Source organism: Erithacus rubecula (genome assembly GCF_903797595.1).
Source record: "Erithacus rubecula genome assembly, chromosome: 6".
Classification (NCBI taxonomy): Eukaryota; Metazoa; Chordata; class Aves; order Passeriformes; family Muscicapidae; genus Erithacus; species Erithacus rubecula.
In genome coordinates, this window is record NC_136688.1 from 40,053,616 (window position 1) to 41,138,984 (window position 1,085,369).

Consider the following 1,085,369-nt stretch of genomic DNA (forward strand, 5'->3'; position numbering starts at 1 on the left):
TGTGCTTCATTTTTGCATGAAAAAAGCATCCAAAAATGTTTTCACTAATTTTATACATAAAGAAGTCATGTTGGATGATTACTCAAAAGCAGTTTTCCCTAGAGAGCTTTAAGTGTATGAAAAATAAAATCTTATCTACACTAGCTATTATTTCATTTCTTCAGAGCATTTAGACAGATTCTGAATCCATTTTTGAGTGAAATTATACAGAGAACAAGTTGAAAGAAGCTTTTTCATTACCAGATTTTTTTTTTCACTTTAATCAACTTTTCCAAGGGAAGAGAGGGAAATCCATTACTATTACTTTGTAAAGCGAGCCTTGACAAGGCACTAGTAGAGCAAATATTTGTGAGGATGGAATCCTGTGCTTGGAAACTAGAGCTGGGTAAGCTTTTCCATGGTTGTTTCTGCACCTTTTGATCTAAATGCTTATTTGAGTTATCTGGCAAACTTACAGGATGCAGAACTATTCATGTCAAGTGAAGTGATCCTTCCTCATCCTTACCAGACTGGTGGGTATAAGCATCACACTAAATGTTTTCTAGCCTGCCTCCTGAAGAAATGAAAATGTGAAAAGCAGGTGTCTGGCACCATGACTTTGTCACAGACAATACTTAGGGGATATGCCCAGCCAGAAACTAGGCAAACAGTTTAGCAGAAATGCTGCTTATCTACTGCTATGACAATAGTTTACTGGAAGTCTGGACCTTGTTTAGTGTTGATTTGGGTACAGAAGAGCATGCTACATAGCCAGGTGTCTTACAGCAGTAGAGGCAGAAGGGTTTGATGCAGCTCACTGGATGGGTCTTAGCTGCACGGGTAGTGTAGGGTGTGGAGATTTTCTTTTCCTGTTATAACAGGGATTTTTGTCCTCCAGTATGAATCAGTGATATCCAAACTGAGTGCCAGTGTTTAGGCAGTGAGAAGCTGTTGTCCAGATGGGCCAGGTGGTAGCAGGAAAGGGAAAGAAAGCAATCACTTTGGGTTTTATTTTGTGTAGTTTTGAGGAAAGGGTTTTTTAAAAAAATGGGTCCAGTTGGTGTCCAAACACTGGCAGAGTTTGTTCACATCTCTGTAGCTAGCTTGCAGTGCATCTTGAGACAAGCTTTTCCTACATCTTTCTGTATCACTTTCACTAGAACAGAGATAACAGTTGTATAAGATACTTAGGCCATTCAGTTTTGCAGTCACGTCACTGATTTTCTCCCCAGTGTGACTGCTAAAAGCATTAGGCTTACATTAGAATCAGACTGAAGTCATGCTCTGATGATTCAGACCATTAAGGTTTTAACCTTTCTGTAAAAAACTAAATATGGTGATTATCTGGCACTTGGATCTGGACAGTGAATAAAATGCAAATGTAACATCCGGGCAGTGCTGCTGTATGTTTCCTTCAGAGAAGGGGGAGCAGGAGAGAGGGATGCAAGGGTGGTGCTTATGATTTGATTTGTAGCCTTGAATTATATGCCTTCCTGAACCCACATAACAGGAACTTCTTAAAAACAGTAATCTGTTCATTGCTACTCTTGCTCCATTTTGGCATATGTTATTGCAGGCTTATGTAGCTTGGTGTACCAAATTGATTGTTTGGATTTTCTGAATGCTGTAAATGTCATGGCTTTATCCCTGTCTAGGACACAGGTTTAGTGCTCTGTCCACGATGATGCATTAGATACTTAATTACAGGTCTATGTGCTTTCCTTCTAGAAAAGCTGTGCCCAGAGTGCTGAGAAGCATGTTTCCATATGAAGATTGTCTCTGTGTCTTTGTTTAGGAGGGCAGCAAATGAAATAGCACTTCTGTGTGTGCCCAGTGATGTAGTCTTTCAGTCTGTGGCCATAAATTATGCTTCAAATTAATTTATCTTAAAATGCTTTCTCTGAATAATGTTTTTGAGGATATTTAGTCATAAGATTAAAAGGGGCACCCTTCAGATGTGGGAGGATATTATCTCATTTGTGCACAGGCTGCATGAGGTGGTGTGGCTCAGGAGATAAAGCTGTCAGCTGTTCCCCAAGGCCGATATTGTTTGGGCTCCCTTGTTTCAGAGTGCTGAAAAGGGGGGGTTAACAACCTGGCAGTGAGGCACCAGGGGCTGAAGGATGGCAGTGCTCTAGGGCAGCAGGAGGAGGGCAAGGGGACGGGGCAGGAAGGGATCAGCAATCTGAACAAGTGAGTGCCTGAAGAGCTGTTGCTGTTCGAGGGGCCTGACACTCTTTCCCAGTGCTGTTCCAGAAAGGGCTCATGGCTTGTTCATTATACAGAGGCATGTTCCCTCCATTGCACTGCAGGTGGTTTTGGTAAATCACACAAAATGCTGGGCGTGTGTCAATTAATGAATTAAAGTCTTTTGTGTTCAGGGGAGTGTAAATACACATGTAGGGTATATCTGTGTTTTGGTACTATATTTCCACCTGTGGGAGGCTCAGTGTGGAAGGAGAGGGTTTACTTTGAAACACCTATTGCTTTGTAATCTGTCTAATGGCTCCTGGGAAGACAAGTCCTCTAGTGGAGGTTCTCAGAAAAGCTAGGCTATGTGCATCAAGTCGTGTCTTATAGAGCTAAAAAAAGAAAGCAAAAAAAAAAGTGCTAGTGCTTCCTCTCGTGTGGGTGGCAGAGGCACATACTTTTGAGAAGATCCTGAATTCTCCTCCCTGCTGTTTCTGTGAAGTCTTAACTTGCTGTATTATGTGGCACTGAAACAGCAAGCAAGCCTCATGGTGCAATTGCTGTTCCTAGTGTTTTTTATTTTTAATTTTTTAAATTTAATCTTCTTCAGAAAAAGCGACAGTATTTTCTGCCTAGAGACTCCTTTTCCATTTACTTCATTGTGTTGAATTCTTTTGTTTTCTACACTGCAGCAGGAATAACCAGTGGACAGATATCACTGCTCATGGGTGTCAGCACTGAGAAGTGAAAAGGGTTTCTGGTACTTTGCAGTCAGCTTGATCCTATAAAGGAGCTTTCTTGGACCAGTTGTCTAGAAAGGGCAAGGAATGTTTTCCACCTTTGTGCAAATAGGCTTCTGACTGATAATTTTTCCATCTTTCTCTGGAGCAGTGCAGATTAGATTCAGTTAGAGATAGCCTGCAGGCTGCTGCAAGCCTCTCAGCACTCCCATTGTTACTGCATTATCCCAGATGCCTGATTTCACGTCCCCTTCATGATGTCAGGATTAAAGCAACGGCCAGATTCAGGGAGAGAAAATGCAATTTCTTCTGGTCAGATTGTCAGGCTTTGGTTCTATTTTTTATCACCTTCCACTGTGGAAACAGGCATGGTTTGTTTCAGGAGATTATAGCAGACTTCTCTTTCATACAGGCTCTGTGTGAGAGGTGGGGCACTTGGGCGGTGGGGGGAGGGATTGATCCTGAATCTCCTCTGATCTTCCATATTACAGTGACAAACTAGTTATTTGGAAGTAGTTTGCTGTAAGGTGTTGAAGGTGTTCTGTGGCCTGAGTTCTTGGGCATGAGTAGAGTAGGGTTGCTGGGAAGCTTGAGTTTACTTACTGAAATGTGTGGTTGGGTGTTTTGCAGAACCTACTCAATGACCCAAGTATTTCCAAACCTCTGCTCCAGTATTCCTAAAATAAGGACTGATCATGTTTGTCTTAAGATTAGCATATTTTAGAGTTGTTTGTCTTTTGTAATTTTTCAGTATTTTGAATGAAGGGAAATATTAGTTCAAAATAATTCCTGATGGAATGTATAATGGGAATTTAACTTTTTCCTTTTGCTGTGTCACAAGGTAAAGGTATCTGAACTAGTTTGAGATAATTCAAAGCCTTGAGAGCTGCAGATACACTGATCAGGGCAGTACTGGTCACTGCAGGCTTGGGCAGCAGCCATGTAGACACTTGGGCAGACATTGAATGAAAGTGACAGTGGGACATAATTACATGGGCTGTAATCAGTGGCGAATTTTGGGATTATCCTTTGCCTCACAAGACACTATATTTCATGACTGAGGGCCTTGCTTATGGGGCTTACAGCTTTGTTGGGCCTTGGGGATGGCACTTTTCCTTGGACATGGAGAGACAGGGTTGATACAGGCAGTAGGACTCAGCCTGTGGAAACTTGTCACTGCCACAGTATCTGACTGGCATCATTAGTTACAGGAAATGCAGAGTGCCATGTGAGAGCTGGCAAAGGTAAAGTGGGCCTCACAGAATTCAGTACTTAAGCCCACCAACCTCCACCTGAGAGCATGTGCCCATGTGCACATAACTCCTTCTGCTGCAGCTTTATGTAACACATTTGCAGGACTTCATTTTCCAGTAGATTGAAAGCAAAGCCACTGTTGATTTTCTCCAAAAAGATCTATTTGAAAGTGCAATTGCCTGGAATTACATGGTGGCAGTGAGAGGCCAGACCTTGCTGTAAATAACTTTCTCAGCAAAACGCATCGAGTTCTGCTGTCTACTGCTTTTTAGATTATTTCAGTTGAAAGGAGGTGGTTTTTTTTGGCTCTGCGGTGGTTTTTTTGTTGTTGTTTGTTTTTTTAATGCTTTGTTTATTCTTGTCAGGAACTGATTCTCGTTTTCCCATCTCCCTTCCTTTTGCCAAATGATGTGATTACGGTGGGCAGCTCCCCATTTACAGTAAAATTTCTGTGTGTTTTTATAGCACAAGGCTATATTAGGACTGATGTACCTTTGCCAGGGAATGTAGCTTTGCTGCTGCCCTCTGATGTGCTGGTGCTTTGTCTGTCACAACTGTACCAGTGGGCAGTAGCAGCACATTGGCTTTGGTTGTGATTATCATCTACAAGCCAGTGAGTGAAGGCATTGCAGGAATGTGTGCTTGTGTTATTTACTGCAAGCATAGCAATGTTCACACCACTGTCCACCGTCAGTTTTTCAATTTATTCTGAGCTGTGAAGTGACTATTCCGTCCCTGGAACACGGCCCTAACAAATCTTTATACTAAAACTCATATTCCCTACCAAAGAGCCAGCAGCAGTAGTTGATGTGTCCTTGTCTCTGAAGCCATTAGTCTCCAAGAGCAGATCTTCAGCCTGCATCAGAAAGTGGTCCTGTGTTCTCCCTGCTAGGTGGCTGAAGTGGAGCAGGGCTGTTTCTGTTGTACAGTAGAGCATGGTTGATTTTGGCTTTTAAAAAGACTATTTTTAGGGGAAATGTAGTGTCTTGTAATGGAGACCTTAATCTCTAACCTGTACTAGAAATCAGTATTGCAAGAAAAGAGGGGGATGTGTGAAGGAAGGGAAGTGGCACAGGTAGGACCAAGTATTGATTTACAGGATAAGTGAAACATGACTCAATGGCTGCGTGTGGCAGTGGGGAGGCAGTGCCTGTAGGGATGGGACAGAAATAGCTGTGAAAGCAGTCCAAAGAGAGGAGAGTAGGAGGTTATTTGAAAGGGAGGATCATGATGTTGGTAAACTGAATTTTTAAGTATTTAATCATCTTGTTTTTCCCTTTAGAAATGGAGCATACCTTTTCTGGTTCCATGTTCTTTTTCCCTGGAAATATATATATCCATCATATCTCCTCATCTTCACTGTTTGCTTTTTTGGTTTGCTTTTCTAAAATCTAGCTGATTTATACTACTTACTAATTCCTTATTCCTGAATTTCCTCATCTTTCCCAGTATTTTTCTTACTCCCAAGTTGTGATATCCAGAATTAAAGAGTTTGAGATAGAACTTGCCATAGATCAATAGTGGGAAGGGATTTTCTGTGCCTTGGTCATTTATGTGTGCATCATACATTAGCTTTTACTTTCTACTGTATTTTGCTACGGGTTTCTCTTCACTTTGCTCCCTCCTAGACCATGTGTGACCTTCTAGTGTCTGTTTTTCAATGGAAAGCAAGTAGACTGTGAACCTGATATACAGTCTCTCTGAAGCTCAGTGTTGGCATTCCTTGCTCACACAGAGATGTTGCTGGTGCTAGGAAAGTGGCATTGCTATCATCCTGTGCAGACATGGCTGGCTTACCTGAGTGTAGAAGGAAAGGTTCAAACAAATTGCCATTTCTGTTCTGTAGAAGAAAGTGTCAGGGCACAGAGCCATCTAGACCTGGATTCATCAGGAAGGTGAGTCATCTAGTTTGCAAAAATAGCAGGTTAAAAAGAGAAGAGACGCAGCTGCAGGTGAGGTGGGAGGAGGCAGTGGTGCTTCCAGTATGTGAATAGCTCAGTCTGCGTGTTGGGCTTGCTGTGCTTGCACTTCCCTTTCCCCATGAATCAACCTGATCTCCACCTGCTGCTTACTGGCCTTGGGAGCCCCAAAGGACCAGGGTTCATTCATGGGAATAAATACTAGAAAACTGTGTGATTTCTTGTCATGGGTGGTGCCCCAGCCTCCTGAGCTTTGGTCCCTTGGGAATTTTTTCCCAGTGGTGGTTGGAAGTCTGGCAGTGACACCATCTGGCATCAGATAAAGCAAGGGTTGGCTTTGTAAATTGGTTTGTTGGCTTTATTTTTACACATGCAGCTTAATAAAATTTCCAAATAACCTGCAACAGAAAAAGCTTCCTCTTTGAGATCTTGCCCAGTAAAAGGTGGAGCCAGTTTTTCCTCCATGCCACTGCCTATGATTTGAGGCAGAGGTGTGCAGATGCTTTTGGAGCTCCCTGATAAAGTAAGCTGAGGACATTCTGATCTGTTCTCCAGATGAATGTCTCTCGTAAACAGTCAGGCACACATTTAAAAATACCTTCTTTATTTTCCTTCCTGTAAAAATCCTTGTTTCTCTATGGCATTTTTTGGGAATGACATTATTGCCAGCAACCTCCTGGGCTTTCTTTTGTGCAGTGGTCTGGCAATTTTGCAACTCTTGTGAACCTGAAAGGCCAAGTGTGCTGGAGTAATCAGATTTCCCAGTTCTCTCTCAGTGCTCAAGAAGACCAATGCCAAGTCTCCTGACAGGGCATTTTTGACACAGGACTACAGAGAACATCTGGTTATGTGGCACTGGGCTGCAAGGGAGGAATGTGCTTTGCAGTGGCATGTCACTCAGTAGTGTGGTCCTTGCTTACAGGGCAGTGTTGTGGCCTTGCTTCTCCTTGCTGAACTCATGAGCTGGCTTTCAGGTCTGTTGACCTAATCCAGACTGAATATTCTTACTTGTACAAGGATCGAGTCAAATGAAGTAGAGTCTAGTTCAGACAATTTTGTTGCAATGGATGCAAGTTTTTTCCTTGTTCCATCGCTGAAAATTGTTTCAGAAAAGCTGCTTAACTAAATTTTTGAATGCTTGCTTTGATGATTTGGATTAATGTCTCTTCCCTCTCTATTAACCCCATCTGATAGAGCATTGTCCTATTCTTTTTCTGTTCCTTCCTGAACACTTTCATTAAGTACCTTAATCATGTGTCATGGAAAAGCAACTAAGAGTAAATGTCAAAATGAAGCTCTAGCACGCCAGAAAATACCAGCCATTGCATGTTTCAACTGTACCTTGCTTATATGCGAACTGGGTAAGTTTTGCCATTTTTGTAGCTCACCTGCCTCCAGCTAAACCAAGGGCAAAGAAATGGACTACACCACATGGATTCTGGGAAGAGAAGCTGATTTTATTTTTTTTTAAATCTCTCCTTCTTTATAATCTTCTGTGCTACTAATAACATGGGCTGATTTTTGGTTTTAATATGTGATTTCTATCTTGACTCCATTCCCTTAACCTTTCCTCAGAGATTTTATTTTCTAAATCTTTGATGGATTTTGCTGCTCTCCTGCTGATGTTTTTCATTTATTGGAGGAGAGTAAAATAATAATTATAATAATAAAACCCACTGTTTGGCTGGAGGCAATTCACTGGTCGAGGTTTTCATGTGAATGCAGCCCTTTTAATCCTAGCAAACAGGATTCTCCTCCTAATCTCTAATCCCTGAGTACTTTAGCTATTAATCTTGAGAAGCGTTTTCCCCTTCCCATCTGAGATTAACCTGAGAGTGGTTACCCATGGTTACTGGCCTCTTTTTTTCTTTTGCTTTCCCATGAGGCTTGGAGAGTAAGGGAGGTGAGTGACAAATTCTGGCCTTTCTATCTGTCTGCATTCAATTTCTGGGCCTTTGGACACTTTTTTTTTAACTGATTGGTCTGATGGATTCTTGTTCAGCAGTAAAAATACAGACACATCCTTGCTTGGCAGCTTCCAGCCAATCACAGACAAGGACATCTGAATCTGTTTTTCTTTCAGTGGAATGGGAGATACCTTCTTTGGGTATCATAAAAGAAAAATTTAGAAAAGGTAATTGTGTGAGATGAAGGAACCCTTGAGGTGTTTGTCTCCTTTCAGTCCTTCTCCTTTAGGCAATAATTTTCTTCCCCTACATAATCATCTGTATCCTGGGATGTATCCAAAGAAGTGTGGCCAGTAGACTGATGGAGATGGTTGTCCCTCTCTACTCTGCTCTTGAAGAGCCCTCCTGGAGTTCTGCATCCAGTTCTGGGGTCCCCAGCATAAAAAGGATGTGGCCCTACTGGAATAAGTCCAGAGGAGGGCCACAAAAATGATCAGAAAGCTGGAGTACCTCTCCTATGAGAAATGGCTGAGACAGCTGGAATACAGAAAGGTCCAGAGTGACCCTATAGCACTTTCCAGTACCTGAATGGGATCTACAAAGAAACTGGAGAGAAATTTTTACAAGGACATGTAGTGCTAGGGCAAGGGGGAATGGCTTTGAACTGAAAGAGGATAAATGTAGATTAGATATTAGGAAGAAATTCTTTAAGGGTGGTGAGACATTGGAAAAGCTTGCCCAGAGAAGCTGAGAATGCCCCATCTTGGAAGTGTTCCATGCCAGTCTAGTTGAAGCTCTGAGCAACCTAATCTAGTGGAAGGTGCTCCTATCCTTGGCATGGGCGTTACAACTAGATGATCTTTAAGGTAATTTCCAACCCAAACCGTTCTATGAGTCTGTTATTTCCTTCTGCGAGTTATAAAGTGAATTTTGGTTTCCGCTGCCCTTTTTATTCCCCTTCTGAATGTGTCACATTGTTCATTTATTTCCTTCACGTTATTTACAGTCTTTGAGTGCGCTTTGCTGTTTTGCTTTTAGGGCTGTGCACGTAGAGCCAGCCTGTCAGCTTGGGATTTCTGCTGCAGCTTGTGACTCCTAGGACTCATATTTCTATTCTCCTGCATAGGCTGGGTCATGCATACTGCTCCCAGATTTGTATGTTTGGAGCTGATGGATGGGCTGCCCATTACTTATTTATAGGTGTTTGTGTCCTGAGCTGTATGTTATGGGTTGTTTTCCTATTATTGTGGATCCAGGAGTATTTGGTCTACCATATCTCCTCCTCTATTCATACATTCTGTCCACACCTGACTGTTCTTACATATGTAGGGGAGAGCCATTTCTGAATATGTTCTAACACTCCTAAATGTGAGCTCAAAGATGTTCCTAGGACCAAACTTGTTTGCTCTGCAAGAAAGCAGTTTTGTGAGCAGACATACATTGTGTCCTCCCAAGAGCTTCTAGGTGTCAACATGAATGCAGACAGCCTTCATGAAGGCCATCAGCAGTTGTCAAGACAGCAACTGTGCTGGAGTGAGGGTGTGCTTGATTATGACTGCTGGTGGAGCTGCTGAAACAGCATGCCAAGCCCTAGGGGAGAGGGATGCAAGCCATTAACTGAGGACACTGTTCTGTAGTTCACCATTGGTAAATATTGCCTGACTTTTTTTCAGTTTGCTTTTTTTTTTTCTGAACTGAGATTTTTTTTTTCAAAGAATTTCTGGTTTGCCTTTCTTTACCCATTAATTCACTGTGCAACAAAAGTCTTTGGTTCCTGAGTTCTAGTTTTCCCTTCTGATTAGTATAGCTGCTAAACATAGAAGTTAGATGCTTTTGAAAGGTTTATGGGGAATTTCTGTTTCCATATCTGCTAGGAGAGAAAAGGAAAGTCCCTGATTTTTGGATAGCTGTACAGGGAAGCAAAAGGGAGAGTGAATGCAGGAGAATGGGGCAACTTTTGAGGAAGAACCCTAGTTTTGGGATCATGGGTAGCTGTGAACTTTTTGGAAAATGCAAGAGATTAGAAAAGGCAAGGGTGTTTCTTCACTTCTTCACAGGGGTGGAGCGAGGTTTTAAACTCATTGTGGTTCTGGTTTTGGTAATTTTGCCTAGAATCACTGAGTGATGTAACAGTACATTTTCCTCAAGTTCTTGTGTCCCTTCTTATCTTGTTGTTCCAGGTAAACATATCAAATCAACTGCATATTTTAAAGTAAGAATTGAAAATTTTTCTCTATGGCACACATAGATCCAAAGTGTTTTGTAAGGCATTTATGCAGGGTTCTCTTCATACCTGAAAGAACATGTCACCACCGAGCGGAAAGAACATGCTGTGCTGTACAGCAGTACGGAGGGAAAAGAAGCTTTTGTTCATTGTAAATGCTTGAGGACCCTCGTGCTTAAGCAGAAATGCAGAATCCATCTGGTGTAGCATCATAATGCTCTCTAGCAAGGTGTGGAGGTGATTGGTGGCAACTTCTCAGGAGCTGAGCTCTCTCCTGAGTCATCTGAGTTTTGTTCTGGTGATACAAACACTAAACTTAGAGGCCTCCAGTTTTGTCCCTTGAATAATTTTACTCTTTTAAAAGGTATGAAAAAACATAGTCCTTCTAATATTAAGGATGCTTGTAATTTGTTTTGGTGACTGGGAATGGTGATGAAATCAATTCTTATATAAGCAGGCAGGTTTGTCCAATGGTCATCTTCCTGAGGGTGGACAGATTGTCATACCAAACTTCCCCCAATTCCACTGCTGCTTGTTTTCTCCTCTTTGGTGATCTGGAACAGAAACTCCTCCATTTAGCTTGTTCCTCACTAAGAGTTTGTGTGTGTGTTTCCTGGTGTGATAAGAATACAGAACCCCAGCAATCCCCTGTAGCTGTCACAGGGATAGGTGAAGGTTGGCAAGGAATGTGGGAAGCTCTCTGTTGGCTGCTTTATACTTCCTTCTGTGGGGAGTCAGGTGGTTTCTTTTATGGCCTGTCTGACAGAAGCTGTGCAGCCCAGTGCTGTCCAGTACAGCAGGGCACTGCAGCAGAGTATGGAGCTGTCATCACCTGTGCTGGGGCAGGTGTATGAGGTTAGAACTATAACTTGAGTTTGTTAGTGGGCAGAACAGGAACAGTGTATGCTGCCCAAGGATGTAAAACTGCTTTGAGTCAAAACTGAATGGTTTCCTATTTTCTTTGCTTTATTTTTGAATTGACAGTGCTTTCTAGTTCTAAAAGCTATTCCTGAAAAAAATGAACTGGTGGCTGTGGAAGAAACTGCTGTTTCCTGCCACTGTCATGGAGTATCTGTCCAGCTGTGAATCTTGAAAGGTCCTTTTATCATGAAGAAGTACTAGCAATAATAGTACAGACATATGGCTTAAGAAAAATGCTGTTTCTTGTCAGCAATCTTGGCATCAGACACGCCCAGATTGCTTTCTCTGTCTCTCCTTATCTTTTGTATTGGCTTTTCCCTCTGCTGCTGTTCTAAATAATTTAAGGGTGTTTTTGGTAAATGTGTGTGACCATACATTTGAAGATGTTAGGTATGGAATATCCCGTACATGTAATTTTGCTGTTTCTGGTTGTATGTATATGTGCACGCATATACATGTATATGTATGGCAGCACAGCTGAAACCTGTCTGCATCATGCATGGATGTGCTGGTGGGGAAAAGTCTTAGGCCTGGGAGAGAAGCAGGAGCACCTCAATATCAGAAAAGGTACAAGGCTAGCTTGGCTACCCCTGCTTCCATCTGGGAGCTGAGGTGGGTCTCAATGACAGGTACTCGTGGCGCTTACTCACTGTTGCCTTCACCCAGAGGTCAGGCATTATGAACTCTTGCTCTTCCAGATTTCAGGTGACAACCACCCATAAGATGACTAATTCTGAAGGTTTTATTCTTGTTTTCTCTCCTGTCTCAGTTGTCTTTGGCAGGCAGGTGCAGGTAGTTTACCTTTATATGACAGTGTGGGACCAAACAGAATGTAGCAGGGGCAGTCTTTAATACACTCCAGTGAGATGTCAGTGTTTAGCAGTGATTAACTTTTTTAAAAGACCTTTATTTGCTGTTGATTTTAATTTTTGCCCTTTTACTTCTTTGCTTCTTATTGATTTAAAAAGGAAAAAAGAGCTAAACCCTTGTTTGATAATGGAATATTGATGAGAAAGAGAGTAAGATGGTGGAAGTCTTTGTTCTTGTTTGACAAAAGATGGAGAATGCAGGAGAAGAAATGTAAATGTGTATGGGGAGGGGGTATAGGGGAGAGAAGAAAGAGTTATTTAAAATCACAGCTAGGAAATCACTCTTCCTGTCTGCGTGGCCACAGAGAGATCAATTTTCAATTTTGGTTTCCCTGCCTTTTGTGATTTGAGACAATTGCATGCCGATAGAGATGGGGGATCTGGCTGCAAGTGTTTGTTTAAAACAAATTGTTGGTGGGTATTTTTTTCAGATGAACTGCTTTCTGGATCAATTTAGCATGCTGCAAGGTGAAAGAGGAGAGAACCACAAGGCCCTGCTCTCTCAAGAGAGCATTTACAGCAATGCAGCTCTGACTATGTCCATGGTTTTACTTCTTGGTTCAGTGAGGTGCAAGGAGCAAATCGAGCTGGCCTTGTGTCAGAGATCCACGAACTGCCACGACATGTTGAGTGTGAAAGTGAAAATGTACCAGAGGCAATTCAATGGCTTGATTTTAAACAGTGTCAGTAATTTTTACCTCTGTAGAGTCTTGAGTTAACAATAGACCACATCTTTTTTCTGTAGTTTAGTTTATGGCAATACAGCATCAACTGCTATTGATAATCAAACCTGCAAACCAAAGACTCCACTGTGTAAATCAGTGTCATTCAATTCATTGAGCACGTACAGATGAAGATTTGGCTCTGAAAATATAAATCATTGCTTGGCACAAATGCTGTTATCTTTGCTGTGTCTTCAAACCAATGATAAATTTGAAAAGCAAATAAGGTCCTTTTCCCATCCTGATTAATTTCTACTGAAAATTTTCTACTAAAAGACCCCAACTAGTTCTGTTGAAATTTGGAGAATGAGGGGTGTCTCGACTAATGAAATATATTTTTGTTGCTAATTGTTATTTTTTTTACCTGACACAATTCTAAAACCTCATGAAAAAAACTTGCAAAAATTGTAATTTGCTTGCCACAATGTGGAGAAGTAGATTAATAGGAGGCTGAGTTTGCAACACAAAATTATGTAGCCTAATAATATATTCTTTTCAGCACTTTTAATGGAAGCTCTTATTGAAAGTAAATAATTGGGTGGAACTGTTTTGGAATAAAATAACTGAACATTTTTAGGTCAATATTCAAATTTTTTCATGCATAGTCTGGGCAAATAGTTCCTCCTAGTAGTCAGGATAATTGCCAGCACATGTAACTTCTGAGCTATTCAACTGTCTTTTGCATGCAGAGCTGTAATAACTTTTCAGGGGCAACCTTGAAAAGTTTGGGTCTAGTCTCAGATACAAGAGTCAGAGTTGTACTTTATATTGCTATTGGTTTATATAATCCTGTTTTTCAAGACAAATTTAAGCAAGAAGCAGAAAAAACACCTCCTGATAATGTTTCTATAAATCAGTCCCTTCAGCTTATTCATTCTTCTCATTGCTCATTTCTGAACCCTGGCTTTTGACGTCACTTTATCTAATTGGCACATAGTTAATGATTGCATTGCGTGAGTGTGGAACTCGTGACTGTGTGTGCAGAGCTGTCTCTGTCCTGAAGCACTGCTGTGTCTGTGGCCACAGTGTAGGACCAGGTCTAGCCAGTGTGAGATCTGTGGGGCTGACAGCACATTCTGTGGGGTGCTGGCAGACAGCACAGAACCCTGTGCCCCTGGCAGTGCCTGGGAAAGCCAGGCTGCCACTCCTGGGGTAGAATTCAGTGCACAGGAGAGGATTAAGCAAGGTCCTGCCTCAAGTGCTGCCAGCTCTTGCCTTGTGCTCCCCAGCATCTTCTCCAGTGTGTCTGGCAGCTATGACAGAAGCAGGCTGGTTTTGCAGGGCTTGTGTCTATCTCCTCTTTCTTTCCCTTCTTCCCTTGGGCAGGAACTGCTCAACAACTTTGACTTTGTTTTGGCTTTTGACTTTGTAGTGGGAGGAAGACTTAGATTGGTTCCTGTTACTGCTGTCCATAGGTCTCAGAGAGACTGGTCAGTCTTTTTGCCCCAATTATCTGAAACTGGCCACGTGTCCCCAAAACATTACTAAGGGACTAAAGCTGTATGGAGAAAAGGCCGTCCTTTTGTTCCACTCTGTTTGGTGCCTAGCCTGACAGGATATGGGCCTAAAAGTGTGATACATAACATGTGTCCGTCATCCTTTTGTTTTAAATATCCAGGAGATGTTGGTGAATTCTTGATGAAAATTTAATTAGCATCTGCTGTGGGCCAGGTACAGGTTCTGCAAATCAAATTATTTGCATCTCTGTCTTTATTTTTAACTCCTCTTGATGCTTTGAGTTCCATGATATGTGTGTGACACAACCCTGAGCATTTCCTTTCTGTCCTAGTGTGAGGGGCCCACAGAGCTCTGGTGATGCTTGTCAATGCTAGGCAATAGTGAAAAGAGAAGGAAATGCAGTTATATGTCAGTTATTCAGTTAATATATGTTATAGATAAAAGAAAGCAGAGAAACAAAGATTTTAGGGATGTGATAATAGATAGGATAGTAAGAAACTTCTAAAGATGCTAGGAGTAACATCTTAGCTCCATTGACCTCAATAACAAAAATTATCTGAATTCATTAGTTTTGGGATTTTACCCAAGCAGTATGAAAGGGCACAGGCAAAGTACTTCAGACTTGCATTTCCAAGTTGACCTTTTTTGGGAAAAGTCATAGTGATAAGTGTGAAGGTAATTCACTGTTTCAAAATGAAAAGTAGATCCCACCTTTCTGTAATATGTAATAACTTGGCCAAAAAAGTTCAAATACTTGCAGCTGTTTTAACTGCTTTGGTGTCTTAACCTTCTGCTGTCTCTGAATTGCTTTTGGCTGTGTGCCTTCTCCCCAGCTGATGAGGGTGTTCTTGTCTGATTAGGAGAAAAGGTGTTCGACATGGTTGAATTGCTCCTTTTTTGAGACTGTCTTTTGTCCATGATAATTTGCAAGTTCTGACTGCCTCTGTTCATTTGTTTCTTTCCCCTTTCTTACATTTTCATCTATTTGTTGTGTTAATTTCCTTAAGATAAAGTGATTCCAGTGCTGAATTTAAGAACAAAATATTGCCAGGAGAGTTGCTCAACTATTGAAACTGGTGCTGGCTATGAACTTGGCCAATCTGTGGTTTACTGTTGGGAACTTATGAGGTATTTGTCCTGAGTAGCATTGCATTTTTAGTCAGCAGCTGGATGGGGAACCTCTATCCAGCTAAGAAGAGGTGGTGATGATGATGGTGTTTCAGGGGACTGGTTTGAGTTACTTCATTAATTTTCAAGAAATTTGGCATAGTTTTGGGATAGTCTGGTTAATAATTCTGGATTTGTTGTGTTATGTGTGAGAAATATCTGAGTTCTAGATTATAGCTCACATCTTGTGAGCTCCAGAACATTCTTTTGAAGTTGACAGACTAATGGAATGTGAAGGTTTCCCTGAGGTGTGGGGCCTGTTATATTGCATTGGAGACAGCATGGACAGTAAAGATGCAGCTGAGACTGAGCTCATGTATCCCACCACTGGCTCCAGTATCGGTTGGGAGCAGTGAGTGGTCACTTTGGGCATGGTTTCCAGTAGCAGTCACTGATTCTGTTTGGGTGTGTTTCTGGCCTTCAGCTTGAGACATACCTGACATCTCTCCCTGCCCATCTCTCCCTCCCCCATCCCCACTGTATTGAGCACCAGGAGTTGTCATTAAAGCCAAGACAGAACACAATGAATTGGTGCTAGAAATTGCCTTAGAGTAGGAATATACCTGGCAGCAGCAGGTATGCTACATAGGAGCTGTGTAAGCTATTTGCAAGGGAGGATCATTTTAAGAGTAAATCTGTGGGTAGAGGAGGTAATCACATTGCTAATGAGTTTTTTCCTTATTCCAGTTGATTACTGTCCATAATGAGGATGAAATAATGAAGGGAAAACAAACCATTATATGGAAAATGCATCAGTGTGGTATGCACTGTCCTCTCTGTGTATTTCTACAATGTCCTGCTTTATATTTTGGTTGTGTTCTTTGGGACAAGATCTCCTTTTATGTGTTATTTGTGTAATGCCTGGCTTATAGCTGTGTGTCGTGGTATGTCATAATAGGAAAGGTGGCTGAGTGTGCCCCACCACCAAGAATACAGCCCAGTGTGTACTGGTAGTACAGTGTGCTCAGTTCTTTCCACTACAATGGGATAAAGGCTCTGGGAGGGGGGAGACCTGAGCTGACAGGGCTCTTTCTTATCATACTGTTTTTTAGGCATTTGGGGTATTTAAGTGAGACATTTAGTTTCATTCTCATTGTCAGCATGTGCTGGCTGAGAGCTTGACTGTTGCTCTAACTTTATTTTTTTCTCCTTGCTGAGCTTACTCATTCTCTTGGTCCTATTTTAAGGAAGTAGTGACTTGCAGGGAATATCAGTCCCTCATACAGAGAGGCTTTCATAATACCAGTGACAGCTCCAAGTTGGCAGGCAGAGAGGAGTATTCTCTGTTATGACCTTCAAAATGGCTGGCTGCAGTGGGTATGACATATTTCTCCCCTTCCAATGTCCACTTGCCTCCCTTCCATGATATTCCTTAACCTACTGAGGCTTGAGAGGTGAGAGCTGAGGCTGCTCCTTGCTGTGGGAGTCTCGAGAGAGCAGCACTGAGGCGGAACTGCTGAGCCTGAGCTGGGAGGGAAATGAAGACAGGGAGTTGAGTTGCAGCCTGCAGAGCAGGCACCACTGCTGCTGTTCACTTGCTGGGAAGTGAATAAAGGAGAAAAACAAGGGCAGTTGCTTGATGAGAGAAGATGAGAGGGAAAGGAGAGGTGGAAAAATATAGAATGGGCAGAGAAGGTGAAATTGAGCCAGGGTAGGAAGGCAGAGAGAAAGTGTAGAAAACAGGAATGACAGGCACCATCATCTCATTTTTGGGAGACAAGGACCAAGGAAATTTTCAAGAGCTTTTGCAATAGCTTTCAAATGTATTGTTGTCCCATTTATGCAGTAGCCATTTTCCTCTCCTGTATTGCAAAGCTGCCCTTTTGATCCTGCATACCTGGGATAAATCCACACTAGCAGCTGCTTAACAAGTCCTACCAACATAATTTGCCATGGCAGTATAGTATGTTCTGTAGAAAACTTAACAACTGTGAGAAGATCCAGTTATGGGAGTCCATAACTGAATCTCTGACTTGACTAAGTGGGAAAAGTGTGGCAATTTTGTATCATCATGGTCATCATGATGGGTATTTTCTGGGAGGGTTCAGGGAATTCTATCTTATGCCAGCTCGTTCCTTTAGTCCTTGTATTATGACCATTTGCCCTACATACAAGAAGTACATCTTCCTTAGTACTGGGCTGTGGAAACGGTCAGCTAAAAACATTTTCATCTTGTGCATCTTGTAGCAGAAAAAGGGCAGATCAAGGCACATGGGTCAGCTATTTCGTGCCATAACCCCAAGAAAAGGGGCATGAATTTTCTCAACTATCACATGCCAGGCAACTAGATTTGTATTTCTATGTGTGAGGCTCAGCTGGATGTGTTTAACCTTTATGCTCCACTTTTTGGATGAACAGCTACTTATGTTTTGATTCTCACTTCCCCACTGCTGCACTTGTGAGAAGGATTATCATATCTTAAACTGTTGACTGATGAATTCTATTTTTTCATAAATATGAATTGGAGAATAAGTTCACATGTCCAATGTCATTTCTACAGGTTAAATCCCAAAGACAGTGTCGTGGTAATTCAAAGTGTTGAACAGAGTGCCACAAATTGTAGTAGTTTCAAGAAAATGGACATTTTTGGTAGCTTAGTCATTAATGAGGACTTTGCACTCTTGAAATGTGTTCCCAGTTTCTCCACAGACTTGCTGTCAGATCTCAGACTAGAAGTCATCAGTGTCTTTGGCTACTAAGTTTGGGCTTGATCTTTGTTTCCTGCATGGCTTTAATTCTTCTTTTTAATACATTGAGATTGTGGTCAAAATTGAGTTCCAGCTGTCTTATATTGGACAGTTCTAAAAGAAAGCATCTAAAGTAAGCAATACATGTTGAAAAATTGACTTGATTGAAGGTGTTCTGTGCTTGATTTTCTTATCTATTTGGTGATAGGAATGACTCTTCAGCTGAATTAATTGTTTTTCAGATGTTTTAAGAAGAGTAGGTAGATGGGCATAGACATAGCTGGTGTTAGACCTGGGCACGTGTTCAGTGTGAGAAGAAATCTGGATGTGGCTTGTGGAGGACAGAATAAGCTTTACTCTTGCAAGATAGCAGTGAAAACTTCAAAATATCATCCAAGAATGATAAAAGCACAGATTTGCTTTATATATAAGTCAAGAAAGTGAAAAATATTGTGTGTAAAAAAAAAAAAAAAAAAATTCAAGCAGTACTATGTCTTCCCCCAACAGAAAGGGACATGTGCAAACTAGTGCCTGGTAGGTGGTGGGGAGTAGGTTTGGTTCCTGTTTTCTCTGTTGATGCAGTGAATCTGTAACTCGAGACCCTTCTTCATGTGCATGTCTCACTAATTTGGGACGACAGAAAAATGTACATGTGAGTAGGTCTGTGTTTCTTTGCTCTCTGTGATAATTGCAAATTACAATGTTAAGTATTTTTTCAGTTAGGTGTCTCCTCCTGATAAAGAAGTGTGTCTGCTGGGGACATTTCAGGCTTGTATTTTCTACCTGTGTGATTCTAAGGGCAGCAACAGTACTCGATACAGTGAAAATTGGGTTAACAGTTTTCAAAGCATATATTATTTTTGATTTTTGTTTCTTGACAAATTTTTATGATGTACAAGTTTCGCTTTGGCATTTTTTGTAAGATGAACTTTGATTAGGTAATGGTGACTTCAGCTCTGAGGGAGCTTTGTCCAGATTTCAACTGCTGACTTAATTGTGTTTTCTTCTGTCAGTATCATGTGGTTACTTCTCTTATCCACCTCAATACTGAGGCATGCTGGAAAACTAAGAACACAGTTACCAAATTTAGCAAAAGAATACTGTCTTAGTGAACAGACCATAAATAATACAGGCATAGAATAATAGCAGAGTAGCAGCTTGCAAGAAGGCATGAGAACAAGTGAGCAAAAAGTGGATTTCAGAAAAAGAAAATAGTTCTCTTTGTAATAGAGGAGTACTTTTAAAATGGGATCAATTACCTGATTTTTTTAAAATTATGTTTTATTTTATTTACTGGCACTGCTGCTGTGGGTCAAACTGTCAGTGAGTAAGGGGGAGCAGGAGGGTAGAGTCTGTGCTTCTCTGAGTGACTTGCTAAGCCTCTAAGAGCATTTGTTCCTTTCCCCATGATCATTAATGAATTCACTGTTTTGACAGGGAGATAGGTGCCCAGACGATTCTGTAGCCAGTTACTCCTTTTTCATCTGGAAAAAATCCTTTATTAAAAGACATTTTCTGGTGTAGGGGGAGGCCTGGGAGAAGCAACAGACCAAAACTTGGGCAGGTGATGCCAAGTGAAGAGTGGAGCATGAGAAAGATGTTGTGACTTAGCAGATGCACCAATTAGATTTTCTTTGCTAAGAAAGGCAACCTCTGGTAGCTGCCCCGTATTTTTATGAGAATGGACTTGCTTTTCAGATAAAATGAATGTGTATGTGGGGAGAGGCTGAAATTAATTACTGTCAGTAAATGAAGCGTATGGAAGCTTGTCTTGATGTTACACTGGCTGTGAATTAGTGCAGAAAACACAGTGGAAAAGCAAACAGTGGAACACTGTATTTGGATCAGAGCTCGATGTGTACTGGCTTGTTAATGTTCCCCACACCCAAACCTACTTTCTTGAGTATATTGAAGATCTCTTAATTACACTTGTATTTCTTCTATGCTCCTCCTGGGATTCATAGGATAGGGTATCACAGTCCAGGTCGTCATTGCTGTTTCCACTGGCAGTTTCCCAGCTGGGTGTGAGATGCCCCAACATAAATGGCTTGATAGAGAATTTGAGGTATATGCTCAGCTTCACAGCTGTGCAGAAAATAAAAATTCCCAGCAATGTTGATGGCATTATTATTGTAGCATACACTTACTGAAACCTTCTCTGTCTCTAAACCCTCTGTCTCAAAAGGGAGCAGGAGTTAAATATAGAACAATAAAAGCTTAGCTTTCTGTTGTTTGAGCCAATGTGTGAGCTGCTGCTGGTTTCAGGGAAGTAGAAGGGATACTAATGGGGTAAAGATTATTAGAGTTAATTTCTGAGAGCTGCTTGGCAGCTATGGGTCACCTGAAATTCTTGTCTACTTTAATGTAAGGTATGCAGTCTTAGTAAAACTGTGGGCTTGAATGTTGCACCTGGAGCGAATGTTTGTCCCAGTTAGGAAGGAGCTTAACTTATATAAGCCTGCTGTGATCTTGAGTAAACATTGTGCATTGGCAGGTCTTAGTAAAATTTCCTTAACAGATGCATTTTGTCCCCAATGAGCAGAATTAATGTCTCTGTTAAACTGTAGTTATTGCCATTAAGTGTTGCTGGCTTATATCAATTCCTTGTGGAATCTAGTAGGTAAACACACTTCCTTGGGGAAGCATGTCCCAGTTAAGTGGATTACAGAGCAAGTTATATCCAGTCTAATGCAGCAGTGAACCTGAAGCGGCTTCTGCTGATGCATTTACAGGGTTTCAGAATCATGTCTTCTGAACTGAAAAGTCATGAGCTACACTGATCCAGCGGGGATTGTTTTAGTCAAAAGTGTCAGCACTTGTAAAACAGGCACAGAAGTAAACTTGGATATATGGATTGTTAAAACAAGCCAAGAAAGTTTTGATGTATCTCTTAGATTTTGGGTAACCTAAGGTCAGACACTATTCTGATAATAAATTTTGACATTTCTGAATTGAGAGCTTTGCTGTTACTGAGTCTTGAAAAATGCATCTGCCAGAAGTCAAGGGTGAAACCAACTTCTATGTGCAACATCTGATGAAGTATTGAAAGCAGTAAGTCTTGACATAATTGCTTTTAGCCTGGATGTAAAACTGAGCTCTTTGACTTAAATATCACATTCTTATTAGTGATTACTAGCTTTTCTGCCTTGGTCATTTCTGCACCTTTACCACTTCCCTGTCTCAGTGCTTCTCTCTCTGCCCGTGCTCTCCACTCCACGCAGAACCCTTCTCTGCCATGCTCTGAATTCTTGCATATTGTAGTTGATCAGCTGCCATCTCTCAAAGTAGGTGGAAAAGGTTGCATTCTGTGATATCGAAGAGTTACATCAATTTCAAAATGCCTCAGAATACACCAGAGTAGATGGAATTGTAGAAGTACATGCTATCCTAGTACATGCACCTAGTGTCAGTGCTAGATGGAGCAGGATGTACTATTCACAGCTACCTGAATAGCTAACTGCACTATTCACAGCTCCTGCTCAGTGCTGCATGCCTGGGCTCTAAGAGATAAACAGTCCTCATCAAGTGCTCAAAGGATGATCCTGCCAAACTTCACCATCTTCCTTCTTTTATAAAGAGATTTTTGGGCAAAAGGGAGGGAGTAGAAAGTTCCTCAAAACACTCCATCTCATGGCTTTATGTTGGCTTTGCTTTTGGTCAAGTGGAGGAAATTATGCCTGGACCTCTGAAACACACAGGATTCTGCTATGGGAAAATGTAAGGGAGGTGTGGGTCTCGTGGAAGATGTGGAGGAGAGTAAGTGGGCTTCCTCAAACTTCAGAACTGGATGTATTTCTTGGATTTGAATCCCAGGTGGGGGGAATTAGGGTTGTAGAGTGGAAGGAAGGAGGAGGCTTGTTGTGCAGGTTTACAGATCTTATGTTTAGAATGATATTATTCAATTTAGTACACCCACTGAAAAGACCACAAACCCCCTGAATGGGAGGCAGAAAAAGCAGAGATCATGGGCTGAGGTAAGAACAATTTACTGAAAACAGCAATGAGATAAGAAAATGAACATAAACAGCAACAATATTAATAACAAAAGTATACAAAAAAGAGGGACACACAAAAATGCTCCCTGAGCCTGAGACAATGAACAATAGTAGACAGGTTCCCCACTGGAAAAAATCACATCCTTCCTCCCCAAAGCCAGGGTCCTCCACCTGTCCCTGGTAATTGGTGTGATGTTGTAGAGAGTAAGTTCGTAGCCATGCACACCCAGCTCTTGGTTCCGCCTCCTCCCACCTACTGCAAAAATAGATCTCCTGGATGGAACCTGGACAGATGCCTCTTAGTAAAACAGTATTAAGAACCTAAGTATTAAATAAATTAGATTAAGAGATGTTCCCTTTTGAAAACAAGCCACTCAGACTTGGTCTTTCAGTATAATTTGTGCCATCCATGACAGAGAGACCTGGCTTCAGCGGGTGCTTTTTCATGTCACTGCTGCCTCTGCACACCAGTCATCTGAATGAGATGGCAAGGCTACTCTGATGTGTAGAGTGGGGGCATTGGTGATTCATCTCCCATGCTGCAGAGGGAATGGTAGTTTCTGTCATTTGAGCATGTTACCTTTGAGGAGAAAGTTCCTTCTACATGACAGTGTTTAAAATGGCAAGCTCTGAGGGAGGTTTTGTATTTATCCTCAAGTAGAGAGGGAGTATTGTAGGTGGCAATAAAAATCACTAAACAGGATCAGGTAGTTACTTATCACCTGGTTGCTAGCTCTGCTGCAGCTAGAGGAAGAGCTGCTTCCCTACTCTGTGACCCAAGCTTCTGCATTTCTGCAGTGGACATAATAATATTGGCTGGCCTACCACAGGAGGTGGAAGAATATATACCAGATTTTGAAGCAAATAAGTGTGAAATACTGTGACTTGTCTGGAAATACTCCATTTGATTCAAGACACACAACATCGAGCTGCATATCTTTAGATGATGACTGCTCAGAAATTAAATGGAGTGTGATACACTTCTGTGAGATGATAAATGCCATGAATTCCTGGGTAGGTGAGGACAGGTGTATGAAAGTGGGATAAAGTTGTTGATAAAAGTTATGTCAGGAAGTCTTCATGGGGAGGTTATTGGATGAGTATGAGTGAATATATTTATCTTTAGCTGGAGGTAAAGAAGGAGCTCTCCCACTTAAAGGAAACTAAACCACAACCTATTCTAGAATAAACTGGTGAATAAACTGGTTCCTGATGCATTTGAAAGTAATATGGGAAGGGACCACTCCTGCTCTGTTGGAATTCTTTACTATCCCAGATACTGTCTCATGTAATTCCTTCCTCAAAGTCCCAGCCCCTTTGGGAAAGTGGTGGTTATGCAGCATTGGTTTTGGCTCATCCCATACCATGAATCCATTCTCATACTGTCCTGTGTGATTTTATTAACATCTTCATAAAATACCTTTTCTAGAGTCTTTATTATCTTTCCTATATTCTTTCTGCATTAGCAAAGTTTAGTTTAGCAATCATGTCCATGTTGCATCAAAGGTGCAGAAGTTATTAACAATGCTTGGTGGTTTTTGAAGGTCTGTTTGATTTATGGGTTCTGCATATTTCTTCTGCTTTAGAATTTCCAATAAATTGAACTATATGCTTAATTAACTTAAAACTCAGTATTGCAAATAAACCTTAAAGACAGAAATATAAATGTTACAGAGATGGTAGTGAAAACTTGAGTGGTTCTACACAGAATGTACTTTTTGAGATGATGCACTTTGGGGAAAAATGACAAAATTTTTTGTTTTTTAAGGCCGGTAATGGGAAGTGCAGGATGGACAGTGTCTGCAACTTGATCTGAATACACTTTGAGCATCCCAAGTGCTTGAGTCTCAAGCTTAGCTCAGTGTAAATCCAAAAATCCTTTTTCTCTGCAAAGAGCTTGAGCCAGACTTCCCCTGGAGGAAGGATATTCTGGATGCAATGCTTTAATACTTTCTTTTCTAGTAGGAGACCTGAGGTACAGAACTGACATAAGGAAAGGGGTGTTAGTGATACTTTCCTTAATCTCCTGAAAGAATTGCTTAAGGTTTCCTTTCACTCTTGGAATGACATGCATTCCCCTCTCTTCTTAACCACTTCAGCAGTTCCTGAGGAGCAAATTGCTCAGGTACTGTATCTCTTTTTGAAATGTTTGCAAACAAACCCCAAATCATATGAGCATCTTGTAGTTTCATGATTTGCTGTTCTTTTTCAGCTGATTGTTATCTGAATTCAGAAGAGTTTTCTGGGCACTTGGCCTGACTCAGTTTTGCATCCAAATTGGGTGAAATTCTTAGCTGCTTTGTTCTGGTGTGAAACTTGGCTGGTGCAGCAGAGTTTTGCTGTGAGTGCTGGAGCCCATGTTGTGTTTTGACTGTAAGGAATTAGTCTGATTAGGCTGATTCTTTATTCACGCAAACACACAAAATTGCCACAGCTCCTACCAATCAATTACTAGTTTGTGTGTCTGCCCATTACCACTGTGCAGTGTGTGAGCAGTACAGGCTTTGTTCTTTCATCCCTTGTGTGCCACTGCCTACAGCAGTGCCCCACTCTGCAGCTTCTGTCACTGCTTTATTCAGATAGAACTGACAGTGCAAGCTCTTTGACAGGACAAAATGGAGCTTCTTTCTTCTTCTCTGATTTCTTTTCTTGCCTGCTCTCCCTCTAGTGCATGCAGGTACATAAAACAGTACATTCTTGCCATCATACTATTAATTCTTTAGTAGCCACTGGTTTGACCCAGCAAACTCTTCATCTTGGAGGCTGTGACACCCCTCTCAAACACTGAGTGGACAGCAGTGCCAAATTCTCAGGGTGTGTTTGAAAGTGAATAGAGCTTTGAAATACAGCAGCAGAAGCTTTCTGCGTTCCAAGCAACGTTTCACCTCCCTTCCTCCCCACAGCAAGCAAATTGTATTGACAGACAAAAGCGGGATTATGGTGAGGAGATTTGCAAGACAACAGGATTATGAAAGCTAAAACAAGCAAACATTGTGATTATGTTAGGGGGTGGGCAGGATGGAATTGCAGGAGGAAGGGGGCAACACAGAAGCAGTAACTCGGGCTCTGGTGCTGGTCTGCCACAGGGGTGGTGAGACAGCAGGGAAGAGGATTTAATGTAATTTAGGACAAAAGCAAGCAAAGTAATTTCTCCCTGTAAAGTCCAGTGGATGGAGAAGTAGTGCTTTTGCATTACACTTGTCAGTTTTTGCTTTTCAGGAGTCTGGGGACAAAGAAATAGAGCAAAGGGAGGAAGGGGAGGTTGGCCTAAACCTCTGAGTACTGGAAACCCCCCTGCTCACTCAGGCAGGATAGGCACCAGCTGTCAGCTGATCTGAGCAGAGATCAGCTGTGACCTAATTATTGGCCTCTTAAACCTGCATTATTCCTTTCATTTTCCAGCTCATTGACATTGTATAGAGAGAGGGTGAAAGAAAGTAGAAAAAAGAGTTATTGATAATCTACTTCCTATGTGTCTGCCACTCAACCAGGGTCATGGCTGGATGGCCTCCATCAAGGAGAATGAGGATGGGCTTTTAACCCTTCTGCTCCCCTGTGGGAGGAAGACAGCTTTGTGCATTTGGGGGAACAGAAGCTTGAAACGGTTTGAAATCAAACACTGGTGTGCTTTGGGTCAGAAAGACTTGATAGTTCTTGTTTGCACTGAGAAGCAGTGAAGTGAGCAGTTGATAACCTATGAGATGAAAGAACAAAGAGAAAATACTCCTCACCCTGTTAGCACAATGGCAGGCAGAGGCACTTCTAACAGATTTATAATCCTACCAGATTGAAAGGCATGATGCATGCACATTTTATAGTAATCAGTAGACATGTATTGCCTTTCTAAGGTTGACATGGCTGTGTGACAATGCCTTGGTTGGGTAACAGGAAGGTACCAGCCCACTTAGAGTGACCTTGGATGTAAATAACAGACCAACTCACAATCCTTCAGTGTATCTGGCTGCTGCTAAGAATAGCATGGTGGCCTTGCTTTACCCATCCAGAACATGTTACACACTGTTACTACCTGTCTTGAGAGAAGTTAAAGCAAGCAGATGGGAAATTTGGAGAAGCCCAGATATTGGTTGACTAAGATAGTATCAGGCTGGGTGTGTGGCACAGCCTGGTGGTGACAGAAAAGCAGCAAAGCTCTGCTTTCTGGCAGTGGAGGCATGGCCTGGGGAAGGCAATCATGGCTCTGGCAGGCCAGTGCAGAAGGTGAGAGAGATTGTGAGAGAAGAAGATCGTGCAAAATTATAAATTTTTCTGTACAAACCTACTTTCCAACTGCCAAATCTGTGTCTCTTGCTCCAATAACTGATAATCCCCACCAATCAAATTATCTCCTTGATGATTAAAGCATCCCTCTCCTGTTTCCTGATTTGTCACCCAGTCCTTCAAGCTTTTAAACCCTTCTGCAGTGCTTTCTAGTTAGCATGTTTTCTGAGTCTGAACTTGCCAAGATCCATCGACAAATGATTGTTTGATTTATTCCACAGTATATTTATTCCCTGTGCTTTCTGCTATTTCTGACATTCAAACCTGCTAAAGAAGGGAAGATGGGGAGATAGAGCAATGAGAACTCCCCTGTTGTATTATAGTCTCTAATCAAGCCAAATTGTTGAGACTGGCTGTAAATTGCTGGGATAATTGACCTTCAGTCATTTGAAATACACTTCTGGGAGTGAAATACATTTTACTTTCTCTTCCTGCTCTCCCTGCCCCTCCCCCTGCCCTGTTTGAAGCCTCTTGCAGCCTTTCCAAAGCATCTTCTGACAAATTTTAATCAATAACCTAGTCAGTGGTAAGCCTGAGTCTGTCACATCTATTACCTTGATGACAGGGGTACTGGAAGCCCTTATTCCTTTGCTTTTGACATCAAAGCAAGCATCATGGAAGGAAAGAAAAAACAAACCAGAGGGATCAGAGTTCAAGTTAAATGGGCATGGTTTTAAAGATTGAGCACTTTGAAGCCTGATCAAATCTATTAGTTACTTATTACTGACTGAGTCTGCATTGCATCTTTGGGGCTGTGAGGCATGCAGCTTCTATAACCATTGCCTCTGGAGCCTCAGCTTTTAGGCCAGAGTTATACACTGGAGTCAGGAGTATGTCAGGAGTGTACATTGTGTGCTCAACATGCAAATGTCAGCAGCTAACCACCTGGGAGGGAGCCTGTGGCATCAACACTTTTTTTTTTTCCTGTCAATATATATGCATCATTATTTACTGTGCCCTTTTTTGTGGCGTTTCTGTTGTGACTGTTGCCTATTGCTCTTGGTTTAATGAAATCTATAAATTTCTTGGTAAAGTGGCCTGCATACCTTGGATCTCTGAACAAAAAATATTTTTAAAAGTCACAAAATAACAAAAGGGCCTTGTATCACAGATGTGTGGGATGTATGGTCTCATCCCTTATCTAGTAAACAAAAATTACAGCAGTCAGTTCCTGAGGTTTTTTTTGTTAACTGGAATTTTTTGTTTATAACAGCAAAGGCAACAATGGTGCTAGTTATCTTTTTCAGAATGTTTTCAAACTAAATGATGACATTAAATAGTTGTAGGATCTTCGATAAATGAGTTGCCAGTCTTGTGCCTCACTTTCATGGATAAAAGTTTATAAAACTGGATTAAGCTTTTGGTGTTTAAGTGCTGTGAGATTTTCAGAGTATGCACCTTGACCTCTGCATCCTTCTTTGATGATGGCTCTTAGATATACTGAAGGATAATCTTGAAAGATCCTGACTGTGGATCAACTGAAGAAAATTTTTCCCATTCCTATTTTGTGACTTCCACTTTTCTCTCTTTTTTTTTTTTTTTTTTTTTAATTTTTTTTTATTTTTTTTAATATATGTGAATTATTTTCTCATAGGAAGCAAGGAAAGATGTGGATAATGATGCTGCTGCAAAGCATTCTGAGGTTCCTAAATTAAAGATGCAGTTTAAATACCAAAACAGTATTGTTATTGTAACACCTTCTGGAGAAACAGGCAGCCCTGAGCAAGTTCATGTCTTGCTGGCTAAGCCAATATTTTACAGTATAGTGAAGAGTGTTGCATGGCCCTGATGGAGCCAGTCAGCCAGACTGGAAATGTGTTGGATGGACCCCTCAAGTAGGAGACTGGCTTGTGACTAAGAAATGAAATGAGATTTGGCCATGAGCCTCAACCTTCAGCATAAGCTTAGAGAGATTGCTGGCAGTACCCTTGGGAGAGAGAGGAGAAGGCTTGGAAGTGGTTTGTAGCAGCTGTAGCTTGTAAGGCTGCAGTGCACGGCCCTGGTCCGAATGCAGTGCGGTGCCCTCAAGGGCAAGCTGCTTACGAGGTCTCCTGAGTCTGTTGCATAGAAGGTGCTATTTATCAACCCCAGCTGCAAGCAGCACCAACCTCTAATACCATGGAATGCTGCCTCAGGCCAGTCTGTACATTTATGAACATGTTAATAAATCATCATAAAAATAAACCATATTTATTGCCATTATAAATTGACATTGAACAGTTATCTGTAGGTCCCTTTCTGGCTGTTTCTGTACCCTCTCATTGCCACTGACCACAGATATGAATATGGGAGAAAGGGAGTGCAGAACAGGTAAGGATGCCAGAGATTAGGACAGGAGGCCAAATTGATGCCCTGGTCTGGCTGTTCATCCACGGCATAGCTGGTTACCAGTATCTTGTAATCAGGGACCCTGCACATCCTGGTTGTTTGTGAAAGCCAGAGAGGCACCAGGGCACCACCACCCCATTTCCATTTTAGAGAATGCTGGGACACAGGCCTGTAACAACACCATTGTGCCCTGTGGAGAACATGGGGCAGCCAAAGAGTGTGACATTTCTGCTTCTGAGCTATTGCAAAGACTCGGCTGGTTAGGCTGCAGGGTTACCATAGGTGAAGAAGATGAAGACTTGGTTCTCAGTGGTCATGCCACCTTGAGAGCAGGATGGCATTTTTCTGGTTGGGTTGCTCAGCCCCATGGCTGTGCTTTTTTTTTTTTTTTTTTTTTTTTTTTTTTTTTTTTTTTTTTTTTTTTTTTTTGGCTAATTTGCCTCAGCCTGTATGCAGTCACACCAGGACTGGCAGGTCTGCCATGTGCTGTGATAACTCCCTCAGTGCTCTGAGTTGCTGTGTATGGTGCAGCAGTCTTCATGTGCTGGCTAGGCATGCTGGAGGGACTGGGTGCTTCTGAAGTGCTTGGTAAGCTCTGATAGGTACTGGATTGCTTTCTGAGTTGCTGGACTCTCTTAAAACTTCAGGCCTTGAGAGGTCAGAGGTGTGACTGGCTGCTCATGTGGAAAAGAAGGCAAGAGAGCTTGTTGTCTGGCATTTCCTGATAGTTTGTTAGCTGAATCCTGAGCCTGGTAATTTAGGCTAATGGATTTTTGTTGGGTTTTGAGGCTGTGACTGGTATAGCAAAGGTTTTTCACTGGCTTTAGTAGTAGTCTGTCATTTGTTTCCTCATACTGTTGTTATTTTATGAGAGAAGCTGCCTGGGAGTTACAAGTCTCCCAAAGAATCCAGCTGTGATTTATGAATTGGCCATCAACAGTTATTATGCCAGCCACTGCATACATTCATTCTAATAAATTTCCTGCACCTTCTATAGCAGCTTGTTTTACTCCCGTTTATTGATACTGTGGTTTTACCAAAAGCAGCACATCAATTACTGTAATTGTATTCAGTATGGCTGGAGCTATGGTCTGAGGACAGGTTGTGGATCCAGAGGGATTAAAGGCTACTGAGAGGACCTAGAGAGAAGAGAGCAGATATGGAGTTGATACCCAGGTGGATTTCCTTTGATGCTATGTAACACTGTATTTTTAATATATTTTTAGGAGACAGAGTTGAGATCATTGCAGATGTGGCTTAAATGGTCTTTCCTGCTGGGCTATGCCAGCTCTAAATTGTTTTCAAATATGATATATGTCAGAGTTTTGCACTATTTTTTAATTGCCTTTTTTCTTGTTTCAGCTTTAAAAGGTTTTTAGTGATTGAAGCAGTAAATATGGATTTAATGGGTGGACTGTTCATTGGATGATTGCATCAAAAGGGTTGCAGTCAAAATCTAGATATGCAAATGCAGATCAGTAAGAAGTGGTGTCCCTTTGGGGTGTGTATTGGGACTGGTACTGTTCAATATTCTTACTGTGTGACAGCCTCTCTGTGGCTGACACAAGTAAGGCTGATGTAGTTGCTGTTTCCTCAGCCCCGAGTCCTTTCTTATTCAGTCCTTCAGCTGCAAGAGCCAAGTGCTTTCCCTGGATTCCTGTGCATCTTACCTGGCCCTTAACTGTGATCTAACCAGACAGAGTTAAGTTTGCCATAGTTCAGCACTTGGTGTAGAATTGCAAGGTCCTTGTAGTGGATCTGTACATGGAAGTCAGCATGGAATAATAGAAAGTTGTAAACAGGATTCTGATTCTCACTGATGGAGGTATGAGAGGATGAGGACTAGAGAAGCAGAATATGCTATGGGAAGTTAAAAACCATATGCACACATGTAGTCATGCTTAAGTGTATGTACATCCATACAAAATTCCTGCTGATATAAAGATTATGAAAACCTTTTGCCTGGGTTAGCCCTGCTCTGCAGTCAATCAAAAAATTCTGTTTTCCAGTGATACCATTATTCCTCCAGGTGAATGAATTAATAGTGCTCTCCATAATATTCCTTTGTGGATTAGACCCCCAACACTACAACCACAGCCCTGCTGCTTTTATTCTTTATTGTTGGATTTATTCCCAGTTTTGTCTATGAAATGATCATTTAGTACATGAGCAATATGCTGGTTTTCCCTTATGGTTATTGCATTTTCTGTTCATAAATCAGGAATTAATTTGTCTTCTTTAGGGTCCCTTGGTGCCTTTTTGCTTAATAGCCATGTGTGTTTGTTCTGTGTAATTTAATGAAAAATAAAAGTAGTAGATAGTGAAAAGTGATATCCCCAGCAACCTCTCATCCTCCCCAGAACCTGGGGGACCCTCTTTTTCTCTTTTTTATTTCCCCATTCTGGGGACCCACATGCATCTGTCATTTGCTGATAAGAGACTCCTGTGCTCTTTGGTAATTCAGAGATAGGCCAGAGCTGGAGGGGAGGGGGGCTTAGTTGTCAGTCACCTGGGAGTGATCTGCAGCCCTGGCACTAAATTGTTCTGTGACCTTCACCTCCTTGCATAGCAGAATAATTGAAATCAGATATAAAATAACTGATCCAGTAAGTCTGTTTCACTGCCAGTTCAGTTCTAAACTGCTGCACTGTAATGCATATGCATATTGGTTTGTGGAGTTTGAGATGTCTTAAATGCTTGTCTTTTTGTGGAGCTTAGTAGAAGTGTATGTTGGGAAGATTATGGCAAATGTTTACTGCATGAGCAGTGTAAAGGGCACGGTTCTTTCATCCCCAGTAGTGTTTGTTTTGGAGACTACCAGCCGGAGATGCTCCTGCTGCATGAAGCACTCTCTCTTTTCTCTGTTGAGCAAAGTGACTCTCCATGCAGCATTTTGTCCCTGCCTGATCCAGGCAGAAAGCTGGTGGCTAGATTCTGAGCTCCCTTTTGTGGGTCTTTCTCCTTTATCATCACTGCTTCTCCTTTATCCTCACTGCTCTTACTTTAGAGAGAAGAATTCAGCCCCAGCACTGTAAATCCTGGATGTTCTCCAGCAAGGTAGGGCAGAGAAAAAAAAATGAATTCTAAAGCTTTCTGTTTGAGGCTTCTCGGGGAGCAGTTCACTTCAGGAATGTGAAGGAAAGTGCATATCTGCACAAGGAGGCAAGGCACCCAACACCAGGTTGCTCAGGAATGGTGATGGTAAGTGTGGTTTGGGATGCAAATGCTTTAATTGCTGGCAGATAAATCCCCCATGCACAGCTACAGAGCTGTGGAAAAGTCATTGCTGTTGTCCTCACTTCTGCAGGGGTTTTCCCTCCTCTTGAAAATATTCAGTCCATTGGAGAACTGTTATTTTTGCAAGAGGGTAAAAGATGGGGAGAGACCTTCTGACTGTTTCCTGCTGGGTTCTTGTGCTGATACATAAGCCCTGGCAGATGAGAGGCCAGCAGGAATCCTTTTTGTATGTGAGGCTGAGTTTGCCAGAGAACATTTAATGCTGGGAATGCAAGGCTGGTTTCTTTGTTTTCGGGGCATGTTTGATATTTGTCTCCTGCTGTGTCATCTCCAGTCCCTTTTGGAGGGCTTTGAATTTGCCAGTTTGTAGAATGCCCAGTGGGCTACAGGAACTAAATGGTTAACCCCAGGATTGTCCTTGCTAGCCAGAGAGGAAGGAAAAACATCTAGCCTAAAACATTAGGAAACAGCAATTCCCATTTAAGTAGGCTTCACCCTGTGTCACCTTTTCTCCTGAAACAGGCGGCTGTTGCAATATTGTCTGTGCGATGTTGGGGACTGGGGAGGCTGGAGGGAGAAGGCTGCAGAGGAACAGAGCTATGTTTTCCCCTCCTGCCTGGAGGGCATTATTGTCTAATAGGCAGTTTAGTCAGATGTTTACTAGATGAGAGTCAGGGGAACTTGAGATCTCTAGGGAGAATTCATGCAAAGCTGGAGACTACAAAAATGCCCCTGAGCAAGTGAGTTTCTAGCAATAACACTGTCACTTTTACTGGGAAATTAAAAATTAAAAGGGAAATAAATCATGCTTCTTAAATATACCCTGCCATTTGTCCCTCTTGGCCTTATAGACAATTTAAAGAGAAACACTAAAATACAAAAGCTACACAAAGAGCCTTTCAACAATGTTTGTTTAAGGTCTGTATTTTATTAGCTGTGGACACCTGTCCTTTGTTCCAGCTTCATTCAGTTACTGATCTCTTTTTGGTAGTAGCTCAAGATATTGTTTTGCCTTAGCATCGAGAGTTAAGGCAATATATCCAACACTTAAATTTTTTTATATCTGTGTGTGTGTGTAAACATAGTTGTTTATTTAATACAAACTCAAGCTCACAGAATGGGATACGTCCATGACTTTAGATGTATTCTACACTTGAAACTCAGAACATGTTTTTCTAGCTAATATTTGTATTAGTATCCTGGTAATTTGTGAATTTGGCCTTCTGAAATGTGAGTCTGATTAAGTCAGTCTTTGCGTTAGTCTTTCGCACATGTAGGACACAAATTGCATGATCTGTCTTGACGCAATGAAGTTTGGAGCAGTTTTCAAAATAGTTACTGAACATGCATATATTCTGTAGAGAGAGGCCTTAGTATGTTTAGGTAGACAAGATAACTGGAAACTGGTTAGGCTTAAAAACATGGTTTTTATGGAAATATTAATGGGTTTGTAAGAAAATATCTTGTACAGAGAGGAGATGAAAAAAAGTTCAATTAAAAAGAAAATCATACCGATCATGTGAGTTTTTCATAGAAATGTCCTCTTGTACTCCAGCCCTCAAATTTCCCTGCTGCAGCTGAAGTCTCTTGGTGGTGGGATGTGCTGAGTGGGAGGTTGGCTTGGCCTGCCTTGGCTGAGGTGTTACTGGCCCCTTGGGAGCAGGCAAGGGGTGCTGCACAGTGGTCAGATTATGGAGAGAGAGTGTTGGCTGTGCCAGGGAGCTGGTGCTGCAGGGAGCAGGGGTGGGAAAGTTCCAGGACTGTCAGGGTGTCTGGACTGTGTGGGGATGCAGCTCTGGGATGGTAGGTGACTGCTTCATTTCTAGGATCCCTGCTCTGTGCAGGAAGGATGCTGATGTTATGCATGGGGTTGGTTGATGGGCTCTGTTTGTATCAAGACGTGTGTGCAGAAAGCATCTGACTGCTTGTTATCTGCAATCACCTACTTAGCTTTAGGAGTTGCTTGCTTTTGTGGGTGACATAGAAGCTCCTCTGTATGCATTGTGTGACGTTTTCCAGGTTTCAGACTGAGCCTCTTTTCCAACTTACAGCTACTTCATTGTCAATTAACAGCTCAATGCTGCAGGAGGATGACAATGAGGATAATCCCAATTGTGACAGTGACCAAACATGTCAGCTTGGAGAGGGTCAGAGGGACACAGAGAAGTTCCTCCCTGTCCAGCCCACATCATGTTCTCCCTCAGCAGTGCACAGCGTGCTGTTGTCTCACAGCTTCTCTTAGGATAACACAATTATCCTATCCTTACAGCCTTACTTAGGGAACTTTAATTTGCTGTCAGGGAAAGTGTTGATGCTACAGGTTGGTTCTCTTTTATGTGGTAGGAGGAAAACACCTTATTTAAATAAGAAACTACTTCTGTTATAAACGAACCTGTCATACTTGAACAAGCAATGCTCTCAGGAAATCCCTGCTTTAGTTGCCTTCCAGAGTCAAAGTGTTGATTACAGCTACAGGGTGGCAGGATTCAGGGGTATTAGTGGTAAAAAAAATTTCCAGCATTTTATGTAACTATGCCCTGAAATATCTTTCTGTCAAACCTTAAAAGAAGATGGCCTAACTGGTGTAATAGTGACTTTTGACTGAGAGCTATACCTCCTCTCCTTGCTGCGCTCTTGATTGCATAATCACATACCAAGGTAGGTTGGAAAAGACCTTTGAGCTCAAGTCTAACATATGACCAAGCACCACCTTGTTCACTAGACCATGGTGCTGAGTGCCATGTCCAGTCTTTCCTTAATGCTATATCATATTTCCATAGTGTTATGTCAGCAGTAATAAGCTAGAGTATTCAAAGTCTGAGTGTCACTGCTAGGGAAAGAGTTTGTCGTTATCCTCGTGTTGAAAGGGAGGTGTTGAAGTCAAGGTGTCAAGTCAAGACAAGCTTTTTGGGGCAGCTGTGAGACATGGGACACACTCCAGACCTCCTTATTCCTAGCCATTTGGGATCCTTTGTTTTTGTGCTTTTGTGATAACAACTTAAAAATTATCCATGGCAACAGGTGGTGCAATTGTCCACTTCCTGTCTTGATGCAGAGAGTAATGGTAAATAGGCTGTCACTGTTCCATGACTGGGAGGAGCTCTGTGCCTGTGTACAATAGGCTTTGTTGTGACTGTGTGTTTTTTCTGATGTGTGGCTATACCAAACTCTGTGCTTAAATCAATGTCTCTTTTCTGCCTTAGAAAAAATTGTGACCATGAACAGAGTCATAATTTTTAGAGGTCACCATTGCATAGAGTAGATAGACTGAGAGAGTTCACACCTCCAGAGGAGCTGTTTGGAATTGGCTCTGCCTGGCTGCAAAAGGAAAGAGAAGTAAGCCTCATGTCCACAAAGAAATGTCATCTGACTACTAACATGTTGGAACTTCCAAAGATGTCCAAGGAAACTGGGCACCTAAGCATCCATATAGAAATTTGGGCCAAGATGTGCAACTTCACTAGTACATTTTCCTGGGTGCGAAAGATGTATTTCTTTCTGGGTTTAACAGCACTTTGTGTACAGATTTCTGTACATTAGTTTTGGCTAGTACTGAGTTGTGGATAATATGCTATTTTTAAATATTGGGATCAGTCATGGTGTGACTTGGCTTGTCAAATATTTACAGAGGAAATAATTTGATTTTTAAAAAAAATTCTGGTAAGATAGTCCTGGGTGTTTTTTGTTTAGTTGAAAGGAAAAGTAAAGAAAAGGAATGAAAGAGTAGAAAATATCTTATCTTGTTTATAAGCAAATAAACATAATAGCAGAACACTGTGGATAGGAAAACAGTTTCTCTCCATCTGTCATCTCCATCATCCAACAATAGATGACTTCAGAGAAAAAAAAAATCTTGTGCCAGTAAACATGATTAGCACTATGGGCAAATGTTTAAAATACAAGATTGGAGCTACAGAAAAGGTTCTCATCTTGTTCCATTGCAGCTATGCATGACCTAGGGGAGACCCACTGTCATGTCATGTGCCTCAACTTCCCAGTCTCTAAGGAAGGATGTTTGCTTGAGTGTAAGAAAATATTGTGAGGCTTACTTATGTTTCTAAATTAGTTTGAAATCATAGGATGGAAAAGTTACAGAAACAGAGATTTTTTATTTTTTTTTTTTTTTTAATAAAAGAGGGGAAAAATATTTTTTAAAAATACATGGAGTTAATTTCTCAAACTTACTGTGGAAGGATGCTATCATAGTACAATTTGGGAGAGTACTGTCACACACTTTAGAAATGTGTGATGAGTATCTGTGTGGCAGCTTTGGTCATAGAAAGTTAATTTCAGGTCCTAACAAGCATGAGGCAATTCAATTACAAATGCAATTGAATGCTGGTACATTTTATCTCTTTGTCTGTAAGAAATAGTCTGTATCAAACTAGTTTAGAGAGAATGATGAAGTGTTGATATTTTGGGCTTTATCATATATGCATATATGTTGTGTGGAATAGAAAAGTTTCTCTATTAATGAACAACATAAAAAGATTATTTTTTTATTTTTGCTGTGACCAATATGGACCATCTCTCGTCTGTTTTAATTAGACCATTAAAAAATCTTACTGAAACAGTTGAAAATTTTGTCTAGGGCAACTTTCCACTAAACAGAGCCAGACTTCAGAAGCATTTTTACTGGAATGAACACATGTACTACCCAAATGCTTTGTTCTGTGTTCAGTGCTGCAAGATCAGGATCTTTAATTCCTTTGCTTGTTTATTTTAGTGCAAGAAATACTGTGGTTTACTTTTTCTTTCCTATGTTAGTATTGCCCTCTGCTGGAGGAAATCGAAACTGCCCACCTGTGTTGCAAGCCTGAGGCTGTGGGCAGCTGTCACATCACCTGCCTTCCCTGCTCTCTGGGGCCCTGGGCTGGCAGAGCAGGGAGAAGCCATCCCTCCCTCCCTCCCTCCCACAGGCTGGCCAGGCTATCCACATCTGAGCTCCCGAATGGCAGCGTGTTTGCTGCTGTACAGCCCAAACATTTCCTGAGTTGGTACTAGGCTGTATAGGAGGAGTTGTACTTGTTCTCAAGGGTAGCATTCTCCTGTGCAGTGAGGAGAGACACCTGGAGCTGGTCAGAGCAGGATTTGGCAAGGATTTGAGGCTGCTGGGGCCGAGTCAGAGGCTCGGGGTGAAACAGGTCCTCTGTGGCCAAGTTTGAGAGCTGCTGAAAGCAGGGCAAGCTGATGGGTCTCCTGTTGTCTTCTGCAGCAGCATTGCTTTGGGGACTTTGTCAGGTACTTTGAAGCAAGATATTACAGTCTCTTGGAAGAGCTAGTACTGGGCTTATGTAGTTTAAACTTGAATTGCTTGGATGATCCAAGTCACCCTATGCCTGATGTAAAATCTGACACCCCTCATCCCTCCTTACCCCCCATGTCTAGCACTGGATTGACCCATTTGTGCATACAGGCCAAACCCAAATGTTCCAGTGGAGGCCACAAAATTACTCTGGCTTCAAGAGCTTCAGGCATCAAGAAAAGAAAGGAAGGAGATACAAGGGAGCATAAACTTCAGAGTTCAATAAAGAAAGGTGTCCAAGATTAACAACTGACTGGTAGAAATCTGTATTCCCAAATTCTAGGACATATGCTTTTATAAATGTGCATGTTTGGTATTTTCTCTTAGAAGTTTGCCTTGTTCACTGGGCCTCATGCCTTGATATGCTTTGTCTGTAAGGGAGGAGAAGCATGGGAGGACTCTAGAGAAGAATCCATTTGGTGAAAACACATGTGCATTGCTGAGATACATTGCTCCACAAGGTGAAATCTCATCATGGTACCTCATGAATGTACTTGCTGTGTCCAGGTTTCTTTTTCTGATGTTTCAGTTTTAGAAGTCTCAGTACTCAGAGTGATGTCTTCTCCAGGCTGTTTGGTTTGGGAACAGAAGGTTCTATGGAAAAGTTTTGCATCACTGCTTGCTGGTGTCTGTGCAAGGAACCTGCACCGAGTTGGTTGAGCGCCTCTGTGGGCAGCAGCCATGATATCTATATTTAGTAAACTGCTCTGTCTGCTCACTGCTGGCCAAATGCTGGTACCTGGTAGCTTTTACAGATCTGTTGCTAGGAAATATGCTTGGTTCTACAAAAGTGCAGAAGGCTTATCTGTGTTAGTTTAGGAGAATGCTGTGTTTAATTTTACAAATCATCAAATGGCTAGAACTTCAAGACAATATGCTCTATTATTTTTATTTAATATTAGTTTTCTGTCATTTAGGTGTTTGGTAGCTTGAAGATTTGGCTACTGTGTATTACCAGTGCCCCCTCCCGGATAAGACCAGGTTTGTCTTAGCTGCCTGGCCCCTCCAGTGCTTCCCCTGAAGCACAATTATGCTGAGCCATGGCTCATGAAAAACAGCTCCTGCTTTCTCTGCCTGTTGCCAAGTGACCCTACCACACAATGACAAAATATCTGGAAATATTCTAGATTGTTTTGATCAAGAGACAATTTTCATAAATGCAAGGGTTTGGGATTTTTTTTTTTTCCTGTTGAGAGGGGACAGGTCAAGTGTTTGCTGCATTTATTCTTCTTTTGCTGCTCACAAATTAGATAATAAAAAGGCTGGATAATGCTTCATGTGATATGAAAACCTGGAAGTATCATACTTCTTAATTCTCTAAGGAATAAGAGACTTACTTTTCTGCGATAGAAAATGCTTCATAAAAGTGTGCTGTGAGCCTGCTCTCTGTACAGTGAAACCCAGGCACGAGGAGAGGAGTTGCCTTAGCCAGAATATTCCACCAGATTAGCAGGAACAGCCTTGAGTTCCTGCTTTACTGTTCTGTGCCCTATAGATTGAGTTCTACTGCTTCAGCTCAGTACAACCTACCAAGCAGAGTGATAACAGATGGTGGGATCTGGTTGGGATCTTGTGAAAGGTTTGAATTTGATACTGTTCTCATACACAATGACCGTGTAATTTCCAGCCTGTTACAGATCTGTCTTTGCCCATGCCAAAGGAATAGTTGTCCCTATGTGCTTATTATGTCCTTCTCTGTCTTCTGTTCCCTATGCATAGGAGGTATTTTTTTTTATTAGGGTCTGTTTGGTTTTCATCAGGAATAACTCCTGTCCTGCCGTGACAGCTGTTGAGCTGAAGTATTTTTTTTCCCTTGATAGGTGCTCAGATTGGGTCATTTGCTGTTTGTAGTGTTTGGACAAATTTTATTTCTTGCATGTCTTACTGTTCAGTAAATTGCAGCCACAGATTTCTGTCTTTAATGGGGCAATAAAGAATCCTTCACTCTCTGCAAGCCTATCTCCCATCATGGTCTCCTGTGGAAAATCTTTGGAGTTTATATGTGCATCATGCCTCAGAGGGAGCCATCAAACAAGACTTGGGGCTGTACTGGGAAGGGTTTTATTAACCTGACTGATGTGAATGAAGGCTACAGGATACTAAGAGACTTAACTACTGAGGGTGGAGAGACTCTGTAGATAAGAACTGCTTATGGAAGGACAGTTTAGCAACAGGGTGATAAAGCTGCAACCATTTCACTCCCCTGTGAGTAATGGAACAACAAAAAAATTTTGTAGGAAAGTTCAGTTATTATTATGGACTAGGTTTCAGGATAGATTGTGGGGGTGTTGCTTCAGGAGAATGGTTTATGGTTCACTAAGTTATTTAGAGCTGTTCATCAAAGTGCTCCCCTTGAGCTGTAAATTGTCCATCTGACAACTGCCAAGTGATAGTACTGGGGACAGATGAGAATGTCCTGGGGAATCCCTAGGCTTGCCAGCCTTAGATGAGATCTCTGTATATAGATCCACATACATAACTTTCTCTAATAAGGTGGGTTTTTTCCATGTGTATTTTGTAGTATCTGATCTACCAGCAGGTGGGAGTCTGTCAGCACAGCTCCTTCCACAATGGTTAAAAGCAGATGAGTTCAGATGGGTCTCAGGGATCCTTACTTCCCCTTCATCATGGCAGGTCACTGGAGACAATGTTTTATTGTTTGGCAATTACTGTCATATTCTCTCCTCTACATTTATTAAGTTCAGGAGTTATATCCCTTGGTCAAATACATTGTTCTTTTTTATTTTATTTTTCCTTTTTTTTTTAACCTTTTCTATTTTCTTTTTATTTAATATTTTTAAAAAAATTTATTTTACTTCCCACTGCATCCAGAAAAAGAAAAGCTTCCTGGAGGATATAAAGCAGATTATCAGCAGAGATGTAGATAAGATAATGCACTACTTCATCTCTGAGGTGCTGGCCTTCAGAGGTCAAATATTAGCTCCTTAAATGCAAGCTCACACTTGCAGTGTTTTACACATTGCTATGTAGTTCAGCAGTTGGTGGATGTTTCAGGTGTCTGCTCTACTAGCAGGGATGTTTAACTTGAAGCTTGAGGGATGTAGGGGACAGCTTAATTATCAAAGGCTCAAAGAGTAGGTCAAGTTTGGGTACATTGGTAAAGCAGTTTCCAGAGTTCTAAGTTCAAAACAAAATGGCCTTTTGCTGTGCAGATCTCATTTACTTTCCTCTAATTGGTCCCTCATCACCTGCCCTAGCAGGACATATCTTCAGAAATTCTGCTTACATTTACAACTGTAGTTTTTGTTGAGGACATCATGGCATTCCTGCATTGTAAAACACTGCTGTCTGCCTCTGGCTTTAGCACAAATCTCATTCTCAATGAAAGATCATCTAATTTATATTTTTGCATTGGAAGGAATAACTTCTTGGGTAGTTAAGGGGAACTATGTTATATCTCTACATAACAGCTGAATTTACTTTCACTGCATCCATAGTTTTGCTGCTCTATGAGATTCTGGTTGGTTCGCTATCATTGTTTTCTTCATATTTCCCGATTTTGTACTTTTCTCATCAGAATGAGAGACTGGAACAAGGCTGTAATGGGCAGGATTTCTCTTGCCCCCAGCCACGTGTCAAGCCTGTCATTGCAAACTGACTGAAGGCTGGCATGAGGGATTGGAGGGGGAAGCTAGCCAGGGTTTGCAGGCATGCAGCCACACAGCCCTGTTGCTGAGACTGAAAAGAAAACCCAACAGTCTGGTGGGGCTGATTGGTGAAAACCATGGTACCTGATTATTCTTGGTTCTGTGGAGGAAGGCCAAACATCAGGAACTGCTGTGAAGAGGTGAGTAGGCAGAGATCATGTGCAAAGTTCAGGTGACACGTGTATATTTTCAATCATTGTGGTAAACAGTTTAATTTCTTCTGATAAGGGTTGGGCATGGGCCAAACCTGCTGGTTGCAGTAACCTCCTGATGGGTGTTTTACCACTTTTCTCATTTGGCCCTGGAGTCCTCCATAGAACAAAGGGTGGGTGGTGATTTATGACTGCTACTGAATAAAGATCTACTTATATTTGCCTACAAGCACAAAGCACAAATAAACCAGGCCTTAGGAGAGAAGGTAAATAGACAGTGGTCTGGAACATATGCTATGAGTAAGACTCTATGTAACCTGAACTACAAATCAGTTTGGAAAGCATAAGAAGAGGTCATGAGGAGCTCAGGCAATACTCAGAGTTAAGTATGGTGTGTCAAAATGCCAGTGATCTCTAGAAGATGGAAACTCCCATTCCGGAGCACGTGGCTTAGTATGTGGGAGGTTTGCCATGTGACATTAGCTAGAGGTGCTTTGCCATGCTTCTGCATATTTCTGTTCATGGAGTCAATGCAGGTTGACTTCATTGTTCATTTCAACAGTGAGTACTTCTAGACTGAGTTTTTTGTGGGCCCTGTGAAACTGATGGTGACATGATTTATTTACTTTGAGTGGTATTGGGTGGATTGTTATATAGTGCTTCAAATTATTTGATTGTCAGATGTTTTTATAGCACATGAATTACATACGAACTTTGAGTTGATTCATAATTGTTTGGAAAAGGTTATGTTAATTTCAGCCTATAGCATATGCACAGTTGTTTACTTAAACTCTTTCTTTTTATAGTGTGGTCCTGTGAATAGTATGATATTTCATGCTGTGCTTTTGGATGCCTGTGGGTTTATGTTGACAAATTAAGCAAATGTCAAACATGCATACTTTGTAGGTGCATTTCATATCTTCCTAGTGCTGGTCCTCAGTACGTAGTGATCTTTTCCCAACACTTAGATCTGTAAAACCACATAGAAGATAATTGGAAAAATCCTGTGGATAAGTGCTTTCAGAACAGTCCAAACTGGATGGATTCAACATTGAGAGTAAAGAGCAATATTGTATAACTTGATGAAGGTTATTCAGTGGATGCTGGTGGGCTTTTCATCTATAACTAAATTACTTGAAAGAGAGGTGAAGGTATTGTAACACACAGGTGATGGTGTCATGTAAACAGTGGGTTTTTGGACAGTAGAATGTTTGGAAAAGCAGATATGTTCTTGGCCTCATCCATTTAGGGCCCGCATTCTCCCTGGTATCTGGAATTCCTGCTTGCCACCCACCTAAGATCAACTTTTATCAGGACCTGAGGTTTTTGGTATGTCCTTGGCCAGCTTCATAGTCCTCTTGCTGCTCCTAGCCTAAGAAGAGGCTGACACATTTCTAGAAACTTCTACTTGACTTCATGCAAGTCCATCGTGTGATGTTAATAACTTCTCAGGAACATAAAATGATTGAGAGGGAGATTGGGAAGTAGAAGAGAAGGGAGAGAGCAAATAAGGACGTGGAACATTGTTAGTGGGTAGGGGAAGTTGGGATACTTGTTCCTGATTATGTTTAAAGAGGAATCATGAGTCTGATGATCTTTGTATTCTCAAGGCTTCTAATCCGCTTGCTCTAATCCTCTTACAGCATCTGCTCTATTGGACTTTTATCTGATCTCTCTGTCTCTCAAACAATCTGTTGAAGCTCCCCATGTTGAGTCACTTTTGCCCCTTCCCCAGAGAGACATTTTGGTATTTTCTTGCTCAAATGGAGTCAATGGATTCTGCTTATTCTGCAGTCCTTGAGGCTAATCTGGAGTAATTTAAGCCATAATTTGGCTGCATCCTTCAGTCATCTGGATTTGGTGTAGCTGGCAATGGGAACTGTGACACCCCTAGTTCTCTGCTATATAGCAAAATTTACAATTGTGGTAAACCAAATTTTTGAGATTTGAAATAGCAAAGAATGTATTCATTTAGAATTTTTTTCCAATGGTAACTAAACAAAAAATAAAATCTGGAGAAAATTTGCTTTAGGCTTCTCTGTTTATTAAATCACATGATATAACTAGAGTGGTCAAACTAACCTATTTCCTAAATTCAAATTCTCTTCCAGAGTGTTCATTGATGACTAGGAAAACACGTGTCAAAACAATCACGTCAAAAACTGAATTTCTGTGCTTTGAGCTGGAGAGCTTTTAAGAAAAAATTTCAACAATATCTGTAGTGAATTGTTCCAAAGAAAACAGGGACATAACTTCTAGGAACTGTGTTCTTTTCAGTAGTGCAGAGTGAAGAATTATTAGCAGAACTATGGAGATTTCAGGCTGCAATTATATCTTATAAAGTTTTGAAAACTTGGTCTCAGTTATTGGTTAAGCTCCAGCCAGGTAGAAACAGCTGAGATGAATATGTGCAATTTGAATAGAAATAGAGTTTTGCATTGGAGAACATGTCCCATGCCCTTGTGTGTAACAAAGTGGAGTTTCTTTTGCCTCCCATAATGCTCTTTTCCCAAGCACTATTTCTGGGAAGTATGGAATAGAAGCATTTGGTGATCCTAAAGGAAAGTAGACTGCCCTGTCTGGGATTTTTGATTTATCTCTTTAAAGTGGCATGAGGACAAAAGCCATGATCAGTACAGTAGCTTATTTGATTTTCACTGCACAAAACCAAGTAGGCAACAGCAGCAAGATATCAGAACCTTGATTTTTTTTTTTATTTTTTTTTTTAAACTGAGCAAGGCAGAAGCTTTGTGGTTTATCAAAGCATTACAAAAACACTCAGATATTGCTCTTTTTGAGGACAAAAGCCTCACACGTCCAAAAACCACACACACTGTGGGACACAGATCCTGCTGGCTCTCAATAGCTTCTCCTTCTGGTCCCGCTGCCTCTCTACCCGAGTGCCAATCCACTGACTTAATGAGGGCTAACGGTGTAATTAATCACACGCACCCGCAGCACAGCAGTTCATGAGACCTGAGTAAATGTGACGGCTGCTCTGAGGGAGGAAAGGGGGGAAAAGCCCACAATGATGACAAGAAGGAAAACAAGATCTTTGGCAAAAAGCAGCAGTCAAAGGAAAAAGCAAAGAGATGGGCTGGGAGCCTTTATGAACAAGGCAGAAAGCAGTCTCACCTTGCTGTTCTGTTTTAAAGTGTCTCCAGACATTTACTTTTCTCCCTCTACCTTTGGCTGCTATTTTCTTCAAATTATGCTTGAAGGCTTTTCCTTATTTCATTTTCTCTTGGATCCATTCCTTTTTTAAATCTGTGATTGTGCTGTTTGGTATTTTTCCAAGTAGTACATTGTATTCTGGTGCTTTAAGGTCTTATGGACAAAGCAAGAAGTCTTTGGTAACCAGTGCAAGTTATACTTTGTGGGGAGTGGAGTGTAGCTAGTTTAGTTTGGAGCTGATAAAATGACTAAGTTTTGCTTCCGATACATGGATGGTGGAAATGCCGAACGTTGTTTTTTTTCCTCGGAATCTTTTTCTATCAATACTGTCACTATTTTTTCTTCAAGTCCTTCTGTTGTTTTTTGTATACTTTGTGCATCTCAATTCTCTTTTTGAGGATGGTGATAAATGGAAAATTTCTTCTTGGTACAGCACAGAGGGCTGTGGTGTGATCTAAGTGGTTTATATGATCTGATGTGGTGCATTATTTGCTAGAGCCATGGAAATGGGGGCAAGCTTTAGAGGTGGAGCTAGAATGGGAAGATCTGAGGTAATTTGTATTGTAAATAAAAATTTGCAAGACTTTGTTTCTCCTCTTCTCTTTACAAGGTGGTTTTGTATCTTCTTGAATTAAAACAATATGAGTTGTGTTACTTGTGGCACATCAATATCCATGGCAAGTAGGTGATCCAGATACTTAGGTATTTTAGGTCAGAAACTGGGAGACAAGAAGATGCAAGAAGAGTTTGTCTCTGGCCAGAATAAGGGCTGAAAGGTGTTACCTGTAATTCTGTTTTTGCTGGTAACTTTCTATATAATTTTGAGCATATAGCTTCATTTAATCTCAGCTGGGGACAAGGGGGGAGAATCTCTGTTGCAGGTTAGCCTTACACATAGGGCTGTTCTGGGAATTCCCTGTAATGTTGTATCAAGGAACAACTTCTGTTGTTCTCTCAGCCCCAGGGTGAGAGCAAGTGAGACACTGGAAAGCGTAGTGCATTGTGATCTGGAGAATTTGGGCACTGGCACAAGTTGTTTATGTTCTTGCTTTTTGTTAAGGGGTATCTAGAATCTTGGGTATGTGCATCCCTGTGTTTGGAGATAGATCCTGGAATTCCTGTGAGGGCATATAAAATTACTTGGGAGCTTTGTGATAAACATTAGCAAATAAGACTTTGAACTATTTATTATGCACAAAGAAAATTACGTGACCTGGTGCCATCTAACACTGCTTCTCATGTGCTCAGACCCTCAACAGATCTTCCAAGTATTTTCATTTTTATTTTTCACCACTACTGTCTTATGCTGGAGGTCTTTAGGCTGCTGTTTTCTATTTCTTGAAGTGCCTAAAACTCTGTGCAGGGTTGTTTCTCCTGACAGTGCTGTTCAGTGCCAGTGCTTGTGTCTGTTGGGATCCATAATCTTGGCACTAATTGTTCTCAGGAGTACAATACCAGCCTGCTCATGCAAATGATGGGAGCCACCCTTTTTTCTGGCATGCTGGTGGCTGCAGCACATAGCTTCCTATGGGGGCCGCTGGTTATGTAGCATTTCTCAGGCTGCTGCAGCCAGCAGATAATTTTGCAGTGGAAGGTATAACTCTTTGTGCCTGTTTCTGAAGACTCTCTTCTCTGCTTGAAGTAATTAAATAGTCATGATGTTTGAGAGCAAAGCAGGAGCAAGCAAGCATACAAGCATGAACATGGATAAACAGTTTAGTGTTTAGGATACCCAGTGGGCCGGACTTGGGAACCTGGTTTTCTTCCCACAGGGAGGAATCTGTTAATGTCTGAATGCAGCAGATTCACTCTTTCACACTCAACTCTGTGCATCCATGAAAGGGTTACTGCCTAACTCAGAGTTGCAGCTTTGAGTAGATGGAGAGAGGTGAAGAGTAAGGGTTTGACACAGAGTTGTCCAGATCTGTCACTCGCACATGGTGATAACGCTGATTGTTTGGCAGGATGGTTGAAAGAGAGACTGGTCACACATAGAGAATATAGCTGTATATCTGGTTTATCAGCATTTGCTCAGTGATCCTGCTTCAGGAATTCCCAGGGATTGTAGGAACGTGAGGGGCTTTATATGGAAAGATGTGTGCTGCTCATCAATATTTACTGCATGACACCTGTGCTGAGAAGGAGGCTTCAATTCTTCTTTTCTTTGCAAGGTACTATTATTTCTATTTGTTTCAATTTTTTTGCTTCTGATTTGCCTTTTTGAAGGTATCTTCACTTGTGCCAGTAATTAGCTAAAAATTTTGCAGCAATAACTGAATGAGAGGGTTAAGGTGAAAGAGATAGTTTGCTGATCTTCCCAGCACATCAGCAGCCCTATTAATTTAATTAGAGCTGCACTGTATAAATATTTAACTAACTTTAATTTCTTTTGAAGATTCTTTGGTTTTCAAATAGTTCCCAGCTCCAGATTATCATTTTTATTCCTCTGAATATTTGAGATAGAGGGGAAGTAAAAAACCCCAAACCAATATTTTCTCTGAAATGCAATCAGATGGAAGACTCATGAATTTTTGCCTTTGTGCCTACTCTCTTCCTAAATTAATTTCTCTCAGGCCCTCTGTTATGATATAAAATGAGGACTGCCTCTGTGGTTCCAAGGCTGCCTTTTCCCATTCTGCTATTTTTGAGTCCTGAAGCTGGTGAAAAGCAGCTTGGTGCAGGACTGCATGGAGGATGAGTAAAGTGCTGCTTAGAGAAGGAGTAGCTTTGGCTGTGGATGGCACAAAGTAGTATCATGGGAAGGTCTTCAGACACAGGCCAGAGGAATGAGACACAGGAACAAAGAAGAACATGCTAATGAGGAGGTATGGGCAAAAAATTATTACAGGCTGGATACCAGAGAAATTATTGGGAGCTGCTGTATTGCAAATCATCAGTTGAAGAGAGATTTATGAGTATTGTCAATAGAAGCAATAGAAGGGGCTGGTTTTTCTTTTTCTGATCACTTGTTGAACATTGCCTCAGTTTCCCCAGGTATAACAGGTGAAAAGCAGCTCATGGTGCCTGCTCTTGGAACTGGAGGGTTTGAATTCAGTGGTGTGTAGACACAAGAGATTTTTTTTTTTGCAGTGCTCTCCATGCTGGGTTGTCTCCTTGAGGCTGTGCCATACCTGGTTGGGTCAAGGTGGGTTCTGAAGGATTGTGTTAGTGGGGTCCCGAGCCCAAGACTTGCCAAACAGCCTGCAGCATTGAGATCCCCTCATCCTTCTGTCCCTGCATCTTACCAGGCTCTCTGCTTCACTCAGCAGGCCCCTGTCATTTTGCCTCCTGTGGGGCTGCCACCCCATCACCTGGTCAAAGGCCATGGGCTCCAGCATCCTGATATGCAGGGACAGCTTAGAAACAAGGTGATGGACATGGGAGTTGTCATGGTATGGGTATCCTCCAGCATAACTGGGGAACTATCCTGGCCTTCTCCATCCTTAATATATTCCAGGTTCACTGTGGTATATTAGTGTGATTTCTGTGTAAAGGAAACTTGCTTGGTTTTTACTTCTTCTTTAGCCTAGTTTTGTTTTTGGCTATGAAGACAAGATGAAGATGGAGGTTTTGGGGTGAATTTGCCACAGAAAATGCAAGTTTTAGGATGTTGGAAAGCCTGGAGATACTCCAATGGCAGCTGTCCTCACTGATGACCAGAGAGCACCTTAGTGCCTAGAGGACAGTGGCTGTGGAGGGGATGCAGCCTGTCAGGCTTGTCTGGAGAGCTGTTGTTGCTGCTGATAGGATTTATGAGGAGGGATGTGGATATGGAAATTTAATTGTCAGAAATAAACACAATATTATGTCATATACTGTTTCTGTTTTTCCAGTCCTAATGATGATCCAACCCATCCTTGTGATACTGTGATCCTCCTTTGTGTTAACGAAATATCTTACCTGAATGCCAGTAAATTAGTTTAGCACATTCCTGTCCTGTGCCTAGCCAGATTAATAGGAGTATTAAGTGAGATGTGGTCTAAAATTGACTCCTGTGCAATGTTCTTGTAGATTCCTTCCAACCCAAGAGCTCTCTTGCAAGCCAGTCTTGTCATCACTGTTTTAACGAGATTCTTACTTAGCATTGGTTCTTCTGCAAATTTCTGTCCTTTTTGATTTGACTAGGAATGACTATGATTATAAGAGAATACATGTATTTGAATATCTTTGCAACAGCTATGCTCATTGCTTTCTCAGGGTTTGGCATTGCCTTTTAGTTCATTTCAGGACAAACACAGAGTGGCTGAAATTTGCACAGTGGCTGTATCTCAGAAGGGTCTTTAGGGATGCACAGGAGAATTGTATATGCCTGTAACTGTGCCTCTGCCTGTTTGGTGAGGAAAAAGAGAAGGGGAAGTGGCAGATTTAGTGTTTAAGGGCATGTCTACATCACTGCTTGTGTAAATTGGTGAGCTGGAGTTTGTCATACTATGTAGAAGTGAAGTTTTGTTCAAATGTGAGAATAAACCTGTCAATATAGGATTTGGTGATTTTCTGATAAGTTCATGTGAATGTGCAGCTGTTTGTGGGAAAATGCCAGCACATGTAGACATACACTTATGATAGGGGACTTAGAGGTATGTTATTCATACATTTGTGGGTTATCCATAAATTTAAATTTCTATACAGACGGGAAAGATTTTCTTTTGGTTTGCTTTTTATCTTAATTTTTGTGACCAGCTGGTACAGCCCTGAAAACAGTGGTTGGCCAGACTGAGAATTTATACAGCTTAATGAGAGCAGCTCAAACAAGACCACCCACCTTAAAATTCTCTCCAGCTCTCTGCTTCCTATCTCCATTAAATAGCAAAGATCTCTGTTGCTTTGAGGCTAAGGGAATGAGGAAATGCTGCCTGCCTAGTTACAGAAGCATTGTGTTTCCTTCAACATGACAAATGGTACAGTGTCCCACACTGAGCTGATTGGAATGGAAGATGCTCCCAATCTCTTGCTGCAATACTTTCCTGCAATACTGAAGTCATTGTCTGTTTTCAGCCACAGGCTCTTACAGACTTTTGTGTTGTAGTGTTTCTGTCACTATAAAAGTCAAGATCAGTGTTTGTCAGTTCACTGGCCCAGGTCAGGACAAAGAGAGTTGCAGTGCTCCCATTTGTGCTTCCTGCTTCAGCTGAGAAATTGCATCAGGCTTTCCTCAAAGAGGAGGGAAGTTGATGGCTGCTGTCCATCATAAGATGAACATGAGCCATAATGAGATGGCTGTAATGACTCAACACATTTCTGTTCTCCAACAGCATCCAAAAGTGGATGTCTATAGGAGAGCATAAAAACAAGGCAAACTATTACACGTTTTGTGATGATTTCTGTCCAACACTGTCTCCCAACCCTAGCCAAGTGCTTGAGGGAAGTGGTCCTGTATTGGCTTCTTTCAGCACAATAAAATCTGGGGGATGTGATGTCAGGAGAATCTGTTTTCTTTTGTGCTTGCTCTTCTAAAAGCCTCTGGCAATTTGCTGAGGAAAGGAAGGAATATTGTTTCATAGAGCCTTTGGTGGTGTTGCTGTCTGAGAGGTTTTTCACAAGGGACAAAAATGGGAAACAAACATGAATGCTATCTGATACTGTTAGTCTTAGTTCCTCTAGCATGTGATAGAACTATGTCAGGAGTTGGAGACACCCATCAACAGAGGCTGTTTTGTAGAAGTCAGTGTGAAAGCTGAAACACTGGTGTCATGAGTGAACCTGGATCTCCAGGGGACAGCTTGAGGACTTCTTCAATCTGTATTTTATGTGTGGGAATTAACTCTGACATTTGCAAGGCTGATTAGTGTATAGGGGGTGTGCTCATGGTAGTGTGGAAGCTTGGAGGCAGATGATTTTAGGGTCTGAACAAGGGAGGGTTCATCTCAGAATACTGATATTTGGGCTGAGTATTCCGGGGCAAGAGTATCTAGGAAGGTTGGTGAGCTAAAGAAGGGCTGTTTGTTTCTGCCTTGTGAACTGTCACCCCTGGTTATCAGTCTTACAGCTTTGAAAATACAGAGACTGCTTAAGCTGATTTATAGCTCTGCATCAAGTGATAATATCATGAGGCCTGTGAGAAGTCTGAACCAGACTTCATGACCTGTTATATTGTTTGGTTCATGCAAAAGCTGCTGGGACTTGTTGCTGTGACTAATACATTGATGGGATTGACAACAGAGTCTCTTTTGACTGTTTTGTTTATGTTTAAATTATGGAAGCAGCTTGAGATATTTCTTGTAACAAACTGAATGGCACCATAACTAACCAAATAGAAGGCAGTACAGGATAAATCAGTTTTAGTAGGCTTTTTATTCAGACAGTGAAGAGCTACCCATTGTAAATGGGGAAAGGCTAGGTCAGATCAGTGGCAGCTGAATGCTGTCTTAATGCTGAGGGGATAAGTTGATGTGAATAACAGAGGATTCAACACTATTATAGGATTTTCTTTTTTGGAAATGCGGTCTGCCACATTTTCCCCTCTCCTTTTCTTTGAGAAGGTGAGGATGTGCCTAGAAGAATGTCAGACAGGTTAGCAGTACACAAATAGGAGAGGATGAGATTGTATTTTCTGTATGTTTTTCTGACTGCTAAGATTACAGAGCAATCTTAGGCATGCAAAATTTTATATCATAGCAACTACGGCAATTTATTACTTACTATTATATTAACTTTATTGTGTCAGATTTCCCAAGATTTAATGCTGGATGCTATTTCAAACTGTGTTTCTTTGAAAATTATACCTTAGATTAACTTGAAATAAGATTGAGAATCCTCCTTAGCATATACTTCATGATGTGAAACTGTCAAAGCCTTTGTTTCTTGAAAACATCATTTAGGGTGTACGGTCATCTGTCTTACCTGTTTCTAAATTTGAAGTCTTAATTTCATATGAATAACCTGTTTAGTCCTCAACCTGTTCCTCTGAGAAGACAGACAACTGTTACTGCAAACCCAGAGAGCTGACACATTGGTGTCTGGAGGGCTCAAAGAGTCTTCAGCAGAGGACATCTTGACCTAGTTGTTTGTATCATGTTTCCAAGCATGGTTTTGAAAGAGTGTTTCTGAATGCATCAGCTAACAGCATTCACCAAAACCTTGTCCTTCAAAATATGTACTTTTCCATTGTTGTTTTATGTTAGTTATTTATTCTGTTGTGGTGGTTTTTTTTGTTTTTTTTTTTTTTGTTTGTTTTTTTCTTTTTTTTTTCAGAATTAAAAGTAAGTGCTTTTGTTGCAAGTAAACCATAGCAGCTCTTATGCAGCAGCTGTTTTTCTGGTGAATGAACAAATGCTGTGAACTGATCAGTATCCGATCTTAAATTATTAATCTAACAGTTAGAGAAAGCGTATGGCAACTCTCAAGATAAGGAGTTGATACACTAAAGATTTTGAGGCTTTTGCAGTGCAGGCAGTAATGTGAGATGCTGTTAAGATGAGTAACAAGCAGTGTGCAGGATGTAAACAAACAGGTCTGCCTTATGTACCTGATGTTGCCTAAATCAACATTAGATTTTCTAAACTAGACAGATATTCACAGTCCTTCCTGGTTTTCTTCTTGCAGCAGGAGTGGAGATCTTTTTGCATTAATTTGCTTGAATGAAGCAAAAACTTTCTAGAAAGTACCAGGAATGTGGTAAGCTGGAAGAAAGGGGAAGTTTGGAGCAGGGTGGTGTGGTGAGGAAGCAATGGTGCAGGTAATGGAGAAGCACATCAGTCTCACCTTGGCTTACCTGACTCTGTGTGTCTCTTGGTTGGCTTACCAGCAGGCATTTCTTAAATGGGTTTCTTTAGGTCCCAGGTAAACCAAAAATTGGAGGTCACTTCTTTAATTATTTGATCACCGGTGCTAATGCTATTTTTTTCCTTGCTCCTGTAATTAATGACTTTTGGTATCGAGTCAATAGCAGAGGCTAACAAACAGCTTTTTAGGTTATATTTAGGTGGGCAAAAGGCTGTTCTGATTTGAAAATCAGTTACTTTTCCAGACTTGGTCTGGTATTCCAAAGGAGTCTTTCCTTCCTTTCTTCTTGGGCCTTTCTGCCACATGCAGTTGGTGGAAACATTCACTAAAAGAAATAGAAGAGTTTTTTTTCCTTTCTTATTGCAAAACATTCCACAGGTGAGATGTCTGCAGCAGGCCTGGCTGCTCTGCAGGGGACTTTTGAAATGATCAGGGTTTTGAGGAAGCTACAACGGTTCATACTGCCCTAATTAAACTTGTTCTGAACTCATTACACTTTTCTGCCCTGGTTGCAAAAAAGTTCTTACGGCTGCTTTGTGGAAAGCTCTAGTTCCAGTGCTGATGTTTTGGCGACCCAGCTGGGGCTGGGAGGAGCAGGCACAGAGATAGTGAGTGCTGTTCATGCATTCTTTCTGGTCAGTAGTTTCTGTGGTTTGGTTTAGGTGAAGGCATACAGGGACTCTGTGGGGTGAGGAGTATAGATGTAGGTTGGAGTGGTGAAGAATCAGAGAAATAATGTTTTCTAACATTTTTCATCTACAGCTGCAAAGTGTCTATGAGATCATTCCAGCCTCATGCCCTCTAATATACATCATGAGCTATAGATTTTTACAGACTTATCCTTGAATTGAGCCAACCTACCCCTGTGCATTTAACACATTTGTTCCCATTTCAATTTGAAAAGGAGGCTTGTTTGTAGAGAGAGTTTATCTGGTAAGATACTCTTTACTAGTTCTTGATTAAAAAGGGAAGCCTTATTTTTTTTGAATCAAAAGTTTTATATATAAGGGTTTTAAGCCATCAAAAAGTGTTTAGGTGGAAGTGGTTCTTGTGCAATGGCATGTGGAATGGATGTTACCAGCACCATGTGGGGAAGGTTGAGCAAATAGGGGCTCTCAACCCCAGTCTGCCTACGTTTTCTTTCTGCAAAAGTATTAGAGCGATGGCCCAGCACAGCAGGAGGGGGAGGGTGCCTGTGGGGCTCAGTGCTGCAGATGCTTTGTAACATTTCAGCTCATTGTTCTATCTGAATAGAGCAAATAAGGCAGCCAGGCTAATTTGAAAAGATGCTCGATTAGGCATGGAGTGTTTAATATTCTCCCTTGGTCCCTAGCTGCTGTAGAACATCTATTTTGCCTTCCAGAGCTCCAAATGGAGCTGCTGCTTTCTCTTTGCAGAAATCCTGTATTAAGGGTGATATTTGGTTACAGAGAGGCTGAAGCAGTTATGTTACACAACCAAGTTCTCTGGTGGACCCTTCTGCAAAGTGCCTGTGTCCCCAGGACAGCCTGTGAGCTGCAGCAGGATGTGTCCATGGGTAGAGGGCAACCAGGGAGTGCACAAGCACTGTCAGCACCTGCCATCAAGCAAGCTAGAGGCAATGGTTTGTCAATTAATGTGTCAATTAATTGTGGTGAGGCCTTGGTGTGTTACCCATTCCAGTTAAGTGGCCTTGCTGAATAAACAAGGATTATCACTCAGGCTTTCCAGCAACCTCTGCAGTTCTGCAGCCACCAAACACTTTGCTGAATTCGGTGCACGCTGTTTTGGGGATTCAGAACTCCAGGAGGGCTGGCTCCTGTGGTGGCCAGAGAGCCCTGCTTCCAGCTGCAGTGGCTGTCACCTTCCTGCACTGTGTGTCCTGTGCACTGTGTGTCCCCAGCATTGCTGCAGCCGCTGGTACAGCTGCTGTCACTTGAGTGTGATGTGCTTCTCTGCAAACAGCAATAACTGCTGCTGCACAGGAGGGCTGTGCAGAGTTTGTTTGCTTTGAGATCTGTAGATGTACCTAGAAGCCTCCCTCATAAATGCTCATGATAAGTGTTCTGGTGAATATGTAAGAGTCTGGTTTTGTAAGACCTAGGAAGCTTGCTGTTCTGCTCAGCAAGCATCCTTCTTCAGCTGTTCTTTTTATTTCTTTTATAAAACCTTGTTAAAGTACATCATAGTTCACATTTAAGTATATCATACTGAGTGGAGTAGAGGTAGAGGAGGAACAACTGAATTTTGAAGTAGATTTATTTTTCCTGGTAACTGAGAAATAAAATTTCTGACATGCTTAAGATTGCACCTTACCAATGTGACAGTTGTTACTGCTGTGAAGCAAATAATTTCCAGTAAGAGGAATATATATGTTACTGCATATGACCTAGTGGCAAGTACATAGTGGAAGATGTTTTTACTATTTCTTTTTATTGATAGGTCAGAGCTTTGATCAGTTCTGGAAATTTCCATGTAGTCTGTTCTATCCAGAGCATTTTACTGTGCTATTGCATTGCTTGCAGCATTGCTGATTTTCTCTAATGAAAAGAACTAAATTATTTCTCCAAGTTTTGCTCATTTGTTGTATTTTTTTTAAATTAAACACACATACATGTACTACATCAACCATTATGGTCCCTATGAATAGGACACATCAAAAGCTCTAAGGTGAATATAGATATCTTCCATTGCCTATTCAGTGTATTAAAAAATGGAGCTATCTGAAATGGATATTGGTGCAAATGCACCCACAAACAGACTTGCACAACAAGGAGGACTTTTGGTCTTTATTTTAAATAGTGATATATGCCAACATTGGCAGCTCCATTTATTTCTCTTTTGTAAGTAAAGCCTATCTAATCATTTTGTGCAAATTCAATAATTATGTGTAATGACTGAATTAGGACTATAATTTAAGGAAAAGACTCAATTCCTCACAATGTTTGTCTTATCATTTAATTGAGAAGTAACTTTTTTCCTCCCTCTTACATAGACTAAATGAGTGTTATATACTGTCTCAGCCTCTTTGAAGTTAAGTGTCCTGTAGACATTTCAATTGTTAATATTTGTAAAGGATGTAGGAGTGAGTTAGATGAGGTTAGGAATTGCTGCTCTTTTGCAAGTCATGATGGTAGCTGCATTTTTGCATTTTCAGTGTAGGAGCATCTGGAGCTGTGCTTCTTGATGACATTTGGAAACTGTATGGACTTCTTGAGTTTGGGCACTCAGTCTTTAAAATACTGGTACTGTTCCTGTTCCTCTGTCATGTTATTTTAGAATACTCTCTCTATAAAATGCAAGTACAATAATTGCGTAGACCTAACTTGCAGGTGGTCCATTCTTCTTGATTAGAGCTGCAAAGCTTTTTTTTTATTTTTTTTTTATTGTTTTTAATATGCTATTTAAAAGGGCTGGGCTTCTACTCACCACTTGTTATGAAAAAGTATCAGCGATTCAGCTACCTTTTTCTTTTAGTTAAGAAGATTATGAAATGCTAATTATAGAGGAGAGACCTTAAAAATAATTTTTTACCTTCCTGCTGAGGCATTCTCTGGGTGCTGGGGAGACAGACCCAGCTGGAGCCACCTCATGAGTGAACCTGTGCTCAATCCTGGAGAGAGTTGTAGATACTTGAATGGGTGTGAATATTCTTTCCTTTAAGCAGACTATAAGTGCTTGAGTCTGAAAGGCACTGTCCTTTCAGAGGGAGATTTTTCTTCATTGTATTGTGCTCATTCTTGTGTTGTGCTCAGATATCCTGCTGTTTTCATTACATGCTCTGCATTCCCCTATACCACAGATTCTGACAACTTTTCCTTCTTTTCAGCCTGGAGTCCTCCTTTGAACATCACCCCATGAGTTATCTCCCTTTGCTGCCACAGTACTTTATCTCCACTGTTGACTTTCACACACAGCTCTCATCCTATGAAATCAGACCTTCCATCTGGCTTATTATTCCAGGCAGTGAAGTCAGCACAACATGAAACAAAACAACGAAATGCAGCCTGCCTTCCCAGAGGGAAGTGATGACATGCATGTTCACACTGCTGCACAAGCTTTTTGGCCTTTCAGAAGAGGCTCCAAAGAAACGTGTCATTTTTTAGCAGTTCTGGCTCTTATTGTATGGTGTTACCCAGGGGCAGGCTTGAACATTCACCTCAGGGTTTCTCTGAAGTTTCTAACTTTGGCTGGAGGCCTTGTCCCCCGATGACCAGCATGCTCATTACTGGAGGCCATTTGGTCCAGTTTGTGCAGCTGCACTGCTCGTAGTTCACCTCATACAGCTCAGTTTGACAGTGCTCATTAGACCCTTACAGACCTAAGAAAGATTTATTGGGAGGAAGTGGGATTGGTAACCCTATAATGGCCCACAGTAGAGTTATTAGTTGTCTTCTAACCTCAGCTGTTTGGGGCATTGTAAAGACTTTGGTGGCTTAGGGAGAGACGGTCTGACAATATATCAATCATTGTATTTTCTCCAGCAGAAGGCTAAGGACTGTCCTTCTGTGCCCACTGCTCCCATGAACCTCTGTTTGCTAGATAAAGCTGAGTCAGAGTCATAGCTGATCACTTTTTTATATTTTTCAGTGTTATTTAGGCAGGAAAAGGAACAATGAAGAGGTTAAATATCTTGTCTGTCATGATCTGTCTTTAGACAAGCTAGGAGTAAAAATCACATTTCCTGGTATGTAGTCCTTGCCTTTAGAGGAAGGCCATGGTTGTACAAACTGCTTGTCAGACACCTTTTGGCACAGTAGTGCGCTCTGTTGAGTGCATTGCATGACTCTTCTTTTAAACAATCTCTGAAAAATTTAACTGATCTTAGCTCTTCACTAATTCCAGCAAGCTTTGGCTCACTGACAGACACTGCTGGGATTAGAATGCTGGTGAAAAAGGTGATTGTGAGGTGGGAAAGATGGAGAGAGGCAGAGGGCAGGAGGAGGAGGAGGACCCTGTTTGGCCACAGACTTTGCAAAGAAGTGTGGGGGAACGATGCATAATGAACAACCCAAGTTCTCTTGTGAATCTTCTTCCTATAGTTAGGAGGATAATGGGTAGGAGGCTGCTGAGGGATGAAGAAGCAAAATTTGCTCAGCCTGGCAGTCATGACTGCATGAGCTGGTTTTACTTGGCAGCTCCTCGTGGGTGGAGATGTAGGGAAGCACCCTGGGCAATTGGTGTCCTCATGTTTTACCTGCTGCTGCTCCTGCCTCCTGCTGAAAGGGAGATAGTACCTGAGTTTATTTTAGGACCAGGCCAAACTGGATGTCACAGACATCACAACAATGACTATGTTTTGCAGAGGGTAGAAGAAGGCAAGAGCTAGGCATATGTTTCATCACTTTTTCTGTCCTTAAACAAATACTCCCCATTTCCAGTAAGGAGCTAAGGCATTCCTGAGTCTTAGTGTGATAATGTGCTAACAGGCACAGCTCAGTATGCAAAAGGAAACCCATAGGCTTAACCCAGGGCAAAAAAATATATCCAACAGTAAAAAAATCCCAGACCCTTGGAGTGAAAGAAGAGCCTGAATAGCAGTAGGAATTCTGAAGTTGCTGGTTAAGGCCTGGCATCCTGGGCTGGGTCTGTTCTGCTTCACCTGCCACAGTGGCCACAATACGGTTTATTTTTTTCTGACTGGCAGCACCATGTAATTGCATTTGTGCTCAGTGACTATCAATGTTTCCAATGTGTTTTTCTAAAAGGTCAGCTTATGCCAGAAGAGACTTAATGCCATGTCCATCTCATATCTGTTGATTCTGTCTTGATGCTTAGCCTTTCAGTGGGAGAGCCTAGAAAGCAAATCCTATCACTTCATCTTTTAAATAAGTGTGGTTCAACCTTGTAGTGGTGCTAAGTTATGAATACTATTTGTATTTGAGCTTCTGGCTACGAGAGATGAACTCTCCATATATTTCAGTGGGGAGGCTGGTTCACTCAGAAATGTGCTTGCTTTGATTTTTATACTATAGAATTAGAAAAAATTGCAAACAACTAAATCAACCACCCAAAGCAAGAAAACCCCAACAAAAACTCACTAGTCCAGTCAATTGTTTCTTAGTGTTACCTTGGGGCTTCCCCTGGTTCCTTCTGTTCAATGTTATGGGACTTCCATGCTTGTCATGCCTAGTAGTTCCCTAGATTCCCTCCTTCCTTCCTCTGTTGCACTGTTTCTATTAGTGCTCTCCCAAAGCAATTCACTGAATACACTAAAAGTTAATTTGCTGGGGTGTGCTTTGTGTAGACCTAAAATGGCTCTGCACAGCTGGGACAATCTCCAGCATCCTGTAAAGGCAATGAAAAAGCTGATATTAGTCAGACACACTGAAAGAAGTCTCCTTAAAAATGATTAGGGAGTAGAGTAGAGAGCTGTGGGAATGGGGACAATTCATGAGTAATGGAAGCTAATCTAATCCCCTGTTGGTTTAGACTCTCTTCATATAGAGGGATGGTCACTTCTTCAATGAGATGCAAGTTTGGAGGCAAGAGGAGGCTGCAGGAAGTACTCTGGAGAGACCGTTTTAATTGTCCAGGCTATTTCCAAAGCCACAGCAGTCTAAAACGGAGTCACTGGGGAGGATTTCAGTTAAAGGGGAAAAAAAGTACATAACTGTGATTAATTCTCTCTTTTTTCACTCCTTTTGCCTTCCTATTCTGCCAACATCCATTAGCACTTCCATAAAGAAAGGGAAGAACTGCTGGAAGCTACTGAAAAATAAGGTGGACAAGTTTACACTGCACAGTGCATGTTTGCATGTTTGCCCTTCACGACCTTCCCCTTGTTCCCTGTACAATTAACAGAGAGATGGAGTTCAACAAGAACAAGTGCAAGGTCCTGCATGTGGACTGGGAACTCAGCCACAAATACAGGCTGACTAAAAAATGGATTGAGAGCAGCTCTGAGAAAAAAAATTCTGGCCCATACCATTCTATGATTAAAATTAGGAGGTGTTTCTCTCACCAGCCCCACTGAAGTGTCAGCCTGATACAGTTGCTCAGATCATCCCAATGGTAAGCAATCTTACAAGATGCAGAATCAAGTAGGGGCTGTGAAAATTAAGTTGTATTTCAAATTGGTGCCTAAAATATGTATTCTTCATGATTCTGTAGAAGGACCTGTTTGTGGATGCATTCAAAACCATTCTTAAAATATCAGACATTTTAGTGAGCTGGCAAGGGGCAAATGTGGTTAGTTATTCAGTCCTGATGGACATCAGTAATGAGTGGTGTCTCTCAGGGGTCTGTATTGTTAATATGTTTGTTAATGGTATAGGCAAAGGGATGCACCCTCATCAGGTTTGCAGATGACACCAAGCTGACTGGTGTGATTGCCACACCCTGAAGGACAGGATGCCATCCAGAGGAACCTGGACAAGCTTGAGAAATGGGCCTGATAATGATCCCATGGGAATCTCATGAGTTTCAACAAGACCAGTGCAAGGTGCTGCTCCTGGGTCAGGGCAACCCTGGTATCAAGACAGGCTGGGGATGGACAGATGGAGAGCAGCCCTGCTGAGAAGGACTTGCAATCTGGTCTGCATGTAGTTGTTTTGCATATCTTCTTTGGATACAGTTAAAGCATTCTCAAGAAAAACCTCCTTGATTTGGGACACTATTGAATATTAGGCAGGGTAGGAGATATTTCTCATCTGAGGAATATTTATATCATGTTTCTTTAAAGTGTTGTGATAAGGGTTGATGAGCTTTCTGAGCATTTCTCTTCTGTGTTCTGTTGTATATCAAGTTTTCCACTTGGAAGCACTAGTCAAGGGTCTGCAGAGCTTACTAATTCTGTGTATTGGGTTTTATTGATAAAATTGTTCTAGAATTGGGTAAAGGGGGTTAATGGAAGAGAAATACAGTTGTGCTACAACATGGAAAGAAATGACACTCTGCACAGCAAGCCTGAGTTGAAAACAGAAGAGAATAGACTATTGTTTGCCTATCAGGAGTGACAAGAATAGCTCCAAGAAAACAGTCTGCTGAGTCTCTTTGGCTACAGCATGGACCTTTCCTCACGGTCTGTTGCTCAGCAAAGAGGAACCTCCTTCTTTGGCCCAGCCTGTTTCAGGGAAGCAAGGAGATAACAAATAGTGCTATATGAAAGCAGGTGTTGATTGATAACCTGAAATGAAAAATCTAAAAAATATCTTCTCTTGGGCTAGGATTTCCCATTGTGCTCAAAATCAGTGATCAGTCTACTGGTGTGAACAGCAATGGCTCAGAAACCCCACAGCATATTTTCTAACATCTATTTCAAACCCAGCTTTTTAACCAGGGCTGTTCCTTCAACAGCACTGGGATGTTTCACTGAGCAGCACAAGGTGCTTGGTTCTGATATGTATCCCAGTCTTTGCCTTGCTATCCTGGCATAGGAAAAAATATGTAGTTGAAAAAGCTAATTGGTGCTCTTTTAATGAACTGTGACTTTCTAATTAAGTCCTTGCTTGAAGAGTTGTTGATGCAAAATGTGCATTTTTGGAATCTGCTGGATTTATGTCCCTTGTTGCCTGTCCACAGCACCAGATCAGATGACTCAAAGGCACCAGTGCTCCTTCTGACTAAGGCAGCAAAAGATTGAGCAGTCAAACATGTCATAATACCCAGTGTGTGCCAAGGATTTTTTTTGCCAGCTCTGTATTCTGGCAGTATCCCTAGATTCCATTCCAGTTGAGGAGGAGTTTGCCAGCTCTTCTACTCAGAGGCCAGGAGGCACAGGGTGTATATGCTGCCACGCAGGGTTGGGCAGGAGGAGAGCCTCGCTTCCAGCATCTTGTGTGCTGGAATTGGAAATGTTGATGTGTCAGGGAAGAAACAAGATTTTGCACAGAAGGAATGGGAAGAGGGAAGACGTGCTGCTTCGTGCAGGGCTGCGTGATTTGCAGGAGGGAATAACTACATGAAATTGTAGCAACCTTTATATTTTTGTGGGGGTGGTATTACTGGTGACATTAGGGAAGGGGTTAATTGCTTGATGTGTCTGTCAGCTGGGGAGCAGCAAGGGGTGAGTAGGAGAAAACTTCAGTTCTGTGAAAGTGGCTTTCTGCTTTGAGGCAGCAACAGGGATATTTCATGTCTTGTTTGGTGTCTCCTGCTTTTAAATGTCAGTCTCTGCAGCCAGCCTTATCTCCTGTAGCACATTTCAATTAGGTATTCCAAATCGTGCTCTGTTCTTCCAGGACAAATATGCCAGAGGTGATATTTACTGTTGCAGCAGCATTTTAAATACTTCCTGCTTTTATATTTTATTTTTTTTAAACCACATGAATTGCAGTTGCACCCTTATAATAAGAATTGCATTAGTAATAATAATTTAATAGTAACAACAGAGAAATGAATTCTGTGGCCACCACTGGCAGCTAAGTGATTTTAATGATGAAGTTTTCTTTTCCTGTGTTTTAGCTCAGCTTTAAAAGCTATGAATGATGCAGTGATCATGCATTGGTAGAGTTTGAAGTCCTGAGGGGTATGGGTCAGGCAAGGAATAAAGTTGACTGGTGTGACTGCCACACCCTGAAGGACAGGATGCCATCCAGAGGGACCTGGACAAGCTTGAGAAATGGGCCTGATACAGATCCATGGGAATCTCATGAGTTTCAACAAGACCAGTGCAAGGTGCTGCACCTGGGTCAGGGCAACCCTGGTATCAAGACAGGCTGGGGATGGACAGATGGAGAGCAGCCCTGCTGAGAAGGACTTGTGAGTGCTGCTGGCTGAGAGGCTGCACATGACCCAGCCATGGGCACTCCCAGCCCAGAAAGCCAAATGTGTCCTGGGCAGCATCCAAAGCAGGGCCAGGGAGGGGATTCTGCCCCTCTCTTCTTGAGAACTACATCCAGCTCTGGGGTCTCCAGCACAGGAGAGACATGGACCTGTTGGAGAGAGTCCAGAGGTGGGCCACCAAGATGATCAGATGGATGAAGCATCTCTCCTATAGGGAAAGGCTGGAAGAGTGGGGATTGTTTGCCCTGGAGAAGAGAAGGCTTCTGTGATGACCTTATTGTGGCCTTCGAGTACCTGAAGGGAGCCTACCAGAAAGATGGGGTGAGACTTTTTGCAAGGGCAGGTAGTGACAGAACAATGGCTTCAAACTGAAAGAGGGAGACTGAGGTTGGATATTAGAAAGGGTGACAGTGGTGAGATGTTGGAATGTGTTGCCCAGAGAAGTTGTGGATGCCCCATCCCTGCAAGGGTTCAAAGCCAGGAAAGATGGGGCTCTGAGCAGCCTGGTCTAGTGGAAGGTGTCCCTGTCCATGTCAGGGGACTGCAACTAGATGGTATTTAAGATCCCTTTCAACCTGAGCCATTTTAGGATTCTGTGGCTCTCTGATCCCTTCAGTCAAGTACTCCATTACACTGCCATGAAAAAGCAAGCTTAATGTCAATATATGTTTCTACTTTCATACAGAGGTACTCTGTAATGAAGTTTAACAGAAATGGGGGTACTGAATTTTTGGGCTCCGGGGAGCTAGTGTGTGAAGATGCAAGGAGGTAATGGTGAGTTTGGACAGTTAATTACCAAGAAAAAGATATGCAAATCCAAGGTGCTCTCCCAGGTATTGTCATACTAGTTTGTTTTTTTCTTTTTTATTGTCTGGCTGGCATTGTCAGTTGCTTCCATAGATTATCTATTGTAAATACTGCAGACAACTAGGTGGGAAGTAAGACTGTAGTTCCATTAAATTTGTTTGAAGTTTCAGAAATTTTCTTGTTCAGCATTGTCACAAGGGAGAAGTGAGAGATGAGCAGACATGCTTACCTGAAGTAGTGAGAGACAAACATAAGTTGTACACCTCAGAAAAGCAAATTGCATTGTAATCAATCTTATATAGAGCATTGAAATCTTGCATGGTTTAAGGAGCAGATTTGGCCTCAGTCCTTACTGTATCGAATGAGCAATCTAAGTTTTTGACTTCAAATTTTATGGAGAGATTTGATGCTGCATTTAACAGGATCCAAAGTTTAGTTTTTGGCAGCCTTGTAACTGCTAGATCCTCTGCAGAGGAGGGAGGTGAAGATTTATGGTCAAACCTACAAGGAATAACTTTTGGCAACAGTCTGTATGAAATACTATCTTAATTTTTCTCTCTGGTTAAGAAGCTATCAAGTAACTAATTTTGCCAGAGAAAGTCTGTGAGAGTTCCATCCTAGGGTGCAACTAGGGAGCATTAATAACACTATACTTGTAATACTTGCCAAGAAGTTTTTTCTAATGCAAGAACTTGGACTACAAGATGCATCCTGAGTACCCGTGCTGTGCATCTGCTAAATTCTTGTTCCTGTTCTTGTTTCAAAGCATGAAAATTCTAGAGCTTCCTCACATAAAATTGTAGAACTCTCCAAGTTATTATAACTTGACAAACTGAGGAATGTCTGGTAGTAGTTTTTCATAGTGAGGGATGGGGCAGCCATAGTCCTGGAGAGCTGACAACTCCTTTGCCTTCATGAGCTGCTGTTTGGGCTTATAGAAGAGACTGGTGAGCTCTTGATTTTGCAGCATGCTAAAGCCAAGCTATGGGGGATGAACAAAAACTGATGTATGGTGATAGCAGCTCAGTGTGTTGGAGCTGAGAGTTTGGCAACTCTGACTTTCTATTTAGGTCCAAATTAGGCAAGGTGGAGAGGGAGAAAATAGGGCTGAGCTATGTGGTCTGTGGTGGTACTCTCTAAACACAGCAGATGCACATTTGTGTTACTTAGACTGTCTTTTCACCATCTTGATCAAATCATGTGGAGAACATCTTCAATGTTGTATTAAATGCATATTTTTAAGCAGGTGTCAATAATATAGGTTTGCCAAAAATGGTTTCATCATTTTCTAAGATATATTAATCAGCTATTTAAATTAAATGCAAATCTTGCATTGGTGATTCAGGTGATTTCAAAAACATCACATAATGGGTAAGGTTGGAATGGACAGCAATGGGGTCATCTGGTCCTACCTCCTTTGCTCAAGCAGGGTCATCCTAGAGCACATTGTAAGGATTGTGTCCTGAGAATTCTCAAGTATCTCCAGTGATAGAGATTCCACACCCTCTGGGCAACCTGTTCTAGTGCATAGTCACCCACACACTGAAGAAATTCTTCCCCATGTTTGGGTGGAGTTTCAGTGCATCAGTTTTTGCCTTTTGCCTCTTGTTCTATTGCTTGGCATCACTGAGAAGAGCCTGGATCCTTCCTCTTGGCACCCTCCCTTCAGATACTTGTGTACACTGATAAGGTCCCCTCTCAGTTGTCTCCTCTCAAGGCTGAGCAGGCCCAGCTCCTTCCCCCAGCCTTTCCTCATGAGAGAGATGCTCCAGTCCCTTCACCATCTTTCCTGCCCTCACTGGACCCACTCCAGGAGTTCCCCATCCCTGTTGTCCAGAGGAGCCCAGAACCGGACGCAGCACTCCAGCTGTGGCCTCCCCAGGGCTGAGCAGAGATCAAGATCATCTCTTGTGACTTGCTGGCAATGCTCTGGATTTAACTGTTCAGCTTCTCTAGATCTTATGTCCTACCCTCTTCAGGTTAAATAGCATTTATCTCTTGGTCAGATTCACTGAAGCCTTGAAGAAATAGTTTTTCTCAAAACTTGAAAAGGAGTGAGATTTGAGAGCAACTGCATGAGCAAGGGCTGCATGATCTAAATTCTGGTACTGCTGATCTGAGATTATGCTTTAGGTTTTTTCTTTGTAAAATAGAAATTAATGGTTCTCCTTTCTTTTGTAAAATGCTGTGAGGCCTTTGGATGCAGATAGTGCAGACAGTTTTGTTTACATAGACCTATCTATTTCTTGAAAGAAACATATAAGCTTTTGCAAAAGGCATGTAAACTAGCTGTGCAGAGTATTTTAGCTATTGCTCTCACTGTTAATTCAGGTCTGCTTTCATAGGCTAGCAGCCCCTGAATTTTCCAGCTAGTTGTAGGCTGGGTTTTCAAACAAGCTGTGGTGATAAAACCTGTTTTTTTCTCAGTCTCTTTGTTCACATGTCAGTCCTAGTTTGTAAAACACTGAGATTGGAGGGTAAAAAAAGGTAATTACACATCATATCTGCCATTTCTCCTGACATGGAGCTGTACTTGCTAAACTCCACTGAAGGTGGATCACTTTATTGCATAGTGTTTCAAATTTATGTATAAATTTCTTTTCTGACTTCCAGATGGAAACCTTTTGTATTCATAGAAGGTACTTTTTGCAGTCTTTCTCTCATCTTATGAAGACACTGGTCGGGCCCAATTTATGATGCTGAGTAGATTCCTGGCACAGTAAATACTTAAGCAGATTTCCAGTGAAATGCCAACATGTTGTACAGTGTGAATGTTGAACTCTCTAGCCTTAACCTGCACCTTTTGCAGCATTGCAAGAGCAAATGCCACAGCATTAATTAGCAAACCCAAATCCCAACCACTAGCTGTGAAGAAAAATAAAGCTGTCTCTGTCAGAGCTTTGGTAGACATGGAGAAATGTTCAGATGCTGCCACTGGGATTATTGTAAGGAATCTACTTTCCCTTTCCAGGCTTCAAAAAATAATACTTTCAGTCTCTAAGTGAGATGATTATTCAGACTTTGTGATGTTGTGTTAAAAATTTTGAGATTAGATAAGATGTGCAATATATTTGTGCTTAAATTTTTTAAGTAGAAGTCCTCCATAGCTCTTTGTAAAAGTAAAAGAAATGGAATGTTCAGTGCCCTGCACCAACCTGAATTCTTGATAAAGCTTTTCTAACTTTTGAAGTTGCCATTGTTTCAAGAGAACTTGGATTTTTCTCTCCTTATGTCTCTCAATGTTGAACAACTGACCTACAGGACCTTGCACAGCACTTCTGCAATAGTGGGCAATATTTCAGCTAAGGGAACATAGCAGAAAGAGTGGGACTAAGTTATAAAGTAGAAAAGAGAGCCATAAAGAAGGCACTCTGGGTTAAAATAAGCATTTCCAATATTTATCTTGGTTTTGGACAAATCTCTAAGAGCTGAATCCATTACTCAGTAGTTTAAATGTCTTCAGTTAGATTAGTATGAAGGAAACAGCATTATCTAACTCCTCCTGGGAGGATTTTTCTTGCTGACTTTCCCAGGTTTGTTCATCTTAATACAAAAATTAGAACACAATTCTTGTCCACAGAATCTGAGAAGTCTGAAGCCAAACTCCTCTTCAGCGAAGCTCAAGTCCCTTAATTGCTGTTGCATATCTCTACAAACATGGAAGTAACATTGCTGTGAGTAAGCAGGGAACTCATTTTGTATTCAGTGGAAAACTATGTACTTAGGACTACCTACCTCAGTGGATTGGGCTTTAGATTGAGGCTCTGTGTGATGGCCAAAATACCAGTATATGGTATTTCTAAGAAGTGCAGAAGTTACTGACTGCCTTCAGACACACACACACACACATATATATATATATATATACACACTGGTTATACTCCTGGAAGAGATAGTAGCCTGACTTCAGCAGAGTGGAAGATCCATGGCCTTTCCTGTAACCTGAAAGGAAAAGTTCCAGTGTGAGGCATTGCAAGATTGTTTGAGAGAGATGCAAGGACTGTCTGTGCAGAGGAGGGTGGAAAGAGCATGACTGTGAGGGGCAGGGTGTACGAGTACCATGGAGTTACAAACATGTGCCAAGCAGAGCTATTAGGATTACCTGTAATATTTTTTTTTGCCTCTGCTCCTTGTCTTTGTTCAATTTGTTCCCAGTGTCTTGAGCAGCAGTGTTCCTAGTATCTTCTGAAAGACACTGCTCATTGTTTTTACCAAGTTAACTTTCCCCCCTGTTCAAGTGCAAACCCACAGGTGAACTAAAGAGTGGGACAGAACCCAGAGATGGTGCTGAATCATCCATCAGCCTCTTTCAGCATGTCAAAAGCTCACACCTGGTTAAATTTAATGTGGGGCAAAACAGAAAAAAGATTAATGGTTGACCCAAGACTCTTTTTTTTTTTAAAAAGCTACAAAACCTAATTTTTCATAGAAAATGTGAATTAATTCCTTCAAAATACACATATTTTGACTAATAATGTAGTTTCTGCAGTATAGAGATGGCATGATAGTGTCTCTAGAGCAGCAGGTATTCAGTGGCTTCCTATCTTGGTGCTGCCTGACTGGCAGCCAGACTTCATCCATCTCTCTGATGGCCCATGGCCAGTGACTCAAAGGTCTCATTGCCAGGAGGACACACTGTGATGTATCATGAAATACACACTTCAGAAGTCTATGGTTAAGACTGAGTTTTAAGGGTCTGATTTCCAGTGATTTTCTCTGGTAACAATTGGCAATGTAAATATGTCAGTATAATAATAATAATAATTACCAAAGTGTCATTTTAAAAATTCTATTTTCTTAAAAATTCTATTTTCTGACAGGCTGTGTGTGCACCATTAAGGTATTCTAAATCCACATAACTTCAGCTACTCTTATGTATTCTCAAACTCTATCTGCTATCTCTGCAAGATATTTGACCAGTGAGTGAATGTGAAACTATGAAAATTAATTTTCAGGAATGCTTGGGGATATTAATCTGAAGAGATGTGGTTATATAGAACTTGCTGAGTGTGGTCCATAGTGCTGTCTGATGGCACTTTATTGGGGCATAGATTACTGGTGGGCCAAGTACATTGATATTTCATCCACCCAGTGAGGCAGGAGTGGATGGTTTCTGCAAATTATGAAGGGGATACAAAAAACTAAAAAACAAGCCAAAACCCCCCAAATTGCCACCACCAACAAAATTAACAAAAAACTCCAACAGCAACAAAACCAAAACCCAAACCAACCAACAACCCCCACTACAAACCTCCTGAAACAAACAGAAAAACCCAACAACCCCAAACATCCAAACCAACCCAACCTCAACCCCCCCAAGCCTCCTCTCCCCCAAAAATCTCTATAAACAAACCTAAAATTCACTCACCTTTGACCATATAGGGCATTGATGAATCAGTGCCTTTGAGTGGACTTGCTATTTCTCTGTGCTGATCTCTGCTAGGTAATAGATCAAGCTCATTTTTCTACACATGCATAAATGTTTTTAAAGGGAGATGGAGTGGTTAGTTGCAGATCTAGGAAAAGAAAAGGTGTATCATCCTCTCTGCTCACCAGGTCCTGCCTGCATTGTGGTTGGGAGCAGCTCTCCCTGATCAATGCACTTGGATAACACAATCTGGAGATTCTGGCCCATAATTCCTCTGAGACTATGGGTTTTTTGGGGATGAGCTGGTCACCTGGGGAATTACTAGGTGCTGTTTGTTCACATTTCCTTCTAAGTAAGTATTGATGTTGTAGGACAAGCTGTAAAGATAAAGGCAAGGCTCTTGAAGAAAAAGGGAGAAATCTGGAATGGGGCATGGTGCAGCTGAGCTCAAGTGCAGAAAAGGTTATTGATAGTTCAGACCCTCCCAGTGCAGTGAAAAAGCCAAATATATTAACTTCTGTGCTCCTTGTCATTATCTGTCTGTGTTCTCACTTTGCATAGTAATTAACTAGGTGAGCCTTCTCTGTGAGCCTGGAAGTAACAGGGAGCCAAAACAGGTGCACTGCTGTGACCTGACATTCTCATTTGTCACATGGAGGAATACAGAATAAATGCCAGTAGCAGAGGTAACATTCATGAAGGAAAAATGTCGGTTTTCAGTTTGGTGTCAATGTGACACCTCTCAGACTGCTATCAAAATTAGTATATTAGCAATGCTGCTACAATTGACATGTGAAAGGGCAGACAGCTGAAGATGGCTGTTCTTACTCCAGTCACCTTTGACAGACAACTCCATTGACAGTTCTTTTCTAACTTTGTACTTCTGCATGTGTTTTAGAGATTTAATGTGTGTTTTCTAGAAATGTATAAACACCATTTAGTAAGTACACGCTGTGACTGCAGCAGTTTCTGTTATCTGCCCAAGTGCCTGGCTTTATTTTGTGTGCTGCTGGGTCTCTGGGCTTCAGTGTTACTCTGTGGTAGTGAGTTCCACAAGTTATTATGCACATGTAAAAACATTCCAGTTTTCTTATTCCTACTATGTGAAGGTGTGACAGATGCTATAGGATGCTTCATTTTTTCTTGTATACCTTATAATTTATTTTGGTTAAATCAAGGATTTTGCATAAAAGTTGTCTCTTCTGCCTCATAATTTTATTCCTCCCTCCTATCCCTCCCTGCCACCCTGTGCTCCTAAGAATCCTTTCTGTTTCTGCTGATGCCTTCTTAAATTGAATGACCATATACAAACATAGTTTGAATGAAAACTGTTCTGTGAGTTAATGGGATTATGGTAGGGATGTGTGTGTGTGTATTCTGCAGTGGCTGTACACAGAACCTTTGTCCTCCATGAAAGATTTTTGACACTTCCTCAGGGTGAAAGCCTTCCTTTTCTCTTTTCTCTGTACTGACAGTGTGAATAAACTAGATTGATATTAATTTATTAAACCAGATGCATAAAAGATGAAGTATCACAGAGATCTAGATGTTTCATTATCAGAAGACCTGAGTATCCAGAAAGACTCTTGTTTGCGAGGGGAAAAGTGAAAAGAGTTTGCTGTGTCCCAGGTGGCACATATTAGAAACTCTGTCAAGATTTTCCTCACAGGCCTTGTGTTAGAGGAAGTAGCACTGCCATGGAGGTTGTGACTGCAGAGCATGGGCAGAACTGTGCATAAGAAGCCTTCACCTGTCCCAGTGTGATGGATCCCAAATGCCACAGACGGGTGACACAAGGAGAGGGGGCTCTTCAGTTTCCTCTTTTTTTTGTCTGAAGCTCTTGCTCTCTCCTGAGTGGTCACTGACATATTGCTTCCATGGCAGAGAGGCAGCTGACCAGCTCTGACAGGAGCTGCTGTGGTACACGAGGGCTGCTGCACGTCTGCAGCACAAACGGGTGGTGTCACATTGCTCCCGTGCACGCATGCACCCGCACGCGGACATGATGGCTCAGACTGCAGTCAAACCATACAGATTTGGGGTATGAAGCAGTCCTGAATTGTGTATTCCTCCCTAGAAAATGTCCACAGTGTGCCAATCCTGTCTTTAGAGCCAAGCTCAGAGTGCATGTTAAAACACGTTTATTTTTGTGCTGTATTGGGCTTTGACTCCTTACAGTCTAATGCTCTGGGTTTTGCACGTGTAGGGGATTAACAGACAACATGATTGATTTGTACACAGAAACTATAGGAGTACATACACCCCCACAAACACAATGACTCATTGTATAATTTAATATAGCTTCAGAATTTGATAACCCTTTTAAATAATAAGTGTGTTTTATCTACTAAATCACATTACACTACCCAGCAGATGCAGTATGAGACCAGCATGCATAATCTGTTGTGGGCTTGATATATATTGCATGTAATCATATTAATTATTTATAACTTGCCTCTACCTACAGATGTATGTGCAATGAATTTCCATTGCAGTGAAAGATACTTAATACAGGAAAGATGATATTATTATGTAATCCTTCTTGTGGAGGACCAGTCCTGCATGTAAGGATAGTTATTAAGGCACATTCTGGGACATAGAAAGATTTGCCTTTTTCAGGCTAATTTCTGCTTAAAATTTTGGACAAATAACTATCTTGGTGTCCTTTTGCTTCATGTGTGAATACTCTCACTGACCTTCAATAGCATATAGGTGGTGTAAATTGTGTGAAACTAAATTAGTAAATATTTTAAAATACGTGCCATATTCCAGTTGGAAGATGCTGTGGAAAGACAGACACCCTCAGAGAAAAAATGATTTAACTTTCAGCCCTATAATCTGTCATTAGGTAGTTTAGGTAGATTAGGTAGTTTATTCCTTTTCTACTCCTCTAAAAGTGGCTTTTTAAAATAAAAAATTTAATGCTCTAAGTGTTCCTTTATGTCTAGATGAATATTTGAAACTGTGGATCTTTCTCTGGCAATCAAAATGTCAGGGGAAATCAACTTGCATATATAGTGGAAAGGATGGGGAAGCACAAATGATTAATATCTGCATTTCTCTGGTAAGATTTACTGGCCTTTATTTAATGAGGAAGGTAGGGTGCAATTTTGGTGGTAAAATCAGCAGTATCCTATGATGCACTGGGTAAAGATGATGCCAGCAGAAGGTTTTTGTATTAGTGGTAAAATCAGTCATCAGACAATTTCTTCTTTTTGTTAGAAAAATGTGATTCTAGTGGATTTTGAATGAACATTTTAATCTGATGTGCAGTTTTAATTGCATTAGTATGCCACACGCATCAGGTACAGGCTTCTGGCAAACTGCAAACTTAGGCAGTACAGATTTCTGAGTTCTGAACAAATATATAGGCTGAGTAAAAATTTCTGATGAAAACTTTTAGTAGTTGTAATTAAAAGAGAATCTCACATAACACATTTGGAAACAGGCAGTAGAGATGGATGTTTGCTGCCCGTGGCAGCTGGAAAGCAGAACCACCATGATAGCCCTTTTAGGAGGGAGAAGATTCAGAAAATTCCTTTCTACCTGAGATGAAGATGGTTTGGATAAAGACTGTTTACCATACTTTCAACTCCCCTTCTCTCATTGTTTCTGGAGTATTTCCTTCCTTATAATGTTATCGCTCAGCTTTTCAAAATAAATGCCCCAATTAAAACTCAGCAGCAGCTATGTGTGCTGAAATCCAGGAAACAGTGCTTGTCACTAATGGCAGGCAGAAATTGCACAGAGATGTTGTTTGCAGCGTTTAGCTTGTTATCAGCTACTTAATAGAACTTGTTGCAAATGTCTAGAGAGAATAACAATTTAGGCAAGGGGAGAAAGTATCTTCTACCCTTCAACAAAAAAACTATCCACAATCTGCTCATCACTTCTGCCACTTTGTCTCATGCAGAAAAACCCAATATAACATCTTCTTTCTCTTTCCATTTCTTCAATGATATCAATAATTGATGCTATAAAACTGCAAGTCTTGGCTGATGCTTCTGTTTCATTGTTATTTCTGATGCAGTAGTACTGCAAATATCACGTCTGCAGCTCCTGTGCTGCTGATTATTAGGGAGATCTCAATTTTTTTTTTTTTTGTAAGCAGAGTCAGATAATTGTCCTTTCCAAGCCTGTGGGTGTTATTTTCAAACATTTCCCAAATTCTCACAGTGTGTTGTATTGGTGAAGTACACACAAATTTAAATGATGAACTCTTTAGCAGCTGCAATTTTGGTAATATACTCTTTTCTCAGAATACTCAGAAAATACCAGGAATCAACTTTTGCAAGGGAGGATAAGAACTGATTATCCCAGAAATAGACTCTTGAACCAAAAGAGTCCAGAAAAATCAGATTGACACATGCTGAGATTTGGACTTACTTGGGATTATTTTGTTTCTATAGTATGCATTGTGTTAAGATCTGACTGTATTTTGCAATCCAAATACCCAGGTATTAATTTTTCTGAATTTCATAAATATTTTCTTTATTCTCATCACTTCTGTTTTTCCAAGGTCTCTTAGATACCAGCTTCTTAAGCATGTATTAGTCTTTAGGTTGCTATATATAATAAAGGTGCATGTGTCATACTGGTGACTGATCTGTGTGAAGCTCTGATACCTGTATTCATGGCTTTTGGCCTGCAATTCAATATTTTTTATACAAATTACTTGACATTCTTTGCCTTGTTAACTTCCTTTGTTATCTCTTTGACCTCTGCCCAAATGTTTCCAAGGTATTTGTTGATGGAAATCTCTTATTTGCATCAATTAAGAGAAGAGCAGAAGATACTTCTGAAGCAGATGTACTCAAATGCACATATTTGTTAAACTGACAGTGTTTTTCATGGCACTTTTCCAGCTCTGCTTTTTGGATGACAGTCATTCTTTGTGCCAGCACTGCTGAACTTGGATATTAGGGCATATTCTCTGTTATGACATAGAGCAGCAGTTGGCACAGCTTCATTTCAAGACACATGTTCTTTCCAGGAATACTCTGGCTGCCAACATGTGTGTTTGCTAAACACTTGGCACACAGGGAATGTTGTAATGTACCAGATTTACTCACAGAGGCAGCAAAGCAGCCATATGTCACAACACAGACAGTGTGGGTTATGAGTAAAATCTTCATAGTGATTAATAATCCTGTGTGGAACTACTTGGAAGTCTTGTTCTCTCCTGCAGCATGGACTGCTAATCAGAACAGCTTCTGCTGAGGCAGAAGCAGGCTGAGATGACCATGCCAGCACCTGGATGCTGCACTGAGTTTGCAGCTCAGTGCCATGTAATGGCTTTGTTAAAAACCAGCTTTTGTAACAGACAGAGGTCATAGCAGTTCTGTCAGCTGAGCTTTCCTCCAGCCATTGCAGAGCTTGCTTCAGCAAAAAGTTGTTTTTTGCAGAGTTCAGTTTGGGGTCCCACTGGTTCCCAACACAGCTGTGATTCTTAAAAATACTGCACCTTTCACCTCATTGGTATTGCTTGCATTTTCTGACCACCTGTAGAAGCATCAGGAAAAACAGTCTTAGATGTCTGCAGTGCTTTAAACAATATGTGTACACTGCAAATGTGTGGAGCCATCATTGCTCAGGGATTGCTGTGTGTTGGATACTTTATGAAGTTTTATAATGGTGTATTTTTTTTTTAAAGGACTACAATAGAGACATTCCCTGTAACTTTGGCAGAAAATCCTTTGGGTAAAATAACACCTGTAAAAAATGCAGATCCTCTAAAACTCTTGTTATGACAATACTTGGCTATCTGAAACAGAGTTGCTTAGGAAGGATTCTCATGTATGAACCTGGATGTTTGAGTTTTCCAAAGGCAAAGGAGTGGGGTTTGTTTCTTGCAATCTTGGCTGTGTACCCACTTGTATAGTGAATTAGGAGGCCTTGGCCTGTCTGAAACACAGTTGTTTGTGTTGCTGTTTGAAACTGCTCCCCTGAAATGCTTCTCCTGAGACAGGAGGGTCAACTTATTCCTGATTATTGTAACTGGGCTATAAAATCAGGAAAGCCTATTTATCTGGCCATAACATTATGATATTCAGTGTGTAAATGTTGCTCTGCTCTGTTTCTTTGCATTTTAGAGGCAGAAGATACTCATGCCAGGCTCTTGCCTGTCTGTTACTAAATGGTGCTGTTCTTTTTGCATTTCCACAAATGCCAACTGCTATCCATATCTGATTTTCTGGACTCCCCCGTGTTTGCCATGGCAATCAGTGGCTCCAGCAGCGGCTGTGAGTAGGGCAGAGGAGAGTGTTGAGGCATGAGACAGCTGGATTGGCTGGGAGTGAGGTAATGCAATGCAGTGCAAAGGGACAGGAGGACATACCCGGTCTGTGAGCTGCACTGGCTTGTGCCTGTAGGAATAGATTGGGCTATGCACATCTCTGGGTAGTAGAGACAGGCTTGCAGTTGCCTGAGTGCATCTGTAAAAAGGCACTTATACTACTTTTCTCTGACAGAGATAAAATTTAAACCTTCTCCCTTTGTGTTGCATAATTTCTTAGTGCTATTGTCATTTTTAGAAGTTAGAGCAGCTGAAGAAAAAGGGTCACTTAGCTGGGAGTAATCATACAGCCGGGGAAAAGTGATCAGAGCACAGGTGGGAACTTGCATGTTGCAATGTTTAAAAGGGGATGACTGCTTCCCTGCTTTCATCAGGAGAGGATCTAGTTCACTGTAAAGGAAGATGTTAACATGTTCAGGGTTTTTTCTTGTCACCCAAATGTAGGCAGAAAATGTAGTCCTTGCCACCCACTGATCTGTAGAAGAGCGCTCTTCTGCATAATTAGTGACTTTGAGACTCAAGTGCAGTGTACTTGCTGCAGCCCTTGGCTGCAGTGCTGCCATTTTCCTTTCCCTTCAGCTGCACAAGAGAAATCAGCTCGAGGGAACATTGTCCAATTGCCTGAGCGTGCCCAGGGCCTGAGTCGCTGGCAGTGTGGGACTGTGACACACAGCTAAGCAATTTTCACTCTATCCAAGAGAGGGCACATTAACAAGGTAATTATAGCACATTACTTCAGCAGGGACACATCAATTTTAATCCTTGAAGCGTCCTAGTGAAGTAGATAAGTGAGTACTATTAGGCCTATTTTACAAAAGGAGAGACTAAATTAGCAGCTGAAATGATTTGTCCATGGCAAAAGCTGCAGGGACTAGGGGAGAAGGGTCTGGTTCACAGACCCCATCAGGTAACCATTCCCTCTTGACCTTGGAGATCTCTCCATTAGTTTGAAGCTACACCATTCCATATGGAGCAGAGGGAGTGGGCAAAGTGAATGCTTCATTCATTACATTTTTCCCCCTTCTTTTTTCTGCTGGCAAATTAATTGTAATGCTATTGACATATGTTAATTTGAAATTATTGATTAATCTCTTGTGGCAAATAAACCTTGGTTTGTAAACAGGCCATCAGAAATACACTTGATTTATAGTGCTGTTAAAGAACTGGGTATATTTTTTGTGTAGAAAATACTGAAAAGTCAAAAAATGGTTCTCTTCTCATTGTGGAATATTTAATTGTTAAATGAAAAAGCAGAGCTGTGTTTTACCAAAAGGTAAAAGGGAGCAATTGTAAGAGACCAGTTTTCATTGTTGTTAATTAGATGTTCAATTTAAGTTGGTCTTCATTACTGTTTAAACACTTGCTCCTAAAATACTTATTTTAACCCTCAAAAGAATATTTCTGAGGAGAAACCTTATATAAGGAGATTCTTGCAGTGTATTTCTTCCCCTTTGTTTTTCTATATCTTCTGGGCAAAGTATTAACACATAGTTCATCTTATGCTACAAGTTTTTTTTTGTTTTTTTTTTTGTAATTAGCTCAGGTGAGGCTCATTTACTCAAGAGTAAAGGCTGAAATGGGAGAGGGGTACTGAAGACTGATTATTCTGGCTATTATTTCTGGAATTAAGACCTCAACAAGTGTGTGTGTGCTTTCTGAAGTCTTGCTTTTTAATACTAGGCAAAACTAAGTGTCAATATTAGTGCTTTGCAATGCTATGGGCAATTTATCTCACAACACTTTTAAATGGCTCAATATCAGAGTCTTAATTTAATAAAATGATGATCAAGTGATTTAACCATGTCTGTATATGAGGTTCATGCCAGATTTAAGAAGAGATATGACTGAAATCTTGTGAAAACTCAGATGTCTGAGATTTGGATTCATGACTCAGGCCTTCAGAGCTCTGCTTTCAGTGTCAGGTTGGTCTCTCTTCATCAGTTGCATATCAGATTGAAAGTGTCTTTCCCAGTTTTCCTTTGAGCATTTAATTTGGGTATGCCTACTTTTGTTCCAATACATTACAATCTCTGAGGACTGCAAGGGTAATGCTTTTTACAATTTGCAAGTATATTTGCTTTATGTCCTGTAAATAAATAGTGCTTTTTAAAAATCTATTTTAATCCATGCCTATTTTTTCTCTTTCATGATAAGCATATAAAAGTCTCATCTTGTTGGAATTTGCAAGTACTGAAATAATGAATACTGAGAATATTTTATTTTCCAGGTCTTTGGTTTCAGTGCAGCCCCTGCTGTGCTATTAATATAGCACTTTTGCCAACGATAAAAACAAAAACAAATGCATAGGAAACCATGTAAGATTCTGTTTCTCTTTTCTTTCTAATGGAAATGAAAATACCTGCAGCAAATCAGAATCACACCTGTGAGTCTAAGTTTGTATTAAACCCCAGAGCCTTTGGATGCTCTAATATCCTGGTTATGTAAAATGCAGCTTAAATGGAGAGAAGTGTTTTTCCTTGTGTTGTGGTGACAGTTCTGGACCTGATCTGAATCTGCAACTGCTGACAGTTATGGAAGAGGATGAAGTTAATTGACAAGTCAGCTTGAAAACAAAGGTTCTTTGAAGATTTAGAGGAGTTAAAGGATAGAAGGAAAGGGATAAAATGGTTCAGCTATCTCTGGGCTCTAATGAATGTAAGTAGTGCATATTAGAAGGGTATTTTCAAGCTGATACCTGGAATAGCTGGATCATTTCATGTTGGCACAGCAGGTCTGGATTTGCTGTGGATGGTACCAGTTGGCATCTGAAGATCTTGTGCTGTGTCAGATCACCGTGGGGCTGGCAGCTTGCTGGTGACTGGACAGGGTCCTTGTCAGGCAGGACGTGTCCCTCTGGCTCCAGAGAGGCAGCTGCTCAGACTGGGGAGAGAGCAGGGAGGGAGGGGCAGTCCCCAGCCCTGTGTCCTGGCGTGCTTGGGACCCTGACTTGTCCTTGTTGGACATTCTTTTCTTACTAAAACAGACTCCCTTTGCTGAGTCTCCTGCATGTTTTTGTAAGTAAGTAATGTCCAAGATAGGCCACTGTACCCAAAAGGAGATGCTTCTGTGAGGGCCAGTATCTTAATAATGATTGTCTGGATTCTGCAAAGAGGAGCTTCTTCTATCCATAAGTCCCCACATAACTGTACTTGTGGCAAGTCCCCATTTCAGGCCTGTTCTCTCTTGCCACAAAAGAAGAAATGCTGAGTGCTCCAGTTTCTGCACCCCAGATTATCCTCTGACTGGTTTTGTACCACAAGGGCTCAGTGTTGCTTGGTGTGTGCTTCAGATCCCAGGGGCAGCTTAGGAAGTGATGCTTCATGGTAAGCACTAAATGCTTTTTTTTTCTATATTTGTACTAAACGAAATTGCAAGCTTGTATCCAAGCAATGGGTTCTTTTCACAGTATTTCACAATACTCACGTATATTTAGCTACATCTTACCTTTTCTTTTAGACTATCTAAAGCGGTGTTCCAAAATTTGTCTTTGTGTTATGCTGCCACTCACAAGTGTGTATAAGGTCCCACTCAAGTAAACTAGTGTTAGGGTGTTGCAAATACAAGATTCCTGGGAACACTAGAAATGGCCATTTTTTTTCCTGTAGAATATGTTTATTTGTACTTTTTTCCAAAGGCAGACAAAAGAAAAAGGATTTTGTAGCAATTGGGAAGGGGAGGGGATGAAGAATTGACTTATCTTGTCTCTTTATCACTTTGCCTGCTAAACATTATTATTGCTCTTATGGGGCTTCTAAACAGTTCTAATTAGGAATTATGCTAATAAAGTCTGTTGTGACATGGAAATGCACTTTATTGCTTATATGCCTCATTACTGTGTTTTAGTACTCTGCAAAACACAGTATCCTTTCCTAGGGCAATGTTGAGTGGGAAAGAATAGGAAAGGAGAGGCTTCAGTGCCAAAAGGTTGCATCTGGAGGACTCAACTTTCTTTCCCAGCTCTGCAGTTGAATGACTTGACCTACAAACAGGAAAGGCATGAGGAGTGCTCAGCACCAGGGATGCTGAAATTTGAAATCTGTAACTGAATAGTCAAAACTGAGGCCACATTTCTTAAGAAAGCTGTCTGTGATACTGTGCTCTGCCCTTCTCACATTTCTGCCCCTTGGACCTGTATTTTTGTGAATGGAGCTGTCCCACCCTCTGTTGGAGTATTGAAATACTCCAAGTTGGATCCTGTTTTGATGCACAGAAAAGCAGACCTGCTGTTTGCAGAGTGATGTACACCATTCCTTCACCAGTAGTAGGAATCAGATTTAGGAACACCATCACCAGGAGCACTAGCCTTTTGATGCCAGAACTAAAGAGATGCCTTTGTGGCAGCCTTTGGGCCATTGAGGATTGGATCCTCAGCTATGTTCCCTTGTGTACATGAGTGCAAATAATTAGAGCCAAACATGACACAACTATTTTTCACTGACTGAATTGAGACAGTAGGCTGCAGAAAGAAAACTGATGGGTATTGTTCTTGGAAAGAGAGAGTGGGGGAAAATAAAGATGCAAAGACATCCAAATATAGATATATCTTTAGTTCTTTCCTTGAAATTTAAGTACTAGTTTTGTCTGCCTGAAAGCTTTCCACAAAGAATCTCTGAGTTAGAAATCAATTCTTTTGATTAAAAACTCTTACTGAATAAATATGATCTGTCTGTCTGTAGCATCTAACAGATAGGTTTCTTTTATATCTTTGATATCTCTTTTTATTTCTCAGCTCAGTGGAGTTGTTGAGTGTGGGGAATGTGGTCAGAGGAATTAATTTCAAATTCCTTTGCTCTTCTGAATGTATTCCTTAACTCAAATGGTACAGTTTAGGCAGGTTCTGGGAATCAATTTATCTGTGCTATATAAAATTATTTTAATCACAGTTGCCACAATTCTAGAAACTCCTTGAAATGACCACAGAATTGTTTGTGAGAGCTCTGCAGGATAATTTCCCTCTTGTTTCCCATTTGTCTCCAAACCTGCTTTGTCAATGCTCTTGCCATACTCTTTGCTGACCAGAGATTAAAACAAAATCTCTTAATATAAGAGCATAGTTCTTTCTTCCCTTAAGCTTCCCTGTCTCATCGAACCCCAAACTAGTGTCATTGACCTAACAGATTAAACAGTTCATTAGCATTCATATTTTCAATCGTGTATATTAGCTGTTTGTTTCCACTACTGTGTGCAAAATTCTCTTGGACTATAAAGATGACTTTGATCAGATTCTCTGAACTGAGGCATCCCCCAGAGAAAAAAGATCTTGCAAATCCAATGTCAGTCTGGTACTCTGTGGTGCTTAAGATAGTTCCATATTCCAAAGCAAAAGGTTATGAAAGTGGATAGAAGTTAAAGGAAGGAATAGCATGTAAGCAGTTGAGGCAGAACTTTTTTCTTCATTGTGGGACAGTCAGAAATTTTAAAGAAAGCAGTAGTCAGCAAGATAAGAAAATATACATGAAGAGCAGTTCTAGGCAACTGCCACAGAGAAAAGTAGCAGATGTCAGTGGTGGGAAAGATCAACAATATTGTGCCATTTGAATGTCACTTGAGGAGTTTTTTTAGAATTTGCTTTTAAAAGTTTTTTCAAGTTCCAGAAGGCCCAAAGTGGGAAAACATCAGAGTAAGGGACTCTGATGAGAAAAATGACAAGATATGGGTACATTGGAACTAGGAGATGAGGACTTACATATTAATACAATGATACACTTGGATCCTTTGTTTTTACTGTCTTAGCATGGAGCAGGGAGAACTAGGCATGTCTTGAGAAACAGTGACTTTTAAATGGCTTCTGTAAAGCAAATATATTGAATAAAGGAAGAAGACTACTTCACACTCAAGCACTGAAATTGTGTGTACTAGCAGGTCACTGCAGTGGATCATTGGAAGGTACTGCAGTTTTTTCAATTATTAAAACAATAGTTTCCTAGTTGAGTATTTGAGTGTTGCGAAGTTTATTTGTTAGGTGATGCTGGACAGCATGAACAAATAAATGAAAAGATTAAAAGAAAAGTATTGGAAAAGCAGGGGTATGGAAAAGAGGATGCTCTAAGCTAAAATGAAGCAGCAAATAACAGTATTAAAAGTTAAGACTACTCACTGTTGCTGTGTTTCTTGGTGTTACTTTTGTATCACTATATCTTCAGTTTCACTAATCAGTGAGACACTGTGGGACACTCCACAGCAAACCAGAGCTGGGTCTGGGCACCTTTGCATCTTCTGTTTCCAACTGCCTAGCAAAGATGTTTGATTTTGTTGCTTTGCAGTCTGGGAGTTTGGGGCAAAAGGACAGGACTGAGGTTTAAGGGAGGTACAAGGTTTGTACTTTGTGAAACATAATCTGAGGATAGACTGGGAAGCTGTAAATCAGAATTCAAGGCAAATGCAGGTATCATCTAAAGAGCAAGCTGCTTTGTGAAAAGCTGAACACTCTGTGTCTGGTAACATATCTGCATCATAAACTCACCTTTGAGGAGTAAATGTCCTTTGGGCATCTTCAGCCTTAATCATAAACATTGCACACCAAATAATTCCTTTTGGTATCATGATATTGATGTAGAGGTGTGGCTTTCTGCAAGTTCAGGGTGTAGCAGTAGAATATTCCCATTTAGTGCTAGGGAGTTTTGAAACCCCAAAAGTGCTCTTGGTATGCATCTTAAGGCTGTGATTTACTTCTCGGGCATCCCATTATCCTTGTCAGCTTGAGTGGGATTATTAGTCTTCTTTTTGTGTTTATCTGTTTTGGAGGATGTATCTCAGCAGACCTATGGCTCAAGTATTCAGTGGCTTACAGAGGAGCTGTGACTCCATCCTTCTGTGTGTACATCCAAGCTTCATGATAAGCAGAATTGTGCAAGTCAGCCCTTTGACAGAGAGTTAGGAGAGACTGAGCTAGGATATGTCAGCAAGACCTTTATCCTTGCAGTTTCAGACTGCATGAAGTACTGTCCTGGCTGTCTCCAAGCTGGATTGCCTGGTTGTCTCTGCTAATCATCTGAGCACGTGTGGGAATGTTTCCTGGCACTGCAGCTGGCCATTGCAGGATGGTCTGACTGTGCTCATAAACATGTAGAACAAGAAGATTATATGAAAACTGGGCATTAGGAATGGTCATAGGCATATCCTAACCTCTAAGTTGTGCTCAGAATAATTTGGAAGACTCCTAATTAAATGAGATAATTATATTGAAGAGAGTTCTAATAGTTTAGAATTGCAAACTGCTATGTCCCAAAGTCTAGGAGTACACCCTGGCTCCATTTCATTTGTTAATGTTGATACACAGTCTCTTAATTTGACTTTCACTATATCAGTCCATTTCTCCAATGTTTCTAAAACCCTTTACAAGCAATTCAGAAAAACAAGGCCCTCAAGCAGAGATGAAGAGCTTATAGTAATGTAAGTAAACTGAACATGCTGTTGGAACTGGGCTGCTTAGTTCTGCTGCTGTATGTGGTCAACACTTGAAGCAGAAGTTTCTCATATTGGTGATTGAGATGCCACTGGAGAACAGATGGGCTCTCCCAACCACTGCAGGTATGCTGATTGTGGGTCTAAAGCCAGCAGTGTTAGAGAACAAATCTATGCTAGATACGGGGTGTAAAGTTGCCACCATTAAGTAAATGGTGCAGGGAGCCCCCAGTCTTTCCTCTAAAGAAGCTTTGTGTTAAGAAGTTATGGAAAGGAAATGAGATCTCTTTCATCCAGTTTGCTGTGTAGATGTCTCCTATCTACTTCCCTGTAGGGAACATCCTTGTATTTGAAGCAGGAAAATGGTGAGTGAAGTTATCTGGATTTCAGCACACATGTGTGGCAGCAGCTCACTGCAAAAATCTTATTGGGAAAGAGAGGAAAATCCAATCTCATTGAGCTTCATGTCCTGATTAGTATTTTAGTAATATTAATGCTCATCAACCTGCTACATGGTCTTTGAGAGGATTAATTAATCGTTACTTCTAATAGCCTTAGAGATGTTGCTGCAGAGATACCAGGAAGAAAGGGAGGATTGCTATCCTTTTGGGACAGAGGGTGTAGGGAAAGAAGGACAGGAAGAGCAGTTGTTAGAATCTGTGAAAGTCAGAGCAATGTCTGTATGCTTGGCTGTGGGCCCCTCTGCATATTAAGAGGGTTTTTGAAATGGCTGTCTGTGTGGTGCTTGGGTACAAGTGACCTGCCCTCCCCTCGCTCGTGTCCCTCCACTGTTTGTCTTGGTCCTTTGCTCCCACTGCTCTGCGTGCTCCTGCCTCCCCCTCGTGCGCATGCACTGCTCTGCTCGCAGCCAGGTTCATCAAAAAACAAGCGTGTCTCCATGGGAACTGAGAGACAGCTGAAAAATGGCAGCTAAATGCAGCTGCCCCTCATTTAATATCGACTCTGGCACTGACAGAACAGATAATGGGCAATAACACACCATTATGCTGCGGGGAAATGAAATGCTTCAGCAGACGCCTGTCATGCTGCAGGGATTTATTTGTTACTGTACCAGCAGAGATTTCTCTCCCCTTCTGTCTATCACTTTTTCTCCTTCCCTCTTCTTTTTCTCCTTCTTTTCCTTTTCTGCCTGTAGTCTCCACTTGGCCCTTTCGCTTTCCTCTATTTCTTAGCACTCCTTCTTTCTTATTTTTCTCCTTTCCCCATCTCTTTTCCCACTTGCTTTCTCTATCATGTTCTCTGGTTTTATGGTTTCTGGTGTTGAAAATTGCTGTATCTGAAGCCTAAGGAGCTCCAAGCTTTTTGCACCTTTCAGATATCCCATGTTCTTCCTAGTGCTTCTCCCTTTTGTCTGTGTGCACGTTAGTATGACTCTAGTAAGGATGAAGTTTACTGGATGAACCTTCTACCAACATATTTCTGTGGGCTGTGTTTCAATTTGGCAAATGGAACACCATGTAATGAAAGTTTTTGATGGAAATGTAAAGGATAGTGTCAGTGGGAGGGATGTGCTGCTTCTTGTGGTGCCAGAGTTTGTGACCACAGAGTGCCCAGAGGTTGGGCAGTTTGCATCTAGGTTGTGGTTCATGTTCATTTCTAAAGATTCCTATATTGTGACTTTTTCACATCTTAAGTATTCAGGGTTCGTTTCACTTAGTAACTGCTCTGGGTTTAGTTTTTCTAAATGTCCTGGTTGTGCAAATCTGCGATGAGAACAAGGGGCACTGATGATAGCAAGTGATCCTCTCTCAGGATTTTAAGACCCCTTTGTCCCTCTCCAGATAAAGCTTTCAACTAAACAATAATCATTCAGGTACCTGTGGGAGCCCAGGGCATACCCCTGGCCTCCTTGAGAGGTACCACAGGTACCTACCTTTTAGCTGGAAGAAATGGAGACCTGTGAAACTCATTGCTTGGACTCCAATGCTGCTCTGACATCAGTAAAGGGCTGTCTATGGATGCAGTTCATGCAGGCAAAGGCATGTTCTTTACAGTACAGGCTATCTCCTACACATTTTCTTGCAAAGAACCATGAAATCCTCATAGTCCTGTGGGTGTAGCTGTTCCCCTGGGAGTGATCTTCACAGATCATGAGGGTCTAAACATGCATTGATGGGTGGATTAGAGGAGCTATCATCTTCTCCCACAGAACGTGCACCATCTTGCAGTATGAGCTCCCAATCCCATGAGGTGGCAGAGCCCTGGCAGCTGCCCAGTCCCTGTTTACTGCAGCTAACATTGCAGCCATGTCCAGAATCACATCACATCAATCCCTGCCTGGTGCCAGTGTCCTGGAAAACAGGCCTGGTGCAGAGCCTGTTTGACTTGACTTGCTTGTACCCATGACTTGATTAACCTAGTTATGCAAAGAGCTCATTTGAATACAGATATACTTTATAAATTCTTTTGTTAGTGTGCCTGGGCCCTTATAAAAAAAACCAAACCAAACATACCAGTAAAGTTGTGTTTTCTGCCAGTGTAACAACATCTTCACTCATGATTTTGTTATTGTTGATATGGTTACAGGGGATATATTGGATGGATTTTTTTGTACACCTAGTTGATGCCTGTGCCATTAAATCTTAAGGTAGGAGTAGGCCTAAATTCTCTAAGTGATGTATTACACACATTCTGCCATATGGACCTAGAATAGGATAATTCTTCTTTTCCCTAAGTATGATGGAGTGAGCAAATCTAGCTAACCAGATTTTTAGAAAGCAAATTTTGCAAGGACACATTGCAATACAGTTTTAAGCAGTAAAAATCTTACGAACCCCCTTGTTATTCTAGGACAGCCTTGTTGTTCTAACCCAGTCTTTGATAAAATACGTTGATTATGACCTGCAAATCATGTACATTTTTGGTACTTGGATAATGTTTGATTTAAAGTTTCAGAGCTATGGAAGAAGTGACCATTGCTTGAATCATATCAGTTTCCCAGAAATATTTACACCTCTGAGTAAAATATGACTCCTAAGTTTTCCAAGTTCATCAGCCCTCACTGTGATTTGTGACAAATCAGAGCAGGGGAATCTTTAATACAGTAGCAGATAAGATCATGATTGTTAGGGGAAAGCAGATAATGACAAAGAAGGAAAGATTCTTTTGGCTTATCTCCTGGTAACCCTCATATCTCTGCAGAGGAGCAGAATATTTCCAAAATACATCCTACATACCTGATTTTATTTACTTTTTCACTGCAAATGTAGAATGTGCTCCTCAGAAGTACTCTTAAGACTCAGATGAAATAGGCAACTTTGAGACATGGCAGCTTGATGTGCAGTTGAGTGGTAAAAATAATATTCATTCTCACTGATACTTTGGTTATGTTCCAGCAGACTTTGGGGGCAACTATGAGTTTCCCAGTTTTTCACTACTTTTTCCAGTGTCTTTAAAATTAATCCCTGCTGTAAGATATTGAAACAGTAGGAAGGTGATTTCTGCTTTAGGTTTCAAAGAAAGCAAGTTGGAGTCCAAAAATCCTTAATTGATGTAATTCTACCACTTCTCTGAACTAGGAGATTTTTAAGTATAAAGGCTATTCAGAGCTCTCTCTCTCCACAGTTGAAATGACAGTGAACTGACCCCCATTTCAATTGCATGCCCTGCCAGCTTCTTGAGCCATGGTGCTTATTAATGAAATAAGCAAACATGGAAGTGTCTCAAGGGGTTTTTTTTTCCTGTTTTTTCTTTTTTTTCCTCCACTCTCTCAGCAAACCTGCAGCCATTAAGTGCCATCATGAGAGAGGAATCAGCTTGTTAAAAAGAAAAGCTCTGATTTTTAAAAATTTTTCATTTATGAAGAATCCCATCAGGAGCAGGCTGTGATTAATACACATAATTGAAACAAATTGCAGCTAACTGCAGAAAAGTGTCTCCCAGCTGCTGACAGAAGGAAATTGCTGACAGCCTTTTCCCATTCAATGAAGAAAAGAGAGAGGGAGGGAGAAGGGAACCCTGCCCAGCCCATGCAGACACACGGCCATGTGTGCACATGCACGTTCCAAAGCCTGTGTGCAGCCAGGGCAGTGTGCATCGTTGGGCATTTGTAAGGACTGTGCCTGTGGGCTTGGAGGATCCCTCAGGCCTGGGTGCCTGCCCTGCTGAACAGGCTGTTTGCCCATGGGCAGGGTGACAGTAATGTCAGGTTGGTGAGAGCTGCTCTGGAGGCACCGTGTGCCCCAGCACAGAGCAGGCTCCAGCTGTGGGTGTGCTTGTACACGTGAAGTTGTGTTCTCACATGTGAAACAACAGAGACTGTCTTCTACAGGGAGCTCTTCCTCTAGCTTTATATTTAGGAGGATAAGGCAAGCTCAGTTCTGGCTTTTAAAATGTCTTCCATCACTAAAGGTTCTTCTGTCCCTTTCACCTTTTGTTTTTTATGCTCCCTTTACGCCTAAAGAGAAAACAGTTAGACTCTGGAGTTGAGTCTGAAACTGAGAGCCATCTTTAAATGAAATGCCATACAGATGGCTAATGGGCATACATCAGAGCTCTGTCTGGCTCAAAAAGTTGTTCTGGAGAAGAATTTAATATCCATAGTTCATTCAGTTGCTGGCTTCTGCTAAGGCAATCAGTGACTGGGTTACGCTGATAGTGTTGGGATACGTGTTTATCACGTATGTGCCATTTATAGCTTGCCCATCCAGTGATGTGCTCCCACACAGGCGTGTACTGCTTCAAAGCAAGCAACTCAGTGCCCTGAGTGGGCCACAGAAACACTAGTCAGCAGAAGGCAAAGATAGAGACCTCTAGGAGATTGTTAATAAGAGGTAAAAAACGGGCTGGCAAAATCTGCAGTGAGGTTGATGCTCTGGTACTAACTGGACATATTTTCTTAAAGATGATATTTTCATCTGTTGATTTTATATTCTGAGCTTTTATTCATCACTGTGTAAGAGTGCTTTTACTTTTTTAGAAGCAAGCAGGAACATCAAGTATGTGTTATTTTCCAATGTATCTGCCTTTAAAGCTGATTGCTACGGTGTGATGCCAATTGGTAAAAAAAACCAAACTTGTAATTTTTCCCATTGAAATAAAACCATGAAGTCTGTATGTAAGCACATTATAAGTGTTATAAGTATTATAAAAATAACTTCCTTGAACTGGTCCCTAATCTGTTATTCACTCTTGCTCTGTGCTGGTGTTCAATGTAAACACATCAATAAGAAGCAGTTACCAAACAAACATTCCTTTATCAGAGGTGCATGTCAATCCCAATGGAAGCCTAACACCTCAGGCAGGCAGATGAAGCAGTGGGAAAATAACTGATTAACTCAGATGTTACAGGTTATGGATTGTGTTTATGAGTTAGTGATTCATAGTAGATGCAGCCAGGCAAGTGAAGGAGGGCTGGAGCCATTGACATTTGAAGTTCAACCCAGGAAATGGTGCATTAGTCTCTAGCACTATTCAGGGAGCTTTGGAAGAGTCTGAGAAGAGTTCAGTGAAAAACCTAAATGCTGAAAGAATTTAAAATAATATCAGGTAGGCAGTGCTGGAAGGGAGATAGCTGGCTTAGATTATTACCATAATAACAAATCACTCAGAAACAAGCTAGGCTGAATTTGCCTATTAAAAACAAATAAATACATGTACTATTTTAAGTCTAAGGGAAAGCAAGATAAGCTAGTGTATTCACAGTGAGGCCTGAGCTGTCTTGTATTTTCTGAAGGGTAAGGTGATGCATGTGGGAAGCTGCCATGAAGGAGTTGATGGATGTATTCCACATGCTTGCCTACTGCACAGAGACACACGTGCCCCACCTCTCAGTCAGGGTTACTCCTGAAGCCACATTTCCCATAGCTATAGTGTCTTTTTGCCCCTTTGAAACTCCCCTTGCAGCTAAGAATGGTCATGTCCCAGCTGTGTTTTAGTCCTCAGTGGTTCTGGAATGTTGATGCAGAGCTGTACGTACAAGGTATGCTCTACTCTGGAAAGAGTAATTGTTATAAGCAGTAGACAGCCCTCTATTTTACAGGGGTGAAAAAGCAGGCACAGGTAGAGTCTGGAGGTCTATAAGCCTGCAGGGCTGTAACCACTTGAAGGATCAGCAGGGCTGACCACAGCCTGTTCTGACTGGTGCTTGCATGACTCTCAGAAATTGTAGCTTGTGGGAAATTACAGTTCCTGTCAAGGATCATTTCTGTCTTTTGGGGCTGAACAGCCTCAGTTCTGCCAGATAAAGCAATTTTAGTACATATATATAAGCCACCCACAGCTAAAGGAACTTTATGGAGTTGCTGCAGTCCTTGTAAGAGCTTGAACATTCTTTCTTCATTTACCCCCACTGAGAAACAGAATCTTTGGGGCCAACAATCTTGTTTTACTAGATGCTATGAAATATTGAGGCCAGCACTAACTATTGTCTGCCACTATCTCTGTGGCTTGAGAACTTGTTTTAACTAGCATTCATTGTGAAAGCCATTCAAGAGGACATTCCCAGGTGAGGAGAGCACAACTATGTCTTACGATTCATACACTGTGGTATGATCAAGCCAAGCAGATCACAGATGTTCAGAATCTGCTCATCTATAGGACAAAGAAACAGGGAGTGGTGCTCCAAGAAAGTGCATAGGCAATAGCAGGAACAATTGTGATCCTCTGTGGGCTGCAGGTGGTAAAGCTTAATGTTGTAAATTGTTATGGAATTGTAAAAAAGCTTTCAGTATTGGGATGTACTAAATGCAGCGAGTTCTCCTCCTTTGTCTTCCCAGACTAGTTAAGTTATACAGTTTGTTTCTTTTGTTCAGTTCCTTTGTGGGATTGATGTATCATGGCAAGCAAGAAAAAATGCGTAAAATCGGGAAAAATCTATTTAATGAAGTTTCTTTACCTTTTTCAAGTCAAGTTATCTGTTTGTAATGATAAAACTGCACATATGTTTATCTAGATAGATCAACTATATGAATTAATATAATGTTAGAGGATTTCATCCCTCTTATTTTTTAGTTCTGCAGAGCCAACAGAGTTGTGAAAAATAAGTTAGACCTTGTTCTGACATATGCTTTAACAGAAAAGTTCTGAGAATTACCATGTGAAAGCCAAATTTTGCCAACAGTCCTTTTTCAGCAGCCCCATAATAGATCGTGGGTTATGAAGGTATGGGTAGAACTTGTTTTGACGAAATTTTGTCACTACAGACAGCATGAAAAAGGATTTCAGCTTCTCTGTGATTGTACAAAATAGTGGCAGACACAGAAGTTACAGGGGGGAAAAAACGCCAACACTTTTTTGTTGTTGTTGTTGGAATGAGCGCATTTGACCAGAGAGCTGTCAAGAGACAATTAATCTGGAGGCTCTTGAGGTTACAAGCTGGCAGAGTCCACTTTCAGAATTGTCTTGTATTTTAAACACAGTGGTGTTTTTCACAGAGCAAGGGCTTCAATGATCCTTCATGCTGGCCACATGCATGGGATACAAAAGGGTTTGCTCTGTGGGTCGTGACCAAAACTGCCATCCTAACTTCTCAAAATCTCTGACCAGCTTTCATTTCCAAAATGAAGACTAAAGGTGTCAGTGGGTTAATGGAGTTGTTAATGTGTGGGAAAATGGGGACAACACTTCAGTGAAACAAATTGGAAAATATTTATAAAATACACAAATACCTCTGGTGTTTAGGTTAGAATGAGAGTCTTTGCTACTAACAAAGAAACCAAGTCACAAACCCCAAAACCACAGAAGTCAAGACCCTCTAGGGTGAACTTATCTCCAAGAAAATAATGGCAGCACCTTTCTGAACTGCAAGAGAAACACAGGTTTTTCAACAGTAGTTGTAGCACAAGGGCAGTGTCACATCTCCTGCAGAGAGATTTGAAAAGTAATTTTTCTGGCAGTTGGACTTTGCTTGTAAGAGTAAGAATTACATCAGTTCTGACCTTCTAGCAAGAGGCTTAGGAAAATAGCATGAACATGGATACCAGCATGATCGCTGTCTTACATCCAGCAGTATGCTCTTGCTGATTGCCATAAAATTGCTCCTTGTTTTATCAAGGCCAGTGAGTTCAGAGCTTGGCTTATAGTAGTGAAGAGAAGCACTGGTTTGGCTGTTGTTTTTTCTTGGTTTTAGTTGATATACAGTCTTGATAATGTGTACAAGGCTTTAATAAGATTGTGCTACTCAGTAGCTTGAACTAATGAAAGCAGCTGGGCTTATTTTTGGTGCTGTCACATCAAGATATGAAAGTAATTTCATTGATGATATGAAGTTACTAATTTTGAATGAGCTGATAGAATAGCTGTTATCTATTATTCTAAATACCATAGATAATTTCAGAAATTTATGAAAGAAGATGAGCTGATAAGTATTTAAAGATAATTACAGTATATACTAAGCATCGATTTTTATTCCATTGCAATAAATGGATATAATATATATATATGAAAAGACCACATTGAAATAGCTAAGAAAGAATTACAATAATGACATAATTTTTTTCACTTGAATACAAAAAACCTCTACTACAATGAATTCTTAAAATCTTTTCTGATTTCTTGAGGTTTGAAGAAATCCTACTGGAAATACTTCCAGTGATTAACTGGAATACTCTTGCCTGAAAACCTTTTCTGTTCATCAGAATCACTACCAGCCAGAGATGCTAAACTGACACATTTTGCACTGCTGTTGAACTCCCCCCACTCCCTGACCTTAAATTACTTAATGTATCTTTTAACCCACTCCTATGTCAGTCCTGTCTGGGTTGCATGCAAAATTTTCAAAAGCAAGCTTAGTTTTCCACAGGTGTCTAGATGAATTAGATGTTTCATCCAGATGACTTCTGTGGGGCTTCTGGCAAACTTCTTTTCTGTGAACTTTCCTCAGAGTCATCTAGCTCCCTATTTTGAACATGCAAGGAGTTGTTAAGATGGAAGAATGTGTTCCTCTTAAAGGTTATGCTATTGCACTAAATAATAATAAAAAAACCAAAACACGATAATAGGTTGTGCTCCTTTGCACATATAGGGAGACTACTGCACAAAAGATAGATGTTTACTTTTTCAAATTAGGATGTGAATTCTGTGTGCCTAGGATCTTCTCCTGAAATCTGAGGTACATTAGTCTTGATCTTCAAGCATGTTGGTGGCAGGTATCCATTGCAGAAATTTCTGATATTGAAGAAAGATTTCAGAAAATGCAGTGTATGTGGTTTGCCCAAGTCTCGTGCTGAGCTGGCAGCAGAGCTGAAAACGTGCAGATTGTTTCTTACCCTTTCTTGAGCAACAAATCCCTTGAACAAGTGGCTAGACAGTCCACTTTATGTTTAGGTGCTTGTACCTCCCAAAAGAAGCTATGTCCTGCTTATCTGGAGCTGAAGTTGCACTCTTCATGGGATGAGCCTCCTTGTCATTATTGAATGGACTATTTGACAGTTTTGTTGTTTTTGATGTTGCAGGCAATTTTGATAATTCAGGCAATATTCAGGTTAGGTTTTAGTAGATGCATTAATGTGTGTTTCCTTCAGAACTAGTCCCATAATGGCAGAGGTATAGGAGGGCAGGCTGATACTCGGCTTTTACCTCCTCTGCTCTGTATGCTTTTGTTTTCCAATAAGGAACTTTGCTCTTTGTATCAGTTTTTGATGTATTTATTCAGACATATATTTATTTGTGCATGGACTTAATGTCATATATATCACAGAAATGTTCCCTGTTCTCTACGCTTTTCATTGTTGTTTTACATGACTCTTGTTTTTGCACATAACTTTGCTACAGCCAAGCTGTAAAGACAGTAATAAAGTGTGTGTGTGTGTCGCAAAATAAGGAGGAATGAAACCCTTGTATAGATGCTTTCTGTCATTTTTATGTGCATCACTCTCTTCCTTCTGATGTAGTGCTGTCTATAGTGATCTAGAGTCTTCCCTTCCTTCAGCTTTGTGTTTTCAGCATTGTGTTAATTGTTTGTGGTGTATGGGTTTTTCAGCAGCGTGCAGTGAGAAAGGTCAGCTGTCAGAAGCAGGCCTGTCCACAACTGATAAGGCATTCAAGAGATTGGATTTGACTCATTAAGCACCTTCCCTGTAGACATGGAGGCTGCTCTGCCGCAGAAAAAAAACTAAATCAGGAAGGGAAAAAGCCCAGGATGAAGTTGGAGCATGCGCCAGAAGCGCTGGCACACCCTGCCTCTCACCCCCGTACACAGTGCCAGTGCCGAACGCTTCCGCCACGCTGCACCCTTGTGCACTGGGGCACCCCTGCTTATGCCCTGAGATTGTGTGCATTCACTCCAGTATTTACACCTGGGCAAGACACACATTCATTTTCTTTCTGTCTGCATACATGTGTAAGTCCTCGTGTGTGTGCCCTGAAGTTACATGGGGAAGATGCATTTCATTCCTGCTCTCAGATGTGTTGTATGAGGATGTTAATTATCCCACATTTTGTATGTACACTACTGCATCCACTTCAACCTGATTTTGCATGTTTCTTGCTCTTGTAAATCTCTTGACACTAGGGTCACTTCCTTTCATGCTGTAACAAAGGCATACCTCCTCTTAATGTCTATCTATTGTGTTTGTTCAGCTGCACTTTGCCTTTCCATAGAAATATGCCGTGTAGGCAACTGTCCTGCCTATACTGCTATATGTGTCCATTGCCCTGCTAAACACACATGGAACTTGCTGCTGTATGCACATAGCAGAAACCCAGCATGTTTCTCATTGCATACAAATGCACACATTTTTGCCCCTAAATAATTACTGGTCAAAGCTGCTCTGCCAGCTTGTAACAGTCTCTTGCCTGTGGCTTTGTTTGAGAAGAATCGTTCTGCCTCAAATTGGGTTTGGATACTGCTACTTCCATAAATGGTCCTAATGATGTCTCACAACGAGCACAATGAAGGGCAGCAGTAGTGTTTGGCATTGTGTTTGGATATCCTGGCAGTACTGGGGTTCCCACGTACCCACTGCCCAGTAACCCAGAAGCCGTGGGAAGCTGACATTACCGCAGTCTCTGTGATGCCACTGGTGCTGCTCTGCCCCGCTCTCCTCTCTTCCTCTGCACTTCTGCTTTTCACCTTCCTTCGCATCTCCCCTTTCCCATGGGCACGGCTTTCAGTACCACTCACTGGTATTGAAAAGGATAATTTTGTGGATCATTATTGTGTTATTACAGTGATTAGCAGTAACTATTTTCCTACTCCCACTTCCCGCTGGAAGGATGCCCAGGGGGCTCCCTGCTCAGCAGCAAGCGCGACGCTTGCTGGAAGGCTGCTGCCAGCGCAGACCCGCGGGCATGCAGCAGCACACGCTCACCTCTGCCACTGCTGCCTCTCTCCCTCCTGCCCCTTTCCTTGTGGGCTTCCAGCAGTTCTCTAAAATAGTGCTGTTCAACAGAAGCGGGGATTTTGCCTCCTGTTGGGCTCCTTATATGTACTTTTGCTCTGAATGCCCTTTCAGCTTCCTCACAGTCTTTGGTGTAAATCATTTTGTTCATTCCTGCATCAGTCTTAGAAGACTCCCTCCGACATCTTTCATGGCTTTTTTTCTCCCAAGCAGGACTAATCGTACCACACATGTAGGGAAGACAGTGATAACTGCCATTCTCTCTAATGATATGATTTTTTAATAAGGTCAGAAAATTTTTGAGAGACCTGGTCTTCAGTGTGGCAAGGAACAAAAAAGGCAAGTGTACCCTGTTTTAATAGCTGAATGTCAGTGCTCTTGAATCTGCAACCAGTAATAAACAGATCTAAATGCTTACAATCAAGATTAATATTTGGTGTTTGACTTCTGATTTTTAATAGGCTTGAAGAGTAAGGGTAGTGTGAAGTTGGGAATTGCTGCTGGGATACAGATTGCAGCTGAAGAACAGCAAATCTCTCTTAGGGCGTAATATAGGGTTGCAAGGTGCTTCAGTTTGGTGTTGTTGGATTGTTTTTTTGGGTTTTTTTGTTTGTTGGGGAGATTTGGTTTTTTTGTTTTTTTTCTTTGTGTAAAGAAATAGCACATTTGGTCAAGAATAGATATATGAAAAGCCAATGAATTAAGAAGCTCAGCTGCATGCTTACACACTCTTCCCTGTACTGTTGTGAGTGCTGTACACAGAGAGGTGGATGTAGCAAACCCCAGCAGTAGAGACTCCTCTGTCACAGCAGGGCTGGTGAATATGTTACTCCTGGAACTTCATGGTCATGGCACTGTGGTGTTCTCTCTCATCACTTTGTACTTTGCTGAACATTCAGCCTGTGAGGAAACATTTTGACTGGGTGATGTGTTCAGTGACTGGCATCCTTATGTTTTAGAGTGACACAGCAGGAAAATAAGAAAACTGTAAAAATCAGAGTGAAATAAAAACATTAAAAAAAATAAGTACAGCAGCAGCAGAAATTGCCCTCGCCCATGCTCAGCATTGAGGAATCTAGAGAAGGTCTTATGCTAAGCAAATTATCATCATTATCTCCTGACAAAATTTGTAGCAATACTTTGCTTTTTCTCTACCTTCTGGAGCTAGGAGTGCAAGTAGCAAAATTGTTCAGAGAAATGAAGAGAAAAAGTGTACTTTGTTCAACCAAAACAAATTGTGAATTTACATTACTATATCAGATTATTTCAGGCAAATTATTTTAAAAATTGATTTATTCAGCATCATTAATTTAAAAATAAACATGTTTCATGCTTTTATTTTAAATGGAGTTCTAGTTTTTTTTTAAGAAATATATTTTTATGATGTGTAAACCCAAATTTTTGAACTTCATTTGGATTCAGGAAGACATTGTCACAGAATTGGTTTTTTAGTCCCTATGGCCAACTGATCAGAACATAAAGAACAAGCACAGCTCTAAGTACATAGTGCCATGGTCAGACCAATACCTGGAGTTTATAATTTCTTTGACAGGGAATGCAACATCACACACTGATATCAGCACAGTTGTTTGTATTTAGCAAACAATGGAAAGCAGGTGGAGAAGAGGATGCTCAGGACACTTTGCACACTGCATATGCACTGGATTGGTACAGGGCTTCTCCTCACAGATGTGGAACATTTATTGGTTTTCAGAGTTTTATTAAACTCATAGAGTGCTCTTTTCCCATAGGTCTCAAGGACTTAACCTATATTTTTATCTTTATAGTGCAGATGGAGGCAGCTGAGGTTAATTAAGTGCCTCAGGTTGCACAGTGAATCAGTGACAGAGTTGAGGATAAGCTGGGGTTCTGACTTCCATGCCTCTACTTTGTTATTTACATAAATTTTAATGAGAAATGTAAAAAATATTATGTTACCAGACATATATTATATGCTATAATATTTTGTAGACATGTCATTTATTAATTTCATTTTTGTAGTATTAATACTTTTGTCATCAAAACATTTTAGCAAAAAAGTTTTTATGGCTGTGTTTTTCAGCTATTTTTGTGTGGTATTGGAGGAGTTTAGACACTTCTGTTTTCTGCTTCTCTTCAGAAAGAGACTATGTGGTTTAGAGAGGGAGTAGAGGACCTGTGGATCATGTAATTGGCAAAACTAGTTTAAAAATCTATCTGTGCTCAACATGTGGACTAACTAAGAGATTTTGTGTGGTATAACTGATTTATGTATTTTCCTCTCAGAAGAGATTTTATCAAATGACTGCAATATACTGTTGAGTGAAAAGGAGATTCCCATCACCGACAAGCAAAATAGCTTTTCATTTGGGTGAATATTTATTTATTTAGATGATAAGATCTCTAGCTGTATATTTAATAGGTGCATACTCATACTTCAGAAATATAGGGCAGTTGTGCTTTGAACAGGCTATTGGCTCTGCCACTGCTGTGTGACAGTGATATATGGAAACTGCTTTATACATTTAGTACATGTCAACTATTTTGAAGATCAGGAGCCTAGGGAGAATTTCTCCTTTCTTTGGGCTAAAGATTCTGGCACTGCCATCCCTCTTCCTTCCTTTTGCACTCAGTCTTTGCTGTGCAGTGGTCCAAATTCATCAGGTGAAATAAGTCACTGCAGGGCTGGTTCTGGACCTCTCAGGCATGCTTTGCAGTCCCACAGGTCAAAGCCTCCTCTGTGCTGGAGCCAGCCCAAAGAGCATCATGCAAGGACACAGGCAGACAAAAGCACAGGTGGAACATGCAGTTCCAGAGCTCTCATGCAGTATCTTCAGATAAAGCAGTTCTTCTTGTTTTCATTAAGAGCTTAGCTGCACAGGGAAATAATAGATTAGTCAGGTTTGACAAAACCCCCTGAACATTTGTTGTATTGGAGTCTCCTTGATCTCTTCTGGGCTAAAATTGGAGGACCTTTTAATAAGCATTCTGCTTTAGATTTGAAGGGTAATGGGTAAAGTAGCAGATAAGAGGGTAGAGGGCATGATTCATGCTAGGCACTTGATGTTCTCTGGTGGAACATTAATGCTTCCTTTGCTCTCACTGGTGAGGTGACAGAGCTTTTTGCATAAGATTAGAGCTGCTGCACTACATGCAAAATTCGAGTTTGGCATTGAAAGAGCACTGTTGAGTGCATCTCATCTTTTCTGTGGACTCCTGGGCTAACTCCTTTGCTCTGGACTCTTTGCCTCTCTTAAACATGATGGGAATTGCATTGATTCTTGCCCACACTATTTCTGGTGTTGTTATGCTGATTCCTCTCTGCTTCCAAGTTACAAGTTATGTAGATGTAGTGAGTGAGTTTGAGGAGCCTGAGGAAACAATAAATGACACTATTTTTGAAAAATGTAATGTTTCCCAGAATAGTTTAAAGTTAGTAAGCATTTAAGAGGCTACTCTTTTTACTGTAGGACTCCAGCTCAGCACTTAATTTTATCCATTATAATATCATTCTGTGATTTTATGGACACATTTTTTTCCAGCAGCAAAAAATATTTTTCTTCTGAAAAATCACTCCTATAATTTCCTTGAGGTTAGAAGTCATATTCTTTTTCTAAGATTCAATCAGTGCAATCAGTTCAGTCATCTCATTATGACATTAATACGACTTATATGTTCTTACTTTACAATTTGTGGAATATAAATGCAGGCTATGATAGGGCTCTCACAGCTTCTACATATCAGTATCACCATTGGTGGTACTTGAAAAACACTTAATGCACTGAAGAATGTATTGTACACTATTTCTAAAGTATTTAAATAATTAAATAGTATCTGTAAGACTTTTAAACCAGTATTTGGTTTTGAATATTGAGACCACAAAAATGTGCTTGTGAGGGGGGAGCATGGGACCTTATGAGAGAGTCTGATGAGTGATGTTACTGATCCAATCAGGTGGTGTGAAGAATGGTTAAACTAGAAAAAAAGCAATTACTTGGATGTATTATTTTTTTCCTGTTCAAAGGCTGGAAAGGGGGAATGCAGCAAAGGGATAAATGGAGGCTGCAATAATCTGCTTTCAGATACTATCACCATCTCTTTAAAATAAAAGCCTGATTTTATACTAAACTACTAAGCCTGGAGGTTTGTTTTAATGACATCAATCTGTGCAAGGTGCTTTGACAACTTCTGAGGGCTTTCATTAGTTTTAACATTCAGTCACGTAATGTTGACTGTAAACCAAACCCCAGTAAGACAGGGACTGCCTCACACAACACCTGTAAGGCAGTGAAGGTCACAGGGCTGAGCAGCTGACCCTTAGTTTTAGGAGAGCTACTTGAGGTTGCCTTCAGGAGACTTCAGAAAAGTCTCTGCCCATTTAATATTTTTCTAAATATTTCTTAATTGTGTCTGGGGCCAAAATTCCTGTTACATGAGATGCTGCTTTTGTTGACTGTTAAGCTTCATGCCACTGAGCAAAATGAGTGCTTCTAGGGTTTGCTGTTTTCAGCATGTCACAAAGTACTTATTTTCAAGCTCATCCAAAACTTTGGAGGGTGCTTTCTCCACACCTTAGCTGAGATGACATCCTGGAAGAACTAGAGAAAAATAGGAGATTGGTTTCCCTCCACAGATGTATGAGAATTCTGGAATGAGCCAAGGATGGAGAGATAGGAGCTCCTAACCTCAAATTCTTTCTCTATTATTGATTTTCATGGTGGCTCTGAGTAAACCCATTAAAATGTCTGTGCATTGCTTTCCTCAAATCAAAATGCCAAGTTTTCTGACAGGAACAGCAACAACATTGCACATAAAAACTGAAGCTAAAATTGCCATCTGGCTTTCCTGAAGAGGCAGTAGAGCTGTATACTGTATGGGAAGATCCTGAGGTCTTCACCTGTCTGGGAGACCTGAGACTCAGCAAGCTCTGGGCTTTCTTCAGGGATGAGAAGAGCCAGGAACTTGGCTTAGGTACTTGTTTGCTGTGCTTTTGTTTCTGTTCCCGATACATGCTGATTGTTGGCTTGGGTTTTAAACAGGTGTTAGTCTGAGACTTATAAAGCTGGCTTTGCAGTGTGGCTTTGCAGATGGTAACTGCTTAATGTGCTGGGTGTACCTCCTGGTGATTGATCAGAAATGGGTAACATTTTCTCATAAAAGTGATGGGTGACTCCATTCATTCAAGGAAAATATCTGTACTTGTTTGATGCTTGTGAGTTTTGCTTCTGTTCAGGTGATTTTTTGCATCTTGAATATGTGAAGGTTTAAGTCCAAATGTGGAATTTTGTACAAGTCTTGGATCTTTGAAAATCCCAGGTTCTGCAGAGAATTGAATTATATGAATGAATTAGGAAGTAAATAATATATTTAGATTAATGCTAACAAGAGGAATGGAAGATCTGATTGCTTGTATGTGCTGACAGATTCTGATTTGTATATATCTATTTAGTATTAACTCAATTAAAAATTAAATCTTGCAAATCATACAAAAATTCAAACCTATCCCAAATATGTCTTAAGTAAATGTTATTTTATGCAGTTGCATTGCCACACTTGAGTAACTAGATCATCAGTTCAGTTAAATATCACTGACTGTATATGGGGTTTCACATACCAGAAAAATCAGGGTTTGATCTATTGCTTCAAGTAACATAAACCAATGATCCCTGTTGACAGTGCAAAATATCACATGCAAATATCCCAGTGCAATCTGTGGAACCTTCAAAACTATACAGCACAAGGGTACTGAGCTAACAAATCAAGTGGTTCACTGCTCTGTGATCTTCCAGGTGTCACCAGACCTGAAAGCATAAAGAAATACTGGGAGACCTGCAGCCTATTCAGGGCTTTTTCTCCTCATTCATTTTGGAAATAACCTATATCCCTTTCCCCACCTCTATGCTCTCTGGTAATTTTCAGGTTCTTTTAGACCACAGCAATGATGTATGTCAGAGCATCTAACAGTTGGGACAGTATGGAGAGGCCATGCTTGGTTAGAAGCTTTTCATGGCCTGACAGAAGCTGCTGTGCTGTAGCTTGGGGGATACACAGCCAAGCTCTTTAGGCTCTGACTGCTGAAGCCTTTCATGAGACTGCTAAACCACATGGCCACTGGTAAACTGCTGAGGAATCAGCAATTTGGAAAACACAGTCTTAGAAAGTGTATGCAGAGTTGAGCTTATGAGATGTGGCATGGACAGGAATGAATTTTGATTTAACAGTGAACCCCAGAGATATTTTTGTGTGTGGTGATCTCCAAGTTTGAATGTCTGTCCAAAGCAGCCATGGAAGTAAGAAAAACCCCATAATAACACATGAAACAGAAATAGCTGACATTCTCCCAAGAACAGGAAGGATACAAAGATGGATAAGGGACAGAATCTATGGATGACAAGGGGCTGGAGGAAACATGCAGATGGCATAGCTGAATACACCCTGTATTAAAACCAGTAGTACAAGTAGCAGTTATGTCTTTGAGTTTGCTGTGCTTTTGCTAAATGTTCAGTGGTTGCCTTAAATTACTGTTTAGATCTCTAATCTACTCTTTGTATTCTCCTTTCTACTGAGTAGACCAGTGATATTTCATCTAAGTGGTTGAGAAGTGTAAATAAGCCCTATTAGTATGTCTTGTACTGAGTGAACAATCAACCCACTTTCTCAAATGTGTGTTCAGTGTCTTGCCCATCTTCAGCTGTAGGGAAAAGGCTCACTCACAATGATTGTGTTTGACTCCTGCCCTCAGACACTGGCTATTTGATGAAATTACCCCCAGGTACATGGAATGTGTGTCTAACTTGCTTGCAATGCATTCTCTTCTGATGGATCAGGAGTGACTAGGCAGGGGATTTGTCAATGTTGGAATACAGTTGTTAAGTGCTAGGCTCTGACTTCCAGAACTGCAGTCAATAACAGCCCTCTGTGCTTAGGCTGGTTTGACACAGATACAAGCATAAACACTTGGTGGTGGTAGTTAAATGTATTTAGAATAAGATCAAAGAACCAGAGAATTTGGAAGGGACCTCCAGAGGCTGTGTAATCCAATCATTAGATCAGAGAAGGTCCAGTTAGTTCAGGCAGCTCAGGACTCTGCCTAACCAAGTTTTTAGTATTTTTAAGGGTGGAGATTTCAGTCTCTCTGGGCCCTTCCTACTGTTTGACCACCCTCAAGATGAAGTTCTATGTTTTTTAATAGAATGAGATTTAATTTTTTTTATTCAGCTGCATCCGTTGCTTCTCATCTTTCTGCACAACTCTGAGAAGAATTTGACCCTGTCTTATCTATGTTCTTCTACTAAGTCATTAAAGAGATCAGGAGGATTCCATTTGAGTTGTCTCTCCTTGAGGCAGAATGAACCCAGTTCTCTCAGTCTCTCTACACACATCAACTACCCCAGTACTTGAGTATGTTGGTAGCTCTTTGCTGGACTGACTCCAGTATGTTGAAGTAATTTTTATATGAGGGAGCTCAGAGCTAGACAGACTACTCCCAATGTGTTTTCAAAAGTGTCCTTTAAGGGAAGAATCACTTCCCTTGGCCTGCTGACTGCATTTTTGCTAATACAGCCAAGGATGCAGCTGGCCTTTGCTGAAAGGGTAGGCACTGCAGACTTGGCTCAGCTTGTCCACTGGGACCACAGGTCTTTTTCTGAAAAGATGCTTTTAAGTCATGATGCTGCATGGGGTAATTGGGTGGCTATTTGCTTGCAGGGGTATCTGGGCATATGGCTCACTTACTGAAGTACAGACACAAATTGCTTTTGCAAGAGTCTCCACTTAAAGCAGACCTTTCACTTGAGAATGCTATATGTACAGTTGCAATACTGTGCTGTTTTATCACAGATTTTACCATGCACTTATTTTCCAAGAATGGCTATGAAACCAAGTATTTTCCCTTCAGTCTTGTACTAATAAATTTTGGTTATCTTTGTTAGGATTACTAAATGAGACAAAATGAAGCAGAAAAGTGCTATTAATGCCAATGGAAATAGCACCAGCATTTGCCTTGTGCTGTGATTTGTAAGCAAGGATAGCTTGACTGCTTGTACTATCACTGCTCAGCCTTGCTTTCAGAGCTGGGAGTCAGGAAGGTGCTGCAGTATGGAGTAGGGGTGGGATCTATACAAACTCCATTGCAAGTACCATTTCCTTCCAGCTGGCACTAGCCAGCCCTCCTCCAAGCCTTCCCATCACTCCTGTATTTCTTCCAGTGGATAAAATTAGGGTATGCAGCTGGATCAAGTCACATAAGCACAATACTGCAGCAGAGCTGGCTTTGAGTGACTGGAACCCAGGTACTGGGAAGTAGACCTCTGGCTCACAGAAAGGATTTTCATGGTATTCAAATAATGCTTAATTTATTCAGTTGCTGAGAAATTAATGCAGTGGCTTTCATTGTTGTACATAAGAGATTTATTTTCTTTGTGAGGAAACATTAAATGTTGTGTGCTGTGAATAATTCCCCCAAGTTTATTTTTGCTGTTTGGAAAAGATGTGTTTATCTAGTACAGATTTTCTGGATAAGGTGATCAGACAGGCAAAGTTCTCAGATGTGTTTACCAGCAACATTACTTATGTCTGTAGACAAAATGTTTTTTGTGGACTTCCCTCATGCTCTCACAGAAGGAATCTGTAGCACACCTCACATGACTCTCTTGTTTACTTGGTCTCTCATTCAGTTGAAAGAAAGGAGCAACTGGGTTAGGATTATGTTTTGGTTTCCCTCTTGAATTTCCAGTCAGGTTAAGATAAGTTCAGATGGCAGTAGTGCTGACTCGAAATACTGATCTTTGTGAAATGTTGGGAATTTTTTTTGATGGACACATATGTGGTGGTTGTGTTGTCAATAGTAGAGTTTTCCATCTTCTCCTAAAAAGGATGTGAAATGTCTTATAACAGTCCTTAAATGTGCTTTTCCTAGACTCCACTGCATACTGTTAAGTGGTCCCTATGGAGACAGTGCTGCAGTGAAACTAAAAACACAGCACTGAAATTCATCGCTGCCGACAGCCCTGCAGTTAATTCTCTTGGTAGCCATATTACAAAAGGAGCTCTACAGTTATTAGCATGCCTTGTTATTTAGCTCTACGGTTGGCAGTGCCATGGGATGCTTAAATTTCATGACAACCTTGACTCTCTTCTTGGCTGACTGCTGAATGGTCCTTTGTTTCCGTTCTTTCCAGCGCGAGATGAGAACATGGCCACTTTCCGTGGCTCCGAGTACCTGTGCTATGACCTGTCTCAGAACCCCATCCAGAGCAGCAGCGATGAGATCACGCTCTCCTTCAAGACGTGGCAGCGCAACGGGCTCATTCTGCACACCGGCAAGTCCGCCGACTACGTCAACCTGGCCCTGAAGGACGGCGCTGTCTCCCTGGTCATTAACCTGGGGTCTGGGGCCTTCGAGGCCATCGTGGAGCCGGTCAATGGCAAGTTCAATGACAACGCCTGGCATGACGTTAAGGTGACGCGCAACCTGCGGCAGGTAATGGTGGAGGGCAGAAAGCATTGGGGAGAATTTTGCTTTGCTTTATTGGGGCAGGCAGAAGGAAGAGAGTAATACAGAAATGGGGAAGCTCAGTGCTGTTGCTAGTTTCTCCATCTATTTTGGATCTCGGGGCCTAAAGGACAGTGAAAAAAAACATTAGTTGATGGGAATTTATCCCTTCTGCAATGTCTTAATTTCCATTATATTAATTTTCTATTTTTTCCCCATTTTGATTTAATAATAAAAACTTGTGCCATAACTTTACTTTCATCTCCCTTTTCCTTTTTTCTTTTTGTGTTCTCCCTTTTAAATTTTATTATTTCCTTAATTATGATTCAATCTTATCTGTAATATTCTTGTTGCATTTAATTACTGGGGGAATAATGCCTATTGCCAACAGCCAACGCTCTACACCTCTCTCCTTTTTCTTTCAGTTTTGTTAATTGGTTTAACCATTGCCATGATGTTACAATTCTAATTCTGAAAGTCTTTTGTTTTTCTTTTCCTTTTATTTTGTGTGTGCATATGAGTGTGCAGGTGTGCAGGCTGGTGGGTATGTGTGTAATTATTTTAACTTTATAGCTTTGGAATTAATTGGCTGGAGTCTCTCTAAATCTTTTTGATTCTCTGTTCTTCTTTTCTTCTTTTTGATTTTTTTCCCCCTTCTTTCTATAATGAGATTCTACTTAATTTCTTGTCTCTGCCTTGAGACTCTTCTGTTTGCTGTGAGGACTGGAAAAATGGAAGGATCAAAAAACCCCAAGCAAAGTCAAATCAATCCAGCACCCTACAATTCCACTTTGGAAAAGTTTTTCTGATTTTACCACTGTAATTTTGTGCATCTGCTTTTTGTACATCCTGCTTTTCCTAGCAGACAACTATATCAGGTGACGTATTTGGTAGGAGGCTAGTCTTAAAATCCTGAAGCCTTTCTCATGAAATATAAATTCAGACGTAAATAGATAACATAAAATTAAATAACTTTGCTCTGAAAGCTCGTAAATATATCAAGTCACTGAGGCCCATCCGCTGCATGATAAATGAGGTTTATTTGATGTCTAGCTGATTGGTAGAGGAGCAGAAATGGCTTGTAAACTAAGAATTAAAATTCAATTAAAAATCAATTTGTGAATACAGTGTGGCCTGTTTATTTTCTCAATAATGTCAATATTAACACAACCTTTAATAGCTTTATATAAGTTTATACAACATAATTTGTGGTAGCATATTAGCTAAGAGCAAATGTGTTGGAGGGTATAGGATAATCAGTGCTAGGAATCAGAGAAAGTCTCTAGTAGTAGAGGTCAGTGGATAATTTTTCTGTTATCAGGAATTAATGTCTTTCTTTTCAATATTTGGGTTTGGGGCTGAAGATTTTTATTTGTCTTTCCCATGAAAATCCCTGTATTTCTACATGCTTAGGATGTTAGAATGTGTGGTCTGAAAAATAATCTGTCATCAAGCTTTCATGAAACTACAGAATTCTTACCAATAGAAAAAAAAATTCTGGTTTTAATAGTTTATATGCAGATGAAAATTTCATTTCTTATGCAGTGGATGGGTCTTAATGATCCTATTTTGTTTAACCTTTCCCATCAATACAGTAGAGGGAGATGCACCAATTGGTCTAAGTTTGTCAGTCTTGAAAGGTCAGAATATACAGCTTTATTTGATGTAGGGTTTTTTTTTATTATTTTTAGGTAGTTTCAGAACAGCTGATCCTTGAATATATCAGTAGAGCTTGCTGGCCATCATACTTTTTATTTTTCATTTGAAATCAATTTCAGTGGGCCAACGTGCCAGAAGCAAAATTAATCCTTTCTTCATGCCAGGATTGGTTTGGATCTTGAAGAAGGAGAAAGTGAAGGATCACAAACAAAACTGTGGATGGGAAGCTGTCACATTCTTTTAGTAATATTTTAGCTAGTCATTTTTTAATTGGTGCACAGAAGTGGACCTAGAAAATGGGTATCTGTCTATGCCTTCTCATATTTGATGAAAGCAGGGCAGTATTTTGGCAATTATCAGAAAGCAGGTAGTCCCTTGCTAATTATGCAGTGCCGTAGATTTTTAAGCCTCTTGATCTATTCACTATGAATGTTTCTAAGTCAATTCTTACAGGGTCCAACTTGACTGGGTAAGAGAGAGAATGTTTTAATGAGATGGGTGGGCTCTTTGCAAAGAAAGGCCTGTCTTCAAATAAAATTACATTTAATAAGCAGTGATGATTTGGGTTCCAGTTCTATAGTTAAACATGATGGAATACAGTTCAACCAATAAATATCAGTAAGGCTGGACTTTTTTTTTTTTCGTTTTTTTTTTTCCTGGATACTTGCATTTTTAGCTTTTGATCTGTCTCAAAATTAAGACAATGACCTAGAACCTAAAGCTGCCCAAATATTGGAATTGATGAGGCCTTGAAGTGGAACAGTCGTGATAGTCCTAAACTTTGTCACCCAATATAATTTTGTATAATCTAAAAATTTTTGTATGTAAAAGATTATCAGTTCTATGTCTTTCCTGACATAAATTCACTTGTTGCAGTACAATATAATTCACTAGACAGTCTTGTTTCCAGCTATGCTCGTGTTTTCTTAAAAAACCCATTCCAAAACCAAACATAAAACCTCAACAAAATAAATTGCCTCTGAATGTTGAAGCTTTATAACAAAATCCTTAGCCTCCTTGCAATTGGTTGAAAACATTGCACTGGAGGTAGATATATTTCTCTTTAAAATGAACTTTAAAAACAATAATTTAGAAATTCCAAGAATATTATCTAAATCTAAGCAATTCCAGCTAAATGGTCTACCAGCAGCTTCAGGATGCCATCTAATCTTTTCCTCTGCTTTTTTGGGGGCAAAGAGAAAGGGGAAGAGGATTTGCATAATTTTTTTGGCTGTTTCTAGAATTAGTGTGGAACTTTAAATAGTTGGACTTTTGCCCAGTACTTTTTGGAATTGTTAAATGTTTTGTAGCTAAGCTGGGAGAGTACTAAGGGCTGGCTTTTTTTAGATCAAATGACTATCACAGCAGTTAATCTCCTTAGAGACAAACCAAGTGAATCCACAGATTCCCTTGAGTAGTGATTGTTAATGTCAAAGCAAATCTCCTTGTTTATTTATCTTATTATTTCAGTTAAAATTAAGCCCTCTTTCTGCCTTGTGAGAAACCTTTACTTAGCAATAGGATCATGGCTGAATTTTCCTGGGGCTTTCAGAGCATATTTGGGCAGTGTGGTCTGGCAGGGGGAAGGAGCAGAGGAGACTGAAGGTCAGACTTCCTGTGTCTGTCTTCAGGTCTGCTGCTGACACTCCTTGTTGCTGGCATGCTCTTCTCCTCTGCCCCATACTTCAACTCCCTTGTTTGTAAAAATAAATTTACTAACACAACAATTCGCTGTGAGTAAGACTTCCTTGGTGAAGAATTCAGGAGTTTGTGCTCATAATTTCAAAGTACAGAGTATTATTATTATTTAATTCCCATTGGCAGATAACCTTGAGATTTCATGCTCAGTGCCACAAAGTCTTCAAAAACCTATTTCCCTAGTCAATGCACAACTCTGAAGCCTGCAAGCAGATGGTTTTTACATGAGGTAGTGTAGATCTTGTTTGTGTAATTTAATTCTTGCCAACTTCAATCACACTGGAACATGGACTTGAGCCTCCACAGGCCACCCTTCCCTATTAACACTGAAGCTAGTCACAATGAAAAATCTACTATGAAGATCTTTAGTTCCTTAACTGCTAAAATGAAAACAAGAAGCATAGTGTAGGTTCTAACAGTTGTCATCTGTGTTCCTTGGTTAAAAAAGTTCCACTAAACCAAACCACATTCTCCTAGCTCCTGTATAAGAGAGATGAAGTGAAGCAGGAGGGATGCTAAATCTTGTCAATCTTCTGTCTTCAGTCTGGTCACAAGTGACACAATTCTTTCTACACGATTTCTTGACACATTTCTCCCTGCAGTAGGAGAGGTTCAATTCCTATATCTTGAATGACAGAAGTGAGCTACAGGCAAACAGCCAAGCACAGGCACTGTTATGTGCTTCTCCTGAAAATCACAAATTCAGCTGCTGTAAAAAAACCTGCAGACTGGGAAATTTGGAAGGAAGACACAGAGTCTTGGACTCATCTTCATCTGTATCCTCCATCCAAAGGAAATACTGGCCTTGTTGTGATGTTCTGCAACACTTGAGGGTAGTGAAGCTTGGAAGAGGAGCTGGCATGGTGGTGGGTGGAAGAAGGGAGTCATGGTTGGTTGGGTTTGTCCTGAAGGGGTAAACTGTGTACTCTGTGTATCTCTGAGAGAAAGGTTCTTATTTGAGGGGAGCACCTTGATGAGCATTTGAAGAGTAAGTATTACACTGTTTTAACTTTTCTTCAGGTCTGGGTAATGTGTATGAGGGTCAAAGTAAATGACTAATAACAGCGTGGGAAGAGTAGGCAGCCCCCTGTTTCTTTACAGTCTAGATGGCATGGTTCCCCATAGAGTCCTGGTCATATTGTCCTCTTTCTCACTTTGTGTGTCTCAGGTGCCCCACGCCTTTTTTTGAAAAACTAACACTAGATCATTCATGCAATGTGTCATTTTTACTAACCAACTAATGTACTAACACCCTAACGACTCATCTTTGCTTTTAGTTATTTTAATTAACAATCGTTCTGTTCACGATTTTTTAATTTCCTTTCTTCCCCCTTTTCCGCAAAGCACTCAGGCATTGGACACGCTATGGTAAACAAACTACATTGTCTGGTAGATATCATTCTTATTGTCTCTTTTTTTGGGTTTGCCGTGTGTTACCTGCCTTTTCCTCCCCCTACCTGCTCTTTTTCCTCCCCTCCTTTATACTTACTGCTTCCTTTAATTTTATTCTAATTTCATTGAAAACATGTTGTTTTCCCCCTTCCTTTTTTTTTTTTTTTTCTCCTGCTTTCTTCTTTTTGAATAGAAAAATGAGCATCAAAAAGCAACTAACACAGCTCTTCTGGAAATGGGGTTTGGACATTTCTTTCATTGTTTTCTTCACCTCTGTCTTTATTTCTTCTTTTCCTTTCCAGTGATAAAATATTGAGGTTTTTTGTCCCTTGTTTTTGAGTTTAGATTTCTTTCTTTTGCTTTTGCTTTCATTTGGCTTTTTTTTTTTTTCTTGGCTTTTAGTTTTTTTTTTTAATGCTGAAGGTTTCTAGATCAGAACCATTGCAGGGCCTCTAGTCCGTGGTGGTGAAGGCTCTCTTTTTCTCTCACCCTTTTGTTGTGACGATGGCTATTACAGGCAAACTGGCCAGAGTTTTCCTCTTTCTCCTGATTTTCCCCCACTTCCGTCCCTCTGCTTTCTCTCCTCCTCTTCCCTCTTGCTCTGTCTCTCACTTTCTCTCTCTCTCTGACCTCTACCTGCGTGGCCAACAGGAGCTCAGCCGGTGTTTGTTTCAGTACACACTCTGCATGGCATGTCCACGTCTGGTGACTCGCCCGTCTCCTCCTGGCCTCAATCTGTTTTCATCCATCTTCCCTTGCAACCACTAACAACATCTAAGCAAAACACATAAAATTCACCCCCTCCTCTCCCACCCTTCTGTCACCCTTCACCCTCCATGTGTTTGTGGTTAGAGATTTTGGGGACATTTCTGTTTCGTTTTGAGTTTTTTTGTTATTATGGAATTTGTTTGGTATTTTTATTTTTGATTGCATGCGAGTGTGGGATGGTTTTCTCTCCCTTTCTTTTTCCCTCTTCCTCTCTCTATTTTGCTTTTGTCCTGTCATCTTTCTCAGATATATTGGCATGACATGTCAAAGTGCAGTGTGTGCACGCTTTGTATCTCTTCCTTTCTTGTATCCACTTCTATCACATTTGTTGGTGTGCGATTGATTTATTTAGATTTATTTTCTGCTTATATTTTGGTTATGGATTAGTTTGTATTTTATTTTCTGGGTTTTTTTCCTTTTTTTTTTTTTTTTTTTCTTTTTTTTTCTTTTTTTTTTTTTTTTTTTTTTTTTCTTGTTTGTTTGTGGTGGGTGGTGGGTGTGTGTCTCTCCAGGTACATGGCATGCACATCCATAATGTATTGAAAGTGAGTTCCCTCTCCCCCTATCCCTGAATGCATGATTGTCTGTGTGCCGTGAGCAAAAGAAACTTAAAAAATAAAAAATACCAACCTCGTCTTCATTAGTGTTTTGTTTTTTTTACTAACAACCATAACTAACTGTAATCATTAAAATAAATTCTAATTAATCATAAAATCAGCTAATATGAGAAATGTCTTGCAAGGACAGTTGTATTTTCTGGCCTGAATAGACAGAAAGCATCTGGATGGATAGGCTACTGGGTAAGCCTGAGAGTGCTGATGCACCAGAAAGGGGAGAAGCAGATGCTGAAACATTTCTCTGTGGGAAAATCAGACCAGAAAATAGAGCTCGACTTAACTAAAAAAAAAATGCATACCAAATCTCAACAAAATCCTTAATAAAACTGGCATAAAATTATAGGGGAGGTAAGTTTTTTTGTTCAGGATTGTAAGGTCATTGCTGGGATTTTCTTTGTCCATTGTGTCCCTCAAACAGGTGACAATCTCTGTGGATGGCATCCTTACCACCACTGGCTACACACAGGAGGACTACACCATGCTGGGCTCAGATGACTTCTTTTACGTGGGAGGGAGCCCCAGTACTGCTGATTTACCTGGGTCTCCAGTAAGCAATAACTTCATGGGCTGCCTCAAAGAGGTAACTATTTAAAATTCATTCTTGTCTCTGTGCTTTTGATTTGTTCAAGTTATCACTCCTGCTTTACACAATCAATTTCTTCCCTGATGCCTAATTTTATACTGATAACTGCAACACCTCTGTAAAGATAAACTTGTCATTCAGCTGGTCAGCTGGCTGTAAAACTCATGAACTTAAGTACAGAATCATACTTCTAGTGCTTGGATTACAGGAAAAAAATGCTCGTGGTAGTAGGGGAGGTGTCTTCTCTAAGCTGTTAGCTCTTCAGAAGAAAGCATTACTATCTTCTAGGCACTTAGGCAGTAGCCATTAGAAAAAAGACAAATGACCTTTGATTATTAAGTTGCATTTTGAGATGAAAAAATCATAATCAGAAGCTTATTTAGAATACTTTTTAAGGTCCTGAATTTTACCTGGGAGTATAATTAGATCTGAACTTGCCAGGAAGATACAGAAATAGAATAAAACAGAAAAATGAAAGTTGAAGGTAGCATAAAAAGTGTAAATTTTGCAAGGAGAAAGCAGGATGTGAGTGTAAGGGATGGTGTGGCAACCATGTGGCATGTGGATGTGAAGTGTACTGTGTGTTAAGATATGATTATTGAGAGGTGCCCCTCCCTGAATTAAAGTGCAAAAAACCCCACATGCTGAAGTCAATAGAATGGATTTTATTGAACAATAAAATATGAAGGCAAGAAAGAAATAGAAAAGAGAGAGAATATAGTCAACACCCATGGATCCAGTGGCATCCTGTTGGTCCTTCATCCTGGGCTTCTCAGTGGGGGGCCTGAGGTCACTCAAAACTTTTCACTATTTATGTATCTTTGCAAACAAAGGAATTAATGCTTATTGGTCACACACATCTTTTATTCTGCTGGTCCTTGCTTCTAATATTAATTAGTCCTGTGCTCAGTCTTTCTGTTTCTTTTAGTTCTTTTTTTAGTTCTTTTAGTTCTTTTTTAGTTCTTTTAGGTGGGTTTCTTGAGTTGGTGGATTGTGAGTCAGTGGTCACAATCTCCCCCTGGTGGAATTGCCTTTTGCTCAGTCCAAGGTAATTCAGCACAGTTACTTTCCTTGTGGCCCACAATTTCTGCATTCTTTATGTCCATTATGAGTTGTACATTCTTCTCTCACAGCTTTGTTTACCTCCCCCCACACTTGAGATGACACTTGGACAATAGAATCGCCTCTATCTCAACTCAAGTTCCCAGTCATAGTGGCTTAATTTCCAGTCCAAGTTCCTAGTGTCCATGGAGGCATATTTGGGGGTCCCTCAGTTGTCAGAGATGCCATTTCTGCCATAACTTGGGGTAATCTTTGTTTGAAGAGTGATATGTGTAGAAGTTGCTTCTTCACAATTTTTGCCACAGTGGGGAATTTTGTCTGGATGCATTATCCAGGATGTGCTGACCAGATCTCACCTCTACCTGGAATTAGCACTATCCTGACACTCCATTCTGTGCTTATCTCATGGTGAAGTCATTCTGTGGCCTTAAAAGTATTTGAGACAGGCAATTATGATCTTTCAGTCCTTGCACTGGGTTGCTAAATCTGCACTTAAGTGGCTGCATTGGTCAGGAAGGGCTGGTTCTGAAAACTGTGTTGTCTTCCTCTGTCTGGCTGCACTTGCCACATAGTTAGTTAATCCACAACACTGAGAAAATTCAAACATGGGCAATAGAAATTGGACTGCCTGGTTAGCAGCAGGAACCAGAAAAGAGATCCTTGGAAAAAAAAAACCCAAAATGAAACAGTTAAAAGATGACTTCTGTCTGAATACCAAAGTTGGTACAGTTTAGTTTTGATGTTGGCTTGCAGTCATCTTTGTCTTATTTCTTCTCTCTTCTAAAGCAATTTGTGATTATCACTGTGACTAACAGGAATACAGATAATGATGTCTCCAAAAAGTGTTATAAAAAGCTTACATAGGAGTCAAGGAAGCAGCAATGCTGAGCTAGATGTTGTTCTGTGGCTGTAATTGCCTTGACAAGTCATCATCCTACTGATACTTGACTTGTGGTGTCAGAGTTTGTATGTTATATGCCAGCCTCTGATGTGAGGAAGAGTTGTTAGGGTCTGAAGCTGCTCTCCTGCCTGACCTCTGGATTAAAGGGATGTACATATGTTAGAGAAAAGTGTGTGAGCATCTTATATAGGATATGAATCTCTGCTGCTTGAATACAAACTGCCATACAGAGATCAAATCCTTCTGGTTACATCTACAGAGCCTTGGGCCTGATTTTCCTAGGCACTGAGCATCCCAGTTTGATTGAAATCAGGAGAAGATACAGCTTCTTAGTGTCTCTTTAAATCAGGATTTTAATTTTATTTATGGATGCTATGAACATAACACTTAGCAGAAGCCATTTTTATGTGTGCTCTAAGTCAAGCCAATGGAGCAAAGAAAGCAGTGACAAGAAAATCTTCAGCAGCTTTATTATTTATATAATCATTTGTATTCTGTTAGCTTACACAATGTGCTAAGAGCTGCCAGCATAGTCATCCCAGGCTCATAATGGTCTGTGGGAAGAAAAACCCAAGCAACCACTTATGAATGAGAGGAAGAAAACAGATAATCAGAATGTGCTTTGTATTCTTCACTTGACTAGGCAGTGACAGAAGATGTGTATGAGCAGATGTCTTGACTTGATGGCTGCTTTAGAGCTATAGTCTTCTTAAAAGCAACCCACTTACAGTAGTGGTCCAGTAATGCTTTCAGCCAGCTTTGATCCTGCAGGAGGCAGAACTGGATTGGTGCAGTGCTTGTGAGCTTATAATGTGTCTGATTCCAGAACTGGCTACAGAGAACTTTACTTGGCTTTCTGTGCAGGTTGTCAGCATGTTTCTTAATTCAGTCCCTATAGTTTATGATTTAAACTTACATTTTTTTTGGTCTGTGGCCAAGAAGGATGCTCATTCTCTCATTGGCCAGTACTGGAGGAGCTTGGATATTTGAGAAAAATAATATAAGCTGAGAAAATTAGATGAAGGGGTAGAGTAGACTAATACCAAATACTGTTCCTTTCAGTTTATGCTTTCTAGCAGAGCAAAGCTCTTCTTTCATAGTAGAGCCCTGACTATGTAATTGCCTGTTACCAGAGACACCCCTGAGTGGATTACTCTGTTTGTAATGGTGGAGAGCATCCTGCCAAGCCCTGTACTGATCTCTTGAAGGTTTTAAAGCAGAATGGTCTCTGCATTCATTCCAGACTGCCTCTAGGGATGTGTTACTTTCCTAGGAAGGTAAAGGGATTTCTGCAGACTTTGAGGTGAAACTGTCAGCCTTTCCCCTGTAAACTCTTATATTTCATCTAGACTGAATCAGTCTGAGAGTACACCAACAAATTTGCTCATGTTGGGGCTAAGAGGGCTCCTTGAGTGGCTCATTGCCTTCCCACTTCCTCTGAGATGACATGCAGGTGCTGAAGTGGCAGGGGGCAGAGTGCCTGGTGACCATCTCTGCCCCTTGGCAGCAGGAAAGGATTTCTCCTTTCAGCAGGAGCTGGTGGGAGGAGGAGGGCAGCTCTGGCAGGGTAGATACTTCATGTGAGCAGAGTCTAAGCCTTGGCTAGAAGGAATTGGAGTGTCTGAGAATGTGTTCCTGACAAGAAACTAAGAATCTCAGGGCTCCTCTGCTATAGTATCTGTATAATAATTCCTAAAATAAATCTAAATATCTAATTTTTTAGATAATGCTTTCTTCAGGTCAGACAATTTCTGACCTAATGGTACCTCCTTTCACCATGTGAATAGATTAATAGATCCTCATGTCTCTTCTTTCCTCTGGGGCTACAGGTTTTGACTGAATAGGTTCCACTAAGCTGATAGCAGTAATATACATAAATCATAAATACAAGTATTTAATGTGTAGTTCAGGTTGGGATTTTTCCTCTATTTACATTGGAATTACAGATTTCCCAGTGTGTGGTGAGCCATGTTTGTTTTGCATTTCTCCATAGCCATCCTGGAAGTGTTGCAGTATACCTGACACTGTAATGAGGAAATAAAACTGGAAAATAGTCATACAGGATATGCAAAAAAGGGTAGTACATAGACATGAAATAGGGACATTGCATTGTACCTGCATAGAGTCTAAGGCTTAAGATGAATCATTCTAGAGGAAATCTGAGGGTAAGCTGGTGTATTTCCTGTCATGGATGAAACCAGATATAGAGATGGGATAGGAGAAGATACAGGAGCATACCTTGAGACAATTGAGCAGAAATAATTTTAATGGGTGTCAGGGAAGGTGTGACAGTGCTTCAACAGATATTGATTGTTAAAAAAGGGAGAAGCACTGAGTGAAGGTGGAAAGGGAAAAGGATCCATTAATGGCACTTGTATGGCCAGAAAGAGTAGGACAAGAAAGGTAAAAGAAACATCTTTGTTTTGCATGTAATCAAGGGCTTCAGGGAGGAGTTTTTAGTAATCAAGGATGGAGATGAAAAGTGGCAGGGTAGGAATTTAGCTGTGTGGGCAAAGAGGGAAAAATGGTATTTCAATATCTAGTTGCTAGGGAAGAGAATCAGAGTATTTCCTGGGGTTAGGGAGCCAGCCATTCGGATTTGATTTACTTGGAGCAGGACTTAAATGGTACAGATGGAGGTGCTTTAGAAGAGCCTAAGGTGGTCTCTATAGAATGGATATTCATGAGAGAATTTATAAAATCTTCACATTTTTCTATCAGTGCTTTATTAAAATCTCAATTCTGAAAAATGTTGATTGGTACTAACAGCTTGATGGAAGCAGTGAGGCTTGCATATGGGTGGAATATGGCAGAAATTATTACAGGGGTCAGGCACCATCTGGCTGTGATGGGAGAAAGCTGTGGAAGCTTAGATAATTTCTGTCTGCAATTTAACTTCTAGGAGCCAGATTTCAAAATGGTTCATGAGTGTGCCCAGTTGCTGTATGTAAATCTCAAATGGCATCTGCAAGCCAGGTCTTTTCCAGAACTATTTGATATGTGGTTTCTGTTTGGAGATGAGATTTTCTGATTGCAGTGTCACACTTGGGAGGAGGCTAAAGGTGCAGATGGAAGGCAGCATAAAATTGGAGGCAGAGAAAAGCAGGGAAAAAGGCAGACAGAGAAAGTTGTAGTTGTAAGAGCCCCTCCCTAAGCCCAAAAGCTTTTGGGTGCCTAAGATAGTACCACCACTTCCACAGTAACAGAGTCCTAGGAATGCATGAGGAGAATCAGGAATCAACAGTGTGGAGACTGCACTGAGGTACAGTGGCAGAAGTTATGACATGAATGCCACAAAGTGCCCACATATGTTAATTCAATACTGCTGCTGTGGCTGTCCTATTGTGTTTGGGCCTGTCTGCTTCCTATCTGTATTGTTTAATGAATTTAACATTTGAAAAAGAAAGAGAGAGGCTAGTGGCAGAAGCAGACAAAGCACTGCCAAAAGTTGAATATGATTCCCCTCCTCAAAATATTACTTATTCTTATCTTGGTCTCTCATTAATGCTCTCTGCCAGAGCATTCCAAATAGACCAGATGATGAATATGACCCTGATTCCTAAGATTCCAAATCTAGAGGTCTGTAAAGATCTGGTTGCCTCTCAAACTTCCAGTTGCATTGCTGCTGCTGTGGTGGATCAGTCTCCTGTTGCAGCTGTACCCTGTGTGTATTGAGAGGCAAGAATGTCATTTTCTCTGTGCATCTGCAGAGCATCCAACACAAAGCCCTCATCAGGTTTTCAAGTACCACTGTTGTAGAACCATAAAACAGCAGAGATGCAGGCCAGTGTTTTGAGTAGCTGCTGATGATATTCTTAAGCTAATAATAAAAAAGCCCCACTTATTTCTGGAAAGATTTGATTTTTGAGGTGGGAATGGAGGCATTTGGAAATTGAGAGCAGTATGATGGGAAGCAAGATGCTGAGAGAATTCTTAGTAGACCAATAGATGGAGAGGGAAATAGAATAGTGTTTTCTCTTTGGGTAAGGTTTATAAGCTTAGGTCCTGGGCTGGTTTGCATTTGATATTTCTGTATTAGCTGTAGCTTTGCTTTAACTAAGGGGTTATTCAAAGCCTTATGTGGCTTAGCCCTTGCCTACTCTACCAAAGGGAGGATTCTGACAGCATTATTGCCTTGCTTCATGCATGACCAGAAAGAAACTTGGTAACCTTGGCTTATATGCATCCATAACAAGAACTTTGCTGGCATAATGATATTAAATGAGTGTTTGTTGCAAAATAGCATAAACTAGCCTCAGTTTTTGGTCAGTCTCTTTCATCAAATGTTTCTGGATACACAGAAAAGTGGATGAGTAATGTACACATGACTGTAGAAAGTTTACTCATTACCTCATATATCCATGAAAAGTATTCCAGTTAGGTAGGAAAACAATTTTAAATTGCCTCATGAAATTAATTTTCAGTGAATGAAGTATGAAAATGAAAATCAAGTGCTAGAATTATTTTCCAATTAATAAAGCATGGGAAGTCCAAAGTCAGGAACTGAATTTGGAGTTTTTAGCTTTGGGACAAAAGATGGAGATGTTATTTTATCAACTATGTACTAAAAAAACCTCTGGGCTCCAAAAATTCTTTCTTTAATGCAATTCATATCACAAAGGCTGTAGAATCCTACAGCCATAATGAATCCAGAAGTATAAACCTGGATTTTTTTGTTTGTTTGGTGGGTTTTTTTTTTTTTTTTTTTGTTTGGTTGATTGTTTTTTTTTCATAGCTCTATTTGCAAATTTTAAAAATATAAGTTCTTGTTAAGGTCACATTTATTACAATGTAATATTTTGTTCTCTGGAACTCTTATCAGTCAGCAAACAGCATCTTGTAGGCATTCTAGGTCAGCCTAAGCACATATATTTTCTTGAGGATTAATTAAAAGAATAATTCACATATCAACAGTTCAGTGGTATTGAACCCCTAAACTTTCTGCACTATTATAAATTTTACAGAAGTAATTAACAGCCAAAATCTGAATAATATAGTATCTATGTAGATGGGGCATATCTTTTAAAGCAAGCATTGATGAGCAAACTGGATCTTTCTATGCATGAAGTGCAAGAGGTTTTGCAGGGCTGTTTGAACTGTGTTCTGCCACCATACAAGCCAAAGAGAATCTATGGAGCTAAAGCAAAGCTGGGTCTCACCCAGGTCAACTCTCTTCAAGTACCACTGGAACAGGTGCCTAGGGAGGAAACCAGCAGCAGAGGTCAGTGTCACTGCTGGGCAGTGCAGCCAGGGGGCTGATATGTCACAGCAGTAAGGAACACTCCACTGAATCCTGACTGAGCTGTCCACATGTCCTCTGTCCTGGTCTTGTGGCCATCTGTGCTTGCTTTGCAGTAGGATCATCAGGATCAGGCTTTTCTTTCCTGTGTAATGAACCTAACTCCTGCTGAGCTGCTGGGGCTACAGTGTGCTGTGGTTCAGAAAATGAGAGTGTTTACAGGTGTAGAACTATATTTTTATCAACAAATTCAGAAAACATAATGGGGATTGGGGCAATATAGCCTGTCTTTGGTGCATATAATAAAGTCAGTTGGTAACTATTCAATATTATAGCAAAATTCCTTACAAAAATAGTAGTATAATCTCTACCCATTTAAGACTGAGCAAATTAAGACAAGATATATTTATAGACAAACATAGCTGAGTCCAAAATCATCAGCAGAGCAGTGGTGGTACTCTGGTGATTACTCTGGCAAGGGTTTCTGGCTGTCTTTCTCATGTGCTGTTAGCCAAAGGTGGGCCTACCTTTAATGGATGCTGTGATCTTAACTTCAGTTGTCCCAAGTCTGATTTGCCCATCTTGTACTGAAAGTCAATGAGCTTCTCTTGCATTACTTGGCTTTGTAGTTCACTGTGATCAGTAAACTCTTGGTTTGGATGAATGCTGAAAAGAAATAGGAGATATGTTTTTATTTATTGCTCGTTATGTTGCACTAAAGAGATTGCTAAGGATCCATTTTTACCCTGTCAGACAAAAATACAAATGAGAGTTGTTTTGGAGAGTAAGGATTGCCACAAGCTAATATAAATAAAATTACATGAGAGAAGTTGCAAGACTATTCTGCTTTACACATGTGTATAAAACAGGCACTTGCAGCTACTTGACATGTGTCACCGCTTTGGGAGCAGCAGACTAACCCTGGAAGTTGGAGTATTGCTATGAAATGTGCATATGTATTGTGGGCAGTGGGGAAAGACTGACCTGCTGTTACCCACCACAAAAATCCAGGCTGCTCAGCTGTGCCAGCAGAGGAGGCAGGAAAGGATGATGAAGTTTGAATGTTGAGTGAGTGGGCTGGACAGCTCCTCCCAGGTTCGCCACTCCTCCGCAGCAGTGAGCCAGCTGTCAAGTGTGAGGAGCACAGGAGTGGGCAGGCAGCTAATGGGCAGCATTTGTTATTTGAACTGCATGAAAAAAGCAGCAGGCTTGATATAATACAAGAAGGTTTTATATAGACTCTGATGTGCTCTCTGTTTTAGTTCTTTGTCATTGCTGCTCTCTGGCTTTGGTCTACTTCTGTTGATGTCATCCGTTGCACTGAATATTTGTGCTTTATCTCCCTCCCTTTTTCAAAGTGCACAGGCAGAATTTAGTTGGAATTAACGGTGTATGTATCTGAATTCCTAAGCAAATCTATGGGATTAATATAGATATGTGGAAGGCTGCAATTTTGGCTCTGAAATTGCTCCTTACAAGGTTTAATGCTCTTTGAGTTATGTTTCTGTAAGTGGAAGTGCTAGAAATGGTAACATCAGAGCTCAAAGGTGAATTAGGGACAGCCCTTGACCCACACTTCCTGTAGCTATCTAGACATAGATGTAGTAAGTGGAATTTATATGCATAGGTCTTAGGGGAATATCAGGAGGATTGTTATATTGCATATGGTGTCTACTGGTGACTTCACATTGCCAGAGGAGGGGGGGAAACTCAAATGCTTGTATTTTCTAAGCACCAATCTTAGCGGTTCAACTTAATTCATTAGGGTAAGCATCAGTTATCTGTGAGCTGCATGGGGCTGATGGCACACAACTGAACAGTAACAACTGCATCCAGAAAAGCAGCAATGTGTAGTGTGGGAGTCACTAACCTGCTCTGTCCAAAATGGAAGAGTCTGAGAGGTGTTGTCTCATTTCTAGCACTCAGAGAGGTAATTGTGAGTGAGTGATGCCTGAAAAGCATTCTTACTGTATCAGTGTTAGCAAGCAGAGGGAACACAGAGGTTTGGGAACAGTGGCAGAGATGAAAAATGGCATTTGGAAATGGCATAATCATTCCTGTAAAATCTGTGCCTTTCTTTCGGATTATTAGCCATTTTAAGTGAAATGGGTTTTGCATCTAGAACAAGTCTCTGAACAGATGATTAATGGTTTTATCTGTAATAACTTTACATTTTATAGAACCCTGCTAGGAGTCCGCATCTGGTGTGCCAAGCTATTTAAAGCTGTGTTAATTCTGTTAATTGCTCTACGTTTATTTGGATTGCTGGCACCTGCAGGCTTTAGGATAATGGGGGTGGGGGTGTGTGTGTGTACATTCTCTCTCTTTCTAGCTAAGAAAAATTGAGAGGACTATTTCCTCAGCTAGGAACAGCAACCTTGGCAGAACATCCTGGCTGGATTGGTTGTCCTTGAGATCTCCCTTTTTTACTACAGCTGAATGCAGTGAGATGCCAGCCAGAGGCAAGATGCTCCTCTGATTGGGGCAGGAGGTAGGCGGACAATCTGCTTTTGCATGCACTTGCCAACATGAGGCAGCAAGCAGCAACAGGAAATGAAGCCAGTGATTTTTCATAAGGCTTGTCAAGTCCATACCATTCTGATCCTGCTTCTCAGGTGCCTTCCAGTGTTCCTTTTCCAGTTTCTTTTTGTTTGTGAGGTGTTCCAGTGGCTTTCAAACCCTGAACAGATGTGAAATATGCTGATCATTTCTGCACTTCTGTCAGAGAAAAGATCTGGCTGTGGAATTCAAGACATTTGAGGAGATTAAAACATTGCTGTGAAATGCTAGGGGGGCAAAATAGTTGTTTTTGTGTTTGCAGCTGGATTGGCCAAACCATTGGAACAATCTGGAACAGGCTCTGATGACAAAATTTTTCCTAGTCTCTGTCAAGTTTACTGTATGGGCAGCAAAATGAGGAAGCATGAATGTTTTAGGTAATATGAGCTCAATATAGCTACTATCTGAGTGGGTAGAGGATGTGGTTATTCTGGTTATGTAGGGGCCAGTTCTCTCATACCTCTGACATGGGTTTGAAGCCTGTGTTTCAACTTCAGTGATGCCAGGACAACTTCCCAACAAAGAGACAATTAACTAAGAACACCAGTTTGCACTCTATGACTTGTTTTATGGCTGTTTTCAAAACAACACTTTTTCTTGAGAAGATGAGTGAGATAGTAAAATGAGTGGAGTCTGTTCTCCTAGTGCTGCTGATATGACCATGTGAGTATTTCTGCAGCTACCCTATATAACCCCTTACAGTGACTGTCTAAATGGAATGTTGGTTGTAGCCCCCCAAAGGATGGGGTTGCCATATCACCCTTCTCAAAGATGTACAGAACTGTAAAGAAAACCACATATAGCAAAAGGGAAAAGCTTTCTCAAGAGTTTGATAAATCAGAATCCTTGTGATGACTTCCCATTTTTTAAGGACAAGGCTGTTGTTTTTTGTTATATCCCTCAAGTAGAAGCTGTAACTGGGTATGCCCACTTTATTCTGTCCAGATAGTGGTTAAACAGTCAATCACAATGTTAAAATTGGTTACAAAGCAAAGCTCAAAAAAAGTATATGGTGTTTGCAGATATAAGAATGGGTTCTTCCTCTGCAGCTTCACTATTCAGCTAACATGGTAAGCCGTCAGGTGAGCACTTTCCACCATTTCCCTGATTTCTATTCCAGGGCTGATTTGTCTTAAAGTATCCTCATCTAAGGTAATGAGACCACTGAATGCCTCCTTTCTTCTTTGCTTACTTCTCCCTCCTTGTCTGAGCCTGGTTCCTGTTATACATTAACACTAGTACACCACATAGATATGCAATGCTGTCACTTCCTCTCTCTTCTCAGTTTTTTTCTTACTGTGTTTTTCTCATATGTTCTCTTATTAGCATATGCTTAGCTCTTCTGGCTTCAGGCTAGTTTTCATGTTTACAACCTCTGTGACACATTTTGTTAGAACTTCACAAATCATGTATCATAGGAGAAATTAATTATGCATGTAACTTATTAGGTTAATAACTTTCATCTTATTGTGAGCTTCACTTAAAGTTGTGCATTAATAATTCAAAGGACAGCTTTGACATCAAGTGCATTTTTTAAAGCACTTCTATCCCTTCGTATAAGTTTTGTGTCTGTGTGAAAACCACAGATGGTTTTGAAAAACTTGATTCCAGATGTTTTCACATTTCTCCTAGAGGCTGGATTTGCCTGTGCATCCAGCAGAGGAAGGCAATTAAATGTTGATCTCTTCTTTGGTTTTGCAACTGGAGTTTAAGGGAAGACTTGGTATGTATGAGAACTCCTTTTGGTAAGAATCATTGAATGGTTTGAATTGGAAGAGCCCTTAAAAGTCATCTGATCTAACCCCCCTGCAATGAGCAGAGACATCTTTTACTAGATCAGCTGTTTTGAGCCCCATGCAGCCTGACTTTGAAAGTTTACAGGGATCTTGCCTCCTCTACTGAAGGCCTGTGCCAGTGCCTCACTACCTTCATCATCAACTATTTCTTTCTTATATCTAATCTAAATAACCTCTTCTAGTTTAAAACCATGAACCTTTGTCCTATTGCAGCAGGTTCTGCAAAAGTTTGTCTCTGTCTCTCAAAAGCTCGCTGTAAGCACTGAAAAGCTGCAATGCAGTTTCTGCAGAGCTTCTCTTCTTCAGGCCGAACAGTTTGAACTCTCAGGCTATCCTCATAGGAGAGGTGCTTTTGCCCTCTGCTCATCTTTGTGGCCCTCCTCTGCACATGCTCCAGGGCTTTCAAGTGACTTTGTTAAACATCATGAGGTTCCCACAAACCCACGTCTTGAGCCTGTGCAGGTCTCTCTGGATGGCATCTGTTCTTCAAGGTGGGTCAGCTGCACCAGTCAGTTTGGTGTCATCTTTAACTTGCTGAAGGTGCACTTGATGTCCTGTCTATGTCATTGATGAAGGTACTGAACAGTCACAGTCCCACTTGTCACTGATCTCCATTTGGGCATTGAGACATTAACATAGCCCTTTGGATGCAACCATGCAACCAATTCTTCATCCACTGAACAGTCATCTATCAAATCCAGATTTCTCTAATTTAGAGAGAAGGATGTTGAGAAGAGCCATGTCAAAAGCCTAGATCTGAAAACTGCTTCCTCAAACACCCAGGCAAGTCTAGCAGATCAGCTGTGTGGTAATACTCCCCTAAAACCATTCCACAGACTCCACTTCTTTGGAGTGCAGCAGACAAGCTTTGGTGGTGGTGCCAAGACTTATGACTAGTACTGGCTAGTACTGACATTGTATTTGAGCTGTTGCAGCCAGGAGCTGTTTCAGTTTTATTGAGGCTTCAATAAGTGTATGGACAGGAGAGTTTTGACAAATGTCGTCTAGCTTTCAAAAGTCTTTCAGTGATGTGTCCCACCAAAAGGCTCTCCAGGAACTGTAAAAGCAGAGAAAGGAGGTCTGAACACAGAGGAAGAACTGATTGGAATGTAAAAACCAGAATGGAATAAACAGAATGCAGTCAATAGTTGCCATGGGAGGGCCCTAGTGGAAAGACTTCTGGGATCCATGGTGAGGTCTGAAGATTCATTAGTGGAATTATGTGTGGAAAGGGATGTGGATGGAGATACTGTACTGAGAACATGACAATTTTCAGATGAGGATTGTCTGCAGAACTGCAGAAGATGACCTAGTAATGCTGAATGTCTGGACAAATAAATAGCAGATTAAATTAAGTGTGTGTAAACACAAATTGAGGTGTTTATATTGGGAGGGAGAGAATCTCTATTATGCATATAGAGTGATGGAGTTTGAGTTGCTTCTGATGTTTTATTAAATAATTATTTTAAAATATTTTCTCAGAGGTGAATATTGGGTGAGTAAGCACATCTAATATTATGCATTCTTAGGGAGGAAATAAGTATGAAACAAAATATAATGATGTCATTAAATACAACCACATGGGACACTGCTATCCTGTCATCTTAATCTCAGAAAGGGGAGAAGGGCAACAAAGATCATCAAAGGTCATTAGAGAGACTTTTATATAAGAACTGTCAGTACAGCCTGGGGCTTTTTGTAACTGAACTGATGGAAAAAGGATATTAGAGTGGGGAATCATAGTGTATTTTCTGTTTCTTTTTGAATACAGAGAATAAGTGTAAGTTCAAAACACAAACGCAGGACAAGCTTCAGAACAATCGAAAAGAAATATGATGGCAATTAAAGTAATGGAAGTCCTTGCCATGAGATGTTACTGGGCCTGGAAAAATCACAGAAGAAAAATTATTGATGGTATATGAAATACAAAGACATAAGTTTCTGCAGGCAGACACTCACGAGTCCCAGATAAGTGGAGTCTGTGAAATGGTTTTATGGATGGGTATTGCCACATAGATGACCTGCTTGAGTATTTGAGGCAGTGGTTTTCAGATATAGGATACTGATCCCATGTAATATGGAGAATTTTATGTTTAAATATTTCCTGGTACGGCTACTCAATTTCTAGGCTCCCTGCAGTATCTCAAAGTTGATACTCCATTTGCTTTGCCTTCTATTCAGTACAGTGTGCCACAACCCATCAGAGGCTGTAGCACACATAATCCCTTCACTGCAAGTATTGCATAGCAAGGTCATGTTCCTGAAGGCTTGCACACAGCTGAGGGGGAAGGCAGCAGAAAATCAATTCGGTGTGGCATTTGGCATGCAGGTTTGTGCAGCAATGTGTAGATGTGGAAGTGAGATGTGTTAGGAGGAGCTGGAGGAGCACAAGGGTTGGGAAAAGGGTAGGGTGCCCCATGTTGGCAGGAGGTGTAATGATGCCCTTTGAATGAAAACAAGTGTTCTTATGTGTAGGCAGCCTACATTTGAGAAGTTGCTTTAGATGCAAAGAAAAACAAGGAGGGCTAAATGAATCCCAGATCTGTGCAGGGAAGTGCAAAACAGCTTGACTTCTTTCACCATTTGTAATTATTAAGGCCCCCCCAAAAAATTATTGGAAATGAGGATATTAGAAGCAGCTCTGCTTGTTGATCTGCATTATCTTTCATTAAAGATGAACTTTCTATGTATGAAATTGGAAATTCTCTAAAGGTTTGGAGGGAGATTTCCAATTGGAAAATTTTTCCAGATCACTAAAGGCTTTGGTAGCTGCAGACAGCTCTCAACTTTAACTTGGATTTGGGGATTTTTCCATCCATGACTGATGGTCAGACACTGATCATCTGTATTTTTTTCCCTATGGCTCTAACTGCAGAAGTAACTGTTAAGAAGGTTTATTACTGCCCAACTGGACCCCTTTTCTGCACTGAATTCTTCTGGAGTTGTCTTTTACCGGACACTTAAAATCCAAGAAACATTTTTTACTTCCTCAGAGAGGTGGACTGGTGCTGTGTAAAAAAGGGATGATAAGTGTTTACCCTACTGGGACAAACTCCAGAGAATAGATATTTGAAACAGTAAACATCTGTCAGGTCACCTTGTCCATCTTCTCCTGCCAGGAGTGCTTTGTTCCTTTCAGTGTATTAACTTGGAAATATTTCTACAAAGAGTTATTCTCCATGGGACTGTGACTGTCGTTTTCTGTTTACTGCTGCTAAAGATGTCTTAAGGACAAGTAAAGCTTCTCTTTGCACCTTGGTTTCTTTGCATTTTGGGTACTGGAGGCTTAACAGCAAACATATATGAAAATAAAAAGCAACTAAAATGAAAATAATTATTATTTAGAGAATTACATGTCTTAGCATTATTTAGTTATTTGAAGACTTTCTCAACTAAGAAATCATGTGCAAAAATGGCTGGTGTTGTTCAACAGACAAGTGGCAGGTCCAGGAATAAAACCCAGTACAAATAACACCTGATCTCTTGCTTAATTCAGCAGAATATAAATGCCTGCCACTCAAACTAGTCTGCAGTTGTATTTTTTCTTCCTAATTAAGTGATTTGTGGCTTGTAAGCATTTCAAAATGCCTGAGAATTTTAAGGCCCAAGACCCCCTCCATACCCAGCTAGCTCAGCCTTCAGGTGATGATTCATCCCCACTTATACATGAATTCAGAGTGGTCATAAACAACAAACATAAAGCCTCACTTTCTCCTATGTCCCTCACATGAAACCTAATAATTTGGACCTCTTTTTAAGTTGTTGTGTTTGTTAACCACCTCCTACTACAAAAGCAATGGGGCCTTTATAATCTGTTTGGAATTTGTCTGACAGTGGCCCCTAAATGTGGATTATTTCGATGCAGTTTTCTACTGAAACAGAGATGCTTAGAAATCTGGTGGTTTTTCTTTATCTGCTGTAATCAAGTATTTTCTTTATTAGTCTTTTGAAAACAGTGGAGCTCCTTGTATTTTACACTAAAGCATTTATTCTAGTTTTCAAATCATGTTGAAGCTGTTTGATAAATTCTTTGCAATTATTTAGAGTTCTTTAACAAAACATAGACATTAGAATTATACCTAGGGTTACAGTGCATGTAGTACCAATGCTGCACATTGCTTATTCAATTCATTTGTCCTGAGACTGTACCACCCTTTTGCCCATGGAGTTTTACTCGCATTTTCTCCTCTGATGTTTTCTAAATTGTTTTCAAAGGTGTAGCTCCTTGCAGCTTCCCCTTCCTGGTTCTGTAGTTCATGGCCTGTCTTCCATGTTTGCAAGCTTGTATTTGTGACTATTTAAATGTTTTAAGAGCTGCTTGAAACAAAAGAGCCTGGACTTCCATGCTCTATGAATACCTCTGTATGACTGACATGTCATTAAGGTTGTTCAGTGGTCTGCCAAACTTGGTGTTACCTTCAAGTATCAGCTTCAGTACTTTCTAAATTAACTTCTAGGTAATGATAAAATATTTAATACTATTGCATCGAACATAGGTTCTTATGGTGCAGTAGAAATACCTTTTATCAGTAATGCTACCCCACTGAAAAGTATTTTGTGAGATTTGTCAGCTGAGGACTGATGATCTATCTATCTATCTATCTATCTATCTATCTATCTATCTATCTATCTATCTATCTATCTAATCTATCATTACATCCTGTTTTGTTCTTGTATGCTGTTTATTTGAGCAGAGCATTTGGCTGGTGTTCAGTCAAATACCTTAAAAAATGTTTCATTTGTGCTTTCACCATTGTAATTCAAATTATATCAGGCTTATTTGACAGAAGCTCCTTTTACACAGGAAGGTCTAATGACAGTAAGTATTGTATTCCTCTCCTTTAATGTTTTTATTAAGCACTTCAGATAGAAGCTGTTGTGCTGTTTCCTCCAGGGTTGATGTTTCCCCCAGGCTAAACCCTTTTACGGTTATATTTCTTGTCCTGTTTGGCTTTTTAAAACATTCACACAACATTATCATTCTTTTATTCTTCTGTTATCTTTCTGTTATTCCAAGATTAAAAATAAACCCTAGTGGATCATAAATCTCCTCATTCAGCTCTTTTAAGAAATTGGAGCAAGTGACCCAAGTCTGTGAAATTAAAAATAAAGCATATTTATTTCTGGTAGCTGATCAACATCCTCTTTTATTCTCATGGATTGCAAAATACTTTGTCATCTTCTTGTGATATAAACACTTAGATTTTTCATGTATTTATATTTGACAGAGAAAAAAATATTTCATACTTCATAAATTATTTAAGCTGAACCTTTTAAACAAGCAATTGCCACCTTGGTATTATGATGGACTTTTGTGTCAAGATACAACTTTTTTTAACCACTAATGCATCCTATAGTGATTTAAAGACTTAATTTTTTTCATTGGATCACTAGGAAAAATTGCATGTTACTTCCAACCTAAGTAGTTGTGATTTGGTTATATCATTATGCTTTTATCTCCTAAACTGAAGCAGATCTCTTCTGTCAGATGGAGATCCCCTGTAGCATGTAGATTTGAATCAGCTTGTAACCTACCTTTGGGTGAAATAGGTGGAATTCATTGGCTAGCTCACCCAGTAAAGTATAAGATTAAATCTTTTTCATGCTCTTGGATTTTACTAATATATTTTTGTGTTCTTTGATGTTTTTAATGTGTTTTTAAAGCACAGGCAAGAAAACAGGCCACAGTATTATAGAATTGTTTCAATAGTACTATATATATAATCAGTGTCTTTTGTCTGTACTTGATAGTTTCCTACTTTGACACTGAAGAACCACAATTAGTCTTCTTCAGAACTGCTTTACAAAGGCATTTCGTGTTCAATTGGTTATGCACCAAGGCATGCATGCTCTTTTCATAGTCACTGTTTGGCTTAGATACGGTTCCCATTGTGTGTGAGCTGCTCACAGTCTTTGATCCTAAATCTATAATCTAGCAATGGCCTGAACTGAAATAATGTGTCTGAGTATATATTGTTATATGCATATCAAAGTGATAAGTAATCTGAGTTTTAGCTGTCTAATTGTTCTTTTCCAAAAATCCACCTTAGGTGTCATGACTATTTTGTAGTATCTGGAAATTGCTCTGTGGTTGTTGTTCAGTTTAAGTAGGACTGAAAGTTTCTGGGCAGTCACTTTCCCCAGTGAGCAGCCTTAGTCTGTCTTTCTCTGGCACCTGGAAAGCTTTATTAATAACACTTCTTTCATAAAATTAGAAGAAATCTGAAAGGAAAATATACCTGTTTGTGTGTTTCCTCTTCTTGCCATTAATTTTTTTTTTTTTTTTTTTTTTTTTAATGCAAGGTATCCATTGAAATAAGCCTGAAGTCCTAAATTTTTTGATAAACTTGAAGTCCTAAATTTTTTTGTATTTGATGGTGCAGGATGATCCTTGTGTTTCTCCATGTCAGTGGAAGCTGTCACTTGCAGTTTGGTACCTGCCACTTGCTACCTCCTCACTTCCCTGTCTGCAACATGTAATAATCAATAGCAATTGTAATAATAATGCAATAGTAATGTTCCTTTAGTGGCATAGATTTTATGGCCAGTCTGGCAAAATGAAACTTGGTTTTAGAAGGCAGTAACTATGCATCTTATACCTCTTACAGCAACATGCAAGTCAAGTTTGCAGGATGTGATTAACATGAGGGGGGTTCGTTTTCTTGCTTCTAACTAATTTTAGGGTTTGACTTTCAGGGTCTAATACCTCTGCATAAGCAAGGAAAAAAGGTGGCAAGAGGCTGATCATTTGCCTTTAAGAGGCATGTTTGCCTATGTAGGACAAAACAAATTTGTTGCACAGTGCAGGAAGAGCAGTTGAGAACTTTTCTCTGGCTTTTGAACTTCTGTGGCTTTGAGACTAATAGGATCTGGGACAGATGTCTGCAATCCATCTTTCCTTTTAGAAGCTTTTGGGAAATAATTCTTACCCTTAGTAATATCTGTTGATAGACCTGCATGCCAATGGGTTTGCAGTGAGAGGTATCAGGCTTAAGGATACCAGAACAGTGTGGGATTTTTGTGCTTTGAAAGGCAAAGAAATTGTGTTATAAAACCACACACGCCTTATTGACAGAGTGACTGAGGAGTTAGAGAAATAACTTGCCTGTTTTTTTACTATTTAAATTGCTCTCAAAGCAAAATGGGGATGTATGAGGCAGCTGAAAAATGAAACCCTTTCACAGTGTATTTCTGAAGGGAAAGAAAGAGAAAAAAAGAGTACAGTAAAGTATAGAAACCTGTATGTTAAAAATTTTCAGTGTGCCATATCCATCCCCACTAATGCTCTCCTTTTGAGTGCCTTGTATGTGAAGGACCTGAGCCAAGCAGAACAATGACTGCCTGGGAATGGCAGGACACAGTGATGCTGGGAGACATCATGGGCTGGACATATATTCTCTAATAATGTACTTTGCAGTATTTTCCTCTTAATATTCTGCACATGGGGCTTTTTAAAAATGTGGTTGTTGTGTTGTTTTTTGGTTTTTTTCTTAATTGCCTATTTGAAATAGTACAATAATCAGAGCTGACATTGGGTTATTTGGAATTGGAACAGGACTGTAGGCAATAATGTGCCAAATCCAGTATAGCTTATGTTAGAAACACTTTACTTAAGCTCCTGTTGTCATTTTCTTTGCCTCCTTCCTTATCTGTGCTTCTTTCAGGTTTGACCATGCCATTGTGAAAGAAAAATGTATGAGGGAGCATGGTCATGTCTGCAAGGTCTCATTCAGCACACAGTCCAGTGTCATGTACAGCAAAGTTAGTTGCATCTTCTGAATTGATATCATATTTTGGGATATACTAGAGGGTGTAGAAAGGCTGAATTTTCAGTCAGAAGGATTCTGGTGTAATCTCAACTTCACCTGTCTTTTCTCTTATGGTAATTCCATCCTTGTGTGGTGTTTGTCATGTTTTAACCCCAGCCAGCAGCCAAGCACCACACAGCCATCAGCAGAATGGGGGAGAGGATCAGAAGGACAAAACTGAGAACATTTGTGGGTTGAGATGAAGACAATTTAACAGGAAAAGCAAAAGCCACGCATGCATGCAAAGCAAAACAAGGAATAGGTTCACTACTTCCCATGGCAGGCAGATGTTCAGCCATCTCCAGGAGAGCAGGGCCCCATCACATGTAACAATGACTTGGGAAGTCACCAAGACTATGGAAATAGCATCACCCCAAACATCCCTCTCCTCCTGCTTCTCCCTGCTTTATATACTGAGCATGATATCACATGGTCTGGAATATCCCTTTGGGAACTTGTGGTCATCTGTCCTGGCTGTGTCTTCTCCATCTTCCTCACAACCAGTGTTGAGTACACAAAGCAGAAAAGGCCTTGTCTCTGTGTAAGCCCTGCTCAGCAATAACCAAAACATCTCTAAATTGCCATCACTGTGTTCAGCACAGATCCAAAACACAGCCCCATAGCAGCCACTGTGAAGAAAATTAACTTTTATCTCAGCTCAAAGAAGCACAATGTTTCAATAAGATACTCTCTTGCTTTGTGAGCTGCTTTCAGGAGCAGAGGACAGCAGTTACTGGAATGCCAAGCAGTTTGTTGGTCACACAGCTGCATAAGAACAGAATATGGGGATCTGCATGTAGATGATGGGCATTCTTCTGATGCTGCTTTTACTGTCCTGGATAAACATGGGCTGGGCATCACTTAATGGGTGGTGAGCAATAGCGTGGTGCATCACTTGTCTGTCTTGAATTTTAGTCCTCTCTCCTTTGTTGTGTCTTTTTTCTTTATTATTATTATTATAATTATTAATATTATTACTATTATTATTAAACTGTTCTTATCTCAGCCTACAGGTTTTCCCTTTTATTTTATTTATGATTCTCCTCCCCATCCCCTGTGGTGCTCTGTTGCTGGCTAGGGTTAAATCACAACAGCATAGCCTAAAAATCACAGGTGAAGACATGAATACACGTGTATGCACATGCAGTAGAGTGCACACAGGCACTGTGTTTAGTGCTGACTCCAGACCTGACCTCTCTCCTTTCTGAAGAGCTCTCTCTCTTGCTGATTGCAGCAATCACCTATTTTGAGAAGGAAGTGTAATCTGGTGCTGACCTGGGTGCTGAGGTTCTCATCTGTCTCCCATTTCTGCTTCTCATTTCAGTGCTTCCACTGGAAAATGTCCCCTGTGTTTGCCTTTGTTTCTGTTTCCTGTGCTTTCCCCAAAGATCTCAGTGTGGCAGCAGTTCTGGCTGTGCTGAATGCTTCCATATCCCCCCTGTCCCGCAGGAGCTCCTGGATTTGCACTCCATGCACACAGCTTCCAGATGTAAGCAAGGGATGAAGGTGAAGTTTGCCAGCAGCCTTGGTGCACTCTGGTAGTCACTGGGTTCTTTGCATGTGCTCTTACTCTTCCCCAAGAAACCTGTAATCTGGGTGCAGGGGAGAGTTTTGTTAGTAAGGGTTTCTCTGGAGGCCAGATAAATCCAGATGAAAAGCTGAGGAGGAACTGTCTCATTCCAAACCTCCCTCTATTGGTCTCACTGTTGTGCTGTGCACTAAAGCTGTGGCTGGTGCAGCTGGGTGGCTTCTGGATGAATAGATGAACTAGACCTTTTGGCATTGTGGAAACAGGGGCTCAGTCCCAGATAGAATATAGATATTGGATTTCTTTCTTTTTAAAAAATATTTTCCCCCTCTTCCTTTTTTTAGTGCTGCAAGCTTAGAGATGAAGGTCACAGATGAGACAGTTTTAGATGCATGTGAGAGAAAGATAGAAAAGAGCTTATGGTTCTTTTCAACACCAGGTTGGGGGTTATAAGATGAGAGTATTTTCTCTTGATGTTTCTTTCATGTAGGGAATTAACTACATTTCCTGCCCTCTACAGCAAATAATCAAGCAAATAGTTAGCTCATCACATCCCTGTTTTCATACAATGTGAGGCCCAGTGCAGATAAATATATGGGGAATTCTACCCATGGAGGGTTTGAACTTTGTTCCATGCTGTAGAATTTGAAGAGAGATGTTGGTGTTGAAAAATTTTTGCACAGGGCAAAAAGAGGGGCATTTAGAAGTTTAGAATCCCATAGTACTAAGGGCTAGATGTAATGGAGACAGTCCTTCCTCTCCTCACCAGAAAAACTCAGGATCTGTGACAGATTGTCAGCCATGGGTTAGTGCCTTCCTGCAGTGGCAGCTGTTCAGCAGAGCCAGTGTCCTTGGTCCCTCACAGGAGAGCCTGACTGAAGGGATGCCTCTTCCTTTGGCTGACACTGCAGGTGGAGGGAGATGTCAGTGCCCCTGAGACCTTTGTGCTAAGGCTGAGAGAGGGACTCATGCTGGGATGCAGCACCCTCAGCTCTGAGAGCCCAGCTACAGTGACACCATCCTGCTGCAGTGACACCACTTTCAGTTTGTATGCTTGGTCTGTGCAATACTAAATCCACTAAATGCTTCCTCTGTGGCTGTAATCTCATTGTTACTTCAGCAGTGCTCACTTTTGGGCATGTGCTCTCCCATATGTAATGGTAAATATTTTCAATTTGTTTTTTGCTGGGCAAGTGACAAAAACATAGAAGACACTGCTGTGATTGGCACAGTTTGCTTAGCAATTGCTTTGCTTATGTTAGAAATTTCAGCAGTGAGACTAATGCTTGCCTGGCATATGGAGACTGAACTACCTTCCTGTACCTTGCAGGGATATTCTAGTGCAGCAGGCTCAAGGCATATTGGCTAGGGAAGGTAGGTTGTGGGGGAAAACTGCATATCTGTGAGTGAGCAATATCTATTCAGTATCCTCACAGAAGACTTTACACATTAGTGTTCTCATTAAAACACATCACTGAAGTAAAAAGCTGGGTGAAATTAAGAGTTTCTGTTCCAAAGGAGGTTCCTCCAGCTGACATTTGTTTTCATTGCTGCTGGTAAGATTAATTTTTTAAAAATGTAAATCCATGATACCTTCAATACTGAGTTCATATGTAACATTCTGATGTTTTCTGAATCAAATTATTTCATATTAATTTTTGAGCCGACTCCAAATAATCCTGGGTTTAATACAGTTTAACACAACCTGTATTTTCCTCTGCAGTGCAGTTCATGTATCCTTTGGGGCCTTAGTGTCCATTCTCCCAGAGAGGTGTTTGATGAAGCTTTTTCGTGGCTTCGTGTCATGTGTCTCTGCTGATACCAGGGGGACACTGACATTGTGTCATGGGAAAGTATTTTCTTAGGGAGTTGAGACTAAAGGTAAAAATGGGGACCACTGTTGAAAGTAAATGCAATTCCTGAAAAATACTGGTCAATTAGTCAATACTGTGGTCAAATTAGTGCAAATGCTTTTCTGTAAAGTTTGATAAAACTAAACTTGCCATTTTGGTTTGTTACAGGTGGTAGTGAAGCACTTCATTGCTAATTCTCTTTGAGAAAAATGGAATTCTGTGTTAAAAAGTCATCCTGATAGAAGCATTCACCCAGCCAAACTAAATAGATTTATTTCCTGAGATAGGTCTTTTGTACTTGCACAACCTTAGGTGGACTTAAAATACAATGAAATCACTAAATGGAATGCTATTTGCTAAGTCATTGTCTGATAGACTTTTCAGGGTAATAAGGTTCAAGCCTTAAATGATCAATGGGGCCATCCTAAAATAATTCCTCTCAGCCTTTCAGATGAAATTCTTGAGACACTTGACAGTAATAATTTCCTCACTTAATCATCACTGAACCAAGCTGGACAGATTTAGCTTGTGCTTGCTAGACAAATCTGAGAGTTCAGGATGCATTTGGGAGGAGCAGAGTATTCTGTAACTGGTGAATGTCTGTGTAAGCTCACTACAGGACTGAATGTAATTGAAGTCAACTCCTGCATGCTGGTATAGAAGCTGCTGTGATAATGAATTTTTAAAAGTTTTAAACTTTTTGAAAGTTTTTAAGTCTCAAGCCTTCATTCCCTACAGAGGAAATTTGCAAATTTAAGTTATTCAAATTTGTGACATGTCAGTATTGTGTTACAATAAGGTTTATTCTTCCTTCCTGTCCTTGAACACTATAGAAAAGTCTTTAGATACACAATAATTTTATATTTCACATGTTCCTCTACTCTCCCTTCACTCCACAACACAGAATCATAGAAAATAAAACTAGAGTGGACAATGGGAGGTTATCTAATCCTTTACACTTCCACTGTCCCAAAACTAAAACAATGGCATCTATGTGAGTTTTGACAGCAATTTTTTTGGCCTGAAATTAAAGGTCTCCAGTGATTGTTGCTCTTCAGACAATCTCTTCCAGTGCTTCACTGTTCTTTAATTAAAAAAAAAAAACCCTTTCTCTAACACTTTCTTGCTGTAATTATTTGCAAATGATTTTTTTGTCCTTTTCAACATGGATACATAGAAGAAATTCTTCCTTTATGCTTTGTAGTAGCTCTTTTGTATTTGAACTCTCTATAGTGTCTCCTTTCAAACTTCTATTTTCTAGAACCCTGATTATTTTCATGGCTCTAGTCAGACTCTTTCCAATAGTTCCACTCCTTTCTTGAAGTACAGTTCTCCAAAGTGAACATGATTTCCAGTAGAGTACAGCACTATCTCTTTCTGTGTCTCCATACATTCCAGCATGCATCTTTCAATCCACCCAATGAATGATTTGCTATGTGTAGCTAAGTGTTTATTTCTTCTATTTTGTTCTACCTCTGCACTAAGCTCATTGTAACACAGAGAATTTCTTCATTATTGTATATGGATGAATATTTTTCAAGTTCAGACATATCTTTTCTATGTCCTTACATACAGAAATACATTTAAGGTACAAATTGCTTTCTAGGGCTAGCATGAGGTATATCTATGTCTGTGGCACAAGTGAGGAACATCACAGCTGGCTGTCTTGGCTTCCCTGTTCTGCAGCTTTTTTCTTCTCTGTTGCTAGGTCAATAGGAGATTGAATAGAACATAAAATAGAGGAAAGTTCAGTTTATGCACCTGAATCCACAGTGAAATGCCTTAAACACTTTGCTGTAACTTAAAGGTGAACTATGTTACTGTCAAATACCAGACAGTCAGTTTTTTACCTTTGTATTAACAAGAATAAGCTAGATTTTTAGAAACAGAGTGACAAATCTGAATCTAATTTCTCAAAGTATTTTTTAGGTTTACCAGTAAAGACAAAATATCTCCTTGTATTCACTTACCGATTTTGGCTAGTGAGCACTTCTGCAAAACCAATTCCACAATCTCAAGTTGGCTGTTGTGATATGAGGAACATACTTTAGAAAATACTGAGTTTTAGATGCTTTCTTACAATTTCTTAGAAAATATGTGGGAAAGTGATATTTTAAGAAATACAGAAATGATAACTTATTTCCTGTGATCCATTTCTTCTCCTATTGCAGAATTTGAAGTTTGTGTAGCAAGGAAAGAAGAGGACTTGATGCTTCCATCACAAAAGAGCATTCATTCTCAAATCATAGTTCATGGTAGAACCAGTTCAACTTAATCTTACCCTTTTCTGCCTTTTCTGTAGCTGAGGAAACTGCTCAAGTCTTGGAGGCTGTAGAATCCTTCAGCATTTCTCTTTCAACTTAAAAAGATTTCTCCCCCATCTAGACAGTGTAATGACTTTTCTTTTCCCCACAAAGAAATATGTCTGATTTCTAAGGTTCCCATATCATGTTTATGTCAAGATGCAATTGTGGGGTCTGCAATGACTTCACAATGGCTGTGTGCATGTGCCTGGCTGTGCATGTCACACGTGGCCATATGGCCATTGTGGTGTCCCTTTTTGGAATCAAAGGATAATTGTCATCTCAGTGAAGTCTTGGGTCCTCTGTCTTCTCTATGTGTTAAGGAAACATTTTCACAAAATCAGTTAAAAGAAATTGCACCCTGCCTTTTTCACTCCTGTTATACTGGCACCTTGAAAGCCTTTATCTTATATCCTGCTTTAGGGAATGCTTCCCTGTATCTTAGAAATCTTTTCAGTCTCTTTTAAATCAGTCTCTTTTATCTTCTGGAATTTTCCACAAAACCTGAAGTGATTCAGAAGCCATAATTGATTTCTAAGGTGGAAATTTTTTTTATAGGGAAGCTTGAAATACTTCTGCCTCATTGTTTAGGCATTCTATTCACCATACTCCTATTTTTAGCTGGGAGTGAAGGAAGCTTTTCTGTCTGACCGTCCAGGAGCCAGCCCTCTGGCAGTCACAGTTGCAGCACCTAAGCTGGCTAGAGACCCCTTTGCAGCTACACAAGCCATTCTCATATGGTCAGATAAGGTTTCTTTACCAGCTCAACTCTGGGTTTCTTATAGCAGAATCTCACATCTCTGGATCCTTAAAATAGCTTGATCTTGGTTCAATAGCTTGATTGATAAATAACAGCTTGAGTTTGGTACCTCTGAGGAGGGACCCTGAACAGGGCTTTTATATCCCCAAAGTCTGGAGTCATTGGCTCCTGTGTTTCTTTGAGTGATCACTTTGCTGGGCCACAGGTCACCAGCTGCAAACTGAGCTACCTGTACTGAATGGATTCTTCAACACTGGGTGAACACATTTTTTTAAACATAATTCAGATAAAATATAGACTTGCATTGCTCTAGTCAACATTGCACAAGTTGTATTTGAGTCTTGGTTATTTGGTTTCAGTTACTTTTCATCAATGTTCAATGTATTGTTTTACACAACAGGTAAATTAACTCTTCCAGTGTGGGAAATGGTGATGGTGTTTGACCTGAACACAGTTGTCATCCCAGTGGAACAAGTGTGTTTATACTAGGTATCAACAGTCCACACAACATTTATTTAAGAAGTGTAGGAGCTTTAGTTACCCATCAGTGAAGACTTGGATTGCTTCACACAGTCTGCCCCAGACACAGAATAAAGTGCTGCTAACCCAGTGCATTGTTTCTACTTGCTTGTCAGGGAGGGCTAGGAAAACACAGGTCTAATAGACCAATGGATAAACTGTAATTTTTTCTTGCTGTAGGAACTTGCTTGGTTATGTGTAGATGCCTTTAAACAAGGCTTAGGCTCTAGCCTGAATATCTAGCAATTACCCTTTGTGAGAATTGATATGGGCAGTTGGTGAAAGGATTCAACCTGGGAGAGAAAAAAGCAATATCCAGGGTACAATAGGTGAACAATTTGGCTGGCCTGGCCTTCAGAGGTGCTCTTCCTAGCTAGCTAAATATATGCAACCTTCAGGTTATTGCCCTTTTTTGTGATGGTTCATGATGGTAGTCATCAAATTTGCCAGGCTATTGACAGCCATTCCCCTTTGGAGCATGTCTGTGTCCAGCCTGTACCAAAAATCATGTTTCCCTTTAATAACACCAACTCGGAGAGGAATTTTTATATTGGCTACTGGCCAAACTTAGCACATCATTTTTCCTCCCTTTTTGTTGCTCCCTCGCTATCTGCAACTTCACTTGATTGCAGAGAGATGCTTTTCATCATTGTGAAAAGCCATCTGATTAGAACTGTCATTAACCCATGAGTGAAACTTATAAGAAGTTTAGCTGGAAAAATTCCTTGAATGCTTCAGAATTGCAGAGTTGCCATTTTAAAGAAACTTCAGAACTAGATTGTGAATTTGTTATAGCTCTGCCTAAAACAAGCTCTTCTTTCTCAGCAGATTTATAGGAAACATGCTTTAATGTATATGTTTTATCCCTCAGAATGTTTTCGATGCCATTAAATTCTTCTGTGTATGTGTATCTGGACTATCCCCTTCCTGACCATGTATTAATACTAGTCTAATTCATTAAACAAAGGCATCAAATAGTCAATATTCCTTTGTTAAAGTGTATTTATTATCCTTCATGGAAAAGGAAAAAAAAATCTTTTCTTATTATTCCTGTTTCATTTTTTCAGTATAAAGTGATTTTAAGATTGGAGGAATGAAAGTTACTTTTCAAAAGCTCTGTGCATAGTTTTTGCTAATAATTGTCTTCCTCTTTCAGTTTCCCACCTTTCTTCCCAAAATAAAGATGGGTAGGTCTGTATCAGGAATGATGTTCTTGACTCCTTTAGACCTTCTCTGATATAAATATCAGACCTGGGATGAGTTTCAGCTTGTCTCTGTTTAAACAGGCAGGACTGGTGCTGTTCAGAAGCACCTGACATAAATGGAGAAGGCATTTCAAAGCTTTCATTGCTTTGTTTTCTTCTCAGTGGAAGCCATGTGTGGCCCTAGGAGCCTGTCCTAGAGGGGAGCAGCATTCTGAGACACTCATGGCCCCATTTGAATTTAGAGGAGTGGGTTTCAGTATTTTGGGATATACTGAGGAGCCTTCAAGTTAGTTCAGAGGTTGCTCATAAAATGAGACTACGAGGTAGGAGTGCTATGCAGGTGGTAGATTCTACAGCTGGCAGAAAGCTTCCTCAGTGAAACATTAAAATGCATCTCCTCTGGTTTGCAGCAGGTGACTAAGAAACTGCTTCTTGAAGCTTATATATTTGTGTTACAGAATCAGTTTTTTTTGTCCGAGACTTTTTTCTTTAATTCCTTTTTAGTGGGGTGTTTTAAGGTAGGATCTCAAACATGTAAAAATATAAAAAAAGCTTCACTGAAAGCACTGGCGACAAGTAAGACTAGAGCTGACAATAGTATCTTCTCCTTTACCAGGCAGTTTTAGTAGTTGGGAAGATGTGCTTCATCTGTCCTGCAAACAGCACTGAAGGCTCTGTTGATTTCATTAAAAACCAAAGATTCATAGGTTATGAGGCCAGAAAGAGCCATTATGATAATCTAGGCTGATTTGCTGTATAATTAATTCCTGTCTCACTATGTCTTTTAGAGAAAACACAATACTATTTTAATTTAAAATTTGCCAGTAGCAGAGTATACACTATAACCTGTAGTAAATTATTTCAGTAGCAAATTACCCTAATGTAAAAATAAGTCATAATATTTTAAAATGTGAATATCTCTAACTTTAGTTTCTAGCCCCCAGATCTCATTGTCCCTTTGTCACATGCATTGAAGAGCCCTCTCTTACCAAATTCCATTTTCTGCACAGGTACTTGTAGATTGCAATCGAATCACATTTTAACCTCTATCTATTAAACAGACTGAATTTGAATGTTCTCCACTATGGGACATGCATACCAGTCATTTAATTATATTCCCTCTTCAATCTTGAACTTTTGGTTTAACAATTGAACTGTCATTATCAGAAACTGCCTTAGCATTTCTCTATTCCTGCCAGGAATTCACATCAGTTTTACACCCAAGCATTATTTCTATCCTTTTATTGTTATGATGAGAGTTCTGGTGTATTTGATTATACATTATGATGTTGATGTCCAAATGTGTCTGTCAGTAATACTCAAGTCACCTATGGAAATGCTTGCACTTTGTCCATAAATACAGATACTTTTTTAGATTTCTCAAGCTAGATGTTTTGTTTTGGGGATTTTAAAAAGAAAATAATTTAGAACAATATTTGAACAACAGAAATTCAGCTTGGGGTGGATATGTTTCTTTTTAAATATTGAATTCAGAACTCTTGTATCTATTCAACAGCCTTTCTCATCTCCCCCAGGTCATCTTTGTGCTTGCTTTCTTGGTCTCTTCATTCTTGGCCTCAGATTCTTCAATATTAGTCACTTTTTGATTACAGCTAACTTTATTTTTTTTTTCTGGTTCCTTTGAAAGCATTCTGTCTCAAGGATTCTCCAGCTGTGATACTTGTATGATTAATGAAATACTAAGCAGTCAGCATCACACCTCAAATAAACTCAGAGGCAAACCCTCTGCATTTCTCCAGAAAAGATGGGATCTGCTACTCAAGAATCAAATACATCAAGAGGGAGATGTAACCTGTATGTGGCTCCACTGTGTGTGGGAGCTGCTTATGGGCATGATATTCCCCCTACAATATCAGCAACACGCAGAGATTGCTGAACAGATCACTGAGTCATGGCTAGATACAGCCCAGCACCACCCATCAGTCACGTGTAGGGTACTGTGCTACCTGTCTGCTCCTCTCATGAATGGAAAGATGCAGTTTAGAGGAGTGTTGGTTTGAGCAATTGTCAGTGGTATCCTGTAAGGGCAGCCCTCTTTGCTTAGGGTCATTAAAGTCACAGCTCATTCAAGCCTGGCCTTCTCTTGCCCACCAGATCAACTCCATGCTGTGATGAAACCAAAAATGCAGTGTTGCACCTAAGTCATAAATCCTTGTGGGCCTGAAGAATGGTCAGTCCATGCAGCCAGCATGGTATCTCCAATAGGGGAGGCTGCAGGTGCTATTTAGGGAGAGAACATGCCCATGGCTGCTGTCAGTGGTGCATTCCCTTACATTCCTGCAGCACCTACTGCTGTTGGTTTGCATTTGCTAGAAGACACACTCACACACTCCTTCTTTTTTCCTTTAGTATCAGTTTGTAGATTTGCTGTCCATTGTTATTTTTGGTTGGTTTTGTGTCCTCTGTTGCACCCTACTTCCATCACCTTCCCTAGCAGCAAGTTCCAGAAGTTCACTACCCTCCATGTAAATAAGTACTTCTAAAAATCCATTTTATGCTGAATTCATACAAGCTTCAGGAAATGCCTCTAACTCTTACTGCTGGGTTTGGCAAAGAGCAGTTCTACATTAACCTTCTCCATCTTCTGTAAACTTCAATCGTGTTTTTCTCAGTCCTCTCCAAATATGAGCTTGGCCTTTTCAACCTATCCTCATAAAGCATCCTACTCCATCCTTTTAGTTACTCTATTTATTTCCTCTTTCTGCTTGAGAAGCAGAGACAGGACTTCATGCAGTGCTCAGAACTAATGTGACTGAGGTGCACCTCACTGTCTGGCAAGAGAGGAGGCTCTAATGCACCTCCTTGCTGTGTCAGTGGAAGGAGGTGTATGGTCTTTAATGAGAGCATTTGACACAATTAATCTGTAGAATAAAACTACACAATAAATTGAAAATGAATTTTATCCCCGTTTCAGATATTAATAGTTTTGATTTTTCTGATGCCTGTGTGAGGGCAGAGCATGTTATTAGGAATTGGAGCAAAACAAGTTACTGTGGGTCAATGCTGTCCTCTGCTGGGAAGAACTAGAGCTTAGGGCCATTTCTCCGAATGGGATTTAACAGCTGGCTTCTCCTTTCACTCTGTATTTTGCCTTTGCAACAGGAAAATCTGACCGCATAGTGGAAATTGTCCTTTAATATTTACAGAAACTTGGAAATTCTTTGCTAACTATCAATGTATTGAATAATGATTTCATTTGTTTCTTCATCCTGAAGTTACCTAATTTATAAACTTATCCCTCATTCTTTCTCTCATTGGCCTTTTAATATTTACTGCATACATATTTCTCTGACTTTCTTGTCCTAATAGTAGAAATAACAATGCATATCTCCTTTCTCTTCTATTTTCCTGACAATTTGCTGACAGCTCATCCTGATAGGATTTTGAAAGCAGAAATCAAATGCGTGCATGTATATGCTATATGTGAAAGACACAAAGTATTTTAGAATAATAACTTCTTGGAAGAAATTAGAGTCTTCAGTAGTATCACTGAACAAGAATTCAATAAAAATTGTGCTAGTTGCATAAGTGGTTTTGCTTGTTGTACATGCCAGCTCTGCATTAGCAAGCGTGGAAGGTGATTGAGAGGAAGTACAGTTTACAAGTATTTCAATTTTGTGCCTTCTCCAGTTCCTGTTCTGTGAGAATGGCGTGTGGCAGAGAAGAGTCTGCTTTCCAGAAATTAATTCTGTACCTGAGAGAAAGAGAAGAGTAGGAGGTCTGGTCTCTTGAGTAAGCCAGATATGCTCAGGAGTGCTTGCCTGTTTGAGACTCTTCTCTTGGCTGATTTCAATCCATGTAGGAGCAATAGAGCCTGGAGTTCTGGTCCTTAACCCACAGAAAGTGAGAGTCCAGGGACTGAAAAGGTACAGGTTTTTATGTGTTAGCACATCAATTGTTAGTTTCTTGAAGCAAGGGTAAGCTGTAGAGACATTTTCATGGCAAGTTTGTGTCAGTAGCGATCTAAGATTTCTTGGTCAGAAAAATTTTAAGTCTCAGTTATTTTTTTCTTTGGGACCCACAGGTCAGTCATTAACAGTTCACAGCAACTTGCTGGAATTTTTTTTCATCTCTCTCCTAGTAGTTAAGAAGTATAATAGAGAAATGACAGTGATGGTACCAAGTTCCCTGCTGTGGCTAGTAGAGATGGACATGGAGGTTACACTGTTATGTATTTTGTATGGGATTTATGCTAATGTAACAGCATGATACTGGACACACACTGGATGTTGTGTACAGAAACTTTTACAGCCGAGTGGACCTGTGCTAGAGCTAATTGTTCTCACTGCCCTTCAGTTAAATATTCTGTTCTGACTGCTTATCTGATCTATAGTCATGGCAAAGTACCTGTTGCTGTCGTTTCTATACACTCTTCTGGTTCAGCTCACACCCTCTGCCATGATGTCAGACTCTTGCACTCTCTCCTTTGCTTTCCCCACTGTCTTTTGGGAAAAGTTTATCTCCCATGGCTGAAAGTAATTGGGGTATTTGTATTGTATGCAGGATTGATGTATGATACTTTTCCTTGTGTCTGGCAGGTTGTTTATAAGAATAATGACATTCGTCTGGAGCTGTCTCGCTTGGCACGGATTGGTGATACTAAGATGAAGATCTACGGGGAAGTAAAATTCGTATGTGAAAATGTGGCTACACTGGATCCCATCAGCTTTGAGACACCTGAGGCCTATATTAGTCTGCCTAAGTGGAATACCAAAAGGATGGGCTCCATCTCATTTGATTTCCGAACCACTGAACCCAATGGACTGATCCTTTTCACCCATGGCAAGCCTCAGGAGAGGAAAGATACCAGGAGCCAGAAAAATACAAAGGTAGACTTCTTTGCAGTTGAGCTTCTAGATGGAAACCTCTACTTGCTGCTGGACATGGGCTCTGGGACCATTAAAGTCAAGGCCACCCAGAAGAAAGCCAATGATGGAGAGTGGTATCATGTGGATATTCAACGAGATGGAAGATCAGGTAGAGTTGCAGCTTTTTCTTATATAGATTCATATTTCATATTCAGGCCTAGGGCTGTGTAATTATTCTCAGAACATTCAAAACCTGTTAAATATGAGTCACCTCCTTAACAAAGCTTAGTGTTACTCCAGTGATGTTTATCCAGCAAGGCAAAGATGTGTATGGTTTTCATTAAATGTTTTCATTAAATGTTTAGTGTGAACTTTGGATAGCACATCACAGAGGTAATCTGTTAATATTTTATTCACAATCCTCAGATATTCTGGATATGTATTTGCAATTACATGCATACTTACAGTAATGACTTATTTGTAGGCCAATGTAAGGTTTAAGGTCCTTCAGAACCATTGTGATCAGTTTGAGAAATTCTTACTTAACTACTTTGGGTTTCTGCATTTGGGATCTTGTAATGAGAAATATAAGAGCAATGGGCACAACCAGTAACAAAATTACAGCAACAAATCAACATTTTCATCCCATTCTGTTTCCTTTAGTATCCTGGAGTTTTGAGGTAGGCTTCTTTACTCTTTTGGATAACAGATTATAGTCTTAAAGTCTGAGACAGCATTCAGTGGATGTTTCTTTTCTTTCTCTGCAGCTTCTCATTTTTGAATATGGGTTTTGGTTTATTTCTAAAAATACACCTTACCTTGCAATTGCGAAGAGATACTTTTATTGTTTCCTGTGCTGAATATCAAACTAACATACTCATGCTCTGCTCTGAAATTGTGGAGGGAAACAAAAATGCTCGTATACTGTAGCTTCATTTAGAGAATAACAATTGTACTTCATTTTTTTTCTGAACCATTGGCATCTCAAAGCCTTCACTTCAAAAGGAATTTTGCTTACATTTGCCAGAGGATTTGAGATTTGTCTGGTGATCTCCAGATGATAGTTTTAGGTCCCTAATTTTATGTTTCCTGTTGTTGAATATCATAAGTATAGGGTATGCAGTGCTAGATTTGCTTCCCTTGAGTTTTTAGAAGAGCTGACTTTGAGATACCATGCAAGGCCTAGCTGTTTGAACAGGTCTTTGCCTGGAGCTATTTTTTCCTTTGATGATGTGAGTAGTTTCTTTCTGTTTGGCATGGTGCTCTGCGTGGACTTAATATGTGTGGTTATATATTACTGTCTCCTAAAAACATTGGTAGGACCATTGTACAAAGGAAGCCATAAATAAATAAGTACAGCTTTGATTTCTTTAGAATTGCTAAAATTTAATTAACTTCCAGGGATAAACTAAATTAGCTGTGTCTCATACTGACTTCAGTTTTGCTTGCTCACTTGGGGACTGTCTCATCCCTGAAGAAGCAGCTGCAGAGGGAGAAGAGACAGAAATGACACAGGCTCTATGCAAAGAATGTTTGCACAACCTTATGAAGAGGGACACATTTTCATTTGGACACATTCACAGGAGGGCGTGACAGATGCATCCATCGCTCTTGATGGATGACACTGTAGGACTGACTTGTTTGTCACTTGTCAGGGAGGTTTAAGATGTTCTGGACACTGATTAGAGGTAACAGATTTTGAATTAGAAACAGTTTTCTCGACAAGAAAGAAAGAATGTGTCCATACGATGCGTCTTTTTTTTTTTTTTCCTTTTTATTTAGTTGTGTTTTCTGCTCACAATGAATACTTGATTAATGATCCCGACTGATGTCTTGTGTCCTGAGAAAACCAGGATACTGGCATCAAGTTGTTCACGTTGTACCTTCAGTCATTGTCATCCAATGACACTTAGGGTAAGTGTGAGAGAGAAGTTCAAGACCTCTTCTGGTTCAGTCCTTGGCTTTTCTTCAGCATGTGGCTTGGAGAAAATAGATTTTTTTTTTCACCCTAGTATAGATGACTATAATTTGGAAACTGAAACAATTGATTTACTTAATGGGGGCTAAAAACACCCATTTGAGTTTAATGGGCTAGTGACCTGCAAGTTCTGTTTCTCCATACTAAAGCAGCAAGGCCTATGTTAGGTGTCATCTCTCCCCCATTTCTCTAACAATTCAAAATTTCAGGTACTGCTGATCATAGTAAAATAGCTTAAAAATCCAAATATTCACTATTGCAGTGCACTGAGGCAGGGAAGCTTGGCAGTCATGCTCAGATAACCTCTGACATCTCTAGTCCCCTTAGGCCTTGTGTGTGCTTCAGTCTGTGTTGGCTGCCAGAGCAACAAAACCTGTTCTTGTCTTTCCAGTCTGACAGAAGCTGGCAGCATGAACATGGACACCTAACGTCCTGTAACCTTTCTGTCCTTTGGGAAGGCTCCCACCAGCTTCACAAAACCTGTCACAGTTTCCAGCTGGGGAACAGTGAGCACGTTATGCAGGACAATGTTTTCAACTAATTATCAGCTATAAAGCATATATGACTTCCCACCTGATCAGACACTAAAAATCTCACTGGATGGTTTGGTTTACAGTTTTATCAGTGCATGTTTGGGGTCCCTGTTCTGCCATCAGTGGGGTGTTTTGGTCTGTTCTTCAGTTCAGCACAAAGTAACTACAACACTGCAGAGGAGATGCTTAGATGCTTCTGATTTCTCAAGATGGGCTTGGATCTACTCAAAGCAGAGTGGCTTCCAAACATGGAATTCTGGAGGGGAAAAAAAAAAGGATATCAGTTTATGTGAGTGCTCCTTTCTAGGATCAATACAGAATTTCTCCATCTCAGCAGCTTGGTCTTAAAAGTGCTGTTGATCCAAAATAGTGCCATCTCCTTTCAGGATTTATTGCAGGGTACAAAACCCTCAGAATGTTTAGGTTACTGTCCAGCCTATTTCTTGTTCATCATCTCACCATCTTTCTCCAGATTTTACACTTGACGTTATCCAATGTTTCTTGTGTTTTAGGGTTTTTTTTTACCTTTCTGGCATTTGCACATGTTTGTTCTCTTCACAGTAGCAGCTGTCTATAGCTCAGTCCTCCAGTGTTTTGGTTCTAATCTTTAGAGTAATATGTACTCTACAGGCTGCTTTTGAGTAATGCAGTGGAGATGCTGGAAGGGAAGTTGTGTTCCCGTGGCTCCATGACGTGCTGCCTGTGTGAAGTATGTGTATTGTCACATTTTCTCTTTCCTTATTTTGTAAAACAGAAAATGCCTGTGGTTCTCCAGCTTGTTGATGCAAAATGATTAATCAAATAACTGTAGCTCTCTTTGAGCCTTTAATTTGTAATGTCTCTGTTGCTTCTGACGCTCTGCTGCCTCTGACATTATTCCTCAATTATTACAGAACATCACACACATGGAATACCTTGTCTCTGTGTCATATGTGCAGTTCTCTAAGAAGACACCTCTTACAGCTGAAGAAAAGCTGTGTGTACATGACTGTACTTTCTCACAGAGAAAATAGAGTTAACTCTATTAACTTTTCTTCCTTATTGTAGGGGTGTCTGATAAAAATGCAATGATGTAGAATTAATCTTATAGCTTGGATAGTGTCTCTGAAGACAGACTGTCTTAATGACAAGACAATTGGATGTGATGATTTATAGCTAGGGAGAGGGAATTGCTGATTTTTAGATCTGAGTGTCCAGTGGGCAGATATCCCTATCACAAAAACTGCTGAATGCTCTTCAGAAGAGTCCACTGCTCTGGAATGTGAGATATGTGCATTATGTTCCCTCCTTTTCTTTGGATGCATTGTCTAACCTTAAACTAGTCACTTTGCTTTTCTGTACCTGTTTTATGTATTCTGATTATATTTCTGTATTATATGTTCTGATTATTTTATGTGCTGGGACAATTTCCTGAAATACTTGTGAATGACCTCAGTGCAGTATGCCCACATTTGATTTGGACCATATGGAAGCTATCACAGTTTTAATAATAACTGCTGTTCAGATATAAGTTTGTCTTTCTCTTCCTCAGTTTTCCTGTATAAAATAGAAACTAGAAAAAATTCCTTTATTCATTTTACTTTGGGACAAACTTCAGGAGATTTCTAGTTTAATCTAGACTTTTTTAAGGGTTGTGTACAGTTGAGCTTTGAATGCCTTCAGTCTGGTAAACCCCTCTGAGGTTTCTGTTTCCATGTTTGACCGCCTTTGTGGTAAGAAATGTCCTTTTTTATGGAGATTCCCATATGCTGTGGCTTGGGAATGGTACTCTCCCATTCAGTAGTCCCACTGAGACACTGCAAATCACACTGTGCACACTTGCTCCCCTGGCCATGCCCCTCCCAGCTCCTGCAAAGAATTACTTCTGCTCTGGCTGGAACCAGCTTATGTCTCTTGCCACTACAAGTTCACCGTGTTAATACATGCTCAAGTTGTTTGCCATACCTCCAGGTCCTTTTCTGCAAAGTTGCTCCTTAGCCAGCTGGTCACTAGCCTGTACTTATGTGTGAGGCTTTTGTGACTCAGGTGTAAAACTTTGTATTTATTGGTTTTGACGTACATCAACCATTGCTATCAGTCCTTTGCTCCACCTTGCAATGGTTTCTCTATATGGTAATCCAGTTCTTCCTCCAATGCATCAGCCATTCCCTCCATGTCAGTTACTAATGTGTCTGTGTTAGTCCATCATCCAGGTCCAGGTTTGGAGGTGCTGATTGTTTTCTGAAGGAGCTATATAGTGGGCATTAAAATGCTTTTGCTTATCCTTTTTTCTTTCTAGTCTTCATGCCATCAAACTCCTGTGTGTTGTCAATAAGTTTTTGCTTTGCTGGATGAATACCACTGAATAATGCTCAAATTTTACATGTTATTATTCAGCCATTGTATTGTTATGCATCTGGCTTTCTAATGCAATTTGGGTACAGACACATGATGATCAGTCATTGCATGGAAGTACTTAGGATCTGTTGATGTGAAGGAGAGGGAGCTGTGTGAGAGATACTGTGAGAATGCCATTTGGGTAGGGAAGAATCTTCACTCCTGTGCTAAATCTTAAACCTCACTCAGTTATTGAAAAAAATGTACTAAACTGAGTTTGCGGTTGCAAGTGTTGATGTCTCCTTCTCTTCCTCATGCAGGTACTATATCAGTGAACAGCCGACGCACCCCATTCACCGCCAGCGGGGAGAGTGAGATCCTCGATCTGGAAGGTGACATGTACCTCGGTGGGCTGCCAGAGAACCGAGCAGGACTCATCCTTCCCACGGAGCTCTGGACAGCCATGCTGAACTATGGCTACGTGGGCTGCATCCGAGACCTGTTCATTGACGGACGGAGCAAGAACATCCGGCAGCTGGCAGAGGCGCAGAACGCCGCTGGAGTCAAGTCCTCCTGCTCCCGCCTCAGCACCAAGCAGTGTGACAGCTACCCCTGCAAGAACAATGCAGTCTGCAAGGACGGCTGGAACCGCTTCATCTGCGACTGCACCGGCACTGGCTACTGGGGCAGAACCTGTGAGCGAGGTGAGATGGGTTTGCTGACTTTGGTTACACAAAACTGAAGGTGTGTGTGAGAACACAAACAAAACCATGTGTTCCTGTAAGACAATCCCCTGCCCTTATTGGTCTTCCCAATGCTAAGTTTCAGTTCCCATGTTAGGAAAACTTTCTTCTCTGATTGTTTCCTTCCAATCTTTTCCACCCTCATTTCATGAGCTTACTTGGCCACTTCACTCCCTAAGCCTTCTGAAAATCTTGTCTTCAAGTTCCAGAGTTTCTTTGGCTAAGTATGGTTTGTCTCCTGAGGTGGAAAATGCAGCTGCATGTGAGAAGTCTCAGACAAATTACTGGAAACTGTAAGAAGTATCAGCTTTAGTTATGGAGATTTTTCTTGCGTGGGACAGACGATGAATTCCAGTTCTGTGGAGGCTTCCTCTTTTTTTGTGTAGTAGAATTTCCTTAATGGCTGCTTATGAGTAAAGTCAGCTAAGGGGACAGTGTTAAAAGCAGCCTGTCTCCAAGTTCATCTCTGATAAGGCAAGTCTGTAGGAGATTCATGATAGATTCTCTGCATCTTATTTGTAGTCATAAAGAACTGTGATTTAAAGACATATGATTGGAGATATGAGACCCAAGTGAGGCTCGTGTAGGCAGGCAAATTTTCAGTGTGTTATAGATCACATGGAAAGGATTTACTTTTGGAAGATATTTGAACTCTGTATTTCTCAAGTACATAGGTGGTTCCATTAATTGTTATCTTTATTATGCTACTTCTTCCATCAGAACAAGGTAGGTGAGTTTTACAGAAAAAGATGGGGCTAAGATCAGTTACAAAAACCCTCCACTTCCCTGGAGGGTTTTCTTATATTTAAACCAGTCTTCCTGTTAATATTTGGCCATTAACACTGCATTTGGGCTAAATTGCATTCACAGTATACCCAAGAATTAACTGTAAACCATTAGCAGAGTCTTAGGGCTTTCAGTCCCTTCTTTATATCACCTCACTTGGCATCATGGTGATAGCATGCATCTTAGAACTGGAAATTCAGATATTTTTGAACTTCTGCTGTAAATATTTGAGCAACACCTTTCCCACTTAGTGCATTTTTTAGTATTGATCATAGTAGCATGCCACTTATGAGGAAGAACATGAAATGTAGCTACAATGCATAAGATATTAGGCATAATTGAGATGTGTAATTCATTCACTCCACAGAGGATTTTCTTCTTTGCAGAAAGTTTTTGTTAATGACTAAAACTCTTTTTATATGGATGGGATTTTTAGGTATTAGGGTACAAGATCTGTTTGTAAAACTGCTCACAGCCAGTAATTCACTGCATGCTGCCCTAAGCAGCAATAGCAGATAATTGCCAGTGGGTCTTAAAACAGCTGAAGCATCAACAGTACCATCCATGCTGGGGGAACATGGGTGAAAATATAACATTCATGGGCATCAGCTATGCCAGTGTCAGCTCAGCAGTTCCCTCTTTTGACTACAGGGGATTTGAAAATTCTGGAAAACATCAGATGGAAGTCTTCTCAGCCATAGCCTTGGGAGTTGTTTTGGCCAGTTGTTGTGCTAAGGTTTGCTACAAATATGATAAAAGGAAGTGCTACCATAAATGCACTGTTACCCCACAAAACTGCATGTATGAATTTAACCTTGGATAGCTCTTAAATGAATCACAGGCACAGCAAAGTGGATTTATGATGAAAGTTATAATTGCAACTGCATACTGAGACTTTGTACTGAGTTTGCTAGTTTTGGATTGTGGTGTGCTAGGCACTAGGGGAAAATAGCAAACAATCAAACCTTGGTGCCTGTATTGGTAGTATTTAATAATTCTTGCATCCTAGAGTTTCAGGAAGAGTAGAGTACCAGAGAAGAGCATCTGCAGTGCAGCCTCTCTCTTCTGAAGTACCTTGTTTCAACAGGTCTGCTCTTCTACTGGTTAGTTTGAAATAAAGGACCTAAAATATCTTCAGTTCTATGGGAATGCCTCCCAGATTCTTTCTGATCATCAGATGCAGGGCAAGCTTTGAGGTAACTGACAGAAAGATTCCTCCAATGTGATGGATACCATGCTTCCTCCTGTTGCATGTGAGCTGCCTGTCCAAACTGAACCTAAGAGAAATTCGGGTGAGTTGCGAATCTTGTCAGCAAGGGCTGGAGGGCTGTTGCAGACATGCAGGAGGGTGGGAAGTGTGGGTTAGTGCTGCAGTTGTGAAGGATCTTTGGTGGGTCTTTTCAAGTACTTAATGTCTTCTTTGCCCTTTGCCTTGTAATAGGTCAGTGTTTGACATCAGTTCTATCAGGTCAATGCAACTCCCTGTTAGTTGCACTTCAGATGTCAGAGGTAGGAGCTGGTCTCTGGCTCGTGGAGCATGGTGTACTATTTAGCTGTGATTACAAAGTACCTCCCCACAACCCTGGACTGTTCTGAAAAGGACCTCAAAGCCCTGGCATTAACTAAGCAGGAGGAGGGAATGTGTGTTGTATTCAAATTAGCTATTTTCTGTAGCTACAGTGAAAATGCCTTGGGCTTAAAAAGATGCGTGAAGTCTGGTACATCTTGAAAATTCATTTCCTCTTTCTTTCTAGTGGAATACTCTGAGAGCCACTGCAGAGGACAGGAGCCCAGGAAGGGCACAAAGCAAAAGACAACTGAAAATCAGATAATTTTAGGCCAATGAGAATCAAATAATATGGATCACTCACATTTTAACTTTTCTCTTACTTTCTCTTACTTAAATTTTCTCTTACTTAAATGATTTGACTACAGTTTGCCTGGATTTTTTTTTTTTTTTTTTTTTAAGAAGTATTTAATATTGGAAAGGGCAGGCTGGTATGAGACTTGTGATAATTTCAGACTGAAATAAAAGATGTTGAGGTTTATATTTTAAACGTCAAAAGTTATTTGCTCAGAACTGGACACAGGCCAAGTCCTTTCCAGGTAAAGGGGGGAAAAAAATCTTTTTCCAGCTGTCTTCTTTGCTGATCTGCATCAAGTGCTTATTGCAGAAAGACAGAACCATTCTGGTTCTTCTCCCAAGGGCTGGAACCACTGCTAGTTTCTGTTTGAGTTGGCTCAGAGATGGACAGCTAACATCCTGAGCAAACCAGCCTTCCTCTGTATTTTGTGGTAAACTCTCTGTGAGCAGCAACACATGTGCTGTTAACCATGGTGATGTTGAGCATAGGGCTGCACATTTTATTATTTGCCAAGTACCTTTGCAGCAGTGTTTACTCTGTTTACCTCTTCTCATTATGTATGCAATGAAGGCAGATGTTGTAAAATTACTTGGAATAAGAAATGCTACAGAACCATTTACTACACAGGATAAGTGCTGCATACTTTGCTGTCCCAAGCACGGGTAGCAGCTTAGATTTCTTTTTAGTTTTAGTGAAGGTGTTTGATGATAACCACATCTATCAAGGTTTGTTTAAAGCAACTAAGAAGTGTTGATGCTTTTTGGACTGTCCAGACCTTCTGCGTATGCTGTGAAATGCTAGATAACTGCTGAGAATAGCTTTTCTGATGGGTCTCAGGAGAGATGGACACATTAGGAGGAAAGTCTTTGCTATAATGTTTTTAATTCTTTTAATTCTTGCTAGATCTAGAATAGTCAAAGACTTAAGAAAATCAAAACATCAGAATATTCATGTCATAAAGTAAGATGTTAGCAAATAGGTCTGTTCTAGACCTCAGCTATTTGCTGACTTCCTTGTACCAGATAGGTCCCTATTGTACAGTTCCCCAAATTGTCTCCAAATTGCAGAAATAATATGCCATCTGAATTTAGAAAAAAAATTAACGCAATCTCTTCACACTCATTTCAGTTTGTTTCTCACTAATTTTATGGTAAAATCTCTATTAAACATGATCTGAGGAATGCTAACTTTGCTAAGAGCATTTTATGTGAGAAGTTAATTTTCTCACTTGCCATCAATCAATTTGTAACACTTGTGGCTGATCTCTTTATGGCTGGCCCATGCAGCTACTACTGTTCACATTCCTGCTCAAGAAACATAGGCCTGGCTTAATGTGATAGCTCCCTTGCATCTCTCCTTAAAGACTGACTGTCAGACCAGAAGGCTACTGTTTGTTGCATGCTGGATTATTCTACTTATTAGGCCTTTATGTATCCTCCATCTTATAATTCTTTCCTTATCTTCAATGGGATAACTTCTGTGCTAATATTCAAACAATTCCCAAGATGCTCATTTGATGTTGTGCTACCTGCAGTAAGGACAGTGTAGACAAGGTGGGCTTGTAAGGTAAGAGAAACAATATTAAGGAACAATTTAAAAGTTTCTCACTTTTGTGGATTTATATTGTCACCCTTACCACTCATTATAACTGTTTTGTCCATAGATATATCAATTCAACCAAAAAACACTCTGAATATATGTGCTTTCCAGAACAAGTTACTGCATTTGTTGCAGTCTAATGCCTTTGTACTGCCTTTGTACTTTGTACTGCCTTCTGCAGTACAGAAGAGTGTGCAGTTAATTCTGTAGTCAGGGTGATTACATCTGCTTGGGAAAAGACCCATTTCATGGGTTTTATGCTGTTGAACTTTACCTTCAAAGAGTCTCATTGATGTGACAATCTCCAGCAGCATCTGCCGAGCAGCTGGAAAATCTGAGACCGTATAAAAACCAACTGATTGTCTCTCCTATATCGTATAATGTTATGGGTATGGTTTTTTTAATCCACATGTTCCTCCTATTTCTCATCCTGATTCCATCATTATATGCTTTTGATATTTAAGGCCACTCTTGACTTCTGTGCTGCATGTGGATTTGTTACACTCCAGGTGCTCTTATCTCATCTGAATACGTTAGTTGGTGGCACACAAGAAGACAATAATTTCTGCTGTTTTTTCTCTAAAAATTCTGTAATTCTGGCTGTTTATTGCTGCATGTAGCTTTCATTAGGTCCTCCCAGTTCAAGAAATATGATTACCCAAAACTCTATGATTTTGTGTACTGTCAGCTCCTACAAAGAACACTAGAACAACAACAACAAAAACGTCAATGGGTAGGTAAGACCATTGGATTAATGCTTATAGATCATGATGCTTTTATTAGTATTGGCCTCTTCCAATATTATAGTGATGTTTTTGTTTCCCTCCTGGTTTATAAATGACAGTTCAGAACAATAGTTTCTCCTTAATGTAAGCCACAAAAAAGTCAAGGCACAAAATGTTCAAATAGCTCTCAGCTTGAAGGACAGCTTGTCATAGCAGGTCAGTTTTGCCTGAATATCACAGTGCCATGGTTTAACCCCAGCCAGTAATTAATCCCCAAGCAGCCACTCACACCAGCGGGATCAGGGAGAGAATCAGAAAGCTAAAAGTGACTTGAGATAAAGACAGTTTAATAGGAAAAGCAAAAGCCACACATACAAGCCAAGCAAGGAATAAATTCACCACTTCCCATGGCAGGCAGGTGTTCAGACATCTACAGGAGAGCAGGGCCTCATCATGTGTAACAGTGACTTGGGGAAGTGAGCACCATCATTCCAATCTCTCCCCCTTCCTGCCACTTTCTATATTGAACATGAGGTCACATGCTCTGGAATATCCCTTTAGTCAGTTGGGACTTGCTGTCCTGACTGTGTCTCCTCCCAACTTCTTGTGCACACTCAGCCCCCTCTTTAATGTGGCAATACAGACAGCAGAAAGTCTTGGCTCTGTGTAAGCCCTGCCCAGCAATAACCAAAACATCTCTATGTGGTAAACACTGTTTTCAGCACAACTCCAAAGCATAGTCCCACACTACTCACTGTGAAGAAAATTGACTCTACCCCAGCAAAAAGCAACACACAGAGGGAGGCAGAATTTAGTAAAACTTGCATCATTTGAGGTGGTAATTTATCATGAGGGAAGGAAATACATTTTAACCTTTTCATGATATCTTTCCCAGGTTACTCCCTGCAAGAGACATGATGGCATGTTGTCAGTCTCCCCCACAAAGACAAGAGTAACACAGGTTCTTGTTAATAGATCCTTTTGGGTGGATTATAGTGAAAAGACCCTGAATGGTCAGTGCTTGAAAACATACCTATATATATATTTATATAGGATTTATTTTAGAGCTATTTAGTTGCAATGGAAAGCAGGTATGTAGCAGTTTTAATTATCTATGGTAATATAGCAGCATGAAAGCATAAAAATATTACTTAAGAAAATTCATAAGGAAAAGAAAGCAAGAAAAATAAATAATAACATAAAAGGATACATTATCACCATCTTTAGATGTGAGCTGTGGAGAGGAGCCATTACACACCCAAAAGCTCCCCTCCTTCCTCCAAGGGTGCAAACATGCCTCAGCAAAGCACCTTGGTGCCTCCCCAGATGGGCAAATATTTTCAGTCAATAATCATTAATAGTTGAGTCTCACAGTGTGTCACATGCATGATCCAGAATGAGCTTACTATGAATATGCACCACATCTGTGGTGATTTGTCAGGTGTCCAGAGGAAACTGATGATACTAGGTCCAAGAATTGCTTCAGACTGCTTCTGTCTTTGAGTCTCTTATAGCTTGGTGGCTGATCTCAGTCCCTATGGCTTCATACCCCACTTCCTTTCCATACCCTCCAATCACACAGTTTGTGTTTTTGCTGAGACTGCCAATTGTCCTTACAATTAAAGGGAATATCTCGATAGAAGAAGTCAGGATGAAGTACATTCATTTGTCATGAAAAATTATTTCTGATATTTAAAATTACTATATAAACCTTGGAGATGTTATCTGTGAAATTAGCTTTCTCTATCTCCCTGCTTTGCCCAGTCAAAGCCATCATGCTGAAAGGCAGGCACTGGCACAGTGCATTTTCTGTCTCATTTCTTTTCCTCTATTCATCTCAGGAGAGAGGAAAGACTTGGCATTCATGATGCTCCCTTAATTGACTCTTTCTGCATGTGGAGATAGGCAGTCTTCCCTTGGACACTTTGATTGATTGGATGAGGCTATTATGTGATATGGAAAGGATATGCAGGAGCACAGCCATCACCACAGGCATGGAAAGATCTTATCTGGTGGTGCATATTGGCTCCCCCCAATCTGCTTGGTTTGTCTGTCTTGTCTCAAATGCAGTTATCTCACATTGCAGCCCACAGGGTGGTCCTGGTGAATCCACTGCCACCTGGTACCAGACTCCAAGGCATAGCCCTCCAGAGGGAAACCCTTCTCACTCTCACTGCTAATCTGAGAAGGTGTAAAGGGAAGATAATATTCATCATTTTTATTTAATTTCTTACTAGCACCCTCTTTTTTTTTCTGGGTAATCAAGAACAAGAGGTTAAAATTGGGAGATAAGGTGCAGAAGAGGGAAACTGTTTTGTGGTGAATCAAACCTTAATGCAAGTTTGAGTGTCTTCCTGCTTTGGGATGATTGTAGGTGGTGAGTTGGTGAAGAGATGAAACGTAAAACTTAGGGGTTATCCATTGCATTAAGGCAAAAGTCCTCCCACTGAAGGAATACAGCAGCAAGGAGCATGTGCAAGAAAAGCAGCTTCATAATAAGTGCTGTTGATCCCATGATGCTTCCATTTTTTTATGTCCTACAGCTGTTGACTTCTGAAGTTCCGCCTGTTAGGGCGAGGTCCCCTTGTGGTCAGTCTGAACCTTTGGGTTACCTACCACACTAATCTTGTGTTCTTGTGATCAACAGCATTTTTCCATTTCTGAACAAGGAGGAATTGTAATTCTTCTTGCTGTGATGTTGCTAAAGGGAGTGAAAGACAGGGAAGGTTGAAGGAGATTAGTGTTGGAAGTTGTATCAAAGCACCAGAGTTTAGGATTCAAACAGAGTCATGTGGAATTAGTCAAGTCTGACTGCCCCAATACCCACAGGCCCCATTTCAAACGGCTGAGAAAGGGAAAAAATATGGTATTTTATACAGTGATTTTTTTATCCACTACCTTTCATTAAATCAGTAAAATGGAAAATAACAATTCAGCCCTCAGTTGAAAAGCGTGTTAGATTGACAGCTCTGGGAGCCCTAGGCTTGTACTTAGAATGAGAAATATATAGAGTAGCTCTCCTTTATATACCTTAGTCATCTCTTGGAGAAGGATTTGCTTTAGAGGTTAGAAAATAGGTCAGTCTTTCTGACTTGCCTAGTCTTTGGTAGAGCTACAAAGTAGAATGGTGAGAGGAGGAACTCTTTTTCTATAGCTCTGATTTCCTTTCCTTTGTGTGTGAAACTGCTGAAGACAGACAGCCATGAGGCAGTTTAGTGCACCCAGCCCAGGGAGCAGAGCAAGGTTTGAACTAAGCAGAGCAAAATGGAATTTGTGCTGCATGTATCATCTGCCACATGAGAACAAGATCTCCCCCTGAACAAGTGACTGGCAAAAGGCAAGGGCTTTCTAAATAGTGGAAAGGAAGCAAGAATACAGAAACCAACTCAAATATTTTACAGTTCTATTTTGTTTTTTTAATTTTTATTTAATCTTTCTATTGATAATGCTTGTGACCAAAGAGGAACAAAACAGATCAAAGGAAAGGCATACTAAGGAATTTCAAAATACCTAGAGTCTTTGTACAAATCTTACTCTACTGGTTCTGGTTCCTGGAAGTGGAAGCCTAACAGTTCAGTACCCAGTCATAGAAATGTCCAGGTTTCCACTATTTTATTACCATATCTTCACTGGAGTTCTCTTCTGTTGCAATCTGTTTTTTCATGCAAACCCCTGCTACCACAGATCATTGCTACCCCATTTCTGCTGGTCAGCTCTCATGTCCAATTTTTACAAATTTCCTTTATTCTGCATTTGCATTTGATTATTCTATCCCCTTGGAGGACTGACCAGTGCTGAATTTTAGACTTTCCCTCCCTGTCAAGTGTTACTGGAAGATGATTTAGCACCACACCCAAGGTGCTTTCCTCAAAGCTGTGTTTTTAATAATTCCATCTTTTCATGTTAATCATAGGATTGGTCATCAGAGGGTATGAATAAAGTAAGGCACAGGTGATAGTTGTCAGTTCTCTTTTCTCCAGTCCCAATCTGATGCTGGAGGCACCACTGTGGAGTGAAGAAGCTGCCTTCAGCCACCTTAGTGAAGGAGGTGGAGATGGTTCAGATCTCAGCAGGGTGGCAATTGACTCCTGTTTCAGTGTGTGTTGCTCTCCCTTTTACTGAGGTGACATCATGGTTCTGGATCTTGTTCAAATTCTTGTATGCCATTCCTCTAAGCCTGCCAGATTCCTTCTGCCACCTTCCAGTTTGATCAAATTTCACATTCCTGTCTGGTGCAGAACTAAGAATGTCCTGAAAGATTTCTTGGGATGTAAGAAAAGAGGACAAGGAAAGGAATGAATAGAGTTTTGTCAAACAAAGGCTGGGTTGTGGTGGGTTTTTTTTTTAATTTTTTGGGGGGGTTTTTTTTTTTTGGTTTTATTTTTTAGTGGAGGGGTATCATAGCTTGTATCATAGCTTTTTCAGGCAAAGTAATTATGGAAAACAAAAAGGATTAAAGTAAAGAGAAACAGAAATGATTTATCATGACATTTTAAAATGCCTCAGTGTTTTCACTTTATCTTTTAATTTTTGTATTTAAGTCAAAGGCACTTGGGCTGCTTTAAAAATAATCAAAACATAAAGGGAGACTTCAAATAGCCATGACGAAGAGTAATGAATTCAGCAGACAGAAGGACTTGTGTCCAAATAAAAAAGGCAGGAAAATGTAGGCTGGAATTGGTATTGACTGTGCAATGTGCACAGTGCTAATGGACCTGCAGAAGAAACAGGAACATTGCAGCCATAAAGTGAAAACCTGGTCCACTGTGAATACAGATGAGATTGGGAAAAACAGTGCTTTTATGGGGCTGCTTTTGCACACATGGCCTCTTGAGCTCACCTGCTTATAAAGTCAGAGTGACAGGATGTAGATTAGCAATCAGCATCCTCATTTAGCCGTTTCTCCCTGACTGATTTACACCGCTGTGATTTCTTTTTTCTTTTGTCTTTTCCTTCTGGCTGGTGATGATTTGCTGAGCCCATCTATTCTCTTTTACACCATTGTTTTTTCTAGAAGCTGTAAAAATCAAAATGCAGGTCATTTACCTTTCTTTGTGTGTGTGTTGCCTACAGTTTCTACCCTAGTCTGTGCCGCCAGCCCAGGCTGAGTCAGTAAATCTTCCAGGAGAAGCAGCTTCACAGCAGCTGCCATGTCCCTTTTGCTGTGAGTTGGTTTTCCTAGACACCTTCCACTCAGATTATGGAGAGCTGCTTGACCTATGTGCTCCATCACAATGTTGGTCAATAAAATCCTTTTTAACTGGGTGGGTCCCTTAACTTTCTTTTTCCATGTCTATCCCTTGAAAGGCAGTATCCTGTTAGGCACTGAAGTGATTGTGCATGTCAAGAACTGTGGTTCAGCATCTGTTTGGGTGCCTGCAGGTAACTGTTTTTTCCTGCTTCAGCATTGCTTCTGGATTACACACTTGAGCAGTTTCCTGGTGAAGGCTACCAAGGGGAGCTTCAGGGCAGGAAGGAAGAACACTCAGATACAACCAGGAGTGGGGATCCTGGCATTAGGCTTGTTTGTGTTTGGAAATGAGATGCTTTCTGTTCTGGCAGTGAACAGTGAAACATTTGAAACATGGGCTGGTAATGGACTTTAGGCTGTTCTCTGCCATAGTGTTGTGGGGCCTGCCAAATCTCACAGTAGAAGCCAGGGTGAATTTTTGTACCTTTGTGTACTGATAACTCATGGGGGATCCTTCAAACTTAAAATGAGCAGACAAAGTCATAGCTGCAAGAAATCCAGGAAGTTGTTGACATCTCTACCTGTCTTTGGGCTATCAGAATATGCTAAATAAAACCACATAAAACTATTTATAAGGATGCAGATTAATAATCCTATACAAACAAGTGCCTTTTTTTCTCTATAAGCACAGCATTTGAGATTGATATCATCATAATTTTATATTTTGGGAAACTGTGATACAGAACTATTAAGACACCTACAGTAAGATTCAAGATTACAAAAGTAATTAGCCACAGACCCTGATTCTGAGAGGATTTAATTTACTGGGATTTAAGTGTCTGAATCTAAGATCTTGCCTAATTTAGTTGTTAGACTCTTAGGGGACTAGGTTACTCTTTCTACCTTGAAAAAGCTATCTGATATCTCTAAAATAATACTTGCATCTCTGCAGACATGGTAATATAGTCCTGAGATATTTGGTTAGCAGTTTCTAGATAAATACTTATATATTTTGATAGCATAATTCATATCAGAACCAGAGCTCCTTCATCTTCTCTTCCTCTCCTTTTTTCCCCCACTCAGAAGAGCACTGTGAGCCACTTTGGCCTTTCAGCATGCAGCAATGAAAAGCTGATTACCATAGGGTAATACCCCAGGGGTCAGCCTCTCTTTTACCCAGCATTGCTCACTCAACTATCACTCCCTGTGTGTCTGATCAGAATTCAGGGGTCTCCAACTGACTAAAAGTTAGTAGATGTGCTGATAAGGAAAATTAAAGTTGTATAAGCCTTAACTTAGGGAATGAGTAAAGATAAGAAAATGCTATCTGACAGTGAGAGCTAAAAAACAATGATTTCCTGTGGACCAGGGTAAAAGCACAACAAATGCTGCTACTCAGACATCTTTGCAAAGCTGCCCTGCAGATGTTGTTCAGAAGGTGTGGTGCAGGGTATAGGGCACAGAGCATCCTGTGCTGCACTATGTGTGATCCTGTTTGATTTCACCATCTGGTGACTGCTACAGTGGCAGTACCTGCAGATGAGCAGTGATTTGTGTCACATCAATTCAGCATCTCTGCCAGGTTAGAGAGTAAGTCTGATCAGGGCTTCTCACAAAACAAGCCTTGGCATATATGGGACTTCTCTAATTTGGTGCTTCACAAAAGTATACAATGCCTTATGTTTCTGGCCTCAAAAAATCTTCCCCAGAAACCAGATACTTAGGACTTTCCAAAATCATAAAAGGGTTGCAGTGTGGAAAAAAATAATAAATCACTAAGAGTTTCATATTCTAGGATGAGAAAAGCTGAAGACCTGTAAAATGTTCATTTTTTGCTAATATTTGACCTTCTGTTTCATGGTTTTTCTTAAGCTTAATAGACATCTTGCCATGAGAATGAGTGGAAACCTACCCTAATTAATGATGCTTGGTTTTGTGTTCTCTAACTAGCTTTTCTGGTACTGCTACTTGACACAGAGTATTTTATTCTTCATCAGTACAGAAATGGGGGCCACTCTTGGTGTAGTGCATTGATAATTTGAGTTCATATTCCCGAAAGAACAACATTGCTTAGATCCACAATGTGTATTTAAATCTGTAAAGGTCAGAGATTTTCTTTTAAAATAGCAGTAACTTTCTGTCTTCTCTACTTTTCTACACCTACAGTGCTAATGCAATCCTTGTGTGGTTGTTGAGACACAATGCTGTATTTTTTTTGACATACACAAGCAACCTTTTATAGATAAAATGCTGTAGTACTTCAGCCACTCAAGGGGAAAAAAAAAACTTTCTTGTTTCTTTGGCATTGAAAAGGTAAAATTATTCATTGCCCTTTATAAGGCACTAAACAAATGATGAAATTTTGTATGGTGTGTCAGCAATTGGCTGGATGTATTTAACTCGATAGTGATATGAGATTTACAGAGCACACAAGAAAGGAGCCTTAAATAGCTTTACCCATTGACCTTTGCCAAGATAATAAAGCCTGAATATCAACTCCTCACCACTTAAATTGTGTACTAATGAAGTGCCATTGTGTACTCAGCTACACCTGTGCTAGTTAGAAGTATTCCTAGTCACACAAGTAGAAATGTACATTCAAGAAATGCAAGTATAAAAGCTGTAAAGAAAGCACTGTTGTGTAGCTTAGAGTAAAATCCAACAAGATGAAGGAAATTGGCAAAATAAGATGAAATATAATCAGGAGGCTGAAGGGAGAAATTATGCAGAAAAATTAGAAGAGTTCAGTACATATTGATTGGTAAATGATAACCTGAAGAGGGGATGATGAATCAGCTCTGGGGGAAAGACTGCCTTCCCAAGGAAGGGGCATTGTTTAAGGAAGTTCACAGGACATATCATGGAATGTTGGGTTAAATTAAGAAAGGAAAATGGTGAATATCATGCCATCACAACAATGGGCTTGGATTTTTTTTTTTTTTTTTTGTTAATTTTGCTATAGCAGGAATCATAGCAAAGGGTGGAAATCCCATCTGTTAGACATTGGAAACTAGGATGGCTAAAGCAGCAGAGCCAGACCAGGCTGCTCTACACTTCAATGAAATATGCTTTGTTAGAGGACAGGAAGGGAAGGGAGCTCCATCATTTAGCCAGCTCTTCTGCTTCTGGCTTGAATCAATCTGTGAAATGTATGTCAGAATCAAAACCTGGAAGTGTCTTCCAACTTCAAAAGACCTATTTTCATTTCTGAATCCTGGTAATGATTGGATATGTTTTCCTAGTTAGCAAATACATGAAAAATTTATATAACATACAAGACAGTGATTACCAAAATAAATTTTGGTTGATTCTTAATGTAATTACTTGCCATAATAACTCATACTGAAGCAAAGAGTAGAAGAGTTAATGGTGTAAAAATAGCAACATTTTGATACTTCAGCTTCTTTGCTAAATCTCAAAAAATTGTGGAACAAACTCTATGTTTAGGCAAACTAGAAACAATATTATGTGGTGTGTGTTATGGTATCAGATGAGAAAAAAACATTGCTAAGGAAGGTTTTGTCAACTGCACTGTAGGGAAAATCCAAAAAACCTTCAGATCCCAAACTCAAATCTCAGTTATAAGAGGTATTCACAGACTTGTGTGAGAAAGAGAAGCATGGGGTGTTGTTTCCAGTTTGCTGGTAAGGTTCATTCTTTCCAGCCAGGGCATAAGCAGAAGCAGCAAGTACACTGCTAACTGTTCATTTTTGTGGCAGATGGCTTCTGACTGACAAGCTGTCATCTAAAATATTGTTCATCTGCATAAACCCCCAAAACACCAACAAAAAACATAGTCCACTATGTTCCATTATGTTCCATAGTCCATAGTTCACTTCCATTTAGTCCTGCTTTTTGTTTGATCTTTGGCAAATCAATCAGGTTTTGATGAATAAATGCAGTAAACCCTGACAAACCCCAGTGTTGCCCCCTGTAGTGCTTAGGAGCCCCTCAGCTCTTACAGTAAAATCCAGATATGTAAGTCACGTGCTCAGGGTGTGAAGCAGCCATTCAGTAAGGATGGTGTTGAGGACAGCCAGGGGCTGGGGGAAGCAGGGACAGGCTTCAGGCAGCCAGGGGTGCAGGATGTGCCAGTCCCCTCCTCTCTTGGGCACAGACTTGATCTTGCTGCATCCTTGAGCTTGATGCCACAGAAATATGAAATTTGCATTCAAAAAACTCACTTCAAGATTGAGATGCCACATACCTGTATATGGTCATACAGCCTGCAGTGTCTTTTGAGGCACTGGGTGCCCTGCCTGGTTGCATTGCTTTTACTTCCCCCTCTTCCCACTAAACAGAGGCTTCTTTGTTGACAGACTCTATATTGCTTGAAATTCTATGTCTTGATCTCTCCACGTGTCAAATTGCTCACAGGATGTCCTCTGCTCTGTCTAAAAGATTTTCAGGTGACTATTCACTTAGATTCCTGTATTCTCTGTGTTGGCAACCTTGTATGTTGTGCAGGAAGTTTTAGTGCAACGTTTAAAAGCTGTGGAAGCTTGGGAGCTTCTTGCACTGGCAATCTATCACTGAGGGTTTTTGTTGGTTTTTTTTTTATTACATTGGTGGTGTTCTGTTGAGCTGTGTCAGGAGTGGGTGAAAAAAGCACTGTGATTTCCTCTTCCAGATGCAGATGAAATTAGGGAAATATGACAGTCCCACAGCAATCCTGCTGGTTTTGGTGCCTTTGTTGGAGCACAGCTGGGCCCTGCAGCTGGTCTGGAATCAGAGAACCAGGAAATTTGCACAGTTAGCAGATATAAATAGAGAATTGGTAACTATGAGAGATGCTTAACTCCGCAGTAAATAAATCCTAGTCCAAAAAAAAAAATAAGGCTAATTGAAATCTTAAAAAACTGTCTTGTGCCTCAATTCTTCCCCTTTTGAGCCTCTCTCTATCTGCAGAATTTGAAAGAAAAACAGGTGTTGTATCTATAGAGTTTTACCATCTATGTTTCAAGTGATGTCAAGTTCAGTCCCCTTTCCGTTACAGATTTAGATTATTTTTAGGCTTGTGGATTATTTTCCAGTTTCCAAAGAAATTGTTGACCTCTTCATTATTTTGACTTACTTGATATTCTGAGAATTTTTCAGGGTTCATCTGATGAAAAGTACAGCAATGTGGCAGGTAGCCCTTGGATCGTCCAGAAAATGGGGGGCTGCAGAGCAATTGTGGTGCACAGTGTTGTTGTGTCCCTGCACAGTCCTGGCTTTGCAGTGTGACAGTGCATGAGCTGTCTGCTATTTCTATCTCAGTTTCTGCTGTGAAAGTAGGCCAGTTAAAAAGACATTCCTGAGTGCATCTTAATGCTTTGAAATCATGTGAAGGACTTCAAATAACAGGACTCAAGGACAGGAAAACCATCCTATTAGCAGACCTGTTTTTCCTCTTTGGTCAGAGTATGTCAGCTGCTTATTTTAGAAAACAATTCATTATGGCTGTATTGTGGTATAGAGCTGTGCCTAATCCTTTCCAGTTAAAAATTAGGAAGAGCTTCTTGTGAAATAGCCCTTGCTGATCCAGAACTTGTGCAGATGTGAGTGAAAACCTGGGGCCTTGTCCAGCAAGTGACAGTGAGAGCTGGTGGCATTGGCACTACACAGAAAACTGACTGGGATTTTCTGTCTCTCTGCTTTCTCTTCTACCCCAGGGAGCAGCCAAACTGCTGTCCCTTGAAAAAAACACATAACAAGTACTTCTCAGCACTAGTGGCACAGGTGGAGACACAATTACAGCCCCCTTTGCTATCTAATGACTTCAGGCAGCAGTGCCATCTCTGCCATCTGCCCTGCACTGTGTCCCCAAAGTGTCTGAGCAAGTGCACCAGTCCCTGGGACCCATGGCCTCTGCATCCCCATTGCCTGCTCTGCTCACCCACCAACTGGTGGCTTCCTTGATCTGCTAAATTCTTACTAGACCCCTTTTGGGGAAAATATTGATACTGTCTTCAAATAGAATTGAAATACATGATTAAGTGTATTAATTCCTTAATACAGAGCTTTTCTACCCTCTGGGCTTCCCCCATACCCTTGCAGTCTTCCAGGAACCCTTAGGAGAAACCAGAGCATAATGTTCAATGCAGGTGTTGTACTGGGCTTTTAGGATCATGTTTAAGCCCCAGTGTAAGAGCCTGTGATTCACTTTATATTGAAAATAGAAATGTCTTTCTGCAAAAGAGGCCACATGCCTGCTTCTGTGGGTGAAGAGCTTAACATCCCTTTTCTCCAGTGATATGAGGAATGATGGCTCATGTATTAAACTCTGAGATTCTAAACTCTTAAATGACTTGGAGAGAGAGTTCTATGAAGGAGCCATTTTTTCTGTATGTATCCTAGGTACTTGCCTTCATCATGAGTCTGGCAGCTTTCACTGGCCCTCACTTGCACATTAAAAGGGGGAGTAAATGGAGTTGTCCTTGGTGATAGTATGGAATTAGATGTCAATAACCTGTCAGAAGTGGATTCCAAGTGTGTCTGTGCCTGACACAGAGTGCCTTCAATATAAGGGTTCATTAGGTTCTATTTTTCCATTAGCATCATCCTTTAAATAGATTTGGTAATGATTGCTTAAGTGAGAATCTAAAATATGTTGTTGAAGAGAGGTAAATGACATTCTTTCCTACTTTCTGATCAAATAAGGAAAATCACAAAGTGACTTGCTGAATGGATCTCAAGAGTCCTAATTTGTGTCCTTCTCCTTTAGATAATAGGCCAACATTATTAGGCCAGATTGGATAAGGCTTTGAGCAACCTGGTTTAGTGGAAGGTGTCCCTCTCCATGGTAGGGAGTTGGAACTAGATGATCTTTAAGGTCCTTTCCAACCCAAACCATTCTATGACTCTACAATTATCAATGGAAGCATAATAAAGAGGTACTATTAATTATAGTTTAAGTGAAGTGAAAAGGCAAATACTGATTTGTCTGAATCAATTCCTTTGATTTAGGTGCATAGCACAACCACAAATTCTACCCATGCTTGAGTTACCAGGAAAGTGATTTGGAACCTGTACTGCCAGATCATGAGGTAAATAATAGATGACTGACAGTGATTTGGTTCTGGAATAGCTGAAATGTCCAGTAAATCTCTATCACTGGAGTAATTTAGATGGTTTAACTCATCATTTCTGCATTTGTTCACTGTTGGTAGGTTTTTCATAAGAAATTAAGATGACATTATCAGTCCTCAAAAGATCTAAGCCTGAACTTTGGCATTATTATATTCTTTGTTGCTCAGTTTCTTATCTGTGGCATAAAACTGGAAGTTAAATCTGGCAGTTGGAGTCAGTAATCACATCCCTGATGAAAATATGTTTTGTCACTTAAAACATACACTTTTGCTTCACCAGCAGCTAGTCCTGTAGGAAGCAGCATATAATTAAATGTTGCTGAAAAAGGTGATTGTCAATCTGAATCCAAGAGCTGCAGGTCAAAGCAGCATTTGTTTCCTTGAGTGCTGTGTGCTCTGCCTGCATCAAAGTTACAGTTTCACCATTAGATGGCAGCTTTGACATCACAGATCACAGAATATCCTGAGCTGTAAGCCGGCAAGGATCAAGTCTGACTCCTAACTCTGCTACGGATACCCCCCAAAATCATCCTGTGTATGTGAGAGTATTGTCCAGATCTGCCTTGAGTTCTGGTTGCTCAGCCCTTGACTTTGTTTGGAAGAGTGAGGGCTTTGCCTGTCTTCCTTTGGTTATGTGTTTTTCTGCTGTTTTGCTCCCTCTGTGGTATTCAGTCTGGCCAGCACAGGGGGATGTTCATGCAGTGTAAAGAGGTGATTTGCTGTGTAAGGCCAAGTGCTGAAGGTGCAGCTGTGTGTTTGCCAGGAGAAGGAGTGTGATGTGTCTCCATACAACCCTTGTTGCTTTGATATTGTGCAGAATCTTGTTCTGACTTGATAAAATTGCTGTTAATTATAAGTCAGCCCTTAGCTGTCATTGAAGATTATGGTAATGTGTATTTGGAAGCACTGTGCATATTCTGAATTTTTTTTTTTTTTTGTTCCGAAGCTGGATGGAAATTGAAAGAAGGACAGGTTTGAAAAATACAATGAAATTTTATTTCAGTTTACTGGAAGGAATTTTCTGATATGCTTTGTTTATTTCCTGGTGCAGGTAGCTTGCTGTTTTTTCTGTTCTTTGTATTGGCATTTTGCTCAGTAACACCAGAAAGAAAAATATGAAAGATATGAAAAAAGGAAATATCATATTCTGATGCCATGAACAGCAGGAGGGGAAAATATGATAGATGAAGTATATACAGATAGTTGGATTTAGATTTTTTTTTTTTTTTTTGCAATGTACTCAATTTCAAGCTGAAGGTGTTCCAATAGGCAGCTGTTACAGTCAGGCTCCAAAAGAGCCTGTTATTCTGAAATAATTTTTCTGTAAATAATATCTGAAATTATACAGGATCCTTTACAATGTAGAAGCTTCCAGATGATGAGTTCTTCTGTTTCCTTATACTGACTATAATTCAACTTTGCATCCCTTGGGGGAAGGCTTCTGGCTGGTGTCCCAAATATTTTTCAAATTGGAGGCCACCTGGGACACCAAGGCTTGATACCAGTTTCACAGGAGGTTCCACTCTCATGCTTCAGCCACAGGTAACAGCTGTTGGCTTCCCCTACCACTCTGCCCTTGTGGAGCTAGGAGTGTTGGTTATCTCCTGGGCTGGACTCTGTGACTCCTTTAAATGTGGGCAGATGTGAGGGGCACATCCATGTGGCTGTTTCCAATACTCCTGCTTGCCTGGGCAGCAGCCAGACTCTTCTCCCTCTCCCTGCAGCTGGAGGCTGTGTTTGCAGAGCTGCAGCCAGGTGTGCTCAACCCCTTCCAGAAACAGCAGGGGTGCAGATTGCAGACAGACCAGGAGAAGGAGCTAGCAACAAGAAGTGGAAAAACTGAAAGAATGCCTTCAGAAGTAGCTACTTTTTTTTCTTTTTCTTTTTTTTTTTTTTAATTTTTTTTTTCCCAGTGTTAATTAGCAATTAGGCTTTTGCTTCTATAGAGAATTACCATTTGGGAGAGTCAGACTCTCTCCCCCACCACGTTTTTGTCCTTGTATAATGAGGGAAGAGAAAATTTTCATCCTTGAAGTAAACACAATTTGCTGGTATAGCAGTTCTGGTCAGGCTTTCTCAGAGCCTGGAAAACCTCATGATGGATTTGCCACAGCCTTTATATAAAAGTTAATCTGATAGCCATGCTCCCATCTGCTTTTACCATGCTTTGTTAAATTGTGTTGGGCTCTGTTCTAATAATCTCCCTTCCTCTGATACACTCTGGAGATATGACCAAATAATACATGTGAAAGCATTCTCCAGTCCTCCAAACATATATCTGAACTTGCCATCCCCCAAATTTACCTTTGTTCTGATTCATTTCCCTCCTTTTGTTACTGAGGTAATTCTTACTGGGTACCTATTTCATATTCATATCAACAAGAGCTAATTGCTGTAAAAGTATTGTGCATCTAATATCCTTTATGGGTAATTTTCAGCAAATAGGTAGTGATTAACTGCCCTGACCTTACCTGTGATCCCACTTATCTAAATGGGATAGGTTTTGCAATTTAGTCTCCTAGTTCCATCTCTTCTGCACTTAGGGGCCTGGCAGACATTTTAGGTGAAAGCAAACTGTTTTTTCCACTGTACAGTGTTAAGACTGTGGCTGTTGATGTTTTTATCAAACACATAAGTTTTTATTAGGATTCAGAATCCATGCTTAGAGACTGCACTTTGTCTGCCACCCAAATATGTCATATTTGTGATGAGTAGCTTTATTCCTTTGTTCCCAGATTTCTTCAGAGCACAGGCAGCCCTGCAGGTCATTCTAAACAGTGATTTTTGGATGTGGTAAACCTCGTCTTAGTTTGAGATTACAAAATTCCTATTTTTCTCTGTTTAAGGAATTTCTGAGCTCAGGTCTTTAGGAGTAAATGGTTGATGTTTGAATTTATTACCCCACCCTTGTGACAGATATCAACTGTACCATCCTTAATGCTAATCTGAACAGTACAAGGACTAACATGGATGTGGGTGGGGGTCCAATTATTCCTTGCTATTACTCTGTTAGTATTTCAGGTTCTCAATCTCATAAAGAGATTGTTCAAAAACCTAGAGAGCCTGAGAAGACCACAGTGAAGTGAAGCCTTTTATTACTTGCCCACCCACGGCAAGGTTTCTTCCCAGGAAGTTCATTCTGCAGTTGTGCTGCCCAGCACTGAGTGAAGGTGTATGGAAGGTGTATGTCAATCAGGAGGTGTGGTCACTGATAAGCAAAGATTGAATTTTACATTTGTGGCAGTTTAGGCTGTGTTTAATCTGCTGCTAGCAATCCAGAGAGTAAGTATCCCTCTGGACGGTATTATAGTGGACAGAAGTATTTTAGACAGGATAAATAGCCAGTTATTCACCATTAAAACTCTAGTAACTTGGAGTTTCCCATTATGTCTAGTATAAAGAGAACAATACATTTCTGTATTCTGTAAGAATGTGAGTACATTTTTACATCTTATCTGTAAGTGGATGCAAGTGTCTTGATATGGGGTGGCAATGTGACAGCTTTCCAATTTCAATTAGGAGTAGGAGACATCCAAACATTGCAATAAAAGTCATAGCCACCGTAGAAGGTGATCTGAAAATCTTCTGTACACAGATTAGATTTTCAATCTAAGATACCTGGTGATTTCAAGATTTGTCTTGTTTTGAATAGAAATAGTCTCAGGCCTCAGTAGCTCGGTAAATCCATGATAGAAGCAGCTGAAGAAAACCCAGTTTTGCTTGACTGTGACATCAGACTGGTGCTTTTGGAGTATGACACTCTTCATTGTATTCTGACTGCTGCCCTGAGTTTCAAAGGGAATAAAATGGGCTGCAGAATGGTGAATGTGAAAGTTTTAGGGTCACAGCTGCTGTCATAATTTATACATCTGCAGTTCTTTTGACTGGAGAATCTTTTAAGTTGCCAATGCTAAGTCTTCACAGCTTCAACAGGAAATAGAATTTATTATCATTCACAATTCTCATCTAGATCACTGGAGGCTCTTGGAGGTCAGAGAAGAAGAAAAAGATTAATGGAACTGTCTTTTCCATAACCCAAATCTTTGAGTTTTGAACTGAAGGTTTGTACTGGCTGCTGTTATTATTAAACACATTCATTGAATGCCAGTTTAGGCAGTTGGACCAGTACACAGTGCTGCACTGTAGATCCTGCACTAGAGCCTTTGGCATTTGAGATGGGCTTGTAAGAGTTTAATAACTGTGTGATAATTATAACCAGTGCTATGGACTATGAATTTCTAACTGGGTCGGTGCTGAAAGGTACTGGTTTTGTAAGACAGAAACTGCATTTGGTCATGTTTGGAGTCAGAGAGGGACAGCTCATGGATATTGATGTAGTTGTCCAAACACTGAAATTCTGTGTAATGTGGGTCATCATTAGTATATAAACACCTTACATATTCATGCCAATTCTTTTCTCTTCCTTTTTTATCTGAAATTCCTTTTATTTTAAAAACATTTATCTACAAGTACCGGAGTTGTAAAGTGGAATTTGGTCTGGGGTACAATCATGTTTTCAAAAGGCAGTGTCTCTTACCTGAAAGTAGAAATAAATTTCTTTTATCTACTAGTCAAATTTAAAGGCATGAACATGTACATGTAGCTTCAGCCTTCATGATCCTGGCAATGTCAACTGCCAGCTACTAGTTTCTGCTTCTCTTTGCCTTTTTATCATGGTTCCAGTAATTGAACAGTGGTTGCAATTAGCTGGGTGAACAGATCTGGCTGTTGCATCTCTGCTGATGACTTCATTAGGAATGGACAGAGTCTGTGGGATGCCTGGAAATTGGTGTCATCATTTCAGCACTGCCTGTGCTGCACTGAGTGCTGCTCTCAGATTAGTGGTTTAGAGAATGTCTTTAGGGAAGACAGCAGATCAGCAGGAAAAGAAAAGGCTCTGAAGAGACCTTCCTCCAGATCCTAGAATTATAAACTCAGCATTGTTTATCTTTGTATTTTAAGCTTGGAAGTTGTAGCCTGAAACCCCAAATTACATATTATCCTGTATTTTTCCACAGCATGTGTGCTGTTGTTACCCTCCTAATCACTACCTGCTCTGCTGTATCAGGCTTTCTTTCAAGGATGGCCTGTTTCCCATCCTTTGCCAGTGTTGACATTTTTGTTTCCATGAAGCTGCCTGCCCTACATGAGTTTAATAAATAGTTACCTAGTTCCTCTGCTCACTTATTTTCTGTAAAGCAGTGTCTCACTTTTGGCCCTTCCTAAATCACTGATGGACTTGAAGAATTTTTGCTTTTTCAAGACCAGTGTGATACGGACAAATTTGACCCACAGTTTGTAGACTAGTGTTTTCCATTTGCTCCCTGTTCTGTTAATGCACCACTTCCAGGAATTTACAAAGTTTAGGGATCTGGGGCTGTCAGATGAGGAAAAGGAAGGAAATTAAATTGAGGGTTGCCTAATACTGTGAACCTTCCTTAAACCAATAGCCAGAGGCAATAGTAGTTAGTTTTTCTTTCCAGTATTGAAAAAACAGAACTGAGAAGAAGTTGTTTATGGATTTTAAAAAAGATTATAAATGTAGTTGACATTGCAGCCATTGCCTCTTGACCACTTCCAGACATGGTGACTCTGGAACTCTTTTCCATCTCAAATCAGTAGTGATTTGCAGGTGTTCGGGAAAAGGTGCAATATCCAGTGAAATCTGGGCATTCTGGCACTTGGCATAGAATAATCATGGTTGAAAGAGATCTCTGGAAGTTGTTGTCCCCACCTCCTCCTTCAAGTGAGACTAACTTGAAGAGCAGAATTGATTGTTAAAGGCATTATCCTATTGGATTTTGAAAATTTCCAGGATTGGGGTTTCTACACTTATTCTGTTGCAGTGTGTGACAACCCTCATAGTCTATTTTTTTCTTACAATTTTCTCGATTTTCCCTTGCCACAGATTGTGTTTACTACTTCTTTATTTATTTTATTTTATTTTATACTGAGGTAAACCAAACACTTTTTGCTGTAATCCCACTTCCTCAGTAAACACTACTCAGCAGGTAGTGATCAAATATTTCATGTAGCTTCAGTGCCATGAAGAGGTCTCAAAGATGTTTGAATTAAGGGAAGTTGTGTCCCTTTCTAAAGTGCCACCCATGGTAATGCAAACTCTCAAACTATCATTTTAGTAGCATGTCTCCCCATTATGCTCCTTTACATTGAGGGGCAATTCTTCTTCTGCCCTTAACCTTGCCAGAGATTTCTTCCCAAATAGTTGTACATAGCTCTGTAAATGTTAGAGTGACATTTGGAGTAGATTTGAAAAGCTCATGTGCTCCTTCTTGGCTCTCCTGAGTCTCTGCCAAGCTTCAGCATGGCAATATAACCTCACTCGCCACCTCCCAGGGCTAGCAATAACATTTACAAGCTACAGTTTCCTCTGTCTGCAAATATTTTCACTGTGGTACTCAGTGCTCTTACAGCTCCTCCCTAGGCCAGTTCTTCATGACTGCAGCCCAAAGGAAGGAGAAACAAAATTTATTTTTTTTTTCATTGTGGTGTACAGGAATTAATTTTTTTGGTAACTCTCCTTGATTAGCTCATACTCTTTTGTGTGTGGTGACCACAGAAGTGTAGGAAGGGCATACCATGCCTGATGCTGATGGAAACTGGTATATTGTACTCTGTAGGGCAGCCACAGGTTAACCTGGGGAGTTGGAGTTTTAGTTAAATATAGAAGTTAAGCAAAGCTAGAATCCAGATGACAAATGTTAGAGGGGTTTATTAATGGAGAGAGATTTGGGAGCTATGTTCCTATTATATCTTCCCTAGGTCAGTTTAAAATTTGGAAGGTGTCCATTGGAGCTTTTGTTGTAGACAGGCAAAAATGTTATGAGATTTTACCTTACAATGGTAGAAGCCTCACAGTTTCAACTAGTTCCTTGAGATTTTGTCCACTTTAAGATAAAAATTCTCAGGACAGCTTTACAGGATTTTGGTATAATATTGAAGTAGAAGAGCAAGGTGTTAATTTTGGACTCAAAAAGAAAATTAGTGCTGTTCTAAAAAGAAAAATCAAAATCACTTTTTTTCATAATCAAAGTAGTTTCAAAGTCTGAACTATATAAATCAAGGTAATTTTTTCTTTTTGTCTGAAGAACATTATAGTACATGCACTGTGTTCTTAGAGCTCTTGCCTTCTTTACCTACGTTTTGGTTTTTTTTGTTTGTTTTTTTTTTTTTGTTTTTTGTCTTCCGTTTTTTGAATACTTAGTCAATAATATTATCTGCAGGCTTTGGTTATGTGTTTGGGAAGACTTCAAAGGGATAGAAGATATATAAGGTACTGTAACAGGGGGAGTCAGTGACAAAGAAAATTGGTGGACAGAGTATTTATTCTCTTCTGATTTTCTAGATAAATAGGTGTGGTTTGCACTTCAGGTTTCTTCAGTAATTTTTTCTTTTATATGGAGAAATTCACACTTCTGGACTATTTTCAGGCCCAGAAATTAAATGTTTTAATTAAGATTATGAAATAATCTTTGCAAGGTTTTGAAAAAATGTGTTTGGTGAAGAATATTCATCTGCATGTCATCTGGCCTATGTAAACATCTGCTAACAATTTTTGTCTATAGCAGGGGCCTTTTAAGTGACAATTATTACTACTGCTCCACCAGTATTCTTGCATCCCCAAAAATGTGATGAATGCCTTGGAGCTTGCTCTATTATGTCTCCCATTTGCTGTTCATTTGGAACTATTTTGTGCACAGTGTACTGATAAGGATGTTTTATGTAATTACTCTACTTTAAGTGCTTGTTTGGTCTTAACATATGCCATTCAAATTGGAAAATTTGAATCTAAGAAAATAGTATATGAACCAGAAAGAAGCTAGAGATGAGTAGCATGAGAGGCAGGTTTTAGAAAATAAAAGCTATGGGAAGCTGAGTAGAAAGGAGTTTACTTAGTCTAAAGTAGAATGAGGGAGCTGGAATGATGATTTACTAAGTTTCAGGATACAAAGATACTTTTGTAAAACAGATATATACCCACTTGGAGATGGAGAACGAAGGTGTCATCTTAATTTGAAGCAAACGAAAGCCTGGATTGATGTTGAAAAAATATTTTGGTCTTTCAGAGAGATTAAGCACCAGCAAAAGCCATCTGATTACTTTACTTTTCTGTAGCTATATGTATCCAAGACTTTTACTGTTTTATTTGTATGAGTTTGCAGTGGATAACAACTCATAACAATACTATTGACATCTTGTCAGTTTGAAATCTCTAAAGCAGAATAGCTTTGTCCTTACTAGCACAGCAAACCCTATCACTGGCTTATTAGGGATATTTATTACTTGCAGGGTATTTTGCTAGACTAATAAATCACATTCTTATTTCTGATGTAATGCTTCAGTTTAAGAAAGTTTTTAAAGACGGTTTTGTGCTCTCTGTTGTTGTCCCTCTCAGTGCTAGTGAATTACATCCCTTCAAATTGCTCTTTGACCCATGCTCAGCCCCGTCACTGTGGCCCTGCCTGGCCATTGCTCTTAAGTAAGTTGCTCTAAAGTATTTGTCAGGCTTCTTTTGTTGAAACTTATCTGTATGGAATCCACTCGGGCAGGAAAAAGGATTTATTTTTTCTTTAAAAAAAATAGTTTGTTTTTGTTTTGTTTTAAAGTGTAATTTTGGTTTTCAGAAAATCTATTTTTTTATTTGGGGCCATGTGTCTGCTAGTGGATATGTGAGGGCAGGAGGTGAGCTGTGCAATCAATGCCTGCAGGAAAGTGTTTGGTTTGAAAATACAAAACTTAGACACTTTAGGGATATTTGAATTCACAAGAACGTGGAAATCTTTGGTCTTAGTATTTTGATCTTGCAAGTGTAGCCAGGGAAAATGTCCTCTGCCATGAACTGCTGTCACTGGGGACTTCAACTTTCATTAAGTGTGGATATTTTAAATTCTTTTTGCACTGTCACCTTGCTGAAAATTTTAGTAAGGAGCTGTATTGTAGTCTGGGAGGCATAGGAAAAAGACCATAGGGAAGAACAGGAGGCTACAGAAAAACTAAAAGGGGGGAGAAACAAAAGAGGCAAGGAATGGAGATTAATACAAGAGAGAGTTTAGAAAGCAGGAGAAAAAGCATGAAGAGGTCTTGAATAATTTTCTGTCTGTGTGCTAGGAATATGCCTGTTCCATCTCCCTAGGAGGTTTATGCAGATCCTTGTGTGGAAGCAGCAATGAATTGCTCCTTTGGATGCTAAGTGTAAAATTAAAACTGGCAGGGTCTGAGAGCACAAGACTGGGAAGCTAATTGCTCCTAATAACATATTGATTTTCACAGATTTCTGGCATTATGTCAGAGCAGTTTTGAACCAGCACCTGGTTTCTTCCTCTTCCCATCTCCAAACTAATGGCAATGAAGCTTCTAGCACTGGGATCACAAACAGATGCCACGCAGTATTTTTTGTCTGTACAAGTCTGTGGTGTTCTAAAACATAATTTCACATATTGCTCCTATGCATCCAATATAATAGCTACCCTAAAAGTAGAAGTGTGGCAGAAATGTCCGTGTATTTTAAACTTGGATAACTGTGCTGCTGCCTGTATTTACGGTGCTGAGAAAAGCATTGCAGTGCCATTGGTGTGGATGGCTGAGGACAATTGAGTGGATGCCTGTATTCAGGCAGAAGCTGGCAGCACAGGTGTCTGGGAGGCTGAGGTTGTGCACTTGTTGCCAGGTTGCATTCAACCCTGAGCAGATCTGCTGTACGTGTTGCTCAGCTGTAACGTGCTTTTCTCAAGCTTTTGGGGACTGACACTGTCATGCTTTATTTGTATGACTGCTACTAGGCAATACCTTCTTCTGAAAGGGTATTTTCATAGCTGGAGGGAATGGTCTGCTTGCAAGATATGCTGAAAGGCTCTCAGATACTCCAGGCTGTGAAGGCTTGCAAAGTGAGAATGAAATCTTGTCATTTTTTAAATATGTCAAGTGCTTAGGGCACACAAGAACAGAACATTGACTCCTGGGATTCTGTGGAGCCTGTTTCAACTGTTTCAAGACATTTAATTTTATCTGCTTAATTGTTACGAGTTTTCATTGCATCGTGTTTGTAGCAAAGTGGCTGCAGAAGGGACAGTAACACCTGATTTAGGCTAATGTGGGATGTTGGCTGAAACACTGTCCAGACTTTTATGTCATCTTCAGCAATTCTGAGTATTCTTCAGAATACTTCTGTCCCTGTTACATAAGAATAATAGTAAGGATTGGGATTTCTTGTGTAAGCACAGTAATCATCTGGCAATGGGATCAGTAAAGCTGAAGGACACAAGTTCTTACTGAAGGGAGGAGACTAATTCTTACCACATTTTTGGTTTGTTCTCTCACTGCAGAAAATCTCACGTTTTCAAAGCACCTAACTAATGCATGGCACTGTGGAGAAGGAGGTAGCAGAGCTGGGACACTGTGTCAGCTACTCCCACTCACAGTCCCGATATCCTCCAACTCCCTTCTCACAGCTATTCCTGTGCTAGGGCCAGCAACTGTTTCATGCAAGGCACATCTGAGCTGAAGGCGTCCAAAGAGCCATTTCATGCTTGACTGCATTTTCTAATACAATCTGCAGAGAGAGAGAGGAAAGAGAGCAAGAAAGGTTTGTGTGTACATAGGCATTGCCTTTGAGTGTATGTGTAATATACAGTACATTTAGTTCCTGCTTGCAGCTGTGGGTGGCAAGTGAGAGGTGCAGACGTGAGGGGGAAGAGAATTGCACTTGGAAAAGAAGAAACTATTCTTCCACCTTGAAAAAGCAGCTTTCTTTCTTTCTCTGTTTCTTGGCCAAGTGAAGATGTGGGACCCCAGGGCAGCACTGGCAGCTGGTACCAGAGATGTGTGCAATGTAATGAGTGAGTGATGTGTATGGAAAGCTTTCTGTGTACAGACCATGACAGTGTGTGGTGAGTGCAGCCAAGAAAACTTCTGAGTAGAGATGTTCATAGACATCTTAATGGTGCTCCCAGAAAAGTTTTCTTAATAAGTTTTTGTGGCCTGTGGCTGCAGATGTGCTGCTTACCAGCTATTATTGTGGAGGGTTGCCGCACCAGCACAGCTACAGTGATCCCCACCAAATGTTTTGGAACCATATACATGTCTCCACTGTCACTTTATCAGCTTGATATTTATATCTTTATTTTTCACCTCATTTGCATATTTATTGCATTGCAATTCTGTTACTGGCTGGTTTGGAGCTTGCCATGGGTACTTTATAGCATGACATTTGGCTGTTCCTCAGTTTCCTATTCATTTGCCCTGCTGTAGCATCTAACATTTAGAGGTTGAGAGGATGTCAGGTCCATCTCTGCCAAGCTTGCTGTTTCCTGATGGAAGATCTGCTCTGATTGGCTGGGAAAAATGGGGCAAAAGGCTGAAACATAAGGAGTACATCTACATTCCAAATACGTGTTTTTCAGTTGGTTAAATTAGATGGGCTGTTAATTTTCTGAGGGGTGGTAGCGTGGCGGTGCCTGGAGAGAATCCCAGTCAATCATCTGAGAAAACTTCAGCTGAACTGACCTGGATGAGGTACTCTAAGAGAGCTTTATGGAGTAATCCATCCATGTTTCTAGGAAGCTAAACCAGTCTGTTTTTTTTATTTATCTCTGGGATTTTGATATGTAGTTTATGGTAGAAGCCCTACATGGAGCAATCTCTACAGCTCTGCCTTTGGTAGGGGTTGGCTGTGGGGAATAGGAATGCAATGATTCATACATTAATATATTTATGTAGATTTGTAAATTTTGCTGATAGAAATGCTTTTGAGCATATTCTGTGAAGAAACAATGATTGCTATGCTGTGGTGTTTACTGCAGTTCTAACACAAGACTTTAATTCTGTGCCTTAGAGAAAAATATCACTTTATGCAGGCAAGATCCTGAACAAATACAGAACACTAAATTTAACTCTTTTCCACTGCTGAAATTCCAATTTTCTTTGACATCGTCAGAGATGATAGAAAAATATAACTTCTTTCTTCACTTCTTTCTCCCCTCCTCCTGGATTTCATTGTGCCTCTATCTTCTAACTTTTCCTGAATTTGAATGGCATTTGTAATGGAGTTTGGTTTGTTCCTTTCTTCATTTGCATTGGTTGTGTCAGCAGAGCTCTACTGACATTGATTGTTAGTAAGTAGTGGAAAAGTATAAAATCACAAAATGAAAAAAATCTGATTTAGAAAACACCTATTAGGAAATTTACTTTATAAAGTTGTTTGTCTTCAAAGTGATATCAAGGAACTGAAATTCCTCTCTAAATAAGCAACAAGAGTAGAAGAAATTAGAACTCTAGTCATTACTGCTAGTCCTAGGGAAGGCTGGATTTCAGTGCACTGAAGGAGATTGCATTTTCTGGAAGGTGTGAAAAATGAAGGCTTTGCCAGCTTATACTCACAAAAGGGGCGCTGTCCTAATATGTTTGACTTTGGGAATTCTGTGTCCATGGGTACTGCTGTCTCCAGTTGCAGTGAACACCATATCTTTGCTGCTCATATTTGCCCTGCAGAGTTTCTGGGATGCAGTTAAATGTTTGTTGCATTTTCCCCCAGTTACAAACTTTTTGTGGCAACTGCTATGGTTTCTGTAGACACAGTGCTCTATGGTAGATGTGAGGGTTCTGCAGAGGTGTAACTTGGTCTCATTTTTCGCACCTGTTTGCTGATTCCTTGCAGAGGCGTCCATCTTGAGCTACGATGGCAGCATGTACATGAAGATCATCATGCCCATGGTGATGCACACGGAGGCCGAGGACGTGTCCTTCCGTTTCATGTCGCAGCGCGCGTACGGGCTGCTGATGGCCACCACCTCCCGGGACTCTGCCGACACCCTGCGCCTGGAGCTGGATGGGGGCCGCGTCAAGCTCATGGTCAATTTAGGTATCGTATGAACACCTCCCACTGCCCTCTTCACTATCACTTTGGGCTTGTGATTAGTGTTTTGGTTTTTTCTGATTATTTTATTTATTTTCTGTTGGTTTGATTGGATTGGATTGATTTCTAAAATAACTGCTGGAACTTTTATAATTATATTCTCTTGCGGAGAGAAATTCTCTTCTGCATTGCTGCATGAAGATTTGCTGTCAGTTCTTCGTTATGGACAGTGTTGGTTTTTAAGTCTTTAAGTTTTTAAGTTTCCTTTCTTGGTCTGGGACTGGTGAGCTCTGTGTGAAACATGCTACTTGGTCCATCTTTTGATCAGTTACATCCCTCATTTATCCAACATCACTCAAAACAGTCAAAGGCAAACATGGAAAGCCAGCAAACCGGATATGGTGACAAGAAGAAGTCCTGTGAACCCCCCACCCTTTGCATAATTTGGTAGCATTTGACACAGCTTGCCATATTTTATATATCTAATTTAAAAGCCTGGTGATTTTGTTGTGTCTTCACAAGAAATAAATTATCAATAGTAAAAGTGCATCTCCCATCCCAAAGGGCTATGTTCTGTCTCCTTAGAGTTTACTTTCCCAGAAAATAATTAAAAAAGACAATTAGAAACAAGTCCAACTATAACAGCAATACAAAAACAATTGGGAGTGAATGTGCTATTCAATTAGCCTAAATTAATTTTCATGCCAGTCTTTAGGTATTCTATGGAATGACAAAATTTTAAATAATGTAAATACATAAGTTGAAGCTTTATTTCCCTTTTCAGTGATGCAGCTTGTTGCTTCATGTGAATTCAGGAATATAACTAAAAAGAGATTCTGACTCAAAGAGGCAAAACTAACATAATAGTGCATAATCTTATACCTCTTAATATCTTTAATGTAGGTTATTTTATATGAAGGTTTGTGTATGATCTGTGAAACCTTCTATCAGCATTCAAAGTTCTAAGGCCCATTGGAACAAGTTTCCCATTTTTGAGCTAATAGTATCACCATCTTCAGAGTCCTGCTTTGGCTATCAGGAGAAAAAACCGTATAGCTGCTTTGTTTGTAGAATATCTTGTCCTCTGGAACTAGCTTGCTTTTTAAGATTGCATCTAGTGGTTTTGGTTTTTTTGGCTTTGAAATTGTGAGCCAGACCCTATTATTTACTTTTTGAATAAGAAAGTGAAGAGCAGAAGATGCATTAAACAAGTTCACATCTCTTGAAAGGAAAGTGTCCATCTAAAAGTCGGTAGAGAGTCTTGCTTTTTAGCAAACAGAAGCAAAACACCGAGCAAAAACCCCCATATATTTGCATATTTACTCTGCTTTGCTTGACTGAAGAAGCATAAAGCATTATTGAGTCTCTAGCTGCATAATACAGCTGTGCTACACAGACTGGCCTGTAGGACAGATGGAATAGATGAACCTCAGCTGTGAGAGTAACTCCTCAAATAAAGAGAAAAAAACTGATGATAGCCATCTCTACCTATATTAATTCTAAGTGAAGGAAAATTTGATAGATTTGCAGGTTTTCTCTGAAAAACAGCTCAAAAGAACTGCTATTGAGCCTCATTACATGTGCAAAGAGAATCTTCCACAAAACCCCCAGAAGTTTGTGTATCTATATGTGTTTACATTTTCTTCTGATTTAATTAGTTGTTGCTAGTAATCAAGAAAAATGAGACTATATTTTCCCCATTTCCTTTACTGAGAAGTATGAATAGCCATTTTTTTTTCTCAGAAAATAAAATTAATCACTGAGAGATTGGTAGTGGCATGCTTCTGTTGGGGAAGTGATGGGGCAACTGAGTATCTGCCCAACTCTACAGGATCCTCGTGTAGCCCAGAGCCAGTTCTTTTATTTTTCAAGCCCCAGTTTCTCTACTTGTTGAAAGGAGAATTCTTTGCACCCTGTGAGGGGTGTGGGGGAATTAGGGGAATTGCTCATTTTGGGTGTTTGTGGCCTCCTAGACTTAGGCCCTAAGTGGATATGTGAAGGTGATATTTATATAACCCTGAATATACTTATTTTTTCAAGCTTACTCTGTCCTTTCCAATTGTCATTATATCATGCTGGCAGAAAATATTTCCCCACAGGGCCTGTCAACACTGTATGCCTGATTGGCACTGGTCACTATTAGCTCTCACTGGGATTTGTTATGCCATCACCTGGGCTAGAAGTGGACTGTTCAATTCTTACTGTCTGGCACATAAAAGATGTGGCTAAAGGTTTGACAGATGGTCTACACATGTTCAGAAAAGGTATGTTGTTGACAGCTTAATGCAGGGACAAAATCTTTAAACAAACCCCTGTGTAAACTGAAGTCTGAGTCTGTGTAGTAGCAGGGACTGAAGCAGTGAGTATGCCACATTTTGTCAGCTTTTCAGCTGTAAATTTTTGTGAGGTTCTTTCCCTAAGTGACTATAGGCTGGATCAGTGGAAAGCAGTCATGACTCTCATATGTCTAACTCAACAGAGGGGTAGTTTACGCTATTGGAACCCAAGATTGAGCTTCACCTCTCCTTTATTCAGATTTCTAAAACTGTCAGAAAATGTCCTTTAAACTTTCCTTCTACCAAAACAGCAGTTACCTTGCTGTTGAAGAAAAGAATTTGAGGAGGAATCACCTCACCAAGGCCATTCATTTCCAGCTGTTTAAGTCACAATAACTCTGTATGGAGACTGCTCATAGCCCTAATGTCACAAATGAGAACTAAATTTTTATCCAACCTTGCCAAAATCTCCTGACCAGTGTGAAATGGTCACCAATACCACCTCCAAAATCTGAGTATGCTTGGTGCTGACTACCTGTCAGTATCTCCCAAATCTGATCCATGATAGGTGTGTATGGAAAAGGACTGTTTTGAGGGGTGAGTTATTCCATTGTGCTTTTCTTATGTCATTTATTACTAAGAGCTGTCTCTTTCTTCTCCGATCTATTCCATTTGATTAATTATCATTCGTGTCTTTATTCAGGTCTTTCCTATGTGGTTTATTTCTTTAATTTTCTTTCTTTTCCTATTTATTTTTTTGACTCCTGTGTGTGTTTCAGTTGTAAAGCTTTCCCATACCCCATCAGCCATGGTAAATCAAAAGATGGTATTCGACCCTTCAAAGGCCTGAAGCCTGCGGCCCGCACGGCAAACAGCCCTGAGAACAGAGCGTACGGAGCAGCCTGCAGGGGCTGGCATATCCCTTCACCCCAGCACCAGTGTCCAGACAGCCAGGGGACAGACACACAGCAGCAGGGCTGGGCACGGGCAGCTGGGTGCTTGCCCTGCAAGGTGGGAGGGAAAGGAAGAGCAGCAGTGATTCATTCGCTAGGGAAGGGAGCAGGGAAGGTGCTTCAGACCTTTCCATGCAGGTGCCTGAGGCACTGCAAATCTTCATGTTGACAGCATGACTCTGAGTAGTTTGAGTTTTTGTTGTGTGACGAAGTCAAAATGTGATAGATATCTCACTTCTGTTGAGAAGGATTTTGAAGAAATGGGTCTGGAGTGGAAGGAGAGAGAGAGAAATTAAGCAAATCATAGCTTGGAACATGCTTGGGAATAATTTTTGATGCTGAGATGATGTGCAGAAAGGGAAAGAAATGGCTGGCCTGATAGGGAGATCCATGTTTACATTTTTCCTCCCATTGATAAATTGCAGGGTTATAATGTTATACTGATTTTCATTAAAGAATATTTCAGGTTTTTTCTTCCTGGCCTGGCATATCTTCAGGTCACTGGTGACTAGGATAAATATTTCTGAATACTTAATTTAAAGGAGTGTAATCACCTCTCTCACTTATCTTTTCCTAAGATAAATCCTGAAGGGTGTCAGAGCCACATTTGCCCATTCAAAAGGGAAAGTTTCTTTTGTCATTTCTACATAAAAATAGTGCAAGTAGTAGACAGGCAAAGAGCCTCAATATAACATAGGGTAAGTGTGCACAGAAATTTATCTGGTTTTCCCATAGGAAATAACTCAGAGTGAGCTTAGAAATAGTTGGGCCCTGATTATCTTTTTTGTCCTATTCTTGCCCTAAAGTACTCTTCCATAGCCACATATGGCTGCTTCTCCAGAGGAAAAGCCATTTTGTCCTCACACAGTAAAGGTGATTTATTGATTCAAGGATTAAATAGCCTGAAGCCTTAGCAGCTTCAAATAAATATTACTATTTTCAGACAAAAAGATAGAAGCTATAAGAAACACAGGCCTAAATTGCAGATCTCTGTTTGATCTGCTAAAGATACTTCCATTCAAACAATGGATCCCTTGTGTTAGCTAACTGCAGTTGAGCTATGTAAGCTTTTGGAAGGAGAGTGTCTTTGGCCCATTTTCCAGGTGATATGCTCTGGAAAACCTTTCATCTGAGATAAGGAAGGAGCTTCTGGTTTACATTAGACAATGAAAAGAAAGTAACTGCAGGTCTTCCCAGCTAATCTTGCTCCCCATGCCTCCACATTCCTCATCCAGTTGCTGAACTAACAGGTGACTGGATTTACAGCAGCTCGGGCATACTGATCTCCAAAACCTGTCTCAGAATTAAATACTGATAACAGTGCTGGGTGGTCCAGATGATGTTTATCAGAATTGCCCTGGTACTGTACAGGAGGAATCTCAAGGAGTTTTTTAAATTATTCCTGAATTAACCAGATGCTGCTGTTTTGGGCACAAAGACCAGACTACATCTGCACCCTCACAAAAAGTCTCCTTTGATTTGGATTTTTCTGTTGTAGTAGTTTAGAAGAACTTAAATATTTTCTTCCTCTTCAAAAATTGATTAAAGAGGGAGAGAACAAAAGAACAAATTCATGTATTAATGATTGGAAATTTTTTTTGATTGCTTTTGGCAAGGCTCAAAATTAAAGCAACAAAAATCCCCTATGCCAGTTCTTTGTGGTAGTGTGGATGGTATGGTGGTGCTGGTGCAAAAGTGCAAGCAGATGCCCTCTCTTAGCTGCCCTGCAGGATCCCCACTGGCCCAGTTAGATGAAACCTGGATGGGGAGCTGCTTCCTTTGGAGTGCACCTCCAGTGCTTCTCTCTGGCTCCCAATTGCATGGCATTGCAGACTTTATGATCACAGTCTGGAGTGGGAGTAGTGCCATGTACTTGTCAGAGCAGCCCTCTCAGGAGTCCAGGCCTGGACTCCTACCCTTTGAAATAAGAATCTTGCAGCCAAGATGAGGGCTACACTGGTTTTCAGTTTGAAACATCTATCCCTTCATCTGGAGTAGTGTTTCAGCCTGAGGGCAAGCCCTAGGACATAGTTATTTTGGTATCACTGAAAAAAACAAAAAACCCAAAAAAGTCTGCAGACATCAATAACACAAAAGTGATTTTAGTTTCTTTGATGAATGTTGCTGAGGACCAGCCATGTATGTTTCCCTTTCCAGCATACTTGCTCTTCAGTCCATAAGAAATTCCCATGTTCCAACAGTAGCAACTCTCTTGACCTCACATGCCTGCGGTGAGACTCTCTTGCTGTCACTCTCCTTCAGAGCAGAGAGGGAAGTTCCCCTGCATGTACTTCAGAGCTCCCTTTACCCCACCCAACTCCTGTAAGGGATATAGCCACCACTGTATGGTGATCGTAGCAGTTGCTCCAGGGCTGTTTGCTCCCACTTTTCTGTTGCGGTTGACGACACATGACAAACCTAATCGCACAAAACCAAACCCAGATTTTCTCAGGAGAAGTTCTGCTTAAAAAGAGACTCTCTCTGGCTATGTTACTTGGTATTGGTATGTCCCTGCTCATTACAGCTTTTTATTATTTATAGATTCTTGTTCTTTCCCCTCCTTCATTTTATAAGAACTGCATTTAGCTGCTGAAATAATTTTCCTACCTCTAGTAAACATAAAATTGGTCCAGTTAAGAAGCAAACTGCATTATATTTCTCTGCCTTTCTATATAACCTCCCTTGCTGGGCCATATCTCTGTAATAAATACAACCATTCCAGGTGTACAAAGCTCTAGCTGTCCAGAAAACGTGTCACTAGCATGGTGCTATTATTCATGGCCTTGATTTGCTGAGAGAAGGTCAGCAGAGCCCAAGATATGTAATAGCATCAATATGAAAGCTCTCACCCATGTTAGACACCACAGCAGTGGATGTTCACAAGCCTGTAAACAGGCATTTATAAATGAAAGAGCCTCTTATGGATCATATCCCGAGATATGCTGAGCATTAGTGTGTTAAAAGAGAGAAGCAATGCTCAGAAGCCCTCTAGCTCAGGCTCTTCTACTCCACTTGCTTCCTTTGTGGGGACTCCTCAGTAACCATTTATTAGATTCCACAAGCATAGTTCTATTTTTCTCTCCTTATACCTCTCTTTGTCCCTCCCTTGCCTGTGACCTCTGAATGAAGCAGGGCCAGCAAAGGTTCCCAGATCTGCCACTTCACTGCCCATTTCATCTTCTCCCTGAACGTTACAAGCACCCCTTTCAGTCGTAGCATTCAGACTGCAAGATGAGATTGGGCTCTGAGGAACTGGCAGGGCTGGGGACCTTTGAAAGAAATCCCCATCCTCCCTGCCAAGCCCCCCAAAAAAGTATTCCCAACCTCCAGAACTAGCTGAAATCTGGGCTGGGCGTTCGTGCGGTTAGCTGTTTGCAAGTGGCCATTTTATGAGAGGACACATTGGGCACTATATTAACCCTTTCCTCGCCTGAGCGGACAGTGTCAAATGTGTCTGTGCACATACTAAAAAGTGTTTTGGGCTGGCTTTGGGGGAATGAGAAGAGGGTCTGTCTTTGGGATAGCTGGAAAGGGTTAAATATTGCACCAGCAAATCTCACAGGCTGATTTTACAGGTATTCTCTGTTGACAGATGGTGTATTTATGCAATAACAATACAAATTAATTTAAAAGAAACCAAGTGTAAAGGTTCAATTTGAGCTTCAAGCTTCTTAGAGAAATTGCTGGAAGTTTCTAAAAAGCGAAATGACACTTGAGTATGACTTGTGTCTTGAGGGAGATTTTTGTGCCTTAATTATAAAATTTTTAATTGTAATTCATATCAGTTCATGGTCTGGAGTGGAAGATTCTCCTAGATTTGTAGGTTTCTATAAAAAGAAAAGAACTTTCTGTATCATCATGTGGCTATGTATGTATATTGGTATATTTCTCTATACATATGTATATGTATATATATGTGTATATATATATATATATTTATGTAACAGATATTTGCATAGAATATACTGTACATATACACCCACTCCTGAACTTGTACAGACTGTGTATAAGTATAAAATGGCCACATCTCTTTGCGTGTGTCTGTCCCCGGAAGGGTGGACTGATTGTTTTGGATGTCTGCAGCTGTTACCTTGAAGGATGCAATTTCATCTTTCATTTATTTTTCCCCATCTAGACTGTATCAGGATAAACTGTAACGCCAGTAAGTTTTCCCTCAAGTTTCATTTTGTTCTCTTTCTATATATATTAAAATAACTTTATTTTCTTTGCTGTTTTATAAGCTGTTTTTATTTTCTTTTTTTTTCTTTTTTTTTTTCTTTAAAAAAATCTGCTGAAATTGAAGGGTTGGGTGGGAAAGGAAGCTGGAGGGGGAAGAGGGAAGACTTTAAGGTGATTGTATGTGGAAAATTTTGTATTAGGTTTCTCCAAGGAGGAGATGAACTGTTATTTCATAGCTTTGCAGAAGAGCACCTGTGGAACCTGATGAGCTGATTATATTTCACTGATAACCTGTTGTCTTTATGAAAACTTTTAAGGAGCCACATAAGAATAACAACAGGTACTGTATGCACTTCTCCACTACAACAAGGCAGGTGTATTTAAAAACAAAGGAAGCAATCTTCAAACTCTTGCTTTATTACCAAATGGTGACAATTTAACATGATATTTATTCAAAGTAATTTTTATTTGGGTTTAGAATAAAGAAAAATAGATTTTACATTTAGACTATATAATATGTACTTTGTGTATATATGTGTGTATATATATATGGCATTTGCCATTCATAGGTTTCTATAAGAAATACCATCTGAATCTCTGGGTCACCTATTTCTTTTCAGTATTTTGACATAGGGAGGAAGGATCATAAAGTTCTTGTGAAAAATAATAGTGAAAGATCATATCCATTTCTAGACTGACTGAGCCAAATCTTGAGACTGAGCAAGCCAAATCTTTTCTGTTCTACTTCAAAGAGCTGATCAAACTTGATGTAGACCTCAAAGTAAAAAGCACTCCCCAAAGAATGGATCTGTTCAGCTCTCAAATGTGCTTTGAGGTTATTCCTAACTTGTTACCAGATTCCTGAACTGCCAGGTCCTCTGTGTTACATTTTTTGTACAGGTGTTTATGAAAGGCAAATGTCAGCTGATTGAGACCTTCCTTTGCACAAGAGTGAACAATTAGTTTTTTGGACTTGGGAAGTGGTGCCTGCGAGCCTGTAGCTGGGGAGAAGCCCTGATATGCCATAGAAGCTTGTTCATGATAATTTACTTCATTTCAATTTTTACATTGTTATCTCAACCCACGTGTTTTACCTTTTTCTGATTTTCCTCCTCATCCCAGTGATGGGAGGAGGGGTGTAAGCAGGCAGCTGCATGGTGCCAAGTTGTTGTATGGGATTAAACTGCTACAAGTAGTGTTAGTGTATGACTCAAATCTTGAAAAGTCTTGCTGAATTCTATTTGCTCTTCAAAGTTTGCACACTAAATTTCAAGATAGTATGTGCAATAGAAAAGATGGCTTGAATGTGGTAGCTGAGATTGCCAGATTGTACACAGCAGTGGTCAGGACATTTTCATAAAAATGGGACCTTGCTTCATAAGAGTTCACATGCTCTTGCTGCTTAGCCACCTGTAACTCTGTCAGAACACTTGCCTCATAGTTCTTGATGTTTGTCATCTGAGGATCTGTTTCCTCTGGTACTGGACAACAATCTGATGTTGTCAACATCTTCAACTTTTGATGACAGCTGCCTTCTAAAGGCATAGCTATGGAAAACTATCTTCAGGTGGGAAGTCAGCTTTAGTAGCAGGTAGCATGTGTCTGGTTTTATGTAAATAAAAAGCTAGAAGCTAGCACTAAGTGGAAGAAACATTTAAAAAAATAATTTAAAAAAAAAAGAGAGGAAGAAGAAAATCATGTAATGAAAGCAATGGGAAGACAGTTAGAATTCCATGTTTTTGTTAGTTTCTGTGTAAGCATAAAAACCTTGAATTATTTTGCTACCACGCATTTTTAATAGCTGAGCCTGTTGCATTTTTAAATGCAGTCTTCCCCTGAAGGTTTAAATTTATTTCTTTATTTAAAACACATTGGATCTTCCTAATTTATTTTTTATGATGCTTGGCTGAAAAAAAAAATCTCTACCTCCAATACCTTGGGTTTTTTGCTGCCTGTTGCAATAACTCATGTCAGTTGTCCTATTTCCTAAAAAAGAACCTGCTGGGGATTGGTGAAAACTGTACCCTTGAATGAATAAAATATGGTTAGGTAGAAGCAGATCAAACATCACTGTAAGTATTCCTGCAGGCACGCTGACATTTACTTGTGCAGAAGGAGTTATCCCATACAGATATGTCTGCCAGGGTCTGTTGAAATGAGCAGAAGTGTTTTAAAGTAACTTTACCAATGGGTTTTCCATTGGTTACAGAGTTTCAGGTTGAGCAGTCGCTGCTGGTAACTGAGTAGAAGGGATCCAGTGCATGGTTTTAAAGTAAACAGAGCTGTACTTTTGGTTTTGTGGAACATGTAGCTTCAGAGCCCACTACTTCAAGCATTGAAGCTCATGCTGTTTGAGAGGAGTCTCAGGTAAGCATTTATACTTACTCTTAATTTTCATTGAATAGATTGAAGGCTTTTCTCTTACACATCTTTGGGCTTTTGTAAATCTGATGCAAAATATTGTTTTCCATCATTTCATCTTACCTTCCCTCTGTGTTCCATCATTGTATTTCACAGTTTTTTACTGTCTCTGCACGTATTTTATTTTATTTATCTCATCCTTTCCTTTCACTCTTGAAGATACATAACTGATCTTTTCTGTTTCTGCACATTTTTAAGGACCCAGTAATGCTTTTGCTCACCCTATATAGCTGTATAGTAACTCTCTTTTCCTCTGAGTGTGAAATCAGCACAACTGAAAGCAGGATCAGGATCTCCAAATAAACTGTGTGCAAGTGAATAGAACAATTCCTCAACATAATGGGGACATAATGGATAGCATACAAGTCTCTTGGACTTTTGCCTACATATATTTTATTTTTTTAAGATAGGATTTCCTAAGAAAATGGTCCCTCTCCTGTAAACTCTTTATTGAAATGCATTGTTCACTTTGAAAAAAGTTGAAGTTGTGATAGTTTTATAGTTTGTCATGTCTTAGAGTATCACATTTTATAGTGTCGCGTCTGGTGCTCTGATCTTTCTTCATTTTTTCAAAGATATCTAGGCCTTAATTTCATTGTTCCATATCCAGTGACACCACTTCATATGAGATTAAACGTGGATAGTTTTCAACATTCTACTCAGTATTAAGTGTGGAAGACAAAGCTGTGTGTGCTACAGATTTGTTAGATTTTGGAGGTGTTTTCACTCTGTATTCTTTTTGGGCTACCTCTCTTGATCTAGTTGTCTCTCCTCACAAGCCTTTTATGTGGTGTGTTAATATTCAGTCACATACTTTGACACTAATTCTATGAGAGATCTGCCAAAAGTAGCTCCTTGGGATAGTGAACACTTTTATCTTATTCCTTGTTATTTCATAATGAGGCCTTTTCTTCTCACTAAAGCATGCCAGACAAGCCATCATCTATTTTCATGTCACTTTTGATGCCTCAAAACTTCCATATCTTCTTCTCTTACCTGCTGCTAAAAGCATAAATGGGAGAGAATAAAATTCAGTCTAATCACTACTACAACAGAATCAACTACTACAGTTGATTCTGTGTCTGTGAGATCTCACATCTAACATTTTGTTTGAAATCCAATATTTTTTTACAGTAATGACAGCTAGAACATGTTTGTTTTTCCTATTTCAATTGCTGTACTACTCTATTTAGTTTTATTCAATGCAGTGTTAATGTTTCATTTTATTAAGTGCCACTGTAACAACATAAAATACAATCTATGATGTGTAACTTTCTGGGAGAGGTTTAAAGTTTTCTTTTTTCTGTATCATCCTAAGTAAATAGGAATCTGTCCTAAGTCTAATCAAAATATTGTAAAATCAAATGCACTTATCCGATTCCTAGTGATCTTGCTGTCATTTTAATAAAATCTTAATTGTACTCTAACAAGATGATATTATTTTAAAAGTGATGTGGTATGCATCTGCACAGCCCAGCTGAGAATCATTTCACCTTTGAGCAGTCTCACACCTGGGATGCTGGTCTGGCCTTGTGCTGCTGCTGCACCACAGTGCAGGAGAAAATAAGGGAGCAAGCCTGTCTTTGGATGACTTCTTCTGGCAGGAGATCAAAAGCAGTCCTCCCAGATATTTGTCAGATGGCAAGATAAGAATTCTGTTAGAGGAGAACCTGCCCTGCTAGATCCAACAGCCCAAGAGAGGTGAGGCTACTGCCACTGCTCACTCCCAGCTTCTGTTTGTAGCAAGTTGAGGATGTGTTCTTGGCAGGTCCATTGCTAGGGTTCACAGGATTGCTGATAGATCCACATTCTTTCCAGTCTCTGACACCCTGAACATCTGGGCCTGTTGACCCCGTGGTCTGACTCCAGTCACAGCACTCATGGCCCCATAAACCCTCATGCACAGAGAATAAAGGGTTCTCACCCAGGAAAGACATAGAAAGGAATTTAGTAAGAAGACATGACAGGCTGCACTGATCAGATGAACATACTGATCAGCAACTATTAACATGCCCAGCCCTTTTTATCCCCTTGCCCCTATATTTATTTTCTTGCTCTTTCCAAAATCACCTAAACTTCTCCCTTTCTGTGCCTTTGGTTTCTCCCCTAAACATCCATAGTAAGTCTGTCTGACCCAAAACTACTTTTCCCTGGCATTGCATATATCCCACCCTATGCAGCAATCCCCTTAATCCAAAAGGTGATATCAAGAGCTTGTTCAGATATCATATACTGATGAATGTCATGCTTGGACACTGCAACCAGTGGCTCTGCCACTACAGCCCTGGGAGAGACCTGGACAAGGTTTTCATTGCTCAGGAGTCTGTGATTTGTGCATTTGTGCTCCTGCCTGCTGCTGTGCCTCATGCTTCTCTGGGCTTGTGCATATGGGTCTCTGGTGGGCTAATGGCCTTGAATATAGCCCAGGAAGATATTATTTGTGCTCCCCCTCCTGTTGTTGTCTCTCTGTACTCCTTTATGGATGTGCAGATGAGCTTCATTTCATAACCCAACAAATTCCTCTTCCCTGTGGCAGCTAACTACAAAGTGACTTCTGTCTCAGACTTTCATGATTCAAGCCCATTCCAAGTCTCCAGTGTGAAAAATATAATTTAATGTTGTAGTTTAGGAATAGTATTCTCTGATTTAGTACTCCCATTTGAAAAGAAAACCATGAGCCACACCTCTCCCCATCCAATCAGTGGGAGACAGGACAGAGATAAGTTAACAACCATTAATTGGAATCATCCATGAGAGAAGAAAATGAACAGCAACAATGCCAATAGCAAAAAATGAAGGACTTTCTTCACAAAGAAAGGGTGGTTTAAATGCAAAATTCACACCAAGCCTAGAACAATGAAAAACAATAGCTGGCAGACCCTCCACCACCACGCTTTCCCCATGACCAGAAAGCAATGCTCTTTTTTCCCAAAAGGGAGATTAAGGTCCCTTTCCCTGCCCTGGCAATGACATGAAATGGTATTGAATAATATTAGGACCCTGGTCATGCCCACAAAGCTCCAGGCTCCCCCACCTCATGGCTATTGACAAAAATTAACCCTGTTCTTAACTCAGAAGTTTTTCTGCTTCTGAGCTTGTTTTACAAAGAGAGCAGCAGAATCTATGCAATTATCAGTTTCAATGAAGCGGGTAAGTCCCTTTTTAGGCTGGGTTCCACATGGACATCTTCCATCTGGGTGAGAGAGAAAATGTAATGCACGTTTGAGAAACTGCTCCACTGATGTCTAGACAATATGTCTTATGTAGATTACGTTGTGTAATTAGTTGCCAGAACATTCTTTTTTTTTTTTTTTTTTTTTTTTTTTTAAATTCTAAGAACATTGGCACGGAAGTGAAAACTTGTGCCTCAGGATCTAGGAGGAAGCAAGTATTTGATATGTTATTAATTATGTTTTTGAACAACCCAGAGAGAGCATCTCTAATGAGGCTTTAAATAGTTATAAAGAAAAAGACAAAAATCAATCAGCACAAGCACTCTTTGCTATGTTGGGTTCCACCTGCTCTGTAAATTTAAGGCTAAATCAGTGAGCTTTAAGGATCAGTAGATATTGGATAAGGAGTTACTGGTGAAGTACTAGTGATTGCCATTATTGTGGGAAGAACATTGGGCTTAATGAGCACAGTGTCCTCAATCCTCCTCATCCAGACAGTGCCATGAAGATTGAGGTTTTGCTGTGGCATAATTGGTTTGAGCAATCCTAAACTGAGGTTTACTATATGACAAGGTCCCTGAATACCAGAATATTTCATCAGGGGCCAGAGATCTAGGCTACAAACACAAGTCTGTGTTTGCTAGAATTCAGCTAGGCTCAGCTGCTAGTTATGAGCAGTCAGCATTCATCTTCCAGCTGATGCTGTCCCATCCTTTGAAAGTCTCAGTTCTGAGTCTTCAGTTTCAGTACTCAGGGGGAGACAGGTCATCAGTATGGAAAGATGGCAGTGATGAAAGCAGAGCTTGGCAGATTATGTTCTGCTTTATTTTTACCTAAATTGCTGTGGTGGGACCTAACAAGAAAGAAAACTAACCTTGGAAACTCAGAGTCATCTGTCAGGAATCAATGACCCACTTTTGGAAAACAGCTCTTCTGGTTTACTGGCTATCATTCATACCACAGCAGCTTTTCTTGATTCCTTGTGATTTTTGAAAAGATTGTCTTTGCTTTTCTTGTACATTTATATATATATATACTTTTCAATTCCTGTAGCTTCTCACTCCTTCTGTGGGATTGTAACTTAAAAAGAGAACTGTTTTGAAGGTCAAAATAAACCATATCAATCATCCTGTCAGTCACTAAGATAGATACCCGTTACTTAATGTTAGAAATGCGAATTAAGTATTGGCATCTTGGATGCTATAACAAAGATTATGAAATAGGAAAAGTTTGAGGTAGAGGTTGTTGCTTTTTTGTTTTCCTTTTATTTTTTTTTTTATTTTTATTTTTAGAGGACAAAGATACTGTCAGTGAAACTTGGAGTAACCTAGGAAGAAGTCTTGTGATGCTAGGTTTTGTTTAATGATACATTGAATTAACTAATTGTGGTCAGCAACATTTCTCTAATCCACCAGTTGTTATATTATCAGCTTCCTTTCTCATTTCTGGGGAAAACATTCTTGTTTCCTTTTTTTCCTTTTGCATTGCAATATTTGCAGGATCTCAGCCAGGATACCTAGGAAAAAAATGCTTTGATAGAAAAACACATAAGCACCTCAACTTGTTATTTTGGTCGCTTTCCTTGTATAAATTGATTTGTGTTCTTTTCAGATCAGCTGTCATCACTTGCACTTTCCTCAATGTTTTGGTTTAACCCCTGTGGGTGGTTAAGAAGCACACAGCTGCTCTCTCACACTCTGCCTGCCTGTGTTACCAGCACTGTTTTGCTCGCAAATCCAAAACAGGGCATCGTGTGTTGCTCTGAAAAAAATTAACACCCTCTCAGCCAGATCCAGTTCACTCAGGAAAAGAGCTTACCCTTGAAGACTTGTGAACATTTTGATATAGAACTTAAAAAGGCAATGTTTTTGCTGCCATACAGTGAAATAGACTGCTAAAGGTTGACTGAATCAATGTCATTTTTGGTGTCCAACCATCAAATATTTGGTAATTTCTTTTTCCATTTCACTGATTTTCTACACAAGGCACTAAGTTTGAGCAAACTTGCTGTGCTAGAGGTGACACCAGGGAGCTGTGTAGGAGTATGAATTGTGTTGTTTCCAGGATTAAGACATCAGCCTGTTGACTGTCTTAAACAGTGACTGCATTAGGATTTCAATATTGGCTACTGCTTCCATGAATGGTGAGAGGGTTGATAATAGAGAAAAATTGCCTTTCCAAGCTGAGAGGTTTTTTCCAGGTTTAACAATCCTTACAGACCCCACCACTTTCGGCAGTGACTGCTACTGTCCTGCCACTGTGACCTTTCACATTGCCTGTGCCTTTTCCACAGCTAGGCTGGTTTGTCTGGCAAAAGGCACTGCTAGGAAATTTCTCTCTGGGAGCAGAGAACTGCAACTGTGCACAGGAATAAGAAGTTTACTTAAAAAATATTAATTGATACTTCTGTGTTTAAATATTGGTTGCTAAGAAGTGAGCTGGGGAAAGGTGAGCTGCAGATTTTTGGTCTGCCTCTGGAAGAAGCAGCTTAGAAATTCTCTTCCCCTTCCTCTTCCTCTTCCTCTCTGCAGCACAATGGTATTTTTCAGGGAATGCTGTATCCACAGGGCTGCATAGAAAGAATTGTTTGTAAGCCCAACTGTCTGTGTGTGCTTATGCTGAAAATGCTAGTACCCAGTTCAAGCAAACTTTCCTGACTCTGCTGTACTCCATATGTCTTAGAGAGGGGGCTGAGCACCATCTCGTGGTGCAGCTGGAGATTTTGTAGTCTCTTTTCCCTTGATGTGCTGAGCAGCTTAAATACATCTCCAAAGTGATACGATCATTTTACGTTTGCTATGTAATTGTTTCCTACCTGTGAAAGGGTTAAAGGTATGTTCAGAGTACTTTGTAGAAAGCAGCAAAGATGAAGATTCAATTAAGTGGCAGAGCTGTGTGAGACTTGAATGCAAACAGGTGCTTGACAGTAGCATGGAGCTACTATATCTTTTATGCTCTATAGGTGACTCTGGCAGAGTGGACTGTGACATAGGTCAGCACTGATCAGCCCAGCAAACAACTATGTGCTCTGCCTCCCTTGGGTCACTCCTTTTTGCCTCAGATAAAAACAGCTGATGCCATGCAACTGAAGTTGTGTGCCTTAAATGCTATAAACACAAAAATGGAGACCGAAGGGACTGTCAGGCCATAGCAGAAACTACTGTTCTGTGTCTCTGACAGCTACACCAAATCAGGTTATCCTAACTTCAGTATTCTTTTCTAGAGCTTACATCTACAAACTGTGGACATTGTATTGCTTTTAAAACATGTTTCTGCTGTCTGCATCTGATTCCAAAAGTAGGGCTCAGGAAAGCTAGTGATAACTAAGATCAGGCTTGATGTAATAAGACAAGTATGCATGTATAAGTGTGTACAGAACATGCTTAATCAAATGTACCAGTTGGAATACCTGTACAAATATTGAACACCTCCTGAGATTGGAAATTTCATAGAATACTTATGGAACTGAATTATTTTACAATAACTTACAGAGACATGTGGATAATCCTTCATAATAGGAATAGCCTCGAGTGGATGTGGGGAAGTTAGGCTAACAAGGTATAGAAAATAAACCCAGTTATATTGTCATAGCTGATATTCAGTCATTGCTAACTAGACATGAATTCAGAAGTTTCCTTGATTAAGCTGTAGAAACCCAGGGCAGCACATGGAAGATAAGATTATGTTTTAATGCCAAATCCTCAGCTGAAGCAGCTGGAACCTCTCAGAGAATTCTGAGTAGGAGTAATTAATCAAATACAAAGTCCATTTTAACCTAATATTGGAACTGCATCTGATATTAATTTGATAACAAAACCTCCTGACTTCAAATTTCTATAGGATCTTATGCTTTTCTTTACAGCAAATTCAGTTTGATACATTTTGAGTTAGCCTAGATAAACTGGAGGAATAAGTGTGTTTCACCATTGCACAAAGAGTGACTTTGGTGAGGAAGCTATTGAAAAACAGGACGAAGAACTTGAGCTCTGAAATTTTTTAGGGAGCCAAAGGGCTGGAGAATGTTTCCTGTCCAATTGCAAAGTGTGAATGTTGGAGTTGGAGTGTGAGGAAATGTTACTCTGAATGAGTGCCAGCCACTCCCTCACTATGGGTAATAGAAAAGTAAGAGATGCATCATAAGGAAATATTCCTTCCTTATTTTGAGAGAGGTACTTTTCTGCTTTGCCCTTCCAAGCAAAGCCTTTCTGTCTAATTCACTCAAATGGAGTTAAAATACAAATCTATTCCTCTTCATTGCATGGCATTTTATAGTTTTCAAATGTCAATTATTTCTTTATTGTAAAGGGAAAAGAGCCAGCTTACTGTCATTCAGATTGCTGAAACTATGGTTTTCAATAGTCCACTAGGAGGTTATTAAGATGTTTTTCTATTTCAGCTCTATTTTGCAGAAGTACCAAGCCTAGTCAACCCCTGTCAAATTTCACAGGATTTTACGTGTTCAGCATTTGTCAAGAATCAAATCTTAAGCCCTTAAGAGATCTACTCCCAAATACTATGGGGAAATTTTCAGAACTGAGAGTATGACAAATGAAAGGTTCTGCTTATTTTTTCCTGTTGTGAGGTAAATGAAATAAATCCAAGTTCTTGGTACACGTATGTTTTCATGTTGGAAGACTAGTTGCCTAATTCAAACACTGTGATCTGAATGATTTAGGTCTGAGAAGACTGAGGATCTGAGTCACTTAGCTTTGAATGCAAAACTGTTTGTTTTAATGTGTTACAGATTTGCCTCTGGGGACCTGTATCATGTTGAGACTCCATGGGTAAACATAAGTATGTTTTCATGTAATATTTCTGCTTTTGTGTTTTCTGACTGGACCAGGAATGTAACAGAAACATCACTTTCCTGAGAGCTTTGGGAATATAGAACAACATAAAGATACCTGTAGAACTGCAGTTCTAATTAACTGAAGGAGGAATATGTAGTAAAATATTTTAAATCACTTCCCTTTTTTAATTTTTTGTGGAGGAACAGTAACTTAATCTGAAAACAGGTAAAGGCATTGCTTTATTTTGGCTTCTTTTTTTTTTTTGGTCACAGCACCAAAAGAATATTTGATTCTGTTTCATAGTGAGTTAAGATTTGAGCCTGAAATTAAGTCCTTTTTGAGGAGTTCTTAAGCATATTTTTATCTTTAGAGTGTTATACCGATGCTGATGATTTAGTACGTACAAGGCTGCAATAATGGTGGAAGTACTATCAACATGGAATTAGTGAAGGACAGAATGTGCAGAGGCAATAATATTATGGGCTTTCAACCCTGCCCTAATATGGTATCATTATTCAAGCGCTTCTGAGAGTGATGGAAAGCTTTGCTGCAGCCATTCAACCCTGGTGCTACTCTACAAGTTTTAGTAGAGGGGGAAGTATGAGCGAAAAGAAAGATTGCACATTCTTACTCTTGTTTCCTTACTGCGCCAATAATATAGGAGGGATCCAACTGCTACTTCTGTAAGATGGATATGTGACTGAATTAATTGCCAGTCCACTTTGAGCAAAGCTGCAGGCTGCATACTGATTGAAAGAAAAGTGCTTACCTGCTGACTACAAGTATACCTGAAACAGATCAGTTAGGGATAAAACACTACCCATGAAATGAACACTGTTAATTGCATCAGTACTGAAAAAAACCTCACATTCAGTCTCAGGTGATAATAGTTTCAGATTTTTTACTTCTAAGTAGCAGCAACTCTTCTGAAACTGCAGTAGATCCAATCTAAAACCTCTACATATTTTGCAAGGGCAGAGGAAAATCGAGGAAGAAATTTCCCAGGAGCATTGAAACCACATTTCAAAATCAGCACTTTCTGAAGAAAACTGTCTGAAATACTAGCAAAATCATCGGCGTAGTTTCTCTGGTAGCAAACACAGAGGTGAAACAAACTCAAACCCTAATTTCTAAGCAACAGAGACTGTAGGGAAGTTGGAGTCAGTTCTTGTTGAGTATAGAAGAATCTCACAGTGGAAAATCAGGTGGTGATTAGTGTTGGACAATGTTCTGCTTACTGTTATTTTATAAGAATACTGTTAGTGAACAGGTCATAAAGGTTCACTGTGCTGTGGAGCTGTTGATCAAAAGAGACAGATGTTTCTAAACCACTTTAATCACCAGTCAACTGCCTCAGTTATGTTCCTGTTTGGTTGGTCCATACTTCAAACTTATGTTCTTTGAGTACTGAGAATTCTATTTATAGCTCTTAGGATTTCCAGAGTGGCTGGAGATGGAGCCTAGCGTCCCTTCACTTCCACAGCCTTCTACTGTGGCCAGCTCTTGTGTGTTTACAGGCAAGAGACCAAAATAATTGTATTTGAAAAGGATAAGGCAGTTTTGGTAGGTGAACTAATTTTTATCCGTAACCTGACTGTTACCCAATATCAGAGAATACCATTATGTTGACATAGTAGTCAGGTAGTGTGTCTTTGCTTTGATGAAAACATCATCTTGGTGCCCTCAGAGCAAAGGACGGTGCACTTCTGTTTTGATATGAAGTGCTTCAGATCTGTATGAAGAAAATCATAGTTTCAGTTCTTGCTGATAGAAATAGTATCTATGTATGGATAGCCATATATTTTTACAGGATAACTTGGAAACAGAATCTGCTCTGAAGATCTTATTGTCCAAATGTGTTCAAGAATAAAAGACATTGAGTATATGAGCATTCACATTTTGACTAATGATTAAATTAAGCAGTATTTAGTTTGTGGACACTAGTCTGTCTTTAGACTGAGAGGAGGACTAAGATCTAGAGAATGGTTTGAAGCTGAAAATTAAGCCAGCCTCCTCCAGTGGGCAATTTGCAGCCACCTGCACCTCCTGCTGATTGTCAGGAGCATTGGCTGAACGAGGCTTCTTAAATCAACATCACCACACAGTCCCCAGATAATAGTAGTAATAATAATAGTAATAGTAATAACAATAATGCTATTAATAATAATAATGACAGTAATGATAATATTTACATAACTGCAGTAACAAGACTCTGGGCAAGTCATTTATTTACCAGAATTTCATCTTTCCAGTGGTGTGCAGCTAATAATAGTCACCTTCCAGCCAGAAGGATTTAAGATCTGAAGTCACGAATGTCTGTAATGGCTTTAATATAATAAGTACAAAGATACTGTGCAAACAAATTTAGTGCCTACGAAATAATTGTGAATTTCTGTTTATTACCTGCTACAAACTGTAACTTCTTCCTATTGTATCAATAAGAAGTAGCTAAGTCTAGCATATGAGACAAGCACGAGGTTCAAAAGAGTGGCTCTTTTCCTTTTCTTTATTGCATGGTGGTAGCAGGGCAAAAGAGGAAGTGCATCTCAGGTCTTGGCTTTTTCTAGGAAAAGGTCAGGGAGGGGATTTCTGGTTGTCTGCCAATAGGATAGGGACAGGAGGGACAGGTAAGACATTCCTTATACCTCTGGTATCGGATTACAACAATTACCCACAGTATTAAAGTAATAAGTGGAAGTAAGATGTAACATTTTTCAAAATGTTAAGGGCCAGACTGTCCGGCTGGTTCATTTTGGTGGAATCAAAGCAAGCAAATCTTTCTTTTTTATGTGTGGCAATTAGTTTCCTGAAATAAATCAAATAAATCAAATCTATGGCATATGTGTAATTTTATATGTAGTTGTTTAGATAGATGTACCATCAATTCAATGAAAAATGCCCCACCAATTGAAATAAAAAGGCCGAACTAAACTGCAGTAAAGAAAATGAACTTAAATGAGCAGAAAGATATGGACATATTTACAAAAATAAGTGTGTGCAATGTTCTATCCATACATGACCTAATCTTACCATGAAATTTGAAAGTGTTATTAGCAATTGTCTTTCTCCTCTGCTTTGATTTTTCTGTATTTGTTGAGAAAAGCACATTGAAGGAGATAACTCTGTTTCTCACACTAGTGCCTTCATCTTCAGATACAGTGTGAAATGATGAACCTGATCCTTAAACAGCAATGAAACAAATGCTCAGTCTCCTGCATCAGCAATAACTGGACTGCTGTAAATGTGGTTAGTATGTAAGGGTTTATAGGCTTGGTATTTATGCACTGTACTTCAGATTCAGTTGTAATTTCCATAAAAATGACAGAATAATTAGGCCAGAATGATGAGGTTGACATTAAGAAATTATACTGGCTTGTAGATTATTGCATATATCTCTTCCTGGATGGCTGCAATATCTGCAGACTGGATAACAGGTTTATCTAGTTTATGATACTCTCCACATATGATGTTTTGCATCTTTCTATACTATACACCAGCACTAGGTAGCTACCTTATAGACATGGCTTAGTTGCTGTAGGAAGAAATACTAGAGCTAAAATTTTTTTGTATGCTAAAAAATGATTAATTCTTGAAATAAAAGCAAAGAGATGATGTGCCATGACAGTAGGATTTGTTTACCCTGTTAAATGTTGTGATGAGTTTGATGTCACTATGATTTCCCTTTGGCCCGTGCCCTGGGAAATGTCATTACAGTTCTGACTGAAGCTGTGCCTGTTCAGATGGCTTTCTCTTTGCACTGCTCGAAATGTCTTGAGTTGTGGCTCCTTGTGGCAGGAGGTCATCAAAACACTGCTGGCCTTAAACTTCACAGCTTTGATGAGATTCTTGTTTTGGAATCTGAGATGAAACTAAAGTGGATTGTTACTGAAATTTTTTTTTTTTTTTTTCTAATTATGTAAATATGGCATAGGCATCTTCATGCTATACTGGAATGTTCATGTGATTATCAACTCTATACAAATGACCAGAATTTTTCTGGTTTTAACTGTGTCTCCTGGCATTTCATTTTGTATAAACTTACAGAGAGATGTATGTACATATAAGGCCTAGTGACACCAATGTAATTCAAATTATTCTGTTTCTTACTGGAATAAGAAGGCAATATTCTTTGTGAATTTGGGTCACAAGCACAAAGACAAGTATTATCAGAAAAAGAATTGTAATGTGCATCCTGTATAAAAGAATGAAATAAGTTCTTGGATGAGGTTTGAAAAGATGTAGTATGTTAGCTAGGTTAAAAAAGCATGAAGGAAATGCAGAGGAAGAATACTTTTTATCAGAAAAGACTAAATTATGTGTGATGAGATCGAAGGAGATTGAAAAGAGGCCAGTTTTAAATAACAAGTGAAGGTGAATGATCCAAAAATAAAGAAAGAAATTGTAGTTTTGACAAGGTCGATTTTAGATGTCTGGAAGTAGAGTGCAGTCATTTTTTCACTGTAGGGAATCAGAAATATAAGAAAAAGCAGGGTCATGTGGTCGTGATTAATTTTATTTTTTTTTAAGTGAAATATTCTCAAGTCAGAGCAGAGAGAGAATGAGGACCTGGAGTTCTCATCTGGGCATATAATATGTAATATGTAGCAAATTGGCTTCCAAATTCACTTAGCTTGGTCTTAACCTGTTTGTTTTGGAGCCCTCATGTACCTTGAGAATAATTGTTCTCTGCCCTTCTATAAATAATGCCAAACAATACCAGAGCTCTGACAGCTGCTGCTTTGATCTGAACATACAAAGCAACATCCAAGCCTTGGAATATAAAAGAGGAAATCATACTCAAAAAAACACAGCGTGTGTGTTATAATTTTTTGCTATAGATTGGAGTAATTTTTCTTTACCTCCTGACTTCTGGGAGAGCCTCTGTCTTTGGAATTTCTCTGCTGCAATTGTTGAATACTCTTGCACAGTGTATGTTCACGGAGTGCATCTATCAATTAGTGTATGGGACTTAATGGTTCTGCATGTTTTTGTGTCTTTACAGAATCTATCTATCTTGCAAGTCAGCCATTTGTTCTTTCACTCTGTCTAATCTTTTTATTCTTTTATTGATTTGTTCATGCCAAGGGTACAGAAGAAAGAAGCTATTTTAACTGCTTTGTAAATAGCTAGAACAAGCCAGCTGAGTTTGCATGTCCTGTCTTTTCAAGGCAGGTCTAAGATTGTGTTTCTACTTTCACTGAAACCACTGCCAAAAAACGTGAGTGCTAATGGAGAGAGATTTTTCAACAGGAGCAAGTATTTTTTTGCCTGGATAAAAATAAGCACCGGGTTTAAAAATCTGTGCCTAGTATTGCTCATTGAATTTTTATTTCTCCATGGCACTCTGCATCTCCAATGGCCTCAGCTGCTTTTTCCTGAGGGGAAGATATAAATTAGGCAGTTTCAGTGAACTTTGATCTCTACAGCTTGAGACAAAAGTTGGGGTGCTGATGCAGGCAACTAAATGCAGGTACAGGAGGCATATCAAATCACATTAAAAGACAAGTGGTTTGTATTTCCATTAAAAATAAGGGCAAATGTGATTCCATTAGCTGAGTTTTCCAGGATCCTTGCTGTCCTCCATACCCTGTCATCAGCAGTGCAATGACTGCTGGTGTCCAGTGCCCTTTCCCCAAGCCTTTACTTTCAGTCATTTCAAAGGAGATTTTCCTCTTTAGTGCTGACAAGCAATGACTTTGCTTGCTTAACAGAAGGGACTTATGAGTCCATTTAATTTTTCTATTCTTTCCAATGTTATCCCTTCACTGGCCATTGAGCTGGCACACCCCTGCAAAGGGCTGGCACTCACACCCGGACTCAGGCTGCCAGCTGAACCCTGTGTGTTTAGAAATACCCCCTCTCTATGCTCTACACTTCCACTTTTCAAGTAGGAAAAGTTATCCTGGACCAGTAACACCATCAAGACTGTGCTTTCTGGGTTGTGATTCTGGCCACTATTTTTTGTTACCATTTTTGAACTGTTCTGGAGCATTTTAATTGTGGTAAGTACAGATTTTATGAGCAGAATTGTCTGCTCAATGTTTATGACTTTCTGAAAAGGTAGAATCTGAAGTGTGAGACAGAAGATTGTCTTTGATGTCTTTTTCAGATAGGCTCAGATTTTTGAAACTAGAATTTATCTTTTGACATATAGATTTAAAAAAGTAAGAAGAAAGAATGTAGAAGTGTCCTCTCACACAGAAGCTCTTCACTTCCCTCCAGCCTTCCTGCAGACAAGAATTAATTCCCTCAAAATACTGAATGTTTTTGATCCTACTCTCAAATTCCTGATTTTTGAGTAATGAGAGATTAATCCTATGAATTAGATTAGTTTTGATCCAAAAGGGATCCAGTTAAGAAAGTACAATTTTTTTGCTAATTTGTTTTGTTTTGACATTTTTTCCAAGCCAAGAATTCTCAAGAATTTTTTGGACAGAAAGTTTCAGAGGAGGTAGTGCTAAATGGAACCAATTGTCTACCTTGCTGCAGAGCAAAAGCCCAAAAGCATCCCCTTCCCATCTACACAGATCTAACATTTCTTTCATCTCTCACTATAATAGTTCATCTGGTGACAATTCTTGGCACTCTGTTGCTTGCTCAACATTGAACTGTGATATCTGTTAGCATCTTCCCCTTTATATAAACACAGAAAAAATAATCCACAGGCTGAACTACTGCTGCTAAGAAATATTTATTCTCAGAAGAAATCTGGTTCTTTGTTATATACTGACATTGAATATTTAAATTACAACCTTCTAATCTTTCATTTGCAGTACCTAGAGGATGTTGAATAAATTAAAAATAAAATGCAACAATATTCCACCTAGAGAGGGGATTTAGGGAATCAGGGAATCAAACAAAATGTGAGGGTGGTTTTCCAGCTCCCATGTTTGTCAGTTGTTCTGTGTTCAATACTCCTAAGGCTATATATGTCAAAAACTAAATACTAGATTTAATAATCTAAGCTTGTCTGAAGAAGCACTGATGACAGTCTGCTGTCTCACACTTCAGGCTTGACTGTGTCCCTGCATTAGAAGGGCATACAAATTGAGTAAACAATTTTGCTTGTAAGCCTGTACTTCAGTATTTCAGTCTTAGTCACAAACTGAGAAGGACTGGGAAGGATGTGAATCACTGCTAGTGGGATTCTATGAAAAGCATTGCTAGAAAGAAGCCTTGCAGGTTTGGTAATTGAATTGTTAACTGTCACCCTGATGGGAATATGTGACTAACAGCAAACCTCAAATTCAGATGTTATGCTTCAGAACTAGTCTTAAATGCTACGTTGAAGGCTTATTGTTAGTTTGATTTGAAAATCGTGGAAACAGCAGTCATTGTGGTACAAGACACTGGAGCAACTAAAGTGTTCTACAAAGTGCTGGGATGATGATTTTAAGTACTCCATGGAGGCATCCTTCTTCTGTAAAACACATAGACACTGAATTGTCCATGATTATCTGTTTTCAGGGGCTCAGCTTTGCTGGTATGTCTTTAGGCATTATCACTTGCTTTACATCATATATTTTGAGGTGTGAAGATGCCAAGATGATCTATCCTGACCTCCTGTATGACACAGGACTTGATTTATGCATTTAAATGCCCTTTGAATTGTGAAACACCTGTGTAGAAACATTTTGTACCTGGATGCAACACCATTCGGTACGTTTGTCTTAAAATTTGTATCTATACTAAGGATTTACAAGTCCCTTAAAATCATAAGGATCATTTGCGAATCATACATGAAATATATGTAGTAAAGCCATAAATTCAGTCCAAGTTATTCAAATCCTATATATATACCTTTTTTCAGGACCAATAATCACTGTACCCCATTCCCAGTGCTCAGAGTTAGGCTCCATCCTCTCTGGCACTATTTGGATCCTCTGGTAATATTAATGGAATAGCAGTGCCCTGAATTGTTCCACTGGGGTTTGATACATCAGTGACTTAACATCAGAACTGCCTTTTTATAGACCATCTCAGTGCCATTTCTTAACTAGAGTTAAGTTTGCAAAAAGCTGTGAAGTCTTCAGCCTGGACTGGTCTGTCCCATACCGTGTGTGTCCTTAGCAGATGGAGACTTTGGTGGGAGCTGTGGTTCTCCCTGAGGTTCTTTATAAGACTTTGGGCCTTCTGCAGCAATGTGGGAGTTGGTTTGCACCTAAGATGTTGCCAAGGTATGAAGAAAGCAGTTTGAGTTCTGAATCTAGTTAGAATTCCCTGAGAGAGGTGGAAACCAGTGCTGGTGTAGCTCTTGAGGGTGAATGGGGATATGCCTTGACATCAAGGTGGGGCAGATGGGACCTGGTACCATTTTTGCATAGGCAGACCATGCAGAGAGTAGCCCTACTCAATAGTGGTAGGGACAGAAGCTGTGTGGGCATTTCCTTTCCCAAAAGTGTGACCCCAACAGCTGGGAAAGTGAGAGTGAATTCCTGTGACTGCCCAGCCAAAGGCCTTCCCCCATGGCCTGGCACCCTTCTTTTGTCCTCAGCCATTTTTTTTGGAGGTGACTGGCTGTGTGTCATGTGGGAGATTCTACCACTCTCTGCATGGTGATATTCTGTCTTTCCCCCACCTTCAATAGCAGTAGTACCTCACCACTGTGCAGCATGTGCCATTGCCACTGCCTTTAGAGACTGCGGCCTTCTCATCCAGATCCATGGGCTCATTGTATCTCTGCTATTAAAGGCCCTAGAAAATACTACATCTGCAAGTTCTCTCCTGTTAAGTACAGATGTAGTGGGGTAACACATGCAGCCACTGAAGGGCTGAAGTTCAGCTGGTGTGGGGCCATTTGAGGCACCTGGGGAGGTGCTGGAGGCCTGCAGCTGGGGAGAGCTGTGCTGAGGGAGCCTGGGCTGAGCCCTGGGGCTGCTCCCCTCTGGGATCTGCTCCCATCTGGGGCTCTGCCCTCTTCTGGGACTGTGCTCCCCTCTGGGGCTGTGCCCTGGGGCTCTGTTCCCCTCTGGGGCTCTGCCCCTCTCTCCAGGAACAAGAGATGTGGCCAGACAGGCTCTGTCCAGCTGCAGGTCAGTGGAGCTGGAGGAGACACTGTGGGTGTGGCTGTGCTGGGAATGTGTGGTCTTTTTCTCTTGTGCACAGTTCTTTCCCCTTTCATTTTTTTGGATGAAACCTGGTGTTTGCTTTTATTGTCTAATGCTACTTATTTTCATTAACCTCCAATGCTGCACTTCTGAGACTTATTTGTGGTTGCTTGTCCTGACTATAACTGAATTGACTCTTCCAGCCCTCTCAATTGAACATATAAAAAATTCCCAGTCAGTTTAAGGCTGTCTGGATCCCTCCTGCTTTCCTGGCTGAATGTTTAATTGCTGTCTGCTCTCTCACTTACAGAACTTTTACTTAGCAAGGAGGATTTTCTCCCCGTTGGTGTGGAAGGACTGTACACCTGGGCTTGTGCTCAGAGCTCTGCATTCCTTATGCCTCAAGGTGCAGGCTGGCACCATTGGAGCTGTCACAGCACACGTGAAGCTTTCTGATTTACTTGAGGCACACAGATGAAACAATATTTTTCTTTGTTAATACCCCTGAAATGGCATATTTCAGAGGGCTGTTTTAGAAGAGGCAGCCCTACCTGAGAGCATGAAGTCTAAGCTGCCTCTTCCTCCTTCCTTTTCATGTGTTACTCATTTCATTAGGTCAGACAGTAGCCTGAAAGAATCCTGTGGCACGTTATCAGTGGAAGTAAATTTTTTTTTACCAGTCCTGCTGACTCACAGTGTTTCTGAAGATATGCATTTTTCCTTCCTCTGCTGTTCCTCTTTGCCTGCTAAGTAGCATGCATATATGGGGATGAAAAGAGTCTAAGGAAATGGCTCTTGATAGTGAGAAAGGTGGTTGAACACAAAGGGGGTGAATGCAGGAAGACAAGGAGGGAGAAGGAATGAGAAGGTGACCAAGAAGTAGGTAAAGCAGTATTTAACACAGGGCAGGAAGAAAACTAAAAGAATGAAATTTGTAACATGTTAAATATTGCTAAATATAAAAGGTCAATATTATTGGATCAGTTCAGCTTTGTAGAAGGGAGAGAAGATGAAACCCTGATTTAATCTGTCCCTGGTGGGGGAGTTCCCCTCCTCTTCATTGTGTAAACAGCATTTGTGTCTGTAAACCTATGTTCATAAATTGTAGAGCTAGCAGGAGCCATTATGACACTCAAGCCTGAACTCTGCTATATCATAGGCCATCATACTTGAGAATTGCTGTCTGTATGCTTTAAAGCTTATCCTGAAGAAAGAAAGATAACCTGGTTTCATAAAGTCTCCTTGAGTTTAAAAACATATCTTAAACATAAACTCTGATGTGAATCTGTTTGCTGCCAAAGGTAACTACTTACCCTCACATTTTCCTGATGGTAAGCTTCTGTTCTTTTTTAGTGTTTTGCCATTTACTGCAAATAATGAGCTTAATAATTAACTTCTGTTCTGGCAGTTCTTCCTCTAGAGATTAACTGGACCCCTACCATCAGGGTGCAAGGATTCTTTATTTTCTGCATGTACTGTGGCTAGAGCAGCCTAATGGAAAACATGATAGTGGGTTTGCATGTGGAAGTCAAAACCAAAGTACTTTATGTAGTTTTCTTGAGTATTTAATAGGAATAACTTGCAGTTTCTGAATTGTTGTATTGAGGCTGGTGATCTGATGTCAACTGGACCGGTATCCCAGCTAATTTTTTTAAGGTTTTTTTCTTTTTATTATGTTATTAAGAGTTTTAATCCATAGGCATGAAGTAGTTGAAACTTGATCATATTTAAAGAAATAATTTTTATATGTGCACTGATAGCTAACTGTGCTACATTTGGGCCACAAGTTTCCCTGGGTCTCTTTCTGACTTGGAGCTGAAGGATTTCTTTCTGGACAAAGGTAGATAGCAGGTAATGTTGCATTTGTTAGCATCAAGTTCTGAACCAAATATATCTGGGCTATGTAGCTCAAAACTGAGCCTTTCTTATTATATTGAAGGAATATATTTGTAAAAATTATTTGCATTTTCCTTTATTTTATATGGCTGGGACATACAAGGGTGATGAAATACAATGTTATTTGAGACTGATTGTGCATAGTGAAATGTGTGAAAGTCCTTGTGGCTTTTTGTGTGGTGCTTAAATGTGCTGTGATATAGTTACAGAGTATGGTCTTTTTTTGGGTTGAGGGGAAGAAAATGGAAATTGGGAGATCCAGTGCCAGCAATTGAGAAAGAAAACTATAGGAATTACATGTGCAATTATTTAAAACACAAAAAATCACAACAAAACCCAACAAATACAATAAAAAAAATCTCACCAAAAACTTGGCTATGGTGAATAAGTTTAAATTCTGAAAGTTTGTTTAATTAAAAAAGATATGGAGTGTGAGCGATTAATATCTAAAATTATCACTTGTAGTGTAGAGAAAGCAATAGTAATCAGCAAATACCTTGCTCTGTCTTTGGAAAAGTGCCAGTTATCATCTCAAAATAGTTCAGTGGCATGCATCATAGAGTACCCTGCATGTGTTATGTGTACTGTATACATGGGTCTTAATCCTCTGAGACCTAAATATTTATTACAAAAATATTTATAAGGATGAAACTATTTGTAAAATATCAGGTCTGATTTCTGGTTAAGTCTAGGCAATGGAAAATAAAGGGCAGTATTGATTAATAGCTGTGGCAGTGACACCCTTGAGGAAGGGGAAAGATGGCACCGTGGATGATGTGTGCCATACATGCACCACTTTATTTGATCAAGAGCATGGAAGAGGTAATGGGTATAATGTTATGAGGAGAAAAAGGACACAGGTATTAGAATTACCAAAAAGGTAATGAAGAGACAAATAATGGTGTGGGAAAATCAATCTGCCTAGATTTTTTTTTAATAGCTTGTAAGGTGGGGCTCATTTGGGTAATTGATTTCTTAATACAGCCTGTAGGAAATTCCTGTCTCTAGTAACAAAGAGCATTTTTTACTTTGAAAGCAGTAGTTCTGAAAAGGGAGCTGAGAAACTTTTTAGTCAGTTAAACACATACTCTCTCTAATTCTGTAGCTGAGAAAACTGGGCTGTACAAGTAGAGAAGTATTCATGTGTTGGAGTTACCTTGGATGTGACATTGGAGACTGTCAACAAGTAAGGATTCAAGGTTCTGAACTTTGCATCAAAAGTAGCATTTCCTAGTAAACTTGAAAGGGTTCAGGAGGAGGCTATAAAAATGATGTGATATCTTACTTCCTAAGGATGTGCACTTAAGGAGTGTCATAACTTGAGTAGTGAGACAAGGAAATTCGCTCTACAGAGTTTATAGAAGTGAAGGTTAAAAGGGGAATTGAAGACAGACTGCAGATACTTATTCAGTGAAGAGATCTGATTGTAGACTGCTTCTTTATCTTTTTGGAGCAGAAAATGTGTAATGAGGATTGATGACTGGAAGTGAAAGCTAGGCAAATTGAGACTTAAAATAAGGAACCCGTCTCTAATGGTTTGGGTAATTAATCACTGGAACAATTTTTTTAGTTGGATGGAAGATTTTCCATCACCTGGAGTCTCTAAATCAGGGCTGAATGCCTCTCTAAGAGATAAGCTCTAGTTCAAACTGAAGTTATGGTCTGAGTATTGAAATTACTGGCTGAAGTGCTGTGGCCTAAGTGCAGGAAGTCAGTGCATACAATCATAATACTCATTCTGCCCATAAAAATGTATTAATCCATTCCTGGCTCTTCTGGAACTGACCTTGTTCAAACTTGGTGATTTTATGTGTAAATGAATGAGTGATATTTACCTCCCTGAAGTTACAAGACCTGGATTAATAATAAAGGTTGCAGAAATACTGTCAGGAAATATATGGAAGTAGAAAATGTGGTCTCTCTGCTGTTATGGCTGTATGTATAGCTTCCCTGAAGCTACAGAAAATTGTGTGAGAACTTTTCTCCTGCTCTGCCTCTACCCAACAATGCCAGGAACTTCTATAGCACAAACTGTTTAAAGGGGAGGTGGGAACTTGGATCACTTGGTGGGACACCTGCTGATTGCTGCTCTCTCTGAACTACACACTTGCCAGCTCTAATTACAGTTTAGCAGCATTAATGATAGATGTGAGTACTGTTACGGGTTTGTTAACAGGAAGCTTGCATTTAGAATGAAAGGGCAGGTCAACCTAAGTCCCTGTGTTCAGTCACTTTTAACTTTCTTATCACTTCAGTGGTGTAGCTCTAATGGTAAGTACCTGGAAATTAGACATTTTCTGTCAGAGTTCAGGGTTTGCTGACAAAAGGAAAGGTTGTAATTCTTTCTGATGATAGTATTAAACTATAATTTGTGATCTTTGAGCAATAGTGAATGAAGTTGTGTGCCCTTCTGGTGTTTAAACACTACTCATGTCTTGCAAGAAGCAAATCTTCTTGTCAGGAAGTCCTTTAAGTCAAGCTGTGTCAACCTGTAATGTTCAAGATAATTCTGACAGGAGAGAGAGGGCTTTAAAGACTCAGACACAGAACCCATCAGCTCCATCCAGATTCAGTAACTGCTGCTGGTTTTTTTCTCTAAAATTTCACCTACAGTATATCAGGTACAGAAAACAACCATTAGTTTTAGGTAGTACCTCTCTGTATTCTGCAGGTCCAGAATGTCCAGGGCAGACAAGTTCCAAAATGCTGTAAAAAAAGCATAGCATTTTGAATTATAATATGTACAATCATTATACTTCTCTGTACAATGTACATCACAGAAACAACCCTTACACCAAGGGGAGAAATAGTTCCATTTACATCCACAAATCAGAACTTGGTCCCACCTGTGTCAAAAACTAGATTACCTGCACAGGAAAGGCAGTTTTGTATGTTGAAGAGAGAAACCCATGTCTGTTTGCTGATCAGGTGACTCTGTGAGTCCTGACTTCCATTTTGGTGTTAACACCTAGGTGCTTTGTGGTCCATCCTCTCCAGTGCATAGCCATTTGTAGAACTGGCACTTCTTATTTCAGTACTGAGGGCACCAGTGGCCAAAACTTACAGACCACTATTGCTGCCACCCTTGCATTTTTCTGTGGGCACAGAAGTGAAAAAGGGCACAGAACAGAAGTAAATTAATTTAGGTTTTCTTTAATTGAGGTTGTTTAAAATGAGAGAGTGCTTGCTGAAAGTGCAGGATTGATAGGTAAGAGTGTTTGTATTTGCTTACTCTTAGAGCAATTTGGATGTGTTCAGGAGGACAGGAGTTTTCCATGCTGCTGGGTTGCTTTCTTTCTTGAACTGCAGGAGTGTTTGCAGAAGAGTGAGACCCTTATGATACTTTTGTGAGGTATCTTTCTCCACTCCCTTCTCAGGGAATGGAGAAACTATCCATCATAGCCGTGTGCCTACTACCAAACTGAGTGGACAGGCGCAAAAGTTAAATGAGTTTTTCCTCAGGACATTTGGCTAAAGGTGAAGCATATTGGATTTTATTTTTAGAGCAGAACTTGCCTAAAATAAATTTTGGGATGATGGATGTTTTTGATGTATAGTCATTTTATTGCTTTGACTATTAGGCCTACCTTATCCTTTTTCTGCAATGTTGTCAAGACTCTACTAGCTTTATTTTATGCTTAACTTTTTTGACATTTCCAATTTTTTTTTGTCATAGTGTTTGGACAAAGCTTCTGTTTGCTGGAGTATATCTAAAACCAGATAGGAGTTTTCTGCTGTCAGCACCTTGATAATTAGCAGCGGAACAATTCTTTGTGGTGACATCTTGGACTTTTGCAGCTAGCACACTTTGCTCATTCATTCGAGGTACCCCTCCTCCAAGAGTCTAAGTCAGCTGTTCATAAGTACAAGTGGTCCTCAATCTTCTCAGTGCTCTCTGGGGTACAGCACTTCCTCTTCAAGCCTCTGCCTGATAAGCCATTTATTTTGCTATTGATACCAGAAACTTCTCAAAAAATTGCATGGTACCTTTCTGGTATAGACTGGGGATACAGCTACAATGTTCTGGTATGACAGACAGTGCAAGAATGAACAGACACTAGATGAGTGCTTTTATGTAAAAATGTACTTCTCCAGCAGGCAACTAATGTCTGACTGACCATATGACATGAAAATGAAGCTAATAGATTTGCTTGGCTGAAGGAATAAACAGCTGTTCCAGATCTGATAGGGAGAAAGCAATAATTTTCAACTGGAGCAAAATAATTAATAACCAAACCATCCCAAAAGTCAATCAGGTGAAAAATGGAAGAGTAGGATGGGCTTGTATGAAGTTCGTATTCTCCCCAGCCTTATTGTATTGTTTGCAATAAATTTGGTACTTAAAGCCAATTTTTCTTTATTTGGAAGTTGAAGTCTTGATGTAGTCTGCTGCATCTTCGCACCAAATATGTAGTTTAGCCAAGTTAGTTTACTAAGTATCGTACAGGGGTTGAGTTTGCATTTCTGGGGAATAAAAACTGCTAGAGGGTAAAACCTCTCAACTTTATTTTTATAAACAGGTGTTCAGTACAGTCACATTTCTAATTTTTTGTAATGTTCACTTTCAGTAGAGATTTAAGAGGAGATGTAATGTCTGCTATTTCACTGCTATCCTGTAATAGCTTTGCTGGCTGACCTAGCTGGTACTGTAAATGTATGAGGTCTGTTTCCTTTTGAACACAACTAGTACTAGAGAAAATAAGCATTTTTTTGAAGTATTGTCTTCAGCAAGTGTGGTTGGTGAGCAGTCTTGAAGGGGACTGTCTCAATTAGAATATTTAAATGATGCCAGGTAATTGGCCTTTTCATCTATGCTTTAGTTGTTTTCAATTTTTGTTCTTCCCACCACTCTTCTCCAAAGCTGGTTACTTTATCATGGGATGTGACTTCTTTTGGCACTTGGAACTTCTTTGTCATAGTGATTTGTGCTCTGCAATTCTCATTGCTGTTTTGCAGTGTTTGTATTCAGCATTTGATCCTTCTTTTTCTGACACTTGCTGACCACTATTTGGCACTTCTGAGAGTGAAAAGAGCTCCACTGATGGGCAGTGCTAACACAAACAGTTATTGTTCTTTACCTGCCACAACCCGCTGCCTGTGTGCTGCAGAACACGTGACAACTTTTATTCTTTTACTGTAATGTAATGTGCAGGTCCTCTTATCTGCTTTTTTAAATTTTTTTTTTTTAATTTTAATAATAATATTAATCTCATCTGAGATTTGATTAATTTCTGTCCTTTGTCCCATTTTTCATTCTAATCCAACTGAATGTATCTTCCTATAGCTGAAAGTTACTTTGGCTTTGGTTTCAGTCTTCACCAATTTCTTATACTGGGCCATTTTCTATTTTTTTCTTTTGTTCCTGCTTATTCCCTTTTCTTCAAAGTATGTCCCTATGAAGAGCTGTTGATTTAGCTCAGCACACTGATGTGTATGTTCTTCTGAATGTCTTCTATAGACTGGGCACAGCTTTCTCATTGTGTTATGTATTCTTCTAAGCATTCATGTGACTCACAATTCTCATTGTTAGTAAACAATCCACAAGTATTATTTGTTGTTTCCTAAACTTATTTCCTAGATGCATGAATACTTTCCTTGTTTCTGTGGAAAAATGAAGTTTTGGATAGCTCTTTTCTTTTTCTGAAAAGCAGAGTCATATGGGAGAACTCTCAGAATTATACTCAGAGCAATACTCACATTGATGGTTGAGGAAAAAAGTCAGAAAACAAAGCAGCTGAGTTCAGCTTATCTCAGGAAGTATTTTATTATTTACATGCACCTTAACACTTCAGTTTCCTGTTTGATGAAATGAAGACTGTTAAATTTTTTTATTAGTGTTTATTTGAATTTTTCTAAAAGTATTTAGAGAATTACAAAATTTTCTTGATATGTTTTGAGAGTTAGTTAATAACTGAGAGTGGAAATTAACTGAAACTAATCTTTGCTTCTGAACATATTTATAATTTTAAAACTGAGATGAATGCTACTGATGTGAGGTTTCATGGTGGCGAGGAAGAGATAGATCTCTTCAAAGCTTTGATTTTTCTTTTAAGCAATCCTCCCTGAAGTATTTCAGTAACATGTGATTGATGCACTCTGTTGTGAATATTGCTATACATCTCTGTGGATTGATTACTTTTATGGCAATTTATTTTCTTACTGAAAAGACAAATGATACAAAGGATCATCCTGTCCTGTAGAGACATGAGGGACACTCCCCTGCTGGACACTGGATTTTTGGTTGTTTGTGTGAAGGTGTATAAACACCAACATGGGTTCTTAACAGCATAGGGAAGTACCATGCACTGAACTTGCTGAGAAAGAGTTTAAGTGCTTCTGTATGCTTAGGGATTCAGTCAGATTGTGCTTGTTATGCAGGAAGCAATGGGTACTGCTTTGTAAGTCTATACCTGGTCTGAAGCTGGCATAAAATGGGAACTTTGAGTTAGTTACTCAGGAAATTTTTATAACAACTAAGTCAAAAAAGCCTGGAAACGAACTTGAGATTATTGTCTTTATGATATTTTGGATGACTTATGAGAAAAAACCCAAGAAATTAAAGGTTCCTGCTTCAATCAGCTAATTTGCTGTCTAAATGTTGCAAATCTTGGCTTTTGTGTGTGTATTCTGCCATAGCTAGTAGTAGTAGCCTAGAAATTTTACATTTGCATAAGAGAGCCTGTAGATGCTGTTGGTTATTTTATTATGATTTTGTCTGTGGCCTATCGTATCACTAATAGCATAAGATAGCAGCATATTTCTGCAGGGTAGATTCACTTTCTGTATTGGGCTTTTTAAAATTATGGTGCTTTTATATTAGACAGCAGTCAGCATTGGCAATTTGCTTTTCCACAGTAGAATACTGTAATTTTAGGGACCATGTATAGTGCTGCTTCTTGTGTCTTTCCCCATTTCTTATGTCAGTGTTACAGTGTAAGGCTGTAATGTTGAACCTATAGGAGATCTTCTGGTGGTTGAAGATGGTGCCCATAAGCTATCAACCTCACTACTCAAAACGTTTTTGAAAGCTTTAAAAAAACCTCTGAAGCTTTTTCTGGTGTTTTTGTTGGTTTTTTGTGTTTTTTATTTTGGTGTGTTTGTTTGTCTGTTTGAAGATAGTTGAGGAAAATGTAGGATTTAGTTCTTCTATATTGTCATTACATTTTTATGTAGTTCTAATTTATGGATTTGCTGTTAACAGAGCATGTATGTATGAGCCATAGCTTCTCAGTTTTATTTTACTCTGCTTGTAAACTGCTAGGAACAAACAATTTGATTTAAAAATGGTAGAAATTGATCTTTGAGTTTGACTGTCACAATGCTAGGACTTCCATGCAAAGCCATGAGAATTGACAAGGATGTGGATGTTAGTGGCACAATAGTGACACTACTGAACATCAGGAAGACCCCTTAAAACCAAGCCATGAAAAGCTTGACAAAGCATTAGAAAGTTACTCCATCTTTTTCTTATTTTTCTTGGCTGTAGAACAATGGATTTTGGAAGGAAATGATGTGTCTCTGCCTAATATTGTTAAACAGAAGGTGCAATGCATATGCAAACTGACTCTGCATGACAATAAACAGAGCTTCTACTGCAGATATACACTTGATAACCAAGACTGTAATTCATGTAGATCAGCTTATTTCACTGGTATGAATAGCTGTCATGAGAGGTTAAGACAGAGGCAGGTGGAAATGTTGGTTTGACTTTTGGTATTGTCCTGATCTTAGCTGGGATAGAGTCAATTTTCTTTCTAGTAACTGGTACAGATCTGTGTTTTGGATTCAGTATAAGAATGGTGTCAGTAACACACTGATGGTTTTAGTTGTTACTGTCAAGGACCTCTCAGTTTCCTGGCCTCTGCCAGGAAGTCAGTGCACAACAACCCAGGACATGTTCAGGACAGCTGACCTGAGCTACCCAAAGAAATGTTCCATACCATGGGTCATCACACTCAGTATATAAATTGGGGAGACTTGTCTGTGAGGGGCCAGATGCTGCTGGGGGTCCTGGCTGGGCATTGGTCAGTCAGTGGTGAGCAGTGGGTTAGGGTTGTGAACCCAAAGATACTGGGGTTTGGGGGGTTTTGTTCCTCTCAATCTTTTCCCTTTTATCATAGCAGTTTGCTTTAATCAGTTATTAAACTGTTCTTACTTCCACCCATGCATTTTATCTTTTTCTGACTCTCTTTCTAATCCCACAAAGTGAGGACAGGAATGAGCAAACAGCTTGTGGTACTTAGTTGTTGTCTGGGCTTTAACCGCAATAGGATTTACCTGCTCCAGTGCTGGATACATAAATTTGATTTTGGTTAAGTTACATTACATTAGAAAAGGTCTGAAGTATATCTTAGGTTGAATAGTAAGTAGAAAAAATGAGCTATCCTTACACTGTAGAGTTAAAAGTATTTTAAAATACTAGGAGTTGGGTCATGAGGCCATCTTGGAAGACAAACATTGTTAATCTGGGTAAATCCAGATAGTTACAATCCTTGTGTGTGCTTTTCCGACTTTTTTTTTTTTTTGGAGGAAAGCATGTTTTATTTAAACACCCATTATTTTGTCATTTCTAATTAGCTTATCTTGCAATATATACTGAATTAATCCAGAAACACTACAGCAGCTAAGTTAAGGTGCAGTTTAATTTAAGTGTTTAATCATGTCAGTTCTGTATGTCCCCCATTCCCTATCCTTGAGCTGTTACACTTTACTCTTTACAGCCTTTCATGATTTTCTTGGTGTTATTTCAGCAGCCACGTGCATGTAACATGAGACCAGAACCTGCAAGGATTTTAGAGGCTTGTGGCCTTGTTCCCTTCTTTTTAAAGACCAGGTACTGTGCTTATGGAGCAAAAATCAGTGCCCCATTACTGTGGCTTCAACGTCACTTGGGCTTCCTCTGTGCTTAAGAGAAAGGCTGTTTTACAAATGAACAAAGAACACTTTATTTGATTGTCTGTTGATGTGCCATCTGATATATGGAAGTTACCTCAGCCTGTGTGCTGTCCCAATAAATTGCTAACACAGAGAACAAGAATGAAGGATTAATTACTGAAAGGTAACTAAGATGCAGCTCAGATTGAGCTATGTAGAGAAATAAAATACCCAGTTGTCTTAATCTTTAAAAAGTACTTATGAGACACTTCCCATCTGTCAGCACTCATGGCTCTGGAAACAGCCACAGCATCTTTCTGCCTTGTCTGGAGTATTGGTAAAAGCTCTGCTAAATTAAAATATCTTGAATGTGATAGCGTTGGGGGTTTTTTTAGAGATTTTTTTTTATTACAGTCTGGACCAGTAGGTTTTTTCCCACTGCCATGTATTCATTTTATTTTGTATCCAAAAATGTTTTCAAATGGAGAGTCAAAAAATCTTTTGAGAAATGGTTGTTTGAAAGTTTATATGTATAGAAGAATTGATAGCTTTGGAACCTTCTTTCTTTGTGTATGAAGGATGCTGTGACCTCTCTACATTCCTCCATGCTTATTATAGAATATTCTATTGATATCAATCCTCCACCTGGACTCATCATTTAACCTGTTGAGTTTCATTACCTAGAGTGATACATTTATTATTTATATGGGAGATGGGTGACTTTCTTTGCCTGATGTTCTCCATGGGGTGCTTTAACTATATTTATAAGAGATTTTTTTTCCACATGGTGTCAAAGTTTGCCCCCAGATCTGTATGTAACTAGAGACACATTAGACTGCAGAGCTACTTTCTTCATCCTAACCCCTAACACCACTTCAAAGTCCTTGTATGTCACTGATACCTAGGATTAAAATATTTATTAGTAAAATCTGTTTTCATTTAGGAATTTTGGAGCCTTCCTAAACAGCAATCCCTTCTGAGAGAAAACCATCAGCATGTTGTTATTCATTGCTTCCCTTATGTTTTGCTGATGCTAATACATACTCAAGGAAGAAGAGTTCCCTGTGATTCACATTCACTGATGTGTTCTTTCTCTGCTCTGATCCATCACAGATCTGCCGGTGAAAGATTTGGTTCTTTTGAAAGAAAGAAGAAAAATACGACTGTGCATATTTTCCCTAGTGAAAAAAACCCTAGTGGTTTCTTTTTCTTTTTGTCTTCATCTTTAATCATATAAACATTCATTACCTGTTTATGTATCATCTCCACTCTGATCTGAACCTATTTATCCAAAAGGAACTGGCGAAATTTTACATTTTTCAGTGTCTGCCTGAGGTTTAAATTATGCATTTTGAAGTTTTAAAACTTTGAAGTAGATGTTTTCTTTGCACCTACAGGTTAAAAAGATCCAGCAGGGAATGTTGTATTCTTGTTTTAGGATTTCAAAAGCTCTGTTTACTTTTAACATGCTTGGGTTTACAGCACAACAGTATGTAGTGGAGAAATGCATACAAGTAATTACGTCAATTACCATCAGCTCTATGCAATTCTTCTGTGATGCTATGTGATTTAAATGTCATTATGTGTCTGGAAAAGGATGGGAAATTGTTGTTGTTAGCTTCTGTTTGCTGCTAACAGCTGTTTTTATGACTGGTTTTGCTCATAAACAGGTGTTTAGAACATTCCTTTGACTAAGTGATGCAGCTTGTGCTGCTGTGAATTAAATTGTCTTGCTTGTCTATGTAGCTTGGATTTCTTTTGTTTTCACTTCTTTAAAGAAAAGAAAAATATAAAAGCAGGAAGGCTCCCATCATCTGAGGTTTTGGTAAGTCATGCTTGGAGACACTGGAAGTTTATGATGAGAAAGAATGTTTCCTTCAAGAAAAAAATGTTTTGTTATGGGTATCTGTAGGCATGGCCTTCTGATTAAATCTCATTTTGTGCTGGTTCCTGTCTATTCCTGTTGAAGGAGCTTTCTGGTACTTTCTCTGCTTTGGTTAGAAGTCCTGTTCCTGGTGCTTTTTTATGCCTGAAGCATATCTATGGACATGTGCACTAAAAGTAAGTAGATGTTCAGCAATATTCCATAGTGAAAACTGAACTCTGTATAAAATGCTTTTGAAAGCTTTCATCAGATGGTGCTTCTGAAAAAGGTAAGGTTAATTCTTCCCTCACCCCCCATTCTCATTCCTAACATCTGAAAGCAAAGAAGATGCATTCTTTGTAATTCGTGCACTTGACAGTACTTACAGGTGAATGAAAACCTCAGAAGATATTGTTGGGTCCTGGTTTTAAGTGATTCTCCTGTATGTGTTTTGTTTAAAAATTATTGCTCTCCATTCCTTCCTAGTTAATCAGAGACTAGGAGGGCAGAGTTTTCAACCAAACTGGTCACTGTCATTTCATATATAATCCAGGATGATTTATTTCTTTTACAAAAAAAAGCCCCCAAAACCCAGCCAGGATCTGCTCAGCCATCTAAAACATGCAGAGGCCACCTCTCTGCAGCACTCAGGTTCACCAACCTGAGTGAATTGTGGGGACCATCTCCTGCTTGCCATTTTTATTCTGACATAGCTATTGTTGACACATTTTTGATGCATTTAATATAGTGGCATTTCATGAGAGAGGGACAGTATTATCTCAGTTAATAGATTAAGGATGAACAGATAGAGGCTTAAGTGGAAGCTGGGTAAGAGCTTAGAAAACCTGGACCATATTTGTGTCTCAATCCAATGCCTAATCCATATAACCACTTTTTAAAATTGTAATTTGAGCAGAAATAGCAGTTCACCAATAGCTCATGGTCACACAGTGAAAGTCTCTGCCTTTCTCTGGATCCTTACCAAGAAAGCAGTGAGAATATTTACTTATAAGGTAGACAACCCAGCTTCCCCACTCCAGCCTTGCAGTTTCACAGGCTTCTCTTCAAAAATGCTTCTTTTGTGTGGAACAACTTTTATCTCCGAGTCAGAGTGTGTGTGAAAAATGTGCAGAAATGGAGGGGAGGCTTTGGTTGAAGGGATATTTTCACCATGAAATGGAGTGTGGTGGACACACACAGTAGTTCTATACAACCAAGTAATATCCCCTGTTGATGTAGCTAAGTTATGGGGGTGTACAGACATTGGTTGTAATTTTTTGAAATGGTTTTGTGTCTGCATGGTTGGTAATACATTGACAACCTGTACACTGCATAGCTTTGGGAAATCCAACTGGAACACTCATCTTCTCATATATGCCTGCATTGGTATTGTCTATGATGTTACTAGGCATACCATGTACTTTACTTTAGACAGTGTTTGTGTGTTTAGACATTAATTTTCTTACAGATATAAGAGGAGACTCTACTGTGCACTCTTTTGTTACCTTTTGTTTGGTTAAAATTTCATTTGGAAGGAAAAAAGAAACTCCTTGTTCTTATTTATTAATCTATTTTTATGTTTTATCTTTTTAATTGTAACAAAACCAAAGATCCCTAGAGCTGTTTATTAATTTGAAGTGAGAATAACAGGAAAACAATGCAGCTAAATTAATATTTGTACAAGCCAACAAAAACTTAGCAGGGACTATGTAGTACATGGAGATTTCAGTCTCAGATACATCAATAAATAATTTATTTCAGTTATCTGCGTTTTAGGCTGTGCACACATGTTCTGTAAGATGAGGTAGTAACTTCCAATTTATGTCTTGCCTCTCATAGTTTAGATGTTGTTAGAGCAATATCCTTGTTCTGGCTCTAGGATCCCAGAGACTTTAAAATTATTCCTCCTGAGGTGTGTAAAAGCCTTGAAAACTTTGTTTCTAATACCTCAGCTCTTTTTTTTTTTGTGAGAAGAATGATGAAGTCCATCCTTGGCCCCTCAGGATGGTTAATATATACCCACTTAGGCAGATTCTTGCCTACCAGTCCCATTATCACCTAAGTAGCTTTTGGTGGTACCCATGCATGCAGCAATCTTTGGACTCAAGGTGAACTCTTTTGTGAGTAATTTTCAAAAAAATGCTGTTCTTGGAAAACTGGATGAATAATCAATGTTGCTAGCAGTATAATTTATTGCCTTTTAGTACTTTTTATGGAGAAGTGAACTGTCCTGTGGAGTACAGAACTCATATCCTCAGACTTCAAAAAAGAGATAGGGAGGTTGAAAGTGGAAGGACTTAAATGCACTAAGTTTGTGCTTGTTTTCAGGCTGGTGCTGACAAAAGTAAACTTTAATTTGCATTTTGACTGCCTAAAGGAATTTACATCAAAACAAAAAACCATCTCTTAATAAATAAATATAGGAAATTCTGTGGAAATACTCTGTGTTCCACTAGGATAGCAAAGGTGTGAATTGGATGGGATCAACTAATCTTGCCTCTGGTTTTATAGGTCTTTCTCACCTTATTGAAAGTGTGTAGGTGTAGGGATATTGAAATTCACTGTGATTCCTTCCACTCTATTCAGAGTGGAAACCTGTATATTTTTACCCATTACATAATTTACAGCTCTTCCTACCATAGTTATGATCTTGTCAGTCTGGGTATTCTGAGAGCATGGCAGAGATGATTCAAAATTTGCATTTCTTCTAAGTAGCAGGGCTGCTGCTGACTTTTATTCAGCTGTGGAGGTATGGTTTGTTAGTGTTTCATACTGCCAGTGCTAAAATCTGCTGTACTATCATCAAGTTAAATTTCATCACTGGACTTTGGAGTTCAGGCCTAGATGAAGAGTGTTATCTTTCTGCCTGTGGGCAGACCTCTTGGGCTCCAGTGGATTTCACTTGTTGGAAACATGTTTATGGGCTACTTCTTTCCCAGACTGAAGTGTGAATAGGAGGATCCCATTCATCTCTCCTAGGGCTCCCCCTCTCAAAAGCAACAGTCAACATCAGCAGTCTCCTTGGACTGTCCCCCACCACGAGATGCTTTCCCAAAGTCCAGCTATCCCACTTGTTCAGCAGCAGTTTTGTCACCAGTGCTTTACAGGGAGGAGAGCTGCTGGCTGGGGGAGCAGAGCCTCTCCAAATTCTTGGGTTGGGATAGCTGAATAGGGATGGGATTCAAATGACTGTAAGGTGGTGTACAGTGCCATTTTAAATATCCTTTGGTAGCTAGCCTGGCCTGTAGTTGGCACTCCAGGAAAGCACAGCTTTCCTTGTCACATTTGCCAGTGTTGTGTAGGTGTCTTGGATAGTGCCAGTGTGTTTTAAGTGGTGCAGACATCTGTGCTTAGGCAGCAGTATGTTGTGCTGACTAAAATTTTATGAGCCTGGCAAGACTAGGGCAGACAGGAGATAAATATATAGTAGGGCTATAGCTGCTGATGAGAAGAGCATGTCATTTGTTGAGGATTTTTCGTAAATCTAGGTAGTAATTGTACCTCATAATTTTATTGATGTTTTTAGTATGATTTGATATTGTGTATGGTCATACTCCATGTCCTCTGGCTGTCCTCTGATTCAATAGCAAACTGTGTAGCTTGAGAAGTCAAACATGGGTCTGTTCAACTGGCATTTGCCAAGGATGTGAGTGTTGAGTGGTACCCCTTATTTCCAAATTTTCAATTTTTTCGTTTTTATCTACCCCACCAGTGAGTCTTTACTTGCTATACTATGCTGTAGTATTGCTTTATGCTTCACTTAAGAATTAAATGCAATTTAGCAGTATGTGAAACAATTTATGTATTTAACCAGTGGAGTATATGAAGTTAAGACTTCGTTGAATGTCTAGTGATACCTGTTCATGCTTAATATAGTCATTACTTTTGATGGAAATAAAGTTTTTACCTAGATCTGTGGCTTTAGTTTCAACTAATTGAGTTTGTGAGTTTCTCGTATAAATGGACCCTTTTCTGGAAGAGGAGTAACATGCTGTGGGATGAGCTGGTCAGGAAGTTCTCCCTGGACTCTGCTGCTGGAGAATCTGATGTCTAACAGGGACAAGCTGTCACATGCAACCCTGAATGCAGGCTGAGGACTGAGAACTTGGTCTAGAAATCTTGTGATTTACAGCAGGAATATTTCTCCTCTTGTGACGTAGAATGAGACAGGCTGTGGGAGAAAGGACATTGAACAATAGACTGAAAAGCAGTCATGTTAAAATATTACTGAAATTGCAAATGTCTTGTTTCCTGCATGTGTTGATGCTGGATAGTTGCCAACAGGACTAAGAATTTTTTACTGCCTCACTTCAATTTTTATTTTTTTTCCTCTCTATTTCACAGCACTCTAGGGTATTCTATTAATTTCTCTTTTTTGAGTTGAAATGAAGCCCAAGAAAGGCTGCTTTATTCTCTGCCCCTTATTTCCCTGGAGGATAAGGAAATACAAGGGAAAAAGTATCCATTGGGGCTGGTGTAATCAAATTGTTGTTTGGGAAAGCTTTACAGGTTTCAGTTTAAACATGGGAAGAGAAAAGAAGGAAGAGTCATCTTCAAGACTCCATCTAGTTAAATATATGCAGCACTTCAGACTTTGATTTTAAAACTTGCAGGGTTTGGGAGATGCAAGGAATTTAAAAGCATAATATTCCTTCTTAAATCCTTAGTGGTAGTTTCTTTGCTCTAATTAGCTGCAGACTAACTTTTCTCTATTTACTTGTATCCAGCTGCTTGAATGCTTAGTTTGTGAGCAAAGGGTTCTCTAATTTTAGAGCTATGTGAACTTATTTGCTTCTACAAATACTTGGTTCTCAGTTCCTAAAAAAATTGAGATTGTGTTTATAGGTAAAAAATGAGCTTTTGTGTTATGGAACTGTGCAAAATGTGAGATATTTTTAAAATTTTAAAACTCTATTTTTCAGCAGAAAGTAATGTGGGACCAGAATATTTAAAATAATAAATGACAGAGGGAATATGGTTTTATGAAAACAATAAAAAAATGGAACCCTAAGAAAATCCTGTTCAAAATTGAAGGATAAAAAATGCAAAATTATTACAAGAAAATACTTTTCAAACAATTGATAAACTGTTGTAATCATTCAGATTGATGCTTTCCAAACCTCAATAAATTTTCAGTTTTCTGTATAGATGATTGAATTCTATTTCACTGTTTGTCATAGGGGTTTGAGGGAAGTTTTATGGCTCAATTTCATAGGCAACCTCTAACAACAAAAAATTTGAGAAGAAATGTGATGCAGAGAACAGTGTCCCACTCTTGTTCTTCCTTTTAGCTATGCCATTGCCTCTGGCAGTGGCCACGGTTTAAAATAGAAAAGTGGATTAGAGCTTGTTTGTTTTTTAGCTGCAAGTTCACTGTAAGATACAGACTCTCACTGTACTTAAGATTTGATTGTAGTTTGTTACTCACTGTCTGCATACTTCCTAGTGAGGCATTTCCTTCTGTTTGATGCTGCAAGGCTTCCTCTTTTTAGTCTTTAATATTCTGTGCTTTTAAATATATTTAAGTAAAATATAGCTGCAATAGCAAAATTCCTTCTGAGAGTGTAATTTTTTTTCTTTTTTTTTTCTTTTTTTTTTTTTTTTTTTTTCTTTTCAGAAGCAAGTGATAAAAGCTTGACAACAAAGTCATACTCCTAGGAGAAATCAAGAATATATCAGTTAGATATTTTGTGAGTGGCAGACAGTGACAGAGCTACTCAGTCATGAATGGTGATGAGATGCATGGAATGCTCTTTCTTTCTTGAAGTAGTAGGAGAACCTAAATTGTGGAACTAAAACTGAAAGGCAGCAGATTCAGCAGTAATTGATAAAATACTTTTGACATGTTTTATAACTAAGCAGTGAAACTCATTACCACAAGATATCATCAAGGCAAAGAGCTTAACTGCCACTTTAATAGAAAATTCATCTGGATAAAACTACATCTAGGATTAGGTTATAATTTTCTTTTCATGGATTAGAATATACATAGGGGATGTATGAGACTGGCACTTATTTGGATTTTATTCCATCTTTCCATCCTAGGGGCTTGGAAGATACTTCCCACATACAGAGATTCCTATGTTGATGGTCAGACTCTGTGATTGCTTACTGCTACTTTCCTTTGTGCCTGCAGTGGGACTCTCTTCTGCCTCTCCTTAGGCACAGGGTACCATGAGCAGGCAAACCAGATCAAGAGAGGCATCCTCTAGTGAAGGCTTTTTGAGTTTTGTTCACCTTTCTTCTCTTAATTGTTTGAAGCCAGTTCTGTCTGAAAATCTTCCAGATTTATAGAAGAGTCACCTATGTTTCAAGCACCACTGATTACATGTTTTGCAGTTTGTGGAATGTTTTGCTGTGAAAGTGCTGCATGGAGAATAAAGGCGTTGCTGCTCTTTCACTGTGTGTCTTTTCCACTTTAAATCACTAGAGCAGACACTTTGTATGTGCAAGTGAGGCCACCTAAGTATTTGCAAAGCTGTCCATTAACCAAAGAATGCTGTTAGCAAACCTTTCTGACAGCACCAACTTGTTAAGCACAGTCATCTTATTTTAGAAATTTCTCTGCTCTTGACACTTCTGTTTCTTTGCACTCCACAATAGCAGAAGAACCCTTTTTCAGGTGTGTTTTTCTCCAGCCACTCACTAATAAAGAACATATGGAGGGGAGATGAAGCTCTGGTACTCAAAAGTCTTACTATACTGCTACACTTACTACACTGTTCTTTTAAGAGGAGATAGGATGTTCGTTTTTTTGTTTTTTTTTCTGGAGCCATTAATCATTGTTAATATTAAGAAAAAGTCTTTTTTATTTAGGCAAAGCACTGTAAACCTAGATCTTTTTGCAAGACTAGCAAAGCTATAAAATTTAGGTTTTAATCCTCAAAGGTTATTGATATTTGGTCACCAGTGAAATTGATGACACTTTTTAAAATTTGTGTGAATTGGCCTACTGAGGTTTAATTTTTCTAGGACATGAAAATTTTGTAGTTTCAGCTCAAGCTTCGAATATGTTAAGTAAATGCTGCAACTATAGAATTGATTCAAAATGGTTTTAAATTTTATGTTTAGCCCTGAGCATTCTAGATTTCCATTTTCTCATCTAATAAAGTAGGATTTTTTATTTGGATTTACCTCAGTGGAAAAGATTATCCCTAGAAACAACAAGCAGTTAAGGCATGAATTCCTTTGCATGGGGATCAGTTAACTGTGGTGTTTATATGCATATATAATATATAGAATGTGCAGAGAACAGTCTTACCTTGTGCCTCCTTTCTCTCTGTGTCCTATCAGCCTACTGAGATTTATGGTTAAGAATGCATGCAACCATTTAAAAAAGTGAAGCGAGAAAGCAAACCAACTAAATAGGTTGCCTGAATATAAATTTGGTTGATTTACAATGTTTCTCCAGCTCCTGCTTTCTTGCGATCCTGTGCCGTGTGTAGCTCCAGTGGGTGATGAGCTCCATCTAGTGACACGGGAGCTGCGAGCCCGGTGAATGTCTGCCTGCCTGGGCATCAGCTGCTTGCACCACCTCTGGCTTGAAAACACACATAAGGGACAGTGCTGTGGCACTCACAGGAGAAAAGTGTAGAGAAAAGTGTTTCTCTGAAGGCATTATATATATAATAAAAAAGTATATATTTATATTTATTTATTTTTAGATATTGTATGTGCTTTAAAAATTGCTTTTCTTAAGAGATAAAAAATAATCTATATTGAGTCTTAATTCAGCTTTGTATGTATACGTAGACCATCTATAAAAAAAGTAATACTGATTATTTGAAAGTTCAGAATCATTTGGAGCTTTTCCCTCTAATTTGCTGTACCATTGTATTATTGTAGTAATGATCTTCAATAGGAACTGAAATTGGCCTTTCATAGCAGTGATTCAGAGGTTTTACTATTGCAAGGCTGTGAGCACCACAGTGTAAATATCAGAGAGGTCTAGTGCTTTCATGTGCATGCTCTCTTGGGCAGCTCTACTGTGAGTTCTTGGCTGTACATTTTTCATAATTAATAGAGCATATCTTTTAGCTCATTAACTGAAACCTGTGCTTGCTGAGCAGAAATGTGAGCTCTGTGCTGGCTGCTACTCCCACAAAGAAGAAGCTTATAATGAGAGTAATGTGGGCTGACTTCACTGTGCCTCTTAGTAGGAATACAGAACCACAGGTTGGTTTTCAAAGATGTTCCTGCACATTGGTTATGTTACAAACCAAGTTAGCAAAAGTCCTGCTCCTTTCCCAGGTAAGGAGCTGGGGTTCCACAATGCTAAGCCTGCCAGACAGACAGACTGTGAAGCCTCAGCTGTAGCAGATGCCTTTCTGTACTTCATACCTTTGTAGATCATCTGGGAAAGCACATAGACTGCTTAGAAAATGCCTTGCAGGTCAGTTGGAGAAGCTGTGGGGCTGTATTGGCAAGGTGGTCTCCTTGTAGCAGTTGCTATGAGAACAGTAGGGATAGCAAAGCTCAGTAGCTGCTGAGTGGCAAAGACCCTTCCAGCTCCTGTGGATATATATATTTTCTGAGGTTTCCAGACTAGATTTAGACTAGCTCAATTCAGGTTATCTTGGATATTGCAGGCATACCAATGTGGACAGACATGATAGTGGGCTACTTCTGCAGCAGCAGGGGCTTAGTGTAGGCTCCAGAATAGTCCTAAGATGCAAGGCAGGCACAATTCAGAGTTTTGGTCCATGGCAAACAGCCTTCTGCTGAGTATTACCAGTGCTTGTGGCAACTAAACTTTCTGTTTTAAGAAATGTTTTCTCATGTACAGCCCATCATGCAGCATAACAGCCATTCCCTAGGCATTCTGCATGGAACTGACATCAGAGATTGGACAGTTTAGGAGGATAGAGTTAAATAATTCTTTAGAATGTATCAATCAAACACAACTTTTCTTCTTTATTATTTTCTTCTTGTCTTTCATTTCACTTTAATTACAATTGTGTGTAGAAGGGTGTTTATTATATCCCATACACCATCTGCTGGACAAGAATCCAGCTATCCTGTTCAAGTTGACAATTTAAATTTATGCATTTAATACATTTATGCATTAATTTATGTCTTTAATGCAATTTCTTCAGTATTCCTTGGAGGTAAAAACAGCAGTCTTCTCTTGCAGAAGGGCAGCAGAAAGTCCTCTTGCATTGACTCACTTAAACAGGGCACATGTACAAACACCCACTCAAATCTGTACAATTCTTTTTTGTCTGTCAGAAGAGGAAAAAGGCTTCCCTTAACATCTTGTCACATCTCTGGCATAAACCAAATATTTTAACTGTTTTCCCTCACACATACTCGTGTTTGACTGTGGAGTTTATTTTACATTATCACTTTTTTCTAAGCTTTAGATCTCAACTTTCTTCATTTCATCATCTTGTCTTATTGCCTCTTTTTTCTGCTTTTGAATGTGTCAGATTCCTCTATTTATAGGTACTAGCAACCATTAGTAATACACTGCTAGTTTTTTTGGGTTTTTTGGTATGTTTCTGACTGAGCCAGTAGCTTGTGAAAGGGAGCATTTCTTGTGCAATTCTGCTGAAATCATTGACTATTAACATGCTCACTGATGGCATATGGGGCCATCAATGCAAGTTGTGCATCCAAGTGTCTTGCAGCTTCTTGGGGAGATGTGGTCTCTCATATTTGCTTGAGGGCAAAAGGAGGGGTTACAAGTCCTTGAGCAGTAACAAGGCTGTGACCTAAGCAGAATTGTGGAGGCGTGGTGGGATGGCTTACATGATGAAGGGCTATAATCAAGAGAGACAACAATTTTAACAAAAACAGGCTGGAAAGACAAGGAGAGAGAGCTGCCCTTGATGTGAGAGCAGCTGTATGCATGGTGTGCTGCTTTGAGGCCAGTTAGGCTCAGTCAAGGGTTTGTGGGTGAAGACTCGTGGCAGACTGACATGGGTGGTGGTGGAGTGGGTGTCTGTGATTGAAAACAGAGCTTAGACTGCATTCAGACAACTGGGAGAAGAATTTCATTCACAGGCCCTGGTTCTTGGGGAGCATTAATCACTGTATTTTGAGGAGGACAACTCTGTATGGTTCAAGGAGATTTCTTGAGTGTTCATGACAGTTTCTGGACACACATGATCAGGGAGACAACAAGAAAGTGTTTTCTGCTGGACTTGCAAACAAGGCAGGACTGGCCATGGTTTGAAAGTTGAAGGCAGACTTGGCTGCCCTGCCCATGAACCAGTGCAGTTCATGGTCCTAAGTGAAAGAAATAGAACAAAAAGCATTACACATCCCTGAACTTGAGTAAAGCACACTTCACCCACGTCAGTGATTTGCCTAGAAGAATCCCATGTGATACAGCCCTGAAAAGAGGGGTGTAGTAAAGCGGGTGGAGATTCTAAGGTGACCTTCTCCAAGCTTAAGCAAAGTCTGTCCCAACAAGTAAGAAATGGAGCAAAACCAAGCAGGAGGCTTGTGCAGATTAGCACACACCTCCTGAGAGATCTCAGACAGGATTTTGGGAAGTAGCAGGGGAAAGAAGAAGAGCTCAAGAGAGTCAGAACTTAGGAGGGACTAAAGAAGCAAGGCTTTTTTCAGCACTGCCAAGAGATTTGAAAAACAGGAAACTTCCATGGGAACACCAGATGAAAACCAATTATTTTTTTCTCACTGAGGAGGTGTTTAAAAATGGTAGCAGTTTGCCCAGAGAGCTTGTGGAGATATCAAAACCTGACTGGACATTCTCCTGAGCAGCCTGGTGTGGGTCACCTTGATTGAGGCACAGCTATTACACTAGATAAGCTCAAGAGGTCCCTCCTGACCTAAATGTTTCTGTGAAAAGGTGTTTCACAAAAATCAGTAGTAATGAATAAACTAGTGCTCCTCTCCAGTTCTATCACTCCCTGTCTGTACATCTGAAGGGTAATGGTTGGTAGGGGGCAAATTTGTACTAGAACTGCTGCAGACTTTTTACAGTTCTGATTCCCTGAAATTATTATTTAATCTTGCTTTTAGCAGTCCTTTTTTTGTCCTTCCATGACTTTTTAAAATGAGTGCTTTCTCTTTGAAATAACATTTAGTTTTAAGAAGCTATTTCTTATGATCTTATCTAAATTTACTCTTGTATAGTTTTAAGTATTAGCTTTTTTGTTATGTTAATATACTTAATCAGTCTCTAATTAAGATTTGTTTATTTCAAAGTTCCTTGCTAAGCCACTTTTGGAATTTGGAAAAGAATAGCTGTGGAATATATCCTTTAGAAATTAAAGGTGTGCTAGCCTTCCAGGACCACCATCTTGCCCCCACAGTGCACCTTCTGACAAATGAAATGAGGCTTGAGAAAGAGGCAGAAACACTTTTGCTTATGTGGAGATATTTTACAATTGCAGCTTCCTAAGGTCAGAGCTTGGGTGCATATACACTATGGTGACAAACTGAAAGAAATGCAAAGAGCAATAATCCACTAATTCATCTAAATTCTTTAGAAATACACTAAATTGGCTGGAAATTGTGTATTTGCTGCTTTTTATAGGTGTGGTAAAAATGGTTGAGCAGTGAGAGAGAAAGGAAATGGGAGTTTAGGAATCAAAAATGGAGCTAATGATTTCATTATCTATACATTTTTGTTTCATAGATACTTTTTAACACCATGTTTAGTTTCTTCATACCTGAAAGAACAGTCTGAAAGGCATTTTAGTCATGCAGACTGATCTCAATTTGATATTGATGTGGCTTATTGGACTGTTCTTTTTTTTTTTTTTTTTAATGTTCCAGTGCCTCACTAACTTAATTTTGCTTTCTAGATGTATGAATAGATAAGTGCTTTGAGAGTAGAAGCATAGGCAACAAGTCCTGTTATGTCCTGGCATAATGGTAAACTGGAGTTATTGACAGAAATCAGAGATTGTCCACATTATACAGAATCTGAATAGTCTGAAGAAAACTGTGTATGCAGGTTATGAAAAGCAGACAAAAGGACTGGATGGCAAGTACTATCCTAGCCTCCTGCAAGTTTCATTTTTATACAAGGATGAATAGACATCTTGTAACAATAAATGTTTTCTTTGGAAGGCTGAAGAGGGAATAAGTAATTGCCTGTATATGGAGGTTTCATGACCATTTAAAGAAGACTTCAATTATGAAGCATAATAGGAGCAGGTTCAAACTGACTGTTGAATGCTATAATTGAGGTACTTGTTAATGAAATGGGCTAATAAAGGGTTGGGGCTACTTTTTTTTTTTTTTTTTCATTATTTTCTGCTTTATATGTGCCATTTTTTGTGATGTCTGCATAGGCAAATGGAAAGAAAATGCTTAGGTTGGAATAAACAAAGAAAAGTGAGTGTAGTTTTTGGATAAACAACTTGAACCCTTAAAAGGAAGCCTGTGCAGGCTTTTCAAATGCTGAGCTAAGTAATGACATTTTTATGGTAGATGCATTACATGATATTGGTACATTGGAAAGACATTTTGTTGTCTATATGAAAATGTGAGCAGCTTGCAGGTTTGTAGAGGAAAAGTCAAAATGTGCTTTGTGTTCGTGATGGTACACATTGTGTTGTGATTAATTTTTTACTTGCACTGGATAGCTTGGGTCAGGTGAAGCATTTGTTTACTTCTCTCCTCACCTATCAACATTTTCCTTTTTTCATTATTTTGAGTGCTTTTTTTTTTATTTAAAGTTTCTTCCCATGTTTTACTTGATTTGACTAATAGTGTAAAGGTTCTTTTCTTGTTCAAAGTAATGAAACCTGCTGCTGGTTTTTCATCCACTGGATTTCATCCAATAGGATACTAAAATTTTGATGAATATAATTTTGTGGTCCATAAGCAGTGGTGTTGCTCCCATTCTTGGTGATATTCAGGTACTTAATTGAATTTACCCATTCTCTGTAGACTGCTTAGGTGATTGCAGGAATAACTGTGTTTGAGTAGTTTGGGGATTTAAAATGCTGTCATGAATACTTAGACCAGAACTTTTATAAAATACTCCTGAAGAAAATTGAAGAGTGAGAGCAGAAGGTTACAAAATACTGATTAAGAGCTGCTGTCTGACGTAATGAAATGCATCTTCGCATGGAGTAAAGGAGAGAGCAGTTGCACAGATGGTCAATTAGGAAACAATTTCCACTTGTAACTACTGAAATCAGTTGATATTGATGGTAATAAAGCTTGAGTCTCAAAACAGTGCTTGTTTTTTGTGTGTCTGCCATATTGTTATATTAGATTGTTTGGTCATATTCTGATTTTCTGTATTCTTCTTAAGTGCACTGTATATGGCTGGTTGTTGAGAAACAGATTGTGCAACCACTCAGTGTAATTTCAGTGCTGAAGTTGGGGAGGGAAAAGGCAAGATGAAGTCTCTGCTAGCTTTCTGCAGTGCTTTTCATAGCTGATGAGTGAGTGTGTACATAATTCATTCTAGTGGAAATGTTGCACCAAGGCCAAGCAAGCATGAAATGCACGTGTGGAAATAACACTCATGTTACTCCATGCATGTGAGCATTATGTATGGCACCTTCCCTAGTGGGTATTCATCATGGTTATTTTTCTAGGAGTTTTCTGTTAGCAAGTGAAACAATAAAACAGTTAACACACCAAATGTTGGTGTTTTCTAGGTCCTTTTCTCACATTCCTGAGGCATCAGCAGCTTCTAGATGCTATTAGAAAACCTTCTGGAAACTTAAGGAGGTGCTGTAAAATTATGTAGAGCTCTCAGAAGTTTCTAAAAATTGATATTACTTACAAAATGATATTTAAAATAAATGTGTATGAATCTCTCAGCAGGGAAGTATTCTGTTTGAGTAGCAAAAATGCTAGTGTAAACAATGATCAATCTATAGTTAGATAATGTATTTTGGAAACTACTGTGAGTGTTTAAACAGCTTCAAAACTTGCTTCAAGATCTTGTGATGACTAATCTGCTGCAGTTTTATTTTATCAGTATTTGCAGCAGGTACTAGCCCACAAAAAGTCTCTAGACAGGTACAAGGTTCCACCCCCAGAACAGCTGAAAAAGTACAGTTTCAACTGCCTGTTGAAATTGCAGTAACAGTACAAAAGATGCTAGATGGTGTGTGTGTGTGTGTATGTATGTGTGTTCAAATACACACTACTTGCTGCACTTTTATGTAGAATATGATGTCTGGAGGGAGTGAGAAGCTTCCAAAAGAGTTGAGTTCCTAGGTATGGTGTTAAGTTATGCACAGAGAGTTGGAGAAAGTGTTGCCTCTAGGCTGTTCAGGAAAAGTCCTTTTGTGATTTGCACATCAGAAGTGCTATCTGTAGGTCTGTTGAGAATGTCACTGAGGAAATCAGCTGTAAATTACTAGAAGGTTGTCATATGCAGTGCGACTGACTGTTCTGTTGTGATGTGACCCAAGTGGTTGCTTTATTTACCAAAGAGATCTTTGCAAATTATCGTCATCTAATTATCTTCAGATGTGTGATGACAATATCTTGTAAAAGATAGATATTTTTTTGTTTGTTTGTTTTGTTTTGGTCATCTGTAGATCATTACACTCAAGTGACTGGCATTCTTTTACCTGATATGGAGTTACATGATGTTTAGTGATAGTGGTGGCAATATTATGCGAAATAGATTATATCCCTGTTTTAAAGATTATGGTGTACTTGCCCACAGACAAAAATTGAACTTAGTTTTGGTCACAAAGTAGATATCACTGTCTGTATTTTATAATAGTTAAGGATCTTCCATCAATACTTATATAGGCTGAGGAACAGAATGCCTTTAATTTAAATAATGCCACTGTGTAATGCTAGAAAAGTGAAAGGATAAAATATTTCCCTGCAATGCATGGAATATAGACTGGGACAGTTCCCTTTTCTGTCAGTCATAAGCTCATTACAAATGATTCTAAATATTCTCATGTTGACATGACTGCTGTTGATAATAACCACTGATGCTATCCCCCATGTTTGTTCATTGTTTGTTTTTTTTATTTTTCTGCTTTTCTTTCCAGTGATTCCTGGAAAAGAAAGAGATAGTGGGATGACTCAAGAAGTCTAGTATTTAGTGATAACACAAGTTATCATTCTCCTCAGAGAAGAATGATGTGAGGTTTCAGAAGTGTTAGGTTGTTCCTTATCAAGAAGTTGGATATTTTTCCTTACTGAAGTACAGATTTAAACCAGAAACTTGTGTGAAAGCCAATTTTCATTAAGAAAGAGGTTACAAAACCTTTTGGTTATGAATGGGTAGTGACCAATTTGATATTTTTGTAAGAGTTCATTTATACTGTCAAGACATTAGGACACTTCATCTGTTTTATACTCTGAGTAAGGAAAATTGTTAGTTGTCATTGGAAAGAAGTTGCTTTTCATTTTTTCTGTCATTATGTTACATTGGTGGACAGGAGTTAAGTGAAGTGATTCTGTGCTGATCTTTTTAAAGCAGAGTGATGGAGTGGTAAATATTTGCAATAATTGGCTATAACTCTTCTCCCTCTAATTGCATAGCTTTTTTTAAAAAAAAGTGGAACCAATGGAAAAAAATCTGAGTGGTTTTGTTTGGAAGTTATTAATGCTAATTTATTGATAGGAATTGCACATTGCTATTTTTTGCTGTAGATCAGTTTGATCAAATCAACATTTAAACATATTCTAAACAAAAGTATTCAACCTCAGGCACATCACTTGTGTGATCTGACTTTTGAAAACTTTCCCTTGGGAAAAACTGTGTTTCCAGTATTTCCACCCAGCATATCAAACATCACTGTGAGCTGTCAAAGTAGAAGTAGCACTACAGCAGGGTAACTGTGAAAAGAAAAATAATGTAATGTTATTGTTTCACAGTATCAGATGTCATGGATACTGTGGATGGTTATCATGATGCCTTGGCTAATCCTAGATTATGTGGGACATTATGTGGGACATTACGTGGCACTCAGTAGTTGAGCTGAGGATAGGTAGTCAGACACACTACAATGTCCATGTATGTGAACATATTCCAATACAAATTTCTCAACCCTGAGGTGCCCACTGATGCTTTACTGAAGAAACCTTGATAAAAGAAGTCTACATCTTGTCTTGATTTAGATTTTCAAATGCTGTGACAGAAAAGAAAAAGTTTATTTTACAGTGTAGTCAGAAGTTGCAATGTGGCTTTGTGGTGATAGGACATAGCTAATTGTGTCTTAGACAGATGGTAAAAGGAGTTAGCATCTCTGGTCCACCTTATGTAGCTGTGGAAGGATCATATAGGCTGTGGGCTTGGCTTTTCTTTCATTATTTACAGAGCAGCCCAAAGACACTAACTGTTAAACATGCAGTCAATATGCAGTCATTAAAAAAAAAAAAAATTGCTGTTGCTTCTGTTTTGCAATTTAAATAAAATAAAATAAATTAATAATCTTACCTCCTTTCAATTGCGGTACAAGTTGATGTTAATTCCTTTGGGGTCCTTAAACAGCTCAATAGTAATTCTGATAATACTACAATCTGTCATTGCTACTATTAGTAGTATTGTTGAATACTCTATGAATAGCAGAAAGTAAATTAAAGAGACAATAATGCTAATTAAGTTGGTGTATTCCATATAGTATATTTGTGAATAGTCTCTCCAGTGTCACAGCTACAGTGGTGAACTGGGGAGTTGGTTTAGAACTAAGCTAATTTACAGGTAAGCAAAGGAGCTTTTATTGGTTATTCACACAGGGAATCACCATGTACAAGTAGCCCACAGTTCTTCAAAGATTTTTCTGTATTCTGCCATTCTGCCTTTCCCAAGCTAAACCAGTCTTGACATGTCCCTGCTGTTTTCTTTCTCCTTGAAGAGTTTATATACCCTGAATAAATGTTGGACTAGACTGTTCAAAGAATGACCATCCAAGGGTTGGTGGGATTGTGTGTAAATGCACACATAAATTCCTTTAATCTCTTTCTTAAATTGTCAATGTGTTATTACTAAACAAACATTAAAATTTATAGGAATAAAGACTTTATTCCTTTTGGAAGGAAGTATGTAATACTTAAAGAGCTTCCCTTCCCTTTCTTTTTATCCCAAAAAGTTTTTTTAACTTTCAAAACACTGACTTTTTTTTTTCCCCCCAAGACTTGGATTGCGTAACAAAGGCACTTGGATTTGCATTTAATAGATTTTAACAAAAAAAAAAAAAAAGGTAAGAATTTTGAAACTTACTTCTCACTTCTGTGACATTGCACACTGAGAGTATTTGCACAATCATGTTAGAGTCTTCTGATGCTTTATGAGGGTAACCTGTAAAAGGAATTTCTGGCTTTGCTGCCAGAAAGAAATTTAAGAAAAATGCTCCCAAAGAAAACCAAAGGAAAAAACACAGCTCAAGTATAGGGTTGTTAAATTTCCTTCTTCTACCTTATGTGCTACATAATGTGGTTATTTTTGTAGTAACTTCTATTTTAAAAAGGACAACTAGAAGTGGTCTTGGTTATTCTCCTTTTCAGGGGCTTTTCTCCTTGGTCTCTCATTTCTTCATGTGTAGGAAACGGGTGGTACCTTATCACAGTTTGCTTCTGTTTGTAATTGCTTTCCAATTCTTGAATTCGTTCTCTCCTGAAGTTGACAGATACATTTCCATTGTACTTATTTTCTCAAAACTGTTATTTTACAGTCATGACTTGAGGCTGTTACATTTCTTATACTTAAGAGTAATAGTTACATTTCATGTACAGACTGTTTCAAAGGCCTTTAGAAAGAGATCTTCAGTGTCCCATAATGCCTCAATTATCTTTTCATCAGTTTTCCAGCTTGCAGGCAATCCTTTGAATTGATCAAACCAGCTCCAAAACAGCAGTTATGTTATGAACTGTCTCGTTCTGACAATCTCAACTGTTATTAACACACTGTTCTTTGCTTGTTTCTCTGTTTCTAAGGGTCTGAAGGTTTTTCAGAACCTCTCAATTTTCGCACATGGTATTCAGAAGGCCCCAAAATGATTCCCATCTATTGTGTGGAATAAGTGTTGTAGAAACAGAGACTAATATGTCAAACCTCCTATTTCCTACCAGTGGTGGTGGTAAATGTGTTGGGGAGGGGTTTTTTGTGTTGTGTTTGTTTGTTTGTTTCATTTTTTATTATGCCACCAATTTAGTTTAAACAGCCCATTTTCCTCCAAAAAGTATACAATTGGTACCAGGTAATATTACTAGGTAGTGTTTTACCATGGAGAGTGGTCTTATATCTGATAAGCTTGGGATGCATTCAATACCCCTGTGGACAACTCCAGTGTGCAGTTGAATGTGCTACTTTTTATCAGAGATGTCTCATGAGAATTCCAGGGATAGGGAGGCTGACAGGTAAATGAGAATTGCAGGATGAAGTGCTGAAGAGCTCTCAGGGCTTGAATGTGAGAGTTGCATGGAGAGCTGTGTAAAGCCCTGAGATTTGTATTGCTCAGGCTCTTCAATCCTATTGACTTTTGAGGCAGTGCATGTAATGAAGCACCTGCTGTGAAGGACTCCTGGGTCCAAAGATGAGAATATGAAGCAAATTCCTTAGTGCAACACTTTTTCCTTTTTTTCTTCATCACTAGTGTCTTTCTTTGAGATGTCTCTTTCTGCCAGTAATTTTCTTTGGGAAGTGAGGCAGTTGTCTTCAAGTCCTGAAAGGGACGCTGTCATGTGTGTCAAAACCCCCCACTTTTAGCTTCCATTGTAGTGTGGCTGTCCTTTTGGATTTGGAGATCCATGGGAAAATGTTCTGTTTCAGTGTGGAGAAGCAGTATGCCTTTTTCTATTTTTCTTGACCATTTTAGAGTCTCTTGTACAATACTGTAGTCCATTCTGGAAGCAGTTCTGTACCACACAGATGATAAGCTGCAAGCCTTATAAGAGCTGATTTTGAACAGGTGTTGGGAAAGATTGATATGAAAGAGAAAACAAGGTGAGCTTGCACAAAATCTTAAATGGTTCCCTACTTAGCATCTCAAAATGCAAGAAACAAAGAAACTAGTCACTCAGTCAGCTTCATGGCATTCCCAAGGTGCTTGCCTGACTTATGAAAGCTTTGGGGCTGAAGAGTCTTCAGAATTAAAATCAGCTTATTTGTTGAATTTTAAACACCATTCTATTGTGGCTCCTCTTCAGTAATATGGTAGCAGTCCAACACTTAATTTCAGTGTTGATATTGTTGGTTTTATGTTAATTTTGTAGTGGTCCCACAGCACAACTTCTTATTTATTTTTGTCTCCTGAAGTGCAATCCAATTTTGTTATTATTCTACCTCTGTATATATATATAATAACAATACCCTAAAGGAAGCCTCTCAATGGTTTCTCAGTGAAGTAAATTAAACAAGCATACTGTAAATTAAACAAGCATAATGCCATGGTGAGTCCACTCACATTCTGAAGTTCATTCAATATGGTTTCCATGTGATAAATATAAAAATAGCAATAGTGGGTTATTTAACGGTGGGAAAAATTCATTGGTATTTTTTTCCCTGATTATTTTATTGCATAGATCTTCATGGCCCAAGAAATCCACACATCCACATTTCTGTTAGAGAAACCGTAGAATCTGCAACGAACATCACTAACAGGATAGATGAGTTCTGGGCAAGGTATTTCCTGCATGCTTCTCTGTGGCATTGTACTACAGTGACTCCAGTTACTGTGTCACTTCATCATGTTTATGACAGAGATACTGAGCCCAATTAATCCTGAATGCATTTCACTGAAATTGAAGCTTGATTCCAACTCCAATATGGTATTTTTGCTTTGCCTGCTGTGAAGAGACCTGCTGTGTTTCAGGAGGGTTCAGTAAAATAACTTATGTTCTGCAGACCAGGGATTCATGACTGGGTAGTCTAGAAAAGGAACAGGAGTTCTAGATCATTGAAATGTATTTTGCATCTAGCACTTTTGTGAAAAGGGTAAAAAGAAGTTACCACCCAGAAAAGACTGCACTTGCTTTACTTCTGTTGATTTTTCTCAAGTGTGTACTTAGGAAAACAAGTTAGTCCATCTACAATTTGATCCCTGCAAGTATAATTAAATGCAGCAGTTAATACAGTTATGACTACATGTTAGTCTTCTCAGTACAGCCTTCTCTTTCATTCCTCATTCCAATGAAATATACATGCTTGTGGAAATGCAGATTCTGATTATTTAGTTGCTCTTTGGCTTCTCCTGTACATGTGAGAAGGTTACATTGACTTGGCTGTAGTTATGTGTATTATGTGAGTACAAGGACAGTATTTCCATCTGAGAGCTGATTGAACATTGAGCTGTGCTTTGTGGGCCTGCCTAGAAATGCCCAGGATGCTGCTTGCCATACTCCCCTTTGTTGTTTGGCACTCTGAAACATTTTCTTTAGAAGAAATGCTGGAGGTTACTTGCAAATGCTATTTTCAGCATGAAGGCCTGAAGTTTGTTGTTCTTCTCAGCTTTGTGCTTTAAAAAAGCAATTTTCTACCTCTTTGTGTTTGACTTTTTTTTTTTTTTTCTCTTCAAATATCATGTTTAGACCATGTATCTAGCAAAACAATATTTTTAGCAGTCTTTCAGCTGCTTTATTCCCTAGGGTCTTTTCAAATTATGTAGTCTTTTTTCCTGTCACCTATTCTGTATCTCTTTTGTACCTCAAAGCCTATCTTTATTGTTTCTTACAGTGATTGTTCTTGCTGTGGGCATGTTCTCCTTTGTTCTAGTTTAATGTGTCATTCTGCACCACTTTCTATTTCAGTGTATCATCTCATCTTTTATCTGTCCATCTGCTCACTTATTGTGTCCCTCTTGATTTCCAGCTTCTCATTAGTCTTCCAGATTACTATTATTTTTAAAAAGAAAACATTTCAGTGTACAGGTCTTGGATTACTGGGAGTTGTGTGCTAGCCAGGCCAAGTAGTTCTTCCAAGAGCATGGTGCTGTACCTGGATTAGGGCAAACCCCAGTATAACACAGTTTAAGGATGCACAGATCGAGATCAGCCTTGCTGAGAACTTGGAGGTGTTGATGAGTGAGAACTGGACAGGACCCAGCCATGTGTGCTCACATCCCAGAAAGCTAAACTGGGCTGCATCCAAAGCAGCATGGCCAGCAGGACCACTCTCTTCTGCCCTGTAGAGACCCTGTAGAGATTAATTAGAGTTCTGTGTCCAACTCTCAGAGCCCCAGCAGAGGAAGGACACACACTTGTTGGGAGCAAGTCCAGAGAAGGATCATGAAGATGGTTAGAGGGCTGGAAAATCTCTCTTGTGAGAAAAGGTTGTGGGATCTCTTCAAGAGAAGAGAAAGAGAAAAAGAGAAAGAGAAGGGAAGGCTAAGGGTGACCTAATTGAGGCTTTCCAGTGCCTGAAGAAGCCTGGGGATGGGGAGGGACTTTTTACAAAGGCACATACTGATAGGATAAGGGAGAATGGCTTTAAGATGAAAGACAATAGATTTAGATTGGATATTTGGAAGAAATTCTTTACTGTGAAGGTGGTGAGACACTGGAATACGTTGCCTAGGATAGGTGTGGATGCCTCATCCCTGGCAGTGTTCAAGGCCAGGTTGGGTGGAGCTCTGAGCAACCTGATCTTGTGGATGGTGTCCCTGCGCATGTCAGAGAGGTTGGAACTAGGTGATTTTTAAGGCCCCTTCCAACCAAACCATTCCATGATTATGGGAGAGGAGAATTTTGAATAATTTAACTCAAAAAGGACATCTTGAGCCATTTATCTGGATGCTGTGTGTTAGGTTTACTTAGGTCAGCCTGCAGAGCCTTATCCAATAAAGTTAAAAATATCGCTAAATAACTCACCAACTTGTGATTTTCACCTTTATGTCATCAAAAGACTACTCAACACCTGAAAGACATACCAAAGTTTTCTCTCTTGACAACATTACTGTCAGATGCTGTGGTGTGAGGTCAAGTGCTACACACAGGCAGGTTTGTGAAAAGTGGCAGAGCATTGCAGGCAGAATCCTCCACTGCATTTGGATGATTACCTGTGGAATTGGAGATAAGCAGCTGAGAGAACATGCCTTCCAGCTCCAGTAAAATTATACAGTTTTGCTTTCTCATAAGGAACTCATCACATTTATACAACAGTTATGTAAGTACCTTGCTATTACTATTAGAGAAAAATCTAATTGAAGCAGAACATAATGGTAATGTAAGAGATTAAATTTAGAGGACTGGATGTAAACATCACATAAAAATGATGAAAGGATGTTGGGAGCTGTCAAGGAATATATCTTGAAGCAGTCTTGACAGTCACAATTCTAGAACCAACTGGAAATTTTGTGCTTTGGCTGTTCTGTGAGAAAGTGTTTGGTAATAGCACACAATACTGCTCTTATGTTTGTTGGGATTAAACATACCAGACGCTAACTTTGCTTTTCTAACATTATGCAAACATTCTTAGGACAAAAAGTATGATATAACAAAAGTGTGAAAAGATATTAAATAAAAGTGAAGACATCAGAAGAAAAATGCCTGAAACAAACAAAGCAAAACCAAAAAAAAAACCAAACCCAAACAAATCCCCAATACCAGAACAACAACAAAAAAGTTAAAGGGTCTTTGATTATCTTTCTCAGTGAAGGTAAGTGCTTCAGGAATTTTTAGATCTGTAAATCAGGAGCTTATTGACATGGTTAGTCAAATCATAAATGAGTGAAAAGTATTGCATTTTTTACTATTTGTGCTACATTTATTATAAACGTTGAAAGTGAATTGTTATGAATTTTGGTCAAAGTAGACAGTTTCAGTCTTTGCAAGTCTTCTTCTGTGTGTAATCATGGAATGACTATTTGACTTGTCCAAATTGCAAGCATTTTTTAATCAGTGATTTTATGAAATGCCTAAGTACTGTGATAGATATAGTTAACATGAACTGTGGACAATTATTCCTGATCATATGTGTCAGTCTTACCAGACTTACTTGCTATGATTGAATGAATTTCTAAATTGTTATGCAAATCATTGCAATTATATCAGTTTAGTATACAAGTCTTGACAGGTTTTCTGTAAATCTTCAATTTGTGTTGATGTAGTAGGTAGAAGCAGCTTTCATTCCTGTGTCCTGACAAAATCAGTTGCTAAGCAAAGGAGATTTGCTTGAATCTTAGCAAGCTGGGGAGGATGCTTGAAGAAAAGCCACCTTAATAAATAGATAAGGCTGTTAGAAACTTTTTATTCATCTTATAGCTTTTTGCTCCTCTTGGCTCCTCATGGCTCCTGCTCATGTAGTGCACGTAAATCACCTCTGTTTAGCCCAAATGTTGAAGCCTTTCTATTTGCTCTGGGTTGTTTCAACAATAACTCGTGAGTGGCTCCTCCAGGTTGCAGAACTGCCTCTGAAATTCACAGTGATACCAATCTCCTTTTGCTTTCAAAGTGCAATCCTCAAACTTCTGCAGTCATTAGATCCTGGCTTTTTAAGACTGTATCCCTTCCTTTAGGACATTGTGGCAGTTGATGATGACAGGGTGTCTGAGATTCTACTTCTAGGCTTGAAAGCAAGGGATTGTAGACACAGGATCTTCTGGAAATTAGGGTTTCATTTTTTCTCCTTGTTTTATCACTAATTTCTGTGTTTTTTTGACTTTTTTAACTTGCATGCAGACTTTCTCTGGTTGAAGAAAAGAAGCCTTGGATGGGAAGCAAAGGCTTTTCATTTTCCAGATAATTTTTTAGTTGATCAAGGAGTTCTAATACAAGTTTATATTGTACTTTTTTCTTTCCTTATGAATTTCTGAACTGCTTATGAATACAAGATGTTTGGGCTATGTTCACTGCAAAGCAGATGCTATTTTTAACTTTTGTCAGGGAGATCTCCCATTATCTATAGAGGCTAAGGCAGGGCTGACTACAGCTCTAGTAAGTGTCTGAAGGGAGCTTAATAAGAAGCACAGCAACCTGCACTCTAGGGAACATCAGATGTCTTGAGTACTGTTTACCACCAGCTCACTTGTGTTGCTTGTAGAGTAGGCTGTTGTAGGAATTACTTTTATTTAAACTTTCATGTGTTTCCTAGCTAATCCACTCATTCCTGACAAGATTGGTACTCCTGAATCACAAAGATACTATAGATAGGATTAATTTAGTTCCAGCAGTACATAAACTGAGGACAAACTGGCTCTTGCAGATCTAAATGGCCTCCCCAGAGCTGCATCTGTGTACTAAGCTTATGTTTGCACCATTGCAAGTAGTTGCTTTCCCAGTCAAGCTCTTTTAGCCTGGTAAAACTTGTGATTCCTCAGCAATCTTTCAGAGAAAGAGTCAGATACATAGAAAGGAAAGTGACACAGACTCAATGAGAGAAATAATTTTTGAACTAGATTTTTCCTTGTTTTCCCCAATGACTGTCAATGATCAGAGAAGAATCTGATCTCTCAAGAGATGATTCAGATCAGTGAACTCGGGAGAATGTGCTGGAACCTTGCAGCATGTTTATGAGTTATTTTTTTGCCATTATAGTTCTAATGTTGCCTAAGAATACCTTGAGGTTACCAGCCATTATCTGTGGAGAAAAGTAACACTGATGGCACTTGAGAAATAAGCTACTTGTGCTTAGACTGATAAACAGCCATTTACTTTTGATAAACACCCATTACACAGAGGCATAATATTTTGCAAGGTGTCTCTAAATATTGCTGTAATGTAGGAAAAACTGTTAATCTGTTATATCCAAAGAAATATGAATGTGAGGACTTCAGACTCTTCTACCTCTCAGTTCTGTAATGCTTCTGTAAGAAAAAGAGAAATGCCTCTGATTTAGTCTCTGGCTATTTAAGTGTAAAACTCTTTGAGGTCATTTCTTCTTATATCTGTTATATATCTGTTGTGACAGGGTAGTGTAAGGTGTCAGCTGGAAACAACTCTGGGTGTTTGTTCAGTTTTGCAAGTTTGAATACATTTTGAATGTTCCCAAGGGCTCATGCAGTCTATTTGTAATGTTGAAGTTCTTCCCCCTAAGCCTTTAGAAACACATCTTTTCCTTCTTATTATTGGATGCATTTAATTCTTTTGACAGGATAGGTGAGTGGAGAAAGTGGAAAGAAAATGCTAAAATAATTTGAAATTACAAAGTGGTTGACAGATTCTGGTAGTTAACGTGGACTATAATTGATAGTGATTAATTTCTTAGCATTGGTGGTAGTTAGAAAGCAGTTTAAGCTGTTCAAGTGGCTAACATCAAGGTGATTCATACTCTGTGTAGGATTGCCTCAGTGTCATTCCACATAAAAGTGTTAGTGAAAGCAAATCTTATCCATATATTGTCAAGGTATTCCTTTGTCCTAGTTACTGTCTGCATTTATTTGCAAGAAGTTCTTGACCTGTTTTTCCATTGTAAGACTCTCTGTGGTTGTTTCACAGATATCTAAGTTGTTCTAAATGCAAATATTGTTCCCAATTATTTCTAGTATTTTAGATGTTGATCATGGATTTAAAGCCTCTCTGAGCCTTGCCAATTTGTAGTCATTTGCTGAGGTGCTTTAGTGCTGGTCTGTCATTTCTGTATGAAACAGACTGCAAGGCAGGACTTCTCTGGTTCTGTTGCACAGCCAGTGTGTTGCCCATATGGACAGAAGGTATGCAAACACTAGAGAAGGAGGGGATAAAAGAGAAATGTTCAGGATCAACACACTGGGAAAATAAAATTCTTTTGCTTTGCATCTCCCCACCATGCCTTCCCACTCCCATGCACGTGCTTCCTTTGCTTCAGTGGTAGCTAGCAGAAACCTTTGTATTGATGGAAGCCAGACTGCCAGCCTCATGATACAATTTCACCACAAAGGCCAGTGACAAAAGGTAGTGCCAGTCCTATTAGCAGGGGCTCTGGCCTAAAGCCAGAGAAGTGTTTGTGTAATATTAGTGGTAATTTTACAGCCAACCTGAAAAAAAATTATCTTTCCTTCAATGCATGGAAACTCTGGGCATAACAAAATAAATGCCTCCTGTGCTAGCTGTGGTTATTTGCATAAATCATGTTATGTTAATAATGGAGTTCACACTGTCAGGAAGGAAATTGAAAACTGCCACAAACAAAACCTTGGTAAGCAAATTCAGGCATTTTTCTGCACAGTCTTGCAGTCTGACTTTTAAAATTCATTCCCAGTGTTTGTTTAAGGTGAGAGTGCAGTAGGAGAAATGTGTCTGCATGCTTTTTTTTTTTTTTTTTTTTTTTTTTCAGAAGATAGCTGTCAGATTAGGTGCACTGGAGATACAGCCCATTTCCCTCTGTAGGGGAGCATATGGAGAAGTGGAGATGTCCAGGCTTCCTCCTGCTGAGAGGCCCTGGGGATTGCTCTGTTCATGTCTAATAACTTTGACTGAAGAGGGCTTGAACTGAAACATTGTTGTGATGAGAGGCACCCAGAGAGAATGAGGTTGACTTAGAATGTCTGCCTGTTCAGGGCAGACTTAATTTCCTCCGTGTTACTCTGCTGTGATGTCAGTTTGGGCTGTAGGAGCCATCTCTGCCATGAACACAGATTAGTGTAGGAAGCATTTTTGACAAATGTCTCACTATGAAGATAAAAAAGAATCAAAATCAATTTGATAAGGGCAAACTCTCCCAGCTGATAATTATATGCAAAATCTGCTTGTTTCCATAGGGACCATTCTGTAATGAATTGTACTATAAGCATCTGTACTATCTTAAGACTGCAGTCCAAAAGAATAAGTTTGATGGAAAAGGCACCTGCCAATAATGTGTGTTCAGAGCATTGCTGCTCATGGTACAGCAGCCTCTGGTCAGCTTGAGTTCACAGATCTGATTTTATAGATAGAGCATTGTGGTCAGTTGTTTTCATGTCTGATGCCAACAATAGTTTTGTCTATGTTAGTCAGTACTTTTGATTGATAAATATTGGTAAATAGGGGCATTAGTCTATAGGCTTTGCCTGAGGTTATTAATTTTATATTCAGGTTTTTCTGACAAATGTTTTGTTTTTTCCAGGAGTAGTATTGCTGAAAGCAGCTGCCAAGTACTAGATTAAGTGTTTTCATTTGAACAGTTTATTAGCTGAAGCATTCAGATTTATGTGAACTGCATCTATTTGTCAATTTAGTTGGAACTTGGCAAGTATTTATGAAAAAATAAATGGGAAACATAAAAATATTATGATGTTTAATATAAAAATATTGTGACTTTTCATTTTTAACAATGTCTCAGTGTTTAACTTATTCTAAAATTATTTATTTTCCCGGTCAGTGAAACCAAAAGCATCTGGTTGCCAGTGAAATATAATGTTTTCTTAGGAAAACTTAGGTTGGAAAGTGGTCTCTGGAGGTCTGTGGTCCTACTCCCTGCATAAAACAAGGCCAGCTTTTAAAAATATTTTTGTCACTTTGAGTCCTTCTGTGACTGCAGCCTTTCAAAGGTGATTGAAGGTGTTCTTGTATCGACAACAGCTCAGTACATTTGGGTGCAGCCTTTCTCATGCCATGAATTTATATATGTCAGAAACTTTGGAGGCCTGACCTCGCCATTGAGTACCGCAGCAAAGAAAGCATAGTGTGAGTACTTCAGACCTATTTGGTTTTAAATTAAAAACAAAACAAAACAAACCTCCATGCAGAACATGTTTGCTCTCGCGGGGCAATTTTTGGTCCAGAAACCAAGGACATTTTCCGATTGGCATGAAATTATTTTTTCTTCATTCTGCTGATGTTGCCGATTTGTTCAGCGAACCAAAAATGCCTCCTGGCATTTTTATTTCCTGGATGTCAAACGTGATCTCTGCTGTGGCAGCACCTCTGTGGTCCAGTTCTTGTTCTGCAAACATGTGTTTGCATGTAGTGTAAATATTCACATTAACGTCATAAAATTATATACATGATATTTCTGTTCTAGCAGTGAGAATTCTTCAGCAGATAATCAGGTGTGGCTTATGAAAGAGAAGAGTCACAGCAAAGGTGCATTTTCACATTGCATTTATATAAATGCTGAAGGGATATTTCTTTGTGCTGGCGAGACAGCAGATGTCCTTTGCATAATTTTTGACTATGTGGCTATTGCTTATATTTGACTATAAATATAAAAGTGTAAATTTGCTGATCCAGATGGTTGTTTTAGATTGGTGTTCTGATAGAAATAGTCTTTTAATTGTTCTTTGCATGAAACCATGTGTCTGTATTTGACATCTCATTAAAAGTCAGCATTGGTATAAAACTAGAAGCTGTTTTGCTTTGTGATGCTAGTGATGTTGAATGAGAAATTAGAGGTCCCTTAATTCCAACTCGTCTCAGTAACAAATTTTTTTAGTAACACATTTTTTTACTCTGTACCTGCTTGAAATTTTGACAGTGACATTAAGAGATATTGAATGTGACCCAGTTGCTTTCAGGCTTGTATAGATGGATTGGTTTACAGGTGAAACTTCAGCTACCAATTTGCTATTAAGCATGCTTTGCACTAAACAAATGTTTAGCAACTTTTAAAACTGGACTTGGAAGTGAATGAGACACAATGCATCTATAAATATGTCCCTTCCTATAAAATTGCTCTACTATTTATTGAGACTTTGAATTTATATACCTGTTCATCTGATTTTCCAGACTGATGTGCTTTATAGCTTCCTTTCAGTACCTCTGAAAATTGAGCTGCCATTGAATTTGTGTGCATGCATTTGTTAAAACTGAACTGCTGTCAGTTGGAGATAATGTTAATTAGTCTTTCCAATGAAAAAAAAAATGGGTAAAACTAGTTTCCCTCTCTTCCTTAAGAAAAAAGAGTAAATAAAAGAGGAAGCAAGAGGGAAACCCTAAGGCCTTTTCCTAGCAAATGGGGTTCAGCCCAGAGTTTAACCATTGAGTGATCAACCCAGACTGGTGACCAGGGATACTTGCTTGTCACTCTAGCAGTTCAGGTTTCCAACAAGCCATCCAGCTCCTCCTCATACTGCAGGTTGGAAATTCTACACTTGATAGAAAGCTCACAAACCAGTAAGATGGAGTAGTTTACAACTAGTCATCTAAAGCATCCATTAGCAATACAGGCTAAGCAGAACAAACAAACCAAAAGAAAAACAACCCCAAACTTGACCTGTGGTCCCACAGAGTGTTACCCAGTCCATTAATTTAGAAGACCTTAGTGAGATCAGGCTAATATGACACTTGCAGATAAAAAATATTTTTATAAAAACCTGACTTCTGAAGAACCAGTGGTTTAAATATTTAGAAACAAGTCTTCTGAGGTTTAATCCTCATTCTCCAGGCTTGGCTATTGCTTTGAATATTCCATCAAACCCTTACATCACCACACAATTAACATTCTTGGGGGTGTGATGAGCTAAGTGATAGCATTTGTTTTTCCTGACTGATTCTGCAGTGATTTTTAATACATCATCTGAAATGCATTTCCTTTGAAATGAAATTCTTTTGCATTTTGAAACAAAGCAAAAACCTCAACACCTCCCCCCAACCAAAACTGTTCTTGAGAGGAGTGCTTATTCCCCTTGAAATTGTAGGAACTATAGAGAGCTTAAAACTCTTGCACTGTGTAGTTGTGCCACTAATTTGTATTAGCAGTCTGGTACTGTCCTGGGAATCAAGTTTCCTCAGCTGATCGATCCATGGGACTTGATAGTCTCTTCTATGTACTGTGGTGTTTATCTTGCATTGGTTGTAGAATCTGAAGAAAATCTGTAAATATTTTAAAGAAAATCTGTAAATATTCTACTATTGTGATAGTATTAAAATTATATGTTTCCTGATGGTATGGACTGTATAAATGCTGGTAGTTTTGCAGCATTTGTTCAGCATAGAATCTGAGTGGTTTCTAAACATGCAGGGATTCATTCTCAGAGTGCTTCTGTAAACAATAGAAATTAGCAAAATACTGGTTTGATGAGCATTGCAGTACACCAGCTGTTCACCAGCTAGAAATAGAGATATCATGGGGAGTAATATATGGGGAGAGAGGTGTGTAAAATCTACCCATCCCTATCTTCTTTTTTAACAGGCAGATGGACAGGGAGAAAAAATGTGTTGAGGTTTTCTGGGTTTGGTTTGTTTTCTGAGTTTTCTTGAGTCTAAAACACACAAATTAACCATTTCTCAGAGGAAAAGGATGTCTTTTCGAACTTGCAATGGAAAACCAAGTATGCTAATCACTAAGCTTGCCATGGGGAGTGGAAAGAGTGAGATGCTAGTGAACAGCTTATGCTGTTAATCAAATTCTACAGTTTTTACAACTTAGCCAGAGATCAGCATATATACCATTACTTGACAGTCAAGCAACATTATTGCTTAAATTGTCTTTGAAAGACCTTGAACTAATATGTAATTCCAATACAACTAATTTTTTTTATTCGTTTAAAAATTTTACTACTGTTTTAAATGTGATGCTCAAGGACTGAGAAACCTTGATTTAACCAAGATGACTGATGAAGATGCACAGGCATCAGTTGAGCTCAGGATCTATAAAGTCACCATTTCCCTTCCTTGTGTTCAGCTCATGGTTTGTACACTGGTGTTGCTGTCAGATCTCCAGCCTTTTTAAAGTAATCATTAACTTTTCTCTGTGTTGGGCACCAAAGAAGATCCCCAAATGCTAGTGGTACCTTTCCAGGAGAAAGTCTACTTCCTGTGGGAAGAGATCTCCTTTGTTTCTCTTTTCTCTTTCTACTGGTATGTTGCTGTTTTAGGATGGCTCCTTACAATTAATTACTTGGTGTATTCCTATCTAATTTTAACAATATTAGGATTGTGTGTGGATGTGGTATGAAGCATAGAGGATTTTTATGAAAATATACATATGAAATGGAGTGACTCAAGAGGTATGACATCCTCTTGAGAAGAGGGATGGCATCAGTTTGGATCTTACACTCTGTTATTGGGAGCACTCAGGACAGAGAGATATGGATATGTCTAAAGCTATGTGCTTAACTTTATAATTCCCTCTTCTTCTCTTAGGGCATTTTTTTCCTTTACATGCTCCTTAGCTGACATGAAAGCTGTGACTTTTAAAATCTGAATTTCAAAGGAGTTCTTGATATTTGCCTCAGATGTCATCTTTATCTGTAAATCCTCAACTATCCTTCAGTCTGCACGTCTGATCCCTCAGCTTTCCAGAAGCCTGCGATCCTTCCTTGATAGCTCCTTAAGCTAAATGAGGAAGCTCTTGCCTGTAGGTCTACATAGCAGCTGTCTTTCTCATCTGGGTTTCTCAGTTTAGGTAGAAAGCAAGCAGTCTGTGCTATCAGGAGACTGGAGATGGGTGGTGTCTGTAAAGCACCCGAGGAAGATTTTCACCAGTGGATACTGATCTTGTTGCTATCACAGAGGTGGGTTTCTGCTAGCAGGGTCCCAGTTCTTTTGGGAGTATGCATTGTGACTACTGCTGAAAGGTTTTTGGAAATAGAAAGGTTAAGTGTCATTAAGCAAATTATTTGCAGCTGGACAAGAGGGTCCAAGCTTTTGCTGGCAACACAACCCTATACACATTCTGCCTCCTAAAACTTTATTTTGGGGTTGCATTAGTGTTGTAGTGTCCTGGTTAAATAAGAAATTCTGCAATTACTGAGATAAAAATGAAAAGCTTAGAGGATGGCAACCAAAAGGAAGTATTTAACTTGCTGCTCAAGAAGAGAAAGGATAAGGGGACATTTGGAGAGTCTTCTATGCTTCTACTCCTTGTAGAGGTAGATTCAGTGGAACTTCCCCATGAAGTGTTCTTATTGGATTGTACTTGTTTTCTGCTATGTAACCTGGAAATGTGGCTTGTCTTAAACAGGTAAAATATATACCAATGCTCCAGCTATTAAATATCAGGAAAAAATTCAGTCACAATAGTGTCATCTGTGTTGCTATATGGTCACTCTCTTGTGCTAACCATTCCTATTTAAGAAGTGGGAGAACAGTCAATGGCTCTTCAAAAAGTAATAGCAGCTGAGGTCTCTATTCTGCTCCCTGTGAAAGGCACATTTTGAGGTGGGTAAGCTTTCAAATGCCTTTAGCATCAAACACTCCAGTCTGCACTGCTGATCCCCCAGCTTTCCAGATGCATTTGATCCTTCCTCAATAGCTCCTTAAGTGAAATAAAAAGACTCTTCCATGTTAGGTCCAAGTACCACTTACCATCCTTCTCTCAGTAGCTTCTCACTTCAGGCAGAGGGCCAGTGTTACCAGTTATACATAACTTGCCTTTAATATCTGAAAACAAAGGATCTCCACTTGCAAATTTTGGTTGCTGTTTGTACTTATTAATAGTATGATTTCTATGTATTTTGCTGTTCCACTACCAATACACCTGGGGTTCCCAGTAGACTTAAACATAGTGGTTAGTATGCAAGTTAAAAAAAACTCCAAAGATCATAAAACAGAGGAACACCCTTCAAAATGGAGGTAGTAAAAAGAGTGCTAAACCTAAAGGGCATATGCAGTGTTTTGTACTCCCTGCAGAAGACTGGAATCCTGCTGGTTTTGTAATCAATTGGACACAATTTCTGTGATACTGTGATGCTCTTGGAGGGAGGCTGAAGCTTGTTCATGTCACACTCCTAGCAACAATGAAGGTGTAACACTGTGTGCATTTGGCACCCAGATGTCACAGGGAAAGATACTTTAATTAAGAGAAAAGTTTAGGTTCTTTGAACATGTGATGATGTTGTTCATTGCCCTTCATAACTGGATAAAGAAGTGTTGGTACCAGGACTGTCTTCTGTTTTGATACTAAAGCTGTTGGTGGGGACTGTGCAGTGTTCTAAAGAGCATTAAAAACTCCCCCAAAACCCTCCAAAACCAAATATACCCCCCCCCCCGCCATTGCCCCAAAAAGAAAAGAAAACAAGAGAAAAAAACCCCAACAGAACAAACAAACAAAAAAGCCTTTAATGCAGTGTTTGGGAGCTTTAAGGAGATTTTTTTTTCTGACTCGTCTGCCTGTTTAACTGCCAAACGTGCCTTCGGGAAAAGGAGACCCTTTCTTTGGTATTATTTTCTGTGTTCTGAAAGAGGGGGACAAAGATGCTATTAAATTATTAAATACATATTGTTAGAAAATGAACTCGGATCCTTTTGTGAAAGACACGTGCAATTACCATAAGGTGCTATATTGCCATGTACTGTATGATTTATCCATCTTTCTGATCTCCTTGCTATGCAGATTTAGATGAAAAGTTGCTACTATAATACTTTCCAAAGGCATAAAAAGCCTCCTCTACATTAAGAATCTTGTAATTCCAAAATTCAAATAACCCTTTCAAATGAAGTAATAGAGGCAATTAGAGCATGAGAACGCTCACTAAATGGGATGATAGGAGCTTTTCCAGCCTGCTCCTTCCTGTTACTTAGTAACATGGCAAAAGCAAAGATTTTTGAGAAGGAGTGTGAGAGAAGAGTTGATTCTTGTTTAAAGACAATTTATTTAATTAATTATTTTTAATAATTTTTTTCCACTCCAAGTGGTCTGAATCTCATCCAGGCAGTTAGCAGTCAAATTATTTCATTGTTGGTATATGTGTGTTAGTATAATACATATGGCTCACTCCAGTTGTCTCTGTCTTATTGCCAGCATCTTCTCACTATCATTATGGTTAATCCACTTGTTTTTTAGCATTTATGGAGAGATTTTAAACTAAACAGGAAGAGAAACTTTAGTGATCTTACTGTTGGTAGCATAGTTTATCTATGCTTTAAGTAAGTTAAGGTACACCAGTAGTGTGAAGCTGTTTGGGTTTGGTATATCTGTTATTTACACAGGAATAAAAAGAATTAAATCTCTAACTTGGTCAATCTTGCTTTGATTTTTCTGCATCACTAGAAAACAAATAAAATCTAAGCTTCCTTTAAATAGAATTTCTTTTCCTCTTTATTACTGTTGTGTTGTACTAAAGTCTATGCAGGATTGTTGCTATAATGGTTACTTTAAAATGCTCTCTTATGGTAAGACTTCATGAGGTTCTGCATATTTGTAATTTCTGCATAGACAGGTTTCTTGGGCAGCAAATTACCCCCATTAAACAAATATATCTGAAATCAATGGATAGTTGCCATTATAGAGGCAAAGCTGGGTTGAAGTTCTAGAGTTATTTTATTAATTGCTGGGGTGGAGTCATCTTCAAAGTAAAATATATCAGTGGGAGAAACTCTGGACAGCAGCACTGAGTACTGTAACTCCTTTTTACTCACATTAGAATGTCTGAGCAGCAGCTTTGGTGAATGTGGTTTCCCTCTAGTGGTGCTCCCTGCAGTAGATGCTGCTCCTGTCATTGCCTGGCTGCTAAACTTACACCAGGAGAAGTCTTGAGCTTTGCTCTGTGAAAATCTAGTGTGTACAAATCATTCCTTAGGCAAATGGTAGCTGAGTCACTATATAGCATCTTCTGAGTTCTTTATACCTACACTGAAGCTGTTGTTGCCCTGGTCTGTTAGGAGGAGCTGTTTAATGCATTTGGCAAATGTGAAGTGGTTCATATGACAGCCTTATCTGAAAACAGAGTTAGTGTGACTGAAATCACTTTAGTGATTAATTAAGTTAATTTAATTAAACTCTTTTAAATCTTAATGTAAAAAGCATGGATACTTCAGGTTATTGTAGATGCTTCTGTGTCCTTTTTTTGACCTCCTCACTTGTGAATATAAAATCTCTTTCCTTAAAAGTAGAAAAAGCTCACTCAATGAAAATGGGAAACCATCTATTACAATTAAGAATTAATAATATCTTGAATAGATAATAAGAAATGCTTGATTTTATTTTTAAATAGTGGATTTTTTTTTAATTTAGCTTGAAATTGAAATATTTGGGATGTTTTTAAAATCAGAATGAAATCATTTTTGGATTAACTGAAATATCTTTTCATTTTTTTTTTTTTTTATTTAAACCCTTTTGAGAGGATCAAATTTCTATTAACATGAACATTTTCCTGTTAAAATTATTCTGCTCTAGATACATAATAGTTATGTAGTTTCTAAGGCATTGCAATTCAGCAGCAGTGAAATTGAAATGAACTTTGTTTACTTTTTACTAACTTTGTGGGCAAAACCTCCATAGAAATGCTGTTTGTGCCATGTATAACCTGTATGACAGAAGCAATCAAGTAATCTTGCTGTTCTTAATCATAAGTTCAACTCATGTCACCTGAAGGACACATACAACTTAATTTCTGCACTAAGTTTTGTTTCAGAGCCTTATGAAAAAGCTGCTACTCTGTTGAATGCTGCCTGAATCTGTGCTGGAATTTATTACAGCTATTGGCCAGGCTGTCTGCAGTGAAAATAACAGTTACTCAGTATAGTGATGCATGTGTTTATAGCAAAAACAAGGAACTATGTTGTGTTTTGTTGGCTTTGGTTTTGGGTTTTTGTTGGTTGGTTTTTGTTTTGTTTTAATAAGAGGTTTTAAAAAATTATAATAGGTTGTATACAAAGTAATTAAATCTAGCTTAACTTATTTTTTTTTCATGTTTATATGGAGGTGGGGTATGTTTGAGATAACGAGCAGGGTAGTCTTGCTACTTTTAAGTTGGTTGCTGAGCTAATTCCACGCACTTCATTAGTCTGGATGTTTCAGGGAATTCTTACTTGCACTTGTGAGGCTAATTGACTCTGTGGGTGTTTAAAGGACTTTGTGTATGCACTTTTTACTGTTGAATGGATGTAAATAATTAAACTTTGCTTCTGGGTAGGCTGATGTAAATCATCTCAACTTTATTGAGTTTTCACAGTAAAGTTGCTCTGTAAGGCTGTAAACATAAAAGTTTTTAGCATGCCTCACTGAAATGTTGTTTCTTAAGTGCATGCTATGTTTTGTTTAACTGGTGGGGTGGTACATGGACATGATCCCATTCCTTGAGGAAATGGAAAAACTGCTGCAGGTAAGGTCCCCAGGGGAGATACTGAGCATCTGTAGGGGTAATGTGACTGCGTATTCCTTGTTGGCAGCCAACATTTTCTTGAAAAGAGGAATTCTAAAGCCTGTATATGAGCAAAACAAGTTTGATTTCACTGGGATATCTATATAAATGTCTGCAACATACAGAGTCTGGGGTTGCTCCTTCTTTCTTAGCAGTTAACAATGCTCCTGGTGTTTAACAGCAAATCCTGGTCAAGGAAAAGACTGTCCATACTAGTGCTGCCTGAAAGAAACAACAAAATTTACACTAGTGGTTTATATTTAACCAAGACTGAAAGTTACTGAAGATTTTCAGAGCTGCTACCAGCTCTGTTTTTGAACCATTCTTGTGTTTTCATATTTTACCTGTGTTTTGTAGGAACTTACTACATATCAGAAAGCCACAAAGGTGTGTGAAAAATTGCCAGCATCTTTGTCCTTAAACCCATTTCTTCCTTTTTTGAGGTCCTGTGATTCATTGTCACGTTTCACAAATCTCTGTGTACACATTTTACACAGCAAACCACAACTTCTCTGGTTATTATGTAAAGGTGTAAGTTAAAACAACCAATGCCCCTCACAAATGAGAAAAAGGAAGAGGGGAGGAAAGGAAGTTCCCTTTCCCAGCCCCTCCTTGCCTTTGGATGCTAATGACATTCTGTCTGGATGTTGCCCTGTATAAAAGAGACACAAAAATGCATCTTTCTGCTGAAAAAGTCTGACTTGGTAGCTAAAGATTTTAGTGAAAAAGCAGAGAAAACCTTATTTATCATTGCAATTGTACTGAGGGAAGCCCTTTTCCATTCTCATCAATATGGCAGTGTCCCTTCTGTTTAGCTCTTGTGTTGTTCCACTTCTTCTGTAATGTTGGTTAAGGTGTGCAATGATAAAGATAGCCTGGTTTCATGCAAGTCATTTTAATCTTATGAAAGGATGAGATGGTGACAGCCTGCACCAAAGTAAAAACACACTTTTTGATCCACCTGTAAGAAGCTGCAGAGGGGATTAACCCTCTTTCTCCTTTATCTCATAAAGGAAATTTGAGTGTGCTGTTAGCCCCTGGGGGTGAAGAATTTTCAGAGATATTGTCAGAACATCATCCCTTTGACCAGTTGTTCTAAACAAGTGAGTTTTTGGGGAGCACATGGAAAGCAACTTGGCATTTTTAGAAGGCATGATCTGCTTTTTGATTCTTTATACTTTGACATGTGTATTCTTGGCACTTTTATATGTTTTGAGTCAGCTATTACTTAGCAGCAGTGCACCTTTTTGATCTTTGATACAAAAATCATATTTGGGACACTCTGGGCAGATTGGATGGAGTTCTTCCATTTTTGAAAGCATATACCAATTGTTTTTTATGAACAATATGCATAAAAGTTTGAGTAGATGTTGGAGGATTCATGGGAGAATGAGGAGGAGTCACTGTGGCTGAATCAAGTAATTGCTCAAGAAGCCTGAACTGCAGGTGAGCTTGTGCCCAAAATTTGGGAATGGCTGAGAGATATTTTTGCTTATGATTAAATAGTCTGCCTCATTTGAGTTGGAATATCAAATGGAAAATCAATTCTGTACAATACACTGTTCCTCAGACAGCATTAGGAAAGGGGGTGGGATAACCAAGATGGTCAGAGATGCCAACAGGAGAGATGGTCTGTCACCTTAACTATTAAGTTACTGTGACAATAAAAACTTTCTTGTTCTGTTTACTGTTATGTTGTCTTTTACTTTTGTCCTTTACTTTTTTCATGCATAAAAATAAATAAATTGTTGAAATCACCTAATGCCCAGTGACCCAAAGTATTATAAGTAGAAAGTGTTTCCTGGTGTGCTGCTTATTGCAACGAGAGTTCCTTGTTTGCCCTTTCTTGTATTTTATCATAAAGGAATACAAAGGCAAATACAAATCTTTAGATTTCTTTCTCTGTCCATTTAAACTTCTGCTTTGTTTCCTCATATGTCTATTATCCTTTTTGAAGGATGATGTAGATGTAGATAGTTTGAAAGGAGGAAAAACCATAAACCTGCAAAACAAGACCACAGAAATGCCTGGCAGGAGATTGTTATTAGGGACAGCATTATGGTGCAGGAACATATGGCCCATTTCCTTTCTATTTTCCCAGCATCAACAACTGTTGGATTAGGAATCTTATATCCTTGTTTAAAAGTTGGTCACAGATAAATGTCCGTATAGTAATGACATGTAGTAATCATGCTCAATGAAATTAATTTTGGTATCCAGATGTGGAAGTCCCTGTATACACAGTTTTTGCAATTATTAAGAATTCAATGAGAGCTTTTACAAAGAGCAGCAATTCATTTGCACACTCTCAGTTGAAAAATGGGGACACAGTTTTGCTGCTTTTCAAGTCAGCCCACTGCTCCATAAATGTCTTGAAAGCATTTGAAAATGAAACAGTTTGAGTAGAGTAAGATAATGTTTGTTTAATGCTTTCTTTTAAGATCAGATATATTTGGTTTGAAAAACTTGTCTAAATGCTCCTAAGCCTGTTCATGTATTGAATTTTTGTATGTAGTGTTATTTGGTAACCCTTTGAAAAGAAGCCAATGCCCATTTTTGCAAAAGGGAGGGTGCTAAGTGGACAAAAATATTACAACTGTTTTGTTGGTTTTTTTGTTTTTTTTTAATTTCTGCTGATCAAATACAAAATTGGCTGATCAAGCCATGGATTTAAATAATAAAATAATTCATATCTGCAGTGCTAATTTTCAAATTTTTAGCCCAAACTATTAACCAGTTACTTCTAAGTATACAATCTTATTCATTTGGAAAAAGTGGGAATGCTGCAACTTTCTATTCATTTATTTGTGAATTGGTTAAGCTACATTTTCTGAGAATATATATTCATATAACTTCTGTTGGTGTCACAGTTTTGTTTTGAAAGTGTTACAGTGGGCATCAAGACAAACCAAACCACAGACTGTTTTAGCTGATCATGGTTTTGTCAGGCTGGGGTTGAAATATGGGAACTAGAAGGTCAGCAACTGAGTTATTCAACCATGCTGAACACAGAAAGCATTGCATTGTCAGCTTAGCAGACTCTAGCACACCTGACTATTTCTCTTGGCTGAAATTTTCTTATCTCTCCAGAGCTCTAATAGGTATGTAGAAAAGATTGGGTTTTCTAGAAAGTGTTTGCCACCCCTTCCCCCTTTCCCCTGTTTCAGATGGCATTATATGAACACACAGTTACAGGTGATCTCCTTAAGCTTCCTACCTGGGAAGTGGCTGTGTAGAAATATAACTGATGCTGAATATTTTGATGTAGAAAATAATTTCACTGTCCATCCCTAGATACAATTTTGTGAATTCCGCTTTAGGTTAAAATGTACTTGCTGATGTAAATCTAGCATAACTTTCTTGGATTCTTAGATTTTTACTAGTCTGGTGCCAAAGAACTTAAACTTTCTGGCCATAATCTAGCTGCCTTGTTCAGCTGGATTTACATGTGTGGTATGTGACTTTGGCACATGGATGAGGGACAGAGAAGGTATGGGTTTTTCCTAATAAGGAGATATTCTCTAACTTTAATACATGACTCCTCATCCTTTTAATCCAAGAATGACTCTTATCTCTCAGGCCACTAGAAAAAAAAAATTATCTTAGTTTATGCTGAAATTGGCTGGCAATGGTCTTTATTTGAAAAGGTATTAATGTTGGGGTTTTTTTTATTAGCATGAATGGCATGATTTTTTAAAAAAATAATAACAATATTTATTTTGCTTTGGTCTCCTTCTGAAGAATTCCTCTTCTACACATTGAATCTTAGCTGAATGAGACAACACTTTCTTTGCCCAATTTCCATTTTGGTGAGAAGCAATTATAGTAATGTTGCTCATTGGGCACTGTGCTTCCTGTGGGCTATGGACTACCTGACATTAGTTTTGTCAGTGCAGTACAATGAGCTGTAGCAGTGCCTCATTGTCCCTATTCCACCTCTTTAATATGTTCAATATGTCTTTTTTTTTTTTTTTTTTTTTTTTTTTTTTTTCCTTGAGTTCCCCTTTTTCCAGACCATTATGCAGTAAGTTTGACTGTCCTCTTTCTGTGTTTTCTGGTATACCTAGATCAAAGCCCTCTACTTTAGTACTGTACTAAGATGAGGATAGATGCTTTCAATTTAGCACACACCATTATTCAATTTCACTTACCATTTGACATGAGTGAGGTGTTCTGGTCCTGTAATCTGAACAATTAATTTTTTAAGTAATTGCCTGTCAACTGTGATGGGTGAGCAGCAAAATTAGGCAAGTATGGGTAGCACTAATGCTGTTTTCCCAGGAGCATTGTTTGCAAGGGCAACTGTGGTATAAAGTTTTGGAGAAGACATGTCCTCTTTCTCTTTTGACTGTAATTCAAGGGGTGAAGTAAGCACCTCAAATCTTGGCTGCTTTGCCAAAGAACCTTAAAGCAATCAGCAAGGTTGGTGAATTGATTTCTTTATGAGATTTTATTTTTTTAAAGTTATTTTTAAAGGTGGGGTATGACTTTCTGTGGGTTTTTTTAAATTGCTTTTTGAGAGGTTGATGGGGTTTTTGTTTTTGGGTTTTTTTTGAGACTGAAACCAACCTGGTGTTTGATACTGAAGTGTTGAAAGACCAGTGTGTTTAACTTTGAAAAGAATCCCAAATACCTTGGGGATGTTGTAAATCCAGATTCTTAAGAGAGCAAAATGCTACTGTAATGGCTCCACTTTAGAGGCATTTCAGTCATCAACTTGTTTTCCTTTTACTGTAGTGCTGTGCAGCGTGATGTTTATAAATTAGTACCACAGCACAGGAGAGATTTTAACCCATTTTAAATGCATGTGACCTCATGGCTCTGTGGAGGAAGGCACCTGGCTGAGTGGAAGGATTTGTGATTCCTGGGAAGGTGTAGGTGTGAGGTTGTTATGCACTCTACTGGTCTGTATCACACCAAGTTGATTTTCATTACTTTTCCCATTGAGAAAGTATTAAAGTGATTGTGGGTCTGGCTTTAACTGCTGCACCTATCACCCTTCCCAGGCAAGGGACCTGAAACTCTTTATGCTGGGCAGAAACTCAATGACAACGAGTGGCACACTGTCCGCGTGGTTCGGCGAGGAAAGAGCCTCAAGCTGATCGTGGATGATGATGTTGCTGAGGGTAGGTGTGATGTATCAGTATTTTTTGATCACTATCTTTGTATCTCTGTTCCTAGTCTTTGCCATTATGCTCCTTCTCCCTGTTCTTTTGTGTCTCTTTCATCCCTTCCTGTTACCACTCATGTATTGTTTAGTGTTTCTATATTGAAAATGACTGTTTAGGTCTGAGCAAGTCAGCACCGGAAACTTCTGTGACAACTGTAATGGCCTGAGATACAGGTTTAGGGGAAAGATAAGCTTGCACTGAGACTGTAGAGGTGTTCAGCAGAACCTTCTTGTGATCCAAGCTCTTTCTCTGGTAGACTGACTCCATTCCTGAGTTGCATCTTTGGTGGTTTCTAATGCTGTGGAATCAAGGCCAAGGCTCTCTGGACTGTACTTCTGCACAAACTTTTCCTTGTTGATACACCTGCACGCAGTACATGTGTTACAGAGCATGGACTTATGTCTCTGCTGTTCATTATTGGTTTCTTCTTTCATTTTATTTTTGGTAGTTTGGACATTCTTTCATTCTTGTGTGTGTGGGGTTTTTTGTTGGTTTTTTTAAAATTTATTTCCCAAATTCTTGTTCTCATGGTTCAGAGCCATCCAGAAGAAAAAGCAGGCAAAACAGTTTGTTCTCAACTTTGGTTTAGAGGTTAGGGAGGAACCTGACTCAACAGACTGTATCAGTCTTTTTTTTTTTTTTTCCTTGATCTTTTAAAAAAAAATATTTCCTGCGTTTCCAGAGAGCTTTTTGAGCTCCTACTTCTTTTTGCAAAGAAATGCAGTTGTGGGAAGGAAAGAAAAGATCAGTCAGTCAGGAAAGTTGGTGTGTCTGAGGTTAAGATTTGCATTGGGCTGATCAAAGTACTCAAGGTTGATCTTTTTTTAATTGCAGAATTTTAGAGATTATACTTTTCAGGTCCATTTCTCCATGACTGCAAGAGCCAGAAACCTATCTATCTTTTCTTTTGAAGCTCTAAAATTCTCACAGTTGTATATAACTTCAGGAACTGGATTTTTTGAGAAAAACACCAATAATCTGGAGGCTGATAGTAGAATAATAATAATAATAAAAAAAAAAAAACAAACAAATGGAACCCTGGATGCAAAGCTGATGTGGGTATGATTGTTAGCTGACACCCATGCTTTGCCAGAAGTCAAAATCCTCTTTTCTGAGTAGTTTCTAATTAGAATGCAACTAGAAGGAATGGCTGCCACACATAGTGCTAGAACACTATATCCTATCTTTGAAAAAATGTTTTTTTCTTCTGTATGAATATGAATTATTTTAAATATTGTGGTAATTTAGATTATTTGGAAAGCCAGGAGTCAGAAATCTGAAACAAGCCCAAAGCAGTCAGCTTACAGGAAAATGGTTTGAAATACCTTTTCTCTCTGAAGCAAATATATGCTGTCCTATATAGGCTGTGAATTTGCAAGAGAGAGCAAGAAACATGCAAGAAAAATCATTCCCTCTCCTTGGAAATAAACCTTGGTAGTGGCTTGGTCAAAATTAACTTATGGGAAAAATTAATTTTATTTAAGAGAGAACTTAAAAGAAACACTTCATCCTGATTACTTCTAAATTTGAGAACAATTCCTCTGGATATGCTTTTTGAGGGAGCACCACGAGGTGGCACACTCTGCATGACCAAATCGATCCACCAAAACCATCTGTTTTTGAAGTCTTTTTCACGAAACTGAGTTTATAAATAATAATGATACAATCCTGTACTAAAATAGGATATGCATATGTACATGTATATGAATTACATAATTAAAGATGCATTACAGCTAAAAATATCTGTTAAAAGAATGCCATCACGGCACAGTCAGAAGTCAGAAAAGCCAGAGTTAAGATTTTTCTGTGCAATCTGCATCCCACTTCCTTGGGCAGATGATACCAGTCTTCAGTGTTGTGGTCACATAGATTTTTCCACAGGATTCTTGCTGTCTTAGGCATAGATCAAAAGTCTAAATTGGGCCCCCAGTAAAAATAAACAGCCTATTTGATTTCTGTCTTCTTATTGCTTGCTTTTAACAATGCTTTCCAGCTGAATTTTGCTCTAAATTTAGATCTGCTTCTTTTTTTGCTGTTGTTTTCTTCCTTTTTTTTATAGTTTTGTTTTGTTTTCTATGTGTGTTGTAGGGTACTAATCAATATGTTCATACAGAACTAAGAAGCTTTAACTGGATTTATTCCCATGTCCATGTTATGTGAAGTGAGTGGGCATCTTTTTCCCATTTTACAGGTTTGGGAACAAGACACCAGATTAAAATTGGATGTATTTGGTAACCCTTTGCCATGTATTTTTAGTCATTTGCATCAGCAAGATTCAGCATGTCTGTAAATTACATCCTGTAAATTAGTTCAACCCTGCAACTTAGGGAGTTAGATGTTGACAATTAATGACCACCTATGAAAAATTTGTAATGAAGTGTGTGACTTGGTTTCCTGTAGGACATCTAAGGCAGAGACAGAATCCATGTCTGGACATCATTTTCCTGTTTAATCACGAGACCTTTGTCCAACATTGTTCCTGACCTCAGAATATCAGTGGTAAATGAGACACTAATACAGCAGATATATTCCTCTCTGTGACATCTTCCTAGCACCCAAATACCAGTGTGAAGGCTGGATTTTTTTCTGTCTGCTTCCACTTGAACTAGAGAGCTTCTGATTGCTGTAGTAGGTACAGTACTCTGTAGAGCACAGTGGGGGAGCTAGAGGTTAACTCTGCAGGTGGGGCTGATAGCTAATGAGATGAGAAAATACTGCATTGCACTCCATGATTTCCTAGGAAATTACATCTCTGTCCTGATTCTGGTCTTGTATTGCCATGTCCTTTCCAGCTTTTCACTGAACTACTCCTGACTTTCTACAGTACTGCTTCGAGCACTATTTCTTTTTTATTAAGCCAGCCCCAGTTTTCTCATTTTTCACCTTTACTAAGATTCTGGGTTCACCTCCTCCAAACTCCCTCCCTCCATTTTTAATGCCCCCTATATTTGGGCTCCCCATCCCAGTGTACTCCAGATTTTTCAGTCTTGGCTTTTCTCTCCTGCTCAAGCCACAATTGCCTTGTATTTTTTTAAGTGTAGAGGAACAAAGGAGGAGTTTTTTTGCCTTTGAGAACTGACATATCTTAATTTTAATATTCTAATTTTTTTAAGTAATGAAGCAATTTTTTTTTTAAGTGCCTTTTCTAATTTTAAGAAAATATGCTTCTGATATGCAAAAATCATAAATTTTATAACACTGAAACTGGAACTCTAAGCCTCCAAGAATCACAGTAATGCAACTGAGAAAGTTGTCTAAACAAATTTCCCCATGTACTATTTCGATTTCTGGAAACTTCAAGTTTTCAAAGTAAATAAAATAATATTATTTCTGGTAAAGAACTGTTACAGGATTTAAAAACATTTGCATTGGTGCTGACAGTTGAATTTTTAAATAGTCCAAAATTTGTGACTGCTTTCAGCTGCTTCTAAGTTTGATCAGCTGTGTCTGCTTGAACTGAAGTTTTACATGGTCTTTGTATAATTGCATTTATGTTTAGATCCACTGGTAAAACTTAATTCTAAGTGAAAAAGGTGAATCAGTTTATCTAATATTTCTTCTTCATATTGAAGTACATAGCTGATTTTCTGTTTTTTCTAATAACACCTGTGCTTGTTTGCTGTCTTTGAGTAAAACTTGGTCACATTTGGACAAAGTATAAATTGAAGAACTGCAGTTTGTAGATGATCATAAGAGGTGACTTGGGAATATTTCAGTATTTCCAGAGTCTCTAAGCAAGAAAATGACCATCAGTTCATTTATACACCACAAGCCAGGATGTATCATCCACGTCTTTATATGTGTGTTCAGGTTTTGTTGTATCCCCAACAGGGGTGGGGGGAAAAAAGTTGCAATTAGTAGGAAAAGTCTTTTAATGGCTTCTGTTTTTTGGTTAGTTGATTTTTTAAAAAATTTTTTTCTTTCTTTTAATCTTTAAATGTCTGGAAACTCTTAGGGTGAGAAATGCTAGGAGACTTCGGGGGACAGCACAGAATAGGAGAGAGCTTATAAGCCCCAGTTGATATAACCTAGGGGAATTGGAGGAGTTTGTTTGGGGTTCAGCTACAGTGATTGGTATGATTCCTGGGTATAATCCCAAAGATTGATAAATATCTCCTGCAGTGACTGGTTGAGAGTTGTGTATATATGCTTGCTGAACAGCAGATGCAGTCAAATCAGATACTGTTGATAAATTTTGTCTGTCTCTAGCACACTGGAAATATTTATTTAGGTCTTTATCCAGTTGTCAAATTTCACAAAACTAATGTGAATTTAAATATCTTTATTTCCTCTGACTTTTTAAATCTTGTGAATTTGACCATCGTGTTAAAATATTATGGGAGGGACCAACAAGTAGTGTGGCTGTTTTCTTTGGAAAACCTTCTAAAAGAGAGAGGACTGTGCAGTGATTATAATCATAAAACATTTGACTTGGAGTAATTTAATTTAATTTGCTACCAATTCAAAATAGAGTTGAATGGTGAGAAATAAACACAAGAAAGAAGATCAGTCTGCCACCCTCTTTTATTGGATTTGTTCCTTCCTGCATCTCCCACCTGCCCCCGCTAGGCAGAGAGGGGGGCTGGAGAATGGTGGCTGCAGGCAGCCTGTAACAGCTCCTCTCTGATGCTCCTTCCTCCTTATCCTGTCCTGTCCCAGTGTGGGTCCTACCCATGGAATGCAGTCCTTCATGAAGTGCTCCAGTGCAGGTGGCCTCCATAGGCATTCAGGAAAACCTGCTCCAATGTAGGCTCTCCAGGGGCTGCAGTTCCTTCAGGAAATATCCATCTGCTCTAGCACAAGAGTCTTCCATGAGTTGCAGAGTAGTTTTCTATGATCTTTGTGGATGCTGGAGAATTTCCACTCTGGCACTTGGAATGGCCCCTTTTCTTTTCAGTCCTTGGTGTTCATAGGGGTTTGAGTTGGGTTTTTTTTCCCTTGTTTCTTGTGGGTAGCATTATGTCCTTTCTTAAACATGTTTTCCCCTGGGCACCACCACCTTGTCCAAGGGGCTCTGCTGTGCCCTGTGGTGGGTGGGTTGGGGCCATTCAGAGCAGGCAGAGCCCCAGCCTCTCCTCACTAAGGCTGCAGCCACCCCACAGCCAGCACCACGCTGCATATGCAATGCAGAGCAACAGAAAGTTTCATGAGATAAAAAAGAATGGCTTATATGTGGCAGAATTTGAATACTGGATGTACGTGAATTATAGGGAAACAGTTAAATTCTTAGTATTTTATTCATTCTTGTTTACTAAATGGACCAATGCCCACACAGAAAAAATACTTGCACATGTTACCAAATAGTAAAAACTACTTTAATGAAGAACTATGATTACTGATAAAGTTGGCTGAAAGGGTTTTCATTCTGGTGTTGCCCAACTTGTCTTTATAGCATACTGCTGTATTTTATCTGTCTGTATGGGTTCTGTGTCTGCACCAGTGCCTAGCACTCTTAGTGAAACATTTAAATATGCTGTAGAAAGTGTCTTCCAGTAGTATTTGGTATACTGAATAGCTTGGATATTTTGAGGGGTTAAAATCTAGTCATGATGTGGTAAATAGCCCAAGTGGTAGGTTGATTATTTAAATATATGGAGGGCTTTTTCCCTGTTGCATTTTTGTGTGTTTCCCTCCTGCCGTGCTCTTAAAAATAGAGGAATAACACCAGGCACAAGGAGAGAACAAAGGAATTAATATCAGCAATTTTATGACTGTTCTCACTTCTCTCACTGCTCTTTTTATATTAATCTATGTTTATCAAGCATTATCAGGAGATGCACTTGAAAAAGGTGTTTCAGAAGTGTTTGAGTTGTTTGGCAGATGGTCTGCTACATCAAATAGATCCCAGTAGACCTTAAGGGAAATGCCTGGTCATCTTCACTGACAGTAAAGTCTGTGAAGCACAGGGAAAAGTACAGAGTTTGCTACCCGTGGCCCTTTAGGAGCCTGCCCTTTCTGCCTGGTTTGGGTAACTGCTAGACTCACACATATCCACCACACATCTCCATCCTTTCCTATGCAAGCTACTGAACAGTGATCAGCTAGGATTTAGTTCTGGAAGCTGGAGTGTGAAGGGCTCCATACAACCTGTTGCTGATCCTCAATACTCCTCATTGTTTCTGTCCTTCAGGCACGATGGTTGGTGACCATACCCGCTTGGAGTTCCACAACATCGAGACAGGGATCATGACAGAGAAGCGGTACATCTCCGTCATCCCCTCCAGCTTCATCGGCCACCTGCAGAGCCTCATGTTCAACGGGATGCTCTACATCGACCTGTGCAAGAACGGGGACATTGACTACTGCGAGCTCAAGGCGCGCTTTGGTCTCCGCAACATTATAGCTGACCCTGTGACGTTCAAGACTAAGAGCAGCTACTTGAGCTTGGCCACCTTGCAGGCTTATACATCCATGCACCTCTTCTTTCAGTTCAAGACCACCTCAGCTGATGGCTTCATCCTCTTTAACAGCGGTGATGGCAATGATTTTATTGCAGTTGAACTAGTCAAGGGGTAAGTGGCTTTCTGTTATTTTCTACCAGCTCATGTATAGATAAACTTACTTATAGGTGAGCTTAAAATACTCACATGAAGAGAAATTCACCTGATACTCATGTTTTTTCTGTTTGCTGAGCTGTAAGACAAAGCCTTCAAACAAAAACACTGAAGCTTAAGACTCCTGATTTTATCACTGACTTATTCTTGTGGCTGTGAGAGAGACATTTTTACAGTGTGCAAAATACTAATTTTAAGTCGTTTGGACATTAGTTAGAGCAATGTTTTGTCCTCTCAGCCTCACAGATTAGCACAGAGGAGGAGATGTGCTGTGGGCTCTGTATGTCTCTTCCTCCCTGCTCCCTTGCCCCCTTTCTTTTTTTCCATTGTAATACTTGTTTTTCTGCCATCTCCAGTGAAGGAAAAAGCATATGGGCTGCTGAATTTGTACTTCTGCTGGTGATGCTTGATGAAAAGCAAACCTGCTTCTGAGCTGCTATATTCTTTTTCAGAAGACCAATAGCTTATAAAAAAAATCCTTTGTTAGTGGAACAAATTTTGATCTCTTATGATCATGGTAGCCATGTTTTTCACAGTTCACTAGTCCTGTTCATTTCAGTTCAATCTGTTTTTGTTATTGGCTTTGCACATACTTCTGTAAGTAGGACATTGAGTAATAAAAAAAGCAATAGTCATGAGCCCCTGGTGCTCTGTTGAGAGTTGAAATTTGTTTTCTTATTTTTTCTTTTCTACATAGAATACTTCTCTTCCATCCTCAGGTGAATTTCTGTGTTTGAACTATATAAATAATTCAGGGTAACACTCCCATGACTTGAGTCTTTGTTAGGGTCCCTATTTTTGCCAAAAGCTTTGCTAATTGTTTTTCAGCTGTTTGAATAAGTCTAGGATCTCATGAGAATTTTAGTACAATATTTCAAGTGAGTTTCCCAATTAATTTCTTATGGGAGTTATTCAAATCTCAGAATTAACCTGGGGAATATATGCCCCAAATAAGCATATCTAGTGTTGGTCCCCAGTACATTTATCAAAATTACCAATTTAAAAGACATAATTATATGCACAGACAGTGTTTTTGTGGATCTGAGAGAACTTTGTGAAAATGTGGAATGTTTTATGATTAGAATCTGATTGCTTAAAATGTTGTCATCTGAAAATACTAATCATTACACTTTGGTGGAAAGAAAATAACTTATTCTTTCAAAGCAGTGGTGAATATTTTGGCTTATTAAACTTTCTAAGCCAGAGATATTTCCTTTCATGACTTTTTAGAGTTAATTTATCAGTTCTGGCTACAAAAGCAGCTTAATGGTTCAGTGATGCTGGAGTGCTTCCAGAATTTTAACTATGGCTATATTTACAGCTATATACACTACGTGTTTGACCTTGGAAATGGGCCTAATGTTATCAAAGGCAACAGCGATCGTCCTCTGAATGACAACCAGTGGCACAACGTCGTCATCACCAGAGATAACAGTAACACACACAGCTTGAAAGTGGACACTAAGGTGGTCACTCAGGTTATCAACGGTGCCAAAAATCTGGATCTTAAAGGTAAACTCTATAAGACTGACAGGTTCCCCCTTCATTCCTGTGGGGCTGAACTAATGAAAAAGAGAGAGCTTGGTGTAACCATGCGTTGTAGAACAGTAAATCTGGACTTTGCACATTTTGGATTTCAAATTTCTTTATTTCTTTCTTTCTTTTTTTTTTGGTTTTTTTTTTTTGTTTGTGCAAGTTCTTGTAGCTGAATAATTAGTCATATTTTGCTTTTTCAGCAATTGCAATTTTTCAGTTTCTCCTAGCTAGATAGTAATGAGGACTGGGATTATTTAGAGGATTTTGTGATGGGTTTATTTTGTTAGTTTCATTTTTGTTTTGGTTGGTTGGTTAGTTTTTGGATTTATTTTGGTTTTTTATAGTAAAGTAAGATGAAGCGACTTGTTGCACAATACATTGCTCCGTTTTTAACTTTTTCTGTACATGTGTTTACTTTGCTTTATTCACATTTGGTGACAAGAAAAGTGACTTTAGAAAGTGTGTAACATCCTTCTTTTTGTATGTTTACCCCTCTCTGCTCTAGGTGATCTCTACATTGCTGGCCTAGCTCAAGGCATGTATAGCAACCTCCCAAAGCTTGTGGCCTCACGCGATGGATTTCAGGGCTGTCTGGCATCTGTGGACTTGAACGGGCGTCTGCCTGACCTTATCAACGATGCTCTGCACCGCAGTGGGCAGATTGAGCGTGGATGTGAAGGTATCATTGACTTCAGAGAGGTTCCCCTCTCCAGAACTCGCTCTGCACTTCATTCTTGCACTCTGTGCATCTACTTGTTTACCTTACTGTCCATTTCATCAGTTTGCTTCCATTGCAGTAACATTCACTACACTTCTGTCTACCAAATGCAGCTTAAGGACTGACAGTTTCTGAGAGTGTCTTAGCAGCTCTTATATGCTCCATCCCCTGTGGATTGGTACCTTCAGTAGTTGGAAAGTATGCTATTAGGGCATGGACTACTACTTACCAGTAGTTTTGTAGTTTTCTCGCTGTGGTTTATTAACATTACAATGGTCTTAAAATACTTTGGAAGATGACCTGAGGATTCAGTTCATTCGTGCTTCAGAGCACCCTTTCTTGGGATCCACAGAAGTAAGTATTTTGAAGGACAAATAGAGACAGGGGAAATGGAAGGTAGAAGGAGCTGAGGGGTGAAGATTGGATCAAAAGAGGAGTTAATTTTTGATGGGATGAGCCTCCAGTGAAAGCACTGGAGGCGTTGCCTCTTCTGCCTGGAAAACATTTCTCTTCGATTGTTTCTCTTTTCCAGCCAGTTTAGAACTAAGTAGAACAAGTTACTTTTTGAAGTATGTAAACTGTAGTGATTTCTTGAAGCCTCTTTAAATAATTTGCTGTTCCTGTAAGCTCCCATTAGTTAAAAAGAATATTGACATCAGCATCACTGACTCAGTAAAATGCATATAGCTTCAATTCCCAGAGCACTTGAGATACTTACCATCCAAAACTCCAGAGTTTTGCTGTCTGGGTTAAATGACAATCACCATTATGTCTAGAATCACTCCTTCCATGCTCCCACGATAATACTCTGGTTTGTGAGAATTTTGTGTCCTCTCACAGGAGCTCGCTTCATGTCAACTCCCATCTCACAGCATTGGTAGTTGTAGAGTGTTTTTATTCTGTCTTTCTCTCTTTTTCTTGATAGTGTCTATTAACCACTTTGTTCCTTGTGGAAATGGGTGCAGTGTAGGAGAGCTTGTGTCTGTGCTCATTTGTGGCAGAGTCAACATGCCAAAAGTGCCCCTTTTCTGTATAGCTGTTTAAAAGGTTCAAAGAAAGAATGCATTTGAGGTTTATGAAAAAGTCCATTCTATTTCACTTTGATGCACTGAAAGCTCTTTTACTTTAGCAATTTTTGATAATTCTCTTGTTTAAAATTATTGCAACACATTGGCTCTCTAGCTGGCATGTCATCTCTACTAGTCCTCCTACTTCAGAGAACCAGCCAATTAGACTATCCTCTTGTTCTGTGTGTGGTTCAGGAACAGAGCCATGAGGCTTTCCTAGAAGACTGTCCCACTAGGGCTGTGGTGTTTCCTTCTCCTGTGCCCAGTGTAGTTTTGATTTAGTGTTGAATTGCTGAGGTTGTGTAACATCAGTGCCACTCCCAAAACACATAATGTTAATTTGTCTGTGTGCCAGTGTGGTACCAGCACAGCTGCTACCTGAATGTGGAGATTGGTTCACTTTCCAGAATGGAAATTCCCCTTCTCTTCTAAAGTCCTTCAAACAGGACTCAGAATTGGAAAGAGAGACTTGAAAAATGGGTGATAAGGTCAGTGATGATAAGGTCATTCTGCCTTTGGAAGAACTTGGTCTTGGAAAGCTGTGCCCATGCTACATTCCCAAATGGTCCCTGTTCAGTACCAAGGAAACTGCTGAAGAGGAAAGTGTTCTTTGTGCCAGCATATTTGAGATTAGTAAAAATCCTGAGAATTTGGTCACTGTAAAACTGTTACATTTGTTGTTGTTTATTTTTTTCTTATTTTTTTAATCATAACAATCCTCAAGGCTTCATCTCAGATCTGTCTTGCTGCCTGCTGGTGCCTATTCTTACAGTTACCTATCTCCAATTCTCCAAGGAAATAAAGGCTCTAAGGTTGTTCAGTCCTTATTGATGTCTCCTTAGTTTGTTTCCATCTGAAGTGATTTGGGTGAAGTCTTAATGCTTTTAAGGTCAGAAGACCCAAATAGTCCTTGCTGCCTCATAATGTTTAAATACGTTTTTAATAAACAATTGCAACCTTTTTGTCTGAATAGTCATGCTGTGTGTTGGCTTGCTGGACATCTCTGTATTTCATCATAAAGGGCAGAGAGACCACATACATTATGGGAACATGCATGCTTGAAGAAATGTTATTCCATCCCCACATATGAATCTTGTCTTTCAAAGGTTCTGCTAATGCTTGTCTTTTGTTGCGGCTTTGCTTTCAGAGGCAGAGATTACAATGTGACAGCTGTTTTCTTAGAAACTGTCAGTTTGATCTCAGGACAAAGTCAAAGAAAATTTAAAGGAAGAAAGCTCTGAGAACAGTACAATATGAGCTGTAGGTCAGCAGAGAGCACTGTCCTGGCTAAGATGCACTAGTACTGCTGCTAAGGGGTGACATTGTTGCATCCTGTTTGTTTTATTTATCTCTGTTCACGAATTTCCGTACCCTGTTTCATACCATCAATTAAGATTCACAAGTTTCAGTAGGAAAATAATATTCCTTATTGTTGTAGTTCTGCTGTCACCTCATTTTATTAAGTTTTAGCAAGCCATTGAACTTCCTTGACCACTTTGTTCCTTTAATGTGCTTAAGCATGATTCAGCCTCTCTGTGCACCAAAGCACACACCTACCACAGAATTATCTGTGTTCCAGTGACAATTAAGGCTTCTACTTGAATAGGAAACACTTTCAATAATTTATATTTATAGGACATTGTTTTCTTTGGAATCTTCCAAAACATTCTTAGTCATATATTTGAGTCACTCTTGAAATGCAGGCATCCTTGAGACTGAAATTGGCTGGTGTTTAACGGTGTATAGTAGTGATAAAACAATACCAGTTCCAGACTTAAGGCAAGAATTACTTTACCTCTGATGTTCTACTAGATTTATTGCTATAATTTCTTTATATTATACATGGAGGGATTTGTTTAAGATAGAACAACTAAATAACCTCTTCATCATGTTTGTTAGGTGACATATCAGCTCCCTTTTGCATCATGCAGCTTCCATGTGTGATGTAGAAACTTACGGTTTCAGCCTTTGAGGTCTACCATTTAATCACCAGTGTGTTTAACAAGATGATGGCTACCACACAACATGTTTTGTGTTTCAGTGTGTCCTGTAGTACCATTGCTTCTGGCAAAGGGTTTTGAGGGGGATTATCTGGAAGAAGAGAACCCAAGAGTGTCTGAAATGTCAAATGAGTTTATGGAGTTAAAGCTTCATATCACACACCTTTCTATTTTTTTTTTAATTATTTTTTTTTAATGTGGTGGTTTGGTTTATTTTCATCAGACTTTTCCAATTGCTGCATTGCTGATTTTTAAGAAGCAACAGGCAGCTCTTCACAGATCTTGACGGTCTGGTCGGATCTGTAGGGACAGCTTGTGTTTCCCTGGAAGGGATGTGGCAAAGCCAGTAACCAACTTGCTGCTTGATATGTTCAAGTGTGATATAGACAGCTCTGAGGAGAATAAATCTTGGGGAGGATGACATGATACCAATACACTACTTCATGTTGACAGTTTCTTGATCTCTTGTGGTCACTGCAGCTTTGATCACTATCTCTGACATAATAAGAGGGCCCTTCCCCATACCACCACCCCAAAAAAGGCATTGGTGAGAGAGCCTGAGAAAAGCTACCAAAAGTAGGGAAGTGGTTAAGACTTAAATGGTCCTTGTTTCAGTGTTGCATCAGGATATTAAACAAACTGAAGAGAAAAAAATGGGTTGTCAGAAAGAAATTCATATGGGAGGGGCTCCTGTAGTGGAAGCTGGAAGGCAAGTCTGCCACCTACTTTGGGCCTTGCCTTCCCCATGCATAAAATTAATCTTCCAGGTGTTCATGTATTTGTGATAAAAGTATGAGATTCATCTATGCCTTGCAAACCACTTTGAAATTGTGGGTGGAGGCTCCTGGACATGAGCAAAACATTAGAAACTGAAGAAAAGTCTTCTATCAGGCCGTAGTTTTCTCCAGTTTATATCTCACAGCCTATGAGAGGTGGTGGAAACTTTTTATTCCTGTGTTTGAGTAATACAGACTATTCTACATCAAATATACATCCTTTCCATTCTTAAAAGTAAACAACTGAAACTTCAGCTCAACTTTTTCTCACTTCTTGACTTTTAAAATCAGTTCTTCTTGCTGAACTTGTCATTCCTGGTCATACTTCTAGATAAATGGGTCAGTTTATTCCATCTACAAAAATCTAGACTGAGTGATTCACTGTTTTTTTCTCACTGGTCATTGAAAAAGTGAAGCAGATGTCCAACCTTTTGTGTCGTTTAAGGAGGGTGCCCTCATTATTAAGAGTATTTTCTGCCTTTGAGGCATTTTTTCATCTCTTTACTGATTTTCCACATGTTCTCCTGTGCTTTCCTTAATTTTAACTGGACATCCCTATATTGCTTACCATAGGCACTAGAGTTATCTGAAATTCAGCTGCATGTTCTAAATATTTTAACCCCGTCCTGTGTCCAGCCAAAAAACCCTAAGAGCAGTGGCTAAAGAACATTTTATTTCTTTGTAAGCTAGTTTTCTATGTGCTTTAGAGAAGTTGCTTCTATCTCACCTGTTCCACTAACAGCTTCTCACAAAGGAGACTGACTATTATTAATCTGGCTGACACTATTCCAGATGTTTTGGGACTTTGTTTTTGTCCTAATTTAATCTTCTTTCCAGATTCCACAGTAAAATCTCAATCTTTTGCTACTTTCCATGAAATGGTATAGTTAACCTTTGAAATTCACTGGTGCATGAAAAACATGAATGACACATATGGGCTGGATAATCAGAAACACATTTTGCATACTAAGCACTATGTGGAAAACAGCAAATCTAATCTCATGCTTAAAATCTCACAGCAGGATAATGTCTAAAAGGATTTCATCCTTCATCTGCTCAGTAGAGAAATTTCAAATCTGGTCATACTTGACTTTCTCTGTGGAATCAAAGGTTGTCCATGGAAGAGTGGAGCAGTAATTTGCTCTGTGATGGTTTGACATCTTTCCTTTTCCTTGCTTTTGTATTCTATTCTCATAGTGCTACTGGATTTATGGAACAAATATGAGCTTTTCTCTCAGCTACAAAGAAAATGAGGTGCAGGGAAGTAGGAAAAGTGCTTGTTTGTTACAGAGAAATTACATTCTTAGAATAAGTGTTGAAAATCATACATGGAGGAATGCATCCTTTTCTTTCTACTACTTCCCCCTTTCTTTTGAATTTAGTTTAAGGAAAGTGGGATTTTATAGCTTTATGTAGTAAAGCAGTACCAAAAGTGGAAAGAAAATTCAGACTATCTCAAGAGGGAGGATAATTGCTATCTTGAGTCATTCATAGGCTGTGAAACAGCAAAGATTCAAAATGTTAAAATTCTTAGGAAGTGCAGGAAATGGCATCTGCACCTGTGAGTTCTAATTTGTTGGGTTGTAAATGTAAAAGAAGACAATGGGGAAAGGAGAACTACCAATCTTCTTTCAGTATCAGCTGTGATATTAGAACTTTTTAGGAACAGGTAAAGAAGGTAAGTATGCACTGCTTAAATAATCATCTTTTGAGCAATGAGGTTGATGATTTGTTGTTTTGCTGTTCCTATTGTGCTATGTAATATGAATATTTAACCTTCAGAAGCAGAGGATTCAGGAGCCTACTGCCTGTGTTCCCATCTTTGTCCTCTACTTTTTCCTTTTGGAAAGAAAAAACTTGGAATCAAGGTATAACACACCAAAAATCTAAGTGGCTTCTTTATAAACTGACTCAATTAAAAAAATCAAACCAACCAAACAAAATAAAACCAAAACAATAATCCCAAATAAAATTTAAAAGAAGAAACCTTGTGCCTACACAGAAGAGTATCAGCTGTATTGTTTTCCTTTTACTGCTTCTCCAGTCTTCAGAAAGTGTATTTGGATCTTTAGACAGTCAGACTTAGTAGATCTTTGACTTATCTTTGCCATGTGGACTACAATATGACCCCTGACAACAAGATCATTCTCACCTAGGTGAAATAAGGAACAGATAATCTTCATTTTTTTGATTGCTCTGATAACTGATTAAGACTATATGAGTCTAAAGCCTGCTTGCCTGTTGATGTGGGTTTTTTTTGAAGAATGTGTTGAAATCCATGAGCAGGTGACAGCTTGTGAGGGGGCAAGGTGTTACTGTCACTTATATCCAGTGTTGAGTTCAGTTCTTTGGATAAAGAGAAATTTTTGTCTTAGAGAGTTATCAGTCCTTTATGGTATTCTGGCAATAAATCCACTTTGGACAAAAAGCCAAACAAATGAACTATATGTTTGTCAGAAGTACTGAAAGTCAAATAGATTTTTTTTTTTTTTTTTACTGAAATGGATTCTCTGCAGTTCTCAAACAAGACAAAATCTGTCCAAAATTATTGTAAATGCTGAGAGATGAGTTAAAGAATGGGATTTTTTTTCTTCTCTTTTTATTATCTTCTAACTTGTGATTTTGTGTGTGCATGAATGAAATGTATTTCATCTCTTTTTATTTGGTTTTGTTATCTGTTAGTTGTGTTAATGTAGTTATTGTCTCTCTGTGCCCTTGTTGCTTGTTTTGATTATTGGCTGTGTTAGTTATACCACTTGCTTTTATTTATTCAAAATGATGCTACCCTGGTTTATCTGCTTTTATACTAACCTGTTGTTTATTGTCTTTGCTTTTTTTTTTGTTTGTTTTGTTTTTTTGCTAACAAAGTTGAGTTGACCAAAGCTGACCTGCAAGGTAGAGAAGGTTGTGGTTATTTTTCTCCATTACTTGTTTCAATGAAAGATGCTTTTATGTAACATTTGGTGCCTTTTACTGGATGCAGTCACACCTCTAAGACAGGAGCAGAATGGCAAGCCCCAGAATCTCTGAAGAGAGATTCTGAGTTGAAGAAGAACATGGCAAACAATGGAGCTGATTCTGTTGACCTGGGGGTTTGACTGTATCAATCTCTGAATAGCCATAGAAGTACCAGTTGATTTCCTGGAAAGCCTAATGATCAGGCAAATAGCTGCTATGCATCAAAACATAGATGGCCCTCAGAGCTTTAAAAAACAGAATGCTGAGTTAGTTTCTTTAGTACTGATCTTAAGGAGGGAGATCAGGAGGTAAAAACTGTTTTGTGGGGGGTTTCTTTGTTTTTTGGTTTTTTTTTTTTTTTTTTTTTTTTTTTTTTTTTTTTTTTTTTTTTTGTTGGTTGGTTGGTTGTTTTTTTTTTTTATTTCAGGTTTTGAAAATATACCACAGAAATAACTTTCTGGAATTTCAATACTAAAATAAAACAAAAACAAAAACCCCAAATCTCTAAACTACAAACTCCCTTGATATTTAGATTGACTTTTTACAAGCCATAATCTGGGCAGAAAGGGCTCCTTTTTGCAGGAGGGTCAGCACATAGGCACAGTTGTTAACACTGAGGGGGACGAGCAGTCAGTGCTGCCAACATTACACTTTTTCTGTGCCACAGAGCTCCTTCCCCAGCAGCTATTGCTGCAACAGCCATGTCAGAGTCTTCCCCAGAGACCTTCTGTAAAGTCTGCAGCCCCTGGTGGTGCAGAGTGCCTGTCCAAGAACCTGGGGCCAGATCATCTCCTCTGCAGAAGGTGTGTTCTTGCTGAGGAGCTGTGTCACCAGGTCAAGGAGTTATTTGAGAAAGGCAGTAAGTTGAGTTGTATTTGTGAGAATAAGAAGGAAATCAGGAATTCTTGGAGACCCTGCAGACTTTTTGCCTGGGACATAAGTAGACCTAAGTGCCTATTAGAAATTAATAGGTCTTTCATGTTAGAATAAACACAGAGATGTTTTCCATGGCATTGAAAGTGAATCCTTTTAAATATGATAATGAAAGTGTAGTTCCCAATTCTCCTGTAAAGACTGCAATATAGAATACAAATTAATTTATTTGGGAATGCCATGAAAGTTAAAAAATTGTTCCTCTTTTTTAATAGAAAAGGAGATAATGGTCTTAGGTATAAGGGGAAGTCAGAGGCATTAAACAATGTGCAGTCCTGAAGCCACAGATGGAATCTGTTATGGGATCATCTTAGTCACCTAGAAATTTTATGTCTAAGCCACTTTATGTCTAAGATTCTGTCATGAGACAAAACATAGAATGTTCCTGTTTCACCCTTTGAGACAGAGACTTCCTGACATTTTACATATCTCTGGAATTAAGGCTTTGTAGCTTTAATCACCTGATTCATAAACTCTTTTTCTATTCACTGTGTTTACTGTGAAGACCTGGTGATATTGCTGACCTCATCCAATCTAATACATAACATTTTCAAATTAAATTATTTTTCTGTATTCCAGATATAGGGAGGTAGCCATTACCTTTCCTTCAGGATATCATCTGTGTTTTTAGGTAGTTTGGTGTTCTATAGCTCAGTAGAAAAGGATAAAAATAAATTTGAAGGAATAAGGATGTTTTAATAGGTGAACAGTTTATCACTGTAGCAGTTGTTGACAAGAGTTTATTAAGAGATACCCTCTCACCCAACAGGTAATGATACTGACAATCTGAGATAGTTTTACCAATTGGATTCCTACAAGACATTGAATCTGAAATATTTGACAGCCTTCAGGTAGACAGAAATTAATGTAATGTATTTTGCATTGTGCATGTGGAGCATCTGACTGCAAGTATGTTTTGTTGGCATCTCTGACCTGTTCCCAACTGTAAAAAGTTGAAATACTGTGTCTTACAGAGGTGAGTGATGTAGAGAAGTGCTGTCCCTAGTGGATTTCTGAAGTTTATGTAAATGAAATGGGTAAAAGATGAGTTTTGAAAAAACAGGAAATATATGTGGACTGGGACTGATGTGATTAGAAAAAAGTGTCCTGGAAATACACTGGAGAATAAATAACTTCAGGATTAAGATGTTTTGTGCCATCCACTCAAATTGTGGCAGTGATATTGGGACTTACATTAGACATCAGCAAGTATTGTGTCTCTCTTGCTACAGCCACTGTTCTCTGTAGTCAGTTACATGTCCATCAGAATTCAGAATGCATGCTCAGGAAATCCAGAGCTTGATTTTTGATGTTTATTGAAGTGGGTGCATCATAAACAAGAAGTTCTGGAACAGAGAGATCCATTGGTTTGATTTTTCCAGAGTCCTCAGAACCAAAGGCATATTACAGCTGTGAAGATTATTCCATCTCAAGCTCAGTTTTTTGCAGAGGTCTTAACACTGTAGGAATTTTTACCCTTCAGATACAGACATTTGATTACATTGAATCCTAAGGGGAATCATTTGGCTTGAATGCATAAAGTGGATTATTGGCTTTTCAGGAAACCAACTTTTGCTAAATAGGTTTGGCTATTTCAGGATAGGCCATGACACCTCATACTTAAAAGCTGGACTTGATGATCCTTGTGGATCTGTTCCAAATCAGACTAGTCTGTGATTATTTTATATTGCTGTGATTTGCAGTGAGGAAGGATGTTTTTTTTGTTCATGTGCAGCCCTTTCAATTTTCCTTTATGCTTTTAGTTTCTGTGTCTGAATGTTCAAATGCTGTTTATTTCCCTGCTTCGCTTGCATCTCCCTGTATCTTTTGCATTCTGTGTGCAGGCATACTCCCTTTTATGCAGTTGATTTTTTGTTTCCGTGGTTGGGATTTTTATTCTTTGGGCCATTTTTTGTTCTTCCCTCACTAGCATGTGTATAAGCACATTGTTCATGACCTTTTGGATTACTTAGAAATGGAGAGTGGAAGGATGGCAAGAGAGAGAAAGATAGGTATATGCCAGCTTTCTTTGAGGGGAAAGAAATCCCGCCACTTCACAGATCCAATTCTGTGCCATTGCTGCTTGATTCCCTTCTTCTGTAACCTTGAGATAGATGTGCTTTCTGTGGGAGAAAGCACATTTTTGCATAATTGTTATTTTAACTAGTCCCAGTTCCTGAAGTTTTCAGACCAGCCACTTATTTGGAACAAAAGGACTCAGCACCATGACTTTTATCAGGTAGATGAAGTATTCAGGCTCTGTTGAGGCACTGACAAAAATGGCTGCATTTTTCAGAGGACTGAAGAATGCTGGCTTTTGAGTTATTTCTGACAATGAGTAACTTTAAATATGGAACCTGACAGATGCCTAACCTTATTTAGGTGATGAAAGGGATGATGAGTTCTTAACAAAGTATGAAACTGAGAGCTTGAAGAGCTGGCCTTGCAATCCTTGAAAATCTGGTTTTTTAGTTCTGGTTTGCTATATTAGTCGTTGATATTCCTGCTTTCTGCTATCTGTGACTCAAAATACAGGACCTAACTTTCTGAGTCATGCACTGAACCCTGACTGTAATTTAGTTTCTTGCATTTGTGCAGAGTAAATGCTGATGTATGACCAATATGTGTTTGGCAGTTACAGTGTATGTGGTATGGTCCATCCCATAAAGAGATGGTTCCATGAGATTCAGACTTAATTTTGCTCACTTTTTACTCAGGAAAAAAAAAAAAATCTTGTTTTCCAAATTATTATAACATTGGAAAGCTGTTGGGCATAACTTTGTTTCCTACTTAACCTGCAGGAAGAGTGAGTCCTGAAACAGATTTATTTTCTGCCTGGTGCATAGGGTTTCCAAGACCTGATGCCTCTCTGAGCTGAACTGCTACTGCAGATTGAATTTAAAAAAGGCTGACTATCTCTGGTTATGAAACAGGAATGCTGACAGAAGTAGAGTGTAGGTTTATCAAAGGTGTAAATTGATTGTAATGTCTGACTTGCAGTGGTAGAGGTATTTCAGTGCTGGATGGCATTTGTAATTTAGGACCTAGAGAAGCACCTTATTCTGCAATGGCTGTAAAGATGTCTTGTGTATATTACTCTCCTATTGCTTCCTAACATCTCTGAAGATACAAGGGGGAAAGATGAGAGCATTTAGAGAGATGAAGAATGAAAATGGAACCGTATTGTCATTGAACTTCCCCTGTTGCTGATCTTCATCTTATTGAGACAATAATGTTAACACAAATGGTTGATTCCCTTCAAAAAGAGTGAAATTTTGATGTGTGGTGGAAGGTGTTAGGTGCAATATGATACTTGCTTATCTTAATATTTACTGCTAGTTGTGATCAAAGCATGAGGCAGTTGTTTTATAATCCTGCAGCTGCTGTATAAACTGATTCCACATGTAAGTTGAAAGAACACTAAGCACAACACTGTCTTTTATTTCTCAAGTTGCTTTTCCTGCAAAGAACTTTCAAAAGATACAGAAGGAATGACTTGTGTTGCCAGTGAAACATGGAAATTTTAGCAACATGCAGCAGTTGCTAATTTTTTTTTTTAATTTCAGGGCAAAGAGAAACATACCATACAACTGATATTGTAGGAAAGAGGGTAGATGAAGTAATTGGTCTAAGCAGATACGAGATCAGGCTATTATACTCTTCAGAGGTGATTTTCTTCAAATACTCAGTAGAAAAACTAATAAACAAACAATACATCTGGATAGGTAAAAAAGTGATACTGGTCTCCTTCCCAGGGAGGGAAACCCAACAAATGTCAGATTCTGCAAGTCCTTAGACACTGAGCTGTTTCAGTAAAAATTAGAGATGCAGACATAAGGATAAAAAGGATATTGTCGAAGAATTTTGATTTGCCATTTCATGTTCCAAAGGAGCTGCCTCTATTGGCAGGCTTAGCTCAGACAGGGAGAGACACAGCAAGTCACGCTTCTGCTGGCAGGGTTGCTTTTCTGCACTGGGGACTTTTCCACTTTCACTTGACATTTGCTGCCCACTTACTCCTCTTTTCACTGTGCATGTGGCACAAAGAAGGCAATGCACCAAGATCAGCTACAAACAGACAGTAAAATCAGGGGTATCTCAGATTATTATGTGAAGACTGGTTCTGAAACTTTGCTTTTAAATGCTTTGTATGCTCTTACTGTTGCCAGAGGAATGAGATTAAAAATAGACCTGAGTCCTGATGGCACTGGTAATTTAGAAACAATTCTACTGCTTTATATATAAGTTGTTTGTCATCTTCTTTCCTTGTTTCTTAGCACTAAAGGGCATGTGCGTGGTAACACAATCTTCATGTTTTATAATCCTTGTGCTTCTGTCACTTTGCTCCCTAATCCAAAATCCTAATTCCCTGTGACATTCCTATTAGTTGCTCTGAAGAAAATTCTGTTGCCACAGAGGATTATGACATCAGGCAATGACTTAGCAGCAGTGCTGAACTCTGAGACAAAGATCCTTTTATGATTCAAATGGCCCATAGTACTAAGAAGTGAGGCCAATACCCAGCATTTATGCTGTGCTGTCACGACTGACTCTAAAGATGGCAGATCAGGCTTCAAGCTTCCTTGTGGTATTTTCAGGCTTTCAAAATTCCTCCTTGTGTTTTCTTCTTTTTCTTTTTTTCCCCCCCCTCTGGCAACTGAAAGTGCTGTTCCCATCTTCACAGTTGGTTTCTGTTAAATACCTTTTAGATAGCATAAGACAGGCCATGAATCCAAGTGCTTCAGCTCTCTGGGCTCTATCATATGAAGACCTCAAGCCTGGGCTTCATGCACTCTTATTCCTTGAGTAGAGTAATTTCTCTTGCAGCATCTAGACAAAGAATATGCCCGTTGTCAAGTCCAGTTACTGTTTAAAGCGTTTTCAGAATAATGTAGGAAAGGTGGACAAGCAGTGTTGAAAATGGTGTTCTCCTCTGCTTCTATGTAATGGTCTGTATACTTGATGCTGTAGCAAGTTTGCATAGAGTTACAGTTGCTTTGTGTTTAATTTTTAAAATATAGATATCGATATCTTGCTTGTTTATACCTCTAGGAGTATTGGCATTCAAGTTTGAGGTTAGAAGTTAAATAGTGGGATAGTAATGTGCAGGAGAGGTATTAGTTCCTCATTCCTTATCCTCAGATAATTTAGACATTTTAGACAAAATGACATCTAGTCTTCTATTTGAGTTTGTTAAATGCTATCCCTTCCTTTGCTCGGCCAGAGTAAGTCTGAAGCAAGTATCAGACCACAACCTGATGCACATATATTTATATATATATATATATATATATATATGTATATATCTCCATGATTTTTACAAGAGTAAAGGCAGGAGGGAGACCTATATGGCCTGTGTGCCTGCCAGCCCACGCTGGAAAGTCTGTCAGCTCTGTTCTAATCTAGAAGTGATCTGTTAATTTCACACTGTGCCACTGAGACCACTGGGATTCATATGGCTGCAAATAAGAGCCTGGTGGGTGGGAAGAAGAGGCAGAGGGGAGGAGAAAAGTGTTGAAAAATGCTGCTCAACTTTCCTTCAGCATGGCGACAAGGGGTTATCTTGCTGCGGCTGCTGCTGTCACTTCTTTTCAATAGGTGAATTTTCCTTCAGGGATTTTGTTGTCATCTTCTATTAACCACATTTATGCTTCTACCTAGAGATTTTGGGGTTTGTTTGATTTTTTTAACAGTGTAATACATTCTGGAAGAAGCTGAGGTTTTTGTTAAAATTCAGTCTAACTTTGCTTACCAAGTCACATGTTCATTCTCATTGCAGGAGAGATGTAAAGAAATGCAGATAGCTGAAAAGCTACTGAAATTCATCCATTTTGCTCTTTCAGTAGGGAAAGATGATCTGGTTGGGACTCTGGTGCAGAAACTCTGCAGCAAAGCTTTAAGGGTCCATTCCTGGCTTATTGTTGGGAGAATCATGGCCTGACATGGGACTTCCAGTTAGATGTGGATTCTACAAGGGCTTGTAAATATGAAAGTGCCCAGGTGTGCTGTCTCAATATCAAAGATGCTGAATAATGATGGGATTTAGTGAAATCGCTATGAATGGTGTCTGATGGAGGTTAAAGGGTTCCATTTTATGTTAAAATATTTTTAAATGCTGTATCCACTTTGGTCTGTCCTATCTAATCTATAAAATACAGATGGAGGTGTTGATGTGATGAAGAAATAAGGACAAGGATTGAGTCTTGTGGAGTTGCTGTTGCTAGCAAAGACTGTGAAGAAAGATGCTGGAATGGGTTGAACAGTTGTTTCTTTGTCTTTGCAATATACTTTGAGACTGGAAGTGGGTAATGAACTGATCTCAGGCAGGTTAGGCAGTTCATCTTTTATTATCTGCTTTATTTATTTTGTTTCTTCTTTTCGAACACATACAGAATATAGCACGGTTGATATGTCAAATGTATATGTATATTTTATTTAAAATCCTGTACAACAGGAGCAACATACCTTTGTCTAGAATGCTGAATATAAAATACGTTCCCAGGAAGTCACTTGTACACTCATGTTCTTGTAATCTATGACTTGCAGCTTCATGCCTGTTCTCAAAGGATTCAGAATCCAGCTACCTCGTTGTGGATGACATAGTAGCTGTCATTCAGAGTCTCTCTGATCTGAAGATTACTTTTTTGCCTATTGCTTGGATTTTTCTATTGCAAGGCTTATCTGAGTAGGATAGCAACTGTTAGCTGCAGATCACAGAACTATGAAGGCTGTTCTCTTAGTAGTGGCTGCTTCTTTCTCTGCTTCCACCAAAAGCATGGAAAGCAGTCCAAAAATAGAAGTGTTGTGAATAAATGCCATGCACTTCTGAGGACTTTCTTAGCATATTTACAGAGGAACCTGTGTAATAGGAGAGAGTGTTTGGTTTTTTGTTTGGCTGACTTTTATTAACCTATAAAGCCAAGTTGTGGCCAGCTGAGGCTTCAAAACTTCAGTTTGAATCTACATTATCAGGGTTCTTTGGGTTCCATGAGGCATTGTTAATTAGCTTTCATTTCTATAAGGGGATCAAATTTATAGGGAAGCACAACAACCTGGCTGTGTTTCATGGCCTAGCATCACCTCTTCTTTTACTATGCAATTCTTTGAGGAAGCTGGGGACATATGAGTTTGGCCTGCCTAAGAGGGAATATGTTGCTGTTCTCTCTTCTTTGCTGTGTTATAGTTTTGCTGTTTTGTTGTGAGGTGTACACTTGTCTTTGTGCTCCAAGTTTTATCTGAGTTTTTTGCACGTTCAGGAATGGAACAGTTGGGTAGTGCTTTCTCTCTTCTGCATGAGGGTCCTGATGGCAGTGGTAGTGATTAATTGAAGCTTTTGTGGGCTTGACCAAAGTGGTTCTCTCAGCTTTATTTCACTCTCTTCTTTTCATCCTTTCTGCAGGACCGAGCACTACCTGCCAGGAAGATTCCTGTGCGAATCAGGGCATCTGTAATCAGCAATGGGAAGGCTTCACCTGTGATTGCTCCATGACTTCATATTCTGGGAGCCAGTGTAATGATCGTAAGTAGACTTTTCATTGCATTGGTGACCTGTGAGTTCTGATATATGAGAGCAGAGAGAACACGATTCACTGTTCTTCCAGTTGCAATACAACTTTCCCAGTAACAAATCCAAGTTTTTTTCCCTTGGAAATTTCTTTAAAGCCTACAGAGGTTTTTTTGTTTGTTTTCCTTAAAATGAAAATATGCAATTCAGCATGTATTGGTTTTGTTTGGCTGCTTTTTGTTGGTTTCCTTTTCCCTCTTCTTTTTGAAACTAACTTCACAAGTCCAATGGTGGTAATTGATGTTAATGGAATTCCAGGTTTAAAGAAACCAGGAATGACTTGCAGATATTGTATGTAATATTTTCACAAGTAAAAAATGTCTAGGTTTTGTGTACTGAATTATACTTCGAGATTTTCATTCAAACCTTGGTGAAAAAGACATGGAATGCATGTAAAATGAGTAGTATTCTAGATGGTCTTCTGAAATACTATCTGTATCATGAAATGGTGGATAGTGTTTGGGACAATGCTCAGTTAAAACCAGTGATCAGTTAAATACACAGCAGAACCTTTGTGCTTCTTGGTGTATTGATTTGCTTAATCTCAAAACATTGGATGTTCTTGGCCAATTACTACTAGGATCTCTGATCAAATAATTGAACAAACCCCTTAAGTCTGCCTTTAGGGGGCAGATAATCAGCTTTTTTTGACATTCATTCTGCTCATCATGATTTGGCCTTTGCTCCTGCCTGGAGGGAACAGATCACTTCAGCTCTACTGTCTGCCTGCTTCTCTTATTTGAGGTGACTGCCCCCTTCTCCCTCACTTGCTCCAAGGCAGGGAACAAAGGGATACATCATGATTGCTGTAGTAAGTATAACACTAGGCTTCAATAATTTGGTTCACCAACTGTATAAATTTTAAACACAGAAAAAACTGCTTTTCATTAAGGTATTTGTGGTAGACCTAATTAGTGTTACCAGCAAGGTCCATGCAATATTGGTACCACAGCACTAACATATCTGCAACCCTTCCCCTGAAAGTCCGAGACATGGCTGAGTTGATGGCACATATGACAAGCTGTGTAGCATATGCCAACAATCCTTTTCTGCTGAAGGCCAAAGTGTCTGCTTTTCTGAGTCATTCATAGTATGTAGTGTTGTCTGTGTTGGTCTCCCATTTCTTCCAGCATATTTCTCTCAAACAGATATTGGAAAGGCCTATCAGCAGTCATACTTTGACAGGGTCTGTGTAAACAAGGTACTACTGACACAGATTTATAGAGTGTAATGCTGTGTCTGGTTTTGGGTTGCTTTAGAATTCAGAATGTTTCCTTTGGGTTCAGAAGAAACATTTCATATTGGAGTCACAAAATCTGATGCCAATTTTCTGCATTTTTGTTTTGGTTTGCTTTTATCAATTGGACACCCACTTTCCCACTCTCAAACTACTTGTTCAGTCAATCAGTTTAGACTTGCTAAGCATAGCACACAAATGTGTGAAAGAAACGCTACTTTGAATTCTGTTGGGTTGCATTTAAATACATATCCAGGAAATTTCTTATATTATTGATAGTGTGGGGTTTGTTTCTAATGTGTTTGGCTTCACAGCTCCAGAATGTTGCAGTGCCCTTGTTAAGCTGTTGCTGATGGCTTAGAACAGGCCCTGAAGCATCAGGAAGAGCCAGGTTCCTGTGTCTGTAATTGGGGATTTCTTGCTGCTTTTTAGAGCTGGCAGCTGGAAATAATGCAGAGAAGGGAGCTTGAAATGAGTGGTGATGTGGGCAGTGTAGGAGCCAGCCTCCAGTTATCAAGCCTGGCTGGTAATTTACAAATGCACACAGAAGGATGTGGGTTTCAAAATTATCTGGAAAGGTAAGTCATGTGGACTCCTTCTGGAACATGACAAGACTTCATCCTGGACCGGCAAAAAGTGCGTATAACATTTTTTGTGGGTTCTATTTGTTTGATTTTATCTTTTGTCTTGTATGATGACATTGGGAATAGACTTTTACTCCTGACTTCCTGATACAACTAGGATACATTTGTGGGTGTGTAGTTGAGAAGGCTTAAGTCCTGTTCCTTCCTACCTCTCACCTAAGGTTGCTAATCAAAGTACAGGCATCTATCAATTGAAGCAAGTACTCTAGACTGGATTTTAGTGCAAGTAATGGCAGGAAGATATACCTTCTGTGTAACCTGAGGCCTTTTATTTAGAAGTGCATCAGGCTTTTTGGTTTTTTTGGCCACAGCAGTCCATTCTATTAATTTAATAGATGGCTGTTTCTACCTTATGAGCAATCGGTGGTCACCCACTGGTGTAAATGTAGAGTATTGAAGTAAACAGAACAGGTTGAGTTTTACACGATGAAAATGATAGCAAAAGGCTGACTTACTGTACATATTTGGCCTTTCTATTTCTGTTAATCAAGTGTCCACAATGGAAATTTGCATTTTCATTTGTTTGATGAAGAATATATCTGTGCCTCTGAGAGAGATAAATGGCAAGTGTGGTGTTCTCTTCAATTATTCTTGATGATCTCGTAGATTATCCCAAATTAACTATTGGTAGGTGTGATTTATGTCTGGGTTTTTATTATTTTCTGGAGCAAACCTTGCAAAGATATTCAGTCTTACCAATGCTGAGTGAAGCTTGGTGTGCCAGTATGTTTTCCTTTTTAATTTTTTTCCCAGGACTAGGCCATTAAACTTCATAATTCAGATGCAACTGACTTGGAGCTGGTGTTTCTGAAGGGTGAAGAGGAAGCACCTTCACCTTTCAGAGGTTCCAGAGATTCATTCTGTAAACCTATAGACATGTTTATCCATTCATCAGTATTGCTTAGCAAGATAAGGATTTAAATTCCCAGTGGAAATGATTATATAACCTTTAATTTAGCTTGTTGTCTGTAGCTCTGTTTCAGATGTTTTTTACTTTGCAGGAATCAAGATTCTTTAAAATAAGAAATTAATGGGAGCTATGGGGGCATAAATTCAGTTTTAATATGTTTTATTCTGTCTGGTACTATATCAATTTTTTTTTAAAAAAAGACACAGGCATAACCCACAGACACCCCCTCTCCTCAAATTAATTTGAGAAAGTCCATTGTACAAAAGTGAATTTAAAGGTTTGCCCTTCACACTGCCCAGTACTAACACCTGAAATTAAAGGTAGAAATAGAAGCAATAACGCTATTCAGGATGTACTGGTTCTATTCTCTGTGCCATTTGAAATATAGTCTCAATTTTTTGAACTTGTTTCATCTACAATCTTTATAGCTGCTTTAATAATTTTAACATCACATTCAATAAATGTGAGCTTTCAACCTATTTTAAGAATTTACATACTCCTCTAATATGTAGGAACTCAATGTTAGTGTACTGCAATTAATATTAGGAATACTAAACAACCCTGGCATGCCAAGTTGTTGCTTAAACTGTTGAAATGTGCAACTTTAAACATGTAAGGCAGCAGAAGTAAAGTTTACCCATGATGTTATAGTGAAGTGTCTTGCATGTGGGATGATCTCCATCCTGTTAATGTTAACCATGATATGAGATGAAATTATGGTAGTTAAGCATTTCAGCCTATGTGATAAGTGACCTGTTGTGTATGAACAGCTTTACAGATTCTTTAATGAATTCAAATTCTTGTTTATCTGATCAGACAATAACATTTTCTGCACAAGAGAATGCACAAGAGGCATTGGCAATGTAGCTAATGAAAATGGTATATCCATGTCAAACTAGGTCATAGAAAATGCTGGTTTTTGCTCAATGCTTCATGCAGATGAGTAACACTGAGGGTCAAGCTTTCCAAGAGCGATTGCCAGGGTAACATGAGTAGGTATTAGTGGAGGTGTTTGCCTGTGCAAAATCAATGTTTTTCAGCAATGACTTGTGCAAGCAGGGTATAAAGCACCTTTTCAAACAGGTTTTATGTTGTTGATGTAACAGTTAAATCCATCTGCTGTCTATTGATTGGCTTTTTAGTGGAGTTATTTATTCATTTATTTATAAACTTTGGATTGCAATAGCCTGGTTTTAAAACACCTGGTTTAAAAACAACTTTTTCATTTGTTTGGTAAAGAGAAAAGGCAGCCCAAGCTTTTTGTCCTCTTGTGTTGGTATCTTTATATTCCTCCAGCTTTTCAGGCATCCTGTTGATAAGCAACCTTCCAGTGAGGTTGCTTGGCTGAGTGATGCCTGTTTTTGTCTGGGAGAGAAGTAATATGCAGGGCGATTGGGGCTTATTTTGTCCAATGAATTTTTTTTTTTTTTCAATCCCTTTCTATGTGATGCCTAACCTATATGCTTTTACTGTCTTTATGTGAATCACATTTGGAGTAGGGAAGGATTAGAGGGAAAGAGATTTATGGTGACTTTGTTCCATTGTTCATTAATTTAGCACCATCATAAGATGAATTTTTGATAACTTCAGTTATGTAATCATAGTGAGTGAGACTTACTAGCCATTTTTTTTACTTGACATAAAAGGAATTATATAAAAAATTAGCAAAAAATGTCTAAGACCACTACTTTAGAGTAAAGCACAGAGTATTTCTGATTGATTAAGGAAGACGGAAGCTGGCCTTAGCTCCACATGTGTGAGATACCAAGGTTGTCAGAGCAGGCCCATCCCTCTTCATTAATGCCCTTCTTTTTTGCACCTTATGAAGTGAGTGAATGAGTATGAAAGTGTATTGATGCTTCTAAGCATAGTTTGTAAACTAGGTTGCAGTGGCAGTACTACTGTCCCTCACACCTGCTTAAATAGCATAGCAGAATAGTCATTAGAAGAGACTACTAGCAGGGCAAATGGCTAAATCAGTAACCTTTCTTTTATGATGATGGATTTATTCTGATATGCTCATGAGCCATTTGCACCCCAAACTTACTTTGTGAGTCACTGAGCTGTTACAGCCTGTGTTCTCTGTTGCAGGATTCAGACCCTCAGTTGTGAGATGAACCCTATTCACTCTCAGTATTTTGTGTTTTTCACCATCTGGGCTAATTTTTGTCCAGAATTCACGACCTCCTTTAATGTCAATGCCAACAAAGTCAGCTTGATTTACTTACAGAAACACTCTTCGTTGTTCATGTTTAATTATTACCCATTTGTTTCTAATGTGCCCAGCTTACTCACTTACTGAGTCAGAGTGCAAGAGGTTGCTAGTGTGTAGAAAATAAATCTGTATAGACTTCATTAGTCATGCGTGGCTAAACCAGTCAGCTGTTTAAATATCAGCATGCTTGGGGATTTGCCTTTGATACTACAGAGACATCCATCCTACATGAAGCAAGAGTCACCTCTGATTTATCTTAAATGAATCATACTTCATTAAACAGGTCAGACACTCTGCCTACTTCTTAGTTCTCTTCTCATGCTTTGTTCTTGCTTACTTAGTGGTCTTTCACATATTAGAATTAGTGTTTTCTGGATGATGGCTCATTTTGAGTTCTTAACTTGAGCCTTTGGTGTCTTTGGATAGTGAATAACCTAATCCTCTAAGAACAGGGATGAAAAAGAGGGGAAATGCAACTATGTGCTTTAGTACATGATGTAAATTGTACCACTGTGATTTGGGTTATGAACTCTGCTTTCCTCCTTGGCACTGTTTACTTTCATTTGCCCTGCAGGTCCAAAAAGTGTAACATCTTCAGAGCAAGGATCTGGTACTACTTCTTATTGAAGAAGCATGCACTTTTCTGATGCTTAGTAATAGCCCACTGCATAATTGCCTCAGCTCTTCAGTGATTTAAGAATGCTCATTTTTTTCAGTGTACTGAAAGGCATTTCCTCTCCCTTGAGTAACAGCTGTTAAACACCAGATCAGACTGCAGATCAAGAACTCATTTGCCCCACGTTCCCTTTGGGAGTCATCTGGAATGGGCAATGCTGTCAACATTAGAGGGAGAAATTTGTCTGTCCCTCTTTTGGGGGAGAAAGAGGGAATTTGAGTGACAGGTGCTTTTTGAAATTGCTTCTTCTGCACCTTTCAGCTTCTCAAGGTGCCCTGACAGGAAACTGTTTCCTTCTTTTAATAGTGAAAGCTAGCCAACTTTATCCTTTTGTGATCCCCAAAATGCAGCTAGGTCTCCAGTGAGTAATTTAATTACGATTGCTTCAACAGCTTGGCAGAAGAAACATTTAGAATGAGAGCTGTAATCAGTCATTGATATCTGTGCACACCTGGCTGCTGTCAGCACATAAGGTATGGTCCAGCCGTGCTACAGACTTCAATTGCATGGAAGGAGAGAGACTTTACAGGTGGGAGTGATTACAGCCTCTGTTATCAACCTCTGAGCAGTTCAAGCAGTTAATTCTCTTCCTGGCACAGCTCACCAGTTATGCCATTTTCATAAGCATGTCACAGAAGGCTCTTACCATAGTTTTTTTCCTTGTGATCTCTGCTCCCTTTGAAAGTATTTTTCTTTAACTTGATGCTCTTTGGTAGTCATGGCAATAATTTTCACTTTTCATCTTAACAGTACCTGAGTGAGTGGTACTGTGTCCTACGTATTTTGCCCCATGAGAGATTTGGCCTCAGAAACTGTTCCTTCAGTAATAGCACACCCAGGGTGTAATCACTGATGAGACACTGATGTAAGTTGGCAGCAGAAACAGAAATGTTGTACAGCAGAGTAAGAGTCTCTGTTTGTTCTGCCACCCCAAGCTCCGTTTGTTGATGATGATCTGTATGCACATCTTTAGAATGAATGTAAGATAATAAAATAAGTGTTCTAAATTGTCAAGTTCAACAAGGATTTGATTGATTTTAAATTTAGCATTTTCTTTGTAATATCCTGCACATGTTCATATTTGTTTTAAGAAGTCAATGTAAAATCTCAGAAAAATACCAAAAGTCTTCACCGTCAATTTTACTCTTGTACCCTGAGCTTGAGGACTTTCATTTTAAATGGATTTTTTCCCACACAATGCTGTGAAACTTCTATCCTCAATTGTATTGCCAAATACTTTTGATAATTTCACACCTACTGTGGGTTTCATTAGCATGAGGTATTTTGAGTGCCATATGGTATGCAGATAGTACCTGTTCTTTTGCAGAGAAGGGAAAAAAAAAACCTTGCAAAATCTGTTTGGTCTTTTAGCTGTTGCAATTGATCTGCAACAGGATACCCAGTCACTAGTCCAGGTGAATACACAGGCTTTGATCATTCCCTCCAACCCCCTACGAGTCTGCTGTAAGTCACACTGTAGATTATGAAAATATGATTTCCATGTTGGGCTTACTGTTCTGGATGGAAGCTCTGACTTGCAATAATCCTTAATCTGCTTTTTGTCCCACCTGGCTTTTGTGTGCTCTCCCATCTTTGCAGCACTCAGCTGAGTTATATATGTGTGCTTTTAATTGAGCTAAGTCTGATGTGTGATAAATGGGGTGTAATGATGTTAATGAGATGGGATGGGGTTCACTTGGTGCTTTCCCAGAGAGCACAGAGCTGTTTGCCATAGCACACACTATATTGCCTCCTTATTCCTATTGTGTCCTCAAGGTGATTGTTGCTTGTTTCCCAGGCTGTCTACATTGAGAACAGTTTGCAAAAAGGAGCCTACAGTATTGGGTGACAACAAACAGATAAGATTGAAGTCAATATTTTCTGTTTTACGGACTAGGCTTTGTTTGCAGTAACATTTCTAAATACAAAGTAATTATTTTATTCAATGAGGTAACTTCTGGTTTATTCCAATAGTTGCAGATCAAAATCTGGTATGGCATTCTCACAGTCCACATATCAAACGTGTCTAATTGTTTTCTTTTTAAGGTTTATATATATTGTTTTTATATACCTTAGACTAAAAGCTATCTTTAAGATTACAGTCATTAGGTGGGCAAATCTATGTCATAAAATATTTACAGTTGGGTAGGTAAGAGAATGACAACATGCAGAGAAATTCAGGCAGTGCAGAATTTTTAAACTTTTTTCTTCTTGCTGATTTTTGAGCCTGCAGGTCTGGGGCTACCTTAGGAAGGAAGCTGGGGTCAGTTAGGATCAAGAGACAGATCTTTTACAGTTATTCATTGTTTTGCAATGGAAATTGTTAACAGGAAAACAAAGGCAGGAGGAGTCAGAGGTCCTGAAGGAGATTCTTTGTTCACTATCCAAGCTGCCTAATGTACTAATTATTTCCTGCCATTGACAGAAGGCTGCTATTGATCTCCAGTGGAGTTTAGCTGCATATAGGGACATAGCTTTATTATGTTGCAATCTTGTTACCCAGGAGCTGGTATAATAATCTCAGCTGTAGAACATTGGGGATTAGATGAAAAACCTTAATTACAGTTATCTTAATAATGATCCCTGAGGGGCAGATTGAAATTGGCTGCTTGGGTACCTGTGAAACAAGCTTTGCTCAGGGGAGCACGTTTTGGTGGATTTAATTTAACTTTGTGGAGGTGTTTCATTGTGTACTGACATCTGAGGCCTTGGAAATGCTGGGAGAGGGCTCTGGGACTTCAGTTGCCTTTTGCTGTCCTTAGAGATTTTGAGACACAAAATAATTTCTCTGATTGTGGGAGGAGTTAGGCTTTTCAGTAAAAAACCCTGAGAATAATCATATGATTTGAAATCTATTGGGATGTAAGTGCTAACTGAAATCCCAGTTAGCTAACAGTTGTCTGCAGATTAAAAAGCTTTCAAATCTGTGAATGTTAGTTCATTTCAAAGTCTTGGTTGCATACAGAGCTGGTGAAAATTTTTCATGGGTGGTAGTTTAATCAATGAAAACTGCACATTTAGGGCAAGCAAAATTCTGCATATTTCAGTGAAAGGTTTAGAATACCTTTGAACTAAAAAAATGAAGGAATATAAAAGCAGGACGTGGTTGATTTAATCATTTTCAAAACAGCTCCGAATTCATTGACTGCATCATAAGGATGAATTTATTGTGAAAGTTAGCAGAAAACATTTAAAAACCTGAGAAAGAAGACAACTAATCTTGGTTTAAAAGCATTGATCTGTTAGTTCATCCTCCTCTGCTTAGGTTTATTATTTATTAAACTACTGGCTGTGACTTCCTGACGCTCTTCACAGACCTCTGTGTTGAAGACAAGTAGCATGAGCTTCTGGTGGCCTCCCTAGTCTAGGATATACCTTTCAGTATAGTGCCAGCACAGTGCTTGAGAGTGTGGTCTTGAGCAGGATGGGGAAAGAGATTTGAAAATTACTCCATTCCTAAAAACGCAGAGTTTGATCTTTGTAGCTTTTGTTGGTGTCTCTATCCTTAATGCAAGAGTAGTGGTGCTCCTGTCTATTGAGTAACTGTCTCAGATAACATAACTGACCTCTAGACCAGAGTGTCTTGACTAGACTCTGACTTTAATAATGTAGCAGCCAAATAGAAGCATATTTTTCATCCAGAGAGACTCCAACATTTATTTTGAAGGAAATGTGGTTGGGGCTGTATTCTTCCTTGTCTCTGGTCTGAAACCTATTTGCAGTGCTTGACCACAGCAAAACTGGTGTCAGGTTTTTTGGCTTCCCATAACCATCTGTCATATTTCTTTATTATTTTTTTCTTTTTCAGATTGTACTAAATGACCTTCTGTCTCTTACATTTCTGCCCTCTGATCTCAGGCAAATGATGAAGATAGATAGCAATATCACAAGCCATCCATCATGCAATTTGTAGGTTCTGCTGAAGCATCTGTGTCTTTAACAGTTCATCTGTCACAGATAGTTTCATAGTTCAACACCACAAAATGCTGAAGAGAGGGCTAATGGTGGTATTTCTTTTTATTACTGAAGACTTCAGCCATCAGGTGTCTTTTACTTGGATATGCAGAATGTCACAAAAAGTGTACTTTTACATTATGGATCCAAGTTAACTGCATGTTACAAAAGCCAGCATTTGTACTGACATCAGCAAAGATTTATTTTCCTACTTTGCTGTTGTAACTGGATTGGTTGTGTTACCAATGCAGAATGAATTGAGCAGACCTGGCTCTGTGTGAGTGAGCTGAAGTTCTCAGAAGCAGTGACTGTGAATATGACTTCCAGCAAATAGTTGTAGGCACTCCTGCTGTGTGATATGGCACAAGAGAAAATCTGTGCATGTGTGTGAGAGGCAGAGATACCAGTATCTATCTTGAGGTCAATGGGCATAATATTTGATAGATACATTTAAAGTTACCCATTAGGGCATGATTTTGATGTCTTGTAACTGTAGTATCAGCTGTGCAGAATATGCATGAGTTGCCATGCATAGGTGTCTGAAATACCTGTGTGAACTGTTGCTGAGTTGTGCACATTTGTGTAGCATATTGGGCTAGTCAGGACACCGTGTTAATCCTACATGCCACATGATGCTGAAGCATATACTGCTGCAGCATGGACATTATCCTGTGAATTCATCATCTTGTAGTTACCTGAATACTGGAAACTGGAATCAGACAGAATTATCTACACTTTCCATGTTAAACAGAAATCATATGAGTTAGGTGTTTGCACTGTCAGGAAAAAAAAAAAAAAATCCAAAAAAAAAAAAAAACAAACCCAAACAACTAAAACAAACAACCCCAAAATCTTAGTCACCATCCTGTTCTCTTTTTTCCTCTCCATTTTTTGCACTTGTTATCAATTGGCATTTGTCTCATTTGGAAGAGGTTAGAGGCTTAATCCCTTACCTCATCATGCTGAAATACAGATGTTTCTGATGGACACTTGAAATGTAAATTTGCACTTTGTCTTAAGGGAAGTATCTCACAAAGCCCCCCACTTGGCTGTGGAATTGCTACTGGTGGCTCATATGCATGAAATATTGATATTTCATGTCATTTAAATTTAATTCAGGCATATCAGAGAAAATACTTAGCCCAAATATCGCATCTGAGAGACCTATGCTAAAATAATTATGGGAGCTATTTGAAATGCATAGACAATATACATAGTACTTTCTGGTTTCAAACAACTTTCCTCTAAGATGGACTAAGAATAAACTTTTAAGTATTTGCTAAAGTGAAGCTGGGTGTAACACAATAATTGAGACAGAGCTGAAAGCAAGACCAATGAAATCCCTGGTGCACAGAGACCCCTGTATTCTCCTACCTCCTTTAGAAGTCAGGACACTTAAATGCTTACCTGTCATAAGGCAGAAACTAATCAGGTCTTCATGCTTTCCATAATGCCTGGAAATCCTTATTTATTGCCAGTAAGGTGTGAACCTTACTGGGTAACTTAAGCTGGGTAACTTAAGCTGTTCCTTCTCAGACACTCTGTAAGCATTCTTCCATATTAGGGAGCAAATAGTGGAAAGGGTGGAATAGCTGCTTTTCTGAGTTTCTTTATTTTTCTTTTTTTCTTTTCCAGTATTAAATAGAGGAGTATAGGTTGTTATTTCTGGCAAATTTAGTATTTGAAGACTTGTTTTCTTTGCTCACCTTAAGTACATGAGATTCAGACTTGTAAGAAAAGGGTGCTCACAGCTGTGCTAGGCCTGCTGGCAAATAAAATTCAGTACAGATGGTTGTCTGCCCACACTCTATTTATGAAGAGGCCTGCAGTGTTTATGTTAACGGTGATGAGTTTGAGAGATAAAAATAGGGAGTTGTTTGTTGTTCATTTGTTCTTTATAGATCTGCAGTGAACTTTTTTTATAAAGCACAAATTCGATAGAGAGATTTGTTAACCTTCTAGAAGAGCAGCCTGTCAAAAAGCCAAGCTGCAGACGTCTCAAGTGCTGGAATAATTTCCTTGCTTTTTATACTTCTTCCATTCACTCCACGAGATGGTGCTGTGTACCCACAGAACCCAAACATATTTTTCTTGAGTTTTCCCAGGTCGTTGGTGGATATTTGGATTATGAAAACTTGAAATGAAGTTAGAAATAATCTCTATCTTCCAGCTGTCTTTTTCTCCTCTCCAAATTAATCTCAAAAAGAGGTTTTCCAAAATCACCTAAGGCTTTGTATAGTCCTCTATAGATTATGTCTTCCTTGATATTTATTGAGTCCTGCAGCTTTGCCATGACTTGAGGGTTTAGGAAACCTTCCAGAGGCTGCTTCCAGATGCCATAGTTTCAGAGCAGACATACTAAATAGGAAATAGAAAAACTGAGATTGTGTGTTCTTGTCTGTGGCTGTTCCTTGTGGATAGCTTGCTGAGTCAGGAAGATGTCTGCATGTTGCTGGGGTCTGCCTAGTTCCACATCTATTTATTTTAGTTGTGTGCAAAATGTCCAGAGCTTCAGCTCTGGGAACTTAAATTATGTGATCTTGTCACTTAAAATAACTAGCAGTTCTGCTCTTCTCACTCTCCTACCTTATGTTTTTCTGTTTATGGTTTTGGGAGTTATTTTGTGTTTTATTTCTCCTGCTTTCAGTTAGATTTGGAGTAGATCACTAGTGAGGGTAATGTCTTTGTGAAGAGGAAACTTTGGAAACTTGTCTTTGAAATGGCGAAAGTCCACTGATCTTCTGCCACAAGGTGGAAAGTGATTTTTCTAGGGGGAAAAGTCAATTTTCACAAACTTGCCAGGGCATTAACCTTTCTTGGGTTGCTAAAGTGAGTTTTGTGCCAGTATGGAAAGTAAAAGAAGTAACTTACTAGTTATTTTTGAAGTAATTAATAGAAAACTTCCCTTTGTTATATAGAACAGAATCTTTCATTACAGAACCAGGTATTTGGGGTGAAAGGCTTCTCCATCCATTGTGTGTCCCTGGAGTCTGCCATTTTAGCTTTCTGATTATCACTCATATATTTGTGTGCTGTAGATGCATGCCTCCTGTCTTCAAAGCTCTGCCTCTCATTTCCTCATGCTTCCATGAAGAGCAGTCTGACCTCACTTGTCCTCCCACTTTTGTTCTTAGCAGTTTTCAAAATGTTGAACTTGCACTTCCTGTTTTTATGCTGCCTGAAAGTGGATTTCTGATTTATAATACCTAGTCTCGGATCTCCTTAAGTGGTGTGGAGGTGATTAGTAGAGAAGAGGTACAAAATCTTCATGTGCTTAAATGAGGCTGACCCTCCCCACTTTTTAATTACTTACAACTGGTCCAGATTAATGTGGAGCAACTGCAATTCTGGGGCAAGTCAGTAAGAGTTTTCCATTTCAAATATGTAAATACATTTCAGCAGGACTCCTAATGCACATCTTAGAATTTTCACAGTTGTTACTTTTCACTCAGCTTGGGAACTTTAGGACCTAACTACGCTGATGACATCATTGTGTAAGGGTTGTTTCTTACTCCCTTAGCTCAGGACACATTTTGGATATAAGCAGCAGTTTTTACCAGCAGACATTAATCCCCAAGAACTGTGGCATGGAAATTCCATGTCATGCATGTTCTCCAGGGCAAGAGAAGTTTCTTAGCTGGTTACCTCTAGCAAGTTTTTTAAGATGCTAGTAAATGTTCCAATGCTCAAAGCTCATCTCTGATTTCTCATTCAAATTTTAATTCCAAGGTACAACTTCAGAAATGCTTCTGTGTATCATCATATATGCAACAGGGGGATTTTTAACTTCAGAAGTGTTGTTCATCATCACTTTTCAGTCAGTGTCCTGTCTCTGCTACTGTGAAAATTTACCAAACAATAAAAACTAGGCTTCACTGATATGTTTTTGTCTCTAAGTCCTCCCTAGATCCTTGTCTGGGGTTGTCTTATCTTGATGTAGTAGTTATGGCTTCAAGGCTTAGGGGATTGAGAAATATGATTAAGACTTTATGAATTACACTGTGAGGGTGTTTTCTGCATACAATGTGATGCTTGTTTTGCCCTCCTCAAAAGTATGCATGTTAGCAAATACCTGAACTCTTCTTTCAGTTAAGTGACTTGTGTTTACTACCTATAGATTATACTGAGCCTTGGGGAGGTCAGACAGGGTCACAATGCACAAGTAACTTGGAAGCATTTTAGATGAGAATGCAGAGGCGTGGGTGAGGTGGACTAGCTCAAAGAAGGGCCTGTTCTAATTGGGAAATAGCTGATGCTACTCTCATTAGTTTGGCAAGTACAGCTTTTGCCCTAACTCGCCTTGTCATTGCTGTTATAGTGCAGACTTCTGATTTCTGTGTTGGTGTCTTCCTTTTGACTTGGGATTTGCTGTTTGAATGGGGACATGGTTCTCCAATTGTTCCATGTGTTTTTTTCTGAAGGCAACCCAGGACTTGTGCAGAGCAGCAGCTGTGAATCGACTGAGCTTGCAGTAAAACAGCAGGAGGGCACATCAGAGCAGAAGGGGTTGAATTCTCCAGAGACAATTTTTAAACTAGTAAGCACGGAGCAAATTTTCCCTTGCTCCTTGTTTGCTTGGGGTTTATTGTTAATTTTTTTGTTTTGTTTTTAATGACTCCAAGTTTCCTTTGACATTTGCTGCTCCTGCCTTATATATCTTTTCAATCTGGGAACTGCTTGCTACAGAAGGTAGTGAGACTATTTGATGTCAAAGGGATCTTCCTCTTCAAAAGGTAGTTGGAAGATGGCAGGGAGGATGAGCTGGTTTGGAATCAGTTATGTGTCTTCCTCTGGTTCAGATAAGGCTCAGGCTCTGAGAAAATAACAGCTGTTCTGCTGTTATGACCAGTACATAGCTTACTTTGTGGGATGTTTTGGAGAACTGGAAGATCTCAAAAAGTTCTTGAGGAAAAACCTTCAACATCAGAAGAATTCTCTTGCTTTTGCCTTTAATTAAGGCTTTTGGTGAGAGAACAGAGGTCAAAAGCTGAATAAGATTTTTATATTTTTCATGTAAGTGAATAATATTGTATAAATGCTGAAAACTAATTCTTAAAATTGGAAATCCAACAGGAAATTTTGACTGAACCACTGTTCATGATCTGTAGAATTTGCCAATTACAGCTTTTGACTGGATGTTTTGGTAGTGCTAATTCTCTCAGAAAACAAAAGTTGAGCTCAGGTATTCTCTGAAACCTGTAAAACTTGTGTCTTGGTTTAGGGCAAATTTGGGAGGAAACTCCAGAAGTGGTGCCTCTAGAAAGCAAATTCAAGCTCCTCCCCACCTTAGAGTCACTGCAGTTCTCTTCCAGATATTTCCATATACATCTGATAATGAAAGTATCTCTTCCTAATTTTCCTAATTATAATAGGAAAGTCTTTGATAGCAGAAATCCTATTATTTCAGTTACTCACCAGTGCAATACAAACTAGCAAGCACAGCTGGAGCAATATCCAAAGACACTGAAGGAATAACTCTGAATCCAGCTGAGAATTGTCTTCTGTTTCACACACCAAAGAAAAGGAAAAAACCTTCTTAAGGCAAATGTCTGTCTGCCTGAAAAGTAGGGCACAGCAAAGCTCACACTCCTCCTATGCCTGGAACCTTATGACCTGGGCAGTAAATCTGTCTTCTCCCTTTTGATCTGGGAAGCCACCTATGGCAGAGTGCTGCTGGAACAGTCTGAGAACACCTAGGTTCTGTCTCAGTGTGATGTTAGTGCTGGGCTTCACTGCATCCTTTCCATGTGGAAGATATGGAGCTTTTTCCCTGCAATATGTATGGAGCAAGTTCTTTTTCCTTGTTAGTGCTCACGAGGTATTGGGGATGTCTTCTCCTGGACTGCAGCAATCCATGAGTGGGTGTCTTTGCTGTATCCATTCATTGAACTACATTGTTTTGTATCATGTTTAAAAAAAGACTGGATGTGGCACTTGGTGCCATGGTTTAGTTGAGGTGTTAGGGCATGGGTTGGATTTCATCTTGAAGGTCTCTTCCAACCCAGTGATTCTGTGTGTGATAAGTAGGTATAATAGTAGATCCTTTTGAGTCTCTGCACGTTGTCTGTGTATGACTGTGTAGACACAGCTTGAGAACCTGAAAATATGTATTTGAAGTTCTTTGGCATAAAATGCAAGCTTATAACTAGTTCTCAAAACAAGCATGCTCAGTGTTGGCTAGTTAATCTAAAGACACATATTAATAAGCCTTAAGAATAAAGGAGAAAAAGTTTATTCTAGTAAAATAAAGGGTTAAGCATTTAGAAAATAATTTGAAAACAATTTTGGGACAGGAGCTTCTCAAAGACTAATTTCTAAGCTTTTTCGAAACCCTTTCAAAAAGCAATTTCATACTTCTAAATTAGGTTTCTTATTCTCCTGTGCCTAATGTTGGTCTTACATACACTCTGCAGATCTGCAAAGAGATCACTCAGATCAAATCTGAAATCTCTGCCTGCCACTTCAGCTGTCTGTATGGGTTTCCTTTTGAATTCCTTCACAATTTGTCCCTTAGCTATCAGAGTTGGTTGGAAGTTCAAGCAGGCATTTTCTTCAGTAGGCAGCTGTGGAGGATCACCATCTGAGTGTTTTCTTCGCCATTCAGATTCCAAGCAGAGGATTCTTTTGCTACTATTGTCTGTCTTTCTGCTTCAGAAGAAATTAGCATAAAATGTTTCACTTGAATATTTATTGATCAGGAGGAGAGAGAAGCCTGAAAAATACAGCAGAAATTGTTTAAGTAAGGTTAAGTCTAGACTGCAGGGAAACATCCTCCTACTTTGCAAACTAAATAGAGCACTCACTGATGTCAGTTTGCTCTAGAACTAAAGAGCTTAAATTTGATCACGACTAAAGACAGTTAAGATTTTCTATCTTCTGCAATACATGTTGCCAGTTTCAGGGGATCCTATTTGAGCTTTGACACCATGGGATCTATTCTTGATTGCATAAGTTCGTTTTGTAAGATATCTTAAATGATAAAAGGGAGAATATTTCTGTCATCTGGGCAAGGACACTAAAGGATCTTAAAGCTGAAAAGGTCCAGCAAGGAAGGTGACCTGGACACTTGGAAAAAAATACAGTAAAGAGTCAATACCTCTGTCTCGCAACTGAAGTATTTCTCATTTTTCTGGGACCATCTCTGAATGAGGAGAAAGGCTTTTCACTGTTTACAAAAGAAAATTTAATGGTCATGGACAGTGATAATGAATGAAGACAATTCTAGAAAAAACCCTCAGAGTTTAAAAAACTCAAAAAAACCCCCAAACAAAACTGTTTTTTTGTAGTAATTGCACAACATTATTGTGTAGTCAGTCACGATGCGAAAGTTTTAGGAATGTTTCCTCTCTTCCTACCAACAATCCCTTTGCCTCAGTTCCCAAAAGAAATTATTCTTTCTTTGAGTAAGGACTTAGTAATGGAGGTGGTGTCATGAAGGTTAGTTCTAGATATCTCTAGAAGCAGGTGTAGCCACACAGGATTAGGCCTTGTTGATGCAAAAAATAACCCTCTGGCTCTGTGTTCACATGCATTCTAATTTCACTGGAGATAAATGACTTTGGTTGATGAACACTGAACAGCAATGGATAGTCTGAATGTACAGAGAAGATAGCACTGCTCCATTGCCTAGGCTGTTCCTGAGGATTTGGAATTATGAAATAACAGTAAGCAGCTGAAAGTTTGTTTCATTCTACATAGGTTGGGACTGTTCCTCTCTGATTTCCTCCAGCTGCTTACACACATTTCATTGAGATAATGTTTTTTATTCCTTGAAAGGGTAACATCACATACCATATATCTTCTCAGGGAAGGAAGATGCAGACCTCTCTTCTAAAGCACATATCTCAGGTGTTAGCTGGGGACATTTCCCTTCCCTACTTCTTATGTGGGGATATCTGTCCCTGAGCAACCTTGGAGAATCACTGTTGGTCTTCATTTTACAGTCTTCCTCTTTCCATCAGGAGAGCACCTTGCTGCTGATCAAATGCCAGGCATTTGCTGTACTATTTGCTTAATGTGATGGATGCCTCTTTCTCTGCCTCCTCGCTGTTTGGAGCTAAAATGTGGGATTGTAAGCTCGGAGGTGATTAACCTTTCCTAATGGGACTGTGCTGCAAGCAGCATCTCACCCTCCGCATCTTCATTAGCCTCGACCGAAGCCTGCATCACCTTAGATTGGGTAATTGGTCATTTGTAGCACAGGAGAAGGAGGGGAGGAAGAGCTTATGAAAAGTGTCAACTAGATTAAGGGTATTAAAATTTAATTCCTGTTATCCAAGAATTCTGGAAGGCAGCATTTAATCAGGCATGCAGTTGAAAACCTCCCATCATCAGCGGATTCAGTCACAGTGAGCATGGTATTAGTCTGTGGAAGGAGGTGTAGTGTGGTAATGGTTATGGCCTCTGCATGTAACAGTCAGTTTAGGGTTATTTGTGTAAATTTTGGAGCTCTTGTCATTTGCCCAAAGGGACAGAGCTTGCAACTGAAAACCACATACTCCATCTTGTATCAGTTAGCTGAAGATTTTCTGAAGAAGCAGTGAAGTTTGTGTTCTAGAAAATTACCCTATGTGTTTCCTCACTTTATCAAGAACAATGATGTCCAGATAACTTATCTGTGGCCTATTTCTGGCTGAGTATCCCAAAAAGTATCTCCTCAGGGTCTAGGGCTTTCCAAACACTTTTGCCTTAAATGTTCAGAATATCTTCAAATGCCCTGATAAGATGGACTATAGAAATGGTGGTCAAGAGGGAGTTTCTGGATGTGATACAGTCTTTGTGGCAAATTCCAATTTGTTGGGATTTTTTTGATTTTTATTCCTAAAATAATGATACATGTTATATGTGGCATGTCCCCAGAGGCTAAACATGATGCAGCCATAACTAAGGAGAGAAGCAAATAGGTTAAACCATATAATTCTGGAATACTTCTCAGGAAGTTACTTTCCTCCTGTGCTGTAACACTTCTGGCACATGCACATATTGAAAAGATCAAATATTTACCATTGTGACTCTGCAAAAGACTAGACTGTGTCCTACTCATACAAAACAAAGACACAAGGCATAATAATAAGGTTGAGCTCCATCTTTGTATTTTATGCAAAACCTTGATAAAAATTAAGAGGAAGAAAAAAATTGGTCTTTTGATATTGTATGCTCAGACAACAAAACTGCCTCTTTCAATGTCTGATGACCATCAGGAGGGTTGTCTGGCATGGAGCAATGCATTGAGAAGTTTTTCTGAACCCAGGAGCCCTTAGAATGTTTCAAGTGTTTTGTTTTATGAGCTTTAAAGGAGATGACATGTTCTGTCTGCACTTGCCCCCAGTCTGTGGCTTTCCAAATAAGATAGTGTAAAAATTCAGCTCAGGCTTTCTTCACAGGTTTGGCTGCTCCCTCCCTTGGAAGTTACCTTGTTTTACCATTCAACAGAGTCCAGCCAGAATGGTTCTTTATGTAGTGGTTCTGAGAGGTCAAGGTATTTCAGAACTGTACTTCTGATATGCTGGTGCTGCTATGAATGGATTTTACTGTGGAATACAGAGAAGCAGGAGGCTGCAAGGAACCCCAGGAGTCCTTGCCTCCCGTCCTGTGCTTTAGTAGGGAACCATATTTCATAATACCTTTCAGAAATGCATGAAGCTTTATCCCTCATTTAGAGCAGCTTTTTGCCCCTGTTCCCTGTAAAGGCTTTTTAAAAGCTTCATTGCTCTGCTGATTAGAAACTTTTGTCTAATTTCCAGTCTAAATTTATTCTTCGGCAGTTTATAACCATCTGTTCTTGTACCAGTATTGTCCTTAGTTAAATAGTCATTTCCACTCCTCAGCTATTTCTACCCCTGGGTGTTTGTGCACAGTAAATGTATCTCTCAACATTTATTTAGCTGGTCTGAACTAGCCAAGCTTTTTTAATATTCTTTTTCCCAGATAGGCTTGTGTGTCCCCTGATAGCCTTCCTCTACAGCTATTTTAGTTATTTTTCCTTGACCAGTATTGTACTGATATTGGCATTTATTTGTGTTCAGAAAGCATGGTCCTGGATTTCTGAAAGCTTTTGTCTTTGTATTTTTGTCTGGGTATTGTGTGGAAATACAACTCTTATCTGGATTATGCTACTGGTTTTCTTTGCAGGTTTACCTTCTTTGATGCTTTGTAAATAGGAATAAATAATGGTGGCAATGTCTGTGCAGTGCTGGCACAAGACTAAGTGAAGACTTGTAAGCATTGGGATATGTCCTTTTCTCCCAGCATTGACTCGAGCAGCTGCAGACTGCTCCTGTTATCCTTTTCAGGGGTGCTTTGTGGTGCCTGGTTGGTCTGGCAGAGTTGTTTCTTGGTAAGCAAACCTTGATGAACCTTGGCACATTGACTTTCACTGTGGATTCACTCTTACCTTACACAGACACCTGCCAAACAGAGACATTTGAACTAGTCAAACTCCCCTTATGGGCAAGGAAGAACAGCCTGAATCATCTCATTCTAAAACAGGTACCTGTTAAACTTGTTACTGCCTGTTGAACATTTTTGTAAATAGGATGATGCATTCAGTTAATTTATTAAACCCACATTTGTAGCCCATATTAGCAAAATGGAGCTAATAGCAGTTACATGTCTTCCAGATGTGTGGTAAGGAAAAGCATAAAAGACTGCCAGGCCATTCAGGGTTTTGAAACTGCATAATGATAGGTGGGGGAAAGCAGAGAATAAATGATATTCTGGTTGAACGATTGCCTGTGGGAAGATCTTGTTTCTGTCAGCTACTAAGAGATTATTCAGCCTCTCTCTTTTGGAAGATGAGGGCATGTCTTTAGGGAAAAGGGCAAAAAAAAGGTAGAAGGAAGGATAAAAACCTACAACAGCTCAAGGGGTTGGAAGACTCCAGGGTGGATGTAGTCCCAGAGTGTGTACTCTTTTGATATCCTGGTGAAATCCAGGATTCAATTTTACTTTCTGTAGAACAAGTAGCTACTTTCCTTTTCTTTAGAACCTATTTTCCTGTGCTTTTCTAAAATGGATCAAGTGATTATCACTTCTCTTGGCAAGTTTGGTAGCAAGCCAAGATAGAACAGATTCAGCAGGTTAGGGGCTCTTGTCTCTTTTCTGAAAGAGCATACAAAGAAGAAATCTGACATATGGAGGGTACTTCAGAAGTTTGCTCCGATGCTGAATTTATTGCATGGAAACAGGTCTGCAACATGAGCCAGTTATTCCCAGCAGCACAGCAAGATTTTGGGGTGTATTTTTAAGTTACTGGGGGAGAGACAGATAAAAGAAACAAGCTAGGAGATAAGCTGATGTGCCCTTGTTTGGGCTCTATACCATTTCACAGAAACAGAATAAGATCACTTATGAGCCACTTCATTTAAAAGAAGGGAAGTGTCTTAAAGGACTCGCATGTGTTGAACAGATAATGTGAATGCTAATGAAAAAGATGACTGATTAGGAACTATCTACTAGCTAACCTACTTCTTATTGGTATAAATGAGTAGTGTTTTGTGGGTGGCATGTTTTAAAAGTAGACAACATATGGCATGAGAGTAAATGGTTCCCAAGTTTTTAAAGTCCTGAACAAGCAAAGAAAGCAAGAAGCATTGGACTGTTGAAGGAGAAGGGGGCCTAAATGAGCAGGCATGCTGCTTGATTTCTTTAATTGATTATTTCTCTTTATTCTGCCCAACTGGGGCTCACATCAAGTGATAAGGTGATAATTTCTGGAGTGTAGAGAATTTTCTGCCTAGGAGAAAAACATATGCTGAATAACCTAGTCCATAGAAAAAGAAAAAGAATGTGAATGCTATGAAATATGAGAGATCTGAAGGCCTTTATGGTGTTGTGTAATGCCAAAAATGGCAGTATGACCTCAATCTAAAGAACAGGATGCCATATCTTATATATATAATGCTTTTGAGATATTGGGAAGCTGTTTGCAGAATTAGACTGTATAGATGTATAACCCTTTATAAAGTAATTCTAACATTTTTACACTTCATGATGGGTTTTATAGACTGATAAATAAGTACAAGTGTACAAGTATACAAGAAAAAGGGAAAGATCTAGCAGTAAGTCTTAGCAAATGTCAATAATCATGTTTTATTAATATATAAGCTTTCCCACAGCATTGATGAAATCCCAAAGCAGCAAAATGATCGCTTTTTGCTTGCAATGTAGCACCTTTATCAAGTTCCTTTTTCTTTACTGCTTGGCTGTTAATAACTTTGTGGCTTTCCCCTTACTGTTACATGAGATCCAGGATTCAAAATGCATGAGTCTTGTTTTTCAGCCCAATTTGAATTAAAAGCAGTGGCAGACAAATGCCACTGGTGAACAAAAAAACTCAGAGTGATTTATTTTTAATGCTATTGTCATAGTATCTCTTGGTACAAAGAATGACTCTTTTCAACTGCAGTTATAGCACTGGCTTTTCCCCTTTAGCAGTCTTCTTTTGTGTAATTTTCTTGTTCTTGAAGGACTTAAATCTTAGTGTTGGATCCATGTGACATTTTTGGTCTTTCTGTGCAAGGGGAGCTAGTAATCAGCTGTTGGGTTCTGCTGTGGCACAGCAGGCTGGGGTTCTCTGTGCTGCCTTACTCATTGTGCAGTTTTCCACGCTAAAGGAATGACATTCCCAAGTCACCTTGCCTTACTAAAGTTTGGGGTTACTGCAGGCACTCTAGAGCCTGTCTCTTCCTCTCTCTGGAACTCTCATTATCATTTACATCTGCAAGCCACAGACACTAAAATCTACAAAAAAGGAACAGCTGTATTTGTTTTTAGAGGCATAAAATACAAGCAGTAAAGTGTTGCAAAGACTCCATGAATCTTTCAGTAACATGTGATCCCTGGCACCTGTGCTCCTTTAACACTTTTCATTGCAAAGTCCTTTTTGTATTAGCTGCATGTCAAGAAAATGCTCCAAACCTTTGGGATAGACTTTGATGGGTATTCAGCATATAACACCCACTCACACCACTTAAAGAAACAGATGAAGGAAAATTTTACACTATGCTAAAAGCAGAAGAGTTCAAGGAGGCAAAATGTATTTGGTCATGCTATAATTGCATATACCCTCCCTTTGTTTTGCCAGAGTTCTGAAGGGTTAAGGAGACATGCTATTGGATAATTAAGACATGTTTTAAAGCTTTTCCACTCAGAAGTCCAGTGAGCTGATGTGAACAGTGTAAGACAGAAATGTACATAAACATAAATTCAGAAGACTGATACAATAGTGGAGTGATGCATCTTCAGTGCTTGCTCATCAGTGAACAATTCACTGTGCTACCAGAACCACCTGGACTGCTTGGGTTCATGTAGAGCATCCTGGAGAGAGCAGAGATAGCTTGGAATATATACTTGCTCTCTAACTGAACAATAGAAGTAGTTTCTTGACACTATTTTTCAGCACCTCTTTTCAGAGGTTGTCTGATTTTTGGTAAAATCTTCATGAAATTAGTATGGGATAAGAATCTTAGGGAACAAAAGACCTCATTAAAACTAATGAAGCAACATAATCAAAGCAAATAAATATATTAGCTAGCAGAGATTTAACTGTTTCTCATAAGCTAAAATATTTTTCTCTATATGCATAGGACAAAAACTACCCTGTGTTCCCTGAAATTATTCTCTTAGCTTTTCTGACTAGCTTCAATCACTATGCAGATAAAAATTCTCTCTTTAGGATTTTGAAGTCTCATGCATTTCTGTTTTTAAATCCAGAAGTGTCTTTTTTGATAATGGACCTTTGCTATTCTTTTCCAAATACTTTTTTCAAATTTCTCATGAAAAATAAAACCTTTATCCCTAATACATACAGGATACATATTCTAGCAATAGTCATCATACAGGTACATAACTACCAACTCAAGATCATGTTCTGATATAGATACACTTTATTTGATCATGTCTTATTAAATCTACTGCTAAAGCCCTCAGTAGTTGCTTCTAGTAGTTTGGAGGTTTTTATTTCTGGGGCTAGGGTTGTATTTGTTTGCTTGTTTCTTTGTTTTTAATGCCTTTTGTTTTGCACAGTATTAATATTGGTCATTTCCCGAATTCTTCCCCTCAAGAATCAGGCTTCTTTCTTTCTATAATTTGCTATGACACCTTAACTTATGCTAGTGGCAGAGGACTACACAGGCAAGTAGTAAAAGAATCTCTGCTGTAGAGATGTTAAAATCTCCTGCAAAATTTTAACTCTCTTCAGCTGTTGAGCTGCTGTAGGATCATACTTTGAGATGGATTATTCATACAGGACAGCTATGATTGCACTGATGGCCTGTCTTGATTGCCCTGCTTCACCTGACAGCAGCAGGAGACCCTCTGAGGTTGCTGGCCAGAGTCTCATGTAGTCTTGAGAGGACAATTGGCTTGTAACAGGCCAGGGAAGTAATTCTGTAAAGTGGCAGTCAACCCAGGATGAGCAGATGGGCTCTGATAGGGCAACAGAACAGTGCTGGGATGCTGGGATTGAAAGGTTAAGCGACAGATAGGGAAGCAAAATGAAAGGCATGCTTTTGAGGGGAAGTGGAAAAGATTTCTGAATCTAAGTGACAACACAGGAGTGCAAAACACTTGGTTATGGTTTATAAAGTTAAAACAAGGGGTGGATAAGGACATATAAACTGGCAGCAGATTGTGGTTTATGGTAATGACAGTCCCAGAGGAATGTCTTTCTCTTGGTGACATTGAACTAAATTGCATTACTCAAGATGTGTACTAAGGATGGGTAATGAGATGCATGCACAGGAAAGAAGAGACTGCTGCTTTTATGATGGTGTGAAATGACTGGGATGAGAGATGTGCGTGCCTGCATGTGCACTTCTGAGGGTGGGGGCAGAGGGGGGGGCAGATCCAGGGCAGGGTGGGCTAAATGATTTCAGTTTGAAAGCCCTGTAGTTGAACTTGTTAGAAGAAAGGTCTTGGGTCATAAACATTGACCTAAACTTTTTTGAAAACTGAAATTGGGCCTTAAATGCCTAAAACTTTGCCTTTTGCTGGACAGAGATGCTGATTATATTTTTTATGCTGATTTGTTGAGCTTTGAACTAAATTTGTATGTGAAAAACCTCTGCAAAGGTGCTTTTGTGAGGCTGATTACTGGGAAATAGTAAAGTTTATAGCTTGAGTGTCCAGGCTGAATCAGATTGACTATGTCTCAAACCTAAACCACCCCTGTATCATAACTGCTCCAGAGTCTTGTGTGCCTGAAAGAAAGGAAATGCTGATGGAAAACACCCATATCTCTGCTTTCCTAAGTATGCCAGGGTAAGAAAACTTGTACATCTTTCAGAATAATTCCATTGTTCATCTCATCCTCTCACCTTATTGCTGTAACTTTTAATATACTGCTGAACAAAATGCCTTCATTTTGGTTTTGTTGGGAAAGGGTTTGAATATTTTCTTTATACTTGCTTAGAAAGATTTTTTTTTTATAATTTGTGACTTAGAAATCACAAATAAAGTGAATAACTGGATACTCAAAATAACAAATCTGCGTTTATAAGCAATCAAACTAGTTATCAGCTGAACAGCATATATCCTCTGCCAGGGAAAGGGCCAGGGCTATGACTTTACTGGTGTAAACTGTCTCTTTGTTCTGCATTCTCTCTGTAGGCAGAAGTTGAAGCTATGTAGCCATTTACATCCAGGGACTGAACTGCTATGACAAAGCTCCTTAGACCTGGCCCCTTGAGTGGAGTGGTGCTGTAGAGCTGGTATCCATACTGCTGAAGAGGGAAGCAGTGAAGGGCCAGGAGCTTTGCAGTTGTGGTACCTGCTAATCAAATAAACAAGTGTGGTAGTGGGGCCTTCAGTTACAGAAGGGAGGAAAAGAGTTAAAATGTACCTACAGTGTTGGATGTGGGCATTTCAAGTGCTTGTTTCAAAGACATCTCTACTGGTCTGGGCCATCTGGCCACCTGTGTACCCTGCCAGTCAGGGATTCTTGCCTTAGCCAGCAAATGGCTGCTCAACTCTTCAATCACTATCCTTTGGGCCATGTGACAGGGAAATGAGTACTTGTGACATTCTCAAGGGTGTACAAAAAGACCATATAAGAAACCCTAGGAAGCCATTATGAAAAAGGAGAGTATCTTTCTTTGTTCCTCTGAGTTTTTAAACTAACTCGGTCTTTTTTTTCTTTATCCTGAAGTGCAGGTGACTGTTCACTCTTTTGGATCTTGGTGTTGGGTTTTTTAGGATTTTGGTTTGATATTACTAGTACTATTACTTTAAGGGTAGTGCCTTAAAATGAAGTTTCATCAGTGGAATAATTGTGCTGTTAGATTTTTTTCTGAGACATATTCTTAGTTTGGATTTCTAAACATTTGAGAAACATCTGAATACATGGAAGAGACTTGCTGATACTTAGGCATATCACTACCTGTCAGGGATACAGCCTTTTGCTATTCCTTCCCATTGCAATGCCTTCTTTTCCCAAAAGCAGTGAGGAGCTTTATTTGAAGAACGTTGTCTTAGAGTTGACTCGTTCCTGAGAGCAGAGAGTCTTTGCCAATGCTGACTGGAGTAAATTCACTTAGGCTGATGGCTGATGAAGGGCTGGAGGATTTATAACTTATCTGAGTTCCCATACATCACCCTCTGTGTTGCTTGCTTATGATGGCACTGCCAGAAGATAAAGAAGTGCAGGCCATAGTGACAGGCCAGGGACAAATGTCTCTGTTGGATAAATTGATTTGAATGGTTCTGATGAAGTATCAGGCTGGGCTGAAAATATGATTGCATTTAGTGATCCAGCTAGCTTATTATCCTGGTGGAATTCCAAATGCTGAGAAAGTTAATTAAAGTAACATGTGTATGTATTTTGTCTAGAATAGCAGACATGGATTTTTTTAGACATCTCTGCATGGTAATCTTTTACTCATATCTTATCAATCTAAATGCAGTCTTGTACTATTTCTAATGTAATGGAATTGCCATGAGGCTGATAAATATCAGTTGTAATTTATAGGGTGTTTATTCAGGTAATGGTGTACAGAGTACTTTTTACAGTCCCTAGAGTCTAAACAGGCAGACACCTAGAGGCATAAAAATGCATTATGAAAAGAAGAAAACAGACAAATTGTTTTATTTTCTGCAGGTAAAATTTAATGGACATAAAACTTAATATGGTGCAAAGAATCTGTGGTGGGTTTTTTCTTTCTCGTTTTTTATTTGTACAATGGATGCAGAGCTTGAGAAAAAGTGGCTGGCATGAGGATTGTTTAATTACATTTTTCTGAAGCAGAATACCTTGTTTTCTTATAAGTGTTGCCATTGTGTCCCCTGTGAGTGTGAGCCAGCATTTCCCCCCCAGCTGTGAGATATCTGACAGAGAGGGGCTGAGAATGGAAGCTGTGCAGAAGAGCAGCCTGCTGGCTCTGCAAGCTGTGCCTGCAGAGCAGCTGGCACCCAGCTGCTCCCAAAGGCTCTCACTCCTTTTAAATGCTCTGTGGTGCCCATCAGATCTTTTGATCACTTTAGGGCTTTAAAGAAAGTAAGCTGTTCTGTGCTGGTTCATGTCACTGTCTTCTACGTTGAGAGAACATTTCTGTACAGCTCTTTATAGCTGAGAGTTGTGGGCTACAGCCATCCTTGGGCTCGAGGTGGGTGTCAAATCAGTGCTCTGCAAGGCACCAGCATTAAAGCTGTGTATGGTTCTTCTCCATCTGCAGTTTGAGGAACGTTCTTTTATGTGTGTATAAATTTCTAATGCTGCTGGAAAATTGCTAACTGTTCATAATTGGGGTCAGGGTAGCTGAGGTGGGGAACAGAAAGTGACACTTTGCTAAGTCAGGTTGCCATGTATTGGCCCAGAATGCCAAAATTGACCCATCTCTCTTTTCACCGAGGTACAGATGATACATTGTTTTTTTCTATTCTATTCATATTTCTTGCTGCATGCAATGTTTTAAACAAGAACATAGTTTTAGAAAGCATCGATAGCTGGCAAATGATGTTCAACTTTTTCTTTTTGAGAAAAATCTGTTACCTCAACCTTTTCTTTCACATAGCTTTCCTATCTGCTTCTTTCTGTAAATGAGTGACAGGATGGGGATCACTATTCTTTCCTGGTTCAGTTGTTCCTCAGCAGCCTTAAATTGCAGGCATCTCCTGCAGTGTGAATGTTGAGATGGCTTGTAGGACACTGCCAGGAAAGCCTCAGCCTGCAGATTTGAGAACAGTCCAGCAGGAACTTGCTAGAGCTCAGACTGAAAATCATTTGGTCTCCCTTCTAATCTGTCATTTCCCATCAGCACAATAATAGAGGAGATTATCCCTAGTGAAACTGAAAATGCAGAGGGCTTTGACCAGTGAGCCATGGATAATCAGGGGAAATATTAGTGGAGGGCTCAGTCTCCTGCTGCCAGCAGTGGTGACAGGTGGCATGGCTTTGTGGCACAGTGTTGTGGCATGGAGACAAAATGTCAGTCAATCATGTTTTATTGCTTCAAATTTTTTCAGAGCAGAAACATTACAAAATTAAGCCTCAGCATTTCCTCTGTGTGAACAGTAAATATACAAGAAATACATTAAAAGTTGCCAAAATTGCTGGTCCTGCATGTACTGTAGTAGCAATGAACTAAGACTTGGCTCTGAGACTCCATTCTACAGTCCAGCTCTATCACTGTCCCAGGTACAGGAGTCAGATCAGATATGCTCTCTTTTCTTTTAAAGATGCTGTATTTTCATTTCAGACCTCTGAACTATAACTCAAAGACTTCTGATGATGAAATTTTGCTGTTTCTTTCCTAGTATGAAGGATCCACAGGCAGGGCAGTAATTGACCAGACTATCCTACAACTGGTTGTTTTTCTTATTTATTCAAAATTAGTGGAAAGATTGTCTGACTTTAAACTGCTTTAATTCAATAACAATATCAGAGTTTTTTAATAAGCCTCTGGATTGGATGGGCAGTGTAATGTAATATTAGGGTTTTGTTTTGTGTGAATACTGTAATTAAAGTATTGTTTTCAACCCTAGAACTGTCTGCACTTTATCAATTCCGACTTACAGTGCAAATCTACCTCACAGGGACACTTGATTGCTGATGTTTTCAACTACATTTTAATATCCTTTGAAAAATGTAGAAATAATGCAAAGCATATATTCACAACAATAAGGATATTATGGTGGCAAGTGTTCACTTCAAAGAAAAAACTATTCATGTTGGTTGAGAAAGTGGTACTTCTGCTGCAGATCTTGGAATAAATAATGTAGGACCTTTTTATTAATTCTGTAAGTAATGGCTCATGTCAGAGTCTAGATTTCCTCATTGCTTCTTTGGAAAAATCTTTATTAGTTTTTTAAGAATGTTTGGCCAGAGACAGCAGACACTGGTGTCTGATAATTAATAAACTTATGAAGTGTTTCTGTTCTGTGCTGTTTCTTCCTCTGCAAAGGTGTGATGAGTTCCAGCTTGTCAGCCAATTGGTTTATCTCTTCATCACACTACTGATGGTTCTTTTAGCAGGATGGGTTGGAAGGGACCTTATAGATCATCTAATTCCAACCCCCCACGTTTTCCATATGAAGAGCTGTTTCTTCAGTAAGGTGAAATAAAATGCCTGTATTTTGGCATAGGGCAGTGGTGTTCCCAAGGGTCAGTGTTGAGGCTGATATTGCTTAATGCACTCACTAATAAGTGAGGTGATAGGATAGAATAATGCCTCTCTTTAAGTCTGCAGGCAAACTAGATAGTGGAATCAATTGGTATGCCAAATGTCAAGGCTGCATTTCAAAGACACTCTCATGACCTGGAGAAATGGGTTGCTAAAAGTATTAACCACCCTAAGCACTATGTGGTTGGGTATGAATTTGGAATCTTGTTTCCAACCAAGAATGAGGAAGCTATAGAGAGACTAAAACATCCACTGCATTCACTGCAGGTCCAGAGGAATTTTGTGAGGGAACAGGTTTAATTTACTTGTCCACTGGTTGTGCTTGTTCCTGTTGCCTGCCTAGCATAAGAGAAAATGTGAGGCTATGATGTTTATAGCATAAGCAACACCAAAGCCTAGCTACATCACTCCTCTTTTTGCTTCTCTACAGATTTCTTTATGAGGATTCAAGGAATAAAATCTGAAATAGTTAAACTGAGAAAATCATATGAGGATTTTATTTCCTCACCAAAGACAGCACAGAAGATGGAATATATTTGATGTCTGTGGATAACATGGAAGGTGTCTGGTTTGCCAAAAGCCAGTTTTTAGTTTTTCAGGCAGTAGAAGGCAGTTTCTTCCTTCAACCTACATTTAAGACTAAGGGATATGGCCATGAGGTAGAATAAAAGTGAGGCTGTATTTGGAGGTCATGCAATGTGTCCTCTGAATGAGGCTGCCTCAAATTTGAAGGCAAGTTGTGCCCACTTGAGCTTTAAAGAACTTTAAAGCTCTCTATATGCAGAGAAAACATTTCAATGGTAGTTTTACAGAGCAGCATGTTATCCACACCTTTATTTTCTGTTTATAACAGAGAAGAATTTTCATTAGATGCACCAGTGTTATGTTGCCTCTGTTTTTGTCCTTTATTTAAATACTGGTTTCATTATGTCCTGGCACACAAAGACTAGCCTATGACTTTTCTCATCACTTGTTTGGGAGTCATTGGATGAAAAAGGACAATAATAGTTCTGCATGTTCTTGTTGGAGGGATGTTTTCTTCCTTATAGTTTGGATTTCAGTGTCCTGTCTATATCCCTGGAACAATATACCTTTCCAGATTCCCTGAATATTGAATCAGTAATCCTATTTTTAATTTGCATAACTGTAGTATAGTGATAATGCTTTTATAAACTTCGTGAAGTGCTTTGTATAGGAAAGGAATATGATGGCCCCTGACAGCTTGTAGGGTTATGTGGTACTAAATAATCATTCCACAACTTAAAAATGGGCTTTACTAGTCATAAGTTGGAAATCCAATCTAAAGAAAAGCTACATGATGGAAAATAAACAGCTTTTCTGAGCAGATTGTTTTATGGAATTTCTGGCAGAGAAATGCTGTAAACAGTAAGGGTTTACTGTAGCCTTCTCACATCCTTTGGATCTGAAGACTTCTCTATTTCTCTTATGGATTATTGTTTATTTGTTCAGTAGACTGAACTGCACACTTGGAGACATTTCTGCAGGCAGCATTAACTCGTCAGGGGGTTGGGCCACACTTTCTACTCCCAGCTGCCCTCATCAGAAAGTTGTGTCCTACCCTAAGCAGCTGCTTTGGAGACAGCTGGCACAATCCAGCCACCCTTCAATTTGTGCTTGCTAGCAGCTGTCTGGCACATTGTTATTTCTGAGATCATCCCTCTTTTTAATGAAGCAGCTCTGTGTGTCTTTACTGTTGCTCCTGGGTGTGCTTTAGGTCCCAGCAAAATCTCTGAGTCCTTTGGTCATCACACTGAATATTTTGGTGGCAACAGGACGGGTTGATACATTGCTCCTGTGTCACAACAGATGTGGTGTTACAGTGTGGGAGAGGGAGGACCCTGATAGTCAGAAGTGCTAGCCTAATGCTCACCAGGGCTGTCCAGTCCTAGCTGTGGACACTGGTGCTGTCTGTGCTGATCATATCTCTCATTTGTCCAGCACCTTTACTTGGAGAGGGCCTGAAGCAATTTATGAGCTGCACTCAGGCAATGTGTCCCCCTCTGTGTTGAAATGAGAGAAGTATATGATGGTGCACAACATAGCTGCATGAGTTTCAGAAAATGTTGGATAATCACCAAAAGCTACTAGGTGAATGACAGACTTATTGTTACACGAAGGAGTGCACAGCCATTGGATTCTCTTTAGATGTCTCCCTTTGAAGAGGACATCTGAGCCAAAGGCAAAGGCCAAGAACAGACTCATAAAGTCTGGATTATGGTGATTTTGCATTTTCAATTATTTCCTTCCCAGGAGCTTGACTAATGTTTGTTCTGTAGACCCTGGAGGAGCCCAAAGCTACTGTTGGGCAAAAGCTCATGTAATCAGCGCATTTAACAAGAATGCAACAGCTGGGCACATACTCAGTTGCAAGACTGGTAAGTTTTAGAAATTAATCTGCTGGAGCTTTTTGTACAAACATCTTTAGGATTGTGAGGAAGCTTGTTCAGTTTGTTAAACATCTGTGGAACAGTTCATGAAGTTTATTTAATGGAATCTCTCTTTCTATGATGAAATTCACTAATAGAATTAGTGCTAGGTGAATATATGAACTGGAGCTGATGAACACCAAAACCCTCTGAGCAACTAACTTTATATCTGTGGATTAGACTAATATTAATCAAACTAATCAGAAGCTGTCTCTCCTAAGTGGAGGCTCACATATGAGTAATCATCTATATCTTACAACTAACCATGCATGCCACTCTCTTTAATAAATCTTTATTCAGAGGAGGAGGGATAGCAGAAGAATATGAGGATACTGTACATTAGGAAACGTTCAGTATTTTATCATTTTGGGATGGGGTTTTTTTTTATTGTTAGGTGACTGGAGTCATGGTGTGTGTGTGTATGGAGTGGTGCTCCTCTTCCTGCAGAGAGCTGCTGAAGCAACTGTGGCTCTAAGATGCCATCACCTTTTCAGGGTCTGAAGCTGAAAAGACAGAAAACAGATTTCTTGCTGGTCAGAGGCACAACTTGTGTGGAACCTTCTCTGTTGCTACTTCTCATTTCCAATTTTCTTTGTAGACTTCTCTCTCTCTCTCTAGTTGCTCTGCATCTCAAAGAGAGTCTCTTTTACTGCTTCCTAATGTGGCTTTGTAACACTTCTGTAGCTTAGGGGAAGAACAGTTTTCCCTCTGAAGTCATTCAGTCTTTCCTCAGCCCTTTACCTGATTTTCTGGGCTCTTTTTGTTCCTCCTCTCACAGGGCAGAGAAGAGGAGGATGGAACAACTGCAGCTGTACCACTGGTGCTGTAGATCAAGGGATTTAGGGAAGAGAAATTTCTGACAAACTACCACTGATGAGGAAGAGAAATATATGCTTCCACTCATGCAAGGCAGTGCAGAATGAATACCCTGAGGCAACTGCAGTTCTTATCTGTTTCAGGTGAAGGGAGATATGCTGTTTGGAATCAGATTCACTCAGGTGTTAGTGACCTCCTGCCTCTACAGACTCCACCAGGACTGTAATTACTGTACTGCTGAAAAGTCATTAAGATTCTTTCATCTAAGCAATAAAAAGCAGTGTGAGACAAAGGACAAGGTGCTTTAAAAAAAAAAAAAAAAAAAAAACCAACAAAAAACCCACAAAAAAACAAAAGCAAGCAAACAAAAAAACAAAGAAGAAACCAAATAGCAAAATGTTTTTTTCCTGAAGGTGTTTAATTACAACTGCTGGAGAAGAAAGTAGGAATGGGGTGTTTGCTGCATGGCTCAGAGTCAGTAAATGAGAGTGAGTATCTGGCTTGGTGAACAGCAAGTCATTTGTGGCTGTGCCAGAGAGAAAATGCCTAAGTTGTTCAATGTCCATACTCTCAACCTTCTGTTCAACTGAATCCCTGTTTTTGTGCATCTACTTTTATACTAGTGATGATGATGTCCTCAAAATTTTTCTAAAAGCCCTGAAATAAGATGCTGAAGATCAGATCTGTCTTAAGCTTTTTTTTCTCCAAGTGAAGATGAAAATGGTGTACTGGACTGAGGATCATTACTCAGGGCTCTCAGCATCAAAATGTAAAGTGTCCTGCACCCATAAGTTCAGATTCCAGCAAGACTAGGTTTTTTGCTCTTAATTCTCTTGCCATAAATGCAGAAATTCTGTTTTTCCTCAAGATAATATGTCTCTGATCAGTAAAATTACTAAGGCATTATAAAATGTATGGAAGAGGAGACTTACATACATTAACTTGCTGTTTCAAGATGTTTATTTTGATTTTCATATTTACAAGAGATTTTATAAGTGAGGAGAACAAAATACTGCCACAGTATTTAATAGTGGTAGTGTGGAAGTTGTATTACAACAGTAGACAAAAGGTCTGTGAAGGGCACACCTGCTGAGATGCTTTGAGTGGAGAGAAAGCCCTCAAGTAGTTCCAGGATGGATGCCTATGTACGTGCTTTTCTCTGTGTGACCTTCCATAGAGAAAGAGGAGAATTACAGAATGGCTGATTCCAGTATGACTGGTTTGAGATTCCAAAAAGGCATTCAGAGTTAGCTCTGGTACCAAAGCTGTTTTGCAAATGTTCATACAGCTTGTGTCCCCAGGTTGAGGTTGTCTGTAGGTTTTTCGTTTCAGTTCTGTGCATGGTACACCCAGTGCTGATGTGAGCAGTAAGATGAATGGCTATTTATTTCATCTTACCAGAGCTAATCCATCATGGTGCATGTAGCAATTGGATTTCTGCACTCCAAAAAGCTTTTACTTCAGATATTAAATAAATAAATAAATAGATGTAAGGACCCCTCTTTCTAAATCTTTATTTTCCTTTTTCTTGTTCTTATTCTTCTCCTTGTCTGCTGTATAATAAATACGTTTATTTATTTTGGTAAATAGCCATAATTTGAAAATAGCTTTATTTAGCACTTACCCCACCACAGACATAAAGTGACTGATAGCAGCATTGTTCTGGAATGCCAGAAAATTAAGTCAAGATTTCTATTTTTAATTCCTCAATTAATTGCAAGCAAATGTTTTCATTCCTGTGGATCAGCAAAGACATTGCTTGAGGGTGGAAAGATACAACCTTTGCTGGGTCCTATTAGTATCTTTCTGTTTGAATTGATTATTCTTTTTCTCTTTTGAGGTTTCAGCAAAATAGATGAAATGACAATTAATACTTCATTCTCTGAGGTTCTATCTGTGGTCATTAATAACATGTTTACCTGCCCCTTATCCCTCCTAGTTCCTTTATCAAATTCTACTAATGTTTCCAGAAATATTTTGTTTTTCTTTATATTGAAAATAAAAGCTTTATCTAAGATATTTATTTGATCATCTTTGGTTTAATTTGTTTCTTTTAATTCCAAAGATGTCCCATTGAACCCATCTGTCTACTGTGCATGTTACTGTACAAGATCAAACCATTTTCTACTCTTTCCTATGTGATTGGTTAGTTAGATGGGTTTTTATTTTATGATAAATTCCAAAGCCGAACACTTCAGTTTCACTTTCTATGCTGAGGAAAACTTCTGAGGGTTACTTTTTCAAAATTAAAGGACAGTTAAGGGAGAAAACAAACACCATCATTTTGCTTCAATTCATTGTGGTATCTACTTGTGTAAATCATTAAGTGGATTAGAGGTGGATTAAGACATTGGGGTCCAAGCTCTTTTTGTTTAGAAGAGCTGTGAGAGGAGGCATTATTACATTCAAAAAAAGTCTATGTATGCTTTTAGTGGCTATTGAAGCTTCAGATTTTACTGTACATCTTAGTATTGAGCTGTTGTTCTATCCAGAGGCGTGGGGGGGGGGGGAAAGCAAATATATTTTCTGTGTGTTATCTTGGATTTTCCTAGAAGATGCTCTCACCCAAACAGTCTGTAGAATCAGACAGCTTACACTTAAAGTGGTAAGTCACAGTAAGAGTATAAGCATCACAAGATGAGGTAGCTTACCACAGGCCAAGAATGGTGGGGGAGGAGAAGAAGACATACAGGAAGGGAGGAAAATGGGAATAAAACACCATCACACACCAGGAATGAAATGCTTTTTTACGGAGAACCTGCTCATAGCTTAAGATTGTTTGGGCTTTTTGCAGCTTTGCTGTCTTCCTTCCTTTCCAGTTAATTATTCATGCACTTGCTACTAGCAGGCAAGTTTTGTTTTCCTTTAGGTGTAATTAGAGCAATCAGAGGGCTTGTAATATTGTAATAAAAATGCACTCTTGTTCTTTCTTTCACCTCTCTCCTTCCTTTTTTTCTGCCTCTCTTCCTCTCTTTTTTGCTGATGTCTGTCTGCTGACCGCTGTCTGTTCACCAATCCTTCCGTCCTTCTAAATTTTTTCCTATTTTTTTAAAGCTGTTTCTCTCCTTTTTTCTCTGTGTGCAAGTGCAGTTGCCAGTTTAAGATAAACTTCTGGACTTCAAGTTTTATGAATTCTTGCAGGGCAAATTTGCCTTGCTGTAATAGCAACTGTGCTAATTCTGTAATGAGCAGAATTAAATTGCATCCTGGAGGGCAGTCATTTGTATACAATGTGTAGCAGAGGAAGAGGTGACAGCACAGGTGAACTTTTACATGCCTTGTCTTTGCATGTTTTAGTACAGGGTGAGAAAAGATTTTCTTCATGCTCAGTCAGCCAAAGGTTTTATTAGGGTTTGGGGTTTTCTGTTATTGTGGAGTTAATCTCTGGTGTGGATTCTGGATTGAGACAGGAATGGAATTCTTTTTTGATAAGCTACCTTTGTTTGTTTTGAGTTATGCAACAGACTTAGTATGTTGTTTCTTAAATTGGTTTGCCTGGTGTTTAAACTTGTATGTTTTTCCTGCAAGTATGTATACATGCACATACATTTACACATTTCTAGGGCAGCTGAAGCTCACTTAGTGCAATTGTTTTCCTGCAAGTGTCAGAGCCCCTCAGAGATTTTGCACAATTTATTCAGTACATCACAGTACCTCTTTTGGGGTCTGTTTGAAATGGCCTGTGCACTGGAGTGTAGAAAGTGAATCATCAAGGAACTAGATTCTCTGTAACCAGCAGTGACAAACAAGAAGTAGTCCATAAGCACTTAAGACAATTTTGCCTAAAGACCCTTTGTATCTTCTTAAGGCAGCTGCTGATGGGCTTCTCTTCAGCATTAATGAATGCCATTCATATTAGTTGCGTGGTACTGTTGATGAGCTTGCAAAGAGATGGTAGTTATCAGTACTCTTAACTGGTCAAGGTGAGAGGTGCTTGATGGATGGGAGGAACAAAATTTGGAAGAGAGGTCCTCTGCAGCTTTGATCTCTGGGTGGAAATATAGCTTATCATGCCCAATGTTTGATTCCTCCTTATGTGTTTGTGTGGGTAGGGGTCTCTGAGAGAGTTTGAACCATAAGAGGGCATAAATTTGGTAGTGGTTTTTCATATGGAAAAGTCTTGTTGACAAGAGGAGAGGAAGAGCTGACCTCTGCAGTCACAACCTTCTACAGTGCCTTCTCCTTTCCTCAGCTGGTTGAAATGATCAGTGTCAGTTCTGAGTGGCAATAGCAGTCTCTACCTGTAGACTGTGCAACTCTAACAGTAGGGAAAGGTCTGCATTACAGGCAGTGTGAGTTTCAGATCCCTCTACCAGGTTCACAGTTGGAGGAAACAAGGAAGTGCCAAATGTGGCAGTTCTGACTTGTACAGGCAGAGCTGTTGAAAGGACCAACAGTGAGGAGCCAGCTTCCATGGATTTTTCAATAGCAGTGTCAACCAATTTCCCATGTATGAAATCCTCTTTTGATCAAAGATGGCATAAAAACTTTTTTTTTTCTTCTTCTGTTATTTGTTGGTTTTCCTGATATCTGTATACTGAACACTGTACTGAATGCCAGTTTCTGCTGCTCTTCTCTATTTGTGCAGACACCATTATATCATCCTGGAGGGGAGAGGCATTATTACTCCGATTTTTCACATATGAGAAATGACAGGGCTTGTCATGTCCAGAGAGCAGAAGCGGGCAAGGGTCTGCTGGTGAACATTAGCTCATTTCTTTTCTTGACAGCCTACCAGTGCTGCCAGGAGCTAGCAAAGGTAAATGGATATGACAGTAATACCTCTTTCTAGTGGCATAGCTAGATGATGCAGTCAAAGATCCCCTCTGTGCAGGGTTGGGTGGGGTCAGCTCTTAGGTGAGTGAGCTCTGAAAAATACTGAGTATGCTTTGTGGAGAGGGATCAGCTTTTTGGTAGTGACTGTGATCCCATCTACATTTTGTGTTGTTTTGGAGGTGGGGAGTGAAGTGAAGGTGAGTCTCCTCAGAGTTGAAGGGAAGGGTGCCTGCTGTCAAAGGCACCATGGGGATTGGCATTATTGAATCCTGTACACCTGTAGGTAATCACAGGATCATTAAGGCTGGAATAGACCTCTCAGATCAATGAGTCCAACCTTTGATTAAGCCACTATCATGTCAACTAAACCATAGTGCTAAGCACAGTTGATTCTTGAACACTTCCAGGGATGACAGCTCCACTGTCTCTCTGGACAGCCCATTCCAATGCCTGAACACCCTTTCTGTGAAGAAATTCCTCCTGATTTCCAGCCTGAACCTGGTGCAACTTGAGGCCATTTCCTCCTGTCCTTTTGCTAGTTGTTTGGGAGGAGAGACCAACCCCTATCTGTGAAGTTCTCATATGCTTTTCCTTAGAATGGAGCTGTATATTGTCAGTGATTTTTAGGCCAGTAGTATTAGCATCAGTATCCTGGCTAAGCAGCAAAATCTCTGTTTGTTTAACACTCCCTTTACAGCTGCTTTGCAGTCTTTTATTTCCAGTCCTAGCTATGACTTAGTCTACATTGTCACATTCCTTTTTGGATGCTGAGCAATTCCTCTAAAAATAACTAGTGAGAGGACTCTGGTTTTTTGTTTTTTTTTTTTTTATTCTTCCCTTGGCCTCTGAACTTGATAAATTGTAGCTTTGTCATTTACTCTACGCTTTCCTGGAGTTCTGTAACTGTCTTTTCCCCCAGTTTGATTCAGAAACTGCTTTACCATCTTGAGCCTCCTCTAAAGAAAGCAGCTTTGTTAGAAGTAATAGAAACATTGAAACCAAAATTTTGGAAAACCACTTGGCCTCTATAAATCTGTAATGTGCTTTGTGCTTGTCTACAGTTCTGACATGTCTTATAGAGTTGGACAAGGCATTTATTAAGGATCCCTGGAAGCCAAGGTTTGGGGATCTCATGTGCTGTTCTTCTGGTAAATACTTATACTATACCACTTGTGCCTGACAAGTTTGGTGGCCTTCTATGACCAGGGTTAGAGTGTTGGTGGATAAGGGAAGGGCCACTAATGTCATCTACATGGACTAGTGCAAAGCACTTGACACTGGTGGATAAGGAATTGTCTGAATGGCTGCACTCCAAGAGTTGTGCTCAACAGCTCCATGTCCAAGTGGAGACCAGTGATCAGTGATGCTCCACAGGGGCCATTATTGTGACCTGGTCTTTTTAGCATCTTTGTTGATGCCATGGACAATGGGACTAACTGCACCTTCAGCAAGTTTGTTGACAGCACCAGGTTAAGTGGTGCAGTTGGCAGGCAGGAGGGAAGGGTTGCCATCAAGAGGGACTTTAACAGTCTGGGGAGGTGGTCCTGTGCAAACCTTGTGATATTCAAAACCAAGTGCAAGGTCTGTGTCTGTGTTGGGACAATCCCAAACAGAAATACAGGCTGAGTGAGAAATGGTCTGAGAGCAGCCCTGAGGAGAAGGATTTTGGTGTGTTGGTGGAGAAGGAAATCAACATGACCCAGCAATGCATGCTCACAGGCCAAGAAGCCAACTGTGTTCTGGGCTGCATCAAAAGAAGTGTAGCCAGCAGGTCACCTTTTAAAAGGTGCTGCTCTAAAAGTCAATGAGGTTTAGCTGTGACAACAGCTGTCTCAGCATGTTTGTCAGGATTTGTCTTCTACTGTAGCAGGAACTGAAAGTCTGGGCCCATGTGATGGTGTTGACTTACAAGGCTTTACTGAGCCATAGGAAGCATCTCATCCATCATCCAGCCCACAGCAACTTTATTGTGAAATTTGTGATTTCATTCTCTTTAGTAAGATTTCCTTTGGTATGTGGCTGACTTTTGATAAAAATATGCTGGTTTACTTGGGCAACCTGATAAGGAGGGGTCTGATTTCTTATGTTACAGAGAATTCCATGTCATGATTTGAGAAATGGCGCACAGTCAGTGCTGGGAAAGGTACTTTGCTCTGTAATCAGAGCAAGCACTTAACTATTTGTGATGGTTCTGGTCTCCTTTCTTGTTGATCTCCTGGACTCTGGACTGAATCAGAGCTGAGTAACTCATGGTCTGATTTTTTGTTTTTTTGGGGGGTTTTTTGTGGTTTGCTTTGGGAACAGGATGAAGTGAATTATTCCTGTAGGTTTTGAGTCCTGGGTAACCTAGATGGTGCAATAAAGAGAGAAAGTAGGAGGAAAACGCTCCATCAAATGTTGTTGACTCTTGCCACCTTTTTAAAACTTAAATATTGCTGTGTATTTTGCCTTGGAGGTGGGCAGATTTTCATGTTTGATCAACCACTGTCTGACCAAATTACAGCCCAAGTGATGAATATTTAATTAGATCTGTACTCTATGAAATTCATTGCTGCTTAGGTGGATTAAGGCTGGGTTTAGTTGCCCATAAATTGGCAATTTGGTTGACAGCTTGTACAGTGTCCTGGACAGTAACAAAACACATGAATTCCTGTGGATTCCTGCATAAAAAAATCATGTATGGATTGTAAAGATTGTAGGTCTTTTATCCATTTTTCTTCAGTTTAAACAAAAGAAGATGGAATGAAGTTTAAAATTTAGGAATACTTTAAATATTGCAGTGTCAAATAACTGCACCCCTCAAAGTTACCCACCCTCATCTTTGCCACTGACATGTGTTAAAGAAGCATCTTCAGGAATGTGATTTTACCAAGAATTAAAACAAGTGATATTCACTCACACAAACTTTTAAAAAAGTTATATGTACAGAACATGAACTAATTTAATATCATATTGCATTTTCCTTTGAGTTTTCTTGCTGTTGTTAGTCAAATAGGCACTGGGAATACAGAGTAATGTTTACATTGCATTACTACATCCTTAGGATTTACCTGCAGGCAAGATGTGGCAGGTAGTCAAGTGCCCATTTGGGTTCACTCCAGTGAGAAACTGATACTGCAGTTTGACTAGAGTCAAATCCCCAAGGGTTACTAGTATCTTACAGCTTTGAGGTGAGGGGAGGATGGCATAGGCTCAGCGTTTGCTGCTCTGCAATGTGTCCAAAACTGAGGCAAGATGATCAGACTCTGAGGATGAGGAGCAAGGAGCATGCAGTAGGTCCTGCTCAGTAATTTCATGACAAAACCTCAGGGCAGTATTTTCTCTCTCCAGGTGCTGTGCTATTTCTGGGTCTGTCCTGGTAACGTCCACTGAACAAACACTGACTGTATTTCATACTATATTATTGTTTACTGTAGCTGATCTTAATTTATATTATTATATAACATAGCAATGAGGCAACCCAGTCACTGCAGATCAAAGGAATTAGTGCAGCTGTCATGTGGAAAAGCTCACATTGTGCCTCACAACACTACCTCAGGCTTGAATCGTGCAGACTCAACTCTGTCTCCCTCTCATCACTGAGGCTCCAGCCAAGGATGTGTAAATTTGGTGTGTGTATGGATCCTGTAGGTATTTACACGTGCTTGGGCAATGCTGCCTTGCAGCATGGGTTATTATCTGGGTTTGACAGCAGCCTTTGAATGCAGGCATCAGTTTCCCATCCGTGTGTTCCCTGAGGCTGTCAGCAGTCATTGGGACGACTGGCAGGGTGTCAGCTAAGCTCTCCTCTCCTGGAGGAATATTACAGTAGCAAAGCTGACGAGAACTGTGACATCTTTGAGGGAGGACACTGCATGAGGTCTGCATGGTATGCATCATCCCCTACTTGATGAGTTTTTCCCAGCAGGGACTTTTTTATTGTTTCTGTTCTTGTCAATATCTGCCAAGGTACCCAACGCAGTTTTCCCTTTTCAATCCTTTTTTCTTTTCTTTTCTTTTCACTTTCTTTCCCTTCATAGCTCAGAGTCCCCAGCTGCCATCCACTTGGTTCTCATCTTTGCTGATGTCTGGAGAGTCCAAAACCTGGAGCAATGCAGTAGGTAGTAGCTTGCTTCTCATCAGCTCTGACCTAGGACACAGCATGAATCCCAGGATCCTAGGGACTGCTTGTGTAATTCTATATCAGCCGTGAAACTAAGAGTCTCATCTCCAGGGATGGAGGAAATTCTTGGAGATTTCTTGGCCAGAGCAATCTTTTACCCTTTCAAACTATGGGTTACATAATAAGATTTTACTTTCCTGAATTTCTGTTTTAAAATTTGAATATAGAATCCTTTCTTCCTCTCTCTTTCACAATTCAATGTGCTTTAAATATTCCAATTTCATCTCAGTAATATTCAAGGAGAGAAGAGAGAAATGTTCCTAAAAACACATTTAAAAATTTGTTTGGTATTGAAGAATCACAGTAAATTTGTTTTACTACTTTATTTTTAAAAAGTGTTTATTTTAATATGCACTCATATGCTAGGAGGAGGTGATATGCCAATGGAGATCATGGCCTGATAGACAATGATCTTTTCTGGGTTCAGGTACCAGGATACTTACTTGGACCTGATATATAATTGTCTGGGGCATTTGAGGTAGCTTGTGTAGTTGTCCCTTTTCAGAGAAAGGCTTGGCACTCAATTCCCCTTAAGAGAGAGGTGGGGCATCTCTCTGAGATGCTTTCCAAAAGTGTCCTGAGTGGTCAGTGCTTGTTAGGCTGTAGCCACGAGTTTCAGTAGGTCACAGTGACAGAAGAAATTGCACCTACGTTGGGGATTTAGGGTTTTAGAAATGGGCAGAAGGGGGACACAGGGAAACACTGGTAGCTGTCTGCCCCTGCTGTGAAAGCCAGCTTGAGAGCTGTGGACTGAGTTTGTTTGCACTGATGAATGTTGTGCACTGCAGCTTGTGAACTGTTTTGAATCCCCCACCATGCTGCCTTGCTATTGCTGCTGGCATAGCTTGTTGTGTTTATGAATGTGACAGTCAAACACATCAGAGGCACAACTTGCCCACTGATCTGTGAGACCGCCTGCCTTGTTCAGTGGGAACCCAGCTGACAACAGCAGAGAATACACAGATTTCTAGGAGGGCTTGATTGGAGGATTTATGTCTGTAAAGTTCCTTAGGACATGCCACCCTATGTGGTTTGGTTGTCCATTCATGACATTCATTTAAGCCTTGAGGGGGAAGGCTGTTTTCCTAGTCTCAAGAGAAAAGTGTTGTAAATTATTTTCCACTTCTAGTTAATGTATTTATTATGAACCATGATGTTTCACCATGATACAAAGGGGATAAAGAGGAAAAGGCATGAAGATGACTTCAAATGCAAAGCACAGTAGTTTTAGAAGAGAGTCAGAGATCCTGGTCTTTGATGTGATTACTGTGCCAACATACAGAATTGTGTTTAAATTAGGGTTTATATTGACATAATTGTTTCTATAGATATCACACCCAAATGAGCATAGTTAAATAAAAATGATGAGCTGTCTTAGCTCCTTTGTGGTGGAAATGAAGATGATCTGTAGGGGGTTTTGTTTGTTTGTTTTTCCCCCTAAGAACATTCATATGTTTTTCTGGCCTCCAGGTTGTTCCAGGACATAATGTTTTTATTTCTGTTGAATTGTAGCAAACAGTGATTGTTGCATGTTGTGGTTCTCCTCGTGTGAGGAGCAGTTTACCTTTCTGCTCAGGATCTCTTTGTTTCTTGTGCCGTGTGAGGTAATAGTACAGGGGATCCAGCTGTCTACTGCAGTTGTTTCTGCTGGAATTCCTATTTGTTTCAGCAATATATGGCAGATTATTATCTGGGTGAGAGCAGGGCTGGTAGCTGCATTACACTGACTTGTAGAATTGCTGTGGCCTTTCTGAAGATAATTTCTTGGAGCAGCAGCTGCAAACTGTGCTTTCTTCATCTTCAGCTTTAGACTGAAAAACCCCTAATCAAAAGACAAGGTGACATTTTCAGGTCTCCTGCAATGTAGTTAACTTTTCCCTTAGCCCCTGTCTCTGGTTGTTGCCCTTTTCACAGCAGTGTAGGATCATTTTCTGTGCCCAAGCATTCACAGAGGGCAACAAATCTCCTTAGTGCTAGATTCCTATAATAAGAAGCTGCCCTGCACTTCTCCTTCTCTGCTCTGAATCTCATTTGCTAGACTTGCTGGTGTGTGTGTCAGTCCTTTAATTTTTCTTGCTGCAGCACTTAAGCATAATTTGCTGTCAAACACATGCTCTCTGATTGAGGTCCAACTAGATTTACTTGCAAATGTGTCTGGGTCAATAGCTTTTGTTTCAATTAGATTTACAAAGAGCCATTTTGGTGCTCTGATGTGTTGCTCAAAAGGAAGGTTGTGGGGAGGGTCTTGGCCCTGCCAGGCACTTAATTAATTAAATTTAAAAAGAAAAGTAAAAAAAAAAAAAAAAAGGAAAAAAGAAAAGTAATTGGGGAATCTGGTATTATTTGCCTATGGTCAGACAGGGCTGTAGCCATTTTTGCTAAGGATTAATCAATAGCCAGGACTCAATCTGATGGGGGCAGTAAAATGTTAAAATTAGCAGAACCAGCCATCTTTGGATGCATATGGAATTGTGGCCACAGTTAGCTAAATGAGTGAAAACTGTTTGTAGCAGGAGTGAGCCAAAACCACAGTAGGCAGAGAAGAACTAGCTATTATCCAGTATTATTTATTTATCCTTAATTTTTACTAAAAATGCAGGGGCAGAGTTTTCACATGTGAGGAATTGAATTTATACACTGAGCTAAAAAGCTTGATTCATTTGTCTTCTTACCCCTGCAGTCACAATGAGATCTTTGGCTTCTCATTGATGCTAAAGGCATTTGTGTTCTGAATAACTTTTCATATACCCATGATTATCTTTCTAGATAAAAGAAACTAAATCATTAGATTTGTCCCAAAATGCTTGAATATCTTTTTCCAGTATTTCAAAGAATCTGTTGAAAAAATGGGCTCAATACTGGGGTACTATCCCAAACCCATGCTTCCTTTGAAAGATTATATTTCCAATCTTTGTGGTCTTTTGATGGTCAGAGTGCTGGGCTCCTTGGCATCAAGCTAGATTTTTTATTTTCCCTTGTTTAAATTGTTAAAGGAAAATTTCAGTAGAGTCAATTATTAGTAATTATGAGAAATTATTTGTTGCTTCACATGCCTGATGTCTGAGAACCAGCAAGACTTTGCAGCATCTGTGTGAGGGTCAAAGGAGGGATCACAGTGAAGCTGGACTGGAAAAGAATTCCAACAGTCAGGCAAGCCAAGTTCCAGCTGGAGACTCTGTCACTGGAGTTGACCCATGGGACAGGAGAGACCTTTTTGTTTTTCAAAGCTGCTTCTGCAGTGATCTCTACAGTTATCCTGAACTCTCTTTTAAAATGTGATTTGTTTTAACCAGATATGGTATTATTTTCTCTGTAAGTGTTGTGTCTTGAACTTTGATGCCTCTAATCTCTCTGAGCTGCATCTTGTATTTGGATACCTCAGAGTCATTGGAAACACTGTAGAAGAAGATCCTCTTCATCAAAATATAGAAATGTTTGGAAGACTAATAGCATTGAGAAATTTTTTAGTCATAATAGATCCTGGCATATTCCTTCAAACAATACAAATGCAAACAAGTATCAGAGGAAAGATTGAAGGGTTTGAAATGCCTGATAAGAAAAGTAGTTCCATAGACTTTCCATTTTTAACAAGCTGCTTTAATTTTCTTAGGTTAATTTTGCTTTTTACTCGTGTCTCAGTTATGATCAACTTGACTTCTTCAGTGATTTTTCTGAGGCAGCTAGGCATACAAATATATTCTTTCTACACGTGAACAATGAGATGGAAATATATAATACTAATGCTAAATAATTTTTTTTTTTTTTTTTTTTTTACTTTTTATTTTTGTAGTTAAAAAGAATAAAATTCACATGTGAAAACAAACACAGATTACACAAACCTGGTCCCAAGGTAGCTGTTTGGGTGGTATTATATCCTTCTCAAAAAGATTTGGAAAGCAAGGGACATAGTGGATCCTCCATTGTGTTTATCATAATGGCACCAATAGTGGCAGCTCCTAAAATGGGATGTCTGTTGTGGATGGTGACATAAGAGACAGTGTGGTGGGGATGGCTACATTAGGTTTTTGAGTATCTGTTTAGAAAATTTGGTCTGGCATCACAGAATAGAAAAGGAGCTCTACAGTGTCATTTTTATTGGTATTGCTTTTCAGAACATACTTTTAAAACATTGCAAGGTGTCAGATGTCAGTGAACTGCATGAGCTCCCCACTGCATCGGATGGATTTGCTCCAGCCTTCAAAACCTGAATCAAGGCAGTTGATTTATAGCAGTAAATTGCACAACCTCACATCCTGCTAGGATCACACCGCCCTCAAATCTGGTCAAATCACTGAGGAGAGAGCTGGTCAACTCTTCAAAATCTGTTGTACAGAGAGAATTTGTCTAAAAAATAGCAGATTAGAGAGAAATGAAACAACCTGGACTGGTGGGCAGACCAGCAAGTGGCAATGAGATGACTCCTGGGTCCTGTGCTGCTTCAGTTGCTGTCCCTCGACCTGACACTGAGTGAGAGGGATAACTGGCCTGTTAAACCTCAGGGTACAAAGCTGAACAAAAGCAGTAGAAAAACAGCTGCTCCTAAGTAGAGGACTCGGGGCTGAGTGTGGAACTGATTTAGTATTTGCTGAGGGGCTCTTAACTCCAGCTGACTTCACAAGTCTTTGGTAGTTTGTGTAAATTCACAGATCGAGGACAAATACACTCTGTGCTCTGGGGATGCTTTGTTTGAAGAGGGATGCTTAACCTCAGCAACTTCTCCAGAGGCAGTGGAGAAAGAGGTCCTTTTTAAGGGGTCCTTTTTGATGGTACCTTGTGGCAATGTTGTACTGTAACACGAGGCAGTGTGTTTATTTCCATGCTCTGCCAGCCCCTGATGCCGGTGCCACCTGTTTTGCTTTCCACTGCACAGCTGTGCCTTTGTGTACAATATCTGAAATGGGTTTTTATGACATCTGTGTTTTAGCTCCTTTGGGACCCATCACTTGCAGTCCTCTCACACTGGGCACTCACTCCCTTTGCAGAATCAGTGCTATAAATGTAGCTCACTTAATTCACCACTCGCTGAAAGATCAGAAAAGACTAATGATCAAAAATTTGCCTTGGTGGAAATGAAATACTTGCTATCATGATCTCATCCAGTAGCACCGAGTGGAAATTTCTTTCCTTTACAGTTGAGTCAAAGTGACATAAAAATAAGAGCAAAGTATGCACAGATGTTGTGCAAGTATTAGACCTGTACTCAAACATTTGTTTTATTTCTAGACTTGAATTCCTTGTGGTAGTATCACATGAGGATGGCTCAGGGAATGATTCAGGGAAATGTGCTGTAGTCACCATTACAAAATCCAGCAAGTGCCAACAGAGACAGCTTACCTGTTCATTGACAGGGAGCCCTTACCCCCAAGAAGAGCTATGAGGATTGCTGCTTCTGTAGAAGTCACCTGTAGTCACTCAGGATATAGAAGTGTTGTATGAGTGCTTTCTATAAACAACATGTGTGGTTGCCATTACTCTGGGCACTGCAGCACATGCTGTGATATCTGTAAAAATCCTCCAGTGCAGGCCACAATAAGTTGATGAGCACTGTGGTATCCTAGCAGATAACTGTTGAGAGAGTTTGGCTGCTTGAAGATGACCGGCATGTCTATTTAGGAAATGTAGTTTACAAAAACTTGTAGGATGTATTCAGATTTTTTAAAGCAGAAGACCAAAATATAATCATAGTAACAAATATAAATTAGTGAATATTGCAACCATGAGGGTGTGTTCTTCCCCCAGCTGGTTTGAGAGTGCAGGGAGCAACAAGGAGGAAAAGAGTAACTTGATGTAAAAGCAGAAGTTGTTTCTGCAAGCAGGCTGGCTGAGTTTCACAGTGACCATGCTGGCCTTGAGATTATAGAAGTTCTGAGGGCTGCCTTTGAGATAAATTCTCACTCACTGCAACCCCCTCAGGTGTTCACTGAGTTGAATGTAGGAGAAATGCAGCAACAGTCAGGCTTGCATTTTAACTGCTGGAGCAGAATTTGTAGTTTTTTGGCCACTGACTTCCACAATGGTAGGGATGTCTCTCTTATTGTCAATCAGACTTGTTTTGTTATCACATCTTTGAAGAATCAGTCTCACTGCTGCATTTCCTGTTTCCTCATTATGTATGAAAGGTGAAATAAAACCTATTTCAGCCCCAGCCACATCATAAATAAAACTTTTGACAAAAAGCCCTAATTATTAACTGATTACTTGAATTTGAAAATGCTTAAAATGCAGGTCATAGCCAGCTTTTGTTCAAGTGAACTTGTATTTCTAACTAGTTTACAACAGTGTTCAAGATACTGGTGTCACTTTTATAGCTGGCCATCTCTACAAGGCTGTTCTTCCTCTCCTGATGCAGACCCTTAACTGTACTTGGAAGTGGCCTAAGTTTATAAGGAGGGAGCTGGAGGCATTTGCCTGCAGTGCAGTGCTCAGCATCTCTTCTGTGCCTTTTTTCTGTGACTTGCTTTCATTGCCAGGCACCAACAGGGTTTTCAGCTAGGCAGGTAATGGGAAAATTAGAAATTGTTTGTTATCATGAGTACTGCTTACTCATTTTAGGGATAGAGGTTTCCTTCAGGGCAGAGATGTTGTTGAACTCTAGAGAAAGAAAAGAATGTGTAAGTGCAGTGAGTGCAAGTATGGGACCTTTGGAGAATGCAGTTTTTCTGTTTCTGTATTTTATGAAGCTTGGCTTCTAACTAGTATCTGAAATAGAGGGAGCATGACAAATTCTTGAATGTCTTCTGAAGTGTGAGATGTTAAAGAAAAATCACATCTTTATGAATATGTTCCTAAATTTTGCTCTGGAAAATCCTATTCTAAAGTACCTGGATGCTCTGGTGCATGATCTGTGAAGTCATTGGACAATACTGAACAGCAACTAAAGAACCTGTGTGTAAATTGCTGGTGAAGGGAAAACAGTATTTCTCACAATTGTCTCACATTTTGACTCAGGCTGAAAGCCTTGCTACAGACTGTAGGAGTAGGCAGGCCTCCTCTGATTTAAAGAAAACAATATATTTTAGTTATCTGACACAATGGGATTTTCTTATGAAGATTAATCTTTACTGTAGAGCACTGTTATTAATTCTCAAGTATAACTCTTGTATTCAGATTTACAGTATGAAATCCATAGAAGCAATGTGAAGTGTAGCATATTCTAGACCCTGAAGCAATTTAGAGAAGTAAAGTAAGCTTTTCATTTAATAAACAAAGGCATCCTTTCTCACATGAAAACAATGGATTGGCAGTGCTTTTTCTTACCATCACAACAAAGCATTTAGACCATAATGCTGATTCATCTCAGTACCTTTTCCCACCCTGCTTGCATGGGGAGAAAAAACAGTTATGTGATCTGGGCAGAGTTGAATGATTATGACATTAACTGGAGATTTGAGTGATTCAGTTAATTTTTCTTTTTGACTATAGGTATTCTTTGTGGAGTGACAGTTTTCTTTATCTCTGATGTAGTTCAGTTTGAAAAATAGAGTTGATATTTTTGTGCTTCAGAGAAATGTTCTGAGATAGCTCAGTGTATTACACGTCTGGGACAGTCTGAGCACCTATGGCTTCTGTGAAAGACTCTGGTGAGAATATACATCAAACTTGGTTGCTCATATTTTTCAGATCCTGAATTAAGAAGTAGCACCTTGTCACCAGTTTTTATCCATTTGTGTTCTTATCCCTCACGGAGTTCACCTAGACTGATTTTCAGATTTTCTTCTTGCACTTGAGAGTTTTGTTTTGGCAAGTATCTCTGGTCTAACAATTTCTTTTTGTGTTTTGGCCAAGATAGAAACGACACAAACAAATAAAAATTTATTTCCTTGCTATAATGAACCCACAGATGAGCTGTGGCTCAAGAGCTGGTATCTATCAACCTACCATGGCAGGGCTTAATTCTGTTCTTCCCCTAGTTAAACCAATATGGCTTTCTGTGTCAGAACTGAGAATTTAGAGACTCAGCAAAAGCCAAAGTCTTGAACAAGAGCATTGGGCTGATTGGAGAGTTTTACATCTCCCACAGGTGAGGGCTGAGTAGTCTGGCTGTCTTTTGTCATTCCTGATGTCAGTCACTTTTTCTTAAATTCATGAGCCAGCCTAGTCCACTGTCACAGTACACAGCTACATCTCCACTTGAGAAAGTAGCATTTGCCTCCTCCACAAAAGGAGCAGTGTGGTTTTCTTTGATTTTCAGTGGTGGTGTCTTTTAGTTTATTTGGGGGGATTTTTTTTGTTTTTATTTTTTGGTAGGGATTTTTTGGTTTTTTTTTTTTTTTTTTTTGGTTTTGGGGTTTTTTTTTTTTTTTTTTTTTTTTTTTTTTTTTGGTTTTGTGGTTTTTCTTTTTTTGGAGCGGAGGGTTTAATGTTGGTAGTTCTAGGTCATCTGATCATCACCATATTAATTCATTTTCCTCTTACATACAAATTTTTCTCCCTAGATAGCTGAGGTCAAATGCTTATATGTAGGTGACACCAATCATTTCATACAGTTTGTCCCATTCCTCTGTTCTGGCTCAACTCCCTTGCAACATTTTTCTGTCCGACCAGTGACAAATGGGGCCTGGAGTGAGATGGAAATGAACTCAGGAGTGAGTTTATGGGACTGCAGGGGACCATCTGTTAATGTAAATGTTTAAGGTAAAATGCATTAAGGCCTGCACGCTGACGAGACATTTCATTTGCATTCTGCCTCTGGGATTATTTCTGGCTCATGCCTAAGGGCAGCAGAGTTCCAGGGCAGACAAGCGTGCTTTCTCCTTTTCATCTTTTTGCTAGTGCAAATTCTACGTTATGGTTCAGATGCCAGACCCAAAATGTGAAATGTGCTGCTTAAATTCAAAATATGGGTTTGGTTTTAAAAATTAATGTGGCCTGTGCTTCACCTCAAGAAAGCATAGATTCTATACTACCTTTTTTATTTCTAGAAAAAGAGAATTCAAATATCATTATTTTTAGAAGCAGGAGAGACTTCTCCATTCTTTACCATTCAAACATTAAATATAAGAGCAAGAAAGAACAGATCATAAAGTGAAAATGCAGTGGATTGATACCACTCATCTCTTGCTTCATGCATATGTTAAATTAAAATAATAGGGGAATCTAACCTACATTTTTCTAACATGTTCTGATAGTCTCATGAGTAATCTAAGGGAAGATGGCTTTAAAAAGTCTGAAGGTGTGTGTTGCTGCATGCTCATCTGGGGGCAGTCCATAATTTTAATCCTGACAGTGTTCATTTAAGTCTGTGAATAAATTTTAGGTATTCCCAAATCTTAAGTGGGACATAAGTCTACAGGAATTAAGGAATGTAGTTAAAATATGACTCTTCTGAATTAGAAACTGGGAATGCTTTTTAGTGTCTTTTTTTTTTTCCTACTTGACTCTAAGCTGCCCTTAGAACAAAATATTGTTGTTATGAATGTGAGTTGTATTACAGGGCATTCCTTTGTTGGTGTACCTTTAGGAATAGGAGAGTTTGAGGTTTGGAGTTTGAGATAGTCATCTCAACTTTAGTGACTTTACTAATCTTGGTTTCATGTGATAAAATACAGACAAGGTCATCGTTATTAATCAAATGTCTGTTGATTACATAAATCTCCAATCTAGATCTGATAAGTCTGGACTGTAACAATTATTTTTTGTTATTGTTACACAGGCATGTTGTTCCTACAGTGTCATGGGTAAACCCCAGATGGCAACTGAGCACCACTCAGCTGCTTACTCACTCCCTTGCCCCACCACTGGAATGGAGGAGAGAGAAAGACTAAAAGTGAGAATTTATCAGTTCAGGAAAAGACAATTAAATGGCACACAAAAAAGAGACAATAATTCTTATTATAATAACTAAAGCATTAGAAACTCAAAGCAAGTGATAAATAATGCTCACCACTCCCCAATCAGTGCCCAGCCAGCTCCTGAGCAGTGGCCCCTGACCAGCTTTCCCCTGCTTTATATGACAAGAATGGCATTGTAAGCTATGGAATATCATTTTGGAGTCAGCTGTTCTGGCTGTGTCCCTTCTTAACTACTACTGCCTCCCCAGCCTTCTCCTTGGCAGGGCACGAGATGCTGAAAAGTCCTTGATGTCCTTGACATCAGTTTCTTACCAACATTATTCTTACACTAAATGCAAAACTCTGGACTATACCAGATACTAGGAAGAATTTCTGTCCCAGCTAAAACCAAGACATACAGTAAGAAATGTCAGAGTTCTGTCTTGAGCCACATAGATCACACACAGCTTAGAGCCAGTAAAGAGGAACGCGTCCAGTTCATCTAAACATAGCATACATTGGACATAACTGTGTTCTTGTTTTATCCTCAATATGCCTGTCTGAATATGGCTAGATAGCTTGGATGTGGCTTGCTCTGATACCAGCAGAGAGTAATTTTTATCTGTCTTTCATTTAGAGGAGTGGAGGATGGTTCCCACCTAATTATTTTTCCTGCCTTGGCGGCAGGAGTGTCACCAGGGTGACATTGGCAATGAAGGTTGATGAAGAACTTTGTGCTTACGTCTTCTTACTTTAGCATACTTACTCTCTGCTAATTCCTTGCGTGGGCACCCTGCACTGAACATGCCTTTGTGTGGGTTAGAAATGGATTAAGCTTAACTGCCAAAAGAACTCTAGGTAAAGAATAAGGGAATTACAGACAGAATGCTTTTAAGCTACATTCTTATTTGTTCCAAAGTAATTTTCCTGTATTGGCAAGCACTAAGGAAAAGCTTCTTGTCTTCTTGTGGTAAGAGGAGAGAAAATCCAGTTTCGATTCAGCATGCCCTTCTTTTCTCCTTTCTTCTAACTCCAGTTTGCCCTCTGTGCCAAGCTAAAGAATTGCACGTTCACCTCTCACTCTCCAGCTGAAGAAGATTGATGTGCAATTAAGATCTCTAAGGAGATGTATTAAACGCTGCAAGGATTCCAAATTCTGTCATGAATCTTCTTTTTATTTTGTTTTTCCTCTCCTTCTTATCCTGTGTATTACTATCTCATCTCCAGGACTGGCTCATACTCCAGTTAAAGGTGGGAGCTGAAGGTATCATGAAAACTATCACTGAAATCTGCCTCCAGTCACAAAGATCTTTGAAACTGGTTTGGTGTCATGCCTTTTTACCTCAGTCTTTTCTCCTGTCTCATGCTGTGTTAGGTCAGAATTCGATGAGTCACAGTTGCTGCAATGTGGCTGGCTTCAAATGTTATCCTACGACTTGAAATTTTTTCTTTTTAATATTGAAAGAACTTCACAAGTTTTGGAAATTCTATTCTATGGTGGCTGCTTCCCTAAAACTGCTAGGAGAAGTGGAGATTTTTGTAACTTTTGGCTCATGAGAAAGTCAGGTAATTGTGTGAAAATCCGGAGAGACCAGTCATTGTGAGATACCCCCATTTATTTTCTGGATCCAGATATTCAGTATGGTTATCTTACTTCTCACTGATTTGCTTTCCTAATATTTTAATAGAGCTTCTATCCCATAGTGAAAATATTTCCTTTCTTCACTTGTATCTTAGTGGTTGGTATTGTTTAGGGTATTTCTGTTTTTACATGTCTTCAAATAGTTGTGCTTTGGGTTTTTTGTTTGTTTGGTTTTGGTTTTTGCTTTGTGTTTTTTTGGGGAGGGGATTGTTTTGTTTTGTTTTGTTTTTCCTTTCTTCAAGCATTCTTCTGTTTAGTTTAAATTAAACTTCTTTGTGGATTTTGGTACAGGCCATACTGAACATACCAGTGTGCATTAGAATTTTAAACATCTTTTCACGGAAGGTATTACTTCCCCTGCACAGGGGTAACTACTTATCTGAAATATTCAGTCCACTGTCCTATTTCATTCCATATGCATGATGTTGTTCTTTTGATGGACCATTTTTCAGAATTTTTATGTAGGTATTGAGTCTATAATATTACTTCATTACTCTATACATACCAAATTCTAAGATTGCTGATTGTTTTTTAATTGGTAGATATTTTGTCTCTCTCTTGTATTGCAGATTTGATTTTGATTTAGTTGAGTGAAATGGAAATATTCTTGCTCATGTCTGTGAATTTGGAAATAGGCCTTATAGGATGACAGATTAAGTAAGAAGTTAGGCATTTTTTCATGCCTTATTCCTTATTGGCTTATTCCTTTCTCTAGGGTAGAGAAATGCTTCTCTAGATGCAGTTTCTCAGAGAGCAGATCAAAACAAAATATTGTTAGGTTGAATGTGTTCTTTTTTTTTAATAGAGAGGACTCATGATAGCAAAGATTGTTGAACTTTATCTCTACTTTTGTAAAAATCTGTCATAAAATTCCTTCAATAGGAGGCAGAAGTCAAGCCTTGATTACTTGCAGTCCACAAGAGCTGTGTAGTAAGTTTAGATAGAGCATTAGTTTCAGTGTTGTGAACAAATTGGACTACAAGTGATTATTAAATTTTCCCTGCAGTTTCAATTGCATTGAATATTCTTCACTTCCTTGCCAGGGTAATTGTAAAAAAATTGTCGTGCTCTGTTAACTTCCACTGCTGCTTTTTGTTTTCCCTTCTGGTGAATTGACCTGCCTGTACAATTCCTGCAGTGGTGTCTCCTATAGTAGGAGTCCCTATAGCTGTAAGATTTTACTGTGATTGGCATTTTGTATGCAACCACTTCAAAACTGAAATCAGCTAAGGGAATTGATCTCATAGGAGCTAAGCATAAATCTGAGGATTGCAGAAACTCAGCAATTATGATCTTCAGAGCAGACTCTCCATCCTGTAAGGGTGCTGAGCAATTGTAAGCCCTATTAGATGTGATGGAAGTCAACAGCTATAGTCTATAATGTAAGATTATGCAGAACTTTTAAAGATATTTGTATTTTTCTGGAAGTGGTTGCCATAGAAATTAATTTTTTTTCAGTCCTTCAATCCCATCAGGGCCAAATACTTTTTTCTTTTTTTTTTCCTAAAAAACATAATTGAAACAAGTGGCAGACAACAAACAACAGTGTATTGTGATGGCAAATGTGGCCATTTTGCTCCTTATGAGAGCAGAGCTGCTGTTTAAAGCCAGCAAAATGGATGAATTGAACACAAAAACTGAAGGTAGACAATAGAGTTAACTTGGTTTTGGTGTTCTCTCTTTCTGAATATTTTTCTGTTTCAGAAAGGAGGAAGAAGGTATTATATTTTTTTGCCATGCTTTATGGAAAGGAAGCAGTGATGTACTAAAAGTGCAGACTGAGCAAATACCTAACTTTACTAATATAAACAATATTGATGCCCTCATGTGAATATTGTCCCTAAAATTAAACCTCATGAATGAAGTTCCTTCCAAGGGCTGGAAGCATAAATAATTATATTTTAACATTCATAATATATAAAAAGCCATCACACCTTTTTATTGTCTTGTTAAATATCTTTTGTAGCCTGGATGTTTTATTTGATATTATTTCTTTTGCTTCAGAAAAGTAGTATGAATTAAGCTATAACTGCCCCAATGGAACAAAGTTAATAGCCATTTAAATTAAACTACAGCCTCCAGTGGATTACCACCTCACTCTCTTTGCTCTAAAATAGAGCCATTTTATCCCCTAGGTTACATAGTCTCCTTGTCGGTCATGGGAATTTAAATTTGATGCATTATCCACAGGAGGGCTCCCTTATTGTTCCCTGAAGGTAACAGAAACATATTGGGAGTTTCAAGGGGAAATTTCAGTTTCAAAATGCAAATGCAAGCAATACGGAGTTCAAAGAAAGTCTTTTTTCTAGCTCACACCAAAATCTGGATTCATGAGAAATTTTATGCAGACAAGTCTTCATGTACTTTCTGTTTTGCCTCTGAAACTAATATAAAGGTTGAGAATAATGTTCCTGTGTTATATCTGTACATTCTGAAATAAATTCTAAAGTGGTTTGGTTTTCCCTGAGATGTTAGTGTTAGGTCTGTAGAGAACTACAAAAGCAGCTCACATCAGGGTGATGAAAAGAAGATAAATACAAACACCATGCTGCAAATGAGATGTTTACAGGATATGGTGAATCCTCAGATGTTTCTCCAATTGTTTTATATTTTCTTTTTAAATGAAGGATGTTGAGAAAGGAAATGGACTAGGACATCTGGTAAGGAATACCCTAGAATAATTCTTAAAACAAATCTTTTGTGAATCAACAGCCATGTCAGTTTCCCTTTTTGTGCTGCCCTGGCCTAGTGCCCTTAGAAGGAAGGAGAGATAATTTCTTTCATTTTTTACACACCATAAACAGTCTGCTAAAGTGCCTGTGATGGGAAGCTTTTTATGATGTGTTTGGGGACAGAGATGTGAACATTTTCCATATCAGAAAAGCTGTAGCTTGCCAGTGTGGTATGGTTGTTGCATAAAATATCTGGTGACAGAGCAGTGAAAGAACTTAAATCAAGGACTTATGAGTTACTCTGTTTCCTTTTCCCATGTGCAAATTTTGAAGCTAAAAATTAGCATTGATTAATATGGTAATTTCTTTCCTTGATCGGTGTGTAGCTTGTGTTGATGTCCATCAGTTCTGTTTTACCACATTTCTAGCTAGTTCCAGGTTGCCTACCCCAAGGAAATGTGTCCCTTTCAGGCTGATGTTTGCAGCATAAGCAATATTATTCAGCATAATATCCCACCTATTCAGCATGAGAACATTTTGTGAAGAAAATGTCAAGTGCCCTGATGAACTCTGAACTTACCTGATATCTTTAAACCTGTTCCATTGGAGAAGAATATCTCAAGAGATAATTCTCAGACAATAAGTCACAAGAAAAGTCTTGCAAACCCAGCTAGAAGAAGAGGATTAGATTCCACCTATTTGTCTGAAAAATAACTGGTTATTATCTGATAGCATTAAATGACACTATGAAGAGATGCCAAGCTGTCAGGGAGTAATTGGAAATTGCTTGCAGCTTTCTCCAGCATAGATGGTTTTGTTATATTTGCTTCAGTGTAAGATTGACTTTTCTTGTGCTGCTGTGTGAAAAAGAATTTGGGAGAATATTTAGAAGTAAGAACTATGAAGTTGAGTGTATGGCTACTGTGATGAAGGCTGAGAGATGGCATGGAATAGTAGTCAAAATGGTCAGAATTCCTGGATTGCAGACCTAGTTCTGATATCAGTCAGCATCCTGTAGGTGTGAAGTAAAGGCTAATTGTTATGGTATCCATGGATTGGAAATGGCATGTGAATAGACAATATTATCATTCATGTTTATGACAGTGGGAGACCTTTGTGTTGTAGACATTTTAGTCATCTAAGTTTTGACCATAAATAACAAAATTATTAAAAAAAATAGACGCGAGAGGACTGTATACAGGTATTCTACATAATTACTTTTAAGCTAGATATCAAGGTCTTAAAACTAATATTGAAGCTTCAAAGTGGTTCAGAACAAGTAATGCATTTGCATATTTACTCTTCTTTCTTGGCCTATACAAATTGGGAAGTTTTGGTTAAATCATGCTCTTCAGGAACTTCTTTAGCAAATATTTCTTGGTGAATCTGGCCTGTTTTTCACCTTTTCTCCATTTTATTGAGCTCATCCAAGTTTGCATTATGTGTGAAATATGCTATTTGAAATGTGTATCTTTTCAAGACTGGAATATTCCTCTAATAAATACCATTTGCTAGAACATCTGCAAATGCAAAAAGGCAGCAAAAATAACCAAATCACACATTATGCCTATGAAAACTACAGGAATTAGATGATACAGTGGTAAAAACATAATTCTTATCTACAGAATTCTTATCTACAGCTCTTGCTAATACTGTTTTTTTTTAAGCTGCAATGATGATGAGTGATGACCTTGAAATCTCTTCTCATCTCATTGCTGGAGAAGAGACGAAATAGGTTAATGTTTCTGTCTGTAGTATTATATTTTAATGTAAATTAAAACCTTTTTTTTTTCTTTTAATTTTTTTACATGGTTATGCTGGATTTTCCTCTAGAAAATTTGTTATGCAAAAACCCTGTAGTTCCTGATAAGAGGTGCAATAAGAGCTTCAACACAGACTGAAGTATTATTTTGACCTTCCAGAGATGTGCTGATTGTCATGTGCATGTTTTCTTTTATGCCAGTGGTAATCAGACTGTTGTATTAGTAAGAGATTTCTACTTGAAATCTACTGGGTCAGTGGGGTCCAGCATATCCCACAGACCATGTCTGAAGTGATGCAAAGTTTCAGAATTTGAGGAAATAAGTCAATGCATTGTGTTCTTTTCTATGTCTGTTTCTCTTCAAACTTGGGCCTGTGCACCAACCATTCATTCTTTCAAGAATTTCTGTGCATCCACAAGCTGGATTTTCATGGGTAAACACTGAGGTCTCACAAGGTGACTTTAAGGACTGAGTTTTGCTGGAGCTGTGTCTTAGCTGTGGCTGTGAAATTGGAAGGAACAGCAGTGAGATCTCACTAGGACAGTTCCTAGTGGCAGCGTTTTAAGGTCAGTTGGAGACGTGCATTGCAGCTCATCTTGAAGCAGTACAGACAGCCCTTGGCTTGCAGTTGTTCTAAATGCAAAAAGACCTAATCTTTTCATAAGGGCACATCTATAAAATGCCCCTGCATTATGTACCTCTGCCTGTTTCACACAATTTAGGAGGAATTAAGAAAAGTGCTTTTCCAGAGGAAGATCATAATTTGCATGTCACCATATCCTTAGAGGGCCGGTTAAACTCCTGAGGATCTGCAGTTGTCAGTTGTTTGTGTGCTGTCACCTCTTGCAGATGAGTGACACTTGCATTCATCTCAGCTGCTTTTTTTAATCATGTTGCTGTTTGTCTTTGCTTTGTGTGAATCTTTTTCACTTCCCAGTTGCTCTCAGACATGTCACCTTCCATTATTTATCCCTCTACCTGTTGCTCTGTGAGTCTGCAGCTTGCTGATCTGCAGCTAACATGGGATTTTGCTTCAGCTGAAGTGTACTGGAGTATGAAAGAGAGAGGCCACAGGAGGGCAATTCTGGCTTCCTGCAGGCCCTGTGGAGACTGGCTGGCTGTGCTTCCAGAGGGTTTGTTAGTGTGTGTATGTGTTGGTTCAGCAGCCACCTACCCTCTTCAGCTGGGTTATGTGGAGGGAAGGGCTGTGCTGTGCCAAAGGGTGCTGCTTCTTCCTCTCTAGACATCATTACAACAGGGCAATGTCCTGCTGTGCTTTCAGCTTTCCTGGAGGTGCTTATAAAGCCAAAGCTGTCTTTTGAGTCCAGTTTGGTGTTTTATTGTTTCAGTGGTGTATCAGCATAGTTCTTCAAGAGTTTATTTATCTTTTTGTATATCCTTTTATTAATAATCCTGATGTACTTTTAGCATATTACAGTAAGAATTTCAAAGTGACAGAAATGTCATCAATGTAAAATACTTGGGGGGATTAAGTGCAAATTCCTTGCATTACTCTGTTTCTCTTGTGAGGTTTGTTTTGTTTCAAGCTTGGGTACCTACTTTTACTGCAACTACAGGATTTATCTGTTTTGTTTTATGTTGTGATCATCTCACAAATGGTAGCAAATCAGTAGAAGGGTCAGTTCCCTGCCCTTGGCTGCTGTTGCTGTGGGTAAGTTGATTTCTCTGCAGTGCAGGGTTATATCAAAGGGTACCTCAGTACTTTTCTGTTACAAAGACACCCACCTTTTCTCCTCTGCTCTTTGTAGTTGGCTCTGTGGTTTTTCCCTTCTCCTGCACATGCAGAGGGCTGACAATCCCAAAACAATAAAGATGTGTAGGAGATGGAGACAAGTGAAAAACCTTTTGCTGAAGACCAGGGTATTGATAGAGCACCAGAATTCCAGAGGTCTTCGCTGGTGTTCACTTTCCATTGTTTTATGATAACCACTTAGAAGATGTGTGTTTATACTACCCCTGTACTGATACCTTAGTCAATATGATTTCCTGTAATTTCTGTCCTGTAAATACTTCCTTGAGGCATTGAGGATTTTTTTTTAACAAGTAATAAATATAAAAATGCATGAATAAAGAGATACTTGAGTGTTACATAGAATTGATTCCAGCCATGAAGTTAGTGGACATGTCTCATAAACACCTGAGTGCTGACCTTTTCAGTTGCCCCAGTCTATGCAGCCAGGGGTTTCATGCATTCAAATTGGCAGAAGAAAGTGAGCAGGACATGATGTGAGAATTGGAGAGGGAAAATTAGCAAATGATGATGTAATTTGGTGACATCTGATGGAGAACAATGCCTGGTTGTATTTTAGGAATTGCAATTCCTTGCTATCAACTGACAACACAATCAGAAATCGTGCTGGCATACTCCTCCTCCCCCTCCAAAGGATTTAGGTAGGGTTGTTGTAGGGAATGGATTACCAATCCCCATGCAGAGATTTGGCTCCAGTAGGTTCAGGGAAAAGAAGATACTTGTATCTCTGGGCAGCATGTGTACACTGGAGCCTCAAAATTCATTAGCCGTAAGTATTTCTGATATCTCTGCTTCATGTCCACTATTTTATGGGATAAAGGCTGGCTGAACTTTTTTAGGGAGAGAGCTATTTTATATACCCAGAGAAGCACTTGAGGTGAGAATTTAATATCTACAGTTTGCCTCTGAATTAATATATAGATATGTGTATTATCAATATTAAACTTTCTAAACACTCTAAGAATACAGCTGTTCATGGAGATATGGTTTGAGCCAGTTTCTGTGAGATTATTTACATGCTGTCTGCTGATTCTATGATATACTTACCTGAACTTGCCATGTAGCTGTTATGCCCTGACAGGATATGAGAACAGCCCTCCTCCCATGCTTGGCAGGATGACTCCTCCAAGAGCCTTGTGCATGGAATATGGCTGTGAAAGGCAGTCTGCTAGGTTTGACTTCCTTGCCTTGTGCATGCTTTTTGCTTCTTCCTTCTGAAATGCTAAACTAAACTCTGATGAGAGCCAAACATTTGGAAAAAATAAGCCTGTAAGGCAGGTAATGGATAATATGCAAATATACTGCATCAAAAACCCAAATCCCTTGGGTTTGGGTGAGACATTTGGGGAGTGAGGGTGGGTGTATTTATTTCATCCTCTTTTTTTTTTTTTTAATCCTGTAAGATAATTCTGTCTGATGATAGAGTTTGCTCACTCTGTTTTTTGATCCTGTAGTGCAGCTGCTGCTCTATTTTCTACATGGCTGGGCTTTACTGCAGACCTGTCGAGCCATAGGTGACTTTGATTTTCTTTTCTGTGGTTTTTTTTTTGTTTGTTTGTTCTTTTTTTGAGAGAAGAGATTGCCATAAGCCAGAGTTATGGCAATGCAGCCCAAAGACATAATTATCAGGGCAGGAAGGTGCCTTGGGCATCCCAGCCTGCCTGCATTTGGCATCACTTGATTATCTTAGCCTTGCTTCTTTGAATATTTCTCACAAGAAACTCAAGTATTTTCTCTTGTGATGAGTTTGTATGATCTCTGTTGTTTGTTCACTCATTTGAGCTTTTGGCAATAATTTGTATTTTGTTTTGTTTTGTTTTTTTCTTTAAGAGGAGGGAAATGAGCAAAATTAAAAGCTCATTTAAGAAAAATATTTTTGTTGATTTCAATGTGCTTGTGACAAGGCCCTAATCTCTTCTTAATATCTAGGAGTACTTTATGGTTGTCATGTAAGCTTTAGGAGTCATATCACAATCCTTAATTCAGCCCTATGGTGTAATCTTGGGTGAAGCATCCCAGAATTTAGCAGGAATCCTGTATCTCCATCCTCCTCACCTGTTTTTTTGTAGCATGGCACCACAGGTCTGTGCAATGTCCAGTGAGCCCATAACGGGTTGGGAGGAAGGACAAGAGGGACCATAGTGTATGCTTGTTGAAATAGGGAACATGTAATTGAATAATGGCAATAAAACAGCTATTCCAGGACAAGACCCTGAGTTGGATGACCTTTTACCATGGAGTGAGTGTCACCTTAAAATTTAACTGGTGAAAGATTTGGATGCTGTATCAGACTCTATTGTGTTAGGTAAGTTACTTTAATTAACTGTTTGCACACTCTTCATTGCAAAGGCAGGGTAACACTTAGCTTAAATCTCTTTTATTGCATCCTGTTCAATTGCAGCAATGTGATAGTACACCTAAGAATATTCCACTGTAACCATGTCACATAGATCGTTGTTGTTGTATACTCTTGTCAAATAAAAACATAAAGTTGGAAAGGCTGAAAGCATTTATCGATTTCTCAGTTGAGGCATAAAAGAAGTAGACAACCTTTCTAGACTCAGGGTCTTAGATCTGAGGAAGAAGAGGAAGAAAAAAGAGATATCTTTGACATGGATGACACAAGGACAGTGATTAAGTTTCTGACATAACCTGATAGGCCTGAATGTTGAAAATGCTGTCTCTTGGCATGAAACCAGAGATATAAATGAGGGGAGAACTAGGTGCTGCTTGAAGTATTTGCTGGCAATGTTTTAATAGAGTGTGTCTCATAGATATGTATCCTTTTAAATATTTTCCAAGCAGATGGATGAGGCTGCAGACAACCTATAAGCAGTGCCTTTGAGGGATGTTAGGACTGTGTCTGTTTCAAGGGGATACAGCTCCAAAGCCTAACAATGTGAACGTTAAATATGGGCATAATTCACTCTTTCACAGCTGATTATTTTGGTTGGAACATGTGGTGAGTTTGAAATAGAAGAGTGGGAGACTTTCAACACTAATTTAGACTTGAAAGTCATCCATTCTCTTGCAGATTTCATCTGGTGTTGCTCTTGGTCTTTAAAAAGGCCTTTTAGAGTAGATGCAAAGGTTTTTCTGAAAGCAAGTTTTTGGGGCTTCTCCTGGCTCTGCAGTGTGGGTTGCCTGCATTAAATAGCCATTAACACACTGTTAATGCACTTTGCTGACATCTAGTCCTAAATAAAATGTCCTAAGTATGATTATTGATAATTGTTTTGTTCCAGATATTTTATTTGGTTGTTTTTAATAGCAGTGATCCTTAATACTAACTTGCTTTCTATGTTTACAGCAGCTGTTTAGTGCTAGAGAGTGAAGGATAGTGTGGAGTCTCCAGGTTACATGTGGCATTGTGGAAAGTTGTGTTTGCTGTTGTCTGACTTTTAGAACATAAAATTTGAATGTGTAGAAGAGTTGTATTATGCATAGAGCTAGATCTGATTTAATCTGTCATTTTATGTAGGATGATTTCTGAGTAGTAACCCTCAGTCATTGTCAGCAGTGTACTCTTACTGTAGTAATAGATGCCAGGTTATTTATTGCTGCCACCTTCCTATTAAAAACTGTGCTTCTTTTCACTACAACAGTTTATCTAAATTTGGGGGTAGTAGTTTTTATGAGGAGAAAATTACTTGCATGGAGTCAGAAAACTTTGATGAATTTTTGTTATTTTAAAGAACCGTATTAAGTCCTTCATTCTCAAGCAAAATAGGAAATGAAACATAGATGTTCATCTCTCCTCAGAGCACCATTTCTCTCTGTATGTATCCTTCCTCAAATGTTACATGCCACAGCTGGACCACACGTGAGCTCAGCCAGACCTAAACTTCTGTCACTCTCTCTACCTGGAGAGTGTGTTCTGCTCTCACATGACTTTTGAAGGAATTGCACAGGTATAGTGTGGTGTATTGTGTTGTGTTTTGCTGTTTGCTGGATTTTTTTAAAAAATCTAATTGCTCAGGGTCTCAAATAGCATGATATTATCCTTTTGTCTGAAGTAGAAATTTGTTTTTACCTCTGTTGTGTCTACCTTTCAAATATATAGGTGGCAATTAAATCTACGAGTTCCACTGTGATTTAACCTCTGCTTATTATTATTATTTTAGGCAGACCTTTGTCATTCTGTCTTCAGCAGTAATCATTCAGCCTTTGGTCTCCTCTGTCATTAGTTGTACCAGTTTAATTTAAGATACTGCTTCCTATAAGCCTTTTTAAGCCAGAGTACTCACTTTGGTTTAAAACTGATTTTTATCAGTTTTGTTGAAAACAACTAAAACCACTTCAAAAGCAAACATAAAACCATTTATTAGGTTAAAATAAGCCAAACTTTAGCAGAAATAAGAACTTGGGGATATTAGTTTCTCACAGTTTAATTTTGGACAGACTTGCTCACAGACATAGCTGTAATGTTTTTAAGGAGGTAAAGACAAGTTAGAGAAGATGTCTGATAAAGGGGTTGGGTCAGAGGGATGGATGGCATAACCTCAAAAAATAGATCAGCAGATTGTTTTTTTTCATGTGACTTTGTACAAGCATGATTACACACAGGTTCTTTGTAATTTCTTTTTAACTCTCTCACACCACTTTCAGTTTAGAAATTTGAGATGAAAGACAATTATTGTGTCTTCTTGGGCAGTAGTCACAAGATGCTAATTGAAGTTTTGGGTTGTTCTTTGTTTCTTGATCTTCACTCAAAATACAAGTCCCACTGTCCTCAAAAGGCTGAGAGTTGATGATTTTATTAGGGAGGAGGAAGGGGACCAGGCAGGAGCAGTTAAAGTATTGGGCTTTTTATTTCAGGAGACATAAATCTCTGTGCTTCAAAAGGACGGGCTTTGTGTGCGCATGAGAGAGAGAGAGCAAACACTAATGCATCATGGAGGACAGGTCATTCCGCTGAACGCAGCTCAGCTCCTGAGTGTTTGGAGATTAGAGGCAGCAATAATTTCTGCCTGCTGTAATTTATGTTAATGTGGCAGCTCAGGGTTGTATATTTCTGCTGAGATGGCCATTTTTGTGAGGCTTCCTTCTGACCACGGTAGAAACCGCAGGGGTTTCAGGTATTGGTGTTTGTCTTTTGCTGATTTAGCCAAGCAGTAAAACAAACAATTTCAGTTTTGTTATTTAATGATGGAATTTAATGTCTGTTTCTTCTAATTTCTGTGGGCTAAAATGGTAAGAACTGGAAGGAAGCAGTAAGTTCTGCCTCTCCCCTTTGGGTAAATTAGCCCAATGTTAATGTAGTATCTGGCACTCTTTCCAGTTCCAATGGCTGAAAAGAAACATTGCTCCAGGAGCTTCCCAGTAATCCCTCAACCCTAGGGGTCTTGTGATGTCACTGAGTTCCTGCTCCAGTCTTCAGTTTTTGAACATCCTGTGTACTGGTGCAGTGTATCCCATCAGCAGGGAGAAAAGAAGTACTGGCCAAGGTTGAACACATTGTGGAAACACTGAAATAAGTGTCTAATATTGGAAAAGTGGAGAAAGTTTAGGGAAAGAAATTAAAACTGTTTTGGGAATTTAGGGAATTGCTTTTAGAGGTATTACTGAAAGAGCTAGTTAATCTTGGTTAAATGATATCTGAGAGTGAGAAGGGGGAATACAGCTCTGCTAGTATTTGGTGATCATAAACACTATAGAAATAGACAAGGTATTTAGATGACTACAAGTGGAGAAGAGAAAAATTTAAGGGTAAATATTATGGAAAACTTCCTGTCATGGAGATATGTCCTTGCCCTGTCAAGCTCTGGAATCATTTCCCAGGGGAATGGAAGAGCAACTCCATGGCTTGACAGGTTTTGAATTAGACTTGGAAAAATGTTAGTCCATGCAGCATGTAGTATAATCTTTCTCTTGGCAGCAAGATAGCATATGAAAGGAGGAAATGATGATCTTGCAGGAAAAATTATGGTCTAGTGATTTATGTACAGAAGTGGGAATCAGGACATCTGATTATTTTCTCCATTTTATCACTGATTTACTTTATAATACTGGGGCAAGTAATTTAATCCTTCTGTGCAACCATGCTCTCATCTGTAAAAGGAATGTTGCATAGACTGAAGAATTTACTCCCTGGACAATGTTCTCATAGCTAGATGGTACTCTGAAGTGATATGATTATTTTTAAAAATGCCCATAGTCTGGAGGAAACTGGAAGCTCCTTGCCCCAGGTGAGTAACTGCTTAACCTCAAGACCTAAACAGTTGCTTAAAGCATCCAGTCTTTCATTTCCTTCACCCTGACAAATTAAAGTCTATATAGCATAGTTGATGGAAAACTCCTAGTCTGCCCTCAAATCTGCTGCACTGCTTTTGTCTGTTGTTGTTTTCACTGTAAACCAATACTAGCTTGGATGACTAAAAAGAGAGGAAAAATCACTAGGCTCTTTTAATTTACACCCAGCAAGGCCACGACCTTTGCAGAGTGTGGCTCAAACTCAGAATGGAGCATGACACGAAGGCACTGTTCTACTGCCTGCTCATTACAGCAGATTGGTGTCACTCCTGTTTTCCTCTAACAAGCTTGTTTTTCCAAATTATTAGCTCTGTCTCCTACAAGAAGCCACTAGCAATCATGCCGATTTCATCACCACTTTTCCCCTTGAGGATCTTCCCTTATCCCTTGATACTGCAGTTGTGCCCAGCCTGAGATGCCTGCTGTGGAAGAAGAGAGGACACTTCCCTCCACCTTGATTAAAAGCTCCTAACACACATTAAAAATGAGGTGTGATCTGAGATGTCAGAAGTCTGGCATCCCAAGCTAGGCACAGTAAGTAATGTCTCACTGGGGTCTCCACAGCATTTTTCTGGCATACTCCCTGACTAGCCTGGTGCCAGATTTGAGACACTCAGGAAGGGTTTCTTCAGCAGGAAGCTACAGCAAGACTGTAATAGATCCAGTGGCCCTCAGGCAAGCAGTCAACTAACAAACCTTTAGGGAGCTTGCTGAGCTTGTTTGAGAGCACCTGGGGCTACTGTTTGTTCATATTAGTAATATTCCCAAGAACAGCAAACCTAAAGTTCTTATTATTCAATTTTGGATTTACTGTATGTTGTTCACATTCTTTATTTTAAATTATTTGCTGAGCCACTGATGGGCTACGTTAATGCAAGGGCTGGCCTCCTTTCCATGGACCTTTGTTTTCTTTGTTTCTTGATCTTTATCCGAAATAGAAGTCCCACTGTCCTCAAAAAGCTAAGAGTTGGTGATTTTTATTAGAGAAGAGGAGGGGACCAGCGGGAGCAGTTCAAGTGTCGGGTTTTTTAAAGTATTGGATGTTTTAATTTGCATGGTGTGACTTCTCTGGGATCACTGTCGTTATTGTTTATTCATGCCAGTTTTATTGAGAGGGCAAACAGGCAGACCCAGGCTATCTATAATCCTGGAAATGAAATAAAACTGGTTATTAAATCGAGGGACTTTCAGCGCTGTTAAAAAGTTTCTTGATGTTTGGAGGAATAGAGGGCCTTGTAAAAACCTTAGTCTAGAGTTAACATGGCAATTTGCTTGTATGTACCACAATGCTACTTTAACCTGACTGTAACAGCAGAAGAACCAGAAAAAAGTCAGTGATTAGGGGCCAAGGGAAATAATCCAGGTTCACTATGAGTCCCCCATGCGGAATATCCTTTCTACTCCATTGAGTCTGCTCTGTGTTCAGAAAATAGCATAAGTATTATGCATTTATGATTGCAACAGCTGTCATCTGTTCTCAGAATTAGTTTCCAAAATAGTCTGTGAGAGAAATCTGTGGCTTTTAGTCTCATCTTGGAAAAAAATTACAGAAGAAAAACATTAATTGATGCCGGGGGAGGAAAACAACTCAGGAATCCCAGTATTTTTGAAGTATGAGTTTAGCCAGCAAGATACTCTTGCAGAATCAGCTTTGTTTCTCCGAGTCCTTCAAGAGAAAACACACATGCTGCATATGTCCAAGCTGTCTCCACGGCTCCACCTGCTCTACCACAACCTGATGGAGTGTGATCCTCCCACTCCATATTATCTGACTCATGCCACAGAATGATTTGTTAAGAGGGAAAAAAGCCAACTTGCAGCAGGCTTTGTTCCTTTGACATAAAAAATTTGTCTCCCTTTGCTTGTTGAGTTGACATTTCCCATGTAAATATTTTTTCATAAGAGGTGCACAAGATGGCACAAAGGTCCAAGTAGGAGGGTGCTAAATTTGAATCTTAAATGAGGGCATTCTCTGTCCCTGTTTTAAGATGTAGAATTGAGTATGAACGTTGATCTCAAATCTTTCTGTCTATTATTGGGATTTGAAACTTCATTGTCAAAGATACCAAGCAAAGAAATTCTGAAAGAGAGCAATTTACCATCCTGACTCATTTCTTTCCTGGTCTTCTTATGAATGCTCAACAGGTCTCAACAAGGTCAGTGGCCTTGTTAGCAATAGTGCAGCCAGCAGGGTCAGGGGAAGTGATTGTCCCTGGAGAGCAATCTTGATGTTTCACTTACTTAAAATTTAACAAAGAACAAGAAAATGGTCTTTAGAAAATAATTCTTCCAGGCTGAAGGAGCTAGTGACTAGCCATTATGTGACAGTTTACCTAATTTCATCACAAAGTACATAGTCCCTTACACACCTGCTTAGTCATTACTCAAGTAGTAAATGCTTTTACAGTCTCTAATTTGGAGATGTTGTAAAGATAAGTAAGATACAGCAAGGTGTAGTTACCTCATAAGAACAGGATCTAATAGATTTGTAAGGATGTGTAATGTGCTTAAGTACCTTTAAAAAACCTTTTCTTTAAAGATTTTTTCATGTAATGCACAAGAAGTCTGTGGTATGGTAGCAAGCTGAACCTAGGTATTAGAATGCATGATTTGCCAAAGGGTTTCATTAAGGCCAAGAGTTTAGCCCGATGCAGAGATGATATTTATGTTGATAATCACTGTAAGTTTGGATATTGCTATTAACAGGGACAGCAAAATTGAAAAGGGTACTAAACCTTACGCTTTAGATCAAGATTGGAGATTAGGATATTACTTTTTATGTTAGGAACTGATTGCCTCCTTGCCGCCTACAGCAGAATCTCCCTGCAGCTCATGTCAATGGTTGGGTCTTGGCAACTATTGCTTCATCAGCTGGGCTGTGAGCACACCAGCCTCTATATTTGTATTTTTCCTGAGGCTCAGGTTTAAGCAGATTCGTAATTGCCCACTCACTAGATTATACTTTCCTTCTTTCTTCTCTTTTGCCTTCTGCAGATGTTGGTTATAAATTTTCTGTCACTGTTATGACATTTTTTGCTAATCTCTTGCCTCAAAGTGGCTTCATTTCTCCATGTTGTTAGTGGTGTATATATATAGGTGAAACAACACGACAGCCAATATCTTAAAATTATTTGTTCCCCATTTTCCTTTCCATTTTCTTGATTTCCATTCCTCATTGCATTTCTCTAATGTCAGTTCAGTTAGCAATCTCCTTCTCCGTTAAACAAAACCTTATTGAAATGTAACTACTCCAATGTTTGTATTTAATGTAAATAAATATTAGTTCCATGTTTAAAAATTAAGTCACTGATTAAGTAACCTTTAGACTTTTTGGCAATCACAGTAATAAGAGTATTTATGAAGATACAGTCTGTATTTAGGGAGAATTAATCAGTTAAGAAGTAAAATCTATATAGCTGAAAGAAATAACTTAGCTGCCTTTTATAGAAAAATAAAAAAGGGTGCTAGTGGGGAAGAGATGTCACTATCATCAATTAAAAATTCAAGGACACAGTTAAGACTGAAATGAAAATAAATCAGACCTAAAAACATTGCTGCTCCTTGGACTGTATCTGTTCCATAGATAACGCAGGACATCATCTCTAGGGCTGTCAATCAGAGATGGTTTTGTGAGTACCAATCTCAGTACAAAATAATTAAATTGACAGAAGCTACCTAGCTGGATTATCTCAGTATCTAGAAGCCTCTCACCTCTGCAGAGCAAGGTTACTTAAGCCTGTATTTATATGAGAAAATGAATGCATTGGTCTCTTTCTGCCTAGTTCTTATTAGTTTACTAAAACCAGAACAATAGTTCAGCACCTTAATTTTTCTTGAGAAAAACAAATGAGACTTTTCTGTAGCAGCTGCAAATGTACTGCTGCATTGAACAAACTGATTATGTGAGTATCCTGATCTACATGGGGCCAAGGACCAAAGATCAATAGCAACAGAGTTTAAGACAGATCAGAACTCTGCTGATGGAATAGGTTCTGTGTAAACCTTAGCAGTCTCAGCCACATGAACATTTATATGTGACTCATTAGCATAATAAAAAGAGGCAGGATATATGTCAGAAAGCATGACTGAAGTCAGGAGAAATGTTTTTTAAACCTTCTGCATGACCACCAGAAATTTACACTGCCTCTCCATATTTTCCAATCAGTTGAATGATGTAACCAATAACCTCTTCAAGAGACTAAGAAGCAAAATGCACTTGTAGGCTGACTTTTTAAGGGTTGAAAGCAGATGAGCAGAACAGGTGTAGCTGTAATGATTTTATGTATTAGTAGAAAACTGAAGAGCAAAGTCAAAGGTAGCTTTATAAATTACTGTATGTAGGACTGCACTGCAAAGGCTGTTTTTATAATTTGCTGATTGAAATAGAAAAGCGTGTTGAAAAGAGTCAAGCATACTTTTTTTCTCTATAATTAAAATATACTTCAATGTATTTCTGTTCACTTACTATTCACATACATAAGAGCTTAGTTAATATTTTATTGACTTAAAAATTCAGACGTTTTAAATTGAGCTTCAGGTTTTTTTGAGAATGTAAAGACTTTTGAAACACTATGTAGCCTTTTTTAGATTGTACTTGACATTATTATTTTGGCTGGAACAGTTTGGATATTATTTATATTTGTAGTAGTTTAATTTAGATTGTATATGCATTTTTGAGGGTGAATGAAACATACAATAAAGTGTTGCATGCTTGCATTAAAGACTACTAAATGAGCAGATACTGACTCTTTATAGGAGAATCAGAAACATAAAGATCTCCAATCTATTTCCATTCCCTGTGTCCAGAAAACTCTTGCTGTGATAGATGTGATCTCATCCTTCTGACAAAATGAATCTAATCAGGTTATTTCATTTAAAATGGATACAAACCAAGAAGAACTAAAAGCATCAGCAAAACAATGACGTGAAAGCTTCAGACAGAAAAGGATTATTGTTAGGGAAAAGCCACAACTACTCTGTAAAACTTGGTGATGCTTTCCTAGTTAGACATTAATGGGATGGATGATATAATAGGAAAGGAAGATTTCCCTTGAACATCCCAGATAAAACTAATTGGAAAGCAAAATCTTTCCAACTCTCCTGCTCCCTGGGCATTTGCTAATGGACAAACCTTGTAGAAGGCCTTTTCTTGGTACTTATGTCAAAAGCCAGAGTACTTTGAAGGTACCTGAGGGAACTAAAATTACATAATTTGAATTCTATCAATAGTCTGAAAGGAGAGAGCTGCTGAGAAAGGGAGACTTGGAGTCTTGCTATGAGATTAACTTTCTGGATATTGCTCTGACAACAAGATTAAAGAAAAGCCCCAGACAAGTTGTGAGTTAGTGGGTCTCAGTCCAGTTGAAAAAAAAGTATGACCCTACTCATGCTCAGGAGCACAGCTCACTCTTTTAGGAATCTTGGCAGCTGGAATACTTAAGCAGTGAAGAAAATTATACTGGCTTGATATGAATTAATCAGAGTAACTTTTAAAGATTTAATATACACCCCCATCAGTACAAAAAAAGTCCCTGCCTACTGGCCGTGGTGCTCATCTCCAGCCCACACACATGTGGAGAGACACTGCAGCTGATTACAGTCTGTAAGAATATTATTTTTAACAGTTTTAATAGTCCACTCCTGAATAATCATTAAATGTACCTTTAAAAAAAGCCCCAAATCCAAGCCAGCAAAAAACCAAAAACCCAACCAAAACTAGAATATATGCAGATGACTAAAATACAGTTCCTTTCTTCCTACGCAGAACTATTATGCTCAAACATTCCCAGTGGAAGCATCTGCAGCAAATCACAAGCAGTATTTTAACTATTTAGTTGTCTGATGTTCAGTTTCTCTGAGAATTGTTTTGCTGCCTGGGGAATGTGTTACCAAGGTAAAATTTTGAAAAGCTCATTACCTTGCTTTGGAATAATTGAAAACTCCTCTGGGTGGCCCAGAGATATATCTGTGACATCAGTCCTGTCTGCCTTTAGAAATTTCTATCAGCCTATCTCCTTTATAAGTGAGCACCTCTTGGGTTAATGAGTTGGCATTCTTCTTGCTCTTTTGGGGGGCAGGGGAGGGGGGCAGCGAGAGGCCAGGGAAATCAAAAGAGTCTGTTAAATTGTGTAGAAGAGAGATTATGAAATGTGCCCTAGAAGGGGGACTGTGGCATGAGTTGGGATGGTTTTAAGATGGTACCATGGCTCTTTATTTCCCCTAGCATGTATTGTTCAACTCCACCTAGCTGGTGGAGTGTTTTTATGTCTAGAATTGTTTCTCTTCCATGTTTTTGAGACAAATTTGGGGTGTTCATTTTGACTCTGATGGCGAAAATCTGTGCTTTTAACACAATTGGGTTTTAGCAGAAGGTTGTGTATTCAGAAATAGTTGAAGGCTCAGTCTTTCCTTCCAGCTCCAGATGTGCCACTGTGCTATGCCAAAGGCTGATGTGGGCTAGCTGCACAATGCCATACTTGGGAAATAGTATCTTACAATCAGCTGCAGTAAAGAAGCCATGAGGGAGTTGCTATCAATGAAATCCTTTCTGTGAGGTATCCCTGCAGGACCTTAGTTCATTGTTGCTCTTGTTATCCTCTCTGCAGTTTCTGTTTCAAACTGGGATAGCTCAAAAAATGACCATCCTCTTTCGTTCTGCCAGACTGACCCCACATACAGGCTCGTTAAGCCCCAGCTTGCTTATTGTTTGCACTCTCAAAGCTAATGTAAGTCAAGGGAGAGATTGGTGCTTGGCTTTGACTCAGAGTGTTGAACAAACAGCTGACTGGTTTCTAACTAACTCATTTAGAAGAAGAAAAGTAAACTCTGTTTTTAATGCTAGCTTTCTCTAGTAGCAATTTTTCTAGGGCATTTTTCTCTGTTGGATGGAAATACAGAGCAAGTATGAGTCCAGTTAGAAGCTTAGGTGTCTGTATTTTCAGGCATTAAAAAGAGATACTGGGATGGAATAGAAATCCCTGACCTAATTAGCCCCACAGAGAGACAACCCCAGATTTCCTATGCCACAATGTTGCAAATGAAGGCCTGTATGTTGCAAACCCTACAAAGCAAATCTGGCTGGCAAGGAGAAATGAAGTGTTACTCTTGATAACGGTAGAGAAACAAAGTATTTGATAACTGTGCTGTGCTGCTGAAAATTACTGTTCTCCGGTCCATTCCTTCATCTCTTTTCCTCATACACACGTGCAAACAAACCCTGTTAAAGCTGGAGGAGAAAGCAAAATTAGTCTGTGTCTTCTGTGACCTCTCCCTGGTGGCCAGGAAGATAAAGATAAAGCCACAGTTATGGCTTTCCAGCCAGTACATACTCTGTTCCTCGAGATCAGCATGGAAAATATCAGCTTGGTGTTTCCTGAAGTACCTTTTTTTCTGAGTATCTGTATGAAATACTTAGAGTTTTGTGAAGTCTAAAGTTTGCATATGCTGCAAAAACAAGGAAAGACCATTATTTTTTCTTTAGTTTAGTTTAGAAGTGTGACTTCAATGCAGTCCCAAAGTGTTGAGGAAGTAGGTGATGCTTGCAAGCTTCTGTCAGTTGTAACTAAATATTCCAGAACCACCAAACTAAACAACTCAAACATTTATTTAGCCAGCTTCTCACCATTGAAGCTTTGCTTTATTTTAAGCCTTCTCAGGGACAAACACTTGAGTCACACTGCGGGTTATCAGTTACAGATTAGGAAGAGGCACAGGATGCTTAAAACTGTCCATCTCTCTCACCTTCAGTGAGACTGTTAGCATGAGTTATGTGTTTTCCTGCTGGGGAAGGATGAGTGGGAAAGGCTGTCAATGGCAGACAATGAAAAGTACCTTCTTTCTGTGATGCAGGATGAGTCCAAAGTACTCAGCAGCAGAGACAGGCTGAGGGTGCATCTCACCTTTGGGTTGCTGAAGAGGAAGGAGTTCAGATGTGTAAAGTGGCAAAATGAACAAAAGATCCAAGAGCAGCATTTTTTGGTAGATTTTGTCGTGCATCAGATTTTGATAACATATCCAGATGGCTGTAAAAGAAAAGCAAAAGATAGGTGTCTGAAACTGTGGCCTTTTCTCAGCAAATTTACCTTGTCTCTGCATTCAGCAGCAATGTTTTGATGTGCATGTAAGACGTCCTACTACCCTTCGTATGTGTTTTACTGCTGGAAGATCATCTTTCTATAATCACATCTTTAAAAACCCAAGAATCTCTCATGCAGTATACTTTTTCCTACATCTGCAAGTCTTTTGCTACAATCACTCTCATCAGAAATAGGAAACTTATTTTATGCTACTCTTGGTGCCAGTGAGGCCCCTACACCTTTGTTTGCAATTGTTTTTTCCATTCTTCTGTGTTTTAATTATGTGTCCTTAGTGATAAGATTTTATCTTCTGAGAAATTGAACTGTTACTTTATATTTGTGATCTGGTTTTGAGATTCTGTGGAAAACATTGTAAAGAATAAATAATAATTCCATGGCATCTGTTAACTTTCTGGAAGATTTTCAGTATTTTTATGCTTTTAATTTGATTTTTGTCCTCCATCTCCCTTTTGCATCTCATTTTTGTAGATTTTTATTTCTCTTCTTAGTCAGCATTGGCCCAGCATTTTCATATTCAAATTTGAAACTGTCTTCCTAAATCAGTCTAAGATAGTCACAGATTTTCTTCATGTCTATTCCTGCTTAGCATTGTCAAATGTAGCTTTGTAGTATTTGGTAGGCAGTCTAAAGGAAAATAAAGAAGGAAATGTCAGAGCCAAACCCACTAGCTAAATAATAAAGAATAATCAGTCCTTTACTTATTTACCCAAGCTTTTTTGTGTTAAGAAACAAAAGAAACCAGGTTGGAATTCTACCAGGAAATCAGGCTTTTGTATAAGATTTAAAATATGTACTCATCTCTGAATTCTACCTGTATTGATTTTCATTCAATGTCTTTTCTCTTTCTTTGTGCAGCATGTAAGTATATGTTTATTTAAAATATATATGTAGTATGTTTTATATAGTACTTTTCTCCTGTTCTTAGATTTTGATAGTAAGTCACTGTTCATTCCCAGTCTGAGACAGAATGTCTGAAGCATGGGACAATTTTTAATAATACGTATATTGTAAACTCCTTTCAACATAGAGTGAACTATTGAGTAGTGTCAGCAGAGTTCTAAATTAAGTGCACCTGAACCATGCACTAGTTCTGGTTGCCTTAAAATCTGAAATAACGCTTTCTGGAATGCTATTTCTGGGAGTGTATTTTTTCTTTGTGGAAGGCCCTTGCAAAGCTTTATGAACACTATTTTCTCTGTCATAATGGCACAAAATATTATGACTGGTTAGTGGCAAAATACAGCAAAGCAAAGAATATTATCTGCAGGGGAATTTTATGTAACCAAGAATACATTTACCCAAAGAGTAAATATAGTCAGACCACTGAAATTCTTGCATTAAGATTACATGTATCAGACTTAATATTTTGTGCTGTTTATAATAATTTTTGAGTGCTGCACTCAGGATTTCCTTAGCTGTCTCTGGGATTTGTTCCTCAAGAAGTTCTCTATTGGTAGGATGCATCACAGGCCTCTTCAAGTCCCATTTAATTCCACTTCTGTTTTCAAAACACGATCTTGAGTGGTCATGCGTGTAAGGAGGCTTGGTTCCCATTTTTAGCATGGTGGTTTTGCACGTACTCTTTTCTTATCCTTTTCTTGGCCCTCCTGTCTGAGCATTCATGTTTTCCCCTCAGTACTCATTTCCCTGTAAAACCACAGTAGGATGCAGGATGGAAACCCCTGGGATTTTAAATCCCAGGCCAAGTCTGAGTGAGAAAGACAAATACCACTCTCACGCTTTCAATGTGACTGCTGCCTTGATTTATAGATTAAAACTTCTCTTTTCTTTTAAAGTCATTTTGGCTTTGACTCATTTGCAAACCCCAGCAGCTTTGTCTTTGCTGACCATAGAGGCACATATAGTTACAGAAAAGCTTCTCACTTTATGGTGCTCTCTGTCAAGACATATGACAACCATTCAAAATACTCCTGACTGTACTTGTATATGTTGAATCTAGTTTAAGCAAAGAAAGAAAGCATAATACAGGTTATTTTGGGAATAAAAATACAAAGTTCTCTCTGCCATGTGTTCTCAGTTGAACACGTGGTTGCTAAAAGAGTCTGGCTTTACAGCTGGAGCAATGTAAAAATAGTTTCAATTAAAAAGATGTGAAAAAATATAAAAAGTATCACAAACATTTGAGTTCCTTAATAAAAGACTGAAATTTACAGAGACCAGGATGGTGCAGCTGGGTACAAAGTCTTTGTTGCTAGTCAGTTGATGCAAACTTCATGAATCACTTATCTTTTCTAAGCATGAATAATCACATATCCAACTTGTACCAATAAAACCTGTATACCATACCCCACAATATTTTTTATCTTTCCTTAATTAAATTATAAACTTCAACTAAAATATTCTGCAGATTTCTCCATCTGGACCTTGTTACCAGAGTAGCAGTAAATGATTCACTGTCTACAGGAGTTTCATAACACTGAAGAGGAGATGCAATCCACCCCCTTTTTACAGACAGAGCAGAGCCATAGGGGCTTAGTTACTTTCTCAATGTCACCTCCCAAGTCAGAGAGGAGAGATCTCCTGTATGCTAGGCAGGCAGCCTAATGACTGAGACATCCTTCAACCCAGCAAAGTTTGTGATCTAGATGAATGTTTGGTGGATCTGGCAACACTTCAGCTGTGTTTCTGCTGGGAACATCTGCAATGTTTGGCTTTCTTGCAGGTGTTTTGCCTCTGTGCACATCTGGCAAGCTAGCAGGCATGCAAGCATGGCCACTGTGACTTTCTGGAATCAGAAACAACCAACAGTTAAGGTTCCAGGGAGCTGTGTGTTATAATACCCTTGCAAAGCCGAGCTGGGTTACCAGTAATAACTGCAGTGAATTTGCAGAGAGTTTTCGATAATGGAAATCTGCCATAAGCTGTCCTGTCACTAGGTGGAAAAGGTCAGTTGTGTATTCTGTTGGAGAAAGAAAATTGTGGTAAAGGTCAGAAGAATTAAGACATTTTCAGTCTGCCTCAGTCTGCCAGTTCCTCTAGTTCTTTACTGCAGTGCATGTTTTATAGAGTAAGGGATATAATTAGAAAGCTGAAAAATCCAATAATGAAAGCCCACCTCCATTTTTTTATCTGGAGTCCTTCACACTGGGATTAAGTTAGGGAATGAAAGTAAGTTTTTAGTACTGTCCTCCCTTCTCCCTCCAGAAAAACGTAAGCTACAGAGCACAGTGTGTTTCCAATACCTAAGTGATGTTAATCTAAAGTGAAACACACTTTGTTATTGAACACATCTCTCTATCCTTAGATACTGAAATCACAGGACTGGCTTTATTCTATGGTGTGCTTTAGGCTTTTCTTGAGTGCTGGTGGATTTTCTCTTATTTTGTTGTAAGTAGAGTCCTTAAGATGCACAGGTTTCAATTGATTATGTATCTGTATTAAGCACAGTGAGACTGTTAGCTAATATAAGATTGGAATATAATGTTAACATTGCATGTTTGCAGGTGATTCCCAAAGAAGCTGCATATTTGAAATCTAAGGGAATACTCTGTTTTCATGTACATAATGAGCCTCTGGGACTCACTGCTGTATGGTGTTGTGGAATCTTAAGTACATTGGAAATCTTTAGTACGCTAGAAGTGTTATGTGAAACAATATATATAACTAATGAGCAATCTCTCACTGATAAAAATTGCTTGGAAAACACTATACAAAATACAAAAATCAGAGAATATAAACAAGTCATTAAGTAATAGAGTAATAGATATTTAGGCCAGATATTCAGTAATGACCTACCAAAAGCATTCTTGCACTAAAGGGAATGTTTCCAAAAACTCTAAAGCACATTTTTGTTAATACTACTAAGTGTCCATGCTTCTCTTCTCCTCAGGAATCAAACATTCCCAGTGGCACAGGCCACGAGGCAGAATTGAATGCTGGATATTGCAAACCATATTCCCATGCAAAGCTCAACCAAAATTTCAAACCATTTATTTTCAGTATTCACTGGGTTTGGTCTGCTAACTGTAGCCTGTGCATTTTCTAGCATTGATATGAGACAAAGGATCCCTCTCTATTATTCTCTTATTTTTTTCTTTTTTTTTTTAATAAATAATGATGTGATTACTCTATAATAGAGCACATGAAATGTATCTCTTCTAACTGTAGCTCTCTGCCTCTGTGAAGAGGGAGTTGGCCCTTTGAGGGTGCAATAAGAAAAGCAGTATCAGAATAACAGGGTCATGGTGAAGAGCACATCTCCACAGAGGCCAAGGAGGCTGCAAGCCACCATCTCTCTAGGAGCAACAGAGATACTTGCAGCAGCACACACAGCATACATAGGACAGTAAGAGCTAATCAGGGTTTAAAGTTGATGGTGCAGTCCTTAGGGATAAACAGATATATTGGTTAAAATGGAAAGCTTTTAAAATGTATTTAAATTTCTTAAAATACAAAGATGAAATGTGTATGGATGGCAGAGAAATCTTTTTGCCCTAATGTTTTCCTGTGGTCCCCATTATTACTCCTATCACTTCTGCTGTTGAGTTATTTTTGCAGAGATGTTTCTATGCAACTTTCACTGGTGTTCTGTATGGAAGTCTGCAAAACTGAGCTTAGGGTTTCAAAGACAAATACTTGCTGTGAAACACCTGGATCTGGCATTGCTATGTGAATGGTGGCATTCTGGGAAGTTGTGCCATGCAGAGATACCAAGATTCAGAGGCATCTGTTTCTTCCTGTACTGTGAGACACAGACTCCTCTATCACTGACAAGTGCCATACACTAAAAATTGTAGCTAAGCCATGCTTTCCTTCCTTTGGCCCACCACTGGGTCTGAGCTCCAGCTCACAGGAAGCAGGTGACTGCCAACTGTCAGTCATCCAATTGATCTGGCACAGCCAACAACAGGTGTCACTTTCCTAACTAAACTCCGTCTTCCAGCTAGCAGCTTTGTCCATTATTCTGTTAATCTCTTGCACTGATTGTTTTGACTTTCTTCCTTTGGATTTCCTTGTGTGCAGTTCATTAAAGTGGCTGCTGAGATAGCAATCTGCAGTCATTTCTGTATTACTGCTCATCTTGCTTGCTTCACATTTTGTTCTGAACTGTCAGGTTTTTTTTGCATTTCATACTCAAATCATATTGCTTGTCATCCAAGGCACTATAAAGTTCTTTTCTTCCTTCAATTTCTGCTTCATGTGATTCCTGTTCAGCTCTTATCAGATTCCAGGATCTTAATTTTTTTGGTTTTTCACTCCTCTGTTGTTATCTCTTACACAGCTATTTGGCACAAATGCCATGCCTTGCCCTGTCTTTTCTTGTGCATTGAACACCACTTTCAACTCGTTCAAGTATTTCCTTGCAGTCTTTCCCATAACCTCTTTTTCCCTGAGTAAGTCACTGCAAAAAAGAAAATTGTAACCACACAAGTGTAAAGGGAAGTTTCTGGTCAAAAAGTAGTTTAAGAGACCATTTCTCATTTATTATACCTTGGGAATTTATTTGTAGTTCATGTGTCACTGGACTATGTAGCAAATGAAAAGAACTTTTTGCTACCAAAAGCTCAGAGGTGCCACCTTTGCACTGGAGCATTTTTGGCTGACATGAGCTAAGGAGAGGTTTGCAGGGCCTTTTGCTGACAGATGTGCATTTGGAATTGCTTTGCATTTGGTCAGGTCGACGAGTAAACAGGGAAGTCTAGAGGCCAATATAACTGGTTCTATGCTTGAACAAATAGGCTTAGCCTCTGAGCAGCTTTTGAGCCTCTGGGAAGAAATTAGAGCTGAGTAAGCAAGTCCCTCTGTGCACTGGATTCAAGAAGCATAGAGTGTATGCCACAGCAGAGATAGTCCTATTAAAATATGAGGTTCTTATGTGGCTAGCTCAGGGAGTGGCAGTGGCTCCTGTTAGAAGTCACACATGGCTGCTCTGTAGGAGGTTATGCTAAACCCTGCTCCTGGTTGTGGGTGACCTAATAGATGTATTTTTCTCTGGGACGTAATGTTGTAACAATATATTTAAATGCAATGGTCTCTTTGGATTAATTTCCTATGCTAATTTCCCCTTTCTGTATGTTGGAGAAAGGTCTTTTACTTTGTTTCCAGCCATAAACTCTTAGATAATGCTGTTTGTGTGCCATTGAATGGTGGTTGTAACTGTCTCAGAAGTGGTCATAGTTTATTGTTAAGTGAAGGAATTTGTCATCAGATTCTCACTTGTTCAAGATAATAACAGCTCTTATATAAGCAGAATACCACATTTGAGGTCAACTGAGAATTTGACCCTTTGTAAAAATATATTAAAAAGGTAAATGTGGTAGACAAATAGGAAAATATTTTGATAAAATAAGCTATGCAAGTATAGTTGCTTTCACTGCAGTTTTAGTAAGATGTTGCCACATATGATGACTTACCTCACATTCAGGTTAATTTTGTGTGGTTCTAGTGTGCCCATTCCTCAAGTACTTGCCAGCTGTGTGGGACAGTATAGTTGGGTACAGGTGCAGTCAGTTAGTAAAATATGTTGTCTTTGCAGCTGAAGCTACAGGATGCAGCAAATATTTTAAAATGCTGCTGAAAAATGGAGAAGAGAGGTGCATGAAGATCCTAATTCATGCTAAGAATTTTGTTACAGGGTATTTCATAGAGATAATATCATGATTTTGGGTTCTGAGGAGGCAGAGAAGTTGTACCAATGCATTAAAATAAAATCTTCTCTATACTGGCTATTTAACTGGTGAAACTTTCCTTAGTGTGATTTTTTCCTTTAAATAGTATCTATGCTGTTATTTTGTTTTTACCACGTGTATCACAGGGGAAAGTTATTTGCCTGCTGAGCAATACCAGCATACCACACAGTTGTGTGCATTTCTTTTTAATTTCCCTAAGCTGAAGGATCTGACATCAATTTCAAAAGATGCAACTAAATTCTACTTGGTAACATTAAAGTAAAGAGATATGCCCTATTCACATGTTTAATAAATGTAATTGACATTGGTAAGTGTGGAGCCTATTCCACTTGTAGGATGCAGATTTAAATACAGAAACAGCCACACAAGCAATGCAAGACAAGGAATTCATTCACCACTTCCCACGATCAGGCAGGTGTTCAGTCATTCTTTAGAAAAGCAGAATTCCATCACATGTAATGGTGACTTGGGAAGACAAGCACCATCATTCTGAACATATTCTCTGCCATCTTCTTTCCCCACCTTTATATGCTGAGCATGTTGCCATCTGGACTGGAATGTTTCTTTGGTAGGTTGGGGTAAGCTGCCCTGGTTGTGTGCCTTCCCGGCTTGCTGTGTACCTCCAGCCTGATGGGGTAGTGTGAGGAGCAGAAAAGGCCTTGACTGTGTTTTAGCTATCTCTAAAACAGCTAAAAGATCCCCATATTATCAACACTGGGTTCAGAATAAATCCAAAACATAGCCCCATACCGGCTACTATGAAAAAAATTAACTCTATCCCAGCCAAAACCAGCACACTTAAATTTGATTTGTGCAACCTTACATCAATTTCATCCTTTCTTCTCCTGGAGACTCAGGGTAGATAAAGGTGATATGGACTAGGTCAGCTGCCACTGTTGTTCACTGGGTGTTTTGACAGTCACTGTAATTTACTGCCATAAATACTACCAGAAAAATGAAGAAGGGCAATGGCTACCTTTGTGATTCTGCTCTGATTTGGGTAGTGCACCTTTCAATTGCAAATAAAAATTTAGGACAATTAGTGTTTTACATTTTTGAGAATGTCATGTATGTGTGATGAATTATAGCAGGTCTTCCTGGGTAAGAGAAGTTTACAGTCAGGAATACAGATGCCTAAACTGAGGCTCTTAAATCTGTTTTCAAGCACCTAAAGATGTGGCCTGGTTTTCAAGATTTGAGCATTTTACAGCTCTTGGCAATTTCAGCACTTCTGAGAATGAGGACAATTCTGTAGATGCTTAAATATGGATTTTGGAATGCCTAACTTTGGACATCTATTTTTGAAAATGTTGTCCTACATTTGTGGAGAAAATCTTAATCTTTAAAAGATTCCTATAAGGCTCTCCTTATGCAGGTGCATGCACAGATACACGTGTGCATGGATAAGTACTCAGCACCAGGAGTGAGTTCTCATTGCTAGTCCTGGCTGGGCTGTGCTGGGTGTTAACTCAGTCCTCCCCAGCAGTCCCCTTCCCCAGCTTAATCACCAGCTATGATTCTGGGGCTGTCATCACTGGATCCTTCATGCTTCTGGCTTTTGTTGTCAGTAATGCTAAAACCAGCACATGCCTGTTATGCCTGTGGATAAGTAATGAGAGAATTAGGGCCAGGAAATGGGAATGTCATTTGTAGTAAGTGTACATTAACTTCTGTTTAACTAACATTTCTGTTGTTAAGAATCTTGCTTGCAAAGTCCATTGAGCACCCAAATAATTTGCTAGCTCTTTGTTTACTGTACTGCCATGAGGAATTCATTATACTCAAACATGCAAAGTGACCCTGTCTTGAGGCAGCATCCATTCAAATGAAAGATCTGTCAGGAAGGAAATGGGATGGAGTTGTGTCTTTTAAATCAACATCCCCTCACTAAAACCTTATAGTAAGAATCCCATGACTTTTGAAGAGATGATTTATATAACTGGGAATTGCATCCTGTGAGGAACCTTTTGAGAGGAAAAACAAGGATTCTCTGTTTTTTACATCTGTTAAAAGCTTAGTTGAACTTTTGAGACTATGTGTTCTGATAGGTTCTGATACTACTGGAACTTTTCTGAGTGTCCATACTATCTGTGGGTCAAATTGTCACCATTTTTCCACAATTAAAAAATACGAAGAGTTTTCTTTTTAAGTTTGTGTCCTCCTGGAAGCAGTCTTTCTACAATTTGCATTTAAAAGAAATAGATGGGAAAGTTTCTACAACATCAGTCTCTTTCTTTGAAAGAGACACCAGTCTATTTTCTTTGAAATAGAAATTACTGTGATTTTTCCAACTCAAAGGGGCTGTTTGTAACCCCAGAAAATATGCACAATTTTTAACAAGGCAGTATTTTTAAATCTAAAGTGTTTCCTGATACCCTAGCTCTGCAAGTACCTAAGTGCCTGCAATGTCTTAGGAGCAATCTCATTCTTCATTCTCTCCCCTTACAGCTTTTCATAGAAACCAGGGGTTTTACCAGGTGTGACTGTTCTTCTTTTTTGTATGCATGCATATTAATAATAAAATAATATCTACAAAGGTCTCACTAATAAAAAAATTAAAATCTATAACATATACAGCATATGCCCATAGCAAAATAACCTGTAACAGTTTCCCGAGGATTCTATCCCCAACTAAAGCAACATGCACTGCAATGTGTATCCATTGCTGTTATTCCTTATGCTCTAAACTCTTTCTTCCTCATTGTTGCTGGCCCTCTGCAAACCTTTTATTTTTAGAGGAGGAGGAGGGAGAGGAGTGCATGACTGTACCCATGTGTAACACTAATGTTTGGATGGAACTTTAAGTTTGACCACATCATCGTTTTCACCTTTCATGGAGGAGTATCTCAGGTTTCTTCCATTTGCCTGAGGTTCTGGCATGGCATCCTCTTAAATCAAGCTTGAAGGGAAATTGATTGAAAAGAAAGCACCATTATGGGAAAACAATTTATTCTTTTCCCCTTGACAGAAGGCACAGTTTTGTCTATACTGTGGAATAAATATTATCTGCCTGTTTGCTTTAAGAAGTGGAAGCTACTCATTTCCCTATGATGGCTTTGATCATTATTTGAAATGGGCTTTTTCTTCTACTCTGTGCAGTCATTTGATGTCAAGAGCACATAGTAAAGATCAGATACCCCATACCCTGCTGAATCCCTACCTTTTTTTTCTCTCGTATGTACACGTACAGAAATATGCCTCCAACAATGTACATCACTACACAAAGGAAGACATTTTTTTGCTGCTTGGTTCCTCTTTATTTGCCCTTAACTGATCCAACAGTCTCTGCTGCAGTGGTGTCTAAGGAAATGTGGACTAGTCTCTTGATATCCTTTCGTGCCCACTTCATTTGACTCCTGGAGTGTCCCTGTTAGTACTCCATAATTACTTCTAAGTCTCTGCATTGCCTTTTAATTTTTATAGGGTTAAGACCTTGTGCTGAGGCTGTTGATTGCTGTAGAAAAGTTGCTCCATTGAAGGGCAGTTCTGGGGAAATGTTGCCATTGAGAACCTAGAATATCCTTTGTCTTGCTTCCAGTCAAGAAGCAACCATGTCAGATTTGTATTTTATCTCTGATTCTATGAGCACTCATACAAAGCTTTGGAAGCTAGATACTACCACAAGTACTACTTGACAAAAGGATTAAGTGCAAGCTTCACAGCTCTACAATTTTTCACATAAAAGTCCATTGTGATCAGGTCAAGAACCTTAGAAAGCAGAAAAGAAAAAAAAGAAAAAAATTGCAGTTTTGAGCCTATCAGGCACCTGATTTGCTTAGGTGCTGTCTCTAGGGGTGAGGAAAGGGAAAGGGCTCTGGGAAGACTTGAGAGTAGGTGCAGGGCCTGAAGAGTGTGACAAGGAGAGAGTGCCCTCTTCAAGGAGGATCAGCAAGTCTTGCCTGTCAGGGACAGGAGGAGAAAGTTGAGTGGTAGGCTGAAAAGCCAGGCAACCTTTATCAGGATGGGGTAACAATTTGGCCTCTCATCTGCAGGCTTCACATAAGATTCAGCTGCCTGGCAACTTGAAAATACTTGTCAGTTGGGAAAGAAACACTGGCAGCATCATCTTTGTTCTGTGGAAAGGTTTTGGATGAACCAGTGTATGCAGAGCCCCAGTAGAACTCATGCTGCTGAGTGCTATATATTAATAGTTCTGCAAGTCCAATGAATTTTCCTGGTAGCATTTTCCTCTATGTCTTTGTCTCAGTAGTGGCTCTGTAGGCTGTGTATCCTGGACTGGATGTCTGCTGGGTGTCTCTGCTGTCATTCAACTAACTGTTTGCAGAGTATCTCTGGTAATTTCTATGTAAATTTGCTCAGGCTAGCAATTGAGCAGCTTTCTGTTGACAAATGAAGGAACATCTTAATGGCAGAGAGGCTGTTTAAGTCTCTTTGGAGGGAACTGAAGTGGCATCTTGAAGGTCATGAGAAGATCCAGTTACTGTAATGTGGCTAAGGGGAGCCCTCTCTGGAATGTCCTGCTTGACTGGATGCTGCTGCTTCTCAATGAGGTTTCCACTCCGACAGCCTTGCAAGATTGTCACTAGGGTGAACCTTTCAGGCTGCCTTGGTGCTTTAACACAGTGATGAGTTTCAACTGGAGGGGGAAAAGGCATAGATAGAAATTGATGGAGTTTGAATGTTTTGCTTCCTGAATCTAATTCAGAGAGAAGTGCTGGGAGGACTCATTGTAAACAGAAGTTTTCAGTGAAAGGCAAGTGATTTCACCCATAACCTTGAGCCCTGAATCGCCTTTGAGCAGACAGACTGAATGACTTGCTTCAAGTATGAAGTTGCACTACATATGTGTATGTACTTGTGACAGTACTCTTCTGCATAATCTCTGTAGGTTTTGCACGTCATCTGACAGTAGCATCTATATCCTTGTCTCCTAATTATTTTGGGTAGAAAAATTTGGATTATTTTTATTTGCTTCTTGTGAATTGGATTTGGTTTTGTCTTCCTTTGCTCTTGGATGTACGTACTTGAGCTATCTTTGGAACAATTGCAAAAATCATCCATGGGTGAAGTTCTAAAGCACTCTACAGTAGATTGAGGGCTGAGTGAGCTAGAGGTCAAGTAAAGAAGCAGAACATTATTTTAGATGTGTTGGAAGACGGAAGTTTGTAAGTTAGATCTGAATTTTTTGTTTTTCTTCTTTGTCCCAATGTAGATGGCTCTCTTACTTGTGCTCTCCTGGAAGGCAGCTACTGGGTATTCAGGCATTACCACAGCTGTAGATAACTATAATAAATTGCCCAGAAAACTATTTTGTATTTTTCTTCTCCCAATGCCATAATAATGAATGAACAGACGAGAGAAAAATTTACCTTTACTTCTTGTTTATCAGGTCTGGTTTTCATCACTCTCAAATTTCTCTAAGTATCAGGGTCCCAATGTCCCAATGCAGTTTATGTTGAATGAATGTATATGACAGCATGACTGTGAGGAACTTCAGTCAGATATAGGAAAACAGTAATAAAAGTACAGAAAACAGGAAAAAAAAAGAAGAGTTAGAAAAACTGTGATTAGTACAGATACAGAAATAAACAACATGAACAAATGGAAAGTTTCAAATTAGTTGTACTTATTTATTACATGCTTGATAAAACAAGATAATGAGTCTGAATCTTGTACAGACCCCCAAACAGGCATACAAATGAAACAGGAGCATTTTATAACCACCAAATTAAACTAAAAAGAAACATTCACTGCTGAAAAAATTAGAAAAACTTTCAGCATTTCCCATCTAGAAAACTTCTTTTACCCTAACATATAAACATAACAATTGATAGGGGAGTGAAACTCAGTGTCTCTGCCCAGTATTCTCACTTAACAAGCTGCCAAAATTTGGCCACAGCCTCAGCTATACAGTCAGTGATGCTGATGTGGCATTGTGCTTCTGGGATATGTTTAACTCATTAGCTTAACAAAAGAAAATACAAAAAAATTTAATGTCTGTATTTTGATTCAGTGTATAGCAAATAGCTCATAGATTGTTTGACTACTTAAGTCATTATTACAAAGACATTTTTAAATTGATAAGGTGGTGAAGAAAAAAAATAATCATGTGAACTATCAGTACACCTCTTTAACTCATGCTCATTCATCTCAGAGTCCATAAATTGGAAACATGCAACTCAACAGAGCAGATACTTTCTTGAAGATACATGATCTGTGTAGAAGAAAATCACGACTTAGCCACACTTTGAATAATAATAATAGTAATGATAATAATAATAGTTATTACTATTATATGAAAATTTTTTTTCAGTGGTTTCATTTTGTCTGGTTTGGGTTTTTTTTGTCTGATGCACACAGTCCTGACATTAGAAATGCTGAGGTTCCAAAAATAAAAGGAAAATTCTTTCTGCATCTTGCATAAAGCTAGAACACAGAATTCATTTTCTGTATGAGTGGAAACAATTTGCTTCTCAGAATATTGGGACTGCAGAAGAAGGCACATAGAATAATTATAATAAAAGGACTATTTTTAGATAGTTCAGTAATAGTTTTAATTGCAAATGAAGGACATAAGTAAAGCACATTCAAAAGGGTAAATGGGCAACATACAAATGGAAATGGGAAATGAAGCTGTGAAGCAAAAAGAGGAAGAGAGAAGACAGAGACCAAACAATGGTTCACAGTCCCAGTGTTAGGCACCATGTACTGTTTTCTTCAAGGATCGTAGGAGCAGCCAGGACAGTTGAAGGGAGCAGGTGCTTGCTGACAGTGGTAACACAGAGCAACCCCTCTGACACCTTTGCCTGTGCTAGGAGGAGAGGAATTGGATGCTAGGGTGCCTTGTACTCTCTGGACTGCAGGTTTCTACCACTGAATGCTTTGTGGTGGCTGAGCAGCCTGGCTTTGGCTGCAGCTCCAAAGCCTGTGAGGATTGGTTTCCTTAGACACCTACCCTTTAGCCTGGGATTACTACTGCTATTGTCACTCCAATGCCCACAAAAAAATGGGAAGGGACAAGAGTCGTGTGCTCAAGCTCTTGTGCTGTCAGCATTCCCAATCTACTTTATTTTGGCTGTAAAATGTCACTTTTGGCAGTTCAACTGAGAAATCTTGGGCTGCTTTTAGCAGGAGAAGGGAGGGTTGTAAGTGAATTTTCCTGCAGCCATGTTGCACAAGAAGTTCACTTGAGGAGAAAAAAAATAGGTAATTTATTTTTCAACTTTTAAAAACTTCTATCCTTTTGCAGCTGCCCTTTATCCATTTCTGCCCTCTTGTCTCAACTTCTTGTTAGGTTTCATCTCCTTTTTCTCCTTCTTTATTTCTTCCATTTTTTTTTTACCTTAAATTTTTTTCCTCTCAAGTATAGAGCTATTTTCTTCTCCCACTTCCCCCAGTTCCCTTCCTCTTCCTCTAAATACAGTAAGTGATATTTTTAACGTTTTTCAGCACTGACTGTCTGGAGTGTAAAGATTGAGGATTCACTGGCAGTAGGTAATCAAGTGCTAAATTGCAAGTTAGCCTGCAGGTAGCTATTGTGTTGATGAAACTTGGGTCTGGCACAGGTCGATTAGTAAGAAACAGTCCTTTTCTCTGAAAAACAATAAATATATTTATTCTGACAGACCATCCCTCAAGCAGGATCTGTCAAAAATGTGAAATTGGGGTTGTTACAATGTACCTCCCAGGATCCTCACTTTTACTGGCTGTGCATGGTGGCCTCTCTCTTTATCAGGACATAACTAGCTGTTTCATGAAACATTGGTGTAGAAAAGTAGGCTTTGGCTTCAGCTTCACTATGAGGTTTTGTGGAAAGTAACTCTGATATAGATAGCAGATGGACTCAGAGATAAGTGAAAATACTGCAGAAATGTCAAGGAGTAGACAAAAGGTTATGGCTGAATTTTCCAAGCTCTTTTACAGACTTTGTTGTTGATATGTTGTGCTTCATTTCTCCCACCTGAGAAATTTCAGATTTTTTTTCTTGTCAGTCTTTTCAAGCACTAATGAAACTCTAGTTTCTTCAAAAAGATGAAATCTGAAAAGGAGTCTAGTATGTATCTTCACTAAGTTGTTAAGTAGATGGTCTACACTTTTTGTCTCTCACTTCCCAGTGAGGTGGTGTTATTCTCTGAGGTTTGAGAGTATCCTCAAGCTGGAATTAGCAGAGTGGAAGGGTGGTGGGGGACCATCACAAGGACAACAGAAATTTCAAAGCACTGTGGCAGTGTTCTTATAAAGGGATTTTCACTGTCATTTGTGTCCAAAACAATAACCAGGTTACTTTTAATAAATGCTGGAATGGTTCTTAGCCTGTGAATATATCACACAACCCCCATGTCCCTCTCCTCAGCAATATTGCAAATCCTTCCCCTCCCTCTCTAATCCATTTACACCTACAGAGGCACAGATGTCTACAATAAAGTCTGTGAATTTTTGTCTTTCCTTTAAGCTGTCTCAAGATTTATTAATTTCTCAGAGAAGGGATATATGTCCCTTATTAGCATGCTGGATTGTAAAGACTAAGTGCTCTGTAACATAGACTAAATGAGATCTGAAGAGGCTGGCATACAGCCTCATCTCTTGCTCTCTGTCTGTTTTCCACCCTAATTTGCTTTATATATAAAATAAAAATGCCAACTGACTCAGAGACAAACTGTGATCGGCATTTCTCGCGTCTCTATAAAAGCTGCCTCGATTATTCATCAGGGCATGCTGCGTGCAGCAAGAGGAGTGATGACATGTCATTTGTGTGTAAGCACCCAGCACATTCCCTTTCAAGTGAGCATCAAATCGAAGTCCCCATCAACCCTGGAGCCTACAGTCAGCCCTTAACTGTGAAAAAATACTTTAAAAAATAAAGAGGGGGCGAGCACTGTATTGGCAAACAAGAGGGAGGATTTCGAAGAGCCAAGGGGGTTAGGATAGTTAGGCTAAAAGAAACGTAGGAAGTTTGTTACCTTTCATTTTCTTGATTTTTGGCTGATTTCTTCTGACATTAGTTACAGCATTGGGCATTTTGTCTTTTTTACTGACAGTTCAAAATTAAAAGAGGACTCAGAAGGAACAGATGTTGTTACTATAGATGGCTAGAGTGGTACTTATTATATCTCATTTCTGACTTCTGTCAACTCAAATAGCTTCTTGTCTATTCCTTACCTTAAAAACAAATTAAGTCACCCACGGCAAAGTCATGGCACAGCCACACCCTGTCAAACTCAGAGTTGCAAAAGCTCTCCATTAACCAGCCACCCAAATGTCACTGTGCAGCCATCACGTGCCACAACTCAACCATGGCTGCCAAATGCTTTTATCCAGTCACTAAATTATATTGTATAGAGCCTCTCCTTCCAGAACAGAAATAGCATAACCAGTTTTTAGCTATTGAGATTGATGCCAATAAATTTTCGGCCATCTCCCTTCATGACTATTATTATGCTTCACACTGTAATCAAAGAGAACCTTGCAGTGATTAGTTATCAAGTAGTGGAAAAATGTGGGTGGGTTTTTAGCACCACAGCTTTGGGTGGGAGATTACATTACTCACATATGGGAAAGTACACAAAATGGGAAAAGGAAGTGGTGGTGATTGCAAGTAGAGAAGTGTAGTGGTTTTGGTTGTGCAGAATCTGCTTAAAAATTACTGAGTTTCCTTGTATATGTCTCTTTCCATTTGAAAAAGGGCAATGAATTCTTCTGCTCAAGAGTTTAAAAATCTCACTGATGGATATCAAATTGCTGTTTAATGCAAAAGGTAATTTGCAAATAATTTTAGAAATAAAGTACTAAATATCATTATAGCTGTTTGTGAGGTCAGATGCTTCCTTTCCTGAAGGTACTTGTAAAAGCATTTCTCTATTTTGTAGGTTTCATAGACTTTAACGTGAGCATGTAGCCATACAGTCATCTATCTCTGAAAGCTATTTATGAACAGTGATTTAGCATTTGCTGCTTATCACTCCCCCATTTGAAAACTTTTTTCCCTGTAGTCAGGAACTGGGAACAGTACTGTGCTACCACTCTGGCACTGTGAATAGCAGATAATTGAAGTGAGCAGCTCGCAAGTGTTCTGGAGGCGGAAATGTGCTCAAACGAACTATTTGGTGGATGTTTCTGAATAACAAATCCATTCACAGAAATATGGTTCAGTCCATGAGGAGTAAAGAAGAACCAAAATTGTATGGATTTTATTTTCTGTGAATTAAAAATCTAACCATAGTCATTATTACTCAGTGATTTATACACAGTATTGATGATAAAAGGCTTGGTAAAAGTGATTTAGAAGTGCTGCCTTCTGCAGAGACTATGCAGCCTTATGTTGGTCATAGGAGTTGGTGATGAGTCAGAGCAGTGTGCATCACAATTTTGTAGTAATAAGGAGCCCTCTGGCTCCACCTAGGTGTCTATTACTAGAAAAGGGTTGAGCTATGAAATGGTAGTGCAGGGTTTTAATTATTCATCCATCCTTCAGAAAGACTGGAAAGGCTGAGGTTTGAAATTTGGTTATGATAAATGTACAAATGTGCACAAGCCTTTGGCAGTGTTTTCTTTCTGCTTTTACATTGAAAATTGGAACAGATCGAAAGCTCCTTGAATCTGAGTTTTTTTAGCAAGGTCTCATAAGATTGGAGGCTCATCCTTACCAGAGATGAAGCAGTGTCATTCAAAAAGCTTGTCACCAAAACATGATCTGGTGTTTCATAATTTCACCAGTTCTGTATATATGTAAAGGGTTATGTCCATAGTCTCAAAAGAGCAGAAGTTACAGAGGTAGCTGCAAAAATTCTGTACTTTGTGAGCATTTGCTGAAGAGTTATTTCCTATCTTGTAAAGCTTTTTAATCTGTTTTATTGAATTTGGAAATTTAATTTGTTATTTGTCCCAAATATGACACCTGTTCTACATGGTTAAATTCTATTCTTTGTTGCAAATTCTGAAAGGTTAGCTCAAGTGACAATTAAAGCCTAACTTTTAATGTGACTTCACAAAAGTTCATGTTGTACTTTGGATGTCTTTTTAACTGCAGCAGAGGTAACATTGTGAGCTGATACCTGAAAGGGGCTGAGGTGGGATCATTTTTCAAAAGAAAAGCCTCTATTCCAGAAACTGACATTACTTTGATTATGGAGAAAGCCCAACTAATCTCTTCGTTGAGAAGACTTATGAACTTAATGTAAAGCCTCACCAGTTTTCTTAGTGTGTTTTTAATTTAGAAACTTAATCATGTTTCCATCGCTAACAAATTTGCTGAATCAAAAGGTGTAACAGTGATCAGATCATGTCACTGAATGAATTATGTTCATGAATAACTCTAGTAAGAATAACCATATATTCTGGGAGATAAGTGGTTGTGGATAAAATCATAAAGGGTTTCTGTTTTCAGATTGTCTTTGGTACTGTGATTTGTGTCCAGTCTCTGTGATCTGAGAATGGTGATCTGTCACCATCTAGGATTTTACTCATGTTGTAGCCTAATTCTTCTTTCCATTGTCCTATGCAAATTCTAGTTAATTTAAAGGGAGTGATAGAAGAATAATGGAGTAGGGGGAGATTTCCAACCTTGAGGGGGGATAAAAAAAAAGAAGAAATTGCTTCATGGAGCAGAGCTTGGCATTAATGCTTAAACAGATGGCTGTGATGATAGGACTGCAGGCACCAGCAAGTCAAGGTAGAGCGGACAGAGAATATTTGTTTTGCACATGTGCATGATAAGTGGGAGCAGTCACATAGCTTGTTCTTTTTATAATGTGAGTCATGACAAAACTGCTTTAGCTTTTGGGAATTTTAAAGAGAATGAGGGGAGGAAAACACTTGGTATCTGCAATTTAATGCTTTTAACCGGAGAAAGAATGGTAAGCTAATACTCAAGTGTTTCATGTGTGCAGGCGCTAAAATACCCAGAGAGTAGTTAAATACTCCTTGGAGAAACCTCACAGCCATCTCGTTCTCTCTTTAACATGACAACCTCACCACAGTTGAAAAAAAAATTACAGAAAAGGAAAAAAACCAACCCTGAGTTGCCGGTAAGGTGGGAGATGCGTGGATCATTTTTTAGTTCTGCTCTTCTACTTGCCTTCTCTTCAGCTGGCCCTCAGATGTTTAAGTCATTATCTGTTCATTTTCTCTGTGTAGTGTTGCCTCAGGTATAATTTCTTTCAGGTCAAAGGAGACTCAGGGTGAGTTCCCAACAGTTACTACTCTATCAGAAAAGGATCCCTACATTACACCATAATGGCACTGGATATAGGTCTGGTCCAGTTCTTCCAAAAGCCAGTGGCTGTCTCTGCCTGAGCTGTAGGAGACCCTCTGCTCTGTGTTCATAGTCTAAGCTCATGAGCAGTGCTGCCTGCTAGAGCAGCTCTGCTTCTATCCTGTGGGAGCACCCATATAGGCAGCTACACCCAGTCTCCCATAAATTAATCACTTACAAGTTCATCATTACAAAAAGCCCAAACCTAAACACAACAGAAGGTTAGCCAACCAACCAAAAAAACCCCACAAATAAGAAATGTATTTGCTGTTTTGCTGAGAATGTTAGGTTACAGAACTAAGAGATGGAAAAGCCTTGCTCTATTCCATTTATTCAGTTTGCTTAAGCACAAAGCAGAATTATTCCCCAGAAGTGTGACTTGCAGGGTTTTTCTGTTATGTATAAAGGTAGTATTTATTACATATTTATTACTGCAGAGCCACTGGGATTTTCATGTTACTGTTGCAGCTAATGAAGTGGCACATTTCTACCCTGAGGTCTGACCTAGGCAGCTTCTTGGGTTCTTGTCTGTTTTCTTGCCAGCAAGTCAGCACTGGCTAACTTTGTTTTCCTGAAGGAATTGCTCCTGGATTCAAAAGCACTTAAGGGAAGAGTTATAAGGATGAGAGAAGACAAAGGATGAAGAACAAGAAAGTAGTTTCTTTACTGGAGAATATAGTTGAAAAGGGGACTTGGGAGAAATATTGGCAACCAATTATTCAGTTGATTGGTAACAAATTAGTAAGCTTTGTGAGTATATCAAATTCCTTTAACTCATGGGGTGCTTGTTAGCTTGTAGGATTGAGTGTGTGGTACTGAGATTCATAAGTCTTAATTATCAGCAATTCCTAGACACATTTGACTGTGAGTCATGGCAAGCAGGGCACTTCTGGTCTTAATTTCTGATTCTGTGCCTGTGTACTGAAAGAGATTCTCCCTGCAGTGCATAATGACAATGTTTCAGTGACACAACTTCAGGACATTTCAGATAAAACAGAAAATCTGGGCCACATGGCACCGATAAATTTATTCTGCTTTCTCAGATTTGTTCAGATGATTTTGGTGTGTACTTAGAGACTTTGTGCTGGATCTTGGACTGTGTGGTTTTGCACCTCTGATTATATGCTGGGTCAGGTGCTTTCAATGCCAACTGACATGACAATAGCCTTAAATGTTCTGTCATATTCTCTGGCTAATTTTGAAGATTTGAAGCTATAGGTTTATGTCTGATATGTATCAAATTAGTACAGTTAGAATGTGTGGATGTCTGGTATTAATGATTGTGCAATCATGCCCTCTTGTCAGAGAACATGCAGGGACAGCCAACAGGGTGTGGTATTGGAGAAGTCACAGGAGTCTCCTATCTAGGAGAATGGATTAAGGATTATTACAGATGCTCATCTTGGTTGTGATTTTATCTGTCTTGTTTTGCCCTGTGTCTCTCCAACTCATTTTAGAGACTTTATCCTCTGTTCCAAGTGGAGTGTGCTCTCAGACATAGGAGTAGGCCATGTCCATCTCCTGCAGCAAGGAGTTCAGTTCCTGCAGAATTTCAGAGCCTGCCCTGTGGTCTCAAAATGCTCTTAAGCAGTATCCAGTATTGGAAAAACAGTGGGATATGTAAAGAATACCTCTGAGGAAAGCAGAGATGGAGAACTTCTTTTTCTACTGTAAGGAAGCATCAGATATTTTTAGTATGTGAGCAGTTTGACTGAGCTCCATGCAACTCTATGTAAGTTGCAGGTACCTTTTTACACCACAAAAATCAGTTATTAACTTAGTAAATTGGGTTGGTGTTAATTTTTGAGAGGCTATTCAGAAAAGTGTAGGTGTGGATCTGGACTCAACAGACAGAGATTCATTTGTTCTTTTTTTAAATCTAAAATGCCTTTTGGTGTCAGAGTCTCAGGAAGTGCTGGAACATATGCTGTACTACTCTTCCTGTTGGACTCAGTTCAGAATGGAAGTAGTTTGTCTTATCATGGAGTAAATATTAAGGAAAGAAGAAGGTCTCATTGTTATGTCCCCCCTCATATATCCATGAGGCACAGTGATATGCTGACCTCTGATGATGCACAGGAATGAATTTACCCCATCCTTTATAAGAGAAATCATCTGGAAAATTGAGAGTCAAATCTCCTAAACCATTTTCTTCTTTGTTAATATGAGTTTTGTGCTCTGCATTATAGCCATAAAGAAGGGTTTGAAAACATATGCTAGGCATCAGAAGGCAGCTATTTCTGAGTTGAAACGTGACAGGTTTTTAGATCCCCAGGTTCTTTTACTCTGTCCACTGAAGTTCCCATTTTGTTCTCTCTCTTTCTGGTCTTTTAAGCTTTGTGAGTTTGCTCCCACTATTAACCTTTTTCTTAGTAGCATTTTCCTGTCTCTCTGCTGCCTCACATCTAACTGATCTTCTGCTCACTCTTTTTAGGACTCATCTTTTCCCCTTGAATTGCACTTGTCTATTGCTACAGTATCTGAGCCATGTCTCTTTTCAAGAATAGAGGGAACGGCTTTTTACGTGTGAGAAACTCAGAAAACTGATAATGACTTTTCCAGAACTCACTTCCCTCCACTCTTAAATTATCCATAGTTACACAGAGCAGGGAAAGATGGTTGGAGAACAAACTTTGAAGGTTAAAGAAAGCAGGGGCAGAGGAGACTTCCTCCTTTCTATATTAGGAAGCATTCTCCTAGGGTGGGAATGGTGTACCTCTGCATAAGACCAAGAGGGAAAAAATCTCCAGGGAACTGCTGGATTTCCTCTCTCTTTTTTTTTTCATCCTGCAATGCACAAAGCTTTGCTTGAGGCAGGATCTTTGTCATGTTTTCTTGCTTTCTGAAGGTAAAAAAGGAGTAGTTTGAGTTCTGAGTTTCATTCCAAATGTAACAGAAGAGCTTTTTGAAGTCAAGTTTACCTACAGTTCTCAAGAGTTTGTCTTCCCTTCCATACTGTGCCCTCAGTCAGTGTGTGTGAAGCCTCTGGCACCCTAGAGGGAGGAAATGTATCCTGGAAAGGTAATTCTTAGTCTTGCATGAGTATAAAGCTGTTCCCTGAAATCCTGAATAGAGAGTTGGCTATGGTCCCAGCTGGAGATGAGAGTATAGTAAATTCAGTCTGTGAAAAGCCCACTTACACAAGGGGGTAGCTTGGGTCGCTTGCAGTCTTTTCTTCTTTTTGCTGCTGTGATGCAATGGAAACAGGAGCGAGCCATCACAGGACCAGTGTCCTGGGATGAACTTGGATCCAGGATTGACCTCTTCTCCTTTGCTTTTTTTCTTTTCTCTCTTCCTCCCATTTCCTTCCATTATTTAATTTTATAAACAAACGTCCCCCAGCGTGCACTGTGTAAATATTGTCACTGAATTACTGTCTGTTTGCTTAGCTCATTAGAGAAAGCCATGATAAGCTTTTTAATTACAAAATTACCTTCGCCAAATCAATTTCTTTCATTTAATGAACTGAAGAAAACTGCAAATGGGAGGGGTAACATTCTGTTTTCCCCCGAAGCATAAATTAACTATCTCCAACCCCCAATTTCCCACATAAAATCAAGGTAGCCAAGAAATAGATTTTCTAAGTTTTTTAAAAAGTGTGAAGAGTTGAAGAGTTTCTTGAACCTCTCTTTGTTTTCTGTCCTGTGTGGTTACTCCTTTTGGGAGATTGTTTTGTGCTTATCTCTTTTGCATTTATTCTATGTATTTATCTTCACCATAGAGCCCCAATCACAGAACTGAAAGCAAAGTGTGTGCAAACAAAACCATTTACATAGCTTCTATACCATGGCCCTTGGTGAAATGTTGCTTCTCTGGAAGGACAGCACTACTAGAAGGAAGGCTCTTCAGTAATTCCAGAGGGAACTGGTTGGATGGAAAGAGATTGTTAGTGGCTTTACAGGCAGTTTGTGTCAAAAGAATTGTGGTTCAGAAAGGAAGGAAGACAGACAAATCGATTGAATTGGTCAGTGGCCTGATGAATGAGTTTGCAGACCACAGTTTTGCTGTAAGACCTTAAATTGAATAAAATGTCAAAAACAGGATAGCCTGAATAATCCTAGAACATCCACAGGTACTCTAGGGCAGAAATAAGTGTATTTAGCATTGCATTTCTCAGTTGTGGATTCTATTTCAGTGCAAATATAGTTATCACTTTTGTCAATGGAGTGACAAAATGAGGGGAGTGTATGCATTTTCACAACTAATTTACAATCACACAACTCAGGTGAATCAATCAGAGAAGAGAGTTTGTGCTAAGATACTGTTTAGGACTGTAACCTAGAGCAAATAAGGGATGGAATAACTCCTCATTTCGTTTATTTACTTTTGAAGGTAGACCTCTCTAGTAAAGTAGTGGGTTAGACAGGTGTGTACAGTAATGTGTTAAACTGCTTGAAATGCATTTACCAAAGCTTATCTGTCAGAATTGTCTATTTACATGATTCTTAGAACTGGGACTGGCAGTAAAGGAAAAGGTTCTCTGCATATTTGTTTAAGATTCCCTAGTATTCTTGTTTTGGTATATTGTCAGAGTGGAGAGTGTTATCCTCAGGTTCTTCTTTGAGCTTCAAAACAATTAGATGTTGCTGCTAATGTGGTCAAAAGTGAAGTAATTCACAAAGCTAACACTTAATTTGTTACCTGTACACTTCAGTGTCAATGTTCTACAGAACTCTGTGGGGACAACCCACACTTCTCATGACTTGCTCTTTTTTACCTTATTTTTCTGCAGGTTCTTTCAGTTCTACCACTGGGGCAGATTTTCCTAATGACTCTGCTGAGTGTGACCTTATTATTTCATTCCTTCTCAGTTCACCCAGTTTAGAGAGTTAGGAAATACTTAGGACCATGGCATTGAAAAGAACCAAATTCTAAACAATATTTTGAACCCTTAAGAAAAATCATTTGGGGCTCAGATGGAAACTACAGTGATGAAAACTACAGCCAAAACTTTTTCAACCAAATCAATCCTCCAGTTTCTTGCCATTTAGGTGGTTGCTTAGATAAGAGAGCATGGCAGCAATCACATGCCTTACAGAGAGAAGGAAAAGCTAAGTGTTCAGAGCTTCTAGAAGAGTTCCTCTGACACATAGAGGAACTCCTTTCAGCAGGCCATTGAAATCTTGAATGGACATAGGGAACTGGCTGTGTTTGCTACTGTGCATCATCTCTGTTCCCTATGGCTGAGAAAGCTTCAGCAAGGATATCAGAAAAGATAAGCCTGATTCTCTCCTGATCAGTATTGCATTGGACTTGTTCTTAAACAGAATGAACCAAGTTTTGGAGCCTTTGTCTGGTGCTTTCACAATATAAAGTTGGTATTTATTTCCTGTATTTATTTATAATGAAATTCATTTATCATAGTGCTAATTTCTGGCTGGCAGAAAAATGACCATGGAAGTGCTGCTATAGAAGAGGTGAGCATGGCTATGACTGTTCTCAGTTTCTTACTTCTAATTGCAAGATAGCTCTTTGAAACTATAAAGAGAGCAACAGCAGTCAAAGCAGTTTCTTGGAGACTGAAGGGCAGCAGTTAGCCATTTCTACCTTCCACCCTCAAACTGCAAGCATTTTCTGCTGCTCTCAGTACAATCAGAATGTGTTTGCTAAGTGAATCCATGTGCTGTAGATGAACAGGTGTCCCTTATGTCAGATTACAAAACATCCTAGATCTGGGAGGCCCCTGGTCTCCTGAGGAGTAATAATGAAAGAAAATCCAATCTTCTGTATTTGAGCAGTAATAAGAATCCTCAGTGAAGCAGAACCTTTTTCTGTGCCTCTCTCCTGCTGCCTGCTGTTTTGCATAATGATTGTACCTACTGAGTGAATGCACCCAGGACTTCTTGGTATAGTAGTCTGGCTACTTTGTGATGAAGGCAGGGTGGATCCCTGATTTCATAGAAAAGCCCATGCTTTTCTATGCTCCCCACTAGTTGACTGATCAAAAAAATGAACCAGGAATTTGAGAGGTTTTGTCCTCTGGAACTCAAGTGAAGGCACCTCAGTTTAAAGTTCTGTAGAGTTTTTAATAGCAAATAGTAGTTGTGAGAAGCATGTGAAGGTCAATGAACACCTATTACTGTGTATTATTACTTCTTACAAACAGGATCCAAACCTGTGTTTGGTGTTTCACAAATACCCTGAGGCAGACAAGTTAATGAGAAACAACTGAACCCATGCTTCTAGATCTAGCTAAAAAATTATTTCTCCAGTTAGTATAGGACTTACTGAAAGGATACTTCCAGAGTGTCTGACCCTTTCTGATTCTGAGTATCTTTTTCTGGAGAGCCATGTCTTCTGGAATGAAGATCCCTGGCTTGGTGAGATTTTCTAGGAGCCATTTCACTTAAGAGGTTGTTAAAGGCATAATACCAAGAAGATTAATACCTTGTCAAAGCCTGCTGAACTTCAGTAGCAACCTCTTTTGACGATTTCTAGTCAAGATAGGGATGAACTATCATTAGAATTATATTAGAAGCTGGAGAAGCTACTTCCCAGCACTTAAAAAGAGAAAAATTACAAGTAACCCAATCATTTCATTGTGAAAAAATCCCCCAAAGATTTGGAATTGTGTGTCTTTCAATGGACCAAGTTAATGCATGATGTAAGAGGTTGTGTTGCCATTGAGTTCACATGAGTTGCTTGGCAGAAGAGAGCAGGGAGAGGGCATGCACTCGCCCTCCTCTCTCAGATTCTCACTTGACTGCCTGTGCCTGCTTGCATAACCCTGCAGCTTCTCCTCCTATTATCCTGTCTGCTGATCCATGCCTGATGGTGGTGTCAGGCCTCCAACACCACCAGCTCTCTGATGGCTGCACTCTGTGCACTTTAACATGACAATTAAAAATGATTTACAAATGGTCCTTTCAGTTCCAAATAGAGAGCAGCAAGAGGCTGTGATGCTCACTGCGGTGTCAGGGACATCCATCCACCTTGGCAGCTGCTGCCTTTGCATTCTCTGCTTCTGTACCCCTAGGGTTTTACCTAGGATACCTTTTCTTCAAGGGCTATTTCCTTAGGGCACTCTGTAGGGCTGGAGGGATGAATAGGGCACAGTCAGCTCCTGGAGACAGGGGCCTATTTCCAGTAAAGAGGCATTTGGTAGATTTATGGGGCTCTTATGTGGATATACCTGGATGATGGGAGAAGAGTATGCAGAAGGGAAAACATTGGCATTGGGACTGATTATTAATTGTCAATCAGGGATGACTAAACAGCATTTACTGTTTGTTACTGTCAGTCTTCCTCAGAGAGAAAGTTGGATTTGTGATTGATCCGTAAGCGTTTGGGAAGTTATTCATGCGATCTAATTCTGAGTAACTAAGTTTTAAGGCACTTTATAAGCTCTGAAGAGAAATGAGATGTGTCACAGAGTTTTGGAGCACCAATGTCAGGCACTCATCCTGAATCACATTCTGAAGAGGGCTGCTGGGTCTTGCAAACACAGTATGAGTTCCTGCTTCTCTCATCTTTATTACGCTGAGTAGTTTGTCTGCCTAGGGCAGATCATTGGATCTGTGTGTGGGCTTAGGACAGGTATGGCTGATTTTGCCATTCTCAGACCTGATGATCTGACACTTCTATCAAATAGTTTTGCTTTCTTTTGGTTTTTTTAGGGTCAATTATGTTTCCAGTTTGTGACAGGAACTCTTCAAAAAGTCCTGTCCATGTTTACAGTGAATTCTGTCCCTATCTCTGCAGCAACTGAGTTGTATTAAGATACAGGTATTCTCCTAAGGATAAGGCTTGCTCTGACAGGAGGGATTAATGACAAGAAGATTTTTTTTCAATACTTAAGAATTGTCAGTGAAGAAGAAGCAGCTGCTATGATACTTGGTCCACCAACAGTGGTGAAATCAATCCATGGAAGTGAATACAAAGTACAAATGATACTTCCTTTCCTGTTTCTTCCCCTGTTGCATATATCAGCTCAAGTTGTCAAAAAATTATGTATTTATTTCAGTAGGAAAGAGCTCATCCCTAATTTAGCATTCTATTTACAGTAAACTCTCCTTCCATACAATAAATTGTCAGGGACTAACCATCATCATCTTCCTCTGTATGCTGCTCTGACCACTGTCTTGCCTCTTTGTTTGGGTTGGGATTGACACAATGTTCTGGGAGTGTGAGCAACCAGGTGTCCTAAAGGAGCAGATAGCACTGTGTAGTGAGTGAAGGGGAACTACTTAACCAGTGTTGCTGGTGTTAAGTTTAATGCTGAAGAGTCTTCCAATCAGTCTGATGCTAGCAAGGGACACAGACCTGCTGTTTCTCAGAGGTGGGTACATGACAATCCAAAGTTAATTGCTGCTACCACACAGTTCACCAGAATCTGTTTAGTGTTTCCTCAACTGATTGTGGTGCCTTGGTGCCTTCTTCTGTCAGTGACAGATTAGCTCTGTTACAGAAAGATATTGCTGCTTTGAATACTGAAATGGAGGTCATAATTGTTCTTGGTTCTACCCAGATGGATTATCAGTGATCATTACTCCAAGGCTTGTTCACATACAGCTTGTTCACATTTTTGAGCTTCAGGAAATTTAGTTCAGCTACATACTGCTCCCTGCTGCTCTGGAAAAAAATTGGAAGCAGTGGAAACTCACATTCAAAAGAGAAATAAAGGAAAATACTGTAAAGATGCGAGTAAGATTTGCATATCACACTGGCAGGAAGCAGATACTCTGTTTTTCTGTTATAGTGGTCACACACTGGCCTACTCAGAAAATGCTTATTTTGCGCAGTGGAAACAAGAAAGAAAACTGGAAAATTTTATTTAGACTGTTGTAAAACAGTATATATGAACATAGATGAGTTACAGGTTTATTAGATATATGTATAGGTATAGGGTCAAACAGGGTCAAATTTGCAGTCAAATGGAGTAAAAGAATCTACTGATCTCAGACTGCTCTGCTATAGATTCGAGCTCCAGAGGGGGCTTTTACAAGTTTTGAAATACTAGAACAACATGAGCTTCAGCACAGGTTCATTGATGGAATTGCACTGTGGAATAATTGTTACAGGTAATGAATGAATGGATGGGAATGAGTTGTGAAGAAGGTGACAATGTTACTGCAGTGCCTAGGCCTGAACTATCTGGGGAGCTGAACATTAGGACAGAAGTGTTTGAGAAAATAATGTGTATCACTTGGGTACAGTTTGTGCAGTTCTGTGTGATGCTTTCAGTCATTCTGTGCTATAAACTCTATTTAAGAAACTGTGCTATAAATTCTATTTAAGAACTGTATTTAAGAAAAAAATGATGGATAAAATAAACTGCAGTGTTAAATGAGAGAAAATAATTTGCACCTTTTATTTCCTTTTTCTTACCCCATCATCACCACCAAGTCAGGATGGAGTATTTTTTTTCATGACTTAAAATATCATGTCTAATATGTCATAGTCTGATGTGTGACATACCTTGACATGACAGAGAATGACACTGTGGGTCAGGACCTGGAGCACAATTGTTAAGCTAATTTAAAAAATAAGTAAATAAAAAAGTGAGGCAAGTACTGGACGTTGGACTTAAAATGGGATTTCCCTTGCAACTTTTTAACTCTGGACGTTTCCAAAGTTTTCATTATTCAGATGTCTATGAGTCCCTGCTTTCAGAACACTTGTCAAAGATGAAAGATGCTGCTACTGCCTTAGGGAGCAGGCAAATAGGATTGGAAAGAGGTGATATAATGTACCCAAAGCTGACCCACTTGTAGAATTAGGGATATAACTCGGATGAGTTGAAGCTTGGTTTTCAATCCCATTATAGTAGTTTTTAAAGGATGGGGAGCCTCAGATTTGCAGAAAAAGAAAATGGAAATTAAACAGTGGCTTTTACAGTGGTGACTGAACAAAGGTGATATTTATAGTAATGATTTTGCTAGCTAGAGGTCATGTTAAGTGAAGTTAGGGTTCCAGTGTAGTTCTTCAAAAACACTGGATTTTCTATATGGCAGCATTCATCCTTGGTTATCTTCTGCAGGTAGGAGAGCTTCTACAATAGCTCTCTATTTGTAGACACAAGGCATGGCTCCATTTCAGTTCTCTTTTAATGTAGGCTCATAGATCCTGAGCAAGAGTTAAACTGCATTTCTCTGCATGTTGCTCAAATTGGAGGAGGTAATTAATTCAGAAAACAACGTTCTCATTTTTCTGCTCCTCCCATTCCAGCAACACAAAAACAAGATCAGTCTATAGAGCTGAGGCGTTTGCAGCTTTCACAAGTGAAAAGTTGTCAGACACTGAAACACAGGTAAATGCTTCTGAAATTACCCTTAATTACAGTGTTGAGTGTGTCTGTATCATACACAGTCCCTCCCTACTACCCAACCTTCTCCCTACCTCCCCCAGCTCAGCTGTGCTTGCTAGCTCCTGAGGACCAAGGTATGTGCACTGCAGTCAACAGAACCTTTTTCATCTGCCTAGGCTAGAGCAGGATTTGTGGAGACTTTGTGGTGAGGCTGTTCATCATGGGCTATGTTAATCATGAAGGCAGTGAGAGAAGCAGATTCTGCTTCAAGGCATGTCTGTGTCCAACACAGCAGCCATCATACAGAATCTTCTTGTATAGCTGCACGGCTGGATTTTGTTTTTCCACCAAGTTAATGGGCACAGGTGTGCCATTTTATTACTCAATAACCCCCTCTTCAGTACCAGCAAATCTCTTGCAGTTGAAGGGGGAAGAGACAAAGCACTTCCCTCTAGCAAAGGACTTTGAGGAAAGATTTCTGCTAGCCAGCCTGATGATCTGAGAAAGAGGCCAAGTTACAAGTTTAGTGGCCTGACAGCAGTTTCACCTAGATAGCTGTCATCATCACCTGGTTGTATTTCATCTCAAGAATGGCCTTTTCTTGTCCTGGGAATTATTTACTTGGAGGAAGAGCTATCCTGATCAGACCACAACAGGAGCACATAGTATTTAAAAGTATCCACAAAAGAGACGACATTTAGCAGGGCAGTGTGTTATTTCAGGATGCTTTAAACACAAGCCTGACACAGATACTACACTGTGAATCAGCCTTGGCTTTGGATCTTATGTTCCAGTCCCAGGCATCTTTGAAAACATGTCTCCTTTTTGGAGGAAGATCATGCCAGCCTTGGATATACTTCTGCATATCGAGAGTCACAAGATGGTGGGAATAACCAGAGCTCAGGACAGGGAAACCCTCTCTGCAGGTGTGACATTCTGCTGAGACCTAAATAGGGCATTTTTTTGCATGCCTGATGCATGAAGCAAAGATACTGTAACAATTTTCCTTTTTTATTTCCCCTAGTTTAATTAGTTCTTTCCAAATGACCCTTTTCCTTTCTGGTCCTTTGGATTCCTCCTGAACCCCACAGCCCATGGATAGCACTTCTGAATATGCATGAGCTGATAAGAGAATCTATGTGTGAATCACACTTAAAACAGACCCACCCACTCACTCCCTGACATCAGCTTTTTCAGAACTGTGAAGTGAGAGCAATTTTAAAATTAGAAAGCATGTCATCAGGAACTTTTATCAGCCCTCAGAGAAAATAAATAACCTCTCAAGATGTGAGAATGGATTTAACAAATGCAGTTGTTTATTTATTTTTGCAGTTTTAAAAAAGATGCTTTCATATTTCTTTATTATCGATGCTCCTCTTCAAAAAATGAGCAGTAATTGTAATGACTGTCAGAAAATGCTATCATCTCTAGTTCTTTTTCCATGTCTCCTGAGATCCTAGCATGCACTTTCTGAGGGCTTACTTTTGCATGTGATATACATGCAACTTATTTCATTGGGAAGAACAAAGGGAAGAAATTCCTTTTTCTGCTATGTGTTTCTCCTGAACATTTACAGTTTAAAAGTAAGCAGTGTTGTGTAATTTTTAGTGTGGGTGCATTTTTAAGAAGTGGAAAAAATCAACCCAACCAGGAACTTAAATTGTCAAGTTTTAACAGCATAAATAAGCAAGAGAAAAAGAACCTAATGCCTTATTTTGATGTTTGTTTGTTTGTTTGTTTGTTTGTTTTTAAGTGTGGTCTGTGGAGTCTTTACTTTTCCATATATTTCCAAGACTGAAATATGTGCTAATAAAACAGGACAGGAGGGATGCTGTACAAAAGAAATGAGTTGACTTCAGGTAGTCTCAGAGCCTTGTGTTCTGATGTCACAAGACTTCAAATAGTATTAGGGCATAAAGAAAAGATCTCCAAAACACCATGAAGGAACAGGGATGTTTTGCAGAATTTTCTAGGGGTGACTTGATGATGGTCTTTTGACTTGGTAGATGGTCTTTTTGCCCCTCGAAATCATACTAATTCTGCTGGTCTTTAGGGATAAAGCATAGGCCTATTTCATGAGCGTTGGTGTTTGTAAAGATCTTCTGTCAGTTTTCACAATTGCAGATATGTTAAATCCAGGGTTCTGGTGTAGTTCCAATTTGAGGAGCTATTTTCTGCTTAGTTTCTGCAGCAGATTTGTATTGGCTGCGATCTCCTCCTCCATTTGCTGTGTTACATTTTCATGTTTGCTGAGCTTTTTTAAACAGCCACCACATTCTCCTTCTGTGTGTGTTAAAAACTGCTTCTGGAGTGGAACATGGCAGCACAATATTATACTTCACTTAAGAGGAGATGTGATAATGCTATAGCAAATCAAAGCCACAAAAAGAAATTTAAGGTAGACAGAAAGTAATTACTTAGTTGGAATTCTGCCAGGGTAGTGGGATTAAAAGGCTTATGCAGAAAGACTAGAAAACACTTATGAATGAATGAAAGATGCCTTTGACACAAGAAATGGCAAACACCTGTGCCATCTAGTCCTTCCCTTGGCATTTGCTACAAGTTTGTTCCTAATGTCACAATCACTAGTGATACATCCATTTTAATTATAAATGACTTTAGCAACACAAATTCCACCATCAGTCTGCAGAGGCAGTTCCAGGGGCTTTGTTGCCAAATAGAACTGCATCTTGACATTCCTCCTGTGTGTTCCTTTGTGTATTTTTCTTCTTAATTGCACAACCTGGAATTGTTTCTTTCCTCTTCTTCTATCTCTCCCCTTTTGCATTATGTGCCCTTCAAAAGCTCATAGACATTTATGGAAGCACGCTGTTTTCTGTCAGAGATTGCCTTTCCAACCATCAGGCAGGTTTTGTCAAACAGCTCCTGCAATTGCTTGTAGCCTTGTCTACAAGCAGTTTGAACTGTAACATTGACTTAAAATCACTGCCTCCACTGGATGCTGAAGTCACCCAGAGCTGGAAGGACAGGAGAAGGGTTATGAGACACAAAGAGGCCAGACATGTTCACCCATTGGCCCAAGTTCCTTTTCAAGCAGATTTTGTTCATGCCAGCTTAGATTGCCTGTTAGACCTCATTGAAGAAGTAGGCTGTTTAACAGAAAATGTTTTTAACTATTAGTTGGTATATCAGGTTTTCTGGAGCTTTGCTATTAACTGGTAGAGGCAAAATATTCTCCCTGTGCTATAAGGAACTTTCTGTTGTGTGGCTGCTCCATTACTTACCTTATGTAATGCAAATAATAAATAAGCAGCTGTAAATGTAGTGATTAGGGACTGGATCTCATTTAAACTCAGGAAATGGGAGTGGTTTACAGGAAGGGCTTTAGTAATTCAGTCAGTCTGCTGTTGCCTTTGCTCTCCATTCTCTCAGGCTGTAGTGTCCTTCTGTCCTGAGTATGCAGAGCACTCCTGTTCCCAGTGCTCGTAAGTGGTGTTAGTTTTGATTTATGCAAGGTGGCCATATTCACAGATTTTCTTTTCCCATTGTCTTCTAATATTTGAAAATAAGCATAGAGGGAGTTTTGAATTCTTCAGCATGATAAAAGTACCAAAAGCAACACACATGTTCTTCTCAGACCTAAGGATGTTTTCCAGTATGGCAGGCATTTACCTTGCAGTGAGCTGTTCAGGGAGGCCTCTGCATCTACAAGCCTTACTAGCTACAAGATCACATTATTTAATCACCCATGTATTCTAAGTTTATGTAATATATTCAATGGATATTATTAGCATTTTTTTGGGAAGAAAAGAGTGTCTGTTTAATTTCTTTCTTCCTTCTAATTATAGCACAAATTAGACTTCATTAATAACTTGTCCTTAGAAAATGGATAAAGGGTTGCATTTACTAAAAAGACCACAGTAAACAAAAATCGTTTTGCTTGCTTCTCCTGACACCTTGTCTCAAACAGAACTTGAAAGTCTGAATAGACTGGATAATCTGACAAAGTGCCAAAACTAAACAGATTGCTGGTTTTGTCTGCTAGGGGTTTATATTAATTTTCAGAGTATGTGTGATCGAGTAGGACTAGTCAGGAACAGAGGTAGAAAATAAGATAAAACAAAAGTCCATAAAGGGAAAAGAAAATGAAAGCTTCCTAAGTGAGTGTCTGGAAAGTAGTTCTTCAGATACTGGGAAATGATGAGGCATCCCTGGGAAGCCTGGGGGAGTGTTACTAAAACTAGAACTTTGTAGTGTCTTCAAGTTTTATTTTAGAACAATGCTATCAGACCTAACTGAGGCCCCAGAGAAATTTCTGACATTGCATTTGTTACAGGTATGTCCTTTATTATTGTTTAATTTTGCTTTTCAACCCTAGCATTAACATTTAGAACATTATAATCTAAAAGACTTTGTGTTTGTGTTCTACAGCTGGGGCTGTCAATCAGTCTGTTGTTATCAGGTTTGTTCCATAAAAGTTAGTCAACTGGGGCCCAATTATCCTATCTACTATGCAGTGTGAATTTGATAAATAAAGGTGCAAGTTACAGTTGATCATTCTGGGGTGAGTGTGAGTTTAGAAAGATGGTGTCATGTCATTTCAGAAGAGCCAGGGAGTTTGAAGGCATATTAAAGGTTCAGGGCTATATATGATATGAGACTGTGCCGGTCTTTAGTTAAGGTGTCATGAGACCCATATGTTTCATTGTCTTTCTCTCAGATTTGGTTTAAAACGGGAAGAACTAGAGCTGCTTCAGGTAACTACCCCTTGATCTATTTTATGGGACTTGCCTGGATTGGTAATAAGGGAATGCAAAGCATGTTGCTACGGTACTAATGCTAGATTCTTCCTGGACTTGGCAAATGTGTATGATGCACTTCTTCCTGCAGGAGGTGATTGATATTGTAGCTAAAATAATGCTGACAGTGTAATTATAACAGAATTTTTTATTTTGGAAAGCTGAACTTTCATCAGCAATTGCATTGTGTAACTGTGTGTGGGAACAGGGAACTTTGTCTAAATGGACTTATTCAGAAACACATTTTCACTTCTATATTAGATGCTTGAATGCATGATGTACTTTTATAAATTAATATTGCCACATGTGATATCTCAGAGAAGCACACCTCTGAAAATACACCAATCTAAAGCAAAAGTACATGCCCAGATTCAACAGACAGAACACTCATATTTAAGAAATGGTAGACCACAAAATAGGGTGATTCACATCTGCCCATGCTTGTCCAAGCCAGCAAAGAATTTCTTCTCTGTCTCTGATGTGTCTAATTTATTACAGATGATTATCTCATAAGGAATAAAATAGGAAGACATTTCCACTGTGCACTCAGTATTAATATACTAAACTTATCTCTGTTATGCTGTACCATCAGCTGCCCTTGCCCTATGCTATGAAACCCAAAAGTTCTTCATGTATACCCGCAAAACATCTTTTGAGCTTCTCATAGAAATACATACATCTGCAAAGAAAATAAAAAAGATCTGGAAAAAAGCTGTTTGAGGACATGGAGCACTTCCTATCTGTACCATTTTAAACAAGTACATGGACAGTTTTCTTAGCTATTTTCAGCCTAACACCACCTGATAACACCCAAAGGTGTGCAGGGATGTGAGATGCATCTTATCTCCCTATGACAGAGTCTGTGGCTTTTCCTGGTATCCCATTAAGGAGTTGTTGAGACCCTGTTTTCATATCTACAGAATTCAGTCCCCTTACTATTGTCTCACTTTTTCAGATTAGTCCAGAGTTTGCTGATAGTTATCCCTAGAGAATTTTGAGGGAATAAAATATCTCAAATCTGAAGACAGTGAGTTCATGCCATCTCATAAAAATATTACCCACTTTGACCTGAAATCTCTATAGTATTGCTGTTGGCCAGTTCTCTGAAGAAGAATGACTGCTGCTGCATGGCCACATTTCTGGTGGTACCAGTCTTGCATGCTCTATCTTGCTTGTATATTCAGATGAATCATGCAGGTAGCTCACACTGAAATAAACATGCCTGCATGCTTGACCTTTAGAGCCTCAAATTTATAAAAAGTAGATTCAAGCTTTTTCCTTCACTTTTCCCCCCTTTTTTTCAGCACTGTCCTTTTCATTTCTTTCCCTCCACATTTCTCTTTATACTCTTCTATCTATTCTTATTTTCCATTTTCATTCACTAATAATGGGACCCGATTGCACTGCACAGCATGCAAACATTAGGGAAAAGGACACAGTGTTCAAAGAAGAACATGAGGTGACCAAAGCATTAGTGTTAATACTAAGCAGACTTTTTATTTCTCCTTTTGTCCTCCTGCACCTGTCTCCACTCTCATATCACAGTTCACTTTCTGCTATGTGTTTGAGGGCTAAGCTCCCCGACATGATCTGTTTGTTCCCTGGGCTGTTTTGTTTTGTTCTTACACTCAGCTAGTCAAAAAACCTAATGATGCATGTACAAAAATCAGCTTCCTGCTTTTGACTGTAAGTGCTGTCTCTTTCCAGAGAACTTGGCATTACCAAAATTGCTGTTGATTATATACAAAAAGCATTCTGTTGGCTGATGTGGTGTTTGGATGATCGTTTAATGATGTTGGCATAAACAATTAGTTAATATATTAGTAGAAGGACTTAGATGCTTATGTGTGCTGGTGGGATTTTTCCAGCTATTTGCTTTGTAAAAACAAAAAAAAAAAAAGCTGCATGTTTCATTGTTAAAGGTGTTTTGGAGTTAGTTCTCCCTTCTTCTCTCCCACTCTGCTTTTTTCACTTCCCTGTTTCTTTTTGCTGCTTTCTTTCTCCTTTGCAAGCATTCCCCCCTCATTTTTTTTCTATCCCTCAGACAGAAAATGATGTTTGCTGCTTATGGGGTATTGATTGTGTATTATCAGCCAGGCTCACACATCGACAATTCCATGTAGTGCCAAGGTAGCCGTGACAATGAGGGCTGGTTGCCATGGCAGTGAAAGGAGCCCATTGCGCGACCAAGCGCCTGCTCCATAGCGATAATCGTGCTGCTCATTTCATTTTAATTGAAATTTGAAATCATATTCTCTGCGAAGAACCAAATGGACCTTTTCTCCTTTTTCCTTAATTTTTTACCCACCGCCAAAAAAAAATTAAAAAAAAAAAAAATTGCATATATGAAAGATTTGCACATTTCTTACAGCAAAATATTAACTTCCTGACAGTCAGCACTGAAAGACTGGAATGAATACAGAGCTTTATAAAGGTAGTTTTTCAATCTTTCTCATTCTGCTCCTAATTAATTCCCAAATTTCATTTTTTCACTAGCCTCATCTTCCATTTGCTCTGCTGTGTTCTTTTTTTTGGTACTGGCTGATCCAGATAGTCAGCTAGTTCCTTACAAAATTCACTGTTTTCTGCACGCTACAAACTCAGATTTGCTTCAGCAGTGAATGAAAGAACTTTTCTATTATTACTTAAATAATTTTTATCAAGTTTATTGTCTAGAATAAACAAAGTTTTCCCCTGTATAAATTGAAACACCTCCATCAATGGAAATAAAAATGCAGTAGTTCTTGTTTTCAGATAAGTGAAAAATTAGTGAAGAGGTATAAGGTGATGATTTTCTTGGGAAAAACCAAGAATTTGAAAGCTTAAGAGTAGCGAGAGAAAGGAATACAGAAAAGAATATCCTGATGGTAGGAGGTGCAAAGGGAAAAGTTTTCTCAGTTGTGATATTAAAATTGGGAGAAGGACAATGACAAAATTGAGAAAGATAAAATTAATCACTCTCTTCTTGATGCTCTTGGGATGAGGGCAACCTCCTTGGAAGCTGAGAGCTAATGATGCCTGTTTGCTTGCCTCACACTGTGCAGAACCAAAAGTGATCTGGCTTTCCTGCTGTCTTTCAAGATGGCCAAAACTTCAAGTTTATATATGGAATTTGTCACTGTTGCCACTTTTTCTTTCCTGTTTGAGACCATGGATTCAGGGAATCTCCATGTGTGCCAGTCTTGCCATCTAGTATTGTAAAAGGTACACACATTATACCTAAAAATTGAATTTTAAGATTTTTTTGTTAAGTTCTTTTGGTTCTTTTTAGAATACTTTGGGTTTCCAAACTGGGAATAGACACAATAAATACAGGATTTTGCAGTTTCTGGCTGATGTCTTTCAGGTGTAAGGAAATGTGTGCTAAACAAACTTTGCCATTTTTTGTTATATCTTTGGTTAATTCCTTTTCTACTATGTATCTAATTTTTGGATGAACCTGAAACAGGATTTTTGAATTTGAATCCTATATTTCAGAGGATAGAGAAACTTTTTAAGGCTTGTATTTCATCCAAAATCTTCTGAGCTACACTCCAAAATTTAAAGAGTTTAGAATGAAAACGTACAGCTGTGCACAGAGTTCTGTGTAGCAGTTCTGAATGTGTTAATGTTGTGATAGAGCCTGTCAGTGACTACTTTATTTGCAGTAAAGCATTTGGCCTTCTAACTCTTAATAGTCAGTCCTTGCCACTGCTGAAATTGAAGCTGAGGCTCTGAATCTGCAGTGTAACCAAGCATTTTAATGCAAATCTGGCTAATGTATGGTCAAGCTAAGAGTATCCCATCTCTTGCTTACCTCTGGTATTGCTAATCTTGGGCATTCCATGAGAAGAGCAGTAAACTAAGACTCAGTATGTGCTTTGTGATGTGGCTTTAGCGTGTGAAATGACATTGGGTGCATTTGCCAAGTGTTTTCTTTAAACACTGATAAACTAACTTTTACTCAAGCAGATTTTACCCAGAATTTTTTACCAGTTTGTTTATGCTGTTTCATTGTGTGGGTTTGGTTTCTTGTTTGTTTGTTTTCTAATTTGATGTTGTTTATAAAGGCCACTTTTCTTTCCTAAATGGTACAGTTTTCAAGTAGCTCACTCTTTTTAATTTCTGATCAGTACCAAATAAAAACATGCTGCCACCAAATAATACAATGTACTTGTCCAGGTTAAACTTACATTGCTGGTGTCTCGCTATTAAGAAAAATATTAATTGGTTAACCTTGCAGTGAACTATTTATCCTAGATCAGATGCTCTGTTCTTTTCTAACTTTATGCCAGAATGGTTATTATCTGTTCTCCCTTAGACAGATGAAAGCCTGTACAATCAGGAGAACCAATGTAAGATCTGAATTTAGTGCACACTGGTCATTCAAAAGAAAAACAACTGTCTTTTGTTGCAGACCCAGATGACAGCTTGCACTGATGGGTGATCCCCAGATTGCCTGCAGAGTTTTTCAAAAGAAAACCATTACCCTGCAGCCTGCAAAGACACGCAGGCACTGTCAGTGCCTGGCTCAGGGGAGGTGAAGCTGCTCTGGGCTCTTCTCACTGTGCCAGCATGTCTTACCTGCACAGATCTCTGCCCCAATGCTGCAGAACCTCAGGCTGGTTAGTGTATGAGGTCCAGTACACTTTCAGCTTGAAGTGTTATGCTTTGAGCCTCTCTGCTGCTGCCTGCTTAGAAACATCTGTCTGAAAGTAAATCTAAGGCCCTAGAGGTGTTTTGAAGCCATTACTTGTGGCAGGGCTAAGATTAAAGTAATTAAAAAACCCAACTGAAGCAAGTGGTTAGAGAGACGGATAATGTGTGAGGTAATATTAAAGTAGGGACAGTGAAGGAATTAGAGGTCCATTTGTGCCAGGAGTTTTAACAACCTGCACTCTACAGATACTCTCCTGCTCAACATTTCACCCCCTCCCCAACTTCCCTGAATCCTCACAGACCAGCAGAGTTCTTAATTAAGTGTCAAAGAATTGATTAGCTCTTGCAAGGCAATTCCATTGATGAAACCATTTTGTCAGGCCGACTGATATAATTAGACCAAACAAGATGTGAAATCTTCAGTGTTTTGGGCTACAGCCCAGCAATTATTTAATTTGTAATAAAAAGGAGCTGGGAAGGGAGATGGAACAGCATCAGAAGTTAAAAAAAAAATATTGAGAAAAAAGTTTACAAAATGTTTTCCTTTCCCTCTCTTCGTACCGTTCTTTCCTCTCACGGGAGCTTGAGCATTTGCAGAAAGCTGCTTAGTGTCTGTGCAGAGGAAGCCTTGGTGAGCTGTCAGCACTTGTCCATTCCTCTGGAGACATAATATCGCCTTCCTTGCAACTCATCAAGCTGCCAGGCCTGATTTATGCAGAGCTAAACATACCAGTGCTGTTGGGATGATCATCGTTACTGAGATTGCACTGTTCATTTTCCAAGCTGCTGCTAGTGTGTCTGAAGGAGTTAGGACAGAATCATATTTTTAACAATAATTAGCACTTCTTTGGCAGTTTTTTGTGGATTTTTGTGTTTTATGGAAGAAAGCCAATACCTGCCCATTATATGGATGGAGAAATTGAACTTCAGAGTGTTAGTGTGATGGACATTCTGCTGGAGAGGAGAGGCGTGTCTGGGAATAAGACTGTGTCTCCCAACTGCCAGCCCAGGCCCTGTGCTACCAAACCATGTTTGCTATTGGTTTGAACAGCAGCAGGGTTTTCTCTTCCTTCCCACCCTTTGGTGGGAGCTACCATTAGTAGAGCATGGTAATGGACTGCCGCCTTGTATTCTCAGGTTTTCCACACTTTTCCACTGTACTGACTCTGAATGCCCTTTTTTGCCACAGCCTACTTCCTTGTACCATGCATTTGATACTGAGTCCTACAAACTTCCATCTATTAAAATGAGTAAGGGATGTTACATAAGTAAGAAATAGAGGTATTTCAAATTTCCCTTCTAAATTCTGGAGAGCAGCAGGCTGAAAACTGTCCCAAGGACTTTTTCTATTGACGGTGACCACACAGGAAATCCAGAATTCTGAGAGACCAGAAGTCCTCCATCTCTGTCTCCTATTTAATCCAAGTTGTGTTAGCTGCTTTCTTGAGCTATTCTAGATGGATTTTAGGAGTGTTCTTCTTGGTGAGGTTTTTTTCATGTGTTTGTTTAGATGTTGTATTTCATTGCAAGAATGGGAGATAAACTCCCCTTTAATAGAAGGAAAATACTCCCACGTGTTACAGGTTGGCAAGAGAAACAGGGAAAAGGAAGAGAATATAAAAGAAAATCTGGTTATCAAGCGAAAATCACATTCCAAAGATGTTTCACGCCTTGCAGTGCAAGCTTTTCTCCCTGAGCTATGATTACTGGATGATAACACTAGCCACACTCCATCCCCCACACACCTTCCTCATGCTATTATGGAGCAAGTATGCCCTGCCTTCCTCCTCTTCCTCTTACCACCTCTGTCTTGTATTATTCTTTATTTGAGGGAGAGGTACACGTCTGTGTAGGGGAAACAAATGAGGCTGACATAATCAAAGACTGAACAGAAGAGTCAGCTGAGCTATAGATGATTCTAAGAACAAATCCCCATGTGATTTCTGAGTGTGATGTACCACTCTCCTAGAGGCAGGGGTCCCCTATATTCCACAGTGAAGGAAATACTATGTTGTCTAAATAGCACCTGAAGCAAAGGTAGAAGGTGAAAGATGTATTTATTAGGAGCCACAATAAGGCCAGAAAAAAATTATTGAGCTAAGGTAAGGTGATAGGTAGGCCAAGCTGCAGGGAGAGCAATGCATTGTCATCTGCCCTTCTGAGTTGTTCCATAGAGCCATGTCTGTGCTGATTATTAGAGGCAGAGAGCAGAATCCCTGTGGAAATACAGAGCTGGTCTCTATCACAGTGAAATCTAAATTCTGGCAGTCACTAGGTGCTAAGGAATTTCCTTGGAGACCCCAGGTGTGGAAACACATGATAAGCTGCTAGGATGCAGTCATAAGAGCAAAAGTCTAAAAAGTGTGGGGATGCTGTTTGTCATCCTTTCGAGGAGAGTGCTTTTCACTGAGCTGTGACCACAAGCATAGTAATCTGGAGACACATTTTTGTGGAATATATATGGGTTGTGACTATACAATTTATCAGGATGCAAGACCCACCCTGTCAAAGCTGTAATTAGTTTCTGGAAATTGTTGAGTAGGGATTATATGCCTCTGTGTCTGTATATACAGCTATTAATATATACACATGCATGCATGGAGGGTATAACCAGCAGCCACTGAGTAGATCAGAGGGGCATGTCTTTTTTTGTGTGGATCCCTTTTAGTGTTTGTACACCGGGACAATCCATCTGTCCACAGGTCTTACATAGTCACACCATCAGCTTATCACATGAGGCCCCAGTGTCCTGTGTAGTTGCATATTCACCTGGTACTGCCATGTGATGTCCAGCAGGAATACTTCCATGCTGTGTGATACAATATTAGGACAAAAGTGGAGGGGATTTTGCATAAGCTCTAAAAAAGACAAGTTCAAGCCTTTATAGTACAGTCCCCAAAGCTGAAAAATCAGAACCTTTTTGCTCCTTGTGCTTATAGTACTTCAAACTACTCCTTAGCATGAGCAATAACATGAAAGTTTCTCTCATTCTCTTTCTCATTCTCTGCTTTCTAGCTTTCCTGTCAGTACCACTTATCTGCTGGAATGGTGAAATTTTGTCTGTTAATTAAAGAGCTAAGGGCAGTGATGAGCATGACTGTCTGCAGCCACTGCCCCAGTGTTCTCTCTGCTTCTTTGGTTTCACAGCCCATGCACACTTCGTGCACTGTGTCAAGAGATGTTTGTTTCTGTTTAGGCAAGTGAAGTGTATAGATCAAATGTTCAAAGCCATTAAAAGCACGTTAAATCAGAGACACTACTGATGTAAGAGTATTAATGAGGGACAACCCATGGTGTTTGGCAGTATTGATTCTAGTGTTAGGTGGCTGTTGAAAACATTAAGCATCTGATCCATACTTTTTACCAGCCTAAGCAGAGTGGGAATAAACATCTGAGCACACTTTAAATGACAAGACTTTGATGTTACTTTCATGGGTATTGAATGTAGGGGATTGATTTCTCTTTCAGTCTGTGTTCCCTGGAGTTTGTCAACCCAGTGCAAAGAGCACTGAGAGTTTATACCTGCTCAGCATAGAAGAGACACAGGGCAGCATGGTATGGAGGCATCCTCCTGTTTAAGCCCCTGAATAAGAATAACAATAAGTTCCCCATATAATTTCTGCAGAACTTCTTTACCCTCTTCTGTCAGTTAAACACTATGATCTCTGTAATCATAGTTTATTTTTAAAGTGGAAAATCTTTCTTGTACCTTATCTAGTATTTCTGGTTTTTTTGTTGGGTTTTTTTTTTTTTTTTTTTTTGGCAATTGAAACAACATAGTGTTTTTGGTTTCTAAGGCAATTTTCACTTCCTACTTTGAATTGTGACTGTATTATCAACTGCAGTGATGGAAGAATAATAGGGAAGAACTGAAAGTGTTTTCTAGCATTTGAAACACTTTGTGCATTGGGACAAAAGGTAGGAAGGTCGTCCCTTGTCTGATAAATTGTGCATTTGTATATAGCTTCCTCTAACATCTTGAACCAGAATCTCTCAGCTATCTCATAACTCCTCTCCACTGATGGAGGCTCTCTATTGGTTCAAGCACGAAGATAAAGATGTGTCATACAGTGTATTGAATTTGCACACAATAAAATACATAGTTTCTGGCTCAGCAATTTTGTGATCTAAATCTCATTCCTGCTATTGCTCTGGATCTGTGAGATGGACATGTCCTATAGGAGAGTGCCCACCTGGTGGTGGCACATCTGTTGTAGTTTTCTGCCTCAGACCCTTTGTCCACACCTGGTGTAGAACACTTGGTCAGAAGCTATCACTGTGTACTCTAGACAGCAGTGTGATTCCTGTGGGTGTAATATGTTCAAGCTGTGAAGTGGTGTGTCAATCATAATGAATGACAGCCTCAGATGACTGAGAGAAAGTGTTGTCAGGCTTCATTGTCAGGCCAGGAAGAAGGATAGTGGCTGTAACTTGGAGGCTCACCTGGGAAGAAGAAATTATGGGCACCTGCAAGGAGGGGTGAAGGGGAAAGCTACTCAGGCATTTGCAGGTACATGTCTTTTTCTTTGCTTGAGAGCAGATTTGGGTGCTTTCAGAATGGATTTGATGGCAGGAGGCAGATCTGTGGAGCTTAACTGAGGCACCAGCTGCAATGAAGGATGCTGAGAGCCAGTGAACATGAAAAACAGATGCAAAATAGAACAGTCTTTCAAGTTGGCTTTCATTATGTGGGATCAATGAATAAAGTGTGTCAGGGAAAAGACAGGCCCAGTAGTAGTACATGTTTTCTGCACCTTGAGCTGCAATTTAGAACCTGGTGAAATTAAACCATTTTTAAAAAGGTACAAATCTATACAATTTTTCTTCTCTGGAATTTGAACCACCTGCTTAGTGAGAAACCCTGATAAAACAGGTATTTCATGTTTGCATTAAGACACTTAAAAGATTCTGAAGAAAGTTTACCTTTACTTAAAAAGTGACTCATTTTTCCTGAGAAAGCATGCATGCTTTGAGGGTGACTGTTTATGTTTGGAAGAGATGGGACCATTTTTAACATGATAATCAGGGCAGGGGAGAGCAAGGAGATGAAAGTGATGCCATTTTTAGGAGTTTAGGTTATGCACATTTTCCATACTTCCTGTAGATGAATAAAGTGACCTTGAGCAGTGACTGGCCTTTCTGTGCTGTACAGCTGAGCATGGTGCAGGCTGCATTGGCCCAGCTCCACGAGTCATGTCTGTAATGTGTGAAACAGATCCGTGCAGAGAGGATGTGCAGTTCTCCTCCCAGCACTGTTATGTTATCCATGTACAGCTGTGGGTCTCTGCCTCTTAGCAGAGACAGTGCTTTCCAGATGTGCTGCTTCTGACTCTAATGCAGCTTGGCTACAACTGGTTCATGGCTTTCTGAAAGATGTTCCTCCATCCACCACTTTATTTTCAAGTCATACTTTAGTGTGACAATGGTTATGTCCTTCACATTTTGGGACGACATAAAGTGAAATACTCTGCTAACAGAGTGATGAAAATCTCCATGGCAAAAGGGCATGGTTCATATCCACACAAGCACTTTGGGGGTAGAAGTACAGCTTAAAAGATACTGAAAACTCTGCCTAGGCAGCATGGCTGCCTGAGACACTCTATCTGCATTTTCTAGTGAAATTTTATTAGGAGGTCTTCCACTCTGCTCTCATGTGTGCCCAGAAGTGCTGCCAACTTTACTGTGCTGGGTGTATGAAGAATTCACATTTTGGATGGTTTAATGCCTCAGGTGGAGGTGACAGGGTGGGGGGAGACTGAGAGAGGCCACGTTGATAGGTATGCTTTTTAGACCCCCTACAGCTATTAAGACCTTTGAATACTTGTCTCTAAGCTAAGAAAATCTTCCTTCTTTCAGGGACTGTGTAAAAAAATTGTTCACAGTACAGGTCCTCTGTGTCAATCTTTATTCTGGGTACTGCAGAGGCTCATGGTTAGGGTGTAGTGGGAAAGTGACCTGTATTTTAACTGTAATTTTCATCACTGGCTCTAATTCCCATTCAACCTACTACTGAAAGCAATTTTACTATTAATAAGCACAGGACAAGTGGTTTTCAGTAGCTGCCACAATGATTGAAACCTATTGGAATATGATCTCAAGCCTATTTGCTCAAATAATAATAGGTACAAATTTTAACCCTTTGTACCTGAAGAATTAGACCTGCAGGATGCAGAAATTAAGATGCATTAAAGGCATTTTTCACTTTTATTAAAGTCAACAGAACTTTCAGAGAAAATTGATGCATTTTCTTTCATGGCTTACAAGTTTTTATAGGATTGATTGTGAAGTCCAAAAATACATTCTTTATTTCAGTTGATATATGAGCTGGAAGTGTGGTGACTTTAAATCAGAGGTTGAGTTTACAAGGTTGGAAATCAGGAAAGGAAAACCCAGCAATTTTTCTTGAATACTAAATGTACATGGTATGACACCCATAATTGCACTCTAAATTTTTTAAAGTAACATGTTTGGAGAGATCAGGTATTGGCCTTTTTTTAGCAATAAAGGTAGGGTTTCCAAACAAACTCTTCATCTACTTTTAGGAGAGATATCAGAAAAAAAAAATTTAAATCACAATTTTAAGTGATTTGCACTTTGGTAGTATTTGAATCCTCTGCAACCATTCCAGTTTTAGACAACAGAATTGTTCTCACAGTCTGTGGATGCAATGTGCATATTGGTAACTACATGTGAAACATATTGCTTTCTGTAGGGCCAAAGCTACTCCCAGACCATGAGATTTGCCAAGCAAAAGGCTCTGAGGCCCAGGGCAGCAATGTGGAGTGAGGAGGGGCTGGAGGGTTGTGCAGGTCTGTGTTTTCAGCCTGCAGGACTTCAGGATCCAGACACTAATGCTTGCCTCCTTGAACTGATGGTTCTTAGGGAACTTTGCTCTGTGTATATGTAGCAATAAGATTCACTGTCCTCTGGCTATCACTGTCACTGAGAAGCCTTGTAATTAATCAAGACTGTAGTCTTTCATATTGTTTTTTCCCCCTTTCTGAAGTGAGTAATGAAGAATGATGTCTTTACTTCTTCACCTCCACATCTCCTCACCTGCTGAACACTTGAACTAGTCCCATTGACAAGCAGCCTGCACCAGGAAAAAAGAGCCACAGATGAAAAATGTGGCTTTGGAGTCTGGCAAGCATGAGGCTGGATCTGTGACACTTCTCCATTTGCCACCATCAATCTTTCTCTGTCAAAGTCCTTTTTGTCCTGTCATTCTTGCTGCTCATTTCACATTGTGAATCAAGTCCTGCCTTTGCTGGCTGGAGACTGTACTTTCTCAGCCCACTTCTAACCAGTGGGGCAAAATGCCCTTCTGATGGGTAATAGGGGTTGGTGCTGCAGGTATAAAGAAGCTATTAAGAAGGAAGTCAGAGAAGAGAATCTCTCTGAATTTAAGATGCTTCTCCAGTCCCTGCTCTCAATCTTCTTTCTCTGCAAAATAAAGTTAAAAGAATCTTTAAGGTTAAAATCAAATCAAAAATCTAAGTCCTGGGATAGAAACCAAGAGGTGTTTCTCTTTCTTTTTTTTTTTTCTTTTGCACAAAATGTGAGATTTTAAAATGTAGAACGTTGTCATTGTAATAACAACATCAGCTAATAATTCATAGTTTCTACCCACATATCACAGTTCAGATAATTTCAAGTCATCTGAGAATTAATCCTCAGAATCCCTCTGAGATAGATACCAACGTCATCATCCTCATATTTGAAAGGAAGTGGAAGTAAGGCACTGAAATGGGAAGAGATTTTAGGTTTCACAAAGGTTCAGTGGCTAGAAAATGGGAAATGAGGTCTGCCAAAACTACAGAGATATTTTGTAGGCAACAGTTAATTGAAGTATACTGAAGTATATTGTATAATTGATTCCTAGTTCTATCATGATGTAGGAACAGGTTTCCATTAAAGAAGCAGAGCTAATCTGTTCATGAAGATCCTTCAGTTTAGGTTCACTTGATGAAGCACCTGTGGTGTTGGGACATTTTTAAAGAGAAGATCGTGATTTGATGTACAATCAAGTCCTTTACTGACATAGTTCCCAGGCAGCCAGGAAGGCCAGCTGTGTCCTGGGGAACATCGGGCACAGCATCACAGCCAGGCAAGGGAAGGGATTGTCCAGCTCTGCTCTGGGCTGGGCCAGCCTCACCTTGAACTCTGGGCACTGCAATATAAAAAAGACATTAAACTATTGGGAAGAATCCAAAGGAGAGGCACAAAGATGGTGAAGGGCATTTAGGGGAAGCCATGTGAGGAGTGGCTGAGGTCACTTGGTCTGTTCAGCCTGGAGAAGAAGAGCCTGAGAGGAGACTTCATTGCAGCTACAGCTTCCTCATGACAGAAAGAGGAAGGCAAGATCTCTGCTCTGGGGTAACCAGTGGCAGAGCCAGAGAGAATGGTCTAAACTGTATTAGTTTAGAGGTTTAGGTTGAGTATTAGGTGGAAGTTTTTCACCCAGAGGGTGGTTGGCACTGGAAAAGGCTCCCAGGGAAGTGGTCCAGAATTATTCACAGCTGTCTGATTTATAAAATAACTTTGCAAAATCAGAGAGCTAGTAATTTTACAGTGCTGCTATGTAATTCAGTACATTAGGAGGTTCCAAACAAGGTGCTGCATATGTTGAAAAGAATATGTCTAATTCTCTATACACCTAAAAATCCTTAAGAGGAGATACAGTTCCTGTCTAGTATTTCCCCACGAGTACCATTTCAAAAGTATTTGTTTTAATGATGAGTTCACATGGCAAGACTTGACTTAGAAAAATGGGTACAAATAATTGCGGCCATAACCTTTGGCTGTTGCTGTTGAAGAACTAGACTCTCCTTTTTCAGTTTAAGCTCTGATGAAAAGGAAGTGTCACAAAATGTGGCTATTTCTGACCCGTAATGACATAAGAAAGAAATAAAAGAAGCCTTAAAACAAGTAACAAAACTATGAAAGCATTGATATAGGTAACTCACTCTAAAAATGTGATTCTCCTCTGATTACAAGCATAATCTACATATTTAAACTCATTGGAATTTATTGAGTGCTGTTTTCTCATAATTTATCTTGCATTATTTTCCAGCACTCAGCTAATTCTTCTTGTTATGCTATTTTCTTTTGGGTAGAAAGAGCCTTTTAACTCTCAGTGTTTTCATCCATTGAACATATTTACATTTGCACAAAAAGCATCAAGAATTCTATAGACATATTTGAATTACATGATTAGAGCACTCAGTGACTCTACAACTGGAAGTGGAAATGTACTCTGGTAAATCCACATATGATGCAAGGATTATTATATTGCTTCTGCTACATTTGGCATGCTCAGATTTTTATGAGAATTTTTTATTAAGCTGAAAAGACAGAAACAGTGATAAGGCTTCATACAGATTAGAAGTGCTCCACCTTCTTTCATTGTAAATCTGATTCCTGAACACTCACTGATCTTTATATATGACTGCCTGTCCTTTACCAATTACAAGTCTCATGAACTGTGTTCACATATATTTAGAATATATTTGACAATATGTAAACTAGACATATAACATTCAGAAACTGGCTTTTTTCCTCTGTTCTAATTCTTCAAACATATGGCCTCATCCAGTAAATACACCCTGCCATGTGCCAGAACATACAGTGTATGTGTGTGTGTATTTATATACACAGACACATTGAGGGACAATCTGTCATTTTCTTCTTTCACTAAAAGCATTCTTTGCCTTGTAGATCTCCTAAGGGAGCCAAACAGTTGCATGTGGATTTAAATGAACAAATTAAATGTGTATAATTTGACTAATTTGTGACTAAGTAGGGATGAGATAATTATTTTAAATCAAAGAGTGAGAAATGTTGCTTACAGTGAAACATAGGAAAAGAAGGGTACAGCAAGGGACAAGAGACATCTTAAGAATGGGATTTGCACCTGAATATGGCAGAGGTAAAACCTCATGTCAGTGAGATCCACCTTGTTTCAGTGGTGATATTTTTCATTCTGACTTGGATAAAACTGCTGGATAATTCTTGTGCACTGGTACACAGTGCTGTAACTCCCATGTGTTGCAGGGATTCCCTGCTATCCTAAGCCATGGTACAGAATAATGTGCTTGTTTGTTGTGAGATGAGGCTATAGAGATCATGTTCAGTTGTTGTGGAAGCCAAACTGCATTGTTACTTTCTGTGGTGTTACCACCAGTACTGGATGGCTGGCTGGCATCAGCAGCCTTTCAGGACATGGTTTGGACCAGCTGTGCTGTGAGGTGACAGCAGCTGGGTGCCAGCATCAGACCACATAATTTGACATCTCTTCACAGTTTTTGGGAGACATCTGAACATATTCATTGAGAGGTGCTGACAGTGCCTGGGAAGTGCCTCCTGACAATATTTGCTGTAGTCATTGACATCAATCAGGACCCAGCAATTGTTTTAAGGACCACTTTCTGATGAATGATAAGACATGAGTTGTTATGGACTCATGTTGATAAAACCAGACTGGAAACAAAAAATTGTCTGTCTTTCCTTGGTTCTGTGAGTTGGTGAGCAAGGCTGTGCAACAGTTACATAGATTGAGAATGCACTGAAGGCAGGATCAGCAGTGTTGCTTCCTTTGTTAGAAGCTGAAATGAGGGAGGAGAACAGAGGTTTGCAGCCAGACAGATCTACTAATCTCTCTCATTCTGTGTGTACCACAATGAGAATGATGCACTGTTTCTGGGTGATAGAATTGTACAGAATCCTACATTTTCCAGTCTCTGCTGAAGTGGAATGTATGAATAAGGCAGTCTGGAGTCTCTGTGTGAGCTGACATGTCATTACAGGAAAGGGTTTCACCTTCTAAGTAGTTTTCCCCTCTTAGGGATATTAAGTCTTTCTTTTGTCATAGTTTTCCCCATGAATTCCCTCTGTTTGCTAATTAACAATGTTTAGGGAAGGAAGTATTATTATTTATCTACTGTGGCTCATGAGTTTCTGTGACCTACAGCAGTAAGTTGGAGATCACTAATATACCCCTTAGTTTTCTCTATATTTTCAGCAAAAGAATCTGGAGATGTACTTTTTACTGCAGTCTTGTTTTTACACTCTCCATGGCTGTTTTCCAGCTTGACAGCCTCGTGTGAATGTGAGTCATTGTGCTCTAGAAGATGCTACACATTGTTCTCAATCTAATTTTATCTTTGGTCCTTATATAATAAAGTGACTGGTACCTTCTAGGTGGACCACTGCCAACAGTGTTTGCTCCAAAATTCTCCACACTGCAATGTGAACTTTATTGAGAAATGGATTCCTCTGTGGCATGCCTCAAACTGGACAACTTAGGGTTTTAAAGCTCACTGCTATGGCTAGTGGAGCTGTCTCTGCTTCTCTTAATTTTTAACAGCTTTATTCATATTGCAGCTGCCTTATGCTAGTCAATGGCTAAAACGTGTTGCAGACAGATGTGGTTGCTTTCCCAAACAGATGCTATTCTAAAATCAAGTTGAGGGATGACAAGCAGAGATGATCAACAGACAGGGACAACACAGATTAAGGTGATAGTTCCAACCAAGGTTAACCGCTGTGGCCACAGCACACTGCACTCCATCTGTGGTAAACTTTCTGCTTAGGCAAGTATCTAAAAAAAATCCTGACCTTAAAAAGAGAAATGCAAGAAAAGAGGAAAGTAATCTTTCACTTCAGCTGCTTGGAAGCTCTAATGGTGAAGGCAGGATCAATGTGTTTGACATAAACAGCTCTGAGAATGCAGTCAGTGTGGCCAGAGCCATCCAGTGGGTTTGCTAAACCCACACCTGTCCAGTACAACTGCTGGTGTGCGTTTATGAGAGGATACAGAAGTCTACTGTGCTTTTCTAGGCATCTGGATAAAGCCTTATCTATTCATGGGAAGCAGCTCTGGTACTGAAATTTTATTTTTTTTCCAAGATTCTTCAGTCTTGGTCATCTGAAAACTAAGCATGGAGTGCAAATTCTGCAATAATGTTAGATCTTCAATTGATTCTCATGCCACAGTACAATGCTTTTATTCTAATGTAACATAATTATATTATATGCTGTTATTTATTGTCTATGTGTTATTGTGTAATGCATTATAATTATTTTTACATATTCCTATATAATGTAAACATTGAAGGAGGGTAGGAAAACCCTTTTAATAGTCACTGAAGATGTGAGGGAGGAACTGGTTTCCTTCAGCAGGAGATGCCAATGCTGCATTGTCAGGCTACAGATTTTTTTGGTTGAATTTGTAGAATAGAAACACTTGAAGATAAAAATATGCATGTCTTTGTAAGTAAGAGGGAAGGGAGGTTATTTAATTTGGGTGTGCTAACTTCTCTAAATGTGCTTCTGTTTGGATTTACAAGGATTCTTTATATCAAGTGAGATACAGTAAAAAAAAATTTGTGCAATATCAGGAGATGCCAGTGAGACACAATGAACAAAACTGTCATTTCTGGAACACCTGCAACTTGGGCTCTTTTACTAGGTGCTCTTGAAGCTTACTGCCAAGACTCTCTTTTCTGTGAAGATTATTAATCTATGTCAATGCTTTATAGGAGAAAAGTGATCCATAAATTAATATCCTTAAAAATATCTTATTATTAACATTTCCAGCGTCATAGCCTAGTCCTATACTCTTTATTTTTCAGAAGGACTTGGGATTTGTTTATTTGGGTTATATGGATTAATAGTAATTATGCTGCTCATGTACAGTACTTCTTGTAGGAAGAATTCAAAGTATTTTTGCCCCTCTTATAAACTATGGAAGGGATGTACAGAAGACCTATAAATGACTTGCTGAAGATGAACTTGTAAAGATGTGGCAGGTTCAGGAATAAAAATCAGAAGTCCATCTGTCTTTCTGGCCCCTTGGTCATAGTGTGGCCATTGTGTACAACATAGTGTTTAGCACTTGTGTATCACTTTTTCTAGTCTACTTTCTCTGGAGTTCCATTGCTATTAAAGTCTGTAAGGTTTATAGAAAATCTGAAAGAAAAGAAGTAAGACTGGGCATTATTTCTGTGTTATTTGAACATAGTACCTCTCACCTCAGCATCTTCACCTCTCCTCACCTTTATTGCCTCTATTGATGCCTGTATTGATGCCTCTATTGATGTAAAACTGTTTTGAAATTTGGCTTCTGCTTACTATGAAGTGAATATAATTCTCCCATCAGTCCTGGTGGGGGGAGTTGAAGCTGTTAGTGGGAAAAGTAAGCAAACTTCCCCTCAACAAGGTGCACAATGACATTTTAGGGTTCAGCTTGAATCTCCAAAAATGAGCCTTTCTTATATTTTGCTTCTTGGGACTGACCTCACCAGTTGCCTAGAGGACAAACTGTGCTGTGTGACTTTTGCTTTTTATTTGTTGCTTTTTTTCTTTTTTTTTTTTTTTTTAAATCAGATTCATAGGGAGGTCATTTAGCATCTCCTTTGTCTTTAGAAAGTAGACTCTACTGCTGATACTGATGTGCTGGACTTAGGATTCATCAGGTTGGGGGCATGTGCCCTGTAATTACTGATTTTCCCAAAGCAGACAGCATAGAGAATCTGGAGAGGACCAAACCAAACGATCAGCATGTGGAAATTTGACCTGGTTTTATTTGGAAATAGAGTCCTTTTTCTTCCCTGGACAATGGCATCATCTGGAGATGGTGCCTTTTTCTGCCCTGACTTGTGCATGGGGTCTCTTGGTTGTGCTGGCATAGCAGGGCTGGAGCTGCCCTTGGCATAGCCCTTCTGTTGGCTCTGTGGTTCTGGGCTTGTGGAGCTGAAAAGGCTCGATCAAAATGTCCTTCATTTGCCCTTTTGCAGAGACAATGCCTCTCCCCTTCACTGGGGAGAGTTATTCTCACTCATTTCTCCCATTAGCACTGTTCTCTTTAAGTTTTTGTGATGTGATTTCCCTGTTTTGGTGTGGTTTAAATTACTTTTATACTGGTACACAGAATTCTAGATAATTGAAGAGAAAAGAAGGTTCTTCAGATACCACCTAGGAGGAAGCTACTCAGGGATTTGGCTGTAGGAAAGTTCAGTGGGCTTTATAGTTAGGGGGGGTTTATTGCTATTATTTTTACAATAAGATCATATTGTGTTTTTTCTTTAAAACAAGACCATTCTCAGATGCAAATGAGGTAACACGATCAAAAATCTTTTTCTTTAAACAGCAGTTTCTAATACAAGTTTAAAAATACTCTTTTTACCTCTTTTTCCTTTTTTTCTTCCCCTCATTCCACATTGCATGTCACTTGCTATAATATCCACAGAAGGAAAACACAGAAGGGACTCAGTGCAACCAGCTCTATATTTATCTACCTGAATAATAACAAAATTTGGAAGTGTTTGTCTAGTCCTATATTTAATAACGAGATGCTACAAAATGTTTTTGCATTTAATGTCTTCCAAATATCTCAAAGCACTTGATCATCACCATTATGAGACAAACTTAAGTCCAAGGAAAGATTTTGTGAGATGTCCACATCTGACATGCAGTAGGAAATAGAGCTGAGAACAGGATCTATGCCTTGATCCCTCAGGCCACTCTGCCATCCTCACTGCAACAACTGTGGGATGTGTGTTCTCTCTTCTCCCCGTCCCTGCTGTTCCAAGGTCACGAGTCAGGGAATTAAGCAGGAGCAGCAGCTCTGCTTGTGAGGCCCCTTGAGCTGAAGCCTTGTTCTGCAATTAGTGCCGCCTCAGCAAGCAAGCTCAGACAGTGAAACAAAGAGAAGCCCTTGCAAATTGCAGCCATTATCTCTGTAGACTTTCTTCCCAACCCTGTGAGCACCACACAGCAATAGGATACTGAGAGATGCAGGCAGAAATAGATTCCCTCATCCTAGGTTTGCTGCAGGGCTGCTGCAGGGCTGCTCAGGATTATCCATCCTGAAAGGCCAACCTGCATCACAATATTCACAGCCCATGAAAACAATGCAAATACCGCAGTGTGGTGGCACTTCTCCCCAAAATAGGAGATTTAAGCTAACAGACCATGGAAGTATCTTCAAAGCAGTGATCACTACTAGGAAAAATTATTGATAAACTGACATTTTATTTTAAATTGGTGGATTAATTAGTAAGATATGGGAAAGATCTACTGGAAGGCCTTTAGATTTTGACTAATAGATGTGAGTGGACTACATGTAAGTAATACAAAAAATAACTAAGTAAATCAAGGTTATTGTAATTTGTCTGAAAGGCACTGTGTAGAGATCTACGAGAAAGGCCCAAGCTTTTTTGAGTGCATTCAAACTGAAAAGTTGAAACCCTTTGTAATTAGCTCACCAGTCCCCTGAAGAATGTATCCATGTCTCCTCCTAGTTGTGAAAGTCCAAGGTAAACGATGTGTCTGCTAATCTGACCAAGAATTGTTTGTGTGGTCATGGAGCTGTAGTAACCATCTGTCCTAGATGCACACACATGCTGTGCCTCGAACCTTTTTACAATCTTTTGAGGATTTTAATTCTTAGTTGTCAGCCACTGGCCTTGAATACTGTTCAGGAGAGAGCTGTGAAGCTCCCCTGGGCTTTAGCAAGGCTAAAGACATGTGAGACCTCATCAGAGACTCCTTTTTGGTTCTGCTTCACATCAAATAGTATAAAGAACAGCCTTGTCAAAAAAGATAGTTAACAATTTCAAAGGCAGCACTGGAAATTTTCTAGCTAAAAATAAAAATGAAAGGATGCCCATGTCTGTTGTGTTGTGGTTAGTTGTCTTTATTTTTCCAAACATGGATCATTGCAACTATTTGTTGCAGGGGGAGCCCAAGTCCTGAACTTATTTCTCCACTGCAATATGCAGCTCAGGTGCTATTTCACACTCAGACTTCTCTGACTGTTTTTTGTTAAAAGTTAGTAGCTACATGATGGCTTGTAGTTAATTTTACTTCTGCAGAGCAGTAGACTTTAATCAATCAAGTCTAGTTTACTATGGGTTAATTACTAATATGCAATTTGACTATACTGTTGCAGAGGGGGAAAAGTCTTTGGTCACAGGAGGTTGCTGTTCAAAATTAATTGGTAAACTGAGGCATGCATCTTCAATGAGATACTGAGAGCATTTGCTGCTTCTTGAAATAAAGACCAAAAATGTCATTTTGAAGGTTGAGTGCTATGACCATAGTGATAATTTGAATTTTTCAAGCTTTCTGTTTTAGAAGCTTCACTGATATTTTCAAACTCTTTGGGGTCTCCACAATGGTGTGTGATTGGCTGCTAAAGCAAAGGTATTTTAGACACTTCTGGGCTTTCATGAGAGATCTGGACAGTTGCTTTCCTTGTGATATCTCATAATTTATTCTGTAGTTACAGAAGACTGGGGAAGTGAAATAAATTACAAGCACACTGTTGGAAAAGCATTATATACTATAATTGTTGTTTTTATTATTATTTCATAGCTTTCCAGGTGTTCTAAAATCTGGTAAATATTTTGCAGCATTTGAAGCTTTTCCAAATTGATTGTCCTATCTGAGATTGCAGAATGGTGTTGAGAGGAATGTAACAATGCATATTATAGTGCAGTAGCAGGGAAATTACTTGAAGTAGCAGAAAGGGAATTTGCTACATCTTGCTCAGAAAATTTGGCAGTTGTCACATTTAGACACGAGAACAGATGAGCCATTGATTTGTTTGAGCAGAGAAGTTCTTGTTTCATTGTTCGTCTGAAAAATTTTCATTCAGATTATGGAATTTGATAGGCCTCTTAAAGAGAGCAGTTTTTAATTTTTTTTTAAATTTTTTTAAGAAATGGTCTCATTGTGTTTGTATCTTAGTCTTTTGGTAAGCACCATTTAACATGGGGATATAAAAGTGGCTTCTCTGTGCATCTTTTGATCCAACTGATGTAACATCTCTTGCAGCATCCTTTCAAAAAGAAAATTGAAAGAAGCATTAAAAATTAAATTAATGACATTGGGATTTTACTTTATTAGAGAGATTCTAATCTATCTGGAGCATGGAAGTTTCTCTCAGGCTTTTTAAACTACATGCCACATTGCCAATCATTGCAAATGTGTGTTAAGCAGTTTGCTGTTTTCATGGCATTGTAGGATATGAGAAGTCCACCACCAGTCAGGAATGGGAAGGAGTAAGAAAAAACTGCAAAATTTCAGTCAATTACCTGTTTTATATAGAAATGTGTTTCAGATTGTGTGTGATGGATCTGGATTAGTTAATATGCTGAGGTTAGACCTAGCTAGAGCTCTGAGTAGAAGATATATCATTTAGCATCAGCATGGGGTTCATCTGGGTGTCAGAAAGCCATGCCCATTCTAATGATACAGTTTCCATAGCAGCTAATGCACTTCAGAAAAGGAGGAGACAGGAATCAAACTCATGACTAACATGGCTGTCCCAAGCTCGTGATGATATAAACTCTGGCACCCACATTGTCACGTATCTTTCACCGTGTGGTATGTCTAGGAAAGTTACTGACTAGAACACTAAGGTAATTAAACCTCCTTTTTCCTAAGAGACTGCTCTGATTAGTCACAGCTAACAGCCTTATCTTCATTGAATTCCTGAGGAAGAGCTGGTTTTACCAAACTAAGTCCCTGCACTCAGAATTAATAGTGTCTTAAAATGCACAGTGGCTGAAGTCATAGTGCTGGAGCTCTAATGATCTCTTGTTGGAATTAGTCTTGATTTTCAGTCATGGAATTTAAAGTAATAACCAGCTTCTATGTTTACTTATTGCATTACTTACCTTGTGTGTATGCTGAGTTTTGTAGCCAACATCCTGGTAGAGCATTGTATGGAGTCTGTACCCATTTTCTTCTGGCACTATGCATCAATGCAGGGGAACACCTGATGGAGTATGTTACCATTGCTGATCTTTGTGGTACACAAGCTTTCTATTTAATACTAGAGAGGACTTACTGTAACCTTTCATTTTCAAACATACTACTTGAATATATCTATCTCAGTCCTCAGTTCTCATCTATTTGATTGAGAGTTGGTTCAGTAAAGGATCTGTTTGCTGATACCCATTAAAATTTGAATTTCCATTCTGAGGTTCAGTATTGTAAGTATGTGAACTTGGTATCTCTCTCCTCTTTCTCTAAAATGGACATATAAAAAACACCAGATGAATTCAGCCTTGGAAATACCCCTATTGACTCTGAAGAAAATCTGACTGACTCTCTCATATGTAAAGGCATAAGTGATGATGGATGAGTCCTGGCCAGCATGATTGTGATGCTGAGGCACCCACTTAAATTTTTAATCAGACAATTTGAATTTTGGCCAGTGTACAATGGTTACCCAATGAATGGGCTGGTGATTTGTTTTGTTTTTGGCAAGTCTTACGAAAAGCTGCATATTGCACTTAGTAAAGGATGGGTAAGAGTGACAGATGCTCATGGGGCTTTTTCTTGTATGAGTGCTGACAATTCATGCTTGTTTCTCTTCAGGTATTCAAATATTCTTCCATATACAAGGGCTGACACTCATCCCATTAATTGTTTAGAAAAAAGGAGGTTCCAGTCCATCCTCTCTGATGCTTTTCTATAGTCCTGTAGGGTTGTCTTTTCCATGTAGTAGTCTACTGATTTTTCTTCTAAGTACTTTAGAAAGCATGCTTTCTGAGAGAGGATACTAGAAAATCTGTTTATAAGTTCAATTCAGTCTGTCTGTTATTTGATGCTGGCTTCCTCATTTCACATTCTCTTTGCTTTAATTCCATCTTTTTTTGAATGGAAAAACTATTTCTTCCCCTTTCTGGTGAAAGATGCTGCCTTGGCATTATCATCATCACTGTTGGACTGGTCTGAGCAGGCAAGAGAGTCTTTTGTACTCCTATACCATCTGTTTTGCTGACATGTTACAGATGAGATTTTGGAAAAGAAGGGAGTGTCTAAGATTTTAACTTGAAGTCTTTGATTTTTTACATTTTTCTCCTTTCAGTACGTCATAGATGCCCATTTCTCAGTTCTAGCTTCATCCATCCTGAAACAACCCAATTACACCAGTTGAACAGATAGTAGAGATAAAACAGACTGCAGAATTTCCCCAGGGTTTAAAAGCAGGTGGGAGAGCCATTTCTCACCTACCAGTGCCAGAAGCTGGAAGTTAGAAGTGAATCAAAGTGCTCCTGAGACACAGCAGAGCTACAAAGGAGTCAATGGTGAACATTGACATGAGCCACTCAAGCCTGGAGGCCCAAATTTATACTCCCTTTTCTTCCTAGATTACATGGCCACAGTGACCAGGACAGCTCTTTTCAATAAGATTAAAGATGGAAAAGGTCTAGAAGGTCTCACCTAGTTAATTGCTTCTGCAGCTCTGGTTGTCCTGCTGCAGGATAATCCCAGTAGCTGTATGTCTCCTGTTTCAACTCAGGCAGGGAGGTTTCTGACATGTGAGTTCTTTTTGTGTTAGAGCAGTATTCCCTCTCTAAACAAATACTGCAGTTTTTTATTTGATCTTTTAGTATGTTCCCTTAGGCTGAACTGTGACCAATCGCATTATTTTTCCTAGGTCCAGGACAGGCTATCCAGCTCCTCCTTTTTCTACTTAAAGAAAAGTAGATGTCATTGTACAATCTTGAATTCCCTGAAGTGATTAGCACTTTTATGCTAATTTGATTTTTGTTAAAACAACGCTGCTTTCAACTGATGAAGAGACTCGGGAAGGCTTTTAACCAACTTTGGAGGTGATATTGTCCCACAGAATGAAAAGTAGTTCCTTGCTTCTTTCTGTATTTTACCAAGCTGATACTTCTCTGCATAATGTGATTCAGTATTTATGTGGTATATTAGAAATAATCATTGACTGGTGCCTGTGCTTAAGTCAGAAGAAGGGAGGATTACATGCTTTGCATCTTGAAATAATCTTTTTTCACCTCCAGATTGTGCCAGTTCTCTTATTTAGTTGAAAACAGGGAGCTTCACTGAAAATTGTCAGTTTTTGTTACATACTGTAACAGAACAGGCTGCTGCAGGTCTGCCACACATACACACACACTTCCTGAGGAGGGAGTTTGCTCCAGAAGCAAAGGAGCTAAAGTAACTCACTGGCAGCTGAACATGCCATCTCTCTGGGGCAATGTGCCTGTGTTACTGAATTTGCTGATACAAACTACAGGCGCTCTCTGTACCAAATTTCCCTAAAGATTGGAATGAGTCTGTGTTGCGAAAGCAAGCATCAAAGCATCCCTGGTGAGCACAGGAGAGATGGTAGTAAAGGAAGAAAGCCAAGGATGATATAAGAGGGAAGGGAGCTGGGAAGAGAGTGAGGCAAGAGAGAAAATACATAGGGAACTGCATTTGTAAGTAGGTGAGAAATTCCAGTGAGGTGCAGTCTGACTTTATGGTCAAGCACATTTCCCAGGGCGGGACAAATCAGTAACTCAGTGGGCAGCAGCAGGTTTGCGCTTGCTTATAATTTGCAGCAATCTGTCCTGTCCTTCCATCCTCTTGTTTTCTTCTCTCCCTTTCATTTTCCCTGCTGGTCTTTAGCATGTTCTCTGGCATTAATGCTGCAACTGAGTCTCTAATATGACTGAAGAGCTACTACAACCAAACTCACTGAGAAATTATTTTTAACGAGCAAAAGTGTTGCACTGAAGCAGTGAATTTCTTCTTCACAGGAAAAAAAAAAAAAAATCCTTACAGTGAAAATCCTGCAGTAAAAACTCTTCAGATGAATTGCTTGTTAGAGGATAAAGCAGTTAGGTGAATAAAAGCCTGATTATGTACCTGCAGGTAGAATGTAATATGAATCAGAAGAAGTAAATTGATAATTTGGCTGCTACCTCTGACTGAGGGCTGCGCCTGAGCAGCTTTATCCACTACCTGCTTCTGAAAAAGCAGAAGTATTACTAGAGGCAGATTATTCAAACAAGGATTTTGATCTGCATTTGACTGCCTGCTCATTTGTTTTGAGCTAGGACTCTAATGTGGGAAGGAGGCATTTCAAGCTGTTGTCTTCATGAGTTGGTCAGTTTGGACAGGACAGTTGCTCCAGTTGCTCTGAAAGTCTGTGATGTTAATGTGACACAATGACATGACATCTCTGCACAGGCTGCCAGTGTGATGGCACTGCATTATATAGATGTGGTAGGAAAGTGCTTTCACCCTTATTGTGAACATCATGTTCCCTTTGGTTAGATGGAGCTAATGCTCAAAAATGCTCACCCCACTGCTTAGCTACCAAAGCTTTCCTCTGGCTCCAGCTTTGAGAAGCTGCTGCCTCCCCTGAGCTGCCTGCTCTAATCACAGTCCCCAGGCAGCATTTTATTTAGCTTGGAGTAAGCATTTGGTGTTAACCTCATACAGACTTAAGTGCTGCTTACGTACCACTTCCATTTATTTATTCCTTTTTCTCATTACAGTTTTGCTCCATTTCCCCTGGGTTCTTGTGTTGCCTTATTTTTTTTTTCTTTTTTTTTTTTTTCGTAAGTCTTTCCCTTCAAGCCAGCAGCCATATAGAGAAAAGCAGGCACAAATGTGAAAAGCTCACATACCCAATGAGCCATCATTTTATTTGGTATATGCCCAAATATATGGATCATTGTAGATCATTCCATATCAATGCTACCAAGAAAAAAATCAAATCCTGGAATCTATTTCCAAACAGGGAAGTATTGTCTCTCCATTTGGCAGCACAGGGGTATCCTTGCATCCAAAAAGCCCAGTGCCATTTGAGACTACCTCCCCTGTGCTTGTGACCACTCTGCTTCCCATTGTTATTGTGAGTAATTCCCATCACTAACCTGCTAGAGTTCCAAAAATGAGAATGGTACTACCACCTCTTTTAAATTAGTAGTAAGCTGCTGTATGCAGCCTAGACTGTTAGCAAAACTTCTTTGTCCCAATTAGTTCATGAATGGCTCTGTTTCTAATCCAGCTGGATTTCTCTCCTCTTCTTGTTGAATATATTTGGACATTGCATTTACAGTGTAGGTTCTGTTTGGCTGCAGGGATAATGTCATCTCTCTGCTAAAGACAAAGTAGTAATTTTCCCCAATGCCTGGCACATACACAGCAGTCATCTTTTATGTTTTTCCCAATGGTAATTGCTACCTTCTCTCTCTTCTGGGTTTTTTTTTTTTTTCTAGACAAACAGTATTAGGAGATGAGCTTTGAGCAAGCCTCTAAATGAAAGATGTCATTGCTTTCACCTGTAGTTTTGCAGAAAACCTCAGAAGTTTTAGCTGTTGTGGATCTACTTGTCACAGATCTCCCTGCTGTTAGTTATCATAGTGTGATGCTGCCTGCCTACCTTTTAAAAAAAAAACAACTTTTTAACTGGAGGTAGCATAGCATTCACTTTATCAAGATAATTTAATGTAAAACTATGATGACAGTGCTTTTTCTTTAAGATTTTCCATCTGATAGTCTTAAATCACATTTTTACAGATTAATGAATTGACTGTAATAGCTCCCACTGGAGGAATACAAAACAAGAGATTTCACTAAGGTTATACAGGGAGTCAGTGTTAGAGTCCCTTACAGCTCAACCCTATCTGTTGACTTTGAGTTAAAATTTTTAGGGAGTTCACTTGTGTTGCAACAAAGGATACTCAGTATGTTAAGAACCTAATATCTCAATCAAAAGTATCAAAACCTACATCTTAGTAAGAAAAGAGCAGAGAAGAGGATAGAAAGAGTAATTTATATTTTCATATACTTTTTTTACTCTTTTTTTTTTTTACTATCTAATCTGGATTGCAGGAATTTACAATTTATCTTTACAGTTTTTGTGTCTGATCTGCTGTCTCTCTTCAGTATATAAAATAGAGATGCACATGAAGTGTTAAGTCACCATCAAAGCAGTCAATTGTCAGCAAGGGCAAATATACATCCTTCTTCACCATTCTGTTCTGGAAAAAAATAATTATGTAATCAGTTTGCTTCCTTAGTCCTTCAGATTTCATCTGGACCAAAATTTGCACTTCCATGGCAATTAAAATGCCAGTTTTTTGCTTGTTTGGGGTTTTTGTTTGTTTTTGGTTTTTTAAGGGTAAAAAAAGCCAGTTTCTTTTGTAGCTAGCCAGAAAATAACATGTGCAAATGAGGCTCATTGTGGTGTTATCACAACTGAGTGCTGAGGTTTGTTTGGGTAGTGGTTTATATTTGTCCCATTTGGGCTTTAGTTAAGTAGAGATAATGTAGCCAAACCTCTTCTTTCTGAACTGTAAGTGCAAGTCGAGGGCACATAACTTAAAAATAAAAAGAAAATAAACATCTACCATACAAGAGTAATTACCCCCAGAATTACTGTGGCATAGTTGTTGTAAGCAGCAGCAGTGGAAGTCTTTATTATAGACTAAACAATATTGTATGGGTTTGTTGCATATTTATAGATTTATAGCAGTTGAATAATTTACCCCTTTTCATGTTACATTTCCATCTGCTGGGACACTTCAGCACAGAAGCATCCCAGCACACTGACACTTTTGTATTTTCAAGTAGGGGAAGGATTCAAGTTCATGCATTCCTTCTACACAGAGATGTGCCTGGAGGCTGTTAGTCAGGCTGAGCACCCAAAAGCTTAGCCTGGCACCCATTCCAGAGGGGGGCTAGGAGCAGAACAGCTGTGGTTGGACTCCTTGGAACATCTGAATTTGTCTGGCACACTTACATAACCTCAGCCTTGCATCCTCTAATGGCAGACATCTTCAAGAGCTGAAGTAATGACAATAATTTTCCCTAAGGGCTTAAGCAGGTCACGAATTTTTTCCAGCAATGGCAGTAGGCAGAAGCGACAGACTTTGTCCCAGCATATTCTGATAAGAACCACTTCTGAGAAAAGAGGTAGCAGTGCAGCAGCCAGGTGCTGTGGGGAACTGGAAGGGAACAGGGCACTTGGAAGGGCAAATACTGTTACATCTTGGTTCTTGGGAAAAGGGTCCTTTAAGACAAGGAGAGCAGCTCAGCCCAGCATCATTCCCCCCAGCTTTGCTTTCTGTCTGAAATATTTGAGATGTTTATGGAAGAGCATCTGAGCAGTACCTAACAGGGAATTAGGCAAGGATGCTTGCAGAAAAAGGAGCAGGAGATGGGCCTTCATAATTGAAACAGAAAGATAAGGAAATATATAGACAACAGAAGAGTGGCAGAAAGGGAGGTCTGAGAAGAGGCTTGGGAACCAGGGGCACAAATTTGATTTCTTACATCTTATTCTGTGGATAAGTCACATCACTCATCTGCCTGATTTTTCTTATCTATGTAATGGGGGACATATTACAGATCTCTGTTTAAGGGGAGGCCTGAGAATTAATGGATGCTGATAAAATGCCTGGAAGATGTAAAATTCTGAGTATTACCACAGCAAAGAGTAACCCCTTTGACTCATTTATGATCTTATTACCACCAAATGCCTCTTCAGCTTCCTGTCATTTTAGCTAAACCTCCTTCTGATCCTATTAAACACCAGGGGGAAGTTCCTCAACTAGTGTCAGTTGTCACAGCTCCATTGACTTCAATTATTTCTCTTGCACAAAGTATTTAATCCAAAGTACTTCAAGTGTTTGAGAGACACTGGCCAATTAAGCACCACAATCTCTATGGGAGGTGCAGAGTCATACCACTTCTAAAGAAACACAGGAAAGAAAGGTTAATCAACCTGCCCAAGGTCAGGAGGAAAGCACAGCAGAGATAAGAAAATGCATCAAGAGTTGTGCTCCTAATTCTGGGCATCACCTTGGTCAGGTTTTGCTCTCTGTGTATCAGAGTGGATCTGAAGCCACTGTTACAAGCTCTGCCTTTTTCATATTTTTTCTGGTATGAGACAGAGCAGGGACTTGCTTTCTTTTTACACTCTCATACCCTTTCAGCTTTTATCATTCTCATTTTATTTGAGGTGTCGTAGGCAGAGAATTATGGAGACTACACATATAAATTCCTCAGTATAAATTAGAAGGTTTCCCAAAGGCAGTGGGAATACAGACTTGAGGATCTGGTCCCAAGGGCTTATTTCTGACAGAGTATGGCTATAAGATACCTAGGGATTTTCAGCCACCAGTCACTTATGCACAGGCTTTCTGAAGCTGCAGGAAGCTAAACTGCCTACTGGTGATTGCTTTTTCAGTCTATTGCAAGCCAGAATTTTATCAGCATATGTGCAAATGATTCCCAGTAAGCTGGTTTGTGCCCTTATGCCTGCTAAAATCCAAAATGGCTGCATCAATTGGCAATACTTAGAATAAACCCAAGTGGAAATACTTCAAATATTTCACAGTAACACTGCTGTTTCTAAGATAGGAATTATTTTTTTTTTCCCCTGTGTAGTGAGTGTTTGTGCAACTTCAGCATTTTATTCTGTAAATTTAGATCCTCTTTAAGGGAAACTAGTGACTGCTGTGATAGTGGAGTTTAATTTATAAATAGCCAGCAGACGAACATGAGGAGAGGCAATGAATAACTCACAGATGGAACAGTTCAAGATCAGTTGTGACATAATGGCAGAGCAGCAGTGCAGAGCTGAGCAGCAGTGCTCAGCTGGGTCAGTGCTCAAAGAGAATCCACAAGTGCAATTCTTATATATACATACATGCAATTTAAAGTCCAAAAGCAACTCTTTTTTTGTTTGTCTTTTTAAAAAAACCCCTTAGAACAACAAAAATTATCAGCTCTCACTCTGTAGAATTTTCAGTTTTGATGCAGTGCTAATAGAACCCAGCTAGGAAAAAATGTTATTAGACTTTTTTGTTTTGATAAGCTGCAAACAAGTTGAAGAGGAAAGCCTTTCAGAGCTATGAGAAACTAACTGTATTTATAAGCTTAAGATCTTAATTTCCTGAAGCAGCTTTAGCTAGTGTACTGTTTTTAGACACAGAGTTAAGCCTAGTTTATACCAATATTCTAACTATTATTTAGGTAGAGAATAACTGATTGTGCTATGTTTGCATACTTGGGAGGAAAAAGCAAATTTATTTCTGTAAAGCCCATGAAGATACTTATATTGAAGCAGATAAAATAGATGTGCTTATATACACATTTAAGTAAATGCTGGTCAGTTTTGTGAGAAGCCAGGTCTAAGAATTCACAGGAGCACTCGGGGAAGAGCTGAGGTATGTGGAGAGGGAGGTGAGGGGATGATAGGGCAGCTCAGAAACTTGGATTGTTTACCTCGTCATCATTTCCCTTCTGCACTTCAGCCCATTCACACATGTTGCTTCAGCATTAAGAACTAATACTTAAAAAAAAACTCCACTGCCTAAAACCAAGAACATTTTTTTCTTTATCTTAATGCTAAGATTTAACATTACCTTGGGCCAGACTTTCCTGACCTTTTCACCAAACATACATACCCTTGACATGAAAACAGCCAGGACTCCTACACCTATGAAAAGTGATAAAGCTATGAAAAGCAGAAGGCTCCAACCTTCAACTTCAGCCTGGGAAAACTGCTTTTTTACTTCTCCTGTGTAGAAAACACACTCCCTAGCAAAAGGAACAGGAAACGCACACCTTTTTGGTCAGTAGCTACATATGAGCTGTGTGTTTGGTCTTTGAGAGAACCTTTATTAGGCATATGCTCCCTCCTGGAAATTTCCACTACCTATGCTCTCCCATTCTATCTTAGCACAGTTTTTTTAATATGGGAAACAGAGGTCTTGATTGCTAGGAGAAAGGAAACTGGTGTTGTGCCAGAAACTCACATGAGAGTAATCTGGATGTTTGTCCTATATGCTTGATAAATCTAAACAGTCTCTTGGAAAATGCTGCCTTACTATTTGGAGGTGCCAACTCCTCAAGAATGGTGTACCATGGAATAAGAAAAGTCCCTGTCCTCCAGAAAGTGAGCATGGGGTAGCTTAAGATGTTCCCCATTTACTCCCACTGAATGTGTAAAAGTGCCAGCATCCCTCTTAAGGGGTATAGTGCTAAAAGCAAATACAGATTATAAAGTGCCAGAATACTTTATTGTTAGGTGTAAAACCTGTTTCTGTTGACAAGTGCAAGTAGTCTTTACTGTTCTCAGTTAACAGGACCCTAGGGACTTCCTGTTCATTGGAAGAATAAGAAAGCAGAAAACATTTATGTGCAAGTTAATACTTTTTGCTAGAGCTTGCACAATTTAGCACAGACCTGCTACAGAACACTAAAAGACCATTTACTTTTACATTGCAATTTAGAAGTCTAAAAGCTCTCCTTTTGCAATAGTATCTTGAAGACTTAGAACCACTTGGTCAATCTGAGTCCATAGGAATACATTAAATGGATATGTGGTGTGTGAGTAGACTGGGTCCTGTATCACAAGCCTGGTGAGGTTTGGGGAACACAAAAACTTACATTTTGGACTGAACAAAGCCAGAGCCATATGACTTCCTCTGCCTTCCCTTTTATAGTCAATGCCTCAGAGTTAAGTCCCATATTCATTCCTGGAAATTCCCATGTGGGACCTAACAATTGTCCCATCCTCGGGACTATGAGGATGCTAGTGCTAGTATTGCAGTTATGGACTCATGCAGAGGTAATTCCCTCAAGGGGGATCCAGGATTGCTTCCAGAAAATACCACTTCTCCCCTTCTACCTTTGGGGAAAGGGAAAGGCACCGAGGCTTGGGTGGCTTGTCATGGGCTGCTGCCAGCTGAAGGGGGCTGCTGTCTTTAAGTTACTGGCCTCCACTACCTCTTTTTAAGAAATGGAAGGATGCACCCCCAGCAGTATTTGTGCATGATCATAGGCTATACAGTTGAGGGTTTTTTCCTGGCAAGGTTCTGCTAGAAAGGCTATAGCTGAGAGAGGAACCTTTTCCTTCTCACAAAAGAGTTATTTTCATCCTTGGTACTGCTACTACAGTGCTGTTACAGGTATATCTATCTATGGTTCAGGATGTCTCTCTAGGTCCTTGCACAGTGATTTACAGAACTTACAGTGATTGCTGCTGTGATGGCCTCTCCAAAATCATTGTTGCTTGCATGACCCTCTGCCCAGCAGGGGATTCCTGGTCATGGGTTGCTCCCTGGTAGATAGGAGTATCCTGTCCATCTTGCTCCTGTTTCAAATGCTGTTATCAACATGTCATACCTTGACTATGTGTCAAAGCTTTCGGAAAAACACACTGTATATAGAAGCAAGCAGATGTGAGGACATGGCAGGTGTGTGTTATTCCACATGAACTGGTGGGGCATACAGCAGAGGCACTCTATTTAAGAGTCACTCTCAGAGGAAATCCCTGCATCTCTCTGTTCAGCTAATATTTCTTTGGTCAGTAAGAGGGAATGCTGTTGGAACCATGTGTCACCTGCCTGGATCAGTATCACTTCTGACATTTATGTAATATACAAATATAGTTTTTGCTACCACTTTTTCCAGCACTAAAGAAATGTTAAAATGTGTAAAAGCCATCATGTTGTTATAATTTTTGATGATAGCATTAAGCAGTGTATTAAACCATTCTCTTTGGTGTACAATTCATACCTCTTAGCCTGAAAGTGAATTTCTTATTAAAATGTCTCATATCCACATATTGTGAAATAATATCCACTGGAACTCCTCCTCTTTATTTATGTATTTAAAAGAAGTTGGTAAGGGATTTGGGGAAACAGATGAATTTACCATCTGGTAATAATGCAATACCATAAAAGGTTCAGTACTTATTATGGGAGTTATTTTCAAAGAGTTTTTAAGGCATTTCATCAAATTGGGTTTGAAATGAGAACTGTTCTAGATGGACTAAAAAACATCTGAAAGTCCCTAGGAGAACATTGAGCTGGACAGTAGAGTTGGAGGATACTTTAGAAAAGATTGGGCTGCGAGATTTCCTTTTACTTCCAATTAAAACAGACAAGATTTACAGAACTAGTAGTTTTGATTACCTCAATTTTAATGACTTGGAACAGTTTTAAAACTAATTGCAGAGAGTGCCAATTGGTCTTTTCCTGGAACTCAGCTTCCTGTAAGGGTTCTCAGTTCAACAAACAAATCCTGAGGTACCTAACACCAAACTACAGTAACAAATCAGTCTGGCTGAACAGCTGCAGTGTTAATGTGGAAAGGGGTTAAACAATAGTCATCAGTCCTGTTGTCAAACTGAGGGGAACTGCAAGCCCCAGAGGAAAAAGAAAAGACAATATGACAAATGATCTGTGCTGGTGGATTTGCCAGAAGAGTTACTTGCAAAGCTTATATAAACAAGCTTGGATCTTGTGCCAGTGTGGGGCACAGGTAGCTAATTAGCTGTACTGGGGAAAAGCACCTTCGTTCTTGGTATAATTGTATCTGTAACTGAGAGTTTTTCTTCAGAAAATCTGCCTTGTCTACCTTTGCAGAGGTAGGCAGGAGGTGAATAATTCACCCAGCTAGAGCCATGCAGGGTTAATTTCTTGTTTGGGCAATTGCATGCACCAGCTTCAGCAGTGTCAAAAGAGCTGCCTGCTCAGGACATCATGGGTTTATTCCTTCAGTATTTTTCCCCTGTGTCATCTGCCCTTATTAGGTATGTGTGCAGTAAAGCAAATGGCTCAATACTGCCCCCCCCCATTCTATTTCCTTCTTTTTAAAATAGTTTCTTTTTATTTAATTTAAAAGTTTAACAAAATACGATTTTGGCCTCTAAAGATCAAAATTTCTAGAATGTAGTTGACAGTCTCCCCATCCTGTTACCTTCTTATTCTTCTTTCTTTTCCTTGCTGTTCTTCTTCAGCACTGAAAATATAATCAAAGTCACTGGTGCCCCAGTGGACCTCTACTTGTTGATTAAAGTTGGATAAACTAGACAAATTCTGGTGGGAATGGAAGGCATTTATGATGACTACCTGGCATTTTTCTCTGCCCTTTTTTATGTACTTGTCACCGTATTTTCCCACATCAATCTCATAAAACATTCTTTTGCTCGTGCTTGAAATATTGATATTATCCTACAGGAAAGATAAAAGCACATCACAGAGCAATATGGCTTGGTGATAGAATTATCTGCAATACACAGAAATCTCTACTGATGTTTAGGGCTGGCATGGTATTAAACACATTACTTTTGCTGACAGACATTTTCATTTCCTTGCATCATGCAGGTAGGGGAATTTGAAGGAAATCTAGTTTTCAGTTCTAGATTTGTTCAATAAAAAATGTAAAACAGAAATGCCGATGGATATGGCAGCATCTCTTTAAATCAAAAAGAACTCACTGAAAGTTTATATAAGTTTTAGAGAAGGCTATATGTTTTTGTGTGTGTGTGTGTATATATATTTGTATATCTGTATTTACAAACCTATCTCTATATACATATTTATATAAACTGTTTCCTATTTAACAAATCTGAAAGGACTAGGGAAAATCCTAATTAAAGGAGTTAAAAGTTAGTGTAAATAACTGTTAATAAAGTGTTAGTAAATAGATCTTGTGATCCTCTGGTTATGGTCTTTGTGCTACAGTATTAGTTAACATCTTTACTCATTATTTTCCCTGTATACCTTTCATCCATGCTGTGCACAGAAGAAAAAGGAGCTTCTGGCACTTGGGATGTGTTCTCAAATTGATGGCCTTGTTCATAGGATGCCTTTTTGATTTTTCTGAAGCTGGATGTGTAGCCAATGAAGAAAAATATTCTTACAAGGAAGGGATATCTCTTTAGCAGAACATTGATTAAGGGACATTGCATTCTTCTATCCCTCTTTCTTCCCCAGAGTCACAGTATGATGCTGGGGAAGTTACTAAGACAATGTTTTCTTCAGGTCATCTCTGAATTACGCATTTCTTGTGTTCTGCTCCCTTACTTGAGATACTAGAACTTGGATGGAAATAGTATTATTGAGCCTTAAAAGAAGTAATGAAGTCAGCACTAGCTATGCTTCAAGTGTGTAAGGTTCCATAAGGTGCTAAGCACTCTGTGTATGCAGAATTTGCAATCTGAGACTGCACATTCAATACTAGTGGACATTTTGATTCAATTTCCCTATTCCCAAACTCAGCATTTGGAAAATGAGCCTATCACCTGAGAAAGGTGTTGTCCAAAGTAATTAGCTTTTCCAAAACAGTCCAACGCTTTGCTGAGTGGCACTGCAGAAAAGCCCATGTGGAAATAAATTACTCTTCAGAGCTGGATTAGTAATGTGCAGAACGGCCACAATGGAGCAATGAGGAAAAAACATAGGATCAAGTAATGGCACCTTGAACAGGCGTTATTCTTTGTGTGCAAGGAGTGAAGGAAAGGTCATGTCAAAAAAGAGTGGCATGTGATTGTGTCATTAGAGGCTGTGCAGAAACACAGAGCACCCCTGCCCCCACCAGTGGTGTGTTTTGTCCCTCACTACCTCAGCTTGGCTCTCCATTAAGTTGGAGTAATTAGTGCCTCCTTTCTATGTAGTCTCCGGCAGTAAATTCCTTCAGAATAGTTTGATACCATGGATTTTGCAAATGCAGAATATTCCTATGTAGTATGCAACTTTTTGTATAGCTGTGGACTTTGGAACAGGATTTTTGTATGTTTTCAGGGTTATGCATTTGAGGTAAAATAAAACCAAGTGTTCTGCTGCTGTGCTGAACAAGCCCAGAGCTGCTCAGACTGCATGAGTGCACTGGCATTTTGTACACCACTTACACTGGGGAGATTGGGTCTTCTGTCATCTAGGAGGCAGCAGCTTTGGAGCAGGAGAATGTAGTGTCCTCCCCTTCTTCATATTTGGGTATTCTGCATGAGTCTGATGTAAATTATTGACTGGCAGACCCTAATTTTCCTGTAACTGATGAAGGAATTAAAAAACTTTTGAAAACTTGGCTGAATGTAAGAAAATATTTGTTTACGCCTGTGTTTATGGCTGTGATGAAATTTGTTAACAGGCCGAATTAGTGAGCATACAGAAAATGAGATGTCAGTGGTATTGCATAATCTTGTCTGGCCATTTCCCCAGGACATGCAGAGTTTTACCTAAATGCCTTGCACAACTGACAAAAAAGTGCCAATCCCATATCTTTGTTGGCAGTTGGCCTTCTCATTACTAGCAGGCTGCAAATTGTATTTAGTATGTGACTTTCTGTAAATTTGTACCCCTTGCTTTGAGGGCATTGTGGAGGTGAATTATATGTGGGCTGCTGGGATCACAGGGGTGGCCAGGGGTTCTTTTAGCTACTTTTGCAAGGGAACTGCTGAGGTTAAGCTACTTAATGTTTTATAATTTAGTCTGACCAGGATACGACCTCAGCTTTTCTCTCAGGCCTAAGCATTGACAGAAAAGCACCCCAGAATTTTCCACTCATCAGAAGGTCAGGCATATTTGATCTGGTTAATTCCTAGAAGATGAGAAAATACATCTTATTTTGCACAGTTCCTTTTAGAGCAGAAGTACCAAGAGAAAGCCTGTTGTTACCATTTCCAGCTAGACTGCAACATCCTGTCTTTTGAGGTTTGTGGGAGAAACAGTTGTTTTTCTCAAGAAGCACTGAGCCAGTGTAAAAGCTTTTAATCCTATCTGAAGGTAACAACCTAGGTTATCTCCTGCTATCCCCTTGAAAGAGACAGCCATTTAGCTTTATATGAATATCTACATAAAAACAAACCCTGCAAGCAAAGGCTGACCCTGGGCAGTGGAGTTACTTTACCTTTTACATTACTGCTTGATCTGGGTAGTTTTCTGGTCAATGCTATTGAGTGTGTTTCTTTGTGTGGCAATTTACAGTGCGTGCAGGGCTTCAGGCGACAGTGCAGGGCATCATATATGGCTCTAAGCTGTGCAAAGCCTCTGTGCAAATACATCATTTTCAAAGCAGCAGGAATGCTCATTCTTTTTGCCAAGCTTTAGCTGTGGGAGCTTGGATGAGCCTTCCCCCTCAGAGCTCCTGTTAGCCTGCTGCACAGGGAATATTCAGCACTCGGTGCAGCCATTCTGCAGCTGCCTGGCAGAGCACCAAGCTTGCAAGAGGGCACAAGAGAAAGCATAGCCCTGTTTAAAACTACTCAAACTCATCAGGAGAATCTGGTATTGCAGAAGAGGAGAGGTAGCATTGCTTCATCGTTCATCCTTATGCTAATAAAGTGCCAGACAGCAATAATGAAAAGAAACTTTTGTGAAATTGAGAAATTCTGTAAGCAGCAAGGTAAAAAAATGGGGTTATGCATGTGCTATTCTTGATCCTTGTCCCAGTGCAGCCCATGAAACAGAAAAGGGGAAGAGGCAGGTGGAGAAGGGAGACCAGTTAAATAAGTCAGATTTCTGTGGAGATGATTAGTTTTAGGAAAGCTAAGGCAAGGAAGAGCAATGCTGTCTGCTCAAGTTTTACCTAGATGAGTCGTTTAGCAACTAGCACTGAGGCCACAAAATAACTCCACTGTAGCTTTTCGTTTTCTCAATCCAAAGGCAAATAAATGCATACTTAAATGATCACAGTAATTAACCACTGCTCCAGTGTAGAAACATTCTGTTACATCTGCCTAGCAAACACCTGGGTATGCCTCTGCAGAACAGAGGTTTTGAAATGTTCACTGATCAAGAATTCTGTTGTTTTTTTTTTTTTAAATGTGAGATGCTTTTTATTGCTAGTGCATAATTTAATTTGAGGCCGCTGGTGGCTGATGTGTATCTTAAAATCAGAGCTCCTGCAGGCATATAGTGTCATTGTATCTGCTCATTTAATTTTTATGAAAGGAATTTTTTTTATTTACTACAGATGAAAGCATGAAAACAGCCCCCTGCTCCCCAGTTTTCCTCTACCTTTACCCAAATACAAAAAGAAAAGGCAAATAAAAGAAACAGTACTATTTTAAAACAAACACGCAAAAAAGTCAAAAATCCCTCTTGTTGCACCTGAGGGGCCAGCCCAGAGATTTAGACTTCAGAGGATGGTAGTTGTACTAGTCTGAACTTCTGGATTCTGCCTGGAATGGAAAGGCCTACATTTCTTCTTGGAAAAGAGCAGACTCTGGCAGATGGTGAAACAGTAAAATTACTTTTGTGAGACTTCATTTTTCCAGTATAAGAGGTGTCTCTTGATTTGGGTGTTGGAAGGAGGCTGAGAATGGGGCAGGTTGCAGTGGAATCCCATCCATGGGTAGCTTGCAAAGGGTTCCCTTCCAGCATATCCAAGGTTACCCTTCTTTGATGCAAGATGTTAAATTCCTAAAGCCTAAATTCAGTGACTGACTCTGCCCTTATGGGTTGAGTTACAGCATTCATGTAGATGATATGTATTTTCTGTGTTCTTGTGATATGCTTGTAATGCGATGACTTGAAGAGTAATTTTTCTGTTTAAATGCCATTGCATTTTGGCACCACACATTTCAGTTGACAGTGGTGCAGGATACTATAATGCATTAACACAGTTCTGCTCCTACTGCTGCAAAGTAGCACCATTTTGCAGCAAGTTTTGTTGAAGAGGCTATAGGATGTGATAATTTCTTTTAGCCTTATATTTGGCTGCAGAACCAAATAGGATGCTTCTCCTGACATCGTTCTGGTAAGACCAGAAATGCAGTCAGAGCTTTTTAACTGAGAACATCAAGAAATGAGCCAGATTAAGGAGATGGGAGTGACCTTTGGGATGATAAAGCAACCATGGTTGGTTGTACTAAAAGGGAAGTAGCTGATTCATTAAGGCCACTGAGCACTGTTCTCTGCAGTTCTTCCTAATTCTCCAGTTTGTGGAATAACCAGTGCTGTCTGCACTCATCTGCTGTCACAAAGCTCCCATAAAGACTGACCACTGACCATCCATCCTTCTCAATGTGCTGAGAAGTCATGTGCACCAGTGTGGAAGCTTGAGCTGTTCCCACTCATCCCTTTTAAATGAAGCTGTCCTAGCTGCCCTCTCTGTGCCAGGACTAGTGGTTTGCCATGGCACTTCCTTTCCATGGTGGTGCTGCAGTCACTGGGGAGAGAGTTCTTGGGGGTTGGTCACTGCTCACATTTATGCTAACAGAAAAGAAAGCAACAAATATGCTCCAAATGCATTTTAAAAAGCATGTATATTCTTTCACAGAAAGGCCTTTTAGGTCTGCTCACGCTCTTGTCAGAAGAGTTTTTGCCTTTGTATTTATCCATGTGTTTTCCCTTCTTTCTGGTTCCATGGTCAAAGGTGTACCATTGGATTATTGGTATATGATGCTCCAGGAGAACACTGAAAACTCTGTGGGTCCCTACAGCTGACTGACCCTTGGAATAGTGAAAGGCAGTGGTTTGAGAGAGTGTGCCTTTTTTAATTGAAAAGAAAAAGAAAAAAGAGCAATCTATTTTAGATGTGGGAGAGAAAAACATTTGGAAAGCTTTTCACTTAACAAGGCTCTTCTGTGACATTTAGGCGCATTTATACAAGTTAAAAAAGAATTTGGCACCTTCCCACCTTACTTATCAGGCTTGGAAGAGAAAAAGCAACTAAAAAGACAAGATAACTTGATATGTTGCTTTGTTTTGTTCACATGAAGTGTTGTACCTGTTGATGTTGGCTGAGTACTATTAGAGCCTACATAGGACCTTGACAGAGGAGTTATATTCACTCAGGTTCTGGGCTTGCTTTCTAATGAGGAAGGATAATTATCATGCCAATCTCTGATCACTTTTTACAAGGCATATTTAATCTGAGGGAAGATAGGAGCATCTTTTGTCTCATACAGACTTGAGAGCAGGGCTAGCAGGTGTAACAGAGTAATTACTCTGAAGGATTTGTTCATTATTTCTCAGAAAAAGGGAAAAGTCTTTGTGTCACTGCCTCTCCTGTCTTCCCTGCTCTTGAGTTCAACTTGTGCAGTTTGATCATGGTGGCCTCACTTCTACAAGCACTTTTACTCAAAAACACTCTTGACAAGCATTTATTGCAGGATTTGACAGCCAAGTAGTCTCCCTACCCTTACCCCTTTCTCTTACAAGATTTGCAGTGTGTTTTGATGGGAAGCTGATAATCTGCAGTGTGCTCTGAGGCCCCTCCTGCCTTGGCTATAGGACTGTATGGCCATGGTTCTATGCTTGCATACATTCATGTACATTTAAATAATCTCCATAGGTTGTGTGTATGCTACCTCTCTGAGTTCAGATCATAAGTGTGCCTTTTCTTTGAAAACACTCAGGTGCCCATTCCAGGGGAGTAGATAATGATTATATACTCTGTGAGATTTCATTTTATATAATTCGGGGCACTCATGTTTACAAATTTATGGCTTTTGATTATATGGGAACTCTAACACTACAGGGCCAACTGTAGCTTTGAGAACTGTCTTGAGAATTCTTTTCTGTCTTTTTCTTAGTTATAACACAAATTCATGGAATTCCTGCTTTTGCAAACTTCTTTGTAACATAAATTGTGTCCCTGATCCTGTTTACCAGTTGGTCCCACAGTCACACCAGAGAGGTTGTTTGAGAATTTGGGAATAAATGGCCCAGGATAGCACTGTATAAATTAGTTTTACCTCAGGGGAAAAAGGCAAACAGAACTAGATTGTGAAATATTGCAATTTTAGGGAACTTTGCTTTTAAGACAAGGTTTTTGGATTCTCAAGCAACTTGGTCAGATACAGAAGCTTGGAAACAGCTCCAGCAAGTGTTTAAAGAGTAATTTCAGTAAGATTTAATTTATTTTTTCTTTCACTTTGCAGTCTGTTCTTTCAGAAAATCTCAGTGTTTTTTGTTTCCAGTATGTAGGTTTCTTCAGTTGGGGATCACTTTGAATGTGAAGACAACTGGTGGGACAGTTGTGCTTTAGATGCTGGGAAAGTGGGTTTTGCACGTTACCTGGACTACTTCAAGAGCAGTAATGGAAAAGTTGACAGGGTTCACTTGCTGACTTCAGCTATGGGCATTGCCAACTCATTGCAGCAAAAGGAGAATACAAATCTCACAGACTGGCCATCTTATATCTGTAGCTTATCACTATGTTGGTTTATAGATGGTTTGAGATCTTGTTCTTGTATATTATTATGTCAAGACCATTGTATCTTGATCCCATAGGAATCTGAAGGCAGGAACTGAAAAGACAGTCTTTCTTGATTTGTAGCAATGTGGAAGAGAAACACTCTGACCTCTTGATTCTTTCACACCATCTCCTGCAGCATAAATTTCTCTAAACATAGGATGAAACACTAAAATTGCACTATTAGCTCTAAGGGAAAAATCTGTGAGTAAATCTGAATGATCCAAATCCCAATGTCCAGCTGCTGGAACAACTGTTAAAACAGGTGTGTCCAATTTTAGTTTTTGAAACAGCTGGGCAAAATGTTGGCTATGCTTCAGTATCTTTGCCTAAAGAGAAGGCAGGTGGCATTCTCTGAACAAGCCACTATTGAATTAGAGAGACCTATTAATATTAGTGAGTCAACTTAATTCTCTCAACCTGCTAACAAGAGAGTTTGGAAGGGGTTGGAGAAGAATGACAGGCTACCTTGTATAAACCAAAAGGGAAAGGGATTATGGTGTGTTTGTTCTAGCAACAGCAGTTTAATCAGTTTAGGAACATCTGTGCTACCCATCACTTTGCTGACTGTTAGAATTTCTTTTGCCTGGGTGACCTGAGGCATGTATGTGCTAGCTGTATTTTTTTGAAAGTGTTCTCCACTGAAGTAAAGGTTACACATGAACATGAATAGCTTGGCATGTGTGTGTGAGAGAATGGTAAAAAACCAACAGCAACCCTGCTCTGAGTAACTGGGGAATTTGTTGCAAAATCAAGCATTTGAAATTGAGGCAAGCATTCCCCCTTCTGCATTTCTTTCAGTCTTTTAATCTTATCAGGATCATGTTCTTGTAGACTCCCTATTTGTTTGTGAGCTAGAAAGAATCATTAAGTGAAATATATTTGTATAGATAGAAAATTCTGTAGTTTGTGAAACCACTGTTTTAGTTGATATAAAAATTTTCTGTTGAATAATGAAGTGGAAACTGGGGCTTTGTAATTAAAATCCAATGCTCGACTTGTTTCCCTAGCTCAGCAGCAGGATTCTAGAATGATACATTCTTCCTAAACAGCAATGAGTATGTTATAGACATGAGAGCAGAAATAATGTATTGTTATCAGTGTATACTTTTATATTGGTTTCTTTTTGTCCCTGAGAACAACAGCTGTGACAGCTGGTCACTATATGTAGTGGACTGTGAATCCCTCTGTGAATCCCTTTTTTGTTGAAAAGAAGTGGGGGAAAAGAGATGATATTTTAAAAATGAGGCATTTTGTAATGTTCTTTAGCAGCATCTGATTGTGCCAAGGAAGGTATAGCTCCTCCAGATGTCAGCTATTTAGAGAGACACACACCAGAAGTTCTGTGGACAACAAATGATTGAATCCCACACAGGATGCTGTTCTTGGCAACAGAAGAAATGGGAGTGAGTGGGTGAGCCTGTGTGTGTTACTGTGCAGGATGGGATGGGCAATTACAAATATGGGAGATAAGGAGAAAAATAAAGATGGATGGAGGTAAAAATACCTGCTAAACGCCAGCTGTCCCACTTGGATGGAGTGGGATTTTTGCCTGGTTGTCTCAGTGCTTTGTGTAGTGTGATTTTAACCCTATTTTACCATGATTTATGTAACCTAAATTATGATAAGCTCTGTATAAACATCTGGATATGTATTGTTTTCAGCCTGTAACTAGTGGCCTGAGAAAACCCAATAATGAGAGCAATTTGCTGCAATACAGCTTGCTGGAAAAAAAAGAAACACAAACCAACAAACCAAACACAAATATTAGATCATCCTTGGTTGAAAGCAGAAGTTTTTCATAGCTTTATTCCTTTAGATGAAAATTTTGTTAGAAGTGTTTTAAAGCTCAACAGTCTTTCTGGTGATAGGTCAAAGGGTTTCAAAGAACCCACAAATAATTAGGCAGTTTGGGGCTTCCCTCAGAGGCCACCCATTTCCCTGGCAGAAGTTGGAAATGTGGTGTTCTACTAGTTTTGAAATTTGTGTTCGTGCAATATTTTCTTCTTTCCTCAGATAAACTTAATCAGATAATTGACTTCTCTTTCCTGTGCAAGCTTTGTTTAGTGTTTGGTTCTGACACAGGTGCAAAGTTTGCAGTGGGGAAAAGCTGCATCCTACCTTTGGGGTCTAGCTGGTCTAGGTCCTGTTGCTAGATGAAATCTCCCATTTCTAGGGAAGAATAATGCTTGATCAAAGGGGAATAGATTTACTCACCTTTGAAGGATTCCTTCTGGACCATTCTGTATAAGTATGGAAATAGAGTATTATTTCAGTCTGTTCTTCTGGGGAAGCCATGTTTCTACAATCACTCTGTTTGGCCATCACCCCTTTGGTTGCCTGGCCAGCAGCCACCACATTTGACAGAAGTATTACATCTCCAGAGATACTGGAGGACAACAAAGGGGAATCATAAAGCCTCATTTCCTAATCACTTATTTCTGTAGTTCTGCTGCTTGTAGAACAAACATTTTTTCAGGTAGCCAGGAATATCAGATGTCCTTGATTTATCTGCCTGCTGCTACATTTCTGATGATAACACCTAGTGTAGGGGCTGGTAGTGGGTAAGTAGCATCTCAGTGCAAGAAAATGTGTTATACAGAGCACCTGTATCTCTGCTTATTCTGTTGATGACATACTGCTTTCTGTCTCTTCAGGGGATTTTTTGGTAGCTTGGGCTGTCACAAAATAGCTACCTTCAGATTTCTGTGCAGGAGGAGTCAGAATGCAGAGATAAAGACAGCAACAAAATGATTCACAGTTAGTCATCCTGAAGACCACTCACATTTCTTTCACCCTCACAGTACCCACCATACTTCTGACAGTACCCTGGACAAGTCAGTGGCAGACTGTGTGTTGCCATCCTGAGTGCTCACTTAGGTGACTAATAAGAAGGTGAGGGAGGTGAAATGTGGCATCTAATTAAAAGTATGCAGACCTAATTCTAATTTAAGGGATTACTTAAGGGATATATTGGTCCAGTCTGCAGATGGCTTTTGTATGACCAATTCAAAATTCAGATGGAAGAAATAAAGAAGTAGTTTTCTTCAAGTGAGTTCCCTCTGCAGATTATGCCAGGCATTTTACTATTCCCCCCTTTTTTTGTTTCTTCTGTGGTTATCCTGGGCTGATAGTCTGGGGTAGAGATAAAGAGGCTACAGAGGAGAGAGCAAAGCAGAAATGTGTGTGCACATGTGTTTGTACGCATCTAAGTGTAACCACTGCATTACTATTTTTAGTTTTTTTAATTGGCACTTTACAATGAATTTATTTTATTTTATATGAGTGAATTTTTTGTTGGTTCTATCCAATAGATAGTACATCCATGTTGGTAGCAGTTCATGCCTTATCTGTTATATACAGCCTACCATTGAGGGAGTTTGCTACTCCTTCCCTTTGTTTCCATGTCCCAATTTTCATGGCTGCCTGGTGCTTAAAGTGCTTGTACTCCTGATGACTGTACTTGTTCTGGTGGTGTTTGCAGCTCCAGTGGATTTTGTTGCTGCTTTTCCTCCCATTTTACTCAAATACTAGGGTGCTGGGCATAGAGTAGTGTTCAGCTTGAGGAATTTGGCTTTTTGCATCCATGTGAATACTATGAACACTCTGAATTGCATGTGAGTTGAAGGATGTGACAAGTCAAGGAAACTGCTGGTGCCTCAGGAGACCTGCAGTTCTGGAGGAGCTTGTGTAGGTGGAGTTTGAGACCCTGGGGATTGACGGGAGAGGGAGGTGCTTCACAAGGAGAGAGATGTTTTTAAAGCAGTTCTTGCTCCTTATTCTCACTGTTGTGCTTTTGTTGAACTTCTCTGCTGGAGACCGAGTATCCCCGTAAGATTCCTGATCAGTTGCTGCAAATGGACCTGGAGTGTATTCTGCTTCCATCTGTTTGTTTGCATGCCTCAAAGCCAGGGTCTGTCCTTGGTAGTGTTACATGCATCAGCAGGGAGCAGGTAGTTGATGCTGTACAACTACTCATCTCAGCCTAACACTGCAGTGACCTAAGCTGCACTTTCTGAAAGCTGCAAAGCCTTTTAAAAAGTCTCAGTGCAAAAGGCCTAGGAGCCTGTAGACCAGGGCTTAGTGGTATTTTCCATGTTAGAGAATATATAACTGGGAGTAGCTGGCAGGGTGCTAATATGAACTCTCCTTCTGTGCAAGAGAGCAAACACTTTACAAGAAATGTAAACAGATGCATTATCAGTAACGTACGTGAAATAATTGTTTTATGTATGCAGTGCTCATAAGACTTTATCTGAAGCACTGCATCCTGTCTGGGACATGCACTTCAAGAAAAATGTAGATATTTTGAAAAAGTCTCCAGGAAACCAGCAATAATGAGCAGCATCTAAACCCCATAGATTTCTAAGGAACAATAGAGCAAATGTCCTTTTCTAGAGAGTAGGGAAATAGCAGAAGTCTCCAAATATGTAAATAGTATCTGTAAAGGGGAAGAAAATAATCTTTCTTGTATGAGAGAAAAGAAATAACACCTCAGTATTGCAACTGAAAAAGTGTTTGAATGTGTATGTTGGGGAATTAGAGACTGCTAGGAAAGGAATGTATAAAACACTAGTAAATAAGACCAGTTTTAAACTTTAAACCGGAACTTTACTGAACACATTGAGTAACAACACACTTTATGCTAATGGTTAATTCTCAAATACTATCATTAATTATTGCTTTATATACAAAACTACAGAACTGTTATTCTTTAGCATTTATGTCCTAAATTAACTGTGACTACACAGTGCCACAGAGCTCATTCTCTACACTTAGCATTGACAGCTACAGCCCTTGGTGGTTTTAGCTGCAGAAGAAGAGGTGAGAAGTAGAGAAGGATGAGAGAAGTTGGAAGTGATGCTGGCTTGTCATCTTCCATATCTAATTACTCTTTACATACTTGATTCTTTAATGCTATTTTGATCTTCAACTTCCAACAGTGTTGTTTCTCTTGTTCTTTTTTTCCCCAGCTCCCCCATTCTTCTTGTGTGTTAACAGGATGCCTGTCTGTTTGCATCCCTTATGCTTATCTTGTTCTTTGTTGCAACTTTTTGTTGCCTGGATGCCTCCTATGAGCAAATAGCTATGTCTTGTTTGCCTGTTTGGTGATCATGTTGCTCACATACTTAGTGAGATGCTTATATATACCATCAGAATGTTGCAATATGTTATATACTGCTGTTAGTTACAGTATTTTATTATGTTTATATCTGGGCAGAAGGAAAGCTAAGAATAACTATATCCTGACTAATGCATTTGTAATTCATAGGTGTCACATCTGCCTTGACTTGTGAGAAAGAGGGAAAAAATGTTGATAAAGTTGAACACTGGTAAATATTGCTTCCAGAGAACTGATTCTTCAGCATTACACTCTGGACATCATTGAGAGTATTACAGGCAAAGTTCATACTGCATTGGTGGAGATGGACATACAGCCTCTTAAGATACCTGTCTGTCTAGTCTATTTTGAGCCTAGTTACTTGGAAGGGAAAAGTTCATTTCTCTTGTGGTTGAGAGCAATTGGACTGTATACTGTGTACCACCCTGTGCAGGTCATATAGCACAGGCACCTCATGTAAAAATATCTGTCTCCTTTGGGCACAGAGAAGGCCATCTAACAGCTTATTGTTTGTTACACCTTAGCCAGTAAGCAATTTGACACAGACCATGCAGAATGGGCTCTTGCAGGGTTAAAAGCAGAAGAGTTGTTCCCCTCAGCCTCTTCCTCTGTCCTTCAAATTTTTAGCTTTGGCTGCTCTGACCTTCTTTTTCTTTTCATCTCCTGCACACTGACAAGGTATACATCTTAGGAAATTACACCTACCAGCAGCTCCCACGCAAGGAGGCTTGGCTGCTGGAATCAGTTTGCTCTTTGTCGGCTGGTGAGACACTCATGTCATTGAAAGGTTTTTAATTCTCTCTCTCTCTCTTTTTTTTTTTTTTTGTTTTTTTTTTTGTTTTGTTTTTGGTGGCTGGATGACCACAGCAAACACCAGTCACCTAGCAGTTACTGCTGTGAGTTGAACAGGTGATTACAGGCAAAAGGCAGGCAAAGATGATAGATGGAAGAGAGAAGCAGAGGGGAGCCTGTGCACAGTGTGTATTAGAGAACTCGCTTTTCATTAGTACAGACGTCAGTTTAAAGGAGCAAAAGCAACAGTTTTTCCAGCTTTTCCTTTCTGTGTCAGACAAGATTTCTTTGAGTGCAGAAGGAAAAATAAGTCTTCTTTCTGCTTTCATGGGTAAAATTAAAATAGTTACCTATTTATCTCAGCAGGTATTTTAGCTCTATCTATTCTCTGTATCTTTTTACTTCAGCCTTTCAGATGCTATTTAAATTTTAGAATTCAGAATTCTTAAAAATAATTTCCCAGCTGTTCCACACTAAGAATTCGTGATGTGTTAGATGTTAGTTCTACAGTGCTAATATTTGCCCTAGTGTGTAAGGCACTGGGCTTGCAGACCTTCCAGATTAGATCTAGATCTGCAGAATGGATACAGACAAAATTATAGTAGGCAACACGTCTGTGATCTGCTGGTGCATCTGACCTCTTGCTGCTGTGAGTCACTGAAGGCAAGGGATCACAGCAGTGTGTTACCCCAGGCAGGGCTCACACCTAGGCTAGAAACAGGCTGTTCCCCCTCACCTCTGACTTGCCAACACCCCTTCCAAACCTAAGGAGAAGGTACCTGTGTCCTTTTGTTTCCATAAACATAGTAGCTACATCCATCCATAGTATCAGTTGCTAGGAGTTAGGCTAGAGATGAATTTTATTCAACATAAAGTCAGGCTAATCACAGATCTGTAAGAGGGGGCTGTTATGAATGATGGAAATCAGTTCTACAGATCACTACCATTTTATACTGATATACTTAGTGAAGTATAGGTAGTAGAAGTGTTAATTCTGTGAAAGAAACATCAGAAAATTAAACTGTTTAGCTCTTTTTCTTCATTGGTGATTCAATAATTATCTAAGGTCAAGCAGTGGGCAACTGATTTTTTCAAACTCAGCCAGTCTTATAGTTTCTCTACTCTTTCTGAAACTGAACAAACCTTTGATAAAAGTCATTGCTGAAAGTGATACAAGAAGTCCAAGCAGGTTTTGTTTCTCTTCCTGACAAGCTCTGAGCAGCTACCATTGAGCCCAGCTTCTACTGAAAGTAAAAAAGATAGATGCAGTTTCAGCCTTCCTGGAGGAAAAAGCTCTGCAGCCACAGATCAGTTTTCTCTTGTGAGATGAGAGTCTGCCTGTCAGCACACAGCTGAAGGACTGACTAGAGCAGGCTTAGCCCACTTTGATGAAGTACCCCAGAGGCAGGGACTAAAGTGTTGGTGAGACAGAAGGGCACAGTTGGTACTTGAATAACAGAACCTCCCTACGATGACTGAAATAAACTAAACTTGGGCATCCTTTATTTAGCACACATCCCATTCACAATTGCTGATCTGGTAGAGGTCTGAGGTGTGGGAAGGATTTTGTCATAATTTTTGAGACAGCTTTAGGAGAGAGGATGCTTGCTGGTGTCTTGTGCAGGTGGTCAGGGGTATCTCTGCAGCACATTCTGTGAAAGAAAATTCCCAGGAATGATGGGGTGAAGAACTCTCATGCTCAGGGCTGAAAGTGTGGACTAGACACTCCTGTGTCAAGGCACTATTGCCAGTGCCCTCCATTCTCTCAGGTTTGCAGACTACCAGACTTTGGCCAAAAAAAGGTACTGTTTGCTCATAAAGCTGTTCTGACATATGTTGGCTCATCCCTTTCCAGCAAGTCTGTAGTCTCTCCAGGGAAGGGACTCTCAGCTTGTGTTAGTTTGCATAGTGCTGAGTACAGTGGATCATCCTTTATACATTATCCAGCAAACAGTGGCAAATTTAACATGTTATTGTCAGTTTGCATTAGCAAATGCTGACATTGCATCTTTTCCAATTATAGTTGATTAATGCTTATCAAAAGAGATATATTACTGTCTTTGTGTGCCCACGCGCTTGTTCTTGCTTGTTTCCTCCAACAAAGGACTCTAGATATGTCAGAAAGTCTAAACTTCACAAGATTTTGGGCCCTTAAATTGGATGTTTGATAGAACTGAATTTGTGTCTCAGTGGTTACCATCGCTTTTGGATAACTTACTGCTAGTCCAGACTAACTGGCTGTAATCAACTTGTATTTTTCTTCTCACAAACGAACACCAAGGGTCAGATTTCCCTTCACTGATGTCAATCTGCTGTCTCTGTTGAGTTTATTCACCCTGACATAAATGAGAACAAAACTAGGCTCTAAAGCTTCTGTATTAGTTGCTTTTGGCAATCTGTGGTGCCTTGGAGCTGTGAGGAAAAGAGAACATTTGCCCTGTGTTTCTGGTAACATGTCAGGCATATACTCCTCAACTTTTGTGGGTAACTGGACTTACTGGTTGTTAAAGGAAAGCACAGAAGCCCTGAGAAAAGGTTGCTTTTGGTTTTTATTCCCAGATACAGAAAAAAACTGAGAACTACAGAGACTGCAGCAACTTGGTTATACGCAAAAAAAAAGTACTGCACACAAGAAAAAGTACTGCATAACAGCAGCTGTGTGCGTAGTTTTCAGCCCTGTCCTGGAGCAACCCTCCCCTTTCGCTCTGGATGAGCAAACACTGATAATTCTTTGGTGCTGCTGGGCCCTGCCTCTTGAGGCTGCCTGCAGAGAGACAGTGATGACAAGGACAGTGGGGCACCAGGGACTAGTCTCAGAGCAGTTAATTCTGCCAGCAGTGCTGAGGAACTTACCAGATTTTTGGTCACTGCTGTTGTCAGCAGAATTTGAAGTAGCTTGCTAAAGACAAAGGTGTCTATATGCCAGTCCTAATCTCTTTACAACATGCAATTCCCTCTGGTTTATTTTATTTTATTTTATTTTATTTTATTTTATTTTATTTTATTTTATTTTATTTTATTTTATTTTATTTTATTTCATCTCATTTTATCTCATTTTATACTGTATTTTAGCATCATGACATGTTTTCACCCTCCTGGTTTTTTTTTGCAAAGTACATTTAAAAAAATAATGGAACGGTTTTGAACCTTGAGAGAAGCAATTCAGTCTGGGAAAAGCTTCTGGGTGACAGGCTGTTCTAGCTGACCTTATTCTCTTAACCTTATTATATAGCAAAGCACTGAATAACACTGCACATTGTTAGCTTCTACTGGGTAGAGGCAAAGCTGTCCTCTCTCTGGCAGGCACCCTATATTGATAAATGCTAATCAAGTTTCCCCATTGGATCCAGTTTAAAAGACCTGTGATTTTACAGCAACACTGATTTTTCAGTTCTGAGTTCAGCATAATAATTAACAGCTAAGATTTAACAGGAAACATAGAGAAAGTTGTACTTGTTCCTTTACATAATGTGGAGTACAAACTCTTCCTGGGCTTGAATATGACTGGGTCTCTTTCTAGGATTCTAAAACTCGGAAACAATTGCTTTATAATTTCTCATTTCTTCAGATTATAGTGGCCCTCTGTTCTTTTAGTAAAAGAAACAGCTATGTAGGAAATAAGACTTTTCTTGTATCTGTAGGGAGCAGCATATCATGGAAAACATTATCCTTTAAGGGATCCATCTTGGTTCTGAAGACACAAGAGCATTTAGAAAGACTCTGTGTTTACCCAGATTAAATAAACTAATGTGAACACAAGGCCAGCCTCCTTTGAAGTAAATCTAGTGGGAATAATGTTGAAACGACACTTCTGACTATAAACTTCCCCTTGCCACCCAGGAGGAAAACTGCAATTGAAATCTGCCCTCTTCCTGCAGTGGTGCTGCTAAATAAATGAGTCACCTGTGAACTACAGGGCAGTAAATACATCCACTGACATCTCATAAAGCAAGGCAGAGTGAAGTTCCAGTACTTTATGGTGTCACCAGAATCCTGTGATGTATTTATAGCTTAGCTTCACAGGTTTTCCTTTTTTTTCATTATTTATTTTTATGGAGTTCTCCTATAGTTTGGTTTTCTTGGCCCTTCTCATTTTTTGCCTAAGGCAGTTCACCTACTGGTTTCCAGCAAAGGAAGGTTGGTAGACAGAATGTAGAGCAAATCCCCATCAGAGGGCAATACACAGCCACTCTATTTCTCCTGTTCATGGACTGTCCAGGAATTTTCTGTCTCTGGCCAGGGCAGGATGAAGTGATGCTCACCTTTGTATGTCCTACCAGCACCTATGCTGGTTCCTCTATGTGGGAAGGATTGGTGGCAGATTGAATGAGGAAATGGATCAGTGATTTATTTTTGAGTTTGGCAATTCATTGTCCATTGAGGGCTCTGCCTCCCACAGCAACCCAAGAGGTAGGTGGCCAGCATGAACAGGGGATTGAGTATGGAGAAGAGGATGTGGCCTGTTGGACTATTTAAGGGGGAATGAAAAGCTGAAGAATGCTACCACAGTTTGGTCAAAGAAACAACCTCCTCTGTTTTCTTCTCTTTCAGTAACAGGGCAAATAGTTGCAGGACAGGGGCAAGTAGTGCATCCATGCAGTTCCCCTGCTCTTATCTCTAGAACTACACTTTCTAAAACATATATATTTTTCCCACAAAGTAATGAGTTTTCCACCACTGCTTCCTGTAAAAGCAGCATTGAGCCTTCAGTGTTTAAACCTGTAGCACCTGTAGCCCCTTTCACTGATCCTAATGTAATGTGTGAGATGTTCTGTCCTTTTTGTAATGCTGCAGTCAGAGAAAACAGAAAGTAGATGGGAGGCAGATTTTTGTTACATTGCTTATAATTATCTGCGTCTGAAACTCATTCATTTTACAAAATCAGCTACCCAGTGATGTGTATTTAATACATGTCCTTCCCCTAAATCAGGCTCCCTTCAGCTTAACTACACAATTAATTTTTTAGAGTACTTTGTCTGTGGACTGTGTGAAAAGTAGGACTTCTGTGACAAGAGATTCAAGTGTGTTGACTTGTGAGTCAGCAGCCCCTCAAGGTTGTCATTACAGGTTATATTCCCCCCTTCCCTCAAGTAGTTAGGAGCAGGGAGCTTCTTTCCCACAAAAACAGCATCCTTCTGGGTATCCCACCACATATATGGCAGCAACTTCAGTTTCCTCAGCAAAATTCAGGGCCTGTAAAAGTTGTCTTGCACAGATAAAACTGCTCTGAGCCCTTTGTATGGCACTGCAAACTTGCCATCCATGAGGCACCTGCATTACAGGTTATTCAGTCCTGTTTCTACCTGTGTGCCCCATTGTCAGGAAAGCTGATATTCATGCTTTAAGGATACCAAATGGCCACCCAATCAGTTAATTAGTTTCTACTACCAGCATGTACTGCTTGGGATAGAGAATCTTAGTGTCTGTTCAGTTCCCATGTCTATCAGCCACTCACTGGCTCAACATGACTGAACCTCTGTTTCCCTATCTGCAGAACAGCAAGGTAATGCCTAAAGCTGTTGAATGGCTTCATTAATAAAAGATATTAAAGCACTCTGAGATTCTTAGGTGGCAGATGTTAGATAAATGTGAAGATAATATTCTTGCTTTTCATAATCACTGATTAAACCCAGCAAAACACCAAAGCATTTCTGCCTGCTTTAGCCCCTGATTTAGATCACTTATACTATAAGTTACTGGAAAATAAATTACAAGCATATCAGGCTTAACTAAAAGTATTAGACGTACAACTCAGGCTGATCATTACAAGTTATGACATGTTGTACCAAATTGAGATCAATGTCTGAAAACACTGCACCTCAGCTTTAGGGAAATACCCGAGTCAAACAGCAGGTGCTTCAGAGGCGCATGCGTGCACACCTACAAACACTGTTCTGAGGGGAAAACAAGAAAACTTACAGTCATAAACTATTTATTCATTAGTATGAATAAATGAAAGGGAACGAGGCAATGTGCAGTGCAAGGTGAGTCCTGGGGCTGGCTCCTTGTGGAAAGCTCCTTACTGGCTCCCTGAGCGATCCTGTGTAAGTAACTTCACTCCTGGTGCTTGCCTTCCCCAGTGTGGCTGGGGATTTTTGCTATGCCAATTGATAGGCAATAAATTACTAGGTATTGCTACCGCATTTGTTTATTAATTTATGGGCTGCAAACTCCGGCTTCATCCCTCACTCTCCCAGGATTAAAACCTGTTTGGACTACGCCTAATGTTGCAGAAGCATTAAAAAAACCTGTAAGGATAGGGAGTTTTAAAGAGCGCGGTCATTCCTGGTTGTTCCCGTACTCCCGGGCAGCCGCGGGACAGGGCGGCGCGGGGGCTCCGCGTTACCTCAGCGCGGCCGAGGGCTCCCCGCGCCCCCGGCCGGCCCCGGGGCTCCGGTTCCGGGCTCCGGTTCCCGGTGCGGGCGGCTCCGGCAGCCGGGTGTTCCCGGGGGCCGGGGGCGCGCGGGACCGCACGAGCGCATGAATGGCGGGGGCGGTGCCCGCGCCGGCCCCGCCTCCCCGGCGCCGGCCAGTCCCCCTGCGCAGCGCTGCCGCCGCTCCTATTGGCTGGCCGGCGCCGGGACATTTGCATGCGGCTCGCCCATTGGCGGAGCCGCTGCCCCGGCTGCGCTTCACCTGCGCCGCCGAGTTGCCCGCACTTGGCGCCGGCCGCCCGCAGCCGCCCCGGCTCCGCTCGCTCCGCTCGGACCGCGCCGCCCGCCCCTGCTGCTCCAGCGCGCCCGCCCGCCCGGACCTGGCCATGCGCTCGACGGCTGCGCTCGGTTAATCGGCTCCAGCCCTCTCGCCTGGATTCGGTGGAAGGATGATAACAATCTAGATCGCTCTGTTTGCGTGCGTGTGTGTGTGTGTGTGCGCGCGTGTGCGTGTCCTGGCAGTTCTGCATTGCAACACTTGCTAGTGGAGAAGCAAGAGAAACCCCCCGGAATTGGGATTAAAATTCAAAAAAATTCAAAAATTTACCTGGGGTCCCTGGCTTATTTCTTCTTTTTCGTTTTTAATAGTCCCTCTCAGCAAAGTGAGAGACAGGGATCGCAGGCAGGGAAAAGTCCTCAAGGACCCCATGATCCTGGAGGAACCTGAACAGGACCCTCGTGCGGACATGTGCGGCTTTCCTGCGCACTCCTGGAGGCTCGGTACGGCCGCGGGGTTCCTGCCACAATAGATCCAGCCCTGGGAAACGGCGCGTCTTATTCGTCTCTGTGTGGTTACTAACCTTCCCCCATCCCTCCCCTTCCCTGCTAGCACTGCTCTCTCGCACACACACTGTCTCTTTTCTTCTTGAGCACACACGCACACCCCTAGAGCCTCGGAAGCGACTCTCCTTTCTGCTAGCATGGGTCCCCTGGCATCATGAACGTTATTCTCTCTCCCCGGCTGGAATTCAGACTGCCCGTCTGTAGGTGTCTTGTGCCTTGACCATGCACCTGAGAATAGACCCCAGCATTTGCCCGGGACGCCGCCCCGCCTGGACCCTGTGGATGTGCTCCCTCTTTTGGGGATGTATCGTCAGCTCTGTGTGGAGTTCTTCTAACGTGGCTTCTTCTGCCTCCTCTTCCTCGTCTGTTTCTCAGGCTCAGTATGAGCATCACTTCCACGGCAGCAAGCACCACTCTGTGCCTATCTCTATCTACCGCTCCCCTGTCTCCCTCCGAGGAGGACACGGTGGGTTCCCACTCTTGTTTCTTTCTAACCTTTTTGCAGAGCAGTTGGAGCAGCAGAGGGGGAGCAGGGACGATGGCCGTGTCTCCGGGGGAGGGGGGGTTCTCCCTGCCCCTCATATTTCTGCCGTTCGCTCTCCTTCCCGTTAACCCTCCACTCCTCCCCGAGCAGAGCCTGGGGCTGAGCACACACCGCTCCCAGAGCCAACTTCCCGGCCGGTGTGGTCCAGCAGGACGGAGGGAGGGGGCCGGGCGGGCGCGGGTCGCTCCGTGTCACACGGCAGCGCCGAGCAGTTCGGGACGGCGAAGGGCATCCTGCTGTCCCGCTGGGATCCTGCGGCGGGGAGTCACTAACTCCATAGCTCGTAGCGGCTGACATGGTCATTGCAGCAGCTCGTCTTCCCCGCCGGCCACCCTGGTTTCCCGGTCCCCAGCTGCGGGAGCCAGGGGCTCGGGGGATTGCCGCCGCCGCTCCTCCCCTGTCTGCGCGCTCGCAGCGTTCCTGGGTGAGGATGGGAAGGGGCGTACTAAGGAAAAGGCGAGGTCTCATCCCTGCTCCTGGCTTCCTGCTTGGTACCTGGTAGTGTCTTCCTGGGAAAAACCCTGGGGCAGGAAATGATACGTAGTAGGTTTTCACTCTGGCAGCAGGAGAGAAGGGGAAGAGGGTGTCTGAGGGATGCCAAGAGAGAGTGAGAGGGCCAGCATCGTGCCCCTGAAATGCTGAGCAATGCTCAGCAGCTGGATCTACACAGCCTCTTACCCAGATATCTCAAGTCTCCCCACCCTGACAGGAGTTGGCCTAGGCCTGTCTGACATGGGGGCTCTCCCTCATCTCCACCTTCTCCTATCTTCTGTCCTTGTTCCTTAACTTCTGTTTGCAGTCATATCAGCTGGGAGAGGCAGGCAGGCCAAGACCTGGCCCTTTCTCTCCACAGCTGCAGATCAGGGTCAGGTCTGGCCTTCCATCATAGAGATTCACATTTGTGCAGGGCCAGAAGAAGAACTAGTATCAGAAATGAGGCATAGGAACACTTTGAAGAAGAGGGAAGGTAAGGAAGGAAGGAAGAGCCCTGGCACAGTTGGTTGGAATGCCGCATGACATGGCAGCAGCAGGGACTATGAGGATGTGCTGGCAGGGCTGTGTCAGGGTTGCATGGATAGTGAAACCTGGAGTACCCTGGTGCTCAGATGACCAGCAGAGCAGTCTGAAAGGGGTCAGATGGCGCAGCCATGAATGGGTCTCCAGTGGAATCTCTAGGTGCATTGGCAGAGTTGGAGAGGAAGGTCGCTGTTGCAGGTCTGAGCCGAGGCGCATTGGAGAGGGAAAGGGCTCAGGAACACAGCCAGGAGGCAGATGCTGCGGGTCACAGCCGAGCACCAGCGGAGCAGGGCTGTGCTAGCAGGAGGTGCTCTGGCACAGCTTCTGGAGGGCATTGGAAGAGGGTGACAGGGAGCTCTGCAAGGTAGGTCGTCGATGCTCTGGCAGTGCGGGAGGGGGAGCCCAGGGCACTGCAGAATAGCACCGTGCTGCAGAGGAGAGGACTCGGGACTGAAGTGGCAGTGGGTGCAGTAGGTTGAGGGGGAGGTGTTCAGCCATTTCTGCAGATGCCAGTGGCACTATCCTTTCAGACTCCTACTTCTGCTCCAAAGTTCAATCCATCCTAAAATGCAAGAGAAACATTCAGGCCCCACATGGGAAGGGAACCAATGCCATGCCAGACATCAAGACCATCTGTTAAGCACCACCCTTGTGAAACTCAGTTATGGGTTATTAATCACTAGCAGCAGGAGCCCTGTTATTTGCAGCAATGCTTGAGGACCATGTGAGAGAGTCCCTGTTGTGCTAAAGCAAGAAATATGAGGGATCAGCCAGTCACTGCCTCAAACAGTTTTCAACAGCCCAGCTTATGTGGCTTAGTTCTTCTGTGATGAAAGGGGATAGCAAAGCCTGGCTCGTAGGTCACTTGTGAGGAAAGGAGAGAAAGATGTCACAAAATGTGATAGTGTTTGGCTTTGCTGTAAAAGTCTGTGTAAGAGTCTACAGTATGTTTCCTGGTCAAGAAATGATAGCTCTTTTCTCCTTGATGGCTTTTCCATCTGCCCTGAAAGTCAAGCAAAGCCTCATTTAAGAGCTAGGGGCAAAAGCAGTTATCAACTTCAGTGAGAAGCAGGCATTTTTTTCTGTGTCCCCATTGCACAAAGGAATCAAGGGAAATAGAGAGCTCAGGGAGCTCAGGCTAATGCATAAGTCAGTGTTGGGTTTTTGGTTTGGGTTTGTTTTTTTTTTTTTTTTTTTGGTTGTTTTTAAATTTTTCTTTCCTCATCATGCTGTGTAGCAAAGCTACATAAAAATCCCCTTTGGCCATGAATATAAGAGGTGAATAGGTGTAGACAGAGGGAGATTGAGAGAGAGAGGAAGAGAACACAAAGACAGCTGGTCTTGGAAACATGCATGGTTTATTTTTGTGTGTTCTTTCACTGTTGCACAACAGAGGCCCTTGGAACTTGGATCTGTAACAGTGTTGAGTAGTCAGATTCCAAGGAGGCTGTGCACTCCCTGTGTTTCTTGTGATTTTGATTATTTGTTTTTCCTAGAGGGAAATAAATTCATTCTGATTGCTGCCCTGCTTGGTGGCTATATTAATACTGGTTTTGGAAGGAATCAGATCAGGATCATGGCCACCCTGCTGTGTCATCTTCCAGCCCCATAGGGCTGACCACCGGGACTCAGTCTTGTATTTAAACATGTTTTCCTTTTTTTCTCCTACATCCCAGTAGATTTCAATCTGTTTGAAGAAGCAAATTAATATCTAGCACAGAGGAAAAATGAATGTCTCATGATCAGTGAGCACTTGTTTGGAGTCTGTGTCTAGTGCTCCTTTAAAATCAGTGGAACATCTTGTGGCTTACCTTGAGCAGGACCAGACCCAGGTCTGGCAGTCGCTACTGTGCTGGTGTTATGAGAGTTAATTCTGGAGTCACCGAGCTGGTGCTTTATGGTAATTGGGCTGTAACCTGCAAATGCAAAACTTGGCACAGCACATCTTCTCAAGGAGAAAATCTTTCTAACAGGTTTGCCTCCTTGTCAGCAGAGGAGTGAGCCTGGCTAGGCAGGGGACTTCAGCAAGTTGGAACAAATCTTTTTTCCATGTGAGGACCTTCCTAGACTAGCAGAATCTTTATCCTTGAATAATAGGAAGGGAAATCCTTGATTCCTTTTTGTTTCACTAGGGGCTTGTGAAACAGAGGGAAGAATAAAGTTGGGGCTGTGTTTATTGAAAGTTCACATGTGCTGAATCTTCCTGTCTCCCCTGGGCTATTTAGCACTGTGCTGGGTCAGCTGCTTTACTGGAGCCTGCAGCAGTGGCTTCACAGCCCCTCTTTCCACATCCTTATAGCCCCAGCTGATGAATAATGTGTGTCTCTGGTTGACAGAGAAAATGAAGGGATTTGTGCATGTTTGGTTTTAGTGATGAATAAATTATTATTTTTTTTCTTTTTCTCCTCCAGCTGTTTGTTCTCTGGCTGTTATTAATGGCTCTGGAGCAGGGGTGCACAGAGGCAGTGTGTGATGCCTTGTGCAGATTGGCCCTGCCTGCAGGGACTGCTCTGCAGCTATGGGAGCAATGGAGGGTATCTCTTCATTTTCACTTTGTGGGACCTAGGCTAACCTAGGCTATAGCACTAGTCATAGGAAAAAGTGTAGGTCTGTTGTGAGGACTGATAGTAAGCAATCACCAAATTTTGTGGATATAACTCTCAGGCCTGAATCAATTCTCAGAAGGTCTGTTATTTATATGAAGCATTTCCCTCTCTTATATATATATATATATATATATATATATATATGTATATATTTTAAATCCGTAAATGAGAGTAAATGCTTGGACAAATAAAGAGAGTGTACCCTTTTTAAAATACATATGTTCTTGCTGCTCCTACAGCATGACCTATTCCTTATCTCAAGATTCTATGTTCTTGCAATTCTGCCTTTTCTTTATGACAGGAAACAAATTCCCCATCCTTGGCACTGCCCATTCCACAGTACAAAACAGGACGTTTCCTGTTCCTCCTTCACCAGATTTCTTTGAGCAAAGATTGGTAGCTTTAACAAAATGGAAAAAATTGCTCTGTACAGAGCAGTCAGCGATCCAGCAAAATGAACTTCACTTGGAGCTGAAATTAAGTTTGCAATTAAGTTCTGAAAAGGTGAAAAGCTACAAGTCTGTTTTCTGTGGATTGCCTTTATTCCCCTATCAACAATGAACACTAATTTTTTGGCAAAGACTAGTGCTGCTGTATGCCTGTTTACATTACCTTCGTCAGAGATATTAACAATGATTAATTATTTCTAAAGGAAATCTCATTAAATTATCTCAACATGGCTATCCAGAAATCAAAGCATCCAAACTAACTTGCTTGGAGTTTTAAGTTATCATGGCTGGGCTTTTTTCCTCCCTATGCTGATTCTGTAGCTCTTCTGAGAAAGCACAGTCTTCAGTAATTGAAGACAGGAAAAGTCTGGCATGTACAAAGGCTGTTTTCTCAAAATGAGATTGCTATTTGACTTACCATTGCATGATTTCCTATGAAACAATTTCTGATCAGGAGCTTTGACTTCTCATTGTGCACACTGTATTAACTTGGAAGTTCCCAACTTGGAATAGTTTGCTTTGATCTCCAAAACTGGTGTTAAAGTCTGTTCACCTGGTACTTGTTCTTAGGAAATCCCAGTGATTTCTGAGACCTGGAACATGAGAAACTTATTGTTGAACCCTGTCAGTCTTGTTTAATCATCTTGTTTATACATCTCTGTGCTCTTTGAAACGTTGCTCAGACCTGTACTGCTGAAGGTATAGTTTCTTAAGATGTGTAAAAAAGCCTCCTCTGAAAGCTACTTTGTGCTTATCTCATAGCATATTTTGAAAAAGGAGTAATGCTAGTCCTAGTTAGAATTAGATCAGGGCTTTCTTCCTCCTTGTATTTCCCTTGCATTTTAGGCTGGAGAGAAGTTTCTTTTCTTCATTGTTTCTGCTTTTGGGTAATACACCCCTGACTTTTCAAGCAACTGCCATATTCTGCTGCAGAAGTGGCTACATTTCAAAGACAGATGAAGGATCTTGCTGTATGCTTTGTATAGGCATCGATGGTTTAAAGAATTTGACATCAGCTATATAGTCGGAATACTGCAGAATGTTGCCTTTTAGATGATTTCTACATTTAAAAAGATAAGATTTTTTTTCTTAATAATTCTGGCTAGTTTTTCTTCTTTTCTTTTTCTTTCTCTTCTTTTTCCATGGCATGAAAATATGTGCTTGAACAGTGTATGGCTGTTCTGGGTCATTATTGTTAGCCACTGGGTTATTATATACTGTGCTGTTGGGAGCTCCAAATTCCTTACACATCTCACTAGAAAGAGGAAAGTGCACTAGATAATGTGCACTTGTGGCACTACTGACAAGAACAGAATAGTCTCCAGCTCTTGGTGGGGAAGTTCCACATTTTGCTCTACAGAAGGTAACTGAATTAAGAGCTGAAACTTCTAAGTGCAAGGAGTATTTTTGTCTGGGAAGTGCAAAGGATGATCATTCTTCCTTTTTCCTTTTCCATGTGCTGTGCTTTAAGAAGACCAGCCCTCTGTGTAGTTGCCCAGGATGACAGTTCTGTGCTGATTGACTGCGTTGGATTTTTTTTGTTTGGTTGGTTTCTGTTTGGTTTTGATTTTTGTTGTTGTTGTTTGTTTGTGGTTTCTTTGTTTTGTTTTGTTTTATTTTTTTGCACTTGCTGACCTGGTGGTCTTTGATAACTATGAAAGGTCATTTGTACAAGCAGAAAAAAAAAAAAAAAAAAAAAGAAAAAAAAAAAAAAAAAGATTTTTCTGTTTTCTATGTAATCTCTGTATGCAAGAAAACATGCAGTGGACTGATGGCTCTGATTTTTTGTACAACCATGACATGACATGACAAGACATTACTTTACTTTCTGACTTGTTTTCCTCATCTGTGAAATTAACAGAAAACCATTTTTTTCACCTCGGTGAGACAAGCAGTTCTGGTGCATCTGTGTGCTTTGGGATCCCTGGCTGGGAGCCACAGAAATGAGTGAAACCCCAGTAGTCCTTTAGATGTCAGAGAACCTTAAAGGAGCAGCCTGCTTATAGCTCTTCTTGAAGGACAAGCAAGATGCATTCAAATTCTGAAGGTAGACCCTAGTAGTGCTTTGCCTTATGGCTTCAAAGCCTGGATAGGCTCTTGTGCCAAACCCCAGCATTGGTGTTTCTGAAGGAGCAGGAGAGCATTTTGGCAGAGTGCTGGCTGTGCCAAACTCCAGGGAGCCACTGGAGCCAAGGAACTGTGATTCACCATGGCTCTCTCACCACTCTTGCATATTACTTCTCTTGCATTCTGTGTGTGTGTTGTTTTTGCACATTAAAACAACTACTTATATCCCTGAGTGACTTTTCCCCAAACTATGAATTTAAAGTACTTCCGAAACTATCTTTTAGAATTTGAATATAATTATATGCTTTGGGTGTAAATTCTGGTTTTTGCTACATAAGAAACTAATGGAAATGATCTGCCTGTTCCTGTAGTTTACAGATTATACGCTTTGTATCTGGGGATGTATATTTAGGCTGCTTTTCTATATGGTGTATTAAGATGAAAATGAAGTTAGTGTGAGCTATAGTGGTTGCAAAGCATGAATAGTGGGGCTGATAAAGGACATTACTGAATCAATCCAGTGCTAAGGTTTACTTTATCATCTCAGTCTTGCATCTTTCATCTTTTTTGCATTCTTGATGATGGAGGGCAGAAGAGGGGGAAGTATTTCACAATCTACAGAGGGTCTTGTGTTTGCAGAAGACAGGGTGAATGAATCAGAAAGTAAAAATATTGCTAAAAAAAGAACCTTTACATATTCTGTGAATACCACACGGTAAAGAATGAGGGAAGAGTTTGTTTTCCAGAGGGCTCAGGAAGAGAGTACCATCAGTTTAGTCAGCAGTCCAGGCTCCATTTAGTAACTTCAGAGGGAATCAGTTCTTATGCTATCCTTGGAACTTGATTTTGAATTTAGAATAAATTCAGCATATCAATCAGGTCAAATTAATGGAAGATTATTAATCTACATTAATCAGATCAAATTATTGAAGGTTATTAATCTAAATTAAGAAGATCAAATTATTGGGAGGGGGAGGGAGGTGAAGTTTGGATTTTTTCCAAAAGTTTGATCTTCAGTGTAATGCTGCATGACAAGAATTGATTTTCTGGACATGTTTGGTGAACCCTTTGCTTCCTTGCTCATCTGCTGCACTGCCCAGTGAGGGCTTTCATGGCATCCTGTTGTGATCCTGCAGTTACAGCAGCCTGCTGCTCCTGCTCCAACTGGTTTGCTTAATAACCCCTGCCAGTGGAGACTTTACAGGGGTGAGGTCTGAAAATATTTCTGTTTAGCTGGTTCTGTGTGTTTGCTGTCTCAGCTACCAATGTTTCAGTGCATAAAAGTCCTCCTTTTCTGATGAAGGCTTTGACCATGAGCATGGGGACAAATCAGCAGTGTCTGGAAATTCCCCACCTAATATTGGAAAGTCAACTACAAGGTGTTTAAGGGAGAACACATAATAGATACAATAGACCTGAAATTGTTGAAGAAATTCAGGTGTTTCCGAAGAAGATAAATAAAAAAATTAGAAAAACTAAAAAGAGAAAAAAAAGTTTTTTCTTTTAGTTGATTAATTTTATTTGGTTGTTACGTTGACTGGACTGCACGTAGAAAATGGGTTTTGCCCAGGTCTCTGCTTCTGCTCTGGAAAGATTCTCACTGTCTAATTTAACACTTAAGAATTCCTGTGGTTTTTTGCATTAAAGCCTTCATCTTTTGTAACTCCTGAGTTATGGTGGTCATCTGAGACAGTTTCACTCCAAAGACTCTTGGAGCTTGCAGTTATAAAGGCGTGTTTTCTTTCTTACTACCACTGTGATCTTTTAGTATCTGGTGAAATGCAAGTAGAAATAGTAGGTTGAAACCTGACATTTTTATTTTTCCTTTATTTGTTTTTTATTTACTTGACTGATAGTAGCTCATCTCAGCTTTTCTCATATTGTGATTATGCTACTGCTAATTATGTTGTTCTGTGCTTTCACAGGAGAGTCGTTCACTGATGTTCACTGAGTACAAAGTTTAGGAGTGTGGCCTGGATAGGACCTTGAGTGATCCTCAGTTTATGTGGCCTACATCCAGTCATGTGCTTGTGTAATGTCTCTGTAGGATGACCTCTGCTCCCACAATGTCATCTTTTCTTTGTAGCTTATAATGAATGCCAAAGCTATTCTAAGTTTCCCTGATCTTGCTTCCCTGTCTACAGTCTAGCATATTTCTGTCAGTGTAAGTTTGGAAGATGCTGATGGCTTTGAATGCATTTTCACTTTTTATTATCTCACCATGGAGATAATGCTCTCCTTTCTGTCCCCTCATGCATTCCGAGGCAGTTCATTAGAGGCAAGGAAAAGACAAAGAAATTAATTTTCCTTGAGAAATTTATTCAGCACCTTATAGAGGCTTGAAGAAGAGAAACAGAGCAGAGAATTCTTACTAACTTATTTTCAAAGTTTGTTGGTTTTTGTTTTCTCATGGAGAATCTGGAGACAAAAAATGTCTGTGCCCTGCAAACATCCATTTACCTTGTAACTTATTTTTCTGACACTAGGCACTATGAACATGCCAGGATTGCCGTAGACTGGAACAGAATAAGGGGATGTGGGTGCCTGTCCTTCGGAATTGATGTGCATTTGCTTAGTATTAAAATAATATATCTTGTAACCAAATAGGTGGCAAATTCTGCTCATATGGCAGGGTGGCAAATTCTGCCAGTTGTGTGTATCAAAGCTTATTTCAATTCAGGTAATTGTTATTCCAGACAGGTTAATTTCTATTTAACAAGCCATATACTCAGCTACTTTTCCTGACCCAGTCGTTAGGAAATATACACTGGCAAAGTGAACAGCCTCCCCTACTGGTCTAATTAATACTTGATAACTGTTTGAAAAACGGTCAAAATCTGAGCCTTTTGTGCATTCCTTGGAGAGAAATTTTGCCATTTATGTCACTGAAGCCATGTTCCAGTTGTTAAAGAGCAGTGCTGAAGAGATTTTTCCTCAGCAGCAGCATGGAACAGAAGACAGGAACCCCCAAACATTTTCCCTAGCTCTGTTCCTGGCTTACCCTTATATACTGGATGGTGAATCATACATTGCCAGGTGATTCAGTTTCTCTATGCTGTAGTGCAAAAATATGATGATTTTTTAAAATCTTGCTAGATCCTGACATAACACATATGAAAGGGAAAGAAATCTATTGTTACTTTTCTTTACCAACATTCTAGAAAGGTATCTTCAAACTTCAGCCAGAATATTTGGTCCTTGGAATTGAAGGAACATTGCAGTGGTATGGCTCTGGTACTCTCTTTGGAAGAAATCCTGAGAAGGATGGGTGCCTTTTTTGGAAGCTAGTTCTGCAAAGAAATATTGATTCTCATCCTAAGAACACATTGTCAGAAACATGGGAAATGCCAGGGCTGTGTGGTTAGATGCAGTGTTTTCTTTCAGTCCTTTCTTTGTGAGAGCAGTTTCCACTGCTGGTGGTGATTTCATTTATTGCTTTAAGGAGCACTGGGGACATGCATTTCTCTTTGCTGGTTTTAGAAATCTGAGGGAGTGTTTTAGTGCAAGGACCCAAAAGATGACTGTTTACCCCAGCCTGTAGTCATTGTCCCTGTTGGCTGTCTTCTGCTTCTGTCACAAGTTAGATTTTGTCTGAACTGTTCAGTCAACTCATTTTACGAAAAATTGTGAACAAAATTGTTGAGGTGATTTCTGCAATCAAGGGAAAGAAGAGGGGAGGGAGAAAAGAGGAGGAAGATGAAATTAAGCTGAAGTGTAAATTTGTTCCCATTCTTTCTTTCTCTTTGATCAGAAGTAAAGGAGAGAAGCATGAGAAGGGCCATTAAAAACCCAAGTAATTCTCAAGAAAGGAGACAGGCAATTTGAAGCTAAATAAAACTAAATAGGACAGGAAGGAGCAGTATCAGAGCTCAGCAAAGTGGCTGCCCCTTTGGCTCCTCTTCACCTGAGCTGAGGAGTTTCAAGTGCTCTGAAGAATGGCTGTGGGATAAGTATCTTGTCTTCCAGAGCCACAAGCTGCTGATGTTCAATGTACAGGGCTCTTTTAGCCACACACTTTTTTGACCTTGCATCTAGTCTTTAGGGTATTCTATATGTCTTATGAGTTCAGTTACTGTGATGATTGAATCATCCATGTAAGTTTCTTTTTTATTATTTTTTTCACCATGTGTTTTTTGAAGTCTTATTGTCAATATCTAGTGCAAAACATTAATAAGCTTAACTTATTACCTATCAATCTAAAGACTCAAGGCACATTTTTTTTTTAATGGATGGAGAAGGGGTGGATTCTGCTGCTGCTTGGCAAGAGGAGGGCTGTGCAGTGCTGTATTTGTGTTCCTAAGGAGGTCACTAGGACAGGCCCAGGTGAAGGCAGTTTTGTATGGCTGTCAGCAGTGCTGCCTCGGGCTGTGCTTGCCATGTCTGTGCTCTTGTGCTACTCAACAAGAGACTGAGGAGCAGTTTGTTCAAATGCAGTGTCTGAATAGTGGGCATTTTGGCCAGGGCCCCCCTCCATGTGCACCTGGGGATGTGTGCAGTATTTCTCCTTGGGGAAACTTGCTTCTCTTCAGAAGCACTGTCTGGTTTCTAGATTTCTGCTGAGGTTTGGGATGATGCTTAATTCATGTCCATAAGGAAGCTGAGTTCAGATACAGGAAAGAGCTAGGGGCTGTGTGTGGAGTATTTCCTCTAAATACTATGCAGTGTAAGCAATCATATCTGCAGGAGCTCTTTCTTTTATCCCATTTCACTGCCTGAGCAACTATTCTACACCAACCCTTTTCTACAACCTTTTTGGATTCCTGGATTCAAGGGCACCTACTAGAGAGCATGTTTCAGTCAGTGGCCTTTGTGTGGCTGTTGACCATATTTACAGAAGTTCTACTTAGTCAGGAAGTTTAAAATATGGCAACAAAGTCCTTGATGTATTATAATAATGCAGTGTCACTGTTTTATACTACAGGGCTAATGATTTATAGTTACTTGTAAAGTAAATTATTTATTAATAAAATAAGGGTTAACAATAATTGGTTATTCTTACCTACGTGGTCCTCAAACAAAAAAGTTTGCAATGGGCGACTCTTGTAAACGACAAGATTTCTGTTAACCTTGCTGTTTAATTTCACCCTAGCTTTGCATGTCTTCTCATGAATCACAGAAAAACAGTGCAATCATTCCAAAAGAATTAATGGGAAAGTTTTAGGATCTTGCCATGAAAACCTAAGCTTTATGAGTTCATGGACAAGACTGTATTATTAGAAAATCATTTGGAGTCTTATAGTCTAGTTTTGTAGGCTACAGTCTTACAGTAGCAAAGATTAAGGAACTGAAAAAGATTTTTGGTTCAAATTACAGTTGAGTCATGGTCTCTGTCTGTAATCTCTGAGGACAAAGCTTGGAAAATGTGTGAGTGAATGTAGAAATTCACTGATAAAGAAATCCTGCTTTAGAGTTGAGGTAAGCAAGGGACTAAACTGTCCCAGAATGCTGAGCTGCAGATAAACTCACAGTACAATCAGCGGTAAGTCAGCACCAGTTATGGTTAGATGTTGATACACAATTTGAAGAGACATATCCAACCTGAAGGAAGAAATTAATCACAGAAGATTACAAGAATTTCTGTATACACTGGTCCATCTGGTCTTGTATTCTGTCTCTTGACTGTGGCCAGTGCCAGATGCTACAGATGGATGCAAATAACCTCTTTGATACGTTTAATTGTATTAAATCCCAAGGGAGGGTTGTATTTTTTTTTCCTTGAACCTCACAAATGGTGATCACCTTATGCTGAAAAGAGCTGAGAAGGAGAATTATTGCAGTTTTATCGTGGTTATAATATTTCATATGCTGTTCTGCATTAGTAAGTCTTTTTCTTTTACTCACTTTTTCCTTAGCTATTTTTAAATTGCCATCTCAAAGCATTTTATGCAGCTTCTTAGACCATCACAGCACTGATAGAGGGCAAGCAACCAGTTTTTGTATTTCTTATTCTAAGATGAGAAAATGGGACATGGAGAGGCAAAGCAGTTTGCTGAGTCAGAAACTGTTGCCACATTTAAACAGCCTGAATTCTGCTGAAATCCCAGGGTTTACTGCTTTCTGTCACTTCAGTCCAGGTTATCAGGGTGCCTAATTGGAAGCAGCTAACAGGCTTTGAAGGTTAATAGAATTTAGGTTATCTAAATGTGGCTGTGCACAAAGTCAAAGCCCACAGTACAACCTGGCACTGGTGGCATTTGATCCAGTACACTTTTCACATTGTTCATGCCTGGTGACATGGTTGAGTTTCTGTCTAGGATTTCTTTGCTGAAATACATGCACAGAGAAGGGAGGCACATGAGTAATTACTTTGACACTACCAGGAAACATTGACCATCATGATTAACCCATCCATGTACTTTTAGTTTAATATGTCTAAAATACTTACTTTTTTTTTTCCTTAAAAATTATGGTTTGTGGGTAGATTGTTGGTACAGTGCTTGTCCATATCTTCCTGAAATATTTGGCTTGCTGCACATAACTTACAGCATTTACCTCTTTTTCTTCCTAATAGAAACCCACACCATAGATTTCTAAGGACTAGAAATATGATGTGTGTGAGAGACTACACATTGCTTTGCAGAAAAGCTGGTTTTGTTTGCATTTGTGTCTAGTAATAATAACCTCAGAATAATAACCTCAGCCATATTAAATGCTGACAGAAATGTTTTATTTTCTGCCTCCAAACTGTGACATTAAGCCTGTTGTGTCCAGTGTGAGACAGCAGCTGCCATGTACTCAGTGTTTCAGTTTCAGTCCATGGTGCATGGAAATAGGTCCTTTCTATTCAGTGTTTTCATCTAAACTAATGTAAATCTCCCAGAGAGCAGCTTTCACATGAGAGTGTCCCAAAGGGACAGAGGCAGAGTAGTCTAAGCAAGCAATGTGGAAACAACCTGTGGGTATGTTTAACCCTGCCTTCTGCTGTCTCTCTAGGCAGATCAGAGCTTGACTTCTGTGTATTCTAAACTTCCAGGTGGTAATGGGGAGTTGAAATACTTTCATATTTCCTAGTCTAGAAAAAGTCCTAGTAAGTTCAGCCTGATCTTAATTTTGCCATTACAAACCAGAAGACATTTGGCATCAAGAAGAGTCTGTTGTGCTGGCCCCGTGCTCTCAGCTGGCTGCAGGTCACATCAGTTCCCTTGGTGTCACAATCTGTACCTGCCTGTCTAAAGAAGTAGCTCTGACCTGAGTATTCCATTTCAGCCTCGACTGTACATTGTGCCAACTGCAGAGGAAAATCTTTATTGATCTCTTGTATTTGTCTAGCAGTTGGCAGACTCAGCCAGAGAAAAGGGATTCCAGGGAAATTATGACCTGGGCAGAAAGGACTTACATTTGTTGTTGTAATGTATGAGGTGAGTAGAGTAGAGTACAGAGAATAAAGAGCTGTCCCATCTATTTTTTTTTTTAATTTTTTTTCCATATGGACAGAACCCCAAAAAGCTGAAAATGTTGAACTGGCTATTCCAAGGAATCCAGAGATCAGTCCAAGTAACTTCTTTAAGCAGTTACTGCTTGAGAGAGATTAGTCATATTTTTTTGTGAAAGAACCTGATACAAAATAATGGTAATACAAGTCTTTTTTTGTGCACAAATACACATTGTGTACATCTGCTTATGGCTTAACACTATACACAGGAATTGAAACAGAAAAACATTAAACTTCTACAAGAAAACTAATGTCATCAAAAGATTTCTCCCAAAACTCATTCCTTCCCTATAATTCCTGTACTTCAGACTACTTCTGCAACAGTCTTGCCAAATTAATCCCCAGGAACAAAATTCATTTACTGAAACCAAGCACAGACTGCCTGGTTTCTGTAGTCACCATAGTGAAATGTCACTCACAGTAAACAGTCCAGAGCCCTGGATTTAAAATATGTATGGTCCAACCTGTTAATCAGTGTTGCAAAGTCATCCAGTGCTTTGCCAAGGTCCTCGTGGAACCAAAGCTGAGGAAAAGAGAAAGCTGCCATATACCATGGCAAACTCCCACAGACACTGAGTAAATAGAAACATAAGTTAACAGGGGGAGAACATTTTTCACAAATAACCACTCTAACCTATTAGCCCTGATCCTCTAGGGAGTCCTTCAAAACAGTTTTGAAGAAAGATCTTAGAAACTAAAATTTGTTACTGCTAAAAGTCAAGGGCTGAGGACAACAATAATAATTTATTGTATGTTGTATTTCTTATGTCCTGCTGCCTGTGAACTCTTCATACCCTATTGGCAATAATTAGTTCTCCCTCTATTCAGCTGAGGGAGAGAGCCTATTACCAGTGCTAGTACCACTCCCCATGAATCTACAGGTAACAGTACTCTTGCCTCAAATTGACTAATTTATTAGATTACAGTGTTAAATTCAGAGCTATTGGTATAAACCTGCATGTAGTTTTGAAAGCTGTTGCTACATTCTTACATCTGAATAGGGTTTATGTTCTTTATGTTTTGAATTTTTTCTTTCTATACTGGTTGGTCTACTAAAGGCAAATCTTGCTCATTTATAACTATTAATTATCATGGGTATAAAACCATCACATTTTTAAAATTTTTGAGGTATTTATTTATTAAGCTTTCCAAACAAAAAACATGTTTTTAATGGAACTTGAAACCTTATTAAATGCCTAAATGTGTTTAAAACTGAATACAGAAAAATCCCTAAAAATAGTTTCCTTCTGATGAATTACCCTTCAGTGGAGAATTCTCAACCAGTGCTAGTCATAAAATAAATGCAAACAAAAACCTCACATCTATGCCATTAGAACCATTCCAAAAGCCAGGGTTACATGAGCATTAATCCATTTAGAAGGCTCCCAAAATAGTTGTTGTTATTTCTATTGTACTTGATACATTGTGGCTTCAACAGCAGGGGGAATGAGAAAAATTTGTGGACTTTAGCTGTAGGTGACTAGGGCTCTGGAAGTGAGCATTCTAAACCATACTTCTTAGCACAGTTTTAGGCTTAAAACTGAATGTTTGTTGTATTATGATTCTGTAGCTGGGATTTTAATTGAAAAGGAATTTTTAAACTGAAATTGCTGCCAGAAGCATTCAAAGGCATGAAGCAATGTCATACATCAGTTATAAGGTCATAGTATTATTTTAACTGCCACTGTGTAATAACCCAGTGCTGTAGGTTTTTCCAAATCCAGCTGTAGTTGTGGGCTTGTTAAAGTGTCATTGATTCTCTTATGAAAAGATTTCATAATGAACATCTGCTCTATTTCTGTACCAAGAAATTCAGTCTGTAATCTGCTGCTGGAGCAAGCCTGAACTGTGGCTCAATCCCACTGCTAGGTACCCATGTCTTTTATGTCTTTAAAGCTAAATAAATTTAAAGCCCAAACAAGTCACTGTTTGGGCAATACATTGTTTAGGATAAACAATCTGGTGCACTATTACAATGCATTACAATAACTTGTTCAGACATCTATAATGCAGCCACATTTGCATAAATGAATACTCCTTGCATGTCTCTACTCGTTATTGATTTGCCTGCCTAAACTAGATGTTCTAAAATTTGTTTCTCAGTGGCAGTTATCAAACAGAATATGTAATTTTGATGAGATCACAGGTGTGTGGGACAACATTCAGTCTTCATTTTGCAAGATTTCTATGTCCTTCTTACCAAACTGTTTCTTGCTAGCATCAGTGATACACAGTGTTTGTGAATCCGGAGGAGAGCAGGGTCCGAGAACCTTTGCCTGTATCTTGCATGTTCTGGTTTTATAATCCTAGCCAATATTGCAGTTTCTTCTTATGTTTCAGAATTTTGACAGTGATGCAGCTTTAGAAGGAATTTTCAGATGGATAGTAGCTTTTTACCAAGTAAAAGTTGGGTACTATTGTAAGGGCACACATAGAAAACCTTATGTATGTTTGCAACTACATACTGCATTTAGAGTCCTTGGTTCTAATCTTAATTTACCTGCCCTAAAGTAATGTATACAGAAGAATAATTCTTTGCACTGTGTGGTTATTGGACTAGGTATTTGGTGGTATTTTTAAAGGGCATATTCGTTAACACCGTGATCCTATCCAGTTCCTCACCTAATCTGTATTGAGCTGCCTAGATGTTATTCATATTCCCCTACTACCAGCAAGTCAAGGTCTTGGGGAAACAGACTTGATGCATTCTGTTTATCCACGATAGTTCATCATCTAAGATAAGCCAGGGTTGTCTGCAAACTGCAATCTCATCAGGCAGGCCCAGATAACATCTCACTTGACTTTTTTTGCTTATTTCATTAGCACAACTGTCCTGGATTTGGGATGCTCAGCTTTACCATGCTGGTGAGAGCAAATGCTTAACTGGGGATTGAGATTTAACCATCATTGACTCCATTTAACATGACAACCCTTTTAGTTGTTACACTGAACCTCTGTAAGGCTGTGCTCCCAGAGAGCATTTAAAGAAGAGGGAGATCTGTGCACCATTGCTCTTTAAAAAGATCATAATTCATGTCTCAAAAAAGGGTTTTATTTTCTCACTTCCCATTTCTGTTGTTGATTTCACATGCAGCTATTCACTAGCACTGGCATTTTAGAGGCAAAAGGCAAGTAGGATCCCTAATTCTTATTCACTGATCATTCTACTTAAATCCTAAAGAGCTCTGCAGACCTAAGTAGCTGCCACTGGTGTGTGCATGTGTGCATATGGTCAGGACAACTTAGCATTCTGTGTCTCTTCTTGCAAAGCATGCCCCAGTAAAGCAGTTCATTCAGAGTGTCCTGAACCTGTATAGTTCATAATTTTTACAGTGAGTAGCTAGCCCTCTAGAAAAACTGCTTGGTAGGTTTGTAGGTAGGATGGTAGACTCTGGAAAATTCAGTCTGTGTTGTGTTGAAAGGAAATGAAAGACACCTTCATTTCAGTGCTTGTATTTCTTGCATTTCAGTGTGGAGAAGAGAGGAGAGGGAGAGTGCAGCAAGGAGTGAGTTAACTGCCTGACTTACTAAAGAGCTGGGCTGGATAATGTTTCTACCTACTTACCCTTTCAATATAGAGGTTTTGATGCTTTTTCTGTTCACAGGGTTCAAAATAGATTTGGGTTTTATGTTCTAAGGGGGTTTACTACAGTTATAACCATTTTGATAACAGTTCCAATAACATTTTTGATAATAGAATTAGCATTTAAAATGTTATAAAAATGAAAAATGTTGGAAAGTAAAATACTGTAGTTTTTGAAACATCACTTTTCGATTTAGGAAGTATTTAGTTCTAAAACATTAAAGCAACTGTATTTTCTAAGAAAATCAGCACCAGAACTCTGCCAAAGGAAGCAGATGAGGAGGGATAGGATAGTCCTTCATGCCTAATGGTAATGAACTTCCCTTGCACAGGAAAATTGCTTGTCCTAGAGAAGCATATCCCTGGATGACAGTCAGTAGCATTTACAGGTATGACAGGAACAAGAAGGCATTGAGTTGATTGAGTTGAATCACCTTGTGTTTATTCCTGACTTGTAATATGGAAGTATTTTTGTCCTTTGCCCAGGATGTCTGGTATTAAACTTTCCCAATCCAGCAGAAATCCCCAAAGGCTGTTGACCACAGTCAAATTTGTTTTTAGAAATAACCACGTCCGTGCCAGAGATTTTCAGGGGAGACCAAAACTGGATTATTTTTGTAGCTGCATGACACAGCTGAGAATTCTCAAAGGTTCTGTCTGCCAGTGCTGGAGAGAGATATGAGGGACGTACTGAATCTAATGGACCTAATTTGGAAAGCTTCACTCTGCAGTGGGGGGCAATGCACAGGTCCTGCCTTTGGTGTATGGTTTGTGCTGGGATCCAAAACAGACACTGCTGCTGCTGTTCATCATTCTCCATTCCAGGCTCCAAATCCCAGCCTTTCAGAGCATGTAAATCATCTTTTTAACTGGCTCCTGCAGTTAAGAGAGAGTGCTACACAAAAAGTATAGGGTACCTTCACACATATATCCAGCACTGTCTGGTTTTGGGCTGTTATATGTTTAAATACCATAAGACTTCTCATCATCTTAACAGCCTCTCAGCTGTTTTCCTCTAAATCCAATTTTTGGGCACTTCTGTTTGAGCAATCGTCTGGATTGAAATGCATTTATGAAGGAAAGTTCTGATGTTTCCCCAGGTTAAATAATGTGTTAGTGAACTAGTACAATGTGCACAAAAAGAAGCAGGAATTTGTACTACATACTGCGAAATTGTGCTTTAAGTTCAGATACAGCAGGAGCGTACTTGGTTCTCATCTTAGGTGTTTTCTGCTGTCTTTCACTGTAATCTCCCAGGTTTGCATTGATACCAGTAATAGCAGAATGTGGACCAATTACCTTGTAAATATATAAAAAAAAGGAGGTAGATAATTGACTTTTGGAAGCCTGCCTAGGCTATTATTTTTATTTATTCTGCTTGCATAGGGAACTTGTGCCTGACACAGAAGTGTGGCAGCAGAGCAAGGTGTATTCTGGGGCAGCAGGTGGGTGGATGGGAGGAGGAGGTTGATCAGCAGGGGCAGATGGGTCCCACAGTGCCTCTCTGACTCAGCCAGGCTTATTTTAGCAAGAGTGTGTGTGTGTGCGCTCATTAGAGAACTTATACATTCATTAGGCTGAAGAGCTGAACAAATGAGGTGAAAGCCCCTTTCCCTTTTCCTTCATGTTGACTCTGGTGTTAATATTTAAGGTACACAGGATAACTTCTCAGTAGGTATCAATATATTGACTCATTCTACTCAGTGACTATAGCAGAGCTATGCCAGCTTACACCCAGTGGGGATCTGACTTCCCCTCTCTGCTTTTTATCTGCTTCAGGTGTCTTAAAAAAAGAGAAAGAGAGAAAGTAACAGATTGCATATGATGTAATTTCTTCCCTGGTTTATCCGGTGTGTCAGTCTTTCCTTGTCAGAATCCAAAAGAGAAGCTGTGACTTGGAAAAATAATGCACTGAGTGTATTGTGCTACACCAAAACTCCAAGCAGTCCCTTGCCCCAAATCTTAATATGAAATATTATTTTATAACTTGAAAGACCAAGGGATCAAAGGACAGTTGCAATGTTCCTTGCATACCCCATATTGCATTTGTGGATGAACCCACAAAGGAGCAGAAGATCTGGAATTGTTAAATATCAATATTAATTATACAAAATCTGTCAACATCTACTTTAAACTGGTTGATGTTTCCTCATCCCTCTGGTGGAGGAGCAGGAAGTTGGTTCAGCATGGTTTTGAGGAGATTGTGCCGCACAGTGGCCATTGGCAAGGTAACGTGACAGATCTTTCACTCTGAATAACAAACAGCCTTATGCCAGAAATGAAGATGACACCTAGGAGGTAGAAAAGCACATATTCCCAAAATGTACTAGAGCAGATTTTAGTTAATAGTGTTGTTGTGGTTGCAGTGCTGTTAGTGTGTAAATGAAGCACCGATAAAACTGGTCTGTAACAGACTAGGTTTTTGACATGAAAAATATTTTGTGTCTGATATTTTGCCTGTTTATTCCATCTGCATAATTTTTTCTACTAAACTACATCAATTCCCTCTTACAGCAAGGTTTGCTGTGCTTTCAGCACAGGGTATGACACTGGCTACTGCCATAGACACATACTGCACTATGTGGACCTAGATTTCATCTGGAATGGCAGTTCCAGCATTTTAACACTGAGCTCACTCTTCTTGGGGCAGGTTGTTATTTGTGGAGATATTTTTGGTATAAAACATGCAACTGGGAGTCCTCATCATTCATTGTCACTGATGTTGTCTAGTGCTAATCCTAATTTCTGGCTATGTCCCAATTATGTTATTTTTACTCGAACTCTTTACATTCTTCCTGCAGGCTTACTTGGATATTGACTTTTTCCTCATGTCTTGACCTGCAGTGTTTCATCATGCCTTTGTGAACTGCTTATCAGCTTTCATGGTCCACATCAGAGGCAGTCACACCTCAGGGCAAGGTAGGGAGAGCAGAGTTAGACCACCAGTGAATGCTTTTGCTGCTTCTACTCACTAATATGGTTTGGGCTCAGGACTGGTAGCAAAGCAAGGTGGTGTAACAGAATAAGCACAGGCTTTCTAAAGATAGTGCCCTATTCACCTTGCCATTCAAGGAACAGAGCAAGATTGCTCTGAGGTTGGGAATTAGTGAGTGAATTCTCTTTTAGTCCTCCACGTAGCCGATAAAACTGGCACACATGACAGAAAGCTTTTAGGGAGGTGTCAAGTGTGGGAATGCAGTCTGCTGGATAATACTCTGTACTTGGGCTTTGGGATTAGAAGATACCACTGCCAAATTTTTAATGCAGTAGCTAAAACTCTCAGGTTTAAAAGATTAATACCATTTATTTGCTTCATTTGCTCCCGCCCCCAAACCTGCGCCCCAACAAAGCAATTTTTTTCTAATCAGCATGTAGCTCCTGCTGTGCTAGCTGGCTTTTTTTTTTTTTTTTTTTTTTTTTTTTTTTTTACATTATTTTTTCTATATTGAAAAATCCTGAGGAGGAAAAAAATGAGTAAGGATAGCTGAAGCTCACTTAAGAGGGATTGGGACATGTTTTTATAATAGAGTTAACTCTTTATTTCAAGTGCCTCTCAATTATTTTCTGCTAGCACACCAAGAGTAGCAGTGATTTTTTTTTTTTTCTGCAGCAAAGCTAATGCGATGTTTTCTTTAGGGCTGCAGAGCACAACATGAGATGAAAAACCAAGGCTGCAGGGCTTGGAGCAGCAGAAGAAGGAAGGAAGGGGCTGCTTCTCTCCTGCCCTGAGGCAGCTCAGAGCCATGGAGCAGAGAGCATAGCATGTCAGGGAGCCCCTGACTATATAGTCACACCTGGAATCTGCCTAAATTTTGCTGGAAACCAGTTTAACCCTGTATGATCAGTATTTTCCACATGTTTGAAGTGTGATCAAAAGTGGTGTTTCACAGAATTTAACATACATTAATTGGGGCTGGCATGTGTTTAATTTGTTCTCTATATCAGGTGAAAAATGTTTCTCCTGTATGGTATTGAACAGATCACATATATAACTGCTAAGTGATTTTCATTTGTTTACTGCACATTCAGCTGGCAGTCCTTTAGTGTGGTGTCATGACATGAAGATTTGTGAGATTTAAGTCAAGCAGTGAAGTTTATTTTACTTGGTACTTCAAAATCTCATGTAGTTACTAGAATTTTTGCCTAAACACCAGAGGTGACTCACATCTTATGATGTCATGAGTGGAAGGTTAAAAATTCTAATTCCTGTCTCCAGTTACTGAGCAGAAATACAGGAGCATACAAAGAGTTACAATAGTGTAGCTGCAAGCAAGTGCAAATGAGATAAATTATTACTTGCAATTTCACAGCTGTTTACATGTCTAGAGCCAGCTAAAAGTATCCTACTGAAATAGGACAATATCATTAATTCCATTTCATTGAAAATTGAGTTTCATAAGGAAACTAAATATCATGAAATTACTGAGGCCTGGAGAAAAGAAGCATCTCATCTCATCAGGTGCACAAAACAATTCTGTTGCAGAAGAAGTAGAATCCAGAAGCTACACTGTATCCCAAGTTTGCTAAACCAGTCTGTATATAGGTGGTCACAGTGGCAGCATTCTCCTCTTATGATTCCAACCATTTTTTAATTTATCCCTTTAATCTTGAGTTAAGTAACCTACCAGAGCACTTGGGGAATGGTAACCAACTTTAATATCCTGATGATACATTTCCAAGACAACTGCATTGATCAGTACTCTGGAAGTACCTTAACTAGGCATTTATTGCATTGTATCTCATTTCTGTGACACCAAGAGCTTGGCTGGCATGATCTAGCTAACAACTGAAAAGTATGTGCCATATCATTGCAATGATCAAGCTCCATGTACAGAGAGGTTGAGAAGTACAACTCTGTGACCTCTACATTGTAAATCTAAAGCCAGAAATGTGAAGGACAAGTGGACAGCATGCTGCTCTTTGATTTCCAAGGGCCAAGTGCTTGTAAATTCTTTGAATGGATAGTAAATTTTCTGCATTGGGAGAAGTCCTGTGCCATAGCAATACATTGATGTGAGCATCACACCACTTAGTTTGAAGTGATTTTAGATATGGAGTTTTCCTAGTGATGCCATAACAGAGCATTAATGGAATCCTGTTCTAAGTAGCTTTCTGTGGGATGTTTAGTATCAGCTGCTTTTTTTCATTCAGTCTAGTCTTACCTTCTCAAATTCTTCCCCAGCTCCACCACTTGTTTTCCTACTGCAGCTTCTGCATTCCTGCAGATGGCTGTACTCTGCAGTTAGGGCTTTATCTAGACATTCATATTTAGCTGTGTGTAGGAACTGCAAGTTACTTTTTATTTATTTACTTTGATGGATTCCCTTAGCTCCCATCTGTTTAAAATGCTATCTCTACTTGTTCTCCCTGATGAAAGCTTGAAAGAATGAAGGGGGGAATAAGCTTCTCTCCCTAACCAGCAGCTGAGAAACAAATTTTCACAAATCTTTGGGCTGCCTGTGGAGATGGACAGATTAGGCTCCTGAAGTTCAGGGCTTCTGCTTCTCACATATATTCTGAATCAGGCCCATGTAGCAGCTTCTTCACCCACAAATAAACATAGGAAATGTTTATTTTGGAGACAGAGAGGGTTGGAGGGAGAACAAGAGTGAAAGTCCTGTTCCTTCCTTGCTGCCTTTTCTCATTGCTTTCATATAAAAACTAAAATGCAGCCCCCGGAGCACCTTGAAGGATTAAATGCTGATCAAAGGCAGGTTTAACTGTATCCCCAGGACAAGCTGCTTAGACACCAAGCAGCACAAGCTGTGGGTTAGCACAGCAACCAGAAAAGCAGAATAAATTAACAATTATCATTTCGACCTGAACAGAGCAGAGTTTTAGAAAAGGAGGCACTGGGAGGATTCAGGGGAGCAGAGTGTGGGGGATATGGATGGAAATGAAGTCCACATTTATCTCATACATATAGCCAGAAGACATACTCTGCTTCTGATCTTGGCTGATTTCTGGCATCTGCTGCCAGACACTGCCTTTTCCCTCCTCGGGTTTGGGCTTTCCAGCATAATAGCATTAGTAGCATTAGATAGGAGTTTGTGTTATTAGTTACAACCTAAGGGAGAAGGAAATCTTTGGAGGATAAATTAACAGACCCCTCGGCTATCCTGATTGGCACTCAGCCCTTAAGTTCCTCCCCACTCTGTTCCAGCCCAGCTTTTTATAGGCTTGCAAAATGCAGAGTATCTTATTCATCTGTTTATTTTGCAATCATTTCCCCTAGAAAATTCTGCACTTGTGATTTCTGGCTTGGACATAATCAGAGCACAAAATTCTGCTTTGGGTTTTCTTAGCATTGGCAAAATCTGGGGAAAAAAAGATGCACTGACTTTCAAAGGTGGTAAGTTAGGGAGATGCTGAAAAGAATTGTCTACATTTGAGGGCAGATGAGTTGGTGAAAGCTACTTCATTGTTAGTGAAAGGACTGAGAAGAATCAGGAAGCAAATGATCAGTATAGGGTTCTCAGAGTCATCAATAATGTGACATTGCAGGATAGATATGTTAAAAGAAGTATCATTTTTTGCTGTGAAAAGACCTACAGCTTTATGCCATCTATTGCCACAGGGCAGCAGAACCCAGCTCACACATTTACTCAAGATAGTAATGAGTTGCTGTAACAAGACACTGGATTGTGTGCAGCCATCTTAGAGCAGGAGGAGGGATGCAGTAATTCCCACCTCTCTCTCAAAGCTCAATGGAAAACATTTTGGGGACTTTGAAAATGGTGGCAGGCTAGTGCTGTTTTAAGAGGAGAGCAGGCATGGGCAGAGGGAAGGCACATAGAGGGCCTCATCGTGTTCCTATGTAGAACTAAAGTTGAGAGAGTTTGAAATGCTATTTACAGCCCTAGTTCACTCCCTGCCCTCACAGAGGAATATGCATCAGAGGCATATTCAGGCTCTAACAGAGGGTTGTTCAAGTAACATAGCTCAAGTCATTATCTAATGCCTGTAGAGGTCAGACAGGAGTTTCTCCCTGTGGTGCCTCGCTTTGCTGGATGAGCCAAGTGTACTGCATGCTCTTTTTACTCTCTTAGAGGAGTTTAAAGGTGGAAAGCAAAATCTAATCCAAATTCCATCCAATTCCATATGAAAACCCAATATTTTTCTGAAAATTAAGCAGTCTCAGAAGAGAACCCCTTTTGCACACTAGTGTGGAACTGTCAAAGGCTTCTAGCTGTTTGTTTAGCTATCAAATATGAAAATGAGCATCATTAGCAGCAGAAGCCTTTCATGAAGGTATATCTTTATTTGTACTAAATAATGAAAAGAATTCCTTATGAATGAATAAACCTGCCAAAAGAATTCAACTTGCTCACTAAAACTTTGCTGTGAGGCTGCAGAGCTGCATAGATTAGAAACCATCATTTGCTACATTAGCAATCCTTTACAAAGAGAACAGAAGTACAATTTCCACGTTATCTCAATTGAAGATCAAGCACACACTTCTTTTTTTTCTTTTTTTTTTTTTCACCCCTGGGATAGTTTTATTTGAATGAAGAGTTTGGCTTAGGAACCTGCAAGTTTCAATGTGATTGAAGAGTGACTTACTGGTCCATCAAAAGCTTGGAAAACAAAAGGACTGAGCTCAGGGACTAAAAGGTCAGTGAGTTTTAGTACCTGATGCTTATCCTACTTCTGAATTATTTGATGTATACCCAGAGCTTTCACTCTGTACAGCTATAGTCAGGCATCTGAACCTTTGATTTTGGGAGGAAAGAAAGAAGCTAAGCTGTGCATGCCTTGAGGAGACATTGTGAAATTATAGCCTTATTGAAATGGCATTAGTAAAGTATACAAGTATATCTAAAGTATACAGCTGTTAAGATGTATTAGGATGACTAGTAGAGGAAAAAAAGAGGTCAGAAGAGCTTGTGAGAGGAAGGGAACGTTTGTCTGGTAATGTTGGATGTACTCTGGAGGTTTTATGGGTTTAAGATGGTTTTGTTCCATTTGGGAAGCAGTCAGCCTTCCCTGAACACATCCTCTGCAAGCTAAGCAAAGCTTTCCTGTGGCCTCTTTTTGCTCTTTTTTCCTTTGGCCTCTGTAGATGCTTTTTGCTTCTGTGAGTTTTGTTCTTATGCTAAGATATGCCTCAAGAATTTTGATGTTTATTCTCAACACTCATGCACTAATTAGGAAAGCACAATTATCTCTGTTTACAAGCAGGAAAGCAAGAATGTCAGGCTGTAGCTAAATTTACTCTGTATGTATACTGTGTTGCACCATGAAGTATTGATCTCCCAGTCATCTGAATCTTTTACCAGGACAAAATCATGTGGCACCTCTGCACCCTCTAATTTTCCAGGTTTTCCATTCATGAAAACTGGGGTGTTAAGTGGGAGGGTTGATATATATGGAGTTCTTGCCCTAGTTTGGATTTGGGACAGGCTTAGAGTATAGACATGGGCTGGGCAGCTTGGAAGCTCCCCAGGGCCTTGTGCATGCTCCTTCCTCTTGGGCTGGGGTGGGGGGACAGTGAGCCTCGCAAAAATTGACTTTCCTGCCCTGTGTGAATGGTGCAGGAGAAGCAGCAGTTGTGGGTGACTGACAGCACAAGTGGCAGTAGGTGTTTGGGAAAGACAGGAGAACTGCTGCTGTCAGGACACACTAACACCAAGGACACACTAACACCAAGGACACAGGAACAGGCAGGGAGGAGGGGAGACAAGCAAGAATAAAAATTCCTAATCATTTGAGAGGAACAGGATGGGTTTTGAGGCAGTGATGAGGGCTTTGTGGAGGTACAGAGACACTTAGGAGACAATCCTCATAAAAAATGCAAAGTGGCTGTCATTTTAGTACTTCTCTCTTTGCTCAGCTGGGGTGTTGTTCTTCCTTGGCTGGTGTGGCTGTGGGGCCTGGGGGATCAGGATTTTCAGCAGGGAGAATTACATACACCTATGCACATGCTCCTGCCAAACATCACCAAGTGATGACAGACTTCACCTTCCTTTTTCTAATGCCTGACATGAGACTTTCAGGCTGGACTGCTGCAGGAAGAAAATTAAAGGCTTGCACTGGGGAGCTGATCTGTGGCAGAGGCATCCAGCCACTGGGAGCATGTGCACCAGGAAGCCTCAGGACATTTATAGACAGAAGTGGTTTAGCTGGCTCTGTGCCTGTGTGTTGGATTTCCAGCAGGAGATGGACCTTGAGGGGCTTGCTGTGTCTGTGTTGTTACACCCAGAGCAACTATGTGATCTGAAAGGATACTGGATGTCCTTACAGCATTTCAAAAGCATGTAGATATCTGATCCTTTTTTCACTACTTTATACTGTGTGTAGCTACTACCTGACACCTCAGGAGGGCTGTGATCACTTGCACTGTGTGTATACCCTGATTGGAAGTACTTTGCATTGCAAGTTCTCAACAACAAAGACTGTATTGCATCCTTCAGAGCTTTCTAATGTGTTTAAGACATGATACTTTGCAACCCCAAGTTAATTTCTAGGCCATTTTTACTGTGTTTGAGGGAAATCTCATAAAATGCCCTTGAGGATATCCTGTGGCAGGTGTGCTCCTGGCTGGGCCTTGCAACATGTCAGTGGAAAAGAAATTACATTAGAATAAGTGGGTTTGTTTCGGTATTTGTTTTTTAAATTAATTTGGGCATTTATTTGGGCTTGCTGGGAGTTGGGATTTCCCATCCTAAGCTGACTCTGGCACATATTGATACAACATCCTCAGATCAGTGGGACTGTGATGGAATGAGGCACTGTATTGGCTGGTTTCAATCTTTCTTAAGCCTGAGGGTGAACTTGAGAGTAACTCAAGTTTGTTTTCTTCCTCTGATGCTCTACTTCCTTAGTAGCTTGTGGTATACAGGCTGATTTAGATAATCCATAAGTAGGCAAAATAACCATAGAAGTCAAAGGAATTTGTTTGGTGTCAGCACTGCAGGACTTGGTGCCACAAAGAACAATTACAATTACTTTGGTTATTTATGTGATCTTGGTTATTTGCTCTGTTGCTTTTATGTCAGTGCCAGAGCTCCTTGTCCACAGCCCAAATGAATGACTAAGGTAGCATGGTAAGACCAATACAATGCAGACTTACCTTCATTGGACCAGAGGAAGAAGATGCATGCTCAGGCTGTTTATTGCATTTATGACATCCAGGAGTTGGACAAGGTTGATCCTGTGGTCTTGGCACAGAGAAGTCTAGAGATTTGTGCTTGTCCTGTGCAATGAGCTTCCAGGTATCCCAGACTCTGTTTTAGGAAAGGGCTGCAGCTCTTAACAGTGTTTTGACTCCTGGTTCTTGTGTTGTTTTTTTTCCCCAGTTATTCTTCTTGCATATTTATCAGTTCTCTTGATAGTTATGCTTCTGTTCCATATACAAATATTAGATGTAAATGAGGCAACATATACCCCAAAACATAGGAACATATTTGCAACCAAGGCATATTATGCACAGCATATTCAGATTTGTAAAATATCTCTGACATTCATTTACCTGTTTAAAGCAAGGGAGAACCATACACAGCATGTTCTCCAGTCTTCTGGCAGGAATGGAGCAAATTCAAACCTAGCATAAAGAGGTGCCACTCTTCAGGCTTCAATACGTTTTAAATTGGTGCACAGTGCCTGCCAGGCAAGCAGTTCTGTGCTTTTGCAGCAGGGAAGGCAAGAGAGCCTGTCTGTGAGTGGGAAAGGGTGTGCCAGGATGGGAACATCTATCCCTGACTGGCTCAGCTGCAATGGGAACTGCACAGGGCAGATTGGAGGGGTCCTCTCTCACCTCGCTCATTTTCTTCACAAATGCTATCCATCTGCACCAATATTTGCACAGTCTGCCAAAGTGACAGCATCATTACCACTTGCTCAATATTTGAGCTGCTGGAATATTTTTGCATTAGTTAATGCTCAGATAAGATAATGTGTTTGGGTGGACAGGGAGGTGCTCTGAGCTGCTGGCTCCTCATGCACATGGGGAATGCTGCTGCTTTCCAAAGGGATACCTAGATGGCTGAGAAAGCTGCTTGACACCTAATCCTGTTACCTTCAGGTGAGGAATCTGTCTCTCTCAAGCCTGAATGGCAGGAAAATAAAAGGAGCCTTGATAATTATAACATTTAAAAAGTTCACTCCAGAAATCAGAGAGTAGCTGGAGAAGCATATAAGAGCTGAAGGAAAAGGATAGAAATGACCCTGTGAGAAAACTGGAATGCTGTGCTTCTGAAGCCAAGACAGCACTAGAGAGTTGAGATTATCCTCACAGAACATAATCTTCTTAGGCTTTGTTCACAGCAGCACTGGGCTGTTTAAACAGAGGAGGGAGGGGTTCCAAACCCACATGTCTCTTATTTAAATGCAGGCTAATTTTGCACCCTGTGCTCCTCACCCTCCCACTCAGGATTCTGTAAGTTGGCTCAGAACAAATGGCTATAAATCCAGAAACACACTTTTTCCCTCTCTGGTCTTGCTGTTGTGCTTACCACAATACATCCTGCAGGCCTCTGACTCTTGGAAGATGAAAACAAGCTCCCTTGGAGCTGTGAATTCCTTGCCTTGTTTTATGGGTGCAGCATATCTCTGTGACAGCTCAAAGAGAACAGGGGAAGGACCAAGTACCCTTTTTCTTTGTCCACCATCAAGGGTTCAGAGGAAATGTTATTACCTTTGCCAGTTTCCCCAGGCATGCTGTTTCGTGGCATGCACCACTGTGTGGCAGGTGGGATGAGGCTATAGAATCTTTTGCTTCCCATTAGAAAAGGATATTTTCTTCAGCAGAAAAAAACTAAGCAGCCTCTGCTTTCCCGTATCAGAATCTGCTGACTTTGTTAGCAAAAAATCAAAGGTCAAAGAAATGGTCAATTTAGATTTTTCTCAATTAAAAAAAAAATTCCTACAAGGGAAATACAGATTATTCAGTCCTGTTGTTAATCCCTGCATGAATGTCATGTGTATTTACCCCCATTAAAACCCCCTTGCCACATTCCCTCAATTCAGACCCTGGAACAGCAGTGTCAGTCTCAAAGCTTTTTGTTTCAGACATAGAGAGGCACCCAGCCCCACAGATGGGTGATCTGAAATGTGGAAGAGGGTCATTGCTGTTACACTCATATGTGCCAGCTTTCTTCTGCTGAGCTAGTCTCGCAGCATGACCCTTTCTTTATGCCTTATTTGACAGAGTTGGCTTATTTTCTCTTCTTCACAATGCCACTGCCACCTGTGTTGCAACATCCTCTGAAGGAATAAGGATGTACGGTTGTGCCTTAAACAGCTGTTTGGAGAGGAAAAACATATGTATAGAAAAATGGTATCTTGTGACTCCTCTTCACAGACCACCTGGCACTGAATGGCTCAAACAGAGGGTAGTCCAAACATTCAGAGATGAAATGTCACTGATAGACTGAGTTGTATTGCAAACTGAGGGCAGCTGAATGGGATGCATTTTAAAGTGTCTGTTTTGAAATGTTTCGGTTTTAAAACAAAGTATGTAAGGCATCCTTATAGAAAACCTTAGGAAGCGCTGATTTTTGCTAAAGACTTCAGGATCAAGGCTTTAACTTAGATGAAAATGAGTTCTCAGGGTAATAGGGTGACCAAAGGACTAAATCATTCTCTGGATATGTTAAAGGACATATTGAGTAGAAACAAATTTATTTAGTCTTGGTATGACTGTGAATGAGATACATTTTCTATATATATTGCTGCTATTACCTTAGAGGAGAGATAGTTCTTAAATATAATAATTGGTAAAACAATTGAAAAATTTGTCAGTGAGAGATGAGTAGAATTTACCTGAAAAGCAAGAGATGGGAGACCTTGTTTTTCCATACAAGTTCTTGAAAGAAGGTTGTAGTGAGGTGGGTGTTAGTCTTCCAAGTAAACAAGTGATAGGACAAGAAGAAATGGCCTTGAGTTGTGATGGGGAAGGTTTAAATTGAATATTGGGAAAAGTTTCTTCATAGAAAGGGTCAAGCATTGCTTAGGGAAGTGGTAGAGCCATCACCCCTGAAGATACTGAAAAAATGTGTAGATGTGGTATTCAGGGACATGGTTTAGTGGTGGACTTGGCAGTGCTAAGTTAAATTTGGACTTGATGGTCTTAAAAGTCTTTTCCAACCTAAATAATTCTGTGATTCTGTAGAATGGAAGGGTGGCAATGAAAATCTACAACTACCTACAATGGTAAAGAGCAATTTAATAGGAGAGCTTTTAATTTTTGGAAAGTGAAAGCATTACATGATTGTGTGGCTGGAACTTTAAACTAGACAAATGTAGACATGTAATAGTCTGCACATCTCAGTTTTCTACAGTGTGGGAAGGCCATCACTCCTGGCAATTTTCCATCAAAAATCCCCTGTCCTACTCCCACTGAAAGAATTAAGGGAAAAAAAAAAAAAAAAAGGAATTCTGTATTTTGGGTCTGGCTAGTCAATATGGTATTGAATTAAAACAAGAAAGTTTGCTTGAATTGTGCTGTAGTTCAAGGTAGATTTCTTAATGGCCGTGGAAAAATAAGTCATGCCTATCTATATTTTGCAGCTTCTGCAGAATCTTCACTGTTGAAGCTTAACACTGGAGGGCAAGATGCAAGGGCTTCTACTCCCTCCATGGTATTTTTCTTTGAGTCATGTGTACTCCCCCAGTTCCCTCCTACTGTGTATAGAGCTGCAGTGTAGGTGACTTAGATCAGCCTTTTCATTCTAAGAGGAAGTAAGGTAACATCTTTCTCAAATCATTTAAGCATACAGAATTTATCTTGCAAAAGCCTGACTGCTAGTCTTCCTTTCTCCTGCTGACTTGTCAGAGCAAAATCACATAATCCGTATGTGGGGGAGAAAGTCAAAAACATTCTTGTAAAAGACTGTCACCTTGCCATTGTCTCAAATCCCTTTTCCTTATCTATAGGGTGTGGGGAACTTCTTCCCTTTCAGTAAAGAAGGACACATGTTTTTTAACAGGTGATTCCCTAAAGCTGTAAATTACATCTCCTCCTCCTCTTTACCAACCCACCCGTCATGCTCAATCTCCTGTTCCATTTTGCTAATGCCACCAAGTGCTGGTCATAAACCATTGCCCTAATTACTCAGAACATGGGGCTGAATGGTTAGTTAGCAATGCTGTTGCAATTATGGCAACTTTTCAGGTCTAATAGCACTTTATATTTCATTGCATTTTATATGTCACTGGTTAAGATGATGAATTAGAGGTAGTGGTGCACCACCTGCTCCTGTTTTCCCTCACAATAGTGGTGTCCCCACCTTGGTGCTGTCTAGATAAGTGATGGTTGCTAACTGGGATCAGCTGCAGTGGCTGGGGGTGACTGACCTGTGCTCCTCTGGGCAGGTAGGGCTCCTGCTCTCAATTTTTTCCATATTCTTTCAAATGTGTGCTGGTCTGTTTCACAACCATGAAACAGTATATACTGTTGTTTCTTCTCTGTGTTAAAGGCTCTCTAAACAGTCTTGGAGTAAGAGCAGCAAGTATAAACCCTTGGTGAAGAGGAATATTAAATTGCATGCAACTTTTCCTTCTTAAAATGATGTATAAAAAAGAAATAGAAGCTGCAGCTTTGAACTTTTAATGTATCATACTATCTTTGAACTAACTGGTGCATGAAATGTTCTTAAAATTCTTTAAAAATATGATAGAAAATTATGATGTGTAGACTTTTTAAATAGGATGTATATTAGGGGGATGAATATTGGTATAAAGGACAGAGTTTAGTCTGGGTATGATCTCTAAGTTCTTGGGTATTGCCTTGTAATTAAGAGCTTTAATTGTCTGGTCTCCTGCTCTCTGAACAACTCCCCCCTCACATTGCCCTTTTATCAGTTTTAGAAGATAATATTTAAGCAGTGCTGCATGAATACCCTCATAATTGGTAATAAAAAAAACCCTTTAAATTTTCTCATCATATCTTTGATTCCAGTTCAAGGGAAACTAGCCCTTTAGCAAGAGTCTTTAGAGGAATTTTAATATGGCTATATTAGTTTGGATATATAGTGTGTCGGTATACTTGAGGAAAGTGCTGAATTGTTGCATTCAATTGATTGAGCATGGCTACAGTGGTTAAGTGGTAGCCTGTTTGCCAGCTTTTCTTGTTGTTTACACCATATGTATACACTGATGGTAGCCTAAGCAGCTCACAAACACATGTGCTGGCCAGGAGAGCTCCTCTGTATGGCCAGGAAGGGAATCTCTGTTATGCAATCATTCCTTGAGATATTCCCCAAAGACTCCTTGCTTTGAAGGTGCTTGTAGGATAACAGTATATGATGGCTTTCCTGAGTTGATACTGGCTCCAAAAAGATAGATTTGAATCCAAGAAACTCACGTCATGAAACCACCAGCAGACATGATTCACTTTTGTTTGCTCCTGCCCTGGACCAGCAAAAGGCCAGCAGCCTAGCAGTGAAACATCTTTGGCCTCCTCGTGTTCCCTTTTTTGCCAGTTTTGGATCTAGACTTAGGTGAAATAAGTTTCTGTGTTCCTATCTCAGTCCCAGCAGCTTTCTGAAATATGAATAACAGCTGAAGACATGTACTATACAAAATGACGATATGTCAGAGAAAGAAACACACAAAGGACAGGTGTGGATTTTTCTGGTGGAGCCTCTAGAAGGCCAAAGAAATTTTCAGTGTTACTGATGAGACATTTTGTGGGGAGAATAGTGGAGTGAGAAGCGCCAGGAGTGTCTTGGCCATGTTTATAACAGCCCAATGAAACTAATAATTACACTTACGGGTTGTGAAATTGCACTTTGCTGCTTTACAAATAGGTTGCCTTTATACAATTTAAAATAAGTATGTATATAAATAAGTACAACATTATCATATTTAATTCTCCTCCTAAGATAACTAGCAGAAAGCAGTTGTACAGCAGTTGACACAATGGATGCCAAAAGGTTCTTTTCTGTCTTTGCTGCTGATACTGATGACCAGATCTGAGGATACTTGTGCATCTCACGCACTGTTGCATAACAACCTATGTGAGTTTGCGAGCTGATTTATTTTCAGCCTCCTAGCACATGACTGCTTTAGACCACCCTCTCTTGTCCCAAATTTCTTTTGCTCCCTCCCACAATCCTTCTCAGCCTGCTGCTTTGTGGCTAGCGCCAGTCTGCATATCCTTTAAGAAAACACCCTTGAGGAATATCGTGCCATTATGAATATGTCCCAGACTTTTTCCAAGACATGCTCAAAATAATTTTTCCCCTTTTACTTTTGCAGCATTGCCCCATTTCCTTGATTTAAGATGACTCGACTTACGTTTCCTTAAGTTTTAATCATCTTCTTTGGAGAGTATGGCATATACCTTGCTTGAACTTGGCCAGTTATATCTGAATTTGGTCTGTCACATACTGAAAGCAGGCCAACCTCACATTCGGCTCGCTTAGCAAAAAGAGGCAATATATAAAGGAAATTAAACATCCTTAAGGTATGATTTGGTTTGTTGGGCTCCCAAAGACAGAGACAGTTCAAGTAGGGAAGCTGGGTACATAATAGACTAACAATTTCCTGAAAGCAGTGAGAAACATTTAGCTCTTTAGGCTGTGCTCATTTACTATGTGCATTAGTGTTTGATAATGACTGGAGGGATGGATGGCGTGGGAGTGACAATGTGGTGGTGTGCTGTGCTGGATCTGTAAAGCAGGCTCCTCTTAGAGGGGAATGTCTGTCCTATTTTGTGTTTAGTAAGGGACCATATGTGTGCTCTGCATATTAGATGTCTTTCTTACAGAGCTTATGTCATAAATAGTATCAAGACAATGAAAGCAGCATTAAGACTCACATATTTAGAGTGAACTGGACATAATACTCTACTCCTGCACCAGTATCATGTGTCTGCCTAATCTCTCTAAAATTCAAAATCCCTAGGCCTTAGGAATAAGGCTGTTTGCTGATCCCCCTCTGCAGCAGCCCTTTCTTGCTGACAGTGTAGTATCTTTTTGTAGGATTTTCCCTACTATCATGCTTTTCTGTCAATTTTGAAGCAGATGAGTGTTTATTGCTTACTTTGTCCTCTCTTCCTCCCTATGTTTTGTTTCTGTTTTGTTCTTTTCTCTCTAGGTCCTGAGAAAATAGCAGTCACCTTAGCTCATTGCTTCTGATATCATTACTGTTATTCATTCCCCTAAAGAGCAAGTTCTCAGTTCTGAAAAGCAGTCTCTCCAGACTCAAATGTGAGTTTGAAATCCAGAGTTGGATTTGACTTGAGCCTGACCCTCTCTTTGACTGTAATATGTGTTTGCATTTTCTCTGCTGTGCCTAGCTCAACCTTCTAACTACAACCTTACAGAGGTGAGGAATGGCTCTCAGAGCCATTCAACCATGCTAAAACCTGTGTAAGCAGGATATATAGGGGGTCCTTACCTGTATCCCCTCTGTTTTAATGAAAGAACAGTGTTTAGAGCTAGGCATGTTTGTGCTTCAGTGCACATGGAAGCTGTAGGGAGAGAGGATGAAGGAAATGCAGTGCTATCTTTTGGCTGCAGCTCTGTGGCTACCTGATCCTCTTGACATGCCCTGAGAAAAGAGGGAAATATTGTTATCCCTTTTACAGCAGCACAGGAACAGCATGTGTTGTACTAGTCAGTGCATTCTTTTGGAACAGGCAACAGAAAACAGAAATCCTGACTGAGCCATGCCTCTTGATTCCTTATTCTCATTACTCTTTTTTGAGCTTCATCCTTGTAGCCTGTGAGGGGCAACATTATGCCGCAACAGTGTATTACTGTGAAAATTGTGTGTGGGACCATTGAGGGAGAAATTTATTTAGTTTTAAATTTTTAAATCCTTCCCTTTTTTAACACCCACCCAAAAGATTAATAATACATCTAAAAATAATGTGACCGTATGTAATTATTGTATGATATATTATCATTTGCTTAATATCCAATTGAAAAGGGAGAAAAGCAGCCCCAGACAATGCAGGGGAGGCTCAGGTGAGTGGGAATGGTGTCCTACTCCTGCAGGAAGCCAAAGTCAATGAGATTGCTGCTGGATCACTCCAGAGTACAGCTCTCTGGGACAGCAGTCAGCAGTTTGCTGTGGACTGGAGTTGGAGTGGGCTAAGGTTACCTTCACAGCTGTAATTCCATTACTGCTGCTTTTTCACGGAAAGTGATTTTTTTCATTTGTTCAGCAAATGAGGCAGAGGAAGAATGGAGGGATATGTGGCACGGAAGTGATTTCATAAACCTCAGGCTGAATTCGTGTTGCTTATGAACTGGGAATAAGAAGATTGGGTTTGGTTCTTTTCTTGCTGTGGCTGTGATCTGAAAGCAGTGCTACAGAAGCTAGTGAATTTCCATCACATTTAAACTGGCATAAAGCAAGAGGTTTTGGACCAATTTTTCAAATAATTGCTTAGTTTCAAGGGGTTTTTCTAAAGAATCATTCCTGGTTAATTCTGCTTCTGTACAGGCTTCTGATGTGATTATGTGAAATTCATTAAAATAACCCGAGAGCCTTACCTCCTGCTTTGCCTACCCACAAACCAAAATCTTTACTTGCCATGTAAAATTGAAGGTGAAGGAAAAGATCTCTTTCTTTCAAAGGATTTTCAATGCCTTTTTCCAACAGGTAATCCTCTAAAAGCCAAACACTGTAATACCTTGTATCTCCAAATTATTTTGTGTGAGAAAGGTAGAGATCAATTTCACTCCTAACTTTCTTTCAAGGAAGTTAGTAAATATTGAGATGTAGTTACAGTAAGAACCATACCGAGAGATCTTGGTAGACCCTTAAAAAGAGAACTAGAAGGCATTCACATGTGTTTTTCAACTGTCTTAGGGATTATTGAAGCTGTGGCACAATTGGAAAGAATATGAAGTTTGAAAGTGAACATGCTTCTCCATTCATTTCACACATGAAGGAGTGTTAGCATCTATTTAGATATTTATCTGCAAACTGAGGAAATTGAAAGACTAAGAGACCCAATAAGACTTCTGTACTTCAATACCATTATTATTAGTATTAATCTGATCTAAGTCTGAATGCATTTGACCATAACTGTCTTCAGGGTAAGCTACAATTCTTGTATGATTAAAATCAGATTTTTTTTTTTTAAGGTAATTATTTACTTTTGTTGTAAATGCTTACAATTAAGCTTTAAATTAGCTTTACATTTGGAAAATTAGTATAATGGCACCTGTGTTTAGAGGTAGAAAGCTTTAGGATTAATCTGCTGTTGTTGCTCTTCAGTAGAGGTTTTCTCTGTTTAATCATTTAGGGGTTCAGACTTCAGGCATGCACACACAAACACCAGTATGTCTGTCCAGCTTCATTGCATCATAGACCTCTGGTGTGGCTTTGATGTGGTGGGATTGTAATGTGCTAATCTGATAAGAAATAGAGACTCATCATCCAGGTATGAGATATATATATATATGTGTGTGTGTGTGTAAAAATGCATATATATATACACACGTACACCCTCCATATTGGGAGATATGCCTTGCCATACTTGTGATGCAAACTATCTTGCTTCCAAGGGTGTTAACTGGGTGCAACACTCTTGTATTTCCAGTCTTACTTAGGTAAGATTCAAACAAAATTTGTTACCATTTGACAGTTTGTGGCTTTCAGATATGTTAGATGTTGCTGATAAAAGCCTTGTATTTGCTGCCTTTGTGTGACAAATGAATGCTAGATACAGTCTGAAACTAATTTTTAAGCACTTAAGGGCAATTTACAATACTTGCTACATTAGATGCAAATGCTCGTTTCTGTGAAGTCAAAAATTGTTTCAAGGATAGCAAGTGGATTGAATTAATATAAATGAAATTATACTGGATTGCTTCAAAGGCCATTTATGAATGTACAGAACTCCTGGAGAATGTCTCATTCCAAAAATAAAAACCGAAAAATACCCTATCTAAGCAAAGACGAATCAATATGGAAAATACCTCTGCAAAATAGAGCAGAACTAAAAGGAGACTTGGGGAGGATCTAAATTAAAAGGAATTCTGTGAAAACATGATCTCCAGCACTTCAGTGCAATTTTGTTACAACTGTTATATAAAGTACCTGATAGGGTCTGTTTAGTAATGATTGAACTTAGTCATGATCCAGAGAGGAGCTGGTTAAAGCTGGCAGTGAAGAGATTATTAGGTGCCATTTCCTGTGAGTTCTTCAGAAATTACATGGAGCATGGTGTGAATGGCATCACTATACCCTCCCTTCTTCCAGCAGCACTTGAGTCATCTCCTTGTTGAATTTCAAGAGCCACTTGAGAGAAGAGAGGCCAAGGCCAGTGTCAGATCTGGCTGACAAACCACATGGTTTTGTAGGATCTTTTGCATTGTAGCAGGGTTGCAAAATGTATGAAGGGGATTCAGAGAAAAAAATGCTCTTGCATTTGCTTAACTCAGAACATCAGAGGGATGAATGGATACAGTGGGTAAACCAGTCCAGGAAGATGGAGAAGATTCTGCTTGTCTTAACTGACTATTTCTGAAAGAGGACTGGGTCTAGAAACTAGTTTGGAAAAAATTGGTGTGGTTGTGCTTTGTATTTTTGCATCAATATAAATTAGTCCCAAACTGAAAATGTCAGAACTCCTTTTTTATAGCTTACTGCAAAGAAAAGATAGATCCAATTAAAAACAACTTTTGAGCATAGTCAGACTCCAAGATATTTGTGCCTACACATAGATCTGAACTTCTTCTGATGAAGATTGTCTTTGCTTGGAATTAAAAGGGATCAGAAATTCTGTTCATGAACATACTCCTCTGAGACTTAAAGTGCAGTTTTGTGAAACAAAGGGTTTTGAAAAAACACGAAAAGGTGATGGAAATGTCAAATTATATCCCAGGACATATAAGCAGACCTGTCATACATCCAGCAGAAATAAGGAAGCATTAGTGCTGTTGTGTACCAGACTGGTGAGGATTCTTTTAGAAAGTGTGTCTGGTTTTAGTCAGTCCTGTTCAAGAAAGATGAGTTTCTTCTGGAACAGATAAAGAGTTTCTAGGTTGTTGAGGAATGAAAAGTTCTTCACAGGAAATGATTCTAAACCAGTTTGATTTATTTAGCCTTGCAGAGCAAATGCTAGGAGTGGAGGTGATTATTCCCTGTAACTGTGTCAGTCAGTTAAGCACCAAGAAATGCCTTTTAAGCTCACAAAGCCAAATTTTACCAAAGACATAGCAGTATAAATTTTCAATCGATAAATGGAATTTGGAGATGATGGGGAAATTTTTAACCATTACAATGGTGGGGTTTTTAGACAATTTCCAAAAAGAGGCAGGCAGATGAAGAGAGTCAGAAAACATGTTTTAAGATAGAACTTGAGTGCATTTTTTCAAACAGAGCTGGTGTGGACAGAGTGGACAGATGGAAATGGATATGAGAACACTCTGCCTGACTGTGAAGTTATTCAGACATGAGTAAGATCAAGTCCCAGATTTACAGAGTTGTGATAGCCTGGCATTGTGACCCAGATAATGGGACCTGTTGAATAGCAGGACACATTAGCCTGGGCATAGTGACATTATGTAATGCAGCTGCAGATTTTTAGCTGGCTCATTTTAAGACAGCTTTGAGCACAGAGAGGGGTAACACATAGTTATGTCCTTTGTATAGACATGCCCTGAGTTTGGCAGAATAAATACAATTCAGAAAAAAAGTCTTGTATTCCCTTTCCATAGGGAAAACTATGGTGTGATGGTAAAGGTTACCTGCAATGAGCAGGCAGCCTTTCCCAGTTCTCCCAGGATGTGCCCAACCCATGAGGAGAGGATTTCTCCTAATCTTCAGTTTATGACACAACCTCCTCTTATGACCAGGTGACCTGACTAGTGGATGAAGGAAAAGCCATGGATGTAGTTTACTTAGACTTCAGTAAAGCCTTTGATAGACACTGTCTCCCACAGCATTCTCCTGGGGAAGCTGTCAGCCCATGGCTTGGGCAGGTGCACTTTTCACTGGGTTAAAAGTTGTCTGGATGGCCAGGTCCAGAGAGTGGTAAATGTGCAGCCAGTCCCTAGAGGGGTTCCCTAGGGCTCAGTACTGGGGCCAGTCCTGTTTTAACTTGTTTAAGGTATTTTCCAACCTTAATGTGATTCTATGATTCTGTGATTTTATCATTTTATGAATGATAGCAAGGAGCAGTTTCTCTCAAGATAGCATGTTGTAAATCCATGTCTTGGATTCCAAAGAGATGTAAATGCACAACCTCACTCTAAAGCCCCCTTCTGAGCATACATCTGGCAGTTTCACACACTTTCTGTCTTTCTAGTGTTTAGAATACTAATGGGGGACTTCACAGCATACAGTCAGAGATGCTGGGGTGCAAAAGAGCCCAGGCAGGTGACTAGTGGTGCAGGATTTGGGTTTCATACCCAGGACCAAAATAGCCTGAATGTCTTCCTGACCATCAACACATACTGTTTATTTAAGGAGTGATGAAGAGGGGGCAGACATCCTCCCCAAAGATTTAGTGACTTGTTGGTTAACTGAAGGAGTTTTTATTATTGTTTAACAACAGCTTTTCAGTGTGCATTGAAAAGCTTATAGATAATGGCAAAAGCTCTATAAACTCCAGAGTGTTGGTAGGGCCTTGGTGTGCTGTTCATCTTTGCTATTTCTGCATCACACCAGGAATTTTTTTCTGGAAATGCCTTTGTTGACATGCTGACAGTTTCTCTGTCCTCTAACCTGCAGGAGACTGAGAACTACTGCTGTGGGGGCAGTCTTCCACTTAGACAGGCTAAGATCCATATGCAAGTGTGGAATTGCAGTCAAGGAAAATGCTATTTGAGCTGCATAATTAGAGGGTAAACTGTTATTTGTCAACCAAAAGAGAATACAGAAACCTATCTTTATCTAACATTTTATCATTAGCTGAAGCAGAGGGAGGATTTTTAAGTTCAATTTCAATAAAGAGAAGATAATATAGAGCTCCAATTCTTAAATTAGCTGCTTTATTGTAGTTAGTACTTTGGTTAATCTTTTTAATTTATCGCTTAGTACATGGTAATTACCCAGCATATGGAAATAAACCAAGGTTATTGTATTAGTGAGATATGTTTGCAGTGTGCAGGCTGGAATGAAACCATACAGTGTTATCAGTTGGTGCAATAGTGGCAACAAGTCTATTGAAATCTTTGGGTAGATTTCAGATGGTGACCTCTTGACCCCTCTTATCAGTTCAGTGATAGCAAGAGAAGATCTCCTAGGAAACCTTGGCTTGCAATGATTAATGCTGTTCTTTCTTTAATTGAGAAGGGCCGATTGATAGGATAAAACTTTATGGAGTTATTGCAATAATTTGATGTGGCAAATCATCACTTATTATTATCTAAATTAACAAAGGTAGAAGAAGTAAATTCCTTTATGGATTACTTCTAGTACAGTACACAAGTAATTTATTTAGCTTAATAGATAATTAATTTTCAATTTGGCAACCTGAAGTATATATGAGCCTTAGGTTTCCACATGGAGATAATAATTATCCTTTCAATTCATTAACTGCCCACAGAATGTGTGTTCAGCAGGTTCTGCTGATGGTTTCAGAACAAGAAAGGACTACTGGAATTTGCAGAAGAAAGAAGGTGGATGCCTGTCCACTTCCATAGTGTTGGAGAGGTATCATGTATTTTGTGAGATTTTGGCTCACCTTTTTCAGTTGGAGGAATTTTGTTTGGCTGTAGACAAGGAGTTACCCCTCTTTAAAAAGCACACTGATAGTTTCCTGGCATCTTTGACATCTTCAGTGGAAAAATTGAAGGAAACTCAGTCCCCTTTCTGGAAAATGCCTCTCTCAGTGTAACACATTTTCAGGAATCAGTAGGAATCTCTTCTTTATACCTCAAGTTGTATCTATTCTGTGGATTTTATATTCTGTTCATAGGGGTGACAGTCTAGCACTCTGTACCAGTACTGATGTCACTGCAATTTGATCAAGTTGTATTGCAAATCACATTAGTCATGACATCTCTACACCACCCACACATTCTAAAAACAAATAGTTGTTCCCAAAGTACAGAATTTTTTTTCAGTTCTTGCTGAATTACTGGTTCTTAATGCTGCAAACATTTGAAACAAAATTATTAATTTATATATGGACTAAAAACACCTGTGCAACTGCTCTTGTGTTTCTCCACTCCTTTTTCTTCTGTGAGAAGAATCAAAGTGGAAGATGAACACTTTGGGAAGAGGAAGAAGGGAGGTCATAGAGTTACTTCAGCCAAACATTCTGGATCAGCAAAAGTTCAGGGTGGTTTGAAGAAAAAAATTTATTCTGAAAATGTTGATAGTATCTAAGAGATCTTTTTTCTTTAGTAAACACAATGCACAAGCACGTACCTAACTTTAAGCCTGTCTTTAGAGATCTTGCAATGAATTATTGTATTTCTTTAGGACTCACTGAAATTGTTAAATTGATGCCCTAGGACTACTTTTTTTGTTCCTTATGTTTTCAAGTCATAGGTTCATAGCTATAAAGCTCCTGAATTCACCTGAACAGAGAAGGTAGAGTGGAAGATACTGTGTGAAAAATATGAATCTGATTTGTTGATTTCTGTACTTTTCTTTTTTAATCTTTTTCAAGGAGTTATTGACTCTTTGGAGAAGTCATTATTATCAGCAGCATTTTAAAGGATAAATATAGCCCTAATTCAAACTGACAGCTTTAAGTATTCCCTCTGATAGCCAGATTCATCATTGTTGGCATGGTTAAATGCAAAGCATGTGTAGTTTCAGATTGCTACAGTGACTCTGTAAAATGTACAAACTGTAATCTCAAGGTCAAAAATAAAACAGAACTTCAGTGCTTTTTCTAGCAGACATTTACTCAGTATTAAAAGTTACTACAGTCAATACTACTTTCCTTTTCCTGAAAAAAGCTCCAGTAATCTCTAAGAAGTCTCAGTGTTCCAGATGTACCTTTCAAGCCATAGTCACATGCAGCCACCTCTGGGGTAAACTATTGCAGTTGCTGAAAATATCCACCAAGAATGAAGATGCAGTGAAAAATGCAGTATTCTGTTGAACCTAGGAAAAAATATCATTTTATAATCTGGGATCTGAGGAAGACAGAAATAAAAACCCTTACCTATTTTAAGAGTACAGTGCAGCTCTGCAGATCTGTAGTTCCATTGTAGTTCCATACTTTCATGAAATTCCTAGCTAGTTCACATGTGAAGCCTGCTTACACAACTTTTGGAATATCTGAAATATCAGAGAAAAAATTAGGTACAAAATAAAAGAACTATCTGAAAGTATCCTCAGATGTATTATCTGCAACACCACTCCATTGTTTTTAAAAGACACCTTAGGAAAGGAAAACTGAGGTGACTTGGTGTCAGTATAAAAGTATGTTTACAGGAAGAAAATACCAGGCACTAATGTGATCTTTAATCTGCAAAGGAATATATAGTGAAAAACGGTAAATTGGAGCTGAATCTAAATATTCAAATGGAAAAACAGATACAATTTTATAGAGAGGGTCGCTGATCATTTACACCAAAATATCAAAAGAAGCAGAGTTGCCTGTCTTTGTTTTCTTGCCAGGAGATTTTTAAGGAGCTGTCTTTAGTGTCCTGAAGCATCTTTACCATATTTATTTCTGGGACTGTATTGGTTTAATGCAGAGATGGTTGTCTACTTACTGTTAAGTTTTTGTGCTAATTAGAGGCCACCTAAAAATGATTGAATTGTTTTCCTACAGTCAGTCCATGCTATTTACTCATTATTAACAGGATAAGGTACTGTAGCAGATAAAATACTCCCTTATAGCTCTCTGGTAGGTTTGTCTCTCACTACAGAATGTTCATGGATCAAAAGTTAAACTTTGGTTTCAAATATGTAATATCAAAGTCAAGAAAACGTCTAATGATCTTGCTTAACAGATGATGCTTTGTAATAAATTTGCAATGAGGATGGAGATCAGAGGAGTCATTTCTTAGCTGACAAAATGTTGTTGATGATGGCTATTCCAATTGTATCTTCTGCTCTGCTGCACACCTAGTTCTTTGACACAGTGTGGTCTCAGCTGCTGGGATCAGTTTAATTTACTGTAAGTGGAGATGAGCTGTACCCATCACAGTGACAAAAGATGTACCTGAACCTTTTGATGAGGCTGCAGATCTTTAACACATCCTGGACTTAGGTATTTTTCCCTCTCACAGTTCAATGAACATCTGCATCAAAAGGCAGGGAGAGGGTGAATAGCTGTTTACAAAGATTTGAGCAAAGCTGTTTCCCTCAGGCCAACATACATTTAAAAATCCATTTTAATGCATTCACTTATACTATCTGTTTCTGACAGAAACAGTCTGTCCTAGTCAATCTTATGGCTTGCTAATTCTTCTATCAAAATAGGAGATTAAAAAGATTGCATATGGTTTTCTTACATTTATTGCTTCCAATCATGATATCAAGGGCTATGCATAATTGTGGATCTTTCTTCAGTCACACAGAACTCACAGAATTGGATGCCCCTCAGAGCTGACTCTTCCTGGTTTCTTGGATGAGAACCAGCCAATATCTATTTGAAAGGCTGCCACACCAACTCTGCTGGGGTAGACCACACTTCCAACTAACAGTCTTTAAGCAGAGATGTGTAGTGTGGGTTGTGTTTGGTGAGGAGATATTGCCTTGTGACCACATCCAGTTAAAGGAACAAGACCAACACCTCTCTTGCATCAGTGGCAACATTTTTTCTGATGAGCAGCTGTTTTTCATTGGCAATGATTTAACTCAGCTATCGAGCCTCTTAAACAACCAATTTGTGTGCATTGGATATATCAGAGAATGGACATGAGCCACATTGCAGAATGAAAACAGTGCATGTGTTTGGTAAAGGGAAGTGGTGAGCAGATGGGCACCAGTCATTTCCTAACAGCACCTTGGGTTGCCATCCTGACATCCTTTCCTGTTAACAGAGTGAGGCTGAATGACTTTGGACATAATGAGAATCAAGAGTAAACTCTTTCTTTGGACATATTTATTCTCTGCCCCTTCCTTGGGTCTTCTCACCTGCTGTGGAGCCTCATGGAGCCCAAGTTGTGTGTATTTCTGATGAATAAAATCTCCTGTCTTTCAATCTTCTAGTGTATAGGTGATGTTGAGGCATCAGTGCTGATGAACTGTTTTTCAAAGTGATATATTTTGCAAATGACTTCCTTTGTTATGAAAACAATCAAGACTTGAACTACTAGGGAGATTTTTTTGTGGCTGCTGAGTTCTCTTAAGGTGTAAGCTTCTCACAGGAATTAGGGGGAATTGGTAGATTATTTTTGAAACCTACTGGGTAAGAAAATCACCTTCTGACCAAGGCAGTATATTTCTTTGATCAGAGCAGTTTCATGCCTGTGTTTCCATAGAGGAATCTCAGTAATGGTGTGGAAGATTAGTTTAGTCACAGGAGTGTTTTTATACAGGTGTTTCAAAGTCTCTTCTCTACCATTTTCTAGGAAGAAACTAATTCAAACTAGGTAGATAATTACTTCTTCTCTTGATGCCTTAGCTGGAGAGATAAAAGGCCTTGAGACTCTGAAGAAAGTGTAAAATTGATGGATTTGCTCTTGTGTTTTTTGAGTGGAAGGGCTGAGCATTGCTGGCTGGAGCCAGGCACCGTGCAGGGTTACTGTTCAGCTCTGCAGGGCTGTTCGCTCGTCCATGCTGTCCCAACCTGGGTTTACTTGGCAGTATTTCCAGTGTGCTTCATTTCTCACACACAGTGCTCACTGCTCTCCTTGGCTCTTTTGCAGTCCAAGCCTGGCATCTCTATCCTGAACTAAAGTTTGTAGATTAGCTGGTTCAGTATGGATAACTACAGCTTTCACTGTTCCAGTTCACAACCCCAGCTCTTGCAAGCACGTCTGTTGTGGCCTTCAGCATCTTTGCAGTCCTGTTTCAAAGCCTTTTGCTGCTGAAAATCAAATGTGACTTAGGTTCTGCTTTCATCATTCCTCACAATGTCTTTTTGCCCTGGTGAGCATAGTTGCAAAAATTTGCTTCAAGCTAATCATCTGAGCACTGAATGATCGGGAAAAGCCCCCAAGCTGCACTGTGGCGCTTCAGGAATAATTTTCTCAAGATCATTTAGTGGGTAAAGCTATTTACAATTTCACTTCACTCAGAAATAATTGCAGGAGGGAAAGAACCATAGATGGAGAAGAGAAATCCATTATATTTATGTGAACACATCATTATTTATTTGCTTATACATGGAACCACTTTTTTTAATGCACTGCAGGAGATTTTGAGTTCTTTGTTCTCCTTGCATTTAATAAAAACCCTTTCCAATCTCTGCAGTTCCTGCAGCTGAATATTTTGAAGGGTATTATAAACACAGTTAATTTCCACCTGGAAAAATCAGCTGGCCATGCCAGTAAAGCACTCTTAGAGGCAGGCAGTTCCACTAACTGTGGAACAGAGAAAAAGGGTGCTGGTATGTCTGAGTTATGTGCCTCAGCTGCCAACCTGAGACATTATCAATATGGTCATTATGCAGAGCTAGGTCCTGATTGCACAATCCCCTGCCAGACTCCACTGCACTCAGAAGCCTCTGAGAGCTGCATATTGGACGAGTGAGCGACACTAATGAAAAACCACACAATTAAATTTGGAATTTTTTATCTACTGCTTGTTAACTATCAGTATATCTTTGAAACTAACTGCATTATGCCTGTTTTGTACTAACAACTCTGGTGTTTTGGCCCAAAGCTGTACTCTTAACTCGGGCTTTTGGGCAAGGTAATGAAACTGAAAGGCTCTGATTTGCCTGACATACCTGAATTCTCCACATTAAGTGGGTGGGATGAAGCTTAACTTTATGAAATATACAGCAATTTTTTGTGTAATAGTTATCTATACCTTTATTAACATGTAACTTGTTTGTTTATGCTAAAGCACAAATGAATAAATTATTTTCGTGGGTGCACTGGCATTTGGCCAGCATCAACCCATTACAGCTACTCACTATTTATCTTGGTGTCCTCAAGCAATACTGCATATAAGAGTTGCATAGCAGCAGAGTTCAGAAAGTGTAATTATTGTGAGGGCACTTACAAGGTCACATAAGCCATATTCTTTAGGGGATTTGTCTGGGGATGGACATACCTGGTACTAGGTAGTCTTTTTCCCACAGAAGCAGAATTGCATATGTTAAAAATTAATTAGCTTGTTTGAATTGTACATATGAAGTTATGTTCAGATCTGGAGCTCAGTTTAAGTTTTTCAGGTCTAAAAGTTTAACTTTTAATCCAGCTGAGTTGATAACTCCTAAAGTGTGCCATTTAGGTTTTAGTCATAATATTTCTCATGCTGTTATATGCATTATTTATTACAGGGATTCCAAAACATTTTAAAGATACATTATCTTTTTGGGACATCTCTGCAGTGATTCTCAACCCACAACATCCTGACGACAGCAATATCAATGGGTTGCAAGGAAAAGTGAGATTAGGAATGTGTACATTTGTATCTTTCTTCTTAATGCAATTCTGTCATTGGTAAAAAAGAGAGAGAGAAGAGCTTTGTGATGAAACTGTTCTTCCCAGACAGCCAAGAAATGTCTTATCTACCCTTTGTGCTCTACAGACCACAACTAGGGTATTTCTGCTTTGTGCCACAAATCTATTTTCTTTTTAGCTTTTTTATGAAGATGACTTTGCTTTTATATTCATAATGTGCTGTCAGCATTATATTAAGGGCCTTGCATGAAAAATGCATTCTCTTGTACAATGATACTCTGTAGTCCTTTACTCTTAACTCTTAGATACTCTTAAAACTACAATGAGTGGAACTGTCTGTCCAAAATGACAGAATTCTGATGTGATCTAGCACTGACATCATAGGATTGTTATTTTATTTTAAAATATACTTTTCAAAACTGTGTTTTTCTAAGTGTTTCAGGTTTTGCATTATACCAAGGAGTTTACCACATGATACTTGCTTGAAAGTCCACAATAGTGTAATGATACAATGGAAGGATATGTTTATTTGCTACATGAACTAAAGGGAAATCTTTAATTATCTCTAATACACATCTGGATATTCCTGTTCATACCCAGTAATGGTCAGATATTAAAATAAAAATCAAAATATTATAATGAGAAGTAAAAAATACAAAATATTATAATGAGAAGCATAAAACCAGTGCAAAAATAAAGTTATCCCTTTTCTGAAATACATTCCCATGTTCCAAAAAGTCTTCCCAGGTCAGAAGTTTTATTTAGATCTTTGTGTTTAAATCATCAATGGAATTTTCTTCTGTCAATTGTCTAATGATGTTTTCAGTCTGTTTATACTTGTGATCACAACTTTAATTATGAATTATGTGAAAAGAGAGTATTTCTTTTTATTTTTCAAAAAGCCTTGGCTTGCTAATCTAATTTCTCTTCTTTATTGTGAAAAAGTGACTGATTATTCCCTATTTATCTTCTCTGTCTCTTTCACCGTCTTGTAAATCTTCCTAATCCTGTCTTCCAAGTTGAATAATCTTTGTTAAATTTCTACTTGCACATAAACCTTCCCCATTTTGCCATTTTCTTCAGCTCTGTTGCATCCTTCTGAGGTGCAGATGACTTCTGCTAGGATCATTTTTTTTTTTGCAGGGAGCACTAGTATGTGTGTTTGAAATATATGTAGTTCTGTGTAGTGCTTACCAGCAGAAGGCAGCCAGTTTCAGGCACTGGTGGTTACCCTGTGTTGCTGCACCTGGAGTGCACCTCTGGCCACACCTGATGGGCACTGATGGAGACCCCAGCTCACACGTGGATGTGCACAAACCTCAGCCCATCCTGGCAGATGCCTCTGCAGGCTCTACCATGCACTTTAAAAAAAGCTTATCTGCATCAGCTTGCCCTTATTCAGAACCTTTGGAATTCAGAGGACTTAGCCTATGCCATAGCAGAGGTTGAACTGGACCTTGGTAGATTTTTTCCCCTGTCAGCCCATGACTGCAGGCTATTCCCTAGGTAAATGCAAAAAGAGGGAGAGTTTCCTAGAGTTTATTTTATTCTCTTTCTCACTTCTTCTAAGATGATGGTCCAAAAGTTCAAAAGCCTTCAATATTTTTTATAATTGCTGGGCTTTTGGAAATATCAGTGTTTGCTTTTTACTAATGTATATAGCATTATGAAAGTTATTTTTACAGAAGAAATGAATGGCCTAGGATCTGAATCTTCTCCCCTTCTGTGCGTGTGCTGAGCCTTTCTTTTTTTCCTAATCAGATGACAGTACTTGGGCTCTCATGTTAACATATGCTCTCACAAGTTATTCTAGAAAAATAGAAAGATACAGGGAAATGAGATGGCACTTGTCTCAGTCCCCAAAGGAAATAATAAATCACTGCTAAATATTTGAGATTGGAAGAGATGGAGGAGACTGAAAAGAAAAAGAAAACAAACCAAGGGATGTAATAAAATTCTAGTATGCATTTAATAAAGTGCCTTGACTTGATAACTAAAGTTAAATAGGTACATAGGTTTAAGGAATAACCCTTTTATAATAGTTATAAAGTGTTAGTCTCCACAGTAGAATGGGGTGAAGCAACTTCTGTAATATTTTGGTCTATTTCCCTAAGTCAAAATGCTATGTGCCTGCATTAACTTACAGAATGTTTTGGCCATATGTGACACTGGAACAGCTATTCTGTTGCATGCACTTTTTAATTCTAAACTATATTGGAGGATATAGAAATTAAGCATCTTGGCATTCTTCCTGTGGATGGAAGTCACCTTCAGGGAAATGAGAAGGATTGTTATTCATGCAGAGCATAAAAGGGGCTGGCTAGCAAGAGAGTAGCATACACAACTGTTTCATCAGATAATCAAAGTTTTTTCTCCTGTATAGGAGTCACATAGAATATCTAATCTCCTAATTACAATCAGTAAGGTTTTGCACATGTCTGTGTTTCAGGTCAGAGGAGAAATGAGCATGAATATGTTTCTGTGCAAGAACATCCAGCTGACTGACTGCAGAGCAGAAAATGCTCATATCTCTTCAGAGATTTCACATGTTTGTCTATTGAATTTTATCTACTCTCATTTATAACAAATAGTGAATGGTTTACAGAGAGTTCATATGTGACAAATAAGCATCATGAGAAAATACTGCTGTTATTCACAACACATAAGGGGAGAATATTTTATTGTGATTATGAGCCACAGCTATTAAAACCTATCATCCAGTGAACTTCAGTATAGTCTGTGGTATTTGCTTGGCTGTTTATGACAACATTGATTAAATACTAATTATTTATAATTGAAATAACAGTCTAAAGTGTGATTCTACAACTAATGAAAGCAGGAAAGTTTCTCTCATGGGACAGGTCAAAAAGGGTACTTGTGTCTCATATGCTGAGCATCCATCATTCTTAAATTTTAAATGATAATTCATTAAAGATTTCAGCAACTAGTGTCTAGTGTGTGCTAGACACACTATACTGTGATCACTATCTCATGATTTTCTTAAGTAGAAGAGCATGAAATATTTAAAAGCTGGGACAAAAACTGGAGTAGGGAATTCCAAGGAAGTATTGAAGATGATAATAGGGCAATAGGATTTTGAGTTGTGAAAAGATTGGAGTATAAAACAGAAAGTCTTCATGCAAAATGAATGCTCTTTTAGCTGGTAATAATTTATATTCTTTTCCCACCACTAACATTATAATGTATATTTGAAGGCCCAAGAATGAGTAGGAAGAATGAGTAGGAAATTGTAGCAAGAAGCACTACAGGCTTTGAGACACCCTTTTTAAACACAGTCCCTTGATGTCTGGGTGTAAAGAAGAAAGAAATTCTTCATTTCATGGGAAGTAATACTTGAAGAAATCCTCCCCATAATATCAGTCTGTCTGAATCTGTTGCTCTGCTTTTGTTAACATGTCCAGTGATGTGGTATTTAGGATGAAGTATATTCCTGTTTAGAATGGGAATAAATTTAATATAGTAAAATTAAACTGGTAAGGAATTAGAACCCACTTAACAGGTTCTAATTTTCAATTCAGCTTCTGAATTTTGTTCTACATCTACTCCTTCTGACAGCCTTGTAGTAAATAAACCTATCAGATTTCTTTGAAATTTGTCAAGCCAGCATTGTGCAGTAGGTGAAAGCACAGTGCATGAAAATAATGGGACTTGCCCCAGAGAACAAACAGTTCCCTGATTGCTGATAACATTGTGCTTCTTAGGACTATTTAGATTAACAATCAAAGAAAAAGAATCAAAGTACTAAGGAAGAACTATAAAAATTTCATAAAAGTATAATAATAAAAAAAAGGTAATTCTTACGACTGTTAACTACAAAGAATGGAATTCACTAGCAAATCAAAGTTTTCTCCTACAGAAAAATATACTGATATTTCTGATAATGATCCCAGTTTCATAACTATTGTCTGGTATAACTCAATACATGGTATTTCAGATCATGAACCTGAAATGTAAAAATGGGAGGCTGAATGAATATTTGTGTGTAAATTAGAAGTGGGAAAGACTTAATAAACCAGATCAAGTGTGGTGTGAGTACATGTGGTGTGAATGGTGAATTAATATTTTATTCCAATAGGAAATAGTCCTAGTCAATTATTTCTTGTGAATTCAGAATTGCAGTCTTTCCCTAGGGATTTAAGACCATTGGTAGAATCCTGCCTCTAAGGCTGTAGCTCTTCAGAAGACTTAATGAGGAATTTCTGAAGCTCTAAGTGAATTGTGTTGAATTCCATTACTTTCAGTAGGATGTTTATCCATTCCAGCTAAAAATGACCAATGGACTCTTCCTCTGAGAGACAATTTCAGAGCCAGATAGATCTCACTGTCAGGAAGGTTTTTCAGTAATGATCCTTAATTTTCCTTTTATTGCTCCCCTAGAATTTTTCATAAACGAATAAAACTCTGTAATTAACCATGTTTCCTTCAGTGTGGAAATGTTGGCCAGAGATTAGATCTCTTGCTGTCAACAGCAGGTTTTTATTCTTTCAGAAGCAAACAACAAGGCACTTTTAATTAGATATAATTTTCAGACCTTAGAAGTCTTGATAACCAAAATTTGCATTAATCTATCTATTCCCAGAGTTTAAAAAGGGATAAGATTGGGCCAGAGAGCTTGGACTTAAATCTGTAGCTCAGCATCTTTGCAGGCATAGGTCAGTAAGGAGAAATCATTCTCTTAATGCTGATTCCCAGTTATATAATTAATATCTCACTATCAAGAGGTAAAGGGGTTTTGATTTCAACATGTTTGTGCTGCTCTTATGATTGCTCTAAGGGAGCTGCAACAAGAATGATCTTTTCAATCTAACATGGTTTTAGGCTGTTTGTTGCCCATACTCTGATAAGAAAGTATCCTGACACAGGTTTATCTGTGCTGATAGTGAGGTTTGGGCTTTAGGGATATGTTGATACTATACTTCAGCATCTATCTTCTTAACATCTATTCTTTAGCAGATTTGAAAAGTGTAATAGACACTTGAGGTGCTGTATTGGAATGAATTGTCAATAGTCAAAATGGGGGATTATAATGAGAATCATATTTTTTTCTTATATATCATCTTGTAGTAAGCATATATTATATTTTCTCCTTCCTACCCCTTCTTAACTTTTTTTTTTTATTGCAGACCTGCTTTGACATGTTTTCTTCTTTCCTCTGTATTTTTCACTCTTCTCACACCATCTTACATATTTTCTCTTTTCTTCTTATACATGCTTTTTTCATTTTTCTCCTTTTCCTTTCTCTTTTATTTTAATATCTTTTTGTCCATAATATAATACCCAGGCAAAAATATTCTCCATATGTTAGACAGTTTTAAAAGTTGAATTTGGAAATATTTGTTGCAGGATGAAATTGTGTATGGGTTTTCTAGAAATGGGAAAAATTTAGGTGAGAAAGTGTAGAGTTGCATCTTGCATAACAAATTTATGTCTGTATGTGATACCACTGTGTCCTGAAGATGGTATTAAGTCTGCTAAAGCCTGCACTATATGATTATCAGTACAGCCACAGAGCAAATTTTGGGACTGTAGATTTGAGATCCAGAACTGGTGTAATTGCAGTATATTGAAAGATGTGTTCCCTATACATGTGAGATAGAAGAAGAGTAATTTATGGTGTTTTCTAATGAAATGTAGGGATTTGAGGAGGTGATTAGTACTTCCCTGAGAGCACACTAAAGTAAATGCAAATGGCTGTGCAGTTTGTATTCTAACTGGTAGATTTTATTTGCAGAGCCTGGAAATTTATTAATCTAATTCTAGTTAATTGGTTTATTGCTGTCCTGTGTATAGTACATACATCTGGATTTGTCTATTATACCCATCATGATTGTGTATGGGCACCTTATATGGACACATCTCATGGTTATGTTCTGTAAACTTGTGGAGGGGAAGTTGCCCTGGATAGACTTTTGATTTTCCCTTATGTTGTCTGTGGAACAGCCTTCTGATGATTCCAGGGTGGAAATAAAATTCATGTAATGTTCTCAGTGCAGTCACTGGCAATAGGCATCGCGAGAAAACAGGGCAGTAATGAAATGAAATAACATGTACAGTAAAAATATAAAGTACAATAGTCGATTTTAACCTACAGATGTGATTCCCATTTATTCCAAGGCTTTTCACAAAGTGATGGTGGAGTAGAAGATGTATAGAAGCAACATAGAATAAGGATCCTTTACATTGAATGAGTAATGCAGCCTTAGTATAAATAAGAATGAGGTTCTCCAGATACCCAGAGTCATTTCTAGTGGGAAATGCTTAGGTCTGCAGCTTGATAAATGAACCAGTAAAGACACAACCAATACCCAGTAATGTGCCTGTCCACGCCTAGGCACCAAAACGTTTTTGGTTGCTAGGAATGAAGTATCTCCATGCTTCTAGTTTTTTTCCCTGGTTATGAAAAAGCACTTGAAAGAATCTTAATAGTAATTCATTTTCTGTAAATAAAAAGTGATATAAAATTTCTTCCTTTCTTTTCTCTATTACCTCCACTTGGCTCCTTACATCTGCTCCCACCTCTGTGGGGTTGTGTTGGGTGCTCTCCTCTCATCTGACTTCAGTCTTTCATCCTCTTCAGTTATCATTTCCTTCTTTCATGTGCCATTTATGTAAATGTCAGTGTGGAAACACCATATATGTGTTGTTTAGTCTGATCTTTCCCCTTCCCTGTTCCTTCTTGACACTGACTACTTTTATTTTGCCAGTGACCCTATCCTGAAGTAGTAGCTTGCAGAATTTTTAATATTGTCTGAGGTTTCTGGAAAGCCCAGTGAGACACTGAGTGAGCCCCACTCTGGTAACAGTCCACCTGCTGAAGTCCTCTGGTGCAGGACTACCTCTGATTTCCTTCTCATACAGATTTTTCTTCTGTGTTACTCCCATGGAAGCAGTGGAGATAATCTTTCATGACACTGGTCTAAGCACAAGAAAACTCCTACCAGTGACTGTTTTTATTTTGGTTTTCATATTATGAAAATGGGCTTGGGGTGTTCAATATTTTTTTATATAGCAGCAGGACAGCTGAATAAAACAGCTTCAGTCCTAGAGTCACAATTGTGGTATTAGAGCCAAAGTGCTCAGTAATGTCCAGATTAGCAGCTACACTTGGGTTTCCTCAAGGTGGCCAAGGACTGTAGGAAAGTCTGTTTCCTCTCTTGGCAGATGTCTTTTAGCTGGAACTCAGGTGAAGGTGAATGACAGAATTTCTAGAATACTTTATTCATATCCAACTATGTAAAATTAAGTTGTGCTCTGTGACAATAAATGAAGAAATGACTACACTGGACTCTTAAAACATTTTTTCCCAACTGATTTCTAGAGATTTTTCTGTATAATTCTTGTCTATGTTTTCTTTGATCTGCTTTGTGATGGGGTATTTTGCTTCTGTATTGTTTAGAATGATCTGCCTTCCAAACCTGAAGAGGAAAATTCTGTTGTTTTTTGGGGTTTTTTTATTATCTGGCAGGGTTACTTACAAAAATGAGGAGAGTGTATGTAGGGAAGTAGGAAAGATCACAGTGAGGTGAGAATCTCCTCCTTTTTCTGCTTCAGGAGATATTCAAGATGTAATTGGAGTGTTCTTAATGCAGTAGAAATGCATAGCTTCCAAACAAGCAAACTGGTTTTCTGTTCATAAAAGCTTTGCATTATTTTTGTCTTCTTCAACTCTCATTAGGATTTTTTGAAGTACTGCATGCAAAATGTAGCTGCATTGGTTGTATATTTTATGACTTTAAAACTTAAGTTTGGCAACTGGTACAAAACTGGACAAGCAAGTGGAGCCTTGTCTCTCTCTCCATCTGATTTCTGCATGGTGGATGTGTATCTGCCTTATTTTCACTTCTGTGTGATGTTGAGCTACTTGCTTTTGCTGGAGCTGGGAGTGTACCATCAGTATGTATACTACTGATCAACTCTATTTCCTGGCCATTCAAAGCACCATTTAGATTAATGGATAAAAGGTCCAATATACCTCCTGAAAAACTCACTGTAATTAATTGGGATCTAAGGATTTATTAAGATGATAAATTGCAGACAGTCTAAACATTTCATTGTAGTCGAAACTTCAGTTTAGAGTTGGGATCAAGAAAATTACTTTTGTAGACTAAAGTAATCAGAATTCCCTTTTTACTCAGTTGTTGACACTTTTGGTAGAACATTGCCCAGTTGAGATATTGGCTAATTATTGATAAGAGGGATGAGAACTCTCAGAAATCATTCCACAGCTAATTTGTCAGGTGGCCTGTCTTACAAGTGGCTACCAGATCCAATCCAGACCTTTTTTACCTTATGAGGTCACAGGACATCAGGATAAGTAGAAGCCTTAAGAAACCATCTCATCTGTCTGCATCATGACAAGATAAATTGTGCATGTGTCTTTCTGGGTGGTTGGTGATCTAGGCTATTTGTAGAGACTTTCAGTGACAGAGACTCAACAGTCTCCCCAGGCAGTCTGAGCCAGGGCTCCAATATTTTAAGTATGGAAAGCCTGTTCATATATCTGACTTGCATCTCCTTTGCTGCAGCTGAAGTTTGTACTTTTTTTTGCCTTATCCACCCTGGATGAGGACAATGGGATATTTCCTTCTTTGCAGCAGCCTCAGGTACTTGAAGACTATTATCATGTCTTCCCACTGTTTGTTCCTGATAAGGTGACAGCGCAAAAAAGGATATATGGAAAAAAGGAGGGTTCAAAAAGCAGAAAGAGAGATGAACAGCTCTCAGACTTCATAAACTCAGAAATTGTGTTTAGATTATTTGATGTTCCAGGCCTATTTAGTTTACCCATTTTAATGGCTTTTTTTTTTTTTTTTTTTTTTTTTTTTTTAATACCAAAGAGGAATCTGGCCTCAGGTTTGCTCTGTAGATATCAAATTTAATGCATCTGGTACCCACACCACCTGAATTCATTTTGATAATTTAGTTTTCTCCCTGCCACTTAAGGACAGATTTTAAAAAATATATATGGAGGGAGAAAGGGAAAAAAACTAAGCATATATTTTTTATTTTTCTGGTTTTGCGCAGAAAATTACCCAACAGTAATGCTTGGTATAGTCGGGGAACAGCATGTCTATGCTGCATGGATTAGACTGATTCCATGAGGCTTTTATCAGTAACTTCAATTTTGTCATTGATACCATTATAAGCTAAATCAGTGAGGAATGTGTGAGAGAGAGTGAGAGAGAGCTAGAAGCAATCCAGCTAATGGAAAGTGTACTGAGTAAAATGTTCTGCTTTTGAAGTATGCTGACTTCTCAGCTTTTTTCTGTTTAGTCCATAGTTGTTTATCTGCTGAGGTAAACGGGAGCTCAGACACAGGTTTTGCCTTTATCTTAACCTCCTCTCACACAGCCAACTAAGCAGTGATTTTAGCAGAGATTTTTAAAATGCTTGCTGTGCTATTCCCCCATCCTTATCTAATCTTTTTCTCTTCTCCCTCCATGTGTGGCTGTGTTCTCTTCCCTTTTCCTCCCTTGCATGCTTTGCATGTGTACTTTGCAACTTGTCTTAGCGTAGTCCAACCAAAAAAGGTGTTAATTAGCTTGCAAGCACCTGGCTATGCAGTCATTTGCATGTCTGTTGTTTCCCTATTGGTCAGGACAATTAAAATATTCAATCTTAATTGCTACTAGAATTATTTTAAAAGTGCAATTTATACAAGGCGCCTGCTGCTATTGTTTTCAAAAGAAAAGCATAAAAGATGTCAGGACGCATAGGCAGTTTTTTGATACCATCTTAGTTTTTTGAATAGTTCAAAATTATCTTTGGACTTTTCTTAACAACTAGAGAAATCCACTAGAAATACCTCAGCTTCTTAATGTGCATCATGGTTGATCTGTCTTCATCTTCTTAATCAAACTTTGCTATATTGGCTTAGATATATCCTTTAGAAGTCGTTTGATCTTAAGTTCTCATTTCTTAGTTTAAGCTCCAGAATTGTTTGTATCCTACTTTATTGCTGAAGAAATTGCATGGTTGGAAGTGAATCTCTGCTGGATGGGATTTTGATGCTACCTCCATATAAAGTGATGTGAAGAAGAGGGGTGCTTGTTAACCCTGCCTAAAGAGGTCTGGGACATTATTTTTGCTTTTGACTTCATTTTGTTCCTGTGCAAATAAAATTTGCATGCTCAAGAAGGTGGGAGATAGATCAGGAAAGGCTCTATGGGGAGAGCCTCCTTCCAGTGCTATTCAATTAATATATTTGCTTTCAGTCTCTAAATATCAAAGGGCTGTTGGATTTTGGGGAAACCAAAATGGATGGGAAAACCATGAACCTGTGTATCAGGAACAAGGTATGGATTATGAAGATGGAAAGATACTTGAGATATTGGTGAGTGGTAAGAATGCTTAGTTATTTAGGGCAGGAAATTCAATAAGAGAAGGGACTGGGGATTTGTCTTTTATAAGAGGAGAAATTATGGTGGTGACAGGTAGCAGCAGCTTGTGAGCTCTGGAATTCAGAGGCTGGGCTGCCCAGTGGTCTTATCTTTTGGGATAACAGTGAACCTAGAGCTTTACTGAGGATGGATCTATCAAAAATGCCTATGAATGATAAAAGGCTATTAAGCTGAGGCTGACTGGTTGTACCATTAGGAAGGCAAGAATAATAAAATGGCTGTTGTAGGGTAGCTTGGTATTATGAGCTGCTACAAGCAGCACTCTAGGTGCATAAAGCTGTTGAGAAGCAGCATGGTGGGCACTGCAAGCTGTGAGGCCTGACCTGCAAAGTAAGTTCTAGAATTAATGCTGGTACTGGCTAGTGTCTGGACTAGGGTGAAATTGTTGCTGTTCTTCCAAATATCTAGTAGGGATAGTATTGCCTTCTTGCTTCCAGAAGTAGAAAGACTATAATGTGTTTCTTATCCCTCATATCACACATTTGCCTTTGCTGGTCTGTGGTGACTTGGTCAAATGGCTGTGTTTTGAATGCCAGCACAGGGTCCAGGGTTCTTGGTATACTGTGAGATGTTACTTACTGTTTTCTTCCTTGATGTGTTTGTGGGGAAGGGGTTAAAGAGGTCTCTTGATTCCGTGCTGTCAAAAATAGAAGTCAAATAATAGGTTAAATAGAGGCCATTCAGAAGAGGCTAAGATGCATTAGAATTGTTAAAATCCAGGTTGCATGTTTCTTCTTCTGTAGACTAAAATAGCTTCAGACTGTTGAAATACAAATACCTGTATGTTACAAAATAGCTCTTCTGGGGGAAAGAGCAGAACAGCTTGTCCTTTCCTCCTGATCTTTACCCATTATAAAGAAAATGAGTTAGTCTTGCTAAAATAATCTACTGTGCTGTGTATTAGCAGGAACTTCAGTTTGCCTCTGGACAAAAGCCTGCCTTTGGTGTCTGTAGTTTGGCTCTTAAAGCCAGCCTACCCCAGGAGTAGGATAACTCCTAAGCTGTTGTGAATGCAGCAGCTTGGCTGCTGGAATTCAGGAGAGTCCTGCTGCTGGAGGGGTCAGCCTGAAGTCCCTGGATCCTTGTAAGAACTGGTTCTAATCCTGGTCACCTGTAATAATTCAGCCTTTCTCATCTGTATAAGCTTAAGATCCCACAGTATTTCTATAATTCTTGTTATATTTGACTGTTGACAGAAACTATCAGAGTATTTTCTGCTGGACTGCTTATGAGAATAAACTCTGAACAATATTTGATAGTGGAAAGAGTGATAACCTGAAAGAAAAAAAATTAAAGTATTTGCTAAACATTGTAGCAAGAGATGCTGAGAAGCTATTTAGTGCTGCACATTACTTCTTTATCACTTGATTATTTTACTATTTCACTTCTATTTACATACCCCATTGATTCTTTTGCATCTGGGTTTTGCACAATTCTTTCAATAACATACGGTTCAGTGGCTGTAATTACAGGATTGTTAAAGTTTGCATTCCACTATTCATCTTGTTATCTCCAGTAATGGAAGGTTGAAATAAATGCACATAATTATATGTTTGGTTCTAAATTATTTTTGTAATGCTGTCACCAGGACACACACTTGAAAAACTTACTTTCAGTGTTGGGGTCTCTCTGGCAAAATAAAACTCATAGCTGCAGCTGAACCCATCTGCTTTGGTGTTCTGGTGTGTTTGTCTCCCTACCATAAAAAGCTGTGAGTTTCATACTATTTCAAAATAGGAACAGATATTGTACAGTATTGAAATACCCATTTGGTGAATTCTAAACACAGTTTTTTGAACTTGGAATATGCAGGTGTAGTTTATCTGCAAATGACAACTCTATGGAAATGTTTCAGAGATGAAACAACTGTAGGGCTTTTTTTTTTTTACCTTTAAATAAAACAAAAGGTGCTGTGTCCTGAGGTCACAAATTGAGAAGGAAGAAAACATGAGCAAAGAGGACTTTTAGGCAACGTATGATTAAATTTTTTACAGAATTTAGATCAAGATCCCATACTTTACTAAGTATTTTACACAGTGCTGTATTAGTGCTCACTGCCCAGGATCAGGTCAAGAGCTGCTGAAGTGGAGTCAGTAGTTGTTTTATTGTAAAGGAGGGATAGGATAAAGTTGATTTTACTGGTTCCCTTTAAAGTAACTTCATAAAATTACTTGGGATTTTTTTTTTGTTGTTGTTGAAATGGTATTGGAAGCCTGCTCTGGCTCACAATGTCAATCTCTTGACCCTTTGTGAAGAAGGATAAAAGCTTTCTTTAGCTTGGATTCAAGCTTGTGGTGAAATATCCCAGATTATGTAATATGTGGTCAGTGTAAAAGGATCAGTCTGTCCACAGTTCAGATTTCTATGTCTAGCTGGTGTGTGTATTGATATATTTTAGTTGGAGACTGTGCATGAGTTTTGTGTCACTTCTCTTCTGAGATCAGCTATTGTATACAGCTTGACTAAAATATATAATAGTTTACTGGTTTGCCTATAGTTTTATTAGCCTCTAATGTACAGGTAGAAACTTCCAGTTTATAGGTAAACTAAAAAAATATAGATTCTTCCTATGGTAATAATGTTATAATCCCATAGAAACTATGGATTTCTACTTGCTTTTTGGCATTCCAAAAGGACCATATTTGAAAAGAGCACTGAACAAGAAAAGGTACCCTAGTTTTGCTTTAAGGTTATTGATTATGTGGTTGAGTATCACATTTGTGCAAGGGGGAACTTAAAATATCTTTCAAGAAGTAATGTGCTCTTACTATAAGAGCAAAGCACTTCTGCCTTTTTTTTAAAAAACTGCTTGGTATTCAGGTTTGTATCCACTTGTGAACACTTAGTCATTACTAAATGGGCAGAGATTAATAGTATTCAGAAAAGAACTAAGGACATCCATAGATAATGTTTAAGCAGAAAAAGTCCCACATAAAGACAATAAGAAAATAAACAGTATGCCTTGAATCATAGTAGTAATGCATTCTGAATGCTGCAGGAGTCTGTCTGAAGCCAGACCACAGACTAATGCCAGCCAAACATCTTCTGAACACACGTAAGTTTTTTCTAGATTGGTGGACTGGCAACTCTAGGAAGAACTTGAGTTTCATTATGAACCTGTCTACTGAAAAATAATTCAGTAAATTTTCTCTGTGTGCTCATAAAGTACAATGGGTAGCTTGGTGATCATCTAATCCTGAAATACAGGGACTGAATAGAAGTTCATCTTTGTCTTGATTGTGGAAAGATGGTGGAAGTTTATTAGTAGTGAGACATGTTTCCTAGCCCCAGAGAAATGTGGAGTAGCTGGATGTTAGGGTGACAGGCACTTGATTCAGCACTGAATCTGTAATTACTCTCTGCTGCAAATTCACTCATTTTGAAAGCATTCCTATGACTTGCTCAAATCTCTAGCTCCAGTTTCTGAATCTTTAGTGCTGCTGTGTTTATGAGCAGTCTTACAAGCTGCTGCAGAAGGATATGAAAGAGAAGAGGGGTTCTCCTTGACTGGATACCACCAGCCATAGTTCTCCTCCTTCACAAATAAGATTTTATTATTATAAGTTGATTTGTAATGTTGTAGGGATGGGCTCACATTTGAGATAGTTTTTTTTTTTTCGGCCTGAATCCTGTATTTAGAGGAGATCTAAATTGATACAAGCTATTTTTTGAAACTTTCAGGGGGGCATTAAGTAAAAGTGTAAATTGTCCACTGCATTCCACAGGCTTCCATGTAGCTGGGCCTGGGACTGAGTTTGACCATCTTGCTTTGGACTTAGTTTCTGCTGTGTAATGATCTGACTTCCTCTGCTGACAATATATTTCTTTGAAGGTAGGAAAAAAGCATATAAAAAACCTGCCTCAACAAAATATACCTGGTGACATGCAATATCCCATTGCTTTTCTTCTGGGTAAGGCTGCAGTCTTTGTTTAGGGATTGAAGAAGCTGCTGGGGCAGTTTCCCACCTCTTGTGGCAGGGGCTCTCTGATTGTTATCTGTCTGAGTCCTGTGGGCTAGGCAGTAAAGGATGGCCCAGAAATTCTTTAATTCTGTTTTTTATGACTTTATCTCTCTGGTTGTAGTGGATTCTGGTACAACAGCCAGAAGCCTGATTCTGGTCTTTCTGTTCTTGAAGAGCAATGAAAGTAATGTAGAGAGCTGCATACCATTTTTCTTCCCTGCCATTGATTCCTTTTTCCTTCTTCCTCCTCAGAGGCAATAACAGTTTCATGCAAAGGCTCTAAGCTACCCAGAACTTTAGGATGATGAACTACGAAGACAGGCTTTCATATGTTGTCTCAATGGCAGACTTCTCTCTGCCTTGTGGCATGCTCCCCTGAATTTCTTTTTATTTTGAAGAGTAATGACTCACAAGAGTAAGAAGAAAATGAGTAAGGCAAACATATTTCATGTTTGTCCCTGAGTCTTTTTTATTTATTCTCCTTCCTTACAAAAAAAGTCAAAGGAGTTCTCATTATTTCTGAACACTTTGGAAAGAGTACTTTACTTTTAGGGTTTGGTTACCAGGTTTATGTGGCACATTTTGCAAGCCTATTCTCTCTTCCTCTCATCTCAGCAAACCCCACAGGTGAAAGACTAGTTTGGTTATTTTGCGTTCTTTGATGTTCCAGTAGAGTTTTCAGAGTCCTAAAAATACTCTGAAGATATGCCACAAAATGAGAATTGGATTTAAATGGATCCACCTTGCCTAGTTAACTTTCCCATTGGCACCACCACCATGCTGATTCTCTAGAGCTCCCTAGGTTTCATTATAGCCTTTGAAGAGTATCCATCCAGGTTATGAAACTAGGTGATTAAATTTGACATAGTTTAGATGACTTCCCAGACTTTTTAAAAGGAGAGGAGCAGGCAGTAGATGCCTGAAAGAAGGCAATGCACAGCTGCATGCTGCTGACAAAGTAGTTTTGGACTTGTTCTGAGCCTTTGCTTGGATGCTCCCACATCTCAAGGGCTGTCAGTGCCTAACACAAGAGGTTACTGATTGATGTAGATTCCTTCAATTTCACATGTAATGGCACAGCTAAGATGCCTCACTGTTACTCAGGAAAGAGAGTTGGTAAAGTTGAGGGGAAATTGTGTGTTATTGGGGAGACAAACTCTTACACAGGTTAAGGGTAACAAATGCAATTAATTGTCACTCTCATTTGCATTTGGTGTGCAGATTCTAGTTCTCATCCACTGAATGTATCACTTATTAGTAGCAGGAATCCTCCTGAGACTTTGGAGTTTGTATGTGTTTGCTTGTGTAATCATGACAACTTGTGTAACAGGAGCACAGGTGCATGTAAGAGCACCAGTCTGTGTGCTGGATGACTTTTGCTCAAATCTTAAAGACTTCTCCTCCAGTGCTCCAGTAAAACTTAGAGGATTTCAATATGCTTAGCTATTAAGTTACACTCCTGTGGTTTGCAGTATCTTATTAAAAGATGTCACAGATGTTGGCTTTGGCATTAATTGTTTTCTTTTCCAAATCAATGGAGTTTAGTAATGATGTGCTGATGAAATTCATTTGGAAGCTTTATCATGGGGTAGATAATTTCTAGATTTGCATTTAGTCTGTGAGCTCTCTGTGCCATTTTTCTTTCCCTGTAACCCCCCACTGTTATAAATTGCTGGATGTACCTCACCTTGAGACAACCCTCTGCACATACATGGCTCCATGTACTTGGCTCTGGTGAAAACCTCAGTTGTTAATGTACAGCATCTCTTACAGTCCTGCTATGCTTTTGCTTTTGCTCAGTGGATCAAGAATTTGAAGTGTTTTTTTCATGGTTCAAACTTGGGCTCCTTAAAGAAATGATAGGAGTTTGCTTCAGTCCTGGCCTCAAGCACCCCAAATGCTGATCTGTCCAGCTTTTTCACTTAGCCTGCTGCTACAGAGGTCCATGGTGCTCCCTTCTCATAAGTGCCACTGCTTGCATATTCCTGAGAATGAAATGCACTAATGAAAATCAGTGCATTGCAGCCCTCTGAGAGCTATCCCACTTTTATTAAATTGCATCCAGTTTTGTGGCGTACTCTGATGTGTATGTGGGCTCATTTGAATTTGAATCTTTGTGTTTCATTTTATTCCATGAGCCAAATTAAACACAGGGATTCAAACCCAAAGATCTCTTCACTGTTGCTCCTTCACATTTCTTTATCAAGTTGGAGACCTCACACCATGTTGTAAAATGAATTACACATGAAGTTTTTGTTTAAGACCATCTGTTTTCCTGCTTAGATTTCATGATTGCATGATTCTCACCGCTGTGACTATATAAGGGTTATAGACATTGCCAAAGGTGTATTGGACTAATTAGGGCATTGAAGCTCATTTCCAAAGGTACCAGTGTGAGGCTCTTGCTTAATATCAAATGCTATTCTGGCATCTGTCTGATGCTGAAGGTGAAGAAAGAAAAAAGTGTGACAAACTTTTTAAAAACAAGAGAGGTGGGAGGCAAGTCACAACAAACTCAAAGTGGCTAGTTCAGCATTGCTTCTAATCAGTATATTGCCAGCATGTAGTCTTCAATGTCTTTCATACATATAGCTCACAAAACTAATCCTTCAAAAGAAATACTTTTTGGCACTCAAACTGCAATTTTCTTTGCTTAATTTCATCCTTTTCTTCTACTTAAGAGCTAGTTATGATACTTTTGTTTTTACACACTTCAAATTTTTGCAAGCACTTACATTCCCCAGTGTGTTGAGCCAAGCTTTCTCCTTTTCCAAGCTTTGTTGCTGCTTAGTTTTTTTGTTCCATGCCCCAATCTTGTGCAAGCTCTCCCTCTTCTTGTCCCCTGTGCCTCCCTGCACATTTGACTAATAGAGCATAATGGTCCTTGTCCTCTTTTTGCACACTGCTCTTCTATTCAGAGACAAACTATTCTAAGAACCAAATATTTCTGTGGGTGAAAGAACTACCTTTTCTTATGCTAAGTAGAAGGTACAAACCTGTGTTCCATTGTCTGGAAGTGCTTCCACGCTTATTGCAAATATGATTGAACAATTTACACACGTATGATCTGTACTCTAACTGCTTGTTGACAGATAGCCAGTCCTGTTTACATTGAAGAAATGGCACACTTTATTCACTGCTCTGAAAAGAGCTTCAAAAATACACCCAGCATATTATTCCCTGTAGCCCTGTCTGGATGTGTTGGAATTACCTTAGGCCATTGTTTGAGAAGAAGTAGGAAAGCCAAAGTAGTTTGCTGCAGCCACCATGATCCAGCACAAGTAAGCTGTTCATTGGGAAGTGCTGGGCCAGACTATTGCTGTGCCTGACCTGATGTTCCTTGGTCTAGGAAAAATAATGCAGAATGTGAAAGGTATTCTCACCTCCAGAATAGTAAAGATTTAATTGATAGTGCTTCCATGCACAAGTGAGCTCCTGAATTAGCAGTTGTGCAAGTTGTGAAAATCACTTGTGCAGGCTCTTTCTGCCTGTGTATGTAGGGTGTGGAGGGGGACCATTCCTCTTCTGCCTTGTCTTGGTGCCTCACATGACACAGATGGGTGCAAAATTCTCACAGATTGTGCATCTGAAGTATTCCCCAGGTGCAAGGCACAAAAAGTCAATCGCTGACAGTACAGTGTCCATCTAAGTTTCAGTGCATCCTTGTCTCAGTAATCCTGCAAGCTCAGCAGGGAGCTTAAATGGAGATTTCAAATGGCTGGAGCCTGTCCTTGCTGGATACTGAGCCACTAAATGTAACTATGCCCAATTTGATGCAATCAGTGCTCTCAGGCTCAAGAGGGGCAGAGTGTGGAAGTGGAATGTACAGGGAAAAGTATGGATGGCTAGTGCTGATGGATGGAATAAGAAAGAAGAGGTTTTAAAAACAACTGAAAATGCTGGGGAAACTGGGTTGTAAGGTACCTCAGGAATGCATGCAGGACTGGAGAATTGGGTCCAAGATGCCAAGATGAGCTGTGTGAATCTTGGGATTCGGGTAGTATCTGTGGAAAGAGAGGATTAAAGGGGCATGTAAGGAGATGTCTGATTATATTGCAAAAAGAGAAAGACATGGCATTTTAATTTTAGGGGGTGGAAGGGGGTATTCAGTGGCTCTTTTTTTTTGTACTGTTTCTTGTCAGGGGTAGAAGGGATTATCTTTTACTAGAAGGGATGTCCTGTCAGGTGTGGGTGGATGTGGAAGACATCAAGAGTGCTTTCTGTCTTCTGAGACATATAAGGCATTTTAGGGTGAAAACTGGACTGGAACAGAAAAGGTATGTTACACTTCAAGCAATGGGTATGTCGCCCACACAATAAAAGTCTGGCCTGACTCAGATTTTCTTTAGAAGATTCCACTTCTTATTTGTTAATTAGTTCATGTTTGTCTTAAGTGTTATTATGGATACTAAAATTGAGAAATCCTAACACATGCACATGTTTACCTACATAAGCAGAGTAATTCCTGACATTCACTGACCTTTGTCACCAAACAAAACCTGTGGTATTCATGCTGACATGGCTGTGTTCTAATGTACTTTTAAAGTTGGGTGATATTTATCTTGGAGACAGCTGTAGCTCATCAGCTGAAAAACGGTTTATTGAGTCAGGATGTGTGCAGGGACATTGAAATCAATTGTTATTTATCTGGTAATGAATAACTGTGATGAACCAGTGGAATCTGTCATGGAAAGTTTTATAGCAGGCTTTAATTTTTATTTTTTAATCCTGGTCTGCCAGAGAGGTTAACATTTTGTTTTGAAGTACTGTGATTCTGACCTTGGGTGCCTTGGCATTTCTGTGCTTTGAAGTGTCAGTTTTGAATTTCAACATATGGTCCCAGCAGCACATCCCCATCATGTGGCCCAGTGAAACCAAGTGCAGTTGCACATGGAAAAACTGCCTCTACCTGCTCTTATGTGTACCGGGAGACTATGTGTACCAGATCCTCCCATGAAAATGCAGTGGAACAAAACTTGCAAGCTCATTACCCAATTTTTATACAGTCTGGAGAGCATAAGCTTTGTTATCAAGCAAAATAGACTTCCAGCTAACTGGTATCTTACCTGTATCCCTGGATAATGCTATATACAGCATATGAGAAATAACAGTAGCAGGAGGAAATGTAGTTTCTACACCCCAGACTGGGTGATGCTGTAGTAGGAAAACAGAGATACTTATCTTACTTTTCTTCCAGCCAGTATCATTGAGTTGCTGCTATTACTAGAAATGTGTGCTTACTCAGGGGTATTACTCAACTCTTGGAACAAGTTTAGCTGCAGTAATTTCCCAGGTTAATGTCATAGTTTAGATAAGTGCAATATTTCCTTCTGTTTTTATCCTTGAATTTCCTACTTTTTTTTGATGAGGATAATCTTGTTTCCAAAACACATGGTGTTTCAGATTCTGATACATTTCTGTGTAGGATAACAAACTTCAGTAGCTGTCAGGAAAATCCAACTCCTTGTTTAAAAAATGATATATTCAAGTTTTTGATAGCAGATACTGAACGTACCAGAAAAGAGTCAGGAACCTGTTGCTTATCCATATCATATGGGTAATTCTTGCTCAAGAGGCCATCAACTTCCCTCATTCTTATTCCACACATGCACAGCTGCCCTCACAAGTTCATGGAGAGATGTCCAGTCTCTGGGCATTGTCTGGTCTCTTATTGAAAGGTTCAGCAAAAGTGCAAAGTTCAGAGAAGGTTTTTGTGTAGCTGAAATTTGCATGGTTGAGTCCACAGGGCAAGTTTTAAAGAACCTTTATTTGGCCCTCCAACTTTTAAAAAGTATAGTGTTTCACAATACAGCTCATGATTGTTTATTTGGAGGTTTTATGGACCTCAGGTAGTCATTAGTATGTCATTCTTTTTGCAGGTTATACTGGAGAGCTTGTACTGAGAGCACTCTCTAAGATAAGAAGTAAATGTAAATACTACAAAACAGCTGTTCACTGTTCAGAGAGACTTCTCAGCTGGAGTGCTGTCAGAGGAGTATTAGAGCAATTTTCACATAATCACAGTCTTGACTGTTTGCAGTTTGTAAGGGTTAGGGAGCTGGAATTGTGTGGTACTGTTTGCATGGAGTCAGTTTACCCCTGATGGGTTGTCCTGATCAAAGAGTTGATCATACTGTGATTTTTCAGGAGTCTGAAGCCTATGAAAGGTTCTGGGCAAGTTGTGACTTTTGGTTGCTTTTTTTTAAAATTTTGTTATGAATTTGGTTTGTTTAAGTTTGGTTGGTTTTTATTTGTCTTGATCAGTGGTAGAAATGCATGTCTGTGGTGTGCTGTATGGAAGGGACAGTGAGAACACAACAGACAAAATTAGACAAAGTTAGCTGATGATACTGAAAAACATCAACCTCATGTTTTACTATTGTTTTTCTTACAAAAGGAGGCAATTCATTAGTGGCAAAGAACAGCAGCTTACTTACAAAGAGAAAGGCCTTGAGGCAATCTACTGTGAGTTGTAAGGAACACTGTTCCATTTTCTGAGAACTGTTTCCAGTTTGTCAACTGACTATCTTGACTGGCACAACTCTCTTGGGCTCATCAAGCTTGGGGGCTGACTTATGACATTTGCCCTCATGGACAAAGCCATTGTCAGTGCAGTATAATGTCACTGTGGAAACATGTCACTGATATATGAGGTGTTTAGGGGTATCATTAGGGACATCGATTTCAAATTTCTTCTCAAATTGGAATTTGGAAAATATATGTGTGTGTGTATTTATGTATGGCAAAACCCCACTTCCTGGTGCAGGAATAAGTAAACCTTTTGAAAGAAATGAATTAAAAGGTTTGCTTTCATGTTCCTTGTGAGCTTAACTTTCTGGAATCTCTCTAGCCCTGCTAGAAGCAGGATAGCCCTTCTACCATGTGGGTGGGATGTCCTTATTAGAATAGCAGGGATGCTAATGAGCTCCCTGAAAACATTTCTGTAGATGTGTGCTCAGATGAACTCATGGATGTAGTCTGGAGAAATTACTAAATGTTTAATGCTCAAGTGAGTGAATGGCTTGAGATGCGGAATCTGAGACTCCTCTGAACTGTTTTTGTTCCCTTTAATAAGATGAAGGGCATTTTATATTAGGCTCTAGCTCAGAAGGGTGGATGAGGCTATTAGTGGGAGTTAATCAGAAGGCTGAATTTGATACTGTGAAGTATCAGGTACTGGCAATCATCAGGAGTGGCACATCAGAGTAGATGGAATGCAGATCTGGCACGGAGTGCCTCTTCTTCACATGTACCATTTAAAAACTGATAATCATTAATAATTGTGTAGGTGTTACAGCAGTGTCAATTCAAATTAAACCTCTCAACAGTTTGATCTGTTATATGGAGTGGAGTGTGGTGCTTGGGTCAAGGAAGTCCAAAGTCTAGTTCTAAAACAAGAAACAGATTGAGGAGAAAAGAACAATTTTAAACTAGGCTTTAGCTCAGCACTTTATCCAGTTCAGAGAAACCTTCATGAAGGTGGTGAAATTCCTATGATAACTGTGACAAACATGTTACACTTGCCAATCTGTATAAAGTGTGTGATCTGAGGCAGTTAATATGATCTTGGCAGGAAATATGGAATATGTGCAGGCTAAATACTGCTTAATTTAGCTACTGAAGTTCTCATATGCAAGATGGAAAATGATCCTGACTCACAAAGCAAGACATTGTTCTTAATGTGAGCAAAAAAATTCCAGAAATTTAGTTCTGAAAAATATCCTTACTTCTACGTAGGTTTTCTTAATGGAAATTAATTCTGTATTTTCTAATATTTGCTCACCTCTTTCATATATATTGTTGGTCTTAAAATCATGCTTCTCAGTTTGTATAAAAACCAAATTTTAAAAGGTGAATTACAATCCAAATTACTCAAGGTGAGTAAAAGACTCCCTATTATTAAATTAAAGATACCAGGATGGTCTTATTTACATTAATCATGAGATAAATTGAATATAAACTGATGTCAGCATGAATATTTAGTGGAGAGGGGAAACCAAAAAACTCTTAAACAAGGCTTCCCTAGAGAAAGCTTTTTTGTTGCTGTTGATCCAAATTTTTTTGCTGCACTTTCTGCTTCTCTGTGAAGGTTTCTGTTAACGGCTAGGTCTAGAGCTGAAAGGGCAGAAGGTGTTTTGAAGCCCAGATTGCCTTTAGAAAATTTAGACCAGAGTGGAAATGTAAAGATTGTAGAGATGCTACTGAATTATGAAGGATTTCCAGCATTTTCTGTAGCTGCTAATACTCTGGCTACAACTAAGATGTGAGATATTTCACTTTATCATCAATCTGATACCATAATGTGTGCTCTCAAATTAGTAGGGCTCACACCTGTGGATTCCATTTGTTGTCTGGTAGAGCTTGCTTTGTCATTATTCTGAAGATAAAGGATGGAAATGATCCCACCTTTCCATGCAGAAGTACTTTTGCTTTTTAACTGTGCCATGGGCATGATGAAGTACTGTCGTGCCCGAGTCTGCCATACCTCACTGAAGTCTGGCTGGAGACTTGCCATGTTGCAGATGTCAGTTAGGTCTGTGGAAATGATAAGTTTTTGGAAGAATCTTCTATAAGAAGGTTCCTTCTTCACCCAGCCTACCTGAAGCACCTAACCTGGCTTTCAGCTTGGTGGCTAGGCTAAAGTTTAGAGGAACTTGATGTATAAGATCCCGTCTGTTCATAAACTATAAACCTATGAGCTTTGAGTTTTATTAGATGCCTAAGGTTAGGTGGTTTTTTCCTGTTAACAGTTATGTACCCTTTGTTTATAGAGAGCTGCATCCATAAAGACAGATATAAGATCATGCAGATAGGGAAAAACAGGTAGGTGATGCAGGGGGAAATCTGAGAAATGCTATTTCCCCACTCTCTTCATGTTGGGTGCCTTGTTATTGCTGTTTTTATACAGTGACTTCAGAAAAGTTGCTATCTCAGGTGCAGACCTTCTGCCTCTCCTTTAGCTCTAGAGAACAGTCAATCCTAGGGGTTTTTTTTCTTCCTTGGAATTGCATGGAAGGATTGATACTTGCTCCTAACTTATAAATGTTTCACAACTCAAAATGAGACTGAAGAAAAAGTAAACAAGGAGACCCATAGGAGAGGAAAAAAAACCAACCTGCTTTTCTTCTCAGAGATTGAAATTTAATTAAGTATTAGTGGAATGTGGTGTATGACCTGGGGGAGCAGGAGCAGTTGATGGATGACCTTGTAATGCTTTCTGGATCATCACAGCTGTATTTAGAAAGCATTGTAGTATATGAGGAAATATTACAGAGAGGGAAAACACGGAACAGAAGGCAAGATAAAATAAGGGAAAAGAAAAATATGAGAGAGGTAACATGACAGAAGCTGAAAATTAAGAACAGCTAAGGGTATGTGCTTGTAAGCTGAAATGCATGTGGGGAGACTGAATGTGGGAACAGAGGATACAGAGAAAAATGGGAAAAAAAAAAAAAAAAAAAAAAAAAAAAAGCCCTGGAGTGAGAGGACAGGTTATTTAATTTGTTCGTGACTTGTTGAGGGATTAAACCAGCCAAGTCAGTATTATTCTTCTAGGCACCCCTGTTTCAGAGGGGTAGAGAGGACTGGCTGCCCAGTTCCCTGGGTGCAACCCCAGGCACAAACAGCATGGCAAGGCTGGGCAAACCAAATCTGCTGGAGGTAGAGAGGGGGTGAATGGAGCTCCAGATCTGGGAGCCCATGAGCATCAAACATCCAGACTGGAAACAGCCTCCCCAGGGGGCTGTAGGATAATCCTGCAAATGGGAGGATGGCAGAAAGTTGTCATGGAAACAGAGGGCCTGAAAGATTGACTCTGAGCAGCAACAGGCCAGTGAGGCAGCCTAAGTAGGATTTATAGCACATTATACTGTGAAAAACAGGAGAAAATTACTGTAAAGGCAGAAATTATAGCACAACAGAACATATCAGCTCTGAGATCCATCTTGCTAATTAAAACAGCATATTCAGTGGTGGAGTGCGTGATAAGCCTGTTAGCCTAAATGGGAAGATGTTATCAATACTTCATTATAAAGTTTATTGTCTTTAAAGTAACTCTGGAGGAGGGGCAGGGAAGTGTGAAACCTGACTAACCAATGCCACTCTGTGTCTGCTCCATGTACTCAATAAATGTCCATTCACTGCAAAATCTTAAATCTCTGGAATGTCTTTGCCTCTTGAAATTTTCCAGGTATGGGCTATTTTGTGTGTATTTGAGGGGGTTAAATAAGGAGAGGGAGGTGTAAGTGGAAGAGCTGTGCTTAAGCAAGTTTTAGTATCTTACTGAAGTCACTGACTGTGTCACCTGCATTTAAAAAAAAAACCATGGAAGTGGGGGCAGGTGTTTGTGAAATAGGCCCTAATTTTGCATGGTCCTCTTAGCTGAGTATCTCAGATCCCATAATGTCCCTGGTGAGAATTGTGAGAACTGATTCAAGGTCATATAGAAATCCATACTGGGGCTGTGAACTACTACAACTTTTTTTCTGACCATGAAGTAATGTCTGTCTAGCCATTAGAAGAATTTTCTTCTTTCTTAACATTATTGCATCTCCCACGTCCTTTATTCAGCTTTATCCCTATAGTAATGAAATAACCACTTTTTGAGCTTTGGCTGTACTAGTCCTAATTGACCTGACAATTCCAGCATAATAGCACACATACAGAAGGTTTGAGTGAACACTGTTTAAAAAAATTAGCAGCTGGTGCAGTCTAATCCATGTAGTACATCATAATACGCTGAGCAGGAGATAAAAAGCCCTAGGACACTTCTATTCAATGAAGTAATTAATATTCTTGTTTGAATATCAGCATACTATTTAAGGAAAAAATGAAAAATAAGAAAAAAACCCTGAAGCTCAATTATTGACACATGGACTGGTGTGCTGCAAATGCTTTATTACAGAATCCAAGGCAATGTGTCTTATGATGCTGGCTTTTAAGGTTTTAGCACATTACAGTACTGCATCAATGTTTAAAAATAACCTAAAACCCTCTACTTCATCAGCTTTGAATCCTTAACTGCAGTGAGTCTCTCATTTCTCGCTTCTTACTGTTTTCTTTACATCTTTCTGCACAATGTTTCCCTTAGCAGAAGGCTATGAAAGGATTGGCGTAGGCAAACTGAACACCTTTAATGATGGAAGTGACAAAATAGTGATGGTGGCTCACGGCAAAGAAATTTAACAGGCTGTTCACTCCTAGTTTGTTGCAGCCAAGGCTTCCCTGCCCACTCCCCTTCTGGAGGGAGAGGCTTTGCAGGTAGAGGATCATTTTCTGGATCACAAGTAATCAGTGGGAAGATGGGGGCTGGTTATTCTTTCCTTCCTTGGCCTACCATGCTACTCTCACTCCCTCTCCACACCCAGATGGGGCAAAAAAGCTGCAACAGAGGGGTTTTAGGTTGAGATAAGGGCAGGGAGAGATCATTCACCAACTGTTTTGGTGGTCAAACTAGACTCAACTCTTATGAAGATATTGGCATCTTCCCACAGAAGCTACCCCTGCAGCCAAAACCTTACCAAGGCAAACACAATATAATTTCATACTTGAGATGTGTTCCTCTTGCCAGCTGCAGAAACAGAACTGTATTTCCTAATGAAGTTTGAAGTGCTGATGATCGTTGTTTGAGCAATTTCAGCTTGGGACTACTGGGAATTATGATGTGTAGATGTTTGTAACCGTGTGGATTTTTCTACCTGTGGTTTCTGCCAGTAAAGCCAAAGTAAGCTTTCTGTCCCTGTCTGCTTCTCTAATGGCATATTTTTCTAAAGTGAAAGCTAAGCTGTAGTTTAAAAATACTGTGTGCACCCAGCCTGAAATACCAGGGGGTGTGATCACAAGAGCAGATCTTGTGCACTGAGTAGAAGGCTACTTGGTTATGTTGCCTTTCAGTGAGATGCAACAGTTTGTGTAGAGAATGGTACAGATGCTGCTCTGGCATCTGTGTCAGGAATACCACTTGAGGGGTGGAAAACAAAAGAAACACTGTGTTAGCAAGGTTCAAGTGGGCTGAGCAGCTGAAGAGCAATGTGGGAAAGCATTCCAAGTGTCACCAGTTGAACTCATGTACTTTAATGCTAGTTGAAACTCAAGGTGTCTGATGGGTCAGTGCTTCTCTAATATATTTTTAAAATTGCATAATCATTAAAGAGAAAAATAATCCAAATGAAACTATCTTCTATTTTACTCTTCAGTATGTGAGAGGTACATAGAATAGTAAGTGGGAAGTGTAGAAGCAAGTCTACACAGAATAGTAATTTCATTATTTTTTATATTTTAAAATGTATTAATTATAAAAAGGCAGGGGAGAGAGATGAGATGTAGGGGTTTTTTAATCCTTTTCTGATTGCTTGTGATCTGAGAGCAATTGGTCACTGAGGTCAGCATGTGATAGATTATATTTTGTGGTGGTTTTTGTGTGTTGTTTGAAAATAGAAGAGTAATGAATGTTTAATGAATTTGTATTTGATACTGTCTATATTACTATTGGGCAGTGTTGAGATCTTGGCAGTGATGTCAAGTTAAACATTTCCACTGCTATTGCAATTGCATGGATGGTGTTGACTCTACTGTACAAGTTTGTGAGAGGAACCAGTTCAATGATCCAGAAAAATAATTCAAGAAAACTGTTTTTGGTTTGGTTCACTCCAAGTACCTGTGTCAGCACAGTGGACAAAAGAGCAGTGGGCAGAAATGCAAATCCTCACCTCATCTCCTCACAAAGAGCGTGGAAAGCAGATACACAGCTGATACGTTGTACGAAGCATTAGTGCAAAATGTACTGTTGTGACTTCAGTATTAATTTCAGCTCCCACTATTCACAGCCTCTGCTGCAAACAGTCTTATTGTTGTGCCTGGCTGAATTTGTCATTGGAATGTTTTGCAAGGTCACTGAGTGTATGAAATAATTTTCTATCTAGGTATTGATTAATCTACAAACAGGTTGATAAGGAATGGATGAACTAAGCAGCTGGAATAACTGAATTCTAATTTTCTTAATCTTTTTCTTCAAGTCTGACTTTCTGAGCAGTTTTTTTGTTGTTGTTATTGGCTGCAGTAGCAGCTGGTGCTCAAAAGTCTGATCCATTGGTTTTAGTGAGAGCTTTAGGGAAAGTGCCCTTGTGGTTTGTCCTAAAGAAGATCCAGTTGGCAAGACAATTAAATTAATGACCTCCAGCCCATGCTGTCTGCTTCACAGTCAGGCAGCAGCTCAAGAAAGCATATTCAGCATGAGCAGAGATTGTAAAAGATAACACAGCCTCTTAGTGAGTCGTCAAATCCTCTGCAATGACTTTGCTCACGTAGTAGTTGGTGGATTTTGTGGTGTGTTTGGGTTTTTGTTTGGTTGATTTTTTTTCCAAGCATGCCAAAGTGCTGTGGCTGAGAGCTTTGGCAATGACTTTTATTTGTATTTTAGGCAGAACTTTTACAGCTGTATTTCTAGAGTTCTTTCTGGTTCTTTTAGAATTTTGGTGAAGTCAGGTCAAAGCATGTTTCTTCTTTGGGAATTACAGGCAGGTGCTGCTGAAAAGAACATTTTCTTGCTCTTTTACAATATATGTGTCTTCATGTGTGCTAAAACTTTAAATTTACTTCTCTCTTATATGTAGAAATAATTAATTATAGATATTGTTGCTTCCTTTCAACTCTACTCTTCACTTCTGCCAGCCTCAATTCTTCAAGTTTTTCTCTGTGTATTTTTGTAAGTCTATCACTCTTTCTACACTATGTTCTCTTCTGAGTACATGCCTTTTCCAGATTTGGTGTATTTGACTGGCCCTGATAACTACTTGCTGCAGCCAGCACAAATCTGCTCCGAGTTGTACCACTTGGACAAGTATGTTTGCTTGCTTTGATGCTTGTCTAGTGGGAGAGCATGTCACTGTGATGTCCTGGGCTGCACCATAGCACTAGGAAGAACTGTACTTCATCATCTGTTTGCTGTATTTTTACTTCCCACTAATGAAAATGGTAATAGAGTAGTTGAAAGAGAAGAAAGTGATCCATCATGAAGGGTGGTGCCATTTTTGTTTTGCCATCAGTATCTTGCATGTGTGCTTTTTGAAAGGAAAGATCAACAAAGGGAATTGGATTTTTAGATTTTGATTTCTGTGCTGAAAAGTTAAACACTTTCTGATTATCATGCTTGCTGTCTTGGACACTTTTTTGGGTTTTTTTTTTCTTTTTTTTTTTTTTGGTTGGTTTTTTGGGTTTTTTTTTTTTTTTTTGTTTTGAGCAGAAGCATCAATAACTATATCCATTAAGTGCTGGTGATGTGAAAGCCAGTGGGGAAGGGGAACAGCTGTTAACAACATGGTTAAATTATATAATTTTTTATGTCTTTTATACCATGTGATAAACAAGGAAAGACTGTTATTTTCTTTAGCAAAGTACATGGGATGGTAAGAGGAAAGTCGTAGGTGATATTTTCTGACCAAATGTGAGGAATTTTGTGTAGTAAAATAGCCTTCTCTGTTAGATCCTAATTTAGCATAAACTGTTTATCAGGATGTTAACTCTGTGTATTTGGTTTGTACACAGCATAGGTAAAGTGACAGCAGGTATTTAAAAGAGAGCCCTTGTATGTTCATTTTGCTGTCCCCAAAACAAATAATGCTGTTTCTGTTTAGTGAGCTCATTTTACTCTCCCTAAACTATGCTAATATTTCCAGTACAGCCAGATCAGAGCTGTAGGGTTTAATACAGCAGTGTTCCATGAGGATGGAATAGAAATGCTTTCCCTCTGAAAAGTGATGATGTAATTGTTATTTATGTGTGTTGTGGTTTAACTTCAGTCAGCAACTAAGTACAATGCAGCTGCTGTCTCCTGGCTTCTAGTGCATTTGCTCACCAGCAGAGACTAGGAAACTGAAAAGTCCTGGACCTAGGGTAAGCAATACTGAGCAACAACTCAAGGCATTGTGTATCAACGTTATTCTCATAGTAAATCCAAAACCCAACACTGTTCCAGCTACTAGGAAGAAAGTGAATTCTGTGTCAGCTGAAACTGGTACATGTAGGTATATTGTTATTCTTCTGTCACGCTTGAAACCAGCCCATGGAGGTCCAAGTGGAGCAAAAATCCACCTGCAGTCCATGGAGGAACACACAGTGGAATCAGGTGTGTGTGTGTGCCTGACAGACTGTGACCGTGTGGGAAGCCTGCACTGGAGAAGGGTCCTGCCAGGACCTGGGTCCCCATAAAAAAGAGCCCACACTGGAGCAGGTTTGCTGGCAGGACTCCTGAGTTTGTAAAGGAACCACACTGGAGCAGACTGTACCCCATGGAAGGGTCCCATGTTGTGTCAGCTTGTGAACAGCTGCAGCCCATGGGAAGTGGCTGTGTGAGAAGTTTGTGGAATTTTGTCTTCCGTGGGAGGGACCCCACACAGAACCAGGGGAAGAGTGGGATGAAACAGAGACAGTGTGTCATGAACTAATCTACTCCTCTTTACTAATTGTGGGGAGAAGGGAGAGAAAAATGGAAGTGCAGTTGAGCCTGGGAAGAAGTTTGTGAGAGGGAAGGAGGTATTTTTAAGATTTAATTTCATTTATCATTATCTTACCATCATTTAATTGCTAGTAAATTAATTTCTGCAACTTCAGTCTGTTCAATTTGGCCATGACAGTAATGTCAAATGATCTCTCCCTGTCCTTATCTTGACTCACGAGCTGAGCCTTTCCTTATTATTTTCTCTTCCTGTCCAGCTGAGGAGGGGAGTGACACACTGGCTTTGGTGGGTTCCTGCTTTCCAGCCAGGGCCAGCTCATCACACCCACATACGTGTCTGCAGTTGTGAGGCTTTTTTTGCTGGTATTTTGGTCAAATTGCTGATAAGCTTGAAGGATGACTCAAGTAGCTGAATGCCTCAAGGAAATGGATTGTGTGATTCATGAGGATTAGTCTCATCTTTGACATAATTTTATGTGATGAGAGGAAAGATGAGTTTTACTTGATTTGTTTCTGAAGTATAGGTTGCATTCAGCTGCTCATGTTAGTATGGGTATATCGGAACATAATTTATATTATCCACATAGGTTAAAGGATCAAATTGTGCTGTTTTTTACAATGCAGGATGAGGGATAAAAAGTAAAATAACAGCTACATGAGCTCTCAAGTGAATGGTCAGTCAGTATCTTTAGTGCTGAGAGGTATAAAGGATGCCCTTTCCTACCAATAGGTTTCCTCATTTAGGGCAGGCATGATAAAAATGAGGTACCTGCCACCTGACTTCATCTGAGTAAACCTGTAACCTCTGAAGTTGGAGGTGTGATAAACTGCTGCCTTTGGAAGAAGTTGGCTTATTAGTTTCTTTCCACATGATTAGACAATACATTTCTGCAGGTAAACTGAATTCAGCAGAGAGCCCTCTGCCTTAGGGCTCAGATGCTTTGTGTAATCCTAACCTGTTTCCTTTTCATTCCCTTAAGTCCCACCAGTGCCTCCTCACAGTTCTTTTGCTGAATTTCTGTGCATTCACTTTGTTTGCCTCTGAAGAGGCACTCATAGCAAAAGGTGGATTTCATTCATAAACTGAGGGGTAAGAGCAGGAGTGGACAGAACCAAGCATCTTGCAAATCCACAATACTTTGAAATCTCTTATGCAGTGATACAAATGATTTTAGCAGAAGAACAGTTGCTTTCAAAATGAATGTATCTAATGCTACTGAATGCCCTTGAAAGCAGAAATAACTCTGCCAACTGGGCAGACCAGCACCCACTTCCCAACAGTGCTGCTGTCCGGAGTACTTTATATTCCTTATAAACTTCATTGAAAATGGCATATTGTAAATCTGGCACTACTTTGCAGTAGTGAAAGGAAGGAAAAAAAATATTGTAGACTGTACAGACTTCTACCTAGAAGACCTAAATTAATTGTATTGCTGTAGCCCATGAACTAGATTCTTTAACCATCTGTCAAGGTGATTTGGGAATCAACCTAAATGGGAATATACCCCACCAGGCTTATTGCTTAGATTTTGTTTTATTGCTTCAATAAGTGCTGGGTTGCTGAGGGTTCCTCTGGATGAGATGTCCATGAATGGAAAATTAATTTGTTAGTACTCTTGTGAAGAAATACAGTAAATACAAGCCAGAGGCATCCAGCAAGCATCAGAACCACCTCATCTGTACATTGTAGGTATTCAGCAGAATGTCATCTGAGCATCAAGGGTTAGTATGCTGTACATATGGATTAGAACACTACTTATTGGCCAATATGGTGTTATGTACCTACTTCCTAAAATACCCACAGAAGGTCCAATCCTCTTCTAATTTTCAGCAAATGAAGTGAGTCACTATGAAAAGAGAATGACTCTGGAACTTAGTGGGGAGTAACCTAACATTACAACTATACCATGACTTTGGTAGCTGACCATCTGTGGGAATGCTTGTGTTCCATTATTAAGATGGAACTATAAGTTCCTTTGATATCTCTGATGTTTGTGATTAAATTATACTTTATCTCATTGCATCAGATAATGTATGAGGTCTTAAGCTCTGAAAGGAAGAAATATACATAATGTACATTGTTGTTGTATGTCTGACAGAAATAAGTGTGATAGCTTCCTTTTCATATATTATGAAACTCTAGTGTTGTAGGGAAGTATTCTAAAGGGAAGATGTACACTTTTTTTTTTTTTTTAATGCAACAGAGCTGAACCAACCATTGAGGAGTTACATAAGCCCTCCAAAACCCTCATATTGACCACACAAAATTAAGCCTTAATCTTCTATTCAGAGATAAGACATTTCAGTAGCTCTCAAGCAGCCTAATCCTGACCTGATCTCTGAGCTATCAGAGAGTACATTTTGAGTTCTCACCTCAATCCTTCACTGACATATCAGAGAAGATAGGAGGAAGTCTCCAAATTTCTGTACTCATTCTGTATTTATCCCTTCTCCTTACATCACAATAAGAAAGAAGGAAAAACATAAGGATCTAAGTTTATGCCATGGTTAAACCATAATTCTAATGCTGGCCATATGTGATTATGTAACTGCACTGATATTGCATTTCATTGTTAAATGTTAATTTTAGAGATGTTGTGTCTGCAAGATTCATAATGTACCTAGAAGAGTGAAGATATGGTTTGCCATCCACCTCTTTACATTTTGTGTTTTCTGATCAGCCAGTTATTTAAGTGTCCTCTGTTGACTGTTGTGATAATAACTGCACTTGGTAAAGCACAGCACTGCTACTGTATTTGCTGGCTATCAGTGGGCATTACTGAAGAAGATACCATCCCTGCTCCAAAGAACTGTTTAAAAATATCCAAACAAACAACACACCCCCCTCAAAAAAAAAAACAAAAAAAAAACAAAAAAACAAACAAACAAAAAAAACCACCCAACAACTAAACCCAAACCCAAAGAAATCCTTGCACACAGGCATACCCCTTAAACAGGCAGTCAAAAAGATTCTGGGGACATAAGTAAGAAGTAAAATGCTAAGTGGAGTAGATAAGAATATAAGGCTGGCCTTTGCATTGGCAGCTTTAGCAGGACCAAGGAATGCAGAAGCTGCTGTTCTGAATTGTTTTCTGTTCCTTTGCATCACGAGATTATGGGAAAGAAAGCAAGTCCCTGTGGACAGAGGTGGCCCCTGAATTGTGCCTGTTTTGTGTATGACTGAAGGTTTTCCATTTGTGTTAAGCTAATAGCACTGCTCTAAAGGATAAAGAGGCAGGCTTAAGACTTCATCTATCTCTCACCTACTTTATAAGATATAATATATGTCTCATCAGCAGTTAAGTAGTTGTGCAACACATGGATTCACAGTTGTCCTGAAGTTTTCTCTGAACGGGATGACTTTCTTATGGAAGAAACGAGCAGCTCCTTTTAGTGTCTGCTCTGAAGGAATGCACTAAGGTCTTGGCATTTGCACTGTGAGGTTAGTGAGCAAGAGGAAAAGACTGAGAAAGCACCCAGTCACTAAGACCTTTAGAATCAGCCTATATTTTCTGAGCAGCTGTCGATGGAGTCTGTGTGAGATTATTATTGTTTGCAGAAGCTTTATTGATCTTGGCTTTGAAGCCCAGAAATCTGTTTACGGCAGCCTATAAAAATGAACGGCTACTTCTTTTGCTGAAGGTTAACACAACTGTGTTTGTTTAATTGAATTGAAATGGCTTTGTGTTGTCTAAATGTCAGTGTTAATGAATTTTCGAGTGATTCTAGAGTCTCCTAGTTGGATAAAAATATATAGATAGAAAGCAATGTGTTAAAAGGGGGTGCTATCCACTTCATTAAAACAAGATAAACATAGATCTGAGAGAAACACTATTGCCTTTTACACAGTTGGCTGCATCAGAAGGTCCTTTAAGGTTCCCAAGTCTGTTTTGTTTTTCCAGTCAGTTTGTATTATTTGCATCTGTCTTTCTTAGAAAACAGTGTAAAGAAAGGAAGAAATGCAGAAGGTCAGAAATGGCACCTTTGGAATATCCAGCTTTTCTAGAATATTACTTGATGGGAGAAAGATCTTGCAACAGTGAAATTGGAAGAAGTATTTATTTACAGCTTCCTGATTGCAATGAGAGAGCAGCAAACTTGTAATTCTGCTTGGCTGTATGAGTATTTACCTGGACGGCTGTGGACATAATACCCCTTCTAATTTTTTTTTTTCGTTCTGCAACTAATTCATCAAACCTTCTGTCTAATTTGTTCAAATTTACCTAATTTCAAGGTAAATGAATATGTGCTGCAGACTGTAGTGTAAGTGTACAAAGACTTAATATAGAAGAAAAGCTAACCAAAACATATACATGTGTAGACTGTAAAATTTGTTTTGAATACATTTTTTCCCTCTTAATATTGTGTTGATAGGCTTTCTTAAAAAGATTTTTAAGTGTTCTATCATAATCTCATTAATCTTGGGAGTATGTTAGAAAACTGCTGTGGCTCAGGATGCTGATGCTGTGCACTTGAACAGGTTTAGGGACAGTTCTTTTCCCCAAATCCTTCACTGTGTGTTTAGCTATAGATAGACAAAAAATACTATCTATGAATGGATCAAGATGTTACTGAAATAAACATTGCATGAACATGGCAGCCAGAGGTTGCTTGTGTCTAGATTATACCCTCAGTAATATCTCCTGTGCTTTACCTGCTGTCTGTTCTCTGTTAGAGACTTGCCCCTTCAGTGTCCTCTCCTCTGGTTACTAGACAGTTACGTCTGAGAGACACCCGTGACTGCAGCATCTGCTTCTCCTCAGTTTTCTGTTTTCAGGCTTTGTTTCCTCACCTCATTTTGTACATGTAGAGAGACTACAGGATTCAAAGCTAAAAGGGAATAAGCAGAAAATGGTCAGGGGAGCAGAACAGAGGTATATTTTGATCTCTCTGAAGAACTGGAATATTTAGCACCAAGCCAACAAATGTAACGTCTTTCAATCCAACACGATGAGTGCTCATTCTAACTATTAATGTATTTTTAGAATTAGAATTCCTCCCCCAGTGGTGGGCTTTGTTTCCCTCAGTGTTTGAGAGTTCAAACAGAGCCATGGTGTTCCCCATGGAATATGTAGTTACACAGATCATTGCTCTCTGCGAGGGCTTTCAAATCTCACAACACTCTTGAGAAAGTTTTTTCATGAAATGTGTTCGTCATCTATTAAACGTGTTCTCCAGGGAATGGTTGATAATATACAATTAAATGAGATCTGAACACAGAGGGTATCCTGAGCAGCTGTTACCCTCTGGCTAAAATCTTCTTTTGGTGGATGCAACTTCCATAAAGGTGAAGAGAATAAATACTAGCAGATAATACGTAATAAACCCGAAAAGATTCTTCAAGCCCTTCTGTATATCAATGTGGTCCTCACCAGAGTTTTTCAAATCTTTATCCCATTATACCTTAACTCCATCATGAAAAATAAAAATATAAAAAGAAATAAATTTAATTAGTGGCTTCTTTGAAATCCATTCCAAACATTAAAGGTCCTGTTTCAAAGCTTTTGATCTCAATAGGTTTTGGATCAAACAAAGACTGTGGGTTCGATCGTTTCGTGACTTGCATATCTGGAACTTGAAGGGATGGAAAATGCAGTGAATTTCTATTTCCATGCTCAAAATGCAGTTCATAAAAAAAAAGGTGAAGATGTGATAGACGTTTACCCTTTTGATTTGCTTTAAGGAAGTCTCAATTGAGAAGCAGTGTCTCATCTTGAGGCATTGAAGTTCTCTGGAAGATCTTAATTTGACTTCATAAAAAGCAGGAATGGCACCTGCTGGGGTAAGGAGGGAACGACATTGTAGGAAGGATCCCAGATGGCTTAGAGCTGTATTTATTTTGTAATTTGAACACTTGCTTTTTCTGGTTTTAGTAAATATGTCAGTAAGTACAATATTGCATTGTTACCAGTAACATTTTTTTAAACTCCCAGGTGATACTGCAATTACATTTCCAGTGAAGAGTATAAGTGAATGATCTTTAGGAACCTTTATTTTTAAAGTTGAAAAGATTCACATGGTCACAGCAAAAGGGGTGACGCTTTTGGTGCATCTTTTTCTGTACCTTGGATATTTTCTGAGCTGAATCTGAGTTTAATGTGTTCAAATGGTTGAACATACTGTTTTCTACTGTTATTGGTAAGTAGATTCCTGCACACAGTGCTATGACTGTATTTGTGAACTAGTTTTAGGTCATTTATAATAAATGTGAGAATCTGAGTTTTTTATACAGATGGAAATTATTCCATGTTATATTTTTATCTAAACTGACAATGTGTGCAGAAGTGGTCTGTCTTATCTTAGAGATTTCACAAACAGATGCTCGAGCAACAGAAGATTATACTTCCCATGTGAAAAATACAGGGTTATATTTCCTCTGACTGTCAGAGGTCTCTCTGAACTAAGACTTTGTTCTCCTGTTCTGTAGTCTTTATTTGTATCTTTGGGAAGAAGATGGGATTTAGATAACCTTGCTGGGGACAATGGGACAGCAGCAGAACTGTCTGATGTATTTGTAAGGCTTCTAGTAAGGCAAGAAACAGTCGTTGAGTCTCTTCTATGCCATGCAGATAACTTGGGTTATAGTGCAGGTGCTTGAATTTTATGTCTCTTGCAGACATCCCACAAATTAATTGTTTTGATTTGGAAGCAATTTTTGTTGTTGTCTCATGAAAAGCTCTACAAATGAGTTGAAAAGGAAACCTTTGAGTTAAAATGAATTCAGCAGTAGCTAATTAGGATGTTCTAGACCATTCTGCTTTAGGGCTCTGTGGTATCATTTCCAGTTCAGTGAATTTCTGTATGCACCCTTTCTTCTCTCGAGTAGTCGGCTTTTTTGACTGTAATTTTTGTGATTATTGTATAGCTTGTTGCTTCTACTAATTCTTATGGAAAGAATGCACTTGTAGGATAACATAATGTGGATCCTGGTGGTAAGATATAGTGCCTCACTGGCAAATCCCCTCAGGGCTCCCAGTCTGAGCAGCAGGGAGCAGAGGTTAGGGTTTGCATAGCAGTTACTTTAGTCCCACTGAATCTTCAAGGTCAAATTTTTTGGTTCTGTTGAGTTTCTGTCTTCTGGTTTATATTCAACTCTTTAAAAATTATGCTTTTACTTGGGTTTAAGCAAAGAAAGACCTCATAAACATCAAAATGCTACATCAGCTTTGCTTGCACTTGTGCCACTGGTAGGTCAAGAGAATTTTTTTTTCCTCCCAGTGATACGTAACTGCTTTTAAGAGAGGTTAAAGAGCAGCAGATGTCCTGTTGGATGTTTGGAAGGATAAGACTTATGAAGGCATGGTTGTGATTTTCCATTTTTTCATCTTCAGTACTTGTCACTCTTATCTATTTATTACTGGGTACTCTTCTGTGCAACTCATTCCATGAAAATGTGTTGGTCACTTCTATTATTGGAACTTCTTTCTCATCAGAAGCTGCAACTCTGGTATCAGCATAGGTCTCTATCAAAATGGGTGAGATATTGTAAGGAACAGACAGTGTTTTCTAGCTTTCACACTTTTGAGCATTGAGTTGCTGTCAAAATTATCAAGAAATATCATAAATGCATCATAGAGTTTCTAAACAGAAACATAGTAATGTGGTTCCACAATCCAGTTTCACATTGTAATTATGGACTCCTAGGCCACCTTTAGGAGTCCTCCTGTTGGAATCCCTGAATTTTTTCTCTGCTGTGTCACTGACTTTATGGGGCTTGGTATATCACAGGGAAACAGAGATGTTGTGCTACTGCACTTCTTGATTTAATCTGCTAGGAGATGCAGGCTCTTCCAGAAGTGTGGACCACTGAGATGCTTTTCCCTGGTGGTCAAATATGAATAGTATTTATTCTTTCTAAGCACTGTGAAATCATATAAATAAAAACATATTTAAATTAGACAGTGTTGTTATGAATCCGTATTGGAAATTATTATTGCATTTTATAAATCCAGCATCATGCAAGTGTTTTTAAACAACAAAAAGGGGTAGGTGATCCCAGGCTTTCTTGGAATTCACTTCAACAAAATATGTCTGAGCAAGGTCTCTGAGCTCACATGCTAGCTTTGCAGTGCTGGGATTTGTTTCCTTGGGGTGTATTGGGTACCTGAATTAAATGCAAGCAGAGAGCAAAAAGAAATACAAAATACTTTTTGTCTGTTGTGAGCTAGTTGTGTGGTAGTATGTTTCAAAATTCTTGTTTATAAGAATTTATCATGTTTTCTTGATAATTCTTTTCCAAGAAATAAGGAGTGATAGAAAAAATATTTCTTAAAAGGTCAGGTTCTGTTTCTTACCATGTTTTTATTACAGATTGCTGACAGTCATTCACTGCCCTTGATTGTTTTATTCCATTTCTTTGTGTGACAGCACAGATTTGAAAAGGAATGTATTATTTCCTTTTTTCCTCTAGTTTCAAGTGAGACTAGAAAGTCTTCTCTCTCTGGGGATATTAGTACAAAGCATGTGATTTCCCCACCTTTGACTGACATATGGCTTATCCAGTCAGCCTGTAATAATCCTTTACACTTGTCACATGCTTACTGATACCCACAAACATATGCCTTCTGGACTACTAACTGCTTGAAAATTAAAAAAAAAAAAAAAAATAGATCTTGCAGCTTGTTTGAGTTTATGCAATGAAATGCCCAGAAAGATTTTCTTATTCTAAGGTAATTTGATTGGGTTTTTTTTACTTCTTCCATATGGAAAAATAGCAAAAGAGAACAGTGTTCCTTATTCTGATCTTTGTGACCAGCCCTCAGTTCTGCACTCTGTAGTACAAAAGGAAAACTGCTTCCCTGCACATAATAAGGATGCTGAACAAGCACTGCTCCATGACATTACATTAGCCCTTAAAGGCTTAGTGCTGTGTCTGTGCAGAACAGAGGCAGAAGCTGATGCATCTGGGATCCATTTGGCAGTTCCCATTATCACTCATGACTCTGATTGCACATCTTCTTGGCAGCCTCACCTGGGAGGGCCAGGAGTGAAAACAATTCAAAGGTGAACTTGGTTCTCAGCCCTAGAAATTCATGACTCAGTAGCAGCAGTGTTGGAGGCAGTGTAGTTAAAACCTGTGTGGCTGCTCCCAGTGATAAATCTGCCAAGCAGATGTCCTTATTCTGAGCCATGTCAACCGAGAAAATTTCAGCAGCTTTAAATGTGCTAGCAAAGAAAGACCTTTCAAATCTCAGCAATGTGCCCTTGTGTGCTCTGCATCCTTTAGAAGGAGTCGGTTGATGAGTTTGTTGTATCCACATGCACAGGTACTTTCAGTGTGTTTTATTACATTAAAAAACTATTAAAAAACAAAGGAGGCAATTACATAGAAATATATGCATAAAAACTCTGCAAACACACTTCTAGACTGATGTCTAGTGAATAGTATGGCACCATCGAGAAAAAACAGCATTAAGAAATATTGAAATAACAGAATCAAGCAACATCCACCTGTCATAAGAACAAGTTGTAATAATCTTTGGTAGTATGGGTCACATTTCACAATGACTTTCATCTTTTCTATGTTCTCTGAATAAGACAGCCTGGCTTACTTAATGTGATTAAAGTTCCCTAGATGGTACATCAAAGTTGTGAAGGCTCTTTTCGTCTCTGGTTACAGAATGGGATGCTGTCTTTCTATGGTATTTGTCATGTTATCTTATTGGTGTTAAGGAGTGGGGATGTGGATTTGGAATTAAACCAAAAGCATTATCTGATAGGGCAACTAAGCAAAAATCAACAGATTATCAGGGGGTTTATTGTGGGTAAACAGTCAATCATAATGTAGTGCAGTGTTTATATACTTGCTCTTTGTTTTCATTCCATCAACTTTTCTCTAAGCACCCTGTATAGATAGAAGAGTAGAATAAGACTATGAAATTCATCTAGTGTCCTAGAAAAAACCTGCAGCAAGCACAGGAAAATATTCCATGCACCAAATTCCTTGTGTATCATAGGTCCTTAGGAGACAGCCATCCCAGCTAGCCCCTTCCCAGCGTGTGAGTGTCTGCGTCTGTATGTTGAAGAGCGAGGAGATAATGTTGCAGGAGGAATTGATTAGGAGTAATTTGCCAGGGGAAGGGAGCTGTATTGTGAGCTGTCAGCAAGTAATGAAGCAAGGATGCCAATTGACAGGTGGACCAAAGCATTTTCAGTAGGAGGGAGGAGGAAATCGGTTCCAAGATGCAATTGCTCTAATTGAGACTGTGAAGAGATAAATGGGGAAAGTTTGCAACAGCTGGAGACTACTCTGAAGGAGAACTTTGAGGGTTTGTTATCTTCTCAGGAGGTCTTTTAGTCACCATGGTGACGCCTCTGGCAGACATCAGCAGGGAGAGAAAAAAAGCAGTGAAACTGAAACCACAGTCAAACAGAAGTCCCCAAGTAAAAGGTCCCAGACATATGGCGGGAAAATAAAGAAATTAATATTGCTAGTGATGTTCTTTGAACTGCCACTTGAAAAGAATTTGAAGGACACATCTGAACAGTGCTGATTACAGTTTCTGTGTAAAAATTTCAGTCATTATACAGCAGTGTATACTGGTCACCAGAAACAGTAGGGCTGTACCTGGGGTTTTGGGACCCATATGCACTTCTGGAGGACAGCTTTCTTGTGTGTCCACTAGAAACACGTCTAGAAAATTTGATTGGGTGCTTAGGCACTATAGCTTTGAAGTGAAGATGGTTATTTGAAACCCTGCTTCAGAACTAGGAGGGGAAAATAAAAGCATGGAGAGAGCTCATCTTCATTAGTGCTATGGCAGTGTTCAGTCAAAGGTTGGACTTGATCCTCTTGAAAATCTTATCCAGCCTTAATGGTTCTATAATCATTATTAATTTCTTGTTTTCCTTTATATTCAGCTGACTTCTTTGTTTCTTCCTTTCCCCTCCTTCCATTTTCATTGCATTACTCTTAGCTTTTTGCTGCCACTTAAGAAGTTTATCTCCTTTTTCACTACAGAAGTCTTGGAAACATGTTCCTTAGATAAGCTGTGTGTAGCACACATAGCCTTTTTTCCATTTCCTCCATCAGTCCTTTTAGATGTGGATAATTCAGACTGGAGCAGAAAGGGATGAGGTAAGCCAATACTTTTGGCTGTTTTTCCTTTCAAATTGCAAATAGATTGATATAGTGAGTTTAAGTTAATTAAATTCAGAAAAGTACATACATTTAAGATGTCTGTGCTTCAACATTATTGACAAGGATTCTGTTGTTGACTAGCTTATTTTATAGTGATGGCAGGCAAAATACCACCATTACATCAAAATACCCTTGGGCTGGTGTGGAACGAATAAATCACTGAATTCTGTTCCTGTATTGGAGGTACAGGATGTTTCATTATGTCAGGATCTCCTGTAATGTCAAACTGGATGCAAATGAATTTACTAAGGAACAGCCGGAATAGCAAAGGAAAAATGGGATCTGCAGTAATAGGGTTGTGTGCCTGGAAGCAAGAATAATTTTGTTTCAGAATGCTGGATTGGTTGTCTTTTTAAACAGAAATACTTTTCTTTCAACTTGTGTTGCAATAGTCTCTAGAGAGTCTGATCAATGACTGACCTTAAGTAGTATACATGTGTATCTAGAAACTTCCAAATACTTTTCTTTCTGATTAAATGCTACTTGGCTTACTCATAATTTCATAATTCACTTCTCATGGGTCTTGTTGAAGATGTATGTCATAGAAGAAGATCTGGAGGGGAAAACATTGCAATTGTTTTCTGTATACAGAGAGTAGCCTGGAAGAAGAAATAAACATGAGCACAATAATCTATGATGCTAACATTGCTGAAGAAGTAAAACCAAATTTTGCAGTTTAATTGAAGGAAACAACTTCTTTAGCCTTTCCCTTTCTAATAAAAAGAGCAATAGCAATATGTTTGCAGTAAGGGAGCACGCTGAAATGCAATATCTTGATTTATGTAGTGCTTAATGATAGAAATCTCCACATCTGAAAGAGAGAGCTGAGCAACAATGGAAATTTATGTCTTCCTGCAAACTTGTTAAGCAAGATGCTGGCATGTTGTTAAAAGTGCAGGAGTGGGGGAGGACTCTTGTATTTCTGTTCAGTTGGGTAAGCATGTAAAGTTACTGCTGTCATGAGTCTCATGTGAGATTTTTGGAACTTATATTTATTCTTTTTTTATGCTGGTATTTTCTTAGTATGTTTATTTTGATTCTTTTTTCTTAGAAAATTGTTCCTAAGTGGTGTGAGGAAAAACCCAGTACTTTTCTACCCATGAAAGAGCTTGGTTTTGTAATGTTGCATATAGAAAACAAGTCTGGTGTATCTGCAAATATGGTGGAAATAGTAACTATCCTAGATAGTTAATAGTTATTTATTCTTGAGATACCAGCTTCTTTCACTAGTGGCTGACAAATCTGCTATTTACCTGGTACTTGCTGACTGAATACAGAACTGTTTGTAGACCACAGGTCTTATGATGACTGAGCTCAGTATGGCTGTAGTTTCTCAGTGTCTGGATTGGTTTGTCTTTCATGAATGGACAAGTAGTAATGTTATTTTGACATCCACTAGCACACAGTCTCTGTTCTTTTCTCTGTAAGGCATTATTTATACCCTCTCCTTGGTGTAGTTCAGCTTTAGATACACCAGGGCAAATGAACTTGCACAGGACAGCCTTAAACTCCCTCATCAGGTATAGCCTAACTTGATGTAATTCAAAAGAGGGAATTGTTTCCCCAATACAGAAGGTATTATATTTGAATATAAATTAATATGCAAATAGATACTGCCTTGAAGCACTGCAATGAGCATGATTTCTTTTACAACTAAATGTACTTGAATTAAATCACTGATCTGAGATGAATTACTCAGATTTGCACTTGTTGCAAGGTCAGAATGACATTCTCTTTTGCTTATGTTTGTGACCTTACTGTTCTGTTGTGGCAATTATTGTCAGCTTATAAATTCAGCATTTTATGACTTATGGGTGAATCAAATGGAAGGAATAAAACCAGAGGCTGTTGTTGAAATATAAATAACTTTGAGGATTAGCAAAAGTGATGAAACTGTTTGGGTGCAAGAAGAAATAAATTAGTGTACAAATGTGTAAAGTATTTCAAAGTACTGTATGGATGCCACCTTTCAAGATAACCTATGAACCTTTGAACAAAGGAGAACGAGGCTATGGAGCAGCCTACACCTCTGAGACCATTGAAAAAAAATTGGTTTTTCCTAGAACTTGCTTTCTGTTCTTTGAACACATTCCAATTCATCAGCACTGAAGGGAAAATGTGACTGTCGGAATGACACGTTGGGAGGATTTCCCTGAAGAAACTGCAGCCTCTCAGAGACTTTATGAGTATCTTATAGCAGCATTCACTGATGGAAAAGCCAGAAGAATTCTTTAGTAATCTCATTCTCTAGAGCAAAAGACCTGAATTAGGAGTTGGATTTGGAGCAGAATACCTAAATCAGAAGATCTGACCAAGCTCCAAGAATACAATATGAGGGAGCCCATTCAGCTTTGCTAAAATGAAGAAAATATCAGATTAATGAACTGTGAGTCTAGACCAATTACATGAGAAAGAAAACACTTTTCTGGATTTGCAGGAAAATGGGACATTATGATATATGTAGCACTGGCCATACTTGATGTGTTCATAAAACAGACTTACATAACAGGACATCATATAACTCAGGAGCAGGCCCTGTTCTTTGATTAACTAAGTGGAACAGGAGCTTCTCTTTGTTTTCAGGCCCTTAAATAGATGAAGGAATGCTTGCAGGTCCTGAGACTGAGTGTTCACAAGGGGAGATCTATTTTTAACAGGAATCTTGAGGACAGCATGTATGAAGAGAGGAAATTGTTTCTAGGATAGAAGAAATATTAAGATCCGAGAGCCTACATCACACTGTGGCACTTTGATCTTCAATAAGTACAGTGAGATATTGTGAGATACTTGGAGAGAAAATAGGTGGGAAAACCAAAACTGAACAAAACAGTCAAAATGTTATTAATGTTTGGGGGGAGGGAGGGGAAGCTACATGCCACATCTGCTAGAGAATTGCAGAGCAGTTCAGCCTGACACCAGTTTCTGGCAAGATTACTAAGCTAATTTTCCTAGAAGCTACCTGCAAGCACACAAAGGATGAAAACCTAATTTGGAATAGCCCATGTAAATTTGCTCCAGGCTAATTATGCTTGGCCAAATTCATTGCCCTCTGCAGTGACACTGGCTCTGTGGATAGCGTGTGCAGGAGATGTTTATTTTCACTTCTACAAAGGCTTTGATACAATCTCCTGCAGTCTCCCTATTTACCAACCTTTGAGGTATGGGTTGGGTGGGTGGGAAGTTGGCTTGACTTGCTGGTTGAAAGGGCTGTACTCAGTGGCACAAAGTTCAACAGGCAGCTTGTGACTAAGTGATGCCCCTCAGGGGTTGATGCTGATGCCAGTATTGTTTAATGCATGTGCTGATGGCCTGGGTGATGAAACTGAGTGTGGTCCCAGCAAGTTTGCAAATTACCAAACTGGGACAGCCAGTGATGAGCAGCAATTTGAGGGTCCTCAACAGGTTGGAAAAATGGGATCATAATGATGAATCTTATGAAATTTGACAAAAGAAAACACAAAGTCATCTAGGATGGATAATTCCTGTGCAAGATGTGCAACAGGGTGTGTTCCAACAGAAAGGAAGAGAGCAGCTGTAGAAAAGATGTTTAACTGTTTGACTTAGAGTCAGCAATGTGTCCTTGTTTTGGAAAGCTAAGTGATCAGACTTAGCAGGAATGCAGTCAACTGGCTGAGGGAATGCTTTCCTACCCTGTAGTCAGTTTTGAGACTATATCTGGAATACTGCATTTAAGTTTGGGCTTCACTTGACAGAAGGCCTCGAAGGTGGTAAAAGTGCTGAAAAATATGGGAGAACATGGTTTATTGAACCCTAAGGGGAGAGATGAAGGAAGAACTGTGGTTGTCTTTAATTACCAGACTAGGAGTTTATAGGTAAGACTCATCTTGGAGATGCACAGAAATAGCATGAGAAACAACAGGCACATGATAGAATACAGAAAATTGCAACTTAGGGAGTAGGACATTAAAACACTGGAACTGATTGCCACCAGTGAAGCTGTTGAATGTCCTTTCTTTGAGACATTCAAAACTGAACTGAAGTAGTTCTTAAATAACCTTCTCTCACAGACCTTGCTTTGAGTTGGAGGAGCGGGGAAGCTAAATTATCTCTACATGTTCCTTCCAATTATCCAATGGTTCTTTTTTTCCAAGCGTTTTTGATGAGAAGGTCCACATGTTCCATGTTTTCTGTGGGAGCATAGACCCAATGGAACATTGTTGCCAGTTCAACTCCATGCAAGGTGCTGGATTGGAAATTACTTTTTATCCATATTTTACTGGTTTTACATTGCATTCAGAAGGAGGCTTAAAAAAGACCAAATGTGAATGATCAAAGGTTTGAATGACTAGGATTTATAAAAATGTTGTCTTTCTGTCTCACCTGCCAAAGAAGTCAGGAGGTAAGTTACTATGTGCCACTTGCATGTCTCGCTAGCTGTCACCTGTGGAGCTCTGTAGGATGCCAGTGCTGCAGTTTGAGGAAGAATGACTGACCCTTAACGGAGGGCTTAAGAGGCATTCCAAGCCTGGAGATGAAAGGATGAGGAACAAATCCTCTGTATTATTGAAGCGTGTGAAAGGCATGAAAGAGCTAGAGGTAAATCAATAGTTTGTATTTACAGCATGGGAGAGAAAGAAAAGATAGACTGGGATTTATTTTTCCAGGTTATTTGAGAAAGATTTTTTTTTTTTTTCCTCCCCCTTTAGGGAGAACAGAAATCAACTTTATATAGAATTTTATGTCTTTGGCACCCCTGAAAGGTGTACCTGAAAGAAACTCTTTGCTATGTTGTCTCCCAAATAAATGATGAAGTAATTAAATGTTTTGTTGGGGATGAAGCTTGCAAGTCACAATAAAGTGGCACAGACAGAAACAAAAATACTGAGGTTTAGTGCTTAGAGATGAAGATTAATGCACATTTGAAATATGAGTGAAGCAAATATTTATCAATTTTAACCAACATTTCTCAGTGGGAGAAGAGGTTAAGAGGATATGGCCTACCCATTTTTTTGCTATTTCTTCAGCCTTCTTAATTTAACTTATTTTTCTAGAACTTCCTAACAATACTCATAAAAAAACTATATGGTTCATTCACTGTTCTAGGAAGTCCCTTCTACAGGCCTAGCTAGGTGCTTGGTAGCACTTGCCACTGGCCTACATTAACATTGTGTGGTGATGTGGTGCATTATTCTCTAATATAATGATTGATTAATTTCAAAGGCTCTTTTTAAGAACAGGACATTTCAGGGCATTTAAGATCAAATACTTGTATAGAGGTGCAAAAATGTGGCATTAAAGCATAATTTTAAATGGGTAAAAAAAGATAATATCCTTCTCTGCAATGATATTATGGATATTATTTGTAATATTCATAGAAACTTATTGCTTTTCTGCCTGAAGTCACCTTAAGCTTTCAAAATGAAGTGTAGGGAAATCACTGCTGTCATTAGATAGATTTGATCAGCCCACAGACCTTTCATTATCCTCACTTGTGTGACACATGCTATTGCTTTGTGCAGCTGAAGGCCACGGGCTCAGGGCCTCTTAGGTGATGATGTATTTCAGCTAAGATTGTAATGGCTGAATTTCTCAGAATACAATAGTGATGGAAAAAAACTTTTAGAGAGTGGCTGAATATTAACTCACAAAACTTACTGGTAGCCTCTGCCAGAGGCAAGAAGTGTTGCATAAGCTAAACTGCCTCATGCAACACACGTCTGATGCTGATGTGTTCATCATGGCAGTGGGAATTTCTTGGACTCTCAGTACTGTTGATCGAGATTGTGGTACTGTGTGCCTGTATCACCCTGCTCTTCTGGATAAGGTCCAGGTGCTCCTTTGCCACTGAATCTCGTGGCAGGAGCTGTGCTATGTGTAACTGTAAGATAGAGACACTCTAGGCTGGTGTGAAAATTGTCATGCTAATGTGCTCTCTAGTGAAATGATAAGAAGGGACTGTGGTGGATGGCTTTGGAGGCTAAACTTCACCTTTTGCCATGAAGGAAGGTATCCAGGCATGGGAGATTACATGTCTCCCTTGAGTGATATTACATTTGTAATGTAATACAATGGGATAGCAGAGGATGCTGGGAAAGAACTGATACTAAAGACAAAGCAAACTGGCTGAGGGGAATGAAGTCCCAGGTCAAGGTGAGCAAGTTATTCAGAGCCACTCTGCTTTTTCTCTCCCCTGCTGACTTTCTTCAGATACAGTTGTTCTTGAATGATCACAATCAGTATATCAAAATAAACGCTTTAGAGAGTAAGGTAAAAGGAGTTGCTGGCAAGACTGTAAATCCTCTCATGGAACAAATGATAACTGAGCTCAAGAGCCCTTTTGTCCTGGGAGTGTGGGAAGGATATAAATTCTCTGGAAGTATCTGTCAGTCGGAATTGCTCTGCATTCATCATGCCAGCCCTCTGCATCATTCATGAATGTCATAAGACGCTAAAGAATTGGCACTTCATGGTGAGAATGATTAAACAACCATTACACTTGTCTTTTGCTCTGGCATGGTACTTTTAACAGATTGCCTCTACAAAGTTCACTTATGTCCATCTCTCCTAGAGTTGGATGTCCTTTGGTGGTGGCAAGAAGAAGTAATAGCAAGAAAAGCTGCATAGCATTTGCAGACTAGTTTCTCTGCCCTATTACTAGCTGGGGATACTTTTTGTTTTTACATTCCCACTTTGTGACCTTGGGAAAGGTTAGAGAGCCTTGGGAATGGTGAGCTTCCATAAAGACATTTCTGCTCATCATCTTCCAGTACTTGTGAGGGATAATGTCATACTTGAGGCAAGATCATACAGCTCAGAACTCTGAATTTTTTTTCCTTGATAGACCAAAATGGGCCCCGTTTATTCATAGAATACTAGGCTATGTCTACAATAACAACCAGCATGAGAGTTGGTTTTAGAATGAAATTTAGTACCAGGGACCTGAGATCTATACTGCAGGAATTTTTTCTTTTGAAGTGTTACTTTGGGCTAGCTGTAGTCTGTTTCTATAGACTAGTACCTTCCTAAAAGCTGGATTGCATCTTCCAGTTTAGTTTTAAACTAAACTGGAAGATTTTAAGAAGACAAGCTTGTTTGCTTTGAGACTGCACTGATGAGAACCAAAACATGGCTAGTGGTGATAGATCAAGAAGTTTATTTCAAAAGAATGCTGTTAAAATGCTAATAGGCATCAAAAAGTTAGATACCTGGAAACTTGCTTCTTTTTCCAAGCTCTGCTGCTACTTTAGAATATTAGATTTGGTTAAACTCTTGCTTCCTGAGGCTCTAATGGATACCCAGTAGCTGATACTTCTGGCACAACAGTTTTTAGCTGTCAAGACTGAAAATTTGGGTTTGGTCTCTTGCAGTGAGGACAGTGAAGACAGTAAATTTAAACTGTATTCTCTGGTTTGATATCTATGATTAAGGAAATGTGAGCAGGTAAGTGAGGAAAAGTAAAGGATTGCCTGCAGTTAAAACAAGTGAAACCTTGTAGCTCAGACTGGTCCGGCAAGGTGTTATGCTACTTAACCTGAAGTGACTAAAGCTGAGAGAACAGAAGTTGTCTTTGTAATTTTGTTTTGTTTTTCTCTAGTTTTGGTGTGGGACTTTTTTTGGTTTTATTGGGGTGTTTTTTGGGGGGGGGGGTTTGTTTTGTTTTTTTGGGGGGAGAGGAAATTTTTTTGATTGGTTGGTTTTCATTGTTTCGGGTTTTTGTTTGCTTGGACTTTTTGTTTTGTTTTCGTCTTTTCATGAGGGTTAATTTGTTTTAATGGAATAAATAAAAGATAGCTAAGGATAAACACTAGAAAGAGATTCTCTAGAGCAGTATTGACTGGGCTGAGATCAGTATAATAGCATTTTGGCCTTCATCCATCCTGAGGGCTGTCTAGGCCAATTTGGTACCATTCAGATTCTGTAGAACTGTACTGAACTAACATTCCTGTTCTTCCTCCAAGTCCCAAGTGAGCTATGAATCCTGCTGTGCTTCTCCTTCCTAAAAGCAGACTGTATTCAGCTGCTCTGACATGCTGTCTTATGGGCTTCTCGAAGGACATCCTCTCTGTGTGCTCTTTTATCAGGGAATACCAAGAAATAAGAAATTGCATCCTGATACTGCCATACTGCCTCCTCTTTGGAAGCATAATATAACTAAGAAATGGTTCCATCCACCTTTACTGAATTTTGTCACAGTTTCATGTAATGAAGTAATAGAGTCTCTTCATAGGTAGTGGATAACTTGACCCTGGTAAAAATTTCCTACTGTTCTGCAAGGGTCACAACCTCCCAGGCACTTTTACCTAGAACATTTCATATTTCAGTTGTGTTTGTAGTTTCTTTTGTCTCTTTTTCTGGTGCATAGTGGTTTTAAGTCTTTTGTTTTCTATTTTGTTACCAGTAGCGTAGGGAGGTTGGATTTTGGTATTTTTTTGCAAAATGTTTTCCATGCTCTGTAATGTACAAAAAAAAAAAAAAAAAAAAAAAAAAAAAGAAAAGAGGAAAATTAAAAAGACCTGGAGGAATTGTTCTTGTGGACTTTTTCTAGATTGATAACTGTCATCTAGCTCCATAAAGCTGTGAGGGCTGAAATTGATGGGACAACTGGTCTCTTTACTGAAAGAAATTATTTAAGGATTGAGGGTGGTATAAGTCTGCAAGCAAAGTTGGCACTGAGAGGATAGATATAGGGACAGATTACTGTGCCTTACAGAATGACAACTGGGGAGCATGTAATCTATTTAGCAAGAGCAAGTATGGAAAAGATGATTCTTCACACAAAAAGGTGATCCTTTTCCACTCAGACTGAAAGTGACACCAGGAGATCTTTAGTCCAAACCCCTGCTTGGAGCAAGGTCAGTGTGAGGTCAGATCAGGTTGGTTGGGGTTTTATGTAGTCATATCTTGAAAACTTCCACACACAGACTAGAATCTCCTTGGGCAACCTGTTTACCTGTTTGTCCTTGTGAGAAGAAAGCTCTTTCCTTGCTGCAGAGTCAGGTTCTCTCACTTTGAAGTATGGCAGTTGCATCCTGTTCTTCAGGTGTGCACACTGAGAAGAGTCACCTTTGGCTTTTCCATAACCTCCTTGCAGGTGCTGTGAGACTGTCCTTAGGTCCCTTCGAAGCTGTGTCATCTCCAAGCTGATAAAGCCCCAATCTGCTGGCATTTCCTCACAAGGCAGGCACTTCATCCACCCAACTGCCTTTGTGGCACTTCACTGAGCACGCTCCAGATCCAAAATCAGATGTGTTATTCTAGATGCAGTTTAACAACCACTGTGTAAAGGGGAATAATCACTTCATCTACTAACAGCCCCAAGTCCTGTTAATAGAGTGCAAGATGCTGTAGGCTGCCTGTGCTGGTAGGGCACACAGCTGGCTAATGTTTAATGTGCTACATCAATGGCAGATTTGTGTGAGTCATTGCAAAGGGTTTGTGAGACATTATGGTGAGTGCAAAACTTTTAAATGTATTCAAAGAGAGACTGGATAAGTACTTGAAAAATAGATCTCTTTGGGATTACTCTATAAACAAACCACATGAGGCTGAGTTAATTGATGAAAAGACTCATGGTCTGAGTGCATACTTAAAGGAAATAGGCTTGTTCTACTCTTAGTTTTCCCTGGATGTACACTTAGGATCAATGCTGAAAACATGACAGTGATCCTTGTCTGATCAAATCATGTTGTCACAATGGAAATTAACATATTACTGAAATATTTTCAGTGTTGCAATCTTTTATGTTTAAGCTGGTGTGCCTATGGTCATCTTGCATCTGTTTCAGTCAAGAGCTAATCCCTAAATTCCTTCTGAGATGATAAACATCCCTAACATTCCCCATGGCAAATTCATATTTGGAAAAATCCTCAATCTTCCTGGTATCCCAGATTTAGAGAAATCCATATTTCAAGCATTAATTATATTGGACCTTGTAGTAGTTCTAGGAACACTCCCTTGCTCTCCTTCTTTTCCTCTTCCAATCTTTTTAATGCAGTGTAACTAATAAGAAGTAACGTACTGTCTGATCCAATTGTTGGCTGATGCACACATACTGGGAGGAAAGTGACTTGTATTAATTTGCTGTCATTAAAAATGACAAACACAGAAAGCAGGCGTGATCTGAATTGCTGCTTCTGTTTTCTGTTAGTCTTGCAGCTTTTATAGCTCCTCCTCCTTTTTGTATAGAAGAAGCTCCTTCATATTTTGAAGTGAGAAAGGAATTTCAGTTTCTATCAAACAATGCTTGCTTTTTGAGTGAATATGGCGTTCAATTTCAGTCTCAGAGGGTTTGTCAAGGGAAGAGTGAGCATCCTGAAAGGAAGAAGAGCTAGTTAATGAGAACTCTAAGCACAGAAGCTTGCTTTTCTTTTCCTTTTTTTTTTTTTTCCACTTTTTTTGAGGATTACACTGGAAGCCCTGCATTTCCCAGGGATTTAAGTTTTCTTTATTCTAGGCAATTTAAAGCTCTTGATAAATAAAAGGATGTTTCAGCAGTCTGAAACTGTTAGGTCTGTCTTTCTTTCTCCCAGGAAGGATCCTGTGGTGGAATGGTCAAATGAGCCAGATGATGATGGTGATTAGATCCTCTGTAACCTTTTTAACCCCCATCTCCTTTTATTTAATCAAGCACGTGTTTGTATCAATAGACCTTTTAAACTCGGGGTGTGGTGATCTCTAGGCAATATAGATGTTTCAGCATACCTAGAATTGACCTAATTGAAGTGATTTTCAAGTAAGGAAGAATCAGCTAAATCATCCATGCTCTTTGGAAGTGTATTGCAAAGCCAGCTGAAAACTTTACCTATTTTCATCATTATTGTTGTTAATGCATATGGACACCGTTTCCTTTCTTTGACTGTCCTCAAAATATTCTTTTGTCATTCTTTCACTCTTTTTACTCCTAAGAAATTAAATTAATGGAAATTTGGAGCTGTGCAGCATGTGTGTAGTCTATTTGATATGGCCAGAATGAGTTAAGTATTAAAAACAATTGTCAGAAGCTTCATTTTTACTCAGCCAATGTGCATCCTTTTGGCAGCATACAGGTTTCAACTGATGTTTTATTGTTTTCATTGTGATGTCATAAACTTTTGGAGTGTAATAAATGGACAGATGTAATTTGAAAGTTGAAGTTCTCTTTTCTAGTTTGTGTGGTATGTGTTGTTTGCTCCCCCTTAGAGCTGGTGGTCACAGCATGGATTGTTTTTTGTCAAGTGTAGCAAGCTTAAATAAATAAATAAGATGCTGAACCATCTGGCCAAGTAAAGACCTGAGGAGCTACCCTATACTTGTTTCTCTGACTGGAAACAGAGTGGTCAAATATGGAGTCTACCTTATGCTGCAAACATATGACTGAGAACCTTAATTTTGGGGACACTTATCAAATAAGTCTGATCAGATTTCTGGCAAAACTTTCAATCTATGTTATTGGAATTTTCTATTAGAAATTGGTCTTAGCAGCTCTTCCTTGTTGCTTTGTTAGTCTCCACTTGGAAGGGTGGGATAGCTCTCTATATGCCATGTTTTTTGGAACTGCTTTTTTATTACGTGACCAAATTCTGATGTTTCCTGCAGCAGAAAATTTTGTCTCCTTACTTAGTTTCTGCAGATGTATGCCTGATTTCTTCTTGCTTGCTTTCATGCCAGTATTCTAACCTCCATTCCTTTTACATGACTTTTCTGGTGATGGAAATAGTAAATAAACTGCCTAGTCCAGGTACAGTAAGATAAGGGTCACTGTTACTTTTTCTTTATGTAAACTTGGAAAAAGTCCTACTTTTTCTTTTTGAGATTTTGCAGGATTTTTTTAATTTCTGTATAAACTATCAAGTCTCCATTATTTAGTTATCAGAGGCCTGATGAATAAGGGGCTGCTAATTACAGGTGTTACCAAGCTTTCCTTCCTGATGTGAAATGGCTCTTGATTTGCTCATGTAACCTGTGGTCATGCACAATGTGTTACTGATTTCATTCTTTGACAACATTACTTCTTGAAAATTACCTAAATTTCAATTTCCTGCCAAGAAAGAAGAGCAAAATGCAATCATCCCTAATTTTCCAGTAGCTGAACTGATAGCTTTTTGTTAAATAGCAGAAAGTTATGATTACTAATAAACTTGTTAGGACCTTTACACCAGCATATGAAATAGCCTAAGAGGTTAAGAGTTTAAAGCTGAATGAGGAGACTGAGTCTGTAAAATTATTCTTTCTCAAACAGAAATAGTGTATGTTCACAGTTCCAGAATACCAGAATGCGCTTTTTTGGTAATTCAGAATTGTGACTGAAATCTCCTATGTAACCCTGATTTAGGACACATTTGTCTGAATTTACTGAGGGCATGTTCTGTTGGATGTGCACAGGCCTGGAAGGCAAGAAGGAAACATGATTCATTTTCACTCTGTCATTGAGTCAGCTGTTAACAAATAATTTCATTCCTCTGTGGCTGAGTTTTTGATGTCTGTTTTGGTAATGTGTTCTGAGATGTGTAGAGGAAGCCTCTTTGGCAAGGGAGAAGTATATAAACTATTTCTACTAATGTGTAGCATTTATTGGAATTAAGGTCACAGAGAGCTTTATTGAAACTTCAGTTTTGTAGGCAGGTGTAGAAATTGCTGTTACATGATCCTACCTGTTCCTGTATCTATCTACTTTTACTCTGTACTGGGTTGTGTGGTACTTGTTGCTGATTGGTATAATGCAAAAAAAAAAAAAAAATCTTCAGTTGTAGTTTCACCCAGTAATTGCCTGTACTTTCTACATATGTTTTAACCTTGTTGCAGTAACAGAAGCTGGTTATTTTTGCTTACTATGCTGCCATCATTGTAGTAGTGCTCAAAAAAATGAGGTGCAGGAAGTGACTGAAACGTGAAGGTGTGTTGTTCCTGGTCTGCCTGTAGATTTGGACAGGAGAGGAATTTTAGATATACTTTTCCAGAAGCTCAGGGGCCGATTTTATAACTGCTGAGTTATAAAATCTTGCTTCTAACTCAGACTGTTGAGTGCAAGTCAGAATGTGAACTCGAAGTGCTTTCACTTCTCAGCTTGCTCGTCTGCAACAATAATTCCTCACTTGCATTGCTGCCTTCCTCAGCTCAGATGGCCCTCATGAATGTGGGAGGACAGTCTTCAGCATGGGAGAGGTTTGGTGTTGTCCTTAAAAACAAGGGCAAGGAACAAATTCCCAGGCTCAGTGGTGACAAGACAAATGGTGCTGGAAATATATGGACAAGATATCAAAAAATCTCATGAAGTCTTGAGAAAAGTATAGTCTCCTACTATGTGTGAATAGTCTCTAGCTAGAGGCAAGTTCAACCTCAAGGAGAAATGCTAAAAATTTCCTTTGAATCTCCTTATAAGATGGAATCCCATGCTTTTGAAACAGGAGTGGCTCTGAACGGCAGTGTTCTATCCAGCCTTGTCTGGGGTATTAGCACTACTGAAGTAATTAATTCTTGATAAACTGTCTTGATAATTTTTCATAAGCTCTTCACTTATCTTTGTCTTAAATGCTGCTTGTATTTATTGAGGAAATAATGATGTATTACATCAGGCCTGGCCAGCAGGACCAGGGCCATTAAATTCACCTCTGTAACTAATGAAAGTATGTGCTTCCTTAAGTTGTTCCTCTTGGAAGTCACAGTATTATCACCAGACTTGGCAAATAAGTAACTAATACATTTTTCTTTGCCTTGTATCTTGCAGCTGGTGCCACGTATATATTTGGGAAGAGTGGAGGTCTCATCCTGTACACCTGGCCAGCTAATGACAGACCGAGCACGAGGACAGACCGTCTTGCCGTGGGATTCAGCACGACAGTGAAGGATGGCATTCTTGTCCGGATCGACAGTGCCCCTGGGCTTGGTGACTTTCTGCAGCTGCACATAGTGAGTACAGACAGGCCCATGTCTCTCCCAGACATGGGTTTCTCTTAACTGGATATGTGTTTGAAGAAAACTGTTATTCTAAAATACCACGTTTCAAGTTCTGTGCTTTCTGTTCCTTCAGTTCTCACCAGACTAAACTGCCTGTTTAGCTCTTTAGGGTTTTGTTGAGCTGCTGAATGGGATGCACAGAGAATTAAATCTTGATGCCAAAAGTAATTGGGGAGGGAGGAAACAAACAAAACAAAACTCAAAAGCCTCATGTGATTCAATAGTAGGATTTTTTCAAAAAGTGAATAAACATTTTGCATCAGTTTTAATCTACTGATTCATATGCACAGTCCTGAATACAGCTGAATTTATGGTGAAACATTGCTATTCTTGGAAGGCAAAGAATAAAAGGGAATGATAGGTTGTTGGTTTTTTCCTCACAAAGAAAGTTAAGTGAGAACAGAACAGATCCTCGAGCTGATATAGCTGATGCTTGCTTTACCAGGGTAGTTCAGAAGAATAAGAATTTGATGTTAGCTCAAGATGGATTTACAAGAAAAAAACAGACTTTTGTGAGAACTTGAGAGAAGGGAGTTTTAGGATTATTCAATTACTTGAGAAAATGAGAATACCAGGACTGGAAACACTTGGAGTTTGTTACTTTCTGAGATGCTCTGGGAGAAGAGGCTGTTTGCTGTGGTTTTGTCTGGCAAATAGCCAAGAGATTTACTAGAGGTAGAGCCTGGTCATGTTACTTGATGTTCAGATTATTTACAGTGTATTATGTATTAATTCATAGTGGAAGGGAAATTGGGCCGCTTGCAAATTTTTAATGAGCTGGGTATATGTTGATGTTTCATGGAACCTTGAAGATGTAAGTAAACAGGAAGGAATTCCAGGGACCAAAACAGACCTAGTGTGAGTGATGAAGGGCCTTAATTTGCTGCTGCAGTTTGCCATATTCAGAATCAAGTTGAAGCACAGGGTACATTGCAGGGTGGTTCTGAAACAACCAGGAGCAATGTTCTAGTACTCAATGTCAGCATTTTAAGTGGTTTTTGTTTTGAATCCTGTTGTAAAATTCAGATTTATTGGAATGGGATAGATATGGCTTTAGCCATTAGACTGTCACCCATTCTGGTTTTTCTCTGTTGTGATATATCCAAATATTTAGTTTGTTTTGTGCTGGAATGAAAATTATATCAAATCCTGGCATTTTTTAAATATAAAACCAGGTTTTTCTTCCTTTCATAAAAAACAAGCAAAAGAACCCCAGAAGACTGAAAAAGTGAACAGTGCTAAGCCTGGTTGGAGCTGTGTGACTCAGATTGAGTGAATGTGACTTGACATGTCTGAGCAAGGCAATGTATATTCTTCAGGTGTTATATTATAACGTGTAAAATGCTCTCAGTTAACTGGAAAACAGTATTCTTGCCTGTGAGGAGAGGTGCAGAGAGATGAATTTGTTAAGGCTATAGAAAAAGTCGAAGATGGGATCATGTTGCTCTTGGATGCCTTATGGGATGTTACAGAGAAAATGAAGGTCAGGCTCTTCTTTGTAGTAATCAGTAGAAGGAAGAGGGGAAATGGACAAATATACCAATGAAAGAAGTTTTAGTTCTGCATTAAGATAAGTGGCACAATGACTCTTTTCAGCATTCATGATGAAGGCACATTTTTTTCCTCTATATTTTGGACTCAGACATTGACCTTTCTCTCCCCTTAATTGAACATTTTAATAACTGTTTAATAATTTTTTACTTTTTTTTACTTTTATTGAAATTTAATAAATTTTGCTGAATAGACTAAAACAAATTGACCCTGAGACATAAGCTTTCATTAAAAAAAAAAAAAAAAAGAAAATTATTGCTTTCTCTTCCCAGCCAGTTTTGGGGAAAAAAAAGTCAATTTTTCAGCTTCTTTCCCATTTTTTTTTAAACTACTCTTGCATGATGCTAGTCTCAGATTATTTCAGATATTTAAATAAAATCTACTAATTGTGATTGATATTATTGCTACAAGTTCCATTGAATGCTTCCTGTGTAGTGAGGCTAATTTTATCCCTGAAGCTGCTTACTAGCAGTAAATACAGAACTAGTTCAGCTTTAATTTCTCTTGTTCTTTTGTGGTCAGAATGGATTAGGAGGATTTGCCAGTCATTCATGAGGAGCAAAGGCATGCTGCTGTGCTCTTCTGGGTATGGTATTACTCTTCATCAGATATATATATAAAACTGACTGTACCTGACTGTTCAAATAAAGAATGTGGTCTGAGACTCATGCTGTGAAATGCAATAGGAAAGTTGAAGAGGAACTTTTAAAGTGTTATTGACTTCTTGAATGTCTGTAAGACTTATTTATCTCTGGTTTATGGTTCAAAGAAGTAGAAGTGAGCTTGTATCAGAATTATTTTGGAAAAAATGAAATCTGAGGTTAAAGATGCCTCTTGAAATGACACTTACAATGTAAGACCACTTAGGATCTCTTAGCAAATTGCATGCAAACTTTTTATGAGACCAAGATCTTTTGTAACTGTTTGAAAACTACCACATGCTTGTGCTGTCATAATCAAAGACTTTGTTCATCTTCTTTTCTTCAAAACCTTCCATTAGGCCATTTTCAGTTGTCCAGAAAAACAAGGCAGCATAGGTAAAATTGTAACAGAAGTGTGGGATAAATAGATTTTTAAATCAGAGCTATAAAAATATAATAAAATAAACTTTGAAAACCCAACTACTTAGACCATAAATATTATAAGAGAAAGAGAAAAAACACTCATTTTAATGTAGTTTATTTTACATATATTCAGTATGTTGACTTTTTCAGGTGCAATTATATTTAATGATAATAGTAATAATAAAAGTGACAGGGGTTTTCCTGGGTTGATAAAAAATCCTGGGGATACCTCTTTTCCTGGAGCCTCTTTAGATATTCCATTCACAGACTCTTTTGGATGCTATTTACTGCATGCTGACCCCCTCACACTTCCCTGGATGTTCTGTTGGTGATAACAGGTGGCAAAAGCCACCTGATGATCATTGTTCTCTAACATGCATCACTAAACTAAAATCTAATCCAAAAGTAACAGTAATGGCTATGGTTAATCAAGGTCTGATGATATTTTAAAGATTGTAAAAGTTGCTCAGACTCTTCTAAGGAGACCTTTTTGCAGTTAGCCTGCTTTTTGAATATCATGTATGTTCTAGAGTGTCCATTGTGATCTCTTTCTATTTGTAAGATTTGAAGTCAAAGAAGATATTTTATTTTGAAGTTATATATTTACCTGTTTAATTTACAGTTGTTCTGTTAGAATTCATTTTTTAATTATGAGTCTTTCAGATATTGTGGAAATTTATTGACTAAGATGTCGGTTTTATATGATAAAAAATTACAGCCTCTGAAACTATTTTCTCTCCTGACTTGCAGTGAAGTATGAGGTGGTAGCCCTGCAAAAATGGATGGCATACCATCCAGATCAATGCTCCATATGAAGCATGAGGTGTTTGTGTGAACAGGCTGTAATACATGGAATTAGAGTGCTTCTAGAGAATCAGATCCCTCCTTGTGATATTTTTTTGTTTTTCTGACAATTCATTCAAAGCACAAGTCCAAACCCATAGCAGGAAATTGTTTTCCACATGGATACTTAAAAACCTGCATGTCTTGAGTTGTACAGGGTTCAATATTTCTGTATATTCATTCACTTTACACCACTGCACCTAATTTTTTGTGCTTTACCACCTACCAAACATAGAGATGAAATGGGGAGAGAAACAGCTGCAAGTGATGATGCATGTCATTCTTGTTGTAATTGTGGAGACAGAAATCATTCATGTGTGCTGCTGGTTTAGTCTGCATTCTTTCATTTTCTTCTGTGTGGTAAACTGCCATCAACCCTCTGGATCTTCAGAATAGGATTGTGAGACTGTTCTAGTTTCTGAATTCCCCACAAGAAGGAATTTAGTTTTGGGCAAAAATGTTAGTAATTTTGGGATGAGTTTTGCTTAAGTAGGTCCAGGCTAGCATCATTTAGCACCAGATTGCCACTGAAGACTACATAATCTGATGTAGCCCATTCTGATTATTAAGCAATAAGTTTAGGAAGAAGTAAGTTTTCCTTGAGTTAGAGATTGAATTGCTAAATGAGAATAAGTATAAATGAATGAAAATGAATGTGTATATTCAGCCATTTATTTATTTATCAGTTATGTTATGATTGGCCCAAGTCTGCTGATTTTACAGTTGTAAAACCAGTTCTGGCTCCTCTCTATGAAGTCTGCCTTCCAAACTGCAGTGGCAAATCATCTGAGCAGATACAGGGAAGCAGATGATTCAGAATCAGGAGAAGCATAGACACAGAGTTGCCCTTATCATAACCAGAGGGCATATGATGAACTGAACAGCTTAAGGGCCACTCTGACATAACAAATGGAGGCATAACACAATTGGAGTTTGTGTTTCACTTTTCCAAAACCCAGATCTCTTTGATGCAAAATATTTCAGCCTTTGCTAGACTAAATACAGACTGAACATTAACAGAGTTACATTTTTGTAGTCTAGAAAGAGGAAAGAACAGGGCTTCCTTAAGACTAACCTGCATTATTTTTCAAGCAGTATATCAGCCTGTAGATGTCAGGCCGTAAACCATTAAAAAAAGTGAGTGATTTGCTTCAATATCCTATTTGTATTTTGCTTTATTTTTAGCTGCCTTTACTGATGTTACAGTTTTCTCTTAGGGTGATTCACCATGTTAGACCACATTTTTTATTCTTGTATGGAACCCTAAGTTTGTTCAAGTTTAATTTTTCTGTATATAAATAATTTTATTTACTATATCTTGACCGTGTTTACATTGATGTCTTTTTAGAACACTGCTTTTTACTTTTGACTTTCCAGGATTTCAAGCAGTGTAGAGTAAATTTTTTAGTTTGATACAGTTCTTGGAGAATACAGAAGTGGTTAAACAGTTATCAGTTCTAAAGTGTTTAAGACCCATCATACCTCATTTCCTTCATAAAACAGCAAAGAGCTGTGTACATTTCTCCTAATTGAATTTTTAGAAATTACGAGCTCCTACAGATTGGTACAGAACACATATTCAATCAAAGATGTTTTATAGTGAAGCAACCAGTAGGATCAGCAAAAGGTGAAATGTGACAAAGGTTTATTTGTTGAAGCAAGAAATTATTTACAAAATGGCTAAGTGCAGGAGACAACATCTTGTATAACACATTTAGCTGAGGAAATGAACAACTAGTGAAAAAGAGTGACTAGACTGCTTGCTGGTAAGGGGAGAGAATTAGGAAGAGATTTCAAGCAAAAATGTCTATTGTCTAGATCCTTTGAAGGTCTAAAAGAACAAACTGTCTACAGACAATTTTTTACCAATACAAATCTAGCAACTATCCTGAGGGAGTGCTCTGCAGGTCTCCTGGGATTATTAACATATAAAAACTGTCTGAATGTAGCTTTCTGCTAGAAGTAAGTTCTCTGACAGAGACTTCTGAATGTACTGTCTTTAATAGGTACCACCTGGGAATTAACATGTCTAACCTCCTAGGCAAGATGGAAAATGAGCTGAGTGAGGGGTTGGTAGAACTGTTCTGATTAGTGTATGGATATTCACTGGAATCTCTCCTTCATGTCTTTTATAAACATCTGTTACTGTGATTTGTCAATTCTTGAAGTTCAGATTAATTAATTAATGGATACCTTTAACTTAACTTAGGTTGCACTCTATTTAAGGTAATTGGGATTGGCAAGAAAATCCTCACTTAAGATGTGACCATATATGTACATATACTGCAGTACTTAAAAAGTGTCCTAGCTCTCTTTTCTACAGTGGAGTAGTTTTCTGCTTAGCTGTGTAGACCAGGTAGAATGCTGGCACCACAATTGGGGTGGCAGTACTGCTCCCTAGAAGCAATGAACAAACTGGGAGTCTGCAGCAAGCACTGAGCTATTGCGTGACAAATAGGTTCTGAGTGTCTTACAGAGCACATCACAAGTGTTGACATCCTTTCTGTAATTATGTTATTAAATGCAAGTTTTAAGTCACATCTTCCTTTTTCCTTAGGATGATAGTCATCTTCTGCAATGGCTGTCATCTTAATGGCACTCCATTCTTTATGTTGGTCACAAGAATTGGAGACAGTAACATCACCCTAAAATCTAATTTGTAAGTTCAAAGACAAACCTTAATGAATTAGGAAGTCAGTGAATATGCCCTGGAATTTGGAAGGAAGCACAACTGGAACAGCTAGTCCAAATTGACCATAGTGACATGCCATACCATTCCATACCATAAGATAATGTGCCTGGCAAAAAATGCAGGGAAAAGAAGGGTAAGAGGGGATGCTAATGCTGATGGTTTATGGCCTATGTTTTTCCAAGTAAGCTATGTGTGTTGAGGCCCTGCTTCCTAGGAGGAAGTGGCTCAACATCTTCCTGTAGATGGGAGGCAGTATGGTTTTGTTTCACTTATTAAACTGTCTTTATCTTCATCCACAAGACCCCTTACTTTTGCTTCTCTGATTTTCTCTGCATCCTCACTGGGGCAGAGTAAGTGAATGTGCAGCTTGGGGGGTGCTTAGTTGCGAGGCAGTGTCAAGCTGTCATGCATAGTCTTGAACTAGAAAATCCTCTGTTCCTGACCATGTACTTTGAAAATGGTGAATGTATTGTAGGCTACCCAATGCAGATCATCTGCACAAAAAAATTGGACTATAATATAGCTGCTTCCCCTTTATGTCAGATTTATAAAATAAAAAATCCCCATAGCAAATATATATAATTTCAGCATTGTTATTTTGCCTGGGAGAGGCTACATCTAAAATGAGTCTCAAATGTGAGATATGCTCATCACTGGCTCTTTTGCCAGCTGGTGTAAAACTGCCTAAGAGCCTGACTGTTTTTTTCTTTTTAATGGAAGCATTCTATTTAGATACACAATGATCTTGTCCCAAAATGCTCTGTGTTTTTCTGTCCTTTCCTAAACTCTTTTGGTCTCTGAAGTCCCATGTGTTTGTGCATGCTGCATTTATCATTCCCTGGAGCACACAAGAATTAGTAAGGGAAAACTAATTTGAAGACAGGAAACGGACTTTCAGTTTTCACGCCAGCTTTAAAACATATTATCAGTTCCTCTTTTCTTATTTTTAGAAGGCGATTAATAATCCATTTTTAATGTATTTCACCTGGTGCATAGGACTTGTCCGTTTATTGTTATCTCCTAGCTGTGGAGCAGCAGTCTCTGGTAGGAGGCCGTGGGTTGAGACCAACCCAGTGAGCAGAGGGAGTTTTTCCGGCGGTTGGCGGCTGGCAGCGTTTGGAGCGCGCCCATCCCGTTATCCCAGTGTCCTTTGGTGCTCTGCCCGGTGTGGGAGCGGGGAACGGCGCGTCCATGGCTAAGGATGATGGATTGTAGATCCCGGCTCCATTCAGCGCAGAGCTCAGCCTGGATACAGGGATTCATCAACGCGTCACTCAGTGACAGCAGATCCTAGTGGCTTTGCAGTTGTCATTGAACATTGGGAAGCTGGTCAGAGTCATGGAAGAAAGAGTTGGTAGGGCAATGCTGGCATGAACAGTAACATTGCTAATTAGATCATAAGTTAGCCTGATTAGATTCACCAATCTGAAAATAATTTGGGGAGTTTGGCTCTCAAATCTTTTGAATTGAGCTGGACAACAGAGTGAAAATTTTGAATCGAAGGAGATGAAGGACACTCAGTGGGAAGCTACATTTTGGTAACTTTCTGAAACCTGTCTTAAAGATGAAGGCAACTAAATACTGTAACTTAAAAGAGAGCTTTGCTAAGTCACAGAAGCATCTACTAAGATCATAATGGTTTGGTATAGTGGGCAGCTTTTTTTCAGAATAGATATTTTCCACTTCTAATGTTGTACGTCTGGCAAAGCCAGACACTAGTATTTCAGTCTAAGTGCAGAAATAAAGTAATTGCTCACAATTAGAAGCAAATGGGATCACTCACAGAAGGATTCATCTCTAAATATGCAGCTTCTGTTTAAAATGCATTCTGGAGCTTGAAACTTGCTTATTTTGTCCGGGTTTGTCTTAGGATTCGTTTAGGTTCTGTGAATTGCTATTAGATGTTAAGCAGTCAGATCTCAGACTACCTCACATTATCTGTCCAAACACCCTGTATGGCAGTAAATATTATGCTATTGCTAGTTCTTGTACACTGTACAAACAAATACTATGGTTTGCTTGATATTTATTTTACTCTCTTTTGACTGTAGTATTTAGGTAGAATATGTCATCCAGGGCTGTATAATATATCATAATTTCAATAAAACCTGGGATCAATAGCCTTTCCTGTTTTCCAGTAATTTCTCTTAGTGTTTCAGAACTAACAATTGGGATTTTCAAGTTTTGTCAGTGAGTCACACAGTCTTATCAATGAGTGAATAAACAAAGAAATATGAGGGATACTTTTTTGATGGTGAGAAAATTTCTACTCTGCTTCTTAATATTTTTCTTTTAAATACGAAATACTAAGGAATTGAAATGTAATGTGAAGCTTTTTCTGAGTCAAAGAAATAAGACCACCTCCAGTGAAGATCTTTGCTTGAAAAACCAAGACTCAAAGAAGACAAGTGTGAGATTTTCAGTAGTCATTGCAAAAGAGACTAAAATCTTTCATATTTGTAGTTTCTAACAATTGGCAATATAGGTTTTTTGCCTTTTATAAGAAGCTTTACACTTAAGAGCTTGTTCAGACTAACCCATCTTCTGTATGCTTGGCTAAATTGCACTAATAGGGTCTAAATTAAATCTGTTTGCAATTAAAGCCTTTATCACCTTCTCTATGGTTGCATCAAAAAAGTAAAACAAAATTCTTGATCTCCATGTTAATGGATAGCAGCAGGGTACAATAATAATTCACCACACATTTAGACATACTGAGTACTACTCAAAAGCAATTAAACAAAGGCAATTGTCAGCATAATTTACCCCAGCTTGGTATCTGATGTAACCTTCTCATCAAAGGTTAACAACTGTTTCATACTACATCAGCTACAGCTAAATGAATTGTTTCTCTATTAAGCCTCTGGGAAGAACATCCTAAACAAGAACATACTATTGAATCTTATGAGAAAAAAAAAAAAATGAACTTGATCTAATCCGAGCGATATTGCACATTGTTTGCAGTATGACTAGAATTTTATAGGGTTTCAAAACTCAATGCAGGGAAAAAATAACTTGATCATTGATGTGAAACTGACTGAGATGAAAATCATCTGTTCTAGAGAACAGGAAGGACTAGCTCTGTGGTTTTATATGGGAAATTATGGGCAATTTTGCCTTTTCCTATTCTACCAGGACACTGCAGAAAAAAGTCTGAGGAGAAAATGCACGGGAATTTGGTTAAAACTCTAACATTCAAATTCTCATGAGTTTCTCTCACAGTAAGTTTTCAAGAAAGGGCCACAGTTCCTATTCAGAAGCATTGTTCTAACAGTTACTACAATGCCTAAAACACACTTTACATGTAACTTTAGAACAGCTGTATAAACAAAATACATCACCGTATCTCTTTAAATGGTAGTTTAAGCATGCTTATAAAATGAGAAAATTTGTTAGATGGTGTAACTAGGTTAAATGATGTAACCAGGGCTGTTGCCTTAGAACTGTAAGCTGGCTGGATCTGAATGTTCATCTTTTCTTCAGTCAGAAGTCTTCACAGTGCTCCCTTCTCCCACCCCTGAGAGGTTTAGTATCAATAGCTGGGGGAAGGGTAGTGCCCTGGGAAAGCTGCTGCTGTCCACACATCTGATTTTACAGCACCAGCTGCTGTGTGCTGTGTTTGTTGTTGCCTGTTTTCCCTCCCTAAGTGCATGGAGCCTGAGCTTGTTACCCTGTGTGTTGTTGGGGTCAAAGCAGAAGTGGTGTTATTTGTGCTAACAGGCTTCTCCCATTAGTTAACCTCTCAGTACATAAAGCATGATTGAACTGAAGGATTCCTGCTGGTTTGAAAGGTATTTATGTTAAATACATGATACAGGCATTTTCTTCTTCCACCTGCTTATGTAAAAGTGGGATAGTGGGATGAAAACACTGTAAAAGCTTCAACAGTCTGAAAGCAAGTTGAAGTAAAGCTTATGTAGTGTGAATGTTCTCTTAAGTATCTTGGCATACCTTTTTTCTGCTACATATAAGTTCTCAATGCTTTGTTTAAACAATTTCTAGCCTACAGAAAAAGACTGTCTCTTATAACTGGTATAATTTGGGACAGTGCAAAGCACCAGCTGGGCATGTTTTTACCTATACCTGGTTATCAAGTATATTAATATTCTGACTGTCCAAATTTACTTTCAATGTACACAGCCCTTATTTTAGCTTATTCTTTATTCTTGTCAATTACTGATGTTAAGAGTGCAGTTTCTGGATGGTGGGTAATAGCAGTCATTAAGTATGAAAAAGGAAAGTATCTTATACTGACTCAGGCTTCCTTTGCTATCTTGTCTCTTTTATTGTATTATTTTTAGAAAATCTCATCTGAAATCCAGTACCATGTACAGAATTTTGGGGTTTGGATCATTAAACCCTTTTAGTATGATACTGATCAGCCTTAAAGAGGTGGTGGGATTAATCAGTTGTGTAAACAACTATGTTCATGCTTATAATAGGGTATCTAAGCTAGCAATAGGAATAGATCCACTGACTTTGCAAGCATTTCTCCCTTTAAGGGGAAAGGATCTGGTCTGTGTCTTTGAGTGCATTGCTAAACAATTCTTATGAACAGTCTTGTTATTAGCAAACTCTCCTTTCATAGAAGGTATGTTGTATAATAAATATGTTCAGAGAGACTAGGCCCTCAATGAGCAATGATCTTTTGCTATAATACTTTTGCTATAGTTCAAGTGGGCAGCACAAACTGCAGCATTGCAGATTAAGTGACAGTATGTTTCCTACAGAACAGAGAGGTTAATACAGACTTTCAGGAGTAGCCACTGGATTTGTGTTATATAATGAGCTGGGCAGCATGTGGAAAAAATTGGGACGTGCTGAAAGATATTTAAGCTGTTGGACTAGGAGACATTCAAGGAGAAGAAGAGGTTCCCTTTGGGTGTGATTTTCTGTGTGGTGTTGTACTAATGTGCTGAAGCCTCTGTATAAGTTTATACTCTGCAGCATCCATCATCCCAGGGATCACTGCTGACACTTGCTTTTTCACCCTAATAGTTTTGGGAGGGTTTGACAAGAGGAATTTAGTCCACTCTTCTGTTACACTGAAAGGACTTCCCTGCAATGTGCTAAAATCTAACTGTACTGATTCTATCCAGTTGACCAGAGAATGTCCAGAGATTAGAAAATTTTCTTTTTGTATTAATTATTTGAAGAACTTGTAAATCTTTGAAATTATCTTCTCTGTTTCTTTTAATTATTTTAATGTTTCTTTACTTCTTACTGTTGTACTCCTGCACCATATTCTCATTTTCTCTCATCTGTGTTTCTGTGAAGGAAAGGAGGTTGTGATTTCTCATTTATATTTCTACAAAACTTAATTTTTGGGGAGCCCAATTAAGTATAATCTCCTACAATTTTTGCTGTTAACTACCTTAATTATTTTTTAAAGGAGATTAACTCAATTTTGACTGGCATCTGAAGGTAAAAAGGCATATAGCTATTTTACATGAATTTTTCCTGTGTTCTCTTTCTGATGGGGAAAAACCTGTTTGTCTTTGGGGCTTCACATATAGATGAGGTTTTCAGGGGTGACTGGATGAGCATCTTGATTGAAGAACACACAGCAGGGGAAGCCTATCTAGATTATCAAGTCCAATCCTCTACCCTCATAGTTGTACCATTGCATCCTCTTTTCTGGCTGTATGAGATCTGCCTCATCCCTTCTGGTTTTCTGGTTTTGCTATTTCTTTTGAAATGCTGTTCTAAAAATCAAATTTTTCGCTATGATTTTATAATTTAATTTATTTCAATGCCTCTAAGTATTCATACATGTCAGTCCAACCTTCATTTGTTTTGTGCCAGTGTTAGCCTTCAGCTCCTCTCTGTTTTATGATGCTTACCTGTTGGTGGCATTTACAGGGAATTGCATTGCCTGTTCTTTGTGTCAGCAGCTCCCCACCAATCCCCCCAGGCTCCTCTGGGCTATCAATGTAATCTAATGGGTCATCATGAAGATAACCCAGGACTAGTGCAAATTCAAACATACAAGTCCACAAGCTGCAGCTCCAGGCAGATTTCCCTGCTTTTGCACCTGAATGTTCAGCTGTGTTTGGGGGGTTTATTAATGCAGCTGCACCACCAAATGCCCAGTGCTATTTCTTATGGACCCAAGCTGGGTGTTTGCAAACCATCCAGGGTATCTTTGGTTTGAGCTTGGTTGGCTGTGTGGACACAGCAGGGAGCATCTGCACAAAGATGCCATCCAATCACATCTGTTCCAAAATCCTTTTACAGCGGTGGGAGGATCAGTTTAAAGAACATGTCTCAAACAAAACCTTTCCATTCCTTCCCAGTATGGTGGTATTCTCCATAACATCATTACTTATTACAGGTAATTATTTTCCTATAACCTATTTTTCCAGCTGGTATGAAATTATAATGCTGGGTTAGAAGGCAGAGGGGCATTTCTCTGGTTTCTTGTTGTCAGACACATTTGACACATTAGATGGCATGTTGACTCAGTTTATAATACCTTTATCAGAGACATCATCATGTGATATGTAGTCTGCAGACTTGCTGTGATTCCCAAGATGGCTATTAATGGGCTTGTGAACTTGTGAATAGAGAGTGGTAAATCTGGCCTTTGAGATAATTGAAAAGACATCACTTGTAATGTGAGCAGTGGCACTGAAGGATGATTGCTGCTCTTTAGGGACAGAGGTAATACGTTGTTGCATGCAATTTTGAAGTGAGGCACCCAATATTGATTTACTTTGGCCATGTCTTAACATCCCTAGATCAGTTGCAGAATGTATTTCCTGCTTGCCCTATTCCTATCCCCCTCCTCTCAGAAGAGCTATTTGTTAGCAGGCTTATTTATTTCCTTAATGAAAAACTTAGATTACAAAACTGGATGTGAAACTAAGCTAGGAAAATAAGGGATTTCTAGAGGCATAGGGAAGGAGTATTGTTCAGTAGTGTTCTCTGCAAAATATCTGTCTTTACTCTGACACACATCATAATGACCAAAGTGATGATAATTCAGTAGATTTCTCAGTATTTCCACTATGAGATGTACATGGTGACTGATTCTTGTTTCTTTCTTCTTTGAATTTCATTGTCTTCAATGAAAGTGGCAAATTGTAATTTTAAACAACTTTAAATATATCAAGTTTGGGTTTGTTTTTTTTTCCCTTTAGAGGAATTGTGAGTACAAAATCCCTTCACTAGCATTCATAGGATTCACAGAATCATTGATTATCCTGAGCTGGAAGGGACACACAAGGATCATGATTTTCCACTCCTGGCCCTGTGCAAGACAACCCTAAGAATAATGCCATGTGCCTGAGAGTATCATGCAGTGTAGTACTTGGTTCATGATGCATTTTCCCCAGTGCTTGCTGAAAGAAATTCCTGATTTGGAGCTACCCATGAAGGTGGTGCTTGACAGTCACTGAATAGTTTCTGGTTCTTTGAACATGAAAGAAAAAATTAGCTTGTTACAGAAGCTTTTTGGCATTCACGTTTGCACTTCTGTGTCAAAAGCCACCCTTTTCCTGGGAGAATGAGTTTCACTGCTTCTTTCCCAGAACTGCTGATACAATAAGTGGTTTTGGGGTTTGGGGGTCACTCATATCACCTGGGCAAGGCAAAGTACAGAGAACACATTTGAGCTAGTTAAAGAGCTCAAAGTTTTAGCTGCTGAGCATTGTTCCACACTGCTTAAGAAGTCATTAAAAATTAATCTTTGTGGGTTTTTTTACTCAAGTACAACTAGAACAATTTTTTTCTTTTTTTTGCTTCTTGCTTATTGGAGTAGGGGATAAGTTCCTGAAACCAGGTAAATATGGGGCAGAGTTCATCTGCAGGGCCATGCTCTCTGGTGGGATTGTTGCATTCTGTCTTTTGTCAGGTGTGATGGTTAGTGACACTGACTCTGTTCACTTGAAGTGCATTTTCAACAAATGGAAGACTAGAAGGGAGAAGGTTTCTCTTGTCACTTGCTTAAAATGAGAACAAAAAAAATTACTTCCTCCATAATTTTGGTTTGTCTTTCCTGGACTAAAGAGTCTGTGGTCCACATCTTTACCAAACTGCACTATCTCAGGTGTATAAATTAGGTACAGAGATGCCAAAAAATTATAGCATAAGTGGGCAGATATCTGCAAAAACAAATTGATCTGCTTCAAATTTGAGGTAACAACAGATATGATTGAGCCTTGTTTAGATACTACTGGGAGTAACAAGAGAGGGTGTTATGCACCCATCTGAATTATTACATCACATGTGTAAAACCATGTACTGGGGTGGGCAAGGTGGAAGCTGCAGGGTGACTTCTGTGGGACAAGACCAAGGTATGCCTCATGCCAGATTCATCTGGCTTCAAAATGGACCCATTGCAGGACAGCTGAGCCTGTCGGCCAAGCCAGTGCCACCCGTGGAAACACATTCAGGCTAGGGCAGAAGAAGCCAGAAAGGGGGTGGGGGTTGAGGAAAGGGTGATAAACATCAGAGATAACACCAGGGTAAGAGGAGGAGCTCCATGACAGAGCAGATTATCCACTGCAGCCTGTGGAAGAACCCATATGGAACAGATGGATTTTTTTTTTAATGACCTCATGTAGAGTCCACTCTGAAGTAGAGCAGAAGTGTAAGAAAGAAGAAGCAGCAGAGAGGAACTGCTGTGTGCTGACCATGGCCACCCCACCCATGTTTGTTGCCTCATTGAGGGGACTGTGTTTTACTTGTGGTAATAACAAAGGCAGGGGACTGGAATCTGCAGTGAAGGAGTCAAGTTGAGCCTGTGAAAGGGGGTGAAGAGGTGTTTCCCTTCTGTTTTAATGCTGGTATTTTTATTTCCTGCTAAGCCAGCTATTAAATAAATAAATATACATTAACTACTAGTAAATTAATTTCCCTCAGCTGCATCTGTTTTGTACCCAACAGTAATTGGAAAGTGATTTCCCTGTCTTTATCTTGAACCATGAGCCTTCTTGTAACTAATTTTCAGCAGAAGGGAAGACATACTAGAAAGGAAAGTGAATAAGGAGCTGGGTGAGAGTTTGGCTGCCAGCCTGGTCTAAGCCACAGCCACTACAAAGCATTAGGGGGACAGTTTTGAGCAAATGGGAGACTAAAATTCCTTCAATTTGTTTGTTGGCAAACCTGAATCTTCTCCATATGGAATGGCTACATTTGACCCTGAAGAGTGCTTTGAATCTAGAAAGTCAAGATAGTTGAAGGTGTCTGTCTCAAAGACAGTAAATTTAGGCTTCAAGCTGTCATCACTGCATCTCATGCTGTCCAGGTTTGTGCTGCTTCTTATGATTTCTCCCTCCTGCCTTCCTTCCCATGTCTGAGCTGTTAGCAGAGTATGGATGGTGTGCTTGAAAAAGTGTTGTAAGTACTGACTCATAGCTTGTAGAAAATTTGGAAGAAGCAATGGAATATAACTATAGTCATTTAGAAGTTTAAAAGAAAATAGAACCCTCACAGGATCTGGAATTAATTTTCAAAGTATGAAAGGACTCCTGTTTGAAGGTAAGAGGGTGCTTTATTGTACTAATATAAACAACTCAGTTGTTCTAGTTTTTGAAAGTGATTTGATTATTTTTGATAGAAACAGACTATTCTTTTGAGAATTTTCACTGAGATCAATATTAGATCTGAAGGTTTGTAATGATAGTGTCTTACTGAAAACCCTGGCAGTTTTTGTTGTTGATTTTCTCTATTATTTGTCTTTTTTGTTTGACTGATAGAAGTATCTAAACCAGCATGAAGAAGCATATCCTTTTAGCCTGTGTGTGTGCCAACTTATTGTCAGTTTCTGCCCCCACAACTGGAGTGCTGGGGATTCCTTCAGGCTTTGGAAGCTCGTTAAAGGGTTGCCAAACTGAGGAAAAGTATGATTCAGTATACATGAAGGGAGTAGAATCTTCAAATATGGGGGTGAGGTGATAGTGATGGTCTATTTAGAAGGATGAAATTGGCATTTCTCAAAGATCCACTAAAAACTTGCAAGTTAATGTCTAAAATGGTCCAGGACTTCCTGAAACTTTGTCTGAAGTAGAGTGACAAAGGTCAGCAGAAAAGTATTTGCAAGCAATAATGTGTTCAAAGTGGAAGGTAAGATAAAAAGAGATATAAGATTAATAATGGTGGGGTATGTTCTGTAAAATTTCTGTAAACCTTTGGCCTGGAAAATGTTCTAACCATACTGAACAATCAAGAAGTGGAATTACCTGGGGGTGAGTTTTCTCCTGAGGATAAAAGCTGAACTTTAAGACATTAAGTATTACTAAAGAACAAGTTTGTTGTGCAGATCTCTGATGCAAAAAGGAATAGAAAATTTTCTGGAGCAGAAGGCATAATAATGCACATTCAATAGACTTTGGTCTTTTTTTAGGTAGGTTTAAGCTATTTTTAATGACCTTAGAGGGGAGGAAGATGATGTCATTTTGCCCATTCATGGCAATTTTGTATACTGGTTTATTGTAAAGTGCCTACTTCAGTACGTGGTACTATGTAATAAATATAACCAAGTTAAAAGTTAAAATTTATCTATGATGATGCAAACCCAAGAAAAGCATGTTTAAGATTTGAAAAATGGCAATGGAAAAATACCCTGCATCTAGCAGTAATGAGGAATCCCAGGGAAGGAAAAGACCAAGGTAGTCATCTTTTCCTCTGAAGACAGATTCTGTGTTGCATTTCCTAAGTCTTTTTCCCTTACTCTACAGTTAACAAATGATGATGATTTTAGCACTTTGTGTAAGTGATGATTTCACCCCTGAGTAGGCTTTCATCTTTAACATGGCAATAAAATCTTAATATAAATGGTTGAAAAGGCATGTTTCTATTAACATTTCTTAATTAAACATTTTTCTTCAATGATAGATTTATTTTGCAAGGGAAATAAATTTCACATGTGTGAGAACAATTAATAGAAACTCTGCTCTCATTTTCTGAAGTTAATTTTCCCTGTTAATATTCTGACATCTTTCAACATTGTCTGTGAGTATTCAAAACTACCTGTCTGTGGGAAACTCCTGGTAGGTTCTTTATGTCATAGGATACATATATTATTTGACTGATATATTTACTTTAAAACAGCTGTTGCTGTAATTTTTCTTTATGAAAATGTAAACCTGCATTAAAATCTTCTGTGTCTCATGGTTCAGTGCTTCATTACCAGCAACACTCAGTGACTCAGATGCAAGGCCAGAGTCCACTGCAATGCAGTACTCAGGAAGGTTCTGGAGGTGTGAAGTAGTTTCATCTTCTCTTTCATCACTTTGAATTTTTCCTTAGAAGTCTTCTGTCTGAAAATATGTTTGATGTTTTCCTCCTTTGCTTGTGGGGTCTAATCACTCTAACCAGAGTGATACAGTTGCTAAGAGATGTCATAAGCCCTAAAAACCTATCACTGACTTATAAATACTTCTGGATATTGGGAAAGAGAATAGTGGACCAACTGATTAATAATTGATAGCCTTCATTAATAGCTTCAGTTTTCCTAATTAACCTTCTGTTTCATCTGAAACATGTCTACATTTTCAGGTCAAGCACTCAGGGTGGGATACACTGAACTGTCAAAATGAAATATGAAGTGATGGGCTGGGAACTCCAGAACAGATTACACACAGTACTGGGAGACTGAGACAAGTTCTGTTTAAAATTCACTGTTGTACTCCAACTTCATTGCATATACTTCTAGTATAAGTGCTTTTTGGATCAGTTCACCTGTATCATTACAGCAGGTGGGTAAATGATAGAAAGGAGAGTATTTGCTCATCTTGGGATCCTTTGTGGAGGAACATTGCATGTGCCATGGGAGGGGCTGGGATGCTTACATAGTGCACAAACCTTTCCATGAAGCTCCGTGTCCTGCCCCATGCAGAGGATGCACAGAGTTACATTCTTCCTCGCTGTTACATTTTTGTTCTTCTGCCGAGCATTCTCAAAACACATATGAGTAGTTTATGTCTAATTTTGGAACTGCATGCTTTTAGAGAATGCTTCTTGTTCCTGCCCAGCACACAGGCACACAGCAGATATACAGGGTCTACTGCCAATTTGGGTTGTTGCTTACTAGGTGCCATGGAAAACAAAGACAAAAGAAATGGTAAATGCTGTACCATTTTTTGTTTCATCTTACTAGGATGGTTTTGCATTTGTTTAAAAGCAATCCTTGTTGTTGTATTTTATAACGTGTATAAATAAAAGTCTGGGTTTTTTGAAAGATACTCAGGAAAACATACTTCAACAACAATCAGCACTGTAGCAAAAATAAGGAAATAGAAGAAAATAAGATATCAATAAAGGGGAAATATAAGTAAACATGCATAGGGAAATAGTATCAAGAAACTGAAACAAATTCACCCTGGGAAAATGATGTGAATTCACAGTAATTATCACTCTCAAATTCAATCTAAGCTGAGTGTGACCAAAGCAGACTGACCCAAGTATAGTTTAATGGGAAATAGTTGATGCTTCAATAGCCTAAATGAAAAGCTGATTCAGGCACCATTCAGAAGGAAAGGCTGGTTGGAACCATTGACATTTCTGCTCCTCTCTGCAATTATAAGAAACGTTATTGCCACCTCTTGGAAAATGATTAAAATAATTGCCATCCCTTTGTTCTCCTCCTTCAGCAGCAATCACTGGGTGTCTGCTTCCTTCTGTGTCTTGATGTGTTATGCTATGAATCTTTTTTTGCCAGGGAAAAAGCTGGTCTCAGCATAATTGGGCCATTTCCCTGTCACAGTAGCTTCCTTTTGAATCTTGTTACTCTGCACGGGTTGTAGTGAGGTCAATCATATTCAGTCAAATGGCTGAGCCGATAAAAAGTGTGCAAGAACAAAGTACCTGCTGTCCATTCAGGTTGGAGAGAAAATGTGGAAGGACAGTCTTGGGCAAAGGGGTGCCTTTGCTAGCTTTGGCAAAACTTTACCTACTTAGGACTCCCACTCACCTGAATTTGGCCTATAAAGAAAAAAATAAGTGACCTTGGAACATACAAGTCACCAATCATTATCAATAATATCATGCATTATGACTCCCTGATGGTAATTTCAAAATTTAGCATCTCTCTAGACTAATTTTCTGTCACAGGCAAGTATCTGTATATATTCATGCAACGTCATGGTATGGTACCACCAAACCAATGCAAGATGACCTTGCCATATCATACCACTTGCTGCAACATCACAATGTAAAACTATCTGAGATTGATGCAGGGCCATGACCCAGCACAGTGATGTTGATTCAACATTAGGGTTTGGGATCATACTGCTGCAGTGTTGCCATCATTATTGACTCAGGAGCACGAGGGAAGGTCATTCTTTGAGATTACAGAACACTGTTGAGAACCAGCCTCTTTGCATATTGATGCAATGCCACTATCTGTTGTTATAGGGTGGTTTATCTCTTTGTTGAGATTATCAAATGTTTGGAGCAAAGTTTCCTCTTGCTTGTAAATTATTAAGATGTTGTAGATTAATTGTCCTGTGTTGAGCTCAGATAGAGTTAATTTTCTTGCTCATACCTGGTACAGTGCTGTGTTTGGGGTTCAGTGTAACAATAACATTGATAATTCATTGATGTTTTAGTTGTTGCTGTGCAGTGCTCACCTTAAGTCAAAGACTTTTCAGTGTCTCATGCTCTGCCAGAGGGGAAGTGCACAAAAAGCCAAGAGGGAGCATGGCCAGGACATGATCAGAAATGCTTGAAGGGATATTCCATATCACAGAATGTCATGCTCAGTGTACAGACTGGGGGGACTTGGCTGGGAGGGAGAGGACAATCCCTGCTGAGGTCGGGCTGGGCATCAGTCACTGGTGGTGAGCAGTGGTATTGTGCATCTCTAGTCATCTTGAGGGTTTATTCCTCTCTCTTTTTGTTATCTCACCTTTCTTTACAATTACAATATATTTTATATTTTGCCTTATTTCAGTTGTTAAACTGATCTTATTTGAACTCACAGATTTTGCTGTTTTCCATTTTTCTTCCCCATCCCACTGAGGTGGTGGGGCTAAAAATGAGTGAACATCTGCACAGTACTTGGTTGCTTGCTGGGGTTAAACCACAACAGTAATGCTTTAGTATTATTATGTGCTGGTGCTAAAAGGTAATAAGCTCATTACTTACCCTAGTGAGTAAAGCCCTCATCTGTTGACAGTGTATCTCAGTCTCTACTGTCACCAAGGTATATAGATCTTTTAATATAAGATCATTATGAAGGAACAGAAGTCTTAAAGTTAAGAGTTTCCATGGGTTTGGGGCAAGTTTGTTCTCCTTAGTTAATTGTACATTGATAAAATGCTTTGAGAATTTTGTTAGTACCAGGTGATATTTCATATTTTCACATAGAGTTCCTTTTGTTTTAAGTTGAAGTTGTGAATGCTCAGTATTTATGCAAATTGTATCCTGGGGCCTATAGCTGGCAAGTGAAAATGAATAGTAAAACAATCTGTTTACCTATTTTAAGTATCTGACCATGCAAATACTCTTCTCTTGTGTGTAGTACTTCCTTGGCTTTGACTAAAATAAATGACCCAAAAAGCTGAGATTCTACCATGGAAGATCTCCGGGTCACAAAAGGACTAGAATATGAATTGTAATTGCACTTTCTTTTGCTACTTGAGCACAACTTAGTAACTGATGGGAATAATGTTGGGTTTTCTGTAACTGTAATGTCCTAAAGATCAAAGCAGGATTTGTATGTTGACAGTAACTTTCATTTTGGGGAAATGAGTTTTTCTTCTGAAAGCTGTAGTAAAGTAACATTTTCCTCCCTCTGGGACATGAAGGAAGGGCTTATATTTCCCTAAAACTTCATTTTCGTAGCTCCAGTGTGTATTAATCTACTAAAAGATGTTATTTCACTCAATAAAACTTCCCAGGGTTGTTAATGTTGCAAGCAATCACTTAAGTCAGTTGAGAGAATTGACTGGATCAGTTGCTCACAAATGTTTGTTTAAAGTATGGAAATGTTGTGGTTTGGAAAGTCTTGGGGGCCCTTCCTGATTCCAAACAGGGAATAGTATTAAGAAACAGCTATTCTTTTGTGGCTAAAACTTCATGTAGCAAACAACTTAAGGCAGGCAGTACTGGTGACTTCAGCATAAACATTTTCATTTTTGCAATGGTAATAGCTTGAAATAAGTTATTTTAATGGGAAATGTCAAGCACCTATATTAGCCTACTCTGTAATGGTTTTAATGTACTAGAAGTATCTGTTATTCAACTTACCCCTCACTCAGGCTTTGAGTAGTCCTCATTAATGTAGTCCTCATACAGAGGTTGCTTGGTGATACTGTTTTAGATAATATGATCTTGCTGAAGTATATGTCAAACACTGAATTATGCTATCAAAAAAATCAGGCAAGTTGAACAGCATGATGACAAAAAGGCAGGGGATATTTCTTTATGTTGCTAATTAGTACTGATACAAAAGGAGCAGGGAAGTGGTAATGAGTAGTTGAAATAGCCTCTCATAGCCCTGTACTTACACACTGCCTGAACCTGGTTGAATACTTTTGAAACAAATACTGCTCAGTTATTCCTTGAGGTTGTGTAATTGTTCTTCTCAATAACAATAATTTCAATATCTGGCAATTGGTTGAATTTTTTTTTCCTCCTCTTACAATTTTAATTTACTCACTTCATTTGTTGGCTCTTGCTTTATGCAAGTTTGTGCCCCTTGATCTCCAGGGGACTACAGAGAAAAATATCTGCATATCCCAGTTCACATTGTTAATAAATGAATAAAGCTATTTGGAAATGTACCAAAAATCCCTGTTAGAAATACATAAATAGAATTAGTGAATATGCCACAAGCAAGCACCTCAGCCAAGAAACAATAACTAACTTTGACTGGAGTTCACTGGGGTGGTATAATTTTCTGTAAAACCATATGTATCATATTACCACATGTATTTAATACTCCTATTATAGATGCCCTTAGCAGAATCTGGACCACTTTGCACTGAATGCTACAATCCAGACTATGTCAATGTTTTATTAATTCATTAGTTGAGTTTGCCCTCAAAACATAGTGTTTTACTTGTCTGTGTTGGCTTGGTTGCAGGTATGCATACAGCATAGAAGCTTCCAAGAGGGATGGCTTATATAGGAGGACACAAAATGGTTTAGGTGAAGAATAACTCAACCCTATTTGAGAAAGCCATCCTAGAATGTCAGTAGGCAATTTGGATAGTGTGAAGGTTTATTTCCTGACCTTTTTCCCCCTTGTAGCACTATGGACATTGTAATAATGCATTCAAGTGTAAAGTCTAACTGTAGCTGTAACCAGACCTTTCTGTGTTGTATACATTGCTTCCTTTCTGTACTTCGATCTTTCATTCAAAGGATCATCTGTTTGAGCATAATGGCAAACCATTTGTGGGGAAAAAATATTTTCAAGTCTCTTTAAAGTGATTAATGGTAAAGACACTCAGAGATATTGATTTACTTGAGTTGTTTTATGGATAGGAAGGTGAAGTTTCTTACTGTGATCTTTTGTCAGCTCCAGTGTGTTTCCATTTTGTATTTTGCTGTGAGGACAGCTGAACTGGACATTTAAAATTCAAGAAGCAATTCTATTGGTAACTCTGATGGATTTTTGGTGGTGCAGATACTATCTGCAAGGAACTGAAAGGAAATCATTTTTCCACCTAAACATGTTTCAAAAAGTCTTAAGCATATGCATCCCCTTAGTACATAATTCATCTGAGATCAATGGACTTAGTTACTTTAATAAGGAAGAACATTTAAACCCCAGCTGAGGCTGTTATGCAAAGGCTTTTGAGAAGTGAGTGTGTGTATATGCAGGATGTTTGGGAGGGGTGACATCTGGGCCTGCAGATAAGGCAAAAGTTATATTTTCAATAGAAAAAAAAATCCTTTTATGTAAACTTCTGCAGATCTCTGCCTTCAATTCTAACTTGTAGCTTCAAAATCTTACACGTGGGCTTTCTGATTGTGATTTTTTTGGTAGGAGTTTATTCAAGATAGACCCTTGGGCATTAGAGGTGCAAGGAAAATGAAGCAGTGAGGAGAAGTTTTCCCGTGTAAGAGTAACTGAAACTAAAGTGAAAAAAGATCATCTGTATTTTGCAGAAAGCAGGCATGAACGAATCCTCCATGGTGCCATTATGCAGATCTGAAAAGAGAAAGTTGCAGTAATTGGTATAGCTTTTAATGAGCAATTCCTCCAATGCATGGAGAGTTATCGCCAAAGAAGAGGCAGATGCTGGACACCATGTATTTCAACTAATGGATTTTAATTTTTTTTTACTGTTACTAGCACTTTACCACCTTTGTTTCCTGGTTGGTTTTTTTTTTGCTATTAAAATCTGATAACAAAACATTAGATGGGAGGTAGCACCTGAATTCACATAATTTGCAGTCAGATTTGAGCCTGCAGTTGGTTTTAACAATACAACGAAATGGACTTGCCATCTTTCAGCTGAAGTTTACAGCAAAGCTTTCTGAGAATTAACTCACTCCCCCAAAAATATAAAACCAAAAAAATTCCCTTTATACCCCCACAAGAGTATATCCATGCTATTTCCAGAACCAGCCCTGGTGATGATATATGATAGAATCACATGTCCCTCCTTTCTGCATTCAGTCTTAAAGATATCTGTTTCTCTGGTGCTTTCACACTGTGTTGTTTTTACCTAGGACACAGAGACAGGAGCTTTGTGACATATTTTCAAAAAAAACATGACCCATCATTTTATGCCCTTTGTGGCATCTCCATGCCTTAGTGATCACCTTATTCTCCAATAAACAGTGTGACTGCCAGTTACAGAATGAACATTTAGGAGTTATTTTTAAGGCAGCTACTGCTGGCAGTCATGCTATGATCTCAAAGTGTGCAAATAGATTTAAGCCTAGAAGGGGTTTCCAGCCATCATTAAAGTCTGCATGCTGTGTATGAGCTGCTTCCAACAGATGAGCAGAGCTTTAAGTCTGTTATGCTGCAGTGATGCCTTTAGTCATATCCCTTGGCTGACAATTCTGTAATGATGCATTTCCTGCTAAAGAACATGGGATACCCATAATAAAAGGAAATTCTAGGTATTCATTACATTGTTCTGTAGATACACAGTAACTCTTGGTGTTTTTGCTGATTTCTGCCTTGATGGCAGTTTGAATTTTATCCCAGGTATTATTCATCTACAATTAATGTCTCATCTCTTTGGATAGACTTTCTTCAACCTCTCTTCTTTCAGTGGTATGCCTCGATGGTTATATGAGCTAAAATGATCCCCTTTTATTTATTACTTGATAAGGGTATTTCTTTTTCTTTTTCATACCAGAAAGGAGTTGTTCCCTCTGACCTCAAAAATGAGTAGTTTTTCCTCAAACATGCAGTTGGCAACACATTCCTGTTGTTTGTTATAAGATGGTGCTTTAATCTAGAGCTAGTCTCTAGCAGTTCTTTCTTTGCAAGCCATCATATATATTTCTTTTGTTGTTGTTCAAAAGGCAGTGTAGCAGTGGAACAGGCTGTTAGGTGTGCATTGTTTGGGTTCTTTGAGGTAATGAATATCTAGCTGACCCTAAGGACAGCCTTGCAGATATTTCCAGTAACACAGCAATGCTTCTATTAAATAAAACAGGCAAGAAAAGGTAAAGAGTGAGTAACTTATCTTAGATTTTACAGTACATCACTGGCAAGGCAGAGTGCAGTAGTTCTGGCTTGTACAGGTGCATTCTCAAGAGAAATATCCCTCAGTACAAAATTAAAAGGAATGGTGTTCAGCTTTGGAGCCAGTGTCTTATCCTGTGAAAGGAGGAGTGAATACAATGTGGGCAAGAATGCCCATAGCTACAGTTTCACAGTACTTATCACTGGAAGAGATGCTCCTGCTGTATCAATTGGTAATGCTCAGTAAATTTGACTGGGACAATAGGAAAATAGGCTGTTACTATTATACCTATTTTACAGATGTAGTAAATTAATCTCATGGAAGTCTAAAGCAAGACCACACTGGTAGTTGTTGCTAGAGCCAGATATGGGATCCAGGAGCCTGATAGTATCCAACAGTGGCACTCTAAGCACTGGGCCAGTGCTTTATCTGAACCCACCCTGCTGCATGCCCAAAAAAGGTTCCCAAAAAAAATCACTGGCCAGAAAGCAAAGCTACTGTCCTTTTCCCTGCTAGCTTGGAGAGGGTTTGAAAGCCTGCACTAAAACCCTTGGGATTTTTTTTGTTGCATGCTTAGAAAGGTATTGTCTTTTCCTAGTATGATAGATGAGTGGTGAGGAGTAATTAAATATAGGTAACAGCAAGAGAATATTTCCCTGCACATTTCTGTTTTACATTCTTGACCGAGTCCCCAGGCTTTTAGGGCAGAGACATTCAGTTTTAATTAATCCAGCCAATCTGAAGGTGGTTGGTTTTATATATAAAAATATATATGTATCTATATACATATATATGTACTTGTATGTATGTATTAAATATAGATAAAAATTTGAATGCATACTTCTCAATGTGTTTGATTTCTAAGAAGAAGCTCTAAAGGGGAAACTTCTTCAAGAGGATTCAAAAAATACAAATGTAGAAGATTCTTGTTCCTTTTGCTTGTCTCAGAGTTCACCTCTTAAATGAAATTGGGAAAAAACCCTGTGAGAAGAAGTGTTGTGGAAGTTCTGATGGACTGTTAGCACTTCAGAGCACTCTCAGGAGAGAGATTGTGCTAACAGCTGCAGGAACAGCTCATTTCTTGTGGAGGATGCAGCTCTGCTCCCTGGTAGGATGGTTGGCTACATGTACACTCACACTTGCAAAAGAGGAGGAGGGTGAAGGAAATCTTAACTTGCAGAAAAGTGAGGGTTCTCAGGTTTTATGTTGAACAGGGGCATCTGTGCTGAATGTGTCTATTCACTTGTGAGGACATTGAAGCTGCTCAGCCTAGCTAGGTGTAGGCTTTGAGGAACGGGATTTAGTAGTTTGAAGTTATCCCTTATCACAGTTGGTGTGAAATTCTATTTAGCTCAAAAACAGCTGTGTAGTGCCTTTCTATTTAACATTTTTAGTAGTTTCTTGCTTACCTTCCTATGCTTATCACCTTCTACTTTACTCAGAAGCAAACATTGGAGATATGGTTTGAAAGAAAATTATAAAAAAGATACTGAGCTGCAGAACTCAGAACTGAGTGTCAGGGATTTTCTAAGTAACTGAATTGATGTGTAACAGAAACAAACCACCATGTTTTATTCTATCAAGAGTGTTACACTAGTAACCTGGGGAAAGACAATAGATATACCTTCGTAGGCAGATGAAGGGAATAATGAATAAAACAGGAATAACAATGAGGCAGCTATGGGTGGTGATCTCCACACTTCAAAAGTTTTTAAGAATTTTAACTGAAAATTGCAGGGGAGTACTGGGGCACTTAATGTATATTTAATTGAGAGCTCTTGCCAAGTATGAAGAACAGGACTGGCAAAAAGTTGCCTATGTGTCAATTTGATGGAGACTGAAATAACAGATCTTTGGAAGAAGATCAGAGATGATCTCTTAATATGAGAAAAACTAGCCAGGCTAGGCTGTGAAAATAAAGACAGGCCATATATGTTGGGCAGAGAGTGGAAATCTGTGGAGCAATGCAGAGCTAGGATCACTGTGATGTGTGACCATGTCACAGTGACAAATTATAAAAATAATCTTTGTGACAGAATTATAGATGGCTATGAAGTGCTAGCAGAAAGGAGTGTTGTATCCTCAGCTATCTGAAGATTGTAAAAGCCAGTGGCTTGTTAAAGTTTTGTAATAGAACTCTTAAATTCAGATGAATTTCACCGACTGATAACTTATTCTAGTTCTGCATTTTTGTTTACAGAGGTATACAAAATCTTGAAAGAAAACATAGATTATGGTCAAGCAAGATCAAGGTCATCTGACTTTCACAAAAAAGCTCAGGAAAGCACCATTTGGGTTGTGTGAATATATTCACCTACATATCCCAAGTTAAGCAGATGTTTGTGAAAACCCTAGAGTTCTAAATGCCAGCAGTCTCACGACTGTCTATGTTTTGTAACTTAGTTATATGTCATGGGTGCTAACAATGGCATAACAGTGTATGGTTAGAGTTAAGGCTGGCCTCTGAAAGTGCTGGCCTTTACTGAGGAAAAGGAATCTCAGCCAGATCTTAGTGGCATTGTGTATGAATCATGCAGGTATAAATAACTCTTAATGATTTGTGGCATTTGTATCATTATATATGCATTAAACATTGTTCAGTTAGCATAATACAGAATGTATGCATTACCCATAATGATGCAAACTGTGCTTAGCAACAGATTACCCCACAGGTCAAGGTACTGGAGTCCAGATATATGACATCAGCATCAGAAGGAAAATCAAATACCAGATTTTTTGGTGGAGTTTTAAGGCTGGATGTTTGCTCTGTTTTCCTTTAGGCACTCAAGTAAAGGCTTGGGATCTTCAAAAGATCACACAATAATTGATCACACCAAAAAGTTAATAACAAGAGGTTTCCTAGTTCCCTTTGCTGATGCACCACTGCAATGTCAATTACTTGGAAACCAAAGACAGCATAAAGGCCCACTTAACTCACCTAGATAAATCTGGTTACTTTAACCAGTATTAAAGCATTTGTTGGTGTAAGTTGTGTGAGAGCCTTTGCCTTTACCCCTGAGGCTGAGGAAGCTTTTCTCAAGTATGTGGCAGCTGCTGCTTTTTTTCCCTTGCCCAGATGCTATTTCACTTCAAACACCAATTATACTGTTTTGTTAAATACTCTGTAATACCTAGACATTAAAAGGTGTGGTATAACCCCAAATTTTTCTGCTTTAATCAGCACAGTAACAAATACAGTCCCTTGAGGTACTACTTCTTTTCATTGCCAGTAGAATCAACATCAGGTCATTAGTAGGAGTCACAGAGTTTTTTATGCTCTGCTAGAACACAATGCATTGGTCAAAAGTAGAAGCCCAGGTAATTTATAGTTTAAAAAGAATAATGTGCCAAAAGCTACTTAAATCACCTTGTTCTCACAGGTCCTGTCTGTGGGTAAGTAGTCTGGTAGAGAAGAGGAAACACCTTTGTGGACAGATGAATATCTAGATACCACTGATGTCTAACTAGTGAAACCTAGTACTTCAGCAGTCCTTAACAACAGCCTATTTTCTCTGGGGCACTTTGGAGCTTCTTTCTTATGCAGGGCAATAAAAAAAACCTTTGAAGCAAGGTTCGTGACTCATTTCTATACCTGACACACAAATGACCTTTGAAATTTGCATTAAACCAGTGCACATATTTATATGTGTATTTATTTAGAAATATGTGTATCGTATGAATTTATGCATGTGCATAGAGAGAAATAGAATGGGAATAGTCTATTTGTGAGTGTAAATTCAACTTTAATTAGGGGTGAGATTAAAAAAAACCTTGAGGGTAAGGCTGGATCTCTAGGGCCAAGTTTCATGAAACTAACTCTTGGTTCAGGTCTTCCCCATCTACATAAGGCAGATCAAAAGTAGAGGTTGAGGTTGTTGAGGGCTGTAGAGGTAGAGAGGCTACCAATTCTAGACTTAAATGCAGAACCCTGCAATGCTCTTGGGAAAGTTGAGCCTCACATGACGAAGTGAGGCTTCTGTTATTTGTTTAGGGAGGTAAATCAGATTGAGTGGAGTGTTATCTGGTATCTATTCCTGTATCTCCCATGTATTTAAAGCTCATTGGGAGAATCTGAAATGGTGATGCTTTGTTTTCAGTGAACAAGGGGTTAACTCAGCTTTTCTCTGGCTTTCTGCATGTGATGGGGAAAGAAAAATAAAATGGTTTAATGGCTCTCAGCAGGGGTTTTGAGACAGGTTGAATCTCATGCTTATTGTAGGAATTGCAAGATTGGGGAAATCTCATGTTTTGTTTTACGCCTGCCTGCGTTAGTTCTTTCTGCTTTCCTGATTAAGTATCTTTCCTTGAGGAAAATATATTGCTGAGAGCAGCTTCATTTATTTGTGATGAGTCATGCCATTGATGTGCATCTTGATAATTAGTACATGTATATTGCTTCTGTGTGCTTACAGATCTGGGCATAGGAACTTAATTATTTGTGTTCTGCTTCACCCAAAACCTGTTAAGAATAACTGAATGTTTCTGCCAGAGTTATTAGGACAGAGAACAAATGTCCTTATTGTTCCTTTCTTCCTATTACCGTAATTTCTTCATGCAGGAGGAAATTCTGTAGCCTCATCTCCAGAATCTGTGGTGAGGTTGGAACCCCATTTGTAAGCCCTCAGGGAACCCAGTTTCAAAGCTACAAGAACATACCCAGGTTCTAAAGGCACCCCAGGTCCCATGTTTTCTCAAAGCTGAAGCATCTTCCTAGTTGAATCCTGTTGTTTCAGTTGAATCATCAAAATGCTTCTTGCAAGCATCTCTTAAATATTCCTAAGTTTATTTTTGATGTCTGCAGAGATTTTACATGACATTAACAATCTTAATTTCTGCTGGCTGTTCATTTTTGTGTTGAATGGTGAGCACCTGACAGAGAACTTTGAGCAGATGTGGTTTATCTCAAATATGTGTAATAGTTTTGTGTGCATAGCAAGGTGAAGGCAGTCTGACTATCTCTTGACTAGACTGTCCTTTCCTGTAGTGTACACAGGTATCTGCCGGGAATTGGAAGTCAGCTAACTTGACTGCATCTTTTATCCACAGATGAGTTGATACTCCTAATAGAAGTTCTAAGAGGCCTGTAACCCACTGTTTTAAAAATACTCAATTGGTAGCATAGATATCAGTTTTCTGGAAACTAAATTAACCATTGCAGTCATCCTGCTTTTGAGTGACCTGACTTGGCTGCTGTTTTGTGCAGTGCAAAAAGCTCTTAATGAAATGAGCTGAATGTGGTCTTCAATTCTATGGATAAGCATGCCTGGCATTTGGTTGTTACCTGTTCAGAAATAGCACTGATCAAATGTTAATATTGCTGAAAAAAATCCAAGGAACCAGCTTTTTTCCATTTCTCTGAGGGGATATTTGGATGATCTTAAACACCTTTCAAAGATACTCTGCAAGAAAAATATATCTATCATGTAAATCTGACAGTTTTGCTCATTGTTGCTTACTCAGTTTTGTGAACTTTGGACGTCTAAAGTCTTACCTGTTGAACACAGTCATTTAGAGGCATAGTCCTGGAGTTTTGCCTAGTGTGAATCCCTAGTGATTCCAGTGAAATTGGAGGGTTTAGCCTGGATTTACACCACTAAAGAGTCTGTCTGTGCTCACTTCTACCACCAGCGTGAGGTGAGGCTCAAGGGAACTCTGTTGGTTGCTCCTGCTACCAGTAGCTTAAATCTTTCTAGTTTGCTCTCTGTTTTTACAGAGCTTTAGGAGAAATGCAAGCTGTAGGCAACTGAGGGAAGCTCTGTCCAGTGTGTTTTTAGGAGATAATGATCATAACAGCATGTGCTGAAGGCAGTTCCTATGTTATACCACCAATGCTATGGGGGAGAGTTACCTGTGCCTTTAAAGACTTTAAGTCACAGCTTTGTAGCTTAGTTGCCTTATACCTTTTTTTGCTGACACTTAGTGAAGATTTTACCAGGGTGCTATGGGAAACAAAGTGTGGTTTACAGCTATCTCCAGGAATAAGGTTTGGATAATACTTACCCCAGAAAAACCTTTCTATAAAAGGGTCGGGTGACACAATAAATGCCTTCAGGAGATTTTCAGTTGCAAAATTTGGCTCAAAGATAGAATAATTGCAAGAAGATTAGATAAATGTTCTGTGACATAAACACTCAGTGGTGAGATAAATGTATTTGTTCAGGAAAGCTTTTTGTTAGGCTGCCTATGTAAACAGAAACTGAACTTGAGAGAAACTTATAAAACTGTTTTGGTTTACTGCAGATGGTGGTTAGAGACCAGAGAAGAACTAGTTGGAAGGCACAGAAAACAGGCTCACTTGATAGTAATGACAGGTACCAGCTTGCAGTGCCCCTTATGATAAGCTCCCTGACTGCTACAATCATGACAGACTCTAATTTTAACTGAAAAATAGTTTAGAGCTTGAATAGCAGATTAAAAATGATAGATTATTTAAGTAAAATAGTCCTCTGAGTGTGAAAGATGCCCAGCAAAGGATAGAGCCTTAAACTTCTTTGTATTTAAGCATTTCTTCTTCCAAGCTTCCCTCACATCTCTTGAAAATTGCTTTTGGGCAGGCAAATAAGGAGCAATTCCTCTTTTTCTACTATGTCTCCACAGGCAATGGCACTTCCCCTCCTCTGTCCCATGTTACTGGTGCCAAGTTTTACAGACTTTTCTGCAGTGGTTTCCATTGTACAAAGCAGTGAGAAATGGGCTGTTGGAATTTCATCTAAGCAATGGGCAAGAGAAGGAAATGGCAAAACAATAAACTAAGCCAAAACAAAGGAGCAAAAAAACAAATTGCTTGTGAAAATGTAGGAAGAATGAGGAGCAGGAGTTATTTCCATTAGTTTTCAAATTCAGCAGTTTCCAGTGTAATGTGAGTAACTCTTTATCAGATATCCTTCTGGCAGGAAGGAAGGGGTTTGTTGAAATAGCAATGATTAAAGGGTATGTTTGTTTCCAAAGAATCAGAGTGGTTTGGGTTGGAAGGCACCTCAAAGATTGTCTAGTTACAATTCTCCTGCCAGGGACACCTTCCACGAAACCAAGTTGCTTAAAGCCCATCCAAACTGTCCTTGAACAGTCCCTGGGATGAGACATCCACAGCTTTGCTTGGAGAGCTGTTCCAGTGCTTCACCGCCCTCTCAGTAAAGAATTTCTTCCTATATCTGATCTAAACCTACCCCTTTTCAGTTTAAAGCCCTTCCCCCTATCCTGTCATTACACACCCTTGTAAAAATCATTATCCAGCATTCTTGGAGGCCCCCTTTAGATACTGAAGACATCAGCTTTATTTCTTGTTTGTTAGTAATGAAGCCAAAGGCTAGTTAACCAAAAATGGTGTTTTATGGTGGTCAATGGAGACCATGTAATTTCTGTTCTGGACAACTTATCAGAATGCAACAAAAACGAGACTGATTAAAGTACTGATTCAGACTGTAGAGGTCATTGATGAACATGACAGAATTACCAACATCACCATTAAGTTGGAGGACAGATCTCAGGATTTTGGGGTCTGGAGCAGCCATTCCACTGCTAACAATAGAAACATGAGCTGGGAGCAGACTGCATGTCCTCAGCAGAGCTAGCAGGGTTTTTCCAGGTTGGAATTAGGTACCAGACTAGTTCAGGATAGAAAGTTTGGGTGGAGCAAGCTGTCTTGTCCTACTCTGTCCCATTTCCACCCAGCATCCTCCACAACAGACATGCACACACACTCACGGTTTGGCTGATGTATTGACATCCTCTCAATAGAAAAATACTTGGTTCCTCTGCACTGCTTATTCTTTCTCTCTGCAAAGCTGTTACATCTGCAAAACTTCAAAACAGATTCTAAAAGACCCTGTGCTGTGTGTGCCCCAGTCCTACTGCTATGAAGTGTATTGGTATACATAGTTCTCTACACACTGTATTTTAGAAAAGCAGATTATTGTGATATGGTCTTCAATTTGCTAGCATGTTTTCATTGCAACAGACCATATTTGAGTCTGAGTGATCTGTAAAATCTGACTATGGGCAGAGGACGTTGTTGTTAAGCAGCACAGTTATTGAGTTTTTCTAACACGCTTGTGATCTTTTATTTAAGGAGTCAGTTTTGTGCAGTTAACAACTATATCTAATACCAGAAGAAAAAGGCCACTCTGCAGAAATGCACAGGCATTGTACAGCTTTGTCAAACATCAATGAGCTTGTTTGTTCCAGTTATAGTACCATGAAAATGCAGAGAATTCCAAGCCAGAGGTCAGACAGGAAAAGTCATCTTACTGCTTTAATTTCTCGTTTGCACTCTTGTATTGATTTGTGAATTTTCATCTCCCTCCTTGGTCTTCTGTAATTTGTCTAATGCTATTTGCAAACTTATATGGTTTAACCACTGTAATACTGGGTTTGTGGTGCAGGGGACAGAAGACTGACAGCCTGACTCAGGGGCAGAGCAAGAGCAAGGCAGTGTGGCTGTGCTCTGTTGTCACAGCCCCAGTCCCTGGTACCTGTCAACAGCACAGTTGTGTGCAAGGCACTATTCTCTGTTGCTGCTCCTGTGCTCATGTCCTTGACCTGGATGCACTCAGCTCCTCTCTGCTTTGGAAAGCACTCCCACTGCTCATGAGAATCTGCTGTGTAGTATTTGTGGTGTTTCCTTCATATCTGTGGTCGCAACTTCTTAAGCCCCTACTGATATTTTACTCTAAAAGAAGTAATGGAAGGACGGAGAGGATAGGAATGAGCCAATATTTCATGTGAAATCCTCTTTGTGATGCAAGTCACAGTCTATGAAGGACCTCACTGTGTGTCAGCAACTCAATAAGCACTGAAATGAGTTCCTGGATCTTTGCTGATGGTACAACTGCAGGCATGATTTAGCTGCACAGAGTTATTAGTTATACTCAAAGTGAGTGGATGTAACAATCTTGTACCACTTTAAAATATTTTAGTTCTATGTAATCAGAAATATGTGCAGTAATGGTACATAGCCAAGGAATATTTTACTGTTGCTAAATGTGCTGCACTTACTGCATGTATATGGAAAGTCACCAGAGCACTTTTCACTAACACTAAGTAGATATAAATAAAAGGAAAACTGTTAAATTTAAAACTGGCAAAGTAAATGTCATGAATATGCTTGTGTTGAGTGCAAGTAAATAACAGATGTGTTGTCAAATTTATTGGCCTATATTTGTAGCAGCAGAAATGAAATTAAACATGCACCACTGTGGTAATGTAGACAGTATTGATATTGCTAGAGGGATTTAGTCTGTGGTGTTATGTAGAAGAAGCATTCTTTCTACAAGAAAAAATTATTTGTGTTCACTGTCTCAAATCTATCAGTCCTATCCTCACTGAGACCACTGTGCTTTTTCTCTTTTTCCCTTTACTACTCCTCCCAAATGCATTTGAGGTAGGTTTCCCGACCCACAGGAGTGGGAGCACTGTGTTGGGAGGCTGCATATGTGCATACCTGTGGTTGCTGGCTACTTCAATGCCTTCTCCTTTGCATCCCATTGGTGGATAAGCCTTTTGCCTCTGGAAGTCAGCCACATTTATCTCTGACTGTCAGACTGTGGTCTTTGCAGACACCAGCAGTTTGAGGGTCCATCTTTTCATTCTAATAAGTGGGCAAACATTTTCTAAGTGTCAACAACTGTGTCTGCCTGGTTTACAAGGGGCAAAAGCTGATGCTGTCCTGTACAGAATGGCTATGTGTGTTTTAACATTGTCCCTAGGTGCTAGCAGTAAGCCTGAAGGGAAATGCCTCCCTTCCCTGCTCCAAAAATCTGCTTTATTTTCATGACTTTGTGCCTGAGACAAAGATGAGTTGTCAAAAGCTAATCTTACACCTTAGAGAGTTAAAAAGTCTAAAAGAATGGAGGGGAAAAACAATCATGAAAGTAAAACAAAGCAAAGAAATCATGTAAACAAATTAATTAATTGTCTGGAAGTGAGGTGTATGTTTGTAATTTTGCCCTTGTCAAAGGGAAATTGAAGTTCCTTATGCTCGCTGCCTGATTTAAAAGCTCTTTCCTGCACAGCATCACCTAGAGAGAGAAAGAGAGGGAGGCCCATTTGGATCTCATGCATTGGCTGCAGCTTCAATTAAAACAGGAATTCATTACTGGAAATCTCCAGAGAGAAGTGTGTTACTTCACTCTTCAGTGTGGGGAGGAGACTGCATTTTCTTTTGCTGATTCACTCTTTTGTTTTAGTGTGAAGCTTTAGTTTTATAATAAAAGCATTGTATTTTGGCTTTTGGCTAGTAATAATCTTGAGATGCTGATAAAATTAAGAAATGTGTATTTGGAAGCAGGTTGTGTTGGTTTTTGCTGATGTTAACTGTGCTATTTATGTGTACAGAAATAGCATAACCCATGGAGGGAAGGGACTTATAAAATTCTGTTTATCTTATGTTATGAATTCTAGTGTTGAGTGAATCTGATCATAGAATAGCAATTACATATTCACCTAATTGGAAATACTTATTTCAAAATATTACAGTGTATTCATCATCATCTCTAGTTGCCAAATACAAATGCCTCTAATATATCTGATCATTGATGTCAGGCCAATGTCCTGGCTGTGTTCCATTTAAGACTGTAAAAATATGTGGGGAGGAGTAGGATTCCCTTTCTCCTAACTAGATAGAACAAAACTGTTGTAAAGAAAAGTAAATGCTTTGGGGAAAGCTTTTGATTTTAAATTTTGTTTCAAAGGCTTTCCAGGTTGTCTGGGCTGGAATGCTTAACAAGTCTGCTGCAGAGAAGTGAGCTCAGGGTGTCAGGTTGTTTCATTCAGCTTGTTTTATCTCTTATTCTTTCTGTTTTCCTCCTTGTAATAAGAAGCCCACTGGGGTTTTATTTTTCTATGAAGCACCCACAGATGGTTGCCTTGTCCCTTTCTTTTGTTCATTGCAAATGCAAAGACACAGCCAAACAAGAAGAGCAGAGCCCCCTTCCTGGAATTAGCAGATATTAAAGCAAATGCTTTTTCCAAAAGAAAGATGTTTGGCAGTTAGCCAGACCTTTCAGCAGGTGCAGTATGCCTGAGGCTATGCAACATGTACATCCCTGAAATATTGTAGCCCACTGTTTTGGACATCAAAGTGCTCCAGGGAAGGAAGAGCATGTCTGTGTATACACAGATGCATTAGTCCTCTGTGCTCAGTAATATACACTGATTAATGAGCACTGAATCTGGGTCAAGGATTTTCTAATTGGAAATGTTAATTTCCTGGAAAAAAAAATTATCCAGGTGAGAATTTAGTTGAAAAATAAATGAGTAGATTTTGGATGGAAACTTCTGTAGCTTCCTGAAGGGTGTCCTTTTAGTAGCCTGAATACCTTTTTTTCCCCTTCTTTTCTGGTATTTTAAAGAAACTGCCTGGAGATGTTCCAGAGGCATGAAATAATGATATGTTCTTGATGGCTTGCCTGGTTCAGAACCTGGGACATGGTGGGCTACAGACTCCAAAGTTCCTAATTTCTTTGTGGTTTAGGTTTCTGGAGCCATGAAGCACAAAAGATGCATACAGAAGTGCTTAGAAAACACTTGTATGTTTTATTACCATCTAGGGAAAATAGGAAGTATATTTCATTTAGGGAACAAAAATACTTCTTGCACCAGGAAAGTGTTTGTGTTCCAAAAGTGAAATATTTTTTAATTTCTGTAAAAATTGTTCTGTAAGTGATGGTGAGGTTGTGGGGTTTTTCAGTCTTCCTTTTCCCTTAACCTTGATTTTTCCCCCCCCACAAAGATCAAATTTTCTTATGTTTTCTGGGCTAAACCTAGTACAGTGGTGCATTTGTGAACACCTGCTGTTGGAATGCAGAATCATAAGGTGTTTACATCATCTGGAGCAGTTAGTCCCTCCTGTGCAGCAGAGGAGTTGCAGAGGGGAAGAGAGCAGTAGCCAGGATGCCACAGCAGAACTCTTTGCTCTGAGCACCTTCCTTTCACACACCTGTTTTGTCCCCCAGCCACTTCTGACTCTTGGTCATTCCTATGGCAGAAGGCACAGAGGGCTGGGATGGAGAATGGAATTTTAGGTCTCTCTACAGAGAGAGCACATAAGTAAATCTGTGCTAAAAATACATGTTTGTGGAGGAGGTGGCATGAATGGGATTTTGAAGTCTTTTTTCCCCTCATCTGGGCAGTTAACTCTAGATTTATGGTGACAAGACACTAATCAGGCTCTTAGGTGGTGATAGAAAGATGGGATTGATTAAAAGAGAGAGGATAGATATTTTTTTTCAGTGCAACTTTTTACCTGACCCTTATATTTGTGTTTTCCTCCAGCATCTTTTGAGTTTTGTTTTTATTTTTACTGGTATGTTCTTGGGTCTGGACTATCCTTTGCAATATTTGCACAGAACATTTGTGCCCTGACCTGTGTTCTTTTCTGTGTATAGCAGTATACATATTTAATGACAATAACAACAGAGAGCATACTTTTTCCTTGATTTTTGGGAAATATAAAGCTAGTATTTTTATTATTTCAGCAGATCTGTCTTTCCAAGAGGACTGCAAACAACAAATATCAGTCATCATGTCCACATTATATAACCTGCCTTCTTAATTGCCCCCTTCACTGCATCCACCAGAAAAAAAGAAAAAATGTGGGGGGAGGGGGAGAAAGAAAAGCCAGTTGCCTAGTTTCTTCTAGTTATCATTAACGTGGCAGACATTCACATCCATTCTTGCTCTGTCAGAACAGATTTGCTTATTTCCTGCTGTCACCAGCATTTTCAGATTCTTAATGTTATCATACTCGTCTCTCCCCCCCACCAATTACCCTGTCTGTGTGTTACAGAAATTTCATTATTAGCTGATCAATGCCAGTTCTAATATTTGTGATTTCTCCAAGGTTTTTTGTTCTATTACCTCCTACCTTATGGTAATGTTCTGTAGGAAAACACCTTGAAGTGTGCTTCCTCCTCAGAGAATATGATCCAATGTGTTTCATTCTCCCACTACCTTGTCCCACTTCAATCCAGATACTGGGACTTTGAGTCATAACAGATACCCACATACTTCTTCTGAAATTGCTAAGTAAATTAGTGACAAAAGTAAAACAAGATTGAGTTATGGGAATATGATCACAACAAAATGGCTGAAATAGGGAAGGTCTGTGAAATACAGGAAACATTAAAAACAGCTCAAAGAAATGAGTGTTGAAGGGATTGTTGTATGAGACATGAAGCAAGGAGGTTTTTTGCTAAGAATGAAGAATTTTGGAAGATATGGGGTCAATGGAAGCAATAGAAGATAGTTGGAGAAAGCACAAATGAGTTTGCAAGTTGCTGAAAGCATGAGATAGAACTTAAACATCATTTAAGATGGGAAAAAGCTGAATAAACCTTGGCTTGTGTAGGCTAGGAGCAGTCTAGTAGTGTGTTCATCTTTGAGTTTCTACACTTAGTAAGATATTCAGGACAGTTCTTAGACACTTGGAAGAATTTCTTCCATGCCAGTTTTTATGTTTCAGTGAAGGTGCCCTAACTTTATTTTTATTGGAAAATTTGTGATGAGGCAGCACTGACTCATCTGAGCCACATGGATAATTTTATTCATTTTTATCAATAGCACTTTAATGTGATGGAACTCTAATAATAAAACAAAGAGCTCATTGTCTGCTTTGAAAAGAGACCATGAGATATTCCCTGCCTTGGCAGCCTCATGATGTAGCCATAAGGTAAGAGATGGGAAGACAAGCAAGTTCTTCATGTGCCCCAATCCCATCAGGATGCACAGGGACACCAAGGTGGTAACAGCCACTATGAGAGACCACAGGCAGTAGGTTTCAAAGATAATAGTTCTTTGTTACTTCTACTCCTAAGTGACTCTTTTGGGAATGTATATCCTCCTCTGTGGGATGTCTGTTTGGGTATCAGTGCCATGAGAGCTCCCAATCTCCTCAAAACATTTGAATGTACTTTAGGAGCAGAGCAAGCAAATTCCAGGATCAATAGGGAGCATCCTGAGGAAGGTGGTGTTTATCCAGGTTTGATCCAAGTAGATTCTAGACTGGTCTCCAATTAGAGCAAGAGGTCTGACTAGTTACTTGATTTTTTCATAGGATTTCTTAGTTTTATCTGTTGGTGTTTTCACTCTTGCATTCTGGAGACAGGAATGATTTATTCTCACTAAACTTAGTTCTCTCTGTAATTTTTACCTTTTCTGGTTGTCTGATGTTCTCCTAGTTGTCTCAGTTGTTTAATCCCAGTAACTCTTTTGTGTTAGAGACAGGCTTTGGGTCTTTTATACACAGATAAAACTGTTAGGGAGGGTGGAGGGAAAAGCTTACAGCAGTTGTTGCAGGAGAAGAAGGTTACATCATGACAAAAACCAGGCTTTTCTTGGAAAAGGTTGGAAAGCTGTTGGGAAAATCCTTAATTGTAGTAAATAGTGTTTAAGTCTTGTAAATTCCTTTAACAGATAATGCTTAGTCCTGTATTCACACATTGATTAATGTGTGCAAGTGGATATCTTAGCCTTGAGACTAAAAACTGTTGGCCTGAGCAAAGCTGATAAGAAGGTATATCTTGGTCATGCCACATAGCTGTGATGCATTCAAGAAGAAACTGCTTTTTTGGAGGCTTGTGACCATACAAGGATAATTTGAGGAATGGGATGATCCCAAAAACAACCACCGGAGACCCTCAAGAGAACCCTACTCTAATGTAAATGAGTTCTGAGAAGTGATTTAAATATGTAAAATCATCTGCAGGAATTCTTAGCATATATGTATGAGTTTGGGGAAATGCAATGAATATGGACTAGTTACATAGATATAAACTAGTCTGTTGGATAACTGCAGTGTGTGATAGGAGGAGATATCCTCTGTACTCTCTGCACTGAAAAGAGAATAATTCCTGCTTTCTAATACTACAAAGGATGTTACAGAGTTTTATTCCTGATTTTCTGCAGCAAAAACACTTCACTACTATTTTTTAAAATTAGTTCACAACTGGGAAATTGTACATGCCAAGATAGTTCTTAAAAAAATAAGCAGGAGCATTGTTACATTAACAGGTTGGATGGCAGAATGGGAGAATATCTGTAAAATGAAAGAGTTTTTTCTGAGGATGCCATGTCCACATTTCCTCTTTCTGGGCTAATTCTGATGTGGGGAGGAGGCGCAAATGGCTGTGCATCACAGTAGTTTGGTAAGAATGGTGTAGCTTGTCTTTCAGCTTAGGGACCACTGGGTGATTTGGATACATTCCTTGCACCACTTTATTTGCTTGGCTGAACTAAAAATTTAGTGTCAAGGTATACAATAATTTCTTGATATATTTTTCTTCTCCTTTTAATGCCCTAACCACTAGCCAGCCTGTATTCCTGAAATCAGTACTCACAGTTAGATTATACTTTAGAAGTATTATGGATGAAAATTCTACTTTGCAGGAGGGACTTGAGGCTTTTGTTCTTTAACCTGTGTTTTTATTCTGATTGTATTTCATGGCTTGGTCACCATACCCTGCCTTGTATGAATGAAAGCACACTTCTGTATGATACTCTAAAATTGTAAAATGAACACCACAGAAACTTCTTTATAGAGAGTTTCTGATACTAGTTTTAAATTAAATGGTAAATTCAAGTACAGCTATAGCAGATTCACTTTTATACTTGGCCATTATATGACATGCATTTTGGAGATACTTATCTCATGCTTGTCTTTAATGCTCTGGAGAATCAATGCAACTTTATAGTGTTTATAGCAAAAGTCCTGAGGATGATAGCCAAAGGAGAGCTAGTGAGTTGTGAAAGAAAATACAAGGTATTTGGAGACTGTTGGTGAGTTACAAAGCCTTAAGTGTCCATAAATCCTTGGATGTTTTCCAATTCTGCTAGACCATTGTTTTTTAAGATGCCTGAAGTTAGACTGCTTAGTTATTACTGCAAGGATGCATTACTGCAAGATTAATCAACAAATGTAGCTCAAGATGCCCCCACATCAAAAGGGCTAAGGGTGTAGGATATCAGTAGATACTCTTGAGGCTGATCCTACAATCCATATTGTGACATATCTTGCAGTGACCCAGCTGTGTTTGCACAGACTTGACGTGGAACCATGTTTGGGGTTTCAGGTGCACAGGGTCAGTAGGCTTGGTGGTTCTCTGAGTTGAAATTCATCTGCCTTTCTGTCAGACTTTGGTCAAAGGACAAAGACTTTTCACATATGGAGTGCACATATAAATATATTTATATGTGTGTGTGTATATGAGGTAAGTGTTGACAGGCAGGACAGGGTGAAGGGAGAAAAAACCAAGAACCTGGAAGGGGTGGTGATCCAAGGTGAATTTTTCTGCTTTAGAATGAAACATGCTATTGTATTATCTGTAGGGCCTGAGAGGTGATACCAGGGATCACAGGAGAGCTCCAAGTTGCTCAAAATTAAGAAAATAAATCCCAATTGCCAATTCAGGCTCTGCAGATGTGGCAAAGAATTACAGATAGATTTTTCTTTTCCATTAGATTTGCTCTCTGATATCCAAGTTTATCGCTCAAGCCAGAACTATTTGTCAACCTCCCTGTCGATAATCCAAACCTAAGTCATCATGCTACACTTTTATGATTCTCTCCTAAAAAATCCCACAGGAATATTCACACTGCTTTTGCCTCAGATTTAGCAAAAGTGAAGGAACATAGGGAGGAGGAACTGTGGTCCATTGAGTGGTCTCCAAGAAGCATTGGAGCTGATATATGCCCAGTCTTCAAAGGCATTGCTTAGCCTAGTGGGTACTGAGCCCTAGTATTTCCCTCTCTCTGGAAGCTGTTTAATGGCCATCTGTTTCAAAAACCAGTGACAAATAAGCAAGTAAGTCCAGTTGCAACTAGAGAAGGTTTTGTTGAAAAAAAGGATGAAAGAGTTGCCCCCTTGGAGAATCTTTTTACTACAGAAATCATGTTTGTAGCTTCAGAGCAGGTACATAATGTCCCTAGCAGAGCACAGGCACATGGGGACAGTGTTTTCACAGAAGCAGTGATGGCTGCTGGAGACTCTCTCATAACAGAAATGCTGAGATCATATATAGATGTTAATGAATAGGCAGAAATCTCATATTTGGCAGTTGATACTAGAACTCCCATGGCTAAGACCCCTGCTTATCTCTGTCATCCTAGATTAATCCTGACCTAGCCTTGGTATTTGCACTAACTGCATAACAGTCTGTACTTCTAATGGCTGCTTCCTGAACTTTACAGATCTCAAACAACACTGGAATGTCTTATCAATATCTGAGCATTCACTTTTTGTATGTAGGCAAAATTTTAGTTGAAAGAAGTTGTGAGGTGAGGGTTGCAAACATATAAACACAGACAGCATCATCTGCAGCTCATTTTTTCCTGGTCATCTTCCTGTTTTCGCCTTTTTGACTTAAGCTGCTGTGGATCTCGGAGCCCACATGTATCACATGAATACTGCCTGCAGTGTGAATGAGCCTTTCTGAACCTGAGCTCATTATTTGTCATTAGCAGCAGGTGTCACTTGTTTTCCCATTTCTATTGTCACTGACAGACAAGAAATATGTATGTGCTTTCCTGCCACCGCCAGTCCTATAGTAAGTATTGAAGTGTCAGTCATCCTGCAGGCCACCTGCCTGCTGCTGCTGAAGCCCGAGTCGAACCCCCTGAGGGTGCAGGAGGCTTGTACAGAGCTGTTTGATGCAGGGCACCATGTGGTGAAACAGCTTTGCAAGCCGTGAAAAACAGTTCCATTGGGCTACACTGCAGTCTCAGGACATCTCGTTTGCTGCCTCTGGCACGGTTCTGATAGGAGGGGGGGGCAGAGGCATCAGATTTCTCAAACATTCTGTGTCAGCGATGAAGGGGTAAAAAGGGGCAAAGACATTAGATAGTTGAAGGATTAAGGAATATCTATATAAATAAAAATGGAGTGATGGGAAGGAAAAAAGAATCACTCTGGTGAAACTAATGCAAATCATTTGATCTGGGAGAATTTTTCTTTCAACCAATATGCAAGAGGACAACCATTAAAAATTTCTTTCAGTAAGCACTATTTTACATTAATGGGACTGGTGGAAGTACAGCATTAGTGAGATGATTAATATGGGGGGTTGAGCTTTTTTGGCACTCCAGGATTATATTAACATCTTGAAGAGTGATGGAAGAGTGTGGAATCTTGCCATAGCTGTGGAGCTTTTCCCTCTCAGCATTTCGCAGGGAAATGGATTTAGTCTTGGCCCCAGGAAAAGGGAAGTATTGAGGTACAAGCTGCATGCTGTGATGCTGCAGGCTTTCTGGGGCTTGAAATGGAGAGGAGAAATGGAATGGCTGTCTTAATATGTCCTCGAGGTCCAACTTTGTATGACTGTGAGTTTGTAAACACAGCAAGTCAATGATGGCATTCCACTGTATTGCTCAAGGCAGTGGAGTTGTAATGGTGCAGGCAGGTTGCTGGAACAAACTCGAGTTTGGTCCTTGTGGCTTTGGATCCTTGTGTTTCTGTTGTGCCAGCTTGCATACTACCTCTCATGCCCTCCTTGCAGTCTTCTTCATCTGCCTTGGACATTGATTTATTTCACAACCACCACCCCTTGTGACTTTCCACCTCAACAAAGGCTCCTGGTGGAATTATTTGGCTTCAGAAAACTTACTTGTTTTTTCTTTATTTATTTACTGGAAGTCCTTTGGGTTGTCCAGGCTGGTAATTGCCCACGTCATCTCTGTATCGATTGCTTTTAGAGTTGCTGAGCTCTTATTACTGCTGCTCACTGGGGAGAGAAAGAGAAAAGTGAAAGATCCAGGTCAGCATGGTCTCAGCAATAGATGAGTCTCATCAAATCTCTTTTCTCTCAGCTTCTGAATAACAGCTTTACTAGTTTTAAATAAAACAAGAAAAGGAATGTGCAATGTGGAGAGGAGTATTAGGAGGAAAAGAGATGAAATCTGGTATGTTAAGGGAAAATGAAGGTAGAATGTGGAGTCTGAGCTACCTGTAGCAGTGAGAGAAGTAAAGAATACCTGGCTGTGGGCTATGACAAAGTAACACCATGAATTGCTCTCCTGCTGACAAAAACCTCTTCTTCCCACCATAAGGGAAAGAAAACAGTAATGGAATAAACAATTGTCTTGGTTACATCCTCTGCAGGATGTGGTGCACTTGTTACAAGCTGCCTGCTTCTGAGACATAATAAAATGGCCTGAGAGGCTGAGTATTGCCATCTCTGATAATTAGACCTAAACCAGTTCTTCTTAAATAGATATGTGTGCCTCTCTGAAATGTTGATGAATATACATGTTGGCTCATGTACACTTAGGAAAAACAGTCATTTGCAGATGTCTGAGCAGTGCCGCCTATATTTTTGAAATACAAAGGTCACTTGTGTCACTGATCTTGGTAATGTTAACATAGTGAGAGCAAAGACAGGTTTTCTTATATGGAGATGGACATTGCATAGTGTGGGAAAGCTGACACAGCTGCCAGAGAGGAAAGATCACAGTCCCAGCATAGTTGTGTGGTAGCCAAAAGCAGCCTGTCCTCCCTGGCTGATCTATTACTGCAACCCATCTTCCTGTAACAGTGACAGCTGAGAGGGCTCTGGAGTACTGAGCCTGATATGAACCTCTTTTAAGAGTTCTCATTTAAGAATCTGTAAGAGATTGATAGCCTAGAAATCTCACCAGAGTGTATTTCCTCAGGAAGTTGTCAGCATAATCTAATTTGGATTTGATCTGTCTAATCCTTTACATGCTCCATTTTCTCCTCTCTGTGGACATACTAGCACATAAACTTGGGTATCTGGCTCTCACAAACCTTTGTGCAGACTCCTATCTCCAGCTCTGTCCTAATATGGGAAATACTGATTTCTGCTAAGAAAAAGCAGGCTATTTCTCAATCTTTGCTTGAAAGTTTAGTCTATTCCTTAGTTCATCCATTTTGGCAATCACTTTTTCTCAAACTATGTATATCTACAGGGGCAGTCCCGTAGCCCAAACATTTATGGTTGATGCAGTTGCAGAACCTGCACAGGTTGGGCACCAGCACACTTACTATTCGAGAGAGTAAGGGACACTGACCTGTGGACATCCCAGGATATTTTCTTGAAAGACAGCTGACATTAGAAACTTAAAGATCTCAGTATGCTTATCAGTTCAGGTCTATTTCTTGATAGTTGTCTGGGGGTTTGGTGTGGAAGAAGCAGTCTATTTTGGTGGATGCTTCCTTCTGTTTGAATAGGGATAGCTTGTTCAATGTATGTTACACTCTTTTTTTTTCCTCTTTTTTTTTTTTTTTTTTTTTTTTTTTTTTATGAGAATGAGGTTATGTTTTGAACTAAAATACGTGTATTCTTTATTTTCCTCGGAGCAGAGAGGCAGAAGACTGTTCTTACACCATTTTCAGTATGCTCTTCTACCTCCAAGAACCTAAAAAGTGCCTCGTTCTTATCACACAGGACTTCTGTTCAGCTGCCATGTGCGTGGTAAAATAATCATTTAATGATCCCTTTCTCCTCTTTCTTCTCTTGAACTGCAAGGCATACTACAGTCATTTAAATTTAGGTAGCTAAAGTCAATTCTACAAAGAAACTGGATTACTTTAATGCTTTTCTCTTTTCTATCAGTGGAAGAAAATGGCTTCAAATTGTGACCGGTGTGTAGCAGCCATCCTCCAAAATAGCTCTGTGTCATGCTGACTTCATAACTTGGGGAATAAAAGCACTGCAACCCAGATGCCATTGTGCAGCAGCCAGACAAAGCCAAATTGCTCAAGTAGTGTGTTAGTTTCTTCTTGAATTGTGCAGTAGAAAAAGTGTGGGACTGTGAGTGTAGCACTGTTGTGCTACCAGGGCAGATGTCCAATAAACACTGCTGGAGCTGTTGAGAGCAATCTGGGATTATGGGCAGATATCATTTGCTTCTTGACTTCTGTGTATGTAGCTGTACTCTGGAAATAAGGCTTTCTTCTACAGTTGTGCAAGGGGGTCTGTATGCATGTTGTATGCATGCACACAACCCATCACTACCTCCCAGCTAATGTCAGGGGAAAGAAGAGAAATTAGGGGAATAAGTATTGGCTTTTAGCTATTTAAAAATTACCCTCATTTATTCTTCCTCTGACTTTCATCTGCGAAAGCATACAAATAGAAGTAGGCAGTCAGATTCTGCCAGGATCAGAAATCCATGCTGGTTATTTTTCCATTTGCAGTCGATATAAAGGGCTCATGTTTAAATGACACTTCTTTTCATAGAGTGCAGTGCAAAGGAGATCCATCTGCTCTGTAGAGGTGTTCCTTCAATGAGACATGTGAAACGAGAACTGTTGTTCCATTCAGAAAAGGCAGCCTGTTTGGTTCCACGGTGCACAAAGGAGATGTCAAATGAAAAGATGAATTATAAGCCTTACATAATAGGGACTATTATTCTCAGGTTTGGGATGTAATTTAGTAGCAAACACTGTAACGGGTGTTCTCTCGACAGTCTTCTCCTGGGATATTCTTGGACTCCACAAAAGTCATGGGATTTGGAACTACCCACTATTTGCAAGATTTATTTATGATGGAAGCAAAGGTTTTACAAATTAAAGTTTGGTGTTAAAGGCACGTACTGTACAGCATGGGAAGTGTCATATTGTGGTGTCCATGTATTGAATAAAATTTGAGATATAATCCTGCTTCCTGCAGTATTCCCTTCCTCTGCTGTAGACAGATGCTGAAGTGAAACTGGCTCTGTGTTCCTTGTGAGGTAATGCACACTCCAGTGTGAGTGGAAGGACTGGAAGTGCTTTGCTGTGTGAAACACAAATTGAGACCCGAGTGGTTCCATGTTTCATTGCACTATTTCATTTGCATACATGCCACAGATAATTTGCAGGAATGTATTCCTTAGGAAATCTAGAAAACCAGCTGTTTAGCAGACACTTCTTCTGTGTTTTGAACATAACCAGCCTGAACCAAAACTGAACTGAAACCTTTTAGGTGGGAAAAATTCCATAGCTCGCAGTGGGGAGGGATGTAAGCTGGATGCCTTTGCAACTACTGATTTTTGTTGTTGTTTTTTTTTGGTTGGTTTTTTTTTTAATTAACTTGGAACAGCAGCATGTGGCATAAACAGGTGACAGATTTCAAGTAAGTATCATGGGAAACATACAGTTTGTATATATTTGTGGTTTCTCCAGTGCCATTGCAACCAGGAAACAAAACAGTTTCAGAATCCTTTTCTTAGAATGTTTGAGCTGTCCCCCAGTCTTGCTGGTCCTGCTGTGCAACACTTGTGTATTTCCCCATATTCTTTCCTCTTTCCTCACAGTCTTAAATGTATTTAGTAGGGTTAGCTACACAAAGCAGACATTTGTGTGCTTGGGAGAAGATTTTGTTCCAGGAAGGTAATGTATTAAGGCTTGAAATGGTAATTTTTGCTAAACTAAACCAGAAACTTGGAAGCTCATCCCCTAGATTTGTTGTGTACAGCAAAGACTGAGGAAAACAAGTCATTACATGAAAAACCTGAAATCTGCAGCCAGTTTTCAGTCTCATCAGAAAGTTCAGATTGCTCATACTGTATCTGAGGGTGTTATTTAAACATAAGCATCATATGTAATGTTCAAGTGGAGTGATATTAATATGTTGGCTTGTAATGGCATTTAGCATAGGTGGGAGTGAGAGAATGAGTTTGTTTCCCACAGCAAGATTTTGAGCTGCCACCATTAAAAAGACAGCTGGGTTCACAGGGCTTGCTATGTAATAGCATGATAATGATTATTCTGACAAACTATTGTCAGACAGCTGTTACTTTGGGTTGTCTAGGAAGATTATACCTTTCCAGGACAGCTGACAAGTTCTCATAGCAAATAAAAGGTACAGCACAGTATCTATTTCTCATTCTCCAGTAAATTTTCCCAGTTATTCCCTGACTGTGTATGAGATCTCTATTAGCTCACAAGAACAAACCCTGATATTGTCACTGAGGCTGGTCCTGTCCTGTTTCAGGTGGGAGCTCCTTACCTGAGTGCTCAGCAAGGCTGCAGGAAAGCACATTGGTTTTGCAGGAAACAGGAGTACAGTACTGTTTCTGTGATCTAGGTGGTGGTCTAAATGATTTCTCTTACTGACATAATTTAATTTCCTTCCTTTACAATATAGGCCTTAGGGCAGCAAAAGACCCATGGGTCACTAGTCCCAAGCTATTGCTGCTGCAAGTTGCTGTATCATTTAATTCCTTTCAATAATAATACTATTTTGTCTCTTAACTCATTGAATTTTTTTCTTCTACTGTGTTTTGAAAAGTTGTTATGGAACCCAAATCCTTTAATAAGAAGGCACAGTTTCTAATTGGCATCCCATGGTGTGCTTTTAGCCCATGTACTGCCATTTCTTTTGGGGCCAGTGCTATTCTCTAGCTTAACTTTTCTTCCTCTCTCCCACCTCTCTTCATTCTGGGGGAATTTATGGATAGGAAAAGCACAGCTATTTAGGCTTCCTTTTGCTAGCTAAATATTTAGGTGGAACATAAGACCTTCTGTTGTGCAGCAGTTTCTGATTTTCACAACACCCACTCTTTTTCTAAGCATGGGTAGAAATTGCTATGCCTTGAAAACCAAGAAACTTGTTCTGTAGGGGAATTTAGATTGCCATACTTGAGGTGCAGACTAGTATTAAATAACACTCCAGCCACAATCTCTCTCTTTCAAACTGTAGCAGTGCTATGTAAATGTTGGGAGGGTTGCATTTAATGGTATAGCTTTTTTGCCCTTTATTTTTATTTGTTGGTTGGTTTGGTTTAGTTTAGTTTAGTTTAATCTCTCTTTCACAATTTTAACATTTAAAGTATCCATAATTGACAGTAATGGCACAGATGGAGGCTGAATTACATCTTAAAGGTTGCTATTGTCTAGCTGCTGAGAGGGTTCTGTAAAACTGGGTTAACAGGACACAATCACATGACCTGCTAGTGTTTTGACACCTGTTTCCTTCCAAAGCAAAGAGGTAGAATTGGGGGGTTTTTCTTCTCTTTTAATGAAAGTTTAACATTTGCACCACAATATTTGAAAAGCATTTCAGGGAGATATTAGAACCATAGCAGGAGCTGTGTCACTGGCTGTGCCTATGAATTTTTCAGCAAGCCTTAGTGTTTTCAAAGTTTTGGGAGGGAAGAAAGAATTGCATAATGAAATAAAACATGTAACATATTTCACTTTGGATTTGCATTTGCGTATGTCTCAAGCTGAACAGGTTCTTATCCTTTGCAGTGACTGTATCCTCAGCCCAAGAGTTAGACTTAGTTTTTTGCTGTTACCCTGTTTTAAATAGAACACCTGGAAAATTTTCATTAAAATAGAATTAATTCAGATTTACACAAAGATCATTGGTGTCTTAGAGCTAATTCTCCTCCTTCCTAAACCAATATAAATAAAGATTTTATGTAGCTGCAAGCACAGTGAAGAAAAAACACAATTTCCACTGTACTGTGAGACAAAAGTGTCACAGTTCAATGATGTACCATTTCAAAATGAATAGAAGTTTCAAAAGTTATAGCTAGTAACAATTGTAACTCCCACTCCTACCCAAGACAACAAAAAATAGAACTACAAAATCCAAAATGTGTCATAAGCAACCATACTTCATTTTTTATCTTGATGTATATCTTGATGTTGATAATAAAATGTTAGTGCTGCCAAATGTTCTGGCTTATCATCACACCATTCAGTGAAATTGCCTAAGTCCAGACTTGAGTTCTCTGCTTCAATTGAGAATGGAACAAGGGCTCAAAGTTGTACAGTAGGCCATCCAAGATGTCTTGCATTCCTCACTGTTCCACGCTGTAAATGGCTACAGAAAATACTACCTCATCACAGTAAAATGTCTCACAGAGCTGTAAAAATTTCTCACTCATGATAAGCTCATCTTGCAATGAAAAGTTAAGAGGCTGATATAGAGTTACAGAAAATCATAGATATATTCCTCCAGCTTCTTCTTAAAAATGGGATCTGGCTTTGGCAGGGAAGAGTGAGGACTAGGTTATAGGCAAGTGACAGAGTAAAAACTGAAACAGAATAGTAAAGTCTTCCCTCATTATTTTCTAATTACTGTCTCTAACACTGCCTTTTTTCTGCTCAAAGCAGAGATTAGGAATTGAAGTCAAGTACAGCCATATTTAACATAAGCAGAAAGCTTAAATCTAGGATCAGCTTGAACTCTTGTTGACAAATTCAAAACATTTGGGTGCAGGCACTTTCCTTCCCTGCTTTTAGCCATTGATCCTGTATAACAAATATTATAGAATTTCTCCCTGCTTTCTGTTTTTCTCCACTTGTACTGTCTAAAATTCTTTGAAATTATTCCTTTGAAGAGTTTCTGCACAGTTCCTCTCATCTGTACCAGGTTTTTATAACTTGCTCCTTCCCATATTGAAGCTGCTCAGTAAGGCATCTTGTGTCTCCTGTGTCACAGCGTATGTAGGGGAAGTAGAAATGCTTTTTTTATGATGGAATTCTGTCTGTTGCCCCATGGGCTCAAAATGACACACTGGCATCCTTCCTGCTGCTTTTTGCCAGTCACTTTTTGAAGTATATCATAAAGAGTTTCCAGTGTGTTGTTCTGCTGCTGTTGCTTTCAGGCCAGGCATGGAGGTTAAAGTCAGGCTGATCACGTTGCCCTGGAAGTCTGCTCTAAACATGTCCTGACTTGTAATCCTTTGTCACTTCATAACTAGGCTGAATGCTCTCTTCCATTTAGGCAATCCACTGTGATATTTCTGTTGAACACCACTGTGCCATCACTGTCTGGCATTCAGGTCCCCAAGACCTCAGTGGGATTTCATTGCAGCAAAAAGCAATCTGTAGCTGATCAGTGGTATCTGTCCCTGCTGTTTATTTACAGGTAAAGTAGGTCAGATTGTATCAAGGATTTCTTCCACTCAGAAAAGCAAAAGTCCAAGGCTTGCTGCCTTGGGATTTTGAAGTCCATAACACAGGTCAGGGACTGGCACCTGGTCACAGTCAGTTAATCATCTACTTATCCCAGAGGAACCTGAACACTGTGACAGGTAGCAGCTCCCAGCTCCTACAGAGTTCCCAGAGAAATCTTTGTTTTTCCACTGCTCTGAGTGCTGCAGCCAAGCCCAGAGTTTCAAGGGGTCTTATGCTGACAAACACATTACTGATACTCTTCTAACAGCATTATTCATACAGTCCTGTCATCCTGATGGACTCAGAACATTTAGATTTTGTATCACCAGGAGTCACCTCACACACATTTGGTCATTGCTAAAACCAGATGTGGTAACAGATTAGCAATGCACAGAGGCACTACAATGTAGGACAATGAATCTAGGGTAGGGAGAGAGGGTGTTCCTGCACTGATGAAAATGTAAGTGCCAGGCTGGAAGAGGGGAGATGATGGGTGCCAGTCTTTTCAGAACTTTGCATGTCTGTCTCCATCATCTAGAAAGCTGTTACTACCTTGATCTTTTCTCCCTCAAAGCACCTCTAAGTCTTATCCCTAGCAGACATATCCAGCTGCAAAAATTTGAATAAAATTCCTTTGGAAAAAATTCCAACTTCTTGACTATTCAAAGCCAAGACTGACTTCCCATATCCAGTCACTAACAAATGTTTTCAATCAATCACCTGCTCACAGTCCAAGTGGGAAGATGCTATTCAGACACAATAGACTGTCTGGTGAGAAATGGATCAGTTAGCAAAGCTGCCTTTTGTCATTCTTCTTTTCTTTTTTCAACAGACTTACCTTTCTTCACAGAAGGAGGAGAAGGAAGAAACCTACACCGTAGGAAACAGTGCAAAAACAGTTTTTTTTCTTTTCTGGCCAGTTTTAAGGAAAAGTGAAAAGACAAAGTGATTCCTTCACTTTGGGAATGTTGGAAAAAGATTTGTCCCACTCTGACATTACCTTATACCAACCGATCTAGATCAAAGGGGGAAAGGGAAGGAAATAGAAAGGTGTAGTTGATTTAAAAATTCACTTTCCTCAAGGTTTCTGTAGAATTATTCAAACAATTGTATTTAAAAGCTTATAAGCAGTAGTTACATGGGAAAGATATTACTTGTATAGCTGCTCTAGGCAGATGATTGGATTTTTCACAAATGGGAAAATATACAAAGAAAAATAGGCAGCCATAAAGAGATGAGCATATGCTGCAGGGTAATGTATGTGGACTTACTGACACAAAGACAGACAATGTGTAGATATGAAAACAGCTACCTGACAAAGGCTGTGAAGATACTTGGAAGATGAATAGTCTTTTCCCATTTAGGCAGCCCATTTATATCTAACTCTGTGGTATTATTGTGACCATGTCTGGTCTGACTAGAATAGACACATCTCAGAATCTTCTGAGATTCCCCTGATGGCATAAGAAGCGAATTCTTCATTCATTTGGAGTTTGTTTCTTCCCACAGAGAGTATTTTCCAAAATTATAGTGAGGCAGAGGCTCCAGGCCACCAACACATCTAAATGAAAATATTTTTGTATGTGTAACCTTACTATATGCCTGTCTTTTTCTAATCAGGATATAGGCCATAACAAATTTTTGACTGGTATGTCCCCAGCCAGGCAGCAATTGGGAAGAACAATATATGGTCAGTCAAAGAGTTGAAATGTTTTCTGTAGAAGCTTTTCATGTTTTATCTAATCTGCAAGGCAAGAGATTGTTTTGGCTGAGTTGCTGGGTTGGTTAGTATGCTGTGTCATTTAGGTAATGGGTCAGCTCTGAGAATTTCTAGGTCTTGAGCATTTTTGAACTAATGATTTGAAATAGTTTTGTAATAATTCATGAACTAAACCATATAGCTATGTGCTTGATACATCAGCAATTTGTCCGTTTTATCCAGAAGAGAGCTGATTTTCAAAGGTACTGATCATTTCTCTATTTTCTCATTCATCAACATTTTTTATATTTGTTTATCAAACAAATTAACTTTCTGCTTCTAGATAACAGATTTTTGACTCTGTTCTCTTTACACATCCCTTAAGTGCAATTTAGAAAAAAGATAATCTCACCTGAAAATAACCTGTATTTTATCTAATCCACCCTTACATGTGCTTAGGATTGTGAGAAGGAGATGCAACCATATACATTCAACAACAATCCACAGCTTCACTGGCATCACCTACTCAGGAAACAGAACCTGTAGTGGTTCCTATCCTGTGCATCTGTGGGAGGGCAGATGGGATCACAGGAATGTAAGAGGTCCAACTTTTTTTTCCTTTAATGTGGGCTTTAGGCTTATGAATTACAGTGAGACACTTATTTCTTGTACATGGAAGGTAGGGAGTCTGGGGGGGACCAGTAACCTCAGAGCATGCAATGGACTTCCCACCTTGGCAGCAACAGTTAATGCCTGAAGGTAGATGGATAGTGAATGTAAACTTTCATAGAGTATTTAAACTTCAGGGGATTGAGTTGAAAAGCCTTGGTCTAGGAGTCAAGGAAAAAGTTATTTTGATGTTCAAACAAAAGTAGAGCTGGAACTTAAAACTAAGATGAGTTTTGTGTCCAGGGCTAGAGACTGAGCAAGGGTGGTGCAAGGCTAAGGTATCAGGAAGCTTTGAAACAGTGGAATGGTTTGATAGAATCAAGGCAGGAATTATCAAGTACTGGCAGGCAGGTCAGCATTCATGTGCATTATCAGAGCCTTATAGCAGGCTCTGATAGGTAGGAACATTACAATGCAGCAATATTGTAAGGGTGAGGTAACCTTACAATGCAAGAAATAACAATGAGTATTAAATGGATTGGAGCTGTGCAACATTGGAGGGGAAGACAGAGATGAAAAGCAAAAGATGCTGTAAATAAGTTGCAGCATCCATGTGTAGTGTTGCCATATTGCAATATGCCCTGTGACTTTCTAAAGCTAGCCCTATCCAGCTATAATTTGAGAAAAGCTTTTCACCTGCAAAACCCCCCAATTCCTCTCCATCCTTTTAAAAATGAAAAGGCAAGTGTAAACTATTTTGGGAGGAAATGCAGTACGTGGTGAAAATCACAGCCTGCCTTCCCCACCTCAGCATCAGTCTCCAAATGTTGATTTCCCTGCACTTGCTTTTCTTTGAACTTGACTTTGCCTATAAACTGTTCTGGCAGTAGCTCTGTTTGTTGCATGGCCCTCCTGGAACTTACTGGCTGTTTGTCTTTGCAGAGAGACAGCTTCTCTCTCAGTGATGACGGGTATAAAATTAAAAGATTGAGCTAGTTACATCTTTGTAGTGCTGGTAGTTCTGTAAGAAGTCAGTCACAAGTCTCTGAAGGTACCATAAAGAGGCAGTCAGTTTCCTGGAAAAATAGATGGATTCCCAGATACTGATGTTGTCAACAGAGAGTTTTCTCTTTTACTTATACTCTCACCTTTTAGGCATTTAATTTTTATTTGCCTGCAGTAGCACAAAGCCAAAAGTATTACAGAGGAAGAAAGCTAGGTGGAGATGGTTGGCTGCTCAGAAATCGATTACTTATCATTCTAATTTCTTAATATCTAAAAGTGAATTTAGGCAAAACCAAAACTCAATGCATCTTTGAACTAATGAAAATAATATCTGCAATATCCTTAATTTCAGTCTTGTGAATGAAATTCCACTGGACATGCAAATTCATCCACTCTTCTCTCTAGAAACCATTCTGAGTGTAATGGCCAAGAAAGGGAAAGAATTCAAAGGGTGAACAAAAGGTTATAAAAAGGAGGAAAGGATAGGAAAAAAAAGGAAAATTAAGGTAGTGTTTAAGAGGAGAAACTTCCTGCTGCTGAGATTCAGCAAACTGGGGAGTGCAAAAGCCTAAATGCATGGTTTCTCGTGTTTGTGCTATAGATTTGGGATTTTTGCTACTTCCATTTGTGCTGCTAATTATTTTAATAATACGAAGTAAAGGAGGACAAAGCATTAGGAAATGCACTAAATAATTAAAATATTCTGAATTTCTGTCATCTATTTCACTTGAGGGCTTTCAAGTGCTTCCTCAGAAAATTACCTCATAAACATGTCTTTACTGATGGAATTGTATTCTGTCTTAGTAATAGATCAGCTAAGATACTAGCAGAAGTGGGACAACTTTGCACTGGGAGAGAGTTATAATAAATGAATGATGGTGAAGTAAGTGCTTATGATATTTTTTGTGTACCTTTTTCACAAGAATGTGCAGATAAAAATTCAAGAAAAACTTGCTGCTGTCATCAGTTGCCTCTTCTCCCTTTGGTGGAGGTTTTGTTTGGGTTTTGGTTTTGTGAGTTCTTTTCTGGTTTTTGTTTTGGTTTGGGTGGAACTTGCAGGGAGTGGGGGGGGGGGGGTTGGGGGTTTTTTGGTTGGTTGGTTTGTTGGGTTTTTGTTACTGGATTTAGCTTCCTTCATAAGATGTAAACATTGTTGTCTCTGCAATCCCAGGGTCTTTTCTTCTAAGTCACATTGTTAAACACCAATGAGATAGTACTGGCCTAAATCTGTTTAATAAAGGAATCAATAGGAGTAGCATGGTTTTTAGGCCATTAAAAATGATATTTTGTCAAGCTATACCTTACTTAGTGTTACATATTAAATCTCATTGTAGGGAATGAAAGAAAAAAGTACAGACCCTACTTACTATGACAGAGTATGGAAATAGGCTAATCTTTTTTCAACAAAAAGAATGACCTCAGAAGAAGTAGGTAAACAAAGTCTTCAGAGTTAAGCTGGCTTTTTAATGATAAAAATTGATTTTAGACTTCTTCATTATTTCTAATATATAAGAATGAAATAAAGGCCCTCCTGTTTGTAAGAGAAATGTGGAACATGCCTTAACCTTTAGTATGATTAGCAGGCTTCCCTAGATGAAAATAACAGTTGAAAGATGTGTTTTTTCTATTAGAAACTGCAAAATTTTGTGCTCTTTTCTCTGCTTCATCTCTGTGTCAGCACAAACTTCTCATCACATTGTATTGGATGAATCTGGGTCAGCCAATATTCTGTCATACAGTCTGTGTCATCCCAGCCAAGTTTGATGAGATTGCACTTCATTGATTTGTCTATTTGGAGCACTATTTAGGGAAAAGAGAGTGTATTTTTGTTGTCTTCACTGCAAGAATCTGCCACAGTGGACCAACCCCTTGTATGTTCATTTAGGCACTGGCCCTCAAAAACCAGTCTGACTATGAGTGAATGGTGCCATGGGTCAGAAATGTTGGGTTAGGGTGTGATGGTGCATTTCCTTCTTATAACCATATTTGCCTTTCATTATTTACCACAATAGTGAAGGAACTCTTTTTATCTATTCTTTACTCTGGAGAAGTGTGCATATCAACTTCCTGTCATTTGTAAGTATCCTCTCAGTTTTACTTTTGCTAAGACAGTCCACAATTAAAATAGCAAGACTTTTTAGGATTTTATTTGTGAAACTGTCCATAAGGAATTTTTAAAAGCAAATGGTCAAAACCCTGGGTGTAAATACCTGAATTTCCTAGCAACAGTTTTTAAAATCAATTGAAGCAGTATTTCACAGCTCAGTTCTGTACAGAAGTAAAGCAGCAAACTCAAGTCCTTTGCATTTGATCAGATCACAATAACTTCTTTCTAAAAACTGTGGTATTAGTCTCACCGTATTATACCAGATTCCAGCTTGGGTATGCAGTGCCTGTTTCTCTTAATTATATGGGATAATTTAAATTGGTATTCTTTTTCTGCACTCAACAGTTGCTTTGTTCTATCCAAGGAACAGCACTCCTATAAGACTCAATGAAGCTTTGAGCTGTCTCTCAATATTAAATCAAAGCCATATTCTCAAATTAAAATACACCAGTATCAAAGTATAAAACTTGACTGATTCTATCCGTGCTTGACTAGAGATCCAAGAGACCCTCTTCACTTACCTGTTTATTTTGTGGAAATTATTTTTGAGCAACATACAGTCACTGAATTAAACACTACAGTTTGAGAAATAATCTTACTGCTTGTGTTTAGTGACATTTTTTGTCTTTCTCGTCTGTGAAATCTGCCAAGTAAAACCATGGGGGAGAAAAGCCATCACAAATCTTATTCAAGCTATTCCACTCAAGACCATCTGCATCTGTGTTCCCTGTGTTTTTTCTTACTGAGGGTAGTATATTAACTTGCTAGGTGCAGGTGCCAGAATTATGTAAAAATAAGCAACATTGAAAAAAGAAATTCAAAACCAATAATGGCTTCTGTAAATTAGAAAATCTAATAAGCCAAACTAAGGAATAAAAATAGTTAAATATATATACATTCTTCAGTTTGTCTATAAAATTTGATTTCACATTTCCGTCTGTCACCCCTAACCTTTTCTTGTAACTCACTTTTACAGCATTTATTTCCTTTATCAGTTGATGATGCTATTAACAATCCAGAGGATTGATCTGGGGTCAGAATATCAGCATTCTCCTTAGCTGATGTTGTATCCAGAACTTATACAATGTGCAAGAAAAATAAAATCTGGCCCATTCTGTTGCAGTCATGTTGTCTCTGAATTAATGATTTCAACACCAGTTTTGTCAGTAGAGGTATTGTAAAAAACCCCAGCACTGTAATGTTTAGCAGACATCTTTTCCTTATCAACTCTGGGAGTTGCTTCCCACGAATGTGTAGCACACCAACTGTACTCTGTCAAGCATGGATAGTTCTAGTGCATAAAATAATTGAAACTTCTGTTATTTAATGATAATTCCTGAGAGAAGAGCAGCATAACTCAGGAGAACAGTGCAGTGCAGAGCAAGAAGTAAGGTGGTCATTAGAATAATCTAATTTGGAGGTCTGCTTTCTTTCACTTCTGTGCCTGCAAACAGTGCCTGAAAACTGATGGTGTAGAACAGCTTCACCTCATATCTGATTGTCCACAAGTATCTTTGAGTTGGCCATAAAAGCTTTGTAGCAGGCCAAAATACATCAAACAGCTCCTTTTAAAGCTTCAGACACTTGATTCACCCACTGGCTAAAGAATAAGAATTAAAGATGTCCGGCAGATGTTTATTTTTGTTTCTCTGTTTTCCTGTTGATTTGAACCAGCTAGAGCTCAGTAACTGCCTCTTGTTAGGACAAGAATTAAAAGAGAGGGGTACAAGAACACTTGACATTCATCAGTCCTCAGGCATAGAAAATCCAAGAAAGGTCTGGGTATTGATGTTTGCATTTCATATGCCTTGCTTATAAAACCAAACCCTGAAAAAGAACGAATGGATTTTTCTAAACCTGCATTTGTAATGGGGTGAAAATGGAAGAAAGGAGAGGGTATTACTCAAGTATTTAAAACACATTTTTGAGAATAGGCCAAATGTCTTCCATATCAGAGCTAACACCATAGTTGAAGAAACTATATAAACTGAAAGGAAATAACACAAATGTTAGTGTGACCCTTAGAAAGGTGGATGGTGTGTTGAAAAGTAAGCGTGAACATATTTTAGCAAAAATTATTTCTTAAATGGTACTTTCTCCTACTACAGAATATGTTATTGGGAAAAAAAAAGGCTAAAAAAAGAAAAAATAAGCCAAATGCAATTCAATTTGAATTTATATTAATATATTTACTCAGGGTTAACAAGTCATTAAGCATCAAATTGCTGACTCTTAATGAGTCCCTGATGGTGAAAATGAGCTGCCTACAACTGTACAGTAAAATAACAACAATGGCATGGCAGAAGGCTATAATAAAAATCAAGTAAATGCTATTGAATATTTGATGTGTGGATGCCAAACTGCTTTTGAGAAGTACTTCCATTTATTTAGTTCAGTAGGTTCATTTACTGTATGGCTCTCTATGACTGGTTTTGCTTTCAGGAAAAGTATTTGATGATTTTGGCTTTTAGAAGAAGTTGAGGAGACAGATCCTGTATGTATACTAATTGTTGGGCTAATTGCTTTGTTAAGTAAGACTTTCTCCTGACCTGTGCCCAGTCTGATAAATTTAACAATTAGGAGGCAGGAGTAGCTAAAACAATTGTGTGGTTAAGTACACAAACATGTGTAGCTAGTAAGTTCTGAATGGATAAATCATGAATTAAATTTAAAGTAATAAATTTAATTGTGACACAAACACACCTACCAAAACAGAATTTAATGGCTTGCACTAGTGCTTGCTGCCCTATCTTTCTCCTATGGGTGTATTGTACAAGTATTTTTACCTTTTTAATTATTCATTCGTAGACCAACAGTACCTATGAATTCCAGGAAGGCCGGTGGGCCTCCTTATGCTGTCCATTTCCCTCATGGTGGCAATTCCAATTGCAGATGGTTGGGACTGGCTGTGCTTTGTGAGGCTGGCTGGCAGAGGGACAGGGCTGTCTCTGGGGGTGGCACTGGCCCGGGTCAGTGTGGGGCGACCCTTCCTCAGCTCCCTCCTGCTCACACCTCTGCCCCGGCTGGCTTTCAGCCTGCTTGCACTCTGTAGGCAGAGGGATAAAAGAAAACTGACCCGAGGTTAGGCACTACAAGAGAGCTGAAGCATTAACAGAAGTCCAGCTTCTTTAGTGTTTTTCTTAGAACAGTCTGTGATATAGTTGCCATCTCCCGTTCTCGTGCAAAAACTGATTTTCTAAATCCTAACTATAATACTTTGGCTCCCACTGTATGTCCAGCAGAGACCTGGTTGCCTAATGCACAAAAGGATAAACCTTGTACTCTGCCCAGAAAACACTGGCAACAGCAGAAAAGAGACTGCTCAGCTGGCAAGCTGGTAGAATTTTTTCCTCCTTTAGAAGCAGCCTATAGGTTTCTAACTATGGGTTCAGTAGAAGAAGGAGAGGATTGCTGTTTGATCCAGTTATTTTTTTGTGACAAGGAACTATTGTTTTGGGAATTTTATTTTATGTGTGAAAAAACTCAAATTTTTCATTCTGCAACCTCTCTCATTTCACTTCCTTCTTAAGAAGGCTCTCTTGGCTCTGATGGATTGTCAGCTGCTAATATAACGCTTCTTTGTATAGAAAGAATTACTGGTCTAATGTAAAATGAGTTTCCTGGCACATCATCAGTATAAAAATCTTAAAGGAGGAAAAGCAAAAATGTGGCCTCATTTTTTTGGTTGTCTTCTTAGTATATTGATTGTTTTGCAGCATTAACATCCTCCACAGAGGGGAAGGTCAATACCATTATAACTCCCACTGCTCTCACCCACTCTTTAAAATTGAATTCAGTGTATTATTGAAATAAGAAGAGCATGTGCAAGCAATTATTTTTTTCACTTTTGAAGTTACATTGAACAATGGACACCTGGCATATCAGCCATCAAACAGAAAATTAACTGTACTAATAGCAGTGCAGATTCAATGCTGATTTAATTCTGACTTCTGAAGTTAATCATCTCCAACACGATGGATGGTTATTTAATGAGAAGGATTCATGGGTTCTAGAAACCACAATACAAACTAACAAATCAAATCTGATGCCATCACCTCCTTACTGAATCACTATTTCGGCACCACAGAACAGCTGGACGGCTTCATTGCTCAATACAGCCAGGAAGTGGGGGATTGCAGCAGCAATCAAAATCTTCAAGCTGCAAGGCATGTGAATATGCAGTTCTGAAGTAAACTTGCACACAAATAATTAATGAAGTAATAGTCAAAGTAATAGCAGAAACCAAACCATATGAACGTTTCTCAGAAATAATTACTAACGGGTATTTTTTCCATGTTCATAGATCATTATCAAATGCCAGTGGGTTTTTTAGAAATTATATTAATGGAAAAGTTTGAAGAGATATTGGGATTTTGGTTTGAGTTATTGTTTTTTTTTTCTTTTTCATTTGTGGGTTTGGTTCGTTTTTTTTTTTCCTGTGGATTAGTTCTTTTGTTTTGATGTTATATTCTTGCTTAGTTTTTTAACTGAATTTTTGTGCTAATGACAACCGTGAAAAGGATAATGATGATTTCTGTTAACTTGATTAGCAATTATGTCTCAAATATGATGTATAGAAAATTCCCTGTATCTCTGTACTCACTGCACCTGACTCAGTGGCTTCTTGGGGGTATGTGAGGCAGTCAGTGTCAGGAAGTTGGGCATTTTTACAGAGAAATTGTCAAAAGCAAGGAAAATCAATTGTTTCCTTCACTGCTATTGTAAGATGGACCTGTCTGTCACCTGAATTAAATTCCATGTGCTGATTTCATGCAGACACTTTAACATCTCATAATGGTGGCTTTCGGCCTCTTTTAATATAGATCAGATTGGAACAGGTAAGACAGTGACTAGAGGTTTCAATACTTTTCCTTCTATTCATCTAATACTTTGTTTAGTTCAGCAACTTAGCTCTAGTGTTGGTTGTTTTTTTGGAGGTAGGATCTTGTATACATAAATGTGCTTCACTCCAGTGAAGGTACTACATGGTTTAATCTTCAGTGTTCTGTATTCTATAGTTAAGTAAAGAGAGGATGTCAGTGGCATTTTCACTCATGTAGCAAAATGAGCATTACATTATTGTGTTATTTTTCAGTAGCTGGAGAATGTTCATTAGAAAAGACCATCAGAGTAGTGATAAATTACTTACACTACTTTTTCTGTGCATATAAGCTATTCCTGTTGGAGATTCAGTCTTCATTCCTTCCTATTCAGAGGAACAAAGAAAGTGGTCAATTTTTTGTGGTTGAAATTCCACTGAAGTGTAAGTTTTTTTTACTGCTACTGCAGAATGCTGAGCTGCTGGTGGGAAATACTGATGTAGATGCCATAGTTGTGTATCAATTGTCTCTCATATCGGTAAATGCTGCTTGATCCTGTCCTGTCTCTGTTATTTTTTGAAAACTTTTCTCATCCTGGCAAAGATAACTTGATTTTTTTTGTACATTCTTTCACTTCTTGTGTAGTCAGAGTTCTCTCAATATATCAGTTACCTTTTGTACTACTGATTCCTGACTTAGAAATCTTGGGAAATCTTGGGAACAACAAATAACGGCTCTCAAGTAACAATTATTGTAAAACTGTGATTATCTTAAAGGCAGCCTCATTAAAAATATATTTGCAGCTAATCGTGAGAGATGCAGGTTTGGTCTGAGGAAAGGAGATACCTGAGAACTTGAGCAGCAAGGTTAAAAACTCTATTTTCATGTTTTGTCAAAGCTGATAGAGATACAAAGATTGCAGGTTCATAAGTAAATAAATACTCTTTGGTTTTTCAGGCTCTAAGGCGTATAAAGAGTGGAGGGAGTAGTTCTAGGTGAAATGACACCACCACTTTAAAGACTTGTTTTCAGCCTTCAATAATTTCACCACTCTCTCTTTTTTTTGTAAAGTATACAGGAGAAGTGGTAGGTGGATTTAATATTTCTGATGAACAGTAAGAAACACAGAGGAAGGAAGGGGAGAGAGGGAGGTGTCCAGCTATAAGGGAGTAATTACAGCTAAAGTAAAAATTCTAGTATACCAGTACCCTGTGAAGGCCTAGAGTAGGGTTAGAGGGTTGGAAAAAAAAAAAAAAAATAGCCAAATTATTCAGTAAAGACAGATGCACCTAATGTTGCTATGGATAAGGATTATATATGCAGGTAAAATAATTTCCTGTACAATACAGTAGTCCTTCTGACTACTGTATTATGCCTTACAAAAACTGAATAAGATCACTCTCTTCTAAGTTAGTCTTTATTGCATTAGTTAAGAGTATAGAAGTTGTATCTGTCTGGGCTACCAACATAATAACCTTGTGCAAGCATCTCCTGTCTTCATGGTGCATGTCTAGAAGCTGCCAGTAAGGATGTATTCACCCTCACTAAGACATATCCTTGGGTGGCAGCGATTATTTAACAGGTAAATCTTTCTTGATTGTTGAAATATGTGAGGTGTTTTTGCTGTAGCACATCACTCGGACTGTGTGTCAGTCCCCTCAGACAGACACAGAGCTTAAGCTCCCAACACACTCCCAGTTTGTTCTTCCCTGTCACACATGATGTTTCAGCATCTCAGCTAAAAGCTGTTGGCATTCCTCTTCCAAAGGCTGTCACCTCAATACCACCCAGCAGGGGCACAATTCAGCTCCAACTGAAGTCAGGAGGAAATATCCAGCTGGCTTCCTGAATGCCACGCGTTACCTCAGCAAGCTGAGGACAGGAAAATATAGAACAGACATCAGTGACGTGTCTGTGCTCAAGCAGCGTTTGAAATTCAGCATCCTGGGTACATGCATGGAAGCAGCTGTGGCCTGGAGGGTGCTTCAGGGAGCAGCTGGCTTGGCTGCCTGCTTTCCCATTGCTGTGAGAGCAGCAATCCCCTGTGGGCAGCAGTGCCCACCCTGCCCTGTTCTGCTCTCGGTGCTCTCGGTGTTTGTGTCCTCACCGTGCACTGCAGCAGCCTTGTTGTGTGCAGGTGGGCTCTGATGCTGGGGGAAGGGCACCATGTGTGCACCATTTCCATTGCTGCCAGGCACCAAAGAGAAGGAAAGGATGCCAGCTATTACATCAAACCTTGGAACGAGAGGTATGCAGGAGAAACATGCTCTGGAGTTCTTGCTGGCAGATTATGCCAACTGATGGAAGAATTGCCTAATTTGGGTAATAAAAATGTTCTGAACTGTACCTGAAACTTTTTAATAGTTGGATGCTCTAGAAGTAGTTAAGAAATGTTTGAGTGAGCCTTGGAAAATCTCCAAGACTCACTCAAGAGAGAAATTAGCAAATATCTTTTTGTTACCTGTAGAGAAATAGTCTTGCTGAAATGCAGAGACGTATTCTCTCCCTCATCACCACCTACTTGAACCAAGGTGATTGTCATTAGGGAATGAAAACAGGAGTATGGGGGGAAAGAGAGTAATGAATGAAGACTAAATGAAGGGGGAGGAGGAGAAGTGGTTTGAAAATTACCCAAGGTATTTCTAAGCAGTGAATCCTACATCTGGAAACGTTAGTCAGATCTCTGTCCTAGTCATTCTGCAAATTCATTTGTAAAGCAAAGAGCGATTAGTGGTAGGTTTATATGCCACCAGAATGCAATGGGAACAGGCACCTTAACACAGAAAAGTTTTTGACATTCATCTGTCCTCTAGATCTGCTTAGAAATAAGACATGTGTTCTTCAAGAACTGGAGTTTTCACTTAAAAGTCTCATTTTTAAGGTTGATTTCAGCAACCTAGTGTAGTACTAGGAGCAGTACATTAGTTCTGCTCCTTTTTGTCTTGAGGAATCCACTGAGATAAAATGGGCTGAGGTTCAAGGAGTGTGGACAAGCATTCCTGAACTAACACTTCTCTGCCACTGTTTTGCAATATGTTCTTCTGGGTATCTGTTGCAGTTCTCTGCTCTCTGATTTTAGGTTCCCATTTGTAAATGTGAACAGCTCTTGAGAGATGTGATATGAGATGTAAAGTTATTGGAAGGTTTAAGATGTAATACTGTGAAAAAGCAATGAGCTGGGGGAATTGTGTGACTTGGTCTTTTAGAATAATGGTCTGCCTATATCTGCTTATTTCTAACTTCTGACATTCTGTTCTGACCCATAAGTGCAGGGCTAGTCCCTCACTACAGCAGCCTTCTTGTCAATGGCAGCAGTAAATTAAAAATATGGATCTATATTGAGGCTTTAGTTCTTTTTGATGTTTATGAATTTCCTTGCTCTCCATGAAGCAGTCATGCTGAAGACTAATTAAATGTGGGTGTGTATATTTGATCCCTCCCATTTTTTCTTGTCAGTCTGTCTACAAAAAAATCACAGTTTATACCAGCTTGTCAAGTAGAAGGCCAAAAGGCAGAAAGAGACATCAGCAGATCATGTATGAGTCTGTGGCAGTCAGGGAGAAGGGAAAGGTTAAGCAGGAGATGTTACAATGCTTCAGTGCTACTTGGGTGAATTACTGCAATGCAACCTTTCTAAGAAGAGGTGACAGAGAATTGTAACTATTTGATCTATAAGTGAAAAGTGGCCTGTTAATTAAACACAGGATTTAGAATTATAAGATCTGTTTATAGTTTTGAATATATTGCCTGGAAAGTTGTTTTTTTTTCTTCTTCTTTTACTGTACTGAAGTTTTCTTTCTGCAAAATAGACCTGCTACCTCCTTCAAATCCAATTAAGAGGCTCATGTCATGAGTATTCATAGAGTGCTTTGAGATGTTTAACAAAAGATGATCTGTAAACACAAGGCATTGCTACACTTCTATTAAACTTTTGTCAGTAAACGTTATTTAGTCTCTAAACCACAAAAATGTACACAGACATCCCTGAAAGAGCTTATTCCTGAAACAAAAATATTGAAATCAACAGTTGCATTCTCTTGTTCCTAGTACATAAGAACAGGAAAGCTCTGAGAATTTGAGTCATCAGCTGGATGAAGGCCAATAATTTTAAACTTTTGTGGGTATTACAAAGCCCACCTAACGAAGTATTGAACAGAAAAAGAAAATTACTAGAGTAAATGACATTTGGGAAAGTCACCTCTGAGATTTCAGTGACCTCCATTATTATTATTACTATTATCCATTCAAGTCCAGGTAGCAGCAATTCCATAGCACAGTAACAGTCCCAACTCCTAGACTTTTGAAGTCAGTATCAACTTATCTACTGTGGGACTGATACAAAGCCCTAGCTAGGGATGAAAAGTCTGTGGTGTTTAATGTATTCCTGATTCCCAGTTCCCTTTCCTAGCTTTTGTTATATTGTTAGTCACACTGAGCTCCTTCAGGGTCTGGCTGTGTGTAGTGCATGCAGGAGACCTAAATGGGCTGAGGCCAGCAACTGAATGTATGCAGTATGTTCAGAAAACTGTCACCACAAATGTTACCATTTTATGGACAGTTTTCCTAGGTAGTTATTTATGTTAGCCAAGGTCTGAGATGACCATGAGAAAGGGTAGCTTCACATAAAATCTAGAGATCAGTTAGAAACTGCCATTCCCAAGGGAGGGATAACTATTTGTTCTTTTCTTGCACCTTCCTCAGAACAGAGTGGCCTTTAAGTGATGAAATAGGAACTGTGACTGTAATTATCGCAGTGAATCAATATAGCTGTCCCACCAGGGCTAAATTTTCTAACTAATGCTTGTGTGCACCTTTCCTGGGAACAAGATAAATATTTTTATAGTAACACTCAACAATGTCTGTCAATAGAAATACTACAAGAAGTTACTTTTATTTTTTGTTGGATAAAGAAATCTTCCAGGATAAGCCCTAACATTTTGGTTGTTTGGGGTTTTTTTGGGGTTTTTTTTTTTGTTTGTTTGTTTTTTGGGTTTTTTTTTGAGGCAACAGGTGTGAACAGATCTTTAAAAACACGTCATCTCTGTGTGTTTCCTCCCATGCTTTGGTATCTCTTGGCTATATGTGTGGTATTTACAAAATCACAAGTTAGCTGACCTACAGCAAATTTTAATGGCATTCTTATATGCTTTGTAAATTGAGGCACATAATCTGATAGGACTCTTTGGTTTGTGTTTCCAAATGAATCCTTTTTTCAACCTTTCAAACTCTCAGCTTTCGAAGTTGCTCATATTTATTTCAGGTGGGAGAAATGCATTGAAGCTGTTTGGAGTAAATATTTTGCTCCAACACAAGCTACAGTGAGTAAGTGTGTATACAAGATCCAGTGGTAGAAGGACTGCTACTCACTTATTTATGAGTATAAACAGAAAGACCAAGTAATGCAGAGATGTTTAGAAAGTTTTGAAGGACAGGGTGACTATAGGTAGTCTTTCACATTTGTGTTTCTCTGCCTGAATATTTTGTCTCCACAAGGGACCTTCCTTTTGTCATCATTATGTCCAAAACTGCCACAAATGTCTCAGGCAAATGTTAAGCAAATTGTTCATTTTGTCATTTTCTCGTTTCTCTAGAAATTACTCTTAGATTTTTAGACTTTCTCTTGCAAAAGAAATTCATAATTTAGAGGGGGATTAATGCTACTCATCTTTTGCTTGCCTTTTAAAATACTTAAGTGAAGTTCCACTGCTTGTACTACACATGCTATTTCAAAACCTTTCACTATTAAGAATCTTTGTGATTTACAGGGTGAATGCTGAATCTGCTATTGCTACTTGAAAGGCTTTGAGTTTATGTTCCTTGAGAATATTAGCATCAGCTTTGGTTGTTCTGTTGTTCCTGTTGGCACTTTTGCTATTCAGATTTGTTTATTGATGCAGTGTCCAGGTCAAGGCTTTTTGTTTGGTGTGACTTAATTTAGGGTGTTGTATAAAGGGTGTATAATTTGAAACTAAAGGCTGCAAATATCTTAACGATGCTTGCTTTTTCTTTTTTTTTTTTTTTAGCTCTCTCAACTCAATTTCATAACACATTTTGTAATGTCCAAAATCCCTTTTCTGAGAACTTTGCTGGAATAACTACTAGAATATGTTTTTTCAGTCTCGAAATATGCTGATATTAGAGCAATTGAATATATTGTCTATGAATAAGCCTATGGTATTTCATTAAAACGGGAAACTATTTTTTGTTAAAGAAAAAAGGACGGATATAGCTGGTCAAACAAAACACTGTTTTGTTTCATCAAATAATCCCACAACACTTTCACCTGTAACCATTTTTTGTTTCTTTCCTGCCTTATTACAGGAATTGCACACAAATTAGTTATCAGTCTTACCACATATTGTAGTGCTGATGGTCAATATTGAATTATGAGGGATGTTAATGCAATTTTCAACAGTCTAATCGCTTCCCTTATCTCCAGTGAAATGTTACATTAAATAGCAACAGTGACCAGGTTACATAGAATTTCTGTGATACATGGGAGGGATTTCATTATCGAAGTTTCTAGCGTTGCATCCTGTGGCTCTACCTGCATCTGTGTGTTTCATCTGAATCATTTTTTCCAGGGCAAAGTCCTGAAAAGGATCATGTCATGCATGACGGGTGTGTTTGTCAGTAAGGCCCTAGAACTGTAAATGAAATGTGAAGTGTCCCTTCCCTGCCATTATGTAAGGGCAAGACGAGGCGATAATTGGTTGGGAACTGTGATTAATTGGCAGATACTGGCCATGGCCAAACAAAAGAAGGAATCTTAGATCTTCTGCTTGGTCTTTTTGACATTACTGTCACAAATAATGCTAACAGCTTCTCTGCAGAGCTAACCAACACTGAAACTGGTCAGCATTTTTGTATTTTTCCATTGGCAACCACTGTGGCACTGCCCTGATTACTTTGACTCCAGTGTATAATTTTCTCTCCTCCCGATAAAGTATTGTACATAATCATTTTATTGTGCTATGAGAGAATTATTTTTTCAAATATTAAAAACGAACAGAGATCCTTACTATTTAAACCTAAGAAAAGATGTTCTTATCCATAGGCACAGAAAAACATATTTTCAGTAAGCAAAATTTATCCATTCCTAAAAATACTGTTTCACTTCTGTCTAAGGCTGGATTCCTGCCATAAATCTGCTGTAGTGTTGTGATGTTTTAGTGGGTTGCAGCAATTAGTTAAAAAAAAAAAAAAAAAAAAAAAAAAAGCCTATTTGATATGATAAAATTGTTTCTAGTTACAATGTGCTATAATGGGTTATGGAATCCTTTAAACTCAAAGTAAATAATGGAATAGAGCAGTTGTAACTGGATGGAAAGTACTGTGGAAGTCAAACCAAATCAGATCAGGACTGTCCCCAACACTGAAACAGGTCCACTCTGATTTATCTAGCCACGTCATAGGAACCTCCAGGTGACATTGCTTATGTGAACATTGGTTCCATCATTGTGCTGTGAAACAGCTGCTCCTCAATGGTTCCCATCCATCACACTGCAAGCTGGATAAATTAGGATGGGATTAGAAGCCATGTTTCCTGTTTCAAGAAGCTTATATTGATTATATACTGAGCAGTGGATGCTGAGAGTGGATGCACAGTACTGTAAATGAAGTACACTTCTGAATGTTTTTAACTTCGGATATTAGTACCAACTCTTTATTTCATAAATGTACAAACTTGCTGGTATCAAATTGAATTTGTGTGTTACTTTAATGTGTGGAAAGACCCAATCTGCCCACAATTAAGATCATCTTAGAAATGTGCAGTCACCACCATGTTACCATAGTTATGTAGTGTCCCTCACAATTTCTCTGATGTTTTCACACCAAAGATGCCTCTGATCTAAAGGAGACTGTGCTTAGATTTTAAGCTGTGCACTGCATGAGATAGGACTGTTCTCACTACAGCCAGTGGAAGGGATTGAGCCATGTACATAAATAATTGTGATAATTCTTATTATTTCAACCCAGTTTTTGTAAACTGGGAGTTGATAAAATTTTATTCAAAAATGCAAAAGCAAGAAGGGATTGGGTAAACCAAACAAAAACCAAGTATCACACAGTAAAGGACAGCTTGATGTCTGCCTTTTTGGGAAGAGATCCCGCGTCTCAGGGGCAGGAGTTAGATTGCATAGAATGTTCTGGTCCCTGCATTTTCAAAAAGCATCTCTTAGAAGACTCAGGAGTTGTCAACACTTGACTAGGAAATATAGTTCCCATCTGTTTTCATGCTGTCCTAAACAGAATTCAAAAATCTACTTTAAAGAAAAAACTATCAACTATGACTACTATCTAGCTGCCTTGATCCGCTTTTTCTCATGGATTAAGTAATTTATATAGTTTATCACTTTTTCAAAATACTATTGAAAGGCACGTATTCCTGACGAGGAAGTGAGCAATAGAAGAGTTTTTGCCAATGAATCAGCTGTCTTTGCAGCCTGAAGCCTTTTAAAATGTAATGTAGATATGGCAAAGATAGGAAGAATGCAGATGCCCACTGAAACTGTGACAAAATAAGAGGTGCAAAGGAGAGAGATGTCTATGACACAACCACCATGAGCTCATTTCCTCAGGTTGTAAAGGAAAATTGAGCAAATAAAGGACCAGTAAGTACTGATATAAGAGTTTTAGACACTTCTCTATGCTGTTAAAAGTTTAAAGAGAAGTGGTTTTACAGCTGATTCTTTACCAATTATTTGACTCCCATTTTGTCATTTGTCTCTAGGATTAGCATCTTGTGAATCAGGATTGGAGATTTAATGGTGAATGAAATTAGAAATAAAAAGAATATTTACCCACTTTATAAGACTAAATACGAAGTCTGAATCATTTAACTTTGTAATCCTCTTACTTCTGGTGGTATTTGGGACAATACCAAAACAGTAAAATTATTTCCATTATTGTAGTCATTTATCTGTCTTCCAGTAATCTCAACAGGAAGGTAGCTCAATCTTGCTTCAGTCTTGAAGCTTTGGTTGCAGCTAGTCTCCAAGCTGTTAAGAAAGTATTTTTACTAGAGTCACATTAACTTTGAGGAAGTCTGATTCTTTATGTGAGGTGGTGACAGAGTAGCCTGTCAGAACTGCAGAATTAGAGAAACTGCAGAATGGGCAAAGCAAATATTGAAATTAAGCTTTTTTCCTCCAAGTTTCTATGCTTGTTGGAATGGACTAGAATATTTTCAGTTGGAAGGGACCTACAACAGTGATTTAATCCAGCTGTCTGACCACTTTCTGGAATGCCTACCAGCCCTTCCACCAGCTTTGTTTCCTCTCTCCTCTGGGTACTTTCAAAGGCCTTAACATCCTTTCTCAAATTGTGGGGCACAGTGCTAAAGTGGAACCACACAAACATTGAATAGAGCAGGACAACCATTTCTTTTGCCTGGCTGTTTGTGCTGGTTTTTATGCACCCCAGCACATGGTTTGCTGTCTTGACTGTGAGGGCACACAGGTGACTGGCACTGAGCTGTTGCCCACCCAGATCCTTTTCTGCAGGGCTGCTCTCCAGCCACTCCTCTCCCAATTTATACTTTTGCCTGGCCTTTCTGCATGCTAGGTGTGGGATCCAGTATTTGGACTTGCTCAGTTTCATACTGTTAATGATTCTCCAGTTCTTAAATCTGTCTAGAGCCCTCTGCAAGGCTTCTAGTCCTTCAAGAGAGTCGACAGCACATTCCAGTTTGTTACTGACAGCAGACTTATTAATACTGCATTCAGCTTCTGCATCCAGATTGCTGATAAACATATTGAACAGAGCTGTCCCTAGAGCTGAGCCCTGAGGAATAGCTCTGTGACCAGATGTAGTCCCATCCAGCACAGCCCTTTGAGCTCTGCTGTTCAGCCAGCTCCTAACCCAGCTCACTGTGCACAGCTCATCCCACAGCTGGACAGCTTGTTTGGATGGTGCTGTGAGGGATGGTACCAAAAATCTTAGACTAAATCCCAGGAAAAAACTGTGTCTACTGCCTCCCCTTCATCCATGAAATAGGTGATGTTACCTTTCAGGAGATTAAGAAGCAGGTTGAATGTCTCTGAGACTTGTTCTCAGAACTGTGCTGATGACAGCTGGTAGTGCCTTCATGCTGTGGATATTTCAGTACTGGGACCAGAACAGATGCTAATCAAGGCACTTTAAAGAAACTGTCAGCCATAAAATTATTATGTGACTATTTGTGGGGGTTTTTATGTGTAGCAGTTGCTGGCATCTTTCCATCAATTGTTCTTAGGGAAGTATCCTAAGAGATTCTCATTTTTCCTCTTTTGCTCTGCTCTTACAGGCCTTGCAAAAATATATAATCTAAAGCATTTTATGCTATTATCAGAGAATATTGATTGTTGCATGAGTTTATTCTTTTTATCTTTTGTTAATTGCAATAAAATGCACTGTGTCTTTGTTTGTGCTGATGTCAGATGGGAGGAGTAGAGCAGCCATCATTCTGTGTTCTTTTAAAGGAAAAAATAGGAGGTGCAAATGGACCCACTGGACCTTCCTTTAAAAAATGCTTTTAGACCACATCATTTTGAAAAGTGATAAATGAGAAAATGAATAGTCATAAGGACTTAATCTTACCATAATACAAAATTAGGTGGCTTCAAGGTGAGTTACAAATGTACTGAGGCCAAGAAAGACAGAAATTAAATATTTAATAGGTTAAGTCTAGTGCAATCAGTCAGGAGAATCAAGGACAAAAGAAAATCCATGGCAATGACTGATGGCACATGATTTCTCATGCACTGGAGTATTATCTAAACTTCTTTAGTTGTTTTCACGTTTTTGAAAAACAGAAAAATATCTGAAAAAGATAGTTGGAAAAATACTATTCTATTCTGCTCAAGTTTAATTGGTTAATTCTTTCAGAAATGTATCAAGAAATCCATAGGTTTTTTGGGGTTTTTTTTTTCCTTCCACATAAGCTGCAGAGAGGACAGAGGGGTGGAAAGGGAGAGAGACCTAAGGGAAAGGTAAGGTAAGCTACAGTCATTGTACTGCTGCTTCATCTGACCTGCTTGCCCACATGTTGTCATCAAAACTTGATTGTCAAAATAAAAGATATTACTTTTGGTATCCCAGTACATCTATGCCTGGAAGAAATGTCATCATCTCTCTGAATTCAGTCAAAGGAATTTTCTTCACTTCTTGCCTGAGTTACTACACGTTGTGTTGTTGCAGTCTATTGAAAAACCTGTTATATATTACTCATGACCAAAACGAAAAAAACACCCAAAAAAACCTGAAATTGAGGTATTGTAGATTGTAGGACTGTATTAACTGAGCAGGAAAGGCAGTTTTAATAGTAGTCCATAGGGAATCTGGGAGAGTATTTCCAAAGCAGGTGTAGAAAAGAAGCAGCCGAACTTAGGCATAGCCAGCAAGAATAGAAGCTACACTTTCTTGTGATTGTTACAATCCTATAAGTGATAGGAAAGAATAAAGGAAAAAGTGTCAGTGATTGTTACAATCCTATAAGTGATAGGAAAGAATAAAGGAAAAAGTGTTCAGTGGTAGTAAAAGGAAAGATTAGGAGAGAGAAGTTGAGAAGCTCAATTTCAGACATACTAACATTTAAATAGACAGTCCAGAAACCTTTTGTCCAGTTCTCCAAGTAGGCTAAACATTGTGTCCAAACTGGCCAGAAGGGTAGGCTGAGGTTGAGTTGAAATGTAAGTTGGCAAGATCAAGTAGAAACATAGGTTTGAGTCAGTATAAATAATGTAAAATCCTGAGGCAGAATCTGATACAAGAAAAGACTGGATTGAAGGCATTACATTTCCACCAATACACAGTTCTTCTCTCCTTAATATTCCAGTCAACAGCACCATTGATGCCTTAATGGAATGTCCTTTTCATACAGCATACACAACAATTGATCTTTCTGCTCTCTAATTTATTAATTATAAATATTTATGAATTATTTATTGTTTAGTTTTAAAAAATGCTTGTTTAGAGCAGCTGATGAGGTGCTGAGTTATTATAGTGCCATTAATGAACAAATCATGAAACAGAAATTTTAATGTGCTGAATACTGAACAGGGAAATTTAACTATTAGAGTCACTTCAAATAACTGTTAGGCATTTACAAGAAAAGAATTTACATAATTCAGCTGGTAAGCTTTTGTGGTGTTCACAAAAGTGTATGATAAAAAAATAGTTGGGGAGTATAGTGGTGAGCTAACCATGTGTCCATTAGATGCTGGTCAATCTCATGTCAGTCCTACCTACCAATGTCAGATTTACCTACAGCTGTCATGGTATTTGAAATGTGTTGTTTCCTCTTCCAAGAGGGAGGATGTTAGCCCTCAGAAAGCTTTTTCTAGTAAAAACCTGAAAATACTGTTAATTTGTGCTTGGCTTCTCTGATGAATGCAGATGCTGAAGGAAGATTGTTTGGAGTAGGTGATTTAACCATAAGGATTTAACCATAAGGAATCAAGGGTGCAAGCACAGTATCATGCTTTCATTTTAATTTAATTTCATTGGTAGTTGGATCTCTTAAAAGGTGGAATAGAGCTGAAAGGAATTTAACAAGCTAGTATTTGGTGTTTGAATACCCCATACCTAACAATACCAACAGGAGGATACTTGCAGAAGGGAGAAAATTGGACCACGTGTAACTACATTTGTCCTCTATGCATCTAGAACCTGATGCTCTCAATCAAACCACTCTTTGAGAGATAAGAAACAAACTAAGGGTATGTCACAGGACTGTATCTCTACAAGAATTAGACAATTAAAAGCATAATATGTTTCTAGAGATGCTTCCACACCTTTCTGAGGGGAATTGTGATACTTTAACTTTAGTAAGTCACAGGTTCTCTACTGCTGATGGAAGTGATCTTTGAGCTTCATTGGGAAGGGAGAGCCATCCATTCAATTACTGTGTTTGGCTATTATTTTCAATTTACATTACCATGAATACAATAGTTTTTAGATTTTCTCTTGGTTGCTCTTAGCAACCTCTAACAGAATAATACTATGGTAGATTCCCAGTATTTCCTCTGAATTCACTGTATTCCTACTTCATGTTTTGAACTTCAGGTTTTATGAAGTTTTTGCCACACAGGAAAATTTAGCTTAAAAACATGGCCAGTTTTGGATCTTGTTTCATACCTCCTGCTATATGAAGTATGTGCTGCATGCAGGAATTGCTCTGGTTTAACTGAGGTGTCTCATCAAGAGTATTTAAACAATATTCAAAATGGGGAAAGAAACCCCACTCCTCTTCCTTAAGTTGATAGTGGTGCATTCAGCTAAAACTTGTGAAAATCATTCCTGGAAACAGTTTTTAATTGTACTACTTTCCATTCTTTTGGGATACTCAGTCCTTTATTTCTTTTTTTCCTTTTAGTCAAATAAGATGAAGGTCTTTGAGGGCATGGTGAGTAAGGGTGCATCTCTTGTGGTAAGGGATCATTGTGTGTAAATAGCTGTTGTGGTTCTTTACAACAAGGATCAGCTGTGAGGTAGGAGTGTGGCAGCTTCCCAACTCTAGTAATAAGTATTACTACATGTGTAGGATGGATGACAAATTGAACTTTGATTGATAGACTTAGTGATGAAATTCTGCAGTTTACAAGGAAGTATCTTCAGCTCTGTCATCATTTCTGAGCTGTCTCACAAGAACCTATTACAGAAGCAGTGGCACACTTTAAAAGATTTCAGCTGCTCAGAAAGAAGCTTCTTTTATTTCCCCTTCAGCAGCTGCAATGTTTATATGTAGAGATAAAGCCATTGTGTCATATAAGCATAGGACACTCATAGAAATGCACTTCAGCAGCATCTCATCAGAAGCAGCACAGCTTTAGCTGCATTTCACAGCTGATGTATGAATGTGTGATTCCAAGTGCATAAAGCATCTATGATAGGCTATTCCCTCTGCTCTGCTACTCTTCACTGTCTTTTAAACCTGTTTCCTCCTCAGCTCTATCACAGGTTGATCTTTGCCAGCTGCTCTACCAGCTCAATCAACTATTTTTTGCAGGCTGTCTGCAAAGTATTATTCCCCCATTATTCTGGGTTTTGGTATTCTTATATGCAATTTCCATTTACTCTATAAACCACTCTTTATCCCACAGCATTCAATGGATAATGTGCCACTGTAACTGCTGACTGACCTACACTACAGTAGTGACCTCCATACTTTTTTTAATTTCACCTCCTTATCATTAAAGTCTTTGAGCTTGCACCCTCTACATATGTGTATTTATTTAGTCATATCATTTTTTTAGTAAAAAATATAAATTAAAAAGGATAAGATTAGGATGACAATATTTTGAAATAATTATTTGATTTTATTCATTCTTAGAACAGTAAACCTTTTTGTAGTCATCCTTAAAATGTCACCTGTCTTTGAAAGGACAGATTGTGTTTATTTTTTTCAATATATTTGCTAGGTAGAATACTGCTGACAGCCATTTGTCATCTCAAAAAAGGTCAACAAATTTGGAACATTTGGTTCTTTGTTAAAGAAAAGTGTACAGCTCATGCTTAAGTTGGATAGCTAAATGAAAGCATTTTGCCACAGGATATCCAGACAACTTCTCTGTGGTGCATAAGATTTTCACAATCCCCACCCCATCTCACTGCAAAGTTTTGTAAAGAGTCTGCAGATTTAAAGTCTTACTAACTAAGGAATGCATTTAAGTTTGTTGTCATGTTGTTTTCACCATGGCAGGAGAAACAAGCATTTCACCAGTGCTATGTGGCTGTTTTTCTTTCACTTTTAAGTAAGAAACCTCTTGCTGCTGATCAGTCTTTAAGTCCTGTAAAGTGCTGGATATTGATGAATAAGATGTTTGTATTCATGTTCTGGATTCTTTGTTTTTAAATGCCTTGCTAATTGTGGAGGCTTCATGCTATCTCAAGGCATAGTGTATATTTAGGGCAAGGTTTATCATTAAGACCATGGATGAAAATGAGTATTTCAAATAATCTTCTTGATAACTACAAAAGATGTTTGGCCTAGTTCTTGTCAGATCAAATTGTCACTATTTTTACTTCATAAAGTGGCTAATGAGGAGCTTGAACTAGGAGTAGTGTCACCCTGCCATTTTTTGTTGTTCACTTGTGCTCATGTTACCAGTCTTCTCAGGCTGTGGTTTCTTTGTAGGAATATTTTTTAAACAGTTGTCCATTTTTACAAGGTTTAGTTTAGTTAAAACTAGTTAATATAATCCATAAATCATCTTGACCAGGAGTCTGTAAACATCAATATTACAATGTATGATGAAAAATGAATGGACAGGTAACATTATTACTTTGAGCCCTTTGCACCATGAAGCAGCCACTCTTCTCCCAGGACATGTCACAGGCCACAGTGACATGGGACCCTCTGACATGCTGGCAGTCATATTTATGTGTGTCCCAGAGGCTGCCTAAGAACCATTCCCTGAGCAACAGATGACAAATAACATAACTATGAGATAAATTCCAATTGATCCTGCAAAGCTTTCAACTTACATCTATCATTCCAATACTTATTGATTAATGGTGTGTTTTCCCAGCCCATATTTGTCATGTCAATTAATGAACTATTCTCTTAGTATGAGGAACAAATTGATCTTTTAGAGAAGTGTTTGCTGTCCTTGTGTGTGAAGGTAAAACTACTCGTAAAGTTTGTGGTTTATTCCAGCAAGGTTTTGGGCCTCTTGATATTCTGCAGAAGGGAAGGGGGCATGAGATTGGAAAAGCAGGGATCTTTCTGGATTTCAGTAAAAAGGCCAGGTGGCAAAATGGCTTGTAAGATATCCATTTCAGTAAGAAAAGAATAGTGAGCAATTTTTACACTCTTCCAGAGTCTGGGAACCTTGTTTTTGTGCAGCATTGGGTGCAGGCCAGATGTATTTTGCCACAGCCCTTTGCCCAGATCCTCTCTGCAGAGAGTTTCTTGCCTCCCTCCTGTTCTGTAGCACTTTTATTTTGAGCAGCAGAGTCATGTAGCAGCTCCTGACAGGTTGTGAGGTTATCTCTGTCACATCACCCACCAGCCCAGAGCACAGGCTGGCACAGGGCTGTCCCACAGCCTCCCATGCAGTGGCTGCTGCTGCTCTGCAAGGGGATTCTCAAGCCCCAGGGTCCAGCAGAACCAATGGCCGGGTCGAGATCACTGCCTCTCCAAATACATCTTCTCAAGGCTCAGTACTCTAGGTAGGAGGAACACACATCTCCAAGCAGAGAACATGGCTCATTTCTGGGGTGTCAGTATTTCCTCCCTGAAGTTTGGCAAAAATGGAAAACACTATTGCAGGTGATGAGAGCAATAACAGGTTTTTCATAACTCAAGATTAAAAAAAGACCAGGCAGGCAGCACTTTAGATTGTTGGAAAATCTAGAGGGTGGGGAAACTAACTGCAAGACTGAAGATCATGAAGATTTGACATAATCAAAAGTGATTCTCTGTTATGTTCTCAAAGTGACTACTGCATGACATTTTAAATTTGATCCAGTTAAACAGAACAAAATGTATATGAGATACTCCTGTGCATGGGTCTCCAGGATACTTCAAAGGATAAACCGGCTTTATAAGAAATCTCTAAAAAGCTGAGAGGGATGCATTCCATAGTTTCAGGTATTTAAACATAGAAGAGTTAATAGTTTTCCACAAAATGAGATGCAAAATGTGATTTTTGCATCCTTTCCAGGTATCACTGAGCAAGAGGTCACTGATTATGAAAGTCAGTGTTACAACACTATTTCATAGCATAACACCTTGGTCTACATGGAAGGACCTGAGTGGCTGAGGGGGAAGAAAGCTCAATTTACTTTTCTCAAATTTTTTCTGTCTTGTGAATTAAGCAGTTTCGTAAAAGATTGTGTTTTGCTGGAATAATGGTCTTATTTATAAAGGGTAGCAGTTTATAAGATTTTCACAGCTTTCAGTACAGTAAATCAACATTAATTTCAGCCAAAATTTAGTTATTTCTTTGACTAATTTTGCTCTTAGCAAAAGATCTGAAAAGCATTTATTCTTTATCAATCTGTACATAGATATTAGGGGCTCATTTATCAGCACAATTTGACCTATTTAAAGTTATGGAAACCGAGGAGAAAGAGCTGAGATTGGAATGTAAAACCATCATTTTTCAGCCTATAGAGGATCACATGCATGGTCTAAAGACTGGGGAATGGCACTGTAAATAAATATATAATCTGTTACACACCCCCCCAGTGTGTGTGTGTGTGTGTGAATATATATATATATATATATATATATACACACACCTGTGTGAGTACCTATGTACATATTTCTAAGTCACATATTTCTAAGTAATTTCTAAGTGAGAAGCAAATTACTTTGAAAGTTTATGGGCCAGTGTTCTAATGAGAAATGCAGATAATTTTGGTATTTGCTGCCTTTGAAACTTGTAGGGGAAAAAATCATGATTATCATTATAATCATCAACAGTTACAGAGTATGCATTTCAAAGCTTTGCATGGTCTTACAGCTAAAGCTTATAAATGGACAACATTCATTTCTGAAAGGGTGTTATAATGAAGATAGTGTGCCCTTATCTTTATGAGATATTGATTGCAGAGCTCAAACTTACTGATAAATTAGGTATCATGCTATTATGTTTGTGTGTACATTTTTTTTGCTGTTCTAAAAGTGGCAAATTCATAAAACTACAGACAATGACATTTTGATGGCAAAAAAAATGGGGTGAAGGCAAATTTCCACTGAATTCTGCAACATTAAAATATCATTAAGACTAAAGGTTAGAAGAGCTTACCCTTCTGCTTTTAATGTCTTTGCACATGGCAGTATGGCCAGGCTCATTTTGAGATCTAGGAAGAAGGGTTTGATTTGTTAAATCCTAATCCCACTTCAGTGTAAGGATCTTCTAAGCCTTGTGGTCTGAAGTCTGAATAAATGTTAGTGCTTTGGACTGGGAAGGCAACTGTTCTATTCCTTAAATAGTTTCATATTGTTTCTGCAATTCTCTCTCTAAATAGAAAAATTAGGAGGACAACGTTCCAGAAGCAAACAGAAACTCATTATCTCTTGGCAGTTTTGTCAAGGTTTCAATTCATTTATCACACATTGATTTTGTTTTTTGGGTTTTCAGTCATACATTCTTTGTTATTTCATTGCATTATGGAGAATATTGAGAGAATAGCAAATGGTCTTTTGAGCATTAGTCCACAAACAAGTATTGGCTCAGTCTCTAAGATTTTCTGGAGATTTTAGCCATTTGATCACAGAAGGAGTGAGGGACAAATCCCCAGAGAAGAACAGAGAAGAGTCCTGCATTCTGAAAATTTCATGACAGATGAAATGTGTCATAGGATGCTCTGACATGTCTTTAAAGGTGGAAATAATTGCATTATACAGAGAATTGTCAGTTCTTTGTTGTATTTATCTTGAGGGATAAAAGAGCATTGGCATAGGGGGTTTTCTGTTGAGCAGCTTGATTGTCTCAGAAGCACTACCAAAGCTGGTGTTACTTTCCCTCCATGTTGATAGAAGTTGTAAGACAACAAGGGGATGTGGAAGGTCAGAGAAAAGTTCTCTGGTGTCTTGCTGCTTAGTGCTGTGAACAAACACATACAAATGCAATTTTATACTCAGCTCTGTGGGTGCTATGGTTTATTTTAAATGGACCTTCAATTTATTTGAAATAAATGCTAACCCTGTGAAATTCCTATATTAGTGGCCCTAAAGGATGTGACTGAATAGATACTTTGTGATTTATGGCAGAGGAACTCCACTCCCGGCCAAAGATTTTGGCATTTAATGGCAAATCTCAAATGTGTTGCAAAATTTTCTGTAGCTGGTAGTGGTAGTATTCTGTGTGAGTGCTACAAGAGGTTATGTTGCTTCATCATTGTCTCATATGTGGTCAGAAATGCTTGTGAGAAGACAACCTCCTATAAATGCAAGGTCAAAAAATGGTATAGTAAACCAAAACTGAGGCAGATGAAGGTACAAATAATTTTGTTCTTTGTGTTATCTGTACTGCCTATACCCAAGAGTACTTTAGAGAATCAGATCCATAAGGATGAAGCAAAGCCTCCAACTTGAGTAGATTTTTTCCATGTGTGTAGCTACTTGTAGCTCTGAAATAAATGACTGGGTTAAAAGATTACCCTTTCAGAATAGAGCGAGTGCTAGAAAGGCAGTGGATCTGCAGTGGGAAAAGACTGGTAGAAAGAAGCATTCAAATTACACTCCAATGTGAATAGCAGCTAAGGATGTAGAGAACAATTCTGGAGGATAATGAGCCCCATGAGCCTATGGTCTGCGATAAATCAGAACATGACAAAATTTATGACAAATCCAGTAAGTGAGATTATAGAGCTGAGTTGGACTGGAGCCCATCTGGTTTAACTCTACTTCAGCTGAAAAGGTGTATTTTGCTATAATATTTAGGAATTGCCAATATAGGTGCAATTCCATGCAAGACTAGTCTTGATGTGGTTTTTGGTTTTTTCCTTTAGTCTAAATGAAAGAAAAATCCTGCTCTCCCAGGGGGTCATAGCACTTTTTTCTGAGTATACTGGAGTAAAGAAGTGAAAGTCTTTTAAGATCTAACTATCAAAAATTATTTGTATCTTAAGGAAACAACACTAATCAGTTTATAATTGCTTCTGGACAAATAGAGTGTTTCCTAATGGCAAAATTATCTGAGAAGGAATTGGTGACAGATATCACCTGCTGGAGACAGAAATAGGCAGAAGACAACGTGACTGTTCCCTGACCATGCCGGCTTCAACCTGCTATCTGAAATAATAAAAAGAACTCCAGTGTCTGTGTATCTGCAGTTTCTTTACTTTTTAAGGCAAGATCCAAGCATTAAAATCCAGAAGATGTTAACCAGAGCTGAGAACCTGTATCTTGAGAGTTTCTGTTGGTGAACCAGTTGTTTGGAGCTACTAATAGAGCAGCCCCCTCTGCCTGCTGAAGAGCTTTGTCTACAGCTCCTCCTGGGCTTGACTAAGATTTAGATCTAGGCAGTGAATAAATTCTGCTTAGACCGTGACAACTTGCTAGTTTTGCTTTCAGAGTTCTTGTGTGTCTTTTTTTAAATGTTGTGAGCAGCTGCAGTGTGCCCGCTGCAAAGGGAGTACCTATATCAGACTAGCACTGCAGAGTCAGAGCCAGTCCTTGGCTTGAAAAAGTAATGATTAAATTATCAGGTACTTACACACTCATTAAAAACAATAACTGAGTATCTCTGGGTTAGCCTTTCCAAACCAGCCAGGAACAGTAAGCACTAGGTTGGGATAAATATTGAATTAGAGGGGTTTTTCCCTATTACTTTAAAAATCTGGGTTTTTTTCTTTAATCCTATGCAGAATTTCTACTAACAGGAAAATATAGCGTGTTTTGAGAGGCTCTGTGGTTATTGTCTATCCACCATTAATTAAAGTCCTCAGAGCACCAAAAATGAAATTGATTCTGGGAAGGCTTGCTGATGTCTTTACTGCAAGCTTCCCTCTGAAAGAGAGGGAAAGATGTGATTCCACCCCACGTGCAAGCATGATGCTAATCACCTGTGGGATTGGAGTTTTCAGAGCACCTGTAACATCAGTCGATTGCTAAGATGAAGACTCAGGATCTGACTACTCAGGACTGTTAAATGTACCAAAGAATATTTTGTAAGAGGAAGCACTGTGAAAGCTGAGGCCAAATCCCTCCTCATTAATTTATTCTTTTCCTCTGAATCTCCCCTCTGAGGCTCCATTTAGCTGTCGGCTACTTAATTTCAGATTCTGATACTGGGGTCTTGTATTTTCTGTGCTGCATTGCTGAGAACAGACATAAAGGATGAAAGATGCTTTGGAGAGGCAGGATATTGCAATTACGTAAAAAATAAATACTGAAGAACAAATGGCAAAAAGATCAAATGCTCATCCTTGTGTTCAACCAATTATAGCCTTCTCAGGTCAATATTTTGTGCTACCTTTGAGGACAAGATGTGTTCTTGAATGGCAGATATTTAGCTGAAGAGAGAATTGTGGTGTCTTGAGCAGCCTGCCCTGTGCATCAGACAAGTAAGTGGTAATAACTGTGATTATTTATGAACTTACATGCATGTGAGCCAGTCCAACTACTTTGCTTATTTAGCAAAGTTCTAGAATCTCACCTTGAAATTTCTTATCTGTAGAGATACTGAGCTGCTGGGTGCTCTCATTTTCAGCCTCAAATTGGAATCCCAGAAAGGATTGTAGAAATCCACAATCCATGAAATTTATTAATACTTCAGATTGTACCTGTCAGAAATTGTCCCTGGATTGCCTAGAGGCCCCTGGGATCTGTTGACTGTGTCCCACTTTACCTCTAAATTTTTGTAGGAAGAAAGGAATAATAAACCCATACACTGCAAAGCAATATTCTGACACAGTTTTTCTGTCTTTCTTTAAACGTGTAGATCCCTAATTCATGAGACTGCATAATTATATATTTGCTTATGAATAATACACTGTGTGGGTTTCTGTTCCCAGTTCCCCACCTCCTTTTTCATTCTTGTTTGGATGCATACTGTAATTGAGCTGCTTCCCAGAGGGGCATCACAACACCCTACAACCAACTGTGAGAAATCCTCATGTCTTGCATACACCCTATTTCTCTCCCACACCCCGGCTCAGAGAATTTAAAGAGCCCTCATTAATTAACACTGAACCTTGCAGGGTATGCATGAATCACAGCAGCTGTGGCTAGGGACTGAAATTTAATTAGAAGCACATATTAGGAAGGTGATTTTTTGAAGTTTCAAACTGCAAGAGGTAGAAAGTTAGCCATAAGTATGTTGCTGTTTATGGCTAGGGGAGTATGTATTTAAGTGTGTGGTGGTGCCGGTTTTCAAAGATAAAAAATAAAGCTAAAAAAAGTTCTTGCCTTTTCAAAGTCACTTCAAGGAAGGTTTTGCCAAAATGATTCATGAGGTTTGCTATTGCTGTTTAGAGATTGATGCTGACTGCATCAAAATCTAATGAGAATGCAGTACATGAAAAACTAGGATTTAAAAAAATAAACACAGGAAATACAGGAAGTATTTCAGTACTGATACTGTACAAAGTTATTATCTTTCTGTCCTGGTGTTTTGATTAAGACAAGATAGGCAGCTTCCACACTACCTGTTTATGGAGGGTGGAGGTGTCACATTATTGCATTTGAAGACTTGCTGGCTAGAAGAAAGCAAGGCTATGACATATTTGATGAAAACACCCATGTCTTGACTGCTTTTCTCATACTCAGAGTGCTGTCATTTCATTGGGGTCTTTATAACTCCAGCATGTTTAGTGTATATATCTTCTTTCAGGTGCTATTGAAGCAATTTTTTTTTAAACCTAAATAGTTCTAGATGGTTACAAAACAAAATAGTGGAGGCAAATATATGTATTGAAAATAATTTCTTGAAAATATACTTGTGCCACTTGATGTCAATAAACATTGGTATGTGATAGCAAAGGATGGCAGATGTAGATGCATTTTGAGATAATGCGTCTTCCTTAAAAACAGTGGGCCAAAAGACCTGCTAAGTTTTCACACTTCTTTTGGTATAGTCAGAGGATGATAACACTGAAAAAAAGCTATGGAAAGAAAAGTAATTCAATTGTAATGTGATCTGTATAGCTTATATATCATCAGCTGTCTGTGATCTTGCATTTTAAGTCCAGTGGTGTTTTCTGGGTTTTTGTTTTAAGTCAGCAGAGGGATGGGTGCTCCCAGTGAGCAGATCATGCCTTTGGGATAAATGGGTAGACTCTGATTCTGAAAGTGCTCCAATTCACTGCTGAATATGGGAGTATTCTAGTCAACTATGAATTCATGTCTGAATTGTAGTGGCTAAGGCTGGGAGAGAAACCCCATCTTTCTGTAGCAGAAGGTGTTGAAGAACTTGTCCTACTGATGTGCTCTGTTCTTGTGTGTGTCTGTTCCATAGTACAGCTGTAGACAGGGCATACCTGCCTGTGATCCCAGTAGCTTTCAAAAACTAAAGGGAGTTTATATTGCTTTGTGCTTGTATATGCAATTCCTAAAGCAAAAGCAAGAACATTGCTTGGAAGTCAAGAACACTGGGAAAATACATTGGCCTTCCATATGGGTCAGATTATGTTACAATTAAGTTCTACATTGCTTGAGTAAACATTTCCTGGTTTAAAGTGATGTTTGACATTGATGTGTGCTACTAAGGATATGCAACGTTCCCTCTCATTTCAGGAGTGATGCAGTCTATCTGTACAGATAGATCAATGAGTCATGCTCACATACAGTGAGCCTGGTATTTACAATTCATGGTGTGAGGTTCTGGTACTCACTGTCTCACATACAGAATTAACTCCCACTCACAGTGGTAACTTTTACATTTTCTGGAACTGTTCAAGGAGATGGATGCTTTAATATCAGCGTTAACAATTTCTAAAAAAGTGGGTTGAATTTTTATTTGACAGCAGCCTCCAAAATTTGATAATTCGGTATCAGTTAGATGTCATCTCTGTACTTTCAGTATGTTCTCATTTCTCACAGTTGCTCTTCTTGGGAAGATGAAGGGAGAAGTTTTATTTATTTCAAATCTTACAAAATTTACACTTGGTAAAGCCATGGAGAATTTAATCTATGCTAAATCAAGTGCTATAATAAAAGTACAGAGTGACCACAGATCTTGTTGGAACCATAAGCTCTGCTTTGCCAAAGTCAAATAATGGGGCTTGTTGCTTGAAACAAAGCACAGTTTTACAAAGGAACAGTCACATCCTCAGGAAGTATGACCATTAAATTTGACTTGTCTATCCTCTGATGTGTAGTGATCCTGATTCTGTGAAGAGATGATATAATGAGCAGTCTACACAAGTGAAACAAGCTTTCTGAAGACTGGTGGAGCAAGCATTAATGTCAACCATATTAGCACTGTTTTCACCTATATTTTTCCCATCACTACTGGACTTTTTTGCATGAACTTGATTGTGAAATTCTGACTTTGACTTTTCTGTGGCAAGTCTTGAATAATAAAAGCAAACATGCACACACAGAACAAAAACAAACTCAACAAGTACTTGAGAGTTTCTTATTACTTTCCATTATAAATCCTGGATGCTGTATTTGGTTTTGACTGTAATCTTTTTAATTAAATGAGCTGTGGTAAGTGTGAAGGGAGCTAAAGACCATTTTAAAGACTGTAGGCTAAAATACTGTCTTGCTGGAGACGCAAAAATAGGGCTTCAAAATCGTGTTGAATGGAGTCATTATTGAAGAGTATCCCTTTAAGACAGATGGTAGAACTGACATTCCAACTGTGCTTATGGTCTTTAAATATATCTGTGTGCTTTTCACAGCAGAAAGTGTGCTAGCCTTGCTTCCTTGGCCCAGTTCAAATGGGGCTGTAATCACTTGGCATCTAAAATTTAAACCTGTACTTCCCCATTATGGCATTTCTCCCAAGCTAATAGTTTTTTGAGTGGACTGACTTCCCATTGGCAGATTAGTTCCTGGGCCCAAATTGCTTAAGCGTATTTTATTGCAAATTTCATTTGTGCCTTCATTTAGTTGCTAACCATTGTGCCATGTCCTGGTTTCAAAGTGTGTCAGAATGCTTTGTGATGGTCTTAGCGGTGTGACTGTATAGAAAAGGAATTTTTATTAAATAGTGATAATAATAGTGACTGTACTGTAACATATCTTTTTCTGGAACTTCAATGTGTTGTTCTATAACTATTTTCTTCTAAGAACATACGTAGAGAACAAATTTTTTTCCTACCATCTCTGTTGATTGGTGATTTAATCCATTCCTGTTGCTTCCCTCCTTCTGAGACTTGGTCTCTCTCTCTTGCTTCTTTGTCTCCTCTATCAGTGTCTTTTCTCTGATCTACTGCTAAACAAGTCCTGTTTGAAGACAAACCAGGCATTTTCTGTCCTGCATCCCATTATGATGCTCATTTGTATCATGTATTCTTTATACTATGAATACTGTCCTGTCACTGAGAGTTGCAAGGCCACATTCTTCATGGTTTCTTCTTGCTCTGTCACAGGATAAATTATTACTGTTGGCAGTATCAATATTATTCCTGTTGATTTTTTTTTTATGTTGAGAGAGCTGCAGAAAGACAGTCAAAAGCTCTGAAGAAACTTGCTATTACCTATGCCTCAGAGTTTGAATCCCAAGCCTTCTTTCTTTTCTATGTTTTATCTCCATTTATTTGGTATGTGAGATATTATTATATGACTACAGAGAACGAGACAGGAAAGTCCTTTTTTATTAGCCATGGTGCTTTCCTGTGTTCATACTTCATTGTCTGTAGAATGCATCCAGGAACAGAGGGGTTTTTTAAGATGAGATTTAGACTGCATTATATCCATAGATGTATCATCTAGACACTAGATGAGAGACAGAGGGGGGAAAAAACCTGTTGTAAAAAAGAAAAGAAAAGAAAAAAGGTGCTGTTGGTGTCTGTCCTGTTTTGCTTCCTGCTTTGTGTCCCTTCTGAAAACCATTACCAGTAAGGTGTTATATTTTCCTCCATCTGTGTGGGTGGGGATATTGGGTGTCTGTTTCTATCCCAGTGCTAATAGCTCTTTCCTTCTTCACCCAAGTGGCTTTCCAGACCAGTGTGTGCATTTGACAGGAGATGCCATTTGGCAAGTGCTGCCATCCTCCTTTAGTCCTTTTCTGTTTTGTAGCATTTCAGAAGGGCCAGTTGTACAATGCTGGCAAACACAAGAGAAGTCTGGCCCTGCATTTTAGGACATGCCTGCATGCTTTGCCAGAAGAGCAAACAAATCCCACAGGCCTCTTACCTACACAGACACAATTATTCAGAAAACAGTGAATGGCATGCAACAGGAAAAAATATCCCTTAAAAAACAAAACAAAGAGGAAAAAAAAACCTGAACCAAAAAAAAAAAAAAAAAAAAAAAAGGCAACAACAACAAAAAAAGAGATGGGGGATGATTTCTGTTGGGTAAGGCTGCACACATCCTGGACCCTTACATGTTCTCAGCTGATATAATGGGACATGGCAGGTGCTAACACACAAGATTCACCAGAGAATTTGGGGCACACTTGCTTTCCTGGTGTCCTTCCAGCTATTGATTGTGACACTAAATGTACTTTCTTCAGACTTCTGGACTTCAGGTGATACAGTGCAACCCAGGACAAGTTACACATATCTGCAAGGATTGGCTCAAGTCCTAGGTAGTGATTTTTTAATAGTATTTTTTTCTAAGAGCTTTGTATTTTGAGAGTGCAAGACTCACAGCCCCTCAAAGCCTGTTGCACTGCTGTCTTTCATTCTTAGACACCACCAGGTGCCTGTAAGAGACAAGGACCTTCCCCCAAACTGACCATGTTTATCTCTTATTCAATACTTGTAGTTTTCCTCTTTTAGTATTTAAGGAGACAGCTGAAATACATATTGGCCCATAAATTTCTTCTTCAGGCCGAGGTACTGTAATAGCACCAAAAATTGACCAATGTATCTTTGGAGAAGTGATGTTAGAGAAAAGAGATGGGAAGCTGTTTTCCCAGCATGAGAACTTCTAGGATGAGATAGAGGTAATGGTTGCTCTTACACAATATCAAATCCTGTGGTTTGCAAAGTGTGTAGGATATAAAAGAGACAGTACTTCACTGCTCAGGGAATAGACTAGGGTAAGTGAACAGCAGGTAACCATGCTGCTAGCAGAGAAAGTGAGAACACTCTTTGGATTACTCATGCCATTGTGGGATGAAGAGTAAAGAAACAGCTGGTAAGCTGTCAGGTTGATCTTACAGAAATTTGAAATGTCTTCTCCTGGTACTTTAATACTGAATTATTTGGATGAAGGTATGGAGGCAGGGGAAGAGAAGACAAGATGGTTGCACCTGCTATTAGACTTTTTTATTAGAATTTTTTCTCTTTTCAGTGCAGATATATGTAAAACCATCCATTTCCTTCTTATCCAGTCTGTTAAACTCATTCACAGCCATACTGTCTTTCAAATCTAGTTTGTCATGTAGTAATTTGACCAGGTTAATCAGGATGTTTTCTAATTTAAACTGTGTAAGTGGTTGATTGGTACATTCTGCAGACAAGAATGTAGATCAGAAGAAGACAACCAAACACACAATCATTTCCAACAGGTCTGGGTTATGTATGGAGAACACAGATATAGAGATTTAGATTAGGGGTACTTATGTGGCTTATTTATCCTCTCCTCATGAATGCATTAATAAGAACCTGAAGATGTCTACTGCTGTGAAGAAAGGGTGTTTATTATTTGATTTATTCTTTCCTTCTTTCCTTTTTATTTGTTTTTTCTGATCTCAGAATTTTAAATCTTCTCATAGAGTGCAGGACTGAGAGGCATATGTGTAGCTCAGTGATTTCCTGTAAGTAATATTCTTCCTTTTTGCACACTGAGATCATCTTGCTTGTGACACATTGACCTTATTTTTATCCCAGCAGGGACAGATAGAAATGTAATGATCCTGCTCTGGTAAGGAATAAATTTTTAAACTCATGAGATTTGCACAAGTACAACTGCTTGGAACAAGGGCAAGGTAAGGGGAAAATAGGAACCCCTTTGCATTTCTCTCTTCTACCTTAGTTCTTAGCAGCCCCATGTCTACTTAAACTAGATCACATCCCGAGGTGAGTTTGCTGCCTTGTCTATGTGGTTTGGTTTTTAGTCTAATTATGTCAGGAGGGAACTCTCAGGGTTTGGAGAGGAGTAATTTTTTTGTAACTTGCACTCCTTAAATACTTTTTATGTTTCTCACATTTTACATATTTAACCCATGGATATGCTGCCAAATCTTTGTAAGTTTTTTTCCCTCCTACATGTTCCACCCCTTTGTCAGATCATATTCTCTGCTTTGCAGGTTGTTACAAAACACTTAATCCAATGTGAATTCTGCCTCCGTTGTTTGCATCACCCACAAAGCCAAGAAGGCTGTTCTTTTGCCTTGCCTGGAATAAGGTCCCATAAGAAATAAACACACTTGGCTTGTGCTTTAAGCATCTTTCCATCACTGATGTAAGGCTGTTCATGGCATTGGTTCATTTGACATGAATCATCCACCCATCAATGATGTGTCACAATCTGGAAAATTCAAATCTTCAGTCTGAGCAATGACTCCTTTGTAATCAAAGAAAAAAATAAAAAGAGGTTGAATATGTGCCTTGCCTATGTACATCTTGACAAAGTGCAATCAAGGGCAAAACTGGAATGTATTGCAATGCTATAGGTATGAATATTATTCTTCAGGCCAGTGGCTCATCTAATCAGCATCCATGTGGACATGTTGCATGTTGTAGGAACAAGGGTTGATGATGCTGCAGTGGCCTCCTTATCTTCTGACATATATGTGGAAATATTTTTCAAAATCTGTCACTTTAAGGGATGTCACTTTTTTTTGGTCCCAGATTAATTTAGGCTCTCTTGCTGTTTGGTTTCCAACAAATTTTAATGTCAAAACTTGCCTGTATCAGAAATACAGAACAACTGAATAGAGGTTTTAAAAAAAAACTATTCACAATAAATTCCCAAGTATTTGAAGTTTTCTGCCTGAGTGGTTTTGCTGTGTCCCTCATTTAGGATCTCATCCCATGTTGTATCTCATGTTTAGACTTTGACAGGTTGAGATAAACACACAAGGGCTTTTTTATTGGTGCTTCCAGTTAATTTGGAGCTTGGCAGTACACATGCAGTTATTTGTTATTTTTAGCATGCATTTCTTCGCATCTGTCAACAGTAAATTTAATTTGCCATTGCATAGACCAATTTCATAGATCTTCTACTAAGAAACAACTTAAATAATTTTGTGCCAGCTGCAGATTTGTTTCTTTGTTATTTACATCCTTTTCCACATCACTGACAACTAGGTGAGGTAGAGCTGCTTAAGCAGAGTTCCTGCATTGTTTTCTTTATCATACTGGAAAAAAAAAACCCACAATTTTGATCCTAATTTCTTTTTGCTGTATTTTTGTCATTTTTAATTATTTACAGCACTTTTTCTTCTCTTATGATGTTTTTTTTCCTGATATAGTTTTTTTTGGTAAAATGTTCTTTAAAGATCTTTTGAAATTCTGTCTGACATCTGTTTTCTTCTATCTGGTGTTTCATTACATCTTTGTAGATCCAAAGAGTCCTAGTATGTTTGATTCCTTATAGAAAGAATTCTGGATTTATATTGTCATATTTTAATAATTTGTGGCATTTATTTCTGTTACAGTGCCAACCAATGAAGTAGAGTTTGCAGGTGCCTCATTGTCATAAGGATCATAAATATTTAAAAAAAAAAACCAACAAAACAACAACCAACACAAAACAATCAAACCAAAAGGCAAAAAAAAAAAAAAACCTAAAAAAAACCTAAAAAAAACTCCAAAAAAACCACAAAGAAAACTACCAAAACCCAAAGATGTCTGTGTTACCTTCCAGTACTGTTGTGGCTGTACTCTGTAGGGTAGTGTATGAATAGCTGCATTATTTTGCTAGCAGATCAGCTTTAATTGTAAGTATTAAGTAAATGTTGGAAAGATACAGTTTGTATTGTATTCTGGGAATAATGTATGCTAACTCTTTGTGTCTTTCAGTAGGTACTGCAGCTCTTCACAGCTATTTACAGAGTAAACTGCAAACACTATCATTAAATGGTAACATAGCTTTGGTGTTGTGGTATGAATAGGGAAAATCCAGACCTTATATCATCCCCTTTCCGCCTTTTTTTTGCTCCAATGCATTAACTTTGTGTGAAGTTCAGACTGAAGATAAAGTTTCTCTTCAAGTTACCCTTTTCAGAATCAAATCTTAGTGGAAATCCTTGTGATTGGGTTATGGCTCTAGACGTTTAAAATCATCTGGAGAGTCATTAAGACCTAAGTTGATTGCATTCAGAGAGCAGGGAGTGTGCATGTCCCTCATCAGCAGTGACAGTGGGAGACTTGAGTGGCTTCTCAAAAAATGAATTAGGGCTCTTCTGACAGTGCTCTGAAGCCCTCAAGGCTAAACCAAATCCTTTTTCCACTTCTTGTGATGTGCAAATCCTTGCAATTTTCAAAGATACAAAATCTCTTTTTTTGATGGAGATACAGGAGTGGAGTAAATGGCAACTGAATTAAGGGGACAATGCAGTACCAAATGTTAACTAAATACTGAGGGGAAAATGAGTGAGACATTGAAGTTATAGACCATGATGTGGAATAATTTATGCTCAGAATTTCACTCAACACTTGACTAATACTGAATTGTGAGCAGTGGTCCCACTGCTGTTTAGGGTCTGGATATACCTGTTCCATCAGCAGAAGGGAGAAGTAAATTAACAAAATATTCTGGATGCTTTCATCAAATTCTGTGTAAATGGGAGGTGAAACATCTGTAGTGACAAACATTGTTTCTTTATGGCCATTGGAGCTGTTTGACCCCTAGAAGTTTGTTTGGCTAGGAGACTAACTGAACCATAGCATCCATCTGGATTTTAAAACACATGGTGGACATAAAACAGGAAGAGATTTTAAAGACTATTTCTTGTCAGACCACAGCTACCACACAAAAACCTGTAAAGTATCAAGGAAGCTGGAAGTGAGGATGCAAAATTGAGAATAAATTGTATGTCCAAGATACTTTTGCTTAACTTTAGAGATGAGAAGAAGCAGAAGTTCCAGAACTCTGGTAAAGAGATCTGACTAGACAGATCAGATTGGGCAAGAGTCCTATTTTTTTCAATTATTATTCTTCCATCCTTTCCAGCCATAAAGGCCTTGTTTGTAAGACCTGTTATGTTTATCACTGGTAGCAACAGTAAATGGAAAAAGACAGGCAGGATAATGACTGATCTCTGAAATGGCTCATTTTGTTAAGTAAATTACAGGTTGTGCTGTGGACAGAGACAGTTGGCAGGCAGTGTTGCCCAAGCACCAACCCTCACAGAAAGTGAAATATGTACTTGCCTTTCATTAGTGCACAGGGTATCATTATCACCACTGCCATTGTGACAAATGTGATGGTTACACGTGTCCCCTGAGAACAGCTGCAGACAGGAGGGGTGGGCTGTGCAGTGAAACAAGCTGTCCTGCTATCAGGAACTGTTCAACCTGCAAACAAATCTGTAAATATCTCAGTAAGAGGTCAGACAATACATGGGTGAGGTTTGCATTTGTCTAGACTTCTCCCATTCCGGGATCTCTGAGCAGTCTGTACCCACTTAATAAAAATGTTGTTCTCATTTGAAAGAGGGGGGAAATTGCTATTATGCCTCCTGCAAGTTACACAGCAAGTCCCTTCCAACAAAAGGGGTAGGTTTAAGATCTTCTGACATGAAGCTCTCCAATTGATTTATTAAACCATTATTTTCCTTACAAAAACAAATTACTTGCTGTTTTTCAGTCACTGGACTAAATGCTCTGCCAGCTGTCCTTTACCTGGCAAGCAGTGATATGCTACTGGTGTTTTCAGAATGGATCCAATGAGAATCTTCCCTTACTCTATAATAAATCCTGTGAGCAAGAATAATGTGATAATTTCAAAAAAAGAGCATGGGGAAAACTCTTTACTTGTCTCAACAGTTAACACTTTTCTCTTGTAATTATGAAGGGTAAAAAAGCTTCTTTTCATCATATATTAGATAAGATGAGTAGGCCTAATTTTGAAAAATTAGATTAAAAATTTACTGCTCGTGGAAACAGAATCCAAATCCATCACAAAAATTATTTAAGAGCTCCTATGTTCAGAATGATAATTTTGAACACAGAAGAATTATCAATGTGTTCCAGATGGGAATTTCTTGGCCATAACTTTCACCCAGCAAAACCAGCACAAGGAGAGGAAGTAGCTCCTGGTTTGGGCTCTTGCAAAAGTTTTTCTCTATACACTATCTGTTCATTTTTTACTCTGGAGTACAAGAGTCCTTATGCTTGTTTCTTGATAAGAAAATTGCATCCTTAGAAATTTTGTTAGCTCCAAAAATATTAACTCCTAGTGCAATGGTCTCAAAAATATTTTATAGCAAATATGTGCCTAGATTACAAACTAGTTGTTTTATAAGCTAAAAGAAATTGATTAAATAGTTTCATTAGTTATCTGTTAATCAGAAAAGATAAATTGAAGTACTTAACTTCACAGTTTCATACATTATTTTGTATATCTCATATTTTCACATTTTTACCGTTCCTAGTTTGAAGTACTTTGGGTTTTTTGAGACTTTCCTATTATAAAGGTCTCTATAGCACAACTAATTTTAATTTCTAATTCAAATCTAAGTAATCCTCTTGAAACTGTAGGATTATGTTCCATGATAACAATGTTGTATCATGTTGCAATCTGGTTAAACTTCAGTAACTAAAGTAGGTCATTTGCTGCCTGAGTTATTGCTGGCATACATGAGTTTTCCCTTTATTTATATATATATATATATATATATGTATATGTACACACCCATGTTAGTACTCCAGCATGTTAATACTCCAGCAGTCAACAGAAAAGGGGCTTGCAGAACTGCAGAGAAGAAGAGGTTGACGTGTGTGTGTGCAGGAGCTGGAGTGCATTGTGTGGCCAGCCCAGCTATCAGAATGGTGTGTGCTGGCCACTGCCATGAGCTGTGTGTGAGTGTGGGTGCTGAGCCATGCTGGGCTCCTGCACACACAGCCTGCCCAGCCCTGAAACTGCTGCTCTGCACTATGAGCATTGTGGCAGTTCAGGCTAGCTGAAAGGGCCCTCTGTCGTGCTGCTCTGCTTATCTGCTTCTATGTCTTACTTTCCATTTAACAGTAAAATTAATGAAGTGAAAACCAATACCCATCTTCAGAGCTTAGCTATTACCTTAATTAAAAAGCAAATATTTAATGTGACATTGTTAAGGTCAGCATGCTCAAATGTAACCAACTGTAACTTTGAAATACTATTTAAAATGTCTTTAATTCCGCATTTAAGAAGGCTGCTGATTTAACAATCCAGGAAACTCAGCTCTGATCACAAGCACTGCACCTTCAGTAACATGAGTCATTGCATCTGTTCTCTTTTTCAGCTATCTCAGATATACAGTTGAGACAGTGATCTGTGCTAGCAGTAGTATTTTAGTACACAGTGTTGATGCTTTTGTAGGTCTGTTTCCTCCCTCATTTCCCCCATTTTTTCCTTTTCATAGTTTTATGAGAGGCTCTTCAGGAAGGAGCAATTCAGATCATTCTTCCAACCCCGGTATACAAGACAAAAAGCACTGTAACTTACAGGTGACATACACAAGTGGAACTGCAGACTGTTTCCAAAATTGCTTGTCACAGCAAGAAAAGTACACATAAACTCATAGTCAAAAGAGAGAAATGTTCTGAGATGTTAGTGGTCAAGGCTGGTATTGTGGCTTCCATCGTTTCTGGAAAGTGACTGATCTGGATATAGTAGGGCTGTTTGAGCTGGACAGAAAATACTCCATCTTTTTGACAATGAAGAGTGGAAATCTTTGATTTGTGTTCAGCTAGCGGGGCTAGCTGTGGCGGGGTTAAGTGCAGGTTTCATTTGTGTGTCAATGAAATGATAGAAAAGTGGCTTTTGCAAATAAACCACGGGCAAATCTCAGAAAATAGTGCAATATACCCAATCCTCCACTGCTAACAGGGTTAAGAAGACTCAGAGGATCAATTTAAAGAAATAGTTTTCAAGCCAAACTTATTTCTAGATAAACAACACTGAAATCTAAGGAATGCTGCCAGAATTAAACAATGCCCTTAATTTCTAGTTAGCGGTTGATCTCAATCCACACAGGTAATAAAAGAAGATGCCAAATCTTCTGTAGCTGTTTGGTAGTCTCCAGCAAATGAGTTAGAGTCTCAGCCCAGTTGATAGTGGTTGGAAAAATTGCAAATCCCCCAAAAAAGTCAGGTTTTAGTATGCCCCCAGAATAATTTACTTACTGTCCACCTGTCCTGAAAACGTGAAAAGAGAAAGTGCTGTAGGGTTTGAATCTCACTCCTTTTCTTGGAGTACTCTTGAAGGTGCATTGGTTAATGAGGATGGCATATAGGGAGTTTTCATTGCTGTTTTTGCATGTTTCTTCGATGTTTAAAAAACAAAAAAAGAGACTAATTAAGTATTGTATCTTGCATGTCTGTAAAGTTATCCAGAAAAATGGGGAGAGACTTGGCACAGCTACTTCTCTGTTGCTTTGTTCTATACTGAGATAGAGCTGCTGGGTTTTTTTCATTTCCCTCATCTCTTTTTTTTTTTTTTAATTTTGTTTGTTTTCTTTCTTAAATAGAAAAAAATAGCTCTTGCTATTAACCTTTCTCACAAAAACAATAGAGCTTTTCTATTCTTCTTTCCCATTTCAGATCATTCTGTTGGATAAATGTTTGCTAGAAAAGATGGCAAGTCTTTCATGTTCTTTTTCTTCTTGAAATAACCTATGTAGTTTCACAAAGAAATAGGGAAATACAGCCCTGAAGGCTGGCTGAAGTGCATGTCACCAATGCCACTTGAAGGTTGTAGAGTTGTTAACCATTGACTGTGATCATGACCCCGCTCCTTTAGGGTTGCATCTTTGTTTAATATGTAACATTAAAAACAAAATCCGAACTCTAGTCACCTGAAAGAAAAAGTGAATCATGATAAAAGGGAATTGACAATTGCATTTTTAAAAGCACCAAACCAGTAGAAGTTCCAAAGAACTTTGCGTGAGGAAATTATGTTAAACAAACTTTCCCTTGCTGCCACGTAGCACATGCTTCAATGTCAAGAAGAGTCCTTATTAAAAAGACCACAGTGTTATCTCCCCTGATAGTAATTCTTCTTATTGTTCCCTTGAGATAACACTTCCCAAAGTTTGGCAGGGAGCTAAAGGAGGGCCAACCTCTTTAGCAAGAGCAACAACCACACTGAATAGAGTATACAAAACCAGGAGATTATGGTGTGTCTTTTTGAAGGTAGTAGTGGGCTGCATGAGCTACCAGTTTGAAGTGGTTATGCTCTGCATGTAATTTCAGTTTGAGAAACCCACATATTTCTTTGTCTAGGAAAGATAAAAAGAAATTACAAACGCCATAAAGCAAGATTTTAACTGGACACATTTTTAGAGTTTGAACACCTTCCACTGCAGATAATGTTGCTGTCTGTATTAGAAAATTGTGTCTTCAGATAAAATAAATATCTGAAGTTTAGGCTTGTAAATGGTAAGAAGATTTCTGCTTTATCTCATTTTCTCATCATTTCTGCTTCTTTTTCTTCAAAGGAAAAGGGAATATGGAAATAAAGACTAAATGTAAGAACAAGTAATATATTTAGAAATTAAAATTCTAACATAATCTGGGTAATTAAATGAAACCATTATAGTTATTTTATTACATTTTCATTTTCTTATGGAAAATCTGAGAAGTTTAAAAGCCATCACAAGGTGGAATTTTTAAAATCTTTGATACCTGTTTTTTTTTTTTTTTTTTAGTACACCTGAAATTTTGAACCAGTTGTATTCTCCCTGATGTATTCTGGCCATTCTGGTCTCTTTTCCCACACTGGGACAGTTCTGCTAGTGTTTGAGGCTCATTAGTGAGAAGCTGTGCAAACCCTTCTGAAACTTTCAGAAGCCTGACGCAGGAATCTGCTGTGCATTCAGGCTGGCATTTGTACCTAGCTATTTAGGGAGACTGTAATTAGGTTAACTTGTGTTCTGGTGTGAAAAAAGACCATCGTGATTTTATGATACAGAACTGCAATCTGTTAGCTTTATCCATCCTTTAAGTGTTAGCATAGGTTATCTTTGCATGCAAACTGGAGATTGGTGTTACATGAATTCCCTGGAGCTTCTTTCACTTATGTCATGTACTTAATTCTTCTTTGGCATACAGGAGCATAAATGTTTTTTGGTGGATCAGCATAAATTTCATGTTACTAATTCCAAAACAACTGTATCCATTTTCTGAAGGAGAATGCTTGATTATTAATATTGTAATGAAGTACAAAGCAATGTGAGGATAGTGGCATTTATTCAGAAGAGCAGTGGGATTCCACAGAGATGAACAGGACCATTGCAAAAAGCAGATCCAATACTTCTAATGCTATTTTGTTTTATCTTCTCATCTTCTTATTGTAATATGGCTAAATATAGAACACGTGGTAGCTACAAACACAGGGAATCAGTGCCAGTGCCAGCATTCCTTTTTTTATGTTCTTGAAGTGCTCCAACATGGATACACATATTGTCTGCTTTGTTTTTTCAGTATTTTCTTTATAGCCTGGCAAGGCTATATTGCTAGCATAGCTCATCAATTTGCAAAATAATTTTTTGAATCTTTATAATGGGTACCATCCTCTGGAGCTGTTTTTTTTTATTATTTTTTTGCTTGTGAAACCCCATGTTCTTATAATAAATAGCTCTGCCTTAAATACTGTATAATTTCTGATTAGTATATAATTATATACTATGAGGGCAGTGAGGGACTGGAACAGGTTGCCTAATGAAATGGTGGCTGCCCCATCCCTAGAAGTGCTCAAGGCCAGGTTGGACAGGGCTTGGAGCAGCTTGGTCTACTGGAAGGTGCCCCTGCAGGGGCAGGGGAGGATGGAAAGAGATGATCTCGAAGATCTCTTCAAATCCAAATAATTCTGTCATTCCATATACTATTTTTAAACTGACAACACTAAGTTGCTGTTGAACTGGCTGGTAATTGCCCTCTAAGAAGTTCTTGAGGGCCATAGTCTATCCATAGCATAGGTATAGCAGAGACATTGAAAGGAGGTGACTATTTTATAAACTATCATGCATGGACATAAGCAGAAACATCAATAGGATTGAGAAAGTAGGTAATTTTCAATGATCTAGTCAACAGTTGCTTATCAAGAATGTTAACTAAAACTAGCTTCTCCTCTTTTAATGGGAATATTCAGAAAATATATATAGAAATATATATAAATTCACCCTGGCCAACTTCACCAACTGACCACTGCTGCCTGGTTGCATCTGCCAAAATGACTGATGACACAAGCCCCTTTCATACTAAGGCTCCTTGGCTCTCTCTCTGCAGGCAGAGCTAGAAGTCCAGCTCTAGGAATGGAGGTGGGAGCCTGTAGAACTGGGTAAGGTGTAGAGGTGCAGAAATGAGGAAGGTCATCCACAGTTTGGTCTGTCAGACTGGCTTGCTAACCACTGTGCTGCCTTGGTTCTAATTCCTTTTACCAGAAGTCTGCTGTATCCACCTTCCAAGCCCAAACTCCCATGCCATATGCTGCCAGTACTGTCCTCCATCTGCCTGAAGACACAGACACAGCAGCCATGATAGCTGGCCATAGACATCCATCACCCTTATTGCTCCTTCAGCTTGTATTTTACAAGATCAGCCTGTTGCAAGTTTATTGTCCCTCCCAATCAACTCATCAGATGGCTAAATTGTGTAGGAAGGAGAAAATATGGAGAGTTTGGGCTATGGTCATATTATTGCAAAAAGATAAGGCATATATTATTCCCCTGAACAAAATGGCAGTTCTTTAAAATTTGATTTTTAAAGGCTACATTATTTTGTGCTGAACATACAGTATCAAACTAAATTTTTTTCCAGATCTGGGTCCTCTACAGAGCTTTCTCTTGAGTAGAAATGTCAGAGTTTGACCTACTAATTTTAGCAGCTTGCTGACAAAATAATGAATGAACAGAGAAACTCAGTTCTTGCACTTGGGTAATATTTACTGAATGTTGCTAAATCAAAAAGTGCTGGACAAAAGCAAGAAAATTTTTCCTTCCAATATGTGAGCATAAACTGTATAGTCTAAGCCATAACAGTCCTTTATCTCTAAATTCCTTTGGCTGCTCCAGTTTATTCGGAAAATTCTTCTTTAGCAAGGAATGGACATGTTAGGGCTGGTTTTGTACAGGTCTTACCTCCCATACCCTGCGCTTCCTTTACCTCAGTGTTCATAATGGTAACTACACTGATTTTTAAATAACAGATTATCTCTAGAGATGGTCTTTGTCCCTATGAAACATAGCTGCTTCCCATGGAAGCTAATGTGAATAAGTGAGTGCCCATAGGGATAAGGGAGGCTGAGCAATGGAATGCATCCTTACACTAAGTTATTTTGTGTTTCTCTCCTACTGATTTCAAAGTGTTCTAGAACCTAGAACTCATCTTCTAAGCACTGCTAGTCTTACAGTAGGATTAGGATCTCAGCACAGTCCTAAGACTGGAGTTTCTTTTGTTATATTGGCTGTCCTTTCACATCTCATAACACTTTTCCCTGAAAGGGCAGAGAAGAAGGTGTCAGGAAGACGTAGGGAAGCTGAAATTGTGACATTAACCTTCTCCTTATTCACTACTCCTTCCCACACCTACTCTGAAAAAAAATCAGTACTGGAAGTACTTCAGCTTTTTTTTTGTGACATCCTTTCCAAATAATCAAGTTCCATTTGACATCAACAGTTCTGTTTTAACTAACATAATATAAACTTGGCAAGGGGCTCAGCTGATACCACTTTGCCAAACAGTAAGCAAATTCTGTAACACAAAATAAATATGCAAGTAGCCAAGTTGATTTATTTTTTTTTTTCAGTGGTCTGTCTTGATTTAATAAAATTCTCGTCTCTGTAGGAAGGGTCAGTCTTGATGTGAGGTGCTTTATCCAACAAGTTTTAGATGTTTTGACCTATTTAGTAGTTGGTGCATCCTATGTGTATGTAAAACATGCGTGTTCGAAGTGCTCCTTGTAGAAAAGTTAAGGTAATGTAAATTTCTAGGTAGTGGCTTAAGAATGAAAAGACATTTCAGTTATTTGCTCTGTTCTTGCAAAATTTTGTCAAGCAATTTATCTTTGTCTCTGCTTTCCAGCATGCAAATGGTACTGGTGGTTTCTATTGTGAGCTATGTCTTCAAACCATTATGTTCTCCTCTTATTTTTCCATTTCTGTGTAATATTCCACTATTTCTTATCTGTCAGTGTTCTGTCATACAATCTGTAGAGTATTTAATTATTTTGAATTATTAGAGTATTTTCATTAGAAATTAAGTTTCCTATATTGCAGTGTTCATGTATTTTTAATATTCTGCTTCCATGAAAAATCTTAGGAAACCTCTTTGATTCAAGATTAGAAAGCTGGAGTCCAGCCACATCTCAAAAGCAATGTTATACTAACTTTAAAAGAAAATCTACCATTTTAAGAAAATTGGCTTGGAAAAACTAGAAATAAGGTGTTATTGAATCCAGGTACTGTTTCTGTTTGCAAATCGTCACATTTCCCTCTTTTTCTTGTTGGATTGGAAGTACCTATCGAACCTTAGCTCAAACTTCTTGCTTGCCTGGTGCAACTTGTCTTGGTTGCACTAGGCTGTTCATATTATACAGTTCATGGAATCTCTTTCATAGATTTCAAAAGGAACATAGAACATAGATCATGGACGCATTAAGTTCTTTTAGAATTCTATTCTATTAAAAATTTGTAAAGAAAACACAGAGAAAGGAAAGTGCAGTAGTATATAGTGCTTAGTCATGTAAAGCCTTTAAATTCATATTTTTGGTCCACTCTGAAACTCTAGGATATTCTTTAAGATTAAGAGAAGAGAGTTTGCAAAAAAATATACTCTAGGCAAAACCAAGTTTAAATAGATTAATTCTGTCCAAAGCCTCTTCACCCCTTGCACTTTTATAGCTATTGCACTTGGGTTAATTGGATGGTGGCAAATTGGTGTTTGTGATCACCTTTCCTGTCAGAATGCAATGTCCTTTTTTAATGCCATCTTCTTGACAAGTGCTCACTTTTCTGTTGGCTATGGGTTGAGACAGACAGCTGGGATTGCTATTACTGAGCAATATGTCCTGTGCCTTCAGCTTATTGGCATCTCAAAATTGTACCAATGCTTTTGATAAGGAAGCCTAGTAGTTAAAGTACATGGTTTATTCCACACAGCCTGTAAGTACCAGATCTTTAATTCTGTATTTTGTGTATGTATTGGGTTTGTATGGCAGTTTTGGGTAGGGGGAGGATATATAGGTGTCTTCTCTGAAGCTGTCAGAAGCTTCCCCCATGTCTGACAGGGCCAATGCCAGCCAATTCCAAGACTGGGACCTGCTGCTGCCCAAGGCCATCCGTGTCAGTGGGTAAAACCTCTGTGAAAACATTGTTAAAAAGGAGGAGAAATTGCTGAGCAGGAGCAATGGCAGTGAGATAGAGCCTGTGGTGAAACCCATGGTGAGGCAGACAGCAGGGTGAGGGTAGAGAGTTTGAGAGTAAAGTCCTGGAAGAAGGGAGAGTCAAGGATAAGGTGGTTTTAGCTGAGTAATTTCTCCTTACTCTGGTTTGATTGGTAATAAATTAAACTAATTTCCCTAAGTTGAGACTGTTTTGCTGGGGACAGCAACTCATGAGTGTTCTCTGTCTGCCCTTATCTCAACTCATGAGCCTTTCATTTTATTTCTTCTCCTTGTCCTGTTGAATTGGAGATGTGATGGAAAGGCTTTGGTGAGTATCTGGTGTTCAGCGAGGTTCAAGCCACCAGAGCATGACTGCCACTTTAGCTTCTGCCAGCACAAGTTGTTGGCAATGTTACTCAGAGGGTTGAAACCCCAGGGGAGATGCTGTGAGATGGATGGAAATATTTTCTTCTGGAAGAGCTCTGCTTTGGAGCAAGTTCCTTGTTCTTGTGCCCTACTAAAATCTGACTTGTTACTGCAGTCATTTCTTTATTGAGTGGATGTGACATTTTAGCAGCTGGTCATGTTTTTGTCTGAAGAGTGAGTTGCAGAGAAGCTCTTTGAAAGGTAAAGGCCTGCTTTTAATCAGCCAGCTTCTGTAACACTGGGAGAGTGCAGCAGTTTATGCATGCTTCAAGTTTAAAATGCAGCACACAATATGCATTGGCTCCCTTCTCTGGGAAAATTGAAGCTGCTGTCAACATTCAGAGGCTTCCTATTTCTGACCTAGTGCAGAATCATACCTACAAGGTATAATTTCACAATACTTTCTAGGATATTGATATTTTCAGAAAGCACTGTCAGAATATTTAATCCTAATTATACTTGGAGTTCACACCATCACATAGGGCATATTTTTATGATGCGTATTTTGATCCATGAGAACAAATTAGCCATCTGAATGGTGTATTTGCTAGTGAACCAATAGACAGGTATCACCTTTTTAATTTGTTTTGCATTCTGTTTCCCTAGGAGATGCCCCTCTTCAGCATGCTGTTAATTTGTTTCTTTACTTGCAGTATGATATTCCTAAATAAGTGGGGTTTAGCAGCCTCGTGGTTAGAGTTTCACCAGCTGTGTAATAACAATTGCTTTTTTCAAATTGTGTGGCCTAAACACACCTGCATGTGTTTCTTGAAACATTTTACTGCCTGTAATTGACTGGCAGTGTATTGTGCTATCCTAGGTAACAGGAAAAAAGACTTAATTGGGCACAGGGTCCTAGGCACTGAATGGCACAGTGGAAGCCTCCCTTTTAAGACTGCTGAATATCACTGATTACTGGGCTTGGCAGGTGTCAGATATAAGAGCAACTAGATGTGCCACAGCATTCCCCAGATTTTGAGGAAATGGGTTTAGGGTGAGCTTAGTACAAGCCTCATCATGGTTATGATGATACTGTAAATCAGGATACCCTGCTTGATATTAATTAACTGTACTGCAATAACATCTGGAGGCCTCACTGGATACCAGGGCTCCACTGGGCAGATAACATATATAGTGTTTGATAAGCCTTTTGATAATGTGACTTCACATTATAAAAAGGCAAACTGGAGAGAGAGAAATTAAAGTGGCTCTTTCAAGGTACAGCATAACAGCAGTAAAATAAAAAACTTTTCTTTCAACCCTGTACTGTCTAATTAATCTTGATTACCTCTGTGAGTGAGTTAAAATCTAAAAGTCTCAATCTGTACTAATGGTATCACCTTACATGAAATATGTAAGTTTCTGGTGCAAAATTAATTCCTAAGTGTAATTCTGCTGATATTATGTATTAATGTTACCTAAACTGCTTCAATGATATGTAAACCTTTTATGTGATGCAGCATATCTAGGCTGAAATAAACAAGCAGTTTCTACATTTTATGTCTTTTCTTGGTGAGGATATCTTGTGTTTGTTGTTGTACATAATGAGTCACTCCTGACCCTGTAGAACTGTCACAGACCCAAGCTTCTTGTCAATTTATTTTTTTTTCACATGTCTTCAGGGTAGTTTTATTTATAAAAGAAACTTATATTAGACAAAAGGCAAAGATTGAAAGATGGAAAGATGCAGGGAGAGAAGGAGATTAGGTAAAATTAGAGCAGGAGAATGGCAATTTCACATTCCACTGGCAACTATTTCTGTAATTTTGCAAAGGTGCGTGGACAAAATGTTTAAGACTGGGAGTAAGAGGTACTTTAGTAGCAGTGTATTGCTGTGCTACAATTTTTTGTAGTATGGGCCATTAAAGAAGTATTATGTTACTGTCTGTGTCCCACATAAATATTCAACTGACCAAAAATGAAGGGCAGTTTGGAACATTTGTTAAACTCTTAACAAGGAAACTGGTATAAATTTTACTTTAGCCAAATAATGTAGTGTGTCTCCAACCAAAGAGTAGAGATCATCTTTCAAAACAAGGAACACCCCCAGAGAGCACTCCTGAATTACACTGTTGGTCATGATGAATAAGCCTCAAATATGAGCCCTCATGGTAAGATTGTGTAATTTCTGTAAAATAAAGTTTAAAATTTCTGGTGTTTCCACTTGAAAAAAAAAGTATAAGTAAACTGAAGGAGTTTTAGGGCCATGGAGGAGTTTAAATGAAAGATTGGAAAACCTGCTTTTAAGCAAGAAACACAGAGGCCTGAGTGATTTTTTTTATGCTCTGTAAAACTGAGGAGAGAGTTTGCAGTCAAGGAAAGATGAAGCTGGAACTCTAAGGCTTTGCTTTAGCATATTTTTGCTCTGAGGATGGACTAACAGTGGCAGCTTGACTGTGACAGATGTTTGTCTGAGCTACCTTTCCTAAGCCTTCAATAGAAAAGACTATATTTTCATTAATTTTCCTAATTTAATTTTTTCACCACTTCTTAAAATGAACAAGAATCAGTAGCAACCTTCAAGAAAATTTTGGCTTGATCACATACCTGCAAGTAATTTTTGGCAGTATGATGCTAGATGGTGTTTCAGTATAGGCTGTAACAGTTAAACAATAATGATCTGCTTTTCAGGAGGGGCGGAGCACAAGGTTATATTCATATTGCTGTGTTCAACGGCTCTTTATTCTTCCCATGAATTTGATACTTTTTTTGCTTAAACATAATTGTCAGTCAAATGCTTTTCTTATAAATTTGTAGTTCTTTGAGTTATAAAGAACTAGTGCTAAATCATTGCTTCATGACTATACACACTGTTTCAAGTGTACTACTTTTTGGAACCTTTTGTATCTCCTCTTTCTCTTTTTGAGATGGCCTCAAAAAAGATCTGCATACTGTGTTCAAGAATTTGAGTCAAAGGTCCACCCTTAATTTATAATAGAGGTTTTCCTTTTATACACTGTTCCTTTTCATTATAGTTCTTGAATTCCACTTGCCTTTTTGACCGTGTTCAACACGAGGCCAATCTCATCAAAATAGCAACTGTAATGAATCCAAGCCTTCTTTCCTCAGCTGCAAATCACAAATGCTGCTGTAAAATATATTCTGTAGTTTAAAAAATAATCAATTCAGACAAGATATATGATCTCCTATAAAATTTTAGAGGAGAGTAGATTATAAAAATTGTCCTTTTTAGCCTTATAAATTATGTATCCTGAGAACTGCTTCTTTTAAAAGCCATGCCCCCAAAGGGTAATAATTTCTATTTATTTTATCCTCTCTGTGTATATATGATTCTTTCTGATAAATAGGTTTTAAATGGCATTGAGTAGATCTGGTTGAGCACCTTAAAGAGGCAGTAACAGCATATAACAAAAAATGATCTACTGGTCCTTTTAACAGCTCTTAAGAATCAAACAAAATTCCCCTTACAAACGTTTTTACCTAGATTCAAGGTAACCGTAAAATGTTGGCACCCTGATCAAAAGCTTCCAAGTTAGGTAAATTATCAGTTCTCTCAGAGCACTTGCTACTTTTGTTGATTATTTGCCAGGGTAGGGATACTGATTCTTGAGTGTGCTTCCCCTGCCATCATTGTTTGGATAAAGGCAGACTTCAGTAAACTGTCCCTTTACCCAGCCCTAGAGATTTTTACATATTGAGTCCTGACTTACCTCTCAGTGATATTCAAACCAGTACTAAATATAGCAGCTAGAGAAGAGCAGAACTAGCTGCCTTGTAGTCTGTGCTGAATACAGGTTTTAATACTTCCCCTTTCCAAATCCATTGATACATGTATGCCAGAAAGATCTGTCCAGCCATGCATTCAGTTCTAGCTGCAGCCCAGAAGGGCCCCCTAAGGACAATACTGCTTTTTGCTGCCTTTCTAATCAGCAAAGAACTTTGAGTTTCTGTGTACAGTGAGAATTCACACAGAGTGATTTGCAGTTGTAGTAATAAATGTGTCCTCTGTGGAATATGCATCTATAACTTCTCCTGGATAACTCACACATTTAGCACTGATGTACAAAGCCCCCCTAAACCACAGAGAGTGAGTGATCCTTCAGAGGGACTAACATTCAGAATCCAGTTTGAGGAAAAGCAAAAATAAAAACCAGCTAAGCAAACAAAACCCCAAAGGAAATCAAGCAAAGAAAGTCTTAAATAATAAAGTGAAAACAAAGAGGGAGAAATAAAAGTTCAATCTCTTTTTAAAAACATAGATTGCAAGTGTGAGGAGCCTAAGCTGAAGCAAACCATTCCAGGAAGAGCAGTTCTCAGGGTTATAGAAAAACAAAGTAATTTTCCTGAATTTAGAGGGTAGTGCATTTGTGTTTGTGTGTGTCATTTTTTTGGAGGGAGGGAAAGTTTACTAAACCTTCCTACAGCATGAAATGGCTTGTATTACTAAAAGGGCTTGTATCAATTTCAAATGAGAGCAGCAAAATCAGCAGTGATCTGCAGGACAGAGTAACTCGGGGTATTGTCTGCCAGGTTTGATGTCTAGCCTTGCTGGAACCAGCCAGGGTGGGAGGAGGAGGCAGTATGTGCAGTAGTTGCTATTTAAAAATTATGCAGTAAAATGAATGTGAGAAAGCACATGGCATTATAATCAGATTTCAGGTATGTTTTATAAACACTTCCCTTAATTTTACATTTTGCTTCAGAAAAATCAGGAAAACAACACTAAAAGATACTGGCATAAACTCTGCTTCCACTTCCACCAGTAGGAATTGAGTTTCTTCAACAGAATTGCTATTGATTCACATTGATGCAGCTGAGAGTAGGATCTGTCCTAATGCCTGGAGTTCTCTCCCTTGGATTTTAAAATGAAATGCTTTCTGAACACAGGGAACAAATATATACTTTTAGTGTGGACAATTTAAATGTTAGATTTAGGAAAAGAAAACCTAAGAGTAAAGCACTTTTCAGAGCACAGAGTACATGTGGCTGTTCATGTATGTGTGCCCTCTGACACACTCTAACTGCTCATCTTACAAAATCACTGCCACCCCCATTTTTCTTTTTTTCTACCTGGTCTGCTACATAAAGATGCCTTCAAAATATAAAGGCATGGCATGGAGAAAGCAAAGGCCTGACAATTTGCACTCAGGACAGGCTCTACTTTTCCTTGAATGAAGGGAAACAAAAGTTAAACATACCTGCTAAAATGTATCACCTCAGACCTGTCCTGAGGTCCCTTCAGAAGAAAGGAGCAGGTTTTGAAAGAGTTGTATGTAGAAGCTGAGGAAAGCTTAGGACCTGCTCCTCTCAGATTGTAGTTGCTCTCAGGGCTGAAATGTTTGGATTGGCAGTATATAATCAATATTTAAGCAAAATATATCTGGATTTTCAGGGCTTGCAGAGCTTGAAAAGATAGGTGTCTTTAACTCCTCTCTCACAGATAAGAATCTGGTTTACAGAAAGGTAAAAGAAAAGGTTGCCTAAAGTGAACCAATGATTCAGGGCAAGCAATAAATTGCTGATCTCCTGATCAGCAGATTAGATTAGCCCTTGTGTCAATTAATAATGTTTAAAATGTTTGGTAATTGTGCATATAAAAACCTTTTGTCAGGAGTCTATGTAGAATACACAGGTCAAGGAGAAGCCTTGTACAATTGTTTTTTTCCAGTACCTTGCACTGCTTTTGTTCTTATAATTTATCTACAACCATTCCATTATGTGATCATAATTATATTTCTAAAGTCTTAGAGACGTAATGGCAGAAGTTTATCTCCAGAAGTACTATAAGGACTGAAACAGTAATGTGGTTTTTGAGGGAATTTTATGGGACAAATCAGCACAAGACAAATTCTTGACAAACTTTAAAAATCCTTTTTGGCACAGTAGCCTTAAAGAAATAAGAGAAAAAGTAAGATAGATTAAATGCTGAGTTCACTTCATTATTTATAAATGAAATGGTTCTCGGTTTTCCAAGGCACAGTGCCAGCACTTGATGTCACTTGGAGGTTTCAAAAACATTAGTTAATAGTTGTCTTTTCATGGAAAGATTTTTGGGGCACCCAGTGAATACCAGTATAGAGAAGAAAAAAATTGCACTATCTGTTAAAATCCTCTTGAACCCTTTTGGACCATGTCAGTTGTTTGGTCTGTGTGTATTCACCTTTTTCTTTTCTCTGTAGTTAGTTTTTTTTTTCCCTATAGCTACAAAATAAATGTTACAGGTAATGGCTCAAAGGTAAATGTTTCTTTGTCACGTATTTACTGGTCTAGTTAATACCTTTGTTTGGTTATGTGGAAAGAAAATCCACCAGTTTAAATTGGGGGAAAGGAATGAAAAGTTATGACCATCCTGAAGTGTCATGGTAAAGCTTGCCTTTCAGATTTGGAAGGAAGGTAGGTCTTGGTAAAAGCTGTTTTTAATGAAGTACTGTAGTGTAAGAAACTGGAATTGCAAAGATGTTGAAAATAAATTGTGGGTTTTCCCCTTGTGTTCATGGTCACTCTTCTTTGCTGTAGGATTTTCTCTGTGCTTTGCTTTACTTTATCTTTTTTTCTTCTGCCAGCAGTGCATAAACTAATTGTTAATCTTTTCATAGTGTCTGGTGCCCTGGAGATATTTTATATCATAAATAAACAGTATCTTGGAATCTGTGTGTGCAGTTTGGCTTCAATAGCCCTACCTTTGACATATTGTGTTGTGTTTTTTTCTGGTAATTGGAGCAAAACCATTTTTATGAAAAGTTCCTACTCAGTCCAAATTAAGAGTCTCAGAAGTTGTGATTCTGCAGAACTCAAAGAGTCACAGGGAGCTCTGCCCAAGAGTGGTCTAAGAGAGCTGGAGTAGGTTGTCCATAAGAACCAGGGTTTTGGGGGTTTTTTTAGACAAATGTTTGCACTTCTTAGTGGCAACAAAGTGTTACACTGCTTTTAGAAGGGCTGTCTTCTCTGGCTCTGGGAGGGGATGCCTCTTGGGATGGGGAAGGCACCAGTTTGCTCATTTCCATCTTCTCTCCATCAGGCTAAAGGCCACTTGCATTTTGCAGTCCTCTCTTTCCAGAATCTTATCTCTTTCCCAGTTTGCCCTCTTATCACTACCCTTTAAATAGGTCTTTTCCTTCAAGCCCTGGGAAAGGAAATGGTGAAAGGTGCTATCTCCTTTTCCTCTGAGGAGAAGTCAGAAACATTTTCTCATTCTGCAGAGATTAATTGAACTTGCCACCATCCTTTTCCCAACGTGCAGGTTTTTACCTTTGCCTCATTAAGCCAGTTGGCTGGAAGGTATGCAGCTTTCACTCTGCTGAATACCTTTTAATTCCTTCCTCTCCTGTTGTAGTGGTCATCTTTTCCATTAGAAAAGGTGCAGCTCTTCATTTTACCTGCTCATGCTGTACCTTCACCAAGGTGAAGCAGCCACAGTTTGCCAAAGAAGCTTGATGTATTGATGGCAATTAAAAAGTAGTAGGAGAAGTGGATCAGGAGGTTGATTGTAAGGCAATATCAAAACCCCAGTATCAGTAGCCTGGTTACCTGGGCACTGTGTATTATTTGTGTCTTTGAGGAAAAATTAATCATGTGTTCTTTGGTAACTGCTGTGCAGGTAAAGATAATTATATGGTTGCCTGCAAAAAATCCACTTAAACAGTTTTGGGAGATCACTTACTTCATGTATTAAAGAAGTGGTGAAGCTGTGCCAGCAATGCTTTCATCTGAAATAAATCTTTGTTAACAGAAACTTCACTTATTTTTGGGCTAGCATAAGAGAAGAAACATTGTTTTCAAATGGCATCTGATTTCATGCATCTGCTGGGAGCAGCAATCCATTTACCTTATGTTCCAGTGAGAAGGGAAAGATGATATCAATATATGGAAGAAAAGTCCCTTCAAATAACAGTATGAATGTACATGAAACTTTGTATCCTGCATACATTTAGCACAGTCTAAAATTTAGTGTTGTAATGAGAGAAAAACCAAGATGCTTACTGTTTCAGTTCTAAACTTCAAGTAGTGGAATCACTGCTCATGACCTCTTCAGCTACAGGACTGTTTGCTTTCCTTTCCTAAAACAGTGCTGTAGTCCTGACACCAGGAAATTTGGTGTTGGGAAGAAAATGTCAAAAAGAAAAAAGAGTACTGAAGATACAAGGAAATTATGATGAGTACTTTGGTATGAGTAAGTTTTGAAATGTAAGATGGAGCAGGAATCAGAAAGACCTCTCTGAGAAATTGAAACATGACAGGAATTTCAGAAGAAGTTTTTTTTTTTTTACCAGGAGACAGGATTAAATCCAGGAGAGAAATCCAAGGTAGTCATCAAGTACAAGAGGAGAGGTTTCTTTCTTATTGCTGAGATTGCTAATGTGAATGTAGTAAAGTTAGGGTAACAGCCCTGGGGGATGTGCTCTAAGCAGATGTGTAAGGTAGTAAATGAAACAGAATTGTCCTGTGATTCTTAGTTATGCCTCAGTTTTTTTTCAAGGAAAACATACTTGTATAGAAGATGGCCATCTACTCTCTGTTTTGTTTCAATTTCATAATATGGATAACTAGCAAATGTATTAGCTTCCTATATGATACATTTCAGTTTTGCCTGCCTGTACCAGTTTTGGATCTATGCAGTGCACGTAATATACCTTCACAATAACTGACACCAGCATACTGTGCCTCTCCTAACTCGGTGTCTAAAGGTGCATTCCTGTTAACTGTACAGTGATGAGAATTTATGCTGCTGTTTAAATCAGTAATATTAAAGGTACATATCTAATCTGAGTATACTCTGGATGTGTATTTTACAACCTAAAGTCATTAAATATGTTCATTATTGAAACCACCTGGGGGAAGCTGCAGAGGGAAGTGTTGTGGCATCTACAACAGTCTGCTCTTCCCTTCTTCTCTTTCTTCTGGAAAGTTTTGGGAGAGCACTGCTTTTTTGGTAAAACACTGGTTGGTGTGGGATGGAGAAAATAAGATGGGCTGCTCCTATCTTTTAGGTAACTTCCCTCTGGTTTTCAAAGTCAGCTAATGGCATTTCTGCTCCCTTTGAGTTCCATTCATCATCTAACTGTATTTTTCCTGCTGGATCCCACAATTATTTTTGGGCAGGTGAGGACTGTTTGTTTCCCAAGAAGAATAACAGAACAAAAAAGGTGTTGATATAGTAGCCTGTCTGTGGCTGCATTTTATGTAACAAGTGACTAGTAATAATCAGTAGAGGTGTTGCTCAAATAATTCTTTATCCACATCTCCTGATTTTTGTTGCCTGGTTTCTCACCCATCTTCTGTGATGTTTTACGGGAACAAATGAGTCACTGTCTTCAGGTGAATGCTGTAAAAAACAGTGTGAAAGAAAGTGTTTGCACTGAAGCAGAACCAATGAAATGTGTCCTGACAAAGCTCAAAATGACACTTCTGTGTATTCTTCAGTGCCATCTACCGGCAGAATTACCCACTAGAGACTTAGAGGCCAGGACTAAGTGGCAGCAATTTAAAAACATTTGTTTTCTTTTCTTGTTTTAGGAGCAAGGCAAGATTGGTGTAGTCTTCAATATTGGCACAGTGGACATCTCTATTAAAGAGGAAAGCACACCTGTAAATGATGGCAAATACCATGTAGTGCGTTTTACCAGGAATGGTGGCAATGCAACACTTCAGGTTGACAGCTGGCCAGTGAATGAGCACTACCCCACAGGTACATATATTTTTCTTTTTGTTTTTCTCTCTCAGTGTATCTGTATCTATAAACTAATGTTCAATAACAGCTGGTTGGTCTATGAATCCTTGTTGCTTCATCCTGACAATAAATTCACAAGCCTGATGATGTGTATTCTGTCTCTTGGAAAACAAACTAATAGTCCTTTAAACTGGAAGAATAAGCATGCCAGTGTGGTATGAAGCACATAGATCATACTGTTTCAGAGCTCTCTAAGTGAATCCTGGCTCTACACAGAGTTACGAAGCCATGCAATGACAAACTTGGTTTTGCTACTTGTGATATTTTCTAAATATTTAGGGTAGAAAAGTTTTGAGCAGACTTTATGAAAAGGAGCAGTGACTCTAGCCACACCCCAGATTCTGTCAATATAAATACTGAGTAGAAATGTAAGGAACATAGAAGATTAAGCAAGTATTTGAGTAGACCTTATGCTTTCCTCACAATTTTTTATCACCTGAATTTTACTTCCTCTCTTAGGTTTGCAGATACAAAGGTTAATACACCATCTAACTGAGACTGAAAACTCCTAGCTGACTTTCTGTCAAAATGCAGTGGAAAAAATCAGTATCTTTGGAAATTATCACCCTAAATCCATCAGAAACAGTGAATAACTGGCTCTTGATACACTGTCACATGTTTTATCCCACCACTGGTAAATCACAACTTCATGATACTTTATGTCACCATGCTAAAAGATCAAACTTACTCCAAGTGAAAAACAGATTGCTGTGTGGTGCTGGCAGTGCATTAGATACCTGAGGTGTGATGATGCATATGGTTATAAAAGGAAAGAACTTTAGTGTTAACCACGTTCCTCTTATTCATATTCTGCCTAAGATCAAGCCATGATCATCTTGGTTTTCAATATTGCATCTAAGGAACAATCAGTTCCTTATTTCTAGGTTGTACAGTAGTAACTCAGGACAGAAGGAATATTTCTTGCTAGTTGTGTAGGAACTGTTCAAAAGAAACTTAAATTATAGGAAATATCCTAACTTGAGGTTATATACTAATTTATGTGACATTATACTAATAAATTACTCCAAGGGGATGACTTAATCTCTTCTACTCCCTCAGAAAGCACACAGGAAAGTTTTTAAATGTGACTCATCTATTCTGTATTGTTCTCTGCCACATATGTCCCTTTGTCAGTGTTTTGTGAGGTATATGCAAAAGGATGCATTTCAATTATTAACCTTATTTCTGTGGAAGAAATTCTTTTTGAAGAATGCCATGACAGATATGCTGTGTTAGATTCTAGCTCTGCTATCCATTGGTTTGAAAGGAAAGTGTGCTAGGAAAGGTCCAGCTGAGTATCTTTCTTTTGCTCCTTTCATCAATTATTTTGTAAAGTATCTCCAATCCACTTGGCAGCCAATTACAGTCTCTACAAACCCTATGAATAAATTTTTTCTTACATTGCTTGCTGTAGTAAGTCTCTGGTGTAAAGAAACAAAATATTCAGCTCAATTCTTCAGAGATATTTATTTTTAAAAGGAAAAATAAATCACACTCAGAGACTACCTCAGTACCCTGGGCTTCTGCCTTGGCTAAAGATATTTCTGTGTTTTCATTGGAAGATGTATGGTTTTGTGGAATCAGCATTAATCTTATGTTCTGGGCTGGTATTGAGTGTATGCAATTGTACCCTAAGAAAAAAGGACACCTTTATCTTCCAGACACCTTTTCCTTTCTGTGCATGTATTTCAATTTTTTGTCTGTTTGTAGATGACGGATTTTTCAGCTTGTCCCTGTGAAAATAAGGCTTATGGGACCATACTTCATGTGTGCATGTTTCTCCTTTATTTGTTTGCTACTCCTTTCAAACCAATATTTTAGCCAAATTAAAAAAAAAGTCAAAAATCAAAAAACCTTAAGATATTGCATTGCTGTGGGAAAAAACCCAAGCAAACCAACAAGCAAACAAAAACAAACCCAGGGGAGGAGAGCAATGTTCCAGCCTTCCCAGAGGAAAGGACTGTGGCTTAATGTCAATTCATGTTAAATACCAGAATATCTTTATCATAGAGTGGCATTATGAATACCTAAGATTCAGAGAAGATTCCATGAACCAATAATTACAGGAAACCAATACTTTTTACTCCCATTTTCTGGGAAAAATGGCTGTCAATGGTTTTTAAAAGAAGGCTGAATAGGAGCTTTTGAAGTTAATTACTTGTCTTTCACAAACCAAACTTGCACTATTGTTTTTTGTTCTGACTGCAAGACCAAATCTGTGTTCAGCAGAGATTCAGCACTGTGAAGGTTTTGTGGTTGAAGGGACCCAGGCTAATCCAGTGTGTTTCAGCTGGAACCTGCTGAAGATTTAAATTCATATAAAACTTGAGTGATGCTAGCTAAATAATCCCCTATGTTTTGCATAGGATCTTGTCAATTCTGGAAAGACAGTTATTTGTAGTGTTTAAAAAACATTGTATTTGTAGACTATGCTTGCTTGGGCACACTGCATTTACTGTAAAATGAGCAATTTTGTGTGTATTTGGGTCTCCACACTGTGCTACAGCCTAATGTTTACAAAGTTTATAAATTGCATGTATCTTCTTTGTCATCACACATGGTGCAATCTTCAGTCAGGGCAGCATTCTCAATGGCATTTCTATGCTCCTCTCTGAGTTTTATTACTTGTGGGAGGATTATACATTAGACTCATAATTACTTGCTCAATGAAAAGTACAAATAAAAGTTGGATATTCATTAAATGAGCAAAGTGAGAGAATATTGGCTTTCCTTAAAATACAGTCTTTAGTTAAATTGAAATTAACTGAAACTAGCCCAATGGGACCAAAAGGTTCCAAAGCTGTATTTTTACAACTTCAGATAAAAGACAAGGAAAATAGAATGACAACAAACTTACAGCTCAGGCACTGACATTTTGGGTTTTATAACATCCAATTGCATTCCAGTCACCTGCAACATGAGCTTTACACATTCTTGAAGGAAAAGGGTTAGAGAAAGATGGTAAAGGAGGGAATTAACTTGGAGCTAAAGTTTGCTTTGTGGCTGAAATGATCCAAATTACTAGGGATGATCTCTCATCTTTAGTACTATTTCAAGGGGCCAGAGTTTCTGTTTCTGGGCAGTAAGACAGAACAGTGGCCCAGTGTAGGTATCTGAGACAAAGCTCCTGAGAGTTGAGAGATGTCAAAAAGGTAGCATTAGTACAGAGGCTGCTCTCTGCAGTTCAGCTGCTGTGGTTCAGCCGAGACCATTGAGCTGTTTGTGATTTATTTGCATTAGTTTTGCCCTTTCTCTTCTCTTTCAAGAACACAGTAAGGAGATGGGCTTTTTCCATAGGCTGTGCTGATAGCCAATTTCTTCATGCTTGATTCATTAAGCTTGTGATCACAATGTGATAGAATTTTTCTCAGATTATAAAACTTTTGCTGTCATCTGAAATACAGTTCTCTATGGCTGCCTCCCTTTGCTGGCTCACATGCTTTCATCCTTTTGTGTACATCACAAAAAACAGGTTATGCTTGGTCATCCTTATTTCCTGGGGAGAGCCTTCTCTGTATCTAAATAAATATTTTAATGATAAAATTGGAGTAATTTTGGACCCAGATTTCAGGAAGAGGAAGTATCTGACTTGTTTTGGTTTTGGTTAAAATGAAACCCATAAAATTTGAGACAGTTTGCAGAAATTTCGAGAGTAGTTAGAAATAAATCTTCTGTCTTTACACAGAACTGGGATACCTCAGTCCTTAAGTTTTCATTAGTTCTTATGCAAGACAGGGTTTTTTTACTCTGTTTGCTGTCTTTCCTTGCAAAGAAATACTTTGTGTGATGCCAGATGTATAGTGTATGTCAAAACCAGCCTGATATTCCTGTTCATTCATCCAACTAAATTAAAAAAAAAAAAAAAACAAACAAAACAAAACTGGGTGAAAAGAAGCTGTAAAGTAACACTATCCATGACAAAAGAATAAAATCTTTTTGAAGTTATGTTTTCAAGGAGAAGATTAAAGGGAAGAAAGCAACAGGTAGGAAGGAGCTTCATTTAAAGAAACGTGCGATCTAGTAAGATAAGTGTAGCCTGGATTCTTTAATGCATTCTAGAAACAAGAAATAAGACAGTATTAAACAACTGGATTATTATCAGGATTCATTACTTCATCCAAAAATGTACTTTATGGATGAAATAATGAATCCTGATATTTTATATTTCCCCCCCTTATCATTTGCAAGTTATCTCTCAGTGTTCTTGTAGTAGTTTTTGTCCATTCAGATTACACTATTCTGCAGGTTTTTTGCTATGGATAAAAGAAAAAAGGGTTTCATCCTCTATGCCCCTACTTCATTCTATCTCAGAAGTACAATTTCTGAGAGGAAGTTGTATTTCTGGGAAAGCTAGAGTTAGCTCTTGGCAGCAGAACTGACTGCTCTGGCAGGTAGTGTGGCCAGATAAGTGCATACTTATAAAACAAAAAGTTGATTCTGAGACCTTGATATCTGTGCTGGGATTTTCTTTCAGAGTAGTTCCAGTTCCAAGGATTGAATGTTCCTGAACTGTTGGGCATATCTTTTATTTATTTTTTTTTTTCAATTTCTTTTAAAAGCAATCCAATTTGAACTACTTCTTTGTTAGTCTATGTGAGACAAAGTCTTTGTCTAAAATAACAAGCTTTCTAGAAAAGGTCAAAATGATAGTGGTTTAGATTCTCCTACCTATCTAAAATGTGAAAGGCATCAACCTTGCCTTACTAAAATGTATTTCTTCATTTCCTTGGTGTACAGATTTGAAGTGGCTTGATTGTGCCATGCATTTTATATGAGATAGGGGGGGGAAACTGGCTAAGTTCTTACTTGCTTCTTTCAATAATTTTTCTAGCTAACTGAAGGAGTACTGAAGGCTGCTAGAAGCAGGACCCCTCTCAGTTATCTAACAAGGAACTTGGTGTCTGGGGAGGTCTCTGCTGGCTGGAACCTAACCATTGCTATTCCAGTCTATGAGAAGGGCTGTTAACCGAAAGGTTGGTGGTTCGAGCCCACCCAGGGACGCCAGGTGTCCCAGTCTGGGGTTCCTCCTCTGCCCCGAGATCACCCCAGAGGGACACGAAGGGTGGTTCAAAACCTGGTTTTCCCCGAAGCTGCCGAAGAGAGACTGCCGGAGACGGTTTTCTCTTTTTCCAAGGACAGTTTATTGTTTCTTATCTCTGGGACACTTTGCCTGGCCAGCAGCGGTCTGCTCAGCCTGGCATCCATGGTGGAATTTGCCTGGTCAAGGCAGGGCTTATCTTCTATAGTTAGTACTACGTATTACATGTTTACAAAATTTTACCAATACAATACAATTTTATTAAATGGTCCAGCCCTGACCCCAACCAATCCAAGAGGCCAACGTGTCACCCAACATGGATGACATGGAGAAGAAGGAGGAAAAGGTGTCCACCCCCCAAATTCTCCATCTTGGCCACGTGTCCCTTATCATAAACATTCAAGAAAACCTATTTATCTACACTCTAACATTCTAATTTACACTCTACTCATCATTATTTTCTGTGTCTCTTCTCTCAATGTGGGCAGATTCTCCCAAGGAGCCAAATCCAGCCCCTGCAGCTCCTGGGCAGCACTCAGGGGTCTCTGAGGGGTCTGCCAGGGGGGTTTTTGCACCCCCAAAGGAGCCAGGGAAAAACCCTGGACTCCCACACCCTCTCAGTTATCTAACAAGGAACTTGGTGTCTGGGGAGGTCTCTGCTGGCTGGAACCTAACCATTGCTATTCCAGTCTATGAGAAGGGTGTGAGAAACAATACAGGTAGCTTACAGACCTGTTAGTCTAAACTAGGATCCTGGGAAAATTATGAAGGTTATACTGTATGCAATTGAAAGGCATTTAAAGAATAATGCAGTCATAAACATGGGTTTACATGGGGAATGTTCCATTTAACTAATTTTATGTTTTTCTATGGTAAGGTCACCTGTTCCATGGATGAAGGGAAGGTGATGGATGTAGTTTTTCCTGGATTTTAGTAATGCTTTTGGAACCATCCCTCAAAGCACCATCCAAACAAGCTATCCAGCTGTGGGATGAGCTGTGCACAGTGAGCTGGGTTAGGAGCTGGCTGAACAGCAGAGCTCAAAGGGCTGTGCTGGATGGGACTACATCTGCCTGGCACTGTGGTCACAGAGCTGTTCCTCAGGGTTCAGCTCTAGGGACAGCCCTGTTCAATATAGTAATTTTTCTGTGCTAAGGTCACCTATCTCATGGATGAAGGAAAGGTAGTGGATGTAGGAAGTTTGCTTATGAGACTAAACTGCAGTGTTGACCCCCTTCAAAGGACAAGTGGTCTTGTAGGGGGTTCTAGCTGGATGGGAGCATTGGACTATGATTAATGGGATAAAACTAAAGAAGAAAAAAATCTGGATTGTGCAGAACCTTACCTGGGGCAGAATAACACCTGTAAGACATTATTAGGAATTAGGAGAGGAGTGGCTGAAGAGCAGCCCTGTAGAAAGGGATCTGGGTGCTGGTGGGCAGCAGCTGAGTGTGAATCATTTGTGGACCCTGACAGTGAAAACAGCTAACCACGTCCTGGGGTGCATGAAAACCAGCACAAACAGCCAGGCAAAATAAGTGGCTGTCCTGCACTATTCAGCTCTGGTGTGGTCTCACCTCAGTGAGACTCACAGTAGTTCCCTACAATTTGAAAAGGATGTGAACATCCATGAAAATGTCCAGAGGACAGCAACAAAGCTGGTGACAAGGCTGGAAGGTGTGTTCCATGGAGAGTGGCTAAGGACTTTGGGGTTGTTGAGTTTGGAGAAAAGCAGGCTAGGGGTGATATTGCCTGTTACAGCTTTCTGAGGAGTGGAAGCAGAGATAGGTGCCGAGCTATTTTTCCATGGTACATAGTGATGGGACATGTAGGAATGTTTCAAAGCTGTGCTAGAGGAGGTTCACAATAGATCTTAGGAAGCATTACTTTACTGGCAGACTGGTCAAATAGAACCATTTCTCTAGAGAGATTGTCAGCAGGGCTCATGCCCATGAGTATTTAAGAGGCATTTGGACAATGCCCTTGAGAATATGCTTTGTCTTTTGACTGAGCTAGATAATCATTGTAGCTACTTTCCAAATATTCTAGTCTAGTCTAAACTACTTGCTGACAAAGAAATAGAGAACATCAGGCAGAGGTTATAGCTTTGTGTTTAAATGAAAGCTGATGCACCAAAGGCTGTAGAAAGAATCTCATGGCTGTCAGTTTTTCTAAATTTTTTTCCACTTTATGATCTCTTGTCCTTGAGAAAATTTTAGGATTTTGAGACATGTTTTGGGACACTGAAATGATATAATACATGTCTATAACATAGGAAAAGTAGATGTATTTTTCATCTTCTTAACTGCTGAGAATTAATTATGGTGCTGGAAAAAACTGGAAGTAATTGTGTTTGTCTTGGTAAGATTGAAAGGTTGGTTTCATCTTATTCTTCCTTTAGGAAAAGTATTCTATGATTAAAAGTATTGGGATAATTGGAATGTAGCATTTTTTGTACTGCTGTTACCCATTTGATACTTCTATAAAATGCTGAATATTTCTCAGTGAGATGATGCTAACTCTTCCCTGCTTGCATGTTTTTGTTTTTTTTTTTTATTGTAGCAGATTAGAATACTGGTTGCAGCCTAATAAAATTAAAAATATCTATTTCAATTTTTTTTTCCATAAATACCCACCCAAACTTTTTGTAGACACTTTAAAAAGGAAGCCATCCAGTAGGAGAACTTAGCCAGCATCAGAGATTTTAAAGAAAATTCAAGGTAGGGAAAGCGAAGCATGAAGCTGTGAGAATAGACTGAATACTGACTGAATAAATGTGAAATGGAAAGGGTATTTTATAAGTGAGGAACCTGAACTTGGTTTTAGTAGTAAGTGTTGCATGGCACCCCACAGTCCATGATGGGCACTATTTAAAGTTTCTGTGAAAAACAGAAAAACAGATTTCCTTTCCAGAGATGTGGATGTCCACAGATCCAGCTATCTTACTTAGGGTTCTCAGTATCACTAAAAATGGTTCTACCCATCTCTATAAATAAAATTCTGAGTTTTACACAATTATGACTATTGAATGAGAATTCATAGTCTGCTTTGAAACGTACTTTCTTGTCCCACTCAAGCCATTTATTACCTTTCCCTTGTTATTTTCAATCTCCTTCCACAACTGGCATGATATTTTTGTTCAATTAAGTCTGTTTCCCACATCATCCCTTTACTGAAGGAACTTTTCTCTTCTCTTCTCTTCTCTTCTCTTCTCTTCTCTTCTCTTCTCTTCTCTTCTCTTCTCTTCTCTTCTCTTCTCTTCTCTTCTCTTCTCTTCTCTTCTCTTCTCTTCTCTTCTCTTCTCTTCTCTTCTCTTCTCTTCTCTTCTCTTCTCTTCTCTTCTCTTCTCTTCTCTTCTCTTCTCTTCTCTTCTCTTTTCCATTATTTCTGGCTTTATTTAGTTTTTATCAACAACATTTTCTTTCTCTCCCTCTGTGATTTCCCAGCCTTGAGATAAATAGCCTTGTATCTTACAAGCTAAATACAATTACTGCTATCAAAACTGGAGTCTTTCTCTCCCTGTAAATGTCTCTTGGAAGCTGATAAGCTGTTCAAAGCAAACTGCAGGCTTCTGCCTAATCCTGAGATTAAACATAACCACCCAGAAGACAGCAAGAGATAATTGAGGAGGGGGGACTGGGGGAAGCAGGCAGGAGAGGAAGAGAAGAGGAAAAAGTGAGATCCTCTCCTGAGATATTAAGAGGACATACAGAAAGCTCAAGGTTATTTGTAAAGGAATTACACAAAACACAAAAGAGCTTGTTATGATGAGGAATTTCCTCAGATAATGCAGTGGTTGTTGCAGTTGTTAAAGAAAAAATTTAGCAAGGATTTGTTTGATGTAAAGCATACAGGGACTCCCACCCATGACTGCTGATTTTTATATATTCTCCCCATCTTGTCCTTGAAACAGAAGGTCTTACAAGATTGTATCCAGATTCTTTGTGCATGCTAGAGTTCATCTCACTGGATTTATTGCTGAACATGGGGAGACGTAGATTTCCCAAGACTGAAGCAAGGGACTGAGCTGATTTCTCTGTTTTGCTACTTGCTGTCCAACCTGGGGAATAAGAGTGCCTTTAACTGTGGAGAAATAGTGTGTGATATCTGTATTAGCCTTCACTTTAAAAGGCAGAATTACTGAACGTTAAGAGTTTTTATGAGTCAGCCCAATACTGTTGAAAAAAGCAGCCTTATTTCTGGATTTTTTTTAAATCAATGCATTATAGTTTTCCCTTTCTGTAATTTTTTTGCATCTTCTGTTTCTGAAAGCTTGTCTTTTTTTAAATATTATCAATAGGATATTACCTCTTCCAACTTTTCTTTATTTAATTTATAATTTATTAGACAGGGGGGAAAAAAGGTAAGTTTAGATGATCTAATAATAACATCACTGGGGAAATTAGGAAAAGACTTTATATCCTTTCTTCACTGACATGTGAACTGATACAAGTAATATGTAACATTGCAATTATTAGTTCTTGTGAGCTTGGTGATGCAAAGTGTAATGCTGATTGTGAAATTAACAGAAATACTCAAAAGTAGAACTAAGTGAGTCGTTGCAACAAGTTCTTTCTAAGTTTGTACTCACAGTACCTCTACATGGCTCATGGTACCACTTCAGTGATTTACTAATGTTCAAATGTACAAATGTAATGGAGCCTTCTTAGAGAAAATTCCTAGTTCTCTGTGCTTTGAGAGATCCAGAGTCTGGGTCCTCCTACCCCAAATTCACTCTGTGTCTTGCAGAATGATTTTGACATGTCATTTCCTCTTCTTTGCACCCTTCAACTCTCAGCAAAAACTTTGGCTTCTGCCTTCTTGTCTTCCTGCAACAATCTCTTCCTTCCCTCAGACTCAAGGTTATTATGACCTCCTTTTCACTTCTGAAACATTGCTTCTGAAGCCAAGGCAATAGTAAGAAGTTTGGCTGAATCCAGTTGTGTGCATGAAAATGCACATGGATCTTGTGCTGGATGACTTGGAGTCATTAATAAGATGTGTTACTTGATCTACATGCTGAAAGGATTTTTTTTTTCTTGGTGCTACCAGATCCCACTGTGGTGTTAATATTTTCCTATCCAAATGTCCTTCTGAGTGGGCAGTGAGTAAGGAGCAAGAGAAACTGGTTTTTGATTAGCCCTGTAGGCTGAATGCAATCATCATTCACATGGTTCTTGTCACATATTTTTTGTGGATTTCGACTCTTCATATTGTACTCGTTTTGTGGAACTTAAATGAGCTCTCAGATGCTTCCTATCAGCATGAATTGGAGACAGCATATAAAGTGCCTCTGACAGATTTACTGCATTTCATAATGAGCCTAAAACATATAAAAAGACAGGGTTAATAAAACAGAATTGGAGAAGCACATTTTGAAGGCAGTACTGTGACATATGTTGAAAGATCTGCCAAGAGGGATGATTAAAGCATGACAAGTTGATGAAATCAGGAGTTGATTGTAGCTTGTCACTGCAGGGCCATAGCATCTATAATATATTTATACAATTGAAAAACTGATAAATATGGCTACCTGATATGAACACTCAAGTTTTGTTCCCCTGTATCCACTGATATATAAACCTCCATACATGAAGTCATCAACGAACAAACATACTTTGGAATTTGTGCAAAAACACTCATGTTAATGCATATGTTTCCATACTGGATGATAGGATAGAATCTGACATGACATAAAAGTTACATAAATGTTGCACTATGCTTAGAGCTTAACTTTGTGTACTTTGTGTTTTGCTTTCCCACAGCGAAAATTAAGTTGTGCTTTATTTCTGATTTGTCCCATCCTCAAAGAGTTTTATGGAAGTGTTGTAGGGTTTTTCTGTCTTCCAAATTCTGTTTTTGAGAACAGAAGAGAGAAAAGACAGAAAACAAACAAAGAGTTGTTATATTGTGGCTTCCAGTATCCATTGCTCCTGTTTTGTTTCTTAAAACTGATCTCAGCTCTTGTAACACACTGTATTGAGTCTGAGTGAGCTGTAGTTTTACTTCACCAAATACCTCAAGTCCATGTGAGTGGCAGTCTACTAAGCACTGGAATTTGTCAGCTTGGCATCAAGAAAGAGGGAAATGCATGGGTCTTTATGAAGATGTGTAAGGTAAAAAACGCAGAACATAAAGTACAATATGATTTAACAGCAATAGGGTTGAAAGGAGTTTGCCCAAGAAGTAAACACAGAAAATTATCTTCATGAAGTATCCATGACCAACTAATGCCCACCCAGGATTCCACTGCTAGTCATTGAGATCTGTGAGAGGGGAAAGGAATATTCTTCTGTAGTAGTCTTTATTACTGCTACATAACAATCACATAGAAGTTGTTCTAATATGCCAATAGTTTAATTTAGCCAAAATACTTGTTTATAGCCTAGATAAATAAAATATTACCAGAAAGTACTGATAGTTTGAGGAAAAGTTTTTTTGGTGCTGTCCAAAAAGCCAGACATGTATTATATTTTTTATATGTTCAGCTGTTAGCTGAATTGGTATAGCAGCACTCTTACACCTTCCTAAATCAGACTAGATGTCCAATATGTCAAATCTGGAGATGAATACCAAATACTTCAGAAGAAAATTTTCTTTAATGGTCAAAATGACACTTCTTTCCAAGGGTCCTGGATTGGGATTCTATTCTGTCTTCTCAGAGCCTGATTGTTCATCTAATCAAGCTTATTGAGTCTGAGACCTGTCAAGTGTCTGATGCTCCAGAGAATTACAATAACCCACCATGGCAACAACAAAAATACTCCCTGAAAGATGTCCTTCTAAAAAAATTGCCCTACTTTTGCATTTTGTTTATGATCTGAAATATGAAGTCAAATAAGCTGTATGTATAATATCTACAGTAATTACATTTGTATTTCTCAGTTGGAAAGCAAATGGTTCCTTTCTTTTCCCTCATTAATTTATTCAGGAAGACATGATTGTGTGGAAATACTCCCACTTCTTCTGCAGCTGGAGAAGTTACTTTGCTGCATTGTGACCCCACTGCTCAGCCTAATTTAAACCATAACAAACCAAAACCTAGGTAATTTAGTAGGATCCATAATTTTTCTCTATTCCTCTGATTCTTTTTCCATTGATGGTATTGATTCTCAAATCTCAGTTCTTTCCTCTTAGCTTAGTTCTATTGACTAGGGTTCTTTGCAAGATAAATTCTTGCTACACAGAGTGAACACCTAGGAAAAGTTGCATTAACCTTTGTCAGTGGTACTACAGCATAAGCTGAAACTCATGAAGAGATGAGCTTTATGATTTCCCAGTCCTGGATTTGCTTTATTTTAGCACTTAAAATATTCCAAGATACAGTATCTATAGGGCACTGATGTATCTTTCTGCCTAGTTGTTCTCACCTTCTCACCTGGTATCTGATTTAAGAACCCTGGGCTGAGGAGTATCCCTAAGTATTGGTGTTGCATTCATATACTTACCACAGGCCTTTGAGTCACAGTGCTTGAAAACAGATACAATCCATGTGTTTTCCCATGTATTTTTTTGCCCCCCAGCCATTTTCCACTAATAGTAATTACATACTAAGACATATAGGGTATATTCTGATAGCTTGGTCTTCCCAACAATTCCATGCCAAAGTATAGAGCTGTTCACACAGCATGTGTATCCTGACTGAATCCTCAGATATTTTGAGCTGTTCTCATCTGTTTGTGTCCATTGCTCCATGATTCTGTGAGGTCCAGGTACCAAGCATAAACCTTATCAACTGTTATTTCTGGTAAATTTCTCCTTTGCTGACATAGGATTAATTAGAATCATAGAAGGACTTGGGTTGGAAGAGACCTTTAAGATCATCTAGTTCCAAACCCCCTGCCATGGGCAGGGACACCTTCACTAGACCACATTGCTCAAAGCTCCATCCAACCAATTGCTTCAGCCATAGCAAACCATTTGATGATACATCAAATGCAGCTGTCTAATGTAGTGGAGAAGGATGGAGAAATATTTCTCAGATGGAGACTCGGGGTAAAAAGAATCCTGCTGCACAGCACAGTGCAGTGAGTTCCCAGACATTAATATATTTACGTTTCTCTCCTGGGATAGTTCTATTTCAGTTCTCATGGTCAAATAGAGTTTTTATGTTTTATTTCTTGTCTCTCTCTCTCCCCAACTCTCCTTCTGTCCCTATCTCTCTCTCATAAACACACATGTGTGCACAGTAAGAATGAGCAAACAAACATCTGTCCTGAGGGATCACAGGCTTGAACAACTTTGTGCTTTTCTGATCACATTGCCTGCAGAAAGAACAGTGCCAGCTGTAATCCCAGGTTGACATGCTGACATGCAGTGACAGAAGGGGTTTATGCATCCACATCAGCCTTCTCCCTGCTTGCTAAAGGCACTGGAAGGCATGAAGTCATTAAAATCCAATGCTACAATCTGAAGTAGAGCAACTGTGTGAAAGGATGGTCAGAAATGAAAGGGGCCAGTCACGGAACTGGGAGTCAGAAGTTTATGCATCCCAGCTTTGTGTTTAGAGATGCCTTTCTCTGTGATCTTGGGTAATGCTTTTACCCCTCCACAGCTCAGTTTTTCCCATCAGTAAACTGAGGATAAAGCTCCAATTATCCTTATATTTGGTGACTTAGAAAATAATCTACAATTCACTGAACATGGCAGCCTTTCTGGGTCAGTGGATTTGCATCTTTGCTATTTATTGAGTACCTGGTGCTCTTGGTCATGGCACAATTTTGTGAATAGCATCTGTCTTTAAGAAGACTTATTGGGTTACCATAGAATCCTAGAATTGTCTTTTCCTTTTTTAAAACTGATGCAAACAGAAGAATTGATTTCATGATTTGTAGCAATTATAAATGGGAAAGGTCTGTTTGCTCTCATTTATTTAATTCTGTAATAAACTGATATCCCCCACTGCTTTTTCAAGTAAAATTTTAAATAATTCAAGAATTTCCCTGAGGATATGGTAGCACTGTCTAATATGCAATCTTGATAGGAAGTGCTTCTTAATAAATTTCTTCTTTCATCAGTTTCTTACATGCTTTTAATTATTTCCTGGCAGTCACCCTAGAGATCTTGCCCCTTCCATAGAGTTTTTGCCATTCAGTTATTTGTAATTGGTTAGCTTTCCAGCCCTCATCAGTGACATTTGACTAAGGACCTTATAGGCATTGCTCTCATTATTATTACTGACTGATCAGCTTCCCTACAGTAGCACTGTATTAATGGGAAAGGACTTCACATGCTCTCTCTATTTGTGCATTTAACTCCTCATATCTCCCAAATAATATGTGCCCAGGGAAATAAGATTCAGAAACATCTGAAGGTTTCTAGTGGAGTCAATCCAGCTCCACAGTTACCAGCACCAAGGCAGAGACAGCTGGTCTGCTGGAACTGAGCTGCTCTAGTTTGCAGGGCTGTGGTGGCAAGCCACTGACCCTTCAAGAAGCAGGTTTAAAGCCACGAGTTTTCTTCCTTTAGATCATGCACCCTACACAGGCAACTGTGCTGTTTTCAGAGTCACATTGCTCCTGGAAACAAATAGGTACACTCATGCAGTTCCAGTGCCTAACCCCAAATATGTAAATCAGATTAATGTTTCTCTGTCCTGTCTTTGCCTAATGCATAAAACAGATAAACAACCTCTAGATAAATGAGAGTTAATAGAATTTAAAGTATCAATAAAAATAAAGTGGGTTTGGTATTTGATTATTGCTGCTTGTTCCCACTGGGCAATATAAATCACATCCTTACCTTTCACAAGGGAATAAAGAAGTGGGATGTGGGGACAATAGCAGTGGATTTTATTCCAATCTCTAATTTCTTCCTGCAAAATGATTTTTTTTCTTGCTTTAAATGGAAAGATCAATATGTAGTTTTCAGTTTTTCTTTAATAGACACTTCAGCCTTGGCTGTCTGACATGGGGCTCAATTTGGATCTGGTCAATGAAAAAACCACAGTAATTTACACATTCCTTATAAAACATTTCAAACATCTAGTAATGTAGACACCCAAATTGTTTAATATTTTTCCAGAGGTTGAACTGGTAACTGCTTTCTCTGTGCTATACACTAGTTCAGTTTTCCAGCATAGCTCAAATGAGAACTAAAGCAAACTCCTTTTATTTCATGCCCATGGCCTCAGTTTCTGTGCTGAAGTGATTCAGCATGTGCACATATAAAATAGGATCTGAGTGGCATTTTTCACAATATTTTTTTTTCTTCTGAATGCTTGGAAAGGTTTGATTAACCTTCTTCCACCTTTGTTAGTCTGAGTTTTCTTTCGTTTTGCTCCTATTGTGCTTCTGTGTTAGGTTGTCGAGGGTAAGGCACTTATTTTCTCAGTCATCCAAAACAGGATTGAAAGACTAATCTAAGGGAGGTTGAAATGTTACTGATCTTGTCCTGGGGCAGAGCATTGAATTAGATGACTTCTTTAAGTCTTTCTTAGTCTTACTAGTATCATTGTGGTCCATGTTAGCTGTACCTCCTGCACAAACATTTAAACTCCTATCTCCTAGTTTTCTTCTGAATTCCCAATGATTTTGGCCTGAATGGAGCTTTACTTTGAATTAGAACCTCAAGTTTTTTAGGCTAAAAAAGATCTGATAAAATAGAGAGTGGTGGCATTGTAAAGCTTTTGGTTGAGGCACTAGAGACTTGGTTAACAGTTCCAGTTGCCTGAATAACTTTTACTGTTGGGGTCTTGCTAATTCTCTCTCATATTTTTAGTACTTATATTACTGAGACCTTGTTGTTTCTTGTCATGAGGGCAGTGAGCTAAGGAGGGTTGCAGTGTGAAGGTCAGCTTTTAACTCCAGTCCACAGTGAGATGAACAGAATAAGAGGTGTTGCTCCCAGCAAACAATGTGATCAGAGGGAATTGAAGATAAAGTCAAGGGCATCCAGGACTAAGGGGAAAATGAGGACAAGAAATAAAATGAGAACTCAATAGCAAAAGATGCAACTTTATTGAACAGTGAAGGCAGAGGAAAAAATATAATATCCAAGAACTGAAGCAAAGCTGAACAATGCTATGACTTGTCTATTTTTCAATTCACTCCAAGGAAATAAAATCCCAAATTTGAATTAATTCTCTATAGTGCTTCTGTAATACAGGGCAAAACTGAAGCTTTACGTGAATTTTTAGAGGGACAGCTTGTGATAGCTAGAAAGATTCCAGATCATCTGCCTTATAATTATTTTGTTTAGCATGGCCATCCTGTTTCATTTTTGTATAAGTCACATCTGTGGTTTCAGGTTTGAACGTTTTTCAAGTGTTTTCTAAAGCCACAGTAAGGAGAGATTTTTTACATGTTTGGATTTTAGTGCAACCATTCCCTGTGTTACATAACATAAACCACAATATGGTCTTACTGTAACACAACAAAATAAACATCTATACATAAACAGACCTGATGCTAAAACTTGATTGTAAGTGTTATTATTCCTTTATGATGTATAGAGGAAGGTCTACTCTTAAAAATAGATTCTAATCCTTACTAATAGACTTGTGTCAGTTTTCTAATTGAATACAAGCTATGAACAAATAGTGGTTGTACTTTATAGTATTTAAAACAAAATATGTACTTAAGGAAATGTGAAAATGGGGCAATTCAGTATACTGTGAGTTTTTAAATGCAGCTGCCTGAAAACAGAAGTGGTTAAAGAGGCTCAGTCTGCCAATCACAAGCACACTTTGAAAACTTTTCTTGTTTATCAGAGAGGGAAATGGTAGCTTCTCCATGATGCATGCCAGTCTCCTTTTCCAGGGCACACAGCATCAGCCCTAGGGTAGTTTTGGTCTTGGATTGAACTGAATCAGTTTATGTTAGTAGAGCATTTAGCCATCAAATATACAATTTTCATGCTGCAGCAGGCTACTTCTCTCCCATGATGATGTCAATTAAGTGAGTGTAAATCTTAGTGAGATTATGGGCATCCATAAAATCTCAAAGGGAGCTGGCATTAAGGGCTGCTGGGTGAACTGAGCTATCAAACACTAGCTGTTTACAAGCCTTCTTCCTACTGAAATTCCATCTACAGGAAGGGGGAAATGGTGGAAATATTTTAAAGCTTGAACATTGATCTCAAGATGTTTCTTTAAATCATTACTATTACTGTATCATCTTTCACTTACTAACTGCTTATTAGATAAAATGTCTCATTCTTTTTAGAGACTGAAGCAAGACATTCTGCTTCATAGAACAGCCTTTGACAATAATTTAGATCAGATGAGTGTTTTTTTTTATGGTATTCTTTTCAGCATCTTCACAGATTTGGCAACACATCAGGATGGAATAATATTCTACCTAAAAGCAAGTACTTTGTTTTTGCCCAGTGCAATTTGCTGGAACCTTTCAGTTTTTCTCTTTCACACCTAAGAGGTAGTAAATAATTATGATTGGTCTAGGCCAAGAAGCAAGATTTTTCAGAACTTCAATTTTCTTTTCCTTTCTTTGGCTTAATATTCTATTTTGGTTTAGAAATAAGCTTAATGCAATAAAGGTTGTTTGTTTTCTTAAAGGAACCATCATCAGAAAAGAGAAACATTTTCCAGCACTCAAGGGTTTTGGAAGAAAATTCTGCTTTGCCCATGGGCAAATTTAAACTGTGTTCCCTGGACTATTGCCCTTCAGAAAAAGTATTTCCCGTGGGAATTGCCAGTAGTGATCAGCACAAGCAAATTCTTTTGATTTATTTTTTTCTATTTTAGTTTGGTCTAAATTGAAGATTATCTAAAGCTGAAGTTCAAAGTGAATCTGATCTATTTATCAGTGTGGTCTGTGGAGCAGGGATACTGAGGGCTTCAGAAAAAAAGACAGAATACTGGCAACCAATCATATTTAACCAGTAGGCTCTTTTTTTTATGACTGGATTCCACATTTCCTTTGGAAAAAGAGGGACAATCCAAAAAAGCCCCCAAAACATAGAGCACTTCTGCCATATTTCTTATCAAAGTATTTGGTCCTCAGGAATGACCATGGTATTTGAAATATTTTGAATATTCAGGTTAATGAAGATTCAAGAATCTAGAAGATTTCAAAATGTTGCCATTAAAATCCTTGAGGTCATAAAATCTGATTGCTTATCAGTTTGTTGAAAAACTTAGGACATGCAGTGGAATTTCTATTGATTGTGCATGTAAGTCCTAAATGGCTCAAATTACTCCTTTTAATCCTAGTCTTCACAGTTGGCTTTAGAATTTTTACATGAAAAAGGAATAAAAATAGGCAAAATAATGTGTTTATGAGGCACAGTTCTTTAGAAGTTGTTGAGCAGATCTAAGTTGTATTGATATACAAGAATTTGTTATATGGGTGAAGGAAAAAAGAGGAAACTTATTTGAAATTAACCTTTCCTATTGGTACTTGAATAATTTAAGCAGCCAGAAGCTATGGGAGGAAAATATTTGGTAAATCACAAGTAGCAAAACCAATCAGTATGATTTTACTATAAAAAATTATATCCTGCAACCTTGGAGACCCACATTGATTCTGAATGCAGAATTATGCTGTTAGTGGTATTATCTGAAAGAAATTTAAATCACTCCATCTGAAGAACAGCCTGGAAAATTTAGACTCAAAAGGAAAAAAAGAGAGGATCTACATTACTTACATGAAAGGGTTGTTTGAATGTGTGTATCTTTCAACTATAGAAAGAAATTGCATTGAGGTCACAAAAGGATTGTTACTGGAAATGTCTGTGTATGAAGATGGACGAGAAACACCTTTAATCACATCTTGCCTCAGCTGTGAGAGGTTCAATAAGCTTCCTTCATGCTGAACTTACATTACTTACTTACATGTTGCAAACCATGATATTTCCTTTTTGAGCTCTCATATCAAATGTTGTATTTATTTTCTAAAGCGCAACTCCAAGTCAGTATTAATTTAGTAATTCTGTGGTTCTATTTGTTATATTTAATAACTATTCTAAGCACTTAACAATGAAAAAGTTGTTCTGTAGCTCACTGTTGTAATGGGGTATATGAGTCAACACATTCTCATGCACATGTTTTTAAAAATCATTCTTAGTTATGTCTGAAATAAAATTTAAAATGAAACCAAAAAAAGAATAGATCAGATACTAATGTTGCAATATAACCCTAATTGAATTTCTAATGCCCTTCAATTTTTCATCGCTTTTAAAGGTGTGACTTTTATATGTATTTTAATCTTGCTGAATATATCTACATAAAAACAACATAATTAAATTAAACCTGATTTTTTAAAAAAATGTTTTTAAAGATGTGGTGGGGAATAGTTGTCATTTCTGGCTTTCTTGAAGGTCTACAACTGTAAAAAACCAGTTTTTCTTTGTCAGGTCTTTTTTGATTGTCTCACTTTCTTTTTTTACCTTAGTCTTGTTGTCCTGCTCTTGTCAGATGCCCTATTTCAGAGGAATTTCAATTCACCACATTTTTTTCTTTTCTACAGTCAGCCTTTCACAGAGAGGAGGAAGCACTCCATGCCAGCCCCTGGCTGAGTCTATTGTGCTCCTCTGAACTTTCTCCATTCTGAAATATATCTCACTGCCACCAGTAAAAGGTTACTTATGTGCATACCAACACTGGATGAAGACAGTGGAGTTTCTTGATGCTTGTAAATAATGTTACAGAATTGCTTTGTAGCTATAGAAATGTGCCTGCCCATTAATAATATAATATCAATTCATTCATAGTCCTAGTTCAGAATAAACTCTATAAAATGCGGAACCCCCATTTCTACCAAAACTGTGTCTACCTCTATCACATACAATACAAAGAGTAGTAGCAGCCTCTTTGTAAGTGTTCAAGTCTGAGTTGAGAGAGAAATTTAGGTCTTTAAGTGCATTTGAAATGCCTCCTGAGGATTTTTCAGGGCCTAGTGCTCCTTCTTTGCATAAAAAAAAATAAAAATTAAAAATTAGGCACACTGCAACTAAACAAAAAAAATCCTAAAGGAGATGCAGAATTATTATGATTGCATTTATGAGATTTAGCTGTTTTGGTAGGCATGGATTAGTGTGTTGAGAAGAGGTCTAAGCTGAATGTCTTGCTAACTGATCTTAAAAAAGACATTGTTTTTGTAGCAAGCTTGACTTAATTTTGTTTCTGTTCTCCCCAAACCAATGGGTCTACTTCCCTGTCCTGTGAGTGTAAGCTTTCCTTAGGCTTAAATGAATGGCAGAATTTGCAGGAAAGGAAGCTGTCATTTGGGTTAAGAAATTGGAAAAACAACTGATCTGCACAACCTCAGCTTACATTTGTCTTCAGTTTATTATTAATAAACAGATCAAATATCATTGTTTTGTTAATATTACTGTCTCTTTAGCTTTAGGTAGAGTTTTTTCTTTGTTTTTGTTGTTTATATTAACTCAGCTCCTCTTTATCAACCTTTTCTTGGTTGCTGCATTGAACATGGTTCAAATTTCCTGTTTAGACTTAGGTATTCATAGAAGTACAAAACTGACTTTTTGGTGGTGCTGATATAAATTATGAGAGCTGAGAAGGTATTTAAAGGTAAATTCATGTCTGTAAATGACTCCAAGTCACCACAGTACATTGTTAAATATGAGTTGACAAATGACTGAATGTTTTCAATTTTATCTTTTCATTCTAGTTTCTCTGAGTAACCAGTTGTATATGGCAGGCATCTGAGGTGCAACAGAGAAACTGGAGCAATAATGTGTGTCAGCTGGTCCTTAATTAGATATGTCTACAGTGGGGAATAGCTGTTTCCCACAATTAATGTGTTATATGGAAGGTAAAAAGTAATTCAACTTTTCAGGAAGGTAATAAGTAATTGGGCCAGTTGTTCTTTAAATGCTTTTGCTTCTTTTTACCTGGTGCCCCAAATAAGCAGCAAGGCTCCTTAATGTTCATCATTATAGTTGGAGATGATAAACCAAATGCAAATTGCTGTTTTCCTTACAGTGGAGCTTACAGTGATATAGATGATGCTCTTATCTTAGGATAAGGTGATATGAATCCTTGTGGGACTGTATCTGGTGTGCTGCTGCAGAAAGTCAGCAGTTCCAGGATGCTGCTGGAGGGCACAGCTGTGGTCAGCAGGTACCTCACATGGACTGGCAGCATTTCTGAGCAGCAGCTATGCAGTAAAGATGATTGAGCACATGAGATTCACCTGTCACATTCCCTGCAGTCTGACAGTGTCTGCTCCTGACTGGCTGGACTTATAGGACTTAGTTTTTAACTATGTTTTTTTTTTCACTGGTGTCTCTTGACATTGAAAAATATTACAGAGTCTCTTTCAGAAAGTCAGATAAATATGAAGTTCCATTAGGATATTTATATGTGGGATTTTAAAGGTAATACTGCAAATTGTGCAGAGCAGTTGCTGACTTGGACCACTTTTTATTCAAAAACAAACTGGAGCACAACCTATCTACTGATTTTCTGCTTTTGGTAATATTACTTAAGTAAGGTGTGGGCTTAATCCTTTTTCTACAATATTATAATATTTCATGTAAAAAATGCACTTCTCTTATGCCTGTCTTTCTGAAAAGTTTTTGTAAAAATTGAACTTGAAGCAAAAACTAGAATTAATTGGAAAATGACTTCAGCTGAAGAAAATGAAAAAGCAGAATGATGGTACTTGTTCACTGTCATTCCTAGAACCATCAAACTGTGCTGCTCCTTTCTACTAAAGGTTCCATCTCACCTGTACAATTTTCCAGTAGCTAGGGAATTTGGAGAGAGGCTTTGTGTGAACCCTCTGTTCCTCTCTGTGCTGTGCAAGCAATAGGAGCTTTCCACCAAAGCACACTTTAATGGATGATTCTATTATCCATCAACATGGAACAATGAAACTGTAATTGCCAGAATTTACATTTTGTCTAATTATTTCTGCTTTTACTTAAATTAGTTTCTAAGCTTTTGTTTTATTCTGCCAACAGGCCCAAGTCTTTGGTAACTGAACAGAAGTCTTAATGTATTCTTAATTAACAGTTCTTCCTCTTTTCAAATTTTGTTTCTCTTTTTTCCTGTTTCCATTTTTAGGTGTTTGGGGTTTTTTTAAACTAATTCTATTACATCCTTTTGGCATCGATTTCTTATATTTTCTTCCTTATGCTTTTTTTTTTTCCTGTTTCCTGGGTTTCTAGTCCTAACACATCTTTTACCAGTACAAGAAGGTTTATCAAAGTATTACTAATTGACATACTGTGCCATGTCCATCTGTAATCAGATCCAGAGTCTGATCAAAATGTTTTAATTCGTGGCACTGAGTTCACACAAGGTCTCACGTCACAGACAAATTGCACATGCCTTCTTACCAATCTGGATAAACAAATACTCTGAGAAGAATCTGAGTTATATTTTTTGCAGGATTTAATTTATTTGACCTTCCAGAACCCCAGGCACTTGGATGTATAACTATTCTCCACTCTACTAAAGATAAATCTCTTTTCAAATATATATATATGTACACACATGCACACTTATTTATCTATAGCTAAATAAGGTCATAAAAAACCAAAAAATCTAGGATGTTTTAACTATTTCATTGACTTTACAGATTGTTTTTAAGCTGTTTTTTAAACTTTAAAGGCAACACTGATAGTGAACGGTTCCAAATGGTAAAACAGAAAATCCCCTTCAAATATAACCGGCCTGTAGAGGAGTGGCTGCAGGAAAAAGGTAACAGTCATTAAAACTTTCATTTTAAACCCATTTGATTCTAAACTCTCATTTTTAAAGCCTGCAAATAAATGTTTCTTAAATGATAATCGCCTGTGCTGCATAAATGACTGTTTTAATTTTCATTATAATTTGTGTCAGCTTCCACCTGCCATATGTTGATAAATCATGCTATAATACATTGCTATTAAAATGCAGTTAAAGGGACGAAATTCTAAGCTTGCTATAATAGTAATGACAAACAAGCAAGAATCCAGGAGATTATTTCTAAAAAAAAAAAAAAACCAAAAAAAAACAGTCAAGTGAAGAACAGTGAAGAGAAACAACATGTATTATGGCAATTTAACCACTGCATGATTTTCCTATTTTAATTTGGGCTTGAGCTACATTTATATATTTTTATTGAAATTTTCTTAATAGATTTTCAAATCTACTTGTTAAACCACTTCCTCTAAGTTGTTTTGTTTTTTTCTCATGAGTCTGATTAGCCACCATGGCTATGTATTTCCTAATTGTATTAAGATAATTAAATGATTTTTAAAAATGTTGTAAAGAAAACATTTTTATAACATTTTCATTTAAATTACAGTGAGGGAGACAGAGAAAATTATTGTTCTGTTGCTTTTTTGCTATGTCTGGAGTACTGTTTGAACACTCAAATTGTATTTATCTAAAATATGGATCAAATTCTTAGTCTAAGGCAGTGCTACTTAATTTTGTGGGTTTGCCTGGAGTAATTGGCTTCAGTTCAACAAAAAAACTTGTTAACATGAATAAGTCCAGATGGCTTGAGTGAAAGTTCTGCATACAGTCCATGACCTTTTGAAATGGGACTTGTGTCAGAACAGTAATTTTTTTTTGTCAGAAATTTGGAGAGGAAAAAAAATTCCTTGGATGTAGAACCTATTTTAAAAACTGTTGAATGTAACAGAATAATTTGCTGATTTCAGTAGGGCTTGAACTAAGTTTTTGGTAATACAGTGGAGTTTAAATCAGGAAGATCTCCCTCTATTACTGAATGTGGTATTAAAAAAACCCAAAAAGCACTGTAACTATCTCCTTGCCATGAAATCTAGACAAAGCAGAGCACAATCTTCTCTTGTTTCCATTTATGAAAGTACTGCTAATAAAAGGGGGTGACCTTTGAACTCAGATCTTGCATTTTCTGTGCTGATTTAGACTATGGTTATTAACGCATTTGCCAGGAAGGAAAACCAATCTCTTGTAGGACTGGAAAAATATAATTTATGTCCTGTTTTGAATTTCTAACCTCAGCTGAATTAACAAATTGATTTATCCAGTATGAATTAAGGTCAGGAAGGATGTGGCTAAATCCAGTCAAAATATTTTCATGTGAGGTGCCTGATCCTGCAAAGTGCTGTGTGCACTCAGTTCCTATTAACTTCAACGAGAGCTGGCAGTGTTGCTCACTTTTCAGATTTGGTCTACAAAGGTATAATGTTTAAAATTTAAGCTAAAGTATTAAGGAAATTAAGGAAAAAATATTTGTGTAAGCAAAATAGATATTTTTTTTTTTACAACCAGTATGTCATAAACAGTTAATTCAGCTAAATTGCAAATAAATTTTTTGATAACAATAAACAGAAAATGCTACTGAGTCTCAGTGGTTTGCCCTATTAATTTACAATATCAAACTAAAATAGATAAATAAAGCTTAACACTAAAAAGAGAATAATTTTGGTAAGTCTGAATTGCTAAAGTCCCTTTAACACTAATGACAATGATTGCCTCAACTTTGTTAAAACAGATGCATGTCTAATTCCTTGATGCAATTCATGTGCTTGAGAAACTCATCTTTTTTAGTTTTGGTTTGGTTGTGGGTTTGTTGTTTTTGTTTGGTTTTTTTTTTCCTTTTTGGTTTTCCACAAAATCTTTTACTTTATGTCTGAGCTTCTACAAGTTTGAGCTTAAAAGCATGCCAAAACACTTTCATTTGTAATCCATCCAGAAGTTTTGAAGTCTACCTTTTGTGGATATTGATGCTTTGTTAAAAGACAATCACACATGCACTAGAGTCTAAAGGAGACAGTATTTGAGTATTCAGGCACTCTCAATGCACTGTAAGAAGTTCAGCTAGAAGGATAGAGCTATGTATTTGCTAAAGTGAAAGGAAATTCAGTCTTTCCACTATGTGCCAGGGAATGACACTGTGCAGTGTAACAACTGAGACAATATAACTTGTTTCCTTCGTTCCGAGATAGGCATTTTCAGCAACTTAGGTACCACTCAAATTTAAAGAAATGTAAGAATGAGTAATTTATATAGAAGCTCACCAGCCTGCTCACCCATCTGGTCATCCATCTAACAATTAATGTAACGTGGAAGCCTTCTGTCAGAAGACTATATAAAGACAGTGAGTGAAAGGGTAGATTCCTGTCAAAATGGAGCAAGACAAACTGATGGATAAAGGAATAGATTCATGAAAGAGTTGGCATACAGAATAGCTGTCTTGCCCATGTGAGTTCTTGGCTTGGGTGAGGTAAGATGAAACACTTTTTGATTGACAATTTTGAATGCTATAGATTTGGTCTTCCTTTGGAACTGCTGTGTTATTCATAATAATGGAATGGTTCATTCTTGGAAAACAAATGTAACACATTATCTTTCTGAAGTGGCATCACTATTGGCTTTGAAGGGCTTTTAAATCCTATAAATTAGTTTAAAATAATATTAAGAGCACAGGTTTACAGTCTTGAACTGCATGAGTAATAAGCAAAATATGAAATGCTATTAACTTCACTGAGATTATATATGTGAATATAAAAAGAAGTGTTAGTCTTAAATTGTTCAACTTCAGTAGTCATAAATCCAGCAGATTTCCTTAGCAGAATACTTGGTGTCTGCTAAGGCACAGATGTTACCTGTTCTGCAATTGAATGAGCTAATAAAGACCCAGAAGCATCTCATCAAAAGGATTGATCCCAGAAGTACTTAATTATTCAAATCTCTCTTACCTGTAAAGTCTCCTTGATGCAAGTGACTGTACTTTTGAAGCAAGAACTATTACTGCAAATTAGGATTTGCAAAATCAGGCCCAAAATCTCTTCTAGTGCTACAGAAAAGTTATACTTCAGATTTCTCTGTGGTATTTTTAATTAGAATTCAGTTTTTCAAATGAAGAAGTCAGCGAGAGAGCAAACAAGAGCCTCAACTATTCAGGATACTTACAAAACACCTCATAATTTTTCTTTAGTATGACACTAATATAGCAGTAGGAAAAGTTCTCTGTGGAAAGAAAAAGGACTGCAGAATTGAATTACACACCCAGTAGAATTTACTAATGTAAATAGTTCCTCAATAAAATTCAGTGGCCAAATAAATTTTACTTAGGGGAAGTAAAGGCTTCAGCTAAATTCCATTGAAAGAATGATCAGAAGACACATATGGTGGCAGAATGAAGTGTATATTCTCTCTAAAGATTTTTCTCATTCCATTCATTTCCCTGGTGTCTTTACCATGTGCATGTACACCTGAGAGCAAAGAATGAGGAATTTCAGGTAGTAGGTGACTGCAACAAGTGATTGTTCTTTTAGCAAACACATTTTTAGTGTGGTTTCCAGCATTAACCATGTGGTGCAGTGCATGAATCCTGGTCTGGAAAACCGTTTCATAGTAAAGACTCCAAAATACAAATCAAAGTTCCTTTTTTTTTCTTTTGCTGAAATAGGGTCACCTCCTTGATATGTACTTTCTTTCAACATTAGAAGATGCAGATGAAGGCCCAGAGTTGGAGACAGTCTCATTTTTCCAGGCTTAATATACTGACTCTTCATTCTTGCAAATAATGCAAGAGATATGTCAGACCTGTAAAGCTATGCTATGAGCTTGGGTTAGAATAGTTGACATCCTGAACTGAGTCATAATCCTCTAGTACAAGTGAGAGAACCTGTCTCCTATCCTTTGGGAGCAGCAAAATTTTTTTTCTTACTCACCACCTTCCACCTTCTTCCCTTTGGCAAAAGATTAAAAAAGATGCTCAAATAAGTCAAGGGAAGAAAGGAATGGAAATGAAAATGGAAAACTGAACTGGCAGTTATCTTCCATCTGTTTTCAGGGATAACATCTCAAGATTAGTGAAATAAGTCCCTTTGCACATAAGTCCCTTCTTTACTCATCTTACCTCTACTCTTTGGCAATCTTACCATGAGTAAGGTGGGAAGAAGAGAGCAGTAGTGACATGTCCAAGTTTTAGGGGCAGGGACAATACAGACAGAGCTATAGTGCTAGAGGAAGGGAACATATTCAGAGAAGTGAAAATGGTGTAGTAAACTTCTTATAGCATATCCCTTAAAAAATACAAAGCACAAAAGGACAGAAAAGAAAAGCAGTCTCTGAGGACATGGTATGGGACAGGAGTTTGACCTTCTACAGTGTACAGTGCCATTTCCTCTAATTCAGACAGGAGCTAGGCTGAGAGAGGTTAATATATTAAAAATGCTGTTGCTGGGCCCTATTTTTGTCATAGATGAGAGTAAAGGTTATGCTTACATTCTGAGGATGTGTGGCTTCAGTGCATGTTTACTGATGTTTTAATATACATATGTTGCCTCTGGCAAGTTTAAAACCTCCCAAGATGCAGAATATGGCATCAGGTGTTTCAATACTTTCCAGGGGAAGGATACCCCCCCCCATTTTTATTTCTCATTTCTTATTTCTCCATCACTGCAGTTACTCCACCCTGATCAAATCCTAATTTTCCATTTACAAATCTGAGAGTGAGGAGCACAAGGGATGTGCAGCCCACTTCCACATGTCTGTGTGTTACACCTCTCCATTTACTGTTGCTTAGTTAGCTAGGGCCCTCTTTGGGGACAGGAACTTCTTTCAGATACATTTCTTCTCTTGTCCCCATTCTCTTCCCCATGGTCCATCCTGTCACCATAAGATGATGCTACGCATCACCACTTGACTTCGAGACCTGCCACGACGACCAAAATTGGTGAGCTCCGCCATGTGTTTTGATCTACTCTAACCACTGGCTGTGCAGGAATGAGCAGTGGATCACAGGCTGTGCTTTCCTACATGGTGGCACTCTGCACCTCTCAGCAGGCTGGAATAGACAGGAAGTGGCGAGTGAGAACTGGGGAGTGGGAATGGGATTGGAAAACACATTTCAAACTTCATAAAAATGGGAAAGCACAAGATATTTAAATGATTACTGTCTTGATGCTGCATTGATAACCCTTCTGAGCAATGTCCAGTCTGGTTGTCTGCTAATTCAGCAGATTTCAGGTGGCATGCCCCTAATCCTTTGAGGAATAGTGAAATTACAGGCACTGCCTTTTTGCTTCATGAAGCAATTTATTTCTTAACATGGTCAACCTAGTGCAGCCTGGGACATAAACAGTATTTATAGATCACTCCAGGCTGAATGTGATGTAAGTGTCCTACAAAACTACAAAACTACGTGGCAATTGTTACTAGATTTATTTTTAATAATTATATTTTTTATTACATATGATATTGGACCTCTTCTAAAACTCAAGATGTGACCTTGACTAAATCACATAACCTGCCTACATTTGAATTTCACTTTCTGTAAGAGTGGAGTAAGGCATTCTGGGGCTTAACCATCTGAAGCAGTGTTGTCCTCACTATTTCAAAAGTTTTGCTCTTTTAGAGACATCAGAAATGTTTGTTCTTTCTTGGGTTTAGATTTGCAAGCCTTCACAACACAAAGTTTACAGGTGAAAGATAATGACTGATCCTGTCATAACACTCCTACTCAATTCTTATATCACTTCATTTTTACCCGGTGTTTTACTGTTTTTGAGCCAACCCTTGAAACCTTTGCATTATTAAAAGTGGCTTCATGAGTCAATCCAATGCTTTAACCAGTCCAAAAGGAGGTTTATTTATGGGCTAAAGCTTGACAAGTACTGCAGTGTGAATTGATAGTAGAAAAATAGCCACATGTTGAAGTCCTATTTTAGTTTAAAATTCATCCAATCCTAAAAGAATAGGTTCAAATTTCTGAAGTTCCTCTAGAGCTTTGATGTGTGAGTGGATGCTGAGGTATAAGGTTCAGTTTCAGGTATTCATACTTTCAGGCTAATCATCCTTCTTAATGACTTTTAGGCACCACATTTCCATACTGTTTCTCTACAGTCATCATAAACACTCCCAAGAATGAATCTACTTCTCCTTTGTCCATCACTTCGGGCCAGGGCTCAATGTAGAATGCAGATTGGAGGAAATGTCTGTCAATAATGTTATTCACCCCCTTCACTAGGACGACAGTTAACGATCTTCAACACCCAGGCGCAAATAGCCATAGGAGGGAAGGACAGAGGGCGTCTCTTCCAAGGCCAGCTCTCCGGCCTCTATTACAATGGCCTGAAAGTGCTCAACATGGCGGCAGAGAACAACCCCAACATTAAAATCAATGGAAGTGTCCGGCTCGTTGGGGAAGTCCCTTCCATCCTGGGAACGACACCCACGACATCAGTGCCACCGGAAATGTCGACTACGGTCATGGAAACCACCACCACGATGGCGACCACTACCACCCGAAAAAATCGCTCACCGCCCAGCATCCAGGTGAGTCTGTTGGTCTTCTCCGTTTCCTTCAGTTCTGAATTCGTCTTGCTTGCTCATTTGTAAGCTCACAGGAGCTATGTTCTCTGAATAATGCTCCACGTAGCTCTTTATTTTGAAAATGTTGTCCTCCTGTGTTGGACACAGGACAAACAGCTGGCTGAATTGTTGTGGCACATGCATGTAAGAATAGGAATGGATTTTGCTCTTAATCTAGCACAACCCAATTTGTGTGAGATTGTCAAAATGTGAATAAGAGCAAGGTTTTAAACTATGTTTTAAAAGTTCCATATGTGAGAAAATGTATTCCAAAGAGAGTTAAACAGCTTAATGGGGGGTGGGTGTATGGTTATTTATTATTATGACAGGATGAACTGCTGCAATAGTGAAGTTCATAATGAGGAGAAAAGCAATGAAGCATTACTTCCAGTTGGAGTCATTTTTTATTTCCCTTTTATAGCCTTCCTGCAGAGAATTTTGAAGGAATGCTATCAAGAACAGTTTCTTGCAAAATGTAGAGGTTCCAACATAGAGCAGTTCCAATCTATTTGGTAAACCTCATTCCTAAATAAAAAATGGATTTCAGGTTATCTGACTTAATTGTGCCAAAGTAGTTATTTCAACCCTTAAAATGCAGTGGTTTTGGAATCAGTTTTGTGGCAGCCAGAATATGGTACTGATTAGAAATAAACACCTTCAATTGGCTCTCCTTGTCTGTGAAAAGAAAAGAATCGTGTGAATAACCAATCTGAGCTGCGGATTATTTATTTCAGCAGTATACTATCATGTTATTGTGTTACCAACTGGAATGAAGTATTTGTTTTGAAATCTTTAAGAGATGGACCTACTGGAGAGACTAGCAAAGGGCCTGTAAAATGAGTAAGGGACTGGAGCATGTCTTGTATGAGAAAAGGCTGAGACCTGCGACTGTTGATCCTGGAAAAGAGAATGCTCAGGGGGATCTTAACTGTGTGTGCAAATACCTGAAGGAAGAGTGTAAAGATGACAGTGGTGCCCAGTGGCAGGACCAAAGACAGTGGGCACAAACTGAAACACAGGACCTTCCCTCTAATCATCAGGAATCATTTGTAGCATGAAGGTGACCGAGCATGGGTGTAGGTTGCCCAAAAAGGTTGTGGAGTGTCCATGCTGTTAAATATTCAAAAGTCATCTGCACATAGTCCTGGAAAGCTGAATCTCCATGATCCTACTTGACCAGAGGTTCGGACTAGATGACCTCCAGAGGTCCCTTCCAACCACAAACATTTTGTGATTCTGTGAGGTAGCTCTGGCTGTAGTAGAATTTACAACTATTAGAGTAATTAATTCCAAGCTGAGGTTTAACAGTGTCTGCTTTGGTGCTCTGTAAATCCAGATGGCAACAGGACTGGGATTAATTGAATTATTAGCCTCAAACACCCAGCAGGTGATTTTGTAAAGTCTCAGCCAAATGAGGGGAAATTACCCCAGGTTTGGTCACTGTTTGTCATAAACTTTCTGAGAATTACAGTTCCTTCTCCTCAGTGACTAGTTCTAATTTTAGAGAAAATATTTGTACAGTTACATCTCCAGAACTGTAAAGTCTGTGGTTCTTATCCTACCCTATATAAATTTTAAAGGCAGCAAAACTGTGTTTAGCTACACCAGTGGACAGAAAGTAGCACTGGACCTTTATGAGCTGGGTCAGGCTGGAAATGATGCTGGCTTGTCTGAAAAGGAACTCTTTCTGAAAGCTTCCTGCCTAGCCTACGTGGCAGTTCACTCAGCCTACAGAGACCACTGTGTGCTGAAAGAGCATCAAGAAGATTTAATAAAGTGTCAAAGTGCTTCTAAAAACATGGTTAGAGCAGCGATTTCCTGGATACACATGCACCACAACAAATGGCCTCATCTCAGCTGATATTAAAGCAATAACTCTTTGACACTTCATGCTACCCGCTGAAAGAAAAATAAAGGTCAATATGTACCTCCATTACAACTTTCTGCATTTCAATATTGGGCCATTTTATTGCTGTCGCAGCACAGATAGCTTGGCTTTCTTCCTTATTTTAGGTGGAATTTGATTCTGTCTGCTTAAGTTGCAGTATCTGTGTGGTGAAAGTGAGAAGAAATTGTCTTTTCCTGTTTGGGCAGTATCTCCAGCCATGGTTTTTCAGGTGCCTAATGGTTATTTTATCTTGCTTGTGTTCAACAACACCATCGTCAAGCCTGCTTACAATTTTAGATCTAAGTAGTGGAGCAATCTAATAGAACAAGTTTACTCTTTGGGAAACATAAAATATAGACACCCAAGGCTATGGAAGGTACAAATACAGTTAGTTATTACCTTGTTTCAGCTTTCTCTTTTCTGCTCAGGAATAAGGAGAATTGTATTTTTCTTCACTTTCAAGGCTGTTTAAAGTTTTGCATCTCCTGATTCTGATCAGCATGATTCAAGCAGTTTTTGCTCACTTCTTAGATTTGATCCTAGGAATCTTTCTGCTTCCTCATACCATACAAAAGGCAACAACAGGTCATTTTTCCAATTCCATTGAAAATGTTGTCATCATGATGCATGCCAAAAAGTTGTCAAAAAATTAGGCTGATGATGGTCTAAGACAACTCTTCATCAAGTCAGTCAGTGTTGTCACTTTTTTTGTTTTATTATCCATGCTTCTCTATCCGTGCGTGATATCTTGTTTTATGCTAAGATTACAGACTCCTTGGGTTTAGAGTGTACTTTTTTTTTTTTGCACGTGCACATTACTTGGCACATAAGGATTCTGGCCAATTGTAGGAATACCAAGCATGATACAAATAGAAGTGAAGCATCTAAAGCAAAGTAGCACAAATCATGATAAAGAATTACTGTTCTTACTCTGCTAGGAATATCTGTGCTGCTCATTTTCCTATGTAAGTAACTTAAACTACTCCTTTTTAAAATGCATATAAGTCTTCTGCAGAATATCAAGTCTGTAATTACATAGTGTTGCAAAATCCAGAGGAATTTCAGAATTACTTAGATTTACACATCACTTGTTAAGAAACTACAGAAGAGCTTGATAAGTGCAAAGATATCTTCTGTTTGTAACACACACCAAGACACCTCCTGCAGTTAGGTAGTCTGACTGCTGACAGAAGTATTTTAGAGCACAGTTAGAATAAATCAGCTGGGAAAATGAAGAGGTTTAGAAATACACAGTACATGTTCAGACCAGTGATATGCTTCAGCTTTTGAAGATCCCAGACATGGTTTATAGTTTTGGACAAACAACTAAGATAAAGGGAATTGAGAGAAAAATATTGCTGGAAATACCCAGTGGCCCTGAAATTAGCATTTAAAATGTCTGTAAATTTATACTAAATTTCTGCAAGGCAGTAAAACTCAAGTCAGTGGAGGACAGCTAGGATTTGAGTGAGAAACACTTGAGATATATGGCTGTATGCTATACTGCTGGGAATGTTCCTGTGATTCAGAGAAGGAAGTAATGAGAGCTGACCCTTTTTTCCTAACTGAAAATAAGGCAGAAAAAGAAATTTTGATTTTTGTTTGTTTCAGTGAGTTGCAAATGGTGCTTGTGCTCCACTGCCCCAAGAAGAAGCAGTGATTTAACTCTCTTACATATGGTTTTGTCCTGGATTTAAGTACAGTCTGTTCAGAGGGCGCATGTGTTGTACTAATTTCTTGCTACTTCTCAGGGCCCTGATACATCAGACTCTCCTGTGATAATAACATCCTCTCTGAAACTTCTGCCTTGCCCTGTTAGCTGCAAAAGCCTTAAAGACAAGCTGCTGGCTTCTGTGTGTGGTACAATAAGATGCCATGCAGACTGCTTCTGGATGAGAGTCACTGTGCTGAGCCTCACTGCATTCTTGCAAGGCTGTCATGCTTCTTCAGGGTTGCTTTATTGCTTAGAGGTCCTGGAATCCCACATTTGCTGATTTAAAGAGCAACTTCTATTATTAATGAAGTACTTCAGAAATTTTTGGATTGGGAGACCTCTGTGAAAACAGGTTAAAGTGACACTCATTCTCTTGTCTTCTGCTTCCATGGCAGCTGCTCGTGTGGCCAGAATTCTCTTTTATGAGTTGCTGTTCAAACTTTTTAGGAGACTCTCCATGTGTTTTTATGTGGCACATTCTATCATCATTCACAGCTGGGTCATTCAGTTTTCAAACAATTTGTGCAAAGTTAATTGCTAAAGCCAGTCTAGAGGTCATTCATCGTGATATACATCTTCCATTCAAAACACACTCAGTTCATCAAATCCAAGTGGAGAACCAGGGAATCTTCTGGAGGCCCTAGGGCAGTTCCCTAATATGTCTGGCCTATGGTATGGATGGCTGATGACCCAAGGTCAAAACAGTTTTCTTTGAAAAAGAGCTCAGAACCCTTCTGGGAGGACAGATGAACTTGTGCTTTCCATGAGGAACCAGAAACTGTGAGCTCTGTTACATATCCAGGGCATGCCTCAACTTTTTGAGATGTGGAAAATGACACTTGCCAACCGTTCAAACTATAGCTTGTAGGTGACAAGAATAAATTACTTTTGGATGTTTTCAGCTAGACACAGAAAGACTGTTTATGATTTATTACATGCAGACTGTTCTCTCTAGAGAGTAGAAGACGTGATCTGCCCATTATCTATATGGAGAGTCCAGCCCATTGGCATGGCTTAGAATAAGGTTCTCAGCCTTTATTTTTAACCACTAGGCTTTTCAGCCTTCTAACTCTGTTTTCTGTTGAGGGTCCAATAATCTTGATTAATGTCTTTCCATAACATGCAGCTCCAGGCTAAATCCTTCCTTACAGTGTATATCACAAAGGAAAATGGCACAGAAGATTTGTCAGTCTAATTAGACTTTCACTGTCAGCAAGACAAATAAAATTGTCTCACCCTTGGTCTTGCTTAGGTACTTTCTTTTACACTCATAGATAATAATTTGGTAGGGAAAGAAATTGGCCTTTAATTTGGTTTTTGCTTCTTATAAGTCACCAGTGACATTTTCATCCCAAGACTGCAAAGATCTAATGAAAAAAGAGCTTTTGATGAGCCTCTGCTTTAAAGACTGACTTCATTGGCTCATTGGCACATCTGAGAATTACAAAGTCTGGCTCTCATCCCTTTGTATCTGCTTCTCCCTCCATTATTTTTTCTTAAAGAGGCCAAAGCTCCAAAATTTACCATGCTTCAGAGGGGAATCCCCTCTCCTATACCACACTCCTGCACTGTTGCAGTGACATTCACAAAATGGCATTTACTTATTCACAGTCACATCTCTTCTGTAATGATTAAATGGTAACGTACTTTGAGCAGAGAAAACAAGCAGATTTTGGAAACAAGAATCCAAATGTTGAATATTTTCATGCAGACTTGTTCATGTCAGTTACAGATACTAATTCAATCATACCAAATGGTCTCTAAATACTTTACAAATATGTAATATAAAAATATATATAGCACACACTGAAATACAGAATTGTTGGTGTTTAATATAGTAGCTACCTAACCAGAGACATGTAAATGATATGATAATGCTCTGTATGGGAAAGGCACAAAAATATTCTCCAAGTGAGTATTAGATGTGCAAGTGGTATGGTGTGTTTAAATTATATTTATTGATGTCATAGTCAGGATACTCAGATTACCTATAAAATTCATATAATCTAAAGGAGAATCTTACATTTTCATGGTTTCATCCACTCTGAGAAGATAGTTGTGCTGTACTTCTGAAAGTGCCATAGGGAACCAGTGCCATAAGTGAGCTACAAGTACAGTCCCCATTCAAAAGAAGAATGTGATTTTACTGTAATATTATTTTTCCAGCCTATGTTCCCCAGTGCTGACAAGTACCGATGATGAAAGTAAACTCAGCCTTGTATTTCTAGTAAGCACAATTACAGTAATAAAGAACATTGTGCTTGTAAAACAGTTCATGCATATGCTGGGTATATGCTGTCATTTGTTGACATTACCAGCAGTGATATTGGAACATTTAACTTAGTAGCCATTATTGGTTCCAAATAGAGATGTCTGTCTCATGACTCCAGGGGAGGGGTTTGACTGAATGTGTGTGGCAAACTTGAGACCCAAAAGTTGGCATATAGCATGATTTCTCAAAACAGAGCTTTCACTCATTCTTTGGATTAACTGTTTTTATATAGCAGCATTAACAAGCAGTCACTTCAGCCACTCTTCTGTGTGTTTTGTTAGGATCCACACTGCCTTTTTATTTCTTCAGTCTGATAGTTTACAGAAGGTCCAAGTTGGCTCATTCATTTCTGAAAGCATTGAGATTACATTCCCTTAATTTACAGGTCTGAGCAATCATTTGCATATTGCAGCAATATCTCAGCTGGTGTTTTTAACACATGTGCCCAGTTCTGTTCTCCTGTCAAATTTGGAAATTAAGATTTGGTCCAGCATCAAAGAGCAAGAGCAGGGTAAAAAGGGGCAGGTCTAGCATTGTTCTAGAATTTCTGAATCTTTCTAGATTTTTCTCTGATACTTTGTTTTGTCTTGATCAAGAACTATTGAAATTTTTACTTTCCTTTGGGTGAACAAGCAGCACACTCTTTTCTTGGATAAAATAATAGGAAGCTGAAATAACAACTATAGTAAGCTGATACCTTCCTTCTTCAGGTAGGCAGGCATACATACATTTCTCAGAAAGTAACATCAATATCATCAGAATGCAATTTTTTTTCAGAGTACAGTATTTGTACGTTTAGACATGTCATTTACCCTGTCAAAAAGGATTCTTGAAAGTCATGTGTAAGATTATTTTCAAAATCTGACTAATACAGTGCTCAGGAACTAAAGCTATTCTAGTTGACCATACATTTGATTCCAAGCCAAATGAAAGAATAGGACAAGTGTGTTGTTCTAGAAAGATGGTGCAGCAACAGGATATGATGAAGAGATCCAATATTGCAAAAGCAACTACTTGGAAATAAATGGAATAGAATCAATGGTTATGGCTCAAATATAGTTGGAGGATTGGCTCATGTTTTGTTATAGTGTATCTGTTCCTCTTGCTATTTATATACTTCAGGGAAATGCCTAGAAGCTGCAGATATTGCCAGAATGCTTCCTGAACATACAGTTCCTTTTTATTTGTTTGGGTTTTTTTACAGGAGTGGCAGAGAGGTTGGAATATACCTCTTACTTTCTGTAGGTCATTTATTTCAGTGAATGCACAGAAATGGGAAACACATCTGTGCTGTTGTGACAGACCTGCTTTCTGAAACCCTCTAATTAATGCCTTGGATTTTCTGCAGAATGATGGGGTTGTTAGCTAACAGAAACAGAAGGATCTCTACCAGTTTCTTTTTCATCTCTTGGATGACTTGTCACTGATTTGCAAGATATGTCTGTCACAGTACAGCTCGTAAAAGTAGTGATTAACAAGACAGGCTATACAACTGTCAATTCTTTATCTCCTCCCTTAGATGGCATGTGAGTAGGTGGGATGTTGTTCATTTTGATTGCAAAATTACTTCTATTATATTCTGTAAGATAAGAGTGTGTTTCCACAAAATTTCTGAGGAAAAATAAAACCAAAGAGGTGAGAAACTGGATTTCAGTTCTCCTGGTAATGCACAGGATATAAATGCTTCCCTTTTTCTTACAGTGGATTTTTGGAGGAAAAGTTGTTATTTGGTGTTTCATATTTGTATTTGGTATTTGTATTTGGTATTTCTATTTGCATACACAGTATGTTGGCTTTTTACTCTTAAAATTACTAATAAAGGGTTCCTCTTCCCTAATAATTACTTTTAGAGCTTTTAACTGGTGCTGTATTGCCCATTTTCCTGTGTCTCAGATTATGTATTCTTAGGAAATTGATTGTGGGTAAGGACAATTCCCAGGGAATACCAGTAGTTTTATAGTGGGCATGAATGGGAGTAGGGAATGTTGAAAATGCTCTAATGGCTAAATGTATCAAAGTGGATAGAGAAAGGATGAATGCTGAGGGGCAGATGGCAACTAAGATCCAAAGGATGAGCTACATCTCTCTCACAGAGATATGGGAAAGAACCAGTGTGGTTTAGAGATGGAGAGTGACCTGGCCAGAACTGGTAGGCTGGTGGTTCTAGGAACTCTGTTGTGGAGAAGTGAAAGTTTTAGGAAAAGACAAGCTTGTACTATATGGGCTAGTAACCTCTCTTCTACTTTTAATCTTTGCTTGATTCCACACTCCAAGTTCCCTATGCATAAAGTCTTTAATTTTTGTCAGGCTGGCTGGGACTCAGTTCAGTAGAAATGCTGGAAGTGAGATCTGAGGATCCATGGATTCTTCCATGGCAGCTGGAAATCAGGCAGAGCTGGGATAACTCACTTGTGCTAAGATAATTTAAAATGCACTTCTTCTTCTCACTTGCAACAGTTCTTTTTTCATTAATGTTTCAAAGCAAGAAAACTCAGTGTAAAAAGAGTCAGGTCAGGTAAGGACAAAAAAATACTGTATGTTGTGTTCTTCACAATAGCAATAGCCTCAATGTCCAAGCCATACACAGAGATTTGCAGAAATAGCTTGAATTTAACTTGGTCATTATATCTCTTTTTTCCTGAAAGATGACCTCCAATGAAAGTATAAGGACAGGAATGATTTTAATCTGTGGTAACAATGGAGAACCAGTCCCGACTGCCTCCAACAGCATAAATATATAAAATGACAGATTATCCTGCGGCCTCCCTCCCTGCTGCCTGAACACACACATACATTCTCAGTAGCACACAGCAAAATTCAAATTGGGCTTTATCTTTTATCTCTTGTCCCAGTGATTAATGCTGCTCTTGCTGGGAGACTAATCAAACGAGGGGAAATATGGAGAAAGAGGTATGTATTTCTTAGACTATTGTTATCAGTGTTATTATTATTCCTTTAATATATTATCCTTCTGTTAGAAGAACTTAATGCAGGAAGCAAGTGGTAAGAGCAGATTTGATGGTGAGAAGATTAATGGGGCAGACCACAGCAAGTGGAACACAAGCATCTTGCAGAGGGAGGTGAGCTGCCAAGCTGCTTTGGGGTTGCAGTACTTTAGCTAGAAAGCTAAAAGGCTGTGGCAGGCTGGATAAAGTCCTGAGCCCTGGCTACTGTTTTCTAATTCTTACTCTATTCATTCAGCATCTGTCAAGACACTTACTCTCTAAATTTTTCTTTTCTTTCCCATGTAGTAAAATAAGCCAAGTCCTTGGTCCATCTCACAACCAAGTTCACAAGCTCAGTTCTGTTCTGATAGTTTTGGTAACACCTTGTAAATTCCATCATGTTGTGTATTCCCTTTCCCTTCTCCCTGGTTCTTGGCCCAAGTCTTTCATAGTGGTATTAAGACCCCGAAGTTCCACCTTGTTTCTAAAGATGTGTTCAGCAGAGAGCAGAAAATTTACTCTGTGCTGTGGTAAAAACAGAAATGGTTGTTTTGAATGTATATGACTTAGATTTGAGTAGGAGGCCTGTCTTATGGGTAGGATTGGATTCCAATTGTCTTGTTTCCTTGGGATCTTAAGAAAAAAGACTTAAAGATATGATAATTAAAAGGTCAGACCTTCTTTGTTTTCACTTTGAGCAAAAGAATATAGAAAGGAATACCTGTAAAAAAGGAACATACTTGTTTGGGATCTTATCAATGCATAGAAAACATTGTAAGGATGGCTGTCAAGAGGAGGGGACCAGACTCTTTTCCTTGGGGCCAGTGACAGGGAAAGGGGCAATAGGCACAAACTGAAACACAGGAAATTCCATCTGAATAGGAGGAACTTCTTAGTGTGCAAGTAGCAGAGGCTTCCCAGAGAGGCTGTGAGGTCTCTTTTTCTAGAGATACTAAAAAATGCATGAATGTGATCCTGTGAAACTCCTCAAAGTTAATCTGCTTTAAATTTGGGGGTTAAGGGGAGTTGAGGGAGATGGCCTTCAGAAGTCCCATCCAACCCCAGTCATTTTGTGATCTGGGATATTTGTTCTTTAGAAGCATTTTTTTTTTTGGTAGAGTCAGTATTCCTGGAGACTCTATTTGATTACTTTTTGCTGTGGATGTATTAGCATTATGCCCTCAGAGTAGGCTCAGGACCTGCAAATATGTTTAGGGACCAAATCTTATGCATCATTGTCTTAGCTCCCAATTGATTACATTTAGGCAGCAGTTAATCCTCCTGTTCTCTGCTGAAGCAATGCCATTTGTATTAAAACTTATATGAGCACTTGAGTCTCTAGTGCCTAGATTTGCAGATTTGTTTCATTGTTATAAGCATAGCCTCATTAGAGATATTCATAGAAAAGTAAGCTAAAACTGATTCTGCACTCTCATACATGCCACTCTTCCATTCACATTTGTCCCATATAAGTTTACATATACTACTTAAGTTGTATATTGTTGTCTCAACTGTCTAATGCATTGCCATTTACTCTGTCACCTGTCAGACTTGCATAATTAATTATTTGTTGTTCTTAAGGTTGTGAGCAATGGCTGTTCAGGTGGCTACTGCTGTGACCTGCTTGTCTTGTCTTGAGATTTAGCAATTAGTGAGAATGAAATTTAGAAATGTAGATAAGGTAGGCAGGTCAGAATATACAGCCTGTTTCTCTGGAGTGCCTGAAGGCATCCAGCTTTAAAAGCACTAGGGGAGGATCAGTGCAGCAGAGCTTATGGGCTTCCTCCAGAGCCAGGAGGGCAGCTGGTCCCACTCTGTAACAGAGCGGCGTGTGGTTGCTGGGAATCAGCAGGATTTCCAGCTGCTAGACATAAATAAGAATGCCAAGGTGGAAAGGAAAGATGGATGGGAGGAAGAAGGAGGGTAGTATGTTGTGTATATGCCTCAGAAAGAGCCACTGCAGTGGGAGCCTCTCACATAGAGGACTTCTTCCACCCCCACATCTGACTCATTCTGAGGTATTGTTGCTTGCCTGAAAATGAATAATTCTTTGGTGCTCAGATGGCTGATTACACGTTGTCCTGTTTATGGACTCAAGCACAGCAGAGGAATTTCTGCTTGCTTGGCTGTAACATTTGTTGTCCTGGCAAGAAGCAAGGACCACTTACAATCTGCTGTGAAAAGGCTTAGTATCTCTCTGGATGGCTCTCAGCTAATGTCCAATGCTGGCAAGTTATTTATTTTGTCCTTTCTTAACTGGAGCCATGGGAATGATGTTTGCATCTGCTCCATGTAATTCCTGGAGGAAAAGAAGGATGAAAGCTAGCATGAGCTGGACAGGAAGGTGGGAGCCTGGCAATGGATTGTTAAGGACCAGGATCTGCTATGTTGACTCTGGCCTTAGGAAACGGTGTGTCAAGAGGAGTGAGTTGTTCCCCTGCAGTCTGTGACTTCCTCCTTTATGATGGTTTGTTGCACCATTCAAGATAGGTCTGTGTTTCAGATTCTTGGTCTGAATTGCTCTCCACAGGGCCAGGTTTCCTTTGGGGTGGCTTGGGAAGATCTGCTGCTGCAACTCTTGGCAGGCACTTGTGCTCTCTTGTTTACTGTTTTAGTGGTGGATGTGAGGCATCAAAGGCACCCACGGGGTTTCTACTGTGAGGGGAGAAATAGGGTGAAAGGATGGCATGTCATCACCTTTCCCCAAGAGATTTGCAGATTGAGCAAGGCAGAGGGTGTAAATAACAATTCAGAACACCAAGGATTGTTCTAGATGCAGAGGGAATAGCATAGGCTGGCTGTCCCTCTGTTTCTGTCAGATTTGGTCACTTGGAACTTACTATTTCTCTTCTGTTCAAACCTGATTTAATGGCAGCTGTAGCTGAAGGTTAGGAGGATTTGGAGATTTCATTTTTTGAAACTATTTTCCTGTTGTTAGCTGTTCTTCCCTTGCTTTTTTCTCTTTCTGAAGCTTAGAGGCAACTTGGTGGCAATGAAAGGTGACAGTGGTTAGGCAGTGTGGTACCCCCCTTCTCCCAATAGCACATTACAGGGAAAACAAGAGGAGTAATTATTTTCCATGGGTAGAGCTAAGCTCCATCTGGCAAGTTACATTTGCAGTACCTGTCATGTATATTGCCTTGGCATCTGAGAGTTTTGCAGCTCTTCTGCCATCCACCTGCAATGGTCCATAAATTCAGACTAAGGATGTGGGTAGAAATAATTATTACTAATTCAAAACACCTATGTACTTTACCTAGAATTCAGAAATACCCTTGTTTATTTGATCTCTTTGAGACAGAAATTCTCATATTTTATTAGTGTATTTTATTAATATCATTAATACATTATACTGTAGAACTATATGGAGTTTGACTAAGACCAAATCATAACTTCATCACGTGTCAAGTCAGGGCATTATTTAGCAGTCTTGTGCAAATTCATTCATAGATGGAAAAGACTTTAGAAAAAAATCACTCCAGACCCCTGCCATTTCTCTTCCCTTTTGATGTCCAGGCAGACCCTTTAAAATAAGAATAAAAAGTACATGCTGAAACAGAGGAAGGCTGGTTTTTATTTTGAAGTAAAACTGAATTAATAACTTGTTTGGGTTTTTTTTTTCCTTATCATTCAATTGATTAATGTTTCACTTTTACTTGTGTGAAAGTGTGGGTCTGGCAAATAACATTTTCTGATTTGAGTCATGCAGATAAAAACTATGATAAAAACCATAATATGAATTATGGCCTCAAAGTTGTCAAAGATGTCAGTGGACAGGAGTTGCCATACTCTCTGTTACTAGAAACAAATTATCTTTGTTGGAAATCTTCATGTAAGAAAATCTGGTGGCCAGTTCTAAAAGAATATATAATAATAGAAGGGAGGACGTGCTTGTTAACATTGATTTGCTTTCTGAAAATGCAAAGCTATATTTTAACAGAAAATTCACATCACTGAAGAGGATGATCATAAGCACTTTTTACTGGAAATTGTGCATACATCCTGAAGGAGATACAGAGAAGTGTGGACTGTCCTTCAAGTCTGGCATGGTGTCTGTAGTGGGACTGCATTTTTTTCTGATCACTGCTTGCAGTCATTGTTCATTTAACCAGATCATGTTGTTCCAGGTGCCATTTCTGCTCTATTTAAATGTATCTGGCATGATTTTCCTTTGCACAGAGCAGTGAAATTTGGGCTGCAGCCAACATGGCAGCATCAGAAAGCCAATTGTAACTTGATTGACCTTGTTTGGCATCAGACTGTATGCAGGAGTTCAGCCATTCCTGGTTCTGGATACAGAATTTGCATTCCTACCTGTGTGTAATTTGGGAAAACTCATAATTCAGTTGGTGTCTTTGACACAGTACCAGGTAGAGAGAATTGACTTAACCATGCCCTTCAGCTTAAATCTTGCTGGGTAGCACTGTGATTCTCTTTTTGTAGCAAGGGAAAGAGGTGGATTTCAAACCTGCCTGCCCAAAGGCTTCAGTCTCTGGAATCGACCTTGTGGCACCTGCTGGACCATTGTGTATGCATGCTAACACTAATGAAAACAGCTGTTGATAAGATTTCTTCATGAAGCACCTTACAAATTGTATCTAAGGATTGTTTGCTTTCATCACAGATACACAGTTAATTGTAGGTTAGCAGCTAATTATTGTTTAATAATGCATATCTAAGCCAGCAGTAGTCTGGAATGGCAATGAAGGATGCTTTCAACATGGCCATGAAGGAAGAAGCAAAACCAAACCAAAGCAGGATATAAATAACCAAGCTGCCATTACATCAGGACACCCCTTAAACTGATAAGTTTTTATATAGCCAAATGATCTCAGTATGACCACTGTCTCAGCAATGGCCTCTTCAGACATGAAAAATTATATCCACTGATTAATGAGAATCTTCCCCATCTGCATTTCATGGCTGTACTTTGTATATCATGTTAACATGTACAAGCTCTTATCCACAGAGACAGTAGGTGGTTTTGATTTTTTTCTGATTCTTTTTCTGACAAGGAACAACAGATGTCTAGACTACACAGAAGCACTGTCCAAACTAAGTCTAAATTATCTCAGTTTAGGCAGTGTTAAATGTTCACCATATTAGCTTGTCACATTGCTTATTGAATAGCAGGAAATGTTATCCATTGTCTCAGATTAATTGGTTCACACATGACCTGACTTGATTGATAGGATATTATACTGCAACTGTCTTCAGAGGTAGCTGGGGTTCATGAGAAGCAAATGAACAGACAATGTAAGTGGCCAACTTCAGTGGCAGAATCAAAGAGATGGAAAAGATTCCATATTTGAGACTTAAAGACTTTGCTTGCTGAATTTTGCCATTTAGTAGGTCATTGTTCACATGTGATCTGATCATTCCTTGGAGCTGCCTCCTGGCAGAGCTGGCAGATCAGGACATATGCTTGTGCCTGAGCTGCTGCAGGTCACAGCCTGTGCTGCAGTGCCAGCCCCTTTAGATGTGCAGGTTAGAGTGCATGCTGGCTCCTGAAATGGAGCTGTGGAGGAATGGACACAAGGGGCTTCTTCACTGCCCTTGCTGCAGGGACAGTAACCTCTGGTGGGAATGCTAATGTCTTCAACCACTGCCACAGCAGTAAAGCAGGATGTCAGTCAGAAGCTTTTGTTCTAAACGAGGCTATTTCTTAATATGGCAAAGCTTTTCAATGCCCTTGCAAAGTGTTACTGAAGTTTCTCTGCATGGCATTACATTCTGTAGTGTGTAATGAAGACACAGATCCAAGCCTTTTAAAGGAATACAGTATTTGCTTCAGACAAATACTCTCTTCCCCCTAGGTATATTCACCTATTAACATTATTTTTTGGACTGCTCTTTCTTTTGTGACAGTTCTATCACTTTGAAGTCCTTATGGAACCATTGAAAGATTTTCAGTAGTTGTCAAGGGTTTTCATTAAACTTACCTTTGTTTTTCACCTCTTATAGTGCTATAGTGCTTACACCCTATGTTGGCATCCCATGAGAATGGCTTTTTCATTACTCCTTCAGTACCAAGCTAACATCTTATGGTTTCTGAAGAATTTCTTGCTCTTAAAAATAGAAGAGCCAAGTGAAACTAGTTACTTGGTCAAGAATGTAAGTTTTTATTAAAATACACTTTGAGTGGCGGGTACACCTTTCACAAAGTCTAAGATGCTTGCTGTGTTTTATAAGGCTTCTGTAAAAATGATGAGCACACATGTACTCTCCAGGCTTTACTGTGTCATCTGTTTCTGCAGACCTGGAAAACAAATCAAACCATTCCTGTCAAACTCTGGATTTTTTTCTTCAAAAATAGAAAAGGCTTTCTGAGATGCAGAGCATTTCTGAATGACCTCTGCTGTGCTTTCTGAAGCTGCTCTTCTGTGGAGTGTTTATGTGCACTCAGTGGCAGCTGTCTCCCCCACAAAGAATTCACAGTCAATTTGTTAGACTGCCAGGGCTCAGACTTAACCTTTTCTGTCTCAGCTTGCATGTTCTGGTTTTGGTATTTGTTTTTTCTCTCCACTATCTTGCCATTACATCACACCACACTCTCTTTCTCCTTCCTCATGCAGTTAGCTTTTCATAGCTCCTTGCTTCTTCTTCAGTGCTTCCATCTTTTGTTTCTTTTAATGCCAACTGAATGCAAACCTAATACACTGATATAAACTCCCTCAGATGGAGTTGCTTTTATGACTCTCACAAATGCTAGAAGCTCTGTAATATCTCTGCCCCCTCTGAACTGGGTGCACCCTTACATTTCCAGCAAATTTGCAAAGTACACAGAGGATGAAGCTCTTTCCTGGGACAATGGGAAGCACCTGCCTTGCAGGGCTTAGTCTGAATTTGATCAATGGGCTTAACAGACAGTAGCTGAGCCCATGAAACAGCCAGGAGATTTCTGAGGACATTGTTACCTTCCCAGTGCACCTGCTCATGAATTTTGTATGTGTGTGCTATATTTCTTTTGGATTCTGTCCCTAGATGTTGATTCCCAGAGCATGAGGAGTAACTGCCTTAAACTACTACAATGGCTAAGACTCCTGCAAGCACTGTTTATGAAAATACTTAATCCTCCCAGGATGTTTATTACTCAATTAGCCATGGTAATACAGCAGTACATTTCACAAAATATAAAATACTGGCATTTATTTGTTTAGAATCAGTTGCTTTTTTATTTGCCTAACCTTGGTTTTGTTTTACAAAACTACATGAATGGAACTCTCTGGTCAAATATCTGTTGTTTGCTGTTTTCTGTAATCCAGTTCATGAGAACTGGCAACCTAAAATCCATTGTATATGGGAAAATCAGGTTAAGACAGTCTTCATTAATCTCTGTACTTCTATCTAGAATGCTCTCACCCCCCTCTAAGAGATAACTTCAAGGTTGTGTCACGTGTAACTTCGTATGAGTGTAGTCACACCTGTGACTATGGAGTGGTGACAACCTCTAGCTAGGTATAGCTAGCTGTAAATTGAAATAATCTTGCTCTCTTCTTTCAAATCTGAATTAAAATATAAATTGGCCGATAACTACACAAGAGAAATAATGAGAATGAATGCTGAAGCAAGCTTCTAAATTAGTTGCTACTTTATCCTAGCCTGCTACTTTTTCTTTTTATGCACTCCTTTGAGGAGCAATGACAAATTCAATATTCAGCTTGTAAATGTCCTCTGCCACCTCATGATGATCTAAGAACTACGTGATATGGGTTACTCAGGGCAGCCCTAAGCTGTTTCTTTTCTGTTGGTAAAGCAGGACTTCGTTTCACTCTTGAAATAAAGTCAGACCATAATTGCTTGGATTATTGCAGAAATGTTTAACTATAGTAGTCTGGGGTAATGGCAATTGCTATCCCTTTGCTGCCTGACACTTGCTAGTGAGAACTTTCTTTCTGTTGAGGGGAATGGCTCTTTGTGCAGGCAGGCTGTGCTCTGACATTTGCAGCTTGGGTGGGAAAGCCCAAATTTGTTCTGGATTGATGATACTCAGTGTATTTGGGTTTTTTGAGTTTGACTTCTTGATTTGTTTGTTTTTTCTTTTCAAGAGGACAGAGACTCTTGTGGAGGATAGTTATTTCTGAACTGACACAAAGGTGCAGAAATTTCCTTGACCTCTCAAAATTTCCCTTTGTTATCACCAGTCTTCTGAACCACGCGGTATTTCTGTAGTTCACTGAGCAACTTTTTTCAGTGAAGAAGTTTTTATTTGACTTTGTGCTGACTTAATTGTTACCAATAAATGCATGACTTGTACAGTCTCCTTCACTAGTAGATAGGAAACCAGAGCCAACTGTTTAGGCCCAAACAATCGTTATAGGATTCCATTGTAGGAAAACCTTATGTGAGTCAATGGGTCAAGTGCCCCAGCTGTTACAGACACCTTTTTCCCTGTTCTCTTCAATAACATTTTGTTTCCAGACTTTGCCTGACATTTCAACAAAATATTGCCCCAGGCACTTAAGCCCCTGTGTGCCCGGATTCTTTGTTTATGTGATATGGCATTAGTATTTCCTTTTTTTCCTTTTGTAAAGTGTTTTCAGATGTATAGCTAAAAAATACTAATTAATTGCTTGTGTTAGTACTGTCATATTATATCGAAAGGATAGATATATCCTGCAGTCAGCTGACACATCTTCCTGGAGAACAGTGCAGAATGCTGGCAATAACAACAAATTCCTTTATTTGAGGTGGTTTGGGTTTTTTTTTGTCTTTTAAATTTAATGCACCAATAACCCACAAGCAAAGTCAGGAATAATGGGCTGCCTTTTCAGACCCTGTAGAAATTAATATTCCCCTTGACAGGACTCTGCTTACTTGAGAATTGAAAATACACTTGTCCTGTCTCACAAGCATGGTCTTGTGGTAAAATGGGTGCTGTCTGCCCTCAGCCTGGAGCTGCAGAGATAAATGAAAATGCACATACAGCCCAGCACTTGTCACTGCTGGGATTGAAGGTAACCACAGCAGACTATGAGCTGTATGCACCGTGTTCCTATTCTTAGTTGTGCAAAAATAACTCTCATTTTCTTTTCTTGTCCTGCCCAGTACTGTTCTTCCAGATCCTTACACAAGCCAGCAGAAACTTGTTAGCATTTCTGGGACAAGCCTCCACTTCTGACTGCAGAGAAGCAGGGGACACCATAGGTCTTGGGAGCAACTGGGTGCATCTCCAACAAATGGGTATTGCCTGACACAATTATTCTGGTGCAGGCTCTTCTCTCCATGTGGCTGGAAATGCCTGAAGAGGATTGATCAGAAATGTCAATGACGCCCCTCAGACTTGAGATTTTTTGTTCTCACTGGAAAACCATTTGTGTTTCTGCCTCCTGCAGTGTCATAGTCACTTCTTTGGATCATCACATTTGTGTACCTTTAATTAAAATGAGTGTTTCAAAAAGAGGAAAGGCCAGCCAGAGTTTTAGGTCAGAGATAAAAATGATAGGTCAAGATTCTCAGCTCTTAATGCAGTCAAAATGTGATGTCAGCCTCCTTATGCCCATTTTTATACACAGGCAGGCTATGTTGTAAACCTTACTTTTTAATACATTGCTAGAGCTGCATTGCAAACAAACGTATCACATAATTATAACCGTAGTACTACAGTAAGCCTGGGTCCAGCTGATCTTTTGTCTTTTTGTTCCTCGTACACACTTCTGCAATTAAGTTGTTTCTTTGAGCTATGTAAAACTATAATTGCAGATACAAGTACTGTGCCAGCATGACATTATGTGGTATCTGATGGTTACCAACAGCTCCTAAATGCTGCTAGTAACTCTTTGAATTGTCAAAACTGAATATAAATATTGGACCAGTGTTCGAGTAGGTGTTGAAAAATGAAGTGAGGTGTATAACTAAATAATGTCAGCTTGAATTAAAATATCTCATTCAAACTTTTAATGGGAATGGGGAGAATTTTCAGTCATTTCTTCAGCATTTCATTCTTGTATGACAATGATTTTCTGACACTTTATAGTGAGTTCTAGTTACCTCTTATCAGCCTTTGCCTACTCTTATGTCTGGTATCTGTGCCATACAGGAAAAGGATTATTGCTCTTCTTAAATTAATTCTTGCAGTACTTTTTAATGCATGGATAATTGTTTGTATCTTAGCTTCTGTAAAAACTTCTCTCTATGGGGCCTTCAATTTAGTTAGAGGCTGAAATAAAATTCTCCTTTAACATTGCAGACCTGAAACTTCCAATTAGTTTTGTGATCCCGTGAAAGCACTGCTCTCAAGACAATTTTACCTCTTGGTTTTCTAGTTTTTGCTGTATGTGTAAGAAACCCTGAGGCTGGAATGTTGTCTTTCCTGTCTGTTGAGATGTGTGTCTCAGAAAGAAACTCTCCCAGCTAGAAAGACCTTAAAGGTGGTTCAGACTTTGAGCATCACAGCAACTTCTAATACTTCCTTGGCTATTATTAGATGACAAATTTCTGCATTGTTGGCATGTGTAAGCACCAGTGTTACTGTGCTCACTGAGATGGAAGGAATATTTTAAAAGAAAAAGATTGTTAACTTTGTTAGTATATAGGTTTTTCTATTTAACCTCCTGATGGTTTCAACTGTTTTTATAAAAAAATTGGTGAATAAATCATGTGAATAAGAAAGAGAACATATTTACTGCCTCTAGATTTCCAGAACACATCCAGTGTAAATCACTAGTGGTTCAGAGTCAATCTAATTTTGAAGATTTCTGTGGCTTAAGTGAAATGAGTGGGCAGGTATTGTATTATATTATGCCATAATTTATAGCTGCTTTAGTGCACTTGGCTTTGTACTTCAGCTGCTGAAGCCTTTGGTAAACCTACCAATAGTTCAAATTTTAGCAATGGTGGAGAACATTTTCAGGAACAAATAGTAGTACTGACCTGTTTGGTAGAATTGGTTTGGTAGAACTGATCCTTCATTTGTCCAGTGTGGCACTGTGGCACTGCAGCTGAAGAGAAGATTGGTATCTGCCATTTCCTTCTTCTGTTCCTGTAAGGGGCTGCAGTTCACATCTCTGTTTTAGAGTCACTTTATCATAGGTTGAACTTTTAACCCTTTCTGTAGCAAGCATTTCTGAAGTCAGGATACTTGAAGCATCTTCAGGTACCATCTTCTCTTCATTGGATGCTTCCCTCAGAAAGAAACTCAGTAACCCAGCTGCAGAGGCTGAAGGCTGGCTGGGACAAGTATTACTAGGAATTTCAGGGTTATATTCTCAAGACAGAAAAATTCAGCCCACGTGCCAGTGCAGCTAATAAAAGATGGGCTGAATAAAAGCTGGTCTTTCATAACATCTGCTGTGTCAGTCAAGATGCCATTTTCCACTAGACTTGACATCTGAGCCACTGCTACAGAAGATTTAATAGTCTTATACAGAGTGAATTGGAAAACTCCAGTATCCTGAACTTTCCTTATTAACTAGATGAACCATTCTTTTCAAGAAAAATTACAAGCCTGGAAATTCAAGTGGAAATGCAGCTGAAAGCAGATCATCTAGGAAGTTGCTGGTTACCTCTTTATTGGCCTTTTTCTTTATACTTTTGCTGCTATGAGTATCCCAAAGCACATCTGAAATACCCTGGCAAGGAGTAACTCTCCAGAGAACATTCCTTCTGCATGGATAGGCATGTTCCTCAGTGAAGCAGCTCTGCACAACCCCTTGCTGCCATCTCCTGCCTATGGAGAATGTTTGCCACCAGACCAACCCAAGGGCAAAGATGATCCTGTAACAGTGAAGTGAGGGTTGAAATAACTTATTTGATAGTTCTGTGCCACTGCTTGTTGCCTGGCATTTTCAGGCAATGGATGATGACTGCACAGAGCTAGCTCTGCTGCACTAAGACTTAAAGAAATGCTTGCATTAGCCTAGAAATGACATAAATATATGGAAGCACTGCCACAGCAACTTGTTTGTTTCAGGTCAAGGCACTGCAAATGCCCCTAGGTAAACAGATCCAATAAAAACACTGGCTGCCTTGACCTTTGAAGCTAATAAATTGTGTTGCAATCAGTTACACTCCTTTTCTTTCACACATTCTCTCATCATCCTCTTTCTCTCTCCCTTTAGTTTATGCACTTCAATGCAAATTTTCTTCATTTATAACTGAGGATAAAAAAGCTTTCCATAAAAATTGTAATTTTCTTTTTAAACAGATGCATATATTATTAAAGAGAGAATTTTATATGGTCTTTGATTTAATGACTAATGAATTAAGTATTACTGAAATGCACTACATTTTAGATACTGATCCTGTATTTTTAGACAAATAGTATGAACATCAGAGACAGGAGTAGGCTGATCTAGTTTATTTGTTTCAGTTTACTGAAGAATATCTTGACTGATCCAGTCCTTAAGAGTTCTATCACAGTAGCACAGATCTATTAATTTATTGTTTGTAATACACTGAGTTTTTGATACAAATGCTTTCTGTAGCATCCAGGTATATTCCACTAGCAATCTCATTTCTGGACATTAATATATTCTATTATTTTGTCATTTTCTGATAGATCCCAATATCTAATAGAGCTATAACCTGAGAAGCTTCCTAACATGAGGAGAAAAATTAAAGCCTTTAAATCTGAAATCACTAGCTGAAATCTTGTACTCAAGGATAAAATCAAGAGCTTGATCACTGAAATACTCTCACTGCTCTTTCTTGTATGTGTACACATTGAGAATGTGATCAGAGTGGGCATCAGACTATTCCCCTTAAATGGCACCTTAGTGCTGAGGCCAGAGACATATGACTTAAGGGGAAGTAAGTGCTCCTAATGAAGGATATTATTTCTACAGAATGAGATTATGACCTTCTGATAGAAAGATATTTGCAATGGGAAATCCTTGGCCTTCAGCACTGTTGAAATTCACTGTTGCCAGGCTTTTTTTAAAATAAAGATTCTCTAAAGTCTCAAAAGGGTTGGGTTTTTAAAAAGAATATTTGCAGTTCCAGGGTGATGCTTTTGAAAGCTGAGTTGAAGAAAGTGTGCTGTCAACTCTGCAACTTATACAGGTTGTTCATGTACTTCTCCTGTGCAGCTATCAGTGTGGTCATACACAGGAGAGGGAAGATAATGATTTTCCATCAAATGGCCATCCTGTTTTTTGTAACATTGCCAGAACTCTATGGAGTATGGCTTCTGCTGCAGTGCAGAATGATTAATCACTGGCTAGGAAGGAAGAGCCATTATTACCACCTATTCCTTGTAGAAATAGAAGAGCTTTGATGTGTAGGTTGATGCCTGCACAACAGGTACTCCCAAATTCACTGACACAGAGGGATACTCAGTAATGCTGCAGGAGTGGAAAGCCGGGCCTAATTTGCATATGCATTCACATATTTTAGCCATAATGTATTCCTAAACGTTTGTTTTGTGCTCTGTTCTTCTGTAAGATACAACCAGCTATGAAATCAACACCATTTATACCAGATTTCTTTAAAGACAAGTTGCAGTGTGCTTGTATATCTGCACTGAATCATGACTCTACATAGGGCCTCTGCTCATCCCAGCTTCCCAGCCTCTTTGCTCCCTCATTCTTGTGAATGATGCAGAACTGCAAGAGGAAAAATACTTCCTGTCTCTCACCTCTTCTAATAGCTAGTGGTCACTTTGTCACCTTGAAATTTCTCTTCCCTTCCTGCTTCTCTCTAGCCTACCTCTTACCCAAGATCACTGTTTCTGTGAGAGAAGAACATAGGAAAAAAGCTTATGATCTTCCTCTCTGCCAAAGGAAAATCTGTTTTCCAGGTGAATAGGTTAGGCTGATAGAGTGGGACAAAGCCATTGTTCCAGCTGTACAGTCATTGCCTTTAAAATAGTGCTGTAAGATGCTTGGATATTGCAATAGTGTGGTACAAGAGCTTTCTCACATAGAACAAATTCACTGCCCCCTTCCTGTGTAAAACTGACTATGAACAGAGTGGTGATAGAGGTTTATGTGGTTGCTGCTAGATATGAATACAGGGTACTCATTCTGAATGAGGTTATCTGATCTGCTCTGGTGCAGTACTGAGTAGGAGATGAGAGAAACTCTCCAGGCACTTGAAGAGGCAGGGTATTGTAACTAGGACTGACTGGTGCTCTGATCTGCTTTGGCAAAGGCTGTGCTACCTATAGATTTTTCTGAACTGCTTAGTAGGAAATTGGATCAGGTGACTTAAGAAGGTGACAGGAGTGTCAGTTATCAATTGGAGTCTTTCAAAATGGCAAACAATTCTCTTGCTCTTTTTATATAGTGATTTCTGCATCGTGCCCTGTCACAACTTCCATTTTTTTTGTATTTGACAGCTTATCCTTTTCCTTTAAATACAGAAATCTAAGAGCAGAGGATGGGTGTTCCCCTATCGTGCATGTCCCCAGTTGCCACTAACTATTGAAGTCTGCCTTGGACTGAGGCCAGAATAGATGCCTTCAGGCTGGGCAGCTGTGAAGCACATGGAAACTAGATAAGTCATGTATGAAAATCAAAGTGTATCAGTTCTGTAGTCAACAAAGAAAGAAGCAACCAAAATTAGGAATGCAAGCTCTCCAGAAAATAGCAGATCTGACTTGGCTTTCTAAATAAAGCACACAGTAATCAAAAGATTTGTAGCCAACATGTACAATTTCTAGTCTTCTTCCCCTAAAGACTCCTTAAGAAGTGTTCATTATTCCCTGAAAGATATAGTTTAAAACACTTAGCAGTCTCATGCATATTTTGAAATTAAACCAGTTTGGAATATACTTTTACAGAGTAAAGGGAAACTGGAATCATATGCTTCTATTTGTCTTCACAGCTAGGCAAACTGTTTTACACATGCACATATGGAGATATAAAAGACATAATATGGATCCATTTATATCCATGCATACTCATATATACATATATGTAGGTTATCATAGCACACAACTGGAAATCAGATCAAACTGAGCCTGTATTCAGTTTTCAGTTCAGCTGTTTCCCTGCTTTGTGATGTTGGATTTGACACTTGAACTCTTAACTTTCCAGTTGTATCTGTCCTAGGATAACAGTCCATGAAGTTAATGGTCATAAAATACCTAGAGAATGAATGAAAATTAAGTGCACAGAGGAAGTAGGGTAGGTGATGTCAACTAGGAGACACAGGAGCTGGGATTGCCCAGGAACTTCAAAGGGAAATGTCAAGTAGAACAACCTTAGACTGAAATTGTTTGTTGCACTGTGGTACACTGTAAAATGCCTTCAGTAGAAGTGCACTAGGAGCAGTGATTGTTCTGCTCAAAAAGGCAGGCAAAAAGCAGGGAAATAGGCTGAAAGGATACATGGTGACCATCTGCTGAGATCTTTTTGTGCATTTGTTGGGAACTATTTCAGCCGTTCTGACAGCCTGCCTGAAAGGATCAAAACAACCTGTGTTAGGCAGGCGTCGGCAGCAGTAGCAGGGAACAATGACTCTGTGCCCTTAAGTTATCTGAAGCTGTGTTCTAGGGAGAAAGCTTTTTCTCAGTTTCCTTGATAATGAACCATTTTAACCAGGGCTTCTACCGTGATTCACTTGTGATGTGCTTTTGAGGTAGGTTATGTCCTCTTCCCTCAGAGAAGGAAAGCAAGTGCAGAAAGCTCAAGTGTTTTGCCTAAGGCTGCACAGTGAATCAGTGCCATGCCACAGGATGAATCCAGAGTATATGACTCAATTCACTTACTGTGACTAGATGGTGCTCTCTCTGATGGATGCAGTCATTTCAGTTGCTGCTCATGGCTTGAAATAGGGAGCCAAGAGGTATTTTAACTAGCATAGTACTAACTTGATTCCTCAGTGTCATGGCCTAGTCCCAATTGCCCAAGGCCATTTCTGATACCTTCTGCATTTTTCTTCCAGCTGTTTTTTTTTTTTTCCCCTTTAAGCAAGTATTGTAGATGATAAGGACAAAAAGAGGCTCACAAAACCACCTGCTCAATCTAGACAGATGTTTTATCTGAAACCTCAATGTCTTCAAATTAAGTTAATGGTTCTTATCATGTCCATCTTTCAAGTCACCTTCTTTGCAGCACACTTTACCATATTTTAGTACTGCTGCTGTGTTCAGGCCCAGGCTTCCAAGCTAAAGAACAAGCAAATTCATCTTTCTTCTGGTCTCTGTTTTCTAGAGCTCTGATTGTTCTTGTTGCTGTGTCCTGGATAGTCTCCAGCTGTTTGCCCTGTAACTTCACAGACTCTATAGCACCCATATACAGTGTTTAAGGGAAAGATTTATCAACACTGAATACATTATACAGGAGGTAATAGGACCTCTGATTTGTATTTCTGCAATAAACTATAGCTGTGTAGGTCCTCCTCTTCACAACTGATGCCAGGCTGATCACTCCTCATTGTACAATCAGGCAGGTTTACTCTAAACAACTGTAGAAACTGTGTTTATAAGCTGTGCTTATTGCATTGCACTTCCTGTATCTTAAATTTTAAAATCAATTTGAAATAAAGTCAGTTTTGTGGCAAATTCCAAATTCGATTAAGATGAAGACTTTATCAGCCTGGACTTTTTATTCTATCCTCCAGGTCCTAAATAAATGAAATATTTATATCAAAATCAGGACAAACAGACTTAATATAACCTCCTATTTTCATTCTGAACTACTGCTGATTATTCTCAGAATATGTTTTTTTAGTTAGTTTTGTGCCAATGTGTAGAAATCTGTTTCCCTGTGGCATGTGAAACTCTGCTGAAGGGTTTTCAAGATACAAAGTTCTGGTTCTAACCTCATCAACAATCCATGGAGAAAACTGGCTGCTTTGACAGAGTTTGGTTTTGAAAAATCCAGTTCCTCTATTATTCACCTCCCTCTTGTTTTTCAGGCATTTTCAGTTTGAATATTCTCCCCCTCTTTTCTACCACTTAAATAATGAAGCTGATAATGTCATAGAAAAGTTGCAATATGGTTCATTATCCTGGACTTCTCTCTCTAGGACCACACGAGTTACTGGCTTCAGCACACAGATTGTTTTTGGAAGTCCTTAGTTAACTGTCTGCAGTAACAGGCTAATGATTTTTACAGGTGGAATATGAGAATCAGAATATTCAATAAATTATCCCTGTGTTGGTTTGACAATGAAGGAGTAAAAGGAGAAATTAAAGTTCCTAAAAAGCATTATGGAGTTGCCAAATAATTTCTTGGAAGCTGTTCTATGATAGAGGGAACATACCTCAAACCTGTGCTTTTCAGAAAGACGGCTCAGAATATTATAAAGGGAGGGGTTGTTAGATTAACAAAAAGGGACTTCAGAGACAATGGAGGAGCAAATCTTTGACAACTCAAAATGAAAAAGAATCATGAAAATAACTGCTGTAGAGCAGAAGCAGAGTGCACAATATTTCAATACATATTTATATAGCTCAGTGATTGTGACTTTAGGAAAGTTGGTTGGATTGGTAATTAAATGAATTTGCAGTATGAACCAGCACCTAAGTTAATGTAAAATGAAAGTGAGAATCGGGGATTGACTGTAATTCTCCAATCTGCCAGTATTAATTCTGTGCCATCCAGACAATAGGGATAGTGAAACAAATAAATGGGACTTATTTAGTCTTTCAGAAATTCCTTGTAAGAGCTGATAAGGGAGCAAAGCTGTCAGATAGGAAAAGGCAAATGTCTGTCATGATTTGAAACCAGCAAAGGACAGGAGACCAAAAAGAGAAATAGATGCTTGATTTTCAGGTTAATAGAAAAATGACAAAAGGTTAATGGAAGAGTGCCTCACACTTATGTTTGAGGACCACTGTATTTAATCAGTGATGTGGAAAAGGGACTTGGCAGTGAAGTTGCAGGATCTGCAGACAATAAGAAATTATTTATGGAAGTCTGTCTTTAAGAAGACAGTGAGGAATTTGAGGCTCCTGATAAAGAAGGTTGTATTGGCAGCAGAACATCATACGCAGTTGTTTGTTGACAGCTACAAAGTAATGCCCATTGCAAGGAATAATTTGAATTGTTCATACACATTACTAGGTTCTAAATTAACTGTAACCATTCAGGGAGAAAAAACAAAAACCTAGGGGACATTGCCAGAAGCTCAGTAAAAACATCTGCTCGTTGCACAGCAGAAGTCAAAAAGCAAGAATTACACTGTGATACAGGAATAATGGGGTAGAAAATTCCACTGATCATGGCATTATATGAAACAGTAGTACATCCTTACCAAGGATGTAGCATTTATTTTTGCTCATAGAATCATGAAATAGTGTAACTAAAGGAAGTTCAAAAAACAGCTGCTAATGTTGACAAGAGACACGAGTAAATTACAGCAGGAAATACTTAGGAGGCTGTGGTTGTCACAAAAAAAAAAGGCAAGCAGACACAGGGAAAATTCCTGAGTGATTTGGGGAGGAAATGCTGAACGTTCTTATTTGTCCTTTCCAAAAAAGCAAGAACAGGAAGATTTCAGAGGATTTGAAAGGTGATATTTTAGAAGATAATTGAAGAAACTGTGCTTTATTCAAAAGATAATTAACCTGTAAAACTAATTACAAAAAAGAGCCTAAACCAAAGAATTTATCAGTGCTCAAAAGAGGATTAAACAAATGTATACTAATGAGAAAGTCCTCAGTAGTATTTTGTAGGACTCCAAAAGGAGATTTCAACTTGTTTTAAGGCACTAACAGAAAGACACTGTGAAACTAGAGGAACAGTAACTGTGGTTCATGGTACCTCATGAAATGGTGGGTACAGTTTTCTGGAGACAGTTGCTAGCATTTGCTGTGGGGAATGTGTGATACTGGTCTAGATAGATCACTCATCTGATCTGCTTGTAATTACTATCCCCCTAAGGATGACATTAAATTTGGTGAAAGAAAATTTATAAAGTGTACTGCAATTTCAGATTAAAGAGTTCCTTTTGGTTTCCCTTTTCAGATGGAAGTATCTTCTGCTTAGAATGGGAACTCGTCAAGTCAGGGGATATTTCTTATCACTGGAAGGATGTTAATGTAGCCCATATTATATCAGTAGTGGTAGTATACCAGATTATAATTACCATTTTAATGAAATACAACCAAGGATAGAATCCATCCCTTTATCCCTTCAAATACAAGAATTTATTGTATAATAGAATAACAAATTCCTGTGTGTAATTCATCACTTTATGTTTGAAGAAACCATTTTAAGAAGGTTTTGAACCTGGGAACACTCATCATGTGCACATAGTTTTAAAAAAAAAAAAAAGTCTAGTAATTTTATACATAGCAGCAAGATCAAGTGTACAATGTATGCCAAAACAAGGAGGGACTGGTAAAATTGAAGTTTTCTCTGTCATGAAATCCCACATGTGATCAAACACTGAAATACACAGTGGATGAATAACTAAATCCAGATTTCATTTTCATTGTTTACAAGAACCAAAGAAAAGACTACAAACTGATTAAAAGATCACTTGCTAGAAAGACTTCATTTTTACCTTCAAAGTGTGCCCCAAAAACACTTCCATTGAACAATCCAACACAGACAGATATTAAAAAATCACGCTAGCTTGTCCTTTAAAATCCAGTGGAACAAAGTCTTCCAGTGTTAAGCACACTGAACATAACTAGCTTCACAATTTCATTTTCTTAAGGAGAAATAATGTAGTTATCATTAAGCTCCCTGGGAAACTAGCTTTAATAATATTCTTTGGTTATCAGAGCTATCATTTTTCCTTCAGGCAGAGCTGAGGAAATATGAAGTTGAAACCATCATTGAGTGTGATAATGAAGTCAGTCCATTTCAGTGCAAGACCACAGCAATTCTTTATCACTCCAAACGGGTTGTGGGGCTGAAAGCTGTTTCTCTAGTTGGCAGAGTTGCTGAGTTCACAGATAACTATCATTTTCAGAACATATTTTGCTTCATGTGGAAGAGCAAAATATAAAAAGTACTCTAAAAATGTTCAAAGCTGAAGAGACAGGCTTACAAAATAATTTTTACAAAAGAAAAGAGAATTGCACTACCTTTCTGAGCTTCTGCCTACCTAAGATTTTCATTCAAACAGGAAGCTGACTATTTATATTTATACTTGAACTCACGTGACTCTTTCATTCAGCTCTGCACCTTACATGCACACATTGCACATTCCTTGCACACATAAATGGCTAAATTCTTCATCCACTAGTACCAGAAGAACTTATTCTTATACACATTCAAAATTCAAAGTTTTTCACAGAATCACACAATCAGTTAAGTGGCAAAAGACCTCTGAGGTCATCAAGTCCAACCTGAGACCAAGCACTGTCTTGTCAGATAGAACATGGCACTAAGTACCACGTCCAGTTTTTCCTTAAATATCTCCATGATGGTGACTCCACCATATCCCTGGGCCATCTCAGTATATAATCACCCTTTCTGTGAAGAATTTCTTCCTAATGTCCAACCTTAACCTCTCCTGGCACAGTTTGAGACTATGTCCTCTTGTCCTGTCACTGGCTGCCTGGGAGAAGAGGCCAATTGTCACCTGGGTACACCCTCCTTTCAGATAGTTGTAGAGAGTGATAAGGTCTCCCTTGACCTCTCCCCTGCGGTCTCCTCCTGAGCCTCCTTTTCTTCTGGCTAAACAACTTGAGCTCCTTCAGCCATTCCTCTAAGATTTGTACTCCAGACTCTTCAGCTTTCCTGCTCTTCCCTGGACCCACAGTCCCTTCCCTTGCCTGGCTGTGATGCTGTGCCTGATGTACCCCAGGACACGGTTGGCCCTCCTGGCTGCCAGGGCACTGCTGACTTGTGCTCAATTTGCCATCAACCAGGATTCCCATATCCCTTTCTGCAGTGCTGCTCTCCAGCCTCTCATGCCCTAGTCTGTCCAGAGTTACCCTGTCCCAGGGCAAATGCAGAATCCATCATTTTCACTCGTTAAACTTCATATGATAGGTGCTTGTCCAGCCCTCTTAATTTGTCAAGGTTTCTCTGCAGGGCCTCTCTTCATTGACTTGCAGTCAGTTACAATTGCAGAGCTTCATCATATCAAACAACTACAACCTAAAATGCTTCAAAATCCATTTCCACTTTCTAATAATCCCTCTGTATATTCTGGGTCTTATATTTTGATTTGTAGAGTGTACACACACTGGTGCAAAGAGGCAGCTACTTCTGATGTTATGAAATTAAATTTGTATCTGTGTTGCCTCCTGTTACACCTTTTGAAACAAAAGCTTTCTTCTCCTGGGACAGAGGATTGGCACAGAGTAACTGTTGAGGTCAGAAGTTATGTTATCCTGATTTGAAGTGTTGTTCAGCTGTACCTCTAAGGGCAATGGTCTTGGCAGTTCTGGGGAAACTAGATAAATGTCATTTGGGACATCTTATGTATTGGAAAGTCTGAAGCAATTTTATATGAAGAAATTGAAACAGTGCCTCTATAACACTATCAGAGGAATGGGGCTTTTAACTTTCTGAAGTACCTGTTGGAGAGGCCATACAGAACTTGTTGAATCTTGATGTGTGAAGTACATTTGCCAAGCCACAAGCTAAAGGGAACTAGGCGTGTTCCAGAGATGGTGCAGTATGAACTGTATGAGTGACATCCACAAAAACAATGAAACAATTAGGTAGCCATAGTAATAGTTGCATCTCCTCCTGAATTTAGTCCAGCAATGGTTTCATTAGAGCCTATAGTTAGTGCTATGTACACAGGAAATGGAGATGCTTCAGCAAGTCAGCTGCTGATGCTGTAGATGATGGCAGGAAACTAGGCTCCTCTCCCATTTGTGCCACAGTACCACACTGCTGGTAAATAGCAAATGACCCTGTAAGCTGCCTCTCTGCAGAGCTTGTCAAACCCAAAGAAAGAGTTTCAAAATAACTTTAAAGAGAATTGCCTCTCCTGTGATATTGTATGCCACTTCAGATGCCTAACTGGCAAAAAAAAAAAAAAAAAAAAAAAAAAAAAGATATAAAAATTAAAACACAAACTGAGCTGATAAGCAATTACACGAATTATGAAGATGCATTGTTTGCTAAATGATATTGAAGCAAGAGAACTGTGATAGACATTACATATTTAAAGACTATAAATGCTTTAGAGTGATGCATTGAGGGCATATAACTAGGTATATTGGGATAGTTCTAAGATTAAATAAATTTAGACTGAAAGAAGAAGCAATTTCATAAAAGCAGGATTTGGTAAACTCTGGAATAGCTTCCCCAAGAAAGAACTGAAAATATCCTTGCTTAGCAAAATTAAATCATGTTGAAATGCATACTTTTCAATTCTGTTGCTTGTGCTCTATATATAATGGTGTCTTGAGGGGGCTTAGTCCCAAAAACACTTAGAATATTTATTTCTAAAGAAAGCAGACAGTGAAGAAATTGAACCAAATGGAAATTTTTGAACAGTGATATTTTCATAAAGCTGTTGCAGACTGGAAAGTGGTGATCTGTGCCAGTCGAACCACTACAGCAATGCTAGCAGCTAGCCAGTTACTCATGCCAGTGGCAATAGCTGTCCCCAGTGTGACCAAACCAACAGTAACAGCTGCTTCTATTTTTGCCATGATTCACGTGGCCACAAGGAAAGGCAGCTTGATTTTATTTCAGCTGTGTCCTAATCATAGTCCTGCCTTTGTGCCTCATCCATAGCTGTGGTTCTGAACCCCCCACAGATTTTCCATACTGAACAGAAACTGACATTTCAAGTGTGCCAGGGCTTGTGAAATGTTAATTAAAGCTTCATGTTGCAGATGTGATGCAGAGATTATTTTTCATTCTCCTTCTCTGCAAATAATTTCTTCTTGTCATTTTTGCTGGTATCTGCACTGTACCTGAACTTTTGTCAAGGAGCCGGTCCTGGCTGGGACTGACTCCAAGATGTATTATGGCTTTCCTGTCTTTTGCTTCTGTGACTTTGTTTTCTGTTAATGGCTCATGTGACTCAGAGCTGCAGCATAACCAGGTGCTGCATGCTCACGTCAGCAGAGCACAAAGCAGACAGTCTTCCTTCACATCCTCCTCCAAACCCAGCCTGCTACATCACAAAACACTAGCTCTGAGCTATTATTGACTGCTGTTAAAATCAAGTCCAATGAATAGTACACCAGTTAACTCTACCTTTTGGGCTCTGACTTCTTTCCTCAGTAAAATAATTTTAAATACCTGCACAGAATGCTGTAATCCTGTACAGAGATAGGGCAAGTTAGCTTTGAACAAATGTGCACAGATATTGGGAGCAGTTTAAGCAGAGCAGCCCAGAGCTCCATGCAGATAATTTTACCTGGTTGAGAAACAAGGAAAATCAGCCAATGTGGTATGCAGCACCACATGGCTTTACTGCTTCTAGTATTCAAATTTACTAATTTAGATTGCAATTTTTTTTTCCACAGGACTGCATTGTGCAATTTCAGTACATAGTAGGTAGCATTGTACATAGAGCATTGCCCACCCAAATGGTACAATAGCTCCTACTAATAACTAGTAAATCTATGATCTGTTTCTCATTAATCAGGGAAATGAAAAAACAGCTTTGTCTTTCAAATCCACATGGGTTTAAAACCTTCAATTTAGCTTTATTAAAGGAAATATTTCTCTCACTATTTGCTTTTACCATATATAAGATGTTAGTCTGTATAAATGGGTACCTTTGTCATTTAAATGCACATACTGTTCTAACGCATAGTTTATTTTGAATGTACACTTATTATTTCAACTTTCACAGTAACTGAATTCTCTTTATATATGCTGGTATGAAATTATGCTAGTTTTAACACAGTTAAAGTATGGGCATTCAAATTATCTAGATTATTTGTGCTCCTGGATATCATTAATAAAAATTGTTCTCAATTTTACAAGAAATTTTGCTTTTGTTGTCAATTGAACAAAGATGTGTTTGACTTGTGATTACCTCTAGTCATAGTTGGTATATTTTAATGCAATTATGATTAACTATATACTTAATTGGCCAATGTGTCTGTGAAATGATCTTGTATTTCCCCCTCTGTTCAAACAGTATTATGAAATAATTGCACTCAGAATAGTGTGATTTTAGGATGGAATATTGGAACCTTTTGTCCTGGGTAGTGAAGAACAATGAGAAAACTTTTCTATTCAGAATGGTTTGGCTTTTCTTTCTGGTAGGAAAGGAACACATTCAAATTTCAGATTGAGAAGAATTTTCTGAAGAGGGTGGGATTCTCTCACCCTTTATGGGGTTTAAATCAGTGATGGAACTCTGCAGAAATAATTTTGAGTCAAAGTTGTCTCTGTTCTTTACAGTTCTATGATTAAAAGGTTCTTCAGGTAAGTCAAAACATGGCATCTCATCTGCTCCAAGATTCTGTGAGCTAGAGAAAAAAAACCCTGTAATGTGTGTTATATCTCTTAATCTGCAAAAGTCACTGAGAAATATTTATCAAAAAGAGAGTAGGTATGTGAATGTTAATCTACCCATCCGTTGTGATACAGTGTGAAGCTAATGTTCTCCAAAATATTTTTGCATTTCTAGGTTGCTTTTTTGTAACTTTTTACAATCCTTCAGAATAAGCAGAGCACTAAATGTCTTAGATCCCTAACAGGCTACATATTTGTCTTTCTAGTCAGTTCATGCTTCATTTCCCTCATTTCTCATTTGCATCTATCTTTTGCAGAGTGCAAAAGCTGTGTAGTAATGTGCAGAAATAGTTTAGAACAGGAGAGGTTGGTGATTCAGATTTAAGTGCAAATCCACTTAATTCCTAAAGCTGCATTTTTTTAATCCCTATTTTCACAAAGACTGGGGGGGTGGGGATTGGAAAGCAACAAAAAAAGGAATGGCATATCCACTTCAGATTTCTGTAGGTACTAATCCAATAAAGAAGTTAGTCCTTCTTATCTGGAAATTTTAAAACACTCTGTTATCCAAGAAAGAAAACATTCACTGCAATGGAAAAAAAAAAAAGATGTAAAAAAAAAAAAAAAAAGTTCAAATTATTTTGCAATGTGAAAGAAATTAGCAGCCTGGCTAAGATATAGGAATTTATTACATCAGTACATCAGTACAAAATGCACTAATCAAAGCCATCAGTGAAGGTTATTAAGTGAAACTTTGTTTATTTTGAATAAAAGCTCTGTGGAAATTGTGGGTGCTGCATCAGAAGAAGCCTATTGGCAGTACAGTCGAAGCTAAAGGAAAATAATGCCATAGACCATTTATATGCATTTATATGCAGAAGCACATTCATTTCTCCTGTCAGAAGTTAGAATTAGCCCCACAAATGTTGTTTCCAAATGGAATTACACATTAGCAAGGAAGTGGTCTAGCCACCACTGTGCTGAGAAGAGCATCCCTAAGCCCTACCCTCTAGGTTCAAACAGCAGATTGTGATGTATTGGAAAGGGTGCAAATTATCAGGATTAGATTTTTGATTTATTTGGGAAGTGAATGTTTCACTTTTTAGTTTATGGAGTTAGGAGAGCAATTAATTGATTTTAAATTAATTTTGTATCAGAAAGATGCCATTTTCAGTAAAGTATATAAGATAGGAAAGAGGGGAGAAGTGAAGAAATGTAATATCAAACTTCAGAAGAGTTGTTGGAAGATAAAAAGTGAAACTTAGTGCTTGTCATTAAACATTTCACTGCATTCCCTGAATGCTTGCAGCCAAGTAATTTTGCCATTCCTGTTTTCACTTTCCTGGCCTGAAATCTAAAAGGTTCAGTATGTAGCACACCTGTCTGAGTAATGACCCATAAAACTTGTTTATGTTACATTAAAAAATTATGTGAATAAAGCTTAGCTGCAGAGTGAATGAAGGACTTAATTTTATGAAGTAGTCTTTCACCCTTATTGAGAGGACAAATCACTGCTTCATTGCCCTGGCCATAATGCTAAGTTGCATATTTATACATTTCTGTTCATGGTAGGGTACTGAAGAAAGAAGCTCAAAGCCAGAGGCTGATAATGTCTATAGCAGTACCATGACAAAGAGAAGGGCGTGTAATAACTGGCCTTACTTTACATCATAATGTATTTTGGTTACAAGCCAGCCAGAAAGCAAGGCAAGTTTTTGTTTTGATGTAATTTGAGCTGTTCCTACTGCAACTTCATTTTAGGTTTTTGTAAATCATATCTAGGGATCATCGGTTTCTAGGTTTGGTATCAGAGGTGAGTTTCTTGCTTACTTTTAGGGATAGAAAGAATAAAGTTACTTGTGTCTTTCATAACATTTTAGTACAATATAAGAAAGGGGTGGGGTTTTGTGCTATGCTGTTTCATTTTATGCTGTATCATTTCCTTGAAACAGTGGAAATAATTTTGTGTACAGAGAGTTATGTGGGAGGCAAGGAAGAGAAAGATCAGAGAACAGATTAGGGAGAGTGAGAGATACATAGGTCACTGAAACTGAAAAAGTGCTACCAACCTTTGTGGATTGCCAGCTGTTTTACTTTGATGGTGGTAGGGCACTTGTCATTTCAGCCAGAGCTCTTATAAACACTGCTTCATGCAGAAGGAAAACAAAACTCCTTTATCTAGATCTCAGAGAAAAAGTTCTATTCAAGTGCAAATTGAGTTTTGTTTGAAAGCTTTGCAGTTTCTGGTTTTTGAGTCTAACTAACTTATCTCAAATCAGTAATGTGCTCCTTGCTTCTAGCAGCAGGTCAGACAAAATTTTACTATTGAAATCATCCATCATTGAAAAGAAGTTTATTTTCTTTTTCAGGCGCAGGTCATAAATGAGGCTGTCTATAAAGAAATTGGGACTATGCAATAGTCTTGTAGGGGTTTCTGTGTGAATTGTAGTATATCAAATAACAGACTGCTGAACAAAGGATAGAAAAGATCTTCCAAGTTTCTAATTTTAGAATTGATTCTTATGAGTTAGCATGGAAACAACATGATCTAATGTCATCATGAAGGCATAAACAATACTGGGTAAATGTTTCTTATTGCTGTTACCTGAAGCTTTTACTGATAATATTTGAATGCTTAAAAACAAAAAAAGGAAAGAAAAGAAAAAGAAAACATCAGCAAATGCATTTTAGCAGTATAAATATCTTTTTAAAAATTGGCTGTTACTTAGTTCAAAGTATTAATGCACCAATATAGAGAATAAACATCCTCTACTCAGCATTTGTGACTTCAAACAAACCTCCTTTGATTTCTCACCTGACCTTTCCTAACATGCCCATCTGCATCCAGACCTATACACTCTGATGCTTCTTGCCCCCCAAATCTGTGATGTTGAAGTAGATAGACAAGCAGATGGGTAAGACTGTGCAATGGAGTCAGTGTATGGCAAAAATTTAGCTTTATTGCATTAGGAGATATGACAGTAATTGCATAACTCAAGTATGAGGACATTCTGCTCATGTTTAGGAGATCAGTATTGGGATAAGAAGGAATGCTGCAGTGTATGGTGGCATGTGCAGTTGATGCCAGACATAGAAAACTGAAGAGAAATATGATACTGTACTTTGTCAGAACTGTAGGAAGAGATGAAACAGTAGGAAATTACCAGTTAGCAATGAGGAGAATTAGGAGTGGGTATTTTGGGCTTTCAGCTGAGTCAGATCATGGATTTCAAATGGGTGGTGTGACCCACGTTTAGTAAAGAGTGCCACAAAATGCCATTGTGGATGGAGATATGTCAGAGCTCTGTGTTTGCAACCTTTCCTTTCTAGTGAGCACTATCAATTTGTCACATTTTATGAGCAGCAAAAACCTCACCCTGATTAGTAAGAGAAAAATAATAATGATAGGTTAATAATTTCTTTTCTTTCTGACAAGTGTCGTGTATGAAAACACATTGTCAGAGAGAGCTCTCTGACTTCTGCCTGCACCACCCCAATGCTCACTTCTAATCCTTCTGGCCATTTTTTTCCACTAAGACACTGTATTTATTTCTGTCCCTGACAACTGTTTGAAAAGTTGTATGCCTTCTGCACAGTGCTGTATTATGGACGATGTATTAGGAGTCATATATCCAGAATGCCTTCTTTGTGGGTACCTAATAACTGTGCCTTTGCTCCATAAAAAAAAAGTCTATGACAGGTTTATTCATCTTTTTATTTCCTTGTTGTGCTCTGCTCCCTGCTGAAAACAAAAGGTTCCTTTTCACTTCAGCCTTCTTTTCTCTTGTCTGGTTTGTAAATGCTGGGTGAATTTCATTTGTGAGGATTGCTTTCATGCCCCACAGACTGCCAGTTACCAAAAAGAAATTACACAGGCTGCTGTTTTCAAGGATCAAGCAGAAGTTTTGGACTAGAGGGAAGAGAAAATATAATACGAGTGACAGTGATCTTTTCTTTCAACACCAGGAAGGAAAAACCACTTAAAACATAAACTGGTTCATGCCTATGCCTTTGGAGACTTTAATTTTGATCTGATTTTAAATAGGTAGATGCATCTTGTCTAGCTTAGTTCAGCTTTCTGCCTACTTCTTGCAGAGAGGACAGCTTTGTTGGTGTTGGGAAGATTTCCTATGATTTATATCCCAAAGAACTAAATGCTTTGTGCATGTTCCAGGTAGATGATGGGAATTTAACCCAAAAAATCTGCTTCATGGACAAGACTATTGCAAAGGTAATAATTCAACAATCTGCTGTTGGATAAGTTGACAAGACCAAGAAGGGAAGGGAAAGGATGTTCTATTTAGTTGCATAAAAAAACCTTCCCCTAGAGAAGGTCCCTCCCATACTGTCCAACATGTAAGGTGAGAGGACAAAGTTTAAACCAGGCTTGGAGATCATCAATAAATTCATCAAAGTGTACATAGCTACCTGGGATGCCTTACAGTGCACCTTAAAAGACCAGATAGATACAATTTGCCCAGAGAGTATGCACTCAAGTACTCCAAAAAGTTATAGAAAAGCTCCCAATCATGTCATTATGTCGGCTGTAGCAATTTCTCAGACCCACACACCTACTGATGTGTCTGTGTACTGTACCCTCCCCATCATGTTCCTCACCTACACATGTCAGTGCTCTCAGGTACAGCAAACTCCTTCCCACAAGTAACAATCGTGTTCAGCAAACTCTGGGCACCAAGAAACACCTGAGCCCACACTCACACTTGGCATGTGCAGCAGACACAGCTTCCCATGCCCTCACACAAGCATAGCCAGGTCACATTGGCATAGCCCTTAAAAACTTTCTCTGGTTTGCGCAGGAAGGCAGAAGGATGACCTCCAAAAAATCTCAATTTCTTTGTCTGTTACAGGAGAGTGCAGAAAAATCATAAACCTTGTAAAGGAGCCTTTCTACAAGAGACAATAGGAATTCACTAACAGATCTAGCAGAAAGCACTTGAATATGATTCAGGATTTTTGTGCAACTTTTGAATCAGTACATCTCCCTTTCACATCATTTCTTTTCAGCTCTGATGTAGGTAGGAAAAGCTCATGTAAATTGCAGGCAGAGGGTCATGATAGCTTCAATGGAAATAGCTCTTAATGAGATCATTTGTTCTGCTGAGCTGCCATGTGCTAGATCCCCATACCTGTTTCAAAAGCTGGTAGCAGCAGTCCTTTCTATTACCTTAGAAGTGCATCTCAAATAGGTGTTGGTGCTGCTCCTGCTAGCTTAGCCGGAGGGATTTCTTTTCCTCTAGTTCCCTTGAGTGAACCACTGTCACATAAAAGCAGAGTATTCCAGGCTCAGTGTTGAACTCTGTCCCGTTTCAGGCAGTAGGAGCACAGTGTGGTCACAGTTAGGCTGTTGGTTTTTACCTGCTGCTATTCTGTTTTGCTGGTTTTGGCTGATGTGCTTGTGCAGGCATTGATCAGGTTGCTTTGTAATGCTGATACATAACTCCCAATAGGATATCCCCAACTTGTTTATCTTCAGCTCATTCAGCACAGTAGGAGTGAAGACAATCTGTATATTGTAGCTATAAATTTTGAAATCAGTTTTATTGCCACTGTTTTCTGACTGCCCATGGATAATCCACCCAGAGCTTTCACTGCGAGGCACTACAGAGCAAATCTTAACTATAGCTTGGAGCTCGAGGAGTAAACAGGAGAGCTTGAGTGTTATGGAGTTGAACACTGCAGAACTACGAGTAAAGTGGAAATAAGAAAAGCATTTTATCTAAAGAATAATAAGCTGTAGTGATGTTATTTTGTTTTACTACTGCAAGGCATGAAGCCAATGATTATTATAGTACACTGAATTTCTTGTACTGCCTTTCATCCTAGCAACTCAGAAGGCTTAAAACTCAGTTTTCTTACCCATCTTGGTGAAAATACAATTATATCCAGAGCTAACTGAGGTTATGGACATTTGAGTGGATTTGAGCAAAGAAGAAAATTCAAAACATGAGTCTTGGGAGAATTGGGTCAGTTCATTCCTTTTATGAATTTCCCATATGATCTTAGGGAAGATAGCCTTCTGGTGCCTTTAGTGCCTTCTGAAAGTGAGGTTAATAGTTTTTATATCAGTTATAAGGATGAAACATAAAATTTGGTCAGATGCTATAACAGTGGTGGCCCTATAAAATAAAGTCTAATATGCGAACCAAGAGCAGAAACTAGAAGTCTGGACTTCTGTCTCTGACTGAAATAACAAATTTTACTTGATCTATAGCTTTATATTTTGCAGACTTTAATAACAGAAGACACTATGCCTCTGTTCCATAAGATCTGCAATAACACAGCTTTTTATCCTTGCTAAAGTGTCATGGGAAGTCCAGCTTGGCTTTCTGGTTTCTCAGCTGATGTTGCATGTGCAGTTGTTATTGCCCACATAGAAATCCTCTCAGCTTCTCAGCCCAAAAAACTACATCTTACAGCCTTCAGAACTATCAATCATCAAACTCTGGGCCTGGCTCTTTTATTTTTTTTTCTCTTTTTTTTTTTTTTTTTTTTTTAATCCCCACTGTTATGATTAATCTTGAAATGGTGACTCCTTTTTCTTTCCTTCAACAAAGACAATGGCCTGTTGAATACATTTGCATGTACTTTGTCTAAAGGAGAGAAATAATAATACTATCTATGAGTTTATTGTAATCAACACTGTAATTACTCCTGCTTCTTAGGAAAGCAAGGTTCTGGCCAGAAGAAAAAGACCACTTGTGCAGAAACATAAAAAGCCTTTAAACTTCAGGGTTCAAAAGTCTCCTTAAAGATCTATGCAGATGTTTTTCTGCCCTGCAACAAGAATCCCCCAAGTGCATGCTGCAGTGCTTATGTCTTTAAGCAACCATTTTTGATTGCCCTTTTTCTCATCCCTCCTTTTCAAGATAATGGCAAATTATTGAAGTCATTGAAGAGTTTACAACGAAGAAAGAACTAAAAACCTGACACTAATTATCTAATGTGAATTTACTGGAGGGACATTTATAGGCTTTAACTCCTAGGCTACCTGCTTTTACTCCCTAGCTGGAGTGCTTCCCTTATTCAAGACATTCCTGCTAGGCTGTGTGTGTTTGCCCAAGAAAGGAAAATGGGTAGGAAAGTGAAATTTTCTTCCCTTAACTGCAGCAAGCCCATGCAGTCAGAACTTGACTTCCATGTTGCCTTTTGTTTCTCAGTCAAGTAACAAAAATTGATTCTAGCACTTTTGAAATTAACAACTTTAAAGCAGAGGTTACATGGTCTTGTGTTTTTGGTATATCTCACACTAGTCTCTTTTGGGACTATCTTCCATAATAAAATGGCACACGTGGGAGGACCTTTTGCTCTGACCTTTGAAGAATCACTCATGATAGCTGTGGCATTTGCACAATCACTGTTCTTCTGCATTTAAGACTCATTGAGCAGTAATACTTAAAGAATGTTAGTCATCTTCTAATGATTATGTAGAGCATCTATGTATTAGAAAGAGGTTCAGATTTCAAACATAATCTTTCTGGATTTCATCTGGGTTTTCTTGTCTTAAATGACAAGACTTTTATAGTGAATGCTAAACTTCTTCCTGGTAACTCTTGGATACACCTTAGGCAAGTGGTGAATAACCTAATTAATAGCCTTAATAACCATTGCATGCTCCAAGCAAGATGGGTGCCACCAAGTAGAATTTTTCACTCGTTTCAGAGAAGTTCTGTTTGGCACCAGCAGTCACAATATTCCCTAGAGTCAGCACATCATTCAGTGCAATTGCAGATCAGTCTCCAATTTTTGCTGGAAGCAATTCTGAACTCCAGAAGCTTTTAAACATTACACCTTACTCTGTGCACCTCAGCTTCTCCATCCTTGGGAATATTAACTTATTACTGCATTCAGGTGGAATCCAGTAGAAGCAACTAAAACTACTGGATTCTTACCAGGTTGCTCTGTTGTAAACAGGAGCTGCCATCTGGCTGCTATCTTTTTTGCTCTCATACCATGAATGTTTTGAGGATCAGGCAATATAAGGAAAACAGTCAGGAACAGGACTAGATACTAAATTTCAGCAGTGCAGTTGGAAAAGTTCAGTAAATTGCTTGTTTCTGGTGGGGTATTTTCCCCTGCCAGCAGTTATTAAACTTCTCAACTAATGGCTGCAAGCCCCAGGAGGCTTCCAGGTGAAAATCATTCAAGCTTTTCCCTAACAGACTGGATGTGGGGAGAGCCAGCATGTGTGCAGGCTCAAATTCCCAGGGCTCTGCAATTTGGCTTAACCTTCACAGGAATGCAGGAGTGTGTGGTGGCAGCACAACCATCTGTTTCAGCAGGGCGTTCAGCTCTGGTGCACTCTTCTCTGCACTCTGATTAATTGCAGCTGTGTACAAATTAGTTTTCTCAAAAAGCTATTTATCGCCCTCAAATTAACTGCATAGGCATTAAACCACAAACAAACGGGCAGAATAAGAGCAGTAATGTAAATGTCCAGTGTGGAGACCTGGTTTTGTCTTGGTCTTGTGTCAGTGGTGTACAGTGAGTGATCACGGCTTTCCTGATGGCTGACAAGCTGCAGTTCTGCCTTTGTCAGCAATTAATTCAAGCCCCAGCACGGTGCTGAAAGCACAGGGCTGTGAGAGGCCATGGCAGAGGCACAGCAGTGACACCTGTGCTCTCGGAGTCTGGGATAAATGGTGCTTTTCTGTAGTGGCAGAGATGTGGCAGGCAGTGCTGCACAGCCAGCTGTGGACAGATGTGTGTGTTCCCTGAGCTCACTTCTGTGGAAAAGCCACCTGTGTGCTTTGATACAGGACAATGCCCACAGAGGAAGTCCAGCTGTGAGGAAAGACTTTGCAGGGGCACAGTTGTGAGGTAATGTATATAATCACCTTTGGGACCAGAAGTGGCTCACAGCCTGTGCATCCTATGTGCTGCCAAGTGCTGTTTAGACTGAGGTTTTCACTGTTGTCCTGTCCATTTGTGTGCTCCTACAAGGTTCACACTTGTGAAGTGAGAATAGTGAGGCCAGTTCAGAAAGGGTCTTACTAACAAGGAGAGGCACCAATAGCCTTTTCAGAGCAGATCTGGTCATATCAGTTTACTTAGGGCCATATCCATCAGCTCTTGAACACCCTCTGTGGATGGAAGTCATGCCTCATACTCAGGTATAGTGTTTGTGTTTCATTTCACCTGAAAATTCATCATATTTAATTTTAATTTGTTATCTTTAAAAATCAAGTAATGCTAAGAACATGTATTACTGATCTTAAAGTGCTTAGAAAACAATCACTCGTGACAATAATGCTCACTGCAGATGGTTTTATTTTCTTCACTTTAAAGACAGTGAAGCTGAGGCAGAGAAGAGCCTTGTGCTCTGCTCCTTCTATGACAGAAAATGCAATTGAAGAGACAAGCATCAAGAAACAAGCCCATTTGATTCTAAGTTCTACCAGGTTTATAGTTTTCTTTCAAAAAAGCAAACAAACAAAACCGTAAGACATGCTGAGTATGCACACAAATACCACACACAGAGTGCATTTCAGTAAATTGTGTTTTTCTGTGAAGTTTGAAACTTAAAAAGGTACTCAGTGTCCTAACTTTTTTCATTCCTTTTTTTTCTAGAGAATATACACTAGAGATAGTTTGATAGTTTCCTATGATTATTAAAGTTGAGTATTCATTCTGTACAAAAGACTGCAGAATTAACAATACATTGCAATTACATGTGCCCTCAAATGGGAACACAGGCTTATTACTTGTTTCAAGTAAAATAATTACTTAGAGGAGTGACACATTGATTACTAATTCTTCAAGAAGTTATTATGCCTTATTATTTGAAAAACAAAGACTTGAAGACAGAAATACAATTCTTGCTAGAAGTTGCTCGATTTGATACATGATTTTGACTCAAGTAATTGCTTTGTTAAAGCTAAAATGTGCTGGAAAAGCTTGAATTTACTTTGTTAATGCTACATAATAAAACAACTAGTATTAATAATAATTATAAAACTAACAGCCTGCTGAGAATGAACTCCTGATTTTTATTTGCAACCACAAAAATAGCATTTAAAACTGTTGATCTGTTTGAACCACACTATAAACCGGTCAAATCCAGAGGCACAGGAATGCAAATACAGCAGCTTTTTGTAATTATCATTTTTTATTCTTAAATGTTGATAGGTGGATGAAAACTCTAATGCTTTGAAGGTTATGTGCACAATGTGGGAGCTACAGTTGCTTCCTTGCGAACTTTGCTACTCACCAAGGCTTGTGTCTCAGCTGGATTCATTCACAACACTATTCCCCTTGTGAGTTTTGAACACTAAGACCTGAATGGGAAAGTGATTTCCTCTTAAAGTGGAGATGGGAGGAATTAGGTCTCCTCCACCAGTATGATGGAGAAGCCAGGGAAGAAGCAGTTGGCCTTACACTAAGACCAGTTTTGTATTTATTCCCTGTTTTGTATTTATTACATGAAATTAAGTTGTGTTCCATGATCCTTCAGTAGCTTCAGAATACCTACAAGAATGCCCTGTGGGCTGGTGATTAAATTAATAAAACTTAGAGTGAGGTACTAATACCAAGGCCACTACCAGTTCATCCTCACATTAGGTGGGAGGAGATTGTTCCTGTTTGTGAAAATCATATTCCTTTAATTAGAGAATGTCTGTGGTTTAAAAAAACTTTAAAAAAAAAGCACAATTTGAGTGCATTCAGCAAAGATAACTTTCTTGCTTTCTTTAACATAGTTTTGAGTTTGTGACAGTGACTGCTGTTAGTCACCTTCATCTTCCACATAAATGCATATTCTGATGAATTATTCCTATCCAGGGCAAACTGCAGGTTTTGGAGTTATGCTTGATGAGTTGTTTTTTTGGTTTTCTTTAAGGCAACCAATAAGTTTTTCCCTGAGAAGCAGCTTTTAGGGCTATTGCAGGTTCTGGGGAGGGTATCAGCATGATGTCAGTAAAGCAGATCCCTTCATGGAAGATTTCTGACATGCTCACACAGGGACTCTTGATTTCCAGACTTGCAGACTCCTAATTCAGGTCACAGTTCAGGAGTGAAGAGGAACTAGCACCTAAAATAATACAGTTATATTTGTTTTGCTGGAAGACACAGAGATATCATTTCTCCTGGATAAGAGCTGCTTTTGAAAATTTATTCAGTGATTAGAAAGCTAGCAGGGTGCCACAGTAGCAAGCAAGCATCTGTCTTCTGGTATCTGGTCTTTAATATTTCCCAACTTTGAGGGAAAAATATAATACTTCCATAAAGGGTCATCTAGTATCTTTATACTCATGAAAATATTAAATTCTGATTTTAAAGTTGATTACTAGCTTTTACATATGAATTCTAAAGGTGTGATTTCATTGCTTTTTATCAAGTATAATCTAAAGTGTTACCAAGTATCCAGTGTCCTTTTCTACCCATATCTGCTTTTCAGTAGCTGTTCTGAGGGACCATTTATTGTAAGCAGAGAAATAAGGGGAACCTTATGAAAGTCATGTGTATATTATGACTGAAGACAAGACAGGGAAGTCACCTTTCACAAGGGGAACTAGAAGCAAATTGGTCTGTGAATGAAAAAGCTTTCTGGAAATCAGACTCTTCTTAAAATTTTTCCCTGATATAAAGAGACAGAGTTGTTTAATCAACAACTTGACTTTTGCCTGAAAAAAGATTAAGGCACTGCTCTTCCACACCACCAGTAACATTGTAATAGAGATCTTTAATAAATCTTCTTGCCCAAGCAAAGGCCACCAGTGACAAAGCAAAGTGAGACAGAGATGCCTTAGCATACAGGCAGATTACTGAGCTGCAGCTAGGGATATCTTCTACTACATTAGCATGGTTTTCACACACGTCCTGCCATGTTAATTGAAAGATCTTTAATTTGCATGTGGGAATTATCTCATTGACTCTCTTTCATGAACCCTCTTTATAATTATGCAAATGGTCCAGCACAAGGGAGAAACAAGTCATTTTATTAACTTCAAAAGCAGTGTATTTAAAATAAAGAAGATGACAAAACTTGCTGATGATTTACCAAGCACTAACAATGCCAGGAAATGTGCATTTAGCCTCTTTAGCAACTGAAGACATCTATTTTATTGCAGATATTGCCTAGATACTTTGCAGATACAGAGGCATTGGATGGGCATCCATTACACAACCCCATACTTTGTCTCAGGTCTGATCAAGGTTTCTTCTTAGCATCTCCCCAAGGACAGTCAGCATGGCTCACTGTCAAGAGGAAACACTTCATATTCCCAAACAAGCAAATCACTTCATCCAGAGCTGGCTCTTCTCCAGCTTGTTTCTGTGAATTATAGTTTGGCTTGAGTAGCTGCTTCAGCAGCTATCCTAGTTTAGCTGGGAATCACGGTCAGTATGTCATCCTCTAGGACCTAATAACTTTTCCTTTTCTATCCTTTTTTTTTTTTTTTTCTTGGAAACAACCACATAGGAATTAGGGGTTTGAGGGTTTGTTAAAAAAAAAAAAAAAAAAATTCAATTTCTTTGTCATGTGGTATTTTGAGTACTCTTACCAAAGACTGCTTTGAAGTATTAGTTTCAACATTGTCAGCCTCATGTAGAGGCTACAGAGAAAACGTCTTTCATCTACAACAGTGCACATCTTATGATTCCATTCTGCAAGAGCAGAGTGCAGCAATCAGGTATCAGAGAATTGTTAAGGCTGAAAAAGACCTCTAAGATCGAGTCCAAGCATGAACTTTGCCTAGTGTGTTCACATTGGAGCAGTGTGGAGCCATGCCCACAAATTATGTGGTAAGATTCTGTATAAGGTTGGCCAAGTTAATTTGCATGACATACACTGATTTCAGAGGTTGAAACTCTTGAGGGGAAGAGTTGTTGGTGAGTGCATTCCTATATGTGGGCTTTGATTCTTACAGAGTTTTATTCATGGTTTCAGTATACTGTAAATCCAAAACCCTCAATGTCTCATTATATCACTTTAATGGAAAAAGTTTACAGAATGAGAAAGCACATATGACTATATTTTGGTTTTGGTATATCCTATAGTATATTATTTTTTTAATTTACTTTGCTTTTTATTAGAGGGGATGCATGAGTCTGTAGTGAAACTTCCATAGCTTAATCTCTTTATATTGATAAAGTATACAGCCATCTATATTCATGCACCTCCCTTCATCATTACAGTGTGAATTCTTTTCCTTCCAGCCCAGATTAACTTGATCATGACAATACTCAGACTCTAGGATAAGATGTATTTGTGCTTGCTTTAGAGAACAAACCCAGCTGCAATAATGCTGCCAAAAATATATATGTAATGTGAAAATGCCTGGCCTGGTGATGGAGAACTTGTTTTAACCTCTCCCCAGCAATGAGCTCTCAGCAGTGCACATTCACCTCATTGTAGGAACTCCAGATTGCAGCATGAGGTGTCCAACCCTATGGGATGAGCTCATAATTTTTCACTTCTTTCTCTTTGCGGATTCCTAAAGACAATCCTCATTAAAAAAAAAAAAAAAAAAAAAATATATATATATATATATATATATATATATAGTCTTTCCTTGCTCATTCTTCCCCTCCTCTCTTTTTTTTATTTTTATTGTCATTTTATTCTAATTTTTCTAATCCTTTTTTCTTGTTAGGCAAAAAGGAAAAAAAATCTGCTGAGAAATGTATTTTCCCTTCAGGGTGATGCAGACTTCAAAAGAAAAATCAGTCACTTCAAGAGGAGAAAAAAAAAAAGTTTAATCATCAAGAGCAATAATTACTTTCTAAATATTAGCATGGCAGATAAGGAGTGCAGAATTGAAATGGAACGTGGGGCTTTCTCACTTATTCATTATATTTTATTTCTAAGTTTGGAATTTCTAAGGACTTACTCTCTATTGCATCTCCACAATGTAGTTATTATAACTGATAATATATCAAGACAGTTATCACTTTCTGTCTTTGTGTTTCTTCAGAGATAAAAGATGGCAATTTGAAAAGTAACTGCCTTTTTTACTCAGTTTGATCTCTTTACTTCCTCCTGTGCTCAAGCGAGGCACACTTGTTTTTTTCCAGCCATTTTCTAGATGGTCTGAATTGAATTTGTTCAGCGGTATGTTGGGCTGATCCTTAAAGTCATTGCATTTAAACCACTGGAAACCCCTCCCTTAAGAACTGGTGTCAGATTTTTTGGTAGTCTCTGAATGGCAACTGAGTTAAAACTGGTAGCAAACCTGGTTTTCTATCTGACAGAACATAATTATCCGTATTCCTCTACTTGTAAAAGCAAAGAACTTGTAAACATCTTCACACAAACATGCCACACTTTTACTACTGCAGAATTATTCTTTTTTTTTTTTTTTTTTTTTTTTTTTTTTAAATCAAGTTTGTTCAGCGCTGTTTCAGAGTATATCTGCTCATGTCCAGAATGACTGGAAGGACCTGGCACTGGTACAGAGGTTTTGAGGGGCAAATTGTGAATTGGGAGTCAGTGTCAGTAGAATAAATATTTCAAAATTTAGCTTCTTTAGATTGCATACTAAAAGAATAAAAGAGAGATGCTTGCTCTCTGAAAGTGTGTTGTGTTTACAAAGAGGAGTCAGAGATACTATTTATTTAAACAAAAGGGTTGCATGGCCCAAAATGGCTTCTACCCAACTTGAATAAGCTATAGCTGGAAGTTAGAAATGGGTTTCTATCCAAAATGGGAATCATCTGGAGGAAGAGGTCCAGGAGAGTAAGTTTATTCATGGCTTTATTTGATGTAGAACTGAAGTAGCTCCTGCACATTTAGAGGCTCCTTTTTGTTTCTCTGTGATTTGTGGAACTGCTGAGTCTGCACCTCCTGCCATTTTGGTACTGTGCTAATGGCAATATCATAGAGATATGAGACCACTGCTGCCTCAGCTCTGTTGAGCTCCAGTGTGATCAGCTGTCAGCTCTTTGGTGGCATAGCTGACAGAAAGCTTTTGCACAAGGATGCAACTTACTGATAAACATACAAGACCTCTTGATCATTGGCTTATCACATCCTATGAGGTCAAATTACTCCACTGATCAGGTAGAGTCAACTATTCCACTAAAAGTGAAATTTCTCTTTCTGAACCAGAGAAGTAATCAACTGTAAGGAAGAGAGGAAACTTTCCCTAAATGCAGCACTCCACTATGTAGCTGCTGGTTGGGTTGAAGTGGTAGGCAATCCTATTTTTGCTAAATAAGGAAGTACTTTATATTCAGGTTTCAATGAGTTTATAGCTCAGTTTCTGAAGTCTAGAAAGAGCATAAGAAAAATCCTCAACTCTTCAAAGATATCCCTTGAGGCAAAACTGAATACTGACATTGGCTGTTACAGAAATGCATTTAAAATTATCAGTTGGATTTGCTAGTGCAGCTGGATGTCTTATTCATTGGTATTTGGAGGTGAAGCTTTGGAGGAGAATTTTGGAGCAATTGGGACTTCAACCAGTGTTGGTCTTCATGGCTCCTTTCCTGCTGGGGTGGGTGAAAGAGTGAAGTGCTTGAAGTTTTATCTTTTGGAAAGTAAGTATGATGTTAGAGATAGTTCAGAGTAGAAACAGGTTATCTGGGACTTGGCTAGTCACATTACATGAGAAAAAATTATCTCAATCATTAAGTAAAGATTAAGCAATGTGCTTTAAGTTAAAAATGCACTTAAATATTACATAAAGTGCAAAAGCCCCTAAAAAGGAGAAAACAATGAGGTATCTTGGTAACTCTAGCTACACAAAAAGTGAGCTCAGTGGCCTGGTTCTGTGACCCTGAGCTGCAGAGTTTGTGGATAAAAATAGAGAGGGAGAAGTGGTGGGCAAGGTACTGGACACAGAACAGCTTATTAAATTATGTCTGCTCAGACTCAGAAATGGGACACAAAAGGTAATATGAAATTAAGCACTTTATTATTATGGATCAAGTTTCAACATATGCTATTGACTCATAAATTTAATTTGATCGCTTTCTTCCTTAAAGAAATCACAACAGTGAATAGTTTGTGGCCTTAGAATCTGGGGTTTTTTGAGAATTTTCTTTGCATTGGGGAGCCCTCTACTCACTTCAGCCTGATGAGGTTCATGCAGATCAGAAAAGGATGTAAGGGGGGACAGTGCCGTGCAGGTTTAAGGTACTTCCTTCCCTGAACCAGTGTGCAGCCAGAAAATCCCCAATGCTGCAATGCTGCTGTTGTGCACATGCAAGACAAAATCTCCTGGCACCTTCTCCCCAGATCTAGAACAGAGGTCTGAATATCCAGGGGGATAAGATTACCCCACTCTGTAGGTGGTGTATCATTTCTTGTGTTTTCCTGTGTGGGATCCAGCTGTGGAAACTTTGGTTTGAATTAGATGAGTGTAATGTACTGTGCAGTGATTAAGGATATACAAGCTACACTCACAAACAGGAGAAAGATGTTGCTCTCTCTGCAGGGTAAAATACTGAAACAGGCATTATTTTGTACTCAGTCTACCAGTGACATTTTAATTTATGAGCTAAGAATGCAATGATTGCTGGCTGCAAAAATTGATTTGGTGTTCATCTGATTCAACCCATGTCAAGAGTTTGAAAGTAATTATGATAGTGGAGCTGATAGGCAGGCAATTACATTTTTGTTCTCTCTTTTCTTTCTTTTTTTTTTTTTTTACTGAAGTTTTTCTTGTCAGAAGGCCCTAGAAGCATAAGTATAATCTTTGGTAATGTTATTTTGTAGACTATTAAGGTATAATCTCAGTTAATGTTACTCATGCACTAGCTGCATTCCTAAATAAAGTCTTTGTTAGCCTCTTTGGAAATCTCCCAGGCTAACCAGATTAAGGAATCCATGTTTAGCCAAACAATCTTTTTCTGCCCATGCTTCCTCTGCACTTTCATTAATCTTGGCCATAAGTGTTATTTCCTAAGGCTGTCCTCTGTCCTGCTCTCTGTTTTGTCATGCAAGGAGGGGAGAGGCTCTCTCACCACAGCAGGCTGCAATTGAAGCACTGCTGGGGAAGGAGATATTGCAGGTTCTTGTTCCTATGTTCCTGATGCAGTGACAAATTTCCCTGCTTTTATCTATTCAGAAACAAGGATGTCAATCCTGGATCCTTTTGTGGGGGCTGCACCCTCCAAAGTGTCCAGTGGGTGCTTTGCTGCCATGTACACACTGAATGGTATGCCTTGAATTTAGGTGAAAATTAAAAAAAAAAAATTATCCAAAAACTGATAATTTGATATCATTCTGATTTTGAGGTAGTTTTTAAAGGGCATTTGGTGTTGTTCAAGCATAGAATGAAAGCTGATTTTTTAGCATCCTAACTCACAATGAAACTGAGCTGTTATTTCCTCATTAACTGTCCTAAATATGTTGCTGCTTTGCCTAAACAGCAGTACTTGCAAAAGGTCTCTTTTACCGTGCTTATACTGTAGTGTCTAAATAAAAGAATTTTGATCTGATTTGAGGCTGTGGGTAAAATCATTATTGTTAAGATTCAGGTAATAGCTGTTGTATCTTCACATATAAGTTTTATGCTTTCTGATAATGCATAATTTAAAGAAATCTTTTCCCTGCAAATTTAAAAGCCTGTGTTTGAGTTACCATCAGTATCTCTGTTGGTAGTAAAGAGCCACTCAGTTTCCTCAGTGTCTGAAAGAAGGGGTGGTAGAGAAAAAGAGGAGTAATGTTGAAAGTAGGAGACCAAAGCTCCTGAGCTTCAGTAATACTGCAGGGGAGGGAGAGGTACAGTAGGAGCAGAAAGGCTTTGACAGCTTTGGGCTGAAGGTGGAAACAGTGAGTGGGAAATGGAGACTAAAGTCTAGAAAGCAAATCATAGCACAGGGAGAGATGTCATTGAAGTCTGTGAAAGGTATCTGTCTCCCTTCCAAATGTGTCAATTATCCTTTTATTTCATTCATTCACTCCTGGTATATTTTTCTCTTTTTGCTGAAGTGGATGAGAAATCGTATTTACTTTAAATCAATGGCAAGGCATGGAATTGTATAGGAGTCGTGTTTTCCTTTATGTCTTTTATGTTCACATCCTATACAGGATTTAAAGCAACTATGCCTGTAGAAATTTCTAGATTCCATTCTTTCAGGTCAATGATTTCTCTTTCTTGTGCAAAGATTTGCCTTATGGTATCTGGTTGATTGGCCTGGCAAGAGTCAATAGCTTCTCCCCCACGTTTCTGAAGACTGCATTTCACATAGAACCAGATTCTGTGGTTGCTTGGTTCTGTAGTTACAGGATTTATTAGTCTGCATTCTCTTTGACCTTGCTAACTTTAAACCAGAGCAGTTTCCTTAAAAGTATTTCATTACTGATCCCCAGTGGACAGTAGAGTCCACACCAGGGTGAAATGTCATGCTCATCCAAAACGATACAAATGGTTTGAAGAGAAAGGTTATTTTGGGCAAACATATGCCATACTTTTTCCATTTTTAACTGTCTTTTGAGCTACAAAATACAGCTGCATGTGATTTTCTTTAAAGATCAGGTCTTTCTCATATTCTAATTTTATTCAGGCAGCATTTTAACATTGTATTTATGCCTAATTCACTTTACAACATGCATGATATCAAAGACCATTTACCATCAAAAAGAGATAAGGAAACAAGTTGGAGCAGATTCTACAGTGTGTCCTCACTTCTGGAATATACAGTACATTCCTCATTTCTATTTATGATACCTAGTCTCCTGTCTGTTGCTGATCTTGTGTGGATTGCTCCAGTCCATTTTAAATGATTATACATAACAGTGCTCTCCCTCTGCCTTCTGACTCTGTGGACCTGACAGGCACCCCTGGAGCTTACTCAAGTGCCTTCTGCCACCTCAGAAAGTGTCAGTTTATTGGACTTAGAATGACTGAGAAATGCAGCTTCCTGTTAAAAGCCTTATTTCTTCTTTGTAGATCACCCTCCATATACAATTCAACAGGTGGCATTCTGAAGCACCTCAGGAATCAAAAAATCACTTCTGATATAGGGCCTTGAACTCAAAAATGTCAGAACAGAAAAAATGAACTATTTGGCACTGATTTATATATCTTCTTAGCCACATGGAACATTGAAAATCAGTTTGTAGACCAACAAATTACCAGATTTGCTGACTTTTGGATATGTATTTGCATTAAGAAGGCAAACCAAAATTTAGAAATTGTTACAGGAAAGAAATCTAAGCTATTATTGTTCAACTATGTAAATCTGTGTTGTGCCTTGCCTTCTGCATTGCACTGACTTTTGCCCATCAGCTCTCAAAAACTGATCTATGATAAATAAAAAAGCTGCAAGATATGCAATGTTTTCCACATGAAAAAAGGTTAAATAGGCTGAAGTATTTAATGATGAAAAATTGGTAACCAAATAGTGATAACAGGTTTTTAAAATCAAAATGGATCAGAGAAATTGTGACTAGGCAATGACTGCTCACAGTTTCTCATGAAACAAAGATTGAGGAGTGAAATAAAGTAGAAGCAGGCTGAGATCAAACAGGAGGAAGTGCTTTTATACAAAATGTGGAACTCACTGCCATATGATATTATAGAAAAAACATAAATAGATTTCAGAAGTTAGTATGTCAGCATGTGGTCGAAAAGCCCATTAAGAACCATGAAATACAAAATCTATGCAGGTATAACCACTTCCTAACTGATGCTTGCCACTTCAACTAGCATATGTGAGAGAAAAGTACTTCTGCAGGTTTCTCTTGTGCTTATGCTTTATCTGTCAGCAAAGATAAATGTCTAATGCCAGCGGCAGGAGTCAAGGCTTCAGTGGAGTTTGAGCAAGCATGACTGCACTTCTGCTCTGGTTTTACATGTTCTTATAACACGGTCATTATAAGCATATATTTGCATTTGAAGCGCTTACATCTGTGACTTAGTATGGACAGATACCAGACATACCTTCAGGAATTTTAAAGAGTCTGAAAAAGGCAAAAATTAAATATGAGACACATAACTAGATAAAGCAAGGAGGCAGTGAACCTCCAGCTCCTTATAAGATTCACAATGCAGGAATTCCCCTCTAAATGGGAAGGCCTTTGTCTGTAAATTGCATCAATATTTCATTAATGAAATACATTTTTCTTTCTGTATTCTTTCTGTTTTGTGTAATTAGGATATAGTCATTTACAGCCAAACCTCTGTTCAGCTGCTATAAAATATTCATTTCCAGTTGCAGCTGATAATGAAACAGTATCCTGCAGCCCATTCAAACTGTTGCAAGGTGAGGCAAATTACCAAAGGGAAGGGAATAAAGTCATTTTTTTTTTTTTAAATGAACTTAAATATGCTCTATACAAAGTGGTTTCAGGCAAAGGAAAAGGCTGCCAGCTAAAATGCAATTTATGTAATATGTTGGCAAGAAGGTGGGAAGCCAGTGAATAGAATTTAATGAGTTGACAGCTGTCAAGCGCTCCATGGTGTCAGATTGTAGCATTTGTTTCAATCAATTGCACATTCTGGGTAAGTGGGAGACTTAGGTGAAAGGGATATCCTGGGACCAGCCAGGTAATTTGTTCCACTACCTGTGAGGTGCTAAGATTCAAAGCTGCCTGGTAGAGAGGTTACAGAACTTTACTCTGCACCTGTTGGAAAAGCTGTACTGAAAGCAAGTTTTATGTTCTAATGAGATGGGTACTGGTGGTCCATCATGGCAGGGTTCTTTTTCTGAGGGTCATTTGCCTTTGGTGTTAAGCTCTGCTGCCATTGACTTCTGCAGATGTGCACTGCAGGCTTTTCCCACTGATGAGAAGAATTTGCAAGAAATTCCTGTCTGCAGAAACCTCAGTTTGTAGGAACTGTGTAGTCACCTACAATGTTTTATTTTATTTCAGAAACATTAAAGAGAGCAGAAGGTTTCTTATGTCCCTCCTAACTCAGCCCTGCATAACAGTTTGTTACAGTCCATATGGGAGCTCCATTTTTACAGGGTGAGCTTTTCTGCTCACAAAATATAAAGAACCGGATACAATCAGGGTAGGCTGCCAGGGAAGTGGTTAACTCACCATACCTGAAGGTATTTAAATGATGTGTTGGTGTGGCACTTAGAGACGTGGTTCAGTGATGGAACTGGCAGTGTTAGGTTAATGGTTGGACTCAGTGATCTTTAAGATTTTTTTCCCACCCAAACAATTCTATAATCTTTATTCAGATACTTTATACAGCACTGTCCTCAAGGTACTGTCATAGCACTTATCGACATTTACTTCCAAGAGATACATGTGTATCTTCATTATCTTGAAAATTAAGCCATGGTGTGCTGACACGTTAACAGCCCTGTAAAGGGTCATTGCAAATTGGTGGCAGAGGCATCCTGGCACTCAGCTCTTCTGTGCAATTCCACAGTTGTGTAAAATGGGCAGTCAGACTTGGTGAATATAATGGACCCCTCTGACCGGAGATTTCTGAATCAAAAGAAATCTCACTGACTGCAGTCTTTTACTTGCAAATTCCTGATTTGAGTTATATGCCTGCTAACTGTGAGACAGTTAATAGTGGCTGCTAATAATTGGAGCAAATTACAGATTCTTTACAGATTCTTTTTGCCATCCTGAAGCATTTCATAGGAATACAGTGCCATACTCTGGAGTTCTGACAATCTCACTGCATGTCCCAGAGTGCAGAAAAGCACATGCTGTGATTTTACCTGCTGTTGCCAGTCAAAATCCTGATAGGGACATAACTATGCCAATTATTGTCAGGTTAGTTTGAAACACTTATTGTTAGTGTAACTGCTGGCAGAAAGCCTTCTTCAGTCAGCCTTGCTGGACCTAAAAGGAGCAGCCATACCAACTTGGATAAGCCCTGATGTCTGTAATGCCAGTACCCTCTTTAGTGTGAGTAGGGCCTACATCTCAAAACTCAGAGGCACCACCTTTTAAATTCAGTAGCTATTATGTCTTGTTTCTGGCTGGTACAAGTGAAGCTACAATAATGGCACCATGAAAATGGAATTTTAAGGAAAACTGAACTTGTTTCCTCCCAGGAGAGACCAGGCTGTAGGTGTTACATCAATGGAAGATGGAAATTTTTCTTAGAACAAAAGTTCTGATTCTTTCTGCTTTTTTAATTCTTGTGAAGAAGCAGAAACTGATGTAGCAAGAAATCTAGGCATACTTTTTTTTCTGTCTGTTCAGGGACTAGAATATCTTGAATATGGGGACTCTTGCTACATTTTGGCTCCATCCTGGTCAAGCTGTCATTTTCTATGCTTTTCTAAGACTAATGTTAAATCCTCTATGGGCTAAAACTTGGCTGTCCATAGCCTGGAAGAGCCAGGTATTTCTTTGTATTATTAGAGGCTTTTAATGGGCTTTTTTTTTTTTTTTTTTGGTTTCCACTGTTGTCAACACTATGATTAGAATACATGAGAGGAAAAATTTCTCAGAATTTAGCTTTTGACTGATAAGATGTCATTCAAATTTTCTACCCAGAAGATTCTTCATTTCATAGTGGGCATGAATTTCAGGCTATCTTTTAGTCCTTACAAGAGGTTATTGATGTCAAAAATGCAACATTGCCACAAAACGGACATGAGAAGCAAGTTTACTGACAGTGAAAGAAGTATTCTGATGGATTTAGAGCTTCAAATCCTTTCTCCTTCTGACAGTGTTCCTTTGGATACTTGTTTCCTAGTATCTCCCAAACTACACCATGGAAATCTGAAGGACACGAGGAAGAACCTTGTAGTACTTCATGCCTTTATAGACAGAATTGCAGAGAAAAAGAAAGCCTCTTCACTGTGTGGGGAGTTGTTTTCCCTTTAAGCAGGTAGAAGTCTAAGTGATGTCAGCTGGTTCTTGATGGTGTTAAAAGCCTGAATTCCTTTGTCTAGCTCTCTGCTCAGTAAGTGCATTCCAGCTGAGCATCTGCAGGGCCATTAAAGCTAACTTTGTTCCTTTTTTCCATTTTACACAAACACAAAAGATTGATTTGTCTTCACTACAGTTAATCAAACTCACAACAAAACTAAATAAATAAGCAAGGAAAATGGCCTTCTTATCCTTCACAGGGCAAATGTTCTGATTAGGCAGGGGCTGCTGAGGAGTCCAGCAGCGATAAGTGTTTATCAGGTTTGTTGTGCATGGGAGTCTGCCTTACCCAACAGCAAAATTTTCATGCATAACAGCCATTTACAGCTTGGACCACTTCATGTGCCATTTAAGTGAAGGTCACTTCACATTTAATGCTCAGGAGCCACTTGTCATGTTCCACAGCTCCTGAGTTTACCTGGTTTCATCAGTACTTGATTGACCAAATATGTTTTTTAAGCTGGTGGGTATATGTTTGATGGGAATAGATCTCTTTCCTTGCTAAAGTTATGATTAGACAAATTTCTGGCTCTAACTTTCATAAGTTTTCCCCCATGATCCCTGGTGGTGGTGGTAATGATTTCATTTCCCTGTTTACTCTTTTGTTATGTGTTTTTTGCAAACATGTGGTGTGAAGTCAGTTCCCTGTCCCTCCAGCATATTTCAAAAGGAAAAGAAAATCATAATTATAGAAAAGCATGATTTTTAAGCATTAATTATTTGGCAGTTGTATTTCTAGGTGGAATATTGTCTAGAACTATTTAACTTCATTTTTATTAGATTTGACCATGATAATGTATGTTAACAGATTAATGGTAACATATACCTTTTGTTGAGTAAACACATGTGTCTGTACTAGTGCTGATAATCATTTACATTCGATATTAAGAGAGGAAGGATGGACCATTTTTGTGACATTTGAGTTTATAAACTTCTTATTGTTTATATATTAAAACCATTCATAGCATTTTTAAGCAATTATGTTGTATATGTGCCTACATACAGGTATTTAGTGGCTATTTTCCTTTGTTAAATGTTGTACTCTGTTATTCAGAGAACATTTCTAGGTTCTGATTGGTACCTAGAGGGCCAGGATTTAGTCTGCATTTATTTATTCTACATTATGTTTATTCTGCATTTAAATGTGTGGGAACTGCCTTCCCCTTGTGAGCTAATGTGTGAATCCTGTGAGTAACAGTATTTAAATGCCATTTTCTAAGTGTGGGTTAATGTTTGGAGAGCAAGAGGAATATTTGTCTGGCAAGAATAGTCTAGTGCATTAATGTGAATATTCAAAGATAAACAACTATCTTATTGCACTCAGAGGTACTTATAATAATTGCAAAAGTTGTTTTAATGCACATTTCTTCAGAGTGATTGCATTTATTGTTACTTTATGAATAACATACCCTGTCATGTTAGATTTTAAGTGCCACAGTTTGGACCATACCAGGGTATTTTCTTCTTTATGAATTTTACAGTTGTGTGTGCCAACTGTTTGTGGCAGATGTAACAACAAGTAAGACAAATTAAGAGAGAAGCAGGGGAGGAGGTAAAGAGCTCCCCATTTTAAAAAGAGAAAAGATGATGGGCAACTGGTGTGCAGCCTTAGGGCTGGCTTGCCCATCCCTTCCCATGGGATGCTGGCAGGATTGCTGTGGCTGGTGCCACCAGGGCACAGTGACTGCCCCTGCCAGAGCTCACTGTGGATAGTGCCTGCTGTAGATCAGGTGTCAGGCTGCACTGCCATCACTGTTTAGTATGTGAACATGCTCCTGTTTTCTCCAGGGAACAATGTCTGCTGGGAGAAGATCACCTGTATCTTTAATTTCTCATTAAGCCTCATTTGCAAGAGATTATGAGATCCCAGCAGTAGGTGCTACAGCAATAGGACTACTGATTTAATAGAAACAGGACTAGTATGGCTTTATTAAGTGATCACAGAAGTAGAAATGACAGTTAAATTGCATGTGTGACTAACTCTTTTCTACATAGTAACTGTACTTTACAGATTTGCTTCTTTGGAATCGTGTGTTAGGGGGGAGTGCAACAAGGTGTGCAGATTTTGAGGCTTAAGAGATTGTCATTAAAGCTACTCTGCTGTGCTTAGTTATTTATTTCTTGCCCAGAGTGATCCAATCAATAACAGAACAAAATCAAATACAACTCCCTCCCCTCCGAGGAAAAAAGACAAGCTAAATAAAGATGTCCAGGAGAAAATGCCAGCAAACGACATATTGATTTCCAGCAAAGGAGCAAAGTGTAAATGAAAAATATTCTTCTGACACAGTTATTAAGTGCCAGCTAGCACGCGAAGAAAAACCCATTTACTCTTACTAGAGGCTGAGTCTTCAAAGGGCAGCTGATTCATCTCACATCATTTGAGTCTCTAACTTTCTGAAACATAGGCTTCCCTTTACTAAATGTAAAGGGATTTTCTGTATTTAGGCTTTGCTTTGAGAATGCAAAATATTTGCTAAAATTCTGATTGTATACCAAGCAAGCAGAGAAGCTGTTTTCTCCCCATTTGATGGCAATATAAACAGAAGCATGAGGAAAGGGGGCAATTTCACTGATATCAGATAGCGAATTTATTACAATGTCAGGAAAATCAAATCAAGTAACATGTGGGCTCTCATTCAATGTCCTTGGCAATTTGAACTGGAGCAACTAAAAAAGTTATTGAATCCCAGTGATCTGCCCTCCCCTTCTGCTGGTGAAGTATGTAACATTTTCTTTTTCAGCAAGAGTAGTTCATAGCCCAGCACATTAATAAAATTATTTCTGTGGCAGTTTAAGATAATACATTAGAATGTGTACCAAAGGGACTAGAGCCTACCCCAGCAGAATGCTAAATAGTGTCAGTAATCTGGCTCTTTCCTACATATCTATAAGAATCGTTATTCAGCTTTTGCTTCCTGTGTCCTGCTTTAAGCAGATGTTGAGAATAGCAGGAAGTTGAAGTTTATGCTGCCCCGTGTGTTTAGCTGGTTTTTGGTTCTTCTGAGTGGGATAATGGCATAGGGGAGAACACTCTGAATCTGTTTTCCTACCATTTCTTGAAAGAAATATCTTCCATTTGAAGATTTTTGGACAAGGATTGGGAAACATCATTGGAGTGGAGTAGATTGATGTGATATTCAGAAAGTCACATTCCTGAGCAGTGATGGAATTTCAGCAAATTGTCCTTCCAGCAGCTCTCACTGACTTTAGAGTGGGAGCTGTTGTGGGGTCAGCTGCAGTGGCTTGATTTTTAGCATTAAGCTTTTTAGTTACTTTAGTTCATGATGGGCACACCTTCTGCACCTTTCTTAGGGAGTTTTCACCTGCATCACCACCATCTGCATAACTGTGTTTATATAACAGGACTGATGGTTTCTGTTTTAAGTAGCAGTTTCTTTCAATAAGAAATAAAAATATTACAAGGAAGAAGCACAAGCTCCTTCATCAGATAAAAAGTATATTCAATGTGAATATTCTTCTTGTGTGGTTATTCCAAGAGGCTCTGTCTTCAGTGTATAGACACACAACTTTCATCTTCAAGGTACTTCTTTGGAAGAAGGAAAATTCACATGGAAAGGAGAAATTGGTTGGTAAGAGGTAAGAAAGAGTCTCCTCTCAGACCAAAGCTGTATCTTTTGTATTAAAACCAATAAATGGTATTTTACAGCCCAGTTCAAAGCTCTTGCAAATCTTGAAAGTTACATCGAATAGTCTGGAAAAGACTTGCCAGTTGATGCTTTCCTAGTTCAAGACAAAAAGAGCCTGTTCTGTTAGGAAAGGAAAGAAATAGAAAAGCAAGTGGCTCTGTGGGCATATGTGATCAATAAACAACCAATCTAGATTCATGGAAATTAAATTTTATTTATTTATTTAGCTCCTAAATAGCATGTAATTTCTTCAGGCCAAGAAATAAATTGAAAGGATTTAGGAGGATTTTCTTATCAGCAGAACACCATGAAGAATTACATTCTTTATGCTTTTGGGAAGGTACATTGAAGTTGGGTTAAGCTGCTGTGGTTCAATACTTCTCTTTCCCTTGTCAGGGTGCCTTGAACAACAGATGAATTAATCCTCCCCACTTTCCTTTCTCCCCTCTTTGCCCTCCCATCTCTTTCTCTCTCTGCTCACACTGCCTCACAACATCATCACCCTTCCCACTGCCAGCAGACAGAGACAAAAGGCAGTAACATAATTTTTCCCTGTTGACTTTCCACAGCTCAGGCACAGAACAAAGTCTCTGAAATTTGGCATCAAACCTGGTCCAGAAGAGTCAGACTTTACAGTCTTAATGAACTATTGATTTTAGTGAGACAGGCTTTTGGCTTCCAAAGGAATAATTCAAGCTTTCAAAGCTCTTTTTAATCATGACTGCCCATGAATCTAGATTGACATACAGTTGGGAAGATTATTTTTTGCTTTCTCTTACTTAGCTGCATAGTTCCTTAATCTGTTGTCTGCCATAGTAGTGGACAAATGGGTGATTTTGTTGAGAGGTAGCTCTCTCATGATCCCTACTTAAGGTTATAATTTGACAGCAAATCAGCTTTTATATCCAGCCAGGAACATGCAGCCAGGAGATGCACTTTTGTTGGGCTACTGTTGAAGGATATATGGCTGCTGGTAACCAGCCTCTTGGTAGGTAACACACCAGCCCCAGTGACAGAACCCAAGGGAATGGCCTGAAGTGTGTCAGGGGAGGTTTAGGTTGGCTGTCAGGAAGAGGTTCTTCCCCAGAGGGTGGCTGGGCACTGGAACAGGCTCCCCAGGGAAGTGGTCACAGCATCAAGGCTGACACAGTTCAAGAAGCATCAGGACAATGCTCTTGGGCACACAGTGTGATCCTTGGGGATGTCCTGGTTGGGGCCAGGAGCTGGACTTTGATGATCCTTGTGGGTCCCTTCCAACTCAGAAGATTCTGTGATTCTGGCTCTGAGCCCAGCTAACTGAAAGGCTGTGCTGGATAGTTTTGGTGTTTGCTTTGCAATGACAGAGAGAAATGTGTAATGTGTTCATATTGCATAGTGATGGAGAGGATGCAAATATGGACTTGATTTAGAGTGAATTAGATTGGACTGAAGATAGATGGAGCAAGCTCTTCCCCATTAGGGCATATACACTAATGGTGTTCATACCTGGATGGCTTAGGCAGCTGCTTGACCTCAGTAGTAATGGTTTCTGATATTTTATTGAGACTTCTCCATAGCTGGTAAAGATCACTACTGAGATTTTTCTTGGTGAAAATAACACTTTTTTTCCCCCTTAATTTTATCATTTTTGAAGCACTTTAAGTAGTTCATCATTCTTCCTGATGTTCTTTGTAACACCTGTAAAAATTTATCATACCTTAAGTCCTCGTGAAGTCAGGTTATGATGTTTAGTTTTACTAAGCCTAAGTCATTCATACATCTCTCAAGTTCTTTCCTCTTTTTAGTGGCTCTTCTCTGAATTGAATAAAATTACTCCTAATCTTTTGGCATTGAATTGTCCAAAACTAAATTTTTGAGCCATTCTCTCTTGCTGCAAGTAGTTGCAGTCTGGTTGAAATCAATGCCAATTTAAACAAACAGAGGATTTGGTCCTCTTGTTTCTGTATTTACCTCAAATGAGCTATATGAAGAAAAATTATTAGTTGCATATTCTTTGATGCATTGCCTCTGCAGAGGCAGACACAACCTCAGCATTAGGATGTGGGGTTGCAAGGGATTTGCACATTATGGTGGCTGTGTCTGTCCCATGATGAGAAAATGCACATTGTTCTCTCCAATAATGAGATGGAGAAGATTAGTACATTTTAGCAAAAGACAGGAGACCCACAACTCTCCTTAAAAGTTTATACAGTCACAAATTTCAGCTTCTTTTGCAACACTTCATTATGATTTTTGCAATATTTCTAATATTTCCCCATTTGTATGCAGATTATTTCTATCTGTATGTAGTAGTTTGAGTTTGTCCAGACTGAGTCTCTCAGGTCTGCTATACTGTAGTGACCTCCAGAGTATTCTGCAAATAAAGATTAATTAAAAAATGAGAAACAAATGTAACGTGCAGAAAGGGCAGATGAAGGGTTCTCATTTAATTGAATAGTGTGAAGAGAATATGAAAATTTATTTGAAAATCCCAGTTACCAATGTATGAAAGATGGAGATATTCAAGGTAGAAATGGCACCTAATGAGACAGATACTTTATCTGCTATCTTCTTTTGGCAAGACAGCAAATGCCTTGAACCTATTCTTTGCCAAGAAACATCTTGATTCCTAGAACAGCATCACTAACTTTTTGCTATTCTAAAGGGAGCGTTTTTACTCTCTACTGTAATGGATAGAAGAAAATACATAGTCCATATTCCATAATAAATTTGAGATCTATAGAAAATATAGCAGTATGGAAGCAATAGAGGGAGTGAAGTAGTTGTATTTAGGAAAAGTTTGTTGACTTTAAGCTCTGTACATTTGAGGTGTGAAAGGCAGATGCATTGCCCAGTTTAATACAACTGTATTTCTCCACTCTTGGGAAGATATTTGTACCTAGCATTTTGTGATGGTCGTATTTCAAGAAGCACTGTAAATTGTGGTTCCTTGGTGGCAAATAGATTTACACTTCTCTCACAACAAAGCATTAAGTGTTGTTTTTCAAATAATGGTGCTGAATTGGAAGTAACATGTATAGTGTGCAGAAGAATTTCAAGAAATAGGCAAGTAGGAGAATTGAATCCTACTTCACCAAGTGAAGCAACTGCCATGTGTGTAATTCTGCAGGAATTTGTCTGGGAATTGGATTTATAGATCCTTGTCTTTTCTCTCCCTCTATGAGGGAGAACTCCATCATTCCTGGGTGTGGTTTTTTTTATAATTTCATTAAGCTGTTCTGTGACAGAGTTTATTTTACCCAGCATGCTTAATATTTCTCAAATAGTGGTGCACCCAAAACAGCAAGGTGCCAAAAAACCTTTGCAGTTGGGAAATGGAAGATTCAGCACCTGCCATTTTGTGTAGAACAAAGGAGCAAGGGTTATGGATCTGATACATAAATTAGGGCTTTAGGCAATTTAAAGATTGGACAGGAATGGAGTCATCTTGAGCGGGTCTTGCCACACCGTGCCAAATTTCCTTGCACTATATATCCCACACCAGTACATACAGTGTAATGAACAAAGATTGTAGAACCATCACTGTGTCAAGATTGAAGAGGCCCTTAGAGTGAATAATTAGGAGGAGGTGATTACAGAGCTAATAATTCATGGAAAGGAATGGGGAGCCAATTCAGTGAAATTGAAAGAATTTGAAGGTAAATATGCCCATAAATCCTCTGGGGTGGACTCAGAGTTTAGCACTTTCTCCTACCCTGGTTTTATTCCAAAGCAATTTCATTAAACACTAGAGAGAGGGAGAGAAAAAATAATAATATAAATGCCATAAAAAATCTTTCAGGGGAAAGAATAAAAAGGGTTCCTGCCAGAGAGAAATTTTATTGAAAGTTATTATAATACCTATCTTTAGTTTTATGGCCTTTAATACAGGCCAAGTAATTTCAAAGCTGGGATTCTTTAAAAATGAAATACATATTTTAAAATAGCATAGTATGACTTATTATTTTTAATATAGAATTTAGCTAATATAGGGAAAGGAAAAATATTTTCTCTCTCATGTTCTTTCCAATGAAAACACAAACATCATTTCCATCACAGCATATGGAGAAGTTTCATTACTATCCTTTTGCCTGTACATAAGAATGTTTAGCATTTACTATCCCGAGATCACTTGGCAGACACTAAAGCATTAATCCACTTACATCCCCTGGGGCCTGTGGGTGAGTAAAATGAGAACATTTCAAAAATGGGGAAAAGGAACTAGAAAATGGGTAGTGTTTTTGCTTACTGCCTCACAGTAAGCTGTTTCTGATGTGAAGAAATTGTGTTGGTGGAGAGATTTCCAGAGTCTCTGCTCACTAGCCTCTCCTGTCTTGTGGAAGGAGCAAGTTTAATAAACGTCCAGTGAAAATTCTCAGTTGCAGGAGGGTCTTGAAAGGTACTGATTCCTGTTACAAGAAGTAATGGTCTTCTGGATGTTTCCTGGACCCTGTTCCTCTGGTCAGGAATGTGCTGTTCTTTCTCACTGAAATAGCTTTATTCCCCTGGGATGATTCAGATGTTGGTATCTTAGCAGAAGGTGTATGGAAAACCAATATGTGGTGGGACTAGAAAATCAGTTAGTGATGAATTGTGATGGAAAGTACAGAGATTAAAAATACAAGATAGGAAATGGCAAGACAGATTAGTGTACTTATCTTTTCTGTGGTTTCTAGAGATCTCGTTAATGACCTTGACTTAAATCTAACACCACTTCTTGAGGCTTTATTTCTTTTTCTAACCCTTGTTTTTATACATACAAAACCAGCAGGAATGGGATAAAGAGCAACCACAAAGCAAAAAAATAAAATAAAATAAAATAGAATATGAGATGAGATGAAACAGCATGTAGTAGAGATGGGGAGAAAAGATGGGGATTAATTGATAAAATCACATGCAGAACCAGTTGTTTTAAAATGTGAATAGGGGTTGGAATTGACAGGGTTGGTGAGTATTGCCATCACACCCTTGCATTTTGTCTGAGTCTGTGCCCTTCACTGCTCAGAATCAACACAAGCTGCAAGAGGATTTTATAGCAGGAAATCTAGTGCACATATCAGAGTGCAGCATAAATATGTTGCATGTACTGCCTTAAGCTGCTTATGAGATGGGAAATTGAACAAGAAGAAGAACAAGGGCCAGGCTTCATGACTTTTCAGGTTGTGGTACAGGGACTTCCCAAACTAGATATTGGGTAATTAATAGCTCTGGAAAGATGTTTTGACCTTCAGTTTGGCTGATCACTTCTTAAATGCTCTAAAATTTTATTATCTACCAGTATCCTGTTGCAAGGAGTTGTCCAGTCAGGAAAAAAAAAAAAAAAAAAAGAAAAAAAGAAAACAGAAAAAAAGCCTTGTTATCTTCCTGGTTTTATATGATGCCCCTAATATGCAAGAGATAAAAATAGTTATAAAGGAACTCCTTATGCTTTACAAATACTAAATCACATTATCAATTCAATTGGATTTGATATCATATTAATGTTGCATGAAGCCTTTAGATCTGAGCAAGTGGGTAATCAAATAAGTATAGCAGCTGATAACTGACAACACATTGTTATAATTTTTCTGTTTATTTCCTATTGGAGCAAATCATCACTGTTTTCCTATGAGAAGTGTGAATTGTCAGGTCTTCAACTAAGAGCAAAATCTACCTGATTTAAATTTAACCTGGAAGTCAAAACCAATTGCCAGGGTATTAGCACTGTCTGAGCAAGGTCTTTTAGTAGTGACGGGTAGTTTATTCTTTATTCACAGTGTCATCCTTACCCTTAGACAACTACAGTATAAATCTCCAGTTTCACTAATTATATTTCTCCTGCTTAAAAATTTCTAGCAGTATAGCCTTGTTTACTAACTTGTACTAAATTACATTGGTGCAATTAAAAACTAATATTTTTTTACCCAAGGACAGCTATATTTCACTGTTGGAGGATGTGATCACTGTATAAATTATAAAATTTCTGAGGATAAGTAATACTTTCTAAAGTCGATGTGACAGAACCAGAAGAATTGAAAAAAGTAAATTTTTATTTTGTGCATTGCTCCTTTATTGTCCCCTCACTGAGCAGACAAAATTTTAAAGCCAGCTTGTCATAGAAGTCACAGGATTTCAACAGAATTCTTCCACTTCCTATGACTGAAAGAAAGTTTTTTTAAAAAATTGCCTTGACATGTAAGGAAGGAACATATTACCTTCAGTTCCTTTTAATATTGACTCCCCATGGAAGCAAGATTGTAAAAGTATTTAATGAAAGTAAGCATAAAAGTGCTGCAAGATAGCACTCCACAAAACATTGCCAAATGACCATGCTGTGTATAAATGAATTACATATAAAATACTTCATGACTGGTTTTTTTACAAATACTCTATGTGTATAATTTTTACTTGCAACTGACCTGTCCTGTTTTTTTTCTTGGCTCAATCTAAGCCACTGAAATCAAGACTGAAGGAACATTAGGTTCACTCTGATCTTTCTTCTCTTGGTTCTTGGTTCTCTTTTTCGCCCTTTAGCTCGAATGCAGAGAGGGGGAGAGCAAGGAACTTCTGGCAGGGGTCAGGGATATTTCCTAGTGCTGGGAGCACAGGAGGCTAAAGAGAAGGCAGAGTCCTCAGAACTCTTTTGTAAAGGGAAGAGGGAACGTGTTGGAGACAGCCATAGCAGGTATTAGAATGTGAAGGAGACCTTATTTAAAGCTGGACAGTCTTTTTCAGGAATAAGCATTTGAAAGTTTTGTTGAGATGTGAGATTCCCAGAAACATTCACCTAGAGTACTGAAGTACAGCTGTCCTGTACATCCAGTAGCATCATCCCACTGATGCTACTGCTCAGCAGAATAGGCAGCTCTCTGCAAGGAAGAGCTGTTAAGGGAGACAGTTTCATCAGAAGCTGTGGTTGAGCCAATGCTGCTGAGCTGGGGTAATTTTCTATTGTGCACAGGAACATTACAACCTGTGTCCAGAGGCTGCCACAGGCTCTCCCTAATGGACTGCATTACTAATTCAACTAATTGCAGCAATTACAGGCAGGAGATGCTGCTGGGAAGAGACACCAGTACACTTCTCTCTAACATGCTGCAGTACATGCTGCTCACTAATTAGAGCACTACACACACAGAAAGAAAAAAAAAAAAAAAAAAAAAAAAAAAGAAGAAGAAGAAAATATCACCATCTGGAAATGCAAAGGAATGTGATGAAACCTGTAATGATTGTGAATGGTAGCAGTTTGGTTTAACTCTTTCAGAATCAGACTTTACAGCTGGTCAATCTAGGTGCATCCACATCCCTGTTAACTTGCTAAGCAAGGAGGTGAGGTTGCATGTGGGGCATACCTGACACGTGCAGCAGCTCTTCATCATGCCACAAGTGAGTTGCACAGATATTTACTATCTGGGTAAACACCAGATTCCCAGCCCAAGAGGTGCATTTACAGAGCAGGAATTATGTCTGCCTCAGAGTGGTGCTTCAGGCACAGCAAAGAGTACTGCTAGCTGTCTGAATGATGTGTGTCATCTGGGTCTACCTTGTGTATTTTTCTTTGCAGAAAGCATGTTCAGTCTGAACATGCCTCACATGGCAGGTCTCTCAGGAAGTGTCTTCTGGCTGGCCCTGCATGATGCTGGCACTTCCAGAGGATCCCAGCCTCCTCCCAGCAGGCACATCTACAGTGGCTGTTGGAGGGCAGCTTGCCAGCCAAGCAGCTCTGTAGCCCACTGTACTTCCTTCAACAGCATCAGTGTGATCCACTTGCTGCCCTAAACAGCCCAGCAGGTGCACAGCACCTGTGCACACCTGAAATATTCAACAGCATGGGATGAAGCACTGTTCCTCTGACAGGAGACTCCAACTCAATGGAGTCACATTTACACAGGCATATATGGAGTGCTTGGTACAACTTAAATATTTTAAAAGATACAATTGTGAAACCTGTTTTTTTCCTTGGATATGTAGCTGCCTGTGTAATAGCTTTTTGACTTGCAAATATCTTACTTTTGTTTTCTTTTGTTCCTTTTCTTCACACGCCAGACAACAGATGACATCGTTTCTTCAGCTGAATGTTCCAGTGATGATGAAGATTTCATTGACTGTGAACCCAGTACAGGTAAGTCAGGTCAGTCGTGTTTTGCTTGCTTTCTGATTTCATTTGCAAAAAACAATGCATACATATATTTTATATGTGTGTGAATGTATACATATATAATTATATATGTATATATGTGTGTGTATATGTGTATATATATACACTCATGTATATATACACTGTATATAAAAGAAGAAACTATACAGCCAAGCATCAGATCCCATGGACTTGGCAACTGCAAAACACTGATATGTATTCACTATTTGGTTTATATAAAGTTGTTCGCATGGAAAGGCAAACTCTGAAACTGATTCCAGCTAATTAATAGCTCACATATTTCTAGATGTTACTTTACTAACACAGTAGGGAAAAAATCAATATGGATTGTGACAAATAATGAAGATTTATGAAGTGGAGAGGGTGTACATTTGAAAACAAGATAAACAAAAGTGAAATAAAAATCAGATATTAGCAATATTTAATCTTTCCTAATTACTCTGAAGATGGATGTTAAGGGATACATTTGTCCATGGGATTTTGCATACAGTTAACATGGTAATGTGTTTATACTAATTTTGTTTCTTGTGACCCCAAAGAAATTGGGGAGCACCAAAACATAGTTTTAATATAACAAAATTAGTAGTAATTCTTGCCTTGTTATCTGCAGTGATGCTTCAAAATGTATTTGTTAAAGAGTCAGAAGGACTGGCCATGTGGAACTGACTCAACGTCTCCCTTTCAGATACATTTTGATAAATTGGTGGCTTTTCTTTCTGGTGAGATATATTATGTGGTATCCAGCAGGCAACTGCAGTCTACTTTATTTCTTACAGGCTTTTTCAAGTCTTCTTTTTTGAGGCTTGCCATGAGTTAAGCATTTCTATAATAGAGAACAGACATCATCGAATTTCTGTGTACATTTAAAAGAAAAAGAGGAAGTTTGGTTAGAATTTTTGTCTTTAAAAATGAAACATATAAATAGTTTGAGGGGGTTCTTTTGTTTGGCTTTGTTTTGTTTGTTTTTGCTTTGTTTTATTTGGGATGATTTTTTTTTTCCTTACAAAAAATACCAAGAAAGTGTTATAAATGTTCTGTTTCTAATTTCCTGAAGCCATTTGAGTAGTATAATAATAACATAAAAATTCACCCAAGGCTAGTGCTTTCACATTTCTTTTCAATTTGTCATGGTGTACCTGCATTTTTAGTAGAACTTGGTCCTGCTGTGACCTAATATTGGCATTGCATTGTAGCTGGGAACTTCCACCCAAACTCTTGACTTCCATGTGATGGCAGTGGAGACAGTGGCACAGACTGTTGGGAACTGACCTCAGCCTACTTCCCATCTCATTTTTTACAGATTTCTATGAGTTTTTCTAGTCCCCATCTGGAAGAAAAGCAGTCCAAATATTACTAGATTGTGAAGTATAAACAATGGGGGTCCTGAGAGTTTGAATAAAGGTAGTAATAAAAAGCCAGCACAGTGGTTGTAGTGAAAGTGAGGCATGAGATTAATAGGACCATGTTACAAAGACAAAGGTACTGCAAATGCAAATGATTGAAATCACTTCATTAAAGTTTCACTAACATATGAGGACTTATTTTTTTAATTTATATTCTGATTGCCATGTATTTCAATTAAAGGACAAAATGATGACTTTATCAGACTCCTCCTCTTGTAAATTTGTATTTCAAAAATCACAGTAATTTCAGCAGTTGGAAATTGTAGCAGCAATATTTTCAGCTTGTGCTGTCAGTGGAAAAATCAAAGTTTGAGTAGAAATTTGGTAAACCAGCATGTTTAGCATTAAATTTCATCGTGCTGTACAGCAATATTTCCAGACTAAAAATACCTCCTTCCTGACACAGTTAGAAATCTAATGCTGCAAACAGGTACAAACTGGATTTGTAAAAATGACTTGCTTTTGAAAATCCTGCTAAGCATTACAGTTGGCAGATATGAGTGCCTACAGACGTTTGAATATCTGCTGTGTAAAATAATATTATTCACTGAAAATCTGCTGAAGGTTCTCTCCTAAACAACTAGATATTCTTGCAAATTTCACCCAGTATCTTTCATTTCACCCTACTCCTCTTGCATAGGAAGGTGGACCACATAAGCCACTGAAATCTGATTATTTTCTAGAGAATTCCCATAACATTGAGAATAAAAGTTAGCTTGATTATATTTAAAAATAAGTCTCCCAGATGGTCCTTGCTGATGAAATCTGCACTTCCAGATTTTGAGTTTTCCTAATCAGTGGTGCTGGTGTATAGAATTGCCAGAAGGAGGAAGAATGTGCAGGTCCTTTTTGCATAAACATAACTCATTCCATCAGAATAAGAAGGAAAAGTCACAGGTTTATGGGGCTTCTCATTTTCTTTGTCTATCTTATTGTATGCATTCTCAGTGCATCCAGTGTCTGCAATACAGCCAGTATCAATGCACTCACTCAGCCCATTCTGTTCTGGAGCACTACAGCAATCTGAGCTGGTTTATCCAAATCCAGTAGTGCTGGCTTGGCTGAGCAGTAATGTTTGCCTTTACACTTCACCAGTCACGTCAGAATTCTGGCCACACGCCAAGATCTGGTATTTAAATATGTACATTGTGGAGTGAAAAGATCCAGATTATCTTCCTTGTGTTTTCTAGTGTATGGCTTCAGATTTTTTTAAAACTTATTGTTGGAATTCTTTTTTTAATTGGCCTCATCTGAAATTGCTTCATCCTGTTCTATTGACAGGTCACTGCCTTCTGCCTTGCATGATCCCTTTTACAGCAGACTGAAAATTAAATGACCTAACCCAGCACAGTCTTCTTTTTGTTGCTCTGATAATGTGTAGCTTTTAAAGCTCTTGAGTTTCTGCCAAATTTGGCCTTCCATCACCCTCAGTGCCATGGTCTAGTAATGTAAAGGTTACTGAACTCACTGCTGCAGCTGTGAGATATGATACACATCACTATGAACCTGCTGTGCAACAGCCAAGACAAGGGCAGCAGAGAATATTTCCCTGCAAATCAGAAGTTTTCAGATTTCATATGGGTCATAATCAAATCCCAATATCTAGAGATTTTACTTTGATCTTGGTCCTCAATCAGAGGCAATACTTTACATAGTAGAGTCCTTTTGAAGCTTTTGTTTTTGGTGTACTCAGAGGCTGAAAATCACGTCCTCTGAGGCTAAATATCATGTGAGAACCATTTGCCAAGGTCTTATTGCCACTTAACTCTGAGTGACAGTTGAATCTAAGACCTGAATCTCATGCACATAGGATCTGCATCTGAACACTTGCATCTCTAAAAAAGACAGTGTGAAGGTGATTCCCTAACTCTGCTCCCTTCAGGATTTTCCAGGCTGGCTGGAAACACTCACTGTAGCAGGCTGGCTAACACTTTGTGCCCCCCTTCCAAAAGCGATTTCATTTGGAATTTTGGTAGAAAAACTTCATTTAAAAAACAGGAGCAGTCACTGGACCTGTTTTGACTGAGGTAGCTTACAGACACCACCTGTAGACACATACGTATAAATAAGGACTTATTGTAAGTGACAGCAATGACAGCTGTGGATCCAAAGCCCCCTTGTATTTTATGTAATGCAAAAGAAACCACTCGAGGTTCAGGGATGGAAATTGTCTCCTATTCATCTTCTTGCAGACAAGCCTAGACACCCTTAGATCTCCAATCAACCAGAAGGCTTAATCTGAATGATACAGGGGGTGAAAAACCTGTTAATCTGCCCTGAAGGAGCATTTACTTAACAGTCAAGAGGATATCCTCCTTTTGTCTCTATAAAAATGTCACTTGTCCCAGTATGTGGCCAAAAAACTTATTTTGGCTGAAATGTGATGATTTTCTCTGTTACGAGTACAGAGCTGTCTTCTGGCCTGCTCCAGAGGGATCCAAGGCTCAAATATTCAAGTTCCTCAAAACTCAAACCAAGGTCCTGAGTCCGTACTTCTGAGAGCAGCTCTGTGGTGGTTTTTTGGTCACTCAGATGCTCTCAGAGAATGTAAGATTTGTAAGGAAAATATATTTTCTAGCAAGGAATGACTAGGAAGCACTGTGAAGAAAGAAAGCATTTATCTCTTTTCAGTGAAATGAGGAGCACCCTTACAATCTGATCATACTGAGACTTCAAAGCCTTGAGGATTATGATTATGCTTTCCTGACAGCTGTTGCTGTCTCCTCATACCACTGCCCTCATTCCTGTTGGAATGTCCATTAGTGGAGCCCTGGCCCCAGGCAGGCTGGATGCTGGTGGCCAGGAAGCTGACTGGTATCATAGCCCAAGGTGCTCCTGGGACTCCTGAAACAGTGAGACCCAGACACTCACCAATTAGCCTGAAGCCCAGAGTACAGCCTCTTTAAATGGTCTGTAGGGCTTAATCTTTGTTCCCTGGCTTGACACATCCTGTGTTTCTTCCCTGGTTCAGTTGCCAGTGCTCCTTTCCTGTCAGTCCATCAATTTCCTATGTGACTTTTTTTTTTTTCCCCCAGGGAAATTTACTGTTTCCCAAAAGGTTTCATATATGTTAAGGTTGTTATTATCTAATCAGACTGGTAAGCCTTTCTGATGGGAGACTGGACACAGCAGTAGATATGCCAAGATCCTCAGTTCTTTGTATTGGAAGCTACGTAGTGTTTTGTAACATTTTCACACAGGAGGCACGTATCCAACAGATATGCTCTCTGTATCTATAATTTACTGGCCTGTAGCCATCCACCTGCAGGCTGCCTGGGTCAGAGATTTATTTGCAGAAAACAAGCATAATCTGTCTTCCAAAGCAGCCAGCACAGTACAAAAAGCAATATTTTGAAAGGGAAAACTTCACTGAAGAAACCAAAAGAAGTGTTGATTTGGTTGTTATCCTCCATAACTGCATCAACCTTCCCAATGCACCTAGGGAATTATCATTGCTCTCCTAACAGAACATCCCCACACAATCCAGTGCTCAGCTACCCCCAGTCTTTCCTTCTGACAAGCAGGAATGCTTGCCCATTTCTCATATTGTGAATAAGAAATGGCCTTTAAAGTTGTGTGCATGCCTCTGAGTACTCAGTGAAATACACTTCCCATCTCATAATCTGAATACCATATGGACCCAAAGGACAGGGCTACATCCACAACACTTCTAGGGTGGAATACTATCACTTGTTGGATGGAATTTCCTAGCTACAATCTTAAAGCCAAAACAAAAGCAAATGAGCAAGTTTTACAATCATGCAGATGACTTACAGGAAGTTTTGGTTTATTTTTGGTTTTGTTGGGTTTTTTTTTTTATATTAGGAATACTGAGATTGGTTTTCAGCATATTGGTCTTTCTATTTATGTGAGCTCCAAAGGCCCCACCCATGAGGATATTTTATCTATATATGCACTATATGTACAGTGTGCATATATATTTATAAGCTAAAGTAATAAATGACCAATATCAGCAGTAGCCCCTATCATCCAATCACATGTTTACACAGAAATTCATGCCTTCATCTAACCCTGGCATCCGCTGGTGTGAACAGATGCATGATACTGTTATTTCTTGGTGAACAAAGCACGTTAATTTCTTTTCTGTTAGAATTTTTTCTTTCTTCCTTTTATTTATTTCTTTACTTTTAATTGATAATTTCATCTACCAATTAGCCTTGGGGTAGGGTGGGGCAGGGAGAACAAAAAATTATACAGGTATATCGATCGATATATACACAGATAGTCTGTGTATATATAGATAGATATATACATTGTATATATTTGAAGAACATTTTCTGTCGTTTCACCTCATCTTGTGCCGCATGAATTTTTGGTGATTGATATTTTAGTTTCTTTTATATTTCTTTCCTTTTTTCTTTTCTTTTTTTTTTTTTTTTTTTTTTTTTTTTTTTTTTTTTTTTTTTGTTTGGCTCGTAATTGTGCCATACTGCTATTTTTTTAATTTTTTAAATCATCGCTGTATTTCTCAATTTATATTTTTGGAGTTCTTCCAACAAAATAATGATTTAATCATCTCAAGAATGAGATATAGATCTGCAAATCAATAAAGGCAACAAAATCTTTTCTTGCCATCCTCAAGAAATCCACATTTTTAGACATCCCAAGAAAGTTGTGTGCAAAAGAATGAAGAATATTACCCATCCTTTATTTTTATTTTCCTACTTTTTTAAACTTCTGCTAAGTCTCTATCCTGTTTTCTCCCTTTTCCCTTTTTTATTTTTTTTAATTGAGTTCAGAGAAAAAAAAACACCCAGAAGGAAAAACCCTCCCCTTTACCCTGCACATTCCCAAGAAAAACTCTTCCAATGTAAAGAGCCCTAGAAACTGCAGATGGCATAAAAAGAATTTTATTGCAATGCAGAGTGTCTGTCGTATCTTTTATTTCTGGGTCAGTGCAAGATCATTTTTCTGGCATGCTGTAGTTTAGCTGATGTAACTAACCATGGCCTTCATTAACCGGTGCATGGGCTGTGATGACACCATCGTATGTTCCATCAGAGCTACGCATTCAGGCTAACCGAGCAAGTCTGTAGTCTATGATCTGGGGGGATATTGCTTTCATTTTAATTTTTATTTATATTATAATTTATTCTTTTTGGAAGAGTTATGCCAGTACCCTTGGCTGCTTCTTGCAGCCTCAGAGTTTTAGATCTAGTTTTTTTCAATGGGGTTTCTTTGCTTTTTTTTATTTCTCAGTAGTGATTTTGTGTCTTGTTTGTATCCATCTGTCTTGTCACTGTGTCTTGGAGTCCATTGGTCCGGTGTTGTTATGTGATTCTGTTCTCTGTTTGTAAGCTGGTGTTTAGCTCCTCGGCGCTCTGTCATCCCTCATCCCCTTCCCCTCCCCTCTTCCCTTCCTCACCTACCCGAGGGAGGTCCACAAAGAGGCACCAAGCTTTGAATGATGTTCTGAGTGTCTCCCCGAGGCTCCAGGATGGATGTTGCAAGATGTCCGCAGAGCTTCATAAGACCAAGTTTGCAGCTGTTCTCTTTTCAATAGTTTTCAAACTCTGTTATCATTTCACTCCTAGAAGTGGTTTACTGACATAATGCTAAAGTGACTTCTTATACAACTTCTTAAGAGATTTGTGTGTACATGCTGATGTCTTAGAGTAAGAATTCCTGCTGTCTGTGCTTTAGGTGCCAGACAATGCCATGCAGGATGCAGGCTGTCTGTTAAATGGGATGTACCTAGGACTTTTTATAAAAGGCAGTCTTGGACACAGAAAATCACTGCGCACGTGCAGATGAAAAGATATCTGAATGTATTTTTAAAATCTACAGTTCGTAGTTTGTTTGTAGTTAGCAGACAAAAGCCTAGGATGTACCTAGGATATCTAAGAGTAGTGTGTCTGTACTCTGTGGGGTCAGTCTTCTGTCTGTCAGTGTGTGATGTCTGCCTCTTACTGATGCTGGTGAAAACTGGCTTGCTGATATTTACTTATATAACTTGAACACAATTCTGGAGTCACATCTGGGGTGTCTTCTGCCATATGCAGCATAAATGTGCAGTAATGCATAAAACAGAGGAAAACAAGCTGGGTTTTCAAGTATCTACTTAGACTAGAAACATTATTTAGAAAAAAAAACTTAGTTTGGTTTGTCCAGTGGTTCATTTCCTGGTACCTTAATTTAGTTCTTTGTGAATGTACAAGCCATGTTAATGGCATAGGAAGCTTCAGTGCATTAGGATACATCAGCTAGCATCAGTGGATCAGCTTAAGTTAGTGAAGGAAAAGGCAGACAGTTTTCATGCAGCTAATGTTCACAACATCACAAAAAGCCTTTTTAGACTAAGAGTTACCAGAAGAGGGAAGCGATGGGATATGTTCAGGTTTCCAACATGGAATTAATTAATAATTTCATTTAACTTACTCGATATATTTCCTATACTTGCAGAGAGATAAAAAGATCACTTTTCTTTCACCAGTGGGAACCAATGATTTATGCTAAGTTTAATTTTCTTAATTCTTATGTAATCTGAGAAAAAATTACTGAGTGTAATTATTACAACAGAAAATTAATCAATATTTAAAGCTGGCTTGGTTTAGATTTTAGATCTCGTGTTTTTCATAACTAGTAAATCCTACTGAATCTAAAGCTTTTTCTTGGCAATTGCTTAAGTAAAGCAACTGCTTATAAAATTATATTGTAATCAACAAGCTTGTAGTTTTGTGTAATACTGCCCTCTGGCAGAGAGACCAGGACAGTCCTGTTACAAGGGGAACAGCAGAAGAAACTGATGTTTTTTTTAACAAGTGACAGGTTATTGGAGCAGAACAATTGGAGTTTTAGCCTCCTGCATCATGAAGTTCAGGGTAACTTCAGAATGGGGTAAGGTGTTGGTCAGGTGTCCAGGCATCAGGACAGTAACCAGCAGGCTGTGATAAAGCTGCTGTGTCCCTCTGAATGGTGACTTCTGTTGGCCTCATGTAGCCTCTTCTGTGCCTGTGGCCAGCCTGCTGCAGGGACATGGGGCTCTCTCAAGTGCAGGAGCTGCTGTGGGAGATCCCATTGTGCTCTGTTTTATCCCAGTAAGGTTATATATGGATGTCTAGCACTAGAAATAGTTCTTATTTTTGTTTTCTGTCTCAGGGCAAGCTGCTGGCTTCAGCTTTTGTGGCATTTGTCACTGAGCAAAGGGAAGAGCTGAGAGTTCAGTTGTTTAAGCCAAGAATAAAAACCCTGAACTCTGGTGTGGCACTCCCAGTTCTACTGGGAGTAGATTCCTTCTGTGGCTGTGTATGTATATTGTTAATTTTCCTACTTCTAAGGCAGGATAAATGAAATACATCCAGGTAAATGAGGTGAAGATGAACAGAAAGGAGATTTAATCACTATTTTAGTAGACTTTGATATTCAGGTGCAAATTGCTGCTCAACACCCCAAAATGGTTCTGTACTGCTACCTACCAGAAATGTGCAAATAAACTGTGTTACTGTTAAGGTTTTAGTACTATATGCTAACTTCAATTGCTGTGACAAGTAATATCATCACATATTTTTATAAAATAGGTACAATTCCCAATCTGCATATGCAGAGAGAATAAAGTGAGGGATACAAAAGTCAAGTATTTTAATGTCAGGGATCATTGGTGGGAAATTGTTTTCATTAAATATCATTTTTCCCTCTAGAATTAATGCATGTATTGGAATGAACCATGCTCAGGCTACATAAATTAATGTCATGAGTGGACAGCAATATACAGATCTTAAATATCATATAGCACTTCCATCACTTTTACTTGTATCCTTGTAGAATTTCCCTAAAAAAATTTAACAGTTTCTCCAGCCTGACTTAGCTGGTGTAAGTTTCCCCAGTTCTGCATTTGAGATCAGGAAAGATCAGAATCAGCCCCACAGTCTGGCTACCTTGCCCTTGCTGCCTTCCAGTCTTTTTTTAAAGCGTGTTCTCTAAACTCAAAGCCATGTGCACTGTCACATTCTGGCAATCCCTCTAGTGCTGTGCCTGTGTTATCAAGCTGACACATGTCTAAAATACTAAGATATGATATTTTCAACCTGCTGCGACTTGCTTTTTGTCCCTTTTAGCTTTGATTTTCAGCTTCATAAAATATATGGGAAAGAAAATAAAAATAGCCAATGACACATTCAGAGGAAGAGAAGAGCCAGCACATGATTCAGAAACAGATTTTGCATCAAAAGGAAATGTTTGTTTATTAGAACCTTAAATGTTTGTAGCAACTGATTAGTTACCTTTAAACAAGAAGAAAGTATCTGATTTCTGAAAGATAAATAATATCTGTTAGAGATAAATTATGTTGAGCATTTACAGATACCAGGGACAGATATAGGCTTTTGCTTCTAAAGGTTTTCTTATGAATTTATTTTAGTAATGCCTGGATCTAAGGGTTCCATATGTTCCAGAAGCTCAAAGGTACTGATGTTCACACGAACTGTGACAGCTAGAATGATACCTCAGTAGAACAGGAAAACCTGTTCAGTTTTCAACACAAGTTGATCAAAGTTTATAATTACATCAAAGGGGTTATTGCTTTGTCTTCAGCCTGCCTCTCTATTTCAGTTCCAATTTTTTATTTACAAGTTGTAGTGATCAGTGCTTTTTTCCCCAGTGTAAGAAGCAGTGGATTCCAGTTCCTAGGGGAAGTGAAGTGTAGTTGTTTTTTTAATACTACTTATCTTAAATGCTCTGTAAGGAGCAGAAGACAAAGACCATACCAGTTTGGGAACGAGGTATTAAAAAAAAAAACCAAAAAAAAAAAAAAAAAAAAAAAAAAAAAAACCAAAAAAAAAAACCAAAAAAACAACAAACCCCAAAACCAAAAAAAACACAAAAACAAAAAAACAACAACAACAAAAAAAAAACACCAAAAAGAAAATAGACTGGCTTGATTTGAAATCTCAGATATCTACTAATTTGCAAACACATTTGATCTTTGCACTAACAAATGCATTATGAAAACCTTGCAAAACAGCCACCACCAAGGACCTTCTTTCTCTGCTTCTGCTGAGTCTCATAAAAACTAAGTTCCTTGTTCCTATGGGGTGGTGTTATAATCATCAGCTCCTCTTTTGACATTCAAGAGTAACTACTTTACAAATCAAGTTATAAAATCTCAAAATTAGCTTCTTTTGGAGCAACAAGAAACTGCCCCAAATTTTATCTCCACTGGTTTCACTCGATCTCAGTGTCAGAGGAATTAAAAAAGGGGGAAAGGATGCTCTGTCTTTAAGGGACAGCAGAAATGCAAAGCAATTTTAGCAATTTTGAGTTTGTTTTTTGTTAATATATGTCCATAATTCAGGATTTTTCCCTAGTACTGAAACCAGCACTGATTTTAGATACTAGTTTTAGCAACTACTGATTTCAGTGCTGAAATCTTGGGGGTTCATAAATTTTGTGTTTCACCAATGAAAACAGCAAAAACAGCCCTGTAAATAGTTCAGATTATTTTCTAATATATCAAAATATAATTTTATTCTCTTCTTCTGACCTCTCTCAATTCAGTAACAAGTCTGCTGTGGAGAGCCTAGAGACCAGTATTTCCTTAGAATCCGTGATTCTCCTGTATGCTATTTTTTTTAGTGCTAAGACAGAGATGATAAACATATTGCAAAACATGCACACACACTCTCTCTCTGTACATGCATGTGTATTTATACATCTGTTAATGCCATGTTTATGTTCTGGCTAAAAGAAGCATTTTGGGGAACTGAAATAGTAGAATGTACTTATTTAGGAGCTTTATAAGCAAATGTGGAACAAATAGATTGCATCTTGCCTTATCCTCTTTCTCATGCTCCTGTTATGCTCTGTTAGTTCAAGTCTTTGACTTTTGTATAACTCATGAAACTGCTAGTACATTCCATTATTTTGGGGGAGGTGTTTTGTGAGTGAGGGCAAGTGTGACTCAGGTTTGAGGTCTGGGCACAGTCTGAAACAGAGGATCCCTGTCACGCCTCTGAACTCACAGCAGGCAGGTGTCTGTGCTAAGGTTCTGAATCATTTACCTCTGCCAGGGTTCTGGGGACTCTCAGAAACCTGTGGAGAGGATTAAAAAGGTTTGACAGCTGGAGAGAAAGTGCAGTGGGCATATGTATGTATCTGAAATAAAATAAAGTGCTCTTTTGTTCAGTAAACTGGCCATACTCCCCAGTCTGCCCTTGTCCCCATGGTTGGTGGGTGGTGCTCCCTGGAACATTGTGGATTATATGCAGTCCACTGGTGGAAGGCCCCTCCTTGGCACTTGGCACAGATCAGAGGTTTTGCCACCATATACCCAAAAATCTCCTCTGCCCCTTCAGAGTGAGGATGCAAACCTGACCTCAGCAAAGCATCTGCTGCTTTTGCAAATGGCAAATTGTCTGGGTCTTTAACCTTTCAATCTCTCACACCTTTTACTTCATTCCAAATAAGCCCCAAAGGAGTTCAGAGACTAAAAGTAGTTTAAGATATTCATGCCTTAGTTCTTTTTTAGTGAAAAAATAAAGATTTAGTGCTGTCAAAATACTGTAGGGCCTCCATCTAGTCTCTTCTGAGCTGTCTGTGTCATATCCAAAATGAGGAAAGGTTCCTTGACCCCTAAAATGTTAGGTTTGGTTACTTTTTTTGCATTTTGAAATTGATGTTTTAAAGAAAAGATGAAAATCCCATTCTAACAAAATCTCTAATAAGGAAACAAAGCAAACTTGAGTTTTGAAGTGTCTTATGGGGACTTCTTTTGTTCCCCCACTTCATTTGTCTCCTTTTTTGATTTCTGAAAATATGACTACTAAACTTCACCTGTAAATAATTTCAGAGCTTCTTATAGCTCTTTTCAGTTTTTCAGTTTCTTTTCTCCCCCATTAGGTTCTCCAGAACATTAAGCCATACTTTCCTCCATAGGAAACATCTGTCACTAGCTCTGTATGAATTATGTTAGAAGGCTAAACCCTTTGATTACATTTATCAAAGGAGTTGACCCAGTATATCTCAAAATTTTCAGTTGTTTTGTTCATAGATTTTCACTGTATTTTGAATAGCAGTGGTAAAGTCCACCTCTGAAGCTGAGTGATCTTTCCCACATATGCTGTTTTCCAAATCCATCACTTTTCCCTTGGAAAGAAAAAGCAAACAAAAATTATTTTGAGAGACAGGAAAAGAGTCTCCTTCACTGAGATGATATTTTTAGAAACAGATGGCAAAACAAACTGCAGATGTTGTGCCTGCAGCACCTCTATTCTAATAATGGAGTTGGTGAAAGATTAAAGCCATTTGTGTGTCTCACTCACTGTTAGTAATTCTCCTCTATGCAAGAAGAGCAGGGAATCCTGGTACAGCAGTTTTTTCTCTATCTTGCCTCCTCTGAAGAGGATTTGCAGAGTTCTCTGCTGAAGAATGAGTGTTCTGGTAGTGCTGTCTACAGCAAACACAAAAACGTGATAGTAGAGGAAAAATGAATTCCAGTCATCCATACCTCATTTACTATTGAACCAGTAGATTTTTTAATCTCCTGATGACTTTTTTCCTTTGCCTTTCACATGACCTTTCCTTCCTGATGACAAGCTGCAAGTTTTCTGTTGGCCTGTCTCATAGGTGGCAAGGTCCCAAACACAAGCTGCCAATTTGGATAGTTTAAGAAACTCTTCAGACCTGCCAGGCTTGGCACAGCTCGTGTAAGAACACTATTATCACATGAGATGCTTATTAAAGTATCCTGAGGAATTTGAACAGTTTTGTTTCTTTTTCCAAACCAAATTTGCTTACATGTCATTAAAGCTAATTAATTAGGAGTCTAAGGAGCAAGTCAGGGCAAAGACATTTGTATACTGTAAGGGCAGACATTTTGTGAAGGCCCAGATTTTTTTATGATCTTCAGAATATCAATTGCTATGGATACCTATGCCTTTTGCCTTAAAATCCCTGTACAAGCAATATTGTTTGTTGTATTTTATTGGAATTTAATCTCTGATGGCAGCTACACATTCAAGATGCTTATTTTAAATGAATTTTAGTAGTTATATCCTCAGGATGATTGCATATGTGAGTGTCCAATAGCCCCAACACTTTACAGCTATATTGCCATAATTTTTCTAAGTTAAGGGGAGCTTTGTGGATATTAGAGCAGTTGAGCATTTGCTTCTAAGATCTAAATTTTAGATTTATACACTGACAAGAGATAGTTAATTCTTTTATAGACCATGCCTTTATGGTTTATCTGAATGTCAGAAGTTGAAATAAGACCTCAGAGTCTTATTTCTTCTTTCAGTTTCCAGCCTTAGTTAATCTCTCCTCCACTTTTAAACAAAAGTTGCATTTTGATTCTCCAGATTTCTTAAATCTTCAGACAGATATACACACCAGGAAGTCACTTTTCTGGGATCTAGCCATGCTAGCTAGATCAGCTTTTACTCTGTGTGTCATATTACATCAATTTTCCAATCCAAGATGATGAAGCTATCTACAGTGAAGGCAAAGATTTTAGACATCAACTTAGAGTAATGATTGTTTTTCCTTGTTGAACAGCAGTTCTTTATCATTTTTCTCTTTTGTATTTTCTTATGCTGTTCTATTCAGGTAATGAAATGCACAGAGCTGTACACATAATTTCAGGGGTAGTACTGACAAAGCTGAGTAGAGAGGCACTGTTATCTCTCTGCTCCATTACAGTGATGCATCTGCTTATACAGCTCCTGTTCTGAATGTAGCTGGGAAGCTTCATAAGCACAGGGAACTGGTGCAGAGGAAGGAGATTCTTTGCAAGAAAGGATTAAGGGATGGCAAATGCAGTCTCCTTTTATAAAATCCAATAAATTTGAGCTTTGCATCTCTGATTGGAGCCCTGGGAATGGTGCTGGAAATAGAAAGCAAAGAAAAAGAAAAATAATATATATAAACATATTTATACATACATAATATATAGTAGATATTTATGAGAAACCCATGAGTATTGTTCAGGTATGTAATATTATTACAGATTTCAGATCGTTTTGGCAAATATCTTAGATATGAAAGCAGAGTGCAAGTAATATCCTGTCCCCAGGAGATAGACTGCATGTCATATTTTAGGTTTCTCTGATTCCACTGTAAGAAATGATGCACATGCTGTACCTCTCTCATTTACTGCTAATGTAAGTTAGCAATAATGCATGTAGCATCATCAGTGTAAAACTGCTGCAGGTGAGGAGCAAATGATGCTCTTAAGTTTCAAAAGTAGGATTGTTTGCCAGAGCTGAACATTAGATCAGAAAGAGTGGATTAGGTAATTCATAGCATATATAGAAAAAAAGCCAATTGTGTGTACAAGGAATTCCTGGGAGACTACATTTGGTAATAGGTTTAAATTACCAAAAGCAGAACTTTCCTGCTGCATTCCTCACTTGTTTTATAACTCTCTTCCAAAGCTTTTGTCCACAGCATTTATGAATGGGATATTGATTTTTCTTTTGGGAAAGGAAGAAGTCAGCACTTGGATCTCTATAGCAGTTTGGAATTTGGATGCAAATTAAATACTTTCATAGTAAAAACAAATGTAAAAAAAAAAAAGTACAGATTCTTGCATATATGCATGTGCATGCATATTTGCTAATTACATTAACCACATGGCTGGAAAAACTGGCAACTGATGAGATGTTGAGGGACTTGGGATTAAGGAAAGTAGAAAGTATTTAGCAGTTTATAGTATTAGGGCTAAATTTGTATAGTTATATGTGCAAAAAAAAAAAAAAAAATCATTATATAGAGTTAGCTAGACCTTAAATCACAGACTGGAAAGAAAAAAGTCCAGATGATTAAACTGGGAGGAGAGACTTTAGGTGGAGCATTTCAAAGCTCAGCTGCCAAATACAACAGCTTGTTTCCATAGAGTATGCATCATCTACATTCTTACTGTATTTCATTACAATGATCTTCTTTATTCTACACTGTTGAATACATAAGGAATGTCTGTTGGTTTTCTGAGATCAGGCAGCTTCTGACTTTCACTTACTTTTTTGAGCCCAGCTGGTGCATCTGTGTTCTGCTCATTAATATTCTTGAAGAGAGCAGCAATAAACCCTCCTTTTCCTTTTCTGCCTTTAGAGTAAGCCATTGCTACTTCCATTTTTATTTCTGCACTTGACAGTATTAAGGATCTTTTTGATCTTATCTAGCAGAGCAGCCAGCCCTATATGTCAGGTCAGGTGCTTGACCAGAAATGCACTGTTACTACTTCAGTGGCATTGGTTATCTCAGATTTGGAATGTGTTTTGTAGGTATTAAAAGGAAGCTTTTCAGACCTTTAGTAAGAGTGATAAATGCTATTGTCTGGTTTTCATAAATATCATAATCAGAGACGTTAAAAGAATGTTTCCTTAGGTGTCTCACTAACAAGCTTGAGCTGAGAGAAACATGGAGCAATGCAGGAAAAAAATTATCTGTAGGGCTTGTGCCAGTTGCAGAGGTGGAAGGAGAATAAAGTACTGCTGAGTTTAAAAGAATTGCATTAATAAAGGAGAGGAAATGTTTCTAAATAAAATTATTATTTTCATCATGAAAAGCCATAATTGTTTAAGCAAAGGGAATAATTTCACCCATAGCTATACCTGAATTCCACAGATGAGCAAACAAAGTGTTTCCTTCTCTTCACTAATCTGTGTGTTTGGTTTTAGAGACCAGCCCTCTGTCTTTTAATGTTTTGTTTCCTGATGGGCCCTGTAAAGTTCATGTTGTGCTGGGATTAGGGAATGGATTCCAATCTGTCCCTCACTTTTCCTATGGAGTCATTTACCTATGTTCCATTTAAAAGTTCAGCCAGTCATATTTCTGTGAGATCACTGAAGGCTATAGGGTAGCTACAAGGTTGTCAAGTGCATACATTTACCTACAGTCTTTCCTTTTGAGTAGCAATGATAGGAGACCTGAACTCACCTCTCAGATCCCTAACTTGGGTTGCCAGCAAGTTGGTATGAAGAATATCTTTAGAGTTGGAAGGAGATATTTTTCAGGCTGGAAAACCATCCACTGAGACATAATAAGCAGGAAACACCATGGTAGACTTTTGAAGTGGAATGTATTTTTTTAAGAGAAAGGTGAAGCTGAGGAAAGAGCAGAAATTAAGTATTTTTTTCCAGTTAATTCCATGTTATGCCTTCCCACCTATAAAGACAGAGCACATACAGCTGTCATCTTATCTCAAAGCTTAGAGCTCCTGTGCTGAATTCTGCTCTTTGTAGCTGTGTGTTTGAATTGCCACTTGCTTCCCTTTCTCAGTATTTTTCAGCTGAGGTTACCACTACTAAATTACCAGACAATGAAATAAGACAATAATAAGGAATTGTGATGGAGCTGTAAGACAGCAACAGCAACTTATAATTTAGCTTCTGGCATGCTTCCATTTTGATGAATAATTCAGTGCCTTGGAAGGTTGTGAAAAGAAGCCACTTTGCATTAAACACTTAAATTTACCATGAAAGACTAGCAAGAATTGTTTAGGCACTGGAAACAGCAGGCAAATCTGCCAGTTCTTCTTTAGTGTAGTGTTGGTCCATGTATCTGTTCTCATTTAATGTCCTTTGCAGAAGGCAAGCAACAGGCTCAAGTGTCCATAATGAACATTTTGAAGGTGAAACATTTCTTCTAACTTCAAAACAGTGCTGTTCCTTAATACCCTAATAAGGCAGTAAATCACAGGGCAATAAGCTTAGAATTTGAACACCTTTTTGTTTCATTCACAAAGTTCAAAGCTGCAAGTTTGCCAATAGTAGAATTGCTCAAATAAAGTGTTTGTTCTATTAACATAATGTTTCCAGCTCCATCTCTTTTTTCAGTGCGGTTAAGACCATCAATTAGACTAAGAATATGAATAGAAATAATGAATTCATCAGAAAACATAATTCTGCATGAGAAAATTTTGTGGCTCATACAGATAAAGGAAATTAGAGTCTATGAGAAAGTAATAGACTTTCCTATTAAAATCTAACCATACAATGTCTTACTTCATAGCAGAGGAAAGCCTAATATGATAAGATTTTTTTAGCTTCTTTTAATTAACTTTCCATCCTATTAGACTTGATCTGCAGTTAACTTTCATTTCACAGGTATTCATGATTTTTATGCTCCTGAGAATTGCTAAACCATGAAGCTCAGACATGATGGTTAATAGCTGTGCAGTCATTTCTCAGTTGATTTTCTAACAATGACCCTGAAATTTAAATGTAAATACTTCAGGTAATACAGCAAGCAATAATATGGAAAACATATTCAAATGTATGACTATATATCCATTTTAATAGTGGTTGCACAGCGATCTGACCTGCCCTGATCTATGAATATTAAGTGTTGGTTTAAAAAAAAAATAAAAAAAATAAAAAACCACACCATATCTCCACATCCCCCCTATCCCCCTTCTCCATCCATTTTGAAAAGTGCTTCAATCTCTCTAACAAAGAAAAACTTCAGGGATAGTGGGATATACATTGTCTTATCATGATATGAAGATTAGGGAGAAAGAATGCCAAGGCTTCCCAGCTTACAAATGAGGTAAACAGAATTAATCAACAGCAAAAAGCAGTCATTCTGAATTTTTGTTTAAAAAGTCTGTATGGACCTAAAAAATTCTGGTGTCCATTTCCTTGGCTTTATTCGTGAACATCTTGGCTTTACTTGTGGTTCTGAAATAGATACAATTATCACAGTACAGAATCATAGAATTTCTTGGGTTGGGAGGGACCTCAAATATCTTGTTCCAGCCTCTTCACCATGGGCAGGCATGCCTTCCACTAAACCAGGTTGTTCAGGGCTCCATCCAACTTGTCATTGAACATTTCCAGGGATGGGGCTTCTCTGAGAAACCTGTTCCAGTGCCTCACCAGTGTCACAGTAAAGAACTTCTTCCTAGTATATAATTTAAATATACCTCCTTTCATTTTGAAGCTGGTGTCCTATCACTGCATACCCTTATAAAAAGTCCCTCTCCAGCTTTCTTGTAGGCCCCCTTTAGGTACTGGAAAAAGATGCTGTAAGATGTCCCTGGAGCCTTCTCTTCTCCAGCTGAACAGCCACAGCTCTTTCAGCCTGTCTTTGTAGGAAACAAGCTCCAGCCCCCAGCTCCATAACCATCCTCTGGACTTGATTCAACAGGTCCTTCTTAAGCTGAGGTCTCCAGATACTAATATGATCAATACTAAAGTAAGTTAACTTTTGGAATGTGATCTGTTTCTCTTCTAATCCAATCTTTTATGAAAACAAAGCAAATACCCTTCCCAGCCTCTTGCTGTAATGCAATCTCTGATAAACAGCTTAAAGCGTTGGCTTCTGAATCACAGAATTTATTCCAGTCATTCACAGTGTTGTAAAAGAGGATTCAAACTTGCCTGCAGCAGCCTTCCATTGCTGTAATCCTGAACTTTCAAAAGAAAATTTGCAAAAACAGCACCCTCTCTTTATGCTTCTGCACTTCATAGCTAGTATTAAACTTGCCTGTAAAAACAAACAAACAAGAAGTCCTGCCAAAAATCCTTTCCCAAATGCCTGAGTCACAGCACCATCCCCTCTTGTCTTTTCTAAATGATAGACAGAACTAGCTCACATGTTGAAAGCTCCTATACAAAGGATTCCCCCTGCAGTGCTGCAGAGCTAGATAACTCACATGTTAGTTAGCTCTATTGTATGTCTGGTGCAGTTACAAGTGCTGCCTAGTAGGAGAATTGACGTCAAAGCATGGATTAATAGGCATTTGCCACTCCATCTCCAAACATCTCTGCTTGAGATCTCAAGGGGGTTCTAGTGCTTTTACACATTATTAAATCAAAAGGAAAGAGCATCTCACATTGTCTGAAGTGGTGTGAGAGAACAACACCTAACATACTGCTCAAAAGCTTGGCATTCCATTTTTCCTTTCCAGAGGAAGAATTGGGGTTCTATTTGTTTGTATTTACAGATTACCAGGGTTTCTACCTACAGTTTTCTACCAGCTCCCAGTGGTAATTTTGTAGAATCTGTCAGCAGTCTACTTGTTAGTGAACTTCTCATCAGCAACAGTCTATTATGTACCATTTTTCCTTTATAGGTAACTGGGGATTAAAGCCTTAGTGTATGCAACATCTCATAGTGTATGCTGCTCATTTTACTGATGGAGAATTTGGCCTAGCCTTTTAGGATGGCTCTGAGGCAGTTCTTATATTAATTCTGAAGAGTATTTTGCCTTGTTTTTGTCTGAAGAGGAGACTGAAGTTCCATAGTCCTAGGACTCAGTTCTGGACTTCCAAAGGCTTCTTGTAACATGAGGGAAATAACATTATGAGCAGGGCTGTACTGCTTCCATCATTTGAAAGATGAACTTATTAATCCCTCATTTAGTGCAGTTTTTTAACATGTGCTTGAATAGGTCATTTCAATTCTTAACTCTTACACCCCAATTACTCTAGGAGAGAACTTAAAATTTCTCAAATGCCCTATAATAATCCCTATCATGTCCTGTGACTAATAAAATAAATAAATTTAGATATGAAGGCACAGGCAAATTAGTCTTTTTCAAAGCCTATTGGAATGAGCCTCTTCCCAGCCATCACAATGTAAATTCTCTTGACTTTACATTTTATAAAGAACTGGTGTTCACAATGCTGGAAAGACATTATTCCTTCTCAGTAATTGCACTATTTAGCTTGATATAATTACCAAGGAAATTGTGTATTGTTGTTAGTTGCTGTTTGTATATTCAATTTACATGTTAACACCCCTGTTCTTTCCTAGTGCTTGTCCAACTGAACTTTCCTTGGTACTGTGTGTACACTGTTAAAGGTCCATGGTTGTACTGATTCCCATGTATCCTCGAGAATAAGCTGTAGCTGCATCATTAGAGACTTTTAAAGTGGAGTGGTTTAGATCTTGAAGGTCCTCCAGAGACATAAGTAATGCCTGGGATGTTCCTGGATTATTTAGCGATCCCAGAAGTGGATAGCACTTTTTTTTGTGTGGTTTTTCTTTGCTTTATTATGTTTACAACTCCAAGATAAAAAGCACAATATCTATCTCTGGAAACTTTCCTATTCCTGTAACAGGACTAGGAAATACTAAAAGAAGAGGGATTATTGAGGGCAGAACTAGAATCACTACTTTTCCTTCAGAAAGCAAGTTTAAGCTCATTGCAGGAGAAACCTTTTAGCAGTGATTCTACTATGCTTTGGGTTCTTCCCTCTCAAAACAGGGAAGGAAGTTCCATCCACTGGGTTACTTGTGGTTGGGTTAGCTGCAGACTTTGAAAATGCTTATGCTGTTTCAGGGACTAATTCAATTACCTTGTAGGAACTTTCAACAGAAAGGGCAGATGTAGCTTAGTATGCAAGTGATTAAAAATATTGCATTGAGAAAGGGTTCTGCCTACTACTCTCCCCTTAGCCTCCTTTTCTCCAGGTTTAACAATCTCAGCTGCCTCAGCCACTCCTTTCAGGACATTCTAGACCCTTCACCAGCTTTGTTTCTGTTCTCAGGGCATGCCCCAGCACCTCAGTGACTTTCTTGCAGTGAGGGGCTCGAAACAGAGCACAGCACTTGAGGTGTGGCCTCACTGAAGGGAGACAATCCCTGCCCTGGTCCTGCTGGCCACACTGGTCCTGACACAGCCCAGGATGCCCATTTCCTTCTTTCCCACCTGGGCTCATGCTGGCTCATGCTCAGCAGCTGTTGACCAGCACCCCTCAGGTCCTTTTCTGCCAGGAAGCTTTCCAGTCACTTCCCATTCTGCAGCACTTGGCCTTGTTGAACCTCATAAAGTTCATCTCAGCCCATTGATCCAGCCTGTCCCACAGCATATGACTTCCTAGGATACTACTACTGAGAAGACATGCAGAAGGCATGAAGTATTTACAGGCATTTGGACAACCTGATGACATGTATGTTTATCTGCTTCATAGCTGTATAGTGAAGAAAGGAGGTGACACTGATATAGCTTTGTTGCTCTGTTTGTGGATTAGCAGAAAATCATGTATATTTTAGTATTCCATAAATACCCAGAAAACTTTTGCTACATTCGTTCAGACGTAGCAAAGACAGACCTTCCTGCTCCCATTCAAATTATTGGATGTCACTCTGCTAAACTCTGCTGAGTTTGTCAGTATGAGAATCTGGGTTTTGGTTGGAAAATTCCTTCAGAAAGACTGCTTTCTATTTAAGTGACTTCTGGGATTAAATAAGTTTGGTTTTACATTAAAAAAAGAAAAAAAACCCTTAGCTGGGCTGACTACAAATATCAATCTTCAGTCTTACAAAAAAAACACATCAGATCTTTCTCCCTGGAGAAAGAGACATTTTAGAGATGCATGGGAAGAATGCTTTCAGGCCAGTGATATTGGTTGGGCTGCTTAGCACTGGAAGCATCAAATACTCTTTGATTTGGAGGGCTGTGAAAAGATAATAAGCTTATGGCAAGCACCTGAAAAATTCTTTACTGCTGTGGCAGTTTAGCCCTATGATTTCTTTAGCTCTCAGAGCTATAAATGTGCTTTCATTTCTGATGATAGTTTTTGAACTCATTGCTATAAAGAAGCCCCACTAATTAACTCTTACACACAAACCCAAACAGAACAGCATGTGGGACTTTGCCAGTCATTCTCATATATATATTCTTACTATAGATTGCTTTTTTATTTCTAAGCTTCAGACATGCCTGTGGGCTTAGAATGAGAGAGCTTTTTACCAGTACAAACAGCTGGTGCAAGGGAAGTGATATAACTAATTTATATTCTTAGGCTCTTCCTATCTGTGTTTTGTAGTGGACCAGATAATTCAATGCATTTCTCTTGCAGTTTAAATTAGTGCAGATAGCTGATGGGAATCACAGGAACAGATCTTTTTTCTGAGTTGGGGGTAGGGAAGAGGGTTTGCTTTGAAACTTAATATTTAGTCCTATTAATCTATGAGCTATTTGTTACTTGTGGTATGCTAAGCATTAGTTTGGCTGGATGTCTGAAAAACACTATGAAAGGTTAAAAGCATGCAAGAATGAACAGGTTCCTTTGGGAGCTAGAACAAGCAGGAAGAACCAGCATTGTGTTGCAGTGGACAGAACCCAGTGTGGGACTCAGTGTGTTAGGGAAGAGAGAACTGCCAGCTTCAATGGGGTGCAAGAACATGAAGCTGTGCAAGGGCAGGTTTAGGCTGGATATGAGAAGAAAGTTCTTCACCTTCTGGTGAAGGTGTTTGGGCACTGGAACAGGCTCTCCAGAGAAGTGGTCACAGCACCCAGCCTGCCTGAGTTCAAGTGTTTGTACAAATACTCTGGGGTGCATGGTGGGACTCATCTTGGGAATGGGCAGGGCCATGAGTTGGACTTCGATAATCTTAGTGGGTGCCTTTCAACTCAGCATATTCTGTGATTCTGTAATTCTGTGATTCTGTGACTAGAGTGGTAAAAGACATGAAGTTCCAGAGGTTAGCATGAACCTAGGTACAGTAGTGTAGCTCTAGATCCTAATTGACCATCCATCTTTCATATTGCTCTTTAACATGCACACACATATAAACACACACACACAGAGAAATGTCCATTACCTTCACTTTTTAAATTTCTCTTTAAAATCCAATTTGAAAACAAAAAATAGTATAATAAAACTTTATCAATGATGTTACTGAACATAGGGTTTTTTGTATAATTGTTTCCTTGTTGATATATGGATTATTTCATTTGAAAACACTGGCTATCAGCTTAATCCTTCAAGCAAGAAACTTGTAAGCTTTGATAATACAGATGTTTATACTCCCAGTCTTTTGATCTACTTTGAGTTTTTGAAAATACAAAAAAAAAAAAGCTGCACTGGTTATGCTTTTTAGTTTTGTTTTTTTTTTTTTTTTTCCTAAGGAATAATTTGCTAACTGTTCAGTAATAAAATAGCATCTTGCAGCTTCATGTGGAAGCATTTAGGATCCAATTTTCAAATTAGGACATCTAGTTTTGACTGTTAACAGCCAGGATTTTTTTTTTAAAGATTGAAGAAGGTTTTCCCAACCTCAACAGAAATTGTTGAACCCAGATTTTGCAAAGATCTCTATTTCTATTCAAGTCTTTGTATTGACCAAATAAAAAATTGCTTAACACCCTTCAAATTCTCTTGTAAGGCTAATATCAAGATTTCCTTTACAAAATCTTGTCATCTCTTTAAGTGTCTCTGGCTCCAGTTGTGGTTCTCTCTTTCTCTTTTGATCTTTCAGGCAGTAAAAGGCTTTTTGCAGACCCTCATGCAATGAGTTAGGCATTTATCATCAAATAGGGCATAGTATTTTCTGGAGAGGCCTGACATAGACTGCACAGTTGGCAAGCAGACTCATGCCTTACAGTCTGTTTTGCATCAAAGAGAAGGCATTCAATTCTAATGTGCTGAAGGGGGATATTTCACTGCTCTGAAAATCCAGCTGCAAGTCATGACAAATAGTGATTAAAATTCAAAGCTTAAATGCCTCTTTGTGAAACTCCCTAAGTACAATTAAACCAGAGGCTCCGAATCCTGGTGGGGAGTGATGTCCAGGGACACTATCCTTGTAACCTTGCCAAATAAAAATCTCCACTGAGGTCTGAAAAGGCCTCACTTCTGTAATTTTTTTTTTCATATTCCTAACCAATTTTTTCTGATCCACAAATTAATCCCCACATTTTCCTATGTTAACCAACATTTTGCTTCCTGTAACCTGCATGTTTTGTCCCTGAGATAACCCTGACCAGGTTTCCACTTCTGTGGTTTGACCTCTTCCCTTCCTAACATGTTTACCAAAGGGATGTAGGAGACAGGTCCAGTGTAGCCTCCCAGCATAGGCATGGTACATTCCAGCTACACCTGCACTGTGCTGTTAGTCAGTGCAACCCCATCACTTCTGAAGTAGAGCTCTTACATAACTCCTCTCAGAGCTGGACACTTTTCAGTAATACGTCTAAAACCAACCCAGGCTATTTAATTTTTGAGGGGTTTATACTTATTTAATATTCCCTAGAACTGACACTGATCTATCAGTGGCTTTAGAGGTGCTATTGCTCCTCATGTTAAAAAGTGCCAAAACATCCTACTTGTTTGTTATCCTAAAGTACCCCTGGCCACATCCACAGGGAGGATATCCCCATTATTCCCAGAAATTCAATGCCAAGAATGCTCCCACGTAAACTTATTGGTGGTAGCATGACCTTATGATGGTTTATGGAGTGATCTTGCTGGCATTCCTGATGGAAAGCTAAGGTGTATGCAGTGCTTATAGCCTGATTTTCCCACCTCCTGAGGAGATTTATCTTAAGTAGTATCCAGAGCTTTATATGTAATTTTTTTGTCTTTTAAAACACCAAACAAAACAGTTTGTTTGTCAGGGGTCCTGAGTTCCTTCCTTCAAGGACTCTGATGCCTAAGTGATGGTCTTTATACAAGAGAAATGTAGATATCATATGTTTCATTAAGGAATTCAGAGGAAGCTGAGGACCCCTCTAGGACATATAGTATCTGGGATACAGTTTTAGGAAAGAACCAATTAGTGATATCTCCCTGAACTTCTAATACTTTTGTAGCATAGGAGAAAGTAGTCTCTGTCTTAATGCTAGCAGTGTCAGTATTTTCTGCTACTAGACAGAAAAACAAATGCCACTGATTTCAGGTGTGCCTTGGAGAGTTAGAGTCAGAACAAGGGATGGAGTCTGATGTTTTGAGTGGACTCAAATAGTTCTTAGGGTGAAAAGTATATCCTAGCATAGCTTATAATTTCTCCTCACCCTTTTCCCCTTCTGACCTCCCCCAGAAATGCAGAGATCCTGCTGGAATGTGCTTTGCCCTTTCTGGAGAGGCATGGATGGTACACCCCTTGTCTGCCCCTTCCCTTCTGCCTGCCCGCCCCCCAAATCCTTGCTTGCTCTTCTGTTTTTCTACTTTCCCTAAATGCAACTTACTTTAAGCATGCATTATTATTAACATCCTACAGTAAAATTAAGCTATTATATAACCCATTTGTCGATCTCAGCCAATTTCTTCTATCTTTTTCTATGTCTATTTATGACGTACATCCAGACTGCACGTCTTTTTTTTTTCCTCTCCATGTTTATTTTAAAAATAAGTGATTAAAAAAAAAAAAAAAAAAAAAAAAAGATGTATTAAAAAAAAAAGCAACACTCAAGGGTGGTGGGTTTTTTGGCCAACAACTGAAAACATATTTGAATGGGAGGGGGATGGAAGGAAAGAGAATCCAATTATTTTAAAAAATAATTCAAATTACGAAAGTGTCCCTAGACTGCTTTGTCTGTTCCTTTCAATGTGTGCATCTGGTTTGTCCATCTTTGAAAGTGTGTGGAATAATTTTTTCTTTAAAAATAAAATTTCAAAATCCAGCAATTGTTCTTCTCTCCCTTCTTCCTGGGAAAAAAGTTCTCTTTTTCATTTTTTGCTTTTTTTTTTAGTATATCTCTACATAGTTATATTTTGATGTATTTCTTTTCAATGGTTGAATTTCTATCTTAGATTTGGTTTGTTCCAATCTAATAATGAAAAAAAACAAACAAAACAAAAGAGTTATGAATTGTTTTCTGCAATTTTTTCCCGCTATTTCTGTCTTTAAATAAAGAACTACTTCACTGGCAGAAACCTACAGCTGTATTTTTGAGATTCTTCAGGGAATCTGAATATAAAAGCAGTCTAATTTGACTGTGGGGACGGGGTGTGCAAACACAATCTTTACATTTGAAACAGTACATTTGATGTACTCAAGAAATGATTGCCTCAAATTACTGAGAATGCTGTTGCCAATCTAATGGACTTCAGAAAAGATGATTCTTAGAACAAGAAGGCTGTGGGCAGCTACAGATGAAGTTGTTCTAATTCCAATGCATAAAACTAGTTTCCTTGGTTTTTTTGTTTTACTCTCTGGTTATTATTATTACTATTATTATTATTATTATTATTATTAGTTTATGTATTTTTACTGCTATTTTTAGTAGGGAAAAGTCTTAACTGTTTTTATAATTTGAGAACCTTTGATGAAAATGTAAATATTAATACTATAATTATTAATTTTTTTGTAACTTGCATGTTGAAGAAGTTGCAGCTTAGGGTTTGTGAGATTGTCAATGTTAGAGTTCTGTTCTTTCTTTTTGTTGATGGGCATGAATATGCTCATTTGTTTTTGTATATTGCCCATCCCTTCCTTACAGCCAGAAGCTCTAATGCTGCTAGATCACTCCGTACCGCCCTTACATGGACATGGCAACTGACTTACACATTCACTCCCATCATCTTCATCTCCTGTGTAGTTCACTCATAGATCTTTACACTCCCACTCCATCCACCCTAAGCATTTTTTCTTCCCATAAGTTCCCCTCCACCACCCCTTTCTTTAGCATTGTTAAAATTTTATGTGCAGTCATCCATTCCTTAAAACACACACACACAAAAATTATAGAAAAAAAAAGAAAATGTTTAAAAAAATATATATCAAATTGACCAAAAAGGCAAAAAAGCAACAAACTTTGCTTTTCAAAAAACATTATATGTGTAGATATGCAAACAAGCAAAAGTAAATTCAATAAATTGTACAGGATTTTTCAACTGCAATATGCTAACAACTTTACATAAGATAAAAAATACAACCAAAAACAGCAGAAAAAAAAAAAAAAAAAGTTCAAATTTGTTAAGGTGCAAGATTTTTTTCTTTTCATGTTATGTGGTGTGGATGTATGTGTTGTTGCCTCCCTGTATCGCCCTTTGTTGTAAAACAAATATATTTAAAAAGAAATAATAAACATTTTGCTAAAAAAGTTTTTAAGAAACAACAGCAAAAAAAGCAAGTTACAAGAATGTGGCAATGCTACTTGTCCAAGAGCATTCTTACACAACTTTCTTTTGTAAATTTTTCCTTTCATGCCAAAAAACATGCGGGCAATTTGTTGATGTAAGTTGACTGTTATGAAATCGATGTGGTATGCTTTCTAAATATTTTTATTTATTTTTGGTTACCTTTTTTAAAGGAAATAATGTTTTTGATTTTCATAATTTTTTTCAGTTCTCATAGGTTTTGATCTTTCTTTTGCTGATGAAGTGAATTACTTGTTCTGTTTTTTCCTTTCTCTGACCTTGTTGCTGTGGCATTTTTATTTTCTAGTGTATGGTTTTGTTTCAGGAATATATATATGAGTTTGTTTATTTTTAATGCATTTTTATTTGACTTTATGTTATGTGCTCTTTGTATATTGTCGATTGCCATATTGTATTGTGCATAGGATGGGGTGAAGGAGTCTGAGGCAGTTTGGTTCTGTTCTTTCTCAGTCCCCCTCTTTCCCTTTCCCCACACAAATCACCAGTAATGTTGCTTCCCTTCATGCTACTTAAATTGTATTTAACCTGCTGGTGTAGCCTTCAAATCAAGTCTAAATTTATGGGACCTCATTAGAATTTTGGTAGTTCTCCAGGTTTTCCTACTGCAGCTCTACACCATTCTTACTTTATTCCCATTAAACTACTTTATTTCTTTCAAATTTTTTCATTGCTGATTTTGTGCCTGATATCCAATCTAAATGATACTCTCAAGTGAACTCTTTACCAGGTTAGTGCACCCACCATAATACTATTAATATCAGACTAGATAGCATCATACAGAAATGATGCAGACAGATCCTGAACCTCTAAAATTTCCTTACTACAAAAGAGCTTTGCATTACTTTCTTCAAAAACCAGTGACAAAAAGTAAGAGAAAGCTGTAATTCTCTATAAATACATAGGTTTTCACTATTTCTGCATGGTAATGCTGTGCTCAGTAGGTACATTAGGTTCAATCATCAAGTCCCTAGGACAGCTGATACTGAAAACAGAACAAATAATTATATGGAATAGGAAGCTGTCACCAGGTAATCATAAAAATTTAAAATAATAGTGGGAGATAGAAGAGGGCATGCCTCAATTGGTTCAGAGAAGCTCAGTGTCTGGGCACCAAAACACTTGATTTTGCTCTAGGATTTTGCTGCTAGACATGATGTCAGGACCTGTCTGGAAGGTTCTGTATCACTGAAACTCCACAAAGGTGACCAGTAATTTACATCAGTAACAGACAGCTCAGCATTAACTTGGATTCATGACCTCTCAAACTCGGTACCTTCCTTTTGCTCATGTTGGGAAACACTGCACTGACTGCTGTCTTTTAATATACTTGGAGGGAGGGGCTTAGGAAATGCTTTTCAACCAACGCCACCCGAAATCCAGTTTTATCAAATCACTTTGAGGACTGTGTAGTCTCTGAAATGAAAAGGAGATATCTGAGATAGAGTTGAACTATTCTATTGTGGAAATAATGTTTTTTTCTCTACTACTGTCTGTCAATTGCAATTAATTCAGAGTGCAGGAGTAGAAAATACTGAGAATGTTCATATACTAGGTTTTGTGTTAACATCATCTTTCCTTTGCATCAGAAACTATATTCTGAATAATTTCCTCTTTTTATCCTAAGAGGACTCAAAGCAGAATTAACTAAATACCGTTAGGCTGAAATTTATGAAGTCAATCTTTTAATAAAGAATTATTGAGTTGATACAGAGGGGGAAAAGGTAAGGAATTATTCCTTTGGCAAGTATTTCATATTAAAAATGGAGTCAGACTTGAGACAAACATCAAAAGAATAGAATGAAAATTGCAAACTTTGAATGCAGAATTTCAAGTACCTGCAGGAATGGATGAATTGTGCACCCTTTATGGATGACATTTTAAAGCTCCTCAGTTGCAGCTGGAAAAGAGAAAGACTATAAGGTGTGTTCCTTATCATCATCAGAAGATGAATCTTTCAGGCTTTCTTTTTGTGTGCCTTTTGTCCTGTATCAGTTTGATGCCTGAAACTCCACTGAAGTAGTTGTGGCTCTAAAGATGAAAAACCAGCGGCTGCTACAGTTTTCCATGTTGTTTTATTTATCGTATTTTTTGGTGCCCTCTGCATTCCTGGCTTGCCCACACCATCCTCACAGTTCATAAGGCTTCTATTAAATTTTAAACACTCTATCTTTTCCAGTGGCAGAGGACTCTGACTGGAGCTCAGCTCCAGAGGTATGAATTATATATCTATAAATATGCTCATAAAGCAAAAAGCAGGGCAGCTCCAAGGCTTAAAGTAGACCTTTTATATCCCCAGTGCTCTTGATAGTTTAAAGAAAAGTACAACTCCATGAAAGTAGTGTATGTGTTAGATTAAAAGGCTAATTTTTAATTAATATATGCACACTTTCTGGAATGAGGCCAAACTGGGCTGTTTGGTATAAGATTTCCAACCTCACATACTTCAGTTCTCTCAGAGCTCCTTCCAGTTTGGTGTTTTATTTTTTTTTTCATCTACACTGTTGATGAGCAAATAAGTTTTGCATCTGTGTCACTGCAGAGAAAACAACTTTATCAGTTTCTCTTATTTTTTTTTTTTTTTTTAGTCCTTTGGCACTGTGTTGTCAAGAGGAACTTTTTAAAAAACATATTGAGAAACATCTATTCCCTGCTTAAGGGAGAAAGCACAAAGTAGGTGAAAAATAAATCTGGAAAATTGTTGTGAAATCTTTGGATTGCTAAAGTAATCCTGAGCTCGCAGCATACCAGTGAACACTTTTAAAAGGGGCATAACAGCCAACAGGAAAAATAAACAAACAAACAAATAAATAAATAAATAAATATAAAAGGGGGGAAAGAAACCTATAACTACTAGGAAACAACCTATATCATTCACAAGCAGAATCTAAGTCTTGCATGAATATTTGTTAGAAAGCCACGGCCGAAACTGGGTTGCAGCCTTGGGTTTTTTTGGGTTGTTTTTATTTTTTTTTTTCCACAGCACAGAGCAATTTGGAAATTGAACCTGTAAGTTTTATTTAAGGCTGCAAAGTATTAATTTTGCAATGGAAAAATGGGTAGACATTGTGAGGAGAAAACTTGACAAATATAAAACCTTTCTCAAACATATTTTCCTTCGCATAAGGTCTTTCAGGGGCTTTTCTTTAGCTTTTTCTAGAGGCCTAAATCTGTAAAATATTTTCCTTCCACAGCAAACCATTCAGGATCTAAATCTTGCATAAGATATTCTTGACAACCGAGTGGTTTTTTAGCTTTTTTAATCTTTCAGTGTTTACCTTTAAACTGATGTGGGGCCTGGGCAAGAGGCGGCACTACTCCACCATGGAAGGACCACTGGCTCCAGTGCTTCCTGCAACCTCAGCCATTTTTCTGTGAAAGATGATGCCCCTACACACACACTCATAATCTTCTGGTCATCAGACTCCCTCTCATGTCTTATGTGCAGAAATGTAGAGCCACTTACAGAGTTGTTTGCAGTATGAGATGAAAGTTTGCACTTGCTCCATAGAAATTGGTGATCATATTTCTCACATGTTCCTGGGAGATTTTCCCAAAAAGGATTTACATTCCCTGTTATCCTTAAATAGCACATTTCTCTTAGACTGAGTGGCATTTTTATCATGCCATTTTTAAGGATTTTTTATTCCTCTATAAATCACATACTCCAAGAAGTATTCATTGTGCTTGCATCCTGTTAGACCTACAGCTTCAAGTTTGCTGTGAGTTTTGCATAGATGCCTAACAATGCAATAAAAGAGAAGCATAGATTGCTTTTTCTGAGTTACTGTCACACAGCTTTATTTGGTCTCAGTTTCTTCTGTTACAGACAATAAAAAAATTAAAAATCAAAACATTATTACCACCCTTGCATCTACCTGATACCCTACAAAAGTAACTGTAACAAATTAACTCCTTGATGGAGAAGTGATTCCTAATGAAGGACCTTAAACAGTCTCTTAATTCCTTAAGTATGCAAGTAACCATAGACTGGATCATTGGACAATTTGGAATAAAAACTATTGATGAAATTAAATAATTGTAGCAAAATTAATCCAGTGCTCCTGGTATGAAAGTTATTTCCCTCCTCACATACACTGTGAGATGAAAGCTTTGTTAAACTTAGTCCTGACTCTGTTTTATTGCCTTCCATCCAACAGATTTGCTGGCATCAAAAAGCTCCATTATTTTCTTCATCACTTATGTAAAGCCCCACTTATCATAGAAAGTCTATCAGCTTTCTAAATATTTCAAGATAGCTGTGATCATTTTTATACTTCCAGTAGTCTTGATCATGAACACAAGTCCTCAATAGCAACAAAAACTATATAACTATCACCTAGGTTTAGATGCAAAGGTTACTGGGGCAAAAAGAAAACCTTCATATTAAATGTAAGATATGTCTGATTCCTTCCATAAAATTAATCATTAACAGGACCAAGATAACTTCTCTTTGGATGAAAACTACCTAAAATATTGCTCCAAAGTGTGGCAGACCAAATACATTCTGATGCTGTAGGCCAGTATAATAGCTTTTAATAACAAAGGCACTTCAAGGCTCCAGATGAGCAATTAAAAGCTCACAAACTCATTTTTCCAGTTGAGTGTCACAGATGATAAATGAAAATCACAGACGAGTATTGCAATTGAACAAAATTGAGCAAAATACTAATCTTAGGAAACTAAAGGAACACTATCTATCCCTGACTTTCTGGAACTTAAATTCCAGACTCATGCAATTTTATGAAATCCTCACTTAAATACTGTTATTTTTATTCATTTTTTTTACCAGGCTCACAGATGATCTTTTTTCCCTAAGGCATACTCCAAGTTCATCCTGAGACCACCTGTTTGCATAGATTATAGATGCTCTACTCAAGCCATGGACAGGCCTTCTGGACATCCATAAATCATATTACATGCTCTAGTTTCTACATTGCTCAGAAAATATCTCAGATACATGAGCACAAAATGCAGTGTAGCCATTTGGCAGACTACACTTTAGGCTTTTTTACATAATTTTTTGAAAGCATGTAGTTTGGAGACATTGATACTTATTTCTTCATTTTCTCTGCAGTAACAGAATAGATACATGAGCATACTGAGGAAGCTCAGAAAACTAAACATGTTCAAATTGGCCCTTTGTATCTTAACTTAAAAGTGGCTTTGCATGAAAGTGTGCAAAATACTGTATTTATTATTTTGGCATCATTTCTACCCTGGTACCTCTGAGAGAATTCCCACTGTTTCAATTGATTAAACTGTGTCACCACTTAGTTTCCCATTAAGGAAAAGAATAAGCCATACTGCTATTTCAGCTATCCAGATTTAATCAAACTGTTAAGTACCTTTTCGAGTATAATTCTATCTTCAATGTGTAATTTGTTCAAATATATTATTCTCCAAATACATTTAGAAGGTATTTTGATTGTAGACCATATTCCTTATAGACACTCTATGGACATTACTGGCAGAATTTAATGGGAAACAAATGCATGTAATATATAGGGCAGATTTGAGAGAGTAGAATTTTTGACCCTGATGTATTCAACATTGTAACAATGCCAAACTGTTCATTAGCAGTTATTAATACAAAACTAAAACTAAAATAAAGAATTATTTATTTAGAAACTATAATTCTTTTTGTACATCCTCCTTAAGCAATGGTGAGTATAAATCAAAATTTCCTCTGCATTAGGAATACTTCTTACTGAATATTGCACTCCTTTGAACAGATCTAGGTTATTCTCATGATGTCAGCTGAACAACTCAATTTATATTTTAAGCTGCTTACTTAATGGCTAGGCGAAGAAAAATTGCCCAAGGGAAAATTTATACACAAACTTTCAAAAACAATATTGTTCACTCTAAAAAAAAAAATTATTACCTGTATATAAGCAGAAGACTATATAATCAGAACTAAAGGAATTAGATAAATTAATAAGATTCCACACTTTTTTTTTTAGTCCACAGTATAAAACAGTGGAGTGTTAACTACCATAGACTCAAAAGTAGAGGTGCAGTCACATCATAATATAGAAGCAACACAGGGCTATTACCCTAAAAGTAGCAATATTGCTGGTCAGAATCCAAATCATAGAAATGATGCACAGATTTTCTTGTTTCACTTGCATCTTATATTGTCATAAGTTACAGATGTTACATCTATAGCTTTATTGCTCTGCTTGAAGAGGAGAGCATAAGTCCACCTTGTTTTCAGCCCTCAGTAGGCAGGTAACCATCATGTTAGAAATCAGTAGAATTGATGCCAACTGTCTGCCTGTCAAGAAGTAACAGTAGATGTGAAAACAACTTCTGCAGTACAATCCTGAGCTCAGGTGCTAACTTGGTTAATCAAAGTCCTTATTCAGTTTTTTGTCAATCATAAATCTATTTTAATTTTTAATCAAATTATAGTAAATGAATATCAAGAAGACTAGAAGATGAAGATAGCATGGCACTAGTAGCCCCAAAAGATGCAAGGAAAGGGACATTCCTAGTGTCAAACAGAATGCTAAAGAAAGATTTAAAAGAGATGAACTATGACTAGAGCTCTGTACCTTCATGGACCCAGTAAGTACTTGGCTCTTTATTCATCCCTCACTTTCATGAACCTTCCCACAATTTAAAAGCCAGACTGATCAAGAAGAAATGGATGAATGGAAAGGACTTATATACTGCTACAGAGTGTGAGTATATTAAAATGGCAGAGAAGAAATACCACTGTTATTTTAAATGAAAATAATTAGAAGAGGAAAAACTGGCAAGATGAGTGGTGGAAAATATATCTAGGAGAACCCTGGTCTATGGCAGTCTAAAGTAATTAATTTAAATAGTCTTCTAACCAAATGCTTAAAAAAGATCACTACCAAAAAATTGAAGACCACAGAGTCACTTGAGAGTATCTCCAAAAATCAAAAAATTTGAGTCTGCAAAAATTCAGGGCATTTCACTGTACATACCCAGCATAGGTAGGAAGCAGAACATGCATTTTACCAATGTCTGAGCAGGGTGGGAGGGAACAATGAAAGGCAGCCCCAGGAAGCTATGTTGGTAGAGAGAAAGCTGATCCCTGACACCTTCTCATAATGCCCAGATCCTCTCTCACCCTTAAGTGAACTGAGAACGGTGCATTGTGTCATTAAAATGTACTAATCTTCTTTTTTTTCTCTTTTCCATCCCAGGAGGTGAATTAGTTATCCCTCTACTTGTAGAAGACCCTTTAGATATCCCTCCTATTGCTACTCGTGCACCTTTCATTACACTTCCCCCTACCTTTCGCCCCCTCCTCACCATTATTGAGACCACCAAAGATTCCCTGTCCATGACCTCTGAGGCGGGGTTACCTTGCTTGTCGGACCAAGGCAGCGATGGTTGTGATGATGATGGCTTGGTGATATCTGGGTATGGCTCAGGGGAAACCTTTGACTCTAACCTACCCCCTACTGATGATGAAGATTTTTACACCACCTTCTCCTTGGTAACAGATAAGAGTCTTTCCACTTCCATCTTCGAAGGTGGCTACAAAGCACACGCACCCAAGTGGGAATCCAAGGACTTTAGACCTAACAAAGTCTCCGAAACTGGTAGGACTACTACCACGTCTTTGTCCCCTGAGCTGATCCGCTCCACAGCTTCGTCCTCGACTGTGATGGTTCCCAAATTGCCAGCCGGCAAAATGAATAACCGTGAGCTCAAACCCCAGCCTGACATAGTCTTGCTTCCGTTGCCCACTGCCTATGAGCTAGACAGCACAAAGCTGAAGAGCCCGCTAATCACTTCCCCCATGTTCCGTAATGTGCCCACAGCAAACCCCACGGAGCCGGGAATCAGACGGGTTCCGGGGGCCTCAGAGGTGGTCCGTGAGTCGAGCAGCACAACGGGGATGGTCGTCGGCATTGTGGCTGCTGCCGCCCTCTGCATCCTCATCCTCCTGTACGCCATGTACAAGTACAGGAACAGGGACGAGGGGTCCTATCAGGTGGACGAGACGCGGAACTACATCAGCAACTCAGCCCAGAGCAACGGCACGCTCGTGAAGGAGAAGCAGCAGAGCTCAAAGAGCGGCCACAAGAAGCAGAAAAACAAGGACAAAGAGTATTATGTGTAAAAAAGAATAATTATTTATATATAAATATATAAATACTTAATGAGATTTAACTGAGATATCAGAACCATTGCAGCGAACGAGATGATTGGGAGATATCGTTTGTGGGAAAAAGTATTGGGAAAAAATTTCAGCAGTGACTGTTAATGTCTAAGTCATCACTTGGAGTCAGCAAACTTTGCCCTAATGTATTATAAAGCACACTAAGCGTTCTGGAGATGGCGCGCACAGCTCTGCTCTGTTAGTGAACTTGGACATCTCCAAATCTCCTCCTCCGCTGAACTTTCTGCAAAGGTAGAAGACTTCATGGCTTACTTGTTTCATATCTCCAAGTGAGTCTTTAACAATGTTCGTGATCCTTGACTGTATCAATAATTTTTCAGTTTACTTATTAAAAAAAAAAAAAAAAAAAAAAAAAAAAAAAAAGAAGGAAAAAGAAAAAAAAATACAAACATTATTAAACAACAAAGAAATACCGAGCAAACTGATCTGGCCGTGTCCAGCATACAAATAATTTTTCGAGATTGGAGGAGGGGAATAAAAGATTTTGGAGATTGTTGGTTTTTTGGTTTGGTTTTGTTTTGTTTCTTGACTTGGTTTTTGTTTGATTTCTTTGGTTACTTTTGGGTGAGGGAGGGAAGAATGGAGTGGTGTGGGGGGTGACCCAGGACATGACTCGAGAAGAAGTCTCGGAAAAAAATTTCATAACAAATAAAGAGAGACTATTACCATATATGAACTCAAAAGCTACCCATGGTGTTTACTCTGCATATCTGGTTGTATTGTCTCTAGAATCCGTCATCTTGTAGTTAAGTTGTTTGCTAACAATGCAGTGAAAGTGTCTGATGAGTGGTGCTGAGGAAAATTGTCATGGAAAGCTGGTTCTCTTGGATCTGGCTCCAGTATTTGCACTGAAGAACTGAAGAGCAGATGGGTTTGGGTCTGTTCTGATCAGTCATTGGCTTTATTTGAGTATAGCACTCAGTGTGCATTAGACAACCAAAGTATGGTTAACGAGATTCAGAGATTCAAAAAAGAATGCTTAAAAGTTATTAACCATTCTCAGCTGAATATACTGTGCAAAAATAAAGGAGCCTTCCTCTGGGTTCTAGTTCTGTGACATTGCAATGCATGCAAAAAATAATAATAAATCAGTTTAATAAAGAAATCAGAAAGACACCACTAGAGTTCAACTTGTGACAAGACCAATAAATGTCAGAAAAGCTAAACACTTGTAAAAGGATTCAAATTAAATCTTTCTCTTTGCATATAACTTGTTTTACATATGTAATATTTTAATTTTGTAGCTTGACATTTCAGATCATCTCTGTCTTTCCATTTTCCCTATTCTCCCTTTTCCTTCTCTTTTATATAAAAGAAAATAAATAAAGCTGCTGTGACACACAAAAATAATAAAGAAAAATTAATTTAATATTATAGTATATATATATACACACAGATATATTTATCATGGTATGTTTGATGGGACGGCTGGAACAGAAGTTCTGTTATGGTCTTAATGCAGAATGAGAATGTTCTTGAAGAACAGAGTAAAAAGAAACAGACAACAAAAGCAAACCTTAAAATGTGAAGGGAGTGTGTGTTTTAGCTATGTCACAGTTACCTGTGTCAAAAAAAAAAAAATCTGAAATTTTGTTTACATATTTTACTACTATTTTTTTGCTAGTATAATTTCTATATGGATACCCTGATGGTGTACATACTGTTTTATGGTTAAATTGGGAATGTCTTATGTTTTATTTAACTTATTTAATTTGGTTGTTTGGTTTCTACATTTTCCCAGTTATTGTGAAAAGGATTATCTTACTGTACAGAACAATAGTGAGGTGGTTTGACGGCCATGCCTGTCATGTGCAAAAAAGCAGATGAAGGAGAGAGACAGAGAGGGAAACAACAAAAACCAAGATGGGTTGAGAACCCTGGGATATCAGAAATTAAAACCTTTGCTGTATGCGGATGAAAATTAATCAGCTGTTTAGGTTTAGAAATCTACTCTTGCTGGTGTTTATAAGTCGCATGAATATTTGACTTTGAAGAAGTTTCATCAGATACATACACGCACATGGGAACTTAAATTCAAAAAACCAGTCTTCTCAAACACTTAGAGAAGGCGCTTTCATGTTAACAAATATTTTCAGTGCGTGTATGTGTGCGTGTGTGTGGTGCGTGTGCGCGTGTGAGATTGAGCTTTTTTTCTTTTTTATTTTTTATACTAAAAAGAAAAAAAAGACAGGTTTTAAAAAGGTATGAAAGCACGATTTTAGAGAACTTAACTGGCCGAAACTATATAAAAGTTGATTATATCTTGATGTCTGTAAAAGATTGCTGTTCTTGGAGTCTTGGAGTCTTGTGAAATGATTTCCTGCTTTCTTTCTTCCTTTCCTTTTTGCTTTCCTTTTTTAAGTTAAAGGAAATATATTTACACTTTCCTTTTCTGTGTAAGTTTCTATTGGACAGTTTTTGGGAACATGTGCATTTCTGTATGTGGGCTACTACCATATCCCTGTTGCTTTATGGACAACCTGGAGAATTTTTATTTGAGTTATTGTGATGTTATTGCTTTTTTTTCCTTTCTTTTTCTTCTTCTTTTTGATTCTTTTTCTTTTCTTAGTTGCATTTTGTTTAAAGATATGCTTAGCAATAAAATGTTCTTCCCAAAGCCCTGGATGTTGCTGTGTTTTTATTTCCAAAAGACTTCAGGGAAATTCCAGACCTTTAAAGGTGAAAATATTCTGTAATGTAACTATTCCCCATCCCACAGGAGTGTCTAGTCACTAAATTGCAGAATCAAGTTCACGTTTTCATTCTTCTCTTAGTCCAGTGAATCCTTTTTCTTTCCTTTGCAGGGATATAAATTAAACTTGAGTCTGGAGTCTATCTCATACCACTCTCACCACCTCAGTTCCATAGTTCTCTGTAATATGGGGTTCAGTTATCTCAGACAAAAGCATGCCTAGGACATTGACTTAGTACACCCTTTCTTATGTTCTCCCCCCGAAGTATGTAGTTCTTTCAATGATGTTTATGGGATTCTGGATTCATCTTTGGCCCATGTGATGGGCTGCAGCTGCTGAATTCTTTTGGGGATTGAGACAACTAATTTGATGCAGAAAATGTTCACATCATTTTAGATGCGGATCTATCTTAGGTCCCCTGAATTTATTTATCACCTTCCATGTACTACCTAAAGAACATAGTTTATATATTTTGGGTGCTAGGGATCAGGCTTGCTAGATGATCTGAGTGTTCACTTCTTTCCAGTTAGCCCCAACTACGGTACTGAATGCTCCTTGTCCTAATGGGCATTATAGTCTGATTCTGGCCATCATGCAAAATTGCCAGTATTCTGTCTTGATTTCAAGTTGTGCAGATCTTCAGTTCACAGTAGTAGTGTGGGGTTTTGACAGATTCAAACTTCCCAAGCTATCTGTAAAGTTTTTTACTTTTTACAGACGTCTGGAGGTCAGGCAAATGAGTGATTCACAGCACTTTAATTTTCAACCAGGGATGACTTCACCCTTTTTCCCCCTAGGTGGAATCCATAGGTCTTTTGAACAGTGTTTTCCATAGGTTTCAGTTGCAACCAAATTCAACTTAGGATAAAATGTTTGTTCAGGTATTGCCTGTGATTTTCTACATTTTTTTTGCTCATATTTGCATACGTGAGAATATGTATGTGTACATACACGTGAGGTTCTTTTACTGTTTTCAGTTCTTTAGTGAATCATATTTTGACAACTTATAGATTCCCACATGTATATCAAACCCACGGGTTCTGGTCTAAACTTCACTCACTTCCCTCCCAAAATCATTAAATTCCTGATACCTAATATTTCCAGTACTGGAGCAATCAGCTGGCATGTGGGAGATACAGATCTGAACCTCAATATCTGTTGTTATATTGCAGAAGGTTTCCTTCTGACCAAGCAGTTGGTGTTCTGAAAATTTTTTTTCTCTCAATACTTCTCTCAAAACCTATTATTCTTCATATCATTATGAAATATTATGTGAAGCAAGAAATTTGAACCTGACTTACCCTATCCCTCTGGCTTTAGTCATGCTTTTTCTCATTTTTTCTGTCACCTAATGACCATTTTATTACTTAGGCTAAATGAAAATGTCAGAAAGGAGTTTTCATTGCTGCCTAAAAGGCTTGGAATTATAGTATGTCTTTGGCTCATCACAGAACCACAAAATTGTTGAGATAGAAAGAGACCCCTGGAGATCATGTAGTCCAAGCACTAGCACATCAAAGCAGAGTCAACTACAGCAATTGAACAAGAACTATATCAATTTTTTTTTTATGTCTTCACATGTAAATGCCACAAGCTCTCTAGGCAACCTGCTCTGTATGTGCACACTCATTGTAAACATTTTTTGTTGTGGTTCAATTAAATTTAATTAATTTGTCCCCATTTCCTTTTACCCTTTGGCTGGGTACTACTGAAAAGATCCTGGCTCTCTCTCTTCTTTACAAGCTCCCTTTAGGTGTTCACACATTTAGTAAGATTCCCCATAAGCCTTTGCTTCTTGAGGTTGAGCCATCCCAAGTCCCTCAGCCTCACCTTGTATAACATATGCTCCAATCACTTATTCATCTTTCACTTATTCATCTTAATGTCTCTTTGTCAGACTCACTCCAGTATCTGGAGCAGACACAATTGCTCTATCACCATTACTGAGCAAGGTATGTAGCTCTTTTCAAGGACCAGGACTGGGCAGCTGCTCCTCTTCCTGCCATTTTCTTCTACTGGTAAACAGCATTCCATTTACTGTGTCACTTTTTGAAGATCCCTCTCTGAGATGTCTACTTCTGTATTTCCAGAACTGTTCAGCACATCTCTGTTTATTGCACAGTTGCTGAGGTTCTTCATTGAGACAGGTCATGAAGACCTGAGCATGAATGGGCTTCAGCTTTCCCAGCCCTGGTGTTACAGAAAAGGACAAGTGAGGAGTAATGTCAATGCTGATTCCTTTTCCAGACATGCCTGTGCTTCTTGTCTGGGAGGGAGGGCAGACATCCTCTGCAGTTGCCATGCCAGACTATTTTTCTTCCACAAGAAGTAAGAACATACTGATCAGACAGTTTGGTAATAATGATTAAAAGACAGATATCCTTCCTGTCAATTCCACAGTGAAGGTACCTTCCATCATAAGATGGTGATGACTCCCAAGGAAGGCAAAGACTCATGAATTATAACTAATGAATGTGACTTGACACTTAGAGCCTGAGTTAAACATGTAACTTCTATGGAGATGTAGTTTTTAATGCTATCAGTCTGTAAGGCATTTTCAAGATCACAAAGTTCTGTCAATGGTCCTGTGAGAACATAAAGTCACATGCAGCTGTTGCCATTTTATCATGCACCCTCCCATGCTGCCAAGGTTGGCACTGGCTCCCTGGAAGATGTCTCTCATATGGTAGAACAAATCACTGCCTTTCCCTTCCCATGTGCAAGCGATAAAGAAATGGAGCAGCAGCAAGCCCTGCCTTCCAGCTGTCAACCTCACCAGATCTGCTTGGGTTGTAGAGATACTAGCACGAGAAGAAAGACTATTCCTGCTGTTTGGCTCTCTGGATGGGAGTCTGGCTGAGCTCTGAGAGCTCATTTGCCTAGGTGGTGTAGAAGTATTGCAACCAGGGGTGTCGTGATGAAGAAGGTTGGGGTGCAAGGACTTGGCTGATGCTTACTCTCTCTTGGTGAAAGTTTTCTCACAGTAGCAACATCTGTTGGGTTATTTAAGGAAAAAAAATATTCAGAATCTCTTATTCCACTGTATAGTAACCTATTACACTCTGTTTTCTCTTCAGACAATACACATTGCACAGTGCTATAACTCCTTCTCCTGTCTGTCCCCAAACAGTTCCAAATAACCCCCTTTTTCTGCAGTGCCTGTTCATGCTGTCTTTCACACATCAGCAAATATGATGCCATTCAATGAAAATTTTCAGTAAATGTTGGTCTGAAGGGATTTAATGTTCTATAATTTGGGCACATGGATTGCATGAGAGAAGGAAAAGAGCACACTCAAGAGATTATGTTGGACTGCATATAGCTAAAGGAAGGCTTAATTTTTAAAGTTATTAAGCTGGCTAATTCTTATTGAAAACAGGGGAAATCAACTACAAAAACACCTTTAAAAATTGAGGCCATTTCAATGTAGTAGTCAGATAAAGTTAATTAGCTAGTGTTAATTGCTTGGGCCTTTGCAGTATCAAATGATGTAGGCAAGTGGTGGACAAAGTTCTGATTTTTCTCATGAGGCTTACATAACTCACCTGCCTTCAGAGTAGGAGTTAAAATGAGAGGTGGTTTAGATATGCTGTAAATTGCCTGGAGACAAATCCATTTCAGCATGCTAGGATGAAGCTGTATGAGCATGCTGTTTACTTAAATTCAATTGAAGCAGATCAAAAAAAAAAGAAAAAACAACTTTGGCTTATTTACATACCTTGTAAAAACCCAACAAAAGCCCAAACCTGTACTTCTGCCACCAAGCACAACCTAAAGCCACTCTGCAATAGTTTCCATCTACCACTCCATGCATCTCTTTTGTCAGCCTGTTTACAGAATATAACAAAATGACAATATCCTCATGGGTCAGAAAAATCCTGAACAAGCAGCTGGGAAAACTTAAGGCATGCTTTTCTTCAATGGCTCATAAGCTGGGCACTATGCCTAGCAGCTTTGGCTGGTGCACATGGAAAACTGAACTCATTGGAAAAGAATTATATATATATATACATTTAATAGTGCTGCCAACGCCTTTGTAACACTATGACAAAATTCACTCAGTATTTGGATTTCAAGAATACTTATTATATAAAGTGTTAAAACACAGAACAGCAAATCAGGACTGAATCACACCACAGAAACAAAAGCGGAAATGACAAAAGTGAATGCTCTGTAAACCATTTGTAATTGCATCTGCATGGTCTCCTTGGTGCACATGGTTCTCACAGTTGTCAGGCTTATAGCCTGGCCTAGTAATTAAAGTTGTTACTACTATCAAGTGATGGTAACAGCAAGCCTTTACTTATGTGGAGAAAAAGATAAATGGAAGGATCTTTCACAAGATGATGAGGTCCCCCTTCTGAGGAACAGTTTCCAAAAGTTATTTGTATGAGCAGATGAAGATAAAGAAACAGATCTGCCTGCAGTGCACAGCCTGGTAAAGCAGCAGGTGAAGCACAGGGTTTTGATTTCCAAAACCAAGAATACTGAGCTGAGCTGTGCCAGGGCTAAAACTCTTTGTGTAACTTAAATCAAGCCCTTTTGTCCACATGCATCATGCACTTGTTTACTTGTACTATGCAGGACACTTCCAGTAGGACTATTTGAATTCTGTAAGTATTTGATCTATACCACTTCTTCTACATTATATGATTATTCATTTCTGCCTGTCCTCTGAGTCACAAGCATTAATTTATATCCATGGTTCCCTTGTGAGCTAATACTAGTATCTCCCCTGTGCAAGGATGGAAATTAAGACAAAGAGACTTGCCTGTGGTTATATAGAAAATCCATGTTTGTAAAAAGATTAGCCCTCAAAGCTTCCAGACTCTCCACTTTACTCATGCCTCCAAAGTACACTGTGGCACTGCCAGAGGTATAAAACATGCAGTCTTCCCATTAACACTAGCTTCTCCAAATCAAGAGCTGGCTTGATTTGATCTGGCTAAGAAAACAGAACAAATATTGTAAGTGCAGGAGCTTCTAAAAGGAGAACAAAACACTTAACTAAGAACAAACCATTTAAAAATGGAAACTATTGTGTTTTTAACTGTCTATTTTAAATGTCCTGGATTTATACATACTAGTAAATACACATACATGCATGCATTTGAACATCCACAGCAGCCTTCTAATCTGTTAATCAAGCCCTCTTCTCCCATGTGCATTATGAGCTAGAGCTTACTTGCACTGTGCAAGTACTATACCCTGGCAGTTCTAATCTGCCAGAGTTTAGCTTTGCCATCTGTGAACTCCTGCAGAAAATCACTGCCTGCATCTGCAATGTTTTGCTATAAACAACTTTTTATACCAATTACAAGAACACCAATGACAACACAATTTTATTACATGTAATTATAGGAAGTAAGACTAAATGCCATACCACAGCCCTCCTGGGTCAGTGAGAGTTGAAGCTGATTGTTATCTCTAGCAGTCTGCACTGAAATACACAGTGTTGGCAAGATTTTAGATAACAGAGATATTGTTATCTGGATAAATTGAGTCATAACTCTTACAAACATTCAGAACCTACTGAAACTTCCTTTGTAGCTAATGGCAAAGCTTCCTGACAGTGAACAGAGAGTGCTCCCTTTCCATAAATCCCTGAATCTCTGTGAGTTTTGCTGTAAAAACTGTTTGAATTTTTCCTTTTTTTCCTTACCTCGTGGTGTTCACTTATTTATATTTTTTTAAATATTAGCTACATTATGATCATAAAAAATAACAATTATGGTATACACTATAAAGGCTTCCTTTGTAACAGGGTAAGTTTCTGAAAGACTGTTTCTGTTCTCTTAAAGCCTTTTTACACAAAGATTGAGAGTATAGAAACTCTCAAGCACCTTCTGATGTTTCTGAGCCCTCAAAAACAAAATTCATTTAAGTGGCCATAATATCAAGATTTCTTCTACTGAAAGGGACCTACAAATAAATTTACAATTCTTATTTTACCTACAAATAGATTTATAGTTCTTTTTTTCATGGCTGAATGTACTTCACAGTATTGCTTTCTCATTGACTAATTTGCTCAGCAAAATGGAAGAAAATGAGCTGCATATACAGTGCATCAGTAAATGTAAGCCAAATCCATCAACAGAACTGTTGCTTTGAACATAAGCATGGGCTTTTGCACTGAAGATACACATCCAGGGTGAACACATCAGACAATGCCATTTAGCACAAAGATATATTGCAGCTTGAGCACTACTGAAGTTGAGAAATGCTTTGTCACTGATCAACAAAACATATAAAAGGAAGGCATATGCAAATTTGAAGCCAATTCCTGATTTGCTTACATTAATTAAAGGATATGTACTTCCCTCCTCAAATGCTTTATGTATATGTAACCTAGTGTATCCCATGTATCCCAAGGATCATTTCTTGCCTTGGCACCTGTGCAGCTCTACTGAAGCTAAAATTCTTACACATCCTTGCCCAACAACTAGAACTTTTTGTTTATAAAAGCAATTTAAAGCCAACACCAAATGTGAAATATGGATGCAAAAAGCTTGTTTTGCCCCAGTTAGAGCAGTGTCCAGTTAGGTTAATGTTTTTGCTGGTATTTGCATAGTTAAGGGAACTCAAATTCCATTTCCAGACCTTGAAGACTCCACAACACAAATACATGTGTATTATTTTAATGCCATTACATGGCAACCTTTGTGCTGAAGAGTCTTAGCCTGAGCTTGTTATTTGTGGGGAGAGGAAAAATTGGCTTCAGCTTACCTAGCAAACACCCTTGTGCTGAGTCAAAGCCTGGCACCCCATGGCAATTCACCCATCTAACCAAGAAAGATTTTGCAAACCAATTGATCAATGAAAAAACGTACAGAACAATTTCCACCTTTTTTCAGGGGATTTCTGAGCTATAGTCCCCTTTACATATCTGCCACACAGTTTAGGCCAGCAGAGCCCTAGTACTAGACCAGTAGCACCAGTAGACATCTGCACTGCTGACAAGGTCTGTATGTCCATGAAATACCAGACAGACCTCAAGTGTCTGTAGGTGTCAGGACACCAAAAGTAGAGGAGCAAGTGCTGGCTTGAAGATTATAAAAATAATTTTGGTCACATAACCTGCAGTGGCACTACCCATTTTTGGAGGTAAAATGTGCTCTTACTCCTACCCTTTCATAAGTATCATTCAGTCTTTGATAATGACAACAAAATAAATAAGTTTTAGCACTTCACCACATAGGCATTCACTGTCTCTGCATTTCTAAGCTGTAGCCCTTTGTCTGCAATGCAGACAACAATGAAGACAATGCAGCAGCCAGGAGACAGCCACAAAAATATTGAGCTCAGAGGCTTGTTAAGAGCAGAGATGTTGAAATGCATCCTCCCACAAAGCACAGGACCACATGTATGGCTATTAAAACCAAAATCTGCAGTGAAACTTTATTGAAGCAGAGGGCATGCCAGTGGGGTAGCATTAGTCCCAAGCTTTTCTTTATTACTTGATTTTCCTTTTGTCTTGGCCCTTTCTGGAAATAATAAAAATCCAAATTGAAGGGCTAGTGAAGAAGGGAACTATGAGGCTGTACAGATGAAGTGCTCATCAGTTTTGGGAATGATGGGAAAGGATCAGAAACTAACACACACAATAAACACAGAGATGTGAGCTTTATGCTAAGAATATTTCTGTTTCTTTTCAGTTATCTCTTACTGCCAGAACAGCCCTAAGGATTAAGATGGTTTATTGGGATCAAATGCTTTACAGATTATTATAGTGCTGACTGTTTACTTGTTCACATTAAAATATAGATCTACACTTATATCCCTGTATGTGCATCTCTCAACCACAAATTATTTTCATTCCCTAAAAGGGTCAGCCCAGATTCCCAGACTATCCTATTTTCCAGATCCAAGATAAATCTCCAAAGACATCTTGATAGGCCTATGTAGGTAGGCTATGCCTTAAAAAACATTGCCAGCAATCAGATCTCAGCACTTGCTGACAGCAATTAACACAAAACTTTTGCTATGGGGTTTATTAGGCAATGAATGGGTTAGAGGCTGAATCATCTAATGCTTAAACTAGCTGAGGGTTGGGAGGGAAGGGAATCTGGAGTCTGGAACATACTTTTCTGCAGGAATGTCAACTGTGCTTTTAGAGGTATGAGAGTTTGAGTCAATTTAATTAGTCTAGTATACAAAATAGGTGTCCTTTAACAAAAGGATGGGGGGAAAATGCAAGCCAATCTCTTGCTGCCAAGAGTTAAATTTCCCCTTAAAACAGAGCTGAGGTTCTGCAATCTCACCTGGCTTCAGCCATCTCTATGTTCTTCCTAAGCCTGGTGTGCAGAGCCAAGCATCCCCCACAACAAGATATCTTACAGAGCCCAGTCTGATAAGTGTGATATAAATTCAGATAAACTGATACTGTTTTGTCCTGTCCTGTCACTGAAAAGAGCCTGGTTCCATCTTCTTTATACCCTCCCTCTCAGTATTTATGTACATTGATGAAAACAGAGCTAGAGCCAGCACTGACCCCTAGGATTCTCCTACTCTGGCCACTGGCCTCTAACAAGACTTCATAGCACTGATCACCATCCTCTAGGTACAGCTGTTAAACCAGTATTCAACCCACCTCCCTGTCTGCTTATGAAGCCCATAGCTTCCAAGCTAGTGGTTTAGGTACCTTAAATGTCAGAATGGCACTCATGGTGCCTGACTCCTGCACAGGTGCCCAATGGTTCCTGTGTTTAGGAAGCTGTTGACATGGTTTTATTGATGACCTGTTACTCTGTTATCTGGGCTTTATCCCCTGGATTGTTCTGCATTTTCTCCAGAAACTATATGATGGAAGAGACTTCTGTAGGTCAGGAATTGGAGATTAGGTCCTCTTGCAGATATTTTAGTAGCCTCAGATTTATTTTTAATTTTCATGCTTTGCTCCATAGTAGTTTTTTTACAAAATGAAGAATAGAAAACATCTGCACTTGCAGTACAGTGATGCAAGTCTGGGTTTCCATGTATCCCTCAAGCAAGAGAGACTTCAGCATTCTGCTAATTCATAAGTTGATCTCTGCAGGGTTTGCCTTGGTGCTTGAGTATTTTATCCAGAAATCAGGACACTCATGTTGGAATTAACTCAAGAATCTTAAGTTTGCATAAGTCAATAAATACAGGTTGAAAGAGAACACCTCATTCCTGGCTGAAGCCAAGAAAAACCTCATGGCTGCCTGAAGCCATGGTCTCCAAGAGGGGAAGGATGGATACTGTAAGCCATACAACCTGATCTGCCTTGATACACCTTACCCAGGAGCTCAGCACCTGTTTAACATAACAGCCCTGTGAATGTTGGCACAAGCTACTTATTTGCATCTCCATATGACACAGGCAAGGGTTCAGGATAATGACTAAATTCAGTCTGAATGTGCTTTAGGTGCTAGAAAAGCACAAGCTAGTCTCAGAAGCTTTCCATCATATCAAATATGAGCTAAGAAACAAGCAACGTTCCTGACAGCTAAAGGGCCAGATGTGGGCTCACAGCAGCAGGTTGAATTAGTGGCCTTTTACTCCAGACATCATCCTAAACAGGTTTGGTGTGAAGCTTTTCTAAGTAATACCTGCCAGTTAGCTGCAGAAAAGTAGGAAGCCTTCCAAGTGAAGTACCCGAGGTGATTAGGGAAAAAATGTAATTTGTACAAAGATAATTTTGTCAAGGCACTGAGTGAAATAGTTCTGCAGTTAATAAATCTGCCTTCAGAATGTTAATAGCTGTTTTCATCTGGGTCTCATGTCTCACAGCTCAGCCAAAGACAGCGAACTTTAACATAATAATAGAGAGATGTTTGGGGGGAGTGGGATGTGTTCATCTATGTTGTTTTCTTTTATGTATACTGCAGCTAGAATCAGTACATGATGTTGTCTGACACTAGATTTCTCTAGACTGGTGAAAGGATGAGGGACAAATTTTTTGTGATCAAGTGCTGTTTCAGGGTTTCTTAGCCTTAGAATAATAATAACCAGGTTATTAGTGTTCACCTAATTTAAACCACATGTTTCTCTTGAACATCACAGAGAGTGAGCTGGGACCTGTACAGAGAGTGACTGTCTTGCAGGTGTTTTATTTGTGACACAGGGCACCATCCACTGCAACTGAGCTGAGATTCACTAAGTAACACCTTCCAAGTAGTTAAAAGCTTATCTCAGTGCTCTTAGCTTAGCTATGACTTTTTCAAAGTCTTTTCTTACAGAATATTTTGATGAATAAATATTTTTCAGTAATATAACAGCTCTGTAAAAGTATTCTGTAAGAATCCAAGCAACTGCAAATTGTGTGATCTGATTATGCTTGCCAGCCCCACAGAAAGAACAGTCTTTTCTATTATCTTTAGCAGAAACTGGACACAGGTGATCAAATTTTGCCTTTTGCTTTTGAGGTAGTCATTTCAAACCTCAAAAAATAGAAATCTTTTTGAACAGACAAGATTGGTATCAGGCTTCAAATTTCAGTTTACAAATATGGACTGTACCAAGAAATTATAATAAAAAATTATAAGATTATCAATGAAGGTCTGACATGAAAAAAAAAAAAAATCAAAAAAAAAAAACCACAAAAAACCCCAAAAAAACCCCATAGGATCAAATTCATAAAGCTGAGTCCCAAAGGTTATGATGTGATCATTAGTTACAGGGAGAAATCCCAATGGATATAATCCACTTTAAAATCTCAAAGTATAAAAATGGGGGTTTTTACATTCTTGCAGTTAGATAATATCAGAAACCAGTCTAGACCCAAATCTGTGATCCATAGATTATGTCCTTATGCTTTATTCCTAAATAAAGATGTCATACTTATTTTTTATTTGTGTGTAATAGCAGATGCAGTTAGTCCAAAATTAATAAGAAGTCTATTGACATAATTCAGAGGAAGGCAGAAATTTAACCAGGAAGAGCTGTTCATAATTAAAGGTACACTTTACTACCTATATGTTTTTATTACTTCAGAGTTCATCATCAAAGGATCTGCAATCTCATCTATAAGGCAGATGAAAAATTACTCAGAGAAAAGAATCAGGAAATAATTGGTAATAAAAGAAAAGTCAAAAAGGCTCCCAAGGTTTTGGTAGACGATTCATGACTTAAAAGACAGATAAAATAGATCTCAAAATCATTCACATTCATCATAGTTATTCAGCCTACTTCAGAACTGTTTTACTAGGATTAGGAGGTACTGCAAATTCTAAACCTCCCACTTTGGCTTCTGTGATTTATTACACACCCATAGTTTTTAGGGACTAGGATGCAGCTGCAAGGCAATGATTCAATGCAAATTAAATAGCTCATGTCATACTCATCAAATTATTGCTGTTCAATGCAACATTAACTACTTGAAACCATCACGTTAGCTCTTTTTAAGAGACAGGTACACTCTGCATCTCCACTCTGTGCTGGGGATTCAGGAGGGGCAGTAGGGAGGGGGTCACAGATGGCTCTTTCTGAGTCCCTTATCTGGGACCCAGGGTATTTGTGCTCCCCACAGGAGCAGAGGATGCCACACGTCACCTCCAGTCCTGCAGGGAAGGCTGCAGCCAGCACCAGGGCAAAGCACAATCAGGCTGCAAGTTGGCAAGCCACCTAAAATGGCTCGTTAATTAGGTCTCTTCTTCCAACTGCTCATTTAAATAAACACTAAATTATAACACATGATGTATGTTTTTACAGTAAAGCTTTTTAAATTGGCTGACTTTGTCTTTCCTTTATACTATCACCAGACACCAAGAACTGTTCAAGATTAGCACTTCTAAAGCCTTGGAAAGCACAAAAATTATCAAATTATTGTAGGAAAGAGTGCAGGTTGGCAGAATAACAGAAGTTTAATATTTTCAGTTAATAAACCTGGGCATGACCAAGACAAAGAAATAACACTTTGCAGAAATAAACTTTATAGTCTTTTTAATATTTATCTATATAAATATATTATTTATATCAACACATTATTTATATATTATATAACAATATATTATTTATTTGTCATAAATAATAAGTCAAATTAAACTTCTCACAAAGCTAAACTTCATCATTCCTATACTTCTAAATATTGATATTAGCCAAAACATTAGTAAATTTTTTTCTGATTACAAACCATTTTTCTAGGTGTTTTTTTTCTGTAGATTATGAGACTTATGCACACACTTGTACAATGTGTCCACTGGTTAGTTATTTCATCTACATAATATGTTTTAATCTAGAACTTTAAAATTGTATTTTATACATTCTCCACAAAAAGTGGTTTGTGTCTAACTTTTCAAAACTCAAGAAGACTTCACTAATGGCATATAAAGACCCTTGCAACCAACACACATCCTTTATCTCGTTTACAAACATTTTATGCACTGCAAGGTTTAATTGCCAACATTGTTCCATTACTAGAAACCATGTTTCCTTCACATATCAAAGCTAAGCACTGTACACTTACATTATAATTCAAATTCTCTTATAATTGCTTCAGAATCTAACAGAGCTTTAGCAACAAAAATTATAATTGGTTTCAACAAAACTTATAATTGCTTTCTACCCGTCTTATTTTAAGAAGTCTTCTATAAGAAGTTTATAAACAGCAAGTTCATACTGCCACACAGATCACTGCCTTGGAGTCTAGAGCCAGAAAAGCCAAATAAGTCATCACTTCTGCCTTATATGTCTGTCTGCTTATGTGAGCATATAAATAGTGCTGGTATATGTGTATATAAAATGTTACAGAATTTCTCCCTTTGCTGCCCTTTCTGCCCACCAGCTTGTGTAAAACTGGAACAATTTCTCTAGAAAGGTGCCAGTCCCCATATGAAGGCTTGCAGGACATTCTGTGTCTGATTAGTTGTCTTCAAGCTTAATTTGATTTATTTCCTGTTTGGATGTTCCTGGTCTTAAGTCCTCTCTCTGCTAAATAAAAGACCCTTTTGGTATATGGTATTTTCTCTTTACGAAGATATTTATTCAGTCTGCCCAAGCTTGCTCTAAAGCTTTTTAATAAATCAAACATGCTGATTTTGTAGCTTTTTTGCTGCAGGATGTTTTCTCCTCCTTTCAAACCAATTTTGCAGTTCTTTTCTATCAATTTCCACAATTCAGTGTTAAGAAAAAATATCGGATATGGAGACCTAGTGCACAGGTCCACTGCCAGTCTTCAGCATCTTGTCAGAAGATTACACACTTATTTCAAATCATATTTCACTCTTCACATGTGAAAAGAACAAAAGCAATGGCCACTAAAAATTCTCCCAAAGGCCTTTAAAAATGCATTCCATTGCCATGACATTTGATTTCCCTGTGCTCTGTAGGGTAGGACAATCATGGAAATATAGATCAGCAATAGCCCTATCTCTTGCCCTCTTCTAGCAGCACTATGCAGACAAAGTTTTTAACTCTGTTACAGGATTTTGAAGTATGCTCCAAGGATTTTTCTGGAACATCACGTGATCCAGACACTCTGTGCATCCCTCTACACTAAATGCCTATTTTACAGTCACCTGCAATACTGAGGAACTGAATTCAATGGTGCAGGCACATCTTTCTAATCCTATTTACCCACGGCTTCAGCTGAAGACAAGTGTTTACCCAAAGCAATCAGTCCTGCCACAGCCCAAGAGGCAGAGTGCTGAAAGCTAAATCACCAGTTTCAAAACCAGTTAAAGATAAGTTTACATTAACATTTATTTTTACCTCTATTACATGTGATGTAACATAACTGTAACATTAACATTAGCTCTCACTGTATATTTTTATAGTATATTTATTGAAGCAACTAAAATATTGAAGCAATTAAAAAGCCAGACAAGAAGACCATCCCACCATTGCCATAGCAACACAAAAAGCAGTAAAAAAGGGTGGAAGGCTCTCACTCTCAATAAATAACAGGACACAGAAGGGAAAAGCCAAAGGATTCATGCTCACCTCACACAAATGAACATAAGGATGATTTGAGTAGAAGGCAAGAAATGAGGGATAGATTAGTTTAGGATATAATCAAGACTGAGCTGAACTTTCTTCATTCCTCACATTTACAAGCCCCATAAAACTCTGCCTCAGGAAACAGAAAGGAGAATAATCCCATGGATTGCACCTGACTGAGAGTGCCTCCAAGTAGATTTGCAAGCTGCAGCTTCTGTCTCATGTTTCAACACTACAAACATCTGGTTGCTCCTATTATGCCAATGCTCTGAGTGTGTTGCTGAGTTGGGGTGGACACAGTGTCTGTTTTGCATTACAGCACCTTCAAGGCACACTGTACATGGCTAATTCACTGTCAGTTATTTTCAAACATAACACCTGCTATTGGTTTATCTCTCCAGACAAAAGCTAAGGTCACAATTGCAATAATGCCTTTTTTATTTTTCTTGTAAAGAACAGAGCTTTTCTCTTAATTACTTTGGGTGTGCACTTCTGAGGCAGAAATGTTGAGAAAACTTTACATAAGGTGAATCAGAAAATTATAAGCCAAGAAGGAAAGTGCCAATTCTGTGCATAGTTTTCACACCCCACAGTTTTGAAGAGAAACTGGCAGCTGCTCCCATGAGAAAAGCAGCTGAGGTTAGCTGTGCAGCATTGTAGCTGATGGGGCTACCACAGTACAGCTGTAGAAACTGTCATGAGGAGCAGGAAATCCAATTTCATTCCCTCCTCCCTCATTGTGAGATAAGAGAGTTCTGCTATTTCAGGCTAAAGATTACTGATCATTTCCACATGCACACCCATGTCATGCTCTTTTAACATTCTCATATGAGCACTGGAGATAAAGTCCATGGCAGTAAAAGTTTAAAACAGACTTGCTCCACTGCAGCAAGAAGGAACACAAAAACAATAGCTGTAGCTAGAACAATAGAAACAACTAAATTATTGGAAAAATGTTTGGGATGGGACACATTTTGAGAATTTATTAAATAGGCACAAATTTTATTTTTCCTCACTTCTTACTCACTTGTACCAGGCCACTTTTTCCCCCTGTTGCAACCAGGGTAACATCTTACCACTGCCTGGGGACTCAGAATGGTTTACATCAATGCAAAGGGCAAGTTAGACTTACCACCATCACCCTGCATGGCTCCTCCATTTAGTCTGCCAGCAATTCAGTGTTGATGATGACCATATCTTGTTCTAGTCAAGTGCTTGTCCCCTAGGGCCTGTCAGGAGGCCAATACCTAATGCCACATGGATGATGCAGATAAATAACACCCATTAATCTCAGTTCCTGTATGCCAAACTCAAACCTTGGCTGTATTATTGACAGTTATTGCCCCTCTTAACTAGCACTGCTGAGGTATATAAAGTAGATAAGCAATTGTATTAAAGACATCATAGGGATGGACATTTTGTTCATTGCTACCAACAATCCAATGATACCAGTCTTGTAGCTGTAACTTGTACAAGATCCTCCACCACCTGTCTGAGGCAGGAACAAATAAGGACACTGAAAATTCAAGAGCACCTTAACTACCACAGTATTGCAGGTGAATGTGCCTTTCAGCTTTTTTTATTCAAAGATCTCTGAGTCATGAAATGAAAACTGGGTGTGTAGCCTGGTGCTAGAGTGATCTGCTTCTTCAGTAATATTTCAAATCTTCAAGGTTAGACAAGTGAGAGCATAGAATGGGCTAATAACTTAGACAAAAGCTGGGGTCTTACACCTGATCATTACTGAGTGCAACTGTTCAACTAGAAAACTGTGAGTCTGAATACCTATAAAAAGTGTATTTGGTTATGTAAAAATTACAAAGCAAACAAAACACATTCATCAAATACATAAACTCTGTCACCATTTTAGAAATCTAAGCAGGTTGAAAAAAAAAGGGGGGAAATGATAGTTCAAAAATAATTTGCTGGCTGAGGGAAAACCAATGAATAATTTACTCGACAAACATCACATAATGGAAAACATATTCATAAATCTTCTTAATTGATGGGGAAAATAATTGAATAAAATCTGCAAAAAATGTGACAAACTAAAATGAAAATCCCTTGTCTGGTTTAAAGTTTTCTTAGGGCAAGATATTATAGCTACAAATTCAATAATCTGGGGTAAGGACCATAAAACTGTAGAATCATGTTCCTTTGTTTCCCCTTCTGTTATTGTTAGGACAATGAGGTGTTCAATGTTCCACTGACATTGAACAGATTTAATAGTCAGAAGGCATTAATAGGTTTTGCTTTCATAAAGTGCTGTGAGATGAAACCCTTCAGTCACCCTCCCAGTTGTCTAGCAGGAGTAATCTCTCACCTTCCAGCTCTGCAGTGACTCCCAGTCTTCCTCCTGCCTGAATTCCATGTTGTCAGGGTTTGGTCACAGATTCACAGAATCACTGGGTTGGAAGAGACCTTCAAGATGATTCCATGAGTCCAACCCATGCCCTAACACCTCAACCAAACCATGGCACTGAGTGCCACATCCAGTCTTTTTTTAAACACATCCAGGGATGCTGACTCCACCACCTCTCCAGGCAGAGCATTCCAGTACCTGATCACTCTTCACATGAAATTTTTTTTCCTAATATCCAACTTTTTTCCCTTGGTGCAACTTGAGAATGTCATGCTGCTAAATGCAAGAATTTCAATATACTTGGCCAAGTGACCAAGGAAAGGACTATTTCTGACTTGGCTGTGCCACTAGGTTGCTCTCTGCAGTACATCTTACATAGCTTGAGATTCAGGTGGTCACAGGGAGTGGATGGCCTCACTATTTCTGCTTGGGTTCTCTTATGTCCAAATCCTTTATATCTTAGTCAAAAACTAGGCAGGAACCCAAAACTACTAAAGATTTGAGATCTGCCTTGCTATACCTCTGCTCCCTGGTCCTCCTCTGCTCCATCAGTCCTCAGATGGGCAGAGATGTAATGCACTCTGTTTGCTCCCTCCTTTCTGGTGCATCACAGTTCATCTAAGTATTATGAAGTCTTGCCTTGTTTGGCTGGGAATATGTGAAGAAATGCAGAAGATTGGAAGCAGTGCCAGCAACAACTGTATTTCACAAGAAAACAATGTCCTTCATTTTGCAGAGAATGCTTGTGCATGAGTTTGCTTTTGATGCACTCACAGACATCCCCAGACAGACTGGGTTCCATAGCCTTTATTCTTTAGTGCTGTAGGTAAACAATAATGATTTTTTTTAATTGTTGAAATTAATCTGAAATGGGTAGCTATGTTTCCACATGATCCACTAATTTCTACTAGATAAAGCACACCATCAGCACATATGTGCTTTATTAAACAATCCTTTCCTCTCATATTTTTGTTTAATTATTTATATAATTTCTCAGTTTGCTGCCACCGAATTTCAATTATTTTATCCAAAATCACATCAGTATCTATTTTATCCTATTTTGTACACACTAAAAGAATCTCCCTTAAAGTATGTCTGGTTTCTTTCTGATTGTTCTTTCCCAGCTTGAAAGTTTGAAGGGGGTGAAAGCAGGAAGCAAAAGGTTTTAATCCACGTGGAAGAGACTGTTTTATCTGTATCCTTTGGAATGTATTCAACATTGCCTGATCCAAGGAAGTGTGTGCTCTGAGAGACAGAAATCATGCACAGGTCAAACAGAGGACACAAACACAATACTGGGTAGTGCTCTGCACCTACTGAGTTTAAGGCAATGCAGGGAGGTTTTAAACATATTTTGGCACTGACAAATGCAGCAGTAAAATTTTCAGACATCTCATAAGGACAAGAGTTGGGAGAGTTCTTATCACTTAGAAAATCTTTCTTTTAATCTCTGAGTGTCTCAGTTACCAAGTAATAAAACAGGATGATCTCTTGATTATCAGTTCTTGATGATAATAGAATCTTTATTACTAATTTCAAAGGGGGGTATGTTAGATTAAATTAATCTCATTTTATTCACATACTTAGAGTTACCACTGATCTTGCACTCATCTGTTAGATATCTGGAATCTCTAAGTATTAGAGGCCAAAAAAATCACTCTCCGTGTGTAACATGTGCTGGCTGCATTCCATTCCTTAATTATAATTAATTACATGTTAACAGTTCGTTACATGCTAAAATTCTAGTCTTGGGACATTTTACCTTGGGTCATCCTAGACATCTAGAAGTTGTGGTGCATTGTGATTTTGTCATCCTGTTTCTGATTTACTAAAGGTTTTGTTCCTAGTAGTCTGTGCTAAACAGTAAATACTCTTTTTCTATATGATGTTTCAGACCTTAGAAAATATCTGAAAGCATTAAATCTGTGTTTAGATGTTTCTCACACTCCAAGCTCCAGTGAAGCTTACACAGGAGACAAGAGTCTATTTGTCCTTGCCAAAAACTTTCACTAGTCTCTTGTAAACCTGATTACTGATATAAGACTGCTATTCTGATATTTTTTAAAGTACTCAGAGTAAATTGTGCTCAAAATGGAGGCACTGCAAGATTTTAGGAAACCGATGGCTGAGGAGTACAGTTCACTGTCTCTTAGAACACAATGCAGGAGACTGAAATACTACACAGAGGGACCTTCAGGACCTCTAGAGGTAGGGTGCATGTCTAAAGAGAAGACCTGAAGACCTGCAGGTAACTTCTGTTCTTTTTCCCAACCTGTGAAGTACTCCTTGTGGTTCTGTAGCTCTCCATTTTCTGGGAAATGGGAAAATTCCAGCTCTAGTGGATTGATTCCAGGGCACAATATAGAAATAAAAAATTTCACTTCAGCAAAGTATGAATGCAGGCAGACATGTTAACACTGAGTCAGCATTGGCCCTACACACAGTGGTGTCTGAAATGAAGGTGGGTGTCTAACCTCAGGTATAACATCTGCCAGATATCTATGAACCATTCCAGAGATGACTAAGTATTCCCAGACTCTCTATGAAGGAAGAGAAATCCACAGAATTGTCTCTGAAACGTCACACTGAGGCAACTGGACCCAGCAAAACCAGCTGGAAGAGACTATTGAGAGAAGCAAGCTGCTTCCATGAAAGCTGAGATTCACAGGACAGCAGGTAATACAGGGACACACTTGGTTCAACAGGAAAAGATGTGTTCAGCAAAGTTCAAAACCCGTGGTAGCCACAAGCAGGCTGGGCAAAGGAGCACCTCCAACACTTCTGCAGAAGTTGTTACTCTACCACCTAAATAAATCCAAACAGCTCTTTGGGAGCTGGATGTATAGGAATTATAAAAACCCTGCCAGGTGGGTTTTGCATTGAGGTGAGACTTGGTGTCCCACTGGCTGTTTGATTTCCTTACTAAAATTTTAAAGTTCTGTAATGTTGGTTTTATTTTATAGATGGAAAGTGTTAGCCTAATTAATATGACTGCAAGAAACATTAAGGTTATTAGTATTCAAGCTTTCTGGCACAAAATAAGCATCAGTTTGAATAAGGAAGAAAGTTTCTGGAACACAGAGATACAGTTGTTTATGTTGGGGAAACGTTACACCTTGTGATGAAGCATTCAGATCCAGCTGCTGTCAAAGTCTAAATGGGCTGTGGATATGTTACAGCATGGTTGTTTTTACTTCCTTTGCCAGCAATTTATCCTCTCATCAGACATCTACTTAACAAGCAATTTTTTCACTCTTAGCAAACAACAGCAATCTAACATGTAAAAGATTCTATCCAGGTATTATGGTTGATTGCAAAAATGGTTAATGCCTGTAGCTCAAAAGAAGTGATTAGTAAACTAAAAGCTGTTAATGGAAAGCCCTGAGCAGAGATCTTGACAGAGATCAGATTCCATTGAAAACAAAAAGCCACAATGATTCCTTCCCACACACTCAAGATGAGTTTGAGAAATAAAGGTATCACAACAGGGGTGCATTTAAATTGGACTGGCTTCTGAATGTGCTCAGAATACCAAGACAGTGGTGGCAGTGGATGAAAGAGCTACACTACTGAGAACAAACACACACATAAGAGAGCACTTACAAAATTACATCATAAACTTGGACAGAGCTGCACTGTCATTGTGTGCTTTCAGCAAAGGGCAGAAGTGCAGCCCTGTTGGGCTGGGTATACTGTTGAAGAGAACCACAGAAAATTTGGTAGCAGTGTTCTCCCCTTTCATCTCACCCTAGCCCAGTTTCTTTGTTTAATTCTAGAGACCACAAACCCCCTTTCCCAGACTGTGTGGTCTGGATACAGCCCTTAACAATTACCTGATTTTAACTGTGTTACTGAGAAGGAGCATCCCTTGATTTCAGATTGGTTGATGGCTTAATCACAAGTTGCCTTGAGCAGTTTCCCATAAAATATGTAATTTCTAGTGTCACACTTCCAGTGGGTGCAGTTATAAACCTGGATTTTCATTTCTGCTCAGACACAGACAATCATTCTAAATGCTTCCTGCTCCCTGTTGCAGACAGATATAATACCTCACCCTGGAGGGATGTAATACAGATTAGTAAAAATTTAGGAAACACTTTTTTATCTATTTATATGAAAGCTGTTATAAATCACAGAAGTTATTTCAACATTACAGAACTTCTACCAACACTTGATTATTATATCTGTGTTCTTTATTTCAAAACGTTGAACACTGCCACATATCTCAAGTGGCTCTAAATTTGTGCAAGTGTGACCGTAAATCCAAATAGTCAAAAGATTTAGAAATCTGGGCCTGCATTCTCTCTCAAGTTTGTCCTCATTTTTGGCAACATCTGCAAGCTTCAGCAGCTTGAAATGGCATGTTTCTTTGGATCACTTATACCCAAGGTAAAGATAAGTGTGGTCCACATCTTGCTGACTTTCTCTAACTCTTATCTTTCACTGACACCCCTGTGTCCTTATAAATCTCCAAGATAATCTTTAATCCACGTCACCAGTCTTAACCCTTATGTCAAGCTCACTGACTGACCTGATCAATCTTTTTGACCCTCTTCCTGTTCCCCTTTGCTGTACCTTTAGGAAGCTACATAAATATCCTTCACATTCCACCCTTGTCTCCTCCTTCAGTAAGGTATTTAGAGGACCTGGGATCTCAAGTGCATGGACCACACCTGGACTTTTCTGGTTTCCTAGGGAAAACCCTAGTAAAGCTCTTTTTCCAAGCTATTCTTAAATCATGCCTGAGATAAGTATTTTTATCTTGTGTTTTCAAACACAGACTCAAAGTCAGACTTCTGACTGATGCTTATTTGTGGGTGACCTTAGATAAGCCAGCAAGCCACTGCATCAGTTTGTCATTTTGCACAATGAAAAGAGAGATCACAAGTTTCAGAATTAGTGGAATTAAATAACCAACTTGATATAACTTTAAAATAAATTCTGAGAAGTTAGAAGACAGGAGGACAGCTTGTTCTGAATATGAGACTTATGGAGATACTGCAGATTGATTGCAGCAGGAAATTAGAAGTATCTAAACAAGAGATCAGAGTCAAGATTATTTCTTGTATTGAAATTCAAGTGCTGTAGTTTTTTGCTTGCCATATAAATGGGGTAACTGAAGCACAGTGAATGTTTTCCCCCAAGTCACCTAGGAGGACATTGAGAAAGAGTAAAATAAAATGTCAATTTGGAAATTTTCACATTCATTAGATTTTATTCTTTAGTAAAATATATATTTTCCTGGCAATCACTAAGCAAAATGCAAAGAATCTGAGCTGCCAACCTCAACCCAGACTATTTCTTTGACACTGTCCAACAATTAATTCCTTTCCTGATGAAAAATTAGAAGTCTTAAATGTCTATAGACATTCTATTAGAAGTCTAAAATGACTATTACTTTTTGGCATCACTAATCCTGAAAGTACCACTTCTTCATGAATAAGGAGCATTTGATCATTAAAACAATACAGCCTTTGACAGGGGTGTAAATGCTAGCATAGAGAATTTCTACAGCTTCTCAGCACTAACAACTCTGGCTGCCACTACTGTAATTTGTAATGTTCTGAAAGAGGCACCTTGGTCCCCTTTATACATTTATATTGTGTATTTGTGTGTTGAATATTTACAATATATTTATGTATGTATAAATTGTACTAACCATTTATTTCTTTCAATTCAACTCATAATTTGGCATTATTTTAGGCATTCTACTGCTTTGCACTACACTGGTTCTCACACAGAGGGAATGTCAAAGAAATCATGTTATTTTCAGATTAATTCCTTCTAGTAGCCTGTTTTTCAAGCTGCCTTGGCTTTGAGTGCCTATCCCATGAGGCAAGGTTACTGTAATATTTGAATAACAACCTTTTTGTAGCCAAATCCCTTCTCCATATGTGGGTTGGATCAGGCCCTGCACAGAGCCCATTTACTGCATTGCCATCAGCCACCAGCTCCAAGAAGAGGCAGTACTAAAGACATGAGTAGAAGAGACAGGAAGGAGGGCCAGACCCTGCACAAGACCACATACCAAAATGCATCACAGAACCAGAAATTCTCAAGAGTTCCTCCAAGGAAATTCCTCTTTGCATTGCCTTTATTCTATGTCCCAAAGTCTGACCTAAAGAGCAGGTTCAGATACAGATCAATGTGGTTCACTAGCTATGAACATGAACTTGAGAATTTTCACTCATCTAAATCTTCAGGGCTTTCCTTCCCTCATGGTATGTCATCACTGAGAATCTTCCAGCTAGGAGAGGAGGCAGCACTGTCCATCAATGTCACTCTCAGAATCAACAACAAGGGCCTATGCAAGGAGAAAATCAGCTACCCAGAAAGCATCTAAATCCTATTCCAGACATGCAAGCAAAGAGTGAGAGAGCAAAATGTATAAAAAGAACAGTGGTTCCTGAATCAACTGGCAGTCAGGACCAGCCAAATCCAGCATACAGATATTTCTGAAGTTCAGGAGCATCTTCACAGGGGAGCCTGGGCTCCAGCACAATCATGAGTTCTTAGGTCAAAAAACTTGACTTGTTCCAGAAGAGCAGGGAAGAATGACTATAAAGCAGGGCACCTTGAGGAATGTCCTTCACATGATTTAGTCCAGTGACAATACTTTTGGGAGCTATCATGCAAAAACACAGATGGGAGGGAGGAGATGAGAGGAATGTTTGAAACAGGGAGTTTCCTTACAGTGCTGAAATGCTTGCTGAAGTGTTTTACTCTTATAAAATACAGCCAGCAGTGGCAGAAGCTCTTCTTTTCCTTTCCTCCTTTTTCCATTAATTCTTTTCCTTCCTCCCTTTTTCCAAAGTAACCTGGTACTCACCAGCCTTCTGGGCACAATCTTGATCTCAAGGACAGTAACTTTGGTAATACATCCTGGAGAAGCTATGAAATAGCTCTTAGGTGTATAAATTTACAAAGAAAAATCAAAAGTAAAATAATTTCTCCATAGTTTCTCAGCAGGAGTTATATCAGATAGGAAAAACTGCCATCTTTCTGCTTTGTTTCGGCTTTTTACCTGTGATAGCTCATTAAGACCAATACTTCCTCCACTGCAGTCACTGTATCTCAGCTTTAGCCATCACTCAGTAAATAGACAAATGTATGTGAATATACAATTGCAAGCTCCCTTAGCTCCCAGGTTTAATTGACTGCAGAGGTATCCTTTCTTGCTACACAGAAAACCACTTAAATATCCCTCTATTTTGTCTTTAGGAACCCCCTGTATGCCACAGATACCAGCTGCCTTTGCTTTTAGCCACAGAGTAACACATTCTTATCTAGTCCTAGAACAAATCTTCCCTTTTGAAAGGAAAAAGAGAACCTTTTAGGTCCCACCCTTGCTTCTACACTCACTCTGTGCCTAATCTACACCATGATCTGCACCATGCTCATTGCTCAATTCTAGAATGTGCCTTTAAGTCTGTGTGGAATCAGCTTGTCCGAGAAAGAGGAATACCGTGCAGAACTAGACCTTATGAACAGTCTGGAAATGGAGGGTGAAAAATTAACTGTAGGAGTTACTCAGCATTTAGTATGAGTAGCCCTTTATAGTGGGTGGAAGAAAGCTGTTTTAATTATAGGAAGATATGCCTAAAACATCTGTAAGCACCAAGGCATTTCTTTATTCTGCATCCTCCCCATTTTGCACTTTTCACCTGCTGCATCTAGAAGAAGAGATTCTGGATTGTATTTAGTAGGTAATTACCCTGGAACTGCAAATGCAGTTATAAAATGTGAAACTGGCCATATTTTCACTCTTCCTCTTTATGAATAGCCACAAACCATCCTGTGTCCAATCAACAGCCCTTACAGGCAGTGATGATATGTGACCAGCTCCGCTGAAGATGTTACCCGCTCATGCGAGAAATAAGCAGACACAATTGGTGGTGGTAATTAGTCTGCACTGCACAGACCTGTCACGATCCTTGGCACTGGTACCACTTAACAGGAGTGTGACAGCCTGTTTGTCTGAGAGCAGGGAGCTCTGCACGCACCAGGCCCTGCAACAAACACTCTGCATTTTCATTTACGGGCCCTCTCGTGAGAGCTGCTTTGCACAAGGTGCACAAAGGCTGGGCTTCACAGCTGCTCTCTTCAAATGAAGCATTCACTCCTGCTCATAGGGAAATGCAGGTATGAATTTGAAGTGAATCCAGAAAAATCAGTGTGGGTATTCCAGGTGTACGTCAGTGGCAAACTGAAAATGGCTTCAGGTATCTGAAAATACTATTTTTAGATGAAATTACAATCTTTCATATCTGTCACACTATTGATATAACACCTGAAAATCATGGTGGTGAACATGAAAGGCAATAAGAAGATTTTCTTATCTAATTTCCATTTCTTATCCCTTTACCATTATAATTCCTTACTGCTACAATGAACATTGCTCAGACAATGTCCCAAATTTTCAGTCAGTTTTAGTGTCCATTTTTCCCATATGACCAGCTGTGCTGCTAGTTCTTAAACTTTTGATGACATTTTGTGTCCTGAAAACTTTGTTTAAAATGGGTATCTATTGCATATAACGAATATAATAGCAAGCTTTGTTTAAAGTGGATTTTTATTTCAGACCATTATGATGTTCTGCCCACTCTATTTGGGCTTATACATTACATTAAACTTGTAAATAAAATCCTCATCCAGACAGTATAGAAACAATGGCTTGCAAATGTCAGATCTTGGTAGCTCTTACCATGGTTATAGTTTTTCCTCATGATACAGCCTTTAAATTAAATAAAGCAAAAAACAAACAAAACTACAGAACAAAAAAAAAAAAAACCCAAAACCCCCCCAAAAAAGTCCAAAATAGTATAACAGTTCTCAACCATTTTGGACGAACTCCAATAATTATATGGAGTATTGCATGGAAAACTGAAGCTTGAAGCTCTTTTTTTTCCCCCTCAGGTGAGATGCAAGGAGGAGAGAGATTTTTATTTCAAATTGTTAATAGATACAGCAGGAATTCTTCTAAACTCAAAACCAGAGTTCAATAGAGGCTAGCAGCATATAAAGCAGGAGCACTATACTTCACCTCTTGGAGGGGGCAGCATGAGACCCTTGTAAAACACAGCAGTTTGGAATTGGGCAAGCAAGTCCAGGGAAACACTAAAAGGCAACAACAAAGGAAAAATCATGAAAGTCATAATGTTATTTTAAGGACCCCACTACATGCTGATGCTCGTGATCATAAAAGAATCCACATTGCATTGAAGAGATTTGTTTCAAACCTCCCTCAACAGGAAAGCCATTGTGATGATATAACAGGTCCTGACTCCTGAAATTTATAAGATATGTCCAAGCTGTGAAAAAATGAAACATTCCACAAATCAGTTTAATGGAGGACATCATAGAAATGATCTTTGTGAACTTGAAACTGTCTGACTAAGCACAGTGTGCTGTGGGTTATGGTAGAGCTGCACAACTGCATGAGGGTTGTTGGCCAAAAAACAGACTTTACCTCCTTTGCCCTCCTTTGGGGTTTACTGTGAAGCCCATGAAACCCACAAAGTTTCAAGTATATACCCTCAAAGCTAAATTATCATCAATGAGTAGTTCAGAAGCTTAATGACAATAAGGCATCTACACATCTTAGTGCTGCTTGTGCTTTCCAGCCTGCTGCAACAGCATCTGTCAGGCTGGGGCTGTGAGTATGCAGACCACAGAGAACACAAACAGCACAGTCCTCCAACACCCTCTGATGTCAGGGGGCTCAGGGCCAGGCATCACATCAAATGAAGAACAAAGAAAAGATTATTTCTATATGGTAATCCTGCTGAAATTATGTAAGTGTACAGGTATAACTAAGATAAAAATTTAGCTTTCAAATTACTGTCTGCAAGGGGTTAAAGGGACAATTTCCTTCAGCTTAAGCATTCAACAACTACTTTGAAATTAAAGAGTTTTCTGTTTTAACTTTGGAAGCAAGGTTTGCCTTAACTTATATAGGAAAACTGTGGATGTGGCTGAGCCCCCACTTCAAACACAAAAAGCATTGACAGCCATTCAGAGAACACACACACTAGCAAACCTCTCTTTCCATGGCAAGAGGGACTGCACAGCACAGGGCAACAAAATCTGCAAAGCTACTAAATTACATTCAGCTTGCAAATATAATTTCAATAAATATTTTTCTTTTCAAAGATCCTAGAGAGCTTGTTTAGCTTAGGAAGGAGAACATAACCATCTGCTGGGAGACAAAACAAGCAGCTTTGAAGCAGCCTGAACTCCCCCTGAGCAGCTCACTGTTCAAATATCAAAAGGCACTGGGTTCTGGATATCGATTACAATTTAAGATTTCCTCAGAGGTTGATGCTCTCCAAACTGAAGCAATCAACCCTGAAACCTCACTTACAAGGCCAGAAAAGTAATAGCCAGATACCTCATTGTTTAGGATGCCCTGGCAGGAATTTAATTCTATCATTCATATTTTCCTATCATGATTATTTACTCTCATTCCTTTTGTTTTCCTCTGATAAAATTTTATGTTGCATCCCTTTAGGCATTTTTCTTTGGCATAGAAACAGACAGAAAAAAAAAAAATCAAGGCTTATTATGAAATCCTGGAGAATGTAGTTTCTCAGTATTTTGGAAGAGACCTTCAGGAGAGAAGGTCTCAAAAATTGCTTAAACCTTTGAAGTAGAGACTCTTGGAGATGGAATCTAGCACTTTTTTTGGATGTCAAACAAGGCCTCAAAACTCATGAACAGCATTTAAAAGAAAAATGTCTTCAACTGAACAGTCATTTCTATATTTTTGTGAAATACTTGACAATTGCCAACAACTCTGCTCGAACCAGAACTGATGACCTTCCAGGGCAGCAGGGCACTGGGAGAGCCAGCACAAGAGAGAAAGGTTAAGAAAGAAGCTGTTCCACTCAATGAGGAAAAGACATTCAAGATGGCCAGAGAAAGGCCACTTAAGTACAGCATAAATTTAGTGTGAAAATATACTTTGTAGCTGTCTTGACAAATACAAAGAGAAAGTGTACAAGACTTGCAAACCTTTTGAAAACAGTTTCTCAGTTTGTTTGCTTTGAAAGACTTTTTCCCCCACCAGAAAAGAGCAGATTCAGAATAAGTCACACTCATTATTTTTCAACAAAGTTGACATCAGAATAGGTCTAGCAATAACATCCTCATGCGAAGTTTAAAAACGAGCTTTTTCAACCATAAAATTACTAATTGTCTGCCTTGTAAAAAGATAAAATGAATGTTTCATTACTGTCAAGCTCTTGATATCTTGTTTTATATGGCGAAAAATTAACCAGTTTCAGCTTCACAAATGTGAAAATTTGAGATATGTCATTAAGCTTTCCTGCAAGAAATCATGAGGAGCTGATTGTCTTCATTTTTTAATTGAACTTTCAGTCTGGCATACAGCTCCTCTCCTAAAAACTGTGGCACTGGAGCAGTTTCTGAAAAGAATGCTGTCAAAAAGTTATTGCAATGGGATCAGAGGGCCTGGATATTCAGTCCTTTTTCAGCTTTGTCACCACTTTCTTTTGTGCCTTTGAGTAAACTGTTTACCTTCTCTGATCTGTTAGAGCTGAGGATTTTTTGCACACTGCATACCAAGAAGAGAAAAGTTGATACAGTGCAGCATGCAAAGAACAAATAAACTCATGTGCAAGAAAGACCAACTGCAAGATGTGCCTACTGCCTCGAGCACCTACAAGGCTCCAACAAACTGCACATCTGCACTGAAAACCATGGAACTGAAAAGGAGCAATGGGAAGGATTGCCTGAAGGAGGCTGTGCTGGATTTGACTGGCAATTTTCAGCCTTTGGTGCCCCTACAATGTCTCATTACAGCTGCCAAGGACAGGCTGTGACAGCCACAGACTCTGACTTACACAGTTATCTGAGCTGGTTTAAGTCTCCTACTTTCTGCTTATGTGTGCATTTCCAGTAGCTGCATCAGTGTAAATAGTTACAGTGCTAACCTCTTGAGGATTTTACCACCACTACTCTGAGTCTTATGGCATTGGTAATATTTTTAGCCATAGTATGTGTCTGCAAATCTCTTTGAAATCCTCCGATGAATACAAGCACCAACCTTCCAGAAAATTTTGAAGGATCTATTCAGCATTAAATTTTATGATCTGGCACATGCAACATATATTTGCAAGAAGCAAAGAAATTTAGGTAGATGTTGAATACCTGCTGATATCTCTGTGTGTTGTCTGGAACCACTTCATGACCACTGGAAATTTTGTCATATACACTCATTAGGGCTTACATTGTGACTGATCTGATTGAATAGTTTTGCCAACAGCCTTCAGTTTAATGCTAAACTCTAAGCTCCACATTCAGGTCAGATCACACATTTATAAAAGCTTATATAACTAGCTCAGGTATGGAAGCCCATACTGTAGATACTTGAATTTAATCCCTTGTTCCTGACATGGGATATTTTGGTTTGGGTACATTGTCCAGTCATCAAAGAAGCTGAGAAGTCTAGCAAGTCTCTTTTTTTTTCAATGTCCAGTTTCTCTTTCAGTTTTGCACAGCAAACATGCACTTTTCTTAAAGAAGAATCCATTCCAGCTAGCTCATAACAAGGCCTTTTTAATATGCAGCTGTCTACATTTTACATACCCATCCAAAAATATCGATAGCAAACAACAGCATTTACATAACACAACATTTTAAGTAGCTAGGCTATAAGCAAATGTGCAGAATAGAAGTGGTTGCCAAGTCACCAGTACTGCAGCATGGAGCTTGGGTAGATGTTATATACTTACATCCAAAAACATGATTCAGAAAACTTTTCTCCAGAGGACTGTTAGACAGTCCTACCTTGACCAGCACCATCTCTTCAACAGTTACCAAACCAGAGGAGCAGGGTGGGAATTGCAAGAGTTTATTGCCAATTACACAGCTGCAACCAGGTGTGTTAAATAAACAAGTTTATTTACAGGGTTCATGTATACATTTATACAGCATGTATAATTTCCAGTAGTAGTGGGTCCAGTGAAATACAAAACAGTCAAAAGGCAATAAAAAATGCAGTTCAAAGTTCTATTAAAATTATTCAGTTTAGGCCCACTGAATAAAGTTAAAATATTTCACAATATAAGGCAATAAAATGCAGTTCAAAGTTCTACTGAAATGATTTGATTTAGGTCCACTGAATAAAGTTAAAATATTTCACAATGTAATATATATTTACACATTAGAATAATTATTTCATTTACTTTTACATTACAGTAATTAAAATGTTTGGTGATGAGCAAAGCCAGAACAAAATTTTTTGCTCATCTTTTTCTTCAGAACACTTGCATTATGCAAAAACTGATCTACATGTCAGAAAAATCATTCCCAGCACATGATCCTTTGTCTTGTAGCTTACGGCCACAATAACATCATTCAAAACTTAAACACTGTGAAAAACCAGCTTTTGAAGACACCAGCTATAGTTAATAAATGACTGAAAGGGAAGAAAAGAGTTTTTCTGAGATAAACTGGTCAGGAATGAGTGCTAAAGGCTTTGGAAACAAGATTGTCACAGCTATGACATTACTTGACATGACAAAACAAACCAAGTCAGAAAGATGTGCAGCAAGGGAGCTTGAAGGCAAGAAAACATGTCATCTGCAGGGTATGAGCCAGGATGTTTGAGGCAGCCTTTTGCCAGATCCTGACAATTATGGGTGGCTTTCAGATGGGTTAGCCATTATTGTCAGACTCCTCTGCACAAGCACTTAACTGGATTAACAACATTAAAAGACACTCAATTGAATGGCTACTTATCCCTTAAAGAAATGATTGGTGAAAATGAGCATCCAGTCTTGCAGACAGAGTCATCACCTCACTTTTGGAAGAGAAAATTGAACACTTTTTCACTAAACATCTTCCCTGCAGGTCATCCACTGACCCGTGGTGACAGCCATGTTCACAGAGATAAAGAGAGCAAACAAGTCTAAAAAACCTTCAGTAAAATAATTATTTGATAAACAAAATTCTAGTTCAAATTTCAGATCCATATAAAATCAGGAGATGTTTACCTATGAGAATTAACTTTGATCTGGGAATGATTTTACTATTCTGGATGCAAAGGGTTACTATGGGGCTTCTTCCCTCAATTAAAGTCTTACTGATTTTTAAATATGATGGTGTGAACACTGTGTTTTATTTCAGGGGACTATAACTAGTAAGAAGGAAAAATTCCTCATAAAGACAGGCATAAGTCTAAGCAGCAGCATCACCTAGGGTTATTTCAGATACAGCTGGAGCAACACTAGGTATCACAACCTTTTACCTCAAGATATGTTTTTGCTTCATTCTCCACAAATCTCAGACCAAGTTTCTCTTGGGATAAAAGGTGGGGAAAGAAATGGCACACAGTGTTGTGGCTTGTTGCCTTTCCCCTACTATTAGAGCACAAGCTTTCTGCTGAGGAGTGATCTCTGCTGTGGCCTTAACAGAGCAACAGCTTTCTTGTCCTGATGCGAACACACACTTTTCAGATTTTATTTAAAAACAACTGTTTTCTTGGTTAACAATTCATGCCATTCTGCTGATATTGTATTGATTGTATTGTTTCTTCTGATATTTTTATACATATACATTTTCAATCAGTCTTCATGCATAAGAATCTTAGTTGTTCTGTTGCAAATCCATATGGGTCCTTCAAAAATGAGAATATGAACAATGAAGATCTGATGGAAGACCTTTGTTACCCCAACTGAGATTTCTGAGCTCAAACAGAAATATTTCATTTCATTTTATCACTGAAATGAAAAGATGTATCTGGCTTGTCTGTTTTAATAGGTCAGATCTTGAGCCTTCAAAAAGTAGATGGTACTTTAGGGATTTTTTCCCACTTTGATAGGCTTTACTCCACAATCTCAAACTTTAGCTTATCATTTCCATGACCAGTTAAAAAAACCTTTTCAGGAAAATTTCCCATCTGTAACTGGACACCTGGAACTCTGAAAATTTGGAACACATTCCAACAGAAGAATTAGTTATACTGAAGTACATTTAAGTCAACCAGAAATTTTGCCACTGAAGTTATATGCTTGATAACACTAGAAAATGGAACACCCCATCTGTCAGTAAGATCAGAAGGAATCTGAACTTTCTTTTGGAAGAACAAAGTGCAAGGGAGACAAGTAAAGTGAAGTGCAGCAGCTGTGTCTGAGAGGATACACCACAAGACAAATTCTGGGATTCTGATGGAAAGGTAATATTCCCTGTGGCATCATGCTGACTGTGCAGCTTGTGGTGTGAGGAATGAACTGCTGTGGTGCAAAAGGTTCAGATCTATCTATCTTGCTTCCTTGAGGTCACATCAGCCCAAGAATCTCAACTCTTACTACACAATGGATCTAAGCACCTCCTGTGCCAGCCAGGCTCATATATTGCTAAAGAAACTGAATCAATACCTACAGTTTCTGAAGTGAAACTTGCCAACGGCAAAGTAAAACAAGTACCTGCAGCTCTGAAAAAATATAGGGGAAAGTAGATTCATATCATACTACTTGCCCTAACTGGCAGAAATTTTTTTACCAGCATAGGAGTGGGCTGAAATCCTATTGTTCATGTGCTAGAGAAATTGATGACAGCAGAACCAAATTATGTATCTGTTTTCTGAGTCACATATCAGCTATGTTATAAAAGAAAAGCAATGTGTCTAATGACTGAAATGTAATGTTCCATTTTTCATGGAGATAAAGCTCTCTAAGATTTTCAGGGAAATGGTGTAATTACCAGGACATACTAGTTTATAGCTGGATATGATTTACAAAGAAAATATCCTAGAATGACTGAATGTTATTCTGAAATTAATACAAGACACCAAAAATTTAATGTAACTATAGAAACACCTGCTATTAATGCATTTTTACAGTTGCTGCAAGTTTTATTTATTATTTTGAAAGCTTGTAAACTTGTCTGTGAGCTCAGTCTAAGATGAACAACACTAGGTCTACTGAGGGAAACAGAAAAATTAGAGGAATCTTATGCAGCCTGAGGGGCAGACTGAGGAGAATGCAGAGACATAGGTTTCTTTCCTACAGCTGTTTGAGTAATGAGACATAGGATATACTGAGGCTGTTTGCTCATCTTGAAAATCAGCTGAATGTTCATGGCTCTAAGACATGTCTGTTTGGACAAAAATTGTTCATTACATTAGAATTAGCTAGATCCAGAACCTGGATCTAATTCTCTCCCATGTCACAAGCACTTGGAGACAGTTTGAAATTTGACTGAGAAGTGGTCTTTCTCAGTTCCTGTACTAGAGTAAAGTGACACAATAGCTTTTTGTCTCCATTGACCAGCAATGTAAGTATCTAAGAACATGAAAAGCATTTACATTCAATTTTCTCCATTTCACAAGATCTATAGCAACCTTCATTTATATTCAGCTGCTAAATAAAATAGTGTAAAAATGTATCATTTGATTGTCTACATCCTACAGTTAGGAAAACTGAAATTGGAAAGATATGTGTTTAAGAGTTCACACTGATTTGGTGGATGAAACTGTAAAAAGGTCTCCTAGCCTTTAACATCAGCAGGACATATTAAAATTTAAACCATCTGTCAAGAGGAATATCTTGTCACATTTTATTTTGTTTACTTTTTATTATCAGGAAAGATCACTGACTCTGCCCCCAGCTATGAGAACAAAAGTGGTTTCTGCTGGGGCTTTGGCTTCAGCTTCGTATTCTTTAGCTCTTTTTTCAATTGCCTTTTAATTCTGTGTCCTTTGTGCTTGGATCCTGCCAAACCCAGCCCTGATCTTATGAGACTTGAGACCTTCTGAAAATAATTTATTATATATCTCTATTACAAGCTGGAAAGAATCTAGCATGGGCTCATTCTTATATCCTGGGATGCAATTGTGAGAGTCAGCACTTTCTTCTGGATTTCTTAGTCTCTGCACATGCAATTACCTTTGTTGCACAGCAGCTTGGGCTCTTGCTGTGTCATAGTCATGTGTAGGACCACATCAACTCATTTTCCAAGTCTGAGGCTGTGTGAAGAGATGCCTTCTGCATATCTTGAAATCTCAGAATCTGGAATTATGCTTTCTGGAAGGATTTTTATCCTGCATTATTTCTATTTTACAAAACAGGATTTTCTGAACTGGGAGTCATGAACTGCTTATTCTATTACTTCCTACAAAGTCTTGCTACTAGCTACCAGTATAGCCAACAGTCCAGATGCTATTGGAGATGGAATAAAAGTAGAGTGACTTATCCTAGAAAAAAAAATACTTTATTTTAGGAGAGGGAGTAAGTGGTCTTGCTCAAAAACTTTTCAATCAGAGCATACCTTGAATTAAATTCTAAAACCTGAAATAGATGGAAAATGTGAGCCATTATATTGCTCAGATTGTTCAATTCCCTCTTCTACCATAGCATTATTACATGTTTTAGGAGCACCTTACTGGCACTTGCTGATACTTCTCAAAGCAGATTCTCTGCTTCTTGCTTTACTACTCTGAGAAGATGAGATTTTCATGTTGGGTTATTGCTCAGTTACTTATTGAACATTTTCTGTATTTGAGCTGCCATTTACCAAAGGTAATTAAACAGCAGATCATAATAAATTTTACTGATGTTTGAGATAGTTTTGAGGTCCACTATGATCACAGTCTGATGCAGCAACAGTTCTGCTTCCAACACATGCAAGTTTCACTCTTGCTGTGTATAATTTATCTGTAATGGAGAAGTCTTTGAGCACTCTGAAGTTTTAGGTGACTCTTTAGTCATCAGGCTCAGATCACTGAGCATCTTGAAATCAAAAACTGGGACAGTGAGGGTGTTGGTATTTTATGGGAATCTAATGTAGAGCAGGAGTTCCCCTGTGCTAGAAGCACCATACTGGTCCCTGTAGTGCTGTTGAGGAGACAGGTTGTGGTGTCTGCACCATCAGTGTGATGCCCATATCATTGCTGTTTATCAACAATTCACAGAGGCAAAGGCATGGAGGAAGATCCCACAGATACAGCATCACCCCAAGAACTTTTTTACTTCTTCCACTCCTTGTCCTCTATGCAGACACACTACAGCTTTGGCTCATACAGTGACTCAAATTACCAGTGTCACCACACCCAGCTTCAAATTTTCCTAAACTCTGAAATCTTGTTCACAATATTATTCACAATAAACACATAAGGCTGAAATCTGAACCTCGGGCTCACCATGGTAATTCAGGGTAAATCCATGCACAGCTAATGGCTGAAGGCTGGCAATGCTGTGGAATACATTAGGGAGGAACCTGCTGTCCAACCTAGTTTGAAAACAAAATCACATTTCCCAAAAATGTGTCGCTTGACTGATTAAACCCAGTTGATTTTAAACAGCTACCACAACCTTCCACTCAGCTGGCATTGAGTGCTCTGTGCTTACAGTGTCATATCCCAGAAAAATTGCTGCTTGCTTGTTTGCAGGTATCCAGCTTCATTTTCATAATCACACTCCTGTTCTTTTCTGGATTTAACAGTAGGTTAGAATGAGACATATGCCTCCCAGCAAAACCTTCTACCCAGAGATTGTATTTCCCAACTTTAGTATGTCAGGATTTCCTTCATATGCCAGTCACTTGCAGTGATCCTACCTGTGGGGGACTCTTCCCACAAACAGTTTTTGCATCCAGATGTAGGATGCCATGTGACAGATTAATTAGCCTTGGACATCATTTCAGCAAAGAGGTTTAGCTCCATAATTTTATACTTTGGCAGCTGCGATGGACACCACCTAAAAAAATAAAAAGTAAAGAAGCTTTCTATGTATATATATATATATGTATAGACAAATAAATATAAGGGGAAATAAATGACTCTTATAACATGACTCTTGTTGCTGTCTTCTTTGTTCTACTCTCCAAGAGCTGCAGATATTGCTCAACAGTTTCAACCAGTTTTTGTTTACCTTCAGATCTCAACAGTAATTTCACCACTGTAATAGTGCCAGAGGCAGATTATTCCACTGGCTGTCAGCAAGAACTGACAACATAGCAAAATTCAATATGTTTTGGAGAGCTCAAAATATTCAGCTATTTTGAGGGGGGGAATGCCTCTTCTTAAAGTAAAAATTTCCTAAGTTATGCATCAGTCAGCACTGTTAAGCTGAGCACAAGGAAATCAAACAGGAGAGAATCAAAACACTGTCTTTGTAGGAGTGCCATATAGATAAGAAACGAAGTCATCAGGAAGTTTAATGGCATAGCTAGTTGTCAGAAGATTTTTTAGCACTTTTTTTCAACCATAGATTTGGCTGAGTTGCAAGTGAAGAAGTTCAAAATTTCTGTTCTACACTGCTAGCAGTTTCTCCTTTAGAGTGATTTTTTACTCTCTATACTAAACATTAATATTTATATTTCACTTTATATTCTAAAAAGGTTTATAAAAATAATGATCTCAAGAGGGAAGATATATTGCTTAAAATTAGCAAATCTACAGTATGTTTTTTTTTATATTATAAGAGCATCTTAAATGAGAAAACAGCATCAAAAAGGGGGGAGGGGAACCCTCTAAGAAGATTTAGAGAATGGTGTAACAGCTCAGAGAACAAAAGAGTCATTGACATGGAGATCAGAAATCTTAATAAGAGAAAAGTATAGGACACAAATTCCTTCTGTATTGCTGTGCTGGCCACAGGAGCCTACAAGAGGGATGGAGAGGGCTTTGTCACAAGGGCATGTAGTAACAGGACAAGGGGAATGGCTTCAAACTAAAAGAGAGGGGTTAAGATCCCATGTTTGCTAAAAAATCTTTTCTGTGAGCGTGGTGCAGCACTGGCACAGGTTTCCTAGAGAAGCTGTGGATCCTGGAGGTGTTCAAGGCCAGGCTGGATGGAGCTCTGAACAATCTGGTCTAGTGGAAGGGGGCTGGAACTAGGTGATCTTTAAGGTCCCTTCCCAGCCAATACATTCTATGATTCCATGAAATACATTCCAATCATATTGTGACAGAGATGAACATAGCAGATGAGAGACAGGTGTAGTAGAACAGACTAAAATTAGAAGCAAGAAGGATATGTGTTTGAGATAATTAAATCCTAAGCTATAATTATTCAGCTAAGTGAATGAAGTATATAAAAATGCAAATTAAAATAGATAATTTCCATAATTACTAACTATAAAACACCCCAGCTATTGCAAAAAGTCAGTGCTAGATTCTCAAAGGTAGTTGGCCCTTGCAACCAGAATCAAGCATTGTACAACATTAACATTTTAGGACCTTTTCTGTCCTATGAAATCCACAGAAACACAGATGGTTGTGCCACCCATCTGGCAAAGGGGAGACCTGAGTTCCAGTGTCTGTATAATTTCAGTGAATATACACATAAGGTTTACTGAAGCCAAATATTTTTTCCATTCCCCCTGTAGCTTTGTAATTCTGAAGCAGTAATGTCCTCGTCTTTTCCCCATCCAGATTTTCAGTCACTTATTTTTTCTATACGAACTGGTGCAGTTTCAAGGGAAAAAGAGATTATTCACCCCATGATATTTAATTCACTGGTATTCAGATCATTAGTGGGGGAGATGCAGCTTCAAACCTTCCCAGGCAGAGAGAAAATTAATCTCAATCTCCCATCTCTGAAGTGACAGCTCTTATGACTAGGTCACTGAATAAAAGGATGTAGGGTAAAACATTTGTCTTGGTGCAGGGATCCATGTGCTTGCTGCATTCCAAAAATGTCTTCCATTATCCATTAAGGAGCAGACAGGTGAATTAACAGCTGTACTTCAGATCTCAGCACCATTGACCCTCCACTCAAAGCATTGCTAGGCAGGAGTAACAGGAGATATTGTTTTCTAGAAAACTTCATTAAGGAAAATTTGAGCATGTAAAGCAACTAAACAGAAATTGGAATGGTCTGGGAGGTTTTGGATATAAGCAAAGACCAGCTGTTCCTGTGAGCATGCAGGCAAATCTGCCATTTTTTGGATGAAAGGCCTTGCCCCATGCTCTTTACAATAGGCAGCAGGTGGCCATGCAATGTCTCTCATTGAACAGATAACATCTGTTATATACCCAACATAGCTCCATGAGGTTCAACAAGACCAAGTGCTGGGTCCTGCACTTGGTCACAGCAGCTGCATGCAGTGCTCCAGGCTGGGGACAGAGGCTGGAAATCTGCAGCAAAGATGAGGAAGGGTCTGGAGCACACGCCCTACAAGGAGTGGCTGAAGGAGCTGGGGTTGTTTAGCCTGGGGAAAAAGAGGCTCTGGGGAGCCACAACTGTCTGAAAGGAGATTGTAGCAAGGTGGGTGTTGGTCTCTTTTCCCAAGTAATAAGCAATAGGACATGAAGAAATGCGCCAGGAGAGGTTTAGATTGGTTATTAGGAAAAATATTCCTCACAGAAAGGGTTTTCAAACATTGAAACAGGTTGTCCTGGGAAGTAGTTGAGACACTATCCCCAGAGGTCTTTAAAAAATGTGTAGATATTGTGTTCAGGGACATTATTTAGTGGTGAACTTGGCAGTGCTGGGTAAATTGTTGGACTGAATGAACATGAAGGTCCTTTCCAATTTGAATCATTCTACAATTCTATTTTTTTATATATACCAAAGTGATGTATGCATTTTTATTCCATTATGTCTCTTGAAATTACGCATGCAATCTTTAATCTACATTTTTTAAGGTGAAAAAATTATGAAATAACCCTTTGCATCCTAAAGCCCAAAGTGGTTCAACGGTCTGTGTGCAGATTCTTTGTTGCTATGGTTGATATAAGATTGGAAAAGGCTCCATTGCAAAAAAAAAAAAAAACTTGTCCTTTGATCCTGTGGGATAATAGGCTGTGGTGTTCCCAGGTTACTGTCAGAAAGCAATCTCCAGAAGGCCAGCTAACTGGAGCAAAAAATAGGTTTCTATAAAACTAAAGTTAGGGGAAAACTTGGAGTCCTTTGATTCAATCACTTTTGAAGGTGCTCGTCTCACTGGCATCCAAATACAAAGGTGAGAGGTGTGAAATAAAAAATGAAATAGAGCAGAATAGTTAGTCATTAGAAGGCCACAAAGTGAGACAGCCTTTTCTGGAACACATTAGCTTCAGTGGTAAGTAGACCTTAAAAGTTCAAAAATCAACTTTGGTTGGACAATCCAAAGTTCAGATGTTTCTCTTACCTCTTGGACTATACTCTTCCATGGAATAAGAAAGCAGAGCATGCTCCACTGCCATTTACATGGTATAAATGAAAGTAACAGAGAAAAGGTATTTGCCTTTTAATTTCAGCAGCTTTACATCACTGATTTTTCTTTCTCATCAGCCAAAACATCTCCTGAAAACAGACTTCTGACCAAAACATCCCTTTGGTTTAGAACCATGACAGAAATATCTGCCACTGAAAACCAGTAGTAATTATATTTCCAGCTTCAATTTGAACCAGCAAATTCAAAGAAGTGGAAATGAACTTCATCAAAAGGCATATATATATATATATTTACCCAGTAAATATAGGAGTAGGATGGGCTCTGCACTGTCCTCTCAGTGCTACAGTGCTGTGCTATGAAAGCACATGGGTTTTGTGGTAGCTGATTCCCATAGGCATAAAATGTGCCCTAAGTTAAGCATATGCTTAATTGCTTTCTTGAATCAAGAATCAATCTGTCCTCCCAACACTGATTATGGCCCAGATCTTGAAGTACATGCTGATTCATGGCTTTGGCTTCATGGAGGTTATTGAAGAATCAGTGCTAATTTCCCACATTTTAGAAATGTTTAGGTAGATGAGTGTAGGAATCAATCAATATACTCCCTTTGCCATTATAAATCTTAGCTGCTATCAACATTGAGTGCCAAAAGATGTGAAATAAAATATTTCACTCCCTAAAACAAATGTGAATGCCTTTGAGAGGAGAGGTCAAGTGTGGTGTGGCATATATTGCACATGTACACACATAAATCATTGATAGCTAGATTAGTTCTCTATATTGATCACATCATACTTTCCTAACTGGTAGATTATCTAAGAAAATAATCACTAAATTATCTTGAAGGTATCAGCTTCCAAGCAAGATTAATGATACATAATTTACTTCATGAAAGAAGCAGGCAACCAATAAATTAGAAAATGCACATCACCATCAAAGCAAATTGTTAAGTATATCCAGCACTCACCTTACTGAGTAGTTGACAAATGGTTTTTACATTCTTTCTATCAAATCATAAGTATTTTTTTGTCACCCATCTCGTTGTATAAGCAAACGTCTGCTGAGTTCCAATGTGATACTGACACAAAATTCCTTTCAAGGGACAATGTTTGCATTCACATATGGTCGTGGATACGCAGTAGGAGAGGTTCAAAACAATTGAGATTCTTTCTGTGGGATCTTAAATTGTGACTTAATTGCATGTGTTTAGACGCAAAATGAAAAATAAATCATCATTCAGAGGAAAGACTCATCTTGAAGTTAAAAATACAGGGCATCCAACCCTGACTAACAGTATCCACATTCACCAAGAGAAGCAGCCCTGATTCTGAGAGTAAGAGTGTCCTTCTTACATCATCCTTCTCATACTGTCACCTTCTTAGGACTGTTGAAGATAGGCATTTACAGACCTTTCCCCTGACTTGTTTTTCCTTGGGATAATACTAGGTAAAATTTAGATTTAGAGTTTGCATTTTTAAGTTTATATTTACCATTTGCATGTACTAAATAATTTTGCTACTACTATCATCAAAAAATAGTTATCCAAACTAGCTCACTTCCACCTCTTAAAGCTTTTAGCCTCTAGCCTCCAAAATAGTTCCATTTTGACTTTGAAGGCTTTTTTATTTAGTTCTAGGTGATTGATTGCTACTGATTACATTTCACAGCACTGTCACAGGAAAGAAGGGGTGAATGAGATTATAATTAGCCCTGTTTCTGGAAGCATTAATCAAATATTACCCAGCCTTCACTACCACCTCAAAAAGAGAAACTGAGGCACCGAGAATGTGACTTGTCTGCAGTCAAAAATAGTCGTTTCTGGAAGAGCAGAGTGGTGGTGACCATGCCATGGTGTCAGCAGCATGACTGGCACTGAGCTCTGTGCTCTCATGGCGAGGGACAGGCCTGGCCAGTCTCTGCTTGGCAGGCAAGAGAAGAAAGCCCTGAGGCTCAGCTTCACTGCTGAAAGAGACACCTTCTGCTCCTGCCAAGTAATGAAATTATTGGTGAGGGTAATTTGGGCTCCCTGGAGAGACTGAACTCCTCACAAGCATTCATACCTGCCCTGCCACAGATAACAGCCATTCCACAGGGGCATCAGCAGAAATAAATCCTGCTTTACAGAGCCCTGACAGAAAAGAGAGGCAAAGGGTCTGCACTGTTACCCCAGTCCTGTTACCTGCTTCTTGCATAGCCCTGATAGATATGAAATAAAGAAAAGGACTGTGGTTCCATCTGGAAGTTTGGGAAGTGTTTACAAACTCCCATCCCAGCAAATAATTATGTGAGCAGCACAAAAATTAGGAAGAATGGTTGACAAACTGTCTTAGTGAGGAAAGGTTCCCAGAGACATAGTTCATACCAACTGTACTTACAAAAGCTCCATTGGGATAGTATTTCTATTGTCTGGCATGTTTTGTAAAATGTGGCATCGTTCAGGCTACTAAATTCTTTGATACAGTTGTTGTGAAGATGAGATTTTTGAGGCAAGAATATTCAAATAATATAGCTGGTGGTTTCTGTTGAAGGTTCTGTCTGACCAGAAAGCTATCTAAAGAAGCCTTAATGATTAATCTGTAAAACTGAGAGATAATGTAACTAAGTAAGAGACCTAAAACCTAGAAGTAGTGTAGAAGACAGAAACAAACTCCTCCCTAACAACAGCAACACATGTTCAGACATTTTACAGTTCTGGACATTTTTGTTTGACATGAACAGGAGGAAGAAGCATTTTCAAATGTAAGAAAAAATCAAAATATTCAAAATACATTGAAAATTTGATGAACAGTGCCAACATTTTGTTGCTTCGGCATTATGGTGATAACACAGAAGTTGAGTTCCACATTCAAGGAGACAAAGAACTTTGACATATTACCTAGTCTTGTACAGAATACGCATTATTAAAAATAATGGCTTACTTCTCATGGAATGTTATTACAGCCTGCAATGTTATTTCAGAGTATAACCATTAATGCCAGGCGGCAATTTCATTTGGCAAAGACTATTTGCAAAGAGGACACAAAGAGGAAGGTACAGAAAAAGTCACATATTACAAAAGGAGAGAAAGAGAGAGAAGAAGGGAAAAACTGGACCAGTTTTCATCATTTTGGCTGAATAACCAGTGGGTGCAATTACACACATTCAGGCACAAAGCACACTTTCACAACCACTGCTCTGTTGAGTTCAAGCATTTGCAGGAATAATATTTTGTGTTGCTTCCTCGCTTGGCTTTGTGTGCTCTCTCTCAAGAGGCTTAACATTTGTGTGCACAGCAGCTGTATCCACCTGTGTCTGCTAAGTCAGGGTGCCACAGCCTAAAATTACCCTTAGACAGTGGTCCCCAGGGCACAGTGAATTTCACTGCTGACTTAAAACATGCCTAATCTGCAAATCATCAAAACATAAGGAAAAAAAATAGAAAACGGACACTGTAAAAATATGAAAAAGGTGAATTCTCTCTCAATTAACAAGAAAGCTGTGACAGGCACAGCCCTCAGATGGATTCCTAACAAGAATATGACATTGCAAATAGAAAGTCTTCTTTCATTGCACACAGGTTTTTTCCTAAACAGCTGATGAAGAACTAACATCAAGCAGAACAAAAATGGAAACCAGTGGTGCAGTGGCATGCTAGCCACATAGTCTCATGCCCTGTATACCTTCCAAAGTGCAACAGGCAATGACAGAGTGAAATAAAGGCAGTCAGACCCAATTCTCACATGCACTGCTGAAGCAGAGACATCTACTGATGCAGAAATTGAACAAGAGGCCAGCAGACACTGGAGCACAGCTGTGACTTTATCAAGGGGTTGGCAATGTCACACTCCAGGAGTGCAAAGCTCAAAAGATATTTGATAACACCAGAGTCAAAAGGGCCACTTTGAGACATCACCACTGAAAATACAGCTATGAAATAACATATTTAAATGTCTGTGTCCTGACAGTCCAGCCTGGGTTACAGAGCCAGCAGCTGGGCAGAAGAGTGCAAATAAAAGGCTCACCATTGAGCCTTGCAGCACATGTGCTGCATCAATCACTTTTTACATAAGATAAAGTTGGTCTCTTTATAATCCTGGGTGGCAGAGATGTGCATAATTGATCAAATCTGAGGAGAACATGTTTTCTGGGATCAGCATTCCTTCAATTTTCCAGCAATACCCTTATTCACATATTGTTGGTGGAGGGAGGATGGGGGTATGGGAAAAAAAATCCTGCCCACTTGGAGGAAGATAGGGTTACTGAGCCATTTATTTCTTACAATAGAGAAAGGCCTTACATAAGCAACAAGAGAAATAAGCCAAAAAGGCACATGATGAGCCAAATGTGGCTCTGCTGAAATCCCCTACATTTCCATTGCCCTCTGTTTGCGCTTCTTCTGATTAATTTTTTAAAAGTGAGTCACTTCTTTGAGACTGTATATACAGGTATAAAGGTCAGGTGAAACATTCCTCTACAAAAATACTGGTTTGAGGGTGTATGTCTATTGGGTCTTGGCCCAAGGAGGCACAAAGCATACTCTATACCCATGGACTTCATGGCACCATTTGGCACCTCCCAAAATGGTTTCCATCTACAAGCACCCACAGGGCCATGAAAACAGTTACATGCCCACACTTCTCCAAAACCAGCAGGTTCAGACTAGGGAATTGCCAGGACCAAGTTTACTGCAGTCTGCCAGCTTTGTCTCATTACCTATCATGTACAATCTCTGCTGTGAGCTAGCAATAAGCAGTCTTCCTTATTACCATTGCAATGCTCACATAATTAAATTGTTCTCAAATTGTAGGCTATAACAGCTTACAGTCTTAGATGAAATTGTCGTGACAATTCAGAAATGCTTATTCTCTCTAACCTGTTTATAGGAAGAGACACATCCCAATTGCATGTGGAAAAAAACTCTAATCCATTAGAAGCCGCGTCATAACTGAGTATGTTGATTGAACTGCTCATCAAAGTTAAAAGTCTTCAGAAGTCTTTGGTAGTATATTTATCATCACTGACAAAAGGGTTATCCAAGGAAACATGGAGCTCTAGACAAAAGTGAAGTTTTAGAAATAAATTGACGTCTATTGTCACAAGTTGTAAAAATTAGCTATTTTCCTCTACAAAATGAACTTAACAGAGAAGACCTAAAGCTCTGCTTAAGTCTCAGGTAATTGTGGAATTCATTTCCCCTCTTCATTTTTCACATCTGGTAGCTAATTTGTTTTCTATACACTGCACTAGACTAAACTGATTTTTTTATTATTATTATTGTTTCCAGTGTTAAGCAGAAATTCACATTTGTGGGATAATTATGAGTTTCACATTTTTCCAGAGGGCAAATATACTTTACCCAGTTAGACCCAGCCTGGAAGGGGATCATTTAACAATGAATATAGAATAAAGCCACTGGCCCACTGAGACACAAGATCTGAGCTTCAGTGCTGTGCAAACTTAGGACACAAAATGCTTCCTATTCCTTTTCTCACTCCTTCTCTTCTTTTCTCTTTGCCATTTATACAATGAGAGATTGGGGTGGGCAAGGGTGTCATTCTACAACAGCATCAGAAATAAGAGACTTTGGAGAAAGAATAAGTAAAAGGACAAGCTATGCCTTTGGGCATTACACATGAAAAATACAAAATTAAATAACATCAAGGAGGGAAAACATAAAAAATTCTGCATCTTACAATTTTTGCAGACAAAGAGGCTATTCAATCCAAGACTTTTAATGATTAATGAAGAGGATAGGATTGCCTTTCTAAAGCTGCTCTGAGTACTAAATCACAAATGACCTTTAGTGCTTCCTGCTGAGGGTGATTTATCTCATTTTACCACTAGTGTCTATCATTGCTTTTTATAAAAATTGGGTCTATCTCCTTCTACCAATATATGTTGTTCCCCTGGGGATGGTTCAGGACCCACCCATCAAGACCTCCCTTCTAAAACCACAACAATCCAGCTGAGAGCAACTGCTCTGTGCACTCCACCCCTTGCTGTTCTTTGCTCTAACACCCGGGAGAGAAGCAGGAATGAGGTCAGGTCTGCTAACCTTTCCCCAGCTCTCAACAGGAAATTTAAGTCTTCCTTGTATCTTTCCTCAGTTTTAAGGCTCCACATTCTCAGGGAAAATGTGTCTGAGAATTTATGGTCTATTAAAAATGCTTCTTTGTAACTTTTTATTTCATACCAAGAGCACAGAAGTATAAAGGGTAAAAAACTAATTTAATGTATAATACAAAACTAAAAGGACCAGACTTTTAAAAATAAGCTTTCTCAATCAGCTTTCCTTCATATAAGCCCCTCTCTGTGTAATCTTTCCAATGCCATTCCTTCCATGCAAATCAAAGTGCCTTTTAGGATGAGGAAGTCAGGCCAAGCAAATAAAAGATCCTCCTCTAGCTTTAGCACAGGATTAATCAAGAAAAGTTGGGATATAATACAGAAAAAAAAAGATAACAGAATTCTACCCCGAGTTCCCTGCCATCCGCTTTCTCAAGGCATCCTACGCTCCCACACTTTCTTCAAGAGGGGTAAACAGAGAGGCAGACATTAAACAACACTGGAGATATGGATATGCTTAATACAAAAGAGAAGTGACAGTAAAGTTTAAAGCAGTGGATTCACAAGTAGGATTTTTGTCATTGTTGTAGCATCTAACTTTTTAAGCGTGCTTTTATTTTGTGTCTTGAAAGCGAAATCCTTACATAACGTGGTGAAGGTGGGGACAGGCATTCAGAAAATATAACAAGGTTTGCAATTTGGACTTTTATCAGCATATTAGAGCTCACATATATCACATTGTATACTCTGAAATCACTGATACTCACAGAAGCAAAGGAAATGAAAGGCATGAAATACCTGTGATGATGTATACCAGCAGTTATTATATAATCCAAGCACAAACTGGTGCTTGAAACCACTCCTACCAACTTCAAGAACAAGGACCTTGCTTTCAGCCTCCCTGACCCATTCAGCTTTTGTCCTGCATTCAGAGAGGGAGAGCAGCCACCATGTTAAAATGTCTCCTTTTAGGGAGACCATGCAGATATCATAAGAGAAGTATCTCTCAGTATTATTTCCACAAAAACATACGAATCATGGTACCTAACGAAATTTAAAATGGCAGCAGCTAAGAAGAATAACACAATTATCAGTATTTTCTTATTATAAAATTTAACCTGCACTAAGCTGAAAAAGTTTTATTTTTGAAATGAAACAAAATGTACCCAAGGCAAAAAAAAAAAAAAAAACCTGTTCATAAAAGTCAAGGATATTCCTGGGCTCTTGTTTGCAGTGCTAATTTTCCCAGTAGTGACACTTCTTTGATGAAAATATACTTGCTACACTGTCCCAGTGTATATTGTATTTGGTACAGATGCAGCTTTGTATCCATTTGTGTTTTGTATATTTTTATAGTTTTAGTAAGCTATATTTTATCACATATGCTTATTTTCAGAGCAGGATTGACTTTTGAATATTCATTGCATAATTTTTTACTGTATTACTAAACTTTGTGCTTGCTTAGTATCTTGTATAAAGGACTTAAGCCACATTTTACAGACATAAAATGACACATACAGGAGAAGAAAGAACAAATATTTAACCCGTAGAGTGGTGCTTCATTTCATGCAAAATACTTACACAATACTAGTCAGCAAGAGCAAATTTAAAAATTGCTCATAATGAAGGAAATGCTGTAGCAAAAATAGGAATAAAACCCATATTTCTTACCTTTCAGGTAGGCTCTTAACAAGGTTAAAATTACTTGTATTTAGTGTAATTAAATCTTGTTATCTCATGCCATTTCAACTCAGAGAGGTATCCAGCTATTCACAGTTATTCTCACCTTTTTGGGAAGGAAAATAGCTCTCAGATATATAATTAGCCACAATGACCTACATAGGTGTCATCTGCAAGACTGCAACTGAACTCTTGTCTTGGAATTGCTGCTTCATAGAAACCCATGGATTTCACACATTACTGGCTTCCACTTGCTGCCTTTTTACTGCTACTCCTGTGGTATGGAATTGCATATGGATGAGCACTGAGGAATGAATAAGGTGGGTCTTCAGGGAAGTCTGGGCACCAACACCCATCCTCCTCTAAATCATTTTGCTGAGGTGCTATCGCTTTGTCCCACCTAGAGTTTAATCATGCACCTGCTTAATGGAATACCTTTTAATTATGGATTCACAGTAGTGAAAAAGGATACAGTGAGAATCTTCTTCTGTAATAAAACAGACTCACTCTGAACACAGGGAACCCACTATTCTATAAAGAATGCTGCCTCCATGTGAAGAAGATGAAATGTAATACTTGATGTTAATGAAGTGTAAAACTGAAAGGGACATTAAGATAGACTTTTCAGACTCCCTTTGACATAAAGGCCAGAATTGTACCCAGTAACCCCTGCATGGTGCACCATGTCTGGGGATTGACCTAGGATATATCATTCAATGGCACATTTTACCTTGTCTAAGTAACTTATGAGGTGGAAATTAAATTACTCTTAAAAGGTTTGGCTAATCTACACCCACCTTTGCAGTCTCACTTGGCAAGTACAGGGGAAAAGGTTCTTACCTTGTGTTCATCAGTAATCAGTTAATCCCAGTTGGTTTGTGCACTCAGTAAGACAAAGCCTGGACTCTTCCCAGACATTTGCTCTAAGACATAAACCACAAATACTCTGGCAATTATCTGACTCCAGCAAACAAACACTGGTACATGCAAGTTCATTGTTGGCCACACCCTCTCTGATTTCTAGTCCTGCTGGCAAGCCTTTCTTCTCTCTTCGTTGCTATTAGGACACATCACATGCCTCAAACATTACCCTTCATGTGTTTCTTCCTCTGTTGTTTTCTCTCCTTTTCTCTTTTCAGGCAGCTAGATCTTTCCTGGTACACACATCCTTTAAAATAGATGCTTTGTTCACACTTTTAACAGTCAGTTCCTGAGGGCTCAAAAGCCTACTCTCTTCAATACCTTATTTATACATTTCCTTTCTCCATACATTATCTGCTACTCCAGTTCCAACCTATTTACCAGCAAGTACTCAGGATAGAAGCCTCTTTATTTTAAAAATTCAGTTCATATTCTTATCCTGCTCTGGGATTAGTTCTGGCTGGACATGAAAACAATTATTCTGCAAGTATTTAATAATCTGTCTTTCTACTTATATTAGTTTTCAATATGATGGACAGCTCCATTCTATTAAATTGCTCTTCAGCAGTACCATCATCTCAATTTCCTCCCAGAATTATTTCCTCTTTCCCTTATTCTTATCCATTCTCTTCACTTCCCTCTGTCTGCTTTCTTCTATTTCACGTTAATTCTTTCATTGACTAAAATCTCTGCAGCTTTAGCAGTGTTTCTTAATATTTCTTAAGATATTTACCTGTTTCCTATCTCGTTTCTTCCAATTCCTACCACTGTCATAAAATTCCCAGAGGACCATAATGCTACTTGTGACCAATTTTTGAAAAGGAATCCTTTCTTACTCACATCTCCTTTAATCTGGATAACTATTTTAACAGTAACACGAACTCCAGACACCTACCCAGCTTAAAAGCTACCCAAAATTAGGCTCACCAGTCTTTAGTCCTTTTTCCTCCAGAGCAATCACTGTGAAACTTTTAGTGCACTTTTGGCATCCTTCCACAAGGTTTATTTATCAGGCAGCAGACAAACATTCTTCTCCAAAGCAGTCTGCAACATTTTCAGCTCCTCGCTCTATTTTAATTGACAGATTTCCATAGTTTGCAAGAATCTTCATTAAATCTTTCTGATCTTCTGCTGTCTCTACAAAGCAAACACCATCCATGGCATTACTATTCTTTGGCTGCCTATTCTTCATTCTTTGGGTGTTCTCTAATTACTTCCCTGTCTATTCTGTTCATCTAACTTCATGGTATTAACTTCATTTAATGTAAACCATTGTCTGAAAGACATTTATGGGCAGCTAGGACAAGAAAATCTTCACACTTCCTGCTGCTCTGCATGACATATATTCTACAGATTTCTTCACTTCCATCACAACCTTGATGTCAGGGTTGATTACAAGTTTTCTCCTGCTGTAGCTAATCTGCTTCTGTGCTATTCTCTGTATTACCCCATTAGCTTCTGATAACATTATCTTAAATAACTTTGTGTCCTCTCATCAGAGGAGACTGAGTCTTCTCCTGGTTTTACCAAATCCCAGCTCCCCACTGCTGGCTATGGATTTTCATTACACAAATTCCTCTTCAGAAGTTTTACTTCCTTTCTTGCTCATCTTGGAATACAGTCCAGAGTTAGAGAGCAATCAGTCTAGAAGTTGCCTCAGCAAAAGTTTTTCCACTGAAAAGACAGTTTATATAAAAACAATTTCTTACTGCAAGGAGTTAGTGCCACAATGAAATTTTCATCAACAAAAGTTTCTGTAAATCCAGAAATATAGAACTTCTGTTTGAAACTAACAGCACAGAGGACCTCTGTGTAGCCAGTTATTCCATAGAAAAAAGCCTGCTCACATCTCTGGAATTTCTGGTTATTTTTAAACTTAAAATTTGGTGTATACATTGTAGTCACTCCATAACTATCCAGCCAAATTAAATTTTTTTTCTTTGTTTTTTTTTTCAGTGGTTCTGTTACTATTTGTTTGAGGGTTTTTTTTGCTGTGTTTTTGTTTTTGGTTATTGGAGGGTTTTGTGAATATCCCTTGAAATTTGCTCTGTCTGGTCTGGCAGATCAGTGGCCTCAAGAAACAGAATTGGTGCAAGGATCTTCTCCTGTTTAGTGACCTTCTGAATTTTTCTGCCCTCTGGGGTAATACAGAAAACTTTTCACCTCACCTCAGACATTACTGAAACATCTTTCAGTCACTTTCTTATAGTTCTGTCTTCCTCAGTACCTTGTTACTTATTTTGTAATTTAATGAAGAATTTGGCTATGTGGTCCTAAAGACAGGTTAATTGTATTCCCTTTCATCAGGGCTATATTGCTATTAGGATGGCAAACAGCACGTTGAGACAAATTTGAATTTTTTCTCTACCTCACGATAAACACCTTCACTACAGTAAATACAAATTCCACTGCATGCAGACTGTAGGAAAATACACAACACAAATGAGTACTTCCAACTTTCAGGGAGATTCCAGCAGGGCTCTGGCTTTGGCAAGTGAAAGATTGCAGGCAGTACATCTTATTACATGGGTGGTCGAGTTATTGAACTTTATTGACAAAGGGCTGGATTTTCCAGCAAGACAGAGCTTCATTAAAATTCTGCAGAGACTGAAAATTCAATAATCTCTCTCACAAAGCACTGCATGAGTAGGGCTGATTAGGCAATTTCTCTCTCATTCCATTTCTTTTGCTAAAAGCGTTGTTACTTCTTGTTGGTACAAAAAGACAATCATTAAATGAGCATTCGCTATACTTGATTAAGCAGAAAGTTTTAAAGGTGCATTGGCTCTCTTTCTCTAGAATTAATTGAGGCCTTTAAAAAGTTGCAATAACAACACCACCACCACTTAATCTTTCTAGGCTGAATTATTTAAAATTTGGATCTGATGAATCCATTTATGGCTCTTCGTGGCTTTCAATTCTCTGTTTTCATACTTATTTGTGCATTTACAGCCAAATCTGCAGGGTACTGAGAAGATTGTGTGAATTACTCTCTACTTTATTTCTTTCCTTGTAACTTGCAGCTTATTTGCACTCATTTGATTTCAGATTAAGAGACACCTTAAGAATAGAATGGTAGGACCAGACTGAAGATCAGCTACCTGATTATCTCTTTTCTGGCAGTGGCTATCAGCTGTTAGGAGGGGAAGTAGCATAGCAAGATTATTGTTATACTTCTCTTGGGAAAGACATGGGCTTCAGCAATCCATAGTTCAGGGAATTCCTGACACAGAGGTCATATTTAATAACTGTTAGTGGATTTTTCTTCTGTGACTTTGTTTATTCCAGTGCCCCACCATCGCCCTTTTCTTGTACAACATGGTGGTGCCCTGCTGCTTGCAAGAATGTTTTCCAGTAAGCAAAACAAGTTTAGAGACTAGGAGACCTTATAAATCTGCACTTAAGAGTCTTTTCACAGTAATCACAGAAGCAATTTCCTCACTTTGTTGTTTGGTGGGGTTTTTTTGTTGTGGGTTTTTTTGGTTTTGGTTTTCAGTTTTGGTTTGGGGTTTTTGTTGTGAATTCAGAGGGGGAGATGATAGGATTTCATTTATGCAAAGAAACATGATGAAAAAGATCCAAACCCTACAGGATGGGAACCTAGAAAAAAAATTAGAGAATTTGTATTCCTGAACATTCCACTTATCTTCTCTGCTCTTGATCAGTCTTGTATCATTGGCTGTTGTTTTTCCTAAAACAGTTGAGCTGCACCCAAAATTCAGTGTCTAATACCACAATGTCAGTATGTGTTTGCTCAACAACATTCATTATATAATGTAGTTTGGTCCTCAAAAATAAGGTGAGGAAGCTGCTGCTGTAATTCAATATCTTCTGCTAAGATGTTTTTGGAACACAGAACAATCCACTCTGACCCTGAATGTATTAGGAAAAAAGAAAACAAAACAACCAAATATCATAGTCCTGATTCCAATTGTATTCTGCTCAGCTGAACTCCCATTAACCTCAGTGAAATTTTGTCTAAGTTAGCACCGAGAAAAACAAAACAAATAGTCTTCTAAATACGGTCTAGTATTGGTGCAAGTACATAAAACTGTGCATTGAAATATGAATGCAAAGCTTAGGCATTGCTGTGCCTCTCACCCTTTGATCATCATGCCATTTCTGACAAAATGTTTAATATTTTAGAAAATATTTTAGAACTCAGTGTAGTGAGAGACAGATGCCAGGAGAGCAGATGTCTGGCCTGAGACATCTGGGTACCAGATGAGGGTGCAAGAGGCACCAGGTGGCAGCAGGACCCAGCAAGAGGCTCAACACCCTGGGAGATGTGTCCTGCAGAGAGGAGCAGTGGAGTAGGAAGGCTTAACTAATGTTTCCATGCTTAACTCCTGAAGATGCCATTCTTCAGATTAAAATTTTGGACACAAACCTGAATGTGACATATAAACAGACTCACTAGATCTACCATCATAAGGTTATGTGTTCTACAGCCTGGAAAAGCAAGTTTTTAAGAAGCAACTTCTCTTTGTTAATGGCTTGGGAGATACTCCAGTGCAGACATAGCTGTCTCATGTGGCTATCCTTTCTAAATCACTGTTCAGCACAACTGCTTTATCTCAAAACTCTTTTGCACGTTATTCTATTTTGTTGCTTTCTGACTATTGAAGGGGACTTGCTGGCAGTGCTCACATCTCTGCACGAGGGGGCAGGAGAGGCTCAGTTTCAGCAGCAAAAGCTGCCTGTGATAAGAGAATAAGAAAAAAAAAGTGACTTTAGCACTGCAAGTCCAGGCTCTTTACCCTTCTCCTCTCCTTGAAGACAGCCCTTGCTGCAAGGCTATTTCACAGTAGTGGCTGAAAAATAAATATGGCTTGCAATAAAACTTGTGTCAACAAAGGTCTGCAGATTTGTCTCAAATACACATAAGTGTCTGAGATTGTTAGTAGGAAAAGGCCATTTTTTCATAGCAATTTCCATTCCTATAATTACTTTGAAATAAATACCAGTAAGAACTGCAGTTAAAAAGCAGATCAGAACATTCCTTTCCCTTATTTTTTTTTCTGACCATAATTAAGACACTCTGCTTTAAAATCAGGAAACACAAACACCATGGCCTGGGAGATGTGAGGAATAGGGTTGCAGGAGAAATTAGTAGGATGCCTCATTTCAGTCAAAATGTAGTCCAGCAAAGTGGAGCAGAGCTTGAGTGAGCCAAGCCATGATCCCATGTAAATCAACATCAATCTCTTGATGCAGTAATACACAATTTACACCTAATAAAGAGTGGCTCACATTCTTCTGTGGGGAAAAAAAAAAAGTGCTGAGAAGAAAAAGCTCTTGTTCATATGTTTACCTAATCCAACTATTTGCTACAGTAATAACCACTAAAATTTGTTTTGGACCACTAACCTTCAGTCTTCTTCTCTCCCATACATTTTTGAAAAAGTAAGTGTACAAACAAGAACCATGAGAATGTTTGATAGGTCTGAAGCTGAAACCAACTATTTTTTCTGGAAAATAAATAATTTAGCCTAGCAATACTTTCAGAAGGCAGAGGACTATTCTTTTCCTGTAAAGAGACAAAAAGGGTCTCAAGAAGGTGGTGTCTTGACATGGGGTCTATAAAAAGACAGGAAACAGGGAGTTTCTTGTTACTCAGCATCTGTTCAGGTTCCATCACAAGTGCTGCAGTTATCACCTTCCCTTATCTGCACAACAATCCTCAGTGTCTTAGTCCTGCAGCACCATCCTACATAGGGAAGCATAGCATGAACCAGGGTAGGTCATGAGCCTCTGAAAATACAGGTCATGGTACTACTGGGGCAAGAACTGTGAAAAATGTTGACCTTGCATGAAGTGGTTGCATTTGTCTAATTCCCTCTCTGGAGAAAGAGTCCACACCCCTGCCAGAGCTGTGGACTACTTCCACACTTTCCTGTGCACCCATTCCAATGCTTGTTTATCTCGTGAGCTAACACAGCTTCCTTAACTAGGTAATAATAAAGCTCAAAAAGTACCAAGCTCACCTCTTGTAAAAAGAAATGAGTTGTCAGGCCAACTTCAGTGTCCTACAAAACTTCACCCTAGTGTGCCTCAAATACATATCAAGGTCAAGTCACCAGGTTGACTCTATTGGGAATGCTGCTACACCTTTGCAGATCAGGGGACTCATGAAAAAAGAATTGAGGTTGAAGTCATCACAGACAACTGGTCAGATATGCCTTAACAGGAGGGAATTTAGCTCCAGCTACCTATTAACTTTCTACATCTACAGTAATCACTCAGGCTTCTGGTCCAGTGTTTAGTTCTGGGACTGCTGGTCCTCTTTAACCACTTCTCCATCAGTGGGTTTATTTGTTCCAGTGAATAACTCTACACCATTTCTGTCAGGTATTCCCTTCAAGGCCTTCTCTTTCTTGTATTTCTCTGCCAAATAAGTGTTTTGTTTCAGATCCTTCAACAGAAGGCCTCAGGGTCCCATCTTCATTCCACAACACTACAGTAGTAGTAATGCAGTACCACTGAGGATTGCTAGATGTGGGTATGGCTATCTACTGAGTGACATTGCCTGTAAGGGATATAACAACAGTAAAAAATCCAGCTATTGGCACCAAGGAAGCCTTCTTCATCCTGGGTGGCTAAGACCATATTTTCAAAGCAGGGAGATGAAGGCTGTAATTGAGGCTTCCCATGTGTGCTCAAATCAGAGCCTTACACAAAACTGTTAAAAGCAATGAGAAGCCTTGCAATAACTTCAAAACTTTTTGAATAAAGCTGCTACATAGCAAATATCACAGATAAGGCCACCACAGATTGGCACTCAGACAACAGAGGCAGATTTCAGGTAAAAATCAAGCACTTTGGTGCAAACATACCATTACTGAATAATTTTGTCCCTGATCTGATCCTTATCAGAGCCTGCAACAAAATCTCAAGCTTGTGTGCTGCATCCTGGGTACATCACAATTACTTGACTTAGAGAACTCTTTGTATTCCACCAATTCAACTGTGCAAAAGAGATTTGCATAGGGCAAAAATCAGTCACTGTGCAAGTTCATTGGTTTTATTATTTAAGGCAAGTGCTCTATATTGGCTACATTTCCCTGCAGAAAAATTTTATTCAATGGCAATTGCAAGTCAGAATTGTGCACTGCTGAGATAGAGGTGAAACAGCAATAGTTAAATGCTTCCCTCCTGTGATGGTATTAGCATGACTGCTAGGAAGTATGTGCTTGAAAACACCAGAGAAAGTGATTTGTCTGTGACAGAAGCTTTTTTAAGAAGAGAGAAAATGAAAACCACAACCACACTAAAATAAAGCCTCTTTTAATGAGCTTCGGATGCCTTCTGGAAAATTGAGAAGAGATTTTAATGCATAAATGGTTCTTCTGGTATATCATTATATTTTCTGTTGGAAGGTTTTGTTGGGTGGTTATTTTGTTGCTGTTGTTGTTTGGATTTTTTTACCTACCAAGTATGTACTTTTTTTTTTTTTATTTGAGAACAGGACTTCTGTTGTTAGAAACAGAAAGCAGGAAGAATATATTTCTCTAGTCATCAGAAGAACCAGTGTGAGAGATGTTTACCTGAACCTAACCTAGATTCCTGAGGATACCCACCAGTATTTCCTGGAGGATGGATTGGTGATCAATTTAGCTTTGTGTTGCTGAGCATGAGTCATTGGAAATCATAATGATCAAGTGTCTGTGTCATCCCTAAGGTGAAAGTAAAGAGAAGAAAGTACATGGAAAAAAAATCTAATATGCCTTTGCAGACCCTGCTTATGGGCACAGAAAAAGAGCAAAATCACACCTCTTCAGGGTGATGGTTTTCAGTCTGTTTGATTGTGGCCACCAAGCTGAATGCCAGTCTATTGCTCTCCTTTTGAATTCTCCTTTGTCACATTGCCTGCTCAGAACTGACATATTTATTCCATTTTATGTCTAATGTTACCCATTCCTTTATCTGTCTCATACCACCAGAGACATTAGTGGGGTCCCATTACTGCTCTACTAATTGTAAAATCAGCACTCTTATCCTTCACTCTAAAACTCAAAGTGCAACCCTGTCATTGAAGAAGTACTCTGAACTTGTTAACTAGCATCTCATAGCTTCTCATTCATATTTTTTCATGTATGAATTTATAGTTCTTCCCTTCAAAATGAAAGGAACAAGTAAAAAATGGAAAATTATAAACAATTTCAAGGTGCAAGCACTCTACTATTCAAATATACTGTATTTCTGCTTGCTTTCCAATGAATCTGTGCACAGTGACTGAGGCTCAAGGAATGCAGAAAGTTTTCCCATATGAGAGTTATTTATGGCATCATTGCAGGCAAAAGGTCTATACTCATCTTTAACACTTCCTGAATGAGTAATCTAGGTATGAAACAAGGATTGTTGAAGGCTCCACCTTCAAACAAGCTTTATGAAAAAATAGCAGCTTTTACCTAAAACATACAGCCAGGCCAGAAGCAGTTTCCAAAGCTGAATCTCTATTTCAAAATGCCACCTCTGAGATCACTCTCTAAATCCAGGCAATATAGAGAGAGGTCTCATCCCATTGCCAGTTGGCTGGATCAGGCTCTCTCATCCCCTCTACTCGGCTATTCTTAGACATCTGAATTCATTACATGGTGATCTGAAGTCAGACCTTACGTTCATGTACTGCAACCAGATTTTTGAATTGGGGAGGAGGGAAGGAATTCCTCTACTGAAAGTCATGATGCCTAAATCCTGGTCTGGAACTGATCCTAACAAAGTAAGGCCTTGAACTTTTTTCTTAAAGAGGAGTTTGTCACACCTGATGACTGTTGAGCTTGATATTTTCTCAACTCTGGCTGATCATTAACATGCAGGCTCTATGACAAACATTTATTCTGTATTTTCCTTAAGTCAAATTGCCCAGTTAGACCTTAAGTTTCCCTTTGCTCATTCCCTCTGCTTATTCCACACAGTGGATTTCCAAGGTAGGAGGGAACATGCAGCACTGCTGCTGTCTGCTACATAAACATAGAGGCTAGGAAGGGGAGATCCAAGAGAAACATCTTACCTATGCAAATGGTACATCACCAGCTTTTCAATAACCAGTTGCCCTAGGAGAGACATCTAAAAGCATTTTTTCTGGCAGAAGAGAAATGTTCATAGGCTGCATGCAGGGTCAGGTTTAAGTTCATTTTATTACTTCAGCTTGTGGCTGTCACAAGTCAAAATAATTTGTAGTGAGAGTCTTAGAAAGACCAGAGTCAGTGCACTGCTTGCCCATTTACAACCTCCATCTGCCTCATGCCGAGATGACCATAGTCCATCTTTACAAGACAGCTTCATCTATCCTTAATATCTTGTCTTGAAAGCATGCTCAGCAATCTGAAGGACCTATTCCAAACAGGCTTTTGACCACACATTGCACCAGCAATTTGTGTAATCAAAACCCTCCTGTAATTAAATAATCAATTTTTCTCTGAGCTATGTCAGACAGAGAAATGTCCCTGAGATTCAGATCCTTCATCTGCCACCCTTTTGCACAGGTTCTCTGAGACCAATCCATACCCAATCTTCTGACATCAGTCCTGTGGCAAGCCCTCTTCACAGGACAGAAAAGAAGAGTCTTGAGGTTTCAAGGTGCAATTTTCTCCCACTGCATGCTCAGTCTTTAGCCCCCATTTCTAATTGGATTTTCAACAAGATCCTCTCTAAAAGAGCTGAAGAGAAAAAGGCTTGTGGAGGAGATTGGAAGACATGGTTATTCAGCATTCACCCCCATTTTTGCTGCTGTTTCCCTCTGTACCTCCATCTCTTTCTGCTTACTTCTTTTCCTTTGTCACACATTTGCCCAGCAAAAAGAAGGGCATTTTTCAGGTCGAGGCCTAGTTTGTATTCTTGTCTTCTCTTCTAGGTGCTACCACACTCTTAACCATTAATATGTTAACAGTACAACAAGTCTGCAGTTTCACAAGCTCATCTCAGCAAGGACTGAAGTAAGTAGCTCTGTTGTTGACTCCCTTGGTTGTTACTAAACTCTTCCAGAGATCAATGCGAAAGAGACAAGAAAAGCCCTTGGGAATAGAAAAAATCTGGTCATAATAATAATGCAGGTGCCTAATCTGTCACATTCGAGTTCAAGACCAAGACTAAATGTTTGAACTCACTCCTGAACAAATGACACCCAAGCTTAAAAAGAAACTATAAAATCTCTACTACAAAATTAGCTACACAATCAGTGGACCATGATAAGAAACAGCAGCTAAAGAATAAATTCAAAGAAAAGCACATATCTTACTCCCCTTGAGTTGCTTTCCGTTTGCTTCTGTCTGGCTGCATCAGTTAATGACCACTCAAGAGCTTATCCCTCCAGCTGCCAAGATATCTCAAACCCAGAACAGTTTTTTTGCCTATAGCTGGCCAGCAGATCCCCAGAAGGGTGGAAATCATCCCAAATTTCAATCACGTGCAACTTGAAAGTGGTATCCTGTCTCAGCAGGATTACACCAGTTGCTCATTCATCTGGTAGTGTTTTTCTCATCCTTTCTGAGTGCTAGGAGTTGGAGAGGGGCAAGAGACCACAAGGCCATAAAGTTCACAGGAAATGGTAGCAAAGATTGTTGCCTTCCATCCAGAAGACAGACATATGTCAGTGATGAATCTAGTGATCCTTACATATATAGCAAAAAATACTCTCTGCTACTGAAGCAAGTACAAGTAGCTGCATTTACAAAGAGGACTTTATTAAAGATTTAAAAAAATGAGAATGGAATTCTTTCCATGCAATATTGTTGTGCACCATTACTAGTTCCACAGATTCATAGCAACTGCTAAATCCATGCAGGACCTGATGCACCAGCTGCATCTGCACACTGCTCTTGGCCCAAGCCCAGCTTCTGTTGTGTATGGGTGCCAACACTGCACCCACACTGCTCACTCTCCACAGCCTCATCCCTACAAGCTCTAACAGGAGAATTGCAGAAAGTTTACCTTACAGGTAAACAGCTGTTAGCACCCTCCTTGTATAAATAAAGGTGCAGGGCTTTGGGACTAGCTGTTTTTGTGTATTTACACTCTGGTTCATCAACCCTAGTATTTAATTGCTTTTTCCAAATTAAAGCAGAGAAGAGAGACAAGTTCAGTTAATGAATAAACTGTTCCCATTGTTAATTAATCAGTGGCAGAATAACAATTCAGAATCAGAGCTGCTCTGTTCTAGCCATACTCAAAAGGAGATCAGCTCACCTCCTCCCAAACTCTTGAGAAAGGCAGCATTCAGAGGTTGCCTAGCAAGTGAGCCAACACAGGCTGTGCTGCAGAGAGCGCTGCCACAAACGTCGTCTTGACGCACTCCCACTTCAGCTCCCTCGTCACCAGCTCTGGGTATGTGACACTGCAGAAAAAGGAGCATTTCCCAGGTAATCAGGCCCTTAACCAGCTAGGACTAAGTTTTGGCTCCAAGTCCTGGCATGCCACTCAGATGGCAGAGAGCTGGTGTGCAGTGTTCCTGGTGAGAAAAAGTAATAAGCAAGTCACTACGACCACTACCATCCACACTTGTCACACTCTTGAAATGCTCTCAATGTTTAGCATCATTTGTGGGGGCCATTAGAGCAGCCACTGCAGCTAGTACTGGATACTTTCAGGGCTTGACTTCGAAGCTGCTGCCCTGTGATTATGTTCTACAAAGAATTAGACAGAAACTTTTTCCAGAGAAAATTATATCAGACCTGAGGCTATCCGGATAATAAGTAGTGTAGAGCAGCCAGGCAAATTGCCAGGCAGAAGTGAAAAGCATGTCACCAGTGTAGAGGAACAGCTCACCTTCATCACAGACAAACTGAGATGACATCTGCTGTAGGTCTGCCAACTGCTGGCATTTCCCTGCCTTGCTTTCACCTGTGGCAGCACAGGCAGAGCTGGCTTTGCATGTGGTCAGGACATTCTGCTTTGTTTGAGTACTCGGCAGTCCATTGACCTGGCGTTTTACAACGAACTCCAAGCACATTTATCCAGAACACTGGGAGACTGGGGGCTGGAGGGCTATTCCAGGAGCTGAACTGACAGAAGTTGATGTCCTCATCATTTATGGCTTAATCAGTTTAATCATTGTGTCACCAGGGCATTACAAAAATAACAACTAGCTTCCAGACTGGTCGATACTTTTATAAGGTTTTTGTACATTGACCTTTTAATACACAGCTGACTGTGTAATCTGCCCTGATAGAAGAAAAAAGCATTTTATCACATTAAAAAAAAAAAAAAGTTTTGGCATAGTATTACCACACTCCACAGAGTAAAGTAAGCTCATAACAAGTGTACTAATTACAGGATGAAAGGAATGCATACAGAGTGAAAAATCCCAGGAAATCAAATTTCCCGGGATATTTGCAAGGCTGTGGGTGGTTTCTGTGTGCAGGGAAACAGTGCTGAAATGTCCACAAAGGCAAGGACCTTCTTTCCACAGGCTTCAACAGATGATTGAAATTTAAATACTGTGAAGAACAGCATGTGAGGAAACAGGGAAATTTGAGGGAGAGGTGAATAAAATGGTTATTCAAGGAAAGAATGCTAAAATGAGGAAAAACTTGTCACATGATCCAGCCAGTGGATGCTAAAGAAATCAAGGGCAAGGGTGATATGGGAGAATGAATTAATTTGGAAATCCATGGTTTGGGGACCAGGTGCACAGTGACAGAGTCAAAGGCCTGAGACACAAATGGATTAGACAGTAGTTTCTAAAGTAGCAACAACAGGAAGTTTATGCAGGAAATAAGTAGCAGACAACGTCTTCAGAGACAAATATCCTGTTTTCCTACAAACTTTCCTAGTTAAGAAAAAGAAAGAATCCAAATAAATCCCATATAACGAAGTCATCAGATTATTTTTTTTTTTACTTTTTAAGCAAACAAAATGTTCTTTTGAGTTCTGTGAGAGGCAATAGTGGATTTTAAAATAAGAAAAATTAACACCGCATTTCCCACAACTGAGCTTGCACACCCCAAGAGTTTTGCTGCCCACTCTGGTTTCCTTTGTTTTGTTAGTTGTGCTCCACATCAGAAACAATGAAAGCTTTTTTTGTTGTTAAGAAACATCTTTCAAATTGAGCTGTAAACCACTCCTGGTGTATGTGAGCATGGATGTGTGGGGGTGTGTGAACAAGCTTGTTTGTGACAGAGGAAGAGTGGATACATGTGTAATAGGGGAAAAATGAGAGCTAAGTAAGAAAAATCCAGTCTAGAGTGGAATTAAGCAGTTGTGAAACAGGATTATAACAAGATGAGGTTATTTTTGTGATTTTAGGCCAGTTGGGGAAGTAGAAACCTAGAAATTCTCTCAGTTAAGAGCAAGGCAATTCAGAGTTCATTAAATGCTCTTGGTTGTTTGGCTGTTTGTTTTAAATCTCCCAGCAACAATAGGAAGAAGATTTGCAAAAAAAAAAAAAAAATTGGAGGGAAAAGCTCTATGGGGTTTAAAAAAAAAAAAAAACAAAAAAAAAAAAAACAAAAAAAGGAGAAAAAGCTCTGTCAATATGAATGAAAGCTCTGTCTGTGCTGGACTTCATTTTACAAGATTTGCTCTTGTAGGTTTCTATATTGTAACAGCTGGGCTTCATTTTTCACCATTCCTTCTTGAGCAGAAAACTCAGGGATTTTAGTGGGACTGGTGCAGATTACAACAGCTCAGGGTAACTAATCAACTGCTGGGTCACAAAGAAAAGATCCACTGCTGAAAAATGGCAGGAATTGTTCCCCTCTCTCAACTAAAGTGGTGCTGAGTACTGCTTCCTTCTGGCACTTTCTGTGCTACAAATTTTCTTTTAAAATCTTATTTACTTTTCCAGCAGTGATTCAGGCAGTTACTTAAGGTCCTGCAGCTAAATCAAATATTTAATTTTCATCTAGTGTCAGTGAAAGATAACAGAGCTCAGCAGGTACTCAGCATGAGCAAATTGAGATTTCGATTACTACAAGTACTTCTATGTTCTCAGACAGCCATAGATCCAGTCTGTCCAGACAAAGGGTAGTTAGCAGGAGACATTCTTCCTGAGAACCATTTTGTCCTGCTCCTTTCCCAAGGCTGCCAGCAGAGCTGAGTGGTTCCTTGCAGAGCACACGCTTGGCTCCACTGGGCTGAGTCCCACCACGTCACTCAGCCAGCATTTGGGAGCAATCTGCCCTCACTGCTGGGACAGCACAGGGCTGGAATATTCACCTACAGGTTAAGCAGTCAGCATTCCATTTCCAGCCCTGCAGAGCCATCCAATTACTCACCATGCAATTACTTGGTAGTCAGTAAATAAAATTCACATGATCAGAAAAATACTGCTTTGTTAGGAAAAGGAGGAACAGGATAAATAGAAAATTAGGGGGTTCTTTTCCAGTAGAGAAAAATATTAGTTTCAAAATTTGTATCCATATTTCTTCTCCAATTCAGGGATGTTTGTCTGGATCCATTTCTAGCCTTAAACTGCAAGGATGACTTACTATCTAAAAAAAGCCTCACATTTGGGCAATGTGTCTTAAGTCTTTTTCAACTAATTCAGCCTACAGACTCCAGAAGCTGGGCCACCTTAGATTAAGTGTGTGTGCTGTTAGCAACTGTCAGTGTGTGAAGGAATTGAAGTATTATACAAAACCTTGGTAATGGCTGAATTCTGCCTGTTAGCTTTAATAACTTTAAGAAAATAAAATTACTCAAGCCTAGCAAATCTGTTGATTCTCCAAAGTTTGAAAGGATGCATATTTACTTACTCCTCAATGCTTAAAGCCAGAATTTCGTAGGCAACTGAAATAATAATTAAAAGAAAATTAGCCTGCTAGTACTGGAGCTGACTTTAATTCTATTGCCCTCACTAGATGCAATGCAGAAAAGTCAAACTCTATTAAAAAAGATACATCAGGTTTAACACATACCTCATGTTTGCACAGGAAAACCAAGTGCTATGTTCAGCTCTGCAATATGATGTCCTTTGAGTGCTTTCTACATGGCAGAGGAAGAAGTGGTGGTGCTACTTTCCTTCAGGTTCAGCTACCTGTGGGGATCTGAAAATCTAGTTGAAGTTCAGATAGATGTAAAATTATGTGGAAACATTGGGTAGAAGGAATGAAAGAAAAGTTTTATAGGGATGTGTTCCAGGAAATCCCACTTATTTGAATGGCTAAGTGCTCATAGTGATCTGATAAAGCAAGAGAGCTGGACTCCAGAGTTTTTGTTCAGAACAAGTACATAGGCTATGTAGACCACTTCCCTGGCTCAACAGCTTGCCTCCCAATCCCCTTTCTAGTAGTGCAGTGAGAAGTGCCTGTAGATTCTTTAGAATAGTCTACAGATAGACCTTTTAAATATATAGGTAGGTTTCTGGTGTATCTCTATTCTAATATTGCCCTAGAGGGCTAGGGTTATGCAAATGTACTTGCAACTCAGCTGAACATATTTTCATTTCAGGATTTTTCTTATGATGTTCCATCTCAGTTTTTCTTTGCTTATATTTATCCTGCCCACCCTCCTAAATATTTCCTTTCCCCTGACCCCTCTCTTCTTGGTATTCATGTCACCCAGTTTTTTCAGACTGTTAGCATCATTCTATTTCAGCATCCCAAAATTAAACCAGATTTAGAATCTTCTCTCATAAATTAAATACAACATGAACAACTAACACATGTGTTAAAGGTGACTCCTCTCACAGAGCTGGACTTGAGAGGCTGACAAACTCACAGTCTAGGACTTCACAAACTAGGTCAAACAACTGTAATTTCAGCTGTGCATTTCCTGCCTTTTTTCCCCACATGAAAACATATATTAATAAACTGATGCTGAGAAACTCCAAAGAGCAAATCACAAATTTTTGCCAGCTAAAGAAGAGGCAGAATCTCAATTTTAACACACAAATATGAAAGTGTTTTTACCCTTTGATTTTTGATCCTTTTTTTGTGTTGGCAACAGAGGGAAAAGAAATCGCTTTCTACGACAGATGAATGATATTATAGAAATCTGCTTCTCTGCAAGTGTGAAAGCATTATATCATAAGGGGAAGGCAGGAGATGTCCTTGCAGGTTCTAGCCTACTATTTCACATTTATGATGTAGATTCTTTGGATTAAGAAGCTGGCATGTCTCAAACATATCCTACTTGCTTGAGTGCCATAGTATTGAAAAAAAGCATTCAGTGCTTCATGTTTTTTTCTGTATTACAATAGTATTAGTTACAAACCATGCATGGAGACCGATTACTTTGCCCCAGAGCTATTTGGCACTCCAGGCTAAACAGCTACTAACAGTCTCAGAACAAGGACAGAATTTAAATGCACAGCTGACTCTTTGCAAATCTTGACTAAAGGCTGGAAAACAGCATGTCCACCCTCGAGCTTTCAAGGAGATCTATGGGAAAATAGTGTGGATGAATGAAGGAAAGGCATGGGAATTATTTTGTAAGATAGTATGATTATCTAATTGCTCAAGAATTAAGAAGTGAGATGTAATTAGTCACTACAACTAATTAATTGTTTAACCTTGACAAAATCCCTAGTGATTGAGTCTGTGCTCAAGTTTTCCAGTACACATATTCAGAATATTGGTTAATGCAAATCAAGTCACCCAGACTTTTAAAGGCATTTAGGAACTCTCTGAGCACTCCACTATTTAGGAAGTAAAGCACTCATTTAACTGCAGCCACATTACCAAGTCTTCTCACACACAACTTTCAAACTTAAGTACCAGCTGCAAGGAAGTCATACCCCGAGAACCCTTCCCCACTACCTCAGTGTTCCTCCACAGCACAACTGTTGCAATAACTCTGAGGACAAAGCCAGAAAGTCTGTGATATACCCCAGGCCATGACCATCACAGATTTGAAAACTTTCTGAAAACTTTCGAGGCCAGTCAGCCTGAAACAAGGGATAATAAGTTACCATCATCTTTGTTGTGGAATATTTGCTTGAATGTCAAATCTAGTTTCAAAGAATGTTATTTTAGCTCCCTAGACAGGGCAGAAGAGATCAACAGCACTGAAAGTACCAACATATTTGAGCTAAAAAAAAAAAAAAAAATTCTCTCCAACAGAATGCAGTAGAAATAAGCTATGGGACAATGCATATGAAAAGAAGTAAAAGCTCCTATTGTCTTTAAATTTCCTGGTCCTAGCCACTATATTGTCTCAAACTGACTTGGTTTAAGCAATATGGTCTTTCAGATTTGAAAGAAACCATAAACCAAAAAGATATTCATTACCACCCCCACACCCTAAAGAATAGCCCAAGTCTTTTCCAAGAGCACATACCTTGCACTATGTCCAGACCTTTACGTGGAAAAAATATTTAATACTTAAAAATAAAGCCTCTTCTTGTATGTCTCTGCAGAGGCAGCTCCACAGCCAAACTGGAAGCTTAGTATGAGAATCAGAGTCCTTTTGTGCCTGCTGTGTCAGGGCAGTGTAAATTTACACCTGCCTCAGGTTTAATTTAGCAATTAGTAATTACTTGGTAATAAGGAAGGTGGGAGAGTTTCCTCTCAAATAATGCTTTTATTAAATAAGACAAAAACTGAGTGCTAAATGAACTGAGCATGTTATTTCTGCCCTCAAAGGGTACCAAACAGACTAGGCTTATAGAATTCTAGGGGTTGCATTTGCAAATATGTCTTAGAGTCTTCCATTCTCAATTTTGCTAATGCTGTTTTGTTGTGAAAATCCATTTTCTTTCATAACTTTTCTTCTGTCTTGAAAATCATTATTGGCCCAGCCACAAGTGATAGTCAAAGATCAAGTCTTTTTCCAAAGCTGACCAACATCAAGAAGCATGTGTTCTCTGTGTTGAACTGCACAGATCTACTTGGTCTAAAAAAACCCCATATCATTAATATCTGAGGATGTCTTGTTTGTTCCAACTAATGCATACTTGTATCTTTTTACTTGCCAAAACCAGCAGAAGACAGATCGGGTCTAGGTTAGTACAAGCAGGTACTTTTTGTTGGCTAGCTATAAGCTCTACCTTATCTCCTTAGTAAAAAAAACAACAGCTCATAACTTTCCTGTACTGAACAAGGAATTCAGTCTTTTGGGGAGAGAATGACAAATCCCAGGGGAAGGCATGGATTTAACAGGTCTGATGAGATTTGCTTTGAATTTCTTTTAATCTGCATCCCACCCAATACGTAAACAAGAAAAGGGACCAGTCCAGAGCCTGCTGCCATTCAAAGAAAAGCATGAAGCATTAACCTGTATTAAGAATGACAAGAATAAGTCTAGGGGCTTTTTCTTAATGCCTGACATCTGAAACCAAGGTTCTTCTAACATAATATCCAAATATTTTTGATTTTGGCTTAGTGTCTGTTTGATGTAGCAATAAAGCAAAGCTCATATATTTTGCATACTCAGAGAGCTCCCAAAATACTAAGGCAGAATATCAGTCCCATTTATACCAGTTCACAAAACTGGCAGGTCAGCCTCTTTTGGGAATCTTATTATTATGAAATTAAGTGTATGGGAGCAGAACTCATTAGAAATTCAGCCCCTTAACATACAAAGAGCATGAATTGCCTTTTTGTATATGGATATGCATATATGGATATGTGTTTTAGGGTAAGGAGTAAAGGATAGTAATGTTTGAACATATTGTGTCCAGAATTTAAAAAATAATAATAAAAAAAGAGTTGTAAGACAGTTTCACAAGAGTCAGTTAAAAACCAATGAAATCTGTAGGCCTTAATACTTGAGGGCCAACAAAACAAACAGCAGTACTTTGTTCCCTATATGCGAACACAGGTTCTGATAATGCCATTTGTTTTTAAGCCATAGGTTATATACTTAGTAAGTCTTCATTGGCAGATTGATGCACTATTTGCCCAAGTCTGGGTTAGGGCTGTGCCAGCTCCAGCTGACCCTTCTTGCACACACAGCTCAGCACGTGCCGCCCAGGCAGCGCTGGGCACTGCTTGCCTGCAGCTGTCCTCTGATCACCCTGCTGCAGAAGGGCAGAGGGAGCCAGTCCGTGCCCCCGCTCCACGTGAGAGCCCAGAGTGCCAGCACTGCAGCTGAAATGTGCACAGCACTGCAGCTGAAATGTGCACAGCACCGAGCCCCCGCCTGGCGAGAGCCGGGCAGACGCGAGGAAGAAAAAGAGATTTGCGCAAACGAATACTCTGAAAGAGAGTGGGGAAATACCACTCCTCTTGTGCAAGCTTTGCAGAAATCCAGCAGCGCCCAGGGTCACCGAGGCCCACCTGGCAGCAGCCTCCAGACATGGGTTAGAGGATCTCTAGTGCAATACCAATTCAGAGAGCACCGTTCCAACTGCTGGGCCACTGATCATCTGACATCCTGCAGCTGCCCAGTTATTCAGAATAAAAAAGAAACCCAAACTCTTAGAAAAATGCCCTGGATCAGAATGCTGCCTAAACAGCAAGGCCTACCTGTGCCTTTTGCATGAAAGGTAGAGATCCATAATTACATAAATGCATAAAGAACTGTCCAGGAATAATGTCAGACCTGGAAGAACTAGAATTGAAATAGAAATTATGTGGTGTTGTAAGAAGCAAAAATTTCTTTTTAAAAAAAAAGTCATCCAAAGTAGCAGCTACATTTCCCCTGGAGATAAAAGATTCTCATAATTTATGGAAATAAGTCTAAAAATCTGAATTCTTATTGTAAATGTTACCAGTATTAACTAATTCTCTACAATTAACTTCCACAGCATAACAAGATTTTCAATGAGTATTTAGTATACATCGTTTACTATACATTCAGTGAATGTTTAGTATACATTGTCTGAATTTCCAGTTTCCTTCAAAGATCTACAGAGGCAACTTTAACACATATTTTTTCTTCTTTAAACAGAGAATAGACTACAACAAAATGGCATCTTGTATGCATCCCAAGCAAAAAACATCTATTATATTTGTGAATATCTGTTCACAAAAGATCAAGGCAGAATGTTGGCTATTGATTTTCCCACCTGGGATCTTCAAAATCCTGCGACTACTCCAAACCTTATTTATATGTAAGTGATTTTTAAAATAGATTTTGGACTAGTCAGTGTGGTCTAAGGTTTAAAGGAGAGGGCTGAGAAACAGGAAATGTGGGAGAATTGGGTTGGATGAAAGCCTGGATAAAGGCCTGTGGTTTGTTTGCATGATTTTTAGTTAATAATAAGGGAGATTGGGTGTCTCAGAAAATTCAAAAAAGGGAAAGAAACCTTTATCCAACAGAACAAAAAAACAAAGCCAAGAACCTTCATATGAAGGTAACTGAACTTGTAAATACTAATGGAAAGTAGTTGTCTTATCACTTAAAACTGGAATGGAGCCCTAGATGCTGTTCTCCAGGGAATTCTCTCTAGAATCAGAGCATTGTAGAATGTTAAGTGTTGTAAGGGACTGCAGAGATCTTCTAGTCCCAGATGCCCCTGCCATGGGCAGGGACACCTCCCACTACATCTAACGTGGCCTTGAACATTGCCTGGGTTAGGGCATCCACAGCCTCCCTGGGCAACCTGTTTCAGTGCCCCACAGCAAAGATTTTCTTCCTAGCACTAGTCTAAATATCCCCCCTTTCAGTTTGCACCTATTACTCTTTGTCCTATCACCACAGTTCCTGAAAAAGAGTCCCTCTCCAGCTTCCCTGCAGGACCCCTTCAGATACTGGAATGCTGCTATGAGGTCTCTATGCAACCTTCTCCTTTCCAGGGTGAACAGCCCCAGATTTCTCAGCCTTTCTTCATAGGGGAAGTTCTCTTGTCCTCTTACCACCTTCATGACACTCCTGTCCTGTCCTTCCCACTGGAGGCTCCTGAACTCCATTCTGGGGGGAGGATCTCCCAGGGCAGAGCAGAGGAGCAGAATCACCCCTGTGGTCCTGCTGGTCTCACCTCTTTTGATGCAGCCCAGGACTGGGCTGGCTTTCTGGGCTGTTTCACACTGATGGCTCACATTGAGTTTTTCATCAATCACCACCCTGAAGCTTTTTCCTGCTCCCAATCACTTCTCTACCCAGCCTGTAGGTTTGTCTGGGACTGCAGTGACCCAGTTGCAGGACCTTGCACTTTGCATTGTTGAATTTCATGAGGTTTGCATCTGCCCACTTCTCAAGCATGTCAAGGTCCCTCTGGATGACACCCCTTCCCTCCCATGTGCCCACTGCACCACTCACCTTGGTGCTGTCAGCAATCTTACTGAGAGTGCACTCAATCCCACCAGAGATACTGAGCAGTATTGGCTCTAGTACCAGCCCTTGAGGGACACTACTTGTCACTGGGCTCTACATATACAAGGAGACATTGACCCAAAGTCATGTGTGAGGCTATCAAGCCAATTCTTCATCCACCAAGGATGCCCTAGAAGGGCTGGACCTGTGACTGCAGCAGTGTTGGAACAATATGAACAAAAATCAATCAGCTGGGTATTCTTGTCCTCTCACTGATACCAACCAATGACACCAAAAAAGAACTGTAAAAAAACCTTTTAATGTGTTATGAAAACAATAAAAACCATTATTTTACTGTTCTCCCAAATGTGCTCTTCTATGTGAGATAGGTATGTGAGGTCTGATGTGTTTGTAATGGTTAACCCACTTAGCTCAGGTATTGTTTTGTGTGTGTGTCTGTGTGCATGTGTGTGTGTACATAAAGGTCTGAACTTTTGACAAATGCTTGGAGAGCTGCCCACTATAAAGGCAATGATTTTTTTTTTTTTTTTTTAAAGGAGACACTCCAAAGATTCAGGAATAAGTCTGCAGGAATATGACATTCAATTATTTAAGATGAATAAAGGGCTATTTTTTTTAAACATTCTACTAGCACATGGCTGATCCCAAGGCTGTATCTCTTCTTTGGTCCCCTCTCAGGAGGTCCCCTCCTCCTGAACTGCAGACGGAGACAAACTCCAAGTGATTGAAGGCAAGAACAAGGCAAGTAAAGCTCTGATGACTGCTGCCAATAATAATCATCTGTTTTCTGCTTTTTTCTTACTTTCTTTTCTGTGCTCACACTTTGAATTTAAAAGTTGTTTAAAGGTTCAGAAAAACTTTTTGCAAAAATAATAAAAATAATCAAATTGTTTACATCTCACTGAAGTCCAATTATTTAATGCTAGCTTACTCATCATGTTAGTATTGTTGATTAATCACTAAAATATTGTTGCTTAAACTCCAGACTATTGATATATAGTTACACTTATGATAATGTCAGATGAGTTTTCTGAAAATTTTGTGGTTTACAGCTTGTCTTAACTTTGCTACAATTATATAAATTTTTTCTTGTCTAAAACTTCAGTGTACAATGTTCTGCTTAAATACTACACTTTGAGTGTGTAGAGTGCAAACCCACACTTCTCAGTGTATGAGACATTCTCATGTCTTTAGTATGGTCACTTAGGGTAATAATCATGTGAGGCTGTAGGGTTACTGTACACTACTGGAGCCAGAGTTATGGATTCTCATGAAGGAAACATTCTCTTGTAGGACTTTCCTTTCTTTCACTCATTCCTTCATATTCTGGCAAATTTGTCCATTTAGGAATACAGGAAGAGAACAGAAGGAAAAAAAAATTAGTTTTAGCAAGATTCTGCAGAAATAACTAGATAGATAGTATAATGAAAGTTTGGCTGGCTGCAGGGTTGATTTCAGCCATGGCAAGAAAAATCTTCTGAAAATAGAGACATACTCTGTGGCACATGTTTTCCTTTAACAGGCTCTGGTTTCTTATGGAATACATCCATTAAAGAAGTCATCCTCCATGTTCATCAATGCCTTCATCCTTACCATTAGAAAGCTGATAAAGTCCTAGCCTGTGCAAAGTACCATTACAGTTTGCATTATGTGGCTGCTTTCTCAGAAAAAATGCTCATCTGCAGGTATTCTACAGCTTACATGGGTGTTATTTTTCCTGAAGATTTCTGCTTCAGGGTTTTTATGTGCAATATATCAGGTGAAAAATGTCACTCATGCTTGGGATGGCCATCCCCTTTCATTTAAGTGTCATCATATCTTCTTTTTTTACCATGGGAAAAATATGCGTCTGTTTGTCTCTGTGTGGATGTATCTCTGTTCTTTACCACATTCTGAAATAGCAATGTAAAATGTCTTGACATTTTCCACAAAAGAAAAAAAAAAAAGCAATAACAAAAAACCCATCAACTTTGGAAAGAGTTCATGGTTGGAATGTTTCTGGGGAAAAAAAATTCACAGAAGATTATGTTTCAAAAGAGAGTGATGAATAATGGAAAGTATGAACTGTGAAGTCCTATTATATCAGTTGTATTTAGGTTAACCACATTTATTTTTTTTAAGTCCATAAATGCTTAAGAAATTTTAAACACATGATGGACTTATTTGTAAATTTACATACTGCCCTGAAGGAGACACTGATTGTTGCATTCTGTTGTGACTCATGTGCATCTGGTTCAGGCTGCCAGGAGTCAGAAAACAAGCTAAGTAGTATGTAGTGACTAAATTTCTGATAGAGTTATCCTCAGAACACTCTACTGCATTTCTTTTAACACACTAAGATAGGAAAATGAAAAGAGAATGATATAAAACAGTCTTTAAGTTAGAAACTTAGCACTGGTGTTTTTCATTCTGCTAAAAATAAAAATGACATAGTCTAAGCCCACTTACACACTTAACAGGAATATCCTTTATTTTTGTTGCCCACTATATTCAAAGTAGGTATTCCAACAAATGTACACAAAACCTTTAAGACAGTATGTGAAAGTTTTTTCCTTAATAAAAATACTACTATTATTTCTGAATTTTTCTGCAAAATTCAATTATCACCAACTTTACACAACGGTTCTTGTTCTCCAAATATCAGAAGTAAACCTGCATGCTGCATCTTGATGCCATATGTTTTTTCAAATTGAATTCTTTATTGCTTGTCAATGAAAATACATCTACAGTAAATTTGAAGCCACATCAAAGTATCACCATCTGTTTTTTTTCTTCTATTGACAAGAAAAAGAGTTTTAAGATACATTTAATTAGAGCATGATCAGTGATCAAATATATAATGAATTACAACATATGGTAGTAGTCACAATTAAAAAAATAGTTACTTGGGTTCCTATTTATCTGTCAAGTGAACTGGTTTATCTGCTGATCATAAACGAATGTCAGATGTAAGCTAATGGCTTTTTAATAGAAGGAAGCTTGACAAAATGCTGGCAGATGGTATTCTGGGTAATGATCCAGACTGCAGTAACCTCACTAATGACTTATCTATGTACCTGGCCCCAAACAAAGAAAAAAGGAGGAGGGAGGGGCCACAAAAAGATTCAAGTAGCCAGGGCTGCTTTGGCGTTGTAAATATTCAAATCACTGAAGCAGCACATTCACTTCTGTAGTGGGAGAAAACATGAAATTGATTAAAACAGTATAAACACAACAGGAAGATCCTCCTCCTCCGCAGTCAGTTTGGGAATGGAAACTTACCTAGTTCTCATGGACTTTTTTTCTTCCTGTTGTTGCTCTGAAGTGGTCAGATGAGGGGAAATTCTGTCCTTTAAAGAAAAACATCTCATCGCACCACTGGGCCACCCCAGCAGGCTTTTTCTCAAGGAGTGGTGACCCACCCCAAAACAGAGGCAGTAACATTCAGGAATGCTTTAGAAACCACAAAGGACTGCCATGTGGCCAGAAAATCTTCCTTTTGCCTCACATTGACATGGGTCATGATACAGGACAATTATTATCTTTCTGCCTCCCAGAAAAATCTCTAAGCAGCTACAATGAAATTGAAGGAGTATCCTCTGACTTTGTCCCAGTTACAGTTTCTGAAACCTGAAAAAAATATTTGTGTTTTGTGAAATTTCCCTTCAGATACTGAAAGTTCCATTGAAGTTAGAATTTAATGTTCTAAGTATATACAAGTGGAAGCCTCATGAAGATTTTTGTGCATAACTAAACACGTAATAAGAAAACTCTTGCAACCAGCATGAAATAATAAGTCCCATTGGAATAAAAAAGATCTGTTGAACTTTTCTTCTCTCCAACCTCACCTACTGTTTACTTCCACTGCTGAAAATAGTGCTGGGAAATTTGTAGATCTGTTGACTTTGAAATACCCATCCCAATAAAAAACAGGATGACCTGAACTGCAGCTCAGCACCAGTGCTACACAGAGTAAATTAAGAGGTCACTACAATCTACTAAGGAGGAGCTGGGTGTGATACTGGACTGTTTGCCATGGTATTGGACAACAGGGAAGCAGCATTATACTGAGGTATACAGATGTCAGTGACAGGCAAGAGAAATATCCTGAGAAAAGAGCTCTAATGTTTACATCCAGCCTAGGTATTATCAAATTAATCTGCAATATTAATCTGTAGTAATCTGTTTTTCAGGTGCTTTGAGAAGCACAGCTGACAAAGTTGTGTTATTTTCCATTGGGTGTGTTTATGTGAACTACTGTGGACAGTTTTAGCACTGCTGTTGAGCCTATCTGTGAAGATCTACAAGGATCACTTAAGAGACAATTCCTGCAGCTAGCAAAAATCTGCTGCTCCTTCCATTGCAGCATCAGCTACAAGATTTCCTTTCTCATGAAATGAGTGATTTTTATTTCCAAGTATAGTCTAAGAATTTCTGATTTGGAAGGATTGCTCTAATTTCCTGTGAATCTCTGAAAAAACCTCAGAAAGATTTGTCTCATAAGACATCTGCTGAGGTCTAATGTACAGGAGTCACTGTGCTTAGACCTTCACTCTGTATGTTATGAGTTTTTGCAAAAGGTTGGCAGACACAAGGAAATAACCTCTGGTACCTAGGTCATCTTGAGATACAGCTCCATAGACAATTTACTTGTTTGTTTGTTTGTTTCTACCATGGATATCATCTATTCCAGAAAAAAAAACCAGAACACTCTCACAAATATTTAGGAGTGTCCAGTGTCTAATTTTTGTTAACAAGTTATTTATTAATGTTTCTATTTTCTAACAAAACTGTTATTTCATCACATCTGCCTTCACCTGATTTACACAGCTGGGAAATAAGAAGCAAGACCTGAATAAAAATACCTGAAAGGTATTTTTATTTCTCCCAGAGTACAGAATAGCTCCTTATAGCAACAACTGATATAATGGTCATAATCACTACCCACCAGACTACAGGAAAATTCTCACAATTCAAAATTCTTCTTTCAGTACTTTTCAGTACTACAGGGGTTGCTTTTGTGATGTGAACTAGATAATCTAGAGAGAGTTTTTTGATTGTTTCAAGGGCTAAAATGTATACTGCAATGAACATCTCTGTTGGGGAACTGGGATATAACCTTTTTCATGGTCTCCCTTTTGGTGATTTGTTTTGTTCTTTCTCACCTATATTCACAAGCATTTTTTAGATGCATGATCCTGTAAAATTTACTGTAACAAAAGATGACAAAGAAGAGGGAATTTCTAAAATACAATTAAATCAGAAAGTGAGTTTGTTTAGAAGGTTGGTGCACATTTTTAATTTGATTTTTTTTCCTGTAGCAGCTATTCAGCTATATTTCTAATTTTATTTTTGATAATTTGCCTGGACATTGAAATGGGAGTGGCATGTATAGCTGATGCATTTATAACCAATTTGCCCATGTTTCATGTGCCATATACAGCTCAGCATGCTTTCTTCAAGCACTTTTTTTTTGGAACAGTGTAATTCTGTGTAGACTCAACTACTGTCCTTGTACCTCTTTGTTTCCCTCCCCTTTACCTTTCTTAAAAGTTGAGAGTAGTCAGATAGTAAATAAGTTCCACCACTTATAAAGAACTTTGCTTGTATTGTTTAAGATCTAGTCGGGGTAGCATAAGCTTTTGAATTAAATACAGTTCAAAGTTTCCTTGGTCAAATGTCAAGATTCCACAGATTAGCAATCAGAATAAAACACAGAAGAGGCATATTTTCCTTTATCATTTATTATAATACAAGAAAAAACAAATCTAGAAAGCACATTTCATGGAGCACCATATTGTAACAAAATTTTGCTGGCTCTCCTGCAGTGTATTTTTGACATTTAAACAATGACACACACATAGTACACACAGGCACCTACACCACGGCAATCTTATGAACAGACCCAAAGGTTCACCTCCTTCAAGCACAGACACAAAGGTGCACAGAGAAACCCAGTGTGAGGCATCTGAACGCTAACTGAGCTAACCACTCTTTTGTTAGCAATCTTCATAAGCACACCAGCCTCCCCTGTCCCACCCCAGCCTCTCTTCACTCAACACTCCAAGCTGGGCCCAGCTGATTATGGATTTGTCACAGACGTGGTGTCGAGTTGTACAAAACTGGCCAATATTCCCTACCTGACACCTCTTATTGCTTTGGTTATAGTACTGAATGAAAGCCTTAAAAACTCTTAAATCTATACTCCACATCACAGAAAAGCCACTTTCACACATGCAGAAACATAACTTCCCTCTGCACACACCTGGATGCATAGCACAAATACCTTTTTTTAGAAGGGTTGTAGATTTCCCCACCAAGACTACCCTCCTAAAAATCACTGCATTTTGTTTTTCAAAGTGTTCACACAATTGTTCAACAACACATTTCCTAATACATTTTCTTATTTTTCATAGATGGGGCATGTTTTCCTGCTGCCTTAAATTTATGTCATTGTCTACGCAAGGAAAGAGCAAAATGCTAAAGTTTCTCATCTGCACAAAATGTTTTTCATTCCATTTATACCGTGCTAAATACAGATGCTAAGCACAGAACAATGTAGAATGATAGCCCAGAACAGCTTTTAATGTTGCTCAAAATGAAAAATACTGGAAGTTTCCCATACTAATGCTGAGACATGGTATTGGGGTCTCTATTATATACAGTAGCCTTCCAGAATGCTTTCAGGCACCTATTTTGTGAGCTGTTGCTCAATATGTATGTCACACTGGAGCACCTCAAGTAATAGGGTATAGTGCCCTGACACAGTGAGAATGAGACAGAAGCAAATACAGTCTCACAGCAGACTAGACAAGGCTAGCAAGGGAGTAAAATCTCTACCTGGACCCAAAATGACTTTTACTAGAATTTTGGGTATCTGACATGTGGCCACTTTTATTATCTACTGGGGACAATGCATGACATTTCATTTAAAATCTTTTCAATAAAATGTTTTAATTTTGTTAAAAATATATATATATATATTGTCAGCCTCCTAGAAAATACTTTTCCTTTTTTTTTCCTTTATGCCTATTTTATTTTGGAGAAAGCTCTGCTTTCTGACCAGAATTTTTTCTGGGGAAACCCAAGATTTTTCAAAATGTACAAAATGCATTTCTGTCTTCATAATCCGTGAAGCTGGAATAGCTTTAAATTTTAGGCAGGACAGTTATACATGTTGCCAAGAAAGAAATTAAGTTATTGTGTATTTTTATTTGTGGAAAATCAATGTGTTTTTCCCATTGACAGGAGCCAATTTCATAATTCCTGTATACTATGTGATGAAGAGGCATCTATAAATTACAGAATTAAATAAAAAAATTCAAAAGGAGAGAATGAGCTTGAAAAATAACTGTAACTTTAGATATGCAAATGGGTATTAACAAACTGAATTATTAATTCCAATTCTTTCCTCTGAACTAAAGGTATGTTTCAACAGCTGTGTTAAACATTTGGCTAGCATTTCCCATATAAACAGTTCAGACTTCAATGGTATAATGAGGAAAAGAAGAAAACACTTACTAGTATAAATTTTACAAAGGCTATGGAGTTACTATGGATTCAAAAAGTTTCAGATGACTGTAGAATATAATAAGGAAAAGAAGCTGTGCTGGGTATATCAATACAGATTTTCACTTTGATTAATGTCTACATCTTTACTCACCTGAGTAAAAAGACAGTGTAGCAAAACCAGAAGAGATTCAGAAGTAAGGAAAGAGTATGAACCTCTATAAGAATATGAGTTATTGTTTGTCTTAAACAAAAGGTATGCAAAATTCTATATAGATTATATAATGACCGGCATACAGAAGAAAAATTGGGATTGCTTATGTTTAGTGGTTTAGCTTATAACAGTAAGAGATGAGAATGGCATTGAAGAGCAACCAATTTAAATATGAAAGGAAAAATCTGTTTTCATTTGGTTTTCTTTGAATTTAAATGGGATTTTTTAAAATTTTTCATAATCCCTACCTCACAAAATATTTAAATCTCAAAACCCAGAATCGGCCTCTCATGAGGGATAAGACAACAATCACTTTAGATGAGGCAAAAATAATATGGGCTGAAGCTAATAAAAGTTCTGCAAGTTAAAAATTATTGCACCTTCCCCTGAAGCATCTGATACAGTCAGAGGTAGGACACTGGATTAAATAAAACATGAAGTCTGGCTATGTTACTGTTTCTATGATAATAGGCTTTTAAAATTCAGTTATATATCCCAGTTAGTCATGAAGATCTGTAACAATCTTCCACACTGAGCAATGATTTACAGTAACATTAATGAATGGTAGGACAGGATAACTATTATTAGTGGTGTTAGACACCATTTATGTATGCATGCATATGTATACACATACATAAAAATGTATTATATACAGATGGATGCATATATAAATGCACACAGAGAGACACAGACCTTCTGAGAAGTGGGGTTCACTAGGAGATCTGAGGACCACTCTTTATACCCTTCTCCAGGGCACATTACCAACTGTGTAAGTGCACCCGTGTCTACATTGAACAGTGTGGGGAGGAAAATGTGAGAAGAATGGGAAGCATAAACCTGAGTACAGGAGAAATTACCCATGTTACTGTCATTATTTCAGATCTGTGCTTGAAAACACATTTCCAAATTCCTCCTACGTTGGCTAAGTTGACCAAGAGCCAAGCTAGAGGAAATATACAATATTAATAGGCATTGTGAAAATTAAAACAGTTATGTATTTTCTATTCTTTCCTGTGTCAGTATCAACACATCATGTTCCTGATGATGGGCATGATGAGAAATTAAAATAACTAATTTGATTTTTGCCACTTATTCTGTTTATCTGTTTCATGTTTCTGCCAAAGATGAGAGAAAACCTGGATAGTCCATCTCCATATGGGATTTCATTTGTCAGCTCTAATAGGTTAGCTCATTGTAAATCTGCCTCTTCATCAGGCTTGATTAAATAATTTCAGTTTTAGAAATACCTTAACTTAATGTGTACTCTAAGTTCACAGTATCTCTCTAATATAACAATCCATTCTTCATATTCATTCATATGAAAATTCTGCTATCTTTTACACTCACATTAATTCAAATTATTTGTCCTCCTTGTTTCTCTTCTGGGAAGGTTTTCAAGAATGAGTAAAACAGATTATTGGCTCATCCAGTCTCAGAACTGTAGCTAATCAATTCTAAGGCTGCAAACAACTTTCAGATTAACATAGCTATAAACTAGGTTCAGGTATCTAAGACAGTGAAAGTCAACATGACTACATTTAACAGGGTAAATGACAGGATAGGTTTCCATTTTAACGAGGTAAAATTGTGCATAAGTTTCCCCCATCCCCAAAATACAAAGTAATGCAAGGTAATTATCTCACATTAAAAAAAGAAGAGAAATAAGTTGGGTTTTTTTAAAAACTAAAAGTGAAATTACCTTTAAGCCTATTGCTAGACAGAAGGAGATGGAGGTGGGTAAAGAAACAGAAATGAGAACCAGAGAACATTGATAAATGTGTGCTGCCAGCTCTCAGAACCAAGGGTTTGGTTGGCATCAGCTGAGTTTTGTCTGATGATGCATGCTCTAGATGGTTCTCAATGTTGTGTTATAATTAGTCCAGGTATTTCAGTTTTCAGATGGTAATGGGCTTATTTGATCACCTTTGTCATTTTGGTCCAACTCCATAGAATTTAACACCTTTCTCAGCAGGCACAGGCCTGCACACTGGACACAAACATGTAAGGTAGCATTACATAGTGAATATATTGTGCAGAGGTGTCCACAGAGAGGACAAATACCAGCAGACAAAGGTTCATCTTGCTCTGAGCAGCCAGTCTGCCTGTGCCATGCATTGCATGTGGTTCCTGAAGTCTCTGAACAATAAATTTTCTGCCAAGAGAGGAAAATGGCCACACTGCACTGCCATTTGTATGCAAAGTAATTGCAAACCCCCTGCTCCTCCCAGGTTCCTTGCATTGGCCACAGGGGCATAAAGAAGCGTTTCTGATGCAATGTACAGCATTGCTTTTCCACGGAATGCTTTCCAATGAGAAACGCTTTCTTTGCCTCACCCCAGGACTGGGCCTTCTGGGACACAGATCTTATCTAACCACCCTATCTGCTTGCCAGCAGCACCTTTTTGGAGAAGCCTGTTCACCTCTTCTGTCCCACAGCAAGAGCAGGAGTGGGATTTTTTTTTCACTTCACAATGTTTCTGTGGAGCTAGATTTTTGTTTTCTTTTCCTAGTTAGCATTCACTTGACACTGTTATCAAATGTGTTCTCCTGCAATCATCTGAAAGGTTTTATTCAAACTAGCATATGTTTTCATTTTCTTTTTTTTCCCTTTTGCATCACCTTAAAGGGACACATCTGTTGACATAACTCCTGTGGAGAATGGATTTCATCTTTTGCTGAAGTTTCGTTCCAGCCAGAGCCGGACCTCTCGAAGGTTGTAGAAAAAGGGGCCTTTGCCCCCCAGGTAGGCAATTTTTTGTCTCTGCACAATGCACACTCGCTCAAATGAAACCCCATAGGCCACATTGGCATTGTTGTCCATGCAGTCAGCCACCACTTGGCACTGAGGTGGCAAGGAAAAGTGCTCTAGGAGCTGGTGAGCAGCTGCACACCTCTCTTCCTGGCTTCTGTGTTTCTTCACTTCGAATGAAGAGGGAGAGATGCCAGGTGCAGCCCAGCCGTCCGATGGGTGAGCTTCATCGATGTAGACCAACAGAAAGTCAGCCACACCAGAGAACTCCTCCACCAGCTTGCTGAAGGCTGACAGCTGGCTCGTGAACGGTGGTCAGGTAGCTGAGCCAAAGTTCACCACCAGCGGCCGCTCTGAGTTGGCAAAATCCAGAAGGTGGCATTTGGTTCCACACTTGCCACCAACATTCTTCCAGCTGCCACTGCTGCCATCACTGCCCTTGGCTATGTGGATTACACTGGAGTTTGGGGCTTCTCCTCCCAGTTTGACCTGATGGCAGAACAAATTAAAACACAACAAGTTAGTGTGACTTGTTTGTGCAGTATCCTTATAACTACTCCCTTCAAATAGTCACCTGTTCAGAGTACACCCAACGAGTCACGTGGGGACAGAGCAAATCATCAAAAGCAGCAGCTTCAAAACGGTCATCTTGTCCACCTGCACTCACAGTTCAGGAAAATATGGTTTTTCTGACAAACATACTACTTCATTAATGTCAGAAAATTTGATAAGAGGTCTGTCCTGTCCATCCTTATGTACTTGGAGACTTGCTCAGACAGACTACCTTAAATTTCTTCTAAGTTTCCTCTGTGACACATAGGGCTTTTTCCACCAGCATTTTCCATGAGGTCACTCCTCTTGGTTCACATCATCCTTGGAGCTCACTATTCAAAACTTCAACAGTTTTTCACCAATTTTCAGTATAATCAGACAATTACTTAGTGTAATAAAGTAGCTCACAGACTACACCTGTTTATATATTCTAGTTGTTTGCTTTTTATGAGATACCATGACTGTTTTGGAAAAACAATAGCTTGTTGATTAGGGATTAGCTAGTAAGGCATTAGAAAGGTCCCTTTTAGGCCCACAACCATTTTGTCAATTCTCAAAATTCAATTTTCAAGACATTTTTCCAATTCTCAAAAATCATTCTGTGTTATATTCCTGATCTTCACAACACACAGTGTCTCTCAATTTTGAGAGATTTACAGATTTGTATATTGTCTTCCATCCTGCAGTCCAAGAATGAAAATACTGAAGAGTACCAAACACGAGATCTCTGCAGATGCCCAGATAATATATACACTGCTATGACAGTGAATCATCCAAGACTGCGCTCTCTAAAATTTCTTCTATCCTATTTGCAGTAATTTCATCAGTGACTGAACAACACATTTCCTTCTACTGCTTTACAAGATGATTGGGGGGGGAAACAGCAGGAAAAGGGGAAAGTTGATATCATGGCTGAAGCCTGATGAGGCGAAAATTAACTGTTCTCAGCTCCAGCTTCAGATCTAACTCAGACCCAACAGGCAATGGTGGAAAGGACATTTTGCCTGATCATTTTTGTTTGCATGTCCATAGAAAAAAAAGACAGAATAAAGGCAACTCACAGGAGGGAATGCCAGAATAAGGTGGAGCCTGCAGAGGGCTCCAAGATCTGATAACTAGTATAGAACCACAAAATGTTATTGCATAATGCCATTAATTTTTAATGAGCTCTGCCACAGTAATTCCTATGTCTCTGACTTTAACATCAACCTCTAGTACAGCAATGCAATTATCCTTTTGTATTTTCCTGTCTTTTTCTATCTCTGACCCCTGACTATTTGATTATGTTCAGAATTGTTGCTTTGAAGGAAACACACAGGGCTCAATTCTGAAGTCTTTTACATTTTATGTATTTCTTTCTGAAGCTACACTGCAGTTAAAGTCTATAGAAGTTAACACTACATGATAACCACGTAAATACTCAATAAATAACTGATTTTTGGTGCACTTCTATTTTGCATTGCATCATAGGGTATTAGATGCAATATAGGAGTCAGATGCAGTAAGAAGCTGAGTGAACAGCTGAACACTGAACTCATGCAGCTGCTGCTGAACATAGATCCAAAGGCAAGTAGATAGCTGATACTGGATCTTCAATTTCTCCCTCAGAAACCTGACTATCTTGAACAAAACTGCAGTTATTCATGACTCTGCGCTATTTCATCAGAACAGAAGCAAGAGACTAATCAAAGAAGTTTGTAAGACACAGTCACTAATGATTCCAGACTTCACAGATATATAAGAATGTCTCACAGCATGTTGGCACATGATTATGAGCATTGTTTTGACACTTTTCAATAGGGCAAATTGAAACACAGCCATGCCATGTGTAGTGATCATGCCACTGGAAGCAGAGGATATGCAGCTGCACCACAGAGAAACAATGATGCTCTGGGAAAGCAAAGCCTCTTTTGTCCCCATCCCTGTAAACCTGCATCTGCAGTGTTGTTATCTGCTAGAGCACTGGTAACAGTTTAAAAAAAGCCTCCTGCTTTGCCTTTGAAAGGAAGAGGCTTGAAACAGCTGAGTTTAGGACCTGATGTGTGAGTGTGCTGTCCACTGAACTCAAAGAAAGAAAATAACTGCATCCCAGTTTTTGAGGGGAAATTATGTGTCTGGAGAGGAAGGCTCAGAGACACAGGTTCTTGCATTTGAGAAGTAGCATTAAGCATCTTGCAGCATTTGAGACCACCTACACCTTAGCAGGTAGTCTTCTGTTCAACTCTTGATCATCTCTCTGCCATTCTGTGATGTAAGATAGGTAAAGCAGGAGTAAGGTAAAGGGCTGCACTTGAACAAAGAAATACACAGGTAAAGATCATGTGGCATCCTTATAATCATCCTGAGAGCATTCAATCCAGAAGCCAACTAAACAATTCAGCAATTTGTGATAAACTGGTGACTACCAAAAAAAGGAAGATCTCAAGGAGCATAACACATGCATATCTACACAAACACTAGATCCCTCTTCTCCTAGAAAGCTTAACTGTTCCTGCACTATCATACATGACTTTTCAGAGCTAGCTAGCTTGCTCTAAAGGTGCCTTTTGAGCAAAGCCTGACATTTAAGTATTTGTGCTTCACCCAACCCCCTGGATGAATAATGGACTTCAGCATTTAAGAGTGTCTGCTCATCCAGTCAAACAAAAGAAGTAATGACATGCAATTTATCTCACAAATCACAATTAAACAATTCATTCTGAATTTCTTATATTTTCTCTCACTCTTCAGAGGAAAAGAAAAATAAAGGTAAGGAGAAGCACCTGGAAGTCAAGAACAAACAGAGTTGCTTAGGAGCAAAGAAACATTTGAGTAGCTGATGTTTCTACTTACTCCTCAGGTTTTATTTAAACAAAACTATCATGACTGACTGGGAAACCACAGTTTGCTTCTTGGTCGTTTTAAGCAGAAAGAGAGGCTATATATCATAAACTTCTCACTACCAATTCCTCACTCAGGCCTACCAAACTCTTTAATTTCCTAGGCCAGTTGCAAACCCTCAAGAAACAGACTAATAAAACAACTTCCAAGAGACACCAACATAGGAATGGCCTTCAAGTCCTATTTAATATAAATACCAAAGACAACATATTTTCTGTTCTTCAACAATGCCAGTTTGCATTCTGTCTCTCATACTCCTTATGGACTATAAAAATAGATGGAGTTAGGAAACAAAGTACAAATTGGCCTTTTTCCATCTGTACAGCTGTATATCACCTTACAGCAGCTTCTCCGCATTTCCCACAGCCATGAAGGAAGTCTCATGGCCGCAGGTTACCTATCATTTCAATTTTTGTTTCTAGGAGTGCTTCTGTTGGGTTTTTTCCCCTTAATGAGACATCCTTGCCAAGCAGGCATTCACAAGGCATTTTCTGCTCTTGTAGAGAAGTAATTAGGTCGGTGCCTTGTTCCATGCCAGTGTCAGGCACTCCAAAAAGCAGCCCTGCCCAGTCGTTAATGCTTAAACATAAGCAGCAGCGGCAGATCCACTAATTGGTCTTGATGAAGCACTGACATTCCCAAGGGACTGTTTATTTCACCAGACTCTGAACCGATTGACACAGGATGACAATATCATCCTTGCTGATCATCTGCATTGTAGGCCTTGGCCATCTTTGTTGTTATTTATTGAAAGAAAAAATAGCTCTTGGAAAAGAAAACCAACGCAATGAGAAAACAAACAAAAACACTCACGTATTCAGCCAAACTGCTTTTGAAATATTACACAAAGGCAGGCAAAATGTAAATTCAGAGAAACAAACCAGCAGAATTCCCCTCACACGCAATCCAGCATTCCCACAATCACGTACTTCTGCGCGTGAGTATGTGGCCATTGGGTGCCAGCCCTCTGAACGAGGCAGGAGCGGAGCAGCACACAGCATCCCCTCCCACCCAGCCTGGTGGGACACGCAAGGCAGGCCAGCCAAAGCTGAGAGCAGCCCAGCCTGCAGCAGGGGCAAGCAGCAGCACCAGAGCACTGACTCGCATCATTTGTGGGAATTTTGTGTTTGCCTGACAGCCTGCTCTCAGTCTCCATGCAGAGTGAAAAGGGAACAAGATTGCTGATGCTTTAGCACACAGCCTGCAAAATGAAGGAGACTTAGAAGCAGGAGAGAAAGCCCTATTCATAAACTGCAGGCTAGAAATAGCACATACTGCTAAGTTTGTAGTGCATTTTCCACAAGGAGTAGGTAAAGCCCCACAGACAAAACATTGTCTCCTCATTTGCTTTCTCTTTTTTCCTGTTTTGCATTTATCAGCTTCAGCATATCCTTCCTGGGATCCTGTGCACAGGGATACAGCTTTGTTTCCCTAAATCATGGATTTTTATATAGTTTGGCAGACTCATCAGGTTGTGTCAACCCTCTGAAAAAATAGGTGCTTCCAGACAATTAACAGTTTATGAAATTAGTCACTTGAATATGGACATGTTGAAGTTGGGACAGGAGCACAGTGACTGGTGATGAACTGAATCCCTGCAGACTTTAGCAATTTTTATAATTCTCTGCTTTCATTTGATCCCATTCAGCTAGGTATAGCTTCATCCAAATCATAATTTGACTCTGGTTGGCAAATTCTACAAACTATTACTTTTGTTTTCGTTATTTCATGACCCAGAGTGGTGCAGTTGACAAAAATCCTTGTCTGGAGTAAAGGTGCAGAAGTTCTTCATTTGTCTTGGGAAGGTGGTGACTTGAATTATTCAAATTGGAGAGCAGATACTAGAAATGGCTCAGGCTTTTCCAGAGCCATTTATTTAGGATCAGATATGTGGAGCTGACGAAGGGAAGGGGGAGACAAACAAACCAGGCACAGTCCAGATAAAAATAACTAGTCAAATGCTGCTCTCTCCATTTAAAAGCCACCAGTCCCACAAATGAGTATGCATGGCACAAGGAAACCATAAAGGAGCCTTTTGCCTTGCACTCTTACAGTTAATTTTAGTTCCTATGATTGGGGAGCCAAGAGCAAGCTTCTTAAGGGCTTTATGTTTCCCTCAAGTTGGGAGCACAGCCTGCTACACCATGGCCTCTGGGCTCTACCTACACGTGACAGAGACTGTCACCAGATTCTGTTACTCAGCACAGAAAGGGAATTTGATATTAATTTGGATTATGGTTATTTTACTTTTTTTTTTTACTCAGCTTTATGAGTGTGAATACACAGTGGTGGTTTTGACAGAGAGATAGAGCCAGCACCCAAGAACTGTGTGTGATCCTCTTCCTGAATAGTGCCCATTAGCTAAATTTTTGTGTCTATCACAGCAAAACGGGGTTTTTACAAGGCTTTGACAACAAGGCAAGCACTCCTTACAGTCAGTTTTTCATGCACAAGGGTGAAAATGGAACATTGCCAAGAGATGTGGAAGAAGTGAATTTAGATCTGTAAAATGAAATGGGATGAGAGTCCATGTAGGATAAAAGGCCTCATATTCCTCTTCCTACTCTTTGAATGTTTGAACTCTTAAGTTCCATGAGACCAACTGTCTGCCCCTCTTGTTGGGACACGGCCTAGTAAAATGGATCCCTGGCCTAGCCTGATCCTCCTACACAGCTACAACGAACATGATTATATCTTAATAATGATGAGAAAGTGTTAATAATGATTACAATGTCATTACTAAATCCTGTTGAATTTATGCTCCCAACTTTGCAGGAGAAGTTTTAATTGTGGTTTGGTTCAGTTTTGTTTTTCTCACTTCTTTCAAGATTGTTTTCATTTGCAAATGTCAATGAAAACAATTCTGCTAAAGTTGAACTTTGTGAAACCAATAAAATATTTTTAATACCACACTATGCCTAGTTTTAAACCTTTAAATTATACAACTGACTTTCTTTCACAAATTCCCTTTATCACTGTCAAATGCAGAGAGAGAGACTTTCTTACCTTGCCAGACAAAATAAATACAAATAGTAAGTATGAAGGTTGTGTCTTTGTTTCAACCTTTAAAACATTTCCCCAAAAAGCAAAGAGTTACTGGACAGCCAAAGAGAAGGTAGAAGATCATGCTTATATATTACTTTCACATATACCTTTGTGATAATGTTGTGCAGCGTGCATTTAACATGCAAGGTTTGGGACTGTTTTGCTTTGCATGCTGATTTATTTTAGATGATCTACCTACCAGGCAGGAAAAAGCAGCCAAAGGTAATTTAACTGCCTGCCTGAAAACCCAGGAAAATCTCGCTGGGTGTTTACTGAACCACTCTACTTGCTGCTGCATCCAGCGCTGGGTCTACGCCATAAACCTGGGTCCTGTGCCAGCCTTTCCCTGTGCTGGGACTGTCATGCCAGAGCTTGCTGCTGGCCCATTCTGAGGACTGTAAAAATCTGTACAAGTACAACACACCCACCACCATCCATCACCTGAGATACCAGCACCCCTCTGGGGCCCATGGAGCAGGGTTACACACGGATCTGTGTGTGCACACTGAGCCAGAGGCACATCACAGCACTCCTGAATATTGGGCTGCTGCAGGGACAGGCCATTGTGTCCCCTGTAACTGCCCCACACTGAGTTGGAGAGAGGGACAATTTCCTCAAGGATAACATTAAAGCTTTCTACTTGAGACCGTGAAGGATAGCTCTGCCTTGGTGAAACACAGAGCTCATATCTGGCACTGGAAAAGCTCCCACCACAAGGCCTCACCACATCTCTAACGGGTATAACCATTTTTAACCTATTTTAAAAGCATTTTAAGATAACAATTTCTCACCTTTGGTATGTTAGAAAACAGATTCATCCCATTACTAAACAAAGCATAGAGCATAAAGCACTATCAGGAAAAAAAAACTGTCAATTTTTTTTTTCCAAAATTTCTCCAGTATACATGCTTTAAGCTAAAGCAAATACCTCACTGGCATTTGTAGAAATGGCCTGTGTAAATCATGGTTCCACTAACATCCTGCCAAAAAGTCTTGTTTTTTCTCTCTCATCAATAGCTGTGAGTGCATTCATACCTGTATGTATGTGTGCACACACACATATATATGTCTATACATACATGGAGAAATGAGAGGACTGACTCCTGGAAAGGTATGCTTACATGTGTGTACTTTTGCCTTTCTATATATATATATGTGTACAGATATATAGAGAAAAAGTGTTATATATCAATCTTTATACAGGCAAATGTTTAAAATTGCAAATACCTACGCACACGTACATATATAAAAATGATATTTAAAACATTTGCACTCTTTCAATTACAGAAAGTTAATCTAACTTGACTACTGGCTCTATTTCTCTCAGTTATGATGTTTAGTTTGGTCCTAAAGACTCCTTTGTAATGTAAGACACACTTGCCTCTTGGAAAATAATAGGATGGTCTATAAATCACAAAGCTGGTGCAGTGTAGACAGTATCAACACTGAGATGGACATATATTGAACTCAGAGCTAAGGAAGTAAAAAGAAATATATTATTCATTAGCAAAATTTACATTAAAAATCAATATAAACAAAAAAGCAATTATTTTGATTCCAGTAGGTTTTTAAGAGATGGAGAAAACCAGTTGTATAAAATGTTCCAATAAAAAAGAACACTGAATATACTCTACATACAATACAACAAACTTTGTATTGTTTCCTCACTGATGGTGTTAAAATCTTCAACTCTTGCTAGGTAATCTTGCCTATGAAATAACTGCCTTCACCAAAAATCATGTGCAATGAACAAAAAGCAGAAAAAAAGTTGAAATTTGGATGAGATATTAATAAGATTTCTGGAAAATGTGAAAGCAAATCAGAATAACTTGTTTGAAATAGACTCTAACCATTACAAGATCATATCTTGTACATACTAGCCTTGAAAAAAAAAATCAATTCTGGGACAATGAATACTTTTGAGGCAAAGGTCCTTTCTTGTAATAAATTTACATTAATTCAGAATGTAGTGTCTACCCACAGTGTTTTTCTGAAATGCCTTCCCATAAACTTTTCTTTGAATAGAAATTTTACATCAAGTAAAAGTAGTTTTGTGAAAATATTATGAAAGGTGCTCAGGAAGAATTGTGTGCAAGTGATACAAAACACAGTAAACCCAAGCATAGTTACTTCTTTGATCCAGTCTTCCTCTAGCTGGCAATCTGGCTCTGGTTATCTCAGACATCTGCAATTGTATTAATCTACATGAAAAATGGTTATTTTCTCATAAATACTGCTCAGTGGAATGAGTTTAAGTACTTTTTAAAGTAATTTGCTAATACCTGGCTTTAGCTGGCAAATTGGAGCAACAAACTCCAATGGTTGATATCAGCTACATTTTGCCATTCTGTACAGTGCCCTGATTCCATAACGTGTTAATTTCTCACTTACTGTCTCTGAGAAAGGTCTCACAACAGAGTAACTCTTCAGGATCTAGAAAAGGGTGACTTAAGGAAAAATGTGCTTTGTAGGACATTCTTTGATATATTTCTCTATTTCTCATGGTTTTTTAATATATTACAAAGCAGAGTATGTTTCAATCTTTTTCAAATCTACTAGTACAACTTTTCAAATTAAACCTTTTTCCTTTTCTTTCTTTACAGGAACAGATTCTCATTTAAATTATAAGTGAAAGATTCGTGTTTATTGTGAAGGTGATGAATCTTCTTCCAATAGTGCTCCTCAGTTTATTTTGTCCCATTTATAATTTGATTTCTATACTCAAACTATCTTTCTGTGACAATCAAGAGTTCCCAATGATCTTCTGTCCTTATGGCCCATAGTTGTATCACGTAAAACAGTCTTTCTATGAATTTTTGGTAAATTCATTTTGTCTTAAGGGTAGCTGTCATGAATGGATTTTTTCCTCTTTTTGGAACAGGCTGAAAAAAATTGGTTGTGTTTATATACATTTTTCTGCTGAGTTCATTGAGGCACAGAGTTCATTCTGGGAACCTTATGACCTGAACCCAGGTGATTTAATCATGATAAGGGAGAAAATAAAATTACCAAAGTTCAAGGTATGAGTTTCATTGCCAACACCAAAAATAGCACAGTCACCCTACCTGTTGCTTCCATGGTTAACATCAATGATACTGAAAGAAAGGCAGAGCATGACTTTGGAGACTACAGACAGGCATGCAATAGGCTAATTTTAAAAACTGTGTGCAATTTAAGCAAAAAGAGATTGAAAATATTTGGAATATGGATATAAGGTTTCTTACAACTTCACATCTTCCCCAGACCCCAGGCCACATACAGGTTGCAAATATGGGAACTCAAAACTTGACTGTGGCAGAGTCATGCTACCAACTTCCACTGGAGCCTTGACCAAGTCATGTGTTAACTGTCCTGCCTTGCCTTGTCTGTAAAATGGGAACAATGGTGTTCAGTGACCCATTTAACAAGGCCACTGTAAAATGTACTTACTTAATGTCTATGAAGAGAATAAAAACAAAGACTAGAAGGGCTAGGAGAATAGTTGGCTTCATTCAGGATTATTTTGTTTGGGTAGCCAGCTGGATGATTCCTGTGGTGACAGTAAGAGGTTGACCCATTTGGCAAAAGCTAAAGTTATTTATATTTGTCTTACACTGAAAATTAATGTCCCCATGGCTTGATTTTCGGGCTAAGCAGATGGTATTCCATATCACAAAGCCAGCAAACACCAACATCACCAGCTCTTCACATTTTTAGATAAGAGCAAATACAAAGGCTATTATAGAGGTGTGAAAGCGAATTGAGGGGAAGGCAATACAAAAAGAAATATTTCAAAAGAGTATCATTTGGACAGGACCCCTATGACATCCCATGAAGTATGTTAAATTAGATGGTCTAAATAAGACAACAAATTAACAGACTAAGCACTGTTTTGAAAGCCACAGAGCTCTGAATCCAGTTCTACTTACTAACTGGGTGGTCTGCGCGAGAAATTTCATGGTTTTTGGGTCCACCTTTTCAATCTATAAAAGGGAATTCTAGCTACCTCATGAGACCTGGGCAGTACCACTGGGTAATGCTTGTAAGAAATTTTGAAAGGAAAAGTACATGTTGCACAACTGTTACTAGCTTTATTAACCTAAATCACCAGGCAGCTGTCCGACAGCTAGTCAAGTTCCTTTTTAATCTCTGACACGTCCCTCTGTCACTGCTTTCATGAAGGAAAAAGGTAACTTGTCAATTTGTGCACAGTTTTACTATTACTTGGATGCTTCCTCCAATATAAAAGTTAACATATGAATAATAGAAAATGCCAGTGTAATGACAACGGTTCATTTCAATACTTAAGGTAAAACAAATAAAACACAGCTAACATCTATCTCTGTAGAGCTCTATCTGGAGATGTAGTCTTTTTATAATATCTGAGCATCTCACATGGCAATAATAAACTACAGCTGTGAAAACATCTACAGTATTTTATATTACTCTTACATGAAGATCTTGAAGTACTTTAAAAACATGAAGACTATTATTCAGGCTGTTGGGGAAACTGAGGCACACCTAAACTGAGTGACACGGCCAAGGCTGCACGGAGAGTTAGCACAGGGAGTCAGCAGCTGCAGAATTTCACGAATCCTTAACCCCAACTTAGAAGCACCGCTCCTTTCAGCTTTTACTTCCCCCATCAAACTTTACATGAGATAGGTGATCCTTTGCAGCACGCAGCCATTCCCTTCCCCTCTCGGCCGGCCAGCGGGATGCTCATCCCGGCTCAGCCCGCTCCCGGTGCCCATCCCGGTGCTCACCTGCTTGTAGGCGTCCAGGAGGAAGCTGTTCCAGACGCAGCGCAGCCCCTCCGAGGTCAGCATCCTCCGCCACTCGCCGCGCCCGGACTTGGAGCGGCTCAGAAACAGAACCATGTGCTTCAGAAGAATCACAGAGTCATAGAGCGCGAGAAACAGGCAATTGGAGAAAAAGACCGGCAAGATCTGAAGCGTGATCAACAAATCCACACTTAGCAGACCCATCTTCCTTGCTGCTTCTCTTCAGCCGGATACCTTCAGCTCTCTTTATTGCTCTGTACCCTCATTTAAAAGAGTAAAGCAAAAGGCATTTCAAAAGCCTCATTACCCCTTTCACAGCTGCTCTATTTAAAATAAGCAGAGATAGTTAAGTATGAGCAGGCTGGTTAAAACCATAACTGCACGATACTCATTCAACTGCAAGCTGCTTCTTTTTCAGAAATTTAGATGTTAACAAAAATTCTTCTCTTAACCAGGAGACCTGATTTTGCTGAAGAGAGAGGCAGCTCTGTTCCAGTTCCCTGCAGTTACAAAATTTAAGCTGAGACTGTTAATTGTTAACTTTCCTGCACTATCCCATTGTTTCTCGGATATTTAAGCACTGAACAGACCTCTCATTTCTGTGTCAGTAAAGCTAGCTACTAGGTGCAACAATACTTTAAAAAAAAAAAAAAAAAAAAAAAAAAGGTTTATGTACATAAACTTTCTGTTCCTTCCTCCCTGCCTCCCTCCCTCTCTTTCCCTCTCTGCCTCCCCCGTCCCCCCTCCTACTCCGCGTCTCTGTATTCCTGCCTTCCTCCTCTCGAACTCTCTCTTTGCTATCTGCCTATGGTGCAAAGTGCTCTCCCCTCTGGAGTCCCAGCTTGCTTCCCTGAAGCCTTTTATACATTCCCTAGCTAATTGCTGCAATAGAGAAATGAAACCCTAATCTTAGTAAAGATCTTGACGTCAATGTAAAAGAGGGCTTTACTTTGGCCAGGACTGCAGTGAATAGAAAAAATGAAATTCTCAAAACTTTTTTTTTTTTTTTCCCCTTAAGAGAGAGGAGAAAAAAAGAGAGACAGAGAGCAAGGGTGGAACTTTGCTTTGCTTTGAAAGGGAGAAAGAAAAACCCCAGTGTGTTTCTGAATGTTCTTACAACATACTTCCAAATTTTGGAAGAAGTATTTTCATGTGACATGGAAAATGACACAACAACACAGACTTCTGTTATTGATAGGTTTTTTTCTCATGCTTAATTTTGGAATTTTTGTCCTTTTTTCTTTTGTGGGAAGGTAAGTTGATGCATCCCAAGAAAGGGCACATTTCTGTAATATTTTCTCCCACCTGCCTGAAGTACATGTATAGTTTTTAAATATCTTTTCTTGTTTTCTTGGTAACATAAGTGAACACCTGTAACTGACTTCACCTACTGATGTGTAAGACAAGGAGATAAGAAAGAGAGAAAATGAGTTTTTTATGGATTTGGGTTTTTGATGCTAAAGTTCCCTGCCCAAAAACATATATGCTTCAGCCTTAAATGCTGTTAAACCAACTGAGCTTCAAGGACTTTAATATTCCCCTATGATAGCTATTTACATCTCCTAGTCTACTAAGGTTGACTAACTTTTGGTTAAAAGCTTGTAAAGAAAAAACAGAAAAGTTTCCTCTGGCAGAGCCATTAGTACTTTTACAGCTGCAAGTATCCCCTTCAGCCCCATGCTGAAGGTTTTTTTGTTCATTTGCATTTTTCTTTGTTTCACCTTTTTAGTCCAATACTTAGTCCTCACATTATTTTTTTGGGGAGCTACAGTAGATGTGTTTGCTTGGGAATTTTTTAGCATGGTTCTAAATCCCTTAGGTAAATATTTCATGCATTTCCTGTTGCAGACATCCATAATTTTAGTGGATGTCTTCACTATGTGCTTACATAGGCTATCCTCACTGGATACATTTCATTCCCAGAGATGCCAGCATGATATCTAACCTCTGTCAACTCACATCCTTGATGAGGAGTACAAATTTACTTCATTAATATATCTTGGTCTTCATCAGTCATAACTATCCTTTCACTGCTAGCAAATGCAGAAGGTAAATACCATCAATCTTCCCTACTCTGGGGTCTTTAATTTTCAGACATTGTAATATCACTTGGCCTGTCATTATACTAGGATGTACACCTCTAGAAAAGTGTCTTGTTCTCACCAAAGAAAAGTTTGTTTAGGTAGCTTAATTTCAGGCATTTGCAAACGATATCACCCAGACAGGATATCTTCCAGCAAATGTTTACTCATAGAAATACCTTGAAAAGGTTGCACACATTAAACCAGTGACCATCCACATTACCAGCATAAACAAAACAAACAAAACAAACAAACAAACAAACAAAAGAACGAGTTTCTTTTTCAAACTATTTTTAAGTCAAATGCTGGTGATGACAGTTCTGTTGCCATAGAAGGATTGAAGCCTCACAGATCTGGCTTTATTACTAAAACTTGCAAAAACACGTTATAAGAAGGCATTTATACATCCCCACTGATGGGTGAGTCAGAGTGCTCATGTCATGTGAGCACAAGACAGGAACAAGGGTCCCCAGAGCTGCTAAACTCGCTCACTGCCTGACCTCGGGCAAGCATATGTAATCACTTGATTACAAGCACTCTTAAGCCTAAGTTACTCTTCTGTAGATTCACCACTTAGAAAATACATGATTCTGTCTGGGAAGGTCCCCTTTCTTTATTTAGGGAAGGTCTGTTAAACGGCAGGCCTGGAGACTGTTGATGACAGTGCCAGATGAATCATCAGCCATTGTTTCTGAGAACAGTTTGCAAACAGCTCTGAGGACAGTCCAGCTCAGGCTCTTCCTGTTCCCTGGAGGTAAAGTCAGGCAAGAACTTACCCTGGGAACACAATGTATTCTGGGTTCCTGTGAAACAACTGCCCCTACCCACAGCGTGCTTCATGGGTGAAGAGGTTGTTTGTAAGACAGCTGGAGACCAGACAGCTACAGAGCTTTGAAGCGCATTGGGAGCTGAGCAGGAAGCCCATGGAGCACTGGAGTGAGATGTTGGTTCACATTTACTGTGTCACCTTTCTTGTCTATAAAGCTGGCTGTGTGCATAGAGTTAAACAGAACTGCAACGGGTGGTGTGTTTGGGAGCTTCAGTCAAAAAATGGATGATAACTCCCTAATATAGCCATAAAGACATGAATCTTTTGAGTAAATATAGGTAAAGATAGTTTTCCTCTTTACTGTCTTCAGAAGTAGCCTGTCTCTGCAGGGACAAGACATTTCTCCTCACTTGACAGGTAGAGTCTAGCACCCTCAACAGAGATGGAAGCTTAATCCTACTTCTTGACAGTAGTTAATAGTTTTTTCTTATTCTTGACTGGAACAATTGATCCCTCTGTTTATTTCTCTCAGATGTCAAAAATACAAGGGAAATCACTATTTGCATCTTTTGTGAAAGTCAGGTATGTTGAACATAATCACACTTTTGAAGCCAACAGTCTGTTATTTTCCTGCAGATGGTCATGAAACAGGGAATAAAGGCTAAATGTTTCAGACCTTGAGACATTAAGAGAGCCTTGAAGTCTTGAAGCCTTCCTACTTGAAGGAAAACTGGATGAATTTTATATATGAGGAAGACTTAAGCAGGGTTGAATTTACAGATGAAAGAACTGAGATAGGGTTCAGCTAAAGCTCATTTCAGTTACCTGCTATGCCATACCTTCCTATATAATTTGGGCATAGCCCTACAATGTACCTCAGTTCTTCATCAGCAAAAGAAAATAAAAGTCCTCTCGTAATCTAAGGAGCAGTCATGTTCAGTAATGGGAAATTAAACATATCATCCATAATTTGTCAAGGTGGAATGAGCAAAGCCAACAGCATTAAAGCATTTACTGTTACGAAACCTTATATGTGGCTAAAGTCAACAGTATCAGTATAGATGTTCATATTCTGTAATGTTTATAAAAATCAGTGCCATCAAAACCGAAACCATGCATAGCATCATGTTTCTTTCCAGTTTCAACCACAGTAGCATGAAGATTAGGACATGAGTCACTAATAAGTTTGTTTACTGCAACTCTTTTGATAACTGTATCTGGACGCAGAAAACTTGAGGTGGAGTTACCAGAGTTCAGGCCACTTCCTCTAATCTCATTTTATAGTGCATCCATAGTAGCTCTCCGCATGTCAGAGGGTGTATTTTACAATCTTCATTTTTTTGTGTAGGTTTTTACTTACTTGTTGCCCAATTACCTGTGTAAGCCACTGTAGCACACTGTTTCAAGACACTACAGCACAAACCAAGTAGACTGACTGATATTTTGGTTACTCAGCCTTATTTCCTCCAACTAAACAAGACTATTTTGAATGCACTTACTCGTTGCAGCACAGCTGTGGAAGAGTACCTCAGAGTGTCAGGCAAGCCAGGCTGCTGCTCTGGTCCTACCCCCAGGAGGTTCCTGGGAGAGATCATCCCAAAGGATTCAGCACAACCTGTGTGCCTGCCTTGCTGCTTCTCACTGCTTTCACTGCCAAAACCAAAGAATGAAGCTTTTTGTTTCAGAGCTAGTTAGTGTGTCCATGAGTTTATCCCTGGAGAATTGTGCAGCTGCAGAGTGATACGGTTAGAGATGGGGAAGAGAAGAGTTTAGCTTAGCCTTGCTGCCCTGGGCAAAATTTGTTTATTAAAGCCAAACAAAAATCTGTACCTCTCATAAACCCACATTTTTTCTCTTCGCCAAAAGAGAAAAAACACCCCCATCTCTCAGCAACAATTCCCTCACTTAAAATGTCATTGAGCATTCACTATTTACATTTTTTTTTATTAGGATCAGCAGCATACTTTTTTAAAAGAAATAATATTTTAAATGAAATAAGTTGCAGGGGGTTAATTTTTTTTTTTTTTTTCCTGCACCATTTGCAGTGTTGTCTGAATGGATTATCCATGGTGTGGATCTCCAGGCCTTACCTTCCTCCATCACTCCTGGCCACATCATCTCATCTGAATGGAGCACTGTTCATGCCCAGCCCCATTCTGCCTGCTCAAAGCTGCCTCTGCTCTCTACAGGAATTTGCTTACCAGCATTTCCAAGGTGAGCACACTAAATCTATCCTTACTGCTTAATTTATTTACATTTTGTATAAGCCTTGCTTTTGTTTTATTTGGGTTATTCTACCATTGCCATTATGCTGCATAATTGAGAGTTGATTATTTTGTGAATCTGGCAGCTGTGAGAGGTGTTGATTTAATACCCCAGAGACCTGTTTACTTAAGTTTATCTGCAGTGTGGCCCAGTGCAGGTAAGAAGAATGCAAATTGCCCACAGGAGCAGCTCTCCATGGCAATTTGGAGTGAAGCCGCCCAAAGCAGATAAAGGAAGTCACGCTCACTGCCCGCTCAGTCCACAAAGCAGCGCTGCAATTAGAGGTCATTTCATCCAACAGAGCCAAACTGGAACATTCAAATGAACTAAAGAAGAAAATGCCGTATAATTGGGTCACTTCTGGATAAGGAAAGAACAGAATATCCAAATAGATAGCAAGTCATACCTAGATACACCAGGAAATAACTGAGGTCGTCTTATAATCAAGCTGCAGTTGTTCAGAAAGATCGAAGTGCACAAGGAAAAGTGGGACTCCTACTGCCTCTGCAAAACCTGTTCTGTAAACTTCAAAGCTGTCAGTCTGGCACCTTCTAAGAGCCTGCATTCATTGTATGATGGCAAAATGAAAAAATTGACTCATGGGTGTGGTTGTATAATAGTGACAAATTTGAGACTAGAAGAATTCCTCACATCCCTTCACTAACGATCCCCAAATTTCTATGCAAAACAAAAATCCCCTCCCTGTTTCAACAAAGCTGATGCTAAAACACACCTGGCTGAGTCAGACTTAATTTTGGAACAAAACAAAACACCCTATCCACCCTAAAAGATAAGGTAGTGTCTCTAGAGAAAAACAGAAAAGCTGATTTATTGACAAGGATAATCAGAAGACTGTTAGAAGAAAAATTAGTCAGACCAAGTATTCTGAATAATACACAAGAAGAGCAAAAGAGACTTTTATGTCTTGAATATGAGAACAACTTCATCTATTTGTAGGTTCTGTATATTACCTCCTATATTCCCCAGAAAAGCTGGGACTAGAATTTAAAACATAACTCTCCCATGACTCTCCACATGAAATACAAGTATGCAGGAGTATACTGGCAGCTACCTGTATAGCTGTCAATGAGTTATGATGTTAAGGATTCCTACCCATCTAAATACCAGAGGGGGGGGGGGGAGGGGAGAGGAAGAGTATGTATAAAATTTTGTTATCATCTCTGTAGCCCTTTCTAAGTAATTTGGCTCAAAGCTCTAGAAAAGCCCCCCAGCCCCACCTTTTCCAGTTGAGAAGGGTCCATTTCCTTTTTCCCAGCAAACCACCCACCTTCTTCACAAGAATAGCCTCTTAGATGCATGAGATTAGTAACTATATATATCTCCAAATACTCCTCAATGCTCAGTCTCAGATCAGAACAACTTTGCATTTTTTTCAGTTAGATCCTAATTTCCTACCTAATCTTGCTTCTCTCAGTTCTGTCAATACTCTATTACCATCATTTGTATGCCCTTTAGAAAGAAAGAATTTGCAGCCTAAATAACCTAGAAGTTTTTATCTTCTGGGAAATCCATGAATTTGTAGCACTTGGGAATCGGGAAAATACCTAGGTCTTCTTGGATAAGGCAGTAAGGAATTCATGGGCAATTTATTTCTCTAAGTGAGGATGTGGAACTTCTTATATCAAATATGGAAAGTCAAGGCTTCATCTTTAATTTCAATGTTGTCAATTTTCATGTCAGAAACCACAAATCTTTGAATGAAATCATATTGTAGGTGTCCAAATTGCCTTACAATTTGCTTTCATAAATTCAAGTGTACAAATAATAGCTTTCAGGCCATTTGAAGACTGGTATTACTTTAATTAACTCCTTCAGTTTCATGGGTTTATTAAAAATGGTTAAATGTATATGGGACACATGAACAATATTGCTCAAAGCCTGCCTTAGGCCAGGGCTCTAGTTTTACCTAAACTACTCACATCATCTGCTCATGCTATGCTTTCTACAATATTTTCTTCAGTTTGAAAAATTGTCCATACTGAACATTTTCTTTGTTACATTAGAAAAAGTTTATTCTATTATCTTAAAACAATCTAAGTGATAATGCAAAAAGTGCCCATTATGTTTCTTTTAGAGGGATGTTAAATATGTATAAATTTATGTGCTTTTCCCCCCATGACCGTATTTTCCAGAACAGAGGAAAATATTTCAAGTCAGCCACTTCTCCAAAAACAAACTCAGTATTTCATTAATGTTTAATTTTTTTCATGAAAACCAGCAAATTTTTGAGCTGTATTTCCACAGATAATAAGAATGCTAGATAGGATATATATTCAACAATGTGGAAAGAACAGAAGTGCTGCATTGTAAGAAATAAGAATATTTTTAATCTTCAGCTGGCACTGACTTCAAACTTACTGAGAGGGCAGCTTTATTGAAACTTCTGCATTGATTCTAGTGAAATTTAACTTTTTCATTCACACTATGGGTTCTTTTGTCATTTGTTTTTAATCCATTTTAATCTCATTACCATTTTTTCTTTAGAAATCATTTAGGCCTAGGATGTCTTGTAAAAGTATGTTCTTTCAGTCTTCAATTTCTCTGGTTAGACATCTGTGACACTTGTACAAACCCATGGCTGCCTCCATCCATCTCCTACCACAGTTCCCTATATAAGTGTCATGATTCATGCTCATTTCTTTATGTTTTGTACATTTCATTATGTACAAAATATGAAGTTTAAGTTAAATCATCAACTATGCTAAGCCTTGAATTAGTATATAATATAGAAAATCCCAGCCTTGAAGAGCTTCCATTTAAGTAGAAATTTTTGAAAGAATGAAGTGGAGAAAGGGGCAGAGCCTCAGAGAATTTCAGCAATTTGCAGTCACAAGCCAGAACTTGAATTTCAGGGTTCTATAATTCTTTTATTTCAGTATATCTCTCTACCCCTTTTATCAAGGCAAAGAATCATTCCAGTCAGAAATAGAAAGAAAATAGCAGGTTTGATTCTCAGGTTCTTATTTACTTGATGCTGCCACAACTAATGTCCAACAGAGGGTCAAGTAAAGAAGATTTTCATGATTTAGAATACCCTCAAACAGCAAGTTTATAAAATGGAGGAATTTGATTTTACAAAAAATCAAAACGTTGTCTTAGAAATAAATTTAACACAAGTACAGGACCTGGCATTTTTGCTTTTTCTCCCCTCACCATGTCCTTTGCTCTGAGTATATTTTGTTCTTTATAGTTGCCTAAATATCTGTCCTGAGGTCTGTTATGCTGCTGCCCAACCTGAAGAAAGAAAAAAAAAATTCCCAGCAGCTAACCTTCTCTTGGGAAAGGTGAAGTTTTTATAGATGATGAAAGATGCTTGTTCTGAGGTTCAGCATGACAGACCATTTCAATAAATGCTGTGAGCATGTACCCAGGAACATTAGTTTTAATTTCCTCTTAACAATATTTGAACAGGGATTTGAAAGGAAATTTAGTGATTCAGAAAGTTAAATGTAACTCCCCTTACATCAGAAGTATTGTGCTGGTTGAAATAAGAATTTTAGATGGAGCTGTAGATTAAGAGTCAAAAAACCTGTCCTCAGTCAGCAAACAACTCACTATGTGCATTTAAATAAGCCACTGAAATCTTCTGCCATGCTTTCCCTATATACCTGTTTTTACTAAAAGAGTTATATCAAACACACATTTTTATGAAACTTAAGTAAGTTTTCCAGAGCTTTAAAGCTTTTTATGTCTTCAGAGAAAAATGTGTGTTAGCTATTACTAACAGCAGTATTCAGACTAAAGTAGCAGAGACACAAAATAATGGCTTTCAACTGTAAGGTTTCATTATACCTTTAGTTACCTAGGCAGTAATCTATTTTTCCTTCACACGCTAAGTATCAAGAATTTTACCAAGTTTTTTGTGTGATTTTGTTTATGAAGTCCCACTGCAAGTGAAAAAAGGGCCCTCATCTTCACTGTGTACAGGCAGGATTAACACTTAATTTAATAAATAAAAAAGCTATATGGTAACAAATAGGATAGAGCCTATTTCTTTTAAAAACTCAAATAACTAAAGAGCCAAGACAAAACACAGCTAAGTATGAGAAGTGTTTTTGCACCCTAAATAATGTCATGTCTAGCATTTACCCTAGAGCTATCCACAGTATTATTCTACCTCACTCCTATTAATTCACAATGTTTTCCAACAGCAAAATTAAGGGTTTTACATCAAAACTTTCTAAATATATGTGGATAAGGTATATATACACTGAGAAAAATAGATTTGTTGACATATTTAGTGGTAAACTTTTGTATTTATTATTATAATTATTCAATGCAAACTTGAAAGAATGTCTATTTAGTGGGCTAGTAAGATTCTAATTTCACATTTAAAAAGTTAAAGTTCTACCTCTTCCCAACAAAAATCAGATAATTTTTCTACAACCCACAACTAACACACACATGTAATTTTAAGCAATACATATTTAGTCCAGCATAGAAACCTCAAAAACCTGGATTTTCAAATGCACTTGCACAAAAAAAAAGTCTTATGACAGCACTAGCTGAAGTGTCCCATTCTTGAAACACATGTGCACAGACATGATGTAAGTGCATTGTAGGTGTCTTCCACTTCTGACTTTGCACTGCTCTGTACCTCCTGTGACCACTGACACATGTTAGGAGTATAGTTGCCATTTTCCAAGAGTGTATTGTTTGTATGTATTGTGTCTGTAAAAAGAGTGGAGCAATGACAAACCATGTTCATGTATCTGTAATTGTGATCAAGTGCAGCATAGCAACTCATAATTGTGCAGTTTCTTAAATAAGTGTAACTACAACTGATCTCTGCATTGGTTCAGTTAGTGCTCATACACTGTCATCACTGCTGTAATCAGTGGTAATAGTAATTTACCATGGTTAAAAAAGAAAAAAAAAAAAAAAAAAAGAGAGAGAGAGAGAAGTCAAAGTATTTCCTAATGTTAATTTTCCTTGAGAACTAAGAAGCTTAACAGCAGCTAAGTCATGGCTAGTTTTATGATAAAAGATAATGAGTTGAACAGTAATAACACTTAGCACTTACGTAGCTGTGTGTACTTTCAAAGTACTCTACACATACTGAATAATTCATTTTAATTAAAAAAGCCTTGAAAAGATTAAGGTACCCTTGAAATGAGTGAGAAGTGTTGGTCATTACTTCAGCAAGGGAAAGGTATGACCCCAAATACCTTTATGTCTGAAATCTCTTAAGAAACTAACACGACAACATAACTTAGGAAAAAATCATGCTTCACCACATGGAATAAGCCTTCAGAACAGAGTGAAGCTACTTACACAAAGCTGTAAGGTCAAGCCCTAAATGATACGTCACAGCTTTTTCCTCTTTTTCTCCTTTTCCTTATTAGATTTCAACCTTTCAACATACCAGGCAAAAAGTCCCACTGACTTTACCAGGAGGAGCTCCTTAGCAATTTTTATATGCTAAGTTGTTTACCTTTCCTAATTGTTCAGTTTCATGTCAGCAGTGGTTTTATTGCATGTCATAGCTATAAAACAAAAAACTTTTTTTTTTTTTTTTTTGTGCAAAACCGCACCTTACATTTCTAAGAACTGGGTTGTACTCAGTACTCCTGCCCTCAAGAAAAATGCTGCACTTCCCATCAGAGACCATTTTGTTCCTTGTAAGAAGGGGGTGGCCAGTAAAAGGGTGGTATGCTTCACCAACTTAATTTCACTGCCTCATTTTACCTGTGTTTTTACACTTGGCTAGGAGCTGCTCCTCTAGGGTGAGTTGCATACCTGTTGCCACTCTCCCCATCACGCCAGCCAAATTGTCTGGGCTGCATGCAGCAAGCATGAGTAAAGCAAGAGTAAACTTCAGTTTCTCACAGCTGAAGGCCATATCATCTTGTACAAAATTTTTCCATCCCTTTTCCATACAACTATTCACCCTTCCATTTTCCAACACACTTTCTGCATTAATAACAAATATATGTGGATTTGGGATGCATCTCTCAACCTTGATTTTCATTTTCAAGCATACTAAATTTTAATCCATAAATACTAAAGTTAAATCTATTAAACTCACAAAGGTAATTTTTCTAGTGCAAAATAATATTTGTTTCTAACTGATCCATGCAGTGCTGCAATAACCTCAGCCAGTCATTGCTGCCTCTACTGAGAAGGACGAAAATATCCCTCTGTCTAGTGAACTCTATCCTAACCATTTCCAGTAATCTCTTCCAAACATATTTTAAGTAAATTTGTTTAAAACATCCTTTCAATTTCTCATAGATATAACAGTTTCCTTTTATTGTGCTCTCAGAGGTCACTGGTAATACATGGACATCTGAATGTTTTTAGCAGGCATTCTATAAGCATTCAAATGCAGCAAAATCTTGATTTCTGGTTAGCAGATTTTATGAAAATGAACATGGGATTACTGCTTGTATTCAAGACCTTATAAACATGTCTGTGGAAAAGGTAGGAAAGTGTATCACTTAGACATGTTATGTTCTCTTTGGAAAAGTTGGTACAGAAGAGTCATAGAATGGTTTAGGTTGGAAGGGTCCTTTAAGATCATCTAGTTCCAGTCCTCTTGCCATGGGCAGGGACATCTTCCAGCAGACTGGGTTGCTCAGAGCCCCATCCTAGCTGGCCTGGAACACTTCCAGAAGTGGGACACGCACAACCTCTTGGGCAGCTTTGTGATGGCTCCAGTATCTCACCACCCTCACAGTTAAAATGTTCTAATATCTAATCTAAACCTACCATCTGTCAGTTTGAAACTATTCTCTCTCATCCTGTCACTACATGGCCTTGTAAGATTTCCTGTTCATCTTTCTTGTGGGCTCCCTACAGGTAATGACTGCCACAGTTAGGTCACCCCAAAGCCTTCTCTTTTTCAGGCTGAACCATCCAAATTCCCTCAGCCTGTCCTTGTAGGAGAGGTGCTTCATCCCTCTAAGCATGCTGGCTGCTCTCCTCTGGACTCACTTCAACAGGTCCATGTCCTTCCTGTGCTGGGGACCCCAGAGCTGGACTCAGCACTCCAGGTGATATCTCACCAGAGGGATGTAGAGAGGCAGAATCCTATCCCTTGCCCTGCTGGCCAAGCTGCTTTTGATCCCAGGATACAGTTGGATTTCTGGTCTCTGAGCACTCATTGTCAAGTCATGTCCAGCCTCTCTCTCACCCACCAGCACTCCCAAGTCCTTCTAAGCAGGGCTGCTCCAATCTGTTCATCCCCAGCCATTGGTACTGGGGATTACCTGAACTCAGGTGTTAAACCTCATGAGGCTCCCAGGCCCACATTCTGAGTTTTTACAGGTCTCTCTTGATGACATCCCATTATTTCAGGTGTGTCAGCCACAAACCTCACCTTGTTGTCATCTGCATATTTGCTGAGGGTACACTAGATCCCTTTGCCTATATTAAATAACACTGGTTCCAACAGAGATCCCTGAGGGACACCATTTGTACTCTGAGTTGGTGACCACAATCCTCTGAATGTGACCATCCAACCAATTCCCTATCTGCCAAACAGTCCACCCAAGCAAATCCTTCTGTTCTCCAGTTTAGAGAGAAGCATGTAGTGGGGCACCATATCCAAGGTTTTATAGAAGGTCAGATAAATGACATCTATAGCCCTTCTTCCCTTGTTCACTGATGTAGTCATGCCATCAGAGAAGCCCACTGGGTTGGTCAGACAGGACATGCCCTTGGTGAGGCTGTGCTGGCTGTCCCAAATCACCTCCCTGTCCTCCTTGTGCCTTAGCACAGCTTCTAGGAGGATTTGTTCCATGACCTTCCCTAGCACAGAGGTGACATGGACAGGTCAGTGGTTCCCAGGGTCCTCCTTGCTACCATTTTTAAAGATTGGTGTGATGATTTTCCAATCACCTGGGGCTTCACCTCGCTGACATGGCTTTTAAAGTATCATACCAAGAAGAGAGCAGAGTATAAATTACAGATGGCAGCTTATGTAAACTAGAAGAATACATACTAAAAAACAGTAATTCTGGATTATATTTTTGTAAACCAAAATATGCTGCTTGTGAGGTTGGGCAAAACTGGGTGGAAGTATAACTATACAAGTTTTCAGTTCTGTTTCTTCTAACATATGCAAAATGCCAAGGCTCTGGGCTTAAGTTTAACTTATTTTAGAGGACCAAAGCTTAAGCACTGGAACACAGCCTTTGAAGAAGATGAAGATTTAAAACGGATATTGGGAGAGAGAAGGGGGAAAATGGGAGATAGTCTAGTATTTTATGCTCCCAGATTGGAAACATGAACCCTTTTTGTCCTGTCCATGATCTGAAGTTAACTTCCTGACAGATTCTCATATGCCTGTGTCACTGTCCCCACCTTACAATATGCACAATGACCAATTCACATTGGAGCTAAAAAAAGATACAAGTATTGCAATAGCTTTTTTAAAATCATGAAGGGGAGAAAAAAGGAAACAAATTAGTATAACAGTTTTGAGACAAGACAAAATATTTTAAATGTTTTTCACTAGATAAAATTTACATTATCTGCATATTCTTCCTCTTTCACAACCTCTAATGAAGGACAGGTATGTTGCAAGTTTAGCACCTCTCCTCCAGGCACCTTATGGTTAAAGCCACTACAGAGGGTTATAGATCCCCTCTCTCATGGATGGCTTGTGTGATCTTGAGTGAGCCAGAGCAGATCTCAAGGAAATAATTCCTTGTACAGAGGATCAACTTACAGCCATCAGACTCAAGTCCACTTCTTTGTCTCTTCTGATTTTGCTCCTTAGGCTCTAGTAATACTTAATACATTGGTATTTCTGAGACACTTCTGTATTATAGCATTTCCAGCCATAAAGACAGAGAGTTCTGATGGGGTCACAAGCAAATGAGAGCTGTCTCTTCAAGATGTATAAAGTTCAGCCACAGTTCACAGTCACAGTGACTGTATTTTCCAAAGCATCCTGTACAATGCAATAACATGAGCTTCATCAGCCAGCAAAAAAAGAATAACAAGATGTCACTGTAGATGTTATTTCTGAGAGGCAATGACCATTCACTAGTATTTGCACAGATTACTGAGAACAGGTGTGCAGCAAAGTTGATTCCGTTCATTTGTATTAATAAGTATATTAGGCTATTGTGTCTTATCACGTTAATTTATTAGAGTGGATTGAGTTAAGGAGTTGACCAGCAACTAATAAAAATTAATGACGGACCATGCAGTAAAAGGTAATCCTTTATGCTGTATCAGGTAAGCTATAAAAGAGGTAAGAGGTAAACAATATCTGAATGAACTCCCACACCATGCTGGGAAGGCACTGTTAATCAGCTTTTAAAAAATATTTTAGGCATATTTAAAGGTATGAACAACATCAAAATCAACAAAACCTCCAATTTCAGGTCTTGCAGATAGGCAAAAGATGTAAGGAATGAATAAGCATTCCAGGAACCAGGAAGGACACAGCTAGACTAGCAAACTTGGCTTCACGCATTTTGCTTTTATACATCCGACTTGCTTATCCAGATAAATCCTTCACACAATCTAGAATATAAGAGAGTTAAATCAAACTCTTTTGAGTAACAATACAAAGCAAGTCACCTCCCCTTGATGATTACCTTCTCTCTTTTTTTTTTTGCTAGTACATTGAAACATGCTTTGAGCCATTGTCATATACAAGTACATCTACATAACACAAATAAAATACTGCTTTAGTAATATGTGTGCCTTTGTGTTGAAATACCTGAACCACAGAAATTTACCTGCACAGGCAGAGACCTGTGCAGTTCACCCCATGCCAAAATAGGCTTGTTCTCTACAATTATTCTGAAAGGATTGTCTCAATTGGTAGAAATTTCAAGGCATATGACGTCTGTCCCTTATCTTGCAGAAGATTTGATAAACCTACAATTTCTACAGTTCAAAAGGCTTTTGATCTCTATATTTTCTTCTCAAAAGATCACTCCAGGACACCTTAGTTTTGCTGAGGAATGCAAAGTATGACAGCAAGTTTTCCCCACTGTTTATACAGTTCAGTTACCTATAGATAGCTACACAGAATCACAGAATGGTGGAGATTAAAAGGAATCCTCAAAGATTATAAAGTCCAACGTCCTTGCTCAAAGCAGGGTCAGGTAAAGCAGGTTGCTCTGTGCCTTCTCCAGTCAGGTGTTGAACCTCCATGACCATGACTCCACAACCTCTATTGGCAACCTGTTCCACTATTTGACCACCTTTATGACAAAAAGGCTTTTTTCTCTGTTACATGGACTTTTCTGTGTTTCAGTTTGTGACTATTCCCTCTTCTCTTTCCACTGAGCAACTCTGGGAAGAGTTTACCCTATGTTTACCTCCCCCCTCACCCATGCCAGGAGCTGAACAATGAACATAGAGGACAATATGACCCACATATGCACCCCTAAACTGTCTTCTCTGGGCTGAACAGTTCCAGCTCCTCAAATTCTCCTAGAATAAGAAATCCTCTATTCCCTTACTGAGCTTCATGGTCTGTGCTGGAGTTGCTTCAGCATGTCTATGCCCTCCTGTACTGGGGAGCCCAGTGCTGTCCACAGCACTCCACAAAGGGCCTCAGCAATGCTGAGCAGAGAGGAGAATCCCCTCCTCTGGGCTGCTAGCAGCACTGTCTCTCATGCAGACCAGAAGGCTGTCAGTTCTCTGAGCTGCAAGAGCACACTGTTGGCTTATGCTCACCCTGGAGTCTTCCAGGACACCTGTCAAGCAGCTTCCAAGACACTCAGAATTACTGGTGCGTGGGGCTAGGTTCTCCTCCAGGACACTGGGCATCCCATTATCAAACTTCACCAATCTCATTTCTCAAGACTGATGATGTCCCTCTGAAGAGCATAACCAACTGATGTAATATCCCCACTGAATCTTTCTTTGGGCAAGGAATATGCATTGGACCCTGCAAGTCTATAGTGCGAATTCAGCTGAGTATCATCTGAGATCACACTCACCTTGGCCCAATTTTTATTGCTCTACTGTCAGAGAAAGGCCCTGCTGATGTCAATGCATATTACACACACAATAGCCTAAGTACCCATTTGTTAATTTTTTAATTCAGACTAAAAAAACCTCACTTAAAATTGCACAGAAAGGGGAAAAAGCAAATTGTTTTTCAAAAGTTCAGCAAACTAGGAGAATAATGTATACTAATCATTGGCTCACTTTGTGAGTAAGCCTTTCACCTCCACCTCTCTCATTTGATACAAATATGAAAGCTGATGAGAAACAGTACTCTTACTGGAAAATGTACATTTAAAATCTCATTCCCTGGGCATTCTACCCATATCCTCCACTTCTACAAGTGGTCATGTAATTTTCCTGGTAGTGAACGCCTTTTATTTTTTTTTAGCAGCAACATTTTTCTTCAAGATATTTGAGTCACATTGAAGAAGCCACCTGCCTTTACTACTCAGCTCACTTAAGCAGCAAGTTAATTATGCACACAATAGTGTTCTGCACCCACTGTGCCCTGAAGGAAGTATAATGTGTTTGCACATTGGCAGCAAGTGCAATAGTGGTGGGGCAAAGGATTTATTACCTAATGCATCCTACATGACAAATATCCGAGACTCTCTTGGGTGGGGTCACTACAGACTTATGGTGTTGTCCTTATTAAGGGCAATAAAAAAAGCAACACCATACAATTCATATAACACAGAGAGAAAAAAAAAATCAAACCAACTATAAAATCAGGATTCATATTGAAGAGAATGACTCAGCTTTTTTACCTCTTCAAAATACAGAAGATTTATTATTTCTAAAGTACTTAAAATTGAAGAATCATAATTTTGTTATGAATCACTAATGCTATTTCCTGTGCAGCATTGATGTTTTCTTGGAAGTCATTCATTCACTTACTACCCATACTCAACTTTGCTTAATTTTTTAAGACCGAACAAAGTACTAACTAGGATGTCGTAATGAAAAAATACATTGCAATGATAAAATGGAATGGCGCAGGCAATATATACCAGATCCTGGTCAGGATTAATTTCATAGTAAAAATAAATTAATATCATGAATAAAAGAAATGGCTTCAGTGGTATAGAAAGAAAGGAAAAGAAGTATCCTGTACTCTGAGGTCCTTATTTACAATTAGTATTATGCAAACATACTCTTTACTCTTAGAGCAGACAGAGCTTTTGTGGAACCTTCTGTGTTCCAGCATAATCATATGACCCAGACAGATACACAAAAGCCTCAGTTTCAAATTACATTATAAATCCCATGTGCATCTATGGTAAGCAACATCACAATCATGATAGGAGAAACTATCAGGCTTTGCTTTGGACCAAAGCTATCAAAAGAGGTGACTGGAAAGCTAGAGACTGCCTGGGCAAGTACATCTGTCCCTAGGGCTGATCTAAGTATAATGCACATCCAGAGTTCACTGGGAATACCAGGTGGGCAGCCTACTGTCAGCCTCAGTGTCTTCCTTGTGGGAACATAAAACTGAAGGGAAGTTACTTCAATCTCATTCTGCTGTAAATACCTCTCAGCACAGTTTTGGTACCCCTTTTACTCCAGTGGGTTGCAGTTAGAGTATCCTGTTGCAAGATCACATAAGGTCCTCGTGTGTGTCGCTCTCCAGTGTTCAGCCTGCTGTCATAATTTAGCCAACAACAACAGCAACTGACAGCCACCACTTCCTTTTGAGAATAGCAGCTTCCAAGTTTGGTGGTTTTGTTGCTTTGTTGTTTTGGGTTTTTTTCAGGAAATATCTCTTTGGGCTTATTATATGCCTGTAGTTCTGAATTTCACTTTTGCAACTGAATTTCTAGTTGGCTCCTGACTTCTTGCACCATTGCTATGATCATAGGATTTGGAATTGGGAAGTTCAGGAGTTCATCTCCAAATATTCAGAGTCAGAAAAAAAAGAGATATCTGATAAACACTTCACAGAAGACTGAAATTATACTGGAAAAATGAAGAAAGATCCTGGGGTATGTTGATGAAAAGAGAAAGCCATAACAGCTCAGGAAGATTCCAAATTTCATCTGGAAATTCAAATTTCAAATACAACTGTGCCCTCTTATCAGCACCTTGCCATCTCAAGACGGTTTAATTAATAAAAGTCATCCTACATATTTGCTTTGCTTGTGGAGAGGTAAAGGATGTTCAGAGTTCAAAACTCTGTCCTGGCCCCTAAAAAGAAAAATAATTAATAATCTGGTTGTGTTGGAAAACAACACACTTGAACCAGCCAGGTGTCTTCTTGGCACAGAAGCCCTTTCATGATAAAAATCAAGCTGGAATGTTTGGGTGGGTAGGATTTTTTTCCATTTTGTTTTAATAAGTCAGTATGAGTGCAAGACAAGATTAAACAGTGAGGAGGAGACAAAGTATTTTACCCGGCTTCACAGTGCCTTCAGGCTATGCCAGCTACAATACCTTTCAACACCATTGTCTGTCCCATTGTGAGGAATAAAAAACTAAAAAGCCTTTTTGGCAAATAGTGGTTGAGTCATTAAGGATAAAATAAATAGTTTGTAGTGGGGAAAAAAAAAAAAAAAAAAAAAAAAAAAGAAAAGAAAAGAAAAGAGGCAAGCCATGATGAAACTACCTGCAGCTGACACCATCTGCTCTAAAAGAGCAGGGTCGTTGAACTCCATAAAAGAATATTTGAGGCAATTGTCATCCAAAGGCAATCTAGTTTTACGGTATTGTGCAGAAACACTGGCTTTTCTGTGAGTACTCAGGCTTCTGAAAAAGATAGGCAAGCCAGACACTGTTCATACAGCTGAAGGGATTTCCTTCTATCTCTGAAATGTGGAAAAGCATAGTGATCACATTTACTTGAGGTGTTTCATTTTGTCTGGAAATTAGGAAAAGCAGACTTTTAAAGGAAAAACCCTGTAGACTAAGTAAATTGTACTGACTTAAAATTTTTTATGATGTTTTATTTCCCCAAAATTAATCAATCAGAGAATGGATGATTAAAACACACAATGACTAATTTCATGCAGTATGATTTACTCACTGCAAGGAACTGTGAGTCAAGTTACAAGGTCTAATCCAAGCCTTGACAGGCTTTAGTTTATGTGTCTTACTAGTAGCTTTTTGTGGCCTCTCTTTCCATTCATCTAAGTCTTTCTAGTGTGAAAATGGAAGAGTAGTTTTCATTAACTACTGGATTTTTAAAATTGGTTTTAAATCACTGTTAAGTCTTTTGCTTTAACTCTGCTCCTTATTCTTCAGTTGCCTCTGAGGTACAGAAGTAATTTCACCAGTTTGTGCAGCACCTAATACAAAAGGAGCTTCATTTCAGCTTCATACATCCATCACTACCATAACAGCTGTAACTACCACAACAGCAAGAACAATGTAAATCACCGTGTAACTTACCAATCACTTGCAAAATATTTTCATAATTTTCACTGAATTTCTTCCTTCAGAGTCAATAGAAATAAAATGCTTAAGCAATTGTTTGATTGACAGGATAATTAAATTGAAATTAAAGGGAATTTTTTTTTTTTCTGCTGCCCATGTGGTTCTCATCTATGTATCCTGTCCTAATGCTAAAATCTTTGATGTGGACAATGATTGTTTAAAAGGGTTTCCTTAATTTCTTGTGTACAGCATAATTGAAGTTATTTTAATTCAGTCACTGGCATATGCATTGGTTAATGGCATCATATTTTAGAGAATTTTTGCAATGATAGAAAGAAGAACAGTAAAAGAGGAGAGGGGGTGGAGAAGAAAACACCCCAGCACACATGGGAAAAAAGCTCCAGGGCATTGTCTCTTCCCTGCCTAGGCACTTCATCATGATTTTTGAGATTGTGCAGAGAGATAGCATCCCTCAGCCTGACAAGTCCTAAATTATTACATTTTTGCATTATTTATTTTTCTTTCCATGTGCCCAAATCACGACACAGGTGTGAGGAAGAGCAACTCAGTGTATGTCTATATACACAAAAAGAGCATTAATATGATTTCTTGCAGTTGCATCAGAACAGTAGTGGAGCTACAGAAAAATCAAAGTCCCTTCACCCATATTCACTAGGCCAAAAGTCCTAAATCCATAATTCACTGAAAGCAGGGAGTAGAAAGTGTTGGCTGAAGGAGGCTTGTGGCAAGACCAGGAACTAAGCCTGGATTGCTGGAGGCTCATTCAGATGCTTTGAAGGTAACACTATTTAAAGAAAAATAAGGCCAAATAGGAAAAAAGGGTTAAGCATGATGAGTGAACTCAAAGAGCTTAAGTGAAGGTCACAGAGCTCAATATTTGAAAAAATTTAAGAGTCCAATTCAGCCTTTTCTAGGACCTGGTTAGTCAGGTATTTGTTGCTCATACATTAAAAGTTTACCAGCACTCCTAGGCTAAGAAGAATTCTAATTCTGAATTAGAAAAAGTACAATTTCTCCCTTTCCAATGGAGGGGAAGATCATGCCAGAACAGTGCCTGAATCCCGCACCTGTGTATTTAATTTTCATCTTGGAAAAGAGAGACTATGTCATGCTGGAAAATTGCACACTTTCTGCACTTAAAATGGGAATGATAGTATTTCTCTGTGTCACTAAGGTACTGAAAATGCATACATTTTTGAGACACAAAATTGCTACTATAAATGAGACCAGCTCTCCAGTGACAGTATTTTTACAAATTTGAAGTTCTATACACATAATATAAAAGGGTAGTTCTGATACCAGAGCACAAAAAACAAACTTGGGAATATCATGATAAACAGCCATCATATACATGCACCTTCCTTGTCCTCTTCACACTTCCCAAGGTCTCTGTAACATACTATGCAAACACACTCTTTGATTGTCAGCTGTTCACACAGAGAAACCTGCTGTAGTATTTAAAGTTAGAAGAATACTATGTGGTTGAGTAAAATTTCAAATCTCATAAGAACTCATTCAAAACTCATTTCTGTACTGGTATGTGAAAGAATGAACCTCTTTAAAAGTCAGCAAGATGTGATCTTGTATACTGAAATAAATTAAATATATTATTACACTTACCTGAATTTTTCAGGTTATTAGGAATATCTGGTATTGCAAATTACTGCCTATTGAGGGGGTCCATTGCTGAAGTCTCTGAAATAAAGATGAGACACAACACATTTCCTGAACATACATGCTCTTTCTATATATATAAATATATTCTGGTGTTTTATCTCAGAGGAAGGAAAAAAATGAAAAAGTTTGAAAGGCAGTGCTGCTTTTCATTTAATTAAGATATCAATTTTTACAAAAATGAAACTGTACTACTTTCTGATAAAAGGCTTAAATAGCAAACATGATGGAAGAAGCTAATGAAAACATGTAATTATCTTTACTTCCTTCTAAACTTCATAGGTCAAACAGAGCTAAGTTTATCTGCTGCTTAAATGCAGATCATGTCTGTTAAAGGTGGTTGTGATCTCTACTGCTGCTGACCAGGACATGGTTTTATTCTAGGATTTGTAACATCAGTCTAGTTTTTATACCAGTCTCTTCTATTAATTCTTTATGCAGCATTTTCCAGAAATTCCTTTGCACACCTATTTCTCTTTCAGCAAATAGCCAGATCAAAATAGAAAATTATTACACCCGTTGAAATGGAATCAAAATGTCATGTCTCACCCAAAGTTGAGAAAATTGTATTGCTCTTCATTTGCAGTTAGAAACTAATTCCACAAACAATGGCCAATTAATTACTTTCTATAATACTGCTGTGAAGCAGTGAAGATTGAAACAGAGGAACTAAAATTCGAAGCCTTGATGTCAGGGCAGAAATGTGTTAAGACATTCCTAGTTACCCCTCACTTTTACCTCCTGACCTTAAAGTAGTGTCTGAAACAAGAGATGATCTGATTTCATCATCCACATCATTTTGGGTTTATTCTTCTGTTAAGTGGACTGTATCCATAACTTTCAGAGGTAAGAGACAAAGCTATGTGATTTCATGGTTCTGCCTCTTTTTTTTTTTTTTTAATTTGCATTTAGTGTCTAAAGAATCCACATGCAAAACCCAGAGAGCAAACCACACAACAGTCAAAGGCTAAGCAATGCAGCTCCCTGTGTACTATTATACTATGTTTATAAGTCCTCAGGTATACAGATACCTTTTACTGTATACATTGAATAAAGCCTTGTACACAGCAAAAGCAAAATCACACAAAGGTCCTTTAAACTAACAACAACAAAAAACCCAACCCAAACCAAACAGAACCACTACGTTTGCCAATACTAAATGTGGAGGAGTTGTTGATTCACTAGAAGGCAGAGAGGCTCTGCAGAGAGACCTGGATAAATTAGAGGGCTGGGCAATCATCAACTGTATGAAGTTTGACAAGGAAAAATGCCAGATTCTGCACCTGGGATAGGGCAAACCTGGATGTACAGACAGACTGGGGCATGAGAGGCTGGAGAGCAGTGCCAGGGAAAGGGACCTGGGGGTCCTGGTTGATGGCAAGTTGAATCTCAGCCAGCAGTGTCCTGGCATCCAGGAGGGCCAACCCTGTCCTGGGGTGCCTCAGACACAGCATCACAGCCAGGCAAGGGAGGGGATTGTCCTGCTCTGCTCTGAGCTGGGGCAGCCTCACTTCCAGTGCTGGGGGCAGTTTTGGGCAGCATGATGATGTCAGACATTTGAGAGCATCCAAAGGAGGGCAGTGAAGATGGTGATAGGCCTTGAGAGGAAGCTGTATGAGGAGAGGACACCGAGGGGAGACCTCACTGCAGTTACAATTTCCTCAAGAGGGGAAGAAGAGGGTCAGGCATTCATCTTTTCTCTCTGGTAACCAGTGACAGAACTAAAGAGAATGGCATCAAACTGAGTTGGGGAGGTTTAGGTTGGATATTAGGAAAAGGTTCTTTACTCAGAGGGTGGTTGGGGACTGGGACAGGCTCCCCAGAGAAGTGGTCACAGCACCAAGCCTGACAGAGCTCAAGAGACATTTCAACAATGCTCTCAGGCACACGGGGTGGTACCTGGGGCTGTTCTGTGCAGGGCCAGGAGTTTGACTCCATGATCCTTGTGGGACCCTTCCAACTCAGCATATTCTATGAATTTTTGATTTTAAGAGTCAGTATTGTAGTCCTTGGGCTCATTCAGAAAGGACATCCAGCATTTTAGCAGAGAAGCAGGTGACAAAATGGTGAAAGAAATGCTCAGATAAGACAGGTAAAGGAAACACCATGAGAATAAAATAAGGTGGAAAGAGAATTTGCATAGCTGGTCTTTCAGCTCAGTGGCTCTCTTCCTGAATAACAACTATAGCTGTCCTCCTCTATAGATGAGTTAAACCAAGAAATGCCCTGAGGGTGAAGACAAGAATCTTGATTTTTAGGAAGCTGTGAAAAAAAGAAGAAAACAAGTGGTGACATGGTCCACAAACAACCAGAACTATATAAAGAGCAATATTCTGACCCTTGTGCAAGGATGGGCTTGCAAGTACAGTGACAGAGAGAAGAAAGATGGCCAGTTAATATGTTCTACCTGAATGACTAGTTTTAATGGTGTAGCCAAAACCTTAAAAGCCTCCAGCACAAAAATAAATAAGGACATGCTGGACTCCAGATACTCAGAAATTACTTTTACCATAAAGCTGCCAATGTCTTGCCAAAGAAGTTGCTCATTGTAATGACTGCCACCTTGGCTCAAGTAAAATGACCTCAGCAGTGTGACAGCAGCTATACACCCAGCACAGAAGAATGATTTGCAGTGCAGTACAGGCAGGATAAACTGGCAGCCCTCAAGGGGCTGATTATAATCCAGAGTGTGCAGTTCTGCAGTGTAAGCAGTACAGGACAGACCCTTTCAGTCTGTTCTTGCTGTCGTGCACTCTCAAATCTCCTGGGGCTCCCTGACAACACTGTCTGTGTTTGTTCCCCATATAGGTGGCCCTTATACACGTAGCTCCATGGAATATTCCCAGCAGTAATGACTACTTTCCCAAGAAGGGTGTGTGGAATCTCATGTGAGCTTGACTTCAGCTGAATTATTTGTGCATCGAAAGTTAAACAGACGCAGAATCGTGTTTCCAGTGCTGAGCCCAGCTGAGTATCACAGTGTAGAGAAAAGGGCTCTGTTTGCAGCTCTCCTACTTCTGCAGTAGGAGGATAGGATACACACTTCATAGCAAGCACCAGCATCCCCTTTTTAACTTGGCCAAAATAAAAATTCTTCTATCCACTCTATTGTGAAAGGAAGCATGGGCTGTTTTGTGGAAGGAAGCTATTCTTTCATTTATACCTGCAGGAAGAAGGAAGCTGAAAACCTTTGAGCTTTTTTCCTCAAAGATATGATTTTCACAGAAGGTACTACTGACTCTCCTCAAAAAAACCCAAAAAAACAAACAAACAAAAAAAAAAAACCCAAAAAAATCAGTCTAGCTTTTCTTGTCTCCACAACTCTCAACGACACAACATCACCCCAAAATTACTTTTTAAACACATTTAAACGTATGCTTTTTCAGGCCCATATTTAGCAGAAAATAAGTGTTTAAATATTTGCTTTAGAATCAAAATTACCAAAGGATAATTGATTCTTTCTTATAAAAAAAGGAAGAATGCTAGAATAGTAAATGCAAGAAACAAAGCAAAAATCCCTGCCCCTGCATCTTCAGGTATTAAAAACCCCCAGACTTGTACATACATGGGAAAAAACCCCAATTACACAGCCACAGCTAATCTCACCTAAGTGCCCATCCTCTCATTAATTTGTGAGGGAATTATATTACCTGGCAACCCAGAAACTATTTATGAACTTCTGCATTGCTCTGCTCTCTTTAGAGTGCAAAGGAGGAGCAACCTTAAAGCTCAAAACTGACACAAATGCATAAGGAAATATTTCTGCTTCACTGTATCAGCTCTTTCAGCTTGTCAACACAGGTGGATGCAGAAAAGGTGGTAGAAGCAATGAAAAAATATCCCTTTCTTAGCAAGATACAGCAGTGCCAGATCCAAGGACAACTCAGAATAAAGTCAGGTCTATTTCTAGCCTGCAAAGCAAGCAAGTCCCAATCTCAGAGCATGTGCTCCTGTGCCTTGCATGTTCATTTATCACACATAGGTAATATATTCACAGTGCCAATATTGCTGTTCCCTATTTTGCTGTTTCTAAGCCCACTTCCTGTCATATCCATTTTTCACACTCAGATTGACTTCCAAGGTGCATTCCAGCTCTACCTACTCTGCCTGTAGCCTTCACTCACCTGAAGAGCCACAGTTCACCATCCTTCTGAGGGGAGGAAATTTTGTGAACATACCTGAGAGTCCTCTCTCTCTTGTTGATTTGTTCACAGCCCTCTTTAGAGCACCAAAAAAATATCTGACAAAGTTCAACTATTTCCTATTTTTGCACTTGCTCATTCATTTTCCTTTATGCCAAAACCAATGTTATGGATAGACATAAATTTTGCTTATAGTTCTGTTGGCTCTCCAAGTGTGTAGTCACTTCTTCAGAATTAATAATTTCCTTCACAAAGTCATTGGATAATACTGGATTTTATTCTCACCACAGTAAAATCTTATTAAAAACCTGATTATTCTATTTTCAGTGTTGACATATGCAGAAATAGGAGCATTTGCATTTAAAATGGATGACCAAGGGAAAAAAAAACCCCAAAAAACTTTTTTGATTAATTTTGCTGTTCTTGGCAAAACCCACAACTGTGAGTCCCCAAATTAATGGTTTAAGTTCTATTTTCTTTTAAAATACTTGAAAATTCATATTTTCCTTTTTCCCCCTTCACATTTATTTTAAGCCATAATTCACTTAAGTACCACCAGATTCTATAGAAAACATAAATAAATCCTCAACAATAAATCCTCAAAGAAACCTCTGATGCTCAGTCATGAGGGAATTGGGGTAAAAAGAGAGCACTAACAGTTTATAGGGTGCTGGAGATTTAACTTTGGAATTAGGCAGATGGCCCTGCACAATGCCCTTCTCTGCAACTACATTTCATCTTCACTAGAAATTCTATTCTGGATCTACAACACTTTGCTAACAAAATTATTGCAGAATGTAGCATAAGTCTGGAAAAGATTTTGATTACAACAAACTAATTTGTGAGGTAATTTCTTCATCAGGGAGCAAAACATCTCCATTTGTTACCTGTTCAAAAATAGATGTGAATTCTAGATAATACATCAGAGTGAAATACATTGAAACTACCATTAATATTTCTCCTTAACTATTCCACATAAAAAAATTACAACACACAGGAGATACATCATAACTCACATCTTCATCATTTTGCCATGCCAATGGGCTGTGCTGACAGACTCAACTTTAATCCAACTCATTTAAATCTGCTGGGCCTGTTAATTCTTATCTTATCGTGAGACAAAGTTCACCATTCGGCCTCTTTTTATAAAAGTACAGGATCCTTTGAGAACCAGAGGAAATTAGTGAGGTGGCAGGAAAGGTACATGGTACACAAGTATTCCAGAAAGCACTCAGAAGAAGAGAATTCCCTTCTGGTTTGTATATAAGATAAGAGCACAGACCAACTACTGAAGTGCTCCAGGCCCTTCTGAAGCTCCCCACAGCTACAAGGGGGATAATCTACTCTGAGTTAACTTTATGCAAGTATTCCCTATCACATAGGAAAAGCTCAGCCAGAATGATGTGGAGCTTTACATACCCACCTCAGCTGCTGTGGTTTGTGCAGGCACAAAAGCAACTAAATATCAGAAAGATCTATACCTCCTACATTACCAGATGATACAAGACGCTGCTCAATAAGTTTCTCTAATCATCTGGAAGACAAGTACAGATTCAAGCCAAAAAGGCAAGGGCTGAACTGACCCCAGAGCTCTCTTCCCACTCTGTTTTTGTAGGTACACAGGTGAGCAAGGATTACATGGTCATCAGACCCATGATGTCTTCTCAGGGATTGTTATCACCTGTTCTCATTGAATAACAATGCTTCATTTGGCAAACAGAATTTCAGTAAATAAAAAAATTCTTGTCCCTCTGCTATTATTTCTTAACCTTTTACCTCACCGTTTATGGAAAGTCCACAATGATTACTTATTTTTCTTCAAGTCCTTCCCTCAACCCATTCTCTAACCTTCCTAAAGGCTATCCCACCTAAGGCTTGCCAGCATTTTCTGGCATCTCAAAACAACTCCACACTGCCTTTTCCTAGAAAGTCTTGGCAAATTTCCATTTTCTACCCAACAGGCAAACACGAGCTCCTATCAGTAATGTCATATTATGTCTCTTTTTGTAGGACATGCTGCTATCCCTGATCTCCAGAGTGTGGGGGTTTTTTGCCTACTTTTCAGTTAAAGTGTGTTGTTTTGGATCTTGGACAGTTTCAAACTCACAGCTGATACTTAGCAAGATAGAAATAACAGTCTGCATTTTTATTGTATAATTATGGGAAGAATGCACACAAAAGGTCACAGTCTATTGCCCTGCATCTTAGCTCAAGCCTTCAGCTGCCATAGGTTTGTAGAAGCCAGAATCAGCCTCACCCAAGGACAGCCTCTCTTATGAGGTCCAGTGGTTCACACTGAGTTCCAGACAGGACTCCATTCTGGAGCAGAGAAGTGCCTTTCTCTGAGTATTTCAGCACTTCCTCTTCTGTCTGGAACTTATAAAACATCATAAAGAAGGAATGTAGCAGTGGCTGTGAAAGCCTGACTGAAGCTTTTTACCTAAAAATTACTTGCTGTGTCAATGCTAGCTACATTTGCTGCTTTCTTACAGCTCAGAGTATTTGAAGATGTGGCTACATGACACCTCAAGAACTGGAAACAAATTTTTATTTTAAATTTTGGAGAGATAAAAGGGTCAGAAAACATTCCCCAAACCTAAGGCTTAAAAGACAATGAAAATTTCCCTTGTTTGCTTTTTTGTTTTTACTATTTTGTATAATGAAATAGCATGGCCTTAAGTCATGCCAGGAGAGATTCAGATTAAATATTAGATTAAATAAATTCCCCAGAGAAGTAATGGAGTCACCATCTCTTGAAGTTTTCAAGAGGTGTCTGGATGTGACATTTGGGGATATGTTTTAGGGGTGATTATGATTCTAAATTGATGGTTGGACTAGATGATCATGGGGGTCTCATCCAACTTTTAAAGTTTCTGTGATTCTCTGTGATTCTGTGTTTTTCAAGTGTCTTCAGTGTTTGAGGACTGATGCACCAAGGCTGGGTGTCCTGAGGCAGCAAGGATATACTTACTAGGCAATCAGTGAAAATTTGAAACACACTCCTAGGTACAGTAGGCCTCCCTAGTGCCATGGCCCATGTAAACCCAGGATGCACTTTGGCATTAGAATGGAAATTATCCACATAAGTATTAAGACATTTACAACAACCAACTATGTGTGTGTGCCTACATGCTTATTCTTATTTTCTACAAGACAGGTGCTCACAACCAGATAATGGGTACATAATTTATCTTTTTAGTGGAGAAATATTATTGTTGCATTAGGAAACCCCAGGAAATCAGAAAAATATGACATAGAAATACCTGTACATTGGCCCCATACTGACTCTTTTTGCAGCCATATATGGCCACTGCTGGAGGCATGACACTAAGCTAGTTGGACCTTTGATTTTAAAATATTTTCATTATTTCACTGCAAAAATTGTCATATGGTGAGCACTGAAACACATCCAGCCCTTACAGGAGATGCTCTTGGGATGATCAGAGCAACAGTATCACTGCTTGCACATGGATACACCAGAAGAGAAAAATACCAGAAGGACTTGGATCTACTTAATTCAAATTTTTTTTTATATTGAAGAATGCTGTCATTGAGTAGCTATACACTGTAATATGTAAGAAAGAGTATTATTTCCTCTTTTCTTCTCCAGCTGGGCAATAGGGAACAGAGTATTTACCTCAGATTTTGAGAATGGTTACAGTGTGTTAGATTTTGATTTTCTGTGAATGTTAAAAGGAAAATAAATGAGGTTTTACATGAAGAGGACTATCAGTTATTTCCAGTTCCTCAGGGCATTCACAATTTATTTCAGAGGGCAGAGAAATAGCTTTTAGCTTAGTATCTTTGAAAATTGTTAATTTTCCTAAGGATTCTAGCTGGACCTAAATTGAGTCAGTAGTTACTGTGGTAATTTCTGTTTGTATAAGTGGGAATGATAAGACCATCCCACATGTTGGATTCTGGCATGCAGCACTTTATACGATATTTCAAAAACAGTATTAAGCTTAGCTCTATAAGCTTTCCTTGAAGAATATTTGCAGGGATGGACAAATAACACAAAAAAAGGCTTCTGATAATGGAACTTGTGGCAAATGGCATAGGGATAAAGCTGCAGGAAATACTCCTTTCACCCTGCTGTTGCATATCCTCTAGCTGATGCTCAAGAGGGGTGCAGATGCAATCTGCTGACCAGCTGACATGCCCATATCAAGTTTCTTTTAAAAGGTATAATGTAGACCCATGCCAGCTGCTGCCATCACGACATTTTTATAGTTCTCCTTCCAAAGCCAGATTATTAATTCAAAAATCCTAGATTTTGATTAAATTATAGAATTGTTTGACAAATATATTCACAAATTCAGAGGTAGGATTACAGAACCTCAAACACTAAGCAAATAACTAAGAACTTTTAAATCCATTACCTACACTGCTGTTCCATCCTTGCTAAATTACTGTTAAGGTGTCTAATATCTGTTACAGCATTATGTGAAGATCTATTTAATGCAGAAATGTAAACAAATATATTCATCTATACAGCTTCTTCATTTTAAAATATTCAGTTAAATATAACCTGCCTCTTGCAAGTAGATTTTTTCTATTTTACATCTAATTTTTAATATTTTTCATTCACAAAATTACACTAGTAGTATAAAACTGAAAACTCTTTCCTTCTCTTTTCCACAAGGAGGAGAGAATTTACACACTCTTCATCTCATCACAATGTCCAGGTGACTATAAAAATACATATTTCTTTCTGTAGGCATTTAGAGTTCAGGGCACTTCCCAGTGTAATTTTATGCTACTCTCAGAGTCAAACATACATATTTTGAGGTACCTTTTTAATGACTAACAAATGTCAAAGAGAAAAGATATACGTGTTGGCTCTCATGAGGATGACCAGTCTACTTCCATAAATCACTAAATGTGACTAATCCAATATTTGTAAGGACTCTATCACTTTGATTATGTATTGTTTTCCTTGGAATGCACAAAGATATAGCATTTATTACTCATATTTATACAGACTTAAAAATTATCTCCATGACTATTTTAATAAGTCAGCTGCCAAATAGTTTGCTGTGATGTAATTATGTTCAATTCTAGTTTAGCATTTACTTCTGTATACATTTCTATGAAGACAGTAATTCATTACTAACAAATTAAGTAGTGAGACAATATTTGTAAATTTTATCATACAGTAGGGACAGAATAAAAGAGAGGAAAATGCACTGAAGATGCAGAATTCAGACCTGACTAATATTAAACTTCAGACTGCAACTGAAGTTCAAATGTGTGCTGGAGTTCAGCTCTGAAAGAGAATATCTTACCTAAATAAACCAAAAATCTCACAGGTTGTCTTAGGAAAGTTTCAGCTCATAATTACAAAACCTCACCAAATCCTAATATTTCCACTTTCCTGACCTAACATACCTCTAATTCATATAAACCAGCATCACACTACAGCATTGAGAATCACATCCACGTATGCTACTCTGGAAAACTGTATCCTTTAAAGCTTTTTTTACTCAATCAGAAAAAAACATGAAAGCAGGATAGACCTGAAGTGGTTAAATAGAATTGAAATGCCATTCTACCCTGTTTTTCTGCCTTGGAAATGCCCTCTTCCAAATTCTGCTTGAGCACCCTGCCCTTAACAAAGTCCCGGAAATACAGAACGGAGGTTATAAGAACATCCTCATTTGCATCCCAGAACAGGCATTAGAAGCTGCCATCACTCTTCCACTTTCAACTGAAAACCTTGGCTTTCTTCTTGCCTCTCCCTCTGGAATATTTTAATTCCATAGCTATGTTATTTAACTTGGTAAAGTATTTGTTTGGGGAAGTATGTGGAATGAAAGACTTTACAGAAGTTAACATTCTATCCTATTGCCTCATACTTCTCTGAATAGATAATATCGTTGACACAAATGGCTGGACAAAAAAAAAAAAATCACGAGAACTGAAGATGTGTGGGCACTGAAATATTTCAAGAATTGAATAATGCTTTCCTTTCTCTGTTTAGTCTGACAGACAACAATGTGTCTTGAACATTTTGGGACTGAATGATGGAGAAGATGAAAAAGACATTTGAGAAATGCTTTTCTTATTTCAAATTCTTCACTTTGCCTTTCAAGAGTGTGTCCAAATTGGGCATAATGTTTCTTTTACTAAGGGTAATCCATAAGCCACCTAAATAGTCCTAGTTAGAATTTAGTTCCATCCTTCCTGCCCTGCAAATAATGACTGCAAGTTTAAACTGGTCTTTGGTTCTGCAGAAAATGTTATTTTATTGTAACTTCTAATTGTGAATTACAATTATATTTGTAATTGGAGAAGTCTGTGGTTTTTCTTAGCATGAGGAAATCTCTAGCATTTATAGTAGCCAAAAACCTTCAGGCTTCTAGGAAATGTCCAGATTTCTTTAACAATGCAAGCTGGGGCCAGAATACGAAACTCCTCCTTGAATGAAGACAGCAAGATCCTGCTCACAACAGGGAAGAGTTTGCCAGTTTAATTTTCTCAAAGCTGAACTCTTAATTTTGTAGAAGCTCACAAAATAAGAAGATAAAAATTTTATTTATATTTGTTTGTTGCAAGCCTGGTGTTCTCCAGCGCAGCCCATGTTATTCCTACTGTGGGCAGCAGGAGTGCATGGTCCCCTCAGTGCCTGGGAACTCAGCAGCTGCCTGCAGCACTTCATGCACCAGCTTTCCTCCACAGGCCCCCTGCAAAGTGAGCCAAGAGCAGAAGGTGTGGGTCTTTTCCACACTCACTGAAGACACACAGAGGAGCAGCCAAAATGACACACAAAAATCACATTTTACCAGCTGAAAGTACAGTAACAAGGGCTGGAGATCAATCATTGGTGCATGTACTAGATTAGGATCTCTATCCTATGCAACCAAGAAGCAACCTACTTTATAGCTTGTTTAGCATTACATTACACATCTTTTAGCATGTACTATCTAAAGATAACACACTACCCTATAACAGTGATTTGTCTAATCACGTGTGCAAACCTAAAAAGATTGAAGGACTTTGAATTAGTGAAAATCTCATAATTTTCTTATATTACTATTTACCTGAGTCACACTGAAATTGATATCTCCCATTTCTCACGAGCTCAAGAGTACAAACAAACGTTTTTGGAATACACATTTTCTGTGATGCCTCTAAAAGCATCTTCCATGAGCATGCAGATTCTGAATGGAATTGATACTTGCAGTGCCATCAGCTAGCCTAGACAGACCCAGATGGATGCTCTGAAATCTCTTAGTCCAGAAAACCTGCGAGGATGCCTCATGAGAAGGAATTTGGAAGTCAAGAGAAACCTGCTGGAGACAGTAGTCTTAAGGTCCTCTGGCTATCTGAACTCAAGACACATTATAATCAATTTTCAGGAAAATTCCCTGTAGAGCTGGCAAATTTTAAGATTAAGAAATGGGAAACGCCTGGAAAAATAAGTGAATTCAAATTTCAGAACAAATATATTTTGTCTTTGATAGGTCATGTATTATGCTGCAGAGAAGGCCTTGGCAGCCCTGGTGAATGAGAAACTGGACACAAGCAAACAGTGTGCACTTGCAGCCCAGGAAGCCAACCACATCCTGGGCTGTAACAAAGGAATCCTGACCAGCAGGGAGAGGAGGTGATTCTGTCTCTCTATTCCACTCTCATGAGACCCCACCTGCAGTGCTGCATCCAGCTCTGCATCCTCAGCACAGCAAAGATGTGGAGCAAGTCCAGGAGAGGGCCAAAAAAATTAAGCATCTCTCTCGTGAGGATGGGCTGGAAGAGCTGGGGTTTGGGAAGACCTTACTGCAGTCTTTCAGTAGTTAAAGGGGTTTATAAGAAAGAGGAGGACTGTTGCAGTGGGGTTTTAAACTAAAAGATGGTAAATTCAGACTAGATATAAGGAAGAATTTTTTCTGAGAGTGGTGAAGCCCTGAAGCAGACTGCCCAGAGAAATAGTGGATGTCCCATTCCTGCAGTCAAGGTCAGGTTGGATGGGGCTCATTTCAGAGGCAGTTGGATCTTTAAATATCCCTTCCAATCCCAGCTGTTCTATGATTCCATACTCTTAGCAGATCTTCCACATCAAAAATGCTACAGAAGCCAAAAATACTACAAGTTATTTTAAGAATCCACCTTCAGTCTGGCTAAGACTAATTTCCTAACACCCTACAATATATCTCAAAGCTGTAATTATTTCACAATACCTTTTTTTGTAAAAGTGGAAGCACTGTTTTTGCAAGAGTTACATGGAAACACACATCACCTTGCTTGAGAGATGTCTGAAAAAACAGCTGTTTTTCCTTTGCAGTGCAGCATGAAACAGCAACTGAGTCAAGTTATAGAAATTTTCCTTTCTAATAAAATTGAGGTTAGACATGGAAAGTTATCCCATGAACAAATGAGAGCTTGAAGCTTAATAGAAGCATTTCAAAGAACTCAGGGAATTTGGCTATCCTATTCTTGAAGAAAAGGGACTAAAATAAAATAATACAATTTTATTTTCTTATGACCCAATTTGTGATTGCTTTAAATTATTTAAAAATCCATGGGTGAATACTATTTTTAAAGACAATTTTAAAAACTTCAAATAGTTGCAATATTTTAGACACTATTGTTACTTACTCCATGTCATCAGCTTTAAGTAGACTATACTTCGTTTTGATATGACCATGTACATTTCTGTTACCTTAAAAGCAATGATTGCAATTTTTCCAGCAGGGTGGCAAAGCCCAGCCAGGCTGCAGACCTTGAGTGTGCAGCCCTGCCCTGGAAATGCTCCTGCAGCTTCCTAACCCAGAGCTGCAGATGCTGCCTGGCAGTGTTAAATCTGGCCAGGTTAAGAATCCAGGTCAGGCTCAAATTCTCTGAAAGTTTGTTAAAAATGAGACATTTTGGACAGTACATTCAAGACTCAACAAAAAGGCATTTTTAAAGTAAATTCTTTTACTGTGCAATTCACAACAAATACCAACTGTGAGTTAGCTCATTACATAAACAGCAAGGGATTGAATTTTGGCTACCTTCAATAACTCAGTCTATTGCTCTTTCTAAGGAGAATATCAGTCTCTAGTGAGACACTAATTAAGCTTCTTGTTTCTCTCGACACCTATGTGAGTGTTACCATATTGTCAGGTTATTTTTTTTACAGTTACTAAAAGTTATTCTCACAAAAGAGAAACACAGGAAAATAATTATCCTCATTTTGAAGCCAATGTATAAAACACTGGCTGCAATGTACATGGTTGGTAAAGGGTATTTGTGGATGCACCAGAGCATTAATGCAATTTTTGAGTTCCTACTCCAATCTGCTTTCCTGACCTTAGAACTCCTGCTTTCCTTTTTTGTTCCCCTTACTGCAACACAGCAGTCTCAATGTCTTTCAGCTGCATCTATTTAATTATGAGTCAGTGTCCCTAAAGAAAAACAAAGTGATTATAGTGCAATGTGAATTTTCAGAATGCTTATCTGGTTATAGATATATGAATGAAAATAATGTTTGAGCATATAAATAGAAAATTAGAGATTTATTGTGGCTTCTTCGAAAGCCTGGAATGCATCTCAGAAGACAGAAACAAAGAAAAGGCTTTATTCCAGCTGATAAACATTTGTTCTCCCAATTCTTAAATCCATGGCAGAGAAGGCCTATGAAACAAGCCCACCAGCAATGGCTAAATACATTGATTTAACTTTTTTACCGAACAAAAGAATTTTTTAAAAAAAAATTCCAGAACCTGTTTTTAAGGTGTCTAATTAATCAGCATATAGATGAAAATAGGCAAGAATTATGTGTGTTAAATGCTGAATTATTCTCAGAATTCTCTATATTTATTTTTCTTCTTTTTTTGCCAAAATATTACATTTTTTTCCTTTACTAGCTGAATGTGGATTTTGAAATAGACTCAGTTCCTACAGAGCTGCATTTAAGGGTCAGAAAAATATAAACTATGGCTTCAAACCATCTTCTTGCAACACACAGTGATTCCCCAACAAGTGAAGAGCCACCTGGAGGGACTTTCCAGACCCTTTTCCCGTGATTATGGTTTCAAGTATCCCACACACCACTAGCAGTACCTCCAAAACCTAGAAAAGTTTTTTCTCATCTTAGTTTGAGGCAAGAGATATATAGGGGACACCCAGGAAAGATAAAAAGCCAAAGTGTTGAGGTGGATCTGACATTCCTTTGTGGCTATTTGCACTTTAGTAGCTTCAGTAAAAGTTTAATTCCCCATTCCATTCACCCAAAGCCTTTTGGGGAGACAAGGACATCGGTGGCACATGTAGGGTGGGAGTTTTTATTTTCATCCCATCCCTCCTCAGTGACCCTCATCACTCCACTTGCCTGTAATGCAGATAGGACATTTAGAAGCAGAACCTTTTGTTCTAGGAGAGGAAGGGCCACAGTAAGTCCTAATCCTTTGTTTTTGGCATCACAAGAGTATCCACAGCAACTAAATGTGATGTGATACAGAAAGGAATGTGACTTCAAGTGCCAGCAGCTGGTGAATGCCTGAGGTGCAAAAATCATGTTGTCATGTGGATACCCCCAGCAATGCCATATGCATGAAGCAAATGAAATACACACATCTGAAATATGCACTGAAAAAAGTTGGGTTTTGGCAACTGCTATTTCTGCCTCAGACTTCAGCCTTTAGTCACCACAACAAAATATTTTGAGCGAGCCAGAGGTGGCAGCTAAGTCCTCAAGGCACCTCTGTCAGTCACTTGATGGCTATTTATTTAAAATACTGTATTTCAGTCAGAAATATAAGTGTTTTCAGAGTTTATTTATTATCTGTGTTGAATAAACAATGCAGATGAGAAAACCAAGGATAAACCCAAAGTGTGGAGAGCAGTAAACTGCTTACAAGTTGACCCTAGAACTTTGGATTTGGGAAAGTTCTTTTCCCAGACTCACCTCAGATTTCCCTTAAGAGTATGACAAAGACCTTTTTGTTGTGTCTTTAGAATACCTAGCACAATGGGGCCCTGATCCACGACTGCAGCCTCTGGGCATTGCCACAGTACAAACAAATAACAATAGCTTGCAGCCAAAGACATTGCTGAGAATTGCTTAGTAGGCAAGCAAGCTTCTTATAGAAGTGTGTGCCCTGAGCACTTGCTCAGTTCACAGAGCCTGGGTTTTCAGAGCACTCTTTGTTGAAAAAAGCAACTGTTGGAAATATCCTCTTGACCCTGAATCAGGGCCCTGAATCAGGGCCAAGAAGACAGAAGATATTAGAGCCACTTTTCTGCACATATTACATCACTGAGAGAGTCTTCCAGGATGTGAGTTTGGTGTGTGTTTGACCAAGGCCTGCTCCAGTGTCACAGCAGTTATGTGAAGCACCCCTGGAGCAAACACACAGTAGGAAATAATCACACTACACATCTACCTATTTATGTAGTGTATAAAAGACACAACTGGGAAAAAAAAGCTGCCCTTTCAGGCATTGGGCTGGTATACTGAAAACATGTACCTGTCTCCTGGCTCTGGCACAGATATCTGCACACCCTTTGGCAATTCTCATCTTTCTTTTCCTCCTTAAAACAAAAGGAAAGCAAGAATACTTCTGCTGCCTCACAGGCATTATAAAGATTTCCAAGCACTCCCAAACATTCAGATGCTGTGTGATGAAGCCAGGGAGATATGTAGAAATTTAGACAAAACCATCACTGAATTTGGGACTCAAGTTGAAGTTATACAGAAAAGTTATACAGAAAATAATTCTCGGGTTGCATTGCTTCTACTGCATTTTTCTACCTAAATATGGGTGGGTCTGGCTTCAAAAGTATTACAGCCTTTCATAAATTCCCCATCTTTTTGAATTTTGAATTTCTTGAATAGTTAGAAAAGAGTGCCAGTTTTACTGTGTACAGATTGTGTGAAAGCTGAGCAATAATCTTGACTTTTGAAAAGTATGGCTGTCTTTGTGCATCTAGGTCTGTAACCACAGGGAGAATATCCAACATATATTTTCCAGATCATTAGGCATAATACACCAAGTGTAACACAAGGTTTTTTTAGTTAAATTATATCAGTAAAGCCCCTTTCTGGAGTGCCTTTATTACTGAGTGTGAGCCAACACAGACAGGGTAGGGCTGCACTCTGGTTCTGCACTTCAGTTTTGTCAGACTCTGTCTCCATTTTAGATTTTAGACCATGACTCTTGTTTATTTCTATCCAGAGCAAAGTCTGTCCACAAAGTCAATATATTTTATCAGATTAACTAGCAGCCAAGTTTTCAGCCCCACAGGTCATTTTTCATTCTCTGCCATTGTAGGTCTCACCTGACTTGATCATCTTTTACAGACAAAAGACTCCTCAGGAAAGTCATTCCCTTTGTGCATCTGCCATTCACTGGGACATAATGATGAAAACATGGCAAACATCACTTCCCTATGAAAGATCCAGAGGAATGCTGAGATGCAAATGGGCCAATCTGTCCAATGGTGCACATAGGCTCAGCTCTACAATGGGGTAGCACCATCCTTGCCCTAAGCACTGTTTTTCATTCTCTTGCTCAAGAAATTCCTCACATGAAAATCTACAAGCCTTGTTTATTGTGTTCCCTTGTATATTGTGAATTTCTTTAAAGAACATGGATGTATACAAAACATTTTTTTTCCTCTCTAGCCAAAAAGGACACCAAAGCTGTAGTTTTATTCCCAGCAGTTAGCTGTTTTCCCAGCCATCCAGCAGTTCTTCCTGTCTCCCAATGATTTCTTTCACAATGGAGATATGTTGATTGATTTTTGGGGGATATCTTACCTTCCTCTGGAGCTGTCTCTGTTATTTCTGCTCTGCAGAGAACAATTCAGGTTTTTTCAGAATGTTAAGGCAGCATATGGGGACCCTGCTTATCAGCAGAGTTACATGCTGCCACAATGGCCATGAGTAGTGGCAGAAGTGGGGAGCTGCAATGGTACTCCTCTGATGCAGGGGGAGCAGCCCCACTGGACAGTAGAAACTTCTGGCAGCATTTGTGCCTCATACTAGGGGCAGGAGATAAAAAGGACAGGAAGAAAGTAAGGATCCAACCTTGAATATAGAATTGAAAAGAACTATGTCTTCCATTTAGCCATAGGGATAACAACTGGCACAAAATGCAGACATTTAGTGGGAGAATTAGAGTATAAGAGCAGCTTTAGCAGTTTAAAAGACACAGCACCGTTAATGATCTTTTTTCAGTCAGACCCAATTACAACTGTTTACAGAGTCCTTTCTCTTTCCCTCAGAGACTTTGGCTGAATTCCCATTATTTCCGGGACCAAACCCAATTATGCCACTGACCACAGCATTCTGACTGCTTATTGCAATTCCATGGCAAGGACAGGGAACTCCCAGAAACAAGAAAGGGATTGATTTGCTCCATGCTGTACCTGGAAACAGCTTCCAAAGCAACATGTTATGCCAAATAACTATGCCTCGGAGCAGCCAATTAATTTGTGCAATTCTAGATTACAACTTAGACTATTCCTTATCTTTTCTTTTTGAAAAGCATTTTTTTCCAGGTAAAAAATATTGGCAGAGTTTCCCCTTGGCTGAAATTTCAGAGCTCTGTATTTTCATTAACACAGTGCTAGGAGGCAATTAAAAGGTGGTGAGTTGGGGGAAAAGGCTGTTAGGGGTGAATTAGGATATAACAGGTTAAATTTACAAAGCACTTGTACATACCAGGGAAACCATCAGTTCTTAGAAAAACTCGTGTCTGACCCATCTCAGCAAATGTGCTTACTCACACCAGCAAAAAAACGTGTTTGAAATGCACTGCAAGATGATTTACTCACATATTTCATACCATCATTTCAGTTTATATCAGCATTCAGACAGCCTGATCTCTTCTACTCGAGATTGTTATCAGCTTTACTGTCATTGTAGAGTACCATAAGGTATTAGCAACCAAGGGAAAAACACACAGGACTGAATAGAAACTCTTTCTTGAAAAAAAAAGCATTGAGAGTGCTATGTGAGTATAAGGCAGCTCAGAAAGTACAGAGCAAGCACAGCAGCATGTGACAGCTGCAGAAGGAATGCCCTGTGGAACAGATAACATTTCAGGAGGGCTTAGTCACAACAAAGTGAGGTGAGAGCTGTAAGAACTAGCATTTCTAAAGGAGCCCTTTGACAAACTCTGAAAAGAAGACAGTTTGAGGGACTAGGTAATGAGAAATGCAAGTACTGGGTAAAATTAACCCAAGTATGTGCAAGCCAGCAGAAAAGTAATTTTAGTTTTTATGCAATGTATAAGAAAGGCATAAAGGTCTTCGAGCACATAGGGCAAGTATGGGAATATTTGATGATATTCAAGTCTTCTAATCAGATTAAAGAAAATGCCATCACATTGAACATGGATGGTTTTCAGATGGGTGAAATAATGGGCATTTGCCCATTAATCATATCAGGGACTTTTCCTCCAAATTTTACTGAGCTGAAGTTAACTTTGTGATTTACCTGACAAGGCACAGCACATTTCAGAAACTATTACTGTCACAAACATGGTGAAGACCTCATGGTAAACTGCAGCATCTCAAAATCTAATGTCATCATGCAATTTAGATTTTTCTCATCTTGAATGCTGGCCTGACAAAGTTAAACATGAAGACAGAAGCAGACAATATCTTCTCTTCCATGACTGTGTCCCAAGAAACTTTAAACTGTAACTGGACTATGGAGTATGCATTCTCTTCCACTGGGTTGTTTTGTCATTTTTTTATTTTTTCGCGAGGAGGGGGTTTTTTGGGTGTTGCTTTGTTTTGTTTTCTTAGTTTCTCATTAGTTAAAGCTAACTTTACTCACTCAGCATTCACCTCCTCCTATTTTTATCTGCACACAGAAACCAATACCCTGCACAGTCCTAGGTCTGGCCATCATAAAACAATTCAGTCAGCCAAGCCCAGGATTCAGAGCTGAATTTCTTGGAAGTCTAGGCCTTCAAGGCCTAATGCTTTAACAATTAATCATTTTTTTCCAGAGATTAGGAAATCCTCTGAAGAACCCTAATCCAACTAAACACTTAAGTAGGTGCCCTACTTTCAACATGAGTCTCCTTTGTTGAGTGGAACAAAGAAATACATAGGAGAGTATACTTGAAATGCAGAAAATAAATCTGAAAGATGAGGCAGGAATAAGGTACAAGACACTGATTCCTACTTGCACATGAGAAGTATTCATTCACTACAAGTTTCTCAAATTGCTTTTTTAATAAGCAGCACTGAAAAGAAAATATAGAAATACACAATAACTTTCTATTGGCACTTGGATTTAGTTGGACTAGATCTCACAGAAATCTGAAAATAACAAAGCCAGTCATTCTTTGATGAATTCTTACCTTTTTCCAAAGAGAAGCCACAGTTTGTATAAATAATAGGAATTTATTTTCTCTGGCTGGATTTTGAGGATTTCTAGTAGGCACTGGAATATTGTCATCATTATAATCAACAGTGAAAGCAGCACATAGTTCACTGGTGATATTACTGAGGTAGTGAGCTGCTAGAGCCTAAAGTACAGTACTGCTCACCTGGATGGGCCTGTGCATCCCACCATTACACAGTATGTGGCCAAGTATTTTGTCACATGGAACTGCTTGAGATGGAAAGACATAAATGCCCCTTCTCACAGCTGCAGAGAACTGGATATTATTCCTCTCTACAGCTGTTCCTAACAAAAATCAAGCTCTTCATGCTGTAACATCCCCCCAAGTGACTATCTGGAAGTGATAAATCTTATCTGCTTTCTCCACATCTGCATTTCTATATTTTTTCCTCTCTGTTTGTGACCTGCCTTTCCTTGTCTTTCTGGGCTTCTTTTTCATCACTTCTTTTTGCTTCAGTTAAAAGCAGAGAAATATACATTTATATTATTTATATATGCACATTTCCTTTATTCAAGCTGAGCTTTTGCATATTTTGTGACAGAGACTCTATGGCTAAAGCAATATTCATGTGCCTCCATAGCTGCAAGGCCAAATACTTTGAAAGAATTTGAAAAGGAAAGACTAACTGTTGTGGTTTAGGAATGGTATTCTCCAATTTAGAGTTCTCAGTGAAACACTCCAAACCACGCACTACTAATTCACTCTCCACCTCTGCATCCTCCTCCCACTGTGTTGGGCTGGAAAGGAGAATTGGAGGCACAAAATGTAAAGATCACAGGCTGAGTTAAGAATAATTGACTGGAAACATCAATGAGATACAAAAATGAACAGTCACAGCAAAAATATTAATAACAGAGTGCACAAGAGAGGTGAATAATTAACACACGTGTGCTCACTAGATGGAAATTGGCAATACCCAACTGCTCCACCATCCTTCCTGACTAGAAGGGACCCATTTCCCTGCCACCCCCTGCACATGGGGTGAGGTTGTATAGAATAGCCTCAGGGTCCCAGCCATGCTCCTGGCTACTGCAAAAATTGACCTTGTACTGGCTGGAACCAGGACACAGATGAGGAGGAGATACATCTTTCCAACTCAAGGGCACTGGTAATTAGCTCGTAGACTGACACTAGCAGTGTCAACTCCCTTATGTACCTTCTGTTCTTTAGACAGCATTATAAAATTGTGGATATTACTAAAAACTATAATGCTTTTTCCCCCAGGTCACTATATTTTAAGGATGTTTACTCCTAACTTTTTCTCTCATCCATTGCTCTAGTGCTGTTTTACTGGTGACCTACAAGGAACACCTTCTAATACCACTACTGCTTCCCTGTCTGCCCTCCTTTTTCCTCTCCCTGTAGCTTCTTGAATCTATTTACTTTACACAGTTAAAACCAAGCACAAGCATTTCTATGTTTCAGAAGGTTATATTCCATTCTGTTTGCATTTCTGCTTTTCAGAAGCTTTTGAATCTGTTAGGGGCCAATACCAGGCAGGTTCTAGATTGATCATGGCATTTCAGGTTAGAAATACAACAATTCATTTAAAAGACCAGTTCTCACATTAACTCACCTTTTTAATAAAGCCCTGAGGCAATGAAGGACCACAAAAGCAAATATTAATTCAACATGAGACAACGGGTCACTTCAGGTTTAGTGACTATTAAAATACCATATTTATTCTTCAAACCCCCATACATACATTGGAATTTGTTTTTCATGTACACTGCAGAATTTGTATTGTATGTGTTGAAAGACTTTTTTTTTTTCTTCCTGGTAGTGGGGAATCTGTGTTATTTGCACATTGCAAAACTTGTTCCACAGGTATGTTGTGAAATTTTATTGGGTATTTCACAGTTTGTGATTGAAGTCATGTAAAAGTTGTCCAGCTCAGCTTTGTGTTTTACTGATTTATGAGTACTGCATAAATGTGATTTGTTGCTTGGTTTTCTGGGATGCAAAGCTATTACTACTGTTTAAAAAGTCAGCACTAACTTACACTTTCCTTTATGACCCTGCAAGAATTGTTAAAGCACAAACTGTATATCTATGTGTATTCTTCAGCATGGAATTCAACCCTAGTTGCCTTAAATAGGTGTTTGTGAATTTGAATTTACTGGAAATAGAATTCCCACTTGTTTTTATAGAAATATGTGGGGTTTTTTAATACTATTGAGTGGTAACCCATCTGATTACCATGTGTTTTGAATAGGCAGCGACCTCTGAGTTGGTGAGTTTCTCACAGCAAACTGACATGTATTGTATCTGAGTGTATAACCCAAAAATAAATATGGACCAGGATACTAGAAATGCTGCTAAGGATCCTCAGTGAAAGGGAAAGCATCTATTCCTCTTCATGAACACTTAGGCCTACATTTATTTTCCAAACACAGTAAATCATGCCAACATCTCTAAGCGTCCCCTGCTCCTTTTCTCTTTGTATGTGACAAAAGTGCTCATGTTTTCTTACTTAGGAAAACTTGGACCATTCTGTAGTTGAAGGTGAAATATGTCTAAGAACAGTAGGAATACTGAAAGTATCAAGAGGGAGTCACTATGTTCAAAGGAACCTGTCTAAATTATTTATCTCTATTTTTGTGTGCAAAATACAAGGAAAAAGGATAAGACATCATTTTTTTTCTGCAGTTCCAAGAAAGTCCAACTTCTAGGCAATTAAAATCTCTTAGCTTTATTTTAAAATTACCACGCAGTAAAATTTTGTGTTAAATCATTTCAGTGATTGAATTAACAGCCTTTTCAGTTTCATAGGCTGCTACACCTCTAGTCAAAGTATACCAGACCTAGTATAATTAATGTTTCCCTTTCACCACTTAGTTTAAAGAACTGTGCTTGTAACAGAGACATTTTACCATGCTCACACTCCAAATGTAGTCCATTATTGTTAGTATCTGGATCACTTTACAAATGCAAACTATTACAATTATTCATGACTGAAATGGTTTCCGCATTTCTCAGCTTCAGTCAGAGCCAAACAGGAGCACCAAAATACTACAGGAAATGTTTTCTTTGTAGTATATTTGGGCATACACCAAAAATTTAATTATAGGAGCATTAGGCTGTTTATAAAGCAGGCAAGCTATTGTATTCTCCTTCACTAAAAAAAGAGCTGGAGTTTCATTAAGATTTGTCTGCTTCTGTGCTACTGACAAAAAGTTAATTTACATGAGGGAAAAAATGAAGGTCTGTCTAAACTGGCTCCCCTTCCAGATATTAGTAAGTATTTTATTTTACATAATAAATTTTCCTATAATAGATCTCCCTGAATAAAGTTGAGAGAAGGTTGAAAAGAGACAGATAAAACCAGACATCACTTCTGTGGCATCCTGGTATCCCCTTTGCACTGTCACCACAGTAGGGTGTTCCTTGCCCAGCACTCAGAAAAGCATTGAGACCTGGACCGCAGCTTGGGAAAGTGCTCCCCACTCAGCTGTGGAAGGCAGGGAAGGATGACCACTACCTGCAAGCACTAATTTGAAATCACGGCCATACCTTGTTGCATGATTCCCAAAAGCTAACTCTGAGTGGCCAAGTTTCTTTCCTTTTATCCCCAGCCTTTGAGTTTCCACGGGCAGGAAGCGGCGGCGGCCAGCGGCCGAGAAACCTCGCGCTGTCCCAGGCTACGCCAGGTCACAGCAGGCAGGAAACCACGCTGGGCTGTCTGAACCATGACTGCTTCAGGTCAGTGCCTATTTGACTTGCACATACCTGAAGTAATGTGTGCAGCATTATAATCACCCTCCTCAAACGAGTGCTTTTTTTTTTTTTCCCCCGCATGCATGCGTTCCCAGAGGGACCAAACCTTTTTCTCAGTATGCACATAAGATCTGCTGCCAATACATGAAAGATGATGAGCAAGAAGATATTATTGCTTAGTTTCAACAGAAGAAACTATTGTTTAGTCAGCAAATGGATAATTGTCTTCTAATTAATCAAAGTGATCTTGAATCTGAAGAGGATTTACTTTAGAACAGAAAAGTCTTGGGAAATAAAGCCAACTTCCTCCCCACCCAAACTTTTCTGTTTTTCTCAGACTGAACCAGAAATAATTCATTTTGAAAGTTCAGAAATAGTTGATGAACTCTTGCTTCTTCCAGCTCTTCAGTGTTGTGTCTGCGCTTCTGGGTTCCAGATAAATCTGGAAGTAAATGTGAAGTAATGGTCTCATGGCATTTTGGCAGAAACCTCTGGAAATCTCACAAAACAGCTTTTTCCAGACTCAAAGCTGATTTTAAAAGAGCATAACTTCAGCTATTTAAGAAATACATTCTTTCTAGTTAGAAAAGTAAGTTAGAAAACTTACTTTTTCATGTGCCAGTAGGCATGATTAAAAACCATCTAATTAAAAAGCCATGAAAGAATATACAAGAAGCAAGTTAAAAAATTTTATGGAGACAGGTCTAAGGTAACAATGTTATATCTGAGTCTAATTCAATATGGAGGACACTCACACAGAAGTAGAACTTATGTTGGGGCCTTACTTCCAGTGTGAATCTCAACCAAACGATCTGTACAATTGTCCCTGTCCCCCCAGTTAATGTATTAGTCTAGCTGTGTATATCATATATATTGTTGGCACATATATAACCTTCAGTTGCTGTCACACCAGAATCTACTTTCACATGCACACCCAACTTTAAAAACCAAGTGTGTATAAGAAGGTTGTGTCTTTGGGTGACAGGGTGCACTTTTAGCTGGAATAAAGGGGCCACAGCTTTCATAGTGAAAGAGACAGTCATGTAGCAATAAAAGTCTTGGCAAAAGAGTGGCAAAGTAGGAGGGCCTCATGTCATGCTATCTGCTGTCTACTGACCACAGTGCCTGTCCCTCACTCCTTTGGATAGGGAACAAAGACAGGTTGATGGTAGCTCACTTTGCTCATTAATCTTCCAGGTGATATAGGTGTTTATGTTCTCTGTGCCTCATATTACTATGTGTAAATTCAATGTGATATAAATGTATTTGTTTTGAAAATTATGAAAACCTCCACATTTATATATATATGCTAGGACTGCATGTATTTTTACATTGAAAAACCACGAGCATATAGGCTTTTACTGATTGCCACTATTAATTTTGCTTAGTGAAAATAAAATTCTGCAAAATGCATTTTGATATCTACAGTGCCTTGAATTTCCACTAATTTCAATACTTATTGTCTGTTGTTACTGCTCCAGAACTAAAACAGATTTAAAATCATGGCTTTGTTAAAGACCGGGAGAGTTTGGTCTGGCTCAGTACTTAATAAACATCATTTTCTGGTAAGATCTGATTGGTTTTTCCCAAAATTTCCATTGCTTTATTTCTGAGTATTTAAACACATGTAGATTGATTTGACCCTGCTTCTTACAGAGTCCCTGAATGTTATGCAACAGTGACAAAAATCAATATCAAAGCTGTGTTCTGTGACACTGAACATTCATTCTTTCACTGTATTTGCACAAAATTCTACCACAGAAAGTCTGAGCAAGAGGAAAGCATTTGCTTATCCCTGGCAAAGGGTCCTACATGACACAGCTTTGGAGCAGCACCACAACTCATTTTACATGGTCACTTCAAACAAATCCTTCCCAAATGAAAATCACTGCAGTGCTGCAGGACCTGACACACAGGAGATGCTGGGGGACAGAATTAATTTTGTTTTCTCACAAGGGCGTGCTCCAAAGTAAGAGCCCTCTTGACCTATACGTCAGAAAGATACAAAACTTAAATCAGAATCACACCTCACTGGCGAATAAGTGGATTCAAATTTTTAAGTCACGCAAAGCAAAATTGCAAGGCATGTTTACAGGAAACTGGATGCTAGCTTATATTTCCAAGTTTCAGAGTCGGATATTTGATCCAATTTTCAAAAAACAGAGAACAATGTTCACATGATGAAATGTTCAAACTAATAAATCTGCTTTTCTGACAGTGAAACCACACAAAGGCACCTGTGCCTTCATAGCCCTTGTCAGGGCTCAATGTACATGAGGAAATGCAGATGAGTGGCTTAAAAGCATATTTGCTTCCATATATAACATACAAACAGTATATTTACCAGAAGACTGACATTAAGGATCATGAAGGACATATCCCAAAATGCACCAGGGAGAGACTGCAGAAAAATCCTAAGGAGCCTTGTAATAAATAAGACATTAAGTAGATTCGGTGTCTATATCTTACTGATGAAAGCTGCTGAAATTATTATTCATGCTGGAAGTTCACCTAACAATAATCTACTATGTGCAGTGTTTGCAGGGAAGGCAGAGGAGACTGGATAAAAATAGGTACCCTAAAATTCTCTACAGGTGTGTAACTCTTTCATCTCCTCAGCAAAATGTCATCTATGCTATATAATCACAAAAATGCATTTGTACATAGGTATAAGCACACAAATTTCCAATTCCAAGAACTGGGTGAGCTGATTCACCCTCCTACTGAGGAAACGAGCATACTAGTGCTTCAATCCTGGTTCCAGCCAGGACAGAGTTAGTTTTTTGCAGTAGTCAGAAGGGGCTATGGAGGACATGGAGGTTATCCTGTACCACCTCACACCATTGCTGGGGTGGGAAAAGGGGCCTCTTCAGAGGAGTTCCTGCCAGTGGAGTCAGCATGGCAGAGGGAGCAGGGGGGCTGGTGTGGCACAGGGAGCAGACAGGTTTTGTCTATTGTTGGGAGTTGCTGGGATGAGCAATAATGTTTATTTTCATGTACCCCCTATTTTGTTTCTGTTACTGTTCATTTTCTTCTCTCACTGCTGTTTCCAGTAAATTGTTCTTATCTCAACCCATGACCTTTATCTTTTGTGCCTCCAATTCTCCTCTTTATTCTGCCATAGAGGGGGTAAGGGGAAGGGTGGAAGGAGAGGAGTGTGTGGCTTGGAGTGATTTCAGGGAAAATACTACATTGGAGAATACCATTCCTAAACCATGACAGGAAGAAAAGAGAACTGTTCATCATGAGTGCTCAGCACAGCTGGAAGGGGCAGCTTGTGTCCTAGACAGCCACAGAGGAAAGCTCTGTTCTCTTCTAACTGAACCATTCTGGCAAAGGGTCACTGTACCCCCCACTGTATCCCATGGGCTTCTGTTCCTAGTGAGGCACAATGACCAAAGGTCAGTTTCCCAGTCCTCAACTCTCCTCAGAACAACAAAGGGGATATTCCTACCATTCTCCTCATCCCAAAATTATTTACTGTAATTTTCCCTTTCTTACTAATCAGTCTCTTCCCACAGATGAACCATTAAGTGATGTAAAAAGGTTGTGACATGAAGCTACAGACACTTTTGCTAAATCCTTCTCTTTTGTTGTCTTAAGCCCATACAGGCCATCAGTGACAATCCACTGTAGTCATTCAGTTGTCTCTTCCATCTCTCTTTACAGTGAATTGCTGAAAAGATTTGCTTCTGCAAAAGGAGACTAAATACAGACAAAATGTCCTAAAAGCAGCAAGTCCCTAAGGAAAAAAAGAATTAAAAAGCAAGCACCTTGGACTCAGTTGCTGCAAAACTGCTGGCTGAAATTTTTTTCACTCAAAGCCCATGCAAAGCCAATGCTCTAAAACTGGAGTGCAGTAGGACAGTTCACTGCAAGTGATTTCTGCAGGCAGCCTAATTGCCTGGGCTAAGCAGGGACAACTGCACGTGCCTGCCTGACTTCAGTGTACAAAACATGATCAGGAAGAACATTTGGGCAGGAATAAAATTTTGGCTACTTCTTGTGTCCACAGAAGAGAACAGAATTTCAGGACTTTGGTCCTGACCTCTGGGTCAATACCCATAGGTGGCCTGAGCTGAAGCACCTCAGTTGAGGTATGAGATTTATTTTCCTTCTGGATGTGTGTGGGGGTGTGTTGGGGGTGGGGGTAGGAGGAGGGTGTCATGTGTGCTTGCAAAGCACTGTAAGGAACTTTTTGAAATGAGAGCATTATTTGAAAAGAGCATTATTGCATTGACTTCAACAATGAATCTAGAATTGGTTTTCTATTAAGATACAGTACATAACTTTCAGGCATGTTTGTGTTTTCAAAAACTGCTTTACTCAATTATGCAGTAGTTGTGTTTTAAAACTCCTTTTTTTCCTCTTAACAGAAGACAGAAGCTTAAATACACTAATAATGACATGACTCCAGCCACTGGGACCTTGGTGTTTGCCATTTAATCCATTTCTGTGTGGTGATTTTTATGGGAATGCTTTATGGCTAGCACTCCATCCTTAATAAAACAGACAGAACATTTACTCATTAGAGCACATTCCTTCAGAGAAACAGTGGGAGGAAAGAGATTAACAGATTATGTAACCAGAACCAATTAAAGGCAATATCCAAAATTATTTAAATCATAGGGCTCTTTGCCATTAGCATGATTGGAGCTGTGATGCCAATCCAGCTTTCCATCACATTTTTCCTCCTCCATCCTCTTAAAGCAAGCATGCACATCAGAATATCCTCCTGGAGGTCCACTGGACCTTTTCATATTGATCTAGGGAGCTATGCAGACTGTGTGAGTTGAAGGCATGATATACTTCTGAGGCTGTTCATATCCACATTGCTTTTTTTTCCTATGTATCTCAATGAAAGGTATCTCCCTGCAGCTAACAAATTCAAATCACATCAGCCCTTGCTTTACTAACAATGAAGCTTAAACTGTTTAAGTGCACCAAGCATAAGCTAAGGACTTCTGATCCATGAGCTTATTGCACAGAACTGAAAGAGTCCTGAGCCTTTTCAGGTCAGCAGAATGTGCTGGACCCCACTGTGCCATCACTCTTACTCACACAAGTGCTGTGGAAACATTTTTAACCAAAAGGAATTGAGACTCTAGTTTTGTTTTTCAGTCCAAGCTCACCAGAAATCTCAGAGCTTCCTACAGAGTAATTTCTTTGCTGTGGGTGGTAAAAGTAGAAATTGTGGTGTTTGCATCGCCTGCTGATTGTTTATAAGGTTATAAAAAATTGGCAGGTAGAAAAATGTCAGCAGGTGTGTCTGCCATTCAGACCTCATCATCCATGACTGTCTTGGTCCATTTGACATTCCTATGCTGGGAATTTTGAGATTAGGAGCACTCCTAAATAACCCCATTTGTGTTCTACACTAGAACTGTATTGGTCTCAGATAATTTCTACTCTACTCTTAAGGCATCAAAACTGTGCCTTTCTTGAAGTGCAAACTCTGCAAATAGTTTTGATATTCTCTTCATAAAAATATTTTCTTATGTATATGCTCTAGCAAGGGATTTCTTTTTTTCCCTTCAGGCTCTGTAAATGGCATATACCATTTGCACAGCAACTTCTTGCCTGTTCTGCTACTCAGCCACACACCAGAATTTGCATTAGGGCTCTTACACTGTAATTCTATTCTGCATCATTTTATGTAATAGCATAATTTTTCTTTTCTTTTTTTTTTTTTTTTTTTTTTTTTTTACATAGAGTTTTTATAACAGTATAAATTAAACTCACAAAATTATTTGGAAAAATCATTGTCTACTGAATAGCAGAGGAGTATTTATAATTTGTTTTTTTCTGGTTTTTTTCTATTACCTGTTCTATCAGTGTGAGTTACCTAACCTCCAGAGGTGAGCGGATCTGCAGATGTGAGTATCATTTGGGTGTTTTTCAAAAGGCATATTTACATTTGCTTAAATTATAAGGAGATGGCAATTCAGCTTTTCCCAAATAATGTGCTCTTTCAAGGTACAGATAGAATAAATGTCATTGTGGAAGCTGGTGCTTCATTCAACATCTGGACACATGGAAGAGAACAAGGAAGTTCTGGCAAAGAAAGATAATCTACCTCTACTTCCACCATGCCATAGCTATTTAGCTGCAGAAAAATTCTCTTCAGGAGAAATCAAACTGGGATGGTGACTACCATGAAATTCACTGTGAGAAGGACAAATAGAAGAAAACACTTTTCAAGAAAACAAGATTTGCGCTGAGGCCTCTTAAGTTCTCTTCATTGTCCTGTTGTTGCTTCCCCTTGTATCAGTAAAACCACATTTCCTCAAAGTTGCCTAAGGAACCCAATACATGGGGCAAAAAATACTTCATCTGGTGACATGTAATTACTCTGACACTGCAATGGTATATTTCACATTTGATTAAACTATTAATAGTAAAACATTGTTTATAAATCAGGATGGTTTTTAGCATCAAAGCAGTAAAGGAGAGCCAAAACAACAATGCTTCTTCTTTTAGGTGAGCAAAAAGCACCTATGATGAATTATCAGGCTTTAAATTAAATAAAAAAAATCTTGACTGTTACATTTTGACTAAGTTTGTATTTCAGTACAAACATAAGAAACAACAGCAAAACAGAAATGAACCCTACAACTTCCCATCTGCAATCTCAAAATAAACTCAAGGAGCTCAAGATACTATGTCACCTTGGCTACCATAAAATAGTAAATAATGGGTAGGTCTTGCTCCCAAACAGGGTAATGATGGCATTTTGTTCTACTCCAGTGGAAAAGAACAGGGATATACTCCAGCTATTCTGAGAAATTAATTGGTACAAGTCCTCCCATTTCAGGAGCTCATTAGCTGTTCTTAGTCCTAAATGAGTTGGGCATTTCAGAAACATCCTTTCCTTTCACCTTTGTTAAACCTAGTAGCACTGTTGATGATATTTATTTCAGAGATGATGAAACCCATTTAAAATGCTTACTGAAACATGTGCTACCTTTCTTCAAAGCTAATGCTTATGCTTGCCCTAGTTAAAAATTGGCTTTCCATCAAAGACATTTCTTAAAATTTCTGTGTATTATTAAAACTTGTCCTTGCCCTGATGCATTTCATTAGGGAAATGTTTGACTGGCTCCAGATGCATGTGATAAAAATCCATGTGCATATAAACATTTTTATTTAAATGCTGTGACTTTTAAAAGGTTGGCTGCAGGAGAATGTATTCAATCAAGTAGGAAGCTTAGATGGGCACTGCTTAGAATGTCATTTGCAGGCTGTGGGTGACATCAGACCCTATCACTGCACCAGCAGGGGGGATTTTTTAAATTTTCAAATGTTTCAGTAGAAGAATAGTCTAATGGATGTAGTCACTATATCTAGGAACCCAGTGAAGTCTTAGGTCAGCCATATGTTCTATGAAACATATTTGCTGCTCTTTTTGCATTTATCTGTATTCCACTGGTATAAATGTAAGGAGAGTGTTGGTGTTGCTAAAGTCAATGAAAAGACACAGAGGCTGCATAAAACAGGCACTGAACTAAGCATGTGCTCCTGTTTTTAAATTCAGCAGTCTGAGACTGGAAAACAGGCCCAAGAGGGAAGGGAGAGCTCATGCATTCTCTTTTTCTCTCTCTGGGGGTCTGACACTGTGCCAGGGAGCTTGGGCCCCTTCCAGGGGTGGGCTCCTCACCATGTTCTCCATTTGGAGGTCACTCAGAAGTGGTCCAGCTTAGATGAGCAGAGCTCTGCTGAGCAGACAGCACCAAATGAATTAAAAACTGAATCTAACAGAACCACAGTGGCCAGAGCCGATTTCACCATGGCCACACAGAGGATGACAGCACAGAGCCAAACTTCTTGGCCAGTGGGAGCCCCCAGTGCTGGTGCCAGGGCTCAGCCATGGAGCTCCTCATCAAATGAGGCTGCCTGGTTGAGGAAGAGTGGTGCAAACACATTCCAGTGGACTTCACTTTTAAACCTATTTGGGTTTACAAGTGGATTTTAAGAGGCTCAGGGTAGCTCTGTGACAGTTTTCAGCTTCATTTCAGATAGTTGCAGCTGAGAACCCTGAAGCTGCCAAATTTCCAGTTAAACTATTTGTTAGTTTTCAGTTTATCACAGAGATGCTATACATGGTTATCATGTTTCTTGTGGGTTTTTGTTTTCCTCCACACTCCATAAAAATATTTTATATTTATTCCAAAATGTTTGCAATGCCTGAATGTTTGCAAGTTGAGAAGAGTAATCTTCAAAATGTGACATAAGAACTTATGCTTCTATTTATTTAACACATTAAAAAAAAAAAAATCCCTGGCTTTTGCTCAAGCCATAAATGTTTCTCTCAAGGAAGGATTTATAATACTCAAACCAAACACATTTTGCAGCTACTGACACCTACAGAAACCTATACATAGTTCTTGTAGGGTACATTATTTGGCAGTTATTATGTTTTATGATTTCTGACTTGGCACACTGTCTTTTGTACATTTTACTGTCTACATAAATGGAAGTGTAGGGACTATGGGAAGCAGCAGTAGGGATGTGAATAGGATCCAGAACCTTCAAGAACTAAGAGACAAAGACATCAGTGTCACAGACTGGGTGGGCAGAGTGTGACAGATGAGGTTCCATCTGCCCAGAGACTGCAAGAGGTGATGCAGAACTTGGATAGAATGGCAGGAAGCAAAATGCCAGGCTGGTTTGGAAGATGGACAAGTAAAAGGCAAAGAAAAGGCTACACAAGAGAATGGGTTATAATCAAGCCTTTGGATACTGGCCACAATATAAACAGTCAGTTCAAGAGAATCAAGTTGAACTGGTTCAAGCACAGATTACAGAACACAAAGTCACAGAGGAACAATGCTTAGTGCTCTGCAAACAGATACAACTTTTCTTCCTTGGGAGCTAACAAATTTTAAGACAGAAAATATAGTTCAGGCTTATCCAGTAGTTGTTGATACTTTCAACTATAAATAAATGAAGTAGAGCTGTTAGAGAAAATGTTTCAGAAAGTAAGTGAAATAAATTTTACTGCACTTGTGTACATTATTTACACATATGAGATTTCTGCTCTGGTCAGCCATAACCCATGCCAAAGACATATGCCTTATATGATGATCTGCTTTCATATTCCTAGCAAGTTCCAAATTCCTCTTCAAATTAAGGGCAACCTGGGCATGGGAGAAACACAGTACTGGATCTTTGCTTGCAAACTATGCAGGGCTATGTTGATCACAATTGTATTAATTCACAAAATAGAGGGAGAATAAATAACACATAACATGGACTTGAACAACTTTTCTTTGTTCCCTACAAGATCAAGTTTGTTGTAATTTGGGAAACGTTCTTCAGTATACAGCAATAGAGGAGACCTCTGAGCCATTTCACACCACTGTATTTCTCCTTCTAAGGTAAATCAGCTGTTATGAACATTTGTCTGTAGGATGGGTAATGATGTAGAAAGAGTCAAAAATAATATCAAAGGAAGGGGAAAAACTGTCAGCTGTGGCATGGCTGATAAAGTTACTTTTCAGGTGCTCAGAAGAGCCAAGGATGTGCTCTGATGCATTTTAATACATAGCAGAGACCTATTTTATAGCCTAATCGAATTTGATGGAGTTATTCAGCTTAGTTTGGGCCAGACACAATGGCATATCTCATGGAAAGCAGCATCTGGCTCAATATGATAGAACTCCCACCATAACAAATAATTTAATGTATGCGCACCACTCCCAGAGGTGCTTAAATTACATAAGAGGATTAAAACACATTTAAACCTGTTAGTGTGCCAGTCCTGAAATACTATCACAATCCAGCTGAAAATTCTGCAAAAGTACAGCTTCTCAGATGCCAGAGTTCTGATTGTGCCATTTTTTTCTGATTTCAGCATCCCATTTGTTGCCTGGAGCACTGTGTGCCTTCTGGCAGGGAGAGCTTATGGTGAGGCAGAGATCTTGTGTGCTACTCTTCCACCCATTTATGAAACGCTCTTCATAAAGTGTGAGCCAGACTGCCAGATGCACAGATTAGGACAGATCCACTGACACCATGAGGAGCCTTTCCAGTTCACATCATGTGAGAACAGGGTGGTCCATTTCTTCTGATACTTTGAAAATATTTTCTCCTTCACCATAGTTCAACAAATCTCTACTGAAATTATCAAGTAGCTCGATCTAAAAAAAAAAAACAAAATAAAACCCCCAAAAACCCAAAACCAAGCAAAAATCTCAGCCTCACATTTGAGAGCAGACTCTGTGATAGAATTGTAATGACAGTGTAACTATCCTTCTTTTATACTAGGTTTTTGTCTCTGACTAGGTCTAAGGTGGTTTTTGAGTGCACCCCTCACAGAGGCTATCAGCTATATACATCCAGGTGTAGTTTGCCAAAACCAGCAGCTGTTACATACTTCACTCTTACCCTAAAGGTCTCCTAGGCTGTCAGTTTAGACACATGTCCAACTTCCCAATCATCCTTGTTGCCATTAGTTGTTTATATTGATAAAGTCCACACTCCTTCCCAGCCCCAAATTTAGCTCTAAAAGTGCTTTACAACCCATGAAAGCTAATTTCATCTCACATCTGGCTGGACACATAAAGGAGAAGCCTACAGAGAACATGTGATATGAACAATTTCCCTAAATACAATTAATAAAAGAATTGAAAGAGAGAAGCAAACAAACTTTCCCATAAAACAAAAGGTATGTTTTCTGGGATAGGGCAATGTGAAGAAAAGAACAAAGGTATCAAATGAAAAGATGAAGAAGATGAAGCAGTTGCTTAAAACATGCTACTGCTTCCACATGAAACAGATGACACAGCTCTTCTATTACAACCCTCTTATCAGCTTTCTTTTCTCCCACAGTGCTTTTCTGTAAGCAACAGAAAATCAGGAGAGTCACACAAAGTGCTAAAAATGCTGATTCAGTTGGAGCCATCCATGCTCATTTCTAAATGTGTATAAGCACCATTTATCTGTAGTTCTACTCTTACTGAGACATATGGCCACATAAAAAGCCAAAATGAAAACAGCATTGTCTCCAGTCACTCTTTTTATATTGTGGCTGGATTTGGCAAAAAAAAGAGAGAAAAATATCTGAGGGACAGAAATTTTCAGGAAACCTATCCTACATGTAACTCTAGTACCATTAAGATCAGTAAGGATAAAGGTAAAGTGTATTGATTCTCAATCCTGCACTATTTTGAGTTTTAAAAAAATTGCATTAAGGGAACAGAATTCAAGAAATTTAACACAGGGAAAAGATACTTCCCATCTATCCTCTTGTTCAGCATGGAGAAAACAAGACTGAGGACAGACCTTATTGCAGTCTCCAGCTTCCTCATGGGGGGAGGAGGGGAAGGCACTGATCTCTTCCCTGTGGTGACAGTGACAGAACTCAAGAGAATGGCATCAAACTGAGTTGGGGAGGTTTAGGTTGGATATTAGGAAAAGGTTTTTTACTCAGAGGGTGTTTGGGCACTGGAACAGGCTCCCCAGAGAACTGGTCACAGCACCAAGCCTGACAAAGCTCAAGAAGCATTTAGACAATTTGGGCATGTGGTGTGGTTCTGGGGGCTGTTCTGTGCAGGGCCAGGAGTTGGACTCAATCATCACTGTGGGTCCTTTCCGCATCAGGATATTCTGTGGTTCTCATTTGTCAGGTTGTTCAGAAGCCAGCACTTCCATGTCTCACCAAGAGCTGGAATGAATTGTCTCAACTTAAATAGTATCTATGGGGCTTAAGGCTATAACATATCATGAGATTTTTAGGATTTAGAACCAGATGAAGTGCACCTATGAACAATGAAGGCATTCTGATTTACATAAACTAGAAACAAAAATATTAAAAAAGGGTATAAAACTGGAACAGTCTTCATGTGAAAGAGGGTCAAGAGGGTCTGCTAAACCTCCACAGGCTGCCTGAACAGGTCACAAGGTTGGTGCTCAGATCAGGTGCTTGATGGAATAAGTTCTCTAAACAAGTGTTCAGATAGAGAACTGAGGGTCATTTTCTCATGTCCTGTCTCCTACCCCCTATTCTGCCCAGTCACTGCAACTATTAGGTGTACAAGACCTTGTTATGGCCCATCTTTGCCTCTTCCTACCCAAAACCTGAGGCACATGGACATGAATTGGACAGAAGCAGTAATATTGTATGAGGAATGCGAGTTTCCTGAGGTGTCTATTAAATCTAAATGATAACTGCTCTCACCTTGCTGCATCTCTTACTCCTTTCTCTCTGTGAAATTCTTAATTATAAATGTCCTTACTGGAAAGTGTGTATGGAATATTGAGGGAGTGGAGAGGAAAAACTTTTCCCAACAGATAACACATCCAATTTTTCAATATGTTTTTTCAAGCACATATTGGAAAATATCTGAGATGGATTGCTGTGAAGTCTGGGAAGAAAACAATCATGCATTCAGCTCCTATAACTCTACCCATTACTAGAGGGTTAACATTTATGCATTATTATTTCAGCAGATCACCAAAGACCAGGGATGAAATCCAGTTCTGCATTCCAAAACCACAATACTGAGCTGTGGACTAAAGGCACAGAGATGGGGCACGGCTGCTGCCATTCTGTGAAGCCCCAGGCATTCAGAATGAACTTGATGGATCATTGTTTGAAATTTCACAATTGTTGTTATTGAGTAAGATGCAAAACTGTACTGAGGGGGGTGGGTGAAGAGAGAGAGCATTAATTCTTTATTCATGTATATTTGTCACAGACAAGTGGACACATGAAGATGGAAAGATGATATGAGCTATTGAGAGAGGTAAACCATATAAATCTCTGAACCTCAGTGATTCCCAGGAGACAGGATTAAGTCAGAACACTTCGTTTTTCTAAATCTGCAATAAGAAGCTAGATTAACAGCTACCAAATACAGTCATCAGCAGAAGTTTGGTGCCGTGAACTTTAGGTATTTCATCACCTTAACAACTCATCATGAGCTCTGATATAATCTTGTAATAGACTGAAAAGTAAAGATGTTTAATTCCTAATCCTTCTAGAGCCTCAATTTTTAGGCTGTCCTCCAATGCCTAATTTAAAGAGATGAAAACTGCAATTTTTTTCCAATTCTTTCTTAGATGTGAATTTTCTTTTCATTCTGATGTACCTTTGTTTGCTTGCTAGATGGAAATCCTTTTATATATTCCCCACAACTAGACCAGTTAAGCCTAACTTTTTATAGCTTTTTAGCAGACTAAGGATGGGACATTTTGTGAATTCTTTCAAGTGTGAAATCTGCAGCATGATTGAAATCTCCTGCTGCTGTTTAAAAAACCACCACCCACATGGACAGGCTTAGATCTCCCAAAAAGCATCTGCAGCAGTTTTTAAATGCAGTGTAATCTCTGCCAAAAGGAGGTGCACATATATTAATAAAAGGACAACTAAGGTTGCTAGCACTGCTACTTCTACATTAAGCAATTTTCATTTTACAGCCTTTTGAATAGCCAGACTCAGCATTTCTGCCTTTGTGAGAGTAAAAATGTGTCATACTGAGGCTGCTACCTCTTTGCTGCTCAACTATAAGTACTCACAGTAGGGGTAAGAGCATCTCCTGAAAAAACAACAAAATAGCATAAGAAACATTAACTCCACTGCTCATCAGGAGAGATGCAATCTTGGAAATGAGTATGGACAAGGTCAAAATGCATTCCCTTATATAGGTTTTTGATGACTGTATGTCTTGAAACCAATGTGTGTCCTATTAGAGTTCTGTGCTCAGTTTTCTTCTCCATGCACATGAACATATTCCTGAGGGACAGGAAAGATATAAAGAGGATAAACCAGTTTGTGAGATATTTCTCCTCTTCTGTTCAAAGTATTGCAGAAAGAGGGGCCCCAGCCCTTCCACCCATTTGTGCTGTCTACTTCATAGCCTTGGAAGTGACCAAATATTCTCACAGGAGAAACAGCTTTTACACACCTTCCTTTCTAAAATTACTGTAACAAATTCTTATAGCACCAGGAAGAGCCAATCTAAAGGCTAATAGAAGCCTGTAGTTCATGAGTTCACCTTGCATTTTAAGGGTCCTTGTGGTAACAGTTCTTTAGAGCTCTTTAGGTTTTTCCAGCTGGTGCCAGCACTGAGATCCCATTTTCCTGTCAATCTCATCATGATGCATAGTGCTCCCTGTGTTCTTGGCTGTCATCAAACATTTTGAAGGACCCTAGCAGACAAACTTCTTAACCCAAGAAATCATGAAAGCAGATTTTGTTGTTACCTTATCTATAATTTAAATCTCTCCATATACCTCAAAGTTTCACAGGATTCTTTCCAATCCTTAGAAAATAAATTTTCTATACACTAACTTCAGTTCCACATGGCTTGTTTATGACTCACCAATCTTCTGAACTGGTGAAATATTCCTTCTTGGGCATCATGGTTTAGGGCTGGATTCAGCTTAAATCTGCAGTATGTATAAACTTGAGACTGAAGACACCTTTTCCATTTGTTTGTCTGACTACCAAGGTGGTGCCATGCTCTATGGCATATTTACTATTAACCACTCAGTGCCAAAAAGTCTCTCTTGGAATCAGAACTTTACTGGACTGTGCATTATGCAAGATGGACAGCCCTTGCCCAGGAATAGTAGCAAAGGAAGTGTGCTCAACCACTATCCTGGTCCTTCTCATGGCAATACTAGTGAAAAGCATTGTTGATTACAGTAAGAAATCTCTCCCCCACCTTCCCAGAGCTAGATTCAGAAATTTGTCATGACTATAGGGCAGAGGATGTATAGGCCTTCACATGAGGAGCAAAAAAAGGATCTGTTCTGCAAGAAAAAGTGTCCAAATGACAACTAAGACAAAAATAATTTGCACAGAGAACAGTTTTGCTGGTAAAGAAGAGCCAGTGTGCAGTAAAGGTCTTTAAACTCTAAGATTCCTTTAAGAGATTTCACAAAGGACATCACAGAGAGTTCATTACAATGATATTACCATTAACTATCAGTTTCAATATTTCCCATAAGTTGTATCTTTTAAGACTTTTCAAATTATATATACTGTGCTTGTGTTCTACATGGTATGTTTAACTTTGAGAATTTTATATCCTAGTCAACTATCAGAAGAAATAGCTGAAATCAGAGCTTTTTGCACAAATAGAGCTTTTGCAAACACAATGTTTTCCAAGGGAAACAGCTACTGGAAATAAGAATTAACTAAAAATCTAGATTAGGAGAGAGAATGTAGGAAAAAGATCACATTTCGGACTTGAATTTGGCATGCTACTTCATACTAAAAGTTTATTCATTCTTAATGGACAGTTAATGTTTTCCTAGCCAACATTCTAACCAACTGCAGCTAAAAAATCCTTCTCTGACCCATTCCTAGGAGGAACACGTGTAAAGCTATGCTTTCTGTGCCAATTTTGAAATTCATTTAATTTGGATTCCATTATAACAGTTTAACAGTTGCAGTTTTGGCAAAGCTATTGGAGAGGTCCTTTGCAGCAGAGATAACTCAGTAAACTGCAAAAGATTATGAAACTGGTCCAAAACCAAAAGTGTCTTAATTTCTTTCTTGTACCTATAGCTTTCGTCTCACTGTCACACTTTTGGGTAGTGAGAGGACAAATGAGGTGCAGTTTAAAAAAAAACAAAACAACAAAAAAAACCAACCAAACCAAAAGGTGTTAAGAATGAGCAAAAGTGGGAGAGAGATAAAGAAAAAAATTTCTTGACATGGAACACACATTTGGGAAAAGGACACAGTAGAAACAGATGTTGATATATTAACATCATCTCATCATGATGCAACTGACTAACCCCACTGGAGGTCATGCAGCGTAGGAAGAGTTTTCATTTTCATTTGGAGAAAGATAAAGGTCACCATTCAAACAAACTAGCTGCAGGAAATCTTGTCTGTGTTTCTTTTGCCAAATCATCTTTAAAATGAGGTCTGGCCCTCAGTCTTTTTTAAGGGTGGGACCTCCTCAAACTCTTCTTTTCTTGTGGAGACTAAAGAAAAGCAAACAGCTCTTTGGGATGCTTTGTTGTCATGCTAAACCTTTCTCATGTTTGCTCCCTGAAGGTACACAGAAAACCAGGTTACACTAAGTGTCCCAACAAGTGAGAATTTCCCCAGCTTTAACTTACTTTGGAGATTTTCACTGATTGTTTTAGGCAAACATTCCTGACATATAACTCTCACTGCTGCACACTTACCCACCTCTTCAGGTGGACCCTGAAGAGATAACAGCAACTCTGTCTGCTGTAGGATGCCTCTCAGCACTGATGCTCACATTTTCTCTAGCATGTATGCAAGGGAGGGAGTACCATATCATCTTTTGAAGATGAGGATAAACAGCAGAACTATATTTAATGTTAAGAGGTTTCAGAATAAATTGATTTTAATTATGAAAAAGTGAAATTATCCAACAGTTCTGCAGTGTGACTTTGACAAACACTGAATTTAAAAGTATCAGACTGCATTAAACAGCCACTGAGTTTGAACTACAACATTTATGTTCGTTTGGAAAAAACTAAGTATAAGGAATTATAAAACTGCCATGTCTGTTGTTTATTTTCACTTTTTGGTCTTCTGTTAGCACTTTAGGCCACATTTAACTTTCTCTATTACACTGAAAAACACACCAGGCACAAACACAATGACCCAGGTTCAGAGAATAAATTAGGAAAGAATAACCACATTTCACCATTTAAGTAATTTTCTCTTTAGTGCTGCTTTGAGCATGGTAGATAAGTGATGTTATAAACCCACTCTCTGAACATTTTTAAGTGATAAGAACCCAGCTTTTTACTTGAGTCCTTTCTTGCAAATCTAGTGCAATTGCTTTCAGCTTCACATATCTTCCCAATATATTTACACATAAAGCATTAATTTAGATTTTGTTATGAACAGCCTGTGTCTTCTATTATGAAGTACTGCAGGGAGATCAAACTAGAAACAGGTGAGCCTTCCCTACCTCAAGTTCCATCACATCATTAAATGCCTTTTGTTTCAAGCAATGGCAGGCAGAATTGGAAAATGAAAGCAAAGGAAAGGAGAAAATGCCATGCAGTGGCAAGGCCATTAACACCTTCATGACTGGGAGCAGATACAGCTATCCAGCCTCTCCAACTGATAGTTTTCTATCTTTAGAGGAAGGTTGAAATCATAAAAATATACTTAGACCATGCAATTTTCAGGTCATTGATATCTTAGGAGGCAGACTTTGCCCCCCTGTACTAGCTACTTCTGTGCCATAAATATCCCTGCTCAGTGGGGAGTGAACAATACCAAAAAACAGGAAGAAAAAATATGTGCAAGACAGGTCTCAAGGAATTTCCAAGTATATTTTATAAAAAAAACTGAAGTAACACCATTCCACAAGACAATGTGAAAGACAGTCCACTGGGATGACAAAATGTTTATTCTAATTATCTCTCCAACAGAGAGTTCTTGTCCAAAATTAAAATCCAAATTCTGCCCTGATAGAACAGGTGACAACTCTAGGTGTCTAAATGACTTTTCTGCACAACTGATGGTAACAACTGAGGAAAGCAGAGAATCCTAAGGACGACGTTGACAGAGGCATTGGTTTCTTTAGTAGGTCTATCAGGCAGGTTTTCTGTGGAAAGGAAGGAATTACCTTGCCGGAATCAAAGAAGTGCTACTTTCCTACACTAATTTTTTCCTTCTTTCAAGTTTAAAATTAATAGATTACTGCACAGAAGAAAAATTCTAATGGAAATACACAGACTGTAATAGCTCTTTGTTTTTCAGATATTAACATTAATACTTTAACTGCCAAATATAAAAACAAGGAAGAACTGCGTAAGTAGAACTAAATATGAACCGTTAATGAGCTCTAAATAAAAGCAAGAGTCAGATTTTTTACTGAGCTTTCGAAAAGAAAATGTGTTCAGGGTTATGTGACTATAGAGATTGGTTTTTTACTTAGCTCTGAAGTTAATTTTTATATTGCATGTAGCAATTTAAAAAAATTACTTCACAGAATTATTGGCATATATGAGTTAGTATCTAATAGGTCTAGTACACTAGCTATTTTTTTTCAGAATTAAATCCATGGGAATCAGAAATAAAAGCAGCAGAGGATAATTACAGCTGAATTATAACAATAGAATAATAAGGAGAGTGTGTCCAAGAACAAAGTCCAACCCAAAAAAATTGTAGGGGAAGAAACCAGATTAAAAATCTATGTAACAGTAATTGCCCATAGCATAATCTCTGTAGTTTATAAGAGTTGAATTTGGCTTTAAGCAAGAATCTTGTTTATGGGAAATTCTGATGATGAGAAAGAACTGTAACATAATACCATTTTCAAGGAAAGTAACATTCAAAAATCGAAGTGGAACTTCAGAATGTTATCTTAATCATGCAAGCTGTCCTCATCCAAATGTTCATATGTTTCAGACTCAGGCAGTGAAAAAAACCTGTCTATTCATTAATGATGCACATCCACAACTACTGGGGCTACTTGCTTATGAAAAGTACCAAAGCAGCAACAAGTCACCTAAAGGAGATTTCTATCCTTCAAGTATTCATGTGCCTCCTAGATACAGTACTGCATGGAGAACAGACATGCTTTATAGAATATTTGCTGTTCTTACATTCTCTCACATCCAATGTATTTGTCTGCCAAGGTAGATGGATATTCATCCCTATATTCATATCTATGTGCAGTCATGTGCTCTTCTGTCTCCTACTCCTCCAACCCTAATAAAAGAAACAGGGTGATGCTTCAATTTTAATACTCTACTTATTGATCTGAGACGGCAAAAAAGCAAAGCTACAACAAACACAAAAATAATTATGGACTTGTAAATGTCTAAGTACTCAGGCTTTCTCTTTCATGTATCTCAGACAAGATCTGCCACTAATAGGTGATACTGCAACATAAATATACATGGACATATATGCCAAAAACATTAATTTACCTCAAAATCTACAAGGTAAGTCTACAGCCTCAGCACAGTTAGCTCTCACCTGTGGGGAAAAAACAGGCACTGCTGTATAATCACTGTTGATTATAGAGAGCATACAATGGATGAAGGTAAAGACCAGAGGTTTATGTGTTTAATGTTTATAAGCTTGAAGGCAGCTTTTAAGTTACTCCAGCTTTCCATACAAATAAAGGGATTGCAGCATGCTGGAAGAGGAAGAACACAGCCCTCACACTGTAGGGACTTTTCAGTGGGAGTTCCCAGCACAAAATCCATTTTGTAAAGGATTAAACCAATCACTGTATGTAAGTAGGTTCCCATTTTGCTCACGTAATCAGAGAATTGGAAGACCAGCAATGGGAAAATGCAATGAGGAAAAAAAACCAAAAAAAACCCAACTCTCTGTCTTAGAGATTCCCTGTTCAAATGTGCAGAAGACAACTGTAGACAGGCCCTTTCAGCAGCAGCTTGTGTGTCCTGACCCAAACTTCCAATAAGTTTGCTCCTCATCTCTTCTCTGTAAGTATTCCCAGCCCAGAGACAGACCTCTTTGGATCACATGATCTCATTAATTCCTACTAGTAAATATGTTTTGGTCTTGGTGGAGTCATTTTTTCCTCAGAATTTCCACGCACATGAGAGGAACTCTCAGCCACCACAATACTCACAGCCATTAGCTCTGGCCAGCTGCAGTAAATCCTCCGCAGTTCAGTCAGCTTATTACTGGAATGAAACATCAGCTTCATTCTATCACTCTCTTTGTTCCTCAAGTGTATAATTACAAGTCAACTGAGGGTCATAAGTTACCATAACACCAAAGAACAGAAAGGCTGATAAGAGCCAGCAGAACGACTCACACTGATTTTAAAAGGCTTTGCCTCAAACCTTCAACAACTCTCACAATGGAGAGGGATATGCAGTCCACAGGGTGAGAACACAGGAGGAGAAAACAGGACAGTGGCTGCAATTTGGATATGGTTTAGGAAGCAGAGTAGTGTTTCAGTCTCCATAAGAACCATGGAGGAGACATACTGGGTACTTCAGTGCATTTGTGCTGCTCAGAATATTAAGAACAGCAAGAACAGAGTCCCTTGCTGAGAGTCTTCCCCTTTCAGCTTTTCTTTCAGGTGTGACATTAACTTTGAAAACATCAGTGCACTCACACTTAGACTTTATTAGAGGCCTCAGTACATCTTTTTGGAGATCAGCTATTTTATAAAAGCTCTAACACATAGACAGTGGAATTGTCAGGGAGAGGCTACCCTCTTGTAATCTAGAAACCTTAGGAAGGGACTCCTCAGCCATTCAAAACCAGTCAGAAAACTAGTATGTCAGCAAAAGGATGCACTACAGCATATGATTTATTTGTACAGCATATGATTTATTTATAGATACAGAATTAGTGTTTACTATGGGTATCAGAATTTTAAACCACCTTACTGATTGAATTTTCCCAGCAACACCTTTAAGACTAGATAACAGCAAACTGCAGTAGAGGTAAATTAGGGTCTAAAATTTCTTGTGTCACTGAAGTTTATGCTTGGTGCTAGTGTACATGCACGTGTTTTCAAATTAATGGCCTAATCCTTCTATGTTGTCTGATACTCCCTAGTCACCCCTGAAGCCAGCATTTCATTTACACATTGTGATCTTGGTATCCAGTATGATTTCCAAGTTTCTGAGGAAAGTTCTCAACTTCAGTTCTCCACATTATCTAGCCTTGCAAACATTAAAAAATAAATTTAAAGCAGGAAGTTGAAGGTGTAATCTTTTCACTGCCCGATCACAAATTAAATAAGAAAGCATTGGAAAAAATCAAGATTTATACCAAGCCATGGAAAACAGATGAAGGCCAAATCATATCTGGACATTCTTTCAGACACACTGCAAAGGCCATACATGACAATGTTGTTGTTTCTGGCTGGTTTCTTCACTCTGGAAAGAGATGTGACCAGACCTGGGTATACATGAACAGGAAAAGGTAATATAGCTCTGCACCAGCATTCAGCTGTGACACACTCATATGTCCTTACTTGAAATTACAGAGATATTTAAGCTGATCCAAAGGGATATGGATGCTGAAAGAAGTAACATTACATTTCACTCCACCATTTTACTACCACCTGCATGGTGCCACCCATTCTCTTGTCTCTGAAGCATTTCTGATGCTTTGCAGAGATATTCTGTTCTGTGGACTTCAAAAATAAGCACCTGTGTTCACTGTGCCCCCTTTTGGCTTGTGGTCCTTCTGATGAAACCTCACCCCCTTTGTGTCCTTCCTCTTTTCAAATACATCCAACATGTGACTTTCTTTAAGGCTTTCTTCTCCATAGCCCTGTACTGCTGGTTATTCACAGGTTACATAAAACCCCTGTGTGCCCGTTTGACAGATGGAAAAATGTAACATAAAAAGCTGAAGAGCCTTGGGGCAAAACTGAGATAACCCCATGGATTGTTACAATTCCCTACACAAACCCATATGTCTCTCTTATTACTAAGGTCATTTTATTAGACTAGAATAATCTTCCTGACTGCAAAAGAAGTAATATTTGGCACTATTCATATTTAGAAGATATTCAAAATATTGTATTTTTTCTTTTGTGCATCTTCTGTGGGATGCAAGTATTTTGTCACACCCAGGAGTGGGAGCATGTGATTCTATACTATACATGTTAAAGAAAATACTACATTTGTATTACCAGACCAGGTGACAAAGTCATTCTAAAGAAAGAAACTTAAGGGATGGACACCAAATTAAATTATAAATAAATTCTTGCTAATCAAGTAAAATAAATACAAATATGCAAACCTGCTATGCCTGAACAAGGTGTAATAATCAAGTAACAACATTTGTCAGTGCCACTTCAGTATTGCAGAACTGGCCCAGCCAGTTCAGGAAAGTTGTGGGAAACACAGTGAGGTCTCAGCAGTTGCAGTTACTGTGAACAATAAATGGTAAACAGCTGGTAACCTCCTAAAAACAGGTGTCATGAACCACTAAATTAGCTCTGGTGGCCAAATTGCTACTAATTTAAGAAATATTGTAAATATATATATGTAAGCATAAAAATAAAAAACACATAGAAATAACAGCACATATTTAGTATATACCTTCAATCCAGATACTTGACTAGAAGAACCACACCTAAATGTTCTCAGATTCCATTAGCAGTGCCCCTGGTATACCATCAGACAGGGAAATCAAATTCATTTCATGGTGTCCAAAACATTCCAACTGCAGGACGTGGTTTGTTTGTTTATTTTCTCAACTTGCACAAAGGAAATCCATGAAATTCTGCATTGAAGGGAAATCTTTCCCAAGATCTAGTTACAAAAAGAAACTCTCCAAACTGTGTGTGGCCACATTCCCAGCTGTACCATTGTTCATTAGATGTAACTAAGGAGGAGGCTGAGGATGAGATCCATGAAAAACCAATGCATTTCTCCTATCCTGGGGGCAGTTTTTCACCAGCCCTGCCCTTCCTACCAAGGGCTCTTCTAATCTACAGCAGCTGCTCCACCAAAGCCCCGTGTTGGTCAGGACTTGTGCAACACACCAAGGTCAGGTTCCCTTCTCCCTCTCCCCTGCTGCAATCTCCACGTCTATAAAGCATGAGGCAGGAAAATACCCAGCATGGGAGGTGTGCACAGAAAGCATCACTATGCACAGAAACCTGACTGCTTTCCCAGCTCCTCTTAACACAGCAGCACTGAAAACTGAATGAGAGACAGACAGTCTCTAGTTTCTGTGCCTATCAGATCTGTTTATTCTTACCCATGGCCCCAGCTCACACTGGTCTTCAACACAAGTCTGCAAAAATTACCTCCACACATCTAACAAGAACATGATCCATGAAAATTTATCATAAATCATAGGCCATCATTGTCTCCTGGGGATTTTGCTTTCTAAATATCTCAGTATTTTCAAGAATCATGAGTTCATAGTATGCATTAAAAGAAAAAAAAATTAAAAATAGTTGCACTAACTTAGCATAATTTAGCAAATGCGAATGGTGCAATGACTGAAAGGCAGTTTTAGTTCTGCAATTATGAGGATTCATAACTGGATTCAAAATCCAATTCTGCAAACCAAAGTTCACCTTGGAAATAGGGGTCAGGGTGAGATGGGCAAAGCCTCTCTGGTCACAAGATTTTGTGATTTTGAACCCCAATGACAGGAAAGTCACTGCTGCCTGTTTAACAGATCACAGCCTGCAAATCCACACAGCAGTAAGCATTTTAACTCTCTGTCCCTGCAATCTACAACATCAACTTAGCAACACATTTGTTACAAGGGGGGGAGGGGGGTGGGCATGGAATAAGAACAAAATTAAAATGTCACCAAAGGCACTGAACTGCTAGTGAGAAAAAATATTTCTGTGCAGAAAGTTTTTGAAGATGAAAGAGTGGGAGCAAAGCCCAGTGGACCCTTGCATGCCAGTAAATGATTTATCATCAAATGGTCACAACTGCTTCTTCTAAGACGTGATCAAAAGTTGTGGATATAACAAAGGCTTAGAAAAAAGCTTATGGTTCATTGTGAGGTCTTCTTTAGTGTACTCAACCATATAAACTCCATCAGAAAAGTTAGCATACATGGTAAAGAGACAGAAATTTTAAAAGGTGGCGTTGAAGTAAGTTTAAAATTGTGCAGATTTTCTTCCTTTTTTTTTTTTTTTTGCTTTCTGCTCCTGTATTGAGTGTGCTGTTGGTCTCCAGTAAAGCCTGATATTTCTATCCTGAATTATGCAACAGGGAAATGCTGTTTTTTCAAAAAGCAGGAAAGTCACAAACGCTATATAGTAGAAGAAAACAGTTCTTGCTCTTCCTTGGCCATTTATATCCATGGAGGAACAAAACAAAACCAAGTGGTGAATTTATGCTTACAGTAAATGCAGATTAAAAGAGAAATGGCAACATTAAAAAAAGTCACTGAAATTAAATTTCCACAAAAAGTACTACTTTGTATCAAAATTTTCCATGTTTTTGCTCAAAAAAAAGCCCCAAAGACTCAAAATACACAAACAATAATTTTCATAAAGCTCTCTGGTGAAAAATTGTTGATTACTAAACATTTAAAAGTGTGACAAAATGCTTTTCAAATTCAAGCTTTACTTTTCTGATTTATTTAGTTTAGTTGTTAAAAACCTTTTTCATACATTCACTACTACTCAGTATGTTCCTTAGATTAAAAACAGATTCCCATCAGATTCCAAGGCTGATAGAAATCCTCTGGGTGTAAGAGTCTCTCTCTGGTCATCTCATGGCTTGCCTCAAAGGTTTAGACATTTAGTCTAAAAGGTTTTGCTTAGAGGTAGAACAGGCAAGCCCAGACTTCTATATTTAAACATTGTCCATTCCATCAGAAAATCTCCTGCCAGTGTCTAAAATACATCAAAACCCAATCTTTATTGGGTGGAATATAAGACACATCCCTTTGCATATCTATGAGAAAGCAAAAAATGCTGGATGGCCAAACTCAAGTACCAAGTTCTCATTATTCAAGATCAGAAAGTACAATCAAAGGGGGAGGCAATGAGAGGATGATGAAATATACTGAAATTTGAATGATTTTTTTTCTAAATGGCTGTGTACTAACTACCAATGCAAGCATAATAACTAATGAATAAGTCATATCTTTGAAAAACTGTGCAAGTGAATCCCATTTTATCTACTGATAAACTATGCTGAAAGGACACAAATGCAGGTTGATTCTAAATACATAAGGATGAGTATGTTTAGTAGCTTTAATAAAGGGAAAAAAATAAACTATTTCTTCTTCCTATTGTTATCTGCAATACCCTGAAGTGAATGAACATTGTGGCTCCTGCCCAGTATCCCTGTTAAAACAAATTCCACTTGTATATTTAAAAATCAGTACAAGTGGGAAACACGACAAAGCCTGAAATGTGAAACATCAAACTCTCTGCTTTAACTATCCAGATCTGGCATGCATACATATGGCTTTTAAACCCCAGCTTGTCCCTAGAGTGCATCACAGCAGCCAAAAGATTGTTCCAATTAACACCTGCTACTATTGGTCCCAAAGGGTCATTCTGAGATCTGAGGATCTCAGAGCAAAGAGCAGCTTCAGCAGCTGTAAAGAAAAAGGACTGGACCTTACAACAATTCTTGCTGTGAGAGGGGAGAGATCTTCCAGTGTTTGAAAGAATTGGGTTAAAGGAAGTCTTGAGACAAAGGAAAACCACAAAATACATTTTGCAGTTTTGGAAAAGTCAGGTCTGTGATATATGTTTTGCTGCACATAATGAAAATAACTGTAAAACCTTTCAGGTTTAGTCAGCTTCTTCAAGCAATCCAGTCTTTGCAAGAGAGATTGCTTTTTGGAGAGAGGAGAAGGGCCATTTTTTTTCAAAATTTCTAAGCAAAAAAGATGAAAATTGATCAGCCCATTTAAGAGAAGACAGTTGAATTTTGTTGTTCTCACAAGAGCAAAAAGTAACCCTTCCCATAGCAATCCAGGTCTCTGAAAGTTCACTGAAATGAACTTTCCATCTTCCCATGCTATACAACCACCAACCTGGGGAGCAACATAATTCCTCTTAACACTCTCAATGCCCCAAGTTCTCCTCTCCCCCATAGCATACATCCTGTGGATTTCAGTTCTCCCATATTGCACTACTCAGTGCTTGGCAGGAAATAAGTGAGGGGCAAGGGAACAGCAGGACAGTCATGTGCCATCTGTCCAAATTTTATCTCCTAGTGATTAATGAGTCTCAGGGAAGCTCCCATCTAGTGACTTCCTTCAGCCTTGGCAATCCTACTTGGAGTACTTTTATGAGAACTTTCAAGCATTTTTTTTTTTCTTAAGGAAAATGTAGAAAATTAAATAAAAAAGAAAAAAGTGAACACACTGTTATGTTCTTGCAGACATTTATCTAATGACTAATGTTATCCGTGTATATACAAAGTTATACAGAGGCATAAATGTTTCAAAATCTGATCCAAGTCTGGTAAACCACTTTCAAAATCAGGAAATTCCAACGGAAAGGTTAGCTACATTTGCAACTGTATTATTTTCTGTTCTTGCTTCCATTTTTGGTGAAAATTTTAATCTAATCCTTGTCCCTTAGTCTAAACTATAAAATAAATAACAGGTTTAAACTGTCATGGAGTCTCAGGCTAATGATGCCACTCAAGCAAGTAAGAGACTATGGAGAGGAATTTTGTTTGTTCATACTGAGAATATTTTTTAAAAGCTGAAGGAATAAAAAAAATGCTTTGTAGTACAAGAAAAATCAGACCAAAGTTTTGCAGAACAGCTGTGGTAAAGACCTCAGATCTGAGAAATTTCTGACTAAGAACCTTTCATCTTAAAAGTCCGTTTATAACATTGGACAAGTCTGCCTCTTCGAGCCTGCCTCTGCAGAGATGAGCTCCAGTACAATAAAGAAAAGAAATAAAAAACCCAGAGGAAAATCAGATTGTAGTGAACTATTCTTCAAGAATAACTAGTCCTCAGAGTACATCCAGAAACCTGTCAGAACTGAACACCAAACACTGGCTTACACATTCAAGCAGGATGCCTTTACAGACATAATTCATAATCTTTAGCATATTATCGGCACTGATATACATCAGAGTACTTAATGTACTCGAAATTTGGCTCAAATACTATACTACACTTGAAAAGGGAAAGGAAGAAAAGGACAAAGGTGAATGAGAAGGAACAAATACTACAAAGCAGTTTGTAATTAACTACAATTACTCTGCACTTATTGTTCAAAGCCATTTTCCAGATGCACATGTGCCTGCAAGCAAGAGGAACTTTTCTGGTACACATGAGTACACCAGACTAGCTCCTTCTGCTGCTACACGTGCAGCCACAGCCAAACCATAAACAAGACCTGGACAGATTAAAAATTTACCCCATTCAGTATTCTTAAGCCACCAGTCATTTGAGTTAGATACTAATGTTTTTTAGAGGCCTAGTAAAGATTAAAAAAAGAATATCCAGCAAGTTACTTGCATTTCATACCTTAGGTAGACCATGAATCAGCATCAACACAACTTCACATTTTTCTCAAGGATTAATTCTCTCAGCTAAGGAAAGAAAAAGATTCTTTTCTTCCACTAGTGATGTACTTGGTTACTAATGAAGCATATGCAAAGCTAACCAACAAGAGTGTTAAATTAAAGACAATTTGAAAGATTAACAGCATTCAGCTGTGCTGCTGAAGGGGGGGATTATCTGATTAGTGCCACACCCCAGCTGTGCTAATTGAAGTGAAGACCAGAGGGAAAGACCAAGCCTCAAAACATAAGTCCAGGTTCTGTTTCACATTTCCCTTCAACATCACCTGTTCTACAGATCTTAAAAAACCAAAATCTAAACACTAGGACCAGTCTCAAATGAATTCATTCAATGAAAGTTGTCAGCCTAAACCAGTGAAGCCTTATTTATTCATAGAACATTGAAAGCTTACTCCACAGCTTCTTGCCAATGGGCTGCTCCCTGCCCCGGGAGAATGCTTGTGTTCCCAGAAATAAGAACAAACACAATTAGAAACATGAGGCATACATAGATTTTCAGCATATAGATTCGCCACCACCTCTCAAACCTGAGCAAGAGTCATCAGCACACAGCCTGGGCTGGTGTTTACACTTCCTTTTGGAGCACTGGTGGGGTTCACTCTTACACACCATTGCCAGGGGAGGGGAAACACCCATTCCAACCAACCACATGGGACTCCTTTGTCTGTCTGGTACACTTTGATATTAGCATTTTTGCTGTTATTGTTCATTTTCTTATCTCCTTGCTGCTTCCAGTAAATTGTCCTTACCCCAACCTGTGATTTCTGCCTTTTGTGCCTCCAATCCTCCTCTCCAGCCTCCTGAAGGGGAGAGGAAGAGGGGAAAGGGGGGAATGAGCAAGTGAACAGCAGCCTGGTTTGGAGAGTTTCTGTGGAAGCACTAAATGGGAAAGTTCCATTCCTAAACCACAACAGACTTCTTTGATGGAGTATGAATAAAACAACCTGATACAGTTTACCAGGATCTGATCTCAAAATTTATTTTTTTCCATATATATCTAATTATTTTATTCATTCTGCCTTCTTAATTGTACTGTGAAGTCTCTAGAGGTGGGACGACTATTTACATGTCTTTCCAGTTTTGTTTTTTTTAATTATTAACAAACATACACAGCTTTTCTGAAGACATCATAACATGTCATTTTCCTGTGGAGATTTCCTAGGCTTTGAACTCAATGCATGAAGGATATTGGTGGCTATATGCCTTCTTTTGGTAGTACAACAGCTTTATCTAACCAGTGACCAGGTGACCAAGATCAGAACAAATTTTCCATCCAAAAAATGAAGTTTAATGAAGTTTGACATATTCCATCTCCACCACTCACTGCTAGAAAGAGATGGAGTATCCCTCCACCACTGAGGGCACAACTGTTTGTAGTATCTCATTTTAAATTGAAAAAGGAATATTATTCAAAATAGCCCATCAGAAAGGAAGAGTGTTTCTTTCAGTCCTTGATCCAGTTTATTACATGGTCTCTGAAAGATTTGTGACAGAAAAACTGAGGGAAGTGCCAATGATAGTGACAAAGTAGGGCAGTGGGTCCTCTGGTTTTTGTCCCATAGGGCATGGCCTTCTAGAATGAACTAAGCTGTTCAGAAACTGATTTTAACATTTGGACAGCACTCAAGTTTCAGTGAGAGCAACTACTGAGCTTTTTTAAGCACCTGGAAGCTGCAAACAAATGATGCAACACATTCTCCTGTTACCTAGCTAAAGACAGGACTAAATATTAGGTTGGGGTTGTTTTGGTGTTTGTTTGGTTTTTTTGGTTTTTTGTTTTTTTTTCTGTTGGGAGCTCATCCAAAAAGCAAGCCACAAAATACCTTTAAACTCATGGCCTTTATGTTAGTTGTTTTATTCTGTTTTATTTGTCCCAACAGCACCATTTTTATTCCATTTGAAAGTTTCTGTGTCATAGTAGGTCCTTTGTCTATCTAATCCAAGAGACTGGTGTGCAGAGCTTTGAAGAAAAAATAACATCTTTGTGAGCTCTGTCCATCAGAAGCAGTAGGCACCCTCAGGGAGTTTCAAGGCTGCATAGCTGAGTTTCCCCTGCTTCCAACTCCCATATTGTCTGTGATTTCAGTGTGCAGAATAGCACAGTCCATTAGAGGGGCTTGTGAAATGAGGAGAGGAAAAGGGATCCACTCCATTTCATTCAGGAGGTTATGTCAGTTCCTGATTTTATTTTCACTGGAAATTCATGACATAGGAAAGCCTTTACAAAAGTGAAAGGATTTCACACATGGGAAGCTTATCTTATCTCTGCTGCTCTTCCAAACTTTGTACTATGTTCCAGGAAGTATTGATTTTTTATTTATTTTTACATTTCTGGAATAGATTCAAGAGAGTCCTATTCTGAACACTGCAAGAGGTGAAGGTCCTATATTTTATCTGGGAAAACCTGGAAGGTCCCAACATTTCACAGTATTAGCTTATCACTTTTATCAGGCCAGGGGCATATTTAACAAATGTTTCATGCTTAAAAGTTTAAGGGTAAGAAAATTATAGAAGCTAAAATAAATACGTTATGTTGCTAGGTATTGTAAAAATATTTTTTTTTGCTTCTGATGGCTTGAAAATGGGCTTTTTAAACTTTTAAAGAGGATTGTAGCTACAAATTCTCAACACTAAAGTTGGTAGCACATAAAATGTCCCAATAAATCTACAAAAAAAGGAAAAAACCCATTAAAAAGAGGTGCTCCTGAGATCTGAGTTGAAAAGAAAAAGAACTAGCTCAGATACCTTCAATACAAAATAAATGTTATTTCACAATTGAATAATCATTTTCAAGTTACTGCAACAACTAAAAATGGTATTCATATTTGTAGTGGAAAGGTGTATATAGTTAATTACCTGAAATACCTTCTTTTTTCCTCTTCCATTTTCCTTTCTCCTCTAAAGATACTTGTGCAGAGGCACAGCTGGAACAAACAGCAAGGGCTTAAAGACAATTCTGTATATCAGAGAGTTGTATCTAAACTTCCTATCCATTCCTACATTGTACTTCAGTGAGGCTCAAGGCATGGTAGATCCAAAATTGAACAATGGGAATAAGGCATTTTAAAATGTTTTTTATTAAAACTAAATGTTTAATGTGTATAACTTCAGAACACTTATAATAGCATACAATTAATTCTAAAGTCCTTTATTTACTTTTAATTAAATGATTTTAAAAGTAAGCATACAACCCATAGTATTTAAGCCAAAACAAACAGAAATGTATGTAAGTAACTGCTTTGAGTACAAAATAGTAATTGGTAGTTTCCAGTTTCTGGGGAAACAGATCATGAAAGTCAAAGTGGGTCCAGATAGCTAATTCTCATATAAATATAATAAAGCACTTTTTCTTCCCCACATACTTCCACAGATTTTTTTCAGTTTTCTTTTTCAACAGAAGCTGCACACATCCTAGTTGCATCTCTTGTATTTCCCCTATTTAATCCTCTTTTCCCACAACTGTCTCTTGAAGCAACCAGCCAGATTTTGAAGAAAAGAAACATGCTCCTTGAAAGCCACTGGCCTTGATCTCTGTTTTTTTGGGGTTTTTTTCACCTTTCTTTATGGTTCATTTGTAATATTATTCAAGCCACTATTCTAGTGAAAATGCTGACTTGCTAATAGGACTAAGATCATCCCAGCAATGGCACTTTTATAATGAACAAGAGAGATGCATATGGTGCTTTGGCTGTGTGACAGTCCTGGACCCTAAAGATCTAAGTTCAATTTTCTGCTCTACAGTAAACATATTTACCTTTTAGCAAAATCTCATGAGTCTACCCAAACTCCATTGGTGGAGTATAGGTGACATTATCCTGCTCTCTTTGCTTGGTCACTAGAAATACATTCCCTTACTCTTCACTGCTTCTGTCTTTTTACTTTATTTTGTTCTACAGCCACTCCTCCTATCAGCAGCTTCCAAACACAGCTTGGAATATCCACCATGTTTCTCAGGACAAAGTGGTACTACACATAAAGTCTCAGAAAGCACCAGGAGAAAGCAAAATAAAATCAGCTTTTAAAGTCTGAAAGCACCCCATCAGAAAATTTCAGTGCTGGCATACTAAGTGAAAAAAAAAAGCACAGTAAGGTGAGTCAAAAAGAAGAATAAAAAAAAAATAATGTGAAGAAGCATGCAAAAGACTTGAGAAATTAATTATAAGTTACCATCAACTGCTGTTCACCCTAAAGCTCTAAGGCAACTCAAGATGAAGTAGTGAGGCACTAATTGTGGTATATTGCATCTTGTACCCAAAACTGCTTTGGTACAATGGCCAACATAAGGCTGATTCTTTTCTGGAAGTTTCAGAGACATCTAAGGAAGACCTCACCAATGAGGCTCCCAGCCCTCTGAAATGTTAGTGGAATTTATCCTACATATTAAAATTAATGGACACGTGGATGAATATGAATAGAGAACACTCAACACTATTTGTTTCTTGTGGGTTTTTTTACAGAAAATTTGTGCCTCACAAATTTATTTAATTTCTGTGAAGAAGCAATTAAGAATGTGCACAAGGAGTATCCCTTTGATATGGTCTACTTGTCTTTTCAAAAGGCAGTCAGTAATGCTCCTCACTCAAAGACTCTTAAATAATATAAACAATATGGGAATGTCCTTGGATGGATGAAGAACTGTTTAGGAGATCAGAAACAGAGCCAAAGAACAAAAAGCCAGTGCAGTCCCACAGGGCTTTGTGCTGGGACCTGAGGCCCTCAGTGTATTCATAAATGAATTAAAGAGGGAAAAATACTGAGGTGACAAAGAATGGTGCTGACACTAAACTATTCAAGGCAATAAAGAAGAGAGACAGTTTCAGAAAAGCCTCATGATAATGAGTTGCTTGGCAAAGAAATGACAGTTGAAATTCAGCTTAGATAAATGCATATGGGGAAAAACAACCTGAACTTTGCATATAAACTGTTGCTTTGGGCTGATTAATTCAAGGCAGGATGAAAATCTTGAGGATTTACTAAATAGTTTGATGAAAACATAATCTGAATAATTTGTAACAGTCAGGAAAAGACTGTTGAACACCAGCAGTCACAAGAACAGGATTATTCCCCTGTATAACTCCCTGACTCACTGGTATTGTGAAAATTGTGAGTAGATCTCTTCCCCAAAAGAAAGAGAATGGGAAGAGATATCAAAAATGAAATGTAATAGTATTGTAGGGAGCCCAAACCAGAAAAACACTAATTAACTAAGACTCCACAATCTGAAACTGCAACCATTTAATCTGAAATACAGTAGGTGTTTAAAAATAGAAGAGTAAAATGTGGAAGAATTTTTAGTATACTTTTCAATATAATAACTAGAGAACAGCAAGATGATAAAGGCTAGATATAAAAGTATCAGAAGGAACTACTTCTTGATCACTGTGCTGTTTAACCTATGGCCATAGAAGACAAAGATCAGGTTCAAAAAGAAAATGGACACCCCACTGAAAGAAAGCTCATCAAAGTCTTAGAGGGATTTATAGACTCCTCCTTGCTGGGAGAATATTCTGGGGAAATATTAGTCTGGAATTGCCTGTGCTTACCTTGTCACTGTCTACATGTTCTATTTCTGGTTTGGTTTTAAGACACTCATTGGTGCAGTCATGCTACAAATTTAGAACTGCAAATTTTGGGATAACTGCTTTTTCTTACATTTCCCTCAAATTTTACCTCAGCTTCATACTTGGTATCACAAATTAGTATTCAATGTCTGAATGCACCTTTATTGACAGCAGTGTTATACAAGGGAGCAACAATATAATAAATGTGGGAGTAAGGTCGTTGTAGTTATAAATCTTAATAGAATACTTATCTGGGACTTCCTCTACTTTCTCCTGCCCATTGCAGCTGCTTGCTTCCCTGAGTAGCAATCAATACTTGTCATCTTGGAGTCTATGTTCTGCACTAATTGTTTCCTGTGCAAGGAGCAGCAGGGGGTTTCTGAACATCCCAGTCTCAGAGATCCTGGCGCAATAAAGTTCAGGACATATGAGGGACCCACTTCTCTGCTGACCATTCATATTTTGACTCTTTTCCTAAGTTCTGCTTCTTTTCCTGGTGTGAGTCCAAGCAGAAAAGGTCTGAAGTAGCTGAAGAAAGCTGAGTAAAAGTGAGAAGATTGTGAACAAGGGTATTTCCCAGCCCACTGTCTGGGCAGCAGCAGCAATAATTGTGACTTTCTAGCTCTTTCCAAAGACACAGAAATAATGAGAATCCTGGTTTTTTTCATTATTCCACTTTGACAGCTTCTGCTCTTCAGAGTATGAATTCTTTGCATCATCCTCTCTCTCAGAAGTCTGTACCACTGCTAGCACAAAAGGGCCTTGACACTTGGAAGTGATGTTGCAATACATGAAGTCTGGTAGTCATGGCCATTCTTGGTATCTTGTCCTTCTGTTCCTCTGCTAATGGGATCTGGATAGGATCCTTCAGATCCTGTTCTGCTGCCCTTCATGGCTTTCCAGGCTGGGGAAGTAAAATGGGTGATCTGGCAGAAGGCTTTAACACACAAAAACAAAGGAACCACTTTTCACTCGAAAAATTATTACAATGGGAACTCCATTGTGATATGAATTGAGCATTAAATGAATGAATGAATAAATAAATAAATAGAAAGGATTCAGGAATCAGAATAATGGAAAGTATTACCATTGCTGAAAGTGCTCTGGATGCAGTTTCTAAACCACTGCTTAAGGGAAACTGAATACTGAGTTTGCTCAATACATTCCTCTCCAGCCTATTCTGCCAGGCAGTGTCATGGACAGGCTGATTATAAATTACATAGATCACTGGTCAGACAAGGAATGGCTGTTCACATGTTCTTACACTACAATTTCTGTAATTGATTGATATCTTTAACTCCTTGTCAGGTGTTAAAGGAGATGAAGGATGGATTGACTAGTAAAGTAACCTTTGGCAGAAGACAGTTTGAAATTCTTGGATGCCATTATGAATGTCAGTCATTAATGTTTTATCAGACTGGGCACTACTAGCACACAGCAGTTAAGCTGACAGATTGATACTGAACCTAATAATATCTGCAGGGTGACAGTGAAAGCAAGTAATCAAAGATTACTTTACCAAACTATCTGACTGCATTAGTAAGAAAAGGTGCCTCCTACTTAAAAGAGCTAAAGGTTCCAAATATGGATATATCTGTATATCTTCAACTAAAGTTGAAAAAATACACTAGAATTTTTGTTCCTTTGTGAACAAATTTAGGCTAAATAGTAGGGGAAATAATTCCTAGCTATCAAATATTGTTATATTAGTATTCAGCATATGGATTGTAACATCCTTCTGAGGTCTCTGCAGTACCAGGACTGACTGTATTCACAACATGACACAGATCTTTGCTAGGGCAGTATTGTACTACAGAAGTTTTAGCCTAAGAAGGCACGTACTGCACAGAAGATGAGAAGACAGAGAAGCAGCCAGACAAAATATTTTTGTGAACTTCATATTTAAAGTCAATTACTCCCACTGGGGCAGCTGTGCACTATTGCTCCCTGTGAATATTCAGGAAGAAATGAATAGTGATATTCAAAAATGAACATGATCAGTCATGTCAAGGTCTGAATAAATATCAATAGCAGCTGCAGGTATGTGACGTTAAAGGCATGTGCTAAAATCTGAGATATTTAGCACAAGTTCTTCTTCTCTCAACACAAATTCATCAGTGAGCACAATCAGATGCCTTCCTACAGAATATATAATTGTGTATGTGAAACTTGTATGTCTCTGGAGGCCCTACACCATGTCTTAAACGAGAGTGAAAACTTCAAAACAGGGACATGCTGAAGATTTTTGTTAGCATGAGAAAGCAGTTATACATCAGGCAAGCCAAGGGAAACCCAGAAAAAAGAACCCAAAGGAAATTGGCATCCTGCCTTTTAGATGGAAGGCATTCAAAAATAAGCTTCAGACAATGGCTCTAACACCTCCCTACTGATTTTTACCAGCCAAGTAACAATTTGCAGTCAGAGCTCAAAACCTTGCCTGCAGCTCTAGAATGTCATCATGGAGAACTGTTTAATACTAAAGCAAAGATGACAACTGCATTTGTCTCCACAGGACTGAATTCTACAACAATAGAAGCAGACACTGTGGTCCAGATTCCAGGATCTTATGGACTCCTTTCCATTACAGGGTATGAAACAATGCAAATTAAACACAATGCTCATAAGCAGAATGTGTTCTACCAGCTACACAGTACAAGTTATTTTCAGCTTCAGAGTTTCAACTGTTTTTTCAGCCTTGAGCTTAGGTAGTATACAAGGTAATAGAGGTTGGTCTACAATTTACAGAAAGCAGGCTATAATTTCATTTAAAACTTCACCACACAAAGAAAATGAAGAGGAGAGACTGGTCTCCAGACTCTTGTTCATTAGAAATACATCTGGATAACACAAGCTGTAATACCAAGTTCTTCTGCATAATGCAAATACAACTGTCCAGATTCTGCCATACTAATACTTGTCTCCTTGACTCTTGAGTTTTCTCTTTTTCTGTTACGAACTTACTGAAGTAATTTTTTTCCAATCTTAAAAGTAGATTGTACTAGAAGAAAGTACTTAGGACATGCTCTGCATGGAATATAAACTATCAAATATCTGTGCACCCTACCAATACCTTTTCATCTTAGTTGAGAGTCATCAGCTATGACTTTTCATTCTATTTAACTGTCTTATTCAGCCTACAATCTTGACTGTGGCAGAATCAGCCAAATTTCAAATTTTGTAGTAGCTTTATTGATACAGACCTGGGAATTGAGTATAACCTGCTCAGGCAAGTTATTGGCCACGATGACACCTCTAGTTCCCAAATTTGTGCTGAAAAGTTCATATGCACAGAGGAAACATGCCTTTAATCAGAGCTAGTTAGAAGCTGTAACAATTCCATAAACTTTCTGGTAAAGAAAGTAAATGCAATTTAGAAAAAAAAAAACTATGCACACTAGAAGGGAAATGTACCATATTTTCAGATTATAAGCAATAAGAAATTATAATAATGGAAAAGGAATGTTTGCTTCTTAACTTACAACCTTTTCATGTTCAGTCTTGACTTTGTGATGTTCAGAAGGCAGCCTGATTTCAATAGGTAAAGTACTCAAGTTTTCAAAGGTGGGTTGGGAACAGAAATCAGAAGTGCTTTCCAATGATTTTTCCAAGATTAAAGAAAAATTTGAAGTCTTTCTTTTCTGTATCTATAGCTTGAAGCAGAGCTCTTTGTTTCCTATAAATACAGAGTTGCATCACTTATTAATTGTAAATGACAGTTCAGCTCTTTGGAAAAAGTGTCATTTGCTGCCTCAACAGTAACAACTGATCATGGTTGCAAGGGCCAATTTGAACACACTCCATGTTTGTAGAATGGACATGACACTTCTAACACTGGCCCTGTGTTCTGACATACAATCAACAAATGGTTAGTGGGTAATGATCAACAATCCCACAACAGAAAAGCCCTTGAGTTGTTGCTGAGTAGTGTTCAGAACCACATTTAAAATCTTTATAATTAAAAAATTGTAGGATCAGCCTTAAGATGGTTAGATTCAATATCCATGAAATAGGAACTAAAACCCCATAAACAAGCAACTGGAAAAAAACACTCACCAACAAAAAAACATGAAAACAAATTCAAAAAATCCACACAATTATATTCTCTTTCAAAAGTAAAAAACACATAAGACCAAGAGTGTTTCTTTAAAAAACAGCTGGAAGCTATCTAAGAGAGATAAAACCTTTCAAGCAGTATGGTGTCCATTCAAAGGTGCCTAAAGAGGCTCATGGTGAATGCACACTGACTGGGAAGCCTTGTGACAGAGCAAAATTATACCAACAAGGCCAAGTAGAAAGATGATACACATAATTATTAAATTCAGAAAAATAAAACATTCTCCAAAAGCCCCAACCAACCAAGCAAAATCATTAACTCATATGAGTAAAAAAAGACCATGAAAACTGCCATGCCGAAGACATCAGTGTTGGAAACAATTTTCAAAAAACTTGGAGCAAAATAGCTACATATGTAGTGTAGCCTCTTGTTTAAAATGAGCTTTGTTCCTAAGTATGGGAAGGTGACAAGCTTTATACCAATTTTAAACTAATACTGCAGTGGAGACTGCCCACCTTGTGGAAGTGCCAGCCATCTGAAAGGCTGCTTAGCTGCTCAGTGCAGACATGTATTATTTACCCTAATCAACTATGTTCCAGGGAGCCAAACTTCTGGAACACCATTTAAATTTGTTTCCTGCCCCAAGGGACCTTGGTTTCCTCTCCAGAAGAAAGAGGACTGGCAGAATCCTCCATTAAAAATCTGTCTCAGAAAGAGTTAATATCTCACTAACGTACTGTTGTTAACCTGAGATGATTTAAGGAAGAGTATGGGTCAGAAAACCTTCCAGCTTCACAGAGAGAAGCTTTCAATTTTCACTCTGAAGCCTCTAGTATTCTGTTCCAATATCTAACCTGTTCTGTTTCTCATCAAAACCAGAAAAACTAGATTTACCAGACGTTGTTTTCATCTAGACAATCTCAATTTTAAGAAGACTGATTTTTTTTTTTTTTTTTGCATTCAAGTGCAATTCTGACCAGGTATCCTCAGTTGGCATAGTCTGTGTTACATGCAGGATGCTCTCACCATCTGTCAGGCATTGAATGTCATACTCATTTCCCAGATGCTTTGGGGCACTGGGAGGGCACTTCAGTGCCAAAGATTTAGCAGGAATTATATTCTGTTGTTTAGCTGGCTGGCTGATTTGCTTATTACTTCTCCCTTCAGATGGTTGCTTCTGATTCAAACCATATGCAGCCATTTTTTCAATCACCTACAGGGTTATTCTCAAAACTATCTACTCCATAATGCAAAAAAACCCTGCCATTTATACTGCAGTACAAATGTAAAGCAGAACTGATAACAACATTCAGAATACCTCAAGCTAAGAATAATTAATTAAAGTTTGGCTAATGTTATGTGAAGGCATTTAAAATCAGCTCTACCAATTCTGCAAACTGAGTCACTCATCCTAAAGGATTGACCATTCCACTGTAGATATTGGTTACTTAGAGGTGTTAATTTTTTCACAGGGCTTTTTAAAAGAACATAAAACTAAGATGTATATTAATATTAATATTATAGAGTGATCTGCAAGAATGGAATTGTGATATGTCTGAATTTTAGGTTTCAGGGTCAATAATAGTAAAGTCTTTAAGATAGCCAAAATCTGAAGAGAAGAAAATCTTGTAATTTGACAACAGCTTCTAGATTGCAGCATGAAAAACTGAATTTAATGCTATTGTGAGACATCCAAAACCCTGCCTGTGTGGTCAAAGATGGAACCTGGTGCACCAGATCCTGCACATGAGAACTGTCAGGGTTCCATTCTTATTGATTTCCACAAATCAAAAGACTGAAATTGAAATGCTTCTCAATGGCTCAAGTGGGTATAGTCAAAATAAAAGAAAGAGAATCCTAGTTGCTTGTCCTTCCTGAAGTTGATGCAAATTTTGGAATGCACTTTACTGGGATGAGATTTCACTCTAATGTGACATCCAGAAACTGAACTTTGATGTCTTCCTTGCTTTCCTTTTGATTGCAGAGGGTTTAAGTTTCTAATTTAATTTCTAACTAATTTGTTAAAGAGTGGAAGTTCTGCTTGCTACTTAGATTGTTTAGACTTCTCTCCCTTCTTTTCAAATGTCAATTATTATCCAACATCTCAGAAACAAACTAGTGAGTATTTGAAACATTTGCCAACAGAAACAGCTTAATAAAGAAGTTACATAAAGTACAAGCTCAAGCACTGCCTAATCAGTTTGGATTAAGCACATCAGGTTTTATTCACTCAACTGGAAAACTAACATTTGCTCAGCTTGGAAACTCTAATTCTTTGTGCTTACTGGTGCTAAAAATGTGTTGTTATCTCCAGCACAGTGTTTATTCAGTACCTGTGCATGCATCCACTGCTTGGTTAGATTAAGCTGACAAAATTCCAAAGGTATTTGGAATTCCCAAAGAAAATGTTTAAAAAAATCTTTAATGCTTGAAAGGATATTGTTTTCTTCTCTTCCACATTCTCTGTGAAAATTGGTATGCTTCTATTGTCAGTAAAGTCTTGACCCAGTCCTATTTTTTCTTTGAAATATGCCATCAAAGATGAACAATTCAGTAAATAAATCTGCTGCTCTTCTTTTACCAGCAACTCAACAGCTGTATGCAAGGCTCTTCTACTCAGAAAGAAAACTAAGACAAGCTTTTAGTTACCTTTCTTGGGAGGAAGTCCTGCTGCAGAAGTACAGATTATATATATCCTTGATAAGTTGAAAATCCTGTCATGGAGGCTAGCAAAGCATTGTTCTTTATTTAGAGTGTTTCTGAAGAAGGTTGGCTTGTTCAGGAGCATGAGAGAAGGTATTTTAGTGTGCAAAACAGTCAAGGTTTCATTTCCAGAACAACTGTGGTTGTTGTTTCTTACAAAGCTTTCCACAAACAGCCTGCAAACTGTTTTGATCTATTAGTCATAACCTTGCATTATCACTTACCTGTTTGCCAATAAACAAAATTATGGTTGCAGTGTTTTTTTTACATCTCAATGTACTTGCCTTCTCGCTCTTATAGGAAGATAAATAAGAATCTAATTGTTCTTTTTCCTCTTCCTAATAAAATCAATATTTCTTCCTTAAGTCATCTCATTGATTTTAGCATGCTCTGTTTGGTTTTTGACTGAGACACTGTATTGGGTCATGTATTATATTAGATCTTAAACCTCTTCCTTCTCTTTTCTCTGCATGTCACTCAATTTCAATTTTCACTCATATTTGTTGTAGCTCTGTTACTCTTACTCCCTTTTCTATCACTGATGACGTGAAGTTTTTCCTACCTGTTGTCTCACATATATTTTCTTGGCATTAACAAGGACTTGTCACTTTGGTATCATCCTTTTTATCTCTAAATTTCTCTCCTAGGACTCTCAACTAGCTACAATTTCCTCATAAAGATGTACAGCTTCTAGAACTACTGCACAAATACAAGACGGTGGATGTATGGAGAGCAGACATTCTTAGGTGATCAAGCTGAACTGTCTTCACACATCCTCTCTCTTCTCTCATTTAGCATAATTTTCTCCCTTTGCATTTGATGAGTTCTTATTTCACTGTCTCCTCAACTAGCCTTTTGCAGCCGTCTTGCCAACAGCTCTGCTGTTCAGAAGCCTCTGACCCCCCTAATTCTTTTTGTTCTGTTTCATGCAGGTTCCTATATGCATTCCTCAGTGTTTGATAGCTTTATTCTGTTTGCTGGATATCCATCCATCCATCCATCCATCCATCCATCCATCCATCCATCCATCCATCCATCCATCCATCCATCCATCCATCCATCCTTCCCTTTGTCCATTTTCAATTTTTGCTCATGAATTACTAGCAATGGCTTCAGGATGGCAGACTCCCATGGTTTTGACTGCACCCCTCTACTCTCTTCATACAGAGAGAGCAAAGCAGATAAGACTGACTATACTGAATAAGGCAGGATAAGAAACAAGACAGAAATCACAAAAATACATGGTACTGACCTTTTTTTCTTCTGTATGTTGTATAGTCTATCATAAGATTCAAATTGTACTCTCTTACACTGCAGAATAATCTGAAATTGTAATGGAAAATATTGGACATAATGCTAGCTGTGATAGCAGAAATGTAGCATGAATCTTCAGCACAATAAAGTAGTATCTCCTCAGAATTGCAACAAGCAGATAAGGAATACAGTAACTGACTTGATTACAGTCTCTCCATACACAGTGTCAAACTTCTGAAGCTGAAGCTAATTATTTTCACAGAATCACTGAATATTCTGAGTTGGAAGGGATGCACAAGAATTATTGAGTAAAACTCTTGGTCCAGCACAGCACCATCCCCAGGAATCATATCACATGCCCAGAGTACAGTCCAAATGTCTCTTGAGCTCTGACAGCCTTGGTGCTGTGACCACTTCCCCGGGGAGCCTGTCCCAGTGCCCAACCACCCTCTGAGTGAAAAACCTCTTCCTAATATCCAGCCTACCTCCCTCAGCACAGCTTCATGCCATTTCCTCCTGTCCTGTCACTGGTCACCAGAGAGATCAGTGCCTGCCTCTCCTCTTCTCCTCATGAGGAAATTGTAACTGCAATGAGATCTTCCCTCAGTTTCCTCTTCTCCAGGCAGAACAGACCAAGTGGCCCCAGCCACTCCTCACATGGCTTCCTCTCCAGACCCTTCAACACCTCACACTCTCTTCTGGATGTTCCCTAATAGTTCAATGTCTTTCTTACATTGTGGTGCCCAAAAATGCACATGGCAGTCAAGGTGAGGCTGCCCCAGTTCAGAGCAGAGCAGGACAATCCTCCCCTTGCCTGGCTGGCCATGCTGTGCCTGATGTGCGCTAGGACAGGGCTCGCCCTCCTGACTGCCAGGGAACTGTTGGCTGAGATTCAACTTGCCAGTGACCAGAATCCATGGTGCTGCTCTCCAGTCTCTCATTCCCCAGTGTGTCTGTACATCCTGGGTTGCTCCATCCCAGATGCAGAATCAGTCCCTTTCCTTTGCCAAACTCCATTTGATTTTGGTGACTGCCCAGCCTTCTAATTTGTTGAGATCTCTCTGCAGAGCCTCCTTGCCTTCTAGGGAGTCAACAACTCCTCCCAGTTTTGTATCATCTACAAACTTGCTTAGCATCTCCTCCAGTCCTGCATCCAAGTCATTTATGAAGATACTGAGGATGGAGCCCTGTGGAACCCCACTAGTGACAGATCACCCCCTTTTGATGCAAGCTGTGGTCAGGTATAATTATCTTGAAAGAAACCATCAATGTCTCAAGTTCAAGTTCAGTATCTAGAAAAGCACCTGGAACAAAATACTAAGAGAACCATTTGCAATTCTAACAATTGAAAATGGGGGGGGGGGGGGGGGGGGGGGGATTGGTGGTGTTTATTTTATTTGAAAGATTGGTCTAAATTAGTTGACTCTGCATTCAAGAAGTTTGTAAAGTGTCTAAAATTTATTTCACTTTAATAACCCACTGAAAATTAAAGGAACTAGTAATGCTAGCTAGCATCTTGTTAAATCCTCATCTCTGAGCTCTGATGCTGTTTGTCTTTCATGCACTCCAAAGTCTCTCTCTGAGTAGATATTGTCCTTCTTCATTCACAGATGACAGTCCACTTTAAGGCACATGAGGTAATTTGTAAATGAATACAGAAAAACTCAAAATGACACTTAACAGCAATAGCTCCACTTACACAATCCCTGAGGCAAATATTTTGGAAGCAGCATGGGAAAGCCAATGCAATCATTGTGGTATTTTAAATTACTCACAATATTGTGCAACACAAGTATGTTACACTATACTGGAAAATAAATGGTTTTATAAGGCAGAACAAAGGTGGATAAAAAAGGTTTTATGCAAGATCAAGATTACAACTGAAACTATCAGTTATTCTCTGCTTTTGTGTTTTTGAACCAGCAGAAATTACATTTCTTCTCGTAGCTTTTTTTTTTTTTTTTTTTTTTTTTTACAGAATATATGCCAATGGAAAGTCTGATCAACTTTAGAAAACAATTAGTTTTGTGTGGCTGATAGTGATATTCACTGGCCAATTTTTAAGAAAGGTTTGTGAAATTTTGGGAGCCAAAAGGTAATCATTATTTTTCAAAAGTTCTGATTAAGATATCAGAGTGGTCAGTGGAATGTATTTAGAATCCCATGTAATTTGATTGTGTTGGCCTATTTAGATAAATTGCTTTGGAAAGACAAATAAACCAGCTACTTAAAATGTCCAAGGGGGCCAGGCTTCATTCCAATGCTTCAAGCAATGAGTGAAGAAATAGCCTTTTGTAACTATCAGCCAAACCAACAACAGACATACAAGTGTCAAAATCTGATAGAAAGAATGATACAAACACCTGGATCACCATCACTAACAGAATAAACAGTACAAAGTATTACTTAATTGCAAATGCTCAGCCTTTTTTTGCCCTTGAACTGCAGACCTTTGGAAACCATATTAAAGGAAATAAACACCCAGAGTTTGAAACATCTGAAGCTGAGACATCATCCCACATAAACCTGTGGGATTATTTGGGTTTGTTTAGTTCCGTTCACTAGATGTGCTAAATTTGTATGACAAGCCCAAGATTTAGAACAAATTAATACTGTGCTATCAGTAACCTGAGGCTATAAAATCCATATCCCTATCCTTGAAAACTAAAATAGAATCTGACCCAGTAATGTAGCCTTTTTATCAATTTGTACCGCGAAGAACTTTACACACACACTGTTGCCTTTTCCATTCAGCAGCAGGGAGAGGCAAGGGTGGAAAGGGTTAGAAATGGGTATTTGTTTTGCAGAGGCAGTAGCTTTGTACCGTCTTGTCTTTGCCTCCATTATTGTAGGGTAGGTTTAGGCATGGACAGCTTTCCCAGGAGGAGGCCAATCGGCTTCTTGGCAGTTTATCCCAATGGCACACTTTTGGTGCTCTTAGAGCAGCTTTTCTTTTCTGACTGCTGATTTTTATCTGTGCAACTATGCAAAGGGCAGGATTTTTTCCAGTCTTCATGATTCCATGATTTAAATGCTTGGTAGTGCTTTAGATTCAACTTGTGTTTTCAGATTTTTGTGCTGTTGATCTCAACCCAGTTTCTCCAGCCCTTTGCATCTCATGTGACACGACCACAGCTCAGTTTCAGGGGCTTACAAGGGAAACTGTGAAGTTGCCAGAACAGATGAAACAAAACTTCCTCTCTGAGCTGGGCACACAGCAAACACAGTAGTGCTCTGTGGCACTTTGGCATAGCAGCAGGGGAGTGCTGCCTCCCCAGGCACCCTTCCTGTTCTCAGGCTTTACTATGGATTATGCTCTGAACTCCCTCCAGGGTAGCGGGACACTGACTGCTGTCTCGCCAGACAGCCCCAAGGAGGATAGAAAAGGTTTTGCTCTAACTTGGACAGACAGACCTTGATCATTCCCTTGATTTGTTTGTTTGTATTTCTTTTACTGCTGCTGTTGTTAAGTGAGGAGATAACGTTTTCCTAGCCGGAAGGTGAACAAAAGAGAAGCAATTTTGCATGTCTTTGCAGCTAAAGTACCTGTTCCAACATTGCCTCGAGAATTTTTTTGGAGGAGTAATTTACACTCAGTTTCTGTCCCCCTCATTTGCATTTGAGTTTCCAGAGCTTAATGAAACAGTTATATTGAACTTTAACCTACTGTTCTTCTCTGTCCTTCTTCAAAGACAACAGGGAGAATAAGGCAATATATATTGAAAAAAAAAAAAAAAACTGAACAAGTTTCTGCAACCATTAATTTTATGCTGGTACCTGAAGTACTAAATCAACTCAACTTCCAATCCATTAATCAGGTTTAAAGCAATAGCAACAGGGACAAACCTGAATAATCCCAAAGCCTTGGGGAACTGCAGTTCACATGACAGGCATGTATAGCAGCTCTCAGCCAGGGTAGCAAGCAAATTATGTGAAATATTAGATAGAGAGTAGGCCCTGGCATGGCCTACTTCCCTAGAATTTTATTTTATATAATTAAAATTAAATTCCTCATATTTTTTTTTCTTTCCTTAAATAGCAAAGAAGGTTGGGAGCAGGATCAATGTTTCCTGACAGCTGTAAACAATCACAGGCTCATGCCTTTTGAAGCTTTTATTTTTCCTTCCGTGACTCGTGCATTTGCTCTCAAGGTCTTCCTGTGTTGATTTATTCCCAATTCCCCCAACTGATATCTAATTCTCCTCTGTGTTTGGCACGGCTCTTACCCTCAATTGCTCGCTTACACAAACTTAGCAAAGCAAAATCTACAGACATAATTCAAGTCTCCTGCCAGTTAAAAAAAAAATTAAAACTGGAGAGTAGAATGATACCTTGCATTTTGTGATGCAAAAACTGCCACTTTTTCTGTTTAGCCTACTAAAAAGACAACTTGTTAGATTATTTAATGTCATTTTTAGTGCAAATAAAGACCTTTACCCATAAATACCTAATAGATTACTGCAGAGTCTTTCAGGTAAAGCAAGGAGACTCGGGACCAGTATTCTTTCTGGTTTAGCCACAAGTTTGCAGCTTTGGCCAAGACACTCTACATACCTGGAAATTAAAATGAAAATTCAAAGTAGATATAAGTCCTTATTTACATGAGAAACAAGAGGGATCTGGCACGTAGGAAGAAAAGGTACAGAAAGAGTATGAATAGCAAAACATTTTGCAGAAGTACCAACTCACTCATGCCATTCGCTGTGCAAGGGGCCATTATTCTCAAGCATAATACTAATTATTTTATTTACCAACCATCTCCATTGCATTCACAGTGTCTGGCATGTAGCATTAACAATATAATAAATAATAATTAAAACTTCATCAAATACACAATAGAAAAGGCAAGCAAACACTAAATAGAGTAATGGAGCATTGAAAAGTAGGCTTTTACATCTCATCCCCCGTGTAGCTTCCAGCATCCTGCTGTGACATTGTTTCAGTACTGAAACAAATGGAAGAACAACCCCTGTCGAGTCACCCACATCAGTCCTTCTGGCTCCGTGGCAGACACCGCTGTCAGCACCGACTTCACTGAAGAACAGCCCCTCCCTGCAATAACCTCTGCACTGCCTGTAGCACACGCATGGCTAGAAGAAGGACACAATTCCAGTGGTCACAGGAATTGCTAAGGAGAAACACTCCTATATTCCACAAAACAATGGACTTCCCCAGAACCATTACGTTTGAAAAAAACATGGATCCTTCCAGAAAAGACTTCCAGATAGGCATAGATGAGAACTTACTTAAGAACTTGGTTCTGTGCAGCAGTGGCTGCTACTCTGCAAATTAAACGTTGTGTGTGCCTGAAACAATTTTAGGTTTATGTGCACTCTGTACTATCTCACAAAAGGGAATTCCTTCCATGCATCTAATAGGGAAGAAGTTTCCTTCCTAGTTGCAGAAAAGCAGCGGCCTCCCCACAGATGTCTAACTAGAAAAACAGAACAAAATTGCAAGTTTCGGTTTAGGAGGTTTTTGAGATACAGTTTGCCAGAAGCTGGGAGAATAATTTGAGGAAGCAGTGCCAGATACTGGCCTAAACTCTTGCCTAGCAATTTATTCCTTACCCATGTGGGAGACAGGACACTGAGCTAGATGGTCCTTTGCTATAGAACAATATAGAGTAACAAACACTTGTTCCCAGCTTTGAAAATAGCATGGAGACAAAAGCTGTGAATTAAACTTTCTATCTCAAATCACAGTGAATATTATATTTGCTGTCTAGGAGACTGCAGAAACACCTTGTAACATGGTACATTCTGAACAGGATTTAACAAGGTCAGACTTGATCTTGGAGATCTTTTCCAAACTTAATGATTCTATGATTCTTAATGATCCTGTCATAAAGCAGTCTGTTGAGATCCAACAAAAGATTACATGGGCTTTGAATTTTAACATAAAAATCCAATCCAATATGAAACAATAATCTTCTAGTGGGAGATAAAAAGACACAGTTACAGTTATTAGTCTATACCTGATTAGTCTAGGCTACTTAAGGGAACAGGGAACATTGATGCTTCCCAACTTCATTCAGCCACCCCACTTGGAAGAAAGCAGTTTTGCTAGGCCCCAGGTATCTTCTGTCTACCCATACCCTTTGACCAGCAAAATGAGCTAGTCTCATTTATTTAATTAGCCAGTCTTATATGTTCAGCAGAACAGCTTTGGTTTCTCAGGAAAAAAAAGGTGCTGTGCTCTCTTGAAACTAGGCTGTGCCTCAGTGACATGCCCTCCATCAAAGGTCACAGAATCTGTTTCATATGTTGCCTTCAAAACGCTGTAGAATAAAACCAGAAGATTCCAACCTCTGTTGAGTAGCTAACAACTCCAACATACTTTTCTTCCTTTTTAAAAAAATCCCATCCAGATGGGATCCTTGCTGCTAAAGCACTTGCAACATACCAGGCAGCCACAGCAGAAACTGATGAGGAAACAAAAAACTAAAATTTCTGATTTTCCACATTATTTTTAGAGGAGTACTTTTCATGATAAAAGAAGGGTCTTCAGAAGGCAGAATTTTCTTATTGCACTAGAGAATTAGGTCACTTGAATTGGAAACTTGCAGGAGGCATATTCAGAAAGCTGACCACATCCACATTGCATGATTATGTCACAGAACTCTGCAAAAGAATCTTAAAGATGATAAAACTCATACCAGTTCTAAAAGTATCAGCACAAATTCATGGAAGCAAAAAGAAACCTCAAGGCTATCATTAACTAGGAGACTATCACCACAGGTTCAGGAATTCCATGAAACAAAAATTGTTACATGTTGGAAACATACCCTTAAAACCCACATAACATATTTTCAAAATTCTTAATACTTTCTTGATATCTGGAGACAAAATTCTAGATTGCATTATATTTTGCTTGAAACAGTACCACTGTTCCTGGGTTGACATATCCCAAAAAATATTGCCTTAATTTGCATTCAGGTACCTTTCCTTTTTAATAGAGCATTTGCATGTGAGACAGTTTCCTCTGAGCTCTGTTCTTGCCAATAAAGTATGGGGAAAGTTGGCTAAATCAGGGGTTACAGCCAGCCAGTGACATCTGCAGCCATAGCCTCAAGATACTTTAACTTGGCAGTAATGGAATATGTGGAATGGCTGGAAATGAGCAAGAAAGGTTTCCTTCATGAGTCTAACTGGAAAGATCCCAAAGGAGCTGGAATATATAATTTGCCCTAGGAAGGACTAGGAAGAAGCATCCTTACTGGACATTTGTGTGTATGTTAAGGACGTGATAACAAGAAGAAAAATCTCTAGTCAACTTGTGACTAATTAACAGCCTTCTGGTAGAAGACCAGAGTAGCTGTCTCCTCCAAGGACAGAGGCTGGAGCTAAAAACAGGAAACAGGAAGAAGAATTAGTGGACAGACTAGAATAGCTGCCAGGGGATGAACAGGAACAAAAAAATAAATGGACAGGTGCATGTACATAGTCGTGCTGAGCAGAAGGCTTCTGTATTGTGACAGAAATGTTAAAAGACTTAAACAATTGGAGATTGGCAAAACAGCAGGTGCTTTGCTAAGGACAAGCTCGCAGCCCCAACCAAACGGGAGGAGGAGAGTTTTTGAGTGTTGTGGCAAAACCTCTGATCTGCATAAGGACAGCCCAGGTGCAGAGGGGCTGCACTCCCAGCACCAGAGGATGATCACAACAAACGAACCTTTGTTTAGCAACAAGCTGGGATTTGAGCCAGGTAAGTGAAAAGGTTGATAAGCAGCAGATCCTCCGAGGTGAGAAAACACTTTTTATCATGCCAATGTCCTCCTTCCCCATGGGGCTCCGGTGTAAAACTTCCCTCCCTCCACCTCCGGGGAAGCATTGGGATATCTACACCTAAGTCTGAAGGTATTCATCCCTTGTGATGAGGCACAACTGGCTCAAATATGCACCTGTGAGAAACAGCCATCACATCTTAGAAGGGATCATCAATCAGCAAAGACCCCTGAAATGCCCCCAACTCATTTCTGGAGCCTTCCACCAGAGAATTAAGCATGATCCACAGTGTTGCACCAGACAGTGCAAAAGTCCCCCACCAAGGCAGGTACCTGGGTGTTCCTACCTGAACCTGAATGTACTGAACTTTTGAACCCAGTGAACTTCTTGTTTTACAGGCTCCCCCCAATCCCAATGGGTGAAGACAGTGATCATCACTTCAACCTACAGACATCTAAATTGCATCAATCAAGTATTGTGGACCCAGGCGTTCCTCTCAAGGAGGAACTGCCTACATTTGTCTTTTCCTTATGTGGATATATAAGGAATATCCTTATGTGGACTTAAAAGGATAAGTTCCTTAGCTTTATACTTTTATATTGTTATATTACTATAAACAGTAACCAAAATGGCTACATACCTCCTTTCCACTGCAACTAAATTACCCCAAAATATATAGATACATAGATAGATGCACATGTACAGACACACTGGTGTTGATTCATTCTAATGCACCCCAATGGATCTATTCACAAGAACTTCAGTTACCCTGCCTCAGGGGTGGGTCCTAACAAATGTTTAAGCAAAAAAAGAGGAAGATCTGTAAAAAATATCTGTATCTGTAAAAGAAATTTCTCCTGCTCACAAATGAGTTCCTTTCTTTCAGGCTTGGTCTTAAATAAATGATGGTTTTCTGAGATGCAGCCAATGATGCACAGTGCCTCCTAGGTCCCCAAGAATTATTATTTCCATCACTGCTCATGTATGGCTGTGTATCTGTTCTCTCTTCTCTGCAATGTCCTATTTTCACCTAATCCTGAGTTCTTACTGTCCAAGTGCCCCATCTCACATATGGAAAACTTTTCTAAGCACATTCAGTTACTCCTCAGGGAGAAGTCATCTTCCTGCCTTTTTCCAAAGGTTCCTGACTCCATCAATCTCAAACAAATAAAGCAAATGTGACTCACTGCATGGGGATTGCAAGACAAAAGGATTTGGGAAATGGGAGGTTGCATATGCCCCAAGGGTAAGATCAACAAAAGGGATGTCAAGAGAAAACTCTCAGGAAGTCTGATAAAATTACTAAAGTTACTAAAAACTTGTCTACAAAATCTGAAAATATATTCTCCCAGCCTACATTATGCTAGCAAATTTTGCTACTTTGGTGTATGTCTGTATCTACCTGTATTTGGTGGATGTCTTAAAAGTTGAGTTTATTCTGTTTCTACCACAAAACAGAGTTTACAAAAAATTAAGAGAAATAACACTGCATTTCTAATGGGTTATATGTGGGAGAATTTTTGGGATCATCTCAAAGTCATAGTATAATTTTTTTCAAGGGACTGTAAGGAAATCATAAGCTGCCCCCTATCACTGTTGGTTGCAGGTCTATGCTAGATTCAGTGTTATATATAACATTGCCTGTTTGGAAGTTTTGTCAGAAAACTGAGTATTAAAAATTACTATATAAAATTGACAAAATTGACTGTGGCTTGCACTTTGCTGTACACAAACTGTTTCAAAATTCTTAGCTCCTGAGATAAAATCCAAATTGTAATTTTCAGCATTCTCTATTGCTCTTACTTACCAGTTTTGAGGAACCTTTTGTAGACCCAATCTTGTACTCTGGTTTAGTTCCTAGATGAATTTGAGGCACCAGGAGGTACCCAGGGTCAGGCCAGGAAGAACCATCACTTAACAGTTCAATGGGTTCCTGGCTTATAAACAAGCATAAGTTAAGGTCCACACTAATAACTGAGGGCCAGCTGGGGCTTTTATCTGAAGTCACAACAAATGCATTGTTCTGAGAATACAACTAAAATTCCTGCGAAACTAATTTGTCCACTCTTTTTATCAACCTACATTCCTTACCCATTGAGAAGTGTTGTTTGAGATGTGGTGGTGTCCATTGCCAAGAGCATTAGCGATGTTGACTGACCTGTCCTCACAGGAATCCTGTCTGCTGCAGAACCATTGATGCTTCCAGCAGTAGTTTTCAGTGTTTTCCAGACAGCAGTACTTACTGCTTTTGAAATTGTACCTAAGGATCACATTCAGAAGGTATCCAAAAGGAAACTGGAATAAACTATTTGTTTTTCACTTGTAAAGGAGCCTGTAGGGCTCAATTGTCAGTGCCAAGACTGGGCCCTTCTGAAATGGTGGTAGAGATTCTGGAATAAAAGATTTAAGAAGAGGAATATGCACGTGTGAAAGAAACAACTCTGCAATCTTCAGTGAAAAAAAATGGTCCAAATAAGTTTGTCATGAAACAACTGCAGATCACAAAACCATGTAAAAATACGTGCAAAACATCTTAATTTCAAAAGGAAGGGAATATATAATTGAGGAGAATGACATTAGTAAAATAATTACAGGCTTTCCATAACTGATTTCTCAGTATATAAAGAAACTATACTTTGGTCAGCTTGTTGTAAGAAACCAGAATAAGAAAACATTATATGGAATTATGCAATACCTTTTGGTTCGTTCTGTTTTACTTTGTATTTTAAAATATAATGCAAGGCTTTGTTTTCCATTAAAAGCTTCCATAGAAATTTAGCTGTGTGGAACTTTCCAGCAACAATGATTTTTGTTTCATTAAATACTGCCATGAGTCAATCTTTTTGCTTGTTTAACTGCATCCCATTTCAGTGACTCCAGGGGTGTCTCTTATTTAAGGTAATAAAGAACTTACCCTGTAATCCAGATAAAGCACACATGGATAGACCCCCCTGTGTGGGTGGACATGGTGCCCATAATGCAGGCAATAAGCATCTAAGGCAGATGCTTGATTTTCCTTTTTACTAAGTGGAGATTTAAACTATATAGTTAGAGCAGTTCTCTGCAATTTGATCAAACCCTGACCACTTACTTTGGGCTGAGGTGAAGGATGCTACAGATCCCATTGACTACAACAACAGGTTCATTTGGAGGGATGTGCTCTGTCCACACAAGATCCTGTCCTAATTAAGGGCACCTTTGGAAATACTGTCAGTAATGGCCAATTAAAGATCCACTCCTACTCTAACACCGTAATACATTGCCAGATTTTGGGTCCTTAATGGTATACAAATCTTTGATCTTTATAAGTATTTTGAAGAAATACTTTTGAAGAAATCTACTTAGTCTCATATTAAACTATTATCTTAGTTTTTAAACAAATATCACAGTAGAAGAGAGAAAACAAAAGAAAAAAGGCAATTGCTCCAAGAGACAAGAAAATTGGGCAACATAATTCCATATCACACATCTATACTTCACAAAACTAAGAAAGATCAATTACATAAAACAGGCCTTTACAAAAATTTGGCAGTGTTAGATAAATGAATACAGATGCTATGCATTGCTTGGAAAAATAATTTATTATGTTAGCTTACAAAAATGACAAGTCTTTATGTTATACTTTAAATTACAAGTACAGCTAGCAACTTTGATCCTGCAAAGGTACCAACTGTCTCCTGAGATGCATTGAAGACTCGCAACCCTGCCTTCAGGAATTGCTTGGAGTAAGTCCCAAGTCTGCAAAAGTACAATGCAGTTTGATATTTTTGTTACCACCTCATTGGCTAACATTTTATAGTCTAATTGCAGAAAGCAGGTACAAATGTTGATGTTAAAATAACATATGAACTTTCCTAGTAGAGCCTTAACCAAACTTAAAGGTATCTGCAGACTGTGCCAAGCTTTCAGCTTGCAGCAACATACTCAGAGCACAAACAGCAGCTTTCATGTACTCCACACTGCAATCACTTGACAAAATCTCAGCTCTTAGGACTTTGATTGGTACTTAGGCTTTATACATGAGATTTCATTCTGGCATCATATTGGTATAAATCAGGCACAGGCATTTTGAAGTCAGAGTGGCAAGTCAACAATAAAACTGGTGTTCTGCTGTGACAAGAGTCACACCTTGCGTGTAACCAAGGTGCCTCAAACTTCACAGGCTGGTAAGGACTTGTGGATCAAACCAACACAGTAACAGTTCCTCCTTTTATACTTCTACAATGCATTGCTCCTAAACCTGCATGAGCTGTTCTGAAAATCCAGCCTGTAGACTTAATTTTATGTGCACCCATGTGATTTACAGGAAGTAACAGTCAAGCAGTAGTTTGGCTGAACTTGATCTAAAGGGTCTTTTCCAACTTAAATGATTCTAGGATCATTTTTTAAATAAATTTTTAAAAATTCATTACATACTTCTCATGATAGTCAAGTTGGATTTTTTTCCTCCTTAAAAATGGGAAAAGCAAATACCTTGTAAAGCTATCTTGGAACAAAAATATCATAACACAAAAAAGTCAAAACTGGTTTTATTTTGTAGCCTTTTGTTAAAGAAAGAATACCAATAGTGCTGGAATTTAGATGCAAGATATAATTGCTTCTCCCTACACACATTAAAGTCCCCATTTTGGGTATTCATTGAATTACTAGATCAGTTGAAAAACTGATATGAAATAAAACATTTAGTCACAAATGTGAAATACAATTGATACATATTAGCAAACAAACATCTCTCCTTAGAGATGGCTTTGTTATTTTGAAAAAGTTGTACTAGACCACATTAAAGTGGAACAAAGAGGTGCCACATTTCAGAGTTTTTTAAATTTTATAAGATTGGATTGATGTTATTTAGAAGTACTATGGTTTTCGTTATATAACTAAATTTGATTTAGTCTTACTGAAAAAAAATGAATCTAAATGAACTAGAAATCTCGTTTCTCAGATTCTGAAAAAAATTAAAATATAAAAATGAGACAGTGTCAAATTATCCCAAGTGTTTTGGAGTTTGGTACCATATGATTTTTGTAAGATCATGTATTTTTCAGTAAGCATTTGTTGTTCATCAGACCAACACATTCTGTAGACTTGCATACCCCCAGAATGCAATGAAAAAATAGACAAAGAAAATATTTATCTCCTCTTTTCTAAAACTCAGCACAAAATTGTAACTCCACTAATATTACAGACAAGGCTTCTGCTAGTTGTATTGCAGTCAGGTTTCCAAGCATAAAAGTAAATCTTTCTTTTTGAGAGGTAAAATTTTACACTGTATGAACATGTTTATACATGTCAATGTCTATAAGAAAGAGACATAATTATAATTATGTTGATGGAATATACCTGATGCCTACACAGCTATTAGAAGTCTGAACACACTTTTACATTTCAGAAATCAAGTCTGAAGGAAATTGCAATAGTTCTGGTTAATACAGTAAAGTAGTACAAAAAGCTGGATTCTTTGATAAACATTCAAGGACTTTATCTCAAGAAATAATTCAATTTTGAGGAATTTCATTCCACTAGGCCTATTTCTATCACATTAACCAATACAATAAGGTTTAGAAGTATTAAACAGACCTTTCTGACTTCACACCAGCACAGAAACATTTCATGTCCATATTATTTGTTGAAATTCTGCAGATTCTTTGTTGTTACTTTATACTCTAATGCAGTGACAATACTTGACTGGGAAATATGATGCAATGTATTGAGTGTCACATGTATGAAGTGCCTGGGCAATCTTAATTTTGGAATGTCCCAACCAAAATGCTAGTTCACAAGAATAATTTTGCTCCAGTTTTAGGATACTAACTGCACAAAAACCTGTATTTCATTCAAGTGAAAGGAAACAAAGGTCTGGAGGAAAGTGACTTTTATTAACTAACTTAATTAAGAGTGCTTGTAATGAAGTATCAGAATTAGATGGTTATTTGGTTTTTTTAGCTAACCCCAAATTAAATAGAAATTGGCAGTATGAAATGGTAATACATGTTCCAGAAGTCAAAAGTTAATAACGTATTTTCTTCTCATATGATCCAAGGGGAAAAGAAAATAGAGTATCAGTTTTTGCCAATAAGCACATATAGAAATGTCAGCCTTAAAAGTGATACACCTTCAAAACCTCAGTAAGACACTTATATTAACACCCTCACCTACAATCAAAATATTTTTTCCATTTGTTGCTTTCTTCTGGTAATGTAATACCACAGCAGAAATTTGAACATTTGTGCTATTTGTTAAAACACACTGCAAGAGCCAGTACTCCTTCTGTAGCACATCAGCTGCCTCCAGTGGAATTATTTCAACTTTGCTATCCAGTGCACAGCACACACAACAGACTTTCCCTAAATATGGAACATAGTTAAGTCTAAATCAAAGTGAGCAAGTCTGCCACATTAAGAGATGATACAAAGTGGGATTGATGTGTGTTGATTGACATAATCAGGAGCTTCATTTTACTCTTCCACTCTACTGAAATTTAAGAAATTACTTGCTTTCTGGAAAAATTAAGTGTTTCTTGATTTTGATGTTTCATTTTTCCATATTTGCAGAGACTTTTTGACTATCAAATAAGAATAATTTGTCTCACTTTAAAAAAAATTTAGATTAGTTTTTTGTTAATTTATAGACCTTTAATGGATCAATGGACAACATATTAATGGATTCACATTCCTTGGTGAGCCCCCTGGTGATGTAGCTCACACTGAACAAAGGTTTCTGCATTTTCTAGCTTTATGACTGCACTGGAGACTGCTCCAGTGAAGACAAAACAAACAACTCCAAGGTTTCTGATGGTCTTGTTGACATTCTGTTAGTCAAAACATGTAACAAAATTCTGCCAGCTCCATGATGTTTTCATGGTTGCAGCTGTTTGAATGAAATGGTGCTGTCAGTGCTGCAGCTGGCAGTGAAAGCCTCAATAAAAATGGTGCATGCACTGAGCTCCATACAGCAAACAGCCACTGATGCAAACTGTTCTCTTGGCCAGCAGCAAAACACAGCTCACCTTCATCATTTTTCACACTAAGTATAAAACTTAGTGGTGGTTTCTGTGAAGAGCCTCATGCCAGAAACACAAATTGGGCTGTTCCCCAGGTCCATGCTTGTTTAACAATGTGAGTGACACAGAAACCCTTTTGATCATCTTTAGCAAATTTAGTATCACTTTTCAGAAATATTTTAGATGCCAGCAACTGTTTACAAGGAAGATGATTTGATATTAACACACTGGAGAAATATACTTTGCAATATGAGTATTTTAGGTTCTAGACTAAGCACTTAGTGCACTGTAGATGGGCAGATGAGAAAAGCAGCCTAAGATCAAAACAACTCTGGTGTGAAGAGAGATGAAAATAACAGACTACTCAAGAACAACTGTTGGACTTACTCAAAACACCTATCAAGGAGCCATATCCCTAAAAACAGACAGCAAAATGATCCTAAAAGAGATAAGTCTATTCAGTTCTTGTTTGTAATGCAATAATTTAACAAAAAACATGTTAACATCCATGTTCCAAAAATATTTAGTTGCAAATAGCACCCGGTAGGTTCCTAAACAAAACAACTAGGAATTCAAAAATATCATCACTGCATATTCTCACACTACAGATTTTGTGATTATTAGGGGAAGAGAAAAAAAATCTCATTATTTCAGCCAGAGAAATGATAGATGTGCAACTTCAGCTTTAGAAGCAGGAGAGCTTTGTTGTTAGCACAAATGATAAATGTTGGATGTTGCTGGATTTTAACCACAGCAATCTCCTTCATTTTTGCTGTCAACATTCCCTGAAGCATTGCAGATTTTTGAATGGCTTGGGTATTGGATTCTGCTATGTTGCACTCTTGCACAGAGGATTAAAATATTCTTCAGTTTTAAAATCTAACTTAGTTATTTACACAGAAAATCAAATAAGTTCATATTGACAGCAGTCTGGACATGGTTAAGGTAAAGAGTTGAGTTGTGCTGGAGTAGAAAGTACTTAAGCATGAAAAAAAAATTATCCAAGATGGAATTTTATTTGGGGATCACTTTCATTCAGATGTAAATACTAGCTATAAGGTAGTTTTAAAGCTAAGGCATCAAAAATAAATGTGTTCTGAAATTTTAATTTAATCATGAATTGCTCTCCATCCCTTCTACTTCTAGTTTTCCTCAACGACTGCTTATAAATTCTATAATTACATCAAAATCACAGGACTTTGTGTGATGTCCTCCTGCATATCCATTTTTGACAAGGCTGTGCCATCAGATATTGACCTGCAGTTCAGATTAACTTCAGTATCGATTACTTGTGATGGCTTGAGCTGGCAAGGGCTTGGAGAGAGATAAATTTGTTAATAACACACTGCATACACAAGTTTAATGTAGATACTGTAAAATTCCACTGTAACAAGCACTGCCACAAAAATTTATGAAAAAACTTTTCTGCATATTATAGATATGAGAACACATCCAGGTTGCAGACTTCTCATTTTGAGCCATAAAAATTATATCAGTGTTGCAAAAATACCTACTGATTTCCTTTCAGAGTAATACTGGCATTTTTATTCAGTGCTACCCAGTGCAGAGATTATGCCTTGCAAGTCAGGGATGAACTGCTATGTAGATTCCTTAGTGCAGAAATAGATTTTAGAATAGTAGTTTCTTTGTTGTATGGATTCTTAATGTATTTTCTTTATTTAATTTGCTATAATAGTAAAAATGTGGCTGAGCTCTGAATATCCAAGGAGTACTTTCACCATCACTGATGACTGGCTTGCACCAAAAATTTGAGAAGCAATTGTAATAAATTTAATTTGTTTTGCACTGTAGAATTTTAATTTTTATCTTTATTTTGACATTTCTTCTTAGAATGACATAATTACACAATAAAAATAAATTATTTTGTCTATTTAGTAAATATAATCTCAAAAGTAATTAAGTACTCTCAAGTCTGCTGTAAAACATTAGGAACTGAAGGGCATAAAATTTATAGTTTATTCATGTGACAACTATTTGATGCTAAAATAGAGGGCCAATGCATTTTTGAAAGCACAATATTGAAATGTTGTATTGAAGCACTGCTGTATTTCAGCACATCATTAAAAAAAAATGCCTGATACTAGCCTATAAAATCTGTATGTACTTAGTACATACATAAAAAATTGCCTGAATCACCAAATGCTAAACAGAACAAAGATTTAAATCATCATTTTTTTGTATGTGTGTGATACCACATTTTTGATTATTGAAAACCACTGCTTTGGGCAAGAATTGAGTAACAGGTTATTAAAGGGTTAAAGTATAAAAAAATCTGGCTACCAAAAGGGACAGCAATTTTTAAGATGTGAAATATACAAAAGGTTTTATTTTAAAATTATCTGCTTTTCTACTTTAAAAACTGAAACTGTGCAGAAGAGTATTATTTCAGATCAATATGGAAAAAATATTATTTCTTAAACCACAAAGGGACAGTTTCACATAATGTCATGAATGGAACTTTAGCCTTCAGTAAAGAGGAAACAAAATTCACTTTGTAATATGAACCTCTACCAAAGGTGGGAGAGAGACAAATATTACATGCTATCTAGACTGCCATGCCAAGAGGGTAAATTTAAGAAAGAATTTCCTGGCTTTGGAGTCCATAAGTCTACTCAGTAAAAGTGTGGGTTTTTTTTCTTTTTTCTTTTTTTTTTTAGTGTGTGGTTTGACATCTCTTCTGATCTTCCAGCCCTTTTAGAAAAGTTTATAAAAGGATATAAAATGAATGAAAACTCAATCACATGGGCAAAGGCAAATGTACTAAGCACTGAACATACTTGAAGTCAGAATTATTCACAAAGTAGTAATTTCTGTCCTATATAATACAAAAGTCAATTCAATACTTGATGTAACAGTAAGGGAGAACAGACTGCTTATCCTTAGTTTTCTAACAATATAAAGCAGTAGTTATCCTCTTTTAAGAATACATATTTCAGATTTTTAAGTTACAAGTCAGGAAAAAAAAAATTATAAATGCATAAAATGCTAAGATTTTTACAAATTCCTTAGGAAAAAGAGAGGACATTATATTTGTACAAATTCCTTAGGAAAAAGAGAGGACATTATATTTCTGGTGTCACTTCCCAGCCAAGACTCTTCAAGTCCCATTTTTTAACCTACAGGCACTTCCATGTCCAAAAAACATTAAAATTTTAGTAAAATTGTTAGAGTATGCTTTTATCCATCAGCAATCCATGCAGCAGACCTTGTTACCACATAAGGTGTTTTGTGAGCATCATTTCCTGCTTCATATTCTATTTTGAAGTGATTTTCCTATGTTTTGGCCATAATATGTAGGTACTAAAAGTAAAGTCTGCAAGCTGGAGACATTTAATTTCGCAATTTTTTAAGTTTCAGCAGACCAAATCAGTTAAAATATTTTAAATGCCATATTTCCACCTCTGCTCTGATCTAATAAAAAAAAATATTACAAATGTTGGATCCACTTAAAGTTTAGTTTATAGTAGCTGTGGCATGGGCTAAACACTGTTTCATGACATCCACACTGTTTGGAGAGAGCAGAAGTTTATCTGTTGATTTTTTTCTTGTCCCTGTCATAGCCATTGAGATCAGGATGTGCCTGTTTTGTTTTCTTGACCCTCTGAATGAGCAGATGTGCCAGACATCTGCAAAAAGCCAATGCCAGCACTACCGTGCACAGCATAATACACAAAAAAAAAAAGGTAGAGAAAACTTTGTAACCAAATCAGATTTTTTTTTTCAATTTTAAGCAATTTAATTTCATGGAAAATGAACAGAGAATAAACTCAATTTTTTTCTCATTTCTGTGTCTGATTTTGATGTTGTCAGCATTTTGTTCTGTTTGAGACAGGTTGAACACAAGGTGATTGTCAAGGAAGTGCACTGTCCAAAGCACTCACTGGGACTACAGAACACTTCATCATTAAAAAAGAAAGTCCTCTTTTCAGATGGCACATCATGGCCTGTGAATTATACCTGAGACACCTACAGTGATAATAAATGACAGTGTTTCAGAGAAGAAATAGTCCTCCTAAGTAGGACAGAAGACTGCAGAACAAAATTGTTTGAATGGTGTTATCGGTGCTACAGTACTCTGATGGTTTTGGCAAATCTTTTAAGGCACACTAGCAGTGATCCAGCCAGAAGTAGCTGAGAGGTTAAAACAAGAACCATCAGAAACACTTGGATTTCTTTAGACAGCAGAAAATTATTCTGTGATTTGCTCTTTGAGACCACTGTAATGCAAAATTGTCCAATTTGTTTAGAATAGTGATAGCTGAACAAATACAAATGTGCAATATTGTATTTCCATAGTATTTCATAATCAATATGACACATCTTCTCTAATAGAGAACAAAACAGAATAAATAAATGAACATTAAATACTGCTTTTAAAATTTTCACAGCCACACAGAAGTGCCTTTCAACACTCTTGATACAGATGGGTGAGATTCAAATTCTTTAAAGTGCCTAACCAAGGCCATCTGATAAAACTGTTCTGGCCAAAAGAATAATTCTAGACAACTTATAATATATATATACTGAACTTGAAACCAAGATGTGAATTTTCACTTGCTTTGAGAAATTTAGTTCTATCACTTCTTCCTTAAATGATTTTTTTCCAACTGATGACCTAAAATCACAACTTCATCTGTACAACACTTTATAATTACTCTCTCTCATAATAATAGGCAATTGCTGAAGATTTTTTCATTATTAATAATGCTGTTAAACATAATAAAAAAAACAAGTGTCAGAACAAATCCTGTATATGGATAAATAAGCTCATAGCCAAGATTAATGTCACAGGTATTTCACTTCCCTTCGTAATTCAGGAATACAATAAATTTAGTCTAGGACAACTGCAGAAGCAAATACAAGACAACAGCAAAATCCCAGAAAGCCTTTGGTGTACAAGTCACCTAAATTATCACAAGAGTTCATCAGAATTACTCTTGGTGCTCTTTCATTTGAGTGTTTGGCAATTGCTGAATCATTAGGGGTGCATCACTCCTACAGCAGATGGAATTACTACTGTTAAAAAAAAAAAAAAAAAAAAAGTGTAATGGAATTTACCACAGAGAAAACTGGTGTGGTTTTGTAAAATATTCTACTGCTTTCCGCCTTCTGCTTGTGGCTTCATTTCACTAACAGCAACATTAGTAGAATCTTCCTTGGTGGCACTTGTATCCAAAGGAACCATCTCTTTCATAAGTGCTAGAAATAAGTCACATAAAAAAGGTGATTAAGCATCTTCAGAGTCACACATTAAGTCAAACTCAGTGATCTGAGAGGCCTTTTCTAACCTATGATTCTCAGATTTGGTTGACTGACCATTAGTTTTTATTTAAAACATGTACTTCATTATATGATATTATAATTTATTCAGCAAGTAGTACTTATTAATAAATATTCAATATTCATAAGGTTATGAATCGAGAAACTGACTTATTTTTCTAGAGAAATAGATTTTAATACTCTGTAATACAGGCAAAGCCAAGAGCTTTCTTATGCACAAGAAACGTAGACTGTGTTTTAAAAAAAATGATTATTTCACTAAGAAATATTTTCCATTTATTTTTCCAGAATTTTTGTTTAAATAAAATAAGACAAATCTCTCAAAAATTTGTGAAGGAATATCTTTACCCACAGCATGGACTTAAGTCACCAAGTGACACTGAACAGGTGCTCAAACAATGTCATACTGTGTATATACCTTCATGTACACCTACAGTATGTGTATACTGTATGGTACACATACAGTGCCTTTTTAAAAACATATTATATTGCATCAAAATCCAGAAAATATGAATTGACAAAACATAATAAAATTCTGAGGAAAAATAATCAAATATCCAAACATTTAGCAAAAGGTAGTAATTAAGGGAAGGAAAATGTCTACCAGCTTATATAACATACCCTTCTAATGGCCTCCTTTATAGGACAAGCATGTATAAAAATGGTCCTACTCAATATCCATAGCACAATTTTTAATGATCCAGTAAAACTGTAGCAGCATATAACCAAAGGTTATTTAATAAGGGGCAAGACTTCACAGTTTGGTTAGGACAGGTGAGATGTTTTTACTTTCAGAAGAATGAAATCGCTGTGTTTGGGACATCGGTTTAATAGTGAGTTCTAAGTTTTCAGCATAAAGTTTTCAGAATTTGTTCAAAGCTCTGCTGCTGTATGCTGTATCAGTGGTCAGTATGCTATGTCCCATGGACAGTATTCAAAGTAAGGTAAAAAATCATAAAGAAAGTTCATTGCTAACTAATTAAATTTGCATTTTTTAAAGTGATAATGTCAAGTTTCTAGTCATTCCAAGTTCTTATGCTTAAGCAGCCCTAGGTTCTTCTAGAATTAATTCTTATAACAATAAAGCCTACATTCAGGACAACTTGGTTTTACTCAGCTGTGGTATCAGTCATACTACATACCATGTTGACACAAGGGTGTTGTCTATCACAACTTATAGAGCCCTGGAACATAAATTCCCAACAACAATAGAAAGCCTCTACGACATATGGTTTCTGGGAAACCATCCAGGTTAAAACCCCAGAGTGATGAAATGTGCAAAGAGAAAGGCAGGACTCAATTCACAAAGCTAATGCAAAGCATGTGTAACTCTAGGGATTATTGTACTCAAAATTTCAGGAAAATACAGTGGCCGTAAAAACAGTTTCTGAGGATTCCTCTTTAGATAACAACTAGTAGTGACTGTCTGGACCAACCATTTTGGTCTGATACTAATATAGACTGCAAACCATATTTAGTGAATGTTCCCTTGAATAAATTATTTTCTCATTTAAACTTCTTCATTTCTAAGAAAACGGGTATAGAAATAAAAGCACATTTCCTCAACATATTTTAAAATATGCTTGTAATGGAAAAGCTGGTATAGTTGCAGAAATTATACCAGAACCAAAACACAGTGTTGATGTTAATTACTTTATTTTTAACTGCTTGCTGCATTGGCAACATTTTAGTAAATATATATATATGTATATGGAAACAGATCATTGTTCCCTTATTTATTTTCCCACACTCTTTGTCCTTTTTCTTCAACCAATTTTAAACTTTAATTTTAAATGCCACGATCTCCCTCACAAATAAGTTAAATTATAACAAATGAGTCTGCTCTCCTTCAGGGTGCTCTCTACAAGTCACAGGAAATCCACATTAGGAAGGAAGCTTCTAGTACTAGTTATTAACTCTATTCATGAATTGAAGAGAGATGGAATGGGGAAACATAAATCACAAAGGCTTGCAAACTGCTCCAAAAGGTAAATGAAAGAAAAAAAAAATCCATCCTTCTGTTTCTGAAGAAGGAGACAATTAATCACAGAAAATAGATGATGACATGTATAAGAAGATTTATTAAAAGTTACAGTAGGTTTGGGAGCAAAGATGTCAAATTATACTTGGCTGTCAAAGTCTCAAATGATAATTAATTAATATCATTACTGAAATTAAAAGTTCATGATGTTTTTGTGACTATCATGACTGAAGTAGCTGACTTTTCATTTGCCACTCACTGGAAAATCTCCTTAATGCTAATATCACTGCAGAATTTTTACTGTCCTCAAGAACTATACCAACAAATTCAAAAGACACATTAGACTGGTGGAAATCAGTTTCAGCATAAAGTGACAGTCACAAACCAAAGTCTGTGGAGTAATTCACATATTTTAGTGCCATAAGCACTGAGTTGAATCACCACAGTGTTTTGTTAATAATTTATTTTTTTATCTCCAGGAAATTTCATACTTAGTGCTGGTAAAAACAATTGAATCAGAGAATAAATATGCAGAACTGTTTAATCAGATTGGTATTCAGATCACATGGATCCTATTTCTCTTTAAACTGCCTAAAATTTATTAAAAAGTTTTGAAACAACAAAGTCCTAGCTTGTTTAATTCAGGTTAAGCATTATAAAGACATTGTAATATTTTAGGAACATTTATGCTGCATTTTTAAATTTCAGTCAATTTTTGCAGTGAATCAATTTTGGAACTCTTGAGATTGGAGGGGGCTGCTAGAGGCCATATCTGAACATGTTGTGAGGTATCATTTACTTCTTCTCTATACCCGAAACAGGCTCAGCTGTACTTTGATTTGCAAGAGTTTGACAGAGATGAGGTTTGGGAAAATGGAAAAAATCAACTCTGAGTCAAGATAAAGTGCTCCTGAAGTACAGAGTTACTTGCTCCTATGCTTTATTCCCACTGCTGTTATTCAGTATGCTCTGCAAAATGATACTAACCCCAACCCATAGATTCTGAAAGGAAGAGAAACCAATTACCTTTAACCTCATCAGATCAGCTCAGGACTTACTGGTGAGCAGTAATGTACCACAGCACTCACTCTAAAATGCAACACTTTCAAAGTGCAATGAAGCCTGAAATAGGACTCAGCACTACATAGAATTCAACTTTCCAAATAGGTTCCCAGTACACAAACTGGCTATATTGAAAAGAAATGGGAGATGTTATTACCCTTGTGAAGAGAAGCATTTTGATATCCATGTATCAATATGCAAAAAAAAGCCTTTAAAAACCTGGTTTTGGTTACTTTTGACACTCATGCAAAGGTGTGCCTATGTACTCAATCAAGATCTAATACATTCTATGTTTTATTGAGCATTTCCCAGATCCCATGACTTGACATTAACACAAGCTGTATAGGCACAAGGGGATAGAGAAAAAGCAGTTTAAAACACTATTGAAGTAGAATTAGTGGATTCAACTTTCACTGCAAAAATACTACACAAGCATGACACTAACTGGTGCACATGAAAGATCCTGGAAAGAATTCACGTTGAGGACACCTCTTTGGTCCCTCAGAAGATACACAGCTTACACAAGTATGACTCATTATGCAGAGATTCAGAATTCAAGGGCAGCCCTTTTCCTTGGCATAGGTTTGGGTGACATATATATTGTACGTTCCAGTTAAAAAAACCCAAACAACTATCAGTGAGATGTAATGAAGCATTTCCTAGGCAAAGACATCCAACCAGCATCTAAAACTAAAACACAGAAGGATAATTAAGATGATTCTAACACTTCTTTTTTGAAAAGAAGTATCCCGCTCTTTCAAGTAAAAAAAAAAAAAAATTAGAAGAAAAAAATGTTACCTATAGATTTTTTTTTCTGTGATATAATACTTACAACCTGAGCTTGAAAGCAGTGAGCTGCACAAAAAGCTGTTTTGAGATCGCCAACTAGAAGACTGAGCCACTTCTATATCAGAAATTTCAGCATTCATTTTCACATCCTATAAGAAACAAATAAAAACAATTTTATTGCTTACTATCAAGCAGCTGCAAACTTTAACAAAAAACAAGCAGCACTCGTACAGGCACATGCTGTGATTTCACACACACTGGAAAAAAAATCATTTGAATTCTCAGTATTGCAGTTAGGCTCAAATTAATTTGCTTATGAGTTTTATCTCCATTTCACCACTGTCAAATATCTACAAAAAACTGTTTTGCTTTGAGAAAAGCACTGGCAGCATTACAAGTCTTTGCCACTACAGTAAGTTGTAAAAATGGCCTTTCCTGCTTACATCACATCCACAATTCAGGACATACCATATTAGCAAGGCAGATACCAGTGAATGATGACTTCCTCATCCATGAATGGTTCATATTAATTCACTGAAGTTCCATAAGTAGCAATAAATATAAATATATTTTCTCTGCCACTGAGGAAACTTCATTAATTTCTCATATCAAAATACCTAAAGGCACTTTTGAAATTTTTGGTTAAACCATTAAATAAAGCCTGAAGTACAATGTTACTGTTTATGGCTAAACCAATACAGCATACCTTCTTGGTGAGGAAAGTCGTTTGGTCTATAAGCTAAAAAGAGAAGATAAATTTTAAAAGGGCATTTTAAAATCTCTGTTAGCACTGCAGCAAGTAGTCCCCAGTTACAATATCATCTAAAATAAGATTAAAAGTTTGGCCTGGTATCCAAATTACTCAGTTTCTTGAAATGAGAAGAGGTAATAATGAATAAACGCATCAGTTCATAAAATACACAATTTTACTGCTGAATTCTAATCATAAACAGCCTCAGGGAATTTTGTTAGAACATCTTGCAATTTATCATTCATGCTGATACTACGATTTGAAAACTAAACATAAAAAAAAATTCTACATTAATTTAGAGATACAATGAGCTTTTGTTTCATCACTGAAGAAGGATTTACTTCTATTAAGACTAATGGGAATTATCCATATTAATCCCCTTATGTGCTGATGAGAGACTTAACACCTAAAGTGTTCATAGCACAATAACAATTTTTAAAGAATAAAAAAAGTTTTTGTCTTTCCATTCTGCTTCCAGAAATGTTTTAAAAGAAGAGCTTTTAAACAAGAAAGGTGCTTTTACCAGTATCTGCAATACAAAATGGCTTTCTCTTTACATTAATATCGATGTATAGAATGTGCCTTTTGTCATGTGCTTCACAGACAATTACATCTCTATGTTGTGTTTGAGTAGATGGTCAATTGCCTGTGGCAGTGAAACTCTCCTAAAATATTTGTATCTCTACATCAAAATATGTATTTATGTTAAATATGTATATATTTTCCTCAGTTTTTCTGATTTAATTTTGCTTCTGTTGCTATTTTCTTTTTATACGTTATATTTATGGGGTTTTCCCCCAATTTTGACTTTATCTACTATTATTTGGCCCTTTCTTAGTTGAAAAATCAAGATTGATGTACCTGCTGGTATTCTGCCAGCCTATGGCCTACTTTTATTACTGGAAATCTTCCATTTTAACACATACAAATAGAAATTTTAATTTTTCAGGGCTTCTAAGCAACACGTGTTTTAAAGCCATGTGACAAGACTACAGAAGAGTAGGAAGATCAAGTAGGGGCAAAAGAAATCATAAGAAAGAAAGAAAAAAACCCCACTTCTAGAGAAACATTCAACTTTGGTTTAGTTTTTCCTCCTTAAAATGAAAAAAGGCTGGGACACAAGATTAGATAATGCCTGTCTGAGATCAATGTTGGCAAGCATGCTGAAACAAGTGTATTATAAGAAAGGCTAGAAAGAAAAACATAACAGAAGAGAAGGATTAATTCCAGAAGTAATTTCATCTAAAATGATCAATGTAAAAATTTTATAAGAAATGTGGGTTTTCTTATCACCTATCAAATATCTGTCTACTTTGTATAGCAGGGGCACTATGTACACAGTGTGAACCAAAAATATCAGAAAGAATCAACTCTGATGTCCTCAAACCTACACTCTTCCAGCAATCAATTTTAGAGACTCCCAACTGAAAAACAGTAAAATAAAATAAAATTAAAAAAAAAAGGCATTTGAGTTAGTTTCAAAGGAGGGCACAAAAGGCAAGCATTAAAAAGTTTTTTTTTTAGTCTAAGCTAGCCTGATCACTGAAATCAGATTAGCACCCGTCTGTTACTTGGTTTTGAACATTCTGTTCCATTTGCAACAGCCGTGACAGCAAAGAGTACTGTATGTCATGCAAAACCCCAATTAGGCCTGACTAAATGGAAACCATTAAATGCTCTCAGTTGTCTAAAGAAAGAGAATTGTTTTGGAATCAGCTTTGTACTGGATTCTGATTACTGAGTTCAAATCACACAAGTTCAGTAAGTTCAGTCAGCTTAGTGCAATGTTATGTTTCACCGTCAGCTGATTGCATTCCACTTAGCTTTTCAGTGTTTTCCAAATTTCAGTAGCTACTGATTTAGTAATGCTTGTGTGAAGGGAAGAGAAATTGAAGATACTGAAAATTATCATCAGCAATAAACTGATTGTGCCCGTTTCCTCCTTTCAATTCCTTCTTACAGAAGAGCAAGATGGCTCCTTCAAGTAACTTAATATCTTCTTACAACAGTAACTTATTAAACTAACACATGCTGTATATATTTTTCCACTTTTAAAAAGACATACTGTAAGTATGTTCTCGTTTTACAGAAGGAAGATGGTTGCAGATAAGTTGGGGAATACAAACTTCTTTCTGATAGAGTGTGTGATCCTTTATTTGAGCTCAATTGCTTAGAGACACAAGCATGATACATTGCTGAAGAAAATTATTTGAGATATGTAGCAGAAATACTAGTATGACTCTTCAGGTCTGATCACTTACTTTAATCACTTTCATAAGAAATCATAGTTCTGCTGAAGTAAGATGCTATCACAATGACAGTGATATGGCAATGAACAAGCTAATGAGGGAAAGAAAGCATGATATAATTGGCCAGTTGAACTAATTACAGGCCAAGTTTCCACAGAAGAGCACAGGATTTGTATTGTAGTGAATTAGTTATTCATGCTTAGCACTGCTATAAGTCCAGTGAGTGACCTTTAGCAAACTGCTTCCCTTCTGTTTGCCTGGATTTCATTTATGTATGAATAAGACATCATACATAATCATTTGCAAAGAATGCAAATATCAGCTACTGAAAAATTACTACATATGATTTATAAATTAGTCAACCTTTTTATAGAGGAAACAGATTTCTATATCTTTTACTTGAAAGGACAAGAGAAAACTGAATAAAACAATTTAAAAATTGCTGTAGACAGCAATTTGACAAAGCAGGCAACCACTTTAGAGTAGTGAGACACAGTAAGTAAGATACCCTTCTGTGAAAGTTGAAAGGTTTTTGGAAAGTATCCATGGCAATGAAGGTAACCCTTAATTTACCAAATTTCATGCCCTGTCAATATACTTGCCATGCCATCAGCCATGGCTGCTACATGAAACAGAAGCATTCATGTATGATTTGAGTCTGTGTTTGTACTGTGTTTGTGGTTGTGTTGCTGATTGAAAGTAACTGGGACACAAAAGTGGAGTACACACACATACCTTGACTCGCCTGACTCTTTGCTTTGAATCTTCCAGCTGTTGCTGCAAAGAACTCACTATTTCTTTATACTTCATATACCTCTCCTCAATCATCTCCTTTCGGCAACGGGACTCCTAGAAATGCATTTAAAAGATTTAGATGATTTCATAACGTGAAAAGTAGCTAGAAATTCTTACTGTTGTCAACAAAGGTATCGTCAAGGATTTTCAACACAGCAAGAACAAATTAAGTACTAACTTTCAGAGGCTGAACTACAGGGACCATACAAAAGCATAACGTTCTGTACAGAGAAATAATGTTAAAATACATGTAGATGAAAATGGAAATAGCCTTATCTTTAACTGTTGAATGATTTTCTTGTAAACCTTTCCAAACTTCAGCAATACCATACCTTCTAACAAAAATTCTGTAATGGCGTAAAATTAATTACAACACTACAGAAACAAGAACTAGGGGGAAAAAGGGTTCTAAGACTATGGACAAAACAGTATTTTTAATAAAAAAGATAATGCTTCTCCCTGAACCAGCTAAATATACACTTATCATTAGTTTGTTAATCAAACAAATCTCCTAGACAATCTGAGAGGTTTATCAAAACTTACTTTCTCCTTCCTTTTCCCTTCCGATGAAAAAACTGAAGCAAGAACTTGCTAGCTATTGTACCAAAAAAATCCAATATTTTATTTATTTGCAAATGGAAACAGTAATGAAGCTCCAAACTGACATCCTTCTCAAAGCTAAGGCATAAAGCTTAGCTCTCTTAAATAATAAATTATTTCTTAAACAAAACACTGTTTTGATAGGGACTCATCTTAAAAAAACTATCTTTAAAAAATCAAGCATGATGGAGAAGGACAGAGCCCAATTGAAAACAAAGATTTTGCATTCCAATCTCACAAACATTGGCTAAGTTATAAAAATGACTGTAATTTCATAGCAGTGTTAAGTGAGAGAGGCAGGTGTGAAGGAGATTGCAGATGCCTGCTGAGAACAAAATTTTTCCGTTAGCGGAAACAGAAGGTAAATGCAAACCTCTGTCAGAGCAAAAAAGCTCTTCTGGGGATACCTGAAATGTGAAATTAAAACTATACATCTCAACAATACTGTTCAGAAAAAACCCAAACATTTTAATCATTACTTGCATTACCAAATCTGTTGATGATGACAGTAATAAAATGGTGAAGATTAACTGATGACCTCATGCAGGAATACCAAATAAACAATGCTCCAAACAAGTATGTTTTGAAATGTTTATGACAACCACATATTAAGAAATTTCGCCTATCAAACAAAATGTAAATCATTATGCATTTGTTGATCTAGGGTTTAATACTGATTTATAATTTATATTGTGGAAAGAAGATACAAATCCTTTTTATTAAACCACCCATTTCATAGATGGAAAGTAAAGGAAAGGGCAAGTAAAGGGTTTAGCCACTTAGCCACTGAGGATCTAATCTGAGCCTTATCACTCTTGACAGTGTGTCACCACTATTGTCAAGATGTCCCACTATGTTCAAACATATCTTGATTGGATAGTGGTGCTGAGAAAATAAGTGACAAGTATTGTCATTATGTAAAAACAAAATAAAAAGTTGTAAAGATCATCCATCTTCACTCATAAAGTCAAATATTGAAACAACCGGCACAATTTATTTAATTATAAAATTTTCATTTTTAATGTGCAATATCAGAATTTATTACTCAATAAAAATATTCTGAAACAGTAATTAACACATAACCTGCTATGCCCAGTTATCAATGTCTGCCTACATTATGGAGCATAGAACTAAATTTATAACTTCAAAAAGATCCTAAAACATGAAAGATCCTATAAACATGAAAATAAGTTTCAGTATATTTCTGTCTATATAGTATGTACATATGCAACTTATATTATTCATAGACAATATTAATTAACCAAAATATTTTACAACTATTGAGAGAATCAAATGAAATCTTTCTCACTTCAATATCTTTGCAATCTTCTAACAGGCTCAGTTTCTCAGGCACAGACTCCAGGTGGTTTAAAGCTACTCGGGTACTCTAAAGAACAGAACACAAATCATTAAAAATAATCCAATCTTTCAGCCATCTCACACATTAAATAGCTCAGTCTTATCAGCATACTAGCTCAAGTTTCCCCAGTTAGAGTGTTGCCTTGCACCAAGCTCAATGACACATAGCTGTGGGACTCACTGCAGCAGCCATGCCAGAGGCTCCAGCCAGCCGGAGCCCGGATGGGAGACAGAGCTCCAGGTCAGAGGCTGCCAGCAGTGCCTGATGCCTCTGCACGAGGCTGGGGCTCACTGTTCTTTTGCAACAGGTGAGCTGTGCTTGAGGAGCTGGTCACCAGGTGAAGGAGCTACAGGAGGAACTGAACAGGCTACACAGTGTTTGACCATCAAGCAAAAGAGAGACTCATTATTTTCAGTCTCACAGTCTCAAGACTCTCAGAAGTCATGAACCTCCATTATAGTGGAGAAGCAGATGGCCTCAGAACCCTGCAGGGAAATTAGCCAAAGGACTGTTAGCCAAGGGTCTGTTAAAGATGAAGGCTGGAAGAGGTCACAGCATGTACTAGGAGGAAGGTTCCTCCACCTTCTCAGAATTCAACAGGCAGGACTGGCACCTTCCACAACACATGTGAGGCTCTGGAACGAGAAGGCCAGACTGATGAGGTGGATGAAGGTCTTTTTGGGATAGTGAGGCCTCCTAAAACACCACCACCTGTACCCTGCACCAAGACCTCTGTTAACATAAAAATGAAGGGTAGTTGTAATAGGAATAACCCCCACAGGAAGCACCTTTCTAAAGCAAATGAATGGCCTGATATGCAGGTCACAGGAAAGTCTGCAGTCTCCAGGGACTAAAGTAAGAGACATTACTGATATGGGAAGAATATAGAGATGCTGCTTGTCACTGTAGGGACAAAATTCATGGGATCAAAGCTGTTCTGGAGTTGAAGCTGGCCAGAAACGTGGATGACAATAAAACAAGTTTTAAAAATATATTAATGGCAATAGGCAGTGTAAAAAAAACCTTGTCCCCTTACAGGATGAGGATGGTCACTTTAGAAACAGGGACAGAGACAAGACAATGGCATTTAATGCATTCTTTGCCTCTGTCCAACATGGATGATTGACCAAGGGGCTCTTGGGTACATGGTGTGACTCTTAGGGATGGTGCTGTGCAGGGACAGCAGTAAGACTCGATTATTCTTGTGGGTCCCTTCCAACTCAGCACAATTCTGTGATTCTAATTTTTTTTAAATAAAAATATATGTAGTGAGAACTTAGATAAATATAGAACAATAAAATTTCCTATTTTAAGATTAGGCATATGGTATGTACTACTGAAAAATGAATTACCACTCTAGGGAGAGTTAGGGTTGGATTCAACAATAAGATTTCACATTCACACCCATCACGCAGAAAATGTAATCTATTGCAAACTGCAAAGAACTGAAGAAAATAAATATCATGGTTTTGGTTTTGTATGCAGATGAAGTTGGTTGATCGTGCACAAAGAACAGTCACGTCCCACAGGCCAGATGCCTCTGCAGCTTCTCAAAGGCTGCCCTTCTATTATTTGCTGAAGAGTAAGTAAAACCAGAACTGTTTGTACTTTGTGAACAACAGTTAGTATTTCCTCCACAATTCTAAAAATCACACTTCTTTGGATAAGGTTCTGCTAGTCTGGTATTTAATCTGCCAGTAATGGGCTTCATTAACCATATTACTGCCCTGGCACTTTAAAGTAAAATCTTAGAACAAAAAAAATCCACCAATCCTGAAATTAAATATTACATTGTAAACCCTGGGCAAACCAAGTTAATTTGCCCTTAACTACAAAAGCTCTGTTACTAGTTCTGGAAAATCTCAATCTGACCACCATGAAAAACATTCCATTTATATCCTAGAATTGAGACCTGAAGAGACTAAAACTTTCCGTCACAACAGCAGAAGAAAAATCAATGGGAGCCTCTCTGCACAAGTGGCATCAACTTCAAAAAGATGGAGACTAGGGGTGAGGAGTGGAGAATCAGAAATGAACAAAGTAACCCAAATAAAGACACACCATCTGTTTAAAAGCAATGTTGTCTGCCTTGTTGTTAGCTCCAAATGTTTATAAGGTTTTAAGAAATATTCACAACAAACAAAAATCAAATTTCATAAACAATGGGATTCATTTGCAGCTAACTTGGACCAAATTTGTATCAATATTCAGTAACAATAAACGAAATTAGGTAGAGGATATGGGAGTCATTCTTCTGTTCCTGCAATCATATGTATGCAAAAATATTATGCATATAGATATATTTCTCTATCCATTTCCCCACCTTGTTTTAATACAGATGACCTGTGATCTGTTCTCATTAAAAAAAGGAACTCATGCTGTAGGTGTAAGCCCATGCCTTAAGCCATCCCATTTTTCAATTCCTTCTCTAATTTAAAAGCCAAGACCTCATGTAAACATTGACTGTGAATGGATTTAAGGAAGATGTTAATCATCTATTCTTCAAAGTGTCTTCTAAATATATCCCCTCTATTTCATGCTCTTTTTGTAGAGGAAAAAGAAATTAGCTGTTTCTCTGCTAGTCCTTATTGGTTATATTATTAAATATAATCTTGAACACAGAAGACCAGCCCTTTGGTTAGATGCACATTCAATCCTTGTTTATTTGGCTTTGTGAGATTCATGAATAACAAATGGTATATGCTACTTGGATTTCTGAAAGGTGTTTTAGACTCCTAAAGTTTAAATCTAACTTCACATTCAAAATTATGGGCTCCAAGGTAACTATTGCTGCTCAAGAAGCAGATCATGTGGCAGCGATACATATTATCAAAAATCTGCTAATGTAGTGGCCAATATCAATCAGAAAAGCAAAATCAACACTCAATATAATCAGAAAAGGATAAAAAAGCCAGAGAACATAACTGTCCCGGATCATAAATCCAATTGCATCTTGACTGCTGAGTGCAGATGTGAATCTTTATTTCAGAAGGGAAATAGGGAAAGGTCAGAGAAGGAACAAGAATTTTCAAAGCTATGGAGTCCTGTTTCCAAGTGAGAAATTATAAACACAATACTCTAAAGAACAGGACTCTTCAGCCAGGAAGAGAGATACCTGAGGGCACTAATGACCAATTTGCATAAAATCAGAAGTCACATAAAGATAGAAAGTTTTATATGGCTTTAAGCAGAAAACTGGGCAAGTTCATGAATGGTTCCAAATTCACAGAAACTACATCTAAGTCTGGAAGCCTTTGAGCTTTGAACAGCTGGAATCAGAACAAATGAATGGGAAACACTATACATGTCAGTCCTGTTCAGTCTTTCCTAAGCATTTTACTTTGGCCATTGTTGTGATGTCTATAGCTGGGCGAGACTGACCTTTGGTCTTGACCAGAATGGTTCATTTTTTATTCTAAAATTCTCATGGACTTCTGAGCAGTCTGAGAGACTTGAGTAGGATAACTCACACATTAACATTTTCAGGGACAGATGTGTTACTTTTCCATAAAAAAAAAAAAAAAAAAGAAAAAAAGAAAAGCATGGTACTGATGTGCAAATAAAAGCAGAAAAAAAGCCAAGTTTGTTGTGGGGGGGGGGTTCAACAAGGAAGGTGGTAATGAAAGAATACATTGAAGAATGTGAGGGAAAGATGGCAAAAGGGCTTTTAGCTAGCCCACAGAAATGGTCTGGTAATCAATGAAATTCACAGCAACCTCTTAAAGATGGTTCAAATGCCATACTTGTATCATTCATGACTGTACTCTATTCTATTAAAAAGATAGATTTAGCCACACAGATAAAATGTGAAAAAGGATGTTAGAAGCACCTCATAGAGAGGGCAATTAAGTACTGCTAATTTTTTTCCCAGAAATCAGAAAGCTGTATGCCATAATGCATACAAATAATCCTAAAGAACAGCAATCACATCTGTCTGCTCATGTATAACAAGCAACAACAGGTACTGACCAGTGCACCGATGGTACTGATAAGAGGAAAAAAGGCCCATTGTACTGATTGAGGCAGCTTTAATGGCATTTTACTTAACAGAAGTTCTCTTCAATAGATTGAGTGCTACTAATCTTTCTTTTTTAAAAATAAAGACTATTTACTTTTAAAAGAGGAGTTCTGTGTTTTCACAGAGAATGACAAAACAAATTACTTATTTCCATGACTTCATACAAACACTTTGATGTTTAAACTGCATGTGAACAGTTAATCCTCCTATACTGATGTGTTCTTGGTAATAGACGGTTTCACACTGTCTCAAGGGACAGATCTAAATCAAAATCAGACACATTCTATTTTTAGTCTCAAAGCTGCAATGCTAAATGCAAATAAATCAAAGCAGGTTTGTATATAGTACTCCTAAGTTTGCCTTTATAGTCGATATACTGAAAACACAAACATAAACCAGAAACCAAACTTCATTGACTTTCAAGTAGAGTACTCCTTTATTTTCTGAAGTACATGAAAACAAATGGCTATCTGTATTGCACAGATATTTTTTCTAAAAATGAGAGTTGATTTCAGGACCAGCTAGCTAATCCTCAAAGAATAACCATAAAAAGATTAAATGCAACGTCATTTTAACAGACTGCAATGCATGTCAGCAGGTAGCTACAATTCAAATGAAAGACACAATGTTAGAGGTGACCTAAAGTGACTTTAATTTTAAATGACTTTAGTGTACTGAGTACCTAAACAGCAAGAATATGATGCATCCAGCACGTTTAAAAGTATTCTTTGCTTTTCTTGTTAAGATGTGTAAAACTATGCACTACCAACTTCAATCTCCAGCTCTCCATGAATAAATAACACTTTTCTTTTAAGGAGGTGGTTTTGCTTAAGAGACCTGAGGTGCTCTGCTGACTTTTATATGCCAGGCAAACTCATATCTGGGGCATTCTGTGAATAGTACATCATATGTAGATTGGGAACTTTCGGAGAAAACAAAAAAATGTATTTTGTTTCTTTATACTCCATGTATATCATGACCCCAATTATACCACCATTTTGATGATGTCAGCATGTCAGGAAGTCAAATTACCTATACAAAGCTAGGCAACACATGTAACTTTATCAAATTACAATTTCAATGCTCAATGGCTTTTTTTTTTGTTATTACATTGTTTCATGAGAGTTTGAACAAGATTTTTTTTTAATCAAAAACTACACTAATGAAAAACAAATGGCATTTGCTAACAAAGCATTGCCAATGTCAAACTACTTGAACATTTAATTTAGATTCCAGATGTTTCTGCATGGGGTGGACCACATTTTAATTAAAGGAACTTCATGAATGCTTCCTTTCCTGTTTGCAATGACATGGACTGTCTTTTCTCTCATTCATGAGTACATGATATCTCTGGGCTAACTAGGGGAATTGTTTACATGGGAAAATATTAGGAAAGTATTTTATGAATTTGCAGTTGTTTGATGCACACTAGCAGCTGGAAACATGCAGAAAACTGTTGTGTTTTGGCAAGCCAGCTTTCTGTAAATCATCAGTCAGTGCTCCACGTTCTCTGGGGTTCCATAGGACTAGTTTTTGAGAATCTATTCTTTAGAGTTCACTAAGATTTTGATCATATACATCCAGATATAATTCCTGGAAACTAAAGGAAATATAACACAAGAATTAGAGAGTAATGTTAGTGGGAACATATTCTCAAAAGATGTAAAGACTTCCTTGTTGTTCATCTTTAACATTATGAAGCATTGCAGGCTAAAAATCTTTACATGTAATTAATGTTATAGGTTTGTATATTAACAGTATTTCATCAATATTTCCAGAAAGAATGGCAAAAATTCAATTAACACAGCTTTCATAGGAAAGAAGAAATATCATTCAGTTTTTTCAGGTAAGAAAAATTAAAATACAAAGAAAAGTGATGTAAACAAGGATTCACAGCAAATCAGTGTCTGAGTAGAAAAAAAATAGGAGTTTTCCTTATGGATTTCCTTATTTTAATGAAAAGCTGCACAATACTGTGAGAAAAAAAAATCTGATGTGGCATCAATAGGTGTAACTGATGCCTGTGCTCCTAACTAGATTATAGGCTATAACTAGATAGGTTATAACCTACTAGGTTATAACTAGATCAAACATAAAGCATTTAAATCTAAAATGAAGGACCTAGCAGGACATTAGAAACATTCTCAATAGGCTGCTGTCAAACAAAATTTAACTTATTTTGTGATATATAAACCAAACCAAGAAAAAAAAAAAAGCAAGCACATATCTATGTCTTATCAAGTTATATTCTGTAGAAGAACTCAGATACACATTCCACAGCAGCTGAGGGACCTGTGGTTGTTTGTCATGGAGAAAAGGAGACTCAGAGGGGACCTTATCACTCTCCACAACTGACTGAATGGAGGCTGTAGCCAGGTGAGGGTTGGTCTCTTTTCCCAGGCAAGTGACAGGACAAGAAGACATGGTCTCAAGCTGCTCCAGGAAAGGTTCAAGTTGGGCATTAGGAAGAACTTCTTCACTGAAAGGACATTGGAACAGGCTGCCCAGGGAGGAGTGGAGTCACCATCCCTGGAAGTGCTCAAGAAATGACTGGACATGGCACTTGGTGCTATAGTTTAGTTGACAAGGTGGTGTTCAGTCAAAGGTTGAGCGTGATGGTTTCAGAGGGCTTTCCAAACATCAGTGATTCCATGATTCTCTGATTTCTCGTGAGAATCATGTAACTCACAGGATCTTTCTTTAAAATTACATTTACATGCATCTTCCTACTATGTTAAAAAAAATGAGAACATTGTATACTACTACTCTTAGTTCAACTGAAATAAAGTACTTTAGATAACCTAAGTCTTTTGCAATAAGGATTTTCCTGATTTAGAGATTTTTTTTTACTTTCTCTAATTAAAAACTGATTTTGGTTTATTAAACTTTGGCCAAAATGTTCAATATTTGCAACATGTGGGACACATTTTAATAATTTTGAAAGGAGCTTAGATAAACCATGTAGGGGCTCCATTAGGAGCACTGCCAGCAAGTCAAGTGAGGTGATCCCTCTCCTCTAGTCAGCCCACATTTGGAGTGCTGCTTCCAGATCAGAGTTCTGTACAAAAGAGACATACAAGAGCCAGTCCAGGAAAGGCCAACAAAATTTTTAAGGGACTGGAACATCTCCCCTGTGAGAGAAAGCTGGGATTGTTTAATGTGGAGAAATGGGAGGTCTCATCAATGTGCACAAGTATCTGAAGGGAAGGTGTAAAGGAGAGCCAGGCTCTTTTCAGTGCTGCCCAGTGACAAGCAGTCACTCACACAGGAGCTTCCATCTGAACACAGGAAATGCTTTTTCACTCCAAGGGCTGGAAAACTAGATGTGACTGTATTAGAAAAAAAACCTGAGAGAACAAGTGAAACACCAAATACTAGCGGGCAGAGGATGGACAAGTAGCTGGGTATTATACAAGAGCAGTAAATCTGTGGGGTAAGAAGACAACATCAAGGAAGAAGGGAAGAGAAAGCTGAGCATTAGGAGGAAAGAATCAGTGGGCTGCCAGCACCCTCAGGAAGTAGAAGTTACTTGGTGGTAATGAGCAGAGGAAAGACTCTGGGAAGCCCAGTGAAGGGAAGTGATACACTGGCTTGCCGATGAAAGGAAAGGAAAGGGCGAGGCAGGCAGGACAGAGGATCTCAAACTGCTCCTGGTCATTTTTATAAGATCAAAGAATGGCTGTGTTCTGAGAGAACCAGAAAGCCTTTGATGTAATGGTAGTTTTGGCAAGATGCTACAGAATCAAAGCAAGAGGAAAAGAAAGTATTAACCCTTCAATTCAGAATTTCCTCAACATTCATACCAGCAAGGTATGAAAATCATGAAATAATCTCATGAGCTAACAGCAAGACTTACTTATTGATGGAAGGCACACTGAGAGAGACAGAGAGAGGGAGAACAAACACATAAAAATGGATGGTGTCAGGCAGTCCTATAATCTCTCTGCAAAATGCATTTGGTATTGTTATCCTTCCAATTCTTCTTTTAAATTGGATGATAAACCAGAAAACTGATGTAAATTTGAGCCTGATACTACAGGAGAATAATCTAATAACTTCTACATTGCTGAGTGGATGCAGACAGAAATTTGTTTTACTGGTATTCAAAACCTCACTTTCTTGAACATAAAAATGCATTACAATAAAATGCATAAATGTTCATACTGAATGGAAAATTCATATTAAATAACAATTTTGCTGAATACTTACAGCATTACTACAGTTAACCTAGATTTATGGACATTGTTACAAAAAGTTGAATTGTGCCCAGAAAAGTCTGATCCAAGTATTCTAAGAAAGTGGTAACCTCAGTTCTGAGTTCTCTACTGAAAGCAACAAGCTGTTTTATTGATCTAAGTATATGGAATGCATATGTTCAATGGAATAACTTCAGGATTTGCTTGATTTCAAACTAAATTTTGCAGTCTTCTCTGTCAGACTAGTATGAGGTAAGGCAGAGGAACATAACTTGCAGCTTATGCTCACAAAGAACAGTACATATTTATAGAAACCCACTAAAATCCCAAGCACAGCACTGTAGCGGTGTGCACCTACAAAATGCATCCTGACCTCTTTATGAGAAATAAATACACTTTTCATTGTAGTCTCATCTGAGAATAGAATGCAGACTTTTTTCCCAAAAAGCCATATATCTTTCTCTATAAATAATACAGAGCCAGATCTTGTATGTAATAACTAAAGTGTACTCAAGAATAAATTAACTTATTTTATTTAAAGACAAATAATACTAATTCTTTCAAAATGTCAGACTATATCATTGATTACTAAAGTAATTACGATATTTACTTGTTAATAGCTATGAAATAATTAAATTCACTTTAATTAACAGCACTAAACCAAATTAAAAAGCCAAACAAAACACAATCTCTAGATACTCAAAACCTCAGTTTTGCCTGTATACCTATTGCTCCTCTGGCATTTCTAAAGAGTTGAAGGATTATTCCAGAAAATATCTAGATTCTTTAACTCCTTTTATATCCACTAGTGAGTCTAACAAACCTTGCTCTTCTGCTCCTGACCTGCACAACTAGAGCAAGAAGTGGTGTACCAATCTACTGAATCATAATCAAAACTGATTTGGTTGAAAAAACAGCCAAAATATCCAAAAGCCTCTTCTAAGTGGGTACTATTTGCTCTTAGGCTCCTTAAGGGAATGATCAGGTAATGTGTAATATCTTGAAAGAGGTTCATAATAACAGCACTTTCCTCTGGAAACAGGAGCTGGCAAAGGAAATAGAAGACCCAAGAAACTGCCTGGTACTGTAGACAGGAGATGGAGCTTCCAGCTCAAACAGACTGCTGAGAGGAGGAGGAGCTGACAAGGCTCAAGGGACTTCCTTGTTTGCAGCAACTCACAAAATCATTGAGTTAGATTAAGCTAGGCCTGGAAGGTTAATTCACTCAGAGCTCTGAATGGAATCTGAAAGGTTCGTGTTACATTTCTTTCCCAATTTTTTTATTATCTAAGTTGGCAAGTTCATTACATCGCCACTACAACAATTTTACTAGCAAGTGCAGGAGGTGGAAATGAGTAGATTGTAAAGAAAGGGAGAACAGTGGGATAGTATGATAAATAGGTTATCCTTTTCTTCCATCTGAACAATAACCTAAAAATTTTCCTTTTTAAAGGAGGATACACTGGAAGTTCAAAAAGGAGAAAAGCTCCAGAAAAAATAGAAAGGATTTTGTCACAAAATGCAGACTGAATTTGCATGACATTGGGGTATTTGCAAGCAACTATCCTCTGCCTGTGTCAAAACAGCTCTGGGAGCAGAAAAGACAAAGAATAAGCAGGCAGTTCAACTCATGATTTGTGAGAAATGGATGGCAATGGATACTTGCCTGACTGGTTGTCATGAAAGCAAACCATGAATAAGAGAAGGTCCTGAAGAGAATTAATGTTCTGTCAACACCTGACAGTCACACAGCACATGGGAAGTGCCAGGACACTGAATGTCAGCATTGGCCTCCTGTTTCCACAAGGCAGGTGTTGCAGCACAGCACTCTGACTTCCAAAGGACCTTTCATGACTGAAAGATTTTTTTTTTTTTTAACATGTTGAATACACATTTAAAATACATTTTTAAAAATCAGATAATGTTTTCAGAAATGCAGAGACTATCAGAAAGAATGAAATAATAATTTGTATAAATAAATTTTAGAAGTTTATACTTGCAGCATTGATATTGTCTCAGTAGTGATTTCTTCAGATGAAATTTTCTGGATTTCTCATGAAAAGAAACTATGGGCCTGATACATACAATTTGTGATGTCTTATTGGACATTCCCACATGAAAGGAAAGAAGAATGATTCTGAAACTGTAGGACAAGCTGAAACTCATTCCAGCTATTCCACCTGATGGACTTACTGCTTTGGGACATCTGGAAAATGCATTCACAGCATGTACAGGCATAAAGTTTTGTTCTTCCAACTTAATATCATATTAAATTATATTAATTAGTGGTTAAAATTACATTCCTTTACTCATTTCCTTGCAGTGTTGATATGGGCAGATGAATTGATTCTGTCCTGCACCTCCCAGACCAAGCACAGCGTAGTCACTGAATTAGATCTATCACATGGACTTCAACCACTAAAAATGTTAGAAAAATTACACCTTTTGTATGGATAAAATCTACAACATTTCTTGTCCTAGGGCTGGGATGAGAAGTGAACTGTACAGAAAAAGGACAACACTGAAATACACTGTGTTTCATAAAATGAATACACAAGTACCGTAGTAAAAATCTATGCAGAGAGCTGCAGTGCAAAATTATCACACCTTCTCTTAAAAGTAAAATGGCAGTTAGAAACCCTTATAAAAAATATATATAAATAATATTTTCATAATTTAGACAAATTATCAGCAATGTAATTTGGTTTGGCTTGGAAATTAATTTTAAAAACTTACCATTTCTAAGGCCATAATACGTTCCTAAAAGCAAAATACAAGATGCCATTAGAAAGCAAAGAATATAAACAGTGTAAGTCAAAGAATGATGACTAGGATTCATTTTGGGGTTTTGATGGTCTCTTATGTACAGTTTTTTTAAAAAAACTGAGCAGGAACTCTTGTGCTTAATTGGATGTCTTCATCATACCATCCCAAATAGAAATTTGCCCCAAAAATAAGAAACCCCCAGAAACAAGGTGAGAAAGGATTTGAAAATAAATTACTCAATATATTTTTTTCAATTAGTGCATTAGTTTTTCAATATTGCTGATTTTACTCTTATAAATACCAAAGAATGACTTCTTTTTTTTATCATCTCTGACTGTAAATCTAGCATGTTTTGGAATTTCTGTCATCTTAGCATCAGGCTTAGTTTTCATTTACGCACTTCCTTAGAAAACTAAAAAGTAAATTCTATATCATTATTCTTTCATCCAGAAATAGCTCTGAATGATGTTTTGTTAATAACAGGATGACATTAGTCAAACAAATGAAACAAACTTGTGTCAGTTTTAATCCAGCACAAAATACTGAGAACTCAGAATTAGCTAACTTATTGTATATACTTTAACATTCTTTTCCCATTGTGAAGTATTTTTAAGAAAAACATGAAGTTAGTAAAATCAAGATAGTGTACTCTGGTACTATATCCTGACTAGTATGGTATTTTAAGTAATTTGACAAAACATGTAGTCAAGTGCTTAGGTGAGTCCATTTAGAGTATGTGATCATTAAGACATTACAGGAACTCTTACCTTACTCAAATATTACTCAGTTTTTTCTCAGTCAAGGTAGTGTATCACATGCTAAAGTCTTTATCCTTCCTTAGAAACAAGTCTGAGATACAGATTATTTCTGTACATCAGAACAAACATATGACAAAAACATATGATATTGAAAACTCAGAATTTTTTATTCTGAGATATTTGTTCCTCCATAAAATTGCAGTAGCAAACATTCATATTTATTTAAAGATTCTGCAACAAAGCACATACTCATTACCATTAAAAAGATGGTGTTTACAAATCTCATAAATTTCTGGTTATAATGAACAGCAATCCAGATATAAATTTTTCAGTGAAAGAGGACTACTTTGAAAAAAAAGGTCTAAGAATGAGTGAGGATGGTTACAATGATAGAATAAAGAGTGTTTCCAAAATGAATAAATGTTAAACAAATTTGTTAAATATGGTAAACAAAGTGCATGATACAGTTGCCAAATTCCAAAAATATAATAAACTCTTACAATATCAGCAGTTAATTTTCTGAAGACTAGCATCTAATGTATTAGGAAATTTGCCATGGATAATTTATACACTACTTGACTGTGAAAGCATGGATATCTGAAGGGAGAAAAAACTGCTATCAAGAATTTGAATATAAGAACAGCCAGAGCACTACAATTCACACACTTAACTGGACCTACCAGTTTGGGAAAGGAATAAAGCAAATTAACCAGGAACATGACAGTTAGGCAGGCACATATACCCATGCAAGACACTACTATGATGCAACTTCCTGCAGTCTAAAATTACTCCTCATTCAATCAGAAGTAATATCATTAGAACAATTTGTCAACCATGAAGCTTCACATGAAAGCAGATGCAGAGTTGCTTCACATGAAAGGAGATCTTTTTACATTGATGTAACTAGATATGCACCTGTGTAAACTGCTTGCGCAGACAAGCTCTCAGCCTTGTTGAACTTGAGCTGCCAGAAAGCCAGGCCAAGATTTTTCTTTGAACAGGAAACAGCTGGATTGGTGTGTTGTGTAACTTTTGGGTCCTGCAACTTGTGGCTTCTTACTAGATCAAACTGTTTGTACACTAACTTCTTTGATACCTCGGGCCCTCAAAATACCTTCTATTTATTATATGAGAAGAGAAGGCTTATCTTCAAACAAACTCCTATGATCAAAACTCAATACACAACATCATTTTCCTTATGAGCCTTATCTTCATCAATTCCCTCACAAATGTCCTGCTTTCAGTAAACTTACAGTATGCTGACTCATTGATACTCTTCATATCATATGTAAACTTGTTTATATTCATATTGGGCATTGTGTGCAGCGGTTTGTTCTTAAAAATTTCTTTCTTTTCTTTCTGAGTTCTGAAGAATCCACACATAACCCTCCTCCATAGCCTCCTGAGCCCCACAATTCAGACATTCCAGTCTGATTTTGCTTTCTAGGCCATTTCAATTTAAAAGGAGTATGTTTTCTTTGACTGTAATGCTTCAATACTATTCCAAAGCTGAGCTTAGGGTAAATCTGACTTTTTAAGCACAAATTTAAAGTGCTTAGCACAAAAAGCTTTACTGCTAGATGACACAGAATAAGGATTTATAATATTGTATCAGGTCCTAGCAAATACTGACTAGTCCATTCTTTCTCAGGAAGGTGACTATGAACATTTAGTACTTCAGAGGCTTCAAATACTTACTTAGAACACCTTACTTTCAGTTTTATTCAGTTTTACAAAAGAAAGTAACACAGCCCAGAGAATTTAACCCCAGTGAAAAAACTCATCAGTGAGTATTACTGCTATTGGGTCTGTATTTGTCTGCATATATTTCCAAATCTGAATTTAAGCTATAAGGCAGTTCAGAAAATCATAATACTGTAATACAATACCATAGTTTTAAGAAATTAAACAAAAAATGTAGCTAGTTAGTTGAGCAGAAAATATACCTGGAGAGCTCCCATTTCTTCCTCTTTTCTGTGTGTCTTCTCTAGTAGCTCTGCAAAATGAAAAATGGAACTTATAAATTCAACTTCCCGTCTCATGGACTGATAGAAAAAGTACTTTGTAAAATGGCAATTGAGTTTTTTATCTTACATATTTCACAACACTCCTTTTCAGCTGATTAAATAACAGATTAAATGTGTCAGTGATATGATTGTTTCCAAGCATGGGTTGTTGAGGTGACTAAATACAGCCTCAAGAACACAGAAGGACAGTTTGACTGGGGGAAAAAAAGCTTTAAGATTCACTTAAATTCAGATAAACTTTTCTATACAGAAATAAATCTTCTGGTGTATTTTTAGAATTGAATAAAAAAATCACAGAGATTCTCTCTAAAAATTGTCTAAAACTGATTGTCAAATCTATGCAATTATATATGAAAAATTACTGTAGAATACTGTAGACTATTTTGAATGCCAATAATTACCTCCTCCCACTAAAATGGAACAATTGTGCTAAGAAAAATAATTCACTGTGACAAAATATTTAAAAAGTTTCTTACAGTCTCTACAAGATAAAATCCTAATATCTTGTATGGTCACGTGGGACAATTATAGACATTGGCACATATATGCACATATGTAATATTTCACATTAGAAATTAATTTTGTTGGAATTCTGTGGCTTATGTCATGAGTTACTTCTCCCTTTTATTTCATTCACATATTTTTATGATTAAAATCATGTTTTTGATAAATTGCAACATATTTAGAATTCTGAGAAACCTTAAATTTATAACCTCATAGAGAGCAGGAAAAACAAAAAAACATGCTGCAGGCTTATTGCTATTTTAACTATCAGAAGTTCACTCATGAGTTTTCCATGAGAAGAACATTGCTTTATCTAAGCCAGAGACTGACTGAATTCAGATATGAGTTTGCAAACAATTAGGAGAGTTATGAGATTATGGAACTGCCTTGACAGTGTCAGAGGACTGTATTCTGACTCTCAATTCCCTCAACACTCAAGTACAGAACAGCTAACCAAAAGTACCTGTGTTTACCTCCTTAAGAAATAAACTATACTGATACTTACATAGTCATAAAGAAAAGCCTCAATGATTTACAATAGTAACTACATAAAATATTCTACTGACATTAATTTGTGATCTTTATATCTCTAACCTTTAACTTTTGTTATGGAAACTCTCTGTGAGCACCCCAACCCTCTTTTTTCATAGCTAATCATTAATTTCTGATTGCATGTGGATTGACACTTATTTCCAAGCACTAGTCCTTTAAAAGAGATGGAGATAACATGCAAAAAATTTTATAAGTTAATTCTTTCAAAAGCTGAGAGATTGACTTGCTATTCTTTCTTCTTAGCTTCTATATAGTTTTTCCCAAATCCTTTTGTAAAATTAGCAAAATTATCGCTTCTTCACTTTGTTTTGGTGCATTTATTTTTTATTGCATTATTCTTTGGTATGCTTTCAGTCCAGTGATCCGACTGCCACACAGATTACTGTAGCCAAACGTGCTGCCATCAACATTAATACAAGAATTTTGTGTTGAAAAGTAGCTGCCCAGTATGTTTTCTTTGGGCATATTCCAGCATTATATGTAAGTTGATAAAAATCTGTATTGTAATACTAGCATTTAAAAAATTTAGGAGCAAGGAATGTCTATGAGAAAGGAGTGGGAAATGCGAAATTCATCCCCAAGTTCCATCTGACCAAAAAACCCTCAATTATTATACTTGACTTTGCTTTATTTTCATTCTAATGTGGTAATTAAGATTCTATTGTAGACATGATTGTTCTAAATTAAAAGGTTGCGATTACAAGGGTCCTTTCAAACATTTTCTATCTATGTAATGTAAAATAAGTTGAACTGATTTGTGCTAATGGTCTTTAGATTTGAAAGACCTTGCTACATCTGAAATTAGTGTGATCTAGAATGCATTTACTTTATTCTACCCCTGCCTAAATCGATTGTCCCCCAGGACACTTCACAAAATTCTGTTCCTGGAACACAGGTGTGGCAGAACATACACCTGTACAGAGTCATCCTTTACAAACACATATTTAAATATCGAGTTCTGCATTGCAACTGATGATTCCATTTAGTATTCCATGTAAAATAATGGCATGTTTTCTCCAAAGCTGAAGTAAAAAAAAAAATTAAATTAAAGCAATATATATTAAACAGCTATACAAAAAACCATATATAGCATATTATATCATTCCTCAGGACATAATTTACCATGACAGAGTAACTTTGCTTAATTGATATGAAAAGCTCTGTTGATCTATTTTATCATTTGTACACTTCCCATAATTAAATTCTTGTGCAAACTTAAATATGTTTTATGTCATGTGCCAGAAAATAACATTGCAATAAATTAAGACAGAAAATGTATTGTGTCCACAACAGAGCAAAGATGGCCACTGGCCCTAGTACAGGCTCCTTTCATCCATCCTATGAACAGTTTTTCCCATTAAAATTTTGTTCATAAATGAAGCTGAACAGTGGCATGGGTTGCTACAACAATCTTGCTATCATCTTCTTTCAAAGCCTAATGTAACCACAGAATACTTGGGGATTTTTTAAAGCAATAAATCATTATTCTCATGGTGCACAGAACACGTTAATTTATAATTTTACTAGAAGAAATAGCATTATTGAAAAAGGCACCTTTAGGCATTGATGGCTCTTCTCGAAAGATGAATAATACATGGAAAAAGACAACAAGAGAGATGAGATGTAGAAATAAAGATATTCATCAATCAGATATTCCCTTTTTATTTGTAGCTAAATATGAAGCTTGCAATCCAATAAGGAGCTATAAGCTAAAACTATTAGAAAATCAGATATATTTCAGATGTTTAAAACTGTTCAAAATCAACAGCAAGCTCAGGACATTGTCTGCAAAATTAGAGATTGTGCTTTTGTGCAGCTATACAAAAAACAATTTATTTACAGTGCTTAACTTACAACTCATGTAAATATTATATCTCACTGAGCTATGCATCAGTAAACACCAATTGAGTGTCCTTGAAGTTACATACATACAGTGACTTAGATTTGACTAATGAAACTTACAGGAAAAATATAGGTTATGAGTTAAAACATTCTGTCATTATCTCTTGCAGTTTGCCTGACACTGAACCACTGCAGTATGTTGCAAAACACTGCAGATACTAAGGTGGAGATGAAGATTATATATTCTATCATACCACACAGACAAGTGAGGAAAAAATAGTTATTCAAACAGATTTTTCACACATACACACACAGCAGCTGTAATTTTTACTGCTGGTGAAAAGTATCAGAAAATAGATTTAGGAAGAGATATTTATTGATTGAAATGAGTGAAATGCAACAGTACTATCTTATTTATCCTAGCTGATTGATTAATATGCCAATAACTAACTACAATGTTACAACTCCTTCATGAACTAAAATATTCAAGTCCTTTATGCTGAGTGTACCAAAGGTGGGACAATGAGATTCTACAATTGAATTTATAATTTCTATAATGTACTGAATAAAACAAAAAGTTTCCTTTTGTTTCTAACATGATGTCTGGACTGTAATTAACTTTTTTATAAGTATAATTCTTGCTTCTAATTTGCATCCTTCAATAAGTCTTCCTTGCATTTCATCCTGATATTTCTCTATTTCCCTTCCACTTTGATTGGTATTTGATGTAGATTATTCACTTAAGAGTATCTCCCACACTTCACCTAGAAAACTTCTTCTAACTTTTCACTTGTCCTAAGAAACAGTCCAAAGTTCTCCTCATCAGTTTTATAAGCTTTCTGTACCTGTCATTACCTACTACATTACTACAGTGTCGCCCTTACAACGAATTCAAAAGTTCAAGAGTGGATACATATACAGATTTAAATACACAGCTTAAATACACAAGATACTTGGCTGAATTGCTGTAATGTCTTCTACAATCCAAATATTATTGCATTGGAATAGTTTGTCTGAATATGAGAATATACTAAAAAAACTAAACTATAAAGTTACCAAAAAAAAAAAATTATAGGCACAATGTACTGCCTTTCAAGAGGACTTTATCAAAAGAATGAGGATTTTTTTTCCCTAAAGCTTAAATGAGATCTTTTAGTTCTATTCCTGGCTCCCCCCATCCCTGGGAAATTTTCTGTGCTTCATTTCAACATGGCTAAAGAAAATATTTCTCTATCTTCTGACGTGAAGCTCAAACAAAGTGCACTGAAATCCACGCAAAGTATTCCTATGAACTTTCTTAAAAATACAAAAGGTGACGACAGCCCAAAACTTCCCTGCCTTAGCAACTGTCTAAGGTATGAGCTGGGAGAGAGATCATGTCTATTATATTTGTTTAGGACCATGTTGATTCCCAATTGAAACTACTGTAGGAGGAGTATGAGGGAGGGCTGTGAACATAGATGCAGTTAACACATCTTGAAGCACAGTTAAAAGCATTCTGTTGTTTTCCTTTGAATGACCCTTATGTACCAGCACACATGCTATAGAGGATTCCAAAAGCTCCTGAGGGACCTTAGGGTTTCTAGTTAAAAAAAAAGTCACTAAAGAAGAACTTCCAAAACCAAGGACCACTTCCTAGATGCTTTATTAAGTTCTAGTAAGTTTCATTAAGAAACGGTAGTGACACAGACAAATAACCTTGAACTGATAAAATAAAATCGTCTTGTTCTGATTCAAGGACAGTTTAATTATGAAGATGTCTTCAAGGCACAGGTCTTTTAGCCCTGTGGGGTTGAATTTACAAAGGTGTGTATATTTATTTATCATCAAGTTGTATATTTAGATGTATTTATTGTCAATAAATAAATATACATATATTAGAGGGGTAAGCTCACAAGATTTTTACTGATGGGGCATGCAATCCAAGTTTGGAGACTAGTGCTCAGTATTGAGAACTTTGGGATATTCTCACTTCTGAAGTAAGCTGACTATGGCTGGCAGTTAGCATTCAGAATGTGATTTTTTTCAATAAAGGCATTTAGTTTAAATAAGGCTGAAATGTTTTAGAAAACTTCAGAAAACTCTTACTCCAAAATTCTTTCTCCTTTATATGTCAAGCACCATACATTTTAATACACAGAATTGAGAGGAAAAAAGCCAAGTTCAAGGAAGAACAAGGTCTAATCAGAAGGGTGTCTATGGGGAGAGAAACTCTGTGGGAAGAATGAGGAAGAGAAGAAGGAATTAGAACTATATACAGCAAAGGGATAGAACAAGAATGTATGGCTTATTATTAAAATAGAGACTCTCTTATAAGCAGTGGATCATATCTGGAGACCTTAACGTAGCTTTTGAACCATGAATAATTGGTATCAACTCATCTTCAAGTGCCAATAACATCTTTGTATGTAGAAGAGGAACAATCTGTATGTTAATACAAAGCTAATATTTTTTTATCTATAATTATGAGTGCTGTCTCTAAACAGCTGCTACTATCACAAATTGAGAGGTGGTAACCCAAGGATTTCTTGTTCTCTGAAGCAGGGTCCAAATAAGCAAGGTCAATTGCAGCCATAACAGAATCAAAGGCCTCTTCAAATCTAGAGAGATGTTACACCAGAATTAACACTGGGATAGCAATAGTGCTATTAACTCACAGTGAGTCACAACTGCAGAGCTATAGAAAACCTTCTGTTTGCATTATTCACTCAACTGTTCTCTACAGAGATATAAAAGCATATAAAAAGCATATCAAATCAGACCACTGAAATTTCAGTTTCAGGCAGATTCATTAATCAATCAACTTGTCTCAGTCCTAAGCAGCTACTTTTAATTGCCAGGAATACTAAATCTTCTATATGAGTGTCCTGGCACTAGCAACTTTAATCTGCTTCACTGCTGTAGGATGATACCATTATAGCTTTTCTTACTGAAGACTTTACTAAGCCATCATTTTACTCACAGGAAAAAAAAAATCATTGCAGGCTAGAATTTTCTTTATGTCTCTATTTAATAATTTCTTAAAACATTTATTTAAATGCATATATTTCACACTAAATTAATACTTCAGACAGAAGGTTCTTGTCTGAAAACAAGAACTACAGATATTAAGAATGGTACAACTGAAAAAAAAAAACCCAAACATGAACAAAAAAATGGAAAATCGATCCAGTAAAGCAAAAAGTTTATCTGAAAGTTATGACTTCTGCCATGAAAATTAAAATGGGACACATGAAAAACCAAAAATGCAGTTGACAATTTTTGCCCCATTGTTTTTAATTACTGCCTTGGATAGCTGGTTTGAAACTGGCTTGGGAGTTTCAGGATGCTGACATTTTCTGATTACAAATTATCTAGATATAAAAACTACATCCATAAATCTGCTGCAACCAGAAGGGTGCTGTGGAAGTTAAAAACAAATCATACAGGTGTTGGTTGAATCTATGCTCAAAATAATGATTTAAACTATATTAAAAGAACCCTAAGAATTGCAATTTACTCTCATCTTGTAACATCCTTTGTGTCAATATCATGGGGTTTTTTTTCCGTTTAACATGCTTAAGGATAAAAAAAGGGTAAGGATATAGCAGGAAAAGCCAGCATTATTCTGGTTATTTCTTCCTCTTACATGAGCTAAGGAACATTGTCCTGTAACTACACTTTAAACACAAAATCCAAACCTCAAACAGTAACAACAGTGAAATCCCTCTAGTCACTATAGATTCTGGATTGTTTTTATTTGCAGGCAAAAAGAGAAAAATTTTTTTAAGAGCAAAACAAACTTTTCTTATGACAAAAATTTTAGTACCATTAAAAGTAGTAATAAAATATTAATTTAATTTTGGTAACCAAGATAGTATTTTCAAATTTCATCTCACTTACTATCAAAAACACATATGCCAAAGAGAATTCATTAACACAAATACATGTGGTATTTGAACAGCTAAACACTAGATCTGGAGTATGCTGCTATGCTTTTCTTTTGGCTACTATTTACTGAAACATCTATCAAAAGACTACAGCTCTTCTTTCAGACTATCATTAGGGTGCCATGACTTGACTACAATAACAGAAGTCTCTTTCAGTTGTAACTATGCAGAATTTCTTATGAGGAAAAAGAAAATATTTAAAACCCTAAAAATAAAATAAATTGAGGAAATACTAGAGATTTACTGAATTTAGAAATTACTCTGACACTAGAAACTCAACAGAACACGAGTCATAGCGACATTCTGAATTTCTGTCACTAAGCATTCTGTGATGATTATTAATATTTCTAAGGCCTTAAATGCCAATTACTTCACTCTACTTCTAGCTGAAACTGTTATCATATATAAGTATTGATTACTCATGCAGCAGTAACATAGCTAAGCAGTGCTGGAATACAGGCAATCATGCTCCTACTAGAAATAAATCTTGAGAACAGATTAAAAAAAAAAAAATAAATCTAACATACAATGGTCATGAATAAACACTTCAGATTTTATTTAAAAAGTTTTGCTAAGAAGCTATCAATTTTCAACCCTAACGATCTAATAGCACATTTATACAATGAAATTCTTTACTAATAGCTTCAAATAAACTAGTTTGGGTACTAATGACTAATGTAACTACTCCTCCTTCGTATCCCACAGAAGTCAGTCCAACCAAGTGCTCCAGTTCCACCAGATGTGCTCAGATCATATTAAAGGTGGCATTCACAGGTGCATTTGCCAAAATGCAGGGAGGTCTCTTTGCTCCCTGCCTCTGGTTGCCCACTGCTCTTGCTTACTTTGTCCTGCTTTGGCAAAATGACAAACCTGCACCTCCAAAGGGTCTCAGTTCATAACAATGAGAACAGCATACTGGCAAAAACCAGACAGCCCTATGTGGCTAATACAGAGTAATATACAATTACAGAGGGGTCCAACGAGCAAGAGACATGGAACAAAGGGTGGAGAAAGTAGCACTAATGGGAATGAGAGAAACAGAAAAAAGAATTCTGCCTTTTCTCTGCAGTGATATTAAATGTCTCCATGAATAGGAAACTGCAATTTGACCCACTAACTCCTGATTTTCTTGGATTTGCATGTGTGAGCTATCATCACACCTGTCTGTAGCACAGATCTATGCAAGGAAACTGAAAAATGGCTTTTTCTCTCAGTTTTTATTAGAAAACCTATTAAACAACCTGGAAAGAAAAAAAAACCCCAGCATTATAAAAAAGAAAATAAATTAAGAAATGTCTCAAAGCAAGGTCCTCATAATATTTGATACTTTAAACAGAAAATGCAGTAGAATATTTTTATCACTGCATATAACATATAATTGTTACAATTCTCTCCTGAATGGAGAAACATTTCCTTTCTGATAATGAATAAAATTTTCCAGTAGCACACAGAAAGAAATTGAAACCTAATTTGTTTTCATTTACCAACTGCAAGCTAGAAAGATAATTTGTCATTTCTTGTTTTAGAAAATTATGTTGATATGTTTATGGGCATGGTAGTGATATAAAAAATTATGGTATGGCATATGTAAATGTCAAAACAGGAAATTGAATGCCACTTTCTTCAGCAAGCTCTCTCTCTTAATATCCTAGGATTTTCTTTTTTATCATCCCAACCATATTTATGCATATCAGCAAATTTCCTCTTGGCTACATCTGAAAGGCAGCTGTAGATCTTAATGCAAAAATACACATAACTGGTCTTGGACCTATCAGTTATGGAATGGTCAACAATTAAGGGTATCCAGGTTTTTGAAGCAGCGAGTACAGCTGATTTGAATTGAAGTAACTGGGCAAACCAAAGGAGGCCAACAGCTGCAAGTCAGAAAGGTTTTCTAGCCAAGGTCACTTGTTACTTGAGATGAGTAATTCTCCCAAACCTAGAAGTGAATTTCTTAATTGGGCTGTTTGAAGACTGGAACTAAATAATCCATTTGCAATGTTCACAGCATAGGAGAACAGATATTACGGGAAGCTCAAAGATACTGGTCTGGAAATTAAATTTCCCTACTTTTCAGAAAAAAGGATCTTATAGTAGCTTGGATGTTCTGTCAGAAGAGTAAAGCACACCAAAAAAGTCCTATCTCCACAGGACTCACTCCTTGATAAATGTTTAAGAAAGCTTTTAATTCTAGTAGATGGCCCTATGTATCTCTAGAACCCAAACAGCTTCTAAGAAAACATTTACTTCAACCAAACATACATGCACAGAGCTCAGTATGTCTCACCGACACCCAACATAATGCAACTAGAAATTATACAACACTCTATTACATATGTTACAGAGGAAGATGCAATAAACTGTGCTGACAATTATGAAGCAAGCTATAATAGCAATGCTTACTTATAATTGTTTCAGCTGCAGTTAGGCTTTAAGTTAATTCCTTGGTGGGACAATCCTGTTGTTGTACTGTCCCACAGTAAGTGATGATACACATCTGAGACATACCAGCTCAGCTGGCAAACATTTTAACTTTCAGTGAATGGCACATTTCCCTAAATATCTAAAAATCTATTTTGAAAATTACACTATCTAAACGCACTAACTTATTATTCCTTCTGCATAGTCATTTACAAAAATCTACAGTACAAGAAGTCTAGTAAACTTCTTTTTCAAGAAAACTTTTTATACATACATTTGAAGAAGAAATCTCTCCTATACTCCAAAAGAGAAGAGAATATGAAGAGGAAAATTATATATATTATAACTGAATAGCAACATCAGAGCTTTTGTCTTTTCTTTGTCTGGTGCAGTAGAGTATTTGTCATTTTCAATTAGCACTTGACTTTTTGTTTCTGATCAACAGAATTCCTGGAGACTGATCACAAAAAAACCCCAGATTTACACTGCTGTTTTAACTGATTTAAAAGGTAAGAAGGCATTAGTCTCACAATGGAGATTACATGGAGAAATGTACATCCAGTATGAAGAGTGTAATACATGTACTATAAAAATTTGTCATAAAAAGACACTGCATATCTTATAATAAGGTTAATAAGGGCTGCAAATAATCTATGTTTATTATAGAATTGCGTATCCCATTCTCCCAACACTACATAATTCCTACAGGTAGAGACATTCAAATACTAATAAAAAATGGCAGTGACTGTTAATATCCCACAAAAATACTTTTGCAAATGGGAGAATAGAGTATTCTATGCATCTAATCTTTTACTTATTTACATTTTAGTTGCATATCTGTTTAATCTCAGCAATGCAAATGCAAGAAACAAAGTGAAGCTTGCTAAAGTGCTAAAATATTTGATATGTTTTTATATGATGCCTCTTGCAGCACACGTTATAAAGTACATTGGCAAACAAACTTGGAAAGTATTTTCAATAATTGGAGCATCATCTCCTAGGTTAGGAACAGAGAGATACCATGCAAACAGTAAACATGTTTCACTGGAAATGCCCCTGAAGGGTATAACTGCTATGAGACAGGTTATAATGTGCATTGATCTGCTCATGCCTCTTGAGAACAGAGAACAACAGAAAACTACTCTCTTAATGTACACCCAATGTTAAAAATTTATACTGTTTATGTAAGGTTTTCATACCCTCTAGCAATCTTATCAAGTGGGTAAATTTCTCTTCCCTTATGTCTTTATATTATGTATGACAAAATATAATTACAAAAATTAAATCTCCTGAGACCAAAAGTAAAGGTTTAAGCCTTAGTTCTAAAATATGTTTAGTACTGAGAAAAAATGGTTCTAAACTTTTTTCAGAAAACAAGAAAATAACCAAAATGAAAACTTGAGTTTGCTTTTCAGAAATTGGTTTTTCACCTCTTACCAAGGAGTTTGTATGCTTTTCTGTGTTTTCTTTAATTTTCTCCTTCGTCTAGTATAATTTTCCTTTGCTGCAACATTTGTTGCTGGCATATTTATTTCAAAAGGCCTTCAAATTGACATACAGATAGGATTTTTTTTCCATATGATAATCTACAGGTTTAATAATGACAATAAAATACAAATTATAGACAACCTTCAGTTTTAAAGCAATATTTAAAATTAATCATGCTGGGTTTCTCTACTCTACCAAGCTTTCTGACAAGATCTTTTCCAGACCTAAACTTTACCCATTGTATAATGTCCCAGTGCAATACATAACTGTGCTTCTTCTCTACAAGCTTGATCCTCAAACTTCATTTATCCCAAAGCACTAGCATAATCAATAACAGATATTTTCCCATTTAATAAAACTTGGTTTACTGTAAATGCCTGTCCTTCTGCTGTTTTGATGTGTATTTATACACTAGCAAGCCAGTTTACCTGAGCTGAAACAACAATATTGCAATTTATTCTGCAATGAACTCTCTCTGCTAAGGCAGTGCAACAAAGTCTTTAGAGCAATTAAAAAAAACCAAACAGAGTCATCTGTTACAGGACACATAAAAGCACTGCTCAGGAAAAAGAATAATGTCAGATGTGTAACTTGGAACCAGAGAACACATGCAACTTGCACTGTATACTTCAGGGTGCACATCAGATGAGAACAGAACATATGCAACAAATTTTAAGGTACAAGACACCTAATATTATTTTTTCTTGACCTGGCATCATAAATATTATCCATATTGGTGATTGATATGGAAAAAGAAATTACCCAGCTGCTATTGAGTACACATGTTTACAGAGTTCATACAGCTCTGTAAAAATGCTCTAATTACAGCTGCCATCTTTCCCAGTGAATTGACACTATGAGTACTGACATTTCTTCCTAACCTGATGCAGCATGGTTCCTAGATCTGTCCAGTACTGTTAAGCTACTACTCAAGTAAGTTAGATTATTGCAAGTTAGTGAATAATCATCAACAAAATTCTAAGTGAACAAAAATAAATTAATTACAAAAACCTTATGAGCAGCAACAAACAGAATGCTCAATTTCAATCACACTATATTTGTACATTACATTACCACTTCAGGAAATACGAAATGCTCATTTTGTGAACTAAAAGCATTTTATGTTGCCATTCTTATAGTAGCAACAGATTAACACATGAAAAATGCAGAATCATACAGCTGAATGGCCCACAAAATCATACCATTGATTATCAATTGCAGTAAGGATGGAAATTTACATAATTTAGTAGTAATAACACTGCCTTTATTGTAAACAATTCCTTGGAAATCAAAATTCCTTCCAGAGAGCAAGCAAAATCTATTCCTTACAGCAAGACTACAAAATACATAGTTTAATCAAGTCACACGCTAAAGTGTTCTAAGATGAGATTAAAGTAGGAGTCGCAGTGTACTATAAACACATTAGATTTTAATATACAATCATTTTTTAAAAAGTCAAAAAAGAAATCTTAGAAGGATTTCTGTTTTTATTCTCCTCACAATGCAATCTTCCCACAATATTAGATGCCAGCCTGAAGATGTTATACTATATACATTTGTATATAGGATACATATTTCAGAAAGCATAGAGTACTTTTGTATTTTCAAATTTGAAAGGTTTTTGCAACAAGTTAGAAACATTACAACCTTAAAATTCAGATCTTATCCCACTCTGTTCCTTATTTTCTCTGTTTCACTGTAATACATGAATAGTCCATGTCACAAACTCATGAAACCAGTTTGTGTAGATAAGTCTCAATGACCAAGAATGAAGCATTAATATTTCTCCAGTTTTTATGAGAATAAGCATGTATACAGTAGAATATTCCCATTCAACTCTTACTTAAGAAGCCACATTATTAAAACATTGCCCAATATCCTTAAAATCCCTTTAATACACTTGAGAAACATCAGCTCAGCATTCCCAATCACTTGGAGAAGAAAGTCCCTTCTTCCTCAGACACAAGGATGATATGAAGCTATGCAAAGCAAACTTCCTCACAAGTTCCATGACACTTCACATGGCTTGACAGAAGCAAGGCATCTGAAAAACTAAGTTATCTGCCAATTTAAATACACTTCTGCTGAAAAATAAACTGGTTTGAAGAAGGCATTAAGAATTTGATACGGTAACTGTGGTTTGCCAAATAGCTATAAGATCATTGCATTATATTCAACAGCATCCTAACTTAATTCTGTCCTCTGAGCTCTTTCTTAATAGAAATGTGCTCCATGGATTTTAAGCATGTTGCATTAGAACAAAATTATTTCACTAGGATATTTTCATTTTATATAGTGTCTTGCAAGAAATGGTATATTGTCTGATCATTTAATTTTGCAAGTAGAATCAGTTTTCCATACAGACAACATTCAAGCCTTATTTTCAGAAAATGCTGCTCCTAGAATTTCAATCCAATCAAGAAAGAAATGTTCTCCAACTGGGTCATCAAATATCATTAAAACCAGGAAGACAAAGTTTCTGTCCTGGCAGCTGAAGTATGTAACATATTGATGCAGTATGTACATATACATGAACTACATACATACATATTTGGATGAATTTGTTTTCTTGGGTTTGCACTTGGTTTCTTTCTATAGTGGTATGCATCTCAATTCACCAAGTATACTAAAACAAACAAAAAGCAAAAGAAAAATATCCCCAACAAAATCCTAAGTGTGAGAATTGTGAAACAAAAATTAAGGTGATAAATTTTACATTTAAATGTTTTCCACTAAACAGAGATTTCATACTAGCAATACTTAATTTTGCACAAAGGCACTGCTCAAATACTCAAAAATAAGTACTGTAATACGAACATGTGCATTTTAAAGAATAATTCTCAGAGAAGAAAGGTGGTGTAGAATTAAGAAACTGAGGAATAGGACACCAAGCTTTACCCTCAAGTTTCCTCTTTGTTTTAATACATAACCAGGAGCAAGCATATTCTCTTTGACTCAGCTACTCTGTTTAAGTAAAAAAATAAAACTTTATAGCAACAATGTTTACTAACAGTGCTTAATAACCTGCAACTCAAGTCCTTTAAAATTGGCAGAAGTATCCAAATCATGCCTTTGACTATGTTATGACCTTATCCTAGAGACATGATAGATGCAGACAAGAAAAATACTGTGACTCTGTCTGCCCACTCTAAAGAAGATTAAGATATATATGGCCATTATTATGTGTGAATTTCTTTAAAAACTACATAGAAGAACTTATTATTTAGTAAAAACAATTAGTAGATGACTGTTCTAAACACTCACACTGTATGAACTGTATTGTTAATTTGCTTGTCTTGCCTAGCTCTTAAACATTTTAAAGGATTTTCCCCTTTAACTACAAAACATGTAATTATTTAAAAGTACCAATCACAGTTACCATTTTCTTAAACCAAAACCAAGAAGGAAAGAAAAATATGTCAGATACAGACAGTTGTTACTTTGAACATGCTGATAAGAATAAACATTCAACCTAGGATTTTATATTTAACCCAATAGAAGGAAAAAAAATGTGCAAACAGATTAAATATCACTTATTTAATTTAATCTTTATGTAGAAAAATCCTAAGCCAGTTAGACTTCTTTTTTTTTTTTCAATAATTCACTTTAAATGTATATTCTGTAATAAAAATTATTTTGTTGCATACAGTCAACATTAAGAATTGGTTTACTGATGACTGAAGCTCTTCTCAAAATGAGGAAATTTTTGACACTGACATAGGACTTAAACTCCAATTCTCCAAATACACAATATCATTTGGACTCACTTTAGAAAAAAAAAAAGGATTTAAAATAGCATGTCAGCTTAAAGGATATAAAATCTACTAACTGAGGAATGAACTACACTGAAAATCATATTCTATTACAGCCTGAAAAGTTCTAGACAAAACCATTAAAACAAGCTCTAATTTTGAAAGATATTAAATCTATGATACAGCAAGACAAGATTTTAAATACTTCTTCTTTAATTTGAAAAACTTTACTATACTACATCTTAGATGGCATTTGTTTCATTCTGTTCAAATTCCCTATATGATTCATCTGTATTTTAGACTAACATGGCTTTGACCAAGGGAATAGGCATAACAGGAGAGGAACATAGAGCCCTTGGTTCAGTTTTCTTTCCTATAAGACAGTATATTATTTAAATAAACTGGCATCTTTTCAGATATTGAAGAGTTTCTTCAGGAGATCATTGTTACTTAAAGAAGAACAAATGATGTTTCTGTTATATACTTCTCAGAAAAATACTGAATTCAAGACAAGTGTGGAAGTGCCTGTGTTGCTTGGAGTAGAGATTTTTGGTTGGGTTTTTTTAAATTTAGTAGCTGTAAAATGGTGATATCAGTTTGGTATAGAATAGTGCATAACCTGAAAGCACCTTTCATATTAATTCAAGGAGTCCTGATAAAGTTGTACAGTTGATTACAAGATTCTCTTTATTATACAGTGTTAAATCACTGTGAAGCTGTAATTGTGCTTATAAGGAGTCCAATGTCATCATTTCAACAGCTGTAAAAAAATCCAAAAGCCACTAGTTCACAGAACACCAGCTATTTTAGCTTTGTTTAAAGAAAAAAGTCATAATTCACAAAAGAAAGAAAAAATTAAATAATACATTTTAATTACCTAATATACACTGAATTCCCATCCACCAGGTTACTTTTGTCAACTTTAATTTAGTTTCTGGTATGTGCAGGTAAACCAAGAAATAAAACTAATAAATTTAGTCTCTTAGTGTTAATGAGCAGTACAAACTCATTAATTTAAAGGACTCACCATGCTTTCCAAACCAAAAAACTGTACATAAGTTTCAGATAATCTAAAGTATGTGATTCAGAAATAAAAAAGAAATCAAAGGAAGTCTTAAAAACATCTTAGCTACAGTCTGATCCCATATGTCTTACCTTCTCTTTTTTACAATGGCAGCCATATTTTTAATGAATGCATAAAAAGATAAGGTCAAATGAAAATGGTTCCAGAAAAATACTAAATAATTACAGCAATGCATGTCCAGTCAGATATTTCCAGTTTTCTAATCAAAACAATTCCACAAGGCAAGATTTCTGAATGATTTGGGTTTATTTCCATTCTTCTAAGACTCTGAACGCAGGTTCATTTTGGCAAAGTTTAAAATAACTTAGAAATCCTCCCTCCTCCCTCCCCCATCACATTAAAAAAACCAAGCATTATTTAAAGGGCAAGAACACTATTAAGAAGAAATAAATTATTTTAATTGTAATGATATTTCAACTTGATGCATTTTGAAGCTTACTATGAAAACCAAGTACTATGAAGAGTTTCTCTGAAATCCTTCAGAATCCTTCCTGTATGTTTGCTTAAAAGAGTGTTCTAGAGTAGATGCTCCCATTCACTGTTCAATAAAAGATGACCTGAAAATACCTTGTGATGTTTCTTGTTGCCACAGAAAGGACTCTTGGTCATACAAGGGCAATATCACATTATATATGAGAAAAAGAAATGTAATAAAAAAGAAAGAAAAAAAGCTGAAAGGGCAGAATCGGGCTTAAAGTTGTCTTCAAAGCAGCATATGTACCTTACTATTAAATGAAATATAGTAGTCATAATTTTACACTATTTTGATTTTCACTGCTTCCCAATCTCACACTTTTGCTCAGTTAATTAACAGAGACTGCTCAATGTCAGTATATTTATACTCAATGTACTACACTGTCTCTTATTTCAAACTTTTACTCTTTCTGCTTTAGTGTTCCTGATTCAAACAAAAATTGGACTTACTGACTGTAAAATAGGAAAAACTGGAATATAACTTGAAAGATTAGGTTTTTTCAAAGCAAAGTTTTACCTACATTTCTAATCTACTTTAATATTACAGACTGTTTTAAATTTACATTATCCACAGCAGTTGAATAACAGAACCCAACAGAAAAAAAACAGAAAAATTAAAATAAACTGTTGTCTTGCTTCAGGAATCACTTACCCAAATCTCTGTAAAATTTACTTGTATAAAGTGATGAAACTAGAGGCAATTGTGTGATTCAAAGAGTTCACACCACCAGTAAAACCAGCGAAAAATCTAAGTCTTTCAAAATTTGATTTTTGTATCCTCAAATCTAAGACAAAGCACAATGATAATGCACGAGTGACAAACTTAATGGAGAAAAACACCACACATTTGCTCAGTACAGTTTTATGCCTGTTACAAAAGCATGTAACATTAGTCTATAACAGCTCAGCAATACAACTGTTACCTTCTTAAGCTTTATTTAGCAGTGTAAGTATATATATACCACTATAAGAATATATATTGTACCTATATAGGAGAAATTCTAAATATGTAATAATTCAAATGGGATCATAGTGTTATCTCAGTAGACATTGAGAATAGGTACAGAATATATCTTGCATCACCTGGGACTTTGTGTAAAACTGTATTTGCAGAACATTTTGAAATAAATTAAATCAGTCTATAAATAGGAGAAATGCACCTGCTCTTCTTACATTACTACAGCCACACTAACATTGTTTCATTTAAAAAAGAACAGATATGGCTTTACCAAATATGTCAAGTCTTATTTTTTTTTAACATTTATTTGTCGTCTATTGTGGCTTCTCTGAAGTAGCAGTATATCATCCTGAAACACAAAAAACTGTGCAGACCTAGTGTCCACCACTACATAACACATTATGTCTAGCTTATATACATATCAGTATATTCCAAGATTTTCTTGCAAAGGCAATTGAAGTAAATCTGAATTTATAAAACCAATGGGTCCACCCAGGATCAAATATAGACTTCTAATGAATTGAATTACAAGACTACACAGTCTGGCCAGATCATATAGAAATGCAATAAATGAAAGAAATTTGTGCCAGGTCTTGGATACAATTGCTGAGAAAAAGCATTAAAAAATAACAACATTCTTGTTACCTAAACTAATTTTTAAATTGATCTTAAGAACACCATGGCATAGTAAGAGACTCCAGAAAGCAAATTAAATTCTTAGTCAAGAAATTGGAACTCAGGCATTTTATTTTGTCAGACTTTTGTCTATTTTGTTAACCTATTGAATACCTAGTGCAATGCTAGTTAAATAAACTTGATTGTTAAGACCAAAATCATTCTAAGAAGAAAAATGGAACCCAAGTTGTTACTTACTGAAATATCCATTGTGTAGCATGACGGATTACCTCATTATTTATCTACCTTGTTAAGTAGGGAACTGTATCCAAAGTACCAACCTGCAAACCTGAAATCAGAACTAACATCCTCTTCAGTTCTTCTGTATTTATAAATATTGCTATACTTCTGAATTTCTGAAGTGTCCATCATTACACTCTTACCAAGAAGGGCAGAAAAATGTAGCCGATCTTGAGGCATCACCAGATAACTATGAAACTTCTGCTACTCTCTAAACAATCCTGATACTCTGTGCTTCAAAACTGTATTTTTCTTCATTCCCTATTTTCTTATTCATGAATCTCTATGTTAGCTTACTTGTTTTTGTCAGGATTAGACCACATGGGCAGCCAGTTGATACCACCACAGGTACCACTGTGATAACATTAACACTGCTACAGAGATTCATAAGGAGGTTTCAAAAGCCTACAATATTCTAGGTATTTACAAATGCTTTGGTGAAACAAAAAGACAAAAAAATACATAGTTAAAAGTTTTAGTAGACCTAATAAATTAATAAAACTTTCTTAAACATGTTCATCAGCAAAGCAATTTAAATATTTATGCCAGCTACTTCTGATATTTCCACCATAAATCTCTATTTTCACTCTTTCTCCCAAAAAAACCCCATGAGTAACCCACATTATCAGATCCACAGAAAAGAAATTAACAGATTAATTTCTTGAGAATAAAATTTCTCTGTACCATTTTCATAAGTTGTGATTTATGTGAACTTAAATTCATGGAGTATTTTCAGATTATATCAGGTACTCAGACAAGTGGTTTGTGTCAGTGGGGATAGTCAACCACATCCATGTATATTCATGATTACTCACAGAATCTGAAAAAAATCTGCATCATTCCAACAGAAAATATTTGCATCTATTTGATCAAACTTGACTGAATATCCATTTTATTTAGCAATACCATAAAGGATACTTTGGTGTTTAAAAAAGAAAAAGTGAAGGGCTTTTTCATTAATTACATGCATTCTGCTTTCATTTGATCTATTGCAGCACCAAGATTTGCCCATAATTTCATTACTGGGTGCCTTAGTATTGTGTAAGTACTTCCATTTTTAATGCTTAAAGTAAGGAAGGCCAACCAGCATTCCATATCCTTAATTTAAATCTTTTATCATTTTGATGGATTGCTTTCTCCTTTTGGCTTAACATCTTTTTTATGCTTCAAGCCATGTTTTCTTTTTTCTCTCTGGGAAAGTAGCTTTTCCAATTTTCATGTTGAAGTCATTTTTCCATTAAAAAGTTTACATGTTTACATTCTATGACTATCATAATTGAGGCTGGGCCTTCCATTCACTACATAAGAGTATTTGTTCAATATATAAAAACAGTCAGATTTTGTCTTGCACCCTCTTTTTTTAATATAAAGCCCTTTTAAAACATTCAAAGGTATCCCTTGGTGGAATGACAGTACTCAAAACTCACATTAGCAGATATTCAGTCTATTTTTTTCTCTATCTTCTACAACTTCTAAAAAATAACTGATTTGGTATAATGAAGGTCATAATTTTCAAATTAAAAAGAAAAATCTAAATTGACATGACTGTAAAACAAACCAATTAAATTCACATGAAAATTGTAAATCCATTATTCTTGCATACACTGTCACATGCACTGTCATGATGTGCATGTCAAAAAAGATAGAAATAAAACCAAAAACCCTCATGTGATGTACAATGTCATTGCTCACCACCAAGCAATATCCAGCCCCTTCTCCAGCTGTGACTGGCTCCTCCCAGACAACTCTCCTGTGTTTGTACATTGGCAATAATGTTCTAATATAAGGAATTTCCCTCTGCCACCTCCCCTGGCCTGGCCATGCTCCCTTGCAACTATTAGTGCACCTTCTCACTATGAGAGCACAGAAAACTGAAAAGTCCTTGACTTGGGGTGCAAAAACTGAATCATCAGTGTGTTATCAACATTACTATCATATTAAATCCAAAACACAGCAAGTTTCAGCTACTAGAAGAGAATTAACTTTGTTCTTGCCAGAACCAGGCAGTTTTGGTTTTGCTACAATTCACAAATCACTTTCAATAATAAGTCAGCTACTAGAAACTATAACTACACTTACTAAATGTTTACTCTTATCTGAATCTACATCAATCAGCAAAAAGTGACAATGAACAAAATAATGAAAGAGAATACTTATTCTGTCCAGTTATATCAGTATGGAGTCTCGAATAAAGGCTGGAACAAGATTTCTGAAGAAAACCTAAAAGGTGACACCTTTCTTCCAAAACTGAGGGAACAGAACACAATGAAAGATCATACCATGGCACAGTGAGCTATGCAAGCAGCAGTCTAACTCAGCCTGCCTCAGACTCCTGTATAATCCCTTTTTGCCCAGCTCGTGCAATGTCCCAGGTGGTACAGCTGGGAAATAATTTCTATATCCACTTGCATGATGTAAGTCGTGGGTTATTCAGCCACTGTACTGGTTTGAAATGCAGCTGATTGCATTTGCCTTTTTTGTCAGCAAGGGGAAAAAAAAAATCACAAACAAATCATTATTCTTGGTTATCACTAGCTCACTGCAGTTTGAATTAATTACTTGATAAAACCAATGTGCCATATTCATAATCATAATTAACAGAATTTTAAATTCTTTCTCCCTTTTATTAACAAAATTGGAACCAGTAACATACCTCTTTTTTCTCTGTGAACTTCTTCCAAAAGTTTTTCTTGGGTTTTTATCTGTTTAAAGAGAGACTGATGCTCAGTCTCCTTTATCTGTGTAAAGTGCTTGAGCTGTTCCCTGCTTTGCAGCAAGTAGCATCGCAGCTTTTTTTCCTTACTTTCTCTTTCCTTTGCCTCCTCACACAGCCACTGAAGCTTAGTCTACATTAAAAAAAAGGGTACAATAAAAAGTAAAGAATTCTAATAAAAATAAGAGGATATAAATGTTCACTGACCAAATTATCTTTGCAGTCACAGATTACTCATTTGTAGCTATCTGAATAATAATAATAGAGAGCATTCAGATATATTAAGAGAACATAAGCTGATTTTCAAGAGACCCAAAAGACATATTCTGATTGATAACTGCATGTGAAAAGTGATTTTCTTTTATATTAATTTATTTCTTTTAAATCAGAAGCATGAATTTGCTAGGGTAGATATGGAAATTTTCACACTGAATTAGTGCACACACAGACACCAAGAGATAGGCCTGCCTTTCAGAACACCTTTTTCTCTCTATTTTATGTTGACAAAATTTAAAGTATTTCTCCTTTTTCAAAAAGTGACATCAATGCTTTCTAGTCAGCAAAAGTCAATATTTAAAGTTCACTCAGAGGAGGAAAAGACCTCACTGATAAGGTTGTGATCAATATAGTAAATCTTGAAGTGATCAAATGGAATACTTTCACACAGCTTATTTAAAAACAAAAGAAAACAAAAAAGTGGCATTTTAAGCAGATATTAATGTTAAACTTCCCTCTAGTAGCTAAACAAACTTAGGTGAGAAATGTATGCAAAGTGTTATTAGGTGCTCTTTGAAAGTTCTTTTTAATAATATGTCAGTGTCCCTTTTTCAAATGAAGAAAATACTTCCTCCATAACATTTCTCCTTTGATTCCAATCTTATCTCCATTATCTATTGTGGAAGTATTCTTGGTCTACAAGTCTAACACAGACCATGCACCATGAATAACCTCTTACAGGCAAATATTTGGAATTTTTTTTCCTTCAGTCAATTCTGTGACTTTGACCATCCTACATGAAGCAAAAACAGCAGTTGTCGTCCACTGTTCGTGATCTGTTTTGATCATGATAAATTTATTTCTTTTAAAAGATATCTTTTAAAAGATACTTTTTTTAAGTAGTGTGCTTATATGTGTGAGCTGAGGGAGCTGGAGGAAAGCTGCAAAATGAAAGGCAAGATTTAGGAGTTACAGTCATCGTTGTAGATGTTTTCAAGCATGTGTGCCCCCAAGGACACATAGGATTTGAAAGCTTCAACAGGATAAGAAAAATCATTCATTTTCCAAGAATCCAATCTAATATATCTTAGATTGAATAAATACTAGCCTTAGTTAAAATAATTTCTAGCCTTGTAATACAACATTGTGATTTTTTTTTTTTTTATAGAGATGGCTATTTCTTGCTGATAGAAACATTTCGAAAATTATTCTATCAATTGAAATAACAGTCTGGAAATATCACAATAATTGCCAAAGGAATCCCTTTGTATTTTTCCTTTTAACCTTGAAGTGCCATTTTAAATGGACTTTCAATTAATTTGATCCACTCATTCACAGACTCACCCCCTCACTCAACTGTTAGGACTGGAAAGGGACCTGAAGGATCATCTAGTTCCAACCCCCTGCCATGTGTAAGGACTCCTCCCACTACACCATCAAATGCTGAATATTAGCTTACTCAGTAAAATTTCAGGAGATTTGACTATTACCTTTGTTTCTGCTAACCAGCGATGAGGATCATTCAGTACTGTTGGTGTAAGGGATATTGCCTATGAAAAAGCAGGTGACAAAGAAAGAGATATAAAATGGGAATTAGACATAGAAGGAAGAAAGTCTTTTCTGCTTGCTGGAAATCCATCAAAGAAATACATTCTTTTATCAAGGAAGATTAAGCCTAGTTCTTGACTTCTCTCAGAACAAATATTTATCCCTCAAATTCCTCCTGCTTACCCAAGTTGCAGCAGCAAATTCTTGAAGGAAAGGGTGAAAATTTTTAGAAAGCTTGGCAATACCTGAAGTACTGGGTAGAGAAACAATATTACAAACAAAGCTTCTTACCTTTACAAAAACAATTCTTAACAGGACTACAAAACTAACTTTCTTTTTCACAACAGCTGTCTAGTCAAAAATTTGTATTCAGTACTGGTTTAAGTTTGCCATTGATTAAAAAAAAACAAGGAGATTTGTATAAACAAGGATCTGCAAAACTTTTCCCAGAAAACAAAAACTCTGCACAAGGTGAGGAGCAAGTCCAAGAAGGCATGGCTAAATGTTTAAAAATCTGGCAACCAGGGCAAATTACAAAATTTAATTAAAAAAAGACCCATCTGTAAGGATACAGAGGAGAAAGTTTGTTTGTCAAAAACTTTTTCTTAGAATTCCCATCTAGTTTTGTGCTGCAACACTGCAACTCCATATGTAAGTGGAGAAATTATGTCAATTGTGAAAAAAATTATTTCAAAAGCAGCTCAGCCCAGTCAAATGACAAGGAACTACAATGCATTCTTCTGTTTAAACAGCAAGACAAAAAAAAAAAGAAAAAAGATATAATCTGAGTGTACTCAGGGGTGCAGCTAAGGCTAAAAAGCCACTAGGTCAAGCACTTGTAAGTGTGGTGACAAGCTGAGCCAGACAGTCTGTTCTCTTTGTTCTCAGAAGCGCACAATGTTCATTTCAGAGGATTAGTCATGTAGAATCATATGGAGGGAGGAAGAATGGTTTCTGTAGCTGGGAAGCAAATGAGAACGCTCAGAAGAAAAGCTACAGGGAAACAGGTTGCAGGAGAAGTAAAAAAATAGAAAAAAAAAAGTTACAGCAAGCTACCAGTTTCCTGGAAATTTGAGTCTGAGTTTTCTGGATGCAAGGACCTGCTCCTCAAAAAGGGAGGTTATAAACTCTTCATTTTCAGTATTCAATTCTCTATATAAAAATCAAAGCATCCAAGTGATTTTTAAACAAAATATTTTCATTTCATCTCAATTTTAAAAACATTTTAGGTCTTTTTTAAGGACTTCCCAATTCTAGGACAGAGCCTAAGAAAACCTACCTCTAAATTTCGGCTAATAAAAGGTCCTTTCACACAAGCAAGAGGAGAACTATATCTCAAAAACAAACAAACAAACAAACAAAACAAAACAAAAAAACCCCCTAGCAATGTCCCTCTGTATCAGCTAAACATCCATAATTCTATTAGAATGATTATCCATGCAACAGTGACAACAGTACATACAAGTTCCACTACAAACTTTCATTAAGAAAAGAACAAAACCTGCAGCATACTTAAAACTTAGAATTACTTTGAATTTTTCCATGGAATCCCGAGAAAAGATTTCACAAGCAGCATCAATTTCACTTCCTATCATAGAGAGAACAGATTGCTGCTCCATTTCCAAGTGACGCAGCTGATCTTTAAACTCCAGTCTGGCCTCACTCATCTTTCTCAAATGATCTTCTTCATTGCTGATCTGTTTCTCCTGGAGTGAAAAAGGAAAAATAAAACAAAGATAAATAATTGCATTAATGATATAACATGTCATTAGTCATGTATCTTTCAATATCGCCATATTCACACCATAATCACAATAACTACACCATATTCATGCTAAGTTCAGCTCCTTGCCATGGAAAAATAATACCTTCTAATAGCACTTGTAAGTTCCTCCCTTGATTCTCTTTATTATCCTGTAAATCAGTTATGAAAAAACTACCAAATCCAAACTCAACAATCATAAAGCCTATTTTCAAAGTCAAAAATAGATGTTCCATTATGAATCTCATGAGGAGAAAAAGAGCCCAGAGCAAATAGTCCCATTATTATCTTTTGATCTGAATCTCTTCTAGGCATCTAATCTCTAACATCAGAAAGAGATCCAGAAGGAAAATTTTATTGGCAGTCAGTCAATGCTCAAAGGAAAACTATTCAAAGAATATCTTATAGGAGAGTGAGTGGCACTGAGGAAAGTATTTTATGTTATCATGTAATGTCAGAAGATTGATTAAATGTTACATATGCTTTTAAAATTCAAATTCTTTTCTTTTGTATCTATGATAGAGCTGCCATAAAACCAAACAAAACTGCTGCTAGATTACCTTTATCATACAAAATATTGAATTATGCACCATAAGTAATATAGAAAAACCTATCTTGGAGAATAAGTGGAATTGAAACACACCTGTCTGCTGCTGAGATCAGGAGGTGTAATTCAGCAAAGGGCTAAAGCTTTAACAGGCAAATTCCAATGTGTGCAAACCACACCAAAAATAGTGAGAAGAGCAAGGATTTCAAAAATTTATTAATTCTGAACCTCCACAATGACACAGATACAACTGTTTGAAGTCTGTTTGTTGGAAATACTCACACACTGCACTTATGAGATACCAGTGTGGAGTTAGGTAATGTCTAACACCCAAGTTTCATGAATGGAATATAGGCAGAATCATAGAATCATTTATGCTGGAAAAGAACTCAGTTATCATAGAGACCAACTAAAAACCCCATACTGCCAAGTCCACCACTAAACCATATCCCTGAACACCACATGTCTTTTGAACATCTCCAGGGGTGGTGACTCAACCACTTCCCTAGGCAGCCTGTTCCAATGTATGAACAAATTTTTCCTAATATCCAATCTAAATCTCCCCTGACACAGCTTAAGTCTATTTGCTCTTGTCCTATCACTTGCTAGTAGGAAGACAAGACCAACATCTACCTCCTTTCAGGTGGTTGCATACATATGTATGTGTATAGGTGTTATTTCTACTAGGTGTTTTTTAATATAGGTGGCCTACAAATGTGAAACACACCTACTTGATATGCAGTCTGATTTTTTCACTAATACAGAAATACTTGAGACAGTAGTTATTTCAAACTGAAGAAACAGCAAAATTTTTTAAGATGAACAGGTTCCAGTATTTCTGTACTACAAAGATAGGAGTTGAAATAACATTTTTGACCTAAATTAGTATCCTGAAAGTAGTAAGATTGCACTTTATGTATTTCTAGTGTTAGTATTCTGCTATCTCACTATTCACTGAATGCAGTCCATCATATCTAAGTTCATTCCCAAAGACTAAAACAGAATACATACTTTACTTTTCTATTTCTTATCTGCTTGATTTTCTGAATGTGCAACATTCCTTATCATTCTCCATCCAGAGCCTACAGAAGTCACTAATGACTCAGAAGTGCACAGAAGGAAAAGGAAAGAAACCAACCATTTTACAATTATGCTCTGCTCCTTCACCTTTCATGAAAAAAAAAATAAAGCTAAGCTAGCTATAATGTCTATGCCTCCTTGAATTAGTATTTGCATTAAGAACAGAATATTATAAGTATGGAAAAGAAAAGAAAGTACTCTGTAACACAATAAGCTTCTGCTGCATGTATGCTGGATGCTAGTAGATTTCTCAAGAGGTAATATTTCCCCCATCCTAACATGGCAATCCCTTGTGACAATCCACAAAATCAAAATAGCAAATATTCTCTTAAGTTAACCACTAATGCAATCAAGTAGAAGTCTCCATCTGCCTTTACCTTCAAAAGTTGAGACCATAGGATTGCATGCTTAAAAACTTGTCTTTCTCAATTTAGAGATAAAAGATGATTTTGGCATAAAAAGAGTGTCTTCCCAATATTAGGTAAGGTTGGAGCTAATTCACAACAGACTACAGAAGCCCGTGTACATGCCTTGAAACACATTCTCTCAATAACAGATATAGAACTAAAATGCCAATGCAGAAAAAACACATTGTCGAATTTTCGTCTCAAGCATTCTTTACTAGTCTGACAAGCTGAACTTTTAAATCACTTCCTGATAGTTTAGCAAGCTAAAGAAATGCCAGGTTTAACATTTTTCTATCTCTATACTATAAAGAAAACCCCAAAAAACCAAAAATCCTCCACCCCAACATTTGTTAGCATTTCTTTTACTAGGCTTACATTGCATATGAACTTCAAACTACCTCTAAATTATTCATAGCTCTACTGCATCTTGAAGAAAAATATTAAGAAAACTAGAAATAGTTAGAAGTGGTTGATTAAATATTTGTTCATTACCTATATTAGAGATCAGGCAAGCAAAAGGATTTATATTTCTAGTCCTAAATATTATTAGCAAATCTTTGGAGGGATACAGTTCATAACCTAGCCAAAGCATTTTTGTCTTCTTTAATTCATATAGAAACTGTGCACTATGGCATGACTGGATATATTCTTTAACACATAAATGCTGGAGTTTTTTAGGTTTACCATTTATTTCTATAATGCATCATTTATTTTCAGTATTTATCAGCAGAGGAACAAATCATGGTTAAAATCAGTTAATTTTACCTTTTTCTCCAGTTCTTGTTTTACAAACTCACATTTCCGTTTTAATTTTGCATTTTCTTCCTTGTTTTGGATTAATTCTTCCGTCAATTTATCACACTCAACTTTTATTTTTTCCAGTTGTCGACACTGAGACTTGACTATGTTTTTCTCTTCTAAAATTTCCATCTGATGGTAAAGGGAAAACAGATTACAAAGTCACTGTATGGGTTATTTTAAAACACACCCAAGCTCTAAAGTTTTAAATCAGTGGAATAGTATTGCCAAATGATAAATGTGAAAAAATAAATTAAGTTCTACTAAGTGCAATTACTTATCTGAACACGGGAAACACACATCACAGAGTTGTAGAACCATACAGTGTTTTAAAAGCAGAAAATAGAAGTCTCAGATTCTTCATTTCAGCTCTGCTACACTCATCAGCTTACATCATCCTGAGAAGCCTAGTATTTATGCAGCTTTTCCATTACTAAAATAATTTGGAATCAGAAAGTCTAAAACTAAGCTTTAATTTCAGGAACCAATACTAAATTTATATCTGCAAGGAAACAATAGCAAAGATTTACTATGTTTAAGTTCTAAAACCGTGTGAGTTTGTGCTATTATTTTGTGTGATTAATGTTACTCATGAAACTTTGCAAAAAAAAATGAAGAAAACATTTAAGGATTTAGAAAGCCCCAAAAGATTGAGTAAATAATGCACATTTGTTTCCAGTGGGAAAAAAAATGACTGAAAGATTTGAGAAATTCTCGACAATATCAAGAAAACTTAAAAAATACAACTAAGAAGCAAATTAACACACACATTCCCCAAAACCAGTTTCATATTAGATGAAGTGCAGGGTACAGTTAAACACAAAAATAGACTAAGTAAATTTCTTTCTGAGGAAAAGCAAAGATTCTATTTTCCAATTACACTGTAAAAATGACTTCTGTGAGGAAGTAGGGGAAGGAAAGAAGTTTTATGAATTAATTTCAACACTAAATCTAGACACTAATTTAGACACTAAACAGATTACAAAAGCTCCTCCAAAGGACAATTTGAGAAAGAACTTTGGCATCCACAGTCTACAAAGTCTTAAGACCACAAAGCCAAGCCTGCAATGCTCAAAATATTTCATGTGAATATGCTTATAAAAATCAACTTTTCAGTTCCTACTAAAGGTAATTACATTATAATACCTATGCAGACAATCCAAGAAAAAAATCCCTTACCTATATTACCCTTGAGACACAGAAGAGAAAGTTAATACTGATTAATTTCAAGTAAGGAGAAGGTAAGTATGACAATAATTTAATTGATCTTTATTGAACTCAATTTCAACATTTAATACTTTTCATTAAAAAATATGGATGGAACATTTGGAAAATGTATAGAAAATTATTTTAAAAGAAACATACACATATACACAATTTAATATGCATAGATACATATCTCTATATAACTTTAGACTAAGGATTAATATTTCAAATACTTCCATACTGTCAGGTAGTAGGAAAATTTGTATATCATCATTCTAAGCAAACAAGCATGTTTTTAAAGCAAGAGAGGGTACGCATTAAAATTAGGGGACAGATCCAGACCTTCTGAGCACAGGGACAAATAGGGACCACTTGCAAACCACTTTAATTCCTATGCCTAGTGTATCTATCTTTTTAAATACCAAATAAGGCATCATACAGGCATTGGTTGGGAATCATTTAGGGTTTTCTAGCAGAAACCAAATTAAAAGTTTAAGCATCAGAATCTCAGTAATGAAACAGTAAGATCCTTCTTAACACTGCCATCTCAAAAAACTATGTTCTTCTCTACTTCTAGTGCATCATACAATATTTTTATTTACCTTCCCTATTACCTCAAAAATTCTTTAACTACTTAATAATGTTTCAATCCAGTGCCACACTACAGAAAACCAGGTAAAAATGAGGAAGAAAGTATCGTACAGAGGAGGCAAAAGAGGACAGAATAACAAAAATCAAAAGTCACTTCCTTTAACAATCTATGCAGAAGTTAGTCCTCTAAACACAGGATTCTGTACCCTGATTTCCTGGAAGTAACTCATAAATGCATCCTCTTAAGTTTAAGGATTTGGATCCTACAAATATATTAATTTTCCCTTCTCTCCTCAAGTGTCTCTCAACTGACCTTTATTTTAAAGCTTTAACTATCTTTGGATAGGATATGTATATTCCCTTCCAAAAACAGTTACAAAGGTTGGACAGAGTTGAGGCATAAATAAGGTCAATTATTACTGTAACAGTAAAAGACAGCTGGTTGCTAGACAAAATCTTAGCACCCTGAAAAAAAAGAATAGGTTAAAAAACCCCAGCATTTTCTGTTCGATTTCCCTAAACACTACTCTAATCTCAAAACAACTTTTTTTTTAAAGTATGCTTAAGTTAAGTTTACCTTAATTTGGAAGAAAAGTATGTCCATAAAATTGAAATCCAAATACAATGTAATGATGAGTTCAGACAAAAAGTAACAAATCACCTGCAGGATTTTATGTTCTCATCAGATCTTCCTAGAGACACATAAGATTTCCTATTTTCTTTCATTTACAGTCTCTCAATTGAGAGTATCTTGTGCATTATCATTTTGTATACTTCTAAAAAAATTGTCTACCCTAATATCTTAGAAAATTAATCTCCCTCAAACCTTCTGCTCTTAAAAAAATGTATGTAGATTTAAGATTCTGGAGAAGTCATGGAACTGCAATGAAATATGGAAATGAATTTCCTTAATACTCTGCTTAAGTTTACCAACCAGTAAAAATAAAAAGGTCCTAACTGTAGGATTTGCCATTTCATAGAAAAGCACAGCCACGATCAATTTATTTTCTCTTATTAGTATCCACAATACACTTTCTTTCTCTCCACTTGATAGCAAATGTACACTTTTAATTTCAATGTCATTGCCAAAGAAAGAAACACTTTTGGACAGACCACTTAAATAATGCTATACATACTAAAAATAAGTCACCAGTGTTAAGCACTGCTGTCAAAATATTTGATTTTAATGATCATTCTACTAACAAGCACCTAAGGGGTTTTTTATTGCTGTCTTCTCTTAAAGGTTTCTATGTTATCAACTGCTCAAGAATTATTATCAAGTCATGAATGATGCATTAAATAACCAAACTCTAGTCCCAACAGAGATTCCCAAGGGACACCACTCATCATTGCTGTACATCAGGACTCCTTCTGGACTCTGAGCCATTGACCACAACACGCCAAACGTGACATTCAGCCCATTTATTATCATCTATCAAATCCATCTCTCTCCAACTTAGAGAGAAGGATGTTGTGGGGCACCGTGCCAAATGCTTTACAGAAGGCCAGATAAATTATGAAATGATAAACAACTGTAGCCCTTCCCTTGTTCACTGATGTAGTCCCTGTATCAGGGAAGGCCACTGTGTTGGTCAGACAGGACATGCTGAAGCTGTGCTGGCTGTCCCAAATCACCTCCCTGTCCTCCATGTGGTTTAGTGTCACTTCTAAAAGGTTTTCCTCCTTGATCTTCCCAGGAACAGAGATGAGGCTGACAGGTCAATAGTTCCCACAGTCCTCCTTTCTACCCTTTTAAAAGATGGTGTCCTGGGGTGACTGTATGCTTCCCTCTATCCTTACCCGAGACTTCACCTACCTGTCATATTTAAAATATTACAGCATCATGCATTTCCTTTTATTTTGATCATAGATATATCTATTCTACTATTTTTGAACTAAGACTTTGACCTAAAAAGGTACTGCTACGTTTTTTACCCCAAACTTTAAACTTTTACAATGGCCTGCAATAACATGGGTGTTAAGTGCTTTAAAGCCCATGTGTTATTACCTTCATCATTTAATGGCAGGGGCTGTGTGTGGGGTGTGTTGGAGGAGGGGGGAAGTCTGACATTGTAATTCTTCACAATAAGTACCTTTAGCATTTTAATCTGAGCCTCTGCATCATCTTTTTCTTGTTTAAGGAGTTTCATGAGTTCTTGAACCTTTTGTTCATGTTTGATTTTCACATTTTGTAACTCTGATTTAAGATCTGCCAACTCCTGCTGGTGAATTTCTCTTTCCATCTTCAGCTGCCTGTTAGCTGAAATCATCTCTTCATGACTAGATTCCTGCTGTTTCTGGAGGTCTGAGAGGCTCTTAAGTAATTCCTTTTTGGCTTTCTCCTCTTCTGCTATTTTGTTTGTTAGTTCCACACGTATAGCACTTAAACTTTTCACATCTGCTTGCATTTCCAGGAGTCGTTCTTGGTCTTTTTTATGAAACAAGTTAATAGTTGCAAGTTCTGTCTTCAAGTGTTCCTTCTCAGCTTGCATTTGATTTTGTACAACAACTTGCTTTTTCAACTCATTCTCCAATTTTTTGACAGTACCTTGAATTTCTTTTATCTCTTCTTCAAGAGATACCTGGTGTGACTCCATTTCATCCAGTTTTACCTCTTTACAGTGGAGAAGTTCTTCCTGCTGGGCTCTCTTTGTAAGCACATCATTCAGCTCTTTCCGAAGGTTTTCTATTTGGCTTATAGCTGAGAGAAGTTGACTTTTGAGATCATCTTTTTCTTTGAGGGCCTAGGAAAGAAAAAAAAAAATCCATTCTGATCTGAAGTAATTAAAGGCAATTGATGGAAAGATGTCCTTAGACATCAAGAATGTCTATGGAACAATTAACCTATGTGTGTGAAAATACAAAATTTTTACATGCTACAAACTCAATTTAAATGTACTCAGTGTTTCTTTAAATTTAGACACAGATCATGTGCAATCTCAAACCTGAACCTGTCCTTAAATTATCTAGCTTTCTAAGAAGGGGTAATTTTGGTTAATTCCCTGCTTCTCACACTCTTCTCTTTGCAGACTGAGAAGTGTTTCTTCATTGGTTCCTCCAAATAGCAAGATGGAGAAAATAAGGTAATAGAGTAATGCAGTAGCACATAGGGATGACTACTGGACATATACACTGTACCTACAGTCCATTCCATATGCTAACTTATTTTGTTTATTTTCTAAAATATTACATATAAAGTACACTAACATTAACTTATTTTTGGAGTTATGCACAGTAGATGAACTAGTAGCAGTTAAAAGTTTGGTTCACTTATCCATCAAAGTCAAGAAATAATGACATCATCTCCCAAATAAAAATCAATCAAATGTAATGAAAATTCCACTGTTTTCCTAGGATCTTAAAGGTTTGGGTGCTTTTTCCAATACTGTTATATTTGATGTTAAAATTACCACAGAATGTGTAAGCTTGAAAGGACCACAGTGGGTCATCTGGTTCAACCTCCCTGCTCAGACTTATCCTAGTACACAGGCACAATATTGCATCCAGATGGTTCTTGACTATCTCCAGTGAGGGAGACTATGCAACATGTTCAGGCAATCTGTTCAGATATATCAGATTCTTTAAACCCACTTAATAAATTTTATACTAAATTTTACTGAGCATTTTCACCAATTCCACAATCAATGCACATTTCTTATGAATACTGCAAAATTACTTGAAATAATCCATAACAAAAAGACAATTAGGGTTAAAAGTGTGCAGTTAAAAACAATAAAACAATTTGCAACTACAACAAGAATAAGCAACACAAAGAAAGAAACAAATATAATAAATTGAGGGCATGGATGGACCATCATGGTTTTTTCAGAAAAGAAATCTACCAAACCAAAAGACCCTCCTACACCTATCTTGTAATTCCACTTGAAGGATTTGGCTAAAAAACCCAAAACACCACCAAAAACCAAATAAAAACAAAAGTCCAGTAAAATTTCAAACTGCAACCCATAAGTTACTTGCTTTGAGTATGTTTTTGACATTACATACTTAAAAGCATATATATATATTTCAAAAGATGTTAGAAACTCCGCTTCCTTAATATTGTTTGTCAAACAATATTAAGGACAACCACACAGGTAAAATTTCAACCACATTATCCCAATAACTCCAAAAGAATGAAACCTAAACAGTCTTTCTATAGCCCATCCATTGTCTGTCAATATTTCAAAAATCTCAAAATTGCAAACTATGATTGCAACCCAATTTAGAAAATTTTGCATCAACCCTTTGAAGTCTTTTAACAGAAATCAAAGACAACAAACCACCATTTCTTCATTTTCTTCATTGTTTTTACAGAATTTTGTCTCAGATGTTAATTAACTCTATTTCAAAGCTGGTTAAATTATGTTTGTCTAGTTACCTCAAGTTTATACTGCATCTAGATTGATTATATTTCTATAAGTAAACCGTTTCCAACTTTATATTGAGAACATGGAACATCACTTGTACTTTTTTCTCCTTCACAGTGACACACAGTTTGTTTGATCTTCCCTATCTTAAAATAAGGAAGCTTTCTTCACCTCAAACTTGTTGGCAAGATGGTCACCACTTTAAAAGTAAGAACAAATACTTACAGTACTTCTTATATGGAGCTTAAGCCAAAGAATTTAGTAGGTGAATATAAGCCACTGCATTTAGTATGTGAATATATTAGCCACATAAAAAGTGGAAAAATCCATGTCAAGAAGTCTTACATAATAAAGCAAATGTCAATGTGGACAGTGTTATCAAATGCCTCTACAAAGACCAGTCTATGAAGAATGATTTCAGAACCTTTTTGGGATCTACGGCTTCTTATTCACAATTCGTCTCTGCTTCTTGCTTCTTATTTGTCAATTTGATAGACACACATGATTTCAACATGGTTCAGGTTTTCTTCCTTCCCTTACAACCTCCATTTTTTTAAGCAAGAGTGATCAACTTCTTAGGTATTTGAGAATCTTACTTTCCCACATAAGCACTAGGGCTAATGAATACAAGATTACTACAGAATGAATTGTTGGAGCATGGATAGAGGAAATAATATTAAAAACTAAGGAATATGATAGGCAATTTGGGAGAGAATAGCAACACCAGGAATCACAGCTTAGATACGCTAGAATTTATCCATTTCAACTCAGTAATAGCCCCACTGTGACTTCTCCTGTGCTTTGATCATGCTCATATTCATGTACCAATCTCAGAACAGATTATTGGATCAGAAACAACACAGGATTAATAGATATCCTATACTGCATGCCATACAGCCCCTGAAAACCTCAATCTTTGAGCAGGACAAAGCAGAGGATGGAGCCATCTCAAGCCCATCAGATTCAGTAGCCTGAACTGGATGGATGCCATGAGAAGACACCTGTAAAGAGGGTATAGCACTGTAAAAACAAAAGCCATACAATATGATAGACTACACCCTCAGAGCATGTAAGTTAAGATAAAAGCTCACAGTTATATATATATATATACTACTATAGGAACAAGCAACTTTTGACCCAGCCACTGGAAAATTCACACCCACAGACTTACTGCCAAACAAATGATGGTTTCTACCATTATTCCGATATGGGATGATAAGCATTAGCATTGATTTGAATGCGTATCTTTAAAACAGTGTCAGCAGCTGAAAAAATAAAGGAATTCTAAGTTGAAAACCAAAAAACTCCGTGTTTATTCCTGAGAAAGTTTAGAGGGGGAAAAAGAGAGGAATAAGTGGTCTGCCATATTGAAGACAAATGAAAAACCCAGAAATGTTACATAATAATTTTCAAATTGATTTTTCAAAAAAAAGTTCTGAAAATTATACAGAAGATGTCCAGAACATAAGGTGGAAATCAGTTTAAGTCACAGTTTGCATAAAAAATAAACTCCTCCTCTCCACTTTTAAAACAAAGGGAAAGAGTACCAAAAAAAAAAAAAAAAGAAAATCAACCAAATCTTACCTGACTGCTCTTGTTCATCATTTCACTGATAGTTTGATTTTGTTTTTCTATCTCACGATCCAGTTTCTTACACTTCAGTTTCCATTGGCGGATGGTTTCCTGGGCTCTCACCTTCAAATCTTCCCTTTTTTTCTCAATCTCCAGCCTGAGTGCCTCTGAATGCTTGAATTCAGTGAGATACCGTTCTGCTTCCTTGGTACTCTCTTCAGCCTGTTGAGCTAACTCAGCAGACTGGAGTTCATTTTGTTTACGTTCATTTTCACAAGCTTTGTAGCAATTCTGTATCTCCTTTAGCTGGTCCAGCATTTTTTCCTGCTGCTTCTCCCCATTTTCCAGGTCAGATGTTAACACCTGGAATCATCATAGCAAAATACAAACATTCTCTAAGGATATGCAGTATGAAACTCTATCAAACAACATAAAGCAAGATTAAATCACATTTTCATTTAAAATATGAACTGCATAAAAGATCTACTTAACTATCAAGGAAAGCCCTGTTAGCCCAGAGAATCTTTCCCTTTGCAATGGTAAAGAATTTCAACACAAGACATAAAATACATACTACTCAATTCTTTCTGCATTTGTTCCTCTTCTGGTTGTTCTTGTTATTTTTCTGTATTGCAAGTTTGAGATCAATCATTGGCCATATATTACACACTATGCAAACAAGAAATAAACCAAACAGAAAGATATAAGGATACTCATGTATACAGATGAGAGGAAAATGAGAATTGGAAAGGAAAAAATAGCAACAACACAGTAATTTATAGTATATGAGCTAGTTTATTGCCCAGTTTTATGCTGATTTCCTTTATGAAAGCAATGTGCTAAATAAAGGTATATTTGATAGCACTGAATATAAAGAGAATACAGCAGCTTTGTAAATGCTTCTAGAACAAAGTGCAAGATATTTGAAAATACAGGAGGCACATATAAGCCTTTCAAAAATGAATTAAATTGAAAACACATCTTTTAAAAAGAAAAGGTGCTGCATTTCTCAAATCATATTTCTCTGAATAGTCACATAAAAGAATCAGGAAAAATAGTGTCCAGATACCTTCTGGAAGGACATGCTCAGAAATCAGTTTTTGAAGATACACTAGCAAAACTGTATTTTACTAAGATCATCACACAGAAATTCATATCAGTATTCTGCATTTTGGGCCTACTCAGACTGCTTTCATACCATTCAGTCTTTTCATTAATGAAAGATGAATTTGATAGACCTGATCTACAGCCAGCCAAACATATTATCAAGCCTTAGGGGATTGAAATACTTTAGAGAAGAGAATTAGATTCGAGAATGACTGAAAAAAACTGCAGATGTAGCCTGAAATAAACAGACTGCAATTCAGAATGGACAAGTGAATAGTATTTTTTCTATGAAAGAGTAGGCAACTTTACAGATGGATATAGAATGACTGTTTAGACAAAGATAGTTCCACAAGGATGGGGGAAGCAGGGAGACTTGAGTTTGTTGGTAAGGGCTTCTTCTTTGTCAGTTTGTTAGTTTGGGGGGTTTTTTCCCCATCCAAACCAGGCCAACATCTCCTGGGAGACAGAAAATTGTACCTATCTCTTCAGGATAGTATCTGCTGTGCTAAAAAGATAATCAAAACAAGCTGAAAGCTACAACTAGCAAAATTTTATTCAAAACAACTTTAAAATCCAATGAAAAAAATACTTCTTTAAATAAAAAGATTTAAATTGAGTACAGCAGAAGTTAAAAATAGCCTCATAAAACACAATTAAATATTATATTTACCATGCCATGGATTTTCTAAAATGGGTCATCATTTTTTCAGTCATGATTACACATTATTATCACTTCCCATTTAAGGTCATTCTGGAGACACCATAGAGGATGTCAGACTAAATTGATATAGTACTCAATGCTCATTAAAAAATAGTTATTTATATATAAATTTCTCAGAGTACATACTTTATTTACAAAACTACAGACACCACAAACTTTTTAATGAAAGTAGTCCAAGCTTAAACACAGAAAATAACATTCAATTAACTATAAACATTCCTTTTATTGTATAGAAGCAAATCAACCTCCAACTTATTGATTTACAATATAATAAAAAAGAGGAACATTTGTTTTAGATATTTACCTTGAAGTACAGCTAATTGATCTATTTGCACGAGGAGGAAAATTGGATTTTGATATGGTTGTACTAATATAAATGTGATGTTTAATGTTTTATTTTTACAGTATGTGTTAATAAGATAAATCTTAGCAAAGAGTTTGCACTTTGCTTAAAAGACTTAAGCCAGCACAGACCCAACAGTAAAAATCAGGTGGAAAACAGCATCATAGCAAGTCAACATTTCATGCAGCTAACCCTGTAAAGCAAGAGGACACAGAAAGTATCTCCACACTCTGTTTCTCTATCAAAACAGGAGTCCCAAATGTACTGATCTGTACTTTTGAATTCTTAGTTGACATGATAAATGTATATCTCTGTGTTAACATGGTAAATGGGTGCAGTTGCCAAAATTTTGTCTGATTTATAAGGGCTGCACTACTGGCATTTAACTGGCTAATAGTTTCATTTGTAGAAGAAAAAGTAAAAGTAAATTTTAGTGAGAATATTAATGAATTTTTGTAAGACTGAAAGATTTATATTACTGAAGATTTGTAATATTAAACAAACATATCAATAATTTTCCCCCAGAAAAACTGAAATATTTTAACAAACTGACTGTGGTACTGGACAATGCTATAAAAATACTAACACCAAATTCAGATGAAGAGTAATTAGTAAATCAAACAGGTTCCCAGGCACAAGAGTCTAAAAACACTTACAGAGAAAGTAGGGTATTGTATCTTTATAATTTGTGCACTTTGTTTATTTCTTAGTCATAATAGTTAAATCTTAATAGCTAGCCATAACAGCCCCATATCTATATGGCTTCAAGGAGATAAATGTATTTAAGACAGTTGTATATATTTGGAAGATCTCACAGCTGCAGCCTTAAATAAACTACAGAAGCTGAAGTAAATATTAAACTTAAAAATTAATTTAAGATTGAACTTACTTCTAAACATGAGCTTAAGAATATGTTTTAACTTTTTTCATCCTCTCCATTTTACATCACACTGTGATTTTTATGGCAACTGTTGGAGGCTAAATGTACAATGCACACAACTCAAATTGCTACAAACAATGACATTTGAATAAATCAAAAGAAATTTCTAGTATCACATGTACATCAGAGGCAAGTTAGATTCTCCCCACTAAACAAAGATAAATTACACCCAAGTCAAACATGACTGGTCACTTCCAACTGGGAATCAGACTATCTGATAGGAGCAGCTGTTAGAACAGGCTTGACAAAATGCTTTGTTAGTACACAAGATTAGAAATTCACATCCTTGCATTCCTTGATGTCTCATTAAAAGAAAAACACACCAGCTATTTTCCTGTTACTGCCCCTGCAGGAGAAAGGCAGTGGGAAGCAGATAAGAAGTACAAAGTATTTTCTGTTGAGAAAATGTGGGAAGTCAAAGATTTCTACCTCAGAGAAATGACAATGACCCCAACTGAGCATTCTTGCATGAGTATTTTCAGGGCAGGAAATTAGTATTATAAAATCATTCTGACCCTTAAGAAAGCAGAGGCTTAAAATAATTGTTTTCCTGTGGGTTTTTACCCCATTAATTCCCATCACCAAAATAATTAGTTTCTCAGGCACAACAAAACAACAGAATGTTTTCAGTTAGTCATGGGTTTTATTGACCAGCTAAAATACAAATGCTGATGGACACCAGGAAATGAGTTCTGCTTGTCTTACCCCTCTTTAGAAACACTTCAGGTCTTTTTAAACCTATTCAATGACTGAATTTCATAAAGCATATAGGAACTTATTTTGAAAGGCCCTTTTTTTTTCCAAATGGAATTTGATGTATTAGTTTGATTTAAATCAGCAGAGAAGATGACAAGGTAAAGGAGCAGCAGAAGTAAACTGAACAGTATAACTGTGTAAATCAACGAAAAGACAAAAAAATAAATTCCTGCATTTGAATTTCCAAAGTGATGCAATATCATTTCAAAGATAATTACATTCATTAGGAAAATAAATACATAAAGCCCTTGCTTACAGAATGCCAAAATACAAGCAGAACAAAAAGTGACTACTGAAATAATGCACATGGTTTTGCAAACTCTTTTCTCCTGACAGTCACAGAAGACAGAAGAAAATTGTTACTGTTCAGTCATACTACTACCAATGACAAATCTAGACAAGAGCAAAAAATTCAAAAGTTTCCCACCTTAAATAAGAATGCTACTGCCTACTTCGATCTCATTTTATGGTCAAAGTCTTCTAACTAAAATTCCAGTACAAAAGGCTGCTCTTATCCCTTTCTAGAGAATCACATTAAACATTATGTGCTTATCATAAAGAAGACTACCAATACTTACAATTATATTGCATCTCATTACTATAAAAAGTGAAGCTGTAACCTACTTTTGTTACTCTACTGCACTCTCACACAGAACAAGGTACCGCAATTTTTAAAGTTGAACTTCAGTACTGAGGAATGATGGAATGAGGAAGTAAGCACTACCTCATAAAAGTAGTCCCAAGAACAATTATTAACAGTAAGTGCAGATAAAAATCAGATCAACTTTTATTTGCACATGGGAAAGAGAAGTAATCCAAACCATGAAATCATAGGCAATAGCAATACCTTTTTTTGGTATCACATAGGAGAGAAAAAGGTCAGCAAACTCAAATCACTTTTCAAAGTTATTTACACAATAACAAGCATGACTCTTAGTTTTAAAGGTTAATCCCTAATCTGATACATCACCTCATGTTCAACAGATGAGAAATTATTTAAAAAAAAACAACTGCCACCAAGGAAAAAGTAACAAGACCCAGCATACCTGTATATGCATTACAAGCTGTGCTTTCTCCTTGTCCTTACGCTCTATACATCTCTTCAGTTCTTCCACCTCTGACATTACAGCATTATGACTCAGCTTTGCTTTAAGTTCCAAAATATGTTTCTCTAGATCTTGCTTCTCTCTCTCATATCTTTCAGCTACTGCAAAACAGCAAGAACAGAGCAACAGATTCAGTAGAAATACCAACTCATCCTAAATTAATTTTATCTCATTTAATTTTTGGCAATTTGATTCTCTACTCGAGACTATTCTACAACTAGTGATTTTGACCTAAATATCTGTGAAAAATGGTACACCTGTATCATAATCTAATAACATCTTACTGAATGAAACAGTATTTTTCTGTTATTTTATAGGGGTTTCCATTGTTCCCCCTGCATGCTTTCCCTCAAAAAAAACCAAAAACCAAAACAAAACAACCAAACAGCCAAAGCCCCGACAAAACTAAATAAAATAAAATGGAAGAAACAGTGGGGAATTTTTGTTCTAAATGAAATTTGGCCACCAGCTTCAAGACCAAGGTTTTATCTCACCAGAGTAATACCTCCCAATTTGAAAGTCACGTTATCTGTGAATTTTATGTCTGAACCTGCAACTACAACCAAAGGCTTTGACAAGAGTAAGCTATACATTCTCTCAAACACAAATTCAAAGGTCTTCAGTCATAAATAACTACTGGAGGCAAAAGAAAGAAAAGAAAAAAATCTCTATTTGTCTTCTTCCCGTATATTTTTGAAGAAGCAAAAACAACACAGTAAGGTGAAACACAACAGCAAAAATTATATAAGTGTATGCACCTATTTTTACTGTTACAGTATATTTTTATTTTCTTCATATTTTTACAACTGGTTTGATTTATAAGATCAACAGGAAAATTAAAATATGCTCTTATTAACATAAAAGGCATATTGTTTCAAATAAATTAACTTTTAAGCAGATACATTAACATGATTGGAGAAAAATTATTGAAATTATTATTTTGCATTACATTTCTGAAGCTAAGCTACATACAAAATCTAGCCCATTTCCAGTGCTCTGTATGAGATTTGTAAAACATGGAGTCAGAGTCCTATTTTAAAAACCAAGATAATTCAGAAGATGAAGTATGAAAATACATCAACACGTCATTAGTCAAACCAATTAAACACTACCATAGACACTGAACTCTAGAATAGAATCACTATTTCTCTATTATCCTGAGTAATACATTTCTATGTTAATAAGGAGAAACACAAAAACTTTCTCTAATGCCTTTTTGATTATGTTTGAAAAGTTTAAATACAAATAGATAACTAAAAATTAATTGAAGACCTTGCAAAAGCGGCAATTTAATATGCAATTACATCTGGAAATGGTTTAAATTATTTGTCTTCAAAACTATTCCAACTCTAAAACTAACATAGTGCAAACAGAAGCCCTGACTGTATCATACAGAAAACCTTTCTTAACCACTCAGGAACATATTGCTTGGAAATTCTACCAGAAAGTTATCAGCCTTATTAGTCAATGACTCCTGTTATAATTTTCAAGATGGCAGAATTCAAACTGCAAATGGACTGAAATGCAAGTTTTCTGCAAAATTATTACTTAAAAATAATACACATTTTTCTTCTGTAAAAACCCTACTCAGTTTGCTGAAATTGCCTCATTTGTTTTAAAACAAATCAAAATTTGTTTTAAAGCAAATCAAAATATTTTATCATAAATTAACTGTCATGGCTATTTCTCAGTTAATATTCAAGTGCCAATATGTATTAACTTAAACCTGAGGAATTAATTGGCTGGTTTTGTTAAAACAATAGAAGAATTAGACTGCAACTCTAACATAAAATTAATGACCATGCCTACTAACTAGTTTACAGGCCTCTAATGCAAAATATTAGCTGTACCTGCTCTAATTCTCCTGTCATCATCCTGTACATCCTGGTAGCTCTGGCGATGCATAGCATTATGTGAAATTTGATGTTGCAATTCTACACGTTCTTCTTCTGCTCTCGAAAGCCGGGAACGAAGATCCTCAATCTAAAATATATGCACAAGCATCAAGATTTAATGCTAAAAAATATTACTACACACAAAAAGTATTTATAAAAAAATCCTGAGTGTACTGCAGATGGTAAACAAAGAGACAAACTACTTCCTAATTAAAGGCCACAAAGTGATTATTCAAAATTAAATATTTTAACTTATGTTGACCATAGATGAGCATTAATTTCTCTAGACCAAACAAAATGCTACCATAATATACGTTGCAATTGTCCTTTTATATAGCTAGTGAAAATGTCTATACAAATTTAATAAACAATATGTTTTATTTAAATCTTGTTCCTTAAAGTACAATGTATTTATTCATAAGAAACACAGGGGCTCTTCACATTTTTCCTTTTTATCATATATAGTATAGCACTTACAAAGATGATAACATATAGGAAAATAGAGAAAATCCAACATGCTAAAGGTGAATTGGAGAAAAACACTTCTAATTCATATTGCCCTATATTGTATTCACAATGATTTAAATTAAAAATAGTAATATAGCTAACTCAAACTTCTGCTAGGTACACCAGTCAAATAACTAATTCTAAAAGATGAGAATGCCAACTGCCCCCTCTCTAGTTATTTCAGTCTTTTTATCCAGCCCCTCTAAAAGATGTTTAGGAGAAAGGACTTTCTTCTAAAGCTATAAACCAAATTCCTAAAAAAATTAAGTTTAATCATACATGCAGCAATGGCTATTGTTTAAAGTACACTTTAGATACATTTCCAGGTATTTGTTTATTTACTTTTATTACATGTTAAAATGTAGCAAATGCTTCTAGGTAATTGATTGATCTGATTTCACCAATTATAGCACATGCTCTGCAGAATAATGATAACTAATATAGAAGTTGTTCTAAAGCAAATTATGAAAGGAAATTTCACATAATGTATTTATGTACTAAAAACATACCATTACTATCCCTAATAAAATTAATACATATGAACATATAAAAGTTTGGAAAGCAGAAAAAGTAACAAGCTCAGTCTACATAATATACTCATTTAAACCTGTCTTTCTACACCTCATTTTTCCTTCATAAAATAATGTTAGCCAAGGATGAGATAGGAATATTAAACAAAAACACTCAGACACAACCCAATATGAAAACCTTAGCATTTTTACCACACTAAAGCATTTATTTACCTGATGCAAAAGAGCTTCTCTACTGTCTTCTGATTCACTCAACCTTTTCCGAGACTGCTCCAATTCCTGCTCAAGCTTTCATTTCAGGGGACGATGAAGAAAGAAAAGCAATGTAGGCATCATAATAAAAAAGTGTATTTTAACATTTAATTTTGACACAATTTATACATATAACCATCTACCTAAAATGTGGTATAGCACACATAGTATTTTTATTTGTCCCAAATTTTGAACTAAAATTACTTGAACTAAATCCCTGCAATTATTTAAATTACATAAAGAGAATTTTACTTACAGTCTATAATTTTTGAATAATATTTTGTATCACATAAAGATACAAAGTAATTTTATATTATCCAAAACAAAAAAATCACAAAAGCAAATCTTTACTGGGTTAAAAGTTTAAAGAATGGAAGATAAGTTTTAACAGAATTTCAAAAATGTTGTCCCTGGATTTGAAACATACTTTCAAACTCAAATTTAATAATGACTTAATATTTTAAGTCCCTTTCACAAATAGTTTATTCACAGCAGTGTTAAAGATGACACACATTGGTAGAACTGTTATATGGTAAAACATGTAGGATTTCTGTGTGGTGCTAGATGATGTATTTGAATTATCCTGGAAATAAGAGGTCTAACATACTGAGGTGTCCTGAATTTCATAAAACTGAAACTTTTCTTAAAAGCATTTAAAATATGTAATCAGAAATAGTCATCAAATTGATGACCATTAAAAATTAAAAAAAGAAACTAAAGCAAAAGCTACAAAATATTTTGTGACTTCTTCCATAAATAGTTCAAAGATCCACTTGGAAATAAATACAGGTTTTGACAGCAGAAATTGTTATTGTTGAGATAGCAATCTCAAGGAGGATGTTGAGAGCCTGGCAAATAGGCAAAGTAAACAGATCTAACATTAAGGGAATGAAGAGAACAACATAACATAAAACACTACATAAAGGCTTAGTATAAAGGGGTATAACTTTGAAAGATGCTAAACTTGATGCAAGTGGAAAAAAAAAGTGTAATACAGCCCTAGTATCCTACTAGAATAGAAATACAAGAAAATTCGTTTTGTATGAAAAGAGAGTGAAATATGGCAACAGTACAATAAGAGTAATTACTAATAACTATGCTGCAAAATAACCAGCATGAGTTAGTTGCAGGGATGAAGAAAAGCTGCTTTGAGCTGCTGGTACAGCAGACCACATATAAATTCAGAGATAAAACAGAGAAAGAAATCAAGGATAATGCCCAAGTTATAAATTTGTCTGCCTGGCAGGATGGAAGAGTCATTAGAAGTAACATACGATAACTGAAGAGCTTTGAAGAGAGACAAGCTGAGCATAGCTATATTCACAGTGCCTCTGATGCAGAAAAAAATCCCACAACTTGTATACTTAAAGTGTAAAGAAAATTTTGTTCGGCTGGTTTCTCAGAAAAAAAAAGCATATACTGTAACAGATGACACTATACACTCATTTAAAACCAAACAAAATGGATAAAAATTAAGGCTTACCTGGTGCTTTTTGCTTTCATATTTCACAAGTTTGTTTCTCATGAGTTCTTCTGTTTCATCTGCTTTAGCATCTTGCTTCTTTAAAACCTTTAGAGGAAAAATATATATTGTAAACTTCTTCACAAAATTTACAGAAGCCATCATTCCAAGGCTGTTAAAATTAAAGAATTTGCTGATACATTTAACAAAGAAGATCCAGACAAATGCTTTCTGTCTGCATCTAATATTTCCATGTAGAGCCAATGTATATTGTTATGAAAAGACAAATATAAGTTCATGTATACATAAACACACCCATGCAGAGAACAGGGACAAACACAAAGTGTAAAGCAGCACTAACATCCTTCCGATGTATAGAGTTCCAGACACACAAGTTGACCCCAAACACCTTTAGATTAAGGTCTAAAAGGCTCAAGAGATCCCCTACAGATAGCTGTGTGCACATCAGAGAAAAAGAATATATTCTCTAACATAAAGTGCGCATGCTATGAAATACATTGCACTGTAATTAAGAAAACACTACCATAAGATTGTGTTAGAAGTCAAAAGAAAAAAAGAAAAAAGGTTATTTCTTCTGAAATCTGGAATGATGTTTAGAACTGCAGAACTACAACTGAAATGTTCCTGATCAAAAGTTACCAACATTGATGTGCCCTTCCTTGACAACAATCACAAAAAATAAATCTATGGGACTTTTCTCATTCTCTCTGACTGAGGTATCTAAAACCACGTGTGCACACTTTCTAAACCATCTTATAAAAATTAAAGGGCATTAAATATCAGTTTCAAAATTTTGTCCCTCTGCAAACCAATACCATATTTAAAACACAGGTAATCCCTGACAAAGGAAGTACTAGACATGACAGATATTAATAACATGCAATACTTGCAACATAAACCCAGGGTTGGATATCTCAAGCCATAGCAAAATCATTAGCTCATTTTAAATCACTTAGAAACATCAGCTGAATATCAGTAGCCATATACTGATAATCTGCCATGAATTTCTGTAACTGTTAATAAATCACAGTTTTTATCTGCGCAACATGACCATGCATTTTTCAAACTAGTCACTAATTAATTAATTTGGTACCTTAGCACAAACCTTTTACTTTCATCCCATATCTTGAAGCACAAGTACATTTATTCCTTCCATAATTACTTGCTAAAACAACAACAGAACAACAAAACCACATAGCCTTTCCAGAAAGAAATGTCTTTTTGCCAGTCTGTCGCTCCCAAGCAGTATTTACATTTTACATTTTAAAGGACTATCTCCTTTAACAAATACCCCTGAAATTTCTCCATATAAATTGTGCATTTCATCCAGTTTTTGAACATTTTCTCTTCACTGTACACTGGAGAGCAATTTCAGCATATGAAAACAGAATACAAGATATTAATCAACTTCAGTGAAGCCAAGCATTCACTTTTAGAAGTTTGGCTTTAAAAGCAGCCTTCTGGAGAAAATAAATGGCTTTATATGCTTACCTCACTCTTATAACCTCACCTCAGTAAATATAGGGCTTTCAGTATAGTTTGGATTATCCTTCTGCCTGAACAGTTTACACTAGAATCTGAGGCTGTGGAAGACATTAATCATAACTATGCCACTGAAAATATTATGCCACAAAGAGTTATACTTTTAGTCATACTGATCCCTAATCAGATAACAGAAGACTGTAACACATTTAAGGTATTTTCCTAAGTATTCAGTAGAGATTTAAATCTATCATTCCAGCCAACTATAAAACCCAACACTGCACACATTTTACTCAAAAAGACTCTTGGGAGAAGCCACAAAAAGCAACATGAACAAAAGTCTTAGGTCATCTCTTCAGCTAATGCTGTTTTTGCATTACCCAAGTTGATTGGGTTTTCGTTTTCGTTTGCATTTTTTTCTTTATGTATTTCTAATGGCCAGAAGTATCAGTTCAGAACAGCCTATTTGGAATATATAATGTATATTAACAGCAAGCAACCATCAGTTTTACTAGTAAAATTAGAAGTTTTGTTATAGACAGTCAACTTTAGGTCAACTTTATTTTTGGCACTAAATTAATTATTAACATAGTAAAAACATGCATGTTTTCATGTGCAGATATGGCTAGTGGTGTCGGAAACATAAAGAAAATATTACAGCTGAGCTGGATTCAGGAATACTAGTAAAACTTTCAAAGATTATTTCTGCTGAAAGCAAAAAAATAACTCTGCATCAGTAGCATATCCTAATCCCCAGAAATAAAAATGGAAATAAATATGCCATTTCAACTTCACTGACTGATATTCAGGCTATTAAAGTGGAAAAATTTCAAATAAAAAATGCATTCTTTACTATAACTGTTACTAAATATAACCTTCAGTATTATTTTCTGCATATTGTAAAAACAGCCCATAGTAATTTCATTTTAAAGAAATAAACAACATTTATAAATATACTGCAAAAAAAAGAAGTAATATTACAGTAAATGAAACATATTATATGTGCATCACTTGGACTGTGAAACGTGCATTGTGCCAATAGGTGCTAGGTAAGTAGTTAATCAAAATGTCATAAGGAAATGGAAACATCTGGTCATCCACAGCCAGACAAATGTCAACTGTTACAGACAATTCAGAAATTGTACAGGTAAAAGTTAGTTCTGTGTTTTGCCTCCTTCCTGTACTCCTTTTTAAATAATTCCCTCTTGCTGTTTTGTGCCACACTTGTTTTTCCTCCACTAAGGATCACTATATAAGCTTTCTCTTGGGAGGGGTAAAAGGAAAAAAAAAAAAATCAAACAAAACAAAGATACAACTGATTCTTTGATTTTTTCTTTGATTTACAACTTTGATTTCAGTTGCTGTCCCCAAAGAAGGGGCTGAGGAAGTCAAATGTCAAAAATGGGAACTAGGAAAAGTATGTTAAGGACAACAGTCCAAGCACACACTCCTCTCTGACTGGCTCCCAAACAGCAGGCAGACACTGCCCAGAGAAGCTGGAGCACCAAAGAATGGGAACAGGCCTATAGGCAACAGGCTTCTACCAAGATCTTTCTCTGAAAGCATTAGTGGTCAGGCTGTTCCAGAAGAGACTGACGAGAAGGTTGATGGGACCTTGGAGGGAGCAGTTATATAGGAGGGCACAAGGAGACAGAGAACTTCCACATACACGGGTCTTCACAGGACGGCTTTGGGAAGGACCAGCTACATGTTCCACTGCCTGCTCAGATGGTCAGGCTAGATGAACTTTTGATTTGAGCAAGGAGAGCAATTTTTACAGATCTTTATAAAGAGTTCATTAGCATAAGACAGCATTAGAATACAAATGTAATATATACCCTAAATGAGCATACCTCATCCATATACAGAGTTAACTACTGAACTTCAAAATCATAACCTAATGCTTCACAGATCAATTTCTCTTATACATGAGGAAAACTATGGAGATGATTCAAAACAACTCAAGTCCTTAACCTTTCCAATTTATGATAATCTTTCAAGAGCAAACCATAACTTTTACAGCAACTTAAGCCTACTCACTTTTCTTATGGTTTGGGTTTTGTTCGGATTTGCTGTGTTGGTTTTTTTTTTTTTAAACCAAACCAGATTTTTTTGAAAGCTGTGTACAGACCACAGACTGAAATTTGTTCTTTCAAAGTGAGACTGATCAGGGAGTTTTTTGTATTATCACCAATATACAAGAAGAATAGCCTCATGCTATAGTTAAAAGTAAGGCAAAAACATACCACATCCTAATCCTAATAAACATACTTTCCCTAACTTGCTACATTAGTGACTAGCATGGCTCCAAGTATGCTACCTAAGCATACCAGCCAGGCAGTTAAAGAGAGACTACCTAGCTATTTCAGTGACAGATATGTATGAGACTTGCTCATGTTCCAAGCAAGAGTCAGATTCAAACTACAATCAAAACAAAAACCATTGGCCACAGGTGGCATAGCACAGAGCCAAAGAGCAAGTATCAACAATGCACTCAGATCAAGGTTATGTTTGTCCAAAAAGATCAGTGATAAAGATATGCAAAAACCAATGTTCAATAACACTTTTGACCATCATTTACCCCACTCTCTGTCCACCAGTTTCTTGCAGTCCACAGTATTTGTAGTAGGAGGCAAACAGTTCATGGTATTTGTAGTGGAAGGCAAACAGAATGTAAGTATACAGTTGCACAAGGAGAAAGTTAAAAAACACTTCCTGGCCTACCCAAGTTGCTAGCTTGAGACACAACTGCAGTCACTGCCTTACCACAGTCAGTGGACTCAAAATGTTCAAAAAAAATTATTCTGTTCACCTAAAGTATGCCAAGCATGAACACATGGACACATTTCACCAAAACCCAGAAGCCAAGCACAGAATTCTGTAAATCCATCCAGGACACCAAACACACAGTAAAGAATACAAAGAAAATATTTTTAGGAATGATACTTGATCTTGTTCTAGAAAACAGATGTATAAGAGTAAACAAAAAGTAAGAGGTGGTGGTATCTTTATATTCAAAGAAAAAGAAGCACTGAGGAATCTCAAAATAGTTTTCATTTACACAACTAATACTGTTGTTGAAGCAATTCATGTATACATGTTAGTGTCCCTGGCAAGGAAAGAATATTTGTTCTTTTTTCTAATCAGAAACATGTTTATATCAGGAATAGAGAAAAAATTAAGATCTATAATTGGCATGAATTTGTTTGTTAATTGTTAGTTTCTAATTTGCTGTTTAAGTGTACCGATACACACTAAGATAAAAGATACAAAAAAATGTACAGAAAATAGTTTTTATACAACTACACACAGCATAGATAGGCTAAAGATTCAAAATAAAAATGCAAATTTAAAACTTAAAAATACAAAACTGTATATGTCACGTTTCCTTAATGGTCTGTATATACCTAGATATCTTCTTGGTTCATAATCAGTGTATGATTAGAGTAGTACTACAATACAAATAAGAAGTTTGAACATTATACAAAAAAATAGAGAAAGAAAAGACAGACAAGAGAAAGGCCAAAATAAATGCATCATCATGTTCTGTTAGATCCTGAAAATACATCATTTAAAAATTGCAGTTTAGGAAGGTGATTCTCTTAAGACAGTAAAACACTGACAAGTAGTGGTCAGTTACAGGCACTGCACTTTACTGAAAAAATAATAGCATTTAATCCTCACAAACTTCACGATTTTTTAATTAGAGCAACTACTGATCACATGCAAAATTCAAACCAAATAAAATTTGACATGTGCAACAAGAAAAATAATGAAAAAATTGAATCATTAAACAGCCACAAATGCTTTAAATAATATTTCTCTGTAAATCATTCAGGCCATATTAAATGACAGGATTTCAAAACTCAGTCCAAACACTACACTCCTTTCCAGTAATGTTACTTGGGAAGCATCTTGGAGAAAAAAATTAAAAAATAATTAGACTTCAATAGAACATTATGTCTGTGCAATGACTACTGGAAGACTAAGGCCACTGTCTGAGTTAAGAGTCCATCTAACTCACAATTCGAATTACAAAGGACAAGAAACAGAATAACAAATTAATAAGCTCAAAATTATGCTGAAACATGTTACCTTCAAATAGCAATTGTAGCAAAATATTTATTTACTTTATTCTCACTAGGCTATGCAAAAGTACGGAAGCCAATTCAAGTACATTCTTTCTAAAATACAGCAACTTAAACTGTAGTTTAGAAAGGGGCTCCTCAGGAAAAATAAAGTAGAATTTACAGAAGAAAGGATTTAACCATCTTAATTCACAGTTGGACATCTTGGGGGAATAGAAGGTCTAAGATGTACTTGCTATTTCATATTCTTTTTGCATGAAATTCAAAAGATGAGCAACCAAGAATAAAGGTACCCAGCCTGAAGGCTCACAATCACATAACTATGATCATTCATATCATCTATGAAAGATCATATGAAAATTCTTTGAGATGCATTTGAACTCATTCACTTGAATTTAAGTTTTCTTTCTAAGGAAACTACGGTAGTGTCAATGTATCTTTAGAGATAACAAGCCATCATCCTTTTAAAAGGACAAAATAAGATTGTTCCATTCTGCAGATAACATTATCAAACCACACCAATACACTGGGTTAGGCATCCCTTGCCCAGTCTGAAGGCACATCAGAAGAATCCAGAAGTGGACATAGGCATATTAAAGAGCAATGAAAACTGAAATTCAGCACTCCAGCTCCTTTCACCCACTAGGGCACTAACTGGGGAAAAATTGAAATAGTAAGTCTTTCTGAAATATTGGCAGAAGGATTCCAAGCCATATCAAAAAAAGCATCTCATCTTCTAAAATATGACATCTTTGACCATTTTCTTTACATGAAATACATAGCATCATGAGCAAAGTTCCTCACTATCACCACAGAGCATAATGCCTCCCAAAAAGCTATGCTGCAAACACAAAGAGAAACCCAAGGAATTGCATATTTCTTCTCAATTATAGTATCCTGTTGCACAGAGATAACACTACAAGTCATATTTTAAGTGGAGTCAAATAAAGTGTCACACCATGTTAAGACACAAATTTTCTAAACAGGAGTAAAATCAAAAAGAAATAAGTATTTTTCATATGTTTTCTAAAACAAGAAGAAAAAAACCTCATAGCTGTCTCAAATTTTAATTTATATTCTAAACATTTCTATTTGTTTCCTAAACAATATTTTATATTTTATCACCTATTGTTGAATAAAACTGAAATGCAATGAAAATTGTCTGGCCACTACCGTGCTTTTGATTGCTTGTTGAAATAAATTATTGCATTTATATAAATTAATTTGCATGAGCAAGCAAAGGTTACCTTTCAGAAGATAAAATGTTTTAATTGAAAAAACCCAGCTAATGACTTGCTTTTGTTTGCTTAGGTTTTCAGGAAGGGCATATAGGGTAGGTACTCAGAAGATTTGTGGCAGTTACCAAAAAGGTCTAAATATAGTCAAGAACATATAATGAAGGACTGAGATCATGCTTGGTATCATCTGGTCATCAGAATAACATGAGCTGAATTGAGAGTTAAAAAATGTGCCAAAGATATGAGCACCTTTGCCAGTTTGACAGGTACAGGCTCAGAAATGCAACACATTCCTAACTAAATCCTAAATACAAGGGAAGCTTTTGCTTGCATACCTCCTGTAATTGAAGAGACACGTGTCCCAGCTGCTCCTGGCGCCTTTCTACGAGCTGTCGTTCAGCACGCATTTCTTCTTCTATCTCCTGGAGTCTTCTCTCCACCCGTTCTGATACCTTCAAAAGGAAAAAAACCCATGGTAGGAAATTAGTGTGCCTTTTAATACATGTGAAAATATCAATGGCAAAAACGTAAACAGAATATAGGGCAAAAAGAAGGGAACATCATTTGTATTTCATTAAAGCAGACTTAGAATGGTAGAGAAAATAACTAGTTATAGCAGTGAGTACTCTAGAAGTACTCCAGCAGGGAACCAAACTGTCATCTTGCTGGCAGTATTCTCCTGTGCATATTTTTCTCTATAGTGGTGGTTCTACTCAAGCTTTAAATATCTCACTATCAAGGTTAGAGCAGCCTAATGTGAAATTGCAATACAAAAGTCTTAGCTTCTCTGTCACAAGCCTGATTAACCTCTGAAGGGACATTTCTTTCATATCTCTAGCCTGCAAAATAGACCAATGTTTGCCTCTTTCATGATGCAAAATCTGTGAGTAAGAAGTAGTAAATAAGAACTAAGTCCAGGAGAATACCTGTAACAATAAAAAATAATTACAACACTTAAAACCTTTTTTCCAATATTTTGTGAATCTGTGTACAAACTAATACAAACAACAACAGCTGTTTATTAAATAAACTTGAATTATGAACATAAAACTCAATCAGACTAGAATACCAGAATTACTTCACTTTTGCAATTCAAGCTGCTAGCAGATAGCACCCTCTTGAGGCAGCAAATTAAATTTATTTTGCTAAAAATTAGCAAGAAAAATATTTACGTATCATTTCCTCCCTACCTTAAAATTAATTACCAAATAACATTTAGATAAAAAGAGAAAGATGGAGATAAAAAGAGATAAAAAATAAAACACAATTCATTAATGCATGTGGAGGTGAATAAGTTCTCATATTTCTCTGTTAAGCACATCTCTATTAACACGAGGCATACGCATGGACAGAAAATTTTACCATGAGCAACACAACTTATGTAGGTAGCAACAGAAACACAATTAAGGGTACACTTATGTTCTGGGCTTCACAAGGCTTAATGAACAAAACATTCTTTTTACTTACAACAGAACACATGTCTCAGAAAACACTTCTTGTTTGTGCCGCCAGACGAACGGCCAACTTACAGTCTGGAATATTGTATTTTTTCCTAAAACCATCAGGAGATACCTGGTACTGCATCAAACCACAAACTCTCATGAAGTTATGAAAGCTCTGCAGCCATAATCCAGAATAATTACTTACTAAAAACCAATGTATAAAGGCCACATCATGATGTTTGTTTTGACAAGTACTGCTTAGCATTACTTATTGGAATTCATAAAATACTCCAGCTAACAGAAATAATGATGCTATGTTGCAGGAACAGAAAATAACACTGTCATTAAACTTGTTATATCTTTGCTGAAAGCCAGGAAATAAGCTGTCATCCTTTTCCCCACACATATCTAACATAAAGAAATGAAACAGTAATGTTTCAATATTTTTTTAAAAGTTTTGACTATGTCAAAAGACAAAAGTTTTCTCAGCTCTCTCATGTACCTTTTTCAATGAAGCACTTTAAGAGCACTAAAGCTATTAAGAAAGAAAACATAGATTTTTGACTTGACAGAAGATTCAAAAGTAACATCATCCCCAAAGATGATATTCCAAAGGACAGTTCAATAATTTCTACACTGTCATGGGTCTAGCATACACAACAGATAACAAGACATGAGGCAGCACTAGACAGACTTTAGATTCCTGCAAAGTTCAGATTTCATTACAAATTACCACTAACTCAGAACAAAAAAGTAACTTTATGAAGTGATTTGCTTGCCTCTGACTCCCTTCAGCTCACTCCAGAATACAGTTTTTGTATTATTTGTAACAAGGTACTAAAAAAGATGGATAATATATCATATTTGTCATGGAAATTTCAGTTACAGAAATAATCCTCTTTAACACACAAACAAAAACCTCCCACAACCAACACAAACCACCAAACATTTTGATGCTATTTATAACTCCTATTTGTTTCCCATACTTTGTACATTGCTATGGTATTTAACACCTTGCCACTTCAGCAAGGCTTTAATCTCCCACAAGAATTATGTTCCTTGTTTCTGAAGCCTCTCTGATCTTCCTCAGATTGTCACACAGTCTTGTGGAATACAACAGTAGGGATTAAAAAAAAAATAGAAATGCTTAAGTGTTAATTTATTAATTAGCACATGCAGAGTAAACTTAAAATCATACTTGTCTTCCTATGTCCCAAATGACCCTGACTCAGGACAATATTTCTCCCATGAAAGTATGTATCTTGACCTCTGAATGTTATCAAAAATCTTCGTGTAGACAAGTGTTCACCAAAGGATAGTACAAAGAATATAGAGGCTCCACACAATGACATGAAATACTAGCACTAAATTACTGCATTCAGGACATATTAAAATCTGATTTCAAGCAGGCATTTTAGCAACACAGACTATCTGAATTATAATGATGACACTAGACCTGTATCTCCACATACAGCTTTCAGGTAGCAGCAAAATCTATGAAAACAGAATAAGTTATTCTCCCCTCTCCGGCAATTAAACACAAAAAACAGAATGTCCTTTTTAAAACTAGGGTGACATTTAAGTCCTGCAGCTAAATATAATCTTGTAGAATATGCTGGATGCTTACTGCACAAAAATCATCATCCTATTTATTGAATTTCTGCTCTTTTTTTTCAGCTTTCTGCTGCTATTTCCAGTGCAAAAGTCCTGCTAATAAAAATTTATTTCAACAGATTTTTGCTGCTGTTCTTGTTATGACCCATTTAATCACCAATGCATTCTTGAAACAGGAGTATTAAACAAATCACAAAAAGAGCAAACTTTTTTCAGAGATATAACTTTAAATATTGTAAAACTTTTCCCTCTTGACAAATTATAATATGTATTATACCTTTTACAAGTCACCTGTCAGTACCAAAAATCCTTACACCAGATCTTCTGAGGACAGCTCATTACCTAACAAAAATCCTGGCCCTCTGAGATATCATAACCACAGTAACACAGACCCATTCACTTGACACTGCTGTCTTTTTCCAGAAACAGTCTACCATCATTTTATAACAGCACCATCTCAATTAAGCTACTACAGAATTAAGCATCTACTTAATTTTAACTAGATGAAGCTGCTTTTCATGTACAAAGATCAGCATCTTGTGCTATTTGGGATGTGCTTCTATCCAAGCGATTGCAACAAAATATCCAAGAGGGCAATCTTATATAACCAAAAAGTGACAAAATATTCTTTCAATTGCTTATATGTCTGTCTAGCAAACAACCAAACCCTTTCCAAGAGCAAAGGAATCTCACAAAATGTCTAGCAAACAAAGAGATTTTAATATAGAGAGTTGTAGAACCAGAAAGGCTTTTCAGCAAAACTGCACATAGATTCTCAAGTACAAAGCCATGGAGAGTGCTTGACTTGAAACAAGTATCCAACTATACATGAGTCGCCACCTTCAATGTTATCTGTTTTTTATACTAGGGTGGAAAAGTTCACTTTACAGATAAAATATTGTGCTTTGATTGTGTTGTGTGAATGTTAAAGTATTCAAATTCGGCATCAAAAAGGCTCTAAGAATCATAAACTCTAACAAAAATAATTTCTGAACTAGTGATTCAGACCTTTATCATCACACATGTACATACAGGCAATTTTCAAACAGCCCCAAATATACCAAACTGCAATAATTTAGATATATGTCTCTAAAAAAATAAAGACCTAAGGACACTGAACTGAAAAGAATGTTTCTACCATGAGCTCATCCTGTGAGATTATCAAGATTTCAAGTTGACAATTTATTGCCAAGACTCATACAGCAGAATATAAATACAAGGATGGCAATTCTTGAGGTGATAAACACTCCCAAGTGAAGTCATAAAGGCACGAAGGACAAAAGTTCCTGCAAAACTTTGCATAAGGAAGTTTTGAGAAAAAAAGTATTTTGTCTTACCCATCTCACTTTCACCAATGCCAATCAATTCTGAATTAAGTCATCTCATTATAAGAATTCCTAGATGCATACACATACAAAGGATGTCAAATATCTACAATAACAGACCCTAGTTTCTGCACGCACTCCAATCTCATGCTTTGCTATGCATACCATGAGAATTATTTTTATTCTTAACATCCATACTAAATTCCTCTCTTTTGCATTTACCTCATCTCACTGATTCTGCCAGCCTCACCAGGTAACAGGAGATCACTAGGCTTTCAACAAGGCCAAAGGATCCATACCTAGGATCAGAGAGCACTGGTCAAGCAGCAGTGCACAATGTTGCTACCACTTGGCTTTTTAAGTGGTGGGGAATTGGCTGGACACAATAATGCATATGTCAGAATTTTTCAGCCCAAAAAGTAACACTCAGGAAGGCCTCTGAAGAAACTGAACAACCTCCCAAGTTAAAATTAGGGATGAAAAAGTAGCTAGACCTAAAAAACACACTAATAAACACCCTACAACAACTAACAAAAAAAACTAAGACAAAACACATTAACCTAAACACACATACACAAAAAAAAAGAAAAAAAAAAAAAAAAGACCAAAAAATCAGATCATAAAAAAGTGGCAGTTCCTCTCAATTTTTAATCTATTTGGAGAACCCCTTGCTATAAAACAATATTATAAACCTATGCAAACTGTAACAAACACTGGATAAATTCCAAAAAAGAAATCCACAGAGGGATTATTACTCAGTACAGAAAGTAGACAGATCACTTCCAGACCAAGAAGCTCCTAAATCCCAGGTGATTAGACTTCTATTGTACAGAATTGGCATTAGATGACTTTCTGATCTAATATTGTAGGCTAAACTTCCAATTTTTGGCCATTCATCATTCATCACCTTTTCTAATGACCCGTCTCTTCTGCAAACTGAACCCCAGCAATTCTTTTACCTTTTCAAGGAAGTCTTTGAATTAATGACCTTTTTTATTTTTCTCCTTTTTCTTTTTTTCCCCTCTCCTTTTTCCAGTCTTCCTTCCATTTGGCCAATGTTCTTCACAAAGTCACTAATCAGCAATGAGCGGAATATTCCAGGGGGATTCTTAGTATTCCTACACATAAAAATCATCTCATTGCAGCTCACTGCAGCATTTGTGTCTTCACTAAAAGAACATCAGTAAATGTCAATTTTCATAGCTTTACTGCATGATAATGTTCCCTCCCAACTAAGAGACTTACTCTTCTGATATTGCCTTTACCATTAACAAACTACAGAAGACTTCCTTGTTATACTTCACCTCTCTAATTTTTTGCTTCTCTTAGGTCACAAGTTGTAACCTTCAATTTCACATCTTGAAACCCTACTGCAGGAGGTCAAAGAGCTAGTTATTTCTTTCATTAATCAACAGATAGTAGATGCCTTCATTCCAGAGGATTGAGGATGGTTTGCTTCTCTCAGGCAAAGGCACTGAACAGTTGTGATGTAGCCAGATGTAGCAGCTATTTTCTTGAGAACCACCTTGGTTAAAACTCAGTTTGCTAATTTCCTGACTCATGAAAGAGAAAAAAAAAACCATAAGTATACTGAAAAGTCTGCTGTAAAAAAAACCACAGCATTTTGAAAGTATTTAGAGTTCTTTATCGGATAAACTTTCTTTATCCTACCAGACTACTAGGAAAAAACAAAATTAACATTCTAACTACGACAATCCCATCCTATTTTTCTACAAAGGCTGACAAAGCAAGTCTTCTTTCCCTGATGGACTCTATCATATCAAGAACATAACTGTTACTGATACTAAGTGTCTCTTGAATCACTATCCAACTTAATCTAGAGTCAAGAATTTACACAAGTACATTTATTAAGTCTGCTGGTACCAACAAGTGGTCCATGCCAACAAAACTGTTATTGGTGACAAACACATCGCTACAGCCCTTGACAGAGCATTTAGTAACAATTCATGCAATTTTTTTGAGAATCAGCTATGAGAAAATATGCACATAAACACTTGCTCTGAAAAGCCAGCTTTGCTGGCTAATATCACAGTAAATGCTTACATAAAGCACACATTCAAGTCCTGTGTGTCAAAAGCTACCTACAGGATTCTCATCTGCTAATTACTGGGGTGATTCTCAGCTTCTTTTGTTCCTACAGCAATACACTGTTTGACTTCCATCTCAACAGCAGATCTCTTTCAGATTTAAGTTAACATAGTCTGCAGTCAGTCTGCTTCCAGCAGACACAAGAGACAAAAAAGAAAAGACTGACATGGCTGTCCTGCCTCCCTCGTTACATTTTGTCACAAAGCCTTCAGAGAAGAGTGAAGCCCAAAGAGATTCCTTCCATTTCACTACACAGGTGATAAGGATTGAAAAGGTCAGGGAGGGAGGGACAGAGGGAGAAGAGACAATAGTATTTATCATCATAACATGGGAAAGCTTATATCTTCCCAAAAGTACCTTCAACAATTATAACAGCATTCAAACCAATGTTCAAAGTTAAATAGCAGCTTTCTCCAAGGCTGTGAATTTTGAAGCAGAAAAATTCACAATACACACACACACACCTGTAAAACACTTTAAAAAAGCACCTGAAATATAAAACTTGTCTTGCTGATTTCATTATTAAAGGGTAACATTTCAACAATCTATAGTAGCCCAAATAAGATAATGTTCAGATACACATATCAATATGTGATACCAATTAGCAACACACATTAAACTAGAAGCCCACATCCTGCTTAGAATGCTGGATATAAATAATTCCTTCTACGTTAGTCACACTCACCGTTTCTTGTCTTTGGGACTCAGTGACCTTTTCAGACAATTCTTCTAGAGTCTTTCTTAATTCAGCATCAGTCCTTCATAGAAAAATGTAAGTAAGACAATATTCTACAGTGCAAAGGAAAGTAACACCCATGATAATTTTAAGTAGCAACAACCCCCCAGAATTGTTTACTGCTTCAATTTATTCTACAGCCTCTTCATAAAAGATCATAGCCTATTCATAATAATTTATGGCATAATTAGAAACAAGCATCAAGTGGAAAATTAATGATAAAAAGCATTCCAATTCCTCAAGTAAAGAAACTGCATCTAAGTATCAGCTCAGTATCAGGCCAACAAGTACAAAATTATGGACACATCTACACATTGCTTCTGAACAGTAGTTTCCTACTAGGAATTAACAGTCTAATTCCTGTTATTGCTATTGAACAAAGCACCACATGTTGAGAAAGTACATACATTATGGCCTGCAGGAGAGCTTGCCCTGAAGGGATTCCAATAACAAGAACAAACTAGGAGCAAAGCTGTATGAAAGAAATTCCCTAGCCCTTGTCTTTTTGTGCATATATTTTTAAAAGCCCCATATATTATACAAATTGGAATTAGTAGGTGTCATTTAAATTTATAAATACTGCAGAAGATTACATAAAACAAGTAGTTCATATTCCTACTTTCATTTATATGTTGCACAATCCCTCATTCTCCCTGAAATTATTCTGAGAAATAGAAGAGTTTAAGAATTTTTTCCCAGACCGTTCTTCACATGGAGTTATATTCTGTTTATACCGATTTCTTCTCGAAAGCTCTCGACTGATGTCGTCTCCCAGGCGAAGCTGCTCACTGCTGAGATCTCGAAGAGACTGGTGGAAAGAATGCAGCTGTAAAGAAAAGTACACTAATTCAACCAAGGTTTAGGAACCCTTTCTTTCTGTGATATTCCAAAAATATATATCTACACATATACACACTTTTAAAAATAAAGCAGATAAAAATAACCTAAAAAATAATAAAATTCCATTAACTGTACTGGAGCCTGGATGAGGCTTGTACACTTATATTTCAATTCACCCTTCACAATACTTGTTCACTGTAGTTTAACTTTCAGCACTTTATTTGCTAAACCAAATGTCCTAACTATGGGGTTTTTTTCTGGGTTCATAGTTTAGACATGATACCACCTCGTTAACGTAACGCAAAGCAAATTAAAACAGCTGAACAAGTAACGTTCAAGAGAGACATATTTCATGTTAATAGATACTAGTATTGGTAAAATAAAGTTCTGCACAGCCATATATGCTACTATAAATAATTACATAGGAATTTGAAACAAAACAACTAGAACAGTACAATGTATTCAGGAACCACCAAGAATAGCTATTTTACCTTGCCCAAGACATTACATACTCTTCTTTCAGATCTTGGGAAAAAAAAAAAAAACAAACTAAAAACAAAAACACACATCTACTTTCCCCTGTAAAACTTTCCATTTTTCCCATTCAGCAGGCTTCCAATTTATCATCAAAGTTTTAGGGAGCAAATAAAAAAATGAACAGGTCATTCACTCCTCATGGGATAGAAAGTGACAGTTAATCCATTCTAATGCAATCTACTGCTGTCAACAATTCCACAGCCAGGATTATTGTTATGAAAAACCCTAACTTATAATATTCCTTTGTTCTGTGCCCTAGATTTAAACCTGGATCTTCCACAACCTAGCTGACTGCCCTCAACATTCAGACACAGGCACCATTACCTCCCCTGTGTGATTAAACAAGAACTTCAACCTGACCTGAGAGACTTTGAAATAACACAGTATTTTCAAAATGTATGTGCTAAGAAGCAGAGGGACTTAAATGTGTTAAAAGACAATTTGGCTGAAAAATTACTTCAGCAGGAAAAGGTCCAAATGGGGATAAAGAGACAGTGGTTACAGAAAAAAAAAAAAAAAAAAGCCACAAGTTTAGTGAAGCAGTACTGCTTTGTCTCTGGTCTAATTTCTACCTATAATCATGATCAAAGGCTACTAGTAGTTCATCATTTCTCAAAGCACTATACTCTTCTTACAAAATAGTTAATGAAAAGAAAAGAGCCATATTCAGTCACTGAAAAGGAAGAATAAGAAATAAACCAGCAGTCATCATCAAAACTGGAGGAAAAAAAAAAGCTATTTGCCTACATAGTTACTTAATATGAAGAACTTTGCATGCATTGCCTGAACTCCATTGCATAAAATGTCTCATATATTTATAGAATATCTAGAAATAATTTAAAATATTCCTAAGGATTCTGGATGGTTGGGAGGAAAGATTTCCATATAATATTATTTCCTTCCAAGGAATTATTTCCCTTACCTTGGGGATGGAGGGAATGGGGGGAGAACTAGATTGAAAAGACAACAAAACAGAGTTAAATAAAAATTTAGAATTTCTATAGCTTCCCAAAAAGTCAAATGAGAAAACTTGTCTAGTTAAGTTCAAAATTACATGGAAGCTGAGACTGACTTAATAAAGTCGATATGAAAACCTTACAATCAGTTTCTTTAATATTAATCTACACATTCACTCAAGCAAGTCTAACCACCCTGTCTGAAAAAGCAAAAATATGTAGTGAAATGTCTCTACCTGTAGGACAACAGAAACACTGTAATCTTATCCATTAAGGTAATTAATTTTTTTTTCTGAAGTCTGCAAGATACAAATTAAGGGATATGAAAATCACCTGTGGCACAAACATCCTGTCCACCTCCCATCATCTGCCTGAAATAAAGGCTCAAATTATTCCACCCACAGGTCAGACCGAGAACTAAGATGAAGAACTGTCTGGTTCAAAATCAATCCAAGCTACACTGAAGTAAAAGCAAAAGCACTATAACCCTACACCACTAACTAAAGCAGAATAATCCTCTTCACAGCCTCACTGAACTTCAGCATCCATGTTAATTGGCAGGAAGAGACCTCTGGAGATCTTGCCATCTAAGCCCTCTGCCAAGGCAGGGTCACCTAGAACAGATGACACACGAACTTGTCCAGGTGCTGAATGTCTCCAGACAGGGAGACTCCACAACCTCCCTGGGCAGCCTGTGCCAGTGCTCTGCCACACTCATTGTAAACTTCTTTCACTGAGGTGGAATTTATGGTGTTTTAGTTCATGGCCATTGCTCCCTGTCCTGTCACTGGGCACCACTGAACAGTCTGGCACCATTCTCTTGACACTCATGTTAGAGATACTAATATGCATTACTGAGATGCCCTCTCAGTCTTCTCCAGACTAAACAGGCTATTCAGAGATAATTTTTCTTTGTCATTAGACAGCCTAAAAGTTAGGGAGATTATTTTCATATTTTACTTTTTATATCACTACCATCTGCATCTTTTTCTCTATAATGAAACCTCATAGATACCAAAGGTGACTGCCCAAACAAAAAAGCAGATAATATTGAAAGGGCAAATCATAGCTGAAACATTCTTAGCTGAATCTTCAGAATCACCTCATTTAAAGTAAAAGCAAAGAGTCTGGTGTCCACTTATTGCCTACTTGGCCCAGCAACTCCCATTAGTGCTCTGTACCTGGTCCACATTATCTGCCTCATGGACAAATCGAACACTTGCAGATCGAGACCTTCGATGTTTATTGCCCCGCGAGTCTCCATAATCCCTGAGAGGAGAAGTGGGCAGGAACTGGCGGTTGCCTGTAGGAGATATAAAAAAAAGGTAGGAAGACAAACTTTTGTAAGGGAAACTTTTCATTTTGCTTCAAGAGAAATGCATATTTCATCTTGACAATATCCTTCTAGGTCACATTGCAGACAAAACAACTATTGAATTGCATAATATGCATATGACTCTTTCAGCTCTTCTCAGGATTCTTCTTCAATTTAAACATTTCTTATCCATGACATACAAATATTCCATAAAGAAGAATTGTTTCTCCAAGGAGTAGTTTTTCCTCAAATTTTATTTGCCCAACCACTTTTTCTTTCACATTAATCTATCACAGATCCAAACTATAATATTTCACAGCTTTTACATAGGAATGAAATTTTTAGAGCTTTCTACTAAAATACATAAAATACTACCTCTCGAAGGAATACTTCTCCCAAACATACCTTTTCCCAAAACATAATGAATTTTCTGAGACATAAGGAAAAACAACCTACTCATTTGTCAGTCATAAATAATTTCTGCCTTTTTCTTTTCCACTGTTTCCAAACATCCATAATCTCAAGCATTTAAAATGCAAATTCCCTTTTTGCTGTGAAGCAAGCTTCAGGAGCTGCAATATCTTCTGGATTTAGCTTTAACTTGTATGTATCTACAGCTCATGCAGTGGAAAATTAATTTTCTCAGCTGAAAGAATCAACATTTCACTTAGATCTCTTGGGATATCAGCAGAAAATACAAACAGAAAGCTGGAAAAATTTACCACATAAACAAGTGAATAACTTAATGCAGGTCTCCCAAACTTCTAAACTCAGTTTTTTTGAAGTAATCAATGATAACTTTCTATAAGACTATCTCTACACATTTTTCTTAATTTCCTCTTTGCATAACACACCTATATGACATAATTCAAGCATACTCAAGCCCTTGAAGCATTTTACCTGATGTTCCTTCTCCATCCAGGTCACTGGGACACAAGCTTGAGAGAGATGCACTTCTCATTACAGAGTTTCGTGTTAGTCGCTGGCTCCTTAATTGACCTATAGATTGCTCCAATGTTTCTTTTAACTGCAGAAAAGTTAAAATTTATTGAAATATGAAATGAACAAAAACTTGTTTTTTTATAAAGCACAGAAAATATTATTTATTTAATAGTAATTAAGAGAATAAAAGCTATTTTAAGCCAAGTACAGCTATGAATTTATAACAGCTTTTCTTCCATATCTATCACATTCCTGTAATTATAGCAAAACACGCTTCCAACATTGGCAGCTTCAAATATCAAGTTTCTTAAAACAGTGGTGCACCACATGGTGCACCACCATGAAAACTGAAAAGTTTGTCTCCTACAACCAAAATAAGACCTATTTGTCAGCAATGCTCATTAACAGTCCTGCAAATCCAGAAAATAACTTCAAAGAAATTGTTTCTTACTGGAATTTTTCTACCAGCCCTACCTGGAATCAGTTTTACATACAGCTATCAAGTTTCCCTAAGCAACTTTACAGAAACTCCTATTTTTAGAAGTTTCCCTTCCAGGGAAAGGAAGCCATTCCCAATTTAAGAGTACAGAACTAGCTATATTAAAATATTAGTTCTTCATTTTTCAAACTTACATCTCATTTTTACAATTGCATCTGTTAACTTTGGTTCTTAGCCACTTGCTTTGTCACACCGTTATTTGACAATCCACAAAACATTAGTTTCTAAAGGTTATTCTTTTTCTAAGAGAAGTTTGTAAACAATGGTTAAAATGATGCTTTGCTCCTGCAAAATTATACACTTTGTTGGATCTCTTTCTCTGAAGAAACAAGCTTTCTTTTCTACACATTTGCTTCTTCACTTTCTCTACCTTCACATGTAAAATACTCCTACATTTCATATGTATCTGTTTCAAGGTAGCACTTGCTGCAGCCTGTTTGTAACCAAACTGTAAACCTCTCTTGCCTTACCAGCACTGATTTGTTTGGCTTATTCTAAAACACCTGTTTTCAAACTTGTAGAAGACTCATTTTATAATTTTCATCCTTTCTGCAATTTAGAGCAAGCTGGTCAACATATCCAGAAACTGTTGTAGAATAACAGGAAAAAAAGCTACACCAGTATGATCACAATCCCATTCCCTGCTATAATTCAGCTTTTATCTTATCACTTCTTCATTAAAAAGAAACAGGTTCCCTAATACTCTATTTCAGCTACACATCTTGTACTTGGCATAGTACCATAACATGATCTACTGGGTGCTTATAAACCAGAAAATTAACAAGTCTACAAAACCTGTCCAAGTTTCATTATACAACACCTTACTATAGTACAATTTAATTAGCTCAAATAAATATTAAAAGCTTCTGTTCACAGCTACTTAACACCTTATATATTCTGTCCATTAATACCAAGTTTTCATCTATGAATTCTACTAATGAAAAAGACCTAAGAAGTTAAGATAAACTGAAAGTTGCTCACAGTTGTTATTGCTTTGGTTTGTTCCTTGTTGTATTCTCTGTATTGTCCTAGCAAATGGTCAACATGTCTTAGATTTCTGTTGGTATCCTTAAATAAAAAAAAGTTTTAGAAAAAAGTCAAAACAGAAACCTCCTCTAATCAAACATTACTGCTGTCCTTATTCCTTTTGATTTCTAAGATTAAACTGAAAACACAAGTGCTTTCTAAAGGGTCTAAGCATTCAAAATCCTATTCAAGTAACCAGAATCTGAAAGTGTACAGTATGGCTAAAGGGAGGAAAATGAATAAAAAACAAACAAACAAAACCAAATACTATCATTTCAGTACAACAGTAAGGCCTCAGCTTCAAATGAAAATTTTTTTTCAAGTTTCAGCCATTCTACAGAAAAAATGTAAAGATCTTTATATTATCTACTTGTAGAACAGAATAGTTAACTGAGAAATAACAAGTTATTGAAGGTGAATATACAAGGTAAGCTCACTGCATGAGTATTCTCTGACCAGATAAACACCTGGACCAGATGGAAGGTCTGCTGAAAAGCAGTCCACAAAAAGCAATTAGCTTAAAATCAGAATTTCAGAAGAGCAGCTAGAAAGAGGTTAGACAGAATCAGAATACCAGAGAATCTCTTTTAAAAAACAGTCGGACTATATTCTTATTAACTTATTATCTTTTTTTCTGGATTGATGTTTATTTTCCAGACAAGAAGTTTTCTAGTTTAAATTTACCATTCTATATTGATTTTTCTCTTCTTGTATATTAAAAGGTAAAGAGAATATTGCTGGCCAAACAAGAGGTAATAAAACGTACACCAATCTACTCCAGGTATTCAGAACTGAACTAGAGAAGAATGAGAATAAATTCTCAAGCACTAATGGTGTTAGGATAGCTAAATGTCTCCTCCCACTTGCAAAACAAATTCAGATATTCCCTCAGCACCCTCCACTTTTTCTTGCTCAGGTATGTATCTATTACAAGTTTAGAAATAATTCTTCTCAGAGTGTTTTTCCACATCTAGCAAACATTCAAAATGTTAGCTCTATCCTGAAGGAATTGACTGCTTACATATTTATCAGAAATTTGGAAATTTCATACAGTTTTTACTGTTTAATTTTATACAAGACAAGGCTGAAACTTTCTGCTAGAAATTTTAATGCCTCTTGTGAGAATCTAACAAAGCTGATTTGGCCTTATTCATTTTGCTAACTTTGTAAATAGTATTCCCCAACAACATTCTATTACTATCTGAAATAGCAGCTGTATAAACGTGCAACAAGCCACACACTTTCAGCTCAAAAGCAGTATGATCAATTTCCCAAAACCCTTTTTGCTTTGCCTAGAATGCAATGTTTCCCATCTGTACAGTAACCTATACAACTTCAGAAAAGAAAATTTGACCCTGTGTTACAGAAATGCAGGCTCTATAAACACTTTAAAACTGCATTTTGTAAACAACCTGCAAAGTGCTTGCTAAAGTATGGATCTTCTCTTTAACTTCTTCAGCACCATAGCTCTGAGCTCTGCTGTGGGATGCTCTCAAAGGCCGCCTGCCAATTCGACCCCTAAGAAAGTTGTCTGAATCACTGGATGAATCTGCCATCAGTATCTTGAAGCCTAGGCAGAAAGATCAGAAAAAGTAGCATATGTTAATTCCTGTCTGTAATTGAACAGTCTTGCACAATATTTTTCCCCTTCTCATCTCATCTCACTAAAGCACATTTTTAGTAACAGTATCAGAATTCATTATTCCAGTGCCTCACTCTAGTCAGCTGCAATGAAGTCTTAATGAGACTGAAAAAGAATAAACACTAAATACTGGGAAACAGGAATTATGGGATATTTTCAAAGACAAAGAAAAATAAAATAAATAAAACAATGGCAGAAATAATAGTATGGAATAATACCGCAATTTTTACTGCAATTTGGTAAAAAAAGGTATCAACAAGACACAACAAACAAGTAGAGGCCCATAAAACAACCATAACCCCAACTTCTGAAAAAGCAAAGACTGGAGGAAAAAAAAAAAAAAAAAAAGAGAGAGAAACAAAGATTTACAGCGGGAAATATTAATGGTTTTATTTTCAGCTGTCCAAAATTAGACTCATTAGGATATATACTAGCCAAAGCAAAGAAGAAAGGTCAGTAATCAAGGTAAATATAAAAGAAAGCAGAGAATAAGGAGCACATTTTGCCTGAAGGAAACTTACTATTTGTGGTTAAGCATTCCTCTTTGTTCTCATAAGCAACCTAAAAGGAACCACAAGTACTTTTAAGGTGAAGAAGTTGTTTCACATAAAGCAACATCCTCATTTTTAAAGGAACTGTGCAAATTTCACTTTAGATTAAAAAAAAAAAAAATCACAAAGAAGTAGAAAATTGTAGAAATGTTCTATATGCACATTTACCAAGCAATTGAAACAAAAAAAAAAAGTTTATCACCTTTTTAAAAAGCTAATTTCAGCCCATGACCATATGACCTACTTGACCATAAGAATCACTTGGCTGTTATTGGCTTTTAGTTATATCCAAGCAGATCATAACCTTTGCTAAAGTGATAAAAAGCATCAATACTCAGTATTTTTCTTCCCTGCAGGAAGCAGAGTATGTCAGTTTCACTGAGGACTCTTTTAAAGACATCTGCCAGGTTAGAAGTAGAGCTGACAATCTCAACTCAAGCTCTCTAGCTCATGTAAACAAAAGATAAAGTCAGTGTACATAACTTGATTATTCCTCAAGTGTTTTATTTGTTCAGCTCCACACAGATTAATCTATCACTAGGTAACTCACTTAGTGTTAAAGGAATGGTTGAAGCTTTATAGCCAAGACTGAGCACGACGAAAAAAAATAAATTCTAGTAATTCCAGGAAGGAACAACATGACACCTGAAAGGCCCTTTCCTTCAGTGCTTGTGTTTGAGCCCGGGAAAGACAAGAATGTGAGATATTTCACCATCGTGCCTTCAGGGATGAGTACCACGTTTTATTATCAGTTTGTGCTCCCGGCACTCTTCAGCAGCGCGACACAGAAAACGGTTCCTTCACACTGTTGATAAGCACGCCATGCCCCCTGCACATCCTTCTGCAGGCGGCACGCAGGAACTTCATTAACACCCGACTCTGAGAGCGTCTCTGGCCCAGCCAGGACCGTGGAACCCAGAAGGGCGCCGGCCGGGCCTCCGGACTGTCCCGAGGAGCCCGCGGCCGCCGCCCCCCGCGCCTCCCGCCGCCGCTGCATCCGCGCCCGCCCTCCCGCGGCGCCCCGAGCCGGACAGCGCCTCCCGCACCCCGCCCTTCCCGCAGCCCCGGCCCTCACCGCACAGCGCTCCGAGGCGAGGCCGCCCCGGCCCTCACCGCACAGCGCTCCGAGGCGAGGCCGCCCCGTCCCCGGGCACCTCCCGCCCGCCTCACCTCGCCGCTATGGCAACTTGAACTAGCCGCCCTGCCGCCAGCGGCCGGGTCCGCGGGCCGGGCGCCGGGCCCCCGCAGCGCTCCATGGGACAGGGAGTCCACAAGCCGCGGGCCTGCCATGGAACAGCCGGTGTGCGGGACTTCAACTCCCGAGAGGCTTTGCGGGGCACCGCAGAGAGGGCCGGGCCGGCCCCGCCTCGCTGGGAGGCCGCTGGGCCTGCGGGGAGCGCTGGGTGCAGCGCTGGGAGGTTCCGCAGGGGACCTGCTGTTTGTAAAAGTGGCTTTGTGAAACACTGAATATTTAGAAATGTTGTGTACAAGTATGTCAGCTAAATGACTGCGAAGAGCTAAAATAAAAGGTGTTGCCCTGGTAAAGTCAGCGAGTCTGTTCCGCTTCCGAGCAGATTGCTGATACAATGGCAAAAGGTGTGTGAGCTGCTGTTTATTACGAGGAGGCATCTCCCTTCCTAATTAACTTTTTTTTGTTTTCTTAAGCTACGCATCTCCCTGCTCCCAAGTATTCTGTCCATTAGCCTTGTGTGCAATAAAACCGACCAAATATTGTACACTGCTGCTCTGGCCTTGAAGAGAGAAACGGGATAAAGAGTGTTGGGGCTGATTACAGGAAATGTCTCCTGGGCCTCTGAAACTTGCACAGAGCTTGCAATAGACAAAAGTCATGGAGTAGTTGATCACCTAGAGGTGAGCACTCCAGCCAAAGGTAAATGCAGTGAGCTGGGGTTTTTAATACATATTATGAGTATTGCCTATGGAATTCACTCCAGGCAGTGGCCTTTGAGCACAGTAATAAGGTGTAGCTGGCAATCCATAGTGCCTGCCTTCATTGCTGTCCTGCGGGAATGTTTCCTGAGCTCACAATACAGCAGGCATGCTTGATGTATGATTATAGCACACTTCAGGTGAAAGGCAGGTCTGCCACACTGGCAGCTTTCACCAGCTGCCATGTAATTACATATGATATTAAAAAAGAAACGATCCATGGAAAATGACCCTGCAATAACAGACAATACCAGATGGCTCCCTGCACCACATTTCCTCTGCTGGAAGAAGCTTCCTTCCCCTTGCACCCAACAAATGGCTTAGGTGGTATAAAATAACTTTTGGGTCCTGACCGTGCCCCCTTCTGGCTGCTACTAAAACAAACCCTGTCCTGACTGGAGCCAGAACATCCTGGATTTTGTGTATCTTTACTGAGAAAGATTCAACCTATCCAGACCCCACCACTCTCAACAGAGAAGAATTCAGGATTTCACTGATGTTTTCACACTCAGTTGATTTGGTCAACATCAGTATAAAGTAACAAACTGCTTGAAGTGCCCTGTGGATTTTATACAACATATTTGGTGGCTACTTCTGGTGTCTTCTGTAAATTTCAAAATTCGAGGAATGAAAGAAAGAATACATAAGTGTGATAGGGTTGTTCATGGGAGTTGCTAATTTACCAGTGCAATGAACTATCAGCTCAGTAAAGTCTGTTCCTTGTACCCATGCATTTTGATTTCCAGAGCAGATGGATATATTAGAAGGCTTTTACTGCACCTTTCTTTAGAGAAGGGAGAGGCCTAAAATTTGTGTGCATGTGTTTGTCAGTGTGTCCTCTGCCCTGGTGGTCCATTTGGCCCATCATCCATGACAGCAGGAGGGTTATATTTAGAGAAAGCACATGAACCTGTCTATGTACTATGATCTAACCCTCTGTAGTTTCTTCTGGCACCTACATTTATCATGTCAGAGCTTGTTTGTAGGAAGGCTGTTTCCTTTGGTGCCTGTTCACAGGCATGTAGACCCTAAGTCTGTATAATCCTATGTGCCTTCCCACTCTCCAAAGCAATGATTTCTGGAAGCTTAGTTCTGGTTGTGTGTGAAAAAGTGCTTTATTGCTACTCAATGGTTTTGCATTATTTAAGGGCCTTTACTGAAGACTCTGCTAAAGGCAGATTGAAAATCTAAATAAACTGTATCTGGAGTTCTGTTGACAGCTTCAGAAGACTTTCAAAGCATATAAGGAACATCTGTCCTTCAAAAAAGCTGTTCTGATTCTCCCTTCAGATAGCATGCATACATTAATTTTATGTGAGAGTCATATTTCTGGAAGTCTCTTTTTGAAGCTGATTAGTATTGTGATTTTTTTGTTTGTTTGCTTGCTTGCTTTTTTCATGATGTTGTTAAATATGTACATAAGATTTTACCGAACGTCTTCAGTTTGGAATGAGGATGATGAAAAAATATTTAACTGTGAACAACAAACCACTATGCTAGACATAATTGTAAAGAAGTTGTTTAACTTTACAAGAACAGAACCCTGTTATTTTATTATATGAATTTTAAAACATATATCCCAGCATTCTGTTACCTGAAGTGCTGTTGAGACAGTAACATGACAGTGCTTGCATTTAGAGAGGCCAGCAGGTCTTTCTACTTCAGGTTAGGGCTGCTTGATTAATGATTGATGCTGTTGTGCCCCTTGACTAATACAAATATATGATACAAATATATAATACAAATATAGATCTTGGCTAAAACCTTTAAACAACAACAAAAAAAAAAAAAAAAAGGAAATATTATTCTCAACCATTTCATTACTGCATATATATAAATAAATGTGGATTGGGTCTGAGGACACAGACCTTAAGGGTAGAAAATCCAGAAGAACTGTAACCTTTTTTAAAAAACTATTTCTTTTTTTTAAAGATTAAATTTATTTGTTTAAATTCTTGCATTTGTCACTAGTGATACCTTCTCATCCTACACTACTTGTCCTTCATGGCAAGTTATTATTATTCATGTAGCTTTCAGAGATTGTTTCACTATTTCTTTCACAAGGCTATTAGAAAAAAAAAAGGACAACACAAAATAAATAACTGTCTTACAGATCCATCTTTCATGGTACTCAGAAAATGAGTTCTTTTATGAACAGCTATCATAAAGGCATAAAAGAGGAGAAGTACTGTGTGGTAGATGAATTGGCATCTAAGTCGGCGAGCTTAAAAGCCATTTTTTATTTGTGATTGTTGTAATAAATAGTCAAACTCTTCTATTAAACATGCTGGTCTTCTTATTAAAGGAAGTATGTGCCATGATCCAAGTCAAAGAAAAGTGCAAGATCTGTGTGAAGTCTGAATTATGAGGGCAAATTAATTTCTGCTAGAGGTTATTTCTAAGCTTGGATGCCCATGCAAGAGATGCAGACAGAGCAGAATGAAGTCAAAGATGTCTAGAATGCTGATTTTAGATGAAGAGTCACAGGGAATGTAAGCCTGAGGGGAAAAAAAATATATAAAGGGAGACATGAGTTCATAACCCCTGGGATGGACCCATGGATGTTGAGGTAGCTACTGACATGATGAGAGTCACCAAGATAATGAATCCCTTCATTGAGGAAAAGCTGAGAAAGCTGGGCTGTCTAGCCTGGAGAGGAGAAGGCTTGGAGGGTCTCATCATTGTGTGAAATACTTGAAGGGAGAGTGTAGATACCATGGTGTCCAGTGACAAGGCAAGAGGCAGTGGGCACAAATGGTACAGGACTTTCTATCTGGACATCAGGAAACTCTTTTCAGTTTTGAGGGTGACCAAACACTGGCAGAGGGTGCAGGAAGAAGTTGTGGATCTACAACCTTGGAATACTCAAAAGCTGTCTGAACACAGTTTTGAGCAACCAGCTCAAACCTGTTTGACCCTGTTTGATCAGGGGTTTGGGCAGATGGCTTCCAGGGTCCCTTCCAATCTCAGTGATTCTGTGATTCTGATTCAGTAACTCTGTAGACAAATATACCTGCCTGAAAACAGCTCATCATTCTTACCTAAACTAATTGCTTAAGGCCAAGACATAGTTTCATCTTGCTCTTCTCTCTGGGCACTCTTAAAATTGACAGCCTCAGGCTTTTTAATTTTATATTTTTTTACACAGTAGTACTTCTTCTTTATCCTGAAGCCTACTGGGTGTTCCAATTTTCACAGGTTTTCATGGATTTTTCTTAAAGTAAGGAGAAGCACAAGAGTTTCTCAATAACCCATAACCACAAAACTCCCAAACTATCTTGAAATAGAAGACTTTTTTTTTATATGGACATGAATCTTCAAGAACCTAAAATAAAATTATTTTATATAGCTCTTCAAACACGTGATGAATGATGCTGTGTCAAAGTAGTGTGTCTAATGTATTTTTTTCTGACAGGCCAGAAATTATTTGCAATACTGAAATGGAAACAGGTAGGAATCAGCATATAGTATGGCAAAACATGTGATTAGTCAGAAAAAAACCCCACCGAGTCTTTTTATCTACTCTTTACTGATTTGTTTTCCCAGTTTAAACATTTCCTCATGCAGATATTCCTAGACCTGGCTGTTAATATCTGATGATCTGTGTGGAGCCCCAATTAGACCTAATTGCTTCTTTGTTAGAACCTGTTGTGGTTTAATCTGATTTGTGTATAAACCATATAAATGGTGAAAGGATAAGTGAGAAACCACATCAAATCTGACAGATTATAATAATGTTATTTTTTTTTCCAAAAGCACCACAAAAATGATGGAATTCCGAGCCTTGCAATGCTTGTAATGTGTACTAAATGAGAAGCTGGCTGTCACTAGAGGGAGTGCCTGTAACAGTGGAAAAAGGTGGTTGTCTATTCTTGCTGTTTAAATTAACAGGAACGTGCAGGGGTCTTTGAAAAAGAACTAGGAAAAAAATCTGCAATATACAGTGATTTAAAAGTGATTTTCTTTCCTATTTGTTTATTTGAATGAAAGCACAAGACATTTTAATTGATAAAAATTACTTACTTTCCCTAGCCTCAGAGCTTAGAGTATTTTGCATGTCTGTTCTTAGGATAATATTTATAATTGTGGATATACATTTGCTGGTGATACTTTTTATACATTAACTGGTTTTAGTATGTAAAAGGGACATTTATTTATATTCTACAGCATTGAAAAGTTGCCAGTCACTCTAAGCTGCTAGATGCCATCACTTTTCAAAACTGATGTGATCAGAGCTATTTTTAGCTTCTTTTAGCTTTTTTGCTGCTAAAAACACTGGCAGTCTTGACTAAGCTAAGTAACTCTGTTCTGTTATTCCTTCAATACAGGTCATGTTTCCAAACCTCCCATTTTCCTTACTATCCTGTGTATAATCCTGTTTGTCTACTTCTTGATGATAAAGTATTCAAGACAACTATATAAGTGCAGAATGAAATGGAATAATTGCAACATATTCCCATATTTCTGCCGTTCAGGGTGTGTCCTATTGCATGTAGCTACCTGTGTTTTTCTATTTGGAATTTACATTCTGATCTAAAGTTCAGAGGCATCCCTAGCCTAGGGTTATCTGTATACTTACAAATATACTCTTAGTTCTCCCATCACTGGGCCTGTTCTTTAAAATGTTGAACAAAAGGATGAGGAGCTGTCTAGAAGAAGCCAGAGCATGGCAATGCAAGGCTAGCAGCTCCCTCAGGGCCAGGCACCAGGAGCCACAGAGGGTCCTCCAAGAGCAGCAGACATGACCTGGGAGCCCATTCCATCCCACCAGCCCAGCCAGGGACTGGGCAGCTGATGGCTTTGGGGCAGCCACAACCCCAGGCACTGTCACCTCCTTGGGGAATTGGGATGGCAGTCTGGGAGTCAGGGCTGGCATAGGGGGCCCATGGCCAGGCAGGACAGTTGGAGAGCAGCCCCAGTATGGTGCTGCTGGGGCAGACACTGATAGCCCTGGAGGCTGGCATGGTGCTGAGTTTTGTGCAGGCTGGAGGAAGGTCCTGGTGGAGGCCAGGCAGGAGCAGTCAGGTCCATCATTGTTCTCAGCTCTTACAGGCTGCTCTAGGAGGAGACTGCAACTGTGAGCCAAGTGTGGCCACAGCGCAGAGAGTGACCTTGCCAACAGGACACTGACCTGCAGCATCTCAGCCAATAAATGCAGGAAAATCAGTCAGCAAGACAGGGCTGCAGGAATCAGGCTGGGAATGAGTTCAGTGTTTGAATAGCTCAGGCCTGAGCTGACCCAGAACCCCAGAGCTGTCAGAACAGGTACATGGTGCTGGGGTGAGCAGGCTGGCCATGGCAGAACCCTGACAGAGGTAAAAAACTCAACGGTGATTGCAGAGTTGTAACCAGAAAATTCTTTAAACATGCTAGAAACTACAAGGCAAACGTCACCTTGCTTAGAACATAACTTTTCCGAGGGAAGGCAGTGCCCATGGAAACACCATGTGGTTAGCAACAGTCATTTTTCTCCCCTAACTCTGTTGATGTTCATGGCTCAGAATGTGCAAGCCAAGTCTCGAAGCACAGAAGGAGGTGCATCCAGACCTGGAGCTCTTCCCAGGCTAAAGGTACATGTTCTGTCCTGTTTCCTTCAAAGCTATCAGGTCTTCAATGACAGGAGTCCCTTGCTTCTCTCATTTATGGTTCAAGCCCAGAAACCATATATTAAACAGTTCTTATTTATTTTAGAGTCTGTTCCAAACATTGTTGTGTCAGCTTTGCCATTTCTTTGGTATACAGTCTTTTCTATTTTTTGATCTCTTAGAAATAGCTGGGAGGATACTTTTCCTTCCATTAACACTTTCTGGACTATCACCACTGCCACAGAGCTGTTGCCATGCCAAAGCTTCTGATGCCAGTATCTATGTGCATGCTTCTTTTCCCTAATAAATGAAAGGCAATTCAAAATAATTTGCTCTTGGTGGTAGAGCCATGACGCAAATTACCCTTCCTCTTGTTTAGGAATTTGCAACACAATTATGATGGAGTAGCTAATGCAGGTTACCCTATTAGTAAAGGTAAGTACACCAGACAAGTGAGTATTTGGTTTATGGTAAACCTAATGAAATTACTCAAATCTTGGGACTACTTCTCTTCCCACCAATAAATCTGGTTTTCCTTTGCTTTGTGCATACGTGGTGAAACACAAAAAGTAACTCTGAAGTGGGAATAAAAGAGAGAGAGAGGAGGGCTGACAGAGAGTACACACAAGATACTGCAACAAATTACTCCAGCAATGCTGTAATTGGAGATGGGATACACATTTCTGGTCTTTTCTGGCGAACAAGGTCATGTTGTGAGAAGTAAGAACTCCTCTGTTGTGCTTAGAGTCATACTAGGCCATCAAAATTGGCTGTGAGAAAACAGAAGATAAGCTGAAGAGAATTTTAATGCTGCTTGAAGCTGACAAGCTGCCTCTGGACAGTGCCAGGCAATATTGTTTGCATGATGAAACAACTATAACTCATACCCACTGCACCTGAAAATCAGATGTAGAATACGCTTGTGACAGCTAAGAAATAGGTCCAAAAGACAACATAAATGCATTTGTTTTGCTAGATGGTTTTGTATGCTTTGTGTCAGTCTTTGTGTCAACCAAAATATTTCTATGCCAAAGCCAAAAGGAGCAGAGAGTTTCATTACTCATTTTTAATAAGGTGTACAGTGCCATCAGGACAAGTTGTTACTTGGGCAGTAAGAAGCGGAAAACCAGAGGATAATGTAGGCAGGTATAGTACTGCATGATTTTTGTAACATGTAATGTGTTAGGTGAAGGTTAGGTGGCTGATTACTCCCATTGGGTAGAGGATCCAGGGCAAGCCTAAATCCACTAAACTTATATGTTTGTTTGATCTCTGATATATCTGCATTCAATTTTTAAAAATTATGGCCATGGAAACCATGAGAAGAAAAAAGAAGGCAAGATTCACAGATCCTGCAAAAGCCTCCCTGTAGTACAAGTGGGCACTGAGGTGGTGTTTCCAGATCTGGGAAAGATCAGCAGGATTGAGTAAGGAGCCCTGAGCTTGCCCCAGTACCACATTCTTGCCCTCAGAAGTCAATAAGACCTCAAATTATTATGAAATAATAAAAACCACTAAAAAGTGGTTGTGAGTGATGGTTCTTAGGGCTGAAGGTGAGTTACAAATGCAAGGAGTGTGTCAGGAGGACATAGGGCATAGGACAGCCAATGCTTCTAAGGGAGTTCATGCAATGCAGTGTGAAGTTCTCTAGGACATGTTGTGGGTGCTTCAGCTTGTCCCCTCTCTGGGACACCACTAAGGATACCCAGTCCTAAACAGGATAAGTGAAACTGATGGAATTCCTCACTTACACAAGATCTAACTACTTAACATAAGCCCATATCATCAGAATTTATATTTTATTTCTTTATGGCCATAGTATCACTTGCTTATCTTAAAAAGATGTATTGAGGGGATTCATTACACTTAGGAATCACATACTGGTTAAACTGACTTAAAGTACTTTTAAAT

The 1,085,369-nt window shown here is 38.5% G+C and overlaps 3 protein-coding genes across 6 annotated transcripts; 1 reads left to right on the forward strand and 2 right to left on the reverse strand.

The window, feature by feature from the left end:
* The first annotated feature begins 101,770 nt into the window (after positions 1-101,770).
* Positions 101,771-788,561, forward strand: NRXN3 (neurexin 3). Of its 3 annotated transcripts, none has more exons than XM_079309900.1 (17): positions 101,771-102,235; positions 108,800-108,961; positions 141,057-141,495; positions 146,474-146,857; positions 176,806-177,009; positions 184,368-184,394; positions 257,248-257,367; positions 263,543-263,924; positions 265,288-265,478; positions 266,008-266,181; positions 281,354-281,473; positions 545,064-545,245; positions 656,062-656,233; positions 678,853-678,942; positions 685,196-685,503; positions 752,999-753,074; positions 779,643-779,890. In XM_079309900.1, the coding sequence occupies exons 1-17, from the start codon at positions 101,948-101,950 to the stop codon at positions 779,750-779,752; spliced, it is 3,429 nt and encodes a 1,142-aa protein (XP_079166026.1). In that variant the 5' UTR covers positions 101,771-101,947; the 3' UTR covers positions 779,753-779,890. The 3 variants fall into 3 exon arrangements, with proteins under 3 accessions (XP_079166026.1, XP_079166025.1, XP_079166027.1); XM_079309899.1 differs by lacking the exon at positions 779,643-779,890 and adding an exon at positions 787,485-788,561 and having other exon boundaries at positions 102,108-102,235; XM_079309901.1 differs by lacking the exons at positions 101,771-102,235; positions 108,800-108,961; positions 141,057-141,495; ... (7 more) ...; positions 281,354-281,473; positions 779,643-779,890 and adding exons at positions 443,138-443,798; positions 787,485-788,561.
* Positions 788,562-867,225: 78,664 nt separating this feature from the next.
* On the reverse strand, positions 867,226-881,816 carry DIO2 (iodothyronine deiodinase 2). Its single transcript, XM_079309189.1, has 2 exons — positions 880,968-881,816; positions 867,226-870,234 (listed from the first exon to the last, which is right to left on the reverse strand). Exons 1-2 carry the CDS (start codon positions 881,187-881,189, stop codon positions 869,617-869,619), a joined length of 840 nt encoding a protein of 279 aa, XP_079165315.1. The 5' UTR covers positions 881,190-881,816; the 3' UTR covers positions 867,226-869,616.
* Positions 881,817-977,114: 95,298 nt separating this feature from the next.
* Positions 977,115-1,077,252, reverse strand: CEP128 (centrosomal protein 128). 2 transcript variants are annotated; one of them, XM_079308054.1, is made up of 26 exons: positions 1,077,037-1,077,252; positions 1,075,894-1,075,933; positions 1,075,143-1,075,300; positions 1,073,686-1,073,772; positions 1,072,164-1,072,290; positions 1,071,130-1,071,251; positions 1,068,350-1,068,441; positions 1,067,565-1,067,637; positions 1,060,725-1,060,841; positions 1,053,582-1,053,668; positions 1,052,060-1,052,134; positions 1,050,765-1,050,897; positions 1,048,855-1,049,015; positions 1,043,954-1,044,304; positions 1,040,096-1,040,746; positions 1,036,173-1,036,337; positions 1,033,141-1,033,317; positions 1,031,554-1,031,613; positions 1,029,788-1,029,980; positions 1,009,135-1,009,184; positions 1,006,401-1,006,424; positions 995,400-995,477; positions 993,431-993,544; positions 989,739-989,844; positions 985,642-985,782; positions 977,115-977,300 (listed from the first exon to the last, which is right to left on the reverse strand). In XM_079308054.1, the coding sequence occupies exons 1-25, from the start codon at positions 1,077,211-1,077,213 to the stop codon at positions 985,676-985,678; spliced, it is 3,525 nt and encodes a 1,174-aa protein (XP_079164180.1). In that variant the 5' UTR covers positions 1,077,214-1,077,252; the 3' UTR covers positions 977,115-977,300; positions 985,642-985,675. The 2 variants fall into 2 exon arrangements, 1 of the variants encoding a protein (XP_079164180.1); XR_013774555.1 differs by lacking the exons at positions 977,115-977,300; positions 1,075,894-1,075,933 and adding an exon at positions 982,372-983,625 and having other exon boundaries at positions 983,664-985,782; positions 1,077,094-1,077,223.
* Between the last annotated feature and the right edge of the window lie 8,117 nt (positions 1,077,253-1,085,369).

Coding starts and splice junctions, on each gene's coding strand:
- CEP128 (XM_079308054.1), bottom strand. CDS start 1,077,213: ATGGCAGGCCCGCGGCTTGTGGACTCCCTGTCCCATGGAGCGCTGCGG. Junction 1,052,135..1,053,581: donor ATGAAAGCAAAAAGCACCAG/GTAAGCCTTAAT, acceptor CTGAAATGAAAG/CTTGAGCAGGAATTGGAGCA. Junction 1,009,185..1,029,787: donor AGTTCACAGAGAAAAAAGAG/GTATGTTACTGG, acceptor TTCATTTTGCAG/AGCTACTAGAGAAGACACAC.
- NRXN3 (XM_079309899.1), top strand. CDS start 108,860: ATGCTGGGCTCAGATGACTTCTTTTACGTGGGAGGGAGCCCCAGTACT. Junction 266,182..281,353: donor GATTGAGCGTGGATGTGAAG/GTATCATTGACT, acceptor TCCTTTCTGCAG/GACCGAGCACTACCTGCCAG. Junction 753,075..787,484: donor TGACTGTGAACCCAGTACAG/GTAAGTCAGGTC, acceptor TTTCCATCCCAG/GAGGTGAATTAGTTATCCCT.